The 1,153,433-nt window shown below is 38.7% G+C and overlaps 7 protein-coding genes and 1 long non-coding RNA gene across 15 annotated transcripts; 5 read left to right on the forward strand and 3 right to left on the reverse strand.

The window, feature by feature from the left end:
• The first annotated feature begins 21,374 nt into the window (after positions 1 to 21,374).
• SORCS2 (sortilin related VPS10 domain containing receptor 2) lies at positions 21,375 to 573,439 on the forward strand. The gene is made up of 28 exons (XM_051798400.1): positions 21,375 to 21,867; positions 202,295 to 202,362; positions 332,919 to 333,018; positions 456,814 to 456,978; positions 462,267 to 462,340; positions 470,606 to 470,670; positions 472,832 to 472,950; positions 476,868 to 476,957; positions 487,334 to 487,513; positions 492,599 to 492,745; positions 494,109 to 494,211; positions 505,028 to 505,104; positions 512,856 to 512,947; positions 514,382 to 514,489; positions 528,126 to 528,246; positions 529,576 to 529,709; positions 530,299 to 530,427; positions 532,156 to 532,327; positions 535,890 to 536,076; positions 539,902 to 540,035; positions 541,169 to 541,292; positions 543,046 to 543,158; positions 544,783 to 544,908; positions 549,521 to 549,620; positions 551,095 to 551,197; positions 560,228 to 560,385; positions 562,530 to 562,609; positions 562,948 to 573,439. Exons 1-28 carry the CDS (start codon positions 21,514 to 21,516, stop codon positions 562,969 to 562,971), a joined length of 3,447 nt encoding a protein of 1,148 aa, XP_051654360.1. The 5' UTR covers positions 21,375 to 21,513; the 3' UTR covers positions 562,972 to 573,439.
• Positions 573,440 to 577,566: 4,127 nt separating this feature from the next.
• Positions 577,567 to 694,184, reverse strand: AFAP1 (actin filament associated protein 1). Of its 4 annotated transcripts, XM_051798342.1 has the most exons (19): positions 693,922 to 694,184; positions 643,208 to 643,336; positions 637,971 to 638,068; positions 624,781 to 624,889; positions 619,118 to 619,329; positions 615,958 to 616,137; positions 606,193 to 606,285; positions 604,629 to 604,713; positions 601,170 to 601,319; positions 597,713 to 597,924; positions 596,118 to 596,263; positions 592,449 to 592,566; positions 590,731 to 590,988; positions 588,809 to 588,923; positions 587,097 to 587,261; positions 586,355 to 586,545; positions 585,481 to 585,642; positions 583,659 to 583,709; positions 577,567 to 581,138 (listed from the first exon to the last, which is right to left on the reverse strand). In XM_051798342.1, the coding sequence occupies exons 2-19, from the start codon at positions 643,332 to 643,334 to the stop codon at positions 581,112 to 581,114; spliced, it is 2,499 nt and encodes an 832-aa protein (XP_051654302.1). In that variant the 5' UTR covers positions 643,335 to 643,336; positions 693,922 to 694,184; the 3' UTR covers positions 577,567 to 581,111. The 4 variants fall into 4 exon arrangements, with proteins under 4 accessions (XP_051654302.1, XP_051654303.1, XP_051654304.1 ...); XM_051798343.1 differs by lacking the exon at positions 583,659 to 583,709 and having other exon boundaries at positions 693,922 to 694,183; XM_051798344.1 differs by lacking the exon at positions 590,731 to 590,988 and having other exon boundaries at positions 693,922 to 694,181.
• Positions 694,185 to 704,788: 10,604 nt separating this feature from the next.
• Positions 704,789 to 844,254, reverse strand: ABLIM2 (actin binding LIM protein family member 2). Its single transcript, XM_051798339.1, is given in 24 exon segments — positions 704,789 to 706,538; positions 719,395 to 719,475; positions 719,659 to 719,723; positions 721,081 to 721,135; positions 723,106 to 723,164; positions 727,604 to 727,712; positions 728,322 to 728,374; positions 733,397 to 733,450; positions 734,767 to 734,868; positions 740,263 to 740,361; positions 742,062 to 742,182; positions 746,680 to 746,826; positions 751,355 to 751,432; positions 755,199 to 755,257; positions 758,368 to 758,455; positions 775,531 to 775,624; positions 777,639 to 777,765; positions 781,657 to 781,772; positions 791,787 to 791,970; positions 805,072 to 805,215; positions 843,551 to 843,635; positions 843,638 to 844,048; positions 844,050 to 844,136; positions 844,138 to 844,254. Coding segments are annotated over 24 exon segments (2,634 nt in total). The 5' UTR covers positions 844,240 to 844,254; the 3' UTR covers positions 704,789 to 706,424.
• Positions 844,255 to 858,786: 14,532 nt separating this feature from the next.
• On the forward strand, positions 858,787 to 890,131 carry SH3TC1 (SH3 domain and tetratricopeptide repeats 1). Of its 5 annotated transcripts, none has more exons than XM_051798315.1 (18): positions 858,787 to 858,907; positions 864,572 to 864,823; positions 867,164 to 867,238; positions 869,512 to 869,639; positions 872,137 to 872,242; positions 873,930 to 874,073; positions 874,716 to 874,893; positions 875,626 to 875,699; positions 876,556 to 876,751; positions 877,655 to 877,782; positions 880,034 to 880,075; positions 881,624 to 883,312; positions 883,685 to 883,865; positions 886,145 to 886,295; positions 887,787 to 887,909; positions 888,204 to 888,354; positions 889,191 to 889,387; positions 889,620 to 890,131. In XM_051798315.1, exons 2-18 carry the CDS (start codon positions 864,616 to 864,618, stop codon positions 889,848 to 889,850), a joined length of 4,002 nt encoding a protein of 1,333 aa, XP_051654275.1. In that variant the 5' UTR covers positions 858,787 to 858,907; positions 864,572 to 864,615; the 3' UTR covers positions 889,851 to 890,131. The 5 variants fall into 5 exon arrangements, with proteins under 5 accessions (XP_051654275.1, XP_051654277.1, XP_051654278.1 ...); XM_051798317.1 differs by lacking the exon at positions 858,787 to 858,907 and adding an exon at positions 867,588 to 867,676 and having other exon boundaries at positions 864,776 to 864,823; XM_051798318.1 differs by lacking the exon at positions 858,787 to 858,907 and adding an exon at positions 867,588 to 867,672 and having other exon boundaries at positions 864,776 to 864,823.
• Positions 890,132 to 921,479: 31,348 nt separating this feature from the next.
• HTRA3 (HtrA serine peptidase 3) lies at positions 921,480 to 947,628 on the forward strand. Its single transcript, XM_051798378.1, has 9 exons — positions 921,480 to 922,202; positions 931,302 to 931,401; positions 933,168 to 933,390; positions 934,086 to 934,280; positions 936,885 to 936,917; positions 937,545 to 937,659; positions 943,625 to 943,673; positions 945,393 to 945,488; positions 946,650 to 947,628. Exons 1-9 carry the CDS (start codon positions 921,779 to 921,781, stop codon positions 946,813 to 946,815), a joined length of 1,401 nt encoding a protein of 466 aa, XP_051654338.1. The 5' UTR covers positions 921,480 to 921,778; the 3' UTR covers positions 946,816 to 947,628.
• A 40,120-nt stretch (positions 947,629 to 987,748) lies between these two features.
• On the forward strand, positions 987,749 to 997,978 carry LOC127476041 (uncharacterized). Its single transcript, XR_007906458.1, has 3 exons — positions 987,749 to 987,860; positions 992,072 to 992,157; positions 997,875 to 997,978. It is a non-coding gene; the product is annotated as an uncharacterized LOC127476041 (long non-coding RNA).
• Positions 997,979 to 1,003,592: 5,614 nt separating this feature from the next.
• ACOX3 (acyl-CoA oxidase 3, pristanoyl) lies at positions 1,003,593 to 1,038,139 on the reverse strand. Its single transcript, XM_051798351.1, has 18 exons — positions 1,038,003 to 1,038,139; positions 1,035,641 to 1,035,819; positions 1,033,854 to 1,034,087; positions 1,033,042 to 1,033,113; positions 1,032,274 to 1,032,363; positions 1,030,523 to 1,030,666; positions 1,029,618 to 1,029,706; positions 1,019,824 to 1,019,920; positions 1,019,212 to 1,019,394; positions 1,017,728 to 1,017,850; positions 1,016,114 to 1,016,234; positions 1,015,502 to 1,015,621; positions 1,014,206 to 1,014,319; positions 1,012,426 to 1,012,541; positions 1,008,423 to 1,008,597; positions 1,007,906 to 1,007,973; positions 1,007,132 to 1,007,218; positions 1,003,593 to 1,004,006 (listed from the first exon to the last, which is right to left on the reverse strand). The coding sequence occupies exons 2-18, from the start codon at positions 1,035,806 to 1,035,808 to the stop codon at positions 1,003,887 to 1,003,889; spliced, it is 2,121 nt and encodes a 706-aa protein (XP_051654311.1). The 5' UTR covers positions 1,035,809 to 1,035,819; positions 1,038,003 to 1,038,139; the 3' UTR covers positions 1,003,593 to 1,003,886.
• On the forward strand, positions 1,038,096 to 1,055,588 carry TRMT44 (tRNA methyltransferase 44 homolog). Its single transcript, XM_051798352.1, has 11 exons — positions 1,038,096 to 1,038,485; positions 1,040,878 to 1,040,995; positions 1,041,866 to 1,042,085; positions 1,043,151 to 1,043,219; positions 1,045,378 to 1,045,485; positions 1,046,887 to 1,046,958; positions 1,049,929 to 1,050,035; positions 1,050,638 to 1,050,821; positions 1,051,468 to 1,051,858; positions 1,052,595 to 1,052,711; positions 1,055,139 to 1,055,588. Exons 1-11 carry the CDS (start codon positions 1,038,101 to 1,038,103, stop codon positions 1,055,369 to 1,055,371), a joined length of 2,004 nt encoding a protein of 667 aa, XP_051654312.1. The 5' UTR covers positions 1,038,096 to 1,038,100; the 3' UTR covers positions 1,055,372 to 1,055,588.
• Positions 1,055,589 to 1,153,433: the final 97,845 nt, after the last annotated feature.

The raw sequence follows: 1,153,433 nt of genomic DNA on the forward strand, positions 1-1,153,433 counted from the left end.
TGAAATTCAAATTCTGATCAAAGAAAAAAATTAATATGAATTTCATATTTTCTTGCTCTTAATAAGCACAGATGTCTTGCCAGTGGCTCAAGCTCAGTCAAGCATCACTGCATCACTTTTTGTGGGCTCAGACGTAAAGCCATAGAGTTCTTTCCATGTATGTGCCTCGCATGCAGAACCAAACTGATTGAGATTCAGGCATAACTGATGTTGACTGTTTTGAATGGCAGTCGTGGTCCTCAGGTAAAAATCCTGATACACTTTGCTTTTCCAGTACAATATGCATTTAGTAATTTAGGACAAGAAGGGTCCTGCCTCATCAATGAATCCTGTCCTCTGGTCTTGCAAGCAGTTTGATCATATAATCACCTTAACAGACTGATGCAGCTCTGGGCCTCTTAGTGCTTGACAATGGGTAAAACCAGATGAAGTCACTGATGCTTCTTTTATCTTCTGCCAGGCTGCTGAAGATAACTAATGCCCTAACCTCAATGAACCATCAGTTTAGTGAACAATGGTCTATATACTTCAGAAAGAATTGCCATGTATGTAAAAATATTGTGTGTCTAGTCCATTATCCCCGGTCTGACACTGGCCTGTTCCAGAGTGAAATTTGAGAAACTCTTTTCTGAAACATCACACAGTGACCTTCCCATGGGAGAGGCATTTTTGTAATGGCTGTCAGTGAGAAATGCACACAGGTTTAATTTTTTTTTTTTTACTCCTGCTTATATAAATCATGTGTTCATCTGTTTATATAAACATTTAAGTTTTGCTTTTAATGATGGCAGTGAATTTCAGAGGTTAACTGACAATTTTTATATTTTAAATTATTCTGTCTTTCACCTTCACTATTTCACTGAGTGAAGGTATACCAGACCTTTATGGACTGTGGCTATACTGCTGACTATTTTATATATGTCCATCATATGTCTTCTTGTTGACATCTTGCTGAAGCACTTATTTTCAAAGATAATGGAGGAAACTAAGATGCATAAACTAAGGAAATTAAGATCCATAACTAAATGCACTGTTTCAGCAGAAGACATATTAATGACTTGAATAAGAAGGCATGCTAAATTTTTTTCTTTTCTGTATCAGTCCATTACAGAAAATAAGTCTGAGGATCTCAAGAAATCTTTCTGCTCTTTCTCCCATAATCCTAACACATTGTTTGCCTCTTTATTTGCAGTTGTGTGTTGATCAGAAGCTTTTGTATTCAATCTGTTTACAGTAGTGCTCCTGTCTCTTTCCTGAAAGGTTCTAATTAGTTTAGAATTTATCCGTGTCTAAGTAATTCAGACAGGATTAATGTATAGCAAACTGTGTCTGGATTAAAATCCTCATGTATTGGATTGCTGAGTGGACTGGTGAAAGCATGCAGTGGCTTTCAGTTCTAAGGCAGTTTGTGGTGATAACATCTTGGCACTTCTTTCATAATTGGTATGTTTTTAGGAAGTCTTCACCAAGAGGCCAAGGCTGTCATGAAGTAGAGCCTGTGCAGGTGTCTCTGAGGGCAGGGCCAGAGTGAGAAAGCTGACACTGATGTTCCCTCTACATTATTGATTCTAAGAAAGCCCAGGGGAAGGGCAGGGAAGGGGTTTTTTTGTCAGCCAGGGACTTAAATGATATTTCTGTTCTCCCCAAAGGGATGTCCTGAGTGTCTTTTCATAGAAATCATAGAATCCTAGAATGGTTTGGAAGGGACGGTAAAGGTCATTTTGTTCCAACCCCCCTGCCATGAGCAGGGACACCTTCCACTAGACCAGGTTGCTCCAAGCCCCATCCAACTTGGCCTTGAACACTTCCAGGGATGGTGCATCCACATTTTTTCTGGGCAACCTGTTCCAGTGTTCTCACCACCCTCACAGTAAAGAATTTTTTCCTAATATCTAGTCTAAACCTTCTACCTTTCAGCTTAAGGCCATTTCTCCTTGTCCTATCACTACATGCCCTTATCAAAGGTCCCTCTCTGGCTCTCTTGTAGGCCCTTTAGGTACTGGAAAGTGCTGTGAGCTCTCCTCAGAACCTTCTCTTGTTCAGACTGAACAGCTCCACTTCTCTCAGCCTGTCTTCATAGGAGAGGTGCTCCAGCCCTCTGAGCATCTTCACTGCCCTCCCCTGGACTTGCTCCAACAGGTCAGTTCTCCATGGGTCAATGAGTCTGACAACTCTGATATATCATTCCCTTAACAACCTGAGCAAAGCCAGCTCAAAGATGTGCTGGTTTCTGAGGCCATGGCCAAAGGATCCAGCAGCGATAATGTATCCTGATTAGGAAACACCTGTGCCTGAGAATCACAGCTTCATTAGCTGCAATTAGCAGGAATAAGCAAGAACCTGAAATATGTCCAAGAGTGCAGAATGAGGAAAATCTGAAGAAAATTATATCCCTTTTCCTCAAAACACTTCAAATGGACAATAAATGTCTGTCTGTACAGGAGCAATACAGTGTACAGCCTATTACCTGGTTGAGTCCTGATGTGCATATAGATATGAAAATCTCATTTCATGGCAAGAATGTACACAGTGTTTTCAAAGAGTGAAACTGAAAAATACACTGGATATACAAATGAACAATACATGAGTAGTTACCTGTCATTTAGATTGATATAGATTGTAGACATGTAGATTGATATATCTAGTATATGTATATATGATATGGGAATAAAATTAAAAAAATATTTTTGCCTAGTAGCATACATCTGACATCTTATAAATTGCACACATTTTATCTAGACAGCTCTATATGGGATGGAAAAAAAGAATTTATTGCTTCCAGAAGTTTCAAGTGCACAGCAATAAAACAATCTGAGGGTTTATTACATACTTTCTGTGATTACAAAAGGATCTTCACCTAATGCATGAGTCAGTCTGTCCTGATAAGTCTTACCAGAGATCATCAATTATTACTTACAAAATCAGCATTTATCCCCAGAGTTCCCTCCTTTAGGCAGTCAGTCCACACAAGACTCATCCTAGACATGCAACATTAGAACGACTCTGTCTTGGTACTGGAGTTGTTCAGGACTCTGCCACTCATCACCACTATTAATGTCTGTCTTACTGGGAGGACCTGGAAAGGACCAGCTCTTTTCTCTGCTTAATGCTGCATGAGGCTGGTAGTCAAGTGTTGTCTGGCTTCTACACTCTAAGGTTAAAGTTGCCAAAAGAGAAGTGGAGAAACATAAAAATATCAAAACCAAATGACCATTGCATGTGTAGAGCACACACATGCATGGATCACCCATTTTTGCTAGTTTGAGTAGAGAAACCAACCATTTAGCTTAGTTACATGTTAGCTCATTTCTTCTAGGCTTCATGGCAGAGATGAGTAATGAAAAAAGGGGATGACCCAGGTGCTGCTGCTCTAACCTGGTGGGAATTTAAATCTCTGGGTCAGATAAACAAATTCTAAAGCTGTAAAACACTGATAGTGAGAGAGACCTGCAGAGATTTTAAGTGCCCTTCCCTTGTCCCAGTCTTGTGTGGGTTTGGATCCACAGAAGGACCTGGCTGTATTGATAATCCTCATACAATACAGACTGAGAATTGTTCTTTCAGTGCTCTTGACTTCATGTACTCTGTTCACCTTCTGCACTCTGTTCATAATTAATTATTTGCATATTAATTATGCAAAGCACAGGTGCCCTAACTGGTAATTTTTCATGATGCTGAAAGATTGTTTTACTGTACTGAATAAGCAAAATCCAGCTCTCTTTCCCCATTTCTCCTTCCCCTTACATTGTTTCTGTAGCTGGTGTGTTGTCAGCCACCCTCTACAGATTGTTTGTCTTGATTTTCACCAGTTCATCTTTAGATTGGCTCACTGCACAGCAAATGCTGTAGCTACAGTTCCCAGTGAGATATTTTAAAATTCTAATTCAGTCTTGCTCCTGCTCAATATGTCTGCAAACTGTCAAATTGATCATAGCATTTGCATCACTCAGTGTCTTCTGCGTAAGGCCAACACAATCAGCACTTGAGCAGTTTTCATCTTCTCAAACTGCTTGTTTCTGCTGATATACATTCTGCACAGAACTCAGAATTTATCATTGTTTTTAAAAGAAGGAAGTAAAATATCAGGAGAAATTTATTTTTATTTCTATTTTGTTTATTACATCTTCTGTTGTGATTATAAATCACAGAATCTACTACTCCTTATATCAAGGAAGAGGAATTTTAAAATACTGTTCATCTGAAGTTTATAGGAAAAGTTTCTAATGATTTTTCATTTTAAATGCATTTTCAGGGTTGAGGCTTTTTTTATTGTTTTGTTTGTTTGTGTTTTTGTTTTTTTCATTTTGTTTTGTGGGATATGAGTTATATATTAATTTCTTCTTTTCCTTATCATGGAGTTTGAGGATCTCGAGGTGTTATGGAGCTGTATTTTCACTATTTTTGCTACATGGACCTCCAGCAAAGTTGCTTTTGATTTCAGGAGGTACCATTGCATTGAAAATTGTCCCTCTGATTTTGAAACGGTTAAAAATAATTAGCTTTTATTCAGAGATTTGAAAGGTCAAGAGAATGCTATGAATAGACTTGAGAAGAACGGCAGTACCAGATGCAGCCCTAAACTGAAAGAAGGGATGCTGCTGGATAACTGCTTCCATGTCATCTGAGTAAAACCATGTGCTCCTCCTGGTGCCCTGCTTTCCTCACACCCAGAGTTCTGGATCTACCTTTGTGAAGTGTAAGGAGAGAGAAGGGAGTGAAGTACCATGCCCTGACCTTCCTGCACAATGACTCTTACAGTAAAAAGAAGTTCCTTCCTTTAGGGTCAGATTCTGACATATTAGGAATATTCCCCTCCCCGCCTTTTTTTGTTTTTTATTTCCTCTGGCTGTATCCATTCTGTTTTTCGAGACAATGGTGTGGTTTTGCAGATGGATGTTTTACTTGTGGTTTAAGCTTCCTTTGTTCTCAGAGCAGCATCAAGAAATTTGTTGGAGTCGTTTTGTGACAATAAATAGTAACAGCTTCTTTCCCAGGGAAATGACACGGCCAGGTCTGGTTGCACCAACAGTTATGCTAAAATAAGCAGAATTTGAAAGGGAGTAGAGCTACCAGAAGTATAACATTCCTGCACATTTTGTGAGAACAGGTTGGCTGGTGAAGACGGTGTACCTGTTAGTGTTGGAATACCTTTGATTCAAAGTTGTTCAGGCATCAGTATCAATTCATCTTGAGTATCAGGTTTTCTTAATGCTAGTAATTGTTGATGTTCATATTTTAAATCAGGGGAACTGACTAAATCATAGTTTATTTTGATTGTAGTTTATCACTGGAAGGCTTTGTCTGGGAAAAACTGGATTCTCTGTCACTTTTTCAGCAATTGTTTAATTTTTAACTAGATAAACTTTTAAATACAGCTTCTGAATATGGCACAAGAAATAATTGGTGAAATTTGAAAGGTTCTCAATGTCCTTAAAAACTATTGAAAAAATAATTCAATTTATTTATTTATAAAGAAGAGTTTCTACTGCAGAAGCTCAAGGCAGATACCTCAGTCTCCCTAATAATCCTGTGCCTGTCTCCTCCCATGTAATTTAACAGCAGATATAGCACTCAGATCCTTATATTTGATCCATTTTTCAAACTCACAGAAATCAGGTACATCATGATGCTTTCAGAATGTAAATATTTAATACAGACTTCTTCCAGGAGATGGAACCATATTGATCCTGTGTTCCTAATCTTTAGAGCGTTATGATTTGTCTGACTGAAATTTGAAAGCTCTCCTTTCTGGGGTTTGGAGTTCTCTTTCCATTTATGCTGAACAACGTGACTAAACCCCAAATCACTGGGACTGTAATTTGTGTAACTTGGTTTTGCAGCCCCTTTGAAACAGTGTGGTTTGGTTCATTATTGGAATAGACTGTACCTCATAACTCACTGTAAGCTAAGGTTCTAGCATACACAAAGGCTGTAATTCAAACAGCAAAGCAGATATTTTTCAGAAGGACTAGTCATTAAATACAGTAAAATCAAAGCTTCCAACACTTTATATATGTTGAGATTGTAAGTTAGGATAATAAAAGCTTTAGTAAAGAGGATTAATTAAATTAAGTCATATGCAGACCATAAGTAACAGAACATTCACTGTGACTGATGAGAGGGCACTTGATTTTAGTAGAATGGGCTTTCTTTCTGTGAAATTAATTATACATGTTTTTCATGGTTTAGAGCTCGGATTTTAACAAGTAGTCTACACCTTACTTCTATTCAGGTGGATATTAATTATATGGTAGAGACCATAATTTCTGATGTTATCAGTGACAAGACTTTGCTGAAATCAATCTGGAACAGACTTTGCACCTCATTATAAAGCAAAGGAGCAGGTAGGTGCCATGTGATGTTTTAGTTCAGTAGGCAATATAGAGAAGATTGGTGTGCAGCAAAAACTTAAAAACTTAAGTTGTCATCCTGCATGAGGCTAGAACTGTTTGGAAACTTAATACTTTGCAGGTCCTTTTTCCTGGTGAGCATTACGAGAGTTTTACTATCACAATACATTAGGAAGAGTTCAATACATTTTAACCAAATGTTGCTGAAAATGTCCAGTAACTAAGAATAATAATCTGTCCAGCAGATACAGACTTCTTTCTGCAGTTCTGTTTTTGCCATTAGATCTTTAATCCTGTTTGTCCAGAACACATACTCCAGTCTACCCTCTTGATTTCTGAGACACTCAGTCATTTCATATTCCTAAATCCTTCGTGACTAAGTAATGAATTCTTGCAACTCAGTAATCTTGCACCATTTCCTTCACTGAAGTCAATAAGTGGGAGACTTTAAGCTTGGTGCTTTTGAACCCAGATGTTCACATGGCTGACTTGCTTAATATCTTGCAAAAGTCAATTCAATTTCATGAAGTTCGTAGGAATAGAACATAATGCTGGTAGTTTGATAATGCCCTTGAAGTAGTGGAAAATCACGTCAGTCATTGAATTTCACATGCCTTAGTTGTTATTTTGTTGTTACTTCTTTGTATCTGAGTGTAGCTTCATAGGGATAGAAAGAAAGGTTTGCTTGCTGCTGCTCTCCCCTTTTATAGTTAAGCTACTTTGCATTTAAAAAGTTAAAATGGTGGTACAGACAGAGCAGAGATATATAAATAGAACACTTTCTCTCAATCTCCAGTAACAGAGGTTTGGAGAAAAAGAAAGGAAACAGGGCAAATACTGAATAATCTTTCCCTGGTGCCATCCAACCTTTCTGTAAATGGCAACTCAGGGACTTTCAGACCTGGATGTTTCATCTGTACCGTGATGCTTAAAAGCCTTGATGTGCTATTACCTCTCTCTATTGTGTCTTTATACTTCTGGCTTCCACAACATCTCATGTGGAATTTGATTATGCTAAGAAACGTTTCATATTATATGTTTTAGACCTTCTGCATGCTGAATTCCTGAGCTACTTTCTCCCTACCAGTTATTTCATAGAACTGTACTGTACTCCTCTTCAGTTATCCTTCATCCAAGCTCAAGAGTCTGACTAGCCTCTTCTCACACAAATGTTGCTCATACTTCCAATCATCATTGTTGCACATTTCCTTCTTCAGGTTCTGTTACATCCTTTGTGAGATGGGAAGATCAGCACTCCACAGGCTATTTCATTGGGTTGGAAGGGACCTTATCCAACTCTCCTGCTATGGGCAGGGACACCTTTCACTAGACCAGGCTGCTCAGAGCCACATCCAACCTGGCCTTGAACACTTCTGAGAATGGAACATCCACAGCTTCTCTGAGTAAAAGGTAGACAAAACAGTTGAAACCCTCTTTGCATCTATTCTCAATTTCTTTTCAAAAAATTTGACCATTCTAGGGGAAAATAATGTTTGAGTAGTTTGTCATGCCATTTACAAGGTCTTTACAGGGCATTTACATTACAATCAGCTGCACAGTTCATCCAGGAGGGTGAGACCTTAACCCTTCTATCTCCTCTAATGCACCCTTTCCTTCTTTTAAAGATTTTCAGAGCTTCCAAATGGGTGGGATCACTTCACTGGATATGACCGGCTCTGGAGCAGATACTTTTTTGACTTGTACTTCCTTTAGCCCTTTCACTTCTGAGCCCCACAGCTACTGCTGGCTGCTTGCTTGGTGTAACTCTGCCCCTCAGGTTATGTGTGCAAAGATGCTTCCCAGGTTATACATGCTAATATCTGGCATATTCTGGTACATACACTACATACATACATATACTGTGTTTGTTTATATCTGCTGTATATGCTCCTTCTCCGTTGCTTTGTTTATCTGGCTCGTCCTACTGCCTTCACATGCATGGAGTGACAATTGCAACAATATTTTCTTGTGTCTCAGACCCACCTTCAGGTGAAGACTTTAAAAAATCGCCAGGTCTTTGCAGCTACAGCAATAAAAATACTAAATAAAAACACTAAATACACTGTTAATAACGAGCACTCACTATCATAGCGTTGTATTCATGGTTTTATGCACAAAAAGTCTTTTGTACTTATGACATGATAAAAAGCTTTATGTCTGCTTTAAGAAAGGTACAAAATATTCCACTACTAACAAGCTTCTACCTAAGATTTATTTTTCTCCTCATAATTTTAGACCTGTATGTACAACATGTAAGGGGTTTTGAGAATAATAAATGCAAGTTGCTGTAAAAATAATACAGGAGTGCTCAAGAATGACTTTTAAATGGTTCGGTGAAGTAGATACTGGAACAGCAATCTAAACTCTATCAGACAAGGTAATGGAGGGTAAAGAAGCTGGCGAGCAGAGTGACTGGAAAACTAAATGATAATATAAGCCTAAAGCATAGAAGAGCTTTGAAAAATTGTATGCAAATGAGCCAGGAGACTAAGGTATACAGGAAGGACTGTAGCTTGAAAGGAGTTAAAGGAACATCTGGTTGAAAAGGGGTGGAGGAAGAGCTGAGCCAAAGGTGTTGCTGATCACTTTGCTCAGGATGCAGGACATCCCTGCAGCTGAGGGCTAAACTCCCATTTGTGGTGTTCTGGTTTAAAATAAGGCCTGTTCACATGCAAACTGTGGCAGGTAATGGCCATCTGGTGAAGTTCTTGGCTCCAAATCAGGATCGCCTGTACCTCAGCCATTCTTGACAAAGCCTTGTTCTACAAGTCCTTAAAAAATTCCTGGGGATCTGCGGTCAGCAGAGTGACCATTCTCTTCCAAGTGTTGGCAATTCACCTCATGGAACTTTTCCTGATACTTAACCTTAATATTTCTTTCTGCACTTCAGACCCTTTGGTTCTGGCCACACCTTCAGTTGAGTAGAATGAGATCTTGCTGCCATATTTGCTTGAATCTCAAGCTTCACTCCTCTCCTCCCAAAATCAGCCCTAATGTCGGTATGATATCCTTGTGAGTGACCTGCTCACCCTGGAGACAGGGGACTCGGGTCATCAACAAAATAGTACAGATGCTGTATTTCTGTCTAATTTTACACAGAAACATTTGCACATTGGCCTGACAGCTACTGGTAGCTACTCTTTTGACTGATACCCTGACTATCTAGCAGCCAATCAAAAAGGTATGAATCCTCCATATTAAGCCTCAAAGAAAATCCTAGCTTGAAAAGGAGAATGCTTCCTGGAGAAATCCAACCTGGGAATAACACGGGGGGGGGGGGGGGTTGGAGGGGACATTCATAGCTGGTGAATTCTAGTTTGAATGTGTTTTATTTAAAGTCTTCTGACGATGGAAGGCTTACTGATAATTACTGGAGAAATACATAATAGAAATAGCAGAGAGGAAAATTCAGTTTTCATGTGAAACAATCACAGAGAAAGTTGTTCTCAGTGCTTTTCTAGAACCAGATAAATGCTCACAGGCTTCTTTTAGCAATAAAAAGTGCTCTGAAAAGAAAGCTCAGCACCCCAATCCAGCCACATGATGAAGTATCCTGAGTGAATCAGCATATCACATGCCTATCACAGGAGAATCCTGTGGGAGTTTTAGAGATTTGATGTGTTTTGATGGCCTGGCTGCAGCTGAATACAATAAAACAGCAGATGCTATGTTGAAATTTTGTGTGAGGACAAGACCATATTTAAGTATCTCATCCAACGTGGTTCCTTGAGGATTAGGAAAGAGGATGTTCAGATAACATGCCAGATGAATGCCTTTTCTATACTGGTCAGTGCTATGGCTGTACTGGCTCTACAATCAAGCCTAAACTCAACACGTGATGTTTGGAACAATTAACCATTGACTTCAGAAGGGATAGGAATTTGATGTAATTTGCTCTATTTTTAGCCTGTTGATAGTGCCACACATTATTTAGTTTAGCTTAGTCAATACACAGGGCTGGTACATATTAAACATTAATATCAGTCATACAGCAGTGCCACTTACAGACTCTCAGATCGTTAGCCAGAAGCGCAGGTGTGCAAATGAGGAATACTGTGGCATCAAGAGCCAAATCCTTCTGCCTCTCACACCTGCACTTGTTTAGAAAATAAATAGAGTCAAGGAAAGCTCTTCTAAAATATCATTGTCCAGGGATTCCTTGCCTGAACACTTGTGACACATGCACACCTATATCAAAGAAGAAGGTACTGTTCTGAGAAGTGTCCAACGCGTGTATGGCACAGAAGGTGACGTGATCTGCTCATGCTCATCAGAACAGCGGCTTCCAGGAGGTGTTTGATTACCTGCAGACTCTGGCCCTGACTCACTAGACTGGTGTATGATTATCTAAAAAGCCTCATCTTTCTCTCTCTGAAGGCAATAATGGTGTTCTCATCTTGTCATTACTGGGTCATCTCTCAGCAATATTTCATGAGATTGTAGTTCACATTCATGAGCTTCCAGTTAAAACTTTTGCAAATATCTTCTTTCTTGTTTGTTTGTTTTAAGGGAGACACTGAAACACTTCCATCTGCCTTCTGTATTTTTTTGTTATCTTATTGTAGGTTTATTTATTTTAATATTCAGAATTGCAGGGTCAAAATAACCACAGAAGTAAGTGGTATGTTTACTGATTTCAGTGAAGTTATAAAGGCATAGTTTACAATCTGCATGGCAAAATCTGGTATTAGTTGCAGAGACCCTCAGGAAAGCTCTGCTGCTAAAAAGCAAGGTCCTCTTGTAGTACAGGATACACGGGTGCCCAATATGTATGTTATGGAGGTCTGGATGAGATAAGAAGATAAAAAGTGGTACAGAACATTCATAGTCAGTAAACCTTTCATGAAGAGAAGTCAGATCCTGAATTGCACCTCCAGGGAGCTCCCTAAGGAAAAAGCAAGCGCGGGTGTGAATCTCTTCCTGGTGTCCAGTGACAGAAGTGACTCCAGGAGGAATCAGTGCAGTCTCTGTTAGTGTCAGCTGGGTGAGGCAGTGTGAGCCCAGCAGCCTCGGTGACAGCTGGGAATGGCAGGACTGCACCTGAGTAGAGCTACTTGTCTCTTTTAATCCTAGGTGTGAATCTGGCTTAATGTGTAACACTTAGGGAAACCACAATTATAAGATGATGATGATGATGGGGAATATGGGCAGAACTATTTAAAGTAAATAACCATAGTGAAGGGAAAGAATTAAACTTTTCAGAGAGATTGAAAGGGTATCTAAATAACTGGAAATAATGGAACCTAGTCAAAACAAAATTTTTAGGAAACATATCTCCTTAGCATTGTGGCTCTAATGGAATCATATTTTCTTACACTTGAGCTTATTTAAGGCATACATCCACCTAAAAAGATCCCTGTAGGCTTAGTTTGTTTGGCAGTATGGCTATCTAAGGTTCAAACCCAACATTTACAATAGGAGAAGAATAAGTGAATGGCAGTATCTCTTAGGACATTATTAAATTTGATGTATATGTCAGAGGTGGTCAACTTCTGAATGGCCATAGGCTACTTTTATTCCCTGGTAGGTGTTCAGTGACCATAGCTAGCAGCTGTATTTCTATGGCATTGCATGACCTGTCCTAGATTAGCATCCTTTGATTAACCATACACTGGAATGTCCTTTAATTTGGCTGGTCTGTTGACCTGTTGGCAGTCCTGGGATCCAGGTATCTCTAAGGTTTCATGGCTCTAAGATACAAAACAAACCTCAGATTAATAAGTGGCCGCTCCTTTTAACTGTGCTGCAAATGGGTTTCCAACCTAGCTTAGGGGTCACAGCATGAATAAGACTTTGGAGTAAGCTGGAAATACAGAGTGCAGATGACAATATGGCAGCTTGCATGGGGCACCATTAGTGTGGGAAATACTACTGTGAAGTCAATCCTTCTCCACTGAAATGCTAATGTTCAGTGAATGCAATGGGCATGAAATCAGTATTTTCACCATTTTAACCCTTTTTAAAAATGCATAAAAACATTTTGTTTCAAGGGATTCAAAGGAAGATTCCTGGTGAAATCAGTGGATTTACTTGCCTCACTTAAGTGTGTGCTCAAGGTCTCTGCTGTTTTGCAAGCCTTGACATAGGACCTTCCTTTACTGGTCTTTTTTTTTTTCATTGCAAAGTAATGTACTCAACATATTTTCCATAATTTGTAACTCAACAACAAGCGCTGTATCAAATGCTACTGAACTGACTGATCAAGCTAATAAAGTCTGGGGCCATGTGCAATACTCCACAGCTTGACAAAGAATTAGACTAGTTTTGGAGACAGGAAGAGACTCAAGCAATATATAAAAAAAGATCAAATATGCACCTGACTCACAGTAATACTCATATCCCTAGGAATAACTACGAATCCAGCTGAGGTGGAAAAGCTAGAAAATTAAGGTGCTTTGAAAATGAAGTGGTAGAGATAAACTGAGAATGAGAAATATTCTGTATCAAGCCTACTACAACTGTATCTCTTCACTGATATTGTTTTCTGCTGACACAAGAGACCCCATGAGAAGTCTTGTTTTATATTTTTTTTCTTCCCAAACCAGGACATTTGTGTCCAGTGATGCAGCTCTATGCAGGCTGAAACTACGAGAGCACTGCTGGAAAATTGCAGGAACAATGATTTATTCCTGGATTGAAAGCGGAACCAGGGAAAACACATAAACACTGTGCTATAGGCACAAAGGGTGATTATTTTTGCTGCATGAAACAGTTTTAAACTTCATAGGGAAAAGTAATTTTTGACAGTATGGTATAGGTGGTTTAGATCTTATAAAAATAGCTATGGATGTTTTATTTGCTTTTCAGACTTGTGTCTTTGCTCTACTATTCAGCTATTTTCAATGGCTTTTCTTGAACAAGACTTACAGTAGTTAAGTTTATCGATGGATGAATTTATATGATTACAGCAGACCAAAACTGCAGAATCTTTACAATAGCAGAAACAAATCTGCAGCCTTACTGCATTTTTCTTGAGCAAATTGTCTTGGAAGAAAAGATATGATCCTTCTGTTCAACTGATATTTTTTTAACAGTTATATTTATTTTAAGTACTTTGGGGGATAAATGTATTACTTCTCTGGCTACACTCTGAATCATATATGAAGTGAGGGAATTTAGCAGTGGATTTGTCACTAAAATGTATATAGAAGTAATTCTCTATTTCTTTGTCAATTTTTACAGTTTGGATGATGCAAATTCAGATTTCATATGTTCTTTTGTGAGCCCTAAGCAGATTTGTGTTAGGTGTTTCTAATGTCACCTTTCTCAGATTTCTGGTTCTGTCTTCTGTAGTTCAGGGGTGCAGAATTATCAACCAAAGACAGGTAAAAAAAAATCTAGTTATGGTCCCTTTTTCTTAGAAATGATTTCCTAAGGCCAGGTTGGATGGGGCTTTGAACAGCCTGGTCTAGTGGAAGGTTCCCTGCCCATGGCAGGGGAGTTGAAATGAGATGATCTTTAAGGTCCCTTCCAACTCAAACCATTCCAGGATTCTGTGATTCTAAGTATCATTTCAAAAATAGAAGCAATCATCTCAGGTCCTGTAATGTAATAACAACCAAATGCTTTTACAAGTTTAGTCAGGCCGCAGATGATGGTGAGAAAACCGTGCTAGACATTTCTGCCACAGCATTTCTGCAAAAGAAAGACTAAAATGCTGAAAAATCATGAGAATGTCTTAAAGAATGTGACATTAAAATCAAAGTCTTGATTCCACTTTCTTTGTCTTCCAGCATCCTGAATGTGGAAGATTAATTTGTTCTGTGTTTTCAGTCTTTGAAAACATGAAGACTATCACACCTGCTAAACCCAGCACTGAGATTTTTATGCAGCTGATTCCTACAGCTGGAACTCTAAGAAAAATATATAATATTAATCTATAAATATATAAAATATATAATATTATAAATATAAAAATATATAATATTAATCAATAAGATGCTGTATAAGCTTTATATATATTAGAATCATAGAATGGTTTGGGTTGGAAGGGACCTTAAAGATCATCCAGTTACAACTCCCTTGCCATGGGCAGGGAAACTTCTACCATGTTACTCAGAGCCCCATCAGTCCTGGTCTTGGACACCTCCAGGGATGGGGATTCCACAACCTCTCTGGGCAAGAGAATTGTTTCCTATGGATACACATTTGCTCTTATTTACCTCTCACACAGTCCTTATTCCCAGATTCCAAGTGAACAATATACCAGGCATATGGGAAAACCACAGAAATTTCCCAGAGTTCTCTGGGTTTTGATAATCCCAAAGAAAACTGAAACAGCACTCATGCCAAATTTCTAAATGCAAATTAATTTTCTAAAGCACATGGACTCTTAGCTCCCATTGATCTTTGTAGAAATTAGGAGCCAAGAGCATTGAAAATGCCCACCTGCATCTTTGGGGATTTAGACTCTTTCACGATTCTGGATCAAAGAGAACTTCAGAGTAGGCTGCAATCGTTTGGGGTTGGAGAGAAAATATTGCATAGAAAACAAAAAAAAATAGAGAAATACCTTTCTTTTGGTTATTTTTTTTTAATCCTGTGTGTTTATATGAGGTACCAATAATGGATTGTATAGAGGGCTGTTCAGAACAGTATGATATTTATGCACCCATTTGTTTTTTTCAAGTTAGTTAGGTCATCCTGTGTTCATAGGACAATAATAAAAAGTACCTTTTCTTTGGGAAAAGTAGTACGTCTTGATATAGGTAACCTGACAGTGCAAAAACCAAGACTTCTAAGATGTTAAGAATATTGTGGGGGTTTTTGTTGTTTTACTGCCTCAAATGCAGAGCAAGAATGACTTAAAGAAATTAATACTTAAATGGAGAAATGGATTTGATCAGAGGAGCCTTGGAAAGTGTGAAGTGCTTTGTATTTCTCCAGCTCACGATTCCAAAGCCCTCCAGCCTTTTACTTACACAAAACATCTGCCTTCAGCTGTTTCAGTTTTCAGAAACAATGGCTTGTAGGAGAGGAATTGGCACCAGTTGTCTTTTATGTTTCTATTACTTTAATTTTCACTATTAACCATACGGCTTTTTTTTGGAAAATTATCTTCTCCAAAATGTGTGGTAGTCAGGTTCCCTGGCATCTGATAGTTCACATTTTTCACAGTGCTACGTTACTTTCAGTAACTTCCTTTTTTGGGGAAAGACTTAACCTTTATCTCTTCACTGAGACCACGCAAATCTATATTGCAAACAAACAAGGAAAAAAAGAAAAGACATGAAAAAGAAGAGCCAGCTCAGAAAAAAGGTACTACCTAAACAAAATTCCTGCACTATTCTGTTAATTATTTAAAGCAGACGCTCCTAAAGGTTGTTACTTTAAGTAAATCTATTTCACAGATTAAAAATAGTGTGGTCTTCTGTGATGTTTTAATGCAATATGTCTTTGCAGAAAATCCTCTCATTTTTCTTGGTTTGGCTTTGAACCAGTCAGTGCTATATCTGCAGACCTCAGCCATGAGACAAAATTTAGCAAATTCCCTGGAAAACTTGGAGCAAAACCCTTCCCCATCCCTTAAAATAGGCACGCAAGACCACACAGTTGGGACCCAGTCCCACAGCCACTTAAGCTGGTGTGCTTGCAATAGAAAGGATTTGCTCCATGGTCAAAACCTATTAACCATAAATTGGAGCCTACTCACATCTGCATTCCTCACTAAGCTCTTTCCATGAAGAGTTGAAGGGGATTGAGGTAGCTGTAAACATGTCAAACTGACTTCCCATGAAACATCTACCAGATGGGAACATCTCCTATTAGAAAAATGGTGCCTTCAGGGCTCCTTTGCAAAAGACTAAAAGACTGATTTAGAATGGGTTAGTTTCCGTTGAGCTTAGTACTTATTTATTTTTCTCACACAATTTTCTCAGAAATGCAACTGTATTAGCAAACTGATTAATAAATGACACTGATAAAAGTACTGTTAAGATTAGATCAGAATTTAAGTGGCTGGTAAGACATTGACAGTATTTTTGAAAGAAAAGGAACTGCATAGTTGTACCTATATGAAGCTGAATGTAAACCTGAGAATTATATCCTTCACATCCCATTTTAATTACCTAAATACCAAAATCTTTCTCAGCTTTCCATATTTTCTCAAATAAACTTCATTGAATTTTAGGGCAGAAAAAACACAAGTGCAAAGCTATTCTGTGAAAAACAAGTTCCCACAGTCTGGCTGGTCTCATAAAAGAAAAACCTTTTGTTCTGTTGTGAGCTTTTGCAGACAATGAATCCAATTCTCTCATGTTTTCAGAATTCTGCTCATTAATTGTTGATGAGAAATTATGAAGGTTGAAGACAGGTAATCTTACAACAGGCACCAAAACATTATGCTTCACCTTACATTTTCTGTTTCAGACTAAACCCTGTTTCAGGCTTTGTAGCATAACAAATGTATACAGGTTAGTTGTATTTTTTGTTCTTCTGATTGATGGAAGATAAAACTTCAGGGGCTTAAGGCAGCTTGTATTTATTGCCAGCTTGTTTGCTAAGTGACAGTAATTTTACAACTTTTTTCCTCTTTAATTTTATGAGCTAGAATTGAGAAAATTATAGTGTATATTCACCTACTCACTTGTAAAAGTCCTGCAAGGTGCTGAGCAGCTCAGTTATGTCATTGAATTAGAGGAGAGCTGATGATGCTCAAAGAATGAGGTTTCTAGACAACCTCAGTGACTCCCTGTTTTTGGGCTACTGGCCTAGTGTGTGGTTGTGTGTTTTTACTGCAAACATGCCATTTGCTGACTGGATCCTGGTAAAACTGGAAGCTATTCAGCTTTTCCTCAAATCATTTACAGCTCTTCCAAATTTTTTCTTGTAAGTGTATGTCAGTACACCCATACCTGAAGAGAACTCCTTGTAATCATCAGAGACAATACACTACACTGAATTCCACTCTTTTATATTGTTCAAATTTGAACAGGATAATTGAACATGTACTTTGTAGCTTTGTCAGTTCTTCATAAAACAAAGGCAGCTACTTACTTTTTTGACTTCAGAACTGCCCACAGAAGTAGAGTTTTGTTTTTCTAGTGACAAGAAATGCTTCCTATTAATCAGGCTTTCTTCTGTGGGCATCTGGGTTGACTGGTGACAGCAATGTATCAATGAATTAATGTGAACAAAGCAATCTGACACCTGCTTGATTTTTTTGTTCTCTCAAATGGAACAACTATTGAGAAAAGTGTTAAGACACATAGATTTGTTGAATATAGAAAGTTTTTTTTGGTAGTTGTAGTAATACAAATAGAAATTATTTTGAGAGGCCTAGCCAAATAAAACCTCTGCTGTTTGGCATAAGGGTATGGCATTATTTATAATAATTTGCGTTTAACACAAATAAAGCATTTGAGCATTGTTAATTGGGTAACAAGGAAATAAAGCTTTGGCATGTATTAATTTGTTAGCTTAGAATGTGGTCACAGTGAGTAATAAGGCTGTTTTGGAGTCAGGCATTTTGATAGGATACATGTGAGATTAAGTTGCTTTCATGCATGAGCATTTTGTCAAAAACCCTGCAGGTCACTGTGCTCTTAATGATGTTGTTAACATAAACACAATGTAACTGGAAATTGTTTTGTATCTAATTAATGGAATAAGGTATCCTAAATGCATCTTGATACATTAACTTAAATCAACCTTTAAAAGAGGTGAACACTGTACAAGAAGCATGCTTAAATGGGTAATTCTTCTGTGATTTTCTACCTTATTGTGCATCTGCAGTCTCCTTGCATTATCAACCTCAGAAGGCTATGAGGATGAAACATAGAATAAATTGTTATCAATATTTTTAATTGCAAGCAAAAAGAAATATTAGCATGGCATCTTGGTTTCTGCCCAAGCAGAACTTGAAGCTTTCTCTAATACTTTCAGTTTTTGATTAGAAATGAATCTAGTAAAAATAAAGTGGGTTAATTGAAGCCTTTTAAATCTTAATATAATCTGACAGTCAGTAAAAATGTGAGTAGATGTTTATTAGTATAGCACTAATAATTCTGCCATTAACAGGAGGAAACTGCCTTGGATTTACAACCTTTTTTTCCAACCTTTTCTATTTCTATTTCTATTTCTATTCTGGGACTAGAGGAGCTTAGAGGTGTGTAGTACTCAGTTATTTGTCTTTTTATTTGCCTCTGTGTATTTGCTGAGCCAGAGTTTATAGGAGATATAAAAGGTGACAGACATTTAGGGAAGCCTCTTTACTTTAGAAATCATTAAACTAAATCTAAACCATCATTTTGCCAACCCTTAAGAAGTTCCAGTTAAACAAGATTTGCAACTTCTGAACCCATAAGAAAATTTCAACTAAATTGGCAAACTAGGGATGTCACAAAAATAAATGTCAAGTTTTGTGATAAAGGAAGACTTTATTAGTGGATTTGCTACGTTCCTGTGGAGATCATGGAAAAGACATTTTGACAATGGGGAAAGACTCAAGCAGACCTTGCTGTTGACCATAAGGTGCAAGGCTGGAGGAATGCAGGCTTCCTTAGTTCTGGGACAACTTCTGGGTTTTTTTTTCCTTTTAGGTCTCATTATGAGAAATGCCAGTAGCAGACAGGTACAGAGAGCTTGACTTAGGAATGTGGATGTTACCATCTCTTCTCTTGGCTGCTGCTCGCTGGGAGCCCCACCTGTCGAACACAGTGGTGAATGCAAAATGAATGAGCACAACAAAGTCCAGCTGTATTCAGTCAGATGAAGTATTAGGGTTTGTATGCCAGTTTTAACATGTAGAGACTCGGGCCCTTCCACCTGTTCTGAGTATTTTTAGGTTATTCTACAAATGTTGGGTAATCTTCACTATTTCACAAGAGATAGGCCATAATGTCAGAATCAAAATTACTGAATTTCTAGTAATAGCCAAATCACCCCTTCATGTTGGTTGATACAATTATGGTTGGTCAATGTTTTCTTAACAGTTCAGCATTGCATTTTCTTCTCTTGTTCCTTTTTGTGCAGAGATGCCAAAGATGGAAAGTAATTTGCTTAATATGCAACTGTGACTCCAACAGGAATGACTCTCTGCCTGTGTGTCTTCTGTGAATGCATCCCTAAAGAACACACCCAAACAGCAGGGATTCAAACAAACGTTTGACCACCAGCTGTCATTGAGACCAGTTTACAAGAGTCATAAGGGGTTTGTCTGGAAAAATAACTTTCTGCACACTTAAACCCAGGTGGTTTTCCTCTTACAAGGGTATTGTTTCAGGGAGATAAGACACTGTAACAAAGCTAAATGGATGGAAAGATCAGTCTTGTCTCACGCTCGCGTTTGACTTCCTTTAGACAGCTCCCTACAGCTTCTCCTAGGCCTTCTGAGCTTTTGGTATTGTCTCCAGAAATCAAGATATGAGAAAAAAAATTAATCAACTTGCTCTTTACACAAGATATACCTTCAGGAATGAATTCAATACATCACCCCTTCAAGAGTCCCAGGGGCAACTTCTGATGACCTGGGCCACGTGGTGCTGCCCACCCAAGTTCCTGCTGCTGCCCAAGCTCCTGCTGGCACAGTATTTGGGGCAGAATCTCCAAAACTGGCAGCTGGAGATTGGCAGAGAAGGGGCAATTTCTTCTTTTAGTTCTTTTAGCTGTTTTGAGACTGTGGGGCTGTGCTAGAAACTGTGAAAGAGGACTTTATTGGGAGCTGCAGAAAAAGCACACAGGATTTAAAAAAAATATTTTAACTTCTATTCTGTATTTCTTTTGAAATGGAGAGTGATTCTGAATTTGAAACTGCCTTCTAGTTTGAGCCATTACAGTAATAACAGGACAGGTTACCATAGGTCTCCTAGCACTGAAGGTGTACAGCTAATATGTAATCATATAGCTTGCTGAAAGTAATTTTTACATTACTTTGGGATGACCAGGTCACTTTAGGTCATTGTGGTAGTCATCCCAGGCCTGTAATGGTACAGTTAAACCAGTGGATACTATTTTTTCTATTAATCTTCCTAGAAAAGCCTTTGTAATCCTAATTTTCTAGGCCATTAGGGTAAAGGCAGATTACAACTAAAGCTGGTTTATTAACTTTACTCACCTTGGTTTTACCCAGCTCGGATCTCTTCTGTTAGGTGCCTGTACCTGGAGTCAGTACTTTCCTCAGTGGTCTTTCAAACTTGTTTTTCTGACACTTAGGTCTGAGCAACTTTATTTTACTGTGAATTTAGATTCAGTTTTGGAGTTTGCCCTGGACTGTGCAGCAGGTTGGACCAGGAGTCCTCCAGAGGTCCATGCCAACCTCAGTTATTCTGAGATTCTAACTTGTGCCCTCCTCACATATGAGGCAAACTGCTTCACAAGTCCCAATTTATTCACAGTTACACGGCACGCTGCAGTGAAGCAGGAAGAGCACCCAGTCCGTGATGCCTAAATCTTCTTCCACTGCTTCACCCGTCAGTTTTGAGTTACGCTGCACAGCCCCAGTCCTTGCCACTCTGCCGTGAGCATTTCCTGATGCTGCTATGGATCAATCCCAAATTACAAGCCACATGTCCCCACGGTGGGCAACACTGGATTAGCAATTGGCTCCGGACAACGCATGTGACGAGCCTGGTGCCTCCCAGGAGCTGAGAGGCAGAAGGACGGACAGGGTCCTTTTCCCCGCGGAAACGCTTCTTGTCTTAATCACATGAATCCTATTTTTGCACCTGCTTCATTTGTTCCTCGGTTCCCCGCTGCTGATCACAGACCCCTTCCGATCTTTTCACAGCAGCCTCCTGGGAGGGACGGCCAAACCAGGGCCATCGCCCGTGTCCAAAGGGGCAGCGGTGAGTGCTCGCCCTGCAGCGCACCGGCCCTGAGGGGCTGCGAGACTCTCGTTCGGGCGCTCTCGGAAAGCCTCTCCCCGGAGCTCTGCGTGAAACTTCGCAAGCGGCGGGTTCTGCCGCCGCCGGGAGACCCGTCCCCGCCGCGGCTCCCGCGGGGCGCGATGCCCGTGCCCGTGTCCGTGTGTGCCGGAGCCCGCCCGGCGTTTCGGCGCGGACCAGCAGATGGCGGCGCCGCCCCGGCTGGGCGCGCAGCCCCGCGCACGGCGCTGCCGCCGAGCCCCGCTCCGGTTACAGCCCTCCCCCGCCCCCGCCCTCCGCCGCGGTGTCTCCCTCCCTCCCCGCCACCTCCCCGCCTGTCACTACCACGCCGGAGAGCCACCATGGCGCACGGCGGGCCACGCGTGTCCGCCGCCGCCGCTCCGCGCGGGGCTGCCCGGCTGCCGCCGCTGCTGCTGCTGCTGCTGCTGCTGCTGCCGCCGCTGCTGGGCGCCGCCGCCGCGCCGCGCTGCGCGGAGCCCTGCGGCCACCCGCGCCCCGCAGCCCTGACCCGCGGGGCGCGCAGCCCGCCCGAGCCGCGGCCGGGCAGCGGGGAGGCGGAGGGGAGCGGCCGCTCCAGGAGAGCATCCTCGGCGGCCGGCCGGGAGCAGGTCTCCCTCATCAGCACCTCCTTCGTGCTGAAAGGGGACGCGTCTCACAACCAGGCGATGGTGCACTGGACGGGCGAGAACAGCAGCGTGAGTGCGAGGGGCAGCGCGGGCGGGGTGTGGGGTCCCTGCCCTTGCCGTTGCTTTGGTTCCCCAACTTGCGGTGCGCAGCCCGCGCTTCGCCGGGCTCGGTGCGACAGGGGCGCGGTGCTCCTGCCGCCCGCTGCCCGGCCCGGGGCGCGGGGATCCCGCGGGCAGCGCTCGGGGGGCTGCGGCCGGTGAGGTGCCGCCGGGAGGCGAAGCGCCGCCGTGGTCGGGCCGGCCCCGCGCATCCCCCGCCACTTCCCCAGAAGTTTGGAAAGTTTGCGAGCGCGCATCTCGCACAGGGGCCGGGTGCGCGATGTGCGCCGCACTGCGAGGAGGAGGAGGAGAACGAGGACGAGGAGGACGAGGAGGGCATCTTGGCCCCAGAGAGGCGAAGCGGTGTCCGTGTGCGGTCGGAGTGCCCCCGGGGCTGTGGCAGGGTCTCCGGGTAAAGGAGGGGCAGGGGCGAACTGCGGCGCGGGGATTATCTCCTCCAGCCCCGCATGAAGTCCCAGATTAAATTGTCGAGGCTTAATCGATTCACCGCGATTCAGTCATCCCCGTGTAATCTCCCCCGCGCCGCGCTCTGTCTTCGCAAGCGCCGGGGAAAGAAAAACCCGAAACAAACCGAAAATGAAATAAAACGCAGCTCCGGGCTTGAGGTGGATGTGAGCGGCAGGGGCGGGTGAGCGGTGCGGCCCCGCCGAGCGCCGCGGGGGCGGAGGGGCGTCCCGCAAAGCTCCAGAATAGCAGCAGCTCTCCGAGGGGGCTTTTACAGCCACATCGGTGGATAAAAATCATGCGCTGGAACCAGTGAAATTGCATTAGAGCGTCAGTGTTCACAACTTTTCGCAGTTAAAAGTGTGTCTTGCCTTTATTACTTATCTAATTTAGACGGCAACTCTCACGGTGAGCGCCCCTAGTAATTTTTTAACTCATTTTCAATTTTAGCTAGTCTTCATTTCTTTATGTATTGATCCATTAACGGGTGTGTATTCGCACGGGTAGTTTTAGGGATTTGCTGCTTCTGATTTATCCTTCACTGAAACACTATATCATAGCAGTGGTCGTCATGGGTAAATATTGCACAGCACCTTGCACTGTCTGTAACTTCTCAGTCAGGAAAATATGGTTATGAAGGCTCAAGATCAACTTTGTCCTGAAGGATTTTAGTGTTTTCACTACAGTTCAGCTAAGCTCCGACTCTGCCTGAACTTTGTGAATTTAGCATAAAGTTTACTTAAACTTGGCTCAGTTCAGAGTGCGTGTATTGTACTTCTCATGAGTATGTGAATTATCATCCTTTCTCTAGGACCTCAAGTCCTGTTTTTTGCCTGTTTTGCTAGCGAGTCAACCAGGATGTGGAGCTGCTAAGGCTCCACTGATGAGGATGCAGTGATTCCCTGGAGCATGCTGAGCGCTTATGTTAACGCTCTTGTATAATCAGGTGTCAGAGTTGAAGTCAGCATCATAAAGCTTGACACTTTCAAAGGCAGTTTTTGATTTACTCGGGAAGGAAGTGCAAGATGATGGTCATTTTCTGTGAAAAGAGAGAGTTGCAAATCAGCAGCATCAGCTATTCTAGTGCTGCCCTTCCTCCATTTCTCTGCTATTAGACTGCTTTTTTTTGCGGACAGTGCTTGCAGACTGTTAGAACTACTTCTTTGAAGAATTCAGTATTAAAAAGTTGGCATAAGTTCATTTTTTGACATAAAAGGCAAGTAACAGCTTTCATGCAAAGCGCTCTGCACTCTAAAATGAATATAGTAGAACCTTGCTAATCCACAGTTATGACTAGCAGTCTCTCCTCGCCTCTGCAAAGATTTAATAACAGATGCTGCAGCGAGGGCTTGTATTGCTAAAATGTTATTATTTTTTCACAGTATGCTACAGCTCACTTACTAGAATACTACCACGTAGTCTCTTCAAAAGCAAAGATAAATGGCAACTGTCAGAACAAATGAAAGTGGTTACAGTCTTTGCTGCAATGTAGTTCGTTTTTTGTTTGCTTAGTTGCTCTCTACTAATTCAGTATTGCAGGATAATGCACTAATCATGAATGCCTGCAGACTTTTTCTACAGTATTTATACACTTAATAAAAAATACTTTTGCAGAGTTACTTAGAAATTATGTTGCTTACTCTGCCTGCCATCAAGTGATTACTGTCAAGCGGGACTGTATTTGAACAAGTGACCTGGTAATGAAAGACTTTTTGCTGTCTTAACCCAAATGAAAGCAGCCAGTCTTTGCACTGGGTGTTTTACAGTATGACTGTCAGCTTTTTTTTCACCTTCTTTTCTTGTAAGCCCAAAGGAAGCAGGATGGGCATGCTTGTTTGTGAGATTAAAACAACTGAAAATCAGCACCTGATCCCAAACGTATTTAAGGTAGTCTCGAATTTCTGTTTGTTTAAGTAGATATGTATGTTTTTATTTGTATTACCCTGGGTTAAGTGTTTGGAGGTAGGAATGCTAAGATCCAGTGCTTCTCAAACCTGGCACCTTATCCTGTGTTCTTAAATCTATGGTAAGTCTCTCCTTGCCTTGGAAGCACAGGCTGAGCCATGGAGCGCTGTTCTGTCCCAGGCGCATTGCAGTCAAGGGGAGGGCTGTCATTCCTAACAATGGGGCTTTGGATCCGGTCCTGTGAACCTCAGGAGGCACTCAGCAATCTTAAAGTGTCACCACGCACGTTTGGCACCTCATTGGAGGTACTCAGCACTTTGTAAACCAAGGAGCTAAAGTAGTTCCTTTACCCTTTACAGCTGTGTGGCTGAAAATTTGACAGTGATGAGCTCCAGATGACCATATATCCTCTTAAACACCTCACCTAGTAAAATAAATGAAGAAGAAATATGCAGTAGGATTATTCCTTTGAGCTCCGTGATGAAGAAACAAATAACCGTAAAAGCAGAGGGGGCAGCTGCTTCTCCAAGGCATGTTCACCTGCATGAACAGTTCATTGAAAGTGCTACCATGGAGTACTCATGTGTATGGATCAAGGGCAAATAAATAAATTTGGAAAGGATTGAGCTTAGGTTGATGTGCATATGGAGCTTTGAAAAAATAATTTACGTCGTGTAAATCCTCCTGTGCTGCAATAATAGAAGCATGAGATTTTTGGTTGCATGAGATGTCTTGAAAGAAACTAGGGAGGCTATAAATTAAATTGATCCTGGATCCTTCCCTTTCTTTTCTGTGCTGTAGAAGTCTGATGTGTACTTTCTTATCCTCATGTAATGCTGTTAGTTTTGTGAATTAGAGAAATGGTGGCTTTGGTAGCACAGCAGAGGATATGGTTGCACTGATTGTAAAGTGAGCTTGAATCACTGGAAAGATCATGGTACACTTCCTTGCCTTGCCAAGAGAGAGCTGAACGGGGAGGTATGCAAAATGCTTCCTGTTTTGTGTCCTCATTATTTTATTTTGTACTCTCGTAATTATTTATAGATTCCATGAACGAGGAGTCTGTCCCCGACCTTTCTTGGCAGTGGGGTGTATAGTCAAAGCCATCACTAGTGAGGCAAGTCTTACAAAGCCAGTACTTGTAACAGCAAGAGTGTATTTGGTTAGTGAATTCTAGCAATTAGTATTTCTGCTTTCTGTCCCCTCTGCCCACAGAAATCTGTTGTGAACTCTTACTTTCTAACAAAGGCTCATGCAAATGGAACTAATTTCCTTTCCAGTCTTAAAATATCATAAACTGAAGACATGACAGGTGGGTGGTGCAGCACACCATTTACTGTGGGAAGGGCCAATAATTGACATCTGTGGAACTGATAAATAACATGGGGGTGTTCATCGGAATATATACAGGTCATGTGCTAAAACAATAACTCTTTCTGTGTTAAACTGAATATGTATGTTCTCAGATTTACTAAAAATATGCAACCCTTTCTGATTTGGGGAAAAATAATCAATTCATGACAGCTTTTAAAAACCCTGCTTTTCCTTAGAAGAGGCCTTATAGTCATCCCAGGAGCTTTTTTGTGCTAGGCAAACAACTTTCTTTGCAAAACTATGTTCTTTTTGAGCCTCCTGGAGAATTCCCATTCTGCATTAATACCTGCTGATTTAAAAAAAAATTAAAATCAAAGCCAAAGCAGAAATATGGGGAGAATGAGACTCAGATTCAAAACTGATTTTGATTCATGGGCTGCTCTTCATGCAGTGTGCAGACTGCTAAAGTGTTGTGAACACAACTTGGACCACCTTCTTCCAAGTCTGCACTCTCATGGTCACAGTATTTCCTTTTTTTGCTTGTAGTCAAAATATTAAGTAAGTCCGTCCAGGTGCTTATTTGTCATAAGTTGATGTCATGATCCATCATAAACATGTGGGTCTTAGTTATGGAAAATAAACATAAATATACACACATTTTTCTCCAGACTTAAATATTTAGCAGCATCTAACCAGAAAGGAAGGTTTATTGCACATTTACAGAAGTTGCTACACACTTTAACTGATCCAGATTTTTCTGTATTTGATATACAGATACTTTGTTTAATTTAAAAACTATAACTCTTTGGGATACAGTTTCAGCATTTGTAGAGCCCAATGATCACTAAATGTATTCTTCTGGTAGATGTTTTATTTAATTGGTTTTGTGTTTTGTTCAGTTTGCAATAAATTGTGCTGAGGGAATCTATAATAAGCATTGACTGCAATATTACTGTAGCTGTACCTGTAATAGTAAATGTAATTATCTATCCAAACTGGGCAAAAGTCCATTTGTGGTAAGGTTTTGGTGCTGTTTCTGCAGAGTAACCAGACTACATTTTATGAAACTAAAGGGAGCATGAGGTCAAAAATCCTGACGGCTCAGACCTTTGATAAATGGCACATATATTGCAAAGTGAAAGGCAGATTTCCCATAGGGAGGGTTTTTCTTAAAATTCCTTGAGATTATAGTGTGATTATAAAAACAAACAGAAACTAAACCCAATAATCATATTTGAATGGAACAGCAGAGTCCCACCTGGAAAGCAGAATGATATTAATCTGACTGAAGTAACTCAGGAGTTGAATGTTTCCTTTTTCTTTTTTTTTTCATGGTACAAAGTTTATGGCTTACTTCATTTATTTGCTTCTACTAGCCTCTGTTTTCCCTCTCTACCAGCCCTACAGCTTGCTAGTCATGTCTCTGCCTGCTGAGCAATCTCCACATTTCAGTAATTCCAGCGGCTAAAGGAAAGAGAGAGCACCTCCTCTCAACCCCTGAGTAGACACTTAAAATTGATACATAGTTTAATTAGTAAATGTGTGTTTCAAACATGCTTCAAAGTCCTCCTCCACACACAGCCCTCCACACCTGCAGCCATACCTGGTTTTACCTGGTTTGCTCGTTTAACTGGTGTTACCTGGTTTGCTTAGGAGCAGGTTACTGGAAGTACTGCTGTGCTGACATTGGGATAAGCTCAGTTTAAATCTAGGAGGGAAATTAGGCAATGAACACTAAAGAGAGATGCCAGACTGAAATTCTCTCTGATACTGCCAATGTATTTATTGCATGTGAATGATAAACCAAATCTGGCTTAATAACAGTCATTACAGGTGTGTGTTTAGGCTGTGGATAGCAGCTCACATATCACAGTGGGAACATAATGCGTACTTCCCAGGCTTGATGGTCTTGGAATCTATCGGCACAGTTCTTCAGAGAAAGACATGAGGACTTCCCTTTTGATTTTATTAAAATTCAATAGACTAGTAGATTTTTTTTGAAAGAACAGAAAGGGAAAATTATGAGCTTTTCAGAAAAACAGTAACTGTTCTGCTAAAAGGTGTGTACAACTTTATGAATTTAAAACATACAGATACAGAAGCTTTTGTGCCAAGCCCTTTGCACGTCCAAATAAAATATTTTATGGTCCTGCCGGTTAAGACCAAAGGTTGTTCTCATAAAGGGGAGAGAATCTGCACTACAATGCAAGTGGGGTCCTTCTAGTTCCTGAAAATACAATTTCATTTAAGCAAAAGATGAAAGTGTAGGTTGAAAGTAGTCTCCAGTATATGACTGCTCACTGTAGCTCAGGATGAAACTTGATGACCTGCAACATTCCTTCAACATTTTTATTCTCAGAGACTCACATTCTTTACCAAACATTCCCAACCCCAGGCCCCAGTAATAATAATTTAAAACTCTAACAAATCACCAATGACAAAACCACTTGGAAAGAAGTAATGGATGGGATCCTTTGCTGTGCCTTACTTCATTATGGGATATAAGGAAGGAATACTCCACTGCAAAGATGGTGAGACACTGGCACGGGTTGTCCAGAGAAGTTGTGGATGCCCCACGCCTGGAAGTGTTCAAGGCCAGGCCAGATGGGGCTCTGAGCAACCTGGTCTAGTGGGAGATGTTTCTGCCCAGGGTGAGAGGTTGGAACTAGGTGGTCTTTAAGGTCCCTTCCAACCCAAACCATTCTGTCACTCTGTGAATCAGCCATTAAGCCTAAGCTTGGACTTCTGCAGTAGGAGGGAGATGGATTGATCATTGACAATCTTAACAGCCACGTTTAAGAAAGCTTGGATGAGTTGACTTCTGAAAGCATGTCATCTGTCTCAGCCTATTGGAGAGGGGCCTAGCTGACTAACTGTGATGAAACACAGGACTTTTTGGACATAGATCCAAATAGGTGGAGGTTGTTGGTGCTGTAGCTATTTTGTCCTTCCTTACTGTGACATTGCTGTCGGAGTTTCAGTTATGGGTTAAGACTCCGTTGTGATGGCTGTTGCACAACCCCAGTGCAAAAATGCAGGTGCAGCTCTAAAGATTTTATAATGACAGTTTTACTTGCATACACCCCTGAGAAACAGAATTGTATGCTTAAAGGATGTACTCTGACAGAGGTTGCATAAAGTTCTACATTTCAGTCCATGGGCTGCTCCAACAGCTGTTTAAGTATTTTTTTTTTTCTAATGATTGGCATATTCATACATAAGAAGTCATGGGGCCAGAGCTAGAAATTTCCCCTCTGAGCTGAGAGTTAATCAGGTGCTTAGAAACATGCCCACTCTCTGTGTATATATGTAGGTATGTTTATGTTTTCTGTCTTTTGTCCGAAATCAGTCGATCTGCAATTGCACCAAGAAAAAGTGAAGCAGTTTCAGCTGTAAGGGTTGTGAGTTTCTGCTCTGGCAGGAAATCTGTATTTCAACTCTTGATGCAGAAGTAGGAATTAGAGCCTTCTGCTGGGTGAGCACTGTAGCCCCATTGCTGTTGTGGAAGGGTGAGGAGGGCAGTGTCACCTTCTGTGAGGAGCTGTTTCACAGGGAGTTGCCCCTGTGTGCTGTGAAATGCTCGGTGCTGTAGCTGTGTGCTGCACATCTGCTGGACTCACTGACTTTGGTGGAAGTGCCGTGCTCTTGGATCCTCTGGGTTTTGTCAGCCCTGGGTGAGGCTGTTGTGGAAGAGGAGGGATGTTGAGGCACTGCTCTCTTGTGGGATGAGAGCACGGATGCCACCCGTGGCAGAGATGGGGATGGCCTGTGCAGCCCTGTCACCACGTCTGTGGGCTCTGAGGCAGAGTGTGGTGTTCAGGGGGATACCCTGGGGAAATTTGAGGCTTGGCCAGAGGCAGAGCATAGGGTTCCAAAGGAACAGCTGTTGGATTAAATTGAAGCTGAACAGGAGTGCTGAAGAACTTTGCCAGTTACCTCACCAGTATCCTCTGAAATACCACTTGCCTAACACAGGTGATTTTGCAGTTTCCTACCTGCAAGGTGAAAATAACAGTGCTTTCCTATCTCTTAGGGTGGCTGTTGCTCTAAATAACCTGTGCACTTCAATATTACAGTAATGGTTATCACCATGGTTATAACACCTGAAAGAGGCAGGATCATAGAAAATCACATCTATGGTTCCTTTGTTCCTTTGACTATTTCACACTACAGTCTAGGAATTAGAGAAGAAAAGGCTCTCACAGGTCATGCAAACTTCTCTGCTTGTTCTGATGTTTGTTTTAATCAGGGCTCCTTTTAACGTGTAGTCCAGTTTAATTTAAATGCCTAGTCTCTAGCACTTCAAAATCATTGAATAGACTTAAGATTATGTGACTAAAACCAGTATCAGTGAAACTTAACCTGTATTTAATATGATATTTTGTGCTTTTGTTTAGTGGTATAATGAAATAACTTTACTTCTTTCTCAGTGTTTGTTCATTTTGTACCTTTGTAGATTAGTAATTATTTCTCCGAATAACATTTATTTTGACCTTATAAATTTTCCTTTATAGCTCACTTTTGCTAACTCTTTAATTCCACCAACTGGATAAGACACTACCTACATAGTACCTGTCCACTGGATATCTGACTGGCACATTTTCAGAAATGTACTTAGACACAGAGATTATTGTTAATTTCTTCTAATCTAATCTCCCTCCAACGTCCTCGTGATTATATGTGTTTTCTAAAAAGAAGACCCACAGAACAGTAAATAGTTTTTCTTTTTTAAAGATAAGTCATAACAACATCACAATAATTTGGTCATTAGCAAAAAAGCTAATTTTTGTGGTTTCTGTGCAGTAACATCATTAAAAGTTTGTTCTAGTAGATGAAGTAGATGTATTTAATGTTTTCTTTCCCCCATTTGCTTTATGTACTGTGTTTCTTTCCTGGTTTTCATAAGATCACTGGGGACACAGTAAAGCTGCATGAAGTGTCACAGAAGCGTATTTGCAGCACCAATCCCTGTGAGGTGTCCTTACTCCTGTGGAGCAGTGGGCACGTGTTCACTGGCCAGTGTGTTCAGTTTTAGCAGATGGCAAGCTACACTCTGTGAAAACACAGTTTTTGTCTCTGCTACTGTATCTTCTCCGGTCCCCAGACTGAAAGTGCCACAGGGAAAGAGCAGTCTTCCCCCTGCATGTCCATGAGCAAGATGTGTACTGGGGTTCTGCTCTGAGTTGGTGGCATTTAGGTCCTCTGTAATACCAGTAAAAATGACGAGGGCTGAGAATTGAACTGTTCCATCTGTTATTTTTAGCAGGGTGTAGCTTGGCCTCCCTAAGTGAGCTACACTAGAGAAACGTTGCTTTTCTCAGGTATTGAAAAACAACCTGTTTATGGATATGCATTCCCATGCTTCCCTCCACCAGCAATTGTCACTGCAAGACAGATGCCCAAGGGAATGGAGCTGGAGGGTGAGAGGAATATGTTGGAATCGCTCTTTGAGCTTTAGGCACTGTTTCACAGTGTTTCACATTGGTAAATATGACTGATTCTGAAGAAATAAGTTAGTTCTTCATTGAAAACACAATTGTATCGGGGATAGTAGGTTGCCATAAAATCCTCAAGGGTTTAAGTACAATAAGATATTTTTCCTGTGTTAGCTGGCAGAAGGATACCATGAGTCTAAGGCATCTAAATCTGCAGCAGTACTTGTTAAACCTTACCATTTATGGAAAGCAGAACACTTCTCTAAGTTCTTGTTCTGTGCTCTGAGGTATTGTTTTGGGTGTTCAGCCCAAGTAGGCATCAGTGTTAACACAGGTAGAGATAAGAGTATAACCCTGAGGGAACTCGTGAACCACTTTTGTATGGGCAGCTCTATTTTGTGCGTGGTTTTTGAGGGACTCCATGGATAAAGCATAAAACCAGAAATAAAACAAAAGCAGCATGTGCCAGGAACGGGTGGATTACTTTCTGGGTGCATAAGATCTTTACCTGTCAATTACCACCACATGTCAATGGGGACCCAAATGGATGTAGTGCACATATACAGTGCTCCAACAATCAGCCTGTTACAGAGTTCATGAGGTGAATTCCAGGGAGATGTGTAGCAGCAAATGTAGATGCTGGACACCTGTAAACACATGGAATTGGATGGCACAGAAACAGTAATGGTTTTTTGCTCACCTCACCTCAACCTGCACTGAGGTGGGAAAGGAAGTCAAAATCAGATTATTAGGATCTGCTATGCATTTGTGTGTTTGTACTTACAGGCTCTAATCTTGATGATTCTTAACTAAAGAAAACCCATTATGGCAGGTTGGTATTAATAAACTTCTAAGTACCCAGCTGGTTTTGAGAGTGATCCCTCTGTGCTCTTCCTGAGCACTTTGTGGGCCCTGTTGAGACTGGTAAGGGTTCACATCAGATTTGGCTGTTACACACTGCTCTGTGAATGCACTATGTGAACATCATTCCTCCTGACCTCTCTCATTTTAGTCTTGTAACCCACACATGCTATGCATGGGACTTTGGAGTCTGCAGTATTGAAGTATTTCATGTGCTTAGAGCATAGAAAAAGCTCTCTTCTCCCAGGCTCAAATGCCCCTCCACACGCACTAGGACTTCATCAGAGTTGCAGCTTTTGATTTAGGGGGTCATTTCTTATTTTGCTAATATGTTTGGCTTTTGATCAGTGGTTTCCTGTGTCTCCCTGCCTGTTACCCAACTGCATAATGGCAAGCATGTCAAAAGGTCTCAACTGCCTTGAGAGCAGTCTCGAAACATGTTCTTTGCCCTGAGTGAGAAGTACAAGCTGAGCAGAAACTATGCAGAACATCTACGTTGGGAGTAGGGTGGCTTCAGAGTGAGAGCTGTGTCCAGAGCACCAGTGACAGACTACAGAGGACTGACAGTGAACTCCCGGGTTGCCCTTGGCTGTGCTGCTGTTTGGGGTAGAGAATTGGGAAGCTCTTACTATTGGTGGTTCTGAGCTTTTTTTTACCCTTGGATGAGGGAGGCCAATACCAGCGGAGTCAGCTGAGATCTGATCCTGTTCTTTTTGAAGTTTCCCAGCCTGATAGGAGAAACAAATATGAAAGGGCCCAGTTTCTTTTTTCCTCTCTTGTATGTGACATCCACAGAGGTGCTGCTGAGCACATGCAGGAGGGAAGAGGATGCGTAGATGGAGCAAAAGCATCCATACTTTTGGAGCAAGCAGCCCACTATAAATGCTCTAAATTTCTCTTGGGTCACAGATATTATTATTAAACACTCTCTAAAACTGCTGTAAAGAAGAGAAGCAAGAAGGTCTGTTGCACTTCAACCAAACAGCACTTCTATAGCTCTGTGAAACCCACTTCATGATTCAGGGATTAGGTTGACTCCTACCAGCAACTGTGAAGGAAGATGCAGAAGATGTTCCCTGCACATAGGCTGAATCAGGCACCTCTGCTTAAAAATTGTAAGATGTAGCTCAGCGAACACATTTTCAGTTCATAATGAAATACATATGTTCATCTTCATGCAGCATCTCTCAAGGGCTACTGTGCAGAGCACTGGAGGCCACTAACAAGATCTTCTTTTCCTTCCTTCCTTCCTCCTCTTCCAACTGCTTTAAACCAGATGTTTTTTTATAAAGTGGGCTACATTTAGAAGGCTTTGAACCTTGGTATTCTTTTTAATAATCTCATTGCTCCTGTAGAACCCTGAGAGAGTTTTTAGAATTTATTGTATAAGCACCTTGTGCCCTGTGTTCCATTTCTTGATTTAAAAATCCTTGGGGGAGAAGAGGGAGGTGACTGATATCAGGCTACCATATATAACCCGTGTGAGAACTGGGTTGTTAGCCGGTACGTTATCAATACAAACATTTTTTTTGTAAGTTTGCTAACTGCAGAAAAGCCACTTCCTAAACTGGCATGAACTGCTAAAACTTAACTGAATAAAAGGCAAGTTTCTTCATCAGCGGGTGGACTTGGTTCGGCTTGATCAGTCTGTAAGCACGCAGGAATGTTCAGGCTGCCTTTGTGTGTACTCCTGAGGCAAGAGATGCTTTATGAACACTGGAGCTGCATGAAAAGAAGAGCCTCCACTTCCTGTTTGAATCAATGTTCATATTATTGTGAGGAATTACATTTTGGCTCTAATGTTCGTGCCTGTGAAGAGACTCTTCCTGAAGATGGGAATGTAAGGCTACAGAAGGATATAATCTTTATCTTGTTTGCGGAAACTGCCAGCAAGTCTGGTTGTTGCATTACTGTACTTTGTGAAGTATATTGAGGCTCCCTGAGGGAGCAGGACTCAGTCCAGCGTGATGTTTCACAGGGGTCGGTAGCTCAGAAGTCAAGCCCATTGAGATGAGAGCACTGAAATTCACATTTAGGCATAGACTGTGTGCCAGGAAATTATATAGAGTTCATAGCCTTTGATCCACAGCCTCTTGTATGTGCGTCGTTTGCAGAAAATATGCAAGCTTTTTATTTTTTGTAGCTACTAAATAGACTTGTATTTATTAAGTGAACCTGATTGTCACAGTCACTATCACTCAGTGAGAAACTCTGCTTTCCTTTAGGCAACTTCTGCAGCTATCCTTTGTTTCTGTTACTTTTCTGTCTACTTTTTTGTATGTCTCATTCCTCCTCCCTTTCTTTTCTCTATGTGCCTCCTTTGTTATTCTGCCTTCATTTCCGTCTCTGTATTAAATCACCTTTCTAACCCCTGAGGGCTTAAATAGCATCATCTTCCCTATTCCATCTGGAAAAAAAGATCTTCAAAGACATGATTAGTAATGACACTGACATGTCATCAGTTTGGGAGTTGCCATTCCAGTGAAAATAGATGTTCACACTTGGTCAAATGTTGTCTGCAGGCTGGGACACAATGCATGGCATTACTTAAGGAAACCTTGTGTTTGTGGCAGTATCTGTAGCTCTAGAGGATGGCAATAGCAGGTGTTTAAAAAAACAACTGTCCCCAAAATATCATCATCTCAGTTGAACCTGGTCCAGGAGAAGTGTTTTTTATCTCATGCCCCAAATGGAAAGCTGTGGAGTGATCTCTTAAACTTACCTGGGGTTATTTGGATTGGGGACATAAAGTGAAATACAATTCTTCTGTGTCAAACTTCCATATGAGTTTAAATAATCATAATTAAAAATGAAAGACTCAAAATTCCACTTCCAGTTCTGTGATCTGCACATGCCATCTAATAGGAATTTGTATACTACCTATCACTGGGATGACTCTGCTGCTCATCTAGGTTTAATTGAAAAATAATCATCATCTATTCAGTTAGATTTAATGTGTAAATGAGGTATTGTGAGCAAAACACAACTTCTGAAATGTCTATTACTGTGAATTTTACTGTCTGGATTAAGTTCAGATATTAGTGCATGTCACTGATATTTGGGTGATGTCATTCTGAGATATGACTTTGCCAAGTGTGCCTCATTATTACTTTTTGCAACTGGTAGACAATGAATTCTTTTTCCTTTAGATGAAATTAAATATTTACAAGCTGTTACTTATTGCAGGGATTTAAATGAATGAAGCTCCTTTTGAAAACAAATGCAAGCTGAGGGAAGCAGAGACAGCAAATGAGTTTGAAGCTGTCATAGGAGGGAAACTGTGATTCTCATATCTGGGCTCTGTGGCTTTAGCTGAGCCCTGAAAACATGGGAGTCAAAAGCAGAAAAGTGTAAGGTCTTGGTTTCTGGCACAGCTTATTTCTCTGATGCAAGTGCACTTGCTGTGTAGTCACTACAGTTCAGGGACTGAAAGAAGATGAACAGATTTAGAGTGCTTTTATCTAACATGAAATTGGTACTGTCTTATGGGAACGACTTCTGAGAAGAACATAAGGATGTCTGTGCTAGGCTAGACCTGTGGATATCTAGGGAAGAGCATCAGACTCGGATAAATATTTTGTGATCCTTCACCACACAGCTTTTCTGGCCAACAGCAATTTGTGGCTCAGGGGTAACTGTAAAAGCTTTTCAGGTACAAGAAACACACCTTGTTTATAAATATGAAAATAAGAGGAAGGATGAGCTTATGTACTTCCAGTACTGGATTTCTATTGATTACATCATCCTTTCCACAAAGCTAAATGAGTTCAAATTTTGGGGTATGTTCTCTGTATGATTTAAATTTTGTGGATCTGTATCTACATTTTGGAATTTCAAAACCATTTCTTACTATATTGATTTAAATAATATTTAAGTTCAGACAAATTATATAAAGTAACAAGTAGATCTCTCAGTGCATAATTTAATTAGATTTTTTTTTCTACTGTAAGTTTCTTATCAATTTGGGAAGTTTAAAGGGTACTATTTCTCTTGAGTGAATATTGTTTCTGGAAAGAAAGATGCACAGCAAAAGTGGTTTAGATGTCTTTTTGTTTACATGGAATTTATTAAAGCATCTTTTTAGAAGTGTGGATGATGGTATTGTCATATGGAAAAAGCACAAAGTATCCGGAATGTTTTCCTTGGTTATTTAAAATTGAATAAATGTTCATTAACTGGACAATCTTGTCTGAGCAAGGATTAATTTTAAATTCAAGCCATTATTCTTTTGGTGCATAACCAATACAGTATATGTTCTTATCAACAAGTGAGTCTCATTTTTAATTTATGAAAGTTTACCTGGGAGTATTCAAGTGTCTTACCCTTTCCATGTATGAAAAATATGCCTTTGATGTCTTGGCATTTGACTTTAAAACAGCTGATCTTCTGGTGTGCTGTATAATGAAGTTGTTTTGATACATACAAGAAATTCTGCTTGTTTGTTCTAAGTTTGCATGGCATAGTTAAGCTAGGTTTTTTGTTCAGTAAAAATTGGTGATTCTTTTGAAATGAAAATCAATCTCCTTCTCTTAAGGTGCTTAAAAGCTTATTAAACAGGCATGATCAAGTTTTTTAGATTTTAAGAAGCACTGAAGATGAATTTTGAAAGTCTAGCTCATTCTTATTTACAAATAGTTCATGATCTTTAAATAAAGATTTCTAAATGCTCTCTTTCCATTTTTAATATTGTGTTGAAGGACATCAGTAAAAGCTCTCAATTATAGTGGTCTGTCTATGGACTCCAGAGGAACCCAAGCCGTGATTGTATTTCTCAGCTAGGGTAAAGCAGCACCATTTCATTGACTTAAATTTCACACATTATGGAAGGATTCTTGGCTTTGATTGGTCTCGTAGTTAGTGGAATGTTAACAGTAATGGAAAAGAAGAGGTGCAGGAGCCTACAAAATGGTGAAAAGTAAACAGAAACAGGTAATATCACAAGAATTATATTTTAATTGTTGAATTCCACACTGCTGTTTCTTACTGTTCTTCCTGTTCATTTTTTTCTAAACAATTCTGAGTTTATCTAGAAAAACCAAGCTGTTTGCTTGAGCAGAGTTGTTTTTTTGCCTTTGTCTTCTTACTGTCTCTTAGTCCTCTACCTTCCTTCCTATGGATAGGTTAATTTAATCTTTCTAGCTGCTGTATTGGTTTGTTCAGCTTCACTGGGGTCAGCATCTTACATATGGAAGGCACATCAGCTGAAGGAAACTAATATCCCAATCAACTTTCCACCACTGCAGATAGAGAGAAACCAGCTGGCATGAGTGAATTGATTTCTGCATCAATCTCCCTGCACAGGCAATCAATTCAACAGAGAGAAACAAGACCTGAGTCCTCATCACTGTCCTGTTGTAGAAGGCTCCCTGTAGTGGAGTCCCATCATCCTGAGTTCACTGCAGCCCCCGCTGTCACCGAGCTGTGGCAGCTGGGCTTCTCCACATGCTGTTCCTGGGCCCAAAGCCTGTGAAAGGTGACAGCAGGATTCAGGGTGTGTTGGATCAGATCCTTGGGCTAGGGCTGCGACCACACCAGTCTGTGTTAGTTATGAGATAGTTAACCCCCAAAAGTGTTAGGAGGGATCATTCATCTCATTGCTGACACCACAAGGCGCATCCTGGCAATGGAAGCAAGACAATTTTATTTGTAATTTTTTGTAGTTTCTAAGTCACATGCATGCTAATAATTCTGAGGAATAACGTGCACTTTTTAGTAGGCATCACTATTATATCTACATGGGGATATAATAATATGGCATCATTATTTTATCTACACGGGGAAAAAACATGGTTCTCTTGCCTCAGTTTTTTGGTGAAGGAACATTAGTGCAGCAAACCAAGTCTATTCTATAATAAAAATTTTCAGTGCATTATACTGTGTAAGTTAGGTAATGACTTAAATAGTCAAGTTAAAGAGAAAATAATTAGAGGGCTAATTTGGATTCATCCTTCCCTATTACCACTTAAAGATTTTGACTGTAGAGTTCTATTGCTGCTTCATTTACCTTGACTGCTGCAAGGACCTCCCTTCTTGCATGTCAGACTGTTCTAGTTTGGATATGAAGAGGAGGGTTTGTGTCACTGGATCAGAGCATGTAACACTTGTGGCTTTTCTCGTACTATAGAATTAGGAGCAAATAAGCTGACATTGGCTTACACAAGGGAACAGACTTGCTCTGCTTTGTTCCCAAAGGTGTCATTTATTCTATTTACATTACATGGTCAAATATTTGTCTGTGGTTTCAGTGAGGTTGTCATAGGGCAGTGTTTATGTCACAAATAGTGACATTTACTTGTTGATAGGATAGTATAATGTCAGCATGTCGTGGTGGAAATGTCATCAATTTGTGATGTGACAAATTTTCCCTAAGGACAGACTTTTTACGAGTTCTTAACAGATGTTGGAAAAATGAGTAATTTTAGATTGATTTTATTTGTGTCATATTTAGGAACAATCAGAAGTTTAGAAAGCAAAGCTTACAGCAATTTGTATCACTTTTCATTCTTGAAGGGTCTTTGCTAATGTCACAAACTTTAGTCATTATATGCATGATGCTTCCTTAGCAGGCAAATTTGTTGATGCATGGTGCTACACGGCAGCTCCAGAAATGACAGTTTTTCAGTAGTAAATGTGTTTAATTGGACCATTTTCCTTCTGTAGCAGACGGGATTTTCCTATTTTAGCCACAAAATAGTAGGAGAATTTGGACAGTTTCCAGTCTGTCAAAATTTCAGTGCAAAAGGAAGTTAATTTTGTTTGTATTTGTTCTGTCCTTCATCCAAACCTTGTTAGAGGCAACTGTGAAGCATAGTAAGCAGTGCTGCTTATACCTTATCTACAAGGCAAATTCAGTTGGGATGGCTGTGCTGTGTGAACAGACCTGTATGTGGTATTGCCGTGTGTTGCTGGGCGGTTCCCATGTGTGCCTGAGACATGCTGTAAGATATTGATGGAGGGGATGTTCCGTAGTTTCCAGAAGACATTTTCAATAAAATTAAGACATGTAACTTGCTCTGAAATCAGAACCTTTGAGAATGGTGATCGTGTTTCTTGAGTATGAAGGGGATATTCTGGCGAGAACCGAAGGCTGCTGCTTTTTCTGTGGAAATAGTAGATTTTCTGTTCTGTAGAAATAGACTAAATGGAAAATTCATTTGTCCAAGCACAGAATAACTGAATTATAGATTTGCTCTTCAGGTGAGGTGTTTCTGGATTTCGTGATGAAGGCCTAGTCATTCTCAGGGTGGTGGCAGCATGCAGGCTGAACCTGTCAAATGTGGGTCAGAACAGCAACATGTATCAGCACTAGCGGGCTGTGTCCTGGCCCCTTTGCCTGAAGAGCTCTGTGCTCTTTCTAAGCTGGACTTCAAATGAGTGATCTTGTATGAAGCTACTTTCCACTAGACATGGAAAAACTTCTGTTGAAATTTGTGCTTTCCAAGGCTGTATGTTCTTAACTTAGTTTTCACACAGGAATCCGGTTTTGTGCATGAGCTGTATGTGGAGCTACATATGCAGGTGGTTTCAGGCACTTACTCTGCCTATAAAGTTTGTAGATTTAAAGTTTGAGCTGCTGGTCTTTGAAAACACTGGTAAATATAAATAAAATATACTATGTTCTCTTGTAAAATTTTCAAAGAGAGGCCGAGATGGGCAGTCCCTGGACAACTCCTCTCTAGGAGCTGGGAAAGCCTGTCCACTCATGCCAGCTGTAACTGTGGTGCTACTGTCAGAGAACAGCGCTCCTACAAACTTTTCTTGCTGTACTTGGCCAATATTGAGCTAATGCTCTGTGATTATATCAGGCTGTAACTTTCTGCTAAGGAACAGAAATCGAATAAAGAAAAAACATACTGTTTGATGGAACAGAACAGCGTTGAACAAACCTTGAACAGCTTTCTAATCAAGATATTTAGACATTGGATACTTTTTTCAAACCATTTGTTCCAGAGCTAATCCACAGCCAGTTTTTCCCTTGAGTAAATTCCTAAAGTAGGAATTTTTTGCCAACAGCATAAAGTCTCCATTTCCATATTTTCTGTCTCAGTTCAGAGGCAGATGTCAGGTGAGTTGTGATTTCTCTACAGAGGACTGTCAGCAGTTGCAAAATGAAGCGTTCCTGCAGAAATGGCAAACAAGGTGTGTCCAGTTGTTTTTGAATCTCTTGGACTTCAGGAGAACCACCTTTGGTTTGCAGGGCTGCCAGAGGCTTTGTGTTCTACCTTGAGTAGGTAACTCGAGTCTTTCTGTGTCTGAATGTCCCATACAGAAGTCTTGTTCCGCCTCTGTGGTTATAAGGGCAACATCAAAGATCATGTAGTGTTTGGATATCTTGGAAATTTGTGTGATCATGTAACCATAGGTAAACAGAAGGGAAAGAGTGGCAATCTACACAGGAAAGATATTTTTCTGATGTCAGTCTGATATAAGGGAATCTCATTTCACAGTCCCATATCCCGAGCTTTCATGTGGCTTTACATCCTACATGGTATTGCTTTTTAAATGCTGTATTGTACAAGCAGTAGAGCATTATGAATGTTTTTTCATTTTCATGTATTTTTAATGCCTTATACTTTCATTAGTGAAAAATACTTCTTACCAAACCACTTTTAATTTTCATATATATTATTTTCTTTCATAATAAAATCTATTTTAAAAATAATTGGGAAATTTTACCTTCCTTAAAGAATGTTTGGTAATTTAAGATTCTTTTTCTCAACTACATGTTTTTTTAAATTTTAGTTTGGTAAGAGTTATAAATTTCTTAAAATCATTGCATGCATAATAATTTGAAATGTGTCTGGCATTAGTTCTGTAAAAACAATCTGGATGTTCTCTGATCTGGATCTACAGAGCCATAAAATATATACGGCACTGTATTAAGTTTTATAATGCTCATTACTTCAATGTTGTACCTGTTGGGTAGAAAATCACTGAAGCGGATGAAGAGTATTGCTCTTTGAGCAGCAGAAATATTGGAAGCACTTTTACATGGCCCCTTCTAGAGATGAGTTTCAATGCAGGGTTCAGCAAAGAAATAATTAGTATTTAAACTGTTTGCGAAGGAATATGACTTCTTCCTCAGACAAGAAGAACTGCAAATCAGTGAAGCACTGCAGAAGTTTTATTTGGGCTAAAATAATTGCCACATGAGGTCTTCAAGTTATAATGAGGGATATCTGTGGTCTAGCAAAGTGAACTTATAGCTCAATGTAGTAGAACCTTGTTTTGATTCCTGAATCTTTCACATGGCTGTCATTGTAATTTGGGGCAGTGCTCTTTGTTCTGTTCCATTTGTTAGAGCTGTATTAGCAACATAATCTGTGTGTCTTTAATATTAACTGTGCCTTCATATTTAGTCACTCCAAAGGTCAATTGCTAAGCTACTTAGACCACGAATTTAACCACCTGCTTTGGAATCACTGTAGCCAATGTTCTGGAAGGCCTGAGGGAACTACGTGCATGTTGTACAACACTGACCATTGTACTCCAGCAATGAGCTCCAAAAGGTTAAATATTTAGATAGCATTAGCTAGCCTTCTGCTTATAACTATATTCCTATCAAACCTCAGTATTTGTCTTGATATCTTCCTATTTTTGAAAGGGATTTTTATTTATGTGTTGATGTAGATGTATTTATGTAATGGGTGTTACATTAGCATTGCTAATGGTCATAATGTGTTTAGTTTCAAAGGGTACTTCCCTTGAAATTTGATGCAAAATTGGAAGTGCCCACCATTCACTTGGGAGTGTTTGGGAGAAAGACACGTTAATATTTTAATTTTAGAATACGTCATCGTAGTGTTCCACTTTCATTGCTGAATTGCCTGTTATTTTTTCTCAGTAGAGTTCTCCAGGGCATGAAACAGTCCTGTAAGCATGGTGGTACAAAACCATAAGAAAACTTGGAAGTCTGTGGTGGGTGTATAATCCCAGCCCAGTTTTGTGTGATGAGAGCTTGTTGTGTAGATTTTGGATGTAAGCAACTCCTGAGTGTAAATCATGGTATGCATGCCCTCTTTTTGTGAGTGAGGTTCACCTGTCTATTGTATGGGTTTAGATGCTTTGCAGTATGCTGGGTTTGCATTCTCACAGGTTATAGCCCTCTTAAAACAAACCCGAGCCCATGGGTGTTTTTAAGTTGCCTCATTTCAGTGTACTGGCACTTGGTGCAGCTCTGCAACCATTGCACTGACACAGCTGAGACAGATGGGACAAGGGCAAGGGGCTGAGAACAAGTGGCCAGAGCAGTAAGGAAACGTGAACTTTGGGAAGGAGCTTCTCTGCTGAATCAGTGTGTTGTGAAACAGAATCCTTAATGTGCAGTTTGCTACCTATTTCTTTGGGTACCAGTGCTACCTTAGGCAGCTACAGGGTATTTCCAGACCCACAGAAACCCTCTCAGCTGGTTTCACTGTGGTTTTTGGAAACTGGAGAGAATTTATTGCAATAAGAAGAACCTGAACATCTGGGTTAGACTATTTTATTTAAAGTCTGATTTAAATCTGCTTTGCTTCAGTTTACTTCTTTCCCTATCCACTAGGGATATGCAGAAAAGTTTATTCCCTGTCTGTTTGCATCAAGCTTTAATATCTCTGAAAACCTTTATTATGCTTCTCCTATGTCTTGCGTTCTTTAGATTTAATAACCTCAGCTTTATCATCCTTTTCTTGTTGTTCACTTGGTGCTGCTTTTCTAGACTGCTTATCACTTCCACTGCGTTCTTCCAGGCTCTTTCCAATTAATCAGCATTAGTTCTGTGATGCTCTGGCATGAACACACTCTTCCAACTGTGGTCTGCAGGCTGGCATAGAAGTTTCCTTTCTGAGACTCACAGGATGTATATGTCTTGCAGCATCTTTATCCATTCCCTTATGGTGCTATGCTGCTACAAAAAAAAGCAGGAGACATTAGTGTCTCATGATTCATTAACACTGCCAGCTCTTCTTTTGCTGAGAGTACTTTGCTCTTGTCTGTTCTGATTATGTGCACTTCAGTATTTATGCTCATTGACTGCCATCATTCATTATTGGTAATTTTTCAATTTGAGAATATCACTGTGAGTTCCCATCCCGTCCCTCAGCCTGTTCCAGCTTGGTGTCATCCTTGGAGTTAATAAGCACAGCCACTTCATCCAGGTGTTAAACAATACCAGACAAAGGACATGATCCCTTGCAAACCCACTTGATAGAGAGGTATCTGTTGCCTTTCTGTTATCCCTAGGGCCTGTTACTCTGCTATATAAGGCAATTAGATAATTTTGTTAGTATTTGCCTTTAAGTATTTCAAATTGGCCTTCATCATTTCTTTCACACAGTTTATTTAGTGATAACTTGCAGGATTTTTCTGAGAATTGAAGCTACACTGACTAATTGGTGCTTTCCAGAATCCTCCTACTCTTTGTCCTCTTTATACAAAAATAAGTTCAATGCCCATCCCTTTCTGGCCATCCGCTGTCCACCTTGAATTCCCTTACTTCTTTTAGAGGTGAGTGACACAATCTCAGAAGTTATGGCAATGTTTGAGAATCTGAGGATGATGCTGATTGCCATGTCACCCACTAGAACGCTTCTGTTACCTTGTTCTTTGTTAAAATACCACCTGAATTCTTTTCTCACCTTTCTCCATCTCCAGGCACCTGTTGCTTTTCAATGCATTTTACTTGGTCTTGCCACCATAGCTCTTTGTGAGACCTTGTGGTAAAGCAGATGCATGAACTGATTTAGGTAAGAGTGGCTTTGCAGTCATTCTCCACGATGTCTTTGCTTTTCATGCTCTGCAGGACATCTCCCCCCGGCCCAATCCCTTAACTGTCACCCCCCCCATTGGGGGAGTACTGTGAAATCTGTATCCAAAGCAACTAATGGAAAGTTCTGGGAGAGGCTGTGTCCTGCTGCATTCCTTTTCCTAAATATGTCTTCTTGTAGCGTTATTCATTTTATTGGTAAGCTCCATGAATTGAATTATTTTTCTTGCTGACTAAAATAATGTACAAGTACATTAGTCTTTTAGAAAAACATGAATTTTTGTGTTTCTGTGGCTTTTACTTCACATGGCAAACTCTGATTTAGTTCCTCTACCTCAAGGCTTATATAGTGTCCTTGGGTTTTGCATGCCATTGCCTGGATGTTGTTCCACACTGGCATATGGGCACACAGCACATGTCCTCCCACGCCTCCCTCCTCCTCTGCCTCACTGCATTCCCACTGCTGGGCAGTCTCCTGGTCTTCCGTAATCTCCTTTTTTCTTTATTTCTTCTGTCTGTTCTCCTCACACTGCTACCATTTTCCTTCTATCTTCCTCTGCATCCTTAATTCTTCAACCTGCATGAGCTTCCTAATACATTTCTGGATTATAGACATTTATAGGTAAATGCTGTATAAGCAAAATATACAGCTGGTAAAAACAAGTTCTGTTAAAATCAGAAGCTCTGTGTGCATGTTTATATACTTATTTATGTCTCACTTGAAATACTTTGTAGGTTAACCTCTCCTTTATTTTCTCCCCAGAAAATTATTGTAATGTTTATGAATAAGGACCTCTGTTGCCTTGGCTGAATGTTTACTTTTCCCTGTCGCTTTTCCCATGTGGCCAGCGTGAAACCTGTGCTTCTGAAACAGTACCTTATATGTCCCTAAGTACAATTTTGATTTTGCTCTTGGAGTAGGGCATATAGATGCTATATAGTATAGCAGTTAATAATATTCAGCAGATGTTAATGCATTAAACATAGGAGTTCAGAGGCAGGCTTCTCACTTTTATTATTATTACTGCACAGCTTTTAAGTGTCCCTGTGTCTTCTTAGGCAGATATCTGGAATTTATTGAGTGAAGTAAATTCCTTCTGGGTGTTTACAGGAAGAAGTGACAAATGTGATTTGATAACACTGATGATTACATGATTCCCCTTCCACTGGTGAATCCAAAACATCTTCTGAGAGCAAAATGAAATTAAGTGTTACCAAGACTAGACACTGAGTTAAAGTAAAACTGAGCATTGGTTTAACTCTCAGAATTTCTTATAGAGACATTTGGAGAAAGAAGAAAAAAATAACAGAATGTTAATGAGCTTTATGTCTACAAGAATTAAGCTGATTTTTCAGATAAATAGAAGTGCATAGCTTGCTGAAAAGAACAGAGGAGAACCATTGCTGGTGCTCATACCAAGCCATCACTACTGAGTGTGATGAAATTGTTGAGTAAAGGCTGTTGAAGAGTAACCACTGAATCACAGAACATGCTGAGTTGGAAGGGACCCACAAGGGTCATCAAATCCAGCCCTTCACCCTGCACAGGACCATCCCCAGGAGTCACAGCATGTGTCTGAGAGTATCATCCAAACACTTCTTGAACTCTGTCAGGCTTGGTGCTGTGACCACTTCCCTGGGGAGCCTGTTCCAGTGCCCAGCCACCCTCTGGGTGAAGAACCTTTTTCTAATATCCAACCTAAACCTCCTCTGGCACTTGAGATCATTCCCTCGGGTCTTGTTACTGGTCACCACAGAGAAGAACAGATCAGTGCCTGCCCCTCCTCTTCCCCTCACAAGGAAGTTGTAACTGCAATGAGGTCTCCCCTCGGTCCCCTCTTCTCCAGGCTGAACAGACCAAGTGACCTCAACCGCTCCCCATATGGCTTCCCCTCAAGGCCCTTCACCATCTTTGTTGCCCTCCTTTGGATGCTTTCTAATGGCTTAATATCTTTCTTATATTGTGGCACCCAAAACTGCCACAATATTCAAGGTGAGGCTGCCCCAGTGCAGAGCAAAGCAGGACAATCCCCTCTCTTGACTGGCTGGCGATGCTTTGCCTGATGCCCCCCAGGACATGGTTGGCCCTCCTGGCTGCCAGGCCACTGCTGACTCATGTTCACCTTGCCATCAACCAGGACCCTCGGGTCCCTTTCCTGGCACTGCTTTCCAGCATCTCATTACCATGTCTGTACAAACATCCAGGGTTGCCCCATCCCAGGTGCAGTATCTGGCACTTTCCTGTGTTGAACTTCCTATGGTTGGTGATTGCCCAGTCCTCTCATTTGCTGAGGTCTCTCTGTGGGGCCTCTCTGCCTTCAAGGAAGTCAACAGCTCCTCCCAGTTTTGTGTCATCTGCAGACTTGCTTTGACATCCCTTCCAGTCCTGCATCCAAGTCATTTATGAAGATGTTGAAGAGCACAGGGCCCAAGCTGGAGCCCTGTGGAACCCCACTAGTGAGAGATCACCAGTCTGATGTTACCCTGTTCCCTCTTACCCTCTGTGCTTGACCTGTGAGCAAATTGCTCACCCACCATATGATGTGTTTATCCAGCTGTGGGCTGGACAGTTTGTCCAGAAGGGTACTGTGAGGGACGGTGGTACAGGGGACACCAGTGAGCAAAGTGTGTCTGCTCAGCACACAGGAATGTACGTTCACACAACATTAGGTGACTGTTTCTGGTGCAGTTCATGTGCAGCAGAATGCCTCTTGCGTGATGCTCTACACTGCAAGTTGAGTAGGTTTGATAGACTGCTATTGGCATATTTTAGGTAGGAGAAGACTGAAAACCTACAGGACTTGCCATGAAGTGTGAGGAAACTGAACTGCTGAGGGCATGGAACTGTGTATTTCCCATGTATTTCTGCAGAGGTCAGTGAAGCTTTATCAGCAGTTGTGTACACTGTCTTAGGGGACCTGTGTTGTAAAGAAGCACTTTGAGCTGTAATACGAGAATTACCACTGGTAGGGTCCAAGACTTCATTAGCTGAGGGCTGTGCAAAACCACTGTTTTTGAGGAGAGTGCTGAAGGAAGGCTTAGAAGCAAGAGGTCTTGGATCTTCAAAAGACATCATAAAATACTTTGCATTTAGGTAGTTTCACTGAATATTAAAGAATGCTCTGGATTTGACATTTTTACTGCTTGGACTGTTTTTTAATACAGTCAGAAAGTTTTTGGAGCTTATGGTGTTCTTGCAGGAAGAAACAAAGGTGAAATTTATAAATATGTAACAAAGGCTCTGAAAATAATTTGGGAAACTTTGGAAACAAGGAACAGGGGAGATTGTGCCAGTAGGAGTTGCTATTGTGATTTTAAGTTTACCACCTCTCTTGAGAGTCAGGAAGTTTAGGGCTGAGATAGTGTGGGATCATGTTGAATGTGGGTGTACATTTAGAGATGCGGGAGTTTTGTGATGGGGAAAGGTGAAACTATGGCCATCAGGCTCCATTTTTTGCTTTGGCTTTACTACAGCTAGATTTGATTTTTGAACAAGTCCTGAAATCAGTATCTTGATAATCTACCTTTTATTTTCGTTTTGATTATTTTAATCTATTCAGATAAAACTTCAGGAAAAAGGCAGTTTCTTGTCATGCATTTATGTGGCACAAAGTGGAGAGGAATCACAAATTTAAACAGAGTTATGAAGTTCTACAATGTGGAAAGGGGAGTTCACATATGTGATCCCACATATGTTCTGCTTCAGGCTGGATAATTAGTGTTGCCAGAAAGCATTCTGTGTAATAACTCATATCTGTCCTGACTGGAGGATAAGCTTTTGTTGCATCTAAAAGTTGCTGTGCATCCTCATGCTACTACATATATATAGCATTCAAACTGCAATAATCTGTCTGGATTTTCTTGCTCTTGCTTTTCTGTCCAGTGAGCATCTTTCAAGGTTTGAGAGAGAAAATGAGTGGGTGATACACTTCACTGGGGAATGAGAACTATTAAGAGGAGGTCATGCTGTACCAGGCTACGGTATTTCTTTAACTTGGGCAGGCAAGCCTTCCTGTCCCCTAGGGACCATGTTTTAAACTTCCAAGATGAGAACAAATGCCTGTGACTTTTCTTCCTGAGTTAGGGACACGTCATACAGGGCCACACAGCTGTAGAGCTTAGCAGGAACATTCAGCCATTGGTCCGTCTCAGCACACAGCACATCAGCCTGCAAGAGTTTCTGGTAGTGATGGCAGCTTGCAGGGACCTTGTTTGAAGATGATTTCTCTGTGTTTGGACAGCACCAGTGGCTTGGAGTGGGCACAGGCTTGGCTCCATGCTCCCAGTTTTCTTGGGAGAAATGTTTACTCTCACAGCATCCAGCTGTGATTAAGGAGTGGAGGAAAGAAGTGGAGAACAGGAGACAATTACCACACTTTCTAATTGTAAATACTCCTTCAGTTAGTCTTTACTTTGTTCTGAGTTATGAGTAAGATGTACAGTGTAACTGAGCCCCAAATGTTTACGAGATCACACTTTGATTTTTAAACAATTGCTTAAACAGATAGTTTATTGATAGAAGGACATTTCTTGCGTTTTAAAATGATTTACGGTTTATACAGTAATTGAAGTGGCAGTCACTTCATCACACTTAAGTTTATTGATTCCATTAGTACATTGACCTTCTTTCTGCTGAACCACCAGTTTGAATGTCTGTGCTGTGTGTGATAAATTAAAAGGAAAAGATGCCATTTTTCCCAACTATGCAGGACACAGTTTTCTGCAATAAATAACGAAATGAAAATTCAGCAAGCTAGTGGAAAATTAAAAATTGGAAGAGAAATTATGTTTTGAATCTCTCTAAATTTGATGGATTTTTCAAAGTAACTTTGTGTCTATCACAGGGTGTCTTTTCTGCAGGTCAGTCATGGATGCTGAGTTAGCTTGCTCTGTTAAAGTGGCCAGCGTCCATGTTCCAGCAGTTTGAATACAGAGAACTCCAGAAGAATATGAAAACTATCCCATGAATACACAGAACTCCAGAAGAATATGAAAACAATCATATGAATGGGAGAACAAGGCCAGCTGGAAAGTAATTTCTGTATGATTCCACTTTGTATATCGTACATGTTAAATAACAGTTTCCACGCTTTTATTTCCCCCAGAAAAATTGCTCATAGTTGGGTGGTGCTCAAAGCTGCAAAAATAAAAATGGAGAGTATTGGCACATGAATTCCATGGGAATAGGAAGACAGAAATCACAGAAAGACAGAAATCAAAGAAGGTCAGAAATCCCTCTTTGCTTACATTCTGCTGGGACAGCAGCTCCCTCCTCCTCTGGCCTCTTTGGAGTGAGCTGCCTTGTGCACTCTTGCTTAATCTTATCTCTCCTTTGGGAAGATAGTGGCTTTCTGCACCAAACTGCCTGTAAGAGCAGGAGCTGCTGCCTTGCCAGGAGCAGGGGATTCTCCATGTCTGCCTGCTCTCCCCGAGTTCCTGGACTTGTTCAGCTTGTGGCAGTTCCCCTGGACAGTGTGCTGTGAGAGCTGGTGGTCTGCCATGGCACTGAGGGCTCATCCAGCCTGAGCATGGCACTAAGGAGGGAACATTTTGACTTTTGCTGCATGTCCCTTAGGTTTGATAGGTTTTCTGCTTTCTCCCCTTAATCACTGATGAAAGTCAGCCAGACTGAAAAGACGTGTTTTGCTCTTTGTAGCTCGGAAACAGTACAAAACAAAGTAAAGATTTGGCCCTTGGGGTAATTGAAATGAGAATAACCCATCATTCTGTGTCTGGTGGAAAGATAGGTAATATTTTTACCATTGATAGTATATGCTGGGCTAATGGATGTAGAGCTTCAAAAGCTCCTGCAGGATATTCTGGCCATTTAATAATGCAGTTCTGAAAAATAAAAGGCTTTGATTACAACCAAGGCTCCATATAACACTATCAAACCAACGTTCAAGGTCTCTAAGCAGTACTTACTTACTGGTAGAAGAGGTATTTAGCAAAGCCATCTTAGGAGCACCGTATTTTTAACAGCATGATTTGTGCCTGGCTTACCACAAATTGAGTTTTGACATGATTCCAGGAGCACCTTTTCATTGGATTTGGCCCAGGCATGCTGTGCTTTCACTGGAATAAGCCTGGAAAAGCTGAATGGGAGAAAAAGAAATTGGGATCTGTCATGCTCTTTCCAAAAGTTCTTTCAAGCAGATTTGTTTTCATCCTATTGCAAGAGGGAAACTTTTGGATGCAGAGTCTGATTCAGAGACCAAAGGATCACATAGTCTCACATTTATTAAATTGGGATGTGAGTTGGGCCATATGGCACAGCAGTGGAACAGGGAGACTGTGAAGGGTTTTCTCCAGGGGTCCCACTCTTTTTCTGTGACTACAGTGGAGTTATTGCTGTTTTATGGTGCAGACATGCTCAGATGCTGTGCTGACAAGGGCAGTACAGTCATCTGAACTGGACTGAATTAATTTCTTCTATATAACAACAAAGTCTCTGGCCACGTTATGAGGTTGGACCATCTGTGTGGGTTTATATAAGTGTTGTTGCTCAGAAGTTTACAAGCTTTCTAACAGCCAAGTGGAAAGGGCATTTCTCATTATTGTACCAATGGCTGAGACATTAAATGCCTGATGTTATGTTCACAAATGAGTGTACAGATTTCTGGCAAAACCAAGGAGTCAGATGCACTCATGCAGATTAAGGTCATGTTACAGTATATCCAAGGGGGTTATACACACCCAGGTTGAACCACGGGGTCTTCCATGTGAAACGAGGAGTAGGTTTTAGATAAATGATAGAATTGGCGTAGTGTTTTATCAGCGCTTTCTTTTCTTTTTCTTTTTTTCTTTTTTTTTTTAATCAGTTGGATTAAAGAAGAAAACAGGATCTAATTTAATTTCTCTTCCTCCTCCGTGTAAAAATCTGTTTTACTGGTAAATTAGAATTTCTGAAAATTTTATCAAGCAAATACTTTCCATCTGACAAGGCTGAAACTCCAGAGTTGCCAGGAAACCAGAAATCTAGTGAGACGTTAATTAGAGGAGATGGTCTGGCTCTTGCTTTTGCCATCTAACTCCATTTTTCTATCCTTGCATCATTTCACAAAGACCAATAACTATTTTAGGTTCAGTAGCCAGCTGATTGTCTTGTCTCTTGTACTGCATATCATGAATAAAAAAAGAGTTTATTTGCAGAAGTATCATGAAATATTTGTCTGTGCTACTTATGAAAATGCAGTAAATTTTTCTGATTTTATGTGGCCTGAGCTTAAATGAGAAAAGGTGGAATGGTGACCAAAAGAATGGCTGAGCACATATAAACTGAAAGAAATGCCTTCCACAAGCTCACTGTTAATATTTTATATAGAATGATGGTCAGGAACTGGTAGGAATACTTGGAACACAGAAAAGGTTGTGCTTCTCACCTCCTGGTTTAAGGAGATGCATAAGGATTAAATTAAAGTAAATATGCCTGTAATTTACTGTATTGTGTGCATTCAGCATACTTGCTCCTTGACAAGTATCCAGCTCTGTTCAGTGCCAGCTACTTCCTAATCAAGTAATAGATGAGGTTGGAAGGAGGCTGCTCAGCGCATTTTGGTCGAGCTTTTGCTGCTGGGGCCAGATGCAGAATAAGCAAGATGAGGAGGCAGGATGGCTATAGGATGCTGAATGGGTGGAGGGTGCTTCAGCTGCTTGTATTTATACTTGTTTTTCCTTAAAGGATCATTGGTTAAAGTGCAGAAATGATGATTAAAGCAGAGGATTTAATGTTTACAGTTGTGATGTTGATACTTGTGTCAAACGAAGTGATCCAGGATATCCCTGACTAAGGATTGCAGGACTTTCTAGAAGAGGTGGTTTTGGATAGATCCATGTTGACTTTGTTGCTACCTGAATCTTAGTTACCTTTTTTGACATTTAGCAGTGGCTTCCCACCTTGTGAGGTTTATAAACACCTGCTGTCAAAAATCCCAAACAGCAAATTAAGAAGTAAGTATGAATTTAAGCTGAAGCTTCTTTAGTCCTAGGGTCACAGGGACTGACCACAATCATTGATCCACAGTGTGGATATATTAGGACAGTGTCTTCAAGGACAATCAAACCAGATATAAGGGATGAATTTTACCATCCAGTGGAAATACGGCAGAATTGTGTGAGTTTAGACTGTGCCAAAAAGTGTATCCATTTTTCCTGAAATAATTTATATGTAATTTTTTGAGAATTTTGGTTAGAAGCTTGGCTTACATGGAACCCTTTAAGTCAAAGTAATAGCAATCCTTTGTGTTTGATGATGGATGTCATAGTTTTACATCAACAGAAGCCAGATCAAAGTGGGCAGGCTCTGAGATCTTGAGCTTCTGCTTTGAATCTGTAAAACGGGGATAACAATAGTTCCTTATGCTCATATAGTTATCCTGAGAATTAATTTATTAACATCCAGTTGCTGGTGGTGGTAGTGTTTGTATTGAATATGGTTACATACACACTATATCCAGTTGAATTCCATGGAACACAAAGTGATATTGTTGAGGTTTTCTAAAGTTACTACACTGAGATGAGGGCAAAAGTGGAATCTGTTCTTGTTTTTCTTGAAGGCTCCTCATGCGACTCTTCCTTTGGAACCTGAGACTTTGTTCTTTCCAACCATGGTCCAAGTTAAAACAAAAATGAAATAATATTTTGCATTGTCTTCCAATAGGCATTGGACGTGCATTGGACACGTGCCTTGATTGTGTTATAAAATCTTGTGATAGCAATAACTCTGGTTTGTGTTAGAGAGCTCAGTCCTGCAGTGTGCTGGACACTCCTGACAGTCCTCAGTGCCCTTGCCATGGCTTGGAGTGTTCCATGTGGCCCTTACGACTGTGTAACCAAGTGGGAATACCCTGCATCACACAGTATTTATATTTTCATTGTACTGCTTTTCCTTTTTTCTTTCTCTTCTTTGTTAACTGTTCTCTTTGTTTGGCTTTGGGCCCTGAATATTCTCAGGTTCATAGATTGTGAACAAAGTTTTCCACTACCTGTCTACTTCATATTCCCTAATGGGAACCCTTCTATGTAGGAGTAGAAACTTTCAATCTCTTAAGATCTGGTGAGCCAAAAAGACTTTTTGCAGCCAAATTAATTTTTAAAGGAGTATTGATTCAGTGTCTAGCAGCTGACATGTCAGAATGTATGAAACTCGCCCTTTTCCCCATCCCTAATGCATTTCCTTCGAGCAGTCACTTTTTGTGCATCCTTTTGGTTTTCATGGTTTTTTATTCAGGACCTTGAACTGCACTGGTGCTGCTTTGTTACCTTTGACTTGGTGAGGGTGGATCCCATTGGTGATCAGCGAAGCCTGTGAGCGCTGACAGAGCAGTGAGACCACACACATCCCCTGGTGTGCTGCCCTGATGACAGACTCCAAAGCAGAGGCAGTTTTAAGAAAGTGCCATACCTAACTTAACTTTCACATTCAGTGTGGGACAATCTAAAGCTCTGTCATGGAGCAGGAGCTGGCACTCCGTGGCTTAGCAGGTCTGTGAGACACTGGGAGCACGGACTTGGGGGTGCTGGTGCTGGCTGTCCAGCTGATCTGTTGTTGCTGTTCCTCACCAGAGTGTTTAATCATTCCATCCATCCCAGAACATCTTTGTTCTATGTGCTCTGGACACACAGCACAAAATGGGATTTGGAGAACACTTTACAAACGTGGATGAATAAAATGAATTCTCTAAAATTTGTGCGCTAAGTATTTAGATGAACTTGACTGTTGTTTTGTTTTCCAGAAGGGATATGCTACTTTTTCACTCTTACAAAGGCAAACAAATTAAGGTAGTGAAACCAAGTGTTATAGAAGTCGTTAATTATAATAATATATTTAATGATTCCAAATATTTAGGATTTTTGGATACTCATTTTTTTAAAAGGATCATTTGAAAGGACTGGGAACATGGTACTTTCTGAAAATCAGGTCTAGTTAATGTTGCCTAAAATGAAGATGAGTGCGAGTCAGCTCACCAGTCATTTTTGAAAATCTACATCTATCTAATGTTGAGGAGCCCAATTTCAGGTCCCTATTTGGAAACACAATGCCTTTTTTTTTTTTTTAGCTTCATTTAATCCCTCTCTACAAGGGTCTCTGCAAAACAGATACTTCTCATCATGCTTCTGTCAGAGTTAATACTTTTGAAAGACTCCGAATGTTTCACAAATTACACCTCTAAAGTATTAATTTATTTATTATTGCAGCCCTGGTGGAGACATACTTTGCATTTCTGTATCTATATCTTCCTAAAATGAGCACAATGGGATTATTTGGTATGAATATATTTTTCCCTATGGAGAATGGAAACCAGTCAATGGAGGTAGGAAATTCTGATGAGCTCCCCCTTTGCAGGTTTTGAAGCTTAAGTGTTCCCTCTGTCTCACTGCTGGCCCCTTAAGCTGAAATTTTAAGCTATTTCCCACTCTTGTTTTATTTCCTACTTTGTAAAATATTCCTATTAACATCACATTGGTGTCCTGCATTATATCTGGTGCTGCTGTGTAGCTGAGAGGTGCAGGCATTTCAACCCACAGTGAGTCTGTGGCTTGTATTCATATTCAAATCTTCGTATCATCTATCTATGAAATTATTCATCAGATTCCTGTGTGAATGCTTTTAATGGTTTAATGTGTTCAGCTGATAACAAACTGCATGCTCAAATGTAATGTTGCTCTTTTTAGACTTGATTAGACTCTATCCTTGATTGTGATTTAATGGCTGCTCACAAGCTTGTTCGCTCTTGCTGTTGCATATTAAGTACCAAAGTATCCAGCCAGGTCTGCCAAAGTCTTTCAGGAGACTGTGGTTTCTCAAGGAGATGAAAAGCCCTAAGTAGGCTAATGTTTTGATCCAGGACTTGGATTGTTCTCGATCACCAAAGATTTTGTCTATAAATCCCTCTGGAAATGTTTGAGTGCTCAAAGACCTGTCTCAGTGCTTATTTTTACTCTCCTAAAACGCTATCTAAATAATCAAACAAAATCCTTTTTAAAGCAATTAGTACAAGCAATAGCAGTCAAAACAATTCCAAATATAAGTTTTACTCACCTCTTTTTCATTTTCCAAATGCCTGTCTGAGCTACTGTGCCAGAGAAAGCATTGTATGATAGAGGTCAGCTACTTCTCATACGCTCTGTGCCTCATCTCCAACATCTCGTGTTTGTGTACCTCGGGTACCTGCATGGCCCTGGTTACTGTAATCTCCTTTTAGCATACATTATTTTTCAGTGTGCCCTTAAAGAAGTATTGATAGACCTGTCAAACAGGAAGATGTGGGGATTTCCACAAGAAGTCTACAGAGGAAGGGTTTGATTTGAAGTCCTATGCTAATGCCATTACTAGTCACTTTTCCCATAACTATCTAGTCTTTTTTTAATGTAGGAGAGGATTAATAAAAATGTGATAGTGCTACACTAGTCAGGAGATTATTTAAGCTAGGCTTGAAGTTATACCATGTGCTTGAACAGCACAGCAAGAGATGAAACGTCTCTATCAGTTTTCTGGACAAAGGGTGAGATGAGGGAAGATGCCCACTGGGCACTGGGAACGTAAGACCACTGAGGTGTGTTGATGTGTTTAGTGATGTGCTCCACACCTTTGGCTAATATGTTCCTTATGAGTCCTAGTGAACTCATGGTCTCTAAACAAAATAACTGTAAGAATAAATTAGCTTTAAAGGGTAGGCTGATGACGTGACCCTCAGGTGATGTGAGAGTAGCCTGTAAGGTAACGACATGTTTTAAACCAGAGCTGATTTACACAGCCTGCATTAACTGTTGCTTTTCTAAAGAAATAAATAGCCCAAGGATTTGCCAGTGCAGCTTTATTGCAGTGAGTCTGTATTGACTTTGGTCAGTACAGCCCTGCCTGGGGCCATGGTCACATCACAGCCCCCTGTCACTCCCAGCCCACCCACCTTTCCTTGGCCTCCTCCTCACTGTCAGGGCCATGGCAGGGGCAGGTGGAGTTCAGCGTGAGGGTGCAGACAAACAACTGAGGAGCAACTCAGGTGTTTAACATGCTGGTTTAACGTACTGGTGCCACTTTGGCTGTCTGAAAGCAGAATATCCTATGCACATACGTGGAATTGGCATAATATTGGACCTGGGAAAAATAAATGCCTTTTAGATCAGTCAGGCGTCGTACACTAAGGCATCTGAAATTGCACTAAATACTTATTTTAATTCCAATTTTAATGCCTGGAACTCCACTGGCTCCATCTAAGGACGCAGCTCACAGCTGGCTGCACACCTGTGCCTGGGAAAGATACCAGGATAGTAGCCTTTCATTAAGCACACTTAGAGATTAAATGAAAAAAGTTGTACATAAAGGAAGGATTTTGCAGTAATAAGTAATGTGGTAAATACCAGTTATCAGGGGAAAGCCATAGGAAAGATGCAATTTCAACCCCTGGTGAGGTGCTATTGACTTTTGAGAGCAGTCTTACAAGGAGGCAGGTTCTTGTAGCCTGCTTTAAAACACTTGCAAAGATTAAAACCTCCAGCATGCCTGTTCCCCTCCAAGTGGCTCTTTTGTACTTGTATTCAACCCCATGCCTTCACCACTGCCTACTAAAAGTCCTTCATTTTTCCATGGGGAAATAATCACCAGCTGAAGTGGATCAAGAATTACTTTTACGTGGATCATACTCAGCAACAAGTTTAATTACAGTTGAAGTGGCAGATATTCCCCTTGTGGCACATCCTCCCTTTATTGGCACCAGAAAAAACATTTAGCAGTGGGGAAACTCCTAACTTCCAGGAGAATATTGTGCATTTCTGCTGCTCTGACCAGGTAGCCCTTACATTAGCCCAGCTGCCCCTTTCATCTTCCTTTCAGGAGAGAAGAAATATATATCTTGTGATTTAATGTATACCCAGCACAAGGGCTGGGTATGGAATTTAAAAATCAGCAAAATATTCTGCATGCTTAAATTGCATAATAGCATTTTATTAAGGCAGCAACTCTGAATTTTGTTAAGATGTAGTGCAGACATTTTTATTTCATATTAATCAAATCCCAGATATGTCAGGATCATGATTTATTTCCTACTTAATAATCTACTAAATGCAAATATTGGAACTCTTTAAGCAAGCTAAATTTTTTTTTTCACTTGAGCTTGATGAAGCTGATTAAGAAATATCTGCAATAAGTTGTTTTAGTTCCAGTGTAAACTATTTGTTTAATAAAATAAATTACCACCTCAGGGGAGTGTAAAGAGCAACACTGGAACATACTAAGGGCAAAATTTTCAGAAGTATTTTGTAGTGGCTTAACACTGCTCTGTGAATTTTATCCTTCCCTTCAAAAGAGGAAGGTGAGAGAAGAAGCACCCAGTGTTCCTCTCAAATAAACAGTGAACAGAGTTTGCAGAACATTTTCTCTCTGTGTTCTCTATAACATGTTTGTTCAGCATTGCTATGAAATCCTAGTTGTCTTGCTAAAATCAAAAGTCTTCTGCCAAAGGCAAGGACAGGTTAAACTAAGTGAGCTGAAAAACATCTGTTAAACTCACTGGCAGTACTTTATTGTCTGTGTCTTGTTAGCCTTTTGTTGGATTTGGCTCAGTTCCTTGAGAAACAATCCCATCTCTTGAAGAAATAAACCTTATGTTACCACCTTAAAATAATACGAAAAGTACTTGATTCTTCTTACTGCATTCCCCGCATCTTCTCTTTTTAAGCTGTGTTGTTTGGCTGTTTTAGTGTTGGCCCTTTTCAGTACTGAATCCGATACCTGTAATATTTTTCATTGCCTTATCCCCTAAAAACTCTAGCATTTCACAGAACTTGCCAGAAGCCATTCAAGCAAAACATTAACAGATTATGAAATATTTTTAATTAACATGCACATACTTATGAGAAATAGGCGGTATTAAAGACCGTTCAGCCAAACTAAGCACTGTGCTGGGTTTTTTTATCCACAGATCTCCCCTCCTTGGTTTGCCTGAATCTCTGTTGAATGATAGAATTAAGCTGCAGGTTCTTCAGAGGGTGGTGAATTCGCATCCTTTGCCAGGGGCCTGGGCCCCACCCTACCTTCTGGAGCCTGGGAAATATTAGGCCATGCTAGGGAAACAATGTGGATCCAATTTAAAGTCTGAGAAGCGAGGATTCTGTGGCACATCAGAAATGCATGGCTTTTAACCCACTTTCTCAGGCCTGGCTCTTGCCCATGTCCTTGAGAGCACAGTGATCCAACATGACACACAACATGCACTACCTCAGCTCAGCACAGTGGAGCGGGGGCGGGCAGAGTTGCGGCCTTAAGTTTGAATTTTCCATGGTTTTGCAATAGATGGAGCACAGCTCGGGGTGGGTGCTGATTCACATGGGCGTATTAGGTGTTCTGAGGGGGAAGGCACCAGGGCTTCCCTGGTGCTCCAGGTGGCTCCAGTCTCTTGGAGAGCAGGGAAGGGCAGGCAGGCGCACTTTGCAAGCTCATGAACCAGCAGCTGTTCGTGGCCACCTCTTCTGCAGAGCGCCCAGACTGCAGGTTTATTAGTTGTTGTTAATTGTCCTTCTGGATGTCGATGAAGTACAGAGTGAAAAACACAGTAACTGTGGTTTCTTTTCATTTGGGTGCTGGAGTTGGATGCATCTGGTAATGGAAGTTGCATACTGTAAGAGTGTATAATGAGTAAAGTGTCCACTAGAAGTTCATTGCTGGAGAAACTGGATGTAATTGTCTTTGAGAAGTGGATGCATTCATTTCAGGACCCTGCTTACTAAGCTTCCATAGAAAAGGGAAGAGAGCTTTCCATGCGTGATTCTTTTCACACAGATTGTGAACACCTTGCTACAGCTGTTCGTCTTTTCTAACTCATAGTTCTGTGCTAGAAGCTCACAGACAACTGCATTTGCACACTGAGAAGGCTTTGGTTAGGCAGAGGCACCATAAGTGAGGTCATCTGGTTTCATGTCCAGTCCTTAAGCCTGACTGTCTTTGCAGCCTTAAATAAATCACCTAGGCCAATGATTTTTGAATGTTGATGTCTGAAGTTGAACATTCAAATTTGTAGTTAAGCATGTAAATAGGACTGCTCTGATTTTTATAGACACTGACTCCCATGATGTCTTTATGTGTTATATTGTGTGGGGGTTTGCGGCATTACTGAAAAATGAAATGAAGATTTAGGAGCATAACGTAAGTCAGCCAAATTTGAGAATGTCAGCCTTGCCCTACATGAGCTTAATTTTTTGCCCCAGCTGATGTGACAAGGCTTACCTGGCTGAAGAGGATGCCAGAAGGACTCATGGACTGTGTTTTGATCAACCAGTAACTGATATTTTCTGGTTTATGAATAAAAACAGTTACTATTACAGTATAAGGTGGGACATTTCTTCAAACCCATTGTCTAAACATAGTGCAGTTGTCACCTGCAAATGTAGCAATCTAATACATTTCTGAATATCAAGACTGTGCTGTTAAGCACAGCCTGGTTTTATTTACCCTCTACCAAAACAGATGAACTGCAGTTTCTTAATGAGCTTTTTAGAGATGTGCAATATCATACTGATGAGATAAGAGCTCCTTTGTGGTACTTTGGATTCATAACTATGCTCGCTTCATGGGCTGGAGTAGTGTTTGAGCATTTTATTAAAAAAAATGATTTTTACTGTTTTGGTAAAGTGTCAGGGCCACATTCCAATGTCATTTTCATGATGTATCTCTGGCATAGAGAACAGAGGTGCTTACAGCTACTCTGTGGGCTAACTTCCTTTTCATCAAGTGGGGACCGAAGTGTAGAGCTCTTCTCTGCTCAGGGTTTACAGTGGCAAGGGCACATTAATTTGCTTCATAATATAAAGGAAGTGAGTTCCATACCATGCTTTAAAAGACTAGATTTGAGGGTAGCAGGTACAGTTGCAGCTTTCAGCTTGTTACAGAGTTAAGCTTCAGAGTGTGCATGTTAAAAAAGAAGTTCTCAGTGAATATAGTATTGTTTGCAGGCAGAAGTGTCTTCAATTCTAGTATCCCTCTCCCTTCCGTTTTGTGAGGGCTGTCACAACTCTGCCCCTTTTGGGGACAGACCAGAGTATGCTGCAAGTTTGTGTGGAACATGTATCAAAGCCTACTTTTGTCTTGCTGAATTCAATGGGAATTTTGTCTTTAAATGTAGTGGCAGCCCTGCTGGATTTCTTCTGTTATAATTTATTCTTTAGGGAGTTTATGTCCGAAAGCACTGACTGCCTCTTGCTTCCAACGACTTAAACATGAGCTGACTGCTTATCACTCTTGGAAGGTGGTGTTCTTTGCAGCAGAAGTTCCCAGTTTAAACAAACAGACATAATTGCTCAGAATCAAATTTTCCCTTGGCTCCTGATAAGTGTATCTGAAGTCAGGCTTGGTTTGGTGTGCTTTGATGCAGAGGTATGACAGTGCTTTTCACGTAGTTGGGTTAACACTGAAAGTGTTGTCTATTTTGATTAACATGGTGCGGTTTTTCTTTTAACGGGTAGAGAACCAGTACAGACACAGTATCATTTTGGTTGCCAGAAAAACATTCTTCAAGTAAATGGGTTTATCACATACTTGATCAATTTTTCAAAATCCAGCTGTTGAGCAGAATCAGCACAGACAATTGTGTTTTCTGTGGTTTTAAATAATGTATCAGAAAGGACCTTGACTTTTAAGAAATGGTCCGTGGTGTTTTTTCCCTCCGAAGCCACAAAGCTTCTTTGCTCCAATTTGGATTCAAGTGTCTTGTGCAGCACAGAGCTGTGTGTGGTACACAACTGCTGGAATTGTTTCTTTTTTTAACCAAGAGATTGGCAGCCACTTGGATGAGTCACAATCATGAGCCTAATTTTAGCTGGTATGTATGTATTGGGAGAATCTACCGGAGACAGTTGCATCTGAAGGGTTGAGAGAGGTGAAGTCAATTTAGTTCGGGGGGTTCTTAGAAATCTTGCGTCTGAATTCTGTTTCTTCTTTCATGGTTTTGTACAGTCATATTATATGACCTTTCTGATGGAATTCACCTAATTGCTTCACCTTCAAAGAGTTTATAAGAAGGAGACAATCTGGAGTGACAACATCAATACTTTGACTGATGCTTGTTTTGTATCTCTTTGACTTGTGAAGTGCAGGTTTTAAGCTGCCTGCAGTGTCCCAGTTCATTTGTTAATTTTTCCATATACAGTCTCTGCTGGTTTCCTCTATCTCCCCTGGGAAATAGTATCCAGGAAGGTGTCTTGGAGTTTGAGTTCAGTGTATGCAGTCAGAGCCCTGCAGTCATTCAGGCTGCAGTCTGGCTGCCAGCACTCATGGCACTGTTTAGAGGCTGCTGCTGTTAGTTTAGGGCAATGAAGGTGTTTTGTTGAATTCTGCGTTTTGCTCTGTTGGTCCACTGGTATCAAAGTAACCCAAGCACTGGCAGGAACTGGTTCCTATTGTGGCAGCCCATGAGGAAAGCAACGTGCACAGTGGTGCCTGCCTTTAAATGCTGCGTATGTGAGAAAGAAAAGGTGTGTGTTTTTCATGGCATCTTGCTGCTCCCTAATGCATTATTTCTGTTTTCTGTGAGGCAAAGGTGTCAGACTGGATTGTGCAAGGAGATTGAAACCAAGTTGTCATTTACTGCCCATGTTGGGAAAGCAACCATTAGTAATACCCAAGTCCCTCCTCTGCTTTGTGTTCTGCTCAACCTCCATGTGTGCCTAGGTAGTAAACTACCATATGTTGTTTATAGAGAATGCAAAGGCACTGTATCATTTTCCACTTAATCAGAGTGTTCCTAATCAGGAAATTGCCCAGAGAACTAATAAAGCCAAATGCACTCAATAACTACTGTTTAAGAGACACAGTAATTCTGCCTAGCAGGAACATCCTCAGGTGATTTACAGGTACCTGGGCCACATCCCATTTTTAAACTGAACAGGTTTCTGATTTCTCCTAGGAGAGCCCTCAATGTTTGTCTGAGTTATGATGCAGGGAATGTCTATACAAATAACTTCTCTCATTGTCTGCTTGGTGTGGTATCTCTATCATCTCTAGACCAAGTAGGCAGAGTCCTCCCAGTTGGTGCTGTGGCTGGGCAGCGAGCCCTGCTCCTGCTCCTGCTCCGGGCAGAGCCACTTCTGTTATCCCAAGGAGTCGCAGGCTGTAGGCTGCTGGTGGTGGTGATGGTCCTGCTTAAGCTTTGCTTATGCTGAGCATAAACATGTCCTGGCCCTGGACATGTGTTCCTGATTTGTGCTGCTTCTTGTGTAGTCGTGGCAAAACTATTTGTTCAGCTGTGCAGCCGCTAAATCTGCAGCACAGCTAAATCTGCATACTGATCTGGCTGAAAAATGGCTTACAGAACAGGAGAGGGGGAAAGAAGAGAGGTGTCTCATCCAAATGGTTTTCTAGCCTGGTTCACGGTGTGGCTACACAAACAGCTGTACAAGCACAAAGAAGGGAGTGGTGGGAATAAGTGGGTGAGGTCAGGGAGAAGAGAGGCTATTTAAGCCAGTACTGCTGCCAAAACATTACTTGCCAAATTACTTCTCAGCTCCTCTGTTTTCTTGAACATTTCCTCACATCTGCTCTGTCATAGTAAACTCTTATGGATGTTACTGCTTCTGCATAATAACATAACAGCTGTACTGGTTCAAACAAAGGCTTCATCTAACCCAATATCCTGTCTCCAGCAGTGGCCACGGTAAGCAGACCCATGGGGCAGGAAGGGGACAAGCATGTCTGATGCTTCCATGAATGTTCTCTCAGCCTCAGACAGTGTTAGCTCAGGGAATTTCTTGAACCTGAAATGGTTCATTTACACAGTAACTTAATCTCTTAAATACCTGTCCAACTCAAGTTGAAGGCCATGAAAATCATGATGTTCATGGCATCTTTTACCAAGGAGTCTCACAGTTTTCCTACTTGCTATAATCATAAAGTCCATAGGCAGGACAGACTTTTGTACCAACATGAATGGGCCTGAGACTGCACTGTCCAGGAGAGTGACAGTCATGGGTACAGCCCAGGACTGTCACACCTCTGCTCAAAGAGTGTGCCCTCCAAACAAGGGCTACTCCAACTGTTCCTCCTGTTGGGACTGGTCTCTGGCTCCCCACGGCTCTCTGGCTATGCTTGGGGATTGTTGACTGTGTTGGCATGTCCCCTCAACAGCTCCCAGCAGGGACAGGTGAGTCCCAGTGCTCAGGGGTGTTGCCTGATGCTCTTTAATTTACAGAAGGAGGTGCAGCCATGATGCCTTCCATGAAACAAGTGTGGACTAATATCATCAGGATATTCCTAAATCAGCATTTTTAACCCCTGAGGGTTTAACGAAGATGATAATTTCCTAGAAGAGATGGCAGTGTTTATTTAGTGTACTTACATGAATAATTCCACTGAGTCAGGTTGAATGCCCAGTCCAGTAATCTGTGATTTACTGCCCTTTTAAATAATATATCTTATACAAATGTTGACTCACCTATGCAATAGATAGAAATATTGGAGAAGAGGCTTCTCTGAAAACATGAAAGTATAATGGAGTTGGTAACACCTGCTAACTGTTGCTCAGTGAAGATGAAGTGTTTTGGTTGTCTCAGTCCAGTATGTGAAAGAAAGATGTGAAAGGACATTTTCCATAAACCAGTGAAGGGTAATTAAGTTCTCAGTAGGTGTGTTAAGCCAAAAGGACCAGGAAGGAGCATCAGGAGGCACATTATGTATTCTCCTCTGAGGTGTATGGGTTGAATTTATGTCTGAAAGCACATCAGCCAGTGGGAAAACTTCCAGCCTGCATCAATTCTGTGGGCAAATGAAAGTTTTTTACATCCTGATGTTTGTCTAATTCCATTGGGATTCATGATAGATTACAAACTGGATAACTGTGGATACCATCATTTTCTGTGCACATCTGTGCTTTATGACTAAGTCAGTGAATTGCAGTGCTGCTTGGGAAGGGTGGAACCACGGAGAGAAACTATGGTGAATTTTAGATGTTTGTTTAGTGGTGTGTTTGATGCAGATTATAATTGTTGCTAGAACATACATACCCATTTACTGGGATGAGAGAGAAAACTCTCCTCTTTTCATCTATGTTCATCACATTTCTCACAATAATCAGTGCTTAGGTCAGGGATGCAGTCCTGGTCTCTGCCTGAGCCACCTGAGTTGCTTTGTCAATGAGGAACACACTGGCCGAGAATTAAATCACCTGGTAACTATTTGCACAATAAAATCTTTTTATGAATGGACTGTACATTCCTTTCTTGTGCCCCCTTGGGATGTGATCCCCCCTGTGTAAATTATTCACCATTTATGTAGATGATTGTGATTGCCAAACTAATCAAACCAAGGACAAAAGCAATCACAGGCACTCATCTATCATCCAACCCCCAGATAAGCTTCTACTTCATTAAAATATATATGACCCAATTCAAGAGCTAATTTGGACAAAACCATTAGGCTTCTGTCCTCATCACTGGTAGAAGTCTGAGGTTCATTTTCACACATGAGTGAGCAGTTGCAGCTTTAAGATGCATGAAGGTTATTGCTGTGTATATACATATGAAAGGGAGAGGGAAAGTGGCAGACAGTGGATGTACTCTTTACTCCTGTGACTGCATCATTTTATAAGGTCTTATTGTGCTCCACCTGTGGAATGCTAGACAGGATATAAAAATATATGGACAACTTAAACAGAAGAAAGGCAGATTGAGCCTCGGAGAAGGGAGAGTGACAGGATGTTCATATGGCATCATAACTGTTGGCTGGCTGATACCAAAACTGGTGGTGGTCTCAGTGGAGTCCCTGGTAGAAGATGACTAGTCAGATCTCCAGAGGTGATTGGACTATGCACAGGGAATCTCTACACACTCTAAAAAGTTGTTTGGTTTAGTGTTTTGCATGGGCGTGTGGGGTGGTTTGTTAGTTGGTTGGATTGTTTTTTTCATATTAGGTGTCTGTTTTAAATGCTTTCACTTAAAAGAAATCCTTAGCAAACAGAGTTTGCAAAAATACTTAGAAGACTGTCTACAGGCTCAGAATCTCATGATATTTTTAATCCAGCAAATCCAAGTAATTTTTCCCAGTAATACCTCAGTCTTGGGAAGGGTGCCATGCCTCGATTGCATCACTGATACCTACTGGCATGTGCTGCTGGCAGGGGTTTCTTTCCTGGAGCCACTATCTGGGGTATGGAGTTGCTCTCCAGACTGATGGATGAGTCACCAGAATCTCTGTTTTGTTTGTGGCTTTATCAGAGCTCATCAGGTAGCCGTCAGTGTGATTGACTCACTCCGTGCCAAGTGTCAGGCAGAAGGAGCTGAAGTGAAGTAACACAAGTGACAGCTAAAGAATAAGCAACAATCTGTCTTTTCAAATGAGTTGTTCTGTTGGCAATTTGACAAATTGTACGGTGTAACTGAAAGTTCTGGTTAATGTGTTGCATTACTTTATTTCAAAATATTCTGTTATGAATTGCTTACATTTAAATTCTGGCAGATAGAATGCTTAATGATTTCAGTACAAATACGGTAAAATTGACATAAAAATGCTGAGACAGTGCAAGTCTTCTGAGATTTATTCCTAAATATACTTGCAAAGCCCTGCTTCAGCATTTTTAAAAATAATTTGACATTTCTGTTTTCTACAAAATAAAATGTAATAGGATTGTTCTTAATATAAATGGACAAGAAGGAGAAAGGGTGGGACTGGAAACAATGTGTTCCCCTCTAGAAAACCTCTTGCAAACTTTTGTTCAGCAGATTTATTTGGGTGCCACACCAACTGTTTGATTTACTCTGTCTGTCTTGCATGGGTAATTTAATATTTTTCCTGTTCTAAAAAAAATCTAACTCCTTTTTTTCTTTGAGTTTAATCAAAATTACTCTCTTGCATAATATTAGATGAAATTTTAATGGGATATGTATATAAGGAGTATCTTTGTGAACTCTGATTTTGTTGCATAAATATATGCCAAGAATGTTAGAAGAACTTTCTTACAAACCTTTGTTTTTCCTGGCTGGTTAATGTCTTGGGAATGCTCACAGCTCTTGTAAATGTTGGTGTTTATCCATGTTTTTTGAAATTACCATCATTCTATAAGAAAATGTGAATCATGGTGGATTGAGCATTGGCTATATTAATTTGTTATGATCATGTTTCAAGGTCTTATAATTTGTTTCTCACAGTGTGTCCAGTCAGTGTCTTGTTACATGGCTAGCTTGTAAAAAGCTTTACTGGAAAAATTAAAGTGTAATTTTAAACAATTGCAGATTTACTCGTATATGTCCCTTTGGGGATATCTGTAGTCTATCTAGTGATCTTTTTTTACTTCCTTTTTTTCTAGAATGACAAATCAAATTTGCGACTAAATTGAAATATTCCCCTATGATTCCAGAGTAAGCATCCCCACATGAAGAACTATTTCCAAGCAATCAAGTGGTTGTATTTAAAAAACTTTCCGTGAAGGTACTTTAAATGTCTTTTTTTTTTTTTTTTTTGTATTGCAAAGGACTAGGAGTGTACAGTCAGGCACCATGCTCACCTGAGAGTGCTGAGCCAATCCCATGGGATCATTAAAAATGTCCACTGTCCATTAAATCACTAATACTCTGTTTTGGGCTAAGACAGTTGGGAGGTTTGCAGCAGCTTACAGTATCTGGGTGCTTTAGGTTTCCTGTCATGCTTGTTAGTCTGATGCAGTGTGAAAACACTGTTTCTGCTGGCAGGGGCAGGTTGTGGCTTAAGCACCACTTGTATTGCAGCACATCTTCTGTTTGACTTCGTCACTACCACCTGCTTGAAGACTCCATGAGAACAAGAGTAGACAGCAGCAACAGATTTTGATAATTGTCACTTCTAATATGAGACCTTGCAAACAGCAAAGGTATTTTTTTGCACATGGCATTGCTCAAGTTTCAATCTCATCCCTCCTGATAACTGTGTGGTTGTCGGCAAGAAGCAGAGACTGCAGTTGCCATTCTTATGTTGAGGTTTGGGGCTAACATAGGGAAAGCTCCTTGAAAGTTGCTCTGCTGAAAGCAAGGCAGCATCTTCTTGGTGTCACTCTGGTGGGGCTGGTTCTCCCCCTGCTGATGCAAAGGCTCTCTCTCTTGGTGTAATTTAAGCACCATTGGCATCAAAATATGTGACTCTTCTAGTGTAGCTGATGTGACAAGTTTCTCCCTCAAAGGGGGTGACACTGGAGTTCAGATAGTGGCTAAGTGGTCAAGGCCTAACATAGATGAGAAGGAGCAGAGACCCTTTAAATAGAAGATTACCAGCAAGTTATTGTAGGGAATATAACCACTGCTTGCCCTGGAGATATTTATCTGTTCTCTAATAACTGAATTTGCAATGACATTTTAGTGCTTGTGGCAATGAACACCATAAGAACTTTTTCTTTCAGATACTGGCTTTGTAAGTAAACCTTTAAAAGGGAGAGGCTGGTGTGTGTGTGTGCTGGAAGCAGGGAGCTGTGCTTACTTGAGCAGACCCGTGCCACATCTGCAGTGAGGTTGGTTGTCCCCTGACTGTGTCCTCTGGCCTGAGACTACCTGCTCTGCAGCTGGGGAGGCCATTTCAGAGAGGAGCAGAAGGGAAGGGAGGGCTCTAAAACTCTTCCCTCTTCCCTACCCCCCAGTCAGCCCATTTCCATGCCGGGCTCTCCATCGATGAGAAGGTGGTGGTTTTTTGGAGGACATATCCCTGTTGGCATCATTCCAGAAAGTGCTTTTGAGATCTGTCATGGAGAGCTGTAGGTGGAATCTCTTGGCAAGAGTTCATGAAAGACAAAAAGACAATTGTACTAACCTCGCTTCTCCACCCCAGTTTAAAAGAACTTGCATGTTGGCATTTTCTCCTCCATTTTCAGAAGGATGAACACTAACCCAGAGGTGATGATGATAATGGTTGATGGGTTTACTTCTGTTATGTAGTGAGTGTTGTATTATTCTTTTGTTCTGTGACTTATGATTAAATGTAAAACCACTGACAGTTCTAAGAATGCAGGGGAGGCTTGGCTAACATATATATAAAAGTAAAAAAAAGATTAGTCTGAAAGAAAATGACATTCTTTATTAGTAAGTATATTTCTTTCAGCCTAATTTTTCCAAGGCAGATAATAAAATTGTGTTATCTAAATTCAAATGGCTATATTTAAAACATTTTATTACTTTGTTGGCTGCCTTTTTTACTATATATCCCCAGACTTTTGAGACACAGAGGTCATCTTCTTAAAGAATCCCACCATTGCCTTAGTTTGCAAATTAGCTCCTTGAAATATCAGCTGTATTTTGCATTTAATAAATTAATTTATTAAAGAAGCAAGTAATTGATTATTCAATTACTATGAATCAGGCACCAAACATCCTAGTATGTTAGATGAAGCATCAATAAAAATCTATTTCATCAACATTTCTTAGCAGTGAACTAGCTCCTTGGGATCCAGTGAAACCACACACATGCAAACCCCTCTCTCCTCCAAATGTTTTCAGATGATGTGACTGAAACACAAATGTCTTGTGCAATAAATCTGTGTGAAATGCAATTTGCATTTGCATTTCACTCCTGGAAAAAAGTTATTTACATGTTTCTGTTATGTATGTCTGACTGAGAGATATGAATCCCACAAGTAAGAAACAAGTTTTAAAATCTACGTGCAGAAAAAAAATGGTGTATCTTAACATAAAAACTGTGCTGAGCACTGGCTAGAGTCCAGAATCAAAACTGTTGGGGTTTGGATGTGTCTACTTGTTTCCTTCTTCTTAAAGATCCTTAAATTTTTGCTTGAGAGAGGCTCTTCCAGGTAGTTTATAGAGGGTGCTGCCAAACACTGCTCATATTAGAGGCCACACAAAGCAAAACAAGTCTTTTCACTCAGAATTCATGTGCAGGGGATTGCTGAACACTTTGCTTACCTTTTTTTTGGGGGGTGTATGTCAAAAATATTCCTGTTGCAGTTGATTGAATGGATCATGTCTTACTATGTACTGCATAAGAATGACAACATATATCTATTTTGAGCTGTGGACAATAGAATATAATGATCTTGTTACCTTAACATAAGCTTTCTTATTGTTGCTCCATTTGGATTCTAAGCATGCAAGAGCCAGGCCATAGCTTGCCATTGTATCTGCCTACAAAATAATGATTCTGCTGGGCAGTAGTCTAATTATTGCACTTCTGTTTGCATGTTTGTTTAATAATCTGCAATTTGGATTCTCCAGGCCAACTCCTGCACTCTTCTTTGATTTTGACAAATGTTGAATGTGGCTTGCATAGTGTACTGAGATTAAGGTGATGACAGTACTCTTATTCTGGTGGTTTCAGTGGAGTTCCTTTCCATTTACACCTGAATAACTAAGATCAGAGTCAGGTCATTGGTGTTTGGAGCCCTATTTTTTCTTCTTTCTTTACTAAAATCCATCTAACGATACTCAGCTGCTTGAAAAATTTGTGGAAACCAAAGTTAGTGTTGTCTGGTGGTATGGGAATCTTTCCTATCTTTGAGCAGTTTTATTTTGAAAATAAAATCATGCATGCTTATTTTAATGCATTTTGCAAAACACTCCTTATGATCTCTGGTTTGTGTTACTGGTATCCTCTCTTCTGGCCGGAGATCTCCCAGATAGTCCTGGGAGATGTTATAAAAGCAGAAGAATCTTTATCCCTCTTTCTGTGAACCTGTAAAAACTACTGCAAAATCCAGTACCACCTCAAATCTGTGCAAATGAAGGAAGCAAAGTCAATTAAGCTCAAGGTAGACTTGTGTCCCTCTTCAGCCAAATATTCCAGTGTGCCTTTGACTACAGACAGGGGTTTAATCCATTTTTTAGTCAACAAGTCACTTCAGCGCATGACTAAGCCCCACTGCATTACCGTGAGAGGTGAGTGTGGGTGTACATTCCTTGCTGACTTGGAGTCTATTCCACGTGGAACTGCTAGAGTCTGATAGTGTGGGGTGTGTGTGATGGTTCTGCCATGGCAGGTAAGGATAAGGCCACAGACTGAGGGTGAATCACTGACATCACCACAGCAACAAATTTCTTAATACTCTAAACCTTTCTCTCTTGTGAGACACAATCGCTTGTTACAGGACCTTAGTAGAGTGGTGAGGAGGTTTTTATTGGAACAAACTGAGCAGGAGGCTTGCACGTGTTGAAGTTGAACCAGCAACCCTGCTTTGCTTTGCACAGGAGATCACAGTCTGAGCTTCAAGTCCTGTTGTTGCCTTCTGGATGCTGCCCCAGTGCTCTGATGGACTTGTGGAAAGCTGGGGTTGTCCCTGTGATTATGGATGGGCCAGAAGAAGGGCACCAGGTACCCTGCTGCTCCCTGCATTGCTCCTGCCTGCAATCCAGGAAGGATCAGACTTTGTTAAACTCGCAAACATTTGTGTATCAGCAGCAGCTACATCTAACTGAGCCATGTAGGGCCATCCATGAAATTGAATTATTTGATACACCAGATTCTCAACTGGTGAGATTCAGTGCCTGAATTAATTACAACGATGTAAACCTGCCAGGAGGAGGACCCATCCTCCTGCGTGTGTCTTCCATTCGGAGAGTTTGCTCACTGAAGCAGACATCTGAAATGACTTTTTTTTTTTGCCTTTTTTTTTCTTTTAATAGAAACATAAATTGATTATTTTGAGAGAATACAAATGTTCAGAATGAATAATGTTTTACCTATTTTGGGATTTGAATGATTGTACCAGAAACTGAGGTTGGTATCTCTTCCAGTTTCCAGTAGAATGAGGAACTTTGTACAATGAATTTGGTGTTGTCCTGTTCTCCTGACAGCACATTTACAAATGTTTCTGTGAGGACTCAAAAAGAAAAGATACTTTTTGAATCTCTGCATTGTGATCTGTAGTCAGTCTGAGCTTCCTTATGGGATGTAGTTTGTAAAACACCTGTCAGTCATGTAATATTCTCCATTTTGTTGAATTCTCAAAAAAGGCATAGGATTCTTTTTTTTAACTTGATGCTTTAAAATGATTTCATAACCATGATGAGTCAAATATTTTATGGGTTTTTTTGGCTTCAGTATGTTTTCCTTGGTGTAGATGAGGGCATTGAAACTGAACTCAGATCGAGAGTCAGAAGAGCAGTTACCATGAGGTGACCATGATGGGAGTCCTTTTTTGCCCCCATAGTATTTACTTTGATAAAAGAGCCTTTGATGGTGCCAGAGAAGAGATTCATGACTGCTTGTGAGCAGGAAGACATTGCAGGCGTAGCAGTGTTGGGCACCCATATGAAGAATTGGCCAATATTTCATTTGTTGTGATAATTTATTGCGATGGTTTGAAGGTTTTTTCTATTCCTGAAAAACAGCAAGAGGGAGACAATATTAAAATCTACACTGAGAATCATAGAACCGTAGAATTTGGTTTGGTTTGGAAGGGATCTTAGAGACCATCTCTTGTTCCAATCCCCCTGCCATGTGCAGGGACACCTTTCACTAGACCAGGTATACTCAAAGCCCCATCCAACCTGGCCTTGAACACTTCCAGGGATGGGGCATCCACAGCTCTGAGCAACCTGTGCCAGCATCTCACCACCCTCACAGTAGAGAATTTCTCTTTAAAGTCATTCCCGCTTGTCCTATCACTCAATGTCCTTGTCAAAAGTCCCTCGGCAGCTCTTCTGTAGGCCCCCTTTAAGTGATTATTCCCCTGTTGCAACTGTGCCTTTTGCTGTTCTCTACCTTAGAAGGTTTATTTGGAGGTAGAAGAGACACTTCTAAATTAAAAACAAAGCAAAACAAAACCTTGAAAAATTTATTGTTAAATGGGGAAGAGAGGAGACAAATGTCAGACCAGCTCATATCTGTCTTTGCTTAATGACAGTCCTTGTCCTGGTGGTTGTCTGGTGGATCTGACTATGCTCATTTCCCAAAATTTATATCCATCTCTAATCGGAAGTTAATGTGGTAAAGTAATTCCAGTCCTGCTTCTGTGCTCTGTCTCTGAATTAAATTATTTGCGACAGTTTGAGGTGAATAGGGGAAGTGCTATCCAGAAGTTGGAACCTTCTGTCCATCTTGCAGGAAATAAGAGCTATTTCGTGGGTGTCCCCATCAAGAATAAGAAGCTTCCTTCCCAGATGAATATCGTTCAGTTTAATGATTTATGTTTACATCAGTATCTTTTAAACTAAGGTTCTGTGCCAGAAGAGTGCTAACTAGGACTGAGAAGCCTTTCCAAGTGTACTGCCCAACTCTTCCAAACATACACTGTTTTTAATATGATACAATCTGTGGAAATCACTGACTTAAAGGTGTCGTCTGACTTTGATCTAGCACTGCTTTTACAGTGTAAGTATTGAGCACATGTCAGCTCTGCATTTTAGTTCTGGGAATTCTTAGGGTTTGTTTACTGACTGTATTTAAGGTTGATATTTTGAATTTTTAAGTGCTGGATGTTTTATACCACGTGGTTCTCATTATGCCCAAATATTTGTAAAATTTGCTATCATATCTATTTTTTGATCAGTTAAAAAAAAGAGAACATTTTCATTCCTGAGAACACTCTCTTCTGTGTTAATGGATGTGAAATAAAGGGTGGAAAAGGCTGTATGGTGCAAATCTGTTAATACAAAAATGCACAGGAGATTTAGAGAATACGTAAGAGGACATTTTCCCCAGGTAATGTAGCCTGTAGCTTGTTGCTCTGAAAAGCAGATGATGTGTTAACTGTACACTCAAGAGACACACTTCCAGTGTAGTTTTTGATCATTTGAACTAGTCAAGACCCTTATGACTGCTCAGTCTTGAAGAAATAGATTACTTTTTTGTCTTGAATTAACCATTACATTTGGAGTTCAGCAATATTTAAATACTGCATAAACTCTCAGAGCTTTCATTCCTCTTTTGATGTACACATTGTAGTCATTTTTGGAGGCAGAGTAGTCCTTTCCAATCACATTTTAAGAGTTGCTGATGAGTTCACGTTTAATTCCTGGTAAGTACATTTCTAAATATATTCCTGGAGAGGAGGCAAATGTAATATAACATTATGGGGTTTTTTTCAGTCCACATGATTAATTTTTTTTCTCATGATATGGATACCACCTAAGATTTATCAGTTTCAATTTATCAGTTCATAATGGCCTTCTCTCCAGATGTAATATATTAAGCTCAACAGACAGGGGCCTTTTAACATTTCTGTCTTTTAAATTGCTATTTATGTGGAGAAGACGAGCCAGTAGAATCAGCTGGATTCACATTTTCCCAGGTCTTCAGAATGGAAGACACTGGAGGAAAATAAACTTCTGAGTGCCTTCTGGGTCTAACTGGCAGAGGTGGATTATTCTGTGCCTACACTAATATATCATAAGATATTATTTTCTGTCCACAAGCTAATAAATAGTACTGTGTGCTAGCAGGGAGTGTAAAATATGACCTCGAGAATTTGATATCCTTTTATATTGAGGGCTAGATAAGACATGGTTTCTTTATTTACCATGAAGATTCAGAAATAGTTTCATATTTAATGGCAGCTATTGATTTACTAGCCCTCCTGAGGGGTTGGAAAGAGGAGTGGTTTTGCTCATGCATGAAGTAACAGCAAACAAAATTTTCAAGTCCCAGACACATCTAAAGGTATATCCCTAAAACAGCATAAATTGTTAGTCATTGGACTACTTCTGTTGCTTTCTGTTTCCCTGAGAGGAATCAGGGATGGGGATTAGCTCCTCCTGTACATGGAAGGGTGCTCAGATGTGTCACTCCCGCATCAGTCTAGCCCATGAGAAGACCCCCAACCCCCAGTCTGGGACATGTAGCCCTTGTTATGTATGAGATTCTATCACTTCCTCTTAAGTAACTAAGTGACCTGATCTGTATCACTGCTGAGCACTCGTAGCCTCTAATAACTTTCATAAGTTTCATGGTGTTCATTGTTTCTAACCAAGTTATTTCAATACATGTTTTCCAGCTTTATAAGGAAGTTTTCAGTATTTTAGCTTTTATTTCAAGGACTTTAAGATAGGCTTTAGTGCAGTTTTCTGGAATAGTCTTGTAGATGCATCATCTCTTTGGCCACCTTTACCTTCCCTCCCTCCTCCTGTCCCTCTCGTTTACAATCCCCCGAGCAGTCCCAGCTGCTGTTCTTGCACTTGTCTGGGTCGGCTGTTGTGAGTACTGCCAAGTGAACACATAACCGTGATTCCTTTCCACCACAGGATTATCCATTCTGTTATCCAGAGCTGCCTTGAAGAGCAGGGGTGATCTGAGCAGCCGTGTGTAGGTGCAGTCAGAAGTGTCTGTCACTGTCTTCAGGGTTCTGGCAGCTCCACACTGTTGTGCCTCTGCCTGTGTTTAGAGGCTGAGGCCATTATGTTGGAGGAACGTTCATTTTGTGGCTTCACAGTGCAGTGAAGTCTTTGCTGGATGCTTCCTCCTGACCACATAGATGGCTCGTGTGACTAACAGTGCTTTGGATACCGTGGGGATTTCTGTTTGCAAGGACACCTTTCCACAGACAACCTCACTCATTCAGTCTTTTAAGGCAGAGAGAACAGTTTTTTTTATATGTACATTTGCTGACGAGGAATTTGTGTTGTACAAGTAATAGGATAGTGCAGGCCTGGCCTGATTCACTGAAGTAGCAGTTTTTGTGTGGATTTTGTATGTGCTAGTGCCAAATAATGTCTTCTTCCTTGTCTTTTTATACATCAATAGCAAGGTGACAAGGTAAGTTGAAAAAAATGAATTGATATAAAATGTTAATTGTTTGAACAAGTTAATTAGAGGACTAACTCTTTCATGCTGATTACCAAAAAAGGAATATTTCAAATACATTAAACAAATTCTGTGTGAACTTTGCAAAACAAACAGTTGAGTTTCTTTCAGTGAGTGTTGATAGTTTTCTCTAGCTTTGCTTAACTCATTGAAAGGATCTGCTTTGTGAGGTACCTGAACTCTTAAGCCTCACTGGGAATTTAGTCCACTCATGAATGACATTTGATTTATTAGGCAGCCTGGTGTATTCTTAGAAAAAAACTTCGAGATGTCTGTGCAGGGTTCGGTATGTGTTGAATGAGTACATGATTTGTATACTGCAGAAAGGGAAGGACTGACTTGTGATCTCTATACCAAAGCTTGCAGTAAGTTAACAAAGTTGGGATGTTGTTGCTAGCACATACTGGAGGAAAGCCAAGTTCTGCTCATATTTGGCTTCAGATCTAGTAAGTAATTTTTGATGATTTCAATTAAATTATTTAATTTATGTAATTCGATAATGCCTTGAAAATGCAGAGGCCTGTCCTGCACACCTGCATTGCCAACTTCACGTAATAGCCACTATTTGGGAGGAACATAATAGAAAGCAGTAGAATAAAAAAGAGTAGCATATAAACTTCCTGGTTTCACCTGGTGGTTACACCAGGAGTTTTACAGCATTCTTGTTCTCTAATACATTCGTGTCTCACATATTCTTCCAACACCCTCAAATAAACATAACATTTTGAAAGAATAAATTATTGATTTCTAGCAGAACAGCTCTTTGGGACATCTCATACTGCTTGGTTCCATATTAGGAGTGCTGGCTGCACTTGAGGCAAGGCTGCAGCTGTTCCCCACAGCATCTTGGGTCTGTGGTTTGTGGCATTTGGGATCCAGTACCATCCAAATGCAAAGGCATGTGGCTAAAGATGAAGCAATATTTATAATACTAGTTTCAGAGCATGAGCATGAGTTCTCTTTTTTCTTTTTCTTCAGTAACATTGAGATCTCTCAGTGGTGCCTGTTCATTCAAAATAACCCTTTTCTTCAAGAGGCAGAACAATGCAATTGCCGTAATGCCCCTTCTGGGTTTGCTGACAGGGCTGGTGTATGTGTAAGGGCTGTGGTTGGAAATACAGCTGCTTCTGTCTTGGGCAAAGAAGAAAGAAATTGTACTTCTTAGTGGAGATAGTGCATAACTGTCCACAATTGAAATCTTTAAAGGTGGAATTTTCTAGTGAGTCACAGATATTAATGTAGATACTGGTGTTTTGGGTCTTTTTGCTTTTTTTCTGTCTGTCTCTACTTATTATGTGATAGGGAATTACCCAAGCAGACAGCCAGGGTTTGCTTTCTAAGCTTAAGATACTTGCACTGTTGGAATCTAAATATAAAGCTGTAATCAATAGGATGATCAGTTTTCTGCAAGCAAAGAGAGCATAGCATCTGTAATAATCACTTTGTGTATATGTTGCTTGTTGAAGTGATTAGAAAAATGATGGCATCAGCCTTTTTATTACAGCAGTTGTATTAGTTAGGGCTTTGGCTTACAATATTATCTCAGAGACAGCAAGCAGATAAAGCAGCTGTTAGGGAAGCTTTGCTTCTTCCCATTTACAAGAAGCTTGCACCTGCACTTGTTTGTTTTCCAGTGTGGGGGGAAAAGGCTGAGACCATAAAACCACTAAGTGTCCAGAAATGATACCAGTCCATTACAATTTTCATGGGTCATGTTTTTTTACTGTGCTATACGTAGTTAATCCAAGCCACCCATGGAAACACACATAAACCACGGGCTTCCCCTACTACAGTATGAAGATATTAGTTTGCCTTCATCTCTCATGAGTGATATATTGATCCTGATCCTGTAGCCCTCTTCCATGTTGAACAGTCCTTCCTCAGCAGGACCCTCTCTGGAAGGACAGCTCTGTGTGTGGGAGAACCTGTTGAGTCAGGATGTGATTTCTGTTTTAACTTCCCAGGTGCCATGGATTTTTACTGCTTATTGATCAAAGGCAGTAGAAATAAATATACGCATGCCAGGATTAAGGCATACAGATATCATGCAACCCTTCCCTTCTTTGGTCATATATGATTTGAAGGGTAGGTTTTCAAGTTTGTTTGCTTTTGGGGTGGGTTTGGTTTTTTAAAATTTCTTAAATCCTCTCTGAGCTTTGAAATACACAGTTTCATTTTCAAAGCACTGAATACCGGATCACCTGACATCAGACGCTAAGTACTTTCAAAGATTTTTAGATAAAGGTTTAGAAATCCAGTTTAGTTTCCACTGAGGTATGAAGCTCAATATGTTTATTAAGCTTTATTTTTGAAAAAGTTAGACTACCAGTATGTACTTCCATCAAGGTCATTATTTTGCATTCACAGAGATAGGAATGAAACATGCCTTATTCTCCTTGTGGTGATGATTTTTATTGATGGTTCGCTGAGAAACAGGTTTCCTCAAAATGTAGTTTGCATTTGGAGTTAAATAGCAGGCTTTGGCAAATTTCTTTTGACAAGGACTTTAATATTTGGCTTCCAGCCATTGAAAATACATGGTCCTTGCTGCTTTACTCAAAGCTGCATTGTTCCTTGAAAGTACAGCTATCGTGCAAGACCATGGAAAATGAGGGGATTGTAGAGGCAGCTTGGTTAAAGGCTTTGCAGTTTTAAGACAAGGCTTTAAAATACTTTTGAAATTAAAAAGAAGCATTCATGTACTGTGGAGATGTGTTTGTGTAGGCTCTTGTTTGCCATGTGTGTCATCACAGTCATCTACCTTGTGCTAAATGTAGACAGATAGAGCTGTATCAGATCTGTAGGGGAACAATAGTCCACTGTTAAATTGCTTCAATAAAAATATCCTGCTGTTGACATTATTAATTAAAACTAGGAGGCTTCCTTTAACACTTAGGGCACTCCGAGGAACAACAGTAGCTTGGACCTAACCCATATGAAGACTTTCATAGCTCAGCATCAACATCGTGACCTGTATTAGGGCTAACAGGGCAGATGTATGGTCTGAAAAATTGTCACATTGTGTTCCTTGCAGATAACTGCTTTCTCCACTGCTTGCAACTCTTAAGTGATCCACAGCTGCTCCATGTAAAAATCAATACAGTAATCCAGTCTGGAGGTCCCAAGGTGTAGCAGCAATGGCAATTATGCTTTGACAATAGACTTCTAAAGTGTGTGGTATGGCTTCATTATGGTGAATAACTTTAAATATACTGCCAGGTTTCTGAAGCTCCTCTGATCAGGGCTGAACTGGAGCAGAGATCTTAATTCAAGACAGCTGCTCTTTCTGAGCAGTCCAAGCAAATGTGTCTTAATGGTGGCAGCTAGTGTGGTAATGAAAATCTATTTGCTTGGTGTAGCAGCTATTGCTTGGCATAGCAGAGCTCTGGATACCACAAAAGTTTGTCTTCAGATGAGTTGGGGCATTATGATTAGTTTCGGGCAGACAGGGAAGATGGCTAAGGAAAATTACCCACTCTGTATTTCAGGGGAACAGCAGAGATTTCAGATTAGTTTGTGCTGCCTTTTGTTTGTTTGTTTGTTTGTTTTTTATTTTTTTTTATTGTAGATATTTGCAAAGATTACTTTGGATGTGTGCATAGCTATAAAGAAACTTGTAGTTTATGCAAAGAAGGAGTTTAGCCTGCACATTCATCTGAGATAAAGAAGATATTTAAAGCCATTAAGGAAATGAAAACATGATGATAGAAATAAGCCCATGTAGATATGACATTATTATATTTGGTTTTTTGCCATTTACAGCTCTTGGAGTTGTAGTGTTTTGCTTTCTTTAATATAGAGATGTGGCCACTGACTCACGTGGTCAGAGTAGGAAGTTAATGAAATCAGAATGCAGTATTGCCTGTTGAGGTTTGCAGTCACAGGGGACTGTACCTTCATCGATCAGATCAAGATGGATGGCTGCAAAATTGGATCTCCAACCTTGCTGAGCCACACTGGAGTGTGAAGGATGCAGGCAGAGGAATTATGCTCTGGCTTGGCCACACAGCTCCAGCTGTAGCCCCAGGGCTGCTGCTGCCATCACTGCAGTCTCCCTTTTGGCTGAAGCCTAAATGCCTCGCCCTTGAAACATTTAAGATAAAGGAATGTGTGTTCTAGTCTGAAGAAAAAAGGAGTGTTTCTGGTTGTCAGTGCAGTGTGTGTAGCAGGCCTTTTCTGCTCTAAGTTAGCTTCAGGTTCTTATGGGAATTAAAAAGGTCAATCTCTTGTAAAGAAACCGACAAGACAACGTTAAGTTGCTCAAACAGATATCTCTGTGTTTCTCTGGAGCGGAATCTATCAATCATTTCTCAGCCTCTTTCTTTGCTGTCATGAGATGATAGCAAATTAATTGTAGGTCTGGACATCAAACTTTTAACTGCATCTATGTGCTCCTCTGCAAAAATATGTTTCAAATGGCTTGGCAATTGTAATTCTAGTGAGCACTGTCCTTCACCCTTCACCCATAATGCTTTGAGTATTTACAAAGTCATGAAGAAGAATTTAACTTGGTTTTAAAAATTGGTTTTTAAAAGTTAATGATTGTTAATAGAGAAAGATGTCTCCTAAGTGGGCTTCTCTACAAAAAATGTAACCACCTCCCTAAGACCCCAAACCTCTTTTTTTGTCCCGGTTTCTTTAGCAAGCTGTCCTTAACATCATTTTCTATGGAATTGATTCTCTCAACAGTGTAGCAGGGGTGCCTAAAATAGGTCAAATTGCAGTATTGCTCACCATTTTTGAAAGGGCAACAGGCTCCTGTGAGTTTGTGTGCCTCACTGCAGCAAACAGGGATCTTAACTGCCTGTGCACATGCTGTAGGATTGACCTACAGAGCCACATGAAAGGACATGATCATAGTTTCATGGGAAAGTGAGCCTTAAAAATCCCATTCTTTATTGCTTAAACTGATTAGAAGTCCAGCACCTTTTGCAGGGCTTTTTGTAAAGCCCAGTTCTGTAAAGATACATATCTAGGTCAGAAGCTAGAGGTGCTGTCACCTGTTTTTTTCAAAGCTATGGTATGTTTGGAAACTCTTTAATAAAGTTGAATTGCTATAAGGAATCCAGTGGGTTTCTAAAGCACTCGTTGAATTTAACCTGTAAAACTTGACTTCCAGCAGGTTAGCTGAGGATTGTCAGCTGGTGCTTTCATCTTGGCTTAGGCTGACATGAAAATTTCGAGAAAAAGCAAAGTAAAAATTCAGTGTTCTCTTTATCCTATTCACATGTCTTTTGAGCTCTTCTCATTTACTTCACTTCCTTCATTATGTTGCAAAATCGAGCTTACCTGTCTGTCACTGAGCAGTGCAGGGCACTTGGCCGTGTGGCCCCGTGCTGCTGCTAATGAGGGTGTTGATTGAGCCCCGTGCTGACGAGGCTGTGGCTGCTGGGGTGTTGGGGTGCTGCACTGGGGGCATCCAGCAGAGCAGGAGCTGCCAGTATGGACAGAAGTCATGCTAAATCCATGGAGCTGAGCCCTGGGTACAGCAGCTTTGCCTGGGGTGTGCAGAAACAGGACACCAAATGCATGGTTTTTAGGGCAGAAAACCTGTCCCTCTGGAAGGAATACCTTTGTGCTCAAGGACTTTTTCGGACTATATGTACTTTGCTGGTGACAGCACCTTTTTTGCTGTTGTGAAGTGATACTTGTTCCTTTGGAAGTCAATTTAAAGAATCAGCTGATTGTGACTTCTTCAGAAGATGGATACTACAGATATCAAAACACATGAATTCTTGTTTAGGTGTTTTTTTCTCTGACTTCAAGAAAAGAAGGTTTTTAAAGAGTGTGTAGCAACTTAAAAAATCAGGAAGAGGCCTTATGAAATTTTAAAAAGCAACCTGTTCTTAGCCTACAGTTACTACAGGTACCTAAATGCCTTTAAAAATCTGCCCTGTAGCTTCTCTATTCCAGATATTCCTTCAGTAAAATGAAAATATAACCAGGATTAATTCACTAAGAATAACTGTGTGGCAGTTGGACAGAGTGCTGAGGACAAAAAGTAACTTCCAAAAATCCAAGAAATCCTGATGTCTTTATAAGACCAAAATGAAATGCATAGGCCTGACATCGTGGAGGTAGTAAGAAGAGGTTGTTCCACATAACCTCTTAAGAAACAACATCCCCTTAATGGCAGGACTCTGGGGTCCTTCTTTGCAGACTGACAGCATTTATAGGTTAAATGAAATGAATTAGCAAACAAGTAATTATATTTGCATGTAACTTTGTTAAGATAATATCCTGTCCATCTTAAACCTGTCATATTAGACATATTTAATCTTTGTGACGCATGGAACAGTATATTATGTTTGACAGCTTCTAAAGGAAGAAGGACGAGAGCCTGTAATTGGAATGCTGCCATTGGATAATAATGATGAGCACTGCTCATCTTCAAAGGGTTTTCAGCCCCTCTAGCTAATCCACACATCCACTGAGTGGGGAAGGTAAGTTTGATCCCTTTTTAACAGATGGGGAAGCTGAGATGGAAGAAGAGTCACTGAATTAGAACTTGAAGTGTCTAGGTGCTAGTTGTCCTGTGTAAAATCAAAGTTAATTCTATTTGTGCACTCAAATGAAGTAAGTGTATTGTTTAGATTTAGATTACATAGCTAACATCAATCATCCTGATATTTGACCCTTCAGATATAAAGTCAACCTCATGCTCTACCAATATAACAAGTTCTCTAGTAATCATATTACTGTCGAGTTCGATATTATTTACAAGTAAAATGTGCAAAGTTTCTGAATGTTTGCACTTGAAAGTGAAGATCTGATCCTGAAAGCCTTCTGGATATAGAATCTGCTCTGTAATTCTGGAACCTCAGACTCAGAAATTTGTGTGAACATCACCTATTGCACTGGCAAAACTCTCACTATAGTGGGCAGTCTCCTGAACAGTTTTGCTTGCTGGATTGACATGTTAAGGCAGTTTGAGTTTACTGGTTATTCAAATAGTAAAACTAACACACTTGCTGAAGTGGACATCTTCTTCTCCCAAAGTGATGCTTTTGGTATTAAACCACTAAGTGGTTTAAAAATAACATTTTAAGTCTCTAACTTACATGTACAATTATTTACTGTAACTTACACTGGAAAAGGTTTTAAATTAAGTTTGCCTACTGCTGTTCATATGCCATATTAGATTTTATATAAAAAAGGGTGAGTCAATTATCGCATCTATAATTTGCTCCTGTGTGATTCTGTTGTTCCAACAGCTAGTGAGTATCAAAAACACATTAGAGATATTCACAGGAAGTCTTTCATGAAAAAATAAATACTAAATTATTTTCTTCTCATTTTCAATTTAGTAAAGCTTCCTTAATGTCATCAAATTTTAATGTACAGATGAGCCATAAACAAAACCATACTATTGTCCCTGATCAGAACCCAGTGGATGAACTTTAAGCAGCTGGTGAGCAGACATGGAAATATTCTGACTGATGACATCTGTAATTACTATCTACCTGGAGAAAGCTTCATATATACAAAAACAGCAAGCAAAAATGGCAACATTTAAAAACCTCATTGATAAAGCCAGAAACACTGCCTTTTACTTTTTGCTGGTCATATTCCCTCTTCATGTAGACATCCCTTTTGTTTTCTTTCCCTTTTGCATTTTCTGAGGAAATTCCTGCATGCATTTCTTAGTTTCCCAATAAAAGAAAACGTTTTAGTCTTTACCTGAGTTCTATTGGCTGAAATGACAACATTGTTAAAAATCAATGTGTAGAAAGCTGGATCATTACTGAGGTTTCCCCTTGAACAGTTCATAGAGACAGCAAACTCAGGAAAACAGCCCGAGTACACTGCATCGTGATTGATTTCAAGTACATCTGATGGAGTATAATTGTCTACCCATCCATTGCTCTTCATTCTCCTCTCTGTATGCTTCCTCTTTCATGATCAGATAATCAGGAGCAATAATCAAAAGCAGTAAGAATAAAAATTAAAAAAAAAAAAGGAAAATACATAGAATTGATCCCCCATCAGTTTTGGCTGCAAAACCAAATAGTAGTAACTTTATATTTCATGCATGAATTTCCATATTCCACTATAATAGCAGAATCTTTGGGAAAGCCTTTATTTCACTGTATATTAATTTAATAAAAATGCACACTTGGGTTTATATCAATAGTTTTGCTGTTAGTGGCATTGAGACTAGATTTTCAAGTGTGTCAACATCACCAAAAACATATTCTCCTTCTTAATTTCGTTTATGATCTGACAAGAGAATCAATACCATGAGGGGTTAGGATTGCAATATTTCTCTGTGGTAGGGTTTCTTTGTTAGTTTGTTTTTTCATTTATAAAAACATTTATGGTATTCAAAATGGAGACTCCAGAAAGTATGACTCTTAACTGGCCTATTTAAACAAAATCATTGTGGAATATGCTCTGATACCTACTCAATATAAAACCAGATTATTGAATTTATGTTAATAAACCTCCTTCAATAGTAGTACCAATTAAAAGGATTTGAGATTTTACTCATATTGTCCACCTTATAAATTTACATCATTACAAACTCTGCTGCTGCAAAGTCTTAATATGAGAAGAAATTGTTCTGTGATTATCTGCCATGGACCATAAATCTGTTTTAAAAAGTCACACTCTGCTTAAATTATTACTCTAAAAATTTTTTATAGATTAGTATTTTTTTTTTCAGGCACAAGCAAATATCTTGAGGCTGCCTAAGAACATTTTTTTAAAACTATATAATAATACTGTCATCTTACTTATGTATAGGTATACCATACCTGCAAATTGCAGTTGTTGTCATGAATGCAGACCTTTTTTGGTTCCTCATGTGCTTCTTACTGTAATTGCTTTCATAGCATTGAGGATATTGTCTGACCACTGTGATTTCTTGGGGCTCTTTGCTCTAATATTGTATGTTACTTTTGAGTTTTGCTTAGTCCTAAATTCCTCTCTCAAATAATGCCTTTGTTGGTACATCCTGGGGTTCTGTACTTGCCGCTTCTCGATGTTTAAGTATCAAATTTCCTAGTGAAAAATTCCACTTTTTTTTTTCCCTCTCAGACCCATAAACTCAATTTTGAAATGTGAGAATTAAGTTATGTTCCTCCTTTTTCTGTGTGTGTGCTTAAATCTGTCTCCAGCAAGAGATAAGCTTCTTGCAGCAGAAGGTTCGTTGACTGTCATCAGAAAAGAAAAATCGACTTTTTTTTTTAGATTCTGCCTTCAGTGACCTCACCCACTGAGGGCGATGGGACTGTGCAGTGAGAACATGGTTCTGAGGAATGAAAGGAGTAACACTTCATTTTGTTCAGGTATGTCTCTGCAAGGAGCAGCTGCTGTGGAAAAGATGGTGTCATGTTAATTTGAAGCTCTTCAGAAGAGAACAACGCTTTCAAGAATCTAAAGAGTCATGTCTGCTGTCATTTTTATAGGGACGTCATTATACACTTTAGCTATTCAAATTGTTTCTCCTTTTGCACTGGGTTTTAGGTGAACCTAAATCCTTCTCTTTTTTCCTTTTCACTTTTCACTTAGTTAATCATCAGCTACATTGATGTTTCCTTCTCTTTCCTTCAGCTCAGCCCTCACACGTTTAGCTTCCTCTGCAGTTTCATTGCAGGCAAGTCTCTCCAGTACTGAGTGCAATTTATTACTCTCTGTGACAGCTCCCCGGTTTAACAATGTTTTCTAAATAATATTACATGTAGAAGTGCTTGTTGGTCAACCAGGACTGTGATAATATAGTTAATACAGTTATAATACTGTTAGTACGTGATTTAAATGTTTTCAGTTTTGTTAATATGTGAATAGAGGTAAATTTGATCAGTAATATATTGGCAAATGCATCCCTGCATTATACAAACTTTTCTATACTCTTCTCCTACTTCATCCGTGACTTTAGAGAGTGCTATTTACTTCTGCCATTTTGGATGAATTCTTACATCTGTTTATAAAAAATGTAGGATAACTTTATGGTAAAGAACGCCCTATCAACATTGAGACATTCACACAGAGTGAACTTTTATGGGAATCAGCAATGAACGGTTTTCTGATGAGAATTATAATTGCATTAATTAATTATTTAATTGTATTAATTTCTGAATACAAACTGACATTGTGAGTCTTTTCATTGTCTCAAAATGTGTTTAATTAAGGAAGATAACATAAGGCATAATTAATCTCTGGTTTAAAATAAAGGAAAACATTTGAGTCTAATGTGTGCAGATTGTGTGAGTTTGATATCTGCCTTCTTCTTGTATTCCTTTGCTTCTTGTATTTCAGGGAAGTTCAGATGTAATGGTATATTCCGTGAAAGTGTTCAGCAAGGAAAAACTGTGGAATTTGACTCTGAATTAAATATAAAATTCCACACACAATTTTATCCCTATATTTATGAGCTTGCAGCCTATTTTTTCTTTTCTTTTATTAATTATTACTAAAGTATAGATGAGTAAATCTCCTTGTTTTAACTTCTTTAAAAAAACCCCTCAAAACCAAAGAAAAAAACCTGTCAGTACATCAGAAATAAACCTCCTGGCATGGGAGAAGAGACTTTGAAGTGTGATTTTCCAAGTCAAACTTTTGGGCCATGATAAACCCTTTTAGGTACATATCCATAATCAGATAGCCTGTTAAATTCTTGGGAGAAAGACTTATAATAAATGTAAGAGCTGATGCATTGTATGTGACTAATTCACAGCTCTGTTCCAATTGCATGTTAAAGCACAGGGACACACTTCTGATTTCATCTGCTTCCAAGCACAAAATTACATTGCTCCTCACTAATAATATTTTTTTAAAAAATAGTACAAGGATGAAGATAAAACCTGGGCTATCACTTATGATAATATCCTGGAGCATTAGAGATTCTACAAACTTCTGATCTCGATGTGAAAAGAGTGAGCAAATGGAAAACGTCCGTGTAGCAAGAAGGCAGTGAAATCTCCGTGAATATTCTCATGCCCTTTCTCTTTGTTTTGGTGGATTTGGGTCTGTACCACCGTGTTTTAACTCCTGTCACACATAATACATTTGTTTCTAATTACACTGCTCTTCAAACCAATGTAGTCCAGGCTGATATTAGAGGTGATTGTTTAAGGCATTAACACAGATTATCAATCACAACAGTTGTTTCTTGCTGAAAATACAGAAGCTGTGCTGTTCATAGAGAGGGAAGACTACCTTGGGCCTGTGAAACTTGAGAGACTGAGACTTAATTTCTTTATGTTCCCTGGATTTCCTGTGCAACTGTGGGCAGTTCTTTTAGGCTTATAAAAGGACTTGGGTCCTAGTATTTGCTTCTTGTTCTGTTTATTTTCCCTCTCCCCTTTATTTTTTTTCTTTTTGAGTTGCTAGATACCTAAATAGTCCCTTATATGGGCAGTAGAAGTGTTGGAATGTATCTCTATTCCAGTCTTTTTAATGGCCTGGTGGATAGAGGACCCTCTATCATAGCAAGAGATGCAGTTTTCACTGTAGGACCAGAATCCACTAGATAAATGTTTTCCCCTTTGTATTAATCCAATGAATTGTGAATAATTGAGAGTTGTGAATGACAGGAAAAACTTGAGAATAATGAATGTAAGTAAGTGAATAACTGAATTCAAAATTAACTCTTTTGCCAGGAAGCTTTGCATTTTCCTTGTTGCTTTCAGTTATTTAAATTTCTCAAATAAAACTTGTTCTGTGCAACTTCTGGGGAAAAGAGGAACTGGTTTCAACGGAAGCCTCTGGCATTGGGATGAAGTGCTCTCCTTGGAATCCTAGGGAAAATGCTTTTGGGAATTCTGCCTATTGATAGAGCCAAAAAAAACCCATAGAGGGGCCATAACAACAGAGATAATATTGGAAGCAAACAGAAAGACATTTTGGAAGGTAGTGCAGGAGGACTAAAGAGCAAGATACTGGGGCAACTTGTTAGAAGAGTCATTCTCTTGCTGCCATGATGATTGTATGTACTAGACAGAGATGAAAGACTAAAACTGAGTCACCTGTGAGGAAGACAAAAAGGTGCAAATCTGGCAGAGGTACCATAGTTGCTATTTCTAAATTTATGCTTTCATTTGTGAATACTGCAGGGTGGTTAACCATCCCTACTACAAAGCCACTATGCTTTTCACCAGCTTTCAAACTGCTCAAACCTCCTGGATTTCCTCCTCAATTCCTTTTTTGGTACTTTGTTTTTTTCCTCCTCTCTACCGAGGTTGTTCACATTTCATTGCTGTGTATGGCTTGTAGGCTATTTAGTCTCTATAAAGGGCCTCTAGCAGAAAAAGGCCTAATAGTGTGAGATGCTTAGTTGTTGTTAGTGCAGCTGCCATCGGCGCTAAGGGAATTCTGCACGGGTGGCTGTAGGTGTGAATGGAAAAAAATGGGGAGGTGGTGAAGAAATCGAAGATGTTGTGAATGTGAATGGAGAAACTGGATTGTTGAACATTTCTTCTCCTGCAGGATAAAATAATTATTGATGAAAGTTTTACTCTGCAGAGAATCTGTTTTGAGCTTTGTGCACGTGAGCATTTCCATTTGGTGTGCAGATTTAAATGATGTGGAGAATGCTGCCTCTATTAGAAAGTAGCCATTGATGATAATGGCACTGACCTGGAATTTGTTTCTATTTCATGTGAGTTTGGCAGAACGGGCTAGAAAAGCACTGAGCATCCTTTGCTATTCTCATGATGGAGAGGACTGATCTTTTGCACTGTGCTTTGGGTTCTTCCAACTCTGCAGAATAGATTATCTGTTGCTTTTTCAGGAAGAAGTTACAATAATTGTATTGATTGTCTTTCATTTGACTCTTGACTGAGACGAATAAAAAGCTTCACTGTTATTGATTTAGTTTGCACTCAAGTATGTTACTTTTGTTTTCTCTTCCCATAGGACCTAATCCCAAGGCCATTAATGCAGCTGTGTAAGGCCTTAATGCAGTAGAGGTAATGCAGCTTGGCTGGGCAGAAGTCTGAATCAGCAGACAGCCTGTGTGCCTATCTCCTTGCTCAGGCATTTACAACTATATCATCTCAAAATAAACCTAAAATAGATTAAGAGAAGTTGAAATGCATGGATTTGTTTTTTCTGGCTTTTTAGGAACTATTCTCTTATGCATCAAATAACTTCTAGGTAGATCCTTACTGTAGCCATTCCTGTCATTGACCAGAACCAGAGGGACAGGAGTTCAGGGCTAGAGATTTTTGGGTGCCAAGCACACCTTGATCTTGTTGCTACTAAACTACTGTATCTGCATTGTACTTTGGAACACCCATGAGTAAAAGCTGGGCAATGTTGTCATAGTCAGCACTTAAATGTCAGTGTTTAAATGTTATTTTCTTCTCCTTACACCCTATTCTGCATCCACAAATAAAATAGAGCCAATCCAAACAATTCTGTAGGAAAGGCTATTGAACTCCATGTGAGCTAGAGAGGTGATGCCCAGCTCAGAGGCTGAAATTGAGAATCCTTTTTTCAGTCTCTCAGAGCTTCAGTGTTTGTGGAAAATAATCTCCCATAAATGTGTTGAATTTTATGTTTAATACTGATTTCTCCAATTCTTTTACTTTGAAAAATAATTACATAAAGCTATAAATGTAAGCAAAATTTGGTTGGGCAGAAATATTTAGGCACAAAACACAGGAAAGCAAACAGGTAGTACAAGATAAGCACAGAAATATGCCTTTAACTACAACAAGTAAACTTATCTCATGAATTAGGGTCTGTTGAATGTAAAAACCTTGTGGTTAAAAGATCTCACATAGAATTAACACAACTTCTATATGTGGCAGCTTATGTTCTGTGCCCATATATGTAGTGCCAGGGTATGCATTATTAAAATCACACAATCCTGTAATTATGTAAATTATGTAAATCACTTTCAAACATTTTCACAGGAGTTACACCAGTGCTATATCCCTCTGCCACCTCATTTTCTTGATACTGGAGGTAAGGCATATTAAAAACCAGGAAATGCTTTGGGACAAAAAAGTGTGTGCATTTAAAATTGTTTTATTATGTTCAATTCAGCTTCCACTCCACTCTGAAATACTGCCTTATGCACACCAGAATTTTAGGAAGGCAATGAAATATATTTAAGTCCAGGTCAGGTATGGACACTTGAACAAAGTCTTTTATCCTAGGGTGGTTGGTAACTAATAACGGAGTCAGGTTCTCTATTCTTAGTTTTCACTTACTGGATGGTCTTGGCAAATCTTTGCTGTGTCTTTTCCTCATTTAAAGACAAGGAGGCAGAGATCCATTGCACGATGCTTTGTCATCTCTTGAAGAAAAATGCAACTTCATTTCCAAGTTTTCGTTGTTTTTGTTATCATCCAAGCGTGGTCATTACTATACTGTTTTCTTGAGAACATTAAGCCCTCTCCAACGTGCTCTTTTTTCCCTCAGAAAAATTTATGTGTATATACCTTATGTCTGGGAACCTCCTAGTATTTCAGAAAGACTGGGGGATAACATTTTCTCTGTTTTACAGATGTAGCAATGGAGAATCTGTAATGAGCAAGATCCTTCTTGGATAATACACACCTTGCTCAGTGGTCCAGGTTCCTGTCTCTCAGCAGCTTTAATCGCTAGAGAACTTTGCTCCCCTTTGTAAGAGAGAGAGGAATGAAAAAGCCATCTGCTGTGGTGGTTGCTAGGGAGTTACATGCTGCCCTCAGGTTAGGCTGAGCCACTTTCACATTTGTGTTTGTTTGGGCCACTGCTCTGTACCAAGCTGAAGTTAATTTAGCTCTTGCTTTTTTCCTTCCCCTCCCAGTAGTCTGGCAACCGGACAATTCAAGGTGGGCTGCACGAATTTAAATGTATAACCTCTTAATACATACATACATACCGAAAGGGAGAGTAAATGTAAATTTTGTAAAGGGTTGCTCTTCTACTTACTTGTTGTCTGAGGTTTGCAGCATGGATGGGGAAGAAAACTGCTTTTACTGAAGAATACTCACACCCAAGACACTGGCAGAATACTGAGGTTTATATAAATCTGTTCATTATGGCTCTGTGGGGAATTTCCAAACGTATTAGCATTTTTAGGTCCTCTTATCAGCACTTCAAAGATAAAGTGGCGTGAGATGAACGCTTCTCCCTTTGCACGCTGGGTTTTACATACACTGCGCACCCAAAATAGGTAGGAAAGTCTAAAAGGGATTTATAAGCAGATGTTTAAAAATGCAATGAATGATTTTTCGTAGGGTTTTTAATTATGGTTTGTCAGATGGCTTCTCATAGGAGCATAATCACAAGGCAGATAATCACTGATGGTTCATTTAAAGGAAAAAGAAGAGAAGAAAAGGCAGGCTGGGTAGTGTTTTTGTGAGGTACTGCTGATGGGGGCCCTGTGTGTCTCCATCATGTTTATCTCCCTGCTCACTGTCGTCATGGAAGCTCAGAGCCAACTGGGAGATCCTGCTCTGCACGGGACTGGATTACTGACCCTAACACATGGAAAATTGAATGTATTAAGCAGCAGCCGCATTTTCAACCCCAAGGACTTCACAAGGAATTTGAAACAAAAGGCCAGAGCCCTCTGAGGAGATTTTCATCCCAGGGGGGAGTCTCATTTTTAAAAAACAAATTAGCATCACCATAGAGAAGCAGCTTCCAATGACCAAAAATTAGAATACAAAATGAAAGATTTTTTCATTCTCCTGGGTGCTGCTTTCTATCTTTTTTTGCCAGTTGAAGGAGCTCTCTTGTCTTAAATGTAGCTGAGGTGAGCTAAGCTCTGACCTCAATGCAGTCAGTTGCACTCACATTGGAAGTGGGAAAACCAGCGACATCAGAATGTCTTGCCAATCCATGGGTGAAAGATAAAAGAGACTCATTCTTTTATAGAGAGTTAACAACAGTGCTGTCTTGATTTATATGTATATAAATTCACTAAGGTCCATGAAAGGAGAAATCTACAGGCATTAATCTAGCAGGGACAGATAGGTGGTTTTTTCCCCTCTCCTTTTCCTCCTGATGGCAAATATCGCAGATGTCTAATAAAAGAATTCTGAAAAGATCTGTGAAAGAAAGCTCATGAGCCATAAAAGCTTGGCTTGCATGTACTAGTAAGTGGGAAATGGGAATGTCATATCCTTCAGAATAGGGACAGCTAGGAGCTTTTGGGAGAGGGCTTAAAGGTTTGCATTTGGAATGGATGGATGGAATTGCCAGCTGTGAGGCATGGACAACCTCCATGTATCTCCCTAACTCCAGTTTGCTGCTTTGTTGCACAGATTTGTGTTGCAGGTTGAGGGGCATGCTGAGGTTAACGGCAGATGTGTGTCTGTGCGTGAGAAATGGAGGGCACAGGACAAGTCTGAGACGTTTGTTTTGCCATTTTGCCCCCTGGGGCAATGGCAGAACAGCTCCTGCCAAGGAATTCAGTGGGGACTGTGTGCTGAATTAATGCCAAATGTGTTTCACCTACCTTTTCCTATGATAGATGCTGTCCCCTGAGCTGAGTGTACATCTTTTGAACTCCTCAAAGGAGCTGTTTTAGCCTCGTTGCAAATGTAGCAGATTTATAAGCTAACAAGCTTATACTGATGAGTATTTTCTCCTTAAGCCTGGCTATCCAAATGTACTCTGCAGATTTTTCCCTGAAGGGTGCCTGAGTAGCCTGTCACTTCAGAGGATGTGCATTAAGCCTGAAACAACACAAAGAATAAGCAGATTTTAATGATAGCTGTTGTCGTATGAGATTTTGCAAGTGAAGCATGCATTTGTGGTGCAACCAAACCAAGACCAGAGCCAGCAGTAGTCAGTGCTTTTTGACTTTTTGCTGTAGAAAAATACTAAAAATATGTACTAAATAATAAAACAGTTATTGTTTTTTATATGCAAACCACTTTATAAATACTAAACAATTAATTCTTACAAAATATGTTCCTGAAGCCAAACTTGTCCCAAAGCCTCTCTTCACCTCTTAGATTGTTTCTTAGTTTCTGTCATCCCAGAGTTATTCATGCAGTGCTCTGTGTTGATTTGTTTTTGATGATATATGTGTATATATATATATATGTTGGGAAAAACCTGAGAAAACTGTAGTATAGTAACGAAATAGGTAACTACCTAATTTATTTCAAAGTATTATATGCTACAGCATTCTCCAGTATATTTGCATATAAGTCTATATGTGGACATATGTCTCTATACAATCAACAATACTGACACAGCAGTTTCACCAGCAAAAGCTCTGGTTCTGGGCACTCTGTAGAACACAATTGAAATCTTTTATTGTAAAGGTGGTGACAACATATCCTTTTTCTGCCCTGTACACTGAACACTTAAAGGTCACACTTGTCAAGCACAGTAGCTTTATTTTTGCAACCCAAGTGTTTTGTCCTGGTTTATGCATTTTACTCTGAGTGAGTTTTGGTGCTTGTGACGTGACTTTGCACGGTTTCAGTTTGGTAAGTGTTGGGTGACATACACTGCACCCAGCAGCACAGAGGCACCAAACGCTCTGACATGATTCTGATAAAAAAATGTGCTGAATCACTGTCTGCCCTGAAGAAATCTCCTGCAGCAACACAGTTAAGGTTAAAGGACAGTAACTTCTCAACTGTTCACTTTTTTTTTCCTTAGTGTTTATTAGCAGGAGCATATAGTAATGTGGAAAGTGGGATGGCCAAACACTGAACAGGGTAAGATAGTAAAAGTAAATCATGATAGGAGAGAAGATGGAACAGAGATACTTTCTCCAGTGCCAAAGCTATATGGGAACATGGCAGGGGGTGGGGGGGAAGAAAGGAAAATCTCCAACAGAACCTTACTCTGTTATTAACATGGCAAAAAAGCAGAGCTGCTGGCATGCCTGGATGTGAATGAAGAGGAGACTGTGGTGACAAATGGACACACGAGAGGCCCCCAGACATTTGCAGCTGATTAGAAGCACGACAGACGAGCAGCTGTCATGCCAATGAAATATTACAGAATTGAAATGAACTTACAGCTGGTTGGGGTGCCACCCCTTGTACTTCACTTTTATCACTGCTGCTACAAGCTCCTACTCTTTACCTAGTCAATGAGTCTCTCTATCTCCCTGCATTTAATTGCATTCACTTTAAATCAAAATGGGGCTCAGTTCTTGCAAACCTGTGCTTTATAAGGCGGTGAGGTGTGGAGCAGGCTGGAACTGTGCTCCTCCAGCACAGCTTGGATTGGGTAGGTTATCACTGGGACATGAGCGATGTTGATCAGTTAATAGCTACAAAAGTTTGGAGACCACTAACTTTCAAAAAATTCTACTATCTATCTGCTTTCTGTTCTTCATTTATATTGCCCTTCTTTTCCATGCTATTTTTCCTCTAGCACTGTACAAAAAGCACGTTAATATTTTGTTCAGCTACCAGCTAACAGAGTGAGGTTGCAAATAAGGGAAATAGTTCTCCTGAAGTAGCTGTATCCTTAAAAATATATGCCTATATACTTAAAATGTTGAGCCTTGGTATAACATGTGTAAAGTGTATTTGCAGATCATTTAGCTCAAGCCATGGTGTGAAAGGTAATTCCAGTTGACTGCTGGGAAATAGGAAATGTAGCCTCTCATTTTCTGCTTTCAGTGCTGAGCTATTCATGGAATCTGCAACTTTTTTTTTTTCTTTTTAGTCTATTATTTTCCATTATTCTCTAGATTTAGCAGCTCTAAATCCAAAGGAATACTCTGGATTTAAAATATTGCCTCCAGGAGCAGAAAGTCTGTTTTCCTGTAGGATGGATGTTTTGCTCTTGAGTCTATTAATTATGGCCTTTTCTTTCAACGGGAATAATTGTGTTATTAATAGTCTTTTCATGAACAGAAGAAAGGCCTCTTTGGAAGGAGAATGCTTTTGCTTCACAAAAGGTTTCTGATAGCCTTAAGGTGGATTTATCTGGTGGAGCCTTGGCTAACCTTCATATTAAACAGACAGAAACAGTTTGGGGAATTTGGGGATGTGAAGCAAATTAGAAAATAAATTAAAAGCATTATAGCTCAATAGTATAAATTAATGCAGCTGCCGTAAGCTTCATCCTGAGAGAGTTGTCAATATCTGCAAAGCCCCTGCTACGGGGAAGAAAATTAATGTGTATTTTAACATTTGTGTTTTGCCCCACAAGAAGCAATTTGAAAGAGTCCCCTGTAGCTTTGATGACTTTCCTTATCTTAACTCCTTCCACACCAGTGCCCTGGGTGTCCCAGGGGACTGCAGAAGGAAAGGGCTAACAGCCCATCCCAGGCAAAGCATGTTGTGAGTAAAAGCTGTGCAAAACAGATGCTGATTGCAACACTGATGGCCAGGCTTCCCCCTGCAGACACTTCTCTGGGCTCCGGCTGTGCAGGTTGTGACAGGCTTAGTCCATCTATTTCTATGTCTTGCAAATGAATATTTGTTGAGTCTGATGACTCTACAGAGGAAAATTCTCTTCTGTTGTGCTATGGTTTTGTTAGTGCTGGTGGGAGAAGAGCACTAACCTCCCTCCCACTCCTGTATCCCATTTCCTCTGCAGAAGCTCTTTGTGTCTGCTCTTCTCAACAGAGATTTTGGTATTGTCTCTTTCCTCCCTGAGCCCTGGGTGGAGGCTCTGCCAAGAGATCAGAGAGGCCAGTGGTGTGCCTTTTGCTGTTGTTGGATTTATATTCTAGCTGTACAGGGCACTCTTAGTCAGATCTGGTCCATGGTGTTCTGAGAACTGTGCAAAGTCATAATAAATGAGAAATTATGTTGCAGGGAGCTTGTGATCTTGATCAAAATAAGATATTTGAAAATGTATGAAGGGATGGGAAGTGGTGACAGCGACCATGATGTGGCCCATGGCTGGATATGTAAAACTCAGGCCCTGCAAGGGTAAACAGGAGGAGATGGTGCCTGGCCACAGTTAACTGCTAAACTTAAGAGAAATAGATTTTACAGAGGAATCTTTTCAGCTGGTCCTGAGACAGCATTTCTAGGGCTGAGTGTGTCAGAGAGAGACTTGGAAGTGACAGGACAAATGGCTGTTTGAGGTTGCTGTTACTGGTGTGTTGGATCCCACTGGAGTCAGACAAGCAGTGGCAACGTAGGCTGTGCAGTCGCTTCCTGCAGGGGACAAGGAAGGTGTCCGTGAATGAAAGCCACTGGAGAGAGTTCAGTGATAAGAATGATGTGCCAGAGCTTTATGATGGTTCTCATGGAGATGAGCTGGGTGTTATGAAAATGTCAGGTGTGCATGCTGGGTGCATGTGTGCATCGAGGAAGAGGCAATCTGTGGCAGAATGTGGCAGCAGCAGATCTGCAGAAAATTCAATAGGTTTGGCTAGGTGCTGATACCTATGAGGAGATATCCCAGAGGCGTCATTCCATGGTTGTAGACAAGAGAGAAGATGCTTTTCTGAATTTTAGTTTTCTGGCTCTTTTTAGGGTTTTTTGTGTCTCTTAATTTTTAATGAAAAGAACGACTCACTGACTTTAATACATGCTACTACTCTTTAAACATGAATTTTAATCCTAACACTGTGAAATAGATTATAGCATGCTTCTGGCAGAACATGACTTGCCTCCAGAGCAAACAAGGAAACTCATAATCTTGAAAATCTGACCTTTGCTTAATTTCTTCTTACTTGTTCTCAGTATGTTTTTCTCCTGTAGTCTTCTCTTTATTTAAACCATGAGAGAGTAAGAATATTAGCTTTTTCTTTCTACCTTCTTTAAGGTAGTCAGAGAACTTTAGATGCCTTGTAATTGTCTGTGTAAGGAGAAAGGTACAGGAAAGGAAGATGGGGAATTACACGTGTGCAGAGAAAGATGGAATAGAGTATCTGGAACAATGTTGAACTGAAAAATTGTTATCAAATGAAAGCTTATTTAGGCATAACTCTACATCTGGTATGTAGCCTAAACTTCTTGCAGTCTCTTCTACAAAACTAGAAAAATGCTGTCTAGGCAATTCGTTTGAGCTCCAAACAGTATGAATGGAGTAAGGAAGCCTCATGTGTGACAGCAGGCACTAATATCTTTATTCTGCTGCACCTGAGACCCTGGCATTCCCCTTCCAGTGCTGCTGAAAATGCAGGTCAATTAATAGGAGCAGAGTGCTCATTTTTGATCCTGTATTTAATTCCCTGAAGCTATTAATGCCTTGAGGGAGTGGGGGGAAAGTGGAGAAGATAATTAGACTTGACCTTGTGCTATGGACTTGTGCAAACTGTTGGATTAGCAATGAACACTGTCAAACGCTGGTTAGGAAGCAGTGGGGGACACGACACTTTGTGTAAAGCATGTTGCTGAATATGCAAGCAACCAAAATTGAAATGGAAAGGACAAGAGGGAAGCAGAAAACAAATATTGAGGCCAACCCTGTAAGTGAGATGCTGTCAGGAGTTAATGTCTTTCTTGTTGTCAGAACATCAGTGATAATCAGACAAAATAGTACTTACTGTAGAGAAACAATTAAGTTGTACCTTCACAGCCTAAATGATTTAAAAAATAGGAATTACACTAAAGGAATGTGTTAGAACAGAACTTGTGATGTCTAAGCAGCCGCTGTACATCAAATAGATGGAGCAGAAGACTGATTCTGATCAACTTTGCTTTTCTTCACCATTTCTCACTGCACATTCTCTCACATTATCCTACCATTAGCACTACCAGCTTCCATTTTGGTATGGATTACAATGTCTTGAATAAGTCTTTTTTGGGAACCATCTGGCCTCAGACGTCAAAGAACAGCTGTAGACAGAGCTGGCTTTTAATGTAGATAAAGTTCACATCCCTCTGTAAAATAAACCGGAGCAGTGCCCACACTGATACTGACATGGCAACACTGAGCCTTGGGGAGTTCAGATTTTCATTTTGGTTTTCTTTGCCTTCAGCCTCTTCCCCCATTAGGGATTCTGAGCCAACTCCTGTTCACCTTGCTTGTATGAAAATAGTTTTTGATATCCATAGGATTCTTTGCTTACATTTTTAGACCATACAGTCCGTGTCCTAAATGTAAACATTGTTTATCAAGCAGGGGTGAAAGGGAAAGAAGGTGATATGAAACACAACATAATTAGAAACTTCGCTATGATTCAAAATTTGCTAAATAATTTTGTTTGTTTGTTTGTCCGTGTCTTTGTGGCACTGGAAATCCAAAATCAAAAGCGGTTCAGCAAAATGAAACCACTTCAAAGGGTGAAACTGTAGGGCTGGATTCTGCTTTTGTTTTTACTGGTGTAAATGTAAAGGGATGTGGATGTCTTATAGATTTATGTAGCTGTCACAAACTGTACCCAGCCAAGGAAATGGAAGTGATTGTTGTTTTCCAGACTGAACTGAGTGCGGGAGGGAGAATTTGAGAACTTGACATGATATATGAAAATGTATTAATTTTCTGAATTCTTAGGACTTAGCAGTAGCATTACAGCTCAGCTGGAGCTGGAATGTGAAGTTAGACAATTTCAAAGCCAGCATTAACAGGCAGACTGCTTCCAAGAATGGGCACGTGGTTGTTGCATTCCCCGTGCGTGGGTCCACAGAAAGGACAGCAGTGCCACGATCCTTTCCTTTCCTTCCTGCCCCTGGGGTTTGGCACAGCATGCGATGCTGATCTGGCCCAGCCCCACTGCAGAGGAGGAGAGCAGTACAGGAACAGATTCATCGTCTTCATACCCTCTTCTGGCTTTTGAGAATATGAACAGAACCTGGGAATGACCTGGCTTGCTGATCATCCCTTTCTACTTCCATTTCTGTAAGTAAAAGTACCTGTGGCCGTGTGTACTGTGGAGCAAGCAGAGTTGTATTTGTGTTACTGCTTTAGTAATGGGCTGTGCTGTCAAGACAGAGTAAATGGGAGTGAGCAATGAGAGAGGAAAGTAATCCCCTGTTTATACCAAATCATCTTCCATAGCCCTCTCTGAGAGGAACAAAGAGAAAGTAAAGTCAAGGGAAGAGGGTGCTGTAAAAACATGTTTTGATTACTTTATGAAGAAGTAACTGTTAATGTTCCTCTCTAAAATTTGCTAAGTTTCATTGATTAACACTGCACTCAACATGGAAATTTTACTCCTGAGCAGCTAGGTTACATTACACCTGACCTCCTTCCTGTTTGTTCTTTTGTTTTTCAAGAGTGACTTTTTAATAATGATTTGCAAAACAAAACGAGACTCACTTTTCTAAGTGCTCTCTCTGCTTTTCTGTATTCTTTGACCATTGAAGTAATTGCTTGTAGGAGACTAAATATGTTCATGTGATGAAAACCATCCCCTATAAGTACAGTGTATATCCAAACTCATGTCCTTATCCTGATCGAATTTATTTTTAAGATAAAATGCCTTTGCATACAGTCTCTCATTTAACAAAGTGCCATGACCTATGAATTTTCCAGTGAACATTAAATGAAATAAGTAAGGGCTGGATGAGTTTTAATATTTTGTACTTCCTCCATGAAGCCTCTGAAAGTTAATCCAAACCCTGCTTCCCTTGGGCTGCCAAGGTAATGAGGAACAGAAAAAAAGGGGGAAAAAAAGAAGAAAAAAAATCTCCTTTAGGCTGCAGGGTAAAAGACTATTACAGGATGGAATGAAATGCTAAAAAGAGAGGTTAAAATCACTGCCCAGCTGCACTGTAGGTTTATACCTGGATTATCTAATGAAAGCAAATGAGAGGAGTATCTATGATGTATGTTGTGTGATGTAATGTAAATTATATGATTATCAACCTAAATCTAAGGAGGTAACAGTGCTTTAGGTAAATTATTAAAGTTTATTTATCTGAATTGCAGGAAGTTTAGGTGATGAGCCAGAGCTCCTGGGCCAGTCGTGGAACTGAGATTAACTTTCAGTAACCTCAGAGCAAGGGCCTGTCCAACTGTGTCAACGGCAGAGCTGGGATTGGTATTCGCCCCATGAAATGTCATCACCAGGATAAAATTACAGATCACATACAATGTTCTGGTCAATTAAGGCTGAAAATAATCTGATTGTTGAGGATCTTTCCCCTCTTTTCTGTTTCAGTTGTTCTGGCACCTATCTGAGGACTTTCTCTTGTCTCTGGCCCTGTGGTTAGACAGCAGTCAGCAAATGGTGTTCAAGATACATTTGTGAGCTAACTTGATCCTGAGGAGCCAGGTTTTATACTTGTTCACCTCTTCGAAATGAAAAAGGCTGTGATTCTGAATTACCTTCTGCCGGCTTTGTTTCTCTTCTGGAGACTTTGCTGTTTGTGGATGTGTTTAAAGTTGACTCGTCTTCCCAGGCCACGATTTGCTTTGTGAATGTCTGTCCAGGAGTCTTGCTTCAAGGCAAGGGAAGGATGGGTACTTGCTTCAGCTCTTCCATGTTCTTTTGCTGATATCTAACTGATGGCTTTCTGGATTTGGGCTTTCTGGGAATTGAGTCTCATTTTAATTTGCACCACAGTTCTTCAGAGGAGTCAAACTGTCCACAGATACTGTTGCTTAACCAGTGACTGTGAATCAGCTAGGCTGTGGTGACTTGTGTGACTGCCTGTTCACGAGTCTTATCCCTTAAGCGTGCCCTGATTGCTCACAGAGATCGCCAGTCAGATCTCAGTGATTTGACTGACTGCAGCAGCTTGTTATCTGCTCTCTTTGTTTTTCAATGGTGTATTAGTACTTCAAAGTCAGAAAAATGAAGTTTTAAATCAGTTGCTGATCCTTGAGAAAGCTTATTTTTTATTCATCTTAAAACTCAGTTTATTGGTGGGTTTTGTTTGTTTGTTTGTTTTTGTTTTTAATCAGAATGTGTATTACTTGATAATTTGATCAACTCTTCAGCAACAAAGGCCAGCCAGTGCCTCATAGCCTGTTGTGCCCTCTGGTTTGAATAGTAGCAGCACATTTTCACGCTGAGTTTAGATGAATTGGCTCCTGCCTGTGTGTGCTGGGTAATGTCCTTTCATATTCTTGGCATTGGTAATGAATAGGATTTTGAACACAGCTTATAGATGTTAAGGCTTATTGTAGGAAAAATGCTCACAAAAACTTTAAGCTTCTAATAAGTGCCTAAAAACCAAAGAGGGTATCTGAATTATGGTACTAATTCAGTTGCTATTGGTTGCTTGCTAGATCTCTAATTGCCTGTACAAGCACTTCAAATCATTTGCTGACAGGTGACTTCACTTTACAGTTCCCAGATTTTATATTCTTGTCCTTTTGCCTTACATAAGAAAACTTTGTCAATCTGCTTACTTTTAGGCTTGAATTTGTCTTTTAAATCCCAAATATCTTCTTGAATATTAGTGGTGTTCTTGCATCCTAATTAAGATAAAAGTTTGACCCGTTTTTTTTGCCCAAAATAACAAAATAGCTCTGTTACTAATACCATGGTTTACTATAGAAAATCCTAAAAAAACCCCCCCATCAAACAACCCCAACCAAAAACCTGAAACCCTCCCCCAAACTCCAAGACTCTACTAAAATGTCTGCTGCCTGAAGATGATCAGAGTATTTGCCACCTCATGATTTGTTATTTGCTTGCAAAACCAGAAACTGAAAGAAAAGCTTTGCAGTGTCAAAACTCTCCACTTCTTATTTTAGCAGAGTGCATTTCTGAATAGTAACACAGATTATAAACAGCTAACAAATAACAAATCTCCTTTTTTTGAGGAATTACTGAGATTTGCAGATCCTATTTGATTTTACAGCAGAGTAATGCTATTGAAAAGCTGGATTTAACACAGACAGCTAAGAGGGATTCTGTGTGTTGAGGTTGGTTTTTTTGGTTGGTTTTTTTTGGATTTTTTTTCTTTTTTTTTTTTTTCTGTGGATTTTTTTTTCCAAGAGAGATGTTTATTTCAGCTGTGGATCTAATCCTTCCTTCAAAGAGAAGTGGCAGATAAAGTGAATGTTGGAGTAGCACTGTGGGTTCCTACTGTACTTTTGCTCTTTGTTGTTGCAGTGCTAAACAAGTTTCTGTTAATGTGGTGGTGCAGGTGAAAATGCTGGGACTTCATTAACAGTCCTGCTGATGAAGTGTGAGCCAGAATAAAATCCAGTTCCTCCCCTGTTCGCCGAGTTAGATGTGCAGGATGAGCAGAAGCAGAAAGCAGCGTGCCCTGCTCGTGTTATTCTGCTGAACAGATTTCACTGAGACTCTATGTGGGCAGTAGAGTAAAAGAAAAATAGCAATAAAAATGTGAAATCTTTATGCAATCACATTTCTGAGTAAAACCAAACATCTGAGACCTTCCAAGTGAGATTTTGCAGGCAAATTACAATGGGTCATCTGTGCTGTAGCCAAAATATACTGAGAAAAATAACTGGAGAATGACACATTAACAAGGAAAAGGTAAGGAAATGAACACATCGTTTTACCTTGCAGCCTGTGTAATTCAGCACAGTGTCAGGAAAGGGGGTCAGACTCCAGCACAGGCGCCTGTGGTTCTACTGGTGCCTGGTTTGCCACCTCCTTAACTTCAGCATGCATAAAATGGATGGTCTTGTGGCCAAAAACCTCTCTAGGTCTTACAAATAAATCTGAATGAATAATAATGATTTTTCCAATTTCCTAGTTAGAATGAATTAAAAGAGTTGGAGACCAAATAAAATGTTTTAAACCAGTTTAAAGCCATTGATTTTTTTTCCCGTCAATTGTTCCCCACTCTCACGTGAGAGTAAATTCAGTGATGTGTGGGTACTGTTGCAATGGGATGGTATTAACAGGCAGTGACGAGAGAGTCCTATCTGATTAAAAAAGTATCCAGCTCACTGATGAATTACAGCAGATGCTAAAGAAAAACCTGGTTTTGTTCTGCCTTTCATAATCTCTCTGGTAGAGCTCTTTTCTAAACAATGTTTTATATAAAACAGTTTAACTCATGCTAAAGAGTGCCTCAATGTGTTTTTTAAGACATGGACAAATAAAACCTTTTTCAACAATGGCAAGTGCATCTAACACTTCAGTGTTCTTAAGTGTCACAATAGAGAGGAAAATGAAAAATAGAAGAAAATCAGTGTCAGGTGAAGGTGGTAACAACAGAAATTTTTAAAAATCCAGTGCTTCTGGTCTCTTGGTAATGCAATCAATATATTCTCTAAAAGCTTTAAGGCAGTAAGAGTTTCTTTAAATAGTGGAGTGGCTTTGAAATTCCCTTTCATACCTGGGTAGAGCAACATTTAATCAAGAGGAGGCATCATCAAACTTACTTTGACTGATGAAAGAAAAAGGATGTGGTTTTTTTTTTCTCCAAGAGATCTTGCTAGCTGCAAATCATTTGTGACAAAAAACAGATTTTGCATCCCTATTACCTTTCTAGGGAGATCTTTGCAGTTCTAACCAGTGCTTTCCCTTTCTGCCTAATGGTCACTAAAATCTTTACAGTTTTTCACTCAGTCATGTATACTGGAGACTGCTTATTTCCCAGGACAGACTTCAGATGATGCATAAAACTTAGGTCATGAACACTGGTGGTAATTAAAGATCTATGGTATGTATGTTCTAGGTTGTTAACTTGGGTATCTGGGCAAAATTCCAGCTTGGGTAATTATGTGCTGTCTCGCTGACTTCTGTCATCAGCTTCCACTGGGTAAGGTATTGTGTTCAAGTCTTCTCCTACATGAGTGTGTGATGTGATTGTGTTGGTTGATGAGAACCTCAGCATAGGCTGGCAATGTGCTCTCACAGCCCAGAGAGCCAGCTGTGTCCTGGGCTGCATCACAAGCGCCATGGAGGGCAGTCCAGGGAGGTGATTCTGCCCCTGTACTCTGCTCTCCTGAGACCCCACCCAGAGTGCTCTGTCCAGCTCTGTGGTCCTCAACATGAGAAGGACGTCAAGTTGTTGGAGTGGGTCCACAGGATGACCATGAGAAGGCTGTCCTATGGAGGCAGGCTGAGAGAGTCGGGGTTGTTCAACCTGGCGAAGAGAAGGCTCTGGAGAGACTTTACAGCACCGTCCAGTACCTAAAGAAGGCCTACAGGAGAGCTGGAGAGACTTTTCATGAGGGCATGTAGTGACAGAACAAGGGGAAATGGCTTTAAACTGAGAGAGGGCAGGTTTAGATTAGACATTAGAAAGAAATTCTTTACAGTGAGCACAGTAAGACAATGTCACTGGTTTCCCAGACAAATTGCGGATGCCCTCCCTGGAAGTGTTCAGGGCCAGGTCAGAAGCGGCATGGAGCAGCCGGGTCTAGTGGAAGGTGTCCCTGCCCATGGCAAAGGGGTTGGAACTAGATGATCTTGAAAGTCCCTTCCAACCCGAATTATTCTATGATTCTGTGATTCTACTAGTTGCTCAGTCTCCTGGGCACGTGCTTCTAGGATTTACCCTTTGAAAAATCACTAATGATTTTATATGTCTATCTTGTTGCCTCATAAAAACGTCCAGTTATGAAAAAGCACATCCTCAACATTTACTGAAAGTCAAGTCCTTTCAGTATTTCCTGTAAAATTAAGCATGTGAAATCATGTGGAAAAATTAAACTTTCAGCAGAAATTCAGCGATTTCTGCACAGGTTTGGTTCACTCCTTTTTTTTTTTTTTTGTTCCACAAAATACCTCCTCCTTTCCCCCCATTAATACTGATTTTGCCTGAGAATATGTGTGAGAATATTCTGTTGGAGAAAAATCAGAGAGAACTGCAGTTCACGGTGTCTTTATCATAAAAGACTCCATTAGTAGAAGAGAATTCTCGTCGCTATTATCTTAATGTATTCATATATTTATAAATATTGACACTGTTCCACTGTGTTGTCTGAATGTTAGTTGAAAGCTTTTGCATATCTAAATCATTAATACTGTAACAGATTCTAGTTTGAAGGAAATGATGCCACTTTTTATTCCATCAAATGCTTTGTGAGAACTGTATTTTGTCATGTACCTGCTCTGCTGGCAATTACTGCTAAGTAGCAAATTCCTGAAGACACTGGAGGCATAGTCCTAATAGCATCATAAGATGCTCAGAACAGGGGACTTAATATAGGTGTGGTCATTTTTACTTTTAAAATTGAGTTTTATCATAAGAATACATTTCAGTGATGTATCCCAAGGGATGAAGCTGATACAGCAGAGATTTTATGTTTGATAACATCACCTGCGGCAAACCATGTTGTCACCAAAAACATGCTGCCCTTGTGGAAATAACCTCCTCAGGCATAATTTTGGTGGTTTCTTGAATAGCAGGAGTGGAACTCTAGAATAAAAATTTAAAAAAAACAGAGACTAGATATTAGTGGGATTTGATCCACATATTGTGCCTCTGAGAAAAAGATACCTAGAGACAGCCTCACCATCTGTAAGTGTGATGCTGGGACTGTTGACTGCACGCACAGACTTTGCTTTCTGGTGTTTGAAAGAGTGACAGCAGTTTATGTTGTGGATTCTGAGATGACAAACAAGCAGATTTTATCCCTTTTTCAGCTGCATTATTTCCTGTTAAATAGAAGGAAAACAAAAGGAGAGGACACAGTATGTCATTACATCTGATCGGGAAGACTGTGCTATTAAGGTGGGATAGCAGTAATTCAGGGACATTCTTGATCCATTGCTGTTATAAAGCACATAAAAATTTAGATATTAGTAAAAACTTTTTCACCATGAAAGCCATTGGTGGTTAAGCATTAGAACAGGTGTCCAGACATGTTGTGGGATCCTCACCCTTTGATTTGGTACAACCTTCAACAGCCTGCTCTAACTTGGGAACTGACTCTGCTTTCATCAGGGCATTGGACCTGATGACCTCTAGAGATCCTCTCCCTTATATTTTGTGATTCTAAATATGCATCTGGATATTTGGAGATGAATTTATCACCTGTTATTCCACTAACTTCACTGAATTCTATCTAAATGATCTGTCCACATGCCATTACAGCAGGTGGGGATGTTAATTTTGACTTCACTTGGAATTAGTACATGTTCCAAGTCTCCATAGTCCTGTTCTAGTGCCCATTAAATCAGACCTCTTATGGCTCTTACTCATTTCTCTAATTTCTCTAATCCATTTATATATGTGACATCTATAATAATGTGTGGGAGGCAGTTCCACAGTATTACTGTATGAGAAAAATACCATTTCGTAACCTAAAAGTTTAGCTACTCTTTTATTTGCATTCCTTCCCATTGCCCTCCCTCTACGGCTTGATACGAGTTTGTCAGGCCATTTATATGAAGCAGAAACAGTAAGAAAAACATCTTGAATAAAAGAGCTTAGTACATAACACTGGATTGGGAACTGTCAACCATGACAGAGGATGAAAGTGCTGAAATTTAAATAAGCATCCTGGGCAGTGTATTTCTACCTCATCCTCAATGCTAATGTGCCTCGGCTGTGATAGTAAGACATTGTGCATGCAGAAGTTACAGCCTCTTCTCAGAGCGGGGCTGGTGTGCAAGGGATTATTTTTCAAAATTTGCTGACTAGCAGCAAGTCCTGGGCTGGTTTAAGAGCATCCTTTTACCCGCTGAGGAGCAGCCCAGCAGATCATTGCTCCTGAGAGGAGCCAGATTTGAGCTCGTGACCCGGAGGTGAAAAGCTCTGTATCCCATTAGCTATTCTCTGGGGGATGCTCAGTCTTTCCAATCTTAACTGTTTAAAGTTTGCTGTATTTTCTCTGATGGCTGCATTTGGCAGCAGTGAACTGTTGATAAGAAATGAGATCAGACCCCTTTCCCCAAGGCTTCCTCCTTCGCCCTTTCCACTTTTAGCTCCACAGTTTGGTAACAAAGAAATCAGTTATTTACTAACACTCTACAGTAGTTGAGCAGGAAAGTGTCCCAACATCTCTTTAAGAGAGTCTTTAGCTCCAAATTGTGCAAGTCACTTCTGGAAATGGCTGTGAATATTCATGACTGAAGTAAGCAGAAAAATTGTAGGTAACAGCTTTGTAATCAAATGAAGCTGGGTGTTGGAGCCTTCTCTAACTTGCCTGCAAGGCAGTTTGCTGGTGGGAACTGGGCATGTCGTATTTGCAGCCACTTCCCACACTCTTTAGAGCACCTAGCCAATGACAGGACCTCCCTGAGAGATGGGAATGTGTGGCATCTCTGTGTCTATGCAAGAGACAATTTGTTTCAATAAAAATGTTGGCTGTAAAAAGCAAATACAGACTTTCCAATGAGCCTAATTCTTTTTTCCTGGAGGGCGTATAGTATAGGAAATTACTTTTATTTCAGGCATTTCTGCCTTGAATGATGTGTGAGAATGGGTGATTCTACTTGAAAGAACATAAGATAAAAAATGAACAGTGATATTGATACTTTTTAAACAAACCAACTGAATTAATTCTTTTCAGGTGCTTCTCAGTATGTCTGTATTCAGCAGTCAGTTAGAAGGAAACCAAGGAAGACATCTCTTGCTAGGTATGGAGAATCGATTTGAGCAGATAGCCTGGAATGTGGGAGTCTGCCACTTCTGCCATGATGCTACCAGTGGAGCTGGATGGCATTCCTCATAGAGCCTGACAGGATGCCTCAGTGCAGTGTAGCTCTGCCAGCTGTCTCTCTTCCATGCAGTGTAGCGCAGTCCATTTAGATTCAATTTTGTTTTTATTCTTTGATGAGTGTTTAATAACCATTTCCAAATCTCTGCACAGTTGGAAAGTGACATTGTCAAGAACAGGTGCAGTCAGCTGAAATTATGTGGTAATGCTTGTTGTAACAGCACTGGGAAGAAGTAAAGCAGAAAAGTTTTATTTCCTTCAGGGCAGAGTTAGCTAAATGGAATTGAGTTATCCTGGGATAAAATAATTACCCGCTTGGTTTTGGCTCGTTTTCCGTTGTGAGAAAAATGGGATGGCATTTCTGACTAGGAATAAAAAGTCGCATATTCTCATCCCAGCCTTGATATCAGCTTGCTAGATGACGTTTGAAAAATCACATGAACAAAATGTTGAGTTTACTTGTTCTACAACCAGGTGCTTATATGAGCCACCTAGTTTCTGAATGTAAACCCACAACTTGCTTTTCATTCTGAACACCCAGACGTTCCCAGCACTTGCTATTTGGGTAATTACTGTATATTCATACAGACATTCAGCTTTATTTCTGCTGTAGGAACTCTCTGAGTTGCCAGGAAAATTAGTGGAACCTAGAGAGGCATGCAGCACCTTCTGAAAGAATTCTTTTATTTCTTAGTTTCTTCCGGGTTAAATTGGAGGCAATAATTCATATGTCATTGTATTATTTTGAGGCTTTTAATCAACTAGAATTGGGTACTGTGAGATCCTGAATATCATTGGCTCTGATGGATATTAATAGCTGAGTACACAGAGCACCTGGTGCAAGAAGGAATCTTAATATTTGCAATTGCTTTGAGATCTTTGCTTTGAGATGCTTTTCCAGTGCTCAGGCTTATTAAACTCTATTCTAATGGTAGGAACCTACAGCTCTGTCAGTGGGGATGAGCTGTTTGTGGCAATGTTCTTTTATTCACTACATGTTTTTTCTCTGATATCTTCCACTGGCTGCTTCATATAAATGTTTTGGTGAACTCTTGAGTGCTCAAAAGCCTTCCCTGCAACTCTCCACTCTTCTCTGTTTCCTTTTTCTGATACTCCACCTTTTTGCTTTGCTTCTTCAGTGCGGCAAAACAGCAGGCACGGCAATCCCTGTCCTCCAGAGCAAAAGGATTACAAGGGTTACACGTTGTAAAAGTATACATGGAATGAATAATTCCCATTAGAAAACCAGTTTGTTGACTAAGGGAAAGTGGCTGGCGAGGAAGGGAAGAAAAAGATTTACTTTAAATTATTATTCCCTGTTAAATCTTTGTCAGTGTGAACAGCTGATGTCTGTGGAAATTCTCTAAACTCCTTCCCTTTACCAGGAATCCCCTCTTCCTCGCTTTAACTCCCTGTTTGCCAATGGATTCGTTGCCTCAGCAGATGGCACTCTCTTTCCTCCGAGCGGGCGCAGGGGCCGTGAGCCGGAGCTGGAGGGCGGTGCTGTGGGTGCCCTCTTTGGGAGGAGACATAAAGCCCCTGGTGAAGCGGAGCAGTCAGGATTGCTGCACAGATTGCCTGAACGTGGGTGTGTATCACCCCAGTGGGCTATAGCTCTCATTAATTACATCTCATCGTTCCAAGGTAACAGTTGCTGTTTTTATTATACCATAAAGTTGGAAGCAACAGGGACATGAGAGCCAAGCCCTGTCTCATTAACAGTAGCTTTACGTGGCTGTTGAGCCTTGGAGCTGCTATTCATTCAGAACTGGAAGGGATGTCAATCCTAACATGTTGTCTTTAGCAAGGTGTTTGTCCAAAAATATGAGAAAAGGCCCAAGCAGGTAAGTAATACAGGTAAAACCCTAAGGACAAATGACATATGAGGAGGTGTGCTGCTCCCGAGTGCAGCTTCTCACACAGAGACAAATGTCCTCATGAAAGAGAAGCTCTTTCTTACTTCATTCACATTGTGATAGCTGCAGCAAAAACCTGCACTGTTTCTAATATAGCACCCAAAATAATTTGCTTCATCTTTTGTTACTAATACTTAATTAAATGTTAAAATTTTATTAAAATATTTTATGAAGAAATGAAATTTGCTATGCATTTCCTGTTAAAATATTGAAAACTTTCAGTCCTAAATTAATGAAATACATTTAAAAAGTCACTCGTGAGACTTATAAAGAATTCAAAATGTATTTTGAAGTTGAGTTTTTTTGGCTTCTGAGAGAGGTTTTGCATGGTGACTTAACTCCAAGAGAAACTGGTGTGATTCTGCATGTTAGCTTGAGGAGGCAAATCAGTTTTCAGACCCAGACACCGTCATATGATGGCAGAAACTCAGTCCTGGAGTTTCCTATTCAAGGTCAAATCATAGGATAGATTTGAAGACAAAAACATTGAGGTTTTTTTGTTGGTTTGGTTTGGGTTTTTTGTTTATTTGTTTTTTGGTTTTTGGTGTTTTTTTAAATTTTACTCTCATCAGTGACCAATGTCCAGAGCATCAATGTGTCTGTGAGACAGTAAACCCATTACTAATTGGGCAGCTGCCTGTTACACCAGCTGGAGTTTGTTTAGACCTCTACAGCCTTCAGTCCCATGCACCGTGCACTGCAGTAGTCAGGCTTGGAGGGCATATATATATATATGGATGATCCTTGTCTCTCTTCCATTAGTACAGAAGAACATACAGGCATGAACAGATTAGTTACAGAGTTCACTCTAAAATGCCCTAGCTTATTGTAATTTTTCTCCTTTGATCTTACAAAATAATTTTTAAAAATTAGTTATTAATACCTGTAATTTTAGAGCCTCTGAATACATTTTGGTTAAATATTTTGTACCTTGGATTTTGACATCCTGTATGCTGTCATAGCATTACTACCACACCTGCTTCGAATTCTTCTCTCTCCTACCTGTCAGTGCATCATTTCATGCTCCACTAAGTGGTGCAAATAGCAAAACCATCTGTTCATTACTCATGTAGCCATTGTGTGAAATATGAATGGAACATCTCATGTCTGAAAGAGTCATTGTCAACTGAGTCCGGCCGGTTTGGCTGTATTCTGCCCAGAATCCAGAGGCCAGTTTCTTCCTTCAGTTGTGCTTAGTCTCAGCTCAGTCCAGTTGCTTCATTCAGTTGTGTTTAGTCTAAGCTCAGTACTGTTGAAGCAAATGTCTAATCCATCACTCAGAATCCTCTATTTATTCATTTTCTCCCCCTTGAAGTGTACTTTTTAGGTACAGGGTTGAGATCCTTGCTAGGACATTAACTGTGGCATGGGGTCATTCTTTGATTTTATTTTTGTAGGCACAGTAATAAATGTGACTATACTTACAAATGAGAGAAAGGGATGAATCTGTTATGTATTACAGGCAGTTAATGAATGTTTTAAAGAACCTGTTTTTCCCCTCACACTGTCTTTACTAGAATAACTTCCATCAAAAGTTTTCTCCACCACGTGCAGAGTTCCATCTCCATCAAAGCTATTTGTACTGTTCTTTGGTTTGGCAGAGGGAATTGTTCCTTGGGAAGCCATCATTGTCAGTACCACACAGATCAGATGGCAATGGCTTCTAAAATAGCAGGTTAATATCCCTGTCTGACAGGATTAAATGCTTAACAGTGATTCTTGCTTTTACAGCTATCAGGGTAAGTGATGCCATATGCAATGATAAAGATGTGACATTGTTCAGCTTGTCTTTTGGAGAATGATTAAATGACATGCTTAAATCCTTTGTGGCCTCACAGGTTTGATGGTACTGAGCGATACAGTGGAACAGAACAGCTAAACCGTGAGGAACAGTGGCTAAACTGCAGACCTAAAATTTAGTTTGTACTGAAAAGTTGCAGGTAGAAGGAACAGCACACACGATTTTCACTTGTAACTGAACAAACTGATATATTGTAAAATCTGTCTCTGGTGCAAGCTTTCCCACATTCCTCATGAAGGCACTCCTCCCTTTGGGATGGAAAAAACTGGATGACAGCGCATTCGGTGAAACCGGAACCTCCATCATCCCTTTAGACTTTAGGGTAAGATTCTTGTTTTGAATTTAAATATCTGAATAGAGTTGTTGACATGTGAATGAAGCAGGAGGCAAAGATTTTGTTACCAAGTGGGTAAAGATCTCATAAGAGTCTAAAGCTTTTCAGCTTCTAAAGCAACAGTCTAGGGCTGTTCAGCATTGTTGTGCTGGTTGCTGACATCAGATTTAAAAACAATGTTTGGAGTGGTGGTTTGGCCTACTTTCCTATTTTTTTGTTGCTAGCATAGAATTAAATATTTGTCTTGTGTGATATTAATTATTCACACTAGGATATTGCGGAAGACAGTGTTGGGAGAGAGAGATCTCAAGTGCTAAAATGGTCATTTATCTGCAAAGTCAGGATTAGCTGTACCAGTACATTCAGAGAAAGCCTTGGAAGGGTGGATCATGGCTAGCAGGGACTTGGGAGCATCATCCACCTCTGACATGCTGATAGTCTCATTGATCTGGATTCTGTTACAGGTGTTTAAGAAGCTTATCTTTATGCTTACGTTTTTCTCCACTAAGGAGGTAGGAAAAAAATACTTTAACTTTGGTGTCTTTTGGCTGTTAATCTGTAGTTCCTTAGTGTTTTTCTTTTGAATATTATACATTGTTTCACATATAGAAATGACATAATTAACAAAAAATATTAGGAATTTGAGAATTCTCTGACTAAATTTTATTATAAGATTATGTGTTTCTTTTAAAGTAAGAAGTTGTAGCTTCTCCATCAAGAGCAAAACCTGTGATTCTTCAGTCTCTCTGTTGTATAGCTTTAAGAGATCCCCCATGAGTAAATTAACCCCTATATAATCAGGCAGCCAACAATTTACAGTAGGATAAAACATAACCTGTAGGTTTGCATTATGTACATTGTCCAGGCTTGTAGGACATGAGCAGGTTTGGGTCAGCCCTAATGCTGAAAAATGACTCAAAGTTCAGAAATCTGGAAAGCTGCCGGTATTTGCTTTGCTTAATAAAGCAAACTAAGTCAAACATTTAATCACAGCATTCTGGTAACGGGGGGGGCTGTTTTAATGCAGCTCTTTTATTGGCCTCTTTGTACTTCAGAAATAATAATGGTGTTCGTGGTGGATAAGGTGTTTCCAATGCAAGTCTCATGTGGAACTTTTATTTTCAGACACAGACCTTGTATAACAATATGAATCACTGATGTGAGAGCTGTTCTGATCTATGGTGGTGTTTCCAGTAGGGAAATAGCCTGCTGGGTTTATTAATGTTTGTCTAATTTACATCATTAGGGTCATTTTTTAAATAGCCCTGTCTGTTTGCTTTATTGCCGGTGCGTGTGTTGGCAGGAGGGACCCACAGTGTGAGGCTGCTCATTTCTGAGTGGGGCAGGAAGCTGAGCATTGTGTCCTCCTGGATGCTCCCTGACTAGAGAAAATCATCAAGGCTTCAAGCTCTGAAGGCCTGCACAGCACTGCAGGTGTTCACGTTTCAGGATGTTTTTTCTAGTTCCTCACCTTTGTGACAGTCAGAGAAGAGCAGGGCAGGGGAGGCAGGAGAATGGGTCTTGTGTGCTCAGCTGGGACACAACACAACACCTGTTTCAGTTTCAAGATTTTAAAGGGGAGTCTGTGTCGTTCCTCTTCTTACAGGTGCTGCACATGTCAATTATAAAAGGGGGATTTTTGCAGCTCCTTGTCTGCTAGTGGTCACAGCACCAAGCCTGACAGAGTTCAGGAAGTGTTTGGGTGATACTCTCGGGCACAGGGTGTGACTCTTGGGAATGGTCCTGTGCAGGGCTCAGGGTTGGACTCGATGATCCGTGTGGGTCCCTTCAAACCCGGCATATTCTGTGATTCCGTGTGATTTTGTGGTCATTTGGCAGTGCCTGCAGACCTCAATGACATTGTCCTTGTACTGCTGGTGGTGGAGAGAGAGCTCAGCAGGGACCCTGGGGAACGCTACAGTGTTTGTGAAAGGCTTGTCCGTCCTCTGAATCACCCTCTCCTCTGAGGGGTGGATTACAGGAGGCAGTATCACATCTGTTACTAACACTGCTAGCAGTAATACGGGTGAGACTCTTTAAAGACTGAGCTGCAGGTCAGACTAAAATTCTGTTGGTGTTTTTTTTCTCCTCCTCGTTCAACTCAAAGGCGAATAAATCTAAGGAAAAGGTAATAATCCAGTTGAAATCTAACAGACCAAGTTGGGATCTTTGTCTTCAAGTGAGAATCTGTAATCTCTCTTTGGTTTGCTAGTTACTCTGGATTACTGTGATAAGAATTTGTTCAAGCTGCTAAAATTTTTGTGAACTGTTTTTAATTGGTATCTATCTGTCTCTCTACAAGTCTGTAGGCAATATGTGGACTTGACTAACATTGTACTTCATTGTTGTAGTGGCAGAACTAATTCAGTTTGCAGTTTCTGTGACTGAATCCTTTTTACCTGAGTGGGAAAACGTCAAAGGAATCCTCCAGTCTGAGCTGTAATGCCTGTTGAGTTTGTCAGCAAGAAGCAGCGAGGTAACCTGTCCCACAGTGCAGGCAGGTAAAGCACAGGCTGAGAGTTGGAAAAACCCTGATCATTTCCCTTTCTGAGTTTATATTAAGTTTCCAAGTTAAATTTAATTCTCTTACTAGTACAGCTTTATACAGATTCCTTGAAGGAATGTGTTTGAATGACTGATACTCTTTGTGTAAATACATTGCAGAATTTAAGGTTTTGAGGTTATTTGGATTTTGGATAAAAAGGTTCTCCAAAGGAGCTGTGTAATCTGGTATACTGGCTGTACTTAGTTCCGTATTAGACTGTAAGGAAGAAGTTACAGGCAACATATTTTCTTCTTTTTACTGGATAGGAAATTTTTTTTCTTCACTTTGTGTGGACAGCTGCTCAGCTGCAGGTAAAAAAAATTGTTTTAGTTTATGGGACTGCCAGCTGGAGCCAATTAAAATCTAATGGACCAGAGTTGGCACTAAAATATCTTATTCTGCCCTAGCAATGTAAAGGTTTTATTCTGCTGCTTATACGTGGTTTAGAAGGTTTACAATGTTGTTAAGAAACAAATTTACTTACCATTTTGCAAACCAAACCACGTTTGAATTTAAAATCTGACACAGAAATATTGGGTCCTTTAATGAGGTCATGGTTCTACCAAGCATGGAGTTGTGATGGAGGGACTGTCCCTGCCTGACATTCTCTCCTAAATATATGAGATGGAAGCAGAGAGTTGAAAGGCATGCTTTGGTCACACCAAGGATCTGCTACATACCTAGGAAAAAAAGTGGCTCTTAATATAATCTGTCTTTTGGTGCTGACTGCCTCAAGCAAGAGAAACTTAGGGCAAGATGAGCAGCTTGAGTTACAATATTGGGAGTGAAAATCATTATTATTGAGAGTGACATGGGCAAAGGGAGACGTCAATGAGGTGTGCTAGAGGGACACAATAGGGAGTAAGAGCTCAGCAAAAAGAACTGAGTTTTGGAAAAAGAATTCAGTTCATTTGAACTGGAGGGAGCTGTTTGTTCTTGAGAGGTATGATTCAGACAAGGTTCTTTGTGCAAACCTAAAGGCTTAAAAGACACTTTTGGCCTTTCCAAAATGAAGTATTTTCAAAGATTGAATTGAAACTTTTTCACTTCATTTGGAAGGTGGGGAGAATTTTTTTTCCCCAAAACATACAAAGTTCACCAACACTATGAAACATGGTTCATGTAGGCAGTCTTTTTATCTAGGAAGCCTTTCCATTTCTGTAGTTTGTGGTGGTTTAAGTGCATTTCATTTCATGTTTTCAGTGATAACATTTCATCCAAGGTTTGTGTGATAAGCAGGAACTTGATTGCTTGTGATTGTTTCTCCAACTTCTAAAAGATGGCTTAGGGCATAAAAGATACCCTGATAACAAGTACATAAGTAATCCTGTAGATACATGAAAAAGGGAAGAGATGATTCTTAAGGTCTAAGCCTGGAGTGTGCCACCCCTTGGTGTCCACAAACAAACCGGCTGTGCATTTGAAAGAGTGAGAAATGTGAATAGTGGGCATTTGAAAGTATCTGGTTTCTCTGTTTTGCTATTCATGGGGCAGATCTCAGCTGCTTTCAGGTGTTTTCCCACTTATTCAAAGATTCATGTGTTCAAAGAGACTGGTCAACATGGCCAATTTTCATCCTGAACTGACCATTTTTAACCCAGAAATGGGTTATTCGACACCTGTGTTCTTATCAAGTTGCTCCAGAGGGCAAGAAGAAAATCAGATTGGGAGGACTATAAAAGAGCATGAGAAATAATTGAGTTTAGAGATACGTGTATGGAACAGATTATACAATGCCTGAAAAACTTGCCTTTGGATGATGTGTTTCAAAATGTCCAAGGAGGATCACAAAATTTAGAGTGCATCTAGTGTAATGGTAACCACAAAGAGTTGCTGTTTGTCTTGCTTTGACTTGTCACAATGTTTCACTGGTTCCTGGATGACCAGTCTGCTTATGGATGAAGTACTTTCTGCTCCTGTTGGGATATAGGCATTTATTTGCTATCTTGAGGGAATACCAGCCTTGGATGGGTTTGTGTTGAGAAGCATTTACTGTTACACGACTCTGAGGTGAAGATGTGGAGCTCAGAGAGAACTGTCCTCAGAAGAATGCAACTGGGGCCTATTTCAGTTGTAATTTTCATTTTTTTACATAGTTTTCCTTTTTCTTTGGGAAACCATTAATATCTACAAGTTAGGGAAAATACAAATAATTTCTTAGAGCTTTACACAATAAAAACTAGGTAGGTCTTCTCCCCTAGATAGATTCAGCTCCTCTCAATACTGAAACCAAGGATTCCAACAGAACCAGAGATCACACAGCTACAGGGTGGTCCTCAAGCACAGGGCTCAGAGATGCTCCCATGGAACCACTGGAAATACTCCATAGGTGCTGGTATTGTCCCTGTATCAAAGCCAGAGCACTTCCCTCTCTGAACTTGTCAATGTGTCACTTAAAATAGACCTTAAATTTAATATTTGAAGAGACACGCAACTTCATAATGTTAATAACAGCTTCATAATGTTAAAGAGAAATATATAACCTAATTGGGGAATTAATGTAGACTTTTTTGGCTGCTCTTCAGGCAGGAGATTTATTAGAAGCACTGTAGTACTCGAATTCTTAACCTCTCTCCTCTCCCTCAGTTTACAGTACATTTCTTCATTTGCCTCTCTCTCTTAGGAGCACTCTTGAAATGGAATATTTTTATGTACCAGTTTTTAGAGAAGTTTGTGGAGGAGAAGGAAAAAGAAACCAATCCAAGCCAGATATGGGTGATTCATAGTAAGAACGATCGAGGTTGTAAAACACCCTGGTAGGGATTCTGACGAGTTGGCGTCTCCTTCCACATCAATAAATTCATCACTGGTGAAAATGTTTATTCCTTCACAGTTGTATGATTTGTGCCTGACCTTTTGTATTGCACATGTGGACCTATAGCTCATCCTCAAACAACAGAAGATGAACTCTGACTAATAGGTCTCTGTGACCGTCCTGCAATTTATGCAGGATTCGTGTTTTAAAAGGGTAGTGTGCATGATTTAAGTAGGATTTGAGTATATAGCCATGGTTTGTCCTTTGCTGTCAGCAAAGCCATCCTAAGTTCATTTCTTTAAAGAAGCTCCAGGCCAAATGTCAGGAAAAATTAAATCAAGCAGTGATGTAGTCCCATAGGGAAAATGTGTTTCAATTGTGAGGTATTCATGGGTATAATATGTCATCTCGTAGTCTGTGACTGTTGGGTGCACTTACAGGCAATGTGGCCTGGTAATTGCTACTTGTTAAGAAATTTGGCTATGATAAAAAATGACCTGCCAGGGAGAGAGACAGTTTTGTTAATTTTATTTATGAGACTTTCATCAAAATTGAAATGATATGTGTAGGTAGCGAAAAATCCTCCGTGTTACAGCATCTTTTGTTAAAGAACATTGTTTTTGTCTTCCAACAAGGAGATACCATAATCTTTTAGAGCTTTGGTTTCTGCAGTCTGAGAAACAAGTTGGACACAAGCTCCTTATTTTGCTCAGCCACCAACATTTTGCTATGCAACTTGCCCTTCCTGAGGGATAAATTTTCCATCTTCCCAACAGATGTGAGATGAAGCTAGGCTTGTCAGATCAGTCTGGATCTAAACCTGGAAAGAGTTAACTCTATCCTCTGTAGTTTTGTTTTTGTAGAGGGTTTCTTTTTTTTCCTGGGATATTCTAAATAAAACAAACCAGACCCTTACAGTTCAGATTATTCTTTAGCGTGGGTACCTGACTGAGGAGCGAGATTGAGGAAGTCATAGTTGGAGGCCTGGCAAGCTGAGATGGAGCCACAAACTGCCTCTCCATGAGACACTTCCCTGCCCATTCTGTTGTATTAACTAATTCTCTCAGCTTTTCTGGGGGCATGAAGGCTTGCAGTGGTTTTCTTTATCATCTTTAATTACAGATAGGTCAACTTTGAGGTATCAGCAGCCATGAGCACTGACGTGTAACGTTCAAGCCTCCATGCCATTCTTAGCCCTGTTATTTGATTACTGTGAAGCATTGCATGTGGAGCACACATTATAATTTGGGAAGTATCTTTTCAGATGCAAATGGATGTCTAAATCAGAAGAAGCTGATGCACATTTGATAGCAGCATCCTTCTAGAATGGAAAGATTTATCAGCTGTTGGATCCTTATGGAAGAATAGACCTGCTCCCTCAGCTGGACAAAATCATTGGTATTGCTTTGGGCTTTAGCAGCATTCTGACATTAATGATATGAGTATTGTTCCTATATCTGAGGAAGGGGGTAATGAAGCCACATTTCATGGATTTAGGAAATAGAAGGGGCCAGATTCTGCTTGAGCTTGGGTCACCCTAAGCTGAGAAGAGGGAAATTAAAAACCCAAAGTAATTTTAAGCAGAGCATCCACGTTATTCTACAGTAACACTTTCATAGCCAGCAGCCTAAAACCAATGACAGAAAAAGAATGAATCATAAGAATTTCTGAATAGTGTCACTGTGTGCTAACACAATGCACGAGATGTTCTGGATAAGGAAATAGGTTGCACAGAGCTTTGAATAGGAAAAAGCCCTCATGTAGTTAACCCTTTAGAGTCTGCTGTAGGCAGGAAAATTAAGGATGGTTTGTCATCAGATAGGTTCATCTGGCCCTTTTGTGTCTGGCATGGCCGTTGTTTTAGGGAACATTTTATTTTTCATGGCCTATTTGCAAAATAGGTCTTTTCACTTCAGATTCAGCTTTATCACTTTTTGAGTGTGTGTGTGTGTGTGTCTGTGTGGATTTGTTGAATTAAAACACCCATCTAAAGGAAGACGAAGTTTTTGTTATATTCTTTAGTATTCATTCTTCTGTGTCTTAGAAGAATCATGAATTACTCAAGTTCTGTTAGAACTTGAGTACTTCAGCATACAGTTAACCAATGTCTCTTCACTGGAAAGCTTCTTGATTCACAGATCAAAGTGTATCTTTTCCGTAATAGTAAGCAAAAGATTTTAATCAAACTGGCCATATGACCGTAAAGAGACAATCTCTTTTCCTGGGGAGTCAAGGCTGATTGTGAATTCATTGAATCTTTCCAAAGTGCATTTCATTACAGTGGCTTTTCTTTGTTGTATTGCTGGAGTTTGTGGTATTGCTTGGATTTAGTACTTTTTCCCAGGTCATTTCAGGGTCCAACCTCAGTGACGCTATGCCACCCACAGACATCTGTTTTACATTTCTAATAAAGATGCTACATAAGCCAGAAGCTACTAAGAGCATGGAAACATGTTTATGGATTAATTTCTGAAATAAATCCTTTATATATTTCTTATATAAATGCTTTTCTAAACATTGGTACTGTCTGTTTAGACCAATACCTAATGTTCACTGCTCTTGGGTAGAGTAAGCATTCATTCCCATAGTTTCTTCCTCAGGTTCTCCATTACTTTGTTTCTTAACAGTTTTCCTGTTTTTGATATTGCTGCTTGCAGTATTTTTCTCCTTTGGTTTGTCTCCTTCCCAGTTATTTCCCCCTTCCTTCACTGGAACCAATATTACTCTGTTTTTTTCTAGAGAGTTGATTTCCTCAACATTTCCTTGTTCCCTCTTTTTATTTTTTTTTATGTTCTCTCTGCTTTTGATTATTGAGAGGTTCTTGCCTCCATCTTAATTATAATTTACGAAGGTTATTCAAACATATTTCCCTGTTCTACCTTCATTATATTGGACATGAGACTGTGCTTGTAGTAGCTGTTACCTCTTCTATTCCCTTCCCACTCTGCTCTGCACAGGGGTGGCCTCACCTTGAATATTGTGGCAGTTTTGGTCATCACAGTATAAGAAAGATATTAATCCATTACAGAGTGTGCAAAGGAGGGCAATGGAGATGGTGAAGGGCCTTGAGGGGAAGCCGTACAAGGAGCAGCTGAGGTCATTTGTTGTGTTCAGCCCGGAGAAGATGAGACTGGGGGGAGACCTCACTGCAGTTACAACTTCCTTGTGAGGGGAAGAGGAGAGGCAGGCACTGATCTCTTCTCTGTAGTGACCAGTGACGGGACCCGAGGAATGGCCTGACGTTTCACGGGAAGGTTTAGGTTGGATATTAGAAAAAGATTCTTTACCCAGAGGGTGGTTGGGCACTGGAACAGGCTCCCCAGGGAAGTGGTCACAGCACCAAGCCTGACAGAGATCAAGAAGCATTTGGACAATGCTCTCAGTGGTGAGACTCTTGGGGATGGTTTTGTGTAGGGTTGGACTCAATGACCCTTGTGGGTCCCTTCCAACTCAGTATATTCTGTGATTCTGTGGTACAGTGGATCAGCAACACCTGCAGGTATTTCCTTTCTTTTTAGAGACTCATCGATTGCCTATTGACCCCGGCTGAGGCTCTTGAGAGATGGGACCTCTCACTGAAGCTATTAGAAAAGGGTTGTTATGATGCAAAGAAAGAGTACTGTGTAATTGGTAAATGAAGCAATCTTTGCTGAAGAAGATTGGAGACAGTACAGTTGTTGGGAGTTGTGATTCTTAACTGTTCCCTTTGACAAAGCAATTTATGTAGATGTTACCGAATGATGTTCTAAGGAACAGAGCATAGCCCAGAGCCACCCTGTGCTGCAGGTTGCTGTGGGAACTGAACCAGCTCCTCCCAGATCAGCTGGGACTGAGCTGTCCAGGCCTGCAGCTTTCTATTTCTTTGCATTTAGCCTTTGAAAAGTGTGGGTAAAGTTTTCAGACTCATTTATGTAGTTTGGTGCATAATGATAGATGTGCTTTTTTACAGAAGCCATTTGTAGCATAATGGTTTTGTTACAGTTTTATTTCTAAAGACTTGAGGGATTCTGTTCAGGCCATATGACTCACAACTTTGAAGTCACTGAGCAAAGGGTCAAACCTTCTTCACTCAATAGATGCTTTCAGCTCCAAGTGCTACTACTACATTCAGGGCTAAAACTCTTGTTATTGAAACAGCTGTAGCTTCAAAATGTCGTGAAGCTGCACTAACGCTTCATTTCCTGCAGTGAATCATTTTGCTTATGAAAGTATAAGAGCTAGGGACATTTAGGAACACAAAAAGGGAAAGAAATAAACCTTCTGTGCTCTGAAATGGATTTTTTTTTTCCCCCATTGGATAAATTTATCCTATCACAGCAGTAAAATGCAATGATATGGAATAATTATGTGCTCCTAAGCTTTTCCAATTGATCTACTGTTGTGAAAATATATTCAGTAAATTCACCTGACTGACTTTGGACAGCAAAACACAAGGACATTATGAATAAAAGAAACACTAATTTGGCTGATACAATGGAGTGTTGTGACCACAGGAACATCATTGTCAACCTCTATTCTAGATTAGAGTAGGTTTGTTGTCAGAAAAATCGGTGTGTGGTTCAGAAGGTGACCTCAATGATTACTTATGGGCTTTCATATTTATTCCCTCCCTCTACTTTCTGGTCTCAAAGTTTAATTTTGGATTGGAAAACCAAGCTCTCTTCTTCCTGTTACTGATAGCAGGAAGGTGATTTCTTTTTTTATTCTGAGAGAAACCAAATGACAGTTTTTCTGGTTGAGCAAACAGGAGAAATAAAGCCTAGTATTCTTCTCTTGATTGGCTTTCTGATACTGCTCATATTTAAAATATAATTTAGTTTTAAAAATACTCAGATTTAAGGGAGGAGATACTTGGAAAAAAGAATGTGCCATTATTAGTGATTTGCATTTATCAGTAACTGCATTTTGAAGCAGCACTGTCTTCCCCAGGCTGTATTAGCACTGTGAGCAATGAAACCAGAAAAATGCAATGTCATAGATAAAAAGTATACTCATTAGTATTCCCCTGTTTTCCTGTAAGTATTCATCTTCTGCATTTGTCAGCCATACTTTAAAATACGAGGTAAAAATTGTTTAAATGTTTGTCAAATGGAGATGTAGGAGTTAGGAAGTGCTGTAATGAGAAGTTATTTCAATACATGAGATAATATATATGCTTTGTAATACACACAGTTTGATATTATTAAGACATTACTGCAGAATTAACAGATTTCAAAAGACACTATGTAACAGCCAAGGAATATGATATATTCCAAATAAGGTCATCTTGTTATACAGCTAGAAGTAATAAATTTATAGTGCTCATGATTGTTTTTCTGTATACATTTATCCTTCGGTGGCATTTGAATGTTTCTCTTTGTGTCTTAAAACAACAAAAGAACTTGCTATCAAAGCTCAGAAACAATGAAAATAGAAGGACAATTAAGATAACAACTGAGGCAAAGTGCATTTCAGAGGATGGGTAGCAGACGAGAATGTGTCTTCAAAAATATATGTTTATATATTTTAATGTCAAGATTATAATTTTAATGAGACAGTAACCGGCCCAAATACAGAGCTGCTTTAACAAATTTCCATCTAGCTGCCTCCTAGATGAGAGGATTTGGGAAAAGAAGAAAAAAACCCCAATTATGGAGAAAAAGAAAAAGGAGACCTAGAAGTTTTGTCAAAGTAATTAAACAAAATCTTTACATCTCTCTTCAAAAATGTTGGGGGTTTTCCCCCTGTTTTTAATTATGGAGAAGACAATTTCTGTCTACAAACACTTACTTCGAAAAAAAAAAAAACTTGTTCTATTTTTTCAGTTATTATGGTAGAAGTGAGAGCATCTAGCCTGTTTCTGCATGGTGTGACAACGATAATTACCCTCACAGGGAATAATTTTTGAGAGTAGAGGGATCTTCAATCCAGGTGTCAAAGACATGGTGAGATCAAGTGGCTGGAAACTGAAGCTAGAAAAAATCAAGCAGAAGGTAAAAGCACAGGTTTTAACTCAAGTGTGTGTAGGTGTTATTCAGAGGAATTCTCATCAGGGGGTGCGGCTCTATCTCCATCACTTGTTGTTTCACATAGGTAGGAAGGCTTTCTAAAACATGTACTGGGAGGATCTGGGAGATTTTTGGTATTTATTCATTCCATGTATTCATTCCATGTATTCATTCCATTTATTCATTTATTCTATCGGGGTGGAGTCAGATGAGATGTCACAGCAGTTCTGGTTTTAGAATCTATAAAACATGTATTTGGGCAGCTTTGGGAGTCTCTCCTCTCTGGCTGTGAGATTCATCCTTCATGCTGAGCTGGAGGAACCAGAAGTGTTGCAGAGAAAGGGTTTTCTGACCATTTTGAGGGGTTCAGGTTCAGAGGACCTGTGTAATCCAGTTCAGCGTGTGGTACAGTCAGGGCTGTCGTGTCATCTGTGAACCACTTGACAGCTGTGTGTGTTGGCTTGTAGATGCATCCAGCTGGGACACCCTCATCACTTCTCTGCATGTGCCTCTCTCTGCTTTATTCTAATTCCCACCTCATCCCCAACCAGCTGGTAAACACGCAGCAGTGTCTAGATGGCCCCTCTGTGATGTGAAGACTGTATTGCTCAAGCTGCTGCAACCCTTTTCTTGAAGAAATTTTAATTTGGGAAAATGAATTTTTGAGCCAAACTATCTGCTGTCTTCTGTAGCTTTTACCAAGGATGCTAATTGCAAAGGCAGGGAGAAGAAGAGGACCTCCTCTTCTGAGCTGTGGTCAGTGGTGGAGGAGGTACATTTTTCACTTGTTTTTAGTCCTGCATGTGGTGCCAATGGCACTTCTGTTCCTACAGAAATGTGCCATGTTAGTCACATCCTGTAATTTCAGACAAAGAATAGGTGGAAGAGTCAGACTTAGCTGCCATCATTAGTTACTGAGTTGTTAACGGCATGAAAATAAAGATACTGAGCAGAGGGTGAACATCACCTGAGGAAAAGAGGCAGTTGCACGTAAATGGGAAGGTTTTACTTTAATCATATGAAGATGACTGAAGAGTTGAAAAAGTTATTTAAGGATATGCAGGGCTAATATTCATAGTAGATGAAGAAGTGGGGAGATGGGAGAAGAATTTTGCTCAGTTTTTCTTGGTTCTCTATCACTTTGAATGCAGTGACAAGAACCAGGGTAGTACTAGAGATTTGTAGACTAGGACATGTAGTTCCCATTCACTAAATAACATGGCTTTATGGTTGTCTACAGGATGAAGAAAAGTAATTTTAGGTTAACAGTGTCAAGTAGGGAGATTGAGACAACACTATCTGACCAAGACAAGAGCCTGTGTTATGCCAGGGTCAGCTGCAGGTGGCTCTGGCTCCTGGTTTGCCCAAACTTGTGCCTGGGTGATGGAGCAGCCAGAGTAATGTGTCTGCCAGGGTTCAAGTCTTCCCAAGGAAGAAGCCGGGGGAAGGGCTATTGGGTAGAACTGAGACTGTGACTTTGTGCCTGGCAAGACTTGCTCTTGGGAGGAGACAGGAGACCATTTGGTGGATTTTTGCAATCCTAGTGGATGAGTGGAAAGTCGCATCCAGTTAAATTACATGCTCCTGAAGAATTCATTAGTTGATTCTTCGTAGACCAGGGGGTTTGTGCAGCATTAGTACTGAACCATTAGCAGTTAAATTGTTTTCCTAGAGTCTCAGAAAGGAATGGAATCAGAGCCAGCATTTGAAACCAGCTCCTGGCTGGATGGACAATGAGGTTCAGCTCTCTTTTCATGGGGTATAGGGCAACTGGGTAGAAACATGTAATATATGTATTCAGAATATCTGCACAAATTAATTGTAGCATTGATCCTTCAGCAGTTGCATTTGAGACCTCTGTGGACTTGAGCATTCAGGCTTTAGTAGACTTTATGTTTTCTAAATTGATATTGTAAATTTTCCCCCTGAAATATCAACATTTGATACACTTTTCTCCATCTGTCTCTGTCTGGATTCAAATAGTTTGTGAGGTAAATTTAATCTCTCTGTTGCATCGTTAGATTCAACAGCTTGTCAGCATTTCTGTCCTGAGCTGTGTTATGGAGGTCTTTGTAACTCATCTGTGTACTAGTGAAATGTGGACTTAAATGACTAAGATGTGAGTGGTTTTCCCCCCTGTTGCTTATGGGTAATTAAAATAAATTGGTATGGAATGCATTTTTAAGTTTGAGGAAGAGCTAATGTTTAGACTGGGATTTGCTTAGGAGGTTATTTTTTGCTGCTTACACTTAGATAAAGCCTGCCTCATTAGTGAAGTTTGCAGTTATCGTTAATTAGTCCATGCAAAACAAAGCAGGGAGATTGCCTAATTCTTTTCTAAATCTCACCTTTTTTTACACTGATATTATTCCAGCTTTTGTTGCAGAATGACTGTAGATTTACACTTAATGAGTACCATGACATGCTGAATAATGCTCTCCAAGTCAAATGTGTTCCTTGCTTGGTAAAACCTGAACTCTGATCTTCAGTTGCACTGAGTAGTATCTCAGGTCGAACAAGGGTATAGCTCATTACCTGTGTGTACTTTGGGCACCTCTGTTTTACTCCAGGCATCTACTACTGTAAGCACTCTGTGCCCAGAGGGTGCAGATTTACACAGCTGTGTGCCCTCTTAGATGCAATTCATTTATTATTTGCTGCACTGCCACATAGTGAGGCAAAAGTGTTGACCCCGTGCTTGTGACAGCATGATGTCTGAACTTTGGCTGGCACCTACCTCAAGATACCCTCACTTGTAGTAATTTCCACCTTTTGCTGGGGTCAACCTTATCTGTTCCATCTCATTAGTCTTTTGAAATATAGGTATGCACAGTGTGTACCTTAAGGGCATTAAATCAACTTTTGAAGTGACACCTTAGCAACCCTGCCTTGTGTGTCCCATGTGTGCCCAGAGAACCAGGAATGTGGTTACTCCATTGTGAGGTTAATCCACCAGGAACGAGTAGGGCAGAGGTAAAGGATATGAAGACAAACAAATATGATGATTGAAAATGTTTTGCAATAAATTGTTTCCTGCACTAAGTATCTCAGGGAGAGATCTGTGGTGTGCTGAGATGGGCAGAGCCCGAGCACATGGATGCAGATTGCACAGCATCTTTTACTATATGTTATCCAAGAGGCAGTGCAGGACCAGTAGAAATTAAAAGTGTAAGTAAAACCTTTTATATGCTTCCATTCACAATGTAGAAGGTAGAGACCTAAAGGGAAGTCTACTTCTTTTTACCAGAGGGATTTAAAAAGGCAGTAGCAGTAATAAGGAATAAGCCCCAAACATTTGTGGTGCTGAAGCAGGAGCCAGCCCGTAGCATTTGTGCTGTTCTGCTGCAGCCAGTGTCTCTGTTTCACCCCTCTGGAGGGTCCTGCAGGTCAGGAGGCTGATTGTCAGCAGTCACATTCTGAAGCTGCATTTCTTTTCTTCTTTGTGCTTCCTGATGTTTGCTTACAAAATAAATCTCCCATATTCAGTGTGGGATGAAATGCTGACTCATCTGAAATCATCGGGGCCAGCATTTGACTCCAGATCTTTCCAGTATTTATGCTTTCTTCTACTCTGGGAAGGAATAGAGATGGTTACAAGCCTCTGTACAAGAGCTGAAGATGAACTCTCCCTTTCCACTCCAATTCCGTGGGATGCTTATTCAGGAATAGTCCTCATCTTGTCAGAAATATTTACTGTATATGCTTTCGATCTCACTCAAGCATAAATAATGCTTTTTTTTTGTCAGTTGTTGGAGTCAGTTGTGTGCACATAATGTAGTCCAACAGTCAGAGAAGTAGGAAAACTCTCCAGAGTGCTTCTGGCTTTTCAAGAATTTTAGGCTTTGGAAATTAACTTAGCTTTTGGCAGATGTCTACTATGAAGGATCTGAGTAGAAAATAACAATTGTTATGTATCTACTGTCATTGTTTCTGTGTTTGTTCAGTGTTAGTTTGGCAGTAAGTAATGTGCTGGGTTTTTTGTTTGTTTCTTGTTTTTTCTTTGTTTATTTTTTACATTACGGTACAGAGAAGAGTTGCAAAAGAGCACTTGTTTTAAATTTTAGAGGAGAGGTAAGACAGGATACTTGTCAAAATATGAAATTACAAATGTCTATGGGCTGGGACCACGAACCAAATCCTCCTCTTGCTTCCGGTGGTCCAGCCATTGCCTTGTGTTGCTCGTAAGCACATGCACATCTACTGGATCCATGACATTGCACTCGTACAAAACTGGAGAAGAAAAAGGTGTGCTGCCTCTGGTGATGGTCTTCCAGATATTTGCTTACCACAGTCCTTTTATCCAGCTCACTGAAGTTACATGTGGAATACAAAGTGCTGTGTAGTAGCTTTGTGCTTGATCTGTTTTATAAGGGAGGAAAAACTAGCGGCTGAATTAAAACAACCAAACCTCGGAAGAGATCGTCAGTACCTTCAATTAAAATCAGTAATTTTGTAGTGTAGACCTGCCTTATGCTGTATATTTTTTTCAGTCAAATGGATGGGATCTTTGCATGATGTTTAACATGCAAAGGTTAACCTCTTTGCATGAGGTAAAAGCTGTGTAAAAGAAGATGCCTCCTTAAAGCATGAAGCAGAGAAGCAGAAAACTATGTTAGAGTGGTGTTCAGCTGCAGTCTCTCCCTACAAACTGAGTAATGTAATACTGTGACCTCCTAGTGAGAGCAGTTATCATTAGAATAGTTAAATTCAATATGGCTCAAATAAAAATGCAGATTTTAGGCAATAGTCACAGGGGGTCTCTGCTGCTGCTGCCCTAAGTATTTATGACTAAATAGCTTTATATTTTAGATGACAACAAATCCAACTATTCTGACCAAAAAAACTTCTAGAAATACAAAAACTATGCATATGACATATTAAAAGTGACCAATGTCTTATATTTAAGTAACTCAAATACAGCCTGTGTATGTGGAACAGACTGATACCAAAAGCCCCAAAGCTGCACACGCCTTATCTTAGTTTTTTACTTAATGTTGTTTTCCCTGTTTATCTTGAAGGCTGACATATTTTTGTTATTAATCTCTCTGTAGTATCAAAATATTATAGATAACAAGTTCTAACTCAATTTGTGGAACTTGACTATATGTATTTCTTGGTTTTGCCACTTTGGGTTAAACCTAAACTGCAGTTAGGTCAAAAGTGAATGAAAGGGTATTAACTGTCCCTTAAATTTAATCCTGCATGTGGATATTACCGGGGAGTCCAGTGACAGCAGTGGCTTCTGGGACTTGTGGTGGAATAGGAAATGGAAACCAAGAGATTCCATAGTTTGGTTTAGCCTGAGGCAGAAAGGAGAAATATTTCTGATTGCTGGATTGCTGCAGGAATGTGGAAGTGGGCTCAGGGCAGCATCAGAGGTGCCAGATGTCATTGTCAAAAATCTTTCTTGCACACTTAGGAGAAGTTTGAGAGAGTCAGAGACCAACGTGGAGGTGAACTCGGTAAAGGACTTGCCAATGGGGCAATAAGGGGAAGCTGTTGGTCTCTTTGTATGCACTTCTACTTTGTCCTATGTCATTTGTTGGTATCACTATGAGGTTATATTTATTTTGCATTTGATATGATGGAACAACTCTTTTCAGCTTTATTCAGCTTTTCCCAGGCATCTAATTTCTAAATGAGCACTTTCTGTCTGTGACAAATGCCAGGAGCTGGCAGCCTAAAGGAAGAGGTAGCAGGAGGTGGGGGAGTTCAGTAAAGAAAAGACAAGAATTTGACTTCAATGTGGAGAGAAAGACCAATAATACCATGATCATTGCATTTTTGTAACTGATTTGACACAGCTCATTGGTGACGTGAGCCTGCTAAATCCATGTGGTCACTTCACATGGATGATCAATATATAAATGCAAGACAGACAAGAGTGGCATGGTGTTCTTGAATACTCGGCTGCTTCTTGCCAAGTACAATATATAGATGCCTTTTAGAGATTGATGGACAAACATAATTTTTGTGGTCTCACGTGTAGGAGCTTAAGCTACAGAAATAAAATCCAATTTAATAGTGTTTCTTCAGTGAAGGTCCAGGAAGGTTAGCTGTACTAGCCAGTTCCAACTGCAGTCTCACCAGGGCTGGTTATACTTCTAGCTCATCTCTGGTGGGAGGTAGGAGGATAGTCTGAATGCATCACTATCAGTTCTTTTTGAGCTCCTCCATTAGATTTCTTTGGTGTTTAGTAGTCTGCAAGTGCCATCCTTTTAATTTTTTCAGTTTGCCTGTGTGGGTGAGTGATGCTGAGAGGTGAAAATGAACTGTCCCATTCTCCTCCCTACACACTTCTATCTCTCTTTCCTTTTTGATCTTTTTTTTTTTTAATTAATTCTCCCTTCACTGTTATATGACACTACGGAATGTCATTCTTTGAAGGCTTTTGGGAATTTGGTTAAGAAGGTAGGGAATTTGACATGGGGAATATGCAGACAGAAGATGTGTGTGTGGCAGATGTTTCTTCTGCTGCTGCTGAGCTCAGCTCCTGAGCTTTTGTATATATCAGAAATCTAAACTTGGATCTGACTTGGCAAAGAGCCCCTAACTCTGGATCACGCTGACTTAAAACCTCAGGACAGAAATCTTCCTGGTTTCCTATCAGCCACAGCTTTGAAATGTAAATAAGTTAGTATTGATTTTGTCTATGTGTGTGTGTGCATACCTGCATATTTCCTGCCCCCCCAACCAAGTATTTTAGAATTCTCTTTTCTGCGATTTTTCTTTCCTTCTATTGTGTCCAAGGCCTTACTGCCATTCCAGTACATACAGGATGCTGTGGAATAAAAATCTATGTAGAGGTAAGCACCTTAAACCAGCAGTCAGCCCTTTGCCTGCTGTGTGGGCAGACACACAGACCATTTGAAGGCATGCTAGTTTGAGGAGAAAGCCAGCTTCAGAGGAAAGACAGTGTTTGAGAAATAAAGCTCACACTTTCAAGGGCTGGGGGCACAGGTTGGATGCCATTTGGATTTTTCTTTATCTTATCCTTTCTAAAATTTCCAGTTTTAGGTCAAAACCATGTTTCTTGCAGAACTCCAGCAACTTCAAAGTCATTCTGCTAGCTAAAATTTCACAGCTTGGGCCGAAGTTTCTGATATGATAGAACCTGCTGTTGGCTTTGAGATCTCATGGGGTGTTCTAGCCAAAATGTTCCTGTTCATTAAAAAGTGAAGAGTTAAAAGCAAACCATAGTAAAGAATGTGTAATGTTTTTAAAAGCCTAAAGTTTTTAAATTAGTGTATTTTATTATTGTTTTTCCAGTGTTGAAAAATACCATGCATCATTTGGAACAACCCATTTTTTTATATTTGTAGTTAGCTATTTTTATACTGGTGGCATCTACCTGTTCCACCACCAGTTAGTACCTAGTCTGTTACAGGACAGAACCAAGAAACCACTGTGATTTAATAGACTTGCAGTCTAAATATACAGGTATTAGCAGTAGATGAAGGAAAGAGTAGTATCACCTTTTTGCAAACAAGGGGTATATATGAAGGGAAATTCAGTAATTTGGGTTTATACATTCTGCATCTGCTCAAGGCCTGAATCCCCAGGAACAGAGCCCACATTTTGCAAAATCTCTGAGATTATAAATCTGTTTTGTTTGACTGGGTCTGCCACTGAACAGGTCAGAGTGAGTTACAAATCATGCAGAAGGTACTCTCCCCAAATACCTGCAATGTGAGTTAACTGTCAGTATTCTAAGCCCCATTTCACTGAAAGGAGAACTGATAGAAGAGTGGATCAGGCTTTTTATGGTATTCCCAAGCCAGACATCCCAAAGAGGGATTATAAGGCTAATATAAGAGTTCCCTTGCTTTCACTGCTCAACTTTTACCACTGGTATGTGAGCAGAATCACAGTGTTCATTACTAAATGCCACTGTTTACTTAGAAGGCAGGTATGTGAAAGAGTGCAAGCCACTATATGCCTATACATGGTCAAAGCTGTAAAATGGTACCACTATGCTAAATTTAAAAAAAAAAAAAATTACCTGTTAGTGTCGAGTTATGCAGGTTCAGGCTTTAAAAAATTCGGAGTTTGGGTCCTGTGTAGCTTTAGAACTAAACCATATAGTATTTTAATGTGAAAAATAATGTCATATTTTTATCTTTCTTTTTTTTTTTTTTTTTTTGGTATTTATTTCTATCTGCTTGCAAAAACCAATCCTTTTTTTTTTTTCACTGTGGGCTTTGTAAATACTTTAATTAATCTCAGATTTTTATACAACAGCTTCTGCTTGCTAATATTTCATAAGTTGGTTTTAAGGCAAATTAAATCTACCTTTTTGAGAGTAGTTTTCCTTTTTAGTTAATCATCTTTGACTATATAGCAGGAATTGTCTGCATGCTGCTTCTTGCACTAAATGTTTAGTTCATTTCCTTTCTTATTATAAAACCACTTTCTGTAACAGGATTGGCATTTATTTCAACAGTACAAAAATGTTCTGTATCATTATCAAAGTAACCACCTGGAGTGCTATAAGTAATGCACATACATGGAATAAAACTCTGCTCTTTATTACAGATTTTTGAATGCAAAGTAGCAGCATATCAATTCAAAATAACTACTGACTTCAGTAGGGTTGCTCAAGATTTACATGTGCGTAATTGAGAGCAAAATGCAGCTTCATGTATACATCTAATAATGCAGCAGCATTGCATGAGAAGTAAATCTAAACTTTATTGCTGTGTGATAAATTATCTGGTAAGCACTATAATTAAACTACAAACCAGTTCATTAGTTGCAGACGGCATCACTAAATTGGTTCTAATAGAAGCTGGGTAGTTGCAGAATGTGAGTGTCTGATTGTGAATATTATTGCTGTGACAGCAACAGTTAATTCAAATAAGGATGGAACTTTAATGGATGAGGTTGTGTGACAGAAGTAGCAAGAGCAGATTTGCTTAATAATTGGTTCTTTCTTGCTACAGTAAGTCATTGATTTCTGTTCTCTTTCTTTTCCTCCTTCCTCTTACAGTTGTAATCAATCTGATCATATGTGCACCATGTCCTGAGACTTCAGCTACAGCTGTAGCAGCAGTTTGGTGCCCATTGGAATAGAGCAGGCCTGGCAGAAGAAATGCCAGACCAAATCCAGCCCCAGGCCTGCAGGCACATGGTCCCAGGGATGCTGTTATGAAATACAGTGGGCAGGAACAGCGTCTGCCCTGCACTGTAGCCAGAGTGGGGACAGCAGTGGGGGTTCTGCTGTAAGCCTGTGGAGCTGTCCTACCTGCTGCTCATTTTTTGTGGAAATGTGGCAGCCTAATGTAGTGCTTTCCAAGTTTAAAGTGATGTGCCTGCTCTGCAGAGTTGATGCATTCGTTTTCTTCATTCACTTTTCCTTGATTTGATCTGTTGTTATTTTACTCACAGATCAAACGTGTTGCCCTTTTCTCTTAGAGTGTCAATGCTCATACGTTTGTATATACATGAGCCATTGCAGGGTGTGTGCTTGCATGTGAGCTCAGGAATGCACACATCTGTGACAATGCATGTGCTGCAACGTTTGCAAAGCTGTAATGTCGTAGTTTCTCAGCAAATGCTTTCTGGGTGTGTAGCGTCATCTAGTACATAATCCTGTCCAATGTATTTTTTAATAGCACCAGACTGTGGGTTGTACTGCCAGATTCAAATTGATAGCAGTTCTTGTAATAACCATTTTAAGGAGATATGAAAGACATGAACTAAGCCACTGGAGGCAGTTGGTTAAAATGTGGCTCGATAGGCAGGTGTCCAAAGATCAGATATAGCTCTAGACTCTGTATTAGGATAAATCAATTTTCTTATGCATTCCATCTTTCCTTAACATTTCTCAGGAAATTTAGAGTCGGAGCTATATTTAGTACCTCAAGGGCCCTGCTTTGATTTTGTTTTTGCATGATGAAAGCTCTGATTGGACCTGCGTGTTAACTTGCCATCACCTCGAGGAAGTGTTACATGGATTCATCAGTTCTCATTTTCCCGTGCCTTGACTCCCTGACGTGTTCTGCAGCAGGCGGGTGGAATGACAGCTCCCTGCTGCTGCTGCCACTGCAGTCTGTACACTCCTCTCACACATGGAATCTGTTTTTTAATGCCATAGAGCTGCATTTAAGGGTTCAGAAATTTGGGGCAATTACTTTGCACGCTCTGACAGTGCCGAAACAAGGCTCCTGAATAATTTGTAAAAATAACATTTTTCGTAGGTCTCCATACGCTGAAGTGACAGCTACAGGCTATGGAGGTACAAAGAAAACTGTTCTTTTCTATGTGCTCTGTGTCATTTCCTCACCAATATTGTATGTTCTGGAATCACGGATGATTCCACATGCATTCTAGAGTTCTTCTAATTTTGGACTAACCTTTTGGGTTCTAATTTCATTGAATAATGAAATATTGACCCAAACTATCAACTTAAGTATCCACAGAGCTGGAGGAGCTGGAAATGATTTAGATAATAGACACGTTTTGGTTCCTCTTTTACTAGCATGCAAATTTTCTTATTGGATTCTAGAGGGTTGAGAAAGTCAGGCTTTTTAATTTGCAGTCTGTAGGGTTCTTGCAGATGCTTTGCAAATACTTTTATACTCCAAGAACTCAGGACTGATCTTCTGCCAAAATCTAGGAGGTGTTCTCCTGCTTTTTCTGATAAAACAGGCAGTCTTTGCTTGGTATCCTGTCAACCGGGATCTAGACCAGCATAATGAAATCTGTGCTGCTCTATTATAACCTTTAGTGATTAGATTCCATTTAAAATAATGTCCAAATGGTAAGCTCAGTTGCAGTTCATCATTATGTCCCTTGTCTTACAGAGAGACAAGATTAGGTACAACAGATTAACAGCTCAAAACCTTTTTTAAACATTATAAAATCTGAAGACTTTCTAAATCTGTAACTTTATGCCTTGATTCTGAAAAGAATTAGGCATATATTAGTTATATTGTGTGCAGATTCTGTCATTCATCCTTTCCACCTGAGTATGGTTTTTAAATGACAGTGATTTTTATTTAATGATAATTTGTAATATACCAAAGACAATCTGATATATATGCTTTTCCAGCACTTGGATACTACTAGCTAACTTCAGCTTTTACTCTGTGCCGTGGTCCGAAGAGAGGATGGGACACGAGGAAGGGTGCAAGTAGAATCCTTTATTCAGGCGTGCTCCAGATTCTTACCCGTTCAGGCAGGGAAAGGACCAGAACATAGGGTGGGGTATCAGACAGACAAACGGGGGAGCAAATCAGGATAGGGACACAGGCGAAAGAGGGAGGAATGTGGGAGGAACCGGGGAGAGAAGGGGCGAATGGAGGCTGTTTCCTCCCTGCAGCTCCTCCAGCCAGTCAGCAGAGAAACAGGGGAGCAGGGAGGTGGGCAGGCCGGGATATGCCCGGAAGATCGAGATTGTGGGGGAACATACAATGTGTGTGTACATAATAACTATAAAGTCTGCATCATAAAGTCCGTTCAATCACTGCACATCCTTTTCCGCTTCTGAGATTTTCCCCATTCTGATTCCTGGTCCTTCACAACTCGACATTTATTTTGATAAAGCATCAATTGCTGTTTACACAGGTGTTAAATAAATAACAGGGTTCAACTTCCTTATGGACTGTTTCTTACCAGTGCTCACTGCAGCATCCAGTTGAGAAATGCTGCTGGGAACCACGGGGACTATGTTTTGATAGTTTACACAGAAGCATTAGACAGTTCTTGATTCCAAATTCTCTTCATGTTTTCAGTTTTGCAGCTAATAAAAGCCATTCTAGAAACAAGCGGATGTTCCCATTTCTTGTGAAAGTCATGGATTTGCCTACACTTTCTCTACATTTAGTCTTTTCCTTCTGGAACAATAATAGATGTAAATTTACTAACAAGTAGCTCTGGCACCAGTCACTTTTCTACTGTATCATCAGTATTTGTGGAGCAGAAATCCACAGACTAATGTAAAAATATGTAGCTTTCCTAGTTTACTTAAAACTGTAGATTTTCTGCTTTGTAATATTGAAATTAATACCTCTGTCAACAATCTGGACGAGGGCACTGGGGGAAGAGTAGCTGGAAAGTGGCCCAGCAGAAAAAGGACCTGGGGGTGCTGGTCGACAGCGGCTGAACATGAGCCAGCCTGTGCCCAGGTGGCCAAGAAGGCCAATGGCATCCTGGCCTGGATCAGGAACAGTGCGGCCAACAGGGCCAGGGAAGTGATTGTCCCCCTGTACTCAGCACTAGTGAGGCCACACCTCAAATGCCCTGTCCCATTCTGGACCCCTCAGTTCAGGAAGGACATTGAGGTGGTGGAGCAGGTCCAGAGAAGGGCAATGGAGCTGGGGAAGGGTCTGGAGAGTAAGTCTCACATGGAGCGGCTGAGGGAGCTGGGGTCGTTCAGCCTGGAGAAAAGGAGGCTCAGGGGAGACCTCATCACTCTCGACAACTCCCTGAGAGGAGGTTGTAGCCAGGTGGGAGTCAGTCTCTTTTCCCAGGTAACAAGTGAGAGGATGAGAGGAAATGGCCTCAAGTTGCACAAGGGGAGGTTTAGGTTAGGTACTAGAAAAACTTGATGGAAAGATTTGTCAAGCATTGGGACAAGCTGCCCAGAGAAGTGGTGGAATCATATCCTTAGGGAGATTTGGAATGCTTTGGGACATGGTTTTGTGATATTTTGACAGTGCTGGATTAATAGTTGAACTTCGTAATCTTAAAGGTCTTTTCCAGCCTAAATGATTCTGTGTTTGTATGAAATTGTGGAATGGCGTGTTATATACGAACTTTACGGCAAATCACTAATAGGGAGTTCCTGAAGGATTTTTAAATTTAATTCAACATCCTGGCGGGATTAGCTTTCATCTCCTATGTTAGTGTAATGAAGGTTCCCCTACAGAGTTGTATATTAAATAATATCATGCAAAGAATAATGTGGATAGGTACTATTCGACTCTTTGAGAAGTATTATCATTGTTAATCCTTAAAGATCCAAGAAGCTTTGTGAAACTAATTTTGAGCTCTGCTATGTTTATCTAACAGTACTTCTAAATTTAGTTGGAAATTTACTTTTTTTTTTTAAGAAGGGGTATAACGACACACATGTGTTTAAATGGATGTATAGTCTTCCACGCACAACTGTATATTTTTTAAAAAACAGTTACATCACTTTAATTTGTATTTGAATGTTTACTTATGGAAATTAAACCTACCTGAGTCAGATTTTTTTTTTTTGAGGGCAACTGCATGGTGTTCAATTATGCATTCAAGATTACATTTTTTATGGTATGGATGCAGCTGGGTGTGGAATGACTAATGGGAAGGTAAAGCAAATTGATTTAAACAGCCTCTAGGGATGCTTAATATAAGTACCCACACAGTACAGTTGGTAAGTGGTAACTTCTTAAGTGATTGTAACTCCATGACTCTCTGTAAAGTGCCGGTATCTTCAGGAGAAACTTAGGGCTCAGACTTGTAATTAGTTTATTACAGCTTAATAAATTACCATGCATCAGCTGAAGGACAGCAGTGAAAGCCCAGCAACATAATCTACCTTAAATCTCAGTGTAAGAGGTTTGAGCTCCACGGGATTACCTGGCTGTGGGCTGGGAGTGTGCACAAGGATAATGCCGTTGTGGTATCATGAATTTGACACAACAATGAATAGGATGTTGATATAAGTGTTTGTGTTTTTCCTGGTGCATTGAAAAACCCCAGTGGATTAGAGCTACCAGTATGTAAATGAAGCATCTGTAGTAGAATTATTCCAGTGGCACTACCCAAGGCCCGTAAATTAGTTACATAGATATTTATTAGAATTTTCTTTGCAAATTCCAGTAAGCTTGTGTTTAGATGTTTAAATTATATACCTTGATGTCTTCAAAAAATTTTAAACTTTCAAATCATTGCAAGTTGCTGCAGGTTGATCACTTCTAAAAAACAAGTCATCTGCTTAGGCTCTTAATAAAGTATGTGACCCTGATTTGAGCACCCTAAGGATATGATATATTACATTATAGTCTATTACCTTACCCAAATCTTCGTTCGTGAAGCCTAGCCATGAATTCTGTTACCTTAATAGAAGGCAATAGAAGCCTTCAGTTTACCGAAAGATATTTAGTCAATCTGTAATGGATTCTGAGCTATTACTGCTTTTTTAAAAATAACTTTTTTTTAAAGGATACCTCATGCTGCGATGGAGGGGCTTCTGGAGAGGTATTCACATACAGTGATCACTGGACAAAACAAACCAGTGACTCAGGTCAGAAGGAATTGTTCAGGGACTGAAGTCTGTACAATACAGGTCAGCAGGTGAAAAGGCAGACTGTGTAATTGGTAGGGTTTCTGTTATTTACAGGTGTAATGCCTCCTCTGAATTGTTCTGAAAGGTAAAAGATGTTGAAAACCAATATTCTGATTTGGGCTCATCTCTGTGAGGTGAAGCAGTGCTCCAAACTCACCTTGTGCTTCCCAGCAGTGTCAAAAAGTCGCCTAAAATATGTTCCTTCACACAGTGCTTGATTTGAAAAAGGAAAAGAAATCAGGACATCAGGACTGCAGGCATTGTCCCATTGACTTGAATCCAGCCATTTTAGTTAATACAGCCCAAGCTGGTGCAGAGTGCTGTTCTTTTCCCAGTTGGATAGGTGGTATGAAGCAGGAATTAAGATTTTAGTATAGTTCTTCCTGCACAGGCATTTCTCTTGCCTGACAAAGCTGTGGCACTGGTGCCGCACGAGTGGCAGGAGCCAAACCAGGCTCTGCTCTGTTGAAGCACCTTCAGGTGAGCTCAGAGGCTTGTGCTTGGGTGTGCTGGACCTGCTCTGATAGCCCAAGGACAGCAGGCTGTCACTCTGTCAGCTCTGTCCATCTGGATCTCTGGAGTCCTGTCCATCTGAGTGTTGGGGGGCACAACTGAGTAGAAATATAAAGCACTCTTTTGAGACTTCAACATTTTAGGGCAACACTCAGGTTTTTTTGTTTCTTTGATTAAACTTCTTTCCAAATCTAAGTACTATGTGTTTAAAATTAAGATATATAAAATCAAGATGAAGTAGTAAACTGGAATGATATTTTTTAGGAAATTAACCAAGATAGAATCTTTACTGTCACGTAGTACAATATTTTTTATTAATGCATTTAAATTATCAAACTCAGATGTGATCAGACAATTAATGAGATTACATTTGATGCAAATTTCATTTCATTGTTACTGTCACTGTGTTCATAGATGCTGTAATAACATCTGTGTGCCATGTTAGTTCAAAAGGATAGCTCTGCCGTGGAACGCATTGATGAGCACACACAGTCGGGGAGTGTCTTGGAATGAGTCAGAATTGTGTGTTTAATATTGAAAGATTTCTGTCATGCTGTAGTGATCTGTAAATATTAGGCCTGAAACAGTAGCTCATTAATGCAAACCTCGCTGTCTTATGAACAACAGCTTAGATAACAATCAATCCCAGCCCGGGTAAAGGAGAGGTTTTGATTTTGTTCTTTTTCTTTCCAGTTTTCACTTTCTTCCATTAATTATTGAGCAGAAATATCAGACTGTGCAAGCTTCATTGTAACTTTACAAGAGTTGAATATAATCCCGGGAGAAAAAATCCACATAAACAATATAACACATTTCTTATTCTGGGGTTAACAAATAAGGACGAGATGACGTGAGATTAAAGAACTGATAGTTTCTCATCAATCCTTTAATCAAGTTTTTCCTCCTTTCACTTATAAAAGTAATTTTGACTTCAGGAGCCTCCATATGTATTTTATTTCCAGCTCACGTCTTCTCTGGCCTTACTTTAGAAGACAAAAATGTGCTTGCATTCTCTTTTTGGTGTAATCTGTTTTCCTCCTATTTCGAGGGACATTATATTAGTGTTACAGTCTGCAGGAGAAAGGGTCCAAGACACTACCTGAAAGCACAGGTTTAAGAGTATGTGCTGCAGATGTCATTGTATGATTCTGTTTGTTGCTGGACAATCTCTGTGATCTTTCCAAAAGGCTGATGGGCTTATTTGGATACTATTTGAAACTAAATTAAGGTAGGAGAAAACCCCATGTGAATGTTTGAGTTGGAAGTGTAGAGGAAGCCCTTTCAGCACACCACCTGTGAATAATGGTGTCAGCAAAGGAAAGAGAAACAGGACTGCACCTTACTTGTTTCCTTTTACCCTTTCTTGTCCTAGTTTTTCAGCAGCAAACTATGGCCTGGAAGCTGCTCAGTGGCACTGTACAGTGCTGTGGCTCTCCTGATGAGCCTTTCCCAGCATGGTCCAGGTATGAAAAAGCCTGTGAACCCTTTTATAGGCGTGGTTGAGTGTGACTATTACTGATAGTAATTCTTTTCCATGTTTTCTTACTCAGGGAGAATGACAACTGCCTCTTTTCTAGGAGCTGAGATCTGACCCTGAGTAGCTTTAGTTGCTGTCTTTCATCACTCTGCTTCGAGGAAGAGGTCAGGCCACTTCAAAATGATGAAGACTGATGTATCATGGACAGGGTCAGAGGCAGAATTTGCTTTATTCTCCTAGAATTATGTTAACTCTTAAAGAGCTGGATTTTGCTCCATCTTATACCCTGTAAGCAGTATCTTCAGCTGACTTTTGTGGAACAGTTAACAGATAAAGCATCTACTGTCAAGCTGAATAGATCATCCCAATCACCGCTTACATAAATCTTTTTTTTCCCACCTATCACCACTTTGTGAACAACTGTCTTGCATTTTCCCTTTTCAGAGTTTTAGTTTTCTTTTCAGTTTGCTTTAGTTACTGAGTTGCATAAGAAGTCCTTCTCGTAGCCAAAGTAGGAACTATCATAAAATTATGGTGCATAAACTTTCCTACATTGCATCATGTGTGCATTTGTATCAGCAAATTCAGTGATGTGAAGTACATGGCATGGAGTCTGTTCTAAATCCTTTACTGATGGGAGGTTTATCCACAGGCCCTCCTTGAATCCCCAGTAGAGAGAGCAGTTGGCAAGGTCAGGGTCAAGTAGTGACCAAGGTGGACCAAATGCTTGGCTGAACCTGTATTTTGCTAAAAATTGTCAAGGTTTCGGAAGATTGCTGACTGAAAAAGCTGAGCAGTGATCTATCTTACTGCTTAGTTTTTGCATGCCAAGTCCTTTGAAGCCAGTGACTTGAAAAGGTATGTCCTAAAATGTCCATGCAATACCAGGTTGAGAAATGTTGTTGCTCTAAATACAGAAAGGCTGATGTTGCTTACAGCTTCCTCTACCAATTCCATGGCTATTGAGTCATTGTTGATCATGTAATTAATGTGACATGTTTAATGAAAGTAACTACTTCTGTTCTGGTTTAATACCTTGACCCAGATCTGGCAATCTCAGAATTGTTTATCACACAGGAGTTTCCCATGTCCTCCTCTTGACAGGTTTTGTGCTTTTGTTCCAGACAGAGTCGCTCTCCCCTCTGATGCAAATGTACAGCCACTTTCCAGATAGTATCTCTATCTCACAAAAAAGATTTATTAAATCAAGAAGTCCCTTTCCAGATTTAATTAGTGACTTTCTTAACCAAATTGTACTGGCGCCATCTTTCTTATCCGTTTCCTTCTAAAAAGGCTCATAAACTAACAGTGGAGCTAACAGTGAATTGACAGTGACTGCATGGAGAGGTGAGTGAATGCAAGTCCAGAAGGTCCTAATAGTGGCACAGTGTTCTTGTTGCAGAGATTTTGTTGTTGAAATCCAGTAAATGAAACTGGAACTTTCAAAGTGAATGTGGCTCCTACCTAGACTCTTTTAATTCTTTGTTTCCTCTAATAGGATAGTGAAAGAGTGCTTAATGCACACTTGTCATGATTATATTCAGTTCACAATGAACCACAGCATAACAAATTTTGGGATTCCATCTGAGGTGGTAATTTTCATGACTTCTGATCATGTTTATATTAGAGGTTCTGTACCAGGGATTCTGAAATTGTTGTTAATTCCTATATATGTGGGATTGCACTTTCCAAACTGTCTAATAAAGTGTGCTTCCACTGGTTGCATCAACGGCAGTTTTATTTCTGACTTCAGTGATGATAGAATTATGTACCTACACTACATACTTTTAGCAGTCTGGTTCCCTAACTGTTTTAAATTTGGATGCAGTTGTCTCTGACAAATGTACTTTGCTTAATAAAGTTCTTTCTGGACTTGGTTCTTGACCATATCCTATGACCAATATAACCTTACTAATAGGGAATTATAAACTTGTGGGTGATTTCATCTGATCTAACTTTCCATGGCAGTGCCTTTATATTCTCACTTAATATTTGATAACCTTTTTGTCTTCCTTGAGCAAAGACTCCTTGAAACATTTCAAGTCTTAAAGGAAATTCAGTGTAAAGGGATTTGAAAAAAGGTTTCTTCTTGAACATCCCATTATCCAAAAAATACATAGAAGGAATAGTTATGGTACCATGAGGCTCCATATGAGAGTAATTGAGTGGAAGCTAGTATTTTAATGGTGACATTTATGCTCTATAAGAGACTTAACTGAGAATCACCACACACTGAATACACCAGTAGGTGAGATCACCATTTTGGTAGTCACAGAAATGACTGGACATATCTGTCTGTCTCTTTGTTATTCTCTCCTTCATTCTCTGCCATTCTTTCCTTCTAGGTCTTCCCATTCAAATTCAGCATGCAGAACAGCTGCCTTGGGCCAGCTCCTTCCTGCTGAGCCAGGCTGATGGGAGAGCACAGATTTTTGTTGCTTTTCTGTGCTAGGTTGTGAGTGGATGTTGGACATAATGAACCCAGACAAAAAAAAAAAAAGTTAATACTTTTTTTTTAATTATTATTTTAATAAACCAAAACAGAGCCCAAGCATTTTTGGGGAGGGTGGGGTGCTGTTCTGGGAAAATGCAGTTGCTGTGTATTCCATCTGTGCTGGCATCTGAGAGGAACGGTTATTAGAGCAGGACCCAGAGCATCACACCTGCAGTCCAGTCTCTGTGGGATCAGTAATTACATGTTAATTAACAAGTCTGGAATGAGTGAGAGTTTGCATGTCAGCAGATAATCTGTATAGTGACTAATAAACTGCAGAATGTTTTCAATTAGCAGGCTTGAAAAGGAAATCCCAGTGAGTGTTTTGCTCGGTTGGGAAAGGACGGAATGAATGCACTCTGTTGTTAGTACCCTCCAAATAGGAAAGTGGCAGATTTGGAAACTATGTCGTAAAGATTAAGATCTGAGAACACATATGCTTAAGTTGCTTGCTACTGCTGTGCATTGGTGAAATCATACAGAGTAAAGTTCAGTGAAATGAAATTTTTCACTTGATTAAATAAGAGCAAACAGGGAAAAAAATCCATTCTTGCATAGATCCTTTAAGGCTTTAAAGTCTATAATGTATTTTTATTGCAATTTTTTAAATGGACTGAAGTAGGGACAGCTCCAGAACCTGTTCACTGGGGATGGAAACAAATGTTGCATTCTTTATTTGGCCCAGATTCTGGGAATCATTGACTATACTCCACCTCTATTAGACTTTTTCACTGTGATCTCCAGGTGTTAGATTCCCTCCATTATATGTTTACATAGTAATGTAAGGATGACCTGCCTTGTCTACTTTGACTTGACTTTATTTCTGTTCTGTCCATGTTTGCACTCAGGAGCAACATTTGGAAAGGGAATTTCCAGAAGTGTTTGAGAAATTTTATAATTCTTTCCCCCCCCCCCCGGATGATATTGCAAGGGCAGGCAATCTGAGACCCAGCTTTTTAATTAGCTACAAGTAAGGAAAGCTTATATAAGGGAAGAATGATGAAAAATTTGTTTGGGATGTTACAATTTATAAAAGTGGACTGTAAAACTTTTGCATTAGATTGGACAACTTAAGAGCTTCAAGATATATAGTACATAATTTTGAACAACTTTCAAGCACTTCAGTGGATCAGAACAGGTCAAATTAATCTAAAGGCACAGTTTTCAAGTTAATTCTTGATGACTGAGCTGTATTCAAAATTAAAGCGAGTCAGAAGATGTACCCTGTGATGGCCATGGTGTATTGAGAGTTGCTGTTATGGAGGTACACTCAATATATGAGTGGCTTTCAGCCTTGTGAATATCCAGAACTGCCCGTCTCTGGCTCCATGTTGTGCAGCTGCTTTTAGTGTTTTGTCCCAGAAATGAAGCTTCTGGGAAAGAAAGGCTGACAGAGACCTGCTCTGTACATTCCTCACCTCTGTGGTTCATCTTCAGCTTCTCCCCAGCAGAACTGGAGCTGTGTGGAGCTGTGACCGACCTGAGCTACAGGAACAGGAGTACAAACTCCACTCCTGTGCTATTGCCACATCACATATCTCTGATAATGAACATTTTGCAGCAAGAGAGTTTTTTATTATCTTGGAACAAGTGCAGCTTGGATATGAGTAATGTCGACAGTTGTAGCTTTTATTCTTGATAATCATCAGTCTTCAGGTTGGCAGTGAGCTGTTGGGATGTCTGAAGTACAGAACACGGAATCCCTCCTTTACATCCTGGGTGGTACCTCTTACCCCATGGAAACCACTGAACTACTTGTGTTTAAGGCTTGAGTTGCCCTTTATGGACCTTCTGTCAACATTAATTTCCCTCCCTCACCCCCAGCCCTCAGATTGCTGCTGCTGCCACGTGTAGGGAAGCAAGACAAAGGCACATGGGAAGGTGCTAGATCATTTCCACGTAGTGGAATGTAGCAGAGTTGGGTTGGTCACTTGAAAAGTCCAGATGATATAAGAAGTTTTTCCTAATTTCTCTTCTGTTTCCTTCAGATCCCTTCCTGGCTACACTGAACTGATGATACTGGATGTAAAAGATCTTGATGCAATCTAAGGCATCATCTCCTTCATGGAGCTAAAATTTTTATTACCTTGTAATTAATTTCTCTGTAGTACAGTTCTCTGTAGTACCTGTTAGAAAATTGAATTGAATTTACAGATTTGGCCAAGCCCCTTCTAGATCAAGCAGGCAGGTGTTCTGCCATGTCACATAAACTATGATCCTTGACTTCAAGACTTTTCGGTTCTCATGGGGCTAATTAGTGTTCACCTCCATCAACGGCATGCTGGTGGGTTATCTTTAATTAAATTAATCTAGTTCAAGATTTCCTCCCCCCTTCCCCCTTCCCCCTTTTCCCTCCCCTCCTTCCTCTCCCCTATTTCTGAAGGCTACCTGAGTTTGTATCTCACTCAGATCAGCTTGCAGATTTTTTAGTCTTCTCTTGTCATGTTAAATCCAGGATTGGTTGGAGCCCAAGAAATGGCTTACATTTTTCACTCTGAAGACAGTGTGCATCTAGAATTATGTCCTCACAGGTAATTGAAGTTGCATCTGTGGCACCAACCACCTTTTTTACACTGTCAGGGAAAAGAGGCACTGTGGAAGAGTACAGCATCTCAAAACAGCAAGTTGGTATTTCTAATGTGCAGACCTTTACATATAAGGTGACAGCAGGTCATATTATTACTCCCTTACATGACTTTTTTCAGATTGAATTGATTTAATTTAATTATTTTTAAAGGAATTTCTCTCCTACTTTTGCGTACATGTAGAAATGATCTATTTACTTGTGATTCTTCTTAGAAAGCAGTTGGTGCATTCCTGCCTCTCCTGCAATTTGACAGGTTATGCTATACCAAATGCTAAAATAAAAATGCCAGTGAAACAATAACAGCAGGACAGGACTTTTAAGTTGCTATGAAATAAAACCACATGGAAGTGGTGTGTGAAGGACTTGACTTAGACTTTCAGATGTTCAGCCAACCTCATGGAAGTCATTTAACTCCTCTGTGCCTGTTTGTCTCTTGTTTGCCATCTCCCATGTGATTTACAGTTTCTAGAAATTCCTCTTACAAGTGTCTCTAAAATGCTGGGAGACGCCTGGATGCCAAAGAACTATAAATATTAGCAAATAGTCTTCCAATTCTTAGAGCAGTCATACTGCTGTCTGAACTGGGGTCACCACTGTAGCTTTTAAAATAGGCTTTCAAACCATGCAGTCTCAAATGAGAAGTAGTTTTCAAAAGCTGATGTTTTCCCCAGGTTCTATGAAAGCAGCTAATCCCAAAGAAGAGCTGATGTCCTTAATTCATCTCACTGTAATTTCTGCAATGTTAATGCCTCTTGTCCTGGCTGTCAGTGTGGCTCCAGGGTGAATCCCTCTGTGTGCTGTTTGCAGGGGCTGCTTGAGATATGGTGGGATTCCTGAGGTGAGGTGCCTGGCCAAAACTCCGTCCTGCTGTCTGCTGTGTGAGAGTGCATTACCCCAGCCAGGCAGGGGGCCATGCTGAACCTGCTGGGTTTTTAACTAGGCATCATGAGTCAGACACTTTACTGTTAAAAGTGCAGAGTTTGGGCTATTTAATTATTTGTTAGCCGTAAGAATCTGAGGACTCACGAACCGTCTCTTTTGAGGAATGCAGTGATTTCATCAGATAAATGTTTAAAGCGGGGCTAAGATAGCAGCCAACCACAGCAGAAAAATATTTTTTCCTTTGAGATAACCTCTTAAATTTATACATATTTAAAACCATTTTATCTTCTCTGTCTAATTCTAAGCACCCCTTCTGTCAGCAGCAGACAGAATTTAAAAGAGAAAACCCTCAGTGGATGCTTTTCTTTTTTTTTTTTTTTTTTTTTGTGAAATGTGTCAGATGATAAGCAAAATGTAACTGGGTATTTATTCTACTTTTCATGTGCCCTGCAAATTGTGGAAGGCAGCAAGAGATAGAGCAGCAACAGCCTGATAAGCCTGGCTTTTCCCTTTTTGCTGGCTTTCTGTTTATACTTCCTTTGAGCGAGCACTGGGCTAGAGACCAAATGTCTTTACTCATCTGGGAGATTTCAGAGCTGTTGGGAATAAACTGGAGTGAAAAACAACTCCTTGATTACAAGATTTGTAGGTAAATGTTACCCCTGCAATAATTGCCATTTCCCCTCCATCTCCTCCACAGCACACTCTGTTCTAGCAGCGCCTAACAAACAATAATAGCAAAAATAAGGCGTATTTTTTTACACTGGTTATTTTCTGTCTCCTTACTGAAAAGGACACATAATGGAATGAATCTGGCTTCCCATCTGTTGCTAGGTGCAATTCAAAGTGGCAGTTTTGACCTATAAAGATTTGGCTGGTTTGCGTCATGCTTACCCTAGAGACAGCCTCTCCCCTTTAATTTCTGTGTGTCTCCATTTTCCATCTGTGAAAAATCAGGATAACACTAGTTTTCTACTTCACAGGGATTTTACAAGGACAAGTTATTAACAGGCACAAAGCATAGGCTCCGTATTAGACATCGCACAAATATCTATGTCTAAAATCTTGCTGCCACCCTCAGTCCCACAGAATGTGAGTTGGTTGACCTCCACTATGGGACAGAAGGTGATTCATTGTCTCAGGCTGTACTATGGATTACCAGCTCTGAATCTTTCCATTTTTAAACACATACATAATAGGATACTTGCAAGTCATCCAGCTGAATTTGGTGTTGCCCATTAAATAGATTGGGACATCCCAGGGGTATAAGATTAGAGGTGTGTTTCAATGTGGTACTTTTGGGTCCCAGATAAGATAAAGGCCAGTGGGGACCACAAAGCGTTGTATTAGAGTAGGTGTTTGTGAGATACTTAGTTGAGAATGGTTTCCTCAGAGCATGTATCTCCAGAGTTGTGGTTGTGTGTTGTATTAGAAGGGAAGCAGTTCTTCAGTTAGCTCCATAAATCAGTAGTTCTCAGGTGCATTTTTGCAGTCACATGCAGGTCAGGTTTAAGCACTTCAACATGCCTGTTTGAAAAAAGATGTCTCCAGGGCATGTTGGTTGATCAAAGTGATATTTAGACTTGTACTAAATTATGGACTCAGTCCTACAAGAGTTCAGGGGATGGGTAGGGGTGTTTTGAGGAGCTGTGGCTTTACAGCAGCAATCTTTCAGTCCAGACTTAGGGTATTTCATACTTCTCCTATTTCTGATGTGATTGTTGGAATGACAAAATTCAAGCTCAGCAGTGACAGTAGTTCTGCAATTGAAGAGTGGACAGGGCAGCAACGTTCCTTGTGGATGGTTACAAGACATGATCCATCAGGCTAGATGGATTGACTTTGGTCATTTGGCCATTGATGTGGCTCTTACCAGGGCTCTGTACCTACCACATTGCTATAACCCTTAATAAAATCTTTTGAGTCTTATTTCCAGGTTGTGCTAAGCATGGCTAACACATACACTACCATGACATTAGCCCTGGTGGGGATTTTGGCTCACAGAGACAAAAAAAAGTTGCAGGCTATGCCAAAGTAGTACACAGGAAACTGTTATAAGGTCTGTTAAAGATCATTGCTGTATTTAGGTTTTTCACCATATTACATCCAAATATTCTATTTTTTTCATAATATTATCTTTGTAAAGTGATGAAAATTGACCTTGTTTGATAAGATACTGTTGTCTTAAAACTCCTTTGTATTATATGGGCATGCATACACAGGCTTCGCAGAAGATGCAGTCTTCTGCAGAGAGCTGAACCAGCTAAAAAATAAGAAAATCAAGCTGCCACTCTACCTAAGTGAGTAACTCACCTTAATTCTGTTCTTGGTTTTTTTAAATGTAGGATTTTATCCTTCTCAGGTCTAGCTACTCTTTAGGAATCTCGTTGAGAGAATTAAAAATAAATAGATAAAAGGAAACTGCAGCAGAGCTTTCTTCAGCCTGTGCTTAGGAACATGTTAACATAACTGCAAATAAGTGGTAAATTAAAACTTAGCTTAAAGTGTATTCACTTTAGTTAAATAACCAAAACAGAAGCTCCTTCATTTGAACATCAGTGATGTGGAAGCCGCAGTTTTGAGGTTTGGCAGTGACACAGCTTTTGAGAACTGGAAAAGTATATCAGGGAAAGATAGAGACAGGGCCTCATCCTGCAAGGCTTTACTGATTTGATAGCTCTTCTTATTTCCTTAGGGCATGTTTGCCTGTAGCACTGCATTCCAGTGGAAAGGCTCCTAATTTTGCTCAAAGGCTGGGGTCAGGAGGAGGTGACGTCTCCCCGCGTATGAGGGAGCAGGCAGGTCGGGCGCACTGGGCCTCCTCCCGCTCCTCCTGCTGAGCTGGGGAGCAGCGCCTCAGCACGACCATGTGAGCTATCTCACGGCACCTCGTTAGCATGAGATGATGGCTTTATTGGGGGAGTGAGTCATAAAAAAGCTTCCCTAGGTTAAAAATGAGCAGTTGCATTTTAGTGCGATGACAGCCTGATACTGCGGATTGAATTTTTGTGTTACAGTGAGTTTTGTGTGTGTGCAGGCAGGGGAAGGGAGCTTGGGACACACATACCTAGAAAGCAGCTGCTGCAGGGGGCGAAATCAAAAGAAGAAAACCTGCTGTGATTTTTTTTTATTTTTATTTTTTAAACTGCTGAGGTTTTCAGGCTCCTGTCAGCTCAATGAGCATCTCTTTGAGTAGCAAATCCCTTGTGTGAAAGTCCTGGCTCTGAATCTCACTTAAAAGTGATCATTTGCAACTATGGATGAGCAAACTACCCAGGATGAAGTATCAGGTGTGGTTTTTTTACTGTGAGTTATAAAGCAAACATTTAATTAACGTGTTGCACAGTCCTGTATCTTGTCATCATGGAAACACAGTCTACAGAAAGCTTCGGTGTTACCTGTTCCAGTGGAAAAACCTGTTCTGGGAAAATGTGTTAAAAAAACTCCCACGTAATCTAATATCAGTGTTTAAAAATCCATGCTCACCTTTCATGTGAACATCCCAAAGTGCTTTTCAGATGGAGAAACTGGGGCCCAGGTTAATGATGCACTACCTCTGGCTCCCTGTTACAATGTATTTATTTCATCTTTCTTTTGTGTCTTATTACCCAGGAAGGGTAAGCCTGGTTTTTGTTGATGGTTCACACCATAGCAGTGCCTCCATCCGGCCCTGCTCCAGAGGTCTCCAGGTGCTACTGCAAGGTAGATAATGCATATCAGCAGGTCACTTGGTGGAGGATAGGGAACAGGGAACAGAACCCAGGCTCCAGAGCATGTTTTCCTGGCCACTGGACCAGATTGCCTCCCTACTGTTGGTTTTCCTCACTGGCATTACATGGACGTCCAAGGAAAATGCCACAAACAAGCAGCCGTGCATGTGCTGAAAACAGAAGCAGCGTAATTGTTAAATTTTGAAGCATAGTGCATCCATAGCTCAGCCAAAAAATATGTGTGATTATCTGCTGTCCATCACAAGCTAATATCCTGTCACTGGATAACCTCAAACGTGCACCATGAACAACGTGATCGAAGTTCTTCAATATTAAAAGGACAGTCCACTACCACACAAGGCGTGAGCAGATGGACCTGAGCGGGGGCCTGACCCAACCTCCGATCAGTGCCGGTTATTTTCGTGCTGTCCGCCGGCAGAGGGAGCTGGTAGATTCTGTAGAGTTCAGAGCATCGCTTTCCCTGAGAGCCCAAATAAACCCGCACCGGTCCTGCGACTCGCTGACACCAATATACTGCATTTCTCGCCACAGTGCTTCCTCCACCAGTGGTTTAGGTCTCCTTGAGCTACCAGCAGGAAGAGCTGGTTCTTAAGCACGTATCGTAGAGCTTGTGCTTTAGGTCAGGAGGTCTTCATCTGACTCTGTCGACAACCAGAAGGATAGTTCTTGTGCTAGAGGATATTTTGCTGAAATAGCAAATAATGTTTGCAGATAATGCATTGGGATGTTCATGCATCTGCAATTCGGGTATCCATATTTAGAGATTAGGTGGGAAGGGGAAAAAGTCTTACATATCTTGTGTAGTTTAGCCACCTTGATTGGAGATGGACCTAATTGGAAATACTCTATTTCTGTCCTCATTGATTAAGGGTTTATGTGCAGCTCTTCTCTGTGATGTTCCTCCTTGCCTGGACAGTGTGATGTGCAACCAACATACAGACATTTTACTTGCAAGGGAGGAACTAATTTAAAAGAGGTGTTTGGTGTTGGGAGCAGGTCAGCAAATGAACTGATCAACTGTATGGACCCAAATTCTCGTGTGAGACACTGTGACTCTGGGGCTCTGGCCCATTCTCTGCTATTTCTATATTTAATATATATTTGTATGTGATGGCTCCATTTAGCTCCCATTCTTTGTAAAGTAACTAGCCCAGTAGTGCCCAGGTTGTGATCAGAGCCCCTGGGCATTATCACATCATGAATAACAGTAATATCATTTTCACCTTTAAAGCCTGTGATGACCTCATCATGTTCTTCTATGAAATATCAATCTTTTAAATGTTGTCCATTGTTACTCCTCATAAAGACTGCAAGAGGAACATCAACTTGCCACAGAGAATATTGAATTTTAGAGCAAACAGATCAGTTATGGCCATTTTGGGGTGTTTTGGTGCCTTTGTATTCTTCAGGTTAAAGTGCTATTTATTCTTAATGCTGTTGACCTGATTTTAATCCTGGCTAATGTCTTGCAGCCATTGAATGGAATATATTGAGTAGAATAATAAATTCAGTCTTACAGAATGATGCTATAAGAGCAGCTTATAAAGGTCAAAGATGGAATTTATTTTCTCTGTGTTGCTGGAGCTCCTGTGTTTGAGTGTTTAGAAAGTTGATATGCCTTTACAGCAAGTGAATAAATCAGAGAGAAGTTAGAGCCAGTTAGAACATATATTGGCAGTTCCTGAGTAGCTTCTCCTTGGAGGTAAATCAGTGAGAGGTAAAAAGTGTTGAATGTCTTCAGCTATTCATGGATATAGAACAGATCAGAGCAGGATAGAATAGAATCCATCCATGAATTAAGTCACCACAAATGATTTTCAGTCAACACAGGTTTCTGCACATACTAGAATAATAAAGAACAGGGGTGGCTGTATCAGAGGTCATAAGAAAGAGCTGAAGTGTGTTAAATGTTCACATCTGTCAATCCTACTCTTTTTAGGATGGATGGAAAATAGCTCAAGAAATCATGATGCCTGTCCCTGGTGACTCTATGCACAATATGGGAAGTCTCTAGGGATGGTATTTGATTCTGAACACACTATTTTTTCTCATCAGTCATCAAATTGGCATTGCATACTGTTATTAAGCTATTACCCAGTTTTTGTGAAACACACAGAATCTTCACAACAAGATAAAGCCCTGAGTGAAAATCTCAGTGGCTCACAACGAACACTTCTTGAGCAAAGCAAAGTTCATACTGTGGCTTTCTTCTGCTGGTGTTCAGAGCCATGTACATTTAACACAGTAACATATCAGCAACTGTAATCAAAACGGGAGTAACAGAGAGCCTAAAGACATGAAAATATTTCATGAAACCTACTCGTGGAAGTGAGAATTTTGTAGATTGCTCCCTGGAACAATAAGATCTGTTGAGCCCTTACATGTGATTCTTGTAAGTTGATCAGGGCATGTGAAGCTGCTCTTACAGGAGAAGGGAAACGGCTTCCTCACTGACACAGAACAATTTCTTAAAATGAAAATCGGTGATTATATTAATTTCTTGACAAATGCTTTCAACCATACCAAAGTACCAATTTATTTGTGTATTTAAACAAAATACTGATGACTGATGGTAAGCATTTTTATTGTTTTGGAGTCTGTAAAGACTATAGGTTTAGTACAGTCTGACTGTGATTTTCATTGACTGGTGTAACAGGATCAGAAAATGTTTCTCTGTTTTGGAAAAAAACCACTTTAGCTTTTTCTCTAGTGATTACGATGTTTAACTTATTGGACATAGTTCTGCTTTTCACTTTTTAAATGTGCAATGTTTATCTTGTGCTGGTTTTTGCTCAAAATAAATAGACTTTTAGTTTTATCTGCTCTTCTCTTGAAGAGAAAGAGAAATATTATTTTAAATATTGTATTTTTAATGGAATCTCTAAAAAAGTATCAGAAATACTTAATTTACACAAATTCTTAGAAAACCTTTGTTTTTTATTTCTTAAATATTATATCTTTATTTCAAAATTAGGGTACCCATCCCTTTTGAATATGGAAATGTAGACAAGGAAGACAAGTAAATTATTCCAAGTTTTCTTTCAGTTTTACACTGAAAGATATGAAAGATTCTTCTGGTGTTCAGTTTTCTACAGATGGTTTAGAGCATATATTAATCTACAATGGAGGCATGTGTGTATAAATTCTCAACATTTGGAAACAAAATCAGCCTTCTTATAATCTTTATAGTTTTTTTAAAAAAGACCAAATTATCTTCCTTGCTGTTCAGCAGAAAGGGCCATTTGCAACAGGACAACAGCATTTCTAGCAGAACTCTGCCAGATGTGTAGTAACACCTTTGTTTCACTTTAGGAAGGTGAGTGTTTTAAAATGGCTTTTTTAATTCAGGATATTTTGATATTCAATAAATAATTTAAAAGATTATGGATGAGGGTGAATGCCTTTTAATAGATGTATTTCAAATTAAATAGGATTAAAACAGTTACTTATTTTTTCTGCCTAGCTCCAAGTTGCCCATCAAGTCATACTTTCTGTTAGCTCCAGGTTCTTCCCTGTGTGAAGTCACAGGCGTCAGCAGAGTTAATCCAAGCAGATGTTTTTGCCCAGTGTCATTTTTGGTTACTTAATTTATGCTTAGCTGCTGAACATAATTGCAAAGAGTACTTTAGTGATAGCTTATGAGAAATAGTCTCAATGAACCATTGCTAACACCATGGCTCCCCAAACGAAACGTTGCATCACAGTCTGCCAGCTCTGGCAGCAATTTCTTTGTTAGATAAATAAAAGGTGACATGAGCAGATTTGGTGCTGAGCTCAGTCTGCAAAAAAGAGTAATTTTCCCACTACCACATGAAGGTTTCTTGCTCCTTACAGCACTTCCCTGCACCAAGCATGAGCCATCTGCACAGTCGAAGAGGACCTTGTGGAATAGGCTGGGGGACTCCTGCTTGCTGTCTGTGGGCTGTGGATGGGTTGTAATAATGACACAGCACGTGGCACTGGTGGTGGAATTGTACTGGAGAGTCTGGTCTCCAATAGCATTTTTACAGTGCCTGTGTTGCAGGGGGCTGCATGATTAAACTTGGGCTCCAGCATCTATTACAAAGGACCAGGTTGGCTTAAATTGATATTGCAACTCAGAACACTAAGGAGAATGACACCATCAGCAGCTGTGGAGCTTTATAAAAACTGACCTTCATGCTTGTTGTTAAAAATAACAAAATCAAAGCTTGACACTGAATCCTAATGAATGAGATCTTTGCATTAATTCAGCAAATGTAATCTGATTTTGAAGACCTTTTCAGATGCCTAGAGTAACTTTCCACTGCAGCTGTGAAAGGATAGTTCCAGGTAATGGTGTAATACTTCTTTTCTGAAGTGCCTTAATAGTCACTCAGTTCCTTGATCAAGGCCCTTCACTGTCCAGTGAAAATGATATAAATATTCTGAATTTTTTTTCATATGTAAATGGTAGTATCTATTAATATAAAAGTAACAGGAATAACTCATACCTGCTTTGTAGGTTATCTGGAAATATGCCTGTCTGTTAGGATGCGAACTTGCAGTAGATTTGTAGTCTCTTGTCTTCAGTTATTCACAATATTTTCCTTTATTTCTCTGTACTGCACACAGATTTCTGAGGTTCCTTTCAAGCTATATCCCTAAATATTTTGTTTCATTAGTCTTATGTAAATACCACCAATCTAGGGCAAGATTCTAGTCTGCTTTCATTTGCCAAGGTCTCGAGTAACAGTGCTCAGCTGAGTTATTCAGGCTTGTGGGGTAAAGGAGGTCATGGTCTGGTCCCTACCAGAAAACGTGAATTGTAGTCTCCCATTTGATTCATGGGCATTGTTCTCATTATCATTAATGGATGTTGCACACATATATTAGGAGAATAGGCCCTATTAGGAACTGTCTAAGGAGTGAAATGAAAATGATAATCACTTTGTCTTGGATGAGGTATTGTATTTTTCTATGGGATTTTAAAGGCTATTTTAGTGTTTAAATTATCTGGTGCATTAGAGAATGGTTTAGATAGGCTTTGCTTGATTGACAGTGGTGGGTATGTTTTAGAAAATTATTATACGCATTGGGACTTCAATTTTGCTGTGAATTACATTATTTTTGGAGATGTAAATTGCAGTCTCTCCCAGGAGAAAGAAATAGTGCGCTGCTTATTTGATTTTTAGCAATAATTAAAATGATATGTTAAATTAGGCTCAGGTATTGCCATGAAACAGGACAAACCTACTTGCTTGTGTGGGAGTTCAGAGTCCTTGAGAAACTGTGATTTTTTTTGATAGTAAAATAAACGATGTGCCTTGTGGTTCACACCCTAGAAATCACCCTTCCCCACGTATATCATCACATAAGAAGGCCAAGTAGTCTGGCAGAGAGACAAGGCGGGAGAGCTGTTCACTGAGATGGAGGGTGGATGCACTCCAAATGGGAATTAAACTAATTGAAGTGGACTGGAGCTATTGCCTTGCCTTACACTTAGCTGACACAGAAGACTGTAATTTTGAGTGCTGTCGATCCTTTAATTTTCGTCCCTTGCCATTCAGATGAGATGAGGCTGTGACTGAAGCAATAAGTACCCACGGAAGGGCTTCGAGGGAGAATCTGCTGCCAGCTGCATAGTGCAGAGATCTGCAGGTTACATCTCACTTCTCAGATCGCCACGCTTTGGGGTAGGGCTGTAGGAGGGAACAAGGTTAAAAGAAAATCATTTGGTCTCCCTGTTGTTTGGACTTCATGGCTTCCTACCAGCTGCCCCAATTTAGTTAAGGTTGTTTTTTTCCCCCCTAGAGAAGAGAAATAACAAGAAAAGTAAAGTGACGTTTGTTACAGCTGATGGGAAGCAAATTGAGTGCAGTGGAGTGGGTGATCTTTATTGAGGACTAGGTGGCAATGTCACATATCACCCTGTGTGTAGAACCTGGCAAGTGTAAAGATCCTCTTTCCTTCCTAACGGGAGCAGGGGACGTTATACGAGATGGATGGGGAGAATGTGCGAGGACTCAGAGAGTTCTTTTATGTCTGTAATTGAGGCGAATCTGAGATAAACTGCTAATCTCCAAGGGACAGCAAAGAAAGTTTTATCAGTCAGTTGACAGCTTTGTTAAAAGAAAGAAAAAGACTTAAGTGTGAGTACTATCAGAGCAGGGGAAGTTGTTTCTAAATACAGCTTGGTATGTGTGTGTGCTTACTCTTAAATGTTCTAAGCACAAGGTGTTTGTCTGAAGCACAGGTCTGGGATTTGGAATAGCATTCACGTAATTTCCTAAATTCCAGCAAAGACAAAACTACCGTATCAGGGACCTGTGGAATTGAGACTTCAGTTAGTTTCTGTTGTGCAATATTGTCTGCAAATGCTCTATGTATAGTGTTGTAAAAATGAATATGCTCTGCAATTTAACCATGTCACTTCTTAATGAGGTCATCCAGTGCTTTGAGACCACTTATTATTCAAATACTGGAAGGAGCATCAAGAATTATTCTGAATTTGTTTCCATTTTTGTCGTGGGCCTTAGCTCAAAAGGCTTGTTTTTAACTTTAATTGGAAATCCATTATGTGTTATTTAATCCCACCGATGACAATGTGTACTCGTAACTTAGGGTGTCAAAATTCAGCTGTGGTAGGAACCTACGATCTCTGGGGTCTATCATTATATTTCTCAGTGTTTGCAAAGTATAAACAAAAGTGAGCAATGTGGTATTCAAATTCTGTGGTCAATTTAGGCATCTCTCAAGGCAAAACTCTGAATTTGCAGATACTCACAGCTGGAAGGGACCCACAAAGGCCACTGAGTCCAACTCTTCAGTGAATGGCTCATACAGGGATTGAACCCAAACCCTGGCATTATTAGCACCATGCTCTAACAAACTGAGCCAACCCACTCCAAATGTGACTGTCAACTAAACACAGAGAGAATGCAAAACTTTCACTGCTGCATCAAATGAACTGTGCAACTCCTATAGTTTCTATTACCAGGTAGTACTTGATTTTTCCAAAGACAGAGATAGAAAATGGCCAGTAATAGGTAAGTGCCAAATAAATACAAATTTCAACATTACTGAGGCTTATCATATGCAAAGTGAAAAAAGTAACTAATATTATCTCCAAAATATTATTTATAACATTAATTTGTGTATTGATTGGATATTCTCTCAACCACTGTTTTTATTGACTTTATGTTCATAGCTGTTCATCATAGTAGTTATTCCTTTTCTCATTCCTCTTCTTTTTCGTACTTAAAGGCAAAAATGTAATTTCATCTCAATAACAGTAGGACTTGATGACTTTCACATTCATAAAACATAAAAAAGCCAGAGAGGTTCCACAAATCCTCCACTTTTCAAATTGTATTTTTCTCTGTCACTTTCTCCAGCTTCCTGTACCTGCATCTTGACGACCGCTTTCTTGGCAAATCAAAAAGTCTTCCTGCTGTCAGACAGACTCCTTATTCCTGTCTTCTATTATTTGGAACAATTTCTTTACATCTCTCTAGCTCATCAATTCACTTTATTGACTGTCCTTTGTGCTTCACATTTTGTCTAAGAATGTATCTTTCTCCCTTATCTCTGTATGTTCATTCTGTGTCATTCTGCTCTGTCTCAGTACTGCAGTCATTAATCGTATATTTTCAAGGTTAAAAAAAAAAAAGGCATATATTTTGCTGGGAAAACTCAAAGTAAGATGAAACTGTATAATATTTACTTTATTCTGTTAATTTCCCAGGCTGCTTCTCTCCCTGCAAAAATGTTCTGGAAGTGTTCTCTGTCAGCTCCCAGCCCTGTCATGCAAAGCTGCATCTTGAGGTCGGTTTATCTGGGTTCATTATGACTGTGTAGAAATAAAGGGTGAGCCACCTTATTCTCCTACTACTTCTGCTAGACCAAATGAGAATCATTCCTTCTCAAAACCATAGACAAGTATTACGCAGCCATTTGCTGTGCAGCCTATGTAAGGAAAAACCTTCACAGGAAAATATCTTTATCAGGAAATATTGATACAATTTCTCTAGACCTGAAACTGTAAGACAGAATCACAGAATCATCTGGTTTGGAAAAGACCTGAGATCACCAAGTCCTAGCTTTGCCTGATCACCACCCCGCCAAATAGACCATGGCACTGAGTGCCACATGCAGTTTCTTGAACACTTGCAGGGATGGTGACCCCATCTGCTCTGTGGGCAGTCTATTCCAATGTTTAACAACCCTTTCCATGAAAAAATTCCTCCTGATGTCCAGTCTGAACCTCCCCTGCCACAGCTTGAGGCTATGTCCTCTTGTCCTGTCACTTGTTACCTGGGAGAAGAGACCAACCCCCACCTGGCTACAACCTCCTTTCAGGGAGTTGTAGGGAGTCATAAGGTCACCCCTGATCTTCCTCTTCTCCAGGCTAAACAATCCCAGTTCCCTCAGCCACTCTTCATAGGACTTGATCTCCAGCTCCATTACCCTTCTCTGGACACGCTCCAGCACCTCAATGTCCTTCCTGAATTGAGGGGCCCAGAACTGGACACAGCACTTGAGGTGTGGCCTCACCAGTGCCAAGTACAGAGGAACAGTCACTGCCCTGGTCCAGCTGGCCACACTATTCCTGATACAGTCCAGGATGCCATTGGCCTTCTTGGCCACCTGGGCACAGTCTGGCTCATGTTCAGCCACTGTTGACCAGAACCCCCAGTTTTTTTTCCCTGGGCCAGTTTGGAACCATTGTTACCTAAGCCTGTAGCACTACCTGGAGTTGTGACCCAAGGGCAGGACCCAGCACTTGGCCTTCTTTTGCCTTGGCCCCTTCATCCAGCCTGTCCCGATCCATCTGCAGAGCCTTCCTACCCTCCAGGAGATCGACTCTCACCCAGCTTGGTGTCATCCACAAACGTACTGAGGGTGCACTTGATCTTCTCATCCACATCATCAGTAAAGATATCAAACAGAACTGGGCCCAACACTGATCCCTGGGGGACACCACTAGTGACTGGCTGCCAACTGGATGCAGCCCCGTTCACCACCACTCTCTGGGCCCGGCCCTCCAGCCAGTTCCTAACCCAGCACAGAGTGCCCCTGTCCAAGCCGTGGGCTGCCAGCTTTTTCAGGAGAATGCCATGGTAGGCAGTAACAAAGGCATTGCTGAAGTCCAGGTAGACACATGCACAGCCTTCCCCTCCTCCACTGGGTGGGCCACCTGGAGATCAGGTTGGTCAGGCAGGACCTGCCCTTCCTAAACCAGTGCTGGCTGGATCTGATCCCTTGGTCGTCCTGTAGGTGCCGTGTGATGGCACTAAAGATGATCATTTCCATAACTTTACTGGGCACTGAGGTCAGGCTGACAGGCCTGTAGTTCCCTAAATCCTCCTTCCAGCCCTTCCTATCACATGGCCAACTTCCAGTCATCTGGGACCTCCCTGGTGAGCCAGGACTGATGATAAATGGAGAGTGGCTTAGCCAGCTCTTTCATCCAGCTCCCTCAGTACCCTTGGAGGAATCTCATTCTGTCCCCAGACACCTGTATCATCAGGTGCCTGGTAGGTCTACATCCCCTAGATCCCCAAGGCATCTACAGCTGTCCTTGGCCCTTGAGGCAAGGTCTCTGTGACAGGGTATTGCTGAGTGGAGGTAAGGTTGGCAAAGTTGTCAGTAAGACTAAGGCAGCTGAGTCAGTAACAACCTGGGTAAAGAGAGAAAGAGCCAACATAGAACTGAAGAGAAATTTTAGCTGGAATAAACCCTGTTGATGAAAACTTGAACCATGTTTTTACAGTGAGCAATTTTTTGTACAGTACAACTGTAAAGGCAAAACTTTCCCTATAGAGAAAGTGGCCAAGGAGACCAGGGTCTGCCCCAGCCCTCCCTGAGCCTGCTGTGTCTGTGAGCACCCTCACCTGTCTCTGCTCCCTCTGAACAAGAGCATTACTTGTCTGTTACCTCAAATGGCTTTGTGTTAAGGAGCTGTGCTGTCCTGTGGGCAGGCTGCATTTCAGACAGTCTTGGCACAGAGCAGCTGTCTGGTCTCAGGCAGTGATGTTTTCCTCTGCTTTTGAGTGTATCATATGTTTTTCACAAATGAATTTCTCAGTCTGAATGTGATGCCATGGTGCATGGATCAATAGTGCTCCTCTGTGGTAAGGTGTGCTGAATGCCAAATCTGTTTGGCCGTCTGTTATTATAAGGCAACTTAGCAGAGACAAGAAGCCTGTACCACCACTTTCATTAAGGGTAATTATCCTTGAGCAGCTGGGATAGGAGCCGGAGCCTGAATGGTAATTAGCTGCCACTGCTAGGAGATGCATTTTCAGGTTCCTGTATGATTTTTCTCTCTGTTTAAAGAAGAGACTGAGGGAATTGTGATAAATCCCAAGTTTTTGCTGTTGGAGAGGAGCTACCTGCCTACTGATCAGCTCAAATTAGGATGTTCTTTGCATGTTCATCCATGTGGTCTTGTGCAGTGAGAAATCTTCCTGCGGTTGGATGGTTTGGGTCTTTGCAGCAACATTAATGTTGTCCTATCTGTTTTCTCAACAGATGTGTTGCTTCATCGTTGATTTTTGTGTTGTAATAAAGTGACAACTACTGCAAATCTGTTTCAGTTTTGTTTTACAGGCAGAGAGATATGTATGCATGTCATCCCTGAACAGAATTACCAGACTAGTAGAACCAGACAGACACAACCTCAGTCCAGTATAAGATCGATGTGTTTCTATCCAGCAATATTTTCAAAATGTATATTTTCAGTAGAAGTTTGGTGCTAGACTTAAATGGAAGAATAAATTTTTATTTTAAAAGGATTTTCTTCCCCACAGCCGTATTTGGTATTATGTTTTGGTTTCGGTAAATAGTGTTAGAAGAGCTTGATAAGTAGTATGTCCTTCCTGTGACATTTTCATGTTAGGAGAGAATGTTTAAAGACAGAGAAAAGAATTACTAAAGCTTTTATCGTGCAGCACAGATCTGCTAGACACTTGATGAGCCTTGCTCTGTCCTTGGATAATAACAGTAGTCCCTACCTACTTATGTTCATCTTCAAAATTTTATACAAGTATTATTTAGTGAACTCTCAGAGCACTATTTAACCAATAAAAAGAGGTCTATGGTGGAAAACTAAAGATGTTAGGCAGTACGTACTTGTCCTGTATTGTATTTCTGTGTAGGCAACACTTCTTCTCCTTAGATTGGAAGGAAAAAAGAGATCGAAGGATTGCTTCTGTGCTTCGCGAAGGACCCCTGACAAACTGTGTCAGTGAGAACAAGGGCATTCAGCATGTCTGTGTCAGATGCTGGGTCCTGGCAGGATTTGTCCTGAATGTACAGTTGCCTTTTCTGGTTGCCTGATTATATTTTCCATGGCTGGCATTTGTAGTTTACTATGTAGAGTAATTATTGATTTCTTTTCACACTGCATGTGAGAATAAGCAATAACAATCTGTCTGTAAAATAGGCATAAGTTTAATACTATTACAGATTTGACTATATACCCTTAGAAATGCCTTTTATCCTGCTACTTCAGGCTTTTGAGTTAAGGTTTTTCTGCTTTCTGTTGGAAATCTAAAACAATGTTCATTCCCTTTTCCAGCTGTAGCAGAATTTCAGTATACGGTATTTATGACAGTATTGAGAATCACTGATGCATCACATCGGCAGGAGTGGAGAGGAGCTCAGCAGAGCCTGAAGTGTTTGAGGAGACAGACACAGGTCTGATTTTTGCTGTATGCCTTGAGGTGTGTTTTTCAACTTTCTGTGAAAGCCTTTGTGTAAGTCTCTGCTGATCTCTGGAGAGGAGGCTGTGGTTATCTCTCTGTTAATCAGTAGCAGCAGTTTTCATTGCCAGGTACATTTCTTCCTTTGACACTTTTCCTTTGCGAACCACAAAGTCCAGCAGTTCACATTCTGCTCTAAGTGTGCTTTATTGGAGCTGCTATTGCTTTGGCTCCTGCTTCTTTGTATAGAAAAGAATGTGGTACAAAGGCTTGCTTATAGTGAAGCCTAACAGAGAAGAGCTCTGAGGATGGAGTAGAGATGTCCTGACCTTAAAATAATGATCCATTTATAAATAACAAAATCTTTCCAAATACATTCTTTTGCAGCAACTCTTCCCTTTGCCTTCTTCCCTTTTTTTTGCTGATCTTCCTGTCCAGCAGCTTATTGCTTGTAGGTTCTGTGAAGTTACAACTTAATAATTGAAATTTCCCTATTTGTTGGCTACATATAGGCCCCCTGGTGCCTTGTTAAGTGCTCTGTGAATGTTTTTAATTATGTTCTGGGAGATGTTCAAGTCACAAGTCATTTACTCAAGGTTTGGGCCCAGCAGGTAAACATTTTCAAATTAATTTAAGTTGCTAAACAGAAACAACTTAGATCTCTTGAGTGCTGATAACTTACACTTTCTACTGAATTCTGTCGGAGAAGGGATTATTTACTGCATTTTGAAATCAGGCTGATTGGTGGTTAAATGACAGGGTATGCTGGTTCTACTCTCCCAGCTTGGAATATGCTGAATATTATTTGCCTAGAGAGAGAGGTGTCTATAAAGTCTCTGACTTGCATACTTAGAAGGGACAGTGGTCATGTGCCAATGGAAACAATCACTTATAAATTACTAGGAACAATTTCTGATCAGAAATGACTAACCATAAAGATTTGTTATTCTCTATGTTACCAGTTTTACATCGAGTAAGACAATAAAGTCTTAAGAATCTCTATCATTCCTTTGGGCATGCAGATATGTACTGTAGCAAGTGCTATAAACATTTTAGATACAGAAGGTATTTATAGGTGAATGGGATTTTTTAACTTTTTGTCTAAGAACATAACTCTGTTTTTATGGATTGTCACTTATATGTAATTTTTTTTCTCTTCCATTGAAAGTCAGAATCTTTCTAATTCCTTTGGTGGCATTATCAGCAGCAGCAGCTTTGTCCTTATGCCCTTATTAATTAATGAATGACGTCCATTAGAAACCCAGACTCAGCAAAATTGGTACATGACTGTATGAAGCACGAAGGGCAGGGGTGCACTGCTGATGGATACAGAGCTTTACAACAGCAGACTTTCATCTTGACTAAAACTAGACACTGACAAATAATAGGAGAAAGTGTTCCCCTGCCCTCCATATCCGGTTGTAAATAAATCAGTGAATAAAGCAATCAAACAAGTAAGCTAAGAAACCTCTGAACACATATAAGTTACCTTTAGCCTAGCTATAATAGTTCCACGAATTTTTGGTAAGAAGAGCGTGCCCATGTCCTGCTGGCCAATAAAGAACTGGAAGGCTGGGAGTTTGTCATGAGCACGGCCTCAGTTTCAGATGCAAACCTGCCTTAATTATTATTATACCTGAATTTCCAGAATCATAATTTCAACAGGGTCTGTTGGCAGAAGCATAGAGTGTATTAAATGCTGTCATGGGGGTTTATGTAGTAAACATCTCTCTGGGCATGTAATTATTTTTCTATCTGGAACTGGAGACTCCCGTTACTGTATCTGGAAGTACATGCAGTTTTGTTTTTTATTCATTCCCACTGCTGATAACCTGTCCACCTTTGGGAAAACATGTTAGCTGTTTTAATCTCAGCTAATAGTGGTGAATACCAATACTTTTTAGTGCTATCCTTCAGTTTCCATCTGTGACTTTGTTAGTATAGAACTTCTGACTTCCAGCAAAGCAGCCTTAATCATAGGAAGCATTGAGCTTGCAGAAAAACTGTCAACCATAAAATTTAATTTTATAAATAGCTGTAATGCTATACTCGTTAAGATTTTCTTGGGAAAAATATAACTTGAACACACATCCGCATCCACCCACAGTAAAAAAGATGATTTTCTTTTCAGCTAGGTAAAGCAAAAAAATTACTGTCAAATATCATGCAGGTTGTTCTGTCAGGGTTTATGAAATAAAATCTATCTATTTGTAAGTGAATTTACAATAAAAATTCAGATTTTCAGCAGTGAATCTTGCTCAAAATATTGTAAATGTAGAGGAGAGGTGGGAGACATCAGACCCTGTGGAAGTGTACAAGAAATACAGCCCCCTACGTCTCCTGCAAAAAAGTGGGGGACTTGACAGGCATCTGACAGGAAAGCTATATGTGGATGGACTACTTAGTCATCAGGAGGTAGGTGGCACTAAAAATGGATTTGTGAGACTGGTTGTGTGTATCATGCAGGTTGTGTAGGTATTTGACAGCTGTATGTTGATGCAAACTCAGGGGCTTCTATTGGAAGAACACATAAATAATGGGGATTTGGGCTACTTTGGGCAGAAAAGCAAGTAAGTGGTTAGGAAAAAAAGGATACTGGGTGCTTGAAGGGTGTATGGTACAGCTGGATTTGGAAGAACACAAGACAGCTACTAAGTCAGCACAGTAGACCTTGATCTTATGGTCATGCTGCCAGGTCCCTTTGGTCTCTGCTGGTAAGCACAAGGCAGCTGGAGGGGAGGTCCCCAAGTGCCCTTTCTCCAGAAGGGACTGTGGCTTGAAGCTCTGGCTGTGCACTTCCAGTGTTCAGCAGGCCTTGAGCTATGGGTCAGAACTGCTCTGAGGTGTGGAGAGGACCCCTCTGCTGACAAGGGAGCAGCCACCAGGTTTCCCCAGGTAAATGGGACACAAAGACAGAGGTCCTGCTTGAGTAAGCACTTCAATACATGGTTAAAATGAAAAACTACCTGAGTAGAGCTGACAGGAATGGAAAAAAGCTGCACACATTGTGGATGTAGTGGTTAAAACAATTATCAAAGTGGAAACTGATTGATTGATCTTTGTAACAGGCACTTCAGCTTCTTATTTTTTAACATATGGGATGCTCTTTTTAGTTCCCTTTCCTCTGAAAATAGAGAGATGATGTGTCTCAGTTAGGTTCTTCTGCCCTGCCTTCCTTACAGGTCAATATAGGTAAGAATTTCTTTCTGCTTTCCCAGATATCACTGAAATCTGTTTTATAAATAGTTCCCAAAATTTTTCCCCTCCATCTGAAGTCATATTTGCCTGCCATGGCACAGATATCCCTGTGTGCCAGATGCCTTCCTCAGTTTTTTCCACAAAGAATTCTCACTCTTCCCTCTTGCTGGGGATGTGAGGATATGCCTCTGCATTTCCTAAGTGACCTAGATCAAAAGGGTCAGAGCTGACAAGAGTTATGGTGGCTTCCTCTGCGTCCTGTTCATCCTACTTGCCTGCTGATCTCCACATGCTTTTCTCTTTTGCCAGTCTTTTTAATCACTTCAATGGGACAGCGACTCCTATAATATTCATACATTGATATCAAAGGGTTTATTGGAATTCAAGAAGCAGCAATTGCTGCTATGTATTAGCAGTAATTAACATTCTTTAACTCCTCATCCATAACAGTACAACATCAAAGACCTTGAAGATAAAGGAGCAGTAGCATCTAATGGTGCAGAGTCTGTTTCCACCAGGTCATATATCTGCATTTTTAAGTATGAGTTTGAAAGCAAAACTAGCAGTTCTGTTATTTTTATTACTTACAGGAATCCAGCTGCTTTAGTCTATCATGTATGCAGAAGGTGTGTACACCTGCCTACTCGTATGATGAAGAGCAAAGAGATCATGGATAGGTTGCAAAAAGCTTTGGGAAGACTTCCATGAGTTGAGATTCTGGGTTTATTCTGCCAGTTCTTCAGAACTGATACCCTGCTGCTGTGCAGTGAAGTGTGCTGGGAAGTTACCATACTGTCCTTCTTGCATCCCTGTGGTTCATCTCCTTCCTTTTTGAGAATCCAGAGTTGGTTTTTGATGTATGAACTCCTTCCTGTTTTTAATCACTAAGAATAATCTAACTAGCGTCCAAACAACAAAAACCACCTGGTAGCCATGATCTGAATAGCTGTAGATACTGAGATCTGCACTGACATATCTGATCTGCATGGTGTTCTCCACAACAGAAACCCTCTACTGTATTATGGAAACTTCCCTGTATTAGTTTGGGTGACCTCAGTGAGAACACAGCCCTGAGAAACCTGCAAACAGAAGCAAATTGTTAACTAGATCAGTAGACTGAACTGCTATTGAGCTACTCCAGACTCAGCAGCATTAATTTCCTTAAGTAGACATATTGATGAGCCAACACTAATTCTTCAAGCTGTTTATGCTTCATATTGTCAGAAGACTAATCTAATGCTTTTTCACTCCCTTCAGGTGGCTGATAGAATACTAAACTGCATTTTTCTTTCCAAGTTAGTATTACACTGAAAGACAAGTATTCAGCTAGTTTCAGCTGCTCTCCTTGTGTTTTGGTCCCCCCAGCTGTGCCTACTGATCACTTGCAGTAGTTTCCCTTACTCAGCCTTTATCTTTGTCCCACCTGGCATCAAAAATTGGTAGAAACAGCAGTCTCAGCTGGAGCTTTTTAGCTTAAAAACACTCTTCCAGGTTTATTGCAACAATATCCTGAGGGACATGACTTGATTGGGCGATGTGGAGCTTGTATGAGCCACCAAAGGAAGCAATTGATCCCTTAGTAGGCACGCTAAAAAGTCTGAGAATGAAAGAGGACTGCTTTGGATGGGCATCTGGTTGAACCACTTTCGATGTCACCCAAAAGTAAGTTTGCTTTATTAGTATGCTAGGAAGTCTTATGATCTTGTCATCAAGGAGTGAACCTTTTTAGTACAGTAGTATTAGAAATACTGGTTTTTAAATGTGTGTGTATATACAGTGAGCAAAGACTTCTCATTCCACTGCAAACAAATTTTTCTTCGTTGCAGAGGCTGGTGATGAATTATGAGTAGTTTTTAACTTTTGGAAAAGTAAAGGGAAAAAAAAATCTGCATTCACAGTTCAGGAGTTTTACCTCACACACAGAGTTGGTCCAGGGCCTTGTATCAGACCATGGTGTGGTTCTGCAGCACTAAGTATCCCCCTGTGTCTGTATACTAGATACCAGCAGGTATCTGGCAACATCTTCTGTAGGCTGCTGTACTAATTGCTGCTGGTTACCTGCTCTTCTGCATCAGCCAGTTCCCTGGCAGGACTTGACTCTGCAGTTCAATCTTCAGTGTTCTTTGATTTCATATTATTGCTATATGTCATGTGGTTGGAGACTTGCCTTGTAAATGATCTTTCTCATCTGATCCTCATGATATCAGTGACTAACTTCCACATGGACCTTTTCCAATTTTTTTAATCCACTTCCCTAGTAGGTATTTCTTGAATTGTTACATCTGGTGTGAAGTAGTTGCCCTGAGGCTGAGAATTAGAGCTGATATCTTTAGGAAAACCTCAGATTCAGCATATACTTTATAAGTCTGCACACGACTCGGTCCGTAGCTCTGTGCAGGGTGTTTGCATTGCTCACCAGTGCCTTAGGAAGCTCCCTTAGTAATTGTTTGCAAACTGACTTTTCACAGATGATCTCTTATGTTTTACATCTGGGCACAGAACTCTGGCTGGGATGTCCTTGCCATGTTTGGCACAGCTGGCTTCGCTTCACTTGAGCTGTCTCTTAAGACAACTGGCACAGGGAAAACTGCATGAGAGTATTTGCAGTGCATACAAATAGGCATAGAGAAGTACTCCTGTCTGCCTTCTGGCTTGCCATCCCTCTCGATGTTACAGAAAGCTGGTCTTTCATGCCTCCTCCCCTGCCTGGAAGTGCTGTAAGCTTGCACAGCTATTTCTAAGAACCACTGAGAAACCACAAGGAAGAGGTTTTGGTATTACTAATGAAAATTCTCAAAGATACAATGCTGTTTTTTCTTTAGCATTTTCACAGAAAGCAACAACTCCAAAATTCAAGAACAGAGATGCTTGTTGTGATCAGTAAGTTTACTCTCATGTGAAAATGGTATTGCCACCTGAATCTGCTGGCAGCACTTACTATTATTTTGAAAGATCAGAATTTTTGAACACAAAATTTACGATTTCAGCAGACATAGGTAGGGTGAAACTATTTGTTATCTGCTGTAATAGATAACTACTGTCTTGTTATCCAACTTTAACACTAAGATACAGGTCCACAAGGTTTTTTGGCTGGCTAGGTATGGTTTTACTTGGCAAATGCAGCTGGCTTGCTGTTCTAGTTCACCTGGGAGTTATGCAGCAGATGATACTGGTAATGACAGCCAATATCATACTGAAATAGTGAAGAATTTCAGAATGTAAAAGGAGTAAGAGGGAAGAAGACTAAATTTTTATAGAAAATGGCTGTTTACTTAAAAATGTGATCTTTCTGCATTGCAAATGTGAAAGGCAAAGGGCCAAGTCAGCTTGTGGCTCATGTTAGTATAATTCCATAGTGGAATAACAGTATTTCCCCATTATATAAAGAGATCACAACCAAGTTACATCCTTATTATACTAGAAATGCATAACCATGTGGAGTTGGAAACACTGCACTTTAGAAAATTGGGTTCAGCAATGAGTGAAATAATTAAGCCAGGAAAGGAGAGGGCAGAAATCTGTGTGCTGGTGGTACCTGCATCATTAGCAGTAATCCCAATTGCCCAGCCATTAGGACAGAGTCCTTATGTCAGGCAGATGAGATGCATAAAGCGGTTTTGTAACAAGAGACACATTACCTTTGACACTCCTAAAAACAATCTAGCCAAGGATGGAGTAAAGTAGGGGAAAACTGCACCATGTGCTTGTGGGTTGTACTGAACCCCACTGCAGAAAATCTGAAAACCAGATGGGTTTCTGTGCCTCTGCAAAGGCAGAGTAGGTGTTTGGAGAGCAGGCTGATGGAGGTAACAAAATCACTGCAATGTTCTGCCAGGTGCCATCCTAATGTGGCTTGGAGCCAAGCCTGAATGAGCTTCCTGGCCCCATATCCCCACGTATAACTGTGGCTCCTGCTGCTTAAGCCCCCATTTTGTCTGCACAGCCTGCCAGCATCTCCTCACCACTGCAGTGGGCAGGGGCTGTTGGAGGGAGGCTTTCCTGGAGAGGAGCACAGGGCTGGAGCTGGCACTATCTGCTGTCACCCTGCAAGTGGAGTGCCCTGGGCTGGGAAGGCAGAGTGGGGGTGAAGGCAGGCACTGACTGTGAGAATGGCTGGGGGTTCCTCTGCTGACACGACCAAACGCAGTTTAGTCTGTGCTTCCCAGAAGCTGAAATATGGCCCAGCTCTTCTGAAACAATTTAGCTTTGAAAAATTGTTCATCCTGCCCACAGTCGTTCAGCTTTGGAGAGCAGAAGGTCTCCTTGGTCCAGGATGCAGTGCCAGTGCACATGGCCTCAGACTTGGCTTAGCTTTCCTGTTTGTGAGGCAAGTAAACTGCACACTTCATAGATACAGAGAAAATAAGAACCAAATTTGAGCATGGTTTCAACAGAGCACATCCTGGTGCAATTCCTCTTCTCCTAAACTCCGAAGCTGGTTCCACCTTGTGGGGTTAGCACTGGGGGAAGGATGAGAAGCAGGAATCAGCAGAGGCACAAACCAAACTCCAGTGGCATAGGAAAAGTGTCTGTTAACACAATTTGCCAACATCTTCCCAAGGATACTTGGCTCGTATGTTGAGAAAAACCTGTTGTTGTCCATACCCAGGGATTTGTAAGTCCTTCGAAATGTTCTTTTTAAACAGATTTTTGGTGCAAGCAGAGGCCAGTGACTTGAAGCTGTCACAAGGTATGGGAGCACGGCTCAGTGGTCCAAAGAACCTGCTTGTTTAAAGACATGAAGGAGCTGCTCAGGATTTTTTGTTTTTTGTTTGTTTGGCTTTTTTTTAACTCATCACGTGATATAGGTCCTAATTATATTTTTATTTCATCAAAGAACAGATTTAAACACATTTCTTAGTATTGCATTGCCTGGAGCTGTTAAATACTTTTTCAGAGTAATTAGGTAGTTAACACACTGTTAGAGCATGTGTAGAATTGAAAGATTTTTTTTAATTGTAAGGCTTTTTATATATATATATAGATATACATATACACATAGAGTGCTGAAGGAGAGTAAAAAAGCGCAAACAACAACAAAAAAAAGGAAATTCCACTATGGAAAATAAACCAACATTTGCATAAATAGTGAAGAGTCTGGGTTAAGCTCAGAAAGTAAAGGAAATTCAATATTAAGTCTGAAAATCCATGTTGATAATCAGCCCTGATTTTTATGTCTTTGTTTTTACAGTGATGAGAATGGAGGCTGGAGTTGTCAGCCTTTCAGCTCAGAATTTGATTCTAAGTCAGGCACTTAAACTGAAGAAGAAAAAAACCCTTGTGTTCTTGTAAATCAGTTATCAATCAGTTTTTCTTTTAATAATACAATGGTGCTATTTCTGTACAGAGAGGAATGTCTTAAAGGAGGCAATTCTTCCAGGTAGCAATGTCTCCAGCCTGGTATGCTAAGATCAAGTGTGAATGTAGTCTCTCAACAGCAGCAAATGGTCATAAGGATCACAATGTAGGTTAGAGAGAGGAGTGATGTGAATGCAGAGAGCATTCTTCAAACTGCAAATGATGAAAAATCAGGAAATTAAACTTCAGTTAGTTTAATCAGTAAAGTGAGAAATCAGTAAGTGTCTTAGTGCATATATATGTGTACATATTCTCTCTCTGTGATCAGAACATTATATACAATAAGTGTAAATATAATAAAACTTATATAATAAAAAATATAAAAATAATCAGTATTATATACAATCAGTGTGTATGATATTTATATCACTGTTTACTTTCTGACCTCTGAACATCTCGATTTTACTTGCTGAAGTATTTTGAGATTTTTCTTTGAGCTTAAATATTAGGGACAAGTGGTTAGAATTTAAAAAATAAATAAGTTTCTGTAATAAGTGTTTAATTGCAATAAAATTCTAAAAGTTAAAAATTGTAGTTCTAAGTGATTGAGACTGAATTCCTTTCCATTTGGAAGCATTACTTAGAATTTATTCATGTGGCACTGTCATATTTGCAAGAACTTATGTGAAATGGAAGACAGAGACTAAAACTTTGAGTTTGGTGAGGGGTTTTTTTGTTTGGTTGGTTTTTTAAGTCTAAAGAGAACTTACTATTCTTTCTCACTCCTTGGCTGTCCAGTGTCACCTGCAGATGCAATGAGACCTCCTGCTATTGTTCATTTTATTTTAAACACTGAGTGCACTCAGTGTCTACTCAGGGGATGGAGATCTTGACCCCTTTGAATGGGAAGTATTGAAATCATACAAACAGCTGGTGCACATTGATCACTCCTATCATCCCAAATGGCCACGATCAAATGTTCTTCCCAGGAGAGACAGCTTTTCCTGCTGGCCTCCAGTGCTTCTCATTTCAACTGTGAAGGAAGATGCTCTGATGAGAATATCTTTAATGCAAGTTCCTCTCAAGTCCTTATCAACTGGAATCGAAGTTATTGGCATCCACTGCCTTGGAGATAGAAAATAAATCTCATGATCTAGAACTCAAAGAAAATGTTCCTTGGATTTCCTTTGACAGCACTAATCCCTATTTTTAATTCGGAGGCAAGACTTTAACTGGAGGATTTTATTAGGTCTCACGTTCCATGAAGTAAAAGAGCAATTTGCACAGCAGCAGCTTTGTATTCCAGGGATAGTGAAAGAAATGCTCGAAATGGGCATAAAGGTTGAACAGAGGTGCACTTCAAGTGCATTAAACATCTTTTATGAAAATGTTGCTGACATGCTGTGTTGTTGTTTTTGTGTTGTTGGGCTTTTTTTAATGCACCTATAAAGAAAGAATAGTTGTATTTTAAAAAAAGAAATCTAGTTGATACATTACTACCAGGGCTATTTCCTGTTGCTGGCTTCTTCACATTTTTATTTAAAGACATAGAGCTTTCATATTCTGACTGTATCTGGGGAAATTTCTATGCACTTCAGCCATTTCAGAATTTTTTGAGTTTAAATTTTTTTTTTTTTTTTTTTTTACAAACCATGCTAATACATTTCATTGGGAGAGAAATGTCAAAAAACATCAGTGTTCGCATTGAAGGTAATTTCCCTGGGTGGTGCTGTTGAAATAACTGATATCCACAGTGCTCTTGCAGTGCTAAGTTGTCTTGGATAAAATTCTTCCCTTTGCCCTCAGTCCCACTCCAGCATCTCATGCTTTATAGCCCCTGAAGCCCAGGCTGTTGTGAGACTTGTTTCCTGTAGAGAAGTCACATGCCTCTTAAGGATTCCTGTGGGCAAAGATGTTTTGGTTGCTGGGAAATGAAGGATAGTCATGACAAGGACAAACCAAAGTAGCTTTGTCATCTTACAGCACAGAGCTTTGTACTTGCAGAGGAAGATACTATGTTGAGGTTTGGATTGTTCAGGATCTGCAGGTTGGAAGGGTTGACATGAACTTCTCAAGAGTCCATGCTGTTGATAAGTATCCTGCTAGGGCTGGCCTTTTTTTTCCCCAGTTCCCCTTCGGAATGCAGTTGTAGAGGATTCTTAACTTTGGAGTTTGCAATCTTTCTGCCAAACTTGTCGCATGGGTGGTGAACTTTCAGCTGTGGAATTCTGAATGAAAAATATTGCAGGGACACAAAACTCCAAGCTTATTTCCCCTCATTTTTCTTTTCTGTCTGAAAAAAAAAAAGGCTCTTCTGGTGTCTATCTGATTTGTATTCTGCATCTTCCACTACACCTCACAATACAGAGTAAGAAGTCAGGACTGATTTTACCTTAATAGGATATCTCTGTGTTTCCAGGGGAAAGGAGAATCTTGAATTTAGTTGAATTCCTTAGCAGCTCTAAGTGATTCAAGACATGGCATATTCCATGTAGATCTGATAGCTGAACCATGTATCAGGGAAACACAATAAATGTAATAAAATGTAGATTTAATCACAGTTTGGCCCAAATGTAACCCTGAAATAAGTGTCTTACATTAATATTTACAATAGATATCAATCATTGCAATTAGTAGTAGCACTAATGAGACAGAAGCAAAATAGTAACTTTATGAAAATTTTCATTTCAGTAATGTAATGTGACTCAGACTTTTGAAGTGAAAATGGATGCATGCTGATTGAATTTGAAAAACATTCTTTTGGTTCCTTTTCTTAAAAAATTCCTTACAGTTTGCTTTGTCATTGAGGTTTACAGTTACCTGTAGTGGAAGTGCAGAGCTCCACTGAAGTAAATGGAAATCGTTCCTGGAAGTGTTCAAGCCTGGATGGGGCTTTGAGCAACCTGCCCTATCCCCGCTCATGGTGGGGGGGTGGAATAGGATGATCTTTAAGGTCCCTTCCAGCCCAAACCAGTTTGTGATTCTGTGATCAGGAGAAAGAATAGCTGGAAGGTCTAGTCTTGTAGCAGGCTCCTGCTAGAGCAACTTCGGTTACTATTTATCTCTAGGGTTATGTGTCTTGCAATTTATATATCATTTTGCATAACCTAAAGTCATCAGGGATTAGGAGTATTTATGGGAACCACAATGCTGTCAGATGTAGCATTCATAGCATCAGGTGTGGTAAATATGTAGCGATCAAAATACTGAGTTTTCAGGTACTTCTCCTACTCTTCTAATCAAAACAGCACTATAAAATATAAGCACTTAATTTCTTATTGCTCTTATGATTTTTCTGCTAAGTCATACAGTAAAAGTACAAATTCTTGCCATACCTTAGCCAAGTAATGGAGATTTTAAAATGAATTCTGAGTAATTTCTGCAGCATTCTGTATTCTCCTGCCAGGAACCCTGGGTTCTGATTATTATCAAGCTGTAGACATGTAAGCCATAATGATATTTGGTACTCTAAGAAAATATCATAAGCAAGACAGTAGGAAATTATTTCAGTGCTGTCTTGGGCTTTGAAAGCTTAACAATGTGACCCGTCTCATGACTGCAATGTTTGCAAAATGCTTCATCTCACAGATGCTTTCCCAGCTTTTGATCTTGGAGATTCTCTCCATCTCCTTTTTTTTCTCTTCATTTCAGACTTTCTTAATTGCTACAAGACTTAGCTCACAAAAGTCTCATCTCAATGCATCATGCAGAATCTTCTTGGCCGTAGCTGAAATGTCTCTCCTGGTTTTGGGGGTTTTGTTTGTTTGTTTGTTTGTTTTATTTTAATTTAAAACCCCTACTATCATAATTAAAGGCTCCCTTCTGTTTATATTGTAGGAGTTACATACAAAGAAATTCATCAGCTTCTGTCTGTCAGTTGTAAGCGTGTCTTTTTCCTCTCACTAAAAACATACTTTCTATAGCAGCAAATGCTGCAGCTCCCTGATCCTGTTAGCTGTCTTACATTAGGTAAGCATTGAGAAGTACAGTTACAAAATTCTAGGTAAACTGGGATTTTTGAGCCACTTGCTTTTGTTCTTTGCTGTAAAGATCTCCATTACTCCTTTATTTTCATAAGATTTTCCCTCCAGTCCTTTAGTCTGGTGTTTACAGTCTTAGATGATTTTATTGGTTTGTTTTTTTTTTTTGCTTCAATTCTGCACTCTCCTTGGCTGGTCAAACTTCTGAGAAAGCCTTGTGAATGCTGCTTTTTCATGTCACATCTGAGCACAATATTTGATTTTGAGATTACCCTTCTAGAGGGGTATTTTGTTTTGTTTGGACTGTTAGCATGCTGGAACAATTGTGTGTGGAATGAGGAAGAAACCCCAATTCAGTCTTTGGGCATTCCTGAATCGTTTGCCAATTGGATCCGTGGATGTCCCTTATTTTCCATGTGGATATACAGGCTTCCCTGATCCCAGGAATGCAGTGAACAAGAGCTGCTGTGCCTTTGGTGCCTATTTCATAGCCAGCATGGAAAGGCTGGCTTGGCTTTTCAGCAGGAGAAGTTACTGTGTCTGAAAAACTGCATTTTTTTGACGGAGCAAAGACAGTGATCCAAAGTTATTTCCACATACGTAAAATGAATTTCCTTTTCGTGCTGCCTCAGTTCCTGGGTTAGGCCCGCTGGCTCTAGAGTCCTGTAGTATTGTTAAATGTGCTGCATATACACTTTATCTGGGATTATCTAGACTTGTAAGTTCTTTGGGGTGGGGATCCTTTGGGCTTGGTGCTGGTGCAGCACCTAGTACCATGGGTTTAATTAGAGGCCCGTTGTGCAGTATCATCATGAAAGATAATGGTCTGTTAACAGTCAGGGGACAGCTTAAACCAAGCTTGTACCAAACTTTAGGTTCACTGTGTTCTCAGGAAATCTTTGCATTTAAATATCTTCAGATAAATCAAAAGCAGAAAATACAGAACAATTACAGAGAAGACTCAGGGCTCCATACTACTCACCAGAATAACCACCCTGGCATTCCTGTTTATTTTCACATGCTTTCACAATGCTTTCATCCTTTCCCACCAATTTGAAAATCAGTTATTTCCCTGTTTTTTGTCACAATACTTCTGAACTCCCAGCATGTTGTTAGAGGCTCATCATTGTTTTCTTGGGTTCAGGACCATTTTCCCTACCCTTAATTGGACTTCCATTGCTAACTGGGAATTTGACTGACAGGAGAAATTGTAATCGTTTTCTTGCCTCTCTTGCTGGTGGTTTGGAAGAGAAGTTTCCGACCCATTGCACAGGGCTAATAATATCTGCATGTACCTCATACCAGAGTTCCATATAAATTTGGTGTTATTACTGCAAGCTTTCATTTCTTGATAGCTCCTGCAAGTCATTCCCTCACGGGAGATGTTTTGGCACCTTAAACTTTATTTACATCTGGATATTGTGCCTGCAGACTTACCAAAGTAAGATGCTGACTGATTAAAAGTAGTCTCTTTGTATTCCAGTTGAAGAATTCACCATCTGTGATCTGTAATTAGAATTCTTACTAATTAGATGTAACAAAGCTGCATAATGCCAAGTTTGAGGAAAAATTTATTAGAAGTATGATGCAACATATCACTGATGTTTTTTCTTTAGTGCTTAACTGTAAATAAAATGTTCCCCTCATGTCCTGAGCATAGTTTCCTACCCCTGTAGGTTTAAAAAAAATCTTTTCAGTCATTCATGATCCTATGCTGGTTGCTATAGTGATACCAATTTCCTGTCTCAAAGTATTGTACTTCAGAGGTACATGAGGCCTTTTAATCTTCTTTCCCCATTCCCCACATTTCACTCTTTGATTTTACAGATGCTCTTACTCAGTGACTGCAATTCCTATATTGTAGGTCTATTTTTTCCACTATCTAATGGAAAACAGAATAAATATATACCTTTCCCCCGTAGGACTAATGAATATTCCTGCTGCTTTATTGGTACCCTCACTGAACATTGCTGTATATCAAAGCCTTAGAAAAGTTATATTTAGTTTTATTGTGGATCACTAAGCTAGAGAATCACAGACTGTTCACCTCTAGACCAAAGCAAGAGCCACTGCATCCAACCAAGTGTAATTTACACACTTAAGAAAAGTAACTTGTCAGCCAGGACGCTGCTGAAGACCAGTGTGAGAAGTCCAGTTGGACCAAGCCTCCATAATGTGGTGTAATGGGGACTGAACCCCAACTGAGACAGTTTGCTGTTCCTGTGGTACCTATGATGGAAAGAAACCATAAAGCAGTATTAGCTGGTCAGTGTTCCTTTTATTTCTCTGCATATGACAAAGTTGGTGTGATGGTTGATTTTTCTGTAAGGATTAAGCTCTTTCTGTGGGGTTGTCACTGTGCTGGGAATCTCTGTATTGCTTCCCGCTCTCCCTGTACATCCCTGTGGGGGCCACTCTGATCAGAGATGGGTGTGCATTTGACCTGTTAGTCTTCTGATACAACATTCTTTTTTACTATGTGCTCTAATTCCCTCTGAATTTTGCTCTCCTTCCCACAGTACAGCATTGCCACTGTGACATCGACCATCAGCATATGTAGTATTTGACATGTTTTGTGAGATGTGTAGCCCTGAGCAGCCTCAGTTCAAAGGTCTGTGCTGCTAAATGCCTTTCTGCTCAGAAATCACTTTTACAGATGAATGATACTGTTTCTGTTACAGATCACATCCTGAAAAATTTGTGGAATCAGGTAGACTGCTAAAGTTCTAAGCAGCGGGGGGAAAAAAAATCATTGCTGAATATATTCCAGGTGAGATTACTGGATATCCAAATGGGCAACAATTGTGTGGGGAAGGTGTGTATAGAAATCATTCAGGAAAGTCAGGAAAAGGAAGGGATCTGTGTGTCTGGGAAGCAAGTGATGTGTTTCTATTTTATCAGGTAATACATGCTAAAACTGAAGGAGAAATAGGAAATGAAGGAGATGGATGTGTGTGGATCCTAGGGTGAATTGAGATCCCCACGGAATTGTACATGAATCAAGCAGGGTGCCAATGATGATTGTATAACTGAGAGGGAATATATAATATGCTCTTTATGAATGTATTTCTCATTTATATATATGCTATTCTACCCCATTTTCTTTCTAATTTAGGCTCTCTTCTGATTTTTGTCCCTTGAGTGTCTGTCTAGTGTGGTGGATTTATACTGTTTGTTCAGGAACATTCCTACTTTTCTGAATTCTGTCCCACATGCATTTAGCATAATCTTCGTTTGCATTTCCACTTGCTGCCTGCTTGTTTAGCTTTTTCTCCTAGGCCATTAGTTCAGTTCTATTTTCTTCTGGGGAAAAAAATTTTCTTTCTGTGGTAGAAGTAATTAAGTCTCCTATGCTAAAATCCTCTTCTCCAAGATACTTCAGATTTACTCTGTTATCATTCCCTTGAAATCCATATGTGATGCTGTAGATTGGCGCTAGAAGAAAAAACAACTTGGCTTCTCATGATCCTTTTCCATATGATGGAAGTTTCTGTGGCTGAACTGGTTGACAGCAGGTGGGTCCCAGAGCAGTACCTGCACCACACCATTAACAGCTATTTGCTTTGGCAGCCAGAAGCTCAGCCTGTGATGTTGTCTTTATTTGTGCAACAGTTCTCAGCAGCTGCTTGCATCACTGTCTGTTTTCAGCTGCCTGTGTGTGGGCATAAAACCCATACAAGGATCACTGTAGTGTGGTTGTAATAGCAGAAAATAGATGTTTTTTCATTTCTCAAAAGATCTTTAGATCTTTTCAAAGAGAAGTGAACTGTGATTGTGCAGGGTGAAAAGGGTCTTGTGCTTTTTAACTTCTGTATGATGACACAAGGGACAACTGCATTTCTTTTTTCTTTTTCTGTTCCTTTTATTGATGCTGGGAACTCAAGGCTTCTCTGGCTCAGGGGAATCCACAGGATTTATCTTTTCTCTTTCTTTTGTACTTATTTGATTTCATGACAGTGATTGGTTTAAAAGTATTTCTGTTAACTTTTTAACACTAATTGAATTATGGTGCTATCTCTCCACCTCTGCTGCCAATCTATGCTGTAACCACCTCTAAGAAACTGGAAAAATATTGTAGAACAAGCTAGGAAGAGCAGGTCAGCCAGTGTCTGAAAATTTGTAAACTTAATTTTTTGTTGCTTTTTAAGTTGTGGGAATAGCAAACCTTGATTAAAATTTATGTAAAATGAGTATTTCCCTAGTTGTGGGCAAGGTAGCAAATCAGGTCCAAGGTCAATCCAGGAGATCTGAAATCGTTTAGGAACATCAGGATATGGGAATGGGAACAGGCACAACTATAACATAGCTTAGGCCAGGACTCGGTGCCAGAGCCGAAATGAAGATGCCAGGCTGTGGAAAAGGGAGTGCATGGGGGTGAGGCTGACCAGGGCAAATAAGGCCTATTGGTGCTCTCAGGACCCTGACAAATTAACTTTTGGAAAGCATTTACTGGGAGATTTTATGGCCAAAGTCACTGTGACGTACTGAAAGAGCCCAGTAGAGCTGAAAGGTGGGGGATGATGACTGTGCTGAGAATGAGCATGAGGAGCTCTTGATGAGTGAATGTTGTTTTTCAAATGGAGCAATTATGAGCAAAAATGGGGAGGAGATGATGTCATTGCAACAGCAGGCTCTATGAAGTCCACAGAGACCTGTGATTCCTGTCCATGCTCCTTTGTAACAAGACTTCTTGTACAGTAGAGAAAGAGGGAAGAGGACAAGTATATTTTTTAGAACCTATGAAAAATATTATAATTATAGCTGATTTACTCAGAAAATAATCAATGGACTTAGATGACACTTGCTACAAAAACCTGGCTTTCCAAAATCTTTTTGTGCTTTTGATCTGTGAAAGGAACTGCAGGTGATGCTCAGGTCATTCCTATAAAAATACCTGATTTCAGACAAAAATAATAAATAATTTAAACTGCTGGCAGCATCATTTTTGTAAAAGATATGGATGCCAAAGATGATCACAGTGAAGAATGAAGGTCAAAGATCAGACTCCTAATACTAAAAATATTTGGTTTCTCAAGTAATTTGTCTTTTAAGTAGAAGACTCTTGTGGTAGGGGTATTTATTAAAGAATGCACTTGGCCTTCTACCAACAGATGAGCGCTCAGTGTTGATACTAATGAAAGAAGTATTAATGCACCGTAGCATGTCAATTATCTTGAAAAGGTCTCCAGCAACCATTTATCACTTAAATTTCACATCTTATAGCTGGGGACCGAATTGTGTTACATGTTAGAATAGTTCTGCCAAATTTGATCCATCATTAACTTTCATTTGTTGATAATTTGAACATGAATTTTTATTTAGGTCATGCATCTCTGTCAACTTATATGGATGGAAACATCCTGAGTTGTCATATTGTCATAGATGAGTGATGCTGTTTCTCAGTTGGGATTCAACTGAATTCTGAAAGGACATTAAGGATATGTCCCCCAGGGAAAAATCCTGAGGCCAGGGCCTTTGTTTGTTGTATTTGAGGGGGAAGGTGAGAACTAAAAAGAAAAATAAGAGAAAAGGAGAAAATTGGTTTTATGAGTTAAATCAGATTCTCAGTTTCTGAATCATGCACTGAAACTTATGGGTTTGGGGTTTTTTTTAACCTTACCAGTGTGATGGCTTTCATTGCTGGGGTTAACAGGCTTCCAAGCAAAACATCAGTTGCTTCCAACTTCAAAATAAAGGCAACACTCCAGAGGAGTTTCACCAAGGAGGATCAACACAAAAGCATCCCCCACTGTAATATCAGGGAAAATCCTTTGGCTGAAGGAGAATGTTGGACTTGTGCAGTATGAGATGGCTACTCCTACTTATTAGAGTGGGACAGCAAGTGGTAGGCTGTGGAAATTTTTATCATTCTGTGTAATATTGGACCACTGCAAAGCTCATCAACTTCTTTTGCCTCTGCCAGGCATACTTCTGCTTGCCTTTTCAAAAAGCAGGTTAGATTTGTTAATTTGTTAAAGCTCTCAGAATTCTTGGTGGCATGCAGAATTCTGGCCAGAAGAAGGTTGGGGAAGGCTCATACACAGCAGGTTTTAATCACTCTTTAATGTACTTCTGTAATGTGCTCAGATATTGTTTTCAGCATTGTGGTGTAAAAGGCCTCTGTTGAATAAACAGAATGAAAATCAAATAAAATGTCCTTAAACACCGAGTAGATAATTTAACAATCTCAGGTGACATCTTCAGATGATACAAATTAAAACCAGAGAGAAAGAGATAACAGAGGGTTAAACGTGGGTTGTAGCTGCATGAAGCACCTTGGAAAAGGAAGCAAAGCCTTGGCATTGCAAAGAAAGATTTTTATTTTTATTTTTTTTTTTCCTGGACATGCTGTGTCTGATCAGTATTGTCACCTATACTTAACTGGATAGTGGAAATGAATTCTTCTTGCAAAACTCAGGATTGCTGTATATGTTATATTTGTGCCTGTCTGTGATCTAATTTTCTCTTCTGAGAATCTGTAGCAGTATAAAGGCCTCAGGTGGCCTTTCTCATCAGTTGGTACAGTGATTAGATCCTTGCATTGTAAGTCAAGAGATAATGGTTGTAGTAATTTCTCCTTCATTGGGTATTGGGAGGTTGGCGTAGGCTTTGGATAACGTACCTCATCCAGAATATGCTTGGAGTGCAATTTGAAGACCCTTGTTCTGAGCCCCCAGGATTTTGGAAAGGCTAATTAGCTCAAGTTGTGAACATGAAATACCTCTGTTCTGCTTCTAGACAAAACCTGGGCAAGAAGCAGCAAAAATGAGTTGTTGCTGCACCTGAGCTAATAAACCTTAGTGTGCTCTGCAGGGAGCTGCATCCATAACCCCGGACAGTTAATTGGCAGCTTAAATAATCTGATCACGTCTGGGCATTAGTGACAGAGTTGGCTGCTTTTTGCACCTTTGCCATGTTGTCCCAGCCTTACAGTGACCTGCAGCTGGTTGTCACTATCTCTTTGGATTGTTTTGACCCCACTGCAGCAGCCCTTGTGTGTAGGGTTGTGTTTTGCTTCAGTGTGTAAAATCCTGGTGTCTGCCAAAGGCCCTTGTGCTGGGTGCAGAGTGGAGATGGGTACATTTCTCAGGCATAATATACTGAAAGAAAACCTGACTGACCGTGTGGGTTTTGTGGTGGTGGCTCTTTAGGGAATCATGGGGGAGTTCTTTTCTGCTTCCCTTAGGTTCTAAAGCAGCAGAGCAGTGCTGTTAGGGCAGGCTGGGTTCAGAGGGAGCGCTGCTGAGATTTTGGCTCAGTTATGGTGCTGTCAAATGCACAAGTGTCAGGTCACCTACATTACCTGGTGTTAACATCCCTGAACACTTAATACATCTGTTCTTAATTTTTATGTTGCTTTAAAAGCACCATGATTCATTAGTGGTACATGAAGAAAGTCACCTCAATTTGCTTGTTTTTCTGCAAGTTAAATAGTGCTCTGTCAGTGAGAACATCTCTTTATCTAGTGGTAGGTCAAAGATATCTGATACATGTGCCTGTATCAATGTAAGAAAAACCTTCAAAATTTATTAATGGTTTGTTATTTTCTAGTTTGTCTAAATTGTTCTAGAGCCTCTCTTAGAGTTTTTGAATATATTTTATACATAATTTGTACATTTTTGGATCTCTTGTTTATGACTTCTTAATGATAGTATGTCATCTCCTTAATCACCTCATCTCATCTACCTAATAGCATTTAGAGTCATGCTTCTTGTTTGGCTTTGTTGGAAAAAAATCAAATGTATGGACCATCAAAAAAACAACCAACAAAGCAACCCTGGTAAAAACATTTTTCCTCTCTCTTTGAGAGAATTAAAAAGAATAAAAGAAACATTTGACTGTGTGTGTGTATTAGAGGGCTCTGTGATAGTGTATATTGTATAAAAAATGGAGATGCCCCTATATGTCTTTGGAACAGGGAGGATTTGAGTCTGGCAGTCACTTGCTGAAGAAAGAACTTTAGGATTTTTTTTCCAGTGATGATGCATATATTTAATTTAAAGTAATCTGGGGAGGTTTTGGTGAAGCTTATTTACTTACTAGCAAAAAACTACAGGGTCCTAAGGTGAAAACCTTTGTAGTAGGAGTATTAACAATCCGCTTAGCCCATCACTGCACTAAGTGATGTGACTTATTCACCTTCATTCTTACTGTACCATGGAAACCAACTGGATACAGAAACTTGTTGTTGGACAACAAGTCATGGTCAGTCACCTTAGCAGTGAGGCATTGGGGAATTGTTGTGGAATTGATTCTGCAGAAAATACTCTATAAGAAGGAATAACTTACATTTCAGTTCTAAACTTTCTGCTTATGGGTAACCTAAATAAATCTTGCAATTTAAGTGGTCCTCAGGGAAAGCAAGAGTGACAACAAACATCATTACACCAAAATTTTGCTTCCTGTATTCCCCATGGAGGTTCTGTTCTCTCCCATTACATGCATTCACCTAAGCTTGATATTGACTCAGAATGTTGCCATTTCTGCCTTGGAGGTTTTAAGAAAAAAGAAATTTATATGTTGGGGATCTTTGTTGTCAGCTTATAACACCATTAAATTGGATCCAGTAACGAGGTCCCAGACTGACAGTATCTCAATATTTTCCACTGAATGGCAAATAACCTGGATGGCTTCTGAAAAGCATAGCTGCATTTTGTAACCAGACTGGTCCGATCAGAATTACACCTGTACACCTCTGCTCAGTCGAGGATGGATAGGGAGAAAATTCACCCGCATTTGGGGCTCTGCAGTGTGAGCCAGCTGCTGTGAGGATGTTGCTCTGTCCCTGTGCCTGATTAATGTAAGAGAAATCTGACTGCTGGAGCTGCACAGCAGTGAATGGGCTCTGACAGCCTTCAGATCCTTGTGACAGAGGATGCCTTGGTGCCCAGCTGTGGGGGAAGGTTTTTCTGCGGGCTCTGGTCCCGGCTGTGCAAGCTCTGGTCCCGTTGGTGCCCGGACTGTTTGATCTCTCAGCACAGGAATGTGCTGGCCAGCATGCTGTTCCTCTGTCCTCTCTGGGAGCCTGTTGCTTCTCCCAGGTCAGCGTGAATCAGAAATAAGAGTCCAGCTCCAGGATCATTAATCCCAAACCAGGCTCTCCTTCATCATCCAGCAGACCAAATGTGATCCGGAGCAGCGCTGTCAAATTAGCCCGGCAGCGCAGCGTGAAATCCGTTCTGGCTCTGTGCCTGATGCTGGGAGACAGATGTTACCTGATCCATAGGGGTGATTGGAACAGTGCGGGCAGGTAATACCTGAGCCAACAGAAAGCTTGACAATGGCAAATTAACTTTTCAGCATTTGCTCATCAGATTTGAACTGTCAGGCTGAGTTAACACTGAAGCGGTGCTTTGGTGTTTTTTTAGGAGCCCGGGGGTAGCTCTGCAGTAGTGTCAAACTACAGCCCAGCTCTGACTGAACAGCTGTTTGTGTAAAGCCCGTGGTGAAACGTTGAAACAAAATGAGTGGTTTTATGTCCTCGACGCTTTGGAAACCTCACCGTGAGAGCCTTGCATGCAGTGAGTGCTGTACTTCTTCCTAACCAGCAATCAGACTCTGCTCATCTTAGTTTTAGATTTAAAATAAACAGTCTGAGCCTGGCTACCCACTTGCTGCCTGTATGCAATGCCACTAAATGAAACCAACTGCAGATGAAGTACAACTAGGCATAGTGCTGAATACTTTCATATTCTTTCTTAGCTCTAGGGGTATTCTTAGGAAATTTTACCATTATTTTGAGCTTCTTCTTATTTCTTTCTTTTCCACAGCAGGAGAAGGGGATTACAGTAAAATGAGTTTTCCCTTCACATTATCAACAACATGATTTGTCATTTTAAGGGCTATGTTTCTAGTCTAGCAATGTGTTAGATATATTCTATAGGTTTCTGAATTTTTCTTAAAAGAAAGGAATGCTTGGAAATAAGTCTTTCTGCCAAAAGAAAAAGAATAGTAGAAGTGCATGTTATAGTGTCTTTTGTGAGGAAAATCTGGTTGTAAATTCATGCAACTTATTTGCACCATTTTAAGAGCTGTTTAATAGTTTACAGCTGGTTAATACTCTCACTTCCAAATACTGATCAGCTGCAATGAAGCATCATTTCAACAGATGATAATTTTGCAGTCTGCAGAAGAAGTTGCTGGAAAGTCATCTCTGTAAGATAGATGTCCATAGCAGGATCTCATTGGGGCAGATAATTTGCATAAATTTGATGACTTATTCTTTACAAAATTAGTTCATTTTTCAGGCTGAAACTACATCAACTATCAGAACATTGTCATAAATTGCTTTTAAAGGATGAGTAGAGAAAGCGTGTACTTTCGTGGTGCTGTGTGCTATTACAAAGTTATAACCATTAGGGGGATACTTTTTGTTTTAACATATCTGCCATTATCCTGTTGGGAACAGGCTATTGTTGGCTTTTTTCTAATGTGACTTACAGTACTTTGTAGTTACCAGATGTTGCAACAGTAAAATAAATAATTTTAGTTGATATTCTTAAAAAATATAATTTGAATGGCTTGTGGACAGATTACTTTTTAAAGTTTTGTTTTGTTTTGTTTTTCAAGCCACCAACACTTTCTATTTAAAATAAAATTATCTGGTTCAGAAAAGGAGGCGCAGCTTTAACAAAGTAAAGAGGTTTTTGTATATTCATGTAGTATCCAATGGGACTTATTCTGATGCATCACAATGGACTGTGTAAATGATGATGTTCAAGTAAAAGGAGATATTCATATAACACTGACTGAGTCTGTAGAGAATGAAATAAGAATCAGACCAGACAATTTTAATTCTGTGGGAAGAATCTTATCCTGGCTGCAAGTCTTATCTTTCACACTGAGACATTCTTAAAAGCAAATATTCACTGGTGTCATGAACATACAGTCTTTCTATTGGGGGCAAGAAATAGATGCTGAAATGAAGTATCTGGTGGGTTTTTTTGTTTCTGTTTTGTTTTGGTTTTGTTTGTTTTGTTTTTGTTTGATGGGGGAGTTGTTTGTTTGTTTTTAAAAATGAAAGCCTGTGACACTTCTGATAGTTACAGAAATAACATCCCAGCTTATCAAATTATACCTTAATACTGTAAATAGATTTGAATTATTGGGGACTTCCAAGCTGCTACAGGTATGTAGGAGATCATTGTAGAAATTTGTGTGTGTTGTATAAAATAAATCTTAGTTGAACATCAATTAAATGGCACTCTTCTTTAATATACTGAAGTTCAGTCAAATTCAAAGAATTGACTCCTGCAGGAGGAATATCAGAATTAAAAAAATAAACTAATAAAACCCCCACTTGTTGCAATGCATTTTTTCTTTAATTCTAAATTGCAACTGATCAATGGCATTCTCTTGCCCATTGTATGAATGGAATAAAAGTTGGGTTGGAACAAATTGCTGCTTTCTAGGTCAGCGACACAGTTGTCCTTTAGAAAATGAGCTTTAGGAGTTGAGCCCTAATTTGATGAATACTTGGTATGTGCCTGGGTGCATTGCTGAATCATGGTTTCTGTGCTGGAAGTACAGGCTTGACTCCTCTTAATTGACTCCCCTTTGGGCTGTCTCAGTGTGTTGGCTGTCAGGGATTCAGATTCTGGGAATCCTGCACATTTGGATGGAGCTCTTTTTGTTGAGGGAACATCTTGTGCAGCAGGGAGCTATGTGAGCTTGCCTGTCCCTTCTGTGACACCGTTAATATATTAAGCTCCTTTTGTTAAATAGAAGTCTCTGTTTCTGTGCTTCCTAAGGTCATGATTTCTGTCCCTTTTGGGCACCCTGCACAGGGTGGTAGGGAAGGGTCATTTTAAGTTTTTGACGATTATTTGAGAAAGTCACCATTCAGGCTTGGAAAATGTTGCTCACGCAGCTGAACAAGTCCGTGCTTGTTGCAGTGAGCTGTGGCCACTTGCTGCAGCTGCGTTGCTCTTCTTAATTTTTTTTCCCCCTTAAGCTGTGGGTCCATTTTCTCTGACAGGTTCTGAGTTCTTTTCTGTGTTTGTGTGCAGTTTATCAACAAAAATACTTTAGGATTTTTTATTTAATTTTATTTTTTTATTAACAGCACTGATGAAGATGGGGATTTCATGACAATTTGGCCTGTAGTCTCTTTTGTGGTTTTCACACATACACCATTATTTTCTTTCTTCTTCACAGTGGGCTACTAGCCCAGAATCTTCCCACTTCTGCTGCAGTAGCAGGATAGTTTAACAGGAACCTCCGGGTTCAAAAAAAAGTGACTCATCTCCCCTTGCTCATCTGCTCCTGTACATCTCATTAAAAAGAAATTTTTTTAATCATTTTATTGTGAATGTCAGGTAGAGATTCAGTCTTGTCTTTGCAATTTGCTAAATTTTTCATTTAAATAAATATGTTCAAAAGAGTTAATGGTATCTTTGAGCCAAGTGAGTACTCAGGGCAGATCCTGCTCACTCACAGCAGCCCTGCTGCCCGTTCTGGCTGCTCCACCTCATTGCAGTAGAGATGTGAAAGACATGCTTTGCAGCTACAGCCCTGGTCGCTCTGGGAAACCAGGCACCCTAGCTAAAAATAGGCTCCTCTAAGTTAGCAGCTTTGCTTGTGAATGCACAGGCATGAGAAGCTGATTTGGGTAATAAGTGATTCCCAAGGACTGGGACCAGGGCTATCTGGGAAGAGACAGGCAGGAGAAACAGTTGGCAAAGCGTCGTGGTTTTAATCCTAGCATTGGCCATCTCCAGAGTGCTTGGTGTTTCATTCTTCAATTTTGCTAACCACTGTATTTCCGTAAGAAATCTCAGACAAGGTCAGAGTTTCATCCCGCTAAATTCTTTACCCATGTATGAGAGAAAGTGTTTGTCTCGGAGACCTTAAGGTTTTAGCAAATCAAGGACTATGTGAGGAAAACAAAGAATTATTGTATCTATTCTGTGCTCATGGGGAGTTAAAGGGAAGGAGACTTCCTTAAGAGGCTGGAAATTCACCATCAGAGGAACTTAGTCTGAATTGTCTGTGTTCAGGATGTGAGCCACCAGACTAGTTTCCTTCTTCTCCTTGTTCCCTTTGGCTTGGCTTTTCCCCCTCCCTCTGCAAAGCTGCCTTTAACCCCGCTTCTGTTCAGTGGTGCAGCTGAACTGAACTCATCCTGCTGCGGGGGGTAATTCCTCTGCTGCCTGGTGAAACTGTACTTGTTAGTGTTTCATTTGCTGGTGTAACCAGCTCCTTTTATCAGCTGAATCGTTTGTGGTACAAGGAGGAAAATATAGTTGGGGAATGCAATAGATAAAGGCTTAAGTGGTCACAATTTAAATCTTAAATTGCCAATTGCATGACTGGCTAGAAGAAGGAAATCTGAGCGGAAAAAGAAGGCAGTAAACATGATGATTAAGTGGATCTTACTCAGAGTAAATTATAGCATTCCGGAGTGAAAGTCTTCTCTTTCACAGAGAAATCATTAAATGTTAAACTCACACTATTATTTTCATTGAGTAGACTTGCATGTGCAGAAATATCCATTTTAATTAGTGTTGAAAAGAAATCTCGTGTACAGAGCACTGCCTGGTAGGTATTTTTATACTCTCTCAGTGAACTCATTTTATATGATGATGATTTCTTCTAATTTTTAATTAACATGTCTAACTTAGAGTTTGGGAAAATGATCAGTGTTTCATTAACTGCCTCACGCTTGGAGATCTATGCAAATCTAATTGATGTGGTCGCTACAGGGTACTTTGTCAAAATGAGCCATCCTGCCACTACCTTTCTCCCCTTGCTTTTCAGTTACATGAGTTTGAGTGAAAGGCACACTGCAACAGCACATAGTTTTACCTCCAAAATGGCAGCATATGATGTGGTGTTATATTTCAGTGCAATGTTTCATCAAGAATATTTCAAAACATTTTATAGACTGCGTATCGGAAGGTCGGTTGTTTATCACTGGTATATAGTGCCCCCCCTTTGCAAAGAGTGTATATAACAGTGCTTTGGAAAAGAAGTGAGAGTATTTCTTGCTCCTTCTCTGAGGAAAATTGTTGGCTCAACTCTGAGCATTGCAGTTTAAAATATACTTACTAGTCTGTAAGAAATACCTCTTATTAATAATATTTACTATCACAAAATATTAAAGCTTATTGTTGTTATTGATTTACTTAGCCATATAAATGAATGAATTACAGTTTCTCACTGGAAAAAATGTTGAGATGTGTGAAGGCTGCATGATCTAGTGGTAAAGGAGGTATCCTTGGCTCTGGCCCCAGCTCTGCCACTAACCTGCCTAATGATTGGGACCAAATCACAGAATCTTGGAAGGGGTAAGGTTGAAAGGGACCACAATGGGGTTATCTGGTCCAATCTCAACTGAGTGCAGCTGAGTACAACTATTGGCATACTAAAGAAAGTAATTTTAGTAAGTGATTATATTCATACTAAATGTTATTCAATGGGTTTAGGTTATTGTACCTATAGTGGTTTTGTTCCATACTGTGATAATAAGAAAGGATATGAAAACAGCAAAGGGAAAGAAGAGCTGAAACCCATTAACGTACTTGGTATTCTGCCCATAAATTATGCCATGAAACTGAGTTAGAGATTTCAAAGTCTGAGTAGAAATGCTGTCCCTGAATTTGCTTTATCTAAGAAAACCAATACTTTTTACTGTGTGCTTATTATTGTGAGAACAGCTAACTGCAATAGCAGGAAGGGAGCTGATATGTAATAAATTATTCAAATATGTTTTTATTAAGCCATTATTTAAAGGATGTAATTTTTTTTTCCTTAAGTACTGAAAACGGTTATGGTATTAATATATACTTGGTTTCCTATAAAATTTTGGACTTAGAAATTTGATCAAGAGATCTTTTGCCTTAAAATATGATATTCACATAAGATGCTAAGGCACATGGGATTAATTTAAAAGCAGTTCATGTGACATAGAATCTCAGAATAATTGAGGTTGGAAGGGACGTCTGCAGGTCATCTGGCCCAGCCTCCTGCTCAAAGTAGGGCTCATACCAAAAGTGAGATGGACTAGTTAAGGATCTGGTGCAGGCATATTTTGAGACCACCAAGGTTAGACATTGCTCAGCCTCATTGGGTGACCTGTTCTAGTACTTAACTACTCTCATGGTGAAATTATTTTTCCTTTTATATCCCACTGGAATTTACCCTCCAGCTTGTGGTTTTTCTTCTCTTGTTCTCAGACACTGGGAAGAGTCTGTCTCTTTCTTCTCTTTAGGGTAGTGGAGGGTGCTGCCTTAGTCTTCTCTTCACTAGACAAATGGAGCTCCCTTACTTCTCCTTATCTGACATGTGCTTCAGCTCTCTAACCATGATCCTCTACTGAACTCACTCCAGGCTGTCAATCTTTGTTGCAACAGGATCCCGGTCTGGATGCCCAATACGGACACAGTATTCTAGATTTTGTGTGTTGCTGTCAACAGGGAGTTGTTGAATGATAAATATCAATGGTAGGATCCCCACAACTGCCTGGATGTGAAGGTACTTAGTTTATATGCCAAAATTGCCATGAGAAACTGAATGCAACCAGAACGGATAAGATTCATAGATCTTTGCACATTGTATTCCTGTTCTGAGAAAAAAAAGGACAGGGAAGAAAAATAGTTTGAAAGAAGAGAGGATAGCATTCTTGGTTATATTATTAAGTAAAAATTCTAAAGCTTCATTTTCCTGGAGAGGTGATGAAGAAGCAACTTGTGGAGACATGAGTGAGAGTATGTCTTCTGACATATTGCAAACCCTCAAGCTCCCTGAGACACTGGAGCCACATTAGTGCTGAGCATGATGTAATGCAGTGAACAGTTTCCTTTTTTAACTGTTTCCAGTTCTGCAATTAGGAATATAACCCATTGCGTTATGAGAATAAAATTTATTTTTCCTGGTAGGCTTTTTAATGTTGGGTAAATATGACAGTTGAAACACATGGTGTTTCCTTAAAAGCTGTGAATTCAAATGATGGCTTAGTGTTGAAAAAAGGATATTGGGTGTTTACGATCCAAGGCAGGTCTGTCAGCTACAGAAGTCAGAGCATGTTTTCCACTAGCTGGAATAGTCTGTTTGGGGAAAGTGCCAGGAAAAAAAGAAAAATCTCCCTCAGGAAAGCAGTGGGGACTTAGTTCACAATTTTGTGAAAACTCATTAACTTAGTTTCTAGGCTTTAGTTCTGAATCCTGTGCTAGTCAGTATTTCCATATTTTCAATCAGCAGTATGGATACTGCTGATTTTGTCAATAAATTTGTAGATAGCACAAAAATTGCTATAATAGTGGAGGTTGTTGCAAGCATAATCTGAAGGGGTTGGTTAGATGACAAACTTCCTGCAAAATTCACTTTAATACAGCCAGATGCAGAGCTGTACATACAAAGATATAAGACTTGCAGGATGAAAGGTTGTTTTGGGAAGTAACAGCCCCTGAATTCAATGTAAGGTTATTGGTTATTCCTCAACATGTACTTCAACTGAATTGGTATGGCAAAGGGGGGTCATGAGGTTTGTTCCTGATGCTGATATTCTCTTATCTGTATTTGTGAACTGAACTTGGAAGATTGTTCTTGCTTTCATTTTTTTCTCTCCTTGTCTCCAGCTGCAGACTTTTTCTTGAAAAACTTGCTCCTTCTTCTTCAGAAAATCAGTCAAATTCTACTGGCAATTAGCCCAGGGAAGCAGAGACTAGTTAGAATAATTATTACTGGAGGTGTAGGTGTAGGTCTACAAAGCCTAAGGCTAAACAAGAGGAGACAGATTAAAACCAACTCTTTGGAGTCTGAGAGATGAATAATGTCTGGGCTTGGAAAGTTCTCGGATTCTTAGGGAGAACCTGGAGTGGTTGAAAAATGCTGATTATTTTTTTATGTATCTGCATTCATTTAGTCCCACCTCTGCATACCCTGATTTTATTAGGCATGCTTGCCAAGTGGTCTTTCCCTTTTAGAAGAACAGAATATTTTAACTTAGCTCTCCAGTAGCAGCACTGTGCTGGCTTATCCCAGAATCACTGTCGGTGGAAACCTGTGATGAGGTTCCTGTAAGCTGTCTGTGGTCAGTCCATAAAGGGTATATCAAGTACAAGTTGGAAAATTAACTTGCCTTTGCCTCTGGTAGCTGCTGCTGTTTAGACCTGGTGTCCTCACCTCAGAAGTGTCCTGGATTCTGGAGGTACACTCTGAGGATAAGGAATGAGGAGAGGACTCACAGAAAATAATCCAGATACTGGAAAATCAGCTTTGTGGGATGAGTTGTAGGGAGGTCAGTCATTAATCTTATCAAAGAGAAAATGTCAAGAGGTAATGTGATTACTTTGTATAAGTACTTATTTATGGAGAATATATTTGTCAGCAGGGTTTTTTTAGTCTTCTATACAAGAACATGACAAGATCCCATAGCTGAAGATTGAAGGCAGATAAATTTACTCAAGAAATAAGTAATCATTACCTGGTTGGCTGCATAAATAAATACTGGGACTCTTTGCTAGAGGAGAGATCCCTTTTTCTCCTGCACATGCGCTTGACTCCAGTTGCAGTCCCACGTGCCCCAAGTGCACCCCTCAACCAGAGAAAATTCCTTCAGGGAGTTGAGGAGAGCCACAGCCTGGCAGTGCCTGAGGTAATGCATGCAAAGATTTAAATCTCTGGCTTACCACGTCTCTATAAAGGGAGCCTTTTGAAAAATGTGATTGTGTTTTATGCTATATGAGAGCCATTTCCACTGTTCAGAATTGTTGCTGCTCTATTTGAGAGACCATCTTCTCCTTAGCCCTGTGTCTTGACCGTGGGAATTTCGTCTCTGTCCTCCCTTCCCAATATAAAAGCAAAACATCAAAGTAATCATTTAGAATAAATCAGTATGTCATGCCTGTTTCTGACACACAAACCTTCAGGAAAAATCATAGGATCTTACACAAAATACAAAGACTGTTGGGGTAAGCTATACTACAGGTACATCTTAGGGCTAGAACCTACAGTTTAAGGAATCTAAAAGCTAGACTACAAAATGCCTGTCTGAGATAACTACATACAGAAATCATTCACTTTAGAGTAAAAAGGAACCACTGCCAGGAAGCAAATTTTTTTTTAGTTTTCTTCAATTTCTTTTTAGTTCAGGAAAGAATTACCTTGTTTGCTATCCTAGTAAACACTTACTTCATAGCCTTTATCCACTTGGATTCATTATGAATTTAGCCAGAAAACATTTAGCTTTTGTGATCATTATCTGCCATTACCTGCTATGAGGACTGTTATATTTCACTGTGTTGAACATTACCGGAATTAAGGTTGTAGCTGCAATTCCTTTAAGAAATATCTATTTCCATGGATTTGCAGCTCAATTCAAAGCATTCTGAATAGGAAACATTTAGCTCCAGGCAGTTACTTAATTTTTTACTTCTGTCTTTTTTCTTTGGTGTTGAAAACAAAATTTTACACAGCATAGTCTTCTGAAACTATAAAATAAATAAACTGGCTTAGAGGGTTGCTGATTCCTCTCCCCTTTTTACTTTTGTCCATCTCCCTACCCCTCTTCTAGCTGAAGTGGGATGGACCCTTGTTTCTAGTATGTCAGTGTGAAAGAACCATAAAAATCACTGCAAAGCTGTGATTAATAATTAAAAACAGATCCAGAGGAATGTATCTGTAATACAGTGATTTTTGGGGAGAGGAGTACGTAAGTTACTTTTTTCATTTTCTAAAGAAAAGAAAGAATTAGCAGCTAGTCTTGGCTTTGCACACAAATACATTTTACAAACTTATTATGACTAATAAGCTTCTTATTAGTCATAACTCTGCTCCTGGGTCTGGTGAGTTAGGACCTCATTTTGCAGGTCTCTCAGTCCTTGTTCATATGAGCCAGTCATGCACAGTCACAGTTGGTGGCTTGCCTCAGTGTTCTTGCCCCAGGTATCAGGATACTAAAACCAAAATAAAGATTTGCCTGAGCTGTGATCAGAGACCCTGCATATTTCCCTAAGATATTTCTCTTCAGGCACTGAGGAGTAAATATTTCTTAGGGACTGACATTTCTCCAAATAGCTTTGCCTGCTGAGAAAATGGACACTGCTCGAGTTGGATAGGAACCAAAGAACTGGACTGACATGTTTGAGCATCTGTTTTCCCTTTCCTGGTTGATGCATTTCTCTGGTAGCACATTTACTACCTTTTTATTTTATTCATGGAGAACTTGCATTATTTCCAACTATCTGATAATTTCTGTTTCTTCGCTGTAGTCCCCTGTGCTTTGTATCCATACTCTGACCTCTTCTTTCTTTTGTTCAAAAATTTTTTGATCATCATATTTTGTGCCTTAGTTAATTAGTATAACTGATTGATATATGTTATGTCTCCTCCCTGAGAAATGCACTTCAGGCTGCTTGTATCATGACTTGAGGAAGGGATAAGGAAGCTACAAAAAGATGCCACTTAGGTGAATTTCTGTCTATTTGTTGTCACAGAGATTAAAGAATGCTTTTACCTTCTCTAGACTAGGGAATGTGGAGGGGACTTGATTTCTTTCCCTGCTGATAGGGATCAATGCCCTTGAAATTGCTTAGGTTTCTGTGGGTAACACTCTGAGCTGGGTGGTTTGTGAGTATAGGTGGGAAATCCCTGGGCTGAGTTAATGTCTCCCAGCACTGAACTTTAACATTTATAATTTCTTTCTTCATATAGCAGTAATAGGGATGCTGTATTAATTAATTAATATGGTAATATGCTGTCCTTGCTCATTTACAGTCTCGGAAAGAAAGTCTTAGCCATTTTGATCTATATTCTTCCTATATTGTGCTCAAGAGTTTTCATTGGGTTACCATTCACACGATTCACTATTGAAAGTCAAATAAATATTTGCTTCCTCTTTTTTGACCTGCATTTCCTAAAGAAATGTCACTGGTCTTCCACTGGGAGAAAGGCAGTTCACTGAAGAATTGGCAGGGAAGAGAATTTATTTATTTATCTATTTATTTGTTTGTGGTTTTGTTTGTTTTACTGTTTTGTTTTGTTTTTTTCTACTAAACCTTGATCGGTTTTGACATGCTTCTGTCTTCAGGAGGTAGCTGAGTAATCTTGAATGGATGTTTTATTCATTTTATTGTGTCTACAAAGTAAACTTCTATAGCTACTTCTTGGGCTGCATTGAAAGCATCTTTCCCCTTCTACGTGCTGTTGAAAAATACAGGTCTACTGCCCTCTCTAAGGAGATGATGGGCTTGGGAGAGGTTGGAAAATTCCTTCTGTGCTAATGAAAAGATATTTTCTGTTCCTAAGTGGGGAAATTAAAGGATTTGCCTGTTCTTTTAGATGTATGGGTGATGTATTTTTCCTGTGACCTCTAATCTTGTAAAATTCTTGCAAAATACAGTATTTAAAAAAATAACAACAAATATATGTAGGTGGTCAGGGATTGATGTAATAGGTCTGAGGTAATTTCCAGTAGAGTACTTCTGCTTACTTGTACACTGGGAGTGAACTTTTACTTTAAGAAATGTGTATTTAGAGAGATCTTCAGAAGTGTAAGTTCACACTGTATGATAAAAAAGCTTGCATCATTAAGTTTAACTCTAGCTATTCTCTTTAATTAGCCTCATGTCCCTTTTAACTTGACATTTAAAGTCATGAACTTGTACAATTACATGCATTTTGTGGAAAATACAACATGGTTGTTTCTACTGTGCACAGAATCTATGAGACTTGCAAATACTGGTTTTATCAAAACTGGATCATTCTCTTCATGTAACGAATTTCAAGATCTGATTTACTGTGTTTAGAATGGGCTTAATTGAGATTGCCATTGGTTTAGACTTTGGATCAGATCCAGATAAATGCATGGGTATGGAAGGGTGGGCAGGGACCACTGGGTTTGAGCTGTAGCCTCTGTTCTCTGGGTATTAGTGTCTTTCTGTCATGGCATCATTTAAACCCCAAACTTGAGAAAAACAATTTGAAAGAATTAAAAGATTCAGACTTTTTTCTTTGTTTTGGGATAAGGTAATTTCCATAAGAAAAAGACCGTTGACTGGTAAACAGAGCAGGCTATGCTCTAAGTTTCAGAAAAAGAATATAAATAGTGACAGGCATTTACAGTTCAAATATAGAACAAACTCATTAGAAAAAAAGATTGGAAAATAAATAGCAGTTCCAGGGAGATGCTCAATATAATGAAGGACAACAGTAAATGTCATGTACACTGTACAGAATTTTTAACTGTCTAATAGAATAAAGTTCTGTTCTAAAGTACCTTGGTATGAAACACATCCTAGACGTACCTACTGTTTTTAAGAAATGAAATGTGGGGTTTTTTAGTATTTACAAGTTTGCTGCACCTTCTATCTATCTATCTATCTATCTATCTATCTATCTATCTATCTATCTATCTATCTATCTATCTATCTATCTAACTACCTACCTACCTACCTACCTACCTACCTACCTATCTGTGTGTGTGTGTATATATATATATTTACATAAGTTTCTTCAACTCTTTCCTTAGATTTTCATTTATTCCTTGGTGGAAAGGCAGGTGAGGGGAAAAAATGAGTATTTTTCCATATGGAAAGTGTTGCCTCTGTGGCACAGTTTATATTAGCCATCAAATGGGACACTGATGCTTAAGAAGCAATAAGTACTGTGGACCTGCTGGCTCTGCAGTGCCCGTGGGTTGCTGTACGTCATTGGTAACAGCATCAGGGGAAGTGCTCTTGAGTGGATGTGAGAATTGGGTCTGGAAACATCCTGTATTGGAACAGAAGATCCTTAATGTCAGGCACACAGAATTTATGCCATGCCTGTGGGTGCTGCTTCTCGGTTTGTCCTCTGTTTATATGCTGTTATCTGCTCTGTCTGGACTTCTTATGTAACTGATTTGAGCGTGGATTCATCCAGGCTGTCTGAGGGGGTCAAACTGGAAGCATAGGTCCTCAGTGTGATGATAAAGCAGTAGGAAACAAAGTACTTCCAAGGGACTGTTCTGATCTACACCTGATCTCCAGAGGTATTTGTCTCTGTTCCTAGGGGCTGGTCCATCCTAAAGTTAGGTGGGAGAAATCAGTGATACATCTCTGCCTCCACCTGTAAAATAGACAGTGCTACTGCGTTATGTAAAGGGGATGTGAGAAGCCTGAAATTACTGCATTTCTACAGAAAAGAGACGTGAGAAGGTGTAAGTGTTAGAGATAACTGTTTAGAAGTGTTCTAGGCATGAACTAAAAATATTTTCCTTCCAATTCACGTGCTGCTTAACTGTTGTACCTGTCCTTAGATCTATGAAAATAGAAAATAGTAACGCTTATAACGTGAAGAAAGAAGTACTTCACACATTTCTAAAACAATCTGGGATCACAAGGAAGAGACCAAGCATGTAAAACATCCATCTTTAAGGGGGAGAATTTCATATTAAGAGTTTGTTACTGAAACTGCTTTGCAACCCTAGCCACAGCTGGTTAAATGCTGACGTGCAAAAGCTGTCTCCAAAGAATCTGTCAAATGCCTAGGTCTTTACTGGGGTAAAATAAAGAAATATAGACCTCATTTATCAGGACCTATGATATTTTCCTACTTGTGTCTACTTGATCTGAAGGTCATTTAAAATGTATTAGAGGCTTAAGATTGAAAGTGAAGCTGATTTGAAACCCAGCTCGAATACGACCAATTGTGCTGATATTCTTCATACTGGTTAAACCAAAGCACAGTGTCTGTGTGACAAGACACCGTTAGGTGGGGATCCAAAATGATGTGGCCTGGTGAAATAACTGGGTTTTTTCCCACAGATAATGCTGTATAATTCTACTTAGCTTTAATGTCCCCGTGGCTCTTAAAGTAATGGACACCTAGGGCAGAGGCTGGGTGAGGAAATACAAAAAGCTGGCGAAAATTCAGGGCTCACAGATTGGAAACCTTCTGGTTTGGCTACAGACTGAATGTGGAGAACTCTCCAGCACTCCCTTGGTCCCTTCCAGTGTTTTCTTTGACATATTTGGCCCCTGACCAATTTTCCCAACTGCTCCCAAGCCCTTTCTAATAGTCTCCTAACCCACTTGGATGTTCCTGCGGCTCCTTTACGCCCTTTCTATTGGCACAGATATAAAGTTCTGCTGCTTCAGGGATAATGCTGAAGATAAATGTGCTTTCATCCTTCTTCCTCTCAAAGGGGGTCCTTCCCAGTATTTTACAGTAGCTGAATTCAGTTAATGTCGTTTGAGGTGTTCCAAATTAGTTCCAAATGTGGCCACAGGGAGCAGACAGGCTTGGCATTTGAGTGGGAACGGTTCCCTCTCACACTACGCTAGGGGCAGTGTGTTGGTACTTCTGAAATGGATTGTTTTAGGAAGACAAGTAGAGGTGAAACAGTTAAAATGAAAGGCAGTTGTAAAGAGACCAACTTCCACCCAGTAAAAGCAGGTGTGTTGGCCCCTCTCTGTCCTTGTGCAAAAATGGGGAGCGAATGGTCCTTGCTTGGAGAGGCACCTGGGCATCCCTCACTGGAAGGGTGATAGAGCTTGAGGACTGGAGGATGTTTTTTTAGACAGCACTTAGAGTATCAGCTTCAGATCTGTTTTGTGTTATTCCTGTTTTACTAGGCAACCTTGAATTTTTATTTTTTTTTTTTTTTAAATCCCCTTCACTCTCTTTTTGTGTCATTGTCCAGCCCTGATTTTTACTTTAACTCTGCTTATTTTAAAGTATCCCTGTGCATGTACACAACACTCCATATTTCAAAAAGTGTGAAACAAGTTTTGTATCTAGATCTGCTGTGTCTCTGGTTTTCTGACTGAAATATTAATGAGCATCACTCTGTCTGTATACTAGAACAGCCTTGATCTTTAGGATGTTTGTCCTGGTGGAACCCCTTCCAGCTAGGCGCGTGCTCATGTTCCCCTCTGTAGATCATGTTCCCATGTTTGTCTTTCTCATTTATAAAGAATAAAGTCAGGTACCTGCAATATTCAGAAAATATAAAGTTCAGTCCTTATTCATGATAAAGAAGGATATTAAATATTTGTGGCTCTTCGGCTGATCTTGATGCAATATCAAAGTCTTTGCTCCCACATACAGTCTTTATAAAGCCTCTTTATGATAGGTAATTAGGTCTTATTTGAACACCATAAGCCATTTCAGAGATAATTGAATGTTATTTTGAGGTTGATGCAACCTCTGATAAATATGATGTTATTTAGTGCAGTGATATTTAATGTTGTGGTTCTGGTGAAGACAGAGCAGCTGTGAGGGAGAGTAACCAATATGAACAAATCTGCCAACAGCCCTGCGTCAAAGGAATGGTCTTCTCAGCTTGTGGTATCCTCTACAGATGTTTCCATATGTCTTGCATAATAATTTCTTTTTTGAAATAAAGAGTGTAATTATTTTTATGGTAATTTAAAAAAAAAGAAAAAAGCTCCAGCCTTGAAAAAGGATTTAATGTTGCAGATGAGAAGCTCATTTTCAGTTTTTATATTTTACCATTGGGCAGTAACACTGCATGATAGACTGGGAATATTTCACAAACAGCACTTAAAATCTGATTTTTCTTTTCTGGTAGTGAATAGCTATATAATATTGATGACCAAGGTGAACTGCCTATCCATAATGTTGGATTCCTGAAATATCTGAAAGAGACTAAAGATGTTTTACGTGTGTTGTCTTTGGATGTTAGCTCTGCTTCCTCTTGAATTTTCACAGGAATGAAAAAGAATATTCACACAATAGGTTTGGTTCTGCAGGAAGTATTGTTAATTCAATTTACATTACATTACTAGAGGAGGTAAGTAAAGCTGGTCTGTATTTCAGAAAAATTTACAATTAGTAGACTAGACAGACTAGGAAAAAAATTCTTGCTTCATGCTTTAGAAATTTATTCGCTTGGCATGTTTGCAAATGTGGTTTTAAGAGCTTATCAAATAATATGTTAAATATTGAAACTTAAAAATTGCTCTGGCTGTGTAGAAAAAGGCAATGACAGAAAACTGGAGATTTTTGTATCAGAGGTGACATTGGTTTAGGCTGTTTGAAAAAGAACAGGAAGTTTAATTGAAAAAGTAGTTAAAATGTGAGACAGTTTCCCAAGCTGCAGATTTAATCTAGAATTTTGAGTCTTGTAATTCTGTGGCTTTTGAACTGAGTTCCCATTGCTCTGCATCTGCAGCGTGCCCAGAAACCTTGGACCTGCACCTCATGGTTCTGGAGAGGAGCAGTAACATGAATGTGCTCGAGTACCAGCAGTCCAGGTTGGCTGACCAGTTTTACATATGCTTTGATTTTTGAGGACTGACCATTGACAGTTCCATTCACAAGAGTCTCTGTTGTTTTGTGGGTGGGTCGGGCAGTACCACATAGAAGCCTGTGCTTATCCCAGCAGCCAACTGCTAAAAACTGAAGTAATAGCCCAACTGCCTGAGTTGCAAATTACTGAAGACTGGAAAATATATCTGGGAAGCATCTTTATTTATATGCACTCCCCATTCTTATAATTGTTGTGGTTTTTTTGTTTGTTTACTGCTGTGGTATGAACTGGTATGGCTGCTTCAGCCATATGGTTATCTATCTATCTGTTAAATATGATTGAAATCAATCAGTGGATTTAGAATTAAAAGGTAGGGATGAGGAGCCAAAACTACATATATATATATATATACACACACACAGTGTGTATGGAGTGTCATCACATAAACATAATTTTCTTAGAAGCTTGCACTGAAAATGTGACATCAGTTGATGATGTGAAGTGTTCTGAACTGGAACTGTAGGCTCCTGAAAGCATCAGGTCATCTTTTTCTCCTGTGTTTATACAGTGCTAACAGAATATAATCCCGTCGTGTGCTAGATAGTGGATTAAATATATTTGATATTTTAAAGTTACTATTCTGAATAAATGTTTTCAGTGTCAATGTGTAAAGTAAATGTGTAAAGTACCATATTTAAAATGGTTTTGAATCCAGAAACAATCACAACTACTGCTTTCAAGACTATGCACTTATTCAGCTCTTGTGGAGGGAAATACCTCCTAGAGAACAGGAATTGAGCCATTATTGTGTCTTACTTTGAATTATGAATAAATTCACTGTACAGAATTATCACTAATGCTTAAGACAAGTGCACTGGTCCAGTGACTGACTTCATATGCACTAAGTTCTCTTGTCTGCCAATACAATTTATTTGGAAGAACTATAAATCTAATTCTTCAAGTATTTCATGTTAAATCACGGGTTGCTTTTAAGAACTTTATTACCAGGGAGGAGTAGAAACTTATACAGTGAATTCTTAATAGCTTTAGTAATGGTCTAAATGTCTGCTTTTTCACCTTCCATCATAATGCTGCAGCAGAGTAAACCTAAAACCTTTTTTTTCTGTTTACAGTTTCCCCAGCATAATCAAAATATGATGTAGTTGTTAATAGTAGTATGGCAGTTGCTCCATATAATACCCTTGTGGTAATATACCTTCATATTAATAATCTTGGGAGTTTTATTTTTCTCATAAAAGTCTTTGTTTTAAATAAGAAGTGTGAAAAGTAATGCCAGCCTTAGCATGATGATTGAAGACCCTGCTGCTGCAAAAGCAGAAGTGGCTTGAAGGATTTGGAGCAGTGGTTGCCTATGATTTGTGAGGGAGGTTTTTGATTATTAGTTGTCAAGGAAGTTTGGGAAGTACAGGGGGTGGTGGTGACGAATTAATTGGCTGTGCCCAGAACCTCTTGATCTCCCCAAAATAGTTGTGGTGCACAGTGGCATAGTTACAGTTAAATAGCTGAAAAGGTGAGTGAGGCTGTGTTCTTGAGCAAAACAGCTTATGTTCCTGTCACACAGAGCATTAAGTACCTGTTCAAGTGACTCTCATAAACACTTCTTTGGATTTCAGTGTGTTCATTCACTTGAATTAAATTAAACAGATGCTAAAAAGTTTGCAGAAACTTGAGTCTGTCTGAGCAATTTATTTTCCTGGTAGCTCTGGCTGCCCAGAAGTATTTACAGCGTGCTCTCACCTTCTAATAAACCTGGGGAAACACAAAAACTTGCAATCATGCTTGCAATTACACATTTGAAAGTATGAGACTTTTGCTAATAAAGTTCTGAATAGATGCCAAAAAAAATAATTACTTCAAATCACAAATGGCAGGGGTCAAATAAAACTTAATCTGAAAGAATCTGCGTGGAGATAGAAAAAGAGAGATCTCTGTTAAGAATAGTCCATGGAAAAAAAAAAAAAACATCATGGAGGGAGCATGGGGTGAAAAAGAAATTTCCACGTTTATCAAAAAGAGAAGGATCTTAGCAAATCCTTCATAGAAAAGGAAAAAGACCCAAAGATAAAATATAAACACCAGGAAAGATCAAGAATTTGTTCCTTTTTCCTTCCTCAGCCCTCCTAGCTGACATGGTGATGAAAAGAGAGGATTAAAATGGGCTTCTTTAAAACCAAAGTTATATTAGGAAGTGATTAAAAGCACATTGTGTTCTGTAAAGTGAAGTTTTGCTCTTTTCGGTCCAGAGTTGCTGCAAAACATTTTCAGAGGAGAGCAACAGAAAAGGAGAGGGGATAAACATAGATCATTCTAACTTTAATTATTAATGGGTAACAATATCTGTGGAATTTTCCATTTGTTTTCCTGGTCTGTCAGGCACTGTGAACCCAGTGCACTCCTGAAGACAGGCCTACATCCAGAAAGGATTTTGTGTCAGAAACTGCTTCAACACTTTTGTTTGGAGAACAGTTTTGAGCTGTGACTGCTGTAACAGTGAGAATTCACACAGGCAGGAACTAAGTTATGGAAGCAGGAGAATGGCATGGGAGAATCAAAATCTGAGCAAACAACCCCCTGCCCTGCCCCAAAAATGGATGAGGTAGAGAAATTTCTGAATGCCCAGCCTAGACAACTTGACAAGAACTACAGTTATTATTCCCACTGAAAACTTACTTCCAATGCACTTTGCATGTGATTTTTGGAATCCTGAGGGATTTATCTTCCATACCTTGCACATATGCAGAAATACTGGCCTACTCTGGCTCTATGGAGAGGGCAAAGGCTTTGGTAAAGCTAGAAGTTTTCACTTTCTTTTTTCGCTTTCGGGTTTTTTTGTCCAGAAGCACCATCACGTGTTCATAGATCACTAGCATGGAACAGTAAGTTACTGTTACCCCCTCTGTCATACTCTGGGAGCTAAATCAAAAGAACTGGGAGTGAATTTAAGATTCAGTGGTTTAAAATGCTTTCACAAGTCTCTGGAAATCTGGATGGGTTGGAGATTTCTAGGTAACCCATCTGTAAATAAAGGATCTGGTAAATCTAATTCTCCTCCATCACCTAGATTTATTTTAGCTGTAAAATAATAACAGAGAAAAGTTAAATTTATTTTAGCTGTCCATGACTGATTGGTAGTATGAGCTGGTTAAGAATGCTATCCTTGATCATTGCTCAGTTGCTGCTGTGCCTCAGGCCTCTTCCCATCTAAGGGCCACCCAAGTGTTTTCACTAGGAGAGCCACGTGTATGAACACTGGCTTCCATCCAGCCTGTAAAATGCTTGTAATTATGGAGTCTCATTAAAATGAAATCAGTGAAACAGGGTTCTGCTCTTAAAAATGCCGCATAAAATCCAGACATCCTGAAGGCCTTCGTGCTTTTACTGTGAAATAATTCCTTCTGTTCTTTGTATCTGTATTAATTTAGAAGAAGTACTGTTATGATTAGGATGGTCACCTGGAAAAATGCCCACAGTCCAGAGGACAGTGCTGTAAAATCTGTTTAATAGCTGACCTCTGTATTTTGGATACTGGGATGAAATCCACTGGCATAGTTGAAATGGTGTCAGCCCCCCAGCAGCCTCATACTTCTTAAGTTGCGACAGGAATCTGCTAATGGTGTTCAAGAATTCAAAGATGGCTCATTATGGCTTTGTTTTTCCTACTAAGTTCATTCTCTCCACTTCCAAAATGCAAAATAAGGTATTTTAATTTTTCAGTTAATTTACTAGTGAGATTGGAAAGTACCGGCATCTGTTTTTCAGAGCTGTGACTCAGATTAAGGCACCAATCCTGCAGTGTCAAGAGGCTTTTTCACTGCCTGTGGCTGCTCCCCAATGCAGTTTGCAGTAACCTGAAAGCCAGTCAGTTGAAGTGTGTGGAACAACTGTGGCTTTCTGATTTGGTGTGTGCATGCCCTCGATGAACTCCAGCTAACCAGCAGTGCAGTAAGCCTGAAAATCTTTAACACTTCCAACAGGTGCGGAGTTACAGAAATGGCTTACCTGGAAGGTGCTTTGTTGATGCTCCCATACAGGTTATATTCAGAGCAAAACCCAATAGGATTTTCTGTGTGTGATTTTAACTGGTTTAATTCAGGAATGAAACGTCAAGATTAGCTTGTGGCACGGTGGCTCCAACATACATTGCTGAAAATCATCTGAATTTTAGTGATTGTGGGATGTACAGGGATGAAAAAAGTTGGCTCTCTAATTTCAGGATTCAGTCTCCATTTCTGCATGAATGGAAGGAAACAAGAATGTGATCTCTTATATCTTTAGACATTTTCTTTTTTATTTTCATGTACCAAATATGCATCCTTGTATCTCTTAAAAAAACATCACAGGTGTGATGTTTTTTTGTGGCCTAAGAGAAATTTCAATTGTTTGGAAAAGCAGAGTCTGAAACTTTTTCCTTAATAGTTGAAGCCAATAGATGCTCCCAGTGGTGAAGATTCTTTCCCTTTCCTCTTAATTGCAAGCACCAGCAAAAAACTGTAGTTAAGACACTGACAATAGAATAAATAGCTGACCTGATGGAGTGTGCTTGGGCTGTAGCCAGGAATCTCATCCATAGATACTCTCTGCTTTGGGAAGTAGTTCTTTCTCTTGGCTTTGTAAGTCTTGTAACCTATTACAAAGATTTTTTTTTTTTTTTGCTTTGTTTTAAACTAAATCTTTATTTTTATAAATAATCAAATCCCAACTAAGTGGTCTGGTAGATTGTGACTCTCTTGAGAATAGGAAGGAATAATACTATTTGTGAATTATAGGTTGTTTTTGCTTTTACTTATATCAATGTACATCAAAGAACACGTGTTGTGAATTTATTAGGTTTAGATAACCCTGAGTGAGACTGGTATTATAGCTCAGTTCTGTAAAACACTTCGTTATTTCCAAAGTACCCTGTAATAACAACCATGGTCTGGAATTCTGTTCTCTCGCAAGCTCCAGCACACAGAGACTGCAGCATAAATGTATCATCGGCATATTAATTATCTGAATAATCAAAGTGAGTGCCTACAGTTGCTGTTTGCTGCAGGTTTCATCTGGGGGTCAGAAGCAGAGGCAGTGCCAGTTAAATAACAGCTTGCTCCAAACTGTTGGAGCCCAGGGTTGACCCCACATGAAAGGAAGCCTACAGCTGTGTGAGGAGCCAGATGTTTCTTCCTATTCTACCTCTGTGGGGTTGTTATGGGAACATGGGTCTAAGAACCACTAATATGGCAGCAGGTGAATTAAGTCTTTAAAGGGTATAAATGTAAACCACAGCATTCAGCTTGATACACTGGTCGTGGACTAGTGTTTTACATTGTTTAACCAGGGAATTTGTCAGATATTGAGCGGATGGAAAGTGTTTCTTGCTGACTCTTTTCATTGGGTTTGTCATAGATGTTTTGTCTATGAAATTTGTTCATGTATTTTATTGGCTGTTGGTGATGCAGATGAGTAATTTACAGAGCACAGAGCTGGTTCACAAAGGGAAAAATGTGATACTTCAAGAAATGAAAAATTATAGCTATGGAAGTTGCATTTCTGATCTTGTAGGGAAGACTAGAGCTAATTTTTTTGTGTGTGTTTGTTATCTGGATAATCAAAGTTAATCACCATTTTTTAACACTTTGGATTAAAAAAATAATTGTTTCTGTAGAATTGCCTCCTAAATTTAAACTAGCAACCAGATTGGTTCTTCCTGCTGAGAAAGTCATAAAGATTGCTTGGGGGGTGTCATGTGTGTGGTGGTATTTATGTGACTATTCCAACTCGACTGCTCATGTGAAAAGGGCAATCTTTCACAAAGTCACTGGGTTTGCAGGAAACTTCAAATTCTGAAATCACTCTCTCCAGAAAGAGAAAGGAAAAAGCCAGTCTAAAAGCAAAACTTAACAGGTAAAAATTGAGGTGAAATACCATTCAGATTTTCAGAAGCCTCACTTTTGTGTTCCCCAAAATAATGCTGCCTATGATCTACTTCTGTTTCTTATATCAGTTTACATATTTAAATATATATTCTCATTTTCTTTTAGGTGATCCTGATCCTTACCAAGTATTATCATACTGACATGGGGAAAGTGCTGGAGAGCTCTTTGTGGAGGTAAGTTCTCTTTTTTTTTTTTTCTATAACCTTCCCCCATGCTGTTCTTGGAATAGATCCATCTCTTCCTTTTCCAGACTGCTGCTGAGTTGAGTTGGTAGCTGACTGATAGTAATGTAGTATTATACAGATTGTCATTGGCTCTTACTCCTTCTCTTCCTTCAGTGTAGTTCCTGTACATCAATAAGAAAGAGTTTGAAATGAACTTTAACAGTAGAGATGAACAGTGATAGAGAATATAAGGAACCTTCTTGATGCCACTTTGCAGGATGCCATGCTTTTCCTTTTCCTAGAAATTTTGCATCAAATTTACATAAAAAGTTTGGAATGGTTGCTGTGTTGGGATGTGTCTGTTGGGAGTTGTTGCTGCTCGAGTACTGTACCGAGTTTGGTAAATAATCCTGCTTCAGAAGCAATCTTGATTGTCTGGATGGAATGTGCTACCGATGTAGGTTATATTGTGTTTTATGACAACTGGGAATAAGTAGTAATCCAAATAAATTTCTGATTGACTCTCGTTCCTGTAACATTTGCGAATTAAGATATCAATATGCTTCTTGCCTCTGTGTGTGCACAGATTGCACGCTCAGGTGTACATCAGCACAGAACCAGGGCTGAGGTAAATCTATGTTATACTAGTCATACTGATTATCTTCTCAAGTGTTAGTTTTGTTTTGCTAAGGGGGCTTTTTGTGCTCTAATTTTTTTGTGTATCTGTATAAATCTTCCACAAGAAATTTTTGCTAGACCCATCATGTACACTTGAAAAGTCAAAGTATTTCACTGTTATCAATAAATATAATACTGCTCAAATATTTGCTATGCTAGTTTTGCTGGTTATCTGTAGCAGTAGAAATAAATGACAGGAGACTTAGTTGAGCAGTCTTGTGTGAAATTCTTATGTAGCTCATAAGCTTCAGGTCTAGAAAAAAATGGTTTATCTAAAACCCTGTGGCTTAGGTACTCATAAACTTCATATTGTCCCAAGAGCTTGTGTGGGGACTCAACCTTCATCTGTATGTGTAAGGAGTTGTACAGAGACAATCCAAGAGAAGGAGTGGGTAGGGGAATAGAGAGTGGGAAAAGCCTATGAACAGGACATGCTGCACACCAACCTTGTTACTTGTTTTGAAGGAGGCAGCGTTGTTTTAACCCTGTGGGATTTCTCAGTGACAGTGCATCTGCAATAGGTTATTGTTATACCAGTGGCTGAGGAGTGCAGTCTGGCCAGGGCCAGTGGTCCAAGGGTATTTTCAAGTAAAAAGGAAATTTCTGGTCATAGAAAGGGGGTCTTCAGGAAAGAGAGTAAGATCAAATGGAGGCTGCTTAGTATTGGCTCAGGACTGGCCATTTTAGGGCTGTGATGGTTCATTTGTAACTATCCTTTAAACTTACAAAATGCAAAATTAATTGCACATTTGTTTCTGTTTTAATTTCTGTCCAACATCTTGTGCAAAGAAGACAACCAAATGGCAATTTGGATACTCCCAATTGCGTAAGCACACATTGCTTTCCTATTATATGCCAGTGGCCCATGCAACATGTGCAATATGTTTCAAGTTTTGCTCTCCACGCTTCAGTGTAATCTGTCATACAAGGCTTTTAAACTTATTCAGTTGGACTCTTCAAAATAAACTCTCTGTTCTTTTAAAATAAACATAAAACAGGCTTCAGATAATGTTGCTTTCTTTTAGGAAAATAAACCCTTTAAACAATGTCATTCAGACCTTGCTGACAGCTGGTATAAAGAACTGGTGTGAACTGCATTCAAATAAAATGATACTAGTGTGCATCATCAGGAAATTCCAACCCAAACCATTCTGTGATTCAGTGATTTATAAAACTAGGATGGAAAAGATGAAAGGAAGCAAGTGCTTAAGATTAGCACTTGGGTCATGGGTTGTAGCTGATCCATGCCTGGATATGTTCTGGTCTGGGCTCACCTCCTTCCTCTACTTCTGCCCACTGTGGTGTAAAAGTGGCACATGCAGTTTTTGGACTTGGGGAGCTACAAAGTGCCTGGGTCTGGAAAAGCACAAATCAGACCAGCTACTGCAAGAATATCAAGTAGTACCTCTCTGAGATGTAGCTCATTATTTGTGCTAAATTACTGAATGAAGCTGTCTGTGCAGTCAGGGAACTGCTTTGTTGTTCCCTGCCTAAAATGATTGGAGCTTCACCAGTTTTCACCCACGTTTGTTGATGGAACTGAGGTGTTGCACGCACAGTGGCAACCTGCCCGGAATGCATAGTGTATATATTTTTCAACTTTTTTGTTTGGTTCTCTTTTGCATTCCTCTCACTTGCATCAGAACAAATATGCAGTAAAACAGGTGTGAAAAATGGTATGGGGTTTTTTTGTCAGTGGAGAAATACCATTAATCTGTTTCTGTGCACTAGGGGGAATAGACTCTGTCCAACTATTTCCTGAATTGGTTCAATGTTTTTCTTCCTGGCTACATCATACCAGATACAATGTTCTCTAAGCGACTTAGTCACTAAGTGAAAATAAACCAGTTTTATAATCTGATCAATCCCCACCGGGGTAATTTTTTTAATGTCAGTCTCCCAGTTTAACTTGCTGGTCGGTAAATATCATCCTAGCTGGGTGTTTATCAGTTATCTAGTTTCTTGAAACTGCATCTTTCTTCCTCTAAAACATATTTTCCTCTTCATTTCTTTGTTTTTCTCCCATCACTCCAAAGAATTTTTTCTTCTTGCTTAGTGAAACAAAGAATGAAAAAGGATGGTTCAATGATGCTTTTTTTTGTTCTTAGTAACCTTGGAGTTGCAGTCAGACTTTTAAAAACAATGCAAATGGTGGTAAAAAACACCTGTCGGTGGTAGATGCCTGGGTAGGGGAAGGTTATGTGAAGAAGATTTGCAGGTGAATGAATCTTGGTGACATTGTTTCTGTGCCTCTGCAGAGCACTGTTAATTTGTGTAGGTAATTTGTGCCTGCCCAAATAAGTCAGGTTACAGGCTTGAGAGGCCTAAGTTTGTATTACCTTGGAATTTTTTCTTGTTGAATGAACAAGGAAAATAGTGCTGGATACTGAAAGCCTTAACAAGTTTTTTACTAGTAGCAACCATGTCTGGTTGCACTGAAGAGGTGAAGACAAAATCTTGGTGGAAGCATGTAGTTAGAAAACACCAGCGTGCTTCTCTAGTCAGCTAATTCTGATGCTTTCCTAGTTTGCTTATTAACTAATTGTTCAGATTGAAGTACATTGAATCATTATTCGACTCAAATAATCTAGGGAAATAAATAGAGATGACATTGGTTGCCTCTTGAATATAAACTAAAATAAATTTTTGAGAAGAAACAGAGAGTTGTTTTTGGGTCTACTTTTGTGGTACATACTGGGAAAAAGTATGTTGATTGGTTGTTGTGTTAGGCCTCATTAGCATAATGAAAAAAATTGATGCTGTGTCTAAAACTGAAAATTCAAGTACTAAAATTATTGTCACGAGTTGTGCATACATAGAAGATACTTTGCACACTAGTGCTGTTCCTGTCAGAGCCCACACACATATTTTTTCAGCACATTTACAGTATAAAGGAGCTGAATCAAACTGACCATTTAGTTTGTGTTTTCATATGCTTTATGGATCAAATTTTGCATAAATATATTGGTGCACATATTTTACAACCTCAGGTACCTGTTTGCACGTGTTGTATGCCTGCAACTTTAGATGTAAATACTTGAATCTTACAATCAAATAGATTAACTTTGACTTGGCAGCCCCTAAGAAATTAATGCTAGTGCTTATCTGTACATCTGAGTTAAAATTATTCCTAATAATGTCTCTTGGAAATATAGATTGTTATTATTCCATTTTATACATGACACAACTGAGGTGGTAATTCTGCTGAAGGTTGTGCAGTGACTCAGCACTGTACAGCCATGGAATTGGCTTCCAACCCAGTGCTTAGAATGGCTTTGAGTCCTGTTTCTGGTATGAATGCAGCCTTCCCTTCCTTAGCTTGATCTCAACAATGAATAATAGATGCTGCTGATGATTGCTAATAAAGTTTTGATTGCATATTATCGAGCTGTAATGATATGGTCGTGCTAAAGTGGCTTGCTGTGTAATTACCATTGTTCCCAATGGCATCACCATGTTGTTATTGCTGCACCAAAGCAAAACAAACGGCGTTCCTTGATGTTCACTGCAGATCTTAGCACTGCATGCTCAGTGCTAGGTGGGCCTGCTTTCAGGTGCCCCATGTTATCAAAAAAGAAATGCTAAATGAAGAAACAGACTTCCCCACCTCCTTAAATATGGTTGGATGTCCCAGCTGAACTTCCTGGGACTCCTAACTCCAAATGCAGCCTGAGGAGGGAGCAAAGTCACAGTGTTGTGTGAGGAGGTTGTAAGTCCAGGTCAGTGGCTGGGCAGGTAGAGGTGAGAGCAGTTGGGAGAGCCTCACTGACAGCATGATGCTTGCCAAACCTCAAGGAGTCAGGAATAGCCTTTGGTGTCACAGCTGTTTCTGTCTGCACCCACAAAAAGTCAGGTATTCAAGGGCAAGACTCATTTGAGCAAATCGGTGCACAGTGACTGCATGATGCTTTAGGCATTCCCACAAAGTGCATGCCTACACTAAGGTTAAAATCCAGACTACAAAGAGCAGGAGATTCTTCTAAGGTGATGCAGTGAACAACATACTGCTCAGGAAAGTAAAATTTCCAGACCCTGCGTGGATCACAGAATGTGTGAAAATGAATATGGACATTTGTTTCCAAACTGTGGACTTGTAGGTGAAACTCATTTTACCTATTTCCTGAAATTAATTTAAAAAGCAAACAAAAAACTCAATATACAGTGTAGTGCCTCAGTGAAATTTTTGGTCTGAAGTGCTGCTTAATAAATGAGCAACTGTATTCTGCAGCAACTTGAACTTCCAGATGGCCTTATATTGTAGTTCTGCTTTGAAAAGTGACTTCGCAGAAATGGCCTCAAGGGATGGAGTTATTGAGTCTGTGATTTTCATATCAAATTTGCTCTGTTTCCAAGTTAGAAAAAAAAAAAGCTTTCTAATTATTAGCCCAGTGAACTCAGCTTGGGATCTAATGTGTAGCTGTACTTTCTTTGGCTTATGCATCATCGAGTAATATGGGTTCTGCAATCAAAATAAACTGTCCTTAACTATACCTGTGCAGTTCTCTTGTGCTCCTGTTATATCCTTATTTATACCTGTTCTGCTGTACAAAGGTTTTGGACAGTAGCATTGAAAAGGCAGTCCTACAATTAGAATTTTATTTCTCTTACTGAAAAACAGATCTTTATGCTCTCTTTGATAATATTTACATATTCACCTAATAGTATTACAAAGACTTTAATTGTCTTTGCTCAATTTCTGTCTTGCTAATACTCTACAGTCCATCATTATGAGTTGAATTATGCAGGAAAGACTCTTCTAAATGTATTTTGGATGTTTAAAATGAGCTGTAAAACTATAGTTAGAAGGTGAATGTAGTGGGTTTCAGCATGTCGTCAGTGTTTTATTATGGGTGTCAAGCAGGAAAAATACGTAAAAGATAAAGGAAATTAAATGAACGTGTCTTGACAAGCCTTGGAATGTGCAAGGTGTTGAATAGATGATTATTGATGTTTCTAATGGGCAGTGATATTGATTCAGGAACCCAAAGGGGGCCGATGTTGCTTCTGTATGACCTACCATTGACTGTTCTAAGACCAAGACCCATCACAGTGGGTTGGCAGTAAGCTTGCTCTTACCTTGATGTTGCACTCAATAGAGAAATGAAATTTGGTCGTGGATACTTGGGACCCTTTTCTGAGTTGTGACCTGTAGACTCCTCTGAAGGAGATGTCTTCCAAAAGGCTCCAGAGCACGGGACGTAGTTTAAGCGGGTACTTTTATGTCTGTGTTGCCATAACAGCAATTAAAATATATTTTTATGTCTTAGTATATATGAAGGTCTGAACTGAAACAATAAATCTTACAAGCAAGTAAAAGCAGAGAAGACTATCCAAATTTCTTTACTGAATATCTGTTGCTTATAGATGAGAGTGCTGTCATAACTGCTCTTCCAAATCTTCAATAACTTGGAGTAGTGATGATGATTTGGGGTGTTTACATGTTTCTACACTTTTTTCATGAATACACAAAGAATGCATGACATGTGGATTAAGATCCAGCTAGAAAGCTGTGATTTACGCAGTTAGGAAAAGGCTCTTGCTTGCAGTACACTTGTGTTTATTGAAGCTGATTGCAGCACTGCTGCTGACCATGTTAAATATATCTTGGAGCATGGGATTTTGCTGCTTTACAGGAGGAATTTTTTTTTCTTCTTAATCTTCCTCCTGGAAAATGAGTTAAATCATTGCAGTATATAACTCATAATGAGTGAGTCAATTTACTAAGAAAGAATAACCATTTATTTTAAATGGCCTAAGAATCCTGTCTTATTGCTTGAGTGACTTGGACCCAAGTGACAGAACTTCTGATTGTCTTAACTGGAACTGCAGACTGTGTGGCAATTGTACCACAGGTTCTTGTTTTGAGTAGACTCCTTTTAGCTGGAAGTGACAGTAATAAAGTGAATCTCTTCTACCCAAAACCCATCCAGATTGGGTAGGAAGTTCAGGAAAGTTGCCTCACTGATGTTTCCTCAGATTTGTCATGGCATCTTATTGCATAAACCTCCTTAACAGAAATGATCACATTTCTTGGTAGCCTCAGCAGGCAGGTTTAAGGTGAGGAATAGGAAACAACATCTTTCTATGCATTAGTCATCTGTGGGATTTGTAATTTTGCATCTGCGTTGCTTTTGCCCTCCCTCCTTGCATAAAAGAGGGAAGTTTTGCCCATGATCCACTTTGTGAGCAAACTGAGAATTGCAATCTTGGAGCTTTTTTTTGGCATGATTCCTCTGTAGTAAATTCATATGAAAACAGTTGAGCCATCAGTTTTTGGCTAATCAGAAGTTCTTTGCTGCATTGTCATCCATTAAGTCCCACTGTCAGCAGGTTAGCACAGCAGGGAGGTGCAGAGCCCATAACCCAGGGGCAGATGGAATGGCACCATATATATATATTAAGCAGTGTTTCCTTTGCCACTCTGCAAAATGAAATAAATAAGAAACTACAATCAAAGCAGCTAGTTTCATTGCTCATCACATTTTTGTGATGATTAATGAGGTATAAAAACCTGAATAGGATATATTTTTAAAATCTGAAAACGGTGAAGTCATGGCTTTGGTGACCTTATGATAAGGTACATAGGACATTCCACTCAGCTGCTGGTTCTACCTTCAGCCTACTGTGTGACCTTGTTTGAAGAACCTACTGTTACTGTGCTTTCCTCTGCTTGGTCCTTGCCCTGTTTGTTTCTTTGGAATATAAGTAATTTGGGGAACTGATTGTGGGGCCCCCATCAGTGCTGGGGCTGTAATACTGCGTTAATACAAATAATACAAAGGAGCTATAATGTTTATGGATGTTTCATGCTTGTGTCCTTCAAGTTTTTGGCTTGACCCTGAGAAGGACAGGGTCCATCAGAGAGCACTAACATACTCACCTGAGAACACTTTTACCCACAGTTTCACTACAAGGAAGCTGATGGCGCAGTGCTTTTTCTCAGCTGATGTTTTGAAAATGCTGGTTTGCAAACCCCTGTTACATCTCCTAGAATTGAGCACCTTGTGCACTGATGTGGGATGTGGCACGTGAGCAGCTTCACTCGCCTCTGTAGTACGTGCAGTCTGCTCCAGAGCATCCTCTGCAAACTGATTACAGATTAATTTGGGTGTTGGAGCCGAATGAATGAACAGCTGCATAGTTAATTATGCAGAATGGTATAGAAAAATGTAGTGTTAATGTTTTATACCCTCATTATCCCTGCAGTATGGAATATATTTTTCAGCATGAAAATTACAAAGGCAGTATTTCCCACATAACTAACTTACTGAGATCTTTGTATTGTTAGGCAGTTTTCTCTGCTTTAATTTGGTAAGGGTTGGGACAGTTAAAAACTCCATACAGATCAGTTTTTAAAATGTAAATATAATCTTATGTGCTGAAGAATTTGGGGATGTAGGTAGTTGACAAAAATTAAATCCATTTTATGGTAAAATTTAAATGTCTTGATTTTTTGGGGGGGGCATTTTGAAGTACAAAAGGTTAGTTGAGGGCTCTCCCTGCAGCCTCTCATGGAACAGAGGACTGATAATTTGTCAGTTAGTCAATTGTTGAATCTCTGTTCCAGCTAATTTTTTATTTTATTTTTGTTTGTTTGTTTTTGTTTGGTTGGTTTGGGGTTTTTATATCTAATATTTATATTTAATTTGGGTTTGTCCTTTCCTACTTCTGCTTCCCTATTTCCCTTTTCCAAATTTCCCTCCTATTTCATATAGAACAGGGACAGCAACTTACTTTGTTTCAACAAATACCCATTCTTGAGCTAACCTTCAAAAAAGATATTTCACTTTCTCACTAATTTTCTCTCTTAGTGGCCTTTTCCTGCTGGCTATTACCCTGCCTCTTTCATAGGATTAGGTTTCTGTCTCTTCCAGGCCTGACTGTCCCAGTCTAGACTGGAGAAGCTGCATTTTGGATGAGGTATGAAGTACCTACCAAAAGTTTTTGTACTTTGGCCTAACATACCAGCTCCAAACCTGATTTTTGAAGCTGTTCCAGAGCTTTGACAAACTGTAGATATTTCAATGGACCTGTGAATATATTTGTTCCTAACTTTCTATCTTAGGATCTGAAACTGTCATTTCAATCAGGGATGGGGCAATACTTATCGCCTGTTTGTTGAAAAGCACTTGTCTGAGTTAACTTTTTTCTTCAAATCTGGTATGTGCTTTCTTTACCAAATGGATGTAGTTTTTCTTGAAGAGGGCAATTGCAGTTCAAATTACACCCCTCAATAAAGAGACGTCACAGTATCAGTGAAATACAGCCACCCCTGGGCAAAAGCCAAGGAAACAAGTAACGCAGATATGTGGTAAAATATGCTTTCTTAAGTCAAAAAAACTTAACAATTTAGCTCAAAAGCATTTACATCATTCAACCTTTTGATAGCCAGTCTTTCAAGCTTTCCTTTGTGGCAGGAAGAGGATGTATGGCCCTGCTCTGTGTATGATTTAGAATGTATTGCTCATCCTTCCTCAGCATCATTGGCTGTTCCGAAGACTTCAGTATAAAATATTAATTCATGGGAGAGAATTATTTTAAATTTTACTCTCCTCCAAGAATTTGGATACTTAGCATTGTTTTATCTTAATTCTTACCATATGTTGACCAGCTCTTAATTTTGGAATATCATTTTGGGCTAGAATTTAAAAGTCAAGTTGTGCTATTCTCAAGTACACTGACCAGAGTTTGAGATTTCTCTCCCTTTACCCTAACCCTGGCAGTGTCTATGCTAAATGCTGGTCTCTTAGGTTTCAGTGGGTTTTAATTTGCTTTTTCTTCAGCATGTAAAATTAGAAAAATACTAATATTTTACTTTTTAACCTCATTTAAAAATAATTGGAAGCAAAATGTACATGTTGATGGAGTTTTGTATGTATGATGATTTCAGATGCATAATATTTAAAGTCTTGGTGCTATTTTGGTGTGGTTTTCAGAGTGCTCAGTGCTAATGGGAAGGATGCACCAGTAAAAGATTATTTCTCTGCGCTGTGAGAGTGCAGCTCTTTCTGGCAACGTGCAGAAGTCTAGAGTGAACACTCTCATGCTTTGGCTTTCTATGTAGCCTTGGGTGAATATACAAGTCTGTTGGTGTTCCAGAGTGGAAAGCATCCAAGAAACACATTTAAATAAAATTAAAGAAGGAAAGAAAGTTAATTATTTAAAGATCAGAAAAGTATGTTACAAATATGCTTAATAAACCACCATGAACCTATCATAGCATTGCCTTAACAGGTCACAGTTAGAGGAGACCTTGATTCCTTGCTTAAATATACTTCAGGGGTTATGTCAACTGGCATTTCCCATCTTGCAGCTTGTGCTTGCCTTCTATTGCCTTTTCCCTGTGTATCCTGATCCTGTCCTGTTTATAACTTTCCTTTTTGTGCTGGGAGACTGAAGTCAGATTCCCCATTAGCCTCATTTCCTAGACCGACCTAAGCCAGCTGCCGCAGCCATTCCTTGTACATTGTGTGCTCCAGTTCCCTCAACATCTTAGTGACTGTCCACCAGACTCACTCCAGAGTCCTGAACTCTCTCCTCTGTGAAGTGACACAATTTTTTAAAATTCCATTTGTAGAATTGGTATTATCTGTTTTATGGAGGTCCCTCTCTGCTGCTCTCCCAATATGAAATAATCTCTTCTATTGTGAATGATTTGGAATAGTTACCTTATTTATATGAATGTAAAAATAAGTGTGAAAATTCCTAAATGCTGAAATCATTAACAGGGGAAATTCAGTTCTTTAAAACTTGTTTAGACACCCAAGTCACTTCATTACCTGTAGAAAAAGATAACATTGGTCTCATTTGCGCTGAACCGCTCAGCGTAAGAACAGTGTGGATACCAGCATTAACTTTTTGTCCTCACTTTTGTTATGCAGTATGAATTCTTGATAGGTTTTGATTTAGTTGCTGGTACATTATTTATGACATCTCTTGGCTGCAGCTGCTGTAATCCACAAACCAAAGCCAAGCCTATTATTTCTAGTCACAGAATTGTATTTTGTTGTAGAGCAATTCTCAGGTAATTAGGCAGGATGTGCTGTAATTGGTTGTAACATGGGCTCTTCTAAATAAAGCTTTAGACAGACTGAATGGCAGATTAAAGTTTTTTTTTTTCTTTTGAAGATTTTTCTACCACAGGTAAACATTATTGTGACCACAAACATTAGGAAGATTAACTTTGCCAGGAAAGGAAAGAGAATTTTTGTTTTAATGACGCTTCACTTAGAAGAGAGTTATTTCAAGTAAGAATATTGAAATGTGCAAAGCAGAGTTTTGTGAGGGCAAGAATTCATATACTAATCCTGGGATGTGGGTAAAGCTAAAGTCTCATTCAAAGAGTGGACTTCAAACAGCAGTTTGAATTTGCTGTTGGATTTGGGGTTTGGACAATTCTGAGTCGTCTTTAGCTTGACCTATACTTCTGTACATGTATGTTGTTGATTGACAGGGTTTCAAGGGTTAAATGTAGACACCTGAAATCACTGGAGTAAAAAGTGCTGATGGCTTTAAAAAGTGATTATGAGCTGAGAAGAAGTTGTATGAGACTCAGTTTGGTGGATATCATCTCTTGTCATCTTACCATCAAAGCTGGCTTCTTTTGTGGAGTATGTGATGGATACAAGTTAACTGGAAACAAGTGAAAGGAAATGGAATGAAATTCAGCATTAGCTTTGAAAAACAAAATATGCAGTACCCACCCCAGAATCTATAAGAACCTAGTGGATTTGCCTTGATTCAGTCTTTGCCATGAGAACATTCAGGATGGGATGGGAAACAAAAGGGAGTCAGGTCGCATTTGTTTCATTGCAGCTTGTTCCCTTGAACATGTTACTTTACCATAGTGTTTTGTTAGGAGAGAAATTAAAGAACAAAGAGACAAAGCTTTTTTCTGTTATGATTCTGTCCTGGTTTGAGTCTATATGTCCAGTTTGGCTGGCTAATGGGGAATGATGTTTATGACGAGGCTTTAGCCCACTCTCCTGCAGGTAGCAAAGTAAAGTAAATTACTGTGTTACACATTACAAAGCAAATGTTGGGGTGACACTGAGGCAGAGCCTAGACCACACAGGGTTTACTCCAATTTTCATTTTGGGAACTCCACAGAGTGCTGCATATTCACTGTTTGATTTTCCTATGCACCCTGTCTGTAAGATTCCCATGAGAAGTAGCAGCTGTTGTTGCTGCCGTGCTCACAGTGAGCAGGGTTTCCCCGTCAGCGAGTCACAGGGTGATTACCAGAAAAAAGTCACTCCAGAAGAAGTGAACTGTGTGGTGTCACCCTTGGGGACCAGCTAAGCTCTCTTCTTGAAAGCAAACTGTATTTTAGGGCACAAATGCATGTGCCCTACTGGGGGATTTGACAACAGGGTGGCTGAATTGGCTTAAAGTGTGCCAGCGCTTTTGGAAGCAGTGGGGCTCTAATGATTTGTATGGGTTACTAGTCAGGTCTAAAACTAACAATAGACTTCAACCACAGTTTTGTACCAGTTGTGGATTTTGTAGACTGAACATCTGTGCAGTGCACTATTATTTCTTACGTAGTAATCATCTGTTCCCATTCCTTTTTTCGTCCGCTTGATGGCCTTTGAGGAGGCTCTCATTGGATTGCTGGAGTATCTGTTCCACAGATGAAGCCCTGCAGCAGAAAAGGGGTTAAACTCAAGCTCAACAGCAGAATTTTCTCATCTTGACAGTTTGCACAGCAATTTTCTTTTTGCATCACAAAGCATTTTCATCTAGGCAGAAATTGGGTGATCTTCCTTGGGGTAGGAGGACAGCAGTGTTGACTGTGTATAGGTCAGATTATTCTGAGTAAAAACTGCAGGCTTGAAAGGCCTTGGGCTTCCTCTAAGCATCTGATGATGATGGTGTTGGTTTGGACATTAAAATGGTGAGTAGTGGTGTGTTAGAACTATGTCTGCTCATCCACTCGTTCTCATCTCCCTGACCTATTCTTTGCTCTGTCACTAGCAAGGATCTTTGTTGAGCCTCATCCTTTACTATTCATTTTGCCACTTACTGTAATGGGCAGCAGATTTCAAGGAGGCACACTGGAGGCAAAGTGGCTTGAGTAGATTCTTGGCTCCTGGTTTCTGTCTGCCTTTGACAGCAAATGGCAAGAGGCCTAGTGTTGAACCAAGTCCCTCTCCTCTGTTAAGTTAACCAGGCTTAACTGAGTCCTGCCTAGACAGCTGACTGGCAGCAAGACAACTGGCTGTAGAAAGGCAGTAGGTTCTGTCACAGTTTGCTCACAACACCTGTCTTAGCTCCACATGGAAAACAAGCAAATGGATCAGGACCACCACTGTTTAAAGATGGGAATATCAAAATGTAAGAGTAAGAGATCTGATTGCCTACAGCTGTGTGGGGCCATTGCTCAGAATTTGGTCAGTGGTAGGGTGCACATGAGGTGTGGCTTCTGGTGCTCTCATATTTTATTTTCAAATCAGCATATGACTCACCCAGAGTATTGTAAAACTCACCAAAGCTGTTAACGTGTGCTTCAAGTTGTTCATTGTCTTTGTTCACATGCTAAATAAATAAGCTAAATATTTATATAAATGATAAGTAATTCCTGGTAACACACCTAATTTTCAGAGAATGGGTGTTTCTTATCATCAGATTCTTCCCTCTGATTCCTCTGAGAGTAACCCAAAATATCTGCAATTAAATGGTGAGATGTCCACGAAAAAAATACTTGATAAACAAGCAAAGAAAATATACCATTGATCAAGGTTTGTGTTTTAGTTACTGAGCACCCAAGTCACTTGGGATCTGGTATGAATGTGAACTGTTTTGTTTATGAAATAGAAAAAGAGGTTTCACCAACAGAAATTTACAAGTTAAATGGCTTTTCTTGATTTACATGTTGTTTTTCCACATCTATACCAAAATTCTACTTAAACTGTTTTCTTTAGAAATTAGTCTGGGAGTTTTTGAACTGTTACATTCTGTTACATTCTGCTTCACTGATTCTTTTCTGTGTCATATTCTGAGAGTTTGTTATCTTTTTAAACTGAATTTTCCAGATACTTATTCTCAGTTTGAAAGCATGATGCAGTATCAATAAGGCACATGTTGAATATATTAAAGCTGGTTTATTCACAGATATTTTAAAATTAATTAACATTACAGAATCACAGAATCAATTAGGTTGGGAAATACCTCTGAAGTCATCAAGTCCAACCTGTGATTGAACACCACCTTGTCAACCAGATCATGGCACCAAGTGCCACACAGAGTCTTTCCTTAAACACTTCCAGGGACAGTGATTCCACCACCTTCCTGGGCAGTCCATTCCAATGTTTAATCACCCATTCAGTAAAGAAATTCCTCCCAATGTCCAACCTAAACCTACCCTGGTGCAGCCAAAGACTATGTCCCTCTGTGCTATCGCTGGTTGCCTGGGAGAAGACGCTGATCCCCACCTGGCTACAACCTCCTCTCAGGGAGTTGTAGAGAGTGATGAGGTCTCCCCTGAGCCTCCTTTTCCCCAGGCTGAACACCCCCAGCTCCCTCAGCTGCTCCTCATAGGACTTGTGTTCCAGACCCTACTCCAGCTTTGTTGCCCTTCCCTGGACTCACTCCAACACCTCAGTGACCTTCCTATAAATTGAGGGGTCCAGAGATGGACACAACACTCAAGGTGTGGCTGCACCAGCCCTGAGTACAGAGGGACAATCACTGCCCTGGTCCTGCTGGCCACACTATTTCTCAAACAAGCCAGGATGCCATTGACCTTCTTGGCCACCTGGGCACACTGATAGCTCATGTTCAGCTGCTGTTGACCAGTACCCCCAGGTCCTTTTCTTCTGGGCCACTTATCAGCCACTCTGCCCCCAGCCTGTAGTGCTGCCTGGGGTAGGTGTGGCCAAAGTGTGGGACCCAGCACTTCAGCATTAGTAACTGCCTGGAGTTTAGCAGTGATAACTATCAACCTTTTTCTAGTCAATATTTTAACCATTTATGTGGCAGTAAATACAAATTAATGCTGATTAGACTTGTGGGTGACAAAAAAAGAATTGACAGAGTTATGAGAACTGTAGTGACAGAAGAGCTCTCTTTTGACCCACTAAAGCAAAATTCAGCTTAATGGAGTGCTATTTACCTGAGAAGAAGAAATGTGGGATATGATGTACAAAGTGTGTTGGCATATGGTCAAAGATTGTGATGGTGAAAAGGTTGTAGGAGTCAGAGAAGTGCCTTTCATGGCTGTGTCTTGGGTAATTATGAACTCCACGTAAACCGCACTCATGATTAGGGAGAAGAGTTTTCTGTGTGTGGTGCTGTGAGAGTGATGCTGAAATACATCAGGGCCTCTTGTCCATACATTCAGATGCATGTAGGAAAGGGGGGAAAGTCATGGGAGCATTTGAAAGCTGAAGGAAATGGCCTGCTGTCAGAGGTGCACAGCATTCAGACTTTCAGCTTATCAAAGGGAAGTTAAGGGCTCTTTAATCTAATGTTTCAGTTTATAAGAGGGCTTGGTGTTTGCTCTGCTCAACCATGTGTGACCCTTACTGTAGCCAGTAGGCTGCAAGGAAGTGACAGACGTGTCTATTCCTTTGTTTTCTCTTTCTGATATCTCCCATCTTATCTGGTTTGACCAAAAATACCTTTCTGACTCCTTGCTTCTTAGCCATATTTCTCTGGAAACTATTTTCTAGTGAGCTTCTTAAAAAAGAAAGGGAGGTAGTAACTGTTCTGTTGGATGGGCATGTTTGTTCTCTGTTTTTTCAGGGGTTGGATGGAGTGAGGGATGGTCAAAGAGTAGTAAGGCAAGTAAGAAAATAACTACATGGAAGAAGTCATCCCTATTCTTGACAAAAAGCTTTATAACACTCTGACATGTCAAAAATGCTTTTAAAGCAACATTAACTTATAAATTTCATCCCACTTATAAATGAACAGTACATAAGACCAACTGTGCATTGGAAGGATTGGTAATCTCGGTCTGATTGCTCACAGCCAAGAAGTTAAAGTGGTCAGAAGCCCCAACAGAGTTCATTATGTTCCTGTAGGCAGCTGCAGCAGAAGGACCAGGAAACTGATACAAGTGCAGCTGTGAAACATGCTCTTCTCCTGGGATGTGGACAATTCAGACCAGAGCTTTGGTCATTAGCACAGTGATTAGTTTATTTTTGGAACTGTTTAGTTTTATCAATATTGAGTGTTGAAACTCTGAAACCTCATTACTCAATCCTTTTAAAGACAATGTGAAGTAAGAAGGTATCCTTACCTTTGTGCAATAGAGAGGGAGAAAGACATCCAGACCCATGCATGGCAGTGAACCAAAAACCTGATTAACCAAGGTGTTTTAGCAAAGTGCAGCATGTACAGACCATGGCTGTGTGCCTTTGGGTGCCTGTGCATTCTAGGCCTTTGGCATTTCCTTCTGAGGGCAGTGGCAAAGATATTATTCCTATTTTGTTTGCTTCTCATCCCATTCTGTCACTTCGAATGGCAATGTTTTCCCCAGTGAGCATTAACTAAAATGAAACAAGATAGTTCAGATTGAAAGATTATGAGCCAATGCTGCATGAATGAAAACACTAATGAGTGAATCTCTCACATGTCTTCTGTGTCAGTGCTGCTCACAGAAACAATCCCAAGAAAGAGACAAAACACCCAATACCTTAGATTTGTAGCATTTAACAATTTAAAATACTCAAATTACCCATATACTTGTTAGGAAAAGGGGTTGGTGCTCAGAGGAAGAATGGACTTACTAATTTATAGTGTTACTGAATCATGTAAATGAGGGTTTTGCTTAGGTTTAAATAGAGGCGTTATGCAATGATGTTAGACAGCTTGGATGTGGGGCATTTCTCTCAGCAAAGATTGTATGTTTTTGTTAGATTTTAATGGTCAATTTGAGTAGCATCCATGCTGGGTAAGCAATCTTGTCTAATTTTAGAAATGATTCAGGTTTTGTTCTGAATTGCTCTGTTACCTTTAGATGGATTGAATATTATTATAGTATAAAATAAATGGGCAGGAAGGGGAACCATAAATCAACATGAATTCTCCGTTGCAGGATATGGTTTTGAAAACCCCTACTATAAATACCTTGTACATGCAGAGGAAGCTATTTAAGAGATTATTGTTTTAGGAAATTCTTCCTTTGCATCTTCCCTTCCTTATCATTCATTTTCCCCCTTTTTTTCCCAGCAGATACGGAGTGAGAGAAAGTGAGAATAAACTCACTGAGTATTGTGAGAATCATAGTGATGTAGTGAAAAGCAATATTGGAGTTGTTCTCAGCTACTCATTCATGATTTTCTACTCTGTATTCTTTGAATTGGAATAAGGAACTATTGGGTCCTTATGAATCAGTTCTGAGCACCTTCTCCTTTAGGAGGAAGATTAGGAGGAAAATAGATTCCTCAAATAACATAACCTCCATTTATATCCTGTGGAAGTTATATTAAAAGAAGAATCTCTCCCTTGAAAGCTTTTGCAATGTGAATTTAACAGGCTAAGCTCTCTGTGATAATAATTGCACAGCTAAGAATGATGCAAATTTAATGGCTCTAATCAGATGAGCTGAAAGAAAGCAAACATTAGGTTTATGCTTTAATTTGTGATTTGCTCTACTGTTGATTCTTCCATGGAGGAAGAAAGGTGAGTTGTATGTATTGTTCTTTCGGGTTTTGTTTGTTTGTTTATTTGTTTGTTTGGTTTTTTTAATCCTAGAAAACTTTGGAAAATATTAACCACGCTAAGTACTCTTCATGAAAATTAATTGATTCAAACTTAAAATGATACATTTTACATTATTTAAATATAAAATTGTTTACTGAAAATTATAATCTAAAAAATGAGCATGACCACCACAGAATACTGAGCTGGACAGTCCTTTGTCTCTGCCAGTTGCTCATAGCAAGCTGAACTGACAGAAAAGGACAGGAGTCTGTAATGGAGTTTCACAGACTCACAGAACAATTTGGAGTGGAAGAAACTTCTCAAGATCATCTAGACCAAGGTCCCTGCTCAAAGCACTGTCAGCTATAGGTTGCCCAGGACCATGCACCGCTGGGTTTGAGTATCTCCAGGGGTGGAGACTCTAAGCCCATCTGGGCAACCTTTGCCAATGTTTGACCTTCTTCAAATTCAAAGGCCTTTTACATGGAATTTCCTGTGTTTCAATGCATACCTATTGCCTGATGTCCTGTCACTGGGCATCACAGAGAAAAGTCTGGCTCAGTTTTCTTTACACCTCTCCATCAGGTACTTATGCAGATGAATAAGGTGCCCCCTGAGTATTTTCTTCATCAGGAGGAACACTCTCATCTCTCTGTCTCTCATATGCTCCAGTCCCCTGACTATCCTTGAGGCCCTTGGCTGACCTGAATCAGTGTCTGTGTCTCTCTTGTACTGTGGAGACAAGACCTGGAGCCAGCACTCCCCACTGACCCACCAGTGCTGAGTGGGAAGGATCACCTCTCCCAGCCTGCTGGCCATGCTCTTCCTAATGCAGCCACCGACACATTGCTGGTTTGTGCTAAACATGTTGTTCACCCTTACTGAGTTTCATAAAATTCCTATCATCCTATTTTTCCAACCTGTAGAGGTCCCTCTGAATAGCAGCACAGCCATCTGATGCATCAGTCACTCCTCACAGTTTTGTATCATCTGCACACTTGCTGAGGTTACTGCCTGTGCCTTCACCGGGGTCACTAATGAATATATTCAGCAGTATTGGCCCCAGTGGAACCCTTGGGGTGCATTTGTGGTGTCTCACCTCCAGCATTTCTCACTGCTGATCACAACAGCCTACCTCACTACCCCCTTATCTGGCCCAGACTTCATCAGATGGTGTCAAAGCTCTGCTAAAGTCAAAAGAGACAAAATCTATGTCTCTCCCCTCATCCTGTGAGCTGCTTAAATGGTTTGACTAAGTATGATTTTCCCCTTCATAAATCCATGTTGACTACTCCCAAACGTTCTTGTTCCTATGTAGAAATGGGTTTCAGGATTATTTGCTTCCTCCTTCCCAGGGATGAAGGTGAGGTAGACATGCCTGCAGTTCCCCAGATCCTGCTTCTTGCCTTCCTTGAGGATAGGAGGGACTTCACTCTTACATGAACGGTCTCCCTGCCTCCTTGGGCATTTTGAAAAATGTTTGGGCACATTTTTCCCCCACAGCTGTGGGTTATGGGGAAACAACTTCTCCACTTAATCTTGGAATCTTTTGATTTTAAGGACACTACAGTTTTTGGTCTGTGAAGAGGAGTAATTTCATTCTTTTGCTTGCCCTTGTCTGGCTCAGGTGTATTCTTATGCTTCCCTTGTGTCCATGTTTGAGGTAAGTACAGCAGTATTGAACATAGTGTTAAAGGTAAGGGCACACTGCAAGGGGCTAATACAGTCCTGTAGTGGCATTTTCTGTTTTGTTCTCTATTGCCTTAAAAAATTTTCTGATTTTATGTGTTTTTTGAATTGCTGCTGAATGGTAGCTTGATGTTTTCACAGTACCCTATATCACACCACTTGGGTACCTTTATGGAATTATAGTAATTAGGGCAAAAGCCTTCATTTTGTATGTAATGTTGGAACATTCCTTTTAATTTATGTACTGTGAATGTCTTTTGCCTTTTTAACGATCAATCACTCAGCATCATGAGGTTCATCTCTATCTTACTTGATATTTGTCTTTGCCTTATTACTTTCAATGACATAGTGTTATCAGCATTCCTTTGTCACCATCTGCCCTGTTTCTATAATTACTGTAGGTTAAATGGGACTGACCAAAGTACCTTGTGGGACTCCTTTGAGGACTTTTCTCAATAGCAAAAACAAATAAAACCTAATCTTTCCTGCTTTTAGAGTAATTATTCCTCCAAATGAAAACCTGTCCTCTTATCCTCTAGCAAAATAGTTTCTTGAGCACATTTTGTGGGGGATCTTTCAGAAAGATTTTTAGAGGGGATAATTTGCTTGAATTTTTCTTTTTATATATTCATTGATTCTGTCAAAAAATGAGGGTGTTAATGAGTCATGCATTCCCTTTCCAAAGTCACGTGGACTTTCACTCAGTACCTCTTATTTTTCTGTGTGTCAAATTACAGAATTGGAATAGTTTTTGCTATTTTGTCTAGTGCCGACCTCAAACTTTACTGCCCAGAAGTGCCTCTCTAAATTGCTCTTGAAGACCTTTAAAAAATTGGAATCCATATTTGCAATGTTCATTTCCCTAATACAAACATTATTTTAAATGAGAAGACACTCTGCAATTAATGGCTTAGTGATTTCATCCTTGAGTTCCTTTAGAACATTTCGATGAATACCATCTGGTCTGGGCAGATGAGTAGTGTTGATTTGTGTAAGATTTCTTTCACTGACACTTCAATATGAGACACAGAGCAACAGAGAAGAAGAGCTCTGACGTGGGAACCTTTCAAAGCAGCTCTAGGGTGAACAGAGACGCAAAGTATTGGTTTGCTTTCTCCATTGTCTCTGGATGCTCTTTTCTCACCTTGCTCATGTGTTGGTTCCACAGATTGCTGTTGCAGGCTTCACATCTTTTGGGAGGTTGACAGAAGATTTATTATTACAGTGTAAACTTCTTCAAGTTGTGTTTCAAAGGTTTTTCTTTTGGCCTATTGCGTGATAGTGCTATACTTCTGAGGTTATTTTTCCCCCTGTTATCTTCAGCAGGTCAAAAATTCAGCTTGTTAAAGCTGTGTATCTTTTCCTTGAGTCACATTTCTTTTCAGTCCTGCCTTTTTTTTCTTTGGTCCACTGAAGACTAGTGCACTTGCACTGAAATTCAATCTTATGCCTTAAAAAAGAAATTTCCAATGTTTTACCTATAGCGCTCCTTCTTTTAGTGTTTTCTTTTTTAGCCAAGCTTCCTCCTTTTTGTGCAAGAATCCTGTTGAACCCACTCCCATTGCGGGTATTTTGGCTTCCTTACTAATGCACAGATGTTGAATGTGCGTCCGTGCTGATGGTAGTTGCAGAGTGACTCACTGACAGCCCTGCTGAGACCCGCTGAGGAGTTGCTTCCCCTTGGAGTTTCCTGGATAGCTGCTCACGAAGCAGGCTGTGAAAATTTGCTCTTGGCGCTCTGCCCCAGTATAACATTTAAACAATCTACATGGGGTCGTTGACATCTCCCATTCCTTCTGTGTTTCCTGATCCTGCAATCGTTGAGTTCATGAAGCAAATCTGACTGCTCTGATCCAGGCCAGCCTGGTGGTGATATGCTAAATACTGCATGCTGTGCTCCCAGCCCTCTGCGGGATGAACTTCCAGTCCACAGGGATTGCATGTTGCTTCCTACACTTAACTTATTTATTGGATTTAGCTTTAGGCTTCTTCTGATGGATAGTACCCTTGCTAGCTATTCTGGTTCTTTTCTGTATTCCCCCTGCCCCCTCCTCCAGTATTTAAACAATATTAATTTCTTTAATATCTAACATTTATTTATTGAAGGACATTGACTTTTTTTATCCCTTGGTATGCTTTTCTGCTTTTTCCATGCTTGTTTAAATGGGACTTTCTTTTACATGACTGCTTATAATCACGTGCAGTTTCAGATTTACCAATATCTCTCCTGTTCTTTGCTTAACAGTGTTTGCTTCCCTTCTCCGAAAGGTGCATTGTCCAAAACTGTGTGTCCTTCTGTGCCTTTCAGCATTCTTTTTTCTTAGCTTGTTTTCTCATCACGGGGCTATCAACATTATTGACTTCAAATGTCAGAAGGAAAGAAAGTAGAAAGATAAGAGGAAAAAATCTCCGTTATTATTTCTGTTAAAAAAAAAGAAAGTAATTTATGCTAAATACTATCACATATATACAATGTTTTTACTATCAATATATTTTTGGGACTTCCTTTATTTTCTTCTTTTCTTATCACTGTGAGTTTACATACTGGAGATGCCAAAAATCAGGCAGCGCTACATTTCTTTTTAGGGATGAGGGTCCAAAAGGATTCCTGCCTTTCTCCCTCACTCTAGCAGCTTCCCTGGGAAAAGTCTCACTAAAGAGCAAGGAAGCCATTATAAAATCCTTGGCCATGTGTTTTGTGTACATTTGTCATCTGGCCTTTTCCTTTTTTCTTTTTTTTTCTTTTTTTTTTTTTTCTTTTAGTTATACATATATAGTATAAAACCAAGTTGAAACTAACCAGAATGCAGAGACTGATTTTTCTGATGAATCAAAACAAAGATAGTGCACATGAATAAAACAGACTTTGCGTGTCTGCAGCAGCTTCCCACACTCCTTCCATCAGGCAGCCAACACTTTCCATTGGCTTTTCAGTTAAAGCTCTGTGCATTGGGATGGATTTGCATTGTTTAAAATAAAAGTGCTTCATAGACATTACCTCAGAAACATTATTATTCGTTAATTTTTATAGCTAGAAACAGCTTAGTCATCTGGATTGTAGTTCCTCCCACTACTGCCTATGCCTGTAGTAGATCTTGCCTGCCTGTGATTTGAGCAGTGATGTTTGGAAGTCTCTTTGCTGCCTGTGCCTCTTGCTTCTGCCTTCCCCTTTATAGGGAGACATCTGTTATGTTCTTTCACCTAAGATGAGATCTCTCTCCATCTTCTGCCACTCCTTTTTTCAGGGTGTTTTAAATACAAGGAGAAATGTTAATAACAGGAGATCAGCATTTCTAAGAGAAATGATCTAGAATTGTATTTATTAAGAAAGTAATTGTGGATCAAATTTCCTGGAAATTTCATAAGGTTTCCATGTACTGCCAAACGTGATTTCCTTTATATTTAAGATAAAGGGGTTTGTTTGTTTTTGCAGTAGTAAAACTGACTATGACCTTCCTGTACAGCAGAAGGTCCTTTCTTTGCTAAGGAGCCCATTACAAGAACAAGTCTTTGTATCAGAGCTGTCAGGAAGAGGAAAGGAGGAAGCCTTGTCCTCTTGTCCGTGCATATCTTTCATCGAGTCTATTCTATGTCTGAGGGAGAGGATAGTAGGAGGTAAAAACTCATAAAAAAAGAAAAAGGGAGGTGGGAGAAATTCCTGGGAGACTATTTCATACTTTCTTTTTCTGCAGAAAATACTAATATACAAATAAATGCTACATGTCAACTAAAACTTGTATTAATGTTTCTATCATCATTAGATTGTCGGCTTTTATACATCAACTGGACTGTGTGTGTTTAGGGGTATATCACTGCACAAAGAGCTTACTTGGGAAGGTGAAGTGCTTTGTAAGCAAGGACTAGTTGCCCTTCCTTTGGGATTCTGCATTGTTCCTCATCATCAGGACCAAACGAAGATCTGAACACCAAGAAATGCCAGTTAAAAATTGGCATTTCCTGCCAGTGTCAGTTCTTTAGGATGGGACTTCATAATGTGCCAGGTATGGGCAGAAGGTGAACTTGTCTGCCATGAGGTGGAAATCTGTTCTATTGTTCATCATGGCAAGTTCAAACCTGGAGCTGTGTGCTGAGTGTAGTAGGAAGAAGGAGGTGGCCACCAAGTAACTCATACTGCCCAAATGACAGAAATTGATGCCAATGCTGCCTCTTTGATAAGGTTCTAACTAAAATCATTATCTTTTGTTATTAGGAAACTAGTCTTTATAGAAAGAGGATTAACCCTGCTATCCTGGACACACTTCAACTGCTGCCTATGCATTTGTAGACGTTATTAAGGTGTTGATCACAGGTAATGTGTATGTGGTACTCTGTGTGTGAGTATTGCTGTTATGTAGACATTTATACCATTTAGGAGAATCCGTTGTACTCTCAGGCAGAGGAGGCAGCGAGTACTGGTGTGCTCTACACTCTAACAATGAAAAGGCATGAATAAAAACACTGGTTGGGAATTGAAGCAAGACAAATTCAAACTAGAAATCAGGCACACATTTTTAGTTAGAAATGTAACAGTATACTGAAACAAACCAATCAGAGGAAGTGATAGGTTCATCTAGTCAAGACTGGGTGGCTTTTAGAAAGACGTACGTGGGTCAGACAAATTGCTGTCCTCTCACATAGCTGTATTTGAGCAAAATGTTCTGTCCAGTTTTATGCAGCAGGTCAGGTTGGAGGCTCTAATGCTTCTTTCCAGAAGCATTCTCTTAAAACCAAGTGATTCTAAATGAAATTGCTGTGGGACAAATGTATTTAAAAGTGCAAAACAGCACTGATAAAATGTAGGGAGGCAAGTGTTGAAGGCAGGTTTGGGTTAAATTCCTAATTTAAATTTATAATTTCTAGCTCTGTATTATGATTTTTGATTTTTTTTTTCCTACTCATGAGCATGTTCTTCACATGTCTTGGCAAAAAATTGAATGTAGAAAAACTTTAGAATTTAGGATTGAACTACATTTCTTAATGCACTTTTGTCATTGGTTGGATTGGGGGATACTTAATCCAATGAAGAGGAAGGAGCAACTAATTTAAAATAGAATTCATTTTTCTTCCTGGGTTTGGCACATTTGACCCTTTTCACATGTAGACATAGGAATAAGTTTCTCAGTGATTTTCCTGTTGTGTTGACTGTGTTCTTCTATTTATTATTAATTTGTGACTTCTGTGTCATCTAGAAGCTTGGACTAGAATATTGGACATCGCTTATGAGAAAGTTTCAGTGCTCTTGCACTGGAGGAGGCAACTTTCTCCTTTCCTGCATGGGCTGCTCCCTCAACCTTAATGTCAGAAGGAAGGAGGAGCTGCCAGAAAAATAGGGTCAGGAATGCTGGAAGAACTGAACTATGCCAGCCTCTGAGGAAATTGTAATGATCGTCCCAGTATTCTAGCAAACTATGACTCTGTATATTTTGGGGATATGAAGGGAAGTAAGGCTTGAACAGGCATTTTTTTAACTGTTTTTATGTTCCTTCTTGTGACACTCACTGTTCTACCTGATAGTATATTGGCAAGCAGGGACTGCTGGCATCCTCTGGAGGGGGAGGAGGAATCCTGCTTTGATGTTACATGGACACGATCAGCTTTTTGTTGATCAGCTGCAGGATCTCAGCCACCCAAAGCTGCTGTTGCCACCCATCTTCTTAGTTTCAGAAATTTGCCTTTGAGTGCATTTCCTTAGAACTATAGAAAGATGCCCTAGAGTTCTTAGTACAATAGTATGCAAGATTTTACATATGTGGTGTACTCTAGGAGACTATGAAATGTATAGGATCTCTTGGGGAGCAGGTGTCTGTTTCTGTCTCTTTTTTTGTTTCCTTCTTTTTTTATGTGGTGTGCAAATTACACAGGAAGTAAAAATACCCGTCCAGCTGTTTTCCCAAATTTTAAATAGGTTTGGAAGCTTCCTATGAAGTCATCAGTCACCTAGTTACTATGCATAAATGTGTTCCTCAATGTAACAGGTTTCAGATTTCTGGCTGAATTCCTCTTTGCCTGTGTCAGAAAAGCCTCACAGACTACAGACACCTGGAGCTAAACAGAAATAATCATTCCCTGGAAATGCCTTTACTGTGTTTGGCAAATGGACCACAGTTACTTAAATGCTTTTTAGGTTTCTCTGTGTATTTTTGTGAGGACTGTACACAATATTAAGGATGTTATAAATTTTAAATTGCCCTTTTTGCTACTTTTCTCAGAGTTGTGAGTAATTTGGAGTTGAGGAACTTATTAGTAAGGGCTTGAATCCATTTGTTCTGGCAAGCAGAAACTATCTAAAATATTTAGCGGTGCTACTAGAAACAAAGAGGAAAACAAGCAAAAAGAAAGATACTAAAGTTTTAATGAGCAGAATTGCAGCTAATTCCATTTCCCTCTTCTCCTTGTAGGTTTTATTTTTTAAAGGAAGAGCTCTTCTAAATTCATCAAGTGACTGTGAGCTCCAGCCATTCCTATTAACTTAAATGCCTAAATTAAGTAGGTAGTTGCCTGAGGACATATGTGTAGCTAATGGAGATGAGTAGAGGCCTCCAGAGAATGATTGGGAAGATAGGAGTGGTGACCTGACCATGGTAGTAGCCTTTCTGTGTCCAGTAATTTCTGTAAGGTGAATGTTAAGTGGGATGGACCTGGATCATGAGTCCCATTGGAAAATGAGGAGTCAGTAGGTACCAGCTCTCTCCAATTCTCTTGTTTTGGATCTAAGATACATTTAAGGGAGAAGAGGAAACAAAAATACAACAGGAGCAATTCTGGGGAAGTGGGATCGATGAAGTTCAGTGTGATGCTTTATTGAGCAAGAAACAGTAATGAGGGTGGGAGGAACACAGTAGGAGAATGACTGAGCCACAGAGTGAGTAAAACAGTAGCAGATCAAATTCATCCTTTCCAAATACTGTTCAGGCAATGCTTCTGTCTGCTTCACTCCCATCTCTTAGTCCATTTAGAACACTTCTGGAGTAGCAAAAGATTTGCTGATTGTATATTGTGTAGTCAGAGCTCTTGCTAGGAAGGTGATGACAACCACAGTTGTTGCCTTTTTGATGCAAGAGGGATGTTGCTGCCATCGCTTCCTGCCTTGTTCCCCGTGTATTGCAAGACTTTTCCTTCTGAGAAGTATCCAAAGAAATGGACACCACAGTCCTCCTCAACAAATACCTGACTGTCTGGGTAGGGAGCCTTTCTTTTGGAAAGGAACAGTTTAGTGTGCCACCTTCATCTGCTGATTGAGCAGATTGGCAACAGGGGTATCCGAACTGATTTCAGAACGAAGAATTAACACATTCGGAAAATGGCAGCAGGAAGGTAGAAAGTGTAACTTGCACTTTAACCCTTACTGAAGAAATGGAATTTAATCAGCAAGATTAAAATGGATGATTTAAGTAATCTTTTATATTTTCGTGGCAGGGATATAATTACATATTGCTTGATTAATTGCATAAGATATTACTGTGGAATATAACTTGACTGATACAGGCGTATCAACATATCTATATTTCTGAATATATGGTTAAATAAACATCTTTAGTTGGAGAAGGCATCATGATTTGTTTTAAGTTCAACCTTGTGTAAAGCAATTATATAAATTTTACGAACTCTGTGTTTAGTTTTTGATGATGTGTTTGATAATTTTAGTGTTATCCTTAGGGTGTAAAATGACTTAATTGCTAATTAAAATGTTCAACCCACTTGAAAAAATGTATTACCTAAGTAGTTCTAGTAAATATGTTCTGTTCATTGAAGTATTCTCTTTCTCTTGCTACACTTTATCATTTGGAATGTGCTTAGAGGAGGAACTTAGGAAATGTATTTTCCTTGTCAGACCTTAGTACATAAAATATTCTGAGTGACATGCTGATAACCTTCAGGGCAAAGGGATTTCTTCTCTGCCCCAATAATGGAAGTGCACATTCAAGGCTTTCCTAGAGCAAACTAGAAAGCTTAAGAAGGCTAGAGGTGAGCTCTACCAGCTGGCAGATTGACTAAAATAGTGTCTTAATGAAGTCACAATCTGTAACTTTAAAGTTCGATCATTAAAAGGTGCATATTTACATATTTTTAATTTGGGTATGTGTATATTGCAAGTATGTTCCTGAAGCTTAGCATTTGGACCTTCAGCATAACATTATATCCTTGTAGTTTCCCTGCTGTTGTTTTCATCTATATTCAAAGCAACAACAAAATGAAACAAACAAAACCCCAAAACAAAAACAACAACAAAACCCCCCCAAAACCAAAAGAACAAACAAACAAAAAGTCAAAGCTTCTATAAGCTTCTATCTTCCTTTATTTCCAGGGAACATGATTACTTTTACATACCTTGATATTGATCTATCCCTTTATTTAAATGTGTTTTTTGTGGATGTGTGTGTATATGTACCTACATAGAGAGGCCGAGAGAAGCATGAATTTCTGAGCTGTAAATTTCAGTGGAGAGAAAGCCAAAGTGATACAAGAGCAATTACTGTCAACATCTTCTCATGTCTCTGTTTAGGGTCATGGTTTCGCATCTGGATATCATAGTGACTTTTTAATGGGAAAAACAGTGTGGCTTAATCTTTTCTGAATCCATTGATTTGAAAACAGTGAGAGTCCTGTGGGTTTCAAGTGTGGGCAACATATATTAACCACATAGTTGGGGACAGAATGTAATTAAGTTTTTTTTATTTTTACTAGAGGGCTAAATTAAAAAAGAAGTCAAAACAAAACAGCGTGACTGTTTTAGGATTTTGGAAAACATTTGAGGTAGAGTCCAAGCTGTTGCTAACTGTAAGTAATCAACAAATTAAAAAGTTATTATGGTAAGTATAAATTAAAAATAAACCTTGTGCTTTGCTTAATGTTCCTCCTCTTCCAGATTGGCAGACAATATAGTTAGTATTATGTAATTGCAACATGCAACATTAATTATTTGGTATAACTAGAAAACATTTCCTTATTGCATCAAGTTTTTGTGAAGCGTTTGGATTTGAAATCACTGATGCTTAATTTTCAATGTATTACCTCTTAGTAGTTCTTTCAAAAGCAACAGGATATGGGAAGGAATCGGTGTGAACCCGATCAGCTGTCCATTTCTCAAGAGCTGTTTATGATTAACATTCCGTTGTCCAATCTTTGGTAGTTTGTTAAGTGTGACTGGCAAGAATATATATCTAGTATCAGAAGGAAATGCACTTGTCTTGAAGTCTCCTACAGACGGTTGTCTGATACACATCCTTTTACCCCTTTGAGTTTCTTTCCTGTGAGAGGAGATAGTTTTGCTTTCATGATAATTATTTTCTCTCAGCAAGCACACTTCAATTAAGAGAACATTTCTATCTCAAAAAATTCAGCCCAAGTAGAGTTTGAATAACCATCAGCAGCTGTGCAACATTTCCATTTCTTCCTATTAGAATATTCAGTACATACCCTGGCATTGCAGGCAGGAGACTAGAATATATAAATGCTCTTTGAAGAGTAATAGCAGTCAACCTTTTCATAGAGAAGTTGATTGTATGTTCCCTGATAACATACCATGACTAAGAACTTCAAAACCTGTTATTTGTTGCTGCCTGGATTGGTGGAAAATATTTTAGGAATGGTAAAGTCTGTAAATGTTAGGTCAATGGGCCTATTAGTGGGGCTTTGTGCTAACTCCCACTTCAGAGACACTGACTGATGTTCCTTCTTCAACCTTGCCTACAGGAAACTTAATTAAAAAATGAGAGCGTGTTTTATTGCTCCAAGATTTCAGATCCGAAGAGCAGAAAATATACTCAAAGGGATCTGAAAGGATATGCTGGTATGTCTGCCACAGAAATGTCTGGTTTTGATGTCTTCCCTGGAAAGAAAAATTCATTCTTGCAATACCCCTCAGGCTTTTGAACTCTTAAGCCATTCTTCAAACTGTAGATTATTTGAACAAATGACCCATATCTCTCTAGGTCCTTCCTACAGGGGTGATAACACTGAAGATTTTTTTTTCCTTTGTCTTGGATTTGTTTCAAGTGAAGATACAGAGTTCTGGTAGTGTCAAAAGAGGCTAACCATATTTCATGTACCATATAGCAGGTGCTTATTGTAAACCCCTCTGAAGGGGAATATCCACCCCAAATCAGGATCACAGCTGGAGTTGCCCACTTGCATGGTATGTGGTGTTGCCTGGGCTGAGCATGCCAGGGGCAGGATTCTCACCTTTGGAAATGGTGATTGGAATGAAGCCTGAGCTCCAAGAATGAGAAGATACCAGAGTATAACTGTGATACCTGGATGAGTTGTGGAGCTGATGTAAATCGAGAGGTGAAAGGAAAGGAGCTTTCCCAAGGGTCTTTTATGCTGCTGAAATTCTTCTTCCATTCAGGTCCAGGACCGTGTGTACAATTCTCATTTCTCTTCTTATTACTGCCTTAGAAGAAGCATGAAACTGTTATTATTTTTTTAACCTTGGCGTCTTGGAGACCTGGACCTCCTGCCAGATGAGAGAGACTCCTCTGTCCATATGCCAAGGAGTAGATGGAGGCAGCAGATGTCAGGATGAAGCTGAGCTAAAGGCATCTCCCAACTGCCCCTGGACTAGTGATGGTGGCTTAGGGAGAGATGGCATGTCACAGAGGTAGTGCAAGAAGTCTCTTGACATCAGATGAACATGAATTCCCTTTGTAGGGAGTAGAAACAGATTTGTTTGTGTGTGGTCTAGTCTCTGAGACTTCATTAAACGCAGTTTAGAGCTCATGGGAAAGGGGTAAGTGAGCTGTAGAAGCAAGATCACGGAATCACAGGTGTGTTGTCTGGAAGTGACTATTGGAGATTATGTGATGCAGCCTCCTGAGATCTTTGCACTGGGCAATTTCACCATCAGCAGCTGTGCAAACTGAGGTGAGGGATTATTGCTGATGCATCTGTGGGACTGGGTATTTGGCTTATACATATGCATATGTTTTAAAGTTTTCTTATTTTAGTACTGTTTCTTCTTGTAATAGAGGTACCTGATAAAGAGTTTATGAGAAGGATCAAACTACTGAGGTGTATTCTTGTAAGTAAGAACCCTTGAATATTTACATCCTTCCGCCTTAGTTGCTTACAGTACTGCCCTAAACAAGAATTTCAGAACTTGGCTCCAGACATTTGGCTTTGAATGAAAGTGGATTTTGGGAGAGGGTTTTTTTTTTTTGGACAATGGCAATATTTCAACACATGTCAGGTGAATACAGACTGGATTTAGTTTGGCCATATAAGAAACCGAAGTGCACATATTAAGTGACAAGGGAAATAATACGGAAGTACAAATCAGGCTTGCGTGCTCATGGGGAACTCCAGGATTTATTATGTATCATACACATTTATCCCTTAATGTTATTTTGAAGATAGATACTAGCTGGGAACTCCCTCTTGCCCTGTTTCTGAAATATCTTGTGGTATCTAAAGATAAATATTTAAGAAACACCTAGTGGTCTTGAAATATGAATCATAGTGCTTGGAAGTAAAGGCCACCTTTTATCTTCAGAAGTGGTTCAGTGAAGGTCGTTGGTGGGAGCCGTTTCTCAGCTCTGTGCTGTTGGGAGGTCCACCTCTAGCAGGGGGAGGATGCAGCCTCTGTTGCTGTTGCCTGTTGAACCACTACCATGTAGTGTGTGACTGCCAACAGGGCTGTGCATTAGTGCTAATTGTGGCAGAAGTGTTTGTGAGTCTAACTACCTTTTTCAAAACATTCATATTACTTCCCCTGGTCTTGCTGGATTATTTATTGACATCAGCAGCCTTTCAGAAGACATTTATGTTTATGTTGCACTGGTGCCAAATTAGAAACTTTAATGTCTATACCTTGTTGAAAACTGATGCATGTGGCTTAGGAGTACCTGGGTGGAAATAAACACTGGCAGCACCTAGGAATGATAATTTGGTTTTCTCATTTCTAGTGGTAGGCTTTTGGATACAGATGACATGTGTAGGTATTAATAAGCCTATCTGCTCTTCCAGCATTTTCCCATTAACTCAAATAAGCCAATATTATAAGCAACTTGAGATATATGATGGGCTATGTTTTTGAACACATGAGTTTACCACCATCAGCTCTCATGAGTTCTAGTTTCATTTCTGTTATCCAAGGGTTCATCTGGGAGTGTAGTAAAGGGGGTCTGTTTTTCTGTACTTACCAGAGTTAGGGACTAGGGTTGAGAATTTACAGGATATAAAAGTGAGATCTCAGGGCAGGGGGGAGGCTGCAAGCTGTTAGTTTTCTGCTTCGCAATATAGTTCAAGATTTTTCCTGGTTATTGGAGGGATCCCCACACTGATAGGAGCACTCAGCTGAGTGCTCTGGCGTGTTGCCATTTACTAACTTTCATTTGAGTCCAATCTGCAAAGTAATACTAATTTTTCAAGTAAATGTTTTAAAGCTGCAGGATGTTCTCACACTGAAAGAAACCCCAGGGGATCATCCGTTTCCTCTTTCCTGCTACAGCAGAGATTATTTCTGCCTCTTTCTTTCCATACTATTTTTTCCAACAGTACCTATTGTCCCAAGCCATGCAGTAACCTAGGTAGCCAGCACTGACAGTCACAAGTGACTCAGGAACTCAGTGTGCAAGTTATAAGCAGAATAAAATATTTCCTACCCTTTATTTGGCTATACAGTGCTGTATGGAAAGAAAACTGCTTTGCTTTAGAAAGTGTTGAACGTCTATGCTCCCTAGATTAACTTGCTGTGTATTCAGAACTTGATACATTCTGGCTTTATAGAATGAAGTGCAAAATTCTTGTTCCACAGAAAGTTGTTACACTAAGAGGTAAAAAGCCTGCTTAGTTGATCATTGAGAAAAGATATAAAAATATAAATAACCATTGGTGTTTTACCTGTGTACAATTTAAAAATTAATAAAGGAACAAGAAAGCATGTGAAGTTGCTTGTTTGAATGTGTTTTTAGAGAAGCTCCTGTAACGCTTGTTCTTGCTAAGTAGCAATCTATCCAAGGTGAAAAATTAACCCTGGATCCAAATGCAGTTTGTAAGCATCCAGTCTTACTCTTAAAAGCCAGGGACCTGATACCATGTCCTGAAAGAAGTGTTTGAGGACTGAGGGCACGTTCAGAATGTGAGTTTGAATCTGCTCCTCCGTTGTCAGATTTGAGAACCTCTAAAAATTCTGAGGTTATGCCTTGGTCTCAGCAGTTCTTCTGTTCCTTAGGCTTGAGTACTGCTTTTGCTGTTCAGGGCACAAGAGAATTTCTTTAAAGAAATTTATTGCTGAAATAAGGGAAGAAAATGAAATTCTGCTGGCTGCCACTAAAGACTTATGGACAAAGAACATACGGACAATAATTACTTTTAAAGCCTCCCTGGAAGATATAAAATCTCTTGCTATTAGCTAAACTGCCTTTAACACTAAAGAAGGCATGTGCAGGGCCTGCACAATTTTTTTGTGTGCGTCCATGTGTGATTCTTTGAAGATTTTTCAAGTCTGCATTTGCAATATTCTCTGCTTCTTTCTTCTTATTCCATTAAAGAAATTCTAATGCCCGTTTAGACACAGAGAATCTAGAATTACACTGTCTAGTTGTTATGATCAGGTTCTTTAAAATTATTAGAGAGATTCCTCTGCCTGAATTAAGGTGAAAAGGAGACCATATGTCAAAGTCAAGAGTACGGATTTTTATTTAACAGTAAATGTGAGGTAGAGAGAAAGAAATAGCAAAAAATGAGGGGGGCGGGGGAGATGAAGACAGTGACAGAGAGACAGATTAAGTACAAAAAATATCACCACTCCGTGGATTTGGCAGCTTCTCATTGATCCACTTCTTGTGGTCTTCTCAGTGGTGAGAGTCCCAGTCTTTTCAAAGTGATAGTTGCAGTCCGGATCCACTGAGGGAAGCTTGAGGTGGAAAGGAAAATCCCATGTGATGAGCAAAGCCTGAGGGTGAGGGAAGACACCTGAGGTGATGAGGGAATAAACCCTGTGTGGTTTTATTGTGCCTAGGCCAGTTAGGAATGCCCCCAGTACCTCCCCTGGGGCAGGGAGTTTTACAATGGGTGGTGTAATACTGGATCATGGGATATTTCATGAGTCTTTGACACATTCTAGGAGTTTACAGCTGTTATGTCTGTGCAGTTGAGTCCATTATTGCCCATTACGGCCCATTAGCAGAGATGAGTATCCTCAGGATACCTGTCACTGTTTGATACTTCCCTGGAGGGGAGTTATCATAGAGTTATCTCAGTCATTTGTGTAAGGACAAAGAAACACTACCCTGCCTCCAAAGATTTACCTCTTTCCTTATTTTGTTCAACACCCAGCTTGTAGCCTGAGGTGGCAGCTGTACACCCTCAGCACCTGGGTGGTTACTTTACAGCTCGGACCTTGATTGTCTGAGCCATTAGCATTCGTCTTTCACACTTGTGGACACATTCTTCTCCTGGGATAATTGGACAGTAGTAACACCTTCATTTTATGTGAAATTTTCCACCACAGTCCAAATTAGTAGGCATGTTCAGGTAGAGGTGGGCTTCCTTCGGTGAGCAGTTGCTTCTTTGCACAGTTTGTTACAGTGGACAAAAGTCTTTCAGTGATTTTAACAATGTTTAAGCTATTAACCAATTTCAGTCTCTCACACTAGGTTGTTTTCCTTTGATTATTAGGTTTTATTATAATATTGCATGGGCATCGTGGTCAGCTAAATATATGTGTTCATTTGATACATTTGCAGTTGGAGGATATGTCTGAATACAGGCAGTTCTTTTCACAGAGGCTTTTCTGGTTGCTTGCAGCCTATTTGTACTCTCCTTGGTAATATTTCCCAGAGATGGGATTTAAGGAAGGAAATGGAGCAAATCTGGCTTCAGACTTTGCTTTTGGATCTCCTCTCTCTAGAGGATCAGAACAAGTCAGTGAATTTAATCATGCAGTCAAATGTGATGAAAATTTGGATATTAATCGTCAGTGGGAACCAGTATTTCATGCTCATTAAATAGCAAATTTTGGTGAGTGCTTCCTATTCCCTTATGAGTTACCAGAACTGCAGGTAGACATCAAACAACATCCAGTCATAATGCAAATTTTCTTTCAAGTAGAGCACTGCATATTGCATTAGTTATCAGTGAAACCTCGGATTCCACTTTTACTTATGTAACTGCAACATCATAAATATGGTAAAACTGCTTTGTCATATGCAGTAGAGGATTCTCATCACTTTTGTTAGTGGAAGTCTGGACTATTTAGAATGAACAATTGTTAGAGTCGACTGTGAATTAGATTAAGAATCATATTTCAAGAGTGGAGAATAATAATTCAAGTGGGATTAGAAATAAGTGACATGTGAAATATTAGTGAAATAACTAGTGAAGTATATATATTTTTAATTAATTATATTTATAACAAAAAGAACATGATCTAAATATTTGGGGTCATACAGGACTTTAGGCGATGTTGTCAATCCAGTGCATTCAGAATTCAGAAACAGGCTTGAGTTAATCAATTTTGAATCCTTTTTATTTGTCTTCTAGCATTTTTTTGCCTTTAGGGTTGATATTTTGAAGGTTTTTTCCTAGTTTCACAGTGAACAGAAATTTTCTTTTGCAATGCTTCAAAAAAAAAAAAAAAGCTGTGATTTTTTGGTGATTATATCTCTCTGAAAACAAAGGTCACTTAAAGGAAAAAAAAATTATCTGTAGTCCTGGGATGACAATCAGATTTGTCATAAGATTTCAAAGTATGAAGCAGAGGATAATTCTCATGGCTAGACCTGTATCTTGCCTATTCCTAGGACAGGGTTCCTTTCTCTCTGTAGTGCCCTGCACCTGGTGCAGCCAAGGTATGTTGAGTTATGGTGCAGGTATTTCCCATTCCCATGCAGCAGGGCTGCAGGGCTGCAGGAAGACATCTGGAATCCAGCTACAAGTCATGCTCCAGGTTGCTTCATCTGCTGCCATCCTCCCTCTTGACCCCAAATAAGTCTGGCCTGGTGCGGGGCTGTCACACAGGTGGAGACAGTCAGGACTTGCAGATTGTAAACCACGAGGGCTCCCAGGGCTCGTGTCACTGAGGGGTTATGCAGAAATATGGTATCGATGTGATGGCTCTTCCACCATGCAAGATGTCTGAGATTTTTATGCTCTGTGTGGGCACGTGGAGCTCCCCGTGAGTTATTCTTTGGTTTGCACTGTAGGACGCAAATGGCTGATTGAAGAATGTTTCCAGATCCTTGTGTTGCATCAGAAGGAAATAAACCAAACAACAAAACAAAACCTGAGGGGGTTTTGGGCAATCAGTATTGGGCACTTAGGAGCAAAGCAAATCCCCCAGTGAGTTAAACTGGTTTTTTTCTCAAACCACTTTAAAGATGGAAAAGCAACATCTATGCTAACCCATAAAAATACAACTGAAGGTGCGTAATATCTCAAATTATTGAGTCCCAGAGATAAAATTGCATTTTTAGAATACAAGTATTAGTTCACAAGTGCAAATGTTTTAAAACATGCAAAAAATCCCTAGATGAGGAAGAAGCAGTTGGATCCACACTGTTGCATTCCCTGTAGTGTTTGTTCAGTATCACATGGGCAGGGTTTTGCTAAAGTGGATCTGGGGAGGAATCTTGTTTTCCTTCATTCCCCTGGCAAGTGTGATGTTCTAGGTTCAGGACACCCTCTGACAGCTGGTGAGTTGAATGTAAATAACACCTGCAGTCCCAAATCCAGAACACAGTAAGAATGTAAAGAACAGTATTTTTAAATGCATACTCATTTACAGTACATTTTAAGTTAAAGTCTGTGTTTTTATAAAGAGATAGATTATTCCAAATGTTTAAAAAATGCAAATCAGAATAGCATATGTCAGTTTTGGTAGGTATTCTTTACAAGCTAATATTATTTCCAAACAGACCTCATATGTATTTATTACATATATGTATGCTCTTTTTCTCTTTGTAGAACAAAAATGAAGTTTAAAATTAATTATTCTTTTAAAGACAAACTAGCAAGTTTGTCCTTAACTGTGTTTTATAATATCATATATTAACTCGTTGTATGTTATTAATTAAAAATGATGCCTCAGAAGAGATTTTAACTTACTTCTCATTGTTTGTTACTGATCTTATGCAGTGGTGCTTGAATATTCTTACTTCTCAGCTCTTTGTGGGAAGGGGTGGAATGGAATAGCATTAATTCACTAGCAGCACTTTCTAATTGTTTGCATTGTTTGGCTCTTTTGATTTAAAGAAGCAATACTTGTGGAAATATTAGCTATATATTTAAGTTTGTCATGGTAGCTGAGCAGCTCTCCTTCCAAGACTGGTCTAAGCTTGCAAAACTATCTGTGCATTCTTATATTGATGAATTTAATATTAGATTTTAAACAGTCTGCTTAACAAAATCCAGTTGGGAGTAGGCTATTGAAGATATCCTTCTAAATCCTCCTCTCATGTACAGTTTCATACTGATCTCTGTAATTTATAGTAAATTAGTATCTGGAATTATTGCTCAGTTTGCATTCTTTCCTAAATGCCGTCTTTCTGTTTGCTTGGTTTGTAGGCAGGGGAGGGCTTGCGGAGGCCGTGGCCTTATTTGTTCTAATGTTATAACAACACATTTTAGTTTTCTTGTGTATATCAGCAAATGTATGTTCCGTGCTGTAAAAGGAAAAAGCATGAAACCTCTTTTTTAGTGTTTAGCATGAGTTTTTTATTTCACTTCAGGTTTAAAAACTGAGATCATCTGCCCTGTAAACCCATTTGTCTGTAATTTACTCGCTACAAAAGGCTGTTATTTGTTTGTCCTTCCCATCCTGTGCTGACTGACTGGTTTGAATTTCAAGAGTAACTGAGTTTGTGAGCAATGGTTTGTTCCATTCTGGCTTTAAGGCTTAATGAGACAGTAATGTATCCAGCCTGAGATTTCTGTTTGATCTCATAATAATAGGAAATGGACGAGTAGATTGCACTAATTGTTGGCAATTGCTAATGCATTTGTTTCTCTCTGTTCTGACAGAATTACTGTCTAAGACATGGGTTGAAGTTGGGCACACGGTAAAACCAGAAGGGTTGTATTATTTTACTTATGTAATGTGACTGGCAAAAAATACAGAGCTGGGTATGGAGAAGGCTGGCCATCCTTCATGTCTCCTTCTGTAGGAGCTGAAGATGGAAGGGTCAGTGCTGTTTGAAATAGCAGAATGTTTTTACTGGGAACTTCCTCCTCATCCTGTGAGCTGCTCTGCAGGTGTGACAGCTGATCTTAATGCCAGTGGAGGGCAGGAGATACTTTCAGTCATGCTCCATGTGAATTAATAGTCCAGAGTATTGTGCTGGAACTGGTGGCACATTTGTCCTGCAAAACTTAAGAGTTCACCTCTAGTGTAGTGACTCTGGTGCTCTCTGAATTAATTCCTGAGACTCAATCCTTTTGTTCCTTCATAGGTGTTGGAGTGAATTATCTATCCTGCCAGAACAGTCTGAAATGAATATACTTCCTTTAGGAAAATTGCAAAATTAAATTAAACTTTAAAGAAACCACAGAATCCCTTTTGAATATTTAACTTAAATCTTGACTTTTTTTTCCTTCCTCTCACTTGACCTAACTTGGGACAGAACCAGAAATGAGGGATGGAAACCAGGAGTGGGAGAGCAGCCCTGAGGTAGAAGTTGGGTTTTTTGGAGGGTAGCCCATCATGGGAGAAAGCCAAACTGGAAAACTTGCAGAGGTGTTAAAGGCTCTGAGCCCACTAAGCTTAAAAAAACCTGCTGATCTGAAAAGGTAATATGAAATGTGTTGTAAAACTTTTGGATGATGAAATAATATATGCAGTGAAATGGGAAACAATCTTGGACTTTTTAGAAACATCTGGATGTTCTGAAGTTTTTTTTTGTTATGAGGTTTTTTTGTTACTTTGTTGCTTTGGTTTATTTTCCCCCCCTTAAAATTAGGTAGGACTTAAAGAATCCACAATGTATGGGAGCTGCAAATTCTCACCATGTGTTTCTGCTAAGTGTAAGGATATATGGTATGTGCAACAAGTTCTATTTATTTATTTACTTCTTAAAGCGTTCCTGTGATTTGGCTGCTTGCTTTGTTTCCCCCTCTACTCCAGTGAGTGAAGGCTGTCATCTTGTGGCAGGAGAGACCACTAGAGCCATTGCAGATGGCTCAGATCATGTCATGATGATCTGGAGATGGACATGGATCCTGCCTGAGACAGACCCTGGGAGCCTAAAGTTTCCAGAGTAACTTGCCTGCCCAGCTCCCTTTCCACAGACTGTCAGCAACAGTTGATTGTGGTGCCGATAAGTACTATAAAATGTCATGGGTGTTGTCTGGAGCCAAATCCTGATGGTGTTGCAATAGTTTTGATCATGGGAATATACATTCTCTTGGAAACAGTTCTGATATTAAAAATAATCTTTTCTTGCACCAACGTTCAGTTGGCATCTCTGTGGACACTTCCCAGTAATAACACAGATGACTTTATTTACTTTTGGAAGGTTTTGCTGCCTAAGTTCATACTCTTTCTCTGCCTTTCTCCACTTGATTTTTTCCCTAAAACAGGACTAGGTCAAGGCCCGGTGGGTTTTGCAAGAAACCTTATGTTTTTTTGGTGACAAAACAGATAAGGAAGTCAAGTGTCTCTTCCTGACATACTTATTGGCTGGAAGAAACAGTGTGTGAGGTGTATTCAAACACATGGAGAGAAAAGAATGGCTGTGGCAGCTGTGCTGTGTTTTATAACTATGATAAAGATAAAAACATTTTGGTGCTTTTTTGAACCTAAGAAAATGATTTAGTGGAGGAAAAAAAGGACATTTTCCGGTGTATATGAAGGAACCCACATGCCTGCTACACTTAAATTGAAGAGCTGGGAATGTTTTCTGTGTGACACAATGTTCCCCTGGGACACGGGGAGCTCAGGCAGGGTGTAGCAGGTTCTTGGGGATCCTTATGCCTTGTGATGTCTTTTTTTCAAAGGGCATTCAACCTTAGGTGATCTGCTTTTCAGGAGTGAGTACTTAGCAATAGGCTACCTCCTTTGTCTGAAAGTTTTCAGTGTTTGAAATGCTAGAGTTACTTCACAGTTCAGACTGGGGTATACACATCTTGGTGGCGTGGTGAAAATATTAAAAGATGCCAGATGGGTGATATGGTAATGTGGGCAGATGACAGGGACTATGACTAAGACTTGTGGAGATCCAGTCATAGAGGAGACCTTCAGTAACAGATGCTGTGTAATTTTTTAGTGCAAATGCAACGAAGAGTATCTCCCTGTAATTCAGAGCATTAGCATCCTGTTGAGTAAGCAGATGGTTCTGGAAGCTACCAGATGAAGGTATTAGCTACCTGAGTGTTGCTTGTAATGATGGTTTATTCTTCTTAGAAACAAGGCACACGTGTTCTTTTTTTGTTTCTTTTGAAATATTTCTTTGCATGTAATTACTAAGATTTCTAAGATTTTCTTTGCCCGGAGTATTCATTGAGATTTTATTTGGTGTTTTTTGGGATTATATTTGGTTTTTTTTGTTGTTGTTTGTTTTTTCTTCTTTTTTTTTTTTTTTTTACTGCTTTTAAAGACACTAAAGCTTGTAAAAACAGTCTGCTAAGTTAAGAGATGTATCACAGGATTGTGCCTAGCCCTGAATAGTGAAGACTAATCAGATGACAACAAAATGCAGTCTTTTGCCTTGTGTTCTGGTACACAAAAGATGGACATTCTAATTCAGGCAAAAATCCTGGGTTTAGTTCTAGTAAAGGGTTCATACATGGTGCTCTTAGAGATTCTGCTAGGGGCTTTTTTGAGGCATCTACAGAGGGTCTCAGTGACAAGTTTTGTGTGTTTAGGAAACATGAGGCTTCAGGGTCAATTGTGGCTTTGGGAATGTGATTCCCTGGGCTGGGTACACAACTTGCATCACTGACAGCCACAGCCACTGCATTTCACAAATCTCATATCCTTCTGGATCCCCTTCTCTGTTTATAATTGTGATAATATCAATGCAGTTATGATCTCCACCAGGGCCACTGGTTACGAGTCTTTCATGTTTTATTTTTGGCATGCTGGAACTCAAATGAAAACTATGGAAGATGCAAGCCATACTTCACAGTGTTTCAGGCCCAAAGGAACTACTAGAGGATTGAGTTCTAATTTTCTTTAGAGAAAATCATAGAAAAATATTTTTTGTTGCACTCAAAGATCCCTTTTTTCAAATTAAAGAATTTATGTCCTGCCAGAAAGCAGGAGAGATCACAAAACCTCCAACACCTCCCTTGGAATGACAGGGAATTTTTTAGTTATGATTATGTGAGTCCATCAGAAAAGAAAGTTCTTGGCACCATTTTTCTAGTTTTATCTTTTGATAGTGTTTAATCTCTAATGGTATGGAATAAGCTTAGTAGAGTTCTTTCTCTTCTGCCTTTGGAGTAAATTTGGCCCATGGAGTCATCAAACCCATGACCTTAGGTGTTATTAGCACCGTGCTCTAACCAACTGAGCTGATGATACTTCCTGTCCAGTCCAACAAAGCATGTTAACTGCAGAGAATTTCTGCAGGAAAAAAAATTGAAAAAGAAGAGAAATGTATTCTAGAAGGATAGCATAATTTTCTTTTAAAGACTTCAAGCAATGCAGAGTCCCCTGGTAAAATATTTCAATTTGATTTTCCCAGCTGTGAAAGTAATCAAAAGCTTCTTTCAAGGTTTAACTTGCTAATGAGATCCAGTGACTGGAAGTTAGTTATGCCATTGTCTGCATGATTAACTATTTCCATCCTGTTATCAGATAGCTTTTATGTGTGAAAATACCTGTATATGGTGATGAAGTCAGCTTATAACCTTCTCTTTGATGGTCTGAATATGTTGCAGTTCTTAAGTCTCAGATCATAAATCATGTTTTTTAGGCTGGAGTAATATTTGTGGCCCTCCTTTTAATGTTTTCCAGTATTTCCACATGTTTCTTAAAATGTGGACACTATGCTGGTATTCTGTCAGAGGTCTTACAGATATAAAATGAAGTGAGATGAGTTCTGTTTGCTTGAGCTTTATATAATTATTTTTTTCCCCTCAAGAATGTAATGGATGCTTTTAATTAATAAAGTCTTTCAAGAGTTTTTCCCTGAAGTTCTCATATTTCTTTCTCCTTCAGCTTCTTCTTTTTTTATTTTTTCTTAATCTCAGTTCCACTGAAGATGTTCTCCAGGTTCCCAAAGTGGGTGGCTTCCTGGCAGTGACTTACTGATCACCTTCAGGCATCCAACTCTGGAAGTATCTATTTCTTTTTCTGTAATTCTGTAGGAAACATAGACTCTTATTTTAAAAATGTCAACAAACATCTAAACTAAATTCTCTACGTAGGCAAGTCAAGCACAGTCCTGAACTTCCCATTAGGCACGTAAAAACTCCATTCTGAATCCCCCTTCTGTTACCTTGCATTTGGTTCTATTAAAATGATTTCATTAGATTCTCCTTGTAGGCAGCAACTCATTTTGTTTCTTAGGCACCTTGTTTTCTTCCCTGACCTTGAGAAGCTGTCTCATCTACTGCTGTGGCCACAGGAGTTTTTATATTTTTTATAAAAATAACTTCAGATGAAGGATTAGTTCCTTATGGTTCCACCAAATGAGGAATTGTTGGTATCAAGAACATTTTGAGACCTGTGAGTATACTACAATTGAATCTACCTGAAGTACACTCTGTTAATTCCACATCATAATTTTTTAATTGAAATGTCATGTTGTACTAAGTCAAATGCCATGGAGAAATCAAGTGCACTGCAGCAGACAATTGCCTTTGTCAAGCAGACCTGTTATCTCTTCACGAAAAGACAATAGGTTTGTTTTACAAGACCAACCTTCCATTAAACTAACTGATTGACATTAATTAGATTTTTAGCCTCTAATTCTTTGTTGATGAAATTTCAAATTAATCGCTCCTTTTACTGAATGCTAAATAACTATTCTGGAGGTCTCTGGCCCATCTCTTTTATCCTTGTTTAAATATTAGATCTCCTTTGGCAGTCCTTCATTTCTTTGGAATTTCCCCAGTTTTCAAAGGTTTGTTTAAAAATAATATTAGCAATTCAAGGAAGCTCCTCAGCATGTCCTTTTAACATTCAGAGGTAAGTGTTATCCAGGCTTCTGATTTGAACATTGTTTAATTTTAGCAGATGTTGCCTAACATCCTTTTTTATCACACATGGCAAACTTTTATTCTGTCCGCAACTTTGCATGAGGTGAATGCATCCTCCTGCTTCATTCTGAATACAGAACAGAAAAAAAAATTGAACATTTCCGTGTCCTTTACGTCATCCTTTGCAGTTTTGCCACTCACCTCTTGCAGATCTGCTGTACCTTTCTTCCCACTGTTCTCTTTTATGCGTTATCATTCGGTTACCTTTCTTCAGCCTTATACATCCACATGCTCGCTTTTTTTCCTATGTGTGTTTTATATGTCCTAGTTTCTTTTCTATTTTCATTGCTAATTCCATGTCTCATTTTAAGCATGATACTTTTATGCGTGTTTTGTCCATCTGAGTAATGATGACGTCTTGGGAATTTAGTAGTTTTCACCTGTAAAGACATCCTTATATTTTGTTAAAACTTACAACTTAATTTGTTTGTTTGTTTTCAATATTAATGCCAACTGTTGCTTTAAATTTTGGAAAAATGATACTTCAAGGTTTTCAAACTTCCTGTAAATATGTGCTTGTGTTTTTAAATAGATTTTGTTTTTCTTTAGGGAGGTGTTTTGCTCATGATAAGCACAGTGAAGTCATCATCATGAATATTGCAGTCTGATGTTGAGCATATTTTTTTAAACAGTGCTTTTCATTCAGGTATCTGAAACAGATTGTCGGTGATGAACCTGGAGGTTTAGAGATTCTTATGTGTTGATTTTAGTGGATGAAGTAAAATATTTCTCTTTGCTAGAATTTCCTTAGCTTTTTTCAGTAAAGCTGAACAAATCAGATGATACAGAGCCTGTGGAAAGCTGTGCTGCTGTGCCAGCGTGGAGATCAGTACCACCAGCGAATTCCAGCAGCCAGTATCTGCAAATATGACATGCTTTTAACAATACTCAGTGGTATTTACACAGCATTACAGTGAAAACTGTTCATTCAGGCCCTCTGGTGTGTGAGCTGTTAATGCAAAATGCTGGATCTCCTGCTTGCTGTCCCTTCTGTGTTACAAGTGCAATGATATTGTTATGGCTTCCTCTCCCGGTGTTTGAGGAGGTGTATTTTGGGGTCTTATTAAGCTGTATTGGCTCCCTAGGGCATCTTCCTTGTGCTGCTCTGGCACCCACTCCTGCCCTCAGCAGTGTTTAGTGTTTTGGCAGCAAAGAGCTCTGTAGTGCTGCAGATTTCAATTTACATTTAGGAAATTTTGTAGGGGGAAAGCAAATACCCTGAAGTGGTTGATGCCTGGTGTGACCCCAAGACAGACGGCATGGCCATCCTGTGGCAGAGTCTGTTCATGATGGGGCTCTGTTCAGTTATCTTTCCATCTCCTCCATTGTTCATAGAGCCCAGGTAGGGTCTGGATGCTTCCATGGGGACAAAGGGCTGTGAGCAGGGAGGTTTTGTGGGACTGAGCAGGAAATCCGCTCCTCAGAGCAAGGACATCTATTGATATTTTTTTAAGCAGAGGGGAGAACAGGGGCTGATATTTGAAGGCAGAGGGCACATCTGCACTGGGGAAGCTCATGTGCACATGACAACTCATCATGCAAATATTCCTGTAACTCCAGCAGGATTGCTTCCAGTATCTGAGTTTTAGGTACATATCTTTAATATCTATTTCAATTAGAAGTGGCTCACATAGCTGTATGTTGCTTTTAACCCCAAGAGGGTGGGTGCGGATAAAATCTAGAATTTGAAATGTAGAGGCTGAAGACACTGTAGATTTGTTGTCCTAAGCATAATTGCCTCCTTCAAAATCTGACATGTTTACCACAGTGTTTTCTAAACACCTTGTGCATCTCTTCAGATTTTGACTCTGAGTTCTGTGTTTTATTCCCTTGCTCATTAGTATTCTTGCAGATCTTGGAGCATCCTCAGCTGCTCTGACTGCTGTGGTAAAGATGACTTTATTATGAATATAATTATGAATGTTCTTTATGGTTTACTTGACCCTTTTTAATCACTTTAATCACTTTGCTGGCTGCTTTGTTTTCTAGCTGCCACTGAATGTGTGAAGACTAAATAACCTTGTACTTCAATCACATCTTCAATGTTTGTGTCTGTAATAGAAAATTGATGGATCAACTAATTGATAAAATTCAGCTAGGAATTCCCTAAAGTGCTTGTTGGCACCACAGAGGTGAGGAAAAAAATGGAAAAACTATTTATTCTAATTAACTCCACAAAAAAAAGATTTTAGGACACAGTGCCTGCCTCAGTGGCATGGAAACCTACAGATATAGGCAAAACAGCTTTATATAGTGTTTGTCATTTTATTAAGAGGGAGTTTCTTATTTGCCAGTGAGTCTCACTTTGTAGCATTTTTGCTATACAACTAAAGTAGAAGAAAATTAAAACTACAGTCCTGGAAGTTTGAATGTAAAGTGTGCTCACCAGTGGTTTTTGTTCTTGCAGACCCAAGCACAGAGTACCTTCTGTTCCATTTCTTGCCTCAGTGCATGTATTTGAAGTAATCCTGAGACTCAAAGTCAGAGGTAAAATTCAGTGCCTGAGAGATGGGAGTGAAATGGAAAGGAACTGCAAGACATTGGCTGCATGATTCTAAATATCATTGATTTTATCTTCTTCTTTGTGTGTTGAGGTTCAGGAGAAGCTTTTGCCCTTGACTTCCAGGTCTTCTGTGGGAAAGACAAAAGGGTGGTTTAGACCTGTAAGTGCTTTGGTTTTGGAGTGTGTGTGCATGTTTGGATTATTGAGTCACTTTCTACAACTCTTTTTGCAACACTTAATATGCTGCAGTTTATTCCTTGGGTTAAATCTGATCCCGTGTCTAAGATTTTATTCAATAAAACCCAACAACCCAAACCTCCACCACCATCAACAAGGAACAAAACCCCCCCCAAATCTAAACAACGGCAACAAAAAAACCTCCCAAACAAATCAAACTTCTTTGTTCAATACTTCCTTTCAGTTGTTAGAAGTGCAAACCAGCAACTCTTGGCTTGTCTGATTTTGGAGCCTGATGGCAAGAATAGTCTGTAAAGTGTATAAACATTTATTTCACTGAGATGCCAAACTTTGAAAAAAAAGTCACCTGATACCGGTGTGAATAGCAGCTCTTTGAAGTTTAGTTAATTATTTCATTGCCAAGATTAGGCAGCGAAATAATTGACTAAATAATATGCTTGATTTTCAAACTCAGATGGCTTTCTCATGTATCTAAACCTTGCAGTATTTCCTCTCCATCTGTCATTTTTTCTGCTTTCCCTATCGCCTTTCCTGACAGGATTTATAATGTCCTTCTCCATTTTCAGTGCAAAACTTTCTCCATGTTGCCATTTAAATCTTCAAAGCCACCCAAGTTAGTCAAATATGTTATAAAATAAAATATAGGAGCAAATGCAGACCTGATCATTTTAGTTCATTGTAAAATTTCATTTTTTGTTGTCCTGCAAGATTTTCCCATACATTGCAGTAAATGCCAGACTCTTATGTTTGAATTGAGGCCTTTCCTCCACAGCATTTGGTGCTTGCATGCAGGAAGGTTATTCCCTATGTGCAGGACTGGAGTAGGCAGCAATGGACACTTGTGAACTTGAGTTGCCATTCACTTCTGGCCTAAACAAGGTTATTTTTATCTCACTTTGGCATCTTTAGCAGTTGTACTTTATAGATCAGATATAAAAGATACGACTTTGAGCAGGGGGCAGGACATTTTCTTCCTAAAAATCTTTGATTCCTCCTCTCCTTTATGAATAGCACAGGGCTACTGCTGTTGCTGCCAGTGCTGCACCGAGTGGCGAAGAAGCTCATTTAGCACAGCTGCTGCTCATCTGAAAGTGCCTTCATGGCTCTCCTGGCTGCTTTGGAAATGCTTGGCTACTGGAAAACCAAGAGTGATGTTGTAGTGCTTTGACTAATCTTTATCTAAAAAAAGAGGGAAATATTTTTGAAATGAAAGAAAATATATTTTTACCAAACTGCTTTAAATTTTCTACAAGAAGGGTTACTATATTTTATAGCTATATTACAAGTATGAAATAGGATTAGATTTAGCACAGAGAGACTGTGACCTCTTCAAAGAGTTTGCCTCATTATGCTTCTGTGTACCATGAGCTATATATTGTCAAGTGAGAATATTGTGTCCTGGAAGCTACAAGTTCAGTTTGGGATGCCTTAGCTTAAATTGCTGCAAACTGAATAGTTCTGGTTCAAGGGTCTAATAAGCTCCTCAAGTCTGAATGTCCTAGCTCAAGATATTTATATCTCCTGCCTGTGTGAAGGCCAGGGTAGTTTGTTTGTTCTGCAAGAACAGCCTGAGACTGCTTTTCTCCTTTTCTATTTACTTCATAATGCACTAGTGTGGAGGGTTTTTTATTACTTTCTCTGTTTTTCTCACTTCTGTGCAGTCACAATACTGTTAAATAAACAAGTCCCACACCCATGACTTCAGTTCAGTAGGGGTGGAAAAAACCATACACAGACATCAAGAAGCTGACACTAATTGAATATCCAGTTCTAACTTGACCCAGGTTGTCACTGCTGTAAGATAATGTGTCACTTTGTACCACTGACTACTTAGCATATAATAAAATCAATAGTGCTGTAAAAAGTTGAGATTGTCAGATATATCACACATTTGTCTCAGGCTTTGAGAGCAGTATAAAAGCTAGTCTGTCTGTGAAATGTTTATATTCTTTAAAGTTGCATACTACAGACTGAGGGCCTTTAAAATAGCATTCATTTCTTACAACTAAAAACCTAGCTGATATGAATATTTAATGTAGGAAATTGTATTTGATGTTTGGAATGCATTATTAATCATTGATTATTTTAATGAGAAAATTTCAAGCAATTTTAGGTTAACCTTGGAGAGTTGGTGTGATGTGTGGAGAGTCAGGGAGTCAAGTAAAAGCCAATACTCTGGAGGATGTGAGACAGGAGCCCCTGCCCTGAGTTCACGGTGTTTGCAGCTCAGAGAAGACCTTGAACTCCTGGTGCAGAAACTGTTGTTGAAACACAGCACCCAAAATATGTCGTCTCTATGGGAACTTTACCTGGCTTTATGTTAATGAGAGAAGGAATTTAGAAAACTTCCTTTTTTGAAAGCCCTCTGCCAGGCAGCGGTAATGGTGAAAGAGTGAAATGGTCTTCTATATGTATACTTTTGCCCTAAGGAAATCCTTTTCAAAAGTATGTCTTCTACAGGTCAGCATTTTTTACCTTATTGGGGCATTTTTTATAGCATTATTTACATATATTCATGTAAATAAGTTTACTGGTTAAAGCTGACACATTTTCTTTCCTGTTAGCTTTCTGATGCTGCTTTCCCTTCTTCCTATGTATTCCATTAATAAAAAGAAATTAATGTTCTTCAGATTCAGACCCTAAGGGATGAAGTCTGTGAACCCTTGCACATTATCATTATCTATGTCCATATATAGATGTAGATTTTTATTATGACTTAATCTTTCTGATGCTCCAGAATTGTCACTGAGAGCTTTTGGTTAAAAAGGAAATAAAAGTAAAGGTGAAAATAGAAAGACAAAAGTTGGGCTTTGTCCTTTGATGTCTTATAAATAGGAAGTATGTATCTGGAAAATGACTGCCTTCTGAGGCCTCCTTCTGATACAACTAATCTTTTAAAATTGATGCTGATACGCACTTTTGCTCAAATCTGAGAATAAAACCTGTTCTAACAATGACCTGCGATCTCCTTCTGTTTTTCTCTTCTCTTTTCTTTGCCTCTTCCCCTTCACATAAAGCCTGCTCGTAATGGAAAAAAAGGTCAACGTTCTATACACAGCTAGTTTTGAAAGAAATTTAACTGTGTAAAATGAGTTCACTTTGAGCAAACCCAGTTACTCTATTTCTCCCTTAATGCCATTCCAACAAGTCCACTATCTCACTGAGGGTCATCCATTAATTTTTTTTTTTTATTTTAAGTTTATGGGTTGGAAAGATATATGTGATCTGTAAGTGAATGCATACATATTACCTGTAATAAAATATGAATTGGACACAGATTAAGTGGAAATTTGTGTGTCTGAGTTCTAGGCAGAATTCTGAAGTGCACACACTTGTGTGCAAAAATGAACCCTAAGTGGTGGTTGCCATTAAGTTTGATTTCCTTGGGGTCTGGTCACAGGGTTTTGGAATACTTCAGGTGACAAAATTCGTTGGTGTTTAATGTAGTTGATGAAGGGATCAGCATTATTCCTTCAGCGTATGTCATCATGATAAACAGACTATACAAGGGCTAAAACTACTCTCCATTGTATTCCAAAACCTGCATGAGAGTGCTGATGAATAATTCCCTTTTACTGGATTAAGTCTAACCAAACTTCTACAAGTAAGCCAAGCATTTAATGGAAAACTTTGCATTTTAATGTACAGACAAGGCAAAAATGATGATTTGTATTTCACAGAATTTAACACCACCCATTCCCCAGGAATTCTGCTCATTTAACTGAGTATGTTGTCTCTGTTTCTGTTAGAGCAGAGAGGACTGAAGGAGGTCCATGAATAGTGGGAACGTGATGGCCTCACAAAGCAAGTGTGTTGGAGCTTGCAAAGTTGTTTTCCTTTCCACCACTTACAGTTATGAATACAGTGGCTACTCTGGCAAAGCAGACAGACTTTGCATATCCCTAATGGATTGGCCTAGGATGCAATAGTAAGATAACTCATGGTCTGTGAAATCACTTTTTATGAAGCCAGAGCACAAATGCAGAAGTAGTTGGGTGTCAGTGGCTGAATTCCTCCCTGGGAGTGGGAGATGAAAGGCTGTAGTGCAGTACACACAGTGAGGTGGGCTGCCACACATGCAGCCTTCCACAAAAAAAAAAATTAAGCAAAAAAAATGTGTGTTTTGCATAGCTCAGAAATAGCTGCCTTTGGTAGCAGCTGTTGACGTAAGCAGAGAATGGGAAAGATGGGAAGGTGGTGGCAACGAATTCCAGGGGAATTTTGCCCAAGAGTGGAGCTGGGTGTGTGAGAACACAGGGTCATCTGGGTTGTGAACAGACACTGTTAGGTCTCATAACTTTGCACAAATGGTTTTGTTTCAGGGGTGCCCATGTGTGGCTGTCAGCTCTGTGGGCTGCACAGGAAGGCAGTGTGTCAATGCCATCAGTTAGAAAATTCAGCCAGGTATGAAGTTGAACGGAGTCAGATGATGATCTTGAACAGTTGTTTTCAGACGGATGGTTTGGCCTGTTATTTAGTGTCTCTGTGCAAACACATAGCATTTAGCATCATAACATCTTCATTTCCCAGCAGTTAAGACTTCTTATATGCCACAGTACTGATGCAGATAATGATAACCATCAAACAAATACTTTCTGTGCTCCATCAATTGCTGTGACATCTCAAGATAGCCTTTTTCCAGAAAAAAGAAATTTTGAAATCTGGAGATTTGTCTTTCTCAGAGTCAGTTAGAGGTATAGCTAGCGTTAATCTTGCAGAAGGTAATACTGAGTAACTGCAGATATGATTACAGCCCTGTCAATTTTGATCTGAAAAGGTATCTTAAATTCTTCTCAGCATTTTTGCTGGATCATGCTCTTGTTCCTTATAACAGAATTTATGTCCTCATGCTACTAAATGGTCATAATACTTAAGTGGGATTATATAGCAGAAATTGAGGTGGGTGCACTTTTGTGCCAGCAGTTTGGAAGAGAATTACAATCTTTGTTTGAATTGTGCCCATTTTCATAGGGAGTTCATTTTTACCAAGCTAAGGCAGCACAATTGTAAGTGATTGAAGAAACCTAAATCCTTGTCAAAACTGGAAAATGTTCAGCACATGGGTTTTTGAAGCCCAGTGTTCTCTCACTAACAGTGACCAACAGCCTCTGCCAGCAATCAGAGTTTCAGTCTCATGGTACCACAGGTTGCATCAGGATTACTGCAGCCATTCATGAATTCTCCTTTGCTGATCAATTACTGAGGAAAAAGACCTGCAAAGAACCAGTAAGGCTGATGTCTGTTCTATGCACATCCAGGATTACTCACAGACATAGGAATCTGCTGCCCCTGCTATGAGCACATTTTTAGGAAAGCTGTCTACCTTTTTCATAACCTACTTTGTTATCTTCCCCCTTCTATGCATGCAAATTTTGCTATGCTACCTTGGTGAAACCTCATCTTCTAAACCACGTTTTGCAAAGGGATTTATCTTGTCCTTAAAGACAAAGGCTTGGTTTGTACTCTTGTTTCCCAAGTACTTCATTCCCAGCTCTGTAAATTATTTGCCTTGATTTTAGACAAGACTCTTTATCCATTTTGTGGAAGCAGAGGTAATATTACTTTTCTCTAGAGAGGAGTTTAAAGTTTTTTAATATTTAAAGACACTGCACTACTAGGTCCACACTATATCATAGTATTTTATTCATGAACTGGACGGTGAATATAGCTTGAAGTACAGTGAGATCATGAGATATTGCTTGGGAGCCAGCTTAAATTTAACTAATAGTGAAAATTCAGTGCTCAGCTGAATATCTCTGTGTGGCTTTTCAGAAATATACGTCTGAAATACATTGAGCTTCTTCTTTAAGCAACACTTCATTGTAAATTTTTTTTAGTAGAACTAAGCAGAAATACTCTGTCATATCTATACACGTGGAGAACTTGACTCCTATGGAATGGTGGTTAAATATGCTCTAAATTTTCCTATTAGGTGTATTTCCTTATGTTCTTAATATGTAAAAAGAATTTTAGTTCTACCAACTTGCACTGTCCATATTTGGTGGCTTACCCAACCTGGCATGCCAAAATCAGTTTACTGATTCCAGCTCTTCTAGAAATTGTTGAAAGAGCCAAGCTATATTTTTGCCTTGGAACATGTCAGGGAAATAGTGATTTATTGCATTTATTTCCAAGTTGAAGTACTGTGCAAGAGACTGGTTTTCATCATGTTTTCTTCTGGTGTAAAGCACACACTAAACTGGGTGTGTGCTTGCAACGCAGAAAGAAAATTATTCCCATTAGCTGGTGTGAATGGCTACTTGCATGTGGGTGATGCTGAGCAAATGCTTCTAAAATTAACTGCTGAAATGTAACAAGGAAAACGTCTGTTGTACTGCAAGGTTCCCGTAGGAATCCATTCTCCCTGATCTAAAGTGTGGAAAGTGTGTTATCTCTTTATAGCTGCTGCTACTTCTACCTTATTGTCATTCTTTTTTTGACGTTTTTTAGAAGACTGTGAAAATATGACTAAGAAAGGAAGGTCACTTGCTTGGCTGGATATTTTTAAAGGGATATTTATCCTCTGTTGTGTTGTAAATTAACTGAAGAACAACTGTGCTATAAATAAATGGACTGCTGTGGTAAATTAGTCAAAAATTATGTTGTTCTCCATGCATTATTCTAAATGCTGTTCTATCCTGTTCTATTCCATCCTGGATTTTTTTTTTTTCTTTTTTTTCAATTCTTTCTTTTTTATTATGATACTGCATTCCTTAAATGATGAGTTTGAATGCAGCAAACAATGTAGTCAGAAGCAGTGCAAAGTGACTGCTGGGCCAGTTTCTCTGTGCCTGCTCAGGGCTGAACTACTCTGAACTGAACAGCCTCCGTTTTCAAGTTCTCCACGAACAAAAGCAAGGAATGTTTAAATTGTTGACCTTCAGAGTGAAAAAGCTGGTCCATTAACTTATAATGTCTCCTATTATACTGTGTTTATTGATTCATGGGGCCAGAAGTGTGGATAACAACGAACTGATGTGCTTTAGCAGTAGGTTATTATAGTAGTCATGATTGTTTGATGATACCTCTTCTCCTTTTCCTTCTTTTCTGCAGTACTGTCTCATCTTCTGTACTATTGCTGCATCATCGATCATCTGTCCCCCTTGTTAGTGTCCGTTTAATACCAAGTTTTAATTCCTCATTAGGCAATCAAAGAATTTTGTGTGCACCAGGACAAACAAGGTTTTCATAGCAACATAATTTCAGTTCTTCTCTGGGTCAAGTTCAGTAGAAAAAGAAAATATTTACTGGATACCTCATTGCAGAATTTGTTTTGTATCTTCAAAGTAGTGCAAATACTGTTTTTCTAAGAAATGAAGAGCTGGTGTAGACTGACTTGTACATGTGTTAAACTCTATCTCTTTTATTTGCATCTTTGCTCCTGATTTTAGCCTTGGCAGGTTGAGAGCTCTGCAGGGAAAACTTCATAAATGCTCTACAAATCTTTAATAAATTAGGCTGTAAGGAACATCGAAATGTGTTTGATCTCATTATCTAGAAGAGGCATGGCTTGCTTCAGAATTTAATGGTGATTGTTGAATGAGATAATGGTTTTTATGCTGGCTACTGTAATCTCTGGTGATATAGATGGGTAAGCCATTATCCAACATGCACATTATGGAGATACAGAGTAGATAGCTCAAACTTGGACAGAGAAATGCTGAAGATATTTGAGGGAAAAGGGTGAAAGAAGCTATTGATCAGTGAATGTTTATGTTTGATGCATTTAATCTTTCTCATAATGTACATGATAATAAATGGATCTGACAAGGTTGTATTTTGTAGATATAATGTTTAAAGAGGAGAATGCCTAATACATTTAAATGTGAGTGGCCTGAACTCCTACTAACAGGATGTACAAATGCTTGTGTCTGCTAAGAACTAAAACCTTGAAAATACACACTGTGACAGGGAGTTACTGCAGCTGCTGTAGGTGACTAAGCCACAGTAGAGAACTGCTATAGTTTTTCATCATTTCTATTAGTTCTTGACTCTTTCCAACTGCTGATCAAACTAAGTTTTAAGGATGTTTTTTCCCCAGTGTGGACAAATGCTTCTTTGTCTGGATTTGAAGCCAAGGCAGTGGAGTGTCCTCCTTATCAATAATTTGAAAAACACAAATTATTCTCTTAATTCCCTGCCCTCTACAAGAAAAGATAAGGCAAAAAGCTTCTATAGATATGAGAGGTTAGAGCAGACTTGTAAAGTAAATGAAAAGGTTAGTGATTTACTTGTAGTTTCACAAGAACATGATTTTCTGTATACACAGCTTTTAGACCAAATTTGAAAACTGAACATCGGTGCCATGGGATACTAAAGTAGAATTTAATCCAGACTCTAAGGAATGAATTTGACTGTCAATTATCAAACTGCTGCCTGTTTATTCCAGCATTACACACTTGGTTTCTTTGTAGCTCTGCAGCCAAGAGAATGAAACCAGTATGTCTTGTTCAGGTATGACCATTCATTACTTCTGGTGAGCGTGGTTGAGGTCAGACTCTGGAACTTGTAGATGACCATTCTGTGCCCATGGAGATGGATAATAAAGCTATCCAGAGGAAATATGTTCCATCACCTGCAAGGCCTCTAGTGAAATCTCACCAGCACTATGAGAGTTATATTTCTAGTACTGTGTGTAGCATGATTATGAATTGATTTATCAAGAGCCAGTATCACTTGATGGCTTTCGTTATATCGCTCCAGATACAGAGATGGTCTGATATGGCTTCTGGATCAGTTATTTTGCAGTTATTTTATTGGCTTTTAAATTATGCAGTGCATTGGTTAAAACACTTGGCTATGATCTTCATTTTCCATGTATTACTGCAAAAGAAGATAATATTTTAACGCAACCAAACTACCTGTTAAATTACTTGATGGAAGATGTAAAGTAATTGTGTAGACAGCAGAGAAGAAAGTTCTACTAATGGTTGCAAAGTAAATACTGATTCCTTCTTTTCAAGACTTACTCAACAGAGGCTGTAATTATCTGTGCTTGGTCTCTGCCCAAAAGCAAGGTGGTTTTTTTTTTTTTGTGAGAGTGGGATGTCTATCTACTTTTGTTTTTAAACTCAAGCCAAAATAGTTTAGTCATTATACAGAGGCATGAGAAAACTAAACAATACAATTGTCCCTGCTGTCATTATGCAGAATTAAAAAAAAAAAAAAAAAAGAAAAGGCTAAATAAAACGTGAGTGAAAGCTAGAATTTGAGGTTGAAAAATCCTTCCTTTGAAAGGATAGTGGGATGTTTTCATTATGTTCAGAAATGGGAAAAGTTTCATTTTTTTGTTACCTCATACATCTGTTTTTAACCTCACGTGTCAATGGTCCTGGTGAAATCTGGCTTAATTACACATGCTTGAGTATCATTCTCTGTGAGCCATGGACCTTGGGTGTTTTGTGATGCACTTACTCCTGGCCATATTGTTTCTCATGCATATAGAGGGTGTTTTTCTCAGATCAGGGGGAAAGAAATTAAGATGGAAACCTTTGCTTGGCTGTTTGTCTGAGTACAGGGCAATCTACCCACTGGGGGTTCAGTTTTCCGACCGTGCCTTTGTCTCAGGATTGTGCTCAGGTTCACTGCTCCTTAGAAATGTTCATCAGTGTAAGGGTGGTCCTTGAAGATGAGGGTAGAAAGTGGGCTCTGAAACGTCTCCATTCCTGTAGACTCTAAAGAAGGGACTGGCTAGGGAGATTTGAATAACCTCTTTAGGACTGGAAGACATTAAGTCTGAAGACTGAGTCTTGTTTGACAGGTTTCCTAGAATTTTTCTGGAACTTTTAAAAATTTCCAAAATGTAGTGGCTTTTTACTGTTAGTTCATTAAGGAAAACCCCCTGCTGATTTCCTTAGTAATTTGCTTAATGGACAAAATTGATACCAAAAAATGTCCACAAGAAGATCAAAACAAAAACATGGTTTGTATTAGCCCAGTATGTGTTTTCCTAATAAAGAGCTTTGATTTTGGTTGGCATTGGTGGAGATCTGGGACATTGTTTGCTTTGATTCCGCAATTTGAGCTCAGTTTGAGAACAGTCAGTTATTGACTAATTGTTTGAGACAATTTAGACTTATAGCAACTTAGGAAACCAAGTGATCTTAAATGATAGCTGCCTAGTTTCTTAAATAAAGCTATTCACAACATTCTTTTAAAGACTGAAGTTAAATCTTCATGGTATTACCCTTGTTAGTTCTCAAAATAATAATTTCCATTTGTAGTAGTAACATGCAATTGTTACAGTATAACACTGTGCTCAGTGTAGTATTTATTAAATGTTTTTATTTCAAAGAACTCAGAGCATTTGACAAAGCATTAATAATCACTGTAATTTTCCTCCTAAAAAAAGTATTCCTAGCTGCAGTTTTCATGTAAAAGAAGACAGAGGCATTGAGTCATTTGCCCTAGATTGCAGAACAAGGCAGTGGGAGAGTGAAAGTATAACCCATGGGTCCTGATCTCTAAGAAGTGAAATAAATTTAATACAGGCAAATGTTTCTCACTACATGGGAATTCCTTTATCTGAGCAAGGAGAATAGGATAGAGGGGTAGGGTTTGTGAGGGAATGCTTATGGAATTATGTACTAATATTCTTCAACTCTTTCTCATAAATTTATTTGCATTTCTTTTTGAAAGAGCAGAAGTAATATTTTCAATAGGGCTGTATAAGAACGGTTGTCTTTGATACTGTATTTTGATATGGTATTACAAAAAATAAAAGTATGTTCAGTGCTTTTGTGAGTATTTGAATTGTAGATTAGTTTTTAACTTTCAGTTGCAATGATATCAAGCACAACCAACCAAGGCTGAGACAAGTGATAAGGAAATATAGAACAATGCAATTTTTGCATTGCTGAGGAGATTCAAATCATTAGACTGTGTAGAATAAAGCATATTTGAACAGATATCAACCATATGAGAATAGACACTTTTAATTGAGTCAAGCTTAGTCCTTGAATACAAAACTGCTTTATTTACATAACCAAAATTATGCTACTGTAGCATTTTTTCTATGAGATATTTTCTCTATTTAGAGCTATAAAAATGTGAATGTTCAAATTAGTGTTATGATTTTAATAATTAACATTCTGCTGTAAATCAAGTGTGTATCTTATTTTGATGTCATTGTATTGGTTTATCAAGAAATAAAAACTTATAAATTAAGCTTCATATGACAAAAAAGCAGTTCTATATTAAAAAGGAAATAGCTAAAATGAAGAGATTATGTTTCAGAAGTTTCCTTTCTTCATCTAACACAGACCATTTTATTCTCAATTTTCACTCAGCTAAGAGAGATGATTACAATCCTTTCCATGGTCTGCACTATATTAAAATAATATTGATGGCTTTTGCATTTTGGAAGATAAGAAAGGTTCAGCCCCACTGATCTTAGGATCTTCTGCCTTTGCTATTGAAGGAGAGGAGCCTGGTGCTGTGTTGCTTTTGAACGTAAATCGTGCACAAGTTCATTGCATTCCATTACTGTAGTGATACGGCAGGAAACAAAGACTATTTTATAGTTCCTGTGGAGAAAATAGCCTAGGAGGGTGCTCTGCTCCTTCTGCTCCTCAGGTCTTCAAACCCCAGCTAACACCAATCTTTTTTATGCTGTTAGTGATTTTGGAAAATTGCTATTACTTTGCAGTACTGCGATGTTTTGTAAAAGGAAAACAATTGAATTTTAAAAATAAATGTAATGATAAAAATATACTCAGTGATGACTTTGGTCTTTGTATGTGGGGTTAGGCACTTTACTGAAAAGGAACTGTTAAACATACTGTAAGTGGTCTGTGCTGACTTTAGCTGATGAGAAATGAGTTGTTGGTATTAGGATTTTCAAAATCAGTATTCAGTCTGCAGTGCTGCATGAAATGTTATAGGTTGAATGTATTCTCAGTAAGTATTACTTCAGGAGAAGTAATTAATGCTAATTGCAAGGCATGCTGTTGTCATGACAAAATCCAAACTTTAAATGGAACACACCTGACCACTGATTTTTGTAAGCATCTCATTTGGAGGCTGTTACATGTTTGTGGCCCGTGCCTGAATGGCAACTGTTCTTCCATGGTCAAGAGAACAAAAATTCTCTTTTAGTGATATACCTTGGAAGAAAAGTCAAGTATTTAAGAGCAACAGATACAAGATTGTGGATAAGCAAAAGAAGAGAATGAGAAAGGCAGAATTTGTCAACAGTGCAGTTATGCTTCCAGGTAACCAAATTTCTTTGTATCGCCGATGCGAGAAAACCTGTACATTGATCTTCCAGCACCTCGTGATTACTGGGGGACCAGTGATGCAGCCAGTCCAGTGCAAAGCATCTGAGCACCAAATGCATAAGGAAAAGTGCAGAAAGTGTTAAGAGGTTTCTTTGGTATCTGAACTGGTCGAGACACTGAGTAATTGAGTTCAATAAGGTTTCCAAAATGTGCTGGAGAATTTGCCAGGAACTCTAGAAACGGCTATTTCTCTAAATATCATTCCATGACCTAAATATCATTCTTAGTCTTTCTCTGCTTGATTTCTTTACCATGTGACAGGGAAATCCATGCATTGGTTGCTTGAGAAAGATTACTCTGCTTGATCAGGTTTGATTGGATACATTCTTTGTTTCATTCAGAATGCCTTTGTCATGGTGCTGCATTAAAAAAAGAGGTGTTATATCAGCCCTCCATAGCTTGTGCTTTTGTTATACAGCACACTTATCATGTTTCCTCAAATTTTATCTTTGTAAAATAATCTTTCAGTCTTGTAAATCACACTTTTTGAGGGAATATTGCTATCACTCTATACTCCCTTCCCCAACTCGCCTTCAGCTCTTTCATAAATGGATTTAGCCATTTGGATTAAGCATAAAGCAGATTAATTCTTCAGCTAGAAATGGATTTAAACTTGTACTTTTATGTTTTGATGAACCTTGACCTAAAAGAATACATTGGTTAATTCAGAAATGTTTCTTAATTAGGATGCAGACAGTGGTGAATGAATATTAATGTCTTATTAGCTATTTTGGGATTAGGTTAATAAAATTACTGAGCATTTGATGAAGGACTGTTTTTAGTATTTTTACTCTTGTGCACTGCTATACAAGCGTGTGAGGATTTTTTCAGATCATAAGTTTCTTTTGCTCTATAATGGATCCATACCACATTTCAGAAACACACTTGCATTTACTGTAGGAGCCAAGTTGTACAGTGCTAAATTTTGGCATATAAGGAGTTCAACAAAATAAATCCTCCACTTATCAAAGGCTAGAAAATAAACCTTGACTGACCTTTAACTATAATGTCATAATCATGACTATATAGCATAGAACACCATATAGGATTTCAGGTGAAATCACTGAATTTATTTTAAAACAGTTATAGGACATTGGAACAAATCTGTTCCCTTTGATTCCAACAAGCCACATGCTGTAGCAGCTTTGTTAATCTTCCAATATATGTAAGGCACACCACAGTTTAAATCTTTGTGAGGGATAGGTACATACACAAACAATAAAATGATTGTATGAATTAGGTGAAAAAAGTTTTATAACGTGGATTTGTTAGGATTACCTTCTTTCAAGGCCTGCGCTGTGGGAGCGCAGTGGGAAATGTAATACGGTTTGGCTGATGGGTCTCCATCTCTCCCCCTCTCCCTCCCCTTTTTTCTTCGGTTTCCAGCCCGAAACCCGAAGCTTTCCCAAATCCACGTCCAATCCGCAGGGATAAGTTGATGAAAGTCGGTTGACCTTCCAGTGAAACGTGGCTGGTCTGGGGCACTGACATCTGTGGCTGTGACCTTCCTGTGAACCTGCAGCAAGTCTATTGCTGTTTTTCTGCATTTCATTCAATATATGTGGCAAAGATTCACTAATTGCATTTACTGGGCTATGCTACCTTTAAAACTGTTGCTTTTACAGTGTCCTTTCCCCTCAACCAGTGTTTTTTTTCCACATTTCTGCAGAATCTGGAGAGTGTCAAACTGATAGTTGCAAACAGAATATGAGCTTTTGAAGTCCAGATATTTGGAATATTGCTCAATTTTAGTGGTGAGAATAAATATATTATGGAGAGATATTAAAGACAACTGGAGTCCTAATGATGTAAAGCTGAAAATAATTACTATTATATCAGTAGAACATTTAACTTCCAAAAATTAAATTACGCGTAATTTCCAGATTTTTAGTAAAATAATTAGTGCCTACACTTTCTCATTATTGACTGATTTGCTCCAATTTCTTTGTATGAAAGGAGCTTTGTCATTTAGTGAGCAGTCATAATATAGTCAAGTTTTACACATTTTATTGTCTCGACTTCAGCTCCAAGAATTACATGTGTACTTGGGAAATGAATTCACAGTACCACAGAGGCTGGCAAGCTTCCAGATTTTAATTGCTTACCAGTGAGGTTCAGGGCAGGCTGTTCTTCCTAGGGTGGGAAAATGAAAAAGAAACAAACCTCAGTTGTGCTAAAGAAGATGAAAATTACTTTCCTAAGAAGAGTATTCACTGATAAGTGAAAAAAGAAGTGCATTGTAGTTATCATTGCATATTGGGCTCTGTGGTTGAATTAACAAAATTTGGGAACTAAGAAAAGTTGGACCTGTCACAGTATTTAGCCAAGTCCTATGTTTTTTTGTAAGTAACATCTTTTAGGCAGACTGAAGTAGGTAAAAAGGAACTTTAGATCAAAATGCATGGGAGAGCAAGGATGGGCTGAAAAGCTCTGTTGTAGCAAACCAGAGAAGTAGCCCTGAGCACATCAGCTGCTATGTAAAGGTACTGCACGAGGAAGTCAAGTGAAGAGATCCTATTACTGAAAGCCAAGAAATCTGGATTTCGATCTCTGGCTCCATAAGAGGCTCCTCTCAGGGCCTTGTTTCTGGTATGCTCTGTCTTGCAAAGGGGGAATAGTTTTTCCACCTTTTGCCTAAATATCTCTTCCCCTCTCTTTTTCAAAGAAGCATTTTCCATTGTATAACTTCATGTTATACAATGCTTTCATGTCTCCATCTTGTAAGTGTGCAACCATCATGATGCCAAAAAAACTAGTGAGAAAACAGATAGTGAAGGACTGGTGAAGGGTAAATATTTGAAGTGAAATAGTAATTGTATGTGTAAGAAGATCTTTGCAATTTATTGCCATCAGACTGTCTAGATATTATCTACAGATGTTATGTATTTGATACAGCTTCAAAAGGGATTATTGGTGCTTTGAGAAGGAGAATGATGTTGTGTTTCACCTGCTGACACTAGTGCAGCAGCTACACAATACTGCAGAAGGGAAAAAAAAAAGAGAATGGCTTTGAATAGGCTCAAGACTAGGCTCTTCTAGACAGACTTATTCCACAAAGTGAAGCAGTTAATAAGTGGGAAAAAAAGTGAGTTTTGTGTTTGCTACAAAAGTGGGTAGAGAACTGCTCTAGCTCCACTGGGAAGAATCTTTATTGCAGTGTACATGAATAGATGAAAAATAGCATGCTTGAATTTGGATATGAGCAGCTTGGGAGACTGTAGAGGAGGTGAGGTGCAATAATCAACAGCTGTGGGCAAGCTTGGCAGCTGGAAGGGTGGCTGGATTGGCGGGTGTGTGTCTCTGTTCCAGTACTTGTTTACTTGGAGTGCGGACAACCTGACATCTGGTTGTCTTCTAATGAGACTCTGAGTCTCAACTTTATTGCCTCTTCTGAGCTTTCCTTTCATACCTTTTAATTGGCTTATACTAAAATTTGAGCAACCCCTATATTTTTCATTTTTCTTTTCATTACCAGCCTGGTAAAGGACAGGAGAGAGATCAGGATTTCCATGCAGTACAACATGGACTCCAAATTATCTTCACTAAGCAAGAGGAAACATACTTCTTACATAACTTAAGATCTCTTTTATCTGTCAACAATTACATGCTCCAATAGGTCCTGTTTAATCTCAAAATGCTAATAATATGCATGCTAGAAAAAGCTCTAGTTACATTTGTCAGATCTAAAACTTTATAAGCCTTGCTATTCATTCACTAATGTTCACACTCACCAACGTTCATGCTTGTAAATGTAACACTCATTAAAAATATATAATCCATATTCATCATTTTAGTTATCCATCACTAAATCAGATTAATAGATCACCATGCAATTTTACATTCTTTTTACAATTTCATGGAAATGATCCATTATTCAAATACTGAGCATTATTACCCATCTGCACTCATCTTTTTTATTTTTTTCCTCCAACTGAGTCACCCATTAATGAGTGACAAAAAGAGAAATGCTGACAAATGAGTTTGGAGATCTTCAGGTTGTGGTTGCCAAGACCCCTTGTAGGCTTTGTTCAACCTTCTGAGTCACTATTCTCTGCTTCTGTCTTCTTGTGCATCCTCAGGTGGGATACGTCTGCTTTGGCAATGCCTCTGAAGGATGACATCTCTCTGATTGGATTAATGGATTCCCTTATTATGTTTGATGACTTTTCATATTTCTCATTTTAATCCAGTTTTAAAAAATGGCCTCATGTCTTGGAAGCTTCATTCCTGCAAGAGGAGGTCTGTTTTAATCAAAACACTTAAAAGGTTTTTTTTTTTAAAATATTGCATTTATTTTGCCAATACTGCCATATATAGTTGTCATGTGTTTTAAAATATGGTGTATCTGGGATAGGCAGGACATTGTATGTCTTTTTTTTTTTTCAATTTATGGTTTCTGAGCACACTAAGGAAGCAAAAGATAATATGAGAATCACTATTGACTTGAATATTAATCACAATACCTAACTACAAGCGAATCCCTCACTGATTTTTTACATCGGGGTTTGGCTCAAGGAGAATCTTAACTCTAAGAGATTTTTTTCCTCAGGATTTCCTTACCTCTCTCTGCTATTAACTCTAATTGTTTTTGTCTCGAACAACACCTCCAGAGGAGATGGTTGCTGAAAACCAGCGTGTAGCAGTTGGTCTGAGAGACGACGGCCTCTGTCTCTCAGACCTGTCACCATGTGAATAGGGTCTGAAAGCTTCTAAAAGTGTTAGCAGCTTCTCAGCCACTGTCAATGCTAAATGGTGCAATTGTAGGAGAAACTCTTGGCAACATGTTCTCCTATTCACAGTCAGCAGTGAACTAGCAGATGTACAGGGTGCCTCAATTCCTGCACAGCTCATGCCGCTCAGTACACGGGGGTGAGCAGTACTAACCAGGCTTAGAGTTTAACAAGAATTACTAAGGGATAGGGGTGAAAAAGGGGTGGAGGAGAGGTAAAGCTGGCTCCAGTCATTGCAGAAAAAATGACTTTCCAGCACCTGGGGAAGCTTGTACAGCTCATGATGAATTTTGTCTCTGTAATGTTTTTTGTGTGTCTATGTAGTTCATTTGCCCAGAGACTGGCAGGTTGGACACATAATATACTCTTTTAAATTAAAAAATACAGTTTAGTAAATCCAGTACCTTCCCATTTATTCTTTTGTCTTCCTTTACCCTTAATTTTGCTCCTGCAATTCATTCTATTTAAACTTACCAAAGAGCTGCTTGTAGAGGCTGCAGTCAGTAGGAATGCTGGGGAGGTGATGTACTGGGGGCACAGCGGGGACATCTTTTGCTTCTGGCCTTCCCTGACTCGGCCAGTGCCCAGGAGTGCTCCCAGAAGCAGTGTGGTGCCCTCTTGAACCTACTTCTCACTGGGCTGGTGGCCTCAAAAGTCTGTGCACTGAGCCAGGTCTTCAGTTTTATGAACCTGCTCCTTTCCTTCCAGTTTTCCTTTTCCTTTCTACCTTGTTTCCTGTGTTTGCCCTCTGCCTTTCTTCCCAAGTTGCCTCCTGAGGTCTGCTGTTAAGGGGAGTGGGTGCAAGCTGGGCTCCCGTGTGTGAAAGGAGGAACTTTGTAAGAGGCTAAAAGGTGAGAATTGTTTTCTTTTTCCTCAGTAAACACTTGAAAAAAAGAGCTTTTTTTTTTTTTTCAGCAAAGAAATAAACCTCCAGAAGTGATACTGGAAGTAAAAGGGAAAATGTTTCGCGGTGTGGAAAATACATCGTGCAATGTGTATTTTAATTACGGGAAAGCAAACAAAGAAACCTGTGAAGTCTGCAGTTTGTGTGATTTGATAATAGTAGCTTTGTGAATTGCTGAGAGAGAAGTGTTGCCATGCTGTGAAATCATCAGAATCCCCCATGCTTGCCCTATATCTGTAAGGCAAAACAAACTCCACTTTATGTGTTTATCAAAACTTACTCACTGCTGCTGTAAGCTTCTTCACAAACCAAGTCTGGATCTGAGTTACTAATCACTCAAGAGGGAGGCACTTGAATTAAAGAAAAATAAAGAAAACAGCAGTATCAATATTTTGAACATTAAGCAAATGTGTTCCATACTCATCCTTTCTTAATCATACATTTTTCAGCAGGTTTTTTCTATATAGGTCTGGTGATGCAGTGAGTTTGTTCACATGTTGTACAACAACATTTGATTTCACCTGCATATTTCCAGCTCAGGAAAAAGTGACTGGATAACCTGTACAGATAGGATGTGAGCTTTGTCCTACAGCTAAATCATGATGAGCCAATTTGTACTGACCTTTTGAAGTATTTGGACAGGCTCTTAGATTATGAACATTTTCTTCTAATGTTCAGTGATTTGCTAAGATTACTATTTGCATTTTCTGTTCTCATCTCCCTGCCTGCTCTGCCTTCATATTTCCTTTCCAAATATACCTTTTCTGTATGTCCTTGTGTCTTTTTCTGTCCTTTCTAATTTGAATTCCTTTGATATCTTTCAGCCTCAAATAGCCTCCCCTGCATCTTTACCAGGAGTCTGTGAAGTGTTTCAGGAGCAATGCTCTTCTGAGATCCCTTAATGTCAGAAATGAAACAAAACAACAGAAAAGAAGAGCCCAACTTAATGCATCTTTCTGCATTTCTGCACTTAGCTTGTGTTTTTTGTTGGGGCTGTGTGCTTTGTTCATGCAGTAGGGACACTTCCTTGGAGAAGTTACAGGCTGAAAAGCACCACTGGAGAAAGCAATTAGTTAAATGGGTTGCTATCCCATGCAAGCACAGTATGTTGGACAAAAAAACCATTCTAGAACAGAAAGAATTTTTTTTTTTTTTAATATAATGGCAGTAGGGGGTCTTCAGAGGGATGTGAGCAATGAGAAATCTGTAGATGAATCATTTACTCAACAGAGCTTCTCATGTGTAAGGGGCATGGGAAGGAGCGGGGAGGAAGTCATGCTGTTGGTGGAGGAGAGAGGCAGGGGAGCAACTTCATGAGAGATCAGGACGGTTTCCCAGACTTTGTGCTTCAAGTTCAATGGAGCTTCAAGCTGGAACGAAGAATTTTGGATGACAGTCTTGCCTTTTGAAAAGATGAAGGAGTTTGTATCCGCCTTAAATATTTAAAGAACACAGGGAGCACTTTGAAAAGACTAAAGCATCAAACCAGGCAATTAAAAGAGAGAAGATTCTGCTGAGACCTTGTTTTTGAAGATGTACTGGAGAGGTAAAAAAGCAGGCTAGTTCTAATGCTTAGTACACAAAAGACAGCAGATAGTAATTGCTTAAGCAAATGTGTGTTGTAAAAAAAAGCGTGTGATGCAAAAAAAGGTCATTGTTCCCAATTTGCTGTTGAGAACCTGATTACAGCTGTGCATGTTTGCAGTAGAGATCCATGCACTTGCGTGGCAGTGTGTAATACCCCTCTGATGAAATTAGGAACCTTCCAGCATCACCCATCCCTGGAAGTTTTTGAGGCCAGGTTGGATGGGGCTTTGAGCAACATGGTGTAGTGGAAGGTGTCCCTGTCCACAGCAAGGGGGTTGGAACAAGATGTTCTTTAAGGTCCCTTCCCACCCAGATCATTCCTTGATTCTGTGATCATTCTACTTGGATAAAGTTATTTCATTCAGCCTCTGCCCACCCTGTCATTGAGAACTGATGGGATATCCTAAGATACAGATTGTGCTCTATAGGTATTTGAAAAATAATGGATTTTTCATGGCTTAAAATCTCTTCTAAGGAGTTAATTGTAAGATTTATCAATCAGCAACAGCCCCAACACCCCTCAATCCCTGCTGCCACAAGGAATTTTGTCCTGAATTAGGGGTATCCTTGATATAGCTGATGGTACCTGTAATGTGCATCAGAAAGGGCATAGGTCATTCAGTAGGATATTCACAACTGAAAAAATCTTTGGAAAATAATTGGCTTCAGAAGACTTTTTATTTGTGATTAATTTTTCACAGCACAATTTCTCTAGCCTGTCTTGCTCTTACACTTTAATCACTTCAATTTGCCTGGTTTTATTTGTAAGTTCGTTAAAATTAATCTTTCTTAAAAAGAAATCTGAATATAGCGTTGCTTGTGCAATGAATGTGGACATTTTGCTTTGTTACATACACACATATATTTTGTGGAGCTGCATATGAAAGGGTGGTCATGTGGGTTAGATGAATGTGCAATAAGTTGTCTCTGAGCAAAATATGTTACATTAGTGAGTTTAGGTACTCATTAAGATTGATGTGTGATTTGCTGGAGCGGAATTTTAATATATTGGCTGACAGAAAAAAAAGTAAAATATTGCTTTGGCAAATTTGATATTCTTGTTCCTACATCTTCTCCGGTGTATTTGACTGGAAAGTTGTGTACGGTCCCCTCTGATTTCAGTCTCTGTTTTATAGCTATTTGTTTGAGTTTCATGTGCCTTCTTTTGATCTCCTCAGAAGTATTTCTAAACCCCTCAGCAGGTACCTTCTTGATCAGGTGGCACTGTTTCATCTGAGCTTTTTTCAAAATTATAATGATGCTCTGTTAGTTCCTATTCCAGGAGGAGTAAGTATCACCTTGTTTTAGTCACTATGAAATTATTATTACTATTTTTTGTCCTCTGTATAGCTTTTAAACATGCTTTGTGGCTCAGCTGAATATAGTTGAATTTGCTTAGCACTCTTTTGTGAAAAAATAATAGGCCTGAATTAATATTTCTTAATTAGCAGTTCTTAGTCATTGCTGATAAAAGTCACTTTGAAAATGAATCCAACCAAGGTTGCTGTAGTGCTAGAGATACTCATTAGGTATTTCTGCCCACAAGACTGTTCCAGATGTTCCCCTGTGTTTTACTGCTATTATTTGGAATGATAGGTAGCGGATAGGGAGGAGTTTGGGGAGTAAGTCCTCAAAACAGCAGATCTCCAATTTAGCAGTTGGCCAGTATGGACCAGAAGCCAGCAAAAATAAAGTGTAAGCGCCATTTAAATCTGAGCTGAGATTTGAGACCTCTACCCAGAAGGGTTGTTTGTTAATTTTTGCTGATAAAGGGCACTTGGAGCTTTACATGTAGGATGTAGCACATACTTTCCTCTTCTCCCAGAAGTTAGTATCAAAGTCTGCAGCACTAAGAGGCAAGAAGAAACCCAAACCTTAAATCCTGTAGCATTAGCCCAGTATCTAAATCAATATTAATTTCTTGGGAATTACAGATACTACCACAATTGTATGGGACCACAGATTCATCCTCACATCTTTTTAATTTTAGAATTTGATTTTATTTGGTTGCTTAAATACTGACTGTATATGGAACACCAGCAGATTATTCCTAGTATTTTGCTCTAATGAGTCGAATTTAACTTTTTAACTTTTTCAGAGGTTTAGATTAACTCTTAATTTTTTAGCTTACAGAAGCTGTGCTGAACTTGAGATTCAGAAAAGAGACTTTATATTATCAGGTAGTGAATTGGTTTGTTGCAAAATATAGTGATCAACTCATCCATTTACATATTACCAATGTAGTGTTAAGTAAATATTAACTTCAGTTGCGCTTGCTTTGCCAGCTGCCTTCATGGATGAAATTTTCAGTCGGTATATTCAGAATTTCACAAATTTAAGGGGTTTTAATTTTTCTGGGTTTTTTTGTGGATATATGTCAGACTAAAGATTACTTTAGAAGACTGCAGTAGCCTGTGTCTAGGCAGCTAAACCTGCTTTGTGTGTGATATGTTTTCTTATAATGGCATGTATGAAAAAAGATGCATATTGGAAATTCTTGACTATCCATACATTAATTTTGCTGACACTTTGGCCTTCATGTAGTAGGTGGTAGAAGAATGGTGGTTGTTATTCTTCTGGTTGATGGCTTTGTCTCCACAAGTACATTGCATGTGAATCGCTTCTCACCATGTGTCCTGAATAATCCAGCCAATATCATCTCCTTCCAAATGGGCTGAAATTGGGCAGTCAAATGGAAACTCCTATTCACAGTTTGCAATGAAAAATCTAGTGAAATGCTCCATTAATCATTTAGTTTGCCCTTCATTCCCACTGCAATGAAGACTGAGAGGCAACATTAGCCCATCTGAAAGGTTTAAGCATTTAAGATTGATCTTGAATGGGATAAGACCATCAGTGATATGATACAGGATTACTAAAGGCTTTAGTAAATAAGTCATGTCTTATAGTTGTATTAACACAATAATCAGTCATACATAGTACTTCTAGGTATTGTATTTAAATTTCATTATTGAAATGCCTCTCACTGCTGGGATTTTTGTGTGTTTGCTGAGAAACTTGGTAAGGCCGCTTACTCCGGCTATTCAGGATTTTATTGCACTACTTATAATGCTCTGAATGTTAATAATACTAAGTAAGGAAGGAATTATTTTTTAATACCTGTAAAATAAAAATACTACTGCTTTGTACAGAGTTTTGTCAGTCAGTGTTGGTAGCATTCTTTTCTTTGTGCCAGATGATACCAGACACAAATCCCACTTAGAGTCACGGACGTTAATTGCGGACAACATCTTGACACAGGGTCTGGTGTTTTGTGTGTGAGATGTTGAGCCTTATCCATGCTTGAAGTGCAAATTCTGAAGTTATAGGCATGATATATGAAAACTGTAGAGAAATTTTGGGTACAGTGTAATTTATTTTTTTTCTTTCGTAATACTTCTTTCACAACCCTTATAATTAGGACAGAGCATCTATGGAAACAAGCATTGGTATTCAAAGGACTTTCCATTATAAGTGTCTCCATTAAGTAAATAGATGTAGGAGTCATAGCAAAGCAATTTGTTGTTTAGCTGTATAAAACAGCAGTGATTTGTGCTTATTGAATTTTAAAACGGTGCAGAAAAGTTCGAGTCAAATTTAGGAAATAGCTATGCAGTTCTTGTTCACTGTTACAAAAAGTTGAGTGATGCATACAAATAGCACTAATTAATTTTTCAGTGGGGAACCAACACTTCATGCATACTGATTCTTCCAACACTGGCATGAAATTGGTTACTCTATTGCTATACTGGGAGCAAGCAGCACTGCTGCAGGGAATTATAATGTGTGTAGAAAGGTGTTATGCAATCAGCACTTCTTGGATCTGTGCTCTCATTGACTGAAAGCATTACAACTGGGAAAACTTATCATTCTGGTTTTACCAGTTACTTACTTTGAAAATGTATGAAATTGAAATGTATTTTTCTGATTTTTTACTTTAGGTAAATTAGGCTATGATCTGTCTGTAACAAATGGAAGGATTACTTGAGTCAGTGTTTCTGGCAAGCTCTAGGCAACACTAGTCTTTAAATGAATTGAACTTGTTCCTTGTCAAGCCATATTTGTCAGTAGAGCAGATTTAATGTAAGACTTTTAATAACAATAAGACTTTGTGGTTTTGCAGAACTCTGAAGATCTGCAGAATTTTTCGTTCTGTTAATGAACTAGACTCAGAGTATTTTTTTCTTTTATCAGTTTGCAATATCAAGATAATAAGCCTTTAAAACAGCAGCAGTTAAAGGCTGCAGCTGTTAATGCTACTTCTTTACATTTAACTATTTTTTACATGCAGTGGAGAGAAATGTTTGTGAAATTTCTGTACAGTAGGAAGCTGAATTGTGAGAGTAGGAATAGGGAGAGAAAATTTTCTGAAATGTTTTTACAGCAGAAAAATGTGTCAGAATAATAAATGAGTCATGATAGCTAAAACTTCAGGTCACTGAGGCAATGCCTCTGCATATCTGCTATGGTCTTAGCCCATTAAGTATTTTTCACCTTTGGATGACAAGGCATGAGAAGGTGGAAAAGCACTGCTACTGCCAGAGCATAGAGTATAAAAGTGGTAGTGCAGGGCTTCTCATGGTCACTGTCACTTTGCACTTCCCTTTGATGTGGCTCTCTGCATTTTTCCTGGGACAAAAGTACAATCTGCAGAATTAGCAGTTGATGAGATTCCTGCCCTGCACCAACAAAAATCTTTCAGTAACTCTTGTACTGAAAAACTTTGAACTAATTTAGAGTGGGCATGTTTGTGGCTTTATGAGTTGACCGTATTATGTTGAGGTCTTTGCAAAATTATAGTTCATGGCTTGGCTGCAGCCTCTAGGATGACTTGTCCAGATCTGTAACAACTAGAAAGTTGGTTCTTTCCCTGCCCATGTCAGAGTGATTACTCTGGAAGCTGTAATCTCATGTTTCCTGAGAACAGGGTGACTTGCTATTGATATGAACCTGAACAGTCCAACCACAAAATGCAACAATAGAATTGTAAAATTTTGGTGTTAGTGAGATAATTGTTATCAATTTCACTGAATGCAAGCTCAGCAGTTAGAAATTTAGAGCACGATACAGTTTTCATCACTCCTCTGAAAAAGGCGTGATTCCTAGCTCACTTCCAGCCCTTCTTTATGTCTTCTTTAGAAGGTTCCCCTGTTGCCTAACCAGCTGATACAAAATGGTTTGAAATATTTTGGAAATTTCTTTTGTAATTCTCTCTGGCAGTAGCAATTCATCCTGCCCGGCAAAGGCCTCGAACGGTTGTCACCAGGCTGATGTATCAGGATCATTTGTAAGTACCAGCCTACAAAGCTTCTGTGACGCTCTGGAAGCCTCAGGGAATTTCATTTCACAGCTCCCTTATGCTGTAAGGCATATCTGGGGCTATTTTCCTAGGGAAAGACCTTTCTCCAACTGGAAAACTTGAACCAATCTGAGGATTTGCTAAGTGTTTCTAATGATTTTTCAGCCCTACATACTTTGTAACAAAACACCCAACCGAACAGACTTGGTGTATAACATTACATTTCCTGATCTGCTCTATCAAATTTTGTGTGCATTAAATGATTAAATGACTCAGTCACTCTTTACACTACTCAGACTGCAAACTGCTCTGTGGTAGTGGGGCAGAGTTTCTCCTTACGTAAATCTTGGTCAGGGGAAGAGAAAGATTCAAGTCCCACTCCTTGAAGAGACAACAGAATGTTATTGTTGCTTTTTGATTGAACTGTGTTAATATTAGAATGATACAAACCCAGCCTAGCACAATTTGTATCTAAAAGAGGAAAGGGAAAGCACTTTGGACAACCCAACAAAAATTTATTGTCAGATGGTAAGGATGGGGTAAGGTAACACTGTTGAAAGGGATATTTTGCTGTTAATGCTAGAACCTTAATAGGGGTATTAAACTTAAAATAATCTCAAGAATTCAATCTGTTTCATAAATACAATTTTGTTTACATCTCAAAGCTTTTGATGAAAGTCATTATTATAGTCAAGTAAAGGGGGGTACTGTTTGTAAGAAAGAGAAAGGTTTTGTCATTTCTCACTAGACCAGCTGGGAAAGTGTGCAGAACAAAAGATTCCATATGAAAGAAGTGAATCTGTAGCCTGGTGGTTTGCCTCAGTTCTTGCCCCTTCCTTATTGAGCTTTATTGCTATTTTTATGCCCCAGTATATTTTCTGATAGTATTTTTTACCACGCCCCTCTTCCCCCATGAGATACCATCACTACCTGAGAAGCATGTTCTATATGCTATACAGACAAGTCTCTGTGTAGAATGAATCCCTCTAATGCCTTTTGTGGCGAGCTTTTCCCCTCCTTTCACAACATGTCTCCTTTTATTGAGTATGACACTGATTCAGACCGTCTGATTTGTTCCTTTCAGACTTTTGTCACTGAGATTCTTCTCCCCAGTGTCTTGTGGCAGATGATTACTAAGGTTATTCTTCCTTTCTTTTTTTTTTTTTTAATTCTAACCTAGGCTTTGTAGCTTGCATTTCTCTCTGGAGTGTAGTAGAATATCTGAAATACTTGTCTCACCATGTCTCTATATTTCTAAGTCATTAACAATTTTATTACTGCTTCTGTTTCTGTTAACTGTAGGCTTTTATTATCAGTAATTTTTTAAAACCTATTTAGCCTCCTTCTGAGGCTTTGATCAGCTTTAATACTGACCACTTTTAGATTCAAGCTATTACTCCTTTTAGTTCTCTCTTCACCATTGTAAATAATCCCTTGCCAGAAGGGATTATTCTTGAAAAGTGTACTCTCACCTTTCCTGCCAGGTATAAACAAAGCAATCTCATTCCCTCTCCTCTGGGCTTTATCTTTACAACCTTTTCATTGTTTTGCTTGCCTGCTTTAGATTCTCTCTAATTTATTAATGTCCTTTTTGTAATAAGTGCCCAAAATGGCATGCAGTACTTTAAAGCATAGGTGCTAAATAATGTATTTTCTATGAATAATTCAGTCCATACTCTGTTAATGAACTGATCCTGCCTCCACAGAAGCATCCATTGTTCATAAGCGTGTGCCAAATTGTTTGTGCAAACAAATGTCAGGTGATGTGATCTTGAATAGTTCAGCTGTTTGGTTTTGATGGTATAAGACTATTAGCATAAAGTTTTGTCTTAGCACAGACTTCCTTAGTTAAATTGGGGCAAAGGTCTTGTGTCTTAGGAGGACTTTAACATGCTTAGAATGTTAGTGGTGTTACAGGTTCTGCTCATCAGCTTATTTTCGTCAATGAGATCTCTGCTCTTAGTCCATCACAGATGTGAGATGAGATTTCTGCCTCTCTTTTAGATAAAATTATTCTAAGGCCCTGAGTACAGCTGTTGCTGCTCACAAGCTTTTAGCACATATATCTGTATAGTTGGTTGCGTGTCTAAACTAAATTTACCCTCAGCGCATTCCTACGCCACTTCAGCTAAATTGAAATAAATACATGACTTAAGCTGAAATGAGAGCAGATACAAACAGCTTGCAGAGCTGGAATGTAATTCTGCAATCCAGTCCTGTCCAGGTGTCTGGATTTTAAGAGTGAAATTTGTCAGTGCAAGAAAATATGATTATAGAGTGCCATTCAGTGACAAAAAAACGAAGTTAGGCCTGCTAAAACGGGCAAATACTGGAGTTATTACCAGAATCCTTCATCTGTTCCAATACTCATAATTGGAATCCTGTTCAAAGGATTAAAGTAGAAGCAACATGTAACAACATAGGCACAGTCTTTCACAGATTAAGTGTCAAGAGTATAATTTGGAGTGGTTTCATTCATGATTATATCATTTTTATAATACAAGATTTTTTTTTTTTTTAAAGATGTATTTGGGAACTCATCATTTGTCAGCGTGTCAATGAAGTGCATTACACTTTCAGTTATTAATCTGCTTGCCACAGTCTGTGGGACTGGAGACATAGAATTTTGACAGGGACACTGAATCTTGTAACAAGCTATTACAAGGATATTCTAAGGAAAGTATAATTTAAAATTATTTAACAAGTAATTTGTTATTTTGACTTTGTATTCAATAATATAATTGCATACACTTTAAGGCATTGTGTCAAGACCATCTTCCTCTTCTGTGCTCTGCTGTCTGCCTCAGGTGGGGTGATACAGATATAGTAATACAGATGCATAGTCATACTGACATTCTGTATTAGTTTAGGTCTATGATAGTTTGAATTTTTTTTAGTTCAGCCACTCTTTATAGACTTAAATATTAACCCACAAATTTAAAACCTTCTCACAGCATGTAATATATCTGAATTTAGAGATAAAGTATCTGTAATACCATATTCTGAGGCGAAAAGGCAATAGTCTTTGGTCTTGAGTGTTAGATTTCAACTAGGCAAACCAGTTGTAATTCCTTTATCTGCAAATTGAAGCATCATTCTGGTTTTGGTTATTACATCTGATTTTAGGATTTCTCAATTAAGGAGACCATTTCATAATGGATTTGAAAAATAATAGAAAAATTCTATCCCATCCCTCATGAAAAGTTATAGGAGATGGTATTTCTTTGACTGATGGGCTGATTTTGACTTCTAATAAAAAAATGAATTGCAGCCATAACTATGAACTCTCTATTTCCAATTCCCGTAAGTGCTCTTCTATTGTATATTATGGACATGAGATCTGAAAGAAGATTTAGTATGGAGGGTTATAATTCAGAATTAATAGAGTATCTGGAGTTATATCAAGGTATTTGATTGGCTAGTGTACAACATTACTTCTTTAGAGTTCATTTAGAACACATTACTTCAAAATAACCATATGTCCATAACATTTATTTTTTTTTAGGACAGCAATAAGGTGAGTACAAGTAATTTTTGTGGAATTGATTGTCAACAAAGGTTAAGAGCCCCAAGAAGTACCTTGTGTTTCAGTCATTATGCCTGAAAGAGGTGTGGATAGCTTAAAAACTTGAAAAAAGTGTTGATAAGTACAGAAAAGTCTGCTCTAGGGCATAAAGATGAGAAAGCATATCTACAGGAAGATGTGGGATGGAGTATAAAGAGGTATTCACACTTGGACCAAGAGGAATTAAGTAACTGAGAGCTGTTCTGCAAATATTTCCTGGGAAATGCTAGGTCAGTGTAAGGAAGACCAAGCACATCGACACTGAATTTTAATACAAAGGTATAGCTTGGTTTTATTATGATTTGACAACTAGAGGAAAACAATGAATGTGACAAGAGGAAAAAAAGGTGAAGCTTTAAAGGATTCAGAGGTGGCAGAAGTAAAACAGAGAGCAACACAAAAAAACCCCAGAGCAACACTTCAGAGATTTGCTTTAGCATATATGCAGTGGCATGCAGCTCCCAACACACTAGAATTCAGCTTTTTTTGGAATTCTTTGTGTTTGGTGATGACAAGAATACTTACTGTTAATGCATAGATTTGTGAGGAGGATTATTTGGCAAACTGGTATAAGTAGGTGACAGAAAGCTGGCTGATGTACTTGAGACAAAATTATTTTCTACTTTTTGCCCATTGAGCCCAATTCTGTAGTCTTTGTAGAGTGTTACTGATTTAGTGTCATTTGGAGAATCTTTTAAGGGCAATTAAACATGGACTTTCAAATATGGAATGACATAAATGCAAGATTTTTCCTCTCATTAAAGAGAGTATTTATCTAACACCCCAGGATTATCTTTTAAAGGCCTGTGGGTGTGAGGGTTATTTTCAGAACAAAGTGTTTGAACTTTTGTACTGATTATGTTATGTAATAATGAATTGACAATAACAAATACTAGCATATTCTGTAGGAAAACACATATATCCTTTTTTTATTTCTAAAAAATATTATATTCTAAAAGCTAAGCAAATTGAATCCCCTGATTAGATGGATGTTAAGAACTGAACTCGGGAAAAGCACTCAGAAGAGCTTAGGCATGATCTCCTCAGCTTTTAGTGTTTTTAAAGCCAAAATCAAAACAATAAAAGCCACTCAATCCTCTTAGAGTTGTGTGCCCTGAGGGCACCAATGGGCCTTGGTAGCCTTGACCAACCTCCCTGGGGATCATCATAGCCTGAACCACACCATGGGTGTGCCTGTCTTCAGCTCTGCCACCACACCACGTGCCCCCGCCTGGCCATGGGCTGTTTTGATCTGGACTGACAGGCAGCTTGACCTGTTGTCTGGAGCTTCATCACTGTGACATTGCCTGTTCATCTGGACTCATGGTTGGACCTGGACACTGTCTGCAGCTTGTCCAGCTCACTTCACTTGATGTGCTATGGTGGAGCCCTGGTAAGTGAGGTTCTTGCCCTGCTGACCTTGTCCTTTAGGGAGCAGTCACCCCTTGTTGCACCTTGACCAATTAAAGATAATTCCATCTGATTTACAATAGGAGGAGTTACCTCTGCATGAATTCAAACACAGCAATCCAGTGTTTCAGTAGTTGCTTGACATTCACTCCATTATAAATCCTGGTAAGGGAGGAAAGGAGACAAAATAAACAAACTCTACACTCTCTGTTGCCTGCTTCTGCAAAACAGTTTAAAGGGAATGTCCTATCCAAAAGTGGAAGTCTGAAAAGCTACTTTTCCTTATATTGATAATTGACTTCCTGTTGGAAAAAAGTGATGTTGGTTTCTGGAACTCAAATGTGAGAACAAGAAGAGATCAACCCACCCAGGGAGACACGTTGAAGAGTTTCTGAAGATCATAGTCACAGACTTATTTTCCAATAATAAAACTGCAGTAAGTATTGCATCTGTTATATATACACACTGCCAGGGATCGTTGAACTTTTTTCTTTATAGGGTCATTTGCCTCTAACAACTACCTGGATGGATGAAGGGAGAGCAGTGGATATTGTCTAGCTTGACTTCAGCAAAACTTTCAACACTGTCTCTGATGAAATCCTCATAGGCAAACTCAAGAAGTGTGATTTGATGAGTGGACAGTGGGATGGATTGAAAACTGGCTGACTGGCAGATCCCAGAAGGTTGTGATCAGTGGTTCAGAGTTTAGTTGGAGGCCTACCACTAGTGGTGTCCCCAGGATTCTATACTGGGCCCAGTGTTGTTTAACTTCTTCATCAATGACTGGCATGAAGGGACAGAGGCCTCCTCAGCAAGTTCACTGATGATACAAAACCGTGAGGAGTGGCTGGTACCCCAGAGTGCTGTGCAGCCCTTCAGAAGGTCCTCGACAGGTTGGAGAGATGGACAAAGAAGAACCTTCTGAAATACAACAAGGGCAAATGTGGCATCCTGCACCTGGGGAGGAATAACCCCATGCTGGGGGCTGACTTGCTGGAAAGCCACTCTGCAGAGAAGGACATGGGGCTCCTGGTGGGCAACAAGCTGTCTATGAGCCAGCAGTGTGCCCCTGTGGCCAGGAAAACCAATGGAATCCTGGGGTGCCTTAGAAAGAGCATTGCCAGCAGGTCGAGGGAGGTGATCCTGCCCCTCTGCTCAGCCCTGCTGAGGGCACATTTGGAATACTGTGTGCAGTTCTGGGCTCCACAGTACAAGAGAGACATGGAGCTCCTGGAGCAGATCCAGTGGTGAGCTACCAAGTTGGTCAAGGCTCTGGAGAATCTCACTTACAAGGAAAGGCTGAGGGAGCTGGGCCTGTTTAGCCTCGAGAAGAGGTGACTGAGAGGGGACCTCATCAATGTCCATAAGTATCTGAAAGGAGGATGTCAAGAGGATGGAACCAGACTCTTCTTGGTGGTGCCAACCAGGAGACAACAGGCAGAAACTGATGCATAGAAAGTTCCACCACAGCATGAGGAAGAACTTCTTTACTGGAACAGATTGCAGAGAGATTTGGAGTCTCCCTCACTGGAGATATTTAAGAACTGTCAGGACACAACCCTGTGCCATGTGCTCTAGGATGGCCCTGCTTGAGCATGGATGTTGGACCAGATGACCCACTGTGGTCCCTTCCAACCTGACCCATTCTGTGATTCTATCATTTTTCTGCTATGTTTTCTGAATCTGTAAACCTATTGGAATGTTGGATTTAATTTTGTTTCTGAAGTAAATGTACCAAACACACACACACAACCAAACTCAAAGAGGTTTCTCTTATATAAGAAAAGCAAGTGATTAAGCAGTTCTGCAGAGACTGTGCATTGATCATGGCAATTTAGACTGATTTATAGTAGAATATGCAGCATGCTGTCTATCCAGGTAAGTGCTGATAAATTCTTAGTCTACTCCATGGAGGTTTTGATAGGTGAATATGTAGAAACCAGTACGCTGAGCTGCAGGCATCTTCAGCATGCTACTTGTATTTACCCTTTATTCTTATACTATTGTTAGAAAAAGAGTGGGAAATTGGGCATCCAGGACACTGGCACAAGATGTGGTGGAGCTTTTCAGGGAGATGCAGCAACTCTTCTTGGCAGGACATAGCTTCTGAACAACCTTGTGGTAGCAGCACAACTTAATCAGTGTCTTCTCTCTGTCTCCTTGATTCTTCTCTGTGCTGCTGCAGCCCTAGTAATAACAAGCACTGTTATTTTTTTTTGATGGAATTGTTTTACACTGTGACAAGTTTCCCCATTCTAGTCATGAGATGGGCACACAAACACCTCCTCAAGCACAGCACTGCATGCCATGCAAGGGCAGGAATAAGTGACTGGGCCTGAGGAGGATGATTAGTTAATCTGCTGTAGTCAGTACTGCTGGTGTGTAATTGCAGCATAGCCTCCATTGGCCTTCAGCCCCTGCCACTTTTGCTTATAGAAATCTGAATCATTGTGTATGGCCCAGCAATAATTCCTATTGTAGACTTCCAGAATATTTGATCTGACTACTTGGCATTTTAAAACTGAAATTCCTGATCTCTCTTTGTGAGATCTTGATCTCTGCCTTTATGTGACCCCCTGAGTCAAAAATTACTTATTTCCTCTACAATGTGAAGACTGAGATGCAGCTGTAATTACTGGCTCACTCAAACATTTTGGAGAATCTGAGCTGTTGTAAACAATTGCATTAGATGAGCACTTTCCCTACTAGTGATGCCACATGCAGTCACTTATCACAGCCTGCTCTCATTTCTCCACCTTGGAAGAGCTCAGTTCTTGCAGGTTACTGCTGCTTAACAATTCTCAATCTTCTTTTAGCTCTTTTGCCCCTTCTCCAGAGGGGCCATGATCCATAGTGTAAGATTACATTCGTATTCATAAACTTAATATATGAAGTGTGTAACTCAAAGTGAAATTGAAAAGAGGAATATGAATTTTGGAAAAGGGGAAAAAAGCCTTTCAGAATCATTTAATCTCTTTTTGAACTTCATCATTATAAAAGAATACCTAGAAGAATATGTGTCTTTTATTAACCTGAAGACCATATTGCTTGAACCTTATATTAAAAGTCATCCTGCTGCTTTCACCGGAGCTATTTAAGAGAGTAACACGAGTCAGTATAATATTGTTCAAATCTTGCCGCATGTAATGCTTGAAATTATATTCTTAAGGTTTTTGCTTTTTCATCTGACTTGGGCTGCCTTACAAGCATATTTTTTTTTTAAATTAGAAATTACTATTTACCGTAGTTTTCTGAAGCTGCTATAGATGTGTCTGTGACTGACCTATCAACAGTCTTGAGACCACAATCTGCGAGTCCATTAGAGTTTGAGAATAACTTTCCATGTTTGATTCTGAAACTCAAGGTGGGATTGCTTATAGTAAACATAAGGCTATTCTCATTCTATGGTTTGCTTTATGATCTGAGAAAATTAAGAAGCAGTATCTCAGATCTCTGAGCCAAAGCCTTCACAGTCTTATATGAGTTCAGAGTTCATGTTTGTTAATATAGAGAAGTTTCTCCCTCACTTGCTCTCTGGGCAAGATGAGGCTCATAATCAGCCACTAACAATTAACTCTTGACTTCTGCTAATTCAGTGTATTTGTATTTCAAGCTGGATAATGCTTTGGTTCTCCTCTCCACAATTTATTTCTTTTAATTATGAAAATCAAATGGAATAAACTTATTCTAGAGATGTCTGGGCTTTAAGAGATCCAACCAGTTCTTAATTATTACATTCTCTTACATTGTTACCCTTATGCCAACAAAATACATCATCTGTCAAGTCTTACCTTTCATCCTCTTTTCTTTTAGATATACAGTTACACTTCGGAACATAACATGGAGAATTTCTTATGAGTCTTATCAAAGTGTGATGGCTCCCTGTTGGCTCATGCAGGAGATGGTAATGGAAGTCTTCACACTTTTTTTCTTGAGCTTGAGCCAAGGTCTTCAGCCATAGCACGCATGGACTGAGCCAGCCCATACTGCCCACTGGGTTAAACAAGCACTCTAAAACTAGATAAGAATCATTTCAAGACTTAATAAGGTCTGGGCTTGATCCTAAATAAACATTAAAAAGTTTGAAAGGGATGTAGTCCCAAGATGTGCTTTATGTTCATGAGCCACAGATTTTCACATGGGGCAGAAATAGATTTTGGTTACTGAAATGGCTGTAGTTCAGCTGGTGGTGCTAAGAAATACATTGGTGGCATGTAAGCAAATAGATTTGACTAATATATGGTTTAGTTGCCACATTGAGCCCTTCCAGGCTTACATAAGTTAGAGAGAAATGTTTCATGCCTCCAGTTTTATCCTTCAATTGGAAGTGTATTTGTTTATGACCTAGTAATTAGCTACGCTGAAGTTGTCACACATATTTTGTCATTTTGAGGGACATAATATATGTGTGAAGCAAACAACTTGTTATGTTGTAGAGGTAGATGAGTTCTTTAACTCTTATTTTTATGAGAAATATTTTAGAGGGCTTACAGCTGAAAGCCAGCTCTCAACTGCTACTGTGGAGTGAGAGTTGCTCTGTAATAAACTTATGATGCTGTCATAGGATGAAATATATAGATGTGGGCACACAGTTGTGTTATAGATATTTGATTCTGTGTTTTTTCAAAGACTCACAGCTTGAATCACAGGCTTTGTTGATTTCCTTTGAAGATTATATGAGAGTAAGTTGATTCCACATTGTACAGAAAAAAATAACATTTGAGGACAAAAGAGAGATATTGAATATCGAGAACAAAAAGGTTTATAACAAACAGTAAAAGGAAGACAAGCAAGAAAAGGAAAAATTGATACGGAGCTTGTGAGAGTCACTCCATCAAGCACTAAAACAGACTTGTTCTCCAGCTTGCTTGCTCAGTCTGTGCTGTTTCAGGCTGCTGAATCCTGTACTCTGTCAAACTCCCGAGGTCTTTGGATCGTCTGTTCATTTTTTTTGTTGCCGTTCACAGCAAAAAAGTCTTCTCCAGAGGACCATTGTGATAAATGAATAAAAACAAGGACATCCATCTTAGTTATAATTATGACCTTGCAACTTTTAAGAAGTATTGGAGGGATTTCTCACTCAAAAATTCCCCAGATACTGCTCGTTCCTAGTAACAGTGTTCCAAATGAAACTGGCAATGAACTGTTCATAACACAAGGTCAGTGAATCACCTAATGCTACACAGGTGTGGAAAAAAGTATTCTCTAATGTAAATGCTGTTAGCATCCTAACAGTTTATATCTGCAAACATGGCATTGAATGTCCAATATCCTCTGTGAATTACCATTTAGCTCAGACACACAGGGAAAAAAGTCTACCCTCATATTTCTGTCTTCATATTAGTCATGGTTAACACTGTCACCCAACACTGGAGGTTGACTAAGGCTGTCCAATACTGAAAGACCCTGCACCCCTTTATAGTGCCTGGGGTTGCAGAAAATTTTGCTTTAGGAGTATGTGATACCACTTCCACAGCAGGAAGCATTTGTACATGCAGGTTGCATCCTTTTGCTGTGCAGGAGCAGCCTCAAGGCCAGACTTGAGGCCAACTTCATCATCTGTACACTTCAGTTTCTCCAATGCCTTCAGGGCTGCCTCTGAGGTAACCCAGCAGTGTTTCTGGGAACTCCTGATTCAGTGCACAAACTCAAGTGTGTGTTCATTTGTGTGCAGCCTGGCAGTCTCCTGTAGCTCTGGCACACATGTAACAGACGTTCATGCAGTACTTCTTAAATGACCACCAAGTTTTTTTCCCAAAAACATAGATGAATTTCAGTGGTAGCAGGAGTTCAGGATGTCCATTAAAAAAATGTGGAAGGATGACACAAGCTGAAGTACAGGAATGGCCAGAGCATCTCTGGTGGGGCCAGAGTCTTTGATGAAATAGAAACAACAGTATTAAAGAAGAAATTGGTCCAGGCCTTGGAGTATAGAGGAAATACAAAAAGGTTCAAGCTAGGCTATTGCTTCTTATTCCTTTTCTCTATTTTTTTTTTCATTTTCAATATGATGTCTTCTGTGGATTTCCACATCCACCATCTCTCTGCCTTTGTAGAGCCTCCCCAGGTGTCTTGTCTCCAATAGTTTTGCTCTGTATTCTTTTGTGTAGCTTTCCTTGCTGCATCTATTATTTGAGCTACTTCTGGTCAAATATATTTGTCCAGACAAGGGAATTACTTCATGCCTCAAACCCTAAAGTAGTAATAAAAAACGAGTATTGGATAGAGAATAAATTTTTTCCCTTAGTCATCATATCTATTAACTCTGCTCTGAACCATTTTTTCTTTGTAGACATAACCCTACACTGGAGCTACTTCCAGCAAGAAAAATAAGGAAAGCAGAAAAAGTCCCCTAAATTAAACATCAAAAAAACCAACACACAAACCCCTTTTGATGTTGATAAAATTGTCTCCAAATATATGGCATGTATCTGCCTAAACAATACAATTTAGTCAGTAGCGCAAGAGTGAGAAAAGCAAAATGTGGAATCAGCTGCATCTTGTACTGAAGCAACCAGGGGTCACATTACCTGCCTTCCTTACTATGATGGCAGTAAGGCTGGCTTGGTTTGTCTAACTGCTGTCCTTTAGTGTGCAAGATGAGAGATGAGGAAAGAGAGGAGAATTTTGTGAAGAAAACACATCTCCTAATTGAGCTGGGACTGAAAGTAGAGGAGTCTTTATGGAAATGCTTTTTATTATCTCTCTGCATCAGGTACAAAAAGTGACCTGGAGGGTTTTATGTTAGAAATATTTTCCACTGTTAGCATATGCAAAGCAAACAACAGCACAGAAGTCAAGACACGAATGTGCATTGGCAGTATATGCAAATGCTCTAAAAAGAGGTTTTCATTTAGTTACATACACTGCTATCATTGTGGTGGGAATTGAAACTAATAATGTCTCAATTGTTCAGTTGTTTTCTGGATAAATGAAAACCATCAAATGTAGGAACTTGATATTATATATATTAGTTTTTTAGATGGGGATAATTTAAAATTGTTTTTCCATACTGTATTCTAGAAGGTGCTTTGCCACTAAAGATACTTGCTCTGTTCTCTGAGGAATTGCCATGCTAAATGAGGCTGTTTATTGAGTCATTATCATTTTTCTACTAGATTATGGGGTGTTCCTTTTCTAGGTACTTGAAAGCTTATTCTCTAAGGAAGGATGTCCATTACTCAGGCAGGTTGTCCTGTTTCTAGCATCATTTTCTTAATCTGAGAACAAGTGTTGAATTTTCAAGACAGAAAAAAAGAAGGATTGATCCAGCTCAAGCTAGACAAGGAGAAATTAAAGCTTAGCTGCTTTGAAAGATGGATGTCTCCCAGCAGGAGCTCAGAGAAGAATTGCATGTAAGAATAGAAAGTGGGGACAGGTTGCTGGGAAACGGATTAATGAGCTGGAAGATAAATTGAGAGGAAAAATTAAACAGCAGATAGACCCTGCTTTTGGTGTCACAAAGACCGATGTCCAGTCCCCTGTAAGTGAAGAAGCTGTGAGTAAAACTGCCATGTTAAACCCATGCTCCTGCTTTCCAGACCAAACTGTGGTCTGTAATCCCATCTGTTGGTGAGGCAAGTTGGCATATGTTGCCCTGCACAAATGTACTGTTTCCTGCTCACAGTGGCTTCAAGGCCTGCTGTGGTGCCTGGGCAATGACTCTGACAGTGTTCCATGGAGGAATGCAGACTTGGGCCCTAAAATGAGAAGAGTTACCAGTAGTGTGCTCTGTTAAATCACATTTGGATGCACATATCTTACTTCTCTTGCACAGATGGGAAAACGTAATGTTTTCTGACATGTTTTTAAGGGGGAAAAATGCTTTCTTACTTGATTTTACAGTTTATCTCCAAAACCGAACAGAATACCTAAGTGATTGCTTTTGAAAACAGATTATTAAGATGCATGATGTACACTCATTGATACAGAATCAATTTGTCATCATTTTACAGTCCATACATTTGTGTATAAGGCTGAGTCAGCCTTATAGGGACACCTTTGATTGTCAAAAAAATCCTTTTTTTTGGTAGAATAATGGTGCTGGTATGCCATTATGAGTGAACCAGAGATGGAACTTGTAAGCAAGAAGGAACATTTTGGATATGCATGGGAATCTACTGCAGATTCTTAGAGAAAAGGAGAACATATCCTATTTGGAGAGACAACAGTCTCTCCAAAGCACAGATTATGGAAATGGGTCACGCTCTGCAACAACAATATGTAATGCCTGAAGGAGTATCCAAGAAGCATCTAAGAGCTGGAAATGTAATACACGGTTATGGATGGAACAGCTCTGCTCATCCATTGGAGCAGAAAGAAAATACATCACTTTTCAAGAGCAAGTGAAGACAAATGCAACAAAAACTGAAGGGAATTACAAGTTACGTAGTGTGTAAAGCTCTCCTGTGCTGAGGCCTTTGTGTTGAGTCCATTTCCCAAAATATAAATTGTAGGGGTTTTTTGGGTAAAATCTTAGATGTCTGGATTATGCTTTTGGTTAATCTGATGCAAATTTAGCCTCATTATGTTTAGTTTGGTAGAGTTACTTGCTGTTTCTAGTAAGGCAACTGAAGCAATGTCTGCCCTCTGTGGATTTTACACATTTGAATGCAGGAGAGAGCAGTGGTGTGAAATGATGCTCTTGTCAGAGCATGAGAACAAGAATGTTAACAGGAAAGAGGTTGTCCTTCTAAGTTTATAAAATTGCATTAGATTAAGTTTGTTAAAATTTTGACCTTTAAACCAAGCAAAGGCTAGCACAGGACTGAATTTTATAGGCAACCCAGCTGATAATAGGCTGAGATGACTGTGTAGAGAATGATATTACTGTTTTTTACACCTGAACCGGATCACACTGATCTCAGTGTTTCAGTGTTTAGGCTATAGGAGGATAGAGATGGAAATATTAATATGAAAATTTGGGACAACAGCTAGGTGATAGACTAGTTGGATTCAAAACTATTTAGGTCATGTGGATCTGGTAGCCAAAGAAAAACAAATGAAAGAGAGGGAAGCGACACCTAAAGTACAATATTTTTAGACAACATGGAATATTTTACTGCTCTAACGCTCATCTTCTAGGTGAGAGAAGGAGGGAAAACAGGGTAAGATAATTTTGTTTAACCATTCTACATATATAAAGGGTAACTCAAGTAATTTTAGGTTTTTGTGATATTTTACCATTGTCAAAATCTGCAGAAGAGCCCTTCTGGTCCTGATGGTTGATGTACAGCATCAGCTGCAGACAGAGTTGGGTGATGCTAAAAAGATTGGCTTTGAAAATACAAAGACAAAAACATCTTTGGTGTTTCAGCTCCCCCAGCCTCTTTCTGTAGTCCAGCAAAAGACTGGAGACAGCATCAGCTTTTACCGGGTTCTCTCAGATTTCTACTTGCTCATACTGTCTGCTAAGTTATGACAGTCATATACCTGGTGAAGCATCTGGTTAATCTTTAATTCTGTGGTGAATAAATTCTTCTGCCTTTAGCACTGATGTGAAATAATGGGTCTGACCTTTAATTTCAGACTCTGGTCTTGTGGGATAAAGGGAAGCATAATGCTTTTTTCACAGCTCCAGGAGGTTCCCTGTTTAATATTGGCAAACGGACAATAGGATCTCATGTCTCATTATCATTGGGCAGTTTTAGGTTTTTCAGTAGAAGTATTTATAACAATAACAAGAGATGCCCTTTGCAAAAGCCTGTGTATTGCATCCTGATGAAACTTTTCAACAGAGCTTCCCTATAAAGCATCTCAAGGCCTATTGTTAAGAAGACACCTGTCTGAAGTCAGGTAATTGCGCCACATTTTCCTCACTCTATCATATGTAAAAGTCCACAGAACCACTCCTGTCCTTCAACTGTTTTTGGTTTTGTGGTTTTGGTTTGGTTTTTCTTTTTTTTTTTTTTTTTTACTATAGTCCTATGATTAATAAGATATTCACCTTGAATCAGATGTGAAAAAAGAAGTTAAGACGAATGTGAATTTGCAGACATAAGTCAGGGCTCTGAATTCTCAGATCTCTTATCATGTAGATAAAATTCCCCCAGTGCAGACTTTGGAAGTGTGGTATTAGGAATAACTTTACTTGAAAAATATGAGAGAAATGCTCAAAGGAAGTGCCATTGTATTAGGGTAATAAGAGGAAACATTATCAAAGAATAAGAAATGTGCTAGAAATATGCTTTTGCACTCATAGTTAGACTAAAAAGATTTAAAAATATGAGGCATTTAGAGATTTTTTTTTTTTAAAACGGTCTTAAAATTGAAAGGATTGCATTACATTTGTTGTGTTTCCATTGTACTGTTAGGCAAGAAACTTTACAGTCCTACCAGTATGGATGGACAGAATTTTTTATGGTTTTCTCTTCACACTGATTTGCTTATGCTTCACTTTTCTACTAATGTGTAGTTTATTGCCTGTTAAGAACACAGTCATTTTCAGTAATGCTGATACTGGTAAAGTAAATCTCAGCAGTGTAACCCAAAGTACTGATGAAGTATCTTCATCTCCATATCTCTGCTTTTAAGAAGTCACATTACAATTATGTCCACACCTGCTAATGTTTGTGAAGTTTGTTTTGTGAAATACACTATTAGGCATCAAACGAAAGAAGAAATGACTGTGCCCAACCCCAATGGCTGTGCCCTCTGCATTTCAAACACAGTGGTGATGGGAAAAGACCACTTTCTTTCATTTGTGTTTTTTAAAGATAACTTTACTTACTTTCATGTCATATATTACAAAATATACCCTTCAATTTCAATTCATTTTACTTGGTTTTGTTAGTTTGATATATATCTAAACAAATAGAACCAGGGTATATGTCTCCTTTCCTCTTCTACTTAGAGTTTGTTGTAGAAGACAATGGCAATTTCAAAAGCCCCATGGCTTTCAAGGATGCCAAAATTTCACGTGTTTTTGCAAGCTTATTGAAGCAAGAGAGACAGTTGTCTTAAAATATTTTGTTTTCTTCTGTTTTAAATGGCTGTTATGTAGAATTTTCAGAGTTTCAACTTTAAGAAGATGGTAGAATTGAAAATTTTGAAGAAAGTAAAACCTTGGAGGCTTTCTTCTCTAGAAACCAGTTTTATTATCTGTAATTTATGAGTATGGATAGAGGCGTGTGGCCCTCATTCATAGTCCCCCAAGTGTCCATTATGAATGGAAGTTATAAGGACATGGTTATTATAATTTAGTAAGAAACATTGATATTTGCTATTGATCTGACTGTAGTTTCAAAAGACTTTCCATTAGTTCATTTATTGCTAAGACATTGATAATTGATAAATTTGTTTCCAGTTAGACTCATTCTCATTTATTGATGTTTCCATTTGTTTGACTGTCAAAACTGTGGTGAGATGCAGTTTGCTCTTAAAATGTCTTGAAGTGTATAATATGTGTATCATCTTTAGAAACCAGTGGAGAGATTCCTTATTAGTTTCAACAGGAATTGGGTTGATCCAAAAATTAGTTGACTTAAAGGCTTATTTCCTCTTTAAGTAGGACATATCATGAGCTATGCATTTTTGGTTTTATACTTCACTCTCATTTAAAAAAACACATTATTTGGAGAGAGAAGCTCTAGGTATTGCACGGTTTGAAGACAGAAATTCTGTTTTTCAACTCTTAGTAAGAATTTTTTTCTGTCTGAGGAAACTAATTTGTCACCTATGATGACTTCAACTTTGTCACATTCAACAGTTGCGGTTAATATTATTTATTCTATTTCATTTTTATTTCTTTTCAAGTAAGGAAAGATAACCATGGGATTCCTAAATTTACAGGCTAGAAAGGCAAGAACTGAGAAGACAGCTGTTAGAGGAGGATTGGGGTGGACATTCAGAATTTTGGGTCCTTTTTAAAATCTATAAACATATAACTAATTTCTGCCTTTATAGTTTCATACTGGAAAAACAATTGTGCTCTACAAGAGCCTGCTTGTCCTAATCTAATCTGCACATGGGTTCAGAGTCACAACACTCAAGTTTCTAATGAATACATAAATTGAACTAAAATCATATCTGTCTTTTAAACAAGGAAAGTATAAATTACATTTATTCTGCCTTGGAGGGAAGGGAAAAGTCCATGAAATGTGGGTGGTCAAAAGTCTGTGCAACAGACAAGAGCTCTAATTTATACAGGGGTCATGATTTTAAGGGATAAATGTTTATAATCTCAGATGGGAAAAGGTCTTAGAAAATAATTTTGCAGTCATGGGACTGTCACTCAGAGAAGAATGACTTTCTTATGGACATACCTTCTGTTATAATTCAGTTAAATTATGTGTATGTACTCTAGTAATAATTTAACAAATTCCTCCTGTTTTGTCTCACCATGATGGAGAAAGGTTTTACTTCATCAGTGAACTCTCTGTTTCCCACCTCCATTGGTTCTTCCAGATGTCTGTATTAGATACCATAAAATGATAAAGTATTAAGCCATCTGTTGATGTAAGTCTTCCTAGAATTAAAAGCTCTAATTACATGTCTCAGCATGGTACATATTTTCAAGGCTACCTTTATTTCATTATCGATGGTCTCCTTGTAGGGTCTTTTAAGACATAGATTTACTGTTTTACCCATTTTAGAGATCAAACAAGTATTCAGTACCTTGGTTATTTGGCAGCCAAATATTTAGTATTTTCACTGATATGTCCTTACAAATATTGGAATATTTCTCCTATCTTTTTAATTTTAATCATGAAGCATATTTATTTAAGTCTATTTCGTGTTCTGGGTTCATTAACAGCATTTTAAGTAATCCACCTTTTTACTAAAACATTTAATGTTGCGAATTTTTAACTGCATTCCCTTGAGGATCTGGGCATCATTCACTGCAAGGTCCACAGAGCTCATGCAGTACAGTGTGATGGAAATGAAATGAGAGTCGAGCTTCTTACACTGCACTTTGTACAGTTGCTTTAATAAACCAAATGCTCTCAGTGTAACTGAAGCAGGCAGCTCACAAGTGGCTGAGAATTGTAATTATAAAATTATCCAGTCTTTCAAAGTGGATCTTCATTGCAAGTGCTTCTTAGAGAAAAAGTGCTCGCGGATGGACTCCAGAGAGATTGCAAACATGTACCGTGTTTCTAGGGCTCACTGTTGACACTCTGCTCAGCTTCCACTTAATTTTCAGAACAGTAAAATGTCTTATGGGTTGTAGTGGTCTAGAAAGGCATTGCAGGCACAGGAAGTTTCTAAACATTAAATGGTCAAAGTTATTCAAGACCATGTTTTGGGTTTTTTACTCCCGCTAATTAATTTAAATAAGTAGGAATAAATTGGCAATATTGGCCAAAACCCTGCTTTTTGGTGGGAGAGTGATGCCATCAGATACTTTGTGATCCAATCTACTTGTCAGTGATGTAGATGTCCATATTCATTGTCTGGATCATTTTCTGGATTTCTGTTTTATTTGTGTTTTTATAAAGATTGCCTGTGCACCATTAGCACAAACCTAAAGCAGCTTTCCAAACCAGAGCCCTCATATGCCTGTTTGCTCTCAATAAGGTGAGCCCAGGTGACTCTCTCAGATGTTGTCAGTTATAGTGTAGAGGTATAACGTTTGGCAAGATGAGTCCCACCATTGCCATGGCAAAGTCAAAAACCCCTAAACCCTACTTGGTTGCTGACTTTAATGTGCAAGCTCACTTCTCAACTGGGAAGGCCTCATAAAATATAATTGCAAAGTAATTTATTGCAGTGACACACTGAACTTGCTTTGAAATAAGCTGCATCTCACAACATGTTTTAAGAAGAAAAACTTTGAGTTCAGTTATTAAGGCTGGTTCCAGCAGGGAACTACCTCGAGGCAGGAATTCATCAAAACAGCTGCAATGTGAGAGCCCCTGACCGCAGTGCGAGGCAAGCAAGAGCTTCTTAAACCCATATCCACAAGGACCTTTACCTGCAGCAAATCAAGGAAAGTTGTCAAAACGAAGTAAAAGGAAGACTTGAACACTTAAGAGTCTTCTTTAGGAAATGCTGGTCATACCCATTCATAAAAGAAGTGGAATTCGCCCGCAGGAAGTTCAACTGCAGCTGGAATTTCTAAAATGAAGAATGATATTGTGGGTAAAACCCAGATACAGAGGAGTTTCTAACTGACCTTTATAAAATAAATTACTGGTAGGTTTTCCTTACTTTACTACAGCCAGTTATTCATGTAAGTTCAGTTATTATATTCCATACCTAGGCTCCATCTTACTTTTTCTTAAAACCCATAAAGTCCTAACCTAAGGCATCTGAAATCGGCCCACAGTAAATTTTCATCCCCTCTTTTAAAATTCATGTGAAACTGTTACCCTGTCGTATACATGAAATTCTTTTCACCTTTATTAATGAACTTCAACCAGGTTTTTGTTTTGGGAAGGTTGACTTTTTTTCATCTAGGTTGGCTGTTCAATATCTTTTTCTACCCTTAGGATTTTAATCAGAAGGCTCTATTTTCATTTCTGCTTTAGGATATAATTCATTGTGAAAGACACAGGATATCTCATTGCAGTAATTATGAAAACAGAGTTTGGGGCTGGGATTTACCTGCAGCCTCCAGGTGACTGTCAAAACCAATATGTGAATCCCTTTCGTTTGGGAAGGGGAAAAATGTTTAAAGCACCCCTGCTCATCTCTTCAAAAGTAAGTCTTTTCAGAAATTTCTCTAGACTTAACACCAGTGATCCCAAAAAGGAAGAGATAGACCTGCAAAGGGCCTATTAATAGTCTGAATTTAATATATCACTGAAATATCAGAAAATAAGTTTCAGAAAACACGTTTCAGAAAACCATATTGGAAATATGAATGACTTTTTAATTTGTGGGGTTTTTTTGAATTTCTAGCTCAGATGATTCTGTGCCATGATGTATTTGTTTCTCGAGCTCCCTTTTATAGCTGGAGAACTTGTGTGCACTCATTAGCAGTAAACTGGGATAGGATTTAGTATCTGTTTCTCTTGGCATCCAGTTTGCTTTTCTTTCGAATAACTCTACTTTTTAAAGATTTACAAATGTTCTGACCCATTTCAGTAAAACTACAAGATCACTAGCAAGGGCATTGGCCAGTTCCTCCTTCTCCTAATAAGTCTGAAGTTTAACAGCCTCTAAGCAGCCTTTCTCTTCAGAATGCGTCGGTTTTTTTGTTCAGGATGTCCTGATTTTACTCAGGAAAGAACAGAAGAACTGATACTGTGATCAGGGCAGGGGTCTTGCCAGCCCAGTTTCCTTTCTTCAGGAAAGATCAGTACCTTATGAAGAAATAGAAGAGATGTGACATTGAAAAGAATCTTCAGAATACATTAATTTGTTGAATTTATTCTAGCCATTGATCCAAACAATGTAATTCTCCCTTAGCAAATAGCACTCTCTTACATGAAAGACTTTTTCATGGTTTTAGCAGCCTTACACAGTCAATAGCTCTGTTTTATGTTCAAGCATAATAGGTACTTATTAATTTTCTCTCTAGACTCATATGAATTGCTGTATGAAATAGAAAATCTTGATAAAAATGCAAATATAGCACCTACACACTCCTCTGTTCATGGTTTTTCACTTATTAGGCCCATGTACAATAAATCTTAATCTACTGTGTTTGCTACATGCAGAAAATATTCTCCAGCTGTTAAAAACAAGTGTAAATAATGTCAGAGAAAGCAGAAGCTGACATAGATGAAGTGACCTTTCTAATGAAAGGAACAATAATTGTAAATTAAAGTTTCAATTACCCAACATACCTATGGATCAATATCTACAGAAGCATCTCCTGTTGTGGCAATAAATACTAAGGGAAAGGTCTAATTTACAAGAAGGGTTTCTTTTTAAGATTCTTCCTTCAGCCTCAAGGCTTTTTATTTTTTTTTTTTTAACTGTAATTTCTTGTATGGAATTGTGTTTCTGTCCACCAAACTAGAACTTCTTTTCCTTATTTTCATTTTTGTGGATATGCCCTTGGCCTCTCTCTGTTTTTCATCCCTCCTTCTGCCCTCCCCACTGCTCACTTTCTTTTTCCCTAGATCTCTCTTCGCTAGCAAAACTACTGTCATCCATTTATATGCTGCTCTCTGATGCTGTTTACATTTCTGATCTTCTCACTTTCTATTTCCTCAGCAAGCTCTTCATATTCAATCATTTATCTTTGTTTTATTTTTCCAGTCTGAACTCTGATCTCTTATTTACACCTGGAAGATTTCCTCCATTCAATGGGGAAATAAGCTCTCTTCATTCATACCCTTACTGAGAACTCATCTCCTGTGTATGATTGATACTGATAAGTCATGCAAATTATTTTAGGTATTCTTAAAATGATTTACAGTTTGAGACAAATTTGTCTTCAGCTCTGCAGTGTCTTATGTGTCTGTCTTGTATGGGATTATAGCTGCCTTGGGGCAAGGTTCCTGCCTTCTTTCTTTTGCATACAGCTCTGAGCAGGTTTCCATCACGAAACAAGTCATGATATTATTGACTAATAGATGGGACATTTCACTTCTCCATTTTCTCAATTTGAACCTATGTAAAACCGATTCCCTTTTTAAAGTATTTAAAACCTACATTACAGCTACTTTTAGTCTCAACCCAATGGAAACAGAGAAGGTATTTTGTCAGCAGAAGCATTTTAGACAAAATGTACTGATGGCACAACTCCTGAGTCTTGATTTAGAAGACTTCAGAACAGACATTTTGAATGATTTCTAAATGAAATGCAGGGACTGATGTGCTGTGTTTGCTTCAGAGGATGACTGACATGTAATCTAAAATTTCTTCACAGTTGTGTAGTTACTACTTTTGATTTTAATGTGAACTTCAAGTCGCCACTATCAATTTGATTAATGGGGTAATACAACTTGTGACATTAAAAAAAGTTAAATGCTGATAAAGATAGCATTTTTCTAGGAAGCTGAAAATGCATTCTAGTTATTGCTGAAGAGTTATGAAGTCTGGTCTCTTGAAAATGGTAGCATGTTTCTTAATGTTACAATTTTAAACAAAACTAGTCATCTGAATATTTGTGCAGTTCTCCATTCTGTAAGACTTTACGCTGAAATCTTAATCTCTGCAGGGATGAAGAACTTTGTTACATAAACTAATTGGTTGTGAAGAAAGGAAAAGGGCATAAATTGACACATGAATAAGCAGAAATGCCACTCTTTGAAATACACTGAGTAGAATACTTCTGAAAAAATTGCATCTACAATATGAATATGCAAAAAAGCATGTTGGCCTTTTTAACATTTAATTTTCTTTGTGTGTAATATTACAATATATAATATTTGTATTATATTTGACTAGTGCGATAAAACAAAATATTGTCCATTTAAAAGCAAACACATCATTTTTTGGCCAGGTAAAGTAAGAGAACGCAATTACAGAGGGAGACAGCAGTGCTCTGTATAAAGTGTATTTTAACACACCCTACATTGTAAGAGGTGATGCTCTTTCAACTGAGGATGTGAAACAGGGAAAAACAAGGAAGATTTAGGAGGAGATTGGTATGTAAGGGTAGAGGAGATTAGGATATGTAATAGGAGGAATGGTACAACTGAACCTTTCAGTGTCGGGTTTATAGATCCCTCTTTCTAGAGGTAGTGATAATAGCACCAAGGTAGATTAATCTGGCCATCATTACACTGTAGTTATCCAAAGGGGCATATTTTCACAGATGGAGCAAAGCAGTATTGGTGGGAAGGCAAAGTAGATCACCAAACTAGACACTTTTTTCAAGAGGAAGAAATGTGGCCATATGCAATCAATTAATTTAATATTCTTTTGTTTTTGTAGTAGAGTAGAGCCATAATCTGAGAAAAATAGTTTTGTTAACTGTGAAAACAATGTTGATTCCCATGTGCCAAGTCAGGGCCTGTTAGTTAATATTTCTTAGTATACATTGACATGAAGTGCTTCTCTGTGGGAGAGGGAGTTCTCTATGCCAGAGTGAGTATGTGTGTGCGAGTATTATATGTGTGTCTGTGTGCAACTGATTTTGTATTCTTATTGGGCAAGAGGAGTTGAGATTGGGAAAAAACCAAAATTTACCCCCATTTATAGCTGCAGAGCTGGAGATCAGAGAAATTAATCAATTTGAGGCCACAGAACTAAGCTCTAGTGACAGAACTAGGATCTTCTGAGCCCAAAACTTCCCTCCATAGCAGGAGTGTAATCACTGCCATTCATTCCTCCAGCTCTCCACTTGTAGAAGACTAGTCTTGTCCACAAGGCACACTACAAGGATATTGAGATTCATATCACAGAATACTTCAACTTTTAGGAGAGAATGTTGTCCTCAGTGCTGTCATCTTGCCTCCCATCTCTTCAATGACTTGATTAATTTAAACTTGTCTTTAATATAAGATTGGTATTCCTTACAGATTTTGTGGTTTTAATTACCCTTGGTTTAGGGAAGATTGGCTTGTTGTTTCAGTGCTCATGTAAATTCTTTATGGAAAATAAGGAGCCTCAAATGGCATAAATTGTATGTTTTATCATCAGTTTTCTCCAAATAAATTGACAGTTTCAGAAATTTAAATACTTACATCCCTACTCTCATTTAAGACTGTGAGCAAGCCCAAAGGGATTCATGACCATGTTTGAATAATAAGGTATTGCACAGAATGAATGAAAATAGCAAATGTCAGCCCTGTGCTGTTATTAAAATGTTGATGCACCAGAGACATACAAAGCTGTGGCTAGAAAAAGGCTTTGAAAGGAAAGCAGAATAGAGACAACTGTGAATGAAGCTTTAAAAGCACAAAGATGACCTGAAAGAAGACTAGATTTAACATACATCTTGCAGAATGAAAATTGCATTCCTCCCCTTCTCCCCACCGGTATTTTGCTCACATGCTTTTAGAAATCAGCAGTGACAAGTTATTGCGTTACACTAATTAACATCTTCTCTATAGTAGACGTCAAACTTTCTGTGCTCTTGAGGAAATCTAAATTGCATGGTGAAATATTAAAATGGTGTTGTTTAAAATCTGTCATCATCTTATGCTTGTGACAAATGAGAACCCATTTGCTTCTTTATTTTCACTCATTTAATTCAGTGATTGCCACAATATTGACTGTCAGTTCCCAGGCCTGGTAAACTTAGAGGCCTTTTGTGTCATGTTTGAGTATGGACTGGTCATATCAGGCCTTAAATCCAAAATATTTTCCAAGGTTCAAGCACAGATGTTGCATTTGTTTCACTGATTTCTTTCCTCTGTACGAATGCAATTCAATGTCCCAGGGGTGCATTTCCACCTTCTTGGTCCTGTGTAAGAATTTCTTTGAGACCACAGTCTAGTATCTGTCTCCAGACAAAATCCATTCTTCACAAAAGCTGTCACTGTACTGGCTCCAAACTGACTGATGCCATCTGTATGTTGATTTCCACATGCTCTGTGTGCTTATACTCTGAAATATGAAAGTTTTCTTTATTATATAGATAAAATCAGGAGCAGAGATATGTGGAAGTATATTGCTTTTCTTGGTGTATAGTATTCAAGTGTAATGAACCTTTTTTTTGAGTTTGTTGTACCAGTAGCTACTGATTAAAAAGCAAAACCAGAAGTTGAGCACCAGTATGTTTTAATGTAGCAGTGAATCAGGTTTTAATGTTGTATCTTTAAATGATTTCTTCTTCCTATTTCTGTTCTTGTTGTTCTACATTTTAATGTCCAGATGAAGCAGTTTTATGGTTGAGAGGTTATTTTCTAAAGCAAATGATGAATGTAGCTTTACGCAAGAATTTTAATGCAACAGATGCATTCACTTATAGTAGAACATCAAAGACTGACAGCAAAATGAAAATATATTAGCTTGTCATTAAAGGAATTTTGAATTTCTTGCTAACCTAGATAAATGCAACAAAGTATATTTTTGACGTCTCATTAGTTAAGTTGATTCCAATGGAGTCGTACATTGTTAAACATGATAAAACATAATGTTAAGACTCTTGATTGGAAAACACCATACAGAACAAACTGGAATTGATTTGGTTTGTGTTTTTTTCTGCACATACGTTTTATATATGGTCCCCAAGAACCAGGGAATTTGAGTGTTGATTTTAAAGAGATGGTTTGTTAACAAGGATGGTAATACTAAAGTTTTGCCCGACAGTCAAGAAATAATAAGATAAGCAGATGGAGGACTTTTGGCAGAAAAGTGACCAGTGGGGATGACTTGTCTGTCCCAGAACCCCATTTATTTACCTACTGCATTTTTGAACCTATGAATTTGACTAAAATTTATTTTCTCTTGATCTATTACTATGTTCTTGAAACAATGTTACATCTCTGCAGACAATTTGGACTCGCATCTTTCTGTAGCCACCTCCAGTCAGTCCTCTGTCTACCAGGTAGTTTCATCGGAATGATCTAAGAAGAATTAGGGTTTTCTTGGGGCCTTCTTCCAAAAGTTCTGCAGGGTTTGAGACTGGTACATTCAAAGGTTTCATGTTAGTTTCTGTTAGTAAATACAGAAGGCTACATTTTAAACTGTTCTGTGCGATTATATGAACACATTGACAGTATCTGGCTATTAATATTTTGCATTTTACCCTTTTACCAAAGACAAACTGAGAATAGCTCCAGTTCCAGACAACACTGCTTGTCTTCCTGAAAATATTCTTTTGATCATCTGGTGATTGGACATCCCTAGGTTCTTTTTGGTTTTAAATCAGAAGACACTAAATATCTTTATTCTTTTGTCATCCATAATTAGTAATTGCTGGTAATATTGTCCCCTGAATATCTTTTCCCTCTTTCATTAAAAATAGTTGGGGAAGAAGTTGGTACATACTGTCTTTCCCAGGTTACCCATACCACTGGGGCTGATTGCTTGAATATACAGTTTTCTGAAGAGCTGGCAGGCTGGTTGGTGACTGATGTTATCTCCTGGGATCTGGCTTTGTGCAGAGACAGCTCGGGGCAATCAAAGTTTAGGACTTCAGGAGCACATTGCAGAAATGCATCTATACTTTTTCGTTGCTTTGGCGGGGGGATCACGACAGGACACGGCAGATGGACGTGTGACCCGACTTCACACTGATGCTGTGTAGTCTATCACCAGCTTGGTCAAAGATAGGTTGCAGACTCCACCTCAGTCCTGATCACAATGACCAGATGAATCCCTTGTGTCTGCCCTACATCCCTGACCTGGGGCCTTTGGTAGGGCTTCTTGCATTTCTTGCTTCTTTGTGCTGCATGAGCTGAATGTCGTGCAGCTGATACTTACCCGGGTCCTCCGTGGGTGTCTCTCTGTGTGCTTCCATGCTGCCACTTCTAGGAGGTTTTTCCTTTGCTCACTTTAATGATACTATGCCTATGGTAATGTAATGCAAACACCTGAGCCAAGCTGGCTTCCTACAGACAGGTGTATTTATTACAGAAACTAGTTAAACCTCCCACAGTGTCTCCTTTCTGGGGGCTTTGTCCTTCTTAGGAGTGTGCCAGCCTCCTTCCTTGCCTTATATGATAATTGACTCATCAAACAGATCTACCATAATGATAGACCAGGAACTCTTTCAGAGTTGTTAAAAACAGTTACTTGTCCTGTTATTAATTCTCTTTTTTTTGTATTTTCCTTTACAATCTTGAGAGATGTGGAACATGGATCAAGAAGGAGTTTTGTGTGTGCATATACATTTTCATTTTCATTGAGAATATATGGGAGACAAATTACAAAACGTGATGTTGGAACGTTATTTGACACGTTCAGTCTTTCCAATGCAGACAATATTGAATGCTGCTTCAAGTATGGTGTTGAATCTTACCAAGATGACATAATGTTCAACTAGTCTTACTCTTTATGTATGAAATCAGAAAATGTGCGGAATTACTAAATGTTCACTGCTAAAATATAAGGTGCAATTCAGGGTCATGAGTAAAATGCAGATCAGCCAAACTGTGTAGAAGTACTAAATTTATTTTATTCTTGTACAGTGAGCCCAAATTATAGTTAACAATGTGTGCAGGAGCACGGATGCAATTCCCTATAATATGATTCAATGATTGTATAGCTGGATTTTATCCTTTCTATATATACATTTATAGTAATAAGAAAAATGAAGGAATTTACAATGGCTTAGTTGACAAATTGGCCAAAAGAAAGAAAGAAATTGAGCAAAATAGAGATACACAATGTTGCAGAAAGACAGGATGGACAGCATTATAGGAGTGACTAGTTTAGGGCAAAAGAGGTAATGAGCAGGAAGAAATGAGGCAGCTAAATGATAAGGTGGGGAAAAGTAGATGTGGAAAGACTCATGCAAAAAGAAAGTATGCTGTTTGGCAAGAGAGAAATTACATGATGGTCTATGAAATTAGAGAGGAAAGAAAGATAAGATGAAGTGAAATTGGATTTAATGAGGTAGAAGAAAGGTGATTAGGGACAGAAGAAAAATAGAATTTAGTGATGAGAAAATCCTATTAAATTATCCAATAAATCTTCTTGCCACTCAAGGATTTCTGTTTCTCCTCCTTCTCCCCAGAATAATTTCCAGGGTAGCTGTGTCAATATCTAACCATACAGGAATGCCCTTTTCTATATGAAGCACTTCACCATCTCTCTACATTACCAGGAAAATGATACAAGTGTAGTCCTGGCATGTAGTCACAGGCTTCAGGCTTGTAGTCTGTGTAGTGTGTTAGTGCTTTTCCAAGACCATGTTTAAGAAACTGGTATCACTTTTTAAAGAGCTCTTTTGTTTAGGGTGTTTTTTGAGGAGGTGTTTTTTGAGGAGGATTATATCCATTCATTATATCGAATATTGTGCATGAAGTAAACATCTTTCTCTTTTTTTTTCATAATCTCTATTGCATAAGTTAAGTCTCTGGACTTTGTACCATTTGCTTCCTTTTAATATTGTTCAGTTCCCTTTTAAAGGTTGTTTAAACCCAAGCAAAGTAGATAGAAACAGTGATACATATGTGCATGTGACATGGTTTAACCCTGGGCAGCAGCTAAGTATTGAACAGTTGATTTCTCACACCTTCCACCTTCCTCTCCCACAGTGGGATGAGGAGGAGAATCAGACAAAAAAAAAAAGGTAAACCCCAGTGCTCAAGATAAGAACAACTTAATAATTGAAAAAAATTATAATAATAATAATTCTAATGAAAAAAGGCAACATAGAGAAATAAAACCCAAAAAGAACGAGTGCTGCACACCAAAATTGCTCACACCTACTGCCTGTTATGCTTTAGCTACAAACTGGGAATACTGAGCAGAAATAAATGTGTACTAACCAACTCTTCCACCTCTGTGTCCTTCATGGGAAAACATTTTGAGTGCTGCAGTTTCACAAGTCTATTTGTTCAGCTTGAAGTACATTTCAAAACTGTTCTGGTCAGTTCGATAGTCCTGATGTTGCTCAGCAAAGTTCTTAATTTTTGGCGTCATCAAGTTGCAAGGAAGTTCCCTTAAGTGGTAGTCTCCTTGACGTGGAAGGTGCCAAAATCCAAGATTTCCTATAGTCTCTGGCTGATAACCCTGTCTTTGTGAATTCGTTTTACCCATTGTCATGCTGCAGCTGCAGCTGGCAGCATTTTAGAGAAATGGAATTGTTAACTTGTTTAAGAGGAGAAGCAATATCCAGATAAAGCCCGTGTACCAGGATTTTGGAAATCTGTGTGAGTATGAAGTAAGACCATTCCTAATGACCATGGAAAAGAAAAAAAACGCTGAAGTAACCACACAATTTAAAGAGCAAAATAAGTGTATACTTCAAGCTCTGTGCTGTAACTGTTTCTTAAATATTTGGTATTAACAGTAAAGACTTTGCGTATTAATCCTAAAACCTCTCTTTATGGGGAGGATGATGCACAGAGTAGTTGCTATGCCAGCTGTTTTTCCAGCCAAATGAGTGCAGTCTGTCTTTTAGTGATGGACCAAACACCCATTCTTTTATTGGTGATTCTTGCATCAGGTTCTGGGTGGGTTCCTGCTGTATCAAATTGTATGTGAAGTGAAATTTGAAAGGAAGACAGCAAGAAAGAATGTCATAGGGAATATAAAATAAAACAAGATAGCTGTTGAAAACTAAAGGAAGCTTGAACTGGCACGAAGAGAGGAAGTGTTCTAAATTTATAATGAAAATTAATTATGCATTCATTGCATTTGAAGAGGTCAGACATGATGAATTTAAATAGTACATGAGAATGAAGGCCATCTTTTATATTAAAGGCATTACAACAGGGTGATGTGAGGAGAGGCAGAGAAATAAAGGAAGCAAAGGGGGAAAATTGCATGACTGAGGCAGTAAGGAACAAGAACATTAAACTGAACAGATCTGCTTTGTGACTAAATTGATTCATGATTTTCAGACAATTCAAAATAATGGTAATTTATTAGCCATAAAATTATACTGGAAAAATGTTTAAAGCTTCCGAGAAAGTTAATAAAAGAAAAATTTTCAAAGTGTGTTCTCACCAGCTTGCAGCAACCCTTAAAAGTTCTGTACAGTGGAGTACTTTTTTATTAAAATTTTATTCCTTTCTTGCACATAGTTGCTATATACACTTCTTTCTCTTATGGGGGCAATGCTAATTTTTTTTTCTGGTTTTTGCTATCTCCTGTCACATCTGTCCTGTTTTCACTCCCCCATTTAATTTGTGAATATAGTATACAAGCAAAGAGATTAAACGCAAGCCTTTGTAAATGCCGTGTGGGATAACCAGCCGTAGGGCTAAAGCAGAGCATGTTGCTCCACTTTCTGGGTTACTGGAGCAGAGAGTTATTCTTAGCAGGGGTAGACTATAGTGAATAACACTGATAGAAACACGGCAGAACCTTTCTGCTTAACCCTGTTTTAGTACGTGTATTCTGGGGCGTATGAACACACCGTGGCCACCTTTCCGTTTAGAAACTCAGACACTTTGTGCTGGGGACTGTATACCTTCCATGTGAACTTGGACAATATTTATATTGATAGCTAAACACCTGTCAGGCCCAATAGTCTGGTTCGACACAAGGTATTGCTGTGGAGCTTGAGGATTCGTAAATAGTTTTTGTATAGGAGTATGACTGGGAAGTCAGAAACACGCCCTGATTTTTCCAGCAAAGGCATACCTTTAATTATGGAAAGTACAGGTGAAATGAATCCTTCAAGAATTTCATTTCTCTGGCCCTGAGATAAACACCACTGATGGCAAATGAAATCAGAGAGGCTTAGCAGGTAGGAAGGCGGGGAAAAAAGGATAGAACAGAAAATAGTAAATTGTCATCTCAGTCTTTTACATAGCAACACAAATAATGAGTTTTCCCCAGAGGGTGGTTGCATGTACCTTGCTGTCCATGGGGTGCAAGGTTACCAGAGCAGGAAAGTGTGCTGAATAATTCCCTTATGGCAGTTGTTATAATTCTCTGATTTTAATAGTATCCCCAGCTTCACTTGAGGGAATTCTCCAGGCAAGCTTCTAAAGCATCACGTGTAACCTAATAGCTTTATTGTTTTTATTTTTTTTTTTTATTATGGGCATATTCTTCATTTACTTATTGTCTACACTGAAAATAGCACCATAATTCCTCTAGCCACAATTAGATAACGACAGTTAGATTTAATCAATATGTATTCTTCTGAAGAATATTATACTGACATTGTGGAGTATGTCTCTCTCTGTCCTGACAAATACAATTACCACTGGAACAGCAGCCTCAAGTTCCCCTAATTAATGTAATTGGTTATTTACCAATTAAATATTTAACACATGTATGCTGTCCTCATATTTTAGAATCCTAGGACTTCAGCATTACTATCTATTGATGACTAGTTATTGCACTGTATTTGGTGAAAATCCTAGTAAGTTTAACAGCCAGTAGTGTTGGTGTTGGGCTTTTAGTGTGTGAGATTATTGACACCTGATATGGAGCATCAGGTTTTCATGTTAAATTTCCTTTTTCCTTTTATTTCCCTTATTCTTCACCCTAGAAATGAGTGTTGTAGTTATCATGAGGCAGAAAAGTTGCATGTTCTATCTTCTTACCCCCAAAGTACTTGGTGTTACTTCCCTCTCAAACTGTGCATTGCATTTTGAGCTGATAAGTGGTTGGGCTGGCATGGTTCTACTAAAATCATCAATGGTGAAACCACTCATATTAAGGTGTCACTTGTTATTAGAGGAATTTATACTTCACTCTCTCAGCGCTGGAAAACTGATTTACATTGATTTATCTCTACGAAGTTTTCCTTTACAAGGTACTTCTGCACAGCTGTGTGTTAGCCTGCTAGCACCTATGAATATTCCTAATTTACCATTGGTTTTATGGAGCCCAAATATGTTACCAGGTGTAGGTCTTGGTGGGTTAATTTTTATGGAATCTGACAGCCTTCACTGTGATTAAAGCATTGGCTTTGAATAAGCTTCATTTTTACTGCAATTGGTCCAGTATAGAAAATGAGATTACATATAGGGAGCTGTACCAAAGATAGACTTATGTTGTCTAACAGGCAAGTCAAGCACAGGGTTACAAAACATTCAGTTATGATTAGTTATTAGTTATTCAGTTATGATTCAGTTGTGTTAGCTAGTGCCTTTGCAATATCAGTCAGGCCTGTCAGCTGTGCATTTGCCCCATGAACAAAGTTCTGGGCACTGGGTAACTAAATGGAGATAATCCTCTCTCTTCTCCATGAAACTCAAAGGTGAGTTTTGGGTGGTTCTGGGCAAAGCAGTTGTAGATGTCCATGAAAAAGAAGTACTAACAAGAATATGGTGGGCTATCAGCAGACCAGATCAAGCAGAAGTTTTTTTCTTGGAGGACCAACAGATAAAATAGGACATTTGTCTCCTGTTTCCAAATCGCCATTTTAATGATCTCCAAGGGCTTAATTCAGTTGCATTCATGACCTAACTTTTGCACTAAATTTGAGTTTAAAATAAAAATCTTATTCTTTTTCAACTTCTTTGGGGTATTAAAGATATTTGACATAATTTTTCTCATTTCAAGACCTCTGTCCTGAACCAGAAGTAGATTTTTTTTTCTTTTCAAAAGGGCACAGCAGGGAAAAATCCTTCCCTGCTAGGATCCAGTCAAATTTTCCTCATCAGTTAGGTTGACAGCAGGTTTAGCACATTTATTAATTATGATTGCAATTTGTTAGAACAAACAATATTCCAAACCTTTAGGAGGCCTAGCATGATTATAAATAAATAAAAAGCTTTGAAAAATTCTTCAAGGCAAGAGCTCAGCAAAGAAAAAGAAGGGATCATACTTTGAAAAAAATGCCAGTGAAATGGAGAGTACCTTCTTCTGAAAAATTATGCCAGATAAGTTAACAATATGTTAATGGTTTACAAGTGTGTGTGTATATATATATATATATATATATATATATATATATTGTTTGCTAGAGGTTCATCAAAACAAAAAATGTTATGAACTTGTATGTGAATCTCCTTGTGAACATCTGCTTTCAGGACTGGCAGTCATTCTGTCCTCTTTCTTGTGAGTCTGATTATATTTCTGGCTTTGGGGCACCTGTCTTTGCTACTCAGTGGATACAATTCTGCAACAGCAGTGATTATTGTGGGAAATTCACTGTGGGTTGGCATATGCTCTTCTTCTTTTTCAAGAGAATGGATGCTTTCCATGTTCTTAAGGGGATCTCTGAAAGTTGTCTATCGAGTCAAACTCCCTACTCAAAGTGCAACCACTTCAAAATTTCTATCCATCAGAATTAACCAGAAGGGAAGGTTAATTTTCAGACATAATTTTCCATGTTGCATTTGTTACCTATTCTTGAGCAAAATCCAAGTACTAATCCTGGGGCCATCAATTGTTATAAGATACTACAGAGTGGCTCTTAGTGTGCCAACAGATACAGGAGATTATCAGCTGTTGTGGTCAACTAGTGTATTTAGAAAATCTTAACTGTTCTGTGTTAGAGGGAGGCAGTGTGGCAGTTTAGTTGCGTAGATCTAAGTTAATTGATTTCAGATTTTGAGAGGCTTGTTAAATATATCATGAAGGCCAGTATTCATTCATTTATTTTTTTAATGAATGGACATCAAAACTGAAAATTGAATGTACAGTGGTGATATGAATAAAACTCACATTGATGTCTTCAAAAGAAGCAAATACCTGTTTGTAACAAGCAAAGTCCTGTTTCCCGTGCTGACCTACCCCACATCTCACTATTTACAAATATTTGTGATTTTCATGGTTTCCAATTTTATATACTTCACCCTCTGAACATATGCCTTCCAGTGCTGTAGCCACTCCATTCCTTGGTACAAACCCAATATGAGCAATTGTGTCTTGTCTTATTGTCTTGGGACTAGTATATCTGTATTTTCTTCTATGGCAGGGAATTTGCATCCAATAGTTGCCATACCTCTATCCCATGGCTATACATTCTTCCATGAGAAGCAGAAAATAATGTAATGCAACCAAATAATATGCTCATCCCTGACAGTAGAACTTCAGGAATGAACATAAGTTTTTCCATAACTAACCTGGATGACATTTTGTCAAGGAAATATAAGAGCACTTGTACTGTGAACTGGACTCACCTCTTTGTTACACTGAGGATAAAAAGGGTTCTGTTTGCATTTTTGGGGCAGTTCCAATCAAATTCAGGGAGCCAGTCCAGCTATACAGCTTTGTAAAACAGAGCTGAATTTGACTCATTAATGTGTGTTTCTTCAGATGTAAGATTTGGTTTCACCAATGTGCTGCTATTGTGTGCTGGATCTGTAACTACATTCGCATCTTTGAAGCTGCAAATATGACAAAGACTTGCTGTCAAGGTAGGTCAGACCCACAGAAGGATATGAGATAGTCAGGAGGAAGGATATTGTGGGCTGTGAGAGTGTCTCTCACACAGAAAGTAGCACAGAAGTGCATTTACTCTGTTTGCTGATGACATACTCACTTTGTTTTTTCAAGAACTCAGTTACTCATTTTCCCACTCTATTATGTTTATTGGACAAGTTCCACATAGTTCATGATCAGCAGAAAACTGAGGTCACACCATTAACATTTTTTGGCATTCATAGCTAGACACATTTTTTTCCCCTTTTAAGAGAACACGACTTTGAAATAAATAAATTTAAAACCCCTAAAGCCAATTGTAGTACCTTGTAGGTCAATGACTTGGTTTTCCAAAAAATAGTGGTGCCTGACAATACCTGTCAGCAACTGCTCAGTCATTCTGAAAATCAAGGCATTTGCTTAGGGACATGAGTGTAAATGCCACTGTCTGACTTAAGGATTCTGTGTTATTTTGTTGGGGTTTTTCTTCCACAATTTCTTTATGGCCTGTAGGGTCTTTTCCCTGACAAGGAAGTTAACAGCCAAAGAAAACAGAAGTGAAGGAGTCTCAGGTTTTGGACATTTGATATACGAGCTGTTCATCTTTGTCCATCTGAGAAGTTGGTGCTTTCATCCAAAGGTCTGTGGGATCAGTTGAAAGGCTGATACTTATGTTGCTGTTTGAAAAACTCCCTAAAAGCTTTGTGCAACCACTTCTGATTTTTCAGTAAGATGTATTCTCTTTCTGAATATTTATATTAAAATTCCTGAAGGACCAGATGGTAGAGGATTCACCTAGTGATTGACTTTCAGGCTGCCCTGGACTTTATAATTTGAGATTTCAATTCTGATTTAACTCTGACTGTGTATGACTTTGTCCCACCCTGGGTTTCTCGTGTAGCCTCTTCTTGCTTTCCCAATGACTTGTAAAGGAGAAGGAGACTCCTCAGTTGGATGATTACAGTTTTCATTTGGGTGTGCAGACCCTTTTGGGCTGTAGGTGATTGTCCCCCCTGTCACCCACCCCACACGAGGTCTGTGCTGCAGGATGGCCGCTCGGTCCATGCCAGGAGCTGCTCTCTTTCATTGCCTTTGCTCTCATTATGCCTCAAAGCCAGAAGGGCATCAATTCAGCTGCTGTCTGCTCCTGGGGTTCAGACTGTACAGAACAAGGAAGGTTTCACAGGACTCATCTGTGGACAGCTGTATTCAATGAAGATCTTCTGAAGATTTTTGGAAGACATTGTATTTAAAATTACCAAAATTCTGGCTTTACAAATGCTTTTGTGAATACTTCATAGCCAAGCCGAGACCGTTCTCCATGTTTTGTGCAGACAAGGAGAAATTATTTCAAAAGAAATATTCTATGCCTTTCTGGATGACACCCTGCTGCTTCCCAACCATTTTTTTGTTTGCCTTTTTTCCCCCCACCTCCATCATATATTAATTCCGTCTCTTCCTCCTTCAGAGACAGATGGTGAGCTGGTGGTACTAATGAGCTCCCTGCTGCCCAGGGAAGGCGGATTGAAATGCTTTGTGTTCTGAGAACTAACAGGCTGAGCACCCTCACTAAGGATGTAACTCATGTGATGAAAGGTTTGATGCACAAATACTGTAGCAGACTTTTTTCACAGGCACCTATGAACCGTGTTTCCCCAAGAGAACAACTTCCCGAAACAGCCTACCTAATAGTCCCATCCTTACTGTGTTTATTGGGGTATTGCTCTGAATGGTACAGTAATCTCTCTCTTTTATGGAGATGGAGAGAGCATTAGATTGTGGACACATGGCAATTGAATGCCCTGCTTCTCTGGCATGAGCACACTGAGAAATAAAAACAAAGAGCACCTGCTGTTCCTCAGAATGAGTCTTTGAACATTATAAAAACTTTCTTGGCAAAAAGCCATTCTCTTCTGGGCTGACTTTAAAAGGAATGCAATTAATTATAGGAGCCACAGACCTCTAAGGTAAGAAAATGCAATTATCCAGGGATTCACGATAGATTCAGTTATGTCTTGTTTAAAATGTAACAGGGTTGTCAAAAGTGACTTGTACTAAAGATGCAATTAAAGACAGATCAGGTTGACCACGAAGTCTAATGGCTGCAGTTGTGTGGCCAGTTCAGGGCTGCTTACAAATTTCCAAGTGGTAGTTATGTGGATTCAGCATGATCCTGAGGAGTGTTTCAAAACCTAATGAGTTGGTTAAGATTCTGAGAAATTTTGTAGTAGATTCATTAAATGTTCTCTCCCCAGCAGAGACCACAAAGATGTATCCCTTTCTCCACACTCAGCAGAAAATCTTTGGTGACACAAGATTTCTAATTGAGTGAATGTGAAACGTTCGCTTTTTTGTGTTTAAAAAAAAAAAATAATATCAGAGTATCTGTCTTTTAATGTGAGATCTCTTTTTAAGAGAGATCATTTTGTAATTGAAATGGAGAACATTAAAAAATCAAGGCTTTATTTTCAGTTTTTGCATAAAGAGATATCACATATGTTTAGGAGATGGATAGTAAATGTAGCTCTAACCTGAGCAACTATTATAGCTGATAAAGAGGTGTTGGTCTGTTATCAAAGCAGGTGCTTTGATATCTGTTGATTCAGAATAGTACCCAGTCCACATTTAAGTTAATTACTGTATACTAGTAAGTAACAGATGTGCTGCAGATGGCTAGGTGATTAAAATAAAAAAGCTCATAAATAAAGATTTTACAGGTTCGGAAGCTAACAATAAATAAATGAGTTAAAAAGCACCATATTAAAACTTAAATATTTTAGTAATTGGACTAAAACCATATTGGTTTCCTTACTGTCAGTCAGTTACTTTGAATAGGTTTAAAACAAAACACTGAGTTACATGCTTACACAGAGATGTTTTTCCCATCTGACTTTATTTGTACTATACCCACAGTCACGGTGGGATAAAGTGTGTGTACTCTCTTCTTGGTTCTGTGCTTTCACCAGCTTTCAGTAAGAGCATAAAATGAGGGTCAGTCTGAAAGTGGCTGATGGTCTTTTTATTAGAATGTACATTTACATTTACGGAAATAGAACTTTTTACAGCACTGTACTGGTTTCACCAAGAATCCTTTTACAAGCATTTCTAGTTTATGACTGGAAATTCTATGCTGAAGGGAGAGGGAGACACATATAGACAAGCAAATGCCTGTTGCAGAAAAAGCAAAGTGGTCCTGTAGGCAGCGTGGGATCAAGTAATTGAACAGCAATACCCCCAGGACTAGTGGGTATCTTCACGTAAAGCTTTTTTACCTTTTTTTTTTTGTCCTGGGATATTGCTCCTTTCCTTGTTTTTGTTGTTTTGGGGTTGTTCTTGTGTTGTTAGTTTGTTTTGTTGTTATTTTTTGGTGTTGAGGTTTTTGTTTAGTTTTGGGTGTTGTGAATTTTTTTGTTTGTGTTTTTGAGAAAAATCTTTACAACTATTATTTCATCCTTATTTTTATCCTAATTCAAACCATGGCAATTTATGGGGTCTCAAAACTTTCATATGACAAGAAAGTGGTTTCCTGCCTAGCTGTGGGGGGCATCGTTGTAAGGTGAGAAAGATTATGAAATATTAGTTAAAGGAATTATACTATCTCGGTAATTTAAGTGTGTATGGATAAGTTTACCCAATTTCCAAAATGATAATAAAAATGTAGACCACCTTGTGGTGAGATTTGATCAAGAAGAGCCACTTAGATGGATATGTGATGTAACACTGAATTAGCCTAAGGAAGTTAAGTAAATGGAATGTACTACACTAAATAGCATGTACAGAAGACTCCTCACACCCATCATGCAATATCCTGGACTGGATTAAAAAAAAATTTTTTTTTAGAAAAAACCATCTTTTAGAAATTTTCTTAAGTTTTTGTTTCTTGTTATTTTCTTTTTTTCTCATGGGATTGCAAGTGGTACTTAATCAGTAACAAAAGGCATTAATATTTTGTTTTAAGAGGGTATTTTTAGTATTAAGTGAAATAACTACTCTTTGAGAGCAATGACTAACCACAGGTGAACTGATTATTTCTGGAGTTTGCTATAGCTATTTTTTCAAATACTTATTAAGAAGGAAATCATAAACAAATAAGTAGGGAATGCTCAGTTTCTATTTGTGATTATAGACTGCTGTGTACCAGTGGGACATCAGATAACCCCATTCACTGCACAGACAGTCCATGGAAATTTCTCCCCTTATCTTAAAGCATTCTACTTTTTAATGCAGTAAACCTCTGCAATGTATAGATATTTACACGATATCCACATGGAAGTAACTCCGGTAGTAGAATCACAGAACACTTTGTTTATGGTTTTTTCTTCTATGTACTGTAATAATGAACTTCCTTGCTACATTCCCCTGACCTTTCTCTTCGACTCCTGCAGTATCCCAAGGTCATTTCTACTTGGGACAAGAGGCAGTACTGGTTGTGGCTCACGGTAAGCTCCCTGCCAGAGCCCCCAGTGGCCTCTGCCATTTGCCTTTCTCACAGTGGAGATGCCCTTTGGGTCTGTATTCTTTATCCAACTTGCTATTTATAAAAGTTGTAGAGGTTCATGATTTTTGAGGTCTCTCTTGCTCTGAAATCTGGGTCCAAAAGCCATTTTGTATGGGGAAAGGAACTGGAAGGGGAAAAAAAAAGATTGCGTAAGTCTTGTTTTCTTAGGGAGTCAGATTAAACATGTGGATCTAAGACTTGTCTTGCACTTTATATATCAAGCAGAATGCATCCTCTGGTGTGTAGTTGTAGTGGGGAAGCTAAATTAACAAGGGTGGTCAAGAACTTAAAAGTGTGTCAAAAAGTGTTGCCCTGTGCATTGTTCTGTCATATGACAAGATTAGCATGAGATCCACTACAGAAGTATTTTCTTTTCGCACATATTAAATTTGCTTCCCTTTCTGTTAGTTTGGATTTTTGGGTATGGTGGAACATTATCAAGTATAATGAAATAGTGTTGTTCAGATATGTTTTAGGTTTGCATCATCACAGACACTCCCTTAAAGAGTTAGACAGGAAGAAAAAATGAGAATGCTGCCTTTTCCTTAATTTGCATCATGAAGTACCTTCTTAGAAATCACTTTTAAATTTCCATCATGTCATGTGAGAAAGTCCTTCCTTTCCCTTTAGTTGTGAGATAAATACCCCACCCCTCACCCAGATGTACAGAAATAGTATTTAGAATTAATTAAACTTTCTAGTTTCAGCATATGCTGGTGGCACGGTGGAAACTTGGGAAATTCTCTCCCAGTAAAGTGAGAGAAGATGCCTTTTCAATGCAGAATAAAAAACCTCTGCTTTAAATATGGAGAAGCTTTGGTATTTTGGATTTAATGAAACCTAAATATGTCAATATTGAAGGCTGTTTGCTTTTGTTAAACAGTTGGCATGCTATACTGGCTGGCATTGTTATATTTGCTCTGCCAAAATCCTCTGCAACTCATTGTTTTCCAAGCTATACGGATTCTGCTTTTCGGGTCTGTCTTCAAACTAGGTCTTTCTGTTTAGTTTTAGTATAAGCTACATCTGCTTTCTATTTTTTTCCTAAATGTCTTGATATTTCTTCTTTTAATCATCCTACGGGCACTGATATAGACAAATTATTGTGAATAATTCTTTTGAATTTGAAGTCAGCACAAGAAAAGTGATGGATTTGGAATGTGAACAGTGAAAGTTTAGCACATGTGGATCCTCTAATGTGTCCTGATCGTATTCAAAATTGGCTTCTGAATGTCCAACAATACAGTTCTTTTGGCCAGGGGCACAAGGCTTTCATGCATATAGAGCTGGATTCCTCTGCAGTCCCAAGTCTGAAATCTCCTGAGCTTGCATTACAGGGGATTATACTTGTTACAAGTGACAACTCTAAAATCCACTATCAGATTTCTCCACCAAAAATAGTTCTAGTCATGAGGCCTACTTGAGTTAGTGTCTAGAAAACATATTTTCTCCACAGTTGGTGTAGTTTTTAATTTTTCTTTGTGTGGGTAGCATGCAAAGGACTACAGTAAATAATCTCCTTTTCTGCTGTATACCACATCTCTCTTGTAAGTACAATGCCAGTATTATGATCTGAATTGTTAGTATTCCAATGCTGAGCACTGAAGTAAATGGAAATCTGGCATGTAGGATGATGGGATTATCATGATGGGAGTTCAGTAAAAGGCATGTACATTTTATTGCTTTAGTCAGTCATTTTCCATGAAGTAATTTTGGAGTATCCAGTTCTTTATGTTTATCCAAAGATTTTGACGGCTTCCTGGAAAAACAAACCAGCATCTAGGAGTTGATAATCAAATGAAGCTGCTACAGAAGGGGTAAAGAGCTGGTGTAAAGACTTTCTCACATAGAACTGCTTCAGTGGGAAAACAGAAAAGTGAAATGAGTGAGATTCTCTAGAGAACTGTGTGTTTGGTTTAGATCAAAGTTTGTTAGTGATCTGGCTGATGGACTAGGCAGTGTATATACTAAATTTATATATGTCTTGGAGTCTGAAAGGTTTCTAAGCATTGTTGGAAAAGAAAACTAGAATTCAGAATGATCTTGGCAAACAGGAAATGATTGGAAAAACAGAGGAGATAAATTAGGAGGTCTAAGTGTAAACTATTGCACTTCAGCTACCAATTAAGGGGAAATTTTACAGAAATAAAACTTGAGTTTTAAAATTAACCACAAACTGAACTTTGGTCTTGTTTTTGTGATGCAGAAGAGCCAAACCTCACACTGGAATATATGTATATCTGAATTTACATGCAAAAGATACAGATAAGTTCCTCTGGTCAATTGGTCTTTGTAGGGCATCAGACAGGAATGAGCCTAAAGAGTGTCAGGGATGAAGGAGGGTCTAACATGTGACCTGTGACAAAGACCAGAATAATGTGGGGGTTTTATTTTAGAGAGTAGCAGTCAATGTGTTAACAGTCATCAAATATATTAAAAAATACCAGCAAAGAGGATACAGTCTCCAAATGCTTAGTGCTGGATGATGAATAGCAGGCTTACATGTCAGCAAAGAAAACACAAGTTAGAAATTAGGGAAGACTTTATGGTGTTGCACCATTTGGATTATTTGCCTGAGAAAGTTATAAAATCTTCATTACTGGAGGTTAATAAATACGTAGACAAACATCTGCCAGAGATAACAGAGGTATAATTCACCTGCCTTGGCAGTGATGGAAGTGAAGTATAAGTGACAAGAAAGTTTCTTAAATTAGGCTAATCAGTAGTGGTATGTTGATTCATAATTATTTAATATATCTGCAATAGGTTAAAATAAGGTGTTCTTATCCTTTTGGGTATGTGGTAAATTATCTGACACCTTGATGGTAAGCAAAATATATTGCTAGTATTTTGGCTTTTTTTAAAGTGTCAGGCTTATTCTGATTACTATTGTGACTTTCTGAAAGTGGTAATTTGGAAAGCACATTAAGAATGTTAATAGACTCCACCAACACCTTGGCCTACGTGCCACTAGAGTTTGTTACTAACTTCACTAACAGTTTGTACAATAAATTTGCCTCATTGCTACAGATATGCTGTTCTTTGTGGTGTGATATTCCTGTGTAAAGTAGTATAAACTCACACTGAAAAGTGGTGTGACAATTTAATCACAGAGAGTAATAACCTACAGCAAGATCTGATGGGAATTTGAGAGAGGCAAATGCTTCATTTTATTGTATCCCTGTAACTGCCTTTGCCAGGGTGGAGATGGGTGTGGCAGAGCAGGCAGGGCACCCTGGAGCGTTTGAGGTGGATGGGACACCTGAAAGAATCCTCTCTGAAGGTGAGCAGTTCACCAGTAACCCAGCAGTTGGCAGCTGTTCTGCCTGCCCCCAGGATGTTTCATTTCTTATAGAGAAAACACGTTTTTGATCCTGTGAGGTTCTTCTGTCGTTGTGAATTACCTGTGTGCTGGAAACTTGTTTAGAGTCACAGTTCAGCAATGGACGGATTGAGGACTGAAACACTTTTGCTGAGATGAAAGTTATTTTTACAGCAGTTGTATACAAAAAAAAAATATTTTTAGACACTGTGACAGGAAATTGGAATCTTGACTGCTAATTGTGATTTATGCTCAAATCAAGAAGGTTCATTTAGATTTTTTTGTGCTTCATGTTATGTTCATGTTTCTGCCCTAATGCATTTTCAATACTCTTTGTTACCTGAAATACCCTGCATCTTTTAGATCTGGAAGAATGAACAATTTCTACCAGGCTTGCATGTTCAGAGTTGCAGCATTACCTCCTGGTTTTATGCTGTCAAATATAGAAAACAGTTCTGCTAGCTCTCCTGGATCCCCGTGCAGACTTCACAGAATCATAAAATGGCTTGTGCTGAAAGGGACCTTAAAGAGCATCTAGTTCCAATCACCCTGCCATGGGCCAAGTTGTAAATGAATTTGATCTTGTACACAGATGTCATCTCTTATAAAGGTAGGACACTGAAATCACATTACTTCATTATTAAGCTTAGGATCCATTTTAAAAAAGAAAAGCTATTGATGGCTTTGGTATTAACAATAGCCTATAGCAGTTACTGGAGGATGTGAGCATTGTGCATGGCAATACCTGTAGGACCTCAGCTAGAGGTTGATTTATATATGACTGTTACGTGGTACAGCCATTTCCACTTGAAAACATTTTCAGACAAACATGAACACTCTCCAAACATATGTGAAGAAGAAGAGATAAGAAATGTTTGTGGTTCTGATTGATGGCATTTGTAATTTTCCATAGGGAAATCAAATTTTTATGAAAGTTGGAGTATTCCAAAATACATTAGATGGAGTAATTCCAAGGTTAAGATTGAATGTGGGATGTTTTCAAGTGGCAAAACATTGCCAAAAAGGCACAGGTGCAGGCCAGCTGATGAAGAACTTGTTCTGTGATTAGGTTTGTTGGGACAGGTACAGTGACAGTTCTGCATCTCCGGTAAGTGCAGCAAACATCACTTGTGTTTTACAGTTCTGTTTAGTCAAATTACCTCTTCTGTTCAGTCACTATTAGTTCCAGAGAGAGGAGCAGTGTGCTTAGGGAGTACTTAGGCAAAAGAGTATGCATTATTGAATGCCTATGCAGTACACAAAGACTAATTGAGAGACCTCGTTAAAGGGTAGAAAGCTCTGTTGCAAGTGGTTCATCAGGTGAACTTAAAAACCTCTTGAACTGCTTTCACTGCACACTTCTGTTGAGATGGACTCAGGTTGCTGGGGAAGAGAAACAGTGATTTTTGATTATGGAAATAACTTTTGCTTTGGATGGGGACATGTTCTCAATTGAAATGATTCTTAACCACTGGGATAAGCAGATCTCAGGAAGAAATAGCGTATTTATAAATGTTTCTCTATAGTGGATGACAATAGGAGAATGACCTTTACATTTTGAAGCACTTTTTAGATAATGAATTGTTAAGTTAGAAAGCATTCTGCATCAGCAGGGATAGTGGTAGCTGGCAGAGAAATGGAAGGATAATGCTGGAATGTTTCCTTGTCCCTGGATGAGCACGTGGCTTTCCTCTGGAAGACAAAGTGACCAGGAGCTCTGGCTCCTGTGATAAACTTCCATGACTGAGAAGGGCTGCTGTCATTACAACTTGTTTTCTCAAGTTCTGCCAAGCTCCTAGGTGTATTTGGGATTCACAGTGTGGCATTTAAACAGAATCAGCCTTGCCTAGTAGTTGTTACCATGTACTTTATAGCATGTAGACACAATTCCATATTTCATATCACTGTTTTTCAAAACCAGGTGTTCTCTAGGAGCAGACTGGACCCAGCACTAGTACTCTACATCTCTCTGCAGGTTTTTGTTCTGAGGTTAGGAGCTGTCATTGTTTTGTTCTGTGGATGGTGTGATTTGATGGACAATATGGTAGCGTTCCTCCCAAAATGAGGATTACTTGACGACAATACATCATGGAATCAGTGAGGATGCAACTCAGAGGAGTGGTTGTGGCTGTTAATTTTCCCTTGGAAGTCTTCTCTGTATTTGAGTGTATTTGAGGTTGCAGCCGAGTTTGGTTTCAGACAGGAAGAACGTGGCAACAGATTAAGGAGCCAAAACTTATGCTGGGACACAGGGCATAAAAACCCACATGCATAACTGAATGTCTTGTTCTGCTTGAGTCAAGCAACAGAATATTGTTTTCTGTGAATATTAGCTCATATTTGAGAATTAATTTATTTCAATCCTGTCTAGACACGTCTTGTGTTCATTTTCTACAAATAGACTTCAGCATATGGCAGGATTTGCCAAATCAATACATTTTAACTATGCATTACAGAATTCTTGAGGATGGCAGTTGGAATTTATAATCACAAACACTAAGGACTCGTCTGATTCTACAAGTCACAAACTGATCAGGCAAAATTAAACTTACCTGAGCTCTGATAGGGCATAAGGAAGCATGTTACTTTATACCTAACAAGATATAGGTCAAGGATTACTTTACAAATATTCTGAGGCAACTATTGTTGATAATTTGCAAACAATAGAGTAATTTGTCTGGAATATAATGTTCTGTGATATACTGCTGTATTGAGATGAATTTAGTGTTTATATACATAGAAAGCACAGAGCTTGATTCCAAGTGATTTATTTAGGTAGGTGCCTTTTTATTGGGGTCTTAAAGGATGGACTGTTCTCTGCCTCTTAGCATTTCTTCCTTTCCTGTATACACCTTTGAAGAATATTTACCATTTTCAGAAAATGCAATGTGTCTCACTGTTCTCAGAGTTTCACCTTTTCTCTACTGTAATGGAAACTCGGGTGGTAAGGGTGGCAAGTCCATGGGCCAGTGCTTCACAGCTGAGCTCTGGATCTACATTGCAGGTGTGTTGTTTTCAACTGGGAGCGTAAAGTATAGTGATATTTGAAATATTCCGACCACTTATCCAAAATTTTTGGAACCAGTTACCTGCAGACAGCCTACCTGATATTTAAGGAATTTGATGTCTCTTGTCTGAGATGGGACACAAAAGTACTTATATGCTAAAAGAGAGCATAACAGGAAAATTCCAAAGCAAATGCAAATAGTCCTTCTTGACTGTGTGCCAAGGATGCCTGACATTGCTACCAGTACTGTTAGTCATGCTGTACCTGCAGTTTAGATGAAATCTGTGCCCAGCATGTCCAGTTTTCAAAATAAGGACTAATGCATTTCCCTCCCCTTGCTGCTGCTACACACTGAGTCTTGTGTAATCACTGCCAAAAGATAAGGAAGAAAAAGAAGAAAAAACCAATGCTGTTCTGATGGGGAAGGCAAAGAAGAGATAGGTATGAAAGAAAGATTGTATGTGTAATTAGTGCTATGATAATAATTTGAAATGCAGTTACTAAAGGTCAGCCATCTCCAATGGCAAATTCTTCTTTCCTGCTCAGAGACTTTAAAGCAGTGGGGAAGTTGAGGGAAGTAACAAGCAGAGATGGGGTGGGCAGCAGAGGATAATAGATCGTGTTTCCCTCCTCAGGACCTTAGGTCTTAGAATGATGAAATCACATACATGTCTAGGTATTGTATGCCTCGCAGTACTGCTTATTCCCTACAACTTCAAGATATGGAAGACACTGCTGTCTTCTTGTTTTGTTATACCTCTGCTTTTGCATATCTGGTGCTCAAGAGATTGAGGAACCACAGAACTAATTCCTTCCCACATTCTTCTGTGCCATTTGATACATTTACTGACAAATGGAACACATTTTTTCCCCAAATTTGTACCTAAAGATTTGAAGAGACCACTGCAAAGCATAAAACTAAAGCCTGAAAAATCTACATAAAATAACCCAAGCTGTATTTTTCTTTCAGATATTCCATTGAAAATATAACATAAATGTTCTTATTTTCTTTCCTCTTGTACTTGACAGTATGTGTGTAAAGATGTTCGTCTGAATGTGGTGGTACTTATTATTGTTGTTGTTATTTAGTAAAGCCACAGAACTGAAATGATAAAAGATCAAAACCTCATCATAATAAGTACACATGACTCATGGATTTTGTATTTGTTCCATTAATCCAACTCTACTGTGTGGTTTGAAAGTAATTACATTTTGAATGTCAGTGTGAATAACTTAATAATTTGGAATCACTTGAGGTTTCTTATCAATCCATCAGCTAATATCCCTTACTTATAATTTGCATTGTTAACGGGGTAAGTGACTCAAAGCTACTTCTTATTTTACTTCTTTTTATAATTATTTACAGCTTTCTTTGATCATATGGTAATATCCTATTTTACATCCTTCAGTGTCTCAGAAGCAACAGGTATCAACTTTGTTCTATTTTAATGCTTTATTGAGACAAACCCAGAAGTTTTTCTGACCTTTTGTAATATTTTAGGAAATTTGAAGTGTCTGAAGCTCAGTTGTGTTGAGTACACTTCTATTTATCTATGTAAAATATGCAAAATGTTAGGAAAATCTGAGACAGATCCAAAAACTATAACAAAAATAATTATAAACTTTAAGTGCTAATCAAAGTGCTGTCCACACATAGCTACTGACTAGTCCATATGTGGCCAATGCAAATATAGATGTGACGTGACTGTTCCTTGTTATGCTAGATTAGTCAGTTCCTGGAGACACAGTACTGGTACTGGAGGACAAATTCTATGGGATTTGATGGGTCATCTGATTATCATATTTCATATCATTCTTACTAATCTCGTGATGTAGAATAGATAGATTTGTGAGCAGGTAAATAAGGAGAATGCAATTATATTGGAAAGAGTTGGAACAAAAGATCACTTTTCCTTCTGAGACAGTTATGCAGCAATGCAAAGGGTCTTTAGCAAATACAAAGGAAAAATTTTGCCATGTATAATTTTTTGATGTAATAATCCTAAGGAAGGAAGAAAGGAAAGTATTATTTCCTTCCTTCATCACCCTCCTTAAATCTATCTGTCTCATTTTTGTGACTCTGAAGTGCAGGAATGCAGGCTTCATGTTGGTGACAAAATGAGGGACAAATACATTGTACATAATGATGAAAGAGTAAACCAGCTTTGAGTCATGGAGTCTGCTTCCAAAACTTGCCCAGTAAGAGTAAGCTTTTTAGGTTCTCTAATTGCTTCTGGAAAGTGTTTTGCATCTGTTGAGTCAAGCCCTTTATTTTACGGTAAAGTTCTTTTCTTGAGCTCATGTAATGTGGTCTGTCTTGACTTCAAAACATAAAGAATGTTCCCCAGTTTAAAAAAAAATAATAAAAAAGTTCAAGTATAAAACATGGTTTAAAAATGGTTTTACTTGTCTTTAATCATGAGGTGGAAGAATGAAATTTGTCTCTCTTTCTAAAAGTACATTATAGATGACCCTACTGTCCAAACTCATTTACTATTATTAGATCTTTTCAAACCTGAGACATGCTGACATCCTGTCTTTAATGCTCTTGTAAATTCTGAAGTAAACAGATTTCAAAGACACTTGACTGTTAGTGTGAAGACAAGGTCAAAGAGTTGAATGACACGTCCTCCTGGTACAATAAGACTACCTATCAATCAGTTTTACTAGCAAATTCCTAATAAAGAAAAGAGATCAGAACATGACAAAAAATTATCTTGGAAATATATGTGCATGATGTCCATTTTGATATCCTTGGACTAGTAGTTAATAATGAACCATTATATATGGCCTGGAAATATGGTTGTCTCCTGTAGGAGAACCTTTTCTGCAGTTTAAAACTTCTGAAAATTGGAAATAGAAAAAATTCTATTATGCCAAAGTGTTCTGAACAATACATATTAAAGTAACTAAAATAAGCAAGATGGTTAAATTTAGTTTAAGAATTATCACATTTTAGTATTGATAACTGAAGGATGATAATTTACAACCATTAAAGAATTTTTTATTTCAATTATTGAATACTCTTTTATGTCAGTCTGCAAGCTTCACTCATGATGCATTTGGCAAATACACTCTCAGAAGTTGGGTCATTTTCCTCTGTCTATAGGCTGAAAGTTTTTAGCGTTTTTTAGCCTACCCTGTGTTGCCACTGTGTTTAAGTTCATTAAATCTTCTTTGACATTTGTTCTACAGGGTTAGCTGTTACAGACAGGTTAATAAATGGTAATGTTAAATACAGCCAGTCTCCCACTTTAATAGTAGGACACAGTCTAAAGTTAGACAGATGGCTCTGGAAGAAGGATTTCCCTTTACCTACTAAGTAAATGTATAGGAACAACAAAACTGTGACTCATATCTCATTTTTATTAGCACAGGATATTAAAAATTAGAGAAAATATAAAATGCCTACATGATAAAGGACTTCAGATGCGTTCAGCTGTCAGTGTATTATATGTGTCCTTAGATACATAGTGGAGCTTTTTCATTTGGTCATTATCTCATGAGGATAATGAGAGTTTGTCTCAGTAAAAGCAAATAAGTCCATTTGTACCTGGAGATCAAGTCTGATCCATTCTGCACACAAGATACATGAATTTGCTGTTATTTATATATAAATGTATCTTATGTGGTGAATTTGGCAGCGCTGGCTTAATGGTTGTATTTGATGATCTTAGAGATCTCTTCCAACCTAAATGATTCTATGATTTTATGAGGAAGGAGGGCAGATTTCAGTCTGTGGTTTTCCATGGGTTTTCTGACAAATGTGGGGCAGTAGGCATTGCACTGAGTGACTCCTCCTGACCACCTTACTCTGGCTTTCTTCAGTGATAGCTGGAGTTTGGATTTCTTTGAAAAATACTGCTCTAAAGTGGACATGATTTGGAAGTAAGAACAGCAAGTGTATCTTGGTCTCTTCCCAAACACTGGGGTGTCGGTTTTCAGTTTATTGGGGTAAGATCAAACTGTTTTCTGAGTCATGTATAAAAGGTACTTAATAAAATATGCCTGCTGGGACTGGTGGCTAGAATTTAGGATCCGTACATTTATTTGTAGAGTAGTAGTGTTGTACTGAACTTTCCCTGTGAACCTGAGGCTTGACCACATATACCAAAAGGTTTGCCAGAGCTTTCATAGGTTAAATTACTCAAAGTAGTGGTTTAGAGTGGAATCAACAACAGCAGAAAAGGGGGGAAAAACAAGCCTTCATTGGACAAAACCACCTTTTTTTCTTTTTTTTCTTTTCATTTAGGCTTGACTGCTTTGGGCAGAAACTTAGTTATATGACTGCAAAAAAGAAATGTAGATTAAATACTTTTGTGCCACTTTTCAGAGCACAAATGTAGAGTTTGGGATACAACTATAATTTCATTCTTAATCCAAAGATTGTTCAGGCCTTATGTCATAAGTACTTTGCTTACCATTAAATGTGAACGTTTTTTTTGTTGGCTTAAACAACACTGCTGCCAGTTAGGAACTTCTTTCGAACAAGCACACTCCAGGCAGAGTTCAATTATGCTGAACTTAAAGACAAAACAAAATGACAAAGCTTTTGGTTTTAGTATGGTCAAGAACTGTATGTGAAGGTGTGGATTTCCTAGAAAATATGTGGCTAAATTCCTTGTATGACTTTTTTTTCCTAAAGAAAATTGGTTTTGTCACACAGTGTCTTCAACAAAGACAAATCATGGAACATAATTTTCAGTAACTACAGAATCACAAATGGATTGAGGTTGGAAGAGAACTCTTTGACATGGTTGAATCCAGCCCCCTTGCTCAAAGCACAGTGGTCTAGATCTTGTCCAGTTGACTTTTGAGTATCTCCAAGGATGGAGATACCCCATCCTTGGGCACTGTTCAACTGTTCAACCACCCTCATGGTAAAAAAAGTTTTTTTCTTATGTTCAAATGGAGTTCAGTTCAGTTTGTGTCCATTGTCTCTTGTCTCTGAGCACTGCCAAGGAGAGTCTGGCTCCATCTACATACTCCCTCACATCAATTATTTATGCACATTCATAAAATTTCCCTTGAGTCTTCTCTTCTCCAGGCTGACCAGTCCCAGCTTGCTCAGCCTTGCCCTTGGTGATAGATGCTCCAGTTTCTAATCATCTTAGTGGCTCTTTGCTGGCTGTTATCCAGTGTGTCAGTGCCTCATACTAAGGGGCCACATTACTGCAGATGTGTCTCAGCAGTGCTGAGTGGCAACGATCACCTCCCTTGGCCTGCTGGAAGTGCTCTTCCTGATGCAGCCCAGAGACTGTTGGCTGCCTTTGCTGCAAGGGCACTTTGTTGTCTTAGGTTCAACTTGATGCCCAGCATGACCCCCCAGGGCCTTTTCTGCCAAGCTGCTTTCCAGCCTGCTGGCCTCCAGTATGGACTGGTGCAGAGGGTTATTCCTCCCAGGTGCAGGACTTTTCACCTCCCTTTGTTGAGTTTCATGAGATTCCTGTTTACCTGTGTCTCCACAAGACATATTACTCATGTATCAGCCACTCCTCACAGTTTTGTATCATCTACAAGCTTGCTGCCGTTATCCCGTGGATCTCTTTCTCATTGTCTTGGAAACTGTGAGGTCAGTTGACCTCCATCTGCAGGTCTTCGCTTGGTGACCTTCCACCACGACAAGGCTCCTGCAAAGGAGTTCATCCTCTGCTGTCCAGCCTCAGTGAGAGAGCCCAGACACCCCAGCAGCCCCAGATCTGCAGAGCTGCATCTGCTACTGGCAGCTCCATCTGAGCTTGAATAATAGATGATGGGAGAAGCAGGAGAACACGCAATAACCTTCATTCCTACAAAAAGAACTTCTTTTTAGACACTGGGTCACTTTTTTCTCTTCCTAGTCTCCTTTAGTGTCAGACAAGAATATGATTGAAGTTTTCACATTCTTGAGTGCTTTGAGTTATTTGGAATGTAGAGAACTATTCTTATTCTGTGGGGGTTGTTTTCACATGCATTTGAAATTACATGCCAATAATTTATAGTGGACCAATCTTCTGTTAAGGGCAGTTAGTCATCGTCAAGTGAATGGATGTATTAGCACGTCACCCCTGTATATATCAACCCTCTCTCCTATAAAGCACAGTGGCAGCTGTGAACACACTCTTAAGTGCAGCTTTCTTTTTACAAAACAGATCCAGCAAGGCATGTATTCAGAAGATCCCTTTGACCAAGGATCATTGCCTTACTGTTTTATTTTTGGAATGTTCATTAATGTGGCGTGGAAGCACCCTAGATCCATGTGAAGATGTTAACAGCCATAAAATTGGCTGCTTCCTGTACTTGTTGCTATGAAGCACAATCTTCTCAGTTTGGGAACTCGTATGTAAATGCGTGTATTTGTCTTAGGATTCTGTTTCCTAGCAAGCTGCGACACAGTGCAAAAAGTACTGCATTTGCTGTGGCTGGCCCTCATAATCTGTCAGCATAATTTATGGCAGCACTTCACGGCACCTTCTGCTGCTAATGGCCTCTCAGGGTCCTGCAGAAAAGGCTAGTTCTGCCTCCTAATTTTAAGAGCCATGATGGTGGCACTGTTTGTCTCTTTTCTGGATCTATTTTGGATTTATGTCTGGCCAAGGGTTTGAAAGAGCTGCTATTAAAGCAGAAACATCTGCTGGGGCTTTATGTGCTGCTGGCTTGCCAAGTTCAGCAGCAGGCCAAACTACAGCTGATGGGCTCAGCCCTCCACAGGTGTCACTGCAGTTACAGGAGAATGACTGCAAGGGAAATTGGGCTGCTGAAAGCTCTAAACAAAATAAATCCCCCCCAAAAAACCCTTCAGCAACTGTAAAAGGCTATTAGGAGATTACAGCAAGTAACAGAAACAAATCCTGTTGAAGTGGTTGTGATCATTTGAATTCCCCGATGGCCCTGGTTGCTGCAGCACCCTCATGTGTGCTTCCTCCCATCCCTACCTGCACGCTTACCACTATGTTCCTCACACTACCAGCTCAGGCAGCACAGACACACAGTGATTTAGAGGCTGTTAGGAAAACCTGATCTTGTTTCACCATCTGAATGTTTTCATGATTCAGACACATCATGACAACCTCGTTCATGGGCGTGGTTGAGGCAGATGATGTTTTTGACATGGACTGTGAACTTCTGTTGCAGGACAGGAATTCAAAACAATGCTTTAAAATTCCTTGTAAAGGTTTTGTTCCTGATGTAATAGTAATAACTTGAAATAATCACTCCTTTGACGTGGGGGACACAGGAACTGATATCCTGGATGAACTTGAGCTGCCTCTGAGCACTGCCCAGCCTCCATCCCTGATGTGTACTTGCAGTTGTGGAAAAGCATGCCAGAAAACTTACAAGAGAAAACTGTGGGTCTCTAATACGCTCAGCATAAGGCTTGATACCTTCCAGAGTCTATTTATCTGAATTTACTTATTGTTTAGGATTTTTATTCTTTATAAAAGGTCTAGTTACTCCCTTAGTTCTGCCAAGCATTTGGCTTCAGGTGCAGAATACCACAGTCAAATTACTGACAAAACATTGACTTCATTTACCTTTTTATAAAGTGCTACATCCTGGCCAGATAGTTCATTCCCCCTTTCACCTCCCCCACAGCAATCATAAAATGGAGGTCAGCATTTCAGCAGCAAAAGCAAAAAGTTCTACAAATGGAGTTAAAGAAGGGTTCTGCTTACTGAAGAGTGAGTAGCAGACCGTTATAGCTGGCAGAGCCCATTGCTAGAGGAACAGATAATTGCATGTGAATGAGCACATACAATTAATTATTATCAGTTCTTTTTTAATTTTGTAAATGTTCTCATTCCAACCAGTTCTATCCAGTGATTACAAGAAAATTTTCTGGTCAGAAAGCACAAGGCCAAATTCTCTCATACATCCCAACATGCTTCTTGCCTTCCAAGGAGCTGCCTGACTGAGAATGAAGTAGTCTCTGAAATATTTCAGCTGTGTGTAGTGGTTTAAATAAAAAGCCTGGGCTGTGGGAAATGCTTAGCATTTTACCGTGGTAAAGAATTTTAATATTCCTTGCAAACCTCAAGAAAAAATTCTAAACCATCTCCTTTCCCCAAAGAACACAAATATGTGAGATGAAAAATTTTCCTTTGTAACTACTTATTTCCACTCACAGCACTCATAAAAGAGGAATCCTACTGGAAGTGATAGATGGATGTTTCCACTTCTGCCAATATAGCTAGTAAGACTAATTTTGGAGAATTACATTTTAGCAACAAAGACTTTTATTTCTTTTTACTTTTTCCTAAATTATAAAAACAAACAAACAAACAAACAAACACCAACCCAAAAACCCCAACCTTTTCCTTATGTAGGAAGTGAAGTATTAATATAAATATATACCTAGTGGTAAAATTCTTCCCCTACTCTAATCTAGCTAGCATTTTTATGGTAACACCCCCTCCAATTAATATTAATAATTTTTGCAGCACTGAGCTATCAGTTCTGGTATTTTATTTATGTTTCTAATACACCAGAGCAGTCTTTCAGTAGCAAACACCTCAAATGCACCATGATAGACTCCATTCCTTACTGAGACCTACTAATGCAGTGCTGGACTTGCAGCTGCTGAATCTAAATCTACACAGGACTGTTTCTTGGGATAAATGCTTGCGTACTAACTGTTGGTTATGCAATACATTGAATTCAATGAAGAAACTGTGGTAAGAAATTGGTCTTTCCCTATTTCCCAGAATTTCATTCTTGTTTTCTACTCCCTCTTGTAGGTCACTACAACTGTTTGTGGGAACGGGTTGTAAACAGGATTAGTGAAATGATCCAGGTTAAAAGCAAGACTTCAAAACCACTAATTTGAACATGAATAATTTCAGCAATGTTTTTAACAGGAGCAAACAGCTGGGGTAGAATGATGTGGGGAATTTTTAAGTTGCCCACAGGCACCTTCAGGTGCCCCCATGCCCCTCGAGGGCACCGTGCTGCGCCACATGCCTGAGCCCTGCTGTGGCTGCAAAGCTAAGAATGAAGAAATAACCCAAAGCTTTTACTTTTTTGCAAAAGTAAGATGTAGCCCTGTCTTCCTGGAGGTGTCTTGTCTGCTTTGTCACTGTGACACTGCTTGTTTCATGGCTGAATGGATTCATCACAAGTATCTGTGTACTGCAAGCGTGGCTACAGGCTGTGCCTTCCAAGATGTACCGTCAGCAAGTGCTGTGTGTTGGTGGTGGAATTAATGCACCAAGGCAGGAGCTTCAGAATAGGTGTCTAGTTTAAACTAACAGTTTCTGAGAGAAAAGGTGATGGCTGCAGCCAATAGAAGCTAATGTGATGTTTTGTGGGCCTGTAGAATATGAAGGCTAATTATTGGAGCTGTGCAGGAAAGTAATGAGGAGCTTGGAAATGTAACTGATAAGCAGAGTGATTATGGGCTAATGAGCAGGATGTTTGTGGTATATTGAAGGACAAATGAAGGACTGAAAAAGATAACTGTGATGGTGTACAGTGAATCTATGCAGAGTAGGAATGTTTAAACACAGCACTGAAAGATATGTAGTAGATTCTAAAGACACAATGCTGCTAACTACTGGAGTTTAAGAGTGTGTGTGTTAAGTAATTAACCACAAACAGTACCTGATAAATGCATGAGAGAAGATACAGTAAGGGAAAAAATGATATAGTACCTAAAATATATATTATGTAATTCAAGTATCTGCATCAAGTAGCACCCCCTTCTGTACAAAGAACTCTGTTTATCACCTTCCATGTTCTCTCATAAGAAAACGTGAGTGGTTCCTGAACATTAGGAAGCATTGGGTCCAGACAGCTCTGAGACAGGATAATTCCTGGAAAACGTGGGCACCAAGACACTTTATTCAAAGGTAATTTCAACATCAGGGTAGAAAACTGCAGCCTGGCCTGCCAGTGTGGGGCCCAGTCAGGCTGGGTACCATGTGGTGTCAGGGAACCCCGTCGTCAATTCGTCAGGGCAAAACCCAGTGTAGTGTCATACAGCATTTGTCTACTGTGAGATTTAAGTGCATTGCAAAATAAGGTCATGCCTTAATTTGTCACTGGGAAATTAGGAACCATAGTTCCTGAGGAAGAATCTGACTCCCTGAAGTCACCTAGTGTGGTAATCCTTACTTTTATTATTGGCTACAGGGGACTGGTTTTCCCTCTCAGTGTGGGCAGTTGAATTGGATATGTTTAATGCATTGAATAAAAGTCTAGTTCTAGTATTTATGATGTTTGTGATCCTCCTAGAGTTCTCACTCAATATAAATGCAGTTTTTTTGTTTAATTTGCTTTTTTTCATGTGCAATTTTTCTGGTCAGCATTTTACAATCAAATATATATGGACATTAATAACTGTAAAAATTGCAAGGAGTCTCTATAGCTATGTAAATGCAAAGTTGCACCGTGTCCTGCACACATCAGAGCATTACAGAGGGGGACACTTAAAAAAGGCTGTTATGATTGTCCACAGCTCTTAAAAGGATATATGCTATCAGATATGTTATCAATATATGTTGTCAATAATGGATTGTTAGTGAAAACAGGACACGTTCATCCTTGTGGTGCTTTTGGGAAAAGAAAGTAAAATCTGTATTGACTAAATGTGAAGTTGCTAAACTATTTATTTGTTACCTCTTGCCTATGCCATTGATTCTTTAGCGTAAAAGTGGATTAAGGAAGAAGCATTTCTATATTTCTGGTTTTGAGAGAAAAAAAAGGTTGAACTTTTCTGGAAAGTAGAGAGAGGTATTTCCAGAAAGTACTCCAGCAAAGCTGATAGCTGATGAGTAATCTGTTAATTGGATTGCTGGGTGTTAATTGGATTGCTGGGAGTCCTACTCTTCTACAGCCTTTGAAGAAGCTTTCATCTGCATGAATTCCTTAATATATGAGTCACGTATTGGAATCCAATGTTACAATGTGTTTGTACTCTGAAGAAAGGCTTTGGGGTTTTGGAGGTTTTTTGTTGCTGTTTGAAAGGATTTTATGAGGCTAACCAAAGCCTCTGCAATTTCCACATTGGGCATGTAAGAGCCCTTGAAGTCTTCTGTGCTGTTCAAGTGAAAAAGATACGTTAATGTTCAACTTCTTTAATGATATTCCTCTGGTTACTTTCCTTTCAGTAGGTTTGTCCTGGCAGTTGTTGTTGAAACTTCTGATGTATCTGTTTTAGATACTCCATCAACCAGGTTGGAAAAGACCTGAGATCATCAAGTCTAACCTATGACCCAATACCACTTGGTCAACTAGACCACGGCACTAAGTGTCACATCCACCCTCTTCTTAAACACCTCCAGAGATGGTGAATCCCTGGGCAGCCCATTCCAATGTCTGATCACTCTCTTTGTAAAGAATTTCTTTCTAATGTCAACCTAAACCTCCCCTGGCACAGCTAAAGACCGTGCCCTCTTGTCCTACTGCTGCTTGCCTGGGAGAAGAGCAACCCCCACCTGGCTACAAGCTCCTTTCAGGTAGCTGTAGAGAGTGATGAGGTTTCCCCTGAGACCTCTTCTCCAGCCTAAACAACCCCAGCTCCATCAGCCAGTCCTCATAGGGCTTGTGCTCCTTACAGGCATTTGAGGGGTAGTAAACAGCGTTGTCTCTATTTTTCAGGTGAGGGACCAGAGCACAAAGAAATCCTACTGTTAGATATAAGTCTGTGATAGAGCAAGAACTTAAAATAATTTCTCCTGCATTTTAAAGTTCATGCTGTAAATCCTGGACTGTTCTCTTGACAGAAAGGAGGGATAGGCGAGAAGACAACATTTGCAATGCAGTCTGGAGAAAATTAAGTGGGAAGCAGTCCAGTGAGTTTTATGCACAGATCCACTCTTCCTTGATTCTGTAACGTGCATCTCAGTGAATCTTTTTTTTCAACAACTTACGAATTATCTAAACCAGCAGATCTTTTGTATTTTTTTTTTTCAAAGACTTTCTTTTTGTTTCACCAGTTAAGTAATCCATGAGTCATTTGAAATCTCTTCAGTGTTGTCTTCCAGGATTTTAAGCTAATGGGGCTTTTGCAGTATGGCTCATTTGACTAGAATGGAGCTTGAGTTAATCTTCAAGAAGAAAAGGTAGAGGAAATTTGATAAAGATGTGTGTTAAGCATTCCAGCCATTCTCTTTCTAGTGTATCTCTTCAATTCATTAGAAAAAGAAAAAAGGAGAGAAAGCATTTTTTGCAGTTCATGTTTTCTTTGAGTATGAAATTTGACTTGTGAATGAAATTTTCATCTCAAAGAATCTTCATTAACATCCTACTATATTAATTTAAATGTTTCTTATATATTAATATCTACTTGTAAATATAATCTGGAGAAAACAACTAACAATGAGCAATATTGAATCATAGGTGTGAGTCAGCACTGGAGAACTGTATGATAGTGAAGTTTAGACAGGCAAACATTTGGCTCATGTCTCTTTTCGTATCTGTTAAATTTCTTCTTCTTTCTCAATATTTCTGTTGGAAGATGTCCAGATCCAGTGTTTAGATACAGTTCCAACTTATGTTAAGCATAGATTTATTTTAGCTCAAATATAAAAAAGTTACATTTTTAAGGATGAGACCCAAATTTACTCAGAGCTTAGGGGTTTTGGGAGTTTTATTTCATCAGGATACATATCTGTACCACTTGGACCTTTTCCTATTTTTTGATCTCACAGTATTAAAACAAGCTAAAAATACCTAATTATGCCTGTGCTGTAATATCATTGTATGATTTTGAGGATTGTTATTTGAAAATACTGTTCTTACAGTGACAACTGATTTTTCCTTAAAGCAAAAAAAAAACTGTGACACATTTCAACAGATGTACATACTTTCAAAGAAACTGTCACCCAGCCACAAGCTCTGTCAAGCTCGGGTTGTGTGATGTCTGCACAGTCATGAGGAATCATGTCAATCCACCATCTGATGGTTCTCTGACCCATCACCTGAATATTGGAAGATATGTTTCCTATGAGTCCTTCACTGAGTTCTGCTCTACAAGGAAACATCTGTGTGATCTGCAACCTGTAGTGCACAGGTGGATACGCAGCAGGAGGGGGCAGCCTATATATCTCTTGCTGTATCCCCTGCAGTGTCTCACATAAAGTCAAAATTCTAACTAACTGCATCTGGATCACTTAGAACTGCAGGTCAGGCTCATCTTTGCAAAATTAATCTTTACACTTCTTGCTCTGGTTTATGGAGTTTTGCTGTTGTGCTACCACTGCAAATAAACCCTACTGTAGGTGAAAGTTTTCCTCTTTTCATCAGGTGCATGTGTATTCTCTTTCCATTATAACTTGAAATATCTTTTAATGAACTTTTAGGGAGGAAAGAGAATGTGTTTGTACTGATAAACACAGATGTCTCATGTGGTTTTTTTCCCATCTCCTTAACGCTTCTGACACAGCACAAGTTTGGTTTCTAGCAGACAAAAAAATCTCTTTATGACTGGAGAACCATAGGACTTCTCCTATCCTTAATTTGGTACAAAACACATTTTGTAATATATTGAAATAGGTATGCACTGAGATCCCAGAATTCATCCTCCCCAATCCTATCTGCAGCCCAGTAGTGCAATTACAGGGAACTCTATTCTAGCTTTGTGCTACAAAATGTTAGTTCTTCATATTTGCAGGATCAGGAACTTGGAATTTATATCTCAAGTAAAAATGTTGGCCTGTTTCCTCTGTATTATAGCAGATGTAGAAAACCAATTATTTTGCACAGTGCTTCCCTTGACCGATGTCCTTGAACTATGTCCTCTTGTGCATAAATGTCTCAAACAGTAACTGATATTCCTGGGCTACCACAAATCTGACCTATAATAAAAAAGGTTCGGAAGTCTGAGTAGATTTCTCCATAGATCCACAGATCTGCTTCCAATCTGGGTCTTGCTGCTTAGGCCTGGTGTACTTTTAGGGAGATGTGTTAACCTATTGTCTCAGGTTCGCACTGGATGTTTTTTTTTTCCCCCTGAGATTGCTAACTTGTAGCAGAAAATAAAAGATTTTTGACTATATAGTTTTTCTGCCTTTGAAAATACCATAGTAACCTCAGTGCACTCTTATTTTTTTTTAAATCTCATTCTTTTCTTGCAGTACTTTTAAAAAGTCATGAGAATTAGAAGCGGAAGTTTTAGATTGGAACTTTTTGTCTTAGAAATGGCTTATTCTCTTTGGGCTTCCTGCCCATATTCTTTTCATACCTTGATACAGTTGCTGCCACCATCCCTCCTGCGGTGTCACTCTCCAGTGGTCCCATTGTATTAATCCTGGAACTACCTCTTCAGAGTAAATTGAATCATCTTTAAGGTTCAGAGAATTATTTCAGGATGTTATTATTGGGCAAACCACTGACCTGATATTCTTTCCTCAAAGAGAATAGACTAGGTTATGTTTCCATCATACATACTTGCCCTGCGTGATTTCAGTACACCTGGCTGAAGTCAGTAGTTTAGTCTTTGCTTTAATTTCTTTTCTGTCGAACACTTCTGGCAAATTAGGTTTAGCACTGTCCATCCTATTCCCCTTAGGATTTTAATTAGTTCTCTGCTGAGCACCTAGTACACTGCAGTTGTATGTATTTGATTTCTACATAATTATTTGTCAAAACTGAGTGGTAATGTTTCCATTAACTTCTGTAATGCATTGCTGTATATCTGCAGGTGAAGCAAAATTGAGGGGGGAAGGGGGAAACCAGATCAAATCCGTTCAGATATCACTATAAAATGGTTAAACTCTCAGTTTAGGCTGTGAGTGTGTTCTGTGTGTGAGCAGTTGGGTTTTTTGACTGCTAGAGAAGGAAGAAAAACGAGGTAAACATGAACCCTTCTTTGCTTGGTGTCCCTTAGGACCTGATCCAGCATATCATCCTCTGCCATCCACTATGCTTGGTGATGCCAAAGACATAGAAAGCTGCTCCATGACCGCAGCTGAAAGTTCTTGTATGCTGAGGAAAGCTGGATGTGTGAAAGCACAGCAAACACCTCTGGCTTCGTACAACATGCCCTTTAACTTAGGTGACATCACTGGTGGGACAGGGATGCAGGTGGGCTGTCATGGCAGCCTCCTGCAGGCACCAGCCCCTCAGGGACTAATCTGCCTCATGTGCCTTGGAGGATACCTCAGGCAGTGGGCTACCTGTCAAGGTGTACACACTTGGCCAGGGATTTGGTTTGTCACTTTTCTCTCTCCTTGTATTCAGTCACATTCCCACAAACTTCAGCAGTGACTCCCCTGGGCAAGGAGAGCCTACCTCAGAGTAATGAACGTGGTAGAACTGGGTTTATAGGGCAGAAATCACTGCACAGGCAATCCTCAGTGTCACACTGGGAGGGACAGGGGTCTCCTCTTTGTTCTCTTAGACATGAGAGCTGTTGCACGTTCCCAGTTGTTTGAATTATGCAGAGGTACTGGGCAGGGTACCTTCAGCCCTGTTTGTGAAGGAGATTGTTATTGCCGTGAAAAGAAAGGGAGTATAGAGTGGGAGTCTTCACACCAACTCTCTGCCCTAGGGAGTGCTTCTTGGTGAAGAGGGGACAAGTGCCTTACACGTGTCTGAGTCCCTTTCCAAGTGCAAAATGAATAACTGGAAATATGGAGAGAGTGCATGATACAATTTGATTTTAAATAGAACAAGCAAGGTTTCATCCAAAGAGATTTAAATTTGAATGTTACTTCCTTTGAATTTCACTGGCATTGTCTTATACCAACATTTTACTTGCCTGTTCTTTTTATAATTGACATTGGCAATACAAGTGAGTAGCATGGATGCCATTTTTCACTGCAGATTTTTCAGGAGTATGAAACAAATTCATCAGAGTGCTCACATTTGAAATACTCATAGATACGTGTGTGTGTGACATACTGATGGCCAAGCACTGACTTTGGTTTTATTCGTTCAAAACTCCTCTAAAAAAGAGCTGGAGGAGTGGATGGGTACCTTTATCAAGTATTTATTCTGGTAGAGGTCCAATGTGAGTCTTCCAGATCTCAGGCCAAATTCTTCTCTTACGCAACAGCAAGCTCTGAAGTCAGCTCTTCTTTCTCTGCATAGCTGAGGAGGTGCTGTTAGTTCTTGCCAATGAGCCTGTGCTCTTCATAGCTCTTTTTTCCCACCTTGTGGGTGGTGATGGAAAGGTGCACATTTTGGGCTTCTGTCACTGCACAGAAAAAAAAAGCCCTAGCACTGCATAGGACTGCAAAATACAGACAGGACTAACCATGTTTTTTTCAAACCTAGAATAATATACTTAATAATGGCAGGTTTCTTTTAGCTAATGAACCCTGAAAAGAACAAAAGGATGGCACAGAAACATTGAAAATGGATAGTTAGTGCCACAAAGTGAGGCTTTTCTTGCAGAGTTTCAATGCTGAACTCTTTAGAAGAGAGCACTTACAGATGTTTGATTTCTTTCAGGTCTTCAGATTTTGGGACATTATACACAAAGTTGAATCTACAGCCTGGGATTGCCACTGTTATTGACAATTTCTACATTTGTCCCACCAACAAAAAAAAGGTATGTGGCAAAAAAATGACTTTTTATAGTGCAGGTGAAATTCTGCAACTATGTAAAGTGTGTTTCACAGGTTTCAAAATTTAGGGGAGTGGTTTTCACAATGTTGCAGATCACCTTAGGTTCATTTGTGACATATGGAAGGGGGATATTTATTGTTCTTGAATAATATAGAAAGAAAAAAGTGCCTTGATGATCACCAAAAACTTTTGAGGGCATGGACTCCTGGCAGTCAAGCTTTTGTGGAGTTTTCCATGGAAATGAAAGAGGAAATTCTGTCACTTTTCACACATCCCAGCAGATTCTGGAACTAACACTCAGCCTCTTCATCCTTTATGCACAAGTTTCATTGCATGTCCCTTAATATAAAGTATAGGGATTGGGCAGACTGTCATTGAGAATGTTGTTTATCCTGTGTAAAACCTTAATTAAAAAAAAACAAAACCCCTCTCCTTGAATCTCTTTCTTTAAAAGTGTTCCTGCATCATTACCAAACCAAACAGCTTTTTGTGGAACCTTGGAAGATTGAGTGGACTTTATAAGTGAGAGCAAAATTGATCCATTGAGTGTAGTGACAATAGATGTTATATTAGAAGCAACAGGAAGTGTGATTATGGGAAAAAAAACACAATAACAACCCTTCTGTGTTGGCAAAATGCCCATGATTTGAACAGCAAGAATTGTGAAATATAATGTGAATAACACAAGCATAGTAGGTCTTTCATGAAATAAGGATTTTCTCCTGATAAGGGCCCATTAACTCCGGTTTATACAGGAGCATTGATTTCAGGCAGAGGCCACTGGCTGGAAGGACAGTGTTAGTTGTGTTTGTCTGTCTGTTTTGCTTAATCAAAAATCAGTGGAACTCAGTGAGACTGCCTGAAGGATTAAGTATATATTTTATTTCTCTTGAAATTGTCACTGGAGTTTTTGTGCCCAAACTAGGCTGTCTCTGAGCTCAGTAATATATTTTTAATCTGCTGCAAAACCAGAATTTTTTTTTTTTTGTTGTTTCTTGAAGTGGAACTACCACCAAGTACAAAGTTTCTTCAGACTGTGTATCTTAGACATACAATCTACTGATGGTTTCAAGTTCAAAAGAATAAAATCTTTACCCATCTCAGTTTCTTGAATAAAGACTAAAAGGATGAGCTTGATGAGAGCAACCCTGTGGAGGATTTTTACCAACTCAACTAGCTACAATATCAAAGCCTGCCCAAGAACAGGGGGTCAGTGACAATGTGGTGGTGCCAGTTGTCTGACAAAATAAACAGCAGTAAGACCATTGCTAAATTTCAAACCTGAAGGACACACCAGTGTTTACAATAAAACTCGTGCTAACGCTATCTAAGGTGAAGTTCCAAGAGATACAAATCCTGCTTAGTAAACTGATATCATATTGAAATCCATCTGACAGAAAGTCCCTTTGAGTCATTAGATATGCTATTTTTATTCTGAGATTTCCTTCTACAAAGATGTTGTTCAGTAACATACAAACAACAAAAACGGCAGAGCAGAAAGGGTTTCTAGGGCCTCTAAATGATGCCAGAGGGAGATATATTTATACATGCAAATGTACATACATTCATGCATACATGGTACAAAAATGATGAAAACATTGGAATTACTGCTTTAGCCAACAGCTTCAGGCTGGTCTTGGAGGTTTTGCAGTCACACAGAGAAAGTTGTCATGCTGTAAGAACTTTGTCAATTGTAATGGGAAATTTTAGGTACTAGAGATTTGATTAGGACACAAAGACTACCAGCTGACCTCACCAAAGCTATTTAGAATATTGGAAGAACATCCCTGTCCATCCATTTCAACACAGTTGCACTGGGGTGGAATAGACTATTCAGAGTTCTGAATCCCTTTTCTAAGCCATGCAGAAGTCTCAGGTTTTCACTCATTCCTGATGTTACCAGCCTTCAGATCATTATGGTTTTCTTTAGCAGTTCACATCTTTTGAAATGTGCTCAAAAGAGAAACTGGATTGCTGACTGTGCATACTGGAACAGAGCATGCACTTTAAATTTAAAGCACAAGTAATCCCGCTTAGCATTTAGGGACTGGGAATATGCATGAAAGCAAAGATAAGACATTGATGGGGATTTTTTAATACTTTGCGTATTAAACATTGTTCTATGTTTTCATTCCATTTACCCGTTGTAATCCTCATCTGTGGAAGAACTGATTTTGCCCATTTAATGCTCATTATTTCCACCTCAATGTCATCAGAGCATTAACCCCACCTGATTTTAGCTCTGTGCAATATAGATATCTGGTCAAGCTCTCCTCCTCTAAATGAAAGGAGAAATGCAGGTACCTCCAGGCAGTTCATACTGTTAAAATCATAGCTCTTTGTACTTATGAGAATAAGGTTGAATTTTCTTGTGAAGTTCCTGCCTTTGTAACTATTTTGTGTCTGAACAGAGTCTAACTGTGGCTTCTTACAAAGATATACAAGAGATGGGTCACGGCAACTAAGTACCACACTGCCACTCTCTCACTTCATCTGTCAATTCCCTCAGGACCTGCAGATGCATCTCATCAGGTCCCATGGACTCGTGTACCTTCAGATTCCTTAGATGGTCTCAAACCTGATCTTCTCCTACCATGGGAAGTTCTTCATTCTCCCAGTCCCCACCTTTGCGTTCTTTGACTGGGGTGGTGTGGCTGGAGCACTTGCCAGTGAGGAGATTAACTCCATCCTTGCCAAACCAGCATAAGATGGGACATTTTTTGTTCGTTTGCTTTGGAGTGCAATTAAATTCAATATCTGCTAGAAGACTCCAGTCTAGTTCTTGGGTTGACATTATTTCTTCAGTTCACATCTGCTGGTATACCAGCTCCTGGAGCGACCAAGATGTCACTCACTCTGTGAGCTACAGTTATACTGTACAGAGCAATGGGCTTAGAAGTGGGCTTTATGAAGCAAATGTGAACATGTACTGTAAATTTTCAGTCCCTATGAATTACCCTACTTTGCTTTTTCTTAAGATGTCTTGAAAAGAAAAAAAGTTGATACTCCTTATCTTCCCTAACCCATTGTTTGGGAAATTGAAATTCAACAGAATTGTAATGCTGTTGATGAAGAAGTACATGAGCAGATGTGAAAAGTACAGCAGCATCCTTTTCACATGGTGCTGTATGGAAAAGGGATTGTATGAAAAGAAAAAAAAACCCAAAATTATAAGGTAAAATACAGGAATGGTGAGGACTGTGAAGTAGCTGGAGGAAGTATGGAAATAATTTATAAAACCCACTAAATCCATCCAAAAAGTGGAACATTCCTTTTTCCTTTTACCCTTCTATGAAAAAGTTGTGATGAGTACTGTTCATAGGTCTAAACGAAGAATCAGGAAGGAGTTGTATCAAGGTCATGGATACACAATCTTTTGACAGTTGAGGTAAATTCCTTCAGTCTGTACCATTTTCTGGCTGAAAGCAGCAGAACTCTGATGAAGAAATTGTGTTGCTGCGGTTACCACAGGACTCAAGCTATAAACCCCAGTTTTTACAAGACATGATGACAAATCTCTGAGGATAGAACTTCAGAGGGCTTTGTGTATTGCTCTGAATGGGCCTTTCTGGTGAAATCATGGGATGGACTTGTGAACTGTGGCTGTATTATTTGTGATTCAGAGCTGGATTGCAGTCAGTCAGCTGCACAAGTAGAAAACATTTCCACCTACCTGCAAATGACCATGTAGAATCCCCCTAAAAGCTATGAAACAACAGAATAATAGGTAAGGTAACACTGTAATTAGGAGTTCACACTTCCTAAGTATGCATTAATATATGCTTTGCATTCTCTCTGTTTTTAGTGTAATGTAAACCTGCAACTAAAGACACTGAAACCATTATTCTGATACAGTTTTGGAAAGTCATAGAGTAATGAAGGTGGGTTCTTCTGTGATGCTGACTTCTCCTTTTGAAGCACTTTTTCATTGATCTGTGAAGTAAAATAGTCTTACCCTGTGCAAGCCTTGAATTGATAAGGGGTGTTCCTGCACTTTAGACAACACATTTTATGCAGTTATCTCCTTTTCAGTAATTACTGTATGCCAGTAGCATAGAATGGTGCAGGAATCCCATAATGTACCATGTGGGGGAAATAATTTGTATTCTTTTTTCCAAAACAATATTATAATCGTGATTTGGAAGTGATGCACATGGTTTGTGGAGTATGGGATTATGGTTTCTGTGGTGTCAGTCTGGAGTTACATGAACAAAGTAAATTCTTTCTACAAAAAAAAAAAACCAGAATTCAGTTTCACTAAAGTATCAACAAAATATTTAACAATTTTTTAGGGCATATATGCTGTTGGATGTAGAAATTACATATTTGCCTTAATTCTGTTTATATAATGGTGTTGGGGAGGAGTTGAATGAGCATACTGATTTTTTTTTTCCCCACTTTCAGTGCATATTTTAATTCCTGCTGGTGCAACTGGTGCATCCATTCTTCCTTTTATATGCCTTTGGAAAATAGGCAGCTGAGCAGTTTATATTCAGGCTTTTCATATTAAGAGAAAATAAATGTTGATTTTGCTTACACCAACTTATTAGTTAAATGGGTTGAACACTTACATTTCCAAGCTGTCACAATAACCAATGGCTACATGTTTTTCCAAACTAAAAGGCAAGATGACAAACGTGCCTAGGTGTTTGACAAACAATGCAGAGCACTTGAGATAGTATTAAGGATATAAGCTATCTTATACAGTATTTTAACACCTGATAATTTAAAATAGTATGAATTACACGTCACAAAAGGGTATTTGCCACAGCTATAAAAGCATTTCCCAAGATGCAACTGGCTTGAGCAATGTTTGTAAGCACTTACAGGTAAATGCAGTCCTACATCATTTTGACATTTGTCTTTTAGAGCAGAACAATTGGTAGTAGAAGTTGTCAAAATGCAGTATGACTACGTTTACTTGTAAAGAATAATTCTACTCAAGTATCAGTTTCCTTAGAGACCATTCCAGAACATCTGCCAAAATAGAGAGCAGAATTATCTTACACTTTTATTAGTAGTGAACTAAGGAATATTCCTTTCAAGAAGGTGAGTAGTTACTTCAGGAAGGTTTCCCTGTGAAATTACAGAATATGAGTCTGTGTGTTGTGTTCTCTACCATGATGCCTTCTTTCCTTATAAGGAGTGTCACCATTCAGTTTTATTCTCGTGATGCACCACCAGAGCACTGATGTGATCTGACTGCATCATTTTGCTTGAGAATTCTGTACAGGCCTGTTCAGTTTGCCTTCAGAATTTCCAAATACTACCAGAAGTATGCCCAGGAAGCAATTTCTTTTTTCACCCACCCATACTTTGCTAGTAGGTAGATTGCTGTGGGAGGCAGTCTTGGGAAGAAATACCAGATTTTATTCACACACAGGTGATGAGCAATTGCCTAGTTGACAACCAGGAAGCTTGCTAGAAATGCAAGTGAAACTCAATAGGTTGAAACAGTCAGAGCTTTCACTGAGCTGTTAACTGGAGTCACTGTCCCCAGCAGAGGGTCATCCAGCACCACCAGAACCATGACATGCAGGGGGAGGATTTGATGGATGCTGTTTGATGGGGTGTGAGTATGTATATGTGAAAAAAGTAGGGTAAAGCTTTGAGAAACAGAGAGTGGAACAGTTGAAAATTAAAACCATAAATGGAACAATCACTAGGAATCTGGCTGTTAGAGAAGTATTTGAGCTATTTACTGGATAAATGGAGGCTAGGAGCCACAGCTTTCCAGTTGGACTGATTTATGCTACGGTTGAGAGACCAGGGCTTTTTCACACTTGGCATGTAAATGGAGTTGCATAAAAAATGTGTAACTCCTATGTAATTTTCATATTGTAACTCCATGTAACCCTTCCAATAAGTCAAAGGTAGTAGCAGTGTTACTATTTTATTTGAGTATACCCTCTCTCTTAACCAGTAGACTATGAATGCATTTTTCTACATAGTGTGACAGAGAAAGGCTTGGTTTGGTTTCCATGAAAATGTTGCAAACACTTTCTAAGCATTTCTCCATCCTGTTCTTTTATGTGCAGAGCTAGAAAGGAATTCCCAGCTTTCATTGATCAGATAAATGTTTGTCTTTGAATACTTTTTTGCATGATGTCTGCTAAAATATGGAACCATGCAGTCTGAAGCTGCCTCTAAAACTTTTTGTGTCAGTTCTTCTTTTTTTGAACCTAGAAATATTCAATAGTCCAGCACCTGAAGTACACTGTGGTTAAAAGCTGCAATTCATTTAAAAAAAGAAAGAAAACAACCCACAAAAATTGCCAAGCCAACAAACCTGACTAACAGGACAAGTGACTGCCACGAGAAGCATGTGGGTTTCCCACAGTATGTAGGATAATTGCTCATCAAGGTAGAGGGTGTGTGGGCTAAACGGCTGCACACTTGAATGGACATTCTGTGTTATTATTCTATCCTATCATTCATTTGATGCTTGGAGATCTCAATTAAAGTTTTTGAGATTGACCTTCCATGGCGATTTTTTAGCCTCATGTGCAACTTTTGCATTCCTTTATGCTCAGGCATACAGTTATTCTAAGGAAAAATAGACCTGTCTTTGCTGCATGCTTATTATGGATGTTTTTGTTCTGTTTTTATGAATTTCCTGTCTAAAACTCATTAGTCATAAAAGCAGACCAACAACTACCTAAAAGCCATAATGTTAAATTAAGTTTACTGTAGTGAAGCCAAAAATAAAATGACTAGTTGGTGGGAGTACAACATAAAAAAGATTTATGTGAAAATGGAAAAGACCTCTGAGCAAGTGTTAAGAGACCATTGTGCATATGATTCTGCACTTGAGAGACATCCATTTCCCCCCAGTAATTCTGGGAAGAGAAGGAATCCAAGCATCGTATTTTCAGCAAGGTTTTATTTCCTATTATGATGCGCAGGGGTCATTGCTTGGAGAAATAGGACTAGTCAATCAAGAGCACATAGCAGAAAGCATGTCTGAAGCTGCCCTCAGTGTGCTGCTGAGGGACTGACTGGTCAGAGAAATCATAAGTGGGAACACACAGAAGGGTTTCAAGCTCTGGGATTTTGATTTACTATGTCTGAAAATAAGGGTAATTTTGCAAAATTTAGTCCAGGCTGCCATTTCAAAGCTCATTTTTTTAAAATTTTAATTCTTATACCCAATTTTAAATCTGAGTCATATGCCAGAGAAAATGGGGGCGTGTGTGGATTTGCTGCACAGGACATGAGATAAGGTGTGTGTTTCCCTTGTATAGCCTGTCCATGTGCTCACTGACCTGCAAGTACTTCCGAAATCCTTCTCTGCTTAAGATATCAACTAAGGGAAAAACCAAACTCAACTAATCAACCAGAATTGTCTGTGGTAGGTCTCCAGACCTCAGCAAGACCTGAAAAAGGCTTTTCTCCAGCATGGAGGAGAATTTCTTGTGTCCTTGCAAGAGCTACAACAGCCTTCTAATCAATATTTTTGAGGGTCATGCACACCTTTTTTTTAAGGCTATACATTCTCATGATAATATTATCCTGGAAGATCTGATGCAATATGGAACTTGCAGAATTAAATATAAGAAAGAGGCAAATCATAATATATGGAATAGTGTCCAAATGAGAAGGTGTCCAGGTGAAGAATGAATAGAAAGTTACTGAATCTGCGAGAATTCTGTTGCGCATAAAACCAGAAAGGAAGACGTGGTTGCATTAGTGAAGCTGAATCTTTGCAAAAGGTAAGAGGAGAAAAGAGAAAAAAGCTCACTGTAAAGAGGAAGTGGTAAAGGATTACTAACAAGCATCTTATGGTACTCAATAAGTATTAATTAGTTGCCCAGTATGCTTGGATGAAATGGGTAAGTCTATAGAATAGAGTCAGGTTTCTGCTAAACTGGCATATGCATTAATTTAGACTATTTATATCAATTGCAATTATCCTGTGTGTTGAGATTACTCTTGTCTAATTATTTACTGAACATCACAACATGCCTAGAGGCTCTGTCAAAGTTCGGTGTTGCAGAAGGGAGGAAATTGGGAACTCTTTCGTCTTAACTCAGTCTAACCACAGGAATAACTAACCAGTAGGTCCATGTTAAGGAGGTTATGTGAAAACTCCTAAACAGTATTTGAAGAAAGATCAGTAATACCATTCAGGAGGTCTGCAAGGACAATATACAGTAGGCATATTCCCAGACAGCCCAAAAATAACGGTGTAGTGTGTTTGAAACATGTTCATCACGCTTGCTGATGGATCTTCTGCATCTCCTGGAGACCTGTGTGTTTCCTTCTCATTTCCCCAGTGATGGAATGGCAGCATGAGTCCCAGCTTCCACGCTTCATGCTATGCTGGCATTTTCCAATCTACTGATGTGTCAAATGCTGCTTCTCTTCACTGTATCAGTTCGACTTCCCTTCTCTTGTGCTGACCACACAACCTCCTCTGGCTCTCTCAGCAGCAGCAATGCAGCAGGATTTTTTTCCCCAGAGCTGGCATGGAATCACAGTGGAAATGAGCAGGGTTTAAATTGTTGCCATGGCCATTTTGCAGGGCTGGCAGCATGCTCACCCCCCTGAGGATCCCCCGGGCTGCTGCCCCCCTGCCCTGCCAGGAGTAAAACTGGTGCTTAAACCAGTCAACTGCTGCAATCTGGCTGTCGTGGCACAAGCATTTATACAGGACTTCTAGACTAATGTGGAAATTAAGTATTCCATTGATTTTGTTTATTTTGCTCTCTTTGTGGCATTTATTAGAAGGGATGAATGTAACTTTGCTTACCTGTTTCTAATTCTGAAACGAGCCCTGATTCTCAGTAGCCAAGGTCCTCTACAGCAGTGGCAAACTTCTACTGAAAAACCAGGACCTGTGTGGCAAATATATTTTAATCATACCCTTCTAATGCAGCTTGCACCAATATATTTCAACACAGTCAACAAAAATCCATGAAAAGATAAAACAGGATGTTTCTATTTTATTTTTTTTAACACAATATGTGTTTCTGTCAGGCAGAGAAAGATTTTTCCTCCTGGAAACTGGATTTGCTTACATTCAACTAAGTCACCTCTGAAGCCACTTGGTGCTGGCCTCTTTGGGGCTTGTTCTAGAGACAGACTTTTTCCGTCTGTGGAAGTAATGCACTAGGTTGCTGTCATCCCTTCATGGCAGAAGATTGCTATCAATGGAATGGTGGACTCTCCCTAATATTGTTGGTTTGGTTTTGAGATGGGATCTTCTGCCAGCTTGTTTTGGATTGTGCCTAACTACTATTTCTCTTCTTAACCTTTTTTCATGATTTTTTGCAACCTTTCATCACCTCTTTCTGTCCTTTCATCTCCTAATTTCTTTTCAACACTCTCTTTCTTCCATTTCTGAGCATTACTTCTTCCTATACCTCACAAGTAGATTCTGGACCAAATTAAAGCTTTTTATTTCATTATAATTACTGAAGTAAAATATTTACGAGAATGTAGCTAATTGTCTATGTAACTTTTAAAAAAATCACAATATTCTTAGGATAATAATAAATCTGCTGACACATCTCTAACAGATTCATAAAATGAATCTCTTCAACAGTGGTGGTAGGATGAATCAATCGGGGAGCTGTTAGCCAGGAGACCTGACTTGAGTTTCCATGACCTTGCACAATCCTGGGCCTCCCTGAAGCCTGGCTTCCCATTGCCTCACACCTTGTAATATCATTTGCCTTGTGCAAAAACACTGTGACAAGACATGATTTGACAGCCTACCTTACAAGGTAAGGTTTTGCAAAAGGTGCAGAATTAGTCTGGTTTAGTTTCCTAGTTTAGAAACTTAAGATGACAATACTGAAGTCTGTATATGATCTTATCTATGATCCCTGAATATGTGCTAAGTGTTTTTATGAACCCATTTCAAAAGGAATGCACATTTATAAGGTATTTTTTCTATCACATCTCTGCAGCGCTGAACAGCATTTTAAAATTTGCAGCATGCTGAAAATAATTGTTATAAATATGTTCATATGTTTTTCAAGATTGTTTAACATTTTTCAGTTGTGGCTGGTTCAGTACATAGGTAATAATTTGAATATGATGATAGTACTTATATTCTCAGTTAAATGAGGAGAATAAGCTACTTGTCCCGAGCGGAACAGGATTATTTTTTGCTGCAATTGCTGGGTCTACAATTTACAGATTTACAAACTTATTCTCAGTCCTCTAAAGAATATTAGCAGTCTGGCCATTGAAATGACTTTCAGATTTGACTTTAAAATGCTCTCATTCTTTTCTAGAAGACACTAAGTCTGTGCAAGGAGGTCTGGTGGAAAGGTCTGGCGATGGAAGTGCGTCAGGTAGCACTGAGGGATTGTGGAGTGTTTGTCTTGTAAAGCTTGGTGCCAAAACTGGACAACTGCTAGTTAGATAAAAAGCTGTGCTTTCAGTGTAACTATGACTACAGGAATCAACCTAGGATCCATGGGAATAAGCAAACTTCTCATGTCAATTAAGGATATTAAATGCACTGGAGTAGTTTTTTAGTTTTTTTACACATTGCATCACTTTAAGTGCTTTTACAGTTTGTTTCGGATGCAGTGCAAGCAGGCATAAAATAGTGGGTTTTGGCTAAAAGTTCCAGTCTGTCCATGAGAATAATAGTATCTCACACTTGGTTCTTTCTGTGGGCTCCAGCAAAGACAATTCTCTTACCTGCTGCAACTGAAGATTTCAGAAATGCTTCTCTTCTCTTCAAGGTGCTGCAACACAGGAGCAACAGATCTGGGCCTCTGTTTTTTACATTTTTTCTCCTCTGGAGAGCTCAGGGATACAGGGTTTCTGCTGGGCCTTGGGATTGCAAAGCCCAAAGGCTCCTCAGAAACTCTCACATGCTGTACATTATTGCAAGGTCCAACTGTAACTTTTCACTTGACTTAAGATGACAAAGTCTATAAAACTGTCCTTTCTGGACTAAAATGCCATTCAGGAGGTACTAATGTTCCATTCCAATATTGTTGGTGTATTAAAACCACTTGTGAGTTGTACTCTGCCATAAGATCTCAAAATTTTATATGCATGTAGATGATTTGGTGTCTCCTGTTAATAGCTTTGGGAATTCTGGGCAGGTTATAAGGTTTCCCTTTTACAGATGTGGAAACAGAAAGATATAAATTACTTGCATGGGAAAGAAACTAGAGAAATTTAATAATATGCCACACATCTAAGTCAGTCTCTCAGCTTGAAGCACAAAAGTAGTCTTTTGCCTCTCAACAAAATAATAGATTAATTGAAAAAAAATACATTATTACTGGTTTGGGCTAGTGGAAGGTCTGTCAATACTGTACATATCAGCAGTCAAATATATGAAAGCGTATTTTGGAAAAAAAAAATACATAAAAAACCAGAAAAGTTAATATTTCCAGAATGAAGGACTGAAATTTAGGAAGTATTTTCAATGGTAAGATCATAATTAGGTTTAAGCAAAGACCTAGTAGATTTTTACACTTTTTGTGTTGTTTTTTTGTAAGATTAAATAGGTTAATACACAGAATTTGATAAAATATTAATCAATATCTCTTCTAAGACTAAAGATGTGACTTCTGAGTCAAATTTCTTAACTTTGTAGAAAGCCTATCTGTGAAGATAATGGAAGTTTTAAAGCTTTTGTAAAGTGTTAGAGGCAGTTCGAACAACATTTTTAAAAAGTTATACTCAGAAATTAAAATGGGAGTTGAATTTTAGGTACTTGGTTGGAAAACATTGGCCCTGTGATTCTGCACAATTCATAGAATTCACTTTTTACTAACACTTATCTACTATAAAAACCAGTTCCCACATAAAGCCTGGCTGTGTTAAGATCAGAAATTTTTATCAATACTCTGAAAAATTCTGAAAAAATAAAAATAAAAAGTTTGGAAAAGATTTGATGGAGCCAAGATAAGAAAATCCAGTAAGATTAAGTGAAATATTTTACTTAAACTGTGATCCTTGTAAATGTAGCATTTTAAAAGTATGTCAACGTTTGCTTATAAAAATAATAAATACTCCTAATTAAAATTAGTATTTGGCCTCAGAAACCTGCCAAAATTAAAGTGTGCATTGAAAACATTGCATTTGCGACTTCAGCGTATTTGGACCAAAATTTATTTTTTCTGAAAGTGCCCTGACATTTTAATAGCCTGTAAAGTGCCAGAATCTTATACATTTTTTACTCTGATAGCTCGTAAATTTTTGACTCACGCAATATTTATAACTGTGAGTTTACCTCAAAGTTATAAGATATTCTACTCTACTTACATATTTCTCAAATTCTTTGATTTGTTAGTAAGGGGATCTTCTTCCCCCCCTTTTTTTTTTTTAAACTAAGATATTAAGAGGCAAATTCATTAGGCTCATGCTTTCAGTCTACAGGTAACAGTGCTGTGTTTTTCTGTTTTCTTGTGTTCAGTGGTCCATCATTTAGGCAATTGTCAGTTATTTATCTCTTCTGAACATTTCCATAGCACACTGGGGTTTGTTTGTGGTGGTTTTTTGCCCTCTCTTGTCTTCTCTCTTTGACTGAAGAAACTACTGCAGCTTGTCAGCAGGTGAGGTTGGACATTTTGCTGTTCCTTTATCCTCTGTCTCCTCCCATGGCATATAAGCCATGTTCAGAAATGTAAGCTAAATATCATCCAGGAAAAAAACAGAGAAAGGCTAAATCTCTAAATGTTCATGGTAGAAAGTAAGTTTATTTAAAATCAGCAAGTGATGCAGTGGGAGAATGCTAAAGTCCCCCTTTCTGCCTTCTCTGCAGATCAGTTCAGAAGCTTCAGCTAACAAAATTATCCCCAAAGGACACTGTGTTTGTAAACTGGCAGTGACATCTATTGTGGCCTTTACCAGAAATCTCCACAGAAAGTCTATTCTCAAGGCTGTAGCCATTTTTGAAAAATGAAGAATAACATCAGGATGAACAATAAATTTTCAGTTTACTTTTTAATTCAGTTAAATATATGTTGATGGTTGCACAGTAAGATGCTATTGTACTTTTCCCCTGAAGGGTTTGAGTTTCCAGTTTATTTTCATTTCTTAAGGAACCATAAAAACCAGGAGGAAACCTCCAATTTAAGCTTGCCCAGCTCTGTTGTAGCATATTATGTGGTAATCAGAGGTACCCCAGCTTGATGACCTTTCATGTAGGGCTGTTGTTTAGCAGTGTACAGTGCTGCAATCTGGCCTTTCATGTGTTTTGAGTATTGATTTTCCAGATAGAAAGAATGGCAATAATAACCTGGGGAGGTCTGACATCACTGTGACCTGGTTTTCTTTTATTCCTTGTGGCTGCAGTTAGTTTATGGGAGCAGTGGGCTGCTAGAAATGGCATATCTCTCCCCACTTTGCTTGTGTGAAAGCTCCAAAAATATGTTTCAGTAGTGTCTCTCCCTCCAGCTTTCCTTTCCAACTTATTTCTATTCCACTCCTCTTTTTCTCCTCCCACCCTTCCAGCTGTGGATCGGCCTGGAGGGGGCTTTTCCTGGCACCCTCACCCCAGGAGCAGCAGCAGCAGCATTAAGCTCAGCCTGTATTGCTGGGCAGCCTTGCACTGGCACTGGCAGTGACTGCAGCACTGGAAACTGAGGGAGTTGTACATCAGATACAAAATTGCATATCAGATGGAACTTTGGTCAAGAATCACCTCAAACTGGTGCTCTGCTTTCATAATGTGTTATTTCTTTCCTTTGGACAAAGAAATGTACTGACATTATTTTGTCCAAATCTCTTTGTAAACTCACTTCTTCCTTTTCTAAAGCTTCAGGGTATGAATCCCCAGTTCACCCAGGAATACCATAAAATCACAGAGTAATTTATATTGAAAAAAACCTTCAAGATTATCAAGTCCAACCGTAAACCTAACACTGCCAATGCCACCACTAGACCATGTCCCTAAGTACCAGGGAGACAAGTCCCCCATGTGAGGGTCACAAGGGTGGGACCTGGCACTTTCACTTTGTTGAACCTCATCCCAGTGATCCAGCCTGTCCAGATCCCTCTCCAGAGGCTTCCTGCCCTCCAGCAGACAAACATTCCTGCCCAACTTGGTGGCATCTGCGAACTTACTGAAAGTGCACTCTTTTGCCAAGAATGGTTGGACCAGATGATTCTTGAGGTCCCTTCCAACCTGGTATTCTGTGATTCTATGGTCCCCTCATCCAGATCATTGATAAAGATATTAATGATCTGGATGAGGGGATTGAGTGCACTGTGGTGATGGGTGACTTCCAAATACAGTGAGTGTGATGGTGGTTGCTGTGAGACTAGTTCTATGTGAAGGACCCATAATTCAGATGAAATGCTCTCCATGCCAAGGGAATGACAGAACAAGGAGTAGTAATGCCACATGGGGTTGAGCTGGTGACTGATGTCAGTACTCCAAATTTCTAAAACGAATGTCACCAGATGTCTTTGTAATCTTAGATATGTTACTCAGTCTAAAAAACTGTATAAATGGGGCTTTCTCATGGGAATGAGGTTACTTACTGAGCATTTCAGAATACAGTATATTGTCAATATTTGTCCATCACGTGTAATGGTGGGTATGCAATATTTATAGTCTTTCCATAAGGATTGCTGTTGGGAATAGTGGAGTCACAACTGATTACCTCAGCTGCTGCTTACAAAAGCCAGCTGAATTACCACAGCTTGGTTGGAATAATCTAGCCCTGTGTTAGAAGTATATTACCCAGTAAACACAATGCAGTTGATGCCTGTTTGCAGAGACCTCACTCATTTCAAAAGTCTCAGGAGACAAAATAATTTGTTTCTGTGGCTGAATCGCTGAATGAAAGAGAAGCCATTTATTATCTGAAGTAACAGGACAGCATATGTTTCACTGCAGCGTGGCTGGCAGTCTAGAGCCTTGAAAAATATGTTCTTGTCTTCAGGGAAGCATAGACATCAACTCTGTGCATCTCAAGAGGTGTTAAAACAACATCTGATGAGTCAAGTTGCAATCAAATGAGCCTTAGTGGGGAAGAGCAAGCAATATAGTCAAGGTTTTGACAACAGCCATTTTACCTTTGCCTTTTTTAATCAGAGAAAATCTACTGTGATTTCTCATGAGTTTTATCAAGCTTTTCAATAAAGAAGGGTGCCCTGAGCTGTTCTCTCTCTCTCTCTCTCTCACCCAACCATCCTGAAATTTAAACCTCAAAAGTGAAAACAAAACGTTAAAGTACAGTTTGTATTTTAGCTTCTTTTCTCTTACCTATTAAAAATTACTGACTTTGTCACCTAAGATTTCCTGAGTCATCTGTTGAAACTGCCTTAATTCTGGAAAAATAAATTGCCAATTTTAATTTTGATAATTTTCTAGATCACTTTGACTGCCAAAAAAATGTCCTGAACCATTATTTCTGCAGATGTATGTAGTCCTAAATTTGTTATGTTTGTGTTCAGATATGCCATTCCATCTGTCTTCATGATTATAAGAAACCTATTAGGTGTAACACTTTGGGCAGTTTAAAGTTTGTATTTTCTGGTAGAAGACATCATTGATGCTCACATTTTTAGCACCCTCTCACCAAGTAAAATAGGAAGAGATGGTAACCATGAAAGGCTTTTTATGCCCAGCACCTTGCAAACAATTTGAAAAATAGTCAGTCCTTGTACAAGATAAAGATGAAAGGTCTGTGAAAAGGTTTTCAAAGTGCATATGTTTCTAGAAGGTCAAGCAATTTCATCACCAGTGGTAGACATAGATGAGGGACTTCATTTGCTGCTGATGAAAACAGCCCCAACAGAAGAGGTAACAGTCATATGTGTGGAGGGATTATGTGCTTTGGTTGGATCTATTATGCTGAGTAAAAGGTGCATAGCTAAGGAGTTTCACAGCAAAGCCTGAAGTACTGATTCTTCTCTGAAAGTACAGGGAAAGAGAAACCATATTCTGCCCAGATTTGGCTGGTTAAATTTGGAAGCAAAGGTTGGTTCAACAACAGCTAAATATGGATGATTCACTCAAGGAGTCTCAGCTGGGACTATGACACAAAAATTAACAGAGGCTCAAACCAATATTGCAAAGCAGTCAATTCCTTCCATGGTGCCATGCAGTATTCTTGCACATCCACTTAGAAGCAATTGCAGCAAAAGGAGAGATAACTTGGAGACCTTATCTTCTTTACACCTGACTTGTTCTCAGTCAAAACTGATGCGACTGGTTTCCTACATCATCCTTTGTGTTAATTTTGAAGTACCTGTGCTATTTGCTGAACATACTGTAAGCAAATGGGGAGAGATGCCTTGGGTGTGAGGTCTCTCATTTCTGTTTATTTTTCACCTCAGAATTCTTCTTTCCTCACAGAAGTCATATTTATAATGCAAATTAGGAAGGATTTAAGGAAACCCTTCATCTTCTCTCTTCTTGCCCTGGTGGGGAATTATCACCAAAAGAAACAGTGACCTTTTCCTCAATCAGAAATAATACTGAAAATGAATTAAATCAATAAAGATTATTTCAGTAGGACAAAACTACTTAGTTGTGCTGTACCTGTTACATCACAGGGAAATTGCTACATTAGGGTGGCTAATAATTGCCTTGCTGAATGATCTCATTTTGTTAGTATACTTCATACTGTTGCATGTTCATTGCAAGGTAAGAGAGTGGTGACACTGCATTCTGTTGACATCTTTTTATCAATACTTGATCACTGCTCTCAGGAGCAGTGGTTTGACTGGTTCATGGGTGACAGTAGATAAGACAGCATAGACAAATCTTTTAAATATTTTTACTTTTTTTATTGTTTGGTTTCTCCATGACTGAGCAACATGGAAGAGCATTGCAGACAGTGTGTTGCTCTCAGTGCTGCTATACGAGCTGACCTAAAGAGTTCAGTAAAGAGCTGAATACTGTGGGGAAAAAAAACAAATATGTAAATTCGGTGGATTTACTCTTGACAATGTAAATGAAGGGGCATTTGTCAAAATATTGTACTAAACTGCTGCTACATTTGCTTGTGTCACTTCATTCACACGTCATCACCCTTCTTGAAGCATAAACCTTTGGTCTGCCATTAGAACTGTGAGTGCTGAAAATAATTTCTTAATTGTTCTATGCACTATGAGTATCTTTATTATCAAATTATATCCTTATGACACAGATTATAGCTGGATATATATGATATTCAATATAAATATGATAAGAAGTTTCACTACAGCTCATCCTTGATTAAGAATTTATTTTACTCTCCTCTTAACTAGGATTGACTGAATCACAGGCCATTTCATTTAAGAGGCTGTATGTGAGAGCTTTGTTGATTTTTAATTTTCCTCCATTGATTTTCAGCATCCAGAGAGCACTTGTTCTCTAATGGCTCTCTGTGTTGGTGTTTGCTTGCAAATTGAAGTAAAAGATAAATGGCTTTCCAGGTAATACATCTCCAAGGGCTTCCACTTGAGGGCTGGTGGCTGTTAGTAAAGCTGCATTATGTTTAGAAAAGTTCTGTGCTCAAACAAAAACATTCTTGAGCCTCTTAAATGTGGTAACGTTGTTTTAAGTTTGGTGTGACAACAATCTCTAACTAATTTATAAATCTTTGCAAGGAATAGCCCATTTGTCCACATTTTTTTACAGAACTTAAATGCTCTGCACTTTTCATCTTAGGAATTCAAATGTGTTCCTTGCACACGTTTTCCACAGCAAACAGTTGATTTTTCAGTAAAAGAAGGGGAGAAGAGCTGCTGGTATTTGGTTAGTTTTTAACTAGTATTTGTACTAAAATGCAGTGCTAAAGGTTGAAAGTTCTGGCCTTCCAATTGGAAAACAATATTTTTGAAAGGGCTATGGATTTAATTTTGTAATCTTTACTTGCTTAAGAATGTTAAGGTCATTTATAGTATAAATTTCTATATTTCAAGAATGCTTGTACACTGTTGCTGTGATACATTGTTACACTGTGTAATAGTGTTCTGTCTTATAACCACTAGTAATGAAAGGGTCCTGGTTAGCACCTCTTGCCCATTACCTCCTCAGACCAGGCTTTACTGTGTAGAAAAGACATATCCTTACTCTAGGCTTGAGTTAGAAAACCATGGAAAAAGAAGTGTGAAGCCCTTGGAGCTCCAGGGAGATGATCCCATGGATTGTGAGCCTCATCTTCCAGAAATGCTGGGCAGCATTTCTTCCCATCACCTTCTCTGTAAATGATTGCTATTCTTTGCCTCAGACAGCCCTATTTTGGTATCAGGTAGGTTTATGCAGTGTGTGCACATAGACTGCAGTATGTATTTTCATACATTCAAATTTTAAAATTGGGCTAATACAAATTTTTAAGAGAGTTCAATTATTAAACATATACTGCTTCTATGGCATCCACGTCTTTTCTTAATTAGGGTTTCAGCTTTTCAAGTGTCCTGTAAAAATCAGTAAGAATTTGGCTTAAGGGACCTGTGATACATTTTTGTTACTCCGTGTTTCTCATGCCCCTTATTGATCTTAGTTCAAGCAGCTTCAGCAAAGATCTCAAGTGAGATTCATATTCAAATATCTGGATCAGGACTGAATCAGCTTAACAAACTAGTCCATTGGCATATAGGTCTAAGAAATCAAGGATTCAGTCTGAAATGAGAAAAAGTTAAAAATCCTGGGCTCCTTTATCTCCTCTGCTGCTGTGTCATTTTGTGTCTCCAAGATGGATTATTAGAACAGCCTTAACAGTCCCCTTGCCCTGCAGAGTCCAGCATTGGTCAGAGTTTCATCAAATCTGAAGAAAAAAAGCCTGAATTTCAGGTTGGTTTCTGTGTTCTGCTGCAGCAGAAGTTTAAACTGTTCATATTGGCACTAAGCACATGGATGATGCTATTGACTTCAGTGCATAAGGTTAAGCATTTGCACAATTGCATTTGGGAACTGAGGAATAAAATGGAATACACAAAATTTAGTCTTTAGACAGAGGAGTGAGACAGTAACCTTTCCATATCTTAATTTATAAGTGACAAGAGTAGCTTTTTTTCCCAAGCAAAGGAAGTCACTGTTTTGTAGCAAAATGCAATGTATCCAAAGCCTTCCCTTAGCTCTTTTTTTAAAGTAATAAATTGCTGATGGCTGCGTCTGCCACAGGGCATACAGAAACCTTTTGCTGGAGGCTTTGTTTCAAGCTTGGGAGGCTTTTCCTTCTCAGTAGTCAAGCATATTACATCAGATGTGCTTTTGTTTTGTTTCTTGGATGCAGCTTTCAGGGTGACCTCTGCTGAGATAAAAAGGACCAAAACCACTGTGGTTTTTCCTAAAGCAACATCTTCAGCAGCAGTGGGCAGTTCATCACTCTGAATGACACAGTCCCAAAAAGAACACAAACCAGAGCAGAGCAGACCTGGCAGAGCTATTGTTTTTCTCTGTCCCTCCTGTATTGCTTGTGAATCAGAGCAATGTTAAATCTTGAAATGTGGTAGTCTATGTAACAAGCATAGCAATGATTGAGAAAAAACATTAGTTTATGTTTTTCTTGAGGAATTTAAGTAGTGTCATAATGTTGTTATATTCCTGGTCAGCTGTTCATTGTAGACTCTCCTGGAAGGGCTTGAAATTTGGGCTGTATCTTCACTACATGGCTCAGTGCTGTTTAAAATCAGGCAAATGTAGTGTGAAAGGGTTTGAAATTCTGCCAATAGTAGGAGCTGGCTTTAAGCTACTGTTATGGGAAACATGACCAAAACAGGGATGATGTCTGGATCCAGACTATGCAGAAATGACACAGCTGCTCTGTAGTCATAGGAGGGATATGTATGTATCTGTCCCAGGGCCTTTTTTCTCCATAAGTGAGTTTAAATATGGGTTTAGTCCAGCACAGACTTCCAGAGAAGGAGCTTCTCCATCTCCCTAAAAAGGGAGAGCAGCAGCTTGTACTTGAAGGAGCTCCTCTCACAGAGAGAAAGATATATCCCCTAAATACTGAAGGGTGAAGACTTAAGTGATGTTAAATGGAGTGAGTCTTGGTTGTCTTCTGTTTGGCTTGGATGAGGCTGGCTGCTCTGCTCATGCTCTAGGAGCTTGGTATGGATCCAGCAGTTTTTGGTGTGAGTGTAGGGTGGTGTGTGTAGCTGTGAAGGGCTAATTTGAAAGTCAGGGAGTAGAGAAATGAAACTTCCATTCTCTTGTGGAAGTGGCAAATAATAGTCTCAAAGTCTCAATTGTAAAGGTGGAAGGTGGCTCTCTGTTTACTTTCATTGCAATAGAAGGTAGCAGATTTTGTAAGTGATATTAGACCATTTCATAATCCATAAATCAATCCACGTTCTTTGAAATGGGATGTGGGGTATACACATGTTTATCAGCAATGAATGTGCTAGAGTATTTCATGGTAAACAGGTACGGCTACTGTCAGGGAGTAGTCCTGGAATAAGACTGAAATGAATAAAATTGTGAATATTTTTCCTACTACTTGTTTTAATAAGATGCCTAACAAGGGAGTTGAGGGAGGGCACTGGAGTGGTTTGAAGCTGAAAATCAAGCATTTTTATGGAAATAGACTCATTAAAGCTGCCTGTCATGGAAGAGCAACAGTTTTTCTATGAGCATGATATTTATTCAATAATTGAAATATGTTTCTCAAAAAAAATATACTGTCAGTTTGCTTTGGTTTTGGTTATGTAATTCATAAATGCCATTTTTAAATAGACTAGATACTTTGCCCCAGAAAGACTTGAACATATTTACCTGCTTTTTACTGATCTGTTAATGTAACCAACCTGCAAAAAAAAAGGTTTGTTTTATTCCCTTTGGGTAAATTACTAATGTGGATCAGGAAGTAGAGATGTGGTTCTGCACCACAGCATGCATTGTCTGATGTTGATGAGCCAAACTAAGGTTGTTTTAAGTTCTTTGCATTATTTAAAATACCTTGTATGAACTATGAACTTATTTTACAATGTATTTTAAAAAGTTTTTTAAAAGCAATTTTTTCACCTTGAAACTTGTCTTAGATCTTAAACAATAGACCTTGGTATTGCCTTTGACAGTCTTGGCTTAAAGAAGTCTATGCAGTTTATTCCAGCTTCAATGCTCAATGTCCAGGTGCAACGTGGGGCAGCTGCTCCCTGTGGGATGGGGAGCTGAGAGCTGAGGGGGATCCTGTGGCCAGTGGGGCAGGGATGGAAGTTGCCAGGCACATCATGGGGGTGAGGCTACAGTCAAGGGTGTTGGCCTTGACTGGCTTCCCCACAGGGGAAGGGTATTTGGGAGCCTCTTCCTCCTTCCCACCCCAAAACTTTTCACAAGTATTTTCAACCCAAGTTAGCTGTTCTGCTAATCTCATCAGTCAGCCCCCACGCTGGTCTGCTTGAGCAGGAGGCTGGAATGGAGACCTCCTGAGGTCTGCTGGGCTTCTGTGATGACCAAGTGCCACACACATTCAGAATTCAGTTTCATAGTTCTTCCTGTTAGACGTTATGGTTTAATTGATGTGTTTTTATTTTACGTGTCCAGTTGTTTAACTTAAATTCAAAACTGCTTAGGACTCTTTTTCATATAAGACGAGCTGTTTGTGTCGGCCCCTTTATGTATACAATCTGGTTTTATATGGTAGAGCTAAAGACACCATGAGAAAGGAAAAAGCTGTGAAGCATGAAATATAAATCCTTGAAATAGATCCTCTGAGTCTTGAAGTCACCAGTTTCTCACTGCTCACTTTACACAAATGTGCTTTCAATCCTCCAGTTGGCCACAGTCCCCATTTTAAACATTTATTTATAATTTCCTTGACATCCTTTCACTTTTTTAAGTATCTGAACTAGGCCTTTCAAGATTGTAGCACTTCCTTCCCCTGCTTCCTCTGATGGGACAAAAGATTGTTCCTGTCATGCCCCCGGAGCCCAAGTGAGACAAGAATCAGTGCCTTGTTAGGCTGAGAGCATCCCAAACTCTCCAGGGATGGAAGGCTGTGCTGTTGTAAACAAAATGACCCAAGTTCACCTGTTTTGGTTGCATTATGTATATTGATATTGGTTCTTTGTCACTTGGCTGACTTGTCATTTAACAGCCCTTTTTTGAAGTCTAGTGGCACACTGGAGACCACTTGAACCTCTAAGACACTGGTGATCTATTGTGTGGGAGTTAAGGGTGTCTGAAGCTGTGGTTTGCAATTCAGTGAATGCTGATCAGTTCCTATGGCAGATGCCATTAGTTATGCCTTCCCTTTAAACAAAAGGTTTGCAAGCTCCTTTTGTATCAAGTTCATTGGTAGAACAGAAAGACATAGAGTGCATGTGGAGTGTTCACCCCCCTCCAGAGCCATCCACTCTTCTGCAGATTCTTCCTTTATCTATACATTGCATAATTTGCTGGTTTTTGATGGATTTTTTTCACCTCTTCCATATAATTTTGTTTAGAATATGGCTGTGTGGGTAAGCTGGTTTATACTTTCCACTTCAGGTTGTTCCTTCACTTGATGTTGTTCCAACATCAAAGCATGCTACAAATTTGTCTAACCCATGGCAACCATGCCAATTTTTCATGGAAAAAGAGACAGAAAGGTAGAGACCCTAGAGGTGGGTCACACTTTGTGTGTGACAGCATCAGGGCTTGCTTGCAGAATGCTTCTTGCATGCCAACTAATAGACTATGTTCTCAACCTGTAGTTTCTTAGGCATATATCCTCAGTATTCGTGCATGAGCTGCTGTGTGTTTGGCTGGTATTGATGGTAGAGCGGTATAGGACTTTTTTTTTTTTTGTGAAGTCTTTCTAAAGCAGACAAGCTGTGAGAATCTGCAGCATACCTATAGACAAAGTGCGTTCTGTACAGAATATTTGGTGACCCCTTTCAGCTCTCCCCATAAACATTAGAGCACCTATTGGTGAACTCGGTGTTGGCATTTTCATCAGGTTTCTGAAGAGGCAACATTGCTGGCTTGATCAATACAACTCAGTTAGATTTACTGATTACACAATTCTCTTTTCCCGAGACAAACAGCAAGTTGGTAATTGCTCAGTGTACTTTATTTTCTAGCAGCTGTATCCAACCACACCTGCCAGTCTGCACATGTCACAGGAAAGGATTCAGACCACTTCAGATCTCTTTCTTCTCCCACACTGTTGTGGGTTGGTCGACTTTCTTCAGCAGAAAAGGAGAAACGTGGGTTTTAGGATCTGAGCCTGTCAATGCAGTCTTCAAAGCAGTGACCATAATGTGAAACAAATGTTTTGAGATTTTCAGATAGTAGATTGTTACAGCTGAACATACTATTTTTAAAAAAAGAGATAGACTGTCTCAGTATAGCATACTAATACTAAAAGTAAATTACAAATTAAGTTATTTTAATATGTCCAACTGACCTACTGTCACTGATTTTAGTTTTATTTCTGAATACACATATCATTTTTCTTGTTTCTAAGACTATGCTTGGAACTGTACATTCTGTTATGTGTTGTTACCTCTGCAACTGTACACCTGCTCTTTTCTTATACATTGACAGGCAAGTCAGTCTTAAGTTTTGAGACTCTGAAGTCTGCAGTGCATGTTAAAACTCTGGGCTCAGAGTAACTGTTGGGCCTCTTGAGCAAAGTATATGCCAGTCAAGAAAATCCCCGGTAGTTAATCAAGCCTATCTGGATATCTGCAAACCACTGTGTTCCATGTTAATGGGCAAGTCTCTCAAAATGCCTTTTCCTCCCAGGTTTGGTAAAACAACTATTTTCCTATTTGAAAATGCAGGTCTTTTACTACTTGAAAATTATGTGCTAAATAACACAAAGTAGTTAGATGAGATCTACCATTCCCGTAAGCACATTTTCCCCAGAATTGCTCTAGCTTTTTAGTAATCTATTTACTACTGTAAGAATGCTGCAATTACTGGACTAAGGCATACTTATTGAAGGACTTTCTAAATAGCTGTGTTAGAGGTATGTAATTCTCTAATTTGGCTGCCTCCTAAAGAATTACAGCTATTCCCTCCCTGTTTCCTTTTTTTCTGGAACACAGATTCTCTGTTGACATGAACACACAAAGTTTCATTGATAACAACTCTTGATTTTGAGCTCTCTTTTTCTGTACCCTCTCCTGCACTTTAGGTCATACTCCTCCAGGAAACTCTTCTCATCAGCTTACATAATTTTTTTTTGGTAAATGTAATGGCCTGACCATCCCTCTTGCTGGGGGTGCAAGCCTGATATTGATGGAAAATCCATGAAAGAAGAAGAGAAGGATTCAATGAGGCTGAGTGGATGGAATTGCCTTCTCTTTGGGTCCTGTCTTTTTTTCTAAGTAATTTTGATACTATGAGGCTTGAGTCTCTGCTGACCTGAAACCTGCTTACTGATTTCTAAAACTGTGAGGAGAAGCTTCAAGCACACAACTACTGTGGCAATGCAAAAATGGAGGCAGCAGAGAAACAAGGCTGGCTTTACACAGCAAGCAGAAAGGATGTGAGGAACCTAATACGAGAGTTAATAAATATACTCAAGGGTAGGAAGAGCCCGAGTTTCCTAATGAGCATTTTATTGTATTTCAGGCAACCATTTCACCAAAGTTATCATCTTTGTTTTCTTTGAAACAGGATTGACCTGCAGCTGAACTGTGCCGAGACACAGTTTTAACAGAATTATACCAGCTGCTAATAGTTAGAAAAACCCTGAGCTAGACTCACAGCTGATGTAAACTGATGCAATTACATTGTATTCAGGAGAGGTCTGTTGCTCACATCAACCTGAGGGTCTGGTGTTCTGGGGCTATTCTGAGGGGCTTTTCTGAAGCTGACATGCAGCATGTGACTGCTGTTTTCCCCATGTGCTGTGCCGTTTTGCTTACTGTGAGATGAGGAAAATATCTAGGTTTAACCTTAGAGATATTCCTTGCTTGGACTTTGAAGAGACCTTTGGCCACCTCTAATGCTTCCCAGCTCTTGAAAATCGCAGAATGCCAACATTTTCCTGGCTGGGAGTGCATCAGCTAGTTACAGCTATGGAACCTCCTTAAGGTAGGCGTAAATCCATGTGAGATGTTATATCGCTGCATAGTGCAAAAGCGCTTAAAAGGGGGTCCCATTTTGTAAGGTGTTGTTGAAGGTATTTACATGTGAACAGTATCTGCATTGTGGCCAGTGGTTTGCAGGTAGGTGGAAATAAGGGGAAGAAATTGGTGGGCTCATCTTTTCCAGGTTGCCTGCTCCTTAGGAAAACTATAACTAAAGCTTGTTTTTTATTATCAGATAAAACTTTTACTTAATAGCTCAATCTCTTAATCTCTTTAAGTAGTTCTCCTGTAGTGCTCTTAATTTATAGAATTCCTAGGAGATGGGTGCTATCTAAGTCCAGAGGAACCTGAAAAAGATGCTAAGCTGTTTTTGTCCAAAGCTGTATTTTTCAATATCTGTCTACAGTAATGCAGCATCTGCGATTAGCTGAGGTTTTTCCTGTGTTATTTTGACACCATGAAGTAATAGCTCTGTGATATAGGTGCCATTTATCATCCCTTGCTTAGTCCTATATGTAAAACTAAAAGTCTTCAAAACAAGTAAAGGCAAATAAATATATGGTAAGACATTTCGAACATCTTTACTTTTTTGAGTATCTAAACTGAGACATTTCTTTAGGATGATTACTGCTTGCCATTTTCTTAAGTAGGGATTGTCTCCAAGTGGATGTGCTGGAATGAGATATCAAATCCACTGTGTCTTTGCTCCCTAGACAGCCTCTTACAGCTAGAGGGAAGGGCAGCCAAATATTAAATTACATGTCTCAGACCACAGATACTAATTTCAGAGACAGCATTAAAATAGTGAAAAAAAAAAGTAGCACCCTTCCTTAGGCTGATAGCTTTCAGTGGGGAAAAAAACCCACCTCCCTCCCAAAAAAACCCCAACAAACCAACAATAATTTCCCCCCCTTGCAATATTTCTATATTTTTCTTTAAATATTTTTTTTGCTTGTACCTCCTTTAAATCCATAATGGCTTAAATTACTTCTCTCTTCAGATATATGTATAGTATCTCTTATGACCAAGCGAAGCTATTCCCTAGGTGTAGTATAGGTGGCTTTGTATTTCTAGTCTATTTTAATATGGTTTAGCAGGTGGAAGAGGGAGCAGAATTACCTTCAGGTGGCCAGGTACTCTTTGGTGTAGCAGCAGCAGATGAACTGCTGGCCTCTAGTGGTAAATGGGGAGTAATATGAGAGTCTGAGTATCTCTTTCTCAGAGATGATGTCTCCTGATGTTAGGACATGTAAGTCACACCAAAATTTAGTGTATAGCTGAGACCACGTCTGTGATTTAGTTTCAGTTACGTGAATTATTTAGTGTGATTCAGATAATCTCGAAATTAAATACTCTTCATTTTTACTGGTGTAAATAAAGCTCAAGCTGCATGTGAGCACTAGAAAAATAAAATTTGTGTAGTTAGAGCCAAGGATAGAGTCATTTTGAGGGAACACAGAGTCAGTATTTTATAATTTCTGTAAAGAGGAAAAGCCTCTGTCAGGCTGCTTGTGGCAGACAAATAGATGTCATTATAAAACGTAATCCCCTGAAGGGACTTGTTTTTTTCTTTTCCAAGTGCATCCATATAGAGATATAGCTCTCCCTGGGCTATGTGGGCAGTTAATGAGAAAAATAAAATAAAGGCCAGTTTGATAGCCTACAGGTAAGTGTTGTGTTACAGGGCTGATCTCTGCCCTGCTGGGATGGCAGAAGCCACAGAGGGGACAAGCTGCCACATTCCCATTTTTAACACATCACTGAACTGTGGTCCAGTCCAGCAAGTGTTGCAGTGGTGTTCATGTGGGTTCTCCTGATGAAATGTAGTAGTTATCACATGGAAATGGTAGCCAAAACATGTGGAATCTGTCCAGAAGTCTCCAGGGCAAATATTCATTATAGCAATACCTTAGAGGGACTCAAAGAAGGGAGGCAACTCTCAGGAAAGTTGAGAGAATAAAAGCCTCCTTCATTAACCCAAGAAGCAATTAGTGTGAGAAGTGAGACATTTAGTCTTCTTATTAATTTGTGTACTGCCAGATGCTTTTACATTACTTTATTTTCTTTGATGAATGTATCTGAATTAAAACTTACCCATTGCTCAAATTGTATTTATACTAGATACAGTTACTCTCAGCATAGTTCAGTCCTTTTTAAAGGCCAGAAATAATGGCCTTGAGTCCAAATCACGGAAAGTGGTGTAATTCAGAGGTTGAAGCAAAGGATCTATGCCAAGATAAAACGAGAATGGAATTTGATTTCCTTGCTCTGAATGGGGAGAGACTTTGGCTTTGAGGTTGAGCTACTGTTTTCTGGTTAGCCCAGACTAGCTGCCATTTCTGCATAAATATTCCCTTCTGTAAGATCTCCATCCTCACCCCTTTTTCTACCCTATCCTCAGTCTCTAAAGTGACAGAAAGGATCTGCTTACGCTTACATGCACCTCAATAACGGTATTTCCCAAATGTTCCTTGGCAGGACATTTTGTGGTGACTAATAGTTTCTCTTTGTGTATCCATTTACTCCTTTCACCCCCTGCCCCACCCCCAGACCAAGTGCTGTAGAGCCCAGCTTCTCCTTGCCTGCCTGGCTGGCTGATGGTATTGGGGTTGTTGGGACCTGAATGAAGAAAATGGCAAAAACAAATTTGAAAAGCCAAAAATTGCAAGAAGCAGAACAGACAGGTGTCGTTTTCCCAGTACAGCCTCCATGAAGCTTTTAATACTGTAGAAATTTTCATGTTTAAGATTTGTGTCTGAAAGTGTCAGTATTTCAGTAGCTCCAGAGTCTTTTGGAGCTTTTCCCTGGGTGTCCCCACCTTGGAAGAATGTGTGGCTTTACTGTAACTGCTGGAAATCAGGCTTTGTGTTCGGTTCTTAGTTCTGTTCCCCTCATTCATAGGGAACAGTGGCTTGGAAGAAAAGACTGATGCCCCTCCTGGCATTCATAATAGGATTTCCTTCCATTTACAGGGCCTTAACATTACTTACTCAGCTGTGCAGGGGTTGATGTCAGTGAATTGCTGGCTGAGTCATTTTTGAGTTATTTAACATGTTGAAAATAAGCCTGAAGCTGTCAGACAAGTAACATCTACGTAGGCTTTTTCTAACTGCAGCCATTCTTAATTTCTGTGCTATATTAAAGCTAAGCTAATAATAGTACTTTGGGTGATACTTTGATGGGAAGCTTTGTTAATGCATTTGCGAGGACTAAAGAGACCAGTTAAGTCAGTGTCAGAAGTGTTAGAGAGGCAATGATGCTAAACTGGAGATTGAATGAATAGGTGGAGCAGCCAGTTGTTTTGCTAAAGCAGATAAAATACGTGTGTGTAGGTCTTTGCAGCACATTAACTAGTGAATAGATACAATAGCTGCATTGTAGTTAGGGCTCCTTCTTTTCTTCTTTAAGAAGAAATTGTTTGTTAAAAGTGAGACTAATTTTATGAGTACAGGTATTCAGTTCCTTGTTACGCATCAGTAATTATTCCCACACTGAATCTTTTTTCTTCTGTAATTTAGCCCAAGTTAATTGGAAAGAAGGAGAGTGGTACATCTCTGAGCTGTCAGTAGATGATGTAAAAAAGGCACCCGTGTCTGCACTCCTGTGCAGCAAAGTAAAGTAGGGCCATCTGCAAGCTGATTCGGTGACTTGAAGGTCAAGAGAAGAGTGGTGGCGGTGAGAGCTGCATCTAAGAAGAGCAGGGGATGATGGTGAGGATGGCTAGAGAGAGCTTTATTAAGCCACTGTTGTAGGCAGAGTTATGTGTCAAATGCATCTGTGCCTGGAGAACCAGACCCCTTTTTGGTGATATTGATGGAGTCAGTGGAGTTATGGTGACTTTCTACCTTTGAGATTTTTGTCTCAAGTGGTCAGCTGCCTTATTGAGACTGCTGTGAGCTAAGAGCTGTGCATTAGCTGACATCCACCACTGACTAATCTGAGTAAGACATCATGGTTAGGAAAGTAAGATTAGGATATCTAATAATAAACGCAATAGTCACTGCAAGACTGTAACCCTCCAGAAACCACTGATTTTTTTCTATTAAAATTAGGTTCAGAAAAACTTGTACTTTCTTAAGATTAATAATTTTATGTTTGTATCAGTAAGCTGATAATAAATATTGTAAATATATATTGACTTCTGTGGCTGTGTGTTTCCTTCTGTGTGGGAGGAGCTGCAGGGTTAGATCTAAGCGTATCCTGCCAGAGTTACTTTCTTTACTGCCTTACTTTTCCTTACCCTTCAATGTCTCTCTATGGAGTAATTTACTGTATTAAATAAATTCCGTTCCTTCTATAAAATTGTATAGATAAGCTTGAAAACTATTTTGAAAGAAAACTTTGGATTGGGTTTTATTTCCTTTGTTCCTATTGATTAAGGCTGTGAAGGAAGATTCATGTGGTATATGCTATTGTTTGGTATTAGTAATAGTGGCAGAAGACAGCTTCATGTATTTGAGTACTATTTCCTTGGCTAAACCTGTGAAAGCATCAAGGGCAGCACAAAGGAACAGGCCAAGGTAGGAGTAGGAGACAGAAATGCTAAAAAGATGGTGAAACATGAATATACATTAGTATTAAGACACTAAGCTTCGGATAACCTTTCACTGGTTTCTCCATAAATCCCCACGTTTAAGGGGTAAGCTAGCATGGGAAGTCCTGTGGCAGGAGACCCACTGCACATGTGCTTGTTGCTGATTGTCACTGTCAGCTTGTCTTTGTCACGTCCCGGCTGAGAAGTTTAGTACAATTTTCAAGCACTGTATAGAGAAACTGTCAGCCAGACAGGTTAATAATCTTGTCTGGGGCTGTCCAGAGATACAAGGCAGGAGCCTGTGGGAGGCTTTCTTCTGTCTTCTCCTGCATAGCTCAGCGTGGTGGCTTTAAGGTGGGAACCACAGCATCTTTGCCTTTGGGTTGCATGTGTTACTTTATTTGCAGAAAATTGGTCACTGTAGGGTCATAAAATGTCCTGAAAGTTACCTCCATGGGGGAGTTGTGCGTTACCCTGTGGGAGATATTACCTGTAATCCATATACAATATACAAAGGGAGGAGAGCCAGATCTCCAACCCACCTAACAGTGGCAATCTTCTGTCCAGCTTTACTCTTGCTTTGGATGTGAGGAAGATGATGGGGTCAATACCCTGTACTCTCTGTATCCCTCTTTTCTCAAAGTGTACAGTTTGCTCACAGCACATGTAAGCAGATAAACTTCTCTCTGATATTACCTTTTGTGATTTCCTGGCATGGTTTACTTTTTTCCCCCTCTTTGTACATGGACTAAGTGATAAATCTTGAAAGCAAATGTGCAAGAATAAACAGATTGTCCACTCTTTGTCTCCCTTACAGACCATACAGACTTCGAAATGTTTTTTTGTTTCAGCTAGAAATGTCAAAATAATCAGAGGCTGGAAAGTTACTGCTTCGCATTAAGAGAAGATGGTGACACCATTTTCACTAGCATCAAGGCTCTTAATGAGCAACTGTTAAGAGAGGACAAACACAAGTAATTGTGTTGCTCATTGGGATTGCCATGTCAGCTATAGTTTCTCCTTTTCAGAAAAGCAGAATCATATTTTTATGATAATTAAAAACGTAAGATGTATTGAGGACTGAGACTCTCTTTTTACACCTGGAATATGAAGCTTGCAATCATCCTGAAAAATTGAATAACCCTTTCTGCCCCTGCGTGTTGAGTGCAGGCTTGCAGATGTGATGCAGGGCTGTTAATGAGTCAACTCTGTCTTGGCCTCCCTGTCATTCATAGGCAAGGTGTGAATATCTTTGGATGATGTAATTGAATAGGATGCCACTTCTTGAGATTTCTAAAACTCAAATTGTCTCTTGCCTGGTACAAATATGCTTACAGGGACAGTGAAACGGTGACATTTTTAGCAGTTAAAGCACTGAAAGGTGGAAGCTGAGGGAAGTAGTCCTGCATTATGGGATTTAAGCATGCAAAGTCTATTAATACCAGTGGTGCTAATGCTTTTAAATTCTGCTAGTATTCAAATGTAAAAGAATATGCAATTTGACGTAAAATACGTGTCTTTTTTTGGCCTGGATTTTCTGAAAACTGAAATATTGCTGTTCTAGAATTTACTGATATGGTGTTTGGTTTTATGAAGAAATAGAACCATCACAAACTTTACAAAATGGGCATCATCACTCACTGGTCTCTGTGCTGTGTAGCTTTGTGCTTTCACTTCTGAGTCCACTGTCACTATTCCAGGTATAAAGGCTGTTCATGCAGGATCTGTACACAGTGTGAAGGTTTTTAGTACACAGACCTTTATAAGATACCTCTGTGCAGGTTTAATACTGGGCCAGAGTGAGAAGAGAATGCCCAAGTCCAAATTAGGTTCCTAAAGACTGCAAAATTTGGCAGGTGAACTAATTTAAAGATGTCCCTCTTTCCCTGCCGCCCAAAAATTGTGTCCTAAGTATTTAGAAGTAATTTTTTGTTGTTGTTATTATGGGCACTTTTTGTCATTGTCATTTTTAATATAGAAGCAGGTTTTTGTGTTGCAACTAGTGCTGATGTTTTTAACAAAACAAAAAAAATAACATATCAAGGGACTGGATTAAAAAGCCCAAACATAACTTTCTCTGTACTCTCTCATTACTTTTTGCCTGCTTCCTAAACAATACTTCCTACTGAATTTCCTTCTTATATGAGGCTTTTAAAAAACTGTCAACTTGACAAAATGTGAAAATTTGATTTGCTTATACATATTTGGAATATTTACATTTTTTAATTGTTGTTAAAGCTTTTGGATTTATTTTGCTTTGTGGTTATATTATTGCTAAGGGCCTAATTCTAACAGATATCACTTTAATTGGGTTTATATTTTCATTTGAGCCTCACCTGAAAAAAATTAGATTTAAACCTTATACGAGTAATAAGTAATGACTTGTTTGCTCCTGCATGCTTTGACTTCATGTCCTCATTTCTAGAAGGTCACAAGTTCCAGTTGTCTCTCAGTTTTTAAACAAAATGAGATCCTTTAGATGCATTTTGTGTTTCAGCCTAACAAATAATATTTGGTTATGTGCTTAATGAAAAAGATTGGTGGTGGATGCTCTCATGCTACTTTCAGTTGTTATCTGTGCTCATCGATCCATGACAGCAGTTTAATTACACTAAAAATGAATGTCAATGGATGTAGAAAGAAATAAATCTTTTAAATCTGTGCAGCATACTTCACTGAAATAACTGAGTTTACTGCCCTTCCTCAGACTACCTTTCAGAAAGGTTAAAACAGAGATATAATATACTGTGTCTGCATCCTTCAGCACTTTGTTTAACCTGTCTGTCACTGCTCTTAAAATCAAGGGCTGGAACAATAAGTTGATTTGTAGAGAAGAGCTTTGTAGAATTCAGGTGATCTATCTTTATGTGATATCTCATGTTTATATTGGATTGATTTACTGTGGATTTATTTTAGCCACACTTAGAATGGCAAGAGTTAGCAATGAAAGGGTAGCAAGTGGGCTCAACTCTTACCCAGATAACATATCAAAAAGAGTTATAGACTGAGCTTAGCTCTGTCTCTTAGCTATTGAAGTGGCAACATTTTGGTTGAATGGGAAATGTAGACTTCATTCTGTTTTGCTGCAAGGAAGTGTGATCTGGAGAATTGTTTTGATCATAACATATTGTTCAACCGCCACCAGCTGTGTTTTCCAAATTGTGAGAATCAAGACACTTACTCGTATATATGCGAGGCAGAAGGGTAATTGATGTTTAGGTCAGTACCTTGAATGCTCTCTGAAAATAACGCAGTAGCTGTGTGATCTGATTGTTGCTAATCTTTTTTTTCCCAGTCTAAAGATCATTTGAGATTTTTGGCTGCATTTTCTGGCGGTCTGCTGAATTGCTGGGTGAAAATACAGTAATTTAAAACAACTCACATTTCTTTAACTGTTTTGTAAGTGAATTTCCCAAAGGGTTTGATAAAGCCTTTAATTACAGAGTAGCCATGGAATAAATATCCCTAGGACAATGCAGGTACCATTTAAAGCTCAGCTACATCACCCTTATGGCAATCATGCTTAATGTCAACTAATGAGTGTGGCGTTCGTGAGAGAGTAGATATTGGCAGGATAACACACACACTGCTGCAACTACAAAAGGTCATTGGATTTTTAAGCTTTCAGTTAGCAAACAACTACTTAAATGGGCAGAAACCACGACTGATATTTCAGCCATTGACACAGTAAAGTCACTTAAATACATATGTACAACTAGTGAAAATCTGACAGCTTCCACCTTCACGGCAATAGGGAGAAAGCAGACCTGACCTTGGTGGCTCTTACATTCCCTGTGTTAAGTGCAAAGCAAGCACTATTCCAAGGGGTTCATGTTTGTCCCTCTCTCAAGCACTCACTGACTTCAGACATCGACTCACAAATTCAACTGTCCCTTCATTTCAAACAAAATCCCAAACCTTTCTATTGAATAGTAATTCAAACCATTCTAGATTTTTTTTTTTGCCCTCCCCCCTCTAAAACTTATGGTGTTTACTTTTGAAACTGAGACTGAAGTGATTTCCCTGAAATCAGACAGAGGCTGGAATATGGAAACAAAAATTTTGAGTCTCCTGGTGCTGGTTTGATGTCCTGTCCCTTGAGATGTGCATTCCATACCAGCGATGTGTGTCCAATGTTTCCAGCTTTGTCCTGTATTTGATTTTATAGTCACAATAATGAGTATTGCTCATCTTGTTTCCTGCTAGACCATTTATTGTATTATAAACTGTGTGCTGTGTTATCCTCAAGTTGAACTCAAGGGTTGGTATCTAACAGTCCAGTGTTTATGGCTCATTTAACATTGCAGTTTTTAAGCAGTTATTCATACTCCTTTGTCCTTTATTCATAATCAGTGCAAGGGCTCAGTGGTCCTGACTGATCGAGTGTATTAGACAAAGAAGTAGCTTGCAAAGTATTAAAGAAAAGATGTATGAGGAAAAAAAGAAAGTTCTTTGTTAAACTGCACCTCTAGTTCATCGTGACTTGGGAAAAGGAGAAATTCTTTGACTGTATATGATTTTGTTTTTAAAGAATGGCATTCCCCCCCCCATATTTCTTTGATCCAGTGACTTGTGAAAGAGAAAAAATAAAAGTACTGCTGCTGTAGTTCTGTAGTCTTGTACACAGTAGGTCAGATGCAGAACTGATACAAATGTTGATATTAATTACATTAATTACTCATAACCTAGTAGGGAAGAGGATCTTGCTTCCTTCAACTGTAGTAATCTAAAAAGTTAGGCATTTAGTACATTTTAGTTGTCAAAATTAATGAAAAGCCAGTGACATCTCAACATGAGAAGTCACAGAATTGGAGTGAGAGATATATCATTGAATATGGAAAGTATGGAAGTATGGAGGTGACCAGCTTTGTCTAGAGACTGAGGAGATCTACACCACACAGGTTTTTAGAAATAGCCAGTGAAGAAGATTTAGAATTTGGCCTTTCATTGTCATTATTGACTTACTCTTTGTGTGTGTTTGCTGTTAAAACCTTAAGCATCTAATCCTGTGTTAAGTTTGCATTTCTAAATCAATACTACAAAAGGAGAATTTTGCTTGCAGAGTTTATTCTATGTCTGATACAACAAATGATAACTATTGATGAGGAATTCCTAATTTCCATCTGCATTTCTACCATGCATCATAAGGTGGCTTGAAACAATAGATTGATGTTATGGGTTGCTCAGTCATTCATGTCTTCTGGTATAAATTGCTGTTATTATTACTCTTAAGAATTTGTTAGGTGGACTTTTGGGTGTCTGTGTTGATACTTCTCTTGTCACCAAGACGATTGTTGAACACCTCCCAAAGTGGTAAAATATGACTTCTGAAGCTGGGGAACTGTGGTGCAGACAGTGAATCTGTAATGAGAGTGCAGCAGTACAGAGAAAATAGGTGAACCAAAAGGGTCCTTTCAGCAAGATCACAGCATGCCTGAAGATGAGCAAAGTGAACTGGGGATATATGTTCCAACTTTGAGTTTGTTAATAGTTGATCTCCCTACAGTCCAGGTCTTTTGTCTTTGGAAAAGCTACATTCTTTCTCAATTGTGTGTTCAACGTTAACCTGCAGGAAGAAATTACTTGAAAAAAATCAGAATTATTATTTTGAGCTAAGTAACAATTTGTAGTGGGCATTGTATTAATAAAAGTACATGGCCTGAGAAAGCTGGTAGTTCTAACAAGAAACTAGGGTCAATAATGTATGATTGAAGTAACGAAATTCCTTTAGAATTAACCTTAAATCAAAGTCTTAATGTGATTAATGAAGAATAGACATCTTCATAAAGATTGTATGTTATGCTTAGGATGTACTGAAAATTACTGTGAGGTATTTGTAGAACTTGAGTATCTTCTTCAGTTGCATACCAATATGTGCTTTTCAAAATATAATCAGTGGACTGCTTCAGTATGGTTCAAGTCAGCTTTGGCAGCAGGTGTGACTATCATCTCCCTTCTGAAGCAAGTTAATTGTCAGTTGTTCAATTTAACACATTGGTATTTCCTCCTGGAGGTGAAATATCAGAGTACTACCTGCTTGATGAGGATATTTAGATTTCATGGCTCTTTTTAGTAGCTGGGTTTTTTTTGGTTTCGCATTCACTGAGAATGTAACCTGCTGAAATCTGTAATTGTTAGGCACGTTCTTTAGCTGTCAGCTGTCACTCTGTTGCAGAACCTTCATTGGCGCTGTATGTGACTTAGAAACCTTCTGGGGTGAGCAGAACGGCTGTGTTAAAGTGTTGCTAATAAAAATGTAAATACCAAAAGACACATTATCCAGGGAAATTCAGGTCTGCAGAATGTGCAGTGATGAACCTTTGTGAGGAACAGCAGCAATAGAGATTTGGGTATTGAGATGAGCAACGTTGGCTTTTGACTCTTCAAAGTGTCACAGATGGCAGGGAAGCAAATTAACAATTCTTTGAGAAAACATTTGTGTGTGCTACCAGGCTTTTGACAGATGGGTTTCTGCAGTAGGGCCTGCAAGCTATAGTTTCTGCTGCTGCTGTTGACTTACGAATTCAGGGGAGTTAGTGTTGGATCAATAGGGATTTTGGAAGGCTTCAAGGCTTATACTGGGAGGTGAGTGAGCAATATCCTTGTATGTTCGAGAGGTTACTCGGTAATAAATCAAGCAAAGATACAAATTTCTACCACAACAGTAGAATGAACATTGAAGCTTGAAAGATGTTAATTTTTCTCTCTTCAAGAGAGAGAAAATGTGCATATGACTGAGGTTCAAGTTAATGCAGTTCAGTAACTGGATCAGCAGTTTCCATGGTAGAGCCTGAGTAGTGGGCGTGCTGATTATAAAAACATAGTTCTGTTATTCCTCCTGAGACCCTCAAAACTAAACCCCTTGGCGCATTTTTCCTTGAGGGAGCTGAGCCTATCACCAATATCCCTCTTGATCTGTGGGAGCAGCACCCCATGGATCTGTCACCTGTCTGTCCTGTGACACAAATTTTTGAACCATCTGAGCTCCTGGAGCGGGGAAGGAGTAAAGACCCTAAAGAGAAGACAGGTACCACAAATTGTTACTGATTGGTTACAAAGGAAATCAGAAGAGAGCTAAATCTAAATACTTGATACAGATAGGGACCAAGGCAGTGTCTTTGCTGTATACAGGGATGCAAACCAGCTCATCTTATGGGAAGAGAATATAAGTGTATACCAATATTCTAATGTCATTATACTATACTTATTTTTTCAGATGCATTCAGGTATCTGATAAAAGAAAAAAAAAAAAAAGAAAAGATCTGGATTAAACTGACCTCAAATCTGCTACACAAACATTTCAACATAGATGGAGAGTACCTCTTAAAGAAAATTGAGAGCATTTATCTGAAGGGTTATAGAAATTCTTATCATGTTGGGTAAGAGCCAATATGCAGAAATGAAGAACTAGGAAGCGAGGACAAAGTCTAATATAAAAAGCCAGAGGGTGGTTGAGCAGTGGAACAGGCTCCCTAGGGAAGTGGTCACAGCACCAAGCCTGACAGAGTTCAAGGAATATTTGGACAATGCTCTGAGGCACATTGGAATGGTCCTGTGCAGAGCCAGGAGTTGGATTTTGATTGTTGTGGGTCATTTCCAACTCAGGGTATTCTACTATTCTATGATTCTATAATTTGATGAATAAGAACATTAGGATTTATTGGTATCAGATGTCAGTAAAAGGGTTGTGTCACTTCAGGAGGCATGGAGAGGGTTGAATGGTGTATTTGGTGGACATTTCCTCTTGGATTAAAAGTTTTAGATAAAATGGAAGCCAATTTATTGAAGTTTCCATGTGAAAAAAAATTAATCCTTTTGCTGAGACAGAAAGAGCAAATGGAGGGCACAGCAAAGTGGGCAATACACTACCCTAGCTGTCCATGGTTTGTGGCAGGTAATGCACTATATCCCTTTCCTGGGTCACCTGTAAATGGCCAGAACCTGTCACTTCTCATATAAGTAACCCAGCATTATACTTTGAAAAATCTTCATCAAAGTCTCAGTAGCATAAGACAGGAAGGCAGATCCATTGGAAAGCAGGGATTTTGCATATTAATGTATGACTGTGTTGGATTTGGGAGTCCCCAGTGCCAAATTTTGACTGAATGCCTGGCAGAAGGGAACCATAATTGCTTCTGGACCACTATACAAATCTGCACCAAAATACAAATGTATTAATTATAATCTTAATAAAAGCAGCAGCTGCAGAGGGCGTTAACATCTTTAGGAAAAAAAAATTAGATAATCACTGTAGGTGAATTTTCGTATTCTAAAATTATTGAACTTTTAAATAACTCAAGTTTCCATACATTTGTAATTCTTCTTATTGCACTGGGCCATTCAGCAGAATGCCTAATGCCAGGGGAGAAATGCTTCACACTGACAGGCTGAAGGAGTGAGGAGAAACTTAAAATTTTTCAGACTAAGAAGAAATACAATTCATTGCTGATGGTACTTTAGGAGATGTTAGGATGAGCCTGTCAGGTGCATTGGTGAGAACATCTTCTGGACATACTGATAGACAAGACTAATAAAAGCCAGGACTCACGAACATGAAAGAAAGAGTTTTTGGCAGGAAGACATAGGCAAAAAATTAATCTCTATATTTAAAAATGAGTAAAATTGCAATTGAAAGGAGGTGGAAAACAGCAAAGCTAGATGTGTGAAGAGCAGAACCAGAGCACTGATTCTACTAGCACAGGAAGCCCAGTGCTGCGTATTGCACAGGGACTGGCTGCAGACTCAGCCTTATTTTACAGTGTCTGAGACCAGAAAGGGGAGAATGAAATCATGCAAAATTCAGACTGGCTATTAAGTTGTGTTAAATAGTGTTGTACAGAGCCCAGGAGATTTGCTCAAACCAGTTGTGCCCCAAAGCACTCCATGCAAACCAGGGAGCTCAGGCACGGACTGTGCCTGAAGACTTGGCAGTGGCACGAGATGCCACTTGCTCCAGGTCTCTGCTGAACACTTTGACCAAGAACAGTTCTTGGTCAGCACAGTCCAAGTTAAAATTCTATCCCAAATCTCATGTGACTGTGGAGGAGGAAAAACCATGAACTTAAAAATTGGTTTATTTTTAATACCACAGCATCAGGTCTTATTATTTGTGCTTTCAACTGTCAAATCTGAACATACATACAGCACTGAGACTGAGTGTTTCTCTTCCATTGCCTCTTTTCCTTGTCTAAGTACCAACAGTTTGCTCTTGCTGAACAGATTGAACTTGAAGACCATACATGGTAAAGCTGGCTTTTCAGCTCTTAGAGCATTTCTGTGGCTTTTTTTTAAACTTACAGATTTGTGGCATTACAACATTTTACATTTGAGCAAATTTATTTGTCAACTATACCGTGCCCTACCTACCTAATATTCTGTATTATTTTTTTGTCACCTACAAATGGTACCAGCAAAGACTCTATATAAAAACCTGTATAATCATTGATGGTGACTAATTTTGTAGGAGATAAAGAATCCTGGATACTGCTTCACTTATATAAGCTCCAACTGGGACAGCTGCCTATTTCTTGAGTTCTTTAAAAAATATGTAACTGTAATTGTGAGGTTGGCTTTTCAAAGATTTTCTTGTTGGCCTCCTGCCGGAGATCATAGTAAACTTCACTTGCTAGCCTGTGGAAGAAAAGTTAGGCAGGCAATGAGAGCTTTAGAAAATCCCACCCTACAATTATAACCAAAAATAATTTTCTGGCAAGTGGTTGTCACTGCTTTCTTTTTTTTAAAAACTGAGCCACCCACTGGGAGTTCAATTCTGTAGGAGTCTGAAGATGATTTGAGGGCGGGGGAATTCAACCTAAAAATTATTTAGAGGAACTCTTTTATGCATCAACAAAGACACAGTTGTAGGTCTGTTATTTCTGTACCTCTAGTACTGAGAAATAAGTGTTGGATGCTTTGGAAAGAGAATATGTGCATCTAAACATATGTCTGTCTACTCTGAATGTATACGTAGAAACTCAGAAACTTCATCATTTTTTGCCCTCTTTGGGATGAATTAGGAGTGTTTATTGAAGAACCTGGATTAATCTCTTTTTCTGTTTTTTATTACCTTTTTTTTTTAATAGATAGTACCCAAAGGACTGCAGTTCTCTAAGACTGTTGTTAGCTAAATTGTTGGAAATCTTTCAATTACAGTTTCTAAAATAGTAAGAATGTTGATAAAAGCAAGTGAATTGCTTTCAGTGGAACTGCAGAGAAAGCTGGATTTTCAGAAGCAATCAGAGATGCTGCTTTGTAAATAGACCAGTAGACATAGGACCGTGTTGTGCTCACTAGAGTCGATCTCGATCAGCTCCACTTAACTTACCAAATCCATGCTAACTTGTGTTTATGTGAGAGCAGAATATAACCTGTGCTGTCCTGTGGCTTGCTTTTCCGCTGAGTGGATTACCAAAGTTCAGCACTCAAGTTGTTGCTGATTTGTGACTCCCAGAAGTGCATCCCCATTGCCACACCCTGGCTGAAGCATCTTAGGACCTGATGAAAATTTCACATGGGAATGAGGCACCCAAGTTCCTGTTTATAAAAGGCATCTGATTTTTTTCCTCCTGTGAGACTGAGTGTGTCATCTGTTTTTTGCTTTCAGTTTTCAGTGTATCTGAGAAGCATGCAAAAAAGTTTTTTAAATGTATTTTATTTAAAGGATTTGGAAATACAGCCTTTTGGGTTCTCAGGTGTTGGTCCTGCAGTGCAAATGCATGGGAATATCTGCAATATTCTGCTGCTGTTCTGCTGGAAAAGTAAATCAAAAGCCAGAAACATAGCTGATCCTGTTTGAGAGCTTCCACAAAGAGTTAATATTCTCCTATTTTTTTAAAGTGTGATTTCTTCATTTATTTTACTTTGAGCCTCCGGTAACACCCATCAAGCCTGATTATACAAAGGGTTTGCAGTCAGACACTACTCAGGGAGAAGGAAGGATATAAACATTGCTACTTGCTTCATAAAGAAGCATATTAATCTCACTCTGCCAGGCCTTTGTAAACCTTTGCAGTGGATAAATGATACTACAATTCTTCAAGCATGTAGAGAAGGGAAAGCTGGTTACTTGACTTGTGCTGTCAGCTGTCATTGGAAACATAAAATCTGTGTTCCTACAACTGCTGACAGTTTGTAGAAGAAGTGAATAAAAATATGCATTTTTAGTCAAATTGTGCTACGTTAGCATGATATCCTATTTCTGAGTGGAATATAACAGATTTGATTGAATAATTCTGTTGTGAGTTTAGTATTTCATCTTTCTACCTCTATTTTCAAGGCTATAAATAAATTCATCTGATCATTTAGACATTATCTTAAAATAAATATCTATGGTAATTCCTGAATAAGAGATAAGAATTCATTTATAATTTTGATCAATCTATACTTATATGTTTTCACTGTTATGCAATGTAATATTTTTGTCACCATATTGCAGAAGTTTATAATCATACTCTAAGACTGTAATTTCAAGAAACATCCAGTGTTGACTGCTGCTCAGAAAGGTAGATTTAAAAAAGGATTCTATTAGTGTTTTCTGGAGTTCATAAATAGAATAATAAATATACCACAATAATACAAACTCTAATTCATATTTCTATGTAATTATGGAAAACATAGATGGTTATTTGTCCCTGTAATTTTCTGACTGTATTTCCTGTAAATGCCAGCTCACCTTTTTCTATATATTTTCATTTTCTTAGCTGAAGGAAAATGTCATTTCCCAGTAGACAGAATCAGAATCCTCTGTAAGTAAAGTAAAATCAGAAATGTAAAATGTCAGCAACTGTTTTCTTTTAAAGAAGGCCATTTTCTTTGTGTGTTTGCATGCAGTGAATAGGGAAAAGGAGTTGCTTTTTTTTCCAGTATTACCACTAAAGATGATATTTCAAGCAGCATTTTTAATTTGTTCTTCTCCAGGGGCTGACAATGAATTATTAACGGTTTTTAACAGTGATGCAGCCAGTTCACAGTGTGCCTGTAATCCAAGGCAAGTCCTGTCCTCCTGGAAGGAATAATACTTTGCTCTCTGAATTCAGTGGGATTTTATCTGGGGTCAGATGACCTTCAGGAAACAGCTGAGATGGTGTCGTCCCTGAATTGTTTGTCCCTTGCATTGGAGGCTGGGCTAGAAGACAGTTGAGGTAGCAGAACAAATCATCCAAGTGCTATTCAGCAGCTTTTGTTCAAAATCAACTGTCTTTGTTTAATCAAGTCTCACTAGCTATCCAAGTCAAACCATCCAAGTCTGTGCTGAAGAAGAGGAGGGATCCTTATACAATCAGCTCCTCAGTCAACAGTAGGAGCAGTAGACTTCAGCTGAAGTGTTAGCAAAGAGCTTATACAGGGAAAAGGCTTATACCTTGTAGAAACATGTAGCCATTGGAAATGCCAACCTTCAGTTTTTCTTGGTTGATTTTAATCTTGGAGAAAAAAGAAGGAGAGCATGAGATTAGTGCATTGGGATCCAGCTTAATTCCAAAAACTGCGTCTTTGATTTACCTTCCTAACCTCCAGCTTAGTCTAGCCTTGTAGAGAGGGCCTGGCCTTTCTGCATTTCCATCCATCTAGGATGCCAGTAGTCCTGTGTGACTGTGAGTCTTTTCGCTCACTGTAAAAGGATCATATCATACACATAGATTAAGTGATACCCTTGGATGTCTAGAATTGGGTGGGATGAATTTGGTGTTAACAGCTCAAACACACAATCACATTACTGTGCTAACATATTGCCTCTGACAAAGTCATGTAAGTTATCTTTAACAATCTCTTACTGTATATGAAATTGTAGTGCATTCATTTGTATTTATTGTGGTCTAAGACTGTGTACACTGATGGTTGCCATGGGCCAGGTAATATTTGTTAGCTAAATAAACTATAATAATCGGATTTAGAATCTAATCCCAGGCTGAATGTGTGCATGAAGTTTTGTTGTTATTGAACCTCTTTATTAGAGCATTTTTTTTTTTGCTAAGAAACCAAGAATTACATTAATGGATGTGATATGGGGTGGCTAGAAGTTACCTGCTTAGTTTAATATCCTGTCTCCAGGAGAAATTTGTTTAGGAAAAAGGTCAATATCTCATAAAAAGGAGTGAAGGGGAAAGAGTTAAGGTTTCCCTTTTTTTTTTATTATTTTTTTTTTGTTTTAAGTATACCACTAGTCGCTTTTGGTGAATGACTCTTACTCTTCTGTCATGAGAGAACTAAAGCTGCCTCTGAATATAACTCATTATTTTTGATACATTAATTATGAATCTTCTTGTTTATTTCCCTTCTGGGATAAACACTATCAATGTTTTCAAATCCAACTTCAAAGGAAGAAGCTCTGTTTACAAAGAATTCCTAAAAATATGGCTAATCTTAAAAGCATGTTTCAAAGACAAACTCTGATAAATGTAACATGACTGATAACAAAGGATGGAGTCAGAAAATAATATCATTTCTGTCCACTGACCTGACACTACTACCTTTATACTGAAGATAACTGGAGTCAGTATGAGAAAATATGTCCTGTTATGTGTTGAAGAATAGAGAAAGAACAACCTATTTCTTATTAAATCTGTGATTTGCGTATATGTGGTTTTGAATGGAAGTGCTGGACTGCCCAATTCTTCAGCAGTGCATTAAAATGGGTAACAAAGGGAAGCATAAACCAGGCAGTGTGGTCGCTGGAGAGGCAAAGATAGTTTACATATTTATGTGAATAAACAAGAACAACTACTTTTTTTCTGTCTCATTTGCTTCTTCCAATTATGGCATCCCTTTTTATCTGTCTTCATCTTTTTCTTAATTAAACTGGTGAAGTCATGCTCATCCATGTTGTCTAGATGTTTTTGTTTATGCTTAAACATTTTAATTATTAAAAAACTTATGTTGCCTGATGACCTCGGCAGACTGAGATGGTCTGAATACCCCTACTAACGTTGTCCTGAGCTGCTTTTCTTATATATATATATTGAGGATCTGTAAGACAGGTATGAATCCAGGCATTGGAATGAACTTCCCAGGGAGGTGGTGGTGCTAAGGAAACTTTCCTATCCAGTCATCCAGGAGCCACTCTGATAGTCACTCTTGCACCACCTGAGCAGGTCCCTGTGCCCTTTGTTACACCAAGAGTTGGCAACTCACAGCCTCTCTTCTGGGTCTTCTGCTACCCAGTGCAGCTTGTACTGCAGCTGCACTGAATGTATTCCTCAACAGTGGAATCACCATCCCTGAAGTGTTCAAGAAATGACTGGATGTGGCACTTTGTGCTGTGGTCTAGATGACGAGGTGGTGATCAGTTAAAGGTTGTTCTTAATGGTCTTGAAGGTCCTTTTGAACCTTAATGATTCTGTGATGCTGTGAATTGGAGGACTGGAGTTGGAAGCCAAACCTTCTATGTAATAACCAGTGAGAGTTATGTGACCTTGAGTGTGATCAGGAGATATATATCTGTCTATAAAATTAGAACACAAAAGTGGCTGCTCTATAAAACCCTCAGACTTTTTCACATCTCAAGACTTTAACATTTCAGTTAGAAGTCTCTTATGCTAATGGTGGCCTTTCAGTTAAGTTTTTTATTTACTTGAGCACTGACTCTCAATTTATTATTGCAGATGAGAAAGAACATTCAAGAGCATTAGAATGCATGTCAGGATGTTCTTCCAACCAAGAGATTTGTTTAGTTTGCTGTTGCACAGGCACAGTGATATTCTGAAAGGACCAAGTCATTAGAGTAATTTTAAATTAGGTTTTACAGCTCCATATATTTCTTGCACAGTGATAGGTGACTTGTTTTACAATACAAATAAAGTATTTCAAATTAATTGTGGGGTATAAAATTAAACATAAACTTGTGGAGTTGTGGACTAACAATTATTATATCCTGGAAAATGGTTAGATATAAGTATATCTCAAAACTTGTTTTGCACTTTGGGGGATAGATCTGAGCTGTCTGAGTACTTGATGAAACATATTTTATATAAAAATTGAAAAAGCAAGTTTGATGGGATTAGTTTTTTTCATTAAAAAAAAAAAGAGTCCGTTTGATTGTCGAATTCTGCGTAATGAAGTCTTAGTCAAAACCTGGTAACTGTTACAAAAAGATAGGTTAGAAAGAAGCAACTCATGACCAGCATAGGGGCAAGTCAGAAGTAGTTGGTACATCTGCCTATATACTGCTTAATTGTTGTTTTTCAAGGAGTCGGCGGGTGCTACAAGGAGGATATCTTTTGTAACTAATGCCTCTGCTGCCAGACCTTGACTGAGGGCAGCAGACACTGCACACACCTTGTCTGAGGAGTCTTTACATAGTAAAGAAGAGAGCAAAGAGGGACTTAATCTTTACTGTGTCTTTGAGTATACCTTCCCACCTTAATGTGCAAGGGGTTGCTTTTGCTGCTGTAGAATAACAGTAGAGGTTGCTTGAATTTTTTATTAGGTCAGGAAAATTCAGGTTAAATGGGAGCAAATTAGACCACGTTCAAACTTGTGTTCTGTAAAAATAATTCAACTTTTAATGTGCATTTTTGTTGACTTTTCATCATGGTTATATTTATTTGTATTATCTTGCTACAAGAAAGTAATTCTTGAAGGATTACTAGAAGACTTTTTCTTCTGTCAGTGAAAATAAAAACACAATCAAAATAAGTTTGATGTGAAAAATACAAAATGTGTGTCCATTTGATATATAAAGGCTGAATAAATGCCAATTTTGCATATTCCTTAATTAAATTTAACAAAGATTTGTGTACTAAATATTGCACTTCTTTGCTTATTGATATTGTCAGTAGGTGTGTGAAACATCTATTTCAGTACACATAACTGTACAGTTAATTTAATCCATAGTCATTATGCAGTTGACCATTATTTGGGAAAGATGCTATGGCAGTCTGCTTCCATAGTGGTTCACATGCTGGGGCCCAGGACTTGGGATGATGTTGGTGGTGTCTGGCTACCATTTAAATTGAAGGATCAGTGTTCAATTTCTGCCACCTAAAGAAATGAGCAGTAATTGCTATAAAGATCCCAAGGATAAAATTAGAGCTTTTCATGGGTAGTATCTGCTGATAGTGTTGGAGAAATCATTGCAACATTGAATGTTTCCCAGGATTGTCTGAGACACTGAACAGTTTTGTTCACAATTGCTCGTTTACTTATGTTTTAAAAGATACTAAAGCTGTATGGAAATGCTCAAGAAATTAAGTTACATTGGTAATAGGAGACTTTAGAATAGTTTTAATTTTATAATTAAGAATGTATTTGACATACTTCAGTATCACAGTGGTTAAGAGATCTAAGGATGTAATTCTGCTATATATTTTCCTCCTTTTTTTCCCTTTATTCTTTTCTAAGACTTATCCACTGTTAACCAGCAGCTACAGGAATTGAAACTTTAGTAATAATTTTTGGAATTCTCATACAGAGAGAAAACAGAGCATTTATTTATTTATTTATTTAAAAAAAAAAAAAAAAAAGAGGAAAGGCAAACAGAATTAGTTCAGCTTGGAGTGCTTTCCTCCGCGGTCAGACAATTTTAAAGTGACTGAATCAGTTTCCTTTATCAGAGACCAGATAAAAAGAGACCAGATCAACAGTTAGTAAAATTTAAATAGCAAAAGCCTAAGCCTGGGTTTTTAAAGGGACAATACTTGCTAACCCCACAGCAAATTGCTGTTCTGTGTTACTCTACTCACATATCTCCTCTGTATATGAAGTATTGATTTCTTTGTCAAGATGCTCTGTAAGAAGGGCAAATAAACTTAAATCTTATTGATAACATTTGGCAATTTGCGTTTCCCCTTTCCATTCTTTTTACAATTCCTTCTTGGTTGCATTACTATGTCCTTCAGATGGTCAACATGTGCTTGAAGGCACTCCTGCTGCTGAACTTGGTCAACAAAGTACTTGAGATTGCAGTGGATGTTTGTTGTATTTGAGTGCATTTTACTGAGCATGTTTTGCTATTTGTTCTACTCCAGAAGTTAATGGTTCCCTGAAATCTCCATTTGTCAGCAAGGGCTAATGGCGGGACCAACCTCCCAACCAAGTCTTCTAAGCATCTCCTTGCTGATGGCTGATGCAGACCTTTGAGTTAGGCAAGAGCTGTGTCTGTTGTGAGAAGTGTTTGACTGAAGGTTGCCTTTTAGAACTAGAAACTCAAATGGGCAGCGGGCTGCCTGGTGCTTACACATATCTAAAGGTGTTACATCGCGGACCATAAATCTGACCACTGGCTGTGCATCATGATTATGTCATATAAGTGCAGCTGGAAGAATATTTGTCTGCCATTAAACCAAACAGCTCAACTCTTTCAGACAGCAGCACACATATAACGGTTTCAGATCGTTCATCCGTCTGGTTTTTGATATACTGTGAAAAGAAATGCCAGAATTTATGCACATGGCCACAGTGCTGACAGATTCCTCAGGATACTTTGAAGAAATCTGACGGCTCCAATTTAAGTTTACTAATGTAATAAAGTGTTTTTTAAAGGGTATAAACATTTTATGTGGGAAGCTGCGGTCCTGACTGTGAAAGTGTTTGGCTTTCCAAAAACATAAAGCAAACAAATGCCTCCTCCATAAAATAACCTGGCTTTACAGTAATATCATCAGACAAATTTATATAGTTATATATGCTGAGGAAACTAAGGGATTCCATAGGCCATTGGACTTCTGGGGCAAAATCCTGAAAGTCCAAAAATATTCTAACAGACGAAAGGTTAAATTGTGTGATTAAAAACTCAAAACAAAATACCTTCTGCTTTTTCTTTTTTTTTTTCTCCACTAAATTAAACATGGTTCTTTATAGAAACACCTTTACAAAGGTCAAATCCAGTTGTTTGATCTATTTTATTAATATTCTTTTGTTGATATGAAACTTTGTATTTCAGCCCTCAAAGCTACCAATGTGTCCAAGCCAAGCTACTTTTTTCCAAGGCTGTCTCCAGTTTTAAATCTGACTGGTTTAATGATTTTCTTCAGTCATCTTGAATATATGGAAACAGTGAGAGTACAGTTAGTGTGATTGCTTTATCCAGATTTACAGAGCAAGTAGCAGTTCAGGAGAGAAAGCTACTACTGTTGTGTCCCCTGTATACATCAACAACAAGAAATAAGAAAACTGATCTCTTCATTTCCATTCAGTTTGGGCCAATTTCCTCAATGCTTTTAACCTGGCATGAATGAAATAGATTTTTAACTTGAACTTGTGAAGAAAATGTAATTGCTGTTCAGGATAATTACTTGTTTTCTGCTGTAATGTACTACATAATGTTCTTTTTTCAGTAAAATCACATCTTAGAGTGAGAACACTTCAATAGCAATTACTCTGACTTTATAACCGTCAAAGAAAGGTAAGCATCATGTTTTTCCCCACTTCACAGGTGTACAGTGAAGATGATAAATTGGTTTGACTGTGTCAGGTGTAAACTTTGAAACAATAAAGAGAATGTAAGAAACTTCTACTGTCTGAACTGAGTCAAGAGGTCCTTCCACCATCACTCGTGTTCACAGGGAAAATCCAAGAGTTTGAAACTGAAGTTCCAGTAGAGGAGATATTAAAATAAGTTGCCAGAAGCGGATGGTAGTTACCCAGGAGGGAAAAGGAACTCTGCCTTGTACCTGTTGCTAAAATCTGATGTGCCACCAGAGCACTAGCAGGTGAGCAGTACACCTCCAAATTGGAGGGGGACAAAAAGGAGGATGTGTGATCTATGAAACTACCCATTAGGCCCAATATGCATATCATTAGAAACACTTTTAAACAATAAAAATAATGAATTAAATTCATATTGAATGAATTCTGTATGAATCTGAATGTCTGAAATATGTTAGAGGTGTTTTTGAGGAACTGACTAATATTTGAATGAGAATGATTTGTTTGATAGTTTCTCTGGAATTTCTGATGGTCCTCCTTTCCTTCTCCTACAACTGCCTTGTGTGTTTCAGTGTTGGCACAGGAGTCTATGGATGCCAAACATTTGTGATGTTTTAAAAAATGATTAAGAAATTCATGGAAATAAACTATATCTATGCTGTTAGACACAAAATTACCAGTGTTGTCTTGACAGCTACTGAACTGTGGGTTGGTGGAAGATGGCAGTGTAGAAAGGCTATAGGGCAAAAAGTGTGGAGCAAAGATTTACTTTTCTGTAGTAGTTTTTCCTCAGAAATCTGTTCCTCTCCAGTCCTGGAGAAAAGACATTGATATGAACCCTCTGTCAGCACCAGTGTAACTAATCTTATGACTTTGAAGAGCATAAAACTGCAAAAGCCTCTATGTACCATCTCCTTCTTCCTCTGGCCAGTGCTTCGTGTGGATATGTTACTTTTTAAAAATGTGAAATGATAAATGCACCCAATATATTTTAAAGTTTTGGTCTCTGAATAATTATTATTGAATGTTTACTCTTCTATAATTGATGATGCTTAATTAAAAACTGTTCCAGTAGTATGATAGATGTATCACACAGTAAATGATCCTGTTCAGAAGATGTACCAGAATACACTTGAATGCTCCTGAAATGATTAAACATACTCTTTCTCAACATTCTGAATGGAATTCCCTTACAGCTTTTTCATGTGATGTTTTCTATATATTGTCTTTGTTAAGTGATGGATTCAATGGATGAACATGATATTGGGTGCTAAACTTTCTCATCACTTTCTAAATCTTCTCATTTCTTTCAGCAGATAGGTATGGATACGGTCTTCTTTGTGAATGTGACACACACTTCTCCCCAGTTATTCATTTCTTTGTTGCCTCTTACAGCACACTCATCGTTTTCACCTAAGCCTAACTCAAAATTTAGCATCTAAATACAGTTTTGATGGAATCAAAGTGCAGGAGAATAATCCTGAGAATGTCACTGAGGGAGTTACAGTCCCTGGAAGTCCAGCTTTTTCACTAGTAGGGTTAAGGTGCAAGCCCAGAGGTGCCTCAGCCTCAGCTGAGCTGAATGTCTTGCCTCCTGCTTGGTGCTGGAGGCAGTGAGTGGATCACAGAGCTGTGTCTCACTGCCTGATCCCCCAAGCAAATAATCTAGTAGGTGTATTCAGAACATGCTAATGTATACTGACAGTGTTGCAAAGCTATGGCTACTGTAGCTGGGGGTAATACCTTTATACCTATAGGTAAGTGATAAGAGCATCTGTCCAGGAAATGTAAAACCAGGATCATGGACTCCTTTAGCTAGAGGGAATCCAAGCCAGAGCTTGTACTTTTCAGAGATGTCCCCTAAATCTCCATTCTCCTAGGAGGATTTCTACTTTATACTAAGTGATCAGTGGATATAAAAGGTACTTCTGAAAGGCAGGGCCAAATCCGGGACTTTGCCTTCCCAGATGATTCACAAAATGAGGATCCTGCTACTACTCCTTCTTACCTCTCTAAATCTCTTGCTGACCCAATGTACAAGCATTACCATATACCCTTGTCCAGTTTGGCTTTAAGGTGGTAGGTGGCATGCTCTTTAACCTGGTGTGTAGGTTATCATATAGTATAGTAAATAATAATTCCTACGCTTCTTCCTCCAGCTTAAAAAAACCCAAACCAGCATATGTCATTTATGTCTATACAAAGTGAAACATTTGATTTGGGAGGAAAGCTGATAATGCTGGCCTTCTGTCAGTATCAAACAGGAGGCTTTTGCTCAGTGTACAAACTCTAGAAGGAGGGGGTATTTTTCACTGTTTTATGTCACTTAGGTGTACTCTTGCTCCTCTGCCCCTTTCAATGTACTAACAGGAGTTGAATTCCACTCTAGATGCCTCAGTCTTTACATTCAGATGAGAGAATGGATTAAAAAAAGAATAATAATAAATATATATCAAAAATCAGCACAGACACAAGGGAAACCCAGAATACACAAGTTTACCTTTTACTCTGCAATCATATGTCTGTTTTTGCATAATAGTTAGAAGTGTTAACTCAGGTGTCTTTTCATCATCCTTCTGCTTAAAAGGATGGCTCAGGAAGCCCTGTCAGGACAGTTGGTTAGACAAACTTTTACACTTCTAAAAAAAACAGGGTTGTTTATTCTGTTTTGTCAGGTAGGTGTCTTGACTCCCCTTGCAGATGTGACCAAAAGACCGTGTTGATAATTATGTGGAAATTCAACACAGGTTTTCATCTTCTTCTGCATTTCCAAAGTATTCCCAAGATTTTTTCATAAAGAAACTAACTTCAGCTGTGTGAGGTTTAGAAGTAATTACATTGAAAATGCCATATAGTAGGAAGAAGATTTGAAAACATGGTTCAATATTTTGTTTTAAATGGATTTATAATTACATATGGGGATTCTTTGCTTCCACGGTCCTGAATGGGACAGAAGGAGAAGAATGACAGTGTGTGTGGGAGTATTGATTTTAAATAACTTGCCTATTAAATGATAGCAAAAAATGCATCACTTGGTAGATACCTCTAAGGACAATATAACATTCATCTGTCACTGTGAAATGAAAAAAAAAGTTTTAGACTAATACCTCAGCTTTCGATATAGATTTTATGGACTTTTTTTGCCTTTATAATTGGATTAGAATTGTTGCACTTGTAACCTTTTTAGTGACTACTGATTCAAGTATTGACACATGTATGTGTTTTATTAGTATCACCCTTCTGGCTCAAGGGCCTGCACTTCAAACAAATGGATATCTGGCTCTCTAGATATGTCTCTCAATTACTGAAAATTTCAAGAAAACATGTAATTTATATTAATATTGATTTTCACTTTTCCCCCTGATTTGAATTTAGCAGCATGTCTTCATGTTGACAGTGCTGGCTATAAAAATCCTGTGTTCAGGTTCAGATGGAACTATAGTTCAGTCTTCCTGTATGATACTTAAATCATGTCAGTTCCTCTTCAAGGTCTTTTATGACTGTTAGTAGAGTTGAGAGGCATTATATTACCTGTAATAGTTCTACCCAGTGAAAAATGCAAAACTTTGCTTAATAAAACTACTTTTAAATTTGAGTTGAATTAATATCATTATTATGTAAGAGGTTTCAAACAGTGATATTGTGAGGTGCTGCATTGTTTTATTTTAAATTGATTTTCATTTTTAATGAGAAACGGGGGAAAAAGCCTTAGGGTAGATGATTATATTAAGCACAGTTTCTAATCCATTTTTTACTTTAAATATTTGAGAATAAAGGAAACATATCTTAGAACCTTTTTTCAGCAAATTCTAAATCTAATTTAGAAATTCATGATTATAGGAATAGCATCACATAGATACAAAGCACACTGGAACTGGAGAGCAGACACGTCATATTTCATCTGGAAATATGATGACAGAGAGGCACTCTGAATTTTCATGTGGATACAGTATATATTTGAGTTGCTAAAGTGGAAATTCTCAAAAGCAAATGTAAGCTTTTTATCCAAAATACTTAACTGATATGAAAGTCACATTGATCCAAAGATGGTCTTTGTGATCTCAGAGTAATTTCTTTAATATCTATGAACAAAATGTAATAATCTGAAATTTTTTTTTTAGTCTGCATAAAACCATTTTAGCTGTCCTGTGTTATCCTGTGGGATGAAGTTTAAGGCATCTTAATCCTGGCAACACTGCTGGAAGTCTCCTGTGAGAAGGTGATATAACACCTTCTTAATAGAGGAAGGTTTCCAAACACAACATATTAAGGCCTAATCCTGTGCTTGACTTGAGGTGTGTCTCAAGTGGGACTAATTGTGTAGGCAAGGATAATAGTTTCCAATTCACTCTTTCCACAGATACAAGTATCAGGACTTAGGTTATGTACAATGCCAACAATATGAAAGTATTCACCCAAAGAACAATTTTTATTCTTATTTTAAATAAAAACTGCTTCTGACTCATAGTTTTTTCTTTATGTTTTGCTGCAAATACCTGATATCAGTTGAGGAAACCATTTTCATGTAAACAGTCCTGTTAGCTGGGGTTTGGGGTTTAATAACAGGTTTATCAAGGTTTGGGGCTAATTATGCTACAGAATAAGTGGAAAATGGCACAAGCTTGTGTCCTCAGGGGGTTTCCTTAGGGATAGGTAGTGCTTTCTGATTTTCCTCCTTTCACTCCATCCTCTGCCATTTCCAGTGCCTTTTTCTGGTTGTTTGTTTTGGGGAGAGTTGCGGGGGGGGCATTTGTCAGCCTTTAAGCTCCAATTACGTGTTTCCTTTAATATAAATGGAACTTTACACACATGAATAACCTTTTTAATTCAGTAGGGACTACCTGTGATTTTAAGACTGCAGATCACCCTCATTCTCTGGGACAGGCAGCACTTCTCATGAAGTGCAGAGCATATCAGCAGCACTCTAAACAAGCAAAGTACACATAAAATGTGAGGCTTAGTTTGATAAGTGTGCAGAAAAATGCAAAAATTTCCTTTTTAAGGAAAGACAAACTGCTTTCTGCCTTGTGCTTAAATAGTCAAAACAGGCTAAGTGATCTCGTCTTAACCTTTCCAAAGGGTTTTCTTTTGGAACAAAGACCAGGTAGAAGACAGATCATCCCAGATGTCTCCTTTTGAGGAGGTATATGTGGAAAAGACCTAGTTAGAAGTAAAAAAAACGCTATTCCAACTTGACCTTTAATATCCATCCCCAGATGCTTATCTGTGAACAGCTCTGGTGGTTTTTGCTTTGAAAAATCTTGGTTTCACTGAGTTGTTGGCCTGCTGAGGCTCTCCCCAGTCCACATTCCCATTATGGCTGATACATTTCTGATAATACAGTCTTTGGATAGAAATATGCTGGCAGAAATTGTGCTGGTGGTGGTAGTGATCTGTATTTGCAATGGTGAGAGTCAGGTTGTGGTTGTTTAGTGGAGAGAGCAGAGTTCGTTCACCTGGCAAATGTGCATGAGGTGTGACTGCATTTGTCCTTTCTGTCTGTTTGTTTATTGGAAGCATCTTTCCATCAGCATTTCTGAGGTATGCATCTCTCTCACAGGACTCTATCCGTGCTGCACACAAAACAGAAATGACCTTTCACTGAATCAAAGGCAGACTGTCTGCAGAATAATCACAGTCTTTATATCCTAAAAATGCATTTTTGAAACAAGTCAGGTAGGTGATAAACAGATGTTTTCTGGATCATTATGTGCTGTTGTTCCTGCTTTCCCCTCCATGATGTGCTGAGCGTAATCAGGTGTGAGTCAGTGATGTGAACTTACAGCTGCTGCTTTGGGACCTTGTGGATATGAACTCACTTGTATCTCATACGGTGCGTGGTGACGGTGAGAACGAGCACCAACGTGATGACCCGACCTCTCCTTTCCCCTCCTTCCTGGTAGCATTCCTAAATTACATACAGCTGCAGACTTGGCAACATTGGCTGAATAAACTCAGGCTTATAATTTAGGACATTTATGGGGTTTTTTTTAATCCTTCTGTAAAATTTGTTTTCAGATTACAGAAGGTTGCAGCAGGAGGCAGATGTGGAGTTGAGCAGCAGATGATGCCTGCTACAAAGAGGGGCTGTAAGGGAGTCTGAGGACATTAAATGAGGATAAAGAGAAAAATAAGCTGCAACTTCATTTTGAAAGCTTTTGAAGCCATAATCCATCTCTGTTGTAGATTTTCATGGTGTTTAGAAACCCATGTCAGGACAGCTTTTTCAGCTACAGACACTGGTGGTGGCATAAGGTTAAGTTAAAAAAAAATTAAAAATGGTGTGAAGTTGTAGTAACTGTAGTAGCAGAAAAAGTTGAAGCCACAAGAGTGAACAACAGCTAACATATCAAAGTGTAAAGTGTGTTTTATTTCAGTTCCCAGTCCTTTTGTAAGATATTAATGGTTCATTTGAAATGCAAATGAGAAAGGATGAAATTTTGTTGCAAAACCATATTCCACATCAAACTTTGATGTCTGATTATACAGAAAGAGCTTCTAAAAATTTTTTGTAGTTTTAAAATCAGCTCAACATATTCTTAAAGGGCCTACATTTAAGATAAAAGACTCGGTAAGCAAACAGCAGTTGCTGTTTTTATTGCAGGTTCCTATTCTTTAAAGCATCAAGCAGGAGAATCATTAAGACTCCTTTGTTTAAGTCGAGTGGAAGGAGAGGGCAGGAGGTGAATAAAGACATTGTGGTAATTTTCTCAGAGACTATTTTATACAGCCCTTTTGTACCACCTGACTGGGAATCAATAGTACTTTACTGGAAAACAAGCAAGCAGAATGAAAACCTGGGAAAGCTCCTGAGCACAGCTGCTGGCATTGCCATTGGTAAATGAAATCTTCCTTTAACTTTCAATATTTGTACAAAAGGGCACTGATGCTGTTGGACTTTTACATTAAATTTGACTTCTTTTTAGGGCCTTTCTAAGTTGTTGGGGGTTTTCTGCGGGTGGTTGGTTGTTTTTTTCCTTTTTACAGAAAGCATAGCCTACTGTTTTTGTGAAATAATCCCGTATGTGCTGTACCAATAGAGTAATTTCTACTGGGAAAGATGTTACTTTTTTTCTCTAATTTTTATTCAGCTGTATATTCTTGCTCCCACCCCTCTTTTCTTTCTCTGCTTCCATCACCAGCTCCACTTCTTTACAACAACATAAATAGCAACAAAATTTCAAAGAAGTGCAGAAGTATTCTTAAATGATGTCTCAGAGAAACTCTTGATCTCTCGGTTTGCACTTTGAGTGTGTTATTTGTGTGCCCTTCTGCAATCAGAATGTGTTACCAACTCTTCAAAGTAGCAGAGAATTCAACTCTGTAATTCAAACTGGAGGTTGTCAGATGAAATGGAAGCTTTTTTCCTAAGAAAAGAAAAAAATTGTTTGAACAATTAATCAGAAAAATGTGACAAAGCTGTGAGGATTTGTGATTAGAACAACAGTGATTTTGAAATGTTGTCATCAAAATAAACAATGTTGACCCATTCTGCCAATCCTCTTTTTTTTTGACTTGGTAATGACCCCTAAATATAGTCCCCTAAAATTATTGTTGTCATTTTTGTCTTTCTCATGGTTTTTTTGTTACTTCAGTGTTTTATGGTTTTATAAATAGAAATTGATGGAATTTTAAAAATTAGAGATGGTTAACTTTTTGGGTAGGATTCCTCAGGCCTAAGGTGTGGGTGTCAATATCTCAGTTAGTTATAACTAGTGGAAGGAACTGCACTTTTAAGATTGAGTTCAATTTATAGAATACATGTCTGAATTTGTGCCTTAAAGTGCCTATTTCTCTTCATTACTTAGAGAAGCTTGAGTAACTATTTCAGGTCTAGATATTCACGCAGATGTTTAAATTTAGAAATTAATTTTATGCTCTAACTTGACAGCATCCAATCAAAAATAGGCCTTGGCATGCGTGTAGACAGCTGAATTGAGGCTTCTGTGTATTGTGCAACAGCTGCCAAAGAATAAACAAAAGTTATAAAAATGGGGGACAAAAAAATACTGCAAATATTATGGCTATGATTTTATTAAAACCCAAGAAAAGTCAGTACTTTGCCCTCACCTGAGATATTGTGTTTGGTTCCAATTGTTGCATCAGAAAGACTCACTGGAAAGAGGGAGAGAGAGGGAAAGTGGTTGAGAGAGAAGATGAGAATGCGGCGGGTATGGAGGAAATACATCGTGTGAAGAGATTGAAAACTCTTGGACTATTTAGGGAGAGATGAATAAGAGGAAACAGTAAAATTAGCTAAAGTAATGATTACAGTAAAGAAAAGCAGGATGTGAATTTGTATTTTATTTTTAAAACTTGAATAGAAGAACAAGGAAACACTGATTGAAACTGGAAGAGGGAAACAGAAAACTAATGGAAGAAAAGACTTTATTCACACATTGTGTAATTAACCCATGCAGTTGTTTCCCAAAGATAGCATTGAGGCTACTGTTTTGTCAGCCTTGGAAAAAGGGACTGGAAATATATATATATACATAAAAAAACAAGTGAAGCATATACAGCAATGCTAGAGTGCAATATCCCCCCCTCAAAAACAAGGGAGTAGCTTTGAGTGTTTACAAAGTAATTTCAGAATTCCCGGAACAGCATGACTTTGGGATGATTTCATATTTCACCACTTCTGAACCAAGTAGAAAGTAAATGGTTTTGAGGAATTTTTTTCAAAAGTTAATTTATTTATGCAAAATAGATGTACTGTTTGAAACCATCAGATTGGATATTGCTTGGTTATCATCTGCTCTCATTTATTCAACTTTATGCAAAATCCGTTGTGGCCCTCTGTCAGAATGAAGACATATTTTTTTTGTGATATATTAAGAGCAAAATAGCAGCAATATTTCAAAAGGAGTGGGCTAAGTCGGTTTCAGTGTATTGTCTGGCTGGGAGATGAGCTCAAAGGAATCTCAAAGCAATTCAAGCAGGTTGCAGCCTTTAGATGCTAATTGGGTTTGTCTGCAATGTTATTGATAGAGCCTCTAAGGAAGAGAATGAGAATTCATTATTCTTAAATGAATAACCCAAGGAAGAGGAAGTGAATTAAAGGGACATGTACTTTTTCTTCCTAAATTCCAGATCTATCAAACTTATTTCATTCACTTCAATCTTGTGTCTAGTGGTCAAGGTAATGTTTTAGATTTGGTTCTGTTTATAGGTCATTAAATATCTGTTGCAAATATCAGTGAGCTTTTTTTACTTTAACATCTAGAAAATATGCGATCTCCTGTTATTGCTACAGTTGTGGGATGAAACACAGCAATGCAGTCTGCTCCTGTGTCTGCTTTGGTCTATTCCACAGGGCTTAGATTGGATATTAGGGGAAAAAAAGTCATGGAAAGGGTTGTAAAGCACTGGAACAGACTCCGTAGGAAAGTGGTTGGAGTCACCATCCATGGAAGTGTTAAAAAAGCATGTGGATATGGCACTTGGGGATGCAGTTTACATGGTGGTGGTGCTGGGGTGATGGTTGGACTTGATGATCTTAAAGGTCTTTTCCAACCTTAACAATTCTATGATTGTATGAAGTCCTGTTTCTCTGAGTTAAGAATTAAGATTTTGAAAGACCAAAGATTGTTTTAACCAGGGCATGCTATCAAGATGCTCCTTGAACCCTCTCTTAAGTGCTTCTATGCCTTTTTTTGACCAAGGAGATCTGGAATTCCTGTCCTTGTCTCATTGTCCCCTCCTGTTGGTGGAATTGTGTTCTGCTGTGAAATTCCCTGATCCTGACCTCAAACTGGCCTGGGGTTTGGGCTGTAGATTAGTGTGAGAAGGCCACACAGCAGCTTCCTGCAGTTCATTTTGTGGTCCATGGAGAAAAAGAGTGGTGAGACCATTTCCAGAAGGATGTGACAAGTATGTAGGAGGTAGCACTTGGATTAGAGATGCTGGGGAGCAACAAAAAAGAAACTGCCTGGAACTAAACCATGAGGGTTTTTTGCTTCCTAATCAGGAATGATATTCTGACTGTGTGCATTTCCCTTTTTCAGTATAGTTTACTGTGGTCCAACTGAAAATTTCCATGAAGCTGCTGCTGCTGTGAGTGTCCGAGTGGGTTAGAATGGGACTTAGAATGAGCAAGAAGTTTAAAACTGGGCTGTATTCATTAGTGCATACCAGCTGCTCTGTTTTGATGTGAAGGGTATGAAAACATCATCAAATCAGGGGATTAAACTGTTTATGGCTCTTACTTTCAAAGAAACTGCCATACTGGTGAATCTCTGTAATTTTGAGACTGGTTTGAAAAAGGAAGGCCATTCATCTTTTAGATTTATTTTGTTAAGCCCCGGGAAAATGGATGTCCTTGAGAGGACTATTATTTTTCACAGACTTGCAGTAAAATCTGGAGAGCACCTGTAAAATCTGTGTTGGATACTGTATATATGTACTGTGGGTAACTGTGACCCAATCATCTTAGAAACCATTTGCTGAAATTAATTTTGGGGTTCCCCTCCCCCAATTTCAGTAATGATCTTTCCGTTCACTTATTTTTTCATAAAACAGATTTAAAACAGAGAGCTTACAAAGTGTCAGATATTCACTGATGAAGTGTGCTAATTTTTTTTTTTTAGCATTAGTTTTTTACTGTGGCATTGGAATAAGCAATATAATTATGCTCTCTTAAACCAACTCGAAAAGGATTTTCATGTGGCTGGGAAAAAGTTAGTGCCCTTCTCCACAGCACTGTGGACCAGACCCCATATGTATTTCTTGGCACATTCCCTTCATATTGAATTTAAAACAGAAGAAGAACAACAAAAATTGTAGTACTGCAGAATTTTTTGCTTGAGTGATTCTGGTTTCCTCCTTGTCACAGCCACTCCCAGCTGGTTTTATGGAGTCTCTCTAGTCATTCTGGCAATATTTCTTTCTTGTATGTCTTCATACTGTTGATAAAGGTATAATGACTTTTACCAGCACAAAACAATCCAGCACAATAGCTCTTTATCTTTGTGCATTACAAACCTGTCTTTTTGGGCCTTACTTTAAATCTCTTAAATCCCTTCTGGGGGGCTGGATGCACAGCAGACAAGGCCTGGATTTGCAAGGGTCCTAAAGAGGTCTTGTTTCTTATGACTTCCATGGGATGTATTGCTAGTAATCTCCCCTGAAAATCAGTCCTTATGTTTCCAGGCAAATGTGTTAAACTTAGCATGAGCTTCTGCTTTAAGTTTCATGAGCTTCTTGCTACCAGAAAAATTCTAAAGTAACAGTAATAATTTTCTCTGAACTATTCCATTCTCACTGCAATATATATTTAACGTACTTTTGTCTATTATGCTCCATTATTAAGTACTAAATCTATGTCATTATTAAGTGAAGAATGATGACAAAATGATGACAAAATGCAAAACATTGTAAATATTTCTGCATTCAGATCATAAGTGATGGATATTTAAATATAATTGCTATGTAAGACATTATATTTACGTGGTAGCTGACAAACGAAAGAAGAATAGATACATATTTACACTGAACTTGGTTTGAATTCTGCAAGCACTGAGCACAAACAGCCAGATTCATTGCAGCTCTTTGTGTTACAGTTTTTGAGGAGGAAGTGTGCTTAGATGAAGGAGCAGAGAAAGAGTTCATAGGGTTATAACTCTGCATGAAAACAAACTCTGAAACTAATGAGGATACTTGGCCAAATTCTTCCTATACTAAAGTACAGGCATTTATTAGTCATGGTAGATCTATTCTGCCTAACAGGGAATCACAAGTTGCCTGTAGTCAGTGCGTATGTGTAGAAATAAATGAAACTTTACGATTTACATCTGTAGCAGAAAAAATGTTTCAGAATGAAAATTTAGGACACATACATTTAAAAAAGAGGGTTGAGCTGCAGCAAAAAAAAAAAAGAACAACCCCATGTAATAACCTGTGCTTTACCATAGGTGTGCTGAGAAACAAGTGTGCCATGGCAAATGTTAAGAATTAGGAGATGATGAATAGTAGCATGGTTATCTTAAATTGTTAGTGCTCCTCTTTGTGTCATAGTGACTGACAGGTCCCAGAACACAGCTGCTTGGTCTGTTGAGCCAGTGAAGCATCTCTCTGTCTTTTACAAATGCTTGCTGCTAATTGCTGTTGAATTGAACCCTGGTATAGAGTTTTTCAGAGGGTTTTTTGGGCCACTTAATATTGAAGCTTTTTGATACTATCTATATGCCTGCTTCGTGGTTATGTTTTAGTGTTCTTTTGGTGCCAGATCAACAATGATCAGATTCGCAGAACACACAAAGAACATTACTCTTTTTTTTTTTTTAAACACTATTTTAAAATGTAAATAATATTAATGTAAATTCAATGAGAAAGAAGAATATTACTGTATTTTCTTAGTGCCTTAGTTTGCTCCAGTGGTGCAAACTGAAGGCAGGTCTGTTTTAAAGTGAGCTTAAAGTAAAATGAAACCTATTCCTGTGTCACTGTTGTCACAAGCAGAGTGCAGTGATTGTAGCTCTAAACTCGTATTAGTTTCCTTTAAAAAAATAATAACAATAACAATTTTTTTTGAAAAGGATTTGTCTTGAGAATTGAAGTGTGATAAAAAACTTTACTTTCTTTAATGGCTAAGTTTTGAGAATCAGCAGAAATAATTATAGATATGTTCATGGTGCCATTAATGAAAGTTTCAAAATTATTTTTTACTCTCTTTGAAATGGATGACCAAAGCTTTCCTTTACCACCTTTGTCTTTATCTGCAAGGAATATGATTCTTCTTTCAGTGCTTTCCAGAGGGAGACTCCACAAACTGGAAACATGAGAAGAGAGGTTCATTAAATGAGAGTATGATGGTGTTTCAAAGCATTTAGAATTAGCTGTGCATGCATTAAGTGACTATCTGCTTTCCATTATGAACAATATAGAGCAATTAATTGGATGGCCGTTGAGAACATTTTCAGCCATCTGGATGTCTACAAAATGGTGGAAGAGCTTTATCTCTTCATGTTAAAAAAAAAAAAGTAAACTTGAGCTTAATATGAATTAGGACTTCAACATCTGTTTCTAGAACATCAGAATTCTCATTATCAGATATTAAAGGTTGCAACATACCTGGCTTAGCATTGGCAGTATAAATGTTATGCATCCTGTCCTAAAATAGATGTCTAAGATAACTAGTAAAAGTTAAGGCATCTACCTCTCTGCCACAACATTAGAGAGAAACTATTTTTTTTGGCTTTTTGGATTGCTGCGTTGAAATCAGATTAGTTACAATGTAACTATCAAATTGCAGTTTATTTAAAAAATAAAAGAAGTAATAAAAAGGAGTATGAAGTGGCAGTGGATTTCTCTTAGCAGGTATGAGTCAAGTGGCATACCAGAAGTCCTTTATATCAACCTGTCTTTGGAATTAGTGCTATGCAGGAAAGGAGCAGAGGAAAAAGATCTCTGGAAGTAGTTGAATAAGACAAACTGTTATAACTGGAACACTATACTCTTATGTTTGTTTGGGTTTTTTTCACTTGTCCCACTTAGGTCTGAACCCCAGCGAGCTATGCAGTAGGTGTTGTCTTGGCTATTTAAGATGAACCACTTTTTAGACTGATTTTTTTACAGCTCCTCAGGCATAGATGCTGATGATTCTCTGCTGTAAGGGTAATTACCATTTTCTCACCTTAACAGAAGTTTTTCTAAATAAATTAAAGCACTCCTATCTCCATGCTTCTTTCTTAGTGATTTACCATATCCCCAGTGTATTTAAACTGTTTATTAACCAGATGCTACCTAGATTAGAAGGGAAAAGGTAATCTACCATGCAACATGACCCAATACTTGCTTAAAAATGAACTAAATTTGTTCCAAACCATGGCAAACAGCATGGGCTTGTCCCTTGGGCTTTCCACTGAAAAATTCATGCTGAGTTTATAAATGTCACCTCTGTGTCCATATACACAGTTTGTGCACATGCTGTTTTGTATAATGAAGTATCTTGTCATTCTTGGGAAAACTGGGATAACGTTGCAGGGACAAACCACAAGACATTCCATTTTTTTTTGGAGAGTCAAATAAATAGTTCAGTGGGGATTCTGGAATTAGATCTGGCTCCCTTCTGCATAGATCTGTTATCTGTTTAGGATTTCATGAAGCTTTAGGGACATATGAATAGAACTGGAGACCCTAGTTAAGGTTTATAAGGAGATTAAGGGACCAGAGAAAGCAGACAGACTTGTAGAATTTGTATAAATGCTTGAGCAATTCAGTGGTTAAAACCGAAGTTTAGTTAAACCGTTATGGGGACTGCTGGAGCTCGTTCTAGGCACATATTTGTATTTGAGTGCTTCCAGCATCTTTATAAATCTGACTACAAGAGCTAAAACCTCCAATAAATGTATATTTTTTGGAATTTTTTAAATTAAATTATTTTCATTTAGAGTCCACAGCTGCATGCAGACCACTAGAAATGCTTAGGAAAGAATGGGCGCTAGGTTAGGAGCCAAGGCTCAGTTCTCTCCACACGTTCACTTGTATTAGAGTTTTAAATTCTTATAGTATCATATGTAGTCTTTAAACCTTATGCTACACAAGCCACAAGAAAAGACCCAGTCCCTGCCTGAGGAACATGTATCAAAAAAAAACAAATTAAGTATAATTACTATAGGTTTTGTGTGATGACTGTAGTAATAGTAACATACCAGATAATATAGTAGAGAAACCCTCTTGGCACTTGTGTGCCAATAAAAAAGCTGCCTGTAGCCTCTGTGCCTGTTTTGTTGTTAAACCCAGCTGGAAGAGGAGCATTGAACTAAATTTTTTTTCTTTTGTATTATTGCCCAGTATTACTTTTAATGTTTCATATATTTCCTTTCCTCTTTCCTCCTCTCTCTAACAAAGCAGGTAACTGTTGCAATATTCAAGATCAAACCAATGTAATGGAAAGGGTTCAAATTTGGTGTAAAGCATTCACTCATTCTTGATAATGATAAAAAATTTGACAAAAAATAATTGATATCTATTATTTCTGAAGCTGCTGTATGTATATAGCAGAAAGGCTGAATTTTTCGGCGATCTGAATAGTAAAGGTTTTTCTTCCTAGTGAACTTCTAATGTCAACATGCTTTTGCAATGTTATAAGCTCGTGGTTTTTTCTGTGGAAAACCTAACAGATGGGTTTATTTTCATTTTTTTTATTCACAAAGGTGTTCAATTATTTATATGCTGCTTTGCATCCCATCATAAAGCTGCTCAATGAACAGATTATGAAGGCTCTTGCGTTTGTGGAACAGAATTCTGTTCAGCATTTCCGTTCCTACTCAAGCCTCTCTCTTTCTCCCATCTGTCTTTACTACTGCCACTTCTTCTGTATAGTGTCCATAACTTTCTGACCATCATCTTCTGTCCTCCACTATTTGTCCTCTTTTCTGTCTACAAAATTTCTATTTCCATAGAAACATCCTGACCTTCCACAACCTACTCATAGTTTTCACATTGTATTTTGAGTAATGAATTTACAACAAATTGACAAATTTTAGCTACCACAATGGAGGGAAGTAGAAATAAAATTCCTTTTCTCCAGTTAATGTATTTGCAAATACTCACTTGACCTATCTGCTGCATAGCTGGACATTCAGCCTTGTATTCTCTCTCTAAAACTGATATTTCTTTGCTGCTTGTAGCTTTAAGAAAAATTTCTTAATCCTGTCAGTACAAAAGTCCAGCATGAAATACTGCCATTAGAGACAAAAAGGTAAATGATTCATATATTTCTGTATTATTTATTTTCTGTTCTGCAGTCTGACAAATTAACTCAAGAATTTTCAATGAAGAAATTAAATGTCTTGGAAGGCTCTGCTGACCTCAGAATTAATGAAGTAAAGACCATTGATTTTACTGGGGATAGTGTCATGTCAATTAACAAACAAATTACTTTGTTATATATATAATTTGAGGATATATATATATAATTTGAGGATAGTGAGACGATCTGACAGGCATCTAGAGAAACTCAAGTTGGTAATTTCTTTCTCAAATCAGGGTCTCTAGTAATACCCCCTGTAATCAGTGCATGAACTTTTTCTGCCACTGCACTACATTGATGCAGATAGTAGTTCACTGTGTTGAAGTATTGATAAATGTGACTTAATTTTTGGCAGATCTTTGGAATGTTCTATTTGTGGATATATGGAATCTATTTGATATTACTATTTAGAATCTGTTTGATTCTAAAAGGTAAGTACTCACTAATGAGAATTTCTTTTTAAATATGTCAAACACTCAATGACACTCTACTGTATCGCAGAGTGTGTAGAGATAATTTCAATAAGATACCATTGATACTCTGTTGGGTTTTACTAGAAGAGGTTGACAGCAACATCATTTGTATTAGCATATGGTTTTGCTATGTTTTTCCATATATTGAGAAAACCAGTAGTTCACATTTTGATCTAAAACCCCTAAATTGTTGACAGGTCCTCACTCTTATGACAGTAAATTAATGACAAGAAATCTGGGTGTGATGGTTTACTGGGCTTTTTTCCTCCAAAGTCTTTTGGTCATTCAGGAAGGTCATTCAGCTGGAATTGGGAGCAGATGTCCCAACACTCATAGAATGGTCAAAGTGGAGCTAAAGGTAGTTAAAAAAACCAGGAATGCTATAGTTCACAGGGACAGAAATGAAGGAGCCAGAGAGGGGAGTGAAGAGGAGGATAAGAAAATTGTTTAGATTAGTATCAGTGAGAGTGTTTCCAAAGGCCAGGAAAAAGAAATTAATAGTTTGACAGTGTAATATATTGAAAAGACTGAATAATATGAGAGGAGAGTCATATCTTAGGTTTGACATACAGTGCCTGAAAAATGTAGATGCACAATAAAAAGGTGCCTGAGAGGAAAGATGGGTGTGAGCCAGGATAAACCAGTGCCATCTCCTAATCCAGAAGCTCTCAAATTGCTGAACTTTGAATTTGGTATAATAAAATAAAAATTCTACTAAATAAGCCTATTACTTAAGGAAGAGTTTAGTTGTGTTAAGCATGTATACAGTTGAGATTTATAACAAATTAATGAGATCAATTTAAAAATTATTCAAGTTAAACCAGTTCAAGTTCTCATGAAGATTGAATTTCAGAGGGTTCAACTACTGGAATAAGAGATTATGGCAAGGTTTTTCCACAAGGAGAATTTCCAGATAGTTAGCAGTTAGGAAAATCAGACTTCATATTGGTGGTTAAATCAAAGGTATGAACTTTGTTCTCTGTTTGTCTCTTGGCCTTAGTGACTTGCCCAGGGTCACTCTGTGAGTCAATGGCTGAGCTGGAAATAAAACTGAAGAATTATTACTCCCAGTCACAGGCACTAACCACAAGACAATCTTTCTCCTCATTTCCCTTTTAATGGACTACACTTGCACTGAGCATTCCACACCAGTCAACAGGGGAAAATTATTGGCTATAGTTAGACAAGCGTACTAAAGAGTATCTCAGAGTTTATGGATGAAAACAGCTGTAAAAATGCTCAGTTTTATTATTATTATTTATTGTTTGCAAACATGGAGATTCAATAAAAGTTTACAGATAAAGGAGGCCCAGTGCAGGACTTAAGTTTCCCATTATTTCTCTTTCGTTCCAAAAACAATATGCATTCAAATATTTAGTTGAAAGAGGTTGTTGCCAACATTTTTTTGATAATTATTCCTGGAAAAATATAGGAAAATATGGAAGAACTCATTATGAAAAATTATCTTCAATTATCCTGTTCCCATTCTTAGCTTCTTTTCTTCACCTAGTAATTGTTACATGGTTCTCTGCTAAGAATATAAAACAGGATCTATTAGTGAAATCAAGAGTACCTATAGTCCTGAGTAATCTGTGAAGGGTTTTCTTTGATTGCCAGATCATTTTCAGTTCTCTGAATGCCAGCTGAGTTCTCCACATTGAGGTCAGTTCCCCAGTTTTTTAGTTGACTTGTCTTCCTGTCGTTGCCAATCAGTGTGAGCGAGTGCTGTGAACGAGCTGTATTATCAAGTACCACTCAACATGAGCAACCCATAAAAATTAATGGCTGTGTTTTTCTTTTGGGGATTCCATTTATTTAAATGTGAATCATATTTGACAGCAAACATTTACACTGTGAGTTGAAATAATTGAGAATAGGGATGAAAAGCTAAGGTTAGCAGGTTATGAAACTTCAGTCAGTCTTACTGCACAAGCTGAACAAGGATATCACAGCATGGCCAGAACACTGGGTTCAGATTGGATAAGATGGGAGGGAAAGACTGTCTTCTTGGAGACATAGTCACAAAATAGAAAGAACAGATCTGCACACCTAGCAGAACCTGGCAGATGTTGTAAGGCTGCAACAAAAGCAGCTAAAGCATACGTGTTAAAAGCAACTAAAGAAGCTAAACACCAGGCAGTAAGCCTGTGTTTGGTTTGCATATCAGCTGCCAGTCCTGTAAAGGAGCTGCAGAGATGTGCCATGCAGCTCACCATGGAGAGCAGAGAATAACCCTCAGGAGGTGTGTGACAATGGAGCTTGAGGGCAACCCTTCATCATGTTCAGGAATTGCAAACTACTTCCATGAGGAGGGGACCTACCCCCATGCATTCAGGGTGCTAGGAAAGTGCTGTATCTATCAAGTTGCGAAACAAGGGAGCAGTGGTGTAAAATACTTACTGACGCTTCCAAGGGCCACATGGCCCTGGAGTAGCCAGTGTATGTTTTTTAATTCATAATCTCAGTACCTTTTGTTTGTGGCAACATCCATGAGTGAGCCCAGGGTGGTGAAATGGGAAATTGATGCTGTTAATAGGTAGGATGCTGGTACTGCTAAGAAAAGGTGAATAAATTAGCATAAGCAAGCAGTTCAGTGGTGCCACTGCAGAAATGAGACAGGTACTTTTGAATGCTCTTCTTGGGGAAGTGAAGTCATATGCAGAAGCATAACATATGCATTGGTATGTCTGGTATTGCTACCTATGCTGTACTTGAAAAATGTGACAAAAATTACAGTTTTGTGAGGAGCTGCAGACAAGTACAACTGTGCTTTTGTGCCTGGAACTGTGTGGAGCTTCTTGTCATTCATCATGACCACCCTGTGTTTTTTCAACTTTAAGGACTTTCTGTCTTCCCTTTCTGTTTGTTTATTTATTACAGAAGGATTAAGAGTATAATCAACCTCAGTTGGCTGAGAAACAGCAATTTTAAAGCCTTCTGCTCTTTGGTAATTTGTGACTCATACACTTAAGTTTCCTTTATTCTTTAATGCTCAATCCCAATAGAATGAGAAAAAAACAAGCAAGCAATCCTCAGAATCTAACACAAACTACAGTCAACAAGTAGCAGAATCCAATAGGAAATTTCAGGCTTCACTTGACTACAAATTAATTCTGCATTCTAACTGTGCTCTCTGGTTCATTAACATTCCAGTTTCCTTTGTGTTTTCTGAGCACCGCATTTAACTCTAACACATCCCAGTTTATTTCTGCATAACCTCCTTCCACCACAACATTCCAGTAGCACACACCAAGCTTAGAGAAATGCAGCTTTTTTTTTCTGTTTTATTACCCCCCCCTCCAACATATTTCTCATCAAAGGAGCAAAAGATCTTGCCATCAGCTTCCATAAGGCAGTATTTCACCAAGTGTGCATTAAAAATAGGGATAAAGTGTGTGAGTACATCAGTAAAAATAGGTTTTTTGCCCTTCCCTCTCTCTCTTTTTTTTTTTTTACTTTTAAATTTTATATGCAAGCCATTTGATTCTTTCTCTTAAAAGTCATTATTATTGTTATGGTACTCTCTAGTGTCAGTAGAGAGGCTTAACCTATTAAATAGACCTAAGGGATGGGGAGAACCCTGCAGGATAGTAGGAAAACCAGGCTTGTTTTGTAAGATTCACCCTCTCCACCCCTTAGAAAAGTGTAATTTGTAACTAGTAATCTGAAAATAGCATGAAGAATTATTTTAATGCAAAACTGAGTACAGTAAAATTCACTGAATGTGAAATCATCATGCACACTTTTAATATAAAGTAGAAATTATGTAAACTGTTAAGCTTTGGGTTTGCAAACTGATCAACTGGGGTTAGATCTCCTAATCTCCAGGTGCTTGAGGTTTTATGCATTTTTCTAAAGCATTAGATCACAGCTGGAAACAGATGAGGATGATCTGTGGCACTTAGTGTAACAATTCCCAGAAAAAACGCATTTAGCATTTGCATCCGTGAGATGACTACATTTATTTAATAGATTTCTGTTTTTTCCTTGGACAAACAGTGTTTCACAAATGAAATGTTTGTCAAATTGCAATACAAAGTGTGATCCAGGTGGTTTTTTTGGGTGGAGGGGGGGCTGTTGTCCTTTAATAAAAGGTGAGGGCTGCAGTGTGATTCTTTCACTCTCTTCTGCTCCCCACACCTCAGTCACAAATGTGTAGTGGGAATATGGTGTGACTTGTGTCACCTTTGCAAGCTGCTCCATAGTCAAATGTCAGAGGACTCAGACCTGACTCCAGAGCCCTGCTCCTGGGATTATCTCTGTTTTTCATATGGTGGCTGTGTAATGTACAATGCATAAACTAAGCAGGGAGTATAACCTACTTTCTCCCACTTCCCACTGAGTACCTTGAGTGGCCATAGAAACGGCTCACTCTGTCTGCAAATACTTTCACCCCTCTAATGTGTAACCATGAAATGCATCTTCACCAGACTCTCCTGTAGCCTGGTGGATGGGCACTCTGACTACTACTATTCCTTCTACTAACTTCTAGACACTTAATTGAAATGGTGAAAGGTGCTCAGGATCTTACCTCAGTAATGAATGTAAAGAGAGAAGCAGTTCTCCATCAAACATATTTACAGGTAATTTATCCATGTGATGTACACACACGTATGTGCTCTCTCAACCCGGAGTGATACACAACAAATTCTGTCCAAGTTTAGGAAAGCACCTGGAATTAGATGGAAGAAGACTTGCCTCTCCGATACTGACAGGTGGGTTTGTTTTTCTTCTACCCAAGGAAAGATCTTGATCCCACCTCTTCCATTCTTGGCTGTGTATTTTAACCTACAGGGCACTGTGTAAGTCATTCTTGTCACCCACCATTGGACATGGCTTTTAGATACAAGTCCTACCTGCAGATGTGGCATCTGGATCTTGAGTGGAGGGAGCCACTGAGCCCTTACTCTGATGCCTTTGCTTCAGAGCATGGCAGGAATTTGTAGACAACTCTGTTGTCCAGCTATAGATTTCTCATTGATAACTTTGAACCTTCCTAGGTAATTCTTTGGAAGCTTTTGGTGCTGATGATTTTATTTGGTTTTTTTCAATGGGGTCACAGAATTATTGGTTAAAAGAAAAACAAGTGTATGTTACTGCCTCTCTCTGTGAGCTGGCTGAGGTAGCAGCAATGCTCACAGTCTAGACTAGGAATGTTTCTGACACATCCCAGATCCCTTCGGGTCTTCAGCTCTGCTAAAGCTGTTCTCTCTCCTGCTCTGTAGGATAAAGGGTAATACTCTTTTCACTCCTCCTTGCTGTTCTGGATGAAGGGAGCGTGAGCAGGGCTGATAGCAACCACAGGAGATTACTAATCACTTCTGGAAGCTTGATATTAATATACCCATCACACCATCAAATCCTTGTGCTGCAAAAAGGAAATGCATCTTCTTAAAGCTCTTAGCCTGGAAAACACAATTTAGTTTTGAATAGGGATATTTCTGCTAGAAATATAATCTCCTTTCTCCACTTTTGCACTGAAGACAGTCACCTATCTGCTTTTATTTGCAGTTGTAAATCTGTAGTAAACTGTGTGACTTAAACATGTTACCTATTGATTCTATACATAAGTCATGGTCAACTGAAAATAAGCCAGATCTTTGCATATATAAAAATGTTACTCAAGGAAACAGAAAAATCACATTTGCTTGACCTTTTTTCCTCACACTGTAAGCACTGAAGACCAAGTGAAATTCCAGTTGTCGATAAGCGGTTGTGTCATTTAGTGTTGTTGAAACTTGTGGGGTCAATCTAATAGAACAGCCTCTCCACAATTATTTTTTTCTTCACCTGAAGAAGTGGTGATATTGTAATATTAGAAGAAGTTGCAGCAACATTTTGGTCAATATAGTCTGAAGTGCCTTGCTGTAAATTGAAGTAAAGAGCATGTTAAACATTCTCTGTCAAGCACACAGTTTTTCATTTACTACCTTAGGACCTTCTTACTCAGTATGTCCCCTAACTATCTGTTCCTTCTCATTAGTTTCTTAAAAATGTAAGGAATGGGTGTTTTGGTTTGTCTTTAAATAGTGTGGAAGAAGTGATCTGCCTCACTGTATTTTGTAGTAACACAATTCCACCAACATCTGTTTAGTACAGCTCTTGTAAATAAAGCAAGATGAGCATTGTCTCTCTCTTAAGGGGTTACAACTGATGCAAAACATATCACCTGAGCTGCTTCTTACTTCTGTTCAAAGCCATGGTGTGATAAAAGCTTTTTGATCTGCTGTAGAGCAGAAAATGCACATATGATCTCCCTTGTCTTTAGTACCACTACTTCAAAGACTGTCCTGGCTTTAGTAAAAATCACAGTAATATAAAACTCAGTAAAATCAGTTCATTAGAGAGTTCAAAAAATAATTGGCTGCAGTATACTGAAGCCCGAGTAGGTTTCTGAGTGTTATGTTTTCATTATTCTTAAATAAGTGATATATTTGAATAAGGTCATTTTCTCCCAACTCTTGAAACATCACAACTGTGTTTCTAAGAAGAAAAGAATTTGATATTAAGAAGCCTACGCATTTTAGGTTGCGTGAAAATTGAATCAACTAAGCATTTAAAAGTGTTATTTATTTTAAATTAATATTAATTTAAAATTAACATCCATTCTACGTAAGACTTAAGCAGTTTGGTGAGATTTACTACATACTTGACTTCAATTCCTGGAAAAATACTGAAAGAAATCACTAAAAGTGCCTGTAAGTGCCTAGGAAAATAAAGAAGATGAGGGATGGTAAACATAGATTTGCCAAGAACAAAATGTGTCAAACCATTTTAATTTTCATCTCACCTAGAATAACAGGTCTCGTGGGTAAAGGACAGGCAGTAGATGTCATATGTTTTGACTTTAGCAGAAGAAATTATTGTAGTTGGATAAAAAACTGTTGAAAAAGCTATAATAGGGGAATGTTATTAATATTTCACTGTCAAAAAAAAGCCTGTGTCAAGACTATGCTTATTAAATCTGTAGATGACACCAACCTGAGAAGTACTGTAAGCACTCGGAAAATAGTGAAGCGGATCAGGAAAGAAAAAGGTTATATATAATGTGATTACATAGTGAGAGGTACCTGGAAATGTAATGATGTTACAATAAGTAGGGAATGCCTCAGTTTTGCTAAAGTTTAAAATAATTTGTGGGTGAATAAAAAGCATCCTATTTTCCTTGATGATTGCAATTGAAAAAGATTTTATTTTCAGTGTCCGGTTTATCTCTTAAGTTGGGATATTTCTGTCTAATGACTTGGATGAAAAGGTCTATGCAAGTGAAAATAGACATACTGTCTTTTTGAGAAAAGTGCAAGTATTTTGTATAAAACTTTCAAGTTATTTTATATCACAGCTGCCTATAACTTGAAGTTCAGCATTGCAACTGCTTTACTCAGCCATAAGCTTTTTCTTGTATTAACTGATGTTTTATCATTTAAGCTGGAAAACTGTAATTTATTTGATCATTTGAAAATATCAGAAGAGACGTCCTGTAATGAGGCAATTTTCATCTCTGTGTAACAACAATAAAACAAATATTCTCGGTAAAAGTAGTTTGGCATCATATTTGAATATTGTTGTTAAAAGGATGTTATCCCTTTTTTTACTTTGTTTTTATACCCTGTATTGCTTTGTGTATACATCCTAATATGCTATCTCTACATATATCTCTATATGCATGTTAATTATACATACCTGAGAGCTTTACATTTTACAAAAGCTTTTCCTCAAACTCTCTTTCAGGAACCTAGTATTAGTTTAAGGAAATTATTTACTTACATTCACAAAAGAAATATGGAATGCCTGGAACTCAAATCCAAGTTCCCTTAACATTGTGTTAACCTCATTAAAGAAATTGTATTAAGTGTAGGAGCATTGTGGGGTTAAGCAAAGGATTGCCAAACAGTTTCTTTTCATTGTATGAAAATTATTGGTCTTATGTGATCAAGTCTCAGCAAAATAAATGCTTCCAAACTTTGTTTAACTTAAAAATAACTGTGGAGAATATTTTTTAATAGTTTAGTTACCATGTTAGCATTTCATTTGTGGTGTTTCCAAACAATACATTTTTAATATTAATCCAAATAATATGTTTTACCATCTTCTTAGTAAGATTGTTTTAGCTTCCCTGAAATCATTATATTTTCTTTAATAAGATGAACATTTAATATGCTCTTGGCATGAATTAACTTTTAATAAACCATTAATAAGTCAGATCTCTACAGATTTGTTTCCCTTAAAAATCAAGCCTCTTCCAGCAAGGATTTTATGATAGATCCTGGCATTTAAATTTATTGTAGTGTTTTCAACATTATTCATAATAAGATGAAAGGAAAAAATCTGGCTAAGACTGTAGCTGATACATGTTTTTCCCATTTGACACACAAGACAGTTAAAATTTCAATTTCTAGAAAAGCTAGGGTAGTATAGCATGTGTTTTAATTTCTTAGCAGAAATTAGCAAAATTGAAAATTTCATTTATTTATCTACCTGTCAATATGTTTGTGTTGTACTCAAGTGCAGATTCATTCTTCAACTGGTTGATGAGCTACTGATGGTTTTCACATTGATACTTCAAAGATCTGTTTTGCAGAACTGATGTGGTTCAAGCAGGAATTCTAATTAAAACCTACCTTCGTAAAGTACTTTCTGTCTGCTCTGTCTAAGAAAAACAAAGCAGGTAGTATGAATATATAGTAGTTGATTCAGTATTGTCAATAGTCACTCTTAAAATGGTAAGTTAAACATGCCTTGGATTTACATGCAAACTCCATGAAAAAGCTGTAGGTTCCAGCTCTCATGAGGGGAGGGATGATGAGTGACAAAAGAGTATGTGTTACTTTTTCTTGCGCTGACCATAAAGCTGGGAAAAGGTGGGCAAGCTTTTAGTCTGTTCAGTACCAAACAGAAGTAGTAAACTTGAAAGGGAATGGTTTGTCAATGTTTGGTTGTATTAATGCCAGTTATACCATTTGGGAGAGAGTAGTTTGGTACTTGTTGGGGTGGAGTGGAGAAGGCTGAGGTGTTCTCTCCAAGGAGAAAGAGATCAAGACTGTAGTTCAAACATGAACTGACCTTTCAAAAGAAAGCAATTTCTATGCTAATTGCTCGGTGTAAATTTAGGATATGTGACAGTGAGTTTTATCTTCTCACAAGTACTCAAGAGTTTTACCAAAGATGTTTTGTTGGCCTCCAGTAGGTTACTGCCCTTAACTGAAGTCAGTGACCTTTCCCATTCAGTGGAAGTTGGAATTATAGCCTGTAACCTCTTGCACGTGGCCTGTTGTTTCATGGGCAGTATTTTTGAGTGTAGAACATAAAGCCCTTGAGTGGAAGGCTCCTCTTGGATCATTTTGTGCAGCTGGAGTTCTGTTTCAACAAGAAGTTGAAATTATAAAAATCTTGTAGGTATTTGCTTAAAACTTACAGAAGAATCAGTTTGCTTTTAATTGTAGACTGATATATGTTGAACTGGAAGGAGACAAGTGGGTACAAACCCAGTTGGTCAAGATCTACCCTGAGGGAAGAGCTGTCATTGGTTCTGCTTATACCTAATTAACTTGAACAACATTTGAGGCAGGGAATAAGGTCTTGCTCCAGCATAACATCAGCTCAACTCCAGCTGTGCTCCCGGTTCCTGTGAGTTAGATGGGGCTACTGTCAGCCTTCCACTTGGAGCACTGACTGTACTCCACAGGGTCAGGCCATCCATAAACAGGGACTCATGTGCTTTACTATTCCAAAGGTCTCTTATTTTCGCCACAAATAACTGTATGTTATTAATGAAATGGTGGTGAACCTGACATAACTTTTTTTAAACAAACTTCAGCATTTTGAACGAACTGCATTTCTGTTTTCTGCGCAACATAATTCTTCCACTGAATTATGGAGACAATGTTTTTCTTAGCTCTGGGCTTTTTTCTGTATTCAGAAGTGTTACTCTCTGCATGAGTTTCAGAACAAGACATTTTCCTGTGCCATTGCTCATTTTGTTTGTGTGTTGAGGATGTTCTCAACCTGAGAACATTCCATTAATTTCAGAGGAAACTTTATTTTTGTTAAATTGAAGCTAAAGGTTTTTAGAATAGATTTCCAAAGAGGAACGTACAGAACAGACTGAAGACCATATAATTGGCCTGGATTTATAAACTATGTAGCTATTTATATCTTGTGGTTACTTCCAGAAAAACTTGTCAGCTTTTTGCCTCAAAGGTGCTGACAGTTTCTACTGTGGTACAGTTTAAATAAGCCTGCAAACATGCAAATGCAATCCAAGATAACCTTTTACTAACATTAAAAGCCGATTGATCAGGTCAAATGACAGAGGAGGCCACGTGGGGCTATACCAAAGTGTGGAGCAGATTCTTATTGCTTTATTTGTACTCATTTCCTTTGCTGCTAAATTGCAGATGTACAAAGGGAAGACCCACAGGTATTCCCATGGAATATGGTTCTGTAATGATTGGGTCTTTTGTAAGCATCTTTTCTAAGCAATTACTGATGATTTGTGCCTCATAATATATAGTAATTTCTATTATTTTCTGACTTAATTACAGTACACTTCAGTGTTTATGTTTCCTGCTTTCCTTGCTCTGCCTGTACTATTTCTGTCCATCCTGAAGTAAGGAATCATGAATAGCTCCCATATACTTTTATTTTGATAAGTGCAATTTTCAAGTTTGGGTTGTGGTTTTTTGATTGTTGGTTGTTTCTTTTTATCACTTAAAGCAATCCATCACAGAGGATGATTATGGTAATCAGAAATTTGCTGTGTTATGTTAAATGTAGTGGGGTTTTGTCACTGTTATGAAGCTCATTAAAAGTATCATCAAAAGATACCATTAAAAGGTATTTTTGTTGGGGGTGGGGATTATGTGCTTTTTTGTCATTCAACTACTTCTCCAGCTATGCTTGTTGAATGTGATCACTGCTTTGTGTGTATGGATGGACTGAGCTAGGTATTTTTATGTATCAAGAAATTAATATAGTCTTTTTTCTTACAGTTTATCTAAGGAGTGAGTAAACATTCTTGCAGTGATGTTTTTATGCACAGAGACTATGTCACTACTTCTAAGTGCATGGCCTCAATCAATGTTTTTCTAGCAAGAAGATTTCAGTTTTGCTGATGTAAATGAATCTAATACACTGGGGTGAAATAGGAAATACTGTTCCAAAGGGATTTGCTAGATATTAGCATTGACTTTTAAAGTGTATATATGTATAATGATTGATATTTTTAAATATTGTCAATTATAATAATTTGGACAGACTACATAACATGTCAACCTTATTAGATATCCATGATATAGGGAGAACTCTCTAACTGTCAGGATCTTTATGTATATGATCTCTGTAGCTATAATCTAAGGAACTCTAAAATATGAGTGGTCCTATAAATAGGGCTGCAAGGCTTCCTAATCCCTGTTCCTCCCTGCTGCATCCTCCCGAGAGTTAATCTCATAGTTAGAGCCACTTTGATAAGAGACAAGGATTTGAATAATTTCAGGTAGAGGAAAATGTTGGACTTCAATCTTCTACACCGTCACTGCTGTGTTTTGTGCAGGTCTTTATGCTAGTGGTAAATGTTCCTTTGAGAACACCTACCAAACTGAGGCTCCAGGGGCATATAGGCAAGGAATACTCCATTTTTTTGGAACTGGCTGGTCTTTTAGTGCCATGATACTTTTTAGCAAAACCTGAGTGAAAAGGGCAAACATAATAACATCTGTAAAACAAGGGAAGGAGGAAGAATCTTGGCATTACAAGGTTGTCAGTTTAACTAATTTTTTAGAAAAACATTGGAACAAATAATTTTTGTAAGCAACTTGAAGATTATAATGATGTGTAATAACTGTAATCAAGAAATCAAGGTTAATCAAGAAAAAAAGTGTCATAAATTTAATTCTCTCTTCTGACAACTCAACAGTTCTGATAGATAGAAAAGAAGCTGTAGATGTCTGTATACATATACATTAGAAAATCTGTCAGAACGGGCAGATACATCAAATGGGACTTTTCAGAAGCCTGACTTCAGCCCAATTACTATTCTATATTTTCATTAAATACTTCGAATGAAGCACAGAGAATGCTTATTCAGTCTTCACGTAGTGGCAGCAACATTAGGAAACATACAAGGATGTTTGGAAGACAAGGTTTGAATTCTGTGAATATAAAATCTTTCTAGTCATTCTGTTCCTGAAACATTGTGGGAAAAGTAAAATAAGCTTAGCTGTGGTGCTATGTAGAAAGGACAGATTTAAATTTCTATATTTAGGTTGGAATAATTAACTGTACAAGCAGAGGATGGGCATCAGCCATAAAAGAAATACAATCCTTAGGCATCAGCAGTAGAAGAAAAAGTGTGAGTTAATAGTCAATTTTAACTTGAACTTGGGTAAACAATGTCTTGTCAGTGATGTTAAACACCATCTGGAGTGTGTGAGAGAAACATTGTGTTAAAAAACAGGAGGAATTATTTCTCAGACTTCCTAAGGTCAAAAAGGATATGGGCCAATTTAGGAGAATTCAGCAAAAAATAACAAGAGTCCTCAGAAGTCTGTTAAAAAACAAAAGAAAGAAAAAGGACTAAAAAGAAAAGGTTGAAGGAACTGGATTTTTTTTTCTTTTAATACAGAGAAGGTAAGACTAAGGTGACAACAGGTTTCAAATAAATGAAAGACTGTTGCAAAGAGAGAGAGAATACATTCATGGTCTTTCACAGGGAGATCAGTGAGAAACACACTTGAATGGGAGCAAGGAAGATTTAGGTTATAAATCAGGAAAAAGCTTCTAAAAATAATGATGGTGAAACCTTGAAACAGGTAGTCTAGAGATAAAGTGAGGTTTCCATTGTTGGAGGTTTCAAGAACAAGTATCTGTACTTGGTACTGGGGATATTGGGAATACAGCATAAGCAGGGAGAGCTCTTTATCCTAGGGTAATAGATCGAGGAATGTCTCTTGGCTTTAGATTCTTGGAAACAATATTTTTATAATTGAATGTTTGTTGTATGTAACTGATACATGAAAGTACTAGGATATAATGCAGTTAAATATGTGTTGAACTTGGAAGAGGAACATAATTTAGTCCATTGCTCTCTCATTCTTCTATGCAAAGGCATTTCCACCTTTTAGTCTTGCAAAGGTGAAGTAGAGAACAAATTTTCTTATGGATTATTTCCCTCCAAATATGCTGTTTCAGCACTTGGCAGCTCAGAGCACAACACTTTCACTGGAGAGCTGTAGTTCTGTCCTAACCCCACCCTAATGGCCCCGCTGGGCCCAATGCTTCTCGACCAGGGCTTGTTACTGACTTTGATTTTGCAGATCCTGACAGCAGAGGTCCTGCAAATTCCAAGCTTGTTACAATCTTGTTTCTATGTCTCATAATTTCTTGAGTGGCACTTTTCTTGAGCTTCTTTTTTTTATTTCTGTTTTTTTATTTTTCCTTCTCCACTTGCTTGTGTAACCCTGGTTGGGATTTTATCAAATGCTGGTCTTAAACATCAGATCCAAAGCCATCTCTCTGCTTGGTCCTGCTTTTGTTGGGAAAATAGGTCTTCTCTGGTTTTGTTTTTAAACAGCAAAGGGCTTCACTTCAGGTCAGACTGTTTATCTGAAAGGCACTTCACAGATAAAAAGAAGAATTGCTGTGTTTATCTTGCAGTAACAGCAACATCCAGCAAATAATGCCTCCATCTCCCTTGGCTCTGGTGCCTGGGACACAAACAAGCCAAATACAGAAAGCAGTTCATGTTGCTGTAGACTCTCAATTTAAGCACTGTCTATTAAAGAACATCTACATGGCCAATTTTTTCTGGTTTTCCTCCCTCAGGAGGGAAAAAGACCTAACTGTTTTTCAGTGACAAAGGTTCTCAGTCCCAACAGATGGAAGAGCTGTCATCTCTCTTCTCCTGAAGTGGAAAAGGGACATTCATCAGCTCTTAGAACTGGGTGCAAAAATCAATAGCGCCTATGTTGTTAAAGCCATTCAAAACCATGGTTTCAGCATATTTGTAAGACAGCTTAATGCAGTGAATGAAAAAAGAAAAAGGCATCACAGTAGGAAAACCTCACTAATTTCAGTATTAGCCAGAATATTCGCTATTAGCCTACTTAAATGTTAGTGTAGAACCCAAATATAAGATTTTTTTCTTCTAATCCGAAACAGACTTAATTTTAAAACCCATAAAGAGTTTCTCACATTTCTTATCTTCTAAATACATACTTACCTCAAAATTCAATTTGTCACTAGCTTAGCTAGTGCTGTGTGCATCGTAAGCTGTGAAGGAATTGCTGGTTCAACCTGGGCTGTTCAGAAGTGACTCAAAGGCAAGAAAGAGCCGAATGGGTGCTGCTTCACTGCCTTCTGATTTTGAACTGATTTGTAGCGTGTACTTGAGCCACTGCTGCAGTATCCTCCAGTGGTGACATTTCAAGGTACTGGAATTAGCCTGGGATAAATACATCAAGACTCTTGGCAAATAAAACTTTCTTTGCTCAGGCAAGGTGAGAGCAATAGCGGAAAATATTTTTTTCTGTAACTGACATTGATTCATTCACTGAAATTGGCCTGTGGGGTTTCTTTTTTGATTTTTTTTTTGTTTTGGTTTTGTTTTGTTTTGTTTGTTTGTTTGTTTGTTTTAATATATGGCAAACTTTGATTCTTTGCTGACACTGTTCATTTGAGACTTCGTGACTATCTGTGACTTTTTAATTTTTCTAAATTCCAGAATACATTATGCTTTGCAAATAGGGCTTTTCATCATTATGCAAAATTCTATTTAATCTCAGAATTAAGAGCTCTTTTTCACTGAATAAGGAAATCTGGACTGTGGCTACTGCTATAGTAGTAGCCTTTAACAGAAATATGTTTCTTTTCTCACTTATGACAAAGCACATCCTAAAAAATAAGGTTGGAATTTATGTAACCTGAGAGACTGAGGTCTGATTTTTTTTCCTGCACGTAGAACTGAGATATGAATGTTCCCATGCAGCAGATGAGTGCCCTAACCTATGTGTACTGGGTGGTCTGCCTTCACGAAGCTTTAACTTTGGGAAGATTTTGGGTAAGATTTGTAAAGAAAAATTTAATGCCCAGCAATAGTTCAAGGTTATAGCTGTTCTTGGTAAAGATCACAAAATGTTTGAGGTTGGATGGGAGCTATGGAAGTCATCTGGTCCCATTTATAACATCACTCTCATACTGTATCATACTACATTTTACTATATTCATAAAAACTCGTTAATGTTTCTATGTCATTCAGATTATTTACTGACCTGAAAGCAGTTGTACTAATAAAAATCCACTGAAAACATTGTTTTGGCATATTAGTAAAGTCAGGGTTGAGTACTATGTATTTCAATAACTATAATAATGATTTAATACATGAAGCTGTATTTCTGGTGATGACAAAATTCTGAGCAATTCAGCCTGACTTTGAGATCTCAGGTTGAGTTTGGAGTGAAGTACCAGTAAGTAACTGTAAAAATCTCCTAAAGAGAATGTCTTCTGCTATGAAGTTTTGCAGTCATATTTATAATGCAAATTTCACTGGATTTGTGTACTTCAGGATAAGCAGGAATTATCTTTCTTTGTTCAGGGATGTATCCTATGTTACAGGGAAATTCCTTTATCTTATCACAGGTTTTCTTCTGTGGTAACAAGGTATTATCAGTCACATTACAGTGACATCACATTTTGTTTTCTACTGGAGAACAAATGCTCTTCCAGTAGCAGATCTTATTCAGTGTATTGTTTCAAGGCAAAGCCTTGAAGATATCCTCCTCTTAATGAGAAACCTGGAATCCTTAGATCTCATTATTGCTTAGGTTTAGGGGAAGTTGTGTTAAAATTCAATTGTGTTAATAAAATGGTCAATTGGTTAAAGAATTCACTCTTGTAGCTATAACATCTCTTAAATTGCACCTTTAAAGTCACAGCTTGTGGCTTTAAAGATTAAAGATGACTTATGGGGTTGTTAGAAATGGATTTCACAGAAAGCTTTGAAGAAAATTTTGGTCCACTATTCAAAGAAGACACAAAGCTGTAATTCTTTCTTTGATAAAGTCCACCTCTGTGAGATTTAACACTTGAGTCCCCATTGTACTCTGTACACGCATCATGGATTTCTGATAAAAGTACATGCTGCTTTCTCATCTGGCATTGTGTGTGTTTACACGTGTGTGTTTTAGACGATACACAACATCTCTATCCTTTCCTGCTCTGAGTGTTCTCAGGATAAATAGTAGAAGATCTTCTAAAAGTTTTATTGTATAAATTAAATTGTAGATAAAGGTGAGCTTAGAAAAAAAATTATTTTAAATTGGTGGTAGTATTGAGAAATATGTATGCATAGTCTTTTCAGAATTTTGTGAAGTTGTCCTCAACGTAGTGTTTCTTCTTTTCTTTCATACTTTTTAATAAAGATGCAGAATTCAGTTTTGAATACTTGATATATGGCAGTTAAACATAAAAATTAACTAAATGTGCTTGGTCCAATTCCTCGTAAGATCATTAAAAACTTTTTTCTTCAGACTGGATAAAAACTGATAATGCCTGAGAAATGACTTCGCCTTACATGAGCAATGTTACCGGTGGGAAGATACGATCTCTTCAGCTCAAGAATTTTACACTGAGACTTCTGCATCTTGTTCCTTTTAAAAAATGAATAAGTATGTAAAAAAAGGCAGTGTTCTGAGACCAATGTATCTCAAACAATCCTTTTGTGGTATGTACTCAACAACAATGCCAGAGTACAGTCTTGTGCTTATGGCTTATCTTAATGTTTTTTTCTGTCAAACATATTGGAAGGTATTTTAATTCTTCTCCTCTTTAATAACTCTTTGCTACTGGCCTAAGGTACAGCTTCAATTAAAAGGAGTGTGTTGGAGAGAAGTGAGTTACAATTCCTTATGGGCATGAGAGTATCACAGCTTGTATGACATCACATCTGCAAAAGATACGCAGGAATTTGGATGCTATGTGATTTGATTTCTTGGGGTCTGGATCAATGATGATAGGTTAATATATCAAGTTAATATCCTGATGTTAATTAACCCTTAGATCTTCAACTGAATTCAAGGCTTATAATACTGAACATTGACCATCTTTACAGATGGATTAGAAGAATGGAAGAATTTATCACTATGCTGGAGGGATATTTTTACACTTCTCTGTTGATGGATTTTCCATTGGGCATTTGGTGAGGGTAGATCACAGAGGGGGTAAGGGAGAAGACAGATGGGAACAGCAGGAGGATTCAGAACCTGAGCATAGCCAAATCATTTATCAGGAAAATAAGAAGGGATTAGGCAACTGGATGGCAGGCGTGTGACAGCTGCTGCTCTGAGGCTGTAGGAGCTGCACAGGGCAGGAAAGGTGCTCGACATACATGTGTGTGCTTTGAATGTTCAGCAGCAGTTAAGGAGGCAGTTGAGGATGAAGTGCTTCAGTGCTGTCAGTTTAGCAATCAATCTTTCCAGTGTGTTTTCCAAGTGGATTTTGTGTGTTGCTATAGGGATTTCTAAGCATCCACCCTCGTTCACAGATGCGGTTATCCATTCTGGTGATGGCTTCTCAGGTGATTAAGTAATACCAATACTCTAAAACTTTATCATTTAATGCCAGCAATTAAAGACTGTACCCAATATTGCTTTCCACTCAAACTAAATAAATTCCTTTTTTTCTTTGGCATCTGGGAAAGATTTTCATATCTTTGTTTCATTTGGCTGAGCAAGTAAGATAAGAGGGGCACCTAGACTGAATGACTGCAATTTTTTTAAAACTCCTGAGGTAATCCTCTCAAATGAGTAAAAATCACTAGTAACCTCCAATGCTATTCAATGGATTTGTGAGTTAGATGACAGTTTTCAGTTAATTGTGGTTCACCTTGTAGCTCTTGAGTTCATGCAGGGCTGGAATATTTTGCAGCATAGTAAAGAATTCCAAATTGTGACAAATTAAGTCACTTCTTTACTGACAGAAAGCTATTTGGGGGAATTTTGTATATATATATGTTTAAAATATATTTAGGTAATGCAGTCTCATTAGTTCGACTGTGATGTGACTATGATTTATGAGTATGGTAAGAGGAGGTAGTTTTCCAGAAACACTAAGCCAGACAATTCAAACTTCATACTGCATATAAATTTTAATAGGTTGTGACTTTCACCTCTTGAGGCTCCTGGCTTTAAGCTATTGATTAATTCTATAGTATAAAATATACTGTAGGCAAATACTAGTTGAACTTGAGAATAATAAGTGGTATTGCAGCCTTTACTGTGCTGATTTCAGGCTAGGAGTTGTGATATCCTTTTCATTAGAAACCTGTGAATCAGTGACTCCCAAATAATAAAAAAGCTCTGGGGAAACTAAGCTAACATTGATGTCTTAAATTCTTATTAAAAATAAATTTGCAAAGTTAGACAAAAAAATGACAGCTTCCTTTGAAGAATGAAAACCATCTTCAGTAGATTTGGAAAAACAGGGGACTTGAAACTCATGAACTTTTCATGAAATCTTGGCAGTTACGTCTGGCTTGTCCTATGTTTTGCATCCAAAACAGAATAAACAGTTGGAACGTGATCTTTGGTACAGTCATCTGTAGCTATCTGTGTCACCGTTAGTGGACTCTTTCCCAAACTCTGTGTCCAGTTCTTTAGAACTGACTGAACATTTTGTTTTCAGTTTTCCAGTTCTAATAGTGAGCTATGACTTACTCTTCTTTTTTTTTTTTTTCCTGTCAGAATTGACCAACTCTGGCTTAAGTAGATGGCTGCAAATTTGTCCAAATTACCTCTTTCAGAGATTATCTTCTTCTGAATCTTTTCTGAGCTAATAATAATGTTTAGACTTGATCTAATAGCATGGCTGTCACTCACACCACTAGATGTTGGACCTCATCTCTTCCTCAGGGCTTAGGTTTTTTTTTTTCTTTTCTTTATTCATGCAGATGTTATCACCTTTACAGGGGTAATATTGCTTTAGTTGCAGCTGCTAGAATAGGCCTGTCAATCCATCAAGTTTTGGTCATTTTCTGCCATTCATTGGTGTTTCTTCATATTGATCACCTGAAACAGGGATACATCTCCTTGAGACTATTGTAATACTACTGTGATTTATTAGTTCCCTGCTAATTTTTGATTGGTATTGAACACCAGTCTTTGCTGTCATCCCCATCTTCTACTTTTCACACCATTGAAAGGTTTTTTTATTTTATTTTTAAAGGTTAGAGAAAGTGATATTAAATGAATGGTAAAAGCAGAATATCCCAAAAGATAACAGACATAAAGGAAATCTCATAAGAAAATGCTCGTGTCTAACAGAAAAAACTATCCAAGGACTGAAATTAAGTAACATGCACTCAATAAAGACATCAAGAGAAGGAGAGGACGGTTTTTCATGCTGCATATTAAAAAAAAAAAACAAATACACTTATGAAGTGTGACAGAGCTGTCTCTTCTTTTTTGGAGGAATATAGCATTTGACACTAGAATTCACCAAGTTCTCAAGTCAAACTCAAGCCTTTTTGCGGTAGAGAGAGTTACTTATGATTGGTGAAGATTATGAGACCTAGAATCAGAATTATAGAATCATTAAGGTAGGAAAAGGCCTCAAAGGTCAGGGAGTCCAGCCATAAACCTGACACTTCCAGGTTCACCGCTAAACCATGTCCTAAGAACCACATTTATGCATTCCTTGAACACTTCCAGGGACGGTGATTCCCCCACTTCCCTGGGCAACCTGTTCCAGTGCTTACTAACCCTTTCAGTGAAGAAACTTTGCCTAATATCCAGTCCAAACCTCCCCTGGTGCAACTTGAAACCATTTCCTCTTCTCCTGTCACTTGTTACCTGGAGGAAGAGACCAATGATCACTTCGCTGCTCCTGTTGGCCACACTATTCTCGATATAGGCCAGGATGTCACTGGCCTTCTTGCCACCTGGGCACACTCTGGCTCATGTTCAGCTGCTGTTGACCATCACCCCCAGGTCCTTTTAGCTGGGCCTCTTTCCAGCTACTCTGCCCCCAGCCTGTAGCAGTGCCCGGGGTTGTTGTGACCCAAGGGCAGGACCCGGCACTTCACCTTGTTGAACCTCATACAGTTGGCCTTGGCCCATCGGTCCAGCCTGTCCAGATCCCTCAAACTTGAAACAGTTTGTGAGGAGGCTGTATAACTGCTGTTGTGTTACTTTTTAAGGGGAATGCATAAATTAATAAATCTTAGGCCTAAAGGTCCATTGAACTTTTTTGTATAATACAGATCACAGAATGTCACCAGTGTGATGAACTGAAAAGAGAGTTTATCTGGAGACAAGATGCTTTGAGTATTAAAATATTAGATTATTAAGTCAGAAAAGTTTTACTAAAATATTCTGATTTATGGGACATATCTAATGTGCAGAAGTACTTTCGATAGTATAAATAAGAATTATAATATGTCTGCTATAGCATGAAACAATAATAAGAATAGCTATTCTTCAGTAAGGGACATTTCCTGCTCATTGCAGACATTTTGTTTAGGTTTTAAAATAATTTATTCTAATGTTTAAATGTAATTTTATAATAGAGATTTCTGTAACTCAGCATATCTATAATTTCAATAAAAAGAAAAATGCAGTAATAACCAAACAAGAAAGTACTTATAAAAACCATTTCCTGGTGCTGCTAGGCTGTTCTATCTGGAAATTTTCTATTTTGGGACAAGATCAAGCACCAAGTTATACATCTGTACCGAGACATTTTCTTTTGTGTTTTGCTTGTTTGCTTTTTAAATTCATACTGAATCAGTGCTGCTCCTTCTCAGTGCCTAAAAAAACTTCTTTTTTCTTTTTTCTCCTCACCCTTGCAGTGGCTTCTGTTTAAAGAAAAGGAATGCAGTCTGTGACCACCCATGAGCTTTCTTTCCAGCTGCTTGTTACTCTAGACAACACTGAGTAGTCTGTTGCTACCTAATTGCAGTTGGTGTTAGAAATTATCTCCATCATTTTTATGCAACAGCAGAACTCAGAATTCCTTCATGTTGTGGATTATCTTGGTAAATTAAGGCAAACAGATGAATTATGAAGGCGTATTGCTGTGTACTTGTCAGTGAAATAGTCTAAAATACAATTCAGAAATACTCCTTTTGCAACTCTGTTTTGCTTCAAGGGGCAATATTTCTGTGGGAAACACTGTCAATGAGTTTGCTAAAGTATGTCATCCATGATTCCTAAGTTCCTAGTTTCAGCTGGGCTCAGGGTTTTATTTGTCATGACTCACTTGGGAGGTTTAAGTAATCATAGACTCATCTTCCTTTCCTCCCCACCTGTCCTGTCTGGCTCTTTTCTCCTGCTAATCAGTGACTGAGATGTTTTTATTTCCTTGAGTTTTGTCATCATAGTGACTCCTCTGGAGATAGTGCTGACTTCAGATAATCCATTTCAGTTCTGAACTGCAGACAAGTGCAGAGGAAAGACAGCAGGGAGTGATAGAAAATGGCATTTCGGAGGAATAGAAAATAAGCAATAAATTTTTCAAACCCACCTGATGAAGGAGTGGGGACACACAGGGAAAGAAGTAGCAGCAAAAATATTTCCAGAAATAGGACATCTTTTCAAGTGCTGGATTGGGAAATAGTGGGTCATGTTATGATGTCCTAAATTCTTGCTGCACCTTTTAAAAAGACATTTCACACATGGCTTCAAAAAGGCACTGCAGTGCTAGGGGGATAAATTCTTTATTAGATTGATTTCTCTTTGATAAGCATCCATGCTACAACATTAGCTGTGTTTTGCTGGCAAGCTCATGCATTCATTACAATCAAAACTGCAAACCAGGATATTTGCTTGTACTCAGCTTTTTAGTACAACATAGTTTGCACTAATTGAAATTTTCACAGTGATTTCTAAGTTCAGAATGTAAGTTTAAAGAAACATAGTGGTTTAGCAAGCTGGAGCTGTTGACTTCTCAGAATTGCACTTGCATCTTTTAGCAGTTTACAGCACACATAATTTATAAAATTGAAATTTCAGGAATGTGCTCAGCCCCATAATAGAATGGTGTTGCAAGGTGAGCTCAGATGACATGTCATCTCCAGTTTTCTGCAAGATCTGAGATTTGTTTACACAGTTGTGGGTTTTTGTTATTTTGAATTGTTTGGGGTTTTTCTGGAGGGGATAGGGGAGTTGTTCGGTTTGGGTTTTTTCCCAGATTAATTGGATGAATCACAAGGAAAACTTGTCTAAGGTCACTAAGTAAAGTTCATGGCTCAGTGTCTAATTTTCCCTAGGCTTTCTATCCTCTGCTTTAGGTATCTGATTGCGTAGTATCATCCAGCAGGTCTCCAAGTGGCTAGGGAGAGGACTTGTAACACTGCTGAACATCATCACAGTTGTTTTTTGAATATCCAGCTCCAAGAATGGAGCCCACAAGACCAGCTTCCAGCACCTGCTCTTTATAAAGCACATGGGGACTGTCAGGTGTCCAAGGTGTGAACTGTTCAGGACTGTCTGGGCCAGCTCAGAGCAGGAGCCAGTTGCCTGGGGCTGCAGGACGTGATGCAAAGGTGTTGTAGCAGCAGCTGCAGACTGTCAGCAGTGTCATGAAGAAATTAAGGTAGAGGCTGAGATTCCCTGAAGGAACTTGGTTTGGGGGAACAGAAAGAAAGAGATCTTCATCCATCTGCAGCTTGAATAGCTGTGATCCCCGGTCCCTCAAACCCATTTCCTCCAAGTCAGGCAGATCCCAGTACTATACCTCCATCCTGCTGTTAGTCTTTCACACACAAGCCCCACCAGCCCCTCTTGCCCTTGAAATGCTGATGATTTGCTTCTGCTCCTTCTGTAGTTCTTAACCCTTGGCATTTCCATTACAAAATTGAACTGTGCTGATGCTATTGGAGCCTGGAATCACCTGTGAGTCATTTGACAGGAAAATGTGAACAAAGACAGGGTGCAAAAATGTGTCTGTAGCCTGACTGGAGTGTCCCCGGAGTAGTCATTCATCTGTCAGGGCAGAGCACAGCTCAGAAATTGTGCTGCAGCTTCTGTCTGACTCTGTTTGATGTGGTTTATGTTCTTAGTCTTCAACAAAAAATAAATAAGTAGCTTTCAGGTGAAGATGTAGAATCAAGGTCTTGCACTTCCCAACCAGAGGCCCCAGCCACTTGACACTATTAGGAAAATGTGAGTACCGCTGCTCTTAATTTTCCTCCTTTTTGAGCTTGGTGCTGTCCATGCTCATGGGTGTGGGATAATCTCCCAGATTAGTAGATACAAATTTTAGGTGCATAGGTGCCTGAATTTGTGAATCTGAGCTGGAGCTGGCATGCATTTATAAGCACATCTAAGGAAAGCCAGCAAATGTGCAACAGCAAACTCAAAGCATCCCAGTCATTTTTCCAGGAAAAAACAGAAGTTCTCAGGGACCATTATGTGTGGAAGGTGAAAATTATTTTGTAGCTCTTGTGTTTGGACTCTGCTTAAATTTTGCCTGATTTGAATTTTGGATGCCTGAGTGCTTTTTTTCCTCCCTAAATATGGACAGATGACGTATGTCTTGGGGGAGATTGAGGCACACATCAATAGTACTTTTACACTGCTATAGAATGTTTTATGTTAGAAATTGCTTCTCAGGTCTACAAATGGATTGGTTTTTTTACCTTCCTTTTCATTAAAAGTATTAGTATCCAATAGGAGATAATGATCAAAGGATGTAATAGGCACTGAATTTTGAAAATTAGGGAATATACAAATTCAATTTTTTATGAAAGAAAAGGTAAAGCAACTCAAAATGTATTTTAGTTCTTTATTTGACAAATTTTAATTAATAATGAATTAAAGGCTTCCTAGAATAATAATAAATATTACTTGATAAGTTTCAATAATGCTTGATATTCTTACTGTAATGTACAATTACAAATACAGTAAATTGCAAATCTCATTATGTCAGGCTTTAGAAATCCTTTCTGAGAAGAAAGTAGACAGCAATTATGATGCAAATTTTGGAGTGCAAATTAAATATTAGCTAGTAAGGTGCTATTCTGTTTAGATTTTATGATTCTTATTTTCTCAGATAGATAGGCCTACTGCATTCTTTCTAAAAATAAATAGTGTTATTGAGTTTCTGTGCCTATTGTACATTAGGCTAAAGTGCTAATTCTTTTTTTGTTTGTTTGTTTTTTAATTTGTGGCATTGTTTAATGCCACAAATGAAAAAAAATATTCCATTTATATGTGGAAACACAGAAGAGTGCTCTCCTTTGCTCTTTCCTCCTGCTTTGAAAATTTTATTTTCTGCAGTGATTGCTTACTCTTGAGAAGTGGAAGGAAAGGTGATTTGAACTGGTGTGACATGACTTTCTGGGTTCCCTGGCACCTCTTTTGGCCTTAATTTCTTCGGATTGGTCATGACTTTCCTTTTGAGCTGTCATCCCATCTCTCCCCAAGATGATGATGCTCACAACTGCTTTGACACCCTTTCGTGACAGCGTGGTTGTCAGAAGCGTAACTTTTCCTCGACATATGCAGTACATAATGAAACTGTCTCCATGTCCAGGGTGGATTCCCATGGCAACTGCAATGTGTTTGCAGGAAGGTTAATTACAGTCATGTTAGTAAATGAAAAGCTCCAGGAGCTGTGTGGTGACTAATCCCATCTACCTGTGCCTGCCAATGAAGTGACACTTGGTTTAAGAGAACATATAATCAATCCCCTGTGTTTTTGAATTATGTAGCCAATGAAGCAACACTTTTTACAACAATCAGAGCAGAACAAATTTTATCGGTGTTACTTCAGTCAGATTCAGACTAATACCAGAGTGCAGGGGGCTGCCCCGCTGACATCTCGTCCTATGTGACTGGGGGTAGTGGTGCCCTTGAAGCACCTTACAGGCCAGCTTGGGAACCTGACAACAAAAGTTTTTAACTTCTGACTCATATTTATTGTGAATGTTTACTCTGGTTTTGTGAATGCAGCAGTGTAATGCCAAAATTCATAACTGTTCTAGAAAACAAATGAACGGGGAGATAACGACCTGGGGTTTATGAGCAGCCACTGTGTTATCCCTTCCTCCTTGCTTGACCCTATCACCAAGAGACTGTAAGGAATTGGTACACAGAGTGAAAAGTTTCAGACCAAATTCTTACAGACTTACTAGAATCCATTTTATTGGTATCTGACAACAGATATGAGAGAGTGTAATCTTTGTATCGGCCCTGCAAAGGTATCAATCCATGATGAATATATTGAGAGAAAACTCCTCTGAAACCCCATGGGGGGAAATCTGCAGCTGTCATCTTTAAGCTGTAACTAAACTTTTCAAGGACAAAAGGGATTGAAATGTCAGGTGAAGTTTAATAAATGCATCTTATATTTCAGTTAGTTACTTTTTCAATTTTCACTTGTTGAGTATCATAAAATCATAGAATGTCTCAAGCTGAAAGGGACATAAGGATTGGTGAGTCCAACTCCCTGTTCCTTGCAGGACTACCTGTATCCTTGATGCAACCTGTATCCAAAGTATCTTTGTTACACTGCTCATCATAGTGAATTTCTACAATTCCCTTTTAAAAGCAATGATTCAGTGATTTTTTTGCTTTCATAATGTAAAATGTAGGTCAAATCCTTAGTAATGTAACTTGAGCAAAACACAGATGGTTTTGAGGCAGTGGGCATCCAAGGAATGTATTCAGGTGAGGCACTGGGATACTATTCTACCATTTAGTCTCAGCATGGATGATATCAGAGAGGAGTGTATATTGCAGGATTTGTACGTGTTCTGCCTACCTTTTATCGGGCAATGACTTTATTTACAAAGAAATGTGTGCAGAAGTGGATGGAAAAGCAAATATAGTTGAAGCAACAAAATACATACTGAGCTTAGGAATGCTTTTATCCATTCTCTTTTTCTTTCTTTACTTCTTTTATTTCATACCCTTCAGAATAGCATCTATCTGCCTGTAGGAAGTGCATTACTGTTTCTTTCTGACACTATGCAAGTGATAAATACTAACAAAATTTCCCCTAACCTGCAGTGAGAAGTCAGGGACACTTGGTCAGGGAAATTTACTCAATAAAGCAGAGAAAGCCTCATATAAGATAGCTGGAATTTTAGGCTTTGGAAGACTGTAATCACAATTTGCAAATGCAGTTGCTAACTTCCTTGTAGAAATAATTGAGAAGATGCATAGTGTTTAAATTGGATGTACAGAAATGTTTGTTTTGTTTTTTTTTTTTGGTTTCTGGGTTTTGAGTTTGTTTCTTTTTGTAAGAGAAAATTGTTTTATAGAAATCATCTTTTAAATGTATCTACTATGAAATGAGATGTCTTGGTGGTGATTTCTTAGGCCAAACTTAGATCATTCCAGTGATGGATGCAAAATAGTAAGATATCCTATTTCTAGTGTGATGAGGCCTTGTGAGATGTGATAGCTGCTCATCAGCAGGGATAGCTAGCAATATGTTTGAAGGACATGACAGAGGTCACTTTTTAAGAAATCTGTCTAAATTCTATCAACGTTTTTGTATAGCCACTTAGTTTATATTGCAACATTTGAGTTTGCTTAGTCTCAAAAAAAAAATTAAAAAAAGAAAGAAAATAAGGGGGAAAAAAAGGTAGATAATTAATAAGAGGTAGTTGCAGGGATTTTTTGCCTAATTTTATTTTAATTTCCAAACAAAATGTCCTTTTGCAAAGAACGGAGCAAGTTCAGACAGAACAGATTCAAGTAGAGGACCAGAGAAATATGCAGGAGCTGGATGAGTAGTTATGAGCTATTATCAGTAATTGTTACTGCAATAATCTACTATAGTCTCCTTGCAGATAAGCATCCTGGCAGGGTGCTCTCATTCCTTGAGAATGGAGTCAGTCTGATCTTTGCAGGAACAAGGAGGTGAACAGTAATAAATACGGCATCTGCATGTGAATAAAAGGTGTGAAGGAAATAATTCCATTCCACATTTTTAGTTTGGTATCTATAGAATAAAAGTAAAAGCTGTGTTGAAATGATATGGCCAAGGCATGCCATGGGTTACTGCTTGGTGTGGATAATGTAGATGCAATGTTAAAATAATGCTTTTGGACAGCTAAACCAGTAAGTAAAAAATTGTGTATGGTCTGTCTAACAGTAATTTTATTTCCAAAAACCTTGAAAGTTTCCTTGGGGGCACAGGATATGTCCAGTGGGAAAAAAAACCACTATAGCTGTATGCTGTTAATATAATAGGGAGTGACTTCAAAGGAAGAGACCTTCGTCAATAGGTTTTGACCCAAAGCTCCACTTGCCCTTAGTAAGGCTTAGTCTCCAGACTTGTATGTAAAGGCTAGAAAAGCACATATGTTTACGCAAAAGGCATGAACATTGGCTGCTAAGTAAGTGTCTGGCCTGCTGCCATCTTTGGGAAATCTCCTACAATAGCATATGTTGGCGAGAAAACATGTTTATGTAAATGACCAATTTGTCGACAAGGAATGCTGAGTGGGATTTGTCTCATCTGAGCATGCCTGAGGTTAGAAGACTGGAAGATTAGCCTCATCAATAGTAATTACTCTGTCTTCCTCCAGCCCTTGCAGGGAAAGAACGATACCCCGAGCACTTTGCTGCTCACTACCTGCTGCCATGTGATAATTGCTTTGGCTCGATCAAACCTTAATTAAAATGTTATTGATAATTTGTCTGTAAAGCAGCACTTGCTCACATTTCTTAATGGGAGGTCAAATCATGCCATCCCTTATCTTTAACAGCTAAAACTCTAATAGAAATGAACTAAAATTTGCCTTGGTCTTTCTGCTTTCCTGTGGTAGTGTTGGTCAGTAGCGAAGAGTACAGGATGATATGCAAGGACACGCAGGGATGGCATACAAAAAAAGATGTGTATATATAGAGATAACACTTTACAAGTAGGATAACATATTGATTGCTTAGCAACTATAGCTGAAAAAAGATCAGTGATTTTAGTTCTTTTATATCTATTTAAAGATTTTCTCTCAGGTTTTGGATCTGAATGTAACAATAAACAATTTTCATTTAATGTTCCAGTAGGATTAAACCATATAGTAAAACTCAAAACTACTCAACTTACACGAGTTTGCACGAAATACGTATTTCAAGTGATTTTAAACAAAAATCACTGAGTTTGGCTTCATTCAGGTTGCTTCATGATAAAGATTTTCTGAATCTGAGTGTTTGTAACATATCATCTTCTATCTAGAATTTATAATGTGTAGAGATAATTGAATAATGTATTTAAGGTTCGTTTGATTTGCTGAAAATAATAGATAAATTTTATGATTACAAATACGGTAAATTTTGTTGATTTCAAATTTGGTTGCCATGTTAGACCCTAACACAACCATTTGTATGTTTTTAAATAGGCAGTATATGCATGGAGATGTCATACATGTGAGTAGTCATAGATACAAGTGTTAGTAGGTATAAGCATCTTTAAATCATGTAGATGTATGCAATGAGTCAACTTCTATGCACAATGGGAACTTGCACTGCTGTTTTTTTTATTAAGTTGCTTACCTAGCACTGATGTTGGTAGCATAAATTTCAGTAAATACTATGTGCATATTATGTGTGTGTGTATGTATATGAGTATGTTAAATCCACGTATGTACTATATACCTATGAATCTCAAAAATATATTGGGGTCATATAAGGAAGAAATTTGGTAATTTCTGAAAGTGATCAGATGTTTGGCCAAGAAATCCTGCTCCTTTCCTCCCTACCAGCTCTGAGTCCCACATCAGAGAACATTGCCATTAGGTACGAACTTGAAGGGAATATACCTTGGCAAAAAGATTAGCGTGTGCAATGTTGCCAGTGAAGAACAAGGTTTTTGTATTAGCTATTCTTATTGTATATACATGTTTTGATGTCTGGTTGAAAAAATCCTTTGGAGAAAACCTGTCATTGACTATGCCCAGTCTGCCTTTTGCTTGATCTTTCAATAAATATGTCATCAACAGTCTTTGCTGGATATATATCTGGTAAACTGTGAGTAGTTTTTGTCCAGCATGTACTGGTCTTTCTTTGAATAAGCATCCTGCAAGTGTATAGGATGTTGTCTCCACCTGCTTTTTCAGGGGGTTTTAGCATTAAATTGTAGGTACTTTGTGAATTTCTGTATTGTGGTATTTTTGTTCTGAGGCTTAAAAGCAACTTATGCTTTTAAACAGCCAGTTAAGAGCAATAGCTTGATTATGAACTTAATGGTGCTAGTGGATTTGATTCCAAAGAAAATGGTTAAGTAAAACCTGACTAGCAAAGGCATTGATGCTGCAAGAAAATATTTTATAGCACAGTCCCAAATTTCTTCCATTGCATGCACAGGAAGGAGTGATTCAGTTAACCACAGCTGTCATCTTACAACCTTATGTGTGTATTTGTTCGGGGGAAATAAAGGGCCAACTAGTACATTAACTTAAGATTAAATTTATTCAGAGTATTTAAGCACTTACAGAAGCTAAACAATTGTGCCCAGGAAAAGCATTGGCTAGGTTGTGTTTTAAGGCACAATTATCAATCATTCACACTCTATTGATTTTAGATATTTTTCTAGCTGTTATTTTAGAAGCCACAGTTTTTAATTTGTAGAGAGATTTTCCTCTTTAGCCTCCATCTTCACATCAAAGTCTAAACATTCTGATTGCTTTCATGATTGAGGCAAATCTCTGTGGGAGGAGATTCATCCCAGTCTACATCTAGCAGATAGGGTGGGGATTTTCTTTGCTCTCATAAGTAGATTATGTAAAAGGCCTAAATTGAGTCTCATTAGTGATGGATATCGGAAAACCAGTTTCCTCATTCTCCCTCGACCAATAATTAGCATAAAATGTTACTGCATGCTCCACTATGTTTTTGTGATCTATTTTTTGTATCTGACATAACTCAAATACATTTACGCTTAAATGATGCTCGACATTATCAGAGCGTTGTGCGAGTCAGTACCTGTCCTTGTCATTCCCCTTTAATTTTAGTGGTGAGAAAGGTATTATCATCATCATCATCTTTACAGAAAAGTCTAATGGGAGAGTAAAGAGGCTTCATCGTGATTGACTGGCAGAGAGTCAACCCCAGACAATGACAGTGCCCGGAGTAGAGCGGGTGGTCACTAGAGTACAATTCTGACTGCTGAACTGTGCTGCCTTGCTGGGAGGAGGAGTAAGAAAGGATTTAATAAGAACTCTGAGATGGCTGGAGGCAGTTGCTTTAGGAAATGAGGCAGTATTTATTGTGAGATGCACATAGCTGTTATATTTTCCTGCCAGGGAAGTGAAAGAATAAACATTCAGCCAGATTTCTACTTATTCCTATGCAGTCAAGGGCACTATGCAATCTGTTTGAGGTTGATGTTCTGCAAGCAGAATGGCCATTTTTAGCTGGAAGACAACTTCCCTTTCCTATCCTGTTTTCTCATGCAGGGTGTTTGTCAAGTGTAGTCATCAGATTTCTGTAATTCCTCATTGCACTAGTCCTTTTTTCCTGCTTTGAATCCACTCAGTAGGTGACCAGTTTCCAGCTAGATTTTTTGGAAGTGGTTTTGTTTCATTTTTAGTGAGACCTACTTTTTAAGTAAGAAATCTATTTGCACATACAACACATATTTTTTGACCCCAGTGAAGTCCTGCTTGAGCAGTTTTTCCAATTCACACTGGCCTTCCGCCTGTTGTTGGGTTACAGTGAATATTTTTGTCACTGCTATTTGAAGACATAAAGAACTGAAGACAAATGATATATTGAAATCAAGCACTAGAAGTTGGGTTAAAAAGTAAAGATTTGTGTTATCTCTTCCTGTATTCTGATTTTGGATATGATGCATTTTGCCTTTTTTTTTTTTTTTTCTGTTCATGTGTATAATGGAAACAAAGGGAAGGACAGGTGAAAACAAGTATGACTCTAGGGATTGTGGATGTTGGACTGCAGAAGTATGAAATTTCTTTAATCAAGACATGGGCCATCAAATCGATGCATTTCTCTTTACTGTCTACAGATCTGCTTTGAAGATTGTTCTGAAGAATTTCTTTTACCTCATCCCAGATATAGAAATGAGTAATTTTTATTGTCTCACTAGTAATTACTCCTCTCTGACAGTAGCACTATTCCATCTTCTTCTTAACTCTTCTGAGGACTGTAGCCTTAGTAACTCATATTAATTTGCTGTCTTGCCTGTTGTCTTGTCTGTTTTTGAACTTAAGCCGACTTAAGCACACCTAACCAGTTTACAAAAATTTTTCCTCATTAATTTTATCATCTAAATTCTTTAACATTTGAAATGTGAAGCACATGTACTGTGCCTTGGTCTCATCTGGTGCAATGTGTTTCTTTGTGATTTTCTTTTTCCAGCTAAAACCGGATGAGGAAAACTCTCAATGACATGTGTCATTGAACATGAAAGCAAAGATGGAATCCAGAACTGAAGTCCTGTTTTTAGTCTAAGCACAAATCAAGGCCAGGCTAAGAAAAAGATGACCAACCCTAATGGATCTTTTTGCATTTTCAGTCATCATGACAAAAACATCATAAATAATGGTTTTAGAAACTAGTAACCTTTAAATTTTTTCCCTTAGGGAATCCTTTTTTCCCCCCATTAATATGATATCTTATTTTGTATCAACTGCACTACTTATAAAGAAAATCTATATTATCTATAATGATAGCTTAGCATAAGTGCTTCCCATTTAGCCTGTTATTTTGAGATCCTGTATTATTAGTCTGACACATTTCTGTCTCATCATAGTTTGACCAATGTGACATAAAAGTATTAGCAAATTTCTTGAAGCTGCATAATGTACTTTTCTGTAAAAGATAAGCCTCTCAAGTGTGTACCATATTAATAGAGAAGAGCTGAAGGGGATTATAAAGCTGTGCATGGTATTTTGGATTCCAGTAGATGAAAAGTCCTAAGGTCTTTGTATAGTGAAATTTTATCATCAAAAAAATTACCCAGCTGAAATTCTACCCAATTCCCATATACCGTGTAGCTGTAGTTGTCAGATAATACAGCATCCAACTAGTTCAGTCCTTGACAAGCTTGGATGCTTGTGAAAAGTCGAAATAAAATAGATGAAATAAAGTGGATGAGATAAAGGAGGTTCCATAGTTCCATAGTTTAAAGTCAAAATGGTAGCCTAAAATTCTGTGTGTTTGTGCCAGGATAGCATCTCACACTGTGAGTCAAGGCCTCCAATCTGCCAAATTTCTGTTAGAGTCAAATTAATAATTTGTTTTATGACAGTTTGTGAGAAGAAAAACCGGGGATTTGCAAGGGGGCACCAAATATATTTATCCAAGTACTGATCATAGTTGTTTTTACCAGCTGCTCAGGGTTGGAAGTTGCCTTTGTCGATGTTTGTGGTACGGAGTTCAACTCACAGATGACATACAGAAGTTCTTGAATAACTCCAGTTATACTTTATAGTCAGCTTTGTGTGCTTATTCTAATAGGCAGGTTCTTTGCAGTGAATCAGAAATGCAGATCTTCCAACATAAGGATTTTTACAGCAGGGTGTTCCTGCCTGAGCCACTTATCTATTGCACAACTGTCTACTGAAGAAATTTCAAAATTTCCCAAAACAGTCATCACTGAAGGAGAAGGGAATGAAAAATTGCTGAAATAAAAGGGAGTGGTGGAAAGAATGTGCAGAAACAGATGAACTTCTCTTTTGCTGTTCTTGAAGAGGTGTTTTATTTTCCTCCAAATATTACTTTCTTTTTCAAACCTGGCCTCTAGTTGAAAGTTTGCTTTACATAATTTATCTTTTGGCAGGGAAACCCTAGATAACATGTCTGATGTTTACTTCAGGCATCTGTTTGATAGTAAGTCCTGTTAGAACATTTTAAAACATTTCAACTACCAGATGGCTGGAAAAGTTTTCAAGAGAACTTTTTTTTTTTTTGAACCTGAACTCAGATTCTCTCAGTCCTATTGGTTTGGTTCATGAATCGTGAACAAAGCTTTAAGTCACTTACAGCTAGGTCCTTAATATTACATGATTTTTGGAGTTTATGGCAGTTGTTTGGTCATTCGGGAAATAAATGCTGAATTTTCATATTGAACCTGAAGAATTTAACTATTTTTGGCACAAAGTGATTTGCCTTCCAAGCAGAATCAATGTATCTCTTTGTGCCCTTTAAGAAAAGGTTTTAGTTTAAGTGGGTTTTTAATTTATGGACATGATTTTTAGTTTAAGGATTTCTGCCATTGTTTGCAAAAAAAACCCAAACCAAACCCCAAGTATCTCAGTAATATAAGACGCTTGAAAGTTGAATCACAGAATCACAGAATGGTTTGGGTTAGAAAAGACCTTCAAGATCATCTAATTCCAACCCCACTGCCATGGGCAAGGACATCTTCCAGTAGACCAGGTTGCTCAAAGACAAAGACCCATTCAGCCTGGCCTTGAACACTTCCAGATATGTTCTTCCTTTTGTAAGTAATTAAGTTATCATACCTTTAGAGAAAAAAAATGAGAAAATACCTTGATAGGACTTAATTAATTTAAATATTATATTCATTTTGAGTTTTACAAACTTCATTAAGTAATCACAGTAGATATAGCAATGAGTCACACTGTTTGATTTTTCTATTGCTCATCTTAATTAACCATGACAAGGAGAATTTTTTAAGGTGACTTAATGACAAGAACATGTAGTAGTGAAAATGTTGTGCTTAGATACCTTAGAAAAATATTCTGTTCTGTTTTTACTGTAATCTGTGACAATAATGAGCTTTAGAAATGCATAGTGTAAAAGATTCTACAATCAAATCAAGCACTTTGGTCCATTCAGTATTGATTTAGATAAAATCTTCATTTTCAGAGCATAAGCATTGCTTTAAAAATATCAAAAATGATTTCATGAAACAAGGAGCCTTGAACATTTTGTCCTCTCTGTGAGATTTGCTGTAACACCCTGTCTGCTGTAAGCAGAACCAGAAGTAACAGGAATATTTTAAACAGCCAGAGGAGTTGGAACATCCGTAAATAATTGAGAGAATGAGACTGACCTTGGCGAAATTTGGATTGCTATGTGGTCTTAAACAGAATCTTATGTTTTTCTTTACTTATATGAGAGCCTGATTCAAAGCTGAATCTTCCCATATCCTCCACTGGGATTTGGATAGGTTTCAGATGAATCTTCCATGGCTATTATGAAGGTTAATAAGTTAATGTTTGTGCAGTGCATAGAAAATGTGAGATAATCCTACCTGGTGAATATGTGGGATTTAGAAGCAGCTGTAGTCCAAGTATAGATGGACAGAAGGGAGGGTGAAAGGTTGAAACAAACTACATATCTACACGACCGTAACCGTGTCATATGAATTGGGAATATATACTACTGTGTCTAATGATAATTGAGGGGCTATAGCCTCTTTAATCTTCCTTATCCAATAAATTTATCCAGTCTGAAATAAGCCTTACAAAAAATTTAACGAGCAGCAGCCTCTAAGACAATCGTTTCACGCTCTTGTAGCACATGAGTATGGTCTTACTGTTCTTTAATGAGAATGAACTGTTTCTTTGTGAAAGAAGTTACTCTGTTGGAGAAAATGTATAGGTAAGATATTGTTGAATTATGTTAGATATTAGGGATTCAAGGTGAATGCTTCTGTTGTGGGACTTTGTCACCAGTATCTAGGCTAACTGGTGTTGCTAGCATGCAGATGTTGTCTTACCTAAGCTATTCTAGGCTTGCAAATGATTTGACTGTTAGTAAGCATGTAAAAAGACCAGCTGTAAGAGGCAGGTGACATCACAGAATGTGAGATACTTTCAACTTAGTTCTTGTAAAAGACAGTTTATTCCCTAAGTCAAATAAATACAATCCCATTGCATTTGGGTTCTCAGTTGTAACATGCCATCTTTGAATGTGAAAGATTTCCTTTGGGGGAAGGAGCAAAAAGGGTGGATGATGAAGTTGGGAGAGGAAACCTGTGCTTTCACATGATAATTTTGTATTTAGAATAGTGAAACCAGTTAAACAATGTATTAATATGCTTTTGCTTGGAAGCAGAGATCCTGTTAAATTTTGCACTAAGCCATGAAGCTCCTTCGTTTTTGCTGTGTTTTTTTTTTAGGCAGAGTATTGTTGCCAGAAGGATGTTGCCTTTTTTTATTACCTGACATTTCTTTGCCTGACTTTTTCAGCAAAGTACAATTGAGATCAAGGAGGATAGTGAACTTTAGAGGTAAAAATCAGGGACAGCTGCAAGGTATGCTTTACAGAGAGAGAGGATCACTTATCATCTCTGCTACTAAAAGCCATGGGGTAGCTTCTGTCTCTGTACATGTCTTTGAAGAAAAATTTAAAGATAGCCAAAGATGCTGAGAAGCATTCTTTTAATCCTGCCTTCTCCACCAGCGATTGAACAGAAGGGCTTAGGGAACAGTGCTGTAATAAATAAACATATTTGGCTGTGGATAAAGTCGACTGGACACATGTCCCTCCAGAGATGAATAATGCAGCCCTCTGTGGCAGCCAGAGGGGCCAGTTAAGAGTGATCTGAGCTGCTTGCAGCCCCCAGAAGATATTAACAATTTGCATTTAATGCTTATGTAGCACTTTCCCAATGTTTAACTGGATTACTGGAGGCTTGTAACTTAAAGGCTTCTGGTGACTTGAAACAGAACAATAGCTGCAATCCATTAAAATGAAAAATGCCCACCAAGTAACACAGTGTTCCCTGCCTAAACCTCCGGCTCTGCATCAAGAGCATGATAAAGAACAAATATAACCAGAAGGCAGAAACCTCATTCTCTTTTTGGACACACCCTAGGATAAGAGCACTCAAACAGGAACAAAAGAAGACATAAGTCTTCTCAAACTTGATGTGAAGCTTGTTATGTACAGAGTGTGTACCAGGTCATATACTAAGTTAACAAAAAAACCCCAGAGATGACATCATATTGATAGCAATGCTAGATAAAGAACTTTTTTCAAAATGATAATAAATTAAACTCAAGTTCTTGCTATTCAAAATGTAATCTGACTCCAACATATTTGTAAAAGGGCCAATAAGGAAGACATAAAATAATACTGAGATAATGCCAGTCTATGTGAAAGGAGAAAAAAGTTAGTCTGTAAAGTTAGGAAGAACAGCTAAAAGTTTACATTTCCCTTAAGTGGAAGTGAAGAAGTTGGTAAAGGATTTTGGTGGTACAAAGTAAGAGTCCTCTCCCTGGATTCCCTGCAAGCTGATGGAGCTAAGAATTGTCTTGTACGAAACACTGAGCAACAGATCCTAAATAAACCTCCTGCTAATATGAGGTACAGACAAGACAGCAGGGGTTTGAAGCAAATCATACCAGACATCTTTCATAACACGTTAATGGCAATGCATTATTGCCAGCAGATACCATGACAGTCCAAAATAAAATGCACAGATAGCAAAACTATGGGATCATGCTGCGTGTGTTGTCAAAGGGATGATCCAAGTATTTGTGGTTGTCATTAAAATTACCTAGTATTTCCTAATATGGGACTTACTTTTCAGTTGCTTATAATTCTACCTGGCCTTAGTTTGGTGAATTCCAGACTGAATTTTTATGTTCCATATTTGCCACTTGATTGTTTTAATATTAGGCAGTAAACGGTCTTTGAAGATTAGGTATAGATCTTCTACTAGGGAATGAAGGAGGTATGTGGAACTATGTGCAAGAAGGAACTTCAGTGTAACTTTTGGCAGTTACAGCTCCAGCATTTCTGACCCCTATCTGTGAGACAGGGGTGCTGGAATAGTAAGAGCTGAATAAATACATAAGTGAAATAGAAGTGAAAACAAGTGTGGTCTTATTGACAGCAAGTAATATGATGGAGTCCAGTTTTAGTGACTACTTGTCATGTGCATTAGCATCTAGCTCCAGAAGTAGACCTACTGGTTTCATTGCCTCTGCTTATAGAGCTTGCAAGAGGTCTCTCACCATGAGTAAATGTAGAGAAGTGGTTCTCAAGCACTAGACCAGAGAGAAGGTCTGGCAAGAAGAAAAATAGACGTTTTCATGATTCCTTTCTAATTTTGACTTCTAACAAGTTCTGTTAAAGCTAGTAGGAATTTGTAGGAATGTTCCAGGAATAAATACTGGGGTATGATATCAAGATTTGGTTTCTCTTAGTGTAAAAAAGATGTATATGATGCTTATAGCACACTGCAAATACAGCAATGCACAGACCATCTGAGCAGTTATGTGCATGGCTAACCAAACAAATATAATTGTGCTCAGTCAACCTGATGCAATGGTGACACGTGACGTGTTTCTTTCCAGCAAGACATGATGAGTGGTTTCATCATGCCACATTGCATGGGCCACTAATCAACCTAGGAATGCTTTTGGTAGAAGAAATCAAGTGGTTCTGTTGTAAATACTAAGTCAAATATATTGTAGCTGTATTTCTGCTTGACGTTTGTGCGTCTATTTTTCTGTCAGGTGAAATATGTTATATTTATAAACAGCAAATCACTCTCCAACTGAATGTGCATTGTAATTTAATCTTAATCTCAGCCTTTTCTATTCTTTGTAACTTGGTTTCTTGGCTTTTCTTCCAAGCATATATGAAACCAGAAGACTATATTTTGTTTTCAGTAACAGTCTTCAGTGACTTTGTTAGCATGTTTGAAACATGTACATATAAGAGTATAGATCTCTGTGATTACAACACCCTAACCTATGTCCATAGTGATGATGAAAATCCAGTAGTTGCTTCAATAAACTTGTACATGATATGCAGTTACATAGCTGCATCTACTTGCATGTGTAATTATGCATGCAACTTTTTACAAATTAAGTTATTCATTATGGTTACTCTGTCACTGACAAAATGGTCATTTATCTTAATGTTTCAAGAACCTGCTTGACAGTATGTTCATTTGTATAATATAGTTAGCAAGTTTATGATTACAAAAACACTTCAGTCCCCAGATAGTTGGAAGAGCTGATAAACTGTAGATAGACCAGACAACACTTGGGAAGTGGGAACACCTGAGTCTTTCTGTCCTGAACTCAGTTGTTGGAAGTGTATCTGTCCACTGGGGACCAGTTCTTTGGAGAACTGAAATTTGCTTGGTTTTGGTTTTTGGAGGGGTTTTGTGTGAAAATGGTGCAGAAGAGTAACATTTCCATGCCACAGACCATAATCAAACTGAAAAAAAAGGCTAGAATCCTCTTGTTTTTTCTTTATAATAAGAGAAATTTTATTGAAAGGCTTAAAGTAACCAGTTTTCTCAGAGTCTTTCTTACTGCAAAACTTTTGTCTGCAATAAATCAGCAAGCTCCAAAAATTTGCATTTTGCTTAAATTTGTAAGCAAATTAATTTGGCTCAGACATCACAAAGAGATACTTTCAAAATACTAAGAAAAGCTCATAATTTTCAGGATTTGAATCATACTACCTCTTCAAGATACCAATATTCTTATTTTCTGTTGTATATAGGATACTGAGTTCAGTGTTGAAGTTCCTCATATTGAAAATATTGAAAACAGTGCTCATGTGGTTGAGTTCCCTATGATCAGCTTTCTTAGTTGCTTCTCTGTATTGCTGCTGTGTATCAAGGTAATAGACTGCAGATTTATTTTTTCAGTATTTCTTCAGTCTGTTTAAGAATATGCTGAGACATTTTACATGTTATGCAGCCCAATTCCTTTCTTCTGAACTAATTCTTTTACAAATCCAGTGTTAAGTTCATTATCTGAAAGATTTTTGAATTGGTGCTATTTCTCAGCTTTTTTGGTGTCAGATATTTTACCAAGTATTACTGAGTGTGGTCTTTGCAGAAAACTATTTTTACAACATAATTATAAATTAAAAAGAGCAACAAAAATTATACAAATGCCAGTGACTTGGTGAAGAGTGTGCCAAAGTTATACTTTTCATGAAGTTTTCTAATAAGAGTTTCTGATCAATGGTGGAACCTCATAGCAGAGCTCACTGGGAAGAGCTTGGTGTCTTAATTTCCATCATCCACACAAGTCCTTCATATCCTACTGTGAGGGGATGTCCTGCCCACTGCCAGTTTCTTTTTCCTTTGCCACTCTGAAATGGTGTTAAAAGTTAAGGATGTGCTCAGTGGATTGCTGGTTGATTTCAAGTCCCATGTGGAGTTCCTGTGTATCAAATGATGAATTTTTGTTTGGAATTTTGGTGGAAAAATTTGGTTTAAAGGTTTTAAATCTATTCCAAAAACACGTCAGGCAAGCTTTGTGCTTCTTTTCTATCCACTTAAAACCTGCTGACATGGAACCTTAATTTTACTTCTTTGGTGGTTTTTTTTTCTGCCACCTTGATTAAAATTGTGAAATAGCAATGGATTCTTCTCTAAGAATGTATCTGCACAATATTTGGTAGTAATCATGTAATCTATCTGATTACATAGGCTGATTACAAAAGCAGATGTTCAGACTGATTACGTGAAACAGCTTCCCTTTTGCAAATAACTGTCATTAAGGGACAAATTGTGCAAATTGTGCTGCATGCTAGTTTAATTCCAAAGTCATTCCATTAAAATTAATTGAAAGCCTTTGGGTTTCAACCAAGAGAACTTGTTTAGTGAGCAGTTCAGATGGCAGACTGACAGCCATATGTGTCTGTGATCTTACTGTTGTGTTTGGTTTTTTTCCCCCAAGTTTTCTCCTAAAGCCAGAGAGAATGTTTTGGAGTGATTGTGCAGAGATCATTTTCTGAGATACAGATTAAAGAAAGGAGCTATGTGGAGTACAATTTTTGTTTGTTTTTTTTCTTTCTTTTAAAGGGTGGGAATTTCAGGTCTGACATAAACAAAGTATTTAACTTCAGTGATGTAATTGATGCCACTAAAAATTTGCTTGAAAATAGACCCCAGACAAAAAATATAGTGTACTTCTGGACCATCATTTATTTGCCACAGCCACCTCTGCAATTCCTAATGTGGTTGATGCTCTTCCTTGACAGCTGATGACCTTTCTTCAGTTGAAATATGATTCCATTAATATAGCGATGCATTGAGATTACAGGGATACTAATGTTTTCCCAACATCTCCTGATAAGACATGAAATATTCCTACATCCCCCCATAGCAGACTTGTTTACTATGATATCGAGTAGGATGGCTTTTGTAAGGCTCTTACCAGCCCCTCTAGATCTTTGGATTGTTCTGCTTTTTGAGGTGAACTACATTTTACAGTTAAAGAGGACTCATGCAGTGAAGCCTAATCTTGGAAATAAACTTGCACCATTTTGAAGGTTTACATCACAGTGTTTTCATATAACAAGTATAGGCAGCATAATATTAAAGAGATAATTAGTAGAGATCTGAGGAAAATCCATCAACCCAGCAAAATTATGCCAGTGTGAAAGCAATGTTAGAAATGCACAGTACTATCTATCACATGCAATTTCAGCAGTATTTCTCTCATAAGAGACTGTTGTAGTGGCCTCTTCTACCCTTAAAAGGTATGAAACTGTGAGGCTTTTATAGTTAGGGAAAATAGAGCAATTGCTCTTCATTTTTATGGTAAACAAGTACTTTTTAAAATTGTTTGGTGCCAATAGTTTAATGCATAACTGACTCAACTGTTTACATATGGGTTGCAGGCTGCCTTTTAGATCAATTCCTCCAACAAATGAAAGCCTCGTAATAGATATATTTGAGCACTATCAGGTGCTCAGAATTAATGTTAAGGCACTCAGCAAAACATTTCACGATTTTTATAGGGCCTCATTGTCTTTTTTTATGTCACAGAAAGAGAGATAAAAGCAGTCAGGTTTTTCAGTTCCTTGGCTATCCGAAGCATGCCCTGCATTTGAACAGGAGCACTGCTTAATGCTATCACACTGCAATCCCAGTTCATTACACTAAGACCAACACTGTCATGCTTTGAGCACAGCTGAGTGAGTTCTGTTGTCTAATCTGTGACTTCACAACCTGCTGTACAAGTGATGGCTTATCAAAACTTGATTAAGAGGTAGAACCTGGAGAGGCAGGATAGGAATCTCAAATGCTACACCTTTTGAACTCTCTCTTGAAAAAGCCAGTGGCAAACAGCTGATAGCAGTAGGTCGCTATCGCTGAGGCGCAAACAGGTCCAGCAAAGGGCAGTGGTGCACGTCTGTGTCAGCTGTGTATCAGTGGTGATACCTGCCTCTCAATTAAACTTATCTCTGGAGTTTCATAGGTACATACCACCTTCATAAAGCATACTAAACAAGAATATTCCATGCACACAATTCAGTAAAAAGTTGACTCTCTTGCATGGCTTGCTGAGTTGGAAAGGATCTGTAAAGTGGGAAGTGAAGTAGAAAAGAGAAAAATACTTTAATAAATCCTCTTGATTCAAATGTTGATTGACTGTGTAACTTTTAGGTAGGTTTGAGTTGGAGTAAATGTCAAATATAATTCAGTTCACACAGCAATGTGAAAAGAACTGTTACTTTCCTTGGAGAAAACCTGACAGCCCAACTTTCTTAAAGGGCTTTTCTGTCTTGCTCATTTGTTCTCTCTTTTTAATGAAGCCTTTCACAGTTGACACTTCCCTAACAAAAGGTAAAGCAGGTCATTCTATTAAGCAGAATATTCTTCCATCAGCGACATCACAGCTGTAATCTGAGGTCAAAAACTATTATTTCTTTTCCATCTGATGGAAAGTACGAGTTGTTACTCATAAGAGCAGTGTGGTGTTCTGAAGTGATGTCTGCAGACTGTGGGTGCATGGTATTAAGGGCACATGTTGAGAACAGGTATTTGATGTAAATTATATACATATATGAAACTAAGAAATGTGTGGTATTAATTTCTTGAGTGAAACATAAAATGCACTGCATTTATGCCCAGCTCTGCAACAGATTTCACGTTTACAGAATGCTTTTGGGAACAGATTTGGGGGATGGTGGGAGAGGAGAGAAAGGATCAAAATTGCTTAGTACCTATGATTAAGAGCAAATTTTCAAGGGCTTAGAGTACCGAGTTTTGACATAATTGGAAAATTCATGGTGTCACAAAAGGAATTGCTGTATTCTTGACATTTTTTAAAACCATTTAAACTTTGTTTACATGCTGCAATAGAAAGTAAGGGTTTTTTTTAAAGCTGATCTTTGTTTTTCTCCATCAATTCACAACATGGAGAGCAGTGGTAATATTTTTCCCTTGTACTTCAGTCTATTTTATTTTTTATATTAGAAATGATAGTCAAAATCTGTCTTCTCTGTGTTCACTTTTATGTTCTGCTGTGATTGGTACACAGTCATAGAAGTATTCAGAAGTCCTTCAGGTACATCTGTTATATTTTAGCTTTCTGGCCCAGGATCACACAATCACAGTATGGGTGAGGCTGGAAGGGACCACAGTGGATCATCTGGTCCAAGCTCCCTGCTCAGGCAGGATCATCCCAGAGCACATGGCACAAGGTTGCATCCGGACAACTCTTGAATATCTCCGATGAGGGAGACTCCAAACTCCCTGGGCAATCTGTTCTAGTGCAGAGTCACCCACACAGCAAAGATGTTTTTCCTCATATTCAGGTAGAACTTCTTGTGCCTCAATTTCTGCCCGTTGCCTCTTGTCCTATTGCTTGGCACCACTGAGCAGAGCCTGGTCCATCCTCTTGACGCCCTCCCTTCGAATACTTACATACAGGATCACACTGCTTTAATTGTGTGTATTTCTGAGAAGATAATCAATATGTGTGCCAGTCAAAGTTAGAAGGAGCAGGAGCGTTAGATTTGTTCCTAACAAGGAAAGGACCAAGCCAGGGGGTGTTGAAGAAGGAAGAGTATCCCTCCAAGGGAAATCAAGGCAGGTACAGGAGCAGGGAGAGATGGGAAGAACAGAAGCAGGAGATTGCTTTTGATGAGTGATTCAGGAAGTGACTGTTATGTCAATAAGTCAGCTGCATTGGACCAAGGCACCTAAAGTACTGCTCTTTGCTGAATGTTGGAATATGTGTTAATTCGGCATTGTAATGAGAATAAAGAAGCAAATGTGTCTGGATAGCAGGGAGTTGGGTTGAACTTCTAAGAGCCACTACTGAAAAGTAAAATGGTTTGTCCCAGTAAAATGTAGCAAGTTCTGTTGTAGATATAATTAATTAAGTAAAACTGAGAGTAAAGAGATGATGAACAAGGGAAAAGGTACCTGTATTGTTCTCAGGTAAGACTGAGATTTAGTTTGTATCTCTAGTTATTACTGAAAGCAAGGCAAATAGAGGTCCAGTTTGGGGAAAATTGAGTTGTTTATGTATAGAGTATGAACTGGGAAGAAAAATAGTCTGTTATTGACAATGTCTTTTTTTAAGGGATCTCTTGAGGTGATTAAGAACATAATTTTGGTAGTCTAGTATGAAGATGCATTTTTTTTTATCATTCCTTAATTACAGTTCGTTATGACTTAGGAGTAGGTAGCCATGTGATGTGAGTAATGGTGGTATCCCCTGAGATTACTCAGAAGGCAGCAGGCCTTGTAAGATTTCCTGCCGTTTTTGTCAACAAGAATTGTACAAAAGCTACTCCAGGTTATAATATTTTTCAAGCAGCCAAATAGTATTTTTCAAATGTTCTTAAAGTTAATCTAGTAAATACATTTTCTGTATAGATAGAAAGAAAATAACTTAAGTCTTAGAATTATTTGCACAGCTATGTTTCTCTGCTGTGGTATACATTCCCTCTTGCATTGGAACACACTAGTACTGCTTTGAAGAATCATACTTGATTTTCCTTCATTTTAGCCATTTGTCTTTTTACAAGATGGAAGTTTTGAGGTGGAAAGCTGTGATATACACTTAATGTTTTCCAAATTGCTATTCAGAATTTAAAGGATATTTTGAAGGCAAATATTCTGATAATTCAGCAATATTTTCAAATTACGTATTTATTTATTTGTTTGCAGTGGGGTTCCATGGGTACCCCATGAAATCCTGCTTTATCATTTTACACTGTAACCCAATGGGGAAGCTTGTCCTTGCAGAATACAAATCTTTCTTGGGATTTGATCTGAGTGAATGCTAAGAACTGCCAGCAACCTCTGTTTCTTCTCTTTCATCTGCAATGGGCACTCATAGTCTGGTATCCTCCAGGGTACAGAACGTGTATATTTTAATAAAACATAAGATTGAGAGTGTGCACAAATGTTTCCTTCGAAAATATGTTTAAGAATCTCTCTGTCCTCAGACTGTATCCAGTCTGTATTCCATTGATTCCACTTACACAGAACTCAGCATCCAGAAACACTGGTAGCTGTCAGTGCTGATGGAGCGACCTTTTTTCATGAGTCAAAGAATGGTTTATACCAACTTACAGTCAGCATGATTTGACATAACTTTTCATTCTTTTTGATTATTTCAAGTACAGTCCATTCAGATTTTTTAATATAATGGTGAATGCTGTGATTCTGCTCTTTCTTCATAGAGGCTGTAGATACTAATTACTAGGTCTAAAAATACATAAATTAGCTAACTTTCAGATCAGAAATGGCAGGGGAGGAGGGGGAAATGGAGTGGTAAAACAAGTATTAACTTTTCACACTAAATTGAATACTTCTTGATAATATGAAAGTCACAGAATGCTGGTGTGCAATGAAGGATAAACCAGCTCTAAGGTCTGAATTCTTACACCTCTGAAAATCAAGATGTCCAGGACAAATTGTTTTACTTAACAGGGGGTACAGCAAATCTGATTCTGCAGCCTCTTCTTACATAAGAAAGGATTACTTATTTCACTAAAACATCTCATATATTAAAGTGAAGAAGGATTGTGTAGACCTCCAGCTCTGTGTTTTTGAAAGATCAAAGTAGATCTGGACTTCATTGCTTTAGCCAAAATTTTTACACTGGCGAATGTGATTAACACAGATTTTATAGCAAGAGATTTTATTTCTCAGGATAATGATTTATGTGTTAGACTGAGTTTCAGCAGATTTAATGGTCTTTGTATTTGGCTCCATCATTTCTAGAGGGAGCTGTGAAGTTGAATTTCTAGAGGGAACTATGAAGTTGAATGGGTAGAAGATTCACTTACTTTATGGAAATTCTGCTTTTGAGATTCCTTTAGACAGCACAAGTGATGTTTATTTTTCTTCATGATACTTTTGTTTCCTTTTCCAGTGGCTACTATTTTGAGAAGTGCAAGTATGGATATTCTGTAGGACTTACAGCAAAGGACAGGTTAATGTTAAGGCATATTTTAATTCCATCACATAAGTCCTATAATGCACATAGGTATTTACGTCCATTATGTTGATGTGTATTATAAAGCACACAGAGGTGAGATAAACAGTCCCCAAGTCTTACAGTGAATTGCTGAGAGAATCTCAAATACAGCTTGGGATCCTAATTCTCTAATGCCTGGTTTTGGGGCCCGTGCCAACAGCCACATCCTTTCTGGGCTCCAAGAGTCATCCTCTGGTGAATCTTACTTAAACTGCTGATGTAGCAGTTTGTCATAATATACTGGTCTATGACCAGAGCAGGCCTTTTTGCTACTGCTTTTCTAGAGCAGAGAGGGTGCAGAAACTCATCTCAATGTACAGAAGAGTTGGCATAACTTTAGGGTCTTGTGTTGAGGGGGAAAACTTTGTGAGCATGTAATTTTATTACAAATCCTCTGTTGAGGATTTGTTGAGAAAAAGCTCTGTGGTTTTTGCAGCTGTGATCTATGTTTGCAGAGTGCAATGTGCTTTGGGAAACAATTACTGTACCTTGTCAGCTTGCATTGTGTTACAGCATCCACAGCAAATTGTTCTGTTACCATCACTACATTGCAAAAAGTACCCCGAATCAAACTTTTGAAGATAGGTTTTTCCCCCCTTATATTTAACACATTAATGTTTATTAATGGATTAATAAACAAGTGATTGTTTTGGCTAAAAATGCAGCAGCAGAATTTGGGAAGAGATGCAAAAAAATCCAAGTAATTCCTAAATTCTGAAGACAAGTGTAGGCAAAATATTGACATAAAACCAAACCATTTTTCATTATATGGGAAGTTAGAGTATCACAGGATCAGCCATTGCTATTGTGCTACCTAAGGGGAACTACAGACCATGAAATACTTTCCTGGGAGGCCAGATCTGCTGAAGATGTAGGTCAGCACAGAAATCACCTTAGCTGCAACTTTTGGTAAAATGCATGTTTAAATTACCTATAACCTACACTGCTCATTCTCCTTCTTCTTCAGTGATAGTTTGTCACCTTGCAGTTTCACTTAGATGTGAATAACAGAGAGAAGTCAAAAGATGTATCTGGGGGTTGGAGGAACAAAATACATAAATTCCTAGCCTGAGCATGGTAAATCTTGGGCACTAATGACAATAAAAACTTGAAATGCGTATTATAACATGATCTGTATCCCTTTAATGCTTCCAGAGGCTTGCAGACGTGTTCATTTTACTGATAAAAACCAGATATAATCAACCTCTGCTTAATGTTATAGTGTGAACATGTGGGTAGGCTGCAAAATTTAGCTGTTTTGTGTGTTTCTGAAAAATGTCTCAATACAAGGTAGACCTTTTTTCAGTGGAATTGTTTTATTCTAGAACTAGTTTTAAATAGAAACCAAATCTGCACTGTGTTGAACCTTATGGTCCCAGTTCTCTGCCAAGTGTTTATTTATGGTGGATGTAGGTTCCATACTCCATAAGAAGCTGTGGCCTGAACCTGAATTCACAAACTCTTTCGAAAACCGAAACTCATTGTAAATTTGAATAAGGAAAGATGTCAGCAATTGTTTTATGTTTAAAAAATATTGGCATCATGCTGCAGCTGCCCTGCCTGGTTGGATTTCTGTAAAACCCTGTACCCTGTTAAGCAGAGACATCTGAGAATCCCACGATGTCACCGAGAGAGACATGGGAACCAGATGAGCAGGTCTTACCTGGGGTTTGACAGGGTGGTGTGCTGTTGAGAGTTTGCAGGTTTCTAGCATTTCCCACAAATTATATGGGCCACTCCAAAAACATAGCTTCAATTTCTTGTTTCATCCTGTTTCAACCAGCTGTTGGCAATCTGACATTTCTCAGTCAGAGCATGTTTTCCAGGTGAACAGTTCAGCTTCTTGATTGCTTGCAGTGATTATTGTCTGTGACTGGTGCCAAACAGGTTGTTGGGACATGAACCTGTGTTGTCCCCTTTTGCTCTCTTCCTCCTTCTCTGCAGCTATTCTGACAGCCTGAATCACAACTAACCTTTCATTAATACCCATGGCCATAGTTGTTTGTAAAGTAACATTTGTAGCTCCAGGATACTGAAAACTCTTCCTAGTGATAAACCTTGGAAAAGACTCTCAGAATAGGAGACTAAGCAGACCCAGGCTTCTCTGTAGGCATAGATTCAAATTCTCTGAAAATTGTGGAAAGCGTAAAAGGAGAGGCTGCAATTGGGAATTTCTGATGCTGAGCAGTTTGCAAATCACACCACTGTATTTCAGCAGTAGTACTGTGAATTAAATTAGTGGAGCTGGTTTCTGAATATGACAGTGCAAATGAGGGCAGTGTGTAGCTCATTTGAATTAACTTTCCATAAATAATTGATGTTTTTTTAAAAAATCACCAAGTTCTCATATAGGGGTTAAAAAAAATAGAATTGGTTTAAAAAAACATTCTGCAGCTCTCAGCACTTGGTGTGACCAGTCTGGTTTTTGCAGCTGTATTTATTTACTTTTATCATGATTGCACCTACAGGCAAAGGTATGATTGAGCCCAGCACTGTCCAGATGTGAAGCAGGGAGACAGTCTTGCCTTGGGCAACTTGTAATCAGGCTGACAGAGAAATGGATGTGCTGAAGCCCTTTGAAAACTTAGCTAGGACTGTAGGCGTGCTGAGCACATTTCAGATGGTTGGGTCTTCTTGATGCTTCGTTTATGAATCCACCACCTGGATTTATACAGTTAAAATTCAGAGAAATTTTGGTTATTACTTTCCAAAGCATTTTGCTTTAGGATCCTTCATAGAAACATACAATATCTTTTAGTATCAAAAGCAAATTATTTCACGGACCATGAAGGTCTGTTTGGAGGCAGTTTGGGAAGACTAGCCATCCACATGGGTAATCTTTCTCCTTGAATGAGGTTTATTTTTTTGTCTTGGTTTTGGGGAAGGTTTTTTGGTTTAGATTTTTTGGGGTTTTTTTTGGTAAATTCACCATCTTTGATGTCTTTTAAGTCCCACAGGCCCTTTTGTTTTCAGTTACAATAAATGAGTTTAGCCCATTTCTCTACAAACTTTTTCTTGTCTGCCTATTAATTCTCTCAAAGAAATGCCTGAGAGTAAGCTGATGAAGCAAGGTAGATTTGACGGTGAGACACTGTCAGGCAAGAAAGTAAATAACCCTCTTTTTTCCCCCCCAACTTTTTTTCCCTGCCTGTCACTGAACTGTTTAACTTGCAATAAATTATCAAAAACTGTTAGTAAATTAGTATGCCAGCTGGGACAGGCTGTTGATTATTGTGTGATTTCTATTTACTTTTCTGGAATGGGCTGCAGACTCAGATGAGTGCTTCTTTTAGGAATCTCACTTGTAGAAATGACAAAAGGCCATTTTTTCTGGATATAGATTACACTAAGAATTTAATTAACTTTTAATTATGTGAAAGAGGCTCTTCGTATCTCCCAGTGTTTCATTTTTTATGTCTCATCCTTTATGGCCAGCTCACTCCACTCAGTTATTTGTGTTGTATTATGGTGATTTGATGGCGCTTACAAGTTTTTAGGAGCATTATCTCAAATACAGTTGATATAAAAGACCATAAGTTTTCTTACTCTGTTTATCAGTGGCTAGCTATGGTCCAGGGCTGCAATGGATCAAAACATAAGAGGTGAAGGATAAGGTGTCCTTGATGGTTATATTGGAAAGGATTTTATAAACATAAGAATTTAGACTGGGTCATGTGTACAGCTAATGCCAACAGGAAACAGCAACAACAGCAACAAGTGGAAACAAACAAACAAACAAAACCAAACACAAGCACAAAAAACTGCCACCAAAACCAAAAAGCAAATTTTGAAACCAATAGCTCTAAGAAACATCAGTGTAGTGTGGTCTGAACATACAGTAAAGGGAAGACATTTATTATTCAGTCATTGGAAGTGGATGATACTTTAAATAAAAAGTTTAAAGTTGCGCTGAAGTAATTTTTGTTTGTTTGTTTGTTTGTTTGTTTGTTTTTGTGTAAGAACCCCTTCTGGTATTAATATGTACATTTTTCCATTACTAATTTCATTAATAAAATTGGAGGAGGGGGCTGCGTAAGAGGGAGAGGTGCCTTTTTATTTAGTCCTAGAATTAATTTTGTTAATACGAGGCTACTTCAATAGCTTCATATTTACTTCTAATATGCTCAGGACAAGCCAGTGGTTTGTATGGTATCTGGTACATTCTGCTAATGAAATCAAAATAGGAACAATATGGATATTTTGAGGAAAATGGCAGGGTTGGGTTTTTTCACTCTTTTCTTTGTTGAAATGCAATTGTTACTGCTAACATATCTTCAATATTTTGTTACCATTCCTGAATTTGTCTGGTTTTTTTAGTTCCTCTCTTTCTCTTTTAACACCACCCGCAAGCACATATGTATTTTTACTCCCAACTTGTTGATATTGAAGGGAAATGTAGAGAAACTGTGATATATGTAAAGTCTCATAAGGTGTTCATGTTACAGCCTCAAGAACCACTGCAAAATCTTGGAAGTACCAAAGCAGTGGTAAGACCAATGTTTTGTTTGGATTCTGCTTTAAATGGCATCAGTCCCAGGGTCTGCAAAATGGTCAGTTTGCAGCGTTCCTGCTGACTGGGAACAGAATTGGCACTCCAAGACTAACTTCAATCTCATGCTTTCTGGGCAGCCACATGTCTTAGAAGGGAAAATAACAATATTGCCTAGATTTTCTTCTCCCATATCGGCCATAATTTGTAGCTGAATCTCTAGCATGGTCAGTGTTCTTGCCAAGAGAGAAATCTCCTGAAATCATCCTAGCTGCCTTCTGTGTCTCTAAAGACATTTCCAGGATCCAAGCTCTTCAACTTCTGATTTTCAGTAAAATATTATGTTTAAAACAAACAAACATACAAACAAACTCTTAATTTAATTACAGACTTTTAAGGAGGATTAAATGTTAATAAAAGAGAGAAAGGGGATTGATAGAAATGTTTGTGCGTTCATTAAATTTACTTTTATATTAGTTTTTCAACTATTCATTAAAATGTACTGGAAAAGAGTCAAAACAACATTCTTGGGAACAAACATAGAAACAATAACACTTGCCCCTAAATTTTACCAATGTAGCAAATGAGAAAGAGAATGTTATTTCTATTTCTGAGTTGGTCTGAGTGATGTGCAGCCTTTTCTCTCTCATATATATAAGAATATGTACAGAATTGCCTAAGGTTTAATAATCACAGCATTCAACTGGGAAGAGGCCAGGACTTGTTCCTTCACCAACATGTAAGTGCTCTAACAACTGATCAACAAAGTCAGTCTCTCTGTCCCAATAAATATTTCCTATGTATGTGCATAAAGTGGAGCAGCTCCAGGGGGAATAACCTCTCCCCCTAATTCCTTCATGGGCCTTAGGAATCATGCTGGTAAATCTGATCTAAGTTTTCAGCAACACATTTCAGTTATGGCAAAATGATGCTTTTCAATAGAAAAAATGTTTTAGACTTCATCTTCCAAAAGCTCCAATCAACAGCAATCTCAAATACACCCAGAGAAAATGGGGACAATGAGTGGCAGGTATGTGCATTTACTAAAACCCTACCTCAATAAAAATGGGTACTTTACAACTGCAAAAATCTAAGCCCTGATGGAGGAAGGTTTATTATCTACAGTGCTGCTAGAATCAGGCACAGCAGTACTGTATGCTTCTGAATATAAAAGCTCTATTCTTCAGTGAAGTCCTTTTTCTGTTAATGAGATTCACCCTAATGGGACCAAAAATTACTTTAAAAGACATTTCCTTTCTGCTTTTCAAGGGTTTTTTTCCAGTCCATTTGGACTGGATATCAAAGATAAGGGGAAATATTTCAATAGCAAGAGCTTTTATAATTAAGCTTTGTAGCCTACATAATGGAAATATGACCAAATTCAAGTGAAAAATAATTACTGTTTTTCCAGCACTTGCCTCTGCTGCTGTCTCCCTTTTTTCTCTCTCTTCCATTTTTTCCTTCAAAACCACATCATCTGTTGTGACTTATGTATGGAAGACTTGCTCAGTTCAGCTCTTCCCCCTCATTTGTATTTTCCCCTGTGGTCTAGGAGAGAAGAGCTGTTCAATCTTAAACTATGCCCAGACCTCCTTTAAGGAGAGCACCAACACTTCTCAAAAGGAATTAGGTGCTTCCTGAAGGGAAGAACTCCAACAGCTCACTTCCTAGTGCCAGCTACCCCTTTAGATATGGAAATGTACAAATGCAAAATACAGTGTGAGACACATCTGAAACACTTTGAAGCTGATGCTAAGATGGACATGATGTTTATTGTTTTCCAGTCTTCTGGAGCTTTTCCCCAATGTGGAGCCTTTTAAAGCTCTCAGTGATTACAGTCAGCTGCTTCAGCAACTTTGGAGGTAGCCCATCTAGTGGCATTGAACCTGTGTGTATTTACAAATATGTCTACACTTCCCCCCCCCCACACACTTCCCCTCTCCAAGTTTGGAAAATGCTATTTATTTTTTATGACTTGTAACAGAGTCGTTAAGTACATTGATCTCCATAAGAAAAGCTCTATAAAACTGAGTGAGAGGAATAGAACTGCTTGAAGTTGATGCTTCAGCTGGTATTAGGGATGTCTTGGGAATATTATGGGAAGGCCTTTGCCTGTGATGACACTTGATGAGTATTTGGGATTGGAGGGGAAAACTTGTGCAAAGTGAGATTCACCAGAGAAAAGTTTTGAGAGCTCCCTTTTCTAGTTTTCCCAGAAAATTTTTATACAGCCTTATAATTGAGCTGATATTCATAATAAAAGACCACAAGGCTCACCTTTAAAATGTTTATGACAGACAAGTGTTCACCTATTGCACAAGATGATGAGGTCCTGATCAATCCCATACGACTGATAATTTTAGCTGCCACAGCTGTCTTTCTTTCCTTCATGTTTTCTACCTATCCACTAATCACCATCCATGTAATTTCTCTTTGAGCTTAGTGCAGTTTTTGCTGTTGACAAATTAATGGCTGATGACTAGGAACTGTTTGACCTATTTCTTCATTAACTTAGATCAAATCACATATGCAGTCATTTGTCATGCATCCGTTGCCCTGTTTGGGAAGCCTTGTTTTGTATTTTTGCTCTGTGATGTATTCGGGCAGAAAATATTTGCAGGTCTGTTGGAGGTCCACAAAATAACTTTTGAATTAGATTAGTCTGTGGATGTCCAAGCTAAAAAGATCAGTATGTGCCTGTTTTGTCCAGCAAATGCTAATATTTGTGGAGATACTGGTGACAAACAGTGAAACTTGCCCAATTCTGCTGTGTAATTCAACTCCCTTTTTTTTTCCCTGAGACACAGAAAATGTTCTTATTTTATGGGCAATATAAAACAAGGTTAGGGAACATTCCCCTGCTGTGACAAGAATTGGCACTATTTCTTCCCCAGTGCTGTTCCCCACTCAAACTGCTGATTTAGAGCATGCTGGAAAAGACTGTCTGATTCAGTTCTTGGTATACCGGACTGCATAGTTTTAAACTAAGCCATTTGAATATGTGAAGATATCAATATGATGATCATCCCTCAGAACATGTCAACATTAACTTTTGGTCACTTTAGATGTAGGCCTGTACAAAGGGTACATTAAATGATCAATTTTGCTGAAGAATTAGCAATAGCCAGGCTAACATTGGACTTTGCAGGAAGACCAAAGGACTCTTCTGTTTTTACTTGAGACAGAGACACCCCAAAAATGTAGTATCTGCAACAAATAGTATAAGATTTCTTTATGTCAACCTTGGGTACCTAATAAAGCTTCTATTTTTCTCAGTGCAAGTTCAGCCTGTGCTAAGAGATCCACTGTGCATATTAAAGATATTACTTATTAATTAACTACTTGCTCATAACAATACCAATGTATTTTGCAGAAGATAAACAATGCAAGGTAGGTGCAAATTAGTAGGTATTTGCAAGATTCAAATATCTTAACTCTGCAAGATAGGTGCAAATACCACTAGAAAAATTATTAAAGAAAGGACCGTCTATGAAGATGTTGAATTCTGTTTCTCCTCTCCCTCTGCTGTGACCTTTGGCATGTTCACACCTTGCTCAGTATATTGCAGAAATGCCAGATCCACTAAGTGTGTGCCAGTTGTTTAGAATTCTCAGACTGATGGCACAAGTTACTGCTCTGAAATGTTTTTGAGGAGAACATTTCTCAGGAAAATGTGACCTGCCATGCTAGTCAAGTGGCAACAATTTTTTGGTTCTAGCAGGTTGTAGGTGGATGAGATTTGTTCCTGCAGAGGAAGGGGTAATGATCAGCTTGCATATCCTACCTTTCTCTAAATAAGGAGACTGAAGAACTGAGCTGTAATTGGTATCCCCTAGAGAGTTGGCATCATCAGCACCTTTGAAGTGTGCAGTTCAAGAGACCTGGCAGATTTAGATACATACAGGTTGCCAACAAATGCAACAGGGCAGGATTTTCAGTCTGTTCATCAGCATCTGTCAGAACTTCTGTAGGTGTTTCTCTGTGGGCACTCATTATTACGATATGTAACCACTCTTAAACTTGTTTTCATTGTAGTGAATGCCCTAAAAGAAAGCCAACTATTTCAAAACTATTTTCTTTCATGATCAGGTTATATTATTTCAGGCTTGCCTACTTGCAGTGTGAGCCAATTGTTCTCTGTCCAGTTGCTCTGAACACATTTTTCTGCTAAGGTGTTAACTTTGATGTTCATTCCCTCTTCAGTATATCTCACATGTTACCATCTGCTCCAGTTGCTAGCCAGTTTATTTTGAGATCCTGACTTCTAAATATTCACTCCACATCCTAAAGTGCCTAATAAGTTGCTGGTAGTAGATAAAAAATATTACAACTTCAGTTGTGATATTCCAAATGATTAATGAGCTGACCACAATACAAGGGAGATGAAACTGTAATACATGCTTTCCATTATCTGCACCAGGATTGCTTCAGATGGCCTCTGACTGTGTCCTGAGATTACATGATTGCTGTAGTGAAAATTTCCCAGGAGTCATCCTTAACATTCCCCTTTTCTCTTCCCTTATGGTGGTTCTCTCAGACACTACTTGCTGTTTCAAAATACTTCTGTGTGACAGCTTGAAAGAGGCTCATCAAAAGAAAGTAAGAATTCTAGAGGAAGTTGTGAATATTTACCCTGGAAAGTAAAATACTGTTCTGTATGTGCATGTTCTGTACGTGTATTTCTATACATATTCAACACAATTCAGTTGCACACAAAAACTGGCTTATTAAATTGTCTAATAACTAATATTTGTTGAGGAGTGATTTTGTATTAAATTGACTAATAACTAATATTTGTTGAGGAGTGATTTTGTAATGCAACTTCTAGGGAAGATCTTCAAGATTAAGCTGCTATCTGGGTGGCATTTTATTTTGCTCTCTGCTTGGAATTATCTTGGATTGATTCTTTAGATTTTGTTTCTTACCACTCTGAGATTAAAGGGACTGTATTTAACTCTTTAGCTTTGCCACTCTTGAGTTATCAGGTCTTTCGTACCATCCAAGATAAAAATCATAACCCTTGGCAGTTCACCTTGTGTGTTTTATGAATGCTGCCTGAGAAGCAACATCTCATTTACAATTGGGATCAGGAGCTTTAGTAATTTCTGTATCAGCCAAGTATATCTAATAACACACAAACAACATAAATTGTAAAACCAAGAAATATAGATGAGTTATTTAATTTGAAAAATGTTGGGGGTGTGACTGCAGTGCTGTGAATCTCTGTGAATACTGCCCTGAGATTGGCTGTACTGGCACAAACAATATTTTCTTTCAAAACACATATGGGAATGCAGGTTTATGTGATGGTGTCACCGGGAGCTTGGTGATACCCTGTGCCCAGCAGCCTTGCCTCCACTTTAGCTAAGAACCTTCATCTAGACATTAGCACTGCATGTTCTTAATGGCTTTAAGCTGAAGGAGGGTAGATTTAGTTTAAGTATTAGGAAGAAATTCTTTACTGTGAAGATGGTGAGGTGCTGGAAAAGTTGTTCAGAGAAGTTGTTGATGACCCGTCCCTGGAAGTGTTCTATGAAATTATTTGACCTCAGTGGGAATGAACTCGTAAGTTCATATCATTAAGGTTTTTGCTGGAGTGTGACCAGCATTCTTTAGGATTATATCCCCATAGCTGAATCCTCTGTGTCCAGAGTTCAGTTTACTGAAGGTGGCTGAGGAGGTTTAGGTTCTTCCTGGGCATGCTTGGCTTCCCAGCACGACTGCTGTGTGCTTAAATGAAAAGTTCCTATATTTTGATTTCTTACTCTGCCCAAAAGAAGTTTCTTCCTTTGAGGTCAGTACAGAATGCTGAGGAATATGAGGTGCCTTGCTTTCTGACCTTATGTAGGATTATAAAATTAAAAAATAGTGTCTCTCACACCATTTACTGCAAAAATCTCCAGTAGCAAGTCAGATGTTGTGAATCTAAAAATTTATTCATCATGGATATTTGCCTTTTCATTTTTTCCTTTTTTAATACTAGCAAAACAGAAAGGAAAATAAAACCTACAATTAAAATTAAGACCAGTTGCTGAAGCTGAAAGAGATATCACAATTGTAATATGTTAGAAGATTGCCTTGTTTTAGAGAAAGTGCTGATTAAGATCAAATTTGTCTTGAGTTTAAATTTTGATTGGACCTAAACTGAGGGGAGGAGGGTTTTATTTCAGACACTGCAAATGATGCATGTTAATATCTTCTGTTTATTGCCACTTGAAATTGCAGCATAGCTTTGAATTGCTGCCAAATCTACAGTTAAGACTCCCAAGTAATCACTATGATTATTCCAAGTCTTCATGGTAACAGTGGAAGAAGTCTGATACGCAAAGTACTGTAGCCTAAGCCATCAGAATCTTTTCATCCTTTGAGGCTCAGATTGTGATTCCACTCATAACAAGAATGGTTAGACATGCACACTGGCCAATCAGTCCTGAAAGGGAGATTACATAAATGGATTTAATTATGTTATTTTCAGATTTATTTGTTTTTTCTATTAACTCCTGCCTCCCTAACTTTTCCTGAAATGAGGAAAAGCATGACTTTTCTTTAGTTTTGGAATGGTTTAATTAATATGTTGGCATAAGGGAGTATTTTTTGTTTTTATTAGATTTTTTTTTTGCTTTCCTCCTTGTTCACCTATTACAAATACTATTTTTACTCATTTTCATTACAATTCATCATATTGTTTATCTCCTTGAAATATTTTTTCACCTGTGCTTAACTTGTAGGAGTTATAGATTTACATCTGCTCTGAATGTATACATGTGTCAATGTGCTTTATTTAGCTGATGGGAGATTAAGTAGTGAGGTCAGAGATAAATAGCATAATATAAAATTTACAATTTACTAAAAAATATTAGGAGAGTCTCACGGGGGCACAGATTATATGTAAAAAGTTGTTTAAAAGAAACTTAACTGAAATTTAGCTGTGCTTAAAATCTGTTCTGATTTTTGAATACACAGTTGTTCAGGGAAGTAGTTGTTTATTTTGAGTTAAAACCCTCAGCAATCACTGCTAGTCGGCTCTCCTGATAGTATGTCCCAGTGGCATCCCTTCATCAGTTGCTTGCAGGAAGGTTTTGCTACTTGTTCCACTTACAAAGTAAATAAAACTTGATATGGAAAGCATTAATGTGGGTACAATATTTACTCTGGAGCATTTTCCTAAATAACTAGTGTTAGCCAGCAGGCAAGTCTGAGCACCCGGTGTGTTAGCTGTGGGAAGGGAATCTGTATGCCTGATACATAATGATCAGTTTAAACTATTGAAATATAAATCAGAACACTGTGTGAAATTGAAAAATATTTCGTTAAATGAATTATGATGTGTGTGTGAATAAAAGAATAGTTAGGGACCCTGGCATATATGCTTAGAAATCTGCAATCTTTAGGCTATTTTTCTTCTGATAGGTTTAACTTCAAAAGACATATAATATTTTTGAAGGACAGCATTAGCAAATATCACAGTGTGTTTGCATTTCATTATAACTAGCATTTTTCTTTTAACTTCAGTTTCTAAAATTATGTTCTCTACAAGATGCTGTTGGATCTACATTATGAAATTTAGACATGCCTATATTTAAGCCTCATTAACAGTGAAAACCACTCCCAATGTTATGAATCTCATTCCTTTGTTATTTGGAAGCCAATATTCTGGTATTTTTACAAGTGTAAGATTTATAGGATTGGGGGAAAAAACCAAACAAAAACCAAACAAAAAAAGAAAAACAAAAAAACCAAGACAATAGCATTGTAGTCCAGAGATTACTGCTCTGTACAAGTGTGGTTTGTGTCTTTTCTGGAGTCTATTCCATACTGATTTGTTGTCTTGTACACTTTTTTAAAAATATTAACAGAACAGAATGAGTATAATGGTATTTACAGAAAGTGTTATTTGCACTAGAAGACTGTGTCCAAAGGTGCAAAGCTTCCCATATGGAATTACCACCATACTGCTTCTAGTGGTGCAACATGGAAGAGCTTCTACATGCTGCAACCTAAGCATGAGGCTCAGGACCAGCTTTGTGCCAGCGTTCAGATACGAGGACATGCCTGGACACAAGGCTCGTCAGGAATTGTGGAGCTCACATTGCAGCCTTGCTTGTGGACAGAACCTGATACTTCTGTCTGTGTTCTGGTCATGAACCAACAGGAGTGAGCATTATACAGCTCTCTCAGCAGGCAGATAGATTGGATTTATCTATTTCCAGGTAAAATAGATATTTTGAGCCTGAGCTGCGGATGGGAATCTGGCAAGGAAAGCACAAATCTCCACCCTGGGCATAAATGCTTCCTCACTCCACCTTGCGATGCAAGCAAAGGGACAGGGCAGCACATCACAACCACATTCCATTTCAGATTGATGCCATGCCCTCTGCAGAAAACCTAGTGAGTGTGTTACAAGAATCTTTGAATGTTGTATCGAGGCCACCAGCAGCTACTGGTGGACTGTAGATAGTAATAAATTGAACAGACCCTGTTTGAAACACTTCCCAAGAGACAGGAAACCATTGGATACAGTAGGAATAAGAGATGACCTTTGTTAAGGTGTCATTTACAGAGGCTTAAAAATGTTAGTTTCCTGTTCCTGCTCTTGGGTAAATTATATCATTAAAAAACTCAAGATTATAGCAACATAACGGGTTATTATTTTGCTCTTCTTACTGACCTAGTCACACAGTTGATGGGATTAGATTTGGCTTAATATATGCTTTAGTGTGGGATTTCAGCAGTGGACCATGAACCCTGGAGTATGTGCAATTCTCTCTCTTGTTCAACAGTGTACTTCAATATGTGCCCCATTTGAGGTATACAAAAGCCCTTCAGAAATTAGTGAAACTGTGTATGTGCTTCAAGTACAAGTGCACACGCTTAAGTAACCTGTCAAATTGGAGCATCTACAAATGTTGTATTTATAGTTTTTCCCCCAAGACCAATTGTAGTAAAAGCTCATACAGCTGTCATATCTGTATAATTCATTTGAAATTTCAAAATTTTAACTTCAGCTTTAATTCAAGAAAGTGACTGCATAAAAATTATACTGTTTTTTCTAATCTCTTTGCTTCTCTGTATTCACATTATTGTAATTCTGTTTGCATAACTCATTGCTATTTATCTCTGTAAGCAATTTACAGTCATTGTATCACAGTGATCAGTATTCTGTGGTGTTTTCTGCAACATTTGCTGAATATTCTAAATGCATTTTGATTTCAGGATTTTTTTTTTTAATTGTTTTTGTAGTGTGAACTAGAGAGAGCCCAGCTGTACTATGAAAATCCATTTTGTTCGCAGGCTATGAGTTGATAAAGGCACATTTTTGAATGCCAAGTGGACCCGTTTGATCTGGAAAGACAGTCATAAATGGATCCTCATATTAGCAGTTTTAGAACCATGCTATAACATGCTGACTGACTGCGAAAGGTGAAGAGGTTGAAAAGAGTCAAGTTCTGACTGGATTATGTGGGGAGAACTTTGTTGTTGAAAGCTTGACATGAAGGTCACACAAGGACACAGCTCAAGATATTACTTTGTTTGAGTCAAGACATAATTTGGACCTGAGAAAGAAATGCAAATAATTTATTGGCATATTTTTCTGCATCGAAGTGAATTGCCTTTTTATCCGAAATATGTCAGCGAGAGGAGAATGGTGAAGGAGTGGAGAGATATTATTAACTAGTTCTTTCTCCTGAGTCATTCACCTAATATAATTATGGCAATGATTATTTTTACATTTAGTAGCCTCACTAGACAAAGAGGTGTATTTATACAGACATGTTAAAATGAGTCATTACTAGCTGGGGTTTTTTTTGTTAATCTGGAGATTTTCTCATGTGGCCTCATGAACCTTTCAAAAGCACCAAAATCCAAGGTATTCATTCTGAGTAGAGATGAGGAGGATGATCAATTTGGTGTAATTTGCAAGAGAAGTTATAGAATTTAACATTCATAGATTTGGTCAGGCAAGATTAATAAGATCTTGCAGTCCTTAACTCTTAGATACTTTTGAGTTTCTTGTCCACAGAATTTTGGTAGCTAAGGTATGTACAAAATATGACATTTACACAAGAAAAATAGGGCTGTGTTTTCTGTTATAGAGAAAACAGTCTTCTGAATGTATGTTGTTGGTTTTGTCTTTTAGATAATTCTTGTAAGTTCTTCCCACAATGACCGTGACCAAAGCCTTTTCATAAGCACAGATGAAGGAGCCACTTTCCAGAAACAACCCATTACTTTCTTTGTGGAAACCCTCCTTTTTCACCCAAAAGAAGAAGATAAAATACTTGCTTACACCAAGGAAGGCAAGGTAAAGCTTGAAGATACAGCATTTGTTTGAAATATAAGAGTTACTTTGTTAAGAGGACACAAAAACTTTTAATATGCTGATTAGTGTTGGGTTTTATGAAGTACCAGTTGCCCAGAAGGGAATCATATAGTGGTTTTGAGTTTTATTTAAACATTATTATTTTCATGTCCAAATCTTTGTTTTTATGGTAATTTCAATCCTGGCATTTTCAGTTGATATGGATATTGGGAATATTTACCCTCCTGCATAATATGGTTAAATAATACTTTTGAAATGTGCTCCTCCCTAGAAAGTGAGCATAAAAAATTTATGGTATAGTAGAAAGTTAATGAAGCTGAAATAGTGCCTCCAAAGGCTGTTCATGCCATGTAAAATAAAGTCATACAAAATAAACTGCATACTTGTACAGCAGAATAGGATTTGGGGAATCAGTAGAAATATAGACTAATTGTCTCTCTTATGATGTGTTTATATCACTATCAGATTCAGGAGTCGTTTGTGTTCGTAAATTTTGAACCGTTTTCAGATTTCTTCTGGTTAAATTGTAAAGTCATTTTTCTGGATAGGTTGGGCTAAGCACTGGGGTGTGTGTAGCTCATCTGTGCTGGTTTAAAGGTAAACCAGCAGGGGAAATGAACTCAACTCAAAAGAGAGATTATAAGTCAGAATAACAATTTAATAAAATAATACAATAAGTACGAATATACAGACAAACAATTGGTTTTAACCCACAAAGCCCAAATATATAACCCAGCACCCTGGGGCATGAACAGAGTGGTGTTCTTTGGGCCCCCTGAGTCCAAAGGAAAAGGAGAGGGGAAAACCTGTTGGTGAGAGTGCTGTTGCAGTCTGGTCAAGAGTGGTGATTGCAGTCCAGTCGAGAGTGGTGGTCTGCAGTCTGGTTGAGAGCGGTGATCTGCAGTCTGGTCTGCAGATCTGAAGTCTACCGTCTTCCTCTGGATCCCACAAGTGGTTAAAAAGGTCCCAAGACTCCAAGATTATATATCCTCCAGTTCAGGCAGGAATGCTCAGTACCTCCCTCAGGGCAGCGGGGCTCCTTAATGGGTGTGAGGACAAGAGCAACTCCTATCTCACAGGCCTCTTAGCACCTAGTTTATAGCCTGAGGAGTCAGGCTCTATGTGCAGATGGTGTAAATGGTTCATTGATAACAGTTTCTGGGAAATGGCATGGAAGGCTATAGAATACACAGTTTTGGGTTACACCCATCCAGTGATTAACTGGTCTCAGCTGTCCTAACTAGGACATCATCTCATCTCCTTTTCACAGTGCCAAAACTGCAGCTGCAAACTCACTGTAATTCTGGTCCTGGTTGTGGTCTTGACTCACCTCCATCATTACTCCTGTTTTAAAGTGGTCAGACTTCACAGAAGGTGTATATTTAAGTGATGACATTAGTCAGAGAAATTCGCATATGCTGCAGCCAAATACTGCACTAATTCCAGTGGTGTTAGATCATCCTTTGGGATATATCCTGGGATATAAGTTAATAGTTGATCCCAAACCAATTCATGTTTACAGGCATTTGCAAATAATGATAGAACTAGAATAAAAAACAGAACAAACCAAACTAAGTCATAGATGATACTAAATATTTTACTTAGCTTCAATTTGATATTGTAACACAATTACAAATAACTTGAATGCATATTATGTAAATAAAATACTTCAGGGAAGCCTGAAGTCATAGAAAGTCTATGTTATGAAAACCTCTTTTTCAATTTGGCTTTTTTTCCTGATGGTAGATATAATTACTGAACTCTACATAGTTACAAATTGGCAGAACACTGAAGTATAAGAGTCCGAAGTGTATTGAAAACTGACCAGCCCAGAAGTAGCTGGAAGTATTTGTCAGAAGAGAGAAGGTGACAGAAATACAAAATGAAGCATTTGGTTTGTGTTTTGATGAATTAAGCATGTTAGGGAGATTGTTGGGCATTTTAGGCTTGGATAGTCTTCTGAAAGGAGTGATGCTGTTATTTTCCATGCTTAAATGTGACTGGACAAAAAACCCCTACAAAATATTCAGCAAAAGATTGCTCTGCAGGAATAGCAGGAAGAGTTAGGTAATCTGATGGGCTTTTCTCAGGCTTTCAATATGACACTAAAAGGAGTCAACCATGAAGACTTACTTAACAAATCCTACATCATTACCTAAGATGTGTATGAATGAAGGATGCCTTTGACTGTAACTGGGTCAGTAAACTGCTTGCATTTTGTATAAAATCTGATTTACTTGACCTAGAAGGGAGAGGAAGATAAAATGATGTTGGCATAGAAGGAGTTGAAAATCAGAATTGCCACATGACACAAGAAAAGGTCACTGTACTAAAATCAATGATCTTGAGAGATAGTGTTGATCTGAAGCTGCCCTGAGGAGACAAATGTACTCTAGATTTTTGAGTTGAGTAACTTTACCTTTCCTAAAAGAAAGTAGTATCAGAATGTAACACAATCTAAAACTCAGGAGAAACCATTACCTTCTGTTACTCAAATGGTTTCTTACAAAGGCACTTTGGAGACTACAAGGAATACTGGACTAAGCCTTCATAAATAGCAATCAGCAAGGCTTCTTTGTCTACTGCAGCATCATGGCCTTTTTCACAACTTTTGATTCTATTTAGGGCTTATTTCATAGTGCAAAATATACGTTGTTCATTCATTCAGAACCCTAGATTCTGTTTAAATAGAGCTCTAACCTCTAGCTGACACTATAAATTAATGCAAATCCAGTCAATGTTGTTGGATTAATCCATTTACTGCCTCAAATCTATATGCTCTTTTTCTGGCTACTCCTCAGTTATAATGAAGAACAATCAACTGTTCGCTGAGTCTACATAAATGTTTCTAGAGTTTTTTTAAACCTCGTCAGGGATGCTGTAGATTTTAATTGTTCATTTGGAAGCTGAAAGGATGAAAAAATGGCAGAACATAAAAGTATTTCCAATTTTATTTTAAATATGATTCCTCACATTTATTACATGGGTGGTAATAAACAGAATTACAAGATCTATTAGATGTATTTGCTGAAGCCAAAGATTTTAGCTGTCCACTGATATAACTGTTTTCACCCTGTATCTGATCTCATTTAGTAGTTTTATCATATGTCCCTGTGGAAAAACAGAACACATGGGTCACTTTTTTTTTTACTATAGATAGTTCAATATACGCATAAGTTAGTTACATTTTATTTTTTTATTTATTTCAAACACTGTGTCAGTTAAAATTTTGTTTCAGTTTGAATATGACTTATTAGTCCTACTTCTCTCTCCCTTACAGTAAGATTACCAGAGCTTCCCCTGCAGTAAGCCAAACTGTTCATTCATAAGCTCTCAGACTTTGATCTTAAATGTGTGTGTAAGGAGGTAGTTTGGGTTTGGGAGGTGGGAGGAATGTGTGTTTGATTTAGTATTTTTTGGCCCCTACTATACAGGCAACTGTTCTAAAGGCAAGAATCTTCTCTCATTTTCTTCTGAAATTCATTGATGACAAAACTATATCCCTTTGTTCACGTACCAGTGTTGTCCTTTATCCTAAAGAGCATTTTTCCCTCTTGCCAGGAACCTCTGAATTCTTGGCTTTCTTTGCAGCTTAGATACCAGGGTTAGGGTAGCACATTAAGTGATCATCTCTCCCAGATTTAAGCAGTCTGCTGAGGCAGGTAACTCGATGAGCGGGGACATTTTAGAGAGATGATTATCTTTTCTGTATTGCCTGTAGTGACAAATGTTTGAAGAAGTAAGCTTAGGTTCTTCATCCTGCACAGTCTAGCCCATTCAAAGCTTGCATTTGTCCCTCTCAGGAGGTTGCTCACAGGAATATGCTATAAAATACCGTGGTTGCATCAAATCCTAACCCACGTAATAAAGCTAATACCAGAAATGTAGGCAAATCAGGAGCCTGGCTCTGCAACCCCATCATTTAGCTCTGAGGATGAAGAGTTCTTGGTCCTTGATCATTTCTCTGTGCATTGACTGAGTCAATGCTAAAGTAAGCAATCTGAATCCTCGCTGTAGTTTCCTACTCTTAGCTGTGGTCTACCAGCTGTAATTGAGTATGGAATGGAAGAAAGCCATTGGAAATGCAGAAATACTCTTTTATCTCTGGGAAATACTCTTTTCTCTCTAGTTTGAACTTCAGTAAATTTACCCATAGAGTTTGTGCTAAGTTACCTCAACCTTTATGTTTATCTATCTTAATACTGCTGGGTTTCTGTAGTGGAACATAATACATAACAGTGGGGTTTTTTTCATCTCTTGTCATTGAACCTGCCATTTTAAAACAAAAGCATTCCTTACTACTCCTTGTAAGACACTTTCCCCCAGAACAATCAGTGTCTGAACTGGTGACTTATTCCCATACCAGAGAAGAAGGTTTTACTTGCCTTTTTTTCCTTATTAGAGATATCAAGAGAAAACCCATCTTATGTAAATTGGATCAAATAAGAAATGCATGCAGACAGCGGGGGGCTTTAAATCTATCTTATTAGAAGTCTGATAGAAGCTTCCTATTTTAACTAGAGGAAACATAATGAAGGGAAATGCTAAAGGAGGGAGATTTTTGAATAGCTATTTTATATCCTGCTTTAATCTGGGGGAAAACAACTTTCATCTGCACTCTATATCCATCAATATCATTAGCATTTGTTTTCTTACCAGGGGTGAATTATTCATATGGAAGGTGGAGCTGGAGTCCTCCCTGTCCAGGCCATCTTCTGCCTCTCTGCTGAGGGAACACTTCTCATGGGCCACAAATTTGTATCCATGAAACAATTCCTTAAGTACATCTCTCCTCATCAAATCTCCTAAGCATTTCTCTAATATCTTTTGGTCCTATTTTAGCAGAGTTTTAAATCCATTGACTTCCTGGCTTAGTATTTTTGATGGCATAAAGGGAACATTTTTTCTTTTTTGGTCAATGAATGGGAAGAGAAGTGCCCTTCTACCATGCCTTTGAGTAAGCATGATGATGTAAAAAAGAATTTGACCCCAGCTGAGCTGTGAATTATTTTCATGGTAAATAAGAAGACATTGTCACGGAGTTTTTTTAAATTATAGATTATATTTCAAAAGATTTTCTCCATGAAAGGTTGTTACTCTGAAAAATATTGTACAGAATTCCTGGTAATGTTTTTAGTTTTTTTTTTTTTTTTTTTTTTTTTTAATTGGTGTACAATCTTTCATTTAATAGTGACATAGGACCTGTCTTTGAAGATGTATATTAGCAGTTTCCTATCATCTCATTTTTTTCTTTTTTTCCCTTTTTTTAGGTCTATGTATCTACTGACTTGGGGAAAAAATGGATCCTTCTGCAGGAACGAGTTTCTAAAGATCATATTTTTTGGTAAGAAGTCTGTTATTTTCCAAATAATAAAATGAAGAGCAAAAGTATTTCATTCTAATCAAGAAAGATGTTTCCAGAGATACTAGTAGGACAGTATGAGCCCTGGCATCTTTTGCAGATTATGTTGGTCTTTCTGTGTCCTCTATTGCAAATTCATACCAATGATCATACCAGATATCATCACATGCAAGGGTTATAGGTCTGGATCTATGGAGACCAAGATGTAAAGAAAACTGCAATATTGAATGAAACTGCTCTGCATTTACTGGTGAAACTGATCTTTAGAAAGGAGAGCAGTCTTTTTGCAGAGAAAAATCTATAACATTTTTTTAAGAAAGATTGGATCATACAGATTAACTGGAGTCATATAAACACTTGCACTAATAAGGAAACTGGTGAAAAATATTTGTCCTTTATTGAGGACACATATATCAAATTATTTCATTTTCAGCTTAAATATTGTGCGGTCTCACTAAATCTTTAAGTGATTTAAACAGGTTGACAAAATGTTGGAAAAGTAAGTCAATGCCCTTTTTTTAACAAATGAAATTAATTTGAAAAGTGTATAGTTTCTCTTACACCAAAATTAAACTTTTGATAGTGTTTTAATTAGTTTACTTTTAAAATTGGTCCATCTCACACTCAGTTGCCCCTTTCACATTTTACTTCATTGCAAAGTATGTATTTTTTATTACAAGAATAAGTTACAGTCTTCTAGACACTTGCATTCCCTAAATGATTTATTTTAGTTCAGGTCTCTTAAGTACTGTGTGAAAGAGTAAAATAATTGTTAAGGAGTAACACCATGGGTCATGCCCAGCTTATAATCAATTTTTCCTTAGCAAGATTATATAGGATGTAAATCATGAGGGCATGTGGTTATCTGTCTTTAATAATTTCTTTTTATAAATGCATTAAGTCTGAAAACAAATAAAGTCATTAACAGGTAGAAATAAAAGTGGAAGCCTCTCTCTCATAGACTTGTTTATTGGTGTTTTTCTTACCTGACACTTAGAATACTTAAATTATGAAAAATATAGCAAACCATTGAAATATGTGCCAGTTTTTCTCCAACTCAATCTGTCATTGTTCTCTGTATCTAAGGATTAAAGCCAGAAAGTACATGTTTAATTAGAAGTCTGTATTTTGCTGTTTCAGAATCCTTACATTTCCTTATATCATTCAGATACAATCAGGAAAGTGTCGTGGATCTTTGATAGGAATAATTCCAATGTAGTACTTCAAAGTCGTGGTTGTTCATAAATGTCGCATTCTTCACAGATAGGAATAATAAATTCTAAGAGTCTGTACATTTATAGGCATTAGATATATTTTCTAGGAGGTTGTTTTCCTCTTTTATATGTATAGACCGTACTGATTTCTCTCATGTACATCTCATGATAAATGAGGGCATGTCTCTTGCTGATACTGGCTGGTTGTGCCAAGAACATTTGACTGGGCAGATCCTTAGCAGATGTTTTTTCTTTGATTTCAATTGAGCTTTGCCACTGATGTCAATAATATAGCCTAAGATTTTTATTGCAGTCTCGTAACTACAAATATTATCAGTCATAATATTTTCGTGTGTTTTGTAAAAACAATTTTTTTCCTGTGCTTGCAGAAGCAGCCAAATCTTCATGCGCTTCATGAAAAAGCTTTTTTTTTTTTACACCATGAAAATATAAATACAATTAATTTAATGGAATATGATATGTATCTGTATTAAGGGGAGGTCAGTAGAGACAGAGTTTTTGAAATATTTACGTTCAGATCTTATACTGTAGGTTTATAAGTAATATATTAATATCATCTTCTGGGGTTTATTTGCTTTTCAATTGTTCTCGATCATTCCTTAAATAGCTTTGCAGATTTAATATGTGGAATTTGATTTTTCATGGTAGTGGAACTAATGAAAATATTATTGGTATCAATGGAAAGTGTATTATACTATCTCTAATTTAGGAGCACAGGATATTTGCTTCCTATCTGTGATACAGTGTGCTCTTTTCTAACAGCATCCTAGCTGTTTTCCCTATTTGTTTCATTTATTCTTTTGGAAAAGGAAGTTGACTAATCCTTCATAGGAGTTTACCTTCTCTTAGCATCTTAGAAGGCAAAGCAGGCTTCCCAGAGAGGTGGTTGATGCCCCAAGCCTGTTCAATAGGCATTTGGACAACACCATTAACAACATGCTTTAACTTTTGATCAGTGCTGAATAGGTCAGGTAATGGGACTAGATGGTTGTTGTAGGTGCCTTCCAACTGAAAAAGTTTATTCTATTCTAAAAACAAAAGCGCTGTAAGGCGAAAGTATGAAAGGCAGATTTGCAACTAAAGATAAGATACTAAGTACACTGTGATTAAAAAAAATGAATTATTTTGTGTCAATGTATAGAATATATTTCTTTTTTTGGTGTAAATATTAATTAGGAAGATTAAAATCCCCTCCCCCCTTTTTTAACACTGAATGTTTTAATGTTATTTTTTTTTTCAATTTTGAAACGATTCTTTTTCTGTAAAATTAAGAAACTTTGATTGCTGTGGCCAGTTTTACTTCAGCATACAAACTCCACTGGCCCCAGTGTGACAATTTCTGTTTCAGGGATGTTATAATACCCATCATTTATAAATACCTTTTCCAGTTCTTGGTGCATTTTTAGGAGGGAATGCAAAGAGATACGACCTATTCCAGCCAAACATTAAACACCCACCTATCACATGGTATATAACTGGGTTTGTATACGAAACCCATTTTAAAAAAGGAGTGGTTATTATGTGGAAGAAGAAAGAGTAGTGCAGTTTGGCATTCCTCTGGCTCTGCTGCTATTCTTCTCAGTCTCCAAGGCTTATGCACCATTGAGAAATCCTTTTGATTTCTCAAAATAGAACTTAGTAATACATAAGCAAAGAATAGATTGTGAATCAGCTGTCTACATCAGCACTAATATACCCCGGGACAGTAAGTAATGAATTGGTAATTACCAGAGAATTAGGCCTGACACATTTCTTTTATGACTCTGTCTAGAGCCTTAGGAATGCTTTATCCCCAGCTCACTAGGATATGTGGATCCTATGCTATGGGTATCTGTTACTCTTATTTTTAGCTGCAGGTTCTCTATTTTCATGAAAGGTGAGAACATAAAAATAAAAAATGATGAGTTTATTTGGGTAGAGCAGTCGTTCTCAGGAGACCAATGTTCCGTTCTCATCCTGAAATCCCATACGGATAATCCCTCACAGCCATACCCGTTTACGTCAAGCGTAGTGGGTTCCTGGCTATTCAAGTGTCAGGTGAAAGAGGGGATTTCAGTGATGTTATGTCCTGAAGGAGAGAAATGCAAAGAGGATTTCACTGAGCCTTTAGCATTGAATTTCATGTGAGAGGCTCTTGTGTGGGAAGCCAAGAATCTGTGTGGGCAGTTATTCTTAAGTTTGACTTAATCACTTGCAATGGGTTTTGTTTCTGTTTCTGTCTGTGTGATGATGTGTGTGACTTATTTGATTTATGTGGCAAGCTTTGGTAGCAAGAGAGTTCAGGACTCCTGTGAGAAGAGACCTGGAGCTGTCTCCATGTGAGACAGGGCCAGTTCCAGCTGGCTCCAAGAGGGACACGCTGCTGGCCCAAGCTGAACCTGTGAGTGATGCTGGTATTGCCTCTGTGATAACCTGTGTAACAAAGGGTAAAAAATGTGCAACAGTTGTGAGAGAAAGGAGTGAGAATATGTGAGATGAACAGCCCTGCAGACACCTAGGTCAGTGAAGAAGAGGGGGGAGGAGGTGCTGCAGTGACCAGAGTACAGGTTCCCCTGCAGCCCTTGGTGAAGGCCATGATGAAGCAGGCTGTCACCCTGCAGCCCATGGTGGTCCATGGTGGAGCAGATGAATGCCCGAGGTAGACTGTGACCCTATGGGAACCCCACACTGGAAGAGGCTCCTGGCAGGACCTGTGGAGAGAGCCACACTGGAGCAGGTTTGGTGGCAGGACTTGTGACCCACAGGGGACTCACACTGGAGCAGCCTGTTCCTGAAGGACGGCATCCTGTGGGAGGCACCCGTGATGGAGCAGGGGAAGAGTGTGAGGAGTCCTCCCCCTGAGAAGGAATTAGCAGCAGAGACATGGTGTCTAAAAAACCGTATGCATAAGAAAGGGCTCCACAGTATCCTTCAGGAGATCAAATACAGGCCCAAATGGAAACATAGGTGCCCTGATTTCCCCCTGTTTCTCACTGTGTTTTATTAAATGCAACTTTACAACATAACTGAGGTTAGACATACACAAAGGCTGCACCGGGGTGGTGGCAATTCCACCTCTGTGCCACCAATAGCAGCTTTCTTGCTGCTTTTCTTCTGTGGGATTAGTGCTCAACTGTTGGTGATCCAGTGATTTAAGAAACGGAAAACTAATCCCTCAAAAAAGTTCTAAAATTACATTCTGCAGGCCTAGTTTTCCCAAGAGGCTCAACATGATGTCAGACAAGCCCAAGGGAGATAATGGAACCTTGTGTTCACAGGAAAGGGAAGAAGCATATTGAGGTTGCCTGTATTTGCAGCACCCTGCAATCAAGTCAGGCTATTTTAATTCTGAAGTGTTATAACCACGCTATTACATGATCTGAAGTGCTGGTATGTATTGCACTTGCTTTATCCAGCACAGTATACTTGGTCAAGAAATATTTCTTTTCCTAGAGGAAGATTTATCTGATCTAAAAGTTAGTCTGAATTTCATTGGAAAACTCAGTGGTTGAATACAAAACACTAAAACAACATAAACGAGAAGACCCTGAATTTACCTAAACAAAACAACTAAATAAAGAAATGGTCTCAGACTACTGAGGTGTGAACATTTTCATTGCAAAGTACTGTGAGAAAAAGAGTGGGGGAATTTTAACCAAACCAAAAACCCTACCAAAATTGAGAAAAATAGATAGTTCCTGAGAAAGTGCTTGTTCTGTTGGGGAAAAAAAAATTGTGCTGAAATGTCAACCAAAAAGGAAGAAACTGCCAGATTATTAGGGTCTATTGCATCTCTGCTTTATAAGACAGAAAAAGTCCTATTCTAAAGCCAACCAGGTAACTGTAAAATTGTGCTTGTGAATGGATGTGTGGACACAGTCCTCACACTGGTACAATGCATTTGTGTTCTGTTAGTAGCATTTTGTAAATGAATATGCAAAAAAATGTTGTTTTGCATTTCTCCCTCAATATGAAAAAAATATGTAATTGAGCTTTCTGTTGAAGTGGATCATATGCTGTTTGTATCCCTGTATGTACCTTGTTTGCCCTTCATTTTAAGAAAGCTGTATCATGTGAGCAGAGGGACCTAGATTGTGTTTAGCCTGCAGAGTATCATACAACTTTCTCTTTGGTTCATGATTTAAGCACAAGTGAAATAACAGTATTATCTTTTAAGTGCTGTTGGCAGAGGAGTCCACTAAAATGAGATTAGTTTATTCTTCAGGGATATAGCTTCAAATTTTCTATATTAGTTATACTCTCTTCTGAAGATTTTCCTGGCCGCTGTAATAGATTTGGTCTTTTTTTCAATAAAAGAAGAAAGGGCTATTCCTAAGTGTTTGTAAAACTGGATAAAGGAACTTGGGAGTTCAGAAACTGCTGACATTCAAAAGTAGACTTTGAGGGTGTAATATCTTCATTGAGTAAACAGAGTCTCTGCTGTTAGAGTTCATCAGTACAATTAGAATAATGAAAAACACAAGTCATAGTTTTTAAATATTCTGCTTAATTTGTGCCTTTTGGAATGGATAAACTGCACGTAGAGCATGCATCTCAACTCCAGAGGTGCACCACCACCACTCACTTAGACTTGGGTAAAGTTAGACATCTACAGGTATAGCTTAGTGATTATTCCTTTTGGCAGTCTGGTGACTTACATCTTTGCAGGGTTGCCTTTAGATTAGACAGTTCCCAATGCAAGTTCAATGGGACAAAGTAGAAGCAAGACTGGGGACACAGAGTGGAGTGATATAATCTAGTAGAGCACTGAGAAGAAATGCTTATCAAACTGCAGTATGGACCTGTCATCCTAAACCTTCTTTATAGTCAGAGGACACTGTGGGAGGTGATCCAGCTGGTTTAGGAATAAAGGAGTTGCCTTTTAGAAGTAACTTTGCCTGGAGAGTAAAGGATAATTTTAAAAAAGGGGTAGGGGAAATGTCTGAACTTCAGGTGGAAAGAGGTATTATTTTCCTGGCTGGGTTAAGGAAAAAACCCTTTCTTGTGAGTTATTGACATCTACTCAAATAAAAGTCTAAAGAAGAAACGTAGTCTGGGTTGGAAAGTTTTGTTCTGAAATGTTAGTTAAAACAGATCAGCTACATCTTCTTGCTCTAAAACATTACACTGGAAACAAGATTAGAATCTACTTGTGTCAGCTGCCACTGTTGGGAGGAGCACAGTAGAAGGGAGATCATTGTAATTCTGGTCTGTTAAAAGAAAGATGAGAAGGCAAAGATATTGACAAATACCTCAAACTTTGTTTATGAAATCATGTGTGATATATAATAGATACAAGAGGTAATTTTGGAAATACCCCAAAACTTCCTTTTCATTATTTATGCTTGTTAGCATGTCAAGCTGAGCCTTAGAAAATTCAACCTAAAAATTTCCGTGGTTCAGCTGCATGAGGTCCAACACAAAAAGTAAAATATTCAGCAAACATTTTTTTCCCTCAAATTGCTGACTGCAGAGTTGATAGCAGGTTTGATTTGGTGTTGTGGATATCTAGAAAGATAGATAACAGCACACGCAGCAAAAAAGTTCACACATCCCTTTCCTCTGCTTATATATATTCTTATCATACCTCACTGATTCTAAAATGTTATCTGATCTACTGTATTGCCTCCAAAATGCTAAAATAGTTTGTGTTTGAGAGACCATGTTCTTATTAAATATAAGATTTTTCCATGCATTTATTAAAAAAAAAATAATCCCACTGAAGTTTCCATGACATCTTATGGCTTGGAGAGGCTTATGCCTCACCCTCCCCGTCCTTTTTTGTACTGATCATTTATCTTATTAGGGGAAAACAGCATATGTGATTATTTCTGGGTTTTATGCAGTAGTGGAAATCATCCAGTCTTGTCCCCCTGGACTGTGTTCCCAAGGAGTCACCAATTACTGAGTCTGAGTTTTAGCTGCCCCTCATAAATTAATGCTATTAAAATAATTAAGCAATGATGTAATTTCAATCCAAAGTATAGCTTTATTGCATTTGATTGTTAATAATTGTATCAAAATTATCATTTTCTCTTAAGTATCTTAATGGGGTTTTTTAATATCTGCATCTGCTCAATGTATCTCCTTTGCCAGTCTTCAGCTCACATCTGCTGACTCGATGGACTCTTGCCATGCCAGTGAAGAGCCTTGGGAAGAGTGATGTGACTCTGGGAGTGGGGCTGGATTCTGCCTCACTCAGTGACACACAAATGTCAGCTGAAACCTTTCTCTGCAGAATCTGCCTGACTAATGACAATAGAAGGGCCAGAAAAAAGCACAGCTGGGGCTGCCATTCCCAGGCTGGGATGGAAGCCCTGAGGGTAGAAAACTCATCTTTTGGCTGAGCATATTTGACATGAAAGATATTAGGAGAAAATCAGCCTGTATTCCCATTATAGCTTTTCAGAGTTAAACTGCACCTTGATCAATTCTGTCTGAATTTTCTTCTCAGGATGTTTTTCTCGAAATTATTCTTCACTTTCTTTGTCAAAGCAGAATCTACTCTTCTCTTGAGTATACTAACCAAAGATGTATCAATTTTTTATGGAAACTGTGTGTCAAGTTTAAGAAATCTCTAATAAGAAAGGAATCTTAAGTGTTTTTTAGCATTAAATCTGCTTTTTAGTCTCAAATGTCAAATGTAATTGTAAAAAGATGCTATAGTGCTTGCCAGAGCCTGTGACTGTGTGCATATCTCTGTGTGTACATATATCAATTCATTATTATGAAGGATTTTTTCCAATTTCACACCTTTTTCTGTTTTTGGTTTTGTTTTTTTTTTTTCAATTTACCCTATTTTTATCCGTAGGTTAGTAAAAGAGATTCTAAAGAAATTTAAGGAAAACATTGTCAAGTACAGAAAAAATAATTTCCTTCTAGATGTTAGTAATGGGACATTATAAATGGGGTTTATTTCAATTTCCCAGCTAGAATGTTAAAGCTGGTTAGTATGAAACCTCTCTTTTCTTCCATCCACATAATTACTATTCTGTAGCTGGCTCTACATAATTTGATTATATTATGTTCTCAGGGCCGTTGCTGGAGTTGATGCAGACCCTGATTTAGTTCATATGGAAATCCAGGACCCCAGTGGAGGTATGCAAATGAAAATGTTATCAATTGATACCCTAGTGTATAGTAATTTCTCTTTGTTTTAGGGGTACTTTTCAGATTGTTTTTAAAACTAGTCAGAAGAGAAATTGTACAAGTCAGATGCTTTCTCTGTTTATATGTAGTCAGCAAAACTGCCCTGTTATATAAAAATATAGTATAATTTAAAATCTACTTGTTTTCCCCTGTAAGATGAGTTGACGTCAAGATGTTATGCTCCGTTGAAAATGTCCATTAATGGTGCAATTTATTCTGGCAGTTAAACATTGAACAGTTTTTCCCAATTTGCAAATAAAACTGGCAATGCAGTGTTAGTGCTGGGTAAGTGTCTGTTTATGTGAATCATTGCATATGTCAGGTCTACTGCACTAACCACCAGCTCCCAGAATTTCCTCATGTTACAGTATCCAGTATACTTTGAGTCTTCAAAAGGAAAATAAATGAAAAAGCAGACTGGTAGTCAGGATGTGCTGTATTGAAGAGTCACCATGATTCCAAAAATCTGGTGTAGTTTCTTGTTACCAATCGTACTCTTTAAAGGTAATGTAATTTCTGGACTCTGATTATCTAAGTTCCTGTGCAATCTTAAAAATGAGTTGTAAAGAATGTGCAGTTTAATTTATCCCTATCCTGTAACTTTTCTTCGTTTCAGCCCTATCAAAAAAATCAAAGTTGCCATGTTAAAAGCTGGACGAGAGTTTCTAAATCTTTTAGAAGCGAGATTTCTGAGACATAGTGGCAGCTCCCTCAGCTGCTTTCTTTAGAGACAGTGTAAAAAGATTTTTTAGGACCTGAATGGAAAGGTTTGTTTGGGTTTTTTATTTAACAGAAGCAGCAGAAAAAGAATAATGACATATTTCTTGGCTGGGTTCTCAACAAACTGATTGTGCACTTATGGTCAGTACAAGCATTGCCATTGATTTTAATGGAAACAACATCTTTGCACTGCCTATCTGATGAAGAGCTATAACTCTTGTGATGTGAATTATGAATATCTGCAAGACTTTTAGATGGTCATTGCTGCACTTGGTCAAATGTCCTGGTAGTGATGATTTGGATATAATCAGGAGAACCTGAATTGACTCTAACTGCCTCTTAAATACATTCAGATTTAAAAAAAAATAATTGTATCCAGTATACTGGTTTGACCTTGTCTAATTAAAAGTCATAAAGTGTGGAATGCATTTCCTATCGCACTGCAAAAGTAGTGAAGGACATGGGGGTGCATTGTTTGCTCTCCCTCATGCTGTACATGGAGCATGGGTAGAATTAGTGATCTGGACACAAGACTGTGTATATAACATTTTCCTCACTGTGCTTGGAAAAGTCACTCAAGTACTTTGTGCTCAGAAGCTTGTGACGAAAGGTGAGCTGTACAAGAACTTGAATCTAGGAGAAGGTCTTTAAGGCACAACTGGTGTAAGATACAATTGTTGGCTCTGCTCTCTCTGATAAGAGCAGATTGTATCAAAGATGCAGTGGTGCTCTTCTAAGAACCGAGGTAGAGAGGATAGTCCTTGCTAACTGGAGAGGAAGAGAAAGGCTGCAGCCTCCACTGATTATAAATCAGTCCAGGCTTTTTCAGCAAAGTATTAATTATGAATATAGAAATCCTGCCCCAACAGAGCAGTTCCAATAGCATGTTAATAGTGTCTCTGCACATTCGTACAGAGCTTTGAAAATAGCCTTTAAAATTCTGCACACTGTCTATTAAACGAAGTCTGATTCTTTTCTCATTCATCACAATTTTATACTGGGGTTGATCTATTGATTTCAGTTATGTTGTGTCAGGCTGCCATTTCTCCAAGTGAATAATTTGGCTCTGTGCATAGGTTAAGTGAGAAAAGAGGTTCCTTCTATTATCCCCACCCATGAATGGCTCATTCATCTAACCCTTAATCTCTCTGGACCAGCAACATTTGGATAATAACAGGCTGCCTCCAGGGAATGATCTGAACTGTAAGCAGTTAATATATTCTCAGTACATTGGAGATTGAAAAACTGTTGTATGAGGGTTTAATATAATAATTCTACAACTAACTCACCTGGCAAAGGCAGCATTTTTTCTACACGAATAACATTTAATACTGCTTGCTTCTTTTTCCCTTGATAGCCCTGTCATATGTTTCTGTCTGTCTTCCCTCAGGTTATCGCTACATCACTTGCCAGATTCAAAATTGTTCTGATAAGACAATGACAGTCCCATTTGCTGGTAGTACTGATCGGGATTCCCTGACTGTGCAGGATGACTACATATTTCTGCAGGTACTTTCATTTTCGGGAGACATAGCTTATTCTTGAATCAAAATAATTTTAAATAGTGCAGCAACACTGTAAGGAACAGGGAGAAACCTGTTCCAGAGCATGAATGATGATTTATGAATTTTTATGGGGAACAAAACATTCTTTTATCATTAAAAAAAAAAAAAAAAAGGCATCTTTAATTTGTGCAACCAGTTGCCCTTTAACTATATGAAAATTTCCAAGCAGATTGTATGGTTCAAAGTTACTTTCTATAAATACACTTGTGTATTAAGCAAAATGCAACCCTTTTGTTCTTATGCTTACAATATCTTCTGGTTCCTGATAAAAGCATCTGAGGACAACCACTGACAGACTGATTGCACAGCTTCTTCATAAGGATTCTCCTCTGAAGAGGTTTTGCCAGGAAAGAACTTACATGGCTGTGCTTAGGAAGCAAAAGAGTGGAATAGTCATAGCTGGGATCTTGGAGCAAACTAGTATAGAATCGTAGAATGATTTAGGTTGGAAAAGACCCTTAAGAATGAGTCCAACCATAAACCTAACACTGCCAAGTCCACCACTAAACCATGGCCCTAAATGCCACGTCTACAACTCATGGTGGTCCAAATTACATTGGGGTTATTTCATTCCCAAACTACAGGGCCTGTGTGCAGAAATATGGGCTGAAACTTTGTCAGGCTTATGGCACCAGTACAGCTCAGGCACACTTGAAAACTTTGTTTTATGTGCTTGGCACGGGTTGTGATTTGAATCTATCAAAGCTGCAAACTTCTCAAAAAAATGTTATGTCCTCCTTGTTTTGTTAGATTTTACTGGGGAAGTTGCTTGTGCTTTCCTCAGTGGTTGGCTATCATTTTTCCCTTGGTTTGATATGATTTGTTTGCTGCAAGACTTGTCTATTCATTGACTTTTGCAGGAAAGCAGTATTGTGACAATGGATAGGTCTCCCCACCACTGCCTCAGTGTGTGTCAGAATGGCTTCCTTGCAGCTTTCTCTTCTTGGGGCTCTTCCACAAAGACCTGTAAATTAGTAGGGACACAAAGGATCTGTCCTCCTCTTGTTTGGTGCAGTGGTTTCAAAAGCCTGCATGGCTTAGAACAATTAGCACTATAAGGAAATGGAAAAAATGGCTTTGGGAAAGAATTTTTGGATTAAAGTAGGCATTTTTCATATCAGATCTAGCACTCCTAGCACTCATTTTGCTCAAAGGTATTATTATCTGTGCCCCCCAGGCACACTCTAAAATCCATTCCATGGTGTGTAGACAGAGAGAACTGTTTCTCACCATGTGAACTGCTGGGCTCAGCAAAACACTGGCTTCTTCCTCATCAAGCATTTTGTTTTGCTGAATGCCTTGTACAACTGCATCTTTAGCTGTTATTCCACCTCATGCCAGGCATAAGCAGACACAAAATGGAAGTGCAATGTGGAAATGTACATGTAAGTAACAGACAGTTGCTACAATCAAAAGGATGCCATTGGTAATGTGATCTCTGTAGATTTGACACATACCAGTGCCAGTAGATGAGATGTTCATGTGTTCTACATAAAGGAGAAACATCTCCAGTCTTTTCCTTTCACATTTAATTGTACTAAACTACAGTATGTAATGTAAATTTTATTGCTAAATTGGTTTGCAGTTAACCAATTACTGTAAACCCAGTTACGGGACGTTAGAAGATAACTGGGATCCTGCAGTCACATCTGAAGTGCAGCCACCCCAGAGTTGTGATGCAGTATTTACCTGTTCCAGTGAAACCTCACAGCAGCTGTACATGTGAGAAACAGCATGCTTTTGAAACCATGTGGAAATTCTTTTATCATGACGCTAAAATATTGCTGTATAAGTTACACTTAGACAGGGACTCCTCGTGATATCCCCAGCATTGCCTGCCAGAGAGAGGATGGGACAGAATCATCTGTGCAAAAGAAGAGGAGGGTTTGAGGCTGTCTTCCTGCCTCTGGCATTGCTCACATGCCCTGAGCTGTGCAAATGTAAATCGGAGCATTACAGGTCTGCACTGCTAAACCTGCCCCAAATCTGAGATTTTTTACCATCTTCGCGGATGATCTCAACCCCATTTCTTTAGTATGTCCACAAAGATCAGAAACTGTATTCGCAAAGATCAGAAACTTTCTAGTGTTCCTTTTTTTTCCAGTTTGCAATGACAGTCAGAGAGTTTCAGAGTGATTTTAGTAGGAGATTAAAGTTTCAACACTGTTTTTAAGCATAGACTAGCCTTTAATCTCAGTGAGGCTTGATATCACTGGGTGCTTCCACTCCAGTTCTCCTCTGCCCTGCATCATCTCCAGTCATTTAAAATGAGTGACATTAAAAAAAATGCATTTAAAAGAAGACTATGAAAAGATAGGTAAGACTGCCACTTAACACTAGTTAAACAAATGGTGAGGCTTTTGGTTTGATCCATCATCATTTAACAAATGACATTCCTAAAGGGCATCACATTTGAAATGGGTTTAAAGAAAGAGTCAAAATGCTTACAGTATTAAATGCTTTGGAATACTTTGTTATCTTTAAAATATCCAGGCAGGTGGACCTGCTGTCATACATCAATTCTGTTTTTACCAAGCCACATCAAGTTTGTATGCTTCAGGATAGGCTGTCTTGCAAATCAGGTTCCCTTTTTAAAAATAAAAGTTGAGGAGAAAAAGAGTCGAATTGGGGTAGGATTTTAAATGGATTTCCTAAGTTAAAGAAAGAAGATGAGTCTTTTTGTGCTTCTGTTTCACAATCTGATTTGTCATGGGCAACCAGAGAAAAATTTTTGACATTTCATTTAATTTCTTCCTTTTTTTTTTTGACCAATGCGTTTCTTCAAAGCAGCCAACCTTTATAAGCTTAGTGAAAATTACTAAGTAGCCATTACATAGCTGATCTTCTGGGCAGGGAAAATGTGAAATATTGTTTACCAAATGCTAAAATCTTCACTAATATCATCTGATGGTGCTCAAGTGGCTAAATTGGAAATATGCTGATTTATATACCAGCACAGATTTTGATGTTATATTTCTGATTAGAAAAACCATGGAAGGTTGTTAATTGAGAATTTTCAGCTACGTTTTTTTAGAATATTCTTTTTGGTGCTTTGGAAAAATATTTGCCTTGTGGGGCTTTTTTGTGGGCGTTGTGGGGTTTCTTTGTGAGTGATAGTCATACAGCAGTGTTCCTTTCAATAACTGTTTCTCTTGGCTTTCTTTAGTGAAAATCTTCAAAAGCACCAAGTATTTTATGTAAAACCTAATCTGTCTTCAGTTTCATACATGCAAGTCATTTAAATGCGTGTTTTACTTCTCTATTTAAGCATATAATTGTGTCTTCAGAACATATCACTGAGTTTAAAACTGACCAACCAATGGATTTAAAATTGCATCCTTATCTTCCACATGGCATGGTAGCATCTTCACTGGGAAATGTTTTATCCTGTATAGAAAATATTAGTCAGATATAGTAAATGTTTTACATAATGTTAACATGATTTATTCAATGTTTTGTGCTCTGCTTTGAAGTGTGCTGTGGAGTACTTCTTGCCCTTGAGGTACCTGGTGTTCATGGCCAGTGTACCTCCTCCCTACCTCTCACCTAAAGGCTGCTGCTGCCCCAACTTCTACAACAGGGCAAAGATGTGGGAGGCCACTGGGTACAAAGATATTAGTAAGGACTGAGGACAGTGGATGCTGAAGTCTCAGGTATCACCCAAAACTGCTGAAATGGCAAAAGAAAGAAGTAAATAATTTTTGTCTTCCTAAAGAGAAGAACAGATTACTGTGCAGATTATTTGCGTGCAATAAAAGTAATAGCTATGTATTTCAGTTGCAGGTTAAAAGAAAAACTTCCATCTCAGGTTCTTTAGGTTTAGCATAAACCATCACAGGGTTCTGTTTTTCCTTTGTACAGACAACATCAGCAAATCGGACCAAGTATTACGTGTCTTACCGTCGAAATGGCTTTGTACAAATGAAGTTGCCAAAATATGCATTGCCAAAAGTAAGTATAAATGTTTTTCTTTCTCTTTTTGCATTTGTCATCTTCTCTTTCTACCTAAATTGGTTTTAGTGTTCTCTTTTTTTGAACCTCATTTATCTGGGACCACAATTTCTGCTTGTAAGGATTTCTGAATCCCATTTGTGGTATATTCATACCCTGCTATTTTTATTTTAATTCTAATAATGTAGTATTTGTAAACCGTAGAGGACAAGAACATACAGTAGCTTGTTTGTCATCAATTACTGCAATAGTTTTTGAGCTTTGCTTCCATGATGCAGTGTTACACACACAATGACAATGTAATGGTGTAGAGCAAGGGTTCTTTCAAGAACCAATTACAGTTTAATTCCACATGGTGTTTTCTGGTATAAGCATGAATAGTAATATAAGAGAATTTTGCCACTTGATGGTGCTCTATTTCACTAAAGAATCCCCATATGGACTTAAATTGCTTAATGAAATTGCAAGACTTGTTGAGAGGTTCTTTCAGTCTAGTATAACTTCCTAGTGACAGGGTTTCTGTATTTGCATAGTAAATCAACACTTAAGCACAGACAGATATTTAAATATGGTCTAACTGATGCAGTTGAATTTTTTGTGCTGCATACACTGTATTTCCTAACTTTACACTTAGAAGGTAGAAGCCTTCTGCAGTCCTGAAGAAAAATTACTTGGAATTTTTAAAGACCCAGCTGGATAAAACCCTCAGTAACCTGCTCTGGCCTCACAGCTCACCCTGCTACCAGCAGGAGGCTGATCTGGAGGTCTTGCTTTTTCATGTGATTCTGTGTGATTCTGTCACTAACTCAGAAGAGAACTAAGAAATGTTTTCTTTGCATGCTTTGAATTGCACAGGTTTAATTCATTGCTCATCTAGTGAAGGACAGTAGAGTACAATGTATTTCCTTCTGCTGCTATTGTTTTAAACAAAAGAATGTGCTTAATATCAGTTTTTCATCTTGGATTTTATTTCTGTGTCATTCTATATGGTGGGTTGAAGACTTCTGGTTTTAAATGTACAACATATTAACAGAATCTCAAATCAAATCCCCAGATACTAGTTGAACAAGAATCTGAAACCTGGATATGCTTCTAGTAGCACTATAGAAATGGCTATCATCTATTTATCTCTCTATCTGTGCTGTCAAGAAATATATACCCAAGGACTGATATACAGATCAATCCTTCCAGAAAATTATTTCAGTGTTTTTAAGGCCTTCAAAGTAGCCTTTATGGTTTCTTGGGGGAAATTGTAATTAGCAAAACAAGAGGAGAATACCCAGTTTTAAATATTAAAGAATAAAAAATGAGGACACCCCAAGGGACTACAGCCCATGAATCCCCATGCTGGGGCCAAAGAAAACAAGTAAGGAGCAAAGCAGGAAAGCAAAGAGTAAACAAGGAGCTTCAGACATACTCAAAAGTGTCAGTCAAAGCTCCCTGGTATTTCTGTCAGATGTAGTCTGGATTATTTGAAATAGTGCAGCATGCTGGATTCTTTGTCTTGGAAAATATGTTTCTTGTTTATTTGGGGGTTTTTTGTGTTTTTGTTTTTTTGTTTTTTTTTTTTTTTACTTGATAGGCAGATTACTCCAGGCTTGATGGAATAGATAAATTAGAAGTTAATGGTTTCATTTTGCATAGAATCAGTAGCTACCTAGGAACAGGGTGACTATGTCATTTGGAAAGGGAGGTTTTTGTGCTCCTCCTAGTTCAGGCAATACCCGATGAGTGGAACAAAGTAAATGTTATCTCTTCAGCATTTTGACAGTGACTCCATAAGAAGTTTCTTTGCTATCTGAGCACAACGAAGTTGAAAATTTCACCAAGAGGGCCACGAAGCCAGACATCCATTAGAACAGTGGTGGATGTGAAAAATATTGACCTTTTCTGAAAAAGATATGTTTTTTTAAAGTGATTTGGTGCCTTCACATTGCAACAGAAATGTTAGATACTGAAGTAAATAAGAACACAGTTCTAAAATGTTTCATCATGCAGTGTTCCAGTGAGAGTTGTTCAAATACAGTAGAAATGGATCTTCCAGTCCTATTTTAAAAGAGTGGAAAAGACTCATATGAAGCAAATTACTGATGAAATTTTGTAAAGAAGCAGGATATCAGCAAAGACGCTGGCACATTAGAAGTACATCCAGATTATGTGACTGTGGAGTTGCTTCTTTTATGGTGGTAGGAGATAAACAGAATGGATGAATTTACAAAGGACCTTTTTTTTAAGATTGATTAAAAACAGTAGCTTTTGAAAGATCTGAGTTTCAGAGGGTTTTAAGTATTAGATTCTGCCTAACCAGGAGATGAAGCATGACTGTAATAGGCTATATTTCATTTTTGTCAAAAGAATGGAATTAGATGTCAAAAAAATCTCTTTCCAAGTGGTCTCTGTAAAGTGCTTCACGGCAAGGGACAGAATCTTTGGGCAGTGATTGCATACAGGGAAGGAAAACTGTAGCTAAGCCAGAAGATACTACAGACTGATCAAGGATGTGTGTAACAACATTAAGAGAGCTGTGCTGGAATACCAACCTCCAGCCTGAGGGAGCAGGGCTGGATACTTCTGATATTATTCTTTCACTGCACAGATGTGTTTCACAGTGATTTTACATATGGAGATAGAATGAGCATTTTCAGACTGAGTAGTTAGAAAATGTTATTGATGTCTCATTTTCCTTTCAATATGAAGAGATTGAAAATCTGCAAAAAAAATTATTCAGTTGCTTTATATAGTTTTAATTTGCGTTTGTGTTTGTATTTGACCAGATGTACCCCCAAAGAAAAACCTAGAAAAGGATAGTTTGTCTTTGGACACATCTACAGTGCTTCGTACTTGTGAATGAAAGGCTGCTAAAAGCAGCTTCCATCCAAGCTTTACCTCTGCTAAGTTTCTAGGCTCCAACTCCACAGTGCCACTGAGCTCACCTTTTTGTAACACATCATAGCTCTGTACATATACACAGAGAGCAGAGCCATTGGGGGATATCTAAGGAGCAGGATTCAGATAATTTTTTTAAGCTTTTTTCTGTGCCATTGATAGATTCATGTATTTTTTTTAATAGCATATTACTGACATTGCATGGAATCACACAGCTGTCTCCTGCATTTGACAGGAGTCAAGTGCTGGCTGCTCTCAGGTAGGGTGGTGGCAAAGGCTGGTAAGACCAAATTAAAGGTTGCTTCTATGCTCCCCAAAACAGAAGAGGAATTTTCACTCTGTTCTTTGAAAAATGAATTGGTTTTTACTTTTTTACTATATTCCATTTTACCAAGATTGCTTGTTCTGTGCTGCTAAAACTAGTTCAGAAGTTAGTAACTTGTAGGAAGGCAATACCAAAATCAAGCCAAGAGCAACAGGATTGCATCTGTGTGTCAAGTTGGCTGGTTAGGCATGCAGGAGTGTTCCAGTGGGACCCAGGAATCCTCTTTGGGCTATTTTGATCCTGGAGCAGTGGTTCAGCTGCCACTGCAGGAAGAGTAAGTGTGCCCAGGGGCACAAGCTGAAGCCCCATCCAGTGTCAGCACACTTGCATTGTATAAACATTCCTGCAGCTGTCACTGCCCTTGCCTTGAGAAGTGCAGTGTGGAGAGAGTGGAGTACATTGGGTCTGGTCCTTATTCACGATTTTGAGTCATATGCCAATGTGTGTAACAAGAAAACTGGGAACTAGTTCATATCGGGAGTTTAAGCAAAAAAAAAAATTGTTAACAAAATTCCTGACCAAACCAAGGAATCTGCTACAAATTATGACAGTTTTGCTATTGCAGTTTGGGAGAACTGAATTATTCTGAGTTCCCCTCCCACGCCTGTTAAATAAACTCCAATGATAGTGATCTCCTTTCATGATAGAAGGCACTGATTGATTCTGCATTTGTTCATGCCAGCTACAAAATCTTAATGATGCGAGAGCTCTATTGTCTGTTGTATCCTAATGCAATTCAGAAAGTTTAGTTTTGAAAAGATATGGTGTGGAAAAAACTTCTTTCATCTATTTAATCTCAGTATGTATTTTCAATCTTGGGAAATAGGCGATAATGTAAAATTTTTCAGGTAACCCAGATAAAAGGAATTATAGGTGGGTAACAAAAATAAAAGCAGAAAAAAATCCTATTGCCTTAGAAACAGGTTAAAGTCTGTAATTTATTCATGGTAATATGAATCTCCCATACATGCCTTTTATCAGATCCATCTATTCTTTTTGATTATCACCTGGTCACCTCTTCCTTGCCTCAGTCTGAGATATACATCACTGCTTTAACCATAGGCTTACTTCCATTTTTCTGTATCATTCAACAAAATGTAAGACTATCCTTAAATGGGTCCATTCCCTAACGGCAGAAATGGTAGAAGAAGATTCCTGCAATCCTTTTGCCAGCGAAGTTCCCTTGAGCATTTGGCTGCATGATGGCTGGATGGCAAACTATTGAGTCTATGACAGTGCATTTAGCAAAGCTTTTAGTCTCTCAATAGTTGTTTTTCCACATGGGAAGCTCCTTCACTACCTCTGCCACTTACCACCCTGGGAGGCTTTGGCTGAGGTTGTTCCCGTGTGCCAGGCAGAAGAGCAGTTTGCAGCTGCAGCAGGACTACTTTTCCATTCTTGTTCCATTCCATTGGAATGGCTGTTGAACAAAGAATGAAGGATAACAAAGTAGAAATGCAGGTGGCAGTGGCATTTGATGCAGGAGAAGTATTCCTTCCCCAGGCAGTGTCATGCAGTAGCCAGTGAACCTGAGCTGTAGCAGCTGTCTAGCTTCCTGGTTTTACAAATCCATCCAAAGTGGATTCAAGGAACTGTTATTTTTTTCACAGTGTAACTTTATATTGATTTCTCTCCTTTTCCTGTTTTACTCAGCCAGGCAAGGAAGATTAGGAGGATTATCTTTGCGATATGTGCCATCCGGTTACCTTGATTGTGCTTGAGAGATTATAGGGGCATAAATGTGGTACATCTGGAGGTCAAGGCTGAAACTACACATCCTTGAGTGCTTACATCTGTTGCACTTCTGATACATTTACTCCTCATGATTCTCTGTTTAATTCATCACTTGCTGCATGTTAACAGTTTGCTCAACCACAGTATTAAAAGATTGCAAAGGGGCAAAATTCCGACATCGAACTGAAAATTGTAAGATTTGAAAAACAAGAATTTTGAGGTTCTCTTTTATTTGCCTTAATGACTGAAGCACCACAGTCCTGCCTGCATAGCATATCCTGGCTATGCTGAACCTGGCTTACTGTGTTTTCACTTAATGATATTTTCTATGTCATCAGCACATTTTAGACTAAGGAGCACTGGCTTGCAGTACAATCCTTGTCGTCTTTTATATTCTTTTGTCTTCAGGCTGTGATTGTAATTATTTGTGTCATAGGATTTCTTATCACAGTAATATAGTAAAGCATATTGAACATTTCTTGAATATAAAATTCTCTACAGTATTTGCAGACTTATAGGGTGTTCAGTTACTAAATGTAGATGGTGTGGGGCTATATACAATGAAAATAATGCATTTCTCTTCCTTTCCTCCTTTAAACTTCTTTCCTTCCTCTCTACTATGCACAACTCCCCCAAAACCCAACTCTGTTAATTGTTTGATGGTTTTGGGCTTCTTGACTGACTTTTGATTGCGTGTTCATTCAGCCTTCAGTGAAAACAGACTTGACTGCATTAAAAGCAGATAATTTTGGAAAGACTGATCATGTTTGTATCTCTATGTTAGAAGTAAAGAAATAATTCTTAAGCAGTATGGGTGTTTTCTAGAAGTAAAATTTGATTGTGGCTCTGTCCTTGCTGGAAGAGTTCTTGGATGCTTGTTCTCCAGGTCATGGATGAACATACACAGTTCATTCAATGCCATGTGCACACCCTCAGACTCATTTATTTTATTTAACAGAACAGGTCTACCGATGTGATACGAAGTTTCTTTGAAGTGGTGCTCATCTTTTGGCACAAGTTGTCCTTCTGTATTTATTTAATTATTTTCAGTATCACTTTGAAACTGTCTTTGTGTTTATTTGTTTGTTAATTATGTTTTCTGCTACTGATGTAAGCTACTGATAGCAGCTTACAAGTCCCTGAGAGAGCAGGAGTGACATGACCTGTCACTGGATGCCTTGTTTAATCATGCCAATTTTTAATATGCAGTCTTTGATCACTTTCATGATTCATCTAACATTTTTTATAGAAAAGTAATTCTGATTCAACAGATCTCCAGCTGTCTTTAATTTTAATTCCATTATCAGACTGAAATAGTTATTTGTCTGGAAAATGTTTATTCTCTTTAACATAGTTATGAAATTATAGCTCTTGTATTAAAAAACAAAACCACAACCAACAAGAACAACAAACACAAAAAACCAGCCCAAACCAGCAAATAAACCCTCAAAAACAAAATCCAAAAACCCAAATCCTGTCTTTTAATGATATTTCTAATTGTATTTGTAACTTTTCAAGTAATCTCCTTAGATGTAGTTTATATCCAGAATTTAACTCCAAGTAGACTTAGAAGACCTTTAGTCCCACTTTTCTTGGGGTGGTTGTTCACAGTATTTAAGGGCTGTTTTCCAGCTACTCTCATCCAACCACAGGGAAATGATTCTGTGAACTTGATTGGATAGTGGATTTTAGAGCACTTTTCAGGCTTCTTTGGTTGCATCTCTAGGTAGACCTATCCCTGGCCCTGGGTCTGTCTGTTGCCTTGGACCTACGAGTTGTTCCACATATTTTTAGTGATAAACATACAGATTTCTGTGCTTAATGTGGTATAACATCACCCAATGAAGAGAGAAGGATGAAGAAAACAACGTGACAAAGGAATTTGCAAAATACGGTGCACAAGAAGCACCATAGTAAACAGAACAGAGAAATCTCATGAGGGCTTAGAGGTTAAAAAAAAATATATTTGAATGATACAGCTACTAAGTAGCATGTCAGAACCGTACAAAAGTTTGCAACCTAAGAAGAGGAGATAAAGTAGATGGGGAATACTGGTATTTGGGAATCACAGTCTATTGTTGTGATCTTTGCAAAAACAGAGAGAGAGAAAAGTGTAAATGGCAAGAGCATGGATAGCTGGGCCAGTAAAACATGGAACAGAGCAGGCATGACAGACTTGATAGGACAAAAGTAAAGTAGTGGAGGTGAGAGAAGGGATGTCCATGGAGGAATGAGCATGCCACAGAGGAAACTGCATGGCTGCTATGGCAAATTGGGAAAAGGACTCTTCCTTGGGACATCTGGAAGGGCGTGGACTCTCATTTGAACTTGGAAATGAAAGGAAAGTACAAGAGCTCAAACACTGAATGTATACAAAAATACAGCCTGGAGATAAACAAAAATCTCCATAGAGACAGTAAGGAACGTTTCAAATCCTGAAGATCTCTAACATCAGTAAAGAAGGTGTTTATAAATGACTTTGAATAAATTGTGTGTGAATAGTATAATTATAGAAAAATTAGATGATCAGTGGGACTTTGAGTAGTCTGCAGAATGCGGAGAGAGAAAGCAGGAGGGCCAGCAAGAAGGCAATTGCAGTAGTCCAAGCGTGAAATCATAAAAGAATAAATGCTTTGCTTATAGAATCTGCTGAGGTTACAGCCTGGGGTTGTATCTGTGTCCATGAATTAGATAAAGCAATAAAAACTTGCATTCCCTCCATCAAGGTATTTCTTTTTTTTCTCAGATGTCCTTTCTAGTTAACTCTTCAGTGACAGTAAGTTCTGTCTAGCAATATTGGCTGACATCTCATCTTCATGTGCTTTTCATCTGTTCTACCCAGTGGGTAGTTGGGATGAAGGGTTGGATTTGCACACTGACAACTCATCCCCTGTATTTGTCAATCAATTTCTTCTTCTTCTTTTTAAATTCATCTTTTGGTATAGGAATAGTACAAGATTGACATGACTATTTAGCTTTGTTTTAGCTTGATTTTCAGCAGTCTGTGTCATCCAGGAGTTTGAAACATAAGTTTAAGAATTGGGCATGAAATTTGCAGTTTTTCTTAGATTGTCAATTACTTTTACCAGAGGATTATGTCAGAAAATGCTGGGCAGGATTGTTGCAAGGTAGTATAACTGAAGGACTGCTTTGCTTCTTGAAGGAAAAGAAATCACTGTGAAAGGAAAATAGCTGTAAGGCTGAACTGGAAGTCTGAAGTGTAAATTCTGAATGGAAGGAACAAAGTTCAAGGCAGTGCAAGGGCAATTTCACTTGCTAAACTCAGGATCTGTTAAGGTCTTGCCTCAGCAAAGCTGGCATCCAGCAGTCTGAGCAAACTTCTCTATTGGTAAGTCAATGCCAAGAGAAAAGTGAACTCTCATTTGATGCAGTAAACTTCTGCAGTCCAACCCCTCCTTTCTTCACCTAACCCCTACAGTCTGCCCAAAATGAATCTTCCTGTCCTTGTGCACTACACATTTTGGCTCTTTGCACCTTGCTTCTGATGGCTTGGCTGCTCCTACCCCACCCTGGCAGAGGAGACCCACAGCTGTGCCTGTCCCCCAGCTCTCACCTCTGCCACCATGAGCCACCTTTGCAACCACTGCCACCCCTGGAGTTTTGCATTTGTCTGTGGCACTGCATAAATGTTTTATTATAATAATGTAGATAATAGTTTTGCTGAAAGCTCCTGGCTTCACAGGTGGTTAAGGGTTTTCTAGAGGTTTTCACACAAAACCCCTCAACTCTTTCTTTATTCTTTTTGATTCTGCTTCATTTCCATCCTTATTATCAGACAGTCATGGGAACTTTCCTTACACTGCAAAAGAAGAAGTGAATTTAGTATAGAATGTGGTGTGTTGTAGTCTGGGCTACCAAGCTTCATGTTGTCCTGGTTTTAGACAGGGGATGAAATATTCTGTACATTTAAGAGGCTTTTAAAAGAACCTTTTGGGAGCAGTTGCTGTGTTTTGCTGGCAATTCTGCCAGACTTTCTGCTTCTGAGTAATTTTTGAGTACAAGAAAAAAGAGAACTACTCATGGGATGCTAAACAAAAATCTACTTTAGTACACAGTTCAACATGAAAGTCTTTAAAAACAGCATTGAGCTGTCATTGATAGAAAACTTCACTTACATTCTTTTGTGTTGAGATGTGTCACACATGCAAAAGTACTTTAAATTTAATTACATTATTAGTGTTTAATAACCATCTTCTGTTCTTATTAAAAATCTTTCCATTGTATTATTTTACTTCTATTCGTTTATTTTTTTTTAATCGAAGTGCCTCAGTCACATCATGCATGTTTCCTAAAGTGTGACTGCCACGCTTTGGTGAGTATTCAGTGTTGCTCTGTTACTCACATTTTCTTCAGTCTTACTGGATTCTTAAGAATTTGTTTTGTTTCTCTCTTAGAATTCTACAAAGTAGTTTTCTTGCTTTATTTTATTTTTTTAAAGCAAATTCATCCCAAACTCATATTCTCTTGACATTCTGGTAGCTTTATTTAATATTCACTCCATTACCTTAGTATTTTTCCAGTAATAAGGTGACCAGAACTGGATACAGTATCCCAGTTAAGTACAAAGGTCATAAAGAGTTTACAGGCTTTCAGTTTCTGTGACTAGATGTTATTTCTTACGTCCTCCCAACGTCTGCCCTTATGCTGCCATATTCTGTTGCAAACTCACATCCTTTTATTCTGTTTGCTAAGCTTAGTACAGTATTGCTACTTCCTGATTTATTTCTTCTGTTTAATATTAGTGTTAAATTATTTTATCCAGCTGTGCATTTTTTTGTATGAGATGTTTGGAGTGAAGAAGCTGGAAAAACTGAAAGCAAGCTGTTGTAAAATCCATGCCTGAAATTCTTGGGTAATGAATGCAGAATATTGACTCTCATGTTATTACTGTTGAATATTTAAGTGGTTTTATATACATAGACAGATAAATTACTGTTGCATACTATATATAATACACATGAGCTGTGTGCATGATATGCACTACTTCCTGTGTCTAACTGTTGTAAATTATATCTGATCCTCTTTGTATTATGCTATTTTTTATCTAGTTCTTATTTCTCTAGATACCTGAGGATTATTTGATAGATTAGCTGTGTTTATGTTATTTCAGTCATTCACTGCTTTTTTTCCTTTTCTTTTTTTTTCCTTCTTTTCAAGAAGTCATTTCCCACTTAAAGCAGATCTCAACTTTTGCACATTCACAGTTTTGGTCTTTACTAGGCTGGTTTGCACTGCAGTCAAAAGGCAGTGAGGAGCTACCTTGGAGCGGTGGGATATAACATGTTAATTAGTATTGTATTAGGAGATTATTGTTATTAAATGTTCAGATGTTTCCCTTCTCCTGCCTGTTATTGTTTGTAAAATAGAAATTATGGAAAAATTAGTACTTTTGTATCTTATTTTCCTACAGGATTTACAAATAATCAGTACAGATGAAAACCAAGTTTTTGTGGCTGTTCAGGAGTGGTACCAGACAGACACATACAACCTGTACCAGTCTGACCCACAAGGTGTTTACTACTCTATCCTGCTGGAGAACGTCCGGAGCACGAAGCAGCCAGAAGAGAATGTCCTGATAGATATCCTGGAGGTAGATCTTTACCTCTTCCCTTGTGTGTAGTCTATCTGAAGGAGTTTTTTATTAATATTTTGATTATGATTATAATTAATTTTCACAGTTATATTTAATGTAAAAAGTCTAGGATTTTGGGATTTTTTTCTTATTGTTAATACATCATTACTACTTACATGTTTCCCTCTTAAACTACTAATGTGCTGTGTACTCTAAGAACTAGATTCTTGGGATGAGATTCCATAGATGTGCAAGTCCAAATTGATTTTTTTATAAGATATTGAAAAGTGAAGACAGCAGCACAATTTATTATTGAAGTCAGAAGTTATGTAGCTGCCTGTGTAGACCTTTTTTTCTTTTAGGTGACTCAGTGATGCATTGCCTGGTTTAGAGCAGGACATCTTTTAGCCAGTAAGGTTTTACACAGTAATCCTGTGAGCCTTGTGCTAGGTTGTGTCAGCTCTAAAAGGCAAAGAACCAACAAAATTAGATATTGGGCAGCAAATCCACTTGCTTTCAGTAGGTGTCTTGTGCCAGCATTTTCTGTGAGACAAACTCTTCTGTAAACAAATTTATCTTGCATTTTAACATCAGTGCACTTGGCAAAAATAAGAGACTAAAGAATATAGTGTTTTGGAAGAGTACCAAAGACTGTTATCAACTCCATTCCTGCTGATAGAATGGAATTTCAGTGTAATGTATTTCCATGTAATAGGGTGTACATTTGCTCCGGTCCCTTATTTTGTGTAGCACATAGTACTGGCTGTTATCAGAATATTAAACTAGTGCAGCTTTGGTCTCACCCAGTTTGTCCCTCATTACACTTTAATTTGCCTGGTGTTAATATAAAACCAAACCAAACAAAAAAAAGAACAACCAAAGTTTTTTGGCAAAAGTTTGTAGTAATTCTGGATACAAGGCACACACTGACAGAGCTGCTAAATAGCTGTAATTAGACTCTTCTTGGTGAGGGAAAATGATAGTGATTTTTTTCCTCCTTATCTCCTCCATCTTTCTTTCACTTTTTTTTTTCTAAATATCTGTAGTAAAACTAACAGGTTTCTCATTATCAGTGATTATTTTCTAGGCTCTACCTTTTTTAGAAATGAGGCTTCCTAATGAGTGAAGCTACACATGGTGTGTAGCCACATTCCCACAGAGTGATTTATTGACAGCATTAGTTTGCAGCCTTTTGCTCCTGCTCACTTCTGTGGGATGCAAAGCTAAAAGGCAGCCAGGTGCAATCTCTACTCCTTGCATCACCTGTAGCATGCAATTTCAGATAAGTTGTACAGAGATGCTACCCCTGGCTGCTCTTTTGTCTACAAAAGTTATTAACTTAATTCAGGTACACTGATTATTTCATAATTTCCAAATGTTACTGAAGGCATATTAGATAATGTGATCCTAGATTATTGTGTGTGCTGGATCAATTTGTAGGGCTACATTAAAAAGAAAATTTACACATGAGAAAGAGTAATTGAAGGAGCCACAGTGAAGCCACACAATTCAATTTTTTTGAGCTGTTTTTGAAATAGAGCTGCAGTATAGGAGAACACTTTTATTTGCTTATGGTAAGAAAGCCCACAGCTTCCAGATAGCTTGTATGATAAATAATTAGTATTCATCTTGTTTACTAGAATGTGATCAAGTACTCATGATGTATGGGTTATTTACCCAGTATAAAATGGCTAATAAATAGAACACATATTGCAGTCCTTGAGGATGGGATATTTTTTGATCTAATCTGGGGTTTCTTTCTGGGCATTTTAATGCAAGTATCCCGTCTTGGGAAGAGGAATCTTCAGTGCAGAACAGAGACTGTCCTCAATGGCTGACAATTTCTCTTTCCACCAGTGTATAATTCTCCTTAAAATTTGCACTTAAAATGTTCATCTTCGTTATCCTCTGCTGACCCCACTTCATCTTTTACTTGTACATCTGCTATAAAATCTTTAATAGGTATTAATTTTCTTTTATATGCTTTATCTTTTTTGCACCATATTTCTTTTCATGTTGCATGTGTGAAAGGGGAATAATTCCCAAATACTTAATCAAAAAAAAGTTAAGTATTAATTGACTGACCAAAAGGAGCACGCCCTTGAAATATGTGACTGTATACAAGGAACATGTCCTTGAAATTATATCTAGTGTTGCCAATGTGAACCAGCCACAAATTTGCAGAATGGGCATACTAATGTATACTTCTAGATTTGTTCTTGCTGTGACTCCTCATATAGATAAGAGCTACACAAATTGCAGTAGACATTCTTCATGCCTTTTTTCCCCAAACAACGAATTATATATATTTAAATTTTAATCACAAACATGTATTATATAGCAGTAATTTCTGCATTCAAGGGTCGGACTTGATGATCTCGGAGGTCCCTTCCAACCCAACTGATTCTATGATTTCAGTAACTGCTGCTAATAAACACTGTGGGGCCATCTGAACTGTTCTTCTTGCTACCAACTAGTACAGAATATTGTTTGGCTGTAAAATCAGAAATGTAACAATCAGCGATTAATGTGTCACAGCAGAAAACCTGCTCAGAAAATCGGTTTATAAGGTGTAGAAAATAGGTGCTCTGAAAGTTGACCTAAAAGTCCAAAGAAAATCAATGGAAAGGTGCTTTTGAATTTCCTTGTGATTATCTGTCTTGAGTAGCTGCTGGAGTGTTCATCAGAGTAACTGAGCACTGCACAATGTTGAAATGTCTTCTTTTCCATACCATCTTATTGTTAATATGAATCTTTTCCCTTCTTCATAGGAAGATACTAATCTCCCAGTTTTAGATTAGAGAACTGAGTCAGGGAGTAGAAAGTACAGAAGAAATTGGGTGCATTTGGATCACAATCTAATGCAGAAGCATTTACAATATTTACAGAAAGAGTGAGGTGTGTATTTGCATAGGCCACAGAACAAATGAAATAGAAAATGCTACAGCAGAAGTGAGGTGTTTTAAAGCTGCCATTTTTTACATGCTATAATTTTATATTAGTTATTGGTTTTTAGGCTAATGCACCACTCTGAACATTATACTTCTGAACTTACTCGGAAAATAGATGCCTGAAACCTATTTATTATTTCAAGCAGAGTTTTTGCCTTTCATTCAAAATACAACTGCTGTGAAGTGCTGGTCAGCTTTTATCTTTTAAAACAGCAGTGAGAGAAGTTAACTGAGACACTAGAAGAAATGTTTTCATAACCTTTCAATGTTTGATAGATTCAAACACTTCTGTCCCATATTCTAGAGAGGAGAAGTTACCCTAGAGCTTGGTTAGATTAGAGATGAGAGTGGGAATGGAGAAAAATTTTAGCCTGACTCCCATTTGATGATTACATTGAATGATTAAATATTCATTAAACAAGAATGAGGGGGAAAAAGAGAGAGAGGAAACAAAAATATTCATGATGCAGCACTGTTTTTGCCATCCACAAATGAAGAGAGAAACCTCAGCTGCAGTCCCTGACCTAATTATTGTTTAAATATTTAATATTGTGTTCACTGGAAGAAAGACACACATAGAAATTTTACCCCAAGTCTGCCTTCCCACGTAAATGTTTGAACTGCCAGGCTTTTCATGGCTGTGCTGTTTCTCAGAGGTAGGATATGTTAAAAAGCCCCAGCAAGATGAAAATGCTTTTAAATTAAGGAAAGCAGGTTTCTCGTTTCTTCCCTTCCTTTCCTTTTTCACCTGCACTGCTAAGTAGTTGACTTTTATGGTGTGTTTGACTTGGAGGTAGCTCTGAGCTTCCAGCATCCTGGATAAGTAAGCCAACCACACATGCATGGGGTTTAAGGAAGAAGGAGATCATGAGAGAGCAGGGTATTAAAATGACTATGCAAAATTTTGTTGTATAAACTTAAATATTTCTCCAAGTTCTAAGCTGTTACAGTAACCAGCAGAATATTTTTATTCTCTGTAGGTTTGGGTCAGTTCCAATATTTATAAAAAGTGAGTCTCAAATCTGTAGCCTAATAGTAGGGATGCCTTATCTTCACCCTGAATGTAGACTTCTGTTAAGTGGAGTTAATAACTGGTAGTTGGAAAAAAAGAGAACAGTAAATATTTCAAATAAAAAATTAAAGTTCAAGAATGCATCATGTCATCAGGAGACAAATATTCCTGATCATTCAAAGAGCTGACTATCTTGTGCATTTATTTGTAATGAATGCTTTGATTTTGTTAAGTGGCAGCACCCAAGGAGATTAGCAAGCCCTACTGTGCTGGAAATGGTATATGAATTGATATACATTTCCAGAATTTTTTAAAAATTCAAGAGATCTAATACGTAATCACAAGGGAAATAAGACCACTCTTAAGGAAACCTTCAATTTTAATACAAGATCTTATCTCATGCCCTTGGGTGGAATATATGTTAATATGTTAATAAAATAAATGTTAGGGCTAGAACTAAACATATTAAGGTGCAATTACTGTCAGGTTGATTCTAAAAATTATCCCCATTAACTTTGACACTTTGAGTTGTAATAATTTTCTGATACAAGCTGTTTTGAAATAAAATAACAACCCAAGGGAAGAGTGAGTCTGTAAACCTTTTTTTTTTTTAACTTTTTTTTAAATTCAGTATTATTTTAAAGGCTATTTTGTTGTTGTAACCTATTTGTGTGCTATTCAAATGATGTGGGTCACAGGACTTCAGTGTTAAAGTCAGGTGTCTGTTAAAAATTGCTTACATCATTTGTAGAATAGCATTTTAGAGATGTCCATATTTAAAAAAATGCAGAGCTGTAATTTTAACAGTAAGGCCATGGTATAGTAATTTTTGTATTTTGCTTTATAAACTCCATGTAATTTGATTAGCCTTCTGACACTGAGAGAATTGCATATACTTTTTAAATAGACTTAGAAATACAAATCAGTTTGTAACTGTCCTCCCCGTCCCCCTTTCTCCCTTTCCTCTTGTCTTTTTGCCTTCCTTCTATATTTTTAAGGTATCATTAGCTTTCAATTCAGTTTCCAGGTGAAAGTACCTGAGATACAGCTCAGAGCCACAAAAGAGCAGCTAATCAGGGATAATCCTTGTTGAAAAAATGTGTATGTGCTGGATATTAACTTCTCTCCTGTATGCTTCAGGTCAGAGGTGTAAAAGGAGTTTTTCTGGCCAACCAGAAAATTAATGGGAAAGTTACAACTCTGATAACCTACAACAAAGGCCGTGACTGGGATTTTCTAAACCCTCCAGACATTGATATGAATGGCAAACCAACAAACTGCAAACCTGTAAGTGGTTCTTTTTTGTTTATCCTCTCTATAAAGTGCACAAGAATTATCTGTATGTGCAATAGTTCCAACAGCCCAAGAGCTTTATGCTGAGTTTACTATCCAAACTAGAAGACAAATTTACTTGTATTGCATGAGCTATGGTTTCACAGGCTATTAGTCCAGTCATCTTGTAGAGTGAGTAGTCAGGGCTCTCTGCTGCACTGTATTTCGTATTTTAGGTCACTTTGACACAAAGAGGACTTTTTTTTTGTGTCAACCACACAACCCAGTTCAGAATAATCATGACAACAGTCATTTGTGTCTGGATATAAGGGTCATATAAGGAGTTAAATAGAGTTTATCAATAATTTTTCTCTTTTCATCTTTCATATTTTTTTCATATTAAATCAAGGTTCCCTGTTAAAGGGAACTTCTTACAGTTGCTTGAAAATAAATACCACAATAACCTGCACGAAAAAGTCCTTTCTTTTTGTAAGACAATATTATTTCTGTTTGTTTAGATGTCCCGGCTACCATAGTGTTTTGTTATTTGCAAAACTATACTGAAAACCTTGTATTTTTCTCACTGACTTTCTGCTCCTGAGTACTCAAAGCTCTGCATTAGCGGGCAAAATAAATGCTTGTGGTCCTGCCTCTGCCAGAGCTTTGTTCCCTCTCCACATAGCAGAAATGGAAGGCTGGAGCTGCCGGTTCCTATTTGAAGAGTTCAAGACTGTGCTACAAGGTTCAGGTCTGCAGGGCTTGATCCAGATCATTTTGAGATGAGTGGAAAGGTTGCAGTGGCAGTGGTTCCCAGGCGATGCTGGCAGCCCGCTCCTGGTAAAGCTCATGGCTGGAATTGCTGTGAACAATATGACCCTTGAGTACCACTGCACAAAGGGCAAGAAACAGTAAGTTGCTTAGGAAGGAGAGATGATGTGTCCAAAAGTCGTTAAGCTATTTTTCATACCACTTTTTTACTAAAAAAGACATTTTCAGTCCAAGCAGTTGTTTTTAAACATCATTTTACCGGTTACCTGGGACCAACAAACATGCACGATTTGTTGCTGTTAGTTAGCATTTTTAAGCAATTATTCTGTCAGAAGGGGGTTTTATACAATAATTTCACACTGACTTCTTCGAGTATGGAAATCTTTTTGTTGAAACAATGGCACACTACACAGACATCATCAGAGATTCTTGTTAGAAAGTGAAGGTTGATATTTCAGACTGGAATTTGGCACCACGGGAAACAGCCATTCTTTTTCTCTGTGAAGACAAACATTGCTGAAGCTGCTCTCTCTCTGGGCTTTCATTGTTGTAGGAGCATAACTGTTAGCTATTATTTGTAAAACTTGTTGTCTTTTTCTTCCCTCAAAAGCCTGATTGCTACCTTCACCTCCATCTCCGGTGGGCAGACAATCCCTATGTGTCGGGAACAGTCCACACGAAGGACACTGCACCAGGGCTCATAATGGGGGCAGGTAACTACGACATTATGTTTTAAGACCTAAAATGTGGTGGTGGCTCTTTGTAGAACTTTTGGTTTATAAGAATATGGTGCTATGAACGTTGCCAAAATAAGGCTTTCCTGCAGAATAATCTTTTAGGGAATCTCTTGATCGAACAGTTAAATAAAACTTAATTGAAGGCCCAGAACTGTATCTTTTTAGGCAGATCTGTAACAAGTTCCTGGATACATTATGCTTTGCTGTGCTGTGTAGTACCTCCTTCCCTATTAATGCAGTGTGGAGGTGTGATGGTGGCTGAAGGACATATCCTGAATTCTTTTTCTCTGGAAGTGATGTGCAGAGCCTCCAACATCATGAATTGCCCAGCAAAACTGATGCAAATGCTGGCCAAGCCTTTGTTTTAAGCCTAGATACAGATAATTTGTCTTGTAATTTTTATTAGTTCCTTTCTGTCTAAAGAGAGATAAATTGAAAGAGACCTGTGTGTCTCTGTGTTGGGAACAATGCTGGTTGTGGTTTCTGCATTATAACATCCATATGGAGCCATGTCACTCTGAAGTGGCATTTAGTGAAATAAATTCCATTGCAGTGTTGAGCTCATCAAGAAAAGTATTCTCATAACTCTGTTTTACTTTGTATCCTTGTGATCCATCTATTAATTTTATTTAATCTTCTGTTTCTTTGTTTCAAAATTATCAAATCGTTAACTGTTCTAAGTGCTTTTTTAAATTGTATTATTTTATTCTTGTATTATGGATTATGTTTAGGTGGAATGCCACATTCTCTTTTCATAAAAATATATCTGTTTTTAATGAATAATGGCTTCTGGTTTAGCTTACACTTGTCTATTATGAAGAGTTTATTAAATTGAAAATTTCCTGAGAATATCAAGGTGAGCATATTTGGTGTTTAAAGAGAATGACAGCTGCCAGTACTTCCATGTAACTGAAGATTTCAAGTTTCTCCCTAGTGAAAAGGGAGTTTAAAGTATTTTACTGGACACAGACCTACCTGGTGAAATGCTGCTATGTTTTTATTGATACAAATGAGACTAAGAATTTATACAGTGCCCTTGTAGATAGATTTCTAATATATGTTCAGTTCACATTTTATGAATTCAAATGTTTCAAAAAATAACATCCATTTCAGATGTCTTCTTTTTACATAAAGATACTCCAAAAGTAGGTTCTTAATTTTAGCCCCATCATATTGTGCCTAAATACTTTCCAGTAGCAAATAAGGCAATGAGATTTAATTAATTAGTCTGTTACTCCTATTTTGTTTTTCTTTCTTCTTGCACTGTAATCTGATGTGTTGAACTGATCTTTTGATGGGGATTTGTAGAGGTTTTTTAAGTCCACTCTTCTCTGAGACAGTATTAGAGAGGGCAGGTTGTAGAAGCATATTTTGCCCTTAACTCCTTTCTAGAATGGGGTGAGATTTTTTCACTGTCTGTCTCTTACTGTGCCAGGTAGGTAAACTTGTCAACAGTTTTCCTCCACATAATCATGAGGGATTGTTTTTGATAACATCCAAATATCATTAGGAACTGAACTAACATTTAAATCTGACTTGGTTGCAAAGCAACCTATAGTGTAATGGGAATAGCATAGCAGCTGGCTAAAAACCTGGGATGGATGGAGTGAAACTGGGAAACATTTACCTGAGAGTAGTGCATCCTTTTTCTCGTAGGTCATGTAACTGCAAACAGAGAGAAGGTTTTGTAGCCTTAAAAATTTTATAGAGCAACTGCATCCCCTTACCAACAGATGACCTGAATCAATTCTGATTTTGACTTGCATTTACATTATTTGGATGCTCAGGTCATCTGGATTCAGTGCATATGTTCAGTCTTACCTGGCAAACCTGATATTCTTGTAAATTTACACTTCTTATCAGAAATACTTTACATACAGTGACTGGAATTTCCTTTGGCCTGACCCTTGAAACTGAAAATCCTATGCAAATCAACACAAGTACTATGTTCTTAGCACATACAGAAATCAGATTATTTGGGCCACAACACATATTATTGGAATTTTGATGTTAGATTTAGAGAGAGCACATCTCTGGAAATGACTGAAGGTGATAAAGATCTGTGAATGTCTGCTGATCACACCATGTCTAGGAACCATCAGTGCCTTGTGCTGAAAAAAGGGAAATGTATTGTGAGGGTGATGTAGGTAAATAATTGCCAACAGAGAGATGAAAATACTAATACTCTGTCAAAATATCGTACAGTGACCTTATTAATAAGAATGTGTACAATTCTGATAATCAATTTTCAGGACCAGTGAGCAGGTGCTAAGAAGGCCTACTTGGCAGTTGATGGAAATAGAGAATATTTACAAGAACCTCATTAGCTGAGACAATAAAGGACAATAAAGAATATGGGTTTTTCTCCTGAAAGTGTAACCATGGGGTAAAAACAAGTAATGCAAACAAGTGGATACAAGCTAGAAATATGGATTCTAACCATGAGAACCATGAGGTTCATTGTCTCAATTATAGCAGTGTGGCTATCAATCAAAAATAAAAAAAAATTCCTTTAACATGGAGTTTGGCTTTTTTGTAGAAAGCATATACAGCACAGCTGCTTGTGGTAATGGAAGAGCTAACCTGTGACTTAGGGACAGTTTTGATACTGTGCTTCAAAATCAGAGCTCAGAGACTACTGAATATTGTTTAATTAAAAAAAAAATTAAATGGTGAACAGCATTAACACCTAGAGCGTTTGGGAAAATACAGTAATAGGATTTTAAAATTACATCTTTTTAAACTCATATTTACAAATAAAAATTCTACTCTATTAAAGTTGAATGAATAGTTCTCAGGAATGCATATTTTTAACTTATGTATATAGATAAATTGTGCAGACAGAATATTAAATTTTATAGCTGTATACAAAAGTGTTCTTTTAAATAACCACTTTGCTCTCTTTAAGAAATGTAATAGGAGTTTGCATTTACATTTGATTATGCATCTTAATATTGGCAACAGCTTCTACTTCTCACAGCATCAGCTATGAAATGTGTGTCAATTCATGTGCAAATTTTTACTATAAACTTGCAAAGGACTTTTCTATGAAAAATGTTTAGAGAAGGATAGCTTTTTCAGGCGCTAGTTTACAATAACTACCTGTTTAGCTTCCTATCCAGACGGCAAATCAAGCAAGGAGTAAATTCTGCACATTCACAGAAATTGAGGAAGTGTTAGAAAAGTTCTGTTTACTTTTTGTCGTGTCAGGCCCAAATACATTGCATACACTGTGATGAATTTCTATCATTTTTCACTAAAGTAGTATACTGGGATGCCTCTATAAAAAAGGATGAGGGAACAGGGAGATGATTGAGCATTTCCCAGTGCATTTTGTCGTGAATATCCTGCAATTCCTTTGAATTTTTCTCACATCAACATGTTCCTCAGTTCTGATTCCCCACTTCCTCAGCTGAACACATCTTCAGCTTGCCAGGCAAAAACTATCTGTCTGAGACATTTAAATACAAATTGATTGTATATTTGTTCTGCACTGTGACTACGAGCTTACAAACCATGAAATTTTAGCTTATTGTGCATTGCCTGAAGGGGTGTTATGACTGTATTAATTACCAATAGTCCAGGCAAGATACATGTCTCTTTTTGGAGTTGGTAGGTCTGCATGTATGCTAAATTTAAGTGACTGGAAAAGATTTTCCATATTAGAAGGATTATCTAAGTGTTGCATATGGGGATTATTTCTTCTCGCAGTAAGCATGTCTAAAGTCACATATAAAAATATGGATAAACACAGTAAGTAGCACTTAAAACATGCAAATTAATGATAAATTGTAAATGAAAGTAATCTGTATTTCACAGAATCACAGAATATGCTGAGCTGGAAGGGACCCACAAGGATCATTGAGTCCAACTCTGAACCCTGCACAGGACCATCCCCAAGAGTAACACCATGTGCTTGAGAGTATCATCCAAATGCTTCTTGAACTCTGTCAGTCTTGGTGCTGTGACCACTGCCCTGGGGAGCCTGTTCCAGTGCCCAAGCACCCCCTGGCTGAAGAACCTCTTTCTAATATCCAATCTAAATCTCTGCTGACACAACTTCAGGCCATTCCCTTGGGTCCTGTCACTGGACCCAGTAAGAACCTTCCAAAATGCCTGAGCAAAGATTTTTAATTACCCTCTTGAAATCTTTATGTTTTTCACAGCTATACCACCTTTCTAGAGAGCTTGGCTGGACATCAGTCATCACTAAAATACATTGCTTTCTTTCACATCCCTGTGCTAAACTGTCATGTGCAAAGTCTCAGACAGCTTGGAGTACTATGTTAAACAGTAGTTAATGCCTCTGTGTTCTGGTTTTTGGGACTGACACCCTTGCAAGGATGGAACATGTGATTTTACCCAGTTACTTCAAATCAGCCTTTACTCAGGAGGAGTAAAAAGAAAAAGAGAATTTCCTGTATCCCAAAGGAAGGTTTGAAAAGATTTATAAGAATGCAAGTAACAGAAATGAAAAATGACCACCCTTAATAAAAAACTCAAAAATGCAGGCCATTTCTTTTTGCTTCCTGAACAGAAGCAGCAAGGTGTCCGAGCATAGCAACAGCAGTCATACTGACTCAGCCCAAGAATCCATGTAACACAGTCTCGTGGCTGTGTTGGTGAGAAAAGCCTTTGGGGGAGTGTTTAAGGACAATTCAGGTGTAAATGGTCCCCTAGGCCTTGGTTTGGAGAAGACACACACATGAGAGTCTTCTTTCCTGCCCATGTCATTTAGTTACAAAAAGAATATAGTATGAGACAAACTTGAGAAAACTTCATGAAGCTGGATGGGAAACACTCTGTCATGTGTCAGAGGAGTTTTCAGGTCATTTAAATCAAAAGTGATGTTAAAAAGATACCTTTTATAGCTCTGACTAATACAGCCTTGTCATGGTTTAAGCCCAGCTGGTAACTAAGCACCACACAGGCTCACTCCCCCTCCAGTGGGATGTGGGGAAGAGACTGGAAAGGTGAAAGTGAGAAAACTCATGGATTGAGATAAGAACAGCTTAATAACTGAAATAAAATAATAACAATTTAATAAGAAGGAAAATAACAAAGAGAGAGAAATAAAACCCAAGAAAGACAAGTGATGCAAATCAAAACAGTTGCTCACTTCCAACCAGTCAATGCCCAGTCTTTTCCTGAGCAGTGGCCCCCACACCAACCTCTCCCCCATTTTATTGCTGAATGGGATGACATATGGCCTGGAATATCCCTTGGGTCAGTTGAGGTCAGCTGTCTTGACTGTGTCCATTTCCAATATCTTGTGCACCCCTGGACTGCTCTCTGGTGGAGTGGAGTGAGGACTAGAAAAGGCCTTGACTTTGTGTAAGCACTGCTAAGCAGTGACAAAAACATCCCTGTATCAGCCACTTCAGTACAAATCCAAAACACAGCTCCGTACTAGCTGCTATGAAGAGAATTAATTCTACCCCAGCCCAAACCAGCACATGCCTGCAGTTGATCACCAATTCCAGACACAGTAACTTTTTCAGTATGAACGTGAGTTGCCTTCAGTGTATTAGATTACATTTACTTGTTACCCCAGATGAATTTTGAGATCTAACATAGACCTACTAAAATGATAGAAAGGTTTCCATGTTGTAGTGGCACACCTGAGGAGTTACTGCAGATATTTACAGCTGTAATAAGAAGCACAGATTTTGGTGTGGCTCACTAGGCAAAAAGGACACTGATGTTAGTGGGTGTGTGGTACAGTCCAAACACCTGGTGGGTGGGAATGGTACTTAAACATTGTAGGTGTTGCCTTCCAGTCTTGGGTGAACATAATTTGCCTGTTTCTCCCCTTCTGTGTCACTTGATCACAATGGCAGTTGTGCACATGTGTTATTGGCTGCCACACTTACCACAAATATGTTTCATAATTTTCAGATATGGGATGGAAACATTCAGAATGTCTCAGTTCTATTATGAGTGCTGCAGTGGCTTTGCATTTGTTTATATGCAGTGTTATTAATACCAGGATTTTTTGCACTCAATTTGATGCAAATTGAGGCTGATGTAAAGGGGTTTATGGGGTGTTGTTACATGTGCTTTGTTTAGTTAGCTGGCTTATCCAATAACATGACACACCGTGAGGCAGCTAGAGCCTAAAATTATGCACTTTATTTTAGATCTCAAAAAGTACAAAATGTTCCACATCATTGACATTATTTTTTATTAGAGTATTAAAAAATAAAGTTAAAACAATGTAACTTAAAATAGAGAAAATTCATAACTCTTGTCACATTAAATAGAAAGGTTTGCTAATAAAGCTGTACAGAGTTCACTTAGTTCTTTATTCCAGTTCTACTTTTTCAGGCTAACAGCTTTCAGTGATATCTGTTGCTTAAGAAAGTCATCACATATCCCTGTGTGTTCCTGGAAATTTCCTTCTGTATGTCACCTCTCAGATTTGGCTGCAGGGCTGCTTCCCACAGCAAATAGCCCCTTGTGCTTTGCAGGAACCTCCTTGTCTTCCCTAGTTCTGCAGGTTTTCTACTTTTGACCTCAAGTGCCTTTTCTTTCTAAATCCATTGACACTGTTTTTCAGCAAGACATCTTCTGCAGGACCCACAGAGCAAACTCAAAAGTGCATTGAAAAGTTTTGTCATTCCTTACAGAAAGGTTTTCTTAATCTGCTCGAAGACTTGACTTTATAAAGTTTGCAAAATTATGTCATATAATTGTGTCTCCCAGAAAATCTGGAAGTCGTGAAAATTACAGCCTTCGTTTATGACACAATTAAATATTGTGTTAGCAGTCAGAAGCTCCTGCATCCACCACTTCTGGACGTTCACCCTTGGCCCAGGGATGGATTGCTTTCGAGGGTCAAACAGCACTTAAGTCCCTTTTCTCAAAGGAGTACCCCAGACTCAGTGCTGTTGTTCATCAGTTGTTTGCCAGAATAGAATTATAAATGAGCCCACCAACTCCTTTTGCTCATTTATCAAGAAAAGGCAGTGAAGGTAAAACCAGAACTAGGAGAAGTTCATGTCTGTCTTTTGACAGAGCTGCAGTTACAGCACTGTTGCTAATATATTTCAGTCATTACCGTATCAGCTGGATAGAAAAGGCTTTTTAATGAAGCACAAGTTGATGCTGTTTAGTTTACAGACTAATTTTCCATTAGCAAGGCAATTTACCACTGAACTCTTTAAAGTGCAGATCCATAGCAATTCCTGAAATAAAGACCTACTCATGCAAGTAGATTTTAGTAACTGGTGAAAAGAGGTAGAATAAACAGCATTTATCCAGGAGCAAAATTAACACTGCATTCATTAAAGATATCTATGCAAAAAAGGGTATAGACTGACAGCAATACTTTAGATTCTAGCAAGTAAATAAATATTTCTGTCCTCAGCTGTCCCATAGAAAACATTCCATGAATAACTGCAGAAGCACAAGGATATACCCATTTGCAGATGCATATACCAGTGAAAACTATACAGAGGAAAGTAAGAATGGCAAAAGAAATATATTTTGTATGAGCAGTGAATCAAATCTCTTCCCTTCCTTTAACCCTGGGAAGGTGATTTCTCGTTCATATCTCCTTCTGGTGAGCAAATGAATCTTAAAACTGTATTTGGAGAGAAAATATAACTGAATTCATGTGTGAAGCTTACCTTTTGAAATTGTCTCATTAGGTAATATTCGCAGGAGGTTTAGTTTGGATATTAGAAAGAGGTTCTTCACCCAGAGGCTGGATGGGCACTGGAGCAGGCTCCCCAGGGCAGTGGTCACAGCACCAAGACTGACAGAGTTCAAAAAGCATTTGGACAATGCTCTCAGGCACATGGTGTGACTCTTGAGGTGGTCCTGTGCAGGGTAAGAGCTGGACTCGATGATCCTTGTGGGTCCCTTCCAACTGAGTATATTCTATGATTTTATGATTCTATGACTTTATCATGATTCATTGTTGGAATTTTTTTCTCTTATACTAGAAGATCTGCCTAAATGAATGCAACATGAATGTAAACAAAAAACGTAATATTCCAAGGACTACTGGACAGAATAAACCCAAAGTTTGTATCTGTTTTTTTAAAAAAATTTAACCTTTAGTTAGGTCTTTGCTCTTTTGTCCTTAACACTGATGATGTGGTTGTAGCTTTCTGTCACTTCTGTCATAGAGGTTTCATTTTGATTGCTGGGCCTTTATTTCTAAAAGCTAAATAGCCTTATGCAAAAATAATAACTCTTCTGTGAACCACGTGATCGGCCTTGCCATTCCTGCTACTTGGACCAACTCAGCAGGCAGAGCGTTGGGAAGGTGAACCCGTGCCGGACAGGCCCCAGTGCTGAATTAGAGCTGGGCTGTTTTTTGAAGAGGAAGATGTTTGTGGGGAAAGAATAGGGGCTATTCACTCCAGAGTTACCCATTTCCCTTTCCTTCCCACTTGGAGCAACTGCTATCACATCCAATAGCAGTCATATGGGTCATCCCTGCACTTTGAGTCTAAGCTGGTTTCGGCACATTTTTGCTCTTACAGGTTGTTACAATCCAGATTTAAGCTATAAGCTGCCCAGAGTGGTTACATTTTATTTAAGACTTTTTAAAAGCCTTGTAGTTCGTTATAACCTCAAATTAGCGTCCAGAGAAAGAGTGACACACTCTTCTCTAAGAGAAATTCTTTTAATTTAGTGAGAAAAATAAGATATTTTGGCAAAAGGTTTTACAGGAGTAAAATACAACCAAGAAAAAATATTTCACTAAAACACTCAGCACAAAGACCCCTTCCACAGTAAACACCTGTTGGAAACAATCAATATACTAGCTTTAGTAAAACACAATTCATTGGTTTTAAGTTACTCATAAGAGAAGGAAAAGAGGTAAAAGAAGAAAACAGATTAAAGGAGTAAAGAAAGAAAGAAGAAAGAGTGAAGGAAAGAGAGGAAAGGAAAAACAGTTACCGATAAGATCTGATGGTTCACATGGTTCAGGTTGCAGGAGAGGAGAGAAGAAGAGGCTCAAGTGGAGTCTCATGTATTTATAGAGTTCAGTTTTCCCTCCCAGGCAGGATACCCAGTCAGTGCCTTCCAAGCCAGAGTGAGTTGTGCTGTAGCCAATCACAGGCTCCAGGGGCATGGTGTGAGCAGGCTACCAGCAGGTCTGCCTTGACTCAGAGCTGGCTACGTGGCCTTCATCTCTGCCATGTGCTCTGAATGGGCTCAGCCGTGTTGGCTCTGCCATGTGCTCTCAGCAGGCTTTATGTGCAGGCCTTACCATGTACCTGCAGGTCTAGGCCCAGCCCTTCCCCCCCCCCCCCCCAAACACAGAGTGAGTTGGTTTCGACCCATATCAATAATTCAGAGAGATTTGGATTCAGTATCTCACACAGGTCTTACATCTACTTCGTCCATAGGAGTTTGGTTCTTAAGCAGGTGGTCAGTCCACACACCTTCATCCATGTCGTACTGACCTTGTCAAATCTCATTACCTACAGGAATAGGGTCTTTTTTTTTCAAAATGACATGACCAACTAAATCTGTGCTGAATTATTTGATAAATGAGAGAGTGAAGTGGGTTGGAAAAATGAAAACCCCGGAAAGTGCAGCGGCATCTTCTGAAATATCAGATGCAATTGAAAGAAAATAACTGACTCCTATAAATTCCCTGATTCGGTATAAATATCTTAATCCTGTCCAGGATGTATTTAGGGTTAAATAATGTAGAGTTATACAACTAAACAGTGGACCACATGCAACCTTGATGGTCTAAATAGAACATGTATTTTGGGCAGTGAGCACTGTCATTCCTCTTGGGAACCTTTCGGCGCTAGTGAGGACATTCTGCATAAACAGATCTGGTTTAGTGGTTAAAATCAGCTATTTATATAACACACTAGTGGAATTTCATACTGCTATCCTAATCTCAAATGTTTTCTTTCACCACCTCCTCTGTTTAAGAGGATCTGGTAACTTTCATCTTATTTCTACTGTAACAACATGCAAACCATATATTTAAGTCAAAATCCTCCGGAGAATAGCATTTAGAAGAAATATTGTGCCATGATTGCTTCTCCCCTAGAACACTGTAAACTGCCTGGTGGTTTAATAGTTTGCTGTTTGAAATAACGCATGTTAAAAGATCTCAGTGATCTCAGTGTTTGGGACGGCATCTATGATCATCTTCCACAAGTTTAACACTTCTAATAGATTTGCAGCAATCTAAATTCTCCTCAGTACTTTTTGTCAAAATATTCAGTAGCTTCCTAGTCAATATTTAGATAAATCAAGTCATTCTGCTTCCAATTCTTTTGCAGTTACGCTATTTTTCAAAAGCCCTGTCCCCTCTTTTCAGTGTTACATATTTGATCAGATTCTAGATTTTGCTATCACTTCATCAAGTCTTACAGATAAAATATTTTATTTTAACATTTTGAGTTCAACATGAATACTTTTACAGGCTATGATTAGGGTTAAGGTAAAGCTTTTGAGTTCATGGATATTTCATACTTACATCTTAAATACGTGTTGTTTTATAATAGTTTCTCAGCATGCAGCAACAAAACTAAAACATTGGTTTGTCTTCTGCATTTCAGTATTTGAATCAAGCCTCATTGCTCCCACCAATGGACAAGACAGTAATGGAAAGGAAGATTTTGAAAGTGTACATATAGTTTTTTTAAAGGATTTTGCTGGTCCTACCAGAAATTAAGTAAGCCTGATCACCTGAGTTTAGTTCTTGCTTTGACTTGGAAACTCCTTACTGTGACTAGCATCAGGACTAGAGCCAATCTTCTTGCTCATTTGGATGCAACTCTTGTTTTCTCCTGTTTTATGACAGGTAACCTGGGGTCCCAGCTGGTTGAGTATAAAGAGGAGATGTACATAACGTCTGACTGTGGGAACACGTGGCGTCAGGTAGGAAACATAAATTATCAAGGAGCCTGGAAATGATTTTAATGTACCAAATGTGATGAATTTTATAATGCTTAACTAATCTTTAGATACCTAATCTTTTGAAGGAGGGGGCCATTATTATCTCCATTTTGCTTGGAAACCGAGAGATTAAAGAGATGAAAATGTTCAAATTCCATTGGAACCTGACAGCCTGATAAATTTGAGTCTTTGCAAATCCCTTCTTAAAGATCTTAAAAGTATCTTATGCAAAAAACATAGCGTCTGTTTAGTTTTTTAAGAATTTAAATAATCTTCCTGTGATAATGACGAAGTGGACTTGGCTAGATCTTGCAGTACAAACATTCCAAGTTAAAAGACATGGCTTAGGTACAAAGGCAGAAATTCTTCAGCTTCATAGTCTGAAAACTGTTATTTAAGCATAAACTTTGTTCTTCATTGAAACTGAGTGAAAACATATTTTCAAAAAAAAAAACCCTTTTAATTTCTGTTAGTATGATTTAATAAATTCAGGGAATACAAATACCAAAGTATTAAAACCAGTGGTGTGGTAATGCTGTCTGAATTCTGGATGTCTTTTGCTTCCACTGCCTAGAATCAGTTAAAGCATTGCACATTTATTATGTATCCTAAACTGCCTTGTCTCAGTGTGCTGGGTTTACCCTGGCTTAATGCCAGGTGCTCATCAAAATCGCTTTATCACTACCCTCCTCAGCTGGACAGGTGAGAGAGAATATAAAAAAAACTTGTGGGTCGAGATAAGTCACCAATTACTGTCATGGGCAAAACAGACTCAACTCGGGAAAGATTAATTTAATTGCCAATAAATAACAAGAGTAGGATAGTGAGAAATAAACCCAAATTTTAGAATACCTTTCCCCCACCCCTCCCTTCTTCCCAGCTCGGCTTTATTCACAGATTCTCTGCCTCCTCCCCCCAGCAGCACAGGGGGATGGGAAACAGGGTCTGCGGTCAGTTCACCACATGTTTTCTCTACCGTGCATTCCTCCTCATGAGGAAGACTCCTCACTCTCTTCCCCTGCTCCAGTGTGGGGTCCATCCCACAGGAAATAGTTCTTTATGAACTTCTCCAATGTGAGTCCTTCCCATGGGTTGTAGTTCTTCATGAACTGCTCCAGCATGGATCCCTTCCACGGGGTGCAGTCTGTCAGGAACAGGCTGCTCCAGCGTGGATCCCTCGTGGGGTCACAAGTCTTACCAACAAACCTGCTCCAACTCGGGCTTCCCACGGGGTCACAGCCTCCTTCAAGCATCCTCCTGCTCTATGGGCTGCAGGTGGATCTCTGCCCCACCATGGACCTTCATGGGCTGCAGGGGCAGAGCTACCTGAGCATGGCCTGCACCATGTGCTTTAGGGGAACCTCTGCTCTGGCAGCTGGAGCACCTCCTCCCCTCCTGCACTGACATGGTATCTTGAGGGCTGTTTTACTTACATATTCTCTACTCTTCTCTCCTGCTGCAGTTGCTGTTGTGCAAGTTTCCCCCCACCTTCTTAATTACATGATCCCTGAGGTACTACTGCTGTCTGACTGGCTTGACCTTGGTTGGTGACAAGTCCATCCTGGAGCTGGCTGGTGTTGGCTCTGTTTGGACATAGGGAAGCTTCAGGCAGCTTCTCAGAGAAGCCATGCAAACCCAATACACTCAGCAATGCCTATTCACAGGGATACTTTCTTTCTATATATATATATATGGCAATAATGCACAATATGATGTGGATTCTACTTATAATGTGAATCCAGGAGAGAAAAAAAACTACCCTCAAAGGACTAAAGCATGTAAAAAAATAATTTCAGTTCAGTTAAAATAGTGGTTTAGTGTTTAGCTGTAATCAAATTTAATTATTTTCTGAGAACAATTAAATGTGAAAATGTTCTCAGTAGTGTTACTGAGCTTGAGGAATTTAGGGTTAAAAGAGGAAAATACAGACAGTTTCTTATATTGCTATTGTAGGATGCCAAATATACTGTGTTTTTAAAAGAACTTTTAAAGAGAAATATGTTATTTTTGTCATGAGAATGTCTTTTGATGTTTGAAAGATAAAATTTTATGCCAAATCCCTTCTTGAAACCTAGAATATGATAAATAGGTGTTTAAATGCAAAAGTCTTCCAGGATTTACAATGGGTACTGTGTTTTTCAATACTTCATAGAGGTCTCTCTCATAATTTATTGTCAGCATTTGCCAAAGTTTTATAGTTTTTCTGGGGTTAAAAATAGGAAGAAAAGAGTGAAGGGGATCAAATCCGTATTTTACTGCTTTTTATTTGTAAGACACTCAGGTAAATGATGTGTGTTGCAACTTGACCCTAAGGTGCCTATTCATGCTGTAAAACCAACCATAAACTGATCCCTCATTGTGACAATCAAAATGGAAAACACCATTTATTTTAATTAAAACTACTTCAAAGCCTTTGAAAGAGCTTGCTCAATCCTAAGATTTGCAATCAGAATTAAATAGTAGATTATTGCATGTATTTTATGGCCTCACTGCTCGCGACCAAACAGTTCTTCCAGATGACGGCAGTACATTTCCTTTCTCTGTTGGTGTTCATACAATGAGAGAGAAGGCTTCAGTCAGGTGATATGGGAATTTAAATAATTCAGTAAACTGCAGGTCTTGTGAGCTGGTGAATGCAGAACAAATCCCATGCTTTGACACAACTCTTCATCTGAGTTTAAGTTTCTGACTTGGAGACCTTGTGGTTTTCATTAGTGAGTGCCTGGCACCTTTGTCATGTGCTCACAAAACGTTGCAGGGCTGTTCACAGACTAGAAGGGGAGCAGTCTGTGGGTATAGAAGCAGAGCAACACAGAAAAGTTAACATGAGACTTAGAAGAAAAGGCAGTTCAAGAAATTAATTAAAAACATTCTTGAAATAATAGCAGTATTGGTTCATAGGAATATAGAACTATGGGGAAGGTCAAAGATCATGTAATTCAACCATGTGCTCTGAGACAACATCAAATGTACTAGGAACATCTCTGCAAGAACTGTTCGTTAATCCTTCACTGTAAGAGATTCAGGCTACATGGTGTTTCACCATTCTTCATAGATTTTTCTGAATATTTTACATAGGCTGACTGTTCCTTTTGCTCTTGTTCTTACACTTTCACAAATTCTGCAGGGTGATTTCTTCTTATCTTTAGAGAGGAGTGGTTTCCTGTCACCTTTGAATAACTTTTTTAGATGTTGAAAGGTGATTATCAGGTCTACCCAGACTGTAGGGATTTTCCCTTTGGAAATAGCAAACTCAAATCCACTGATTTTCCTAGTGAATCAAATTTTTGAAGTGGTTTTTTTTTTCCTTTTTGTTCCTCATTTATTGGACTGTCTAATATGACATGCCTCTCCTGAAGCATGGTAAAACTGAATGCAAAATTACAAATTTTATCAGTACTAAACAGAATAAAATGATTGCCCTTGATGTTTTGACATGACTGGCACCCCATTTCAGAAGTTTTCTATTCCTTGCACTAGCATCACATTGTTGATGCAAATCCAGTTTGTGATTCTTAACTGGAGCCACTCCCTGAGTTTGTAATACATTCTCACTTTAACAACAATCTGCTGATCATTTTCTTTCCATAATTTCTTAGCCAGCTGTATATACTTAAATGGTTTTAAGGCTCATGGGGGTCCTTCTTACTCTCTACAATTACCTGAAAGGAGGTTGTAGAAAGGTGGGGATTGGTCTCACCTCCCAGGTAATAAGCAATAGGACAAGAGGAAACAGCCTCACCTTGCACCAAGAGAGGTTTAGATCGGATATAAGGAAAAATTTCCTTGGAACAAGCTGCCTAGGGAAGTGGCTGAGTCACCATCCTTGGAAGTGTTCAAATGACATGTGGATATGGCACTTAGGAACATGGTTTAATAGTGGACTTCAAAGTGTTCAGGGTTTATGGTTAGACTCAATGATCTTAGAGGTCTTAATGATTCTATGATTCCATGATTTCACCTGAACCCATATTTCCATAGATTGCGTATGGTGTGGTCATTGAAGAGTTCAGGAAGGGTTACGTATAAACACGGCCAGTGTTTATAGATAGAAATAAATCCCTAAATGGGAGTTCTGTGAAATTAAGTAAATACTGGGGATAAATGGAAATGTTTGGGGAAATAATGGAAGTTTGGTGAGGAGGATTATAAACGCAGTCAGGTGATGTGCAGCTCGTGTGTCAAAACCCACATATATTGTTGTTTGGCCTTATGTGCTGGCCAAGTAGACCATCTATGTTTAGATAACATAGGTCTGTGAGAGACTTAGAGGAACACTGTCACACATGCTTGAGATCCCCTGAAAGATCAAGCAGAGTGGTAAATTGTGGCTGAGCAAATCCCTGAAATACATGTGAAAACAGCAGGGTGGGTGATCTTTTTGCATGGACTGAGCTCTTCAGTTCCTGCATTCCCACTTGTGTGTCTCTGCCCAGGTGCTGCTTCAGCCCCTGGTTGGCCAGGTAATGAGAATAAATTTACTCTTTGCATTTCATCTGTGGTTTTGTGGTTGTTCCCGTGTCCTGACTCTGCCAGCTCATGCAAAAAGTAAAAACAAGGACTGTGATTATAAGTAACCACAATATCACTTGGGTTGGCTCTAGTTGTTCTTCTGCCTTTCTATTGCATGGTGCCTGAGCTGCTTGTTGGAATATCTTGAAACCATCACTTTTTTTTAAAGAAAAACTGAAATTTGTAGCTGTGTACTGTACAACATTGCACTGCAAATAGCAGTAGTTTGGGAGCTGATTGATAAGCAGGTTAGACATCCATGCAGCAACAGTGAACTGGTCTGTAGGAGAAGGGAATCTCACCTTGACACTATCATGAACTATGTGGGCTTAGAATCAGAATCGTAGTCATGGAATTGTTTAAGTTGGAAAAGACCCTTAAGATCATTGAGCCCAACTATAAAAATAAGTGCCAAGTGGACCATGAAGGCATAGGCTATGGTGAACTCATGGAACAGATAAGTTTATTTGAAAGGCTTCCCTTCTTTTCTACCAGCAAAATAGTATCACAAAATGTGTAAATGAACATGAAATATTAGGATACTCTGTTAAATGCTAAGGATGACCTTGTATATATATAGAAGTGGGCTTATTTCTTTAAAATGCTAATTTCTGTTCACAGTTGTGGTTGCTGTTGCTATTTCAACAGCGTCTGTTACAACACTGTATTTGAAATAGGACAGAGTAAGAGAAAGGTCTGGCTTTCAAAAGAAATGGCATAAATAAAAGGAAAAGAACAGCAAAAACCTTTCATATTTGATCCACTGCCAAAGTAGCTCTTGTAGCAGCAAAATGCTTGGTTAAGCTAATAAACAGAAAGCCTGTTGTATGTTTAGGAACGGAATCTAGATCTCTGGAACTTTAATCTAGTGCTTTTTTTATTGGAATATTATTTCTCTGTGTTAAATTCTTTTGCATCAAAGCAACTTGGAAAACCTTTGTTTAAGCGAGAATACTTGTTTTCCTGCAGACATCTCAGGAAGTGGACGGTTACAACTTTAAGCACAACAAAACAGGCTAAAATTCCAGCCTTTTAACTCTAGGAAGGTCCAACTGGCTCATTCTGTGTAGGAAACTTCCATTTCCAGCTTCGAATCTAGAAATGTATGACACTTGATGAGAGAAGCAAGTGACTTTGGGAATTTTTGGTTATTTTTGAAACTTCTGCATTGCAGAGTAAAATCGGATCATTTCAATGTGTTTTCACTGATTTCATGGGGTTTTAATAATTGCGCCCAACAGATATTCTGACCTGAAATAGCTGCTGAAGTTGCTGGGACAGACACAGAAAAAGAAACCTTTAGAGCAGAGCGGACAGGGGAAGAGAATAGAAGTTGATATTATGATTATAAGGCATATAACGTGCTTAAAAAATTACATAAATAAGTCATAAAAATCTTGTTCCTTCGTGGCTGTCTATTAGTAAGGATCACAACACATTTGTTGCCTGGCTTTAGTTAGTGGAGTGACAAATATCAAAATTTGTGGTTTGCTGTGAACAGGTATGTTCTCAGTTTTGAACTTCAGCTCTGACACTGGGACCACCTTTGCCTGAATCCTTTGCAAACTGTTTGTCTTGTTTTCATTTCCAGAAAGTAGAGATAAATATTTACTTTTATGCATGAAATTGTTAATTCTTTTCAATGTACTGAAGATGAAGGGTTGCTTTCATAAGGAATTTCATACAGTTTCGTTATAAAATGTTTGAAGTGTGTGCAAGAAAAGCATGATATAATGATGACATTGATATGTGTGAATGTGTCTGCTGTGCTAAAGCAGGATACTAAAATGATACGTGGGGCACTGCCATGCTGCTTCTCTGGGAAAACCTTATTTGGATAAACTGGTACAGAGACCAGCTTCCTTTATCCTCATTATGATGCTGAAGCTTTGGGAGACTTCATGTCCCAGCATAAACTGTTGCATTTTGATTTGAGCAGAAGTTCAAACAAAGTTTAGAGGAGGATCAAAACTCTGCTTCCTTTTCTGACTCCAACTGATCTCATCCTTTTGAAGTGCATCTAAAATTAATGTCTGTCCTTTACTGAAATCTCTTCTAAAATATGCAGCTGTGTAGAATAAGTAGATAGGACTATAAATGCCTCGTATCAGGGTTTTGCCTGTAAATTTGCAACATTGAAGAACTGATCAGACACTTGAAACCCTAGGATTCCCATAAAATATGTTCTTACTAGATGAGAGGAAGACTGAATTCTCAACCCAAATTAAATGCTTGCTATTTTTTGAAGTAATTGTGAGTATGCTTTAGGATATTTCCACTGCATCTCTGGTTCAGTCTTGCTGATAAATTCTCTAAATGTAGCGCTCACTTTTGCCAAAAAAGAAAAGAAAAAAAAGCATTTGTATTGTCAATATTTTTTCATTCACATAGCAAAGTAAAGCTAACCTTTATGGGTTTTACCTTTGCTTGGACCGCGTGTTTGTCTAGTGTGTGTGATAACTCTCACCTTACCACTTGCTCTTGTGTTAAATGAACTTTCACATGTTAATAACACAAGCAAACCATGTCTTAAAACAGATTTCAGATGTAAGAAAGGGAACATATCTACCTGTGGATTTATTTTAGTACTGCTGATGGCTTCTAGAAAAGGAATTTAAATAATTTAGGAAATTTTTAGTAACTTATACCATTAAATCAGTATTACATGTATTTTGGTTCAAAACTCAGAGTGGCCTCCATGGGAGATCACGTGTTTGAACTTAAATAAATCACTGACACTGGAAATGCAGAAAACATGCTTGTACCAATTATTTCAAGTTCTGTAGTTTCTGGGTAACGTGAGAAAGTCAGGGGCAGCAATACTTTTCCTATTTTTCTTAGAATTAAACTACAAAGCATTTTATTCTGCAAGGTACACAGAATATGGCAAATACCAAAGTAAGGTGATAGGTCACTTGGTGATGTATAATAGGAAGGAATGGAGAATGCACACTGTGAGAAATATCATCTTGGGCTAAAATCATTTAGGCAGTTTAATCTAACTGTGATTTGAACCTGAACATTTTGTGATTCACCTACTTAACTTCCTTTTCTTTTACAGCTGGAACAAATACAGGAGTTAACCTGACTTTTATGTCCTTTTCAGTTTGAAGTGTGGACATTGTAAAATGTAAAAGTCTATTAATGCTTGTTTGCTTGTACATTTTATTTCAGCTGTTTTGTACATTTGCTTAGCTGGCCTTTTTTTGTCTGACTTGTAGGTCTTTGAAGAAGAGCACCATATCTTGTACTTGGACCATGGTGGAGTTATTGTGGCTATCAAAGACACCTCTATCCCTCTGAAAATACTCAAGTAATCCTACAGTCAATTAGAGTAGAGCTATTGTGTATTCAAGACCTCAGGCAAAGTTCAGAGTTAAAGATAAGCATTTTAACATGATCATGTATGAAACACAGGTGGAGTCAACTTAATTTAACATTCATTAAGTCAATAAAATGCAGTTGGATGTTTTCTTAAAGATTATTTCATGGCGCTGAAGATAGCATGGCATAATGCATTAATCATAATAAAATTCCCTTGCATCAGTGTTGGGTTTTTTTGCTTCAAAGGCTATTCTGGAACTCTACAGTACAAGCCATGTTCACCATTGATTTTTATCTTCTACTGGTTGACACCAGCAGTGCATGTCAATTATGCTCAACCTATGATGCTTATGTGGCTTATGCATGCAGTCAGGATAGTTCATTGGTACTGTAATAGATCTCTATCCTCTCCCAGGGCCACAGTGAAATTGGAGAATAGCCCTGAGTCTCTCTGGCAAGAGCAATATAATGTAGACTTTGCGAGCCAACAGGCAAAGTTATGTGTGCTTATGTGCCGTGTAATATGGTCTGCCAGAAACACAGTTTGTAGTGTGCATAGATCCTGTCATACAGTGATAATGCAGCGAGTGGCCTTCTCAGCTTCTTTGTCTGAGAAGGAAAGGTTTGCTGCAAAGAATTTTGTTATAAAATATCAAGTTTTAGACTGCATGATGGTGCAGCAAAATATGGTAACCTTATGCAATGGCATGCAGAACTATGATTTTCAGCATAAAAAACTGTAAGAGATCTTTATCACTTGTGACTAGCTTCATTTTTGCAGAATTGCATACAGTAATAGGAACTAGCTGTGTACCGGGTTAGCTAGAATGAGTCATCACTAACCTACTATCCAAAAGACCTGGAGGAAATGTACAGAAGAAAAGAGACTTTGATTCCTAAATTTTGGCTGCACAGAATCTCTGAAATATGTTCTGTGGATTCATCAGCGTCTTCTGCAAATTTTTAAGTGACTGGTAGCAGCTGTGAAGGGCCATCATCATCTCGGTGCCTGCAGTTACTGCATTTCCCACATGTTTTAGCAGCTGGGCTCTTCTGCCTCTCCTGTTTCACTGACCTCTGCTTAACAGGTCTCTAGTCAGAGGCTATTAGAAAGAATGAAGTGTAAATTAACTTGCTTTTGAAGCCACAAGGTAGGAAGATAGTTTGTTGACAGAGCTCTTTTTATCTCCCTGAGAATTTTTATTGTTGTGGCAAATTTATCATACATCTTCTCATAAAGATGTGAACAACTGGATATGATGCTGAAAAAAAGATCACATTACTATGATACACTGTCTAGGCATATTGTATTTTTGAGATCAAAAATCCTAGGCTTTAGTAGTGAGTTGGGGGTTTTTTATTAAGTGAATTCTGCTTTGTATAGTAATAGTTGGAAATGAAAACCATTTCTGCTTTTTTACAGGTTCAGCATAGATGAAGGCCAGACTTGGAGCACACATAATTTTACCAGCACTTCAGTCTTTGTAGATGGATTACTTAGTGAACCTGGAGATGAGACACTGGTCATGACGTAAGGTTTTGGTTTCATCTCTGCTCTCAGGGCTCTCCCTCTGCTTATGCACTTGAGCATATTTTCAGTTGTGCATGTTTGAGATAGTCCTTGAGTCAGTCGCTTTTGCTTCTTGCAGTCACACAGGCTCTTACACTGATGTCCAAACTGCCCTGGTATGTAACCTGACTTAGAAATTATCTGAGTGTAGTATTTCAGATTGTAAAAAGAATTATGTTCATAAGAAATCTTGCAAAGATACCACCAGGGAAAGTGGAATAATAAAACTGCAATACAAATCTGAAAAATGTAGGGAAAAAAACCCCCCTATTTTCTCCATTTTTTTTCCCTATGGATTTTTAGTCAGACATCAAAAATGTTAAATATCTATTGTCTTCACAGTGTAAGCAACTATATTGTTGTCCTAGTAACTAGCATTGCAGTACTTTGTGTAACCAAGCACTGTGCTAACAAATGCCTGTTTTTATTCTGTGCGGTGACTGAGGCAGATGCTGTGAATAGAGTTAAAAATAGCCAAATTCTGCAACTCAGGCCCCTGTTTATCTGTCTCTTTCCAAAGGGCCAGGGACATCTGGATCTGAGCTGAAGGTTTTGCTCTGTCTCCACAATAAATGCTAATATTTTAGAAGTGTCTGAGAGTAAGAAACACCTGTCCAGTTAGGGAGAAAGGCACATGCTTGCTGCACCCAGAAAGGGGAGTGCACTCAGAGATGTGCAGGTTGTTGTATGTGCTGCTGTCACAGCAGTTTGTGCGATCCTTTATAACGGAGCTCAGTGTCTTCATGACAAGCTTTTTCTCCTAGGAGTTACAGATAGAGCTGCCTTTGACCAGTAGCATTTTCCCCAGGGAAAAATAAATTGATAGCCCAATGTGGACTTGTGTAAAGGATCCTCAGCAAAACAGAAATCCTACCTGATGTACTTAAAAGCATTGTGCCGACTTCATAATGCTGTACTGCACAGAGGTGAATTTGGTCTCTTAGATGTTTCTTTCTTTCTCCACTGCCTCATTTATCTTCCATTATACATTTATGGCCTGAGAAGAACAGTATTATCCCACCATCTTCCCCTTCTCTCAAGCACAGGTTTATTTATGGTATAATACATGCCACATGAAGACAGTTATACCTCTGAATGAGGGATTTATTTCCATTGACTTTAGTAAAAACAGAGGGATCAAAAGCTTATCCTAAACTGTACTTACTGGAAGATAAAATGATGTGTGATGACTATATGCTCTGAATTGTTTTTTTTCTTATTAACTATCATTAAAAACAGTGATTTGGTGAAGATGTGTTTAAATACTGGCTGAATGGACTAAAGAGCTCTTGTAAGACACGATACCTTTTTAAAATCATCAATCTGAAACATATAAAACTGTAGCTAGTTTTGGTACACGAGCCCAGATTGACAAAAAAGCATCATATGACATATATTTCTAAAGGCAGAACAAGAGTATGACTCCAGCATCTCAATGCCAGACTTGTAGGATCTTACTTTTTAGCTAGTTCTACAGAACATGGAGGACATCAAACATTCAATATCACAGACTGGCCCTGAAAACACTTTCAACCTTCCTGCCAGAATCTGAAGATAATGAGAAGAATAAACCTGCTGTATGTGTTGTGCTGATGCTGTTGTATCAGCTTCCTTGTCTCTCCTGCTGCTTTTGATTGCAGCTTTACCTTAAGGGTGATGTTGTCAGCCCAGCGGTGCTCAGTCTGACTTAATGTCAAGACGTTTTGTCGTTCCGTCTGGCTTAGTTCATTTTCTCTGAAAACTTATTCTTGCACTAAGTTGTTGTGCTTGAGTTCATCTACAGTGATTTGCTGGTTTTGAGTAATGTCATCCCCTAATACACACTCCCTGGAAAAAAACAAGAATCAACTATGCCACATTTTTCATTTTATTAGATAAAAATTTCTTCTGAGTAGAACGTGGTAAGATGAACCTGTGTCTGGTAATGGAAATAAATTAGTAGTGTCTTTCACCTTGAGGAATCCTCAAATCCATTACTAAGGACCTAGTCTGACATTTTTCAATAGTATGGGAATTGGATTTTCTCCCTTTAGTATGAAGGTTTTTTGAATAAAGACTTTGAATAAAGAGTCCAATGTCAAAATGTGCATAGATTAGGAGAGAGAGCATAATTCTGAATTGGGAAGGTAATAACTGTAAAAGTCTGCAAGAAAATTGAGGAACAGACAGTATTTTATTTAAAACTTCTAGAATAAACTCACAAAGGAGTCAAAGAATATTTTTCTTGTATAGGAAATCACTGTTACAGTAGGGTAAAGTCCTATTTCCACTGAAGTCAACTTAGGGATTTCCTTCAAGGTTTTTAATTTGTATTAAAAGAAAAAAAATTCCATAAAAGGTTATCTGGGAAAGATATTAAGGGACCTGGTAACACTATCTGTAAGAGAGATTTCTCATCCTCCAGCATGGTGTCTGGGATATTGACCTGACTTCGAAGTGACTTGCATTTGAATTCCAGTTCTGCCTTAACTTATCCAAAGTCACAGAATCATAGAGTCACAGAACGCTTTGGGTTGGAAGGGCCCTTCAAGATGCCCAATGCCCCTGCCATGAGCAGGGACACCTTTCACTAGAACAAGTTGCTCAAAGCCCTTCTGACCAGGCCTTCAACACTTCCAGGGATGGGGTGTCCACAACTTCTCTGGGCAACCTGTTCCAGTATCTCACCATGCTACCAGTGAAGAATTTCTTCCTAGGATCTAATCTCAGCTTACCCTCCTTCATTTTAAGGCCATTCCACCTTGTTCTATCACTACATGCCCTTGTGAAAAGTCCCCCTCCAGCTCTCTTGTAGCTCCCTTTCAGGTACTGGAAGCTACTGTAAGGTCTCCCTGGAGCCTTCTCTTCTCCAGGCTGAACAACCCCAACTCTTTCAGCCTATCATCATAGGACAGGTGCTCCAGCCTTGTTGAACTTAAACTCTACGCAGGCCCTCATCTCAAGCCTGTCAAGGTCCCTCTGGATGGCATCTCTTCTCACCACACAGTTTAGTGTCACTGAAAAACTTGCTGGGGGTGCGCTCGATCCCACTGCCCATGTTACCAGCAAAGATGTTGAACAGCACCAGTCCCAATAGTGACCCCTGAGGAATGTCACTGGTCACTCTTTTCCATTCTAAAATGAAGTGGTCTGGTAAGCTTTACTGAAGAGGCAGGAGAATGCAAACCTGGTTGCCTCAAGTCTTCATTTTGGAAAGTTTTGTGTTTTCTCCAAAACAGAGAAGAAAACCAAATGTTAACTTGTCAAAAGTTTTCATAAAACTGAGTTGTCATCCGCCAGTCAACATTAATCTAAATCATTCATCCAAATCCCCTGCGGTATTCAAAATATGTACACACAAATGCCAAGGAAAATATATTTTATTCCATTGTGCTCTGCAAAAGACCTAGTCAAGATTTTTAGGAGTTTTAAGTGGTAAAGTATTCAAAAACTTTAGGAAACTCATTCTGTATAAAAAACAAATTCTAAAGAGACCTAGTTAGGAGTTTTAGGAAGGATAAGTAATAAAGTATTCATAAAGTTTAGGAAACTTCATCTGTGGGAAAATCACCTTCTAAATGAAGAGCTCAAATCTGCTATTTATTTTTACTTAAATGAATAAATAGTCTTCGTTAAGAAATTTTCTCAACTGATTGATATATTTTCATCAAAATATTGCATGGTCTAGTAGGTTTTATTTTGTGCTAAATTCTGTAAGAATGAAAGGTACTGCAACCCAGTTTTATACTTAACAATATCTTATATTTGGGAAAAATGACTTAATAACACTGGATCGAGTAACTACCTAGCAGTGCAAAAGGAAGAATTTTTGTGTGTCTGAAATATTGATGTTCCTCTTCAGAGGAATTAGTTAATATAATAAAAGTTTCAAGCCTGTTAAAAATGCTTCTAAATCACATTTCAGCTTCTGAGAGTGTTTCCCAAACCAGGTTATTTAGATTGCAGTGTAAACCCAGTAGGCACAATAACCATGGTTCCGCAGTCCATGGCCCCTTTTAAAAGGCCAATAAGAGGTTACATAAAAGGACTGCTTTTCTTTATGTCAGGTAGAATCAAAATCTTCCTCATGGGTAATTGTATTTTTTCCAGAGGGATATTTTTTTCTATTGTGTCATAGAGTAGCAACTTAGGATGCTGCTGGGAACTTTATGACATCTCTGAACTGAAGAACCCCTGCATGCACATTTTTCTGTCTTGCAAGTTCATTGTTGCATTCCTTTTGGGTTCATAGGTGATAATGGAAACAAGAAGATAGTCAAATTACTCAAAACCAGGTGGATATTAACAGGTGTTAGATATTAGGGAGAGCCATCTGGATTTTTGCAGCTGTTGATTTTGCTAGGAATGTCAACCTCACCTTTAATAACATAAATAACAGTCAACATTACATGTAGTTTGTGGGGCTTATTGTACCACTCATGGCAGCACACTCCTGTTGTCTTTGAGAATCTTACTAGGTGGAGATGCTTCTCTGTATTGTGAATGCTTCACTACTAACTTTCTCATACTACAGCACTTGTAAAAGGTGGATAGATGGTAGATAAAGCCTCATAAGAGAGAATAACTGATTTGCAAAGGCAAATTCTAGATTATTTTTGCAGCTAGTTAATCTCTTACTCAGTTATTCTGCTTTCTGCATGAGAAAGAATGTATGTCTGTCAACAGATGGAGAAAACGTGGTGAAAAAAGCATTCAAAAAATAAACTTGTTCCTCTACTCCACTATAATCTAGGTATCAGCTGATACAGGTGTACAGGTGCCTGTTTAGTAGCAATCTAATGCTTTTGCTGTCATCTCTGTAGACAAAGATGTTAGCAGAGGAAGTGCATTGTAATGTCACTGCCTTGGAGCCAAGACCTGACTCTCTCTCTGCTCAAAAGAAGTTCAGTGGGTGAAGTTTTGGTTTTTTTAATTTCTTTCCTTGAAGCTTCATAATGTACTCAAAAGCATGATGCTTTCAGTGTCACTCTAAAGCCCATATTTAGAACATTTTTAGGGCAGACCTGGTAATATATTTGGATAAGAGGATCTGAAAGTTTAGGAATCCATGTTCTGTAAGAATGTTATCAACTTGTCCTTATTTAAGGGGAGAAGGACAGGAAACAGGTGACAGGTGACTTTTTCATTCCGAATAGAATCTTTGTGTCATTTTGAGCCCCTGTTGCTGAGTGCCTGAAGCTTTGGTGCTCTAACTTCGCTTCCATTTTACTTTCTATTTCAAATAAATAGATATTAGAAACTTATCCAACAAATACTTTTTTTTAAGCATTTTACTTCATTTTGGCTGGGGATTTGAATTCTATTTTGCTATAATTTGCTCTCAAAATGAAGGAGCCACAATTTAGGTGACTATAGGCTATTAACTCTAGCTCTACTAGGTGACATCTGAATGAAGAATTTCCAGTTGTGACAAAAGAGACCTGATTTTTAAATATGGGAGTAGGGGAAAAAAGTAGTATCTAAAGAATTAATTATAAAATTTTGTAAGTATCTCAGATTAATTTGATCTTTAAGTGAGATGACAGCAGGGAGTTGAATGATGCAAAGCTATCCTCTGCAGTGTCATATGTTTCTCTTTAATCAATTTTGTTCACTGTGTACTTTGTATTTACTTCTGCATAAAGCATCAGGCTAGGCATTAAATCTGCAATTTCTTCCAAACAGCTTTTATGTTAAAAGGTTGTTCTTGAACAGGAACTTACCAAATACATTGGAAAAAAATTTTGGAGGCAATTCATAAAGATTATGGAATCCAAAACTTCTGGATAAAGTGGGAACACCCTCATCCTACTCCTCCCTAACACTTCTCAGAACCTAAGCATTCATTTCCGTTCTTTTTTCCCAAATGATCTGAAACCAAGATGTTTTGGCATTAAAGAATGAATGGCAATTACTAGTTTTTGGGAGCAGGAAGCAATGAAAAAAACCCATATTTTGGTTCAATTTCAACTAAATTGTTTCCTCCCCTCATTTTTCATTTTGTCAGCCAAAAAAATAGAAAACAAAAGAACAAACCAAAAACTACAGCCCAACCAAATAACCCTACTCTTCTCTTTAGTGCATTAAATATATGCATGTGTTTGTAGTTTAAGGCATTTAAATCATAAATGTCTCAGTATAGTTGCACATGATCTGTTGTGTACACAAGTACTTTTTATGTGCAATTGCTTTATGTGGGCAGGTGTCTACTTTTGCACATGGAAGCATTCATCATTTCTGTAGCTGCAATTTAGGAAGGCCACTGAAACATGACCTCTGTTATGTTCTTTTGGGGAATTAGAAAAATATGCTGAATTATAATCTTGATGTATAACAGACTGCAGCTTGAATCTTACATTACTTTCATCCATTTTACTAGTACGAACTCTTTGACTTATTTAGGTTTTTGTTGATTTTACAATGATGTAAAGGAAGCAAAGACAACTGTTGGAAGGAAAGTGTGGCTATAAAGATTAACCTGTCGTTTTCTTTTTTTTTTTTTTTGGAAAATAGTACTTTAAATACCATTGTAGTACATAGTCATGGCTAACCTGCTCTACCAACCCATATCTCCTTGGAAAATCTTTCATTAATAGTGTTACTTCTGTGAGTTAAGGAGAACACTACCTGTTGGCAGTGGCTCCACTAATGTACATCCTTCCATGCCACAACTTCATCATTTTGCTCCCTCATCTAGGTAATTTCTCAACAGATTTTGGCCTGTGTCTTACTGTATGTTCAAAGGCACTATAATAATATTAACTACAACAGGCAGAACGAAAAGAAGGTTGTCACATTTATTTGCTTTTTCGGTGATATTATCATTTGTAGTAAAGGTCTAAGTGAAGCAAAGGACTCAGCTCTTTGAGCTCACCATAAATTGACAAGAGACTTCTAACACGCTAATCCTTTTACGCAGGAGACAACTGAGAAAGTTGCTGCTGTTTTAATGTAAATGACTTCTGATATCTAGTGAACTCTAAGGTAGATGGAGTATTTAATCTGAAATTGCAATTGTGTTTTAAAAATTATCATGGAGGTCTGACAGTTTAAAAAATATTTTAACAATACAGTAAGTTCACTGATAATTGTGTTTCCTGCTAATATGATTTAGTGGAGAAAAAGAAGCCTCATATGGAGAACAAGATATAAATACTGGTTTTTAGCAAAACTCTGTGTCTGCTTCCATTTAAAAGTATAGGAGACAGAAAGAGTTGCTAAAATAATTAACTAGCATCTCTTGAGAGTGTGGTTTCCTTTCCCAGCTTGTTCACGTACTCACTGTTAGATATTGAGGTTTAGATCCATAAAGAATTTTAGGTACATGCTTGGATATCTTTGCTTAGGTGCTACCCAGAGGAATTTAGACATTTTATCAAAGATAGAGCCATTGAGATTGCCCATATCACCTGTATGTGGGATCCTCAGTTGACCCTGTTTCAAATCTTAGGTTTTATTGTCAGTAGCTGTATACATTTGAAGACTTTCCCAAAAAAATCTAAAGGTCTTGATCCACCCCTAACTGGCATGTCAAGTCAGCAGGGTGTGTCAACAGGGCAATACAGGACTGTGCAGACACTCTGCTTGACAGCATCCTCTGAACATCACAGTGGATGACAAAGTCATATAGAAGAGAGAAAAAGCCAATGCAGCTCTTGGGAGATTAAAGCAGTGAGTCTATAGTGAAAGAGGCTTCTGATTTAAAACAAAAGTAACTGTGCATCACACAGTTGTCATCAATAGTCTTCAGTATGACTGCAAAACTTGCACAGTTTTAGTTGCTACAATAAACATCTGAATAAATTTTGCATGTGCTGTCTTTGTGACCTTGGTGGGAAAGTACTGCAGGATCACTCCCACCGCTTTAAGGTCTTTGAGTGTTCTCAGATATTCATAAATAAAACTTGTAGGTTCAGCTGTGCTGCTCTAAGGATCCAGACAAAAGGCTGCTCAAAGCTATTTTCCTTGTCTGGAGACAATATGGCTAACAGCTCAAAGGAAAACCACCATAATACTACAACAGTTGCTCAAGATGTGTCAATGTATATGGGTTGAGATCTGTGATATGTGACTGTAGCTAAAATCCATCTACTGTGGCAAAGAATGTTTTGATGCTATGAAAACCTATGTACAAAATCCTAAAGAACGCAGCGGAAAAGTTAAAGAGGAAGGCAAATGTAGTGCTTATAAAAAGCTGTGTCTCTGACATTCAAGATGAGCAGTGTTGTCAGACTCAGGCTCATTTCTCCTGCATGAAGTCATAGAAGCTGAATGTTTACCTGATAAGTTTTTGGGAGTCTCCAGCATCATAGCTGCAGTTGCCTTTGCAGGTGACACAGTTATTACTGCTCATCTGAACCAGGAGTATCTATTGCATAGATGCTCTTGTGTGTTGAATAGAAATGTGCATTTACTGGAAAAGATTATCATTGCATATAATTTCTGTTAAATTAGCTCCCCCTGATTATGAGCTTTATCAGGAACAGAAATAATAAGCAATCCTCTAGCAAATAGTTTAAATGAGTTAGCTTAAAATCTGCATTAAACTGTCTTATCTACCAAATGATGCAATCAAATTAAAAAATTATGGGCTCGTAAATGAACTAGGAACAAATGTACAAAGTTGTTATGGCAACTGAAACACTGAAGTTAAAATTATGGATCCCAAATTCTTGCAAATAAAAGTAAATTAATTTCGAAGGTAATTGGAATTTCTTCCAAAAATTATTTATCAAAGCATCATCCTTTATAGTTTCAACAGAATTGATTTGATGGCTTTCTAATGTAATACAATTAATCAAGAGGAAGGTTTTAGTAGCTTATGAATTACTATCATCTTGATATGTAACTTCTAGTCATCAGTTACACTTGCTGAACCGTTCCAGTTTGTTCCATTCATATGATTTTATTCGACATATATATTTTGCACCTGAGCAATTAGATTGTGATTGCTGTTATGTATTGCTTTATTGTAGTTCATATTTTTGTCTAATCCATCGAATTCTACTTAATGCATGCCTTTGTTACTTTGAAAAAATACTTCTTTTTTATTCTAGTGATATTTAGCAATACATTTAAATGCACTCATCCGATGTGTCTGCAAAACTCTGTCAACTATAGAGCAACATGTGCTACTGCAGCACAGCATCAATAATCATTAAGCTTTTTTTTCAAACAGTTTGCTAAACTGGATGCATGTAAAGCGCTGGATTCCTTAGGAAATTTGCCCTATGAATTACAAAGCGGTATGACTGCGTTTTTATTGGGGTTTGTGACTGTAGTGGGACACTTTCTTGAATCTATGGGATTTTACTTGCAGTGATGCAGTTACTGTGCTCTGTCAAAACCTCGTTTTCAGTCTGTAGAATCAGAACAGCCATAATAGAAATGACCTTTTTTGTCAGTTTGGGGTTTTTTGCAGGAGGCTGGACCAACAGGCAGTAAAAGTTATTTCTATCTTCTGCTAAAAATCCACAGAGGAGAAGGTTATAGTTCACCTATTGAAGCAGTGCCTTTCCTGTGTGCACATATAGTTGCATGTAGCTTCCGTATTACTCTGGTAGATTTTGCATAATTTCTAAAATAATTTCTATAATTTTTCTATCATTATAGGATTTGGAACTTGACAATATCTGTCCAATTTGTCTAATGTCTATCTCTAATCCTGATAGTATCTAATTTCTCACTCTGGTGAGGAGGAATAAACAACTCCAATATCTTGTACCATTACCTCTATAGAATTCTAGAATCATAAAATTGTTGAGGTTGGAAGGGACCTCAGGAGATCTCCTGGTCCAACCCCTTTGCTCACCCAGAGCCAATCACACAGGATGGTTTCCAGATGGCTTTTGAATATCTCCAAGGATGGAGACTCCACAACCTCTCTAGGCACCTGTGCCAGTACTTGATCACCCTCACAGTAAAAATGTTGTTTCTTGTTGTTCAGAGAAAACCTCCTGTGTTTCAGTTTGAGACTGTTGCCTCTAGTCCTATCACTGGGCACCCCTGAAGACAATCTGACTCCATCTTCTTTGGACCCTCCTTTCAGGTTTTGGTGGATGTCCCGGAGACTGTTCAGGCTGAACAGTCCCACTTCTCTCAACCTCTCCTCATAGGAGAGATGCTCCAGCCCCTTCATCACCTTCACAGCTTTTTGTTGCACTCCCTCCAGTCTTTCCATCTCTCTCTTGTTCTGGGGAGCCCAAAATTGGACCCAGTACTCCACATGTAGCTTCACCAGTACTGATGAGAAGGAATTAGAGAATTGTGCAGCTATATCTTTTAAGTTTATTTATCCTCGTAGTTCCTCTTTCTTGCCCTTCCTCCAGGACAGCTCTTCACTCTATAACAAGGCTGAAAACGTTTTGTTCTACTTCTCAGCTTTATCTTTTCCAGAGAAAAACCCAATTCTCTCAATCTTTCTTCATTGGTTATATTTTCTAAGCACCTTATGAATCATTTTGCCCCTCTTCAAATTCATTTTTATTGAGTGTGTAAATATGCATAAAATATCCAAAATTAGACATGATATTCTTCCAGAGGCTCCACTTTTGCCAAGTTTATAAAAATAATTATCTCCATGTCTTCTGTTTTCCATTTCTGAATACGACCTAGAATTAGTCTTTCTTATTTTGCAGCAACACTGCATTCTTGGTTTAATTTCTCAGAATTCCCCAAGTCATTTCTTCGATATTTGAAAGTTATTTTCTGTCTTGGTTTTGCACCTTTGTTGTGAGTTTGGTTTGTTTTTTTTTCCCCAGAAGTACTTTTTGCACTTGGTTTTGGAGTATTTCATCATATTGATTTCTGAACATTGCTTCCATCAGTCAATGTCCACTCCCTTCCTTCTGCGTTATCTGCAAATTTTTTTCGTGTTTCTTATTTGTTCATGAGTATTAATGAAAATATTGACTGTGGACCCATCATATCTTTGTGATACATATCTCAAAATATTCCCTGTTTGATAACTACCTTTTGAAAATGGATTCTTCTAATTGGATATGTACTCCCATTCCTCCTCACAGTGATTTTATCTGCACTGATGCTTTCTTTTCTATATTGAGACAATGTCAGCTAGAAATGTCTAACAGTTTTAACAAAGGTCAGAATATGCTAGATTTTCTCCTTTCCTTTATCTGCTAAGCCAGTTACCCTGTAAAAGGAGGAAATTACATTAGTTTGACGATTTGGTTTTGACAAATCCATGGTAGCTGTTTGTTATCATTTTAATTATCTCCAAGGTGCTTAGAAGTAGATAGCTCAATAATTTGTTTGGTATCTTTGTGGGTATCAAATGCTGTAACTCTCTGAGCTTCATTTTGCTGTTTCATATCTCTGGTTATATATACACATACACACACACGTGTATGTGTCTGTTTTTACACATATAGTCAATGTGTTTCCCTTACCATAGTCATTTGGAATCATCCTCATGAGATTTCAAATATAATTAATAATAGTTCAGAGATTATGTTTTATGCTTTCAGGAAAATTTCATTATTCTGTTCTGCCTTGAACTGAAACCACCATCTCCTTTCTTCTCCTTTCCTGACTAATCTGCCTGAGATAGCTAACACAGATGAAGAAAATTTGATTTGTTCTGTGGAAAATACTTTCCTTGAGGCAGGAGTGAAGCTTTAACAGGACTTGGCTCCTTGCACTTGAACATATTAGTTGATAAATGGGTTAGTAAAAGAAATGTAATAGATTTGTAAAGTTTTGTGGTGTCTAGAGAAGCATTCACTGAGGTAGGTATTGCACCTACCGCAGAGGTAGACAGGTGTTGGATAAGCACATGGCGAAGTCTTCTTTATGGTAGTACCTCGTATGGAGAAACAAAGATTTTAAAATAGAGGTACAGGTATTTAGCATGCAAAAGACACTTCATGTCTGTCAGCAAACCCAGTCATATTGAAACAGGCGTTGTGGAAAAAGCATGAGACCACCTAAGTAGTCACTTTATTGAGTATATAACTACCAATGAATAAGATTATATGGTGACAGCAGCTCTCAGGATCCAGCTGAACCAGAAAAAGGAATCAAATCCTGAGGTCTCAGTGAGAGATGTGGGACCACACACCTATGTGCACATACAGCCAGTGGACTGAGCCACATTTTTTAATTTTCGTGTGTTGCTTCTACTTCTGAGCCATGGGTGCATTTAGAAGGAAAGAAATTAGGTGATCCAGCTCCTTTAATCTCAGAGCCTTACAAAAAAAGAGTAAGACATACAAACTAAATGCATATGTTTCTGTTTCATTAAGTGCACTGCTGATGGTGTGGTTTCCTATGCATGTGGCTTGTTAGGTCCTTGCAGTGTGAGCAGTGTGGGCAATAATGTATCGATATCTACATCTCTCTGCTATGGATGAGAAGCAAAGACACCAGAAAGGAAGGGAAGAAATCACTGTACGTCTTTAATCTCTCTGAACTACTTTTCAGCCTCATTGGTAGACTTCAGAGCTCTACGTCCATTTACCAGGAGAAATGCTTAGTGTGATGATGTTGCCTCTGTGCTGCAGAGAGTTGAGCATTCACTCACTTCTGGTCTACCCTAGTTCCACTTTGAACCTGGTATTCAGGACAAGAGAAATGTCTGTGCACTGCAGAATGCTTTTAACAAAACAGTACCATTCCTGCTGTGTCTGGATTTGGACAAAATTGAGGGCAAAACAAAAGGAATGAATTAGTTTGGGGAACGCTACTAAAGCTTGGAATATGAACTCTGTGCAGTATGAACTGCATAGAAATTGTTGGCTTTAGAATCAACCTTAAATTCTTTGGCAAGTAAGTCACATAAGCCTGATACAAACCACAAATACATTTTACTTTTGCCCAAATAGAGTCTTTATCCTTTCTAATTTGTTGCTGGATGTCATACATACCCATTTTGTTTTGGAAATAAAGATTCCGATTTAGAAAATGTTGGCTGCGTTGAAAATAGAGCTTGGTTTTTAAAGCAATGAGATTTCCTTTTTTTTTTTCCCTAAAAAAATTGTACAGTTTATGGCTGGTTTTTGGTTTTTGCTATACAAGGGACTATCTGAAATGAAGAGGAGACTCTGAGTTCTTCAGTACAATGTGTAGGTGCAGTGTATTCCTTAGAAACTGATACAATTTCATTATACTGCTGTGACTTTAAACAATAGCAAATTGCTATCTAAAACCTGTGGAAATTAACAAAAAAACCCACAACAAAACCAACTGAAGAAGTTGTAGTATAATCTCAAGGAATGGGTGACAGAGCTGGAAATTCAATCTGGTGATCCTAGTTCTGCTTCTTGTTGAAATCTGAGAGCTGTGTGTTTCATATAGAAAGATAATAGACAAAAATGTTGGGTTCCAAATTAGAAAAGGTTATTTCCAGTTAAATTTCTGGGCTAGAGAAAAAAATCTCTAATACATGAGATATATTTTTTCATTGAAAAGTTTCATATGCAATTGACAAATGTTTCCTAACGACTCATTATACATAAAGAGGAATAAAAGCAGAAGAAAAATTAAACTGGTACCTTTAAGCACAGAACTATGACAGTGGAAAAGATAGAACTGAAATTTTGAATCTCAGATGTATGGTATTTCTTTGCAGTAAGAGTTTACTTTTGATCTTTTTGTTCAGAGTCTTTGGACATATTAGCTACCGTTCGGACTGGGAACTGGTGAAGGTGGACTTCAGACCATCCTTCCCCAGGGAGTGCACTGATGATGACTACGAGTCTTGGGAGCTCACAAATCTGCAGGTATTCGTGGTCTTATGTTAACTGACAAAACTTTTCCATAGCTTTCAGATTCATATAGAACTGTGTGCTAGGAAAATGTTTCCAAATTGAATTTGCATGCCACATCCCCAGCTTAGTCTCCTTATGCTGATATTTGCTGATTTTGCAATAGTTTAAAATGGGAGAGGATTTTGTGTTCATTTTGGTTGTGTAATCTGTGTCCTAGGAAAGGTGGAAATATATCTGCTGGGTTGCCATAATAATAGGTGGTCCTGCTGGATTAGGAAGCATATACCATAAACTGAAGTGTGTAATATTGATTCAAACAATTTCAACATGTAGTCATGTGTTCTGCCAACTTCCTGACCACATACTGTACTCATATATAAATTGCCATAAGTACAGTCCATTCCAGAAGTAATTTAGGATCTCAGTGGACCAATCATGTAATGGAGTCCAGTTGTTTTGGGCAATGCCATTTCTGCAGTAATGCATTAAGGCTGTGCTAATCCTGGTGGTCTGGCCAAATCCAATTTTGGGAAGTTAAACTGTCTCTACAGTGTATTGATTGAAGAGGCAAGTCTGAGGGTTTTTTTTTAATTAAATGGAATATGTCATATTTATTCATAATCATTCAGATTATTATGTTTTGCTTCTTCCAGTACATTTGTTCTTTTGCTCTCTGCAGGGTTGGTTTATTTTTTGCATACTACTCTGTGTTACTCCAACTCTACTGCTCCCATTTACCAGTTCTCATGCCTAATTTTACACTTCTTGTTTGGAACTGCTGTGTGTTTACTGAGAATATTATGCAGATCTGAGCCTAAAGAGTAACAGTATTTTGGAATATTGGCATCGAAATGTCTTTCAGAAATTAGAAACTACTAAAATGACTTTGACAGAGTACTTGCAGCTGCCCAATTACCAGTGGAGCATGTAAAGATAGCCTTCATTCTACCTGTGTCCACATGCTTGGTACATCAGGTTGACTGCCAACATGAGATATGGTGATTTAGAGAGAACTTCAGCTGTGTGCAGCCACAGCGAATATATAAATGGCCAGTTGGAACTTTGTGCCTAGATTGTGTACACATGAAACATGGGTTAGATTGCACTTGAATTTTCACCTACATCTTCAGATTTTTACCCTGGAAATACAACCTATGTTACAACTTTGTAGTGACCTGTTAGCAGACAGCAGTGAATATGAGAGCTATCTATACCTATATATTTGAATATGAGAGAGTTGATACAAGTTCTTGGCAGCAAGATCAGCCTTTCTCAGGACAACATAAGGTCATGTGTGTGGTGTAGGTTACGGTGCAATAAGTCCCATGCTTTGATATCCAGGGTGATCATTGCATCATGGGCCAGCAGAGAAGCTTTCGAAAGAGGAAGATTTCATCATGGTGCATTAAAGGGAGAAGTTTCACATCAGCTCTCACATCCAAAGTTTGTGAATGTGTGAACTCTGATTTCTTATGGTGAGTCTGTCTGTGGACCTTTTGATTTATTGCTAGTAAATAGTTTGAGATGGGTTTATTTTTCTCCTTTTTCCCCTCTCCCCACATAGCCATATATAAATAAATAGGTAAACTGTTATTTGAATAGCGGGTTTCTTTTGCATTTGTTAAAAATATTGCCATGTTTAAGTATGTGTTTCACCTGCCTGAACAAATCCTGATGTTTTTCTCTATTGATCAAGGCTTGAAAAATGACCATTGGATTCATTTAAAAGGCAAACAAACCCTTTCTATTTGCAAATGAAAAAAAAAAAAAAGCAAGGAAATGTTTGGTCTGAGTGGCAAAGGAAACCTTTGAAAGATCTAAGGTACCATGGGAGTTAATTTTGCAGAACTGACAAAGTAATTACAACCAGTTTTTCCCTGAAGTGTACACGACTCCCACTGAAATTAGACTTAAAACAGAACTAGCTTCATCAACTTGTATGTTCATCTGGTAGAATAACATTAAAAAAAATTATTTACTCTTAAAAATGTAGTCTCATCCACCCCAAATTAGACTGCTGAGTGAAGTGGGGATAGTAACACACTTGGTGTTGATGTTTTTCAGTGATTATGGGTTTGAGCGCTCTGCACTTCTGAAGTCGGAGTCTAACAAATGCTTTGCTGACTTTTGGTTTAACCCAGAAGCACCGCCTGAAGACTGTGTGCTGGGGCAGGCATACACCAGCAGCACTGGGTAAGCTGTTTTTACATTCAACTGGCTTGATGAGGCTTCCAAAGAGAGGGAGAATATTCCAACCAGCGGCCTCAAAAGTGGTTTGAAAGAAATTCACATTTCAATCCTCAGGGGAGCCTGTAAGAGAGCTAGAGAGGGACTTTTTACAGGGGCATGTAGTGATAGGTCAAGTGGGAATGGCCTACAGATGAAGCAGGATAGGTTAAGATTAGATATTAGGAAGAAATTCTTTTCTGAGAGGGTGGTGAGACACTGAACAACTTGTGCAGTTGTTCCCTGGAAGTGTGGAAGTCTTGGTTGGGTGGGACTTTGAGCAACTTGGTTTAGTGGAATACGTTCCTTGCCCTGGCTGGGGTATTGGAACTAGAAGATCTTGAAGGTCCCTTTCAACCCAAACCAGTCTGTGATTCTATGAAATGTAAATAAGGTAAACTGTAAAAACTGGGAAATGCAAAAGCTGTGACGGACTTAGTGCATGTGCAGAAGCTTCCTACAAATTAAGGGAAGATAATTGTTCCTTTGCATGTTCCCAGTGGTTGAAAAACTAATCTGTTCAAGAAGAGGGGGAGCTGTCTTGTTTGCAGCATTTTAATGGTTTTTTTTGTAACATTCTGTAGCCATTTTTACACTTCTGATAGGAATGTCCATTCAAAACCTTTTCTTTTAGCTTATTGCTTAGGTCCAGAGCAATTTTCAGTTTGTATCTAATAAATTACTCTGAGGACCTGGTGTCATCTCACAAAATTTCCCAGTCTCTCATTTTCATAAGAGCAAGAAGTTCTGCGAAGAATAGTTTTTTTTCCTGACCATATGGGACACTCAGAATCAAAGGAAAGCGTTAGTAACTGTAAACAATACCACATAGGATATACACTACAATGTAGTCTGACGTCTGTGCTGAGAATAACTTGCAGCTGGCATCTATTCTGGCTTATCATAACACCATCTCAGTCAGTTGTAGAGATGAGAACCAAATGATGAAATGTCCAATCTGGCAATAGAATCACAGTCTCTGTGTATATTTGCCTTACCAAGGAAAATGATGCCTTTTGGGTTGCGGCTGACAGCTGTGATATACAGAGTGGGAATTCAAAAGAGTGACATATGACTGATTTTAAAGGACGTTTAAAAATCGCATACCTACGTGAAACTGATCTGTAAATAATTACTGTATGCGCCCAAGTATTTCATTATTAACTCTTAAAAAGTGTTACTTCTTTCAATCTTTTATACTGTTATGTTACACAAATGTTACAAGTCTTTTAAGAAATTAATTGATTTTAGAGCAGTGGTTAAGCAATTAGTTCTGGGTTAATGCAGAAGCTGCTTGGTCTAATTTCTTCCTGGTCTTTGGGGTTTGAACCCAAACCTCTAGAGCAATTAAGACTGTTGAGTGCTAGGAAAGGGGATGGCAAGGAGGACAGAAGACTGTCTATCTCCTGGAGATAGGCACATTTCTAAGTTTGAAAAGACAGACTCTTCTAATGCATTCAAGTGAAATCCTCATCATGCTCCACACCACCCTTCTTCAATGGGTTTTCCTTAGTAAAGGCAAAGTCCCCAATCCAAGTACTTGCGTTGCGAGTTGGTTTTGATTGTCTGCAATCTTGTCTGTTTGTGTACCCAAGGAAAATGCATTAGCTACAATCACACTTGCACTTGGTGTCTCTGATGGCATTCTTTTGCTTACCTCCAGTTCACCATTTTCACTGCTTACTGTTTTTGCAGGTATAGGAAAGTTGTCTCTAATGTGTGTGAAGGTGGTGTAGACCTGCAGCAGAATGTAGCACAGCATATGTGTCCATTGATTGCTCCCAAGGGACTTCAGATCAGCATCAGAGAAGAAAGCCTGGCTGTTAGGCCCGGGGAAGACATCACCTTCATTGTCAGACAAGAGCAGGTAGTAATAAACGTTGGCTCCATGAAAGTTTAATTGCTGCTTTTAGGGTTAATTTCACTCCTACCTGCTTTGCTGCTGAATGAAGATTAATTTGTGCTTGAGACAAGGATTAATGGATTTGGAAATATTGAAACTTCTATTTTCAAGTGAATCAGACAAGACAGTAGACTCAGTGAATCTCCAAGTTCTACCCACAGAACAGGATTTTTGTCCTCAGCAGCAAAGGCAATAGCTTCTTGGAAAATCAAAGCAACTGGATTACCAAAGTCTCCTTGGACTGAAAATCTCAGCTGTTGTATCAGAGAAGAACAGAAATGCAGAGAATATTTAATATTCGGGTTTAAGTGTTTTTGAGAATCTGCCTTTCAGAAAGGAATGAGGCAAAGCTTTACAGAAATCAGCAAATAGCACAGCATAAGAATATTTATTATATATTAGTTCTGTTGCCAAAGATATGGGGGATTTTCTGTTTATTGAGTGAGATAAGGCCCTGACCAACAGCAGTAAGTAATTGCTGGATGAATTGTTTGCCATGGGTATGTTTCCTCATGTTTGGTTTTTAGCATTAGGCTATAACTGCTGTGCTCAGGTTACCAGAGTATTTGTACATCCTGGCTAACCCCACTGATTTGCAAGAATTATAAGAAAATTCACACATTTTGGCAAACCTGTGCAATATAAATTGAGCACTTGGGATTTATTTCTGTAATGGAATCAAGAAAGTTACGTGCAGAACACTGGCCTGCTTAATGCTTCTCAGGCTCTGCATCCCAATGCGTGCAGTGCCCCAACAGTTTGTGTGACAAGTTCTGCTGCCTCCTCTTTCTAGAATTTGTTTGGAAATGTTTATTGTAAGCCCAGAGCATTTGGTTGCAATTTGGATTCTAATGATTTTGATTGGCAGTTTGACTTTTTTCCTACTGAAACCTTCATGGATCTCTGTGGCAATATGAAAACCATTTAAAGTTATTCACAAATCTTCAGAAGTGAGGGATCTTGAAGACAATCTCGTACTGTGTTTCCTGGTGAAGTCTGTGCTCTGTTCATGAAAGAGGAAGGCAGATTTAGAAGAACTGTAGCAGTTTGGTGCCCTCTATGGCTAAGAATAATATTTAAACTCAAATGTCCTGAGCGTTTCTTAGGATTTAATCTATATGACAAAATCCAATGAGAATTCATAACAATTACTGAGTTTAAGAAACAGCTCTACTACAATAAACCAAAGCATACTACTTTCTCCAATGAACAAAATTAATTTACTAGTTTCTGGGAATGCAGGAATGCCAGACATAAGAGAGTAAATAAAACATGCTTCTGTTATGCTTGGGCAGTTTTCAGGTGTCCTTAGAAATAATAGCAATAATGATGATGATGATAATTTTTTTTTCCATAGCCTGTTGGCTGAATATATGAATAAATAATATCATGACCATCTCCTATTTTTTATGGAAGTGGAAACCCCAACTTCTTATAAATTTAGCTGATTTATGTGACTCTTTTGTTTTCTGTCCACTGCTCTCTTTGTTTATTGGTCTGGAAAATATAAGTATCTTGTTGTTTTGAGTATAACACTCTCATCCTTACACTAGGGAAGCTATTTAGAATAATATAGTAAGAGAAGCTTGCATCTATTGGCTTTTAACACTGGTTTCTGTCTCATCTGGAAAAAATACACATGTGTACTTGTTAGCATAAGAAAGAGAGAACAAGAACTCTTTGCAAGCTAATGTCATCTAAAGAGATTCCACTTACACTGCTGGCAAGAACATATCTCTTCTGCTTTAAAGTGTAATATAATATATTATCTCTTCTGCTAAATTCTACTATTCTGTTGTCAAAAGAAAGAAAAAACTATTCACAGTGAAGAGGCTTTTAAGGTCCTTTACGTGTCTTGAAATATGGTGCTTAGGTATTTGATAATCCTACAGGTTCCTTATTATGGGTGTTCTTTTACATTGTAAGCAATGTTCTTTCATCTGATAAAACAAGGAAGAAAATCAACCACACTGCCAAATAACAAAAGGAGGAAATAATAGTATGTTTTCCTTTCTTCTGTTATGCCAGGGAACATAAATTCTAGCCTTGGTACCTCCTTTGATTTTCAAAGAATCATAGGATTATAGACTGCCAGGTTGGAAGGGACCTCGATGATCATCTAGTCCAACCTGTCTTGGCAAAAGCACAGCCTAGACAAGATGGCCAGCACCTGTGCTGCTGAATCTTAAAAGTGTCCAACTGTGGGGAATCCACCAGCTTCCTGGTGAGACTATTCCAATGGCTGATTGTTGCCATTTTGAAAAAATTACATTATTGCTTCCTTTTGAGATTAAATTTTGGAATAAACCTATTTCAGAGTGGCTTTTGGAGAAGTGGAGTGATTTTTGAATACTTCAATTGGTGTCAGTCCTTCTCTGCTCTGATGCCCTTTCCTGTCACTTGACCAGCACATGGGTGTATACATTCCTTTCCCAGAGGCAATGAAATTTTTTAAATCAATACTGTGTTTTCACAACACAGAGGCTTTTCTATGAAGCCTGGCCCTGTAGCCTGTCTTAATTGCATGGCTGTGATGGCAAGCAAGCAGGAACATAAATACTGTTGGAGATCAAGGAAGCAGGGCAGCTCACCAAGGCAGTGCTGCCAGTAGTATTGAGAAAGTATTACTGCTAACAGCTAAAATGAATTTTCCTTTCACTGCATCCAAATCTCTAGTCCATGTAGCACAGGCCTGATTTCTCTCCTGAGCAGCCACACCACGACAACATGAGTAATAGTCATGTTTGTCCTCTGACAGTATTATCAGCTTTGCAGTCCTTTAGGCCTGAGTTTAGGAAGACGGTGTCATTTAAAGGAGCACTTGGCAGAAGTGTGAGGAATTATGAATTCAATGAGATGTTTGATATGACAAAATTATTTGGCTGGACTTTTAAACCCTTTCCCAAACCCAGCTTGGTAATCTGCTTCATTAACCATGCATCTAATTTTGCACTAGAGCATGGTAGTTCTGGACATGCTTGGTGGCTCAGTATAATGCTGAACACCTCTGTGTGAAGATCCCAGCTTGGGTCTTAAAGGCCATGTAATTGACACTAGGATGCTGTGCTTAGATGGTGCTGTGAAGAGTGCCTAAGCCAATTAATTTTACTTAATAATTGGAAAGGCTAAAAGTTCACGGGATGAGTAGTAATTTGCTAAAATAACAATCTTCAATTGCTTGCAATGATATGAGTGTCACACCATTATGTTAGTTAATGTCCAGCTGCATTAAGACAAGAGTGATGATTTCTGTGCCATACAACTTGATTAGTGGTCTGAGGTGTCTAATTTTAAGGTAGCACCTTACTGTGGAAATTTGGTATTATCTCTATTAATGCACACAGCATCTGTTGCACTAACAGCATTGCCATGGGTTGTAGTGGTTTTACTGCAGCTATTGCAATTGAGTCAAAATGTCTGGCAGGGGCTGAAAATGCTGCTGTGATTCAGTAAAGGGTTATAAACATGTGTCCTGTCTGTTTTGGTTCTGGCCATTTAAAATGTTTTTGATATATTTTCCTTTTAGGGTGATATATTGAGTACCAAATACCAGGTAGATCTTGGAGATGGCTTTAAGGCGATATATGTGAACCTTACGATGACTGGAGAACCCATCCGTCACCGCTATGAGAATCCTGGGATTTACCGTGTGTCAGTGAAGGCTGAGAATGTGGCTGGGCATGATGAGGCTGTGGTGTTCATCCAAGTCAACTGTAAATCATCTCTTTGCTTTTCTTACTTCTACCACTGTGTAAAAACCTCATGACAGCTATGAAGTAGTAAAGAAAATTACTAGTCGCAATTAGGAAAAGGCATATTTTTTCAACACCCTCATGCATCCTTGCAGTGTTGTATGTTTTGAATTCAGAGGCTTGTAAACCTAATGTAATAGGAGATCAGAATTACTTTTATTCCAGTTGGACAGAAGGATGGTTTATTAATCTTTTAAACAAGTATGCCTCAGTTCAAATCTCAGGTTTTATCCATCTTCCTGATTCAAGACCCTGTTGGCAGCCTTAGCAGCCAAAATTTAACACTATATCTTTTTAAAGCTTCTAGGTGTAGTGTAAAGCAAATGAACAGATGTGTTGAGAAACATATGAGCTTTTGTATGATTTTGAAAAATATTAAAAATCTCAGTGTTTCTAAATCTAGATTTTAGTTAGTTAATTCTCACAGAATTTTAAATGGTACTTGGATATAACTTCATGCTGGCAAGCAGTATCAATTGTCTTAGACTTCTCTCCCTCTCCTTAATTAAGACCTAAAATACCCAATCAAACATATATAATCTAAAGAATATCATGGCACAGGGAATATCATGCACCATTGCAAGTTTAATGTACCTCAGTCATCTCATAACTGAAACGAAGAGGGAAACTCATAACTGGAACTGAATATTCCTCTTTCTTTGAGATTCAAGGCAGCTATTGCTTTGCCTGTTTTCAGATGTGTCAAAAATTCAGAAGCGAGTAACATCAAAGGAAAAGATACTCATCTTGCATTCTCCAGGTGTCTGTTTCCCCTCTGTTTTGAGTGGTGTGTCTTCCATCTTAATCCCAAAGCAACGGAAATCACTGGAGCCATATACACAGATGTGCACAGATCCATGTGCTTTATGTCAGCTTGATATTTATGTATTTTGCTGGTCAGTGTCCTTGAGTCCAGAGTTTCCAGTTCTGCTTTGATTGACAGATGGGGCCCATTCATACTAATGGCCAATCTTCTACTAAAATCAAACAGAAAGGATCACAGTCAAATTCTCAACTTCAGTTTCAGTATCTGTTTCTTTGTTATGTTTATTTTTTAAATCATTTGACAACTCCAGAGAGCTCAGGTAAATTACTTAAGGCTTCACTGTTACTGTTTAGAAACTTCTAGGTGCTGAGAAGTAGATTAGCCAGAGAAACAGTCTGTACGAGCAACGAAGAGGAAAAAAACTCGGTGTGACATCCTTCTCTCTGAGAATAACTTCTAACCCTTCAGAGAATGATGAGCAGTAGCAAGCCCTGATGGAAAGCGGAACACTTTCTCAAAATGCACTTTTAGTGTGACCTGTATTAGGATAAACAGTAAAAATAAAAGATATCAATTTTGTTTTATGCAGTGGATTTTCAAATTGCAGAAGCCAGAGTTACTTTACACAAGTAAATGACTGGTCCATTAAAGGAGTTTTGGTGCTGAAGTACAGAGACAGCAGAGCACTGAGGCAGATGTGATCTCATCCTGAACTTGTCCGTGGGTGCTGCACAGGGACTAGAAGGCTCGTGGAAGTGTGTGGCCCAGCCTTCTTGAATAAATGCTTTCTATGTGATTTGCTCTCTTTAGTGACAACTAATTTACTTGAATCTTCTAATTTACCTAAAAAATTAAACTGCAATTTCTATGTTCTAGTGAAGCACTAATAACCATTAAGGAACATTTTCACTGTGGAATAACCATGAAAGCAAAATGTCCACAGAGTCCTGCTTTCACTCTATCTGTGGCTGATGTATTATTCCCAGGGAATTTTTTCAGAGGCAAATGTTAAAGGGAATATTTTTCACTTCAGAGTTCTGTTGCTATGGGATGCAGGACAATTATATAAATTTTGGCTTTTCATCCAAATCATGCTTTCTGATCCAGATCACACAATCTACAACTTTCTAATGAACTGTAAGAGAAATTAAGTCTGATAGCATAAATGTGAGTAGGCAACTCATAATAAAAAGACCTGAAGAAGAGCTATATACATTGCTACATACACTGCACACATTTTGGTTTTTATGAAGCTGTGATCTTTATAGTAAGTGAATAATAAGGAAACTTGGAAAACTGTATGGAAACTATATGGAAATTATAACTTAGTTAAATAATCAAAAAAATTTAAGTCAATTAATTCCTCATATTACACATTTAAGGGTGCTATGAGGCTTGTTCCCTTGCATTATGGACTTGTGTGACAGACACAAGCAGGAGGACTTGCAATAATTGTTCTCAGCTCTTTAATATATAGGAGCAGTAAGATTGAAATAGCAGTCATCACTCAAGTACCAAACAACTTGCTCTTAAAAATTTTGGAAAAGAAAGCAACCTTCTTCAGGAGCAAAAACATATCTCAAAATCATCAGTTTCCTCTGGGAAAATGCAAATTTATGGCAAAATCAAAACAGTTTCACAGATCCCTCCAGACTTCTTTATTTTACCTCATCAGAAGGAAATTCTATGAGGAACAAATTTAATGAAATTCCTAAAAATTCTGAATTTTCTTCAAGATACCAGCAACAGGGAGAAACATTTTAACTCCTCTGGAAGCTAGTGAAGAAATCATTTGTTTAAGCACCCAACATGTCTTGAATTCATGTAGGTGATTTAAGAGTCATTGTAGAAAATGCAGAGTGAAAGTAGAGTCTTACATTGGGATGAAGCAGCACACAGACTATGTGAAGTGAGGTGGGAAAAGAGATCAGACAACTTGTTTTCAGAGAAGTTCAATCCATTTAATCAAAGTGAATTAGCAGTGATTCAGCTCCTGACACAAAGAGAGATACTTTAGACCAGTGTTAACAACCTGTAAGTTTGCACTGAGATGAAAAACCTTTGAATGAGTTAAAAAATATGTAGAATGGAACAAAAATGGATGGGTTAACATTCATTCTGTGTAATGAATGAATCTTGGGCCATATAGCATTTTGGTATCCTGGGTAGATGGTGCAGGTGAAGTTAAGAAATTCTAGTTATGACATTATACTGTTATAAAGCTTTTACCTTTATGCATTCTGAAAAAGATATACTCAAAAACCTCTGAGGGAAAGGGTTTTTTTTAATACAGTTACTGTACTGTGAAGCAACACAACACTAATAACCACAACACTTAGAAGCAGATAAAACCACCATAATGATGTGTTTCTTTTATACAAATAATAGTGCATACAACCTTCATAGGCAAAAGTTCAGAAAGGAATAAACTTACTCTAAGGCACATTTTGGAGTACAGAGGTTATCCTATTTTGATTTGCAAATAAATGCTCCCCGATATACACATCTATTTTAAAGCATGCATTAATGAGAGTTTCTGTGTGATGTGAGCCTAACAGCTGATTTTTTATAATGAAAATGAGTAGTCAGCAGCATTCTTTTTTAGTTTTCTGCTTTTCCCTTAGCAATTTGAGATTTGTTAGATTTCTATTCATTTGATCTTTTGTTACTAAAAAAAAAAAAAACGAGCTGAGATTGCCTTTTCCACTTTTTAACTGGAGTATTTGCTTATGTGCTGTAGGATTGGAAATGCACAAAAAACCGTGCATCAGAGAAGTGCATTTGGTTGATCCGTCTCATTGCTTAAGATTTTGTTTCTGAGATTTTGAGGTGATTTGGGGGATATTTTTTTGTTGAAATGAGGTCCTTCCAATTATGTCCATGTCTTTTGACATGGATGTAAAAGCAGAAGGGAGGGAAAAAAAAATTCAGGACCTGATTCAGGTGAGAGGCTTTTGGGGAAAGAGGCATTAATAAACTGATGGATTCTTGTTCAATGATATTTTGGGAACTTTGTTCAGCTCCACTCCAGGCTTTAAACTTAGAAGTGGTTCCAGTCATTGGAAGAAACCAGGAGGTGAACCTGACAGCCATCATACTGCCTAAGAACCCTAATTTGACAGTTTTCTACTGGTGGATAGGAAACAATCTTCAGGTACACAGATGGTTTTTACTGAGATTATTTTCAATCTCTTTCCAATAAAGGTTGTTCCTTTGTTTCAATTTCTAAACTATTTTCTCGGGGGGGGGAGGGGGACACACACAACAAATTATTGTATTTGATTACTTGTGGAAAAAAAAGGACAGGGATGGATTTGGGATCATGACATTGGTGAATGATGAAACTTGGATTTATATGCTTCTAAACTGATAAAGTGAGTACTGTAAATTAAAGTACTGTACAGAAATATATATATATATTCTTTGTATAGATAAATATTTTCTGTGAGTCTAAAATAAACTGTCATATTAAAAAAATGGGATATCTTAAAGGATATCAAAACATTGAGAGCACTCAAACAATCTAGTGATATTCTTTTGGGGATCAAGGTCTAGATAAACATGTCCTAGAGCAATAAATATCCCAGTATTTCTATTGGCAATATTTATTGTCTAGCTAGGTTAATTTCTTTTAAGGTAATTCTTTCAATAACAGATAAGCAAAATATTTTCTTTATGAGGCAGAGGAATGCTTCAAATAGGTGCAGTGAACTTTCTTCTTGTAAATGTGCTGTCTACCATAAAACCAGCCCATATCTGTTTATTATTATTGACTTTGGCATTGCTAGAACAGGTACTGCAGGTCCACATAGTCTTGTGAAGGCTTTTGTAATTCATACGGATGTGGTCAGGGAGCAGAGAATCTCAGCGCTGCCTTGGAGGTTACTGTGGGCTGACACTCCAAGTTGACAGTGTTAATCCTTTTGACCCTGATGTACCCCACATTTTTTTGAGGCAACTGACTTGCTTCATATAATCTTGTGGAGTGTGTTGAATCTGCCTCAAAATCCTTTTATTTTGGTGGATCTGACTGAAACCCTAATACTCTATCGATTATTCTAGAAGAAATATTTGCCCCATCTGGCTGCTTTTCTGTTTATAAAAGATCCATTTAGGGAAAGAAACATCCTGTATTGAAAATTTTTGTTGAACAATTTGATAAAATATTGATTAATTGAAAATTGATGTGAAAACTTTTTGCTGATATTTTTAGTTACGGCCTCTTCAGACACTGTTCTTGTGGCTCTTGCTCAAATTATATTTTCAACTTTTCTTTGTTTTTTAAAGCCACTGCTTACATTGGAGAGTTTTCTGGTGACCAAGTTTGCTGAGACAGGTGATGTCCGAGTTACAGTGCAAGTTTCCTGTGGGAGCTCCATGCTTCAGGACTCAAAAGTTGTCCATGTTTTTGGTGAGACATTAGTCTTTTTCATTTTTTTTTGTTTCATATGTACTTGTTGTTGTACATCTTAAGCCAGTCCTGGAACAACTGAACCTGTTGTAAAATTACGTCTAATGCCACATTTAACTCTTAAAATTGTAGGGATGAACTGTCACAAGGTAACTCCGTGAAGTGAACAGTGGGATTGTGTGGAAGAGTTTAATCTGAAACATTTTGTTTCCTCTTCTTGTTTTAAATGTTACTGTAGTTCTCAAATGCTATATGTGGCAACAGTGTTTAAGTAGTATTTTGGCCTAAAACTAGAAAGTTTCCCAGAATTTCTAAATAAATTAGTTTAAATGCCTCTGAAAAAAATGAAAATTTAGTTGAGTATGTACTCTCAGCACTGAATAAAATGTCAAATAATTGCCTTTTATCACACTATGTCACTGTACCTTTGATGTTTATCTGAGAGTTTGGATCAAGCATAGCTCTGCTGTAATTATTGAATAACCCTTCAGCTCTTGTTCCACATTGTGCCCTGGTGGTTTTTTGTGTCTTATAATGTAGTGACAAGGCATAATATACTGTGGAAAATGTAGTGCTGGAAAATTATTTACATTTGTATTTGTACTGTCACATGTGGAAATTGTGATAAGTATAAAACCTTCTGAATGCAGAACTAGAAGCCTTCTGATATCACACAATACACAACATTATACATCTCTATTGTCTGGAGAAGATTCTGTTATTTTTGCTTTTATTATGCTTATTAATTTAAAATAATGTTAAAACCCACACAACAAAATGGAGCTTTTATGAATCTTCTCCTTTTCTAAGATAAATGAATTTAACATTTATGCCACCACTTACGTATAAGTGCATCAGCTTTTTTTGTAATCTTTAGAAGTATAACCCTCTTAGTGTGACTACATCAATGACTTTGGCTTTCCAGCACTCCTTTTGCTCTTACTATTGACCAGTCCTGATATCAGGAGCACGAAAGTACTGGCCATGACAGAAATAAAGAAACTTTTGGAAAAGAAAGCCACACTAAAATATAATTCTGTTGGAAGTATTGGGAGAGGCAGGCTTGACTCCTCCATTCCAGGCTATCTCTATTTCTTCTTTGCATTAAGTTGCCCAGATGTTCATCCAAGGAGCACGCAGGGAGAAAGGGAGGGTTTTAAGAGACTGTTTTCTGAGGATCAACCCATTTCTAGTATTTCAGATACTTTTGACAATATCCAGAGAAATGTTGTGGATGTACCTTGGTTTTATTTTTTCAGAGGGCAGTGGTTAGCATTTGTAATATAATTTCTGTTCTTATTTTCGTATCTAGTTTATGCAATATGTGAGGTATTCATTTTGTATGGAAAACAGGAAGGTGTAATGGGCAAAATCCCACATATTTATGATTTGGTAAGAATACAACCCATTGGCACATTCTCATTTCAAATAAAAGAAACCAATCACTTCTGTGTGACTTATTGACCTAAGGAAAAATTACTGGGAACATTATGACCCCAGAGCATATATGTAAATCTCCTTTGTTTATTTCTTTTTCTTACTGCTTTTTAATCTTTAGGCATAAATTTGATGATGTTGATGAAAATACAGAGAGAAATTGAGTGCCTGACAACATAGAGCAATGGGGTCCTAGATACTGCAGCGCTGCACAGCAAAAAACACTAAATATAGATTTTCAGCTTTTAGTTCTACAAAACCCTTTTTGCAACTTGGTTTATCACTTGTACAAAATGTTTCTTTTTTTTTTTTCTAGATCATTTTCACGTTCTTCCATTGAAGTTTACTAAACACCTGGACATGTACAACCCCGACATACCAGAGTGGAGGGAAGACATAGGGCGGGTAGTAACACGACTTCTTGCAAAGGTGCTCTTTCAGATTGCTCGTAAAATGTTCCCTCAGCAGTTGTAAAGCTTGAAGGTTAAGTTAATACCTTCTCATTTAGAAAAAAGGAGGCAGAGCAAAATAATAAAGTGAACCTCATGAGCCACATTTCAAGCAAGTTTGAGCCTAGTGTCACTTTTACGTGCAGGCTGTAGACAATGATATTGTAACGTAGACAGTTTAGGTCTAACACAGCCTAATTGGCAATTAATGCTAAATATTGCTCTCTGGGATTAGGAATAGACATATTGGCAAATACTGCTGACTCCAAAACAGGAAGAGTAGCTTAAATGTGAGAGATTTAGAAGCTAAGCAAAGGATGCTTTGTAACATAAAAGACATCGTGTAAAAACAAAGCACAAAGAAAGAATTTATTATGCTAGTTGTGTAACTGAAAATTACATATAATATATAGGCATGCAGTTTGTACAGCTGATTCTTTAGATCATGTTCACAAAAGATATGTGGATTGGGAATAGCTGAATCCTGTAGGTTAAATCAAATACAAAGCTCTGCAGTAGTACTGTGAGATAAGTAAAGAGCACCTCATGAAAACTTTGAACTTGAGAGCTGTGCTCTTCACATATGCACCCTGCCAGCAACTGAGGGTGCACACACTGGCTTTTGTGAAGGCAGTAGCATTGAGGTACAGATTGATATTGTTTTTAAAATATATGCATTTTAAATCACTTTATTTTTCCTGGATTTACAGTAGTGCAAGTCAGGTTCTAAATTTTTGACTTTATACAGTTTCCTGCCTTTTTTTATAGGCTCATATCAAACATCAAATTAAAGTAATTTCCCACTTTTATCAACTTAAACTCATTCCATAACCGGTGTCAGTCAAAAATATATTTTACTCCCTTATAAAATAGTCCTTGCATTTTAAGAATTACTAAAACATTTACCAAAGTATATGGAAAATTTAATGGAATTTCAGAGTCTGTTTGAGGAAGGCTATGGCAAGTGCCCAGAGTGTCGTCATTAGAATTGTGGGGCTGTATTGTACAACATGTGGAGGAACTTGGGACTAAAACCAAATTTGGACAAAATATTTTGAAAAGTGATTCATCTGACTTTCAGTGGGGAAATGATGGTATTTGTTACCATTTCAGGAACTGAACCTAGGTGCTCCTAGTCTCACATTCAAAGACTTCTCTCTGCCTGTAAAACACAGATGGAAAAGTAACCTTTCTAGGCTAGAGTTAGCTGTAATTAATATGCCCTTCTAAGTCTATGCTGTATCTGAATGGCCCACAAAGAATCCTAAATCACTTGGGATTTTTGTTTTATCATACCCTAGAAATGCTCAGCCATTGCAGAGTTTTGATAAAACCTGCATACCTCTTCATTTTACTTCTTTTCTTGATGCCACTGAGTTACTTTAATGTGAAAACAACACTTAGCTCTTCCAGTCTTCAAAGAGCAGCTCACATTTCAGTACACTTATGCTTCACTTTGTTCATGCTTCTAGTGGAATCCCTTCCAAATATTAGGGATCTGAACACCAAATCTAAAAGCCACATGTGGAGTTACTTATGTGTTTTATATAAAACACAAACTGTGCTGTCCTGTAATTTGCCATATGCTTTTGCTGTCTTCACAGGAAACCAATATACCTGAAGAAACACTCATGACAGTTGTGAAACCTGGTCTGCCCACAGCTGCTGACTTGCATGTGCTACTACCAGCAAACCAACCAAAAAAGAAGAGAAGTTTAACTAGTGATAAGGTAAACAGGGCAATGCATGTCTGTTTGGGACAGTCTTAATCCTGTTTTGCAATAAATGTCTGTACTCTCATTGTCTTTGTACGAAATTGAGAGGTGTTCTCTACCTATGTAAAGATCTCACTCCCACCTGACAAGATACATATAGAAGCTCACATGAAGCTGTGTCTGTGTAAAGATCAGTGTAAAGATCAGCATAATCTAGTGCTTACTGGTCTTAGTGTATTTCTCAAGAATATTTAATATTGATCTGATTTTCTAAACAGAAACAGAGATGATGTATGTCATCCTGTGAAAGGCCAGTAAAGCAAAGAGTGTGTTTAGAACACTGATACTTCTGAAAAGGGATGAACCTTCTCTGCAATGTCTTCAGAAGCAAATTAGATTTCAAAGTCAAAACTGAACCAGAACCTTAGTAATTGACCCGTAATGTGAAGAGCAACAAGCAAGTATATTCTGCATTTGTGAACAAATGTCCTTTTCAATTGGCAAGAAACAAATATAGTGAACACTGGAATGAAAATCAGACATTGTTTTCTCCCTATTTATTTCCAAACCATGTTTCTTTCATAATAAAGGACCTTATGCCAGTTGAAAACCAGAAGGCTCTGTGGTGCTTATAATCTATTATATTTGTCCTTTACTGTGATAGAGAAGGAACAGGTCCCAGCTCTGTGTCTGTATCTTGGATTTCAAGTCCTGCCAGTTACAAAGAATCAGTGCAAGGTATCATTAATTTTGAAGGGCATTTTACTGCTTTTTAAGACAAGGTTACAGTATCCAAAGAGCTGGAGAAGTAGGCAAAACGAAGCTCTTCATATTAACACAAACCCAGTAGATTGTGTTTGGAGTTGATGAGATACACTCTGAAAGGTCCAAAGGAGTATGTTGAAGCTGTCCAAGTACTTGAACAAGTGTCTATATTTAAGATGCACAGACTACAGTGAGAGTGCACAAAGTGTTCTGCTTTTTTGGCATTCCCAAACCCTTACCATTCTTCCCTGTAATCACGGTGAGAATACCCAGGAGTCTGAATTCCTGATTATGTTGCAGAAAATAGTTAATTTTAACAAATTGTTTCTTTTGTTGAGAGCGACTCATGAACTAATGGTTTCAGCCAGGGGAATATTACCACAACAAAATAATTTACAACTCTCCATTTCTTGAAGAAGCAAAGTGCAGCTTCTAAAAGAAAAATCTTTATTTTGAATGCATGTGGAATGGGAGTCTTTAATAATGTAAGGAAACTAATGGTGATAGATTCTTCTATTGTACAAACATTTTATTTCAGTGCAAAATGTTATGCATATTAGTTTTGCCTTTAAATCCCAATTTCTATATTGGTGCTGTGCTTCAAGGCAGCTTAAAGAATATCATCAATTGTAATCAATGCTACCTCAAGGTTTTTCTTCATGTTTGTATATGAAACATCAAGTGAGTTGGCCTAAAGCATAAAGAAGAACAATCACATTTTGCAAATGATTTGGAAAAGCTTCTGTTCAATGGGGCTGTAGGGATATTACAGTAGTTTAACAGGGCATGATTTTGTGATAAGTTGTCCTCCAGTAAGATCTTACAAAGTTTTTCTGAAAGTAGAGGAGCACTGAAAGGGGAAAGTAGTTGTATAATCTGGAGAATAGATGTGCATTTCTGACATTGTTAGGATGAACGGGACCAGACCCATGATGGCTGGGGCTGGAGCAAGAACAAGGGAGACAGGAGCAATTACAGAGTCCTATGCTATCCAATGATAAAAAGTCATGTGCACTAATATCACATTTCAACACAGATTGTTTTATACAGTACAGTGCTGTAGAGCCAGTCTTCTAGTGCCAGCTGCCTACATTTCTATTTTTATATTATTGCTAATGGGCACTACTTTAGCTATTGATATGTGCATATGAATTTTGTTGATTTAGACTTGAATGGCACAAATTTTGATAAAATGTCTTGTATCAGAATCTATTGTGACTTGAGAAATATCCTGAAATATACCTTATGTGAATAAACTTAGAAGCAGTAACTGGTTAAGTCAACAGGAAAATACTTCTGTTGTCACTTGTTTAAAGATTTCTTACATTCTCTTCTGTTACCAGAAGAGAATCTTGACGATCTTTATTGTGTGTCACTGGAAGGATGTGCTTTGTCACACTGCTGGGGTGTGTTGTGATACTACTGAGAAGACTCACCAATGCAGAATGTTTTTTGCCCATTTGAAGGAGGTGTCCCTGAAATCATTAACTTAGTTATGAAATGTCTTCCCTTAAAGAGAACCTATTGGTTCTTGGCTGAAAACCTTTCAGATTTGGGAATATTACATTATTTCAGAAAGATTGTTAAAGGCAATATTTTCTTGGTCAGGCAGAGAAAACCTTCTTACTGGAGTTTTTACTAGTGTTTTACATGGAGTGTTGGGATGTGATGCTATCTAGAATGGGAGTCATTATTGATAAAAGTAGCCATCAATAACAAAGATGATAAGTAAGCTGTCAGTGTAGTAGTAGGGGCCCTTTGGAAAAATTCTGAAATTTGGTTCCAATCTGACAGAAGCCCTTTTTGTTAAAAATTTATGCATGGAGCTGACTGATTTAACCTGCTTTCAGGAAGACAGCAGTTTCAAAAGTATTCCATTCTAATCATTGACTCTAGAGAAGACTTGGTTGCTTAATTTATGCACATCTATTACATGTCTAATGTCAGGCGAGATGAGTCCAGTGGAAAGAGTCAATTAAAGTGCAATTAAACTATAATCTGAAAGGCAGTGGCTCTGAGGAAGAGTTGGGACTCTATCCAGACAAACTACTGCATGAAAATTACCAGAGAGTTGCTTTGGCTAAAAGGGAAAGTCAGAACCCCAGATGTATAAGTAAGTGTGTAAGAGTTTGAATAGTGCCATTATTTTTGCATTCTTATAATGCAGGAGATGTGTTCCCATGTACAAATATTATCATCAGAAAGGATGTAAAAAAAGAAGATGGAAAATTGAAATGCTGGTATAAGAACCTTAACTTAGAAAGTCTAGAGAGGAGCTCCAAACACTGTATTTGTTAAAAAATTGGAGAGGTGGCAGCACCATGCTCAGAAAATACTGCAAAGCAGAAAAAAAACCCCCATGGATACAAAAAAAACCATCAGTCTAACAGTGAAAGTCATGTGAGAGCCTTTGGCTGGACTCACATGAGATTCAAAGTTTTGACCTGTGGAGCTGCAGTTCACATAGACTTGGGTGGGAGCTCAGCGGTGGGGAGAGGAATAACGAACAAGTATTAGTTACTTAGGCAAAAACCAAAGCATATGTTGGGTTCCTCAAGCACCTGCCAGGAAAATATAAGGTATCCAAAGTTATGGAACTCAGTAATTTCATTTATTGGCTCTAAGTCAGATTAACCTAAAGTAGTGGTCCCTCTTGCACTGTACACCATGAACACATGAATGAAGCTGGATTGATATGAAGCAACTCTATTTCATGGCACCAGCTTCAGTTTGAAGCCTGCTAAACAGTGTAGTTCTCATATGCATTGTCTTTTCAGACTTTGGGCAACTCAGGAGCTATCTGGTGTAATTGTCTTGTAAAATAACTGAAGCCATGCTCACATCACCCTTATGCTGAGTCATTCCTATACAAAAATAATGTAATAAAGTCAGTGAAATGGCTTCAGAAGTTAGAAATTCCTCAATAAGAATGAAGATATTTGAACTTTTGTGCAGTCTCTCTCCATAATATAAGAGACACTACAGGGATTTCTATCTATTATACTGCAAAGGCTTGTCAAAGATGAGCATCATAATTGATAATATCATAAAAGAAGTTACTCGTGAAGGTTTCATGGATATAAAGCATATTTCTAATTTGGCATCCTCTGGGAAGTCATACCCCAAATTATAAGGCATAGAGTATAAAACTAGATTTGATCTTTTAGAAAATTGCCCATGTTGAAGACGCAAGCAAGTAGAAGGGATAATTCAGACAATTTGTCATCTGGGGTTAGGATATGATGGTGTATTTAATGGTTCTACTCCATAAAAATAGGAGAGACCACATTTTACTATACTCTATCCACTGGAGGAAAATGGGAGGAATACCAATTTTTTTTCCACATGGATGGATGTTTATATTTCTACGGAGTATTCTTAAAAATTAGATATAGATGGAATTCATCCTATTATAGTTAAGGAGTTAAGGTAAATTATGACATGCAGTTCATTATTAAATAGCAGTTACTTTTCATAGAAAAAATCCAAAGTGACATCACAGGTGTTCTTCTGATAGGTTAGAGGAACGGAGAGTTTTTAATATGGTTTATTCATTGTTTGAGTTATGACCCAGATAAACTCAATAATGCATGCAAATAACTTGCTGTCTGTCACCTCTTGGGTAAATGTAAAGACTTTGGTAATCAGAAAGAAAGAATTGGCTATAAACTTTTGACATTCGCAGCTTTTACTTCTTGGGGAGTTTTGCATGATTTTTAAATATGGGATTTCAGCTCATTAACAAATGCTTTCTGAGTTTCTCACCATTTAATGAGCCAGAGGTTTTCATTTTTAGAGTGTTGGGTGTCTCAAAGTGGAACAGAGTACAAGATGTCTGACATTCTCTCTGCTGTATTTTCAGAGAATAGCAGCTATAAAGCAGGCCCTGAATGCACACAACATCAGTTTCTTTCTGAGGGGAGGATACTGGGTCTTGGTGACTTTAGCTGACTCCAGTTCAGGTAAATATGTAAACAAAGCTCCCAACAGACCAATTTTGGATGCCAGTTTGAGTTCTGATAAGTTAAGGAAAAAATCTTTGTATCAATATATATGTATACATATAACACATGTATATACTAACTTGGTACTTGTTACATATGAATAAACATATATATGTTAATATATATACACGTATGTGTACACACATATATATGTACACATTTTCATTTGATAGTTAATAAGAATCACAACCAAATAAATACTTCTTAGGTATTTCCATTTTGTCATAGTTCATGATTTATATCACAAGCTTCTTGCTTTTTCTGTGTAACCACAACATTAAGTAAATACCTCTATTGCACAAAATAGCGCCCTGAAGAAAGAGGCAACCAGGCTTCAAAAAACCCCGTCTGGTGATCTAAAGGCATTTTGGTTGCACTGGCTGCTGAGAAAACAGAGCTTCTTTACCCTTATCTCAGCCATTAGCTCTACTGCTATAACTACATGGGTCAGAGACACAGGCTTGCTTTTCTGCAATGTATCTCTGATCTTCAACTCAACTAATGCGAGGATTGCTGTAGGGTCCCCACATTGCTAATCCTGTCCTGAGATAAATTATGTTTTTACTCTTTTTAAAACAAGTGGATACAGGGGATTTTTATACATGCATTTCCTGCCTCTCTGGATTCACTGTGTTGATGGAAACTGGTTGAACAGAGTATATGTGCATAAGTGTGTGTATTTTTAACAGAGAGACGTTAAAGTGATGTTTTAACCAGAAAGTTCAGCTTTGACTTGAATCTTTTATTGTAATTTTTTGTGTATTATCTCCCATAATATATCCTTCTTTTGTATTTCAGTGTGTTGTGGAAGAACAGCTTTAGCTGACTGCAATCAATTTGTGTAAATGCTAGTGGTATTTTATCTGTCAGCTCTCTGTAGAAGACAAAACTCTTTTATCTGTAGAACTGTGCTACAGTCTCACTGTGGTACCTCATCTGGTTTAAAGGGTTGATATTTGTTAGCCACCACAAAAGGCTGGGATTGAAAGAAGCCCATGTTCATTCCAGCCTTTACTGATGCATGACCTTGATGAGTTCATTTGTTGTTCAGAGCCTTAGTTTCTCCATCTGCTAAATTAATACAGCCCTATTTTTGTGAGGCGCATGTACTTAGGGTGTGTGATCATTTACTATGAAAACTTTAGATTCCCAGGAAAAAAACCAACCACTGAGTATGTGAATAATTAAATCTCCAGGGTCCTGGGGTTTGTTGTTGGTTGTTTTTTTTTTTAATTGGCCCTCTGTCCTTCAGTCACAAGTCACCAATTAATTCTGTGTTTTTGTCTTTTTGAAGAAGCCACAGATGGAGGGAAGAGGTTGCACAAATACCAACAAATGTTTTTGACTTGACAATTAAATAGAAAAAAAGGCTCAACAATGTGACTGATGTGAAAGAGGACATGCTATACTGTTCTTTTATTTTGTATTTCAGATTCTCAGAGGATTGGAGGAGGCAGTGGCTACTGGGCTATTGTGGTTCTCTTTGTTATCTGTCTAGTTGCAGTCGGGGCTTTCATCCTCTACAAGTTCAAAAGGCAAGTAAACCTTAATCAACACATACATTTTAAGCATTAGATTTACCCACAGACTAGCAAAGCAGAGATTGTAATTCGAAAAGGAGATTTCTTGAAGAATTGCAAGAAGCGCATCACTTTGAAAACCGTGTTTTTCTGAACTTTTCAGACCTCAAGGTACTGCACTGGTGCTTGTTTCACTTGCTACATTCCAAGATAAATATCAACAATATGGGAACTATGGAGAGTTTCTTCAGTTTGTCTAAATGATATCATCAAGAATCAGAGCTGAACTAAAATATTATTCCTGATTAATTCCCTCCTCATTACTCCTAACAGTTATGAATAAACTAAAGCTATCAGGACAAGGAATGCATCTGCAATGCTGATTTGCTTAAAAAAGTAGTTTTATCGAAGCGCGTAATGCTCTGGGGTTTCTTTTTGCACATATTAAATTTTAATTGCTGAGGCAATGCCATGGAGAATGACTGACAGAAAGAGATTAGTGTTAATTTGACTCTAGAGTGTGTGGAGGGAAGAAATATTTCTGGAAGTTGCCTTTATGTGAGGCATATTCTCAAAATTGAGCCATGCCAGCCTTAGACAGTCCAATATGTCTTTAGTCTGCAATTGATTTTAAGCAGAGCTGCTGGGGTGCTGTGCAATTTAAATAATTTGTTCTTGTTCATGGGATATGTTATCACTGGCTAACCTTCTTGGTATTTCTTTATCTCTGGGGCCTTCAGAAGCTCTTGGGTTTGAGCATACTGGAAACAAACCTTCATCATCATCATCAAATCCTGTTGTCCTTACTCAGTGAGGATTGATATTGATTTGCCAAATTTTTGAAAGATTGATTTTTATTTGAAATAAATTTAAGTTTCTAGAACTAGGAGCAGCATTAAGTTTGTGAGAGCAGTGTGTGTAGCTAGCACTGAAGTATGAGTTTGTTTAGCTAAAGAATTTTTATGTCAATAGAGAAAAGCCCCTTTTCTTCAAGAATCTCTTAACTTTCTCACTGCAGCATCTAAGTTTCTTAGAGTTCATAGTGAGTGATTGCTCAAAAGTGCAAAGCACAGAATACTGTATCAGACTGTCTACAATGGAATAAAAATCCATTTTACTCTGTTAGGTGCCTGCAGCAAGGAAAAATGTAAAAATGGTTGATGTGATGTAATTATATTATTTCAATACATGGAGGATTTGCTGTTTGTAGTTTGGGATCATAAAACTTCCTTGTGATATCTTTCAAAACCTATGTGATTTATATCTTTTATTAGCTTTTAAATGAGAGCAATTAAATAACAGACACAATTACTGCATGGTAGAAGAAGTATAAAATATTCAATAAAGGAATAAAAAAAATAATCTTCCTTAAGTTCCTTTTAAAATGCCCCAATGAACGATTGCTTTATAAACAGAGCTTTTATTAAGAAGGAAACTGTAGTACAATTTGCAAAGCGTGAGCTTTAATGTCTCTTACACTTCTGTATATAATTTGTGAAAATCATTGCATTTACCTTTTGAGGGAGTAATCTAAGTGTGATTGAGGAGAATTGTGAGTTATATTCAAATATTTGTCAGTAGCCTGAAAATGGCTGTTGGCATTGATGAATGACCATGCAGTAGTATTCAATTTTAGTCTGTATCTTATCTGTTTCAGAGATGTTTGACAGAATTATTTTTTAATATTCCTGATAAGCTTTTCAAATATGACATTTTTTTTGGTTACATCCTTCATTTGCAATCATCTTCAAAGAATATTGAGTACCCAATCAGTGCTATGTTTGAAAAATCGCTTTTTTCTTGAGCACTCAAATCTTTAATCCCTTTTAAAAAGTCTTTCCCGTGTTTATGAAGATGGATGGTGAATTTCTGGATCCCCATGGAGTACTTAGTTGGGAGTACAGTCCCTTTAAAGTCAATACAGTGAGTATGGAAGTTCACAAACTGGTCCACAGGGACTGAGGCTATGAAACAGTGTCCTTTACGGATATAAAAGTTGAAAGTTGTAATGCACAAAGGCAGCTTGTCAATATTATATGCCTGTGTTTTAAAAATTAATTTGCTAAAAGAATGCCATAGGCAACAAAAAATGTTCAATTTTAGGTGACAATTTCAGAAGACTGACACTTACTGTATCCTGTGGTAACTCAGATTGCCCAGGCAAATAAAAATATTATTTATTTCCACATAGAAATTACAGACATGTATAAAGTTTTGAAATGTTAATACTGTCCATAATTCTGATGTATGATCCACAAAATTAGGGAGGATATGGAAGACATTCCGTGATGCTTTCCTTTCATTCAATGTAGGTTAATAGTCAGATACTCCCTTCACAAAAGGTTAAAACTCCTTTTTTCCCCACATCAGAGACATTTTTATTAATCCTAGTTTTATCACTACACTAATTGGGTCTACAGCACTTGCAGTTGGCATTAGAGCACAGGCAGAGCAGGTGGTATGCAAGAGAATGCATGGACATGCCTTGGATTGCTCTCTCTTTCTCTCTCTTTGCTGTCCCAAAGGACTGTTAACATAAGGTTGATACCTGGAAAGATGCAAAGAAGGAAAACTTGGCTCACAAATAAGATGGTGACTGGATTGGCAGGGAAGTTACAGCTTCATACATGAGAACATTTCATCTATTTGCAATGAGAGAGTTCAAGACTTGTGATGAAAATTAAAGAGAAACTAGTGTAGACCTACAGTTTTGATAGAAAATGGAGAAACCTGCCCAAACTGCTCCAAGGTTCCTGAGTGTTGAGGCTCCTTGTCCCCAAGCATGCCCACCTGCCCGGATTATTTCTGCAGTTCATGTCATAAGAACTTGGGTCTCAATTTGCAGTAATTTTTGTCAGACTGAACTGGGAGATGAACGATGGTATTGACAAGACATCAGAGACTAATCCAATACCTCTTTTTTATTAACCTTTTATAAGTAATGATGACACCTGCTACTCCTGTTTAATTTCTCATTTTTTTGAAAACTGCAATATTCGGTGCTTAAGATTGGTGTCTCTCACAAGAAGTAAATCTCAAAAAATTAGTTTGGGGGAGAGCAGTAATCTAAAAATAACAATCTTGCATAAAATTTTTTGTCAGATGGCTCATATGGAGAAAACGAAGAGAGTATTTCATCTAATTAGGTAGGGGGACAGGGGAAAAACAGAGGCAGATTCACACAGAAGTAGTGGGATTTTGGCTGATTAGTGATATGCATAGAAAAAACCAATGCCATTTCATAGCTCCTCAAGGAATTCCCATTAAATAGGAAAGATGTAAGTTGCATAATTTCCCTCTAATCAAATCTAACATTTTAGGATCTGCTGGATAACAAGAGTTGTCATGGCTGTCTAGCTACTGATTAGGTGACTGTAGGTCACATCTGTTCTCATATGCCCTAATCCCAAATACTTAAGCATTGACTAGGAAAACTGCTGCCCTCTGTTCTTATATGCTGTAAAATTGCAATCATTTATCATTTCATCTCCTCATTCCTGAACCTCCCCAAACCTCCCCACTTTATCTGATGGCTCCTTTGTGCATCCAAACACTTCTTGCCACATGTGCTTGAAAAACTGGTGCTGGAGTCCCCAGAACTCATGAAGTGACTCCTGGCAATCCTGAGCCTGGTTAGTTGCTTTGGGGGGAAAAAAAAAAAAAAGGCAAAAGCCAAAAAGTCTTGAGAAACACAAGGGTTTCCTTTGTGATCTGAGTAGATAAGGACATCAGATTAGGGCTATTTTTACTCCATAAATGAAAAGTAAATTTTAAATGATAGCTGTGATGGTTTTAAAAACTAATTCTAATTGTTTCCAGCAAATGAGATGAGCCATTTGGTATAGTTGAGCTATTGGTTTAGATAGTTTGGGGGGGGGGAATTTTGAGCATGGCAGCAAGGAGCAAGAGGTCATACCTGGCTGGTAAGTGTGCCCATGATTGTGGAGCTAGAGGCTGTGCAGCCAGCAAACGTGGATGGTGGGCAAGCCATGAGCAACACACCTTTTCCTTGCTCTTACTTTCTGAGCATGGAAAGCATCGATCGGATGCCTCAAGCAAACAATATGTTGTAATACTCACTAGTATGCTTCAGTTGTTTAAACATCCAGGTAAAATGGACTGCAGCTGCTTCTTTTGACCACAAAAGCATGAAGCAGCTGGAAAATAATTTTTTGTGAAATGAGGACTATTTTTTAATGCAGATCTGGGACCTGCATATATTTTTTTATATATCATACCATCTTTACTAGATTTGGTTCAGTAAGAACAGATTTCTTCCATTCCCTTTGAAACAATGTTTGTATTTTTTTGTGGGTTTCAAATTGCTTTCCAGAAAAGATTTTTTCTTCCTCTCAGAAAAAGCTTTATGGTGTGGGGTCTTGGGCAACAGAATAGAGAAGGGAAATAGCACTATCTGCACAAGGCAAAGTGGAGGAAAGGAAAATTATATTTTAGCCACATCAAAGCTGCCATGTAATCATCATGTTACTAGCGGAAGATCTGAAATCATCTTTTCTTATTTTTCGTTTCTGTATAACAGCAGGATATTAGAGTAGCCAAACCAGAGCAAATATTTGGCTTTTCTGCTTATGTATTTTACCTGGTTAATAGTAATTTGATTCTCTGAAAAAGTATGAAACTCTTTGTCTTTTAATTTGTATGCAAAGTACTTGCAGTATACTTAAAGCTGCATACATCGTTTTCACAAATCACGGTGAATCCTCTTTGCCCAGATTTATACCATTTTGTGTGTATTCCTTTTCCCCCACTAATATCAAGTGCCACTTTTGGTAAATGAACCCCCTCCTGGGTCATTTCCACAATCTGGAGCAGAACTCTGTTATCTTTCTGCCTCATTGACTTACTATCTCATTTTCAGTCTCTGAAGAAAAGCTATCTTTTTTCCCCACCTTGCTTATACTACTTTTATGTTCCATGAGAGCAAGCTTAGTCCCAGTCTGTGCTTTTTAGTGATAAAAAAACCAGGCACTAATTTAATGATCCATAATATTTTGTAAAAACTTCCTCAGAAATCAAAGTAATAGCATGCTGAAAAGATTTCTGAAATGAAAGAGGCGAGTATATCAGGGGTGTCTTAAAGCACAAAGAAGTCAGTCATCTGAACATAAATCCAAACATGATAAAGTCAACACCACAATAAAGTATTCTATTTAATGGATTATTATTGTTGTTGTTAGTTTTCTTTGAGTTCCAAGAGAATGTTACAGTATTCTGTATCCTTTGCCATGTGAATATGTTCCTATTTTTTATACTAAACAGAATTTTAATCAAGCCTCTGGAAAACAAATGAAGTTGCATAAAGGCCAATGAATATTTGCTCCACAAGGAAGGAATTCAAAACTAAATAAAGTAGAGTTTAAATGAGTGGGAATCAATATCTCATCCCCTCCTGCTGTTCCTTCGTGATGAACATTTTTAAGTACAGGTTTGGGTATGAACTGATTAGAATTTGTGAATATAGGAAGAAAAATATACCTTCTGGAATAGCTTCTAAAAGGTGTAGGACCTGAAAAGCATGGTGAAAGCCATGTGCTGTGATGTTCTTTAGTGGTACTGCACAGAAGTATGTCTCTAGCCTTATATTTTTATGGTTCTCAAAGCAGACATGAATATTTCTTCTTCTTCATGATTAAAATAAAATGCTACAGGGAAAACAAAAGGAACTAAAAATGTAAACCATGGGGTGCTGCTGAGCAGAGGTAATTGTCTCCAGTGATGGATGTGAAGCACATGCATTTTGCAGATGAAGAGTAAACCCCCAAAAGAAAGTATTGCATAATCTTTTTGTCTGTTCTTCTAAATGTGCTTTCAATTTCCATACTTCTGATATAAATCTCTTGGGTCGAATTTCGTGCCTTGTCATGTTTTCACAGTTGTCTTTTATGTACACCCAAGCATTTCAGCTCTGCCTACTTCAAACACTTACATTGAACTCAATTGCTTCTTGAAGAAGAGCAAAGCACATCAGGGTACACTAGAGTTTTTCTCTGTATAATTAGGGGTAGCAGCTTCCTTCTTATCTGTTAGAGCAGCAAGGAGCAACTGGAAAATTGCCACTATCAGGGCCATCTTAGCAAGGATTCAGTATCCACATCCTGTTTCATCTCTCAGTGTGGTTGTCCCTTGTAAACAGAACATCTGGCACATGTGTTAAAAGTGCCTCTTGAAAAGGATTGAACTATCATTTCATTCGGTGTGGTTGAGTCTCTTCCATGTAAAAATGAACCAATATGAAACACGTAGAGATCTCTATAGTGTATAAAAGGTCTAATGCCTACAGTATGTGTCTTCTCAAGACCTGTAATACTCTCCTTCCTCCAGTCCATGCTCAGTGTTACAGTCTAAGGTACTTTCCTCTGTCAGGTTGAGGAGCAAAGGAAAGTATGGAAGTACTGAGTACCTCAGCTTTGTAGCTTCCATGATGGATCTGTACTTAGCAGGACTGGGCAGGATTAGATGAGTGAGAAATAACATCTCACACTTTTTCTCCCTTTATTCTTAGCCCATAAAGAAATGGGCTAACCATACATTTAATGGTTATTTGTGAACTTGAGAGGTTCCTTCATTCAGGAAGAGTGAAGAGACTTTCATATTTTTAATAGTAGGTGTTGTGATCGTGGTTATCTCTAACTAGTAAGTCTTACAGGAGACATGAGTTGAAGCCTCAGGATTTACACTAGAGGACATACCTTGTTGACCTGGTTTCATACAGCTCCTTCAGCCTGGGCAGACAGTAGTCAGAATAGCAGCTCTTCTCCCTTTACTTAACTGCAAAAGTCTGATGTGCCATATGGGTTTGAGACATTTAACATTTTTATTATGTCAAAATTGTTTGGATAATACTACTGATGCTTCTAAAATCTGTCAGAAATAGTTTTGAGAAGGTCCCCTAATTATTGCAGAAACATATGTGCTTATTCTGCAGATGTGTTACAAAGACATTCTTCTGGGATTTGTCTCCCTTAGGCATTTGCTGGTGGACTGAAAGTGAGCAATTTGACAGGTTTGATGCAGGTCTGATTGAGAGAATATTGTTTTCCACACGACTAGTTTCATTACCAGACACATTAAAAACAGTCTGGAGTTACTGGCCCTGGAGAAAAAAAATCAAAATTAATTACCTAATGTATTTGTTTTGGTAATGAGAAATGTCCTTCCCTCTTTAAACATGGCTTTTTTTATCCATGTAATGGAAGGAGAATGATGCAGGACTTGGCTTTATGTGTATGTTTGTGTCGGACCTGTTGAAGTTATTATAATAGCAGAACACTGTGTCATCAGACCATCTTTACAACTTTGTCCTTTGGCTAGCCCTGTGCTTTATTTACCCCATCTTCACTGAGATAGAGAAAAGGGCAAGAACAATCAGATTTCTTTCTTTGTACTGCTTATAAATAATGGGATAAAATGCCTAATTTATATATCTATATATAATTTTGTGTGTGTGTGTAGGTATATAGGATGCAATTCATCTTTTGGATTGTTCAAATTAAGGAGAGGAGATTGTCTTCAGTCATCTTTCATTGTTTAGCAATTTCCATTTATTTTAATTACTTTGACACAATGGAAGGTGCTGTTTAGAATAGCTTGCTGCAGTAACTTTTATCTCAAACTAAGATGGTGCCATCTGCTAAAGACACCTTCTTTTGAAATTACATCTAAAGACAGGTCATCTTCAAAAGCCTAGAGAAAACAGAGCAATCTGTTTATTTATGCAGCTTTCAAACTTTTCAACTGCCGGAATATAGAGCAGCTGATGGTTGTTTTTAGAGAGAAACCTAAAAATTAGTGTCACTTTTTCTGTTTTCTCACTGTCTAAAGGAGCTCAACAGAAACCACAGCTTAACCTCAGCACTTCAACCCTGTTTTCTCTTTTCTTCTCACTGTCTGCCCATTGCAATAATCTGTGTTTAAGCACAGACTTTGACAGCCATGATCTGCTGTCATGCTGATCAAGCTGTCAAGCTGCTTCTTGCACTATAGGAAATGGAGTTTATGGCCTGCAGCTCCCAAATCTGAAGTGTCTGGTTGGTGCCTAGGAAAGGATGTCCTTATGTGCCCAGGCAGATTGCAGGTGAGCACAGCTGCAGCACAAAGGGTGTGACTCTTGATAAATGTTTAAACCATAAACTGTGTTGCAAAGTTAGAAATCCCTAATTTTTCCCTTTGATATTACGAAGTCTAATTTAAGTTAATCTGGTTAAGAACTTTTTATCAATACTAAATCATAAGCCTCCCGCTCTCAGCCATGGTGCTAGTTGTTCATTAGAGTAATTTAATAACATGCTTTTTGTTTCTCTAGATTACAGTCAGAATGAGTGAATTTAATGTTGTCTCCTACAGAGAGTTTTGTGTAATTCATTAGTTCCCAGTCCAAGCTTTACACTCTATCTCCTTCAGTGCTGCCTGCTTAACTTCACCAACCTCCCCTGTCTTGTGCCATTACTGATGCCTGTTTACCTTCTTACTCCTTACTCCTTGGTCTTGGCCTCCCGGTTCTTCATTCTCTGCTCTCTTTCCACTCTCTCTCTCCTGGACTTCTCCTGCTTCTTTCTCTGCCATCCTGATGACTACTAGTGCCATTTGATGCTATCACACTTTAACGTCAGCCCACCTCACCAGGGAGACGTGATAATGATTGCAATCCAGCCTAATGTTTGTGAAGACACCTGGGACCAGGAATGAATGCTTGTTGGGCCTTTTTGTTGCTTGAATTCTTTAAACAGTTTTTCTGTGCCTTTAGTATTTTTTTCAGCATTGTTCATAGTCTGTCAGTCTTGGTGATAAATTGATGCTTAATTATTATGTTGGTATGAACATCGTGATAAGGTGGTTACAAAGAGCTGTAACCCAGAATAAAGAGTTGATAAATTTAGGTCATGATCACAAAATTAAGGAAAGGAGGGAGTGGTAATGTTTTTGATTCTGGAATGATTTTGACCTGCTGGAGCTCTACTCTGATGCCAGCGTGTGTGTGACACAAAAGAACTTCATCACAAAATTTTTTGTCCTTGTCTGATTTAGGAAACTGCCTGGCAGAAATGTCTACGCCCAGATGCACAATGAAAAAGAGCAGGAGATGACAAGCCCTGTTAATCACAGTGAGGACACCCAGAACATCATCCAGGGTGAGGAGTTTATTGATGATGATCTGGACTCTCAAACACTAGGTAACGCAAGAGGTAACTTCGTTTTTAGTTTATAAATTTTCATAAGTAATTGATTGTTTTCCTTTTAGCTCTTTTTCATTTTCTATTCAGTCTCAGGAAGACACAAATGGTAACACCACTAACAAGGGATTATCTCAGTCACCTTCTTTTGGCTTGCTTGATATACAAGCTAGTGTATGGATGATATGCTATATAGAGCATGAGTACAGAGACAGTAGTTTAATATCAGGAGACTGACTTGGACAATTTTAGAGATAAATTATATTTGGGAGAATAGGATATAATCTGCAACAGTTGAATTCACTCAATAATTTCCAGAATTAGTAGAAAATTGAGTTTAGGCCAGAAGGATTTGTAGAGTCAATGCTTCTATGATTTCAGATGGATTGTATGGAGATCCATTGCTATATTTGCCTTCATATTCCAGTGGCATTTAAGGTTTTTGTGATTAGAAACATTAAATTTATTCATGTATAAAAAGTATCATAAGTCTTCCTTAATTTAACTATTGACTTTCTTAGTATTCATGAGGTGGTTGTAAGGAAGCCACAAGGGAAACTTTCTGTGAGTATCTCTCAGATATGATTTCAATGTCAGGTGGAAGTGTGTATCCTGGCACCCTGTGGGTAGTTTTAATGTAACACGGGGTGCTGATCTATAAAGTTCATTTATTGTAAAATTTACATTTTGTTCAGACTGCTTTCAGGTCACAGTCTGAAAAATGTAGGACAATGTAAAAAACACCCAGTTCCATTTCTGCACATTTTGTGAAAATAAATCAGATAACCTAAAGCCTTTGGGATTTGTAGCAGTAGATTCATGGTGTGGAAGGCAACTGTAATGTCTTCATGAACTCCATGGACGATGTGTTTTAGCTGCACCAGAGGTAGCCTGGGGAAGACAGAACCTGGTCAGAGGAGAGATTTCTTTATCTTGGGTTTCACCTTTATTGTTTGTTGTTGATGTCTTTATTTTCACTTGCTGAACTATGCACCACTTCTCAGTTCTTGAAGGTGTTAGCTTTGAACACAAGGGAAGAATCCAGCCTCTTGCTTTGCTTTGTATATTTCTATCTCCTCTTTGACAACCTTTGTGTATGAGTATCACTGTGTTTTCATTCTGATTTTGCAAGACAACCTTGGTTGCCCTCCTGACTTTATTGGAGTTAGTCCCAAAAACAGTCCTGAAAAACAAAGTCTGTGTTAAAATTGTTTGATGATGTCATCTTCAGGGTCTTTAGAAGAGAAGCTGAATGCTAACAAAGTCCTTGCAGACATGCCTATTAAAGTGGAGCATTCAAACACCTCTAGTAATGTACAAAAGCATAACTTTTAATGGTAGAAAATCCCTTATGGCCTATTAAAAAAACCAGGCAGCTTGGGATGCTGGAATAAAGAAATGCTACCCTGATTTGTAACACATTCAGAATTAATCTCTGCTTGCCCTGCACTCATTACTCAGAGAAAACAAAAATCTTCTATCTGGGCAGAGCATTATTTTAGGGTTAAAGAGTACAAGATCATGATGTTTTGATGACATAAGACAGTTAGCAAATGCATAGCTCAAGGTGATTTGTGCTTCTGCCAGGATGTCAGCACCAGCAGCCTTTCTAGGAGAGTGTAAAGAGCTCATTTCTGTGGATCATAATCATCCATATTTGTCACCTACTGTACAGCTTTTAGACAGAATATGTTATTTAAGACATAAAACTATACTCCCACTCGCCCTACTGTTTGGTTATTTGCAATACTTTCCACTAACTCTAGTATTGCTCAGTTCTGCCAAGAAAATATTCTTGTTAATGATACTCTATTTTATCTGGCTAGAGTATGAAACATGTTTTAATCCCTTCTTTATATTAAACTGTGGTGTACGACATGATTTGCAGAAGGTTCCTATGCTATGGAGATCCCTTCTAGTTCTGGTGAGCTTTCTCCCCCCCTATTGGAGATGTCAGTAGCCACCTCCACTCCATGCACAGGAGGGAGTTACAGGCCTGGGTTTCTGTTTGTTCTCTCTCTTCTCGTAACTTTTGAATTTCCACAGTACAGTATTTCCAGACTCACCCATCCACTTTTTTTGTTTTCTATATATTTTATGTTGCCTACTTTATCGCAACCCCCACCTTGGGACTCCTCAACACCATTACCTTGCAGTGACTCCTTCTGGGAGAAGTGGCAGCTTGAACAGCTACAGAGTTCCCTTATTGCTGATGCCGGTCAGTGTCCAGTCCCAGGTCAGTGGCATGTCGAATGGACGCCTCAGGTTCCATTCTCCTCCCTCACCTGCACCCCTCGAGACAACTACACCTTTATAAGCCACACAGAGAACCAACTTATGCTGTCACTGGGATAGAAACCCTAGGAATTCACCACAAATCCACCATCATGAGCAAAAGCTTTGCGCAAAAGTGTGCTGTAGGTACATGGAGCTGTTGCACCAACCTTCACCTGACCTGTTGTTTGATAAAGTCACTCTCTTATGCAATTGACTTGTCCCTGCAATAAAAGGGGGATTTATTGTGGAGTACCTGAAATACACTAATGTTGGCCTTTTGTTTCTATATTTTCATAGGCAATCACTCAGGCGTGGTTTTGAGCATCAACTCCAGAGAGATGCACAGTTACCTGGTTAGCTGATATTTGCAGCTGAACACAAAACCCGAAAGACTCTTCTCTGTACCATTTTATTTTTCCCTGATGATGTCACAAAATTGCAAATATGGCTGTAAATGCTGATGGAGAGGAGGTTTCATACCAGTCCTGTGGAAAAAAGCATCCATCTTCAGTTACCAAGAGTGAAGGATATGTCGTGTTCACTCTATGGCCTGGGAACTCATCATGATTGAAACTCAAACTATGGTAGCAAATTTGTAGCCCTAGGCACCTTCAATGCCACCTTATTTCTTTTCTGTCTATGCTCTATTTCTTTATGTTTATTTTTAGAACGATTGACTGTAACTTTTTAATTATATTTTTAATTGAGGTATTCAGCAGAAGGCTGAGACTCTTCATCCTGGAAAGGTGATTTTTACACAAGTGACTAGACCAGAACAGATGGTTGGTTGATCACATTGACAATTTTTTTGGGAGGCCAAGTGTTTCTGTGCTGGGAAAGGACTGAGTGAGAGACAAATGCACTCCTAGTTGAGACAAACTCTTAACTTAAACATGTGTGAGACAATCTAATGAATTTAGGCTTAGGTCCTTCTGTGGATTAAAGGAAGTAAAATGTTAATTAGGATATCTCATAATATATGATCATGCTCTTGTAAGTGTAGCAAGTCCTGACAAACTATCAGCACCAGTATCTCCCCCAGTCCCACTCTGGGTGAAAGAAAAACACCAGCTTGATGCTATTTCCAGACCAGGTGCCTTCACTTGCAGACAGTCATTTCAGTTCCTCTCTCCTTTCTCCTGAGTGAGCACCTCCAGGATGATGGCAGGTGCCAGATGAGTTATCCTGTAAAACCCTGTGCTAGTGGCCTGTCTCTTTTTAAATTTCCAGAGAGTGTAAATACTTCTTTTAAGTCACTTTCTTTGTATGGTTATTTTTTTTAAAATTTCCTGTTTGGGCAGATGTGCCAGATAGGTCAAAGCTCTCCTCCAGGAATGGCTGGGTAGCACCACCATCTCCTTCCCACTGCATCCCTTTTTGAGATTTCCTCTGGATCTTTGCCCTTGCAGGTTGGAGTGGGCAAACTCTGACCTTTTCCACTAGGGTTAGTTTGACAATCTGAATTGTCATGGAGAGGATGGGATGGGATTTAGGGGTTCATATTTCCTTCCCATCACCACAGGGTGTCACTCAGTCCCTACCACCACTGGCCCCTATTCCTGCAGGGAGGGCAAGAGAGGGAGGGAGGGGCTTCTGGAGGAGCTGCCTGCAGAAAGGCTGGTGAGTCAGGTCAGTGTTTCCTAATCCCAATCTGAGCTGGGTCAGAGTTTCCTAGTCTTGATTTCTGCATCCCTAGGGAACGGCAGCGCAGTGAATCCACACCCCTCTTGTCTTTGCGGTTAATGTCACCTTGTAGGAAACTGAGTGTGGTGTGATGAGCTTAAAGGGAGGGGTGTGTGTGTGTGGCACATTGCCTGGAATTAGGATGCTTCTCTCAGAAACCTGTATAATCTCTTTACTTCTTGCCTTTAGAGAATAAATAACTCTGTACTCACTGAATGTCATACTGATGCTAGGGACGAGCTCGCACACCACCTTGTTTAAGAAGTATACAGATAGCTAATTACATCATCCAGAATAAGCAAACAGAAAATAATGAATGATAGTAAAATAGAAAAGAACTGTCTCAAAATTATTGTATGCATTGGAGTCATTCTTCCATGTAGCTGTGGATATCCTAGAGCATATTATCATCAAATGCAACGGACTGGGGTGTAATAATTCAGTGTAGTACTGTAGGCTCTCACAAACCCCATAAGATGTATGTGTAAAGCACAAGAAAATCTAGCTTATAAACTTACTGTAAGGAACTAGGTGGAAAAGTTAGAGTGAAGATTCTGAAAAGCACTTGCAAACTGCTCAGGAAAATAATTTCAAAAATTGTTTTAAAATTTCTGCCTATTTAGTTGTATAGTGCCATGTAAATTTATTAACAGAGAAATACTGCTGCATTTGACTGTTGTATGCCAGACTGTGTGGAAATCCAAGGTCTTAAAGATATCTGAGTCTGAGTTTCTTGAAGAGAAGTGCAAATACAAAATGTGCTGTGCATTGGAAACTCTCAGGATTGTTGCAGCAGGGGCTTCCCCTCCTCACCAGCTCTCCTTGTTTCTTCTAGTGGAATGAGCTGGAGCAGAGAATAAAATAGTATTACAAACATCTTACTTGTTCCTGTGAAATAAAATCTGAAGTGGGTTATTTATATAGGGCAGGTGAGTGGCAAACCACCCTCATGGAAAGGGATGGGATGGAAGTTCTAGCTTGGGATTGTTCTACATGGTTAGTCTGATTGGCAAAGGACTCTATTGGAACTAGGTCACACATCTAATTTATGCTTTAACAGCTACTTTTATACATTTAATTCAGGCTGATTTGTGTCTCTGATCACAGGAGTCTTTTGGAACACAGTAGAATATTGCTTGGTACTCTAATTAACACTTAGCACAATATAGTGCCTGTAATAATGTTTTTTGATGCTAATTAATTTGATTCATGCACTACTCCTGTGAGGTTGGTTTGTCATGTCTCAAAACCACTGTTTTCTAAAGAGATATTGGTATTGCTGTAACTTTATTAATAATACCCAGCAGATAATAAAGGAAGCCCTTGATTTCCCAGCAAGAATAACTTTAAAACAAATTATTTTAAAACTGAGAAAATACTATTACCATTTTCTAGCGCTAGATTTCAAATCTCTTGAACTACATCCATGATATCTTACCATTTTATCCTTTAGATGAATCTAAAATCCTGATACATGTGTATTCAGAAACATAGCTGCTTCTATGCACAAGTGCTAGTACACATGCATGCACACACACATGCAGTATTTTTACATGTTAATCAAATTTATTAGTAAAGACTTTGGGCAAGTTATTTAACCTGTACATGCCCCAGTTTCCCCACCTATAAAATGGGGCTGATAGTAATTACCTACCTCACAGTGGTATTGTGAGGCTAAATTAATTACTGTTAGTTCAGGATCATCACAGTCAAAGAATTTTGTGAGCATAAAGTATTAATGGTTTCACTTTCTTTGTTTTACTTGTAATTATTACTGTTCTTAAAAGTAGTCTACTGAAACCAGCTGCAATTATGTATAAATTAGAAAAAAAAAAAGCATAATCCAGAAAAGGTACATCACTTGTGAAAAAAAAAAAAAAAGGTAATTTTATTTAAACACTGTTATTGGAACATATGGTTATGTGGTAGCACTACAACATTGGCTATGATTTTGCTGTTACACTGTAATATCTTCAACTTACCTTTCTTTAGTGTTATTTGATCAAAAACCATATAAAAATGGGTACAGTGATATTTATCAGCACTGGTATTGAACTATACTGAAACCAACAAAACTGGCAGTGCACTGGCCTCATTGGCATCCTTGGCCTTCTTAAAGTCTGATGTATTTGCAGATTCAAAAACACCCTGTACTTTTCAGAGTGCTCCAAACAGTATGATCTGAAGGATTCTAACAGATCTGTCAAGATTTACAGCTGTTACCTTTGCTTTCCCTTTTGACATTGAATGTTTTATATGGCTTCTGAATGGTCCATCCATATAACGTACTCAGAAATGCTCAAAGGACATTTAAGGAAAATCCACACAATGTTAATTAATTTCTCAAAAGTAAAGCAATATAAACCAGTGTAATTTTGTACTCTGTAGAAGAGGGTGGTGGAAATGGCTGTGAAGAAATAGAAGGTACCAGCCTGAGGCAAGATGTTGTTATCTCCAATTCAAATCCAATTTCCTGGAATTATTTTATGATATTCTTATTGAATTATATGCTTCTTGATGAGTGTTCTTCTTTTGATGACTGGTGTAAAGAGGAGTAAACTGTTTATTCATGTAAAGTAGATGATTGGTTAAGTTACTGTCCTCTAGACAAATACAGATCAGTGCTTTGCCATTGGTAGTTCCTAGTGCAAAGCAGGTTTCATATGACATGATTATCCTGGTTAGCTGTGTTTTAAGTCCAAGGAGACATCCCTTTAGTGGGAATGCTCTACCTACTGTATGCTGTGTCTTTAATAGAGGTCAATAGAATGGATCTGCAGTAGTTTCCATCCTCCTTACACAAACACATGTTCAAAGAAATGTTTGGGAAAAAGAAAAAAAGAAAACATTTATAAGAAATTAAATACATGCATTGTTTGCAGTAACTTTTTGATGATGAACCAGTGGTTCTGATAAGCTTTGAATTTCTAGTGTTATTTCAAGTCAAATACAATGTTGCTAATTTGATAGAATCGATGACAATTTCAGTCATAGATTTTTCCTATGTTTCCTATAAAAGAAGTTTTGTAATTTTTCACTAATGAGACTTTGGAGGTGGGGGGGAGAGAAACTAAGAATTTTATTTCATTGCACGGTCCCTGTCAGTTGAAGTTATTATAGTTGTTTTATTGTATATTGATTGATACCACTCTATTGTTTCCATCTTCATTTTTTATTTCAGCTTTTTACACAAAAGTAAGTGCTCATTTCTCTCAAAATATTGGCTTTCCACCAGGAAGAAATTTATAAGCATTTACCTTTATAAACATTGATTTTTAAGATGCAAAATTTGTTGTGTATTATAAGTCCATCCAAAAAGCTGCTTCCCAGCTCATTTTCTCTGTTCTAGTCCCAGCTGCACATTGCTTCTACAACTTTCTTCAAGAGAGTGGCATATAGCTTAATCATACTAGTCTGAGAAAGTATTTTTAAAACTTTCATTAGAATATCATTTAATTGACTGTAAGTAGGTCTGCTCAGATCGTTTTCTTAATGTCAAGTTTGTATTTTCGTGTTCCTTATTTCCTTTCAGTATCTCAGTATCAACCCTTTCAGTGCCATTTAAATGCATGTTTATTCCTATGATGTTTTCACTTTTTTTTAAGTCTATAATCAGCAAAGTGGCAAATAACTTAGACTCTCAGTTAGCTTTTGCAATTTATAGCCTAACCCTGCAGTCTTTGGGAAATGTCAAGCTGTGCACTCTTAATTTTTTAATCTTCTATCCCGTTAGCCCTTCTACCTGACTGATCACCTTGGCAGCATTGCCTCCAATTCTCTGTGTAACCTCAAGCTGGAGGGGGTGCAGAAGGGTTTCTCAGTGTCGAGGTGGACTAGAACAGCTCATTTCCCATGTCTGAATGGGAACATCATGCAGACAAAGTGTTTATTTTTCCCCTCTTTTCAAATATGTTGCATAAGCAGAGAGGATACTTACCAACAGGGAAAGAAGAACCTGTAATGGTACTTCAGGCTGCTCTGAAGGCTAAAGAATGCATTCCTCTTTGAATGTTTTTCCACTGAAACTGATACATACAGCAAGTTAGTTATATCAGTTTTAGTATGTGAGACCTCATTTCCATAAGTCTTCAGTCCCGTCCTTTTTCCTCCTGTTAAATGGAGTAGCAGATTACTTACAATATGAATTGTGGAGCCATGTATGACTTTCATCTTTTGATTCCTTTTTTTTCCTTATGTGAAGCTTGTCATCATTAGAGTTTTCAGGTAGTTTATGTGCTAGTAGCTGAGATGATCTTCTATAAGACAAGAAATGCTGGAAGGCTTAGAAATATGTGCTCTAAAATGATATATGACACAGCTGTGTGAACAAAATCCTTATCAAAGAGCTGTTATGGTTTGTATTAAATACTTTTTAATAGTATCTCTAAAAATACATGTTCTTAATTGCAAACTCTTTGTCTCTCTGTCCTTCCAGATTGATTTTCTTTTAGAAGTGACATTTACTAGCCCTGACAATAAGTAGATTCTTCCTTTACACAACTAACTTTGTTTAATATTATTTCCTTGCAACACCTGAAGGCATTACACAAACTTCGACTTTATTGATCAAACTTAATTTCTGAGTTCCTGTAGAATTTGCATCTTTACAATGATTACTTGCAATGCAGTAGACATAAAGCCCTGTTGAGCAGCAATAAGACGCAGCAGTACATGGCACTGCTTAAATAATATGCCTTTTTTGCACATACTTTTAATGGCATAATGAATATATTAATCACCAGGAAGGCCAGGCGTTCCAAATAACTTTCTTAGCATGTCTTATATTTCTATGTTATTTGTTGCTAATTTTAACCAGCTTTTGATACTTATATTTAGTTCTTACTGACAGTGTCTGCTCTTGCAGATCAAAGCGCGTGAATTGGCTTATTCGCTTTTGCTTTAAAAAAGAAGTATTAATTCACACTGCTTATTGATTAAAACAGTTTATAAAAGGAAATCTTTCTGAAATTGTGAAAAAGATATTTTTAACAAGGACAGCTCATACAGAAAAACAGCTGGCTTATATCCATGTGGCTTTTGAGATATTCTTGTTATGGATTAAGAATAGACTGTGCAGAAGATGTGTAACCCCAAACATCAGTAACATGCACGTGGGCCATTTTCAAATGGTAAAAGTAGACTAAAGGAGAATATTATAATACACCACCTGTAAGTCCCAGATTCACAGCAGAGCATTTAAATGGTTAATATTACAGAATATCTTCACAAACAAGATAGTAAGGCAATTGCCCAATTCACTGGCTCCATTTGCTTGTGAATACACTCCTCTCTTTGGGGTTAATCTTTTGAGATGCTGAACTCTTCAGAGAAGTCCCTTGCATTGTTTAATTCTTTCAATTCTTTGCTAAGTAACTGGTGACACTTTATAGAAAAAAAAAATCACTCTCTTCTGTTTCTTCCCCTTTTTTCCCCCTCCTTTTGTAGTCCTTTTGTTCTTTTTCATTATTGCTGCTGTTTTTTGCTCTGCCTTGCCTGCCTTCTCTTCCTGATCAGTTCTCTACAGCCCACCTTTTCTTCCTTGCTTTTTGTTTTGCTTTATGTTCTGTTTCTGTCTCTGTTTTTATTTGGATATGCACCCTACTGTATCCTGAGTGATAGCAAGAAGAATCATGATCTCTTCCCCCTCCTTGACTTTCCTCTGAGCTCTGCTGTATTACTTGGGTTGATGAGGTTCCCTATGATTTGTCTCGCTGCAGTCCATCCTTCCTCTTTCTTTCCCACTTTGGTATCTTTCAATCCTTTCAGTTTTAATTTTGGCTCTCATTTTCTCTAAATCTTTCTGGAACTCTTATCCTTTGCCTTTCCAGAACTTCTCTCAGATGTTTGTCCCAGAGAGCACATGCTTTTAGTTTGAAATGTGGATGAGTGTTGTACTCCCTGAAGGAATAAATAACTAGTATTTCCTGTCTCATCAGTATACATATTGACCTTGCCATTGGTCTGTAGTGAAATTATATATTCAATTGGCAGACAGCTATATCTATTATCTCCAAAATGCCTTTTTCTTCCTCCCTTTGGGTTATGGGGATGAGACATGGTGTTCGCATGAGTTTCCTGGCTTGCTTTGCCAGCCCTGCGATCTGGCAAGTACAGAATTGCAGGAAGGTTGGGCAGAGACACCTTGCCAGACCACTGGGCTGCATTTGTATTTCAGTATGGGAGATGCTGAGACCCAAGATCATGCACAGCGTTTTAGAGAAATTGTTACAACCTCAAGCTGAAGAAAAGGTGAGGTAAAGAGGGTCCTTTGCTCATAGAGAATCGGGAGCAATTTGACTCGACAGGTTGTGGAACGGGTCTGTATGCAACCTTTCCAAGAGTCAGGAGCAAATGGCTTGCTTTCAAGTTCCATAAAATACAAGTTTAAGCGAAGTCATCTAGTAGATTTGGCAGAATCATCTTATTGGAGGAGCTTGGAGAAGCTAATGGGAATAAGATAATCGAAAACCTCAGCAGTATCTTTGAAGGGTAGGGTCTGTGTTAGAGAGGGAGTGTATGTAAGAGAGATGGGGGAGGGAGGGAGGGGAGCACAGGACTAAATAGGACAAGGAAAAGCAGGGAGAAAGTGTTACCAGTGTGTATGATTTTACCATGAGTTTTTGGTTTTGTTTTGTGCAAGCCTTGAAGCTTACTTTAATTTGTAATGGCAACTGTCTTCAGGGTTTTTTTGATGCACAGAGACTTTAAACCATGAGTATAAATTGATGCAGTGCTAGGAATATGTGAAATTATCACCACTTCTACGTATAATTTAAGACAGATCTGACTTGCAGCAACATGTCACCTGGGGCGCATGGAAAAGAGGTTGCTTCCCAGGAGCCAGGTTGCTTGTATGTGTCCTCCAGAGGTAGCTCCAATGTAGGTTCACTTCTGGGAGGACTGTGGGTCATTTGCTAATGGTGTTCCCCCCTAGCACAGCACTGAGCTAGAAGGCAAGGGAGAAGAATTACTTTATAGAGTCTGTGTCTTGGATTTATACTGCTTAAATGTGATTTACTAGAATACCTCCTTGAGCTGTAATTTTATAATATTTAGAGAAGATGAATGGAGTTGGTATAGTATTCCTGAGGGTAACCACCAGCAACTGGAGTTTACTGAACATGTGACTAGAAATTTTAATTTTAGGAACAGAGAGTTCCTCCATTTCATATACACACCAGGCCTTTGAGTACAGCTCCTTTTTTCATCTGTCACTGACAAGCTGTGATTTATTTCCTCCTGAGTGTAAAGTCATGGATTGTGCTTGCTGCAGTGCAGAAGGCTCTGGAGGGAAAACATAATCAAATGGAGAAGTATTCTTGAATTCTCTCTTGATCCCAGTCTATTCTGAGTTGCTTTTCTCTGACTGTCATTCTGCCAATAAGCTGGGTTGATGTCAAAAGGGGATTAACTAATTTTCATCGTTTTCTGTGTGGCTGAGGAAAAATAAATACAAGAAGTTTGCAGCAGGATAGCAGATGGAAGAGGTGGGGAACTGGATCATCTGGCAGAGTGCTTTGGAAAACTTCCACTTTTGTGCTTTACTTACCACTTATTTTTACAAATATGTACACCTCCTATGATTTACTTTTCCATTAAACTTAGATAGGTTTCTTTGCAGAAGGTGGTTTTAAAGAAAATCACCCTAGTGCATTGCAAGTGTGGTTTTAGGAGACATCAAGTCCCTTTCTCACCTAAATGAAATTATCTTGCTCTGTATTTATGAAGCTCCACTAGGACTATCAGTCCATCCTAGACTGGAGGAATATTTGGAGAGATAATGCAAGTTGGAATGGGAAAATTTTCCATTTTAAGAGTAAAGGATGAAAAATGGCTTATTTACAGTACATCTGTGGCTGTTTCAGCACAGGTGGGTCCAAAATCTCTCAATCCAGACTTGGACAGATAAATATAGATTTTGCTGGCATTACCCTTGTGAACAAAAGGAGAAAAAAATGATAATTAAACCAAGCCCAAAATCATATTTTTTTTGCTAATTAGAGCTATAGCTTTTTGTAAATATTTGAAAGCAAATAAAATAAAAACTAGACATATGTCCTGTGAAGATCCACAAAGCATTTCTTGCTACCCTGTTGTTAATGTGGAACATAATTTATTTAGCATTGCAGGGCCAAATTCTACCCTAATTTATGACCAAGCAGTTCCATGGACTTTGTCATTTCAGCTTTGTGTTACAGAAGAATTTCACCCGCAGTGAATTTGAAATGCAGCTGCAGGTTAAAATCAGCCATCTTCCCACTGCACCCGTCCTCACACAGGTGACCAACTGATTTTCTTTGTAATTCTTATTCCCATGGTTAATACAAGAGTACTTTGGATAGATATAAGCTAATTACAACTAAGGTAGAACTTATTTTTTTAATACTTGTGGCTGATTGATCAGCAAATGCTTAAATGCTTAACAGTGTATCTAACTGGATTTCTGACAAAGGGGCTCTTCCAATCCATGTAAAGGCTTTTAGCAGTCATCAGTATCTTACAGTCCATACCTTTAACATACATGACTACACAGTCCTCTCCTTCTGCCTTTGCACATTCTAATATTTGTGAAAACAGAACATGCCTTCTCCTAATTTTGTTTCAGGTGACCTTGACTTTAAGCAGGTTTCTTTGTATACAGTATCAGGGCTCAAGGGAAGAACGAAATTAATCCATAACTGGTGCATTGTCATAAATGGGGAAAAGTGTTATTTGTATATTTTTGTAAATATGTAACATTTAATGGCAGTTTTGTAGTGACGTGCTGTTTTTGAGAAAAAGAAACAAATATATGTTTGAATATGCTTGACGTAACACTTAACTGTGATCCAATTGCACAAGTAATAGCTTAATCAAAAAGTCTTGTGCAATATGTAGTGCACACACATAACCAAGTATCTGTTAGTGATCCACTACCGAGTTTTTGGCAACTTTTAACAATGGTGATGAACTGTGCAGTACAGATTATCACGGTCTCTTTCAGCTTCCAAACATGTAGCAGGCAAACTACTGTATACGTACCTGTGTACTCCACTGCATCCAAAGGTATGCATTTGTCCTGAGAACCTGCACTCCAGGTTTTTCTTTAATAAAATTTGGTTCTAAACTATTGGTTGCTTTGTTTTTCTTGGGAAGCACTTCATGGGGTTTGTGGAGGGGAAATGGTTTAACCAGTCCACAGTGTGTGTTTTGTCAGTAACTAGCAGTAAAACTACTCACCTTCAGCAGCACGAACTCAAAGGCTGCAGCAAACCTTCATCCTCCTCCTCTTTAGCCACTCCATTCTCCTACAGTGCAGTTCAAGTCCATTGCTAGGAATAAAGGACTTTTCCCTAGAAGTGGAGTTTTTGCAGTATAACTGGTGGAGGGCGACACTCTGTGGTGAGACTGAAGCCATGCAGCTGCTGTTCTAGAACTCCACTGAATCAGAGGCTGAACATTTTTATCCAGCTAAAGAATTAAAGAATTCAGCAGGTTTCGGCCCCTCCCTGTAATAGACCACCATCAACAGAACAAAGCTATATGTGTTCTTCTGCCCCTCCCATGCCTTTATTCCAATCTCTTCCATTTTCACTGGCTTTACACACTACTTGCTCCTTGTTTATTCTTTTTTGTTTATTAACTGCATTGTCTTTCTCCCACTCTCTTCCCAAGGAATTGGCTGTGCTATATAGAAGCTGCATCCTCCTTGCAAAACTGAGGGGTCTGCAAGTCAAAATTTGTCCTTAAGTCAGCTGTAGCTGTATGCAAGGATCAGGCCTTGACTCAAAATAAAACTGGAGCTACAAATTATATTCAAACCCATACAAAGCCAGCCAAGACAAAATCTTCAGAATTATGCCCATTGGACGTGCCCAGCAAAGACATACGATACCTATTTCACTCTGCCTACAGCCCTTGGAAATTATGTAGTGTATTTCTAAAAAGGCTTGGCCCTAGTGTCCTACAGATTTGCTCTTACTGGTCCTGGTAAGTGCTCCCTGCCTTTGCAAAGGTCACTAAATTGCTAAAGTCATAATATGCCTTGCGTCCTTGCAATCTGGATGTTCTTTCGTGCTTCAGAGTCTTGAGATGAACTGCTACTGGGGTAGCTCATGTTTAGGGTTGGAACAGTTTATGATTTGGTGAGAGGTGGTTGCTGCTTTGCAGCTTGATACAGCACCTTGGCCTTTCCATGGAAAGTCTGACACTGGTAGAATAAAAACTTGATGGTTCTTTTCACCACCTATTGTCCTCAATAGGGAAGAGCAGAGATGTTGCTAAGTGTTGTGGATATGCAATGTGAAGTCTTATTAAACCTCAACCTGGCACAAAGCAGCAACATAAATTATTATCTACCCTTTTTTTTTAATTAGGTATAGAAATTTTATAGACTACAATGAAGTTTTAATAGGACAACAAATGCATTATTTATTCACAGAGTGGATATATTTTGAGGATCGAAATTAAAAGTCTGCCCTAGTTCAGCACTTTCTCATGGTCCCTTCTGAAAGATCTGGCAGCTGGAGGAACTTTGTGGTGTGGGCTGCATGACTCTACCCAGTGGCACACCATGCTAAATGTGAGGCTGGGTTCAGAAATGAAGATTGAGGCTTTCCCTACTTGTGTAGCTCAGCTAGGAAACATTTCAGTGGTTGTCATTTTAGGTTCTCTAATCCTATATTGTGGCTAGCTGAGACTTTAAACTGCAATTTATCTCTACAAAAGCAGCCTGTTGAATCTCAAGTGACAACATTTCATTTTCAAAATTTAGTGCTCTGATATAAATAAAAGCAAAACTAAAAGAAACTCTAAAGTTGCTTATTTTTAGTGATGTTCCAACAGTTCTTTCCAAGGAAAGCTCCTGAGTTGGAAGGGCAGGAGTGAGAAAAAACACAGCCAAGCTGTTCCCATAAATGAGACACCAAATGAAACTTTTTAATGCTTAACCTGAAGGGCTACTTTACTTCAGAAACCAATTTCTGTGGGAAAAAAGAATTAAGATAATCACTTCACTTCTGTTTTCTTTGCTGTCCTCATCAAAGTCATATTAATTGCTCGACTATTTTGTAGTTTAACTGGTTTCAACATCATCATAAATTATGTCTCTACAATATGCTCTATAATAATGCTCTGAGGCGCAAACACCAGCCAGTATTATTTCCTGTTTTTCATTAAGACACTGACTCTTCCATTTTTTTTCTTTTTGTGATTTATGCCTTGAAAGATGCTTTGCTTTCTTATGAATTCATCTGCTGTGGTGAGAATGATACTGCACTCTGACCCTCATGGCTTTCAAAAGCTGAAGCAAAATGCTACAGATGTTGTTCAGTGTATTTTGAAAGTGATAAAAGGATCAATTCTCACCATTACAGCATTATACCGAAAGCTGATCTCAAAAAAATTCAAGATCAGCACTACATGCTAAAAAGCATGTTAAAAATCCTAAGCAATAATTAAGTGACAGCAATTAACAGTCTATTTAAAAATAAATAATTAAACCAGGAATTAAGATTTTCACTCATGTTCAACTTGGGACCATGTAGCTGTAATCCTACTGTGCTATAATTCTACAAAATTTAATGGGAAAATTATTTCTTTGTCATCACTGAAGAGGAATATCCTTGGTAAGATTTAATTTTTTTCAGTTATTTAATAAATTGTGAAGGAATAGTATTGCATTGCCTTGATCTTAAGACAGCTGCTTGCTTTAAAAGTGAAATTGAAAAAAATATTGTTTTATAGAAGGTGGGAAAAAACTAAATATTTTTCTGTGAAAGGAAAGTTTCATTTATCAACAGCAATATGGCAGGGGAACAGGGGGAAGCACATGAAGACCCTAAACCAGGGTCCAGCCTGGTCCTGCTTCCAGCCTCCATCTACCCTGGAGTTGGACCTTTGTGCTTCAAAGCAGGTAGCTTTGTGTTTGATAGCCTTCAGTAATTACTTTCTGCCATGAATTTGGTTTATTGTTTATGGACCCATATAAGCTTTTAGCATCTGTAAAATTCAGTGACAAGTTCTGTAGCTGAATTGGGCAGTGAGTGCAAGCACCTCTGTAGAGTTATTTTGAACCTGCCCAATAATTTTGACACCCTTATAGTTTGTACTCTTAGTGACAGGGACTATTTCATCCCCCATTTTTATAACCTTGTAGTGTAGTCCATTCCATCCTCAAGATTCCCCCCCATCTCCCCCCAGGAATGACCTTATCTTTGTTTTCCCCTTGAATTTCACTGTAAGATCAACAGTATTCTTTCTTGTCTGGAGAGGTTGCTATGCCCCTTGTACCACCACCTATAGAGTTTATTTATTTATAGCACTCAGTGCCCAGACTTTGAATAATGTTCTATAGGTCCAAAAGCAGATGACTGAGGTATCAGCAATGCAGGTGGTTTTTGGTTTTTAGCATTTGCTTGTGCAAGTTGTACAGCTCAGACAGGGCCTAGAGCTATCTGCTACATTTTAGACCACAGAAGTATGCCAGCTTCTTTTTTTTTTCTGTTGTGTTTTTGTATTTATTTTTTGCTTGTTTTGCTGTTTTGAATTTTTGTCCCCAATTGTTGTTACTATGCAGTACATGGACCTAACTATTTTATCTCCATACTGATCCTGGAGGCTGTTAATTACAGAAAGGAAACCAATCAACTACTTTCTAATATTGCTTCCCTCGGTTTGGGAAAATGAAATGTTATTTTCTATTTCCTACATTTGGTAATAATTGTGGTGTAATAGGAACAAGAGCAAAAATCTAAGAAAAAAACCCAAGGATTAATTATGGTTTAACACTTTTCAATGTCATCTGTCAGTCACCTGTAAGGAACTGCTATATTCATCTTTAAGTAGCCTGGTAATCAGCTCAGTTTGATTTTAATCCACTTTCATTTCTTAGGGGTAATTTTTAATGTTTTACATTTTACATAATTTATTAATGGAGTTGACATCTAAGCAAATTGATGCAGTCACACAAGGCAAGAGGAAACTGCTGCTAGGAGCTCTAAATACATTGAACTTCCACTTTCCATGGCTGAGTGAGTCCTCAGATAGACAGCATTCAAGTTGCAGAAGGTCACTGCTCAGTTAAATGGGGGCACAACTGATAGCAAAAAATATTCATTATAACCCGTCCAAGCATTGTCCAGCTGACTGGCACAGCAGAATGGGACTCAGCTGAGGCTGACACTTGTGGGAGACCTGCTAAGGTGCCACCAACTTCTCATATAGACAAATACCAAGAAACAACAACGCAAACCCTTCTTTTCTTGACAGGTAACTTTATTAATAATGGTCTTGGATCTGTCGCACCTACCAGGTGCCAGTCTTTTTTCACACTTTGCAAGAATTTTCTGAAGAATAAACTAGAAAGGCATAAAGTTAACTGAAGCTACTAAGACACACATTTGAAGGTGGGTCTATTTTGGGACTTTTGTTTTTGTGTTTTTGTTTTTTTTTTAACAGAAGTTTCCATGAATGTGTGTCAAAAAACTTAAATACATTGAGAAATACAGTAGAAAGACTATATTTACAGTCAATTATAATGGGCACTGCCAACATATCCAATAACAAAAATAAAACAAAACCTTTTTTTCATGTTTCGTTCATGCTTTTTTCACAGAGATTTTTTTTAAATATGATTTTGTTTTTTAAAAAATACAAGAAGGAAATAATTACATTCTTCATATGAGAACATTATCTTACAACATACACCCTGGGCCAATTAATTTGAAAGTGTCTAACAAAACTTGATACTAAATTAATATTCTCCATTTGAAAAACCAAATTGCCACAATCATCTCATTAAAAAAAACACCTTTGATCCCCCGAAGTTATGATGTTTTTTTTTTAATTATTAAAAAAAGAATTACCCATTAAAAAAAATAATTAAAAGCACCTGGTACAGTAACAGGTGTTTGGTGAGGAAGCACGAGTGTAACGTTTTCTTAAAAGACATAGAAATGGTTCAAAACATGAGAGTTTTCCTTTAAAACAAAAGTCATGCTGCTCTATGGCTGAGTTTGCCTGGTGATCCTGAAATCTAAAAACGGTGAAAATACAAGCCCTGTTGCTCTTTATAAAAAAATTGTGCAGCAATAGTACTATTCAAGACAACAGAGTACATTTCACAGCACCGAACGTGGTCTATAGACCTTGGTTATTTCCCAAGGTTTTTGGCTTTCCTCCTTTCAAAACCTTGGCCATTATATAGAATACACTAATGCAAATTGCAGTGGTACCAATGAACAGAGACATATAATTACAGCATGTGCCAGGCTGGGGGCAGTGGTGGCTTTATGGAGCCTTTGCTGGAGGAAGAGCGAAAGATGCTTAATTTTGCTGTCAGCCCCTGCTGCAGCAGGCCTTGTTGGTGCCGAGGGTGCTATGGGTGCTGAGGGTAACCTGCACCTCTGGCAGAGCTGAAGGCTGCACCACCAGGGCTGGGGTTGTGTGCACAGCCCCAGCACCACACCATTCTGTCTGCTTGGGCAGAAATGTGCACACGTTTATCTCAGGCATAGATTCCTTGTCCTTGCCAAGGAATTATTTTTTTTTTCCATGGGATATAGGGGATGGAAAATAAAATACCAATTTTGGGTAAACAAGACAAAGTGATTTGGCTTTTGACTACTCTGCATTACTTGATGCGGGACCACTTCTTAATGGCAACTGTTACATCATTGCAAACGTTGACTAGAAGCCTAATTTGCATTATAAATATGTACAGATATAAATTAAATATTTATTGCAATATACAAATAAATAACTTAATTTGAAATAAAAAGCCTAAATGAACTTACTTTTGCTTCAAATTGTTTCTGCTATTATTTGTGGGAATTTGATGCTGTTTAGTCCATAGTCATACAGCATAGAATGTGCCCTCTACTTATAGAGTTAGTAAGTAGATGACCTAAAATAGTAATAAGTTGTGTTTTCAGTGAAAACCTGACATTTGCTTTCCTACTGTATCTGCATTCCTGCAGCACTTTGTACAAAGCATAGTCCCAAGAGGCAAAAAGCCTTTTTTCATGCTGGGCCCCATTTCTATGCTGCTAAAGTCAGTGGGATCCCTGTCACTAATTGCATTTGGGAGCAGGACACAGCCCTGTCTCCTGTCTGCTATCAGGTCTTTTTGAAAGCTTTGTGTCTTCAAATCCCACCAACTCCTGCAGGAAGTTCTCTGGCATCCAGCTCAGCTGAGAATCCCAGTGTATGCTTCATGAGTTGCACACACCCTTTCCTAAAGGTAAGAGATAATCTATAGGTGTGGCCATAAAGGGATGTGATCCTTGATAACTGCTGTCTTGCCAACTTCTGTGATTTTAATTGCAGTCTTAACTAACTATCAACACTTCAGCCCTAATATCTGTGATTATCTCAAAATATGAGTAGTATTTTAATTTTTTTAATTAAAGTAATTTTCTAATCCTCAGTTGAGGAGGAAAAAAATCTTGAGAGTAAGACTGAAGACTCTCCAAAGGCTTAAAAAAAACACAGAGAAAAACTTAAAACAGGCCATCTTATTATACAATTTCCCTTCTCCTGATTTTTTAAAACCAAACTTGAGATTTTGAAGGACTTCAGCTGGCAATTTACTGCATATAATTTCTCAGGAGTGACATGGATGGAGACAAAGAAAACCAGATTTTTATAATTTTACAGACTAAAATGCAAGATGCTGTTTCCTAGTAAACAGAAATGGATTCATGTCTGAGAAAATCCCCAATTCTTTGTAAAATTGTTTATAAAAGAGTCTGAAAATTATCACCTTTTCAGTCCATCTTCCTCAAAAATAATAGCTGAGGTCTGAAAAGACGAAGGAAACTAAGTACAGCAGTGTTCTATAACTCAAGTTTAACAATACTATATTATAAAAAACAAAACAAGACTGACTGCATAAGTTATTCTGAGTTGCCATTATCTGTTGAGAATTATTTTCAATTATTTTTTTCTTTTTCAAAAAGCATAGAAAAGAAGCAGTATCTAAAAATACCTGTTTGCCTTTTAAAAAAATCGAGAACGAGTCATAGTTCAAGAACGTGAACTTTGAAAACGACTGGTGCTTCAAAACATTAATAAAAAGAACGTACAAAAAAGCATTTTTCTTCCCAAGTTTGGCAGCGTTTTATCTCTCAATGACAAAATCATCTGTCTAAAAAGTATCCCAAAAATGCCTCACAGCTGAGTCGTGTCATCCCGCGGTCTTGCACCGGCGCGGAGGATGGTGGCACTGCAGCGCTCCCGCGTTCTCAGCCGAGCAAGCCTCGCTGCTGCTGTGATTGCATTTCTTCAGTTTTCTTTTGCCACGTGAACAGCAAAGCGACTGCCAGTGAGTAAGAGCTTACTGAGTAAGAGCTTACTCCGTGTCAGACCTCAGAAGTCAGTTTTAACCTGTAAGAGTTAACGATTTCACGCTGGTCTTTAGGCACCATCTTCAGCAGCGTTCAGGTGGTCTGATGTGATAGAATTAACACTGCTGGTCTGTGCTGTTTCAGCAAAGTAAACTTTCAACTGTGACTTTTTAATTACTATGGTTGGTTTGGGTTTTTTTTGGTTTTCATTTTCTTTACCAGTGAAGTTGGAAATAAGGAGTTACAGCTAATAAAAAGGGGCACACGTAGTTACACAGCAATACAGTAGAGGGAATACAGGCGAATTAGCGTCAAGCTACCATTAACTTAACAGAATTATAAAACTTGCTATGTTGTATCGCTTGAAATGACCTTTCAGATGAGTCTTTTGCAGCCTATGTCTTGGTCTGTAATAGGTAAGGCCTTTATGGAAAGTGAGTGGTTTTGCTACGTTTATGTTCCATTTTTCATCTCCCATTCCTGGAAAGAGGGGGAAAAAAAAGATACAGAAAATGTTAAAGAAATCAGGATATTTCACTTATGTCATTGGATCTGCTAAGCAACAGTCGAGGTCAATGACAGTTTTTCCATTAACTATGCTGGATCCAGCCCGCAAATTAGGGAATGCTAAGAAGCATGTCCTGATAGTGTCTGTGCACAGCTTCCACCCCTCCGCAACTATATACAGCAACTTTAGCCATGTTTGTTTTCTGCAAGGGGTACTTCTGGAGCAATTTGCACCCCACAGTTGGTGTAAAGCACTCAGCTAAGGGAGAGGCTGATTTAAGCAAGCAGGGCTCTCTAACTCATTTGCATGAGACAGCAGGAAGCCCTCAATATCTCTCAGAGCTGATACCAAGTGACTGCTTTACTGCTCTTCAATTTTTTTATTATGAAATTCATGGCAGACACATATTTCCATGGCTAAAAAGAGCAACTTACTGAGGCAGAGACCAACAGGCAGGGTAAAGAAAAACAAGTCAGCCTGCATTGCATTTGTTTCCCTTATACATAATCCAAATTGAGCTATTGCTTGGCAAGTTGAAGAAATCATTTTGCCTATCTGTGCCTCAGTTTCTCTACCTGTTAGCTGGGAACAAGGACACCTACCAACCACAGCAAAACATGTAAACTATAAAGCTTTCATTTATATGTCTCAGAGCATGGTACTGCCATTTATTCTGCCACATAAGTGGTTATAGCTAAACACCCAGTTAAATAAAACTTGTGGCTATCCAGTGACACCTCAGTATTTCCTAACAGTACTTGGGAGCAGAAGAGCTGAAGAGGGATGGGCTCAGCTTAGGACATCCACACTGTACCTACTCCCTGAATCACACTCTCACAGCCATCAGGAACTAATGAAGATCTGCAGGAGGTGCCTCTGGCTCAAGCAATCCCCATGGATCAACCAACCGTCCAGCTGCTCCTCGCCAGGAAGGCACAGGGGACTGCAGATTCCTCCCCAACCCATCTACTCTGCAGAGACACTCTGCAGGCAGCCTGCTGACTTGGCTCCCAACCTGAATTCCTGAATTTAACACTCATTCCACAACATTCAAGAGCTCTGGCTGAAAACCATTACTTATGCATGTAGATTGCTGTTTCTGCTGCTGAAAGCAATAAGAGCATTAGTTTGGCTAAACAGCTGCATGACCATGACACCTCTTCAACTGTTGTAAAACAACAAAAAAGATCACAGTTGGTGGTTGCTTTAGCAATATGAAGGAAAAAAAAAATTGTGAGTTTGAAGCAGGTAGAGAATAACTTCTTTTGTTTCCAAACTTGTGGGGTTTCTTTCCTTCATTTAAATGCTGCTTTTATTAAAATTATATATTTTATAATTTTTATAATTTTATAATTATTATTTATAATAATATATTTTAAATATTCAGTTTTACTTTTTCAAATTATGGTAAATCTAAATTTAAAACACAGTGTTGATAAAAACAAGATTACTTTGAAAGGCCTATTAAATATATATTAAGCCTTGAAAACAGAAGTGTCTTTTGCAGGTGCAAAAGGAACTTCTTTGTTTCCATTGGTCCAGCAGATTCACACCAATGAAAGAATGTTTAGGTCAACACTGACACCCTGACTGGGAGCTGGGAAACTGGGAGAGCTCCTTTTCTTCTCCAGTCCCTGAACACGAACAAAATGTAAGCGGCTGACATTCACCAGCCCACCAGTTTTGAAAACAAAACAGAAATAATAAATTCGGTTTTCTTGTTTTACATAACAGTTTAGTTTTAGAAATTAAATTGATATGTGAAATGTTTAAATAACTGTTTTTCTTGTACACAAGGATATTTGGATCATTTTACTTCTCTAGGAATGCTAATGCAGAATATTGTTTTCCATATTTTAATACAGTCTCCACTTCCAGCCAAGTACAGATTAACAAAATTGCAATTAAAATGCCTTCTGGCTTCTTACAAATACGCATAATTATTTTCTAAAAAAAATGTAAGGATACTTACAAACAGAAAAGTTAAAAAATCCAAATATATGTATGTGTATATGTGCACAGGTATACTGTATGTCCTAAACAGTGGATGCCCAAATTCCTGTCAGTTCTTAGATTTAACACTAGATCTGTCTTACTGCTTCTTTCTGTATTTTCTTCTCATGTCAGTGCATCTGAGAGGAGAAAGCTTTTGGTGACACAGCTCCCAAACCTGCTGTCCCAGCAGGGAGACACAGGGTGCTGCTGGTTCGTGAGCAATAGCAGTGACACAAGGGTGGCTGGTGACAGGCTCAGCATCCTCCGTGCAAGGAAGGGGCAGGAAGGGAGGCATTCAGTGCATTCAAATACATACCAGGGGAAAAAAAACCCCCATAATCTGACATTTTGAACGCTTATACAACTCCCTCATAACACCGGGAGATGTGCCGGGGCTGAAGATGCAAGCGCAAGCACAGATGTGAAATCCGTTTCGCTCCCACATACTGCACTGACATCCATGCGTGGAGAGCCAAGTTCTGCTCTGGGATACTCACGTGTGACGCCCTTCCCTTAGCCACATCTATAAGGCCTGGGCTCACTCGTAACTGCAAAAGGCCAAAAGAATTGAAAGCCAAATTCCACCCCCGCACATGTACAGCTGCCACCCCTGAAAGTGGGGCGTGCTGCAGATCCATACCTGATAGCAGGCTTTGGCTGCAGCTCCTGCCAATGGGCTGAGTACAGCTTGAGTTGCACTATCTAATTCAGCAAAATTTCACTCTTAATATTTAGTGCCTGAGTTTTTAGGAAAAAGCTGTCAAAGCTGAATTGGATACTTTTGAGTTGTTTTTCCCAGCATGGGAAATATGCTTAGTTGCTCCATATCCTTTTTGATTATCCTAATTCTATATCCAAGATTCCTCTACCAAAGAGCTTGACCAGCTTGTTGTGCCATCCAAAGTACAGCGACATGAAACAATGCGGCAGTGTTTTTCCTGTATGGTATATGCTGAGCATAGAAAATGTACTACAGCTGGAAGGTATCCTTTACACCAGAAATGTTTAGGTTTTTATACTGCTCTGATTCCTCCAGCTGTAACGATTAGATGGCTGGATTTAATGTGCCCGTCCAGCACAAATCCACGCTCCCGTTTGTGAGGACTGTGCTCTGCTAGACCACATTCCCTGAGTAATGCTGCGCTAACATCCACATCTAAGAACAAGTGTACAGTTAGAGATGATATCTTTATGAGACAGATTAGGGTATAATTGAAATATACAGATAAGCTTTAGAGCACATAAATCCTTCTTCAGGTTTGAAACACAAGCAGAAAACTTCAAAGTTAAAAACTGAATTGAAACCTATTGCAGCAAGTATAATTATCCTTTGTTGAATTTAAATGAATCAGGCTAACTGGCAGAACAAAGTAGTTGATGTCCATGGAAGGTGGTAGAAGGAAGGTGAGAAATTCTCTCATAAGCTGTAGCAGGAGAAATAATTCTATTATAATAATTTAATAATAAAATAATTTGTTGAGATGCTGATTTTTCAGTATCTATTCCGTTTAGGTGCCCAGTGCATGCTCAGACACTACAGATGTATATAATCCGTGAATACATATAACAAAAGTTACTTGAAGAAATCCAAATACAGAAGACATCAATGTTTTGGAAAAAAAATAGCCTGCACGAAAGACAAGTGTTTATGATTATCATTTTTTCTAATCACAATTAGAAAAAATCAACAAAAACCTGGGTCCAACGCTATTACTGTCACCTTTGGTTATGTGCTGCCCACATGCTTATGTTGCTAGCAAATTTAGCCCACAAGAATGGTCATACAAATCCCATTTCAACTAAAAAACAGAAGTTAGAAAACTAAGAATACAAGAGAGCTGCAAATTTCAATCTGGTACTTGTGAGACTAAAATTAATTCTGCTTCTACTTTAAATGTACATTAAGAGTAGATACTTGCACAACACATTGTTGATTATTATAATGTACGGCTATTCTGTTCTTGCACTGTCTGGCAAAGATCAGACCCAATCATGTGTTATTTCCAATCACTTACTATAACAAAGCCCTTTTAACCACTTATCTGCTATACAGATTAGTGGACAGATAGACTGTCTACACCACAGACCACTTAACCTTGCATGTAAAATCAATAAAGGAACAGAGAAAAACATGTAATGAGAGTTGAGTCAAATCTGTCTCCCAAACTACTTACCAATTCTTCTGCAAAAGATTCCCCCAAATCAGCAGTATTTATGTAGTAATACCAATAATTTAGACATTCTCTTAAGGCTAAATAAGACTTTTAAAGAAAGTATGAGAAAGCACAGAAAAAGAAAATTAGACATCAGCCTTCTCACCTTTGCTTTCCGAAGGACGTGGCCTCGACACGGAGAATTGTTTGATGAGGGAGGTCGCTTCAGAGCTGCTGCACTGTTCACAGGTATTGAGCACTCAGTATCACTGGTATCACAGCTGGAGATTGGAGAGTTTTCCAAAGTTCGGTGCTTGAAAATTGGAGACTAATGAAGAGTGAAAAGCTTATATTGAGTTTCCTCCAAACAGTCACATGGGCAACATTTTCTACCTAGATTTAGAACTGCAGATCTTTTTTTTTAAAGAAAACATATTCACAATAACGATGGGTAAATGAAAAAGAGATTAGAAAAAAAGAAACAAAACAATGTGTGTGTGTGTGTGTGTGTGTGTTCTGTGATGAAAACTGAAGTTTCTTTTCTTTCATTAAACAACTATGGGTCATCCAGAGGAAATGACTCATCCCTCTCTGATCCTTCTGATGGCTGCTTTGGACACAGATCTATAGAACAAGCTGGGATTGCCGAGCTCCATTGTGAACATGTGAGATGCAGCCCTTGCAAAGGGTGGCAGCGACTGACAGGAGACCAGCACAAGTAGGTCTCCATCACTGCACGATGACTTTGTGCATTTAAATCTCCCTGGGATGGAGCAATGTCTCAGTTCCTCCACTTTTACAACCACTGAGAGCATCAAGACATCAGCTTTTGCACATTATCCTAACACATACTGCCTGTGATTCCCATGTCTACCTGCTCCCTGTTGCTGTAGAAAATGTAACTAACACAGGAAGTCTTATTTCTTGGGCTTAAAAAAACACTAAAAAACTCAGTTCCCACTCATTTCTGCTGGAACTGAGAAGGCAGAGCACTCCCAGCCCATGATTGTGGGATTTTCATATTTAATGTGTTTGCATACCTGTGGGCTTGATGTTCCTGATTTTGGCTCAATAGCTAAGCCCAGTGTGATGCCACCAGCCAAGGCTTTCTTTAGGCTCTCCTTCACCTCAGTCAGTTCTAGCTCCAGGTTTACACGCTCAGCCTCCTTCTGCTTACACTCCTCTTCCAACTTCTTTAACTTGTCTTCAAGAATCACTTGGGTCTTCCTGCCTGTCATCCACAGCAATTTTATTATTTCAATAAGAAGCTTAAATTTACACTTACAGAAATTACTTTCTTTCTAAAAAGTAAGGAACGATGTCTCTACATATCAGTGATGTCACAATAAAACTATGTACTTTACCTACAACACTTTTCACGTAAAAAGTTTAGCAATGTAAATGCTTTCTTTCAGGTACCTTTCCTATATTTTTAGTCTAGTTTCAAATCAGTATTTGTTTTGCTACTTTTCTGTATCATGAAAATATAATTAGCCAGTCACAATAAAATTATTCCCATGTTCTGCTTGTCTGAACTCCCATCCATACCATTTGATAGGTAGGTGTACATATACACACACACATACAAAATAAATATACACATATATTTTTATTTTTTACATTTTCTACCTATATAGAAAGCAAATATAAACCTTAAAGAGTATTGCTTAACATCAAAACTAAACCTCATGTAGGATGGCAGGTCTTCAGCACAGAATACAAAGCTATTTGGATAATTTAGCCTACTCAGGTGAGAATTCAGCACAAAAAAGCACCTCATACCAGCATTGACTTCAATGGCAGCACGTAGATCTTTTCTCTCTTTTCGGAGCTGGGCCAGCCTATTCCGGAGAGCTTCCTTCCTCTTTAGCAGCTCCTCCTCTTTGCTTTGTAACCTCTTTGCATCTGCCTCCACACGATTCTTGCCATATTTGTACTGCTCTGCATCTGCATGAGATTGAAGATAATTAGGGTTTAAACTAACAGTAAATCTCCAAAGTATTCCCCGAGACTGAGTATCACATGAAGCATGTTGTGGTTTGAGAAACTGGTTTGTCATTCCTCTTCCCCTGGGTCTTTCTTGAGGTCCATGATTCCTGCCAAGTTCTGCAGCACAGCTACAGCAACGATATGGGATAGAGAGTTTGTCCTCTACATTTACCTGAGGAATACGAGATTTACCAATTAGCTTACAGTGCATTGGTTTTGAAAAATGGCCTTGCCTTTCTGTATGGTTCAAAGGATAAAAAGGAGGCTCCTCTTTAGCTATGAACCCTTCATTTTTAGTTAGGAGGGGTGAGAGGAAAAACTACCTGTTTGCCCTTTTGCCTGGTTTTCATCCCTACTTCAAGTGTTGAAAGCACATTTTTTCTCACCAGACATAAGAGAATAGAAAGATGTTCACACTTCTTTGATTCTGGAGAGCTTTCTTTTTCTTTTTTAGTTTTCCATACAAATGCTTTCATTTCATGGCTTACATGTATCTGTGGTGTAATTAACATCACATCCTCCTCTATATCTCTGCTCCAGTTGCAGACTCAAAGAAAATAGGTCAGCTAAGAGATCACTTTGTCTGTCTGTGCATCTGAAGGCAAAATCTACAACATTAAATCATTTCTGACAAATAGTTGTTAAACCAGTTTTAGTCAGTCTTTAGTAACTGAGATGCCTTTACTTCTACAACTACGTATTTCTGTACCAACTGACCTCCATGGTTAGAAAGCTACTTACTGAAGTCTAAAGTCTAACATAAATTCCTTGTTGACACTAAATCCATGACTCCTTAAAAATTTAATAAGTTTTAAGATGTTTTAAGTTTTAGCATGAGATTAAAAAAAACCATTTATTTGTTCCCTAGAAAAAGTCATGCTTTGGACTCCATATTTTAAAAATATTATTATAGCTCCTTTTTGTCTTTTCTCCTGTAATCCCTGTTAGGAATTTCCTAGACAATCTACCAGCCCAGGAAAACTTTTACTGAATGTGCCACTCACCACTTGAAATTTCCTCTCTCTGAGGTAGCTTTTGATCTGTGTGGTTGTGTTCCTTCTTTTGTTATACCTTTTTCTTTTTTTGATAGTGATAAGAGTAAGTCCACTTCTGAGCAACATAATGTTCTGATGTCTATCCTAGCTTTTCATCCTCCTTTTCCCACAGGAATACAGTATTCCTCTCTGCCCTAAATGAAGAATCATTATCCCTTTTTCATTACCTGCTGTCCTCATGACTTTGCAGCCACGGGTCCACGTTTCATATTTGTCACTCTCCACATGACACCCTTTTATCTTGTGGTGTGTCTGGAGTACTGAGTCACCAATGCACACAATATCTCCTATTCAAAGTCTTGGTGGGCATCTCCTCCCCGCCCTCTCAGATACAGAAGAACCACAGTGGTTCTTTATCTTGTTTGCTAAGACAACAGCTATTTTGGGTGTCCTCATGACTCAAGTGAGACTCATGAGACAAATGAGGCAGCAGTGAGGAGAGGTACTTACTAGACGCAGTGCGCTTCACACATGACGCTGTTTCGGATTTCTTCGGCTGGCTATTTAAAGTTCTCCCTTTTCCGGCGATGCCATTAGTAGTCACAGGAGGCTTCTTGCCTTTAAACTGTTTGAAAACAAAAGTACAAATAGGCTCCAGCTATTCCTGTGCCACTGGCAATATAGTCACCCTTTCATCAAGGGCAGAGCTTGACAGAAAGCCGCTTGCTTGGAGAGCCTTAATGCAGTGCATTGATTGAGCTGGAGACGGTGCTTCCTCCAGAGATGACATCTCTGAGAGCTGCCTGCTCAGCAGGAGCCACGCCAGCAATCACAGGTTACAACAAGGGATGAACTCCCCATCTCTGGTGGCATCAATGTCTCCAAAACTCTGGCATTTACGGTATTAAGAAAGCCATTGCAAAGCAGAAAAAAAAAATTTTACAGCAAAGATTCTTGAAACACAAGTTTGTCAGAGTTAATTTCATACAGAAAAACACACCAGGGTTTGCCACACAAAACCTTAACACTGTTTCTTATTTACTACATGATCTTGCCATCCTTGTGGTGCACAGGTTTATTTTTTTTTAAACAATATAATTTTTACATATTTTTAAATGTTAGGAATTAACATATCAATTTCCCCTTAAACAACCTCTAGCTACTAATTAAAAGCTTTTCTTACTTAAAAAACCCTCTCATAATGGCCAGACAGGTTCACAAGATTACCAGGAACAGAACATTTCATGTTCAAGGGATTTCCATTTAGAGGGCTTGCTGCAATGAACTGAACCCTGGGAAGATCAACACTGTCCTGACTAATTATAGTGTTCCCATGCAGGATGCCCCAGCCAAGCGCAAGGCTTGGCTTGTGCCATGCTCTGTTTTCCTGCTTCCAAAGGTTTGTGAGGATGGAACTGGAAGGGCACTAGGAAGCTTGCTGCTGCAGTCATTTATTCCTCATGTGCACCTCCAATTCTGCAACTTCACTGAATTCTAATATTCCAATATGAAGTTTCTGTAAGGGTTAAGTGAGTTAACACGCAGCATGACCAGTACTTTATACAAGGGAAACACTAACTGTTCCATGTCAGATTAGACTGAAAATCACCCATCACTGTGATACATTCACAGGTTTATGCCAATGACCAGCTTTTGGAGACAGGTTATGGGCTCTGAGAAGGTCCCTGGCATGGCTGTGGGCAAGGTTTGCTCTGCCCCCCTGCTGGGGTCTGCCCATCTGCTACAAGGCTGAGCACAAAGGACTTCATCTGCTCTATAGCTTCACATTCCAGCTGAGGTACAGAAGTCTGAAGCCACCCTCAGAAAGCAGCAGAGACACAGGCTTATTTTTTTTTCAGGAGAAGAAAATAGCAGCCAATAAATTAACTACTGTATATATGACTATATTCAACATAATTTAGTAAATATATAGCATCATGTTATGATATTTATGTATATTCACAAAATATATTCACAAAATATATTCACAAAATATATAACCACAGTATATACAATATATAGATTAGTACAATTCTAAAGAGCCAAATTTACTCTCACAGTCAGGTCATATTTCACTTGTCTTTTGAGGTTTTTTTTTTTTCTTTGAAGTCATCACTGCCTAATGAGCCAGAAGGTGGCTAGACATGCATTTAGGTTAAGTGTGAAAGGTCACATCTAATTTTTTTTAATTATCATTTACAATCTGTAAATCATCAAGAACATGTGTGGAAAGCCTTTCTCAGGTACCAATACCTCCACATCAGTATTTATAACTTTGCAAACCTGTTTCATTATCAGTGGGTTCCTAACTAAACTCCAAGCACTTCAGTGCTAACACTAAGGGATGGAAATAGCCCCCTTCAGATTAACAACCAGATAAACAGAACAGCCAACAAATAAAAAGCGTTGTTAAGTATTAAACAGTACAGTACCTGCGAGCCAGATCCCCTCCCCACAGCAGAGGTATTAGTGACAGACTGAGCAGAAGACAGATTGGATGAGACAGGGTATTTGTAATGGTTAGAGGAGAGTTTGTCAGTAGATAACCTATTGGGTTTCCTGTCAGTTGGTGGATAGCGCGCAAAGATTTTTGGAGACGGCAAGTTATCGTACAGGCCTGCGTTATCATAAAGCATTTCTTCTCCAATGTTCCTGCTACGAGAAGAAGGAAAGCCATCTTCTGGTTCCCACTGCAACACATACACCTCGGCAGTTAGTGAACAATACACCATGCAGAACCCCCTAGGTGAAATTAAAACGTTAGTAATGCTTCTGACCGCAGCAAGCCCTGGGTGCTTAGCAAACACACACTTATTTTTCAAACTTAAGTCAAACTATTTAGAAAGAAGGGGAGGACACAGTGTGGAAAGCAAGCATTGCATTCTGTGGCTCACAGCCTCAGCACTAAGCATGTTCCACAGTATGAGCAAACCTATCACCCTCGCTGTTTCATGGACTGCATCTTAAGCTGGTAGCTCTAGTACCAAGGGGGCACAAACAGACTGTGTTAACGGGGGGGGTACTCACAGGCTACACAGATGAGTCTGTGGATTACATCTGATATATGAGTTGTTAAAAGTAATATGGCCTAAGGGGTATTTTTTCTGGGTTGCTTTTTTTTCTTTTTTCCTTCTTCAGGCCTCTCCCATGAATAAAAGCTGCTGGTATACTGGCACCACATTTTATTTGATGAAGAATTATTATTCTGAGTTAAAAGAAGTACAATAGCTCTTTTTTTTTTTTAATTTTCAGAAAAATGGAAAGCTCAACAACAGTACTCTGGTGATTCAGTCAATTAACCTTAAAAGAAACCAATCTGGTTGCCAAATATCCTTCCTTAGCCCATCCTGGCTGTGGCAATACACTACTCATACTATGGCATGAGCACATCCAAGAACTACACAGAGACTGTTCACCACATATGTGGTCATGCATTGTTCCCAAGAGGGGTTTTTTATGTTTCTTTCTGACATTACTAAGACATGTTGGAGGACTGGATGTCCGGTCCATTTCACACTTTGAAACTCTTCTCTTGAGTTTGCCTTTAGTGGGAGCTTTATGCAGCAGCCCAAATTAAGAGCTGACATGGGCTGTAGCTCCCCTGTAAATCTTCCTGAGGACCACATATTGCCATGGGTTAGCATCCACTATATTTTAAACCCTATTACACATCTGCCTACAATCAGCTCTGCAATTTATGAACATGGAAGTGACCACTGTGGCTCTCCTTTGGGATGAGCAGTACCTGCTGTCATTTGGAATGCAGCCCCAGGGACTAAGTGTTTGGGTTTTGGTGTTTTTTCAACAGACATTAAAAAGTGCCTGGTGTAACCGACTTCTAAATTTTGCCAGGTCCAGTGTGATCTAAAAAGTACCCCCTCAAGTGAGTATTATATTCAAGGACTTGGCAACGAATCGCCAACAGGCAACTGCTTTCTAAATGCACGTTGGCTCACGTGCAGGTTAATGCAAACAATATGTCCCATGCCCCTTTTATTCTGTAGGTGTGAGGGGAGCCTGCAACCCCCAATCAAAAAAACATGAGTTCATTTGGAAACTGCCCAGTGAGCATTTCTAGATAATATAATTTTCAGATGTCCATGCATTCAACACATGCAAACCATTTGTTCTGTGCAAATTCAATTCTTACCGATCCGTTTATGCAGGGAACATCATCATAATGAAGTGCCATTCCACTTGGACAGGCGTAGCCATTGGCAGTGCTTCCCCGGTACGGATTTGTAGATATAACTCGCCTGTTCATGAAACTGAATAAAGTAAAATAAAAATAATAAAAAACAGCCCTTAAACCTAAGCCTAAATTATGATTCAGTGGTATATTCCCCACGTCTGATTCTGTAGCCTGGAAGCACATAGCTTCTCACTTTCTGCAGGACAGCTTTAATTCCTTTGCCACTCACACGTTGCTGCTAGCAGCCAATATTACAACATATGTTCCTGTACTCCATTCTTACAGTGGGAATACAACTGTGTGAAGGCCAGTAGGGCAACAGCTGTAACTGCTCAGTGGCATATTTACATGGGAACCTGCTGATCTATGTTATACATCAGCTTGCCAGTGTCCCAGAAATGTTCCCTTGCTGTCTGCACTGGGGAGAAGCAGGTGTTTCTGGGTGCATGCATGCTCAGGGGGTTGCAAACTTAGGAACTGAAAGAATCAAGAATCAAATCCAACAAAAATTGATAAAAACCCCCATAGAATTCAAATGAAATCTCCTGAACAATTACTTCCTCAAAATCTGGGAATTTTTCTTTTCTTTATCAGAACTTTTGGCTGGGTATGCCACTATGCTTCCCAACTCTCCCTGGGTAATTGTGCATGGAAATACTCTATATGCTCATTCTTGCTCTGTTCCACATGGTGGATCTGAGTCCTCTGGAAGCTTCAAAAGGGGTATCTATCTATCTATCTATCTATCTATCTATCTGTCTGTCTATCTATCTATCTCCATATATTTTTATATATATTTTAATTTATTCCCTTATCCCATCCCAAATAACAATGTTGCTTGTTTTACTGGAATTCTGTGGAACACATGCAAGATATCAAGAACTACACTGGGTTTGCAAAGATCTAACAATGCAGAAAATGGCACAGTTGTGCCCAATAGCAATAATGACCTCAAAGGGTGAGTTTTCTTTTGTAGCAACTGCTAGAATTGAATGAGGTATGGAGTGAGATCTCAAATAATTCTTAGAGCCTCAGGTGTACACGAATGGGAAAACAAAGTTTTCCATCCCAAACAATGGAACTATTCAGACTCTTTGCTGACATTCATAAAATATGATAAAGCACTACTAATGCAGAGAGGGTCTTCTGTAGTGCTGGCAGGAGCTCAGGAATGCTGTGGTTTCAACAGTTGCTTTCTTTTGGCTTTGGAATAACATGGAGTCCATTGAATTTCTCATTCAGAAGGAGAACTGGGGCTCACCTGAGCTGCAGGAGACCTGGGCTCACAGGAGGGACAAACCTGCCCAGCTTGGTGTGAACCTTCCAGGGCAGTGTGGGGGTGGAACAACCTTTAGACAGGAACTTTTCTTACTTCAAACAAACTAACAACAAAAAGCCCAAGGAAAATTCCATGATAAAAATGTTTTTAACTTTATCATATCTCAAACTTTATTAGACATTATTAAAGGGCTGCATTTGTTTACTGTTCTCAGTGAAGAACATTATTCAAGTGTTTTTGGTTGGTCTGAAGAATTGCATATGGAGTCGTTATTGTATTTCTTTCTAGTTAAGTGGCTTCAATGAGAGTGATACATAATAACCATGTCTGAAAACTGGGATATTCATTAATGACATCTGATGCACCTGTAGTAACTATTTCCACTGACAAAGGAAGCTAAGATTTATCTAAGGATCTACAAAAACTTCATAAGCATTATTTTACTAAGCCTCATTAATCCTGTTTTCAGATGCATCCATGTAACTTAATTGTATTCTGAAACTGCTAGATGGAAAATGGAGAAAACTTGCTTGGAAGAACTGTTTTTTCAGCTTTTCCTGAATACCTATTGATTTAGACAAAGGAAATTGATGGGGCTATTAAGGAAGAGCTGATAGTTTTTTACAAAGCATCAGTCTCAGGAAATGAATAACCAAAGGGACTGAGTGATAATCAAAGCTTTAATGATAACTGCATTTAATTTGGAATACTGATATTCATTCTATAAAGGCAAATGAGTATTTTATTAACATTTAAGTATCATTGTAATTTCTCCTCATTTTCTAAGAGTAGCTCAAAATCAGCAGACAGCTACTCTAGTTGCTTATCAGCAAACCCTTGCAGGCTCTTAAAGATACACAATGAATTTTAACTAATTCTTAATAGGGGAATTCTGCTATTTTGCAAGTTGTTTGACATTCCTTTCTAACATGTGGTCTAGTTGCATATGTTTTTTCACTTGGCTCCAATTAGTATCACATTTGTGCAGAAAAGGAAAGCCGTGAAGTATTCAGGGGAAGAGGTTACCATTCTATTTCTCTTAAATGTGGTTATTGCTGGATGCTGACTGAAGCAAAAACACATGTCAACACAGGATAAACTTTTTGAGCCCTATTAACTTCTAAAAAAATATTAACATAAATCTGTATGCTAGGTGCATTTTAATTCTATCAAAATTATCTCGTTTTCACAAAACTGGGCTTGTGGTAACACTGAGTCACTTTAATTTCTATCAGAAGACATTCTGATTGAAGCTGTGCATTTTCTCTTATTAAACTTCTCTTGGCACATCGCTAGTGGTAGGAGGATCTTCTTTTGCACAACTTCAAAATTTTTGTCTTTTTTTTTCTTTTTCATTTTCTGTCTGTTGGAAGTCACGATGGGCAGATGGGGTGTGATTCTCTAATGTATTAAATCACACAAATTCCAAATGTGTGTGGGGAGTCTCATTTTGCAGTGGGATGAGGGATGATGCCTTAGCCAGCTGTCTTCTCAGACCCCCCTCTTTCTGACCACGGCAAACTACAGGGAACATCTGCAGCAGGGCATCCCACCTGTCCCAACCATTTCTTAACTCCCCTTTTTAAATTACCTCATCTAGCCTAGGAAAAATAGAAGTCTTTCCCCACCAAAGACTGCTGTAATGCCTAAAATGATTCAAATGTGTAAATCACTATATATGCTAAGTATGCATTACCCTTCTTAGCACAGGATCAGTAATGGGGAATTCACCAGACTGATTTGCAATTTAAACAGTTTCCATGCTAAGCCCTAGACACTTTCCCAATTTCCACCTCCTAAATTAAACCCCAGAAATTAATTGGACTGGGATGAGCTTGATGAAGTTTTTAATTATTCAGAAAGAACTTGAGAAGGAAACACTGAGAATGTGAATATCCAAGACTTAAATTTGCCATACATTCTTAGTGTGTTACATATATGGGCCAATAATATCCTGTATATTTGGCTATATGTAGAGCAGATACAGCCAGTAAATGTGAATTACATAGCTGGATATTTCAGAATATTTGTTCTCTTCCAGTGATAGTTCTAAGTTTTTAGGCAAAATAAAAGATTAAAATACAGCATTTGATAAGGGGACTTACTGAAAAAATTAGTAAAGATTTGAGTAAAGTTGCATAGTGCCTTGCATCTTTTACAGAATTTAGCAGGATGCCAAAACAATAATCATAAACACATCTAACATGCTGCAGTGTTGAAACACTTCAGGAGTTCAGTATCTGGCAAAGAGGGAGGTAGATTTTGATAAGCTGTGTTGGCAGTGGAGTTAAGATATGGATATAAATTCTCAGAGTTCTGGAAACACCAGGAAGCTGAATGCCTCTCACCAGAAGGTCTGTTTTGCAGCCTGGATGACGCTTGCCGTCATTTCCACGTCGATGTAGTCATAGTGCAGAGCTCCAGGGTCTGTTGAGGACCCTGTTTCTGCCAGTAAAATTCCTATCCATCTGCCCATGTCTTCGGAGGAGGATGCCTGTGAGGAGAGGGCAAGAACATAGGTCAGGTTTTTGCCCTGCCACTGAGCTAAGGATTATTGCAAAACAGCGCATTCTTCTTGGTTGACAAATTGCTACCACATTGTATGAGAGGCTCTGGTTTCACTCTGCTGAACTCCTAAAAACCCCCGGATTTCTTATTAAATCTGCTTTGCTAGAAGGAGTGCACTTTGAGTAAGCTGTGTGCTCATCAGTTATGATGTAATACAAAGTGGGCAATCCACAAAAAAAAGAAAAAATAATCATTTAAGGTTAGTGGATTTAGATTCAAGTAATGCCTACTTTAGACTTCAGAATATTGAAAGCTTTAACAGAATTATTTTCCGATGTTAGATGGAGGGATTTTAGATAGTATGACTCCTGAGAAGAAAATGTTACTGCTAAGTAGAAACAAGAGGGAGTAGGGAATGAAATAGTGAAATTTTAATGGTACTTTTTGGAAAATTTCACTAAATTTGTCTAGATGATGTCATTCATTTTCCTGATGGTGCAAGTAAAAACATAATACTACTAAAATAATTTTAAATTTTTCATGTTTTGCTTCAAATCACCAATTCAAAAGTTAAACAGTAGCAAAGTAAATAATGGATAAAAGTAGAGGAAAGGAAACTGTGAGTTTTTTAGGGTTTTTCTTATTTGTAAATATTTCATTGTCTTTCACAGTTCCTTGAGCTGTTTTCTAGTTTTTCAACTTCTCTGAATTGCTCTCAGGTAACAGGCCTGTTTGCAAGGATAGGAGACTAATATGACCTGTAGTTGGAAACATAAAGTGGTCAAAGTGCCCGTCCTGCCACTGAAAGCACAAGGTTGTCTCCTCCTGTAGCTTCTCATTTCAGGTTTTAAAATATGATGAATAAAGCCCCTAGAGAAATTCTGACTCACCTAAAACAGACAAAAGTGCAAGGAGGAGCATGCCAGTGTGTACACATGTGGTGTGTCAATAGACACACCAGGCTGCTGGCACACTGTATTTTCTTACTGCACAATTACCTTAATACAGACACAGACAGAGCAAAAGGAGTTCACATAAGTAGGAGACAAATAAAAGTTAAGAGCTCTAGAGCTCCCATCAACAGTGATCCATTATTTAATTATTGCTAAGTTATTTACTCAAAGTAATTATATATCCCTGATGTAGAAGTGTGCCTAGAGAAGGAGCAGGGATATTTTAGTACCAGGTCAAGGGAAGGTCAGTGTAGAGAAAAGCATCTTACTGAGAAGATTTCTGAACTACATTAAATCTCAGTCATTTTTTTTTGTCTACAACACTTAGTATTTCTCTTCTCCTTCCAGTATTTCTTATTCAGCTCTGCAATAATATTACTTCAAAGATATTTTTTTTTTGAATGGACAGGTTGTATGAAAGCGCTTCTCTAATTTAGCTTGTGGGTGTTCCTAGAAGTCACAGCCATTAGCAAGCACTGCACCTCAAGCACAGCAACCTCCTGCCCATTTCGGAGCAGGCGGAAGGTCAGGGGATGCTTGGAATCCAGTCCCAGGATGACTTCGCAGCCACGGAGAGGGATGGAAACAATGTGCGTCTTCAGATCTGTCCTGTCCTTGTGGAAAATCAGTTTATTGTCTTTCACTCTGCACCAGCGCTCACGCCAACGGTTGTTAGAGAGCACATTGAGATATCCTGCAAAAAAATGAAATGTGAGATATTTTACTTCTGACATTTTTTGAAAAGAAATAAAAAAAAGAAACTTATTTTCAGTGTAATGCTAGCCCTTAAATAACTTGTTCCTCCTCTAATAGAAAGTCCAGATGGGTTTTAGGAAGACAAGTAAATGACCATTCCCCACTTCTTTAATGAAAACTATCACTGTGCCAATAACCTAGAAAAGAGCATATAAATATGTGATCCTGCTCATGTGCAAATGGCTGTTCTGTGTCAGTCAGCTGGATGAGCAGGAGCACACCAATCCCCAAGACTTTGGTAAGAATGGGAAAGGGACAGTGATAAAAAGTTACATACACAGCCGATGTGCTCATACACCCTCTCTGTGGGTAATGGCTTTGATAACTACAGCTGACCAAAATTTTCTGGGAAAATTACAGCTCCTATTATATAATTAGGTAACGAGCTACCTTCTGTAACATCCAAAAGCAGTTTTTTTAAAGACTTGCTAGTGTTGATGCTGTATGTTCTAAATTCATTTAGAAAGAAGAATACACATCGGGTTTGCAACACTTATAACCAACATTTAAGAGATCGTTATCTATGTGAATAAAAATAAAATTCATAATGGTTTAAAATTCAAAAAATAAATATGCATGAATTTTAGCTTATCTTAAAAAAAAAAGTTTAAAAAAAGATTTTTTTTTTCCCCAGGGATGATTGAGTGCCCTTACAACTTTTCTTACCATATTTTACATTGATACAGTGTCTAGGCATATAACATCAATTAAACAGGCAGTGTTTTGTGGTTTTCCTTCTCTGTCTAATAACAACAATCATTCCAGACTCAAACCTTACAATCAAAGCAATGCCCATTTTTCCTGCCTTATTATAGTTTGGGAATGAAAAAAAAACACCTTTTACTTTTGCTTCCACATTACAAACAGTACATGAATTCAGAATGTTGCTGCTTTCAAACAGGTTATGAGGAGGAAAAAAAATGATATCTTCCAAAAGCCAGAAGTGAGGTTAAAAAATTGTCTTCTACCTCAGATCTGATTTTCATTTAATCCTGTTGGAGAGCTCTCTCTTTGGTTTTCATTAAAACTATGACTTATTATTAATTTTTCTGGGTTTTCCTTCCAACATCATGGTTCCAACGTCCAAATGCGATCCAACAGGATATAGTAGATCAGAATTGTGCACATCTTGGAAGGCGCTATAAAAAAATGAGGATGTGCACAATCCTCTGGTTTGGCTCCTTGTGATGATCACACTCTTCAGCTCTTCTCCCTCCTCCTGTAACAAAACCCTGTATCACTGTGCATTATATTACAATCCCTAGAAATGAAAAACCCTTCACGTGCAAGCCAGATGGCTTGTTTTGGAGTGAGAGTCCTTTTTTTCAGACAGTTTTTCCCCTCTGCTTCCAATGCACCTCTCAGAAAAGCTCTTCCAAAATTTACTACTTCGGCTGAACCATGTGGGATCCTACATTTTCCCTCCCACATATCTCTACTTCAACCTTCAACAGTTGAAATGACCAAAATGCCTTGAGCGTATTCCCAGTTGGGGCATTAGTACTTCCGCTTCATCCAGGCAGGCTAGGACCAGTGATGAAGAGCTTTGCCGTGACTCCAAGTGCAGTGGGTTTTAGTTTCCACTCTAGCTGAGTGTCCCCTGCAGCCCTGCTGATTTTCCCTTTGTTCATGGGAGGCAGAGCCTTCGAAAGTGTAAAAACCTCCAACTATGGAGCACTCTCCCAGAGGGCACTGAATTGAGCCAAATTTCTCGTGGTGAGAAACTCCTTCTGCAAAGGCTTCCTGCAATGACCAAAGCCTAGACATTTATATATTTTCCTATAAAATCTGCAAGTGGTGTTGAGTAGAGCCAAATGCAGGCAAATAGTAATGGCTGTATTTATGCCCATATCTGAAATAATGATAGAAATACGAGGAATTAGATTGTACAGCTGTGGTTAACATCTCACATAATACAGAATAATCAGCGGAGTATGAGAGCCCGGAAGTCTGAGCTTTTATGGAAGCCAGATGCTTCGGACAATGCATCTGGCTGGACACAGCTTTTCCCAGCTGTTCTTTTGGTTGATAAATCACATCTGTACTTAGCTGATGTATAGACACATATACACACACTTATTTAATCAAAGTTTGCTTATGTAAATGATTCCCTAAGTGTGGCTTGAAAGCCACTTGTGGTCTATGAACGTTCTCTCTGGTGGTCCATGGATCTGCTTCTACCACCTTGGACAAGCATCTATCACACTTCATGCTCTGATGAGTTCTGCCAACTGCTGCCTAATCATGGGTTTTCTCAAAGTTTTTCTGGGTCAATTAAAGGGTAAAAGGGAAATTCAAACTCAGAATCTGGTGCAACTGCTTCAAAGCTTTCTACAGAAAATTTTTTCTGGAAGGGATTGGGTGAAGGGTGTCTTCAATCTTATTTATGTATTGAAGTGTTACTTAATATTTGAGCACCAGAAGGCAAACAGGAGAATGTAAATACACTGCAGTGTTTTAAAATAGCAAAGCTGTGAGGACATCAGCTAAGAGCATTGTACAAAGTCTTAAATTGTGAGCAAACCTTAACAGCTAAAATATAAAATGTAAGTATTTTCTGCATGCCGTTTTATACACTTCCTTGGTGCTGCCAAGCACCACAGCTGTCACATGGAGTGATCGAAATTAAGAGTTAAAATAGCTTACTAGAAATTTGTTACTTCATTTTGCCCAATATGTACCACTTTAGGAACCTATAATTAAACTCAAATCACTTTCGTTGAGGGTAGTTGACTGCTGCCTGCTATTCCATAAAACCTTAACCACAATCCATTATAAAAGACTTGATCTTTTATAATGATCTCTTTCCAAGAACCTTCTTCTGATTCCTAGCCTAAATTTATTTCATAGTTCAGCCTATATTCATTTTATAACCATTTGCTTGAGAACAGCTCTTGTTTCTTTATGTTTTTTTGTCCACACTTCTCTTCCCCCTCACTTCTGCAAAGAGCAACGATATTCCTTCTGAGCCTGTGCTGCCATTTTATTTAAAAAGTCAAATTATTTTAGTCTCTTTTTAAATCACAAACTCTTGATTACTCTTCTTGCAGTTCTGGCGCATCCTCCTGCATGTTGGGGGAAGAATTATAGCAGTAAACGCAATTTTAGAGAAATTTCTAGGATAGAATTCCATAAAGTTTTACTGGAATGTGCATTTAAGACTCAAGGAGAAAAATCACTTACCACATGTTGGAACATCTTCTTCAGCTGATGAGGTCTGTTCATCTGTTGATGGCTTTTTCTTTCCTAAACCAATGATCTTCGTTATTTTTTTCCCCGTTACTTTAGTCACAGTGCCCTTGGCTTCTGGTTTTGAACTTTTTTTCCTCTTCACTATTAAGAAAGTAAAAGTTTGTATTAAAGTGTGTTTAACCTAACTGATGAATAGAGAAAACCTGAATAAAAACAGAAGTTCAGACAAAAATATCCTGTGCAAGATGAACATTTGTACAAAGGTTGAAGACTGCAATGAAATACACTTTATATGCCCTCTCTAATAACCTCTGTGTTGTAAAAATCATGGCATTCTGAAGGATAATAAAAACAAAAATCAAGCTTCTAGTTTTATTTAATCTAATCAAGCTGCAAGTCTCTTTCCACAGCAGTCATCATCTAATTTATTAGTATGACTGAGGTACCTGCAAATAAACTTAGCTCATATACACAACACAAAAAATCCAGTCATACATTTGTTCATTGTTCCTAAACATTTTCCTCAAAATACCTCAACAATTAAGAGTACAAAATAAGACAGAACATGCTTGCCTAGCAAAAATACTCCTGCTATATATGATTAGGTTAAGATATCATAATGGACATTTTAAAAAAGACTCATAAATGAACTACTAACAATTAAATTAGTGGGGTCAATATAAGCATTGGATGGCTAGAATTTGTCATTGTCTGTGATCATGAGGGCTTGGAAAGAAAAAGCTCTGCTGAAAAGAGGTATTTTGCTAACATCCAGTCTATGCTTCCATTACCTTCATACAATACTAGTTGTATTACAACTCTGTGCACTGAGGCATTTTGAGCTGATGATTGTAATATGGCAAGGACTACGGATATAATTTTTAAAAGTGCCTACCTGACTAAAATTCTATCAAGTTTTCTTAAAAAATGTTTCTAAGATCAAACAGATTCAGAAAAAACAGACGTTTTATTTGCAAAACAGAATAAACAAAATAAACTTCAGAAATTGCATTCAGTGGCCTAAAACTAGATTCCATCAACAGAGCAAAAGTCTCTCTGATAACTGACAAGGTAGCAAAAACTTTCATCAACTTTCCCTGAGACATAATTTTGATGAATAAGACATTTAAAATAGTTACTGACTGAGCTGCTCTATCTTTGTCCCTGACATACCAATTCCTTCTGCAACAGGGAACATTCAGTGGTTATGGACTCGCGTAAAACTAAGGGGAAAAATGGAGGGGAAAATGGACAAAATGTATGAATGATCTCCCTTGTTGGAGGGAGGATGACCACCCTTCCCATGTGCTCATGAACCCTGGTTGGGGAGTCAACCTGAGCACAGCACCTGCCCGCAGACAGGTTTCCACCCCACACATCAGCAGCCAACAGCTGGCTGTGGCTGTTGAGGGGGAGGAGATGAAAAGCATAGAAAAAAGACAGAGACTGAGAAAACCTCATTTCTCTGAAATGAGAAGCCTAAGGGAATCATTCCCATGAGCGTGAACAGACAGTGGGACAAGCCCATTTCAGTGTTTGTTTTACTGTCTTGTCTTCCCTCCATATTGCTGTTTTTCTCTCCTGCAGAACTGAGAGGCAGCAGAAATAAGGACTTCATGACCTAATCTCTTCGAGTTTAAAAAATATACTGATTGCCCAGTTGCCAGTGATTTTTTTTTCCCCCCACAAAAGCCCTTTCTTCTCATTTCCTTTCCCACAGCAAAGTGAACAGCTGGTAAAAAGCAGAGCAGAGGCTGGCGGTGGGTGCCAGCTGGAGATGACTATTTTCTGAAGCCTCTCTTCCCAAGAACTCCCTTAAATGTTTCCTATCCATTGTTTTTAGCATAACTTCATCCAGGACCCTGACAATGATGCCAGGTACACTTCATTCCTCCTGCAGTCACTAATGCCCATTGTTACATATTGAAGGTCAATTTTCAAAAGCAGTTGGTATTTTAAATGACTCTCCTTGAGGCTTCTAAGCTGGGTTGCTTTTCCAGCAACACATGCTCCATCATACCTCCCACAAGGTATCTGAGACACCAGGTACTTCTAGACACCATGGTCAGCACAGGTTTTGGGTCACAGATGCTTCTCAGCAGGTTTCAGAGATTAAAATGGTATTGAGTTTTATGAAAGCTTAGTAGAAGATTTTATAGGGTGAAATCTAAAAATGTACCACAACTTTCAGAAACCACAAAACCTGATGTTGTTCCAAACTGATGGGTATGTCAGGGATCTGTATAGCCAGGAAACGCTGTAAAATGATCCAGGTAGAAGATAAAGGAAATGAGTCAAAAGGCGAGACAGTGCTGGCACCAAGGCCAGTATTGACATTGTGCTCACTGCAGCTCACGTTACCCTTCATTTAACAGCTGTAGAAAAATGTCTTATCCAAACCATACCATTGTTATATGGCAAGTTAATGAAGCCAGAAAATTTCTTCTGCTTTGAGGAGGAGGGAAGGGGATGGGTAAGAGGGCACAGAGGTTGAGAGGATTGAGTGTATTAGATGTAACTCAGACAGAACTCCCTCTGGGTTTGGGATTTGCCTTTCTTAGATTATAAGGACTACAGAACATGCATGGCTCCTAAATAGCATATGCAAAATTATATACATATGTACTCACAAACCCACTGATACTGCATTATCATATACCTTTTATTACGTTAATATAAATAATCATACATAATAGTTTATATATAAAGGTATCTGTGTATACACACACATATATAAACAGAATATATGTGTATACATACAAATGCATATATATATATCTCAACAGAACAAAGAATCACAGAATATGCCAAGTTGGATGGGACCCACAAGGATCATTGAAACCCACCATGTGCCTCAGAGTATCATACAAATGCTCCTTGAACTCTGTCAGGCTTGGTGCTGTGACCACTTCCCTGGGGAGCCGGTTCCAGCACCCACCCACCCTCTGGGTGAAGAACCTTTTTCTAATATCCAACCTAAATCTCTGCTGACACAACTTCAGGCCATTCCCTTGGGTCCTGTCACTGGTCATATTTATATAATATGTATGATTCTTTTCTTCTAGTATTCAATAATAGTTTTTTTTCCTTAGAAGCTGTACATCCACAACTTATGTTGCCACTATACAGTTACTAAAAAAACCTGTTAGTTGCCTATAGTGGTCGCCCAAGCTCTGAAAAACTTCCTTTGAACACAGAAAAGGTAAAGTCGAAATTTCTATATTCTATTTCCTTATACTAGTTTTATTGATTTTACCTGCACATCTAATGCCTTCTCTTACTGCAAAAACTTAAGGATTCATTCTTGACATAATTCAGATTTCAAGTTAAATTGAATCCTGAAAAACTTTACTGTCTATTTTGAAAAGACAAAAGCCAGGTATTTCACTACCTGACACTCCCTATATGTACATATCACTTACACCAAACATCTCCGGATCTGAGACGTACCTTGTTCTTTCCCATTGCACACAGTAGCAATGCCATTTTCCACAGCACCCTCCCCATCTGAGCTCGGCCTCTCAAACGACAACTTCTGCAGGGGCAAGTAGATTAGTTGACATAAAATGTTTGCACCTTCATCAAATCAAGTGTCATCAGTCAATTTAAAAGTATGTTTACTATGAAATAAAACGTGTTTCAAGCTCTCATTCACTTGGAAGAGAAATAGAAGATAGTAAAAACTTTGGTTTTAGAGGCTTTAGAAGATTACAGAAATAACAAAATAGTCTATATTTGAAATTCACAATATATTTAAATTAATTTCTAGATTCTAAATGTTGCATTAAAAAATTACATGGATCAGATAAGAATAAGGTAAAAACCGTATCTTTAAATAATGCTTTGTATATGCATTTGCAATTACAACTTCTCAGCAAATAGTGCATTCCTACAAGGTGCTTTCAATATGTCCAAAAAAGAGACTTTTGAAATAAACTTTTAGCATTGATTATTTTGTAATGGTTGTGCATGAGATATGGCATGAGGCAGATAGAGCTTATGCCAGCACAGTTTTGGTGACCAAATTACTCATGAGTGGTGAAGTCACAAAGAAGATGTGTAGATTATCACAAAAAGGAATGAATGAGAAATTTTGTTACACCTTCTTATAGTGTGCATTTTAGAAAAACAGTATTTTACAACACTTTCAACTACTTTGTCAATACTGTGCTGGTATGTGCAAGTATACAAACACAACAGCTTTTGCCTGTGAAACCAGGAAGTCTGAACTGTCCTGGAACACACTTTGCTCTTGGTTTCCCAGGTGCAAAGCAACATAATGCCACTGACAGTGGTGCACTTCCACCAGAAGGGTGAATCTTGCCATTAGGAGTTCGGTGATGAAACCTTTGTCAGAGGGATTTTTAAGCAGGGTCTCCACAGGGATTTGCTGACATGGACGCCTTAATGGAGCAGGACTTTAAACTGGTGCTGGTAATGTACTGATCATTCACTGCAAAGCTGCTCACTTTTCTAATTCTTGCCCTCACATCCTGCTGAGTCAAGGCAGCAGAGACAACCACATGTGAATAGCCAAGTTTCTGTATTGAGACATGAATGCTTGAAATGGTTTGCCAAAACGGTGACCTCAGCATGCCCAGGGAGCTCTTACACAACTAAATTCCCCAAAATGAGACTCTCCCTTAAAACTTTTGTATAATCTTCAGCTATTCTTCCCTGAGAGTAACACCCCTGCTTGCTCTTTGCATTGGATGGACAGCATCTCTGCATCCCAGCACACGCATCAGACCCACTTAGTCTGCACCCCTCTGTGCCTGAAGAAAAGCTGGATACGAGCCAGTCTGCTGGTTGTTCGTGGCCAAATGAACTGACATGGTAGAAACCTCAACTCTGTAGGATATGTGCACACATACAAACAAACAAAAACAACACAGGGACCACGTGCCTGTAACAGCAACACAAGTCAGCAAGTATTTACATCCAGTGCCCACCAGCGTCTCTTTAAGTAATCATAAGGGATTTTTTTTTTTATTCACCATTTTGATAACTTTACCTTTTCTAGCTCCGTCTTGTGTACTGGAGAACTAGACAATGGCCCATCAGAGTCTACAGCTCCCGTACAGTTGCTGCACACATCTTTTATAACCTTAGGAGACAAGGCAAAACTTATTAATTATTAATAAAATACAAATCAGAATGTGAAGGGAGATGGGAAGGAGAATCACACAGCCATTTACTAGGCTGGCAGGTATCAGACAGGTTGCCACTACAACTTCTCCACACTCCCTCCCTAAGTCATTTCATGTATGACCTGGAGGAGACATAATGGCTGGAGGTGGAAGGTTTCAGTTTCTAGAGAAACTAAGCTTCAAGGCTCTCCCCACGTAAAGAAACCGATACCAGTGCTGATTTCCATGTGCTAGTTTTGCAATGTGGTGTCAGCTGACACCACCAAACTAATTTCATTACAATGATGAAAAAATGGGATAAAATGCAAGGTCCCTCAAGACAATGGAGAAGAGTTTTTTTGCATAATATTTTGTATAATATACTACACAGATGTTCATTTTTTGCTGTCGGAGAACTAATGACGTGCTGATCAACTTAGAGTTAATATTGCAGAGTGGTATTTTGTGGCATGTTTGTATTATACTTGCACATTAACTTAGAGGTATGGGTCAAAGTAATTGTAAAGTGTTTGTAGAAAATGGAAATGGAACTTTCTCTGTTTTTAAAAGTCAAAGAAAAATCTAGAACTTGGAATTTACTGATATTTTGGTAGAATCTGAATGACCTAAAAACCTGAAATGATATAAATGTAAAAATACATGATGAGTAAAGATGCTTGATGATTCCCCACGGACGTAGCTAAGGTTTTTATCTCTTGTGAAGTTACCACCAGTCTATTAACAGCCTGAAAATGCTTGTGCTGATGGGAATAGAGTCTCGATCCAGACTCATGCTGAGGCGGTGCTGAGCTATACTGTGCTGATAACAGCCCTGCAGCCACCCAAGGACATCAAAGCCAAGAGAGGTACAAAAGGAAACATCACCACTAGAGATGCAAACTTTCCCTTTTGCATGTACTCGAGCATGTTTACACATCCAGCTCCTCCCTTTACACTGTTTACAGCAAGCCCAGTTAGCAAAGAGAACGATCTGCCCTGAGAACATCTGGTTTCAGGAAAAGTAGCAATTAGCTAACTGTCAAAATCCAGACTTTTTTCAAGAAGAGAAAAAGCAAATCAGTAAAAAATGCCTTTTTAGTTTCAAACTGAACAATTTCGATATGGAAACTATTAAAATGCTGAAGATGGCACCAAATGGTCCTTTCACCATACTTAAGTTCCCCTTAAGAGTGAAGCTAAAACAAATCAAATGTTTATGGGCTTACAAAGACCCTATTGCTATTCAGGAGCACACTGTAAATTATAGGCACTATATGCCATAAGGAAAGGAAGAGCACCAGCCCCATTTTACAGAGGGAAAACCCAGGAACAAAAGAAAGATTAAATAATTCATTCAATGACACATAAAAAAATTAAGCAAAACTGGAAAACAAACTTACACTTTTATTTCTGAGCTAGTATCTTAAAACACTTCAGCATCCTTCCTTGACTGTCTGAACTTCCCTATATTTTGTTTCAGAAGCAAGCCCAGTATTTCATAGCACTCGGCGTCCTTTTATAACAGAAAATTTAGATAAATCTGTTGCAGAGCATTTGCACTGTTAACATATCCCTGAATATGTTATGAGTATGTTATGGATATGAGTTAAACATATCCCTGAATTCCTCAAAATCATAAGAATTTTTTTTATGTGTGTTGTTTTATTTTCAACTGCTGGTCTTCAGTATGGTGTAAATACACTGCTGTTTTCTTTCTAGAGAAATGTGTTTGTACAGTTTCCGGGAACATTCATTTCTGTCTCCTGAATGACCCTGATTCAATGGCTCATGTTTTCAGCATCTGCTCACACCACACAGTTAGTTAATTTTGGCAAAGGCAGATAGTAATGGGAGTTACAGACAGAACAGAGGGAAATGATTTGGCAGCACTAACTAAATAGTATGTGCAAAGTCATGCACTCAAGTAAATCCGGTTCTTATCGTACCCCACATATTTAAGGAGAAGCTGAAGTGTTTAATTGGGCTGTAATTAAATTTTGATTAAAAAAATGACACATTTTCAAGAGGGAGTTGGTGGTAGGATCTGAAGTAAGCGCATATTCAAGGGTTCAACAATTCATTTGGGTTCAAGAGGCTCACTGGCAAAGACTTGCTCATCATCTTCTATGTGCAGTATAATTGTGTTCAATGCACAACATAAAATTCATTCTTCTACAGCTCACCAGGATGAAATGTCTTTAATATATAATGGTTGGCTGGATGCACTTTCTATAATTATGTTTGCAGACAGCTGGCATTATAAATCTGGTTTTCACATGCATATAGCTTTAGCTCAAAATTTTAAGGATAAAGCATTCCACCAGTATTGCCAACTTGCATAATTTCAATCACAAGACTCAGAAGTTCTCATCAGTTTTTTCTATGTTCTATCTCCTGGAGTCATATGAAAACAAAAGATCACTATTTTCATCAAAAAATAGTTGTGAAAGTGGGGAATGGAGGTCAGAAACTTTTATCCATTGCAATGAAACACGTGAAAATATGAATAAATGTATCTCAATGGCTCTGAAACTAGAAAGGAAAAAACGAGGAATCCCCCAATGTGTTATTTTTAATAAAACAGCATCATCTGGAAGACTGTAATGAGAATATGCTGTAAATATCCCATTAACAGTTAAAGTTTTCTCACTCATTAGAAAAGGGAAATAATTCTCTTTTTCTCACCACAAATGCTTTTGTACACTACATATACACACAGAGAGGCTGATCTGCCAGGAAAATCAAACTGAGATCATAAACAGGCTATCTGTTCAAATATTTAAAATTTATGAGCAAATGCAGTCAGAAAACTGAAGACCTTTCATTTCTTTGGATAGTCTCAAAATTAAATATATTTAAAATATATTTAAAATAATCTTCAAGAATTTTAAGTACCACAATTACCATTACAATGTTACAATTAGCAGACTTCAGAACTGCCTCTTTCAAATACAGACCTGGAAAAAACCTTGTGCATTATTATCCCTCATTTATAGAACTACAGAATTGTTTAGGTTGGAAAAGACCCCTAAGACAATCGAGTCCAACCATTAACGTAGCACTGCCAAGTCCACCACCAAACCATGTCCCAAAGTGCCACATCTACCAGTCTTTTAAATATCTCCAGGGATTGTGACAGCACCACTTTGCTGGGCAGCCTGTTCCAGTGCTTGACAACACTTTCAGTGAAGAAATTTTTCATAATGTCCAATCTAAACCTTCCCTGGTGGAACCTGAGGCTGTTTGCTCTTGTCCTGTCACTTGTTACCTGGGAGAAGACATCAACTCCCACCTTGCTACAAGCTCCTTTCAGGGAGTTGTAGGTAGTGAGAAGGTCCCCCCTGAGCCTCCTTTTCTTCAGGCTGAGCCCCCTCAGCTCCCTCAATCACTCCTCATAAGACTTGTGTTCTAGAACTTGAATCCCTAGCTGGATCAGGATATATATCTGAGTATGGCATTGAGTGCAGTGACATGAGGCACAGAAGGAAAATATTTGCACGTAGAAAGATGAAAAGATTCCCTGCCCTGAGCCATTGACAATAGTGAAGTCAGTGGAATTTCTGCCACATGGTGTCTGGAATATTGCTCTCTTTAAAAAAATCTTATGACACAACACTATCATTTACTATAAAACCCTCAATACCTGCATTCACCTGCAAATTTCTATAATTCTTGTATCTTGTTTTAAATGACACACCAGGACTGGAGGCAAAATACTTGTCCTACATTTATTCTTTCTACATGCAAAGTCAGAAGAAACAAATTAGATTCTTCTGGCTACTTTAAAGATCCAAGCTCCAGACAAGAAGCACTGGCTCTGTAGTAAAACCAGAAAGCCAGCTGCTTCCCAGCCAGCTCCTGACACATGGAAACCAAACAAATTCTGAGTAAAAGTACATTTGTAGATAGTTTATTGTTGTTGATCTCTTTGGGATCTGATAAGGAAAAGTTGTCCTGCCCTCTAGAAGCATGCAGACCTCTCTCCTGGTGGATACCATTGGACGAATTCAGGCTACAGACTGCCCTTACCACAAGGATGTGATTATAGAACCTCGTTTTGTCTGTGTTTTCATGAAACTCATAGGAGAAGTTCACAATTTGAATACCTTCAAGTTCAAGGTATAAAGCTGACAGCCTGATTGCACATTTACTTTACTCTCTGTAACCAGGCCAGAAATGCATCCAGCCACCCACCCACTTGTCCCCCACTATCCACATGTTTTGCAAATGTTGGAATTGTTTGAAACGGGACAGGTTGTATCCCCTGGCTCTGTCCTTTAACTCTGAAAATATGAATTTGTTAAAGCTGAAATCTGCTTAAGCACAACACAGCAGAGGGAAAAGGGTTTGGCTCCAGACGTAAGACAGGATTTCTCGTTTTTGAAATGCACCTTTCTAACTGCTGGAAGAGTACTGACTTTCTGGAACTCTGTCATTTTGGTGTGATTAACTTCGCATTTTCTCTCTCAAGTGGACCCTTACAAACTATATGTGTTAGTGCCAATCTCCTCCTCCTTAAGAGAGCAGCAAAATTCTCTTACTGTTTTGCAGAGAAGAAACGCCCCAAGAAGTTTACCTAAAAGAAAATCTAGGCAGGAAAGGCAGAAATTATTCCCAACATAGTCTGTGCTTTAAGTCTCAAAAAGAAACCGCCTTTACCTTCTGTACTGGAAATTATTCTCAAGCATCCATTAGCCTGAAAAGATTAATCTTTCTTCCTTACTGCCATTTGTCTGAGCAAAGTGAGGATGAGATTCTGGCAGACTAGCAGCCAGCAAACCTATCTTTAGTGCCTGTGTATCCCCTTTAAAATACTTTTCTGACTTACTCAACCAAGACAACCCCTGTATCATTTCTCCTGCGTTATTACCATGAAGTCTATTGCCATATATGGCCACTGGATCAGGCAGAGCCCAGGGAAGGAGGTGCTGGGTGGATGGGGAGGGTGGCTTGGAGGCACTGCTGCTGCAAGGGCAGAGGCACCCTGGGCAAGGGGAGCTGCATCCCCAGGTTGGGCAGTGTGGAGATGCAGATATCACTTTAGGCTGTAGATCTAAGCTAGGTATCATTTAAATAATTTTCCATCTGAAGCTGTGAGTAGGAGAGAGGAGAAACAGTACTGGTGAAAGCAGGAACCAAATCTCAGCCCTCCTGGGTGATACTCTGACACATGCTACAACTTGTATTTGTGATTTTATCCAGGAAACCCAAAAAACTTATCACTGAGAAAACAAGTAAATAAACAAGTTTGTGGTTCTGGATTCATGGGTGGTTTGGTTGTTTTTTTAGTTTACATATACATAATTTTTTTTAAGAAATGTATTGTTTTCGATGGTGCTGGTCACACACACATGCAGACACTGGTTCACAGCCCAGTTGGACTCCTCTGGCTCTGTCAAATTCCACTGTCTGAGTCCTGCAGACTGGTCAAAGCTCCCACACACAGCTTGGTCTGTCACCTCTACAGGTGAGGTCCTAAACAGCACTTATGCAAACTCACTGACCTTGCTGTGACTTGAAGTATTTCAAACCATCTGTTTGAGACAACAGCAGTGTAAGTCCTAGGAGGTTTAATTTAGATTGCAGAGCCTTCACTGCTGGTGATGATGTGCAGTGAAGAAAGAACCCAGCCCGACTGTCTTGGGACACAGTACGTTATTTAAGTCACTTATAAACTAAAAACAATGCACGGAACTTACTGGTACAGAGTCTGCATCCCCAAACACATTTTCTAGTCAGTTTTAAGGCTTGATCATTTAGCACTTGACTCTACTCAGCTACAAAATGAAGATAATAACCTCTTTGGGGAACATTACATAAGCCAAGAGAGAAATGCCTGAAATGTTCAGATCTCTAGCTGGAAATTCCCATAGAAAGTAAAATCAGCCACATAATGTTTACAGTTACAGGCTCAATTTTGTGCTGATTTAAACTGGCTAAAGAATAGCACTGTCAGTAGTTTACTCTTCAGTAAAACTCAGCTCACATTAAGACTAGAAGCCAGAAATTACTTGACTCCCCTCAGTAAACTCAAGGCAGTGAAAAAAAGAGATGTTTACAAAGACTTTATGAGAGACAACATGCAGTTAATCAGAGACTAAAACTGCGTAGGACAACCAGATAAAGAGCCCTACAAGGAGTGTTGCAGGGTCTTTGGATGACTGGATACAGTCACAACCATGATTTTATTCTCTCTTTAGGGCAAAACATTCCCCCTTATTACAACAAGTTCAGAACTGATTGAACATTGTCAAAATGATATATGAAGAAATGTCTCCTTATGCCTGGAAGATTCGCTGCTCAATTACAGACCCTCTACTGGAGAGATTGCTGCACAATGGCTGCACACTGCAAAACGAAGAGAAGTTAACAAAGGGTGCCTAACATGGGGAAAAATGAAAATCAAGGTCAGTATGCCAAAATGATAGATTCCCTCTCATGCACGATAAATCAGAAATACATTTTTGCAGGAGGAATGCTGAGAGAAAGAGAAGGCCTTGGGATCAGAAACCATGACCATTTCCTTCTACTGGTCTTCTACAACAAGCTCCTTCAGAACTTAATTTCTTTGGCATCCATGTATTTTTGAGAGCAGTTTTCTGTGGCCTAGTCTGAAGGTTCTGCACACAGAACACATTCATCTGTATGAATGAAGCCACTAAACAAGCATCTTCCTATAATGTCAAGTTCTTACTAGTCCTTTTATTTTTAATGCAGCATTTCCCAGGGATGCTGACAAACAAGTGTAGTTTCTGTTGGATGTGCTGAGACAAACAGGAAAATTTCAGACCTTACTAGACCACAAAAGCGCACACAGATGCACATATACTGAAGCGCACATGGAAAAAGCTCATTTTTGGGTCAGAGTGTGTAACTGCACACATTTTTTCATGTACATTTTTGTGGGAACATTTTAGGACTCAAGACTGGAAAATTCCATCACTTTATGTTGCCCACCATATTACTGAGATGATCTCAGCTCTAGCCTGAATTTCTGCTAGCTTCATTCCTTGCTCTGAAGTCTTGACAGGCTCTTTGGTGACATCAGCTATCTTTTTTCATCAAGCATTTGCTAGCTGGTAAAACTGAAACTCCCTTTGTGGTTTCCGGTCTAGACTTAAATTTGCACTAGGTTTATCAGCTGGGGGTTTTTTTTGGTGTCATCTTTACAAAAAAAAGGTCAAAAATATTGTGCATCTATTTAGAATTTGTCTTCCAATAGATACTTTAAAATTATTTACTTAATAAACATATTTTATATTGATTACATCTGAATTGAAAAAAAATCATTTGGTTTAGCTTTCAAATGACAATCTGGCCTCCAAAGTCATTTTGAGCTTTTCAGGATCAAAAGTAAGGTTTTAATTTGACACTTAACATATGAATTCACAAGAACCCATTGCTCCTGGGTGATAACCCGCCTCAGCTGGCACATACTGGTACAATATCTTTACCAAGAAGGCATCTTATGAATTAGAAATGTGGTTGCAGAGTCCTTTCTCACTGTTTCTGGATCTACCCAGAAATCACACAGATAGACAGAGCACTGGGAAGGACCCTGGCCCTCTGAGTGAGGGACAGCAGGAAAAGTTAAAGCAAGTTATTCTCCTGAGATAAAGCAGGACCGTTCTCAGGTCCTACACAAAGCCACACATGATTTTCAAAAGCTCATTTTAAATCAGGTTTGAATGACCAAAACATAATTATTTACATAAAAATAAATAAATTAAAAAAACACTTAAATTTTGCTACAGTTTAAAAAATACAGAAAACAATGCTTTTTTTTTTCTTCTCCAAAGGCTGTACTACTACTGGAAAACACTGCAGCTGCTGCAAGAGCTGCACAGATCATTTCTGGTTAGCTGTTGGACAGGCAATTTGTAGTGCACAAGCAGAGAGCTGAAGCAGCACTGAGGACTTGGAAGTTGAGTGTTCAGTAGCCTGCCACATACTTGAAAGAGTTTTTATTAATAGAGAACTTTGCAGTATGAAGGAGCTAAATAAAGTGTTGTCAGACTGTCTCCAAATGCTTTGCAGAAAACATATTGTCCAGCCACAGCCACTTGCCCTCAGCACATACAACTATGTGAACAAGCAACTGCACAAAATATCTTTTTTTTTTTTTTTTAACGTAGTAGGAATGCATCTGGCATATGGAAAAATCTGTTCTGTCTGCCTGTGTGTGGATGCTTTATATACCATTAAAAAAAACCAAAACCAATTCTTATGGAAGAACATCTGATAAATGTCAGTGAATTCAGAATTACTAAACCCAAGTTTAGAACAACACAGGAAATAAGGGTGCAGTTACTATGATCTAATTACAGCGGAATTCCCTTGGAAGAGAATATGACTTATGAATTTCTTTTCATTCCAATCAGTGTTTTTGAAGCTCTAGTTGGACTAGTGGGACATTTGGATGGTGCTTAACTTTAAAACTTAGAACAAGATACCGACGTTAGAAGCAGCCTAACAAATACATGGTTGTGATTAGTTTCTATTAAAATAACAATGGAGAATGCATTTTCTAAGCTAAGATACAAACTCACAGTCAAAACCAAACGCACACAAACCGCAAATCCCCAAAAGGTATATTCAAACATTGCTAAATAGGAAATTACAGATTAATTTTCCATTTAGTACATTAGCCCACAGTAGAACTTATACCTCTTAAGCTGCATTTTATTCTCCCTTTACTGCAGAAAAACTATCTGCCATCAGGAAATTCCTATGTGTTTTATTCAATTGTATTTGGAAAAATACAATTTATTCTTAGAAAAATAAGTACCATATAAGGTTAGATCAGAGCACAGCATGGAGAATGTCTGATGAGTTTTATGCATTCAGACTTTTACATGTATTTAAAAGGCTGGATTTCAAGGTCTTAAAACAAGCTACTGCCACTGCAGCGATAGTTTCCCACACTGCTTCACTGACCTCCACATTTGAGACTAGCAAAGTCCAACATAAATACTAGTAATCTGGTTAGGATCTACAACTGCAGCCTTTGCCATGGGATTTTCCACATTTGCAGACACTAAACAGAAAGGAGTGGAAGATGACAAAATCCCACTTCTCAGAAATATGTATTCCCAGGACAAACCATAACAGATGATACACTGCTAAACCAGGATTAACAAATTTGAATGGCCTTCACGAAACTGAATGATTTTTCTCCATCCAGAGAAATTCAAATAGGTATCTCCTCAGAAATCCTCCTTTTTAAAAAGGTGACACCATGGTAAAAATAATGTGGGTGCCAGCTCCTTTCACCTGAGGGAACTTGAACCTTCCACTCACTTCCAGTGTGCCCTAACCACCAGATCTTTCTGGAAAATGAACTGGAGGTGAAGACAGAATGGGATTTGCCACCTGTCCTTTCAATGCCAGATTATTGTGCCATGAGCAGTGAAAACCATCCCAGCAGCAGCAGCAGCAGCACCGGTGTAACCCCGAGCTGCTGGATGCCCAAGGAATTGCTTCAAGGTCTGAACATTAAATCTGTATTGCTGTAGTCCCAAATTAGTTGGGATTTAAGGGGTCTGGATTTGCCTGAAAGTTGCTGTCTGTGTCTCAGTCTTTAACAGCAACTGAGCAGGCACTGAGCGCTTTGTGGGTGGAAAAGCTCCTGGTCAGAAATCCCCCCTTACCTTTAGCCACTGTTCTGCCTGCTCTTTGCTCTGCACTGCCAGAACCAGGGCATCCGCTCCTTGGTGTGAGATTTTCAGTTCATGTTTCTTCTTTTTGCTGTCTTTGGGAATATAGGTGATACTGCAGTCATTCAGGAGCAGCTCCATCTGGGGCTGCTGGTCCTTGGAACTTTTGTAACACTAAATAAATATAAGGAAAGTTCAAAAGTTAGCTATTCCCTTTCTGAACCTTGCAGGAAAGCTTTTATTATATAGAAATGCTATTTTTTAATTTCTAATATTTTTTACACACCCCATTACCACATACCAGAGAGTTCACCCAAAGCCAACTTTGCATTTCTTCTTCTCATCCACTCTGTAAAGCAAAATTACTTCCAGACTGACAATAATTGCAGGACAGGTACAACATATGGAGAGCATTAAGCACCTCTCCCTTACCCTTATGACTCAACCTTGACCCTGATCAGGTAGGAAGAGGGTGATTTAGGATATCTGTTCACATGTAGCAGCAGAATAAACTTGTACAGTTAAAAACTTTAAAGACCAGACGTTTACCCTGCCCTCCAGCAACAGACCAGCATATGAAGGCAAATCTACATCAGTGCCTACAAGCTGCAGTTGCAAAGCCACTGGCAATATGCCTTACTCAGCTGTTCATTTTCTTGAGATAAGTAAAAAAAAATAGTCATGGTGCAGAAAGTAGGCAAAGTCAGACTTTTTCAGCCAATACAGTTTAATAGTCCCTGCACAAAACTGCATAAGTTTCCATATTAGTTTACTTTGTAAGCTCCTGGTTAAAAGTATATAACTTACGGGACGTTTTTTCCCTCATTAGTAAATCCTGTCCATGAACAGCCATTTCTTACTGGATCACTGATGACTGATGACCTGCTCTATGTTTGAACTGGTGAAGGTGAAGGGTTCCTCTTTACATCACTTGTCCTACAGACCCAATCTCTATTCCCACCTTCCAACACACATCAGTACAGCTGAGGTTCCCAAAGCTGTTGTAGTGCCAGACTGCAGAACAATGTTTAACTCTGGATATGAATCCAGTTATATATTTATGTAAATTGGGGTTTCATTCATACAAATAAGCACTAAGGCTAAAAAAAAATCTGCTAATAAAGAGGTATCTGATCATCAAGAAGACTAATTAGTATACACATAATAGCTGAGTATAAATGTGAACAGAGAAAAGCACACAAATTTTTGCATATGTGAGGCAGTATTCACTTCATGATGTCTGGAAGACAGTAGCTGTTAAAAGAATGTTATAAACACTACAACTTGGGTTGACCAAATACAGACACTCTAACTAGCCTCTGCAGATCACTGACAATTCTCCTTCCCTCTCCAGAGTTCATTACATCAAAGTTTCTCCACTTTGGTCACAGATTTTAAGTTTGTAACATCTAAAAACTATTAAGTCTTCGAGCTATGAAATCCTGAAGATATACATTAGTCACTTTAAGAATCAATAAACAGCATATAATTCCTTTTATATTAATCTAAATATTTTATTTATAATTATACATTGCTAAAACTGAAGTATGTATATATTAAAGGACTTTAAGTGAAAAACGATTCCCTACTAAAAGTTATTTCTAATGTCTAATGCTAATTAAAATATTTTTGTTTCATGATGACAGCTGCATTTATGACACAACCAATTACTAATCCCTAAGAACATGTATTTGTTTTACTTGCATATCTCATAAGTTAAATGTCCAAGTCCTCCTTCAAACAATAAACCAAATTGTGTAACTTGGTTGTTAGACTTCTATTGTGATTTTTATTTTCTTAATCCCCATTACAGAATTACTGAAAGACGATCCCCATAAGGAAAAAATAAGCTTTTCAGACCACACATGTGGCTAAAGGAAATGAAAATATAAAAAATAACATATTTTTATATAGAACAAAAAAATGTAACTGTAGAAGAAATATTGTGTGACTTCAGGGAAAAATCTGTTTCTTTGACTCTGTCTTTTCTTCAAGCTATTATCAGATGGTCCTGAAATCTGATATGATACTGATATATAGTGATAAAAATGGGGACTAGGGATAATGGTACTATAAGAATATAATAAAAGCTAAATCACAATGAACATTTTTTCAATATTTAAATAGAGCAGGATATAAAAATTAAATCCTCGTAACCACAGATAACTAGCAAATTTGTTCCAACTACATTTTCAGGTACCTCTTACCTCTATTTCATATCCTGTTATTTTCTATACTGCCATAAGTACAAATGTACTTGGAAAGTGAACACACCCAAGCTGTGTAGAACCTAAGAGGTTCTATAGAAGATGTTCTATCACCTGTTAATCAGTTTTTAATGTTTGGGATACTGCAGTAATTGTTAGTTATGTAATTAGTTACAACAGTTGGAAGCACCAAATCAGAAGGCAGGGAGTGCCTAAGACCCCAACTTACTCATTAATATAAGCATTAGTTCGCCCATAATGACAGACAGTAAGTGTTTCCCTAGATTAGGTTCTCTTTTCAGAAAACAAGAAGACATCTATGAGCAGATAATTTATGGAATCTTTTACTGGTGCCTCCAATCAGAAAGAAATGTAACAGATTTGCTTAAGGAATAAATAAATCCACTTGTTTCTTTCCTTTCTATAATGCAGCTGTGCATCATGTGAATACTGCATCTGTAATTACTGCAGAACAGATGGCAAAGGTTTAGTTTAAAGTGTATACATTACCACAGCATATGCTGCCAAGTGAATTCTCAGTCTAACAAGGGACTTTTCTCTCCAGCAGTCTGATTCAACAGTTCACACACAAAGCTCCCTATGAGATTTTTTGTCCGCAGGGAATGGAAGATTGGATTTACAGTTTCAGCAAATTTTTTTTCCAAATAAATATTTTAGAAGATAATATGCCAGACTTTCTTTCCAATATCAGGGAACTGCCTGGGTTTAAGTGAAATAAAAATCGAAGTTCTAAGTGGCTAAATAATACACTTATAATTTCAGTGTTTCTCTGCTTCTTGGATAAATCATGACTGAACTCTTTGGTAAGGTTACTGTAGACTTGGCCACTGTTTGCAGAATCTATTCCAAAAATCAGATTCCTGTAAAAATAAATACATCAACTAAAAGGTACAAAGAAAATATAGCTAGCTAAAAATAAAAATTACCATTAGTTTGTTTTCTTTGATAACACACAGTAGTTTGGTCCATTGCCCAAAACGTTTCTTTCTAAGAAGGAAGGCACAGATTTTGGCATCCTTCACCAGATCCATAGAGGCTTCCTCAGAAGGCCACTGATGTCTCATTTTCTTCCCCTTTCCATCCTCCTCCTCTTCATCGTAGGATTCATAAGAGCTGCTCATAGCATCTGAGTCATAATCTTTAAGAGAAGTGAAAAAGTGTTAGCTTAAAACAATTAGCCATGAAGTAACTGAAATAACTGAAAACCTCAAGAAGGTTCATGTTAAGGTTTTTGAAAGTCAGCCATGAACAAATTACTGTTTCACTGCTTAGTAGTATCCATATATTAAATTAATTGAATAAGAGATGCTGTTCCATTATGAAACTTTATAGAAGACCCATACAAACACCTCGTGAATTTTAATTGAAAGAATAAGCTGGGAATACATAGCTAAAATTTCAGATAGTGTTTTATTATCTTCAAAATATTATTTGACAGATACCTTCATTTTTTGTAATTCTTTCACAGAAAAACATTTTCATCTTGCCTTAGGACAGTACATCAGGAAACAAACACTCCATATGGTAAAGGTCATAAGAGTACATTATGGGGCAATATCTACCTATCATAACATTTCATACAATTCTCAAATACAGCACCTGCACTGATACAATTAACATTTAATAGGTAATGCTTTCTTGAACTACAGATGCTGCTGGAGTTAAAGGCACTGTGCAAAAAATGTTTTGTTCTGCGCTCAGCCTAAGCAGCTAAATCCTGCTCCAAGTTTGGTGATGCAATAGCAAGCTTCCATTTTAATCAAACAATCTCCCTTCAGGCCTTTCATTTTCAACAATGCAGACAGATCTAGCAGTACGCTCAACTACCAAGCCATTTTGCCAATCATCACTGAACTCTCTCTTCCACCATCCATACTTATTTGTTTATGTGGTTATATGTATTTAATATACCTTAGATACAGCAGATAGATACCTTCAGATACAGCAAGCCTGTTATCCACTAGCACACGTTCCCATGGAAGAAAATTGACTGGAACATTTTTAAGACTGAAATTTCATTTAAACATTTCAAGTAGACTTTGATATATTTTCTAGCTAGAAGGTGGAAGAAATTCTCCCCTTTGCTTTAGCTAGGTAATTAGGACCCAACTGGAATGTAGGAAGGAAAGACTGGGAAGAGGACAAGAGAGTGGATTGCCGGAAAGCTCATTCTGCATCAGTTCCTCCCTACATGCACAGTCAGAATGGGACGTACTCAGACCTCTCATCTCTAAATTAAGACTAGATATTCTGATACAATTTGTGTTTTCACAAAAGTGTACACAAAACAGTACATGTTCATTCAAAAATGAAATGAAAATAAAACTTGAAGCTCTGGAAGCTTTTTTTTTTTATAAATTTAATTGCCGTCTTCTGGTCAATTCTGCTACAGAGTGTTTGGTTTGGGGCAGCTCCATATGGGCAAGCGGTAAAAGCCTCAGATGATTATCAATGGGAAAACACTACAATTTTTCACTTGCTTTACAAAAATCAAGAGGATAGAAAAATTTAGGGCAGATGTTTAAACTGACAAATTTGGAAATGTTATTCCAGAGTATTTATTTTTGCAGATTTGTTTAAAAGAATGTATAAGATCTGGTAGAACTTGCTGCTTCACCCATCTCTTTCTCTTTCTTCCCCATGAAGCAGGAAAAAAGCCCAAACAAAAACCCACCAAAAATAAAAGCAAACCAAAACATTTTCCCTGCTCAAACTTCTTTCAGAGCAGTTTTCCACAAACTTTCACACTGAAATTTCAGGAAACACTTGAGAGATCATTGACTGCTTGCAAACACACAGTAGCATGCCAGCCCGCTGGAAGCAGAGACAGAATGATTCATATGGAGCTACCAAATACAAAGATGTAAGGTCTAGTTATTAAATCAGCATCTTCAAGAAGGTCTTCTTCCAGAGGCATGGGGCTGTGGGACAAGCTGCCATGACCTACAGTTGCCATCTCTCTGGGAACTTTTTCAGGGTCTGCTTTTCCCTTTTGAAAAAAAGTAATACTTAGGTGCCCATAACCTCCTCATCCTTTCTTTATTTTCAGTTGTGTTCTTTGTTGGAGCTATGTCACTGTCACAATGTTCACCTTGATCTTTGGTCCCTTTCTACAACACTCTTTTACCTCATTTGTGATTTTGTTCTAGTTTTGGCAAAAATATTATTCTGACATTTTTTTTTAGGTAAGAAGCAGAAGTAGGAAGTTACTACTCATATGTTGAGATATGGAAATACCACTCTGGTGGCATATTTTCTGTATTTATAAAGAGATTTTTTTTCTCCAAAATTAAGAAACTACCTTTTCAATGTAAGAGTGTCTAGGGGTTTATTTTCATCAGATGAAATTGAAACATGACTGTACAGGGGGGATAATCTTCAAGTATAGTCTTCCCAAGAGAGTGGAGCTGGGTCATTTCTCTACACTCTGAATACACATTGAAAAAGAGAAGTTTGCATGACAGTATCAAAGACTTTTCTATCAGAGCACTGCATTTTTAAGTGCATCAATCAAAACTATGAAAAATGGAATCTGTTTTAATACACTGTCTTTCCTCCCTCTTTAGAACATGATTTAACTTATTCATATTGCAGAAAAGAATGTTTCACCTCAGATAAAACTACAGGTCTTCCCTTTGCCATATATCAAAAAGTTGGTTTTCTTCTGGCCATAAACCCCATGCAACAATCTTGCCTTCTTTCCAGCAAATTTACTGGGTTAAATCATTGCTTTTTCCTCACAACATTGAACCCTATGATTTATTTTCCTACAGTAAGTTTTACTAGTTTCAAAAAAAGTATATGTAGGAAGTGCTGATTGGGACTTGACAGTAGAAACTGAAATTCCGCGTGTTAAATACCCTACAGGTATTTCCTATGTGGCTCAAAAGCATTCCAAGTGCAGATTTCCTGTTAGCCATAAGCTGTATGCTCAGCAGAGGGACTCTGCTGGCACAGCAGTTGCAGGTTCATCCAAATCTCTGTTTATAGGAGGATGAAAGCCAACAGGGGCTTCTGAGACTCCCATCCTCACACAGTCTAACAGGATCTCTGGGGACCTGTTGCCATATCCTGCCCATTAACCACTCCTCATGTTTCTCTTCTCGTTGATTTGTGGGACTCTTGGCCAGAGGAAGAGCTTGTTGTGTGACTCACACCAGGAAGGATGCCCACCTTGGAGTACTTGTATCATCCCTGCTGAAACTTGGCTGCTCTTTACCACATTCTGTTTCTACTGCTTGTTTCTCTGAAGTGCTCCATCATATTCAAAACAAGTCCTCCAGGCTCTGAGACACAAATTAGCATGTGCAGGAAAAGTGAAAAAAGTCTCTCCAAAACAAAGTGGATTTATTAAATCTACTAAAGTCTCAGAGAGTCAGAATGCACTGACATACAACAGGTTCCAATCTACTGTTATTTGCATCTTTAGCACCTTCTCATTACTCTAACTTCTTTTGACATTGGCTTTTCATCTTTAAGTTCAAAATTTTCTGCTGTTAAGGGGTGAAAAATCACTGTAGATTTTCACATTATTTGTAGTAGCATATTTCTAAGACTAGTCTGTAATTATTTAGGCATTGTATAGATCAGTAGATTTTAATACAGAGAAAGAGAGTTATCAGACAAGTCATACACATGCAAGTGTTTGTTCACAAACCGATTACAGGGACTTGGGGAAGTTATGGATATTTCATTTTCATGACATATTCTGCAACTTTCTTCAGTTCTTTTTTGCCTTTACAGGTAAGACACAAGGTATGTTTGTCTCCTTGCTATTAATGACATTACAACAATATTCTATAAGAATATTTACTTAAGATAATGATGTCTGTCCCAGCAGCTGTTTAACAGTTTATTCTTGCACTTTTTATACATCTAGCATTTTTTTTTGTCTTCTTCATCTCAAATAGTCTGAACAGCTATTGTTACATCTTTTAAGACAGTGCTTTAGTGACTTATTTTAATTACCATACAACTGGATTTAGTGGAAGTTTCGCGTGAGTGATGTGTTGCTAATGGCACATTGAATTTAAAAGTAAATTCATTACCAATGAAGAGAGGAAATACTTTTAACACAAATTAACAGAGATGACAAAGAAGTTCAGAACATAAGAAAATAACAGCGAAATCTCAGCAAGTGAGATGCTGACTCACACTAACACATCTTTAAGTGTCTTGATATACAGACTTGAATTATGGAATTATTGATGAACTATTCAGGCTGCTATCCTGAGTATTTTTATGCATTTGGATGGTTAAGTATGACAAGAAATTAGTTTCATATTTTGCCTTGTTTTTCCCTAGGCAATCCTTTAGCAGTGCCATTAACATCTGCACTATTCATATTTTTCTGCATTAGCACAGATCTTGTTTAATGACAAAACACAAATCAGAAGCTGACTGGATTACCCCATAGCATTTCAAGGGAGAAAATGAAGAGATGAGCGATTCTGGTGCTCTTCAAGGTCTGTATGTTCTTTCATTTGCTTTCCAGGACATGAAACTCTTTCTTACCTTGAATTTCTTAGGTTAATTAAGAGCTGCTAGATAACTTCAGTTTATGTAGTGTACAGATGAATAACATTTTAGTCTTAAGGTGACTCCTATGCATGTTTTGTTCTGGTTCATTCATTTGTTCTGGTTCAAATAATTAAAATGGTTATAAAATGGGGGAAGATAATCCTTTAATCTTTGGGCCACAGAAAATAATGATTAGTAATAAATCAGCCCTACACAAGTAATAAATTACCCCAGCCAATAGAAAAGCAGTAAAAAGAATAATCTTTGCCATTTTTATGGTACATAACGCTGTGCAATGCTCATTTCAGTGTTTCATCACTGTGGTCTCAGCATAGCTCCACTTAAGTGCATAGGCCTTTGGGTAAGTATTTGGACATACAAAAAGAGCATTTGGGTGTGGCAAAAGGATGTTCTGGTGGTCAGCTGGAGGCAGCCCTCTGCCTAGTGCATTGAGTATTCACAAACATACTCTCGTGTGCATCACACTTGGCTTGTGGGAGCAAGCCAGAATGACCAATTTATCCCTTTCCACAACGTGTCATCAGAAATGCTGCAAATCACATCTTTTCAGTAATTCCTTTTTTCTTTTTATTTGTCTATTTTAGCAAGCAATTCAGTGCAAAAGAGGCACAGCAGTAGATGTACAGATCAGCATCAGTTTCTGTGATCATTCACAGTATGATCAGTTTAGAGGGGTTTACTCTGGACAATACTTAACTCTGGACTCCTGGTCCAATGCCCCCACCATGTTCCTTGTTCAAAGCAGTTCAAAAGACTAGTGGTTAATTTGGACCCTTTGTCTCCAAAGGTTGCTGAAACCTGTTTTCTGTGCACCTAACTTGAGCTCCACATTTAGTTTCCTCTAAGCAGAGCCTGGTTCGTGCACATCGAAACAGTTCTGCAAACCAAACCAATGCATGGCCAGTGAGGACAACCAGCACTGGCCCCAAATCAAAGCAATGCTCATGACACATCACCACAGCACTAACAGAAATGTAGTTGTCAAACACTAAAAAAAGTCAAAGGACACTGGATTGCTCAGAAACTGATCTGAAAATATCTTACTCACTGGAAGTGATGTACTCAGGAGCCTTCCCCGGACTAAGTGGCACTGCCTCTTCGTAATAGCCTTCAGGAAGGGAAGACGTTGGCAGTGGTGGAGGCCCGTTATCTGGTGGCTAAATGAACAAAAAAAAAGTGATTACAGACCAATAAGGTGTTAAATTAAACATGGTCAGAACATCTGCTCATGATCTGTGCCAATGCAACCAGCCTTATAAACCCTGCTCTTATAAACTATTTCATATGTTAACTATCTCTAACAGCAAGGCTCTGGAGGACTGAATCAGGTATCCTTTGAATACTGTGTGTTCTGTGGGGTAGCATCTTTTAGAAGAGAAACAAACTGAATCTCAAGTTCTTCATATGTTGTTATAATTAAACAATAATAACTTGAGGTTGAGATTTGAAGCAGAGTGACTTAATTACAATTCAAAACCTACTGATACATTTTTAAATGTACTGTAATTGTCAAGACTTTTACCTCTACTCGTGATAAGGAAGCAGAACTTTCCTGTATGTCCTCCAGCTGAGGAGAGGTTTATATCTCCTTTGGAGATATAAACATTGTAGGATCCTACTTGTCATTGCTAAGGATGGTAAAATCAAGATAGCAGCTACATTAAAAGATTTCTCTCTACATGAGCACTAAGTGGTAAAAAACGCTGAAAAGATAATAGTTCTGTATTTAAGAACTGGAAATCTAAAGAGTCTTCTGTGCATAGATCATTTTACAGTGCTAAGGCTTATTTATTAGTATTTTACACCTAAAATAATTCATATTACAGCAGCAAACAGCAGTTTGGTTGGACAATTTAGGAAAGTTGAATAGCCTGAGATGGCAGAGACCAAGGACAGAAAATTTAAACCATATTTTCATGATAGGTTTTTTTTCAATAACACATCAATTCTTAATATACACAGTAACTTTTATAATGTTATTTCTACGTAGTGAAAACTGAGCTACAAACAAAGAAAAGTTTGAAACATCAAGAAGCTATTGCATGATAAAATAAATATGTCAAATACCAGGTCAAATTCTAAAATGCTTCTTTTCTAAATATAAACCTGTTTTAAATTTAAAACTGACCAACTGCTGGTTTGTTGATATAGTAGCAAAGTAAATTTAGTACTCTGTGACTTCTTCCATATGACTTTACTGTTCTATTTTCTTAACAAGTACCAAAACAACTGTATTTTAGAGAACTCATTCATATTCTCCACAGGTTTTTAGTTTCATATTTACATATTAGATAAAATACTGAAGCCTTTTTCCAGAACCAGTGGTTTATTGCACGATTACAAAAATTTAACTTGCAAGCAGAGTCTCATTTCTGCTGTAACACTTTTCAATCCACTTTTCTCCTTTTTCATGTGATGACAGAGATGCAATGGTGTTTGTCTGCATTGGACTGATCCAGTCTAAATTAAGGGAACGAACAGAGATACTGAAGTAAGAAACCATTCAGGGTGGGCTTTGCTTATGGTCAGATACAGACACTTCTGAACTGCAACTCAGATGAACTGACCAGTCTAGCAGAGCCTTTTTCCACCTCATACAGATGAGGCCACAGTGACTCCTCGTTTGCTACAGACCTCAAGTTACCTGGGAGTAACCTGAGCTTTAATAACATGTGGCATTAGCTGCACTGAAATTACTTCTCTGGGCACTTTCAGGGCTGGATTCATCTTTGCATATTTCAAAGCTAGACATCTCCAAATCTCATTACACACCTATGCCAGACACCTCATTCTTTAACAACATCAGCAAGATGAGTTCCACCCTCAGTGTGCTCTGCAGTTAAATTCATATCGAGTAGGTTATTCCACCTTGCAGGTGCTTGTGTATTCCCAGTGTGCACGAAGTCAAGGAGCTAGTGACTAAACCTGCCCTTCAGCTCATCCAGCGTGGGCTTCCCTTTGTGCATCAAGTAAAACCAGAAACTTTTTCAGGAGCAGTCAATTGATTCATGACTGAACACAGAAATTCTTGGTCAGATTGAAATTTACACTAATGCTACTTCCCTAGCAAATGATATAGCCCACTTATGTCACAGTCAATTACAGATTGCAGATGGCAATTACTGTTATCTACAATGTGAACCAAATGAGTTTTCTTCATAGACCAGCTTTGTTAGAGAAATTATCTGTCAAAGAAGAAAAATAATGAAAAAACGTGACTTTTAGTGTAGTGCCCCTTTAATTTTGCTGAAAAAAAATCAAATTGCCAATCTCCAAATCATCACAAAATAAATGAGTCTTTCAAGGTTAGCTGCTGCTGAGAAACAGGCGTAAGGGACATTACAAAATTATTACATGTTCATTAAAGTTGGAAAATTTACAGCAATTTTTAATTACTCTACACACATCACCTCTGCGTGGCCTGAACTGCTAGACACAAGTGGGAGAACTGCCTCCAAAGAGTTCAGCTTTTCTCCAGTGAGCTGGGGTCACAATTTGTTCCTAAGGCAGTGTAGATTTATACACCCCTTTTATTAGACAGAAAAATTAGTATCTTGGTCTAGCCTTAAACCATTTTTACCATCAGGTGTATATACAATATATGAAATTCCTATCATTATTAAATCTCATTCACCCAGGAAATACCTGTCCCAAGTCATTCCAATTTTGATTTGACATAGCACTGAGGTTTCAAAGCTGTATTTTATCCAGGAACAAATAAGAGGTTCCAATAAAGATTGGGGGAAAAAAAATCCTTGTTTTTAGACAAAATGTTATTCAGAAAGAAAGAAAAAAAGGAAATGAAACACAAATGGTGCTTGTCTGATTTCGACCCTGCTGGAGCACCAGTTACTTCATACAGCTGGGGCGGGCTGGGCTGTGCAGCCAACGTCAACACAGATGGAATCCATTCCTGAATTAACCAGGCCCTCCTCTCTGAAATGCATTTTGCAGTGCTTGCCATAACAAAGTTGAAAACAATTATAAAAAAAGATTCATTTTTGGGGGGGAAAAAAAAGGGGAGAAACAGAAACATCCAACATTAAATACTTTCTGATAAAAGCAAGGCTGCTTTAATACTGAAAAAAAAAGAAATTGATTAAATACAAAATAAAAATATCTCATTCATAACTGTACCATAAACAACTACATCTTTTGGGAGCTATGGAATATATAAGAGTTTGAGCACCAAAATATGTAAAAAGTATACGAGTGCATTCTGGCATTAGTTACTGATATTTATAGTGCTTTAATTTTTTTGCTATTGTTAGTTGCACTGTTTAATTCTTTCAACTTGGCAATTTTTAGTGGAAAATTCTGATGAAGTTATGAACTGAAATAAGTCTTTATTCAGTAACTTTTCAATAGTTTACCTGAAAAAATAAAAAGGCCATAAACCCCACAAAACTATTTACATATTCTATAAAAGGATTAAATCTCAGAAAACACTAGAACATGTGTAGCTTGAGTGGTATCAGGAGGAAAGACCTGGCAACCTGCAAAGAAGGCATTAGCATAAATTTCTACTTTTTTTTTTCTTTTTTATGACAGGCAACAGGGAAGAAAACTGGAGAATGTTGCCTCTCAAGGCAAATAACCTTGGTCAATCACAGGAATAAGAACTGTGTTAGAAAATAAATCGCAATTACTTTTATCTCTTGGAGGAAAAGGGACAAAGACAAGCGATAGTTGTTTCCCAGAATAGTAACAGTAATACTGAAAAATACTGATGAAGGTGTTTGTCAGGTCCTGGATTTGAGACCAAATAAGAGATACTTTAACTGAAACTAAGTGGATGAGGTGATCATTACACTACAGAGTTGAGATGTCTGATTAAAGACTGGATGGTGCACAGGATGGCAAATTTCAGTTTACAGGATGGATTGTTGAGAGAAGGAAACAAAATATCTCCAAATAATAAGCAATATTTAACCGGATGGTAAAACTCATTATCCTACTGGACTCTGAAAAGGACTTATATGGACATATTAATTTAATGGCATATTATGATCTTCCCCTCCACTTGCCCACCTGTATTCCACAGACCACAAATAAACTCTTTCATTCTTTTTCCTAAGAGATATTTCCTTCTCTATCCTACTCTCTTTCCTTCTTCTGTCCAAGGGTACCAAGCAAGATAGACAGTACCTTTTTTTTTAGGGATAGTCTAGCTGATATCTGCTGACAATATGGAAAGCAGTCTGAAAGATAGAGAAAAATAAATGCCAGTATACAGAGGCCTGAGGATATAAAATCACTTTGTACCCCAATGAAGACTTACACTCTGTAGTAAACAGAAACACCTCACTTTATGCAATGATTTAGGATGTGGGGATTTCCAGAGCAAAGCAGTGAGTTTAGCAGAGCCTGTTAGTACACCTGTGATGGCAAAGACTGCCAGCAACCCAAGTGCCACGCTCGCATGTGTGTTATTAGATCTACCACCAGTTTGGATCCAGCCAAACTGTGGAGCCAGCTGCTACGTAACCCCTCAGTGCTGAAGGCAGCAACATGAGACTGGAAAAGTGGTCACACACTGGTGATGTATAATAAAGCTGCTCAAGAGCCAGCAGGCAAATTTGGGCTGTCAAGAAGAAACTTTGACACACGCACATGCCATTCGCTGTGGAGGAAGCTCAGACCTGACATCTCTACAACCTCACCGCAACTTCAGCCTAGAGAGGGAAGAGCACTCACCCCTTTACGGTCCCTAATTCCACATGTGGAGAAAACGGATGTTCATAAAACAAGATGAATCAACAAACTGAGCAGCAATACAATTCACAAAACTGCTGAGCGTACATTTCAACCAGGCTTTGTTGTAACAGTGTAAGGGTTGGAAACTGGGCACTCGTACTTGCCGCACACTTGCTACGAAAGCCTTTAGCTAAACTCGAAATTGCAAAGGCACTTAAGAGAAATCACTGTTTATTGCTAGAAGATCAGGACCTGGATGGACCTTGTATTTATTCAGGACAAAAGAGCTGACTGTATAGCGTATTAAGACCATATTGAGCCATGCAATATTAGCCCGAGTGTACACAAGCAGAAGCTGGAAAGAATTCTGCATTTGACCTCTGATTCATATACTAAGGTTATTAATTCCTGGAGCCCACAAAACTGGGAGTCAAATAATGCGAAGGAAGTCTAACAACTTACTTTTTCAGCTTCTGAGCACAAAAGACAGCAAACCAGCCAGCCAGCTGCAAAACTCAGCTTTTTGGAACAAAGTAACCCTGCCAGTCCCACCACAAGGCGGGTAACAGGGCTGCATGATGGGCTGTTGGTGTAGTCCCACCTGACCACCTCTGCCTGTACGTGCAATTACAGCACACACCTCCACAACACCAGAGCTACCAGGATAAAAATCAAAAGGAACTCCCTAAGAAAACAACAGCCGAGGTCAGATACGATGGGAGGCCCAGCAACCCCCAGCAATCCTGTGAAGAGCTAAAGTGGTCACTCACCAGCTCCTACTGCAGTGCTGAACAGATGGGGGCAAGGTGGAATCACCACTCAAAGTGATTACCACATTACCAATTTGAGGACGAGTATAAGCACAAGTGGAACTTTTCCTTTGGGTGTGATCCTGAACAGTGACTTGAGAAGGTTTAAGGCTAAGAACAGAAGGTACACACTTGCTATGCCGTTCTCCAGGGAGTGGAGGTACGTCTGACACAGTCTAAGAGCATGTCTGTTGACTTGGGGGTGAATGCCTAATTAAAGATATAATTGCAAAAATACTTAGTATGTAGAGTATAGTGACTACAAACAGATCACAGCCTCGGAAAGCACAGCCTCATGATGGGAAAGGGATCTGAACAGACTTGCTTGCATTAAAGAATGAATCAGGGCATCCTATGGCTCCACAGTTTGATCTGAAGATTGTCTGGAGAGCATTTACACAGGAACCTCAGCAGGAACGGAGTTACAGTTTCACAAAATACAACACATCTGCTCAGATACCCAAATAACCCCTTTACTTAAGAAAACGGAGGGTAAAGATGGCAGTGAAGAGGACCAAAAGGAAATAGTAAAAAACCAACATAATATATGAACTGAGCAGAGAACCCAGTTGGTTACTGAATCTCTCTACTGGCACTGTCACTCTGTGCCCAGATACAAATTGTCTCAGTTCTTGTTACTATATGTAATTACATTTGAGATATTAAATAAAACGAAAAAGATTGGAACATGGAACGAACCACTAGGAAAGGACAGGTAGTTGGAAAGAGTTACACCCAAACTCTGTGGAAGACTGGAGTGGAAATAAACTCCAGACTCCACTGAAGCAACAGAAGATCTAACAAAACAATTAAAAGTGAAAGAGAATGAGCCAGAAACAAAACCAAGGTATTTCTGTATCATTCAGAATTTATAATAAAAGATTATTACACAGCCAGTTGGAAGGATCACTCAGACAAAACAATACACTTGACTCATGTCAAGCAAAGGGTCTGTGTGTACCAAGAAATGAAATGGGCTTTAATTAATGCTAGGAAACACTTTCATACATATTACATGAGAAAGATGAATCTGAATTTTAAGTAGCATGGGGCTCTCAGTCAGAGATGTTTATTGTAAGTGAGCTCAAAGAAGTGTCTGTATTCCCCAGCAAAAACTAAATCACCTTCCTCTTCCAGGAGTTAATAAGCTCATCCAAGTACATGACATGACAGTGAGGACAAGACAAGCAGTACAATGACAAAAGTGCAGGCAACACTTTTTCCACTGGAATAATATTGTCTAAGGGCCTGAGCACTGCATCAAATAAAAACAAGAGGAGACTTGGTACTCACTAACCTAACTCCTTTCCCATGTGTTTGTGTACAGAACATTAATGAGCATGGTGAGGAAAGCAAATAGTCTGGTCCCCAACTGTCAACACAAGGAGGGTGTTTTACGGACAGGTACAACATAGAAAAAAGAAATGAAAAACCTAGAGCCAGAAGTGTGAGCATGTTAAGAAAAAATGGTGGGACAAAATCCTATAAAATCTGTGGCATTGATAATTTGATAGTTTTCTTATATGAAGGTCAAAGATCATCAGTATCTAGTTAAAAAAAAAAGTATATACAGTTTCACGGTGATTATAAAAAGAACTTGGTACAGAAGTTCAATCCTACTCTAACTCATCCAGTTTAAATGTAAATTCCAATTCAGAGAGAGATAGACCAGCTCATTCTGGCAGCTTAGACATGAAATATGGTGATATGTATTACTATAAAGGTATACCATAAATTAATTGAGAAGGAAATTGCTTTAACTAAGACTTTTCTGTGATACAATTTGCAAACGTGAAATAAATCATCAACAATAATGCACCAACCTCACCCATGGAAAATGAGAATGACAATTACAGTGTACTGCAAGATATGGCTAATGCAAAAAAGAGGCAATATACATTTCTTTATCCTTATTCCTTATGCAATCATATATGATGGCTGAAACTATTCCACAGTTGCAGTGTGCCCAGGTGGCCAAAAAGGCCGAGAACATTTAGATTGGACATTAAGAGAAATTTCTTCACCAGAAGGGTTGTCAAGCACTGAAACAGGTTGCCCAGGGAAGTGGTGAAGTCACCACCCCTGGAGGTATTTAAAGAGGTATAGACGTGGCACTTAGGGACATGGTTTAGTGGTAGCTTTAGGTAAAAAGTTGAACACAACGACCTTAAGGGTCAACCTAAATGATTCTGATTCCATGTCCAGAAAACTGCTGTTCTGGTCACTTGTGATTGAAGTACATGATCCACACAGCAGGTGCACTGATACTGTTCACTCGAATTACACCGGAGCTCAAAATGAAACTGAGTCACAGAATCACAGAATCAAACAGGTTGGGAAAGACCTCTCAGATCATCGAGTCCAACCCATGACCCAACACCACTCTGTCAACTAGACCATGGCAATAAGTGCCACATCCACTCTCTTCTGCCTCCCTGGGCAGCCCATTCCAAAGTCTGATCACTCTCTCTGTAAAGAATTTCTTTCTAATGTCTAACCTAAACTTTCCCCAGCACAGCTTAAGACTGTGCCCTCTCATCCTACTGCTGGTTGCCTGGGAGAAGAGACCAACACCCACCCCGCTCCAACCTCCTTTCAGGTAATTGTAGAGAGCAATAAGGTCTATCTTATACACAATGGAGCAAAATAAAATCTTTGAGAGGCATATGATTGTGATTACAAATGATATCTGAAGCACAGGTACCATGATGAGGGGAAAAAAACTACTTAAACACAAGGACAAAGACTAGCAGTGATGGAATGGGATGATGGAACAGCTTTTCAAACTGAAATAGTGGGTTAAAGAAACCCAAATGCCAGTAAATAGATTTTAATAAGTTTCTGAAAGGGTTAATATTTTATCATTGTCTGCAGTAAGAGTGACTGCACTGAATAATCAAAAAGGCCTCTTTACTTGTTCCTTCATTATGGAAGAACTTGTTGAGACATGTTTAAACTGAAGTTATAACCAGCTCTGAATTAAACAAATGAATTTGTTGAATTTATTTTCGTGGCTTTTGAAACTTCTTTAAGGAAAGAACTTGGAGACTAATACTGTCTTAAGATCATCTTTAAAGAAGTACAGAGAATAACAACTGCTTTTCAGTATTAGAAGAAAAAGCTGGATGAAACAAAGATTCCTAAGTACCCACCTGGCACATGGACTCCTTGCTTTTGTTATGGCACTTTCCTCACTGCACACTTTAGAAGAAGCTCTAAGACTGGCACTTTTTTGGATGCTGTGCAAAGAATGATTAATGTAATTGGTGATCTTTCACCTCAAAAATTCTTTTGATTTCCACATGATTTTTTTTCTTCTCCAAGGACACAGTCTCCTTTCAGCATTTTCTAATAAGTATCTAAGAGTATACCTGACAGTCAGCCAGAAAAAGGGAGGCTGTCAAATCTCTTCCCCACAATAGGAAACCCATTTATATGAAGCACTCCTACGGAGTAACTGTGTACTGTGCAAGAATGGGTTGGAGGAAGATGACCCATCCTTTTGATTCATATCTGCAGGGTTCTGGCATTTTGCTGAACACGTGTTGCAGTTAAATAATTATTAAATTGTTAATATTCCAAGAAAAACAAAACATATACTCGATTTGACTGTGAAAATCATGCAAAATAGCTAAGTGTGCTGTTTGTGTTTGATTTTGTTGGACTGCACAGTGCAATGAAATCACCAACTGTCAGATGTAATATGACAACCAAATGCTTGGAGGCTAGAAGTATTCTGTCACTGTCATGCTGTGTGTAATTTATGCCAGTAATCCTCAGGCACATCTGAACAGCAGGACACACCGGATATTATCCTACTGCCTCAGTGGAAAATGTACTTCAAGGCCACTTGTGATAGTGCAATGATGGGATCCCAGGTGTTAGACCATCAGAGGCACTTTGATATATGCACAGAGCCTTGGCTCAGTTATTCCTCCAAACCCATCATCTAGCTCTCCTTGCCTGTCAAGAGCAGGGAAATGCCATAAAAGTAGCTGTTGACGTGGAGAAGGATGAAGCAGGCTAAAGATACAGCCCTCGCATTAAGCAGATTCAAGAGGGGAGAAGTGATGGGACTATTTCAAACACAGTGACCTGCTCCTCTGCTGCTGACCCAAACAAAGCTTCGCAGCTGCTGGCACTGTATCTGTGCTAGCAAGCAGACAATAATGCACCCAGGCAAGTGGTGCCTCAGTTCTGCAGCAGGACTTGGTGTTGCCCTTAAGCTTCACATCATTTATCGACAGCCTTTACTTCGCGGGTCACCCAAAAAAGCTGCATGCACAGACTAAAGCAAGGGAGGATTTGTGCCTTCTCTGCCTAACAGAAAGTCTGCTAGACCAGATGTAGCCAAACCAAAGAGAATTACTAAGAGGCTGAGTGCTTGGTGATTTCCTTCATTCAAGTATATCTAAGGTCCAACTTTGTCCCTCAATTTTAAGATCGGTTCCAAAGCCCATTGAGTCCAGGAAAACTCTCTGGGCTTTAATGTGTTTTAGTAACTGGAGACTTCATTTAAACTATTAACAGCATGTCTCTAAATAAAATGAATTTTATACTCTTTGTTCTGGGACTGATGAATAACAAAACTGATACAAGATTTAGCCTGAGCAAATATGCAGGTCTATTTACAGATTTACAAAGGAAAACTTGCACTGCACCTGCCCACATATAATTTTAACTCCTGGCACTACTTTAAGGAGTATTGAATTCCTTCCCACCCACACATCTTTACATAAGTAGAAGCTTAAACACCAATTCAGACTAAACATTTTTGAATGCAGAAACCCTTGAGTGACACAAAGAGAAACAGTGGTGTAAATGAAACTTTAATTTTCATGACACTCAATAACTGATGGGCTTAAAACACAGATTTTAAATAGTGTGTAGTTTATTTGAAGCTATTGATTCCCACTTTCGGTGAATTCCTATGCTCCAGCAGTACACTGTGTTTTCATTGGAGGCTAAGACCATCACTAGATGTTATTTAGCAGAAAAAACTTTCTGTCCTGAATGGCTGGCAAAAGGAGGTGTCATACACCATGACTTTCAACTTGCCAGTTCAACTTGCCATGAAGACAGGCAACCTGAAGCAGATTATCCTAGCCTCTGGTGGGCCCAGGGAGTTTCTATCACTTGACTATGAAAGCATGGTCTACGAAAAGTGGCTAGGAAAGGTGGCTCAGTATTTGTGTCACTGAGCAACGCAATTATGTACAGTTTTTATGGAGACTGGCATCAGCTACAAATTTTTAGGACTCCATTGATTTGGAGTGGGTTGAAAATCACCATGCAGGAGCAGTAATGGAAAGGAAAATTAGATCTTGGCCACTGTCACTAATGTCTTGTGTTTAAAAAGAAAGATAATATGACAGTCTCTAATCATATCCCATATTAATAATGAGGGTTTAAAAAAGAAGCAAAGTTCCAAAAAACAGCTAATGATCAATGTCATTGTATCAATGTGACTTCATGAGAAGAATTCAAAGAGTCATACTGGGGTTTGAGCTTGCCCCAGTGTTGAAAGGACAAAAAGCTGATGGTTTTGTCTCTCCCTTCTGACTCCACCTGGTCTTTTGCAGGACAGCAGCAGCCTGTCATCTTTTTCACAAATTACAATGTGCTACTATCTCAAAATAGCACCACTCGTAACCTGTATTTGGATATTGCAAGACAATGAGAGGCTTGGGACATCTCCTGGCTCCGGAAAGGGAGATGAAACTCACCACTGCCTAACAGCACCAAGAGAATTGCAGAAAATTTGGCAAAAATCAGCTTCTGACACTATGGAAAAAGCAGCTGAATTCACTCAGGTGAAAGCATCTGCAGTGTTACAGGCATATCAGAAGGCAAGGCCACGTTCAAACTCTACTCTGCCAGGCTCAAAATGGGAAGACCACACTGCAGACTGGCCACCTCTAACTGTGTCAACTTCCACAGTAATTCCCACAGTATCTCAGAGAAATATTTTTGTTACTCAAAAATCCAAACTGAACTACTGCAAAAAATAGTGTTGACCTCCTGGATCTAATTCATACTTCACACCATTTCACTTTCTGCAGCTGTACCAACTTTAAGGGAATTTACACATTAGTGTATGAGAAAGGAAAAGTACTTCAGTCGTCTTTAGAAAAACAACTTGAGTCTTCAGAGCCAAACTGAACCTACATAAATATGAAAGAATGAGGATTTCAACTGGTTTCAGTTTATGAAGGTAGTACCTGAAGTCTACATTTCAAAGGCACATGCATTTTGCATAATTTTCATGCCTAAACCCTTCCCTTGTAATTTATGCAATATGTATCTTGAATTAAAGAAAAATAATCAGTTTCTGGCACTGTTAACCATGAAATAGATTCCCCAAGTTTCACTGCATATTAATAAGACCACTTTTGCATCCATTAGATATACGCATAATTGTTTTACGGCATCCCTTTTAGTTGAATTTTTCTGCAATATATATGCCAACACTGGATATTAAGGTTTCTGGCATAAACATTCCCTTCCTATATTGATTTCAGCATATCTCAGTACATTATGTAGAACACAAATTTAGAGGAAAAAAACTTGTTCAGGTCACAAACCAAAAACCAGCAGTGCTTAGGGAGAAACTAAGGTCAAGGTATTCCACACAATACATGTATGTTGTGTTTTTTCACTTTGTTCTGTAGTACATAGCATGTAACCAAAGGTTGGCCAGGAGTTCAACCTGATAAATTAGTTCTTGTGTTCATAAGATGCTATTGGCTTTTACAGTTCTTAAAACCAGGCATAAATGTGATAATAAAAAAACACATTAAAATGAACCAGAACATCAGTCGTCCAGTTGTTCTGGTCCTGAAAGCTGTGTCTGTGCTTCCTGCTGTAGCCAATGAACGTGAGTCTCCACAGATCGTCCTTATGACTATGCACAAAATTTCCCACGGAAGAATAAAGAGACGGATACTTTATCAGTATTAGGGCAAAGACCATGTTCACCTTTTAACAGGCAAAACCATGATTTGCTTATGCTCCTCTAAAAAAAAAATAATGCTGAAAATATTTCCTTCATCATATCTAACGTAAAGTCAGTAAGAGAGAAGCATTAAAACTTGTTTACAGTTCGTTCTATAACAAGACAGCTGCTCAGCTGGAAGATTGAATTATAGATCTCGATTGGTGTCTTTGCTATAAACATCTCTAAGAGCATGTGCATCTACTTGTTCTGCAGGGAATTTCATATACAGAGAGTGGGCAGGAAGGGCACTAAAGACTTTACTTAGAAAAAAAAAGGAAGCTTTTTTCCTTCATTTTAAAACTCTGCACCTTCATTTTTCAGCTATCAAGGGGGAGTATTCCCCATGAGGCTTGCTCCAGGAAATGTTATTAATAGAATTGTAAGAAACTGCCTGGGACCTGTGGGCTTGGCCAGGCCAACCTCCAACATACAACGGGTCAACCTTTGAAGTCAAGGTTATGTTGCTCAGGCTTTTGTCACTTTAACTTTGAAAACCTCCAAAGACTGCAATTCCAGTCTTTGCCAGTTACCTATTCCCAGCCTTATTTCACCATAGGGAATTTTTTGCCTTCTCTTCTGCAAGTTGAACTGAATTCCCTCAACCAAAGCAGAGGTGAGAGGAATAATCATTTCCCTGGACTTGCAGGCTCCTTCCCCTTGCAACCATTTCTGTTAGTGCTTACCACAAATACATTCTCTCTTGTATATATTTATATAATTAAATATAATACTCACCAGCCACTGCTGAGGTATTTCTGGCAGAGGCATTTGAGGAGGCGCTGGCAAACTGTTGGCAACTTCTTGTTTCTGTACATGTTCTTTTATTTCTAAACCTGCGGAAGAGCAACAAACATCACTTAACACCTTCATAGATGCGTATGGGATATCTTTTCCACATGTGGATCCCATGTCTGACTGTCACACACTGAAATCTGGCACACAGTGCTGATCATAGCCTACCTCCCAAGCATGGTTACTGAGGCAGGACTGGAAGAATGCTGGGAATTCAGGAATTTAATCAAGCAGAACAAACACATACTTACTCTATATGATAATGACATATATGCTGTTTGGATCAACAAATGCCAGACACAGAATAAAATTACAGGAAATCATTCTGAACTGCACATCCATCTCAAACTGAAAGACTTGAACAAGATTCAAACATGTTGCCAGGCACATACGACACCGATATAACCACTTATTGGGGGAAGATACCACACTCAAAAACATCGCAGTGGCACCATACAGTGAATAAACACAGTCAGCCTGTGGGCAGTACGTGACTGGCTGCCTTTCGTCAGCAGAGACGGACAACAGTTGTTCCCACGGCACATTTTGGATGGGCAAAGTCCTCACAAAGAAATGAGCCCCAAACTATCTCACATACCAAAAGAGTGGGGAAGAGAGTAGAACAGACCCTGCCTGCCTGCCTGCCTGCCTTCCTGGAAGCAATGGTGACAGCTATTTGGCCAAGTCCACAGTGCCCATGTCCCCTGGGCTCCCTGCTGCCACCACCATCTCTGATCATGGGGCTGTGGTGACAGTCTGCCCAACTCCTAAGAGATGCAGGATGCTGTGACACCCCAACCTGGAGCACTGCTGGGAGGACATTGCCCTAACCAACTCACTATTAACAGAACTCACACTGAGCATGTTTTCTTACCATTTTCTTCTTTTTTTTTTTTTTTTTTAATAACCTCATCGTTTTTCAGGTGAATTTGAAAAGGGAAAAGGAGCTGAATGTAAAAGCTGCTTTGACAATCCTTTGTATTACTGTTTCATCTCCTTCACAGGGGAAAAAAGGAGTGACCTGTTTGTTCTGGGTTTTGGTGCAATAATTTAAATCATAGCTGAATTCACTTCATAGGAACATGATATTGTTTACTTTTCTAAATATCAAAAGGACATTAGGGAGCATCTCCTTAATGTTCTGGCAAAAATTCAGTCCATCAATTGTACCTTCCTTAAACCTAGACTGAACTTAGTTCCTAGCGTTTAGTTGCATTTTTAAAATATATATTTACATAAGTCAAATGAATGTCTTTCAGTCAAGATCATATAATTCTCAAAAATTCAATGATGAAATGTTTCCTGATACCCCAGTCCCACTGGCTGTGAAGTCATGGATTGAAAAACAACACTGATAAGTTAAACTTGCTCTAAAGACTACAAATTCTTCTTTTTCCTACAAATCAAGACAGGGATTAGTGTTGGGAAACATTCTTTTTTTTTTTTCCAGTATACCTTTCACTTGTTCCTCTTTACGTAGGATGAATCTATATTACAACTGCCATCCTTATCCAAGTCTCCCGTGTTTTTCCTAACAACCAGAAGTCACACGAAGGGGTTTTTACAAAAAAAGCCTCAAATTATTCCAAGTGAATACTATTGACTCTGTAAAACAATTTCCCCCCGTTTTAATCTATGTGTTAAATCAAGAAACTGGTCTAACATTTAATTTCTTTTACCAACTTACACAGCAAAGGGAGCACTACAGGTTTAGGGCATCAAGACCCTTTAAGGAAAACAGGCAGTGTTGGCAGTCATATTAAATGACTAAATCCAACAACAGTTCTTACACCAAAATAAACTCTTTGTGTCTTTGTTTTTTAGAAGAAAGTCTGAGCTTTAGAAGGAAATGCCAAGTGTTTTCTTCAGACCTACAATCCATTGGGCATGCCAAGGCTGAGAAAGAAAAATGAAGTTTATAGTTTTGCCAGCTATTCAGAGTAACCACTGGTTTGGATGCAGGGCAGGTTGAGGCCAGGCAGCTACAACCTGAAGAACACATCTGCCTGGGCCAGTTTTCTCTGCTTGATAGATACTAAATGAAGAAAACAGTGTGCATTTGGGGGAGATGGAACAAAACAAGGTAAAAGATTTCTAAAGAATTCCCCAAGTAAGAACTGAGTTTCAAGTGTTTTACTAAAACCCAAGCAGTTCATTACAATAATTTCCACACCTTTACAAAGAAAAACATAATTGTTCATTTCCAGATATTCTAAAGAAACCAGCCACTTCCCAGTTCCCCAGATCCTTCATTACTATTCCCTATTGATCTTACATGGTTTTCTACAGCAATCAAAAAATCCTATTGGATTCACCCAGTTGAATTCTGCAAATGCAACTGAAGGGTCTGATCTCAGCATAGTCCTCAGGCCTCTTAAACTGTGCCAGCAACCCAAGAGCTCTTGTGGAGTTGTGTGGGTGGAGTAAAACAATATTTTGAAAAACAGACTCCGTATGATAGTTCATCTTAGTTACAGTGTACTGTGGGTTTATGCATCCTTTATTGCTTTTAATTTTAATGAAGAGATGAATAGTTTCAAAGGGATAGGAGTACTGAATGTTATAACTGATAAAAAAAGCAGCAGGGTCGGCTCCAGTAAAGTACATGACTCCCTGGGTAGTTTCACACACACTTGAAGCCAGGATGTGATGGCAGAGCTCCCAAGGAGGCAGTTCCTCTCCTTCCCTGCCTTGTTCCTGTCCCTGCACCAACCTCTCCTTCGAGCCAGCATAAGCATGTGTGTGGCCTTAGGTTGAACCAGACCAGAGAAGCGACACTGGTTAGGACTAAAGCATAAAAAAAAAAAAAAAGAAAAGGAAATAATGCTTGTGCTAGCAGTGCTAGCAGAAAGTTAGCACAGAAAGGAAGAAGCAATACAAGAATAGCCTGGGGAGAGAAACGGGATGCTTTTTTAGAGGACATCCTGACTTAAATTCTATTTAAACTGCAATTCCATAAACTAGAGTTTATAGACATATAAAACACAGTCCTACAATCTCTTGTTCAACTGAACTATGGGATTTCCTTAATTCTAGTTTGAACTAGAGCATATCTTTTAGAAAAATATTCCATCTTGATAAGATGCCAGCAATGGCATGCAGAACTTGCTAAGTTCTTCCATTAGTTCATAGCTTCAATGCTCAAAACATGTGCTTTATTTCCACTTTGAAAGAAACATTCAGCCATTGCTGAATGACTTACACTGTTGCCTAAGTCTAAAAATTTATTCTCAGTCATTCCTTTTCTACATAAAGATTGATTATGACACCTCATTTTGGATAATTTGAAGGCATATTTCTGGAGCCTTTTACAACTTTTACAACTTTTCTTTGAAATGTCTAAATTTTATCTCCTTGAATGTAGGCACTAGAAGTGTGTAAAATGTTCCAACAACAACTGCACTGAGCAAAGCCCTACCACTAAATACATGGATCTCGTATGGATCCTGCTAACAGATGGATCCTGTAATTGGATGCAATGGATCTTGTTAAAGATCCTGAAATAGGCTTTAAAATATAAATGGTAGGTGCTGAATAGTGGAAAGCTATGGTCCTGGGGTCTTTTTATCTGTTACCACATCTAGAGACGTAACCTGAACACACCTAGGGAGGTGCCCTGGTAGAGAGAAACTGATATTCATACAGTTAAAACTGAACTGTCTACATGGAGCAGATCTTTGCCTGATCTGACTCCCACATCATGCCTAGGAACTCATGCAGGAGACAACCCATGTTAAAGATCACTCCATAATTTAACAGCATAAATAATTGCATTATAAGAGTCTGGAAACATACTCAGCTCTGTGAGGTGCAGGGGTTTTTTGTCTGGAACACCATACACAACCCCAAAATAAAAATAATACAACAACCCTTCTCTGTGTTTTCAAAGTTGGCAGCAGAATGTTGTCTGACGTCCTGAAGAAGAAGATGTTTTTCTTAATAAATCTAGTTGAAAAGATTGCAAGAATAACATGCAGTGTCAGATCAGCATTGTTGAGGTTATTTTTGAACTCCAGTAAAATACTGCTGTTTCTAAACATATCAAATTGCAGGTTCTCACCTACAGATTTTGGTCTTTAGGAGTTGGATGTATTTTGGTCAGCCTTTGGAGCATGAAGGCTCCTTCTACAATATAAAAAATTGGTATTCACTTCCTTCTCTCTGTAAAAAAGTAAAAATAGCAATGGGTCTTTAAGAATGTCGAAACAGAAGGGAGGACAATAACTACTTTCAAGTTGATCTCCTTTGACTTCAATCCCGTGGCAAAAATTATCTCTTTACTGAAAGGGAGAAACACTGCATCAAACAAACCGTATTTTTCTAGCATCAGAGAAGAAACAAATCATGAGAAATACAGCTGCTCACAATGTTGCTTTTCTGCAACAAACTCTGGTATTTTTCAAAAAATCTAAACTGAGGGTTTACATCGACAGTAATTCTGTCAAATCTAGCAGAGACAGAGGTCTTCCAGCCCAGATGTCACTTCATACAGAAAGGTGGTTTAAAAAATATAAGAGTACTGTTAGAAAAAATAGAGAGGAATGTTCTTCATACAAGCTCTGTGGAAAGGTTCCTGTACACAGTGAACACTTATATTGCACTCCATTCCATAATCTTGATAAAGACAAAAGCGATTGTGCAATCAAAATGGTTTCAGATAGGAAGAAAAGGAGAAAGTGAGTCTAACTGCAAAATGCAAACCAAACATGCTGACAGCCATTTCCTCTCTCTGGCTTGGCACTCCTGTGTCAGTCATGCACCCAACTCCACCTCAGTATCAAGGCTTTCTGATGGATTTGGGTCACTTGACACAGATGAAAAGGTGCTGTGGCCAGCACTCCCTGATGCAGTATAACTTTTCCATCAAAACTCACAAATAGCATTACTGCCACAAACAAAAGGAAGTAACCGCTCTACCAGCAGAACTGAAAACATTCTATCTAGAATGTAATTTTGTAGCTGGATTCACCCATGTGCACCCAAGATACTTCTAGTGTGCCTTTTGCTATATTTTACTGCTGAACACAAAGGAAAACATTCAGGAAAGTTACACTTTGGCTTCACCCTGTCTTTCTGTCTTGCTTCAATTTAGGGCTTGTCTTTAGCTCTTAAAGTTATTTCAGTGAGCACAGACTTATTCCGTGCATTCTGCAAGCAAGAAAACACACCCCGGCACTGACCTTTTGATGACTGTATTCTCAGGAGAATGTTAGTTATTACTGCCTTCTTCTCCCTGACAGTGGAAGTTAGATATTCGTGGTCCAGAAGTTCAAGAAACAGGCGCAGCTCAACTATTAACTCTTCCATGGCTGAAAGACAAAAAAACCCCAGAATTAATTTTTCTAAAAAGTCCCTTTAGAAGAAAGATAAGAGTTAATTCTTATTTATGCACATTCATAGTTATTTTCTAGCATTTCTTAAAAATGTACGGTCCTCCCTGCTGGAAACCCACTTTAACATTATTAAGCATCAGAAGAACCAACAGAATAGTGCATTAGTGAGCACTACTGGCATTTACAGTGGTTATCTCAAAACTGACAGACGTATCTTTTCAGACACCACATGGTGAAGCCAGCACTAGACAACAGCAGGAATGGTGGCCATCGGCTTTTCTATCAGTGCCACTCTGGTTCCCCTCCCATTAACAAATTGCAAAATTTCTAACTGCAGAACAAATATAAGGTTTGGTAAAGCTTCTAGACACCATTGATATTTTCACGAATCTTTTTCTTTCCCTTATTTATTCTGTTTGCTGTGGTAAAAAAGAGCAGGTATTCCTTTTTTTACAATGATTTTTCTTTTTTATAATCTCCAAAGACAAGCTCCCAACCTGTTGCATATTTTCTTATCACTCCTCACATTCCCAGTGATGCACTTCCTATTTCATCCTAATTCTATTATTTCAGATATCAAGGCTTTCCAATTGGCTCTAGGAAAAATGACATTCCCTCTTTCTATTCCCAGTGCTTCTTAATTTTTTATCAATGAACTTTATAAGTATACTTCTACTTTTTTCCTTTCAAATTATCCCCATAGTTATAATATCCCACTGTCCTAGTAACTGCAGTAGCTCAGACTATACATACAAACACCTTTGTTACAGCCTAATCATATGATATCTCTTTAGCAGGTTTATGAGAAACCCATGGTATTGAAGAACATTTTCATGCTTTTGTTCTCTCACAATTCTGAGATTCTTTGGTCCCTTCCCTTAAGTGAATGTGCTATTTATAGGTTTTGTTTCATCTTGATAGAGTAGTTCACATTTCCATACTTTCTGTATCCCATGACATCATCCTCATTAAAAGATGAGGAGAAACATCTATTTCATTTCAGGATCACACCTACAATTAATCTCAGTTCTACCCTCACTCCGAAATGCCTCCACTCAAATTCTTCTCTACTTAATCACATTTGTTATTGTAGTTTTTTCAAGGCTTAACAGGGTAACTGCTGCTAAGTCTGTTCAGACCTCTAAAAGGTACATTCCTTGCTGCTTACTCCTTTACCAGTTCTTCCCTCCTCCTAAAACCTTTCTGAAACAGTTGTTTACCCAAGTGAACCTGGAATCCTTTTTTTTCCATTTCTGAGAATGTGTCTGGATGTTTAAACAACCCTTGTTCAAGATGCATTTCCTTTATCCTACACTTGACAACAGTATAGTATAGGAAAGCCTGCAGACTGAAGCTGCAGCTACACTCCTGCAAGGGGCTATTGGCCTCTTCTTGTCTCCAAAGAATACAGATTTTCCCATGTATTTGCAGACTGTACCCCACTATGCTCTGGCTGCTCTGGTAAACCCAACATACCTCTAGCAGGTACAGAAGACGTGCCAGTCACCAATACCAGGGCATGAGAACATCTTAACAAAGAAATCTCTGAAGAAGTAGACCTGGGCAAATATTGTCACGGAATCCATTAGGTTGTAAAAGACCCTCAAGATCATTGAGTCCAACCATTAACCTAGCACTGTCAAGTCCACCACTAAACCACGTCCCTAAGCACTACCATGTTTTTTCACAGGGACAGTGACCCTACCATGACCCTGGGCAGCTGTTCCAATTCTTGATCACCCCTTCAGGGAAGAAATTTTTTCCTAATATCTAAACCTCCTCTAGTTTAACTTGAGGCCATTGCCTCTTGCCCTGTCGCTTGTTACCTGGGGGAAAAGACTGACACCCACCTTGCTACAACTCCTTTCAGGCAGTTGTAGACAGAGATAAGGTCCACCCTGAGTGTTTTTTTCTCCAGGCTAAACAATCCCAGCTTACTTCAACACTCCTCATAAGACTTGTGCTTTAGACCCTTCATCCTTAATTTTCTCAAAGACACCATTAATTTTCACACATACATCCTGCCTAAGTTTTTCTTCATGATTATGTTATTTGATTCAACTGAGTAGCACTGCCATTATATAAGCTGTCCACATTTTCAAGAAATATATTTCTGAGAAAGAGGGTATTCTGTCAGAAATCCGAAGTATTTCACAACAACTCTATTACTAGTTGTTTGCATTATGGAACAACAACATATATACCTACAGTATAGAGCTTTCTGAAGCACAGAGACAAAGGTTCAGATTTGTGAAGTGGTGAGTGATCACAAGACTCAAGGAGAAATAAAGCAAGAGACTAAATAATCAGCTCTTACTTTTTTCCTAAATTATACAGTTTAGAAATAAGATGTATATTCCATTATATGTACAGTCGTCTCTTGTTTTTAAGTATGCTTTGAATATAAGATGCATTAATACTGTTGTTATAACTTCATTTTAATTATGGAATATATGAATATTTTAATGGTTACATATGTGTTATAATATATGCCTTTCAAAAGCTATCATTACCATAGAATCTAGGCAGTCATTGTGAAACTTAATCAGTACACAGTAAAAGAAATGTATATTTTTCAAGTAGTTCTACAGCCATATAAATTACTGTCAGTAATTGCATATATTACTGCACTAAAATTTCTTTGCAATGCCATGTTTTCTGGTTTCTTTAAGGCAAGAGAGTGTAAATAGGCTTAAAGAGAGCTATCCCTTGTTCCCATCACCAAAGAATACCCTGTGCCACAGTCACCTTGCTTCTTTGCTAAGAATCTTCACTTCTGGAAAGGGAAAAAAGGATGAAAGTATCAGATCCCATTTATATTCAAAGTGTGCACAACTGTGTTCAGTTATTAAAAATTATCAGATCCTTTTTCTCAGGAGCTTATAATCTAACATAAACAGATGGATTGCAAAATGAGAAATGAAAACAGAGCAAGAGGCAGTTACGAGGCAAGGAGGTTGGGAAGCAAGAAGAGAGGAGATAGGAAACCGCTGCTGGAGAGGCTCCTGGGAACTGGCATCAACCCATATCTCTTCTGAGGCCTTGTACCATAAACGTGTGGCCTTCCTCTGTGTCTCTGGAGGAAATCTGCATTGCAGTCCCTGGTGACCCGTGCCCATTGACCTACAATAACCAAGCCACCGAAGGTACTGGAAGCAATTCAACTGCTCCAGAAGAGGATTTTTAAAAAAAGCTTTGGTTAGGACCAGTAAGAGGATGGTAAGATGAACCTGGTGCCAGTGAGACAATCCTTAAAAAGTCTCAAAATCACTCCCTTAGCAACGCATTCACCATAACTGCATGTAACGCTTGGCCTGGTGTCCAGCACTGCGGTTCAAATGTCCAGCAGTGCATCATGCAGGAATGGAGAGCCTGAAAAGACTCACTTTTCCTGCCTTTGTAAGCTCACAGGTATATGACACTGACTTCAAGCAAGCAGTCATAAATGCTAATGATACAATTTTAGCATGACAACAGAATACAATTGCTAGCAGCTGTTGAAAAGTGCTAAGCATGAACACAACATTGCTTCTCTTACATTTCTACCAGGATTAAATTGGGGGTTTATTTTCTTTTGTGGGACTTAATAGCATCATAAGTATCAAAGTGTGAAGGAGGGAAGTTCTGAATTTCACTTTATATATGCAATGATGTCAAACATCCAAAAAGAAAAGGGAAATACCGTTCCTAGGAAGAAACACTCTACACATACCTTAAAAGTACACTTTTCTCTTTTAGTACTTTTGCTGCTTAAACAAAGAACAGAAATACTGCCATGGAGTGCATTTACATTATTGAAATCAAGAAGCTGAAAAATCTTTTTTCCCCAGATGGCAAAAAATAAACTTGTATATTCTCATGAAAAAACAAATTTTGCCTGTTGTCAATCCTTGGCTGATTTTCTGAATTAAAGAATCTTCTTCTATCCTTCCTAGAAATGTAATGATGTGCTCACAAAAAAGTAATGGAACTGAATAACAGAAAATCTACATAATACATATTTTCAGTAAGCAATCACTGCTTCTTAAATGGAGACTCCAAAGGAGCGGGTGATGCAAGTCCCAAAGAAAAACATACTCTTCCAGTGAGAGATTACCCTTGGAAATCTGACATCACCACAAAATAAGAATAATAATCAGAAGAAGGCTCTCAAAAGGGAGCCAATTTATTTGACAGTTTTGGCTGTATTTTCATTGCCAAAGGAATTTCTTGTAAGTGGCAGGTGGTGAAAGGCAGGGTGGAGCCCAGGGATGGTAATCACAACAGTAAGCAGATTTTAGCTTGACTGAGGAGCAAAATCACATTCCATATTAAATGATGAGAAGTCCATTCTGTGCTCAGTAGGAATTATAGGCCCCTAATGGGCTGCAGCAATCGCCATGCACAAATAAAAAAACCAGTGATACATCCAGAAGGATTTCCAAGACCGGCTCTCAAGAGTTTCAAAGTTTTTCAAATGACAGCACATAAAAACTATATATACAAGCCAGCAACAGAATACACCAAGGTAAAAATAATCAGAGGAAGGCAATTACATCACACTGTAGACTTTGTTCCAAACCAAAACTAAAACCAACTGAGACTGAAAAAGCATGATGATGCAATTATTCCAAATCTATGTTTACAGATACTGGCCTATAAGCATTTTTAAAAGAATATAAAGTTTTCACTCCCAGTTGATTAGAAAAAAAATCATAGGAGCAGTACGATATCATACACAAGATTTCAAGGCTGCTTAAACCAGAAGAAATGAAAAGGATGAGCTCATTAGAAAAATGGTCAGATTGTTTTTTGGTCACTCACAACAATTAAAGCATTTCTTAACCCTGCCATAGCACAAATGACCTAAAAGTGTCTTCCAGTTGACTAATTTACACTGATGAACTTTTAAAGAAAGAGAAATGGGAACCCAGGAAGCGTGACAGGAAGTGCATGTTTATTAATTATTGTGTTGTCTATACAATACAAACCCCACACAAAGTAAATGCACTTCTACTCTTGCGTGTCTATTATAAATGCAGGTATGAAAATGTTAGTATACAAATCTATCATAAAAATATAAATTAAAATTGAGCTTCAATTTTTTAGAAGATCCTATTGATCAGTTCCTTGAATATTGCTGAATCAAATTTCTCTGTGGGTAAGTTTTCTCTGTTTAGTTTGACATTTACAGATGTTACAGTCCAGAACATACCATGTCAATGAGATCCACTACAAGAAATCATCTAATCTGACTTTCTATACAATACAGGCCAGAGACTTTTACCTCACTACTCCTCTGTTTGTGGAGAGATGTGTATTTACCTAAAATACATCTTCAGGAAAGCCAAAAAATTATGTCAGCATTTTGAGCCCTAGTTTCATGGGAGGATCCCATTTAACTTCCTGAAACAAATTTGACTGGATTTATGGATAATATTGATGCCAATCTTCAACCTATATATAAAAACTTCTTGAAACATTGAGACTCTCCCAACCTTCCAACAAAAACTTCATTGGTATTTGGATACACAAGCAACAATATAGAAACCAGGCATATGATCTTGTTTTAAATAAAAAACTGAATGTGAACTGCATGTTTATACCCATTTCTATTGAAATAGTGTCACCATCCTTAGTTTTGGATGTTGTAATTTGAATACTTTACTCAAAAGCTCATAACAGACTACTGCTGGGGAAACACAGAATCACTTCAAGTCACTTCCACTCAATCCGATAATGCAGTTACAAATGTCCTGTGTCCAGTAATTAATGAAAAAGTTCCTTTCATGGCTACTTTATCATTATCCACGAAAAGAATTTCACATAGAAATGCACAAAATCTGGAAGGAGACAGTGATAACGTATTTAGCACTAGGAAAAATTTTTACTTTTTCTCAATATGCTACGAGAAACTAGTTGACATATCTGAAAACTGCATTGAAATCCTAACCCCCAAGAAATGAAAAGGTATGCTGCTTGAGGAACACCCAGTGAGGAGACAAGACTTATCACTTGGAGAGTTTTTGTTGCCCTGATAACTGTATAGTGTACAAGGCGTGTTGAATTCTACCTGATAAGTATGCTAAATCCTGCTTCAGAAAGTAAAGATGATCATCTTGGGAGTAGATGGCATTAGAGGAAAGAATGGTAGTATATTAAAAGGGATGAACCCTAAATAGTAGATAAAGCCCTGAAGATGAAGAACTAGTATGAAGCAAGGACAACAGATACAAGGATTGCCACTAGAGTGTTTTAACATAAAAATAATTAAACCTCTCTAAAACCTGGCAACAATCATCTTTTGTTTAAGATTTGGAGTTCCCCAGCCTGTCACAAACTCTCTTTCCAGACAGCTTGGGGCAAGGGAGGCAAAACAGATCTACTAAAAACTCCTCCTGTCTCATGCATATTTATAATCAACCTCAATGAGTGTCAAGGGATCACTTCGGCCCCAATCCGCAGGTATTCCTCTTTTCCTTCTTCCCTCTGCTTCAGTTTTCAAGGACTTGGCTTTTACAAAACTAGCCTTCAAAAAAAGCTATCAGAGCTCTAAATGCTGCTGTTGCAATATCTGGGTGATAAAACAAGAGGTGGGAAAGCATTAAGGAATGTTTGGACAAGAAACAAGCTGCCAAAAATCCTACTCAATCAGCTACATCCATGCAATGAGTGACAGCAATGCAGGAGTGTAATCCATTAGCATAAGGTAGATGGATAAAGTGTTTATTTTTTAAAGTCCAGACTGATGTTTAAGCAATGCCACAGACTTTGGAGAGGAATGTCTGCTTTTAAGCAAGTTCACAGACTCGGAGAAAAAAAAAAGAACAAAAAAATAAAACAAAGAAAGAAGGAAAAAATGAAAAAAGTAAATAGAAACGAGAAAAAGAAAAGAAGATACAAAAGAGGAACGAAGAAAGAAGAAAAAAAATTAGTGTTACAGGCATGTATTTTTATTCAAGTACTAAATATCTACATTGAACTCATAATATGTTAGCCAAAAACAAAAGAAAAAATGCTGTAACTAACTACAGAACCTTACAGTGGACTTTTATAAAGTTGCTGAAGGTTTTATCTGAAAGTATACTTTCCACATAAGATTTCTTTTGTTCACAAAATAAATGTAACATACCTTGTAAAGCAAGTGAACATGGATTTCACTCTCACTGCATGCCCAGCACGCTGGGTAAGTCTCGCCCTCCTGCCTCTGTGCTCACTGTGGGTAGTCAGGTTGAGTTTTCATTTTAGACTCCGATTACCCTACTACAGGAGAAAATTGGAAATTTCTTGCATTTAACTATCTCCAAATGTATCAGCTGACATCATCCCATCAGGACAAGACATTCCAGGTCTTGCCTGCTGGCTCCTGCACTAGCTCACCTCCTCCATTCCCCCAAACCACAAAAGATAAGCAGCCACTACAGAATTAATAAATGGGCTCCGATTCCACAGAAGAAAAGCAGTTCCCACATGATGCAAGAAGACAGAAAATCTGAGGTAGGAGGTGAAAGTCTGTGCCTGTCTCCAAATCCCAAGGGAAAATGGGGCTCCATTAAGGCTGAGACACACAAAAGCAGGTAACCTGCGGCAGTAAAAAGAAAGCAAAGGGCTGCAGTGCCCCTTTGAGTTCTTCACTTGGGTCCTCAGCTGAACATGGATCCCTTTTTAGGATAGGATTTCTTTCAAAGTTATGAATAATTACATATTCAGCAGAAATGTGAGACAGTAAATTAAGGAAGTTAATGGAATGCAGAAACAGAACAGCAAAACAATGACAAAAAATTACAAATATGGCAATGGTAGGAACTTCATATTATAATTTGGTATTTTTGTATTTAGCAATGAAATTCTGTTATAAATGTCAAATACCAAACTTAAAAACTGTTCAAGAAGTCCTGAGTCTGATCATGTCAGTCATATGAGCAGTACAATTGAAGAACAGTTTGCATGTTGTGAATCTGGAACTCCGGGTTTCCAGTGTGCAGCTAATTTAAAGCCAGAAATGAGATAATATTGCATTTTATAAGAATAGATTCAAAAGTCCCTGCATTTGTATATGAAAATGGAAAAAAATAAAATTCTTTTGTATCCTACCACATGTTCTTATACTACAGTTCTCATTGCTGGGTCCATTATGCAAGGAGCAACTTCCACCATGCACAAGTGTTTCATGCTTTTCCCAAGAAGAGAAACATATTCTGCTTTTTCTGTCAGACTTCTGAAAATTTCTTTAAGTAGATGCAACAAATGGACACAGATTCATGTTAAGAAAATAAAGCCAAAGGAATATACTTTACACTGATAGATAGTAGAACAGTGAGACCTGAAATCTTTCTTTATGTGGAAAATACATCATTCTCCAACTTACACAGTGTCCCAAGAAACTTCTGTCTCCTTTACTGTCACCTTTTATTCTTGGTTTGTAAGTAGAGTGTAGGCAACAGAAAAAAATATTAGAGCTTAAGTCAGCTTTGAAACTCAAACCCCATGGGTGAAAAACCATTATTATAAAAATGGAAATCTTATTTTAGGGAGCAAAGGGAAAAGAGGTTGCAAATGTATGGGGCCTTACTGTCCTGCAGTAAGCATCTTTTCTGGCCTCTCCCTCATAATCACTGGTCTAAAATAGCTTTTCACAGTCCAAAAAGGAACAATGTCTTAGACAAGTTGTCCTGGGACACTCAAACTCAGTCAAGATAACAGTAAATGAAATGTTCGTTAAGCAGCACAAATAATGTAGTAGTAGTTGTAGTAGTAATAATAATAATAGGGTATTTGGTGTGTAGCCCTTGCTCTGGAATTGTGAGGTATCAAAGGAGAAATATCTCAGTAGCAGGTCTGACACAGTGCCGTGTGTTCTGACACAGTTCTCTGAAGCAGAGAACAAAAACAGGGTTTGAGGCACCTTGCAGGTAATGAAAATAAGGAAGGACCCACTGTTCAGTGACACACAGGTTGGTGACAGAGCCTATATGCAAAGCAAACCCATCAACGAGTGACATGGAACAGCCCTTCTCCTGAGTTGTACCTTCAAAGTTTTTTCTCCAGCATGTACACACACAACTTGTATCACTTTGATGAACTTCTTTGGGGTATCATTCACTTGGACCTGTCTCTGACACACATGATGCATAAATACACGAGAAAAATTCTCTATTGAAAACAAAAATAGATGCATTTCAACAGTGGATTCAGTTAGCTGTGATAAAGGTGGAAAGTTGTCATTCTAAAATGGGGAATTTCAATTTCCTCCACCTCTCAAGTTAATCCTCTGAAATACATCAGTGCGTCTCTGATTTCTCCTCTTTCTGGGTCCCCTTCATGATTACTATATAGACATAATATAAAATAAATAATAAATTTTATTAAATGAACTTTTAATTTTATATTCTGACCAAAACAAAACAAAACAAAATAAAACAAACCTAAACAAGAAAAAAAGTCAAGCTTAGCCAACTAGAGGCAAATAATTCCTTTCATTTCCCTCATTCAGCACACTTCTGCAGCACGCCAAACAAGGTGGATCGAGGCTCCCTTTGTAACCCTACCATGCCATGCACAGTGAGTGCTGGGAGCCTGGATTTGGTCCAGGTGCCTCTGGGGTTGGACAGAGGCTGCTACAAAGGAGGGCCACAGCAAACACCTTAACCAGAGGGAAGGGATCAGCCACGAGTGGAATCCACACCTGCTAGTGGAGCTCCACAGAGCAACCTTCAACACCCCTTTTTTGCCTCCATAAATGTGTTTATAAGTGATTAAAGGTTATACTTTCTTTCTAAAAGCAAATAAAGTTAGAAAGGACATTTCAGAATTCTATGAAAACTTAGGTTTCTGAAACTAAGTTATATTTCCTTAAAATAGGAGAATTGAAAGGAAGTGCACTTGCACATATTTGTTGAAAGAGGTGCTAAAGAATGCACTAGTATTAAGTTGGTTCAGTAAGTCAACAGAAATTTTGCCAGATGAGCTAAGGGTTGTACAGGAATTCAAAATGCTATTTTGTCACAAAATCTCATGCTCCTGTCTTTAAGAATATGCAGAAACTTCCTCATTTAAATATTCTAGCTGGAATATTTAAATACTGGAATGCTGGGAATGACTGTGACAGTTTTAAAGAATGGCAGCAGTATGTCCTGGCAGGACAGGGGCAATATTATCATGACGGGACCTGAAACTGAGCATGCTGAATAGAGGAAGGATCACAAATGGTCTGGCAAAATTTTCATGACTGGATTTAGACACCACAAATCTGATGTACGAAGTTGTCACCATGTCACCAACAGCCACCCAGTGAACCATATGAAAAACACTAATTGTAAAGCTGAATTATTTTCATAACCAGAATACTGATACATGGTGATTTTCACCCACAGCACTGATCAGGTAGAAAACAAGGTATCAGACATTATAAAAGGTTTGAGCATTTCATGACATGAAATACAAACCAGGAACTCCTCTTTAAAAAACAGTAAGTGACACATCATTTTAATTACTGACTGCATAGTGTGTTATAAGAGGCATGGAATCGCTGAAATTAGTGAAGTTATTTCCTCATGGCAGCCTTCAAAATGCACAGTTAGATCCCGGATACATTTAATACTGGATACTGCACAAGCTTTCAAAGAAAATGCCATCTTTTTCATTCTGAAGAGTCATGATGAACTGGGTCTGCAGAAAGGTAAAGTGCAGGCTGGACAGTGAAGTGGACTACAGGGCTCTTAGTTCTGTTTGCTGGGATGTTTCTTTAGAGTAAAAAATTCTAACAGGAACCTTTGCCTGAAAAAATGCAGGTTCTGACAAATATAAATATTAATCTATATTTATATTCATAGGATACAAAATAAATATATAAATATATATTTCCCTCACAACAAAATAGATTAAGAAAAAAGCTTATAAAAAAATTTTTGTCTTTATCTGGCGTACTTCTCATAGTTTCAGTGATGCTCAACTAATCCACTGCAACCTTGGATATGCACCTTAGCTTGCATGTTACGAAGATTTAATTTTAATTATAGATGTGCTCTGAATTTATCATGAAATCAAAAAACATATGTTTAACAAACAGTAATAAACTGCTGTCAACACCTTTCTCTCAGGTTCCTCTAATCATCTTACCTCCACTATCCAATCACCCTTGTACCTCTCTGGAATACAGACAGTGCTAGACAGACACCTACAAGATCTCAGGGAAAATTCACCTCTATGGTTTGCACTTCCCTTGCACCTTTTTCTGTTTTCTGGACATTATCTGTTTTTTTTTACATCTGGTTACACTGCCCCATATGTTTGGAACAGCCTCCGTTCTCCCTGCCAAGCAACCTCCCTCTCTCCCATGAAATCCCTCTTTCTTTCAGCATTCCCTTCAACAATAATCCTCACATTCCCCTTTGCTTAACAGTTGCACCATGTCTGATCATGCAGCTGTTTTTTTCTCTACCTTTAGGTCAGACCTTGCAAACGTTTTCTGGGTTTCATTAACCATGACACCAGGATGAGCTCAGAGAAAAAAAAAAACCAAAATCCGTGTTTTAGTTATTAACATCTGAAAGGCAGTAACTTCATTCCTGTGCAAAAGGAGCAAAGCAGACAAACAGTCAGATCTCTCTTCCTGCAGTTCTGAGGATGCAGTTCTGAGGATGGGAGACCAGGCCAGCTGCCACAACACACCCTGCCACCAGCAAGGGCACTGCCTGGTTGGCTGCACCAGCTCCAACCTCCCCCCTCACACCTGGCCCTTTCCAAAAAGGAGGTGATATTTAAAAAAAATAAAATTACTATTCTATACAAGAATATTTCAAAACTCTGAGGACATATGTCCACAATGTTACCATTACCAGAGGCTCTCACTCACCCTGAGTCTAGCTGCATTTCTTCCGGTCAATGAGCTAATTTACTGTTTGTAAAATGTGCTGCCACTGAACTGAACAGCACAAGCAACACCAGCATCTCACTGTTACAGCATCTAAAATCTTCCTATCTGGCCACAGGAGAGAAAAAAAACCCCACACTTTACATACATCCTCTGCATATTCTCCCAGTGACTGCCCACTTGTGTCAGCTGATGGATACCATAAGGATAAAACTGGACCACTGGGTCCAGAACAAAACCCTATGTTCAAATTACACAGTTACCTGTGAGCAAACTTAGCACTACCACCTGGGCAAGGAAGCCACATTATATGACCAGGAGGATCACTGCATCTCCATTTGTCCTTGCCAGACTTCTGGCAAGATGAGTGAATGTCCTCATCAACATGAGCTTCACCAAAGGTTGGGCGTGCCAGCGATCTCATGCTTTGTATGGCTGGATAAGGTCCTGGATAGCTTGTTTAACAATATTTGCCAAAAGGTTTTTCCCAATTCTTCCTGTATTTCTGAGTAACAAAGAAGATGCAAATGCCAAATGTCCTCCCATTGAGATCTCAAAGGCAAAACCCCAGTACTCTCCCTCCCTCAAGAAAAAAAAAAACAGCAAGGATTAGAGTTTATAGCAACTTTGCATATTTTTCCTGGGATTATGCGCTTTGTTTTTCACAGACTCATAACCTAACTAGGAAACCACAGACTACTGCATCTGTTGGTCTCAGTCATTATCAAAAATGTGCTGACTCTCTCTAAAAGTTATCCCATTGCATCATAGCACAAACAACCCGTGTCACGCCTGTGGCCGCGCAGCTGAGCCCCGTGAGCATCCCTCTGCAGCCGGGCTGGGAAGGACCAGCTGGGGCAGCCGGGCAGCACCAGCCACAGCCACTGCACAAAGATAAAAGCTATTGATGGCAAACATTTGCATCCTTGCCTCATCTCACCATCTGCTGCTGCTGCTGCTCACTTGAAAATTAATACAGTCATTGCTCGAACCAGAAGCTAATGCTACATCTGCCCCCCTTAGCAGTACAGATCATTTATTAGACTACACATGCAACCCTTTTTTGCAACTCAGATGGGGCCTCTAATCTGACAGGATTCATCAAGAGAGACCAAAAATGCTTCATTTGCAATCGTAGAGCCTGAAACAAAATGGACCACATCTTTCTCCTAGTCAGTACTATCTTACTTGCCTTTCTTCTTCCCCAATACACTTTCATCAGATCTAAAAAGTAAACTAATAAGTCTCTTTCAAAGAACATAAAAAAGTCTTTCACAACCAGAGGTACAAAAAATTCAGGATGGTCTTGCTTGTATAAATTACATCTCCTAATCCAATTTCTAGGGGCTTTCTGCCAATCATGGCCATTAAGGAAATAACAGAAATCCCATTTTATCATCTTGATCATTTATTTCTAATAGTTTCCTATTTGCATCTGATTTGCACTGCATGAAGCAGAAATGGGAGAAGAATTAAGTATTTATCTTGAGGTTAGCATTCTCCTAGAAATCTTAATTCTGTGGCTTTTAATCCAGAGAAAGTCTCAGAGGTATTCCCTATACATTAATTGTAACATACTGGTTTTAGAGAAGGACTGATTTCACAGGATTCAGGAGAAAAACTCTGAGACAGAAATCTGTTCTCTTCTTTCCCATGTAAGACACACTGGAAACTGCTTATAGGAACATTATCAAATTGAGCATTTTTAAAAGCCTCCTGGTAAAAATTATTTTACCCTACATGTATTTTTCATCATTCAGGTTAGAAATTATTTGCAATAAGAAAGTGAGCAATCAAATCCACTTGGTCAGGTTTTGGGGAATTGTAGTAGAATGTATATATCTAAAAAAAAAAACCCAAACCCAAACTTTTTCCTTCCTTTCAAAGCACTTTGAAAATGAAGAAACTTCTAAGAAGAAAGTTTGCAACCATATTTTTTCATAAGTTATAGATTGAGCACTATGGTTATAGCTAATAAACTGCTAAAACTAAAAAATAAAACAAAAAAACTCCAAACAACATTAGAAAGGATAAAACCACTCCATCATATCCTAGTCCTTTCTTAGATCTGACCCCATATTTAAAGGGGCTCAGGACATATAGGCACGTTAGCAATAAAACAACGCAAGACAACCTCTTTTACCTCCTAGCTGCAAGAAAATGACAGACAATTGCAAAAACACAGAAAAGACCAATGGAAAAATGGAAACTATTTAAATAAGCCTTTGTTTTGGAGCATTTGAGAATGGCAGAAAGGTGCTTCAAAAAGGCCAGGCTGTCCTGATGAATAGGAAGGAGCATGAGAAGAAAAACAAGAGAGAGATGGGTGATTCATAGTCCATGAACCTTAGCATCATTCTTTGAAGAAAAACAAAAAAGTTTATCTCACTTAAATAGCTTGTTTATAGGACAGATGCAAATGTGCACTTGGGGAAAAGAGTTTTTTCTTTGCTTCTTTAATCTATTTTCTTATGGTAACACTTTTTGCCCCCAGGTTTTTTAAGGCAAAATCAGATTACACTTTCTTTTTATTCCAGATGGCAGTGATGAAAACTGACTAATTGCCAAATCAAGAAACGAATTATGATGAAGACACGGATTCTAAAAAAAGTCTTTGCAATGTTTCAAGTGAGAGAAGCAGGAGAGCAAATAAGTCCTAACTTTTAGAAAGCAATTTACACTCTCAAGGCACTGGAGACTACTTCATTTTCCTACCAACCTTTTGGGTTACAAAGCAGCACTCTCTCTGGTTTACAGATGGGAAAGTGAGGCAGGCTTAGTACCACAGAGCATAACTCGGCACTACCACCAAAAGAAGCCACACGCTCCTTTCCCAAACCCAGGCTCATTCCTGCCTTTTCTCTGGGCCGGCATGTTCTTGTGCAGCCACAGGATGGACTGAAGTAGGGGACTGATACAGTTTTTAAGAGCAATACCTAGTCATACTAGAGTAACTTTATGGTGGAACATCATCATAGATCTACTTGTACCTAAATTAATGCTCCATGAAGCTTGTGGGGCTGTAGTCACAAATAAAACTCATCCTTTTTATCCTAGGATCAGGCAATACTGGGGGATCTCAGTATGAAAGAATCAGGTGGTCCTCTGTGTCCTATTTCCTGACATATCACAAGGAGAGACAGGATACATTAGGGGTAGTGTCCCAACCACACTACATGCTGGAGCAGCTCTGTGCACATCTTAAAGCAGAAATACCTGGCATTTCCTTTCTGGGGACATCAGTGAAAGACAGAAAAAATTTCATGTTCTGCAACCCTCTAAACCCACAAATTGGGTGTCAATATAATTTCTGTGCTATAACATCAAATTACTCACACAGACCAAATATAAACATGTTGAATGTGTAACACTGAATGTTTGAGACAAAATCTGGGATCCAAACAGCATTTGTCTAACTATTCCCATTAATGGCAAAGTTCTCCCAATGGGAATGGCTGCTGAGACAATCAAATTCTTAACAGATCTGAAAATCCAAATCAAGTTGTGGCCCCCTCAAGATAATGTGACTAATTTTATCCTTTTTTGACAGTGTTGTCTATTTTTGTCTTTGGCTTTTGTAATGAAAATGTGGATCTGAATCACGTGACCTGGATGCAGTGGAAAGTCCTTAATGACTTCTTGAAGAAAAGAAATGTCCTATTCTTAAACCTTAAAAAAAGCCCAAACCCCTATATAGTAAATTATTAGATACTTGTATTAGAGAACTGTTTTTTAAAAAGTATTCAAAGTATATAGAATTTACTATGATTCTATTAATAGCTTTCATAGTATTAAAATTTATTACTAAATTTCTACACAGCTGTGCAGGTTTCCCTGACATCGCAGGACTGTCGCAGCCCTGGGAATGGAGGCAGATCCCAGTGGCAGGAGTTGCTGCAGCATGGCTTGACCAGATGTGATGTTAATAAAGAATAATAATGATAATGATGATGGCAGAACCATGTAAGCATTCATGATTTTCTAGTTTCCAGCCTCTCCTCGATCTACAATGCCAAACTTCCTCAGATGGCTGGCGAGAAATCAGGAGCTGACAGCCATCCTGGCAGCCCTCTTTGGCCCCTGGAGCCCCTCACCTAATTAGCCTGATATGGAGCAGAAGAATGATGGGCTGCTGCCAAAGAGGGAGGTGTGGGCTCAGAGGGACACACCATTTCACCATACACACCGAACCCAAGAATTATGTCCTGGAAGGACAATCACAGGTCACCTTGCGCCCCCAGATCCACATTCCTGGCTTACACTGGCCTGCAGGCAAATGGATTATCTAGGTCCAGGGATAGCGAGCAAGAGGAATGGATTGCAAGCCAAACCAGAGATTACCTGCAGCATGGATTAATTAAAACTACTAGGATTTCATTTTTTAACCTCTTGTACTGAGAAATAATAAATGCTTCAGAATAAAAACACACAACCATGCCAACACATCACCCCACCAATGCCACCAACTGGTGGCTGCACATGCCAAGGCATAGCCTGGCCATATGTGGCCAGTGTCACTCTCTGACACAATGACACTGGCAAAAATTATATCCCAGGCTTCAGTGAAATGGTATGCCACAGGCCTGAAACAAGAAGAACATGGAGAAAAAAAACAAGACGTGAAAATTATCATATTCAAGCAAAGAGCATGCACAACTCTGAAATATGCAAAATTCCAAGCAATGGTTTCAGTTCCACAGCACTAAGAGACTGACTATATGTCAAAATAATGAAAGAGCAAGGATGGAAGGGGTTTTGAATAAAAGTCAGCAGGTGTAATCATTATTTGGAAAATTCTTAGGTACTTACTCTTCAGGGCACTGAATGAATATTCATTAAGCCTCCCAGCTTAGGAGAGTTCAGATTTGAATGTTGATATTTTTCCTTTAAGGATGAAAAAAACTAGGCATAAAAGCCCAGCTTCAGACACCTAAGTGGAACTTGAGGACTGCAGTTTCTTCATTGCCTCTTCAAGTCTTTTACCAATCATCTTCCTCTAAGGTAATAAGAGTAACAACTAAGTGACTGTGGAGAAAACCAACTGCCTAAGACCACTACAAAAATAAATGGCAAAGCCAGAGATGAATTCATAGCTCTGAAAACTCAGTCCAGTACCCTGCTCCTGTGGGAGCACTGCTTAAGTGTAGCAAATCATGAGCTAATAATATCACTCTTTCGAGCTCTGGTAGCAGTTTCCCAAAGCTTGCTCTGTGAGGCCACAGTTCAGTGATTCATGTAGCAGATCAACAGAGCAGTGCTGTCAGCAGAACTTCAAATTAAAAGCCAAAAGAAAAGGGTTCACTGAGTTCTTGACATAAATTTTAGGTTCAGAAACAGTGCCTCAAAAACACTGCTCTTTGGCAATCATCATGGTCAGATGGTATTTTTTGGAATATATCTCAACTTTGGAGAACACCGTTTTGTTAAGACGTGTCTTGCAAGCCCCATATGTTCAGATTTGCAGTTGAGGATGACCACAGCAAACACGTATAAGATAGAGATGAGCACCTATTTAAGTGTAAGGCAGAGATCCTTCAGCCAAACACCAGGGCAACAGTTTTGCCTCAAGAAGTTCCAATAACATCTCAAAAAACTATTTAGAGACAATCCTGACTACAAAGTCCGTGTGAAAAGCCTAGGAAAGCAGTCAAATGATATGCTGTGCCCCAACACCTTTCCTTCTCCAAAATTAGAGGACCAAAAGGAAGATACCACAGGATTCAAGAGACACACTTCTCATTCCTCATGGACCCATGACATGCACCGAAGCAAACAGTATCTCCTCTGGGGCTTTTTATCTTCTTGTCATTGGAGATAAAAACAGTCATTTTTATCCCTCTGTTTTTTAAAACACATATATGAAAGCAATGCAAGAATTCCTGAGTATGCCATCTAACCATTTAATGGTTTTGCAATTATACGAATCTGAAAGCATGATATGAAAAAAAAGTTCTGTAAATGTATCAAAGCAGAGAATGATCTCAAAGGTCTGTCAGCAAGCAGTCAAACCTGTCTGTCTTATTGGTTCAGTCATTTCGAACTCTCCCTGCACAAGAAGATAAGGAACTATTATTTATCCTAATTTACAGTATATTCCCTTGAGTAAAGGACACAGGAAGGCAGGGTTTAATCTTCTAGATGGTCTAAGTAATGGTGAAGTTTTTCCAAATGAACAAACAAACATATATCTTCAAGTCTTTCTCACTTAAACAATTTGAAACTAAGTAACATAAGAACTTTAAAGAGAGAAAAACAATCCAAAGAAAAAGACTGAGGTAATACGAATGGTAGAAACCTGAAAAATGCAAAGTCTGAGAAGTGGAAAATTGGGAAGAAAGTTTAGGAAGGAGCTCTGAAGAGCTGCTCTCTACACTGCCTTTTCATACAGGGTGCCTCAGCTGTGGACTTGCCCAGTGTTGCTGGGAAAGGTCACTGCCATCCATCATTCACCCACAAGCTGAAGCAGAAACCAAGAAATAACCATTCCCACCAGCACTGCTGGACTGAGGCTGGACTGAGGCCTCCCCTCCCACTATTCCCCAGCATGGCCCCCATGGCAGAGAGAGCACCACAAAACTTCTTAGTGACCCCAGCAACTCCTGATGCTCCCTCCAGCACCTCCCCAGCCTCTTTCTTGACGCCCACACCCTCTCCCATGTGAGAAAAAGGAAAATTGAATGAGGACAACTTCATGTACCACAACCAGCAACAGAAGAGCGCATGTATAAACCATAGGACAGGAAGTGCACTCATTTTTATAATGCTACATGATGCTCACAGAATCCATGTACAGATGACTGAAGAGCTTAAAAGGTCAAGTACACCTGATTCAGAGAAAAAAACAGAACCATAGTCTATTTGTCTTCAGAAAGGAAAAAGTGAAAAGATAATGATGTAAAATGGTACACTGGGATTCTATTTACTCTTCTAAAAACTAAACAGCAATAGGACAGCACAACTGAAAGACAACAAACAAATAGAAGGAAATTTAACAAAACTGTTGTGTGAAAAATATAAACAAAGTATCAGCAGGGATGCAAAGAATGTATTTTTTGCTAATAATTCTGGACCACTGGGAAGGACAAAGGCCAAACAGGATTATATATTTCTCAGGGATTAAGAAGAAACTTCCCAGAAGGCTGTTTATTCCAAGATGACCAAAAAGATGGGGTGAGGCATCCTCTTTTTGTGCATTTCTTAGAAAAGGTGGATCTCTGGCAATGGTGTACTCAGACACAGGCCAACAGGAGAAAAGGGCTGCATTTGCTTTGGGAGTATTTTAGTAGCATGTGATTCAATCATCACTAATTGTCCCTGTTTCTGCCCCTACACTTGGAGCATGTCCTGGCACCAGTGAATCAGCAGAGAAGATAAAGGAGAAGCTGAGTTCAAGGAATAGTCTGGGTGACAGTTTATTTTCTTATTATTTTGGATTTCACTTAATTCTATGAAATTCTTTTCTAATTTACATGTTTTCCAAGGGCATTGCCTCTTCATGTTTTTTTATAGGTTCAGCCCCTCATAATGAGCCTCTCTGCAGCCTTTTGGCTTGGACAGGCTGCAGTCTTATCTATCTTTGCAAAATTTCATTTATTCTCTCTGCAAAACCTTATTTTTTGTTGGACACTGGTAGTGAGATCAGCCTCCTTAGAACACAAATGTGGATACAGTCCAAACCCCTGTAGAGTTTACAATCCAAACACTCACTCAGCAGAAAATCCTCATTAGCTCTGTTTCATCCCTGTCTCCTACCCCCTATTTATTTTGGCATTCTAAAAGAATATGCTGAGTTCCTGAAAACTGAAGTCTCCTCTCTAGTAGGATTTAGGTTTATTAAAGCAGGTAGAATATAATTTTGATGAACATTTAGGTAGTAGTCTGGTGGGAGTGCAGCTGTTCAGCTGTGCTTTTTACAAAAAAAAGAGATGCTGAACTGTGTGCGACAGCCACCAGTTTCATCATGGCTGCAAGAGGGATGGAAGCAAAGGAGCTCCCATCTCAGAAATATGAAGTTTCCCTGTTTGTAACATCACATTTCTGTTAACTGGGCAGTTTTAAGACACTCCAGTGAAAGGCAGTTTATAAGATCACACTATCAGATCATTGGCAAGGGTCTCCAAGAGGTTCACAATCATTTGAATCCAGCCTTGTATCTCATTCTGAAGGAGTTATGTCTTAGTGTACTAGAAGGAGGAGGTTGTGAAGGGTTAAATGACCATCTCCTCAGCAAGAATAGCATGCTGTGATGAGGAGCCAGTGGTCTTCTGCACTTCCTCAACCATTCTCCTCTCTTCTCCTCAAGATCATGAAAAGTTGTCACATCAAGAGGAGAGTTTTGCAACGTGCCAAGTATAAAAGGCAGGATCACGCAGGGTAGCGAGAGGCCCCTCTGAGAACCAAAGACCTGTTCAGAAATCTTGTGTCAGAACAAGTGTCCCACCAACCTAAGGTACTGAGGTAGAGTCAAAAGGTCCCTTCATTTATAGGCAGTGCCTCAGAGCCATTTCTTAATGCTTTCAAGGCACAAGAACATTTTGTAACACCTCAGAATAACACAGTATTATATGTTAGAAAAAGATGTTCTGGAAACTTACCATGTAAATTACCAGCAAATATCCGCTTCTTGGCAGCCTTGTGTATTTGGAGAGGTCTTTTATTTAGTTTAACAAAAAATACTAAATAAACATATACACGTTATTACTCACATCCAGGAGGAAGTGTGACTTTTCAGGAAAAATGAACTTTCTGCTCAGGCAGTTTCCAATAAGATCCCAGAAGAATGAGTGTACTAAAAGTCAGATTTATTACAAGTAAATTAAAATTGTCTGTCATGGGAAACTTCTTTTTTTTTTCTCTAAACTTTTGTTCTGAAGTAGAAATCAATTTCAATTGTACTTCAAAACAAAGTAAACAAAAGATTTTATAACTCGCGCTATCTCCCTAATTGTAGTGTTTATAATGAACAGGACTAATTTATTTTTGGGGGTAAAAAATGAACATTCAAGTATTATTTTTGGCTCGTTTATGCCTTTATAAGAGCTATGCATTCATTCTTTTCAAATGTCTGTTAATTTTTGGCATTACAATACCTTTAAGTAATTTTGTAAATAGAAAGATACTAAAGTCTGTGTCTTTACATCACTGTTTGACATACCTTTCTAAACATGAATTTCACTGATTCATTTTTAAATTCCTCAAAAGTTCAAATTTTTCAGCACTTTTGAGAACCAGCCCCTATTATCAGTTAAAATATCATTATATGTTAACCTGTTTGGAAATCAGAGCCTCTCCACTTTATCATAAAACACTACAGCTAAAATCTGCCATATGTTGCGAAGGAGTTGGTGCCAGTTAGGAAGATAATCTAATTCTCTGTGTTTCCAGAGCTGGGCTTTGTCCAGGGGGCCAACATCTTTCTTTGGGTTGTATTTTTTAAGCTAATTTGGGGCATTTTGCCTTTGGTTTGGAATGTTTTCTAAATAAAATATAAATACTAATTTGGACATATTATTAGTGCCAATACCACAATGTACTAATTTTATATGGTTTAATGTGGAAAAAAAAATCCTGTTACATCAAAGAGACAACTATAATAAAAGATACAGTCCTAAAACGCCTTCTCTTTCTTTCAGGCATGTGGAAAATGTCACTCTGAAGAAATCTGCAGAACCTATAGAAAACCCAGAAGTTAACTTGAATCCTTTTCTAATGGCACATCTGGTTAGAAATGCAATTCCTTGCTCCTGTTCCAGTGAGATTGTGGGTTGTTGGGAAAGGATGGAACTGCTCTGCTCCCCACTTTCTGCTGTGGGTTTCTGGCTTTTCCTTGCATCAAGAACTAGACTAAGTGGTTGCCTAGGGCCTAGATTCAGGGCAAAAGGAAGGACTCCTTTTCCTTGAGTACGAGCATCTCACCCTATAGCTGCACAACTGTTAGATCTGGTGCACTCATCATGAATCCAACCAAGTCCCTGGTAAAGCAATCCAGTCTGGTGCAGTAATCTTCAGGGCTGCTGACTTAATTTTACAATGATTCTGCAGCTACTCAATTTCCAACTGCTTTTTGTTCTGCTTCCTAATGTCTTACTCTGAGGTTGAGAATGTAACCTTTCAATAGTTGGGTTTAATCACAAAATCCACTTATATTTAAAAGCACATCCCTCCAATATTTGTTCCATTGCACTGTCCTGAATTTTGCTGGATAATTCATGACAGAGGACAGTTAAATTTTGTGCCAGAAGCAGTTCAATAGGTTACTCTTATTTTAAGAGAGTGTTAGCTCTGCTAACATTAAGATACAGAAAATTAGGAGCTGTCTTCATGGAAGTGATTCCAAATTTTTAATAAATAACCTTTCTCTGCTGTACGAGCACTGCTCTCGTTCAGTTAAGGAGGCAGAGCTCGACATTGTGCATCAAGGTTTTCCCCACGTCCTCTAGTCTCGGTAGTTGAAAGCTGATGCAAGACTCTTTCACGTTTCAGTCACAGAATCACAGAATGGCTAGGGTCAGAAGGGACCTCTGGAGATCATCTAGTCCAACCCCCTGCTCAAGCAGCTTCACCTAGAGCAGATTGCACAGGATTGTGTCCAGGTAGGTTTTACGTATCTCCAGAGGAGACCACAAACTCTCTGGGCAACCTGTTCCAGTCCTTTGTCACCCTCAAAGTAAAGAAGTTTTTCATCATATTCAGATGGAATTTCCAGTGTTTCAGCTTGTGTCCATTGCCCCTATCCTGTCTCTGGGCACCACTGAAGAGAGTTTTGCCCTATCCTTGTGACACCTTTAAGGCATTTGCACACACCTTTAAGATCCCCTCATACGGGAGAGGCTCCAGGCCCCTGATCATCTTCACAGACCTCCTTTGGACCCTTTCCAGTAGCTCCTTGTTTTTCTTGAACTGGGGAGCCCAGAACTGGACACAGTAGTAGTTACTGGACACAGATGCAGTTACTTGCCAGGGCAGAGTAGAGGGGGAGGATCACCTCCCTCCACCTGCCGGCCTCCCATCCCGTGGCACAGACTGTCCTCTGCCTTAACACTCTGTCTACACCACTGCTATTAGACTATGTTTGTATGCAAAAAATTTTTCTGTAAGTAGAATGAAAGACACATCCAATGAGTAAATGAATTTTCTCTCTATCATCTATGGCTGCAAGAGATCCCACCCTGTTAATTGGTCTAAATTTCAATATACCTTTATTTCTATATTTTTTGCAACGACAATGGCAAATGCATGGGGTGTTTTTCAGTTTAATCTGTTTAAGCTCATTTAACTGAATGGGCGGTGAATTACGAACAGAGATCTTTCTGCAGAAGGTTCATGTCCTCAGAACAAGCCTTTTGATGAGAGCTACAGCATATTAACAATACTTTTACTATTTTCATTATACTAATACCCAGAAGATTGCAAAACAGTGTGAAATTAACTGAGGTTTAATTACAGATATGAAGACAGTATCACTACTTGCAGGACTAGACACCTCTAGAGTTTTCCATTACATTATCATGCTATACCTGCTGGGCTTTTAGGAAGAAGACTTCAGTTTTCGTGACTGAGATGTATTTCAGACATGGTAGAATAACCTTCGCTATAATTACAGGGTCTGTGTCTGAATGAAACCTTGAGGTGAATGTAGCCTTGGTCCAGGTTGCTTGGAAAAACCAACCTGAGTATCTAGTCCTGCAAGTAGTGGTACTGTTGGTTTTTTCCACATACAGTCTCATCTGCCTCTAGTATTTATCTTAGTATTAGGAGAGACTCAGATCTCACATCCTTTCCAACCTGGACCAAGGCTACATTCACCTCAAGGTTTCATTCAGACACAGACCCTGTAATTATAGCGAAGGTTATTCTACCATGTCTGAAATACATCTCGGTCACGAAAACTGAAGTCTTCTTCCTAAAAGCCCAGCAGGTATAGCATGATAATGTAATGGAAAACTCTAGAGGATACTCCACTAATAGACCTCAAGCATGATACAGAGAAAAATTTTTCTAAGTAAAAAAATTTTTAAATCCTAGGAAGTTGCATTATTTATTATTTATATAGTTATTATGCCCACTAGAAATATATTTTCTGCACCAGTTGCAGCAAAAGCATTTTATTATAGATGCCTATCAATAACTAGATGAGACTTCCAGCTCATTTCACACTAGCTAGAGATCGCCTCAGCCATGTTAACGACTTTAAGGTTGGCTGGATTCCAACTAATAACCTAAAGATGAATAGACCTACATATCCAATTATGGAGTCCCTTCAAACGGACACTAAGTGAATACTTATCTTTGTATTCAGAGAGGAAAAGGGGAAAAAAAATTAGCCAGCCTGGCAGAAACCATTTATTTGGCATCTGTCTGAACTGAATAGTAGATTTATTAAAGAACAGTCTAAAAATTAGAATTGCTATGAAGTCAAACACACATAAAACTGTAATCCTATTCCAAATTTTTACTATAGTCTTTGAAATTACATGCTTGACTCAATTTTCAAATGTTAAAAAAGTCCAGGAAAGGCTTGGTGGCCAATCAAAAAGATATTCAGTAAAAGGAAGTTGTAATACAGGATAATAATCCTAACAGTTCCCAGTGGTGTCTGTGTGATCCAACTTTCCTTTCTTTTTCTCCAGCATCTACTGAAAAAGTACACAGACTGTCTCACATTCTGTTTTGATACAAGTAAATAATTTATGAGTAAACAGCTTAAAGAGAAAAAACAGTATTTGATAAATATGAACCGCAAAATGAAAAACGTGTAGAGATTGTTTATGATGTGACTTAGTTAAAATAACTGCAGATTTTATCACACCAAAAAGGAAGAAATCAAACTTAAAAATACAACAAAAACAAAGACACTGTTATCTACTACTATGTATTTTAATGACAGGTTTTGAAAAAAATACAGCTTCCTTTAAACACTAAAGGTTAGTCTAAGACTGTTTGCTTTTCTGTTTTCTCTAACTTATTTCAAATTTATGATAGTCTTGCTGTTACCAGACCTATTCCCTTCTTAATGCTCCAGTGAGAACATGCTTCCTATCTTATGTGAAGACACAGAACAGTAGAAAAGGGTGATTAATTAATCACTTATCATCACAACTGGACTAAAGGCATTAACAATTTATGACAAAATGTGAATATGCTGAGCAAACACTGTTTTTCCCTAAAAACACCATTGAGAAACCACTCCTTTTGATTGGATAGTTGTGTTCATGCACATTTGTTGCTCGTTAAACACAAGGCCCTGTTGCCTCTGCTGTCCCTGGCAGACGGGACACCTGCTCTGCACACTGGAGTGTCACAAGTGTATTTTACTCACAGTAGCATATGGGAAGGTATATTAAACCCCAAAGATATCTCATGATATATGTCCCAGTGGCACACATATCAGACATACCAGGTAACAAGGAAATAAAAATCTCAGGGGTTTTGTTGAGTCTCAAGATCTAAGAGAGCCAAAAAAATCTGTTTCTCTACTGGTAGCCAAGGAATGATCCTCAGGGTGGGTACATGACAAGAACTCAGTGTAACTCCAGCTCTGTAAGCTGATCCAGACACAGGATAACCCTGGTGGTTTTCAAGCTTCACTCCTCTATAAATCAGGAAGCAGTGTTTCAATGATCAGATAGGGTAGGCTGGAAATTCAGATTGCAACATTTTAGTTTCAGGTTCTTCAGGTTCTTCCAGTACAGCCTATGTTGACATTGTTTAAGGTCTCTGAAAATGCTAACACATTGCCATCTTCTTTTCACAAGTGTCGCAATACACTGAAGTCCTTTGATTAAAGTGACAAAAGTGGTGAGATTGCCAACGTATCTCTTTAAATCACCACATCAAACCCTTAACATAATCTGCTTCTCAGAAAGGGCACCAGAGCCAACCCACTGACAACATAACTTTTCAACACACAAAATTATCCAACAGCTCCTGTATAAATAGGCCCCCATGTGCCACATTAGCTGATATCACGGAGTAAATATCAACATTTTTAGCACAGTGATTTGAAACACACAGTATTTTGTTAACCTTGATGCATTGACTCCTTACTTTACTCCCATCTACATAAAAGATTCAACTATATTCCTAAAATACTTAGAACAATAGTGTGGCAGCAAGAAACCAGTTCTGTGTCCCTTTGCATTTGTGTGTGCTTTCATTCCTCATCTGTGCTTCTGGAAAAGTGCAGCATCGATGACAAGATTCCATTTGTTGGGAATTGTTTATAGTTACTTACAAAAAACACACACAGTTTGGGTAGCAAACTTAACAGAAAAAACATCATGTTATTTATGCCAAAATCATGTAGGCCACATTAAATGTTTTGCTGTGATAGTTCACATTGACATTAAAATATTTAAGGAAAAGTGGTGAGATTTTTTTTTTTATGTTATTACAGTCTCACAATTTCCAGGGAGCACTAGATACCTTCTTAACCCTTACATTAAATAAAAGCTTTATTCTACACTGTCTCTCAGTTACTTCCCTGAAAAACTAAGCTTCAGATTAGAAAACCAGTACATACTTATCAATGGGTTTTGTAATTTTATAGGTAAAGAGACCACAAATTTTTGCAATTATTTCTAAACAAGTTTACCTAAACAAACCTATTTACAAAAAACAGGCAGTCCATCTCTTCCAAAAAACCAAAACATCCATCTCCATGTAAATATAGGAAAAAGGAAGAAGGCTCCCCATGGACTCCCTCCTCCCTATCATTTGAAAAGAAAAAAACTACAGGAACCTCCTAGAGAGTGAATATCCTCTAACTATTCAAATAAAAATTTGAAAGAATGCTATGTTTTGCAACAAAGAAAAATTTATCACTCTTACCTCATTATTACTAAGACATTAGTATGGTTTTTGCAAAACATTCCAGTGGCCATCCAAACCGTGAAATCTGCCAAATTCTTTGACTCAGTTGCCATAAAACATTTCTAAATTGCTGGAACCAGATCCAAATTTTGTTTTATAAAAGTATAAAGAGGATATGAGTAAAACTGTGGGTTGATTCACTGTGAATGTTACATATGTAAAGGGGTTTCCAGGTCCTGTTATTCATTGTGAGAAAATAGCGATCCAGATACGCAGATATGTTATGGTGGCTCCACAGATTTAGTCTCATCCTATTGTTTTTGATGGTTTTCCCTTTCATCTAATCATCTGCATCTGGATTTTTGCTAAGTAAATCCATGTCTTCCAAAACCAAGTAAAAGAAAGCAGTGCCATCAATAAAAGTGTGTACTTTCTCTAGTAATATTAACCACACGGTTTCCTCTTTGTCAACAGGACCACAGAGAAAATAAACCTTTGGCATTCTCAACAATTCAGCTATATTACTATGAAATTTGGAGTATTTTTATCCTTTGAGAAGATGATAATATGACTTACAATTGACTTTCTACCCACATTGTACAAACAGCTAGAAAAGATCCTCAAGTATTTTTTAAATCTTATTCAGAATGTTTCAGTGAAGTTTTCTGTGAGTTTGCCAGTTAAACAAATCTTTACAGGCTGTTCAGTAGTTAATACCTTCCACGTAATCAACCAGCCAATCACCATGACACTCAACATGTCTTTTCTGCAACAACATCTGCAGCACTGCTCAACAGACTAACCCCGTTCAGGTGTGGGAGATCTGTTATGTACATGAAATGTAAACCTTGCCTTTCCAGATGGGTTTTGCAAGACCTTCTGGGAGCATATCTCCATAGGTTCACTATGTCCTTTCAGGTCCATGTAGGAAATTCTGGGCATGCACAGGGAGAGTAACAACTCCTCTCTATCTTGGCCCCAGTCCTCCCTGGGAAAAGGCAAGAACAGCAGCCCACATCAATGCTCCACTCAGCTATTCACTTATGTTGACCTGTTTCCCCTATTGAAAGCAGCTCCTCCGTTCAGAGGGTTTTGGGAATTGTGCTTGGGAAGTGAACTAGACAATTTCACACCTAGGCAAGGGTAGGAGTGAAGCCCATAGAAGAATCAGCAGCTAATTCACATCCACCAGCCCTTCCTGGAGTCTCAGCAGTCCCAGAGCTGCAGCTTACTGGGAGGTAACACAAGGCTTAATATTTCTGTTTGGCGCAGTTATTTTTTTGTCTAAACTAAAGGCTGGAATTACAGACAAGTATAAAACAAGCTGAATTCTTATTACAACTTGTGATGTTCATGCAATGTGCAACTGGGTTTTCTGAATTTCAAGAAGAATCTTTCAGAAAGTTCAAGTTTGGGCAGTGCCGGAGGAGTGATGAGGTTGTTTTGACCTCATTTGTAAGGAAAAACATTTCCATGCTCTTAGTGTCAGTTTTTAAAAAAAGCAGAGGTTGGTTTTTTTTTCTTTTGGTTAGTATTTTTAACTTTCAAAAAAAGACAAAAGATCCATTGCTTTGGAGGGCTGTGTGGGAGGGAGGTGTTGTTAACAAACATCCCAAGATCCTCTTCAAAATAAACCCTGCAATCTCTTCTGCCCCATCACTTACGGGTTTGTTTTTGCAAGCACACTGATTTTTTCAGTTTCCTTTTTTTCCTATTCAATTGCAATGTAGAACAAATATTTACTCTCAAGCAGCAACATAAAGCCAATGCATTCTTTGAATTGTTTTTCTGACTGTGTTCCTTCCACAACATATTTTGGTTTTTAATGCTCACCACCCATATCAAGTTGTTTTTAGGCAGCAGCACAAGGAACTTCAAGATTTCACTTAATATTCAGTATTCCTCTCCCTAAGGAATGGTGGTGTCATATTTCAGCTTTTGCTTTATATTTCCCATTGTCATGTGTCTCTCTGTGTTTTTTAAGACACAATTTAGGCAGAATCTATTTCTGTGGGGTTCAGAGCAGGAAAAATGTGCTTTAGCAAATACAAAGAGGATGACAATAGGGAAAGATGAATGAAAGAACCAAAAAGGGAAAAATACTAGCAAGCAGGGTGTGATTGTCCCTCCAAATCCTCATTTTCAGTCTAAAACTGTTTATAAAAAGTGGAATCTTAGTAATTATATCTGGGTGTTTTTGTTTTTGTAGCTAAGTGATTATATTTGACACAGCTTGAAGCCAGTTATGTTTATACAAGTGCGTGGGTTTAACATGAAGAACCTAAGTTTGCCAAAAGCAATTGAACTGTAAAAGTCACTGAAATTTTTTGTGTTACACCAGAAGAGGAGAAACACAGATACTGGTGCTATATTCTAACCAGACAGCTGAAAAAGAGAGCTGGGCATTTGCTGGTCGTGTTTTATTAGAAATGGTATTTCCACAACACTTCAAAGAAAACCTTTTTTGTACTAAAGCCACTTCTGAAGCAGCAGCCATCAGAGGAAGCAGGATGAGACAACAGAAGCAGAGGGGAGGAAGGACAGACCGCAACGCCAGAAGGAGATGTCTGCTCAGTCAGAGCCTCTCCAATATTCATTCCTTTAAACACTTGGATGTTTTCCTCCTAAAAAGTAAGGCTTTAATAAGCACAGACTTCTACATTAGTCTGAGCGGACTTACTTTTGCAAGTCGTGTCCCTCACAGGCTGAATCTCATGAGGTCGATTGGTGAGCTGACTCAGGACAATGATGTGCTCTCATCAAGGAGTGAAAAGTGCCAGCAACTAAAAACTGAAAGAAAATGGTAAGCACGTCCCAGCCTGACAGCAGATGGTTTTCAGTTTTTGCCCATTTCAGAGGCAAAGGGGAAGGAGAAAAAGGGAAGGTACTGCTGTCAAGAAGAGGTGACAAAGCAACCAATCCTGCAGCTTCTTTCAAAGCTGAACAGGTGAAGTACATGTCAGTTCTGCTAAGAATTGCAGAATTCAATTGCAACATAATAAAAGAAGAAAAGAACAAAAAGAACAGAGTTATTCTAAATATAAAGTTATATGGAAAAGCTCTGGGTGAATATGAAACTGTGATCCAAGAAGACTGAACTAAGAACATAAAAGTGAAGCAATGGTATTTAGCAGTTAAAGCTTCTTCCAAGAGGTCAAAACCATTTTTCATTAGTTTGTTACTGTATCACCATCATACTTGAAGACGGAAAAAGAGAAGCTGTAAGGTCACGGAAGAGACCACCCAGGAAATCCAAGCTACCCTCATGAAAAATGTTCTTTGCTATGTTTAAGTTCAATTTGTTTAGACATCATTAAGCATTAGCATGAGGAAAGATCAATCTTTTGTGCGGCAGAGGGTTAGAAAAATATGAGAATGCAGGCAAAATAAATGGTTCATGTTTAATCAAAGAATACGGCTGAAAGTAACATTGAGGAAGTGATGCTGTTCTTCATTCTCATCCTAGGTGAGACCAGCTATACCCATCTCATTCCTCATGGAAATCAGTCTGGCCTTTCATCTCCACTGGCAATCAGACCCAAGCTTTAAGCATCCTTAATCTAAGAAAGAGTGCTATTAACATGCATTATCAATCTGCTTTGCTAAGTTGTAAGCCCATTTTCTCTGGTTCTGTCCATAGAAGATATGGGGAACACACTGCCTTTCTCTTTGTAGCAGCCCTAACCTATCTGAAAACTATTATTATGCCTCTCCTCATTTTTCTCTCTGCTAAACAACAGAAATCCCATCACCAATCTCTCACAGGTTGCATCTTCAGAACCTTTGAATATTCCTGTTGCTTTCTTCTTAAATCTCTCCAATGATCCATATTATCTCTCAAGTACAGTGCCCCACATGATGCTCTGGATGAAGCCCTCCCAAAGTTATTTGAGCCCAGGGAAATATTTGACATCTCTTCCAGAAAATGCTCCCAAGTAAGGTGTTTGCTTGTTTTCCTGGCAAAAGCTTGCCATCAGTCCTTCAGCCTTGGCCAAGATGTGGCTGCCATATGTCACATTTGAAAAGTGTACACAGTTGTTTTATTCTTCCTATAGGTAATGCAACAAAATGAAAGACAACAGATATTTTTACCTTAAATTGTTTCTATTACTTAAACACAAAGAAGGGAGAACAGGGATGACATTTCATAATGATACTGGCCTTCAGCTTCTGCATGACCCAAACAAAAGAAAACTCTTCAGGTTTTCATCGCAAAATTAATCATACAAAATATGAAAAACAAGTGGGGAAAATTCAGCCTAATTGCCTAGAATAATAAGCCTTTCTATCATCTGGGCATGAGACAAGTTGACAAAAGAACTGCAAACATCCCAGCTGGTAGCTGTCTGAAGAAACTGCTTTGCTCCAGGTTGAAAGACCCCTTCCCATGTGCCAAGATTTTGAAGACTTGTTAAGTCCTCTTCCATGTTATAAAACTCAGTCTTTATGAGAAGAAAAATGATGGAAAGAGGAAGGATTGCAAGTGGATGATACAAATGAGGAGCTTTGGAATCCAGGAACAACCTTCAGCCTGGACTTTCTATACTTCTGCTCAAGCACTGTTTGAGTAACAGTGTCAGCGCTGGGGGAAAGAACATGACATAATCCATCACCTCCTGATATAACTGCACATTGTTTCAATCAGAGAAACAGCCTGTGTCTGCCTGAAGTATTACAGTGACAATATATATATGATCCAGCTGACCATATCCTTTTATGATAAAAAGGTTGTGATGAGGAAACACAGTTTTGCTAATATGACAAATTAGTGGGTTATAAAGAAGTGGACACATGACAAAGCCTAATAATGGAGTGGAGATAATGGGTTATTGGCTCCTGTCAGTCCTGAAATGTTATGAAAGTTCAGGCAGGAGGAAAAAGGCAGAAGGAGGAGAACTGTACAGGCCCTTCAAAATCACCTCATCTCAAAAGAATGATGGAACTCTTCTCTTAGGGCTTGGACATACCTCAGCACAGTTGCCAAGGATATCAGTCTCCCTCTTCCCCATGCATGGAAGTTGTACTGGTCTTATTTCATCCGGTGAACCATTGTGGCTGAAAGAGTCACATTAATGCAAAAGATCCCTGTTTCTGGTTAGTATTTAAATGCCACAGCAGTTCAGCAGCTGAATCACAAGCAGTTCAGCCATGCACGGGTAGTATTAATTTCAGCTGGCCATAGGAGTACGCCAGAGCTCTTAACCAAGCAGGGTTTGAAAGGCTTAGCAGTAAAAGCCTATGCAGAGCTTCAAGTAACTAATCTTGTTCTCCCTTCTTCTTAGTTTATCACATGATATAATTTTCACAGGAAATAAGTGTTTCTCATTCATGATTTAGATCTAATCATGTTGAGTACTGTTTAAGTGGGAAGAAATCAAGTTCTTAAGAAATCTTACTGATGCCTGTCAAGGAGCAGCAGCCACTCAGAGAGTAGCTATAACGTATCATCCAAATAATAAACACGGAAAAGTCAGGACAAAAGGTAATTCTGACATTGTCAAGAGTTTAAATTCCAAAGGTATTCATCTACTTCTCTTTAGACTGGCAGGAGATAAATCATATACTCTGTGAGAGGATGAAATGTACAACCGAATACAAAAAACTCCTGTTGATGCTCTCTCCATTTCCCTCCTTCAAGATGCTCACAGGTTGCTTTCATCTTAACTATTTCCTAATTAGGGAACTTGAAATCCTTAGGCCAGGCTGGATGTTCTCCTTAAAATGAGTTACCAACACTCTCAGAAAACAGTAACTGGAGAGTCACTTTCTGAGGTACTGAAATGACTTTCAGCACAGTCTGTACAAGTAAGAGAAGTGCGCAAGTGTACAAATGTGCAAGTGTGCAAATATGTTTGAATTTCAAATTAGATGGTTATTTCTGCTTTTTTCTCATCCTTGCCTTTTCTGCAAGCTGTGGTTTTACAAAAACTTAAAAGTTAACCAGGGCCACCACTGAGAGGGACAGATGTTGTCTCTGATCCCTCATTTCCATGCCTTCCCTTGGGCCAAGATTAGCATTTCTGGACCACGGGTGAGTCAGAAGAGGGCATGGAGACAGCTCAGCATGTGCCTGTGGGAGCTTCTGTCAGCGCCCATGCAGGGCAAGCAGAAGGAAGGGAGGATGAGTTGGATCATCCCTTGTGGTAGAAGCCTATTTAGATTTAAAGCTATTGTGAAACAACAGTCTCTGGTGCAGATGTCACACAATGGTTAACACTGAAGGGACCTCTGTACATGGTCTAGTCCTACAGATGTGCATATATCTCCACACAAATATACATGCACATACATGATTATCCTCATGTTGCTGTGGGGGGAAGTATGACAGCTACCAGGAGGAAAGTGGTGGGAGAAAACATCTCTGTGTCCTGGGTCAGGCACTCAGGGTATGGCAGGAAGGCTGCAGCTCACTCCCAGCTCCTCAGAGAATACCCCTATCCCTGCGGGGTTTCCTTGTTTATCTGAAGGACTCAGCAGCTATGTGGGAGCAAAAATAAGGTTGTTTTTAATATGCAGTGTACTGAGCTTTTTGGAGTATGCATGAATCAGACAGAGAAACTTGGGGTTGCACAGGACATATTGTAACAAAACACCTGAAGGAAAAAATGGTATTTATTAAACACATATGCAAAATACTTCTGTGTATTATATGTGAAACACACTCAAGACACTCCAAACTGCTGAAATTACCAGAGGCAATGTCACCAAGAGCCTAAATGTTATAATTATTTTCAAATGAAAGCAATAGCTGCAAGTAGGCTCACATTTAGCTTTCTCCTCCCTGGGGCTGTGCATTCCTAGCAGGGGTGTTATCCTGCATCTCTGTGGAAAGCATTATCTGCTCTGATAACAATGCAGCATTGTGCTTTTAAAGACTACAAAGCAACCATGTAAATAGTAGGAAAGTTCATTCTGAATGTTTCTGGGAGAATTAAATAGTCCTGTAGTATTTAAGGTTTTACATTAGAGACATTATATATTTTCCCTTTTGAAATTTCCCTTCTGAAAATATAAGGTCAATAAACACAATATCAGTAGAGATTACATTTTTTACAAAAATAATGAAGCAGTGGGCTACCATAAGTACCCTTTACTTTTTATCTTTTTTACTCTGTGCGTCTACCTGATAATTAAACAGATGAGACTGCAACTGGATAAGCAAATGTTGTAATGAAGGAATGCATGGTTATTCACATCTTAGATTTCAAGGGGACTTATTTAATTTTTTGATGTGTTTTAACCCTCAGGACATTGTTCTCCAGGTGAAATTGAATACAATATAGTTAATACTACACTCTTTTTTTCCTACAAGTATGATTCAACCATATTATTCAACCCTTACAGAAGCAGCAGTAATAACAGAAAATGCATACATATTCTTACACTGTAAGATTAATTTAATAAAGTTATTTATGGGAAAAATAGTTGACAAGTATTTTGATTTGTGTTGATATGTAACAACCAAGAGGAGTGACCAATTTTAAAGATAACTTCTGGCAAGGTATTGAAATTCACGAGCAGCAAGGAAAATAAAAGCAGTAAATGAAAAAAAACAACCAACCAAAAAACAACAAAACCCCAAACAAACCAAAAAACACACCACTAACAACAAAAAAACCAATAAACCCCAACAGTCAAACAAACAGAAAGAACCCACATCTTTTAAGAATGGAGTGTGGAAAGATTGAAAGTTTTGGTGTTTCCAGTATATAAGAAAATGGAAGTGTATCTGAAGTGAGATCAGAAGATATTTCTTCTGAAGGTTTTCAGAATTCCCCTGCAGTGGGTTACATACATTGTATTTTTAACTGCCTACCTACAGATATATGTAACACAGTATACATGCGTGCAGAAGTGTTAACACAAGAGACTACACACAGAAATGTATTCATAAACTCCATCTGCTCAGCATATCACAAGCCCTTATAAAGAACACATAAATGCAGGCTTGCCTAAATTAAACAGCAACCACGTGGTGCTCTGCACTCGAGTGAACGTGATGTGTTTATGAACAGCACTTTCTAAAAAATGCTCTACCCTCTCCAGCTTTTAATAATATTTAACTTATCTCTTTCTTTCAACAAAAACTATTTAGGTGAAACAATACAGGAATAATCCTCACGTTTCAAACACTATTGAATCTGTCTGGGAGGTCACCTACAATAGGTAATACAAGCAAGATGTAGCCAGACAGCAAGTATTCAGCCTGAAGCAGTGATGAAGAACTACATTCCTTATAAAAACAGCTTAAGCTATTTTTAAGTCTTTGAACTATTTTTAAGACTTATACAGCAACAAGAAGTCAGACAAAGGCTGATACCAGTAAACAAATGTCAAGAGCCAAAGAAATAGAGAACATGGGTTATGTACACTGTTTGCCTTAGGGGTGAACGAAGGAGCTTCACAGAGTGCTCTGCATCTTCAGAGGTCTGCAGTTTCATTGGAACTTTTGGCCTATTAATAGACAGTTAAGCCTCTGAACTTTCCCACTGGTTTCAATGCAAACATACATATGTGCAAAGAACTTTGTTTGATTGTATCTCATGGGCATAACCCTATTTTTATAGGTGTTCATTTCCCACTGGAGTCATTTGAGTGCTGTTGCAAGTTTGCAGTTTCCAGTTATCTCTATTTAAATCTCCTCTATATTCTATGGCAATTATTGCTCTATTAACTATCTAAGAATGATAAATATATATAATATATAATGTATTTAATATGTAATATAATATAATATATAACAAAAAGTAAAACAAAAGTGAGTTTTGTTAAAAAAAAAAACCTTTAAGGAGATCACCTTACAACACAATATTTCATATATGGATTTCTGTTAAAGAAAGGCATGTTTCTCAATTATCTATAGCTATACTTCCTGCCCAATCTGAAACATACTTATAAAAGAATCAGGTTTTGGTAATAAATCCAAGTCACGGGTTCTCCCTGGACTTTCTGTCCAAGTCACAAATCCCTGACATTGCTCAGATGTAGGACTCATCTTTAAATGGATTAGTAAAGTATTGGTTAAACTTAGATACTCCAGCTTCCCAGAAACTACAATCTCTCATTTGCACCTTTTCAAGTACACAAGGAACAAAATTTTCCCAAATTCTAGCTGTAGTTTCCCATGTGATGGCTCCCAAGCCACTACACAATCAGTTCCTTTTCACTTTTCCTGTCTTCAGAACGTGTTTTCTGTAATTTGATTGCATATTTTTTTTGTTTTTAAATTTTAAAGTGGCAATAAAACTAATTATTTTCTGTTTATTTAAGATTAAGAATCCCAGTCACCCAAATGCAAGACATCTTAATTAGTTAGACACTAAGAACAGCAGGCTAAATAAAAATCTCACAGCTGAGTGAACTCAAATTTGGTATGCAAATCATCTAATATGAGACCAATATGTCAAATTACTCATAAAGCAGAGAACTAAAATTATACAGCAATGCCCAGAAATACACTAAGAATTTTATATCATAGACCTCATTTACTAAGAATCTGTCATCATTCCTGCATTTCCAGTCTCTTTTCAAAGATGTTTTCACTGAGTCCCATGAGCCATCAAAGCCCTGAAGTAGCCATGCAAAGATGTTGTGACAGACCTTTTTGTAAGCACCAAGTAAACCTAAAATTAGGAGCACACTTATATATGCAAATGCAAAGAATGATCATCTTGTTTTAAGCCTCCTGAATAAATTCCTTTAATGCAGAAGAATTACTCATTTTATAGGGTTGAAAGCTGAGGCAGGCCTTTTGAGCTTTAGCGGTGACATTCCTCTGACGAAATGCCAGTGCTTACAATGCAGTCATCTGTATCTCAGCTAGCTGCCCTAGGCTCAATGCACACTTTATGGAGAAATTCAGGCTTCCTAAAATAGACCTCTAGAACAGATCAGATTAATTACATCCTAGAGTAGCCAATTTCTACCCCCTGATTGTAAAGGAGGTCTACAGGCAAGAAGGTCAGCTTCAGACCTGCTCTCCAATGTGTGGCTTGAGTCAGGCAGGATGCATCCCACTCTAAGTGCCTATCAGCTTTCATATGCCTTTCATTTGGAAATCTGATCCCATGTGCACTAAAAGGAAAGTGAAAAAGAGCTTCCTTATTACAGTAAGATATTTAAATATAGTTAGAAAGTTCTTTAGTGGTATGCTATATTCACACATATATTCAATAGTGCTATTATTATTCATCATTTTTATGTCATCTTTTACCTGTGCTTAACCAGATTTGCTGAGAATAGGAGCAAGAGAAATATCCAGACTTACATTTACTGAGGGACCCATTAACTGGCACCACTGGGAGCCACAGCAGAGCTCACATAGAGCCTCCTCGGTGTCAGACTCACTCAGCATTCACATGCTGTTACAAGCACCAGGGACAGGCAGGACTTATGAAAAGATGATGACTCTTAGTTTCATATTCCCATTTTTTCAACAGATGGCCCAAGTGAGTGCTTTTTTTAGTGGCTTACAAGTACCAATAGTTGAGTCCTAATTTAGAGGTGAATAGATTAAAACAAATTGTTTATCCTCAGTTAGGAAGCACATTTCGAAATGCTTATCTTCAAGATTAGTAAATGTAACATTACTTCATAAAAATACATTCTCATTTCACTTTAACTTTAGCTTCCTCCTGTCACAGACTCATCACAGTCTTTTTCTCCCAGCCTCAAAACTGTGGTGAGAAAAACATAACAGATTTGACGTATAAGTGAAAGATTTCATCCCACTGTCCTAAGAAAAGGGAGGAGGGAAAGAAAGCACTTTTGGTTCCTAGCTGTCGCCCATCTATCAAGAACAGCAAATGTGACAGGCAATCACAAACATAATAAAAATGGTTTTAACAAAGAGCAACACCTATTCCCTCAAGTCTCACAGACAAGTTGGGTTTGCACTCAGTATCTTCACTCTTCCTAACTTACCAGCATCAGTTTAGTCACGCCAGTTTAGTTTCAGCCCCCAAAATACGCTGAATAATGCACTTAATACTACCCCTCTGCATCCCACTACTGCTCTTCTACACCTGGTGTAGATAAGAATCAACACATTTATTTCACAAATCTTATTACTATTTGCAATCATTCTCCTCTTTAGTCAACGTCCAAGTTGGTTGCCCTCTGCTTCACATTGCCTTTGGTTGCACATGTCAAGTTGCATTCTGTATTTGAAGGAAGCAATCTGAAATGAAATCCCCTACATAATTTCTACACATGGTCTTTTGATAAGAAAGCAGACCCAAAAAAATTCCCATTGGCAAGACTCTACATTGAAGGACTGAAAATCTCCATGATGGAGCACCTCTGCCTCATTTCTTACAATGGGGAAACCATTTGTCTTCCTTCTAAAGCAATTTGTCGGGATACTGACCCTATCATAAACTCTTCACACATGAAAATTAACAACAGATGCAGGTACTCGATCAAATACAGAGTAAGGCAAGGTAAAAAAAAAAAAAAGGATGGTAAACAATCATATATAGAGGATATGGCACCACTCAGACATGAATGTATGTCAAATCCAAAGCATCTCCAGTGTGGGGCAGGCTTTTGTTTAAGAACAAACTTAAGCATAAACAATAATTAATATGGTTGGTTGTTTTGGAGTAGGATATTTACGAGTGATGTGTGCAGACAAACCAGTTAGATGTTTTGCAAGTCCAGCAGATATATTGTCATCTTTGGACTCTACAGTTAGATTGAGGTCATCCCATGTTACTAAGGGCCCTGTATGACTAGATGCTGTTGATGATCATTTGGAAAAACAGCTATCAGTCTCAATCAATATACCACTCTAAATTTTCCCTTTAGAAGTTACTATTTGTAATCTGGAAACTGACAGCAATCTGACCTAACAAGCATCTTAGTAAAAATCCTACAATAACTATAGAGCAAAAGACTGGTGACACATTATTTATATAGAATATACAGTTCTTACTCTGAAAGAAAAAAATTGTGAAAATCAGTGCATATATGAAGAAGGCAGAAAAAAACCTCTGGGAAGACAAAGAAGCTAGGGCAATAGAAAACTACCCATATTAACCCATTTCACAGCTGTTTCACTAGCTTGATAACGCCATTTCTTAGCCCTCACACGTGGAGCAGACGGGATGTAGCCCTCTAATCTTTACATTACAAAACATGCAACTTTATGCTGACAGAGCTTTTAATCATCCAGGACACACAGTCTACCACTGTCAGAATTTGAATTCAGCGATATAATTCCATGGTGAGATCAGATAAAGAAAGGGAAATAACAGGATTCTGAAAAGCCCACAGTCTAGCAATCTTCACTACTAGTCACAAGCCACCAGAAAATCCAAACATAAAATAAGATAATGGCAGCAGACAATGAAAATTCTTGCTCAAAGGGCTCTCCGCTGGCGTTCCGTGATTTCCCAGCAGTCCTATTATTGGGGTCCCAAGTCCCTGATCTTTCCATTATTAGTCAATGACAAAAATGCACTTGCCTAAAGGCAGAGAAAGAATTATTGCAGGAACGGATGCTATTTCTTAAGCACAGGAAGGAGGAGGCATCACTCGGTTATAATGCCGACTGAAAAAAAAAATAAAATTATTTAAAGCTGTATTGGGTTTACTACAGTATAAACTGTAATTCCATAGGAAAATGCACTTTACATGTGAAATCAGCAACTACTATACATTTATTTTTTTCAGGTGGTTTTTATAATTCTGTTTTTAACAGTTTGAAATTACATTTTCCCCTTCTGCTTTGGACAACTTTCACTGGTGAATGTGGAGTTTCCTCCTTCTAAAAATCTCACCAGAAAGAAATTCTCACTTTAATAAAGAAGCAATACCAAAAGGAATTCAGTATTTTCCTAGGTAAGCTTACATCAGATGATGTCCAACAATAACAATTTTGGAGAATTATGCCACTAATAATGATTTCTCCAATCCAAGGAAAAGCCTTTTTATCATGCCCTTTGCTATCATGCAGTTACACCCTGGCAGACTCTCACCACAAGGTACAGTTGCTCAATATTACTTTGTACCTTTCTGAACTATGTAAAAACGCTCTTTAATACTGACCATAACAAAACAACCCTGTGAAGTGCTGTGGTACACACAGAGTCATGTTTCATTCCACCCCTCCTAGAGCTGATAAGAACCCTCTGGAATCATACACATACTTTTTGTTGCTTCATTGCACTGGATGCAGCTGAACTGAACAGGGGAAGGATTATTTTGGAAGACTACTGTAATGAAGTGACCTGATCCAGGATGGTCATGACCATCTTATAGCTGACCCTAGAGAATGCAATCAAAGAAAACTGACATAGCTGTGGAGGGTTTCAGCATGTCCTGCGTCAGTGAGAGAGAAAATTTGCACAGCTCTTCTCCACTGGCTCAGTGGGAGAAGGGTACGGTCTGTACTTTTAATAGCAAATAGTACAGCATTGAGTGACGCCACTCACGTAAGGAGTACAGGGCTGTAAAAACAGCAGGTGAGATGTTTGCCCCACAGACTGCATGGCAGAAGGGGCAGGTGAGCTAGTCCCTGCAAACTGCAGTTCAAACATGGTGGGACAAGCAGCTTATGGGTGCAACATCCAGCTTTACATCAAAAATTTTTTCCCAGGTAGAGCAGATAAAAACTTGTTCATCCCAGAGCTTAGGAGTGTTCCTAAACTCACTAGAGCTGCAGGAGTTAAGACGAAAGCTTATAAAGCAGGTGACAATAGCAATAAATGTCAAAGATGTTATAGGATTCTTACATGCTTCTCTCCTTCCTATGCGTTTCATTAAAGTGAAGATTACGGTTTTGTACTGAAACCTTGGGAGTGCTGAGGCAGTAGCAGGGCTGATGAAAAGAGGTGACCAGTGTACCAAAATCCTTACAACTATATTACACATTTATTTCAAGCATTCAGGCAGCCTGTCAGTTCTCTTCTTCCCTTTGCACTCTGAGTATCTGCCATTTCCAGTTCCTACTCTCCATCCCACATCATGAAATCATTAACTTTTTATGAGTTATTAACATGTAAAAAGCTGTTCTAAGGTACCAAGTGCTCTGTAAGTCACTGATGATGACTTGCTAGAAGACCACACGCTTCTTTAGCTGTATGTTCATAACTCAAATGGGCACACTGCTGCTATGTTGTCTCTGGGCAACTCTGCTCCTGGCTCAGCCAGTTGACTGGACCATCCAGAGGATGTCTCCTGGCCAAGAACAACTCCACAATCACACCTTGGAAAGCTGCATATCTTTATTTCATATATCTTTACTTTCATGCTATTTACATTTAGGTCTTGCTCTGGGTTGTTCAGATCCTATCTCACAAAGGGAAGCACTTAGACCTCAGTAGGAAGCAGCCCGTCCCTACAGCAATGTGCAGGGAAAGGGTTGGACTTGTCCATAAATACTGCTTCCAAGTTACCTCCCTGAAGAGAAAGAAGAACTTAACTAGTGTAAATGCAAAGACTGAGACTACTTAAAGCACACTCAAACCAAGCTAAGGTTTGATCCCTATTTGGCAGAGTATTTTTTCTTTATTTGGTTGTTTTTCTTTAAAGCTGGCAGAAAAACCAGAACAAAAACCAGAACAGCTGGTTTTTTGTAAGAGCTGGTATGTCAGGAAACTTAGCCCAAATGACCCCAAGTCTCAAAGACGGATTTCACCCTTTGCTCTCATAAAGTACAATAAACTTCAGGGCAATCTGAGTTTGCACTTATATGTTGGAGCCTGCAGCTGTGCTGACCATAAACCAGACAGGAATCCCCAAGTGCAAGTACAGCAAAGCGAGTTCCATAATGCTTAAAAAGATATTACTGTGGTAGGAAGAAAAAAAATGAAGGATTTTAAAAGGGTTGAAGAAGTCTAGAAATCCCCAAACATCATACCTCTTCAAGACAAGTTTTGCTTTCCATGTAATTTAATCAGTATTTTAGTTGTTTTTTGGGGGCAGACAGTCGTATGGGCCTTCTACATGTTTCTCTAATCGTCCTCGAGTTGTAGAGAGAGCTACTGTTTACAGGAAGCCTTCATTACAGCTTATTTTTTTACACTCGAATCACTTTTAAAAGTTACATAGCTGGACTATAAGCAAGAGAACACAAAAACGAGAGAAGTGGAGAAGATGAGGTCAAAGAGGGGACAGCTCTCAGCAAGATTTTCCACATATGCAAAATCTAGACTCAGTGTTTTATAAACAACAATAAAGGAGAAGATCCAAAGGGATGTGAAGGAAATTGGAGTATTGAGAGACTGTGAGGCTCAGTCATTGCAGACAGTCAGACGGCAACAGTAGTGACCAGGAGACTAATTGGAACTTGTGTTAGACTAAAATTAACTCTTGCATTTTTGGGGTTTGTTGGATACAGCTTGATCCAGATCAGCTCTGGAATAATGCTCAGGATGTGGTTGTCACAAGGGGGAAGGTGTCTTGATGGCTCCAAGCTGCAGCCATGTGGAAGTCAGTGAGTGGGATGCTTTTGGGGCCAGAATAGTTGATATGGGGTCAGTACACTTGCACACCTCCTGTCCATGAGAACTCACAGTCAGTAGACCAGCATAAAAGTGTATGCAACCCCAAGCACTAATCTCACTGATGTCAAATAAGATCATTATGTACTAGAAGGCTGCTAATAACCTTGTTGAACTTCTTGAGATTCATACAGGGTTACCTGTCCAGTCTGTCTGAGTCCCTCTGGATGGCATTCCTTCCTTCCAGCATGTCAACCGCTCCACCACAGCTTGGTGTCACCATCAAACTTGGTGAGAGTGCAGTCAATCCCACTGTCCCTGTCGCTGACAAAGACCAGTCCCAGCACCAATCCCTGAGGTACGACACTCATCATTCATTTACTTAAAGTCTAGTGCTCACATAAACACTTTTCTGAGCTCCAGGAAAAGAAGACCAAAAAGCTGAAAAAGGCAAACCAAAGACAGCAAGTCCCAGAGAAGACGAAAAGTTTACAAACACAGGAACAGACAAACTTTCCCAGAGAGAGAACAACTCTTCCTTTCCCCAGAGGACACTTGTTTTGTTTATCTGAGTTTTTTGGTGTGTGCTTTCAGCTGTCTGCATGTTTGGGGGCTTGTTTTCATTAATTTCCAAAGTGAGAGACTTCAAGGTTTTTTGATTTGGGTTTGTTTTTTTAAGGTCTTCAACTATTTTTTTTCCCCCTTTTAAATGAAACCTTACTTGTTAAATATCCCTTTTTTCAGAAGAAATAACTAACCTTGGAAATACGATTGTTTTTGTAACCAGGTGCAGTCCCACCCATCCGCAATCAGCATTATTCATCCTGGCCCACATCCAGAATTTTCCCCAAGACTCTTCGGGGTGGGTTTCATTCCTGTTAAGCTCAAAACAAAATGCTGTGGCCTGACCTAGCCTCTTCTCTCCTTTCAGCTCTCCTGGTTCTTCCTGAAGGACCCACCATGCATGCATCATCCCCTCTCTAAGGAGACTCGCAGCTTTTCATGGTCCTAATGGCAAACACATGGTGCAGACACAGGGATTAGGCGAGGAGGAGAAGAGTTCTGTATATTCACAGAAGCTGCTCAGCCTGAATACTTTATCCCCACTCCAAGAAGCAAATACTTTCATTTTCCAAAGGGTATTTCTTTTGATTATGCTGTGTGTTAACAGAGCTGAAAATCACTGAGCTTCTAACGTTTTCAGGTATTTATTTTCTTCGGCCTGTATCTCTTACAGCCAGTGACAACAACCAGTAGGTATTTCGCTCTATTCCCTAGCATGGACTGGCTTACAAGAATAAATCCCACTCTGCATAAGGGCAATTTCTTTCTGTTTGACCTATGCTAAGATGTAGCAGCAGAACAGCATCAGAGAGTGGCCCCTCTGCACCTCAGCTCCCAGCCACTGCTGCCCTGGTAACACTCGGCAGCCCTGCTCCTGAAGTCATCACTTCGCCTTTTACGTTATCCCTCCTATTTTCAACCCCCTGCCACTTTATTATTTGCTTGCAGGGCTGAAATGATGTTTTCATGTTTGGTCTGACCAGACACAGGCAGCCAGCTACTGAAGCAGGAGCCCCCAAATGATGACACAGGACTCAGTTCCTCAGACCAACTCCTGCTGGTAGCTTTCCCTCTCCTCCTGATGATGTGGGAATAAGACCACTTATGGCTTTGGCCTCTTAAAACCCCTCTACCAAGTGTTTGTGTAGCCATGGTGCCTGGCTGCTGGAACTCATGGTCCAGAGTTTCAGCCCCTCCTGGCACCATCCATCCCTGCATGGGCAGAGATGCTGAGCAGGGACCCAGAGTTCTGATGCAAGCTCATCAGTGAGGACGAGCACTGCTGGCACACAGCATCTGACAGCACCATCTAAAACCACCTAAGGATGTCTAACTGTCAAAACCTTCCCCTTGGCTGCCAAAATCCTCAGGGATAGCCCTAGCCTTTGAAGACAGACAACAGGCAACATAATTTTGGGCAGGCTCCTTCTCCCTCAGGTTTGCAGCCAGTGCCCTGCCTAGTGCCAGTTCAGCAGCTGGGGCTATAAAACCTGTCAAACTGACACAGCACATACAGAGGAAAACCGCAAAAGTCATTATTTCCATAACCCACTAGCCAGTTCATGTGCCTTTTTTTTCCTGACAGAGTAGATAACCTTTTGTTAAATGTACTTTGCATTTTATGAGCATTTTCCTTGCACCTGCTATTGTTCATTTCATATGGCATTTCAAACTTCCTTCCCCAAATCTGGTACCAAGATGGTTTCTGCCAAGAACTGGCTCGTTAAAAACAACAAAATTTACAGATCATACCCTGCTGCTGGCCATCCACATTACCAGTTTGAAGTTTCAATCTTTCACTTGAAAGTATAACAGTAAACATATTTATTTATTAGCAATTAGCCATTTTTCTCAGAAAACCTGCGTGACAAGGGCAGCTCTAACATATATCACCTATACATATACACGCTCTTTATCTATATACATCTACATATATATTTGTATATATCACATACACACAAGCATATGACTGTAAAGGCAGAATTCCACACTAGTAATTCTGCCTGTTCCCATTGCTTCTTGCTCTCTCATCTACCTGTCAGCAAGGACTTTGCTTGCAAGGAAGTCAGGCACCAAGTGACAACCTATCAACCTGTCACTATACTGAGCCCTGGAAAGGAAGGCAAGAAAGTTTTATCTATTGCAGCTGGCAAGAAAACGAGAGAAAAGGAATCTGAAAATGGGAGTGAATTTAGTGTAAATATGAAAAAAACCAAGAACACAAAAGGTTTTAAATTTTTAGTTAAACTCCAAAACCAGAACAAGGTCAGTAGGGAAAACCAACCAAACAAACAGAAAACAAACAAACACAAAGTGTTAATAATGTTTTGCATGCTGAAAAGGGAGATGTTGCAGCTGAGCAGCTGACCTTGGCCTCTGAAAGAGACCTAGAGTAGCCTGCAAAGGCACATGTTCCCACAAAAAAATAGCAAACCACTTGATCTGAGGAAGCTACATTATTTCATGTAAGAATCAGAGAAGTCTGAAAACACTTACTTATTTCCTAACATTTACAGGTGCAGAAAACACCTAAATTAATCTAACTGCATCAATTCCTTAGTAAAAATAATGCTGAGGCTTAGAATGGGACTGAAGACCATTGCCTGACAAAGGCCGAAGCTGCAATGGTTTATGAATGATTTGCCAATGCCACTGAGTTGTAGTGGAAGGCTCTTCCACTGCTTTACAATCATCACATTTTATTAATCAGCCCAACAGCAAATGGTAAAAATAGAAATCTGCCTACAAAGCTGGCACATATGGGGAAAGCTCACTCCTGGTTGTTTTATTTTAAACAAATTCTACAGTAGCTCCCATTGTTTGTTTGTTTTTCCCTCTAGACTAGATAGCATGTGGCTTATGAGCCACACTGATAGATGCGATAAAGCTCCTGCCAGATCTGATTGATGACGGCACTGGGAAGTGCTGTGAAGGTCACAGTGTAATTCTCTCTTTGCAGCTGCTCCGGGTAAAAAATGGTACAGGAAAATAAAATCTGGATCCACTAATTGCTAATTAGCAGGGAAATCCCCTCCTTACCTTGCCTTCTCCTCTCTTCCAATTTCGAACAGGAATGCCATAAGCATGTGTAACCGATGAGAGACCAGATAAGTTTCAAAGAGATACTTAAACATACTTTAATGGACCAAAAAAAGAAAAAAAAAAAATCCAACCACAGCAACTGGCCAAATATTGAGCCTTTATACTTTGAAGACAGTGCAGAGTAGTTTAGCATGAAAGCAGCATATGAAAGAGCTTTTACCATTTGCTTTTCTGCAAAACTGAGATAACATACCACTACATATTCCCTATGAAGGACTGCTATCTCTAAAAGCACGAATACATGAATTAAGCTCCTTTCCCAAAGTCCATCCATTTTAAATGAACCAGGCAAGCATGCTTATTAGAAGCGACTACCAGTAAGTCAGAGCATCAGTCAGTCAAGTAGAACACCAAAATCCTCTTTTCCATATATGTTGAGAGGTGATGAGGAGAGTGATAAGAGACTTTGGGGAATTCACAAACATGATATAATGACAGTTCCCTAATGAATAATATATATTCAGTGAAACTCATTGCAATTACCTCACATACACAAAGTGTTGTATTTCTTGGGGGTAAAAGGCTGTTATCTTTGAGACATCAGCTACATTACAGATTAAATTTGAAACCACTTGTGTACTCTTTTCTGGCACTCACTATTAATGGATGGAAATATTTTTATTCAGCATTTTGTACTCATAAAGATTTTGGCACAGTAAGGCCATTAACAACATCTGTCTTAGAGAAAGACAGTCTTTATCACTCAGCTCAGAAATACATGATGGCAGAGAGATGCTGGCAGCAGAAATCCCCAAGACAGTAAAAAAATCCCACCACTATGTCACCATGAAAGGAATAATACCCTAATTTTTTTTTTCTTTTTCAGTTTAGGAAAGATATTTAGAGAAGACAGTCCTATGCAGTTTGGTTATTTTGCTGCCAAATACACACCATCAATTTTTAAAATATCACTACGTGCAAAGAGCGGTAACTATACAAAATCAAACTGACCAGATAAAGTCCTCTTAGGAGCCTCTTTCCTAGATTTCTTGATGAACACTGGTAAAATATACAACAGATATACATTCATCCTTTTCACAGCCTACCGTATTCTCCAAAGAATACTCTAAGAGAGGTAATCACCATCAGCTCATTTGGACATTGCTGTGTTAAGGGTGCTCGGCACCTTTAGCAGTCAAACTTTACTGTGCACCACATGTCACAACAGACTTTCTGCTAAGGTGGCAGAGGGGTAACTGATGGCAGAAAACTAGTTTTCTGCCATTCAGGATTTAATTTCTTGCCTTATCTCTGGAAAATAGGGATTATGTTCCAAAAGATTACTTTCTTATCTGCTATGAGATATCCCCCTCTGCACAAACCCAAATTATGTTCCTGCAATACTATTCATTAGCATTACTCCCATCAGCATGTCTTTCACAACCTAGAGAGTCAAGAGTTAACTTCTAATCAGAGTATCATAGAATCTTAAATGGTTTGAGTTGGACAGGACCTTAAAGATCTTCTAGTCGAGCAAGAACAATGTAACATATAATAGTACAGACACTATTTTACAACCTATATATATACATAGTATTTCACAGTGATGATCCACAGTCGACACAAATGCAGGACCTTTACGTATACATAGATGGGTAGGTGCAGTGAGACAGTCATGCTGGTGTAACCCCTGCATACCACACTCAGGGTCACTCCCCTGCAATTGCAGCTACGTGTTTTCCTACCTGCTCATACTGTGTTGACAGACTGTTCTCCCTATGGCTTTATGCAGACACTCCCCCAAAAGATATGGTATTAAAAACTTAAATTGATCTAAGGTCAGCTTAGGATGCATCCTAGTAGGAAAATAACCTTTATAGATGTAGTAGTACATTCAAGACTTGGCTTTTTCAGTCCTTCACTGAAAGTTCAGAGCCCACAGTAACTGCAGTCCTTTGGCTGACTTACATCTTTCTACTGTTTTTGTTGGGTTTGACTGTACAGTTCAACTGTGAGCCTAAGAACATTTTACATTAGGAGTGTATTAACCTGGAATAATATCTACTGAGTGTGTAACCCAGTCACCTGCCCAGATCAGACAGACAGTTCCTGTGCCAGATGAAACCCTATATGAATCAGGGAAGTCCGAGTCATATCAATAGCCAGGTGTCACTCACATCCAAAACCAGTTGAACTGTGCAACTGGAAGGGATGCATAATTTTTTTGAAAAATTGCCATACTAGGATTTACTGTGACTAAAAACCATAATAGAGTGAACTAAACTGTACAGGAGTTTGGAACCACAAGTCCTTGCATTCCACCCTCCTTCTTCAGCAAGAGATGTCTTGCAAATGAATATTAAGTACATCTCTTCCTCCTCCTCCTCACCCCCTCCTCGCCAAACAAAGAGCACAGCTTTGAACAAAGCACTTAACCAGGCAGGCTCCTGGATACTACACTCCCACTGAAGGACCTATCAGACACAAAACTTTTGAAAATGGATGGAAATTAAATCGGTGTACTCCAGATTGCATCAACCAGCCCTGAACCCCTGGCTCTTTGTCCTGAGGCGATGTCTCAAGGAAGTCGGTAGCAAGCAGCAGGGCTAGACAATTCCTGATCTGAGCTTACAGCAGGTTGTCTTTGCACCACTGAAAGGAATAGCACAGTTAGTCATATGTGTATCAAATACAGTGTGTCCCCACTGAGACTTCAGTATTTGATTTTGGGTTTTGTGTCTCTGACAGTATCCCTTCAACTCGGAGTTTCAGGAGATGAAAATGAAAACCTACACCAAGATAGTAAGATTTGAAAATCGTGTGAGTGGCTGATCTATTGAAGTGCTGCATTTTACCCCCTCCTTGTTACTACTGCTTCAAGAAGTACTGCAGTTTCAACCTCACAGATCTTCCAAATCCCAAAATCCACCTGAGACCCAGGAGCACCACTAACACTGACTTTTGCTGACAAATTTCCTGGGAAACACCTAACAGTGTGATCTATCACCAAAGGCAGTTGAGTATTTGCTCATTGTTGTTTGCAGGCTTGTCACTGCAATCACTGGCTATCCTGACACACAAAGAAAAGATGCTTCTTTTCTGAATCCATTTCAAATTCTTCTTAAACCTATCTGGTGCCCAATAGCCCCAGAAAGACATGACGCTCTCCCTCTGGCTCTAATGCAGGATTTGCTCTTCTTCCACCCTGGTTCCAAAAGGAAAAATTGTTCAAAAGGAGAAAGTAATTGTTCCGTTCTTCCCATGGAAACCACCAGGAGGCATAAGGGATGACTGAAAGGCACCGAGTGCCCATACTGAAGAGCACTGATGGATGGATCCATCTGGTTGCCAAACTGTTCCCTTGTGCCCTTGCACTGACCATTCTCCGAGAGGTAGACAAAAAAAAGCTTCATAATACTGTTATTTTCATGAAAGAAAAGAACAGTTCTGTAACACTTGGAGTAAACAGCAGTAGAGCACCTGCAAGGGCAGGACACTAGCTATGGCATAATCATTACTTGTTATGGATACCTCTGAGAACTGAACCAAGCTGTGCCGTGACATTTTTTTCCCCATGGAACAAAGAACTGCACAAAGAACAGCAGAACTGGTCATCTTAGGAAGTCCTGAACTGCAGTACATTGTTTAATTGGATCTTTCTGGCTTTGAGATTTGTCATTTTATAGTTGGATCTCAGCTGCAAAGTTCAGTCATATGATAAACGGAACAGGCTCAGGCACACCAAGTGTTGGCATCAAATCGATCATATAAGATCCAGAGGGGAGATGAGATAAATATTTCTCTGCCCCTGACATCTGCCTTGTCTTGCCTTTCAGAGTGTGCATTCACTCAGCAGCGCTGCCCTTCAGGGCAGGTGAATGCGTGGGTTTCCGAGAGATGCCTGCCTAAATCCACTCACCTCCTGCCACTCCAGAGTTTTCAGGTTATAAAGCGACGCCTGCTTCTGGCCGTTTATCTGCCTCTTTTGCCGCCTATTATTTTCCTACCGCCTAAATCTCCGGCAAGCTTCCTCTAACCCACACACACAAAACACAACGGGCGTAGAACCGACAAAGTTGAGTTTCCAAAAAAACCTCTCAGTGGAAGAAATCGAACCACGTCGCTGTGACCGGTCCCCCCCAGCTGCCAATGGCAGGCAGCTTCTCAGCTCGAACCTCCGTTCAACAGGAAATCAAGGAGGGGGTCGGCCCGGGAAGCCAATGGGATGGATCTGGAAGGATGGTTCTGTTCGCCTTTGCCTTGACTGACTCCAGCACTGTAACATGATGCAATCTCTCGGCTATGATGAAACGGGATCAAATGGCCAAGCCTGCAGACAGACCACCTCTGCCCACCCTAAAAGGCAGACAACAAGGAAGCTCGCAGCGGTACAAAACAGCAGCGCGGCTGCCTGGCTGGTGCCTTTCCCGGGAAGGGCATGCAAGTTTCGGGATGGCGGACAGAGGGCTTCGTTCCGGAGGATCTCGGCCGGATTTTTGCTCTTTCAAAGCCCGGGCAGGGGCCGCCCCGCGCGCGCTGCCGGGGGAGCCGCCGCCGCCCGATGCCCGGGCTCCCTCCCAGTTTTTTCCATGTGCTGCTCCCGGCCAAGAAAACCAGCGAGACTGACTTTCTTTTTAGGCTTTTTTTTTCCAGTAAGCCCACAGCTTTCCTAGCACGGGGCTGCCTGGAGCAGCAGCGGAGCCGAGGCTGAAAGACACCCATTTCTGAACCCAGCCCTTCCCCTCCCTCTCTTTTTTTCCCTCCTCCCTTCCCTCCCCGCCCGCGGAGCTCGGCAGGGATGCTGCCCCGGAGCGGGAGGGGGGCGAGCAGGACCGGAGCCCTCGTACCTTTCGCGCCGTCCTGCCGCGGGTGGCGGCACAAAGCGGCTCCGCGCAGCTCCAGCGCCGCGGAGCGCAGCCAGCGCCGCGCCGGGAGGGGACGGGCACGGGCGGGAGGAGCCGCCGGCCCGCCCGGTCCCACCGCCCCCGGCCCGCGGGTCCCCGCCCCGCGGGGAGGGGACAGGGCCGAGGCGGAGCGAGCGGAACAAAGGCGGGGGGCCCCCGCAGCATCCCCCGGGAGGGGTTGGGGTGTGGCAGCCCCCGGGTGTAGGGCAGGATGGGGCAGGTGTGCGCAGCAGCCCCGGGGGCGCAGCTTCCCCCTTTCCCCGGCAGGGGCAGGTGAGCCAAAGTGCTGCTCCCTGCGAGGCAGATCAAACCTGAGCTTCCTGCCCCTGAGTAAATCCTCCTTGGAGGACGGAGACTTGTTTCCCGAGTAAATGCTGACATACTGCGATATCACAGCTGGAGCCTCCGTGCAGCCCATGCCCTTCCCGTTCTTGTCCGGGAGATGCTGTCCCTCCGGCAATGAGCAATCCAAAGCATGGATTTGGAACATACTCAGCATGTCGGCATTTATCTAAATTTTAAGCCCTTTTGTTAAAATGGTGTAAAATGGGTTTAACATCATCTTACTTTAGCTTGATACAAGCCAGATTTAAATCAAGAGTGCAAGGTGAGACTAAAATCTATATTGATTAAAAGTATTGTCTAAGAGCTTAAAGCAGGGTTCAGCTTGTAACAGAATTGCCCATTGACCAAGGGCAAGCTTCCGTATGGGAAACCTTGGTATACATGTTCTAACTCTGACAAGTTCATGTATTTATTTTCCTCCCTGTCCATAGAGAAATTGGAAAACTGAGGTCGCAGAATAATGTAACTAAGGGAAGAACTTTAGTTAAGGAAACAATATTTCTGTTTTTTTAGTCCACTTGGGTGTCAGAGCATCTTTCCTTTTACTTCAACTCTTTAACAGTTAGATGCACAAATGTTCTCTTGTGAGAAATATTTGGGGAACATTCTAGATGCAAGTTCATCATTCTGTTCAAGCTTGTACCTCATGCTATTGTCATCATGGCTAGGCTTTGTGAACGAAGATTTGGGAAAGGCTCTATCCACATTTGTTACAAGCACGCAGGTGGCTAATAAGGCCAATATGAGATAGACATGTCCAACTGCAAAAGGCACAGCAGAAAGACTCCTTAGGAGGCATATTCTGCAAGGCACGATTCTTTCTGTGTTGTCTTCTCGAGAGTGATCCTGCGTGCTTTCTCAAAGGAAGCAGCAGCATTATAGATGTTATGTCTCCAGGCCTCCCGACTGGAGGCCAGAGTAGACCAGTTATGTTGATCAATATGGCCAAGGCTGAGATGTTGTTTCAGGGAGTCCTTGTATCTTTTCTTCAGGGCTCCTCTCTTGCGGCAGCCAGTGGCAAGTTCACCATAAAGCAAGATCTTAGGGAGGCGGTGGTCCTTCATCCTGGAGACGTGCCCTGCCCAACGCAGCTGTGTCCTCATGCTGTTGTACATCTTAGAGTATGCCACTCATTAAGCATCTTTAATTTTGGTGAATAAAATTTGGGTTGTTCTGGCCAGGTTTAATGTGCTCTTCTGTCCTGTTTCATTATCCTTAATCATTCCAACAGGGTGATACCAAACTAACAGGTTCAACCAGGGAAAATTCTATTTAGTCAGCATTTACACTGTGTGGCCACTTAGGATGCATGAGGTCCCTGTATCCTAAAACAGGAGAGCTGAATTCACAGCCCAACCTTTTCAGCACAAATTGTTTAGCCGAAAATCTCACTTTCAGCTGTTCTCTTTTCTTGTATGCCTTTGGGTATGGGCAGGGAAGGACTTGCCTACTGGATGAGCTCTTCTTACAGCAGCAGCCTGCTCCTACCTGCCTTTTTTCATTCTGCTTGTTGGGAGCTGGCAGGAGGAGGTTTTGAAGTACTTAGAAGTAGTGATTTTTCAGGCAATATTAAAGGGTTTAGTCAGTCGTGAAAAAATTAAACCATAGCTCCTCTTCTCCACAGTTCAATTGCTTGCAGCTATTGCTGTATTTGAGCCACTTAAGTTGTTATCATGACCTGTAAAATATCATCACTAGGAAGAATAATCCAAAACTCTGCTGTAAAAGCACAGTCCTTGGCTGCTGTGGCACATGCAATGTAATCCATGCACAGTACCACTGATTAGTATGCTTGCAGTGAGCACTTCCAGGATGTGCTGGCTTTACTACCTCTGTTTGGGTATTTTTTTAATTTTAATGCACACATCACATACAGTAACACTTCAGCCTTTGCCTGCCTTAAGACATGCACTGCTGTGGTCTGTAAGCAGGGTGCTTGGTTCTAGCAACACTGCAGAGTATTTCTTCCACAGAAATATCTTGAAGATGTTAGTAAGCTGATCAGCAAAGAAACAAAGATGAGAGATAGTCATCACAAGACTGGCAAGAAAATAAGCACTTTATGCCCTATGCCAGATGTGAAAGTGAGATAACTAGGGGTTTGTTCTTAGGCTGTTGGAGAGATTGGTAAGGACTTCTTGTCTTGTGGTGCTAACACCATAAGAACTAAATAACAGGCCATCTGTCATGGAGACAATCATCAGCACAAGCAGTTCCTCTTGAAGAAAAACTCTCTCTAAAGCTGAAGGGCTCAAAAGAACTTTTTTCCTATTTGAATTCCTAGGTTCCACAATGCTACATTTTAAATTGACATTCCCCCTGGTTCCTCCCCTCTCTTCTCCCTCATTTCTGATTTTGGCCATGTGCATTCCATAAGCTACTTCAGCTGCAAAATACACCTTAGTGTATTCAGTGAATACTTAGTGATTCAATGAATTTCTTTCCCATGAGTCTTTAACGACACTAGTTAAATAAAAATTCTATTTCACAGCATTCAAAAGAACAGCGTATAACTCACCTAGAACATAATATCATCACCATAAGTCAAGTGATTCCTAAGGAGTTGCTTGCACGGAAACTGAAGTCACATCATTAATAGGAAATCTGTGGTCCACAGTAACTGTATGTCATACTTTGCACCCAATAAACTTCTTAAACTAATCATCTTTTAACACAAAGGAGCAGAAAGCAAATCTGTATTAACGTCCCTACTTGAACTACGTGTCCTCCAGCTTGAAAAAGCACCCTTTAGCTTTAAGACCAAACATCCATGCAGTGTTCCAAACACTGTCTTTATTCTCATTAATTCACCATACAGTTCCACTCTATCAAGGATAACTCCTTTACTGTAGAAATAGTCTTCACAAGCTCTAGGCAGGACTTGGTAAAGCCTAGTCACAAGGATCCCTTATCTTCCTGTAATCTTCTTAGCGCTGGTTATCACAAAAAAAAGAAAATAATCAGAGCAAAGAAAAAGAAAATAATCAAGTAGTCTCAGCAGCAAGGTATCCAAATATGGTTGTTTACAAGACTAGGACTTTAACCATCAGATAATCCCTTCTGTGTTAAAGCAGAAAAGTCATGACAATGACAGGCTATATTATCTTTACGATGTGCTTAAAAGAGTTATTTATGCATATTTTAAGTTTTTTTTTTCCCTTGGAAAATCAACACTGGATGAAATCTGAGAAACACAAGCATGAGAAAAAAATCTCCAACCATTTGTTGTGATTTATGTTTTGTAAGGTACTCCAAGCAATTTAGATTTGGCTCACTTAAGTAATGTAAAAAGGCAGGAAAACAGTATTTTAGGCATTTAGAAGTATGGGTCAGTTTTTAAAGATACACTCAATTCCACTTCAATGGACCCATAACCAGATAACTCACTAGTTTAAGAGGCCCCAAAACCTCAGCAACATCCTGTTGAGAAAACAAGTGTAAGAAAAGCTATTGGATGCTGCCAGTTATGATTGGTATCCCCTGAAAGTCTGCTCAATATTTTCCAGTAAGACCTTTCAAGATGCCTGTACAAGAATATGTGGTTTTTTTCAGTGCCTTAAAGTGAAATCACAGCTGTAAGAAAGAGCCTATATGTTCTTGTCATTTAGTACCAGAAAGGCTGTCAAAACAATGTGCCTTTTTGAACTGGTAATTTATTTTTTTTTGGAAGGGAGGGCTGAGCAGACACAAAAAGGCTACAATTGGCAAAACATTGATTTCTTGTGAGACCAGACACTGCCCCGTGCAGAAGACACTGGTGTGTTAGACAGGGGAGATGAAGACTCCTTGGAGCAAGCCTTGCTGCAGGTGCCTCCTGACGTGTCCCATCTCCTGCCCTCACATCATGTTGGCATAGGGGAATGGATGGTCTCAGGGAATGGTGAAAAGCAGGCAAAAATACTGTGCAATCTGGGCTGTCGAGATGGAGTGACATTACAGCAATTGCCACTCTCTTCAGTAAAACATACTGATGGCAGAATTTCAAAAACAGAAGGCAAGTGATGGCTTTTTAGAACAAAAATATTCTTCTGTTACTTTGAAACTGTAATTTTTCAGTAAGGAAAACATCAGTGTTTCTAGAGTTGTCTCAGACATTCCTGGCGTTTACAAACTAGGAATGAGTGTATTTTAAAAACAGAAAAAAGCTCTTGATAAAAATGGGGTTTTTTTCCTTTCTTATCATAGACTATGATCCTGTTATGGTAGAATCTATTGCTATTATGACTTTAATATTCAACATCTTTATGAATTTTTTTTAAAAGAATGTCTTGTTTAAGTATCTTTTCAATGAGTTATTTTTTCTTGGGTCCCACATAATTTCCAGGTTCACTGGGGGAAAAAGTAATTATATTTTTGATAAAGGTGTGTATTATAGAAACTTCAAGAAGAGTGATTATACAGCTTTTATATAAGGCACGGTCCTCTCCTTACTCTCCACACAGGTAGGTCTTCACTTGTGTAACAAAAACTATTTGCAACTCTCTTCACAGAGATCTTAAATTAGGTTATTCATTCCACTGCTGACTGATTTTGAATCAGGGTAAAGGAGGGAATACATACAAAAGCATAACATACATTTTAGAGAACCTTGATGTGCAGCTAAAAATGGTTACTTCCTACTTATATTCTTCTGTTTGAGCTAAACGTAAGCAAACAATTCCTCCTGATTTCAGTTTTGGAAGAAATTCTATATAACTTGACCTTTATGCTCTGGTGCAGGTAAAATTGCCAGTGATTTCAGTGGGATTAGCATTTAGTGACTGACATTTTCAAAATACTATGCTAACATTCTTTTATTAAATGCTTATTAAACCCTTAGAATCATTGAAAAGTAGCTCTGCCTTTGGGTAGTACAAACTTGAAAAAAATTCCTATTCTCATAATTTTATTTTTATATTGAAGTTGCACACATTGAGCAAACACTTGCTGTAAATCTTGCCTCCTTGACCCTGCTTTCTTTGAATTCAAGCAAGCCTGGGCCAAAAATGGAATCTCATCCCTTCCCTGCCTCTTTTCCCAACCGCGTTATTCAACAAGGTATGAAACTCTATACCTTCCTTCACCTTTTTCATCACGATCAAGGAAGGGCCAGTTCTTAAACTTATAATCTGCCAAAATAACGCCTGTGTAATTCTGTTGAAATCTCAGCTATTCAGATAAACCCACTCTGTTGTTTTACACCACCATTACTTTGTACTTTTTTCCTAGGAGAATGCTTTTTTAAGCACTGGGAAAGCTGATTTAAGTCACTCCTTATTTACACATTATTTACTGTGACTCACTGTGATACGTTTCTTTTTTTACATAAGCAACTTTGTTACTCCTTCAAGAAAGCTTGGCCACTTTTGCTTTTAACAATACTGTTAAAAATTACAAAGCTAAACTTTTTTGACTCTAAAAACCCTTTCCATTTTTTCCACTTAAGCCTTCAAATTAGAAGGATTTGAAAGAAAAAGACCTTGCCTATGGTTGGGCACCTGCTACTTTAATGCTTAACCTCTGTACAGTGTTGGAAATCAAGGTCTGACAATATGGAGTAAGTTTTGGGTTGCAAGTGTCAGCCTCCTTAATTCTTACTGAATTTTTTACAGTAGAGTTTCACCATTTTTTAGTAAGCAAGTTAGGGGTAAAGAAAATTTTCATAAATACTTACAATTTCAGAATAATAGCAGGGTTGCCAAACTGATATTAATGTAACAATCCTAATCTTAGCCATCCAGTGATTGTTGAAGGCCTAAATTAGTGGTGAAGGTCCAAATTATACTAATTTAAAAGTAAGCATATTTCAGAGGTACAAAGTTACAGGAAATGTGAAAGCACATAATCTAATATTTATATTTTTATGGAATATTATCAAAAATATTTATAGACCCGGGAAGAAGGTGTCTGCCTTGAAATTGAGCACCTCACAATAACCTAGAGCAGTAGCATCCTCCCACAGATGACAACAGGAGAGCATTCTTCTGTAGAACCCTGTAATTTTAGCCCCTACTCAAAGAAAATATTTCAGCTTCTATTCTGTATTTATATTCTCTTCTGTGCCATTTAAAATGGATAAATTATTTCAGTAGTCTTTGATTATTATGTTATTTTTATTGCACTATAAAAATACCCAGTTATTATACTGAAAAAAAGGATTAAGACGAAAAAATGCAATTTGAAGAATTTGATGCTTATAGAGTGACTCATAAAGTCCTCCAGGCACTTCACTCTATCAAAAACTAACTGGGAAATGAAAAATATCTAGTACAAAGTTGGGAAAAAATGGGGAGCTCAAAGTGGGGAGCTCTATACTCCACATCCTTGAGAGAATTTTTTTTTTTGAAGTCTGACTAGCAAAACTGTCAAGTGACATGAAGAGTTTTAACCTTGTTCCTCAAGTGAATTATTCCAGGTCAGAGAGCTGAAAGCAAATTCAGACAGACCATTAACAACCTCAGTTGTTTAATTTGCAATCAATCATGGTACCTTCTTAATTATCAGTTAATAATAAAAAATTTATAGTAGTAGAGCAAGAAATAATAATGACTCATGTCAGAGTTCAGAATCATGTCCACTTGGGAGGGAAAAAACCCCTTGCAATAGTGAGGGTGGGACAAGCAAGGCTTCAGCATAATGTAGATTTGTAATAAAAAGTCAGTCATTCTTAGCTTTCTTCTTCCCCCATAAAAAAAAATAAATTATAGTGCTTGACACAATATGGCAAATATGAAGCAAACACTGCAATGCCTTTATTTTGTCAGACCATTCCTGAATACAAGGTACAATGGGCTGAAAGGAGTTTGCAGAAAAAAATTATCAAGGGCAGAGAAAGGTTTAAATCTCGAAAGGAATGGAAAACATTGCAATTTTTTGTGGAGAGATGAGTTGGAGGATGTAATAAAAGAATGTACCATAGCAAATGGAGAAAACAGGTCATCCAGGACACAAATGTAACGAGATTCAGAAACAGAAATCAAGGGTATAAAGACTTCTAATAAAAGGCAAATACATCATATCTAAGACAGTAAACCTCTTCCTTAAAGCCCAAATCATGATACATTTGCCTAGGTGGGACAAATCACTTTTGTCTGGTTTTGGTTTCCTCCTGATCGCTCTGGAGCTGCTGCTTGGGCAGTCTGGCAGGGAAGGCCTGGCTGCTCCCAAGCTCTTGGGTGCTGCACAGGTTTGTGGAACCATTGGGGAAAAAAAAAAAATGGAACCTACCTTACACATACCTGCATGCATAGTAGTCGAGATGTCAAACACTGAGTGGTAGGAAGAAAATGTGCTGAATCACGAAAATAAGAGCAATTAGAACCACTTACTTCTCTCAGCCATAACTCACAGAGGTGGTGGTTGTGAGGTGGGATACAAAGACTCAAAAAGCCTGAGCCAGCAGCTCCCATGAGCCTTTAAGGATTAGGCCATACCTCAGAAGCAGCCTGGATATGAAGAAGGGGTGCAACCTCCAGTATAATTTTACACATACAAGAGGGTTACACCTCTCATTGCGGTATTAAAAACAGTCGTCTTTTTTTCAGGTATTTGAGGTATCTGAAAAATGGTAGCCACGATGGTGACCTATCAAATAATCACATTGGTCAAGGGTCAGTCTAGACCTTAGGAACCTTAGAAGAACACCACCCTGCCCTTTTCCTCACACACAAAACAAAGGGGCAGGAGAATATGAACATAAGGACACTTTGAAGCTCATGCACCAGACAGACAGAAGTGCCTGGGATCTCACCTAGCTCATTTACATATAGCAGAACAGCATTTTCCTGCAGATCTGTGAAAAGGTTGATAAAATTAATGGTCTGGCTTGTCCACGCTAGGGAAATGTTAAAAAATCAAAATGAGGAATGTAAGATAAGGCATCTGTTTTGGTCTGAACTATAACTTTTTTGCTCATGTAAAACTAGCCTTGTCTCAGAGGGTTACTAGATTCCAGGTAGTGTCTCACAACTATGTATTTTCTTATTTCTGCAATTACAAGTTTCAGAGTTCTCCACTGAACCACAAGGAAAAGAAATAGCAGAGGGTCGGACAAAAATGTCCAGCCTTCTCAGACAGCTATAATGGTAATCTGGCATGCCCGGTTTCCTATCTGGAATTGTTGGTCAGATATTCCTCAGCAACCACAAAAATCCATGTGCTCCTTTGTCTCAAAGACTAAGATGATGAAATAAGTTGGCTCTTTCATTGCTGTGTTTGAGACGTCTTTAAAATACATGAGGTGAGAATTAGGTCATACATCAGGGTTGTCATGAACAGCTGAGACATACAACTCAGATCCAAGAATGAAAATGAAATCTCTGACAGAATTCCCTTGCCTCTTGTATACATATCAAAATAAGTTTCACCAAGAGCTATATTGATCCTTTTGAGCTGCATAGCCATATCCATACTTAACAAAATGCTGAAAGACAGCATGTCCTTGAAAACAAGACTATAGAACAGTAACTTAATAACTCCAAAGAGCATTATCTGAAAAACAGCCTATGATTTGTCGAGACTCTCAGTTTTTTACTGCCAGCGCCAGACCACACTATCAGATGGAATAATCTGGCAAAGTGTTATCTCATTACTCTGAAATGCATTTTCCATTTCATAATGCTATTTAAGATTAGCATATGGAACTCTATTAAAATAAACCAGAGTACTGACTCTGCACGTTAGTCTATTCACATTTAATTAGACACCCAAAGTTCCTGAAAGAGAACTACATGACTAAAATTCCAATTTGCAATTTTTAAATGAGGAAAACGTGAACAATTTTAGAAACAGAAATCTTGTATTCTCTGGTATACCGTGGTCTGGTTTATGGAATTTAGGTGATGTACGGAAAACTTAGCAGTGAAGTGAATTACAATGCTACTCACTTTATGGCTGTTTTACACTGGGTTGGTGCCAAATCCAGCACACAATATCGTACTGTAAATGTGAATTTAGTTAGGCTAGAAAGCATAACTGAATAAGTCACTACACCATATGACAGTAGATGCTTTAAATATAGAGTGATACACTGGTATGTATCATCTGACAAAACGAACAGCTTACTGAGTTGTGCCACCTTTGCACAGAACAGACATCTACAGACCATTTCAAACTTTCAGGAAAATGAAATAAGAAGGACACACAAGCGTAGTTGTTTTTCTAAAGTTAGCTAAAGTTTTGTGTATGAAAGCCAAAATTCCTTTTTGGTTTTGGCTGGTAGTAGCAACATAAGTTGATAAACTGACTGTCTTCTAAAACATTTTTGTGTGTTTGGCATGGAATACATGCCTGTTTAGTGAATAGTATAATGAACACAAAGAATTACTGTGTTAGGGTGTTTTGTTAGATCTATGCAATTCGAAGTACTTTCCTGGTGGCTTGAAAGTGATTTGGTAACATGGTCAAGGAACTGCCAGTGGTATTCCACCAACTTGATAAAATCTGGCTTATTTTCACTGATAGACTGTAGGCATAGAATTAATTTAATCTAAGATTAGACAGCCTGCAATGTATACTTCTGCAGTGAGATTGGCTTTCTTTATATTCAGTGCACAGGAATAGGATTGGGGCAATTCATCTCACTAGTTTTGAACATCAGGATCTGACTGAAGACCCTTTTTTCTCTTCACTGACCATAAAAGGGAGCACAGAATGACAAAAGGACTTGTAAGCAAATACAGAAAGATGATGGGGTACTACTCCCAATAAAGTTGTGCACTGTGATAAGAACTGATGCTTGTGAACTACATGGGGGCATGTAAAGTAAGAGTTGTATTTGATTTAGCTCAGCTACCTGAGGCAAGGACCTTCAAGAGACACTTTTAAGGGCATTGACATTATAACATTGAGAAAGATTAACTTTCTCAGAACAGTGTAAATGGGTCAAGCAGCTCACATGATCTCACCATCCTCACTTGCCATCAGCCATACATCTGCTGATACATAAAACAGTACAGCAGCACAGAGCTGTTGATCATATGTGCTTCTTAGTAATGCACTTTTTCCTTACGGCATAAGTTGAATCCTACACCAGTACAACAGCTGCTGTGGGAAAGAAATTATTTATAAAGTTCCATATCTAACCTGATCTGCACTGACATATTTGATCAACCTGCAGTTTTTTTACTCAGTGAGAAGATGCCTGCAATCAATCTGATGTCCCAGGAAGGTGCAGATGAGAAGAGCGGTCTTCACCAACATCTAACTTCCTCATCATCATTCTCTCACCCGTTGTTCTGCTGGATTTAGCTTTTCATAGTAGCAATGGGCCTTGCTGATCATGTTTAGGACTGACCCATTTCAGTGCACTGCCAGTTTTCATGTGCAGGCAGAACATGGATTGTTTAAATCATGACCAACTTTACAGTAACTTGACACGCTGAAGTTCACTCAATACTCTCCTCAGTGGCATTACATTAATATCATGGGAAGACCCTATCCAAAGCAACAGTACAATCTAAAAATTATACACACATTAGAAAAGTCATTCAGTTATGTCTTTGTTTTAATGAATTTTTTTTTAACATTTGTATCATCAGACAAAACATTTAGGTCATGAGAAAATATTTATTTCCAACAGCATGGACTTTGAATGTTAGTTGGAAGAAGGCATGTTCAATGCTATGATTTTTCCAAGTTGAAATAGTGTGTTGTAGTGCATATATTAACCAGTTACTTTAAGGAAATGCAAAAAGACAGTGAAGTAGGAGGTGAGTACAAACATTCAAGGCAGTAAAAATGCAAAATACTGACACATGGCTGAAAAACGTACTTTTTGTAATGCTCTTTTAGTATCACACAAAACTAGCAACTCACTTTAAAACATTCTTTGTCAGCAACCATACTTCTGATCATATGAAACTATTAAATTTAATAAAGTCTTTCAGCTGGAAGAGATATTAAGGTCTAACGCTCATATCAAACACTTAGATTTTGTTAGCTTTTCTTGTTATTTAAGATAGTTTCAAGGTACTGCACCAGTATCACATAGGATTTTTTCTTTTCAAATTGATTTGTACAGAAACATGCAAATAGTAATGCATGAGGGTTTTATATATTTGATTATAATTGGCTGTATTATTGATAGAGCACACCAAGCTTTTTTTGTTACATTTTATGCTGAACTGTTCCATTTCCACATCTACCAATTGCCATCACAGTTCTCATGGCTTATTATGTAAAGCCAGAAAGTTGAGAAAGTAAGAGTGTCTTCACTTAGGACATATATTAATGAAAATAATTCTTTTATAGGTAGATAGATCTATCTACATAGTAATTAAGATTGCATGGTATTTTTATCAGCATGAAATGTAAAAAAAAAGTTCTCCAAACACCCCAAACTAGTAGGAGAACACAGTCCTCTGGCACAATACACTCTTAAACCAGTTTTGTATAAGGCTTCAGTTTTCCTGATGAATGGGACTAAATCTTTACGTAGGTCTGTATACATTTTAGTGATTATAACTGTTTTATGTCACAATATATTCTTAATAAAATAAAAACTCTGGTGTTGTAATTAAAGATAGCTAGTTACCTTCTAGACAAATAGGACCTTTTAAAGAGTATGCTGTGTTTAAATATAAGAAGTAGAATTAAGGTGCTTCCATATTTTTGCTTTCATTCTTAAAAAGTACCACACATAAACAATTGCAATAATTGCTTGCGGATATGCTTTTCTTTGGCTTTTACCATATTTTTTTACAGCATGTGATCCCCCACTGGAAAATTTTATATGAATTACTTACTTGATTTTGTAAAAATTGCATTATAAAACCTAATGGAACAAAATGTTGGATGCATTTCCCGTGTCACAGCTACACTTTTTTCTCTTCCTTTCAGAATTTCCATATGCATCAAGCAATAACTGCAAGCAACAATAAATTTAAAGCTAGATTTTTCGCACGTTGTAAACTGGGTAGGACCAGGAGTTACTGACAAAACTGGCTGGAAATGCAGGATTAGCAAATTCTCTGTATCCCAACACATTACCATCTAATCTGTCTTGTTTCCCCCGACACATACTAACACAATGAAGCTGGACAATGGTTCAACAGCAAGTGCATGTGATAGTTCTGGCAAGACTATTTTTGTTTTGATTAAGCACATATTTTATCCAGGAGGGTTTAGAAAAGCAGGGCCTTTTTCTTCAGGTCATTCCGCTTCCAAAGTGCCAGCCGATCAAATTCCTCAATGCTCATTTTGAAGACTTCCTGGAACTCTTCAGGGGACAAATGCCTCTTGAAAATGAAAATACAAAAGGTATTATTAAGCTCATCTGTGCACAGGAATATTTCTGCCCTTCCTAAGTTTTAAAACACACCACAAAATAATGCATTAGGGTTTGCATTTAAATTCCAAAATTGGTTCTGGAAAAGACTGCATCAAAACCAAACGAGCTCAGAGTAGCTGGGAAATGAAATTATTGATGGCAGTAGTGACTTCTGAAAAAAAAAAGTCTTTTCAGTATAGTTCCAACTGAGCAGAAACTATGGTTTTGGGGAAAAAGTATGTGTTTACCCAGAGTGCTTGATGATAGAGCACACTGAAACAAATTTAAGTCATTCCAGGACTTTAAAGAGTCTGATAACAATGTAATTTCAGAGTTGGATTTGTTTCGCCTTGATCTTTAATGAGAGCAGTGGACACCACACTGGTCCACTAATAGCACCCTTGTAACAAAGGAGAGAGCACATTGCTAAATTCTTAAATCCAAAATGTGCTTAACCATGGGAACAGACTCTAGTCAGAAGTCCAAGTTGGATAAGGTTGGTTTTTTTCTAAATGTCAAAAAATATGCTTCTATTTGATGTTTCTGTGATTCATTATTAAAAAAAAAAAAGTAAAAAGTGAGATAAAGAGAAAGGGAAGAAATTCAATATAAAGAATTGGAGGGAGGTAGGATAACAATTCCCTGACAATTATTAATATACATACAGAAAAGGTAGAAGAGGTAAATGTATGAATTAGAAATTAATATAATGTCAAATTCTTCTGATAATTGTGGACTAACCCTTGCTCAAGCACTTCATCAGTATCAGTTACGGTTCTCTGTTTCTGATGAGTTAAGGGACACATTCAGTGCAATGATAATTAAAAATCACAATATTTAAACATGGACTCCTGTCTTCCACAAAGGTTTCCTTGAAATCTGGGACAAGGCCTCCAAACTCTCTTCTCCCCAGCCAAGCTCTTAACTTAAAGCTCCCCAGACACAGTTCTCCTTCCAGGCACACCCAGGTAGCCCTATCCTCAGCATTTCAGCATTTGCTGAAGTACCACCTGCATCCAAAAATTAGGTCCCACAAATCTGCTAAACACAAGAAATGCTTGGACTTGCCTCACACAGCAGAATCAAACTCTTCACATATTAAACAACTGCGTCATTTCAAGGGAAGGACATCAGCCCTTTCCTTTCAGCTCACTGCCTCCTGGTTGAAGGACTTCCCAGGTGGTGAAAAACCTGAGTTCACTGTCCTCATCACTTGGAGAAGGCTCAAAAACACCATCTAGTCCACATGACTCACTCTCCAGACACATGCCAGCAAGCAAGCCTGGAGTAATGTTAAAGTCACAAGTCCTCACGAGTATGAATAATGAATGCTACCAGCAAACACTGAGGGCAATGCGCTGAAGGCAGGAGGGAGCACAGCACTCCCCAGGGGAAGGGGAGCCACTGGGTCCTTTAAACTATGTACCAGTAATTCAAATAGGCCAAGGTTGTCCAGCATTTCAATCAGATCCCAGCATCATCCGGAAAAGTACTACCCTATATTAGCCAAAATTGTGGCAGGGAGCAAGCTAACGTGCCCTGGCAATCCCACAATGGTTTACCTGACCAGGATGAACACAGCCCCATTTGCCCTATCTTACAAATCTTTTTTTTGAGAATTTTGAGAGTAAAATTTTACTTTCCACTTATTAACAGTGACTTTATCTTTGTTATGTAAATTACTCAAGGAAAACTAATGAAATTGTTTGTAAGAAATCACTACATATAATTACCTTGAATGGTCATCATTGGGCCTTGTGGTTTCTTAAAAAAGGACAGCCTTGGTTTTTTTTCCCCTTGAGATTCCACATATTCAGAACAACAGTGACTAAGAGTTTGGAACTGAGCCTTCATTTTTCATTTGACCAATGACAGCAACCCACCATAAGCGCTGCTCATAGCATGGAACAAACACGCCATGCATATTTGGCAAAGAAGACCCTTTTTTGCATGGAAATGAGCAACATCTGACAATGTATTTTAGAAAGGATCTCTCACTGACAGAATTTAATTCTACTTGGCTCAGAAAGAAAATAACTCCTCTCTGCACTGATTTTTTAAAAACATTTTCCTGGTAATTCAGTGGACAAATGAGAGTAAGCTTAAATTCAGCAATTTCTCACAGCAAGGAACATGTCTATAGGTTGTGGAATTGAAAAAGAAGTCTGGATGAGCAAAGTGTATCATACTGTATTTTATTTTTATTTCTAGATTGTGAATAAGACTTGAGATGATCCCTCACTCAGGAGAAAGCAGTGACAAACTGTAGTACTGAGGGCCAGTGGAGGGAAACTCATCAAGCCCAACATCACCCCGTCTCTCCAGGGTGCCAAATACTCACTACACCTTCACCTTCTGATGAAGCTTGCCACACATCTCAGTAAAAGCTGTGCATTTCCCCCTTTCCTCTCTCATGCTGTACTTTGCCATGTATCACTCTGCTTTGCCCTCAGGCTTAGTGATTATTCAGTCCACACACACAGCTATCCAAGCCAGTATGAATTAGTTGTGCACTGTACTCTTGTGCTTGTGTCCAGATGACATCACCTTCATTCTTTGCATGCACTTGTTTTCTAATTGTACCAAAGTTTTGTTTTACAACAGCACCATTTTTTTTCCTCCTTGCACAAGTTTTCAGTTGGTTCTGCCTGTTACAAAAGCAATTGAGAGTTTCCAGCCCAAGGATGCAGTGAATGAGATGGAAAAGCACAGTTTCTCTGCTTTTAATTTTCTTCCACATATGCTCTCATCTCAAGGACTAAAAACCAGACTGCAATATTAGCAAGATTTCTTACTCCATCAATGCATTATCCACATGCAAAAATAAATCTAGTAGAAGGGAACACCTCCCCTTTGGTCTGAACCCTCTCTGAGGACACCAGTCTGTGCCCAATGTAGCACAGTTCCCACTGTTTTCTCTCTGCATCTCAGAAACTTTCACCATCCCTTTCTTAAGCATCATGGGCACTAACTTTGGGACTGATCCTAGAAGCAGCAATGACTACAGTTTTCTCTCGAATTTTGGAGTAAGTCTTGATCCCAGAAAGATGTCATCAAACTGGCAAAGCTTCAGATAAAAGTAACGGAAGTAATTATGGGTTGCAGTTTGATTTATGAGAAAAGATTAAAAGGCCTAAGCATGTATAAGCTCAGCCAAACAATGACTAAGGGAAAATATGGTAAATGTCTACAAGTATCTGAAGGGTCTAAACATCATGGGAATAGGCCAGTGTGGGAAGTTAATGTTCATACTTTTCTTTGTATATGTGATATTAAATTTTGTCTGCACTATTGTTGGGACCTTCCTAAACCTTACAGCTTTAAAACCTAGAGATCTTCCCAAACCTATAGGCAAGAAAAATGCACCTCTAAGAAATCTTGGACTGATTTATGCTTCTTCTCAGTTATTTGAATATTAATTTGTTTTAACTGAAGCGTTACCTTCTCTCATTAGTCAAACAAAAGAAGGGAAATTGAAAATTATGAGTAGGGAATAGGGAGGATATTCATCTTGAGGTATGAGAGAATTTGTGTGGGTAAAGCAGTGCTTTACAAGGTCAAGAACATGTTTTCTTTTCCTTTTTTTTAGGGATGGATCTGCTTAAAATAATGCATCATTGGGCCATTAAAGAAATGGCCAAACTTATTAGTAAAAGTAACATTTCTTCCCCTTTTTTAATAGTATTGGCCTTGTTTACATGGGAAGTCTGAGTGTTTTACAGTGTGCTAGTAAGTGATTCCTAGTTCCCTTTGTGACAGTTTGGCCATATTCAGGCAGCTTAACTCAACCTCCTTCTCTGCTCTGCATCAATGGCAAAGCTGGGCACATTGCAGACACCGAGCAGAGTAGAGAGGACCATGATATGGTCCTTCTGCCCACACTCTGAACTGGCTGTATTTAAGTGAGGTAATTTTGGAAGTAACATAATGATGTTAAAGTGATGCTACCTGAAAACCTTGCTAACAGATAAGGTAAGCAGGTCAAGATGGTTCTTCACTAAAAAGACTGCTATACTGGAGCTCACAGCATCAGAACATCAGCATCTGGGATAAGTTTAAGTGTGAAATTGCTACAATATAAAGGACTATGGCATCATGTTGTTTTGAAAAAATTGTATTAATCTGGGGCTTGTAAAGTCAATAGTGGTCAATCTTTTGTTCTGGATAGCATTTTGTGCCAGCTTGCATGTGAAATCAGAAAAACACAGTGAGACTCCAGTAAAGTACTGAGAGTCCACGAGATGCATCCATGGAAGAGGAGTCATGTTTTCAGAAGCACAATATCTCACCTGCACTGACAGCACTTTGGATTAGAGATATGGGATCACAACCTTGGGATCTCAGTTTGGGAAGCCTGAGGGTGGCCTGCAGTTTGGGAACCAAATGTTGTTGCTGCTATTCCTCACCTGGATGTTACCTATAGGGCACAGCACTGCGTAAGAAGGGTCACCACACCTTGCTGTAATTATGTAGCTAGCTCTCCTAAAACATACAAATGCACAATGGAAGAATTAAAATGCAGATGTTTGTTATTACGACATACAGAAGGGCTGTGCTAAACCTCTCCACTGCAACAACCACTGGAATAGAAAATCGTCATGCTCTATGAAACATGAATGTGAAAATGAATGGTACCAACACACGCTCATTTTTGACTCTCTCAGAACAAAAGTGATTAATTGCACATTCAAATACTTGCTCCACATTGTTATCTCAGAAAGAAGTGGTGCTTTTCACTGTAAGTTAATGAGGCTTGTCTTTAGATTTCTGTGGCCTGCTAAAAAGCTAGTAATAACTCTAGACAGTTACAATGCTTATTTAATTAAATGAGATTTCTTTTCCCCAAGAATAATTGCGCTTTTAATGTAATTCAGAGATGCTTGAAACTAATACTTTGCCTCGTGGTTTAACCCCAGTCAGCAACCAAGCCCCACACAGCCACTTGCTCACTTCCCCACCAACAGGACTGGGAAGAGAATCAGAAGGGTAAAAGCCAGAAGATGGGTTGAGATAAATACAGTTTAATACAGAAAGCAAAAGCTGTGCACACAAACAAAGAAAAACCAGGAATTAATTCACTGCTTCCTATGGGCAGGCAGGTGTTCAGCCATCCCCAGGAGAGCAGGGCCCCATCACATGTAACAGTGACTTGGGAAGACAAACACTCCCCCTTTCTCCTTCTTCCCTTACTTTATATACTGAGATGATACAATATGGAAGATCCCTTTGGTCATTTTGGGTCACCTGTGTCTCCTCCCAACCTCCCATGCACCCCCAGCCTCCTCGCCAGTGTGGCAGTACAAAAAGCAGAAAAGGCCTTACTGGCTCTGTATAAGCCCTGCTCAGCAACAACAAAAATATTGCTATATCATCAATCCTGTGTTCAGCACAAATCCAAAACATAGCTCTGTACTAGCCACTGTGAAGAAAATTACCCCAGCCAAAATCAGCACACTTAGAAACATGGCATTCGTGTGAATAAGAGAAAATTTCAGTTAACCTACAGCCGTCCTGCAGTAAGTGGTGACCAGGTCATGCTGCACAAGCATCTTTATTCTTTTGTCAGTAATTGGATGGGAGTCCTCATGTGAAAATCTGAAGACATAGGAAATTCAGAGGATATCATACTTCCTTATGAGTCAATATTGAACCAATGAAATAACATAGTGGGTGGCAGGAGGTGATGAGTTGAAGACTAGAAAAATCAAAGTCCTAATTCCTAGAGAAATTTAAAACTTCAGGTTTCTTTCACCTTTGCTTTTTGTTTTATTATGTTCATAGGAAATGACAGCTGAGCATTACAATGCTTTTGAATCCGCAGTGAATCTTTCAGCTAGTGTCAGTCTGAAGCACTACTGTGCACTCTGTTTTATAGAATGCAATTTTAAGTAGTTGTCTATTTCAATTAATTTTTGTCCAAAGTCCTTGTAACACTTCCAATTTCTGGTTCACAAATCCAGAAATAAAAGCTAGTTTTTCTCTTCTTCCCTGCCCCTCCATTCCCTTCTCTCATGCCTCTCAAACTTAGTCCAAATAATACTTTCAGATGCCTAAGCATAATTTGCTGGAAAAATTTCTCTTTTTTCTATTTAATTTTGAATCCTCATTTTGCTTTCACAAGGTCTGGACTCTTCACCCCTCTTTCTGTTGCACTGCTGGGGCTCGTCAGGCTTAGTAGTTTCTTCTAAGCGTGCTGCATGGCTAATTACAAAGCTGTAATTAGCCATGTGCCAGATTCCCAAGGGAGTATTGAATGTTCTGCTCATCTACGGTGTAATTAAGCTTCATGCTCAATAAATATTTCAAACTATTAAGTAATTATGTGATAGGGCAGGGGAAGTTAAGAAACGGCATCAGTTGCCACCTAATGAACTTCAAAAGGTATCAAAAGATAACAGGGCAGCTCCGTCGACCAGAGGAAAAGGCAGCAGGCACTACAATTGTGGTCCATGTGAGGTAGGGCAATTAGTCACATCCCCACATAGATGGAGCCCTTGCGCAGCCAAGACTTGACAGCCGATGTAGATCCCCCTCCACACAGCAGTGTGAGTCCCCAAAAAGGTTCCCAGGGAAAGCCATGAGAAAAGGAGTCTGAAACCGTTCCCCATGCCGATGTCACTCCAAACATCTACACAAGGCTCTTGGATCTGTGGATGTATCTTGTTTAGTACTTCAGGGTACCATGAAGTTTCACAGAGAAGCTGCATTCCACTCAGCACTACTACTGTAGGGGTACTTCCAGCCTAACCTCTTGTGAAATATCACAAGGCACACAGAAAATGTTCTGTAGTAGCATTGTATAGTCAGTATTTTTCCCAGTTGAGTCATCCATAAAGATACAAAATACTGAAAAAAATACAAGTATTTCTCTCAGGTGTATCAATATATTATGTAAACAGTGCATATATTATGTAAACAGTGCACACATAGAACATCTCTGAGGATAAACTATGGCATCATCCTGTCATTCAACCAAATGAAAATTTTCATACTGACACTGAATAAGTCACTGCCTTCAGCAGACTGCTGATAAAAATACAATTAAGAAAAATATAATTGAGAAAAGAAGTCACAAATAAACCCAAATATAGGAATCCATACTGAATTATAAAACTATAAAGAAGATTTTGAGTTTCAAAAATTTCATTTGATTTAGGTAAAAAATACCTTATTGTTAAAGCAGATTTTCCAGTTTCCCTTAGTCTGGACTTTAGTGCATCTATAATATGAATGGTCTGCATCTAATGTCTGTTCACTCCTACAGTGTGTCCATTCACATAGAAATTAGTTTTCACATCATATCACATCATTTCTAATGCATATTTTCAGTTTATAATGGCTCCTTTTATAAAGGCTTTGAAAACTGATATAGACATGCATCACTGATCACAACACAAGCACATGACTAGAATAAGAAATGCCATACATACATTTTTCAAGTTAAACAGTATGAAGTAGTTCCACTGAAGTCAGTGACTTGCACTTTTTCACCCCAGGTTATGAGTTTCACTACAAAGGGAGCCTATAACCTCAAATCCAGCCCCAAACTACAAACTGTGCTTCTCTATGTTAAAACACACAGCATTCCAGTTTTGCTCTGAATTTCCCCATCTGAGCTGCAGAGGAGGTGGGACACACAACATTACTCGTATGAATGGATTCTAGGAGATTGGGCTCTTATAAATGCAGGCTCAAATACTGGAAACAAGTCCTAAAATGTCTGCAGCCCAAATGGCTAGAACCCAGGGTGATTGCTGAATAAAAACTAGTGGAAAAAAATGTTATCCCTAAAGCAAATCCAGACAAGCAGTTCCAGGAGGAAAAGCATGCTTGAATTAATGTGAGTGCTCTGTTCAAACAAGACCGCACCCATGTTTAAATCTCTCATTTCTGTTTACAAGAGAAGGTGGCAAATGAAACTTTGCTACTTGACATTCCAGAGTATTTTTTTTTTTACTTTGCAGTTGTTTCAGTGTATCCTTGTCAAACAAAGAAATGAACAGGCTCAAACAAAAACTGGAATAATTTACTTTCTACTGCATTTGATAGGCATGAAGGGATAATGCTTTTAACTCCTGACATTCAAAAAAAAAAAAAGGGGCTAAAAAAACTAAGATACATTAAGACAAGAAAATCAAATGAAAACACTACAAGATGGTTTCCAAACAGAAGACTTGAACTATAATGGCTTTCAAAATTACCAGCCCGTGACCACAAAAGAAATGTTATACTCTGTGATAAAAGCAACTTCAGGAGGAAAAAAAGAAATAAATCTATTCAGTTGGGCAAGAACCATCAATTTGAATTCGCAAGCACTGAACCGCATTACTACGAGTGAAGACCAGGAAAACAATATCCAATCTGAGATAAATGTATCAAGTACATGCTTTTAGGAGCCCAAGGCTAAAGTACTTGAATACCTTTTATTATTTAAAAGAGTTATTAAGATTTTCAAAAGTGTCCTAAGACCAACTTCCTTTGGGAAAAAGTGAAAAAGGTCATATGGAACACCACTGGAAAACCACCAGGTAAGGAATGTGCTAATGTGTACCATCCAAAGGTGATAGTCTCTGAAAACTCAGGACTTAAGTTGTTCAAAATAGGGAAGTTTGCTCCAGGACACTTACATTTAAGCCCCTGTACTAAAAAAAAAAAGAAAGATAAAAAGTTCCAAGATAAACCAAATTATGTATTTTTTTCAAATACTGTTGCAGCAAGTTCACCAAAAAATCATGTTTTGTAATTATATTATGTCTTCACAGAATATACCAATCTAAGCAAATTAGGGACTTATGGAGGTCTTCAAAGCAGGGTCAACTTTAAAATCAGACCATGTTCCTCGAGGCCTTGTCCAGCTGTGTTTTGCATGCCTTCAGGCATAGAGACTCCACAGTCTCTTGGGCAACCTAGTCACTGCACTACTCTTTCAGTGAGGAACTTTCCCCTTGTATTCAGTTGTAATTTCCCTTCCTGCAACTTGTGACTGTTGCCTCTCCAGTGCCTACATCTGAGAAAGGCATGTTTTACTCTATAACCCCTTTACTACAAAGCTGAGCTGCTGACTCACGTTCTGCTTATTTTCCATCAGGATCACCAGGTACTTTTCAGCAAGTACCTGATGTTCCTCCCATCTTGTTCTGCTGAATGGCACTACTCAGTCACAAACGCAGGAATCTGGATTTATCTTCACTGAACTTCATGAAGTCTGTCAACCATTCCTCCAGCCTGGCCAGGTCCCTCTGAACAGAGACTCTGCTCACCTAAGCATTAACTGCTGGTCCCCCAAGTTCATGTCATCTGCAGATGCTATGAGGCTGCAATTCCTCTTCTCCACCAAGGCTGTATAATCCACCCCTGTGCTACTGCTTTGTTCTGCAACATTATCTGAATGAACTTGTTCTTCCCCATTTCCTGTTAGAATAGCTCAGGGGAATGCTGCTCCGTTCATCTAATATTACAATAAACAGCACTGTGGTAGAGAGAAGCTCCGAAAAAAACGTACTTGGCCAAATCCTTATCTACTGTAAATTCCTTGCATTTCTAATCAGCTTATACTAAAGCAAGATCCAGGCTATTTATTCAGAAGTCAAAGAGCCAGCAATGTATTTAAAACTCAGCAGGCTACTCACTATGACCAGTTCTCAATGCTATATGTATTAGTTCACTATTGGCATAAACATCTCCTGGAGAAACACAAGGAATTAGGTACTTCTGTCTCACTGCTGAGTTAAAACAGGCAAACAAAAACATGCTGAGTGTTTCTGTGCTTAGATACATGTACTTTTGAAGAAAGAATTACTATTATTTGAGTGCATTTATTACCAGTTGAGCCTTCCTAATCTCTAGATACCTCTTGGCCTTAGAAAAATATGCATTTTTACAAGAAAATATTTTTATAATCCTTTAAATAAATTTCTTGCACAACAGCGTAATCTAAAAAATACTCACAATGGGAGCAAAGTTAGGAAAACACTGCCATCCATTAAACCCCCACCCTCCTGTGGTCCTTGAACATCAGCCAAGCCTTCATTGCAGCCTCCCTTAATTTGACCCCAGGAGCTAATACCATCTACTTGAGCTCACTTTTCATGATAGGAACACTCAATATATGTGACTTCCCTTGGAAGAGGGAATCAGAGACAAACAACGCTGGCTTTTCCGTGACATCTATGCTGGATCATTCAAAGTTCACAACAAATTGTTTCACGAACTGGAGCCTGCTTCAAGTCAACTTGTGAGACAGTTGTTGAATAAATCTAGCTCATGCAAATTTAGTCACCTTATTGCTCTGTAGACCAGAAAATCAGAAACATCACGTGTGAGATATTCTAAACATAGAGGACACGGTAAGACTGCTTTCAGGTTTGATAGCTGATATGAAACACAATGGTTCTAAGTCTCCTTTCACTGGCATCACCTGTACCCCGACCACAGCTATCACACTCAGGAGCTTGTTTGGATTTGCAGCAGCAAGGGCAAGGTGTGGCTTCAGCCCACAAAACTGATCAGAATAAAATTAGTGTATTAGAACATGTTTTTTTCTTAGAATATTTTCCTAGATATATCACTCTCCAGTTTGGACAATAAATGGACTTAGCACTGCTATGTCCATTTCTGTAGGAAAAAATCCAGCCCTTTCACACGTGACATTGGCTGTGCAGGATGGAAGTAGAACATAAGTTGGCCAATTCTGATTGGAAAGAGCACTTGCCTCCTAGAGATTCCAAGTATCGAATCACACCCTGTAGTAAATGTGAAATGGACCTCAAGAAATGTTGAAATCTAACCTTAATACCTGCTTCCAGTATTCCCAGTGTTGTCCTCAAAAGCTTGAAGATACTAAGATATGTTATGTGGGCCCTCTAGTAAGAGATGGTGTGTGTCTGTGTCCATGTGTCTGTTTCTGTGCAAACCTACAAACCCACACAGTCTTGGGCTCCTTGAGTCCTGGGTCTTGCGCAAGCCTGAAATCTGCTGAATGCACAAGTCAATAAGTAAGTTACAATTTTCTTCTTCTTCTTCTGCCACAAGAGGAAATAATGATAAACTGTTTTTCTATCCAAAGCTACTTATTTCTAGCAATTCTGTAACACAGAAGAAAAGGTCAGGGAAGAGGGGAAGAGGCTGGTAGGGAAGGCAATGGTTTGTGCTTGTCACTTAACTCTGCATATGGTTTGAATGTGTAGACGAGCAGCTGACTCTGCTTTTTCAGTAGTTACAATCCTATTAAAACTCTGCTAATTTAATTGTTTAAAAAACCACCAATCCCTATTTAATGTAAGATGGTCTACAAAGGAGTCCTTCCTGCAGACACACACATTTAGCATAGTGCAGCAATCAGCAGGATTGGCTTGGTCCCCTCATTGCTGTGCTGGTGCAGGTTTGAAGCAGATCTTGTTTATTGTTCTTTTTTGCAAATCTCTGTGAGATCTTTGAAGTGGTCGGGCTCCTTGAGCCAACAGGCCCTGTTCTACACCTGGTGTGAGGCAGACTGAGCAACTCCAATGTTAAACAAACAGCAATCCCGGCTGAGGACGGTGTGTGAGTTACAGATAACAGCCAGGACAGGCATGATCCATCCAAAGCAAACTATATGTTGTCGTAAAAAAGCAATTTAGAGCTACATTTGCTATTCAGACCAGTCTGATGCGTTTAAACAAAGACTCTATTCTTTAATACAGACATACACATGTGTATGTATATACATAAAAGAATATAAGATATGTCCAGATGAGCATCCCTCCAACTCCCTGTTCCTTTTTCCAGACTCATCATGCTTTTTGTTATTGCTATTATGCCTTGCTATATCCCAGGCTTAAAATAGCACACATTTGAGGCTCTTTTTTCCTTACAATCAAAGCAACACTACTTGCTGGGTAATCAAGCAACAAGCACATTGAAGTATTTAAGAAAATAACACCAAAGAGAAAACCTACTACATGTATGTAAATTTGATAAATTAATTTGTTTTTAAAAATTAATCTTTAATGAGGGACTTTCTGCTCCTTCAAAGTTTTTCTTATTTTCTTGCTTTAAAATTAATTTTTCTTTTTCTTTTCTTGTCACATTATCAAGTTAAAAATACAGTAAATTTATTTAGATACAAATATTCCTAAAAGTCTAATATTGTTATCACTTAATTTTTATTAAAACATTTCTTATTCTTAATAGTAATTCACAGAAAGATATGTTAGTTTAGGTGGGTCTTTATTCAGTCCTGTCATTGCTCAGTCAAAAAAAAATCAACCTCAGGAATTTTGCATGAACATCAACTTGGAAACTAAGCATTCTGTTATAATAAATTATATTTGCATTTCTCCATCTTATACTACTACTCTTTGAGAGAGGTGGATGCTACAGCAAAACTGTAGCATAGTGACCATGGATCACACAGGCAAAGGAAAGCCTGAATAAGACAATGGACTGGAAACATAGGCCCATGTATTTGTAGGATAAACTGAGACTATTCGTAATATTTACGTTATTCTAGGAGGATGATTTTGTAGGAATTAAAAATAAAACAAACTCCAAGTTTCCACACTCCCCACTTGAACTTTCAACATCCTGTATAATCATCCAAAAGTAATGAGTTTCATCAGTATCTTTCTAAAACGCCATTTGGTCAGACATTTGCTAGGTTTTTAACTATTCTTTTTTAGTTAAATAGCCTGCATACTGATTTTTTTGAAATAAAATATAATACAATACATAATGTTATTCCTCTCTTCTCTTCTTCATTGCTATTACTTAGGCACCAGAATATCTAGCATAGTAAACAAACAGGACAAATGCTTGCAAAGCTGCTGAGCAAATATCATTCCTACCTCCAGCCTGGTCCTGTCCACATCCTTAGGCAATTTCACACGAACTCGGTTTGTTACAATAAGTGTTTCATAAGGATAAATCTGTTAAAAAGACAAGAGCATATGAACTCCAGCTGAATCTGATTCTGATATGTGGAAATGGCCATGTGGGGAACTTACTAATATAAATGGTACATACTTGCATCCTGATTTGACAAATATTTCACTGGGACAAAAATTAACAACAACAACAAAAAAAAAATAAAAGAAAGGAACCCATGTAACCTTGCTAGGAAGTGCTGATTCTGTTTGTTCTTCCAGTGTTGGAAAAGCCCTTCTTACCTTGTATTCTGCAAGAGAATGAGAACAGGTTCACAGTTTAGAATTTGTAAGGTTCTTTTAGTGTCACCATAATAAACATTTAGGTACGTCAGAAATTTGTTATGCTACTACATTTCTTTCCTCTCAATAGTTTTTGGATAACTGCATGCATAGTAAGAATTTAACCCCCATGCACTGAATGCCTATAACACTGTTTATTACCAAAGCAATAGTCCTTGAAATCAAAGGTTTATTACAGAAAATCCATCTCCTGATGCCATTGGGTTACACGGTGAGTATGTCTGGCAAAATTGGGATTTTCTTTTTACAGGAGGCTTTTGTGCAGAGTTAAGTCAGTCTGTCATCCAAAAGTCCTGCCCTTATTGTTCTTTACTGAAAATAGTTAAAATATATGGATTATTACAGGCATGTCAGTTTGGGAACATATATGAAAACCATTAAGATAATATAATATTCCAAGATGCCAACATCCTGCACTTGGGCTGACTGCAGTGGGAATAATGATAGTGAAGAAAAAGTTATTTGGAGGTGTGTGGACAATGAGTCCTGGATCTATACTAGCACAAGAGAATTCTAGTAGGTCTGTGTGACTATATATATGACTACCAAAAAGTCATCTATTCTGTGATTATTAAATGCAACCAGGATAGCCAATATGTTTTCACAGGCCTTTTTATGGTCTGAAATAAAATACATAAGTCTACTTTTCAAAACTTGTACTTTAAACTATTCAAACATAGAGACAAAGATTTGTATCAACACAGAGGCATAAAGTGAAGCATCAGAATAAGATTTTTAAAATGAGTTCAGGTGTCTTGGAAATAAAATCCTACTCTTCCCCAGGAATTGATGCATGTTCCTAAAATTTCTCAGCTCTTTTGAAAATTCCAACCCAAGTTCCACATTGAGTTCATAGTCCACTTAAACTGCAATAAAAAAATATAATGCAAATAAATTCTCATTTTTTAATTCGATACATTTTAACCACACTGTAGCACAAATAAAAAGCACAATGGACTTTTTTTTTTCACATTAGTCTTGAAGGAGTGATTATCCTAAATTTTCTTCTGTCTTTGACACGAGACCAACACCAGAGAGTCTGCTGACACATATCAAGGATCCTACTATTGACTCAGCCTGGTTGCATCACCTTCTGACTTGCAGGACTTCAGTCAGGCCTTTATGTTAGGCTTGGTAAACAGAAGATTCTCTGTGACAAATATGATACTGAGCTGTGTCTCTGTTTAGGCCTTATTAAGAGAACTACAGGATGACCTCAGAATAGTAACCTTTATAGTAATATGTTAACAAACATTCTCAAAGGAAGAAAACGCAAAGCAGAGTGGAAATGATATTGCAATGTACCTTTCATCCCCCAGCTTGCCTCCTGGTCCGTTTCATATTGGCCCATGTTTTCAGGCTGACAGAGAAAGAAAGAAGCAATGTAGCAGCAAAATACACCACAAAACCACTCTGCATGTTGTTGAGAGAAAAAAAAAGAAAACCAGCTGCTACTACGCAAGTGAAATGAAATAAGTCTCACTCAAACTAATTGTTCAAGCAAGCAAGGTAAGACTGAAACTGTCACATGACCTTCCCTGTGATGCAGACATCTGACTGACATCATCACAATTCACTTATGCTGCACTGAAACTTTTCTCCTGCTTTCTGCTTCACACTGCTGATGCCACTAAGGCCAGGGAGAACTGTGTATATGTGCTATCTTTTTCCTTTGCTGGCAAATGCTATTATGAAAAACAGTACAGGAAATCAGAAAAGCATTATTATATGACTTTTTTTTCCCCCAAGTCTCATTTTTGCCTGTTGGGGTATCAACAGTGTGCACAGCTATGCTCACAATAACCTGCAAGCCTCCTTATTGTTTGCTTTTGGTTTGTTCTGTTATGTAGCACTGGGATGGCTGATTAAACATAACAAACCACAAAAGCTGGTATGAACCTACAATCCAAACAGGGGACATCTATTCTAAGAGGAATTTTGGCCTCAAGGATTTGACCATGAGCAACCTTTTCAACTTTTCTACAGGTTTGGGATCCTTTAGGTGGGACAGATGCTGCCATCTGCTGCTTTCCCATCACATTGCATGGCTTCCTGAATCTGCTTTGGCCTCATCTGTGGGAAGCCTTGGGATGGTTTTGCTGCCTCACCAGCACAGTGCCTGGGTATAAGTGGCTGGGCACTTCAGTGCCTTGATCATTTCAGGTTACTGGCAACACTTATTCTGAAAAGTCAGGAAAAAACTCTTGACTCATAGATGGGAACGGGTTTATACAGACCCTTTCAAATTCCTAAATCTTATTCAATCAAATGTCAGTGCCACTCATTGCTTCAGAGACAAATTCACACAACCAGGTATCAAAGCAACACATGCATAATTAGTCCTGTAATATTAACTCAAAAGGATAGAACTTTCAGTAAATACTGAAAAATCCATTTAGGTACTCCTTGATAGTTACTCTCTTGTAACTCCTACCAGTGACTCTCAGTTTGACTCTTATTACTGGGGAAGCTTAATCCTGCTTATGTGCTTTTGCAGGTTTCACATCTTCCTTTGGAGAAAGAAGGGAATTTGAATGAGGTCCTGTCCATGTAATTTAGACACAAATCAATCTTCAAAATGTAAGTGCACATGCATCTATGTATTGACAGCTTATCACTATAAACCATAATGATTTTTCACCTAAAAGTATAAGCCATGAATTGACAACCCATAATGCTAGGCTCCAGAGAGAAAGAGAGGCCACAGTGTCAAAGATGTCTTTTTTCCAAAGACTAATAAAAGTTGCAAAAAAAGGGTTAGAAAAAAAAATGCCTAGTTTGATCTGATCATAATTTGGTTAGGCATTTTTCCTTCTAGATTGCTGCTTGTCATTCTGTCTGTAGTTTCCTCCCTGCCTTAAAAGTACAATGACTGTGTGTGTATATACACATCCATACACACACACATGTGCGTGGACACTGGAAAAAAGCAAAACATAGTTCAAGAAATGCAATGGATGTAGGCTGGAGCAGCTTTGCTCTAAGATCGTTACTTGCCTAATTATAGGCCTAACCACCTCTATCATTAATTCAGGCTATACTGTGATCTATTAATATGTGCAGCCTGTACATTTTAGACCTTCGTTTGTGTTGGGAGGAGACTCAAGATTCTTAATGTTCATGATGCACACAATTAAAAGGAGACGCCTCAGTCAGTCTTATTCTTACAGAGAGACAAACTCTAACCCACACAGCGTATGAATCTGTCAGACAGGGCTGGCAGCCAAAACACCTTTGAAGTGTTATTACTGTGCAGATTTTCAACTAGTTACCAAGTTGTCTCTTTATGAGACATTATTTCCTGGAGAAGGTATTTAAATGTATACCTACCTGATGTAAGCCATTCTTTCCATAGCCAGGTAGAGAAGCAGATTTAGAATATGGAAATCCTGTAAAAGACATAAGATATAGCTATATTTTTTTGCAAATCCTTTACAGCCTATTATAACACAGAATCCAAGAAAATATCCAGAAACAGCAATTACAAGATCAGTAAGTATATCCTATCAATGAGATGAAATATAATTGAGCTATGCTCATCTTTTCTCCATATTTCATGTACGTGAACATGTGTAACAATGTCTAGAAATAACAGCATGCCAGGGCATGACATGAAGAGAATTGTGGGGCTCATGTTATGGAAGCTTTATGCAGCTGTGTGATGCAAAGTTTGTGATTTGAGAGCTTGTGAAATCTCTGTCCTCCAACTTAGTATTAAATCATGACTTGAAACTGGGATTAAAGGTATCACAATTTTAGATTTACATCACTTCTGATCATGCTGTATGTAGTCTGGTTTTTGGTTCTGTTTCTTAAAAAAGAAGGGTTGATACCCTACCACTTAAAAAAAACCTTAACAAACATAAAATTTCTTTTGCTTTCTGTAAAACCTCTTGGAAAAAAGCAAAAATGAAGATATAGTTATGGGTAAAGTAAATCAGCAAAAGTATAAACACTCAAGTGAAAGAACGTTTTAAGATGGAGAAAACTGGCAAATGGTGTTACTGCGGACAAATGATGTAATATAGTGATGAAACTGTGTGTGGTCACTCTGAGACAACTGAAGAGCCTTTACTTCTAATGATAAGACCCTAATAAGAAAGTTTAAAAGTTAAACAGTAGATGAACAAATCTACACACAACAAATGTGTGTAATAAACATTCTTGATTCCAGTACAGGAAACTATGTTAAACTGATGCAAAGTGTTACAGAAGTCAGTTAGTTCAAAGAACTGAATGTACAACTCTTCTTTCTGTCAAAATTTTTAGCAGTTTGTGTGCAAAAAGGAATGTAGGAAGGGAATGCAGACACCACTGGATTAATAAATACCCTAAGGAGATTATTAGGAATAAGCATACAGAAAGAAAAAACAAAAGGTGGATCAGCAAGGAGCTCATAATGTGCTGAGATAAAGTGAAGACTGCCAGAAGTCAAGCTGAGTTAAACACTGAAAATGATATTAAAACAAATAGCAAAAGTTTCTCCAGCTATCCAAATAAAAAGGAAAAAAGGAAAGAAGAAGTGGGATCACTGGGAGTTGTGCTATGTCAGTACTCAGCACAGGGGAAAGGTAACCTAGGTAGGGCTACAGCACTGAAGGAGTATTTAATCCACAGAATAAAAGGTGGAATACTGAGCAAGGATGGAAAGCTAATGGAATAAGGGTATGCCAGTGAATGACAGTCATGATAAAACCAAAATTCAAAGCACTTAATGTACTTAAAGAGGGAACAATAAGCTCACATTAAATTGCAAGTCCAATATCTCTTATCATTTAGTTTTTTATATTTAAGAGTGGGAAAAAGATAATGAAATGAGAAACTTATAATTGCCTGTTATCTGAATGGCAGTGACACCAGAAGGCAAAAAGTATAACACTTGTGAGACAGAATGACTGTATCTGCAACAAAACTATCATCTCTGCTCCTGCCTGGAAAAAACCGCTAGTATTGAACATCAGTGTGGAGTTCAATTTCTTGGCTACAGCGAAGACGTAGAAAGAGATGTAGAGATGTAGGCGAGAGAGTTTTGTACTATCTCCAAATAATATTACTCCGTTACCAAGGAAAAACGCACTAAGATAAAGACCAGTTTGAAACCAGACGCAGCCCAAGTGAGGAGCCGCCTCCCAGGCTGAGCCGCATCCGCGGGCACAGGCGACACCGTGTGGCCGCCTGGGAAAACCCAACGGGAGAACCGAGCCGAAATGACCCAAAGCGCACTAGTGAAACCCTCTGACTCCGGAGGGGATTGTATTTCACTAGCTTCTGTTTCCCACGGACTTAGTCACCAAGTTAGACACTTTTTATTTTGCCTTTTTTTGTTTTTTCTTCCCCCCATCACAGCCTGCTGCAGATATACTGGGACAGCAAATTTTTTGGAGTAACTAGCCAAGACAAAGCAATCTTTCTCTCTAATTAGGCAAGTTCTGAACATCAACTACCCTCTGCAGGAATATGGTTCCTGCTTTTTCCTGTATGACATTCACTCCAATCTGGGTATTCTGAGGTTGTCTCTCAGAACATCAGGGACACGTGAACAGCAAGGGCTACACACTTTGCTATACGTCTTCTTTCCTAAATATATCTGACACTTAAAATCATGAATTATGATACTTGATTAACCATCAAACATTTACATATACAGTAACAATACCCATTCACACAGGTGGAAGTAAGGAGATGCAAGCTCCACTCTTGCCTGCCAATTGCACAAGCCTCTCACTGATGTGCATTCATGTTAGGTGTGTTTTTCTGGGCATATAAATCCTGTAATGTGGCAAAATACCTTCCAGAGCAGAGTAACCCTTCCCTGGTTTGCTCAGAGGCTAGACAGATGAATGCAGGGCTGTTTTCTCAGTATATTTGGACACATCACCAGCAGTTCGCAGTCTGGTGCCTGCTAATTCCCCCTACCCTGCATGTAATCACTTGGCACCAAACCTATACCCAAAAGGTTTATTTTCTCTGATAGACTGACTATGCCACAAAGATGGGGCTGAAAGTCAGAGTTCTCAACCATAAGGGCAAGAGATAGGGAAGCTACTCTTCTGTGGCCAATAGGGCATGTGACAGGCTATAAATATTCAGAACTAAATAGGGAAACACTCAATAGAGAAGGAACTACTTAGGATGTATATGGATATTAAAATAGTCAGGTGAGTGAATAAAATCATAAAGAAGGGAGAAAAAAAGTGCAAATGTCAGGAAAAGAAAATTTCCTCAATGTCATTTCTGTGTAGCTGCTAACTGGGAAATGGGGCCAACTTTCATGAGGGACAGAGAAATGATGATAAAATGCAATGGAAAATGAACTACAGAACCTATATTGCATTGGCACTAAGGTGATATTGACCCTGACACAGAGGTATGAACTATCTTTTGCACTTCTAGTTTTAATAGCTCCACATTCCCAAGAGAATTAAAAATCATAAAAGAAATGCAGGTATAGAAGAGTGACAGGTATAGCAATATTCCCAGGAAAAAAATCAACGCGATACGTTGTACCTGTATAACACAGTTCTTGGTGTGCTACACACCTCCCCCTTTTGTGCTCAAGGACTGTTCTCTCAATACATGTGTAGAAAAGCTTCAGATCAACTCCAGAAAGCTTCCAAACATACCCAGCATGTGTATTACAAGGAAAGGTTTAGGTGTTCATTCATGGGCAATGACTTAGAGATGTTAGGTGTGTGAGGTGGTCAGACTTGGTTTCCCCTGCACAGGGAATCCAGTAATACACCTTGTGCACATGTATGAGATCTCTGGTGAGGATCAAGTTATCAAATCCCTTCAAGTTAGACCAGTGAGACTGATGATCTGAAAGAACTTTTCTTCTTTATCTTGTTACAGCCTTATGACAGACTTTGTAGCATCTGTTTTCCCTCTTTCTTGCATAGCTAAGCCATAATTTCCTTAATATAAGTTGATGGAGCCAACTATCACATTACCAAAATGCCCACAAGACTGACATCCTAGCCTCGCTGCCAGACATGCCTTGCATTGGATGCATTCTTTTGGAAAACTGCTTCCCCAACTTGTTTACCCCAGATGACCTGCTACTGCTGTGTGGTGTAAAGTGGAGGAGGCACAGAGGGGAATGGCCCAGTTATTTGTTAAAAGTCATTTAACCTATTTTTTGTCATTCGTGTAACCTGTAAGTAAAAATCAGACCCAATTCTGATGCTCCTAACTTGCTGAAATGTGGAGGAAGAAATGTGTAGAACATGCTTGTGGTATTGACAGGTATCATGGGCATATGGTCTCCAGACCTGAATCTAGCTACAAAATTACTCCATTTTCACCTGGAAGATTTCTATGACCTTATAAGGTTGTAAATGTGAGCATATGCTAAGTTAATACTTAGAGAAAAGTATTCTTTATGCTTATCATATTACAGAAGAAGTGGTTTTACCAGTATTCAAAATATATAGTTTGTGTCAAGAAGTATTTAGCACCAGTGAAAAATCTGCCTGATACTGCCATCCTTTCTATTGAAAATAAATAGCATATAATAAATAGGTACTTCTAGGAGGGGTGGGTTTTTGTGGTAAGGAACCTCTGCTCTCCAAAGACAACACAGTTCATTTATACAGGCAATGTTTCTTTCACTTACATGAAACTATAAATAGTTTCGCTATCGAAGTCTGAAGGCACCGAGCGCTTACAAGCCATGGCAGAACAAACAGACAAATAGGTGTAATTATGACAGAGAGATGAAGCACAAAGCCAGCTAGAGCTATGTGGCCCTGCAGCAGGGCCACCTTCCTTAGCCACAGGAAGGAAGCCCTGCTCAGCTTTGCCAGCAGGCCAGGGTTGCAGCACTCACGGGAATCTCTGTCGGTTCCGGCAGTAAGAGACAGGGACCGTGTTTCTGAATCCGGGGAATTAGTTCTGGTGTCCATATCCCCTTTCAGAATAAGCCAACTGGTCTTCAGCTGGAGAGAGTAAAGAGCCAGTTACAAGATACAGGATTAACACCTGAATGCAGTTCTCCTACTCCACCTGCTCGGAAGTCCTGTGAACTGCTCATATGTTTATGCTCATTGCAACTTGTACCATCCTTTATCAAATTATAAAGGACTGTATAATCACTTAGACACTACAGCTACCAAAAGCTTCAAACTTTCAGCTGGGCTGAGGATAGTTTCTGTGTTCATGCCCACTGTGCCCCACTGTAGAAGATGCACTGTCATTTTCTTATAATTAATTTGCTATTAACATTTTTCTTCTGTGTTAATATGCACCTTAAGTAAAAGTCCACAGGATTAGCTGAATCACCAATCTATATACTGAGACGGAGTGAAAATTCATAAGCTTATTGCTCTTAATCTCAATATCCCTACTTCTCTTTACTGTGGAATGTACATTCTAAACCCTTTGGGTGAGAGATCAAGCTTTTCTATGTCTTCTTGGAAAGGCCCTAAAAGTAGTAATGATTATTTCAGTTACATGAAAGAACACTTTTATGTATGAAAATGTTTTAAAAAACAGTTGCTTCAAGGAAGATCAATAAACTACTCCCTCTTGTTCTATCTGATCATTACCTTCTTACTGTCCTGATCCAAGCTTCCATCCTCGCCTTCTGATCTTCTTGCTGCTGGAAGATTAAGTTAATTTTAAAAATTAGAATAGACTATAACATTTTTTTGGTCTTCTGTTCTGACTGCAGTTATGTTCCAAATATTTTTAAGAGTGGGAGAAAATCAATTTAAAATAAAATAGAGCTAGGCAGAAAACTATGTGTAGAGCTATGGTTTCACAGAATCACTTAAAATAATTTTGAAATTATTACAGTAATACTCATCCTTCAAGTGAATTTAGAGAATCTATTTCTGCTGGATTTTGAACCTATCTTTTTAGGAAGAAACTCTCTCTGGGAATGACTGGTGAGAATAATAATTCTACATCATAACTTAAGGACAGATTCATACGATCACTGCACACAGGGCAGCCATTTCACACTCTTCTGTGTTACCATGGCAATGAAACTACATATGGTCACACAGATATTTTGTGGTCAGCACACCTGGATCTCCTAAGTTCCCAAAGAGGATAGACAATGATGGTAAAGAACATTAGGAATAAACTTGGCATTAACTCCTCATGAAATCTACAAGACAGATTGTGTTTAAAATTCAAAATTCTTGACCAACCACTTTTCTGACAATATTGTCCTCTTAAAGAGTGTTTTAATAAAAAATATTGCTGATGTTTTACCATTGGTTTATTTTCTTATAGCTTTCCAACTTGCTAAGAAGAAAATTGAAAACCTAAAAGCTACTCATTAGATAGTTCGCAAACATCAAATGTGTCATTTATGTCCCAGAGTATTGTTCCAGATACTGAGTTACTCCTGTGAATCTTACAGAAAAATCTTGTGCCAAATTTCACATCATTTCAAGTAAGTTCTCAAAATTTCAGTCCTACTTGCCCTATTCACTCTATGTAGTTTTGAGGACAGTTTTAATGGTGTAAAATTGGAGTAATATAAGGACCTAGCATAATATCAAGCCCATGAAAAGTTAGTGCAACAAGGGGGCTGTCTGCAACACCTGAGAAAAAATGGCCCCATGCAATGCAAAGTAGGCAGAAAAAATATTTATTAATAATATAAAGCATATATTAATACAAAAGTTAAGCCTCAGAAGAGATTCTTAGAGACAGAGGTGGAGAGGAGATTAAGTTGCATCGTTACATGTGCTGCAATACTTCCAGCAAGTTGGGAACAACTCTGCCCTCTCCATTTCCCCAGCCAGTATGTTTGCAGAGGATCTCCCCTGCATCTAAACAACACGGACAAAAGGACACCACCAAAAGCCTTTCAGTGTTATTCTGTTCCAATTTCTGATGCCATCCCACAGCTCACATCCAGAGCTTAACTGCTTTTGCTGAGGAGGTGATACTTAAAAATGAAAAATTGCCATAAGGAAAATATCTATGGGTTAGAGGTGAAAATCCATAACTGTAGAGGGTTTGAAAAAACCAAGGTTTTCAAACTTAGCTAATAGCATCCTGACAGGGGTATTTTCCCAAGATGGCAAGCTGCTTCTTTGAGAAATAAATATGAAGAAATACTCAAATATGACAGATGAGGAATAAAGTCCCTACATTGCAAGAAGGATATAAACCATGTTCGCTGATATTTTGGGAGCACACCCTAAATCATCAGTCAACAAGTTGTTCCACATTATGCTTATGGATCTTCCTGTCACTAAATCAGAAATCCATATGGAGAATCTGATGCATTTTTGGAATTTTTTTGTTTTGTTTTAAGACGTTGATGGTCTCAAAGGAAAAAAACAAGTTTAATTCAAGGTGCTACTCAGAAATTTCAAAGGTTCCACAGGATCTTGAGAGCATCTGACTTAAAGGAGATGCAGAGAATTACAGCCAAAATCAGTGAGGCTCATGAAGGCCAGTCCCTTCCAAGTTTCTGAGAGGGCTTCATAGAACACATTGCCGGCAGAAAAATTCAAGTTCCCTGAATTTCATCAGTACTGAGCATTACCTTCATCACTTTAAGGGATGCCTGGTTCTGCCATGAACCCAACGTGAACTGTGGACTGCAAAACTCTTTTGTTGTAACTTTGAATGATGTTTAAATATTTCTAAAACATGAATACACACACACACACTCCCCAACAACCATGCAGGCTACTACACTCTTCACTTTCCAACCCCAGATCTGAGCCTGATCTCTCTCATGCCCCATTTTTTCACCTTTTTTCCATTCTGAAGTTGGGTGTTTATAATAGAAACACAGAAGCTGTAGCTACAGCAAATCTGTTGGGTGCTGATGTAACTGAAACCTTTTAAAGCCAAATGTTTTGGAGGAGCTTCTTGCACTTTTTGTTTTAAAGAACATTCTTGTGCTTGTTTGTTCAAACTTGGTCTCTTCAACAAAGGAATGTTCTCTGGCTCCTTTTCAGCATGTATTTGTTCAGCATCTACTTAGCTTGAGGAGCTGAATCATCCTGTGTTCACGCTTTAGCTGTGAATCCTTCCAGAACAAAAGATAACTATTATTAAATTTTGTTTTACTTTATACTTTTTTTATTGGAAGGAAAGTTTATTGATTTTTTTGTGTTATTGTTTCCTGGTTTTTATTTTGTTTTATTTCTTAGTTAGAATAAATTATGTTTTGCTGTCTGGTAAAAAAAAAGGAGCATGTATTTTCAACACAACCTTTCAGAATATCTATAATCTAGAAAATAAAGTTTAAAACATTTATTCTTGTTAACCTATTGAGATTGCTGACTTGCTAATTTAATTCTGCGCTCACTCCAGTGATTACAAGGGACAACTCCACACAGCAGTGCAAAACTGACATAATCCAGACTTTGACAGACAGAAAATTGGTGTAAAAATGCCCAGTTGGCAAAAAAAAAGCAAAAAAAAGCTGTTGCTTAGAATCCTCTTTGCAAACCAAAAGTATCTATAAAATTAAATGACACAGTCAGGATACAGGACATTAGAGTCTTATCATCAGCTTCTGTAAATGAGTGAAGCTATGCTGATTTGCAACAGATGATTGTTATTTTGCATTTGCTCATGATCTTTCCAAGCATCACTACAATATTCTGTTGTCAGTATTTGGATATCTAAAACCAAGAAGGAATTAGAGATCTTGGGCAGACTAAAAGGTTGGCTGATTGGATTAAATCAGGCACTAAACCAGACAGATAGTATCTTCTTGCCTGAAAGGTAACATTGGTTTGTTCAAGATTAGGATATTAGGAGCAGAAAATGTCTATCAAAGACCAACACCTAAAGTGCACTGAAATGTCAGCAAGTCTGGCTTTGCTCAAAACCATACACAGAAAAACCACAGAGATTATCTAAATCTGGATGATCTGAATGTGCAGTTACTTTATCATGAAGCACCAGATACAGTGAACCTGCACAGGCTGACTCACTCAGCTGGGAAGCATCAGGTGACAATTTTCTTTCTCATATTGCTGTATCAGATCCAAACTAGAACTTCAACCAAACAGAAATAATTGTAATTTCTCAAGAAAGACAGTACAAAAATGGTAACTATATAAAAGTGTCTTTTTAAAAACAATGTTGATTGGGTAATTCAAAAACAGTTAAAGCCCCCTGTAACCACAGAAGAAAAACACGTAAAATGTATTTTCCTTGTTCTGGCCATAAAGGCTGACAGCCTTAAAGTATCTGCAGCTCCTGAACCTTTCACTCAATGAAATTTATCAGCTGAAGCCAAAGTATGGGTGTAGAGATACAAAGAGCCTTCTCACTCCTAGGTACAGTACAGGAAGTCACCTCTGTGCTGCAGAAGGCAATAGGATGGGAGGAGCTGCTCCAACAAAGACACTGCTCACAGGCACTGCCTGGAACTTCCCTCACCAGGAAGAGTGCCATAGCCTCATTCTCCCACCTGTATCCCTGAAGGCACATGCTTTCATCCCCAAAGTGCCTTAGCTCACAGTGTGATGAACATCCCCCATGTTTATTTTATTCTCTCATTCATTGCAAGGTGGGGGTGCAGTCACGAGGAAAATAGTTTTTGGTGTGGGGCAGACTTATATCACGTATTATATTTTTATTTTTGTCCTTTGCTCATGAGTACAGGAGTACCCAAGTCATGACTCTTTTAATCAGAAAGGTACTGCACTTTTCAGGCACTCTTATTGCAGCAGAACCCTCACGTATTTGTTTTCAAAAATTAATAGTGGAATTTGGTTTAGAAAAATGAATTCCCTATAACTAGTCCTGTATTGTGAACTAAGATCATTGTCAAACATCACTGAGAACACAGTCGGCACTCACACTAACATGGAAATTGCACTGATGTTAATAAGTGAAATATAGTGCAAAACTAATAATAATAGAAGAAAGCAGAATTTATATTTTTATTTTTCATATTTACTAAGGTCTTAATTCAGATTCTCAGTGGCATAAAAAGATCACATATTTCTTTCTGTTGTTTAAAATGTCACTGCTGGGACAACCAAAGGTTTTCCAATCACATCTTGCTGATGTTACCAGCTACTGAATTTGTTCCTAACTGCCATGGTGTGACTACATTTGTTCTTTTTTTTGTTATTGGTATATTTTATTATTATCCATTTAATTATTATCTATTACCTTACTGATATCTATTGTTATTTGACATCTTTTATTGTTATTGGTATTTTACAGCTTGAAGAACTTACAGATGAAAAGTAGATATTTCATATATGCCACATATCAATGAACACCACTTGTCAATGAACAGTTTTTTTTCTCCAGCAATTTAGAAGTTTACAAAAATATCTAATTTACAAAAACTAGATATAGCAAGGCATGGTTTGAAAACACGCCTTCACATTCACGTTTCCTGTCATTCCATGAATAAGAAAACTGCATTAAAGCTAGTATCAATTCTGAATTATCAAGATAAATCAAAATACCATCATCCCAGTTTTGGAGAACTTACTATATCCTCGGACTGCATGTTATACAAAACAATATCTAATTTTCATGTTACTTTTTCTCCTTTTCTGTTTGAGATTACAGGGACACAATGAAATGCAAAGACTACAGCAATATGGGAGTCAATATGCATTTTTTTCATAGACAAGTAGATAAAACTGCAACAGAGAAAAGCAGACTGTACCATGCTGTTTGTAGATAGGAGGTTTCCTATAGATGTTATCTTTTACGCCAGTGTCTGAGGAAGAGGAAAGAGAAAGGAAAGAATGAAAGAGTAAGCAAGCAGTTCAGATCACGCCGCTCTTGTCTCCTGTCAACAACACTAACAATGCTAAAAACTTCAGCAAACACTATGCATTCCTTCAGTGGTTTGTCATTCACTGGTTATTGCAAAAAAATGGACTTTTATCCATCATCTTTATGTATTGAAAACACTGAGTATACCTACCTATGCAACATAATCCCCCCTAAGTCCCTCAGAATGCTTTAAGACACCTTGAATGGCATCCATTTGGTGATATGTACACTTCACAGACAGTAAAGAGAAACTGGCTATATTTGTCACTACTTTAAATTCCTATAGAGATGCAACAGACTACTATAACAGTCACACTTGAAAAAGGACTTTCTCCATTAATTACAAACAAAATGTACATGTTCAGATATAAATGATTATACTGGTGATACCCAATATTCTTATAGGAAATCCTATAATTTTTCTATATTTTGAACTGTATAGATAACTTGGCCTTCCAGGAATTTTCTGAAAGCCCCCAGAGCCACAGCCCAGGGTTCCCATATCATGTTGTACAGACATCAGATTTACTCAGTACTATGGACCTGAGTAGATACAATTCCTAATTGTGGTCTTTTTATAGAAACATTAACCCCAAAAGCAAAAAACGAATAAACAAATTACGCCACTGAACAGGTAGATATGCTTAGCAGTCAAAAAACTAAACAGTGTGGATATAAATTTAATGCTTGTTAACTGAATGTAAACTTGGAAACAGTACAGTACATATGCAAAGCCAGCCACAGTGAGCTTCCTGCAGTTCTGAAGTCTTCCAGCTACTTTCAAAGTTTATGTCAATATGACTTTAAAATTCAGAGAACAGATGGATAAGGAGGAAAAAAACCCAACAAAACAAAAACCCCTTCAGTTGTTCCTCCTGCACACACATTCAACAGTCTTATGCAGTTATGGCACTATAAATCATAGACTCTTAGAATAATTAAGGCTGAAAAAGACCTTTGAGATCAAGTCCAACCATTAACCCAGCACTGCTGTAACTCTATAGTCTTAGCAACATTTGTCCCTGTGTGCCTCCTGTACAGCAATTTTTTTAAAAAAATATATGCACATGAGCACACAGCTCTCTAACTCCTTTATTTCTGAGAGGAAGTTTAACAGGTAACAGATATTTACTTGTCAGACATTTTGTGCTCTTTGACTTTGAAATTCACAAATCGATGCCAAAAGAAAATTACATTCAGAAGAGAATAAACAGGTGCCAGCAATTGAAGATCAAAAGCTAAGCAGTTAATGCCTACCTGGAATATGGAAATGCCTAGGAGCCTGCTGATAGACAGAAGGTGAAGATTTGCTCTCAGAGTACATGGATAAGCTTGGAGTGCTCCGACCACTTTCACTGCCTCCAAGGGGAAGAGCAAAGAAAGCAGATAAAAGAAAAAATGGAAAGCAAAGTAGAGTATTTCAAGCATAAAAGCTTGTTCAAAATGACTTGTTAATCCAACAGTTTTAAATCCATGTTTTTTTAAAACCCGTTATTTTTCAGCACAGTATACTGGCTCAGACGCCAAACGTCTCATCAAAAACTAGTATCTGATAGATAGATAATATCAGATTAAACTGCCCTACTTTGAAATTAAAGCTTCTCTTTTAATGACACTTTCATAAAGAAAATCAAAGGATAAGAACATCCACAATTCTGTAATGTGTTTTAGCACAGCCTTAACTGAATAATCTATTGAGCAAGTGTTTTAAAAGTTTGATGCTATGGCTCATAGCCTGCCCCTGAAACCAGTAATGAAATCATTCAGTAGTGTTTCAATTATCTCAAAGCAGGACTAGACCAAAATACAAATGTTATGGTTAAGTCAAATAATCCTGCACGTATCAGTGACAAAAAGAGATGTTGAAATTCAGCTCTTAATTGCAAACTTTTTGCACAGGTAACATGCCACACTATTTTTATGCAAACAAGGTTGGATTATCAAGTCATGGGTCTATAATGCCATAGTCGCTTCACCAAGTTTCAAGATATGCATAAGATTGTTCCATATTGATTTTTCCACGTTTTGTCAAATGCTCATTAGGTGCCATTCATTTCCTCTTATTTCCCTGAAGCACACTCTATGGCATTATAGTGCTGGTTGGCAAACAAAAAAGTAAAGCTCTACTTTTTTGGGACTTGTAAAATCCTTTTAATTTACAGCATTGTTAAGCAACTGGAAGCAAACATGACATTTATTCTTACATAAAATGACTGTTAATTTGCCATTACTGTTTTAGTGTGGACGAAGCACAGATTTAATGGCTAGTAATGATGAAATTATAGCAAGTTATGTTAGGGGTAAAGAAAATGCAGCAGCTCAGGGTATTGGATCTGTAACTGAGTTCTACCTTCATGGAGGGGATGTTTTATAACCATAGAGCTACTAGATTACCAGAACCGTCCAGGCCATGCCCATGGAGGTGATCTGTGCCCTGCTGATGAGCAGTGGATGCATTGTCATCGGATTGCCAGCCTTGACATGCACCACTGAGGTCAAAGGGTAGTGCCACTGAGCTCAGCAGGAGCAGAAACAGGACAGACAAGGTCAGAAGAGCGTGCTGTGTATCTCATGACAATACACTGACCAATCCATTCTAAATTTTGTGTCTGTTATTTTATTAAAACTCAAAAACCATTGAGCTGTGGCCACTGTGTACTCACTAACAGTGATTTCTTGTTGAAAAAGTGTAATCTGAGAAGTTGAGAAATTGGAATCACAACTACACATGCTGATAACCTATGGTCCTTCCAAAATGCAAGGGAAGAATTATGGAATTACTGAGAATCTGGTGCATCACCACCTACTTGCAGTCAAGTATTCCTCAGACAAGGAACCTGACAGTTACTCCGTTTCTTGATTTTGCTCTTGGAAGAAAAAAAGTGGTGACAAGTTTTCACCGCACATTTATGAATTTGCTCTTTCTTTGCTGCTTGCTGCCCAGATTCCTGTCCATCCCTACTAAATGGAATAAGCCTCAATGTCACTGGTAGATACTTATTAAAGTAAGGTCCCTTCCAACTCCAAAATTCTTAAAAATCTTGTAATGTCATTCATTGAAATGAGATGTTGTTACTGGAATTTTCTAATTTAAACAGAAAATGAAAGTTCTCAAGCAATTTTCACAGTGTATTAATTCCTCATTTACTTAAAAATCAGCATATTATTAAAAATGTATATTCATATATGACCTGCAGGAATAATCACTTCTTTGATCAGTGACCCAAGGTGCTGGTATCATACCCACATATAAAGTCATTCTTCAGGGATAGGGTAGAGTGTCAGCAAGGAATCAGGAGGAAGCATTAATTAAGAGGAATAAACTTGTAAGAGAACAGGATACAAGAACAAGTACCAGGGGACAAAAAATCTACAAGTTGCTCAATCCAAGTGATTATCTATGTGGAGCAGTTTGCAAAGCCATCATCTCCAACTTGCTCGAAGTGGAAGAATTAACGATGAAATGATGGAAAAGGTTCTTCTTGCACCCCACTCATACAAGCTGATTCACATTTAAACTTTAATTCTGCTACTGATTTGGACAAGCATCAGTAGTTGTATTTCACATTTTGCACACAAAAAAAGGTGTTTAATAATAAAGTAAACTCAAGACCCATGTAGAAGTTACTGTGTAGGAACTACAGACAAATGCTTAACCTAGGCTAAATTTAAATCTCTAAAATGAGACTTTGCCAATAAATTATCTCTTTCAAGGTTTGCCTGGTGTACACTGACAAAGAACTTCAAATAAGGTCTCAGAGAAAAGACCAGAGAGAGCAATTTTTCAAATTTTTGGGTTTGTCTTCTGCCACAAGCATCCACAGGCTGTGATCTGCTTTGCTGGTCAGTGAAGAGCAAAAGACCAGAATCCTGAACTCTTCCCTGAATTTTGTTTAACTTGGAAAGAATCTGGAAAGGTTTACTTTGAATTTGAGTGTTGACCACAAAAACCTCCTTGTGTCCTCTGGCTGCTGACAGGGCAGGCTGCACATTTAAGTCTGTGTGTGTGGAGCCAACTGACCAGGGCTTTGACTATGCTCCCTTTTCAAGGGACTGTCAGGAAAAGTATAATATTGCTTATACTTCCTTCCTTCCAGCTTTTATCTTATCTGGGAGGATGGGAAATTTGATAACAAGTTACAGTAAGAGCTGTCTAAGTTCAGGACTGAACAACAAACAAATGCCTCTGGCCTAATGAGGGAGATGTCCAAGCCTACTCACAAAACCAGATCCTTTAATATCTCTGCCCACGCTGCATTAAGATAGACAAAGCTTTTTGAAGTCTGATGACTAATTCTTTTCAAGTTTTCAAAGCCAAATAAATGGGCTTTGGAAGCTGTGCTCCTGCACTAGAAAGGCAAGATAATGTCCACCATGTTTTAAGTAAGCATTTTTTCAGCAGGGCTCAGCACACCCACTGACTCCATTACCTCAAGAGGAAGAGCCACACCAACCACAGGTGTTTGGAATATCACACCCTATGACTTGCAAGGGCATGAACTGTCAAGCTTTCTTCAAGTGCAGCTGGACTTATTTTGAAGACAAAAATCCTTAGAAGAGCACAACCAAACCACCTTCCTTCATGATGAAGAACAGATCATCCTATTACATTGCATGGGAGCCAGGCTACAGTACACTGACGGAAGAACAGGAACTCCATAATCATATTTTTCACTGGAAAAAAATTATGAACCATGTCATTCTCAGGAAAAATATGATGCAAACTCAGTGAAATCAAAAGGAAGATTTTGCTTGTCTTAATTTCCCTAGAGTAATAACATATCTGTCTCCTGGAAGCTTAAAGAAATATCTTTTATGACAAATGTGGAGTGCTTGTTCTACAAAGATTACTTCTACTACTATGAAGCAGTGTATTATTTTTGGATTTAATCATATTTTTTTAAACAAGTATGATTTCACTTTCTTAAAACTGAAGTGGCAACATTAAAGTTGGTCTGGATACAAAGCAACTATTGCTAAAATCCTCTTCTTTCCACACTAACCACTTCAAAGAGAAAAAAAGAGCACATCCACACCATCAAAAGGCTCCTCCAGATAAGAAAAAAAGCACAGACTGGAACTCAGAATTCAGAGACCTTGAAAAGGATAGGGCAAATCTTCTGACTCCTTTTGGACTGACACATTAACTCAGTGTAAACCAGTGGATAATCTATACAACCTCAGCAAGGCTCAGGATTACCTATTTAGGAAAATTAAAAACAGGCTCACCTTTTTAGCCTCACAAGAGCACTGTGAAGCACTTTAAGGTACCGCTTAAAAAATATTTTAGCTCCTTGACAAAAAGTGCTTCAGAATGCAAAATATTATAATTTTGATCACATTATGAACAGTTATTTGGGTACAAGGAACTACCAACTTGAGGATTTCTTCATCCAAACAGCAACACTTAATAATTGCTGCTGCTCTGAGCAACAGCAGGTAGCACTGAACAAAAGCTCATTTTAACAGGAGTGCTGCCAAGTAACTGCCAGCAGGACTTCAAGGAAGAGCTTTCCATTCAGTGAAATTGTGCACTGCAGCACAGCAAAGAAGTTTTTCTTACTCAGTACATCAGGCTGCATAATACCATCCAAATTTAGAGGACAGATTAAAAAAGCAGTGCTGCAGAGAATATCAGGGTGTGTGCCAGCCTTCCAAAAAATGCATGGGAGGTTGACTTCTTCTTCTTGTGGAAAGGAGATTTGCAGGTGGACTCTGAAATGGTAGCAATCAGTTTAATCTCATCAGCTTTTTCCTCCAAAATTTTCTCTCAGGGATCATATTTGGAAGACTTGAACCTGTTCATACCAGTGAAATTCAGCTGATTTTGGGCAGAACTGTTTCTGGGTGCATTAGGGCCCAATGAAGATGCATTACTTATTATTCCAAAGGAAATGAGTGCCTGCTATTTACTTGAGTGTGCAAGTCTATCTCCTGCAGAGGGTCACTTCCTTTTCTGTAATGGTTACAACAGCAAGAACAACAGTTTTACTTTATTAAATCATGAGAGTCAAGGAACAGGCATTGAAAACGTTTGCTATTCATGTCTCCTTACAGCTGATACTGCTACTAGAGAAGACAGAAGTAGGGGAAGACGTGGTAGCTGAATGTCTTCTCTTTCTGACATTTAGCTAACAAGCTAAAAAAAATAGCTTTGCCTTGGCATTCCTCAGTACTGTCCCACATCCTCAACATGGAAGCTGTTAAAAGCTAATATCCACTGCAAAAAAATTAATTGCAAGGAGAATAGATTCAGTTACTCTTGTCTTCTAATATATGGCACAGATTAATTGATAATCAGTGCAGCTGTATTGATTTAACCAGCTGCCATAACTTTTGGCAATGCTACAAATAATAGGAAGAATATCTAAAATTTGGAAGGTTAGATAACTGATCACCCTATGTTGTATCCAATGTATAAGCTTATTATACTATTTATAATCACCACAATAGGGTAAAGATATTTTAGAACAAACAGACTTTTAAGTAATTCCCTCCCTCAATTTCACTATAAAAGCTAATTCCTTCCCTCCACCCCTTTGAAAGACACTTAACACTCACTGAAAAAAGCAAAAATAAAACAACCCATACCCACTCAGTTCGTAAAACTTACACAGTACATCAAGAAAGCACTTGCACAAAATTAAGACAAATTTTATCCAAGTGGAAGCCATGCTTGCACACACATAAAAGTGAAACACAGCTGAATAAATCTACAGTATCACAGCACGGTTTTGCATTCCTGGACCTTACCTTTGAAGAAAGGGATGTAATGATGTCTGAATGTAGATGTAGGGCTTGGGTGTTGGGGCAGGGAGATGCAGCTACTGGTACCAAGACTCTGAGTACCAGCTGGGGGCAACAGAGAGTAAGTGAAAATAAACTATTTAGTTCACTTACTGAAAGCCACAAATTACAACGCCGTCCTTTTTTTTTTCAGGAACATTTTCTTCCTGATGCTTAGAAAACATAGTCTATATTTAAGACTTCATCTTTTGCTGGTTATTGCTAAGAACATGACAGTGGCCACACTATGGGGTTGGCCAAGGGACAGGGGTTTTCTGCAGACAGAGAGAGTATCCCATAAACTGTAACGCATCAGAAAATATTCCAGAAAAGGCACCACAAAAAGCATGGCTGCACTCAGGGGAAAACCTGCATATTCAAAAGCTGCAAGAGGGAATGATAAATGCTCAAAATGGATCTCATGAAATGAAATGGGGAGAGCCTTGTCTCTGCTGAGAACTGCGCCACAAGTGGGTCCAGTTCTCACTGCCAGCAGTGCACACCGGTAGGATTTAGTTCACAATGCACTCCAGTGCAGAGCTAATTCAAGTATTTGAAGAAACATCCTGAAGTTATTCAAGCTCTAAAAGTTAGACATATGATTAAGTACCTTGAAAACCATTCTCAAAAGTCATCTTTGTTTGCTTTGCTGTAATAATGTCCTGAAAACATATTTTGGAGGACTAATGGCAATTATTAAAAGTGGTGATTATGATGATTATCTTCCAAAGTTTCAGTGAAGCTGTAAAACATTAGAATTCATTTGGAAATAAATCCTTTTGTCTTTCCTTATTGCTTTAACAGTGTGCTGCTAAGCCTAGGCATGACAGACCTTCAGGAGAAACTATCTTTCTCTAATAGATCTTTTTATAGTCAAACTTATTTCCACTTTGTCAAAGATTTTACATAGTAAAAATATTCAATTCCTGCAAAAACCATTTCTGTTACCTATAAAATCTTCATTTCCCTGGAAAGATTAAGAGCTCACAATTTTCCAAACTAGCTTATAATTATAATGTATCCCCAATGTTAATTAAAAGACACCAAGAAAATAATACAAATGATCTATGTTCTCCACCAGAAGGATGGAGTTGAGAAAAAAACAGAATTAATTTTGAGCAATTTTATTGATTATTTCCAAGGATAAAACTCTGTGCAAATCTCAAATATGAATGGGCTTTTGTAAGGCATGCAAAGGTCAAAAGGAGGTGATCCCTCCTCTCTGACAAGAGCACCAGCACAGCTGCTACTACAGCCCAAAGCTGCAATAAACACTGCTGTAAACTTCTTGACTAAATCAACCTGGCCTTCAAACTCCAGCCACTAGAATCACTAATCACTTCTCCAGCTCCTGCCCTGTGGAGAGGAGAAATGAACCATGACCCTGTGATACAAGAAGGGATACGAAATCACTCAATCACCCTCTTGTGTGCATTCACTGCTACTGTGCCACACCTTGAAAGAGCTGCGGATTGAATATGTACCTTCAGGCAAGATGGGACCAGGATTAAGTCCTTTAAACTATTCTATCTTGTATCTACATAAAATCAAATTTTTTTAAATGCCTATTTTTGTTTTCTTAGATGCACGTTCCTGAAGCACTTGTTTCCTTTCTTCACATGGGATTCCCTGATTACAGTAAATAAATCACTGCAATTAACTGCTATTCCACCTTAAACTCCTGTCCCCTGGAGTCTATTCTACTTGCATCATAAAACCAAGTCATGGAAAAATCTAGAGAATAAGTAAGGCTGCTTTTTGATTACCTGGTCTGCTGTAATGCTGAGGAGAATGGGAGGTTGGGGTGTAGCGACCATAGCCCAGCGAGCCAGCAGAGCTCGGGCTTGATGTTCTGTACTGCTTGAAAGATCTGTCATCTTGGTCACCCTTAGAGGAAGACACAAAATACACATAATTAGGGAAGAGAAATGACTTCTGAAACAGGCAGAGTATGCCATTTTGCATGTTTCTGTGCTGCGAGGATGGAAGTGGTTGTCCCAAGATTCCATGCAATCCCAGTGAAATGAGGTGGCTTTCAGCACCTCCACCTCAACGTGACTGAAGGAGCTCTGCCAAGTATCAGAGAACAGTCGTGTTACCAGGAAAGTCAGCACACACATGAATTTAAAATTACAATACAATTTGAAAAGAACATATATAGGTGGGTGGAAGATGAGATCAGGTTGGCATGATAGCATTATGGCCACTTTGGGCCCCTATGAATGGGTGCATGATGGTTATAGACAACACAAAAATCAGTATTTGTTGGTTTCATTAAATCACAAAACCAACTGTATAAATTGCCCAATGTACCACACTGTAACACAGTCATTATGCTACGAAATACATATAAACACTCATATACAGCAATAGCATTAATACTGCAGCATTGTGCAAAGCAAGTAAGACAATTCAAGTCCCACTAAACCTGTGGTTTCAATCAGTTAAAACCATGTACACCCATTCCAAGCCTCTCACTCCCTACAGCTAAACTGCAACTACAATTTGCATGTCTTCTTAACAGTAAAAGCCTTACTGAGTGAAATAGATGTGGAAGTGACTTTTTGAAAATAGCTACATGAGCAAATTCAAATTTCTTGTTTCTTTTAAGACAAGTGAGAATCAGTTTGAGTTAACTTCAAATTGGAACAAATCAACGTAAACTGCAGATGCTCCTTTATGGAAAGACATACTCAAAAAAATGCTTCCCTTCCCCTATCCCAGTAGAAATGAGTAAAGATATGCTATACCATAGCAGGGGTTAGTCACTTATGAATATGGGGACATCCTTCAGCATCCGCGTGACTCCCACTGGATTTTTCATCATTTAAACACACAGTAGACCCTACTTGGCCCCATGATCATCACCCAGATTCCTATGAGGACAACTTAATTATATCCATACATTCATCTTTAGATGGGATTATCCTTGACTCTACAGAGATGTACAATATTCCCACACCATCGGTTTTCCTCCTGTGGTCCAGGTGTGCTCCATCCCTTCAACCTCACCCCAGGCCCACTGACTGCCTTTTCAAAAGTGGAAAATCAGTTTTGTATAGTGGTCAGCAGCATTATTGCTTTAATATCAAGTTTAGGAGAAATCATGAAAAAGCAGAGAACAACTGATGCCTTCCCAAGCACGCAGCATTCTGTGGACATTCTGCCACCAACTCTACGTCCAGCTTGAGATGTTTCCCTCCCAAAGTAGTTACATTATTTACTACCCACTCTAACCTTTGGGAAGAGAGTTACAAGTAGTATTGCAATGTCTCTACAAAGTCTTGTGATGATATTTAAATATCATATGAGTGTTAGCTAATGGTCTGTGATGTGTCCAATTGTATGATACAGTGGAATTTTCCTCTAATAAAAATCGCTGCAACAAAACTGGTGACAAGTTTGCAGATGATGATGCTCAAGCACCTGATAATGGACTCTCCAGAGAAAGATAGCAAGCATGGAGAAGCTGGATAACGTGAGAGTATTCATGTAACACAAATCATGGCAGCCCCAACCTCCACACCAGTATCACTTTTGGAACTTACGAATATTGGCACTTTGTTAACTTGTATGTCATTTTAAGGAAATTATTATAATCTTCCAAAACACCAAGTCTTCATATTGTTTCAGACCTTACCTTCTGTGTACTTTGTATCTCTGTAAGAAACAATCTAGTTCATGAAACCCAGTATTAAATAAAGCACGCTTATATTTTTAAACTATCAATTAAATTACACCTCTATTGGTTAACTTCTCTGTTTAACTAGTGGTTAAAGTAACAGTTTGTGATTTACAGTCCTTAATGACAATTTGCAGTTTTCCATGATTACCAAAATTTTCCAGTACATAAACTGGGATAATGGAGAAATTAGCCAGACCTCTGATATGTAATTGAGTATGTAATCTGGGAAACTATGTGAAATGCTTTCACTGCTTCCAAAGTGATGTTTCTTGAAGCAATGACTAGTTTTGATCATTAATGCACATCAAAGGACACCGATCTAAGAACTTCAGGTATGTGCAAATGATTTAACAGTATGTGAGCACAAATAGTATAAGTAGTTTAACTATTTGTGGAATAAAAAAGAGAAATAAAAAGAAGAGAAAGCTTTGCCAAGCATCAATTCAAGTCAACTCATGCTGGCAGCTTTAAATGTAATCATAAATCATATTTCCCAATATAATTTATTAAGTAGAGCTTGAAGAAGTGACCACCATACCACCTTTATTTTGGAAAGCAGACACATGGATGACAGTGGAGACAGATGCATACAGATGACAATCCAGAAGCAGAGTACTTATCGAACACAAGTAACACTGTGAAAAGCATAAATTATAAACCCCATGCACTGTAGAGGCAGGAGGCAAACTCCACACTTCAGATGCCGCTGGTTATCAGTATGACCAGGTTTATGCACCACAGAATGGGTCAGAATAGGAGAACAAAGGCATTGGGGATTACCTCAGTAGGTGTTGGAGAGAGCAACTGAGGTGACTGCAAACAGCAACACACAACAAATTAGTGATACAAATTCATGCATGAGGTTACTTGTGAGAAGAACTACTTTAAAAATATCACTATCCATGATACACATGATACAGTTAGGAAAAACACCTGTCAATTAAGTTAGGGCATTTTTTCTTATTATCTAAGTACATAAGGAATAATATATAAATAATTTCATATTAGTCTTTTAAGGATTTCTCTACTACAAAGTCCTGGGGTCTGGTGAGGCCAGTCCTGTGCCACAGAGAGTGCTGCTAGTAGCAAACTCCCATTTAAAACAACTGCCTGAAAACTACACACAAGCCCTAATTAAATCTGCACTGAAGGACCTCCAGAATCAGGACTAGAACTTGCTGTTTTAAGGAAAAACAAAATATCTGCACTATTTGATTTTCAATTAAACATAATGTAATTTGACCATTTGATGTTCATTTTCCTTTCAAAATTAAATGGTATGTTTGGCTAGCTGAGCAAATCTAGTGAAACTATCACAGCTGCAGGTAGTAGCCAGGATGCTGAAATTTGGAAGACAGGGTTTGGGTTTTTTTTTCACTCTGGCAATATACAGGATATAAATATTTGGGGCACCAGGAAAAAGTGCACATTGGATTGCAAGCATAGCCCAGAATAACCGTGGAGCAGGTGCAATGACTGAGTCCTCACAGGAACGGGGTAGAAGGTTGTTTGGTCTATGCACCTCTGCCAAGCCTAGGTGTCACCAGGCAGTGGGCCAAAAACATTATCAGCACCAACAAATTTTGACAGAGAAAGGAAATGCTTATGCTCCATAGGTTCAATATTAGGCAGCAGCTTTTAGTTTTGTGAAATCAGAGACCTAAGTGCCATTTAAAGCCTTTATCAAATACAATTTTAATTCTTTTCAGATACATTATAATGGAGCTACTGTGGTTCAGCATTGGGCAGAGAGGGTTTGGAAGAAAGTCTTTAAAGCCTAACATACGTGCTGCACTTCACCTGACAGTAGTATTGAGACTTTAGTGGTACTGATTAAGTGTAAAAGGTATAAGTGATAGCAGAACTAGGGCTAGTAAAAATATTATGGTTATCAGTTATAGAATTTATTTCTACCCATTCACTTATAGAGAACAAAGCAGACTTCCATTCTAGACTGTATGTATTTTGCTAATACTTATCATATAGAAAAGGTTTGGTTTGTAAAAACGTAGCTAAAATTTTAAAAGAAATCAGAAAGTCAAATGAAAGGTACATATGTTGAAAGAAGAAAAGCTAACTTGCATGACAGGAGTTACATACAAGTATGTTTTGCAAACACAGAATTACTATTAGTTATTAGTATAATGTTAAATTAGATTTCATTAGCAGAAACTGTATCATATTAGCTCTGCATACAAAAAGGCTGAAGTGTGTGCATGACATGAGGGTGAACTTTAGTAAGGGACAGTTGAAAGAAATTTGTACATAGGAAAGTGATACCACTGTTGTGTTACCAAAATAACATGGTACACTTCAAAAAAAAAAAAATCATGGAAGACATTTGGCTTCACTTCTGATTTTTGCATTATAATTAGCAATGGCTCCTGTTTCCTACCGCATGCAGAAACTACTCTCATGGAAAAACATATTTTAATTACATGTCATCTCTTTAAAAAATGATCACAGAAAGCAATTCTTTCATTTCCACAAACTAAAAAGTGAAATGAACATGTTGGTCTTGTTTGATTTTTTTTGGAAGGCCTTGTGAATGAATGGATGACATGACTCAATTAACTGAAGCTATAAAAGTTACATTTTTTAAAGAAGTTATGCACATGGTTTGGTAGTGTTCAGCAACATGTTCAATGATGCACATAAAACCTGAAACTCATAGAAAAAAAATACCCATATTTCAGTACCTCCCCGTAACTATGCCTGTCATCTGAAGAGTAACTGATATATGGAGAATAGGAGATCATATCTGGGCGGTCAATGTTATAGATGGCTTTATTTTTAGGAAGAGCAGCCAAATCCCTGTAGTCAAGAATTTCATCTCCAAGCTTTGCCTAAGAAAAGGAGGAAAGAAAGCAGTGAGAACAAGAAAGAATATGATCAGGATGCAATCAGACAAGGACAGATAAGCATAGGTAGAAAAGTCATCATCATAATAAACCACCTTTTGTGTTTGTGCACATATAAATCTCTTGTATTTGCTACACAATGCAAAATATTACTTCTGTTTTCTTTTATGAACTTTGTCACTTATATGACTTTGCCACTGACATTTGGCTAACAGGAGTAGCATGGCATCATTCCAATTCCCTGGTTATATCCCACTTACTCCTGTCTGCACAAGCAGATATACGAGACAGATATTGCAGTGTTTTTCAGGCAAAACAACCTTAATTTTGAAGTGGTTTCACTGTGCAGAATTCCCCTACTGTAAGCAGTAGTGAATAATCAAATACGTATTTCCAACGTATACTTCTCCATATGCTTAAAAATATTAGTCAGGTCTTTAATCTTTCCCATTCAAGTAGTGTCTCACAGCTTCACCTCCTTTCCTGACTAGGTTTAAGTAGCTCTTAATTCTGGGTCACAAACCAACAGATGATGGATTTGCAGCATGGTGGATGAGATGGAAGATCACAGATGCCAATCAAGTAAAGTTCAAATCATGTCCTAAGACTCACAGAGCCAACAGAGGGAAAGGGCTGTGTTGCTCCCCATTCTCCTCTTACTATGCTTATTTCAAAAGTGTAATTATCAAACTGCCACATTTGCACAGATTATCTTTCCTATAATTGCACCAAAACTGTATCCAGCACATACTATCTTGTAGATACGATTACTAGTTGGCCACATTGAGAGTGGAGAAATAGGCAGCATAATTGCCTCATTCCCAGTTCATGTTTTGCAGAATGATAAGCTCTTTTTTGGCAGCAAAATGATGAGTGAATCTTGCTGTTCTCTGAAAATATCAGTAGGATCAGCTATAAAACTGTAATAATGTTTTCCACATGCAAAAATACAAAAAATATCTAGGATTTATGTGTGCAGTAATTATACTTTTTCTTAGTATGAGCTAAGAAAATTTTAATAGATTTTCCAAGGAAGTTTTCTATCAAGTTAATCATACAGGAAAAATTTAGTCTGATAATTTTCAGTCATCCTTTTTTTCTAAAAGAATGCATGACTTTGTTCAAACTTAAACTACATGGAAAGAAGGAAGATTCCTCTTAACTAAGAAAGTGCAACAAAGCTGCCATAAACATCACATATTCCCATTCTCAAAAGTAATGAAAAAATGTGTTTTAACCAAATATGTGATTCTTCATCAATCTATAGGTCTCCCCTTCCTTCCAGCTACTTTAAGAAGCTAAAGAGCAAAGAAATAGCCCCTTAATAAAAGTAAGTCCCTCCCTACTGAGAAGCCAGTGGCAAGCTCTGATGCAGAGACAGGTAATGCAAAGGTAAGGAGTCTGTTCCAGGAACACTTTGGCAGCATTGTACCTAGAAGAAAGGCCAAGGAGGCTGTGATTTCATTTTTAAGGTATCCAGGCTTGTGAGCATTATTCTGGTGAGTCCAAAGAAGTTCAGAACTGGGAATATTTAAACATGAATTACAGGCTTTTTGCCTCCATCTCTCCATGTAGATGTGCAACTTCCCACTAGACTTTAGAACTGTCAGGAGTAAAATTTATGTAGCTATGTAATACCTTTCAGTTTAGATATAAAGATGTAGGCAAATTTGGATGAAAAAACACCTTAGCGATACAGTTGTTTTCTAAACACTCAATTCACCAGAAGTTCAATCTACACTGTGTTTTTATTTTATTTGTTTCACCTACTTTCAATTATGTGAGTGGAATTCAAATCTGCTAAGGAAGGCTCAAATTACAGCTTAGAGGCTTTAAGCCAGTTCTTCAATAATCTGGTATTTTGGATTCTGTTAAAACCATGCTCTAAGTTTACAGTATCTTTTTCATTTGGAATATGTAATTTTACAATTGTATAATTGTGAATATGATCTGTATAAAAATAGTGTGATTTCTACTCCTTGTATAAGAGAACATACAACACAGACATGTAAACTAACCTAAACCTTCCAGCTGGATATATTAAGTTGGAGCAGCTAACTCTCTCTTAATAAAATTTAGTAAAGTATAAAGCAGGACTTTTATTTAAATCTTATTTAATGGCATAATTTAGAAATCAACTAATTTTTAAGTGGTATTTAGGGGCTCTGAGGGCATGTCAGCACTAGGGCAACTTTCAGTCTGGATATAATAAAGCCATCACTAAAGATCATGAAAAGACGCCCAGTATTACCTTCAAAAGGCACTGGCCTGTGCCCTCTCTCAGTGCAAGAAGATAACAAAGCCTGTTATCAGTAGAAGAAGAAAAAGTGGTATGGCTTTAATAAACCAGCTGTATGAACCACATTCAGATCCAGTCAAAATACACTTTTCTTCTTAAATGACAACTCAGCTGTGACCCAGAAACACGCCTGCCCTGAGATGGGATGTTGTTCAGAACGACTGCATTGCTCTGACTTGATGCCTTTGAAAGTGTGAGCACGACAAATTCACAGTTCCTAAGCTTTAACTGTTTTCCCTAGATTCCCTTTTGTCCAACACAGTACTTCACAGAGTTCACCAGTTGGCAAGGCACAGTTTTACCTAAATCTATGCTCCTGCTGAAAGATGCTGTCCTGAGTGCACCATCCAACTCTGCCTTCTACGTTAGCACTAGAAGACATGTAGACAACTGGTTCTTTTTTTTTAACCTCTTTTTGTTGTCTGGGGGTTTTTCCTGGGTTATTTTTTAGCTCGGTCTGGTCTCAAATTTGACTGATCACACCTCTGTGTACCCACTAGTACTAGCACCAAAGAGGAGATGAGAAGACATGGCCAAAGAGGGACAGGGCTACACAGTGTGTAGGACCTTCCTTTCAGTGGAAGCATGAATTTATGTTTGGCAAAACCAATCACAAAAGCACACAAGACAAATCTTGAACATGCCTGTACATCATAACACTCCTGTAAGAGAAAGCAGATGTAGAAAAGCCAAGGAACCATTTTGGCAATACAGAATTCATTAACATGTTTTTAATTCTTTTTACTTTCCTATTTGTGAAAGCCAAAATTGGATTTAATCAATCTCACAGCTTTGAAAATTAAGCAGAGACAAGACAGATAGAGCAAGAACTTGTTCTCCTCTGGGGAATCTTTTTTTCCAATTGACTCATATTTGCTAGACAACTTTATTCTTTCGCAGTTGCAGCTGTATATTACAGTAACAAATATTAGAGTTGTGTGCTGATTTAGTGATAGCCTTCAAAAACAAGTCCTTGACTTTTATCAGCCTGTGAAGTGTATTTAAAACTGTAATCACAAACATGAAGAAAAACAGTACCATCCTACAGTCAGACAACTGTCACTAAAAACACATAAATCTTAGAAGAATGGTCATGCTGATAAAAACAATGAGATGGTTCATGGCTGGAGAAATAGAGATCATCTGGCCAAAAGAAGTGCTTACATTATAATAGGTTCCCAGCACAATGAATTGTCTTCACAATGACATTTTTTTACTGGAGTATACCACTGGTATTCACCAGCACTGGAGCTCAGAAACACTAACAAGCATTTAGATAAGGGGCAGTTCTTCCACTTTGAGTTCAGTCTTGCTCAGATAAAGGGTATATGGCATTCAAAATAACTTTTACTTGAAGGAAGAAGACCCAAGGCATTTTTTTGCTTGTCCTAGTGTAGTAGATAAAAGCCCTCAATATTTGTAAAATTACCTCTCTGGAAGGCAATTGCATCTCTAGCAATTTTCTCAGCATATGGCCCTAACTGATGAGAACAATCCATCTACCAAAGGGATACTTGGCCAGAACATAGAAATGTTGTGAAATACTGAAGCTCTTCAAGAGATATTTGTAGGGATCATGCCACACTTGTAGATATTTTTTACCTATTGTTGAGAATTTGGCCATGAACATTACCTACAGTAATTTTGATCTTTTATTGAAAAAAGACTCATCATAAGATTTTACAATACCTGTTATTTTGAATTCTCTCTCTGGGCTTTCCAGAGCCAGCACTTCTTAAACCATAAACACGTCAAAGCTCCTCTGAGGTTAGGGACTGGCATTTGGCAAGGCCAGAGTCCGGCAATCACACGCATGAGTGTTTTCATAAGCAATCAGATGCAGGCTCAAGAGCTCAATTTAGACAAGTCGTGTTCAAATCTAAGCTTGTAATCTACCTGTGGGCTGTACTGTTTACTTAAACTTTTCTTTTTAGAAAGCATTGTGGTATTCTGCATGCTTTGGTATAAGCCAGCTCTAGTTGTAATTCAAGTGCTATAAATACACGACCAAAAATTAGAGGAAACTGCCAGTATTCTGTTATGGCAAATGCAGTATTCAAACATTTTAAACTTGAGAAAGTAAATTCCATTTTAGAGGAATCACCAACTGCAGTGGTTTGGAGACACTAACTTTCCATACAACGTGCTAAACTGTAGAAGGAAGCACAGGATTTTCCCCATCCCACAGAACGAATTTCACCATGAAATACTCACATAGATCACACGGCTTGGGGAACCTGATGTACTTGAAGCAGGTACAGAAATAATACTCTCAGAAGAAGTCCTTGTTTCCTATGGTAGGAGAAGTACATAGGAAATAGAGGAGAGAGAAAGATAATGCAGCTGTTACTTCAGAAAGAACATAAAAGACATTTAATTTAATTTAACCTTTACCACTCAAAAATGACATATTATAGAGAGCTCAAAACATACAGGCACAAAGTTAAATATAAAAGAACACTTTTGCAATCAATCAAATTAACCTTTTGAAAATGCAAAAATTGCATGACTTTCTTTTCCCATTTCTTCAGAACGAAATAGGCTGGATCACTTCTGGGGTGAGAGGACAACCTTTGGGCACTACCAGGGACAGGTCAAGTTACAAGATGATACAGTAGCAGCATTTTTACTCCAAGGTTATGCCATCAAACCATTCTACATTGTGTCTGGAACATGTGATGCTACTGTGCCATTCACTCATAGCAAACATGACATCCTGCAGAGCCTCCTGCATCAGAGAGCCCATAGGATAGCTACCCTCCTTCACTGACTGTAAGACTACCAGATTAATTTTAATACTCAACCAGTTTTGCTCTGTTTTCAATCATTCTGGCATTCAGTGTGACACTTTTTGCTTTCTTTTTGGTAGATTCCTTTATGATGAAAAATATAATTACTTTTAAATAACAAAGGGCTGTGAGATGCAATTGTATTAACCACAAGTGAACAGACCTGTCATTCGTGACTGAAGTTTAAACAAATCTTGCTATGAAATTGATGGGTTTATAACCTCTTTTACCTAGATATGTTAATTCTGGGAAAATTTTCTTGCCCATCTATGGAAAAACCTGTCCTTGATTGCAAAGTATGTATTTTTCCATGCACTCAGAATGACCACAATTTACTGTCTCACTGAAAGCTGACACTTGTTACTCAGAGGTTACAACTATTCAAACTCCTAAAAGAATTTTAGCAATATTAAGCTGTCAGGTCAATGTAGTATCCTTCCTATTACTTCAGTTTTGAAGTATTTACTAGCTTTTAGAGCAATATGTAAATATATCTGTTCTGTTTTGTGATAACGGACCAAACAAACTAAATTGTCACGAGTATCCTTCTACTGACCTTCTTTAGCCCAAATAGTCCTGTGGCTTCTCTTGAGACAATATGTGGAGATATGCAGCCATATAAAAAACATTCAGTTTAATTGTTTTGGCATGTCTGACTAGGATTTTGGAATTTCATCCTTCTAATTTTCAGTTGTCTTGCACAGAGGCTCTGCACACACTCAGAAGGTCCAAGGGAGCAAGCATGGAAATATCTCAGAAATACTTGTGGCTGCTCTCAGGATGATCATTTAACATGGCCAGTGTAATTAAATGCTTCTCCTGCACAGTTAAAGCACTTTTCAGTTTTCCAGAACTTGTATAAATTATATGAAAGTGTCATCAATGCACTAATGTAATATAAAAATCATAATTCTCCTTCACAATGTCCTTACAGGAAACCCAATGCAGAGGAGAAAAATAACTGAAGAAAACTGCACTATTCCAATGTTTTAAACCCTGTTAAAGTCAAATCACAGTTTTGGATTAAGCTCAGTATTCCGTAGATAAAGCTTCAGAGCTTCTTTCTGTGTCCTGGGCATGGTCTTGGGCAGTTGGCTCTAGGTGGCCATGCTTGAGCAGGGAGGTTAGACAGGATGAACCCCAGAAGTCCCTTTCAAGTTCTGGGTCTTCCCCTGGTTCTTCTGTCATTGGCTGTAACATGCTGCTTCCCTGGCATCCAGTGAGACCCATCCCAGTCTCCCACCTTTGAGTCCTCCCCCAGAAAACCCAGCATGAGTCTTGCACGTTTCCAGTAACCCCTCTGAACAATGGCTCACTGTCCAAGTGGAAATTAGTAACAAGTGGTGTCCTCCAAGGGTCTGTACTGGGACCAGTAGTGCTTAGTATCTTCATCCATGACAGGGACAGTGGGATTGAGGTCATCCTTGGCAAACCTGCAGAGGACACCCAGCTGGTGTGCCATCCAGATGCCACCCAGAAGGACCTTGATAGACTTGGGGAGTGGGGCCATGCAAACCTCACGAAGTTCAATGAGGTCAAGTGTAAGGTCCTGTCCTGCACCTGGGTCAGGACAATCCTCAATATCACAACCACAAACCGAGTGGTGAAGGGAGAAGGAGAAGGACTTGGAGGGTACTGGTGGCTAAAGAATTGCATGTGAGCCATTCCACATCTCACACATCTTTTACTCTCTGCATGATCACCTCTTTTAGCATGCCCAGTCCACGCTTGCTGGACATAATCTCCTATCTTTTTCAATAAAAACACAACTCTGTTGATTCTATTCCCTCTGTTAGTTCTTTTCTCCGTACTACACATTTTTCTTCTTCTTCCGCCTACCTCTTTTTCCTTTATGCCTTTTTATAATCCTTACTTTCTCTTGATGCTTTAATTTCTTCTGTCTTTTCCAGCTTCATGCCTTCTGCTTACAATCTCACTCTCCCATCATTTTTCTTTATGCTGTCACTCTCTTTCACAACTTCTTTTTCCCCTTCATTCCATCTCTAAAGCTTTGGAGCATGCTGCTGCTTACTCCTTTTGCCTTTATCACCTACTTTAATTACATGCTGTGCATATATCTATACTTAGGAAGATAACTTGAAAACAACAAACTGCAAGGTTGATCAGCAAATTTCTCAAGCAATTGACCCCTTTCCAAAGTTTACAAGTTATGTTGAGAAGTTCATTATTACCCTCTTTGAAACAGCATCCTTCCTTCTGACTTTATTTTTTCAATAAGGAGCAGAAAGACCATAAAAAGAGGATAAACTCAAAGACAAACATATACTCAGGAAGATTATTTCATATTCACAGCTTGTCATGAAGAACACCAGAGCAATCACTTTCCAAAAACATGGGTACAAAAAACATAGCCAAGATCCTTCAGGGTAAAACCCCCAAAAAATTTTTTTCAAACTGTAATTTAGTCAAAGTTTCACTTGCTAACACACCAGATTCGTAAACAATCTTTTTATAGCTGCTGCCTGCTGTTCAGATTGTCCCATGTGCCTTCCTCCAAGCCTTGAACCAGAGCAGAGTTTTTCTGAACAAGGATACCAAGGGTACCACTTGGAGCATCAGAGAACATCAGAAGTGAAAAAAACCCATACACATCCTCCGCATTAAATGAGATAGTTATAACTCAGTCCCACCACTTCAGAGGGATCATTAATTTTTCATTTCCTAGGGGCAGCTTATTCATCTGCTAACCTTGTAATTCAAGTTACCAGAACTCCCCCCGTTTCCCCTTGCACATGGATAGGTGCACAAATCATCCAATTTAAGGAGGTACTTAAAGCCAGAGATTAAATTAAGTTGGGACTGGCTTGCCAACATTTTACAAACAAATAATAAAAAAGAAACTCCAAGGAAGGATCTTTTTGTAAAAACAAATAAAGTGAAAACTGTCTGATCTTTTAAGTTCAGAGCCACATAAAAAGAGAAGAGGTCATGTACTGATCACATCATACTCAGACAGAAGTTAAAAATTAGATCTTTTTTCTTCATGTTTTCATATTTTTTCTTATTCAGCTTATACATGTAACTCTTAGGTCAGCATTCTCCTGAAGTTGTAGCTTTAATCACTAAGTAAAGGCAGAATATTTACATTACATTACTACATTATATTAAGCTACAAGATCCCCGTCTTTTAAAATTTAAAATTACCATTGTGAAAAAAATTCCAAACGCTTCTCTCCATGCCTGCTGCAAAAAAAGTTTAGAGAATAATATAACAATCAAATAACACTGGGTAAAATACAGTCTTTTACCTTGTTTTTTTCTTCAGCCTTTGCAGCCTGTCTACAAACTGGATGCCAAATGGATGTTCCTGGAAAGAAAATTTAAAGATCTGCTTAATTCAGTTCCCCAATAAGAATCTTAAAAAGTTCAAAATAAGAACCTTATTAAACCCTCCTATAAGGTTTTCTAAGACACAGTATACTGACTATTTCCCCTGCTAATGCATGGATACTTTCAAAGCTAAAACTGGCACCCTCTCAATACCAGTAAGCCTGATCACATACATTTAAAAGATAAGGTGCACTTCAGAAAGCTATGTATGTTTCAATATGGGAGATCAACATCAAAACCTGAGTCCTAAAAAGTGTGATATGGGATCTCTGGAGTTCTTCCAGTCCAACCTCCTGCTCAGGGCAGGTTCCATTGCAGCAGGAAGGGCTGTGTCCAGCTGGGTTCTGCATATCTCCAAGGATGGAGATCCCACAGCATCTCTGGGCAACCTGCTTCACTCTCATGGTAGTTTTTTCCCTTATATATAGCTAGAATTTTCTGCACTCTTATTATCCATATTCTCATAATAGTCTGGCCCAGGTCATACAAAGTAGGACATTGTGATGGGATGGAATAGCATTGCAGCATGTAACCCTAGCTGAAAATCCAGTCTGTCTTTCTGACTCCGTCACTGTTCTGATCTTGCACTTCTATATGTTTGTCGCTCGTTAATTAAACACTAAGGAACAAATTCAGGGCCATATCCATCCTGGAGGAAGCAGGAAATGGAGAATGATCCAATTCTCTACTGAATGTAAGTATTGTATGTAAGAGGATTATGAAGAGATATAAGTAAACTTTGAGTTCAGATAGAAACTTAATAGTTTTGCAGTGGTCACTAAGGATAAAACGTATTTTAAAAAGCTGAAGAGAGTGTTCAAAACTTAAGTGTTCAGTAGAAGCAGAATGTGTAGAATGATATAAAATAAAATAATTATTTGTAAATTTTAATAGTAAGAAGGAACCTTTATCTTTATGCCAGTCAGTTCAGACAAGCCACAAACTAAAGCTCAGAACAGTTAAATAATGGGAATGCACTGCAAATTCTGCCCGACTAAATGGGAAATTGAGAACTTTTGTGTAATAAATATTTAATGTTTATACTGGGTGGAGAGCACCAAAGTTATTGGAAATGCTTTGTTTTCACAGCAGTTTGATAGTTTTCTAACTAGTGGATTTTGGAAACAAGATAGAAACAGAAAGTCTATTTCCCAGAAGACAGATGGAGATCATTAGAATTTATTTCACAAAAATAACCTAGATGAACTCAGACTCTTGCAGTATAAGAGTATAAGTACCAGATAAATTATGTTTACTGAAGTTACTGAAGTTTTTTGGTACTGAACCACTAAGAAATATATTTAAAACACCTTTAAATTTAATGCTAAGTTGTCTTCCAGTTGCAGCGGGTCTGAACTTGCCCCGTATTTCCCATAAACTGATGCAAATCTTTCCAATGGATTTAATAAGTATTTAGATAATCTTTTTTTGTTTGTTTTTAATAAAATTACTCCTGTTTGTAGTCAAACACTTGCTGGGAAACTTTGTCACACAGAAGAGAAAGAGTCCTTTCACCCAAAAGTCATCTGTTGGATAACCACTGACACTTTCTGCTAAGGAACAAGCAACACCTGAAGGAATTTTACAGTAGTTTATTAAGAGGCTGAAGAACAAGTTATAAAACTCTGACATTTTTTTATTATCTAACACATCAGGTAAGGCAGTCCAAATAACTAATCATATATCTTTCATGGCATTACCATCAGTTTCTAATGGAAACTGCTCTTTATGTGAAGCAAAAAGTGTATGATAGTAAGCTAGCAGGAACATTTCATGCACCAGAAAATAGAGTAAGATGGGTCCAAATTATTAGGACCTGAGCATACTTTGTCGTTATTTGAACTAATAATCAGCACAAAACTTAACAAATATCCTCCCCTGCAACAAACTGAACTTAAAAAGAAGATTGACTTGCAAATGGGTTTCAAAGGGTTTGAAATCTAAAAACAAATTTGTAGTTTGATATACTTTTTTAAAGCATTGATTTGGCATGGGATCTTAGTACTGCTAAGCTGCTTTGCAACTGGGAGAGCCACAGCATTTTCTGGCTCCTGAGGGAGAATCCATGAGCACAAACAAGGATCATTATGTCCTTTAATGAGCTAGTTCTTGTTGCAAACCAAAGTGGCAATACAATTGTCATTTTCAATAACATAGTGAATTATAAATAGATCTTACTGAGACCACTGTTGTGCTTTAAATAAAGTCTAACTTTTCCAGCTTAAGGAAAGATTTCAAAGTACACTTCTAGAAAACTGTGGACAATTGTGAAGTTGTTAATACAGATCTGGGCAAGTATGTTATTTTAGGATAATACCCCAGCCTTGCAGTTCCCACATCCTACCGAGTTTCTCTTTTCCATTTTCCTTTGAAAAGATAATGCCAGTCAAAGACATATGCAAAAGCCTTCATCTTCTCTGGAGTTTGACCCTGTATTTAACTGTGTAATCAGTTTTCTTTGATCAAGTTAGTACAGTTGCTACATATGAAGGATTTTAGCTCATATCTATTCTAAATAACACTTTTTTCCCTTGCATACTTTATTGTGCAAGTCCTTCACTATTACCACTGAAAGTCCCTGACAAGAAACATAGCATTTCTCCTGGGCAACCTTATGGCTGCATAAGGTACAGGCACATTGTGTGGCAAGGGCTTCAGTGCCATGGCATCCTCCTCTCCACCCTCTGAGGGCACTTTTCCACCTCTTTTCCACCCTCTGAGGTCTGAGGGGAACTCAGATAAGGACCTTCAGATTTTCTCTTCCTACCCAAGCGGGCAATGAGTACAGAACTGCTCTTTGGATGGCAACAGCAGCTTTAGGAAACCTGCTCTTATCCATGTGTGTTAACTTTCAACCGGATCATTCTTTCTATGATTCACACTTGCTACTGGATTTGAACTGAGAAAAAAGTAATAGGTAAGAGTCAACAAGGGTTTGCTTTTGCTTTTCCTTAGCCTACATATTGCACTCTTTGCTTTCTTTGGTAGTTATGAAGTGAGAATAAGTGCAAAACAGCTCAGTCATGCTAGCAGGTGTGGGTAAGGGGCCCAGTGTAACTATTTTATTTTTTGTTTGTTTGTTTTTACCTTGAAGATACATTTCTTCTCCTTCTGCAAACATCTGATTGCACCTGACACATCGTGCGCAGGTTGGGTGATAATGTTTTTCTCCTGCCTGTTTGGAAAAAAGGGTAGAGATGATTAAGCATATTGATCAATGTAGCAGTTTCACTATGAGAAGGTTTTCTTTCATCCTCTTGATTATGACTAATTAGCGTAAACCAGTTAATGACAATTAGTTCAACAATCTCCTACAACCACAATGCCAATTTTTTATTCTAGACAATTTGTGATTTAAAATGTAATTAGGGTCCTGCCTACACACACACACAAAAAAAGTTCATGTGCAATAGTTAAGTTTCTGAATTTACAGAATGGGAGTGAATTTATATAGTGAGTACATTTTGGTGTAAACAACCATTCCGTGCACCAAGTGCGGGGCAGCTTAGAACTTACCTGCACAAGGAAGTTGGGGGGTCATAACCTTGAGCACTGATTTGCAACTCAATCATAAATTCATCCTGATTCAACTGAATATATAATCTTAATGCTCAGCAAGAACCATCTTGTGCAAGCAATGTTTGTAGCTGCTTTGGAAGTGTCTTGCAGGTACTAAAGGGTTTCCATGAGGGATGTGTGTGGTGTTTCTACAGGACTGTAAGTTCAGAGCTGACACTTTGGGGTACGGTGCACTGACGCCCTCATGCAGTCAAGACAAGAGCTTTGCCAGTGGCTCTGAGATTAATTCACATAATTTAATAGTACCATTTTTACTGACTGGAATGAGAACAGGACTGAGCCCTCAATTGTTAAGAACAGCTTAGTAACTCACCAATTTTCATATATTTAAATTCCCAATTACCTTATAATCCTGTTAATTTAAAGTGTTTAACCACTGACCTCACTGTGTTTTTCAAAATGAGGCATCTACCTGCTGCAGAGGAACAAGGGCCTTTTTACGTCAGAACATCAATATGTAACACAGATGAGGGTGAAGTTAACCTCAAATGACTATCAGGAAAAACAAAACAAAACAAAAAAACCCCAAGATTCTTGGATCAAGAGATTTATGCAGGACTCAATTTTGGTAGCTTGGCCAAAATTCAACTCTATGGGTGACTGTGGGCAAACGTGTTGGCTCTGGTTCCCACAGGCAAGGACAGCAGCATCATAAGGTAATATTGGCTTGAGCCGGTGACAAAAATAGTATTCTTCTGAGTGAAAAGCACTGGCCAGTCCCTCCAAACCAAAATCCTATCCCATCTTTCAGATGACACCTACAAAACAGAGTTCAACAGCCCAAAGTTGGCTCTTGCACATGTTTCCAGCACTCCTCACTCTTCCAAATCCCTACAGAGCTGAAAGCCAAATCTTGGCATCTCCTTCCTCCTCTTTGACCCCACACTCTTCTGTGCTAGCCATGGTTTAAATGGCTTAAGGTCAGTGCCACTTCCATTAAAAACAAAAGCCAGGAGACCAAGTAACTCTAAAGCTTAGCAAACTTAATAAACTAGGTTTAACTTAAGGTTAAGCTAAGTCTGACTTCCATAGAAATTATCCTGACGTTAAAAATAAGCACATTTTGGTCAATGTAGAATGTCTCATATCTGAAAGGGGTTGACAGTGCTGCTAGGATTGTGTATGTCTTTAAGAAACTACTGTGAAGTATTGCCCCACTGTCTTCAGGATGTAAATATGCTCCACAGCACTGCACTGTAAATCCCTCTTCCATTAATCTGGAAATTTAACCCTGTTAATATAAGGATGATTTGTCTTACTCTTTCTCACTGACTGGATGTCGAAGCTTTCAGAGGTATTTATATTATAGAATGTAGTCTGTGTCTGGGAGCTATTTTGCTGTTCACGATATCAATCATAGGAGTGCAGTAAATTTAGGTTAAAGAATCTCTGGTTTTACTTCATCAGTGCTCACTTGAGTCACTCCTGAAACTTGGCTGCAGCATTTTAAATTAGCAATAAAGAAGAGCAACACATCACATCAGAATTGCTATTTCGAAAACAGCTTTGCTCCAGTTCCTTCTTTTTATGGTGTCATTTGTGCAGACTTCAGAGTGATTTTTGTAACTTTAGACATGGAAGATGGTCACTACTAACTGTGATGACACCTTCAAAGTATCAGATCATGAACTATCAGTATTGGGCTTAAACCTCAAGTTTACAACTGCTTGCCCAAGCGCAGGTGTTTAGTCACAGAAGGGTATTTAAGTATCACCAGATAAACCTATGTTTGGAATATCAAGCTGAAAAGAAATATCATTTCCCTTGGAAGGTCTGTAGTGCACAAGCATTGCTAATGCAATGCCCAGCCTCAATAATTCAACCGATTTAGCACGGCTGATACAATTCCCAGGCTAACACTCTCTAGGGGAATTCAATTACTTTGCTAAAATAAACTGCCAGAACACATTCTCAGGTAACCTGGATGCATGGTAGAACAAAATCTATTTCCCCAAATTTAACAGTACAACCAAATACATAAGTTTAATTCACTCTGCGTAGTCAGTAATATCAACTAGCTGTAGAATGGCACAGAGAGACCTCTTCTATAAATTAGACACAATAATAACAGAAAAATTAAGGGAGAAAGGTGTAGTGATCCTTTTGCTGATGATCACAGCAGGATAACTCCAACGGATTTTGCATAATTACCTCTAAATTAAAATGGAACAAACTCAAAAATTTTCTTCAAGTCTAAGCACTGACAGTGGCTTTCGTTGTCACTCTTTTTTTATTTTGTCCTCCTTCTAATCAAAGCACAGAAGACAAGACATGGCAGATTCTTCATCACTTGGAAGTATTTAAAATAATTCACTCTATCTAAATGAGAGGTGTTAGCTGAATCTGAGGCTAGGAAGTTGCAGGAATCAACTAATACCATGTCTTGATATGTTTATACAGTTAGCCTGATTAGATATCATATATTATATTCAAACCTAGAACTTGGGTGTGAATCATACACTCCCTTGGGTACATACCAAGGAGGCTTTCATCAGTGTCCCTTTCTCCTTTCTCTTCAATTTCAGAGGCTTCACCTCATGGATGAACAATCAGCTCCAGCAGAACCCAGACATCTTATAAACTTAGGGCAGCAACTGTTTTATGTTTGCAGTTTAGTTGTAATAATGGCCTCATTATTTTTTCTTTTCCTGGTTATATTTATGTGAGGTAATTCAATGCAGCAAACAAGTTTCTAACCATATGGTTACTTCTTCTTTGCACAGTTTGATTGCTTAGTTTAACAGATTGTTGTCTCAGTGTTTAATAAAATACCATCACACACATAGCACAGAAGAAGCCACACTCCTCTCTGAAAGATCTCCTATGGCTCAAGCTGCAGATTGTAAGAAACCTTCTCAATGTCCTACATTTGCTTCAAGACTGCAGCAAGTCTTTGTGCCCAGGCATCCACATGTGAAAACAGTATTATTATGAAGATCAATTTGAAGATTAATTCTCAACTGAGATTTCCTCAAACCTAATAGCAAAGCATGCCCTTAGCAACACAGTACATTACCAACAATTTAATTTCTCTTCAACTGACTCTGCACCAGCTCTCCACAATCATGGAGTTGCAGTCTTACTGCGTAATTTAAAGGTGGAGCCAAAACACTCCTCAACAGTCTGAGATAAAGTATTATGAATTACTTCTTTCCCTTTACGTATGAGAGACCTCTTTGAATGTGAAGTCTCCCCTGCAGAGTAGGCAAAGACTTCTGGGCTAGATCATTATCATTATCAAGCCAGTGTAAGGAATGTTCTCCCAGGGGAGCCAAGATCTCCACAGTCCATGCCCTGAGCATGGGGACCACCAGTGTTGTCACCTGTCCCATAGCACATCGACAGATAAACTCATGATGCTCCACTTAAAACAGGACCAAAAAGCTCTGCAACTAAGTACATACAACTACCTTTTTTCATTTCTCATAACCTGAGTGCTTGAACTGCATAAAATGAGAATAAACCTGATGTGACAAATGTGAATCACATCATTCAAAGAACAATTTGAAGACAGTAAGGGGTGTTATCCCAAAGTCTTCAGAGCAGTATGATCACCAGGCCTGGAAAATGTGCAATGCTAGCAAAACCAGAGCAATTCATACCAAAAGGAATAACCTTAACTAGTTAAGGTTGAGTTTTAAATTAGCTGTCATCACTCGGGAAAAATACACTACATTATTGCAGACAGCTCAGCAAAAACCTCTGCTCATTCTCTGGCCATGGCTGCAAGAATTGATGAAGTGGTAGAATATATAAAGGATGATATGCATAATAATTGTAACTCTATCATAATAACACTGCTTGTCTGACCTCTCTCTGGCCATTTCTAGGAGTGTGATTGATGGAATTTTTTACTGCAGTTGATGAGCAGCAACTGCTTATGGATTGACACATGAGGGATTAAACCAGAGCAGCCTAAAGCTCAGAGCTTGAGCTGAGTCCTGGAAAGAAGACTCAAGATTTCTGATGACTCTCTCATCACTGAGCCTAAGTACATCCTACCTCACTGCATTACTCAATAAAGTAGTTAGTAAAGGGAAGATAAAAGTACATAAAATCATGTAATACGTTAAATAAACTCATAACTATCTGGTTCTTTTCCCGAGAAAGAAAAGTTATCAGTAAACTCTTTCCTGTGAAAATGAAAAGTAGTAACAATTAAAAAAAAAAAATCTATTTTTTTATAGAAATGTATAGTGGTACCCAATGTCTATTGCTGGGAGTAAAGAGTTTGTGGAAGTAAGAAAAGGTTAGACAGCTGCAATCATTCAGTCATATCAAAGCATATTTTCCATTTTAAGTGTATAAGACAATACAGTTGCTGTAATAGTGCATTATTACCACTAAGTGTTATCTGTTGAGGTAGGTCCAAATCCTGCCAACCTCATGCTCCAAAATCTCCAAATGAAGTTCTAACTGTATCCTATCCTGAATAGACATAATGGAAAACAGCCTACAAAACACTGAGCCGGGGGTATGCCAAGGCATGGTGCAGCTGCATGACCCAGAAACAAAGCCCACAGAAGACTGTGGGAATAAAGCATTCTTAGTCAAAAGCTTTTCACACGGAACAAATTTGTTGGAGAGTTGTGTCATCACCAGACAACCACCTGTTCAAGCAAAGGGAAACAGAATAAAGCACAACTCCACCAACAATCAATAAGCCTCTCTAACAGGCAGCTTCTCAATCTGAAATGAAGGATTACAGGTCTTACAAAAGACATATGACTTGACTGCTGCTGTTTAAGCAGAGGAGAGTAACTATTTGTTTGGGATGGGAAGGGGAAAAAATACTTAAACACTGAAGGGATGGGTACAAGTTTAGCCAACTGACCACCATACCCCATATGCATTTTCCAAGCACTGATAATTTAATTCAGAAATTACAATAAATCAAAATGTGTTTGATATATATACATCATACTAAAACAGAACATGACATATAACTTCTTGATAAATGAACTTGCTACCACTTTCAGCTAATGTCCACAGATTCATATGAGTAGATTTGGGGATAAAAACATGTTAACCCTGGGTAATAGAAGTTCATAGAATCATAGAATGGTTTAGGTTCAAGAAACCTTAAAGATCATCAAGTTCCAAACCCTGTCATAAGCAGGGACACTTTCCACTAGACCAGGTTGCTCGGATGCCCATCTATCCTGGCCTTGAACACTTCCAGGAACGGCGTATTCACAACTCCTTGGAAAACCTGTTCCAGTGCCTCATCATGCTCATAGTAACAAATTTATTCCTAAAATCTAATCTAAATCTACTCTCAGTTTAAAACCATTACCTCTTGTCCTGTCACTACAAGTTCTTGTAGTAAGTCCCTCTCCATGTTTCTTGTAGACTCCCTTAAGGTACTGGAAGGCCACAATCAGGTCACCCCTAAGCCTTCTCTTTTCCAGGCTGAACAACCCCATCTCTCTCAGCCTTTCCTTGTAGAAGAGGTGCTCCATCCATCTGATTATCTTGGTCCTCCTCTGGACTTGCTCCAACAGGTCAATTTCCTTCCTGTGCTGGGGCCCCCAGACGTGGATGCAGCACTCCAGGCGGGGTCTCATGAGAGTGGAGTAGAGGGGCAGAATCCCCTCCCTCAGCCTGCTGCCCACGCTGCTTTGGATGCAGTCCAGGACACAATTGGCTTTCTGGGCTGCAAAACCACGTCTGGCTCATGTCCATCCTCTCATTCACCAGCATCCCCAAGTCCTTCTCGGCAGGGCTGCACTTGATCTGTTCACCTCCAGCCTGTGTTGATACTGGGGGTTGCCCCAACCCAGATGTAGAACCTTGCACTTGGTCTTGTCAAACCTCACGAGGCTCCCAGTGATCTACTTCTTGAGCTTATCCAGGTTCCCTCCTTCAGGTGTGTCAACAGCACTACTCAACATGGTGTCATCTGCAAATCTGCTGAGGGTGCACTCAATCCCTCTGCGTATGTCATTAATGAAGATATTAAATAACACTTGTCCCAATACAGACCCCTGAGGGACACCACTTGTCTCTGACGTCCATGGGGACTCTGAGCTGTTGACCGCTAACCTCTGGATGCGACCCCCAACCAATTCCTTATCCCTCCATCAAATCCACCTCTCTCCAATTTAGAGAGAATGTTGTTGTGGGGGACCATGTCAAAGACTTTACAGAAATCCAGAATAAGGGACTTGTGTAGCCCTTCCCTTGTCCACTGATGTAGTCACTCCACTGTAGAAGGCCACCAGGTTGATCAGGCAGGACTTTCTCCTTGTGAAGTCATGTTGGCTATCTGAAATCACCTCCTTGACTTCCACGTGCCTTAGCACAGCTGCTAGGACGATCTGTTCCGTGATCTTCCCAGGCACAGAGGTGAGGCTGACAGGTCAGCAGTTCCCAGGGAACTCCTTTCTGTCCTTTTTAAAGACGGGTACAATGTTTCTCTTTTTTCAGTCACTTGGAACTTCACCTGACTGCCACAACTTTTCAAATATCATGGAGAGTGGCTTGGCAACTGCATCAGCCAATTCCCTCAGGACTCTGGGATGCATCTCATTGGGTCCCATAGACTTATGTACATTCTGGTTCCTCAGGTGGTCATGAACCGGATATTTACTTACAGTGGGAAGTATTTTGCTACCCCAGTCCCCATCTGCTGTCCATCCACTGAAGAGGTGTGGGAAGAGAGGTTGCCATTGAATACTGAGGCAAGAAATTTGTTGAGTACATCAGCCTTCTTCCTCATCTGCTGCTACCAGTTTTCCAGCATTGTTTATCCAGGGGGGTGGGGGGTAAACTTTCTTTGACCTTCCCTTTCTGGTTAACATACCCGTAGAAATCCTTCCTGCTCTGCTTTGCATCCCTTGACAGGTCCAGTTCCAGCTTTGCCTCTGCCTTCCTCAATCATCCCTACACAACCAAACTTCCTCTCTTCCCAGGTCACCTGTCCTAGCTTCAACTGTCCATGCATTTCCTTCTTTCCCTTTAGTTTGACCAGCAGTTCCCTACTAAGCCATGCTGGTCTCTTGCCTTCCTTGTCTGATTTCTTGCTCCTGGGGACTGCCACCACTTGTGCTCTATGGATGACTTCCTTAAGAATCTGTTCCAGTCCCATTATCCATCATTTCACATCTGCTTCATTATCTGTCATTTAAATCCAAAATTGAGAAGCATGTACTTTCACTGGGAATTTTTTTTTCAAAGTATATTCATCAAAAAATGTGGAAAACCACTAAACTCCTTTAGTGGATATTTAATTCATCCTGTTTATACTTCTTAATTCATTCCCCAAATGATTTGTTTTTACTGGGATATTAAACCATTATGTGAATGAACTGTGCTTTTTATTAGGTGCCAGAAATGTACAGGAAACTGATAATGAAACACAGGTATAAAAAGAAACTCCAGATACTTATCTTTATGAAATTTAATAAAGTTCTCGAATGAGATACAGTATTTAGATTTTAAATAGCCCAATCAGTCACTGCATTGATTTATGAAGGCAAATTCACAATTACTGTAAGCAAATGCCTGACCTTGGCCGAGCTAAGGTTTTACCTCCTGTTCCCACAACTACATTAGTTACTATTTAATAACTCTGTGACCTAACAGCACAGAACTGGCACAGAAAGTTTTCCTATCAAGTTATTCCACCAATTAGGCAAACCCAATCGGAGGTTTTTCTTGCTTATTTCCACCCGGTAATACAAACCTCCTGCTCTTGGTCAGCACTTCAACATGAGATTGTACAACATGAGTTTAATCCAAAAGGCTGTGTAAAATCTAGGGCTCAGGTGTTTGTCCTTCTGCCTCAAGAGTACCATGAAGAAGGTGCACAGCACCACGCCGTCAAGTGTTGTTCAGTGGACACACATTCATAACTCTTCCACCGCATTCACACAGTGATACATTATGTGGACTATAATGGCCTTTGTGTGTAATCACATAAATTGTCCATTCACATTTCTAGCAAAGCCAGAGTTTTGCACATGGAACAGACGGATTCGAAGAATTACTCAGTAATAGTTGTATACAATAATGGTAAAGTTAGTAAACAGATGTCATATCATCTACTGGGTTTGAAGGGACAGGCAACATTATCAAGGCAGCGGTATTTGGCAAAATATCTATTGTTTAAGTCATACAACAGTGTCAAGGAGAAAAAAGTGTGAGAGCCAAAAGACAAAGAATTCTGTGGAGGAAAACTCTTGCTAATTCTCTTAGTCACAGTGGACCTGACTCACCAGTGAGTCACTTCAACAGCATGCCAGGGCAAATGAACCATTTTCAACAGGATTTACAGCACTGTAAATGCAATGTAATGTTTTCTATCAATCATTCTCCTCATCTTCTCCTTACTGGATTCAGTTATCATCCTACTAGATGCCAAGAAACGGTCATGTGAAATGTTCAATACATGCACCTGCAGCATTACTTAGAGCTTTAGCAATCTCACATGTACAGTTATTTCATGTTGTTTTGGTTCTGGTTCATCCTACTGTACTTTGCAGAGCCTTGAGAATTCCCACCCACATTTGAGTCATTTTCTACTGCTTCCCACACACTCTTTATTCTTCCAGGTATAAAGTGCAATCAGATGTAACAACAGGAACATTTATCTCAGAACGACAATTTACTATATACTGGACTCTCAGAAGAAGTTGTTTCTAATGCTTGTGGGAGAAAATAAATAACATATAATTAAAAACCATAAAATGAATAATTAGGGAAAATAAATAATAGAAAAATAGCACTATTATAACTGTAATCTCATTCTGTGACATCTGCAAACAAGTTCTGGCTTGGGAGCAAATTCAACCCTGCCACAGTCAAGTAAGATCTGGAAAAGGCCAATAGCACATTTTTTTCTACAGAATTTAGTACATGTTCTTGTAAACCAAAATGGTCTGTCATGCCTAAAACCACTGATTTTGCACTCAGTTGTTTTTGTTACGGAGTGAGTGATCAGTCCCTTTTGTCTTTTTCTTCTCAGCTTTCCAATTTTTCTTGCCACCCACTGAGACTGGAAGAGGCTTCTGTTTTCCTTTGGCTCAACAATCTCCTTAATTTCTTTTCCACTTTGCTCTCCCACTCCTTAAAACTCCCTTAGAGGCCAAGACAAGCTGCAGCTGGCTGTTGCATATGCCATCCCTTGACAGGGGCAAGGGAGTAAAGAAGGAGAAAGGTGACTTGCAGACATATTCCCCTTCATATTCAACTTCACAGCTGTGCATTTAGCCCACCCATTTCAGATTAGAAGAATGAATTTGCAACCAACATCCAACAGCCCTGGAGAGGCAGCACAATTTATGAGATGAAGCCAGCACAGCTCTTTGCACACTGGACATGGTGACCTAGGCTGTAAACATCTGAGATCAGAAGCTGTCTCTTAGTCTGTGCCTGAATAATGACTGCTATCTGGATCACCAAATTTAGCTGGGACATATGCAGAGCTGACATTAATAATCCTTAGGAAGTTGCTACTTTCAGGCTCATTCACATATTCCTAGTTCAAGGTACCACTCAGAAGTTCTTACTTCGGGGGAAATTCAAAAAAGCACAAACAATAGTGAAGGTTAGTAAAGGATGAAAAATCTAAGACTTAAGAAATGAGTCACAGGCTGCTTTCCTGCTATTAGCAGACAAGCTGAACTGTTCTCACATGGGCCAGAGCATCCTGAAGATACTTCATCAACAAAGCCAATTGTCTCTGAGTGCACTTACTGCTGCACCACTGTCATGGTTACGGGAGAGAGCTGGAGGCAGGCGCTTGTGGTGCCGGCTGGATCACAGCGAGGCACAAGGGCTCTGCACAGCAGTGGTCCTACAACTGCAGCACACCCCTGATATGAGTCAGGAGACCACCAGAAATGAGAGATTATGCAAAGTAATTGGATGAGGAACTGCAGACATCCATAAAGGGCAATGTTTCACACTGTCAAAATACCGAAATGCTGGCAAATAGTACTATATATTAATGCATCACCACAGCAACACACTGCTTAGAGAGGCATTGTAACTGCCACACTGTGTGCTGCGTGTGAGGCTCAGAAGGTATCACAGTGACTACAGGAATCACTCCTTTGATCCTTTAATTAAGCAATTAAGAAATTTTCAGATAGCTAAGTGGTACTACATTTTTGTATAAGTAGAAAAGGCAGTGGACACCACAAGTGTTTGCCAGGCTCAAGAATCAAACTATGCACTAAAATTCTAACACATACAAACCCACACAGGCACAAATGCACAGCAGCACTACTGGGGACTTTCCCAAACATGTGAGAGAAATCCTCAACAGAAAAGCAAGTAAGCAACTGAAAAACAGAAAAGAAGAAAAAAACAAACAACAAAACCTCAAAACTTGCAATAGTAATTCTTTCTTCTCTATCAATTAGTTTCCCTCAGTTTCTGAATTTCTCTATGTTATTCAGAAATAGTTTACAGAATCCCTTACTTTGGTAAAAATGTAACAGTCTTAAGCTATCATCAAATGCTACTCAGTGCTCTTCTTCAATAAGCCTAACAAATTATTACAGGGTAAAAACTATACAGAGTTTGTTGTAATATATAGTTTTTTCCTGACATTAAAAATTGTGAGTTTTTAACAGTTTGGATAATAAATATGGATAGGTGTATCTTTCTATCTCTTCCTAGAGAGAAAAGGTGGCTGAAAAAGGGAAAGGATGAAAGTGGGAGAAAGATGAGGTAAATGCATCTAAAACAATACAATTGGACTCCATAAAAGGGTAAAAACTAAGATAAAAAACATCTGTATTGCTATTTATTTGCTTGCTGATAGTATTTTTAATGATGTCTGCTTTAAAGCAGAAAGTCTAAGTCAATTGTCAATTAACACTTACCCAGCCAAGTTCAGATACTACGCACTGATGTTTAACCTGTCTTTGCAAACCAGCAGTTCCAGCTGAATGCAAGTGGCACCAAAACAGAGACCATTCCCAAGCTGCAAAATGCTTTGCGTCTCAGCATGCATTGAATAGTGCATCTCACTTTCTATAGTGCATCTCACTATGTATTGCAAGGACTAATTAACGTTTCCTACCTTAGATGGTCTCCTTTTGCAAAAGCTAATGCTGATTTATATAGATGTATCTTTTCCAACTGTTTTCTTTCTTCTCCGCTGAAGGGGGAAAACTTGCGTAGAGAGCAGTTTCTAACCGAAGATAGTACTGACTCTTGGATGCTTTTGCTGCTCTGACAGCCTTCGTGGGGCTGCCCAGGCTACAGGGAACCCTTCATTCGTGCACACAGACCCGCTTTTATTGCATGTTTCAGTATTAATGCCTATGTAATAAGCTGCTCAAGTACCTTTCACACATCAGTAGGTTTTGTTGTTAATGAAACAGCAGGGTAACAGACCTTTCAGAATAAACCATTCTTCCATACTGCAGGCAGAAATTTGTACTCCCTGCTGTATAGAATTAGTCTCGTCTCTCTGCTATACTGAGACTTTTGTAAAGGGAAAGGCAATCTATTTACAAAGTAGATGTGGCTGCAAACAAAAGCAGTTCAATTCCAGGGCAAAGCAAACAACAAACTACAAAAATCAAGATTCATGATTTAATTAATAAGTCACTGAGGTATAAGTGGCATTTAATTGACATATAAATTACTGACATTTCTAGTACTGACATTCCTAATGCCTACTGCATTTGTTCCCTTATTTCAAAATAACATGTGGCTTTGATTAATAGATTTTAAAAACATACATTGATTATGTCTTTCTAGACATTTACACATACATGTAAACCAGTAAAATGTTAACCCTTTCTTCCTTCACATAAACTGAGTGCCATGTTGCCATCTTAGGATGTCAAATACTAAACATAAAGATGGGTCCAACTGCTGTAAGCGATAGAGCGCTTTTCACCAGCACTTGTAAGATACTTTTACACCACAGTCATGTAGCTGGAAATCATGGGACAGTTGTAGACAAAAGTCAAGTGCTGAAAGTACCTGTCAGAGCTTACAGAAGCAGCTGGGTTGCATATAAATAAGCCCCGGAGGCATTTCCGAAAGTCATTCTAAAATTTCCAACGTGCTACACTGTCAACTTTTATTCACATGAAATTAAAAACACCAGCTAGCAGTGATGGAGATTCAGCTTATCCATCAGCTCCTAGTGCAGTTGGCAGTGGCTGGATGATACAAGGCAGCTCAGCTTGGCCATCACTGGGATGCAGTTGCCTAGCCAAGCAATCACGACCCCCTTCACAGCCTATATTGTGTTTGCCATCAAAACATCCCCAGGAGGCTATTTTTGGATATGGAGGCTTCCTCTAACAATGTAGGAAACCACCAGCTGACACAGCAGATGAAGAGAAAATCTCCCAAGTAATAATCTTGCTATGGGCTGTCAATGTTAACAAAGTCACAGGCAAAAATCACATCAGTGTGAGGTATACCAAGGAAAGTCTGTCTTCAGAAACAGTGGAAGGGATCGCTATCACCACAAAAGGCAGTGGTGAGGCACTGTCTGGAGTACAATCTTCATCCATGCTGAGAGACAGTGGTTCCAGTGAGGAATCAACAGTGAAAAGGTCCACTGGCATCATCAGAAAACCTGGAGCTGATTTTATGAGCAGAGGAGAACTTGGTTCATTCAGTTTTGCAAAATAAAAGTCGAAAGGAACTAACACTATTCTCTATAAATTCTCCTTCGAGTTCATCAATTAAAGGGGAGAAAATAACAGCCTTCCAAACCTCTGCACAGTCTGCTGTGTGGGAAGAACCAGGAGGTAGGCAACACATCTCTGCCTCCTCCAAGCAAAGCATAGCTAGATTAAAAATGAGGAAATAAATGAAAAGCGTTTTCTTGATTTAAAGGAGTTCGCATCAGGCACTGAATTATCATGAGAAATATGGTATATTAAAGAAAAAGGCAATAACACCTGTCTATTTCTATGAGATTTTAACTAATAAATAACTGCTTGTGATAGAAAAAAAAGGGGAAAATATTTTTAGTGTTAGATGCAGAGAAATATATTGCAACATGACAAAAGGGAAATGGCTGGTTATAAAAATCAGTGGCTTGTTATTTTAAAATGTGTTTACTTTCTGTGTTATTGCATGATCTTAACTATTGCAGAATTGGCAACAGAGATATAGCATAAGCATTGAAATAAACCTTTTTTTACTCATACTGCATTTTAAGTCAAACTATTAAAGTAAACTCCAGTGACCTCTTGGTCCCCACTTAAGCTGGCAGGTTTATCAATACATACAGTCAGGGGCAAAACAGAGCAATTTCTAGGGGAGAACAGATATTGCATTTAAGAGTGCTCTGTATGCTTCACAAGCAAATCAAACCTTGCCCATAAATGCACTTGTGGGCAGGTTTTTTTGTAAAAACAGCAAAACTGTTACTTCTAAAAGCAATAGAAGAATTTATCATCTCCATAAATGAACTGCTCAGCCCCTTTCATAGCTTTTCCAGTACAAGTTCCCTGGGAGACTGAGGGCAAGCCAAGGTGGATTGGAGGAGAAGAGAGAAACAAGAAAGGAATTATAAACAAAGTTATCCTGTGTTTAAGCCAATTTACTAGATGGAATGAATCTGGCCCCCAGAAAATGGGCTGAAAGAAGAATTTAAGTAACTAAGTCATCATTTTATTTGGCTGACAACCTACAAAAACAGCCATACTTTTATAACTTATCAGTAACTCACACTAGTTGACTCTCCCTTCCTCTCTGCTGAACAAACACTTAAAAAAACCAAGTGTTGGAAAGGGAGACAATATTATCATTTCTGGGCACAGAATAATTGTGGAAGCAGCTGTCCTCCTGACATTATCACAGACATCAGAGATGGAAAAAATCCTATTAGGTCATAGAGTCCCTCCCTTTGTCATTGCAGGACTGTTCCCTATCACAGATTTTCCAGTGCCTTGTCCAATCTTGTTATAAGACTTTCTAAGTGACAGCTTCCAGCAGCTCCCTTGGGAGACTATTCCTCTGCCTAATAACTACTGCTGTCAAAAATTCCCCCCACTTTAATAGCAATTTGCCCTATTATTTCTGTGTACTCCACATAATATTCAAGATGGTAAAAAGGAATACTGACGTTTTGAAAAAATGTTTCAGGATTCCAGACAATTCCACAAAGAAAATGTCCTACTATGAAAACCAGCCATGGCCACTTCGTATTTTTTTCTGTCCTCCTGACCAGGAGATATACAAACACATCAACTAGCCTGCTGGTGACAAACACACATCAAGTTCTATACCAATACCAGACAGACGGAAGAGATCAGCCCCAATTCCATCTGTTGCAGACAAACAACAAATGACTTAACCACATTAGCTATGGATACGCTCTCTGTGTTCTCTCACATTTGTTTGCTCAGGCCATGACTTCTTGTCTACCTTCCTAATGAAATGAGGTGTGTGTGTTACCTCCTCATCCGGCTGCTCTCCATGGTCAACACTGAAACTCAAAGGCCATTTTAAGTGATCCCTTACAGTGCTCCAAAGACTCATGGAAATCACACGCTGATCACCACGGAAGAAGGCTCACAATGCATGTCACCTTTTGTAAACAGGCAGTGGGAAGGTAAAAAAATACATATCTTGAGATATGTCATGGGAAAACAGAGTGGATGAGAGTAAGTATTGTGGGAGATGTCATGAGGAACAGGACCTTTTGTGACAGCAGAATGCTAGGACATACCATGTGTACTTTTATTCAGGGCTTCATTAGATTTGTTGCACACAAAACAAAAAATTGTGTACAATCCTACGAAAAAAAGTTTACAGACCATAAAATGTCCAAGTTCTAACAAGTCTCCAGACATTAAATATCATTTTAACTCTTCAAATCCATTGCCTGCTTCATACTAATTTCATCCTATCTTTCCTGTTTCATAGTGACACTATCTGACACTTCTCTGCCTTGTCAAAGTCCTTTCTCCACATCCTTTTTTTATAAAAAAAAGGTTTCGGAATCTTCTATCTGTATTTTTAACAAAGTTAAATGCCACAGACCAATCAAAGTAGCTCCCAGCCTGAACCAGTACCAAAGTCAGATGAGAATCAGCGTTACAGTGCTGTCATCAGAGCAACACTGGAGAGGGGAGAAGAAAGGGACACATACACACAAATGAAAAACATCACCCAGAACTACAGTGACATATGTAATCAGTTATGGTAAAATTCCTACCACAGCTTTAAAGAATTAACTTTTCTCAAGTTTGTTACAGTCTATCTACAATAAAAACAAGGAACTCTCCTCCTGTTCAGTACACTCTCACCAAGTAGTCAGAAGAAACAACTACAGCCACACCTGCTCCCAGGTCCCACACATCCAACTCAGTACTGTTACTATGCAGAACTTTTTTTTCCTTTTTATCATCCACAGAGACAGTAAGGACACAGTTCTTAATCACATCACATCACATGCTATTGTTTAACCATACTGTGGGTAAAATATTACCAAATAAAAAGAGTATTTTTTCACAGATATTTCAAGGTAAGAACCAGGACAGAAACACAATATTGTGAAGCCAAGAGTCAGTAAATAAACTGAAGCTTCTCTTCTGTTCTTCTCCCATGTCAGTATTTATCACTCCTTGTAACCTGCTATGAGTGCACCTCAAATTTGCTGTAGCTTTGACTCTTTGCACTCATCTCTCTCTTAATTACCTTCACCTTCAAAGCTCACCCCCTCTTACTGCCTTTCATTGTGTCTTTTGTTTTGCCTCTCCCACTTGAGACAATCATCTGCAAAAAGTGAGAAATCTGTCTTTATACTCTTATTAGAAGTTTGTTTTCTGTCTGTAAAAACTTCTGAAAATGGAAGAGCCTCCCAAGCCTAATGCTAATACCATATCATCCTATCTAATATGGATTCTCATCTAGGATGGACACTTGCTCCTCGGTTCCTTCCCAGCTATAATTGTCCACCACTTGAATAGTTAAGCCTTTGTACAACTCCTAGCAGATCTTTCTCTGGTGGAAGTCCCTTGAGACTTCTCCAGGCTTTCTTAAGTGAGAAAGAGAAAGGAGTGAACTGAGCAACCTGGAGAACCTCTTCCTAACTTTAGTACTGTTAAGATTTCACAAGATACAGGGAAAAGCAGAAAGAAAAAGTGGATAATCAAAGACATTGATAAAATAACAATACACTTAGATCCAAGGATAGATTCTATTCAGATCAAAGCAATATATTAATTTCTGACCCTGGGTCAGTTTTATGGAAATTTCTGCATAATCCATAAACATGCACCTACGCTAAACAACCTCCTGCTTCTTAGAACAACAAACTAAAGGAAATCCCTGCAACACAGCTCCTTTTTGAGTGCAAAAATACACTTCAAATTATTCATCTTACTTTTCAACAGCTTCATCCTATCTTTGGGGAACATAAAACAGAACCAAAAAGCAGAAATTACAAGTGAATTTAGTGCAAGTATTAAAATGTGCCTGATAACACATTCACTTATTACTTCTGCTGCCTGAACATTCTCCAGTACCACAAATATCCATTTAGGGAGTCTGTGTATTATCAAATCATTAACAGAAGAAACAAACAAACAAACAAAAAATTACAGAAGATCCTGGTATTATGAAAGTAACATTAAGCTGCTGCATGAACACTCATTTGTGAGCACAGGACTACACCCAAAAGAGCAAGTCTTTTTGTACACTTTGAGGTGTCCTTGAATGACAGTTTCTCCTTACCTCAAGCACTCTTCCTGTGATATACTTTTCACAGTTGTCACATCTGATACCAAACTTTGCATGATAGTCCGTCTCACAGTATGGGACACCATCCCTAGGGAAGAACAACAGGCCAACAGAAGTTGCTTTATGTAGGCTTACAGTTCACCAGGAGATTACACATCTAAAATCTGTTAATGCTTCAACACTTCATAGGGTATTAATGGACTTTCCTGCCTACCAAATACTCTTATACTAACTTTGTAAAGAACTGAATAGTTAACAAACTCTTTTGGCCCTTTAGAGTCTACCATGATCCTACTTTCCTGCTTGTTGCTGAATTCAGCCATTGCCTCCCTCCCTGTAATGATACTTGGTCTCTGAAACCCTCACACCATCTGTTTAATATTGTTACCCATTAATGTCTTCCATGTGTCTCCCCCTCTTTGGAAAAAATAGTTATTTCTACATATTATTCTTTCCCTCTTTACTTGCCATCTAATTCATCCAATCATCTGATACATATATTATCTAATCCTTTAGCTGAGACTGAGCAGAGTAATTTCTCAACTGTCTTGTCTGTAAACCAAGTTTTGGTTAACATTTAAGTGTACTGACATTCTTGACTGGACTTGCTTAAAGACAGGCATGGATTACCCATCTCGGGAACCTGGTCCATAAGAGCCAACTATGCCTACAAGAATTCAGCTGGAGCAGCAGAAGAGATGTTGCAGTGTGTTCACACATGATGTGACCAGCTAGTTCACCCCCACAAGTGAGTTAAGATAATGCACAACTTAAAGATATGAAGAATAAAAACTGGAGTCAGCCTTTCTAAAATGTCAGAACCGGAACACTTGGATTATTGCTCTGAAGAGAACCTGTTAAATTTAGGTTTTATAATTTTACAAAATTTTACATGTAGACCATTAAACTGATGAATGAAAACAAACTGCAGACTCTTCTCCTGTTTCAAAGTGCAAGTTAAATATAGTTAAATATGTTCAGTTTGTTATGTTAAAACAGCCCATGATCAGACAGATTTATTAGCAGAGGAATAATTTTATCAGACATTTCCCTGGAGAAGAATAGAAATTAATTTTATAGCATACAAGTTGGATTGCTTAGAGACTAACTTATAAGTTACCACAATAATTAATTGAATTAATTGAAGCCAGGATGTTTCTTCTCATGAGCTATTTTGTTTGGCATTTAGCTTTTTTAAAAAGAGGATTTCACAATAACTATATCTTTACAATTTATGGAGGTTTTATTATTAAATAACAAGCCAAAAAAGGACTGTACCAAAATGCAGCAGAGTAGCACAACTTTTGAGTTAATGCAAAACCTTATTCAAGAACACCCTTTTCATAAATATTGTTTCTCCAGTGCAAGCTGTGAAATTAAATGTTATACTTGTATTAATCTAAATCCAAAGAATTGTTGAAAGTCAGTGGGACATGGGCTATGAAACTCCATCATCTCTGGGCACTGGTGATTGAGTTACTTTGCTGTTTAAGAAAATTTCAACATATCAACACACTTCTCTGAAGCAGAAATTAATCCCAGGTGCCTTGGCCAGTGAAAGCCCTGTATCTCACCAGCCTGATGAGGGTGTTGACATGGGACTTGGTCTGTGTGCGTGCTTTGTGCTGTTTCTCAGTGCTGTCATCACGTTCAGTCCAAATTTGACAGCACAAGGGTCTGGAGCAGCAGAAAAGCTTGGTATGTACATCCCTAATGAACTTTTGATGAACATTTCTGCTTATGTAAAACACATGGAAAGGACAGTCTCTGCTTGTTCACATTACAGCATTGCCCAGAGCAAAGTCATAGATGACTAAGGGAGTATCTATGGGGCTCTGAAACATACTCCACCCATTGATTTTCTATAGCACAGATGCTTTGTCAAGTACCATTCCAGGTAAATGGACAACTTAAAATTCTACTTTTCTTTATTTCATTTTTTATGCTTTTAATACAATTTAGATAATAATTTAGACAACAGTCTCTAATCTCTTGTATATCTCCAAATATACATAAATAAAAACTAAAGGATACAGAATGATAAACGAATTATTTGGCATTAAAAGAACGATGAAAACAGGTGAAAATGCTCCTCAACTTACTTGCTGATGTACTCTGCATTCAGTAGCTTGCCACACGTATTGCACTTAAAACAGCCCAAATGCCAATGTTTGTCCAAGGCAACCAAGGACTGCCCATTTTTTATTTCTGAACCACAACCCCCACAATCTGCAAGAGAAAAATCCAATATGAGTGAATCACACACTTTAAGTGGTCATGCAACAGTGCTGGTTACTGCAGTACAAGGATCTGTCGGTGTCCTGGTAACAGCTCACGTGGGCTCTAACACTGCTCACTGAGGGATGACAAGTGCTGCTGCCCTAATAATGCCCTCACATTGCTAGAAGACATGAATCATTCAAAGAAAAAAGCTGATGACTTAAGTTTCCTAGAGACTCGGGCTTTATTTTAATTAATTTATACCGTGTTTAAAACGTGAAATGTTGATAATCAATTTTTCAAGCATTTATTGGGCAAATCAGCCTAATAAAATAAATAAAAAAATACCTAGATTTTAAAAAATAATTGATTTTTCATATTACACTTTGCCTACTGCTCTGCAAGCTTTACTTATCATTCCAAAATTCTTTTAGCAAGCATTAAAAAATCCAAGCTGAAATTCTGATATGAAATTTCCTGTAAACAGGAAAAACACACCATTAGTTAAGAGGTATTACAAATTCCTGAGGAATAGTGACATTTTAATATGTAAAAGTGATGGCTGGCTACATATTTATTATTTAGAGAAATTCACTTATATAAGGCTCCTCAGAAAAAGTAATTGAGAACAAGATTTTTGGGGGGCTTGGTTGCCTCTTTTTGTAACAATAAATGCTTTTGACTGAACTAGTAAAATCCAAATCTACACTCAGTTTCCACACAAACAGTCTACCAGTAAGTGCCCTGTTTAGAGATGTTACGTAGACATAGGATTTGGATCTGGTTCTCTATATCCTAAATCAACCCTCTAATAGCTTACAAGGTCCTTCACTCATTTACTCTTCACTCTGCAGATTTACTGTCTATGTATAGTTTTCTTACTAAATGTTAAAATAGTCAGAATATGCGAAAAAATAGGGATAAGTACCAGTGATAAACTGATTCTAGTATCAGTAATCCTCCAAAAAATAGCTTCCATTTTATGTGGAAAAAAACCCAGTATTTTTAGAAATTTTTCAGGCATGCCAAAAATTTGCTAGAGAAAAGACAAACCCCAAAAAACAATCATTTAGACATGCCAGAAGAGAAAAAAACCCCAAAACACAACAATCTCTTGCACGGAGAGAAAGATACACAAAAGCATTAAAAAAGATTTATCTAGTTATTAAGAAAGAAATCCAAACCTAGAATGTCATTAAAACATTTGAATAGCCCTCTTAAAAACTTTCTGATTTAAGATTCCATTTAGTTGGTTACATGACCCTAATGAGACACTGTAAGTGCAATTGTAAATTTTTCACTTCTGAGAGCACAACAATAAAGGATAGTTCGTATTTTCCTTTAGTGGATTTGGAATGGATTAAGAGAGCAATAATGTGTCTAATGTTACCCTGTAGAGCACCAATACGTGGAAACTAGCCTAGCACAAAAGCGTGTGCACCACAGATCAGAACATTTGAGTTTTGCTAATAAAAAAGAACATTTGGGTGTGTGCCTGGATTTAGCCCCTGCAGTATTCTGTAGTATCTATTGTTTAACTGCAATCAGAAATTTGCTTGTGATCTCTCCTGCACTGGGGATTCATCTGGTAATCTAATTTAATCTCACTGGTTGAGGGTTTATTTCATAAACTGAATAAAACACCATGTGCTCAGATGTCATTCGCCTTTCATCTGGTTTAAGCTTAGGTGGACAGAAATGCATTTTTGGAGCTACTTTTTATTCCCAACTGCTGTTAAATTCCAGATAATTACAAACAAATATTGTGGTTTCTATGCCAACAGTGCCTACTGATGCGACGTCCTTTTCTTTCCATCTTGGAAGCAGCATCCTTTGGTGACTCAACTAATTTCAACCAATAACTCTGCAGAACACATCAATTTGCTGCTACATGTTGATATTCTTTCCTGAATACTCTTTCAACATCAACACTGTCACAAGAGGTTTTCAGAGCTAGTGTTTTATAAAATGAAACAAATATGGTACGTATTTGCCCAAATGGTACGTATCAGGAAGTTCTGACACAGGAACAAAATCAGTGTAATGGTGGGTCAACGTACTAATTGTTCCTTGAATAAGCTTGCTTGAAAGTCATATGTTTTTATGCACTATTAAAAAGAATTGTTTTAAAGCTCTTTTGCAAGAAAGCTGTTGTTAAAACAAGGAGATACACCATTCACTGCTTTATGTAATATGTAGCATAGCTACAGCCAGCCATCCTGGACTTTCATTTCTCCAGTTCAACCAGGGTGTCTCTGATAGTGCTTGTTTACTCCTGAAATACTGGTTCTAGCCTAAGGATTGAGTGCTTGGAAAACAAGTGGTATTACATATTGCTCTTTCACATATTATATATTAATCTCATTGTTGCCAAATTCTTTATTATCTTTTTAGATATTTCACTAACTTTCTGTGTATTGTCACTTGGAAAGATTTCATCCATTTCTAGTGAGATTTAAAGCAGACATGTATTTGAGGTTTAAATAAATATGTTTGAGCTTTAATTTGAGGAAAGGCTAAACCTTCCTTTTCCAAGGTCAGGTTTTGCTACAAACATATGCTTCCAGTGCTGTTTCCTTCAGAGGCAAGTGGTTTGCTGAGGTTTGCAGGTACCAGTGTGCTGGGGAGACTCGGTGCAGTGACCCGAGAGAGCTGGGGAAGTGCAATGTAAGAAAAACTCTTCGTGGTGTGTGTATGAGTACAGAGAAAGGGAATGTAAATACATTAAAGGACTCTGTATCACAGATAATCAAATGAACTTGTTCTGACAGTTACTCAACCGGGCAAATAATGTTCATTAAAGTCAAAGGCACTTTTCCCATAGGACAAGGAGACAAACAGATGATGGGCCATTAAAGTATGGATTTGCAAGTGCAGTCAGCAATGATGGCTAAGGATGATCCACCTCTTGATTAGGTGAGTAGAGAAAGCAGCTAACAGAGGGAGTGATCCCCTCCCCAAAAGAGAATGGCATTAGCAAGAGAAAATCAGCAGAACATCTCTCACTGCATCCACACAGCAGCTTTTGCTAAGAAGATGTAGAGAGGAGATGGTGAAAACTTCTGAAGAGAAATGTGGGGGGAAAAAAGAAAACAGAATAAAAAGGGAGAGATTTCTCCCAGAAGTGGGTTGGATTCCTTACAGGAAGCTGAGCAATCCATGGGACCCTTCCTTAGCCATGCTGAATCCAGCTTGATGTGATAATCAATAAAAGTATTTCTGTCTTTGTTGTTTAACTGAATTGCTGCTGCTGTTTAATTATGTAAAGGTTGTGGGTTCTTAGAGCATGGCAGCACTTCATGAGCTAAACAGCAAAGAAACAGAGTTCAAAGCAACACCACCACTCTATGATCTACTGCAAAAAAAATCTGGTGTGAAAAGACGACATTTCTTTGTAGTGTTTGTATCTTCTGCTAGTACGCAATAGTACTGAGGTCAAGGTGAATGTCCCCTGGTCACATTTCATACATTTAAATCCTTCCTATGTACTAACTAGCCATGCAGTCCTGTCACTGTATTTTCTGGAACACTTAAAAATTATTAAATCTCACATTAGATTTTATTTTAGCCAGACTTGGACTAAATCCTCAAAAATATTAACATCCATATTATTTTTTTCTCCGAATAATTTGATTTAGTTCAGTTCTAACCAAATTTTTTGAGACAGTCTGTGTATTGTAAATCCTGTAATGACACCATCTGTGTTTCTTTTTAATATCAGACTTTCTCGGAAAACCACCATACACTTTTTCACCTATTTTGACTACACTGTATTTCATGACACCTCTTGCGCAGCGTAGTGGTAGAAGTTCCAGCTACACAAATTGGTTTAAAATTCTGTTCCTTAAGCCTGTGCAGACTATGATGTACAGACTGAAAACAGCAGAAATCTCTACTTACTCCGCAGGTTCTGTACAGGGAAAGAGCCAGTGCTGCTGGAAGGCGGTAGGGAACATTTCTGGCAGATGCACTCCTTCCCGTTAAAAGTTACCCGGTCTCCTGCAGGGAAAGGCAACCTACAACAGTGCAAACAAAAGGAAACCAGTTACAGTCTCATGCCTTTATCGAAATTAAATATCTTTCCATTAAAGAACTGATTATTACTCTGGCTTCTTTTTCTCTGCTTGCTCACTTCTCGTTCATGGTTTTCCAGCCACATGGAGGCTAAAGTATCAAAGGGACATATCAAACAGACAATTGCAAATTCAGATTCTACAGTTTCTTAGGGAAAAAAAAATAAATCTCTAAAGATACAAAAACACAATGAGCACTCAAGACCAAATCCTTGTATACCTAAGAAACATAGTATCGGCCAGGGTTGATCGCTAACAGGATCAGTTACAGAATGAAAATAAAACTGGCATTACAAGGAGTAAGTACAGGCAAATGTGGTTGCTCTTATGTTGTTAAAATGCTACATGAGAGTGATGACTTTTCTACATTAAAAAACCAGCACTTTTCCTCCCAACTTTTACCATATCAAGGTCCTTCTCTTAATCTATGTGCTCCGAAAGCAAATGCTGGTGGAACATTCAAAGGAGAAAACGTATGCCAGTTATAAAACCCACAGTGTCTACATTACTTGTTTGCTCTACTCAACAACAGCTCTCCTTACACTTAATTAAATCCTTCCTTTTTATCAATGTCCTTAAAACAAAAAGCTTTCCGCCGTGTGCTTTCTTGTTTGGGCACAGAAACTGCTGAGGTTTTTTCTCTAAGGGGACCAGATGGACAAATCACTTCATATGCAGCAAGGGATGGTGAGGATTTAGAAACACATTTCACTCCACCCAAAGCTCATGTCCAACTAAATCCCAAGCAAGCTATCAAAATATGGCTTAAGTGGGGCACAAACATAACACAGACCTTCTGCCTCATGGTGAGTTCCATCTGATCAGATTATTTCATTAGCATTTCATTAAAACTCTGCATGGCATTTCCCCACAAATGCTATCAAATTCATACCAATTGAGAGGTTGTCTCACTACAAGAGCTGTAGTGAAGATACTTCTTCCTAAACTTAAACATTATTTTGCTCCCTAAACCACCTAAGAGTGGCTTATTCTACATTTGAATTGCATTTAAAAGAAATTTATTATGAAGATAGAGAACAAAAGCAATGCTGTCCTTTCTTTCTATATAATGTTACTGAAATCTATTTCAAATCAGCTAAATAAGTGTTCAGCTCTGGCATCCATTTTGGACCATTGGCAATAATTCAAAAATCATGAGGACACATGGAGTTTAAATATTATTATATTTTTGGATATCTGATAATGAATTCTGATTTTCACCTTTTCTTTTCCCTGTGCTAATGACTTTATACTCCAAATACCTGCAACCTCCTCACTTACCTAAAGGTAAGGAAAAACATTTTATGGAAATAGACTTTAAAATTGTTTTGATCTTTGACACAACTAAATGCTCCATGTATGATTCTGGCATAAACAGCCCCAACGCCATGCTAGGTGTCCTAAATTTCCATCAATTTAGGAGAGGATTTTCTACCATGAATTTTAGTCAATAACCTAATCAGAAGACAACACTGTCTCTAGTGTGACAGACAGGATGTGATGTAGCCACACTCTAGTGAGTCTGTCCTGTCTTGCAGCAATCCAGCAGCAGCAAGCTCATGTCTTATGTAAAGAAAAAATAATTATTTTTAGTCATAACTGTTTTGTAACAGATTTTTATATTTCTTTAAGTCAGAGAAGCTTCTAATACGTGGAATAATAAAAGGTTTTCATGAACATCACAACAAAGTTGAGTTTGGAAAGGACCTCTGGAGCTCATCTGGTCCAACCCAGAATTTATTCAAATGAATGTACATACATTTGAATAAAAATTAGTAAATGTGATATAATTCCATACAGATAATACAAATTAATGACTAATTACCAAAAACTGTCTCAAAAATGGAGTAATATAATTAAAATGCTGTCCTAGTTTTCTACTGCCAATGTGAAAGAAACCATTTAATCATGTTTTCATTGTAACAAAATATTACAGAATCAAGTCTACAACTTAGCACTATTAATTGACATAAAAGACACAAGCCAAGGCATGTCAACTGTTCCAGAACTGAGACAAGAACTTGTAATTGATCTCCTACGTGTTTTCAAGAAGATATCTCACCTTGATTTACAGATAGACATAGAGTTATTATAAACACTGATAATCTGCTCCAGATTAAACCCCCACAAAACCAGTAACCTGCTCCACTGATACAATCACACTACACTCACTGCCACACAACTACTCTGGCATCTTTCATTCTTATGCACAATTGCATGCCCTGGGCAGGATATTACCTTCAACAGTGTTTTGCCAAAGTCTGTATGGACACCAAGACTGGGACTCAGCTAATGACCCAACCAGGCTCTCATGAGATGTCTCAGTAAAACAGAAGGCTTCGCACCATTAATAATCCTGGGGATGGTGATGTACTGGGAGCTGTGAGCAATTCACTGCTCTAAAGAATGACCATGACTACTGAGCAGTCTTGTATATGGTATATTAAGAGCAGTAGTCAGAGGTGAGGTTAATATATCTTATTGACTCAGAGATATGCCTAAAAAAGATCCAGCTGAACTTCCAGCTGAACAGAGAAGCCCATCTTAAACAGATGCACCAAGTAGCAAGTAAACTAGAAGCAGGGACTGACCACTTAGAACTGGCATCTACATTAAGCAACTAGACAATCTAACAAGAAATAAGTTAAAACCAGAAGGGAAGAATATGATAACTGACCTCCTATGGCTCAAAGACAGAACCAGGTAGATGACACCTACAAACAGACCAAAGCTCACAGGCACCACAGCATGTCACAGAGTTTCCTCAGAGGGCAGGGCATGTGGGGGCTTTCCTAGCCCATAAACACATCATACTTGGTTTATTTTCTAAGAGTTTAGTAGCTAATCACAGTGCCCTTCCATTCCAATGGGACAGGGCAATAATTTCAATTCTTTATTGTTTTCCAAATCTGCAAGATACCTTGTGTGGGAAACCAAACATGTTCAACCTAGAAAACCCCAAAAAAATCTTCCTTGGAAAGGAAGGTACAGACAGACATATCCTTCCCTCACAAGTCTTCCAAACCCATAAATAAGTCTCAGAGTTTGCTTCACTGTCTTGTTCACTGGAAATCCAGAATTCATACCCAACACATTTGTCAGTATTTCTGTAACAGCTGACCTCTCCCTTTCACAAGCAGCTCTGCTTGAGAATTTCAACGCCAATAGGAGTGAAGGCACAACAGAAGGTGGTATCAGTCAATTAACAAGGTTTCAGTTTCTGAGCTCTTTAACTTGTGAGCAGGACTATATATAGAATTTTAGAGTAAGAACAGTGTATCTGCCTTCAAATGCAATGATATCTCACCACCAGTCACCCACTGAACATTGTTAGGTATTGCTGAAACCAGGACAGGGTTTTAATTAGCTACTTATCCTTTAATAAATATTCAGTGAGATTTTCACAGTTGGATAATCTATTTTTAAAATGAGAATTAAGAGTGTCTTTAAAGCAGCTCTCTGAAATGGCTTGTAGAATTTTAACACATCTATGATTCATTTCCCAATGAATTTTGTTTTAGCAATCTGCCTACAATATTAGTAAACCCAGAAAAAAAAAGGAGGTCATAAAAAAAAATTATATTGTAAAACATCAAATCATCATCAGCCTAATCCAGGGTTAACTGTGTGCTGACAGTCAGGTCCTTGTCTTGTCCTTTTTTGCACCATGCCTCAATCTATGCAGCTGTGGGCAAGTCATTTCAAGCTTTCTGGGACAAAAGAAAATATTAAGTTTTATTCAGAGCAGATAGATGGCCTTCTATTCTTTATACTGCCAGTCTGACTCTGTGGCTGAACAGTCAACTAAATTTGATATACAAAAATTAACAGAAGCATATACTGTCAGGGCTGTGGGGAGAACAAAGCTATTAATTTCAGTAGCTGACTGCAGTTACACTAGGTCAGGTGTAATGTCAGACTGCAACCTAAGGACCTAAGGATCAAATTCTGCTCTAACTTGTACCTGGTACAATCACATCCCTCAAGGTTGCTCCATAGGGACAAATTCGACCCAGGGGGTTAAAACTGATAATACAAAGTAGATATTATGTGCTATCTACTGTCTACATGAATTTTACCCAGGGTAAATGCTAAGTCCTCAAACCAGGGAAGAACAACCCCATACACCAGTACACCACAGGGGTTAATCAGCTGAAAAGCATAAAAAGATGTAGTGGTCCTGGTGGACACCATGTTGGATATGAGCCTGCTGAGTGTCCCTGCAGCAAAGGCCAACCAAATCCTGGGATGCATTAGTGTAGTCAGCAGGTCCAGGCATGAGATCTTCCCTTCTGTTCCTTATTTAAGAGACTGCAGTGGTACCATCTTGGGCTCCTCAGGACAAGATTTACTGGGGAGAGATGAGGGAAGGTGTCCAGGTCCAGAGCTGCAGCACGGGATACATGGACAAGGGCTTCAGGAGATGTACCTGTGTAGCCTTAAAATGCTCAGGGGAGATCTTATTGCTGTCTAAAACTACCTGATGATGTGCATATGGAATTGGAGCCATGCTCTTCTCAAAGGCACAGAGTGAAAAGACAAGAGGCAGCACACATAAGCTGGAACATGGGAGATGACAACTCAATATAAGGAAAAAAAAATTGAGCTTGTTCAATGCTGGAACACACTGTTCAGAGGCTGTTGGATCTCCATCATCAGAAACATATTAAATGAATGCCATCAGCAGCCTGCTCAAACTGGACTTGCTTTAAGCCAGGGGCTGGACCACAGGAGCCTCACAGATCCCTCCCATCTGACGTTACTCTAGGGCTATAGGTACGCTCCATACAGAATCATGGAATCCTGGAATCATTAAGGTTGGAAAAGACCTCCAAGATCATCAAGTCCCATCTTTGACGGAATACCACCATGCCCACTAAACAACGTCATGTAGTGTCATGTTTACTTGGTTTTTGGATGCTTCCAGGGATGGTGACTCCACCACTTCCCTGTGCAGCCAGTTCCAATGCTTAACCACCCCTTTCAGTGAAAAAACTTTTCCTAATATCCAACCTAAACCTCCCTTGGTACAACTTAAAGACAATTCCTCTTGTCCTATCTCTAGTTACCTGGGAGTAAAGGCCGACTCCCACCTCACTACAATGTCCTTGAAGGTAGTTGTGGAGCAATAAGGTGTCCCCTGAGCCATCTTTTGTCCCGACTAAATAACTCCAGTACCCTCAGCCACTCCTCATAGGACTTATATCCCAGACTCTTCCCCTGAAGAGCAACAGACCCTAAACCTGAAGAGCTGCACAACACCACTCCTTTGTTCACAAAGAACCATATATTAATAAATATATTTGGGTTAGAATCAAAATGCCAAGAACACTCAGCCTGATTTCAAAATCTTGGTCTCAACATCCAGATGAAGAAGATCACTTCATGAGATGCCTTAAGAAGCACCTGGTACTGCTTAAGTGGGAAACAAACCCTTTCCAAATTCAGCATCCCTACAAAAAGCGAACAATTAAAAAGCTTTAGCATATTCAAAAAGTCTGACATCATCACCATGTTTAAGAATGAACTGAATTTGAACTTCTAATTTTCAGTATTATGCTAGTTTCCTAAGGCATACCTACACAAAAGATCTCAGCTTCTTTCTAGAAATAGCAGTGTTATATGCAGGACTACAAAATCCTTTGTTGAAAAAAAAAAACAAAACTGCCTGGCAACAGTGAATTACCTTCTTGAAGATAGTAAAAATATAAATTTGTTGAGAGCAGTTTTAGACCTGAGTTTGGCACAAAACCCCTTGAAGACTATATATAGCTGCCTCTTGCCACTCCATACACTGTTAACCTCTACATGGCACATTTTCAGCTTCTGTCAATCTGCTGTTTCAAGAGAAAACTTTCTAAACTCAGAAAAACACATAACTTAGATATCCAAATTTTATAAAGCAAACACTAACCTGTCTTCTTATTGACCTGGGATATATGTGCTCATCTATTCACCAGAGAGAAAAGTTGTCCTTCTCTCTTTACCATTTACATGTCACAATTTTTTTCAACTTTTAGCTATAAGAATATTGAAATTTAGCAGATAACTATTATATACACTCCTCCAGCTGGGTGCATACCCTCCTCCCCAACTTTACTAAATATATTAACCCATAAAACCAAACTCCAGCTCATCAGTAACATTGAAATCAGAGCCTATGTGATTTCAACATTATACAACATTATACAAACCATACATATGCTTAATGAATCTAACTTATTAACACACTAAGACGTCTCCTGAAAATTCTGTTTTTAGAAGTATTATCACCAATATGACAACACATTTCTTTTTGGAAAACTCAGTGCCCTGCCCCTTCCCATCCTGCATAAGAGCCACACTGTCCTGTCTCTGACTGCCGTATAAGAAGTATGTGCAGAATTTTAATAAACCTCAGCTTCTATTGCTACAGCCATCTTCAGTTTTCTCCCTCTTTCTGTTTCACTTTTACAAACACGTGAAGCTTTTGGAGGCAATGTCTTTGGCAACCCTCTGGAGGACACAGCTCCTTCCAATTAATGAAGCTGCAAGAGTAAGATTGCTCACCCACTTCCTGGGAATTCACCGTAAGTATTTAATCTGCAACAGTTTTCAGGCTATGTTGTTATTCTTCCACTCATTCCTAGTTTTAGGCATTATCATCAAAAACCACAACAGTTTCACTAGACTATGAACAGCACTGGAAGAAGAAGGGATTTATGCCAGCAGAGCAAACATGCAATTAAAACCTGAATTTTTTTAAGAGCCACCTGGTCAAAACAAGATAGAGAGAAACAATCAAATAGAATGGCACATTAAACTGTACTTTTAATAGTTTTTCTCTGAATACCAATTCATTTTTTTTCAGATTTTGACTTGTGGAAGTCCTGGGCAATAGCATCTGACTCCCAAAGGATGCCCAGGGATGAGCTGGGTTTCTGACACACCAGCTTTTTCACAGAGTAGGGCAACAGTTTATGAATGCACTGCAGAGGGTACCAGGGAATAAAGCTCTGGGCCACGTGGCATGCAACAGTAGTATCAGGAGCTCCAGGAGACAAGTGGGTTTGGATTATGGACTTTTTCCCACTGCTCCAGCTAGCTAGATTTTCTCACTGCTGCTACCATCTGAAGTAATATACACTTCCCACTTGTTTCTATTCAAATCTTGTCTTCTCTGAAATAAGAAAAAAAGGAGTTGCTACAGTCACTGGTTTACTATTCAATGTAAAAACAGCTTAAAAGTGTTACTTCAGCAGCTACAGAAATATATGGGTTGTAGAAGTGCTCATTTAAGGCGTTTAACAATCCTGCAACATTCTGGAGACACGTGTCATGAGTGTAAAGTGCCTTCTGCTGCCAGTGTTTTCATGCTGAAGATGGTAAGAGCCTGGCTTGGTTTCCATGAGAGCAGGATCAGCCCCACTGGCAGGCAGTCACCACCTCTCAAGTCCACATCATTCTGGAAGTCAGGTTTCTAACACAGCACCCACATTAAAGTACAGCTATAAAAGACAATGCCAGATGCATCATAGGCCAACTGCTTCAGACAGTGTGCTTTGGCCCAGTACTTAAGGCTTCTGCCCATCTATAAGAAAGGAGGACACACATGGTTCTCCTGACTCTTCCCACCCAAGGAAATGCCACGGTAGAGGGCTTTACAATCCTGTATGCAAAATCAAATGACTCTAATTTTCTTTCCTTTTAATATCACTGTTTTTTTAAACAAACAAACAAGTTCTTTTTTTTGCTTAAATCACATGTATTTATAGTCTGCTCACCTTATTTTTACTGAGGACGTCACTCAATAAAATAAATGCTGATGATATTTAGATAGGACATTCTTTACCATAAAAAACATAAGTTATGTGTGGCTTGCAATGACCCAGGTAATCCAAGCAGTGCTGATTTAAAGCCTATAAACAGATGACAGGATTCTTCTGTTGCTCTGCACCACAAATCAGTGTTACAACCCCCCTGGGAGACACTAATTGAATCCTGCTAGTCAGCAGGGCATTAGCTGGCTCTGATGAAGACAATATGAATTTGTGTGTCCTGCTAAGGAAAGCAACAGAAGGAAATCTGGGTCTCTCTACTGAAGTTTTCAATAGCAATAATTAGAAACAGTGAAATAGCATTTAATACAACTATTTAGTTATACAGAACATTAGGCTACAATATTACTGTATCAGGAACTTCATTTTTAAAAGTTTCACCACACATGATATTTGTAGCATGAATTTCACAGTACTGCAATTCAGCTCACTTGAATTCTTAGATACTTAAAAATAAATAGTTTAGTAATCAAGAAAATTATTCCAAATTTCCAGGGAGATGAGACAAATTGTACCACCAAGCTCCAAACCATCAGCTGAAGGACTGATAAATACAGCAGGAGTTAGTGTATCCAACAGCCTGACTGAAAGCAGTTAGGTATCAAGCTGCTAAGTACAGTAACACACAGGTAAATAATTTATGCCTGAACGCTAAGCCCTAAGGGTGTGGCTGAGGATACAAGTGCATTTAACAGGAAAAACAGAATCAACCAGTTTTTTGATTTCTCTTAAACGAAGAAGTACCTTGCTTTACAGAAGGTACTTGCACTAAGAATAAAGGTACCAAGAATTAGCTGTGCTCATGTGTAGAAGGGCTGTAACACTGCCAGGCTGCAGGCCAAGAGCACTTGCAGTCAGATCTCACTTATGAGATCCATTTGAAATAATTTTTCCTCCTGTTAAAAAAAGAAAAATAAAAAAAAAATTTAGCCTTTTCTGTTACCTTTGCTTTTCATGTTTGTTTAAAGTATCCAAAAAGAAAAGATGTCCTATTAGAGACAGCAAAACTTGGCCAAAATTTAATATAATAAAGCCTTGTCAATCTCACGAGTCTTCCCCTTAGCATGGCTATTTAATTATTCCTGCAATTGCTTTATTAAATCGAGATCCTGCCATGAGCCACAGCTGTTGTGGAATTTGAAGTCCTGCTTCTACGTCAGCACAGGAGGACACCTGAGCTCGGTAGCCCCACAGGCCAGGCAGGTTTGGGTGGCAGACGGCCACAGCGACACAGACACACTGGTTTTGGACTGCACAGTCACCTGCATGAGCCACCAGGACATAGACATGGTGCATCAGTGCCTCGTTGTGCTTTCCCTTTCAAAGTGGGGTTACTTTTCTTGTACCGATAAAGGCCAGAAAAATTACTGCAGCATTTTCATTTGCTATAAAATCCTGTAACATTACATTTCCTGAAGGTTTAGTGGACTTCAGGCTTCTTGCCCAAGTCTTCAATAGATTTGTTTGTGCTATTTCCATACAAGAGGATTATGATGCAGGTCAAATGGAAAACATCAGTTGCTTGTAGTGCCGAGTCTGTGACCTGCGTGGGAAATGATCCCCCTGAATTACACTGGGGTTTAGTGGGGAAAAAGCTCAGATGCTGTGTCACTTGTCACGCTCATGGCTCATGGAGATCCTTGGTGAAATCCAACACGTGTTCCTGAGCCCAGGACCTTTCTGTCCTATTTTAAATGGCTCTTGAAGTTTCTGGGAAGAAGCACTGTGAAACTTCACTTTAAATCTATTAATACGGTGTCCAGCTGGCTCACTGAAAAGAGCCACTGGCACTGGAATCCTTTGTAAGTTCAGTCAACAACTGACGAAACAGCAGACACCAGAAAAATAAGGCAACATTTGGGACAAAAGGTCTGACGGTAAAGGCAGTGGCAGTTTTTAAAGTACTTTGAAAACCTCAGGCATAAGATACCACAAACCAGAAAAAAACATTTGGAAAAAAGGGAGGTACTCAAAGTTTGCAGATTTTTTTTTTTTTTTAGTTTTGCAATTTTTTAAGGAGTGGATAACAGAAAGCAGAACTTTTTTTTTCCCAATCTACAGGCTATAGGTTTGAATGCCTGGCATCCCTCTTTTAAAATCTAGCTTTTAAATGAAACAGAACTTCATGTAGAAAACATACCTGCAGACAGCACACACAAAACAGTCCGGGTGATAGGTTTTGCCCAGTGCTGAGACCACTTCTCCCTCAATGAATTGATCACAACTGAAGCACCGTGTGCCATAGAGTCTCTGGTAGTCCAAAGTACAGATGTAGTCTCCCTGTCTCACAAAAAATCCTCCTTGAGCCAGGTCACATCCACAAGCTGCAGAAAGAGAAAATGCAGACTCAGCAGGCTGAAAAAGCAAAGCTCATGATCTAAGACAATTCTGATTTTTCACCTATGGTTCCTAGTGGAATATTTAAGCTCTTCATCAAACAGGTTTATGATCACAGAACAGCTATTCATCTGAAAATCACTACTTTTACAGTAAATTGCATCAGTCATGTATTTTGTACATTAATAGTCTGGATTTATTTCATGTAAAAATATTAATTTCAGTGCAGTGGCTGCAAGTACAAAGTTAAGGTCCGTAGGAGATGAGTTCAGGGTTAGCATATACAACACCCAACATATTTAAGAGGTGAAAGGAAATGCATAAAGGATATAAACCTTCAAAATCTAAAGCTCCACTGTTACAAAGAAACTTCTCTGACAGATTACAGGTGTCTGATATTCCTCCTGGACACAAGAGTGGTTAAAATACTGCTCTCTCTAAACAGGTGATCTGATGCACATGGCAACTGCTGTAATCTTCCACAAGGTTACGAGATCCTTTTTTTTAAACAGATCTTACGTTCACCTGATAAATATCACTCACCAAGCATGAACTGGAGGCACCTCCAGAACCATCTGCTCCTGGTAAAAGTAGAGTTTTAATCCTACCTTTCAATTTCTATTTTTTAAGCTAAATCTGTAGGAAAGGGTTAATGTTGATCAACCAAAGACTTGTAAGACTATTCAGGGGCTTTCTCTGTTGCAACAAGGATGGAGCTAGGCTGGTATTTTAAGAACATTTTAAGATGGGAGAGATACAATGGTCTGGTGAAGTCATATAGAAGTACACAGAGATGTAGAAGATGATCCTCATCCATATGGACCAGAATCCTTAAAAACAGACTTGATTTGATTTATATAAGGAGAATTGGACTTCAAAATGGTGATTCTGCTGCTGTGCTGACTACTACTTTACTCCAAGTCACAGCATCATACTTGTTACTATATACTTCTGCTCCTGGGGGTGTTCATTTAGGAATGTGTTTCCATCAGCAAATGATGCTTCCAGTCAAACAACGCTGAACAGAACTGTGGCACTGTCACTACTCACATACAGTACAGAAGAAGAGTGGGAACATTGCTTACCAAATTTGGGCTGCATGTACAAAACACTGCAATGTTGCTCAATGCCTTCGTCCCAAAATAGCAGAAGTATCCACACTTCTAAAGTTGAACATTGAGATTTCTGCTTAGGTACCTGGGAGTCCACAGGCACTTTGGTTTTTAAATGTCAGCTCCCACTAAAGCCTGTTTGCAATGACAGAATCAGTCATCTTGCACCTAAACTACGAGAAATTAGTCCAGCAGGAATGCTCAAGGCACAAAATAACACACAGAACACAGAAACCCCAAGAAAGCACAGGATCCTGAACATTCATTCAAAAACACATACAATCACCCACCCCTTTTTTATCATATTTCTTAACCATAGCACAGCAGGGCTGGGCTCAAGGCCCTCTTTAAACCCTGAGTGGGCATTTAAGTTCTCATCATTCTCCCTGTAGATGGTCTCAATCACTAGGTGACAGAAAACAACAATCATGCTGAAACTGTATTAGTGCATGGTCAAGAATTGAAGAACTATGGCTTAATTAATCTTTCTTCTAAGTCAAAACAATTCCAATTATATTGCACATACCATGGACAACAACTAGGGATTAGATGATTTATCTTGCATTTCATTGTTCATGTACTTTATCTCACAGGCTTTACATATTTGCTTTAACATTTTTATTTCTCACCCTTGTCCTAATTTTTGCTAAGGATGTGCTTTTTAAACAGACTTTCAAAAAACCCAGCATGACTTGCTGAATATCATGAGTTTCTTTCAGCCTATATATTTCACCTAGGTATATACTGGTGTGACAGAAGCACAGATCAACTATGGATTTAAGATGATGCTGAACAGCATGCTGAACTGATACTAATGATGCCCTAGAGTAGTTTCAAACTATATCAGACAGTGTTTAAACTTGCAGAGTGGATCATAAGAGAAAAAAGGTAAAGGACATAATTGGTTTCCTGAAGTGAGAAAGGAGGGGTTATGTCCCTATATATGTTTCTTTATGCCCGTAGTGGCACATCTTACTGTAGTGCACCTGGACAAAGGCACCAAGAACTGCTGTGAGCAACAAGGTAGGCAATGATCAACACATTTTGGTCTGCATCACCCCAGAGGGACTTGGACCTAGGTTTCCATAACACAAAAAAGATGAGTTGATAGCCTACCAACAAATTATCTGCCACTTCTCTGTTGTACACTTTTGCCACTGTTCACCAGCTAAAATGAGCTGTAAGCACAAGCAAATCTATATGTTTTTAATGCTGATGTGGGCCCTAAATGGAAGGCAGGCAGGCTCTGTCTCACGGCTGCTAACAAGGCCCTGGTGCAGTGTTTGGGGCAGGTGGGATTGGCAACAGTTCTGCCACTGGCATTTGGTGACACTTTGTCTCACCCTGAAGATATCTGCTTTTTTCTGTGCTGTCACCAAGGTTACAACTACTCCAAAGTTGTGTATTGCTCCAAAGCAGTTTGCACTAATCCTGCCTTCTCAAGAAACCGTGCAGTGAAACTGCTTACCCAAAGAGAGACAGAAAAACAAGTCATTGGGACTTCAAAATAAAAGCAGATTTTGGCATCATCTCATCAGGCCTCTGTCTGCATCACCATCCCTTCAGCCTCCCTATATGCGAAGAGCGGCTGAAGTCACTATGGAAGAACACAAATTCCTCCATATCCATTTGAACAGCAGAATCTTAGAATCCTAGGATGGATTTGCTTGGAAGGGACCTTAAAGATCATCTAGTTCCAAACCCTCTGCCATGGGGAGGGACAACTTCACTATACCAGAAGGTTTTAGCTGAAGCAACCTTATGTGTGCCATATTAAAGAAAAATAATATTCTTTTAAAATGAAAACAGGCTTTTCATGCAAAAACATAAGGTACATTGTAAAATATTTCTTCAAGGAAAAAAAGCGGGGACGCAAAGACATGAAACAGGCATAGCCATCACAAAAGTTTTTATTTGCACCAGTGATACCAATTTTGATACAAGTTTTCAGTGTTTTAACATTCCAAAAGGTTTCAAAAATAACTGGTATCTAACCTTGATGCCACCTTTGACCCTCCTAATCTTAGCTCTTGTAAGTGGACTTTCCTCCAAACTGATTAACCATAAGCAAAACTTCTAAAAAAGAAAGTCCATTAATGCAGTTTTTGGCTCAGAAAACTGAGCATGGTGGGCTTTGGCCATTTCTTTCCATCTTGTTTTGGCACATAAAGACCAAGTATGTGACAGTTTGCGAGATGTAACCCTCTGCAAAGTCTTCATATTTATTCATGAGTGAAGGAAAATCTAGCTCCTAAGTGAAACTGGAACACGGGAGGGAGCCTTCATGGTTATACTTTCCCTCTTACTCACAGACTCTTCAGGATGGGGGGAAGTCACAGCTCTTTCACAAGCCAAACACTCCTCCCCTGCTCTTCACACATTATTCCACCACCAGCCATAGCTCTAGTCACAAACCCTGGTGTGCTTCTGCACTTTTTGAACCATCTGATACAATTTACCTTGACACCCAGCTCACCAGAGAAGAACACAGGGCTTCTAGCTAAATACTGGCTTCAATATTAAAAAAGTCATGGTTCAAGGCTGAGAAGAGTATTTCTGAAAAGAGACCCACTAGCCATCCCTCAGGTGAGATGCTGTGCCCTTCACCTACTACTTAAAGTGGACAGAGATGCAGCCCATCTGAGACAATCCTGCACACCTGCAGAGACAAGGAACCAGGGAAAGGAAAGCTGGAGGAAGTCTAGGGAGAATGTTTAAAGGCACCTACCAGATCTTACTCTCCTAGGATAGGAAATCAGTGTTATGTCACAGATCCACTCCTACCCAGCACTTGTCATCCAAAATGAGTATCTGGGGGTAGGGTTATTTATAACCTGGAAACAGTTTTCAACAATTTCTGGTGTTAATCTTGGTGAAACAAGAAAAGCATTTCAAACATAGCACTTATGTTAATGAAGAGACTAACAGAGTAACTCAGCTGCTTGTCTTGGTATTGCCCTGCTTTAGCATTCCAAAATGTTTCAATGCCTTATCCGGAACAGTTACAAGCGTTAGGAGTAGTTTTTAAGGAGTGAATAAATAAGTGTTTGTCTCTTCTTATGGTATTCAGCATCAAGACAACACTTGGATGTGCTATGGGACTTGAGGTGGACAGCATCCACAGCATTTTTGAGGAGGGAATCTGAGCATGACTTCCCCGACGACTAGATAATTCCACTCTTTGAGATGGCTTGCAGTTACCTGATACCAAAATACTTCATATATAGATCTGAGGTGTTCCTCTACTGGTTTAGAAACAGACTGCTTTTATCCCCAGCAGAGGGATAGACATGTTACAGACACGTTACTGTCTGTAATAGCACCTGAAGCATCGTCATTTACACAGTGTGATTTCACAGTCAATCTAACTCCATAAGTCTAAGTCCATTACCGGTGGATGAAAAGTTGGACATGAGACAGCAATGTGCATTTGCAGCCTGGAAAGCCAATTGTATCATGGGTTATGTCAAAAGCAGTGTGGCCAGCAGGTCAAGGGAGATGATTCTGCCCCTCTACTGCACTCTTGTGAGCCCCCACCTGGAGGGCTGTGTCCAGCTCTGGGGCCCCCAAATACAAAGGACACAGACCTGTTGGAGCAGGTCTAGAGGAGGATCACAAAGATGCTCAGAGGGCTGGAGCACCTCTCCTATTAAAACAGGTTGAGTTGGGGTTATTTAGCCTGGAGAAGGGGGGGCTCTGGGGAGACCTTGCAGCAGTCTTCCGGTGCACAAAAGGGGGCCTACAGGAAAGACAGGGACAAACTATTTTTAGAAGGGCCTGTTAAAATAGGACAAGGGGTAATGGTTTTAAACTAAAAGAGGTGCAATTTAGACAGGATATATGGAATAAAATTTTTACAATGAGGGTGGTGAAACACTGAAACAGGCTGTCCAGAGAGGAGGCAGCTGCCCCATCTCTGGAAACATTTAAGGTTGAGTTTAACAGATCCCCAAGCAACTTCATCTAGTTGAAGATGTTTCTGCTTATTGCAGGGGGGTTGGACTAGATGACCTTTAAATGTTTCTTCAAACCCAAACTATTCTATGATTCTGTGAAAATAAATAGCAGCAAATCAATTAATCAATGCATTTTAGACATGCTGCTATTCCACTACTGTCTGCCATCAGTAGCAGCATGTACTGTACAAACTGCACTGTACAAATATAAAATGCATCTCTGTGCTAGCAAATGAGCCTGCTGAAAGCACATTAATCTTTTGGCTGCGTGCAGGGCCTAAAAATCAGCTGTGTCCTGAGATGCTCAGAGGATGCAACACTCACTGTGCTGCTGAACACTGCAACAGGCTGTAGCAGCAGTGTGCACTGGTGGTCTTGTCATCCAAACAGTACTGTTCCCTCTTCAGCCTGCCAGACAATCAAGCAAGTTGCTTATTTGTATCTGCATGTATGGAGCCTATACTTTTCCCTCCCATTTGCTGCCTAATGTAAGCAACCAGGTGTGAATCTAACCAACAGAGGAAAGAGAGGCAAAGACCCTAAAAATAAAAAAAAAAAGGGAACAAAGACCCATTCATAAAATTGTTAAAAAGAAAACAAGAAAATGACCTCTAGTTGCTCAGAGCTAAATAAAAGTTTTCTTCGTCAGCACTGTGGCTTTATCTTCATTTCTGTTATTTTCCTCCTTCCATGAGATGGGTGCCAGTGGCTGACTAAGATCCCAAGAATGACATGTAGTACACTGCCGATATTATTATCTTTTGGCAGCTAAATTTTATATCTTCATACACCGTAGATGAAGTTTGGGAGCCCATTCTCCAAAAGCCCATAATTATATGTGGTACATTCCTCCTGGCCACTATGCCTGTCAGAAGAAATAGCAACCACCTGGCAAACTTCCACTGCTACAGCTTTGACTTAAGTTTAAACTGACCTGCAATTAACCTGAAGCAGTCTAAGCTTGTTTCTAGAAGATGACTGGGACTATGATACTCCTGTTGCATGGTCTGGTGTGGTAAGTCCAGATAAGCTTTTCACAAAGCTTTTGGGGAAGTCTTTCCCAGCTCGAGTTTGCTGGCCATGCAAAATCTGCATGGGAATATCATCCCAATCACCCTCTTAGTCAATTCACACCTTCTGTCTATAGGTGAGACAGAAATAAGATGGAAGGAAATTTGCAATGGTATATAAACCATATAATCCAATCACTTTTCCTACGCAGGAGTGACCATATCTAAAGTCTTTCCAAACAGATGTCTGTGAAGTCAAGAATACTCAAGCCTGTCAGTCACTGGCAGTGTATTAGCAATAATATCTGAAATACCAGCTATAATCTCAAGGACTTGAATGCCACCTCATTTTGTTACTATCCAGGGCAAACAAAAGCATCAAGCAGCCCCACAAAAGTCTTGGACAGACCTGCTGGCCCCTTTCCCAGCTCCCAACTAGGAAATGCAGGAAGGCAGACAGTTCTGACTGAGGAGAATGATCAACTTTCTGGAGCAGAAAAGATACAGAGAATTGTGAGGATACAGTATATCCACCCTGCAACACTTCACCACAAATATGTAGCACTGATAAAGCTACGAAGGATACAGTGCACAGTGCATCTACACAAGCTCCCAGGCTACAATGGCCATGATGCCCATAAATTAATTTTTAGAGTACACACTTCTGTGCAAGAAAACCCTTAGAGATTCAGAATGCTCTTATGAGATTGACAGAACATTAGAGACTCAGGTGTCCTAATTAAAATGAAGGAGAGTTTGGGGAGTTTCCTGTGCACTTTGTAACTTTACTCCCGTCATAAGTGGGAAACACACACTGAGAAATTTTTGCATTAGAAAGTGTATTTCCATTTTCCATTTTCCTTTTGGAAAGCAGAGTTTCCCAATAGCTTAAAGAGAGTGTTACTGGGCAAGATCGTCACAGCATTATGTATGTGGTTGTTTAAAGCTATGAAAATAATCCTCAGGAAAACTGGAAAAATTGTCTCTTTTATACTGATTTCTTGTTTTAAGGACTCAATCTGGTTATTTAAAATTTATAAGCATGTTAAATAGATTTAAGAAACAGAGTAATGTGCTTTTATACATTTTCAACTTAATAGTGCCTCAAGTGTTTATGATAAAATACTGCTGTCACTTGCCAGACTAATTAAAACAGGGGTTTTTTAAAACAAAAAAACCCCTAACAATAACAAAAAAAAACCCACAAAAAAAACCCAAACAAAAACAAAACAAAACAAAAAACCACAGCAAAAAAAAAAAAAAATCACAACCAAAAAGCCTCAACATGTAAAGCAACAACACTAAATATTTTCTGATTTTTTTTAACAGTTCTTTGGGCGCCAGTTACAGGTTTGCAAATTAAGTGCCTGCTCTGACTATGCACAGATATGGCAGATGGTCTTGTGTTAATGAGTTGCAGAAAGTAGGAGGTGGAATAACACCATTGTGGCAGTGATGAATTTTATCCAATAACTCTCTCTGGGTCTCCACACAGGCACCGCATCGCCTTAGTGCACTGAAATTCCCAGTAGCTGCTCCAGTGTATCTCTGCTGTGTCCTCATGTGAAAAAGCATGACCTAGACAGGGAGTCCTCCTGCATAAAGGTATCCTTGCACTGACATTTTTTTGTGGAGGAGAAAAGTCTTACTCCAAGAGAACTTGAGTAATTAAAAAAAAAAATTACAAGTTTTTCTAATAATAATAATAATTCTGTGACATTATCTAATGTGGGCTGAAATTACATATGTTCAAAACTTCTTTATATGAATAGTGTCTTTACTGCCTGCAAAGCTTATGTTGCCATCCAAAACTCTGTCAGGCCTAATTTTTAAATGTATTCAGTTTTGTGCTGGTTCTACTTTGATTTCAATCAGGATGAGTTTTACTACTCTCCATTTATTTGGTGCTTTCGTTTAAATCTACCTCAGCATTCCCAGCACAGTTAAGCACCTCTCCCAGGTACCTCTCTCTTCCTAATAAGGAACCAGCCCCCTGCAATGCAAACACCTTCTGCACACGGCTGTTTGTGCAGTTTGAATTGTCCCTCAGAAATTTCAGCAATTCCTGCTTTGAAAATCCTCCTCATGTTTTTAATGAGCACTTAGATTTCTAGTATAACTTCTCAATCTATGGACTAGAAGGATGCAGATAAAGAGAAAGTCGAGACAATGAAGAGACTAATGAAGAATACAAATAGTAAGAAAATAAAGCAGGGGTATTATGTAACATCCCGTGTATAAAGACAAGAGTAAACACATATAGGTTACATCGAAACCCCAAAAACTTGGTGTATTTAAATGAAATAAATCAAGTTAGAAAACAAAAATAACAGAATTTTGGCTTCCTGGGATGGATAGTTAGATACCCTTTATTGAAATTTTATTAAGATATTCCTTTACCAATAATCATAACTGTGATTCCTCCTCTGTCCTTTTCACCATGCTTTACTAATATAATATATTCCTTAAATTCATGAAAGATACTCTTAAAAAAAGATTCATCAGAATCTGGATGAAATATATGCCATGAAATAAAGCTTTTAGTAAAGTGCTGATGTGATTAGTATATGATCAGGACATGAAGGGCTGCAGAATATTCTTAAAGAATGCAAAGAAAGGTTGCAATAAGAACATGATTACAACAAAAGAAAAATTAACCATTACTTTGTTATTGTGGGAGTTTACTAACTGACCAAAAATTTTTCATGCTTTCATACTGAGTTGCTTTTAGACAGCAAAAGTCTTTTTAAAGTTCAGGTTTTAAAATCTCAAAACTACAACACTGAACCATTTGTTGCCACAATTAATTACTTTTTCACCGGCAAAAGTGACCATTATTATCACCATCAACATCATCATAATTGCAGTGAAATAAAAATAATAAGCTAATGTGACTGGTAAAACCTACCACACTCTCCAACCTTGACTTGGGGAACATTGCATCAGGAGCACTGATTTTCCCATTATACTGAGTTAATGTGATCTGGGATTGCAAACTCCTGAATGACTCGGGAATCACTGGAAACGTTGCTGAGAGTGCCTGATGAATAAGAGCCATTGCACTAATCCCCAGTGCCCAAGATACCAGAAATGCCATTAACTGCTACCTCCCGGACAAAATCTGGGACTCGGAAATCTTACTAGTGAGCTTCCCGCAAATGACTCCGTTCCGAAATGTGAAACCCCGTAGCTATGTTCAAATGTGAGTCCCTCAGATTACTTAGTGTAGCTTTGAACATATTTATATCCTAGCAGATGCATCTGATCTAACAAGTAAAACACTCCTATTACCAAGTTACTTGATGTTCTTAATATTTTCACCAAATATTCTGTCTTAGCCCTTCCCTTTAACATGGCTGCCTATGTGAAATGCATTCCTGACCTGACAGACACCCTCAGAATGAAACAGACAACACAATTTTTTAATTTGATAGTATGAGTCATCAATATTTTATCACCTTTAGTAATTTTCCTTGATGCCTTCATTACAGTGCTAACAAATAACAAAAGAATTAACAAACATGGGAACAAAAGCCCTTGAAGTCTAATTAATCTTTGTCTTATTATATCAAAGGCATCTGCTTCTATTACAACAGCCCTTTTATAAAACCTGATTAAAATGGGAGGTATTTTAAAGTAAAGACTAAGTAAAAATTTTAAGTGAGGCTAGATGGCACATTCCCAACAGCCTTTTATTAGCAGATTAGATGTGCACCTAAACAAGAAATAATATATACAAATAGATATCGGTATAAACCATACTTATAATGCCTATTTACCTCCCTAAGCCCTCTTAAACTTTGATACTGAGCAAAACTAGCATATCTTCCCAGTATTGCTATTCAATTTTTTAATCTGGATGTGTCTCTTAATATTGAATGATAAGAAAAAAGAGTTCTTCACCTCTTTTAGGTGAAAAGTTTTTAAAACTTTTCTTAGAACTTTTTAGAATCATCATCATCTGGGGAATGTAAGAAGAACTGGATGGGAATGAAAGAAGAATCAAATGGGAATTAGTGACTTTATACTAACCTCCCTTGGTTATACAATTAAATTTCAAAACAATTTCAATCTGCGTACTTGCTGTTAGCATTCTGAAATTCACAGTCCCCCTAAGAAAGGTTGCCCAGAGAAGCTGTGGATGCCTCATCCCTGTCAGTGTTCAAGACCAGGCTGGATGGGGCTTTGAGCAACCTGGTCTAGTGGAAAGTGTCCCAGCCCATGGCAGGGGGACTGGAACTAGGTAACCTTTAAGGTCCTTTCCAACCAAAATCATTCTATGACTCTATGAATAATCAGACAGCAGAATGGCAATATTCAAAACTATCTTTCTACTCCCCCCAAAAGGAAACAATTAAATGTATATGACCCCCTGAAATCTAATAAGTTATTCAACACTGTCACAGAAACAGTTTCACATTTCACACATATTTAAAAAGGTGTGACTTCTTCCAGTGTAGTATCATCTGTACTGATGAGGTCATTCAAACAAACCTTACCTACCTCTAGACACCTCTCAAGACATGGTCATTTGTCATTTTTATTCATGGGCTCTTTGTCAGTTTGTATTCTCCATCATTGTACAACTGTAAATTCTGTGACAGGGAACATAATTTTCTGCAGTTTTACAAATATCTAATGTTTTCTGATGCAGGCTATGAGATGATTTAATACAGAGGCAGTCAACCAAGCAGGCAGGCAGCTTAGCAGGGCAATGCAGCAGGCCACACATGGGATTATCTGTCCTGGGGCTGTCCTGCAGCTGCACTGGATGCTGGGCACGCAGCCTCTTTCCAGATGCTATCTTTGGTGGACAAGGTGAGACAAGGCAAGTTGCATTGCTGAGGAGCATCAGAATAAAGGCAATGAAGGGAGGAATCAATTGTAAGATAAAAATATTCCCAGAATCATCACCCTGCCCATGCACAGCAGGGATCATGGCACAAACCTCTCCTCCAAGGCGAAAAGCATATAAGTGGTTAACTTATCAGAACTGAATACCATTTTGTTGTTAAATCCTAACACATGAACTATAGTTTTTCATCATGAAAAACCCAAATCACATTTGCCTAACCTGATTTTTTTTCTTTTTATGTTAGCTAGTGAAATGTATGTCCAGTGCTCCGTTCTATTCCTAAGATCTTCTCATGCAACAACATGGTAAACCCGCACTAGAAAGTAACCCATGCTTTTTAAGTAGCAAAAAAACCCCAGAAACAAAACAAAAACTGATACCAGAAGAATGCTAGAAAATTGATGGAAACCCTTGAAAAGTGATAAAAGATGGTATTTAAATAATGAGGGAAAAACCCAAAACAAATGCTGTGTGGAAACTTAACACTTAGCAAAATGATTAGTAAGGAGGAGTCTAAGTACTCCAAGAGTCCTGACACCCAGAAGCAGTTTAACCACACATCTCTGACACTATCTCCTGTGCCAGCTGAGAGACTGATGGGTGGTTGACAGATGCTACCCTGCTTCTTCCTTGTTAACATAGTGATTTTTTTCTCATTTTATCCAAGATCTGCCCGAAGCAAACAAACTCCTCCTTATCTCTTACTGACAGGTAGGGCAATGCAGCTTCTACAGTGCATTCATCATCTTCTTCTGCCTAGGGGTGGGGAAAAAAACTTTTGCACCGCCTAAATTTGGGATCAGTGAATAGTTTCAGAATTTGCATGCTGCATTTGCTGGTGACCTGGCATCATCTAAATGGAGACGGCCTATGAAATGAAAAATTGGATATATAATTCTGTCTTGTTCCTTCTGTGGGACTCATTTTTGCTCATAGCAGATTTGTATAAAAAGGGAGGCTTGCATTTCATCAAGATAACAACACTGAGCACATGCCAGTATGTTACTGAGCCTTCATGCAGGAGACAAGACTTCTGAATAACAAATTAGCTGCTCTTTTCCTGAGTTAGGTCTGAAAAACTAATTTGATAATAAAATTTGCCATAAGAACAAGTGGCTTTAAAACAGCTTAAAAGATGTAGTACAGGCTGTGTTCTGGTTCAAATACCAATCTGGTTCTGAATAGGTGACCGAAATATTTTTGCTGTTTAGGACAGTACCCTATGCTTATTTTCCTTGCTGTGCAATTTTGCAAAGAACACAATTATTGAGCTGTCTATCTAACTCATTAAAGATTGACTCAGGTATTGAACACAATATACTTAATCCCATAGGATTTTTAACAATATCAGTATAGCTGACAGTTAAAGACAGTTTTCTTTCTGATAGTTTCCTCTAAATAGGAATGGAAATAGTCACAGTGACACAGCTGAAACCAGAGCCACGCTCATGTTTCTAGGCTGAGCTACAAGGATTAGTAACTGTCATTTGAAGTAGTGCTTAATAATGGAGTAAGCAGGTTGTTCAGTAAACATCAGTCAGCATTTAGTGATTTGTACATTCAAACCAAATTAGATCTTTGCAGCTTCCAGATAATCTTTCAAACAATCAAGTATCTACAGAAGGGCTGTTGTATCAGTTAATTCCCTTTTCCCATGACCATCCTTCTCCCATTCACAGTGTGACAATATTAGATCACCAGGCACCAACCATGTAGTTCCCCCACATAAATGGGGAAAGTACAGAGGGTCACACTGGGAATCAACCATCACAGTCAAACACAAGAGAGTCTGAACAGACATGGCCACGGCCCACTCCAAGGCATGCATTAGAGAGCTGGGAAAGGGATGACCTCAGGGTTTCTTCGTAAATGTTCTTTCCTAACCCTGCACCATTTTTCACTACCAGTTCTCCCAAGCTTTTCTTCTTCTTCAGGTGCAAGTCCACAGTAAACTCTATGGATTTACATCCATTTAAAACATACTCCCATTTTAGGATTTAGGATGTTTATAATCTTACAGTAAGCAGAGAGTTCACAGTAAATCCTTTCAGACATGGACTGGGTTGTAAAATATGTTTGTGAAGTTTCCAGGACCATTAAGTCACTCACCACTGCTAATGTCCTACTTACAGACGCAGCAGTCACAAACACTTACCTTTGCAAACAAAGCACTTAATATGGAAATATTTGTTCTGAACTCTCAAAACTTCTCCTTTGCATGGGTTTCCACAGGTATTGCAGAGAATTGCGGTACTTGATGGCTTCTCCAGTTGGCTATGCACAGCCTGTGGTTGTGAGACTGCAAGAGAAAACAAAAGATAGAGCATTGTAAGGGCTATTAGGTGCATCTTCTGTAAGATCTACAAATAATGACAATTAACACCTGGGACAAAACAGATCAAGGAAATAAAACAATTTCAACTTCTGGGGTTGGCCAGCACAAGATTAAAGATCTGCTAAAGGGGCTAAGCCAAGCCTCGCATTACATAACTTTCAAAGGTTCTCCTTGCAAACATTTAAACAATAAATCAGAATTGCTGACAGAGGAGAGAATTCACCTGATCAAGTCTTGGGAGCCTCCACCTGAATTTCAGAAAAAACTGCTTTGTCATATTTTCTCTTCATGAAGTCAAAGACTATAGATAAAAGCTATTGCTTTTATCCAAAATATCCTTAATGAGGTTTAGGAACTCTTACACTGTGAGCTACTGATCTTTAAAGTTCAAGGTAATTGCCTTCTTAACTGACTTATGGACAGAAATATACTTCTGTTGATATTTTGAGTTCCTACTTCTGAAACACTGACATCTCTGCAAATATCACATATCAATAAAGAAAGGTTGCTCTCATTTTGTAAGAAATCCATGATTTCAAGAGATTAGGTTTATCTAGGTTAGCAAAATATTAAGTGAATTAAAAATTTGCTGCCATCTTGTGATGCATATTAGATATTGCATTTATTTGGCTGTTGATAACACAATATAAGTTGGCATCCCAACATATTATGTGGAAAAGGTGAGATACGACCTTATTCTTGCAATTCTGCTGCAGTGCTTGCATTAATTTTTTATCACAGTGTACTTAGGAGTTAAGATGGAAAACATCAAGGCAGTTAATTATAGAGGGGCTGTAACTCAACAGACTTGGCTTTTTTCCTGTGTGAAGAACTAATAGCAGGAAAATAGATAAAGCAAATGACATCTTACAAAGCAAATTACATATTTAATGATGCTTTTTTTTTCTGTAATGTGGCATGCTTATTCCAAGGTTAGATTGCTTATTTCAAAGTGATGGAATTTGTTTAAATTTTAGCTTCAAAATAAACTTATCAACCAATCAGTCAAGGTGGAGCAACCAGTCATAGGCCAATACACTAAGTATGACTGGGAATCAGAGAAGTTTCCCTTCAGGGTTTAGTCAAGGGATAATGTCATTGCTGTGCTACTCTTTTACCAACATCCAAAAAAAAAATAAACATTGGGAAGTAACTTTTTTGTATGAGACTGCTGCAAAACAACTAATAAATTTATAAGAGGATGGATTAAACGCCAACTGGCCAAGATCTTTAGTTTCTATTCTTATTGTAATATCAGAATTGCTATTTCAGAAAAAAAAGAGGGGGGGAAAATTTATTTTAATTAAAAATCTACTAGCAACAAAGCATAATGTCTGTAACATCAGCATAGACAAGGGTGATATAGAGAAGCAGTGATGGTACTGTCACTTAGAACACATACAATAACAGACAATACTAAAATGAGTGAGCTCTTGCTCTTTAATATCTGACCTTGTTGATCTTCCTTCTCTACTCTCCCCTCATCTCCACTGCCAGTATGTTCTGCAATTCCTAAAAGGCCTTTCCACACCCACTGAGTTCAAGGAGTCAGTATTTCAGTGAGATGCTGAGTCCCCCCTTCCACCCAGTCTTCCAGGGCAGTTGCTGCAAGTTTTGCCCAAACTGGCACTTTCTACTCTTGTATGTAAAGTGTTTTTTCTCAAGAAGATATATGGGCTGAGCTGCTTATAGCATTATTCACCACGCATTAAGATGCTGCCTTGTTTGCTGAAATTACATGTTCTGGGATTGTCAAAAAAAGTCCTGCTCAAGGCAGTGTGAACTTTGGAGCAGTTACTGAAGTCCTGGTTATAATTAAGGACATGTCCAATAATAACAACACAGCATGACAGGCAACTGGAAGTTTATAGAAAGGCACATGCCCAAATTTGCACAGAACAAACAGTGCACACGGTTTGAGCTACTATGAGGGTATGACTTATTCCTCAAAAGAAAACAGAGGAAACTGCAAACTTTGTAATACTTAACTTTTGACATGAGAATTTCTCTTTACTGTAATCTGCCCAAAACAAACTACCCACCCTGAAAAAGAATCAATCCTGTAAGAAATGAAAATAAGGTATTTTCCCAAGTTAGTTAACAGAGTTAAAAGTTTGCAACTATAAATAAAGAAGGTTTACTCCCTCCAGAATTACTAACAAGCATCAAATTTGTAGCATATAATTCATGAAAGACTTAAGAAGAGCTGACCATACCCAGACCATTTTGGCCTATACAGTTGCATAGGCAAATATAAAATTCTGATTGGAACAATTAAATATTGACTTTTCTTCACAACCAACTCTTCCTATGTCTCAGCCTTTCAGAACAGCATCTCTCCAGAGGCATCCACGCCTGGCCCGTTTAGACAGCCACCAGTTCCTGCTGTGGTGTTTCCCACAGGCTGGAGTAACCTGGCCCAGGAAACCCAGCACTGCACACAGCATGTGCTGAGAAACCCAGGGCTGGAGAGCCCCGAGGGCAGCCCAGCACAGCAAACATACCCCCCTTCCCCAAAGTGACAACAGTGTCACATTCCAGAGAAAATGTCACTATTGCACTCGGGAGTTCAATGCTGCACTTCCTGTAAAACAGCAGAAAACTAAAAATTGTTGCAAAGTTTTTCAGTTTTTTTGGTCTGTTTTGTTTTCTGAAAATTGTTGCAAACTGAAAATGTAGCAGAAAACAGAAAGTTTTGCTTTGCATGATGTGTTTGGTGCTCAGTGTCCAGAGCCTGTAGGGCAGGACAACTTCACACATTTCCTTCTTTTTGAGTCTCTGAATTGAGGTTTAGAATTCAAAAAACCCCAACAACTCAGCTATAAAATAAATTAAAAAGGAAAATATGTAATATTGGTTTTGGTATTCTTCCATTAATCTTGAAGTAACACAAAGTATATTTAAAATATGCATGGGAGAAAAAGGAAAATTATTTTGCTTTTCTCTCTGTTCAGAACTAAGCTACTTGATATTTCACACAAAAACCCAGGGGGAATACAGTGTCTTTGAGATCATTACAAAGTGGTCCTTCTGAAGACAGTTTAAAATACTTATTCTTTCATCTAGCACAACAAAATCATATAATTAATGAAATGTTAGTTTATATTTTAAAATACTGAAACTTAATATGCTTCATGTTTAAATTGCAGCTGCTGACAACTTTGAGAAACTAACTCTACTAGTGAACTTCACATTTTAACTTATGTTTCAAATCATTTTTAAGGAAACGTTTACATGGCAATTTTCAGCATTCTACTTTTATGCCTTTATGTATCAAAATCAGTCTTTGAAGCAGCAGAACACACAATCAACATATTTAATGAGTGAAATAATGAATTTCTGGCAGAATGTAATGATTTGAGCCTGGTCAACAGATCCTAACTAAAGAGTTCATTAAAAATTAAATGCTTACGTTATATCCTAATTTGTAGAATTTAATGAAAGTAGAAATTTCCTTCTCAACTTTAAATTACTTTTTCTAAACTGAAATACAACTGAATGCCTGATTCTCTAAATTTCCCTTTCGCCCATACTACATATGACATTCTGCTCTAGCAGGTGTATCCTCACCGATTCACCAATCCTTAAAACCCTAAAAAGATCTGACTGCACTCATTTTTTGACAAGGACAAACACTGGCAAGAAATGAAGGAGCAAACAGTTTCCACAGCACTTTTTTGTGCAAGACTTGTCTGTTGGGAACATCATTACCAATAATCTTGCCAACTGTCCAGCGCTCACACATCTCTGATGTCAAGACTCAGCCTCTCTTCAATAGGCTACACAGTACATCATTCTGCAGTTCTGGACCAAGTAGGGCTCATTAACTAGCAATGGTTTGTTACAAATTTGTCAAACAAGGTACATTCCTTAGACTTACTTCTATACTGCATACTCAAGATGTGCACTTGCTGCAAGTATCATGGGGAAGGGAGGACAGTGGTATCACTTGTTATTAAAGCTGCATTACACACCTTATAGCCACTGTCAAGTGAAGTTTTCAGTCTGATTATAACTTTCACAGATTCACAGAATTTTCTGAGTTGGAAGGGACCTGCAAGGATCATCGAGTCCAATTCCTGGCCCTTCACAGGACATCCTCATGAATCACACCACGTGCCTGAGAGCTTTGCCAAACTTTAACCATTTACTTAGATATTACTCACATTTTGTGTTTTCGAACTCATTTCTTCAGGGAAAATTTCAGACAAGCTGTTTCAGCTTTTTGTAAGGATGAAAAAAGATAGTATACAGTATATTGGTTTTCAAGGTTAAAAAGAAAGCATACCACAATGTTTTTGAAAGAACTTGGAGTAAAGGTTGTAGTCTGACATCAGTGAACATTGTGACAGGCACACCGGATCCATGAAAAACCACAGTATGTGGTAAAAAACCCAACTCTTTGAATAAGCCCCTCTGGCATTGCTAGACTAAGCAGGATTTAAAAGCAGGGGGGGCCAGGATAAGGTGCCAGGGACGAGGACAAGATTTGGCTGAGACAGGAATGTTTTGGAAGCAGTACAAGACAAGCTGACGGCAGTGACAGAAGGGAGATGATTCGGGAGTCCCTGGTCATGCTCTGTTTGGGAGCCTGGGATAAAAAAATGTCATCTCTCTGCTGTGAGCAAAGTGCTGAGGGAAATCAAACCCTTGGAAAAAGATCCAATCTAGGATCGGTCTATGCAGAGGATGACATACCCCTCTGCTATCAGGCTCTCCAGCAGCCAAATGAAAAAAATCTTCATGGGAGATTACAGTATGGATGAAGAAACATGGTCAGAAACTGCAGAATTCAACATAGCTTTTTCCAGTTTGGTGCTTTTTGTTTTTTAACTCTGCATAAGAAACTATAGAAGCCATTACTGAGCTTGGAAATCAAGTACTGAAAATTAAGAAGTATCGTGCTTAAGAATACACATTTAACCTGAGATCAAATCTCAAATATGAAGTTTAACAATAAAGACTTTCAACTTCTTTGTTCACTATATGGACACTATTACGGCCACATATCCCATTTACTCCACATTATTTAACCCTGTTTTGAAAACCCAGTTTATTAGATTTATGGCTCTGAGGGACTACAGAAGCCTGAAATGACAGAGGGCCAAATGACACAATTTAATATTAGAATCTCAGAATCCTCAAATGGGCTGGGTTCAAAGAGACTTTAAAGATCATCTAGTTTCAACCCTCCTGCCATTGGCAGGGACACGTTCCACTAGGCTATGTTACTCAAACCCCCATACAACCTGTCCTTCTGTGATATGCTCATTTTAGAGTACTTTGATATAAACTAAGGAGTAATTTGAATGGAGAGACAACATTCATGTGAATAAATATTTTCTTCCTAATATTTACAATCCCAAAAATTACCAGTCAATTCAGGGAAAGGCATAATTCCTCACCACAGTTCCTGGAAGGATAGAGCAGAACCAGAGCCTAAAGGCAACAATATAAGGAAAATCAAAGGGCTTGGCAGGGGTTACCTCCTCTGTTCTTTTTGTGGGTTGTTCTGGGGGTTTTTTATTGTGTTCTGGAGGTCAGGTTAAAAGAGTGCAAGCCTTTCATTTCAGGTTCATACAAATACAGTATCATTTGCCTTTAACAGCAACTCTCCATTAGCAAAAAAGCTACATTGATTTTCTTTAGCAACTATCAGAACTACAGGCTCCTCTATAAATTCACAACCTATTACATTTGCTTCATGTGATGAAAACATTTTTTTGAGGGGAAAAATACTAGAAAGACATTAATATTTAAAATTGTCATTATCAGCTGTTTAGTTCATAATAATGTTCAGCTTTTTCAACAAAGTCAAAGGCCACATTCCAACTCTGAACCAAAGATGCACCGCACTGACAAGGGATATTATTCTGCACAAAAGAATTATCAGCAAATTACCTCTGTGCTGACACTGAAACCTTTCATCTCTATAGCTAGAGGTGGTTACTAAAAATGAAAACAAACAAATATGAGACCCAAATGCCATTTACTCATTAAGTATTTGAGAAAGGACAGAAGTATTGATTGGGGACATACTGTATCAAGTGATTTGGGGAGGGTGGGGTTCACAGCAGCCTGAAGGGGAATTAATTTTGCAATCTTCCCAGAGAAGGATTAAAGTAGAAGCAGACAAGTGGGGCAGCACCCATCTGGAATTAGAGATTGGAGTTTAAATTGTTGTTTTACCAAAACCTTTTTGTGTCAACTGAGTCAAAACACTCAGGGTTGAATTTAAAAACACACAGATGAAAGCAAAGGAAACAAGCATTTAAGTGCCTCTGAATATCCAAGTGAAGCATTACTCCTGCTAGCCCTGCTCTCTCTGCCCTGTCTTTTGCCTGTGTGTAAAATTCAGTGAGGAGGAGTTGTGATGGTGTGAGGCTAAGGATAACACAGAAATACATAATACATGCAGTGTTCAGAAAATGACATGGGTGTAAGGGGATTGGTTTTTTTTCCCTAAGAACTGGTGATTGATTATGGAGCCTTGGGGGGGTGGGGGGGCTGAGAGCTCACTCATTCTTTCCACAGAAAGGATAAAAAAAAAAGTAATTGTGTAATGGGAACTCCATAAACTTCCCCCATCCATCCTTCCAACTGCACTTGGCAGTGGGGTAGAGTGATTCCCTGGCCCCAGCCCTTCCTGATCATGCACCTGGGTAGTGAGGGCACTGCGGGAGGAGGGAGCACAGTGTGCCCAAATGGATGAGCACTGGCCTAAGGAGCAGACGTGTTAGATGTTCTACAACAGCACATTTAATAACTAGTGGTAACCTGGTTTACCCTATTTCTCAATTAGCACCTTGTCTTAAATGCCTTTTAAAATGTGTTTCCCCACTTTAACGTGCCTTTCCACTGTAACATAATGCTCTGTTTTTCCAAATGTCTCACAACAAAGCAGCAGAACACAAGGAAAGAGGAAAAGCTGAAGAAGTTTTGCCCTGAATTGTCCATATTATGCAGTCCCTCAAGCCCTCCAGCTGGACACACAGAGGGCTGAACTGTCCCCACACCAGCAAGTTCACTCCCCTTGTCCAAAATCACAGAATAGCATGGTTCAAAAATCATGTTCTTTTTTGAAACGTATACCTGCTTCTACTACCCATAAAAAGGCATGCCTTTTCCAGCACTTCTTATGCATCATCATCAGAACAGAAACCCTTGGCTGACATAGGACAGCAGGCAGACAGCACAGCTGAGGCCACCTCTGCTTTTATTGCCAATTACAGTTTATGGGACCAGAGGCAAAGGAGAGGTATTATCCAGCAGAATGTGAATACAACCACGCACAAAAGACGCAACACAGCTGAAGTATTCAGCACACAGGAGCTTCAAATCTCACCATATGCTCAGTGCAAAACTCACATCACATAAACAAATCTAACACAAGCTAACCTCCTGCCCTCATTATTATAATAAAACACTTACTGAATCCAAACACAGTTAGTAAAAATCCAAACACGGTCTGCTGAATCTTAGTAGCTGCTACTGCAGCATTGTAAAGACTATTCTTGTATGGGTTTAGCTAGATTACAATGAGAAAGGGTATAGAAAAAGCACTCAAATATATCTGCATAAAGCAATAGGTAGGGGTTTTTTCCCCATTATAATCTAATATAAACTCTAAAGTCAAATTAAATAAAATGAGGAAAGTTTTCAAATTGAGCTGTCTGTTGAGTGCCAGAATCATTATAATTTCCAAATCATCATTCATATAATTAAAAGAATACAAAGCATAATTTAAAACAAATGTTTAACCATCTTTCTCCATTCTGCTGTGTTTCCACATAAACACAGAATAATTATTCTCGTGACAGTATCAGTGATTTAGTTACCGCAGCTCCAGATAAAAAACCAAGTCATTTCAGGTCTAGGCTCTCCAAAATGTGGAGTCCTCACACTGTACCTGTGTCTTCTGGCATTCCCACATTAATTCCCTTCCAGAGGGGAAACACCACCAGGAGCACCGCTGCTGTGTGGCTGGTGGCAGGAGCTCAGCCGGTCGGTGGGGAGCAGGATCCGAAGTTGTGTGCCGTCACACCAACACCAACACACCCGGGGTCAGATGACTCCTGCAACACCCACGCACTGCCAGGAGCCGAGCCAACACCTCACTGTCACCACCATGTAAAAATAGCATCCTACAGAAGCCTAAATATTGTCACGTCCATGGGGTATGCCACCACTGGCAGGGGCCCCGAGGGACCGGATGAGGGATGTGCCAGCAAGGGGTGTGTTTGCACGAGGTGATGCCACCCCTTCCATAGCTGCTGCAGCATGGTACTGGGCACCTGGGGAAAAAGGCTAAAAGATGGAAAATTTGCAAACTCCTTGCCATAAATTGAAAATATGGGCTGAGTTAGCGGGGAAACCCCTCTAACGTCCCCCAGGCACAGAGGCCCCTTCCCCCTGGTGCAGGAGGCATGGTCCTGATGTAAGAAGGAGATGATGTAATTAGTGAGATGCTCTCGCTGTGAAATACCTGGCAGGCAAAAATCTCTCCCGATTGTTCATGTGGAGTTGGAATGTGTATCACTGGAATAACAATGATGTGCTGAGTTATTTAAAGCACTACATGGGAACAGAATGATCATTTCTATATGGACTTTGACTTCAGAAATATATATGATGAGTACACTACTGCCCTGGGCCATGCCAGACTTTAAATAGCCCCCAGCTGACATGGTCTGAGACCCAGGGCACAGATCTGAAGATCCTAGGTTCTGCACAATGAATCAGAACTATGAATTACTCCATTTAAAAAAAGTCTTTTATATGTTATCTTGCAGCAACTGACTTTTGGCAATATTTGATTTCGTTCAATACTGTTGTGCTGCCTGTGTGAAGCCAAATCCATCTCCACACTCTTTTGGATCACCATCAGCCACCCTGGCTGAGCTCTCCAGATACTGGCAGGATTTGGCCTACTTAGTTTTTCCCAGCGGCTACTTCAGCTTGGCAGAAACACAGTAGGCACTTTGCTAAGCAGCAATGCTCTGAAGGCATGTAAATTAATAGGCAGGAAAAGTGAAAGGGTTTTCACTCTTACACAGCCCTTCCCTCTGCTCGCCAGGCTTCCAAGGCTAAATGCTATGTAACTTGCATTTTGAGGCTGTACCATCGTAATGCACTAATTTGTATTTACAGTTCTAGGTGTGATCCATGAGCCTCCCCTGCGATCTCACTGCTCAGTTACAGCAAAGCAGAAATCACACTTGAGGAGCTCCGAGGGTTTTGATGGTGCTTCTGTGAAACTCCAGCACAACTCATGAGCTTCACAGGCACAAAGCACGAGGCCATTGCACTTCATTAGTGTGATGGGCTGACCTGAGGGAGCGTGACAAGAGACAGCAGTGACAGCAGCACATGTGAGAGCTCAGAGACCTCCTGCTGCAAATGATCCAGAAAGCAGTATAGCTTTAACCTGATTTCTCAAATCAGTATAAGCCAAAACCCCGTTTTAACAATAATAACAGCACATTGCCCTTGCTACGGAAAAGGTCAAGACACTTGGTTCCTCTTACAACCTCAAGTCCTGATAGCCACAGCACTGCTCTCACCCATCCTGTGTTTTAGGTTTCCTTTCACCAGGTTGACCCAGGTCAACTCCTTCACCAATGTCTTTACAAACAGCAATCAGACAGCTTAGTGGTGAATTTAGGCCACTCTGAAATGGATTAGTTGGCTGCAACATCTTTATAGTCTATGGTACCATGGCTATAAATAGCATTTTAAAAAAGATTTCAGATCCTTTCCTAATTAACTCGTGCTTTTTTCCCTGTATTCACTGCCCTCTTCCCAGTGAAAGCTAAAGTGAATGTCAATAGCAACTGGACTGGTCACATAGTTTAGTTTTAGGTAGTTCCTATGAGGAGCAGAGAGTTGGACTTGATGATTCTTGCAGGTCCCTTCCAACTTGAGACATTCTAGGATTCTATGATTCTTTGAAGGGGACAGTATATAGTCTAACTATGTTCCTGTTCCTCCATGCTCACACCACTTCGCTAGACCTATTTTAAGCTTTTTCCATAGTCTATCTCTGAAAATACGTTTTGGAATGGAAAAAAAGTTTTGGAACTGAAAAAAATGCTTTGGAACAATGTTAGAGTTTTATCTTCACTATAAAACATGAAGTGTTTTCTAACTAAGAACTTTTTAAAAAAATCAATGATATAACACCACCCGAGATTCAGGGACTTTGCAATACACTACAGGTATGTACCTGCCTCCTAACAGCAAACAAACTTCTCCCTGGACTTTAAGTCACTCACCAAGTTTCTACCCAATCACATATATGACTCTTTAACTGCAAATGGAGACTACAGAGTCCAGTCTCAATACAGATTAAGAAATTTACTTTTCATAAATGATCTATAATTAATGAATTTTACTTTGAAAATGCTGGAAAATACAAGAAATCATATTTCACAGATTTTCTCAGTACACTTTAAGATGTCTTTCCTTCTAAGTTGCAAAAACTGGTTATCGTGCTGGTTATCATTCTTTTCGCCTTTGGTAGTTTTGATCCACCTTAGTGTTCACTTAAGAGTTTCTATTGAGGATAATATGATCACAAACAGAGGTACTGAACTCTTCTCTCTGGTAACCAGTGACAGGACCTAAGGGAATGGCCTGAAGTTGTGTCAGGGGAGATTTAGGTTGGGTATTAGGAAAAGGTTGTTCACCCAGAGGGTAGTTGGGCACTGGACCAGGCTCCCCAGGGAAGTGGTCACAGCACCAAACCTGACAGAGTTTAAGAAGTGTTTGGACAACACTCTCAGGCACACGGTGTGATTCTTGGGCTGTCCTGTGCAGGGCCAGCATCTGGATCTTGATGATCATTGTGGGTCCCTTCCTACTCAGGTTATTCTATGATATGAAAAATGCAACAAAATTAAGCATATCTCTGCATATAGTGATACAGATTTTGGTAATACTTCATCACTAGGACAAAAATAAAATTAGGAAATAGATGTTTCCTTTTCACTATCAAAACTTATTAATTGAACTGATGTATTCCTAGCTCCTGTGTTCAAATTTGGAACTACTGCTGAATGGTCCTTGCCCTTAAGTACTTACAACACAAATAAGAGGACAAACCCATGACAGAAGTGAAAATCAGCAGTAAAAGGGTAAAGATTTACTATGAATGAGTTGGGTAAATGGTCTTTCTACAACTAAATTCATGTCTTCCAACTTTCTGCACAGACTCCCCTGCATCAATCCCATCCCTGCTGGGAATGGACTTGCAAATTCACCCAACTCTGCCCTTGGTGACCTGTTGCATGTTACCAAACCCTGTCCTGCTCAAAAACTGCCTGAGTTTAAACATCTGGCTCTCAAACACCTCCATCCTCAAGTCCATACATGAGAAAATATTTCTCATCAACTGCACAGCAATGAGCCTGTACATGGTCATCTCCAACAGAAACACACGCACAGGCAAGTCAGAGAAAGTGGGTTCTTTGAGTACAAGGCACTGAAGTATAAGAACCTGCTTTAGCAGGGAGGTTGGACTAGATGAACTCCAGATGTCCCTTCCAACCTCAACCACCCTGTGATTCTGCGGCAATCCTGCATATTTATGAAGCAGGAAAAAACAGGCGGAGAATCCACTTTGAGCTCTGCATGACAGAGCAGGCAGCTGTGCTTGCTCCAGAGGTAACTGGGTCATAAATCCCTTTCTGCTCCTTCCTATCTCTTGGGAATAAAGAGCTTTCTTCATCCTCGAAATTCACGATGACAGCCCTTGTCTGCTGGTCAGCAAGTTGGATGACTGAAACTAGAACTTCTTCCACTCCCAACTCCTTTCTCCCAGCAGGGGCATCTCTACAGCAGACCTAGATGCAGACCAAAGGGTGCACTAACTCCCGTTGCTCCCCCAACTGGAATGACAGCACCACCTAGTATTCTTCAGAAAATTGTACACGCAAAGTAGTGAGCAGAAATCAAACATAAAGCCTACAGAGCCTTTAGCAGAGATTTTATAACAGGAAAAAGTGGTACATCAAACCTAAAAATGGCGTGGAAGAAAACAGAGAACTAAAAAAACCAAATCTTGTCTCATAACGAGGTGACAGAGTACAAGCATGCCCAGAATGTGGTCTGCAAAGTGACACAGGTCAAAGGATAAAGGGATACAGTCTGGTTAGCAGTGAAGAGACAATGAGAGCCACAGCAATGGTCCTGCAGGTCACACACCTTCAGAAATGGACCTGCCACACAGGGAAACCGCTGACCCTATGAAACCGATAGGGATGGCCAGCAAAAAATGGAGTACACATCAGATAAGAAAAGATCTGCTTAAGCAGAGGTCACAGGCTACAATTTAGCTCAGAAAAAACTGCCATGTAATAAGGACAAGGCAAGCAATTAACAAAAGGTATTAGTTTCTAAAAGGTCAGGCACTACAAGGGACTAACCAGAGAAAGGACTGCAGAGTACATGAGGGAAACGGTACACCTAGAGGTAAGCTGGGAAAGGCAACAGGATAATGGGATGTATTGTATTAAGGGAAGGCATCCTGGCAGCAACAGAAACGGGACTGTAACAAGAACCACCAAGACAAAAACTAGAATGTGAGTCCAGCATTTTATGGGAGGAAAATCAAAGAAGCAGAACGAGGCAATAAATGACAGTTAGTGAGGCCAAAAATTGCACTTGGTAGGCATGAGAGTTAGAAAAACTAATTTATAATGTCTTTTAATACAGGAAGAATTAAACTAGAATTCAAATTTGACATTTAGGGGATCATGAATGGTGCAAGAAAGATGACAAGCACTGCAAAGATGCCAAGATAATTTTTGGGTATTTATTCTCAGAGTAAATGAATGCATGGTGAAGTTTTTTAAGGGAGGATTTTTCCATGTGGGCTGATGCTACATGCACACAAAGAGAGAAAGAGATCACTAACTGTTAATTTATCATTGTTTTACATATAAAATTACCATTTAAATTGTCTGGATTTTTAATCAGTGGAAATTTCAAGTGCTTAAATAAAGAATAAATAGACTTATTACCTAAATAACTAGATAGACTTCAAAAGATCTTCACTGCACTGCTCTGTTCTGAAAAATTACACAGACATTGCCATAATTCTGCAATCATCAGCTACCTATCATTCAAAATTATTAAATGATAATGTGGGTTGGGTGCTATTTAGAAAAAAAGATTCAACCTCTCTAGTGTTTTAATTAGAATCAGTACATTTAACGTTGAAGGTATCTTACAAAAAAATAAAAATGAATGCACACAACCATACCCCCCCCCCCAAAAAAAAAAAAAAAAGAAAAAAGAGAGGAGGAAAAAAAAGGAAGATTTTGAGAGTTAAGAGGTTTGGGTCTAGGTCTCATGTGCCTGGGAAGACTCATGAGCCTGGAATGCCACACACATAAGTCCAAAGCTCCAAGGTTGAAAACCCCCTCCTCACATCTGCTCCCTGGCACATCCAAAGGCAGATTGAGCTGATTTTTCACTTTCCATTTCCCAGCTGTCCATGAAAGACTGCAGGAAAGTGCCTTTGGCTTCCTTCAGTTTTCCACATGTAGTGGATGGTAAAACAGCTCTGTGTGCTTGTTTGTATCTTTTCTGAGTGTGGGGTACTGAGTGTTTTATTTGGTGTCACCCAGTGGATCTGAAAAGCTTCCATTTGAAGAGCTACCTCCCTTATTTGCCAAGAAAACATGACTTTAGAGACCTTTATGAATCCTTGCCACATTTGCTGGATATACTCTTCCCACAAGCCTGGGCTGTCTTTCCGCAAAGTCAGTCTGGCTGTGGTGTGGCACTATCAGGATAATAACAGATGGCCAAACACACAGGCAGAGACCATGCTCTGCAAAAAAGCTGACTGTCATCTTCAGATCAGGGCAATCTGCAAAAGTGGCAAGGTGAGTTTAACACCAATAGATCGAACAGGGGCTCCAGCAGCTGCAAATCTAACCCTGGTGTTAGCACAGACAGCTCTGCTCCAGTTTGTGCAGGCAAGGAGAGAGACACTGAAATCAAGTTTAGCATCCAGACTGTGAATCCAAAGTGAAAAGCCCTGAACAAGAAATCTGTCCCACAGGGCAGAGGGTATTTCAGACACATCCTCATCTGCAAGACTCTGCATCCTGTGCACACGCGTCTAACTCCCAGCACTTTAATCCTTGCATTTAGCCCCCAGTGACCATGTCAGAGAACATTTTTCTACCTTTTCCTTTCCAAATTCCATTCTCTGTAAAGAAATGTAGCTGCAAAGCAGCAGGTCAGATCCAAAGCCTACTTAAATACATTAATTTTGGTTGATGATCACTGAGGAATTTGTCAACAACGAGGAGTGCTGTTTTGAAAGTAAAAGAGAAGTCATCACTGGAAATGTGATGCTGTTAAGATTTAACATTGTTCCCATTAAAGCCTACCAGTAAAACTGTTATTGATCTGCGTGGAAGACTTTCAACAGCATTAATTTCTGAATTCAGCCAAGTTTTGATCTTAGCAATTGGCTCATCACAACCAGAATGAGCCTGAGGTTACATCAGTAACATCTGAAATGCAATTATGTCTCTGAGCTCACTTTGATACTAAGAAACAAAGCAGATTCTTTTTTTCTGGGATATTAATTATTAATATTACTATTAATTGATATTCTTTATTGCTTAGTTCCAACATAAGTTAGCTTGAACATTTTAAGAATCAGTTTAAAAAAACCACTGTACACTATATCTATTACTATTCTGCAGCTCCCTGGCTGTCTGATAATCACTTCTAGCACCTCCACCAGTTACTCAAGCCATATTCCTGCCAGTTCCCTCATCTTTAGGGCATTAGTTTATGGAGAACCGTGATCCAATATCAGAAACTGTCATTTTGTTGCTGCACCCCTGCTTGGCATCACTCTTCAGGCTGGTATTTGGTCCACCTGTGCCCTCAAATGGAGGAGGGGAACAAGCACATTCCCTGGCTTGGAAAGGAGCAAATGTTTGGAACTGGGGAAAAAGAGTTTAGAAGGAATTTCCATGGCTCATTTCTCTTTCCATTCCCTGCTACAAACAGAATAATAACAACAACAATGATGCCTGCTTGTTACAGCAACACCAAAAAGTAAAAGCAAGATAAAATAATATAGAAAGCAGTAGTTCATTTTGCTAGCCAAGCCACAATATATCACCCCCAATCATTAATTAAAATATAATTTACTAGTTTTCTACTAATGCTATATGAAATGTGTTTCTAAAAAGATTAGAAACAACAATTTAAAGACCTTTCCAAAGGTTATTTCTTTTTTTATGTTGTATTCTACAGCATATAAAAATGTCTAAAATAATTACACTGAAATATAAAACTTAACTCCTGATTTTATTTGCTCTGCTTAATTTGGCATTAAGGGATTAGATGCTATTTTATTGCAATCATTCAGTTACTTCAAATATATATATAGGTATTGATGTTACTGAAGTGCTGGTGCTAAAGTCACACTACCTTTCACAGGTGCAAATTAGTTAATTTTGGTGAATCTGTCACAGTATAAGAATTTCTTCTTAGATCCAGTTACACCCCTACAAACCTAGTTCTGCTTCATTCCCATCAGACACATCAGCACGTTGCCTCCCTTTTCACATTTAGGCTACAAAACTTCTGCAATCATTTATCTTTAAACACCACATTCATAGCAGAAACGTGTTATATTCACACAAACATGACCCTGGAGCCTCCAGCCACAGTGCTACTTCTTGCACAGTTCTGCAACTAGCAGTTCTATTACTGATGGCACTTTTTGGAGCTATCTATACAACATGCCTTGTGACCAAGTTTTGGGTTGCTTAATTTGCAACCCACCACCTCAGCAAATGAGTTTTATTTCAAGTTAAATATTATGTTCCAAAGCTTTATATTCACCTTTTACATACAGAAGTTGAGATGTGGAAGGAGGGCTTGGACTCGGGAATTGGATTTTGGGGGTCTCAAACCACCACAGGGACGAAGCAACATCATCTGATAAAATTATGTCTTATTTATAAAAAGAAAGATACTGCACACCGTTTTTCCCAGGTGACGTACAGATATGCAATTCAGTGAAGGACAGATGAAAATCCAGTGCCCACATTAACCTCACCTCTCCAGTTTCAACAGGGTTGAACTACAGACAAAGTACGTTAATTGTGGTGAGAGAACCGTAGAGTGGTCTGGGGACAGGAGATGCTGAAGCCCACTAGTCCCCAACCAGCCTCTGCACCCAGGTTGCTTCTGCATGGAGACTTTAGTTTAGAAGAGGTGAGGGAAACTGGTGGCCAAGGTCTGGTCCCAGTGTTTTGTTAGGGTGAGGCTATGGCAAGCACAAAAAAGGCTGCTACAGTCTTCACATTGCCTTTATTTACTTAGTCCAACTCAAGAAGAAGGAGGAAGAGCAGACTCAGGACAGACCTCAGTACTGCTATATTTAAAGAGCAGCTACAAATGGGATGGAGGCTCTTCTCTCTTTACAAGGAGCTATAAGGACAACACCAGGAGAGGTTTCATCTTGATATAAGAAAGGAATTTCTCCCAGTGAGAGTAATTATGCCCTGGAACAGCCTTCTCAGGGATGTGGTGGACTCTCCTTTGCTGGAGGTTTTCAAGATGCAATTGGAAAGGGTGCAGATAATCTCATCTAGGTTCCTTTTCCCACAAAAGGTTGAGGTAGGTGATCTTTCAAGGTCCCTTCCAACCTGAGTTGTTCTATGGTTCTGTGAACAAATGCTGTCCTGTATGATGAGAAAAATGATTCAGAAATTCATTTTTGTTCACTGAGAGAGGAAACTGTAAAATATGGTTGGTAACTGACACCAAAGAATGCTTTTCAAGTCAAAACAAGAGAAAGCAAAAGAAACTGTTTTGAAGGACTTTTTAAATCTAAACTGGCTTTTAGTTTCACTGGGACTGAACCTAGTAAGTCCTCATATTCTATGCAAAACATACAATTAATTTAAAATTTTAGCCAAAGCTTGGTGAACACCAGGTACCTTTATTTTCCTTTGTCTCAAAAGAAGCCTTTATCTCTGTCCCTAACAGAGAAAAGCCTACTGAGTCACTGCAATGTGGAGGTTGGCAGCACCCTGGGCAGATGTAGGTCACTCCTCCTTCTCCTCACAAGGGGAAGGAAAGCAGGAGTTTCATCTGGCTGCAAGCTGCTCAAATTGCCAATAATCCTAGCAATTCAAGTTTTTAATAACAACCTACTAAGACGACAATGACGTAGGATGCTATCCCTTGACCTACATGCTGCTGAGGAGAGACTTGGTCTGTTGGGACATCACGGACACAGCTGTTCATGGACTCAGCTCATGACACTACACGTTCTACCACATCCCCTTCCTGCCACATGCATGGCTCTAAGGCTGTTTGCATTCACAGTCATTCCTCCTAAACCACTTCAAGCTCCCTTCCACTACCCCTCAAGAGATGATTGCTTACATATGGGTTTGGTCTACACATCGACCATTGCTTTTTTGGTGAGCTGGCATCATGTAGAAGCAGGATAAATTATGCATAGCCAAACCTGGGGGACCATGGGATGCAGGGATGCATCCCACACACAGCCAGCAAGCAGGCTGGGTGCCAGCCCCCAGTAAGGACATACATCCCACCACACAATTTAAGAACAGAGGACAGGCTGTGGCCATCAGGGCTGGGCTTGTCCAGAGAACAACAACGCACAGTAACCCTAACCCAACCTACTTGCAACCAGGCCAGTTTATCCCTAATTTATCTCTGTTTTCCCACAAATGCTCTTCCCCAACCCACTTTGATGTCTCCTTTTCCCAACTTCAATCCTTCTCCTGGACATTTCCCTTCTCCTGAGAACACAGTTCCTTCACACTTGCCTTCCACCAGCCCTGGGGCTTCTCATGTTGCTGGACAGAGTGTGTCTTACTGTTCTCCAGGGCTGCAACACATGGGAGCTCTTTTCACTCTTCCTCACTGCTGACTATACAACAAAGGAGCGTCACAGCACAGTCTGGCTCTGCTCTACTCCCAGAGTATCACAGAAAAACAATGATTTTAATGGAGAGAAGCCCAACTTTATTTTACTGCGACACACAGCAAGAACAAGTGATCCATGTCACCACAGCACATTTCCAGTGTTTGTTTCTGAAACAGAATATAAGCAAAGATAAATCTCCTCCCAGTCCAAATACTCATAAAGTAAATGATGACTCATATGGTAAATACCCTTTCTATCGCATCCCACTTCTCTCTGTCATTTGGAGTGACAGCCCTGCTCTCACTGAATTAAAAAAGGACAATTCTGCTTTGTAATGAATGAAATCAACATTCCCTCCTGTATGACTTGCTTTTCTGCACTGCTAAGCACTATCAGTATCTGTACCTTAAAACCTTTTGTTTTTAATAGTGTTTCTGTAGGAACTGATCTGAATTTCAGAAAGTTGTTCTGCATTTCTAGGTTCTCTCTTAAAACACAGACATGACTGTTAGCACTGAGCGAGGTACCTGAGAAAAACATAGTCTAATAAAGTTAAACTAATCAAGTTGGGAGAAGTGAGCATTAATTTCATATTCAAAGCATGATATGCAACTCTGTGAAAAGACTGATAGGTTCCTCAGGGTATGAAAAATTATATGATGTAATTGAATTATCTTAGCAATACAGTTTCTTATATAAGAGCTAGAAAAAGAACACAGTAAGGGCTAACATGTCAAATAAGCAGAGAACTAGGAGCAATTCCTTAATGCAATCCAATCCTTACCTCTGTAATAATTTTATCTATAACTGTCATTGGGGCTGTGTAAAATGAGACATCTCATAGAAGTGCTTCTCTCTACAGATTAACCAACTTGCTTACTCAAGCCAATGAGATCTTAGGTGCCAAAAGTATAAAAGTCTGAATTAGCCACCATGACTTGCAGAAATCCTTAATTTCACCTAGCCTCCAGCCTCAGTCGGATCTAACATCATTTTTCATACTGTCAATCACAAATCAGTCCCAACTCTTTAAGCAAGTCTAATATTAATACCTTTCTCTTTCACTAAGCATTAGAAATTCCACTATCTCAATTTTAGTCCCTCTTCTAACACTGAGCTGAAACAGAGTTGAAAACTCTGATCTGAATTTCAGTCTGGCACATGGGAATGACATGCACTAATGTTCCAAGCCATACAGCTTGATGACTACCATCATGTCCCAGGTGTCTGACACCACGCTGACAGCCCATGGTAGACAGGTTACAACGCCATGTATGGTACCACTGCGTTCATAATGATGATGCTTTTAGACACCTTCATATTTCCAAAGCACTATGAGTAAGAGTAACATGGCATCTTTTCCAGTGGCAATTGTAATCTTCAAAGGAACAAGTTTTCAGTTCTTCACTCTACGTAAATATGAGTTTTATACAAATACAGAAGTCAAGGAGAAGTTCAGTCTTCCCTTGTTTGCTAGGGTGGGGTCAGCTTGCCTAACTCCAGGCATCCAGAAATTAGTAAAGTAGTTAAAGAAGGTTCTCACTATCATAAAAGAAACAGAAACTTCCCACCATAAAGTCCATCGCCACAGGCTGGCACAGAACATCCTCTGGAATTGCCTCCTTTCCACTCAGTGTTGTAGCAGCTCAAGCTAGGCACCTAACAAGGTTGAAGTCAGACGAGATAAATCCAAGCCTGAGCACATAAGTGCATAACTGTTCCCTCTGTTTTCTCTGCTTGTTTAAAATTCCAGTTGTGATTGTGAGTTTCTTTACTTCCTATGCAACCCATGTCTGAATATCCTAGATCTCAGTGTCACTCAGCTGCCAGCTCTCCTGATCCTCCTCGCCAATGCTTCTCGTGACTCCGGTGTAGGAGCCCGGTAAACATGTGAAAATCTTATCCTTCATTAGGAAAATAAAAATACAAATAAAAATTTCCACCATCGTCCCTTTAAGTTATTTGAAAATTGTGTATAATAATTTTAATTAAATATAACGGGTTTTGGAAGTTAGACTTTCTAACCATGTGGAGAGGCTGGTAACACTCCACCACCAAGTATCATCCTTTTTTTGCTATTTTCTTCCTTTTAGTGCTATTTCTGCCCTTCAAGTACCTCTACATAATTAAGAACTTTTAGTTGTGAATTATCCCATTTTTTCAAGCCTCCTCCTTGGATTTTCCTCTGCAAACACAAATCCATTTACAGTCTTTGATATTTTGGATGCTCACACTAATACAGTGTGAGCTAATATGAACAACAACAAAGAATGAAAAATATCAGCTCAGTATTTCAGCTGTATTGAAGTCAACTGAGATACTCATATGTATAGAGTCAAAGATCTTCACAGATATTTATCTTGATGGGTTTGGCAGGTAACACTGCAAACTTGCTGGAAGAAGGATCATAATTACTTTTTATGCCAATACCATCCCAGCTTTTGTTTCCTGAAATGCTACTGCCAATAGTAATGCAAATTTAATGAGAAGAGTTAGTAATTCCCTAACAAAATCATGCTGTAAATGAAACAATGTGCAAATATATTTTATTCAAAGCAAAGACATATATAATGATTTATGCATTTCTCTTGGGCAAAAATTAACAATGTGTGGCATTGTATAATAAAAATGAAACAACTTTAATCTTTAAGCTTTAAAATTAGGTAATGGAAGAAGAAAGTATCTTTCTGAGCATTTCCACAATGTTACAAATCCTTACTTCCAGATTCTGATTACACAAGTTCAGAATATAATCAAATACTAAATAAATATGCAAACTGTATCCTTAATGCAGACTCATATCAAAACTTTACAGATGAAATAAAAAACAAAGAAAGAAACAGAAAGTCTTTTAGGGGAAGGTTTGTAAAACAATAGAAAACCTATGCATATAAACACCTGGGAACTGTTGGCAAACACAGATATGGTACTGAGGGAAGAGAAGAAGGGCAAGGGGAAAGGCAAAACCCACCAACTACTAATTCCAATCGTAAGAGAAGAACAACAGGATCTCTGGAGTGGAGAAACAGCAGGAGACCACCACCTGTTCTCTGGCCCTGCTATTCACAACAAAAAGGCTTTTCTTCATGTTATTTTCTTAAGGAAATGTAATTTTGCAAGGAATACCTGCATTTGCTGTCAATTCTTCCTCTTAACAAAAATAATAAAAAGTGCTCAAAATGCTTGCTAGCAATTTGGAAAAAAATGAGCAATACTGTGTCATTCTATGATTTCTATCTGTTATCTAAAAATACAAACTTTTTTTTTGATAAAATATTCTTTGGTCAAAATGGTGTCATGGAGGTTTTCTATACACACAATAATAATATTATCTTTATTTAAAAATACACCACTAATACAGTGCCATTCAGAATGGCACTTGAGAAAACAGCAGACTTCCTGCACCTCTAACCTCTAGTTCAAGAACATTTTCTGCCACACTTCACAGTTTGCTTCTTTTAAGCCTCCATTTAACTTTCCTCCCAATTACAGGTCAAATCTGCCACCTAATTCATGCCATCAGACCCACTACTGACAGTCTGCTAGGATGGTTACACCACATAGGTGTAATCAGCACTTATTTACACATTGATTAGGCCAATTCCAGTTGTGAGTTCCACTTAGCAGCAGGTAAGGGTAAAGGAAAATTGCTGTAAGTCATCTCTTTGTCCTCCAGACAGCCAGCCTATGTGCCCAGCTCTGTAGCACTATAACAGCAGTCCCCAAGGATGCTCCAGCAGGCTGACAGATTTCCCATTTCCATATTTAGACAGTTAATAATTATCAGAAAGTGGGAAAAGACAGAAAATAAACTCATTATTATCACACTGAAAGCTTCTGAGATGGAATTTTTCATTCATTCTGTATGCTCCCTTTTTAACCAGTGAGATTACATTTGTACAAAGGTAGAATTATAACTATCACTTTAAAGTGTATTCTTCTACTCATGCAGTAAAATTTAATTACTGTTACTTAAAGCACTGATCCAAAACCTTTCAAACACATTCAGACTTAGTCAAAAGCTTTAATACTTCTATGTGAATCCTAAACTCTGGTACATATCAATCCACTTATTAGTTTTAGGTATGGATATAATTAGAAAATGTAATAAAGTTTGCTTTTTTAAACTCAAAATTGCTCTAATTTTTTTTTAAAAAGCTCCTCTCTCTTAGTATGTTTTTAGGTTACCATTTTACAGACAGTTTTTTACTACTGAGATTCTACCTCTCCTGCCTAGGAATTCCCTGTATATTTTACATTCAGTCCAAAGAAAATGACAGTCCCAAATTCAATTTTAAATCAAGAGACTATCTCAAAACTGGCCTAGTTGTACTAAGAACATACTACATTACTAAGTGAGAAGCTGTGTACTCTCCTATGCAGCAAATCTACAGACTACTGGAACTATATTGTCTTTACTTTTAGGTCAGCTGTACAAGAGATTAGATCTTTTAATTATCTGTCCCAGATTGGAGTTAGAAGCCTCAAATCCATTCAGCTGCTCAGTTTATGACCTGTAGAAATAAATCTGACCCCTTAAAAAGTGCATCCAAGCATCACACACAGTCCGATGGTTTTAAAATTGCCACATAACTCTCAACTGGTACATCATTATGCTTCAGAACTGAGCTTCCACTGAAAATGTACGTGTGTTTGTATTTTTTGGAAGTGCTGCACAAGAGTCCCAGAAGCATTGTCTTGCTGTCCTGCTTTAGCTTTAAATGTAATTTTAATCATGCCGAAGCCAAGTTTAGCACTCCCACACACTATATTTAGAACCAGAATAATTTAGGTTGGAAGGCACCTCTGGAGGTCATCTAGTCCAGCCTCCTCCTCAGTGCAGATCCCACCAGATCAGGTTGCCCAGGGCCTTGTCCTGTCCAAATCTAAAACCTCCAAGGATGTAAGGCCACCTTTTCCCTGCTCCAGTGCTTTAGAACCCTCTTGGGAATTTTGTTTCCTCTTATATCTAATCAGAACTTGCAATGTTGAAAGTTGCCACGGGGTTGACTCTCAGCTTTTTGCCACACACTTCTGAGTAGAGTCTGGGTCCATCTTCGCTACAGCCCATCACTAAGACATGAAGACACTGATGTTCTCCCCCAGTCTCCCAAAGGAGCCTGGCTCCTGCAGGAGGATTTTCTCCTCCCAGCCTCTGCCCATCCAGGCAGCCTGTCCATGGACATGCTTCACTTCATCCCAGTAACAGGACTGTGGCATGAGAGTGAAACACAACTCCCTAAAATTCCTAACGTGAACACTGTCACAAGTGCGAGAGGACACACACTTTAACAATTAGCCTTCCAAAGCCGTGTCTTGCATCGTTCAGAAAGTGACCGGGTGTTCAGTGTTGCTGAGCACCCTTAACTCACAGCATCTTTGCCCATCCAGGTTTTTTTACAAGGCCACTTTCCATTAGTATTGTCATCATCATGGCTAGGCTTCGTGTAAACATAGTATTGTAATACTAAGTAATAAAGCAAAACTCTTCTATATCTGGATCTGCCATAATGCAACTTGGAATACCCTGTGTGTGGGGGGGTCAACATTTCTGATCTGAACATGTAGTTTTGGACCATTGCATTCTAAAAGAATAGAAGCTAATTTCAGACACACTTATGTGTAAATAGCTACATTAATTACTTTTATTTTATAGATATATAAATATCATAAGAAATTTCTTGTTCCCACAGTGCTACCAGTCACAACAAACATGCAGAGTTGCAGCAGCCTGGCCTGAGAACTGACCCTACAAACCAAGTATTAGATATACAGTGACCTTGGTGATCCCACCACCAAGAAGTCACAACGAACTAGAGCAGCCAAGTTGTCTTTTCAAAACTATGCACACATCAAACATACAAAAACCCAAGGTGGCTTACAAAGTTACACATTTGACATTGCAATTTTGCCTTGGAAGTAGGGATTTTGTTGAGACAGTAAATACCAATCCCACCTAACCACATATCCTGTGGGTCACACACAGGCATTACTGCACAGGTATCCAGTTTCCAGCCTCTACACCCTGCACAGATTCCTTGCAATTTAGAGAACAGGAAATGTGATTAACACTGCTAATCTGGCTGCACTGTGAATTTTGGCTGACTCTTCCATATTGGAGCTCTGGGAGTTTTGACTGCAATATAAGAAGTATTGTTAAGCCTCACTTTCTATCACAGCCCTGAAATACTTGATATTTTAGATTAAGTACCATCCCTGGGTGATGTGATTGTGCAGCAATCACAATTTGGTTCTAGTTGTCATAGTTGCAAAAAAGATTTAAAAGTTTTTAACATTTTATAAAGTCTCCTCATCCCCTTCCAGTATGAACAACATAAATAAAATCCAAAGGTAGAAAAGAGGCTCCAACTTGTATTCTGATTTAAGATTATGGATGCTACTGCTTGTGATTTTTATCTTAATTGTCTTGTGTTCATATATAGCCTAATTGATAGATCTCAGGGATTTTCATAAGGTTTTTGCTTCTGTTTGTATACTATCTAGTAAATCGATGATACTACAGTAATTTATTTTTTTTTTAAGCATAAGATCATTTATAGTCCTAGAGATACACTACAATACCTTGCTTTGGAGAAAGAACGCCAATCACATGAGTTTTGGTGTGAAGCCACATTCTCAGGGTGTTGGGAATAACGGACAAAGCAGGGCAGTTCCACTCACCAGTGCAGCCCCAAGGAAAGGAAAAAATATTCAGGGAAAAAAAAAAAGAAAAAGAAAAAATACTCCCACAGTATGTGAAATTCCTCTTGGAAACAGCAGAAACGGCCTCTTTGTTCCACTCACTGATTTTATTGATGTGGTGGGGGAAATAGGACAGTGGTGATAATGCCCTTAGCTGAGCATCTCATACCAAACCAATGCAGGGGCCAAAAGCATCTCACCAACATGACTGGTACCAAGGGACCCAAAACTGGCCCCCAGCCCTCCACCACTTGGAGCAAATCCTGAGCTGCTGGATCCATCTGTGTCTTTTGCCATAATACTTCCTTTTCCAGCCTGTGGGCAACTGACAGAGCAGATGTCACTGAAATGACTTAACGTATTAAGCTGCTATTTGTTTAATTCTGATGTGGAAAATGTGTCACACTCTAAATAGTTTAGTATGTTAATGTACCACTGCAGCAACCTACAGCAATCTTTTATAATTTTATTCTAGACTTATTTGTTCATTTCATTTTAAATCATAATTAAAACCTGTTTCCTGGATTTCCTACCTACATTTTTTTAAGTGTACTCTTAACTTCACCTTCAGTTTCCTCAAGCTGAATAAACAGAACTAATATCACAAATGAACATTTAGTGTCCAAGCATATTTTATTTGCATTAAATTATATAAGACAGATGCAGACAAAACTTCTAGACTAATGTATTCCGTTAATAATTTGCAGCACAATAGTTCATAGATGAAGGGGCTCTGGGAGTTTAGGGAATAACAGCTTAGTTACTATGTCTGCACAAGAAAGTTGATCAAAGCTATATTTGGAACTTGTATCTGAGTAATAATATTAAAAAGAATCCAAAATATTCTTATTTGAATCAAAGTTTTTCAAAGTTTCATTCAAACTTCAAAATTTCAGTTCTAAGGTAAGGGGAAGCTTTTAATAGCTACAGAATGAAGTTTTATTTCTTACATAAGTACATGGTTCCCTATGCTTCAATGAGATTATACGTGAGAGTGTATCTAGACTTGAATTTGAAAATTATTAATCTTAAAAACTTTTAAGGAATCAATTTTAGAATAATTTTTAAAATCTTATGATGAGCACTACGAATGAGGAATTCCAAGCTGTAAAGATGAATGATGTACATTTCAAACTGAAGGAGCAATATGAAGTCCACTGAATTGAACTCTTTTGTGAATTCACATGAGATGTTGGAGAGCCTTATTAGCTTGACGAACCACAAGGATGTGTTAGTAAAATTAATCCTCTTGCATGTAGCTGCACTCCTTTGATAAGTCAGCATCCCTCGCATTAGCACTTCTGATTTCTGGAGACTCCCTGGGCACACGTAAGACACATTTAACTTGCCAGTGCCTTACCCTGATGCTCTGGGGTAAGGCATTGCACTGGGACAGGCCTTTCTTACAGGCACTGCAGGCTTCAGGCTGGCTGCTGCTTCACCAGTGGGGTCATACCAAGAGCTCTGTAAGTAATCCTCATGAACTTCTTAAACTATAATATAAAATCTGAATTTTGGAGTACACTTTTAAAAATACAGCTTCTGAAACATGCTTCTGTGGTTGGAAGCCCAGTTAAAGCCTGATATGGTACAATAGTGAGAATTTCCTGCAAAGAAATACCTGTCTGCATTTTTCTTTATACCAGGCTCATTCAACTTGATGGTGGGCAAACAACCACTCAGACTACAATGGCCCATTGCACAATGGGTGCAGGCACAACCCACTGGGAGCCTCCTCTGGAACAAAAGCCCAATGTTGACAAAAGGCTTCTAACTAACGTGTTAAGCAATGCAGTTTTTCATAACCACCCTGCGTTGTTCCCCAGCAGGCACCTCCAGTGTGACCTGTCTGCTCTACCTCTCCTTGGAATGGTTCTCATTATGCAGATGATTTCCCCCCAGTCTTAAACTATACCAGCAGTGACACTCTTCTGGAACGATGAAATGATCAAAACCTGCTGACAAACAAATGAACATAGGAACCTGATATTTCCACAAAGGGAGCGTGAGGGCACAATCAGTGTGCCCGTGGGTCAGATTTTTTTTAAGATGAACTTGGTTGTTTCAATGTCTTTTAAACAGGAGTGCCATGTGTGGCTTGGAGTAGGTCCACTTTATCTAAATGTACTCAAGTAAATGTACTCAAAACAAATGTACTGAAGTAAACAAGCTCAACTCAGTACCAGCCCCCAGGACTGAAATAATCTTCTTCCCAAAACTCTGCTTTCAGGTCACTGGGGGATACAAAAGCTGTCAGGTGTTATCAGTGTGACCCGGAATGGATCACAAATATTTTCCAAATTACCTATGGTATCCATGTGATTGTAACTGATGAAAGTTGCAGAAACTGAAAAATTGGAAAGTTGCCTAAATCCTCAGCTTCCCTGCCCAGCTGGGAAAGGGAGATGGGTGAGCAGAGAGAAACCCAGGGCTTTTCCACTTTGCTACACTTATCCATAACACTGGCCTTTGGGGAAATATTAACTTAAGCCTGCCTCCAGAGGAAAAAGCTGCATGTTATCTCTTTGCCACATAATGCCACCTTTAAAGAGCTTTAAAGAGCTGGCAAGTGACAGTAACAGCTGCTGGCAAGGGTCTGCTGGGACAGGCGTCACTGTGGGCTGCAGAGATTCCTTGGTGGGGCTGCACACTCTCAGCTTGGGTGCCACTACGTGCTGCCTTTTCCTACCGCGTAAAAATAAAAAACCCCACACATTTTCCAGAGTTAGGTTCTAGTGCTTTTTATTCCTTGTTTAAGTATTTTACATGTGCAATCTTATCTGATGGGTGACATCAGCTGCAGTCTTGATTTTTTTTTTCAAATGAAATCTCCTTGTTGACATGATCCAGAGAGAAACAAAAATCAAGGGCAGGAATATTTCGGCTGCCAGGGACGTGGAGTTAGCAGCAGGCAACTGGCTTTATTGCAATTGGTTTTCACAAGCCCAACTCTTCCCTCCTTCCTCCTATCCTTGAGCTGTTGGACAAGCTGAGGACGAGATATTATTTTTCAAAACTTAGTGAAAGATGGAAAACAAATTAACCTTTTGTTTTCCTTTCTTACATTTACCAACAAATGTCAGCCACCCATGCCAATGCCAAAAATAACCCAAAATGTATTAAGTCTTATACATGTAAAGTCAGAGTGACCTAACTGAAGGAACATTTAATTCAGACTTTGGTATTTCAGATTCTTGTCCTCTTGACTAATCCTATCAAATACAAGTCACGAATCTCTTCTCAGTTCTCCTGTGTGCACAAGCAAATCCCCTTCTCTTGTGAGAGCTTTGCAGTCAATTGATCAAAAATACTATTAAAAAGCTAAATATATTTATAAAAATATGCAGCACCAACAGTACCATAATGAAATTCTACCAAAAGAAACCCTGACATCAGTGAATATAAATGTGAAGTGATACGTCCTATCAAAAAAGGAAGGGGTTCCTGCAAAATATGGCAGAATTTTCTTAGAGAAGATGTTATCTTTTAGTTTGAGACTAAAAATACTACAACTCTTTATATATGATACAAAGCCAGAAACAACATCATCTCCCAATAGTTTACAAACAATATAAACTGCAGTCCGAAAAAAATACATGGAATATTAAAATAACAGCAATTACCCTACTAATTACATTATTTCCATTTAAAAGTTTTCCAATTTTTTATTGCATTAATGCTTTCTTTAGGGCATATCATTTCAGGACGCTTACACAGAAGTATGCAACAAAAAGCTGAAATAAATTGATAGAAAGAGATTTTAAAACTGTCAGTGAGATGCAAGGGTCATCCTGGAAGCAGCAGAAGGGATTGCAGCCCAGAGGCAGAAAGGAGTGGAACATGTAGGGGGACTTGTTTAAGAGTCAGTACTGTGGCTCTTACGGATGTGCAGCTCTTACCGCCCATCCAAAGTCCTCCCTCCCCACTGCTCCAGTGCTATACACAGCTGTCCAGGTGAAATGCCAAGTACCCTGGGACCAATACAGGTTCTTTGGTAACTGTTAATTCTTCATAGTGCCATAATGCAAATGCAGTGAAAATAATTTCCATTCAGTATCTTTTTTCCCCACAGCACAGTTACAACAATTTCCCTAGAAAATTCACAGGGGCTATTTAAACTTCAGTCCTTTCCATGGTCTGCCTTCCAGATCCACAGCACAGAGCCACAAGACAAGCTAAGAGTAGGAATCTCACTTAAACATGTCAAGATTTGCTGTTTACCCACTGCTAAGGTCTTGGTAAGCAACACTTGGATGTGCAACTCCTTAAAACAGATTCACAGGTTCACTTACAGAAAATAGGTTCTATTAGGGGAAAAAAGAAAATTATTATTTTACTACCAAAAAATAAACCAGTACAGCATTTTCTAAGCAAGAAATATGATAGCACAGAAATGGACTGTCACAGTAAGCAATAGGTTCATTACCTTTTATTGTCTTGAGGGAAGACAGCTCTGCTTTTGCAAACAACTCAGTATTGGCATATGTGAGTGAAAACAACCGCTTATATAGAGAAGTAGTAGAGGATCAGATGACTTAGCAACTGAATTTGACCTATAACCTAGACAACGTCTCAAAAATAGCTTAAATAAGTAACCAGAATAAAAGATGAAATTTAGAACTGAAATCTTATTGCATTTTGATGCCCACGGTGCAAAAAGCTATACTGAAAGCATCCATCGCTCTAATAAATAAATAATTACTGACCTTAAGAAATACATGTATGATATCCAAATTGCTAGAATGGAAGCTAGGACTGTCTCCAACATATAGAATTTCTATATATTTCAAAAAATATTAAATATCTTTGTATTTAGAAAGGCTCTGAGAAGCTGCCTTTCTAATTCTTAACAGAACAGGTAAATCGAGTATCCAACCAACATTAAGGCAGTTTCTGACAGCTTTAGCTTAACAGCCAGGCTTCTTCTGCCAACTTAAATTTGCAGCTCGTGCTGTTTGCCACTTTCTAAAACAGGCATGACTATGGCACACTTCTAGATCCATGTAGACCTTATGTGCTTCAGAGACAAGATGCAGAAAGCCCAGCCAAGCATTTCTTCAGAGCTGGCAGCACTACCCTAATGTCAGTCTCATATACTTCACAGGACACAGCCTGTGTTGTTCCCATGGAAAATCAGCTTTGACCTTGGAAGAAAGCACAGGCATATCGCAAGTTAAAATTATAGATCTGTGGAAAGAAATGAAAAAACATGAGCCTATCGCTTCAGCAGGTTTTATCAAAATGTAGCATATCACTTCAGCCCAGAAAGATTATTTAACCCCAAAGTTTAGAAATAATAGGAGTTAAGGGTTCTCAGTACAACCTAGGTTTTAGCCTCAGGTCAAATCCTGTTAATAATACAGACAAAATCAAATCTACAGCAGTGTCATTGGGTAGCTCTCTTAAGACATGAAGCTCTACTAAGATATAAATAGAAGTCTGTTAAGCTGGCTTTCTGCATTCAATTAAATTTAGGCCACACTACCAAAAATGAGCTAAAATTCATCATCTCAGGTGATGTATCCCTTAGTACCATCTTGAAAAACATCCAAGACCAAGATGGACACAGCCACTGTCATTGTTAGTTCCCAGGTCAGGATGATAGGCACAGCTGGAAATGTTACTGAGCCACAGACATTCAGTCTGAGCTGGTACAGACAGTGTGATGATCTTAAGTAACGACAATGTCGTAAATGTCAGTAAACTGGAACACTAAGGTTTTTTACTAAAGGTCTCATGGTGCACATGGACAGAAGCCTTAAAGAAGGTGCTAGAACAGCTTTGGTTATTCTCTTGCCGACCACATTAAGGCAGTGTGTGAAATGCTTGTTATCTTAGCTTTGTACCATGAAAACCCATGGCTATTAGAATAAAGATGCTAAAATATTTACATCTAATTCCATATGAAGGCACATAAATATATGCCCTGTTTCAGAGAGATAAAACACTCTGCAGTTCACACTGATTTCACTCATGGGTGAAGGATGCTTAGCACTTATCGAAGTCCCAGTAGTGATAGAGAAGCTAGATTTTCATATCAAACTCTCTGTCCCAGTCAAGGAGGGGCTCTGCAGCTGCACAAACATAACCCACAGGAGAGGTCTGCATCTTTAGGCAACTGTTCAACACGTTTGTGGTACAAAAACCCTGTTTCTCCCTAAGGTCTGGTGCATGAAAGCTTACAAGCGTTCATACGTGCAGCTGACAATAGCTTTTCTCCAATTTTCCAAGTCAGGAATGAGCCATCAAAACACATCCAGAAACACTAGTTGGTAAATGGCCACACAAAACAATCTGCCCATAGATCTCCGCAGCAGCACAGCAGAAGCTCTGCAGTCACGCTTAAGGATGGTTTCAAATACCCACAGAAAATTTTGGACAAGCTGCCCAGAGGTCCAGCTGAAAGCAGGTCAACTCTTCAAAGTTTGGCAAATGCTGGAGCAACTTGTCCTATTAAATTTCGAAAATCTCAGAAGCTGGAGATTTCACAGGTTCTCTGCCACCCTCCTCCAGGGTTCAGGCACTCTCATTGGGCTTTCCCTTTTCCTTATGACCAGCATGAATTTCCCTTGCTACCCCTCCTGACTGTTGCCTCATGCCCCTGTGAGAGGAGCTTGGCTGTATCTGCCCTTCACCCACCCATTAGGGAGTTGAAGACCACAAGTCAATTACCCTTGGCCTTCTCTCCTCTGGGTGGAACAAGAGCAGACTGCTCCACCACATCTCCGTGCATGCCACACACTCAAGAGAAGTACACAGCAGCTTCCCCCATTGTGCTCACTGCATAAACCCAGGCAGGTGGGAACATCATAGCTGAGTGTACACTATTAGTCATGGAGAGATTCAAAACAAACCAACTCTGCTCCCTTATCACCAGCATTTACCTACAACCTGTGCCCCGGCACAGTTCTGCTGCTGCCTGAAGCCCAGAGCAGAGCACGGGGCTGTTATTTAGTCCAAGCAGGGCAGGAGCTGCCAAGCACACCGAGGCTCAGAGCACAGGCCCAAACCCTGCAATTGGCACTTCTTGAGCCTGATTTACAGCCAGGTTAACAGACAGCAGAATGGAGAGCATATGTGCGAGTCACAGGGGTGAGGTGCTGGAGTCACTGCCAGACACTCGCTACAACTCGCGGTACACACATACACAGCCCCAGCTGTTCCCGATTGCCTTGTATCCTGGCTAAGGGATTTGGCTGAAAACCGTTTTCCATTCCCGTTTTCCTGTCATCAAGGGTAATAGTGGCAGCACAGCCTGTTTCTATGGTTTCCTTTGGTCTCAGTGCCCTACACAATTATATATGCAATCTTAAAGATTAGATCCTCTGTATCTATGTTGCATCTAAAACTGTAACCAAATGACTGCTTTCATGCTGCTGGAATTGCAAAGCCAAAGGAAACACCACAGCAAGGCCAACCCAACAAGAGTCCATGAAGCCAAACTTGTCAGCTGTACTCTATCAAAAAGCCTCAGTGCGCTGCTAAAAGGTAAAGAACAGAAAAACCTTTTTGACCTGCAGGTCCCAGCTGAGTTTGCAATACTGAGAGCATCAACAGGATGAAATTATAACAATTTGTAAACAGACCAAAGTAAATGAAAATAACTGACATGAAAACAAAGGGGAAACTGTAAAAATACTTTTCATGGTTTGTAGACCATTCACACAATTTTAAACTGCAATATTTACAGCAATATGGGATTTATAAATGTACCTCAGTAAACTCTTTGACAGAGGTAAAAACAAGGGAAGAAAAAAACCCAAAGTGGTCTCTGACCAAGAACTCTCCAAATCCCTGCAAACAAGGCAGCCCGTTCATTCAGTCCCACTGAGAGCTGCTCAGCAGATAAGATCCCAGTACATATTTAGACATCAACTAGTAAACTGCATTATGCATTACTTCTGAAATTCCCTGCTATCCATGAATCTCTAAGTCAAATACTTATGAGAAGGAAGTAGATGACCTATTTTTTAAAGTGACAAAAGCACTTGCATGACACTTCAGCAGAACAGCTTCTGTGGCTTGTTTTTCATATGATATGCATCAAACTTTAACTCCTTCTACTTCACCATGAATGTTACCACACAAACAGTATCACAGCTATTCGATTTTACTTTCCTATCGCCTGAAACAGAATTGAAGGAACACAACTACTGTACACTTAGTGCTCCATTTTACACTGTATTCAGCTGCTTCATTCCATAAAATAATATGGGTGATGGATTTTTTCCCCTGAAGTTCAAATGAACTTGGCAAGAGGGAAGAGGAAGAATGTGGGACAATCACATTTCATCCTCTTCTGATAGAATCATAGTGCCTCATGCAAGAAACGAACCAAAAGATGAGGTACTTAAAACTTCCAAGGAACGGGTTGCTGTATTTGTGAGCAGCTACCATACAGTAATAACCAAGATAATACACTTGTGCTTAATATCCACCATAAGGAGCAACGGCAATTTGTTATTGTTTCACAATGACAGCATTACTTAAATCTAAAAATAACAGTTTCTAAGTAGCAACCAAAAAAAAAACCCCAAAAAACCAATTAAAAACCCCCATGAAACCCAAAACCCTGTATTAAGAACATTTAAAATATTTAAAATAGTAAAATATCGCTAGTGATCTCTTGCAATTCAGGAATGTATATCTTTCATGGCCAACTGCATTCAGACTTTGATTTCCTTCAACATCACAAGATCAAGCAACTTGTCCTATAGGATCAGCAGACTCTTCAAAATAAAGTTATTAATCAATTTGACTAATGCCAGTAGAAGAAGGATTTAATTTTACAGAGAAAAGGGAGAAAAATGGTTCCTAAACCAGACAGAAATATTCACTGAACAAAGTTTTTATTCATTACACATTCCTTTTCTAAAATGGAAAGATAAATAACCAAGCTTTGTGCAAAACAATACTCCATCTAGATTTCAGAGCACGGACATCAACTAATAAGCTGTGAAAAAAACCACTCCAGCGTTTCAGACGATAACAGTTATGGACCTTGACACGCTGCTAATGGATCTTGACACAGGAAATACTCTAAATTCAGAAATATTTGCCTTAAGGTTATATTTAAATATGCAGACAGCGAGCCAGCAAATTGTCCAATAATGTCCAAGGCCCATGCACTGCCCTCCATCTATGCTGGACTTTTGCAGAGACCCAGCTTTGCTGGCTGGGCCTCCTCTCACCCTGATGCTCCCAGAGCTCTGCTTCTAAAAGCCCCATGCAGCACAGTCTCTTTCCACACAAATACATTCAATTCATTATTGCAAGTGCTGGATGCTTGGTTGGAGAACCCAAGGTCCAAAGGTGGGTTAATAGACCAGTAAACCCCTAGCAGGACTGGAAAATGCAGTAGTGAGCTTAAAGTTAACAGTAATCAGGAGAGATGTGTTTCCATTGCTAGAGTCTGAATTTGCACAGTGTGGAGGGGGAATGGTTTGTCAAACTGGGCAAAACTAAAATCAAGGTTTCCTCACTTCTCCTTGAATGTTGGTCAGCCCATTGCATAGAAGAAGGCAAGAGAGGGAAAGGGTTACCTCAATTGCCGTGCTTTAATTTTTCAATTTCCTTTGCATTTCTTAGCCCTCTATGTTCTTATGACAATGATAATTATTGGACATTAAGTACATAAGCCATTAATGTCTGAGAAGTAAAACTGAAAGTATACTACTTGAATATCTTATTGAAATAGCAATCAGATGTAAACAGATACCAGCCAAGAAGGATGCTCGTTTCTGTACAGATGCTGCACTGCAAACAGGCAAGTAGACAAGAAATAGACCTCACTCAGAAAGCCAAATATCTTGGTTTTGTTAAGGGGAACTAGCCTCCCTTACAGAGATGTGCTGCAGTGCTGGGGCAGCATATAAAGGCCTGGGGGAGACAGGAGGTCCTGCAGTCAGGAGCTACTAGCTGATATACCACCACCTGATAATCTCTTCCGACCTACTTTACCCTCTCCCAATCATGCTGTATCTTTCCACCATCCAAGAACATGATGCCATACACTAAATTGAAACTATTTTCTTAAGAGCTGTAAAGAATCCCCCAAAACCTTAGAGAATCCCAAGATACGACTTCCTATTTTTGACAATCTAAGAAATTATACACAATCTATGCAATTCAACATCAGAGGAAGAAAATGCCATCAGGAAATATGCGTTACTGTTTATTTTTTCAGGGAAACATGGCTAAAATGGCAATGAAATGAGGCTGTTCTAGTTTTGTTCAATTATGAAATGTGTAAGATTGCATGTTATAAGCTGAACACATTTCATTAGTTGGCAAACTCCAAAGCAAGTTGATCTCTTGGTGGTCCTATCTATTAATTTAATGCTCTCTTTAACCAGTACTCAAAATTAAAGGCTGAAAGTAAAATGCTGTATCTAACTATAAAACATAGTATAGTCCAAAACAATCGTAACTGTTGTCTCTAGGGAGGATTCCTATTTGCATGGGAACTTTGAAAAGGAATTAATCATCTCCTAAGCAGAGCTGGACCCTCTGTGACCAACCTGCATAACCTCTTTTGTAACCAGAGCCACTTTGTTCCTGCTCCATTTGGGTTGTGATACTCCATTAGCTGTTCTCTGATCCATGCAATCAAATTTTCCCTTTAATATAATAGTTTAAAGACTAAATAGCTGTGTGAATTTGTGTCACGACATTTAATTTAATCTAATCTAAGATAATTCACCTAGTATGTAATTAGCTCTGAGATTCCTTTTTTTGCACTTAAATAGTAGACACCATGTTACCCTATTTCTGGGAATTGAGGGGAACCTCATTTTCTCAATCTCAAATTTTTAACCTACTCTGTTCTTCTTGCTATGATTTCAGGATGGCAAAGACCTAAATTATTAGACTGATAACCATATGATAAACTTATAAAAGTACATTTAGAATCCTGAAAGTACAACCATGCCATGTAAATCTCCCATGTACAAAAAGCAGCAAATGGGCACTTTTTTAGAAATAGTTTAAGCCAAGAGCAATGACAAGTATATGGAAGGTTGCTGAGGAAAATTGCATGTGGAAAAATCTAATTAGAACATATGTAATAATGCATCTGAGCTGTGTCTTACCATACCAGATGATTATATACTTTCTAGATTTAAAATTATAGTGTGAGTCTGCAGTCCATTAATACAGAATGATGGTTTAATCTACATACTACTAAACCACTTTATATTACCTGTATCTATATGTTACAAACTCACATTTACCAAATATAATCACTTCTATATCTAACTTCAGTCAAATCTTACAGTTAAAATGGCAAGACAGTGTTGCAGCACCGCCTGAAACTCTCTTGATACAGACAGCTAATAATGTGTTGCCTTGGTACAACAGAACACACAGACTGAGTCAAGATTTCTGGAGTAACAAGCACAGATCCACCACTCCATCCCAAGAGTAAAAGAAATATCGAGGATTTCTCCTGGATTACCAAACAGTGCAGCAATTCTTTGAATCTTCCATGGAGCTGATTTTAATACCACACTGCACCCTTATTTTCTTTGCAGAACCAGAAATATCCTTCTGTTACAGTAAACACTAAACCTGAAATTACAGCCTTTCCATAGTAATTTTGGTGGAAATCTTTTGGAAATAGTGATTTTAGACAAACTGTGGCATTGAATTTGCCATACAATACTTGTCCCATTGATGTTAATGGAAAACTTCCATTGATTTTTCTGAGTAGATGTGGTCTCCTCACATTTCATTTATCATGAAAATTGATCGCAAATTGTTTACACAGCCCACATAGACATGCAAAATCAAAATTTGGAAACATCGAAGCTAACCCTATACTTAAAACCAAAACCCCTAAACCTGCCAGTTATTCTTTCAAATGAGAGCTAAGAACTCTCAGGGTTTTTTCCACTCTCTTTTTTCCCATGATGTTATTTTTATCTTGGCACTGTTCATTTTTGCTATTTCATTTACACTGTGTTTGCTGCAATTACTGAGATAGAATAGTGTCAAGTCTCCTCTGCATTAGTGTTATGCACTAACTTCTCTACTGGGTATATAACTTTAAAATCTATTTAATTGACATTTAAAATATTATAGACATAAAACTTTGGACCTTATATTCCCTCTACTAGGTTCAGTTCTACCACTAGAGAATTTAAATGTTTCACAGCATTTCATATTCTTCAGCTTGAAATGGCAACCAGGTGACTGAGGAAAGGATTCTGTGCTGGAGTATAATCATCTCCAAAGCAGATGTTACCTTCTGTGTTAACCACCTTGATGCCCTTAAAGACAGCAAAAAATCTGGCATTTCTAACATACAGTTCAAATCACCCTGTAACACACGCTTACTTTGCTCTCACCTCCACCCCTGCACACCTGCCTTGGCCTGGGCACTTCCACGGAGAGGACCAGCAATGCTGGCAGTACATGTTTCATCCATGCAAGAATGTGGACAGTCGACACACGTGGACATATGTACACCATCAACTAATCCAAGGAAATACCAAACTAGGTTTTTAGTTGAAGTCTGCGGCAGGTGCCTGAACCCAGGTCACTCACTGCCCTACCCGGGAGCTCATCTTCCTCTCTATTTTCACTAGGCTCCCATATGGCTCGCTGCGAGGATGTGATATGATTAAGCATGTTGACACAAAGAGTCATCACGTAATTGTAGCTATTCAGCCTTTGCCTGTTGTTGTGGTAAAGAGTATATTTAACAGCTACAGTTACCCTCAGAAAGGAAATACACAATCAACTCTCAAAGCCCCCCCTTTCCCCTATGCACAACCCTGCATTTGCCTAAAGGACTGTAATATTTTGCGATCAGCTGTGCTCTGAAGTAACCACCCCGCGCTGACACACAACGCAGACGAACACCGAACCGCTGGAAAACACAATTCGAAGTCAGTTGTCAAACCCTGCATGTATCACAGGATAAATTACTTTTGTATTGCCCTGGGCAACTGGATCCCTCCGGGCGGCAATCCTAGCTAGGGCTCCATGGCACATCCCTGATTTTCACCTTCTCTACCACCACGGTTATCTCGGCCAGCAAAAAAGGCCAGGCTTTTAACCCAAATATCCCCGTCCGAAAAGCTCTGTGCTCCCACCCCCGGGATGCCGGGCGGGCAGGGGTGGCAGCCTGATGCCGCCTGATGCCGCCCTCACCCGCACCTCGGCTGCGGAGCCGCGGCGAGACCCTCAGCCGTGCCACGGCTTCCCGGAGGGGAGACGAGGAGGATGGACACGGGGATGGACACGGCCCAGCCTGTGTCGCAGGGCTCCCGCCAGGGGTGCGGGAGATGACTGGGGCAGGTGCGGGAGATGCCCCGGGGCAGAGGCGGGAGATGCCCCGGGGCAGGGGCGGCTCCGCTGGAGCCCCGCGCAGGGTCCCGCTGCCCGGCACCGCCGCGGCAGCCGCAGCCCCTCCCGCCGGGCAGCGCCCGAGGCTGCGGCAGCGGCAGCTCCCCCCAGCCACACACACACATATTCACATATTTTCGGGATTTTTTTTATTTTTAGGTGAGCAATTCCCGTCCGGCTGCCCCTGCCCGCGCCCCGGCGCGCAGCCGCGCGGCAACGTGACGGACCCCAGCGGGGCAGCGGCCACGACCCCTTCCCAAATACCGGGGGGTCTCGGCTGTTCCCCCCGCGCCCGCCTACCTGTGCCGGTGCTCATGGCGCGCAGGAGGGGCCGCTCCGCTCCGCGCCGCCGCCGCCGCCGCCCGTCCCCGCCGCCCGTCACGGCGCCCCCGCGGGCGGCACCGGCACCGTCCCCGCCCGCCGCGCAGCGGGGCCCGCGCCGCGCTCCGCCCCCGCCGGCAGGTGCCGGCACCCGCAGTCCCGCCGCGGCTCGGCTCGGCTCGGCCCGGCTCGGCGGGCACCTTGGGAAGTGTAGGCAGCCCCGCGCCGCCGCCCGCGGACTACATCCCCCTCCGTGCCTTGCTGCGGCGGGGAGCGGCTCCCGCCCCGCCGCTTCTGCGGGCAGAGCTGCGGCAGCACCCCGACCCACCCAGCCGAAATTCCCCCCACCCATTCCCACCTGCTGGCCGCCGCCGCTGCTCCGCTCACCCTGCGGGTGAGATCTTCCTCTGTGTTTTCCTGTCCCGCTTGCGCTCGGTTCGTGAGATGCCCGAGCAAAGCAATGAGGTGCACAGGTGCTTCAGCACGTCCCCGAAGCGCCCGGGGAGCGACGATGAATGTGTTTCCTCGTGAGGCTACACCGCACGGAAGGTGTTGGCATCAAGTCTCGGCTTTCAGGAGGGGAAGGGCAGTGCTGTCTGGAGCAGGTGAACTCTTGCTGATCCTTCGGATTTGAAAGCGCAAGGGCACACAGTTATTATTAAAGCCATTTATTTATTAAAGACTGATTTATTCAGTATGTCATCAATCTGAAAATCTATTATAGTTGTGCGAGAATTAATGTTTTAAAAAACACAAACATCTGTTTTAGCAAACACAAAAGCAGCTAGTGTAGTTGCATAAGCATGTTTTACTGCACAGCTCCTCTGAGGCTGATTTCAGACTGGGTTCAGGGCATCTTGGAGTTACAGTAATAATATGAGGAAACGGGTGAAGACTCATTTTGTATTTTGATCAGTGTGCTGATTACACTCTGTTCCACTGACAGTTGTCTGAAGGTTAAAATTTAACTAACGATTGTAACCATAAAAACCTACACAGCTTTCCCGTCCCACACCAGTAACTGATGTGAGAAATTCTACTCTGCTGCTCTGTAGCAGTGCTTACATGTCCTGATTTGATAGGGTATCAAGAGCCTTGACCCTGTGTAAGTGTAGCAGTACCTATGGCTCTCATGTAATTTGTCTGATAAGAATGGGGAACCCCTGAAGATAATCGCTGCCATCGGGAAGAATGTGGACCAGCACTCAGAGCAGCCATACAGGAACAGACAGTCCAAACCAGTATCCCATTCCTGACAGCCATCAGCAGTGGGTATCTGCTGAGGAGACTTCCTGAGCCAGATGTCTGTTCTTTGTTTTGAAGAACCTTCTATGATTTTCTTCTGTTACCTTGTCCGGTTGTAGTTTGAACCCATGCATGCTTCAAACAGCCTTCTGTGCAGGGAATTTTTCAGCTGAACTATGTCTGGTGCAAAGAATTATCTGCTGTTGTTTTGAACCTGCTGTTTGCATTCTTTACTTGATACCCACTCATTCTTGTAGTAGAAGAGATAGCAAACATCTAATCCCCTGTTCACTTTCTCTGTGTCACTCATGAATTCATACTGTTCAGATTCCACCCTTCACTCCTACTCTAGTTAGTCATTCCTTAAAACAGGTGACTCGTAACTTCAGTACCATGCTGCTTTCTGTCACTTTCTGTCATTTGTTTTGGAATTTGATTGTTTGATTGTTTAACATCAATTTCTGTTTTTAATCATGAACTGTCTTTGCATATAATAACCATTGTGAGTTCAAGGCAATCTCTGAGTAATGTTAGTAACCCTGTTGCTGTGTATGAGTGTTGCTCTAAAAGCTAAATTAGACTTAACTTGTACTGAAGGTGGTGGGTGTACAATTCATATCAGATGTAATGAAGAGGAAACTGCCTTGGGCTTTAAGGCTGCTAAAAGACAGTTTGACCCTTCTGCTGGGCAGCAGTGTGAAAGGAAAATGAATGCGTATTAAAGCCTATGCAAATTCATTGCAGCGAAAACCCCCAGGGCCACAAGAGGGTTTTGGAAGTTCTCTCTACCAGTCATAGAGACAACTGAAAGGTCCAGGTTGCTACACAAATGCTCAAAGTGCTTACATGGTACCAAACTTTAGAGAACACTGTGAGAAACAGGTCATGGACTTCAAAGTTCTCCTTGTTTAGGGCAATGCCATCTGCCACAAGCTTGATTAGGAACTCCCATGACCCAGTGGAAAAGTCATGGTCTTGCATAGATAAGACCCCATAACTCCAACCAATGAACCAGGTAGTAATTGCCAGTTTCAAGGTCTATCATCTAAAAAAGATCTTCAAGCTTATCCAGGAGACAACAGGTAAGAAAAGCCCTACCTCAATGACTTTTGGAGATAGTTTGTTATCATGGATGGCACAGATGACACAAGAATTACTTGGGAAGAGGTCACAGTTGGGTGTATGAGTGGTCTATGGCAAAAATAGTTGCCAGATTTTATTCTCTGTTGGATTTGATATTATCCTTGCTCTACAGAAAGACATTGTCTTTTTTGCTGAGGAAGTTGGCTTTGAAAGGGTTGATAGCAAAAGTGTGGTGGAATTGTTGGCTTCGTGGTCAAAGTGGAATCATCCAGAAAGAGTTGGCAAGAAGGCTTATACTAAATTTAAAGTTAGCATCCAGTCTCACAGATGAAATAGCTGACATTTTTCAGGACAATGGTCCCTCCTGAGAACGGGCAGATACACTCTTTGGGGCACTGTAAGATTCAATCTCTTGTTACCAGTCTCAGGATAGTGGGCAGTCATAGAATCATAGAGTCAGCCAGGTTGAAAGGGACCTCTGAAATCATCACGTCCAACCCTTGATCCACTACCACCATGGTTACTAGACCATGGCACTAAGTGTGACATCCAGTCTCATCTTCAAAACCTCCAGGGACGGAGAAGCCACCACCTCCCTGGGCAGCCCATTCCAATGTCTGATTAACCTCTCTGTAAAGAATTTCTTCCTAATATCTAACCGAAACCTCCCCTGGCACAGCTTGAGGTGATGCCCTCTTGTCTTACTGATAGCTGCCTGGGAGAAGAGACCAACCCCCACCTGGCTCCCTCCTGTCAGCTAGTTGTAGAAAATGATGAGGTCTGCCCTGAGCCTCCTCTTCTCCAGGCTAAACAACCCCAGCTCCCTCAGCCTCTCCTCACAGAACTTGTGCTTGAGTCCCTTCACCAGCCTCATTGCTCTTCTTTGGACCTGCTCCAGCACCTCAATATCCTTCCTGAACTGAGGGGCCCAGAACTGGACACAGCACTCGAGGTGTGGCCTCACCAGCACTGAGTCCAGGGGAAGAATCACTTCCTTGGACCTGTTGGCCGCACTGTTCCTGATCCAGGCCAGGGTGCCATTGGCCGCCTTGGCCACCTGGGCACACTGCTGGCTCATGTCCAGCTTCCTGTCAATCCAAACTCCCAGGTCCCTTTCTGCCTGGCTGCTCTCCAGCCACTCTGTCCCCAGCCTGTAGCGCTGCATGGGGTTGTTGTGGCCAAAGTGCAGGACACAGTACTTGGCCTTGCTGAACCTCATCCCATTGGAATCAGCCCAACTCTCCAGCCTATCCAGGTCCCTCTGCAGAGCCCTCCTGCCTGCCAGCTGATTGACATTCCCCCTCAATGTCACCTGCAAATTTGCTGATGATGGACTCAATCCCCTCATCTAAATCATCGATAAAGATATTAAACAGAACTGGGCCCAACACTGATCTCTGGGGGACACCACTACTGACTGGCTGCCAGCCGGATGCAGCCCCGTTCCCCACCACTCTCTGGGCCCGGCCCTCCAGCCAGTTCCTAACCCAGCACAGAGTGCCCCTGTCCAAGCCGTGGGCTGCCAGCTTTTTCAGGAGAATGCTGTGGGAGACGGTGTCAAAGGCTTTGCTGAAGTCCAGATGGACTACATCCACAGCCTTCCCCTCACCCACCAGGTGGGTCACCTGATCATAAAAGGAGATCAGGTTGGTCAGACAGGACCTGCCCTTCTTAAACCCGTGCTGGCTGGGTCTGATCCCTTGTCCATCCTGTAGGTGCTGTGTGATTGCACTTAGGATGATCTGCTCCATAACCTTGCCAGGCACTGAGGTCAGGCTGACGGGCCTGTAGTTTCCTGGCTCCTCCTTCCGGCCCTTTTTGTGGATTGGTGTGAAATTTGCCAACTTCCAATCATCTGGGACCTCCCCAGTGAGCCAGGACTGTTGGTAGATGATGGAGAGAGGCTTGAGGAGCTCTTTCGCCGGCTCCCTCATCACCCTTGGGTGGATCCCATCTGGTCCCATAGACTTGTGAGGATCCAAGTGGCTCAGCAGGTCGCTGTTTCCTCCTAGATTACAGGAGGGCTATTCAGATTCTTATCTCTTTCTACAAGCTCCAGAAGCCAGCTGTCCTCAGGACAACCTGTCTTACTGTTGAAAACTGATGTAAAGAAGGTGTTAAATACCTCAGCCTTTTCCTCATCTTTGATAACTATATTCCCATCCATGTCCAATAAAGAATGGAGGTTTTCCTTCCCCCTCCTTTTGCTATTGATGTATCTGTAGAAGGACTTTTTGTTATCCTTCACAGAAGTGGCAAGATTCAGTTCAAGTTGTGCCTTCATCTCTCTAATTTTCTTTCTACATGACCTAACTATATTCCTAAACTCTTCCAGAGTAGCCAGCCCTTTTTTCCATAATGGGTAGGCTCTCTTTTTTACCCTAATTTCCTTCAAAATCTCCCTGTTCAGCCAGATCAGTTGTCTTCCCCGCTGGCTCGCTTTTCAGCAGACTGGGACAGCCTGCTCCTGTGCTTTCAAGACTTCCTTCTTGAAGCATGTCCATCCCTCCTGGACCCCTTTGTTTTCAAGGGTTGTTTCCCAGGGTACCCTCTGAACCAGTCTTCTGAATAGGCCGAAATCTGCCCTCCGGAAGTCGAGCACAGAGGTTTTATTGATGGCCCTTCTTGCATCCCTGAGTATTGAAAACTCTATTCATGGTCACTGTGCCCCAGACAGCCTCCAACCACCACATCTCTTGATTTTCATTTTTAAAAGCAATCAGCTTGTCCAGCTACTTCAAAGAAGGCTGAAAAGTCATCCTCTAACCTGTCAGCACTTTGCACCATTTCTGTCATTACTGAGAATTGAATTGGCACTTGGCAAAACTGATGATCCACATCCTCAATGTCATCCTGAATTCTTTTAAGAACTTGTTTTTTTTTTTTTTGGAAGAGCTTAAAAAACACTATGTGAGGCAAAAGAATTTTGCTTTTTTAGTATACAAATGTTTTGTAATATTTCTCTACCAGTATTATTTAGACAGTGTTATGGAAGAACTTATATTACATTTCACTGTCCCTGTGCATTTAAACTGTTGGTGTTTCTGAAGTACATTCACAAATCTTGCTCTATTGTATTAGCTGTGTTAGAAAAAAATCTTCACTATCTATTGAATTCCTAATCATCCCAGCTATCAGAAATGCACCCTCATCAAGGAAGGGAATATATCTATGTGGTGGTTTGGAAAAAAAAAACCTTTCCCCCGGGGGCTGGTAATTACAATCTATATGTATCTTCCCTCAGAAAATTTTCCTGTGAAGGAAAAAAGGGTAAGCATTGTAAATGTAAACCAAAACAGAGCAATCAATATAGTATATCTTCATTAATAGATATTAGCATTACATTTGACTTTGTGCTTCTCTATGTTAAGTACACTGCAGATTTATGGACTGACAAAATACACATTCTTGCAGAAGCTGGTATAGCTCAAGCAGACAGAAAATTATTTGATTTTTTTATCTGCTATGAAGTTAAGTAAGTTTAATCACATCACAAAGTATTTCACTTTCTTAATTTTTTTCCTTTTATTACCTTCACAATTCAGGGAATCCAATTGCAGTAATATTCAATTAATAATAATGGTATTTTAAAATTCAGTTTCACAGTAAAGTTGTCATACAATATTTTTATATAGTGCTTTTCTTAAAAAAAGGTCCAGAAGAAGCAAGGGGAAAGGGTTGCTTCTAATATTTATGTACTTTCCAACAATGGGATGGTCGTGGGCTTCCAGGACAATAAAATTATTACTTTTATTTGATTATTTGTCTGCAAAATTTTTTAGGTCACTGCCGTATGAAAGGGGTCATATTTTAAAAGTATCTGAATGACGGAGGTTCCAGCAAGAGAGAGAGGAACTAGAACTTCTGCACTGGGAGTTAAGCAGAACATTTGTCTCTTCGGGGAAAAAAACCAAACAAACCTGAAAAAAACCAAAACCCCAAACAAAACCAAACCCAAACAAAACAAAACAAAAACTTGTGAAAAAAACATTATCCAGCCAGTTGCCAGAAGTGATTTAGATGCTAATCCAGACCATAAAAAAACAAATCCAAGTAGCTGTTTAACCTGATTAAGTTTACCCTTGGCTTCATGTTCAAAGCTGACATAGTATCACAAGATTTTCAGGTCAAATAGCAACTGGGAGTGAAACTTAAAAGAACAATTAGTTTGTGCCAGCTATACTATTAGTTGTTCAAACCCTTCTGAAAATGTCCTAAATGGATATCTCATGGGGGAAAAAATATCAGAAAAAACCCACACAAATTAGACCTCCTTTTGTAAATTTTACTGTGCGTTTCTGTATTTCATGCCATTAAATTCTATTGGATAGTCCTGGAAACTGAGCTTGAGCTCCTAAGAAACTTTGATATTTTGTACTTTTCAACCTGCAATCTACTTTTTAGGCTGATTTTCACTCCAAGGTGCTGTCTTTTGACAGCTATTATATCTTCTGGAAGACAAAATGTAATCTTACAATTTATAGTAATGTATTTTGAAGTGCTTGTGTTTTAAATGACAAATTATCCCTCAAACGCGTTCTATAAATTCCCAGAAATGTGTCATTTTCCTATTAATTTAAAAATAGCAATTCTATTGTATGACAGAAGATTAAGAACCTGACATGACATGCTGTCATGACCCCTCTTTTGCTTTTTACTGATTCTTTTTTGTGTGAAGAGAGCTCCCTAAACATCTGTGCGTTCAAAACATTTCCACTTTTGTCTTGTGTCATACATCTCAGGAATTTGGGGCTGGACTAGTTTGTCTGGGTTACAGTCCTGGAACTAGACTTGAACTACTCTAATTTTAAGCCTAATCCCAAATTTAAGTTATGAATTTTTTGACATTAAAACTACTATATCAGGTGTTGGGACAGTTGCCAAAATAAGCCACAGTTGTGTTTGTAACCTGCTTGTATCAGTGACAGTAGTTGCCTCTCTATCATCTTACTGTGTTAGTTGTATTGAAGTGACATAGATAGTAAATAAAATGAAAGGCAAGTCTGAAGTTTCAGAAGAGTAACAGACTGAGATCTTAAAATGAGATTCTGGGTATGGAAATAAATTGCCAGCTACTCACTGAGCCAGAAGCACACGTGTTTATAAATAATGAATTAGTGTGAAGCAGCTGTAATGAAATAATAACATAGCACTATATTAAGATGTCTCCATTGCACTATCAAGATGTCAGTAATAACTTTTGTACAAAGCTCCTCACACACCGTGGGCAGAATATAAACACTGCATCAGCAGTTATAACTTAGACATCAATTACCCATTGCAAACCTAAATGCATTATGATCAGAGATAATCAGTGGGTCAAATAAAACTCCCAGGCAAACTTTGAAAACAGAAAGCATGAAATAACATCAAAGGGAACAATGGCTGAGGATGAAAGAAATCTTTGTTACAGTGAGACAATCAAGGACTGTTCTCTCATGTCAGCAGTCAGCTTTTGGAAAGTTGTTCGGAACAAATAACTTTTAGTATGGCAGGCTGCTGCTGCACATGACAGGAAGCCTGGCAGGTAATGATGAGTATCAATATAGAATTCATACACGAGAAAGACAAACACCCAGGTTACAGCAATGAAATGTGCAGAAACAAAAATGCAGAGGAGGGTTTGGGGAAGAGCCAAAACAAAGCATGAATAATATAAAAGTCACTAAACTTGCAAAAAACATTGGCAAAAATTTAATTTTAATTTCAGAACAGCAGATGAAGCTTGAGAGGATTTCAGTGCTATGTTACACAGTGTGTAACCACTGATATCAGTGCTCCTGACTGTAAACATGTAAATAATGTTGTGCTTTTGTAGTAAACAATGAGAAGCATAGTATGGTCCATTTTGTGCCTGATGCAGAGGTTAACGCTTATTAAGCATATTGTGATCCCTTGCAAATGTGACTCCTTGGAAAACTACTCTTTCTGTGAAGATACAGCTTGTCTCTTGAAGTAGATGATATTACAATCCATTGGCCCTGAGTCAATTTAACTCTGTTTTGCAGCCCAGGCTGATGCATGCTGATTTCCTGTCCCTTATCCTACATTGCATATCTAACACTGTTCATATGTAAAAAAAAAAAACCAAACAAACCAGCATCATGGTAGCAGAATATAGACTCTTTCTATGTGATAAAATTCTCATGTGTGACATTTATATGTTTGACAGTTTACAGGAACTTTCAGCACAGGCTGGCAGATACCAGAGCCTAGAAAAAAGCAGCTGTGATCGATACTTCTGTCTGTGTCCTCAGCTGCATCAAAGCTGTCCTGTACTATCAGTGTTGCTTTCCGGGCTTCATGTTACCAGGTGAAGGTCCCAGTCTACATGAAATAGCCTGGACCAAGCCTACCTGAAAGAGAACTTGAAATGTAGGTGAGGTTTGTGGATAGCATACACACAGATGTCAACTAGAAAATAAAAGGGAATGGAAATATAATATTTTTTTTCAAATATGAGAAAAATTGAAAAAAATACTACTGAATATAATGAATGAACATGACACATACTGTGCATTTAGTGGAGTGAGTCCAGATTGTGTTAATGTTTATAATTTTGGGGTTTAGCTGCATACCCTTAAACTTAATAAGAATCTTTTTATAGCATGCCCCCAAACATTCACACCTTAACATCATTATTGCCTGTGATGGCAAGTGCAAGTATATTTGATTATTCAAAAGTCCATAAATGGAAATGTTAGATGGTTCCAAGGCCAAAATTCAGACTAGAAGTATCTAGAGTTTTGATGATTTTCAGATCCGTGTTGACAAAAGCTCTGCTTTGCCTCTCATCTTCTCTTATAAATAGAACATCTGTCCTCATATTCCTCATGTTTTTCAAGACTGTTGGTTGCATTATACCATTTAAAGATTTTATTCTTCTTCTAAGAAATACTGCCTCAAGCATGCAAGGCTGGATACTTAAGCAGAAAGTGTTGTGCTTGTTATGTTTATAACCACCCCACCTATATAGTTGGGGTGGCTGTGGCCAAATGGTCCAAAACAATTAACGTAAGAGGATAGAAGTTACTGGAAGTTATAACTTAGATCTACAGATAAAGCTGCAAAAAAATGGACTCCTTTTTGCACATTTGAGCCCTTCTTCAGGTCTCTACTAGAGGGCAGCAGTAATTTGGAAAAATTCCAAATACAGAGGCAGACTTTTATAGCTATTTGAAGTCAAAATTATCACTATAGGATTTTCTATACTGTAGACATTTTGGTGGCTGGAGATGTTAATCCCAAACTATGGGAAGATCATATTTTGGGCCATGTTGCAGCTAGTGAATGTGACACATCTTATAGGATGATAAACCAAAATTCTATGATTGTTTCTAGTCTGGTGGCTATCTATTTTTTGGGTCTTCCAAGTATTCCATTGGGCATGTTCTTCCACAGAGCATCAGCAGAGGCAAAAGAGGGCCTTCATTTATACTGAATCCATATGGAAATATCTTTCCTCCACTTTGGATGCCTCAGGAAGTCAAAATTTACTTTCTCAATGCCAAAACTAGCTCACAAGAAATCTGTATTCCATGTACATTCAAGCTCCCATAAATAAATTTCCCTCGCCTGCATTTTCTAGCACTAAGCAGAATCACCAAGCAGATGGGTAAAATTTCAGTTCTGCAAATTAAGTGTTTCAGTGTACAGCTAAGGGTTGTAAATGCTTCTGTCTTAAAAGTCTTTTTATTCATCCCAGAAGTGCTCTAGCATGGTAGTAAAAAAAAAAAAAAAAAAAAAAGAGTGTGAATATGTATATAGAAATATAAAAATACTTTTCAAATAGTATACATTTATGCAAATCCTCAGAAGAGAGAAGGATTGAAGCAGAGCTAAATATTCATTGCCACTGCTCCTCCCCCTTCTTTTTTTAAGATCAAGGAGCTATGGCTTTCTACTCCACTCTTCACAATAAACAATTTTAGATATACTGACATAGTTTTCTCTGCTTTAAAAAATGGCAGAAAAGCTGCGACAAGCTCAGAAATCTCATTTGGGGAAAAAAACCTTGATTAGTGCCCTTTTCTAAATGCTTAATGTGGGACTCGATGATCCTGAAGGTCTCTTCCAACCTTGATGATCATGTGATTTTGTGAAAAGATTTCTCTGAAAGAAAAGAGATATTCAATCTATTTGAACAACATAATAAATAATAATAAATAATTATAAATAATCCCTACTCAAAATATCATCTATAAGAAGGTTTCTTTAAGAATAAACTCTCATTTCTACCTGTAAACTTCAAGCAGCTGAAAATAGTTAACCTTTAATTAAAAATCAGTTCACCTGATTATAAAAGGAAGTACCTGTTTTTCATTTAAATGTCTGCAATGATGTAAAAGGTGGGATTTAGCCTGCTAAAGGGTAAAAAAACTTTTTTTTTTTAAAAGGTGTTCTATGGGAGTTTAAGGATAATTTGAATGGCATGTGTTTTCTTTTTTTTTTTCCCCTTTTAATATTTGGAGGTTTATAGAAGAACAGAATTATTGCTTCCATGTCAACATGTGTTCCCTAAATTCTTGAGGCTTGGCTGAATGTTTTAGAGGCCCTATTTACCAAGTGTTTTTTTAATCCTAGTAGGCAATCCTAGTTTTTTAATCCTTGTAGACAAGACAAGATATAAGGAATTTAATTCTACTTTCAAAATGAAAGAAAAATAGGGAAAACTCATTTCCTATGCTGAAGCTCGTGAGTACAAACTCTCTAAATGTATTTGATTTGGGGTCTTCGAGAAGTAAAAGCTTTCTGTGCTGTATGCAGTGCAAAAGTTCATGTCTCATTTAGAGAGGCCGTTGTCCTTGTAGGGCAGAAAATTAGTGCTGCTGATCTAGAGAATAGGGGAATGAAATGATTAATCGAAGTGGTAAGTGTTAATTGCAATTTTTTTTTCTGAGCTGATGAAACTGTTTTAGAAGGTTTATCTTTCTCTAATATGTGAAGCCCTGTGATCCATGTCATGCCTGAGACGGAACTGTGAATCCAGCCATGATCACATCCCTTCTTGTCTGCTGGCATTTGGAGTCCAGCCCAAATTGCTTCCTTGGTAGGAACATGTTGGCTTTTTGGTCCACAGCTAAAAATGTCCTCAAGTGAGTAACAGAGTTTCTTGGGAGCTGCTGAATCTAGGAGGAAGCTCTGTCAGGTGTGTACCATGTTTTTTCTTGTGCTGAGGAATAACAAGCTCAGTAACATCTATTATTAGCATTTATAAGTCAGCTTAGCTATTATGTAGTGGGCTCTGTAAATAACTTAGGAACTGTGTAAGTGGTGTAACAGCTGGATGTTTTGACTCAGCACGTTCCTGCAGACTACAAGGCGACAGCATTTCCGTGCAGATGGATGGCAGTGTATTTTTCTTTTCGTGTTTTCTGTTTTTCCTTTCTGAACCGGGCTATGGAGCTGGGGTGGTGTTTTTTCAAGACCTGGGGGAAGTAAAGCTATCTGGGTTCCAAGCAGGCAGATGCAAAGATGACAGGACTCCACAAGAAAACACTTTAACTCTCTAGCTAATTCTGTATGCAGTTACTGTGGAGAGATAACACCCTAATCAAAAGGAAACATATGGCTAAACCTATTTCTGTGGAAGTTGTGTGTAAGTATAGCGTGAACATGATAACACAACTAATATCCATGCATGCTTATAATCCAGCTAAAGTTAATATAATTATTTGAATAAGTTTGCTAAGTAAAAGGTTGCCACTGTGAATTAGCACTTCAAGCTGAATGGATTTCATATCTAGGGGCTCAATTTATATTTCTTTGTTAACTTTGCAGTACCGATTGTATTACATTACATTTCTTTCTAAGTGGGTGTGCCTCCATCACTGGATGAAAGAGGAACCAATAGAGACTAATTTAGCCAAGAAAGCAGTATCTTGTGTGATTTCAAATTTGTCATGTTAGCTGTAAATAGTGAAGAATGCTAATTTCAGCCAAACATGGAACAAGGAGTATCTTTTTATGATAGGTGCCAGCAAGGGGAATTAAGCTTCGTAACGTTTACTAGACTTGAGATGAAAGACATCAGACAGGAATTTAGTAAAGTGGATAGGAATATCCCTTCCTGCCTTAATCTGTTATTTCTATCAGTTATCAGTGAATAGTCCAATGAGTTACACTTCAATCTGCTTACCCTTTAAAGTTAGTCCCTTTGGCAGTGGACTATTCCTGCATAGGTATGTCCCCAGCTGTGATGGAATAATAGTTATACTGGAAGGTACAAGTTGGCCTTAATACTAAAATGTGCTGTTTTTCCTAAAACAAACTGGTGCAGTGAAAAGCAGTCAGGCAAACATGCAGCTGCAGAAGAGCAGACAAACAGGATGATGAAAAGCAGTGCCTGAGAGAGACAATTAGAGGAAGTGTCTTGTATCAACACACAATGTCCTCCCCAGCCTCCTGTCAGCTTCTTTTAATACTCCTGAAAAGATCAGGGACAACCCAACATAAAGAGGGTCATCAAGTCTTCATGTAATTTTATTAGTTAAAGAATTGTTTAGAATGAACAATTTAGAAGTCTATTTCTTTTAGCAAAAGGAAACCTGGAAAAGGTAGCACAATTTACAGTTACTAAAATGTAATATAAGGGATGTGATTATTAAAATGGAAACTAATCTGTGCTACCTCTGTTTTTTTCCTGTTTGCTGCAATATATTGGCCTCTGGAGTTATTTCATGAGAGCAGCTGTCCAATAAGGTTATTCAATTATATTTCTGTAATGCAGGTTGGTACTGTTTCGATAAGACAATAGAAGGTCTGGGGCCAACTTTTGATGTCATTACCCTGAAGCTGGAAACTTTGTTTTCCTTGCTTCTGCTTAAACTACATGTCAATATACACCACCAAGAATTGAAGTGATGAAATACCATGGAGTATTACTCACTTCAGAGTAAAATCATGGAGGAAGCTGAAGATTCCTATCTAGTTGAAGATGCCCTTCTCATTGCAGGGAGGAGTTGGACTAGATGACTTTTAAATATCCCTTCCAACCCAAACTATTCTATGAGTCTAAGCAGGCATGGAAAAGGGAGTTAAGGAGCCTTGGTGCTATTTTGTTACATGTTTCCTAAAGTGAGTTGCATCTCTCCTAATTTCAGTGCTCTAAAATAAAAATTAGTTGAATCTTTTGAGATTTTAGGGGCGCACTAGTCAGTGGTAGATTCTACAATGATTGGGACCTAGAAATAGGGAATGAAATATTGGTATTCATTGGGAAAAAAGTAGGCTTAGGTGGCCTTCATGTTGTTTTTTTTTCCAAACTACCTTGAATACACATAAAAGAAGAGAAATATCATTGGAAACCTGAGGTTATAAAATTTAACCAAAGATTATCCTTAAATATATGTATAAATAAATGTTATTTAAAAGATTTAGACTTTTATGAAAGTCATAGAAAATTAGCCAGTAAAATGGTGACAGAAATGTGGTATTTCATGCTGTTGACATAGTTACTACATAAATCAATGAAACCTGAAGTGGTATGCTTTGTGTACTGCATTACAGTGAAATATCAAATTATTTCCCCCTGGGATGATTGGTTAGTTGTGATTTATACAATTACTGGAATACCTTCAGCTTCGTAATTTCTGGAGAGATGGAGAGTTCCCAAGCACACTGCGGGAACAGATTGGCCGATCAGCATGAAGTAGCATTTATAATTCATGTTAATGTGGTGTGATGGGATGAAGTAAGGTAAATGAGAGTATAATTTGTAATTAATACCTAATTTATAATGTTTAAAAACAACTTTTAAGTGCATGTTCCTTGAGATGGATTGGCAAGAGTCATAACTAAGTTCTCAAAGGCATCTGAAGGGTCTGTTTTTCTATTCCCCCTGGCAAGAGGTATATGAGGGCAGCAGTGCAGTGTGGGACAGCCCATCACCTCAAACCCCATTCTCCAGGTGCTACCCAATCCCACAGGCTCTCTCTGACTGTTTGCTGTGTTTTGGAACAGCACCCACCCTGCCAACACACAGGCAACTGGTCAATAGCCTCATATCCCAAACATGGTGATGTTGCCAACTGGAGATGCCTGAGGTAACTAACAGATGTGTGTATGGTTTTGGAGTGCACACTGTCTGTCTGTTCTGTTCCCATGTAGTCTCTGCTGCAATGCAGCCCACACTGATGCATGTGAGGCACTTGATGCTTACCTGTAGGACTAGCATAACTGTGCCTAACTGTGTGAAATGTATGGTGTGTTAAGGAGGAATAGAACATGAAAACATCTCAAGGTGTGGATGACAAAAACTGAGCAGATTTCAGATAGGATAGATTGTTTTCAGTTTTTCTCAGCCTTGCATTTGTGGGTCATTATGGATATGGCACCTCGATCAATGGTAGTCTTGTTACACAGAAGACAAGTTCTGCATTACATTCCACAACAGTCTTGCTCAACTCCAAACTGCTGCATCTGATATTTAATGATGCATAGTGCATGATAGATCTGCTAAACCTAAATTTGCTGTCAAACAGTTTTTCATCAGTGTTTTTTGTAGCTGGAATGATAGGAAGAAATCTAATTTTGTGATCAAAAGCAAAGAGGCACCAAAGCCCTGTACTCCATCTGAAGGACTCTTTGTTACTTTTGTCTGAACAATGCTTTCTTAGCACAATGTCCTGGATGTGTCCCTTGGAGCCTTCTAGCCACCAATGCAAAATGCCACAAGGAATTATTGCTTTGAAAAGCAAGAGTGTCCAAATGAACCTTCCAGCACACTTGGTACATTTCTGGTTTGCATAATGAACTTTAGTATCTCAGCTTCATGCTCAGGAATGTTTCTTTTTTTTTTTTTTTAAAAAAAGCTTTTGAATTAACAGTATCGGTTAATAGACAACTTTTTTGTACTTGCCACATCCAAGCTGGGCTGTGCAATCAACAGGAAAGATAAGAAGGTCAAACAGGAAGAGCTGTGCTGGAGTCAGTTTTGAGCAGAGCTGAGGAAGGCACAGATCTGCAGGCTCTTTACCAGCATGTTGTAGGGAATTAGACCTGGAAAAGGTAGGAGAAGTCCTGTGCTCTATACCTGCATGTTCCTCTTTTGCTCTGTTTTAGGTACTATTCATCTGGTATTTGACTGTAGGTTTATTGTCAATGTGTTAGAATTGCAGCCAGCTAAGCAGGGGTAATTTCAGTAGTGTTCTGTGCTTTGGTGTGTCCATAATGAAATGACTGGACAATATATGTAAATGTGATCTATCATGGTTCTGACAACCTGCTGGAAGTTCCTGTGCTGCTCTGTCTTCCCTCTTCCAGGTAGTGTTGTGTGAGCTGAGCTGCTGTTCAATAGCAGCAGCTTGTACTTTATTCTTCTGCATTAGCTGCCACAGGCCAAATTCTGTCATATCTAGCACTCAAAATCAAGTGCTGAGGTTCACAGATGCCTTTTTTAATTTTATAACAGTGATCTGATTATTTATTTATTTTTTTTTTAAGAATCCCAGAGTTTATGCTTGGTTTTAGGCAATTATGAGATTGTGGATTTTAGTATCCAGTTTTCCATATCTAAAATTGGAAATTTTGGACTTATGGTGCTTTCATAGCTGGATTGAGGGTACAAGGCATATTTCAGTGCTACTGAGATATGAAGAAAATTAATTGTAAGGGAGGGTTAAAACTTTTAAAGGAATCTGTTATATCTCTGAAGCTTGCCAGGGCTTTTTTGTTTATAGACTAGCCTGAACAATGATACTGCTTGCAACATTGTTTACTGAGGTTTGCTAACTAACCTAAAGCTACTTCAGTGATAAAGGAGTCAATCTTCCATTTCCGGAGAGTACTCAGATTCCTAAGTCTCTATACTCTAACTATAGATTTGCTTTACCTTTCTGTGTAATAAATAAAAATTGTTTTCTATACAGAACCTAATATGGATTTTTTTATATATATTCATGCCTGTGATTGAATTTCATAGAGATCAAAGCTGTGATTTACTCTCTCTAAGGACAAAGTTTATCATGATCTTGGCTTTAAGATGTTTGTAGCCTTATACAAAAGATGCAAAACAAATGCGAGTTGAAACTGCGAAGAAGGAATAATAAAATAACTAATCTAGCATCAGTTTGGAAAAATGACCTAGATTAACTGAAGGCAGTATAGTGGCAACACTGAGGTATTGTATAACATTTAGAATGTACAGGAGATGAGGCAGAGCAGATGACCAAGGATGTACCCACAGCCAAATGTGCTTTTAATGAAAACAATGCAGGATTCACTAGCTGTCTCTGGTGGTTTGGAACACTGGAGGAACATAATACACCACAAGAGATGAGTAAAAATTTGGGGCTACCAGAGTGCAAATCCATCAGGAGCTCAGGTGAGATGAGGGGAGAAACAAATTCTGTTGCTGCTCATTTTCTCTGGGTAAGATAGAAACTGGTGCACACAGGAGCAAGGGCAGTAACCTTGTACCATCCAGGATGTTTATGATGTGTGAATAATCCCCTTGGAGTAAATTATTTCAGCCTTTCAGCTCTGAACTTCTCCAGCACTTGTGCATGACTGCAAATAATCTGTCTTGATTACAATCTCTGTAAAACTAGAATAATTATAGTTGCCACTGCCATTGATTACTTGAAGCTAGTCATTAGTAAGTTGTCCTGAGCCTCCTAGAGGGAAGATGATGAATTAAAGAAATACTGTATTGCATGCAGGTTTTAGGCAACTGGTTCAAATATAGCCCATTTTTATATTCTGGGTCTTAGTTTCGTACTTAGAAATATACCTTTAAAGGGAGAGAGAGAATCTGTTCAGTGGATGTTATTGGTTTCCTCCTTCAACACCCCTTAAATGGAAAGGAATTGGTTGGGAGAGTGTTCCTGTCACCCAATGCCTCTTAAAACAATAATAAAAGGCAAGGGGAAAAAACAGCCCTCAACCTACATAGTTAGGGAAATGGAAAATGTTAAACTGTAAGTGTTTTGGGTTTTTTTTTTTTCCCTGGGTAGTTGTGCTTTGAAAGCATTCAGTAAAAAGGAAGCAACAACACAGGGAAAAGCATGATAGAGGAATTGTTCTATTCAACTTCCAATAGGAGAAAGTCTTATTTTCACCTCATGTTCAACAGCTGTTGAATACAGACCTTTCCTGCCTGCTGTGCCCTGTGAGAAGTGAAGGGGAAGGTGGAGGGACCTTCTGAACCTCACAAACCTGGACAGGTGCCACCAATGGCTCTGTGTGCTGCCCCACACATTCCCTGTGTCCAGGGAGCTCACACCACAGGGAGGGAGGATACCAGAGCACCCAACAGCACTCAAAGTGTTGAGCTGTGCAGTGTCTGCCTCTCTCCTCTCTCTGCTCATTCCCAGTGCGAGTACCCGCCTCAGAAACTGAGGGTCCCCCAGAGCAGTGGGAAGTGCCACATCTTGTCTGCATGGCTCTTATTTTGGAAAAACAGGGATATGATTAACTTTTATGGCCAACATCCTGCACCAAATAGGAATTTCTTGGTCAAGTCTCAAAGAGCATGAGAAAAATAACTTTGTGTAAATTATAAATAAAGCGCTTAGTCAGTGCACATAAATGTAGATTGTAAGAACTGGTTATAGAAGACAAACTTTATATGGTGAGTGGTAGATCTTAAATCTTGAAGATCTTAATCTTGTATTTGTTGCTATCAACAAATGGTTAGTTGCTAACTTAGCATTATACTTACTAGCATTATAGGTTTATGAAAAAATCTCTAATAATGAGAATGACTCAAGCACTGCAGTTTAATATTCTGTAAAGCTGTTTTATATTGGAAGAATATTTTCTCTGGTTTTGTGCCATTGAATCTGCTTTAATTTGTGCTGGAACAGTTTAAAAATTGATGAGAAAGCACCAATATAATAAATAGGGTGATTATAATATAGCATTGCTTATGTGTTACAGTTTTGCTCCTTGGGGTATGTACGTGATGGTTAAAGGTAAATAGTAAAAGTATAGTGATGCGTAAAGTTCTATGGAATCTTTGTCACTTGGGATCAAATTAGTGTCAGGATACATTTAGATGCTAAAAAACATTCAAAAGAGCCTAGGTAGGCTAGGTGCCTAGCTACAGGGAAGTTATTTACTGTCTTGTTCTCAGTACTTACACAGAGCCACGTGGGTTGACATTTGATAGTTAAGGCAAACATTAAAAATGGAAAAGGAATCTACAGAGGAGAGCATGACTGTTAAATTGTTTGAGATTTGAGGATTTTTTTGGTGCATCTTGGAAAAGTTAAGTGAAAACATGCAAAGAACATATCTCTTTTGCTTTTCTTTCATTCATTCTGATTTATTTTTTTCCCCCTTGGCTTAGGCTCTGGCATACTATGACTGAATCTTCTTACACAGATTATATCCATTTTGATTTATTCAGATGTCCTACTTGCTTTTGCAGCACCAAGCTTTATAAATTCATTCACAACCCTGTATATATGTTACTCTTATCAACATAAAACTGATGCATAAGACATGAGAAGTTAATCAATGTCTCTTCTCCAGCTCAACTGAACTCTAGTAATTCAGGTCAGAGTATACTTGTTTTCCTAAATTCTGTGGAGGATGATATTTTTGCTTGTGGATAGGACTTATGGAAAAAATTAATAATCTGAACACTGAATTTCATTTCTGGGATTAGGGGTAATCCTGATCTAAAAATAACAACTGGCTTTGGATTCATAGAACTATGTAATTTAAATAACCACCTTTGGAATTAAATTATCATTAATACCACAATATTTACATCTTTTTAAACAGGAGATACCACTATTTACAAAATATATGTAGAAGAATATTTAACTCCTAAGTGTGAAAATTGGAATGCATTACGTATGATCTTGGTACAGTACTAAAAAGAATAGTGTTAGCTACTGTCATTACTTTAAGGAAAAGATCAACTATATAAATGGAAAGCCTATCCCTCTCAAAGTGAGTTTGGCCTCTGGCAGACCTGTATTTTTAATAATTTATAACTAGGTCATCATGTTTGATAGACAGCTTTTCAGGAAGTTAGTGAGAGAAATGCATCTAAAGTATGAATGACAATGTTAACCAAATATGTTAGTGAAAATGTTCTTTTCTGAGAGAAGGCATAAAAATTACTTGTGTTTGAGTTACTACCTATGTTTCATAGATGTATATGAATATATACACATAGCTTAATATGGAGAACTGCAATGCAGCACAAAAAGCATCTTTTGAAAAACAGCAAAGTGGGACAATGAACACAGCAGAACAACATCCAGCCTAGATTTCTTTATACTTCACTAATTTATGGCCTGGTGGTAGATATGGTTATGGTTTAATTCCCTGAGCTGGTCATACCATGTGTAACTATACCTCATTAATTTCTTATAATGGCATAACTTACCTCTGTCTATATATAATTTACTGTTTTTTCAAGAAGTGCTCATTTGAGGTAAAGGTTTCAATGACTGCAAAGCAGTATATAAGTTGTCAGACAGATCCTGCCTTGTCCTGTATCCCTGTCTGCCATGGTAGGCAACTGGGAACTGTTGTGCTGTTCAAGTGGTTTGCTCAGGTTTAGGGATCCATGACATGAAACTTGGAGCACAAGAAGGGTTGGAAGGCAGTGATGGGAAGAAACAAGCCAGAACAATGTGCTTTGGACACCCCAATGCATGGTAAATGGAGAAGGGAGAAACTTCCTGACCAGTCTGAAGGCAGGTCATAAGGGAACAGTAGGTGACCAGGCATTAGTCTGAGGTTTTAGCAGACCAAAAGTAATCTTTCATCTACAGCTTTAGATTTAACCAAATTCTGCTGGAAAACAAATGAGAGAGGAATTTTCATGAAGATTATAAGTTTCCATACTCAATGAATATAGCTCATTAGTGAGTATGACTGGAGTAAACATAGAGGAATTTGGATTAAGTCCAAATGACAGGACTAAATCAAAATCTATCCTGTGGCTTTATGAAATCCCCCACAGACATGTTAAAGCCCACTGAGGAAAAGGGTCTAAATATCAGTGGGCATGTGCTGACTGTGTGAGTCACATCAGTTGTGGATGCATTGGCTGATGGCTTGGCTGTGTCTTCCTGAAGCTGAAGTAGCATGTGCCCAAGAAAAGGAATTGCAGCATGTCTCATGTCAGTGCCTAGAGGGAGCAGTGAAGCTTTCAACTACTTGTGCTTTATTTCTATTTCAATTCATTTTCTTGGTGTTCATGCCAATAACAGTCTTGCTGCCAGTCTCAGCCTCTAGCTTCATTCTTCTGCTTTACTGCAAATTAATATTTAGATCCTTGCATGCAAACCTTCCTTCTTGTTTGAATTAAGCATGCAGTACCCGTTCCACTCTTGTCGCCTCTAGAAAATGTTTTTCCCCTGCAATGCCTCTGTTAATGTGAATGATGCTATCCCTTGGAGGCTCTGCTTTAAAGCTGGCCAAGAAAGAATAATTAGCAGTGGGCACAAGTACATTTTACTTCAGGCCTTGGATTTTGCCAAGTGTATTGCTTGGTTGCTAAAGTAGTGATGCCACCTGGTTGCAGGAGCTTTTTCTGGGGTGAATTTGGGTGTTACACAACAATTCCTCTGAAAGAAGTCTAAAGCAAGTTCTTTAATCCATGTTACAATTAAAAATAACTCCTGCAGGAAAGGGATGGTTCTTGAATATGTGCATTTATTCTGACTGTTAGAAAAAAATATTACTGTTCTTTTTTTTCCCCCTTAGATTGTTAATAATGTTAGTTGCATCACTGTGAGGAACTTCAAATTATGGAGAGTTCAGCAGTGGGAGAGAGCTCATCCATGCTCAGCGCTAATGCCACCTTCCCTGGTCTGGAGGGAAAGCAAGACAAGAAACTGGAGAGGAAAGAAATGGAGCAGGGAAGGTGCAGGCCTAACTGCAAATATTTGGAGGGCAATGCTACCATCAGCACTGTCAGGGATGGAGTTGGGATGGACACATTGCAAGAACAAATGGGTAAGACCTCTAATATAGCCTGGTCACTCTGCTCTTGACTTCTCTTTGCATTTAAATTACTTTAAACTGTAAAGTAATTTTTTCAGCACAAGCTGAGAACTGTCATATTGTTTTCCAGCTGAGCCTTTTTTTGAAATACAAGTGGCTATATTTCCTCCATGGCAATACTGCATAGATTGGACTATTGAACAATCTGTATTGAAATTCACTTTGGGTAGACAAATGGATTATCCATTAGTAAAATAAGAGGAGATGGAAGTCACCAGAAGCAAAAATCCAGAATACTGAAATGTGACTTCTTTGTCTAGCACTTTTTGCTATATCTTTAAGATTCAGAAGCCAAATTAGATTGTGTTTCTGTTGTTATAAAATTTTTAACTTCCTTTTCTAATCAAAAGATGTAATACTATATTTATATTTGTGCAAATGGAAACATACATCTTGCAGTAAGATCATGCAAGTCAGAAGCACCTTTTGAGTGGAAGGGTGTAGTGGCATAGGTAGGTGACCATTGCCAGGCTCTTACTTTACTAGGTTCAAGGGCTTTCTGAATGTGAAAATACTTCAAACAATCATGGCAAAACTATTTCATTTAAAATTTTACATCCTGTGATTTACACAATGTTTTTCTGTTTGCAACTGCAACTCTTCTAACATCAAATACCAGGTATAAGCATCTCAGAGCAGCATAAAGTTTCTCTTCAGCTTGCCAAGAAGTATGCAAGTCATTCCCTTAAGCTGGGATGGGGATGGAGTTCATTTTGAGTTCTTGAATCTAATTATAGCACTTTAAACAGTTTAAGCAGGTTTAAACTGTATTTATAGTAACTCTCATACTTTTACTCAAATTTAATAGCAAACTATTATTTTAAATTGAACTAATAGTAATTAAAATTCTTACTCATAGATTTTGCTTTAAACCTGATTTCTGTGACTTAGGAAAGCTTTAAATAAAATATTAGCTGATGGATGTTAATGTCTTGATAAATACCTTTCAAAGGAAGTTATATCTGGTAACATCAAAATAATAGTGACAGCAAGTTCACATACCAAAAATATATGCTAATTTGTTGTCCTAATCAACTATTAAGTGACTATCAAAGCCATTGATAACATGTTGTCAAAGTTTTGACAATTGCTCTGTTAATACTTCTAAAACAAGAAAAAGCAGAACTACAACCAAGTAAGCTCTGGGGAACTTAAATTTAGAATGCATCTTAGATACAGTCAACCTACACTGCAGTGAGTGCACTATCAAGTTTCTATTTAAAAGCAAATATGATTGAGTAGAGATTAAAAAAACCACCACCATCAAACAAACAAAACACCAAACAAAATCCCAATGCCCCTGTCAAACACCCAACCAAAAACCTACAAAACCAAAAGTGTTTGGGGACTGCAGTCTTTAGTTCTAGTATTCACTAGTAATAGGCCTTAAAGATTTTTTTTTTTTTTTTTGTGGAGTGAAAAACTGTTTTTTATATATCCTTATGTATTTGCATAACTTTGTTCATGTAACATCAATAGATGCAATTGAGGGAAGATGCAAAAGACTTGGAAATTACCATATCCTACTATATTACAGGAACTTTTTTCTTAAAAGCAGAGGAAAATGTCGTGGGATACATGAAAATTGCCTCAGAAGTTTTCTTCTAAAAATGAAAGATCTATTTCTCCCCCTCTTATTCTTAGAAACATCAAGTCTTATCTTCACTGATTTTTGCCGAGAAAACCTTGAGAAAATGGAATTGGTTGGAGTAGGTGTTTCTTCAGCATGAAAATATATAATTCCCAAAAGGACTGGAAGAAATATGGGCTAAAAGAAAAAAAGCAGATTACTATTAACATAAATTATACCTAATTTCTGTTATTTTTCTAAAACTTTAAATCACTAGACTTATACAGTACCATCTCCAAAGTATTAAACTCTTAACAAATACAGAAGGATTAGTTCTCCATGTATGAATTGGTACAAGACACACATATCATTGCTGCCTCCTGAAGGGATATTCAGTTTCCTGAGAGCCTGTTGTTCTACCAACCCTCCATCTTGAAACTTTGCATAAAAATGAGGAAATCAAGATGTAACTTCCCCTGCTCCAGTAGGAGAGGAATGTTCTGCAGACACTTTTTGAGGGTTTTGGCAATTATACAGCAGGAAGGGGAGAAATAGTTATTTTCTGCTAGTAATTATCTGATGCATTGGAATATAAATTGGAATATAAATTGGAATATAAAATGCTTTGGAAGTGGGGGACATTTGAGGGGGTTTTTTTTGTGTGTGTGAGTTTTATGGACTTAAATTAAAGGAATGGTTATGTACATTTTCTATCATAATAGGGTGTTCTCAAAGTGAAAAATGCATGAATGTCAGTTCAAGGATCCTTCCAAATCATGCAGAGAATTTTCCAACTGGTAAGGCATTTTTTCCCATGATGTCTTATAGATATAATGCTTTTCTCATTGCTTACTTTTTTTTTTTTTTTAATTGAGACAACTCAACTATGTCAACATTTGCAGTCGTCACTCCTGTAAAGTTTATAATGTCCTTCATGGCAGATGCGAAGCGTCCAACTTCTACATGATATTTGCTGAGAATTTCTCATAAAAAGAGGGAATAACTCCTATAAAAGCCAGAGATAATTTATGGACTATATTGTAATTGCTAAGAAAAAAAGAGCAAATGAAAAGTTCATTGCTTATTTGACATATGGATTTCAATCCTTCCAATGTCTTATTTTTTATTTTATTTTTTTTTTTTCAGTTTGTGGCCCTTCCAAGTCTCAATTTTTATTTTTTTTCTTTAATGCTGTATTTTCAATGAAGTGGCAATTAAGTGCAGTTCTTCAGTAAGTAAGTACAGCAGGCTTCCCTTCTGGAGGGTTCATGGCAGGCTCTGTGAATTGAGGGTCTTGGCACATTTCCCTTCTCTTGCTTATGGAGGAAGAGAAATAACCATGAAAAAACAACACTGGGATGTGCTCTGATTTCTGGATTGATCTGACAAATCACGTCAGTGGTAGACAGTTTTCCCCAGGCATGTGGTTATTTGCACTTAATTTATTTGTGCTTATGTACCTGCTTGTCTCACTCTGTATAGAATTTGAGCTCTTTGTTACTGAGGGTATGAATCAGAGCTCACAGAAGCAGATGGGAAGATTACCATAGGGTTTTTGGACCATATTTCATTTCCATAAGCCACTAATAGGGTTTTTTTTGACAGAAGCAGCCATATTTCTGTTGTCTTCATTCAAATTCAGTATTATTTCAGTGACATTAACTTTATATAAAACTTAAATTGTGTTTCTACAATTACATATTTAACTCTGTATCAATCTGACTATGTAAAACAAAAATACAAATTAAGTAATAGTCTTGTGTCATTATTTTTTATGGCTTCAGGTAGAATGAAAAGTTCAACAGTTCTGTTCCCTAATAGTGATCTGAATAACATTCAAATACACTAGTTTGTGTTCTTTGTACTACCAATTGACTGTATGACCACAGCTTAAACAGAGAGGTCTTGTAATTCAGTAACAGTGCTTTATATTTCTGAGCCACTCTTCTTGACCTTAAAGTAACGAGTAATTTAGGTGCAAGTCATGGTAAAACTCCTGGAAACATACATAGGAAACCCTCTGAAAACAGATTAAGATGTATTATATTATACTAAAATGTGAAAAATATCTATTTTACCTGACTAAAAGGTGAAACTCGGAGGAGGTGGAATATTTTAGTATGCACAACAGTCCCATTTATTGCTGGAAGTGTGACCTATTTACACACTTTGCAACTGGGACTCTTCCTGAGTGGGTATTATTGGCTTATGTACCCATCTGTGTATCTGAAAACTTATGATTTACTGTTATTGAGCTAAATTAATGAATTAGTGCAGAATGAAAGCAGCTTTATCAAAGATCCTCTTTATCTGAGAAAAGCTAGCTGGAACTATACCCTTAGCTTCAATAAAAGTTTCTTATAAATAGATGTCAAGAGCTGAGAACAGGTATCTAGCTGCTTTCAGATGTACTGGGAAAATCATGTATGTGAGCTTTTAGTTGGACCATTTAATTTGGTTGTTGCTGTTCAGCCAACTTAGTTGAGAAAAAGGTTTTTCAATATTCAATTTCTAAAAGCCTTCTGAAGTACTGGGGGTGACATGTCAGATAACTATGAATTTAAGATTAGCATAAAGAATTGTTGGAACATGCTGAACTATCTGTAGTTTTTGTTGTTCAGTTCTGAGTGGGGTTTTTTTGGTGATGGCTGTATCTGTTTGCCTTGATTTTTTTATTTTTTTTTTTTAAATATGCATGGGATATTTGGAAATCTGGGCATGTTCACAATGTCCATAGAGCTGTCTAATTTGACAAATTACCAACTGCTTGCTTTTTTCGTATTTTCCATCCATAAGTGTCAGTTGTCTCCCAAAATTTCTATAGACCTGCTTATCATGCTGCTTTGTATAACTGTAGGCTTCATTATGAAAAATTGTTTCATGCTAGGCTCCTATGTCTGTTGGATAATAAAAATGTAAAAGAAACATGCAGTAGATGAATTTCTGTGTGCCTGTCTCTGAAGCTGAAAAAATATGTTTTAATGTATATTCTATGATTTTGAGGGATTTTCTGGTTCTCCAAAGCTGAGTTACAGAACTTGTAGCACTGAAAATGGATATCATTCTCCAGATATCTCCTTGAAGTTAACAATGGTAAGACGAAAGAGTGGATGTCCTGATCCCAGACTCCAAAGACAGCTCAGAGGGCAGCTTCGTCTTCTTGAAAATGACAGCAGGGAGGTGATGGCAGTTTTCAGTGTAAGTTAATTGCTTGGAAATTGTTTTATTTATTCAAAGAAGATACCATGTGCTACTGAAACAATCTGAAAGATATTGGGGTTCCATTTCCATCTACGTGCTGCATGCTTGATTTTGAGTGACCAGTGTTTCCCGTTGCCCAAAACCACATAGGGACTTTAGAAATATTAAACTATTGAAAAAGACTGGAAAATTGATGTACAATAAATAAACCCAGCTTAAGACATTGAAGGGTTTTATTTTAAAAATATTCTGCTTTGGTTTACAAATCAAATACAAAAGGAAATAAGGTTGTTTTTTGTTGTTTTTTTTTTTTTTAATTTGCCCTCATATTGACTCTTCACTTCAGTTTTCAGTCACTTGGAGTCATTTGGCATGCAAGTGACCTGGGAAGCTCACTACTAAGCCAAAGAGGAAGTCTGAAGGAGAATAGCCTAAATATTAGACTTCCTAAGGCTAAATGGAAATAGCTTTAAATAGCACACAAGAGTTGGCCAAATTTTATTACTGTCTTCAATTTGTTTGTATTTAGGAAACCTGTCCTCTACAACCAATGAGGTTTGCTTTGAATACAAGTTAGTCTCTTCTTCCCTCTTGATAAAAGAGCAGAATGATACTACTTGACCTCTGGTGTCCCTTTTTGTCTGAGCCATGAGTTCCAGCCTCCTTCACTAGCAAACCAAACCACTGAAATCTTTCTTACTTGAGGCTTTGACTGCCTTGGACACATGTTTCCACACTAGTTTCCTTTCATGTGCTGTGAAGTCTGCATCACCAGGCTCCTGATTCTGTGGCTGTGAAAACAGTCTGTACTTGGGCTGCTCTGCTCTGGATTTTGTTTAGAGGGGAAAGGGTGATGGGATCAGGAGGCAAAGGAACAGAGCTATACAAGTAGACTAGATTTGTGGCCTTATTAGAAACAGACTGGGAAAAGACTTTGAAGGAAACAAGATTGATAATGATAAATTTCCTTAGAATGTTGTTTTGATATTTGGCAGCACATAAAGCCCCCGAGGCTGACATACTTTAGCATGTGTTGGTAATTTATTAATAGATTTCAGGCTCTCATTAATATGTAATCTAGTGTAGAAAGGGGCATGCAGAAGATCAAAGCAGTGATGAGGCATGTCTGCTGAAGAGGCCTAGGTTGGACTTTTATATTTTAATCTGTTCAGGTTGTGTGAATTGAAAATATGGAAGTTGAACAGAATTAATTTAAAGACATTTTAAAATTGTGATGTAACAGTCATAAAATCAGTGGATCAGTTCCATCTTGCTCCTATTACAGAAAAAGTTGGAGAGACAATTTCTTCTCTCCCTGCCTTGAATTAGAATCAGTTCCTTGATCAGTCCTTAAATTGTTTTAAGCTCCATTTGGATGTAACGGAAGCAAGGGTACAAAGATGGGAAATGTTAGCTTGTGTTATATATAAACATATATACCTGTTATACATGTGACTTATTCTCTGAGACAGTGGTTCAGATACTTGTCTTATAAATTGCCATAATTTTTTGTATTTCCCTGAAAGACTGTAGCCAGCATCACTGGAGAACTCTGTTTTTAATCTACTAACAGAAGTGCAAACACTCTCTATTACAACTCTTTGGTTAGAATCCATCAAAATGTATATATTTTTCACTTATTTGAAGGTTTTTGTAGTTGCTCCTTTAAGCATTTTTGAAATTTCTTAAAATCCATCATTACCATTTGCAATGATCATTGCTAATCTTTGTTAAAATCTAATGCTATCCTAGCAATGTGAACCCATATTAATGAGGATAAAAGGATATTCATGCACTTTTTTTTAAAATAATACTTCAGTATATTTAATTGTTTTAACCATGGAAACAGTAAACTCAGGAATGACTGTTCAGTATTTCTTCTGGACTGAAGATATCTGGAATCAGGTTCAAAGTTGCATCAAAGGAGCTTCATTTTCATATGTGTACAGAGCTGTGAGGATAATCTACGGCAGAAGGTTGTAGATCCAAAAAATTCACAATGGTTTGAGTGACCTAGAGAAATCTTAAGTCAAAAAACCCAAAAGCAGCTCCTTTCCATTATTTAATATTAATGCTCATGTGTCTGACAAAGGCAGTTCCCAAGATATAAATTGCTCTGTGCTAGGAGTGTATTCTTGGAAAGAACTACTAGATGCTTGCCTGGCTTTGACATCCTCTTCAGAGGACACTGGTCATTATACATAGACATTTCTGAACTAGACAAACCTTTAGTCTCCATGTGGTCAGGGAGCTCTTTATTTTCTCTGTAAATTAACTTCACTGAAACTGTTCATACAACCATTAAGCAAAAATCAGATTAAAACTGGACTCTATCTTGTAGGAATATGTTAAAGAACAGATATTTCATATAAGTAAAATCCTGTGTGATTTTTTTTTTATCCTTCTTTATTGCATAGCATTTTAGCTGTGCATTAGTGACAAATTGTGCTTGAGTCTAGTACAATTGTAATAAAATATTGGTTTTGATTTTTAGGAGCTCTCTGCCAGACTCCTGTCTATTCACAGTGATCAAGATCTGATAGTAGTGACGTTTAAAACTTTCGAGGAAATATGGAAGTTTCTAACCTACCACTCACTGGGTAAAGTTGTTTAACCATACAGCAGTTCAATATGATTTTTGTATTCATCTGCAGACAATATCTGAGTGGACAAGTCTCTCAGCCACGTGATGGGATTTTTGGGGTGGTCCTGTGCAGGGCCAGGAGTTGAACTTCTATGATCCTTGTGGGTCGCTTCTAACTCAGGTTCTTCTATGATTCTGTGACTGGGAATTTGTTGAACACAATTTTGAGATTAGATTTATTAACCCTTAAGAGCAGTAAGTGATGTTCCTGACCTGAGTACCAGTGATTGGGCTGCAGAGATGCTCCAGCCTCCAGGAAAACTTGCCTTTGTCTCAAAGCAAATAACAGCTATTGGTCCTGGCAGATGTCTTGCCTAAGTTAGATACTCCAGGGCCAGATGATATCATATTTCTAAGCAGTCTATTCCAATCCAGGTGGTTTTGTCCTAAAGTCTAACCTGTGCTGCAATTTAAATGCTTTTACAGCTTTTTCTGCTCACTGTTGACATGTTGAGGTTACTCTTTTGCATCTTCAGTTTTGTTTCCACATCTAAATATGCCTTTTGTAACAATATGATGCCACTGATTTGAGTTCCACTTTCAATATCCTACAACTTTTCTGAGAGAATAGTGGTCCTTTTTGAAGAATAGCATTAGAATTAGACCTTTGTCTCCATTTTGTTCACCTGATTTTTTTTTTTCTGTTTATAGGAAGCTTGTGTGCATTATGATTGAATTTACCTGTTTCCATCAGAGAAATTTTAAATAATGAATTTTATTTGTAATTTTGTGTTTGCTATTTACTTGCTAGTTTGTGTTTTTAAATGCTCCTTAGAGAAGTAGAAAAAAGACTGTTCCAGTCCGATTTTGCAGATACAACATAGGAAAAAGAAGCTGCTTCTTGGGAAAGGCTGCAGCTAACAGGGAATTGATTCAGCATCTTCAAAATAGCAGAGTAGCACCCTAATCACTGTCCACCATTCCTTTCCATCATTGCCTTTTGCACAAGGATTTGCTAATGTATTAATGTTGGTCCTTTAAGTAGTAATCTGCTATCTGTACCATGCTGATTATGATGAGCCAATTGAGATCTCCCTGTAACTATCATTACTTCCTCTAACACCTTTGAAAGCCCTAAATGCTGATATAAGGAGTCCCACCTTCCAAGATCAAGCATTATCTTCTGATTTATATGACTCTGGTATGCAGCATCATCTCTGTCCTAAAGAAATTCCAGGAATCTGATACCCAGGCACAGTGTCTCCATATATTGGCATAGGTGAATCAGGCAACATGAGTTTATAAAGAGATTATTTTTTGACATTTTTTTCCAGTCAGCTGTTTTTGATGCTAAGGTGATACCAAGCACCTGGTGCTCAAAGCTTGCTGGTGATTATCTTTCAGACTCCAAGCCTTTCTAGACTACGAAGAACCTTTGTAAGGGGAGGACATAGTCTGCTTTTTCAGCAGTATTAGGCACAGAAACATTTTGAGTCTTTAGGTGTAGTTTGTGAGAGCTGAGCATTAAAAGTAGCTGTAATGCATGTGACTTAATGGATGTAATTTTACAACTACTATGTAGTAAAATTAGTTATAAGCTGTGCATTAATTAATAATTGAGAAGTCCCTGACTTCCTCAAAGTTTGTCTTTTTGTATAACACTGTAAAATGGCAAAGGAAACAAGTTGGATATTTTTTCCTAGGTTTTATAAATCATTGCATGGAGAATTTATTCCTAGATCAGTCTTTCTGGCTATATTCTCAAGAGGAGGAAGAAATAGGCATTGAAGTCTGTATAAATGAAAAATCATTAAATTTGATGTGCAGAAGTCTGCTACTACAGGAAGGTAAGTAAGACTGCACATGCTAAGGCTAAATTTAGAGAAGCACCTTTCTTTAAAATCTGCAAATTAAATATTAAGATCTATTAAAAAAACTTAACGAAGCTGAAATTTGAATTTATTCACTCCAAATGCACCAGAAAGAGAAGAGGAAGGAACAAGCACAGATTAGGTTAAGTAGGATCATAAAGGGATTAGAGAAATTCATGTGCAACTGGTCCGTAAATGGATACCAAAAGGATTAGGGGTGGACGTACATTCCAACTTGCCTAATATTTTTGCAGATTCTGGAGATGTGCAGGAGAGGGATTATGGATAGTTGCCAGGCTCGTGTACTTCTCCTAAATAGCATCACCTGCTTTTGCAGTCAGACAGAATGATGGGGTAGATGGATTGATTACTGCAATAGGAATATTGAAAATGCTGCAACAGAAGGTTCTACACTTCATTTGAGACCTCAACTTTGCATTTTTTTAATGAAAGAAAAACTGGACAGAAATATGTGAATATCTGGCAACTGGAGAGAAATGTCTTGAAAAATCTGACTTTTTAATTTAATATTACTGATATTCTTCAAGCAAGTTTTAAGGCTTGCATGACACTAACACATTACATAAAATGACATCTGCTCCACTGCTTTTGTTTTAGGATCACTTTTTGTTTTATGTCCTGACAATCTGATAAGAAAGATAATGGCTGCAGACAATGAAATAAAAGCTTATTTTGAGACTGGGGATTTCACTGAAGATGTAACAGGTGGATCTGTGGATAGCAACGCATCTGTGTTGTCTAAGGCTTCTCTGGAGCCATTGAACCCTTTCCATCAGTAGGTACCTGACTCTACCTACCTATTTCATATGTATCTGTCTCATATGCACACCTCTGCTTAGACAGAGATGTCTCTAAAGGGTAGCTTGTTGTGGAACATCCATCTTCATTGACACTGAGAAAAAGATACTCTAACTGCTTTCATACCACACAACTGAAATTTATCCAGCTGCCTGCAGAGCTGTGTTTAGAGATGGTTTGCCATCTTGTGAGTTGGATATTGCTTTTCTTCCTGGCTCTGACAAAAAGTCCATTAACATTTTTTCTAGTAATGTAAATTGAAAGTTTTCAATTTTCAGGATGCTTGGAAAAGTGGATGTTAACAGGCTAGCGGTGTTTTTAACATTGCTGAGAGCTACTCACCTCCTTAATGCAGTTTCTCAAGTTCAGTTCAAGCCCAGAACCAAAATGACATCAAAGGACTCACTTTAGAAATCACCATAAGACCATTAATTCTTGGTGCTCTTAGTACTTAAAACTGGAATGACCTGGGGCAAGGAGAAATAGCATGACTTTCTCAGTTTGGTTTGTTTGCCTGAAGTAAGAGGACTTTTACTACTAATATTAATCAAAACATAACTGTCTAAAGTGTACTGGCTGTGCTGAAATTGAAAACTAGTTGTGGGAGGGGTGCATTAGTTTCCAAATGGATTTAAAATATCACTGTTATTGTCACAGCATTCAGTGAAATGCTCTACACACTAACTTCAATTTCTTTTTCTACTTTCAGATGGTTTCTTAAAGGGTATTCTAATCCTATTGATTTTTCATGCAAAACTGAATCTCAATCCATCAGAAAAGTTGGTAAGAAACTCCATTCAAACATCAACATTAAAATAACCCCAAACATATTCTATACTTTTGCTAGGACAGACACTAAAGGGTTCAATTACTTTTTTTCCATTTTATTAGGATGGGAAAACAGCTTTCAAAATTACATTGTAGTAAAATTAATGTGAGAGTAAATCTCTGCCTAATTTGAATTACACTCTAAAGGTTTATCTTTCCCCTTTTTCCTCCTAAATACTGTATGAAGAAGGTGCACAAAGTAATAGAGTAATTGAGTCAAGGATGCCTCTGTAGCTCTGATAATCTTTAAAATTAGAAAATACTCCAATGTAATTATTGTAGATCTTTCATATGTGTATTGCTTTATCTAATAGTGCTGGGGAAATAAAACTTATACAGATGGTCTGAGGTTAGAGAGAAAAATTGCTTATTTTCTACTATGCATCTCCATTTTAATAATGTATTGACTGCTCTATTGCTGCATATTTATCCATTAGGGATCATTTCAGTTTAGTTCAAATGTTTTACTCTGGCCCAAGTTCAAAGCCCTTTGTAAGAGATAAAGTAAGGATTTAAACCATTTTTTTCTGCTTTGTGATGGAATTTGCTAGAATTTTGAAAACATTTTAGACTTCGCTTTCTAATGGCTGAGAAATGAGGATTTCTTTTTTTATGCTATTTACAATTCTAATCACTCAAACCAAACTGGGGTTTGCATGCTTTAAATCTCACAAGAGCAGATATGCAACTCATGAGTTCCAGGAATGTATCTTGCTAAATATATTCTTCTGCTGAGTTGCTTTTTTATTAAATGCATTTCTATTGTTAAGTTACTTTATCTGCAAATATTATTTATCTCCCTATTACACAGCAATGGGATCCTGTCTAGCTGTGATGAATTATGCAAGTATTGTGCCAGAAGAGCTGAGTTTCCAGGATGGAGACAAAATTGAGATCCTTGGTTACTTCATTGAATGCATGGAATGGTTTCTTGGAAGACATGTGTTTACTGGCCAAATAGGTTTTGTAAAGACAAGTCATGTGAAACTGGACTTATCTGGAAATAAGTGAGTGATATGTATTTATCTTATAAACAAAAAGGGGCTTAGTCTGTCTCTTAAGCTTTAAAACAGTGAATGGTAAATCCAGGTGTGGGTTTTTGTTTTTTTTTTTTGGTGTTATATTTTTGTTTTAATGAGAACTGTTGTAGCATGTATCAATCAAAACAAATGGAAAGAAATTGGAATATGAAGTCTGATTAAATGTTGGAAAATATCAGTTTCTAGCTGAGCTTCTTACTGGGCAAAGAAGCCGTTGGACTTGTTATTATTGTTCAGTTTCTCTTCTTTGGATCAAAAGATCCAAGGAGCTTTACCCTTGTGGAAGGTTCCATTTTTGCAAGTCTCTGAAGGTCTGTGTTAAAGCATCTGAGTTCTGTTTTTTTCCGTACCCTCAATTACAGGCCTTAACTTGCTTCAATGGGACCTTTACAAATAGTTGCTAATAATTCAGAGTGAAACCCCTAAAAATTGTGTATGTCAGCATGCATTGGCACTGTGTAATTAGGCTGTTCTTACCAGTATGCCTGAACTGTTTGCATGCTGAAACAAGGAGTTCCAAAATGTTGTTTGCACACCCGTTTTATTTTAACTCTGAGCTTATATTAGAAAATCACTACCATAATGTCCTTAAAGACTTGTCCTTCTAATAAATACTCTCAAAAAATGCTCTACCATGATACTGACATAAAGCTTACTCTGCTATGGTAGAAACTGTTAGCTACAAGTGTAGCGACTATCAGTTTATATGTGTATTTATAAATGTGACTAAAACTATTTTTGAACACAGCACAACCTATTATGTAAAGATTGTATTACTTTCTCTAACAAGTTCCAATCTGACTGATGTAGTGAGCTCCTTGAGCCAACTCTGCTTTCAAGCACCTTCAAAGTTATTCCTTTCCTTGTTAGACCACAAGATCTGGATTTTCTTGAAGCAGAAGAGCTATCTTTTTTTTCAAAAGAAAAAAAATTGGAAGAAGTAATACATTTGTTGAAACAAACCTCCATCACAGATGTTTGCTCTGTGTACAGAATAGGTAAGTATGAGTTTTACTCCTTTTTACTGCACAAGATATGTTTGCAGTTTCTGTATCTCTGTTATAACTGGTTTTGGTGTTGTTTTTTGTTTTGGCTTTGGGGGTTTTTTTGTTGTTGTTTTGTTTTGTTTTTAATTTCAATGCAATTCCAGCCTTTATATCTACTTTGAAATATCTTAGTATTCAGTTGGTTTTTAGATGTGGCATGTATAAATCCTTTATATCATCTTTGCTACTTTACTGCTGTTGCAAGACTTTTCCCAGCAGTGCATTTACAAATCTTCTTTTGTCCTTTCTCTTTTTTTTTTTTTTTTTTTTTGGAGTGAATTTAAACAGCAGGCTTTTAAAAACTCTATTATCAAGCTGAACAGATCTCCAAGCTTTTACATGTCTGCATTATGAATTATAATTTCACATGGCTGCATTAAAAAAGGCAGCATTTTCACCCAAATACTGCTGGCTTTTCATTCATCTTGGGAAAGGTGGCATAATAACTACTGACAGCTAATGCAAACATATGCCTCTTCACGCTTGATTTAACTTTCAAAGGTACAGAAAAATAGCAAAATCTAGTCATATAAATATTATCTCTGATACAGACGTTATTTCTCTACGAGCTCAGGCTTTACATAAACCATTAGGGGTAACTGGGGTTTCACCTTTGTAGACTTACTGTAAGGCAGGGTAATGTAACTGTCTTGCTGAACTGAACAGAGGCAGCAATTTCTTATTCCACCACAGGCTGTTGGTGATGCATATGCTTGTCAGATATCTAACAAAGTTTTATCTCCATTAGTGCCATTCCAAGAGACAGGCCTGTAGGCTCCAGTTTGAAAGCAGCCGGTGTGTACCCTTGACTTGGGTGCATTGGTTTAATTCCACAAATCAGTCTCTGTGTGTGAACAATAACTAAGGCATGTCAGGCCTGAGCTGCAAAATGCAACACATGTAAATGTGCCAAATGACTCCACAGCTCACCTTCCTTGCTCAAATGAAAAGCCTGGAAACAAAAGCTCAGACCTCTGCAGTATTAAAACAATGTCATGGCCATGCTGCTATTTTTGCCTGTTGCATGTTTTTGACCACATCTGTCCTTCTCCCTAATCTTAAGTGCTGACTTCTTTTCACATCTTCCCCCTCTCACATCTTTACCACTTCTCTTAAACAGCACAATTGATCAACATAACTCCACTTATCCAGAGCAAGCATTTTTCAATATTCACTTGATGTATTGTTGTGTGATCTGAATAAGTGGGTTTTTGATTCCTTACATCTAAATCACTGTACTGAGAAGTGTTTATTTATGTGCACTTCCTTGATTAGATATTCAGAGCATTAGGTTACAATTACTCTAAACATCTGTGGCATTCATCCACCAAAGTCAGGAAAGCATTTAAAGAAAGGAGTTCCAGAAGTAAACAATCAGTGAGAGTTCATTCTTAAAGGCTAGTAAAGTAGCTTTGCATGAGTTTAAACAGAGCTTGAATAGGTCTGTGAGCCTCTGTGATTTTTTTTTTTTAATATATCCTTCAGCACCACTTCTATTGCATCTAGTGTATGAAAGACAGTTAACATAATCCTGAAATGCAGCATGACAACCAAAATGCCTTGAGAAATATCTGCTACACAAAAATAGTAATTCTTAAATGTTCTACAGATGTGCTATGGTAAAAATTTAAAGCCAGGCCTATAGTAATAGTGTCTACAGAATTAAGAGATACATCTTTTAAAAATAACAGATGGAGTGATTTTTTTTCACCTGCATGCTACCAGAATGGCCACAAAAGTCTGACACTCTAATCCTCACAAATATTTCCCCTCCCTCCATTGCCCTGGGAATGACACTAAAAATATTAATGGCTCCTTGTTACCTCATTTTACAAGTGTGTTGTGGAGAATGGTCATATCTTTGCTGCCCATTTGTATTTTAAGGTAGCAGAAATGCATCCCTCAGGCAGGACAGGTTGGCTTTAATTCTGAGATATGCAGTTGTCTCCCCACTTTACTGAGCAGAGGTAGGTGCATGATGATAACCATGTAGAAGCAGTGAATTGTGTCAGCAGGAGGGTAAGTCCCTCATATCTGTTAGCTTTGAGTCCGACTTAAAAATTTCTTATCTTTTAAATTTCCAGGACACGTCAAATTCTCCTGACATAAAGAATTATCAACTCAAAAATTATCTTTTTTTAAGAGATTTAAAACTGAAAGAACAAAGATACCATAGCTAACATGAGTGTTTTCTTTCTTACAGATGAATTAGAAGAACCAGAATTTCAGAAAGCTCATGAATATGGTAATAATTCATATGCATAAAATTTTTACATAAAATTACCGCGACTTCTGATATTTCTGGTATATTTACTAGCTTTTCTTCTTCTAATGTCTCTTCAAATTCTAATTTTCTTCTCTCATTGTTTGCTTTCTGAGATTTTGTTGTAACCCCTTCTCACTAGGTTTTGCTGTACAATATTGTGGGTTTTCACTGATATCAGATGTCTTTCTTGGAACTTGCTATCCAGTTGCAGACTGTATAACTTATTTTTACTGCTGTGACACACATATGCTCTACCTCCCAACTCTTCCACATTGTTTATCAGGGCAAAATATTGTTTATGGGACACCTGGCAAGTCCTGATTTGAATTCCAGCAGGTTTTTCATCTGCTAGAAAACTTCATCCCATCAATAGATTTCCCAAAGGAGATATTTTGATGAAGATACGGAATTATTTCCCTTTTGCATTTTGTTGGCAAGCTGTCACTATAATTATTTTTATTGTATTATTTCTCTAAACACCAATTTTTATATTTGATTCTGCTGTACAGTTTCAGAAATGAGATTCTAAGGTAATTGAGCTCTAAATCTGCAACTTCAACAAGCTCCTGTTCATCTGCAGCTGTAAGCTTAAGCACTATGACTGCAAATTGCATCCCTAATCCCTGCCCTATTAACTGGGCTGGATAACAGTGGGCAGACTAAGAGTTGATGCCATATCTGTCTTCATTGTATTTGTAAGATATTCAACAATATTGTCACTAGGAGAACTTAGATCAATGACAACATCAGTCACCACAAATTTGAGAAAGATAATCAGGGTTGGTATTTGACTGAAAGAAGAAATCCTATTACACATTGTATGGGTGGCCACACCTGGGCAGGAGACTAGAAACTTTGCAGGCACACCCACAGCAGCCATGTGAGACTTCAGCAACTCAAATATCAGTCTTACTCTCTGTCCTGGTTAACCTGCTCTCAGGACATACCCTTACTCAGCTTGCATGCTTGAATTCACATTTCCCTTATACCTTAAGTCCAACCTGTATCCATGCCCCGACCCAGGGCCTTTTTTCCAGCCTCCAGTTCAGACTTTGGGTCTTCCTAGATTCTCATCTTCTCCTTCTTACTAACTAGACTGAACTGTAATTCATTGGCAGATCTCTCTTGCTCATATATGTGTAGAGAGAGCAGAGAATATACAGAGTGTATTTTTGAGTGTACACAGACACAAAGCAATTTGAATTAATACTGAACTTCAGTTGGATTAGTGTTGGATCAGGCACAGGGTCTGGCTAGACAAGTATATGGATCCCTAACGTCCTTACACATGGCAAGTCCTGTTTATTCCCACTCCTCCAGTCTCCCACACTTGTTCCTCCCTGATCCTTCTTGGTATCTCTTTTTACATCTTTTCTTGTCTCTTAGCCATACTGTTAGGAAATCACAGTATGTTTACGTAATGTTTTCTTAAAAACATCTTCTACTGAGAAGTGTTTTGGTTGGTCTATGAGAGGTCTGTGTGTGCATGGAGGAAGTTATGATCTGTACCTTATTTTTAAATTTCAGAAACTCCATGCTCCCATTCTAGTGCAGGATCCACTAGCAAGAATGGCAAGATAGAAGAACTGCTGAAGAACTTCAAGAATTTGGAGGCCACTGAGGCAGGAGAGCCAGCTACAGAAGGAAAGGAATCTGCTAGTTCTTCAAAGACTGAAATCTTTCCTCCACCTGAAGGACCTCGCTTCCACATATGTCAAGATGATGTTCAAGCATTTGACATCCCTGAGTCTCTGCTACTCTTCTTAAATAGGAAAGAGTATGAGAGCAACTTCAAAAGCCTGTATGATTTCTCTTACTCATTTACCAACACCTTATTTTATGGATTTTCAGAAGAGGAAGAACTGGTTAGTTTTTTAAGATTAGCAAGGGAAGCAGCAAAGAAAGCAGGTATGTCCTGGGCACTAGCAAGGCTATGCTTTCTCTTAGGTAGGCTTAGTGTTAAAAAGCTGAAGTTTTCCCAAGCTCGGGTGTATTTTGAGGAAGCACTGAGAGCAGTAACTGGAGTGTTTAATGATTTGTACTTCGTGATTGCTCTTTATACAAATCTAACAGTCATCTACTTGACACAGAAGAACAAAGAAAAGTGTGCTCAAGTTTTTGACAAGGCTACATCTCTTCTCATGGGAATTCCCAACTACATTTGCAGTGCTGACCTGGAGTCAGATATACTGAAGTATGCTCTGAAGAGGACAGTTTTGAGCCAGAACAAACATGCAGAGGCAAGGGCATGCTTTCTACTGGCAAAACATTACAGCGCACGCAAACAGCACGACGAGGCACTGCCATTCTTGGAAAGGTTTCAACTCTTGCTCAATGACCTGGGTTTACAAAACAACTTATCCAACAACTGTTATTTCAAACTAGCAGAGTCCTACAGTGAGAAGTGTTTGCCACACATTGTATTAAGTTGCATAAAGGTTACCTCTCCCCAGAGCTCCAGTACTTTAATGGATTCCCTGAAAAGGATTGATTTAATCATCAAAAATGCTCCCAAACTCTATGGCCTGAAAAAGCTCAGACAAATATTCCCATCCCAAATTGCACCTTACCTCATACAAGCACTTTCATCTGCATTTACTGATGAGCAGCAAGGACTGTGCAGCACCATCTATCTTCACTTAGCAAAGCTGTACAGCCACCACAAACGGTATGGAAAAGCCATTGCTTACATGATGAAAGCACTGGACTCTGATGCTTCTGCTAAACCAGAGGAAACTATTAACCACTTGGTTTCACTTGCTTGGTTATACATTCTTTACAAGCAATATGATGTGGCTTTAGCCATTTTAAATACTGTTGTAGGCTCTCCATGGAGCAGTCCTCACCAACTAGGCATTGCTTATAATATGCTTGCTATTGCTTTGAAAAGGACAAACAACACAAAAGAAGCTGCTGAGAGCTACTACAAAGCACTGCGTCTTTCAGAAGAGGCTGAGATGACCCATAACCAAGCTATAGCCCTGGCTAATCTTGGGGCACTCTGCCTGCATGCAGCAGCCAGCAAGCTTGCAGAACATTATTTTATCCGGGCAGTTAAGCTATTCTCCAAGCTTCCAAGTATGGACTGTGGTCAAGACTTTATCCAAGTCCTCCTTCAGTTGGGATGTTACTATGTTGGTGGAACTCAAAGGGAAAAAGGAAGGTTTTACTATGAATGGGCTTTTTTAGTTGCAATGGAGACAAGTCATCTGGAGAGTAAGTATATCTCTTTTTCTCTCAAGTTACAAAATGTACCCTGTTTGGGAATTTTTGTTCTATAGGTATGTTAGAGCTGCATTTAGAAGAGGCATATCTTATTTTCTTTATTCTTGCTGCCATGATTAAGGAGCTTATGCAGGTAAGGTGATTGTGTTACTATTTTATTTTGGAGATGAAGTTTGAAGTAACCTCTAGACTTTAACTCTGGGGGTGAAGGAAATGGCAGTGGGATCTTCGTATTACGACTTTTACGTTTTTCATTGACTGCGCTGTGATTTGTGAAATGGCGAGAATTAATAATTTTAAAAATAATTTAACTTTCATTTTAAAATAGAGATTCATATTAGTATTTCCAATCTATTCTCCCAGGTCAACTGCAAGCGATTAAACTACTGTGTCAGTTTTACAGTACAGTTGTTCCCAACGAGGCTCAGTGTGTCATCTACAATGAATATCAACTATCTTTAGCTAGAAAGATGTCCAACAAAGTTCTGGAGGGACAAGTTTTGGAAACTATTAGTCAGCTCTATTTGTCTTTAGGAACAGAAAGGTAAGACATGCTAAATGACTTTTCATTCTGATTTTAACTTTTCTGTTATGGATCTCAATTTGTGCAAAAGCTGAATATGACGAATTTTTTTTCCTCTCTCCGCTTTGCTAATACACTTTATCAGAATTGAAGGGTCCAATGCTAGTGGAGATTTCTCTTGTTTCTTTTTGAGTAACTATAATCTCTCAAGGGAGACAAGATGTTCAGCAGGAATTAGCAGCACTTGAAGAACCAATTTATTTTTAAAATCTATATAAATACATTTTAAACATATTATTACGCAACTCTTGACAACTGCTATATCAGGTGACTTGTTTGCAATGATTTTTGCAAGACTTTTAAAAAAAAAACCAAACAACTAAATTATGTATTCTGAACAGGCCAGGCATTAAATTGTCACTATGTAAGTGTTTCTCTTTGAGGAAAGGCTTTTATCAAAAGTTATATAAGTATGAAGCCTATGTGCAAAACTGTGTAGCTTTAGTCTCCAGCAATTTCTATATTGCTCTTATTTTCAGAATACCAATTTTTTGCTTTCCACTATTGAAATAACAGATTGCACAAGTTAAATCATAGTAACTAACAGGTGTTGGAGAAACTTACAGGTTTCTCTAACAATGTTTAAAGTACCTTTAAAGGCTTTTTTTTTTTTTTCCTACTGTACTTCAGGGAATCACTTCAGATTCAGGTATTTTCAAGCATGCCTCAGTAAGGATAAAAAAATATTCTCAGTTGTGGAAAGAGAACAGATGCCTGTTTTAACTTTAAGTGGCTGCAGTCCAAGCATCTAACTTTGCTAGTAGATCACCCAATTTATTTTGCTTTGGTCATTGCTTTTTAATGAAATAGTTGGTGACCATTCTTTGGAGAGACTGAAGAGAAAGGGGTTGGTTAAGATTTCAAGCTACCTGGACTTTGCAGAAGGATTTTACTAGCTGGAGAAGCTGCTGCTTAGTGTGCTTGTAATGCACAAAGCTTAGGTTTCCTAGGAGCCTGGCTCCCAGACTATATAACCTTAACAGGCTACCAGAAAATAACACAGTCAATGTGGTATTAGACCATAGTATCACAGTATTCTTTGAGTTAACAGCCCTGAGTAACAGGGCACATATGTCTGTGGTAAAGTAACAGAAAACTACTGTGTCCATGCCAGTGGACCAGCCTGACCTGTTCCAGCTGCTGTGCTGGGTTATGAATTGGCAGATGCTTCTATCTGCTGTAAAAGCAAAGACTCTGATGGAGGGATGAAAGTAGCATTCAATAATTGGGCTGGGTTGGACTACTTCAACTATCTTGCCTTTCCTTGTGTTAGCAGCTTGTTAGCAGAGCAGACTGAAATGTTAGGCTTGTTCAGTGAATCTTTACTTCCTCTCATGATTATAAAATGAGTGACAGGTCTCTTCAATCTCTTTTTAAGAATCAGAAAATGATAAAACCAATTTTTTCCCCTCAGATGAAATATCTTGTTGAGATAGAACTGAAATCTTGATAGTGTGAAGTACAAGGGAGGGTATTACTGTAAGATTTGTTTTGGTTCTCTTTGGAGCTCTAAGCATGCTGTTCTAAAGATGCACTCTGTAAGGGTTCACTGTAACTATGCAGGTCATGTTATATTTTAATTGTTTGTGCCTTGTTTGTGCATGGAAGGAAATGCAACAGGTCAGGGTGATGGGAATACAGCACAAGACAGATTTAATGAGTCCAGATTTTCTATGTCTGTTATAAAACATTGTAAAGTCAATAAATCTGATATTTCTTTCTTTACACTTAAAGAAAATTGCACTGTCTAATGATCTGATAATTAAGGTGCTTCTAGAACTGATCATGTCATGTCCCATTCTCCTCTGCCCTACCACCCCCCTCCCCATTTTCCCTGTTTTTTTACAATTGCTGATTAGTCTGAATTGTGCTTAAGTCACATGGCCTAGCTGACTAAAAAAAGAGATTACAGATGCAATTTCTTTCTGAAGTTTTTAGGAAAAATTCATTAATGATAGAAGAGTTAAAGATGAGGAAAGATTTTTCTACCTCTCAGTTTGGGGTAGAGAAAGGACACATCTCAACTGTCTAGCAGGAAACATAGATGGAACAAAAAAAAAAGAAGAGGAAAAAGACTGAGTTCTCTGGTTACTAGTGTAATATAGCTGAGAAATTATAACTGTGCATGAAGTAGGGGAAACAGATTGTCTTTTATATTAGCATGAAACTTTTCTCACTGAAGAAAACCATTTGCAATTCTGAAGAAACCCTTCAGTGATTAGCAGTTCTACCCGTTTCAGGGCCTACAGGTCAGCTCTGGAATATACCAAAAGAAGCCTTGGAATATTTATAGATCTCCAGAAAAAAGAGAAAGAGGCATATGCTTGGCTACGGGCAGGAAAGATATATTATGTACTGAGGCAGAATGAGCTTGTGGATCTTTATATTCAGGTATGGTGTCAACATGGTGCAGGAGGCATGGTAAGGGTAAGTAATTCAACATAGTGATCCCAGAGATTTTGCTAATGTATGTTCTGAATATATAGTGACACTATTTATGTAATGCTCAAAAGCATTTTCCATTGGTGCTTCATTTTAATGTATTGCTTGACTCTCTAAAGATTCTGGGCAGTGACCTTTCTTAGTTCCTGCTCTACTGTAAAAATACTTTTCTCCCAAATTAAAGGGGAGTGCTGCCTCATGCTGCAGGATCCATACAGGGATTGAGTCTTGACTGCTGTATGAGTAGTACCAAAATGTGATCTCTAAATAAAATAACCAGACACCTGTTGTTAGGATGTTTAGAAAAGAAATCTACAAAACCTGAAGATGTAGGAAAAAAGTTCATATTAAAATGTCCTGAGACACAATATGTGGTGCTACTGAAATGAGTTTTTCTCTCAATTAGGTTACATTTTTGAATACTTACAAGCAAAACTGAATGCATATGTTTACAAGAAGGACCTGTTCTATACCCCTGTTACTTCTTTCTTTTACAAAATGATTTTAGCTGATAGCCCCCAAGTCAGTCACCTTGTGGTACAACAGCAAAATCAGCATGTGGGGTAATTTTCTCTATCTGCTTGGCTTTCTCCAAGAGGAGGTGTGTGTCAGGCACATGCATGTGTATTTTATACTGTGCATGTATGGAATATGGAATTTAGAGCAGAGTGTCAGTGCCTATCCACGAGGAAAGTCTCAAAGCAGGAATCTGCCCACTAAAAATTTGACCGCTGTGATTTATGCCAGTAACTTGTGCAAATCATCACATCTTAACTTGCCTGTAAAACACAGACTCCACAATGTGATGCAAGAGTCCTTAGGCACCTGAAGCCAAAACAGGTAGAAAAGAATCGCTGCCTTTGTGCTTAAGTAGAGAGAATGTACTTTTTCATTACTACTTATCCTATCAATAACTGAGTATCCTGGTATTGTTGCCTTGGGGAAGATGCCTGCTGCCTTTCATTAAATCCTTTTTGTTAACAAGGCATGTATTTATTCAGGAGAACAGGATAGTGGATCTCCATTTATTTACAAAATTCACTCCACTGGCTTTTAAAGGTGCAGTTAATAATACCTACCTTAAAACTGAAACATTTCTGTGATATATTCGATCTATTTCAAATTTAGTATGTTTAGTATGCAGCTATCAAATACACTAGTGATTTTAGAGTGCCATGTCCTGATAGAGGTAGCAGGATACTATTGTCAGATAAAGGGAAAACCAGGCTTTGTTTCTTCTTCAGTAGCTGCTGCTGGCTTGCTCAAAAACAGGTTATCACAAAAGACCATGTTCTCATCAAATATAGCCTTTCCTATCATTATAATAAGAGAAGCCTTAGGGATTGTTTTTTCCAATTGCTTGTACTTATTTTGTTCTACCATGAAGTAACCAAGATTTATTTTTTCGTTTTCCTTCCCCATTCCCTATTTTCACTTCAGGTTGCTCAGGATGCTGCTCTTTGCACAGGAGATCCAAATTTAGGAATGGAATTGTCTGAAGCTGCTGGAGACATATTTTTCAATGGTACTTGGGAAAAGGAGAAAGCCGTGACTTTCTACAGGGTTTGTGCAGTTTTTTAGTGCATCGATAGTTATGTACCTCCCCCCACAGGAGGTATTCTACAAATACTGAACCAGAAGCTGATCCTCTTAGCAAACAGTTTATAAGCTATTGCAGCTGAGTACTTTGTCATGGTGTTAGTAGATATCTCCTGTTTCAACTTCTCTTCTGGTTGCAAGTTATGTTATAAGCAAAGAGCAAAATGAAACCAGAATTACTCGATTTGATGTAAACGAGAACCTGTCAGTGCACATCTTGGAGTCCAGCCATAAATAAGATGCTATTATGTGTTTCAGGACAGGGCTCTTCCACTTGCTGTTCAGACTGGCAACAAAACCACTGAACTCAGATTATGCAATAAACTAGTGGAATTGTTGATGAATCTAAGGACCTATGAGGAAAGTCTGGAATATGCAAGAGCGGCTCTTATGCTCAGTGTAAATTTAGGTAAGACCGATTTCTATTATAGCTGAATATGAATGATACCTCTAAAAATACAGCAGAACTCTAAAGCTTTATTCCCTTTAATTCATCAGATTTCTTGCCAGGATTTCATAACAATACTATAATTGCTACTTTGCCTCTGGTCAAGAACGAACAACTTTATTGCTGCCTCTTCTAGCTCTATGTTCATAATGGAAAACCTTTGAGAGAGTGTAGAATTAAACCTTGAATTTCAAGTGCAAACTGAGTATGCTTCTAACAGCTAAGATGTAATGCTGATGAATAATATTGTCCCAAGAGTCTTTTGAGTGTCATATGCTTCCAGATTTGCTCATAGCCCTGCTGGTGAACCAACACAGGATGAAGTAATCAAAAACAATAGGTCTAGTTTTAAAATTACTGTTCAAACTTGGGAGCTGTTCAACTGATTAAGAACCCTCTCACCCCTCTTTACAAGCACTGACAGGTGATTTTGAGCCTACTGAAAATCATCTTTTTGTCTTTAATCCTGCTACTTTTCTGTCTTTCATTCCTTTCATAGTAATCTATTTGTATTCTATGTAAGTATGCACAGGGTGTGTATATATATATATATGAGAGATTAATATAGCTATTTCTTAAAATCCTGGACACTGTCAAATCCTACAGCAGGAAATTCAGAAATTTCATGACTTTTTTCTTAAAGGGTATGTATCTCTTAAGCAAAAGTAATTTTATGCAATAAAGGCTCAGCAAATTCAATACAGAAATTTTAAAAAAAAATAGTGTTGATGTATTCTGATTTGAGACTGATTACTTTATCTCTTTGGTTTTATCTTATTCATATGTCATCTCACTAGGAAATCAGCTGAATGAACGAATAGCTTACCATCGTCTGGCTGTCATCCATCACCATTTGGGTCACTGTGAACTAGCTGAACATTTCTATTTAAAGGCCTTGTCCCTCTGTTCCTCCCCTCTGGAGTTTGAGGAGGAAACACTATATTATGTCAAGGTGTATTTGATCTTAGGAGATATTATATTCTATGACCTTAAGGTAAGAAATTCTAATAACAGCTGCAGAAAATTGTTACGCTGATTAATGTTTCACAGAATCAAGTTTTGCCGTGTTCTGGTTTTGTGTGTTTGAAATGTAAACAATAAAGTGGAAAAACCTACTGAAGTTTAGAATCTATATTACTTTTGTTAGATATCTACAAGCCTGAGCTTGGCAGTTGTCTTACACTAATTGTACTATAGAGGTACTATTTTCATGTCTCTTATTTCAGGATCCCTTTGATGCAGCAGGCTATTACCATTTGGCACTTGCTGCTGCCATGGACCTGGGCAATAAAAAAGCTCAACTGAAGATTTACACCAGACTTGCAGTAATCTACCATAACTTCCTTGTGGATCGGGAAATGTCTCTCTTCTTCTACCAAAAGGCAAGAACCTTTGCAACAGAGCTGAACGTCAGGAGAATAAATCTAGCTCCTGATCAGTGTTACAAGAGATCATAAGCATCCTTGGAAAATTCAGTCTAACTGCTACAGAAGTACCTAGAGAAATACTCCACTGGCTCTGTGGGAAGATGCATTCAATGTTTCATTATGCATGTGCTGTAAGCCAGAGCTCAGCATCCCAGACCGTATTACCAGTTTATGTGACAGTGAATTACATTTCATTGTCTTTAAGATATACAGTCTTGTACTTGTTTAAGGATGTGAACTAAAACCAAAACCCAACAGTTTTGTTGTTTGTTTTTTTTTTGTTGTTGTTTTTTTGTTTTTTGTTTGTTTTTTTTTAAAAACTACAGTTTTCTTTGCTACATGTTTCTGCCTTGCTGGATACTGGAAAATGATTAAATGCGATGAAAAATATTTAATAAAATGTTATAGAGGAAAAAACACTCAATATGCATTGTGGCCTTTCTTTCCATGACCCAGCTCTATTACTTTATTTTCACATCAAGTAAATACATTTGCACAAGCATGTGAGGTGTGGTTGAGAATTTTTTTGATCCAGTTCCCCAGACATCACCCCTCATTTTCTATCAAATTCATCTACTGCAATGCTTAAGCTTTTTCTCCTAGTTCCAGAAAACACTTATGTACATGTCATAGTAACTATATAAGCTTTCTGATTTCCAGAACTGAAAGCTCTAGTACTATGTGAGTTTTTGTGGATTTCAGTTGTCGTATATTTGGTCTTTTTCCCTATTTTCAAAGACGTTTTTTTATTTTTAATTAACCCTTTTCAGAACTGTCAGTATTGCCTACAATGACTTATTACAGCATTTCCTACTGTGTTGCATATAGCTAAATTTTGTTCAGAAAAATGTATTATTTCACTTCAGTTGCAAAAAAATCTAGATTGTTAATTTTGATTGTGCTAAATCTTCATGCTTCAAAGCATTTTCATACGAAAGCTATAGCAAAAATGACATACTAGATCAGGCTGCATATTTTGAGAAGGAATGTGTCTTAAAGTATGGTAATATTACAATTAAATATTCAGGTACATTATGAGGTGATGCCTTTTCTTCTAAGAACTTCCTTCACAAACTGCTGGTTTATTTCAGGCTTCAGAGGCATGACAAAGAATGGAAATATGGAAGTGTTTTTTAGAAGTTCCACACATAGTCTCAGAAACCAGATAGGAGCTGTTGGCTACATAATATAGTTGTTTATACTGTCAAACCTGGGGAAAGGTGCAAACCACCTTTTTTGCTAATCTGTGTCTATGTAATCTCATGGCTTTGTTTTTTGCCTAAGAATTTTCTTTTTCTAAAATCTGTCATTCAGACCATGTTTTGAATTCTTTCCATATATACATTCCGGTATCTGACTTTTGTTGTCTTTTTGACCTTGTGAATTCTTTGTCAGTTTTTTTACTTCTTCCCTACAGGAAGTAAGGATACATATATATATATATATGTATGTATATTTTACATGTATGCATTCGTACATATATATATATATATTTTATATTTTTTATATATATTTATAAAATTGAGATAGATCAACATTTAAGATACTCTCCAGGGAAGCAGGAAGTGCATATTTTTCCTTGGTCTTCCCACAGTCTATATAACAGATAATTGTCACTACCATGATAACTGTGACCTGTTACCTCGAAGAGATTTAATGACTTAGGTAGACAAGGCAACTCTCTACAGTCCTGCTCCTAGTTCAAGGTCCAGTAAGTGAAGTGGCCCTTTAGCACTGTACCTTTGAGCTTATATACTTTGTACCTGCTATTTCTAGAAGGCTTTTTACACAAAAAGCATTGTAAGCGTTTCATTTGTTTTTTCTTTTGACACTGTGAAGCTGAAAGTCTTACTGTTTGGGTGTATTAGGAACTTACCTTGAAGACTCAGATTCATGCTGGTGCCATACAGTTCCACTAAGCATGGGAAATTAATTATGCCATATTCGCTTCATTTTTTTGACCTGAAAACTCAACAGAAGTCCTGTATGATCTCTGCAGAGCTGTGAAAATTGTGGATGTTCCTCTCTGTTCATTAACTTGCTTTTCAGTGCTTGACAGTCTATTTTCCGTTTCATTTGGTTTTCAGACTAGACAAATTTATAATCTCTTGCTGGTTCTGATTGTCGCAATCATAGGCAGTCTCTTTGTATTCTTGGAAGGGAAGCTGCACTTCCTTATCTGGAATTCAATTTTGCTGACAAGACTTGTCTTCTTTCTTTCATGGCTACTTCATCTTGTTGCATTCATTCCACAGAATTTTTGCTTTCATATCAGTTTAGTTCTATATTTTTAATTCACCCTTTAATATTAAATTGTGCTTGAGTATTATATAGTACATGGAATTTCTTGGACTTTCCCTTGAAGCCAGTTGAACAGCATATAAAAATGTATAGCTTTTCAAAAAACAGGATCTGAATTTTCTCCTTGCTCTGATGACATGGGAATTCTGTGTTTTTTCCACTCAATGTGGTTAAAGTGCATCATGGACATAGGATTTCAAAGAACTGCATTCCTATTATATATATAAATGGGGTTTTTTTTTTTATTTGTAAAAACTTGTTCAAAACCTGAGAGGTCTTTAAATACACCTTTTTCTTGAGGAAGCACAACATCATTTTATGATTCTGTAATAACAAATGCAACCAATGCATTTGGACAGCAAAGTTGGAATTTACAACTTCTGGGAGGAATTGAATCTGGGCTAAAGGATTTTGCTGTTAAGTCCTGTTAATCCAATCAGGAGAAGTAGGATTTATTTTCCCTTCAGGAGACATCTGTTAGATGGCCCTACTCTCTTTAGCATGAAAGAATGATCAACTGCCTACAATACAGAATCCCATATGTGGGTGGGATGAATCTTACCTGGTGAGCTTCCTGGTGAAAGTCTTTATAAATGGAGTCTGATTTTTTTGAGATAATCTAAAATTCTGTTTTCCCATAGCTGTTAAGTAAATAATCAATTTTGTCTAGATAACTGGTAGAACATTCTCCCAGATTAATGAAGCAAAAAGGCTGAACAGCAGGGAGTCTAGCTGCCTCCTAGACAGGGTATAGAAAGATGCCTCCTAGATGGGGTATACCTCTGCAGAGTCTGTTTGTTAGAAAAGACAGTGAGGGATGGAATGTTTGAATGATAAATGAAAAACAGACATAGTAAGCACATGAAGATTCAGAGGGGTTCTAACCAGAATAAGTTATGTAAATGATCAGTAGCAAAAGTTTGATACTCTCAATGAACCAAAAAGTCCTGCTGAGCTGTTAAAAGCTCTGCAGGCGCTGACACACTGTAGGTATTTCTGCTTGATTTGAAATAACAAGGTTCTGCTTCCAGGAAGCCATGAACTGGTGCCTGGGAGCAGCTCCATGTCTAGAACTTTGTCAGAGACAGAACCAGATACTCATAGTACTTTCTCATCCAGGAATGACGTATTTATGGTGCTTTCTCATCAAGCAATGATGCCAAGTGTCACCCCTTCATTTTTAAAATGGGATTACAGAGAAAGAAATTGTAATGATGCTGTCATGGTATGGAATACTTAATTACTGGAAAGCGGTTTCCATCTAGAGAAGCTCACATTTCTAAAGAGAAAAATACAGAGTATTGTACTCAGTAGTCCAGGGATCTGTCCTTCTCTCCTGGTTCGATAAAAAGACATGCTTTGTGTGTGTACAAGGGAGTGAAACCCTGTCCTCTCATGGCTAAGCAGTTCACTTTGGACTAATGGATGGCTGGGCTCCATCACCCACACTCTGAAAGCCTTGCATTATGTACCTCTGCACAAAATAATTTCTTGAGTGGAAACTGGTGCACAGCATTCCTGGTTGCTTGGTGTCCCGTTAGTCTCTTTACGAGAGCAAGAGCTTCACTGCTTTCTCATGTCCCCATTTTTGCAATTTTAACCTCCTTAGAGAAGTCGAGCCCATTTCATGATGATTTTTTCAGGACCCTAATCCATTCAGTCTGAACACCATTTTTTGCAGGACCAAGCTATTGTGTTAGTCAGCCGAGAGAGTCTCTAACCACGCGGTGGCACTCTCTAGCTTTGCATCAGTGCCCTCCAGCCCACAAGGTTAAGAAAGGAATTCAGAAACCTCAAAAAAGTAGCACTTTCTCCATTACCCTTCCTGTCCAGCTAAAATCTCTTAAAAAACCCACACAAACAAACAAGCAAACAAAAAGCCAAACCAACTAAAACAAAAGCACAACCCACAAAAAATACCCCACAGAAACCCTTAAAAACTGATGAGCTAAAACTTAGCCAGGTCTTCAAATCACTTTACCAGGGCAAGAAAAACGTAGATCTTCCCCCAGACAGCACCTGTCATGAAGGAAATACGCTCTAAGAAAGCAACAGAGTGCTTGCAGGCAATAAAAATAATTGAAGATGATAATTCTAAGCTACTTTGAAATGCTCTAAGTGACTTGTCCACAGACTGCCTAGAGAGTTGGCTGTTCTGAAGTATGCAGATTATTTTGTAACAGGAAAACTGCTGTGTAAGTACAGAATATTGTGTTAGAGAAGAAACCTACTGAATGAGGTCGGATGCAGGCACATGTTGAAAACTGTTGGTATTATTTTTAGTCAGCTTTTAGCTTCTACTTGTTTTGTCAAGAGAAATGCCCCATGAATTGTTTTGTGTGAGCCAAGACTTACAGTATTCCAGGCAGTGACATTCAAAATACTTAAACTAAAGAACAAAGAACTTTTCCTGAAAATGTACCAAAGATATTACAGAGTTAGTAGCTGTTTTCCTACTCACTCTAAGTTGCCTGCCCGGTGTTACCCTGCTGAAGTGCTAAAGAGATGTTCCTCTAAATATTTTGCTCCTAATGTTTTCCTGCCTTCATTTGGCCATTTCATATAATGAAGATAAGAAAAATGCTTAGTTTCCCAGAATATCTATTTCAATCTGGCACGTGGGTGGCAGGTTACATTGCCTTTGCTGTGCACTGACATACTAAATGGATTGTATCTTTGCATGAAAAGACAAACTAAACGCAATTCATCTGACTTACAATATTATAAAACTTATATGCCATTTAGATTTTGAATGGCTCTCAAGAGTTATGTGCTGGGAAACTCTTGAAAATTGTCAGCAGGTGTTTTTCCTGATGTAGCAGATGTACAAAATCTGTTCACAGTAGCCTTTCTTTGCCAAGACAACAGAAGGGAATTTCACCATTGCACGAAAAATATTTAATTTTTTAGAAGTTGGAATGAGCATGATAAATGGAACATTTTTGCTTTTCTAAAAATAGCATTGATTCTTTCTGAATCTTTCCTGAAGTATATCTAACACTATGGGCTGGTGTTAGATACTTGTGTTCTATCAGTCTGGTTATATGCTGGGGGAGACAGAAACTTCTTAGGAGCCAACTCGTTCCAAAGATGGGGAAAGACTTATGAAGAACCACAGACCACCTGCTCATATTCTATTTGCCTAAGGTGAAAATACATTTCTGTGTGCCTGCCTTTGCTAATATATACCATAGTTGCATGTTTGAGATGCAACAGACCTGTTTCTTTCTCTCCCTTGAGAAGATTTAACCCAGTACCAGTGGATGTGGGTACTTTTAGTAATACCAGAAAGCAAGAGCATGTGGGTATTAGGAGATACAAGTGAGCACCTAAGAAGTGACTGAAAGTGAATTTCAACCTTAATGTTGCCTCCTCTTCTTGAGTTCTAGTCCGTTTTGGTCTTTGACCATGAATATTTGGGGATGCTTTTTTTTTTGTGTGCTTTTAAGAGAACTGAGGACTTAGGTCTGGTGATAGAGCAAACCCCCAAGTTATTTTCTGCATTTTTCTATCTTTCTCTTTAGCAATTCTTATGCATTTAATAACACACAAAAATTTCCAAATACAGATACACTGTTCTTCAGTGTCAATGCAGCAAAGCATCTATATTTTCTTGAAATTCAAATGCAAATTAATTACTTTTAGTCTACATTCCTTTTAAAAAAGTATCTTCAGCTTTGATCAACATATTGTTTATTGCAGCAATTTTTTCTCAATTCACAGAATCCCAGAACTGTTAGGTTTGGAAGGGACTTCTGGAGATCATCTAGTCCAACACCCTCTGCCAAGGCAGGGTCATTTAGAGCAGGTGACACAGAAACGTGTCCAGGTGGGTTTGGGAATATCTCCAGAGAGGGAGACTCCAGTACCTCCCTGGGCAGCCTGTTCCAGTGCTCTGTAATCCTCAATGTAAAGTTCTTCCTCGTGTTGAGGTGAAACTTCTCGTGTTTCAGTTTATGGCCATTGCTCCTCATCCTGTTGCTGGGTACCCCTACTTCTTGAGTTTTTAATTCTTGGCATAAATCTGTACTTATTTCTTTGCATTTAATCTACGAATTTTCTTTAAATCTTGGATCTTTGTCTCATATTGGTCAAGACTTACACGGTATAAAGACTTGGTTAAAAATCATGCATTCTTGTACTGATGAATTGAACTCCAGAGAAAACACTTGTAAACTGCTTACTAAGTAATTTGAAAAGTGTTTTTCTTTTATGCTCTGCTGTAGGTCTGTCAATTATACACTGTATAAAAGGTTTTTTTCGGTTCTTCCTGCATGCCAGAGAGAACATCAGTCTTCCATTCAAACACACAGCTGAGTAAATAAGTTGTTCACCATGCAATAATGATAATTAGATGACTAAAATATTATTCCTTCTTTATTATCCAAGATAGCACATTTTTTTAAACTTATAACTTCAGGTTTCTTAAGGGCTTGAAAGATTTGTAATTACAGGAAGTTTCAAGAAAATTGAGGTGTGTGTCAACAAGCATCTTAGCCTAAAAGTCTGTCCTTTACTAACAAATTTTAATTGATGTCTTTGTTTCTCACATATTTTTACTTCTTTCACAGTGGATTTTTTGTGTAGAATCCCTTCATCATTATGTATTTCCTTTTTCTGCATAACAATTGATCAATGCGTACAAATTTGCATCTGTGACTTTCTGGGTCATCAAAAAGATGACAACGCTTTCTTATTAAATCAGAGAAAAGTTGCCCTTATTGCATGTTTTGCCAATTATGTTTTGCTCTATTGCTTTCCTTTTTTAGGCATCATTTTTACTTTGGTTTAGGTCTGCCAGGCTTTTCATCACCCTCGCTGGATCCTGGGTGTCTGCCACATACCAGTTAAAGCTGGAAAAAAATCAAACCTACTTCTAAGAATGAGTCTAGAGAAAAGTGCTCTAATTGGTCAATGTTTATTTCAGACCAAAAGAAATCTGTTTACCTGTTCACTATTAAGCTTTAGTGACCAGGAACACTGATTTACTAGCAAAGTGAGGTTGCTTTAACAATGTACTTTCTCCTATCAAAAATTATTCCTGTCATAAGGTTTTAAAAAATTTTAACTTGCGTAGGACAGATGTTTTGAAGCACCCTACCAAAATCCTATGCCTACTGAGAAAGCTTCATCTACTGGCATCTTGTGGGGTGAGCAGGCTCTGCCATGTGTACGCTTCGTGCTGTAATGAGGGTGAAGCAAATAAACCTACTAGACTTCCAACAGAAAGTAAGAAAATAGCTTTGAGAAGTATGAACAAAGCTTATCCACTGCTCAAAACAAGGAAGAATGCAATGGGACCTACTTTGGGGATGCTGCTACATCATATCCAGTCTCCCATACTCCCAGCAATCATATATTAGAAGCTTCAGAATTCTCTGTTGCTTTTGGTTAAGCAGTCTGAAACACATCCTTTTTAATTGGCAAGAGGTAAAACTTAAAACAGGGCACTGAGTATATTTCTATATGGTTTTAGTCTTTGTTAATGTGCAAATATCTGCAGTTTTGCAAGCTGCTTTTTTAGTGCTTCTGAACTTTGCTTTAAAATCTATACCTGGATTACCCAATTGTATTTGTTAATCTTTTCTGAACTCTCTTCTATTTTTAATTTTTTTTTTTATAAATTAATCCTGTGTTAAATATGCTGGATATGGTTTATAATAAGTTAAATCTAATATAAACGTAGGTTGAGCATTTAGAAATATTTATATTGCTGCCTTTGGACCTCTGTGTTCACAAGTTAAGGTTTTATTTCACCCAGTTGCTGAGAAATGGAATTCTAATTTGGACAATAGGCTACATTCTCAGTTCACATAAATCAGCTAAGCTCCATTAAATAAAGCCCCAGATCTGGGTCAAATTAAGAATCTGAGTTTTGGCTGAAGGTCTATATCTAGCACGACTTTCCCTTGCCACAGGAGATAAAAGCTAAGAGCTGAGGTCCTGCATAAAGGCTCAAGTTGAATGGACTCATGGAAACAGAGCGTGAATGTGGGCTGAGAGACTGAATCTTCCATCTGGGAGCTGCTCAGCAGCCCTGGTGTGTGTGTGTTTTCCCGTGTGAGAGTCTGGAGAAGTGGGTTACGTGGGCAGGGATGAACTGGAGAAACTTCCTCAGTGTTGTGTTTGCAGTAAACTGTGAGGAGCACTTCTGCACAGGATGTAGAAACTTTGGCGTATTCCTACACATCCTTCTTTTTGTTTGTCCTCTCAGTGACCTTCCTCTCCTCTTTACTGTTCTACAAAATATTAACAGTTCTACTGGAAAGTGGGCTGCAGAGTGGGACACATTTTACAGGATTTGGTTTATAAAACCCATTAGAGAGGTCCGATTCTGGAAGAGCATCACAAGTGCGTGCTTTAAAACCAGTAACCAGTCTCCAACTTTCCTTATAGTTAGAGATCTTGCAGATTTTTTTTCTCTCCTGAAAAAAATCTATAATCCTTTATTGGCTGATCCATATTTCTGTAATTAGAATCTTCTCCCATTCCACAATTCCAAAGCCAAGTTACTGTCCGCTTTGTTTACACTTTCATGAAGATAATATTTGGATGATTTTACTGGAGTGTGATTTTGACAATTTCTGCTTGGATTCTTCCTTACTTTTTCTGTCATCTTATGCAGAAACCTTCCACAGTTAGCCTATCAGTTAGACTGCATGAGAGACTATCAATGAGAGGATAATTTTATTCTTCATTTAATTTTGAATATTAGGGAGTCAGGAAATTGTAAAACTGAGCCTTCAGTTCTCCTGAATTAAGAGAAAATATAAGGGAAACTGTGAATGATTTTTATTTCTCAAAAGGTGTATCAAGCTATATTTTCATAATCTTTTTTAATTTCAGAAATTTTAACTTAAATCTGAAACAGCTTAATATAAATGTTCAGATTAAGCAAGCACATGTATTTTCAATATCACTCAGCTAGTTTAAAATACTCTTGTGAGCATCTAATAGAATCTGCATCTTATTAAAGTAACAATGCGTGTGGGATATTCCACAGTGGTTTTCCACTGTGATCAAAGTAGTTTGGAGACTTACAACCTAGCAAAAACAGTTTCATGATACTTCTAGATCCTCCTTCCTTTGGTTTTTTTGAGGTTTTTTGGAGTTTTTTATCTGTTTTTGTATAGTAATACAGTGTTACTACCCTGCTTTTAATGACTTTATTTCTACTTCACAAAAAATTCAAGCATAAATTATCCTAGAGCATCCTAGAATAAATTATGCAAACAGTTCTTTCGGAGTACAGAAAAAAAATAAATCTGTGCATTAGACAAGTACAGGGCAGCACTGAATCTTTAATATCTTCATTGCATCTTCAAAAGTAGTATAATATTTTGTCATGGTATTGGTTAGTTATGCCATAGCAACTAAAGATAAAGTTGCTAAACTCACTCCTGTGTTACTGGTAGTAACATAGTTTATGCAAAGGGATTTAAACTGGTAACTGGAGAATGTGCTTGCCAATAAGATTCAAGCATTCATTAGATACATTCCCATAGGAAGTTCTTGGTAAAAAAACCCCACAAACAAAAAAACAAAAGCAAAAAAAAAAAAAACCAACAAAAAATATTATCAAAAAAGGTACAAAATGTACAAGGAAAGGTACCAAAAATATTACAAAAGGATGGAAGATTGCAAAGTTAAGATTTGGCATATTATGTCTGTTTTCCAGATCTGTCATAGTTTTATTCCTTTACTCCAGCTCAGAAATTCCTCATATCTATATTTTTTGCAAACATACAATTGATATTAAGATTTTAGCCCTATTTTTATTTTGCTTAAAGTGACTGCAATACTTACTTTCATACAACAGAAAGAGGATTAGGACACTATGGAAGATACATGAAAACAAAGATAATAGTTACACCTCACGGAATAAAGTACTGAAGTTACAACCCTTGAGTTGCCCAGGCCTACAGCTTCTGTCAGCTGAGTCTAAATGTCTCAGATATGTTCACAATCTTGGCCAATGTCTGAATTCAGGTATAATAAAGAAGAATGTGGTAATTTTCACTATCATGTTTAGTTGTTGTATTACAGGGTGTGGTGGAATATCAGTGTGTAAAATCATCCATATCTTGAGGCAATACTTCTGAATAAATGGTGGAAAACAGAATGGATCACGTTCATCCAACTTTTAGAAAACATCTGAAAACAACCTGAAGCTATTTTCTTCCTTTCAAATGCTTAATCCATTAAGGGGAAGTGGCTCTCCATTGCTGGGTGGAGTAAAGTATCAGATTTCATCTGGTCCATACTCTTCTGCACATGAAAATCATGTTCATTCTTTAAATTCATCTTTCATGAATCAAAACAAACCAATAAAAGTCTCTGGAATAAATCATCATGCAAATAAAATGGTAGAGGCTTAAATCATCACTTAGGAATATGTTTATGTATTTATAATTGAACTTACTAAAATAAAAGATCTTGTAACAAATTTATTTCACACATCCTTTCCCAAAGAACATACAAATCTTGTGCAATCCCAAGAGCTTACTCTTGGATGGAATTTTTTGTTATTATAGAGTCTAGCAGAAAAGTGTAAAGTCTCTGCAGTTTGGATTTGACAACATTGCAATTCTTGGAATACTGTTGTCCTTTTAATTTGTAAAACCTGGAGCAGCCATTTAGGTAGCCATCTTTCCTCTGGAACCCCAAGGATCTCAGAAGTGGGATTTAATAAAAAAAAGGCCTAATATTCACCACTGGCCTAAGACTGGCAGTAGGAAATACCAAGATGATGGTAAACTGTCTTTGTGCTCATTTCCAGAGTTTTGCAGGATAAGTACTTTAATGGGACAGTGGATGAAGGTGACGTAATAAAAGCCAAATTTTATAAAAGAGTGTCACATCATACATCCTCTTGTACAAGAACATGTAAATATGTGATTTATATACTGTTGAAAACAAGCAGTTGGGACTTCATACTATCAAAATGGAAAGGGTTTCAAACATCAACCTTCAGAGGGATATTTTTGGGCCTGTTTAGATGTTTTAAAGAAATCCAAATGTCTACAATTTGCCCTACATGGCAAATTGAAAGGGGTAGGATCAGAATTCAAATCTCTGAGAAAGGAAACTAGTGTTAAAGTCCTGTGTTATGGAAAATAGATGTGGAATGGAGAACAGCTGACTGGGTAACAGAAGCGGATGGAGGATTGTAGTGGGTGACAAGTCAGACATGAACAAACATTTTGGCTGTAGAACAAAAATGGCAAGCGTCAAATCAGTAGAAGTGTCACAGACAACAAAGAGAAATTTGTTCTCTGTCCAGTGAGATCTTGGAACCGTATCAGTTTAGGCACAATACAACACAAGAAAGATGCTGACAAATTAGAGTACAAAGAGGAACAATAAAACTGATAAGAAGTTTCAAAAATATAAACTTTGAGGAAGACTTGAAGGAACAATGTTTGTTTAGTCTAGAACAGACTGAGGGCAGATATAACACTTCACAATGTAAAAGCCTTTTAGGAAGAAGATATCTCTTCTCATCTGCAGGCAAAAGGAAAATAAGATTTATATTGTATATTTTGACTGCTTCATTAAAGTACCAACATCTATCACATAAGGAGGGTCTCATTCATTGCAACTTTTTAAAAAGAAATTAGATACAATTTTTTTTAATATTTAGTGTCCTGGTTGTAGTTATTTCTGCCTCAGGGTTGCACTAGATCCCCAAGGATCCTTCTGATCCCTTGTATTTGCATGCTTTCAGGGTTTAATTTGACAAAAAGGAACGGCTTAACCTGTGGAGGGATCAAAAGAATTCCATCTGTAAGTGTCGCAGAGCCTAATGGATATAAGCCAAAGGAGATGGTGATTCAGACTCTTTCATGTCTAGCTGTCCAACCACTAACTAAAAAGGCATTATTTCCCTTGGTTGTGTTCTGTAGAGACAAACTATGCTTACATCACTAGAGCAAGAGATATGGGAAATCTGTTTTCTTTCAGGTTTTTGAGGGTACAGCCATATCTTTGGCACTGTCAGTGCTGATGTGCATGTGACCAGTGACAAAGCTGTAAGCATACATGGGATTTAGTCAGGTTGAAGAGTTCAGAAGAGATTTTGAATGGTGGTTATACCAAAACACCGGATGGATACTTAGTAGAGAAATCCCATCTCCTACAGTGACTGGACGGGCTTTGGTACACCCAAGCTAAACAATTAAAAATCTTTTTGGAAGATTTAGCTTTTTCATTTTATAATTCTTGTGCTCAGACAAGCTTAGTGCTTGTGAATGAAAGTAGATATGACAACAAAAGAGACAGACATCATTTCTTTATCTGCACAGGCACAGCACAGGCACAGCGTGAAACACATGATGCTAAAAGGCTTTCTCAGTTTATGGGAAGACAGTTTAGTCTCCAGGCTGATGTAGAAATTATTACTTACCAAGACTGATGATTCTGATATGGGTGCCTGTCCACTAGGAAATGAGATTGAGAGAGGAGTGTAGACTAATGAACAGCCGTCACTAACACCTTGGACCTCAAACCAATAATTTAGAACAGAAATGTAACATTTATTGCATGTTACTGCTCTGTTCAGCAATTAATTTCCACTACTAAAACATTTTTATAGGCAGAATTGGCTTATATGCACATTTTTATTTCAGCTGAACGTAAGACTCCTTAATTTTAACCGAAAAATGAAGCTACTTGCAAAATTTTACAATATTTATCAGGAAGAATCAGATGTAATAGTGGGTGAAGCATGACACATAATCTTTACCAATAATTTTTCTTGTTATTTGTTTCTACTGGCTTACATCTCTTTTCCATCCATCATCCTCCATGAAAATACATCAAAGTATTATTGTGTGGGCTAAACAGATGAATGGTCAGATATTCAGCACCTGTCACCAAAGCTCCAGTCCTCCAAACTCATGCTTATCAGCCGCTTCAAGCAACCTGAAGTCCATAGACACTTATAATTCTGGTTAGTGGATTCTCTTGACTAGATGTTCTTCCTGTGGTATAACCACGGTTCCTACATCATGAATAGCTCAAACCTCAAATCTAAGTCCCATCAAGGTCTGCTAATGAGATATTCCTTTGCTTATTTTGACTGACACCTCACTCCAAAAAGGAAACTCGCTTAATAATTCAGTCTTTTAAAAATAACAGAAAGAGTTTGCTCTCCCTACCCATCAGGCACCGTTAATTTTGGGAAAAGGTAACAAAAAATGGAGGAAGTTCTATCAGTATGTTCCAAATAGACCAATAAGACTGTGAAATCACAAGAAGCCTTTCTGGTTTTGTGGTTTACCACAAACTGATGGGCACCACTACTGAATATCTTAGTACTTATCCTAAGGTCTCATGTAATCATATGTGGGCTTTGCAGTTCGAAAAGCAGGTTCTCATTGGAATAAAAGTTTCCTTTTGGAAGAGGAAGTCACACCAGTAAAACAGTGGGGCAATTGGATTATGCCTGCCTTTGCTGGGTCTCAGTTGTATGTAAAGTACAATGATCCCAGTGTTGGAAACTTCCATTACACATCCAGTTGACTTTATTGATTGGACTACCTTGGCCTTTCAGCTTTGGGCACTGTGGTCTGAAGTTGATGAAAACTCAGGCAAACACCCTGAAGACTAAAACACAACTTGCTTTTTTAGTGACTACAATATTTCTCCAGTAACACAGCAAAGTTTACAAAGATACAATCAAACATTCCATGGTATCAAATCAATAATATGTGCAATAAATTATTTGTATCACTCCATAACTCAAAAAATCTAGATTAATGAGAGCTTTGTTGTGTTTAATTGGCAGAGTTCATGCTACTGTGCTAATTTTGTCACCTAAGAGATTTGTTGTCATTGAGTTTGGTGTCCTATTTCAGGTATAAACCAAGAAATATACCCTAGAAAGTACACCATATTTAGCCACTGAGTTTATCACTTTCCTAGCCAAGGAAAATATTTTCAAAATTGAAAAACATGCAGGCTTTCTTTTCATACTTGTTGAAAAAAAAATTTCCACTGCTACACAAACACAAATACACCCGTGAGCACAAATCCTCAGTGAGGTAATGACAGAGCTCAGAAGCAAGTCTGCAAGAAATGAGACTTGCTTATGTGAAAAAAAATACTAAATTTATAGGCTGGGTGCTGACTGCTGTCTTCCACAGGTGCTAGGCATAATTTAGTGATAGAATTTTTTTAATTACAGCATACATTTTTTTATTTCTGTTTGCTGTTATTTATAGAATACACCTGTCAGGAGACTTTGATCCTAATTACTATCTCCTGATTACTCTTACTGAGCTCCTTTAATTTTAATGGATATCCATATTTGTTCCTGAGACTAGTGGACTGAAAAGACAACACTAAGGCTATGGTTTCCATCATGTTTATCCTTATGTGCCATAAGGGAGGATGTGGTCCTGGTTGTGTTATTGAGAATAGCCAGCTCATTACTGTAAGTAGTACAGATATGAAATGATTTGTAAATATTTTTTAAAATTAAGAATTACTTTCCTTTTGGTGAGAAAATAAAGTATATAAAATACCGAGAAAATAAAATATTTAGCATAAATTTTAATTTTAGAAAAGTGCAGAGTTTTTTTCCTTTCTGTAGGACCAGTGACTTAGTGAGGAAAGAAGAGTGAGATCAATAAATTCCTTTATTATTAAATTTTAACTTGAAAATCCAACAATTCCAAATGCACTCTCAGGCAAAATGGCTATTACCATGCATATGAAAGGAGATGGCTTCAAGAATATTTTGTCTGTGGTTTTCATAAAAACAGATTTCTGAGGTAAATTTGATCTCTCACCAATGGAAAATTTCTGTGGACTTATGAGCCATTTTGAGTTATGAAATTATACCAGTCCTGATTGTATTTGTCCATGGAAAATCTTGACCTATGTCATGAGGACTGAAGCAAAGCAAAACAAACCCCATTTTCTGTGAAAGAGAACTATGAAGCTGGTTGGGAGAATAACAGCTTGTGTAAATGAGTTTCTAACCTCACATAAACAGCTTCTGGAACCTCTACCAGTATTACCCAGAATGTAACAGAGCAGACACCACAGAGAACAAATATTCTCAAAGCCTGCAAAGAAAATCAAAAATTTCCCCTAGGAGGTCTGGAAAGAAATTCCTTGACACAGATGTCTATATAGTCTCATGTGTGTCCACAAAATTATCTCTGTAGAATGAAAACCATAACCCTCTTTCCTAAATTGTTATAGTCTAATAGAAAAGGTGACAGAAGTACTAAGAATTAGAAACAACAGCTAATGATAGGTGTGGGCCACAGAAAAAGTCACACTATACTGAAGCTTCTAAATGGGTAAAGAACACACTAAAAAACCCCAAACGACACCCCCCCCCCCCCAACCCCAAACCTCAAACTCTCCCCCCTTGACAAATGACCATCATAAGTACCATAGCATGGACTGCAGAAATCACTCTTTCACGGAAATTTTCTGGCTACAGAAATTCAGAGCTTTGTTCTGTCCTTCCATTCAACAATCTGGATGTCTTTGACCCAAGTTATACATAAGGCATTTTTTTCAGGAGCTATTTGGAAAGGAAGACACATGCAGTCTCCTTCCCTGAGACCTTACACAGTGATGTCTTAAAATGCTTACCTTGAACAAAGTTTTCACCTCCTATGGTTCCTTGGGAAATGAAATATATTACAATATGAGAGTCTGGGATGTATTGCCATGTAATCATGTCTGATAAGCTTTCTACCTACAGGAAAACAAGATACATATTGACTTAGATACATGTTGAATAAAAGGTAACACAGTCCTAAGCCTAGCTGGGCGCTGCTTTATCAGTCTCTGAGAAATGAAGAACACATAGCTAGTAAGTTAAGGATAATGTAATTTCATTTTTTTTAAAGATAGTCTCTGCCTGCCTATGAAATCTATAGTGATAGCACTGGACTAAGGGATAATGATATGAAAAAAAATAGAAAGCATACTGAAAAAAAGCTGCTTGAGCTTATTTAAAACTATGTATACAATCAAAAAATGGTAACAATTTATCTGTCTATAGCATGTCAGATAATTTCTAGGTCAAAACCAAAATGAAAGACCAGAATTCCTACTACAGCAGAATTTTCCGCTATGCTCCACTGTAACGTGGTAATTTTTTTGAATTATTGTTGCATAGAGTATTCTCCTATCTATCAGGGTTTCAAACTCATCGTTGAAGAGGCCTGATCAAATGCCAAATGGAAGCAGTGTAAAAACTACAACAGACTTGAGTGAAAGTTAAAACAGTTTATGGAGGAGGAAGCCTGTTGTGAATAAAGTTGCTCACTTACGGCATGGCTTTCCTTGAATGGAAGCATATTTCCACAATTGGAACTGTTTTCATTAACTTCTGCAGGCCTTAATGAAGCAAACAAGCTGAAGGTCCTATATTACCTTCTTTGCTTTGTGGCAAAAGTATGGTTGCTAAATCTCAAGTAATCTATTTACAACTATTTCTTGAAGGACTTTCAGTAAAATTCTTGAAAGAAACAGTGAGAATGGAACCAACAAATATTTAGAATTAAAATGTATAATTTGAATATCAAACTCAGATATTAAGGAGAAAGTTGGCGAAAATATTGCAAATCTTGCTACTGTTTTCTACAGTAGAGAGATCAGAACAGTTCAAGGTCCTTAGTTTCATGCACATACACTGAAATAATTTTAGGTTCTTTCTGTCTCAAATTATACTTTATTCCATCCCACAATCCAATTGGTATCATCAGTTTGGTACTGGTGCAGTCGAATGGAACTGATGACACAGAAGGATCCTTGCCCAACCCAAACGAGTCTATGTAATCAGTTTTTAGCTAACACAGATTTTCCTGCCTCTCTGCTAATCCTCGCTATGCAGGATATGTTCCTTTCTTAAGGGAAGAGATATTCCTTACATTTTAAATAACACAACACTTTGAATGCAAATAAAATGACTAATGCTTCTTTAAGCTCATAGTGGTTCCATGCAGTAACTTAAATGAGAGGCTGTTAGTTCATCTGTGACTGAAAACTAAAACCAGACAGATTAGCTTTGAGTTATGATCATGGTGGGGAATACATTTCTTTTTCAATTGCCTTCTTTTAAGCTCCTATTTCAGCTGTTTCATTATATTAGGATTTTAGAAAATGGTTGCCTCTAATGTCTTTCTAAAAAAGTCTTATTGAGTAAGAGGGAAGGAGCTGATGTTATTTTCAAATGTGAAAATCTAGCTAAAAAGATGAAACATGAGTTTGCTAGGGACAATTCTTAAGCCCCACATGGTCTTCTACTCCCTCTTCTGTCAAAGGGAAGCCAAATTTGAAAAACAGCTACAACAAGAAAAAGAGATATTGGTCTCCTTATTCTTCTTTTTGAGTCTTTGCATGAATTTAGGATTAATGAGTTAACGTGAGGTGTCTGCTGTTCACTGATTTCTGGGTGTACATGAACATCCTGGTGAAACAAATTCATAAATGGAATTTGGCATAAAGATACCAACAGTGTGAGTCGTAAGGGGCTTTATTAGGAAACAGACAGCTAGATATCCAGCTTGGTCAGGACAGGACAACTGTATCCAAGCCAAGAAACAAAACTTTATATGTGTAAGGAAGTTTTAAAAGGAAAATGACATGTATTGCATTTCAACTCATAAATGCATTTTTTAACTGTAAAGAGCTTCTGCTCTGAGAGTTCTGGCAGTGGAAGTGTGCTCTGAGTCCCACTGCTGTTGACTCCCGAGTCAGCTGGAATGCCTCCACTGCTGTCAGCGAGAGAGTGGGTAAGCTGGATTGTCCAGAATGTTTTAAGAGTGCTCTAGACACCCCACAAATTTCTTTAACTGATAAGCAGTGTGAATGCTCAGTGCCTGACAGAAATTCCTGAAAATGTTCATCAGGACTCATAATACCAACATCTCTCCACTCTACAATATGCCTCAACTGTAACTGTTGGGGTGACTGCCCTGCCTTAACCCCCAGCTGTTAGGGCAAGTGCCAGACCTGTATGGCCTTTGCTTGGACTACTGGGACTACCAAGTACAGAACTTTGGAGCTCACAAAGTGAATCAAACTTCATTTGTTGTATTATAAAATCTGAGTCTTGGATACATATCTGGTATCAACTTTATTGGTTTTATCAGGGATGCAGATATCTATCTACAGGACTGAGATAAAAAACCAGCCATTAGATGAGTGTAAGTTTTGATTCTGACTAGCTTTGTTTTTACTTAAAATTAAATAATGCAGTCTGGATAGTGTCAGTCTGGAGGGCTATTCAGTCTCCTGAGCTGTTACCTTTGTTGCACGCAGCTGATCTGATTCCCACCTAAACCCAGGGAAAGACTGACAGTGTCTTCTGTGAAAGATGAACTAAATCCTTTCCAAGCTTTCAAATGAAACAAGACACAATGCATGTGATTCCTCTCACATTATTCTTGATGATTCTTGAATTCAACTAAGTATCAGTTTAAAATCATGATTTTTAAACATTTTAATGTATTCAACACATTCTCAAAGGGCTGCCAGGAAACATGGGGTATATGGGACAGCTAAGTCCTTCTGGAGTGTCAGTGCCCTTCTGCAGACCAGATAGAATGCAGCTCAAATGGCAATAGATCCATATGTGTAAGACTGGATTGAGTCATAAGTAGTTGCAATGTACATGTCCACATGCAATTTAGGTGTCCAGGCTAATCTTAATATTAGTAGAGTTAGTATATCAGTAAAATACTGATTTCTCTAATCTGAAAGTAGACACCCACATTTGATGAAATGAATTGCACCTTAAATTCCACCAAGGATTGTTATGAAATGAACTAAATGCTTTGCTCGTCTTGAAGAGCCTTTGTCTTGTGGCTGATAACCAACACTGTGCTGAAGTTTTCATTCCTCTGCCAGTGCCGTCAGACTGATACATTAGGGTTTTCTCTCCTCAGGGAACTGTAGTGGCTCTTCAGCTCATATGATTTCCTGTATCTCCTGCAAATTGAGTAAAGCTGTTTCATTTTAACCATAGAGTTAGATACATAAGAGGAAGCTGTCAGATTGAAGAGACAGACTTTGCAATAAGGCATCTAAGTTCCCAATACATTTTGCCTTTTCACTAGCTAACTCAGTTTGATATCTCTAATTGTGTCTTGAAAGCTGTATTTGTATTTTGGAAGTTGTACGTATTCCAGAAATTTTAGCCTGCCTGTATAGTAAAGAACCTAGTTATCAGCTGTTCATTTCAAGGTTTCTTAAATTGTATCTTCAAGTCAAACACTATCCAAACATTTATTATGATCTCTCCAGATGTTGTAAAGCAATGCAGGCTCCGAGTTGCTAAAATCTTAATGGGAGATGTGATCTCAAAGAACTGACAGATGCTGCAGTGAAAGGGTGGTAGTGCTTCAGAAGATGACAGTCTTCCCTCCAAGTTGGCATCAAACCAGTGTCTGATGTGCTTCAAAGAGGCACCGTACTGCTGAGAAAGACAAACCTGACTCTTGGTGGCTTGTGGTCAATTAAAGATCTCATGGAACATTTCACAGGGGAAAAGACATTAACCTCAGTGTCCTGGCCAGATTATACACTATTATAAAAACAAGTTTAGAACATTTTGGGTCTAGTTTTGTGGAGTTTGGTGCCAGGATCTCTTCTGGTGTCCTTTGAATTCACAGGAGCTCTACCAATGAAAAGCTGCATTACACTTGACCCTAGGTTCAAGTGCCTTCTAGATTTGCTGTCAGCTGTGCATTCTGAAACCTGCAGCAGATGGACTTTTGTTCTGGTTTGGTTTTGATGCTGTCAGGTGAGTGGGAGTTATTTGAACTCTGAAGACAGAAGTGGAAATCAAAAAGCAACCCAAATCCCAAGTGATTCTGTCCACAAGCAGATGTTTTTAGACCACTACTATTAAAAAGTCTTTATAAGAAAACATTAACTGCAATAGAAAAACATATTTTTGGCACTTAGAAAAGAGCATTACAAAAATGGGGAAAAAACCTTTTAGTGTTACTAAATCATATTTACCTACTAAATATTGATACCAGATGAGTTGCTATTTGTTGATAAAAACATTTCAACATAATAAATGCTTTAATCTAAAAGTTTTTTTGAAACATATTATAAGATGGGGAATACTTAACAGGAGAAAAAATAGGAAGGACAGGTTGATTTACATATGAAAAAGTGAAATTTTTGAAAACATCTTGAGTATGATATGCAGGGAGAAATACTATCACAATTCACAGGGTTGGTTATACCCTGTGGACTGGGTACAACAGAGAGACTTGACTGTCTGCAGTCCCAATCACAAATACAGGCTGAGCAGAGAATGGATTGAGAGCAGACCTGGGGGAAAAGATTTGTGAGTGTTGGTGTATCAAAAGCTCGACATGACCCACCACTGTGCACAGAGAGCCCAGAAAGCCAATTGTATCCTGGGCTGCATCAAAAACAGTGTGGGCAGCATGGGGAGGCAGGTGAGTCCCCACCTCTGCTCCGCTCTTGTGAGGCCCCACCTGGAGTGCAGCATCCAGCTCTGGGATGCCCAACAAAGGAAGGACGGCAACCTATTGGAGCAAGTCCAGAGGAGGGCCATGAAATTATCAGAGGGCTGGAGTACCTCTCATATGAAGACAGGCTGAGAGAGCTGGGGTTCAGCTCGGAGAAGAGAAGGTTCTGGAGAGACCTTCTATCACCTTCCAGTATGTAAAGGGGGCACAAGGGAGCTGGAGAGGGACTTTCTACAAGGATGTGTAGTGATAGGACAAGGAAGAATGGCTTCAAACTGACAGAGGGCAGGTCTTGGTTAGGTATTAGGAAGAAATTCTTTACTGTGAAGGTGGGGAGACACCGGAGCAGGTTGCCCAGAGAAGATGGGCATCCAGAGAAGATGCCTCATCCCTGGAAGTGTTTAGGGCCAGGTTGTGTGGGGGTCTGAGTAACCTGGTCTAGTGGAAGTTGTCCCTGGTCATGGTAGGGGGGTGGCACTAGATGATCTTTAAGGTCCTTTCCAACCCAAACCATTCCATGGTTCTGTGATTACTGATTAGTTTGGCAAGCTAAAATTTTGGGATATTTGCACGAAGTGTCTGAGATAGCAGTGTGAATTTGCACTGAAATGCAAAACTTGTCCCTAAGCTACCTGACATACACCTTTAGCAGCAGTTTTTTCAATATTCCATGGAATATTTTGCCATTCAAAAAGCTTTTCAGCCTGACATGAAACTGTATAAAATGAGATCCTTATAGAGAATCCTTGGCAAAGTTAGCTATATGTTGAAAAGGGACTAATTTAACTTCAACAAACGATATCATTTATATGAATGAAGTTCATTGCATCCAGATCTGACATCTAGGATAAGAGTCACCTCTTTGAATGTGGGGGATGAAGGATGCAGAGTGTGAATGGAGGAGAGGAGGAGAGAGATTCTTCAAGAAGCCAGATGAAAAGACAAAGGTGAGATTAAACAAAGTTCTGATGAGACAACCTCTCAAGAACCTGGGGAAGTCACTACTGACAGATTAGATGAGGAGCCAATAGGAGTTGGTGTGGATGAGGTGAAAAGAAATTAAAATTATTTTCAGAGACTGTAATGGGAATGAGAAGTTTGAGTTTCAAGAAAAGAGAATATAATGTAGAGAGGAATCAAGCAGGGGGCCTGCCCTGAAATATTCAAATGAGGGAAATGAGTGACTTACATGGCCAAAAATTGCAGAGTTCTGCACCAACAGCAAATACCTTGGAAATACCACGTGAGAAGAGTCTAAAAGACACTTATCACCTCCTTCTCAGCCCTTGCTGTTGCTGAATACCAAGAAAATGGAAGAACCATAAGAGAACCTATACTTCCAAATCATCCTGCCAAAAATGTCCAACAGTAAAAAGTTTGTCTGTGGAGTTTGTGCACCACTACAGATGGAGTTTTTGAATCCTTGTTTTCTCTTGCAAGGATGAACATCACATTATTTGTTTATTTTCAGATTTGATTTCAACTGCAAATACTGATATATTCATCTTGTTCTTTTCCATATGTAGTCACTGCTCTTTCCTAACAACTCTGAAATGCAGCTGCTCCACGACAAGTAAAGGATGAGAAAACAGGCATGCATGACTACTTGACTAGCAAAATTTTCCAAAGACTGGGCCAAGAGCACACAGAAATCCTGGGGATAGCAGTAAATATACATTCCCTTGGGTTCTTTGGAGTGGAGAGAAAACAAGCATCTCCTCTTTTTCCTCTCTCCCATAAAAAAAATACCCCTAAAATCTGCACATTTCCAAATACATTTTATGCTCCGATTTCACTGTAGCAACATTATTCAGTAATTTCATTATGCAAATTCCTCTGATTTAGAGCATCTATTATTTATTCTTCTTTTATCCAGTCACCACCAAAAAAAAAGCAATGATGGTTTTAACCTATTTTGATAAGGCACATTGATAATTTGGTGAGAACACTGATTAAACCAATTTTTATTTTTTTTTTTTTATCCTGCAAAGCTGTGGGAGATTTCCTATACAAGGCAGCTCTTGGCCCTGAATGGAAGAGGAGTGTGAAGCAGACGTGAAAGAAGTACAACACCCATCTGTCTTTCAGTGTGGCTTCGATAACGATACAAAGAATGTCACCAGGCATCTATGTGGAGGGGATGGCAAGCAGAAAGCCTGGTCGTGACCACTAGTGAGTTTTCACAGATAGTCATCCGTGGAGACAAACCAGAGAAATGTGATTAACGAGCTGGAATAACACGATCTCGGCAAGTTTGTGCTACAATGTTTCTTCACACTGCACACATCTGTCACAAACAGGCTCATGAAATCATTTGCCGTTTGCTTTATCTGCAGAAACATTCTTTGTGTGCTGACATCATATGAAACGTGCCAGGGTAAGTAAATGCAACCTAATGGCAAACAGCTTGGTCTAACAGGAACACCTGTCTTCTTAGCTTGCTTTGGCCAATGATTTCACAGGCCTGAGCTGATAAAAATGTCCATAGCTTGGGCGAGAGGGTCTAACAACCATCTCTGCAGTCCACCCTTTTGCTCAAGGCTAGTCTGAGTCACAGAGTTAGGCTGAGAGTTCCAGTTTAAAACATAGTAGTGGTGGCAGAATGTGAGAAAACTGCTGCTTCCAAATCAGCAGTACTATCTACTGTGAGAAGTGTCACTTCAGACTTCCTTTACTTTTTTCCAAGCATCTGTTTCCAGTCACCATAATTGAGAGGACCATGGTCCTTTGGACTGACCTGTGAAAGCCACACTTAACCTTCTTATCTTCTCCACACTCGATCCCACGTTCTCTTCTTTATGGTTTCCCTCATCCTACCAACCTCCCTACCCTGTTCTTCGAGTTCTGCTAATTCTTCTCTTCTCCCATCATTCAGCCTTCACAGGGAAAACTGAAGCTGTTTTATAATTTTCCTCATCGTGCTTATGTCTTTTCTTTAATTCCTCAGAAGTAGTTCTACTTACCTTTAAGTTTTAGGCCTCTAACTTAAACCAAAATTTCCAGCTCTTATAATTTTACGGCAAATCTTGAAAATATAGTGGTTTTCTTCTAACATTAACTACTGCAGTAATTTGAGAGTTTCTGTTCCATAATAAAACAATTTTCCGTTTCTCATTTCACAGAGAGAGGCTCAAAAACACAACTCCCAGTTTTATAAAAAAAAGACCATAAACACATCCCCCCAAATGTAGGTTATTAATTTTTAAATTCATAAATAGAAAAAAGCTCAGAAATTTGAAAATTTGAGGTTGGCAAGAATCCTAAACCCACCTTTCTTCAGCAACATTGCTTTAGACTGATTGTTTAACTAGAAAAATTTTATGAGAAAAGCATCATATACTCTAGGCAGGCATCATTTTTATGGTAAATGCCCTAATCCTTTCCAAGTTAAATGGAACAATTTGTCCTTTAATGGATTGAATGGGCTAAAAGTTTCTTCCTAAATTTAAACTTTTAACTGAGATTTCTAGAATTAATTCTATATTTGTTTCTGTAATTAATTCTACAATTCAGCCTTCCGATCCCTATCCCTCTTGGCACCCACTGTGCAGACCCTCTCACAGAAAGATTGGCTGATCTCCAGTGACATCCACACTACCCTTCTATGAAGCCAAGCCACCATAAAAAGTTTCATAAAATCTGCAGGCCCCTGAACCTTCTTACTCTGCCAAAAAGGAAAAAAATGGTCACATAAAATGGGATTGTATCAAGAAGGAATGTTAGGGAAGAGATGGAAAACAGAAGAAGGTTGGTTTTTTGATGTTTGAGAAAATATGCATAGTTATATAGAGAATACATAGTGATACCAATAATGATACTACAAATGGAGCAAGTTGAATTACTACATGGAATCTGCACTTTTAAACAAGTAACTAATTTACAAGAAGTCTTTTCTTACTTGCTGAACAGAATTTAATATAATATAATTAGTACAGCTCTATTCACAGTATATCCTCTTGGCAAGATTCTCTTATCTTGCCAATCCTTCCAGGAGATAATATATGCCATCTGGAGGAAATGCTTCTCTTTCCCCCACCCTCCCATCTGTTATATATTTCTCTTTGATCCCCCCACCCTCAGCACTTTATCCTCTGATCATCCCTAGACCTCAAACTCTGGCTGTACAACCATTTTCACTTTCAAACTCACCGTATTTCTCTTTGGGTTTTGTCTTGTGGTTTTATCACACTACTGAAAACTACTAGTCTGCAATAGTCTTAACTGAAAACTTCTTCGTCTCTAATTTCAATCCATCTCTCTCTTTCTTTTATCCTGAAATTCTGAGTTAGCTTCCTGAACTCATTTAAGGACTTCTGATATCTGATTTTATACTCTTTAATCAGACAGATTGCCTGCATTAGGGTAATAAAATCAGAAATAAAGAATGGAGTTCAAGATCCTACCTATCCAAGGTAGGATCAGTTATTTCTAGAGTAATTTCTGAACAATAACTATGCAAGCTTTCTTATAAAAGCAGCCTTAAAAAAACAGAGACTTGACATCTTGTCCACAAAACTCAGTTCCAGTCCTTTGCTATCTTTATAATATTTAAAAATATCAGTCCCTTTACACTTCAGAAGATTTTCATAGTATCAGTCCTAAAGCTCCCTAGCAACACTTTGAGCCTTTTCCTTTTTAAGCTACCCTAGTGAACATGTAGAACAGCTTGTTACTCTCTTTCAGCAACCTTTTACATATTTATATACTCTTATCAGGTCTCTTTTCTGTCTTCTTTTGTTTTAGACTAAACAATTTCAGATCTTTCAAGCTTGGCTTTAAGGCATATTTCTAAACCTCTAATGATTTTACACACTTGTGGATTCCCTCTGACTGATTTCTGTACTGTTTTTTATGCAGCAAATGCACACCTAGGCACAGAATTCCAACTGAGACCCTACCAGGAGCGAGGAAAGAGGAAATACGAGGGGTGAGGTGGTGGTGTTCCTCATAAAGCTTGATAACTAGCATGGGGAACTGTACTGAGCCACTTAGTCCCTGTTTCTTTACTGCAGTGCTCATTACTTGTGCAGAAATGTAGTACTTTGCACTTATCCTTATTGAATTGCATCTTGTTTACCAGAAACATTTCTCCATTTTAAAAACTAATTTTAAATTTCAGTTTTCCTATTCTTTTGTTTTGCAATCAGCTGCAATGCTGGGCTCAAGATATGTTCCCATGGAAACATCCAACATAATTTCTGATGGACTATGAAAGATTGATGACTATTTGGACAGCAGAAATCCAAGAAGTTGTAGATCATGAATTTTTACTCACATTTTAATTTCACTGTTTGCTTACAAAAATATTATCAAAGACATTATAAAAAATATTAGTAATATCAGTATGTAATTATATGACACCCACAGCTTTTACTCAATCTACAATACCAGTTATTCTATTGTAGGTGAAATAAGGTTTGTGAGACATGGTACATTCTTAATCATAATGTCTGTTAAGTATTACTTTATGGTCTTCTGAAGGCTTATAAGCTGATTTTTTTCACTCTACTGTGAACTGCATTTTCACTCTACTGTGAACTGCACTTCTAGGTTGATTCTGGCAGTTCATTAAGAACATCCTAAGGTGAAACATAACCAAATACATTTACTTGGCTCAGCCAAGTAAAAGAAATCTAAAAGTGACTCCTTCTCTTTAACTCATTCCACAGAAATGAATTCTTCTTTAATGCATTGTATAATTTTTGATGTGGAAGTCCCTTGCAGGATATGTATATTCACAGGGATGCGTCATCTGGGATTAAGCTATTTGAAATACTAGGCAGTTGTTCAACAGCAAAGCAGAGCATGGAGCAGAAAGAAGCAAAATCCCATTTGTGTTTGTGTGTTTTCCTCTAACTCACTATAGCCATTTATGACAAGAATAAGGAGCTTCTATGACAAATCATTTCATGTGACTTTCACAATCATTTCCATGTGACTGTTGGTTCCATAAATTCGAATCACACACACGAATCTCAGCCAGAGCAGACAGTGTGGGCCTAGCAAGATGTCTTGTCTGGAGAACCCACAAAAGCGTGGTTTGAATAGAAGGAAATTTCTCTTTCAGAGAGCCCCACAGGTACTGAACTGATAGTAGCTGGTGTCTCTGTATCTCTCTTTGGAGAAGTAACAGGAGGTGAGGAACAGTACAGCAGTATTTTTGGAGAGCTACAAACTTACGTATCCTGCTGAGCAGTGACTTGGCCTTAGGTCTGCCAAGCCCACCTAACCCCACTCAGCAGCTTGCACGGTGCAGCAAGTAGGGGGGGCTGCAAAGCAGGAAATCTGCACATATAGGTGGGTTTGAGCTTTCCTGCCTTTTTACTTCTGTAAAAAAACAAAAGCTTCTAACACTCTATATAAGTACACTGAATTTTCCAGTAGATAGAATATTTACCTGCAACACCAAAACATCAAAGCCAAATCCCTGTTCTTGACCAGAAAGATCAGAGAGATGAATTTAAGTCTCCTACAGCTCAGGAAAAAAGCTTGAAATTTTGTTCTTTGGATTTCATGGAGGGAAAAAACAAATGGGTCTTTTCTTGCTTTCTTTCTTTCTCCATTCTTCCCTCTTCAAACACATATTTTAACCTACCCTTGTCTCCCTATAAACACCCTCACACATCAAACAGCTCTTCAAAATGCAAGTTGTCATGCTTTGTTCCTCTGGACACCTTTCATTTTTATGAATCGATATTTTCTAATTAAAAAAAATAGATTCTTATTTTGTTCCCAAACACCTGCTCATATATACACTTACATTTTCACTGCAGACTAACTTATATTTAATGATAAAGTTTGAGATACAATTCCCCTTTCCACAGCTAGCAAAAAGCCTGTTAAAACTGTGACAGAATTTATAGCATATGATTTCTAGGCCTGTTCCATTACTAGCGGTCTCAATTTCCTCCTCTTAAACATACTAACACAAACTGTTCTTTTGGCTAGAAAGAGAGTGAAGAACAGAGCAGGCTGTGGCATTTCCTTCAGATCATCCTGTCTCTGTGCCAAAAGCCTACCTTTTTCTCTCTTGCACCAAATGCAATGAGTTCAGACTAGCTGAGTATCATGCTAGAGGAGAATAAGCTCCCGATTTTTTAATTTGCTTTCAGCATACTCTGAGAGCATTTCTTGAATACACTTTTGGATTCATTAACATTTCCAAAAATTATTTATTAGTATCAGTTTCAGCAGAATAGAGGAAAGAAAAATGACCTCTGCTTTTTAATTACTATTAGGAGATGGAGGAAAGAGAAAGAAAATGTCCCTAAAGTTATATTTCTAAGGCAGAGCTTGCCTGGATTATGAAGGCAGCTGAGAAAGTTCTCACTTTGTTTGAACTGACCTGTTTGTGAAAGTCTTATTTCTCCTCCCACCTCTTCTTTTCTTCTGCAGTGTCCAATCTCGAAAACAAACTGACATATGTTCTCTTGGATCAGCTCGTAAGACTTGCAACGTCAGGAGTGCAAACAGACTTTAGCTGTTTAGTTCAGGAAATGAGATGCAGAAAATCTGATAAATAAACAGTGTTTATTACTCCAGTTTAAAGTACGCTTTGGATTTCTTTTCAAAATACTCCTACGAGGAACTGAGGATGAATATTAAACATGTGCTCCTAATTTAGGGACCTCAATGGCAAGGTCAGAGGGTCTTCAACTTACACAATTTGTATAGTGAGGTTATAACAGAAGTGAATAATTCTGATCTTTAACCATACTAAAGAAACAACAATAAATTTGAATTACATAGAATTTAACTCCAAAGAAACTTGTAAGACTTATGAATACACTGAGATGAATTAGAATAATAGAATTTAGGACAGGGTGTGAATTATAATGCTTTGTGACTTAAGCTGAGAGAGAGACACAGAGATTTAAACAGCTGACACATAATTACCCAATTTGGATTAGGACAAGAGTGGAAAATATTCTTCTACTCAAGCAATTAAGTATGCATTTTAATGGTTATAGGGTCATAAATTTAGATTTAGATATCATTCAAATGGCACTTCCTTTACCAGCAGCATCTAGATCCCCAGTGGGGCAGTAAGGCATCATTTAACTTTTAATTCTGAGTAGTGTCATGTGTCACCCTATTTCCCTGTCATGGCTATGTGAACTACTCAGCACAGAAGGGACCAGCACCTGTGGCTCTGATAACACACATGCAGCCAGGCACAAGTAGGAACAGCCAGGGACCATAAACCTGCCCTGCATGTACACCAGGAGATGCAAACAAGAAAGCACAAAAGTGCAATTAACTTCATAAAAAGCCAACTTCGTTCCTATTGTAAGAAAGGAAAGAGGAGAGTTTAGAACGCAGTAGATGAGTTTTGAAGCTAAGTCTTGATATTGTCTTAAGGACATGGTAACTGCATGCATCGCTGCCCTTTGGGACTTGCATAAAAACACAATTTGGCCCTCAAGAGTGAAGACAGAGATCCACTGAGTCACCAGTAACATCTTCTGCATTGCTTTGGATTTGTCTTGAAGGCACCTCCCTTCCAGCTCTGCAGTAAGCATCATTTCCACCAGACGGAGGTGATTCAGAACCCATGAAACAGTCATTTTTCCAAGTAATGGAGAACTATTACTGAATGAGCTATCATGTAAATAGCTTTTACTGCCACATTTGAATTCTGAACGAATTCAAATTTTAGTGAAAGGTGTTCAACAAGTATCATTGAGCCAAGAAACTTTACTCACTGTTCTCAAGAAGAACACACCCAGTACTTGTTGTGACTTTCATTTTTATTCCTAGCCTTACTCCCTGCATCATTTTCTTGTTTTGGAATAACAAATTTTGGGGGAAAAAAATTGCTATCAGATACTGAGGTATTCTATACTAATGCTTATCTGAGAGAAATTATTTCATTTGGTTTATTTTGGCTAAAGGCAACAGTCAGTAGAAAAGACCTTTTAGATTTTCTTTAAATACTAAATGAATGAGATGCAGACTGATAAGTCAATTAAGAACGATTTTGTGAAACCCTTTACCCTCATCCTAGATTGCAATCTCTCTCCAGTCAAGGTGGCTGTATTTATCTGTTCATATTCATCCTGTTTTCCTATATTGTGTTTGAAATCTCCAAGTGAAATATTCTGTAGTCCAACAGGGGTAACAGCAGTAACTCACAGACTTTTTGTAATTTGAAACATTTTCCCCAACCTCTTCCTTGTAGCTGTCATGGTAAATAATGAAAATAATCACCTTACATACAGCACTGTTGCTTCTTTCTGATCTGTGTTTCAAACCAAACACTTTTCATTTTTATTAATCTCCTGTTTCCTTAAAGGGTAATTTTATATCAAAACACTTAACATTTTTCATGTTTTAGTTATTACTCTATAAAGTTATTCACTAAATCTTAAATTTTCAAGAAGTGGCAAAATGTGTGCTACAGCAAAATTTTACAGTTTTCTCGTCACAAGACATTTTGCATCTTTATCTATCACATAAACCTTTTTTTTGCCATAAGTGAGACTGCAGCTGTTTGGAAAATCAAGCCTTGGACCAACTTTGCCCCTATAACAAAGGGAACAATGAAACACTGACCGTAGCAGGGGATTCTGGCTGCTGCCTCCTGTATTCAAGAGGTTCTTAATTAGAAGACAGCACTTTAATTTCTCCGTTCTTACAACCCTATAGCCTGATACAGTTGCTCAGTAGGTTGTGCCCACTCAAATCTAGTTCACAGGATCCCATCAGGAGAAGGCCTGAGGCAGTACCTTGAAGGACTGCATGAATTTTATCCCTTGCATGAAAAAGAGGGAAGAGGGGAATTGCAGGCAGAAGTCAAGGCTGAATGTGTCATATACAGCAAGTAAGACTTGCCAAGTTAGGTATAGTCTCTGGGTGAGCTGTAAGAGGTCTTTTTCCTGAAGTCAGCTGAACTTTTCTGAAAGCCAGCTCAACCCATACCTGCATTAATTAATTTGAAAGTTATGACGAGTTGCTAAGTTAGAGCAAAAGTGAGTGTTCTGTTGATAAAGACGGCACACATGGGCAAGGATTACTCTGCATGTTATGGAGACAGTGTATTTAACTAATTAACAGAGCTCAATAGATGCTGTTCCACCTGACAGTCTTACTTAATAGTAGATTAAAAAAACTCCCCCAAACCTCGAACATTAAGGCTTTGGCAATAATTTCAACCACTATTGTAGAGAAGCTGCCAAATCTTTTGTTGAATTAAATGACGGTGGGGTGTCCAGTAGATCCCCTTTGGCTGTCAGAAAGTGTCTCGTACAATGTGCTATGATGCCACGTAGGAACAAGTGGCTACAAGGACTGTGTTCAGCTCCTTGTGTCTTTGGTTCAGAGACCTGCTTGTTACCTGCAAAGAGGGATTCGTGTCCAAGTGCCGGTGTGTTTAGTGTTACAATAGAGGCTGAACTTCGATTACCCTTTGGTGGCAGTGGCCACAAACGTCTTTATTACCGCTGACGTTGAAGGCAAAGCATGGAGGAAGGCAAAGCGGCTGCCGGCCTTCTGCCCCTGTGCTCCCCGAGGTCTCAACCGCTCTCTTCACGTATATTCTCTCACATGTATATATTTGCATTTGTTTAGCCCAAGTCGGGCGCCCACAGCTGCTGGCGTTCCAGTGGATGTCCATAGCCCACCTCATCCTGGGGCTCTCCCCGCTCGCGGCGGTGATTTACGTGCAGAAGGGCGGCTCTGCCCCGCAGCACCCAGCCCAGGGGACCGAGCCCTCCCGTCCGTCTGTCCTTCCGTCCCGCCCGGGGTGGAGCCTGTCCGCCCTCCCCGCCGCGGAGCTCCCGCTCCGGCTGGAGCTGCTGGAGGCGGCGGCCGCGGGCCCGTCCCACATAAAAGCCCGCGGCCCTGCCCGCTGCCGCCCTCACTGAGCCCCGCGGCCGCCTGGGGACGGCGCTCACCGGCAGCTGGTCATGGCCCGGCGCCTCAGCCCTGCCAGCTAGTCCCGGGGAGCTTCGCACGGACCGGCTCTGTGCTCCCGCCTCCTGCCCTCCGCCCGCTGCTCCTTCCCCGCTCCGCCCGCAGAAGCGCTGCCCGGGGCAGAAGACGCTGTCCCGCCCGTGTGTGCGCAAAGCCCGGCCGCCCCTTCCCTCGCCGCGCCGCCATCGCACCTTCCCGCCTCCTGCCCCGGGGCCGGGCGGGCTCGCACCCCGTGCTTCGCCGCCGCTGTCCCCGCCGAGGATGCGGGTGTCGCTGCTGAGCCCGCTGCTCCTGCTGTCCCTCAGCGCCGGCCCGCACGCCGCGGAGCTCCCGGCCGCCCGCGCCAAGTGCCCGGCCCGCTGCGATGTGTCCAAGTGCCCCAGCCCCAGCTGCCCCAGCGGGTACGTCCCCGACCGCTGCGGCTGCTGCCTCATCTGCGCCGCGGGCGAGGGGGACTCCTGCGGCCGCAAGGAGGACCCGCCGTGCGGGGACAGCCTCGACTGCCGCTACCCCATGGGCAAGCGCTTCGCCAAGGGCGTGTGCCAGTGCAAGCTCAGCGCCCAGGTGTGCGGCAGCGACGGCCGGACCTACGACAACATCTGCCACCTGAAGGCGGTGAGCCGCAAGGCGCTGCAGCACGGGCTGCCCGCCGTCGCCCAGGTCCAGAAGGGAGCCTGTGAATCGGGTAGGAGCATGGTGGGACCTGTGGTGGGCGGGTGGGTGGCTGGGCGGCGCGGGGGAGAGCTGGCTTCCAGGGTAAGAAAAATCGTGATTTTCAGTGGCCTGGGAAGACTGGGCGGCTGTAGGGACCGTAAGAAGCTCCAAGGACGTGGCACCACACCCAGCTGCCCATGACACCAGTGAGCTGCGGTGTGCAGAATGGGTGCTCAGGTCCTTTCTGAACAAAGTCCTTCTCCTCAGTCCTCAGTGTGGGCTTGGGCTGGGTTTGGGAAGGTTTCTCCTCGGTAGCATGGCTGTGGATGTCTTGGTGACGTGCAGGTTGCTGCTGCAGTGCACCTGTGAGAAGAGGTGAACACACTTGACAGCACGGGAGCCAGAGGGATGGAGGGTGTTCAGCTGCCTGGGCAGCACAGCGCCCACATCCTCAGCCGTCTCCCCTTCTAAAGGCCAGAACACGCTGGCAGGGCAGCAGTACAAGCTTGTTCTCATCCTGCCAGTGTCAGCTTTGTTCATCGTGTTGGTGGTGACAGCTGAGGTGTTGGGTGGCATGGCCCATGAAGGTTGTACAGCAGACCCACAGCAAACACATCCTCGATTACCCTTTGGTGGCAGGAGCGGGGACCCAGGAACACTTGTGCTCCTGGGCCATCCTTAAATGTCAATTTTGGAATTATCACTCAATCACCTTGGTGGTGGGGGTGTTAATCAGATTCACCTGACAGACATCACTAGGCAGGAAATGCCTCTAAAAACCAATCAGGACAGAAAAAGCACCGAATAGTATATAAACCACCTAAACAATAGTGTCTCACCTGGTTTGTCTTCTTCACAGAAAGGTTTTATAGTCTTGTAGAGTCTTAAGTGGGGAAAAAATGCCTCAGAACCTCTTTTACAGTATAAAAATATTGACAGTCAGGATATCACATGGTCTGTTTGTAGTAAAGTACTGAGGCCTTTGCTCAAATACTGTGAGATACTATGGCAACTTCAGGCTTGATGATTTAACTTTGGAAAGTTTAGTAATCATTTAAGTTATTAATTTCTTTCTAGCATTAAAATGTGTCTCTTTATGGAAGTGTTAATGCTCCCAGAGTCTTTCCATGTACTTATTTATATGTTATTTTAAGGATTTGCTATTGCTACCTTTCTCATAGAGTTCCTGGAAAGAGAAGTTTTGTGTGTAATGGAGTTCTAAAACATGCATTGGTGTTTCGCTTTTGTCTGGTGAACTACTAACCATCCTGTTTATTCAAGGCAAACTGGCCAAAATTATTGGGAGGGATCAGAGGGAATAGGGCTACTGTTGTAGCCTTTCTGTGAACAGGGGACCTTTCATACATCCTGCTATTGAGACAAGGTAAACCAGTTCAAAGAGGGGGTATTCCTAGAGTTGCTTTAGGAGTATCTTACCAGAGCCAAGAATTGCCCCAAATGCCAGCCTGCAGCTGCAATGATCAGTCCCTCTAGTATTTTGTAGTTATAAATTGGGTTTTGCCTGTTCCTTTTCGCATAGGAATCCATTAGCTTTAGTACTCCTAAAACTTGGCTGGAACTGATCCATGTGAAATAATCAGAATGTTTAACCAAAATGAGTGAGCTAGTCTGCATCTGAGGGCTTACTGAGTCCTTGGCATTTGGTATATATGACACTTTCTTTAAGAAATCCTCCTGTATCTACTGTTAATAGGCTTAGGAATTTGGAGCCGTGAGGCAGAGGTAGCATGTTTTTTTTTCAAGCAACTATTTTAGTTTTCACTTTATTTTGGCTTTATTTTTTGTCCCAGAAAACCTCAGCTTAGATGAAGCATCTGGTTCTCTGTTAAATTTTAATTTTTTTTATTCAGTTCTACAGCTGCACAAACTGAAGCTCAAAGAAACTGAGTGTCTTGCCCAAGGTCAGACTGAGTTGGTGGTTGAGCCAGGAATAGAACTCAATTATGGTATTTAAAAAAAAACCCAACAATAACATGCAGTGGCTGTAATGAGAGGCTTGGAAGAAAGTTGACAGTTTAAAATTGCTGTCAAGTTTCTGTCTTTTCCCTGTTCTTGAGAGAAATCTGGCCTCAGATGACTCAGTTTGAAGGGATAAGCTAGTTATGAAGTAAAGCCAGTTTTACTTAACCATCCATATACTAAAACAATTTTGGATAATGGAAGCCTCCATCAGTATGACTCGGGCCCTTTTTAGAACGTGCACTGGCCCTGAGGAGTGGCTTCTGAAGTATCTCCTCCTGTCCTTTTTCCAGTTGCCTGTGTTGATGCTAAGTTGGAATCTGGCTGTGATGAACCAAGAGTGGCTGAGAAACTTCGCTGTGGTTTCCTAGTGACAGGAGTCTGGTGAACAAGGATGCATTAAAAAGGACTAGTAAAGGATGCAGGAAGGAAGGGAGGAAAGAGGTGCCCAGGGTGATGGAGTGATAATTCCAAAATTGACATTTAAAATGGTTTTTTCGTTGTTGAAGTCCCGGATTAGCTTGAAGAACACCATGCCAAATTCCAAGTTCTGCATACAATGAACTAAAGGAGGTACATACTGCATGAAGGTACAGGAGCTCCATAGTTGGTGTTCTTCAACATGCCTGTGCCCTGAAAACTCACACAGTTCATCTTATGAACAGACCCAAGGTCTTCTCAGAGATACTGATAGGAACAGCATGCAGAACTCCAGAGTGAAGTTAAACTCCATGCTACAAATACTGGTTTTTTTCCCCCTGCTTCAACACTAAATATTTTTGGAGGACAACCTCTAATCAAAGACTCGTTCATACAGAGCCCTGTTTCTTAGGGGAGCAAGTTTAACAATGACACGTATTGATCTATTAAAGTGTCAAACTCCTCACTCGAAGAATTCACTTGGTCACCTGCAATCTACAATCAATTTATGTCAGACTCAGTTTTTTGCACAAAGGGCTACTTTTGATCTTTCAGTACAACTTTCTTAGTACAGTTAAGAATTCCCTGCAATGTTATTTCGCTAATAGTTTCTGTGAAGAGAGTTTAAATGTCAAAAAAGTTGTATTTTCTTACCTAAGATGAGGAAGCAAATTTATTTTTTTTTTTTGAGTGCTATTTTGTCAGTGGAACAAGGAAACTGAGAGATTGATTAGAAAACCTTTGAGGCTGGATTTGACACTGATCGTTTGCTGGTTTCTGTCCTCTGCACTGTTAAACTGAAGTCATTTAGAAAGTGGTCATGATGTGAAGTCTCACCCATGTCAGTCAAATCTTTGCAAGATACGATCCTAAAAGTTCATTTTTCTAAGAGAAATGTTTGAAATACAGTTAATGCATAAGCAGAGTCATTGCACACGGTTGTGCATGGGGTGTTTGGAGTGTGCCCATACGTAACCTTGAAGATAGAGAGGAACAACTTAGTATACAATTACTTGCATTTTTAAGAAGTTGGCCCAGTAAGAGATATTGAAGTCTTCTACTGGTGTTATTGTCATCAAAGCCTTGCAGCTGCCTGCAGCTGTATTTAGGGAAATGCTCTGCAAGGTATTAGCTGGAAAACCAAACTTTAGTCACATTCCTGTACTGCTTGTTTTCACTATGTCTGAGTTAAGTTTGAGTTCCTGCAGGTGAGGATGAATATTACACCGTATTTGGTATATAATTTAGAGTATAGAACTTCACTGCTTTGTATAGGATAGCTAACGGGAGAGAGATGTTCTCGTTTCATCTCTTTGAGATTCACTTGGGAAGGAGGAATAACAAGCATGTAAAGTCAGTGAGGTGTCTATGCTGGAAGGCTTGTGCCAGTCTGTCTCTGTCTGGCCCTTGTGATTGCTGCATTGCACGAGAAAGCCACTTTGGTGTTGGTTCACCAGATTGTTTTCATCTGTGCACGGTAGACATCCATTGTATAAACAAGTTGCCTGAACCATAATGTGGCATTAAACTCACCAAGGCTTTATGGTCAGTGCACAGCTATGCAACTTGATCTTAATGCTGAATTCATCAGAAAAGCTGCCCATGAACCTATGTTTCCAGCAGATGTTTCTGCTTTTTAAGCAGAGACATCATAATCTTTTATTTGTCTTTCATTTCTTTCCATGAAAGCACAGTAGGGACAGTGTTTATCCCTGGTGATCAGATCTGCCAGGTTGCACTCCACCCTTAGACATAATAATTTTGCTGAACGCACAGATCTTTTCTGAAGCTGGTTTTAAAAGGGGGATGGGGAAATAGCCTTAAAAGAATGAGTTTCCCAGGCTCACAAATTCTTAATGAGTATAAAATTGTGGATTGTAATACAATGTATTGTCTTTAAGAAAGCAGTGAATGTGATTTGATTTAATTCTACAGAGACTAAGTTGGCAGATATTCAGAAATGTTCAGTCTTTTGCAAATGTAAATTGGTCCAGGTTTATTGTCTTCAGTGGGATTATGATGATTATTTCTGCTGAAATTTTTTTCCAGCTCTTTTCATACTAGGTTAACTACAGATTTGTTGGAGTTGTTCCTGGTTTTACAGCAGTGTTAATGAGATTGGAGTGGGTCTATTGTCCCAATAAGTAAAGTAAATAAAACACTATTGAATGAACTCATAGCCTATAGATAACGTCACTATCCAGGAAAAATCTTAAGCTGATAATAAGGATACTCCTACGTGACAGACACTTGAGTTTAGCCATGCAAATCCAGTGTGGTTGGAACCCACAGAACTGGAAATGTAAGATCACTCTTTACAAAATAGGCTGAAAATCTTTATCTCCTCTTTATGCACTTATATCAAAATCTGGATTTTGAGTGTTTTGTGAAAGGAACTGGAGACCTGAAGATCTAATAGCTTAATTGAAATGATAGGATCAAAGTTCAAGTGGGCTGAAAATCTGGGTGATTTTTGGCTATGGAGCAGATTGGGGAAATCTAGTTCTTTTGACTAAGAAATCTTTAGACAGCTAAAGACTCATACAGTATAAGTTTGGGTTTGTTTCAAGTACAACCTGGTTGCAGCACCTTTGATATCTTGGTTATACAACAGATGGTTAATTGGATTAAATTATGTCTTCTTGCCAAGACAAATTAACTGTGGTTAGTTTGAGATGATTTTGAACATTCAGTAATACCATTGAAAACAATACATGTTGTTGAGGGACCTTTGAAAAACTATGTGGCAAATTTCAGGGGGTAAATTGGTCAAAATCTGCAAAGGTGCTGTGAACTCAGAGCTGTTACATGATCAACCCAGCAGAGATCCAAGAGCTGTGTGGGGCTCCACAAGGCAGCAGGAATGTGTATGTAGGGAGATACATATTTAATTTTATATTTTAGTAAGAACAGTAGCAGCAGCTAGTGTCTACCAACTAATGCAAATTAAAGGAGAGATTCTGCTACTACTAATTCTAGTACTACAGTTGTAACATTTGTATTCAGGGTGACCTTATACAGTGTATACAGTGTTGTATGTTGCTTCATTCTTCCGTTTCTCAGGCTGCAATTCCTCCGTTTTGAAGTGTATTGAGAACTGCTGATTAAAACCGTCAGTGTAATAATTATGCATTAAAATCCTAGTAATAATAACCAACACTTCAGTTCCCTTAAATAGGGCTGCATATGTGAGAGTAAATGTGAGTCTGCAGTTACATCTTCCAAGTCCATAGTTTGAGGTCCTGGCACATCATATAATGTGTTTAAAGGTTCTGATCCCTTCCAGCTTGCACAAATTGATCCAAGAAAGATCAGCTTCCATGAAGGCATCTCAACTTTGTAAGTCAGTTTTCACCAGTATTTGTTCTCCACCAGAACATAATGAGAACAGTTCATTTCTAATCAGACCAGTAGATCTTCAGCCACATCTTTCATACAAAGTTTGAGTCTCTGTTAATTCTTGATCCTCCTTTGTTTCAGGTTTCTCTTTAATATATAGTGCAGATTTGGATTTACTTTCAAGTTTGAGTATTCTTGTCTTCTGACCAGAGCAGGGAGGTTCTGGACTTCTGCTCAGACTGAGAAATGTTTTCACTGTGGTATGAAAAGAAGACAAGCTTTGTTTCAGTTTTACAGTCTCTTCTCTGTATGCTGCATTTTATTTCCTTCATCTCTTTCCATGCTTACATTTATCGACTGCATCTTTCAGACACTTTCTCTCTGCCTCCCCAAATCCTACCTGGAAAGCCACTGCCACCCACGATGTTTACCTGTGGCTAGTCAGGAGTGATGCAAAACTGAGTTCTTTGGCAGGCATCTTCCTCTGCTTTTGGCCATGTGCAGTGCTGTAACAATTTGGCATGGGAAGAACAGTTCAGCACTCAGCAGATGCAAAGGGGTTTAGTTGCCCTGACTCACATAGAGCTATGCTGATTTACACCAGCTGAAAGCCTGCATTCATCGTTGTTTTTCCCCCAGTTCCATGCTAGTTTATCAGCTGAGGGTCTATCCAACTGTCTTTCATTGATGCATGGTCATGTCTATTAAGAAAAATGTGATGGTAATGTTATATCCTGTCAGGGACCACTTGTTGTATATGCAAGTGTTCAAAGTCATGTTAGTAGACTTCAAAGGATATACTGCATAATCAGGGAAGCTGCTTGTGAACTGAAGGTAAGATAAATCTTCAGTGGCCTAGTAAGCAAAATAAATAACAGTATATTGTGCTTACATTTGACTGTCCTCTGTGATTCCTGTTTGCAATGTCTCTTTTAAACTAAGTACTAAAACAAGCATATTCAGTTGGTTAGAGGGATTTTTCAGAATGCGTGAGAATGTACATAAAAATAATGGGCTGAATCTAGTCTTGCCAAGCTGTTCCTTTTGTTTATTCTGTATCATATAAATTTAGCTTGCTAAATGTAAGCATGGTTTCTTTCCCTTCAGAAGTAAATCCCATATCCAGTAACAGGAAAAAGAACTCAGACTTCTGTGAAGAAATGCCTAATTGTCTTGATCTGGTTTCTTCAATACTTTCTTCTTTTGTACCAGTGCTGGGTCCATTCCATTAAGTTCCTGTCTTTGCTTTAGGTCTTTTGCTTCCTGTGGTAATGTAAGGTCTTGCACTTAACTGACTTCAAAGGTCCTCTGACACTTTCCAGTGAAAGCTTCCTGAGAGATTGGAGGAATTATAACAGTTTTCTGTCACCCTCTATCTAATAAATTCATTCAAATAATAGAATAGACCAGTGGCACATCTTTTTTGTCAATAGGTTAGACTCCATTGTGCTGTAATCTTTATATTTGTCCTAAATAATTTACAAGTTACAAGGTTTAATGGTCATAAAGCAACTGTAGATAAGGATTGCTCAGAACGATCAGAGAATTAAAATTACACAGACTGTGAAAACGCGTGAGAACTCAAACATTTCTCTCTTTTCATCTTTACTTTCTGGTTGATGCCTCCTACCTGCTTTCTTTTTAAAGACTTGGCTAAAGGGGCAGCTGATGAAAGAAAAGTATATACTTTCTTAAGACAGAATCTGTATCTGCACTCATTGTTATGTTATGTGACCTAGAAGTAGGCAAATCTCAAATCTCTAAGACCAGGTCTTGACTTTGTATGCAAGAGCTACTGTGGAGTAAATTCATCCTTCAGCGTGAGTTGAACTTAGAGTAAATCATGATAGTGCAAAGCATCACTTCCGAAGGGTTGATAATATTTAGAAATGAGAATTTGGAGCCTCTTTTTCCTGACTAAATGGCAGAAAAAGAAGTGTATCTCCTGGGATAAACATGTGCTGTTGTACGAGATTTGAAAAAGTCAAAAATGTTATTGCTGTACCTGGTTACAACTTGTTTACACCCTTCCCTAGACCCCATATTTAATTTTAAAGCATCAGACTGTAAACATGAAAGACTGCTATTTGAGTGTGGTAATATGTCCCCTGTCATATGTTTAACATATGTGGTGATATGTCCCTGTGTATTAGGGATTGCAGAAAGTAGGACATTCTAGCACAAGCAGTTACTTTAGGATGTTGTGATGTTAGAATCCAGGATGTTTAGATATTAGAAGCCAGGATACTGTGAGCTTTTTTCTCCTCTGTAAAATCTTCATTCCACACAATTATATTCACTATTCATAAATGCTTTGTGTAGTGCTGCTTAATGTAGTACCACACTGGCTTTTGTAAAAACTTTTAGTAATCTATTGCTAGGCCCAGCTGCATGGGGTAGCTTAAATGTGAATTTGCAAAACTTTTTAGGGGCAAAGGTTATGATTTGCAGTAGGTTTCTAATGTGTCTACTTCAAAAAAATTAGAACTTGGGTTTTAAATGTGGCTCCCAAATGCTGCGGCTGTATTACTCAGCACTTGTTAGACCACATATACAATACTGCATCCAGTTTTGATCCCTCAATATAAGAAAGGCATTGAGAAAATGGAGTTCAGGAGAAGGGCATGAGGATGGCTGGGGGGACTGGACATATCTCCTGTGAGAAAAAGCTGAGTGTACTGTGCTTGTTCAGCCTGGAGAAGAGAAAGCTCCAGGATGACCTAACAGCAGCCTCCCTGTACTCATGAGGTTACTAGGAAGATGAAGCCAGGCCCTTTACAGTGATGCATAGTAAGAGAATGAGAAATAATGGGCACAAGTTGAAACATGAGTCTCAACAAGAGAGATTCAGAGTAGCCATAAGAAAAGCTTTTACGTCACAGGGGACAGTGAAGCAGTGGGACAAGTTTCCTAGAGTTTCTGGAGTTTCCATCCTTGGCAAGATTTTGCAAATCCTAGCTGGACAGAGCCCTTGAGCAGCCTGGTTTGCCTTTGTAGCTGACACAGCTTTGGGCAGGAGGTAGAACTAGAGACCTCCTGAGGTCCTTTCCAACCTTACCTATCCTACGATCCTGTGTGTTTTGGATAGTAGTTAGTAGTTGTGCTGAGAAAAATGCTTGAGAAAGGGCTTGTAGACTTTAAGAAAAGTCAAAGAACTTACAGCTAAGTTAAGAATTTATAGCTAAGTTATGCTGATGTTTAATTTTCTCAGGATCAAACAAAATGCTGGATAAGTTTTGAACAATCTTAATGACTTTGATTCCTTTTCCAATACCTGTTTGGAAACTGTTCTAGTAGGAGAAACTGACCAATTCAAGGCAGCTTTATCTCCCCTCCTTGCTAAAAAAAGGTATTGTCTTATTAACATATCCAATTCTTTCTGCTAGTATAGGTCACCTACAGTCCAACAGCCCAAGATACAAATTCAACTTCATAGCAGATGTGGTGGAAAAGATTGCACCTGCAGTTGTTCACATTGAACTTTTCCTCAGGTAACACTTTCCATTCCTTTTGTTTTAGTTCCATTGTTCAACAAAGGTCTACAAAGTTTTTTCAATGTAGTAATTTTCCTTTTGAATTTGTGATGTTTACAAAATACTCTGAAACATTACAGCAGGCTCATTTATCCAGAGAACCACACATTTGTGTGTTTTGTTCCTATGCAGTAGATCTATTTTATTGGGTTAACAGTCTTTACAGTACTTTTCATACAGTCTACCCTGAAATAATTGTATTTCATCGTTGAAATTTCATCATCTCTTCAGCCTTCACTCCCATCTGTTGCTTGTTGTATTGTCATCTCAGTTTAAATAAAAAAAAAATAATCCAGAAGGTAAGCTGGAAAAACATAGCTCTTTGTTGCTTATACTACTTTTAATGAGAGGTGATTTTATTTTGGCAGGGAGAGCAGTAGGAGGTAGAATGTTGACCAGATGTAACCTATCTAAACACAGAAATTACTTCTGATAGGGGAAAAAAAAGTGCTAAATTTGCTGACTAGAACATACCAATATTCAGTGTACTGAAGCTGGAGCTGAGGTGGCAAGTTCAGCGTTGAGTGCTCAAAACAACCTGGGAGGCAGGTTTAAATGAGAGTGCTAAAAACAACCTGCTGTCAGAACAAATTACTGCAAATATTACATGTACTCCATTACCTGAATGTCTTTCTGCCTGGAGTACTCTGACTTTGCATAGGCCTAAGAATTTCTTGGAGAATTTTTATAGACTTTTTTAATATGCAAAATCAAGAAAATCATGTTTTTGGAGGCATAGCTTTATGCACATGGTGACTGGTCTTTTGAAACAATGTTACACCTGCAGGTGTTTAAGACCTTTTCCTATGTAGTTAAGATTGTTTGTACTTTTCCTGTAAGTAGATGTTTGTCCAGCACTAATCCTGGGCACTAATTGTGATATGTCTTCCTGGGATTGGCTCCGATTCTTTACTGCTGAATAGGCCAGAACTTTCCAACAATATCCTAGTATGGACCACATCTTGGAAGAAAGAAGAATTTGTGGGCCTTTTTTTTATTTTCTACCCAGGCACTTTCTGTTCTGCCATCAAATCTGAGGCCATTACTGCAGTTGTTCAGAGAGAAAAGTCATAGTACTTTAGACAGTTTATAAAGTTTTTTTAAGTGTCTGTGTTGCAGAACATGTTGTTTCCCACCAGGTTCTACCCATTGCTAGTCTTTTTCATTTCTTTCTTTCACATTTCTAGTCCTCTTGTCCTCCAAAATAATTTTCCCTTTGGTTTGCTTTTTCCTGCCAGTCTACGCTTGGGCATCATGATCCTCTTAGACCTCACTTCTTCCTTTTATGCCTTTGTCCTTCTTCCTCTTCCCTTTTCCCAGTAGAGGATCAGTCCATTTGTCAGACCGATTATTTCCTGTCATTGTTTTCTTTTTCGTATAAAAACAGCAACTACTGGGATCAGATGGGCTCCTGCTTCTTTTTTTTTGGTCACCTAGCCTCTGTGTAAGGAAGCCTATAGACAGAATTGGAAACCAAAGGAAAAGAACCCTGCTGGTTTTCTGTAAACCTCAGTTCCCATATCCCTGACTGACTAAAAGAAGTCACAATTTTCAGTAGAGGATCCTTTTTTTGTAATTTTTTTTTTAATTTAATTTTTGTAAGGGTTGTAAAATTCACCATCAAATGCTTTGTTGTTTCTCAGGGTGACAGGTGTTAAATGAGGTCTAATGCAATCTTCTCTCGTGTTTCCCTTATGACATACAATTACTTGCTTTTTGTACAGGCACCCTCTCTTTGGTCGAAATGTCCCGCTTTCCAGTGGATCTGGGTTTATTATGTCTGATTCTGGTTTAATTGTGACCAATGCCCACGTGGTGTCAAGCACCAATGCAATATCAGGGAGACAACAATTGAAAGTGCAGCTACAGGATGGAGATACCTACGAAGCAACCATCAAAGACATTGACAAGAAATCTGACATTGCAACAATAAAGATTCATCCTAAGGTGAGTGGCATAAAGAGATGAATGACTTCATTTGGCAACTCTATTTCAGGTTTGTTTAGTACAGAGCAATTGGCTGGAATATATGTTTAGGGATTGCCTGGAAACATATCTGTGGGAAACAATTTCCAGGCCTGGAAATATTTCATATCTTAAAATTAAATTACTTTGTCTTCTATGCTAGAAACTGCTAAAAACTAAAAAAAAAAAAAAAAAAAAAAAAAAAAAAAAAAAAAAAAAAATGCAGCTCATTTCATATGTGGCAAAATTCTGCTATCTTTACCTGAAGACCCAGGCTATTTTGGCTAATCCTTCTACCTTTGTGCCAATATGCAAGGACTGCAGGGTGGTGCATAGTGGAGAGAGAGAGGCAGGCTGATCAACAGCTGTTTTGTATGCTGTTTTTAGGAGGAGGAGGGAACAATCTGCTGAAAATGGGGAAATCTCTTTCAGAATCTTGATGGCTTTTTTTTCCTGAGTGAAATTGCAAGGAACTACTGCTAACTGTTTGTTTCTGAAGACAATTTAAAGCAGCAACACTCCTGGCATATGCTTTGGGTATATAATAGGGAGTGGCTCTTTCATTAATGTAGTGGAAAGTGTATGTTGCTAACTTGTTGCTAGTTTTTAGTCTTCCCAATTAGGTTATTTTCAAGTATAAACTAATGCATATTTCTTTCTTTCTGCATTCATTTAAGAAAAAACTACCAGTATTGTTACTGGGACAGTCTGCTGACCTGAGACCAGGAGAATTTGTGGTGGCAATTGGAAGTCCATTTGCCTTACAGAACACTGTGACAACAGGTATTGTCAGCACTGCTCAGCGAGATGGCAAAGAACTCGGCCTGCGGGACTCAGACATGGATTACATTCAGACAGATGCTATTATTAATGTAAGTACTAGGCATGTGATGAGTTTCCCTTTACATCCTTCCCCACCAATTCAGTATGGAAATGCCTACTTTGAAAGATGAATCCACTAAATAAAAGCAGTTTCGTTTAAAATCAGTGATAGACTCTTCTTTTTATAAGAGACTATGCAGTGTCTATAAGATGTGCTGTGAAAGGTATGACAAATAAAACTACCCTCTTTGAGATTGTCTGTTGAGACATTGCATAGGACAGACCCTTCTCATTCTGTAGATCTTGTGCAGTAACACATGGTTGTATCAACCAACAGTAAATTAATACGTTTCTCTCTCTGCTTGCTGAGTTGCTCTGGCCAAGCAAGTTGTAGAACAGAGCCAAAGTTTCTTTCATCTCCATACATTAGAACCAGATGGAGTAATCAAATTGATACTATCTGCTTCAATTTAGTAACAGGACAACCAGGTAAGAACTTAATTAAAGGGCTGGGGTTTTCTTATTGCTATTCCTCTTTTCCCTCTGCACATCACATACTCCAAGTAAGAATCCAGATGTGAAATAACGTAAAGACTGAGATACAGTTTGGAATTAAGGGTCCTAGCACTGCATGTCATGTAGAAATTCATTAAAATAATGACCCTTCAGAGCAACCTGGAGGAATCCAGAGAGCTTAAGTGAAGTCCTTGGGTGTGTATTTGACTTGTGCTAATTCTAAGGAGAGCACTGCATGCACGTCTGGGGTAGAAAATAGCCTGAAATGTTATAGTTTAAATCTGTTATACATTGAAAGGAAAATATTTTCAAGATATATTTGTTGGACTCAATCTCAAATTTGACATATCATAACACAGCATTTGACATTACAAAGTGCTTCGCAAATGGTTATTGTCACAGACTTGAGAGAAATTGTATAGGGGGATAAAAGAGTGCAATTATTTTTTTGTGCTAAGATATGACATAAAAGTGAACTTTTTCAAAAAACGTTGTATGATCCAGGAACTGAACCTCTTCAGACATTTAATTAGAATTACTCTCTTCAATTATTTAAGGAGACTAGGAAAACTTAGGCAAGATGGGTAACCTGGGAGCACACACTGAATTGGTGGCAGAGACAGAATTAGAACATGGAATTCTTGACTTCTTGATTATACACATTTTTCAAGCTCAGACTCCTTCCTAGTATGTATACTTAGGCATTCACTGCTCTCCAAAGCTAATGGGCAGGTTTAGTCAAGGATAGCAAAGTGTGTCAGCGCTAGACCAAAGGAAGAGTGTGATAGCAGAGGAGGTGAGGATAATGGCAATATGCTTGAATTGCTTTGCCATCTGAGACCACAAAATATGAAGATGGTCCCTGGCATAAGGATGCTTTGTGCTTAGCTAATACACTGGTTTTCTCTTGAGAATGGGAGGAGTTTGAGAGCTGGTCTATTCAGAGCATTCCTGTGGCTCAGCCAAGACTTTCCTGCAGGAATGTGCATGCAGCTGCCTTCTGCGAAATGCTGGGACAGCAGGAACATGGGGCAGGAGAAAATAGGGCCATATGTTCCTAGATGGAGCTATATTGTATGTGCTGTTCTTTCATTATCACATCCTTCAAGCAGAAGACAAGTGAATGAAAGATGATGTGCTGAGGAAGGCTGAAATTCATTATCTTGGTTCCTTTGTGTCATTCAGACATAAAAATCAAGTGTACAGCCTCTGATCAGTGGAGAGGTACTATATAAGGAACCAATCTGTTTGTTTAAATTTGAAATTTGAAGCTATTTTATAAACTTTGTCTGGTTTATTTTCCTGAGAATCTATAAGATTTGCACAGGGCTATCTAAGCATAAACAGTTTGTGTCTCACATTGCTGTCATACATCACTTAGCTTTTGTTTCTTTTGACTGGTAAGTTGCTGCTCTTGGCTGTTCAGCAAACCTGCTTGAAAACTCTGGCCTCACTCAAAAACAAACTTGTTGAGCCAATGAAGATGGACAAGCAACTTCCCCAGCTCATTTCCTGTGGTCCTGTTGCATGTTTCCTTTGAAAGGCATTAGGTATTAGGCAATTTTGGGCTGCTCAGAGCTGCTACATGCCGTCCCTAGAGAGGGTTGCATATCTGTGGTTACTAAATCAATCCTTATGTACTAGCTACCTCATAGCAATATGCTGTGATTAAGTATGAAAAAACTGCATTCTTCTCCAGTGGAGAGTGAGAGACTGCCAGGGTTACAAACCAAAGTGATGAATAAAACTGTACGAGCATCTCACTGAAATATAACTTTAAATAACAATTAATTATTTCAAAACCTTGTTCTGACAGTTTCCAGAAGAATCAAAATACTAGTTTTTAGCTATTTAATAACTCTTCTTAAACTTATGGTCTAACTACTTGGAGTGGTAAGTTGTAGATCCTAACTCAAGGCTTGTTTATGAAATGAAAATAATTCTAATGATAAGAGCTGAGGAATGGGTGGGGTAAAACCTACCTGTAATCTTCTGTGATCAATATTGTGTCCATCAGTGCTGCCTAAGAAATGACCTCCTCTCTTTAATTTACCTACAAACAAAATACTGATGGAAATTAGAATTGCATTTCCTATAGTGAAGCACTAATTTATTGTTCCCTTATGTCATTTTTACAGTATGGAAACTCTGGAGGACCTCTAGTTAACCTGGTAAGTCCATGTGAATTGGTTTTGTTGGTTGGTTGGTTTGTTTAGTTTCAAGCTAGTTTGAAATAAGTGGGAGAATGTTCTTTTGGAGAGATTCATAGGTCATACCAGCTTCCATTTGCTCAAGCTAATGAAGCCAGTGCAAACTACACAAATTAGGTCTCAGTTCATACACCATAGGAAAACAACATTTCCCCATAGACTAGAGGAAATTTTACACAGCAATGAGGAATATGGGATGTGGTATGAGCAGTTGTGCTCATTCACACTGTGAAACCTGGGATGCACAACAAAGATGAGACCTAACCTGCACAACTATTTTAAAATAGATGCCTTTAAACCAGCACTGGTTTTGCAGGTCAGTGAACTGTGGCTGTAGTGGTAGTAGAGAGCACTCTTGCTGAGTGGTCCTTGGATGAACAAACTGTACTGTAATCTCTCTGGCCATCCCAGTTAAATGCAAAATGGATAATGAATCAGAGCCCAGATCCTCCCTTACAAGTAATGTTTATTTCTGGAGTGATTACAACACTCCAAAATTTCTTATGCAAGCTTTTAACGTGAAATGCTAGGCAGTGAGCTGAACCCTGTCACTTAAGAGCAAATTAATTGGGTGTTGTCTCTCAACAGGATGGTGAAGTTATTGGGATTAACACTTTGAAGGTCACAGCTGGAATTTCTTTTGCTATTCCTTCAGACCGTATCACTCAGTTTCTCACAGAGTCACAAGACAAGCAAAGTAAAGGTAAAGTCTGCAAGAAACAATGACATCTTCCAATTATCATCCTGATCCTGGTGAAGTGCCAAAAGACAGGGTTCTGGGATCCTATTACTGAAAGGATCAGCATCATTTTACAGTATAGAGCACCACAGACTTGGAAATAGAAAACAATTTCACAGAGGTGGGAGAGACATGTTATTACTCAAACACCCAAGGAGCAGACAGTATCTGTATAAATCTGGGAAATAGGGCCTCTGAGGATAGTGGGGACACAGATGAGTCATTACTGTCTCAAATGGTCTTGAGAACAGATGATGCCTTGATGGAGGAGTCTTCTTTTATTTATTGTCCAAGGAAAAAGGAGATTAAGGTGTACTGTGGAGAATAAGGTGAAAACCTTTATAAACACCTGTCCACAGATGGAGTGTAGTGTGTGCCTTGTCAGTAAAACCCGATCTTTATTTTAACATGGTCATCTATGACAGTACTATATTATGATAGACTCTCAGACCCTGGTGCAAGAAGGGCTGTGTACTAATTTGTGAGGAAATACATGGGAAGATGGGAGAGAAACAGAAAAAAAAGAATGGCCTCTGCACCAAAGAGCATATAAATCTAAATATGCTGGCAACTGACAACTGCAGTACTCAGGACTTTTTTTATGTGCCTGCATTGTATCTGTCACCCTGTTCTAGGTGTCACAGTAAATGCTGCACAGCTGAAGCTGATCTAGTAATGCTGCATGCAGGCCAAATCTTGCTTGCTCTTTTGCTTGCCAATTTATCTGTCCACACCCTACTACTCATCTTTTATCATGAGTGTTGGCTGCTGCTTCTTCTCTTGAATCTTTTTGCTATTAATTTTGTCTTCTCCTGAGTTCATCCAGTTCCTGATGCCAGGGTTGTTTCCCCACACCATTCTCCGCTGTGTTCTTTCAGATTGTTATTTCAGAAACTTCCCTTAGTTAGAGGTTTTAAAGTTATGCATCTCCTTGTATATATGAGACCATCACAATTCTGATGAGTCCCCTCAACTGTGTTTTGCTTAATTCCACAAATTATGTTGTTTTCACTGTTGATTTGAGGGGAGTTATTGGAGGTGTAGATTAAAGAAGTTGTTAATTATGTGCTGAAAAGTACATTTCAAATTAGCTGACATAATTTGTTGGCCAACAAGTCAAAAGGCCTGTTTATTCACCCAGTTTACTAACTGATTGTTGGCTTCTGAAACAAACAGGTCTGTACCATTAGTGGTTACCCTTCAAAACCAAACTTCTCATCCTAAACCAGGGAGGAGCAGTGGCTCATCCTGCAGGAATGGCCTTAGAGGCACAAACACAAGCCTTGAGCAGAAAGCCCACCATCTACCAGTGGGTTCCTCGTAATGGGCTGGAAAGTCAGTGAAGGTTAGAGATACCACTGAAATCAACTATCTTGCTCCTTCAGGCACCTTTGCCTCTGCAAAATGATGTGCCTGCTGAACCCAGCTAAGGGCCCAGAGATAACTTTGCCTATGGAGCCCCAAGAAAAAACATTGTGGAATATTCAAGTTTATATTGTGATTGTAACATACAGATTTTTAGGTTTTTTTTTTTTAATCATTCACATTATCACCTAATCAAAAGGATTCACACTTTCTCTTAGTGTCAGTGAGACTGTCACTGCAATTTTAACATAGTGGGTTTTGTTATTTATTTATTTTGCTTCTCTGAATTACCTCTTGTACCTTTAGGCTACAGGCAGAACAGCTGTTTAAAAGTAATTTAAAATCAATGCTTCTCTTGATGCATAGAGATATTTTCACCATATATTTGAGCCTTAGTTTGTAATTTTTAGGCCTTTACTAATAATTTTCAGGTTTATTGTATATTTGTTATTTCTTGGCATAATGAGTTTGTGAAGAAGAATTTTTGGGATTTTCTTTATGTCTTGTTTTGCTCCAATTATATTACAGTAGTTTCACTGGAATCTTCCCTTATGGTACAGTTAAGTCATAGGAAGAAGCTTAAGGATATTACCATATTACTCTTAATACCATATTGCCTGAAGATGATAAAATTCCCTTAGGATACCCCTCTTTCCAGATTTACTCTGGAGATCAGATAATTATCAGTTTTATATAAAATATAACTAAATTCTTTAAAGTCCTATCCATTGTACATTTCTGTAAATATCTGATCTACTAAAGTACAGAAGCAGAGAGGGGGGAAAGGAGAGGATGGCATTTGAATGAAATATTTGCCCTGACTATTGTTATCTAAACATTTGATATTACCTAATGCATCTGTAATACATAATAATACCTAATGTATTTTCTACCAAAGATTTACCACACTGCATAGAGATTTTGTCTGTTGAATGTTCTGAAAGCCTGTACTAATTTTGAGTTTATCCTCCTTTCATAGTTAGGAATTTCTAAACTAGTGCATGAAGTGTGTCCATCTATATCTCAGTTGTAACCAGCTGTGTACTCTGTCTTTACCTCTGGAAGTCATTTATCCTTAAGCATTGACTGATTCTTTTACTCCAGTGTCTTTTGTTAGTATCCTGTAAAAATTTCTTACTTTCAGTTTTGGCTCTATCATCTATTCCTAGTTTAGACTTGAGCAAAACAGTAAAACTAGAAAGTGTTTAAACTTGTATCATTTAGAATGGAAGAGAATAAGTTAGGAACTTGACAAAATATTAAAAAGAAAATTCAGCCCAAGAGGTCAACCTGGCCTCTTATATTATGTTTGCAGAAAAAGAATAAACCTTGTTTCAGATGGGCAAGGAGAAATGGGGGAGTTCTGCATTGGCCACCTCCAACAAATCGTTTTGGTGAATCCTCATTTACATCCTCAGGACACTGTGTTAGTTGTGATTGAACTATATGCTTATCTGTGTATTTGGATGATTATTACTGATAATTATTACCAATAATCACAGGGGCTGCTTAGGAGGCTTGCTGAATATAGATTCAGACTACTGATTAAATTCAACCATACAGTTCTTATAAAAGGCATACTGCACACAGTTCACGTTATAGACTTGAGCTGTCCTCGGTTTCTGTTTGGCAGTGGAACATCTTACATGCTTTCAGGACTGCTCATGCAATCTGCAAGATGAGCTTCAAGTGCAAAAGTAAAGAGCAGAGAAACAGGAGTTTTACATGCCACTTGAATAAAAAGCACAGGATCCATTTCTTCACTTATAAATCTTGGTGAAATCTTGGTGCCGCTGAAATCAACTGCAAGGAGGATACTCCTGTGCCAGAGTTACTCTTGCCCATAAGAGTTTGAGTAGATGACCCCTTAGTTTGGATTTATCAGTTCTTTTTGCCATGGTTTATAAGCCATAAACACTCTTGCCTTCAGCTGGTGTTTATCTGTCAGGTTTGTATCTCTACTGTTACAAGATCAATAAATAAAGTTTAACAGTAAAACAAATGCTTTCCATACTGTGGAACAAATCTCTGTAAACAGTGAACCAGCTCTAGATACTTGGGGTTAGCTGCTTGTGACTTTCTATTAACACAAAACAGATTTACGTTTAAACTAGTGGTTGAGGTTGGTTTGCTTGACTTTTTACCTTTGGAACTGGTATTTAATCTGGCCTGGTGTTTACAAAATTAAATGAGATTTGAGTATCTCTCTCTGCTGTGCTCTGCTCCAACTTTAAGCCACAATGGTTTCGCATTTGCTCAACCTGATTTTTCTAACATACAAACCTTCTTTTAACTACTGCTGGGACTGCACACTTGTGATGTACTTCTTAGTACATCAGTTGTAAAACCTCACTTTATTCCCGTTCTCCTAATTATTTTTCATTCTGCCTCATGATTGCTGCTAAAGTAACTCATAGCTCACAGATGTTAGTTTTACTTTGTGCAACTGCTACTTGCAGTGTGGTAAACTTAGTACAGAGAGAGGACAGAAGGCCTTTTTGAATTTTAACGCATGAACAGGGGTGAAATAATACCCAAAAGATGAAGATAGAATGAGACTTTTAGTTTTGAAATCTTTAGTTACTAGATTTATTTTTTTTCCCTAAAACCTTATGTTTACATGTATCATTAGGCACTGGAGAAATAATTCCCTTTGACTCAGCAGCATTTCTGCTGTAGTTTTTCATTCTTGCTGGTTTGTTTGTTCCAAATTAATTTCCTTTGTCCCTTCTTTCATTTTTCATTTTTCTTTCACGGGAACATTCCTATCTCAGCCCCCAGAGTATCCTTTGTGCTTCTGCGTGTTTCTGTATAACAGAAGCAATGACCAACAGCAATTTGTTTAATGCAGAGAACTGTCATTAGAGAGTCTGTCACTGATGTGCCTTTTGAAGGGCACATTTAATTATCATCATTTAACTATCCACATAGCAGGGGCCAGGGGATTATCTTCAGATGGGATAATTATCACGTTTGGATATTTTTAAAAAGTGAAAACTTATATGTATGCCATGCAGACTAGAGAAGCAGTATGAGCTAGTTCATGGCCCTCTTGAGACTTTGATTTTGAGTAACTGGACTTCATGACACTCTCACAATAGCTGATTTGGATCTTAATAGTTTCAGTTCAAAATAGAAAGGAGACAGAACATTTCAGAGGAAAGCAGGGATGACAGTTACAGATGTAAGATTGTGTAGAGTGTAGTAAATCCAGTGTAGTCAACATTTTCAGTGATCCTGATGGGAATATTGGACATGCATAAGATTCAGAACTAGTTCCTTTACTTAGGAGTATTTTTCTTGGAAAGAATAAGAGTTGGAGGAGTCCATGTACATCATCTTTTTCCTCACATGAAAACCTGGAGAAACTCAAAGATCTTGTGAAGTACTTGTGCTGGAACAAGTAAGGGGAAATATTGTTTCATACCGGATGTAACTAAGTACTGGAGCACTCATTTCAGGAAGTCATAAGTAAAAAAATGCATTTTTTTTCATAGGACAGCTGTGCAATATTATGACTACTAAAAGCCAACTACAGAAATGTGGTGTTCTGCCTAAAGGAGTGAGTTTTCACCATTTAAAATTAGAGTCCTGGCTAATTATAGAATAGTTTGTATTGGAAGGGACTTTTAAAGGTCATCCAGTCCAACCCCCCTGTAATGGTCAGCGATGCCTTTAGCTAGATCAGGTTGCTTAGAGCCCCATCCAGCCTGACCCTGAATGTTTGCAGAGTGGGACATCTACCACTTCTCTGGGCAGTGTTCCATTGTTTTACCACTCTCATCATAAAAAATTTCTTCCTTATATCTAGCCTCTGTCTCCCCGCTTTTAATTTAAAATCATTATTCCTCATCCTGTTACAACGGGCCCTGTAAAATGTTTGTCCCCATTTCATATAAGTCCCCTCTAAGTACTGGAAGGCCTCAATAAGGTATCTCTGGAACCTTCTCTTCTCCAGGCTGATCAGTGCCAACTCTTTCATCCATTCCTCAAAGCCGAGGTGCTCCAGCCCTCCAAGCATTTTTGTGATCATTTTGGCTAAGATCTACGTGTTGGGTTTTTTTAATCTTGCTTTTCGTTCTTTGGGGTGAGAATAGCAAGCCATTTGCGTTACAATCAGTGTGAGTCTTTAGGTTGTCCTGTCTCAGAAAGGTGGAAATTTAAATTTCTTTAAATCTCATTTCTACATTTTAATGAGAACAGCATATGATTAAATTGTCTTGACAAGTTTCAGATTAAATGGTGGTAGGTTATGAAATTTTCCGTTTGCTGAAAACATGTGATACTAGATCACAGGAATTTCCTGAATTTCTTGAATGAAAAATTCTCACAGAGTGTAAAGAGCTTTTCTCTTACCTTCACTTCCAGGGAGAGGGATTGTCATTCTGTACACCAAGGCTAACCAGAGTTTAAAAAGTTACCTCAGTGTAGATGCTTATGATTTTGTTTAGCTTTGTTAAGATGATACATCCTGTTTTAATTTTCAGATATTTTAGGTCATCAGAGTAGTTATTTTTGTCAGTGTTTGGCTAAATTTCTTAAATATCCTCTGTGTTACTTTCAGATGGGAAGAAACGTTTCATTGGCATCAGAATGCTGACAATAACACCTGCGTAAGTATCTTAAAACGTATGATCATGCATACAAGATGTGGTCAGTAGTGGCTCAGAACTTCATTCAGCTTTCATTACAAATCTCCAGAGAATCCAGAAGTGGTCGTTAGTTTCTAGGAAGTCTGCAAATGTTTTAATGATGTTGGTGAAATCTGTGTTCTGAGACTTGAAAATTCTGTAAACACTGATAGTGGTGGATGCCATGTTCACAGCTGAGGGAAATTAGGAAGAGCCTGAACACAGATTTTGGCTCATGATGCGGAGGTCTGGAGTTATACCAGGTTTTAGGTGACATTTAAACAAGCTGCTGCTTTCAGGTGACTGTGAGTGCCAATGACAGATCAGCTGACGGGGGGATAGTTTGGGTTTAGTTTTATCAGTGAAGGCCATGTGATGTAAGATTTGGTGCCTAACCATTAGCAACTACTTTCTCCAGTTAAAATGCTGAACTAAAGCTCCACACCTCCATGTTAACAAAGCCAGAATATGGACACCCTCCTCCACTTCTTTACTGTCTGTTGTCTCTCACAGTGCTTTGTGCCTTGCCATTACCCAGATATATTCTGGGATAACAAACGAGGGCTCTTATGCTGGTGTTCTTTCCCAGCAGTAGGCACATTTCCAGTGTGGCAGTTGACTATGAAATTAAACAAGACAATTTCCAGCTGGGTTTGCAGTGAAGCCATTTTTGTTTATCGGGTTACACTCTTGCAGTCTTCCCTGAAGGGTCAGATCCTCAGCTGGAATGAATCAGTGTAATGGCATGAACATCACGGAAGGAAATTCAGAATGTTCCTTTGAGTAATTGTGAAGTGAACACTGAGATTTTACGGCTTTTTTGGCGTGTAATGAAGCCGTGTAAGGTGTCTGCAGGCCTTTTTCTCAGAAAAAGACTACTTCCCTTTGTGTGTTTGCTTTAGTCATTTAATTGTTAGCTTCCTGAGTACAGTCAAGTGAAGAGGAATCTTTGCAGCCATTTTAGTTTGCTTTCCATCTTGAGGACCCCAGTTTTTCATGGCAGACAGCAGAGTAATCCATCCTTGTTCTAAACCCTTTTGTTTTTAGAAATGGGTTTTAACCCACGCTGTACACAGACCTGAAATGATGTCATCAACTCTGAAATGAGGGGATGTTTGTAGAGCCTTTATTTTGCAGCCGGTTCCTGTCTTCTTTCATTAGAAAGGGATGCACAAACAATTCCTGAAGAAAACTTGAGGAAACTGAAGTTTCCTTGGAAAACTTTCCTAGTTCTGATCTATCTGATGGCTGAAATTATCAAAAGTTCTGTTGTTCTAGATAAAGACAAATTAGGAACAACTTGCAAAATAAAAGAAGCAAAATAGTTAGCAAATTTCTGCCCCATCACCAACCTTAACTCTTTGGGCAGAAATGTCTTTTCTCCCTGTACACACCTAGAACAGGGAGTGCTCCTGTCCTTCTGCTCATGTACAGGGCCCTCTGTGCTACTGCTACAGAGAGCAAAAGTCAGATTGTTACAGAAGATGTATGAGACCATTAAGTAGTTTTGATTCTCGCAAAATCTATGTAACTTGTTTAAATCCAAATTCAAATACCCTACATTTTCATCACAGAACAAGGGGCAAACAGTTAATTGTTAAGTCTTTCCTCTTTTATCACAAAAAATTTAAGAATAAATAAATAAAAGTGTTTGAATGCTTCTTCTTGTGTGGCGTAATCAGTGACGTTTTCTTCTTTTAGCTTGGTGGAAGAACTGAAGCACAACAATGCTGATTTTCCTGATGTCAGAAGTGGAATTTATGTACACGAAGTTGTTCCAAACTCACCTTCTCATAGGTATGTAGAGCACATTATTTTCTTCACCATGTTTGTATCTCCAAATAGATACGAATAAGGTAATATTTCTATTTATATTTAAGCAGTTTCTCATACCAGTCTTGATCTGTATTTAAACAATTAAAAATTGTGCCCTTAGGTTTAAAATATTTGTGCTAAGATTCTACTCAAATCTACAAAAGTGAAATATTTCAATATCAGAGCTGTTTAAATCATGGAATTGTTTAGATTGGAAATGACCCTTAAGATCATTAAGTCCAACTGTTAATGCAACACTGTCAAGGCCACCACTCATGTCCCTAATGCCACATCTACACCTCTTTAAATACCTCTAGGGGTGGTGACTCAAGCACTTCCCTGCTCAATCTCTTCCAGTGCTTGAAAACCCTTTCCGTGAAGAAATATTTCCTAATATCCAATCCAAACCTCCCCTGGTGCAACTTGAGGCACCCCAAATACCATGGACAAATTTTATTTTTGTAAGGTATACTGAATATTAATAAATAGAAATTTGGATTAAGTTTAAACAGGAGACAGGATAACATTCACATAAGACTGACAGAGCTGTTATCTGAGATAATGCTTCATCTTAGAGGAAGAGACTATTTGACAGAACAGTTGCAAAATAAATAAAATGTATCTAAAAATTATTTTAGGAAGTATTAAAAAGATGAAAAAGTAACGAAAGAAACTATTCTGGATTACATTTGAACAGCAAGAGAGAAATAATTTGCTAGTACTTCAGCTGATGCACTCTACTTGTCTTGAAATTTTGAGAGGAGTTTAATTTCCAATGGTTGAAATAAATACTGGAGACATAAAAGCATGATCTTATAATGGATGGAGTGAAGTGAGTCAATCATGGATAAAAGTATTTTCTGTTTCTCCTTTGCTGTAGTTTTGTGGAAGTCAAAGAGAAAGTTAGACTCATAGTTTTTGCTGTTTTAGAAGGAAATCCTCAGTGAAAAAACCCAAACCTGATTTTGCATTTAGCAAGTACTACTCGTTACTCTTTTGCAGTCAAAAGGGTAGGATTTCCCTTCAATGGAAACAAAAACAAGTGACAATTTATCACATCAGCAGAAGAGGTGGTGAATAGCTTTTATACTTTTTCTCTACATAGAATGCATACTTACTGTCTCTTTCTTCTTGTCTTCGCAGAGGAGGGATCCAGGATGGAGATATTATTGTGAAAGTCAATGGGCGTCCTTTGATGACCTCCAGTGACCTGCAGGAGGCTGTGATGAATGAATCACCTCTACTACTTGAAGTTCGACGAGGAAATGATGACTTGCTGTTTAACATTGAGCCTGAAGTTGTCATGTAAATAGAATTGAGGAAGCTCTCACCATAATTAAACTCACGTATTCTGGAACACTAGATACCTCCTTTACAGCTACAGTAATTATACTTCTGTTGACTAATGACAAGGTGGACTTACTTAATTGCCTGAGCCATTTCTGTACATAGTAGCTAGAATGACTTAAGCGATGCCTTTTATAGAAGATTTAAATTTCAAAGAATCTTAAGAACTGTCTTCTGGGGAGGAGGAGAAAACCAAATTTTGGATAGCTGGTAGAAATGGGGCCCACTTCCAGTTCCTTCAGGTTCAGAGCAGGTTCAGTTCTGCATTTTGAAAGACCAAAATACTACTGGAAGTGAGGAAGCACAAGAAAGGGAAAATTATTCTAAAACTACAGTCATGGCTGCAGCAGACCCAAGCTATTGCAATGCATAATTGAGCTAATTTTTTTTCTATGTAACTTTTTCAATGTGAACCTATTACTGGCAAAGCTTGTATTTGTTCTTAGTGCTTCTGTGCTCCATGTCAGTGCAGGTAGATTAAATCTGTAAATATCGAAAGGAACAAAAATGGTATCAGGCTATAGAGTGTTACACCTAGGTCATGCGATTTTGGGATATAGTAAATGATTCTTATAGAATTAATGCCTTATTATATATAAATCAAAACGATGTGCTGAACAAAGTTAAGTTTGAGAAAGTGCACAGTTTTTTAAGAATTTGATACAAACTACTTTTGCATTTTACTGGTAAGCTTTGCTGTAAAGTTGTTACACTACTTTTGGCTTGGACTGTGTATGTTTCTACTGTAAGGAGATTAAAGTTTACACAAATATTGTATTGGTGCAAACCTCTTTTTAAACAAGTTAGTCTTTCCTGTCTCTTCTGTCTGACTGGAATAGATTCTCCCAAGAGAACATTTTCTCGCAGAAAATTGGGTCCTGATGTTGTGACAACCCTTTGCATCCTGTGATATAATTATGCTGCCCTTATTTAGACTATGTTTAGAAATGCTTTGCACACAAGTCATTTATTTACACGTTTTTCCATATTTATGAATTGTGCTTTGATGTCACTTAGAGAGTATCTAGCTGGGATGCTGTTGTCCTCAGTTCTGCCTGTACGTGACAAGAAGCAGAGAGGAAGAACTATAGAGCATGTGAGACTTTTGTGTAATAAACCCAGGGGAGAAATTGCTAAGAGATACATCCAAATCTCCTAGGTACTCTAAACCAAACAATTCTATTCTTCCTTACTGAATATTGCTACAGTTCCCCTAGAGGCAGAAGAGCATTTCTTTCTGGAGCGTTTTCTACAGCAAGTTGTGCTTTTGTGCTTTCTACATTTGGGTCTAGTGTCTTTGTTATGCTCTGCTGCCCCGAATATTAATTCCTTTTTACATCAAGAACCTTCCCTTTTGGTTGCCATCATGTCTAGACTTTCTGGTTCTACCAACTGACTTGTGTGTAACCAGCCTTGCCTCTTTGGGTTTCTATGACATACAGAAAAGAGCAATCTGTTCATTCCTTTGCTGGCTGACTCTTGACTGCAATGATGCAGTTCAAAGGTTGATGGGGTATCATCCTTTTAAAAATGAATAGTGTTTCTATCCATCACATTATTGCCTGTGCCTGTACTAATGGCATCACCCCTTGCTGTCACTAAACAAAGAACTGTTTTCACCCCTTAGGTGCTTAGTTTTACCTGTTGAATATTCCAACTGCTTTCTGTTAGTATACAACCTCAGCATCCAGGCTTGCAAAAACCATACACGTGTTCTGAACTTAGGATAGCTGTAGCATGCAGATGGATCCTGTCATGGCTAAAGTCAAGCCTAACCATCCATGTGTGCCATGCTAGTGAGAGGTGTTTGTTTGTGACCATTGAGTAATAGTAAAGAAATTATAGTATTTCTGAGTTTATTGCTAATTTTTCAGATTCTGGCCAAGAAATTGTTTGGTAGGAAGACCCACAGGGTGATCAGCTTCTTTTATTGTAAGAGAAACTTTTTGTCTTCCAGATAACACATTGCTGATTTTGAAATAAATTGCATAACAACTTTTATTACAGCAAGACTAGATAGAGACTAGAAGTGACATAGTATAAAAATTGAATACACTGTTGTTGGTGCTGGCTAAGTGCCTTGGCCTTTTAATCAGGTCAGTGTGTGGGGAGAAAGGCTGTTTCCTTACTCAACAAAAAATGTTGCATTCTACCAGCAGTTCCTGTTTTTTCTAAGCTGTCTCCAAAAACCTTGTGGAGCTCACACATCACATCTAATGCTCTGCAAGTGCCATTGCATTGTAGCAAGATTTCTCTCTGAGGTAACGAAGGTCAGATGAGGTTCTTTTAAAAAGAAAGCATTGTCATTCCCTTTGGCTGCAAGAGCATCTGTATCATTTGATCTGTGGTGTGACCCTCGTCTGCTGAGACATGAGTAGACTTTATTAATTGCCACTTGTGCCCCTGACATCAGCCAGAACTGCAAAGGGTAATTACTCAAAGATAGAGTCAGCACCTACCGATGCCAGCAGTTAGCGGTAAGTTTATGACCCAACTTTGATATCTCTGTTTCTTGGCTAAAAGAAGGTAAGATGGCAGTCAGTGTCCCTTTAAAACAAAATGTTCTGGCAGCCTTTCTGTTGTAAGCAGTTACTGGCTGTGTCTCTCAGGAGGAAAAAAAAAAAAAAGGAAAAAAGTATTATTTTCATCCCTCAAAGGAACTGGACTGGCAGCTACAACTTTTCCAAGTCAAAGTTGGGTCATTGACCTCGTTACTTCTGCTAGGCCTAATCAGCAAAATAAGGAATGAGAGAGAGAGAGAGACACACCAGTGGCAATACAACAGATATGAGTATTTCAGGATGCTTCTATACTGTAACCCAGCAAGATCTGCAGTGGGAGCTGCACAGCCCTACCAGCAAACTAACCCCTGTGGGTGAGCTCCCTCTCACCTGTCCTGCTCATCTGTGCCTGCAGTGGGGCTGAGAAAGTTAAGGACAACTTCTCAGGCTCAATGTTCAGTACGAAAAAGGAGTGAGAACACACCATGCACAATAAAGTACCATTCATAAACAGAGATTGTACCTGTTAGGGAGACAAGGTACAGGTGGGACAGAAAGCAAGAAAACAGCACAGAATAAGAAAATAATATCCTTAGGAAAAAAAAAAAAGGGGTTAGGTCAGTTGCTTTCTTTCCTATAACTGAATGGGCATGACACTGGGCCAGACTGCTGTGCAGCTGTCAGGTACTTGCAGACCCCTTTCTGCAAGAGATGGCATCTTATAACTCTACCCTCAGAGCAGTATAAGATGGGTAACATCCCAAAACAGCAGTGATTCTCCCCAAGAAGAACCAGTAATAGAGAGAGAGCCTTTAGACTGTAGTCAGTGTGGCACATACCTTGTCATCTCCCCTGGGCCCCACATAGCAGCTCCTGTGGCTGATTGATTGTGACTCTGTTCCCCAGTATTTGAGTGCTCTAACACATTTTTACCTCTGATATCACTTGCTCGTGTGCAAGCTGGTGATTTGCAGGCTATGGCTGCTGGGTTGTCCAGAGCAGTCTCATGGTCTAGCAGTTTTAGCTGCTGCAGCTCCAGGAACTTTGGCCTGTCGAGCTCTTAAAAGTTTTGAAAAGGCAGCAGAAATAGAAGTTGCTGGGGAACCTCAGTGGTCACACAGAAAATGAATGCATGGCAGCTCTTCTGCGCAACCTGCTCTCTGCTTGCTGTTCTGTATGTTCTGCACAACCACACAGCAGCCAGCAGTCCCATCCTTTCTGCACATCTTCTGGAACTGCCTCTGCACCAGCTATTCCATGAAAAGCTCTTCCCCACAGCATCTGCTGTAGGGGTTATTATTAATGCACCTCTGCATTTTGCCCTCAGCAGCAGCTGCTCTTTTTGCTCTTCTCCTATGGCTTTGCACCAGCTATTTCATACCACCATATATCCCAGACAGCGGTCTTACACTCTTTTAAGTTTGTTTTGACTACTTGTTTCTTGCTTGAGGCTTTGTTGGTTTAGCAGAAATCAGGAAGAAGGAGGAATTTATTTTTTTTTGTTTCCCAAGCTCTGAAGTCTGGAGTGCTGTGCTGAGCATTTCAAGTCCATAGCAAAATACTAGGGCAGTGGGTTGACGAAAAGTTTATTTAACCACAAGACACTGCAGTTTATAGAAGGTGATGCTGCCTGTTTAGACACCACCAGCCAGGAACTGGTGTTCAAAGACATATAAGGCTGAGGGCTTACCCCAAAGTGGGTGTGTATGGACAGTATTGGTATGCTTTCTGCACCCACATACAGGACTGAAGTCTGAGGATTGCTTTGAAGTAGGAAGAAGACTTAACAAGGGAAGGGAAAGGGAGTTTAGCATGTTTTTTTTATTTTATTCCTCTTATTTACTTGGCTTTCTGTAATCTTCATTTAAGTGGACATGCCCAGGGAAAGCCTCCAGGTCTGTGTTTATTCTGATCCTTATTCCCACAGTAGCAGATTATTTTTGTGACTTTGGTGTTCTGCAAATAATAGATTTGGTCTTTTATCCAGGCTTTCCCAGCTAGTGTCAGCACAACAGCTTGATGGAGCTTTGCTGTAGAACTTTCCAGGTAGATACCATGGGCTGTAAAACAAGGCAGAAAGAAAAACCACTGCCAATTAAGGCAGAACTGCTTAGAAGACCTTGCTGGCTGGTCCAATTCTCTGTCTTCTACCAAACATTACAGACAATGTTATATTTAATTTTTCTACTCAAAAATGGACAACATTATATTCACTAGCAGTGAACTAATGCTTGGGGAGAACAGAGCATGGGTACAGGAGAGGAACTTCAGGCTGCACCAGTCACAAACAAAAAAAAAAAAAGGAGGAAAAATATATTTTTTTTTTCTCTTTTGATTTTTATCCTCTGGGAAGAAAGGTCAGACAGTGCAGGTCTGCCACTCATCCTCCCTTCTTTTTGCCTTCCCTCTCTGTCAGAAGGCTCCCCCAGAAACTGTGAGAATATGTCAATATTCAGCAGCATTTTCCCTATAAAGATCTCTGGAGAATAACAGAAGCAACTGCTTGCTCTTTCTTTCTTCAACAAACACTGGCCAGGCCTTCACAAACAGCCAACTGAGGCATAGTCAGGAAAAAACAAGTTCTTAAAGGAAGCAGTCGCCAAGGAAAATAATTGGGCAGCATGAGGGTTTTGGTGACGCAGCTGCACAGCTGCGAAGTTCAATGACTTCTCAATTGCCTCCATCTGAAGTTGTGCTCCATTATGAAATGATCTTCTACCTCTGTTACTATAAATAGCTGGGCATGATGATTTGCTGCTTGAAATCTCAGGAGCAGCTTGGGAAAAAACAAAACCAAACCTTAACAACTAACCCAACACACAACAAGAAAACAAAAAGCCTTCAAGTTTCTTCTCAGTAAGATGATAAATGTCAAAGAGAGACTGAAGCTAGAGAGTATGGTGCTAATGCTTTTGAAGATGATTTTCTAACATCTCTTGGTCAAGAGAATGTGCAGCACTACAACAGTAGCGCCATCTGCTCTGTTCTTCTGTGGGAAGAAGTTCCCCTCAGGGTTGGTGTCATGTAGACTGCTGATCATTTCATCTAAGCTATGTGGCCAGATGTTCCTTACCATCAGGGGAAAGAAACAGTAGCTTTTCTCTTCTCAGAAAGTAGAGGTTCAAAACAAGTCCAAAAAGTTGTACCCTAAAAATATTTACTGTGAAGCCTCCTTCCTGTGTAGAGGCCTCTGATAACCTGAACTGATGTACATGTCTGCACTGTACAAATCCCAAGTTAGGTGAGATGACTTGCAACTCTACAATCTTAAGCCAGATTCAGAATAATAAAGCTTTCACCTTTGGTTACTAGTTAAAGTTCAATCCTAATTCTGAAGGAGTGAAAAGAAAAATCTCAACTTTGTTCCTTGTCCAGGAGAAGTAAACCAGAAAATTCTATGACAATGGGAGAAATGTACTTTCTGAGTTTAGTAATATGTGATATTTCATGGTATCATGTAGGTTTATCTACAAGGGCACAGGATAGGTTTTCAATTAAAGGTAGCAAAATGTTGGATCCTGCCTTGGTCAGGTGTTCAGCTCACTACACCATGATGTGCCCACCAAAGCCACTTAGAAAAAGTTATCCTATCAGAATTTGAAACACATTAATTACACTTGCCTTTCTAGCTGTTTTACTTCTAAAGCTGTTTCATCTCTAAAGCTGTTTCTTTCCTGTCTATAAATTCAGATGCAAGGAACATAGGAAAATACACCTAAACCAGCAGAAATGCTCCCAAATACCTTTTTTATGTAAATAAAAATACCTGAGCTTGGAAGTCTGGCATGTTGGTAGTCTGTGGTTGAACACCAGCACTCTGTTTCCCTCTGAAAGTTATGCATGTCACCTACTGAAAGCTCTATATCCCTCTGGAAAACTAGCTGTTACTTACATTTGAGGCATAAAGGTGCCAGTTGTGCCTCTACAGAAAGACTTCAACATCTGAAATATGTTACTCCTCTGGGATTAAATATTGCCATTCTGGTATACTAAAATATTGCCATTTTGGCCCATAAATCTTACATTGAAATCCCCCTTTTAGGGAAAAGCAGAGAAATTTTTGTGGTGGTTTAAGGGAGTTCTGATGCTTTGAAAAGCCCTTTACAGCTTCTCAGTGGTTTGGGATGTCAGATGTTATATGAAGAGGAGAAATCAGTGGGCAGAATCTGAGAAAGTGATGAGAGGTGCAATGATGAATATATGCCATTGTTTGACATGTTATCCCCAAAAGATCTGTACATATGGTCTAAGTTTTTTCTGGGTTTGTTGCAGTAAATTTTCTCAGTGCTCCTGATATTTTTTAAGGAATAGTTGTCTGACATTGCTGTTCAACATCTTTAGTATTATTGGCATGAGGCTCCACAACCACAAAGAGAAATCAAATGTAATATGAGGGAGCTCAATGGGGCTTTGGGGATTTGTGTTTTTTGTTTGTGTTTTGTTTGTTTGTTTGTTTCGGGGCTGTGTGTTTTGGTTTTGTTGGTTTTTGTTGTAGCAGCAGCTGCAGGAAAAGATAGACACAACATTAAATTCTGACAAATTGAAATTGAGCAGCCTCTGAAAGCAGCCTGGCAAACTTCTGTATATTACCACTACCCTTTAGAATAAAACAAGCTTTTCTACAGCTTATTTAAAGTAATAAAGTAATTTAATATTCGTGTTGAAAAGAAAAACAGTAATCTTTACACATTTTTCATTGGTAGGCATTATAGATTTGCTTTTCATTGGAACAGTATTTGAAAAACTTACTTTTGAAACTGGTTTGGGGTAGATTTTTGTGATTCTACTGGCTGCTGCAGGCCAGGCATACATTTGCCTCTTTATGTAACTGTGAAGGCTGTGAGAGTTTGTAGCACTTGCTATCAATTACAGTAGCTGGGAAGAAGTTATATCCCCCTGCTTGCTGATGGCAGAGCTTCCTTAGCCATCTTCATCTGACCAGGTTTGAGAATGTGAAATTGAAAAATCAGCATAAAATATAGTTTCCTTTTCTCCAGAAAACTTTGATTACTGTTTAAAGTCACTCACATTCCTCTTCTAACATATAAAAAATTGCTGTAGTTATAGTCCTGTTCAGTTCAATGAGGTTTGGGTGATAAATGCAAAGAGATTCTTAGGCTTCAGGTAGTCAGTGAGGTAGCAAGTTACGCAGCTAGAAAAATCTTAGATTTTGAACAAAAGCAACTCTTGGCACAGTTTCATTTTGCATTTGCAGCACAGGTTTATAGTCACAGATGTACCTTCTGTGAAACCAAGCCTCTGTGGCCTTTTTTATCTTTAGAGAAAAAAAAAAGAAAGGAGAAGTCAAAGAGTGAAAAATGAGCTCCCCACCATCCTGCTTTCTCTATTAGCACAGAGGAAAATGAAGGAGAAGAGAAAAGCAATCATGGCCTGAAGCTCAGCTTGCTCTTCCTGGCATTAGGAGTGGTTGGATGATGCAGAGGTTTATTTAACAGTCTGTATCTTTACACAGTCCCATTCCCATGGCATTTGAGGTCCAGATTCTCCAGAAGATGTAGGTGGTATGCCATGAATACCTTATAGATTACATGATTCGCTGTGTGTGGCTTATGGGTACTATATTTCCTGGAGACTGACCATAAGACAAAATTTATGTGCGTGTGGCAGCATCTGACACCACAGCACTGGTTTGTGTCCTGATTTAGGGGAGAAGATGTCAGAATATAAACATCTTTCTTGGAGCAAAGATTTCCCTCAAGTTCATCTTGATGCTTCCAATTACAGTGACACATTTTGAGACTCATTTATCTCCCTACAAACAGAGCAGCAGCTCAGACAGAAAGAAAATAAAGTGTTTTATGTCTCAGAGCAAACAGAGAAGGTAAGGCAAGAGGTGACAATTTTATTTCACATATTATAAAGCACAGAAATTTGTTATTAAGTTGATTCTATATCTGAATCCTAGAGTCTAGGTAGGTAAAGAAATCCCACCAACACCTGGCAAACAGAAGATAATGATAACAAGCGTATTTTGATATTGTACACAATTAGTTAAGTTTTTAATGGCAGCTATACAGTAATAATAATTAAAAAATGTATTTTCACTCTGTAGTAAGCATCTTAAGCTAAAATCACACCATTTTGAGAATCTGCTTCATACTCAGCTTTTAAATTTATGCAAAATAGGAAAGTTCTGCATGGAATTAAGGCTAACTGCTTAGAAATGTGTAGCAAAAGTCTTTCTGCTGTTGGAACCAAAAAATACTCTGCTCGTTGTCACTGATAATTCTCCACCTCTAGTTGTGCCAACATTAACAAATAGAAAGTCATATTGATTGTAATGTAGTACACATTGTAGGTTTGGTTTAGGTTGAAATTTTCCCCTAGAAACAGATTTTTCCCTGAGAAATAGTGTGCTATTTAACTTTCTTTTGTGTGTATGTGTGTGTGTGTGTGTGTGCGTGTGCGGAGATTAGGAGGATTAGAAAAGGGGGTGTTAGTGGCATAGAGAGTGTTTTGGGTTAAACCCAAGACTTAATCCCATGGCTGTAGCAATAGTATTTTGAAAAATCATTTTTCAGCTGCTATGGTAAATGTTTCTAAAAACAGAGGAGAGGTTTATAGTCTGTTACAACAATGAATCAAAATAATTCTGCTCATTTTCCATGTTAAGTCTCAAGAGCCTTGGTAAAACACTATGCTGGTTCATTCGAGACAGGAGAATGATTGACAACGTAATGCAACTAAAAACCTGAAAGTGAAAACAGGTAGATTAGTTATCCATTAAATTAATAATCATCTGCTTTTCAGTTCCAGACACTGGAGCTGCATCTGCTTAACAAATAAAGTGTGGGTCCAGCACAAGTACACTATAGAAACCTAGGGCCTGATCCTAAAACCTGGGAAGGAAAAAATATTCTTGAAGTTAAGCACATGATTAATACATTAGTGAACACTGAGATCTGGTCCATGCTGGAATTCTCATGTTGCAAACACTAAAAACTCCCTCCAAATCTCTGTAGCTGAGTGATCATGATCTGCCAATGTATTTCATCTACCATTAGTAGCAAGTTCATAGTAGCCCTGATCTCATGAGTGATGAAGACAATGGCATACATGCCTAATTCACTCCAGATTATAGATACCATAAAACATACACCATGCATTCATTTTGCATGTGCATATGCAGTCTGTACAAATATAAGATACAAAAAGTAAAAATTTATATAAATTAGGATATAAAATTGTAGAAGTATTCACCAGGAAAATCAAAGATCAAATATGAATTTTGTGGCTATCGGGCATTAGAAAATCTGGTTCTGAGAACTTTAGAAGAGTTGTCCTTATCCTTGATCAGTTAAAAGCACTGCTGGAAATATTTGCATTAATGCAGAAAACAGTGTCTAACAGATATTTGCTTCTGTGATAAGTACAGACGTATTGTTAAATGACATAGTACCAAATGTGACAGTCAGTTCATATGACAATAATGAAATACTTTACAGTTCAACAGTAGTTCAGGATAAAGTTAGAACTAGGGCTTTTTGTGTCTTTTCTTTTTCCTTTTCCCTTTTTATTATTTTCTTTCTTTTTCTTTTTTTTTTTCTTATTTTATCATGAGGTTCAAATAACTTTTAGCTGTTTTGAAAACTGTCTAAACTGTCTAATAGTTAATGTCATCTTTCTGTAAAACTTAGAAGTGTGGTGATGCTTCATGAATTGCTCCAAGTGAGACTGGAAGATCCCTGACAATTTTAAGGGCTTCTAATTGATGAACATATAAACAAGCATTGAAGCATGGATTTTGATGCAATTTTTAAGACAGACTAATAACTTTGCAGCTGATAAAATGAACTGAAATTGTAAATTATAAATTTCTGGAATTAAGAGGATGATTTTGATTGCAATTTGTGCAAACCACAGGAAGGGGAATCACATGGCAGTTAGAGAGTGAGGGAGGAGGTGGCCATGGTAAAGAAGCCCATTTATACAGATAAAATGTTTTCTGCAACTTTCTTAAAAAGTAGGGGGTTTGATGTTTAGATCTATTCCAGACTGTGATCAGTGCTGGACTAGTTGCTCAACTCTGCTTCAGTTCCTGCATCCATTAGGTGTAACTGGTAACAATGCTAACATGAAACACCCTGAAAGCTTAGAAAAATAAGATATGCTATCAAATTGCAAATACTGTCTCTACTTGATTTAAAACAATGAGATTGAATGAGCTTGTGTGGTCTGCAAGAAGACAGATGTCTAAATGGACATTAGACATCTGATGTTCAGTCCCTTCACTGAAACCTTAGCTCATGGCTGTGAGTATGAGCTTTTATAGATGTCTGAATTTAGTGTCTCAGCAGGGTAAAGACAACATACCCAATTAGTCAAGGTATTGTCTCTAAGCATCTTAACGTTTAATCTGGACTGATTTTTTCAGCTGGCAGTTTAAATTTCAATGATTTTTTTAAAATCCTGATAACTCACCTTCCATTCTCTAACATGTTTTGTTTTTCTGCCTTAAATTCATACTGTGTTTTCCCTTTACCAGAAAGAATCAATGTTGGTAGTATTTATTTTTATATATATATATATATGTTTTCTTTGTGTGTCAAGTCTAAACTAGAAAATTCTCATAAGTTATTAATATTCTTATAATCTAAAGACAGAAGAGTGAATATAAAATTAAAGTATCCCTTAGGATGTTTCTTCTCTAACTTTCATAAGCAAGTGCCATGCTTTTTATCACTGGAAAAACTTAAAGCTGACATGTTAAACAAGATAAATTCAGCCTTGCTGGAAGATCTTCCACTTGCTTATACCTTTTGAGATGAAATGTCCAGGGTTTGAGTCAAAACTCAGAGAAGTTAAAGGGCAAGGATGATCTCCACTTTTTATAGGGCTTGGAGGAAAAAATCCTGTATGTATTCCAATGGGAAACACTTTGTGAACTGTGACCCGCTGCTCTCTTAATTACACAATACAAAAAACTCGGGGTAACTTGTGAAAGATATTTGCATTAGTACTTAGACATCTAGGCTCGTTGATTTGATTTGTTGCCTTCCAAGTCGACAAGTAACAAGTGAGGGCACGTTCTTGGGCTTGGAACTAGATGGTCTTTAAGGTCCCTTCCAATCCAAGCCATTCTAGGATTCTAGGATTCTATGAGTTACCCATATCTATAAGATATATCCAGTGCTTGAAAGGTGATGTATCTACCAAATTGTGTTCAACCGGGTAGGAGTCAGCCCATGGTCAGCAGCTGGTGGGCCTGACACACGGTGCTGTGGAGTAATGTGTTTGTGTGCAAAAATTGTGCCTGTGTTGGCAGATCTTGTCTGCACAACCGCAGCAAATATTTGTCTGACAAGGTTGTCTTTTTGGAAAACAGCTTCCATTGTCAGCCAGCTACAAAGTAACTCGACGTTACAACAGCCAGGAATAGGAAAAATCCGCATAAACATCTTTTCACATTAACAATATTTTGATTCTGGAATGTCTGAAACCTCTGAGGGCTGTTGGAGTGTTCAAGCTATGAAAACCAGCTTTTAAGGTGTGCTAGAAGTGGCTAAGTACAAGTCACCTGTCAGCCTCCTCATAAATCTGTTAGAAAGCAGAATATGCGTAGACTGGCTGGCATTCTCTATTTTTATGCATGGAATAATATAGCAGCAGGTGATTTTAATATAAGGCAAGTAATTTGTGCACATTATACAGTATAAACTCATCAGGCAGCTGTTTTGATACTGGCAAGACTTCTGAGCAAGCCAGTATTGAGGAGGAAAACAGAAGACAAGATTTATGCAGTTTTCTTTTATTCCTCAAGATGCAAGAAAGCATCTAGCCTTTCTGCTAGTAAAGTGTTTAGAAGGCCCATTAGGGATCATACTAAAGATGTATGTTTTGTGCTTCACCAGTTAGATCAAGTTGTCAAATTAAATAATCTCTAGCTTTGTTATCCTATCTTTCCACTCCTACCCATTGCTTTTTGCCAAATAGTTGCAGCAGACAAGCTTGGGGAAATGTCAGGCAAAGAAAGGCAGGATTTATGAACAGAAAAATCTGAGAAATTCTAACTTTTTAACAAGAGTAGCTACATTGTTATTACCTACATTAAATATTGTAAACCAGAGGAGAGGGATTTAGTGAGGCAAGATTTGTTTATTTGCTTATCACAAAATAAAGGTAAACAAGAAAATTTCTTTATAGGATGGAAAACAATATTTTCTGAAAAATAAACTTTCATTTTTAGTAAAAAACCGCCATTATCTGATAAATGCTGATTTTATTTTTTCAGTGGTGACACTGAGAAGCAATATGAAAAAGGCAAAGAGTAAATCCAGACACCAGTCTCACTTCCATACTTGTTGCAAGTACAGATAAGGTCCTAGTCTTTGTGATTACTTGCAAGCTGTTGAGAATTGAACTAAGAGCAACAAAGCCCTTTTGCATTCATCATGAAACAGGTATAATTTTATGTAAAGGAGTGACCTGGATTTGAGCCAAGTGGCCACCTGGAAAATATATAGCCAGTTTTAGGATCTGTATAAATTACTAAGTTGACTCCTTCTGAAGAAACAAAGCTAAAAGTGTTCAGATCCCTTTGAAACATTGCAAGAAGTAAATTGCAGATACATCAAACCAAATGGACGACAGTCTAGTTCTGGCCTGGTCCGGCCTGTCCTATCCTATCCTATCCTATCCTATCCTATCCTATCCTATCCTATCCTATCCTATCCTATCCTATGTCTTATTCTGTCCAGTTCCGACCTGACTTGACCTCATTGTGGTAATAAACAAAAATGTGACTAGGCAGTCACAAGGTACTACTCTCTCAAGGAGTGCATACAGTTGGTAAAAGTAATATGATTATGTGGTTTTTAGCTAAATAAAACAAAGTAAGTTTAACATCTAAGAAAGCGTTACCCTCAGAAGAGTTTTACTCTGATCAGGATGAATTTCAGAACAGCTTAGATGTATCCTGAATTTTGGTCACAGAATCATGGAAACATTTAGGTCGAAAAGACCTCCAAGGTTATTGAGTCCAACAATTGACCCAGCACTGCCAACTCCATCACTGAACCATGTCACGAAGTGTCACATCTACCTCCAGGGATGGGGACTGAATCACTTCCCTGGGCAGCCTGTTCCAATGCTTTACAACCCTTTTTGTGATGAATTTTTCCTAATATCCAATCTAAACCTCCTCTGGCATAACTTGCCATTTCCTCTTGCCTTGTAACTGGTTATCTGGGAAAAGAGGCCAGGTCCAACCTTCCTACAACCTCCTTTCAGGTAGTTGTAGAGAGTGATAAGGTCTTCACTGAGCTTCCTTTTCCTCCAGGCTAAACAGTTGCAGGTCCCTCAGCCACTCCTCATAGGACTTATGCTCCAGACCCTCTTTCAGCTCTGTTGCCTTTCTCTGGGCACACTCCAGCACCTCAATGTCTTTCTTGTTGTGAGGGGCCCAAAACTGAACACAGAACTTGAGGTTTGGTCTGAGCAGTACCCAGTACAGGGAGACTCTATCGCCATGGTCCTGCTGGCCACACTATTTCTGATACAGGCCAGGATGCCATTGGCCTTCTTGGCCACCTGGGCACACTGATGGCTCATGTTCAGCTGGCTGTTGACCAGCATGCCCAGGTCCTTTTCCAGTGGGCAGATTTCCATATGCATAGGTCAGATATTGACCATTTTGCGGTAAAGGGATTGGGACCTTGAGCTTCGCTAAAGTATGTGATCAGTCAGAGTTGTACCCAAGTTGTCACTGAAGAGATGAGCAACAGTATTTTGCACTAGCATTTCCTAAATGATGAAAGTTTTTAGACTATAGGTAGCCAATGCTGCTGTCGAAGTGAGAAATATGAAGTCACAAGCACCTGTGATTACTTGAAAGAGTAACAGAGCACATGGTTCCATAGAAACAGCCTGGATGTCATGTTAATTTTTTCTTGGGTTTGTGAAGGGTATCTCAAGAATCAAAATAATAACCTCCTATTCAAAATATCAGATCCAACGTATAATTAGAATAAGATGCAAGAGAAAAATCTTGTCCCAGCCTCTAATACTGTGAAAGCATGTCAATCTACCTCCAATGTATAAACACAGAACTAACAAAATTATATTTTCAATACTAATGCTGCAGCAGGTTAAAATTTGAATCAACATCAAAGCCAGTTTCATATAAAGTTTGTTGTAGAGCTGGAAGTATTGATAGAAACATTCAACTTTAGTGGTTGCTCCTAGCCTCATAGCATGGAGATGCATTTTTTGATACACAATAAAATTATTCTCATGACATGTCTTGCAATAATATCGTGTTGTTCAAACAGGAATTGAATATGAAATAGATATATCTTTTTAACTCCACTAATAGTGGCAACTGTTTCTTTACAGCAGATATTTTGTTCCTCTGGGATAATCTCCAAATTAGCAGTGGCCCATTATAAGAATGCTTTTTAAAATCCTTGGCTGAAAACTGAAAAAGTAACCCATAACATCATAGCCTTGAATCTTAAGTCTGTACTTACTTCTGCAATTAGATCAGATCTTTTTCCAGTTACTTTTCTAAATCCATTTATGGTGATACAGAAGGTCGTATGGCCAATAATGGAAGTTTAAGAAGGCTCCAACAGAATAGCTTTAATCCGATCCTCAATAGTGTGTAATAAAATTCTATCCTTTAGTGAAGAGTTGTCAGATCTCAGAAAAGAACCTTTACACCCCTACTTTCCAGTTCCAAATAAAGTAGTCATAGTACTGATAAGACTATTATTAGGATTTTCCTTTCTGGGGCATAGATGAATTCAAAACACTTTTTGAAAACTAGGCATCTGACTGCTGCATGTACCACAGTGACTTGGGTCTCCTTTCCTACTGCAGACTGGAACTGCTTCAGGAAAACAACTGACCTTGCTCTGTGTGTGTGCAGCCTGTACCCCAGCTACTACTGAACTCTAAATAAGTGCATTGACTCACACACTCACCCTGACTTAGCCTGAGATAGTGATTTAATAGATTTCCACAAAGCTTCGAGAATTTAGTCTGAGATTTTTTGCATGTCTGCCATATGGCTTAACACACAAGCAAAAGTGTGGGAATACATTTTTTTGCCTACTTCTCCCTCATCAATAGTAAAAGACTTCATCTGTAAAATTTTCTAACATAGGTCAGAGTGTAACAGTGGAGCCACAGAAGTAGAAGTCAGTGAACGTAGGTAGTCATGGACTGAGCAGTTCTCGGATCAGTCCTACACCTTACCTGGAAACCCTCATCTCCACGTCAGCTTCCCTGATCTTCTGTTGAAGGCCTTATCCCATTGTGGGCTCTGAGCAGTATCTGCCAGTCCACCCCATACAGCAGATGTGCTGCACTAAGCGACGTGCTTACTCGTTAAGAGCAAGAAGAGACAACAATTGCTTCACTTCTGTACTTACTGGAACATGAATGCTGTGGAAAGGGTTTTTTTTGTTGGTTGTGTTTTTCCATATCTTCTAGTTCTTCCTTTCCACACAGGAGAAGGATTTAGTTCCATTCAGACTAGTTGACCTTTAAGGTCTCAACAGATCCCTTTCATGAATTACAAGAAATACATTAGCTAATTGCCCTGGAAATAAGAATAGGAAAAACTGGTATTTCTTACTCAGTGGTCTGTGAATGCTGTGTTATTCCTAACCCAAGGGGAAAATCAAAAATCTCATTGGATTATGTTACGAGAACTGGGGTCTGAGAGGATATCTCAAATAAGTTTTAACTGAGATTAAGTACTGAGGTCCAGTATTGCAATATTGAAATGTCTCTCCTCAAGTGCCATCAATGCTGAGAAACATCTAAATTCCAAAGATGTATAACCTACAGCTATCTATCCTATGTCAATGCAATTGTGATGAGACTAAGTATACAATACATCAAAATCTATGTAGGATGTCAGTCACAGCTCCAAACCTGCTCTCGTAGCCATTCTTGAAAAAGTGCCGTGCTAGGGTATTTTCTGAGTTCTTGTATTTTCCTCTTTCTTTAAAAAAGGACCCAAACAACAAAAACCTGTTTAGGAGGCAATATACCCTTTCAATACAGCATACTTGTGACTATGACACTTGCCCAAGAAATGTGGAATAAGGCTTTGATTGCATTCGTTGGTTAAGAAAATTCAAGCTAACATCTCTCACCTCCTAATAAATTGGCTTAACTAAACCACTGTCAGAGAATATGGCAAAACCTGTTCTTATGTGAAAAAGGGGTTTAAGAGTTTCTGAACAAGGGTGTAGTAAGACGCACAACCTTAGCTTAGTTGACAGAGTGAGCTAGGCTTGGTCCTTGGGTCTTAGCGAATTTTATCCAAAGATAGTTTTAAATGGGATGCTCCTCAGGTGCTTGGGACCTAGTACAGAGTTCTGAACTCAGCTCTGGGAGCAAGTACTGCAGAGCAGGTCACTTGGACAAAAAGTCCCTGTGTTATTGTCAGCTTTAGACCTTTTTTCCATCCACATGATTTTTTTTTTTTAATTTGTGCTTAGTTATTGGCCATTTTTAGAGATCTTTCTCCAAGAACAGTGAAAGTGAGCCCTGAATGGAACAAAGTCTTAAATCAATGTGAAACACTTTCAGAAAGAGGTGGTATATACACATCCTTTCTTCTTTGTGGGTGGCTCCAGAGAATAATGATCCTACTTCTTATACAGAGGCAAAAGGGCAAGACAGGGGAAAAAATCTGACCCAACTGTAAGCATCGCTGTAAGCAGCTCAGAGGGAGGAGTGTAATGCAAACAGTTCTATAAGATGGAAGTTACTTTATTGAAAGCAGCTGGCAGGCAGAGAAATAGGATATTTTGGCACCATCAGAACCTTTATCAAAACTTAGCCATGTAAGGTTGCATTGGTTGTTATTTATAGCATCAGCTTAGAGGGGGTATGGAAATTATACCATGAACCTCATTAGTATCAGCATGAGAGCCATGGCCAATCTTTCTGCTCTAGTGATTGTATTCATTCCATAACAGATAGAGCAGGCAGCCAGGGAGAAATCTACTCCATATTTTTAAGCCTTATTATGGAGGAAACGTAAAAATGGAGAGGAACTGCAATACTGACCAGGAGAGACCTTTCTTTTCCTGCCTTTTCTAGACTGACATATACTGCCACCCCCGTCGCCTTCCTCTCCAAAGGAAAGTAGATTTCTCTTTCCTTCAGAAATTAAGCATTTGGAAAGGGAAAAGTTTCTAGAGATAAAGCTTTAAAAATCTGTTATTGTTTTTGTCAGAGGAGAGTTTACTATAAAGTGCAACAGTCGAGGAATGGCGTATGCCATTAGCAGATGTACTAGTTACCTACTGTGTGGCAAAATCTGGCATAAAATGATTTTAATTGTAAACCTCTTATCCATTTGAGAACTTGTCAGTCTTGCAGGCCCTCATTTTCTTTAACTAGGTCACCTGATAGTGAGCCAAGTCAAAGAGATGACTGATTGATTTTTTTAAACCAAGATGCTGGCAATTGCTAATATTGCCTATATAATACAAATACCACTATAGGTGTCACAGATTTAACTTATCCCTAATTTTCAGGTGGTCTGTATGTGCTATGGACTCATTTGAATGTTTGCTATACTCATGGGCTGTGCTTCAAAAGGCCCTTATTCAGGTCTAAACAGCTGGTGTCCCACTACCTCCTGTCAAGGGAAAAGCTAAAAGAGACTTGGTTTTCAAAGGGTTTGAAGGACTGGTATGTATATTTGAGGGCTTTGGTACTTAACCTGTTTGCAGACTGTATCACCAGAAAATTAGAGAAGATTTCAGAAAGACTGAACTTGAGGAGTCTCAGTCTGTATAAAGAGCAGAGCTGCAAAAATGGTATTGAAAAGAAAAATCATGGCTTGAAGTATAGAATTTTCCCTATGTACTTGCTACTGCTTATTGTCTGCATTTAATAACATATCCAGATTTTTAAAATTCAAACTCTTTTGTAATCTGACTTTATTCTACTAGTTTTATATCAGGTAGACTGAATGGAAAAAGACATGCAAAACCACTATATTTTGAAATTCTGCATTCCTATGGGAGTCTGTTAATTTTCAAGGGTTGTAGTTTAGGCTCTGACTGAACAACTGGGATTGAAGTTAACAGTCTGATACTTTTAAGTATTGTGCCTTAGCTGAATTGGATTTAAAGTTGGTTTTTTAATCAAGGTTTATTTTGCATTCTGTATCGGCCTTAATTGTTTCGTTTACTAGACTCTTTATTGACAGTAAGCCAAGAGATAAAGTGCAAATGAAATACAACCATGTCATTGAAACATCTGATTTAACTTGTCTCTCAAGTTTGGTACAGTCATTCCTAGTTGCTTTACCTCTGAACTTTTCTTCTCTGTGAATTAATTACCCAGGAAAACTTATCCTGACAGGTTCACTCATATCTAGAGTTCTATTACATTCAACCAGTGTATCCTTCCAAATTTTTTTCTCTCAGTCTGAATCACAGTTTAGTACATTTTCTTGTCTTATGGTTTAGACATTATAGGAAAATCCAAAATATATAGGCCTTGGATATGCTATTTTCAGGTGTGATTTTTATATGCAAATTTGTTTTCTCCTTTTTAATAACATTTTAACCTGATCTATCCTTTGCAGCAATTCCCTTTGAGTCTTTGTAAGGGCTAATTAGATCTACTACAACAAATGTATATCTGAATTGGCACTTTAAAATTTATTCTTAATTCTTTCCTCTTATTGTTAAAAATCAGATGGAGTCACATCACTTATTTTCAGCAGATTGAATGTATCTTTTTGCTCATTGCCAGTGCAGAGATCCTTCTGCATCATTTATCTACAACATTGCTTCCTCTCCTGGACATTATTACATTTGCAGACAAACTTGAGGATTCCTAGTACTCATTTTTACTGAGAAATTACCTGCAGTGTTCATTTGTCTGTAACTCTGAAAGAAAGTCTTTTATTCTCTAGTAGTGTTTTGTGGTGTTGCACTTAAGATTGGACTTCTGCAATCAGAAATTTCCAACTGCCCAAAGACTTTTTAAACTTACTCTTTTGTAAGCTGTCAATAGGTGACTGAAGTCATGTAATCTAGTGTTTTCTGGGCCACAGCTGTTGAAAAGGGAATCACCCTCTTATTCTCAAATGAGCTATTAAATAATGAGAGAGGATTGAGTGGTTTCTGGTGACTGCCCTTGAAGTGTAGCAGACAGACATTAAACATCCTGTGCCTCCCATTTACATAAACATTGGTTTGGAAATCACTAATGTCAGTAGTGTTCAAAATCCTAAGTAACCACCTGGCTACCATTAGGAATTCGACATTACAAGCCTAACTTCAGGGCACGAGTGAGATGTGGGTTCAGGTTCGTGCCCAGGCTATAACCAACACCTGAGCTGGAAGCCAAAGGGATGCTTTTCCCACAACACTTGATAAGGGCAGAGGGAGGGGAGTAGAACATCAAAAGGACCAATAACAAGGATCAACAGAAGTATACTTAGACCTTTTAAGTCATCACTCCTTTTAGTTCCTCAAAAATTTAGATGGAGTACAGAACCACAAAAGAAAGGCTTCTGCTTTACAGAAGAAAATTATGTTTCTTACATGAATGCTTCTAAAGCCCCCGTATGACATTACGTGTGACATATTTAAGGATATTCCTTATGCCTAGTACCTGTACCAAAGTCATAAAAAAGCAGCGTTCTCCACTGACTCTATGGGAAATGAGAGCTTCCTAAGGAAGATGCCAATGGCTGAGATATGAATGTCTCCCTTTGTCTGTTGTTGGGTACCCATTCAAGTGTGGCCAGGGAAAGCTCAGCATTATGTTTTAACTTTGGAGTAGGAGTTAGAGATATGAAATAATTTTAAATATTATGTAGAGATTCCCACAGAGATAATGACAGTCAAGGAGAGAATTTGATAAAGTAGGAAACAGAGAAAATGCTATCAGGCAGATTGGAAATCTGGGGTAATGTGGTGAAAAGAAACAGTCTGAAGAGCAGAGAAGTGTCTGGCAAATATTATATAACTGAAATTAGTCTGGCCAGCATTGGGTAGAGAAGAGCCAAAACCCAGAGCAGGCTCTGGTAAGGACCGCCCAGAAAGAAGAACTGGAATGGAAAAAATTTGTGAAGCACTTTCCAACTGTCCCAAATTCCTTTGTCAGTAATGTGAAGTGCTCTTTACAGATTGCCTTGGATGGGGTTGGAGGTGGTGAGGTAGTGTCTAAGCTTTAGCATGTACCTAGCAGCTTTCACGCGTGCGCAAGCTGAATTGGAGAAGAGTTGAGCCCCCAGTATTTCTGCAGAGGAAAAAAAGAAATTCTATTTAATTGCTGAATTTTTCCCAGTTTGCCTACCAACACTAAGCCATTGTAAGAATATTCAGCTCATTGTCTCCAGAAAAAGTACTACCAGTGGGGCAGCTGTGGTGTTTCAGTGAAGCATCTAAAATTAAATCGCATGAAGCCATTTAATTTCTTATTTTCCTATTCCAGTAAAGCCTATTTTCTGGTTCAAAAACATCTTGAGTGCCCTCAGCTTTTCATGACCTACATTCCATGCATTAGATAGTCTCACCCTGCCTCCCCATCAGTGACAGACACCCAAGGACAAAATGTCAATAATATTTTCCCAGAAATAACGATGATGCATGTCTGAGTCAGGCAGAGAAAAACCAAAGGGTGTATAAACAATACAAACCCATAAAGAAGAAAATGATGTAAGAGAATCTGACAGAATTTGTTGTTTTCGTAATTTTACATAAACACTCACTATATTCAATATCGAAGTGGTGTTATTTGCCTTTCAAAGTGTTGGAGTAAAATAGTTGTTGTTTTGCCATTTTAAAGATATTGCTAAATTAGGAATCTTATTTTTTCCTATGATTCTCGATTGTGTAAAAGGGCAATTATTTTTAACTTGTATAATTCAAATTTGTGATGATGCAATTCTAATTTTTTACCTGGATACTTATTAATGGCATCTATTAGCACGACATACGAGTGTTTTAACTATATACTACGTATATATTCTTGAAACATTTCTAAGTAGTGTTATTACTGAAGTTTTGAAGTAGAGACACATAGAAATTTGAAGACAACCCAGAGCAACAAACAATGTAGTAGGCTGAAGCTGATGACAGCCAGAAAATACAAAGACTTCTGAAACATCTCAGCCTCCTTTTCTGTCTTGATCCATATGATTAAGATGTCATACTTTGGAACATGTAGCTTTCTTGATTGGATGAGATTAAAGACTGGGTTAAAAACCAAATGGGTTTGGTGGGGGGTGGGTAATCTGTTGGTTTTTTTGAACAAAAAGCCAGACAATAGAATGGATCATAGAATGGATTGACTTGGAAGGCACCATAAAGATCATCTTGTTTAAATCATCCTGCCACAGGCAGGGATTCCTTTCACTGCACCAGGTTGCTCAAAGCTCCATCTAACCTGAACACTTCCACGGATGGGGCATCCACAACTTCTGCACAGCCTGTTCCAGTGTCTCACCACCCTCACAGTAAAGAATTTCTTCCAGACATCTAATCTAAACCTACTCTCCTTCAGCTTAAAGCTATTCTCCCTTGTCCTGTGCATGCTCTTTTAAATAGTCTCTCTCAACCTTTCTTGTAGGTTCCTCTCAAGTACCAGAAGGCTGCAATTAGGTCATTCCAAAGCCTTCTCTTTCCAGGCTGAATAATCCCAATTCTCTTAGTGTTTCCTCATAGCCAACATGTCGATGATGGACTTTAGAAGGTACAGAAAGAACAGAAAAGGTTCTTTTAGCAAAGTATGCTATAATTTGAGTAACCAGTAACATCTTATAAAAAAATAGGGTGGGAACAGGGCAAATAATCAGTGATTACCACCAAAACATCCCCATGTGACTTAGGGAATTTAAGCTTCAGGCTGTATTTTTTCATCATTCTGTGACAACTGATGTAGTTGAGGGAATCTTAAATAGAAACTTCATTTTTTGTGGTAAGGCACTTGTAACATTTAGGACAATAATTGGAAAATGTTGATGCATGTGAAAATGTTTGTCTTTGTAATCCCATTCACACTAAGGAGAAGTGATTATAGATTGAGGTAGTTCATCCACTTGTATTAGCAAATCAGTTGCATGGATTTCAGCAGAATATGCTGTGTGGCTTCAGTGGCTGGATGAAAAATTATTTAATTGGAATTGCAAAGTGCAATGCTCCAGCCAGTGTTTTGCTGTGACTCTGTTACAGAGGGCCTTTATGCATCTATTTCTGTGTGCAAAAGAATTGGTGTTCAGATTCTGTACTGTGTTTTGTAAACATTCTGCTTGTCACACTGTAAATTGTTTTTCTATTTTAAGGGTAAGTCTGTGGGCTCTGGGTGTTTTGAATAAGCCAATGAACTGAGATACCAAATTTTGTTACATAAAGAGACAAGAAATTTAATGATATGAATCTAGCCCATAGGTCTCTAACTTGGTTTCCTAAGAGAACTTTGATTCACCAGCATTTTTGATTCATTGACCCTTGGAGTGCAAATAATAAGTTTGTATGAAGTACACAGGCTCTCTTTGAAGAGCAAGGGGAAAATTAGACATCTTGGAAAATACATAACACATGTATTAAGCAAGGAAAAGATTAATGTTAACCAACAGGAAATACTAAGAATGGAGTTTTTATGTGTTATGAATACTATCCCTCTCCAGAGCATAGACTCTGGATTCAAGCCTATAGAATGGTGTATCCATACATTTTTAGAGCTTAGAGGGTCTTCTGTGGCTGGAGATTTACATCTGTTTTTTGAAAGAGTAATGCTCGTTCTTTTCTTTAAAAATAGGACTCCTAAAGACAAAAGTGGTACCTTTGTTTTATATGAGTCTTAAGATTTAAGCCCTTACCACGGAAAGAGCTGGTCCAGATAGGCACTGACTGAGGGGCATTCACCCGTGCTGTTCACACCAGTGCTCTGGCCTCCTGGGCTGTGCTGTGGAGAACTGGAGCTCTCCCTCTCCACTCTGCCAAAAGGAATTCAAGGTCCAACAGGGAACAAAGCCAAGAAGGGGTATGCAAAGTTGTGGCTAGTGTGGAAGAGGGAGTCTCGGGTTTTGTTCTGTTCTAGGACAGCTAAAATCTGAGTTTTTGGTGTTTGATGTTGAATGCAAAGGAAAGCTTTGCTAGTGCTGGTATGACACAAAGTAAAACTGCACAGAGGCCAAAACAAACAGTGGAAAAAACAGTGACTGACTCTTTCTAACCTCAACTGTAGGTGAAACAGCACCTTAGGTTTTTCCAACCACAAGGAAATCTCTGGGTTTTTTTGGTTTAGTATACAAAATTCAGAAAAAGCATCCAGAATGGTTTGTACTTTTCTACTTGGGCTTCAAAAATAAAGAACAGAACACTGAACAGAACTGCGGGCATTTTAAATTCTGGTACCCAGAATAACATTTCTTATACCCAGAAGAAAGATAATGAAATCTGATGTGATGAAAAAAATTAATACACAGGGAACATTTCATATTTTAGGGAATTGTCTGTGTTGGCACATGAACTGTCTTTAAAAACTTCACAGACAAATTTAGAGACCAAAATCAGGCACTCAAATCTTAGGAAATAATTCTTTGAACCCAAGCATTTTCATTCCATGGGTATAATGAAGCATTCTCCATAAGCCCACTGCGTCATCCTAGTACCAAATGAATTACAAAAGGTCTATTTATTATTTTTCTACTGAATACTGATTTTTTGGCTATTCAAATTCTTTCATTACTCCTTGTGTTCTGGGACATGTTGTAGCTGGAAATTACTGTAATTATGAGTTAGAAGCTCTTTGTCTATTTCAGTCACATCTGAGCATTTTGCAGCAAAAAGTCACCAGAATTCAAACTGATATGGAAGAGACATTTTTAGGCACTTCATCTGGTGATGATGTAGTCATTGGGACATTAAATACACCAGAGGAAAAATAATCCACATTTGGGCATAGAGGGCAGTGCCATCTTAACTACAGTGCCCATTTCTGACTAGGCCTGGTTTCCTATTTTTTTGTAAAAGAAATAGAGGTATTTCATCATATGTCATTGCTGAACACAGCAGGGTACTGTGAGGCAGTTAAATAATTTATAGCAGAAATAAGTTGACATAATTTATAGAGACCAGCTGTGAAGAAGAAAAATGCACATAGATCACCAATGGGTTTTGCAGCTACTATCTGGCAACAGCAAAGGATGAGGCTTAGGAAGCTGGGTATACATTACAAGCTAAAAAAAGTATGTTATGACTCTTCACTTGTCACTTCATGTCTCACCTTCTCCAACATGTTCCTATGACTGCATTGATTCTCCTGGGCTTCTTATTCCAAGTAATTAATCCAGGCCCAGTTCCCATCCTCCAGCAAAGGTTTAAATCTTTGTTCACTCATTTTCAGAGTGTCATTCCCTTCACTGGTCTGTCTTTGTCCTCTATTCAATTCTCGATAGACCTCTGCTTTCTCACATCTAAGTTCATGTTTCAGCTGCATTTTTATTGCCTGGTTTCTGTACCAAAATATCTGTATCTCAAAGAGGTGGGAATCTGGAAGAGACAGATGCCCTAATTCTCATTTTGAAAGGCCAGCACTACAGGAGACATGAGAAGCTTAAAACTATTCAGTGAGGACAGAATTGGTACTGTTTAGCTTTTAAAACAGAAGCTGTTTCTTCTGAGCTCATTTTATCTATGATTTCATAGGAGTTTATCTCATAAAACTTTGTCTAGATTTAGTAGAAAGCAGTGAAAGCATGTTTCATGTAAAAAAGCATAATTTTCACTGTATTTTCAGTATGTGTTGTAGCATAGGCTTCCAGCTTCTCCAAGAAAATGTCTCTGTACTTTTAACACTGCAAAGAATGTTCAGTTCTCCTGTTGGTTTTTTTTCTTGAAGAAAGCTGAACAGTTGCACAATTTTGGCTGATACTTGCCAGTAAAATTCAGCCTAAGGCAAAATTTTGTGAGCAACATGTAAAATTGCAGCCCAAACCATTCAGATCTGGCAAAGTTATAAGCTGTTAAATGGAGAGTCTTGTAAGTGGAAGTGTCAGTAATGTTTAACAGTAGGCAGTGCTACCAACTCCACCTATAAGATATCTTAAATCTTCTATTCGGTCTATACATTAGATCATGCTAAAAGTAATAAAACAGTAACAAACATGTTTTTATCAAACTTGAAATGTCATAAAAGGCTTCGCAGCCTTTAGCTGATATATAAATGTAGATTCTGATCTCACAGTATATCCTAAGCAGAGGCAGAAGTCAATGCTTTTCAGTTGTGGTGTCAGTATTCCCACAACAGTGTGTTGGCAGAGCTTCACTACCTTGATCTGCTACATAAAATTTCTGTGGGAGTTCCTGTGCTCTGCAGTTCATGGCCTGAAATCTCTGCTCAGTCGTTCTAAGGACCAAGTCCCACTGAAGTCAAGTTCCCCTGAGAGAGTATTGAGCAATAACTGGACAAAGACCTCTGTGTGTAGGAATGTTTTTACTGTAATGCTACCCGTGTTGTGTAGCTATTGTGATGTTTTTATGATAAGGGAGAGCGGGATCAGGGTGTACACACGGAGGAGGGAGTAAGGGAGCAGCTCAATAATTAACATCTAGCAGACCTAAATTCCTTCTCAGTTGCTGGAAAGCAGCTGTTAGAGGGATTAAAAGAAAGAAGAAAGAACACAGTTGCTTCAGAAAAGTAGATCCACTGATATCTTCCAGAGTCTATGTTGAATCTGTGGTGAGCAAGGAAACGGGGAATGGAATGAAATGTCAGGGATCAAAATAAAAAAAGAAAAAGAGTTGGAACAAAGAGAATTAAATGTCTTGAAATGCCCATACTTTAACCCAGCTGTCATAGCTACCACAACTTCCTCTTTGTAATTCATGATAAACCAAGGTACCCTTCCAACTCTCATCACTCCACGCCTAAAGGAGCTGTATGAAGTTTTTTCTTCTACCAACTTTAGCTAATCCCCAACCCTCTCAGGAATTCCTAATGATTTCTTCTCTCGTGTACCTTTTCCCTCTCTACCTTATGTCCTTGCGTAACAATTTTGGTTGTTTATAAGAATTTATTTTGCTACCCGAGGCTCCTATATTACTTCTGTTACTGTATTGTACAGAGACAGCTGTAAGCACCAGCTATAAGGTCACAGCAGAAGTATCAGTTTATTGGATCAAAATGTGTCTGATGAGATTTTGTGCTCGAGATGCCCTGGAGTGAGATGACAACTAGGAGTTAGCAACTGAGACAGTTGCTCTTCTTTGCCTCTTGCCACTGCTGTGGGTTTATTCTGCAGAATCAGAGATAGAAAATGAAAGAATACTCCAGCACCAACCTTTGCTGATAATTATTTTCCTTCCTGAAGAAGCTGATTACTGTATTTTACACCACCTAAAAGACTGTCAGTGTGCTTATCCTCCAGTGTGCAATGATACTCAGAGGAACTGAGGAAAGAAGGAATGAAGAATAATATTAAAGAATAATATTAAATAGAATGTTTGCTAGATAAGTCAGTGTTACTTTTACCTATATTCCTTATTGTCTTTAAGAAATTATGAGAGATTTCTAATTGAATTTGATGGAAATAATAATTTCTGCCACTTCATTGCTCTTCAGATGCTCTTCTGTGGGGTAATGTGTTGTTTGCCCCACTGCAGAGGAGGCTTTTACTTATCCAGATTCAGAGTTCCTGCATACATGAATCAGATTTTCAATTGCCTCTTATCAGTAAAGAGAAAGGTAGAAAGAAATTAAGCAGAGATGAATTATCAGCAGTGGAGAAGCTTAACTATCTCTCTGACTGATGATTACAGACTGAGCCTTCTGAGAGCAAACACTATTTTAAAAGAAACTTTTGAAAAAGAGGAGGATGTAGTCCTTAGGGTACAATGGGACTGCATTGAATATGTCAAGGATGATCATACTAGACTAATTCCCACTCAGAATGCCAACTTTCCTGAAGGTATTTAGAAGACAAATACCAACAGAAATGAACTATGTTTCTAATAATGTAGATGAATGGAGCCCAGGCTTAAGAATTCTTGAGGAAAATGAATAAAGACAATTTCACGTTGGCTTCTTGGCATAATGATAGAATAGAAGGTCTGTACTGCTGGACTGAAAAGGAATATGACTATTCCTGAAATCTACAGTCATCTCTTCAACCTGTCGGGCCTATTTCCCCTTTTCTTGCTGTGCTGGGAATGCTGGTTCTTAACACTCCTTGGGCTTTTTGTTCTCCTCAAAGTGACATATCTGGTAAAATGGATTGGCAGGATTAATACACAATAGGAATTCAGGATATTTGCTGAATCTGGACTTTATAATAGCATGGCATGGAGTTTCATTTCATAAATGAATTTAAAAGGAGTAGGATAACTACACTTTCAAGTAGGCTGGCAAGCAGACAGGGGACCATAAATCAAGGTTAATGATAATGGCAATGCTCCAGTTTGGAAGGGAAGATGAACATAAGGAGTATTGCAAGAATTGGTGCTAGGCCCAGCTTTACTAAAAGCCATTATTTATTATGTTAATGGAAACTAAAGAACACTGAAGTCAGAGCTATTGCCAAAATCTGTGGAAGATGGAGAAGACATCTTACCTAGCTTCAGCTGAGTACTACTTGCTGAGGACATTTTAGTTTTCTAAATTATCTTGGAATAAAAAAAAAGAAGATAAAAAGGTACCTCAAAAAGTGACAAGTCTAAGAGAGGAAGGATGTACTGTCTAGAAGCATACTTTTATATATTTGGGAAAAGTCCAGATGAGTATAGTAGTCACATCACTGTGAGGATGAATAAATACTATTAAATCTGGAAAAAGGTTAAATTATGTTCCCCACTGGATTTTCTTTGAACTGAGATACACAGCTGGATAATGATATTTTGAAATCTTAGTGTCAATAAAGAAATTTTGACAGAGATCAAGAAGTAAAAATCAGGTTTTAACATTTAATGGTCCCAGAATCAAGGGTTTTCATTCTTCATATGTAAAGTTCAGATAAGTATTAAATAATTTAGTTACAAGAAAGAAATATGTGTTGAATTTGAAGAGTAACAATGTTGAATGAGAAGTCAATGGATTAGTTTAACAAAGTTAAAAAAAAAACACCCCTTTGACCAAATTATGAGTAAGAAAACCTGCTAAAAGTATTTATTTAAAGATGAAAACAGCCAAGGGAGTGATAGCCCAAGGGGCATGAGTAAGCAGAATGAACTTGGTGTAAGCCGAATATTAAATTATTGCTTAATATTAAACTTCTTCAGACTCAGAATTTTTTTGCCAGAAAGAAGATGGAAGCCCAATAACATCAGAGTTGTGCTTTTGATGTTGTTGGTTTCATTATTTTTAGCTAGATTTACAAAACAATTGGTGCACACTGGAATGTGTTCTTATGTTACCGATGGTGTGAGCAAATCAGAAGTGAAGTGAAATATAAGTGGCTCTCTAAAGACAGAAGAAAAGAATGTCTATCAATGGTATTGTAGTAAGTTTTTATCACATCTAAGAAAAAGTGAATAAGAATGAAATCAATACACTAATTCAGTGGTTGGGTCCTTTCCCTGAAAGATGCAAATATACTCTTCTAATTTTACTGCATTTAGTAGCTGTGCATCCTATTTCTACTGTATCCATAGTACTTGGACAAGGTATTTAAACAGGTCTTACAGCAAGCACTGGAACACAAGTCTACTCTCATAAAGGAATACCTCAAACTGAAAAAAAGAGGGGTAATCTCTTGGCCTAGTGAATCTTTTATAACTCCAGGGGAAGGCTGGCTGTCTAGAAGGGTGCATGAAGTCATCCTCCAACAGTTCAGTGTTTAGATCCCATTCCTAGGACATGTGTCTTTAATATTCCTTGGGCTAAGAAAACAATTGGAAATAGGTGTTTCACAGGCTGCTTGAGTGCTCTGCCCACTGCCTTAACAGATGACAAACCAACACTACAACTGCCAAAAACTTTGCTGACACTTCCATGAAGAACCTTGCTTGGTAGACATGCTGTACAAATCTTTAGTTCATAAGAGTGATAGAATAGTCATAGCCTTCTGAAGTAACTGATGTGCTGGACTTTTCTGCACTGTCAGTGCTATAGTGTATGTGGCTGGTCCTGACTGGGTACGTAAGTCACTGGTGAAAATGAAGACATTGGGAGGCCACCATTTTGCAGTTACACAGCCTGTGTCACATTTCTCACTTTATATTGGTGATTCTGAAAAACATAATGTGCTGACAGCAGAATCTGCCTGGAAACCCACTGGAAAAAACAGTCACACAGGCAATAAAAGCTCCAGAGCTGACTCAGGAAGCAGGCGTGGAGGACTGGTATCTCTGCAGGCTGCCTACTTGCACTACATCACCTGTGTTAGTAATCCTGAAGTAGTGATTGTCTGGAAACAATTTGCTTTAACTATATTCAGGAGTTCTGGACCCCATTTCTACCTGCCCAAAAGCAATTCCCTACACTGCAAGTAGTCCATTAAAAAACACAGAATTCCTGTTCAGGGTTTCAAAAAAAAGAGGCTTTTGCTTTTTGCAGCTCTATTTGGATTTTTATTGACTGAACGTAGCAGACTATTATTTCACTTGTCCTGTAAAAATGCACAAGCTATGAATGACATCAGTGTCAGAGATAAAAAGGAAAGGCCAAGGTCTGCAAAGGAGCTCAAGGTACTTAAGTCCAGAACATAGATCCTTGTATTTTTTTCATACCTTTCAAAGAAATGGAATTCCCATCAGTGCAGATTTCTAGATGTCTACATTTCTGGTGTTAGTAATATGGATTTCCTACAAAATCCTGACAGCAAATCAGTATGTAAGTCCTCTCAGGGTTCCTAGGCTTTCATTCCATGGATGAAAATTTTTCCAGTGTCTGGTTTGGCCCAGGTGTTTTTTGCCAAGATCTGTGTTTTCTGTATAGGTCAGTGAAGCCCCTCCTGTCTGTAGCTCCCCTCAGTTTTGGGTGAACACCTTCTACAGAAGGAAAAGTGCATGTCTAAGTGCCTGCCAGTCTGTCAGGAAAGGATCCAAACCATTGGGCTGTTGATAGACAGACTGACTTTGGTTCTCTTGAGGTTTCTCAATGGATTATTTCACTGTGGAGAAGCTGTTGAATAATCATTGGATTGTGGAGGAAAGTGGTGAAAATTGTCTTTACTATCATTGGTAAGACACTGTGCCCAGTTTATGGGCAACACAAATCTGGCTTCCCTACCCAGAGGAGTGTTGTGCTCATGTGGATATTTGGCAGCGAGGGAGATCTGCATCATTGCTAAAGGTGCTTTGGGAGAAAAGTACTGGGCTAAGCTGGGGCCTCATTCTAGGCAAAAGTTGTCCTGGTTCCTAAGAAAGGGTATCAAACCCCCATACTTTCAGGGATGTAACAAGCACCCCATAGGACTATGATGGACTAGAAAGCAGAAGACCTGGTCTAGGTTCTCTAAAGTTTGGGAAGTTCCAGATCATAGGCCTCTAACCACCAGAAGAGGGGCAACACTAAGCCAAGTTAAAGTACCCACACAGTATCTTCTGATGCGGAAAAACATTGAGTCCCTGAGGAGACACAAGAAGGCCACAGCTTTTAATGGGAAAATGGATGCCTGAGTGGCAAACACATGAAAACCATCAGGAACACCGTAGAAACAGTTTTCTTGTTTCTGAGCTAGGTATACTGTTTCCTGTCTGCATCATAGATCAGTCCAGGATGGATGTTTAACAAGCTCTTACGCAGGCTTAGATAGCACTTGATAGCTTTGGAATGCTGCAAATAGCCCTGACACTGTCTACAGGGTGTGTTGAAAGTGAGGCTGAAAAAGTGGGAATCGAAACAGCATTCTTGCTGTGGGGGCATCTACTTGTCACCAGCTATTGGCAAGGTGGATGCTGTGTCAGGGCTGTGCCTGCTGTCAAGTCTGCATTTTGAGACAATGTGCTCTTGCCTCAGATCTTCAGGTCTTCCTGATGTTTTGTGTAGTTACTAATGGTAAAAAATATATCTTATTTAAAATTTTATTTAAAGACCTGTTGTCTGGCTCAAACCAGATCTTTAATTTTCTGAACACTTGCTAGTATCTACCTGGACTACTGTTAAAATAAAAATCCATTTGCTTCTCTTTAAGTAATGACGCTCAAATATGGTCGCTGCAGACTGCAATTTCCATCTAATGCTTGAACTAGACCTCATGAAATTAGATGCTGAGAAAGATTTACGAGTCACCGAGGCTCAAGCTAATGTGCTGATAGCTGTGGAATTTCAGATGTTTAAATACAAGTACTCACAGCTGCAGCAGGAATTTCCTAATTTGCCAAGAGCCCTTAGAAAATAACCCTCCAAAACGGTAATTTAAGATTTAAATTATATGTGCACACTTGATTTTTATACAATTTTATATAGTCCTAACAAACAATAAAAAATAATTGTGGAATCATCTTAATATGCAGAATTACTTCTGAGCAAGCAAGAGTGAGATGGACCTTTCTGACTGCTCTGCCCCTGGGAATTCTCCTTGGTGCATACATCTTATGGCACCTGGTCTGCAGAATAGCTGCTAAAACCTCCAAAGTCCTCTGGGAAGTCTCTTACTGACTTACATTTGACTGAGACTTTCCTCGTCTTCTAAGCACAGCATACAGAGCCTAACAGAGCAGCTCCTGCCTTGAATACTCATTTGAAAATTTCAGTGATGTTAAGTGAATATTTTACTTAGGTAGAGGCTGCAACACCAATTTCATTATTAAAAATAATGGAGGATTTGGTGTAATGGAAAGCTGATTTACGAATATGTCACATGCCAAATCCAACTTTCAGGTTTCTTGGTTCACTTAATGTTGTTTCAAGATGTTAAATGGACCATACGCTATGTTGTTTTCTGTAGGAAAGATAGAGTGCAATACAATTTTACAGGTTTCATCCTTAAATAGGTGTTCAGAAGAAGGATAAAAAGCTATTTGAGAAGACAGATGATGCTTATAATCATGTAGCTCTTAAGAGTGTTATTATTTTTCCAGTGTATATATGCTGGCATAATGCTGCTTTGGATACAGCTATGAATGTATATTAATAAAATTTTTTTACCAATATAATTCCTTCCCTGGCCAAAATCAGCTATAGAAGTGTAAGCATATGTATGTGAGCACAACTATGTTTATACCATCACCAGCCTCAGTTGAAGTCTTTTGTCTAGGCAAACCCAAGCCCTTCAACTCTTCAGAGAACACCAAAATGGCACCAACCTTAATGTTTAGAGATTTGACCCCTTTTTGTGAACAAAAAATAAATTACTTTACTTCTCTGTGTTTGGGGAATAGTCCTTAAGCGAACATGTTTAAAGAGTTGTCGTGCTTCCAACTGAGGCACTGGAAACATTTGATTTTTTTGCAGTGTCTTTCAAAAGATAGTTGTGTCAAGCATGCCAAGTGTTTGATGTTGATATTCCGACAGGAGAACTTAGAAATGTATTGTTTGTGCTGGTTTTGGATAACACAAACATTTCCATGCTTTGATGAATCCTTGATGTTGTAGGTCTTCAGGGGAAAGACGACAACAACATCAAACTTCAGCCAAGGCATTTCCATTATATTTCAATTGCAGTCAGAAATCCATCTGCAGGGTAATCGTAGAATCCTAGATTGGTATGGGTTGGAAGGGACCTCAAAGATCATCTAGTTTAACCCCCCTGCAGTGGGCAGGGACATCTTCCACTGGACCAGGTTGCTCACTCCCCCACCCAACCTGGCCTTGAACAGTTCCAGGGATGGGGCATCCACGAATTCTCTTGGCAATTCACTGTGGCAGTGCCTCACTTCTCTCGCAGTAAAGAATTTCTTGCTTTTATCCAATCCAATCCAATCCAATCCAATCCAATCCAATCCAATCCAATCCAATCCAATCCAATCCAATCCAATCCAATCCCCAATCCAATCCAATCCAGTCCAATCCGGTCCAATCCAGTCCAATCCAATCCAATCCCCTCTTTCAGTTTAAAGCCATCCTGTTTGTCCTTTTGCTACATGCCCTTGTCAAAGGTCCCTCTCCAGCTCTCTTGTACCCCCTTTAGGTACCGGAAGGCTGCTATAAGCTCTACCTGAAGCCTTCTTTTCCCCAGACTGAACAACTCCAACTCTCCCAGCCTGTCTTTATAAGAGAGGTACTTCAGCCCTCTGATCACAACCTGGGTGTGGACTGGCTAACTCACACCTGGGCTGGTGGTGAATAACACCCTATGAGAGAGCATTGTAAACCTAGTAGTACTTCTGTACCAATATGTGGAGTTAATCTAGAAGCAACAGCTTTGTGTCCACATTAGTAAAGACTAGCGAATATTAGTGAAGATATTAGTGAAGGGATGCAACAAAGAAACATTTCAGAATGATCTGTTGATCAAGCTGGTTGCCTATCCATCCATGGCAGTATTTGCAACTCATATGATCCACTAATTGTTAAGGGAAGTTGACTGTGAATGCATTTACTTGTGAAGAAATACGTCTTCCAAAGTAGTGGAAATTTTACTCTTAATATAGCAAATGATCTTAATTCTGTGCCCAGAAGTGAATATCAGTTAGATGCAAATCCAGCTAATTGCTTTTTAATTTTTTTGATCATTGGAGAAGACAAAAAGACAATGCTTTTGAAGACATGACCTCAAGTTCATTGAAATCTGTAGATGCTTCTCTATTGTTTTTCATGGGCTCCTTCTCCATCCTCTAAGTGAGTTTGTATATGCAGTGACTCAGCTTCCATGACTCATTATATTGCTCAGATGTCACACTGAAATGGAATGAATGTGTGATATCAGTTTAGGAGAATAAAAATCATTAGATAATTGTTCCAAGGGACAACCTATCATAAAATGAGGTTATGTGTTTTCAGTTAATCCTACTGTAGCCAGTCAGTGCGTGTCATTCCGAGAAGACACAGTTGAGCTAGAATGATTTCCAGTTCACTCTGTGTTTTTGGGAATTCACTGCAACAAATGAATACTCAGTCTCTCCAAGGAGGAGAAGGAGCCTACTAGACATCACTGGGTGTGTGAAACAAATATCTTCCAAGGGATCAGCAACATCAGATGCTATTTGAGTGCTGATAAAACAAGGCACAGGCAGTTCAGAACAGGCCAGAATAAATTTTATACTTTGCTAAACAAATGTCTTTGCAAGTGCAAAGTCAGCAGTCAGTAAAAGCTTGTGGTCACAAGAAAGTTGTGAGTTTTGTTTTCCCTCATTCCTTTTTTTGATTCTGAATTGCTTTTACTAAAAGGATCTTTGATGTTTCCTAGAAGACTCTTCTCTTTTTCTTGCTATTTTAAGAGGTATACTACTGCAAAAATATTGCTGTGCCAAGCCATCTCCCGCAGTGTCAAACTTCTCTTCATTTTCAATGTTTTAAAAATAGTTATATATTTAAATATTCTCTAACACTGAAGAACTGAACGATTCTCATTATGCTTCATATTGAACCATATGTATGTGACATAGGGCTATATAGGGCTTTATATTTTATTCATTAATTTAGTTTGAGAGAGTAGCTGCTTAATGTGCAGCCAATTCTACCTTCTAAAGTCCTTCTAATCAAATGGGATAACCTTCTGATATAAATATTTAATTTAAAAAAACCCCACACTTGTGTTAATTTTTATTCAGTATTGTAAGTTTCAAATTATTTTACATGCATGAAGGAACTGAGGTTACTCTCATGTAAACACTAAGACATTAACATTTATCTTCTACCTCCTAGTCAGCTTGTGTAAACATGCTCCAGTACAGTAAGTGGTTTAATGTTTAGGACTGAGTTTGGATATGTGACAATGCTGTGTCTGCTCCTGTCTGTAGCTCTAATAGATTCAAGCCTGTATTTAACAGAGGCTGAAATTTCAAACTTCCTATTGAGTTTACAAAACTTTGGCCATAGCAAGGAGAGCAGTGTGGCATTGCCTACCTTTTAGGGACTGGGGTCCAGCCTCTGGGGTCTGTGGCTGTGCAGGCATCACTGTGTTGGTTAAAGGCTTTTATGTCCAGGACAGGGCTGCAGATGGTGTGTGCTGGGCTGGCACCACAGAGCGGGGCTTGTGGAGGGTGACATGTGCCCAGTGCCACAGCCAGGCACCAGGAACTGCTGAGCACTGGAGTCCTTACACACAGCCTTTCTTGGGAACTGCACCACAGCCACTGGAATTCGCTGTCATCCTGTTCAGGGGCATCATCTGGACTTGTGTCCTGAGCACAGACACTTGCTTTTCAAAGGCTCAACTCAGAGATGACTCTTAAAGAACAGTTGGAGGAAGAGAAGGTTGAGCCAACACTGGCCTCTTAGATCATATCCTGGTGACTACAAATTGGGCTTGGAAATGAGAAAAGTGGGCTGATTTTCTTCCCTTTTTTTTTTTTTTTTTAATTTGTGTGAGGGTTTTCAATTAGTCCTGCAGCCTTATAGGGCTCCTGGCTGGGCTTTGCCTCAAGCTGTTGTGTTGAGGCAAGAATAGATGTGCATGTGGGAGGCTTTACAGAGAAAGCAAGCTACCAGTAAAACTTAGCTGTTTCCAGGATTAACTGCAGCTGAATGAGAGATTTCCACATCACACTTAAGAACTTAGATTACTAGTCAGTTATAGCTGACTTTTTTGGAGGTAACCTCTAACCCCTGTGCCTGGCTTTTTCTCTCTACTGAGGATATATACCTCCCTCCTTGTACCTCAAAGAGGGGTTTAATATCTATTTTATATTACTTCATCCCTTCCATCTTCCCACCAGTAGATGACTTCTCCTGGGAGAAGTACTTAGGATTTTGTGTGGTCCAGTTCTGGAAGACTTTGGACACAAGAAACAGCTTCTTTCCTTATGGGACTGCTTCACATCCTACCTCATTTTAGGGGTATAAATAGTATTCCAGTTTAAATTTCCTTTTTTCCTAACTTCATCCTATGAGAGCCCGTTTAATTATACCAGGCAAGGAACCAATTCTCGTTCAGCCAAATTGGTGCTAGCTAAGTTCAGGTTTGATGAGTCTAACTTCCCTTCAGCTTGGAAAAGCACCATGCATGTGACAGAGTGGTAAAGCAAAGACATTCCTCTGCTAGTGTTGAGTGATTTTGCTGACACCTGGACACCTTCACACCTTGGCACGAGCCTGAGGGAAAACGGGCAGTCTGGGCCCATATCGCCACTGTCCATCCAGATTTTCCATCAATTTGATTTCTTTTTCTACAAGCTACTAAAAATGCTGGTTTTTCTATTTAAAATAAAATAAAACTAAACCCCTCTGTTTTTCAGACCACTGTTCTTTACCCCAAGTGGGACTGAATCATATTTCTTCATTTCCCCTCCCTGTTTCACTTCCGCAATCCAGGCTACAGGTAAATTTGAAATGCTCTGTGGCAGGGCACATATGCTGAACGGTTTGAAAGGATTCTGGAAAGAAGTTTAGAGTTTATTAGAAGATGGAAACACTTCTGTTTCTAATGTGCAATTAGGGAATTGCAAATCTGTCCTAAAAATCCAAATAGTCAGGATAAAAACATCCAATAGCCTAATACCCCTAGTAACATCCAGGCCTGGCATTTAAGTTAAACATCTCTCTCTTTCAAGGTGTGATCCTTTTCACTCTCCCCTTCATGGCCACAAAGCAACGCTTAATGCAATGTGCCCACTGAGAAAATCCACTCCTTCTGCTCTACTAAGGATTCACCCCCTTCTCTTCTACTGTTCCAAAAATCAGGGAAAGGGTTGCTTAAGATCTGACACTTGTCTTTGTAAGAGAAGTTGTTTAACAGGAGTTGGGCAAGTTTGGATTTTTTCCAGAGCAATCCCTAGTGCTGCAGCTGTGAGGGTCCTGTAAAAACACCAGCCTGAATCATTTACTTGCTGTCCTTTGCCATTGCTTTATCTGTGAGCAAACTAAAAACAAAGATGAATTATGAGGCTCCAAGTAACTATGTTGAGTGTAGCATTTGAGATGATGGTGTGTATTTAACAAGAAATGTTTTATAATTGAAACAGAAATAGTAGGAGCTAAACATAGACTTTTAAATTTATTTGGAATCTGGAGTTGGCAGTTTTGTCTTTATGGTATTTGTATGATTTCCTTATTTGAACCAACATGAAGTGCTTTTTTTTTTTTTTTCAGAATACAAGCATTTCAGTGATCCAATATTTTTGGCACACATCAGAATGGAATATCTGGTAATTACAAGTCAAAATTTAAAATCAGATTTTTTTTCCCCTTACAAAAGGTTCCTCTGAAGATGTCAAACTAGGCATTAGTGAACCCTCAAAGGGTGACAGCAGGAAGCAATACATTTCTGTGCAATCTATTATTTTTATTTAATTTTGATGAAAAAGACCAGGGTGGTGTTACTTTCACTCTGATTGCAGAGATACATGGGTTACTTCCTTCCACACTAATCATAAGCCAGAAGTGCTCAGATACACCTGAGTCTGGTGTGCACTATTTTATTGCTGCCATGCCAAGTTAGAAAGTCCTCTTGTGTGATTTCCCCCCTGAAACCCTCCTGCAGAAATCACTGCACACTTCCCCAGACATTGTGGATGTTCTCAAAATTCTTCTGGGTAAATGAAAAGCAGTCTCCTTTTCTGTAGGGCAGCACAGTCAACAAAAAACAAGAGCACTTTGGGTTGCCATTGCCCATGGATACCTGGCTATTATGGGCAGTACAGTGTGTGGCAGAAAAGCAACCAGGGTAATAAAGAGCAGAACACTAAGGTTTCTTAGTCTTTAAATTGCCCAGTAAATGAGCAGTAAGCCATCATGAATGGTTCTCTTACTGAACTGTAGCTGCCTGTAAGTTAAGAGTCTGGTCTCAGCTAATTGTTTCCCTCTAGGACTGGGGAGAAAGAGGATTCATCCCACCATAACACATGATTAATACTGTCTATTAGAAGCGTGCCACTCTGCTGGTTACTGAAAAATCCTGGATGCCAGTTCAAAGTCAAAGAATCCTATTCTAAGAACAGAATTACACACAAAAACTGAAAAAACCGTGTGGTCCAATAATTAACTTGAAAGTGTTCCGTTAGGAGAGATTTTTTACAACTTTTTGTTTCCAAAACAAATCATTTGGCTAAAAATAACAACACTGCTTCAGTTCAATCTCAACAGAAATAAACAAAGAAAATATTTTTCATTAAAAATAGCAATTACTGCATGACAGGATATAACTTTCTACCACATTCTATTTCTAGCTGCAGACTTTCTGAAAATGCACCAACAACCCAGTGGCAGAAGTGGTATTGTTGAATGAGCTCTCTGTTGACAGAGCTTTCCTATGACAGCAAGCCTCATCTTCACCTCTCCATCAGGTCTGCCAGGGGGTGAGTTCAGAATTAAGTCAGGAGGGGCAAAGACATCACAACATCATATTTCAGCCCTGCAAAAAAACAAAGAGCACATACTTGGCAGCACTGTAATTTCTATGGTTACTTATGAATAACAGCACAGCTGGGGAACTGTTGCTACAAGCCACTAGCAGAGATCATTTGAGAGATCACACTTAAGAAGATCCATTAAAAAAGCACTGGTTTTTTTTTCAGGAATTATAAAACTAAGGACTGTAGGTTGTACTCTTTACATTAGTTTCAAGTGGACTATCCTGTGAGTCATAAATTTGCCCTCATTGCTGTCGTTGTTTAGAAAGCAAGAAGAGGAAGGATGACTCTTTAAGACACCAACCAGGACTGATTGTTTCTGGACAAAATCTTGACCAGGAACATGATTTACTTGGATTTTGTTGGTCTCAGATGTTGATGTCTCCCTTGCTAATGCAGGCCAATGCTTCATGCAGCTTGGAGAGACTTTTTGGCCAGGAAGACCTGTATCAAGGCTTCTCTTTCTACCAAAGGGACAGTAATACAATTTTCCAGCAAAGTCCGGAACAAATAATTGAGTAACCCTGAATCAGAATGGTTTGGAAGCTCTGACACAGACTTCCTGTGTGACCTGGGTGAAATGGCTGGTTTGTGTTTTCAGTTTTGTTTGTATTTCCTTTCTTAGCTGTTAGGACAGCAGTCATGAAGCCCTGGTAACTTCATTGCAATACAATATATCTTTAAATAAGTGATGGAACAGATTTTAAAAGCCTTTTGGCCAAGGAAAGTCTGTTTCTTTGTTTTACACAGTGCCCTATTCAGAAGGGAAGGCAAAATTCATCCTTGTTTTTGCCTGCCATGCACTAACTGTGGGCTCCTCTGAAGAAACTCCATTTCTGAAAGAGCCAGGGATAACAAAGACTTTAAGAACTTATTTTAATTTTGCAAGTTCAAAGAATTAGCATGTTGTCAAGGGATGGAACAACTGTTATTTTATATGCTTATGGGTAGAATTGTAAAAGACGCCGTTAAAAATACAAAATAACTACTAAGCATAGAATCACAGAATAATAGAATCATAGAATGGTTTGGCTTGGAAGGGACCTTAGAGATCACCTAGTTCCAACCCCCTTGCCATGGGCAGGGATGTCACTCACTGGGTCAAGTTGCTGAATTAATGCCCTGAACCTGTGAGTCGGCCCACAGAAATGCACTGTTGCATCAATGCAAATGTTGTGTTTTGACATTTTATTCAGTGGAATGCAGGATTAGTATCAGAAAAGACAAATGAAATCCATGTAAGCCCTTTTGCAAGACTCTTTTTTCTGCATACTGTCCCTACACACAGTGGAATAAGCACATCATCCCAAATGAAGCCACTGACATCAGTAGAGTTTCACCTGGGACAGATTTGGCCTACTTTTCCTAATTGCATCATTACCCTCAAGCTATGCTGAACAATTCATTAGTGGCAGACAGCTGAATTTCTGGAAGTGTGTGTAACCTAACTCTAACCACCACACAGTAGAAACTACTCTCAGTAGCTCCTCTGGCCAACCAAGGACACCGTGAAATTGAACAAATAAATATAAACAAAGAATGTTTTTCAATTTGCTGTCCATCTGGAGTGCTGGATATTTTTCCAGCTCTGAAACTGAGGCATGTTTGCACATTATTAAAGGCAATCCTCTTTACCTTCTGCCGTCTCTGATGACCTCAATGAATTCAAGAGCATTTCTATAGATTAGAAGTTTTCCTTTTCACCACTTTCAGAGAATAAGCCAATATGCCATGGGTTGCTTAATTTTTGAAATTGGTTGCTTAAATCTTTTTTTGCTTTATCTAAAGGCCAAAGTATGATTTTGATTTTTATTCTTTCTTCCTGAATGCATGGTTTCACCTGCAGGTTAAATTCCTACAGGTAATGAGGCAATGCTGGGCACAGCTCCTGGCTGAGGGGGGCTGAGCTGCTGGAGCAGTGGCTGGGCTGGGGTGGCAGCGACAACCAGCTCTCCACTGCAGCTCCCAGGCCATTCCCCATGGGAGGTGTCTGCATGCTGCTGCCCTGTCGAGGAGTCGAGGAGAGTCGAGGAGCACTGAGGTCACCACCAGACACGGCTTGAATTGTGCCAGCTGGCTGGAGAGGCTCACAGCCTTTCTGAACTTGCTTGATTTACCAGCAGAGGCTTAACCTCGGAGTCTGCTGAGGCACCTTTCACTGGCAGGTACATGCTAGATTCCTTTTTCGCTTTTGTCTATTACACAGCTTAAGGAGGAATGGTAATGCTTCATCTCTCTTGTGTTAGACTCTGGATAAACAGGATGTTTCCTGCAGAACTTGCCATTTGACTGATGTGTCTAATATCCAGTGTAGGACATAATTAAATAAATATCCCCCCATCCAAAAAATCTTAGTTCTTGGCTAAAGTTTCATTTCTTGAGGCAAAAAAATTACCTAATCTGTAATGTTGTTATTAGTCCCATCTTCTTTCTCTCTCTCTGATTCATGATCATATTTTTTCTCAGTAGTGGTGCTTCACGGGTGGAGGGACCATCAGTCCATCATGGGATACTCTTCCTTCTCCCCATGATGGCTGTAAGTAAATAATCACAGGCTTGTTTTTGGATCTCACCAGAGCCATTTGGGTGCAAGTGCAGCAGATATGGGGATATGTGAACGTAGACTTACAGGTATCTGCCCTAACAAATATTCCAGTCAGGAAGTGAATACTTTTGTTAGTGTCTTCAGAAAATGGGGTTCATCTCACCCCATCACACACTTTTAAAATAGCTGCAATGAACTGTACCCTGCAAGTATCTGTTTCTATTCATATAAAGGCATTCAAGATGAACCCCTCAGTTGCACCATTCAGTCGATGTCTAATGCCAGGAGAGGCTGGTTCAGACACCAACCCCCTGTGCTGAGTGCAGGTCTAGATGGAGGGCTGCTCAGCTCATAGCCTGATGAACTATTGCAGATTGTGATTTTCTCATGCAGGTACTATTTACAGAGCAAAAATCCGTGATCAAATCTGTTTCTCCTGCACATCCTTCCCCACCCCAGTGTATTGCTTTTTGGCCAATATCCAGATTGCAAACTGAGCCCAAGTTTTCTTCCCACCCTGCCTGACTTGTATTTGAGGAAGACCTACATGTTCCAGCCATGGAATCAGCATTTTCCAAGTCTTTCAAGAGCTGGGGTTGTGCCCAGAGAAGTACACTGGGGACTGCACTTGTGAATATTCCTGGTAGATGCTGACTAACATGCACCTGCTGCTCAAACAGGTCCCAGTCAACATATTGGTTGTGGTCTGGGTTTGATATTGTCTCAGATGTGATGATTCAGCAGAGCCTCTCCTGTTGCATGTTGGAGCCATCCTCCCCTTTCTTCTGGAACTGAATCCAGACCTTATCAAATCTAATTGCATAGAGTTCCCAGGAAAACAAATCATCCTCTGTGAATCACCTCATAAGACAGGCACTTCACTGTCCTCCACCTCTGATGATCTACAGAGGTTTTGTGTAAATAAAGGAGCTGAATCATCTTTTTCACAAATATTTAACTTGACCTAGTCTATAAAAAGGGAAAAGATCAGAAAAAGGTTTTTATAAACATACTGTCCATGTCCAGTTTGTTCTACTTTAGCAAAGTGTAGCCAAAGACTAGAGAGAGGTTGATCAGTACTTAGTAGAAAGTTTATATATAGAGAGAAACATATATGTATCAGTGTGTTCCTTATATAGATAGCAGTGCATTCATGCATTCTGGGTATCTACACGCTGGTCAAGCAGTTAAATTTTGTGGGTAAAGAAAAGTCCATTAAAGCCTAAATTAAGTGGAGGCCATGAGCAAGTAAGTTTGAAGGCAGCTACTGCACAGCCAAGTGCTGTAAATTGCTAGCAACAATCCCTAGCAAAATTCCCTAGCAAACTTTCTGTGATGCAGCTTTATGACCAAATGTTATCTCTTCATTTAATTAGTGGAATAAATTACAAGTAAAAGTTAATTTGACTCTTTGTTGCATATCTTCTTTATTTCTATTTCTTTACTTTATCTCTCCAAAGAATAAAATTGCTTGTGCAAAAGAAGTTTCTCACTTGCTCTGATTCCAGAAATAAAGACAAACCAACCTCTGATGCTGTCCTTCACCTCCTACCTGTCCATCAAACCAGCTGCTGCCAGTCCAGTCTTTTTAACACTTCTCTGCATTTAGTACTACTTTTCTAATTTTTAAGCTCTCAAGCAGTGTGTTACTTTAAAGGTGATTAATGAAAGTAGCAAACCAATATCAGACTGAGACTGTTAGAACTTTTATTTTAAACACAAGAAGTATCCAGGCTGGTGAATATAAACTGATAGCACTTTCAGTTGCAGCAACTGCAGGAGACCCTGGTCACTGAAGATGTGATGCAATTGTGCAGTTGACCACACTCTCCTGCTCAGCTTCAGCCAAGGAAATCATGGCAGGTTTTGAGCTGGGGGTTTGAGAAGCATGGAAGTGGTGGGGATCCACGTACCAAGTCTAAACTTCTACTGTTTGAGCTGTAGCTTTGCTTCTGACCCCTTGGGGTGCATGCAGGCCTGGTTTCAACAGGAGGGACTCCAAAGATGTTCAGAAATAAGTAGTGAAGACTCTTGCCTGGGAAGTGCATCTCAAACTGCTCCTGCTAAGAGGGAGCTGGATGCTGTCCTCACCTTTCCAGAGACAGTACCGTGCAGGAGAGTGTCACCTCCTTGCCGGCAGCATGGGTATAAAGGCTCCACCTCACCTGCAAAGGGGGGCTCTGGACTTTGCAGTCTCTTGGGTGTCCATTCCCATCCTGAATTAGGGATGGAGAGAGGAGCAGGGGTTTGGATGTGTCTGTCTGCAGGCTGGCTCTTATCATCAAGCCCTGCACCTCTCTTGTTCATAACATATACGTCTGCTTATATTTGTACTCTTGCATATAAAACCTTTTCCATGCATAGTTGTGACAAGCAGTTTTGAGTAATGTGATTGCAGTGAGTTAGTTTAGCACTTCAAAAATAAAGTACAAATGAATACTGGTATGTTTAAAAGGTGCATTGGACAGTTTAGATTGGGAGAGCAAATGCTCATCTCACTTAAAGCAGATTTCTTTCTGTAACTATTTCAAGCGAATGTGTTTGTCTTGTTGTGTAAAATGACTAAAAGATTTTAGGGACCATTTAATAATTATATATAGTCCAAGGAGATAAGCAGAACAGAAACTACACTTTTCAGAACTCAAGAAATTGTAGCATGCAGCAATGGTAATTTGGCACAGAGCTTACACAATAGATTTCATTTTTTCTTAACAGAACAATAATTGAAAACTGACTTAGCCCCTTAAATAAACCAATGACAGCTGGGAAAATCAGCAGATTGGCCCTTTGTGCCTGTTTATAGTGGATTTTGGCAGCGAGATAGTTGATGTAGTCTCTATAGGATACAGCTATTATGTCTTCCAGATGTGTTTGACCTTTATCTTGGATAAAAAAGCATCTTGCCATAGAAACTATCAATTTATATACTCTTAGCCCAAGTCATCAGCTCCTTTAAGATGCTGAAAAACCCTTCTTGTGGTGGTTATGCTTCCATTGCCATTCAGTACAGACACTTAACCTGTGAGAGCTTAGATTTTTTCAAATGTGATTACATAATTTAGCTCAATGTGCCTGTACAAATCCTCCTATTAGGAAGATCTGTAATAGGGTTGCTCTGTATTTGCAGAGGGACATTTAGGAGGCTCTTCCTTAGCTAGCTACTCACAGTGGGTGGAAGTAGAAAGAAAAATGGCAATGGCTTCTTCATGGGTTGACTTATGTCAACTTATGCTACTGTTGTCTCTGGCTCTTTGGGGAAACTGTAGCAAATACAGCACCTAGTGAAGAGTTAAGCTACAAACAGATTAATGCTCTCACATGCCTGGCAGTTGAGAAGGGCACAGGCCACCTCATACCTACTGACTCCAGGGGACAATGGTACTCCTGTGTCAATGCAAATTGTTCCATTGGCAAAATCCCAGAGCCAGGAAAGGAAGAAAAGGAGCCCCTAAGTGCAGTTGAGTCAAAGAAGGGTTTTCAGTGTGTTAATTTGACCGTGCCAAAAAGTACAGTGGCATTTGGAGTGGCAGAACAGACCGATGTTTATGGGGAGGAGAATAGGGGACAGAGTGGAGCAGAGGAAAATAGGGAAAACAGGTAGAGTGCTGTGGGATGAGAGGGGAGCTGTGGGCATCAGGTTGAAGAGGATTTGTTCAGATGTAAAATAAAACAAGACAAGATGTCAAGTGTCTTGTGCTTGATGTCACATACTCAAGTCTCTGGGCTAGTAGCTGAAGAGCTGTGGCTCCCTGACTCCAATGGTTTTGTGACATCTCTGTAGTTTGGTTAACCCTATAGTGACTGAATTACTTGTTTTTCTGCTTCGTATAGATCAGACATGAGAGCTCCCGACACGGAATACGGGTTCAGTGCAGGAATCCAGGCTGACACACTGACTCAGGGAGCTACACGTCCTGGTGAGTTCATTTCAGACCACCTCAGTGCAAGTACTCTTTCACCAACACATGAACCAAAATGTCTTGGTCCCCTGCACCCAGGCAGGCTTACAGGTGTGTGCTTGTCACCTAATCTGAGGCATAATGTTCCCACAGGACCACCTCATTACACAACATGTACAGATGCCTCGTGTTGGGAATTTAGAGGGTTGGAGTGGGGTGTGACAGGATGGATTAAGGTGACAGCAGAAGAAACCCAACTGAAAGAAAGACTAGAGCCAAGCTACATGAGCTGTTGGCCACTAGTATGTTCCACTGACAACAATGGATATGACTCTACCCTCTTACCTTGCTGTAGGACAGGAAGGTAAGCTTATAGAAAGGAAGGAGTATACAAATGATGGAGGGAAGACACAAGAAAGGGGCTGAACAACCTTCTCTCATGTCCACATTTCACCCAAAGCTTCTGAGATTCTGTAACACAACAGTAAGCCAGTTCCAAAGAAGAAGGAAGATTCTGGAACATGATTTCTGGAATGGTATGTAGCACTGTAGCTGATTTTATGAGAAATTGTTTGTGGGAAATTGAAAAAGAAACAAACCGACAGTAATTGTTCAAATTGGACCAAAATTACAGACAAATAAAAATCTTGATTTTCAGCCTTTGTATCTGTCTTCTGGCTCTTCTACCAAGACAAAAATGCCAGCTGGCAACAGATGGATGGTGCTTTCTGAGATGTTGTTTCCTGGAGATAGGAATATTTTTAAGAGAGGTGGTAGGCAAGGCAGGACTTTGCTTCATCATACTGAACTGCTGGTGTAATGCTGTTGGAGGGCATTACTGAGTTTTGCAAAGTGGCAGCTCTAAACAGGGCTTTCTTCCTGTGTTCTGCAGAACTCTCTGAAAGGGATGAATTCTGTCTATAAATCCCTATTTCTTTCAGTACTGAGGAAGACATTATGGTACACATGCCAATTTATCCATATTTAGGACTTTAATAAATTCACAGTATCTTTAAATCATGAGGCAAATCAAGGAAGGCAGTAAAGCAATGTGGTAAAATGTATTTCATTAAAATGACCAAAATGTTGAAATAGCCAAAAAAAATAAAAATAGAATTTGACAAGTGGGAGGAGGAAACAGCTGCGTCAGTTGTTGCTTTGCTGTGTAAACAATTTAATGCAATTATAAATCTGCTTCTGGTCATGCTGTGCTACAAATAAGAAGGTTTTTGCATACACTGTTCCTCTGCTTTCATCAGAAGCCCTTCTCTTGAATCTCAGGCTGTTTTGGTAAGTTGGTAACACACGGTAAGCTGTGTTTGTGGGCTGACATGCAGATGTTTCGGCCTGAGCCTCTGCAGATGCTTTACTTGTCTGGACTGCTGGGGATGGGCAGGTGCTGTCAAACCCTATGGCTGGGGTCGTGGGGTTCAGGCCATGCTAAGGCTTTATGCTTCTGCTGGGAGGAAGACCACAGCTTGTCTTTTTAGTATTCCCCTTGTGACTCTTACAAAATGCACACCTCTGTTGCTCAGATTTAACCCATACCTGTGATCTTTGCCAGATTTAACCAGTTTTACACCCCATCACTCGCAAACCTCATGAAGTTTGAAGACAAAGAAACAAGACATTTCCCAAACAGTTAGTCCAGCAGAAGATGCATGAATGTGGCCTGTCCTATGCTATGGCTCAGCTAGAGGAGGTTTTTAAGGAGCTGTTATCCTGAGTCTTCTGCCCCTAGATTCCTGCATGCACAGTGTCAGCCAGTGCAGACCCCTGGTGCTGTGGAGGCAGCTTCCTACACATGGGGGGCTGCCCACTGCTTCTTTCAGCTTTATAAACAGAAAACCTTTGGTTCAGAGACCACTGCTTACTATGGACTATTCGGTGTTGGGCTTTTTTTTGTGTGGTTTAAATGCTGACTTGCTTGCAGTGCCACACACACACACAGTGTAACCTGCATGAGGCAGGGCAGAGTTTGCATAGGTGTACACGTAGGGAAGTTCATAAGGAAGGGGTTTAGACAGAGTTTGCCTTCAAGGTCTGGAAACAGTACAATGCAATAATTTAAAACACATTACTTCAGTAATCAGAGAGGGTGTATGCATCAAAATAGAGTTTGCATGAAACTTAAAGCTTTTCAAAGCATTTATAGTTTACATAGCTATATGTTAATTCACAGACAGGCTAATAGTTCTGAGTATTCTCATAGCAACCACAGATCAACAAATGATTTCCCTGGGTTCTTTAGGCATACCACTGCCATTAGATCCTCTGATTTTTAATTAAAAGGAAATATTTCTAAACATCTTGAGGTAATTAAAATTGTGATCTCTTCTGTAGGATACATTTGTTAAAATAGCAGCAATTCCCCTACGTGACTTTATTTACTCAAAAATATAACTGCGACTTCATTAGACAAATGAGATTAACCAAATTTTTTAATATAAACCTAAAATGTAAATTATGCTCACAGTTCTGCTGTGTTTCTTGAATGAAGTAAGAGAATTCCCTCTCCTACACTTTACAGTGTAACCTTTGATATGATGGTCTTATTAACTTTTACTATAATTCTAATATACCACATCACAAATAGCTTCTTATTATCTCTTTGCCATTCATAATGCTTTCATAAGGAGATGATTACTGTGATAATGTTATGACTCTCTGTTAAAAAAAATTATACATGCACATCTAGATTTACACACTTATTTCTGGCTGAATTCTGACTGAAAGAAGTAGCAACCAGAAGAAGAATAATTTGAGTAAAAAAATTTGCTTAAAAATTGTTTAATTTGCATCTGAACACACATCTGCATGGTTTGAGTTTTGTAAACAAGTTTATATCTGTGTGTGTATGAAATCTGTATATGGAAACGTTGCAACATGTTGCAATGAACCACTGGATTTTAGAAGTTTTTTTAGAGAATAATATTATTCTAGGTGTTGCCTAGATACATATGGAAGCAAAAAATAACTGAACAAAAATTGCAACAGATGTAATTGAATAGTGGTTTAAGGAGAGACTTCCACTGTGGATGAAAACTCATCATCAGTCAGTTTGGTCCTTAACTCCTAACTTTAAAAGTCCTTTGAGTTTTCTGTAAAAACTATTGACTTTCCTCTCATACAGTAAAACTTACTTATAGAAGTATGTACCCATTATTTCCTTTTCTCTATCTTTGGCAAATGCACTTCTGTCCGTCTAATTTCCATGCCAAACACAAGAGATTATTTGCACTTTCTCTTAGCACAAGACCTTAGCATTGTCCCTTGCTTTCTGTGTCTCTCCACTGTCTTCATTATTAGATTAAGGGTAAATTCTCGGTCTTCACTCTCAAGATTCATCATAACCTAATCCTAATTTTGAAATCTCTCGTTTACTGATACAATGTTTACTCCAGCCTCCATGATGCCATTCTGGATGCCAAGTACTAGCTGCCATTTTTCTCATAAGCTTTCTTTCCAAATTAGGAAGGTCTCAGAAAATTTTGGCTAAAAATGACTGCACATAATGCTATCCAGTACTGACATATTGATTTGTTCACAGTGCATTATTTCCTTTCTTCTATTTAAATTGCAACAGTTTGGAAATATATTTGTGAGAGTAGAGTTGCATACAGCATTTAGGATGGTGGGACCCTAGGCTGTGATTTCATCTCTCATGCATTACAAGCCCTCCTCCTCTCTCCACCAAGAATCTACAAAAACATGATGAAAATATACTAGATTTCTAAAATAGCAGCTATGCCTACCTTTTCCAGTGTGTTAATCACAACTTAACCTGTATTGAAGAAAATTTGAGATTTAAGGACTAATACAGTTACAATTAATCTTGTCTTGAAGAATAACATTTGACCAGATGACATCTTGAGTCGTTTCAACTCATATGATGTGGGACACGTATGAAAGAGTCTGTATAGGATGTCTTAATTATTTTTCTTGGTTACATTCCTGAATGTGAATTTGAATACACATGAAAGAATCATTCTGGTCATTCAGAGGTAAAATGATGGTTCTGAGAAATGGTGAGACACACCTCACTACTAATAATGATGCTGCCATATTCCTCCCAACTAAAACAAGCTGTGATCAGTCATGTTGCAGATTAAACTTCTAAGGAATATACCTTTTTGTAGAAGTTTTTTGCTCTCTACCCTCGACTGAAGCAAAATACAGCATGAGTCTTTCAATTCTGAGCTTTCTTAGGTCAAAATTAAAAAAACAAGAAAATATCTTTTTTTCTTTAAACATCTGAAATCCTGTCTTGTGAGATTATCTGGTGAATCAAGTTTTGGATAATATTATTACGGGAGAAGTCAAGCAAACAGAAACATGACTCAAACAGTTTATTGCCAGGACTATTTCTTAACAAAGAGGAAAATCATATCTGGTTGCAAATGGAATCCTCCCACAATGAACAGGGAGCTTGGCAACAGAAATAAAACTGCAAATGCTCCAACTTCTGTTGTTGAGCTGGCCTCACAGCTGAAGGACAGTGCAAAGACACTAGAAATTTGGACACCGAGGAGGAGAAACCATAACATAGTTAAGTAATGCTGTGCCTGTTGCCTTGCTTGTCAAAAGAGACAACGGGGTAGTTAGAAAGGTAAAATTTTCTTTTATTCTCCCTCCCCACCAAAAGAACCGGAATGAAACCCAAACCAAAAGTGAGCCAAAAACACAGAGGGAAATTCCCTGAACACATGTAGCCAGGATGGACAGTGCCGGCTCAGAACGCGTTTTTCTGCTCAGGCAAAGTGTAGCAGGACAGCACTGCACCACCTCCAAAGTATCACCTGGTGATGGTCATGGGGCCACCCTGGAACAGAGCCCACCAGTGAAAGCAAAGAGTGTCTCTGACTGAGTCTGTGCCAATGGGTTGTGCCTTGGATGAACAACGCTGAGCGCGACTGAGTGCCATGAAAAAAATACATGGTTTTCATCCGCCGTGGAGCACAGCTCAACCATGCAAATATTTACGTATTGAGCAAAGAACTGGGCTGCTGCTTGCTGAGTCTTTGAGGCACTTGTGTGTTTCTCCCACTGCCCCACACTTCTGGCTGTGGAACTCACCCACAGATTCAGGACTGGAACAGGATATGCTGTTCTGTGGAGCTGGAAGACATCCCTTTAATAAGAATTTGTAAAGAGATCAAAACAAGCACAGAAACCCAATTCCACCCTATATGTGTCAAAAATAAATTTACAACAGGGAATACTCCCCAGGAGATATGTTTTTCCTGGCTTCTCCCTCACACCAGTGAAATACAGCCAGTGCTCAGTCCTGGACTTTGCAAACACTCATCATTGATAAACGAGATGGAAAAAGCCAAGTGTTTGTGTGGGCTTAAAAAAATTCATTATTTAATGACGCTCAGAGAAGTACGTTTTTGGAGGGTAGTTCATATGGCACCAGCTGTTCTGATTTAAAGGATCTTGGTACAGCATGTAACAAAACCATAGACTGTAGTTTGGTCATCCCAAATACTGTTTATATGCACAAACTTTCCTTCAAAGTAAACCATCTCCTTAAATCTCTCCCCAGTGATGGGATAAAAATTATATTTGTTTTGACGTACAACATTTTGTTCCACTTTGGACAAGCCGATAAAACTGTAATTGCATCATATTTTAAGCTCCCCTTTGACATGCTAAACATTGAGTTTGTTCAGTTTCCCGTTGTACCACACTTTTCTCCAGCTTTGAAGTCAATATTGTCCTCCTTTTTGCAGGTTTGTACCTGTAAGGAAGCAGGAGCCTGGCATCTGGTTTCTCTGAGCACAGATAAGTACTCACAGAAATTCTCTTTTTCCATGACACTGTTTCTATTTTCCAGGCAGGCTGGCATTTGGATATGGCTTTTTAGCAACAGGACTGGACAATTCTCTGATCATACCAAGGTTATGAGGGTCTTGCATTTTCTTACTCTTCCTGTGACACTCCTGTAGCATTTAGAAAAATTGCAATTCTCTTCTAAATACATAAATGGAGGTCAGTTGTTGATGAGAGCAACCAGCCAGTGCTGAGAGTAAAGCATTCACCTTCTCTCTGCTCTGTCTGACCTTGGATGACAAAACTCTCTCTTTATACCTATATTTTTGAAGTTGCTGTTGCATACTTGGTTCAGCAATACCAGTCTAGTTTAAACATATTAAGCATTTCAGATTATGCTTTTTCTCACCTTTATTTGCCAGTCCACCAATTCTGCACATTTTAATAAAAGAGATTTTATAATTATTTCCATCTTGCTGAGGAAAATAATAAGCAGTGGCAGGTCTAGGATTATCCTTAATAACATTCCTAAAGCACACATAATGATTTCTCCACTGATGGCTTCCTGAGATCTTGTCAGTCAGAAAGTTCCTAACCCAAGTCAAGTGTGTTTGCCCATAGAATGTTGATTTTTTTATTCTTGATGTCATGTGACTCTAAATAAGGTGTGTTAGAGGAAAATGTCTATGCTGCATGACACATATATTCAAAAAACAGAGTTTGAGAATACCTGGGATGAAATCAGGTTTGTCTGATAAAATGTATTTTCTGTAAAATTTCTGACTGATATTTTTTGTATTACTGTATGCTAATTATTTTATTAGTTGAATCTCACTTTAATTTTTCCCCTATTTTTCTTCTGATAGAGTCAAGATTTTGCCCTTTTAAAATATTGGTATAATATCTGGCAAACTCTAATCTAGTGGAATTTCTTTGATACAGAATATAACAGAAATGAGTATGATTAGAACAGTCAAGTCTTCCTAGTAAAGTCTTCACCATCTTTTGTAATATGGGTCTGCTGATTTTAAAGTGTTTACCACAGTATGTGTTGCTTAACACCCGCCTGGGTTACTAAGGGACTGAAAAGTATTTCCTCACATCCCAGAGATAAAAGCATGTAAATATAGTGCAGAACCACTTCTTGAGTACTTTTTTTGCCTCATTATAAACAATTTTGTCATCACAGCTCATGTTTTTGCCATAGGAAATGATGTCTCTCTATGGATTCTTGTTTTGATTTTTACATTTTACAAAAACAACATATCACACTGTTAAAAGAGGTTTCCTTCTCAGGTAATGTTTGTTTGCCAAATGCTTATGGACAGGCTGCCCCCAAAAAAACAGGTGCTATGGCCAATGCAGTATATGCTGTACAGCACACTGGTAGGATAGTTGCTTTTCTCTGGATGCCTTAGAAGTCACATCCCTATCACAGTCATGGGTCTGGACAAACTCCAGCTCCATGTTGGTCCTTTCGTGGGTTGTTTTCCAACTCCTGGTTATCTCTCCATGGCAAATATGCAGCAGGCAACTGCTCTTCTAAACAAAATTGACTTTATGAATTGAGGCATTCTCTTCTAGCAAAGAATATGTAATTCAAAAATATTCTTTGCTTAAAAGGAGGAATAACCATGGATATTTTATGATTTGGCAAAAATGAGTACTTAGCAAAGCTATGAGTATAGACAAGATCACAAGTGAAACCAGTTGGGGAGGGTTCTCTGGAGGAGAATGGAAGAACACGGGCAGGTGAAGGCAGCTATTGCCCAATGACAAGTTTGACAATCTTTGGAGAGTGCTGCAAATCTCAGTACGTGCTGGATACTAAAGTGGACTGTAGTTCCCAAACAAAAATGTAAAAAATGCATAAATTGTCTTCAGGAAATCCACTGGGAATTACTTTAGCCACACACTTGCTGGTCTATTCTTTGACAAACACAGCAAAGAAATTCCTGATGGAACTTGCATTTATTCAAGAGAGATTCGTGCTGTGGGAATGCTGAACAAACGCAACCAGGCTGCAAATGTTTGAGAAAAACACCAAGGCAAGGTAGTCAGCAGAACTGTTGTTCTCAACAAAGCTGTGTTCACCTCTCCCTCTGCCTCTGAAAGGAACTGATGTGAAATGCTCTGCTTGCATTTGATAAATCTGTGATTTGACTTGCTTAGAGACGGACGAAGCTTTCTGCTTCTGTTCCCACTGACAGTGCTGGGGGCAGCCCGCTGTGATCACAGCTGACCTTCACTTGGCTGAATCTCCTGTCTCAGATTATACTATCACATGGGTGTCTCATGCAGTGAGCTCCCCTCTGCTTACGGTGCTCCTTAGGCCAGTGAACCGAGCTAAAATGATCTGGAGCCTTACTCTGATCTCAGGCTAATGAGAATTGGGAATAACAAAACACAGTTGAGGCCCATGAAGGTACAGTGCTACAAGAGGACACACAGGCCTCTGTGATGTCCATATGGCTGCATCTGAGAGAGAGAGACTGGTCATGCTGGTAGCATGTGCTTGTATGAAATCACCTCTCTGCTTTGAAAACACATTAAGTCAGTAAAGAAAATACATGAATAAAGGTAAACAGAAGAGGAACTTGTAACCCTGCAGAATGCGTGATAAATCATTTAATACAGTGGGAAAGAGGCTTTTAGACAGAAATAGTAGTGTATGAGCCTACTTATCTCTGCAGAAAACAGGCACCTCTGGGAAACCTGCATCCACAGAACTGCATCTGTAAAGATGGTAGAGCTGCCACCTGACTCCCCAAGCATTTCTCCTGACACCATTACTCCTGCAGAGGTGATGTGAAATATTCATGTATTTATCTTGCCACATTAGCAAGCATTCAGTGTCCTAATGCATATGAACAATTAATGTTTTTTGCTAGAACCTTTTTGCTTTGAGTCACATCAGCAGAAATAGCTCATCATAGAAGAAACCAATTTGAAATACCCTTGACAGTAATCCACTATCCAGGAGAGAAGCATGGCACAGGGCACCGGGGAAGCAGAATGTTAGGGCTCTTTCAGGCCTGCTTGGATTCAACTTTCTGGTGCCTTCATGTGGCAGCTTAAAAGGACAGATTCCTGTGGCCAAATTGCTTTGGACTGAAGCTATTTGACAGCCTTTGACCCAGCTCCCCAGACAAGTTAAAATGACACATCCAACTTCATCTGGCATTTGAAGTGGAAGGGAAATGGCTTTTCTGTTCTGCGGGAAGCCTCTCTTATTTAATGTTCTACAAAAAGGAAGAAACTGCATATAATAATGACATCTTGTGGTAGTTGTTGAATTATTGTCCTATGATTTAGTAGATAATTGGATGCCAAATTTCATGACGTCTCTCTCCCTCCGTGCTGAAGCTCTGCAAATTCAGACTCACAATTTCTGTTGCTCTGAGAAGCCGGATGTAGAAGACCTCTGGAACCTTTGGTTTATTGTTGACTTCAGAGGAAAAGGATATTTTGATCATTTGATTACAAATGGCTGGTGAAACATACAGTTCAGAAATTCATAGTCATAACTGATGAAAGAATGGTTATCCAGCTACTCATACAGAAAATACTAGTTTTGATAATGTTGAGTGCAGAGTGGCTCCCCGCATCCACAAGCAGGAGGAACCTGCTTATGCTGCACCATGGCTTTGTAGTGGGTGTGGGAGTAAATGGTGACAGCCTCTGCTGGCAGCACGTAAACGTGACAGCTGCTGAACACCTGCACTGAGCTTGCAAACAGTCTTGGTGAGAGATGTGTGGTGTTTTAAAGAGTAAATCCCTAAGGCCTCACAGTACCCCTGCTCTGCTCTTACTTACTTCAGCTTTGGAGTGCAGGTCTCTAACTCCTGCCATTAACTGTGTGGGTATCCAAGGACCACATGAAGCTCTAAGCTTACTGCAAGCTGTGTGACAATTCATATTTAGGGTCCATAATCATGCTATTTAACTGAGTATACTATTTTCTCTGCCCATAATCATGTTCTTGCTGATGTAGTCTCTGCAGTGCTTGCCCTAGTTGAAGTTAGAAGCTTTCCAGAACAAACAGCACTTCTCCTGCCAGTTTGTGCAGTCCTTATCAGTACGGAGGAGCTCAGCTTTTATCAGGGAGTTTGGCTGTTGACAAAATATTCATAATAAATAAGATTTGTGGGAACAACTTAGGAGTACATTTTTACAGGGTGTCTGTTTATCCTGATGTGTGTTCTGGCCTCACCAGGTCTTCAGTTCTGTGGTACTGTGACACAGTTTTGTTTTAGGGTTATTTTGGGGATGAAGGTGGCTTAAGCTATATGTCAAGCACTTTTGTGTTTTCTTCTGGGCTACCAAGACCTTATAAATAGACTTACAGTTTATATGCAAGATTCACACAAACCTCTGTCTCCCAGCTGTGAGGAAGGAGGCAAGAAAAGACCATGTCACTTTTGAAGAACTCAGAGGTGATGGTGAAATCACACGCAAGTGAGACAGTGAAATAATGCTGCTGATCAGCATTGATAGTACAGAATGCAGAGTGACAGATCACTGCTACTACATTTAATGTAGCAGGGCTTCTCTTCCCCATTTTCCTTTTTCACTGTCAGAAATCCTGGTGTTTATACTGGATATTGGGTGTAATGTGCTCTGCCTGTTTCCTTCAGCTCTGCACCAACACAAGCAGGAGACACTTGTTGGATTCCCTATTGACATAGAAAATTGCTAAAGATAATCATGGCACTCCGTGATTCCATATCTAATGACATGTGTTTAGCTGTATTGATCTATTTTTTTTCATGGGATGATGCCACCTATTGGACGTTATTAAGAGAGGCAAAACAGTTCAAAGAAAATAAATACTTTATACGGGGCTGATTTTTCAGCAAAGGTTATACTTTCCTACAGTTCAATAGCAAGAAAAAAAGCTACTATTGGGACATTCTGGATTATGGTACCTCATTAAAAGAGAAGAAGGAATAGAAGCAGAAAAAATACAGACAACACTGACTATCTCTGGAAAGGAAAAAGAAGTCCAGAAAAAAAAATACAGGTAAGGTTTAACAAGAGAGTTTTTATCTGTTTTTCCAATGGGTCTAGAAATGACAGTCACAGAATTTTGGTTTTTTGATTTTTTTTTTTAACTGAAGTGTGTTGATGGTGATCATTTTTAATTGACCTTGAACTTGTAGTGGTGAAATTATTAATATCTAAGATTGAGAGGTCTGGCTAAGAAGCTATCTTTACTAAAAGAACATCCTTTCAGCTAAAAGCTAAATCTGTGATTGTTTCCAACTTTCCAATTCTGAGCTAAGATAAAAAAGGTGTGTCACTAGTCAGAGCCATTTTTTTATATTGCTGTTATTTACTGTTTGACTCCTTAGAATTGTGGTAGTTAGCAAGCTCTCTAAGGAGTCCCATGCCTCCAGGGATGGATACCTGGTTTTAACGTTGAAATGATTGCTTTTCCTTACCTCTTCCTTTCTTTTTTCTGAAACAGTACATAGGTTGGTTCTCTGCAATCTGAGAACAAGGGAGCAGAGGGGAAGATGCTCTCTGAACGTTCTCTTACTATATTCATAGTTAATACAGCTTCTGTCTGACCTGTCCTAAATTTTTTTTTTGCTTTTGTCAGTTTATTCATAATCCCTGATGGGAAATGTTTTTTAATTATTTACCTTCTGTAAGGTAAGTAATGACAAGAGACTGATTGGAAAATTTCTTTAATATAAACTTTGCAAAGCAGCAATCATAATGAATCTTCATTTTTTTTGCATTTAATTGAGTAAATATGTATAGTGTGCAGATTTGTTGCTCTTGCTCCTGTCATTACTATGTTAACAGTCCCTGAGACCAAGTTGGACTTGATTTCAAAGTTACTTTAAAACTTGGCACTTCTCAATGAAAATCTCTTCCATTTCCAGTGTTTGACATATTTCCTCTTGATGTTTGAAATGAAGTATCCATCTCAGGCCCATCCAGACTCTTACAAGTTGTTTGGTTTACAATCTTGACTTCAGCCTGCCTGTAACAGGTTTATTAATACAAAATTCTGCCCACCATGAAGGTCTGTTCAGAACTTTGTTGCCTTGAAGGATCTCTCCCCACATATTTTTATATAACTGCAAAATAATAATAATAATAAAATGATTAATGCATACAGAAGAAACAAACAAAGCTTCTGCAAGATAAATTATCTAACTTATTGGTTGAAATGAGATTGTGACTGCGTTTTTAGACAACAAATGTGAATAATTATGTAGAGGCAAGAATAAACACAAAGATAAAGCACAAAATTTCAAAGTACTGTAAACATCAGATTTCTGTGTAAATCACTTAGACCATCCTTGGCATAAGAAAAGGAAACCAGTAATCTTTATTAGTTCTTGTTTCAATTTGACATGAGTTATATTATCAAAGGTAGAAATTCAGAAACAAAGTTATATTAAGCTAATCTTTGTTCTGTCCAAACCTGTTACCAGAAGGCTGTATCTGAAAACACTCATGCATGTCTGTTGTTACCTTAGTTTCAACACATTTCTGGAGAGTTCCAGAACTTCTCTTCTAGATGTGAACTTGTCCAATTTAAGCATAAGAAAATCTTCTCTCAGAAGCATATTGCTAATTTATCATCAATTTGCAATTTTATGTGGAAGAGTTAAAAAAAAGTCTATGGGAAGTAAATTTTGCAAAAGTGTAATTTTAGCAATACTTCTTATTTCATAATTGACTGAAGCTTAAAACTTTAAATAACATTCCAGAAAGATGAGGAAAAGAAGGCCATATTTTCAGCAGTAAGACTGAGTACAGGACAATAAAATATTAACATAGTGTAAAAGCAGTCAGGGAGGTAAAGTGAAAAGCCTTTCTTCCACATTGAAAGATAGGTTGGTCCTATACATTTGTGATGATTTAATTAGTAATGAAATATATTTAATATTAAATATATTTTACCTTGATTACATGAGCCAGTGTTAACTTTTTATTCCATTCTATGTGAGTTAATATTGTCCAACAATTTTTAATTAATGTTGAATTAAATGTGGCAATAACTTCACATATTTAAATGGCGATTGTCAAAACTTCTAGATAGAAATGATGTCCACACCATGAAAGTTCCTTTTAAAGAGAATCTGAATTCTTCTTTCATGCTTAAAGCTGCCCATAACAAATCTTGGAACTTTTCTTCTGCTCTGATGAGCAGAAGATCTGAGGCTCATGGTGCAAGGCACTCCACTGCAGCACAGCATATCTTACCTCGAATTAAATTCATTTTCCTGTTATACTTGGATAATCTATTCTTTACCATACTGTAATTTTCACTAAAATGTTTGTATTGGTTTTTAGAAGCTGCAAAGATAGCAATGAACAGGGAATTAAATATAGACAGCCAGGAGACAAGGAGCTTTATTGAGTATTTTCTCTAAGTGAGGGATTGGCAGCCTTTTTCAGATTTCAGTTGAAAATATTTACATAAGTTGAAAACCACAGACTTACAGGCAGTTCAGAAAACCTTCCTGGATTCCATAGAGCATGGGTTGAATATCACTGATTGAAATTATTTTCTCAATATGGTTCAATGAATTTATAAAAAAAAATACACAAGGAAGCCAGTAGTGTTTAGAGTCCCATGTGCATAATTAATATATTATACTCATAATATTAATCTCTAATATAAATAAGTCTCTGTGCCTTCTGCATTTGTATGAGCTAAGAGCTAGCCAAATCCAACACATGACAGCTTGATCAGCTAAGAAATCTCCCTCTGACTGTTAGAAAGGGGATAGTATTCTAGGAATGGATGACTGAGTATTTGCACCATATTTTATATTTCTGCCTATAGCATCTGTTCACAGCTTCTGTTAGAGACAGAATAATGTGTGAAAATGGGCTTTGGGCCAATACACATAGTCTTAACTTTCTTACAAATTATGTTCCTCCTCTAAAGAGATACCTTTGGAGCTTCCATCCCAAAAACCTACAGAAATGGAAGCAAGGTTTCCAGTGATGATTACAGACCTCAGTTGAGATGGTTGGATAGGTAGAGAAAGTCCTTCCTCCTGTATTTGTAAAGAGTGTGTTAACAAAGTAATCATTGTGTTAGGTCAGCCTCTGGTTGGAAACATCTGGGCTGCCTTCTGTATTCCTTGATCACCATGGGAACGATGGACAACTTTGGACAAGAAGACATAGAGAATATTGGAAAGCATCAAGTACTTGACTCAGCAATCCTGACAAACATCCTGGCAGTGTCCCCAGGCTAGTGATTGTCTACAGTATCTATCCACACTAAACCAAACTACTGTAACTGTGACACCAGTCTCTACAAAATAGTTATCCCACAGCTTGGCCCTGCTGAGTAGGTTTGGCCAGTAAGCAAGAATTCTGGTTTGCTGAGACTTTGGAATGAAATATGGATCTTTAAATGTGTCAAGAAAAAAAAAAAGCAGAGAGGGATCATGACCTCGTACACCAACTCCATGGTGCACCCACGTCCCAAGTCCTGCTTGTAGGTCTGGTTATGACACCTCAGAAAGGATATGGCAGAAGCAGAAAATACACAGAGAAGGAAAACAAGGTCTGTCAGAGGAACGAAAAGGCTCCCATAGATAGCAACTGCATATGGACTGGGACTAGGAAGTATTTTTTCACAATACTCATAATTAAGCTGTAGAAATTATTGTCTGATGGAAACCAAAAGACAGTTGAATTTGAAAATGGATGGAAAAAATGGAGGATAGACACGTCTGTGGCTATGAAACAGAGTGATACAAATACAACCTACAGTATGAGATCTCTCTTAAACCACCACCTGCCAACAATTCAGACACCAGGGAAAGAACACCTCGATGTTTCATCTGTCTCGTACAATGTGCTGCTTGGCCACCCTTCTCTGTCAGTTACAGAGTATTCTGAGAACTGAATCCAGTATGGCCATTCTTATGCTCTTAAGTCTTGCTTTGTGTAACTGTATCAAAAATTTCTCTCAGTCTTTTTTTTTTTTTTTTGTGTTCAGTGCACAGGTGCCTACAAGAGCAAGCTAGAGCAATACCTCACAAGCTTATCTCCAGCAAATGCAAAATGTCATTTTCTGCTGACATCAATTTAACTCTGCTAGGACTTTCCACTGAAAAAGTGATTTTCTTTTCTTTTGTACCTGTGAAGTGTCTTGAATATGTTAAGGCCATTTACAGGCAATAATCCTCTTAATCATTAAACTCACAAATTTAACAATGGGTTTTCTTACCTCTCCACTAGCTTTACCAATGGGAGAATTGAGAATGAAGTCGGGAGGAGCAAAGACATCAACCAGAGCAATGGCATCATCTTTCAACTGTTTAAAAATAAAAGACATAACACTTGGCAACTTCTGTAGTTGTCTATGGCTACCTGTGAGCTACAGAGCAGCATAAAGAATATTTTCATAATGTATCAGCTATTGATAATTTAAGAGAAATCCATAATAAGTAGCCTAGTTTTATTTTGCCTTTTTTCACTCCCAGGGTAACTGTCAAAGGAGAATGTATTTTAAATGTTTTCCTCCTTTACTTATGGAGTGGTTTTAAAACACATTTTAACAAATATGGTGCTGTTTGCACACATAAACACATATATTTTTGAACTTTAAAAATGTAATGTCCATCTTCTTCTTTGAAATTTTGCTGACCTGCAAAGAATATATTCCAGTTTAGAAAGCTTTTGTGCTAAGAAAAAAAATTCACAAGCTAACATTATAATGAAATAAGTAGAACTGGACCGAAATATTTCACTGGCTTTCCAATGAAGATTGCAAGGCCACAAATGCTGTGGTGTTATTTGGTAGGATATATTGTTTTCTGTTTATTGGTAAATAAATTAGGACTAGATTCAGGGTCGATGACTTGCTAAACTTTACAGAAAATTATTCAGAAATTATTTATATAGTATTGTGCTCATTTACCCCTTGAAGTATAGAATAAGTGATATATCTCCTTTTTAGTATTTGTATATTATATTATTTAATCACAACAAACAGGCTTACCCTGTAGCAGAGCTCCAGAATAGCATTCTGAATAAGTCTACCAGGTTGTTCACCTGAAGCATAGCCACCTGCAAACACATTCACAGAGAAGCTGACACCAGTTAAGATTACACTGATACAAACTTTTTACAAAAATGACTAAATAGATTCACCCATGTAACTGAAAGTCTTTCATTAATTAGTTGGCTGCAAAACTTTTATTCTGAGATATGTAGAGCCTTTTCCAGTAACAAGCTACACTACAGCACCTTGTTGTTTATCCCCTATCCTCTCCCCCAAGCACTGGATCACAGCAAAACTTGTGATCCCTCCATCACCTCTGAGCTAACAGGGAACCTTTTGGGTTATTTGTCATTTCAGATCCCTGCTCCTGAAAATTTGGTTTAGAATGATTGTTTTGTGTTAGACGAGCAGTAAGAAAACGCTCTAACATAAATCCTAGTTAGGATTCCCTCCCCTTGCCAAGTTAGGACTTTTATGAGCTGACATGCACAGTATATTCAGGAGCTGATCTCACCTTGGTAGAGCACAGCCAGGTGTTTACTTAAAGACCAGAGTCCATAGAGAGCACAGAGATTCTTAAGCACTGGCTGCAGTGTAGGTGGAATGCTGGGGTCATGAGTGTAGTCATGATACCGCTGTAAGACTGTTTGTTCAATGAAGGCAATGGCTAAGGATCGACAGTAGTACACCTTAGGAAATAGAAAAGAAGGACACTGAGTATCAAAATACAAAGAACTAATCCTCAGCTGGTGCAGAATGGCATTGCTCTGCTCAGGTTAGTAGAGTTCTGTTGATTTAGATCTGATGATTTAGTGTGAGCTTAAAGAAATTCTAAGAAGAAACGGCAGGAGAAAACACTTTCTACAACGTCTATGTAAAGGTTAGTCATGAGATATCTCATGAAATGCCTCTTAGAAATAGGATTGTATGCCTATTACCAGTGTAATTTGGCCGTTGCACACAGACTTTATAGGATCGAGTAGCTACATCAGAGAGAAGACAATGCAAAATCAGGTTTGCTGATTTTAGGATCATTAATAAACACATATAATGCTTAAGAATATTTATATTTATTTAACATTATGCAGAGTTTTATAAAGAGGATAAAATCTTCCTATTGAAATTGTATTACAGTCTCTTCAAATAACAAATAAAAATCTAATCATGCCAGCATGAATGGATTCTGTTTATGGATGGCAACAGATTGCAACACATGTTGCAATCACACAACAGCTACAGGGTGGACAAGGGATTGGACCCAGCCAGCACTGGTTTAGGAAGGGCAGATCCTGTCTGACCAACCTGATGTTCTTTTATGATCAGGTGACCCGCCTGGTGGATAAGGGGAAGGTTGTGGATGTGGTCTATCTGGACTTCAGCAAAGCCTTTGATACCATCTCCCACAGCATTCTCCTGGAAAAGCTGGCAGCCCACGGCTTGGACAGGGGCACTCTCTGCAGTTAAGAACTGGCTGGATAGCTGGTGGTGGTGAACGGGGCTGCATCCAGTTGGCAGCCAGGCACTAGTGGTGTCACCCAGGGATCAGTGTTGGGCCCAGTTCTATTTAATATCTTTACTGATGATCTGGATGAGGGGATTGAGTGTACCATTAGCAAATTTGCAGATGACACCAGGCTAGGGGGTAGTGTTGATCTGCTAGCAGGTAGGAGGGCTCTGCAGAGGGACCTGGACAAGCTGGAGAGATGGTCTGATTCCAACAGGATGAGGTTCAGCAAGGCCAAGTGCCGTGTCCTGCACTTTGGCCACAACAACCCCATGCAGTGCCACAGGCTGGGCACAGAGTGGCTGGAGAGCAGCCAGGCAGAAAGGGACCTGGGAGTTTGGATTGACAGGAAGCTGAACATGAGCCAGCAGTGTGCCCAGGTGGCCAAGAAGGCCAATGGCATCCTGGCCTGCATCAGGAACAGTGCGGCCAACAGGACCAGGGAAGTGATTCTTCCTCTGTACTCAGCACTGGTGAGGCCACACCTCGAGTACTGTGTCCAGTTCTGGGCCCCTCAGTTCAGGAAGGATATTGAGGTGTTGGAGCAGACCCAGAGAAGAGCAACGAGGTTGGTGAAGGGACTCGAGTACAAGTCCTATGGGGAGAGGCTGAGGGAGCTGGGGTTGTTTAGCCTGGAGAAGAGGAGGCTCAGTGGAGACCTCATCACCCTCTACAACCACCTGACAGGAGGTTGGAGCCAGGTGGGCATCAGTCTCTTCTCCCAAGCAACCAGCAGTAGGACAAGAAGGCACAATCTTAAGCTCTGCCAGAGGAGATTTAGGTTGGATATTAGGAATAAATTTTTTATGGAGAGAATAATCAGACATTGGAATGGGCTGCCCAGGGAGGTGGTGGATTCACTGTCCCTGGAGGTTTTTAAGATGAGACTGGATGTGGCACTTAGTGCCCTTGTCTAGTAACCACGGCACTCTTGCATCAACGCTTGGACTTGATGATCTTGGAGGTCTTTTCCAACACGGTTGATTCTACAATTCTATGATTTTCAAGGAATTATGCAACTAATCCTTGTCGACTATCCAATGAGAAAGACAAGTCACCAGTTACTGTTAATGCAGAGTATAAGGAATATTTGTCTATATTTATATACTTCACCTTTGCTATATTGTGGCATATATCATGTAATGAAATACACAGCTGACTGAAAACATTGTAGCTGGTGAACAGGAGGGGAATATGAAACCACTGCTATTCTGGCTGATTTGTTGCAATGTTGTTAACATGTGTTTGGTTTTAGCCCATTTGTTAAGGGTTGAAGTTTTTCTTCTTTTTTTTTTTTTTTTTTAATTTAGAATTAGTTGATTAGCTGTTTTTTTTCTTTTACATACTTGCAATGTCCTTGCATCTAAATCCACTGCAACATTTAAAAAAGCCATATTCCAAAGATAACTGTCTGTATCAACAGCTGTCCAGTGGCATACTTATGTCCAAGCTCAGATACAAATATAAATGGCAAACCACACATCTATTCTCTGCAGGATTAGGGAGGACTTCCCCCTTACTACAAGGTCTTTTTTAGATATGAATATCAATTCCCTACTCAGAATGAAATGTCTTAAGATCACAAGTGAAACATTAAAAATTATTTCCCTGTTATTCTCCTCTATAATTCTATTTCCCTCTTTACCTTTGCTTGCACTACTGTATTGTTTCTATAAAGCTACCTCCAAAACAAAATAACCATGGGACATGCCAGGAATCTCTTCCAGATTCCCTATAGCATGAACAAATATTATGTATTAGTCAGCCACTGGGCTGACAGAAAACTGTTGTTTCATGCCCAGAAAGTTTTAAATCAAATACGTACATGTCTTCAAAGCACAGCTTGTAAATCATTTTCAGATGTTTTTGAGGCATGCCATTTAAAATAAAAAATCCTGCTGTCCTGAGGAGGAGTTGTAGGGAGAAAATAAAACCTAATGACCTAAAGTATATCAATGCCTATCTCAAAAGAAATTGTGTGCCTGAGTATCTTCGGATTTTAGCACATCTGAACATAAAAGAGAAAAGAACCTTCACACTTCCGAGCAAACCACTCTCTCTAATGCACTGGCCTCCCCAAGACCTGGCCAACTGACAGGAAATCAGATTTGAATTTCTGGCAATTCCCATTCTGAGTTTGACCCTGAAGAGTTTCTCTAATAAGCTGCTTCTAGGGTAAAAAACAGGAAAGACTTTCTCCACTCTACCAGTTGTTTCACACAGATCATCCCCTGTTGAAGCTAGGCTGGTTCTTTTTAGTTGTAGAGTTGAATATTCCTTCTCAATGGTTTTTAACGAGCTTTGCAGATAAGGTGAATGACACTGACCATTTTCAGGGAACTGATCTTTCTAAGTGACAAATGACAACTGCTCTTTCTTTGGGTATGAGCCAGTTTTTCTCATGGAGGTAACAGAGGAATCTGGTGAACTTGGGGATATGCACTGAAATTTGGAGTTAAGCCATTCCTAGCTGTTAAAACTCTCTGGTGAGAGAGTGGATCTGCTATATGTAAATTGTCAATGTTTCCTTTTCAGGTTCCAGTGCTGTCAGTCTGGTATCCTTCATGAGTACTTTGCCCTATAGGAATTGGAGATGAAAAAGACCTATTAGGTCATCCAGTTTACCTACCTGCCAGAGCAAGATTCTTTCCTACAGTATGTATTTGGCCACAAGAGCAGATGGAGAAGTAATAATCAGATGCTGCAGTAGATTTAATACTGGTAGATTTAGTCTTCATAAGTTGTGCTATCAAAATTACAGACAGCATGCAGCACATGCCTGCAACTTTTCTGAAGGGAAATATATCCTGAAAGACTTCTGCTGACAGTAACTGTCCTGCTATCATGTTCTATGCCAAGAACATGGACAGGTATTAAGTTTTATTAGTTATCTGACTTGCTGCTTTATGGTTGAGGAAATTGTACTTCATGACACAAGCAGATAAAGCTAACAGGACCTGAAAAACTTGCATGAAAACGAATAAATAAAATAAGAAAGATTAATAAGTATTACCTGAGAGTTGTTTTTTGCCTCAAAATCACTTAGTCCAGCCTGCTTTTTCTTACTCAGTTTTAGGTCACTTTCTCGGAGTAGGTAGCAAACCAGCCATTTATAAGCTGCTAAAGGAACTGTGAAAAAGAGAGAAGCAAAATTCTTAACATTCACATTTATAATGCAGGAAGTCACACGCAAATTCTACTGCAGTCCTAGTTTTTGTTACTTGAGATGAAAAGTGAAAGTGTTGATTAACTGACATGTTAATTGATGTTACACTTTGTCCATTACTGTAGATACAATAAATATCTGGGGACCACAGTCAAACTGTAACTGTACAGTGAAGACACACCACACCTGACCATACACTAGTTCATACTGACTCAAAGCTAGAAGACAAGGTATACCTACAGCTCAGTTTAGACTTCTGACTTGAATAAATTTTTTAGCTTGCTAATTTTTTTCATATTAAGACTTAGGTCTGCAAGGTACGCAGTCTTGTCTGAGAATACAAGAAGACAAGACAGTCCACATTTAATGGAAGCTTGACTTCCAACATTGCAAAGATGGCTGAATGTAATCACATTTAAATGAACAGCTTTGTACATAATTGTGTCATATTTTAAGAACAGCCTGGAACTATTAAGGTAAAAAGTAATTCAGCATAAAGTCCTTGCCTGAATCCTGCTTGCTTGTTTCTTAGCTTAAGATTTAGTGTAGACTATGATTTAGGCAATTGGCAGTGCTTACATGCTGCCTAAATTTTGGCAACTAAATTAACAGTCCAGTTTCTAACAGAATGGATCAATAAACAGATTGAGATTTTTTTTAAAAACTGTAGTCTGTTTCAGTAGGTATTGAAAGAGAAGAGAGAACATGTTCTTACATATCAGTTTGTGCATCTTGGAGACATACAGGAAACAAGAAAGCAAGCAGTTGTTTTGAACTAGTCTTTTTCTTATAAACCTTTATGTTTTGAAATGATTCAGATTTTGCCCTGCAGCTATTATGATACTATCTTACTTGGTACTGTGCATCACTATCTGAAGTTCAGCTTTTCTGTAATTATTTGAGCACTGAAGTGGTTATTGAATTATAGGAATCAACTTGATTGCTCCTTATATGTCAAGGCTGGAGTTTCTTCCCCCGTTATGTTCTCAGTTATACAGATTCACTTAAGCTCTGTGTCCTTTTGCTCTCTCATTATCTGCTCAGTTCTTTATAATTTTTGCCTCCAAGGGCCAATCTGGGCTCACAGTAATACACAAAAGGGAGTGGCTTCTAATGTCATACTTGATTTGATTACACCAGACTAAACCAGGAAAACTGCAGGGAATTTTCTTTTTACCATTACTCGTTTTTCTCTATACAACCATAAGCAACTGTCAAAACCAGAGAAAATTAATGCCTTTTCAACATACTTCTAAATCACTTGTGTGGTTTTCTAAAAGAAGATGTTTTAGCGATAGAAGGTAGTGGCAATCAATGGCCTTAGAACTGGAAAACAGCAATACAGTGGCAAACCCCCTAAATCACAGATATTACTTTAGAGACACAAAAATGGAAGAAAAATATCTGATGCTATCCTCCATTCCAGAACTGAGGCTGGGGACAATAGAACCTACTTTGAAATGCAAACTATGTTCTTAGTAAATTGAAATGCATGTAATACAAAGAAAGTCAGCAAATATGACAAATATCTAATAAATAGCAGAGGCTGAATCTCAAATCTCTGGATTGTCTCCTTTGGAAGGGAATTTAAGATTCTAGAATCAGTTTAACAACAGCAGAAGGCTACCTGAGGAGTCCATGCAATCTTCAACACTAATGGCTGTGAATCTCCAGCCAAGGATATGATGGTAGTCTTGCAAAACGTTTATTGTTCCCAAAGGGGATTCAAAAGGAGCTTTATCTGAAACACCAAAAGAAATAAAAATGATATATAAGAAAAGAAATCAGACTTTTTGGAACTAAAAGCCTATTACAAAGCCATGCATACATTCAGCAGGCCAGATGAAATTAGACCATAATATTTATTTTATTATGGCCTAGTTCAGCCAAAAGAGGACTGGTGGACAAGTGTGGAAAAACCTGACATCAGTGCCTATAATTATGCCCCATAAGATTCAACTCCAATTGCTGAGTTTTCCAGCTCTGTAAGATGCTAGTGAAACTCACTGCTGGAAAACTGAAACAAAATCTAGAGAACTACAAAATGTAGTGATGGATATTGCTACCAAGTTAGGTGATATGAGCTGTTTTAAGTACAATAAACAGACTTATGATGACTTTACCAACACAGAATCACAGAATCATAGAATGGGGTGGTTGGAAGGGACCTTAAAGATCATCTATTTCCCACCCTCCCATCCTGGACAGGGTCACCTTCCACTGGACCAATGTGCTCAGAGCCCCATCCAACCTGGCCTCGAACACTTCCAGGGACGGGGCATCCACAACTCCTCTGCACAACATGTTCCAGTGTCTCACCACCCTCACAGGGAAGAATTTCTTCCTAACATCTAAACTAAATCTCTCATCTTTTAGTTTAAAAGCATTCCCCTTTGTCATATAACTATCTGCCCATGTAAAAAGTAGCTCTCCCTCTTTTTTGTAAGTACTAGAAGTCCACAATGAGGTCTCCCTGGAGCCTTCCCTTCTCTGGGCTGAACAAACCCAACTCTCTCAGCCTCTCTTCATAGCAGAGGTGCTTCAGACCTCTTGAGCATCTTGGTGCTCTGGATCCTCTCTAACAGGTCCAAATCCTTCTTGTTCTTAGGAACCCAGAACTGAATGCAGTACTGAGGTAATTCCATTGAAATAAATTGCACTTCTCAGGGAGTAAGATACGACTTAACCTGATTAGGGATGGCAAAACATCTAGCTGGTTTCTGCAAGATTTAGGAAAAAGAATATTTCTTGCAGCAAATATCTGTGTATTATGAATGTACCATATGACAGAGTCTGTAGCACATTATTTATGCTTCACAGAATGACTACATGACTGTCAAATGCTTTCAGTATGAAATTACCTCCTAATTCCATTAGCTACACACTGTTGGGTCCAGCATAAGATTCCACACTGAAAACTTACCTCTTATGCAGTTCATCCAGCTCATTAAGTAGTTGCTGGTTTGTTGAAGGAGGACGTTGTTATCTCCCTCATATGTGCAGTTTGGATCGTTGTCATTTCGGATTTCACCCAGACGATTCACTTAATAAGAACAAGTGCATAATTTAATATATTGCAATGTACTAGTGGAAGCTAAGAGAGATTAAATAATTATTTTGTGACAAAACACAAGAGAGTTTTCTGTCCCTGTATGTAAAACTATTGTGATGAACAGAGGAGTTTGAAAGTTCACTGTTTAGTTTGTGAAAGTGAACATACTGTAAAGATTTTAGAAAAATGTGGTACTCATCTAACAAGGGGAATTTTCCTCTATAAAGTCTGCATCTTTGTTTTTGAAACTGAGACTGAATTGCTTGTATAGTATGTCCAAATGCTGGTGCAGATCCTGTACAGGTTTAGGGGGTTTTTTTGTGGTAACAGGAATGACATAAACTTTAAAAATATGGATATGAGGAAAAAATACTTTCTAAACATATTGCTAAAATGCAGACATCATGATAGAATAGCAGTTGAAGAACACATCAACATAACTGTTCTCTCTCTGATCAGTATATGCAGCAGACTGTAACTTACTGGCAAGGTAACCATGTCCTCCACAAGCTTCTCGGCACTCCTGGGCTGCCTGCTGAGCAGTCCAAGATGCCAGTGGTTTGCTGGCAGCAGATAAAGCATGAATCTCACGTCCCAAATCAGCCTTTGTGAAAAACAAGTTATAAGTGAGTAATAACCTTTACACAAAGTAAGTTTGTGACCAGTTAAAGCCATATATATGTGTACTGCTTTATAATGAACAGTAACTGTCAATACATGCATAAAATTTTCTGAGATCTCTGTAAGCATATTTTTCAGTACCACAGAAAAATCCTGACAAAACTGAAGAACTTTCAGCACCAACTTTCTTACATGAGACAGGAATAATTCATGCCAGGTAATGGGCACATGGGTACATCTTAGCTCAGCTGTGCCAGCTGGCATGGCATTGAACTGCTTGTCACTCTTTCCCTCCCAAAAATGGAGAGGTCTGAAGGTGGACCATCCAGAGAAAGCTTCATTCCCTCTGTGACACAAGCACTACCTCTCTCCCTGGTCAGCAAGGGGATATTTATAAAATTTATTGCCTTGCACAGTTTTCACTCATCTTTTAAGCACCTGTTTTGTAAGGAATAGGAAAACTTAAATGTACATCCTTGGTTTCCAGAGAAGCAGAGTAGTCTGCATTTACACTAACTCTGCTGACCCTCCTTTGCAAACGTGTTTGGAACTCCAGTTTCTGGAGACAGTGACTTGATACAACCAAGGTTTGTTTAAGAGCAACTCCCTGGTTGCTTTTGTTTGTTTGTTTGCTTATTTAGATGTCCTCTCAAACAAAAGAAATTCATAAGGATTACATTCTTAACATTTTCAACTAACAGTGATGTTTATTCCTATCATGTTTTTTTTTCCTGAGAGCCACTGTTTTGCCTAAGATTAGTGACTGCACTGTAGACTTCCAGAGATGAAGTATCAGATAAAAAAATGAAACAGATTCTTCTGTGGTCTATGCAAAGAGGAAAAATTAGAATACCCAGAGACGAGTACAAAAATCTTTCATGAGCTTCATTTTAGCTGAAAAAAGCCTGAGTGTTTAAATAAGATCTGAGCAATTCACAGCCAGTGTGTAGGCCCTAACAATTTGTATTGTCAAAATTTGCAAAAATAAATAAAATTTATATGCTATAAAAACCCCCATACTGCTGTTATTTTGATTAGGAATCAGTCCTTGCACAGAGTTGATAGATTAAACTATTTCCTCTGTAAAGGGGTGACTTTCCAATGGGTTGATTGTGGATGAGCAATTCAGCATTGACTCTAAAGTCTTAACTTTTTTCTCTAAAAATATTTATCCTAATGCAAGGATTTGAGCTGAATTTGCACCCTCATAACATATTTATGATAAAAAATTCTGCAAGAAAACATAACTTTTAATCCCAAAGAAATCTATAAAACTTTAATCACTTCATCAAAACTAATTTTAATGCTTTTCTAAATGCAACTTTAATCAGTACTTTGTAGCCTCATATTTTCTGAGACATTGCTCCATCATTCTTGATTGCAACATAGCCTAAGACTTCTAAGTAGGTCTTTCATTTAAGTTTCCAGTTTATTATAGTTAGAGCTCAGTGAAAAAGAAATGTGTAAATATCTCACCTGTCTCTGATTCCTTTGCTGTGTCAACGCACCTGCAGCAAACTCCACGTAGTTCTCAAACAGGGACTTGGAGAAATAATCTAAGGCATATGCAGCAGCCAGGTAAGGAAAAAGACGCCATTGCTAGAAAAAAAATTAAACTGATTTGATCACAAATTGATATATGTTTTTAATACTTATTGTATTGAACTAACCCATTAATTTTTACTGTGTTCAAATTGGAAACTGTTTAATGGAGAACTTAACAATAACTGTCTATTAACATAACTAATTGTAACTACATACAAGTTACAGTTATGTTATTCAAGTTCTTGCATTTCATGACTTTGTGATAAACATTCTGTTAAACTAGTGCAAAAGTTCACTGAAGCTTTGGGGACCAATGACATATTTTTTACCCTGTGTTTATAAAATGTCTGGCATGCCAGGGCCAGTCATGATTCATATGTTTCTTCAGTAATAACATGACAGAGGTTGTAACCATTTCACTTGCTTGTTTGTTGCTGAATGTATATTAGTGCTGGTTACATTCTGTGAAAAAAAAAACAAACAAGGGCTGAGAAGCAGAGAAAAAAGCATCTTTGTTGCTCCATGCAACTTGGGGCTTGTGAAGGAAAAGCTTAGAAAGCTTTTGTGATAAAGGAAGAAGGGAACGAAATTTTCAGCAAGAACCCACAGAACAGGCCAAAACAGAGAAAAATTGAGAGACTCAAAGAATAATGGGAAGCAGATCCCAGCTTATTCAGAAGTGGTGGAAAGTAGGCAGCTTTCACTAGTTTGTGGAAATCCATGAACTCTTTCAACATTGCAAGACTAAGTGCAAACCTGGAAAAAAGCACCCACATTGCAAAGACAAACTGGGCAGGTTTGTTTTCAGCACTTCTTATATTTTAACTTTTGTCATTCAGCAGATCTGAGTTTTCTCTATTTCCCAGTTACTCCACATACTCTTGTTCTATTTTTTCAGAGCAAAAAGTTGTTTTCATCTGCATAAACTGCAGACAAACATTAATTATATTCCCCTCCAAATCAGTACTATCTCGAGACTTCTCCACAATGGATGTCATTGATTTTTATAATTTTAAAGCATAAAGATTAAAGAGAGAAAATTAGAGTAACAGCAAAAGAAGCACTAAAATTTTCAAAGAAATACTAGTTCCTACATGTGCAGTACTTTCACATGTGCATATGAGACAGTCTTTCTCTGAAAAGGTTACTATTTAGAAGACAAAATTTTCTAGGTACTTCAGAAACATGAATATTTTTGGTTTTGCTATTCCAAGAACTTATGTCAAAAGCCTGATCGTGCCAGGAGAAGGTCTTGAGTTGGGAATGAACCCCCACAACTGCACTAGAATGATGCTTCAGATGATACAGACAACTTAAATTTCGCTAACTGCAGTGTTACTGTGGTGATCTACAGTAGTTCTGAATCTGCATTTCATTATATAAAAGTCCATAGCTGTGAATTCCAAAGTATTCACCTGTGTTTGGTATTCAAGAACAGGTATTTCTTCATCCTCAGTTGGTCCAAACTGGCGGCGAGCTGCTGAGAAGCGAATGGCTATTGCCAAGGCAAGCTTTAAATTGGTCGTGGACATAGCCGTGATCATAATCCTGCCACTGGACAAGGTTCCCAGAGCTGCACTAAAACGCTCTTTAACATCCTGAATGAATAGAAGGCACAGACGGAATGGTGAGGCTAACATTTCATTTACAGCCCCCATGAAGATGCAACTTTGGTAGCGTGATTAGAAGCACAGAGGATTGGCCAGTTTTGTTTCTTGACTTATTCAGAAAAGACTTTCAGGCAAGACTCAGAGCAGTCTTGCCTGAACATGGCCAAACTCTAAACTCTTTGAGATCAGTGGGGTAGTTTAAAGAGCACTGAGTTCAGTAAAATCAGTCAGGTGAGACATCTCTGAAACAGAATTACGAAAATGGCATTCATATCTCATGTGAAATTGTCAACAGCCTTACTTAGGTTTAGGTCTCTAGTACCTCCCAACATAAGAGGCCCACGCTCTGTCTCTTAATCTACCTATATTTTGTATATTTAATGAACTGTATAAATGAAACAAAACCTCGTTTCATACCTTGACTGAACTTGAGTACTTCCCCTCAGCTGTGACATCTCCAGCTATATTCAGTATGTTTTCTTTAGGTATCCTGACATTGTGGAACATGGCGAATCTGTTTAAACAAATACACAGTGTAAAATCTACATTGTCCGAGGTGTTTGCATTACAGAAAAATGTCACAAAGACAGGATTGCACAATGATCTCAGGCATGTCAGTGAACTGAAAACTGTGCCCATCAAGCCAGGTAAATTATTTTAGGAGAGCAAGCCCGGGACAACGAAGGCCTTCAAACTCAAGAGCAGCACAAGAAATTCACAAAGGGAGATTAGTTGTTGTAATTCATCTGGTTTTTTGGGTTTGCTTTAAAAAGATGATGCCTACAAAACCAAAACACACACTTCATTGACTCTAGGAGACCATTTCAGTAGCTTCATAAGTAAAGTAAAAAAGTAATGGAAGGATGAGCAATTTATTCAATCTGAGGGAAGGGACAAGAAAAGTCACTTATTAGAGAACTTATACACAAGCAGTTTGACAGGTACTTTCACCGACACCTCAGACACTTGAACTGAATTCTCAGTCTGCATGAGCCCAGGTAAGTTACTTAGCTTGATATCTCAGCTGTCAAAAAATTTCAGAAGATGAACAACTTCCTTCTCCTGCCTAGAAGCTGACTGGACCATTCTGACTCCTAGTAATTCCCTGCCACTAACAATTCTGCTGAAGTATATGCTTTACTGAAGCATATACTTGTTGTTTAGTCCAGTCTGGAGATTGCTTTGGAACAGAGGCACTATATATTTTTATGAGTCAAAAATATAGATCTGGGAGGATCATTCATGCTATTGCAAAACAAATGAGGACATAGCTGCAATAGCGCTCTGAGGAGGAACCAAATGGAAATTTTTCCTTTGTTTAAACTCAGATTAGGAATTCTGTTCCCTAGAATGTGGCATGTTAAAAAGGAAGACCGGGACAACATTTTCTACATTGTGGCACCCTAGCAGTAATAGAGAGGGAAGTTGTTAGAATAGGAAGAATGTCCTAAGTATTCATATTGGTCAGAAAGAAAGTGTCTGAACTGTTTCACCCAAATGGGCAATAGAACTTGGCACAATAGCAGTAGTATCAACTCCACTCACAAATATGTCACTATCTAATAGCACTTGAAAAGCTGTATTTGTAATCAAAGAAAATTCCTTTTCCCTGCCAATACAGGCTGATCTATTTAATAAGGCTCACGAGAGCCAGGTCTTTCACATTAATAAATTACATAAGGGCTGCATTGCTGCATGTGCTGTTAAATTATGAGTTGTTTCCAAGGAAACGTATCTGCATACGGAATTTATTCAGCCTTAGAGATACACAGTATTTTCGGACTTAGACACAGAGAAAGGCGTGCTATCCTAACCAAGGACCAGCTGCTTACTGGCCTTAACAGTCTTAATAAGTGCTTTGTTAAGTGCCAGTTTCTCTGAGACAACACTACTTCATAACCAAAAAAAATTCAGAACTTCCAGAAAACTGATTTTCATATTTGTTAATATTTTCTCATATCACTGAAAATAAAAAATCTCATTCACGAAAGATCTTTTGGGTAAATTCACATTCTCTGCTCCCTATATCCCAAACAGAATCACAATTAAAACTGTATAACCAGCAGTATTTTTAAGCAATAGCATGCACCTTAGACAGAACTTGAGCTTTTAAATTATGACTACTCATTACTTTAATTACAGGAGAGTGTGCATGGCAAGGTTTAGGTCCCTGGTTTAGCGCTTTCTTTTCATAGTTGCTGTACATCCATAGAATTCCAAGAAGGTGTTTCCTCCTAGGACCTTATGATCCAAGCATAAGACAGGAAGCTACAAATGTGTTCAAAGAAGCAGTTTAGCTGACACTAACTACTGAAGAATACTTTCTTGACAGGATACCTGCCAGTCACAGCACACTGGCAGCTATTCAATAGCATTTTTTTTACAAGCCATTAGAGTAAATGAGAATTTTAAGAAGGAATCAGTGATCAAAGTAAGGGTGTCACTTGGATGTTTATAAAGGATCCCTCCAAGGTAGGAAAAGATGTGTGGAAGAAAGCAGTATTATTTTAAAAAGCTACCACATGGGTGATAAAAACTGGAATTATAAACCAGACTAAAGGAAGAGTTGACCTAATAGAGAGAGACAATATGATCTTCATGGCATAGATTAGGAAGAAATTTCAAAGGGTTCCAGTTCTTGAGCCTTCTCTTTGCAAATACCTATTTGGAACATGCTTAGCCTTGTGTGTGATGAATGGTAAGATCCATGGTAGTGATCATAGAATCATGAAGGATGGAAAAGATTGAGTCCAAACATTAACCCAGCACCACCGTGTTTACCATGTTCCCAAGTGTGACATCCACATGCCTTTTGAACACTTCCAGGGATGGTGATTCCACAACTTCCTGTGGTAGCCTGCTCCAATGCCTGAATACCGTTTCAGTGAAGAAATTTTTCCCAGCATCTAACCTAAAGCACCCCTGGTGCAACTTGAGCCCATTTCCTCTTGTCCTGTCACTTGTCATTTGATAGGTAACGACAATGAATAAGATGGCAAATTATCCAGTTGCTTTTTACATTGTAGTGATTTGTTCAATTCATTCAGCAAAGTTGTGCAGTTGTAGAAAATTGTTTATATTGACACGTGCTTGAGATTCAAGAGTTCATAAAAAGCAAATTCAAATCTGCTACTATGCAAATCCATACACCAATAACCTACTTTTAGGAAATTCAAGCCTACTCATATTGAATATGTGACAGATGAGTGCCAAACAAAACAGCTCTCAAAATGACCTAAACAGTTTTACCCACTTTCACCTGTTGTGATACAATCCCAAACAGTTAAATCTAGAGGAAATCTTTTGTTGGAAAGAGTGAAAAACATTTAAGGAAGTTTTATTATAATCTGTCTGACACAAATACAATGAAGCCAATTCTGTACCCCAAAGAAGATGGCTAAAAATTATTATGATTAAAAACTACATGTATACTCTTCTTAAATAATTTTTCTCGCAGGTAGTGAACCAGAATACGGAATTTCCTATTGTTATATAATAACCTATTTTCTTAAAATCAAAATGGATTCAAATAACAGGTTTTGAAAGTTTAGATTTTTTCCCTTGATATTATCCATTACAGATACGTTATTTACTTCTTTTCCTGCAAGTTGCTATAAGATATACAGATACACATATAAGATGGCAAAGACTTTAAGAAGCAAAAGAGAGTGGTAGAACTAGCAATTAAAAATCACACAGAAAATTCCCATGTGTAAAGAAATAAGATATTTTGCCTATAAGCACCAGTGTTGAAAATAAATGCAGAACCTTACAGGACTAGGCGTTTAGGCGACCTTGTGAGATCGCTGCCAACTGCTGCTATGCTCCTTCTCCAAGAACTTTGCTGTTGGGAATTGTTAGACATACTGGCCAATTTGAACTTGATATTGGAACATATTAAAAATAAATAGTAAGATTTAATGAAGTCAGTGATCACGTTTCTAATGGTTATTAACCTAGAAAGCATAGACTTGGCCCACATCTGTCAACGCATTTAGGGGAAAAATCTCCTTAAAGAATTGAAGGAATATCTTACAATAATGGAACTGTATACACAGTCATGGGGATATCATGTACCAGCAAGTTTGGAAAATGGTTAAATTTCACACAGTGATGACAAGACCAGAGGTTTGAAAGCTGCCCTACTTAGGGCCTCTTCAGTATAGCAAATAGTATGACTGAGATTAAGACCTCTCAGCAAGACAGACGGACAGGTGTCACTTGAAATACATATCACAGGGCTCTACAGCGATGTGCAATTTTGCATCATGAAACCACATATTTTAACACAGGTAAAAACTGTATCACACAGATTTCTACCTTGACCAGCTGAGCAGAGTGAAGTGCTATTCCAATAGTAGCATTCTTGTTTGGGTTCTTTGGCCAGTAGCTTAGGGAACATTTCAAGCTAAGTTAATCTTACTCTGACTTTAAATCATGCAATAGTAATTCAGCTGGTGTGCAGCAATGCTGATAAAAGAGGAGCAGCTGGAAAAGCTAGGAGCTCCTTTTGCCAGTACTAAATTAATAAGCTGTTACCTATAGCACAAATCGCTCAAACATGCTTTGGTGAATTTTAGACTCACTAAAATGCCTTTTCTGCCAGCTTTTGTTACTGACTATGTTAGAGATGGTGCAAGGACACCAGTCAGACTTTCAGCCAGAAACAGAAAACAGGTGAATGGTATTGGAAGGCTGTGAGTCAAGTGATGGCTGTTTATGAGATACAACAAACCTTGGGAATAATAACATTTCAGAGGTTTGGTGAAAAACTTTCAGAAGGAAAGAAAATAGCCAGATATTCCAGACTGAAATTCACAGAAAGGTTAGAGTTGAAAAGAGTTACAGAGAAACTGGGGAAAACTGCAAGGCAGTATTTTAGCTCTAGTTTCTACAATGAAGTCTCTAATCTAAGAATGAAGCTCTGTACAGTAATGCTGAATAGCATTGATAAAACAACATAGCATTTTATAGGGCTCCTAATCCACCTTGATAGACTTCATGAACACAAACAGATCCACTCATTCTAAAGTTCTTACAGATTAAGTGCCAGTCTTGCAAGGAGCTCTGGATGTGCAGACTCCTGCAACTGTGAAGAGCTGAGAGAGTTCTGCTAAGGAAGAAAAAAGGTTGTTTGAAGGTCGCTGCAGATGCGAGGCTGTATTTCTGTGCATGATAAAACAAATGTGTGACCAGATCTGCATCTACCTTTCCCCATTAGCACCACCAAGTGCCTTTCAGTGTGAATCAGAGATGGCTGTAGAATTGTGAGGCACATGAACACGACAAAGATGAGGGGATACAGCAGCACTCTCCAGCTATGTGACTACATCTTAGTAACGTGCACAGCACTGTAGGTACCCATATAGTGTCTAACCTTGACTACAACAAAAATCACTGTTTTGACTTAAACTGAAAACATGTAAGATGTGTTTGCAAACTACTTGGTTTCAACTATGAAAGCAGCACTTTTCACAAGGACTGAAGTATTGATGCTATATTCAGATAACGTAAATACAGGCACAGGCATTTTTAACATTTATTTTTCTTTTACAGCCATTTCATCATTATTGCAATTGTCTGTGACTTAGGTCAGAGGCTGTAAGTCAATAAAAAATGTTAAACAAGCCCAAACTTGTTTATTTGGGAAGCAAGACTGATTTCTACATTTGATTTCTTATTCATATTTCTGTAGTGTCCCTTTCCCTGTACTGAAACAGCCACTCTTGAGGCCTTGCAGTGAACCACACATGACAAATGATCTGGTTGAAGACAGCTAAAATTGTCTGGTGTTTTTTTTCAGGCAGTTCCAGTTCCCTAGCTGAGTCCCCTACAAAGCTACATAAAAATTCATCCCAGCACAAAGAAAAAGGCAGTATGGGAGCAGAAGCAAACAACCAAAAAAGCTGAGTACAGATATTATCTTCACCAAACTACTGTTTCAGATTGAAAGATGAAGCTCCAATGACTATTTAGACTTCAACTATGCATTACAGCTCTTATTTTCCTAGTGAAATAACTGCAACCATTGCAAAATCTAAATGAGAGTTAAGAGAATAAACACTAGGAGACAAAGACCTTTTGAAGGACTAGATTTTCATTTGTTCTGCCCTTAAACTAGCAGTAGCAGAATCATAATGTATTATTGGCAGTCATACTGAAGTAGTAACAAAGAAAAAAATATGAATTTACCATTTAAAATCGTCTGTAAAGGTTTGGAGGTTATGTGATGTATGCCATCTTTGTCAATATACAAGGAATTGTACTGAGGGCTTTCAGAGCCTGCTAACTCTTTCTACAAGGGGTTCTTTTACACCATTTACTGCATTTCTACCCAATAAATCCCCTCTACCCGTTTTCTCTTGGATATTTTGTTTTGTTTTCAGCATCCAGAAAACTAAATCTGGCCTCACTGATTGCTAGAAAATATGCTGAACATCTTAGCATGTTGTATACCTGCAGCCAGACATAACTGTACATGAAAGCTTGTTAAACAACTAATAAAAACCACCCATTTTCCAAAGTGCATTATTATAATGAGATCCAGTTAACAATTCTTCTTCCCCCAGAAAGATTGTTTTCTCCCCTACAAAAAATTCAGCTAATATGACAGCTTCATTTTACTAGTTCTTCCTTTATCATAAGTTTTGTCTGCTCATCAAACTCTATACATGGTATCAGTGGATAGAGCTGCACGAGTTCAGAACACATTTTATAAAGAGAAGCATAGTAAGCACCACTTCAGAAACACAATTATAGCTGATTTTCACCTTCCCCAGGTAGATTCAGATGGGCATTATTTCCATTTCTGGAGAGGGGTAAGAAGCAATTTATTGCTAGTTACAAATGGACATGAAATTGGTTCACCACCAGCCCAGTGTCAATCAATGACTGATGCACACTGCAGTAATGGGTACTTTTGGTAATGTTACATTAGCCAAGGGAGACACAAAAAAAAAAAAAAAACCAAAACCAAAAAGAAAACCCCCACAATATAGGAAAGAAACAGAAATGCACATCAGCACTTACCCAATATGTGCGTGTCACACACACTTCCCTTATACCTTTTATTGCAAAGCCCCCGAAATCCCAAAATCCAGGGATTTTTTCAGTGGTTGTTTTTTTCCCCTCAGCTACTTCCGTTTTGGGTTTGCAGTGAACAGCACATTTCAAAGACTAGTGCCAGAGCACTAGCAACAGGTGGACATTTTATTATCATAAAATAAAGACTGAAGCACTTGCAACCCCTGGTGGTAGTCTTGGTTTAATTTTGGTAACAAAACACAAAACCAGTCTAAACTCTCCATAAGAAAACCTGGAGTTCTATTTTTACCCACTTATGCATTGATCACATGAATTGTTGCAAATTTCAAAGAGAAAGAAAAATATTTTAAAATATTTTACAGTGATTTTGTCTTCTCTTTGTCAGGATAGTGAAGTTACAAAGAACTGTAAACCCCATGTGATTTTTGGATATTTGAATTATGAAACTATGAGAATTATTTGGAAAGACAGACTGAGAAATGGACTTACACTATGAAAATTTCACATTACTTATGAAATTCTTTCTGTTACTAGAAACATTACACTCTGCATTAGCAGGAAACCAGCTTTCAGTCAAACAACCCAAGAGATTAATTGTTTTCCAAAGTCAGAAGAGACAACTACAATCTCCTACCCTGTTCTCTTACATAGCATAAATCAATGGCATTTTCCAAGGAGGCTCTGGAATTTCTTCCCTGTGACCTTCATTAGTGTTCAGGAATTTAACTCTCTATATTCATATTGAAAATCATTAGCATAAATTTCTTGAAGCACAGGAACAAAATCAAACATCTCTGACAGAGATGGCAGACTCTGATCTTCACTCTGACCACATATCCTAAGTGTAACTACATGAAAATAGACCTGATTGACTGTTCATAGTAGTTGAACCAGGCTTCAAATATACATTCAAAAAACCTGGCAATGCATGCAGTAGAGACAGAGTCACAGCATAAGGGAATGTTTTCCCATCCCCACATACAACAGGCTTCTACACTGCAGGCTGTGCTTTCTCTGGGATATAAGATTACTAAAGAGTTAAGGAGAACACCTTGACAAGGCAGTGTCTGGTGAAATGTCTCTCTGTACATCTGGCATTTTGCAGATCATGCAACCAACAGTCCATTTTCTGGGGTGGCACAGCACCTACAAACAAATGCAGAACTCTGAAGCAACTCCCTCTCCAGTCCCCATCCAGACCTTTGTGTGCCTCTGAGAATCAATGTCTATAAGTCCTGACATTTTTGACAGTTCAGTGTGAGCAGGAAGGTCACAAAACAAAAATTAGTTCTCTAGTTCTTGTGAACAATTCTGGCTTCTTGCCTCAGAGCTCTCCAAATAGCTGAGGTAGTTCAGGAACACAGGCTCCTGGAGTTGTTAGCTGTATAAAGGGTATCTATTGGTAACCTTGGGCTCTCTTGTTCTTCTGTCTTAATCTGCAGGAGTTGTCTTAAGCTTTCTAATGCAGGGACTGTCTTAATGCATACTTAAGAGACACAGATCCATGACTGGGGTTCTTTAGGCACTGCTGCTAGAAGAAAATATTATTTTTTTAAAGAAATACAGGCAAAGGAAACAAGAAGATTAGAATGATTAGAAAATATGACTGCTTTAAATGACATATGATGTCATAGCTAAGATAAGGGACTCCACCCGACATTAAGATAAAAATTCATTGATATCTCTTATTTACATTTTATTATGTGGATTATAATTTTTGATTATTCAGTTAATTGTTTAAGAAATACTCTATTTTTCCCAGTAGATCAAAGGGAAAAAAGGATTTAAAACTATATACATTTTGAATTAATGTAAAAAGCACACAGTTCTTCCTTGTGCTGCACATAAAACTATGCTGCATGTTAAGAATGAACAGCAGTATTTGAACATTTCTACAGAAATATGTAGTTGAAGTACACTTAGATTGCTCAGGCCCATGTTACTGTGCCATCTGGTGGCTACTAGTTCGTAATGCAGAAGTGGGTAAAAATATGCCCCCAAACCCGAACCTCCCTCTTTTCCAGGCCTTTTCTCACATTTTTCCTCTATAAAACTTAATTTTCTTTTTTTTTAAATTTTTTGTATTTATTTCTTCTGTGTCTTCAGGAAACAGAGACTCAATGAGATTGAGCTACATAAACACAAATTTCAGTGCTATTTTTGCCACTACAGCATATCTGGGATAAAAGGAAGAGGCTGCTACAGGCAACAAACTACAGAAGGAGGACTTGTGACCTTCTGGAAAGACAGCCAAAGGCTGTCTTTAGGATTTTATACTTTACTGCAATGGTACGTTATGACGGACAATACATATATCTGTAATGAAATTAATCTACAGAAAGAGGTAAATTTAAGGCATAAAGCAGTGACACCTCTCCTTGTTATTTTAAGTTTCTGTCTTTACACAGAGCTATGTAACTAATACAAGAGTTTAAATAGTAATTTTTACATATTGACCATTTTAATGCAGAAATCTACTTCGATTTCCTCCCCATCAGACTCCTTTGGTTAGTAAAGTAGAGACACAGTAAGGCCATTGAAGCCCATGACTAAAAAATGGACCTCAGGTATTTTTTATTTCACACAGAGAATACAGAAAAAAAAAAAAAATAAACCAAGCCTTCTCCTTCTCTTCTGCAGTGACCAGGATTAGTCCAGAAATCTCACTGTTTAAAAAAGATACAGAGTTTCTCTACTGGGCCTTATTAATCTTACATCTTTACTAACAATATTGAGGAAAACAATTAGCCTTCTTGCAGGCTAGAAATCAACAGAGAAAATTACGGGCTTACACTCAGATGGGTACATAGGTTGATAAAGTTCTTTACTCAGAACTTACTGGAATGACTTTGTTGGGTTTTTTTTAATTATTACTGTTGCAGTGTGTGACTGAAAGACTGCTTTGGGATATTCACAGAATACTAGGGACAATTCACATTTTAAAAGGTTAGAGAAGCTGAAAGACTATGTATATTTAGATAGAAAATACTGAAATTCAACATTTTTCAGCCTGGGTCTTGTGTTATTTTTTTTTTGAGAAATACCAACAGTTTAAAACCAGTTGCCAACATCTAAGAAGTGAAGACCAAACTGACAAAGGCGGATATTTGCAACACTACATTATGATATAACTGAGAATGTTTCCTCCTTCAATTGGATTGACTTACCCATTATCCAACCCATTCTGCCCAATTTTCTTTCCTATGTCCCCTACCATCACACCTGGCATTGGTAGGAGAGTTTTTGTATCTCGAATCTGTACAGAAGTGAAACAAAACATTATTTCAGTTGTGGAACAATGAGAGTTATTGCCTGAACTTTTCAAACAATGAAAATATTTTCAACTTGCACTCTCTTATTAATGCTAAAGAAAGCTCTGTTTCTTACAAGCACGTAATCCTGGATATAGCCTGTACTTAACCAGGATATAGATCTTTTATTGAAAATTACTTTGGCAATGACACTAATTACACAACTGTGTTAAATATGCCTTAACATTAATGACTGCTGACAGACTAACACTGAAATTTTCTTCAGGTGTACACTGACACAGTAGGAATCAATGAAACTTTTATGTAACAATCACCTTTGAAATATTCCCCAATTCTGTAATAAATTCTGTTCAGTCTGCAACTAGTTCATTTTACTATGTACAACTTTTCTACTGCACTGCCATATTTTCTGATGCCTTTAACTCTAGAAACTGATTTCTGTGGCAGAAGCTTGCACATTTCATATAAATCAGCCCATAGCACTGGCAGACATAAATCACCTTAAGCCTCATGCAAGACTTTCAGGACTTCATATAACATAGGTGAGTTCTAACTACATAAGTACCATGATCGTCTGGACACTTTTCAGCTCTTTGGTATCTTTCAGAATTCTTTGCAGAAAACTGACAGTCTAAAACTGGCTGTACAACCATCGCAAAATCAGCGAACACTTAAAAACTTGTTACAATTGCAATAAACTGTGACGGCATGAAATAAACAATCTGCAGGTCAGATATAAATAAAGCACAACAGAAAGTCTGTTGTGAAAGAAAAAAGGACTGGTACTATTTCTACCCTACCTGTACAAGAAAAGAATGCAATCCTTGGCACTGTCCATCAGGAGTATAGAGCTGGGCGTACAAAACTGCGTGAGTGGCATGTTTTCCCATATTACCAACCCAGAACTTTGCAGCTTCAAAGTCAGGTGTATTGATGACAAATTCCTGTAGCCAGGAAAGAAAAAAAAAATTATATACATCATAAAATTCAGCACACAGGTATTTTGGGTAGTTTTTTTTTTCATTACCCTGATAATGCTTTGAATGCTTTGAAAACCTTCGTTAACTGCCAGGATTTTATTCTGTAATGCACTCCAACAAAAAACATGTCTCTTACTGTATTCAGCTTTGGAGAGTTAGGAAAAAAATTACAGTTTAGAAAGTTCATTATCTCACCGTAAAGCCTAAAATTCACCCTTTTTATTTGCTCATTTAAGCACCTAAAAAAAAATAAAGCAGACTGATGGACTCAGAAGCATTTCCTAGACCTTGGCTTAAACCGAGCTGTGAGCTCAAGAGAGCGACTGTGAGGGCTGTTCCAGCTGTGAGGGCTGAAGCCTATGCAGGGACCACCTCCTCCTTACACAGTTTTGTACAGAATGAAAGCCTGGCTAATAGTGTGAAAGGCAGCACACTTCTCAGTTTGGACAAATGGGGGACCACAAGTCGTCAGAATTCTGAAGAATACTTGCATCCTGAAAGCTAGACATTGCATGCTTTCTGGATGTAAAAGAAACCTGAACTCGGGAGCTTCATGATCTGATCAAATAATTAGTCATTTCAGTCACTTTTACTGCAGTGCACTCAGCACCAGCTTAAAACTCAATTTATTTAAATGGAACTTCTCATGCTGCTGGTCTCACAAGCTTAGTTTGTTTGTGTTTTTTTTTTCTGGAAAGAGATCTAATTGTCCATGTTGCATAAATGCTAACTGAACTGCTTGTATGTGAAAAAATAGACTGAAATGTTGTCCTACTGCAGAATATAAAATCTCACATTTCAAATCTATGATTCTCATTTCTCATTACAGTGAAGCCACTTCATGATGTGCCATTGTTTGCTTGCAGCAATAGTGCTCAGTTCTGTATATTACAGTGCAATAATGCCACAGTCTTTGGGGGAGATGAGAATACCTTCTTGGGACATTAAATAATACACTTTAAATTCTACGTGTCATGAACCAAGCATGTAGATGACAAAGAGTGAGAAAAAGTTGTAAAAGCCTTCTTTCAACTTCTATTTTCTTCTCTCTTAATGTAAAACTATAATGAATTCTAATCATTTACCAAGAAAATCCTAGGACAATGAATTTATTTCTGCAGTAGTGTTGATAGTAAGCACTATTCTAATGGAAAAAGGAGTTTATTCTTTTCTTTTTTGGGTCTGTTTGACAGTCTTCTTATATCTTTTTTTGTCTTTCTCATCCTAAGAAATAATCCTTATCTTTGTATAAAAAGCCTTAATATTTAAAGACAAAAGACAATTTAATCTGCACATTCAACTAATTCCTTAAGAGACACAACAAAGGAAAAGGCTTCTATCCTTATTTCATATCACAACCAGAAGAGAAAGCAAGAAAACAGGAACTGTTATTGTTTAACTATAAACAATGGGTTTAAGAATTTATAATAACGTAAATGTATCACGACTTTTTTTAAATTTGAACTTGATTCTTTCTTGTTAATCAAAAGAAATCCCTGAATCACTCTGTTCTGTTAGTGAATAATAGAGCTTAACATTGTCAAACATTACTCTGTGCATTAAGGACTAACCTGAGTGTTCTGATCAAATGTGGCAGTAGTTCGTATGGCTTTGGTATTGGTTCCATGGCTGAGCTCAGTCAGAGCAAAACATCCAAAAATCTAAATAAGGAGATACGAGGCACAGTTCAAGACCACCTTATTACAGTAGTTAAAACTGTGAGACTTTCAAATGATTGCAATAAAAGAGTAACAAAAGAAGCTCAGTTTGGGTGCACTCAGTATATTTATCTTGCAATATCAAAGAGGGTCTGGCCAGACAATGAACACTGCCCACATGGCCTAGACTGGAGAAACTCCAGTGTAGGACTGGAACCTCCTGTATCAGACAGGCTGCACTTATTCTGCAGGATACAGTCCTGAGTCTCCACTGGACTCCATATGGTGTTTCTCCGGCATTAAAACATTATTATTTTCCATTTTAGAGCATCAGAATGGAATTTTTATGGCATCATGGTAAGGGTATGGACATCCTGGTAGGACACTCTCAAATGACCGGAGAGAGACTAAGCTGGTGTAGTGTCATTTGTGCTGCCTTCTGGAAGAAGTCCCCAGACTTTGTCTGCATGTTAACTTGGACAGTCTAAAAGAGATCCAGGAAGTGGTTTAGCAGCCAGTAGTGAGGATGGTCAGAGCTCAGTGCTTGAATCTGCTCCACGGTCTTTTCTTTTGGTATTTAGAAGTACTTAGGTATGTACAAAGATAGAAATAACAAAAAGCTGCAAGTGGTGACACGGTTCCGAAGGTGCCCACTTCTCACAAGTCATTTAAAAAAATTACCTCCATTCTATAAGCTTGTTTCAAAATGTGTGCAAACCTCTTATAAGCACTCATGATTGCACCTGGAAATATCTGTAAAAACAGAGAATTATGAATTAAATCAGTGGCCCGTGATGGAAAGCACAAATTGCAAATGATTTGTAATAGTGATGGACAGTAAAGAGACCAGGGAAAGTGGGCTGTACAGTAAAGTACACTTAGATTATAGTTGGGAGAGGTAAGGTAGGATTTCATCTTGTCAAGGCCCCTTTACAGAAGACTAAAGTTATCACAGCTCTAACCTGTTCAAGCCTCCATTGCAAACACTTAAAAATGCTTTCTACTTGTCCTTAATGATGGCCCCTTGACTAAAGCAAAACCTAAAGACTATTCCAGTTCATTTTACTGCAAATGGATTAGGAACTGTTTTCCTAGATGGATATTCACATAACAAAATATAATTCCTGGATCCCCCTCTTCCATCTGAATAGTAATAATTACTTAATTCAACTGATATTATTTGACCAGCTATGTTGAGTATCCTGAGAGACTCCTCTGGGAAGCAACTGATTAACAGAATCCAGCCACTGATGTCAGCGAGAAACTTTACACTGGTTTCCATTCCTTCTGGATTCTGACCTTAATCAAGACACTGGGGTTTAGGCAAGGGAGTTTCTGATACTTGATACTTCTAAACAGCTGAAGTTTAATTCATTATTGAAAATAAAGGACTAGGGAAAGATATAACTTTAATAAAATAGGCATAAAGCCTACAATATTAGAAGTTACTGAAATTCAAATATACACCTCTATACCCCTTGACTTGTACTTACACCGCTATGTATGACAAATTGGAGACTTGGAGACCAATCATACATTCCTATACAGAGCACCATATTAAAGAACTTTAATGGGTTCTCTATGATCTCTTGTGGAGGAAGAAAATCATACTCAAAGAGCCTTTTACAGCGCAGAAATGTCAGCTCTTGATATTTCTCACGGCACAAATCTTCTCCAGGATGACGTGCAAAGAGAGGATCACTTTCCAGAGCAGAGAAGATTCTGTTCTTGAGGGCAAAAAAAATGACACGAGAATGTTAATTTAAAAGCATTAAAAAAACTAGTTAATTCTTCTAGGATAATACGGAACCTCAAACTACAATAATTTGATAAAAGGTGTAAATTTATAAAGCAAAAACTCCAGAGGATTAAAAAATATATTTAAATGGTCTGTCATTATATATGAAAGCTCATGAAGCTAAATTTTATGAAAGCTCCTTCATCATGAAGTAATAATGATTCACTGATTCGCTCTGAATGTACGAGAACAGTATGGTAAAACTTACTTGCTTTTTATAACAGCTTCTTTATTTCAATATATGAAGCTGCTGGCAGGATCTAAAGGGCAACATCCCTCAACCTGAGGACAAAGGTAAAACTCCAGGGAGTACGTTCAGTTAGAAATATGCCGTGATGGTAAAGCCATTAAGCTACGACAACTGCTCTGTTCCCAGATGAAAGCAGAAATGTACTCCATTTAATGGAACCATCATATGCAGCCACTCAATACAGGAATGTGCAACTTTTAATGTTTTACTTTGGATCTTTTTTTCCATTAGATGATATACTATGGCACTTTTTTACCTCAGATCTGTGTCTTCAAGAAATCCACATCTTAATTGTCTTTCATGTAATTTAGAAAAAAAAAATTGCAGTGCCTTAGGCGAAATCTTTTAAAATGTTTTTGAAGTCCTTTCCTTCTCTCTGAAGAGAATGACACAATAAGAAGGAAGAAAACCAGACTCCTTGTACTTTCCTTTGAAAAGCAGGGTCATTCCTTCTCCCTGGATGCACAACACTATATGCCCACAAGCTTTGAAACTCCCTCAGATACAGAGTACTTGTGTTCTTTCTATGCTCTTACCAGTCAGATGCAGAAAAAGGCCTTTTGATTTCTCTGATCTACCTGCTAGGATTTTAATAATTATGGTGAACATTCAAAATTAGCTTAAATCCATATAACTTTACACCACCTTCAAAAAAGCTAGCTCTTTCTCCTCTTACATCTCCAAGTCATGCATTTCCACACCATCTTTTGTGCTGCAGTTAATCTCTTTTTTTCGGTAGGGTTAGCTTTCAGCGAGGTAGACATGCTAATCTGCCCAACTGCAACATCACATAAGCATTAATGCAAGCACAGAAGGTTGTAGGAAATTATGTCAGGTGAAAGACAGACAGAAATACTATGTTTGACAGTGGCTTGAACTTAGCTCCACTTAAGTGCCTTGCAAAACCATGGGATAAATGACTTAATGCAAACAGTAAAGAAATATGGTAGAATATAGTTCTTTCTCAGTTTGAAATGAACACTTAAGTTCTGTAATGTAGCACCTGCTGGTCTCCCCTATACTGATGTTTAGTAATTAAATGAGCCTTATGAGACAGCAAAGTAGGTTGCTTAAAAGTTCATCTCTGTTCTGAAAACTGGATAAGGAAGGCCAGTTTCTTCATGCTCCCTGTTTACTGAGTATTATTAACTACTCTTCCTTTGAAAATCACATACTTGCTTCTACTGATATCTCCAGAAGTAAAACATGTTTACAGTTCTTGCAAAGTTTACCTTTAGTTGGATGATATCTTCTCCATCTAGTAACACTGCCATCTCTTTCCAGTTGAAGGAAGCTTTCTTACGGTATCTGCAAAGCGGGCCTTTGGGTAAATCTGGGAGCAAACTGTCCCACGAATTTTGGTTGCCAGTGGCTTCTTTCTGATTGGGTGTGGATGCCATTGTTGGCTAAACTGCAATCAAATGAGAAAAGATAAAATCACGAACTGAAGTTGATTTTTAATAATAAAAAGAAATCAAAAGGGTTGTTAATTAAATCCATAGACTTCTTTAAATGTATGTGTACAGCAGAGCAGAGCCAACTAAAAGCTTGTCCCTTCCTTTTTCTGATTCAACTGACTTGATACAAAGTAAGAAAAAATGCCTTTGATCAAATGTAAATGAATGTCTTTGTTACTAGAACATGAGCTAAATATGAAACAGGGACACTATTGGTTAATATTGTGTAGTAAGAAAGGGGTCGATAAAAGACCCAGGCAAGAAAATACCATGTCTTAAATAGCAAAAGCAGTAAGTCCCCACAAAGTCTTCTGGCACCTTGCTGTGTGCATCTATGGGTCATGCAAGAGCACTGCAAAACTGCACAGGTGCTGCAGGATTTCTTTACCAGTTAGTACAACCACACTGGTTTAGGAGAGAAGGAACACCTCCCTTTTCGTTAGAACCTGGCCTAAAGGAGTAAAGGCTGATAGCTCTGCTGCTTACAGAAGCTGGTGTCAGAGGGCCCTCTGCTGCTCATGGCACACCAAACAATTCCTGCCACCAGACAGCAGAGATCTCTGTCATACTTGTAAAGTGCAAAAATCATCGGACAGGGGAGCAGAATCTGGCCATGTTCTAACAAGGAAACTGTCTGGAAAGCAATTCAAAAGTACAGGTAGGACATCCAGCTGCAGGGCTGTCCAAGGGCTCCATGTGGACTTTGAACATTAAAGTACAGAAACCACTAGTTCAGTCATATGCTTTTTCCATCACATTTTTTCCCTCATCATCTTGTTATACCTCTTTGCTACAGCTTCAACCTTATCCTTTCATGGAGGACATCCCCTAGTTGTGGACAGTACAAACATAGCAGAAGAGGACTGCAGGATAGTATTTCTGCATGTGACTTCCAAATCAGCTTTACGAAGGTGCAGCTCCAGTACTGAACAATAGGTTTGGAAAGAAACGAGAGGTGGGAGGAAAGAAGGGCAATGAGAAAGTGTTTCAACCTGCAGCCAAATAAATAGGTATACCACTTTTAACTGGAAAACAGGTAAATCAGGCAGAAGTTCAAGGCTTCTGACTCATAACAGAGAAAAAGATTATGTTGAGATATTGCAGGTACTGCATCTAACTTTACTGACATTGCAAATCAGTGAGATTGCCCATATGAGAAAAAATAATAAATAAAATAATAAAAAAAAGGATCCTGTACTTAAATCCGACTTTACACAATGTTTTAGTATAATCTGGCTCCAAGCAAACAGTTTCAAAACTAACTAGGAAACCAAAACAGGCGGTTACAATAGGAAAGTAACAAAGCACTGCCCTAAAGAATATCCTCGGTGTTGATTTCAGCCTTGTCCTGATATGTCGAAATGCGTGTGCAGTTGGCAGTAAAAACCACGTTATTTTCAATTTGCCAAGAGCGGCTGCAGTTTCACCGCGAAATGCTGAGCTGGCAACCTTTTTCTGCGGAAAGTGCTCCTGCTGGTAATTCAAATTCATGACCGGACAGCAACAGCGGGTCACAAATCACGAGGGGAAACGTCAGTTTGCAGGGCACTATCGTCGATTATCTTGTGTAACAACGACACAGCTCAGACACTTGGTAGTGCCAAGAATAATGTACCCTTATTCTGTGAGATTACATCAGCAGCGTTTGTTTTATTTTATTTTATAGCGGCTCTGCATTTCCGAGTGAGCTGCTGAGGGCAGTCGCCCAGAGAAGGACAACCCCGGGGAGGGTAAAGGCAAGGCACGAACCACTTCTGCGGGAGCCCTTTGAGGGTTCACTGCACAGCCGCTACTCGAACTGCCTGAATTCACGGCAGGGCCTCGCTTCTGCTCAGAGGAAGCAGAAAGAGACTACGTTTTGTGTACGAAATGTACACAAAATGTATCGAGACGTTTCCTTGGAAGAGACGGACAGCTGGGACTATCAGAGTTCCCGGTCTGGAGTCCGCTCTCAAGAAGGCTGTGACAGCGACACAGACCTTCCCCAAACAGTGCTACAAATGCAGTGACGACCCTGCAGCCTCACTCGCTGCCGGGAGCTCAGGGCTCCCCGTGTTTCCAGCCACAGCGGGGTCTCTCCCCGCACCCTTCACGGCGCTCGGCGCCTCAAAGCCATAGCCCGGAGAGAGCTACGTACCTGGAACCGCCGCCGTCCCGCCTCGGGAACTGACGGGAGCAGCCTGCGACGCGCTCCGCCTCCTCCTCCCGCGGCGCGGCGGCGGCAGCGGGCGGTGGATGGGGCCGGCGGGGACGGCGGCCGTGCGGGACCCCGGCGGGGCCGCGCTGCCCCGCGGCTTCTGGGCGGCCGTGCGCGTGTGGCTGGAGAAGCCGCAGGTGGCCAACAGGCGACTGTGCGGGGCCGCAGTGGAGGCGGAGGGGACGGTGGCGCTCGGGGAGGACGGGGAGGCACCTCTATCCCTCGCCGCCGTAGGCGGTGGGCAGGAGGGGCGAGCGGGGGCCGCGGAGCTGGGCCGGCTGTGGAGGGAGGTGCGGGACCAGCTGTGTCTGCCGCCGCCCCTCAGGCCCTGGGGCGGGCCGGGCGAGCTCCGAGCCCTGCTGAGGACGTTGCTGCCCCGGGGGCGCCCGCCCGCCCCGCCGGCCCGGGAGCTGGTGGTCCAAGGTGAGCGGAGCCCGGCGCAGAGGGGGCGGGATGGTGGGTCGGGGGCTGCGGCTGCCGCAGACCTGTCCCGTCAGAGATTGTCTGGCAGATGGGATAAATACCACTTCCCTCCCCCAGCCCCCCTTTATCTTATATTTTTATCTTTCTTTTATTTTTATCTTTTATCTTATATTTTTATCTTATATTTTTATCTTTTGTTGTTATGCTGGGAAGAGGCAGCAGTTTGAAACGCAAATTAACAGGGGTCGAACACCTGCAGGACTCTCGAGCTCCCGTCATGAGTAGGCTGCCCACACACAAACGCTGCTTGTAGTGCAAACCTAATTACAGGCTTGTAAGGACTGATGATAGTGGTGGAAAATGAATCATGGAATCATAGAATCAACTGGGTTGGAAAAGACCTCTGAGATCATCAAGTCCAACCCTTGATCCAACCCTGCCGTGGTTACTAGACCATGGCACTAAGTGCCACATCCAGTCTCATCTTGAAAACCTCCAGGGATGGTGAATCTACTACTTCCCTGGGCAGCCCATTCCAATGGCTGATTACTCTCTCCATAAAAAATTTCTTCCTAGTGTCCAACCTAAACTTCCCTCGGCACAGCTTAAGATCATGCCCTCTTGTCCTACTGCTGGTTGCCTGGGAGAAGAGACTGATGCCCACCTGGCTTCAGCCTTCTTTCAGGTAGTTGTGGAGAGTGATGAGGTCTCCCCTGAGCCTCCTCTTCTCCAGGCTAAACAACCCCAGCTCCCTCAGCCTCTCCCCATAGGACTTGTGCTTGAGTCCCTTCACTAGCCTTGTTACTGAATAGAAAAGGCAGCTGTGTCACCTGCCTGGCCAAGTTTAACTGTTTGTATCAACTTTCTTCTTGTTTAATGTTGCTTAAAAATGAAGCTGCACTTGTCTTATTTGTGTTTTTTTCCCTTTGTTTTGTTCTGACACTGTATGACTGTACTATGTGCAGTAAATCCTACTAAAGTAAACAAAGTTTACTTTAATAGAGGTTGACATCTCCTTTAAGATAAATTTTGGAAAAACCTGTTGATGTGGATTAAATTCTAGTAGTAATGTTTTGAAAAGAATCAGAATTCCAGAAAAAATTAAATTTACAATTCAGAAAGACCTATAGTCATATATGGGTGACTCCTGTGTTTGGGTGCTCTTGTGACCTTTTCCTTGCTGCCTTAAAAAAATAGGGAAATTTAAAAAAAAAGTCTGTGTTGCAGTTTTAATTTTTCTTTTGATGTTAAAAGAAGATGTTCCTGAGCTATGTCTAGAGAACCTATCTGTAAGAATTTTTTTTTAATTAATATGTTTAAAATGAAAATATGTCAGGGTTGGGATTGCTAAAGATGGGACAAGACAGCAAGACTTAATGTTTCCTCTATTGCTAATTATTCTTTCTTGGTGCACTCAGAAAACTTTGGAGCCCATTGAAAATTGGTTGTGTAGCCAGTATAGCATTTGTGGTTGCCAGAATGTTTGTTTTAATAGCAATTGAAAAACCGTTTGCAAAACTGAGAACTTAATAAGTTATTCAGAGGAAATCACCCTGCATAAACAATAGCTAAAAAGATTTTTGCAACTAGTTTATAAAGCAGTAGTGCATACACACTGTAAGATATATGGAATATAATGAATGCTTTTAGGTTCACTTCTTCAAAATCTCTAGTGTTTGAAATCCATCAGTAGTGTGGTTGCTGAACATCACTCAGTGTAGGAACATCATACATGCACCTTAACCTAAAAGCAGGTCTTCCCAGGCAGTCTTCCTTCAGAGTTATGAGTTACTAATTTAGGGATAGATAATGTGTTTTTTCACAGTGCTTAGTCTAAGAACTCAAATTGGGAAAGCTGCATGATGCCAAAAGGGAAACACAGCTATGCTTAATTATAATCACGCAATAGACCCCATGTTTGCACATGGCAAATTTGATAGATATTTTTAATATTATTGATTACTTTTTAATATTGCACCAATTGTTTATCTAATACTGGAGTGATATGTAAGTCTCTGTTTAATTGGAATTGCTTCCTGGGATTTTGGATTTACTGTGGGATATGGGAAAGCAGCAGTTTTGTGCTAGAAAAGTTTCATTGGCTAGCTTTTAATTTATTAAAATAGTTTGGTTAAAATAAAATGAATACTCTTGCTGGACAGCCTTAGATATTTTGAAAATATCATGCAACAGAATGCTAAATTTTGAGAATTTGAACCATCCAGTTTTTGGATGTCAGGCACACTGAGAAATGGATTTATTCTTAGCACTGTGGTTTTTCCTGTGTTGTCCTAGATCTCACTGGTTTGCATTTAACATAGTAAGAAGAAAAAAGTTCATCTTGGTGTGAACCAGGATGGAATAATATTCCACTGTTTGCATATCTTTTCAGATGTTTACAATGGAACTGTGACCTTTCTACCTTTGGAGGAAAACAGTGAAGGAAAATGCCTGATTAAGAAGTGCAATATTTATCAAATTCAACTTAAACACATAAAAGATGAGGAATGGTAAGTGCTGGGACTGAGAGGGAAAGCAAACAGTGAGTTATTGCAAGAGTTACACAATGGCTTGGTATTGGTACATAGGCAATTTGGTTTATGTAATTTCCTGCTTGATTGGTAAATTACAGTAGTGTTGTGATCTGAGTGCATAGTGTTCTGTAAAAAGAAACATCTACAACACCCAAAGTATCACAAAGCTATTTCAACTTTGAATATATACATTGACTGTAGCTGTGTGTGGTCTAGAAAAAAATATGCCTATTCCGTTCATGAGGAATTAACTATGCCTGTGAAAAAAGTCAGGTTCTGGGGGTGTTAGTAGGGCTGAGGTCAAATTGGAGTTGCTGTGAACCCACTGAGCTTCAGTCACTGAAAGGTGACATTGCAGCTTGGTCCTGAGCATCTGAGGATGTAGCTCTAATGAAACCTGAATAAAGTTAGAGAAGATGAATTAATGGATTGTACCAATGGATGTATTTTTCTTCTAAATTTTCCTTTTCTTTTTCTCTTGAATTTCATAAACTGACTTTTGCTACTTAGTGTTTGGCTATCTTGTTAAATCTGGTTGATCATCGTATGTGAGTCCTCGTTCACTGTGTTAAATGCAGCATGGACTCTCATGTACAGTGTTTGAATTGACAGATAATGAGCTAACAAAATTCAACGGAGACTGTTAACCCATTATTCAGTAACTTCATTGTTTTATTTTCCTTTTGGTTTTGTAAATTATGTATTTCCTTATTCTCCTGTCTAATTTTATATCTCTGTTTGATTTGCCGATTTCTCCACTTAATCATTTTTTTCTCCCTCTTTGAGGTAGCTGAAATAATGAAATATACTGTATTTATTCAAAATTGTTTATTTGTTTGTTTGAAGGTCTGTGTCTGTTGTAGCTCCATTTCCAGAGGATTGGTTTTCAGATGGAATTGCATACCCCAAACTAGCGTGGCTTGGAAATGAACTTTTGTCCAAACTGGCTAAATGGTCTGTGGAGCAAAAGCCCAGTGAGTTTAAAAGTACACTCTCACTCATTTCTGTAGCAAAGTACAGCAAAGTGTATCAAGACCTCAAAGAAAAATACAAAGAAATGGTAAAGGTAAATTTAGCACTACATACAATAATAATAATATCTTTTCATAACTTTTTTCATTGTTTGTGTAGTGAAGCTGCTTCTGTCACTAAATAAATTCAGTATTTGGAAGAACTTGAAAAGCAATATTTAGAGACAAATTCAAAACATATATTTGGAGGACTTAGACATTTTTGAGAATGTATCTCTTATTTTAAAAAGTAAGCAGTAGGTCAGTGGAATAAATACTAAGTCACCCACATTAGAAGGCACAAATAAAGCACTTGCTTCTCCAAAACCTGAAAGACTCTGTAAACAGCACTGGGTAGCAAGCAGGTTAAGTTTCCTAATCCTCTTCTGACATTTGTATGATATCTTAGTATGTGTTATATATGTGTTTTGTAAAATATATTGTGAAAATGTTGGAAGGTTTTGCTGTTGATATTTCTGTACTAACAGAAAGATACACTTGAGAGGAGAATTGGTCTTTTAGGTAAGTTGGTAGTTCAGGCTTTAGATCTGCAGTAGAATTAGTGTAGAGTTGAGCATTTCAGTCTTTGTTTCAATTCCTTGTTTAGAAAATAATGCTTGGGGATAATACTTGAGCTTTCTGACTTCCTACTTCAGATTTTGATTCTTTGTGTTCTGTTGTGCCAGGGTAATTCTATATCTGTTATCTTGTGAAAAGAAATCTATAAATATTCATGTTAACAGTGTTGCACAGGAAAAATATAAGCATTTTTCTCCTGAGAGAGTTAAGCAGAACATACACGATCTATTACAGAACAGATGCAGCAGTTTACTCGTGACCTGCACATATGGAGCCATAATGTTCTTGGAAACTTTATTGTTTGGATGAGAACATACTTTACACCATCATTCTTTCGTATGACTCACAAAATCAAAGAGTCTTTATTTACATTCTTTGTGTATGTTTTTAATGAGGTTAAAATACAAAATTCGTGAGGTGCAGAAACCTATTGAAGTGGATGAGTGCATGAGTATTCAGATTGCTGTAACATTTTTTAGTTATTTCGGATGATGAAGAAAATAAATTTTCTCCATTTTTTTTTCTGTTTCTTTTTCCTGAAGGTGTGGCCTGAAGTGACAGATCCTGAGAAATTTGTTTATGAAGATGTTGCCATTGCCACTTACTTGCTGGTAGGAAATTGCTTTGCCTGATAATGTTCTCTTTCCTAATAATAGAACCTCTCTAAAGAAAATCAGTTTAGAAGGAAACAAGAACTTCTTTGTAAAGATATGGTAAAGATTTGCAGTCTTCTGTTGCAAAAAATTGATGATCTACACAGACAAGATGTATTTATTTCTAAGTGATAAAGCAAAAAGCACTGATGTAGAAGTGGTTGGTTGGACCAACTGGAGATCAGGAGTGATTGTTTCATATGTTTTTCTATCACTTGTTAATTTTATGTTAAAGGTTTTTCACTGCTATGCCTTTCCCTGATAAAATTTCAACTCAAATCTCATCTTCAAATGTAATAAGGCCAACTGTAGATGCTGGGAATGCCTGGTGCAGTTTTCTAAGACACCAGCATACTTAGATTCTGTGAAAATTCTGCTACCTGCAGTCACTAGAAACTTCAGTTTTATAAAAAGCATCAAAATGGGTCACTGTATAGGCACATAAATATTTTTTACTGCCATCCAGAGTGTAGTAAGAGCATGTCTGTCTTGAACTCTACCTCTGGAATCTATTTAAAGCAGTATTTGTAAGTAAGTTAGATCATTTACAGAACTTCCTAAAGGCTAATTAATTTTGATAATTGACTGTTTAACCCCTTAGAGCCTTAGACACTGGCTTGTGGAAAGAGCTGTGTAACAGACTCATCTTTACCATTTTTACCACTGTGTTAATATAAGATGTTGTAAATTAGGAATTTAATTGTAACCACAAGAAATTTCTGTAGTGATAGCATTTTTATGCACATGAATGTTGGTTTGCAGTGATAACGTATGTTAGCTGATGTAGCAGTGGTTTTTAAAAAGTTATTAAATTCATTCAACATACATTTTATATAAATGAAAACTTAAACTATGATATTAATAACCTAACCTCCTTACTAAATGTTCAGGTATCTATATGATGTTATAGAATAACTCATTATTTAGAAGTACATTAAACAAGTGGTTGAGAGTAGTTGGTTGAAAGTAGGTCCAGTGTCAAGTTGTTATGGATTTATGGTGTCTACATGTGACCTCATTTTACTCTGCAATCACCTGTGTCTAGGGGCATGACCAAAGCAGTAGCTGTTCAGTTTGTATTGGGAAAAACTCTGGAGGAATTGGAGGATAGGTATGATCTACATAGGCGATGATTAGGGGTTTCTGGGATACTGCCTAAAGTGCCGAAGTGCAATGATTGGTAAATTTAAAAACATAAACATAGCCTGATAATCTCATGGATTATCTTCATCTTCTTTCCCTCTAGCAAAACTGATATATTCACAAGAAACAATGTTACAAATATTAATTTTCATAGTTAAATAGTCTTGAAGATTTTTGTTAATCATAGTGAATAATGAGAGAGCAGAGTTGATGAACATGTGCTCTGTAACTTCTCATTGAAGGAAAAAGATTGACAGTGATAGAGATTAATCTGAGTTCTGCAGAGAAGTATCCAGTTGTTAATTATGAATTACATACCTATGTAAAAGTAACTACTAATGTATGGAGCAGGGACTAGAATTTTGGTGAAAGCTTTGGGGTCCCTTTAGCTGATGCAGAATTTGGGGCAGCTGACTCGCTCGGTAACACTGTTGCTTTGTTCAGTAGAAAAGGAGGTTACATTTGCCAATATATCACCAACTGATTACAAAGAACATTTTGGTTATTTTCAGCTCTACCCCCACAAATACAGTGGATATAAACGCCTCCGGGGTGTTAATTGCAGAGACATTGTTGAAGTTTACTTGATCCTTCCCTTGCTTCCCACTGTTCTTCTCTTGCACCCATTGTTTTAGCAACTTTACATTTATGCTTGTTCTAGCCCAGAGTTGTATAGCCCTGATTACTTTCAGCTTCTAGTGACTCAGGAGGGAGTGGAGGATGTACTTAGCACTTAGAAACTGATATTTTGCAACATAATTCTTGACCCTCTCCAAAAACGGTTTCAATGTTTTTCTGTTGTTTTTGTTTGTTTTTTTTTTTTCTCTAAAGTTATTTTATCTGTGAGTACAGGGAATATTTTCTGTCACATCTGCATTCCCAGCTTTCTCCTTTAATTTCCAATAACCTTTTGCTTCTTTTTTCAGGGAAACTTGAGAGCAGAAATCTAAAATATTTTGTTTTCTTGCCTTAGATTCTTTGGGAAGAAGAAAGAAAGGAAAAAGGGTTGACTAAGAAACAGTCATTTGTAGACCTTGGATGTGGAAATGGTCTACTGGTTCACATTCTAAACAATGAAGGGGTAAATAGAATGCTTTTTAAAATAATGATTAAAAACTAGAGATAGTCAATATTCTTATTATGCTTTCCTTTTATCTGGCGTGCAAATAGCCAAAATACAGTCAATTTATCTCACTAAAATAGGATTTTGTCACTCTTACCAAGAGAAAATCCTAGCAGAGCTTTAGAAACCTTTCATTTATTATCTGTTTTTATTAGTACATTTTGTGTCAGTTCAAGGCTGTTTTTTCTGAGGTAAGAAATTAAGGGGGGGAAATTAAAAATAATGGCCTAATTTAGTTTTGCTGTAGAAAAAAGCAAAGAGTAATGTGGAATCTTGACTTGGAGATTCTCTCTCACAACATGGTGTTCATGAACTTATTTTTGAATTGAATTCTACTTGCGGTGTCCTGAAGATGTTTTTCTATATCTTTAAAAACAATCCTGACATCTGTTAATTGAAAATGCCTAACAACATGCTGTGCTTTTGGGAATGAAAATGTGGCAATACCATATTTTGATGCGTAGTTTCTGACACAACAACAAAAATAGGTCAGTGAGACTAAACAAAACCGAGGGAAGTTGGGTCTGTCTGTTTCAGAGAATTGCATTTTCCACTTTGTAAAGGAAATTAATATCTCCTATTAGATCAATAAATTTCATTGGCAATAAAAATTGGCCCAAGTTCTCCTAACACAAGCTTTCTATTCTCGTGTGGCCAGAAAAATTGTGTCTATTGCAAGGTGCTATTTTCCCTGTAGATGTTTCTTTTCATTCATCATTAGTTCGTCACTGCTATAGTGCTGACAAACATTAATTGTCAAAAAAGTCATGGATGAGAGTTTTATGAGACTTTTTTAGTAATCAGTTTTGGTTAGTTCTGCACAAGGTTCTTGAAGTTCACATACTTACACATTCTTCATTTCTTGCTTTAGCTTCCAGTCTATTTCCTCTTCTCTTCACACAGGAAAAAATGTGTTTGGACTTTGATAGTTGAAAGGTGGTTCTCCACTAAGGACTGCTTAGAGTAGCACTCTTCTCTGAGCCCTGTGGGAGCTACAGTAGTACTCACCTTATAAAAGGTTTTGATATTTTAAAAACAAACAAAAAATGATACCTCTGCTTCTACATTTGTAGAGATCCAGATTTTCAAGAGCAGTCTCAGTAGGTGTGCTCTGATAAAATTTTTAACCAGATATATTCTTAAGGTTTCCAAGTAATTCCCTTTATATTTTGAAGGGAAAGAAGGGATTAAAAGTATTCAGCTTCTGCCTGAAATGACGAAGCGGCGTTTCATTATGTGTCTTAAATTTTATCATGAATGAAATAATCACTGTTAATATGTTCATTTAGTGAGCCTGTTTGACAATTTCTGCTAAAAGTTGTACTTGAAATTACACTCTTTGTTGTTCAAATATTTCAGCATTCAGGTAGAGGAATTGATGTGAGGAGAAGAAAAATATGGGACATGTATGGACCAGAAACTCATTTAGAGGTATTATGCAAATGTATGTCAGTCTTACTGTTTTGTAAATTTATTCTTTTGTTCATTGCTTCAGGTTGTATTGATGCAAATGTAATGAAGCATATTGGGTTACAGGCAGCTGTCTGAAGTGACCCAATGGTTTGGTATGATGCCATCCATATACAGAGGGGCTGTGAAGTAAGTTGTAAAGGGAATTATGAGAGCGATATGCTGTTGTACCCTTGCATATTTGCAACTTGCTTATTTTCAGCTGGGAAGACTAACATGATTTCTTACTGCATGTACAGACATGCACACTATGAAACAAGCTTTGATTTTACTGGCAGATCAATATTAAGCAGCTTTATTTGCACCACTGTAGCTCATAAAAGATAATAATATTGAAAATTTGGAGTGTCTTTTTCTTGAAAGTGATGACCTTCCAGTGCTATGTGCTGTTTTGGTGACAAAATTGTTGCTGAACCTCAAAGGAGCCAATATAAAAGCCTTCAAAAATGAACAGGAAAATGAGTCTGAAAGAGGGATTATATTTCAAGTTCCATATTAGCATTTTTATGAGAACAGGAACAATTTGAGCACAGGAACATTCACTTTGACTCCAGGCGTTCTTGTTAAAGTGTGGTGCCAATGAACAGTTTCCCTTTGGAGGTGAGGTGTTCCTGATTTTTTTGTTCTCTAGACTCTAAAATTTCTCACTGTGTTCTCTCAAAAATTGTCAGCTTCCAGTACAGTAAAATAATTCCCCACCTGCAGTTATTCTCTAATAGTTTTGTTTAAAGTTAAATTTGATATAACTTTGGATGCTAAAAACTTACACTAAATCAACAAAAGAGCAGCAGTTTACACAGCTGGGAGGTGAAGCTTTCGCAGTGCACAATGTTGTGTTGCCTTCTCTTTGCCACCCCACCATTTTGGGTACAGATTGCCAAAACTGCCATGTTCTTTTGCTGCAGTCTGCAAACAGATCTTACTGAAATGCCTCAAGAAACAATCCAAAACATCAAGCTGTGGAGCTCCTTTGTACCTGTTATACTACATTAAGTCACATCTGGCAGTGCCAAACAGCGTCTTCTCTTTTCCCGTGTGTTACATGTTCCTTTTCTTGCCCAGACAGAAACAAAGAAACTAAAAATATAAAAAAATGTGCATATGAGGAAAGTGCAGGTTTATGCTGGAAGGAGTTATACAATGAGCAGGAAGGGTTAAATGATTTTGCAAGACTCCTGTAGCCGTAGGAGTCACAGAAGGAGAAAGCACCTGCTCACAGCCGGTTGTTACCTTGAAGCTATTTTGTTTTGATCTTTACTTAAAGCATGAGTTGCAGGATGGATATTGCCATCTGTGACATTTAGTAGAGAACTAGCAATATAAAGGAGTGTAACAGGTGTCACTCTGTATTGCCAAACTGCTGTCAGATAGGGTGAATACAAATTTGATTATGGGTGACTGTCAAAATGTGGAGTATGGCACTGATAATTCATGCTGTGCCTAAATTGAGTGATCAAAACTGAAATGTAAAGTATGAGTAATTTGTTCAATCAACCTTAAGAAAACACCCAAGACTTGGTTTAACATCTAGTAACCTGCCAGAGAGAAATTTGTTACATTCATTATCTAGAAATGTATATACATAACTAAAAATTATCAGAGATGTAGTTTTTAAAGTGAACAATAATCACCATATTGGTCCTTAAGGAGGAATTGAAATGTAACCAGAGATAGCCTGAAATTTCTGAAATTCCTTAATAGGATGTTTGGATTTGTTTTTTGTTTGGTTTTGTTTTTAAAATTCCTATGCAGGTACTACTTTAAATATACATGTGAATTTTAAGCTTGTAAAACATATATTTTCTATATAAAAAAAGAGTATAAGCATAATTTTCAGAACTTTTCCTGAAGGTCTGTGGAAATTCAAATCTCAAACTTGTTTCAAATCTGCCCAATAATTACGATTCGTACATGTTTTCAGGAAAAAGTGTGTACTTCCATGGTATTAATAACTTTAAGTACTTTCTTTGCCGAAGTTAGTTTATGGTGAGAAAACATGTTTGTGAGGCACAAACATTAAAGGCACTCTAGAACTTTTGAAATTTAACCTGTATAAAGAATTCATCCTGTTTGTTTTATTTTGGGGGGTTTGTTTGTTTGTTATTGTTTGTGGGGTTTTTGGTTTTTGTTTGGGTTTTGTTTAAGAATGTCAGGATAGGATATTCTTGAGTTTATTCTGTGGGTCAGTATTGTGGCAGGAAGACTTCTTTGCTGTTGTCTTCTCAATTCATATATATCGAATTTCCATTAGGCAAAATACTATTCCAAAGGTCACCAAAGAAGCATTCTTTTTGTAACCTATTGTTTCCTAATTTTGCTCCTGGTTTAACATGTATCATAAGGTGATCTTGACACAACTTGGAAGGGAGTGGAATGGCAACATAGACAAGAGGAGAAAGTGTTAGGCTGGATTAGGTTTATTATATCTGAAGGCATGTGAAGAGTGTTGTTTTGTATGTTAGGATTTGATTTGGGAAGCATCTGTGAAAGAGAAGATAACAGTGCAGCTGTGTTCTGATTAATTGCTGTGTGAGTCCTAGGGACTGTAAAACATAGCAAATTAAGTGACTTCCTGAAAAATTGAGTCCAGACATACATGTAACAGAAGGTGATTGGCAAGAAATTGTAATCCAGCGTATGATATTTGTTTACAGATATTTAGGGTGCCACATATCTTAATCGTAGTTGTTATTCCACTCCTTTTCTGACCAATGTTTTGTGGGTATTTGTTGCTAAATTACTTCTGGGTAGCTATAAAAAATTACTACCTAGCAAAAATTCATATTGAGGAAAACATTGTTGGTGTCTGTGATTCTCATTCACCTTGTATTTGTCAGCTAATATTTTATATTGTTGCGTAATGCTTTACTAACAAATAAACAAATAAAATGCTTTAATAGAATTCACTTACTGTATTGTTTTGTGTTTTAGGAATCTACAATCATGCCAGGTGACAGTCATCTCTTTCCAGACACTGACTGGCTCATAGGAAACCATTCAGATGAATTAACACCATGGATACCCGTAATTGCAGCTAGGTATTTGTGAAGGAAGGGGAGTGAGAGGGAAGGAATTTAAAAAACCCAAACAAGCAAAAGAAAACAAACAACTCCCTCATAATTACCTATGTGGGCTTGGTAAAAAACTGTCACTTTTGCTGCCACACCTTGCAAGACTCACTTCTTTTGATGACAATTTATTATTTTTACAAAGTGATTCTCTTCCTATGGAGAAGCAATAGAATTCAGTGCAGCATTTTCTTTTTGAAGTTCAAAAACTTCATATATGTGAATCTCTTGTTGGTTTTTGTTGGTTTTGTGGGTTTTTTTCTGTAAATAAGAGCTTATGGTTCTGCCTTCTCTTGAACTGTTCCTCTCTTTACAACCAGCAGCAGTAGTTTACTGTCTAGAAATTTAGTTCTGCAAACCAGTTTGGCACAGTAATTTACTACAGCAGATACGTTATGAAATAATATTTTTGATTAAACTAATAGATCTACTGAAAGAGGAAGTTATAAGTATTATTGCATGAAGCTCTGTCACTTAATAAAAATTTTCATTACTGCTTTTATCTGATAGTTTTTTTGTTAAATTTTTGTGTTTTCTGAAATAACATCAACAGTTTTTTATCCTCCTTGTAGGTCTTCCTATTCATGTTGCTACTTTGTGCTGCCATGTTGTTTCTTTGATTTCCATGGAAAATACAGCCGAAGACAAAGCAAGAAAACTCAGTACAGAGAATATCTAGATTTTATTGCCCAAGTGGGATTTGTATGCGGCTTTCATGTAGAAGAAGATTGCCTTAGAATTCCATCAACAAAAAGGGTAATTTTGGACTCTGTAGAGCTTTGCCTTTTTTTTTTCTTTTTTTTTTTAAATCTGCTGGCTGTTTGAAGCATGTGGATGTTTGTTCATTGTTATTGTATGATCAGACCATAGTCAGCTGCATTACTTGATACAATATGCTCTGAAGAGAGACTGAAAATGCTCCTTGTTTTCTTGGGTATTCTGCTCTTAATGTCATAGGTACAAACCTAAAAACAGGAAGGAATGGAAGGTTTCATGATTTTTTCTTATGCCACTATGTGGATGGAAAACTTAAAAAATCTGCCTGTCTTGTTTATTTGTACTTAATTTTGCAGTTTTTCAAATCCGGTGAAATTCAAAGTGCAATGTTCTCAGATAGGTAGAGGTGTCCAGCTTTAACTTCGTAAATAACCTGAGGGTCAGGAAAATTACTTTTGCTCTGTGATTGTATAGCATGATTGATTTTGATTTGTTTACTGTATTTTTTTCTGTGGCACCAGTATTCAAAAACTAGAATTAAAAGTACCTCAGATGTTAATGAGCATTGTGTTTGCATTGGTATCTCCTGTAGGCAGTGAGAAACCTGCAGAAACATGAAAAGGTTGGGAGACTGTGTGTAAGTTTGAGACTCTGTGTAGTGATTTACCTTTTTCTACTAAAATAGGTAAGCCTGATTGGAAAAAATAGGATCTATCCACCTACAGAATCTGCTCTGATCGACAAGCAGATAACACAGTTTATTAACAATCGTCGGACCTGTACTGGCATCACGTGTGACAGAAGAGTTGGATTTAATCATAAGGACCACTGTGATGGTGTGTGTGAAGAAGCAGGCTCAGAACTTCCTGCAGATGAGACTGAGGCAGCTGGTACCACTTGGATGCCTGGATTTCAACCCAGAGAAAAAGTGGAACAAATCAGAAACTGCGCTTCCCTCCCTCGGGAGTTTGTAGATGAAGTGGTTCTCAATGTGGCAAACTTGCTGTTAAATGCAACCCCCCAAAAATCATGTTCAAATATGCAGGGTGGAAATATGAATTCTTGGAATCAAGGAGGTGAGGTTGTCTTTCTTTAACACTGTCTTTTGCTGGTGGAACATGTCTTTTCCAATGAATTCATATGTTTGTAAATTCAGTAAGTGAAATAGATTGTTAGGAAATACCAAAACAGGTACAGTAGCAATCAAAGGTGCTTTTTTCTGCTGTGTTTTATTGCACATAGAAGAATATTTGGAAATTGGTGTGAGGCTTTTATTCTGATTTACATTTAAATAGTATTAGAGAATCCATTTTTATTGAAACACACCAAAGTAAACCCCAGAACTCTTCCCCATTTTCCAAAACAAAACACTGCATCTGTCTGCAGAGAATATTAAGTTCTTGAATATTCACATGATAATTAGCTGTAATTCTGTAAGAATTATGCAAGAAGTGCTTTGAAATGCCATTTGGTTACAATGATTAGGAATTCTTATTCTCTCTTCTAACTACATGCCTATAAACAGTGCTTATTGCGATGAGGGCTACATGCTACTGTAAAAAAAGCAGGGAAAATGAAAAGTGTCTTACTGTGGAAATTCTGTCTTGAGTTCTGTAGAATGAAAGCTGCTCTTTTGCAGGCAATGTACATGTAAAATATATATCATACCCAATATCGCAAGAACAAAGTTGCTGCAGTACCGGTAGATAATTCTTACATTCTGCTCATAATCATTACCCAATATATAAGTTAAATTTTCTTAAGGTTTTACATATGTAAATTTTTAATGTTTACATTACATTTTTATTGCAGAAAGCCTTTCTTTGAAAGAAGTGGCAGAACACTTAAATAAAGAGACATTAAAAAGGCTAAAGAGTGAATATGGTGGCCTGCAGACACTACTGAAGAACAATCATCAAGTGTTTGAAGGTAAAGAAGTTTTGGGTTTTGTTTTTCTGTAATCATTTATTTTAGCTCCTCTTTATGCAACTAAACTTAACTGAAAAATTACTATGGTGTTGGCTTTTTAACTACTTTTTGTACCTCTGTGGAAAACCGAATATTCTTTATGTACCCATCTATCAACAAAATCTTCTAGACCGACTGTATCTGAAAAAACAGCCCTTTTGTTAAAGTGGCTAATTTGATGCTATTCTTTGACTTGGAGCATTTTTATTTTTCCTATGAAATATTGATGATTTTGGGGCTGTCAAATACACAGCATGTTCACTGAAGCATTTAACTGAGACAGACTGGCCTTACTAAGCCCCACAGTGTAAATGGTGACAAGAAATAAAACTAGCCTCCATGAGAACCTGTAACTGTGAGCTTAATGTGTTCATGTAGCCTATGGTAGCATGGCAGAAAGAACTCAGTAGCAAGTCTCTGGTTGGCTGGGTTTGCTCCTAGCAGGTTTTTTTTGGTTTTTTGGGTTTTTTTTCCCCCTGCTGTAATATGATGGTGGTGTGTTTTGTGCGGTTGTTTCGTTGTTTGGGTTTTTTTGTCAGTGTGAAGTTTTGCAGAAGTAAAGGTGTAGCTTTACTTTCAAGGTTTTTATCAGTATTAAAGCTGCTTCAAATTTCAAAATGCATTAAGTCCCAACAGTTCTAGCTCAGCTGTAAAATATTGATCAACTAATCCGTGGCAAGTAATATTGAGTATGCAATCTAGTTGCTGCCAGTGGCTAACTTAGCTAAGTTTAGTATCCGCTAAGGAGTTCTGTACACTTGGCAATTATAAAACGTGAATCCATACTGAAATACTTTTGAATTACCATCTGTTAAAAAGAGTTGATCACACTGTGTTCATTATGTGTTTGAATTTGATTCCTGTCATTAGGAATAGATTTACAATTTAGATTTAAATTTGCATGGATGCTTTTTGCACATTGTCTCTGAAGAGAGACTAGGATTAAGGCCAGATCTTTCTCAGTAATTTACATCACATGGATACTCCCCACGGCTTCAGTAGAGACCATTTGATTCTTTCCCTCAGGTGCATGTCACCATAGCAAGAAGCTTTTATCAGCAGGTGGTCTGGAAGGATATTGCTCATGCCCAAGAGGACAAAGAAGAACATGGCTACAGCTCTTTTGTCATCTTTACTGAATTGTTTTTCTTTTAAAACATGAAAGACAGATGCACACACACGCACATGCACAGACACGCAAAAAGGGACTTATGAGTAATTGATCCGTGATGGTTTTGTTTTGATCAGGCATCTTGTCCAATACAGGATTGATTTTCTAGGGAAAAATTATGCTTGATCATATATAGCACTATATCTGCTCATTTTTCTTCTTTCGTTCAGGGAGGTTTTAAAGCTTGTCTGCTTCTCAATTGGCTTTGTGTGAGTTCACATCTCTCTGTGTATCACAGGGAAACCTGGAGGGATGAATTCGTCCAGGCCTGAATGTGTGATACTCAGCTTTCACTGACTGGACTTGTTACCTTTTGAATAGCAATTATCAGACTGCAGAATGACATTGATTAACTGTTCCAAGCTACAAGGGTGTGATACATAAGGTGTGATTGAAGCAGAATATGAAAATAGAGCATGGCAACTTACAAGTGGCAGATTCTCCCCTCCTCATTTTTGCTGTTGTTTTTCATCCGTTCTTACTTCCTCCTTTCATCTGTTTTTTGTTCCTGCCTTCCTAACTTACTTTTATTTCCTTTTCTTTACACATTTAAGGACTTGACGGAGGTTCCAAAGTGTGTGTATGTGTCTGTGTGTGTGTGTGTGTATGTGTGTGCAGTTTATGGTCCTAACAGCAAATGATTTTTAAAAAAAACCCCGTAGTGCTGAATCTTTATTAACAAATGATAATGTGCTATTGATTCCTTTGAAGGAATAGACTTCTCTTTGGTGCAGTGTGTTTTTGGGTCAATGAACTGTGTAGTGAAATTAGTAGAAGACTCTTGCTCGTAGTCACATTTTTAATGTAGAGTCGTAAAGTTCTGAGCACCAGAAGAATTACAGTTCTTGAAGCTGAAACTTCATCAGGGCTTGTAATCTGAATTCAGAGGATTTTAGTCTAAATGACTCTGCTATATTTAAAATGAACAAACAAACTTTTACAAAGACAATACAAAGGTGCCTCAAACTATTCAGCATCACAGTAAAACATCTCTCAGGTAAAACCATATAGTTCCTTATACTGTGTCTATATTGTCCTGGTTTGTTGTGCACTTCTTTCTGTTTCTGTACAAATGGCTCATTTGGTTTTGCCTACCTATAGGCGAACTTTTAGAATACGTGTGTATTTTATTCACAGAATGTCACTGCAGTATTTTCCAGTTTAATTCCCATGGCTGTCTATTAACAGCTGCATTTTTGTTTGTTTTTAAATCTTAGTTCTGAATGGGAGAGTTCACATCCGTGATTGGAGAAAAGAGAAACCATCGAGTAAAACTAAACCTGAATCGAAGCGTCGCCTTTCAGCTGAAGCATTTAAAACACGTCTCTGTTGGTTTTTCATTCATCATCCTGATGGTTGTTCTTTGCCTTCTGAATCTTGCCCATATGCTCATGGAACTGAGGAGCTAAGGCAGTCCCAGATAATTAAAAAGAAAAAACATATACAGTAATAAAATGTTGCCACTTAGGTTCAAGCTTGTGTACACCACTGAACCTAGGATTGACTTTGGGACTGCGTAGTGCATGAAGATCTGTACAATATGAAGGGGTTTTCCACATGCCTATGCATCTTATTTTGCAGTTGGTTTACAAATTCTCCCATATTTCTAAATCTTTATTTTTTTATGGAAAAGGTATAGTAAAGAATGTCTCTACGTTTGGATTTGTCATGGCTTGTCTAGCACATGCTTGTATAAGGATAAAATTTAAAAGCTTAATTTCCTAGGAAACTCTTTGTGATCCTCAGTCAGATCAAAAGCACATGATGCAGTGTTTTCAAACCCTGAAAATTATCTAGTTTGTTCCATGTTTTTAAGGAGCGTTAAGGAAACTTTTCTCTCTGACTATCCAGGAGCCACTCTGGCAGTCACACCCACATCACCTGAGCTGGGACCAAAGCCACCTGACCTCCCTACACACCCCACACTCACACAGTCAGACCAGGTTTCCTCACTGGCTCTACCTCAGGTTTCCCAGAGCAGAGTCTCAGACCTTGCAATCCTTAAAATAGTTTAATCTTGGTGCAGTAACAAAATAACTGCTCAAGCTGGTGCCTCCAAGGAGGGACCCCAAACAAAGGAAACCCAGGGCTTTTATAACCTCACAGTCTGAGCTACGAAAGTCTCCTGCCGTGTCTCATCGACTCCTGCTGTGTCTGTGAGTGTCTGGTCCCCTGGCTGGTGCCACAGCTCCCTGTGCCCTTGGTCATGCCAAGGGTTGGCAGTTGATGGCCTTTTGCCTTGGAGCTCCTGCCACCCAGAGCTCAACCTTCAGCCTGTACTGCAGCTGCAGAGGGAGCTACCTGCACTGAGTGTACTTCTTAACAGGAAGATTTAGAGTTTCTTATGACTCAGTGGCCCTGGGGAGTCAGAAATTAGGGAGATTTCACTCTTTCCTGACTTGCCAGCTTCCTTTCCATGTTACCATGCAGTAATACCATATAATATGCTTGCTTTCTTGGTCAGACCCTAGTCCTTTCCTTGCTTTTTATATTGATTCAAAGTGCTTGTTGGTTTGAAGAACAACTTTCTGGGAAACTATTGTGGAAGACTTCAGATGTAGGTGTAGGTTTTTAGGGCTTTGTAGACCACACTGTCATAGATTCATAGAATGGTTTGTGTAAGAAGGAACCTTTAAGACCATCTAGTTCCAAATCCCCCTGCTGTGGGCAGGAACATCTTCCACTAGACCAAATTGCTCAAAGCCCCATCCAACCTGGCCTTTTACTCTAAGAGTAGAAAATGTATTTAATAATATTGGAATGGTGAGGTTTCTGTTTATCAGATAACAAAGGAATGTCTTGGCACCCTGAGCAGGTTATGATTGGTAGGCTATTATTTTGTTTAAAAGGTTAAATTTTTAGTTAAATGCATATCCAAAGGAAGATAATGAAGCTGGTGAAGGGTCTAGAGAAAAAGTCCAATGAGGAGCAGCTGAGGGAACTGGGGTTTTTTAGGCTGGAGAAAAGAAGACACAGGGGGACCTTATTGCTCTCTACAACCACCTGAAAGGAGATTGTAGCCAGGTAGGTATTGGTCTCTTCTCCCAAGTAACAAGTGATAGGATAAAAGAAAATGGCCTCAAGTTTGCACCATGGGAGGTTTAGATTGGATATTAGGAAAAATTTCTTCAGTGAAAGGCTTGTCAAACATTGGAACAGGCTGCACAAGGAAAGGGTGGGGTCGTTCCACCATACCTGAGGTATTTAAAAGATGTGTAGATGATGCACTTAGGGACTTGGTTTGGTGGTGAACTTGGCAGTTCTGGGTTAATGGATGGATTCAATGATCTTAAAGGTCTTTTCCAATGTAATTCTATGATTCTGTGAACTTATCATTGATCCTAATTATTACTCAGTGACAGTCATTAAACTGGGATAATAGTTCATATCCGTCAAGTGCTAGGTACTTGTAAAGTTCAGTATCTGCTGTACAAACTCTGGAACAAGGAATCATGTTGGCTCTGGCCCAGTTTGAATACTGATAGTGTGGGAACTCTGATCTACTGAGACAAACTTTAATTTCAAAGCCTACTAAAGAAAGGGCAAGATAAAAATGAGAAGTTACTAAAGAAGAAATACAGAGATGAGAGCGATGACACAGAAAGTGTCAGGACAGAGAGGTGTAGGGGTAAGAGTGAATAAGCCATGTGAGAACTCTTATGAGAGCTCAGGCAGTCTGAAAAAGAAAGGAAGGAAATCATTGAAGACAAAGCAGATGAAAAATTAAAGATGACACTGGAACCACGTTTTAAAACATTTCCAAAGCTACTTTTCTCACACCCTGACTTCGAGCCAACAGGTTGCAGTGCACTGGATGCAGAAGAAGCTGTCTAAATCTATTGATAGGGTGGGAGCAAAGAACTGACTGAAGTTTTGTATGTATGTTCTCCCTTCTGCCTTTGCATTTCTGTTCTGATCTTGTAAGAAGCAGCTCTTGCTGGATCACCTTGACCCTGATAATTGCAGCCTTGCTCATGGATCATATATCACGTTATCCCATATGCCATGTAGTGCAGCTACCTGGCCTCCCTTAACACCACTTCTGTGGTGGGCTCTGAGCCTTCCCCCCTGGCTCTGGTCCGCAGTGTTGTAAATCAGGTCCTGAGTTTAGCCCTAATCAATGCTGTGTTACAAACAGTACAGGATTCGCACATTTCAAAAGAAAAAAAATACACATACCCTGAGGTGAATTACATCCTAAGGGGCAAGTTGAATGTAGTTCAGTGAAGGTTGTTGGACTAAGGGAAAGAGTTGTGTAAGCCAGGTAAATTGCAACTCTTGTGAAGCAGGGCAGCACGGTGAGGGGACACAGCTGATAGTGTAGTTACTGTTGTAAGAATCACAAAAACATTTTGCTTATTGAGAGGACAAGAGTTGAGGAAGGACATGAAATTGTTTAAACTTGAATGTTATCAAGTGATGATGTTGCCTATTTTAGTCTTTGTTTGGCTACAAGCAGAGTAAGAAGAATTCCTCAAGATGCTTATTTATTGTGGTAAACATACCGATATGTTTGATGAGGAGGAGGCCCCTGTAAAATTAAGTTCATGCTATCTCCAGATGGAAATTGTTTCCAGATGGTGCAAAGGGGAAAAACAGACTTTCAGTTCTTTTTCAGTCATTTGTGTCTTCCCTGATAATTCACCTTGGGGTAGGATGTGTTTAATTTGAAATGGGTGATTTCCTGATTTCACCTGTGGAGCTTCTCAGATAGTCTTGGGGGAATTCAGGGTTAAGAAGCTGGAAGAAGGTTGGCTTGGTTTTTTTTTACCCTCCTTCTTTCTAATAAAGAGGAATAAATTATGTGCTTGACTCATTGAAGTTGCAAATATACACATGATAAGATTAGTGAATTAGTTTTAAAACTACCTTTTTTATTATTTCTGCAATGCTGTGATAACTAGCATAGCTACTGTTACTGCAGCACACCGTGTCCTCTCTATAGCCATTGTTTCTGAACTCACCAGCATGCAGCTCTGTCACAGATGGGTGCTGGCTGTTCTCCTTCATGTCTGGCATCACTGCAGGTGACAAGCCAACCAGAAAATCTCGAGTGATTACAGAAACCTCCCTGTTGTCTGGAGAAGTGGTAAGAGAACATTTTTGCATCCAAATGCCAACCTTATATAATTATGCATTTAAATGTGAAGGTAACTGCTGAAGATATAAAATAGCTCTATTTTATCTAAATTCTCTATCTTGTTGCTTTCTGTGTGATCCAGAGAAACTGAATGCCTTAAAATGGCATTAATAAAATAATTCAGTTTTGGCAATGGAAGAAATACTATATGGAGTAAGAATAACTTTAGCTCTTGATGAAAGAGCTCTTGACCCACAAGGAATTCAATCATAAGGTCTCAATTGTTCAGTTGATGCTGTCATTTTGCTCCTTAGTTTTTTGTTATCACTACCCATGAGATAATTCAGTTTTATTTGAAACCTGTTTTATAGAGGGTAAATACTTGTTGTGTAGATATGTCACAAGAGTGAGAATATAAAGAGAAATTAGACGTCAGATTGCAATCAGAAATGCTGGAGACTAAAGATTTTGTCTTTCCATCTGTAGATGAGCTACAGTTTCATTCAGGCTATAGAAATATTCTGAATTAAATAACAAAGAAATCTGTGTTTACCTTCTCCCTTAAACCTCAGTAAAGGACTGAGTTTATTTGCTCATGTGATCCCTAAAGCTGAAAACAAATCGCAAGGCTATATTGTTACTTATGGAGTATCTCTGTATAGCCTCAGAACAGTTGATTTTTTTGGATACATTTCTAACCAGAAAACTTTCTCAGTGGGTGTCATTTGGATTGTCTGTTTACCATACTACTGTCAGTACTTCAATTACTAGCCTAGATTTAGAGCAATTTCTAGAGGAAGTCTTACAGCTTGCTGACAGTAAATACAGGTTTCTAGGTATGTTTTGTAATAAAACTAGGCTTTTTTCTTATGGGTTTTGGGGCTTGTTCACTCAGATTTAAAGTTTTAAATGATAATTAAAGAATACTTTGTGCTTGTTGAACTTCTTGAGGTTTGCACAAGCCACATCTCAGGCCTAGTAAGGTACCTCCCCCCTCTTTGTCTTTGGAGAGCTTACCGCGTTTTTATGAGCCGGAATCTAGTTTTATTTATATAAATTAGGCAAGAGTGAGCAATCAATACCTTTGCTTAGGACACCATAATGGCAAATATTTCACAATCAACAGCAGTGAAATATAAAATGTGTAAAAGTCCTACCGAGTGACAGCTAAAACAAATACTGAGACAGGTGTACACTGAAGAGTCTAAATGTTTGACAGCAACTGAAGTGTCTAAATGTTTGACAGCAACTGAAGTGTCTAAATGTTTGACAGCAACTGAAGTCAGACATTATGTTTTGTTATTGCTAGTAACTTCTGTTTATATCCTTGAAAGTGTTATTTTCATACAAAAATTGCAATTTACTGGGAATTCCCACAGAGTGTAATGCCAACATTTTACCGCAAGGAATACCTTTCACAATCAACATCTGCTGCTGTTCTATCGTGCTGGACCTGTGAGTAGCATCTCATGATTTTTCTCCAAGGTGTTGGCACATTCCTCTTGTGGAAGTCCAGTATGGCAGCACTGTATATACGTGGCAATGGTTTCATGGCTGATCTTTGTCTACTGAGGGCAGATTTTAGTGAACACTGTTATTTGGACCTTCTGAGTATATGTGTTAGTGCTCATTTACCACCTCATAAACACTGCTTTAAGTCACCTCTAACCAGGTGCTGCTACAAACAATACTGCTGGATGAAAGCTGCTTAACAATTGCAACCCAGCTCCTTTCTTCCCTCTGCAATTTTGTTATAAGAGGTTATAACAGCTCTAAATAGGTGAGTGTAGCCTTCGGATTCCTTTGTGGCAGCAGCCTCATGGCAAATTTTTGTTCAGAGCTCAGTGGATCCATCTGCATCAGCTTCTCGGTGAGCCAGCCTGTGCTTCACTCACAGCTGTGTATCCAGCCTTTCCCAGGTATGTGGTGCTGTGGATGGATGCCCAGGGGGCAGGCACTGACTGCTGGAGCTGAGTGCACCTGCCATGCTATGAGAACACCCTCGTTCAGGCTGCCAGTCAGTCTTCCTGTCTGACAGCAAGCCAGACACTGTACAGAAAATCCAAACAGCCTTCTCCTAGAAAGCCTGCCCTGAATTTTGAATACTTAGGTATTTGGTTCGCTGGGGTAGCAATCAGGAAACCGCCCACACTGCTAATTGATACCATAAGTGGGATGTATACAGAGATACAACTGCTGTGAAATTAGCGCCTTTTGCTTTGCTTTGTCTTTTTGTTTTGTGTTAGTAGTTTTTAATCCAGTGAAAAAACATGGAACTGGGAGAGGAAGGGAAAGTTGCTTGCCGTTTTCTTGGGTACTCTCTCTCTTGAGAGAGTGGAGGTTTTTCAAGTTGCCTGTCTTTTTCCAGTACATTTCTCTTTTTTCATTTCCTTTGAATGTGTAGCCTTCCTAGGGCCATTGCTTTTACTCTGCAGCAGCACCATGGTGTATTTTCACTGGCCTTTGGTGCATCATGAGGAAATCTATCCAGTACATTGCTATCCTTATCTCTGTTATGCTGTGGAACAGTATAAACATGATTTTTTTTTGTCCTTTATTTTATTTAATGTTTGTTTTGGCAGCTTATTTCAGAGACTTTAAATCCATAGTGAACACATCACCTGTTAGCAACGATTTGATAGTGCTGTGAACATAAATATGAGTTTAGCCCGGCAGTCTTATTCTTTCTTGTGTTTGGAATCTAAGCAGATAGGGAATGCTTTCAAGTGAGGGAAATCTCTTTTCTCAAAAGCTTTAATGGTCAGGTATTTTGCATTGTTTTAATTTTTTTTTTTTTTACTGGAATGCCTTATCAGACCTCACTTCTACAAGTAACAAAACTGCAGAACAAATTTATTAATGGCCCGTGGAAGTACCGCGGCGTGAGGGCAGAATCACTTCAGTTGGATATTTTCCTGTTACAGAATATGTCGGTGCTGTGCTGCTTTTCACCGTGGCCAGCAGGTGGGGAAAGGGACAAGGCAGTAGAGAGACGACTGCAGCAGGAGCTGCGAATCCCTGGGTTCAGCGGGTCCCGGGGCTGCCTCTCCAGCTGGGGAATCGAGGCTGGTTGGCTGCATTCCGTTTCATCAGATGTTGTAGACCATTAGTTCTTGCATCTTTCTTCCAGGGTATTCCTGAATTTTTCCCTTTAAAAGATAAGCTGCATTTATTTCTCTCTAGGATCTTCCTTCTCTATAATCATGAGTAACTGAAGTATATTACTAAGTGAAGTAACTGAAGTACACTACAAGTAAGTTGTGTTATTTTTATAATTGCCCTGATTAGATGAAAGAGACTAGATTATTTCAAACCTTTTCTTGGCAAGCTGAAATGCAAATTATTAATAAGAAGCTGGGTATTTAATGTTGCATCTTTTTTTTTCCCCCTCTGAAACATTGCTTTATTTTTTAAAAATGCCAGTGCTGTTCTAGGTCTTACAGTAGATGGGAAGACAATGGTACTTTTTGCCAACTTTCCTCTTCTGGTAAGTTCATAGGTTCTGAATCGACCTGATGCCTCCTGATTAAATAGAGTGCTGTCACAGTCTTTATTTTCAAAGGCTGCTTGGAATCTCTGTACCTGTAGTGGCCAAAACAACAAATCAGGAAAATGCTGCACAGTGGTACAAATTAGTATGTGAAAAAGTGTCTTTATGGTGCAGTTAAGTGCCTTTCTGAGCTCTTTCTTTTTTTCTTGCTCTGTTAGGTTTTGGAGGTAAAAGTACCATTATGATAGGAAAAGGTGTTTTAAAGATATTTATGAACTTCATGCCATCAAAAGAGTAGTATGAAACTAAATGAGTAACTAACTCTGAGTGTCTCAGTACAAATAACAGATGTACCAGTATGCTTAGGGATGTTTAGCAAGAAAGGGTGATCAGCAAAACGTTGGCTGAGCACAGCCAGTTACCTTCCTAAAGTGTGTCTCAGGCATGTAATTACTGGATAAAAGGTCTTGTCATCTTTCTTGCTCTTTGCCACCAGATATTTAACATCAATTTACATCTGACAAAGATCTTGCAAAGCTGATTGGCGTAGTGTCTCAGTCACTGAAACACTCCCTCTGTTTAAACATTGATGCTTTCCTCAGAAAATATTTATTCTTTGGGTTTATGTAGGGAGGTCCTTCAGTTTGTACTACCATAGTCTGTTTATTTCTTTGACAATACTGTGTCATATTATAATGCTTCTAAGGCTTTGGAAAGGTCCACAGAGAGAATTAAGAAGCATTAGTGTGATGGTGAAAGTGAAAGAAAATAGGTGGTGTTGGTGTTGGCTGCCATAAGAACAGCCAACCAAGCAGTAACAGCCCCCCCTCGGGCAACTGGAGAAGGAACTTACATGGACAGCAGTTTAGCAAGAGACTTTTGGGTAGAGAGATTCTAACTTTAATAATAGGAAGAAATGCTCTAAGCCAGCATAAATGGCACTTAGAGGTCATGAAAGAAAATTTCAGTGCTGATCTATCACGTCACTGTCAACCTGGAGGCAAGTCCAGTGCGTCTCGGTTGGAATCTGCCCCTCAGTCATCACTTTGACCACAGGGCAAAGGTACCTCTGTAGGTGGACAGGAAGCCCCACCACTCATATCCCTCATTTCTTTACAAACAGATTCTGGTGTTATAGAAAAAGGGAAAATCACCTCTTTTCTCCTCTTGTTCAAAAAAAAAAAAAACAAAAACAAACACCAAAAAAAAGAGAGCCTTTATTAAGACAAAAGCCATGAGTTTTTTTCTGTCAACTTCTTTGAGATAAAGGATCAAGCCTTGTTGCAGGTTCAGGTTCCTTTGAACACCTTTGCTGCCGTTACTCATCTGTCGCAGCACTCCATCCACCTTTGTACTTCAGTAGATTATGGGCTTAATTTCGGAAAATCCCAATGAATTTTGTAATTTTGTCAACAGGCAATCAGCTCTGGCTGCAAATACTGTTCTCAAATGTGTGCACTTAATGGGAAATGGCTTTTTATGTGTGTTTCCTCCACAAATGGTGATTGTAAAAGTTTAATCAGTGGTGGAAGAGAATCTGGCAGCTTCACACCGTTCTGGTGAATAGGGGACTGATGTTTCTGGTGAAAGAAACAGGTTATGCCCCCACTACTTCTTTGAAGTACTTTCTTCTCTGCATCATTGTCAGACTTTCTGTAGAGTCAGGAGAAGTTTGCTCTCAGGAACTAATTTCTGCCAAGCACTGTAACATTTTACAGATAGCAGTGTCTACATCTGTGGAGAGTCAAATGGGGAATCAGCTGTACATTCTTGACAGAGAAACCTATAGGTTGCATTTCTTTCTCCAAGTGGGTGTGGAAGAGAAAGGGAGGTAAGATAAATCCCAGTAGGTGAGCACAGCAAAAGGTTTTTAAAGAGAATGAAAAGCAGGATTGCACTTGTATTCCTTGGATCTTTCTGAAAGAATTACTACCTACGTTGTACAGTGTATGTCCACAGGAGTAGTTCTGGTTGCTGGCTGGCTGACACTGAAAATAGACTGCACCTTTTGTTACTGAATATGCCAACCATTTCTGCATTTCTCCCGAACAAGTGGAAGGTGTTTAGGCAGATATGAGATCTGTGTGTGCTCAGTTTAAGATTTTTTTTTAGCATAAGTCAAGCAGCTTTGAACAATTCTCCTTTGACTCATTAGCTATCAAAAGGCAATGTAGATGGGAGGCATAAAACTGTTTCTTTCAGAAAAGAGATGTATAGCTGCACTATAATCTTCCTCCATGTGAAAGCATCCTTCACATGAATCCAGGCTTGTACGTAAGCAAGCACTGACACATTACATGACATATTTATAATAAGATAGAAAAATATATAGAGAACAGTTCAATGTGAAATGCCATTTGAGATATCATTGCCTCATCTCCTGGTATCTCACCAGGTCTCCAAATTCTGGCCCAGGGGACTATGGGGCCTCCGTTAGGTCCTTTTTCATTTCCTGTGTGATTGTATCACCTATCCTCGGATATCTCAAATGACAGAAGATACTTATTCTTAGACTAATGAATTAAGACCATATAGATGAAAATAGCATGAAGTTTGTTCCTAGCTGGTTAAAATGCAACTTCTAGAGACAGATTAAGCCTGAAGGATACATTGAGATTCCTTATTCACAAGGTGCTGATTTTAGAATCCTAATCTGTAATTTTTTATAAACTATGGATAATGGAATAAAGGTCATGCTTATTACATTTTCAGACTATGCCACACAAAAGATACCATGAGTATTTTGGTGTGGATGTTGGTAAATAAGTGCTTAAAATGGAGAAGGTAAGGACTTTTAATGTCACTTTTGACAACTGTGCTAATAACAAGAATGAATCAGTAGGGATGAGAAAAAATGGGTGAATGACTAATTAAATGTGTGCTTTTTCATGAGATGGTTGAAATCACTGTGTGTGTGAATACTCAGGACAAGCAGGATTAGTACATAGAAACATAAGTTGGAAAAGATATTAAAGATCACTGATTCCGACCATGTTCAATACTAAAACATGTTATGTAATAGGCTTATAGTACACAATGCAGTGTTATATATATTATGAAAGAGGAAACTAAATTTTAAAATCTTTGGGTCTGAGCTTTTGGTACAGTGTGTCCTAAGGTGGCTGTACAGCCAGCAGTATGCCAGTGTTGTGCTACTTGTTACATTCTTTGAATGAAATTATTTTGATGCAGAACTGAGCTTGGAGCTAAAAAGGACAGTTTTTGGCTCGTAGGAGGCAGTTCCTGGAGAAAGAATGAAAGGGAGAGACACAATTTTAATTCAAAATTGTCTTGATTAGTTGCATAAGTGGTTTGAAATCAGTGAGATGAAATTTAGTAAATTCAGGTGCATCAGGGAGATGTGTGTTTGTAGGCAAGGAGGGAACATTAGTAATATAACATGAAGAGCTACTGACTGGGTGAAGATCACAAACCGAATAGAGATTTGCAAAAGAGGGATAAATGAACATTTAATTCTGGGATTTATGAACACAAAGATGATGCATGGGAAGTAGGAGGTGAGACTGCAGGTGCAGTAGAAGGTCTGGTTCTGTACACCATGATTTAAAAAAGAAGGCTACAGGAGATCCATAAAAATTATTAGATATTTAAAGATCAAAGGGCATGATCTTCAGGTGATATAAATCACTTCAGGATCAATAACTCCGAAGAACTAATCTGATTCACACCAGCTGAGGAGTTGATTAAATGACTTATTTTTTAAATTTTCTTTCTAATCTAACCTTAATGGTGGCAATTTACATTAACTTCTCAGTGACATCAGGTTTTTCCCCAGGGCTTACAGGAAAGAATTATTTAAGTGTCATAATTTAATTCTCTCTCTCTTATTTCATTTTTATTTTAAACTGTACTGTAGATTTTTTCAGTTTCTATTTTAGCATTATTTAAAAATGAACACAGATAAAATGGGAAAAAGGAAGTACTTTTTAAATACAGGGCACAATTAACCTCTGAACTCTACTGTCCCTTGATATCATTGCTGCCAGAAGCTTAATAGGATCAAAAAAGGGTAATAGATAATGAGAAAATCTCCTGATGTATCAAAGGAGATTAAAATAAAAAAGACTTCAGGGAAAAAAAAAAGGACAAAAAGCTACACACATCAGGACATAAGACAACCTTCATATATCTGGATGGGGGAAGCTTGTTTCTTAAAAGCATGTTGTCCTGTAGTTGCCCTTAGTGGACTTGTCTGTCTTTGGAACATCTCCTGTTACCCCTCATCAGATGGAGGATATAGAAGCAGATGGACTCAGCTTTCAATGAGTCTGGCAATCATGCTTTTTCCTGATTTGAATTCTGTGCTCCTGCAGCTAAAGCTTGTAAAGGTGACTGAAAGGGCTATTTAGAAAACCAGCAAAGGAAAACTTTTTTTTCTGTCTGTGTATTCATGTCTGTATGCTGAACATGATTTGTTGTTTCAACATCCTTTATGTACCTATGTGTTTAATTTTCATTGGAGGCTGGATTGGTGAGTTGAAGAAAGGTTTCTCCAAGCTTTGATCAGGAAGAGGTGGACGACAATAAAGAAAAGCAACAAAGGAAGAAAGTAAAAGCATTGTTTGGGTGCTTAGGGACAAAATTATAAATTACAAAATCCAGCTTCAGTTAAAACTGTGAGGGAACATTAATGATGCTAAGAATGTATTCCAAAAATATGCCAGCTACCAAAGGAAATTTAGGAAAAATAGTGTTGGTAAACAAGAGCCTAGTGATAGACAGTGGGGAGAACACTGAAATTCTCAAGATGTTTTTTTTCTCACTATTCACAGGCAAGCTTGCTCCCAGGCTTCTCCATGTACTGCCACAGTTTGGGAAGGAGATGGCAACTAACAGGGGGGAGAAACAGGTTATAGACTACTCAGAAAGGCTGATTTTCTTGAAATCTGGGAAGGTGGCTGGAATTCACCTGAGGGTGCTGGTGTGGTGACTATGAGGCTGCTGTCTGTCATTTAGCAAAACTCGTGACAGTCAGGGAAGCAAGATTGGGTACTGCCACCCTGCATTCCTAATGGATGGCTTTGTCAGCAAGGTTTTGTGCTAGTCTGCTTGTGTGGATTCTCAACTGAGCTGATTTAATACCATGATTAAATTTTTGCAGTTCTTTTCTTCCCCCAAGCCTATATATTGCTCTTTGGAATTGTTGGTGACTCATGTCTAATAGCCTAATGCTGTTGGAGCTGTGTTCTAGTGATGAGACATGTGAGCTTCAGTTCATTTCTCCTAACATTTCATAAGTCTAGGAATTGTTATCTTTTGAAGGGAGAGACTAGTTTTTCACCCTTACTGGCTCCTTACAGTGATCCTCCTTGCATCCTTACTTGGAATTAACAAATTACTCTGGGAATTGAATAACCCAAAATGGGATGCTGAGAAGAGATTTTACTCCTGCACTTTTTCACGTGCAAGTTAAACATCAGATATGGGCTGTTTCTGGTGTAATCTGAGCCTTATGGAAGGCTCAGTTCCAGTTTCTTCTTACCTCGAGAAGCCGTAAACTGAATTGGATTATCTGGTTGAATTAATAAATCCTACACACATTTTAAAACTTCTTGTAGTTTCTTTCCAACTTTCTTGCCTGGAAAGACTTTCCGAGACACCTGAACAGCATCACAAAATATTTTTGCATCTTCTTGCAACTATTTGAGCGATATGTTCATGCTTCGTGTAGTTTGTGTGAAAATCATGTCTGTCAAAAACCTGCTTTGGGGAATTTCCTCTTTTCCTAAGAGGCTAAGCTGAAATAATGTGACCCCAATGATTTATGTTAATAGAGGATCTGGCCTCATCTGTCTGTTTTTGTTATACACAAGTGTAGAGGCTGTGTCGTTTATGCTGTGGTCTGACTGTTGTCTTTGCTTAAAGCTCTTTGCAAATAAATGCCCCAAACCAGGGAAAAGAATGGGCTGAGCTGAAGAAAGGGAATCTTCTGTTTCAATTTCAAGTGTTACTTTAAAGGTTTAAAAACTTTGTAAATGTCACAGTTTTCTTTTTGTGGGCCTTAGCTCAACAGGAAAAGTCTTCAGATCACAATGAGCTTCAAGCTGGTTTCCTATTACTTTTGATAGCTTGTTCATTAACCTATAATAAATTGATAGAACTAAGGGCTGTAAAAGGTCTGTGACTTTATTCCAAAGATGTATTCTGTCTTGATTTGAAGGTCTTCGTTCTTAATCACTCTTGCAGCTGAAAATTAGTCATATTTCCAATTTGAATTTGTTCAACTCGACCTGTCTACCACTACTTCTTGGTTTTCCTGCTCTGACTCTACATCCTTGTAGGTCTCTTGAAAAGGTAGGCAATATAACTTTAATTCTTTCATGTTTGCTTCTTCAGTTTTGTGCCATGACTTTCCAAATGCAGACACCAGAATTGGAAGCAGCATTTCCATTTCAGTGCTATCAAAAATGCACTGAAGACAGATATTGCTTTTCCCAGTTTCATATACTGAAGGAACATACTAACCTTTCACTGAGACTAATAATAGATAATTCTCTTTATCATTTGTTTGTCCATTTTAACTCTAGATTCATTTTAAGTCACTGCTTTGCCAATACACCCTCCACTCTGTAGGCATGATTTGCACTTTTTTTCTAGATGTATGATGTGAATGTGATTTTATTAAAATACTTTGTGGGCTTAATTGTTTCATATGCTGAATTACTTCAGATCATTCTATATAACTTTTCCATCTTTGCTCTTTATCATCCCGCCTGTTTTTGTCAGCTGTAATTGTTCTAAGATTGCATTAACCTTATTTCAAAATAATTTATGAAAATTTGATGTATTCCAGAATCCAGTGGCAACCCTGAGGGACCATATTCAAATTACTTGGGTTCCATGGTGTTTTCCCTTTTGTGACTATTTCTAGAGGTTTGTGGGCCATTTCTTAATTCCCTTAATATGTTCTTTATTAATAATGTTTAGTGTTAATTTTTAGATCAGATGATCATATGCTTATGCATAAGTCAAATGCCTTATAAAAGTCTAAATATATCCTCATAGATATCTTTTTTTAAATAAAATTTTTGCCTCATCAGATATTAAATAAGATTTGGTCAATAAGATCTACTTTCTGTATAATCATAATCACTGGCTGTAATTATATTCCAGCACTAATATTTTAATTGATAAACTGATACAGGATTTAATTGGCAATATGCCCATGTTGGATTAATTGGCTTGTAGTCTTACTGACTGTTTACCTACCTTCCTTGAAGGTGTGGGCAGTGATTAGCAATCTTCTGAATTTCTTAAAGATATACAGCAGAGGCAGTTATCTCATGAGGTAGCTGTAGCCCATCACTGGCATGTAAGAAAACTTTTGAGCATGTTGTCAAAATGTTTTGTAACTGAAAAAGTCTAATCTGAAGAAATTGTTTTTGTCACATGAGACCTTTTTTACTTAAATACTGTTTTCAATGGAAGAAAAAAATAAAAAAGTACTATTAATTAATAGTTAACATGTTGCTTAATATGAACTTAACCAAAGCACCTCTTCCTCTAAATGAAATCCTTTGTCTTGTGTAAATAAAGAAAATCAAATAAAGTTTACACCAAATTACTGGTTAAGGAAAGAGGACAAAACATAGAACAGGAGAATGATATAATTATTGGTTTTGTCAACATTTTCATGCCCCTTGGAAGTCAAATCAACCTGCATATAATTGAAATTCTGAGCATGTGTCCTTGGTTCAAGGACAGATTGAGCATCTGGTAAGAGCAGTATCCTCAGTCTTTGTATTGGCAGAAAATAAAGCTGAATCTACTTTAATCAGAAAGGGGCAGTGAAATTCAACAGCTTATGGCTGAGAACTAAAGAGACAGCAGGGAGAAGACAAAATATGAGCCCTTCTGAGGCATCGTCAGAGGTGGGTGAGAGGCAGCCTGGAACTGAGAGGAAATGGACTGCCCATTTCAGAGATGGCCAGATTGGAGCTGCAGCTGTCACACAGGTGGAAAAGGAATTATCTAAGCCAAGAGATTTGGTGCACCAAAGGGAAATCCTTAAACAAATACTAGAAAAGGCAAAGGAAGAGCATGGCAGAGGCACACGTTGGCAAGATGAACCCAGAGCTCTTGCAGATCTGAAAAGGAAAAATGACCCCATGGGTAGAGTATGAAAGCACGGGCTTCATTTTATGGTAACACAAAATTATCTGGCTAAAACTCCTGATGGAGGCTTTCAATTAGGAGGAGAACCCATCACAGCTGGGTGACATGTGTCCACAGGAGAACAAGGAGAAAGCTCTGTAGCTCTGAAACCTCCAAGTAGGTTGTGTACTTTGAATGCCAGGATGTGGACATGTGTATGTAAATTGTCATGCTGGCATCAGGAAATGATGTTCTCCAAGACAGACAACCACAGCAGCCCAATCCTAAGAAGAACCCACAGGAGAGAAAAGGAGGAATGATCAAAGTCAGTGCTGTGTAATATCACTGTACACTTTATTTTCTGTATTGCTCTGTGTTCCAGGAGCAAGAAGACATATTTTCTGTATGCCAGTCATTATGATTATTTTCTCATTAGTGATGCAGGACCAAGGTTTTTGAAGTATGTTGTCACTTAATTCCCCAGTAAATTGAGGGGCTTAAGAAGGGATTTGGCTGTCTAGATACCTTTAGAAGTCTCTGCTTTCAGCTAAAAATTTTTGAAGCCTGTTTCTGTTCACTTCAGCAAACTGTGAACTGGGCCTAAGTTTATCTCCTTGATAATCTATTTTATCAGTTTTAGCATTCATGGCTGTTATTAAAAAGGCAAATCATAAAAACAGTATTTCATTCTTTTCAGTGCTTAAGGTAATTGATGACAGATAACACCACTGTTTCGTACTGACATGTACCTACTCCTCCTTTGAAGAAATGAATCTATGTCAACTCTACAAAGTTGCTAGGACAACATGAGGGAACTTAAGAATTCTTCTCCTCGAGGAGCAGCACTTTTCTTGCTGCTGCATTAATTACATTACTCTATATTTATCGCAGTTCAGGAGAAAAGTGACGATTAAGATATGACACTTCTCTGGAGAATTGCCGCTTTATTTAGGGACAGTGTGAAGTTGGGGCTGCATAATCAAACTGAAATGGAGACCCTTGCCACACTGTGCTATCAGTTATACTTTTCATCAATGCCCAATTTAGGAATTATTGTAGCTTTTGGTTCTGAAGTGATAGGAGAAATTTTGGCAACCGAGGTTTGGTTTTAAACAGAGCACGAGAATCAGAAATAGTTACATAGATTGTATGCTTGTGCAGGGAAATGTTGGATAAAGTCTTACTACCAGGCATACCTGTAAATGTTCTTTGAACTTCTTTTCCCACTGTAAAGTGCCAGTTCGTCACAACTGTGATTGTTCAAAAACCACCTTTCCCAGCTTGCAAAATGTATACACCTTTTTATGATTTATCAAAATACCCTGTTTAACTCACTTGATTTCTGAAATCAGCTCCTTGTTTTATTTCACTCTTTTGCGAAAGAATGATTCATTTCACCTTGGTCATCTATGACAGTGTTTTGGATAGAACAAATGCGAAATATTCTGAATGTTTCAAAAGAGATTTCAGGTGATTAGTTGGAGAAAATGTGTGGATTCTTAACTTTCTTACCAATGTGGAAAAGAACAAAAAATCCTAAAGGTGGGTAAGCTCACTTATTGAACAACCCTGCCCCTCTAAGACTATAGGCAGTCCTGTCTGAACTCAGGAATTGTGCTGAGTGCTGAACATCACTCTCAATCTACACAGGTATAATCTATACACCTGTGACAGTAGGGGGGTACCTTAATTTATTGCTGGGTTAGGCTGGCAGATAACTCCTTCTTCACAGGGAGCAAGGGGAAAACAGGAAAGGATGTGCATTTAGACGATTCGAGGGTGAGTCTTCTAAAACTTGAGGCATTAAAGCAATTAAATTAACTTCTATCTTGTTTGATTATAATTGAAATAGCTGTAAAATAATTAAAATATTTTTTTTAGCCTGAAGCATTGATAGTCCAGTACTTGAAAAAGAAAGGGCATCAAACAGAGGGCGTGAGCAGCGTATCTGAGTCAGAACAAGGTATTTTTTTTCTCAGAATCTTGCTCTATTTTCTCTGCACTGCTTAATATGTTATAAGGCTTATCATGGTATCCATGTGCACTATTCTTTTCTGAATGTTGGATTTTATTTAATTGCCATCATATGATATTGTATCTAAAACGTCCTCAGTGTTAATTGTGTAGAGGGAGATGATAGGATATCACAAATATTTAGAAAGGTCAAACACACAATCTATGAAGATCAGTACAGCTCTGTGAGCAGACACTAGTTTACATTTTTGTACTATTACTTCATTGCAAAATGAGCCCAATTACTATATTATGTTTACCCAGTTAACAACAGGAGACAAAAAATCAGCACTAGGTAATATACTTGAGCAGCTAAAGTAGTCCTGTGGAAAAAGAAGCAAAATGATCTTTGTCTTTAATTTGCTTTGAGCCAAAATTGATTTTGTTTCCTTATGTTTTCAACTTGCATTGTGAATTCAAATGACTACACAAATTATACGTGAACAATAAATTTCATGAATCAGAAATCTAAAATAATATTTTAAGGTCGTATGTGAAGTTTCATACAAACATAGGAAACTAGCTTTGTGCTCTTAGTTCTGTCTTACCAATTTGGGACGCAAGACAGGCCCTTCAAAGTCTATTTCAAAATAATATCTTTGCTTACTTTGGTATTTAAGAGTCATAGGCTTTGTTAGAAGACCCAGCTTCAACAATTCACTAAGTAAATATGCTTTCAATATTTACAAAATTTCTGTCCTTAAATTCTTTGAACATGTGTGCTGATAAATTTAATGTGTTACTTCTGAGAAGCTTTGGATATTCTTATGTCATGAAATCATTTTAACAGATGGTTAATGTATAACCCCAGACTTTCAGTGGATATCAGCAAGATGTGCTAGACTAGGTTAATCCTTGGCTTACATCTGCTGAATCAGATTTTACAAGGAAGAAATGGATCTGTGTTATCTACCCAATTCTGGTGTTCCTGTAAGCAGTTTATGTATGTCCAGTATTCCTATGCAGTTCCACAAATACTTTGAGTCATGGATACATTGTAAATTTAATTTTTTCACTGGAAGTTATTATTTTATGTGTTCCTCTTCAAAGACTTGTACTTATATCCTGCATTTTTTACAAATAAAAAAGGAGACCTGCAACATTAATGGCACTTGCAGATAACATGAAATTTGAAACGGACAGGGAAATAGTCAACCAGGAAAATGAAAGCAGTACAGAATACCTGCAGAAAACAGACAAGAGTTGATTCCATATGGTCAAATACAAGAGAAAAAACAAATAGACCAAACAATAGAAAACTCAGTGGTAGGCAGAAATTTTATACTAAACACTGAATGGCAGTGTTTATAACAATTTTAGTTATTTTATGATTAGATTTCTGTATTGATTTCCATATCAGTACTCATGCAACTTGAAAACATTACAGAAATTATCCTCACATTTATAACAAAATACATTGTTTTATAGCACCATGTCATTGTTTTATAGATTTTACAGCTGAGAAGCTGGCACATGTAGGTGTATTCTTCAGAGAGCAGGACATTCTCAAGAGAAGCAATTTTCTGGCTTAAACCAGACAAGCTGTTCCAAGAGGCATTTATCAAGTGAAGCCATGACAGTTCTTCCAGACTGAAGCACAGAGAGGTCCTTTCTGGCACATCAGGAAAAGAAGTTGTGTTACTTAGTTCTGATATGAATTTTAACCATAAAACTGTTCAGACTCTCTACAAAAAAATATAAATGGACTGTACAGTGAATTATGGGAGGAAAGATCTTTTTATGTCTCCAGCAGTAAAACATGAGGATATTTAACCTTGGACTGAGAAGATATTCATGCTTTTTTTGTGACTTTTTGGGACCAGAAAACTTCAGTTTTCAGTTTTGGACATCACAATATCAAAAATAGTCAGACCGTTTTTCAGTAACTAAAGCAAAAACAAAAAGTCCGGAATTAGCAGAAGAAATGAAAAATATTTATGCTAAGGAGATTTTGTGATACTTAGCACCTAAATTAAACATGTATTTCAAATTGCTGAACACCCAGCATTTCCTATCCTTAAGCCTAATGTAATGTTAGTTTATATTTGTCAAATAACACTCTATCGCTATTGTTATTCAGTTTCAGCAGAAGGATTGCCACAGACTTCAAGGTAGCCAAGATTTCTGCTGCAAAGTTAGCAGGAAAAGGCATTTACCCATGGAGGAGGCAGTGGCTTTCTGGCTAGAGCACTTTTTGGGTTCATGGGTGTGACCTGACCTGATATGCCCAGCTTGGAGCAGAAACTTGAATTGAAATCTGCTTTGTTCAGGAAGTGGGGCATCTGAGTCATCTTCCTACAGGTATTCTTTCTCTCAGCCTTTCTTCTTGGCATTTTTCAACTTTGTGTTAAAAATGTACAGTTACTTTTCAATACCATTTTATCTCTGAGGAATTAGAAAGGAAATCATCTGCTGTTCTTTTTTCCTCCACAAGAACTAAATTTGATTTGCTCTATTTTAGGTCTACTTGTAAGAAAGCTCACAAAAAAGTGTTTAAAACTTAAAAAAAAAAAAAAAGGGTTGGCCTCACTGCTGATTAATATTCATTCCGTTCATTCCCACTTTCTTGCCTGGACCTTTTTGTCACTGCAGAGAACAGGATTCACTACTATAAGTGACATGCCATGCTCTCTCTTGCTCCCTCCCCTTTCCAAGAGCATTGAGCTGAACTTCAGCTCATGGTTTAGGACTAGACTGTCAAAATGCCTCATAGTGATATGGAGAAAAACATGGGAAACAAGGACAGCCTTGTGCCCCCAGGGACTGATCAAGAACACGAACTGTACTGTCCTAGAGACAGCCCAGAGCAGCCCCACAGAATATCTTTCCTCCCCAGAAGCTGGTCCCTCACCTCTGGGAACCTGTCTCAGCAAGGAGAGTCCTGAGCAAAGGTTGTTGTGCAGGGATGATGATTATGGTCTGTTTGCCATATCAGTCAGCATTTCAAAATCTTTTGTTGCTTTAAAGAAAGGCAAAGAAATGGGATAAAAATTTTCACCAGATGGCAGCCTCGCAGATGAGAAGGTGCTGCCTTTTCTCACTTTGTGATTTGTTGAAAGCTGCCTATTCTTGCTGTTTTAATTTTGTCTTGTTGGCATGTTCCCAGTGAACCTGTTTTCCCCATATGTGAATATTCTCTTTTCTAAACCAAGGTAACACAGTTGGCAAATATTATTGCATGTAAAGGGCTCGTTTCTTTTTCTCTTGTGTTCAATAGTACTTGTTTTTTCTATCAAACATATTTTTATATGCAGTCCCTCAAAAGACCGACATAAAAGCATACATTATTTGACCAGTTTGTTCTTGTGTGTAAATAAATGCTCAGGTATTTTTCTTTGTATCTAGGGCAAATGGTAGGTGTAGGTCACGTTTCCTGTCTTTCCAAGACCTCAAGTCAGTAAATGTATTCCCAGAATCCTGAGATTAATTTTTCAGCTGTTTTTCTACATAAGTGGGCTATTGCCAGATGATGGGTATGCATCACAGAGTGTGGTCTGCTTATTTATTTGAATAAAGGGAAAAGGAACTGAAGTTTATCCCATTGTATATAGAAAGAGGGAAGACATAGAGAAAGTAAAGATTGGTTTGTCACAGATCTGACCTTCTATATCACCTCTTGCCTAGTAAAGAGGCACTGGTACAGTGTAAAATACCCAAAAGAAGATAGGCTGGCTATGCTTGTTCTGCTAAACAAAGTTGTAAGGGCCTAGGTTGTGACTTTGATAGCAAATGACATGGCACTCTTTGCATCCAGCTTTTTCCCCTCCCCAGAGTGGTCTCCTCTATTTCCCAACCTGGTGGTTTTCTGACAGATTAGTAGTTAGGATAGGAGAAAACTGTACTAGAGAAGCCAAAGGTTTGGCAATATGAACAATCATGGCAACCTTGGTCTGTCTTCTTTTGTTATTATAGGTGTAGCCTCAAACCCAACTGATTTAACTTAGACCAGATGGAATGTGGTTTAAAACCACTTAAGATGTATGGATAGAAACCAACATATTCATTCACATTTTAACTCGGCTAGAGTCCTGCTTAAGTTCTTCTGCTTAAGTCTTGTTTCTCTTTCCATAAGGAGAAAAGGAAAGACCTCTTAGAATAGCTATGAACTCTCTCCTTGTGGAAATTCACAGAAGGATAGTAAGGCTGGGTTCAGTTTCTTCCTGGACTGACTAATTTGAAAACACATCTGCTTCCAATTTGGAGGAAGGAGATGAAGAATTCTTTGTCTGAAGGTCATGCTTTGCAGCCAGTCTTCTTTGTATTAAACAATTACCTATTGACTCAAAGAAGGTGAGAAAATAAGAGAACAGACAGATACTATTTGGAAACAGGGTGGTGAACCTGCTTGGTTGGATCTGCAACTGAAACATGATGACCAGTCCTGTCTATGCTTGTAGTCATTTGTGATACACAGAAAATCAATAATAAAGCTGATTTATGCACCTCCTTCTGGAGTATGATCCTAAAAGGTGTGACTTTGACAGCTTACAACTAGGTGACTGTGTACCTGATTGTCAACATGAATGTTTGTCTCTTCTTCAATAGAAATGGATGTGGGAAATGGGACCATTGTGTTCTACTGATACTGATGACTTGTGATCAGGAGTTTATTTTTCTGGGTCACTGTGAACATTTATCTGAATTCTCATCCAGAGAAGTATATATTTATGCTATATATAAATAATCATGGAATTGATTTTCTGACTTCAGGTGTCTGCACGTTAACCAATATTTCTAAAAAGAATCTGTTTTTTATTTCATTTAAACAACTTCTGTAGACATTTAGTGTAGAGAAAATAAAGAGGTTGAGAGATGTATTTTCTTTTTCTCATTAATTCTGTTAGACACAAGAAGACTGGAGAGTAATTAACATATTGATTTAGAGTAAATATAAATTAACCTCATCATTTCTTACGTGAAAGCTTGGGGAATAAAAGCTTGATAATAGTGCTAGAAAAATGTTCTGATATTCCACAGATATAAATTTTATGATCAAGGAATGGGAAAGAGAAGGAGGGTTATACTTCAAGCACTGACATTCTCTTTCATCTAACAGGTTTCATCTTTCTAGCTTTCAACATCAAGAGTTAAAGACAGACCCTAACGACTGTGATTAAGATATGCCCGCTTATATCAGGGCTGAAAGTTGTGCCTGGTTATTTGAAGGGGAATAATAAAATCCACATAACTGTATTTTACTTGGCTAGAGCTCTCCTTGTGTTAACTGACATACTGCAGAAAAGTTATGGGGTAATGAAATTTTATATCAGAGCTTTTAAACATAAAACGAGTGTAAATTACTGAAAATTTATGGTTCACTTATTCAACTACTGTAGTGTTATTCTGGCCAAGATCAAACATTTGGCTAGTGGACTAGAATTTTTCTTTTTTTTAGAGGACGAAAGAAATCAGTAAGAAATAGTGTTGTTCTCAGAGTTGTAGTCAGCATGACCTCTGTCTTGTGGATTCTTCTGTTCAGCTATAAAAGAGTCATGGGGCTTGGTTCTGAGCCTACAAAAAAAAAAAAATCTATTTGCTTCAGTGGAATCAAGAAGGAGCAGTAATTTTTTACTAGCATATTCAAGCACCACATGTTAATTAACATGGGACTAAAAGGGACGTGTACCTGGAAGATTAAACCATAAAGTCTAGTCTCTAAATTATTAAATATTCAAAATATCTCAGTCACAGCTGCAGTTAGGATGGGATTCACTTGGGGAAAAAATGCTCAGCCTTGCTCACTGGTGATTTCCAGCATCTAAGTATCTGCTGAAGATATAAGTCTGAAAACATAACAGTATTAATTAATTGGTAGATCTTTTGATTAGAATTTAAGAGTGACAAACTATCAGACTAAAGAACTGTCTAGCTCAGACTGTGTTTCTAGTGGATGCTTGGGGAAGGAGAGCAATAAAAAAGACAGGTGTTTCCCTGTTCTACCTTGTGTCTTGCACACATGTTAATCTGTCCCAAAACCATGGATTTTTAGCATTCAGTAGATTTATCCACTAACTATAGTGAATACAGAGTTTATGGAGATTACAAACCCCTTTGTGTGGATTGAGAGCAAAAAACAACACAATCTTAGTTTCCATTTCTCTTCCTTCAAGGAAAGATACTCTATTTTGTTTTCTTGCTTCAATCTCTCAGTGCCTGCCGCCTTCCTCATTAGATATGCAGGTGAAGTGATGGGAAAGGCTTTGGCTTAGATCTTCCTCCTTCCTTCTGCCAGGAAGAAATTCACTGAATCATGTCCCAGATCAGGTTGAATTTGAATATCACCCCTAGCAGACAGGCGCGCGAAGCCTTATCACAACATGTACTGACTGTGGTGGTGATGAGGTGATAGAACTACGACAGTGAATCTTCTAGGGCTGGATTATCCAGGTGTAGAGCATCCCCGTACCCTAAGTGCTGATGTGTGATGGAACGAAAACTTGAGAGAGAATTTGTATTGCAGATTGTGTAAATTGGCAATTCCAAGGCCAGAAAAAATAAAATTATCTATGGTACGGCACTTCAAGACTTGGGTACAGCTTGTGCCTATCCATTCTGAAACTTCTTGTGCACTTCAGATTCAACAAAGTGAATATGCTCGAGTGCATGCAGATGCAGCCACGTAAATCTCTGCCCTCAAAAACAAAACTTCAGCCCAAGCCGAAGCCATATATCTAAAATAAGGGAAGGTGCTCTTCCTGTCCTAGCTCTTTGCCTGATGTACTTCAGTGAAGTTAAATACAGCTCTGTAGCCAAATGAAATAAATTTTTGGCGTGCATGAATAAGGATATATGAAGGGGAAAATATTTTTATTTGTCTACTCAAGACTTGTATAAACTCTCCTAAAAATTGAATTTGATTAAATGTCAAAGCCAATTCACATGGGATCAGAAGCTCTACATTTTAAAGGAAGTTCATGTCAGGATAAACCTCCTTTCAAAATATTGGTACAAACCTAGCACAAGGGTACAATTTGATTCCCCTTCCCCTGGACTTATACTGGCTTGACTGGACAGGACGTGGTGGCTGCTCTCTAACTACTTCCAGGCAGTGTTTCCTAGCAGGAGAGCACTGTGAAAATGTCACAAGCAATCATAATATTTGCAATCTCTGGCACTATTAGACATGCAGCATTTATTAAGGAATGTTAAAGAATAGCAATAAATGGCTTTTGTGCAGTTTGAGATCTGGCTGTACCAGAAACAAAATATTTATCACATCAAGAGGTATTATTGACTGAATGTATACCAGAAATAAACATGCCTTATGCTAATAATTTGTTGGCCAGGTGTGAGCCAGAGCTAGCCTTAGATCAGTTCACTCTTGTAGATCAGTGGCTTTCAGTGCTTCTTTGCCTTTCCCTCCCCACTCAGACTCTTATCCAAACTGTTTTCACAAGGTCTGCCAGAGCAACCCTCATCCGTGTGCTTGTAAAAAGGCCTTTTGTGCATCTTTTCTGTTGGAGTCATCCCCAGACACTAAGGCAATGAAAATATTGTAGATGCCATGTTATGTAACAGTGGCTCTCTAAGCACATCCTGTGGAGCACATGAAGAAGCTCAGTGGCAAGCTGGTTGCCCTGATGGTGCTGGCTCCTTCTTGGTTCTACTCACTACCAAGATGCTGAAAAACAGCTTAGAGTAGGTTGCTAAGAGTAGTTTTTTATTGCTTTGCAAAATGGAAATGAAAATTGGTAACCAGGTTCATTAAACTGGACAGAGGTGCTAGGGATTCACCATGGTTAATTGTTGTTTGTGATGATTAGCATATGAGCTAGCTCCCCTAAATTCCTTTTGTAATGAATGGAGAACAGTAAACACTTTAAGTGTGGGATGAAAGGAAATGTATGCCAGAAGTGCCTGATTTTCTCCATTAACTGTGAATGAACAGTATTGTGCCTGGCTCGGGTGTAGCTGTCCCTATCACAGGGGATAGCAGACCCTGTCTCTGTAGCTACTTTGGAGAAACAACTAATATAAATTTCCTCCCTGTAGGCACACTAAAGGAATATGAAGAAGCTAAAAATCACTTAGGACAAAACAGTGACATTCTCATGCAATGAAAATGCTTGCAAAATTCTCTACAAGCTCACTAATGTCCAGAGTATATCTATTTAGGTTAAGTTGTGTAAACAAAAAAAATGAATCTAACCAAAAATTAGTCTTAGTGCTGTTTTGTTTTTGATACGAATGCTGTAAAAGCTGCAGCAGTTTTAGAATCCAAACACTTTTTTTTATTAAAATACAGTTTCAAACCCACTGGTACATGATTTATTGCTGCATAAATTAAGCATTTCATCATGAGATGCTGTACAGAAAGGATTGCTAAGTTTTGCCAGTTAAAGCTACCCACTGATGTGATCTGTGACTAGACCAGAATTTATTTTGGATTAGGAGATAATATTGGGATCCATTTTCAGGAAATACCTGTATTTCTCCATGCAGCAGGAGACTGGCTTTTTGAATATCCTTTTCCCCATAAGCAATGCAAAACAGTCTAAGGAAAAATCAAGTTTGTGAGAAGTGCTTAATTTTTTCTTTTCAATACCATTTTTAATACCATAAATGTTTGCAGAGAGTTTTATTCCCTGCTTATTATAAATGCTGATCAATAAATCAGTGTTTATAAGTCTCAAAATCCTACAAATAAAGGTCTCAAAGGAATATAATACAGGTATTATGCCCTTACTGATTATTATCTCTGTGTGGGTTTTTTCCAGTTAGTATCTGAAAACAGGTTAGTTTGTTACACAGGCTGTTTCTAATGTATTATTTTCTTGGTATTTTATATATATATATGTGTGTGAATATGTATATGTGTGGGTATAGGTAGTTTACTTAGAAATGCATAGTAAAGTATTTGTTCTTAACTTCCTTGTAGCTACTGGCTGACTTTCAAACAATCACAGGACAACCCATCATAAAATTCTTGATTTATATTATGATTATAAGAGCATCTTTGCCATTTGAATACATTTGCTGTATGCATTATGTATACAAATGTATGTATATTATGAAATACATTTATCTATTTTCTCTACTTGTGATATTTTTTGCATATTAGTCCAGGTTTCTGTGAGCAGCTTTTTAAGGGGAAGTTCTGGGCACCCAAATGAAATAGATGAAATTAACCCCATTACAGCTTTTTATTTGTGCTAAGCAGAGTACAAGGTATTTGCTGTATTGCTCATCAGATATCTTTTTAGCAGACTAAAGATTGACCAGTATTAGACTATTACAGCTGTCCAGGAACAAAGTCAAGTTATTTACAGCCCCTGCATTATCTGCTGCACCTGAAGTAAAGCTATTTGGAAAGCTACAGCAGTTCTGCAGTGGGGTTGTTCTGCCACAAGCAGTGTGGAGGTTGTGTGTGGGCTGAACAGGGAGCACTTTGGGGTTTTGCTGAGACATGGAGAAACCAAACAGGAATATTGAAATGAAACAGTAGTCCTTTCTTCCCTTCCACCACCCTGGCAAGAAAACATGAAATACAAAGAGTTTGAGCATATTGTACTCTGCACCTCTTACAGTGAGTTCACACAAGCACAAAGCTTCTGTAAAATTCTCTCTTCTGCAGCAGAAGGGCTTGGCACGTGTTTGCTCTGTTTCACTGGCATGTGATGTTGGGCCAGGAACCATCAGACTCCAGAATGTAGCTGGGCAGTGTGAACCACCTCCTGCCTCACATAATAGAGCCCTGTGCACAGGCAGAAGCTAGGAACACCGTGTCCGTGCTGTGGAAGCAGTCTGAGCAGAAGAAACCCAGCTGAAAATACGATCTTTTATCAGCTGCAGGCTGTTGTCATGAGTGACAAAAGCAAATTCGCCTGGCTTCTGTGTCTGGCTGGGAGCGAACAGCACTCGAGCCTGACAGAAACATTAAGAATTGCTGTTTCTCTCAGCATGGGAAGGATGTGGCTGGTATTGATGTGAGCTGGTACCTGCAGCCTGAACTGAAGAGCCTGGGAAGTTCCTGCAAGTTACATGCAGTGCTAGTGGGACCTCAGAGCAGGGATGTGTTACAGCTACAGAGAAAATGGAAGTTGTGCACATGTAGGGAGAAAATCTGTTCAGCCGCCTTCAAAAATGCACTGAAGAGGTGAGATTGAACCAGTTATCTACTGGCACTGATGGAGGGAGCCCTGGCTTGCCATTTAATTTTCATCTTTTCAGTCCTATAGCACTGAGAAATGCAAGCTGACAGCACAATACAGAGAGTTCTTGGAGGCTTAATGTGTTAGTGTCAAATGAAACAAAACCTGAGATTAGCTTTTTAAAGGATTTTGTATGCTACAGATAGGAGCTGAAAGGCTTTGATAGATCAGCTCTGTTGCTTTGGGGGAGGAAAGGGGGAGATGAGCATTAAGGCAGAATAGTGATGGAGCAATCAAATGGATTAATGGATAGTAACCATAAAATGGTGCATTTGCCTACATAATTAGTACCTGCTTGGGTTACAGAAACTCAAGGTAATTGACTGAGGCTGCAGATCACACTGTAAGCTGAAAAGGTTAAAAAATACATTTATAAGACTTAGAAATAGAAATAGAAAAACTAGAAATCATGACAATGATTACTAAATTCTAGATTTGCTGGTCCTTTTTTTCCACTTTTTGAGCTGTGTCTCTTTATGTTATATAAATAAATATTCATTTAGCCAGAAAATATATTGTCATATAGAAAAAATCTTTCAATTGGTGTGAAGGAGAGAGACCAAGGGTTGATGACTGTGCCTATTAATTACAACATTTCCTGTAAAAAGACTTAGAAAAAAAACTCATGCAGAGCAGCTGGGTGGCTGGGCTTGCATCCTTGAAGACTGTACCTGAAGTCTCTTACCCAAGATATTGGTGGAGTTGCTGTCTTTTAAATTTTAATGAAAGAGAAGAAAATTATTTTAATAGCAATTAGTTTTGATTCACCCCATCATAGAGGCTCAGCTGGCAGACGTTAGCAGGAATCTTCCTGGAGTAGCAGGGCAGACCAAGGAGAAAACTCATTTCTACCACCTGTTGGTGAGGACCATGATGCAATTCAAGGCAGAAACTCAGAAGATCAGAGAAAAAGTTTGTCTATTCAGACTTGAGATGGGTCTCCATGTCAACAGGGGGGTCTCCATCCTGTTCATGAGCCATTCTAGAGCAATGGAAATGTCTCTTAGTAATGCCATTTCTGTTTAAGTGACGTTTATGTTTCATAGGTAGCTTGGATGTTGACAAGCAGACTTCTTCCAAGCCAAAACTGTTTTGTTAGAAAATCCCCAGGCACTGATAATAATGACAGCACACACTGAATTACTTACTATGGGTGTCTTCTGTGCCATGCCTTAGCAATCTTCTCCTGAGCAGCTGGTGGTTTCACCAAGGAGTGGGTGCCCTGGCACGGGCTTCACAAGTCACCCTGTGGGGAAATTGAGATTTTGTAAAGGCTTCTACATCTTGGTGCCTGATTATACACAGTGAAAGCCTGTGCTGAGCAGATGGCTTTCCAGATGCCTTTGATTTGAAGAGCTGAGACTGTCTTTCTGGAGGATGGACTCTTCAGTAGTATTTATATGGTCTGAGAAAACACCAGGGAAACTGTTTTTGGTTATGCTATTGCTTCTAGAGTACCTATGTGCTTCCAAAAATGCCAGCTATGCTGGTGACCTCCACCTAAGTCCATTTCTCTGGCTGCATACAGATAAGGAAGGGATGCATTTACTCCCACGCAGGAGAACAATTCCATTTCATTTCAGTATCACTTAATTTTTCATAGTTCTTCTGGTAAAATTGGGATATTTTGTAGAGATTGCTATCTGGCTTAAGTAGTTAACAGATGATGCCATTTACAAGATTCATAAAAGCTTAACCCGGGAAAATACCACAATGAATAAAAATAACCTTTATTGCATTTAATTTTCATTTGATATTTACTTTTCTTTCTTTAACCTTTATTTGTCCTGAAGTCCAGAGCTTCAGAGCTAGTTTACACTTAAATATTTAATCAGAAATCCACAAATCTGGTTCTTACATAACTTTGTTAACTGTCAAACAAGGTGATATGTTTTAATAGGATGCCATAATTTAGCAGACACCATGAGCAAGCCAAGGTAGCACGAGCAGCTTGTGTGTTCTGAGTACTTGCATGTGATGATTTCTGAGGGCTTGTCTGCAGCAGACCCCCAGCCTCCACTGGCACTTAATACCGATTTAATTAAAAAGCATTTAGTCCTTCTGTGAACACAAATTTGGAATTGAAGTGGCCTTTGGTCAGCTTACCGTGGATGTTAATTATGCTAGATTGAAATAACATTTTAATCCCAATTAAAATACAGATTTCCTGCCCCGGGAGTTTAATGTGAGATAGTTTCCTGCTGTAGTTGTGCGCTGCATCCAGCACATGGACGGCTGCACCAGTTACTGCTGTGTGAGTTAAACAGAATTAGAAATGCAGAGCTAACCAGATGCAACTGCCTGTGTCCATACCCTAAGAGATAAACAGTGGGTAAGAGGGGTAAATTATCTTCCATTTTCTTGGTTGTGGAAAGATGCACGAACACAGATACAAGAATTGTTAAAGTTCAGCTTTAAATTCACAGCATCTTACCCCTTGTACCTTACCTGTGTGTTGAAGCCTTCAATGATTTAGATTGACTTTCTTTACTGCTCCCAAAATGATGAGTTTCATTGCTCTCATTGTCTGTTAATTTGTTTGTTTTCTTTGCAAGAAAATGTTATTTCAAATACCTCCTTTTGGTTATTTCCCCTAACAAACAATTGTCAGTCAGATACTGGCTGAAATGGACAGGCTGTCCCAGGAGCACACAGCTCCCCTGGAATTTCTGCATTCAGACTTCTGTCTGCACTGTCACTGAGGGAGCCTGGAATTGCTTGGGCACTGAACTTGGACAGAAGCAGTCCCAAAACAGAGCAGTGCAGCTGGCACCCAGCTCTACTGGCTAGTGGCAGTGAACTACCAGCTCCTTTTTTTAGCATAGCAAAAGCCCCATCTGTTTCCAAAATAAAATATACTCAGATAAAATGCTGCTCTAGCAAATTTGATGTAAGTGTGGCATAGCCATGAAAATTCTCTTTGAAAATATTCATTTCTTTAGCAAGACTGAAAAAAATTGTATTTTGAAATATAAGCACTCCACAAGTCCTTATTTTAGTTCTGGAACTTCATGTTGCTATATGTCATGGTCACTTTTTGTTTGAGTCCCTGTATGTGTTGTGGTAGCTGTGAAATGAGCAGGCACCTGATTCTTTCAAGGTTGTTCAGTCGGTGCAGGAAAACCTTACAAGCCTCTTTAGTAAATAGATTTTTGAAAGAGCATCTGTGTAAGTTATGTCTTTTGTTATCAAACATCAAAGTATTTTAACTCCATGATGGTGTGCAAGGGGTAGCCACAGCTGTTTTTTGATGTCACTGCAAAATGAGATCAATGGCAATGTCTTCAGCTAAAACTAGATACCATTTTATTCTAGTTTCTCCACTCCTATGCGGGATAAATCAATGCTACCTTAAATAAAGGTAGTGAAGTTTCAGTAGCAGGAAATAATTTGAAAATGGTGATGGTGGAGTCCAAAATGTATACTTCGTGTTTTGTTTGAGAGATGCAATAGAGAAAGACAGTAACCCATCCAGTTGTCTTGCCCATCCATAACTGAAGACTTTCCATGAAACAGCTGATTTTGGCGTTTCCTTAAATAGTCCTTTGATGTTTCAAGCTTCCCATCTTTTACTCTGGAACAGAAGGGACTGTGTATAGTTTTAGCTTCCCAGGTATATCTGGAGAAACAAACACAACTATTTCTCAGAATATTCTTATGTTATAAAGCACCTGAGTTGCACAGAATGTAGTTATTCACTGGCAACTGGTCAAAAATACACAGAATATTGGAAAGTTGACAGAAAAAAAAGTGGCAACAGCAGTGATAAAGGTAGAATGAGCCAGCATTATGCAAGTAGTTAAAGGAACAACAGGAACATTAGGAAACAGAAAGGAGCTGAAACATCCAAGAAAGAAAGCTGGAGAGACCAATAAGACATTAGTAAAATTGTAAATGGCTTGAAAATTGAGATGAATTTCAGGAGTGTATGTAAATAAGTTTTAGTGGTCTGTTCTTGTCTTTCTTTCTTTAGGCAACACTTCCACTAGATGCACTGAATAATGCCTTGTCTCTACCAGTGAGTGTATTTGTCTAGCATGATACATAGACATCCTATGCAAAATAAAAGTCCAAAGTTTTGCAGCTACTCGGGTCATCGCACTGTCCATCACTGGGACTGCACATGCAAGGACCCAGAAAGCACTGGAACTAAGTTCTCCACTGTTTTATTCTCTTCAGTTGACCTGCTCGTATTGTGGTTGAACTCAACCATCTTCATTCCACAGATCTTGTTTTGAGGAGTCTGGGCTGTTTCAAAGGTGGTGACACTGCACCCAGGGAGAGGTGCAACCTCTGAGAACGCTCTTTGTCCTTGAGGAAGACAAAGGTGAATAAGTAGCACTGGGGTAATAGTTTTCTTGTTCAGATATGAAGTCTACTGTGCTTCAGGTCAGCTCTAGGAATCAATCTCAAGAAGGCAATAGTTTTTCTACTGCATGATACTAAATTTCAGGTTTAAACTCCAGTAATAAATGTTTTCTGTCTCCCACCTCCCTCTTTTTTCTTTTCTTGACAGTCTCATGAGAGATCTCCATCTTCTATATCTGTGTCTCACAATGCAAGAAACAGCAAGGACTTTCTGGGGTGTTAGAGCATAATGAAAAGGATTATTATGGGCTGCTGCTGTTGTTTCTCTGTTAATAAAGAATTAGCTATTTGAAGCAAAGGACATTGTCTGGAGTTTCACTATGCAACAAAGTTATCAAGGAGAAATAATGTAGCAGACAATGATTATTTCATAACTCATACAGAAAGCTATGATTAAATCTCATGATATGATTTATTGAATTCTGAGAAGAAAAAAAACTAAGGCAGGATAGTAGAATAAGGAGTAGTGAATGGGTCCTGATTTTCAGACAATAAGAAGCTGCATCTGTGCTTCTGCCTCGGGTGTCAGACTCGGTCATCTCACAGATATACACTCGTTAGTGTCATTAAAGAGAAAATTAAAAGTAATTTCCAGTTTTTTCAGTATGGTGGCATTGCATTTAAGGAAGCTTATGACTCACACTCTGTTTATTTCATCAGGGAGCCTGACATTTAGAAGGATGTATTTAGTAAGAGTGGTTGTATAGAGGAAGAAAATTCATTTCTCTTAACTACGCTTATCTTATATGTTAAGTGCCAGCAATATGTTTAGATCCAAGTTGGAGATGAGGCATAATTTTCTTCTCAGTCATGCCTCTGTTAATTAGCAGTAATTCTAGTGCAGCAGCAAAGTGACTTGGTAAAGTGACAGGGAGTATGAGCTTTCCCTTCATATGTTGTTGCTTCTATTTGCAGCAGCCAAATTTTGATACATTTATTTACATTAAACAGAACCTTAATGCGTTAGACACACCAATGAAAGGTTTTATTTAGCATTGGAGAACTATAGCTTTTGCCTTAATTTTTCATTTATTATAAAACTAAACATCTGTGGAGACACTAACTAGAAAACACAATTTCAGTCATTTCTTGTGGTTTGGCAATAAGCGTTGTCAGCCTTGACTCTTGCAGTTGCACGTCAGGCTGACGTTTTCCTACAACAAAGGGGACATTTCCTTTTCCTTTTAAAGATTTAGCTTGTACTTTTCTCAGGAATTCTTTTATTATTACAACAAGCAGCAAGGGCTGCAGGACCAGTTTGTTTCAGAAGCTTGAAAATCTCCATTTATGTGGCAGAGACACATCTTTCCAGCGGCAGAGAAGGGAGATGAATGCCAAAGTGGGGATGGACAAAGCCTACTTTCCTGAGAGTATCATGTTTTCCCATTTGTCACGTCTTGCAAGAGGAAGCAAATGTTTTTGCCTTGGCTTAGCTGTGTGATTTATTACACTTTCAGCTATTGTAGCAGTTTTCTAGCTGCTCTTTTTAGTGATTCTGAAATGGTTTTTACTGATTCAGGGGAAGGAAATCTCTGGAATGTCTTCTGCTGCCTGGAAGTAAAACCAAACTCTCAATAAAAAAAGGACTGTATCTGTGGGATCTCTAAATGCAAGTGCAGATTTTGATGCTGCACTGAGACCCAGGGCTGAGCAGTATTCATAACAGAGCCACGTGTAAAGTTTGTTTTAAATGTTTTTCTTTCTTTTTTTTCCTAAAATTTTCTACTTTCTGAAGAAAATGTGATTTTTTTTCCCCATAAAGGAAAACAGGCCATAGACTTTAACTAGCTTGGTTTTAATCTACTGGTGGGTCAAAGAATATCTTTCTAGCAGACTAGGGAGAAACACAGGCACCGTTGGAAAGATGATGCAAAATAATAGCCATGTCAAAAGAAACAGCATAACCTTTTGCAGCACTATTTGCTTTCATTTCATGCAACCACAGCTTCTAGAAACCCAGTGCTGAGAGGACTTCTTGGTGTTACCTACTGTTGCCGGTGTATTTTGGTTCTGAAAAAATCTCCGGAGCAGTTAATTAGGGGTGAGATAAGAAAGGGTTTATTTGCCAAGGCAATAGGTGATATAGACGTGCGCAGGCCGTGCCCGAGAGGTTACATTTTATAACATTATCCATCCAATCCCAGATGTGTTCACCCTTTGGCCCTTCCTCTGGACCGCCCCGGGCCCTCCCCCTGAGAATTGGGTCTGGGGTCTTTTTGGGACCACCTACTTCATCATCTTCAGCTTCATCAGAGTACAAAGGGTATATTGTCACCCAGTTTTTGACCGTACTCTGTGGTTTAGGCCCTGATACGCTGTTCTCCAAACAGTCTAGGCCTTTACCTTGACAAAAGACTAAACACTGCTACTGGATTCAGGGGTAGGTTGATATAGAAGGCATAGAATGGGGTAAAAGGGTTAGGGAATGTGTAAACAAGGGAAAGGAACAAGGGACAGAGGGGTTTCTGCTTTTAAAACCTTCCTATAAAATTTACAAGTCTTAAATAAAAAAAAACATTAGGGGCTTAAGGCATCACTACCCACACAAACTTCGAAAACCTGCCTGCCGCTTTCAAGCTCACGTATCTTCAGGCCTCAGAAACTAATTTCAGCAAAACTACACAGTCCTGCCCAAATTTTTGGCTCCTGATGGATTCATTGGCTCAGAAGAAAGGAGACATCCTCCAGCTTATTCTCAAGAACTGTTTTGAGTGACTTAGTTAAAAAGAAACAATGCTCTGAGCTGCTGCTCCTTTGCTGGAACCCTTGACAGCCATCTCACTTTACCCTACATTTTAACTCTGTTTTGTACAAAGAGTTATTAAATTATGTAAGAATCAGTCTGCAGTCCTTATAAGTTTCCACAAGAGTCACTTTGATTTTCACTCCCTAGTGATGTTCCTTTGCATTACAAAATCATAGTTTCAGCAGGCTCATTGTGTGTATGTTTGCAATTTCTTAATATGCATAGAGGTAGTGGGGTCCCTTCTCATTTGGATAAATTAAAAAACTAAAAGGATGTTTCATGCCATCTCTACTGTACTGAGATTACTGCTCCAGGAGTGATTTGAAGCTGGGGGCAGTCTTCAGTGCAGCCCCATGTAGCTGTGTTGACTTTGTAAGCCTGAACCTGGTTGTTTTTAGGTTCTGTCTGAAACAAAAGTTAGGCAAGAATAAAATTGTTTTCACCTGAGGTATAACAAAGAAACTGAAAATAAATAATCAAAGTCTGGAAAACTTTATGGAATGGGATTGGGACCTTAATACAGCTAGGAGAGTGAGTGAATTAGTTTAATGGTAAACATTTAACACTGGAATTAAGACTGGAGAAGGATGGAGTTTTAAACTAGCTGGAAACAGCCTCAGTACATCAAGACATATTTTGGAAATTGAGAGCAGACTGGGGTTTGTGTGCTTGTGACAGCTTGTGAATCTGACTGCACGCCTGCTTTTCCTACACAGTGTAGATGAAGCCGTGGTGTCTGCACTAGGGGTTGTTCCAGGATAGCTATTCAGAGAATCAGATCCTCTAGTGAAGTACCTCCATGTATTTATTCCATGCAGATCAAACTTTGGAAATATTTCTTGCTTAAACTATATTTTTCAGGATTTTTTTTTTCAGTGGAATGTATTCTGCCTGCTTGGTGCTGGCAGCATTGCTTGATTTTTTTTGCTCTACCATACTGTGTTTTCAGCGTAAGACAAAAGTACTACAAAAGTTAGCAATAACAAAATATCTCAGTAGTGGAATGGCAAGTATGAGAGCCATTCCTTCTTGGCTGTCATCCACAGAAAATAGTTCACACAGTTAAGCATTTGCTATTTTTTATAGCTATTTTACAGTGTAGAGCAGAGAATCACATGTTTGCCTTGTAAAATTCGTGCCTTAATTAGAAAAGCATGCCCCTTTGGTATTTTGGTTTAAGTTGCAAGGAAACCTACAATAAAGATTTTAGTCTGATTCCTCTTTTCTGGGGCAAGCAGCTAAATAAATACAGCCTAGCCTGACAATATTGAGGAATAAAAGTGAGTCTGTAACTTACAGAGAAAATAACTCAGACTGAACAATTTGTTGAGTAGTAGAAGGAGAACAGCTGTTGGACACTGCCTTTGGTTGTGCTGGTTTTTTTTTTTAATGGGAATGCAACATCAGATCAGTCTGCAAATACACAAAATGCAAATTAAAAAATACATTTTATTAATTAAATATAACTATTGACAGGGACCGCAAATACAGGGAAAAGTATGAAGTCATAACTCTTCTTAAATAGCTTTCACCTTTAAAGACTTAGGGATATCTTATTTTGTGCTTAAATTTCAGGGAGATAATTCATTCCCTTCCCTAATCCCTTTCCTTTGGGATTGCACAATAACTATATTCCCTTCCTTTGCCTCCTCAACATACCAGTTACCTTATAGACAGAAATAGCAAAAATACAGTTTTGACCTGGTTGTCTTATAAATAGTCACTGCATCTTCAGTATTAAACTTAAATTCCTTTTTTATGGGTGAAGGGAAAAAAAAAATCTTATATGGAAAGAATGTATTGCTGGTGTTCCTGAAATCTGAACAGTCTAATCAAAGAGTTATTACTAGCCCAGATCTAATTATCATAGAACCATAGGATGAATCAGGTTGGAAGGGACCTTAAAGATCATCTAGTTCCAACCTCCTTGCCATGAATTGTTATAGGTTGAGAGAGAAAATAAAGAGATTAATATTACTACAGAAAAAGTCTAGTCCTAATACAGGTTAAATTGTTATAGTTCCCAGTTTCTACCCCTTCTCTACCATTGCACTCAGCCCTGCACTCTCTCTGGGCCTGAGGTTGATGGCTTCAGTCCCAGGAGATGGTGATGCCGTGCTCAGTTATCATGTCCCAGGCCATTTTTGGGGACGATGAGACACTGATGGTGGGGATTTCTTCCTTCGCTTTGCTGCCAGGAGCACGATGTTGCCAATCAGTTCTGCTTCACTCCAGAGCCTGCTTAGAATATCTGTAAGAACAGGTTTATAAATCTTCTACCATGCTTAATCCCTTTTTGGTGCCTTCACTGGCCGCAATTTCATGTTGTAGTCAGTATCCATTGTGTTTTGTACTGTGCAGTGCTGGTTACTTGCTCTTTGTTTAGTTATAACTGAAACACTTTTTGCATAGTTCCCAGTCCTTCCTGCCTTCAACAGACCAACATGGGCAGCTCATGTCCTGCAGTGTCCAGGGCTGGCCTGTGCTCACTCCATTGTCATGTCCCACTTGTACTGCTCTGCATCTCATCTGGATCCCACTCAGATCACGTTGTGCCACATTCCTCTACACATCATCCTGGGTGACCTCTGCAATTATTGGTATTAAAAACACCCCAAACCCCAGCAATTGAAAAGGGAGCTCTGAGGAGGTGCTGACTTCTGGTAGGAAGGTGAAGTGAGAGCAATGAAAGGGGTTAGGGCTGATAATTTCCTGGCCTGGGTGGAAGCTTTTGCTTTTGGTTTAACTGAACCTGATGAGTTTGACTGAATCAGGTTAGGGAGCCATCAGCTGAGCAATTTGAAGCAAGTGATTTCAAAGGGTGCCAGTTTTTCCCAAGGAGGTGGTGGTGAGAAGCTACTGCTGAACTGGGGGAAGTAACCTTTTCACCCAGCTGAGCTTCAGCCAGGGCAGGGTGTAACCAGATCCTTCAGCTAAAATAAAAATGCATAGATATCTATCTTGGACAGGTAGCTGGGAACAAGATAGGGTGAGAAAATACAGATTTACTATGAAAAGCTAAAATTTCAGCATAGTGAAATTTGAAAATGAGTGGGAATTTTATAGAACAAAGATTTTTGTACCAGTATATCTCTGAGAATGATTGAAAAAAATTTCTTTTTCTTTTTCAGCATCTCTAAACAAATGCTGGGCAGGTTTCCAGGCAGAATCCTCTTCTCTCTGCATTTTACTTCATTTAGCTCCTGGGTGCTCCTGCCCTGCTCAGCACCACTTGTCAGCGCTGGAAGCTCTGCAGACAGGGAACATTTCTCTTTGTCAGTGGTTGTTATGCTGCTTTTGAAGGGGCCATAGCACAGCAAGAGTTAAACTGCAGTCTCTGTCATCCACTCAGGTGGACTGAGAGCAATAAATATCAAAATTCAGTCAGAAAGGAATCTGAAGAGCAAGAAGTGTGTTCATATAGTCTCTTCTTTTAAGATGTTCACCCATTTTTCTAGGGCTGATTTATTGCTTTTGAACCCATTGAACCATGTTGAAACCTAAATTCAGCATGAATTTATGAGGATGGGAACATACTTTCTTCAGTTCTCAGGTTTTTAAATGTCAATACCTCAATATTTTAAAATACAAATACACTATATAATATACTAATATATTTATGTCTAACATATACTATACAACTAAATACTGTATAGTATATAGTATATACTATATACTATATAGTATACTATACATTCTATGTAACTATATACTATATACTGTATAACTAAACTATATAACATAGTTTAAACATATTCTACTTTTTAATGTTTTGAAATTATTTTTTAATTTTGTGTAAGAAAATTAATTCCATACATGTATTACTGAGATGATTGCTTCAAATCATTAGTATTAGCCTTCAAGAGGTGAACTTTTATTTATGCTTTCATCATAATTACATTAAAGTGTCAACATGAGCCTCTTTGAATTAAAAATTTTAGATCATTCTTTAAGTAATATTTTTCCTGTTTTAGAGAAAGCTCTCCCAATAACAGGTGATATATGTTACCTCAACATGGAGAAAGAAGTGAGAAGTAAATTTCAGAAGTATTTATTAGATTAAAAAAAAAAAAGTTGATTTCCTATTTTGATTGCAAACATTCTTGATGTTACCTGGAAAAGCCATATGACAAAAATTGCACTAAATGGAAGATGCTGTCTTTAATGTTTGTAAATTAATGTTTGTAAAATTAATGTTTGTAAAATATGTCATGGTACTCTTGAACAACTTTTATAGTTATATTGACAATGTAAAATACATATGCAAATGCATTTCCATTAAACATGAGTGGAGCCATCATTTCTCTGCTTGTTGACCAACCTTTGCAATAGTGGGAGTCTCATGTTGTTTTTATGAACAGTGGTAACAGGCTGTGACTGCCAGGATGGTGTACAACTGAACCATGTTTTTCAAATCCTGGTAAAGTGCATGTTTGATGGGTACATGAGAAGCCAGGAAAACCAGCTCTGTCTGGCACTGCAAGAGACACGTGTTAGGTTTCCCAGCCTGGGTAATTATCTGCATTTAGGGCACACCCGCCCTACTTCTGCCGTGTGAGCCAGTGCCTGTCTGGTCCTGTCACGGGCAGGGACAGCCCGGGCAGCCCCCGCCCTCACGGCTCACACAGTGCAGGGCTGTTGGTTCACACTGAATGTGTCACAGCAGAGCTGAGCCGGGGCTAAATTAGTGTTTCTGCTCTGACAAATTGTTAAAAGCATTTCACTTACACGTGTACAGTGACATGCATGCTTTAGAGAACTGTACTGACAGTTTGGGATTTAGTAGCTGAAGAATTAAGGAAAAACAGATAATCGGAGTCCCTGTGTTCACCCTCTGGGATGCACTGCTAGCATGCTCTTTTTTTTCCAATATTACGCTCTGGTTGGCTTTGTGGGAATTATTTTTAATAGTAAGGTATCTAAAGTGTGAGGTATTTTCAGACCACAAATTAATACCAGCTGCACCCCTAGCAAGCTGAATTTCTGATATATTATCTTGCTTTTACTTTCCCCTGAACCCAATTCTGCAGTGTTATCTCAGCAGTCCAGTACCTGAGTCAGACTCCTCTTTTCTTTTTTTTTTTTTTTTTTACGTGGTGCCTTTCTGATATTGGGACAAGCAATTTGTGGAAAATGTGGAACCGATAAAAGAAAAAGAAATTGTTTACAGATAAGCCTGCTTCATCCTTGCTGTTTTACCAGAACAAACAAAATTGTTTTGTGAGTTTGAGGAAGAATGTATATTTTTTGGTTCCTGAAAAGAAGATACAAAACAGAGTAGGAATCTCTGCAATAAGCACACATTGCTACAAGACCTGTACTATGCTATTATACAGCTCTTCATTAGCAGCAACTGCTAATTAATCCCTCTGAGCCAAGGAGTCTGATGAAGACCTTTGGATTTGGCATGGGCAAAACACATGTCTGTATTCCATGGTTTGGTTCCAGATTGTCTGTCCTGGTCTGTTCCCTGGATAGCTTCCCAAATCTTCCTTTTCCAGCCAAATTTAGGGAAAAATAGTTAACAAGCAGCATCCACATCATCTAAATTTTCAAATCTTCAGATGTTTTAAATCCATCTGCTAATCCAGGTCCTCTTACAGAAGTAGCGTGAACAGTTTTAAGGAAAACTGTCCTTAGCTGCTACATTCTGGAGGTAACTGTCTCAAGGCTGACCCACACAGAGGGACCATGTATTTTTTTCCTCACCTATGTGCAAAGACAGCCCAGCTAAAATAGCCCTGAAATGGTTTGGATTAGCTCAGCTCCCTGTGCACTAAAGGAGATGAGTAACAATTAAAGGATCCATTAATAGCTTTGGATTACAATTAAAAGCACACTTGACTGTGACTATGCGGCTGTGCCTCAAAAACTAGCTAGCATGTCTTAGCTTAAGTAGCTGAGCCCTAAGATGCTCTGATGGTGATGTGGCTTTCTGGATCTGGTAGAGACATTAGTGTTGCTGCTGGATATTGGGAAAACTGTAATTTCTTGTCGAGTTGTGTCCCATCAATACTTATCCACTGCTGCCTGCTGGGTTCTTGCCTTTCTAAGGGCATTTTGGACAAAAATTCTAGCTTGTTGTACCTTCCTGCTGGGGTGGTGGAAGTTGCAATCTGTTGCTTAGAACTTGTGTCTATAGGGAATGACAGGCTTATACAGAGCTGGACAAAACACTCTCTCTATTAATACACTGGTGCTCATGTGTCATTGAAGGCAGCATTTCTTCCAGCTCTGTATCACACCCCGTGACTTCCCAATACGAACACATATCATCCCTTGTTTACGAGGCAAGCAGCTCCCAGGATTTCAAAGACCATTGACTTCTTGTTTTCGTTTTATTTGCTGCTTTGTACTTCTGAAGCTCTCTAGGGACTGGTGTGAGTTGTCACAGGAAAGGCCACCTTATTTTTGATTTTCTGCATGAAATGTCAGTGTGGGGAACCTGTGCTTCACTGGGTCTGCTGGGCAATTTAGCAGGGGTCTGCATCAAGGAGCCTGCTGTGAGCTGGAGTGCTGGCCCATAGCAGGATCTGGCAGAGGAACCTTGCCAGACATGGCTACTTTTAGGCTGACACATATTGTTTCACCCAAGAAATCACATGACAATTATTTTTATGGCCTTTTTTTTGTTTCCTTTAGCTGATTTAGTCTAGAAATTTGATCCATTCAAAAGAAAAAAAATAGACAAAAAGAATTCCTTTGAAGCTAACCAGTGGTATTCTAGTTTTAGCAAAAAATGAGCGTTTGGTGGACTGTTGACAGCAAATAATTTATTCATTGAATTTAGTGCTTTCATGTCTCCTAGTTGCCAGTAAACAGATGATGACAATAAAATACAGAAATGTGTATGTAGCTCATATGCAAATCAGTAAAAGAGTATTTTATGGGGATAAACTACCACTCAGAGAATAATCTGACCATGAACTTTATAGTGCAGGACTGTTTGTATGTTTTATATCCTCAATTCTTGTGATTTCTGCTACAAAGAGAGGTGCCTCGCATTCTTTTCATGGAGGGATAAGTGTTAGTTTTGTGAACAGGACCAATCTAACTTGGTTGCTAGAAAAGTATGCTTGAATACTATCAATTGCTAAGGGAACATTCACGTGCCAAGATTGCTTTTTAAACTAAGTCTAAAATAACGTACCTCATTTAAGTTTTATGTGATTTGAAGTATTAAAAGCTTAACTTCTATCAAAATTACTTCAGCGCCCAGTATAAATGCAGTGTTTGACACTGCACTTAATGAGAGAGGTGTGTTGTTACTGGTGTTATGGTTGATGGGACTTCTATTACTGAGATTTTTTTAAGAACTGGTGAGATAAAAGCCTGTAGGGAATGATTTAGGTATGGATGATCAGGCCTTAGCACAGACAGATGGACTTAGTAGACCTCTGTTTTCTGGGAGTCCCTTTGCAGAGAGTAGATTTGTATACAACAGGTCAAATGATGGACAGCCTGGGAGGTGATGGTGCAAGCAAACCATATTGAAATTATTAGTAGTAGAATCAGCCTAGAGGGTCCAGTTTGGCTTAGGATCTGCAGGATGACCGAAGACTATTCAGCCAGAACAAAAGCTGGGCCCTGCTCCAGTGAATTCAGCCCTATTTTCAAGGCCTTTGCAAAACTCTTTATGAACTTCATCTCTTCTTAAGAAAATGAAAATCAACTTGACCAATAAAATAGGAGTAGGATAAGTTTTGCATGTAAAGTCATAACTAATTATAAAGAATTCTTTGGAGGCAAATTGTTACCAAATAAATGACTACTGATCTTTCATGCTGCTCTTACATACATTTAATACTGATCTATTATGCTATGAAATATGCATATGGAACTAAACATGTTAACCAGGATTTCTCAAAAGAGTAATTTTCTGCAGAGTACTTCAAAAATTCAGCCTGAAATAATTTTGCTGCTCCTGGCTTGGAAGAAGGGACAGACACTTTATTTCATAGAAGATTAATGTGTAGTCAGAAGGAAAAGAGTGCTTATATTTGGATCATTCTTCACAAGCAAAAGGCTGACTTTGTTCCACAGTGATTGCCTTTGTTTGATAAATAGTTCGTGGTTGAAACGGAATACGTAAACATTTAGGGACATAAATAACTCAGTCATGGGAATGACTTGTAGACAGTGATATATCAATGCCATTATGGAAATTTGTGTTCAGCATCATAAACAAAAGTTAAACTATATAATAGGGGAGGATATTTCTGTATAAGGATTCCAGGAAGCAAAAGTTTGTATGTGTATGCTGCAGATTAGCCCAGATGTCAAAAAGTGAGGTATTATGGAAGAAACTGGTTCTGCAAACATATGTACTCAATCTGTCCAGACCTGGCCTGAGGCTTCTCTGAGTATGGCTGCAGGAGGACAGAATAGGGATAAGTCTTTAATATATATAAGTAATATCAGAATGGCAAAGAATTGCCCAATGGAAAGAAGGCAAGAGGTGGTATCAGCTTAGTGGAAAGAAGTCCCTTGAGCATTTGATGCTTAGAGCTGACCTGGGCTGGCTTTGTGCAGGTGAAGCAAAACTATGGGCAAAACTAGCACTGAGGTGGACTCGGGTATCTGCCAAAGAAAGGGGTGGCAAACGGGCTGGGGAGCTGGGAAGAGGCTGGAACTCATTTGTGGAGAAGTGCTGCTGTGGGGCTGGCGATGAGACTGTACTGTGACTTTGACTACTCACATTTCTTAACCTGTGGGCCTTGATTTTGTAAAAAAATTGAAAAATTTAGTGCAGGTTTTGTTTATTTGTTTATGTTTTGGGTGGAAATGTATGTAATGTCTTTAAACATGTGTTACCATCTGGAACAAGGATGAGAGCCAAAAAACCACAGCCGGCTCTCTTAAAATTTCTACCCAGAGCTTTTCAAATCACATCAAGACTTACTGATTTATAGGATACACAATTACTGAATATTGTGAAGCACATGGAGCCTGAGGAATGATGAACTTAAGATGAGATTTTATAGGTTCTCCAGGGATACTGAAAATAAAGTGATCCCTCTACCTGTTCAGCAAACAGCGTGCACTATATTCGGACAAGTATTGCTGATGGAGGGTGACCTCCAAAGATTACTGGTTATGCTTGGGATGTACCTGCACATTTTCAAGAGCCAATGAAGGCTCTTTTTCTTGTCAACAAACCTTCTCCATTTCTCAATCAAAAATTAACAGGGAATCCTTCTGATATGTACATCTTCCTGAAGAAAGCAGATTTTTTTCTCCTTCTTGTTTGGAGAATGATATTGTCAGTGCCTTTAAAAAAAAACACAACTGTTTTATTAAATAGAAAAGCTAAAATACAGTAGGAAGAAAGCAGCATTTATTTAAGCTTGTCTTAAAAATTATATCTGCATTGTTTGCCAGAAGCTGTATAAATTGAGTGAAAAATCCAATAGACAAAGAAAATGTAAAAAGTATACTTTACAGTAGTGCACTGCTAGGATTACACTTCCTGAAATGGGTCACAGTGGTGGCTTTTGGCATACCAAGACTCAAACAGTTTAGATAGAAGACTAGATCTCTTCGGGTTCACAGGTCTATCTTTATATGAAGCAAAGGAATATATATTTTTTTTTCTGTAAAATAATTCTTCATTTGATTGCTAATTTATTCATGCAAGATGTTGTCTTTCCACTCCAGTGTAAGCAATGTGTGTTCACGTTCCAAATATGACCACATGCTGGAGGGGACTCTGGAGGATGCATGTATGCAGCATTCTTTGGGAATTTCTGTGCTTTTCTTTCCTGTGCCTTTATTTTTTTTCTCCCCCAAAGTGAACAAGCACTTTTGAGCTCAAATAGCCAATTTCATTTGCTCTACTCACCTAGACTGTTTGCATAAAACTTCTTTTTTCCCTCCACACTTGTATTTATCTTAACCCTGCATGAGTATAGGTAACTGTGACAAAGCTGCTCCAAAGAAAAATTAATTAAAAATCCAGCTAAAAAAGTCTGACTAACGTTTATTTATTGCAAACTTCCTTTGTGTAAGGGAGTAGAATGATGGTGTCAGCCAGAGAAAGTGCATCATGGAGATGGGGACCAGGATGTGAGATGTCAAACTGGAAATATATTTTACCCAAAAATTTACTATCCTTTTCTTCCCTGTCCAATGGCAGCCTCTGTTTTCCTCTAGGATTTATGCCAAAGCCTGAGTTGTACCATATGTGAACATTAATGGGTACCATTATGCTAGAGATGGGAGGGTGAATGCACAGCACTCCTACCATGGCTGGGGTTCCACACCTCAGGATTTAGAGACAACTGATTCTCGGCCAACTAAAAAACCAAATATAAGGATCTGAATTGTCAATGTCTGCAGCTCAGTCAGGCTTGACAGCATATAAATGCAATTCTACCAATATTAATAAACATGATTTTTGATTAGCTATAGTTGTATTACCATAGTAATTGAGTGTATAAAAATCTTCAATGTGACAATTCTTACAAGACCCCCAAAACATAAGAAGGCAATTTATTTTTATTATACAAATGGACAGTCAAAGCCAAGGGGCTGCTTGTCCCAGGTGACAAGGCAGGGCAGGCTGGAACAGTCTCATTCTGTGCCCTCCAAACACAATGGAACTCAGTCCCACCAGGAGACTCTCAGAGTTGCTCTGCTGTATAGCCAGGGTACTGATGCTGGACTTGGCAAAACATGCAACTCTGAGAGGGAGACAAAAACCTATATTTTGCAGATTATTTTTTTAGGAGTAAGAAATGACCGATGCTGAGCAAGGAAAGCCATCATTTTTTCTACGCAAATTCCCTTTTGATTTCAAAGGAGAGTGAGGCTTAACACTCAATGATATAGCAATGCCTTAGTAAGGAAAGGAAGAACTGAAGAAGATAAACAGTAGTGAGGAGAAAACAAAGTCAAGCCAACCAGATCTCAGCTAAAATATTTAAGTATAAGCTCCAACATGCTACCAAGGGATGGAGTGCAACAGATCACTGCACAGAACTCTACGAAATGAAAGGATTTAGTGCAGCAGTCAAAAACAGATGTGGGGTAAGAGCTGAGCAGAAACAAAAGTGATTTTCCTCTGAATTTGCTGCACATGATGGAGATTATTGCTGCATGTGGGCAACCAAGCAAAAAGGGCCACATCTTCTGTGGAAGTAACTGCAGACTGCAAGGAACATGAAGTGGAGTAATTTTAAAACCAGCTTTCTCATTCGGCAGTGGTGTCTGCCAAAGGTACATTGTTCTTCAGGATGAAGAATAGACTTCACTTAGTTGTCCAGGGAAGTGGCAAAGAGCCCAGCAGGGAGTTAATGTCACTGTTCCCTGCTGTCAGAGCAGTCCCATCTATGCCATGCTCATCCACAGGAAGGTGCAATATAAATATTCCACATGGCTGTTCTTCTGCTTTTACTCTTCGTCCTCCTAAGTAAAAGAGTTTATTTTGGGGGTTAATGGTAATTGATGGTGAGATTTCAACACATGCAAAGGCTGCAGCTAGTGCTAATTTAGGTGGTGAGGGTATTGACAGCTGTGCAACCACAGCAGCATGGCTGTCAGCACGGGCTCTTCTACAACCAATGTAGGAGGTGATTTTGAAGAAACCCATTATATTCATGTTTTCTTTCAGCTGACATCTGTCTACCCTTGGTATATCTAGAGATGCTGTGTCATTACACAGTTTTTCTGTATGTTTCCCTTTGCTGCTTTGCATTTTTCAGTCCTAAAACAACCAGCCGTTTTCTGGTAGGTCTCAGCCTAAAAGTAATCTGAGCACCAGAAGCAGAGACACGAGTTATGCAGGGAAGGGATGATGAAGAACAGTATTGAAAAGTGTCTGAAATTTTCTCCTATAGGATAATCATCGGTTTTAATGATTCCTTGTTCCCCACAATGACAACCTCTGTATAAAAATATGTTTTCGGAGGTGATTTTCTTTTTCTAAAAATGTCATGAATTTGAATTACACCCTGTTTGCTCTAATCATTTATATGTTGAAAACAATCCTTGTGTCTCACCTATCAAGACAAGGTACTTAATATTACTTTCTTTAGCCAACAGGGAGTTTGATTTTTTTCCCCCATTGCCCTTGCTGCAAAGATCTGACCATATTCCTGATAGATTTAAACTGGCAGGTGTGTGTTTTGGTTGTTCAATTCACACTCTGGTATTTATAGTTTCTGTTAGGTTAATAATGAATCTCTGAAGAAGCCCATCTGTTAAGTTGCACAGCCACAACTTTGAAGACTTTAATTTCTCTTGAATTGCAGTATTCTCAGCTGCACAATGAAAGGCATCTTTTGATCAGTCCACATCATTATAACTTCTCTGCCAAGCTTATTGTACTTACAAATGTTCTGATTCGTATGCCCGTGGTGCTTAGGATCTGCATTATGGACTAAGCAGTGTGGAAGCATCACAGATTCACATTCAAGTTACAAACAGGTGAAAGAGGATGGGTGAAAGTCCCCCTGGTGCTTAGGCTCTGGCCTCAGCCAGCCGAGAGGAGTGGCGCTTGATAGATTTTTGCTAAATCTGAGGAAAATATGTTATGAAAAGTTTCACGGGGAAGTGAAAACATGTCAACATAAATAAATTACAAAATGTCTGAGGCTGGAGGCATTGCTAGCTTTTGGTCAACTTGGTGCCCACCAGCCTCCCCTGCTCGGGTCCTTTTCTGCACAGCTTTTCCTGCTGGCTGGCTTCAAGCCCACATTGGTGCATGGGCTTATTTCTCCCCAGGTAGAGGATTTTTTATTTCTCTTTATTAAATTTAATGAGATTCCTTTTGGCACATTTTTTCAGCCTGTTGAGGTCCCTTTGAATGGCAGCACAAACCAAAACACTTGGACCTATCTTCCCTCCAAGTCTGCGCCCCATGGGACCCTGAATTGCCCAAAATGAGGGCCAGCTGCCAGCCATTCTTTTAGACAGACAAAGTTTTTGTCATGTAAAAGGTTTGGGTTCAGCACTAGTTAGAAATTCCCAAAATGTAACATAGCAGCTCCAGGGAATATCCATCACAACTCTCCTGGCAGAGGGCTCAAGAAAGGAATTTTGTTCCTGCTGTCATTGGGGCTTCTTCTACAGTCCTGACTGGGTTATATGGTCTCTTTTCCAACGTATGAAGAAATTCTGACTCATGAGGTGAAGTCTGACTTTGGGCCAGGATAAGAAACTGGGGAAAATTTTATGTGGGAGTCTGTGCTTCCTTTCCTGGAGGAAAATTTGGGTTATTTGCTCTATGTTGTAAAAGTGGAATCATAAAATAGGAAAATAGGCTTAGCTAAAATTCACATTCCTTTGACTAGGCAGGAGTAGGATGAAGGAAAAAATTAAATTGAAACTTAGAGTAAGTCCATACATTTCCAAATGACATTTGTTTTTATATTTTCCTAAATAAATTAAAAGTAAGCCCCAAGTAAACAAGAAGAAAACGTTCTGTTTTATTTTCCATTAGATATTTTAATCGATGGGCAAAGTATTTATAGTTGTTTTGCTGGGAAAAAAAAATCACTTATTTTAAGGGGGTTTTAAGTTTGTTTTTTTTAGGTAACAATCCCAGAAATCAATTATTTCTAAGCTTTTCACTTTTATTCAAAAGCTGGGGATGGCTGAAAAAGAGAATCAGATATTTAAGAAAAGTGATTTGTTTTACTTGGAAATATTAAAAAAGTTAATGTGATACAGATCTAATTCACTTTAGGAGGGCTTAAATTTTATTGTGATGAGCACTGTGGAAATACAAGACTTGGGAGGAAAAAAGAAAATATGGATTTTCACAGATTAAAAAAAGCCGTTTCTAGTACAACTGAAGAGGACATGCAAGATGTGTGTTAGCTGTTGAGTGTGATCAGTTTGCTAAAGAAAACTGGCAAGCGAAGCATAAGAACAACAGCAACAGAGCTGGAAAAGAGATTGCTTCTCTGCTGTGCTCCTTGCCAATGCTGAAATGCTCTATTTCACTTTCAGAATATTTATTGTATTTTACAGTAATTTTTACTGAATATTCGTTTGCTTCCTTTGGGAGACTGACAGACTGACTAATCCCGATGTCACCATGACTTTTTTCTCAAAAGTAATCTCTGTGTTGCCTTTCTTCTGTTACTTATCGTTGTATCATCCATGATTCATCTCCTTTGTTTAAATAGTTTAAGTCTATCCAGCTTTGCAGAGCCATTTATTTGGAGAGTTCTGCTTTATCAAATGGAGTTAAGCATGGGTCAGCAGGTGATCCTTTTCAGTGGTGTGAATTAGGGAAATCCCTCAAATCCCTCAGATTTTGTCTCTGCCAAGTTAAATGCTAACATTTTTCTTTCTTAATATTTCAAAATTCCTTTTCAAACAGCTCATTTGAAAAATAATTTGAAATGTAGTATTTCTCTGTGTGCATATGAAAGGTATAATCTGTCCAGACAGTACCCACATGAAAAGTTACACAAGGCATTTTTCCTGTAATTGCATTTTTTCTAAGAGCTTAGCCAAGATACTCCAGAAACACGAAGTAACTTTGCATATCTTTTGTTGTATTTTTTATTCCTTATAAGCACTTTCCAAATTATAATTCTACAAGTCTTTCCCTAATAATCACGTTATCCAGCAGAGATATGTTGTGCAATTTTGAACTTTACATCAATACATGTATTTTATCTTTCTAACACTTTCAGACATTGCCTTTTCTCTCCCTTATGTTCTCATCCACCTTTTGCTATATAAACTGACTTCCACAGACACTTGGATGAACACACACACTCCTGACAACCTACCAGCATCTCTTTTTATTGCTGATACTAGAAATACTATTGTTATGGTGTGATATTTTCCTTTCCTTATTTTCCATCCTATCTGCTGAAGCCATTTTCCCTTATCTACTAAGTGTGAGGTATTTCTATTTAGCTTGTCTTTTATTAACTTCTATTACCTGTGGTAGTCTGTATCCTGGTGGGAAGGTAGGGATTGGATATTTGATCACTGAGATTCCCTGACTTTTGCTCTAAGAAAGTGGAGAGACAGAGACATCAATAAAGAACCCAGAACCAGAGCCCTAAATGAGATCTCTAGACAGATGGGTTCAAATTTTTGTTAAAGCAGACCTAAATTCTGGCCAGAAACTCAGCCCACCAGGGACATAGTTACCGCTCAGGCTGAAAAATGAAGGTTTTGGGAGTCTCAGTGCCCCACATGGCACAGCACATGGCCCTGTAGTAACAGGCAACTAACTTCATAAAGAGTGAGGGAAAGCAGGGGGCTCTCGTATCACCTCCCATTACACTTACGGGTTCAGGAGGTCTGGGGCTCAACATCCAAAGGCTGCGGGAAAGAGAGAGATCAGCAGGGGCATATATACACCCTGACCTGGAAAAGTTCTGCAAGGTGAGCAAAGAGTCCTTGTCCTGTTATTTATTGCTCTCAGACATGCAACACTTCTCTAGAAATATTTAGATATCTTTAGGGTATGTTTTACCTGGTTCCACTGCTCAGTTTTGACAACAACAATAGAGGAATATTGTAAAATACTTGTTGAGAACAAACTGTCTCTTAAGTGTCACAACAGAAACCCAGTGATGTGCTTTAGCAGCGCTTGTACTCAAATCTCACCTCAAAGAGAGACTGGAAGGCCAACCTTATAGCTTTCTCAGGATCATGGAAAATATAAGGAAAAAAACAGATGAGGTCACTTTCAGAGAGAGTCTGCTTCTCTGGGCTAGTTCTCACTTCCAGGGAGTTGGGTTCTTTGTGAAATGGGCTGCCATCAGCAATATGTGGCATATCTGTGTTCAGGCTCATGCTCTGATCCACATAGCCAGTGAGAACTGCAGTAGCTCTTTGTTATGGGCTGTCAGTTGATGATAGACCAGCCTGGATCTTGGTGTGAATTTCCACAGGTGTTTAAGCGAACAGAGATATCAAAGGTCCAAATCAACTACATTAAGTTCTCATAAAACATAAAACTATGTGTCTGATGCAAAAATTGTGCATTTCACCATCCCTTCTCTATTGCCATAATGTAAGGGTTTCTTTTGGAGGGCTGCTCTCGTATGGATATTAAATATTTCTATATGTATAGTGTTGGTATCAGCTATTCAGCCTTTTTTTTTCCTGAAAAAATAGTATCTCAGAAGGTCTGAGGACTGAATAGATGGAGGGAATGACATGATTTAATTAACCTCTTTCAGAAGTTGGTGTTTGAAACTCTGCAGCATCCTGCAACTAAACCACTAATGTTATAATGTTTATAATTGATTGAGCATCGACAGTGTCTTTGGCAACATAGGGGGAGCAAAAGCCAAGGGTTTTATGTACCTGAAAGTATATAATTGGATCCAGCCAGACACAGAGTACACCTGTGGACTATTAAAAAAACAAAACAAAGAGCAACAGCCAGGTCTTTGACTGGCATAAGTCAGAGCAATTTCATAAAATCATCAATTACACTCTTTCCCTGAGAACCTGACTCACTTTTACCTTCAGTCAATGTCAAGGAACAAAGCTGATAGCAAAGCAAAAATAACTTTCTGTCTTGAAAACTTTTAATTTTAATTGACTAAAATTTTCATGCTGTCGGGCAAATTTTTTTTGGTAAAATATTAGTCTGCATTTCAGCAAATATGAAACTCGTTTAAGCTCCACCACCTTCATTAGAAAAAAGTAAAGCTCAAACTGATAGTGATGAAGGACTGAGTCTAGGTAATCACTGAGAAATTGCAATTTGGAAATTGGGCAATCTTGGGTAATGCACTGTGCTTTATTACTCTTGTATATATTTAATCAATAAAGTGAAATCATTAGTTGTGAATTTTTTTGCCAACTTGCTTTAATTCCCTTTTAGTTGCATTTAAGGAGCTATTATTTCAAGAATGGTTTTCCTCTACTTTACAAAATTTGTTTTAAACCTTAACTTGTGCTGGGACATACCTGTTTGCAGTCTGGAACTTAATGTCACCACCTGGTGAAAACAGCTGTAAGATGGGCATTTGCTAACACAATCAATCTCTGTATTCAGAAGGGTTAGTTGAAAACCTTTAATTAACATAACAACATACAGATGGCCTTCAATAAAGAGCAGTAGAAGGGTTTGTGGTTCAAAAGTAATTTATGTCTGAAGCTGTTGTCCTTGGCAACACACCTACACACTTTGTCTGGGGAATGTGCTACTGTTTTGGCTGCCGGAAGGGAAAAGAGAATATTTATTGAAAATAGAAGAAAAAATATGCTATTATAAAGGGCAAGGGAAAGATTCCAAATTAACACAGGGTTTCAGTATTTTCGTTAATCCCGATCAAGAGTTATTGTAGAAGTATCTGGTATGTTTTAACTCTGTATAGGAGATGTTTTATCTTGAGACAAGAGGATAAGAAAAATGGGTCTTTAAGTAACATTCCCATGGGAACATGCCTTGAGGTGTTTCTAGATTATCCTTTATCTTTTTAAGTTGAAAATTTAGAGCTGCTTTCCCTATTTTGTAATTGTATAGCTGTCAATTTTCCTTTACAAACCACAGGACAAAACATTGAAAGTCATATAAAAATTCATGAAAGAAAAAAAAAGTCATGAGCATAATAGTGGCTGGGAAAGGTTATTACTGGAGCTTTTTGATAAGAATACGCTCATTGCATTTTTTTACCTGGAAACACCACTGCTTCTAGACTGGCACATCCATAAATATTTACCATGTGCTCCAGGCAGCTGTGCAATAGTTCTGTCTTGAAGCTTGACCCCATCCCCCACACTCTGCACATGAATTAAAGTTTCTTCTAGGATTTTAAATCACTTCAAAAACTTTCCAGAAGCCCCAAAATGGAAACATAAATAGAAGTTGTCTTTATATTTTGTTTTTTCCTTATCCTTTCCCCACTGCACTACTTGTTCCCTCTCCCTCCACTTGAGCAATTTCAGAGCTTTCAGACTCACATTTCTGACTGGCTTTGTAGGAACACTTCTTTCTGGGCTAGCAACATGCAGTGAACACGAGTCCCATGACCTAGGCCATTCCTTGAGGATCTCCAGGCATGCACTATCCTGCAGCAGCAGAGGAACTTCTCCCACTAGACCTCCAGATGCCTGGGAGGCCTACTGACATCTTCCTTTTCTTACTAGACAAAGCTTGGAAGCAGAGAGTAGAACCTATGTGGGAAACCAAGGGATTGGTTGTCTTGTAGAGACCACTTCTGTAACCCCCAAAAATAAAGTTCAGCAATTAGAGAGTAACAGGGGAAGTACTTGCTTATGGTGAGGGAAGCGTCATAAGGTCCCACCATTTCTAAAAGAAAAATTTTTCTTGTTGGTGTGGATAATACTTTAAAGCAGGCCCTAAGTCAGATCCGTGGGTAAGGTGCTTCTGAAGGTAAGGTTGCCTGTTCTTATGGCACTGAAATTGCAACAGAACCAGGGAGTCAAATCACCGACTCCATTCCCACAGTCATATCATATAATTACTCTTCACCATTTTTGTGTATATTGTGCTACAGTTACATAATTCTGATATATCAAGAGATTATTCTGCTTCTATTCTGTCCTAAAATTAATTTGGATCTTTTTTATTTTGCATGGATCAGACACTCTGTGCTCTAACACTTAAGAAATTTCCTCTTATTTCCTGTGTAAATGTGTTCACAATCTATTTATAGTATCTATTTATCTATTTATTCTTCTGTAAGTATTAGCCTTTACAAATATAGGAGGAGAAGAGCTGTTTCTATTAAAGGATGGTCACATCCCCTTTTCACCTTTCATGTTTTAGAGAGTGAACAAACACATCTCTGTGGTCTCATTTCATGTGACTGGCTCTCTCTATTCCTGAACTTTTTAGTAGCCTATTTTCACACTAGTCCAAGTTAGCAGAGAAACAACAGTCTCACTCGTAAATACCGTGTTGAATGGTAGTCTTGATTATTTGACTCCCTATGGTATAAATGTATTCATTGAAAGAAAAACTAGTTCAAAACTTGTTGGAAAGTGCTTAAATACCAGAGAACTCAAACACAGCGGGACCCCCTTTAATCTATACTGAAAGTATAGAGGAATAGCAGAAAGTTTGGAAATCTCGTTAATAAGAAAATGCATGCCTTGCTTATGGTCTGAGTAATTTCACAGTCTAATTAAAGAATTTTTAAAGGAAATATTGTAGAATTCACTTTTAATCAACCAATCAGTCAATAAAGTAATCAACATTCTGAAGTCTTAGGAAACTGTCATCATCAAAGAAGCGTTGAAAATTTAGAAAGGGGCAATTGGCAACTAAAGATTAAGTAAATAATACATCCAAACCATATGTTTAACACTTGTTAATCAGAGAGAAATGGATTAAAATTTTATTCGGAACATTTAAAATGCTTTAGGAATGATACAACTCCTTTCAGTTAAAATGAATTTTCACTGAAAAGTAAAATTAAGACCAAATTGCAGAATAATTAAGTTTTCAGGTTTTGTTTTACATTTTGTTTTTCCCTGGTCCTTCTCTGACTAACCTTTTAATTTCCCTATGAAGATAGTTGAAAGAGAAACAGAAGAGTGGAAAGAAAAAGTTTTTATCCCTGCAGCCTCCAAATTTGGGACTAAAATGTTATTGATCAGAAACTATGAAAAATATGGGGGTTTTTTATTCATTCATTAACTTCATTTAAACTTATGACTTCTCTACAGTTATTCTTCTAAACAGTTGTAGCACAAAGGTATAAACAATTCAATTAACTTTTATTTTTTTCAGCATGTTTAAGTAACACAGGAATCCATGTAACAGATCAACTTCAGAAGTCACACATTAATGACCATTTCTAATTTAATTTTGGCTTCTTTTTTTTTTTTTTTAATTAGTTTTCATTGAAACTTCCAGAAGCTCAGTCTTTCATTTCCTGATGGAAGCCAGGACAGTATGAAATTTTTCTGTCTTCTAGGAGCTACAGTAAAAGCCTTTTTATCACAAAGAAATTTTAACCAAAGAAAGACCAATCTTCACAGAATCACAGAATCAATTAGGTTGGAAAAGACCTCTGAGATCATTGAGTCCAACCCATGACCCAACACCACCTTGTCAACTAGACCATAGCACTAAGTGCCACATCCAGACTCAAACACCTCCACCGCCTCCCTGGGCAGCCCATTCCAATGCCCAATCACTCTCTCTGTAAAGAACTTCTTCCAAATGTCCAACCTAAACCCCCCTGGCACAGCTTAAGACCATGCCCTCTTGTCCTACTGCTGGTTGCCTGGGAGAAGAGACCGATGCCCACCTGGCTCCAACCTCCTGTCAGGTAGTTGTAGAGAGTGATGAGGTCTCCCCTGAGCCTCCTCTTCTCCAGGCTAAACAACCCCAGCTCCCTCAGCCTCTCCTCATAGGACTTGTGCTCCAGTCCCTTCACCAGTCTTGTTGCTCTTCTCTGGACCTGCTCCAGCACCTCAATATTCTTCCTGAACTGAGGGGCCCAGAACTGGACACAGTACTCGAGGTGTGGCCTCGCCAGTGCCAAGCACAAGGGAAGGAATCACGTCCTTGGGCATGCTGGCCACGCTATTCCTGATGCAGGCCAGGATGCCATTGGCCTTCTTGGCCACCTGGGCACACTGCTGGCTCATGTTCAGCTTCCTGTCAATCCAAACTCCCAGGTCCCTTTCTGCCTGGCTGCTCTCCAGCCACTCTGTCCTCAGACTGTGGTGCTGAATGGGGTTGTTGTGGGCAAAGTGCAGGACCTGGCACTTGGCCTTGTTGAACCTCATACCATTGGTTTTGGCCCATCTATCCAACCTGTCCAGGTCCCTCTGCAGAGTCCTTCTGCCCTCCAGCAGATCAACACAGCTCCCCAGCTTGGTGTCATCTGCAAATTTGCTAATGGTACACTTAATCTTCTCATCCAGATCATCAATAAAGATATTAAACAGGACTGGGCCCAACACTGATCCCTGGGGGACACCACTAGTGACTGGCTGACAACTGGATGCAGCCCCGTTCACCACCATTCTCTGGGCCTGGCCCTCCAGCCAGTTCCTAACCCAGCACAGAGTGCCCCTGTCCAAGCTGTGGGCTGCCAGCTTTTCCAGGAGAATACTATGGGTTATGGTGTCAAAATCCTGGTAGTCCAGGTAGACTACATCCACTACCTGAAGTCCAGGTAGACTACATCCACAGCCTTCCCCTCATCCACCAGGTGGGTCAACTCGTCATAAAAGGAGATCAGGTTGGTCAGACATGACCTGCCCCTCCTCAATCCATCCTGGCTGGGTCTGATCCCCTGGCTGTCCTGTAGGTGCCATGTGACGCCACTCAAGATGATCTCTTCCAGAACTTTGCCCCGCACCAAGGTCAGGCTGATACGCCTGTAGTTTCCTGGATCCTGCTACCAGCCATTCTTATAGATGGGTGTCACATTGTCTAACTTCCAGTCATCTGGAACCTCCCCCATTAACCAGGACTGGTGATAAATGGTGGAGAGCAGCTTGGTAAGCTCTTCCACCAGTTCCCTCATCATCTTGAAGTGCTCCTTGTTTTCCTAAAGAGCAATCCTATGGCATAAAAGTCTTTAGGAAAAGGTTCTCAAAAGATACACCATCATAATTCTTCCAGATGTGGTATCAAATACAAATGCTGTGGAAATAGGAGAGACAGTCTACCCTGGATTGACTGCATCACCCTGAGTGCAGGGTGCAAGGCAAAGGGGTGGACAAATAGGAACAGAGCCAGGACTCAATATCTGTGGGCAGAAGTAGGTATCTCTGTGGTCCTGGGAACAGCAAACAATTCCCTATACAGTGGGAGCCTCAGGAGCCTGAACAGCCTTTCCTGGTAGAGGTTGAACTTTGAGAGTGTCTTCAGTGACTCTCAGATCTGTCCTTTGGAGACATGTCACTCTGGGAGGTTTGCTGAGCACTGAGGCTGGGGCAGGACAACTGGGAGAGAATCTGGGGGAGTAGGAAGTGGGGTGGGGTCTCCCAGGAGTGGTCCCTAATTTGGCCTTGGTCACAACAGCACCTTCCCCTCTCTCTTTTTGAAGAAAGGCTGAAGCTGTCTGTACTTTAAGCCTGGGATGGCTGAAATAAAAGCATTCACTGAAAACTCTCTTTTGCTGCCTTTTTGTTGCCACAGCTGCTTTGTCTTTGTCGTGGGCCTAGCACCTACTCATTATTTGGCTGAGAGGAGAGACTGTTTTTGATCTGAATCTCTCCTAGTGCACATACCCTTAAGGCTGGCAATGTTGATCTTATTTCAAAAGCATCTGCCTTTTTCACTTGCTCTGTGAGCATCTCCTTATTTTCTTCTTCAACATTTCCTCTGATAATTCCTGCTTATAGCTCTAGGTCATTATGGCAGAAATCCTTACTGCTGTATGATTTGGCAGGGGTACCTGTAGCAGTAGAGTAACATTTCCATAGCACCATTTCAGTGGTCAGAGACTTTAGAGATTCAGCTCTAAACAAAAACCCAGCTGTCTGAAGACTTGCTTTCCTGAATATTAGCTAGAATCTTGCTAATGTTCTATCCCTGAAAACCTCCTGAGTCTGTGAGAGCCTTCAAAACAACTGGAAGCAGCCTTGGTTATTAACTACTAAGAAAAGAGAACTATTTGTAGGAGGAATATTTTAATTCAAGTTGTAGTAAGGTCTTGTGCAGATTCCCTTTTTCTCTGCTTTGAGCGATGGTAGTATTTTTTAACATTATACAATGATCTTCAGTATATCTTTCTTTCAGAATTTGATTTTTTTCTCTTCTATTATTTTTTAATGATTTTAAAATTATTTTAACTTTGAAATTTTTTTTCTACCATGTAAGAGTATGTCACCTGTTCTACTAGCAAATGATGAGCCAAGCGATCTTTGAAGTACCATGCCCACCTCTGTCAGTGGGAGGTGCAAAATGTCAAAAGCTTTTGAAAGTGTAAAAGCTTCTGAAGCTTAAAATTCAAACACTACACTCTACCAGCATACCAAGACCTAGAACACCTAGAAGCTCACAGACATTGCCACCAGCCTCAGGACTGTGACACAGTGATAGAAATCCCCGTTTGGATCCAGAGCCAAGTCTAACTACTTGGAAATGAGCTGTTTACATGTAATTCAACTCTGTTGGGCTACAAGAAAGCTACCTGCTTAAAAAAAACACTGACATCCACATTAGAAGAAAGGTTTAGTGCGAAAACATCTTTTTAGGGCTTTTGAGATGTTTGAACTTTCCCTGTGTTGGAGTGAGTGAGTAGTCTGTCCTGGCCAGCTACCTTTTCAAAAGCAAGCAAATGTGTCTGTAGCTGTAAAGCAACACATCTACTGATTGTTAATGAAAAACACAAGTTCAGTGTAGCAAATGAACCTCTATTATTTACCTGAAGTGATTTGGTAGATAGTGTTAGTGATGCTTACATTTAAAAGTCGAGTCTCTATACGAGGCACTTTCAGAACATTTTAAATGCTCTTATTTTGCCTAGGTGGCATTTTCTGCTCATACTTTCCAAATGTAAGGAAAGCATGAGCTGTATCAGTTTCAGATTCAGTAACATGCTTATCAAATGTCAGTCATGTCTTTGTATTACTTTTAGCTATTACACTTCAGCTGATATCAGAAATGCACTGATGTAAAATCTCCCCCTACTATTTCCTGCAAGTAATTGGATTTTTTTTAATTATCTGCATAAATGCATTCAATAGTACTCTTAACCTTTAAATAAAGTTCCCATTACTGCCATCAGTCACCGATTGGGCTTTCCTAACCCTCTTAAACTGTTCCTCCATCTTTCCTATCATCCTCCTTCTATAGTGGAGAACTGAAAACCCAGCACTGTACCCAGGGCTCAGCCAGCAGAGGTTGCCTGGGCAACCAAGATACAGTAGCTGGACATGTGGATAGTGAGAGGGAGAAAAAAAACCTCTAAAAGGAAGAAAAAAAATCCAAAATGCTCTTTATAAATACCTTTTCATCTGTAAAACTGTTGTAAATATTCCAGGGTAGCTCTGTACAAGTGTTTGAGGAGTTAGTCTCATTTACTTTCAGTGAGAGGCTACAAGAGCTTAGGTAACAGTTTAGCAAAGGGAAAGTAATAGGATCACAGCCTAGAACTTTCCAGAGAGAAAGAAATATTCCTGATACAATAAGACTTTCTATTTTTGAAGAGAAGTTATAAGAATATCTGACAGTGAATACTAGCTGAAGTGAAATACTTTCAGACTAGAAATAATGGATGCATCTTTAATCAGGATAACATTTAAACTTTGAAGAAAATCGCCTAAGGATTTGTCTCTCTTTATAACTTAATAATTGTCTTTTTCTAAAATATATTCTCCAGCTTCTAGATCAAGTATGGATTTCACAAAGTTATCGCTCAGTATAAGTCATCAGACTGCTTTCTTCAGTTCAAATAGTTCCTAATGGATTAAAGTCTATAGGAAGAAAGAAGAGAAAAATAAAGAGTAATCAAAAAAGGTACAACTTATTCCTTACAATGAGTAAATCCTGACATGTTAGACCAGACCAATACTCCAGTCAGTCTAATGGTTTTCATTTTCTACATCCTGAAGGAATTTTGCAGAGTGATATTTCAGATTTTTCTGGGGATGGCCCAAGCCACAGTGGGGTTGGTGACAAGGTTAGCCCAAGGTGAGTGTCTCCTGGATGTGAGGGAGATGAGACATGGAAGCCCTAGGGTGAGCCTGGGGACTCACCTTCCATGCAGAGAGGAAGGGACCACTCATGGATGATAGGGAAGGCTACTTTTTTTGTTAATTCTCCTGTTACAGCTGGATACTGACAGGGACACTACCAAAATATGGCACACACCTGTCCCCTCCCTCCTTGACCACTCAAATGGACAGCTGCCAATGCACTGTAGGGCAAATAAGACAGATCCAGCCTATGCTATCATTTCTAACTTGTAGATGGATGGTCCTTTGAGAACACTGGAAAAAGGGAGCTCCACACTCTGCTTCCCTGGATGCCACACAAGCTCCTGTCAACAACCCTGGCAATGAACAGGCCATACCACAGCAGGCAGAGCACTGTTGGTGTCCCAAACCACAGCTGGGTTGTTGACATGGTTGTTCCAGGAGACTGGCTGTCAGGAATATGAGGGACGGACAGCCTTGGTGTGATTCTGAAGGAGCTCTCTGCAGGGAGGCAGGGGCTGCCTGTGGCTTCATGAGGTTGGATGCTGCTTTAGTTGATTCTTCTGTTTATTTCCCCCTCAGCTCTTGACCAAAATAAAAGGAGATCTCAATGCAGTCCTGTTTCCTTCCACTAAGTCAGTGTCATGACTTCCTGCGTGGAACTTTACCTAAGGACTACAGAAAAACACACAGACTTGGCAAAAAAGAGCTCTGTAGCACCCGCCTTCTCTCTGCCATGCCATGATCCTACAGGCATCTGGAGGGTCCCTGCAGCCTTGTACAAAGTGCACCCCACATGACTCATCTTTTCAGTGCAAAATTTCTCTTAAAATAAATTTTCTGATTTGTGATCCCATTGGCTGGTTCGTGTTGTCTTTTTTGGAAAATCTTTTGGGACTTTTACATTAGGATTGCATAAGCTTTAATTTCTTAGGAATTGGTGAAAAAAAAAATTCACTGTATATTAAGCATCGTGTCTAAGATTATATTATGCAAGTATGTATATGTAAACCACTCTCTGTCTTATTTGAGCAATGTAGCAAATTTATATGATAAAGGAAAGAGCACCAAACTGGCTTGCACAAGTTTGTGTGAATTCCTTTCATAAGTAGACTTCAAACCTCTCATGGTGGGCTCTTGAGGATGAAAGAATGAACAAATCCTAGGTTTAGCATCAGAAAAGACAGTCTCTGAGCACAGCAGAAAAGCTGAGGGACTTGCTTTGGCTTATGGACATCAGTTGTCACACCTGATAATGAATTTCACTGATAGGGCCGAGATCAGAATCTCCTTAACAAAACATTGTCAGGAAAACCCTCAAGTGAAACACTTGAAAACACCCTCATTACGAGTGTGCAATACTTAGAGTGAAGAATTTTTTGTTATAGTGCTGGTAGGACTTATAATGTCACAAACAGCTGAACCACTTGCTACTTGAGCAAAATGAGCTTTTTAGAAAGATGGGAAAATTCAGTGCACTGTGATGTTGCATATGAAGATCCACGCTCTAAAGGATAAGAAACACACTGCGTGGCAGCCAGCTGACCTACATTTAGAGCTGAAGATGTAAAGCTGACTCAGAGGGAGCTGTGTCTAACCTACAAACACAGACAGAATGCTGGTCAAATGGACCATGCATTTAAAATGATAAACTGAGCAGCAGCGGCAGCACAGGGATGAGTTTCCCACTGCCCTGTGGAAGAAGCAAGCCAGATCAATAGAGTATGATGAGCCACTGCTGGCAGGGAAACACAGCTCAGAGCAACTCCTACCTCCTCAGCATGCCGTGCTGCAGTGAGGAAAGCAAACTCTTGGTATACACAGACAAATCCAACCTAGGTGCCAGCAGTACCTGAGATGGCAGCGTGGGCTGAGCTGGACAAAGCAGGTGAGCCCAGGGGCTCTGGTGCAGGTGACAAGGCTGCAGCAACTTCAGTGCTTTCACTGCCACCAAGCCTGTGGCATCAAAGCTCACATGACTAGGGACATCCAGCCATAAATCCAGCTTGCATACCAGCATGGACATCTTTCAGTGCAAGCAAAGAGACAGTGTGTTGTAGGGTTGTTGGGCTGTACAGAGAGGACAGTAGGAGACAGAGGCAAAACCTTCCTCAGACACAGTGCTGATAATGCATCAGCATGAGAGAATGACACACACTTGGGAGCAGATTTTTAGCCCCCACACAACAAAGCAGCTGTGTTGAAAGCAGCACAGTGGTGCTCCACACTATATGAGGATCTCCCTGTTGGCATAAATCAGCCTTAAAAAACAGGCTCACAGGTATTTTGCTGAGTCTCTCAAATACATTGACTTTTTTTGAGCAGAATTCCTTACCCCTCTGTGGAGCTGTATGTTCATATGACAGGTACAGAGTACATGAGCAATTACTGCTACAGTGGCAAAGGAAAGGTGTAAAAGGAAAATTGAAAGTTGCTACAAAACAACAATGCTTATTCTAAACCTATCTGTTAAAGATAAACCATAAGCATTAAGCCACCTTGCCTTTAGGTAAATTACTTCACACCAGTGTTTCATGGTTTTCTAAGACTAAACCAGAACAAGGAAAATAGCACTGCTGTGCTCAGTAAACGTATACAAATAACCAGGCATGAAACTCTCATTAATAAAGACCAGTTAGAGTAAGATCTCCCACCTCCCAGATTCCTCAGCCTTACTTTTCTTTTTTTTTTTCCTTTTAGATTTCTGACAATCTATTTTCAAAACTTCACACACAGAAGACTTTTTCTGGGATCAGCTGGTGTGTTTCCACAGTGTTTGGGGAAAGCCTGAAACACAGCCATTGCACAAATGGAAATGTCTGATGCAGATGCAATAACCTCCTAGAAGCCAGTGCAGCTCACCTGCAGTATGAACTGGGGACTGCCTGCCAAGAGCCTGGCTTATCTGAGCCTCAGGGTTTGGGCTGGTGCAAGTTATTTCAATGGGTGTCTATATGTATTACAGACTTGTCTGAGATTGAGTCAAGTGTGTTACCTTCACTTTCTTGGAGAAATCACCATACATGTAGGGTCCTCACGGCATTTTCGTGACCCTGATGTAATGGGATACACAAAAAGCTTCATGGATCTCATGCAGCAGCATCAGTAGAGTCTAACTTTGGTAACGTCAACTAAAAATGAAAAATTGCTGGTTTTAAGTAATGATATGTATCTTGGGAGGATTTTTGTATTGAGTTGAAGAACACACCCCATATCTTCTAGTAAACCACAACAACCACCACCTTGCCTCCCACATACATACATATGCAGTAATACTATATTTTACTGCTGTAGTTTGCTTAGAGCTGAAGCACTTTGGAGAATATTTTTCAGGTATAGATGCACTGTAAACATATATGTACACCCTGTGAACTCAACCACCCTCCAGCCCCCCAATAGATTCTCTTTTGTGCCAGAAATAAAGTGAAATAAACACAGTGAAAATGCTTGTTTTTCAAAAGTATCACCTGTTGGACAACTTGGTTGCTGGTTTGCTAGGAGAGCCAGCCCTTACCTTCCCCATTTGGATAGCAGGAATAAAACCTCATTGTAAAAAGAATAAAAAATTTGAATTATTAGTAGCAACCTGTCCTTAGAAACCTTACTTTTCTTCCCATTTCCCTTCCTCTTTTTTTATCTCAAACATTTTTAATCCAGCAAGGCATCAATCATGCTCCTCCCCTGCCATATTCACTAACTGGGTGGGTGCCTTTATTATTTGGTTTCAGGAAGCTCAGTTTTGCCCTGAGAAAGTTTCAGGGCAATTACTAAACAGAAAAAGTGAGAATACCTATGGGGTTCCTTTTTTCTTTCCCTTCTGATAATAGCTCTCAGGACTAAAGAAGTTGCTTTTAATTAAACTTGATGAATTAGCATTCAGGTGGCTGTAACATGCTGCCACTTTTCTCTCCCCTTTCTAAGTCTTTGTGAATTCACAAAAATTCTTTTTACAAACTGCTTTTGATGCAAAGTTTATCATGTTCCGTTTCCATTCCAGGATACCAGGGGCTGGGACAATGTCATCTCTACTGTTACTCGCTATGCAATGAGGAAAATCTTTATCCTTCTGCAAATGTTAAGCCAAGAGTGACATTGGCCAAAGAATGTAAAATTTGCACTAAAATCTAGTTCATTTTTTGTGGACAGATCTAGATAAATCCAGCAAAAAAAAGTAAATTTAGAGAATTCTAACATGATCAAAAATTTTGTTGATTTACTGCAACCTAAAAACTAAATAAAAATTATATATCAGTTAGGTCTTTCAAAAAAATAAGAAAATAATCTGTATTTTATTAAAGTGGTTATTTCATCAGAAATTGAGCCTGAGAGGACAAAAATACATAAGGGAAGGAGGAAGCTGCAAAGGAGAGTTAAAAATCAAAGAAAAAGGAAAGCTAAAATGTATTACAAAGGAAAGCTAAAAGGTATTGTGAAGGAAAAAGAAAAGGGAGGAAAGAAAGAGAGAGGAGAATGACAAAAGCTGAATTACCTGCAGATATGATTTCCCAGACAGAAATGACAACTGCTGAGGAGAGCAGAGGAAAATAGATGCAGAGAGGAAAGTAAAATTAAACCAAGTAGAGATAAGGATAAGTAATATAAAAATTGCATTTCACTCTTAGCCCCTAAACTGATGGGTTTAGGAACAGCCTCACAGCACAAATGGTCTGTTCCTTGCCATGATCATTTATTGATATTGACCTGCTGCAGAGTAAATGATGAAACACAACCCCTCCGTGTCTGCCCCCTCTCCTCGTTAAGGTACTTTTAATATTTATGGATGACATATTCTATGCAGATTGATGAAGTCCACATGGGATGTGTATATTAATTTGACAGGTTACTCAGACTCATCAGAAGTCAATGGGAAACCTTTGCTAGACAAAAATCTAGTTCTCAATCCTGTAGACTTATATTTCTTACTGAATTTTTAAAAATGTTTTTAAAAGGTTCGCTGAACTCAAACTACATTTACAAATTTTAAAAACTTCTTAATGTTCTTAGAAGCACCAAGATACTCTAAAAATGTTCCACAGTTAGATAAATTTCTAAAAATATTTCCAAGAAAGTAACTGTTATGTAATGTGAGGTCTAAACAACATTCCCTTGTTCATAAAACTTTAATTCAAATAAGTCATCTTGTTAACCTTAATAAGTATATTAGAACGAGTCACCAGCCGCAGCTGAAGTTACATTAATCCTGTTACAAGCTTCTAGAGAGCACATTTAGTACATCATATGCTCTAAGAAATGATCAAAGGAACATTACGTAAATAGTGGAGTTAAACACTCAGCAGTAGAAAATGCTGAGACCAAAATTGTCTGCGTGTTCTTGGTGAATAGGTTCTCTTTTATGAGCTTTAGTCAGATATAATATATAAAGATGCTTTTCCTCCAGATTCCTGCTTCAATCTGGACAGAAGACAGTGCTCAGTCAGTAAGCTTCAACTTTTTCTCATTATTAATGACTGAATCTGCATTAGGAAGTAAAAGAAGCATTTTGAAAACAAAAAAAACCCCCACATTATTTACTTGTACATCTCCTGCAATAACATCATCCTCTTATTTCCCATTTTACTGAGAGAGAGCTTAGGCCCAAAATATAAAGGCAAACTTAAGGCAAATAAAGGTGTAATTGACTTCCTCTGCATATATAAAAAAAACTGCAGTGGACGAGTTTGCTTTCCTGGCTCAACCTTAGTTGCATTTTGGTCAAAAGAATAACTTTCCTCTCTTGCTTTTCACCATACAGCTCTCATCTAACAAACAGGCAGAGTAATACAGGGGAGTCAGCAGAAACGGCCCATTTATGTGCTCAGTGGAGCATGATGTGGGTAAAAAGATTTGTATCCTCATGTTAATTATCCATATATCATAAAGAATTAACTCATGGGATGAAGATAACCAGAATAAGTGCCACAGCACTTATTCAAAGTAGTCTTTGCATCATTCTATTTTGACGGGGGCTGTTTTTTGTTCTTGAAAAAAAAAGAAATTAACATGTGAACATTTAAAAATACGAAGTTAAGTTGACCTTCACCTCAGTCATCACAAATTTCAGTCTATAAAATTATTATTCTGTTCTCTGTCACTTCAGAGTGGTGATTTGGTAGTTTATTCGGGACCATCTCTGGCGAGAGAATACAACACACTACTAGACTCCCAACAACAAAGTGAAAAGAGATAAGAAGCCTGCAGACTTTGAGAGAGAACATGGCTTCACAGTCCAGACTTAAAGTGTGAGCTTCTTTTGAGTGTTTCAGTCTTATCTCTACATTGTACCATTAGTCCTACTTCCCTCCTTGGGGACAGTTTGCATATTAAACTCCATTTATTTTTTATGTGTACTGTTGTTTGGTTTTTTTATTTTTAAACCCCTCTTTGGATTTACATTGCAAGATCTCTTATTTCTTTGATGGATTTTGACATCCCTACTATCTGAGTTCCAGTCCTACTTTCTCATTTGGGATAACATGGCATGATTGACCTTTTTTCCCTAGGTTTACAATCCAAACAAAAAATTCTTCATAAACCCCTGAGCTCTGCAGTCAGTGTGTATCCTCATTCTTTGGTTTTTCACTGCTAATAGCCCAAGAGCATGAATGGGTCTTAATGGCCCTGACTAGCCTCATCTAGGACCTCTCCTCACCCCCTGACCATGGGTCCAGGAACCTCATTTAGGCTTAGACTCGGTCCTGACCTGAGCTGTGCTGCAGGTGTATCTGTCTTTAGTCCTCCTGTTTTTTAGTCCTTCTGGCCCTATATCCAGGAAGGATGTAGATTTATGCTGTAGCCTTGTCTCCAGCCCCATCTTCTGCTGCTCCCAAATATGTCACAGAGGCTCTAATAGTCTGGAGAAAATCCCTTTTTGTTGCACTTCTGTCTCAGCAGTGATGGCTCAGAAACTGTGGGAAGTCAGATAATTGACTGAGGTAATGGATTACAACCAAATAGCAGAAATGAGCTTTTGCAGTTGCTAAAAATTGAATTTACATGTAAGTCCAGTATTAAATCACATTTCGATTGCTTATAGTGAAATCCATTATAAAATCCCTTGACCGTTTCATGTTGCTAGAACAAAATAATTTCTTTATTTGTTGGGCTAAGACTGACAGGGGCTTTGATACTGACCTAGCAATATCAAAGTGCTTAGACTTAGTTACAAGATTTGTAGTGTTCTATTATAAGACAGTTCTGAATAGTTAGAAAATCCCATATTTAATGAGTTGATGAATGTGTTATTGGTTTCTAAAACACTTTACAAGCAATTAATATTTAACCCTAGAAATTACTTATTTCTATAATTACCACAAAACCACATGGGTTGGTCTGTATGGTTGTCAGTTTTCAGATCAGGTTGACTTGTCAGCTTCAAGATTTTTCTGCCTTGGGTCAGTAATAGGGTCATGTGAATTTTTAGGGTGTATTTATTGTTTTTAATTAGCCTGTGCCAAAAGACTGTGCCAAAAGACTACCAACACTGTGAAAAATTAGAAGCATACAAAGCCATTTTGAGGAACTTGTTATGATTTAGCATATAGGAATTTAATGAAATATAACCTGGCACAGTAAACTGAACAGCTCTAGAATGTGAGTAGGTTACAGTGGCTGTCTGATTAACAAGAATCCTCTTCAAGTGATGATGTCCTGACAGCTACTATTTTAGAAGAAAGTCAAGGAGTCAAGAAAGAGCCTTCAAGCAGAAGGATGACGTGACACATAAGTTTTTTCTTTGCTATAGGATCCAATTCTTTCTTTCTATTTTAAGTACTGAATTGTTACACTTTTGTGCCTTAATCTATTTTGCTGAAAATTAACTCACATAATTTCCACCACTTTATTAAATCAGTACTTGTATGCGCATTTCCATTAATGGAAACTTTAAACTTAAAGCAGTCTCCAAAACCTCTGCATATAGAAACTGACTAACCATGCAAAAATCACTCCTGAAAGCAGCTATAAAGTCTGAGAAAGACATGCAGGTATTTTGTTTGTACCAGTTCCGGCTGGAAAGTGACTTTCATCTCTTATTTAACAAAGCATTTAATGACATGATAATGGCTTTGATTGACGAAGGCTTTTATCCATATGTCCATAGAGCATGACTGTTTTTTTTGCACTGGCTGGGAATAGCAATGTTATGCTCTTCAAGTCACAAATAAAGATATTAAGATAATTGTTGTGAGTCTAATGTAGCAGACTTTGTACTGGCTATAAGATTTTGAATCATGAATCAAATCTCTATATCATTTTGAGCAATAAATAATATAATCATTTATGCAGCTAATGTTCCAGCTATACTTGGAGCTAATATTGAATGCGCAGCATCTGGAGCAGATCCTTTTTTTTAACAGTTTAACAAGTAACAAAAAAAAATACTGGCTCTATTAGCCTAAACAATTTACAAAGCTGCTCTGAGTAGAAAAAGTGCAATCATTGAATAAAAGTCCTAAGTCATTTGGAGAAATAAACTCTGAGTCCTATGGTCAAGTTCAAACAGTGCTTAGGACATGATTGATGTTATCTATTGTTTGGAAAATACTTAATTAATTGCACTATAAGCCTTATATGTCTGTAAAACATTCTTCTTTCAGGCTACTATTGCTAACAATATAAAAGAAAAATTGTCTACTAATTAACTGTTCTCTTTTTGTGTCTTTAGGGAAAAGTTTATTTTAAAACAGATCTTGAGTTTTTCACAAGGTGTTGAATAACATCTTGTACACCCTGGTGCATGTACTAAGACTTCAGAAGGCACCAAAAAGTGTATGTTTGTGTGATTGTCAGCAGTTGAAGGGGTGGACTTGGCAGCTGGAGTGCTACTTTGGTTTGTCTAGTGATAAATTCACTACACCCCCAAACACCTCAGGGTTTTCTTGAAGCTAGAATTACTCCATTAGGCTGTGAGTCATGCTTGAACCCCATTGCCAAGCAAGAAAACACAGTGTGAGAGGTGGTTGAAGGGTGCGTGGGAACCTGGATGTGCCTGGGGTGGGCATGAGAACAGCTGGATGCAAAAGAAATCACCTCTTCAGAAGGCAGTAATTTGCACCTGTAGAGGAACAGGTCATTAAAGCACAACATGCTCCTTAAATTCTCTGTGCTGAGATTGAGAAGCCATTGTGCAAAGTCAGGAGCAAAAGAACAAAAATCCAACCATTTGCTGTCTCTCTACACATCTACTGACGTGAAGGTGTGACACGGCAAACTGCAAAACTCTTTGGCAAACAGAATGATGGGACAGAATGAGGAGTGGCTGTGCCTGGCTTTGTCTATGCTAGGCTAGTTAAGTGTCTTCATTTTCTAAACTAGTGGTTAAGGTGTATGTATGCTGAGTGTACTGTAAATCTGTGCTTTTGAGGAGTTAGTAAAGTGTTTAGACTGCATTAAGTGATTAGCTAAATTAGAGGACACACAGAATTGCATATAAACTGTAAAGTGGAAAAATTAACCGAGCAGACAAAAGAATGCATTGTTCTGAGAAAAATTCAGAGATGTTCATCAGGATGAGAGAGCACAAAAAATGGTCTTTGTGATGCAGCCTAAAACCCAGCTGTGCTAGCGTGAGACCAGCCTCTTTGCAAATAGATGGTGTGGGTTTTGTGGTTGTGACAACATAATTTTAAAATGCTTTCCCCTACAAGACACCCTGTAGAATTTTCCCACAGGGTAAAAGGTAGAGATGAAATTTAAGTGGCCTGATGATAGATTATTTGTCTTGCCTGAGTGGCCAGCTGTGCCAGTGAGTTATGTGCTTCTACCACTCGCCATGGGAACAGCACGAAACTTAAGTATCAGCAAAGGATGCTTCATATAGACATATTGGAATGATCATTTTGATCACTGCAGGCCTGCTTAAAGTGAATTCTATCATGGTAGGCTAATAAATGCTTCCTACAGCACTATTTTGGAGGAAATCTGCTTTTGCTTTGCTGGACTTCTGATGCGTTGAGCACTTCTCTCTGCACTGGAGCAGGAGGCAGCTTTCACAGTTGGGTCGCACCACCCTCATATTTTGATGACTTCTCTGGGGCACAGAGGTGTTGAATACAGTGCCCTGCAGGCCTGCACTCTCTCCCATTAGGAAGCTACAGTCATTAACTAATGATTCAGGAGTAAAAAAAATTAGGAACTTGAAGTCTACTTGTTGGCAAGAGGTTTGCATACAAATCTTCTTCTTCCCTCAGGAACAATTAAATTAAATTAGTTATATTTGCATAAAAAATAGCTTATTTTTTTCTGTCATTTAAAAATATTATGAGACTTCTCTTTTTCCTCACAAGAATTCACATGAGGATTATTTAATTGGAACTATTAAATCTATTTTTCTAAAGCCAAACAGAAAATGAGATTTTGCATACATTTTTAAATAATATTCACATATGGGAACTCTAATAACTTGGTAATATGTAAAGAAGTTGTATTTAATATTTGAATGAATTTATAATGCTTTGGGAAGTTATTTGTGCTCATTAATTTAAAAATGAGTTTCAGTATTTTAAAAGAATTTTATTAACAGGTCTAGACAAATGATAAAGAAATCCTACTGCAGAAACATGGCCAGCTTTCCAAACTGCTAATCTCCTGAGAATTTGTCATGACTTCAATACACTCTTTGTTGAATGTGTGTTTTCAGACTTTTATAAGTCAAGATTCAGTTTTGAGATGATCCCTCAAACAGCAATAAGTAAATCTCCTTAATTTACTTGGTAGTTATATACAGATGGTTTCATACCTGTTTCTGTGTCCCCTGAACACCCAAAAGAGCACCTCTGTTTCACCTCATCTGCATTTACTGCACTTGTATTGGGGTAGGATTTGAAATCACTTTTTCGTGGTGAGACCTGGGGCTGACTCCAGAGCTCCTGAGTCATTCTACATTAACATGTGATTTAGTCAATGGGTTTTTCACACTTTGGTTAGTGCATCTGTGACTGACGACCCATTGGCTAAATGAGTATTTACTAGATCAGGAACTTTCAGGACTAAAAATGTGATATGCTACTGAGAGTTAAACTCTACAGCACTGAATCCATGTGATTTGTTATCCATGTGGCAAAAGGTTGCTTTAAAGAATGTTCATTATAATATGAGGTTTACTCATATAGGAGGACTGTTGGGTAACTCAGTAGGGCAGGGTGGAGGGGAGGGGTGGGGGACAGGAAAGCCTTGAAACCCAGGATTTTACCAGCCTGATTCTGCCTCTGGCCTTGGGGTCCTGCTGGCCTCATCCCTACGTATTTCCCCACATGATCACCTCCTGGCACTGTGAACTGCACCTGGCATTTTGACAGATCCTTACAGACTGGAGTCCTGGCACTTCTCAAAGCCCACCTCCTTGCAGTGCATCTCAGGGGCATCGAAGTTGGAACAAAATAGCTGTACTTTCTCAGAGTTGTACAAAAGTCGAACAAAGTTGTACTTTCTCAGAGTGCTGCTCTGGAACAGTCCTTTTTTACCTTTACTAATAAAATCAAAGTTGCTGTACTTAAAGTATATTTTTTAGCATCACTATTTGAATTGTAAAGTTAGAGACCATATGTCAGCTGTGAAAAAATTTTGAGCATGGCCAACTGCTTTTTCTTTCCACGTGTGAGGTTATGGCACATCTCTGCTTTCAGGCTTGGTAGGTTTGGTTTGTTTTTTTTTTTTACTTTATTTCATTGTAAAAACAGAGGAGGACTTGGAATTAAAAAAAAGAGAGACTGGAGAGATATTTTGTCCACGTCTTTATTTGCATTGAGTCTGACTTGTTATGAAAGCAATGGCTGCCCCTGCTCAAGAAATACTTCAGTACATGATTAATTAACTGCCAGCATAGATGTTTGGTACCTCTTTGCCACATGTGAATGACCAGATGAAATGTTTGTTTTTCAAATCTGAGCAGGAGTCCAGCATTTGAAGCACTGCTTCTGCAGAACTCTACAGCATTAAGACCCATAAGCCCTTTATTAGAAATTACTATTGCAGAGGGAGAATAAGGTCGAGGAAAGAGCAGCAACACCAGCAGATCAATGCCTGAACTTCTGCTCAGAAATATTATATAGACAGACATCTCACTTCTTCTAGCTTCCAAAAGACTGACATTTTATTAAGGTTATGTATAATGTGCTGATTTCCTCCCCTGCTTCTCTCAACTTCCTTAAAGAAAGAAAAGATACCCATGTGCTATCTCAGAAACTTCTCGCTCTTTCAGCAATAATTGGTTAACTCAGCTGACTCGTTGATTAGCTCTGATTATATCTGACAGAAAGGTGTGAAAGTGAAAGATTTCTTTATTGCAGGTCTGCCTGATGACCCCTCCCTGTGCAGACCTGAGGCTGTTGGCCCCAAGCTCACCAAGAGTGTCAGAAGTGTCCAGCTGGCTGGGCAGCATACCTCCAGCTCCAGCGGCCTTCCCCTTCCTGCAGAGGCAGCTGAGGACGTGGAGGGGAACTGAGGTTACTGCAGGGAAGGAGGGAGGGATGGGTATGGAGCTGGGGAATTGTACTGTAGCTTCAAGAAATCAGTCTTCATTAGTCCTGCTGCAAAGACTTGAAGTGATTCTTCTCTGTCTCTCAGGAGACAATTTTAATCATCTGGGACAGAGGAGTTCAGTGTCTTTCTCCTGATTGCCCCTCCAGAGGCTGCTCCTTTTGACAGGGTAATCCACTAAACAGTATAGAAACACCAGGAACTTGCTAGAGAATATTAGGAGAATGCACGAGATGTAGATGCTGTGATCTTTGACCCACTGAATATTGAAATATTTTATATCTAGTTTCAAAAGAAAAAAGGCACTTAAGTTATTATGACAGTTAAGTGCAGGTGGGGAATAACTTACCATAGAATCACAGAATGGTTTGGACTGGAAGGGACCATAATGATAATCTAGCTCCAACCCCCTGCCATGGGCAGGGACACCTTCCACTAGACCAGGTTGTTTAGAGCCCCATCCAATCTGACCTTGAACACTTCCAAGGATGGAGTCATCCACAGCTTCTCTGGGCAACCTTTTCCGGTGTCTCACTATGCTCCCAGTAAAGAATTTCTTCCTAATATCTAATCTAAACCTACCTACTTTCAGGGTCTTAGCCCTTGTTCTATCACTACATGCTTTTAATAAAAAGTCCTTCTTGAAAAATCACTCTTCATGAAGCTGTTACTGTCTCCCCTTACATGTTAAAAGTCTCAGCCTTTCAAAATACAAGGAGAAAAAAAAATCCTGGAAGTTTTAGGTTAGCAGGACATACAGAAAGGTAATCGAGTTCAGAAAAATAAAAAAAAAAAATAAAAAATTAGAAAAATAATCTTTTTCCCTTCCACCCAGGAAAAAAATCTAAAACAATGCCAATGGGATATTTGAGATCAATGTTGAAGGACAGCTATCTCAGTCTCATTGCTCTGGCAAACATTTGGGTACTCTGAGAAACACCCCAAGCATTGCTCATTTCTCTAGCACTGCAGATCTTGGAAGAATGGCACCCCTGCTAAAAACTACACAACTTTCTGTTGATTTTTCTGCTTTGGTTTTGTCAAAACTGGGCTTACTTACAGGGGTAATTTGATCCTTCAAAAATCAAGCGATCCCACTGAAACAGTATATTGTTAGCATATTATCAGTCACCTTCAGATTTCCTCATGTTTCTGCAAAATGCTCTTGTCAAGTCTGACAGACGTTTCATCCTTATTTGAAATTAATTAGAGCCTCTGCCTTACTTTGATTTTATAAAAGGCTGTGGCTGGGGAAATTCAGCCCTAGCCCTATGAAAACATCTCTGTGTAACATAGTAGACAAGTAGATGTAAAATATATATTTTACATAATGTTTACATACAATATAGTGAGACATTTGTCAATTTTAAGATACAGCCAATCACTTGCAGTGTTTCTTTGTGTGCAGATAAACTCATATTAATTCCAAGAGAGTAGAACAGAATTAATATTCTAGTAATTATCTATTTCCAATTAAAATATAATTGTGCAGTGAATAATAATAAAAAAGAGCCAAGACTTTCAAATACTTGAGATGTAGTACCTTGAATTAATATTTATGAACCAAAAGTAAGTTTTCTGACTTCATAAGAGTGCTGTGCACTCAGCAGCATCTTCTGCAGTCAAAAAAAGCATGGATGCAGCACAGAGTAGCCTGTCTCTCTTCTGCAGTTTGATTAGGTATAGAACTTGCTGCCTTAAGTGCATAAAGTTGCAGCACTTGGGTCAGCTGTAAATGAGTCGAAGTTTCTTGGTTAATGATGACAGTTTACAGTAATAACCAGTTTTAAGAAGCAGACGTACTTGGCACTTTGAAAAGCACTCAGCAGCTTCTCCTGAAATTCTGGCTTCTGAAGTACAGACCACTTATTTAGTTTAGGTTTGGTATGTGTTGTTGTTGTTTGTTTGCTTGTTTTTCTTTTTATCTGCCAATCTGTGAGCTCAACTTGTTTGGGTATTAGAGCTTTATTTTGGATTCTGTGATGGTTTTTCCTGTCTGAAGACTGAGGGAGCACAAAATAACAAACCAAAGTTACTGCCATCCATTTCCCCTAAAATAATCTTACTTAAGCTTTCCTGAGGGCTATGGAATATCTTTTAGCACTTGAAAACAGTTGTTCTGTAAAGAGATGCAAGTTCTTCCATCTGCATTTTCTGTACAAAGCCCTTCCTGGGACCTTGCTTAACCACTTCAATTTTGGAACTACAAAAGGAGAAGACAGAAGTGTTGTTATGTGCTGAATCCAGATTTGTAGCACTGCACTCATAAGGGGTGTTTAGGTGATGTGGAATGCAACAGAGCAAATTTCAAGCAGTTTGAAAAGCTGTCCTGTTTCGGCTATTTTCCTGTTGCAGCTGTAGGTGTTCCTTTTTATAAACAATGAGCTTAAAATTTTCTGTATCGTATTTATTAATGACTGATTGAAGAGTATTTCAACACTGGCTAATCAAAACCCCTACTTAACACCCTTCAGAGTAGGCAGTTAAAGAAAGTTCCAGACAAGAATCAGGGCCCCAGTATCCTCCTGTACTGTGTATCAGCTCTAACTCCTCCCTGGGATTCTGGAGCTCTGTCCACTGTAATGCCACAGTGATGAGATAAAGATGTTTTATAATATACAGAGAGGTGTGGCTTGCATTTTTTACTTTCATTCTTAACCGTACATGTCTACAAAGTACTAAAATAAATCTTTATGTGAAAAGATGAGTCATGGTATCGGCTGGAGTTAAATCTGGAGGGAGAGTTTACTAGTATAAGTGGTAAATATATATCAACATTTTCTGACTTTTAGTCCTTCTTCCCTGATTTTTATTCCATCTTAGATTTGTTAAATAACATTCTGCTTTGCACAGGAATTGCAGAGCAGATTGGAGTCAAGGGATATGTAATCTAACAGTTGGAGGCAGTATCAGGTATTTCAGTGGAAGGTGTAAAAATGAACCATTTGTAGACAGAAGGTAAAAATATGCCATTTCAGACCCATGTATCAAATAGAGATTGGTTTATAGGCTTGCATATGACATTTCAGTCACTCAGTTCACTTAGGATTATTCTGAGAAGCATTATTATGAATATGCATATCCAATTCTCTCTGGTAAAAAAAAATCTTTGCCTACCTATGGTTTGACTCTTCACTGCAAGGAGTATTTTGTCCCAAACAGATGAGCAGTGACCTTTCCTTAAAGGCAATTATCTGTTTTCTCTTGGATCAAAACTCTTTACTTCCTCCCTCCTTACATTCATTTCTCAGGTATATCGGGAATAGTGATTTTAAAAATCTAGAGAGTAACCTCTTCCACCCACACAGTTGTCAGGAGTCAGCAGAAATCAGTCCCTGGCATCCACGGTGTGCCTGGGAGAGTTTTGAAAAAGATGGAAAAGCTCAACAATCTGACACTGGCAAAAATTACTCTCTGCATTCCAACATCTCTGTGCTTCTTTTGGTGCCAGTTTGCAGGAATATAGATTTCTCTGCTGATTGCAGGAACAGGTTTTTGTTTGACTAAAGTGGAAAATTCTTTAAAAGTCTCCCAAAATATTGCCAGCTACAAAATCTGATGAAAAACTTGATCTACTCCATTAATTGCTTTGCAGAACTCCATTTTCTTTCAGGAATGCTCTTCTTCAGATCTCTGCCTCTATCCTTCCTCAGACCATCATGTGTGCCCGTGACACCAAGCTGTGTGGTGCAGTTGGCACACTGGAGGGAAGGGATGCCATCCAGAGGGACCCAGGCAGACTTGAGACGTGGGCCTGTGTGAACTTCATGAAGTTCAACAAGTCCTAGTGCAAGGTCTTGCACCTGGGTTGGTGCAATCCCAAGCACAGATACAGACTGGGAAGAGAATGGATTGAGAGGGGTCCTGAGGAGAAAGACTTGAGAGTGTTGGTGGATAAGAAACAGGAAGGACGTTGACCTGCTGGAGTGAGTACAGAGGAGAGCTGCAGAATGTTCCAAAGGCATTGAAATGGGAGGAGGAAGTTCCTATTTCAAAGAAAATTTTTAACTCACAGGTAACACAAAGTAATTGCTTTTATGACAGGAACTGCAAATTGGTCACAGGTTTCCTGAATCAGACTCGGTGCCATCTCAGCATTTTATTGGGGAAGAGAATTTCCTAGTCTTCTGAATGACATAGTCTGTTGGGGTGTGGATCTCTGGATGGACAAAGGCCAGAGACAGCCCTGGACTATGTGCATGTTTCTCTTCCTTTTGAAATATCATGTGTGTGAAAAGTATTTGATTACTGATGGGTTTTAAAAATTTTATGGCTTCTGCTTGATGGTCTAAGGTATGCTTTTTTCTCTTTCCAGCTTGTCATATTGAGATACTCCTAAAGGAATCAAAGGCAAATCTTTAATTTATTTCCTTATTTCCTATTCCATTTTGAATATAAAGCCTTCATTACTGTCTTTCACTTAACAGCCCCCTGTGCAGTTAGATCTTAGAATCACAGAGCTATTTAGGTTGGGAAGGACCTTTAAGATCATTGAGTCCAGTCGTTAACCAAGCACTGCCAACTCCACCACTAAGCCATGTCCCCAAGTGCCACATCTACATATCTGAAATGCTCCAGGGATGGTGATTCAACCACTTCCCTGGGCAGCCTGTTCCAGTGCTTGAAAACCCTTTCCATGAAGAAATTTTTCCTAATATCCAATATAAACCTCCCCTGGCACAGCTTGGGGCCATTTCCTTTTATCCTATTGCTAGTTACCTGGGAGAAGGGCCCAAAACTGAACAAAATATTCGAGGCGTGGCCTCACCAGTGCTGAGTACAGGGGTATGATCACTTCCCTGGTCCTGCTGGCCACGCTATTTCTGATACAGGCCAGGATGCCTTTGGCCTTCTTGGCCACCTGGGCACACTGCTGGCACGTGTTCAGCCGCTGTCAACCAGCACCCCCAGGTCCTTCTCTACCAAGCAGCTTTCCAGAGACTCTGCCCAAAACCCGTAGTGCTGCAGGGGGTTGTAGTGACCCGAGGAGAGTACTTGGTACTTCATCTTGTTGAACCGCACAACCTCACAACATCCTTGTTGTCCTTCTAAGTTGCCCCCGTTTCCAAAATTGACAGTCCCTTTTTTTTTTCTGGAATTCCAGCTGAAGCTCTCTGTTCAGCCAGGCCAGTCGTCCTCCCCCCTGGTTCAACTTTTAGGACATAGGAACAACCTGCTCCTGTGCCTTTAGGATTTCCTTCTTGAAAAATGTTCAGCCTTCTTCCCACTGTTGCCTACTCATTTCAGCCACAGTGCACCTTTGGTTTAATGGGAACATCTTAAGAACAACAGTTTAGCACCTGTATTTTGATGCCATGTGACTTCCCTCCATATCTGTCTTAAACAGCTCCAAGTCTCACTCTCCTATTTTGGTGACCTTGGCTTTTGCAGCCCTTCATGAAGAGGTAGAGGAGGAGAGGGGTCTGCAACCTGAGTCAGATCAGTGCTGTGAGCTGCAGAAGACAATGACACGATTCCCTCAAAGTCTGTGGTTGAATTTGGAGGAAAACATGGAGGAAAACTTCCATAAAGTGGTAAGAACAGTCTGCAAATTTCACTGCTCAGGCCTCACTGCCTGTTAGCTTATTCCTCATGTAAATCTACCACAAGCTGTGATACTGTAGTATAATAGTGTGTTCATCTATTCCAGCTTGATAAAATTATTTGATCTTTTTCCCTATGCCTGCACAAGATCAGCTAAATTAGAAGGAGATTTCATCACCAGCATCCTAGCAGAGGTATTGTAATTGAATCTTCATTTACAGCTTAATCATGCAATCAACAAGACTACATAAAATTTTGACAGAGAGCTAAAAACTGTCATTTGTGTCAAGCTAGTACTGATTAATTTATTGATCTGTTTCTATTCAGTTCTTTAGAAGTAAATACATGATCCTCTAAGTAACTGAGATCTTACTCTGGAACCACACCGTGGTGTTGATATTCCTGTGTGGAGACTGTGCCTATACTCATCTCTACAGAGCTGAACTACAGCTGACTGGTGTTCTGCAGCTGGTTTCTCTGTTCATTAAACTGTGACAGCACGAGATCTGATGTCTCTATAACTGGTGGGGTTTATGCTGTCTAGGTACTTATGACAAACATAGACCATGAGCTAGAGACTGCTTGAAATTGTCCTACTTTCTTCCTCTCAGTGGAAAAGTTTATCTTTTGCAAAAAAAGTATATTAATAATGGGGGGGGGAGTTGAAGAAGTCTTGAAGAAGAATTGGATAAAGGCATAATGGGAATGCCTAGGCACTGATAGGAAAGTTCATGTTATATTCACAGAAAGACGGGATGAACTGGGGGCCCTACAAGCATTGGAAATACTGCTTTGGTGCTGAGTACTTAGGCTTTCTGAAAACGTAGTTTTGCTTGGGGTATTTCTTTAAATTAAAAATCTTCACAAAGCAAATCTTTGTCTCTTAAAAAAACCCTAAAGCCATAAGCCCTGTTTTCTCTTACATAAAAGAAATTACATATTAGGGATGACTGAATATTTTCCATTGAAACTAGTTTTTCTTTTTTAGATATGCTCCAGGATATAAAAAGAGCATTTTGCTCTCCATACTCTCTCCTTGCCCCCCATCACTAGGCTTTAGTCATTCGTAGAGAGATATCCTGCCCATGCAATAGTTTCTAGGCTGTCAGGATAACTGCAGTGGTTAGAGGAAATCATCACTGGGGGCTAATGTCACTTCCAGTTTAGGTGTTTCCTGCTAAAATGCATTTTTCTGTTTTAATGTGGTTGAGTGCATGCTGATATTTTTTTTAAACATTGACTATTCTGATGCTTCTGGTTGAGGAGAAAGCAACATGGAGAAACTGTGTTGGAGTCACAGATTTTCAGTGTTGGCCCAGCCAGGAGAAGGGGTTAAAATGATCTTGCTGGTGGTGGTGCAATTTTTCTGGTTGTGTCAATCATAAACAAGGAGGGATACTGCAGTGTGAATGCAGAGTCCCATGGGAAGACCCCAGTAGGAGTTATTCACATCAACTTTGTTTCCAAAACAGATGTCCTGTGAAGCTGCCTTTGGATAAACATGACACAGTCTCACTGGGTGTGACCATAACACATCTTCAAGTCTAAGTTGCAACACATACAAGATGGAAGTGCAAAATACTGCTGTGTCTGAATAGTGGTGGTTTATGCCTGTTTAGTGTGGAGGCTGATGATCAAAAGGGGTGGTAGAGGGCCATGCTGAGACTGTATCCCACATTGACTGAAACTTCTTAGTGTTGCCATATTTCCAGCAGTTGAACTGGGAACTGCTTTCTTTAGACACTTATTTAAAAATCTATCTTGTCCTTAGTATCACTAAGGTTGGAAAAGACTTCTAAGACCCCTGAGACCATAAAAAGATGGGAAAGAAGCCCTGTCAAGACTGCAGCATATTCGTTGCTTGTCTCACTCCTCCTACATGGAGCAGCTCAAGTGACAAATTCCCATTGCTTTTTGTAGCTGAACTTAGCTATTTTCAGCTCTTGCTATGTAAGGCTGGATGTCACACTTGCCTCAGGTTAGACAGGAGGGTGCTCAGACTGTTGGTGGTAAGGGCTTCAAGCAGCTTCCGGCTCTCATGCTTTGTGAGTCACTACCAAAGGCTATAAATAGGAAATAATATAAAGTATATGTATTAATCTTACAAAACATGAAGTGTGGGGATAGTATGACTCAGTCCAGTCATCCCATCCCCAATTTTTGTAATTTCTCTTATTGCTGTATTATACTTGATCTCTGAAACACTGGGGACAAGCCAGGGTCTGAGGCATTGGTGAGGCACTCTTGTTTCTCAAAGCATATTATTTATAACGTATCTCAACAAGTGGGAAAAGGTCAGACTGAACTGGCTAAAGGAAAAACACAATAAAAATGGAAGTAAAAGTAAGATGACAAGAGAGAAAAATGGGTTAAGGGAAGAGTGGATAATGTTCATATCACAGATACCTCAAAATTTTAAGTGAAACCAGAATTTCTGAGTAGGAAAGAAAAGAGAGTGAAATGCATCTTATTTCCATGTTTGCAGCTCTTTGTCTCTATTCAGTGATATCTCTTAATCAAGAAGGAAAGAAATAGCAGGTTTCAGGATATTTGCATCTTGACCAAGCTGGTATACAAAGAGTCCTGTACAGGAAAGCCCAGGGAGTGCAGAGCCTGCTGGGACTATCTGTCTGGTGTCAACCATTGAGCGGGACTAAGTTTAACTTTTTTCTTTTTTCCTTTTTTTTCTTTTTAAAATTGTTGTTTTATTTGGATTCTTGGGTTTTTGTTGTTGTTGTTGCTTTTGTTTGTTTGTTTTTGTTTGGTTTTTGTTTGTTGGTTGGTTTGGTTGGTTGGTTGGTTTTTTACCTGATTAGATGTAAGTGTTGATGGAAAAGCCTGAGTAGACTCAAAATTTATTGAAATGATACATTTAGAAGAGATTTCTTTAAAAAAGCCATAAACACTGAACTGTATTTCATTATGCTGTCTTGCAGATCAAACAGTCTTACATGTGACTATACATATGGACTGCAAATAGAAGAAATTTAGGTCTTGAGCAAAAGTTATTCCCACAAAAAAATTTCCACTTCTCTTCTAAAATGTGTCCTTGGCCAGATAAAAAGATAAATAGTGTGAAGGAGGCCATGACTTGGCCTCTGCCAACAGAGAAGGTCATGGCTCAGGAGGGAAGGAAGCTAAACCTGAATTTGTGCAGAAATCAGTGGTGGAAGCTTGACTGAATTTTTGCCAACTGGCAAATTCTGAACTTTCCCAGGAAAGGTCAAGATAATTTAGCCGGAAAAAAATAGCTGCTGCCAAATTCTAATGAGTTCCTTTCTTTTTCCCATCTGGGAATAACTGTGAGCTATCTGGATAAGTTTATTGGCGTGACGTGCGAATAAAATAAGCAGAGTTACCCTGGGACAAGTTCATCCATAGCATGACTACTCGCTGAGGTGTTTTTGCACCAGGGATTGGTTTTATTCAACTTTACTTTAAGTTACTTTTCTGAACTATAAAAGGCTCTTATCTGAGACATCTCTATAAAATAACAATTTTAAATAAAAATATTAATAAAGTAGATAATTCAGATACTTCACTTCCAAATAATTCATTGCACTAAATTAGTTTTCTCTAATCAATTAAGAGTCTGCCAGGTAGCAGCAAATGGTAATCTAACAGCGGGAACAATTTTCCGTATTTTTAGGGAAGGTGTGAGAGTAGTGCCAACTTATCTAAAACTACTCCTCCAACCCAGAGGGCCCAGGTTGAACTCTTCCTTCCAATAACTCAATGGATTTTTTTCACCAGTTTTCTTATTTGGAAGAGGGATTTATTGCCTTAGTGCTGCTCTGAGCCTAGTTATTTTGTTTGCTGGTGGAGTGGCAAGCAAAATATGCCCCTATGTGATTCATGTGTCTCAAGGACAAACCTAATATCTGCAGAGACATACGAGTTTCTACATCTATCGCTGACGTGTGGGTTCGGCAGGATGGTACAGAGCTCTTTTACAATTAGTACAGAGACACAGGGGACCAGAGTGACCCAGAATATCCCTGTGGTGATCTGAGCCCTATTAGAGGCATATGCAGTCCTTGATAGATACTGCTTGTTAGTCTTCAGTGGATGATTCTTTGGTCTAACCCAATTTGTTTGTTCTTATAAGCTCAGGTCTGCCTACAACTAGCTAGAAAAGTAGTAGATACAAATTGTACCTGAACTCTCACTTTTCTCTGGTATTAGTATACTTGATGTTATTTTCTTCACCCACCTAGAATACAATATGCCTTGTTAGTCTGTGTCACTTCTTGTGGTGGAGTTAGGGCTAGTCAGCCTTTGCTTGATGAATTTCTAGTCTAAAGACCTTGTGAAGGTTACAGCTGTGCCTGATCAACAGGCTGTAGGCTGGATTTGTGCAGTGACCACGTTCACTTTCAGCCTCTGATACCAGAATTAGTACCTGCCCTTGAGAACGCAGGCAGGAGCAGCAGAGGAAGCCTGGATGAAATTCTGGGTAGCAGGACAGTCAGTTCTGACTTAATTGAAGCCTCTGAAGAGTTATGCAGGCAAAATTGTAACTAGGATGTCTTGTTTTGGTATGGTGTATCTTGTCACGATCCTATCAGAAGCAACTGTTAAGGATCACCTTTCTGTGTCCCAATCCTGAAACCTAAAACCCATTGCGACCTCATGAAAAATGAAAAACAGTCCTCTCACAGTCCTCTCTACCCATTATTGAGTGCATGCTGGAGACAATGAGATTGGATGCTGGAAACCACAAAATGCACTTCTGACTCTTGTAGCTGTACTACCAAGGGCATTGGTTTTCTTTACCTGAGTGTTCAGGAAAAGGTCTTATTCCAGTTGCAAATGCCTCTGCTTTGGCACTCCCATCAGAGAATGCCACAGTCAACAGCAAAGCCCCATGGAGGCTGTCAAAACCCATGTAGCCTTCAGTAGATTGAAGCAACTTCTCAAAAGAAAAAGGCATTTGGTGACCTCAGGCAAAGGCAAGTATGTGCCATTCAATTATCATCAGTTGGTAAGACTGCAAAAAATTGAACAGCTTGGAGTTGTCACATTTAGTGCTCTAATTGGTTCCACATTTCACTGGGTAAAATTTCAAATACTCTAGTTTTGGGGAGTTCAAGAATTCTCTGTATCTGCTTCCACACACTCCACACTGGTTTTCCTCTCCAGTGTGCAGTTTTTTGTGCACAGCTGGCTGTCTCAAGGCATCATTAAGGGGAGTGACTGAGATGCAGCCTCTGAAGTGAGACAGGCCATGCCTGATGCAAGTCTGTTTCCATCCATGGCAAACTTCATCAAAACCTCTCAGGGAAAAGGGCTGCCTTTCTCTTTTGTTTTAAGTTAAACCCACAAAGTCATTTCTGAAAATGTATTGTTCTAATAGTTTTCTCTTACACTTTAGAAATAGCTAATATTAGTACTATTTGGTAACATGTTCACTACTACATGTTAGGGCACTAAGTACTAGGTAAAACCTCAAAACAAAGACAGCCTCTAGTCTAATCCAAAGCCCTTGTATGGCAAATTTTCTGTTAGCTATATGCACATTTTCTCACTAACTTAACTGAAACAATTTACAGGCATGAAGTTGAAGCATAAGCAGGAGCATTTTGCAAGTCAATACTTGAGGGATTTTTAAGGGTGTGAACGAAGGCTCAGGGAAGTCAGTGGGAGGCTCCAACCAAAATTTTAGAGGTCAGTTTGTGAAGACAGTAAATTAGTGCACGGATACATATCCAAAAAGAGTCTTGAAATTGCGTGTGAGACCTGACAGCAGTACAAGTTTGAAACCTCAGTGTCTCATAAGAGTAGAAAAATTGGGTGTTCAACTGCCAGAGGGTCCTTCTGGGAAAAAAGAGCATCCTTCTGTCCAACATGACTCGTCTCTCCACTATGTGAAGAGCCTGCTTTTATAAGACAATTTTTTTTAACATTGCCAGTTACTTGTCAGTCTTCCATACTTACTAATTTATTTTTATGAATTCGGTCTCATTTTCCATTGGAGCTTGATGAATTAAATTGTTCAACAGTATTTTAGGTCTGTATTTTGAGGTATTGTGAAAAGCAAAAACCGATCTGTTAAGTAGCGTGGAAATTTCAGATTTCAGTAGTTTCAGCTACAGTTAAAATAGTGTGAAATTTATTTAATAAAACTTCAACAGAAATGCTAAAAGAACACACAAAATTAAAATGTATGTGTTTTAGGATTTAGAAGGCTTTCAGTTAGGATTTCAAAGGACCTTACAGCCCACTATTTTTTAAATAAACATATTATGCAGAACTGCCAAACTTCTGATCCTTTCCACCTCAAATATTAGGATTCTCTATAAGATTTTGAAAATCTCTGCAGAAGAAAATTTACTGTTGATATTGTCAGTGAAATATTCTTCCCTATAGCACATCATTCTCTAGTGTTTTGTCTAGCCTAGCTGTAAAATAAGGCTACACAATAACTTAATAATTTCTGGAGAAAATGCAACTTAGTGGTCAGAAATTTTTTTCCTATTATAATGAGTTGACTCTTTTATATAGCATCAAGCTTGCCTCCCAAATGCAATGAGACATAATATGCAGATTCAAAATTATCACTTTCAGAATGGCTTGGGAGTGTAGTTTGGTAGGATGGATCCATGGCCAGCAGAACATCATGCTGGTTCAGGGCAGTGGTAGTCAGTAATACAGCTTTCCTGTCCACTGCCATGGACTGCTGCACAGTAAATGAAAAAGTTTCTGTGAAGATCATGGACATGCAGTACATACAGCTTTTAAATACTGGGAAGAATGTCATAGGAAACTTCTTAATTTCACTGATACCAGCCTTGGCTGCTGGATAAGATATTCCATTGCCTGTACACATGTAAAAACAAAACAAGACTTTTTCTTGGACTGACAGATAATGCTCTTCAAGGCACTGAAGATGAAACTGCTTGTTCCCTGCACACTGCCCAGAGATGCTCTTCCCAGTGTTGCCCTTCCTTAATACCAAATTCATTTATTTCTTTGATGTGTTACATAGAACAGAAAAGTTGGGTTTTTTTCGTGGGTTCGTTTGTTTTAAAAACAAAGAAAAAGAAGTGCAGGTGAATGTATCGGTTCTTCCTGGCCAGCCCTTCTCTCTTCCCGCGAGGTGGGAATAACCTGCCCGGTAGTTTCTCATCCACCAGGCGAGTCCCTCTAGTGGTGCCATACTGAATTTTTTTCTCCTACATTCCCAAATTAATGAAGAGTAAAACCGAATCAAACCGAATAAATATTTTAATGCAACCCTCAGTTAGTGAAAATACTATAACGTCATATGGTTTTGGTCTAAATAGCATCACACTTCTGGAAAATCGTGTACCAGGGTAATTCCTGTGCCTTTAGTTTAACAGGAGTTGAAACTGTTTTCAGTGACTGCTGAGCAGAGTCATCAATTTTCATGGAAACATGAAACGACCTAAAAATATAATACATTTTTCAACATGTGAAATTTTTTCCCCATCTCTTTTTAGAAAGATGCTTTAGGCAGGGTTTTTTTGTGCAAATTAATTATATTTCTGTGGTGACCTTGTGAGGAACAACTTCAGTATTATCAGTCTGCATTTTGCAAATGGGGAGTTAGAGCTGGTGCCTCGTGTTCACAAATAGACTTGAGAAAACAAATCATATTTCTGCTTTCTTGAAACTGTAAAATGCTGGGAAGAAAATAACAGTTGGAAGTGAAATGAAAGCCACTGAAAGTGAAATTGAAGAACTGATAAGTGCAGAAAGGTCCTTGAAGCAAACACACCTGCACATGAAATGCTCAATACAACACTGTTTTCATTTTAATTATTTGTGGCTCTGCAGTCGGGATTTGTTGTTGTTGCTGTTGTTTTGTTGGAATTTTTTTTAAGCAACATATGTAGGTAAATAAGAGAAGCCGCATTTATTTGTAGGGGCATTTTTAGCCTTTCAGTGCTCAGGGCAATCACAGTAGATCTTCAAAATGTTTTAGCTGACTCCAAGAGTTTTACCACTTCCTGAGTGGTGTTCGAAACAGCATGTAGAGGTGGCAGCAATCACACAGTGACCTGAGTGAAAGGGAACAGATGCTGACCAAGTGCAGGCTGCCCTGACTGGCTGTGTGGCCAGAAGCCCCCTCAGCACTGCACACCTGCTGATGGGACATGGAATATTGCTTACAGCCAGGAAAATCCAAGAATGGTTGAAAGGGGCATAGCAGGAGCACAGCTCTGCTGCTGCAGCCATCAGGGCTGTCCTGGAAATGCAGTGAGCAGGAATGGTGTAGCTATAAGCAAATATGGCCAATACAAGTTTCTTCACTTCCCATTTGAGCCATAGAGCGTTTGTCCATTCCACAATGCTCTTCCTGGATCTCTGGGCACCTGAATGGATGAGCTTTATTTCCCACTTCCCACATTGCCAAGGAGCCAGTGGGTAAAAGCACCTGATATTTCTCTTTGGTTAGGCACTTATTTGATCAAAATTCAGCTTTATCTAGGAATACATTAACTCAGTTAATCCTAGGAATTGAGACATTCATGCAGAGAAATCTAATTAATTACCTTTCTTACACCAGGTTGTCCGTCAAAGCATTGGAAGGAAAATGGTATCACTTTATCACTTTTTTTCCTAGTACCTTGAGGTTAGATGAGATTAAATATACTGTAATACTGCACCCTCATGCAATGCTCTGCAGAGATAGCTGACCAAAGTCTGATGAATAACAAGAAGGTGAATCTGCATGTGGGTCCTTTCCTGGTCCTTGAAGCAGCTGAGCTGTGTCAGCCTGCAGAGATAACTCTGCTGTTTTGGGTTGGAAATCTAGTTTCCAACCAGAGACCAGAGCCAGCACAGTTCTCCCTACAAGGCTCCATCCTGTGGGCTGCAAATGCACTCAGACCCGTGGTGAAAGAGTCCATACCTCTGCCCCAGGATATTATTCTTAAGAGATGTAACGGATGAAATCTTCAAGGGCACCAGCTTAAACATAATAACAGGGAATAACAGGGAAACAAATAATGAAAATGTCCTGTGATAAGTTTGAATATTAGAGTTACAGGTGCTTTGGATGTCACAATTTTTCACTTCTCTATGGAGTGTTTGAATGTTGAAAGTGTCATCCAAAATTTATTTATTACATTTCCTTGAGTTTGACTTTTAGTAGATTTTTTAAAATAATTTATTTCTTTCAAGAGAAACAGATTCCATTTGGGAAGCTTTAAAAGGCAATGGGCTACAATAATAACAAAAATAAACTTGGATTCACAAATTATGCTTTTTATTTTAAAACATAAAGTGGAAAACCATGATTGCCTGATATTTGTTTTTATGCTTCTGCATGAAGAAGTGTGCTGACTAGGGATGGAAGGCTTGGGCTCTGGAATCAATACTGAGCACTGAAGTAGCTTTTAGATGCTCAGCTCCTGCTGTGCTTGGTCTAATTTGGAGCTTGTTGAAATCCTATTTTAAATGTTGCTGGAGGAGTTTGCTTTATCTCAGCAAGAAATCCAAGGAAGCTGGTAGTTGAAAATAATGGATCATCAGGAAATAAATATGAGGATAATGTATGCAGGGAAAACTTCAGCCATGAAACTTGTTTTGGAGGACGGCGAGCCCATGTCTCTTCACTTTTTGCTGTTTGAAACGAAATCTAGAACCAATATGGGGAATCATTCACAACAGTGTAATGGCTCTGTTTCAGTCTTTAGGCTGAAATTCTGGAAAGGCTTACTTTATTAATTTGCTCCAGCCAACAGAGATAAGCATTTGTGCCTGAATTTTCAGAAGTGTCATTTGGGGAAAGTCATACTTCTGCACACTCCCCCACATACTGGATTTCACCTTTTGCAGCACTTTGAGAAGGATCTCTGTAAAGTCAGCCCAACGGAGTTGTATATGCTCTGTCTAACTGTAAAATGTTCCTAGTCCACACCAAAAAAACACAGCAGTTAGTGTGCATTCCCTTGGCAAACTCATGCTTGCAGCAAAATACATCAAAAGACATGAGAATGTTGGGCAGGAATCTCAGAGAGTGAGAAATAGCCCTTGTCCTTCACAGAGGAGAATGGTTTGGTTGGTGAAAAGTCTTCTCACTCTGCTCTTTGGCAGCCCTGTTTGATATGGATGCAGCAAAGACCAGGGCAACTTGTCAGCCAGTTAAATGGAGAAGTGAACCTACAACGCTCATGCAGCCTAACTCCATTCATTGCTATAGCAATAATTCCCCATGAAAATGGAGCAAAGAAATGTTTTAGATGATAATGCACTTTTAAAATACAATACTGCTAGCAAGAAACCTCTCTCATTTTAACCCACGGATCTGTGAAGTCCTTTAATGATATTAATAATCTTCTTTTGCCTTCCTGAAGGAGTTCTCAAGAGGGAATGAATTCAGCAACTCCTACCTTGCAGTTGCAAGCAAGAATCTAGATACATAAGTATTTAAACAATAGAAATTTAAGAGCAGGTTGTACTTTGATATGAGTGAGTCCTCTGCCTTCTCTTACTTCTTCAGATTTTCAACCCCCTCCCCAAACAGGTAGAGATACAAATGCAACTAAATGTTGCTGGCTTTCCTTTGGGTGTTAATTCCCTTTTATACTTTTCAAAGTCCTCTACAGTTAAGGCAGGAGAAACATTCTCACAGGACTCATAGCAGCCAGAGATGTCATATGTCAGGGCAGGGTATAAAAGAGAGCTTTCTGAAATATGTTTTTTTGCTATCCACAGGGTACAGCTACCTTCTTACAATAGCCAAAGTCTTATCCATCTTCTCTATTTCTCCGTAAACACAGGACATAAGAGCCCTTCCCTACCTTGTGGGGGCACTGAGAAGGTTGCATGCTGTGATATCCTTTCATGTGGCACAGGTTGAGGACAAATAACAGAGGCTTTGCTGAAATATCTCCCTCTGACCCATCCAGAAAGAGTCCCTGGAGGCACAGCAAGGGCTACCTGCCTCTCCTCTGCATCTGCAAGGTTGTAATACTTCTATTCATTTTCTTCTAAACACCTAAAAAACAGAGTCCAAGGAATCAGTGGGTTATTTGGCTTTTAAGTACATTTTTTGTGCTATTTGCTGAGGTGTCAACCATACCTTCTTTGTTTACGAACCTAGCAACTAACAATATTGTTTTATTTAAATGACTTTTGAGTAGGAGAATTCCTCTCTGCCTCTTCACTGTTAGGACTAGAATTTGCAAGGAGTACAAAGAGAATGCGGGAGAGTGCAACATCTGACTCAGCTCGGCTCAGGCACAGCAGTGTGATCTAGCCAGAAAGAGCAAAGCTAAAGGTCACATGTACCTATCTGCATGTTCAACTCTTCAGGTTTTTGACTATGTCTTTGTCTTTTTCAAACTTCAGACTGAACAAAGCAAAATCTTGAAGAGAACTAACGGTTTGATCAGCCCAGTTTCTTGAATGAGGGAAATATTCTTCCTAAACGGACAAAACAAGTATCTCAGCATTGGCTGGGACAGGTTTTTATGAAGTGAGAGTGGGGAGGGAGGCAGCAGAAAAATTGTCAGCTGAGCACACAAATGTGTTACCTGTATTTTGCCAGCACAGCCAGCCTCATGCAGAAGCCCCTTCCTTTCCCTGATCATTGGGTTTGGGGATGAAAGCCCAGCAGTGGCTGCATGCTTGGAGATGGCATTCCAGCTGGAAGAGGCTATTGCTCTAGGTCATGAGTGGGATCATTACCCAGTGCAGTTTCAGATAGGCTTTTTCCTCACTGCAGGAACATTTAAAGATGAGAGAGGCAAGTGCAAGCATGAAAACCCATTATAACACATAGTGGTGCTAAGACTTTCAGTAATGGAATGTACATGTTATATCTTGTTGGTGTCCAACGCTGGGGTCTGTAGCAGTTCTTAGCAACAGTTGCCACAGTGGAATCTCTCAGAAACAGACAATTCACTACAATGCTGTAGCTGTGTTGAATGGCACCCACCTTTCCACAGCTGTGGGACTGCAAATGGATGCAGGGAAAAGAGAAGGACTTGGGAATAGTGCATACCCAGAAGAGCTCCATCACCATGGCTCTTACAGCATCTTCTCAAACTCCCTGTGTAAAGTTTGCGTGGGATAAGTCCCTTCCCTTCATTGCAGGGCTTTCCCTTTTAAGGTGTAACTTACACCTGTAAGCCAAGGGAAGGGAATCACAGGCAGCTAAAGCCGTGAGATTTACACACCTTGCCTTCCAGATTTCTGTCAAGATGAAGGTCACCCATTATGGCCATGAGCAGTCTTGACAATTCTTTCATGCTTTTTGATGGTTTAGTACAACAGCAGGAGAGGCCAAATGAGCTGTTTGTGGGATGTATGTAATACTCCTAATCTGTGCTGGAAATGGGAATATTGAATGAGCTGCTTAAGATAGATGTACAGGTGCTTTCTATTAAGTATGTAGCCAGTCTTTACAAGTGGGGTATACACTGTCCATATTTCTAACAATTTAATTAATCAGTACAATGAATGCAATTTAGATAGGTAATGAAAAGTCCTCTATTTAACCTTAAACTGGCACATAATTTTACCTGTCAACAGTCTTCAGTACAGCAGGTTGTTTCTGAAATTCCTGGCTCTAAAAGTTACTGAGCTACTTACGAAAATGTACTTAACTGCCAGTGAGTCAGCATTCAGAGGTCTGAAACTCATTTCCAGGAATTATGTGATTTACAAGGCTCAACTTCCAAACTTGGCCACTGACATAGAAAGAGAAGGAATAAAGAAATTCTGAAATAAAAACCCCACATGCTTTTCAAATGCAAAGCACAATAAGAAAACCGTCAGTCTCTTGAGACATATCTGTGCCTGTCATTTAAAATTAGAGGGTAGTAGAGAAATACTCCACCTCAGTAATTTTCTCTTTGGAGTCACAGTTTCTTGACTGATGTCAAGTCCAAAGACACTGCTGGAGCAGAAAAAGGAAATGTTCATGAAATTTAACAGTAGAAATGAAGACAATTCTTGTTCTTTTGGATCCCTTAAATGTGGAATGACAATGTTTGGTATACTAACAGCATCATAACAACTGAGGGTATCTGCTTCAGGTAGTGCTTTTTGTGCATTTCTGAAGATGATTTCCAACTATTGCCAGTGATATTCAGGTGGAAGGGAAAAAATTTGCAGGTCCTATTTAGGGAATGAGATAGATAATTCATTTAGAGTGTTGAGATAAGGGAAGTGACCCTTCCTAGGTGACCCTCAACCACCACTCAGGATTCACTGGTAACAATCTCTTAAGAAGAATAACTTTCCCTTCTGACGGTGCCTTCAGAAGCTGACTGTGTGCTCTTGGAGAAAAGTTGCTGTACTACCTCATTTTCTTAATTTCCTGGCTCTATGTCCTACTTTTCAGACAGTTAATTTTCCTTTTCATTAGGGATCTTATGGTAAAGGTGTAATTTGTACTTCTAAGAGCTAAAGCAGTCATAGACCTATTAATCATACAGGAATGCAGCCTTACAAGACCCCATGGCTGGAAGTTCTCTCTCCTGACTGAAAGACGAGACAAGGCAGAGGCTCATGGCTGCAGTTTGCTGAAAGGCAGAGCATCCACCCCTTGCATCAGAGCCTTGGTTAACTGAGTTATATTGTTCCCCTCAGTGTGGTATGTTTTTAATTGGAGTGAGGTACACGCCAGAAAAAAAATTAAGCAACTTCGTGGCAAGCCTTATATTTTTTGTTTATTTTTTTTAGAGTGGCCTTTAGTACATTTATTTCCTATTTTGCTGCACAAGTTACCATCCTCTTCACTGTGACTGGTAATTCCACTGAAGACTATGGAATTATACAAAAAGTAATAGTAGCTCTTATATGTACTGTATTTGCCTTTTGATTATGGAAAAATTTGTTACTCTGAAAATTCCCAGTGTCATATAGTCTGAAGTATCTTGCATTGCTATCAGCCCATTTTCAGACCTGGTTATGCCATGGGAACAATCTGGCTTTATCTTGTGAGAGCAGATGATGTCTTCAAGTTTGTGGATACAGGTAAAGTCCCCGTAATCATTATATAATATTTCTGGCTGGTATATGTGATCTGCCTGCACTTGAAAATTTGTCTGAAAACAGATTTTTTTCATCTCTTTGGTAGAAATCTGAGGTTTACAGTAGGAAAGTAGTTCCTAAGGACTGTCTATTCTGTGGTTCCATCGTGTTCCCAAATTCCTCATATATTTCTTTTGCTTATTCAAAACAAAATCAATTATTTTTGGACAAATTAAAAACCTCATCTGTGCAAGGTACGAGGGCATATAAAATAATTTTGAACAACTTGTTTGGGTTTTATCAGAACAGGAGAGGAGTTGTTTTCCAAGGCTGATACCAAGCCATTAAATAAAGAGGAATATTTCAACGCTCTGGTGGTAGTATGCCATTGGGGATTTTATTTCAAACTCCAGTATTCCAATTCAAACATTTGTGTTCTATCTGCAAGCCAACAGGTGACATGCCAAGGTTTTTCTGCACAGATGGCACAAGACTTTCAGTGTGTTATGGATGGAAAAAAAGAGAACCTTATCATGTAGAATTTAGTCAATTCTCAAAGCAGCAAAATTGTCTATTATGGTAGCAACATCTTAAGTAAGGCAAAATGGGTTTAGAAATGTTCATGGACAGTACTCTACTGGAATAGTGTGCCATCAGCCAGAGGTGACAGTGCTCTCCATTTGCTCATTGTCCAAAGCAAACCATGTCATCATTTTGTAATACATGACTTCTAGGGCTTTCTCCAGGCTGAGTTAAGAAGCAAAGGAAAATGCATTTGAAAAGAACAAGTATTAAAAATTACTTAGTCCACATTCATGATATAGATGGGTGTTAGGTATGAAGGATCTCTACTTTTTAACTAGTTTTCTGGTCCTCAGTTTAGACCTCAACAGTATGCTGTAAAGAGTGGGCTACTTAGAAGTAACAGTGAAACACCACATATAAAAGATATAGTGAAAATATTAGCTCTCTGAAGATATTGTACTGGAAATACTCCAAAATAGGCAAATGAAATATTTTAAGTAGGTAAATGTATACACATAAATAACGTGTGATCTTTACTACATGTAAAACAACAATGTTCTTGAAATCCCAAATAATCAAATGATAATCAGTGAAAAATCCCAGGCTGCTCTATCAGACCTCTGTTCCTTAACACAGTTGGAGGAAAACTTGATGTTTCAATAGGCATTACATATACAGTTGATAGAGCACTTGAAAAAGGTAGCTGTAAATTATTTCTTCTCATGGCCTCAATAGACCATTTACACTTTATCTGGAGAAAAGAATTTGAGTAGTTGCCCTAGACGTGATTACAGAGTTCAAAGAAGAAAACATTTTAACCAGGACACCTTTCCATCTACTTTTGTTTTGGTGAGGGTTATTTGTGTTCTCATTAAATCATCTCATAGCAATCAAGTGAGGAAACACAGGAGGGTAAACAAGTTGGAAATTAAAATAGAAAGCATTAAGGAAAGTGTCCATACTTTGATTTGCACTGCAGCAAGCTGGGAGAGACTCGTCTCTACCAAATACAAAATCAGAGGGTCTAGCTGACTTCATTGGATCCTGAGTGGGCAGCCACTGAGCCACACTGTTTCAATCCTGGAAGAATTCACTTCCAGACATGCCGAAAAAAGGTGAAAATCTGGGGTGAGAAGTTCTCTGCCAGGGACCAGCTCTGGAATGAAGCAGTGCCTCTGTATGAAGGTATTGCCATGGCTTCGCTCCTGGACTGGGAGGAGGGAGGTGCAGTTTCAGCAGCAGTTCCTTGGGGTTTTCTAGTGTGTCAGAATTTTTTGGGAAGAAATTGTTCCATGTTCTCACCTAAAAAAAGCACCTAGTAAATGAACAATATTTGTAAATGATGCTCTGAGAAGATACATGGCACCCTTTTGTTTTATATAAATCTTATTTTAATATTGGATATTTTGATGCAGCCTGGCCTTTTTTTCCCCAGAAGGTGTATCTAATGCATAAATTACTTCCCACGGTGAAGCAGCAGTTTTGCTAACAATGGATCATATGGAAGATCTGTTTAACACCATTACAAATGATTACATATTTTAGCAATGTTTCAGGGCTGCTTGTGTCTAATCTTTTGCTATTACATTGTGGGACTTACTGTTACAACAAATCATCTGAATTAGTCTTGCAATGGGAATTCTAGCTATTGACCAGATGCTCAATTGCACACCAGAGGGTTACTGAGGAACAGGCACAAAAGGTACAACAGCTCAAAGAGCCAACTCTACTTGTAGAGTTAAGGCAAAACACTGTGGTTGCAAATCACTACAATACTAAAAAAATTTAAAAGCTTTTGTGTAAAAAAGATTTTAAAGCCACAAAATAATTGTTAAATGAAATTCTGATAAAAAAATTTTAAAAAAATTAAAAAAAAACAACCCTTCTTGAAATACAATTTGCTGTCCCAGTTGTGTCTCACAAATGTTATTATCCCATTTCTCACTTTTTATGCTCACTGGGGTTCTCATGAGAGCAGTGAGCAACATGCCGTTTTGGAACTGCAATCACCCAGGGCATACGTTGCTTAATTATTAAAACAAAGCTGTTGCGTAGCTCTAAGTGCCATTGTTACCTCTTAGAAACTGATGCGATTTGCATTTGCATTCCTTTTAATAAATTAGGCATTTAATTACATTATAAATGTAACCTCTAATTGAAGCACCTCCTCCCAGTGGGCATAACTCCACGATGATTTCGCACAAGCAGCCTAGAAGTAGATGCATGCTGCTGCAGGAGTGGGAATCTCACTAATAAGCACTTAAACATTCTTGAGTATTTTTGCATCTTAATGGATGTTCCCCCAGGACATCTCTTTAGACGGTATTTGTTTTGCTGTAGCGTGTTGCCTTTTGCTCATCCTCCACTGGTTTGTGTGTCTGCACTTCTCTCTTAGATAGCTTATGTTTTGCATGCCCGTATACCCACTGGTATCTCCATAGTATATAATGGTGGATGCGAGTTGCTCTCCATGGGTATTTCGTGCCCAAGGTGGTACTGTCTTCTTCTAAACCTACTTAAGTGTCTAAATATTCCTCAGATTTTTAATATCTGTAGTGTTACTGAAGTTATTACTTGAGCTCTGATATCTCAGTTTTTTCTGTTTACTAATGCTTGAAGCAAATGCAGAAGAGCAGTTCTCTGCCGAGGATGCAATGAAAAGCTTCATCAGATACTGGGTTCCTGTATCATTCTGATTGTTAAAGATTCAACATTTTTAATATATTTATTTACCGTAATCTGTTAAAGGTTTAACACCTTTAGATATGTTTATTTACTTTAGCCTTTTGGCTAAGGTCTAATCCAAGCAGTTATTTTCTTCTTATCTCTAATTTGTTGTCACATCAGTAAGAAATTTTATTTTCTGGTTTTGTCTGTAAGTTACTTCATACTATTTCTGCTCAGTTTAACTCCAGAGATGAGGCTGAATCAGTACATTCAAATAAAACCTGCCCATATTTCTTATATCTAGAGGTTGTTGTGAAATCAATACATTTAACTGCTACAGTTTGATTGCAGGTCATCAAGGTGTTGGGCAGGACCAGATACAAATGGCAATAATATGTGTGAGGTGATTGAAGAGCAGCTTTACATGTTCCCTGATTCATGTTTCCAAGACTATCCCTGGACTTGTCTCCTGTTTGTGACCAGTTTTCCTGCCAGCTTCCAAGGGGAAATGAAAACCTGGTGCTCAAGCCTTAGCAAACAGGGAGGGCATGATCATGGCAGTGAGGAGTTTTGGGCCCAGCTCTGTAACAGTGGTGCAGTTCAGTTGCTGAAGTAGTGCTGAAGGTTCTGAGGAACGGCAAAAGATGTTAATAATTGTTCAGATCTTAGGCAGTTTAAAGCAATCACTCTGTCACTCTCAAATAGTACAAGAATTTCGACACCACATTAAATCCTGAAGTTTATCTACTATAGTACCTTACTCCTATCCATAGACAATACCAGGCACTAGAGAGAGGATCCAGGAAATAAATTAAAAAAAAAAAATCCGTTTGTAGATTGCTTACAGTTTTGTGTCTTCACAACTCCCTTAGAAAATATTCCTTTTAATAATTATTACTTCAGCTCTCACTTCATTACCAATCTACATTTTCTGCATGCTTTTGAACTGTGGTCTTCATTCTACCTAACAGTGGCTAAACAAAGAGTATTGGGGACGTATTCCTTTGGCTTTAATTTACTGTCTTTCACCATGCTTCTCCTGGTTCTCAGAAAGATGGTCAGGCACTTGGCGTCTAAATAGCCTCATATTTAAATTCAAAACAATGCAGTTTGCAGTATAGGACAGATAATGTAAATTAGAACTGGGTGACCTTAGAAAAGTCTTATCTCTTACAGAGAATTTGAACAAGGTCTTATTGAAGAAGGACAAATCATAACCATTTCTGGTAACTCTCTGTATTCTGTAAACAACACGAGAACCTTCTTTGTTTCTCTGGGAGACATCCAAAGATTTATTCAAACATTTATATATATATAGCTGATAGACCATAATATTCTTCCCTCCTCAAACCTCTCATTTTGAAAGATAAAGCCTGGATTTCATATCTGAGATAAGCAGCCCATTTAATGAGTTTAGAACTCTACTATTTGTGGGAGGATGAATTCTATTTGTTTCTCTGAAGTACGACAGCTCCTTTTCGCATAAAGCTGAGAATGCAATGCCATTAATTTTTCTTTACATGAATTGTGTTACTAAATACCTCGTTAAATTCGTTAGGAAAATAAATGAAGAAATATGGGAATACCATTTCTGGAGGAGAAACTGCACAAAAACAGTCTGGCTGAAAAATGTACGTTTGTAAACACTGCTTCGCATTCTCAACTGCGTAGCTTCATTGACTTTGATTAATAAGAACCTGGTCTATTGGTTTTCTCTCAGATAAATACAAATATACTCTTCCTTTTGTCTGAAAGTTGTTCTTTCTGATACCAAATGCAGAAAGGAGGACAGCTAAAGCAAGGTTTCCTGGCTAAGACTTTTAAAAGAGGCTATTTTCAAAAATATTAAAGAATAAACTGGGCTGTGAAAGAGGGGCCTCTATCCTCATCTTGGTAATCTTGCTTAGTCATCTTTCTTGGGACATGGCATTATCTAAGGCTAGCACTTCTATTTATAAACAGATGGTTTTGATACTTCATCCTATGTCTGGTAACATGTATTTTGTGCTGTCTGCAGCATCAGCAATCCCATTTGCAGCTACTCTAAGAAGACAATTAAGAAGAGAGGAACAAGAGGGATCACATAATTTTTGGCCATCATACCTTATTGTAGCTAAGGGTTTTGCGCTCATGAGGTTGAGGATTGTACAATAGCCTTCTTGGGGTGACAGCAGCGTTCTCTGAACTTTCAGGGTCACAAAGGTGGTTTTGCTACAGATGTGGGCACAACCTGCTGCAGGGCTATGGAGTAGCACTGTAAGGTCTTTCACGCTCCTTGTCTGCTACTACTAACTATTTAACCTTGTCTTGGTCAAGTAACACCAGTGTTGTTGAATCAACAGTGAAGGGCTTGCTTTTTGGGTGTACCTGCTGAAGAGTTTGGTATTTCTCAAGATGTTTGTGGTGGCTTTTTATTGGTGGTCCCTACGGACATTCAGTGGAGAGCAAATTTCTCTTCCTCTGCATCATCAGCCCATGTCAGCATTGTAGGTGTTGTTGCTCTCTGCATCTTTTTCATCTGTCTGACATTGTATATCTCTGCCTATTCAAATTAAATTTTCTGGTAAATCCCTGAGCTGACAGAGAATAACATTACAGAATTCAGCACAGCTGTGGGGTCATAGTGTAATATGCATTTGGAAGACAGACATGAGCTGCAAGGTAGGAAGCTCCCAATCAATACTGCAGGGGAAAATAAGCAGTCTGTACAATGTGTGCTGGGAAAGGAGAAACCATTACCTAATGCTGGCCATGGAAAGCTCAGAGATAGCCATGATACTTCAGGCTGCTGGCAGGATGCCTTCTCTCAGCTGATCTCTGCCTAAGGCAGATGGCAGGGGGGCCTTGTGTTCTTTTTGTGGGTTAAAAAAAAAAGACTAAATCTTCATGCTCTACTCGACTCCCTATGAATTTGCTCCATGTGTTTTTGCTACATGACATATGGCTTTATTATGAGACTCACCTTCAGTTTGGGAAGTGTCTTTTCACTGCCTGGGACTTGTTTTACACCCTCCTGCCATCTGTATCTGTGGCAGTTAAAATTGTGTTGGTCTGGAGCATGTTCAGTGTTTGTTGGTGAAAAACCTCAGAGCTGAAGATGGTCTATGTTATTAGTAAAAGTCAAAGTGAATGTTTGTGAGAGATTAGTTACTGCTTTGCTGAGCAGTCACAGTGGTTTCCTGATGGTAATTTATTTTTTTTCACAGAAAATAAGAATCTTCAAAGCTGGGTGACTCGTGTTACACCTGATTTCAGTAAAGACTAATTGAATGCACTGTGCCTTTTCTAAAGCAGTTTTGATAGACTTCTCTTTGTTCTTCACTTTAAATAAAAAAAGGCATTTACTTGTGCTAATTAATTTCTTTGTGTTAATGAACATTTCTGACTCATCCTTCCATATTGCACTGAAATTTGAGGTGTGTTGCAAATCCGGTGTGGTTTAACATACCAACAAAAAAAAAAAGCATTTGGGGGCTGCGGGTTGTTATATGACTGCCATAAATAAAGGCAGTTAGGAAACTCAAAGCACTGACTGCACACCACTGGTTAGAGGAAAGTCCTTGTTTTCAGCCTGAGATGTGGCTCAGCTGTGTTTGTGGCACTGGCTATTTACAGCCATTGAAAATCAAATTCAGATTTGTAAATAGTTAACCAAAGTATTGCACCAGTTGAACAAAAAAATCTTTATTTTTTTCAAGAAGTGATGTTATGAGCCACCAAAGACTGAGGAAGTTGTTGATAGAATGTCAGAAAGAAGGAGTGGAGGAAAAACGTCTCTGTCTGGAGCAGAAAGTCATGCAGCCATGAGGAGATGGACATAGAGTC

Source organism: Manacus candei, unplaced genomic scaffold (assembly GCF_025592945.1).
Source record: "Manacus candei isolate 608988 ecotype Guabito, Panama unplaced genomic scaffold, ASM2559294v1 h1tg000048l, whole genome shotgun sequence".
Lineage (NCBI taxonomy): Eukaryota > Metazoa > Chordata > Aves > Passeriformes > Pipridae > Manacus > Manacus candei.

Coding starts and splice junctions, on each gene's coding strand:
- SORCS2 (XM_051798400.1), top strand. CDS start 21,514: ATGGCGCACGGCGGGCCACGCGTGTCCGCCGCCGCCGCTCCGCGCGGG. Junction 487,514..492,598: donor TCCTGATAGATATCCTGGAG/GTAGATCTTTAC, acceptor TGTATGCTTCAG/GTCAGAGGTGTAAAAGGAGT. Junction 560,386..562,529: donor AACACTAGGTAACGCAAGAG/GTAACTTCGTTT, acceptor ATTACCTTGCAG/TGACTCCTTCTGGGAGAAGT.
- AFAP1 (XM_051798342.1), bottom strand. CDS start 643,334: ATGGAAGAGTTAATAGTTGAGCTGCGCCTGTTTCTTGAACTTCTGGAC. Junction 604,714..606,192: donor ACAAGACGGAGCTAGAAAAG/GTAAAGTTATCA, acceptor TTGCCCCTGCAG/AAGTTGTCGTTTGAGAGGCC. Junction 588,924..590,730: donor GGAGGGGATCTGGCTCGCAG/GTACTGTACTGT, acceptor GTTTTCAAACAG/TTTAAAGGCAAGAAGCCTCC.
- SH3TC1 (XM_051798315.1), top strand. CDS start 864,616: ATGGAGAGTTCAGCAGTGGGAGAGAGCTCATCCATGCTCAGCGCTAAT. Junction 874,894..875,625: donor CCATTGAACCCTTTCCATCA/GTAGGTACCTGA, acceptor TTCTACTTTCAG/ATGGTTTCTTAAAGGGTATT. Junction 880,076..881,623: donor TCAGAAAGCTCATGAATATG/GTAATAATTCAT, acceptor TTTAAATTTCAG/AAACTCCATGCTCCCATTCT.
- HTRA3 (XM_051798378.1), top strand. CDS start 921,779: ATGCGGGTGTCGCTGCTGAGCCCGCTGCTCCTGCTGTCCCTCAGCGCC. Junction 922,203..931,301: donor GAAGGGAGCCTGTGAATCGG/GTAGGAGCATGG, acceptor CTGCTAGTATAG/GTCACCTACAGTCCAACAGC. Junction 931,402..933,167: donor CACATTGAACTTTTCCTCAG/GTAACACTTTCC, acceptor CTTTTTGTACAG/GCACCCTCTCTTTGGTCGAA.
- ACOX3 (XM_051798351.1), bottom strand. CDS start 1,035,808: ATGGCATCCACACCCAATCAGAAAGAAGCCACTGGCAACCAAAATTCG. Junction 1,017,851..1,019,211: donor TTCTTGAATACCAAACACAG/GTGAATACTTTG, acceptor TTTTTTTTCTAG/CAATGGCGTCTTTTTCCTTA. Junction 1,007,974..1,008,422: donor CCTGGCTGTGCTCTACCAAG/GTGAGATCAGCT, acceptor ATGTGTTTGCAG/GTGGCTATGCTTCAGGTGAA.
- TRMT44 (XM_051798352.1), top strand. CDS start 1,038,101: ATGGGGCCGGCGGGGACGGCGGCCGTGCGGGACCCCGGCGGGGCCGCG. Junction 1,042,086..1,043,150: donor AATACAAAGAAATGGTAAAG/GTAAATTTAGCA, acceptor TTTTTCCTGAAG/GTGTGGCCTGAAGTGACAGA. Junction 1,045,486..1,046,886: donor ACATTCTAAACAATGAAGGG/GTAAATAGAATG, acceptor CAAATATTTCAG/CATTCAGGTAGAGGAATTGA.